Source organism: Myotis yumanensis, unplaced genomic scaffold (genome assembly GCF_028538775.1).
Source record: "Myotis yumanensis isolate MYYU_CA2020_CCGP unplaced genomic scaffold, mMyoYum1.0.hap1 SCAF_14, whole genome shotgun sequence".
Taxonomy (NCBI): domain Eukaryota; kingdom Metazoa; phylum Chordata; class Mammalia; order Chiroptera; family Vespertilionidae; genus Myotis; species Myotis yumanensis.
Window position 1 is genome coordinate 19,129,146 of NW_027223765.1, and position 1,153,433 is coordinate 20,282,578.

Genomic DNA, 1,153,433 nt, shown 5'->3' on the forward strand with positions numbered 1-1,153,433 from the left:
AAAAGAGGGTTGGGCCTTCCATGCGGGGTTTACTCGTAAAAATGAGAATGGCTGCTCGATAAATCTGATCTCATTTTGTACAGAGTTTTTGGCTGTCTCTTTCTGTTTCTAATCCTAGACTTTTATTTGCCTAAATTGAGAGAAAGAAAAAATAAGGTCATGGTTCAATAGAGTAGAATGATTTGGGATTTTGATAATGTCATTTTACGTAAAGAAAATAATACCCCTTAAATTAGAGCAAGTACATTTTCTCTGATCTATGATGATATGAAATTCCATAATACTATGTTTCGACCAATTAAAAATAATCCATCCCCACACCCATGGATGGTGTCACACAAAGGTTCCATATTTCTTGGGTCTTAGCAACTATTTGTTATGGGTGATCATTGAACTTTTCTGAGCCTCAGCTTCCTTGCTTTTAGAATAAGTTCTATTACATTTAACTGATAAAATTTGGGGAGAAATATAAAGAAGTATTATATACTTAGTATATAATTACAAAGTAAGCAGTACAGTACTTGTTGTATAATTAGTACTCTCTCACCTTTAGGAAGTTTTGATATGTAGCAAATATATCTGAAGTGCCCTTAAAGCTGTTTCCTTCTGTCTCTCTTTTTTTTTGGCAGGGGTTGGGGGGCCAATAGAGGGTGGGGGTTAAGTACCTTTATGATTAAAGAGTTTATCCTCCAGTCCGTTTTTATGGAACAGTCAGAGGAAAAAGTAAAAGGCACTCACTATAGAAATTAATTTGTGTAATACTCTCTCTTCTTAGGGGTTTAATGGGTGCCTTTCTCCATTAGGCTAATGACTCTTTGAAGGGACTCAGGCTCTCAGGGAGAGCATAAGAAGCCTACCGTTCTTTCCTGTAAGCACAAAGAATATGATATTTAATAGGAAGCAGTAATGACTTCTTTTATGTTCTTAATGAAAGAAAACATTTTATGTCTATAGGTATCTCTCTTTTACTCGCCATGGCACTTTAAGAGTTGATAAGTGAAATTTGACATTTGGAGACATTTAAAAGGAAAAACAGCTGTGTGCCAACGTATTATTGCTTCACGCAGTATACTGGGTCTATACACTTTATGAAGATAATACGCTTTCATTAGCTTTAAGTTACCAAAGAGAACATCATGCAGTAATTTTCTCCTACTGTTACCCAAGATACTTTTGGATAATAGAGCAATTTCCTGCTACTTTTAACAAAAAAAAAATCAGGTTATAGTTAATTTCATTAAAGTAAGTGGTGGTTATAGACTGCCCTCTCTCCTTGCAGCTAATGCAGTCACAGGAGGTACGAAATGTAATTCAAGACCTTAAAGGATACATAATGTGCGTGGTACTATGGCTGTGGTTATTCTGAAGCTCTGGGGTTCACCCAGTTAAGTTACATGAAAACAAGGTTAGTATGATGCCGCGGCCACTGTTTCTCACATAGAGCTTTGGTGAATGCAGAAAATTTCAGGTGGTTGTGTGGTAACGAAGCTGTAATTACAACAAAGTTGAAAACGGTCTTCCAAGTGTTGCCTAAATTTTCTATTCTCTTTTGAACCAAAGCCAAACAGATCTCTTCAGAATTCCTAATGACTGTGATATTGATAAGTCCAGCAGCCAATTCTTGGTCCTTATCTTACTTGACTTCTCAACACCATTTGATCTAGTTGATTACTTCCTTACATCATGTTCCCTCTTTGGCTTCTGAGTCATCAACTCTTAGTTTTGCTTCCATCTTACTGCTTGCTTATGCCCACCCTCTTTTTCTAGTCTTCTTTCTCACGTCTCCTTCCATTTCCCTGTCTTCTTAATGTTGGATTGTCTAAGGGCCCACTTTTATTTTCAGTCAACATCCAGTAATCTCATGTAATCCTTTAGTTTTAATATGATTTTTATGATGTTTACTAATTTACTTATTCAGACTGAATCTCTCTGAAATCCAGATTCTAAACCCAGGTGCTCATGAACATCTCCATTGGATGTCTAAGAGCTATCTCAGATTTAATATATCCAAACCAAATTCTTTCCTTGCACTTAATCCTGCTTCTCCTGCAGACTTCTCGACTACATAAACGGTAATTGTGTAAGCCAAAATTTGAAGTCATCTTGACTTTTCTCTTTTTCTCACACCCCACATTTAACCCATTGGCAAATCTAGCTGACTCTACTTTGAAAATATATTCAGAATTTTACCATCTTTACCACCACCACTGCTACCACTCAATGTTTAAATCACCATCATCTCTCTCCGGGGTTTTTGCCAAATCCTCCTACATTGTTCTTGCTTCCATCCTTGCTCCTCTCTATCCTACACTTACACCAGAGTAATCCTGCTCAAGTATGTCAGATTATGTCACCCTCTGGCTAAAAATATTTCAAGGACTTGCTATCTCACTCAGAATAAAATCCGAAATCCTTACAGTGGCTGATGGGTTTCTATATAACCTGACCCCCAGTTGTCCTCCAACCCGATCTCTATCTAGCACTTTTTGCTTACTCCGCTCCAGTCACACCGGCCTCTTTGCTTTTCCTCAGTCACCAAGAACATGCTTTCCTCAGGACCTTGGTACTTACTTGTTCCTCTGCCTAGAAAACGCTTTTGTCCGATATCAACATGGCTGCTCCCTAACTCCCTTCATGTCTTTGCTCACACATCATCTTACCACCGAATCTTCTCTGACCATCTGTGTGAAATTCAGTTCTCCCATTTATTCTCACCCTTTTCCTTGCCCTTCCTTTGCCCTTTTTTCTTTATACCACCATCATATTATATATTTGCTAATTTAATTGTTTATTATCTGTCTCTATCATTAGAATGCACATGCTGAGTACAGGGAACTCTGTCTCTTTTGATCATTGCTCTATCCTCATGCCTAGTGTAGTGTCTTATTTGTATAAAGTGTTCAATCCATATTTGCAGAATGAGAGAAAATAGCTTTTTAAAATGTATGTGATGATTCACGAGGTCTCCTTAAACCAGCGGTCGCCAACCTTTTGGACCTCACGGACCACCGGTTGGCAACCGCTGCATAACCTATCACTTTCACTCTCTAGGGTCTCTCTCATTATTCATTCCCCTGGTCCCCACCATCGCTGCATGGTTGGACTCTAGTGCTTATAAGGGTGGATGGGAGGTTTTGTTGTTATCATTATTAAAGGGCCAGGCTGTGATGATTGGCCCCAGAGATTGGAAGGACCCAAATGAATATGAATAGAGGTTAGGATGGGCCCCAAAAGTAGTTGATGGAAGGAAGCCCATGGAGATAGTTCCTTTCAGGAGACGTGCAGAAGTGGGTGATTAGATGTCCCTGATTACAGGGGGGACACAACATAAACAGGGGAAAGGGGCAATTCAGGCAGATGGTGTGGGTCAGGAAGATCCTGGTATAGGGTGGCCCAGCCACTGTGCAGAGTTAGAAGCAGGGCTCTGTTTGCACAGCAGTAAAGACAGGCAGGAAAGACACAGAACTCAGAGATAAGAGTTTTTCTGAATTGAGGAAGAGTCAGGAGTTCTCAGGTAGAAGACACATATAGATTTCTGGATGACATTAATAAGAAGCAAAGAAATAAGACAGAGGACTGGAAATAAAAAGATTAGAGGTTTGTATTTGTCGAAATGTCAAAGATCCACTTATGTCAGAATCACATAGGTTGTTTATTAAAAACGCAGAATTATATGCCCCTCCTCAGTTTATTGAGTCAGAATGAATAGGGCTGCTGTGGCAGCTCTATGATAAGGATAATCTGATAGGCATTTGATAAGGAAAATGATAAAAGGGAACAGCACAAGAGATGAAATTAGGTATTAAAATATTGTGATCAGAAATCTTAGGAATATGATATACCCTATGAACCCTTTTGAACACAGAAAGATTTTGGAAGGTTTATTGATAGAACTAGATTTACTTGTAAACTCCCGATTCTGGCTAGCACTAGGGAAGGGTCATATACTAGTACACGTGTGTATGTTTGCATGTGTGTATTTCTTATTCCCCCTCATATAAGTATGTTATTTATGACTCGTTTCTGTGTGTCTGTGTAGGTGGGTATTATTGAAAATGTGTGTTCACATTGTGCATTGGTAAAGACACTTATGGTTGCCCCTTAGATTGTACACATCTAATTCTAAAGAAGAGGTCAGATATAGGTGCCCTGATAGCCATAGCAGACCTGTAAGTCATTTATTCAATGAACAGTATCATCATTTTGAACATTATAAAGTCATTGGCAACTTTTAAACATTTGGAGATTTTGCTTAAAAATTAGGTATCTGATTTTTGATAAATCTGAATTTATGGCAAGGCTAATTTCCACATTTCACATTTCAGGAGAAGGGTGGCCATCTCTTTGTATGAAACCTAACTTTTTCTGTTTGCCATAGTTTCCTCTTCCCCTACCCTTTCTTCGCCCTTTGGAGTTACTTGCCTAGTCCATCCATGAGATAAAATAATTTAATTCAGTGAATTGATTAATTCTTTCACCAACTAATTGGTCCACTCAATCAAGACAGATGATTAAGTGCACAGATATAAAAATAGTGTTTGACTCATGCTCTTGACCCTCCCATTGATTATTCTACCCCTAGGCCTTTAAATAAATTAAATCCAACTTCTAGGCAAAATATGTTGGCTTTAAAAGTTAATATATCAACTTTCCCCTATAAAATAAATGTCAAAAGAGAAGAGAGTATAGTGAATGGTAATTTTCACGAATTTTTTTTCATGTAGATGTATTAATATGAAAGAGGACACAAGAAGCTACTGTACAATTCATCTTTTTTAATAGAATAGAACTTCATTGTTTCAGCTTATGTATTCTGTAATTTTTTTCCTGATGAACATTTATCGTATTATAATTCCACAAACTGTAAAGGGTGGAAAAGACATTGGACATGGCTGGGTTATCAGCAAAGAGGAAGGGATTTTCACTGACCATTCAAACGGACTAACATATGCCGGAAAGGTATCCCAAAATATTTAACAAATAGTACTTACCTTACTAGCTGGAATGCTGCCATTACATGCAGCCTACAGTTAATATGAGTAAAAGAACTTCTTTAAATATTACAGCAAAGCTGTGAATATAGACAAACTAACACTCTAAGAGAGGCTACTTGTCCTCCCTCCTTAGTATGGAGAGTCACAGGCTGTATGCCTCCCCCTGAGGAATGCAGACTTCTCAACCCATCTGTGAAGCCCTGGAGATGGGGATTGATTTCAACATTGAAAGAGAGAATTCAGAGCCAGGGAAGCTGGGGTCAGTATCAGGAAGCCCAAGGCTAGTGTTAGGAACCAAAGATAAGAATTAAGGAGAGACAGGAAAGAAAAGGAAAGTTACAGGATCAAAACAGTCAAGTGGATCTAACCAAGGGAAGAGCTGCTGAAGATTTCCCCCCACTAGTATGAACTCTAAATAGGAAATGTGATAATGGACAAATGGATATTGAATTTAATTGGCCTGGTAACAAGTTTTCTTTTTCTTTGTATGAGAATTTATCAATTCGTGGCACAAAGCCATTTATCAAAATATTTAACATCATTTGTAAATGAAGCACTCATCTTTAAGTGCCATGGTTAAAACAATTGATTTTTTTTTTATCCCTAAATCAAGGGCAAAATAATTCTCAAAATTAATGAACTTGGTCACTTGATATGGAGAAAATGCCAGACTACAGCAGCACAATCAAAGTTGCACACCTCACAACAAATCAGGTAAAAAGTACATCAATTTTGAAGAAGATAATAAAACCAGAATGAAAGTAAATGATTAACTATCATGTTCAAAGTAGAAGTAGGAGAGGAATTGGGAAATTTCTCTTTCAAAAGTCACTGTTAGCTGTTACATAATATAAAATGCAGTCAGCGTGAAAGTACAATTATTCTTGTGTATGTTTTAGATAATTACAGGTGGATGAACACAGCTGGGGTGGTATGGATCCGCTCAGGACCACAGTGATGACTTTTTATTCTGTTTTTCAATGAAACCCTATGCTCTCAGGTGTTAATGATTTTTTTATTCTGGATATTTTATAAATTAGAAATTTGTTTTGGGAGCAGTAGATAAAGAGCACCAGCGGTGTGCAGAGAAGGATGGGTGTTACTATGCAAATAAAGGCAGGTGACATGCATGTCCATCCATAGGTGGGTTTGTTTACAGGAAACAACTGGTAATGAAAGTACTTATTGTGAGCTTGAGTCAGCCATGAAGGAGATGGAGATTTTCAATAAGTTCATTTTGCATCCAATGTAGGTATATGAATATTCCAGCTTTGAGGGAAAAAGAGTGCACATGGGTTTTTAAGATGAGGGACGATTTTTTAAAAATTTTACAACAATGGTAATGCCAGTCCAAGTATGTTACTATGCTAATGTCAGTGTTTAGGAGACCCGATAAAACACCAGAGTTCATAATGAAGATCACATTATGATACCACAGCCAAAACTGGCTTGATTGTTAAGAGCTCTCTGCTATATTTTATGACTTCCATTTTTCATTGAAGAAACAAAATAATGACATATTGAACATCTTGACAAACAATATCTCAAACTGCTATCGATGACAACTAAACAAAACTGAAGCCGAATGCAATCAAAACACAAAGTAGAAAGCAAGACTCCATTATTTCACACGTAGAAAGAGGCAATTTTTCCACTTTGGGGTGTGGTGTACTCATTACACGGAGATATTTCTGTGTAATTCCTAAGCCCGTGTGTGGGTCATTGCTGCCATTGAGGATGACAGCAGTAAATTTGGAGTTTCACATTTAACAGAGATAAAGAATAAGAAAAGAAATTGAAACTGTCTGAATAGAAAATCTGATCTGTGCTCCAAGCTATTCTGTGTCACGTCAGTGCTTGGGAAAATTTGCTTGAAAGAAAAATTTATTTTCATTACTAGTAAACTGGTACTATTTTATAATATTTTAATTTTAAACATAATCTAAAATCGCTGGTCTATGTGTGCACTAAATGCCCATAAGTGGTCTGCAGATGTTGAAATGCTCAAAAACAGAGCTAGAGAACAAGTCATGTTAAAAGGCTGGGTGTAGGGCCAAAAGGAAAATGGAGCCAGAGGCTGGAGGTAATCAGTGCAACAGAGTGTGAGATACACAGCAATGTGGAGATGAGTTAAGGGGATCCAGGATATTTTCCATGAGTCAGGCTGGGGTTCAGGACCAGCTCCTAGAGCAATGATGATGAACCTATGACACGCGTGTCAGAGGTGACACGCGAACTCATTCTTTTGGTTGATTTTCCTTTGTTAAATGGCATTTAAATATATAAAATAAATATCAAAAATATAAGTCTTTGTTTTACTATGGTTGCAAATATCAAAAAATTTCTATATGTCACACGGCACCAGAATTAAGTTAGGGTTTTTCAAAATGCTGACACACTGAGCTCAAAAGGTTCGCCATCACTGTCCTAGAGCATGCTGGGTGGTGGGGGCGGGGGGGGAGCGGGGGGCGTGTTGCTTTCAGTTAAAGGCAATAAAATGGGGCTCGCTAGTTGAAATACTCTGAACCTTTTATTTTCATAGAAGGATATTATCTTCATTATCTTTAAACCATTCTTTCTCAATGCCCTTCCCTTAATCATTTCATCCCGAGTGACCATCCCTGCAGGTCCCCCAACTGACAAATGCTCATATATCCCAAGTTAAGGCCTGGGCCTCTTTTATCATTTTATTCTTCCCATGGATGATTTTATGTATTTCTAGTTTTAAATAAATATTTATGCCTCATCAATCTCTTAACTCATGGCCCATTTTTCAGCTGCCCGGGACTCTGTTCTTCGAGGAAATCTCCCCAAAGGTGAGTTTCCTTAAACCCACAAACAAAAGTGACTTCCTATTTTGACTTCTCATAGCACACAAGTACTCTGAAATTATCACTGTCACATACTTGTAATTACTTAATCATGTATCATGAATGTGTTGAATCCTTCACACTGGATTATATGCCCCTTGAGATTTAGGATTATATTTTCTTTGTGTTTTTTTTTAACCCTGCTCATCCTCATTGCTCCCTACAGTCTTCAGGGTCTACCACTGTGGATGGTGCATAGTAGGTGTTCCAAGTAATTGATTAAGTGAATATATGAATAGGGAACCATTCCAGATATTTGCATCTCTGCTTCTGGCATTTCATTGGTAAAACAGAAATAAAATTACAATATAAAGCCCAATATATTTTTGTTCTTTTGCCTGCTTGTAGGAGATACTATTATTGGGATATAAAATTTAATAGCTTTTTCAGTGTTCCTTTTTAAAATCAGACACTTTTATTAAAATGTACTGAGTTCAGGATGATATGCAAAGTAAGACATAAAGCTAAAGGCCAAGGGAAATCAAATTTAGCAAAATTTAGTAAGAATGTGGAAAAAAGAAGCTTAGTATATTTTAATCGTTGTTAATCCTTGTAAATAAGTACTTAATATTAAAAGAAAGAACTGTCTGTAAGTTGTGGGCTTTTGCAGACCTACATGTCAAGAGCTGATGTTTTAGACAGCCTTATTACCTTAGTGACTTGATAAATTTCCTCTACTTAAAACCTTAATAAACTTATAATCATTTAAGGGAGTCTGTGCATTCTCTGATGTATTTTTATTTTCCTTGCTCAATTTGTTTACTTTTTTTTTCTTTCTATATAATAGATTTTATAAAACCCGTTGTTGGTTGTTCAGTGTTTTGGACATAAAAAATTGTGAGCTAATTGCAACCTTAAAAAACTTCAAGTGAATTCATTTATCTTAAATGGGCTTGATGAGCTTGGGACCTTCATTTATCTCTCTTACAAATACACAAACACATCAGAAAATATAATAGTTATTTAAGTCCTTAGAAAATACTTTTATCAAGATCACTCAACTAAAGTAGATAAGAAGAAAGTGAATTGGAATACACAAACACAGACACACTTATACACACACACACACACACACACATACACGAGCACATGCCCGTGTTCATATTTGTCATGCCTTTTACCTTGTAGTCAGAATGCATGGGTCAGAAACTAATGGGTGGAGATGGGAGTTGCACCATTCATTATTATACCTAATTATCCACTGTAAGCATTTTTGTGTGCCTTTGCTGGGTCCCTGGGCTCAGTGAGTTTGGTGCTCCTAATGTTAAGGAAGGAATGCTTCCACCAGGTAACATAGTTATAGGTCCCATGAAATGAAATGGCTCCTATGTACCTATTGGGCTTTTCCTGCCATTCAACCAACAGGTAGAGAATAGCATCATTGTATTGGCAGGGGAAGTTGATCCCCATAATTGGATTGCCCAGCTGGTTTGGCTCAGTAGTTGAGCATTGACCCATGAACCAGGAGGTCATGGTTCCACTCCCAGTCAGGGATCATGCCCAGGTTGTGGGCTTGATCCCCAGTGGGAAGCATGCAGGAAGCAGCCAATCAATGATTCTCTCTCATCATTGATGTTTCTATCTCTCTCTCTCTCCTTCTCCCTTTCTTTCTCTGAAATAAATAAGAACATATCTTAAAAAAAAATAAATTGGATTGTTCTTCCATGGTGAAAGGGGGTGAAGCAGACTATATGTATCTGGAATCCAAGGAATTCACTGGAGTGACTTTTGATACTCCCTTTCCCAATAGAACAACCCAATAAAGATAGATCACTGTGTCATTTGCCAGAGGAATGAAATTGTGGAGTAGAAGAAGGAAGCTATAATTACAAACTTAGGTCTTAGGAACCAGGTACAGGAAAAACAACTGAAGCAACTATGATTTATGTTTCCTAATTATTAATTTTTTCTTTTTACTTTATATTAAGAATGCAATATCAGCTGTTATATAAGGTTTGATGAAAGTATGACTGAATGGACATCACCCTATTATACAGTTGCCAATGGGACTTCAAACATTTTTTACATTGGGGATAAGAACTTTTCACCTGGACAAGGGCAAGAATAATTGCTGAGAGAAAAGGAAAGTTGACTGTGATATAAATTCATTCTTTATCTCAAGATCTACTCTCTAACCTTTTCTGCCCCAAGCAACCAAGTTGTAAGACTTGAATGTATGCTCTTTTTTGCCCTCCACCTTCTGGTTGGGTTTGGCAAATAAGTCGCCAAAGCTGTAGATCAGCAGGAGAGAGAAAGATGAGGCCTAAGTGTTTACTCTTCTGGCTTAAGTTGCCTCTGGCTGGCTTCTTTGACTAAAGTTCAGTATTTCACTCAAGTAGCCTCTTCTACATGACTTGCCTCTAAGTCTATGGGTAGTTGCCTTTACTCTGAATTAGTTCACTAGCACCTTCTTGTTTTCCTAGAACCTATACCCATGTTTGTAAGCCCCTCTCAAATTATCCTAATTTGTGTGACCATCTGCTTCTTGGTAGGGACGTTACTGACATAATATCTTCTACAACTCCTGTCAGTAAAAGGAAACTACCCAGCTGGTGTGGCTCAGTGGTTGAGCATCAACCTATGAACCAGGAAGTCACAGTTTGATTGCTAGTCAGGGCACATGCCAGGGTTGTGGGCTCAATCCCCAGTAGGGGGCATGCAGGAGGCAGCCGATCAATGGTTCTCTGTCATCATTGATGTTTCTCTTTCTCCCTCTCCCTTTTTCTCTCTGAAAGCAATAAAAACATATTTTAAAAAAATAAACAAAAGAAAACTAGACCATGAATAAGAGTTTGAACTGGAGAAGAGGTTATGAATTGTGGCTTGGGGCTTTTAGAAGACAGAAGAATAAGAGCTAGGGATTAAGAATGTAGGGAAGCATTATGAATCTCTTTTAATTTTCTTTTAAGTGTTTTCTCCCATTTGGTAGGTTGCCTTTTCTTTCCTTTTTTTTCTTATTATAACCTTTTAAAATTGGGGTATAATTGCCATATAATATACTACTTTCAGGTGTACCTCATAATGATTCGATATTTGCATATATTGTTCAATGATCAGCACAATAAATCTAGTAACATCCATCATCACACATAGTTGCACATTTTTTTTCTTATGAGAAGAACTTTTAAGATCTGCTCTCTTAGCAACTTTCAAATATATAAAAGTAGTGTTAACTATTGTCACCATGCTGTATTTTATATCCGGAGGAGTTATTTATTTTATAACCGGAATCTCATATAGCAGGCCCATTCTAGTTCTGTCTTGTCATAATAACAATGTCAGCTTGTTCTTCAGATTTTTATAATTCATAATTTAGCCTGATAGCCAGAGTGGCACATAATTTATGATGCTCAGTGAGAAATAAAAATGCACAGACTCTTGTGAAATAATTCATAGTAACTGCAACATGGCAAAAGCAGAGCCATGGACCAAGTGCAGAGCTTCTGAGTGCCAGCCAGCCCCGGTGCTACTACCGCTTGCATGCCTATGGCACTGGCCCTGCCTGCAATCCGTGGATCTAAGGGAGAGATGCTGCCAACTTACTGGTAAAACAAAAAGAGCAGATGTAAGCTACCAAAATCAAGATAAGCCTTAAGTAAAATACATATTTTGCCATAATGCCTGAAGGTGGAGAGAGCGGCAGTTATTCAAACTTTTTCTTCCTCCCTGAGGCTACTTATAAGAAGGTAGATGCATTAGATTTCAGAGTTTGGCCTGGCCAGCGTGGTTGAGTGGTTGAGCGTTGACCTATGAACCAGGAGGTCACGGTTCAATTCCCTGATTGGGCACATGCCTGGGTTGCAGGCTCAATCCCCAGTAGGGGGTGTGCAGGAGGCAGCCAATCAATGATTCTTTCTCATCATTGATGTTTCTTTCTCTCTCCCTCTCCCCTCCTCTCTGACATCAATAAAAATAGCATTTTATAAATAGATTCAGAATTTGGGGCCTTTGGGATACCGAGACAATGATTCTCGATGTGGGCTGCTAATTTGAATGTTCTGGGAAGCTTTAAAAAACAACACACACCCAATTAATTGTTTTGTGCTGGGGCCAATGTAGCGTTAACAACTTCCAGGTGATACTAATTTGTGGTTGGTTTGTAAACTGTTACCTTAATTTTTGCCTTCAGAGTTGGAAGTTGTTGGCAGTTCAGTTACTCCTGAAGAGAAGTTGACACGTTGCTTTTGTCTTCTAAGGAAAAAGGTCTTTTTCTGGCCTTATTCCTGAAGGATATTTTTTGCTGGATATGGAGTTCTGAGTTGACATATTTACCCCCCAAAAAACCTTAATAAACCTGGTTATCCCCTGTGATGGCAGGCAGAAAAATAATCCCTCAGAGATGTCCCTGTTCTAATGCTAAGGGCCTATGGATAAGTTACCTTATTGACAACCAGCCAGGATTACGCAGGTGGGCTCAATTTAATCACGCGGGCTTTGGCACGTGGACAATTTTTTCCAGCTGTGGTCAGAGGGAGGCATAAATAGGGATAAGTGGCTAGAGAGATGCACTGTTGCTTGCTTTGAAAATGGAGGGAAGGAGTCACAAGAAAGAGGGAGGCTCTAGAAATAGAAAAGGCAAAGAGCTGGGTGCTCTCCTGGACGCCCCAGAAAGGAAACGGCCCTCCAGACACGTTGATTCTAGTCCAGGGAGACCAAGCTGAAGTTCGAACCACAAAACTGTAAGGTAAGGGATTTATGTTCCTAGAAGCCACTAAGCTTGTGGCGATTTGTTACAACAGCAATGGAAAAGTAAAGCCACAGTCCTCCGTTTGCTGACTGGTTTCTGCTTCTGGCTTTTGTTTAGCAGTCCTCAGTCATCGGAGTTGTTTCTTTTCGTGCGATGTTATTTTCCCTGAATGTTTTCTGGCGTTTTTGGTGTTCAGCAGTTTTATGAAGTGTCCCGGCAGGGTTTTGTTTGAGTGTTCCCATTTGGGGGTGTGCTAAGCTACTTTCAGCTGTAGTATTATGGATATTGCTCTGAATTGCAATTTTTTAAGACTGATTGGAAAATGTAGAGGGTTAAATGGGTTGAAGAAACCTGTTCTTCTTTTTAAAGATTGTTTCATTTATCTGTGTCCTTGAAAAATCCATATAAATTTTGGGATTAGTTTGTCAGTTTATGCAAAGAAATCACCTGGGATGTTGATAAGGATTGTGTTGAATCTGCGGACCAATTTGGCAAGTATTGTCATCTTAACAAGTTTAAGTCTTCTGATGTCATCCATATATTTGTCTTTTCTAATTCCTATCAAGCTTTTAGAGTGTAAGTTTTGCATTTCTTTTGTTATTTTTTAGTATCTTTCCTGAGACTAAATAGAATTCTTTTCTTGATTTATTTTTTATTTGTTTATTGCTACTGTATAGAAAAACTGTAGATTTTAATTTGTTGATTTTATATTCTGAAAACTCACTGAATGCCTTTATTAGTTCTAACTTTTTTTTATTAGGTTCTCCTTAGTATTTTTTTTGTTAATTTGGTATATTACATGAGTTGATTTTCAGGTGTTGAACAAAATTTGCATTGCTGGAATAAGTTATATTTGGTCATGGTGTATAATAATCCCTTTGATGCGTTGCTAGGTTTGACTTAAAATATTTTGTTGAGGACTTTTGCATCTATATTTATAAAACATTGTTGTTGTTTTTCTTTTCTTGTAATGTCTTAAGCCTGAAAGCAACCCCACTAAGAGGAAATGTAAGGAAATCTCCCACCCCTGGGTTCTAGCACGCAGGCTAAGTGGAAAAATCTTGGAAATTCAAAGGCTGTGGGCAGAAGCCGATCAGGTGGTGGGAATACCTTCTCAAAAAGTGCTTAGAGGAGCTATTGCTTGTATGTGGAGTACTCCAGAACTTTGCTGTCTTGCCAGGGAAGGGCTAAATTCTTGGTTCCAGGACATGTGTAGGGAAGTCTGAAGAGAACTAGATTTTTATGAGATGTGGGGATTGAGTAAAGAGGAAGCTATTAGTGATAGACAGACTTTATCTCTGTCTCCCACTGTGGAGCCAGACACAGCCTGTTGTTTTAAAAATATTTTTTCTTTTAATTACTGACACTATTACAGATGTCCCTCATTCCCTCCCCCTTTTCCAGCTTCCACGCAGCCCCCTTTTTTTAACACATCAAGTGCCTCATGCTCTAAACTAGAGTGACCAATCATCCTGGTTTGCTCTGGACTAAAGAGGTTCCCAGGAGATGGGACCTATGGTGCTAAAACTGGGAGAGAACAGGGCAAACTGGGCCAAGTCGGCCACGCTATTTCAGTGTCCTACGGCTCCCAGTAAAAATATGAATTCTCTCTCTACTTGGTCAGCTGGGTGGGAAGAAGAAAGCAGTGTTCCTGGAATAACCCACATGTATGAAAGGATAATTAATCTCTAAACCTCGGGTTTCTCATACTGGGAGTAAGTGTAACAGGTTTTTACAGTTCTCTGTGGGAATATTATTTTTATTTCAATGGTAATAAAGCTAAATGTAAGATTTTTTTAAAAAAAAAAGAAATCAGAGCATGTGTCTTATAACAGGACATTGCTTAGAACCTTCGATGCCTGAGTTTTGGGCTATTTAATGTCTGGAAGCTCTGCTTCAGTTGTCAAGTCCTAACAAGTAAAAAGCAAAGTCCAACTCTCCAATTAATACCAAGCGAAGGCCAAATGTCTTCCCTGCAGGTGATTCCAATAAAGCTCTCCCGGTCTTTCCGCTAGAAAAGAGGTGAGAAAGTGGAGTTACAGCCAAACACAAAGTAGTGAAGAACGTAGAACTCAAACGTGTATATGTGTCATTGCAGTTAGTAGCCTTCGGTTTGAGACTCCTGGATTCGCTTTGGTGCAGTAGCATCGTCGGTTATGTTAAATTACTGCTTCTAATAATTACCGCTTATTGGCTTAGCAACTTTTTGATTTTTCACTTGGTTTTATTGTTGAATGAGAACACTAGTTATAATTAGTTTATATTAAGATTTTGTGCATACTGTACAAGTAACAATTAATGTCAACACTGAGAATATAGATTTTATATAAATACAATGTTAATGTAAATGTAAGTAATGTTTTCTTTCTTTAAATGGCAATATAAAGAGAAGTATGTACAGCCTTCTGAAGGTATTCTGACTTAATGCAGATACATTTCTGTTGTAAAATTTTAGGCTCTATTGAGGGAGATAGTGAGGATTCAGTAGGGAGGAAGGTAGAGAAAGTGGGAGGTCACTTTGTTTAAAGAGCTAACATACTTTTCACAGTTAACTTCATATCTGATTTTCTGCCATGTTTGATTGTGTTCTTTGGAATCCACAAACTTTTTATCTAAAGATAGCTGATTAATGAAGCCCATGATTTTAGTGGCAAGATTCTAAGGAAATATAAGTTTTTAGGTGGAAGTCATTTGGGGGTGGATATCTGATATTTGAGTGTATAATAATATTGGGAAATAAAATAAATAATACTTAACATATATTGATTGCTTACATGTCACATACTGTTCTGTTTATTAGACTATTTTCTTTTCCTCAACCACTTATGAATAAGCTATTGTTATTTCCACTTCATAGAAGAGAAAGCAGAGGCACAGAAAAGTGCAGTAATTTGCCTGAGGAAACACACTTACAAATAATGAATCTTGATTTCACAAGTATTCTGGTTTTAGAGTGCACACTCTTAGGCATTATGCTATTAAATGTGATTAGCAATATCAGTATCAATGACCTATCTTAGAGAATACATTTAAGACACTATGTAAATGCATGGAAATAAGTAATTAGCAATCAACAAATACCAATTTATAATTAAAGACAGATCTTTGGTGCTAATTACTGTATGTGACATTAAAGTGAAAAGGGACAAGAAAAATTTTACACTATAACTGAAGACTCCATTTTATTTCACATTTATAATGTAGCTGCACATTATATAACTAGTGATAAACTAGAATTTATTGGTGTCTTCAAGCATAAATGGGGATTCCCTTATTGACTAAGATTCCAAAAAGTTAGATGGCAGTGTTGTAAAATGTTTGGAATGTTGCATCTAACATTGCCCCATTTCTAAAAGTGAAGAATATAAGAAAAGTGCAGGTGTTTGAGGAATAGATTATGTTCTATTAAAGTTCATTTTCCTAGGAGAAAATATTTTGCTACTTTATAAGCTTAGGTTGCACAAGAACTGGAATTTCTGAATGAGGTAAAGTTATTACTGTCATTAATAAGGGTTCTGTTACTTAGTAACTTGGAACATTTTATTATCTTCTTAAAGTAATAAACTCCATAGGAATGATCAATATAATGCCTCAAAATTGTTTCCAAGGAGTATATTTAAACCTGGATTTATATATACATATATCAGAAATATTTCTTCCTCAGTGAACAGCATATAAAGAGGCTTCTGTTTTTGTTTCTAAGGCAAAACAGTAGAAATGTAAATGGGTCACTTAAATGAAAAGTCCAAGGGTAGGGCTCACTTTAAAAGTTATTGGATAAAAGGGCTTAATCAATGTCATCAAGAATGTACTTATTTATATTTTGCAAGGTATTTATTCTACTTGGTTGGTTTTATGCTCATGCTTATTTATGTGAATCAAAGATTAGGTTCCATCATTTCAAGAATTATATTATCTTTATAGCTAGTGATGCCAGAGAAGCAACAGAGCTTCTTAGATTGGGAAAGTCCTCTGAATGATTTTGATTTAATTCCTGTTTGACTTAGTTCCTGTAACTATCTTGGATTGAATTATTATGTTCTATAATGGGGAATTCTGATTGGCCACTCTGGGTCATGTGCCCATTCTTGTGATGGGAGATTAGAGCTGTGCATTTGATAGAACATCATAAGAAGTGTGACTGAGTCTGTCCAATGGGCACAGATACTTGACAAAAGCTTACATAATATTCTATGAGGTTCCTTTGGGGGGCGGGGCAGACATAGCCTTTTGTCTTTTTCTGACACTATTGCTACTTTGGTAGATTGTAACCATGGGTAGTCAGTGGCCATCTTGCTTGTCATGTGGATAGAGCCTATCTATAAAGCTGTGGTCATCCTTAATATTCTTTAGTGAATTTTTTGGCTCCCTGAGTTTTAAGCACACAGTAGATTTGTATTTCTAGACCCCCTTGTGGTTGATGGCATTTTGTTACTTGCTCTGGACAATAAATCATGAGAGAAAATGATGTATCACTTCTGGGTGGAGAAATTAATTACTGATGTTAGATTCTCTGGAGTTCTTTCTATTAGGTATAGCACTTGACAACACTGAAAATGTTTGCTCCCACCAGTCAGAATTATTCCTGAGTTATTATTCTTCCATAATTACTGAATTATCCCTGAGCGATAGGGCCTTCTTGTTGGCTCCCAATGGACATCCTATATAATAAAAGGCTAATATGCAAATCGACCAAACGGTGGAACGACCAGTCATTATGATGTGCACTGACCACCTGGGGGCTGATGCTCAATGCAGGAGCTGCCCCCTGGTGGTCATTGCACTCCCACAGGGGGAGTGCTGCTCAGCCAGAAGCTGGGCTCACAGCTGGCAAGCACAGCGGTGGTGGTGGGAGCCTCTCCCGCCTCCCCGGCAGTGCCGAAGATGTTCGACTGATGGCTCAGGGAGCGGGCCTAAGCCATCAGTTGGACATCCCCTGAGGGCTCCCAGACTGCAAGAGGGTGCAGGCCGGGCTGAGGGACCCCCTCCCCCCCCCCCCGAGTGCATGAATTTCATGCACTGGGCCTCTAGTATGATATAAGCAAGAAAAGAATCTTTGTTCAGTTTTAAGTCAGTTAGATTTTGGGCTTGTCACTGCACCATGATGTAGACCATCCTGATAATCCTAAAGCTGTAAATTCCCATATTGCTTTATTGTATTCACTCGATCTTATAACTGTTGTATGGCTCAAGTGATAAGGCAAATATTACCAGTATTTATTTTTGTATTTGTTCTTATAATCAGGTCTTTAATTTTCATATCAGATATATGTAGAGGGTTCGGTATAAATTGTTGCATATCTTCCTAAACATTTGTGATTGACTCCACTGAGTGCCTTTTATACAGCTAAGTATAATTTATTTATCAGGAGATACTAATTTTTCCTTCATACATTCTCAGTTCCTAAACATTAAAACATTAAACACTTCCTTCCAAACCTGGTTTGCATTAAAGAAAGCCTGAATGAAAGGGATTTATACTGTAGTGCAACATTCTAAATTAGCAATACTGAGACTTGACCCTGTACAATTTTCCAAACTTTTCTACTATGCTGAAATCATAAGTTTTATTGACGTGTAAGCTATATTTATCTCCTTTCTTTCTTCAGGGATTCTTTTTCCTTGCAGAAGAATGTCAAGGAAACCGTAAGTTTCTGCCTTTTATTAACCAAAGTTAAAAGACAACAGAAATTGCCCCAATGAAATATTTAAAAATGACATTAAGATAATATATAACTTGATGTTTATCTTTCTGCAACTGAAAGTTTCATTTGAGGAATCAAGTTATAACAGATGGAAATTTTGAACGTGAGTTGTAAAACCAAGATTTAAATTTTCAAAGGAAATAAATTAAAAATAGGTTTCATAGCTCCACTAGTCAGATACCTTCATCAAAAAAGGGTAACACAAGAATTAGGTTGTTAGAGATTTTTCAGGAATCGGTGCAAATGATTTCTTTGGTGTAAGCTGTACAGTGATTCCTGCTCTTTGACAGAAGGTTGGAAGCATGTCTAGTGAAAAGCACTCCATCAGGCCCATGGAGTTTTGAGATGGGATTCCCGTAGTTACAGTATGGGGGACTGGAATCTGATTATAGCTGCTTTGCCAGTGGAATTGCTGAGACTAGATTTTTATTGGTCCCAGTTTCCCGGGGAAAAGGGTGAATGAGTTGTACCTTTGCATCAGAGGATGGACAAATGAGAGATCCAATCTGGAGCCATTTGAAATCCAGCCAAAAAGTTATTCTGAAAGTTCTGTGAGCTCCCCAAAGAGAGTCTGAATGTGGTGAATGGCTAAACATCAATGGGCTCAGTGGGAGCAGCTGGAAGATTGATCCCGTGTGTCTTGGGAAAGAACAACAGAATGTTCCCAGTTGGGGAATCTCTGAAGAAGGCACAAAATTACTTAATAGTGAAGGAATAAACTTTAAACATCTGCCAGGCTAAGAGAATGCAAACCTAGCTTAGAATGAGGCCATTTAAGTAAGAACTTGCTTCTTTCTCTTCCCTTCCCCACTACCTACCAGGGGTGGGCAAACTTTTTGACTCGGGGGCCACAATGGGTTCTTAAACTGGACCGGAGGGCCGGAACAAAAGCATGGATGGAGTGTTTGTGTGAACTAATATAAATTCAAAGTAAACATCATTACATACGGTCTTTTTTTTTTTTTTAGTTTTATTCATTTCAAACGGGCCGGATTCGGCCCGCGGGCCGTAGTTTGCCCACGGCTGACCTAGACCCTCTTATTTGCAGAAACAGTGATGGGAATGCTTCTAAAAGGAGCTGGCCTCTAGCAAGGCTAGCTCAAGGAGAGGAGACAGTACCGCCAAGTCTAGACTATGATAGGTGGTTGGACATTTTTGCTGTGGATTTGAGAGAGTGCTTGGGACTTAAAGTGGCCTAGGCTTTCATCTTCTCTAAGAAATCAGGGGCAAACTGCTCCATCAGCAGGTTTAGAGAGATGAGAGAGTAGCTCTTATGGGCACACACCCACGGGCATGTTTGTTCAGGTTACTGGTTATGTTCATTAAGTCTTATATTTGAAAAAAAACCCATAGCTTTTCTAATCTCCAAATGATACTTTTCACTAATCTACTACTTTAATTCTAAGTTGCATTAATTTTTCACATATTTAAAATTGACATGTACATTTAATGTGAAAATTTGTCTTCTTTCCAAAAATGTTTCCAAAATATTAATAATGCATTTTAGAATTGCTTGGGTCCTCGGATTTAGGAACTGCATTATTAAAAAGATGTGCTATTTTTACATAATACTTTACATAATTTTATATTAAATATTGGATCGAGTCACTGAGGGGGCCAAAATAATTATTTAATATCTGCAGTACCAATATAAATTACTTTGATCTTGAAATTTCCACATAAAAATCAACATAGTATTTCTTGAAAGTGCAATCCTTAAGGATCCTGCTTTCAAGTAAAAAAAGGCTCTACTGGTAATTTAAAACAGTAAATTGTTTTGTTAATTACAACTATAGTTATCTGACTTTTAAAGAGCTCAAGGCTCATTTTATTCTCAACTTTGTTTAAATGTACAATGAAGAATCATTGGACTCATCCTATATAATAAAAGGCTAATATGCAAATTGACCAAATGGCAGAATGACCGGTCACTATGATGCACACTAACCACCAGGGGGCAGATACTCAATGCAGAAGCTGCCCCCTGGTGGTCAGTGCACTCCCACAGGGGGAGCACTACTCAGCCAGAAGCTGGGCTCAAAGCTGGCGAGCACAGCAGTGGTAGCGGGATGTCCAATAGCCATCAGTCGGACATGCCCCGAGGGTTCCTGGACTGCGAGAGGGCACAGGCCGGGCTGAGAGACCCCCCCTCCCCAGTGCACAAATTTCATGCACTGGGCCTCTAGTTTTATATAAGAAGAAGTCTTAATATGTAGGTTATTTGTTTTAGATAATGTAAGTATAGTGTCAAACTGAAATGCTAATTTCTCAGGTTCCAGTCTAGGGTTGTTGTTTTTTTCTGATACTTAGAGATACATAAGGTGCATCAGAAAAATATAGCATCATTGGAAAAAATTGCATTCACATTAACTGCCCATATCAATTACAACTTACATTTATTTCCAGATGTGTAAAAATGAATATTATTCAGAATGAAGAGAATATAATACTCGATGCTGTAAGGTATTAATAAGTTAGCAAATGAATCATGTTTGTTGAACCCTGCTCTCATTAAGGAAATATTTGGTGTGGAGAAGAGTACACAAAAAAGTATAAGACACAATTCCTACTCTCAAGGAAATGACACTTTATCTGAAGAGAGATCTGTGAAAAATAACATGCACATGGAACCACATGGTAAGAGCACAAGAGGGGCACAGATGAGGAATCTCATCCATTCTCACAGCTTTACCAACTACCTAGAGTGGGGTGATTTCCAAATTATTGCTTCTAGCCTTGACCTCCTTAGTAAGTTTTATTTTCATGTTTTCCATATTTTCAACTACCTCTTACACATTTTTATCTGACATCCTCAGGATGACTCAAATAAAGCATTATCTTCCCCCAACAACCTTGGTCCTGCTTCTGTATTTCTTCTTTGTAAGGTCATTGCAGCTTCTCAACAATGAAGAAAAACCCTCCACTCCCCCAATACCCTCCTCTCCAGCAGAGCTGTCTACCTGCTCTCTATCTATGAGTCTGTCTCTATTGTGCTTGGTAGGCCAGTTTGTTCATTAAATTCCACAAAGAGTGAAATCATATGCTACTTGCCTTTCTCAGACTGTCTTATTTCAATTAGCATAATGTTCTCCAGGTCCCTCCATGATACAGCAAAGGGTAAGATATTCTTCCTTTTTATGGCAAAGGAGTATTCCATTGAGTAAATGTACCAACAACTTTGTTTTTTGTTGTTGTTCTCCCCCTCTTGCCCCCAACGAAAAGGTAAAACCCTTTTTAAATTATCCTTCCCTTTAGAAATTCACAGGGGGCCATTGGCTCTTTTGTAATTTCAAGATAATTCTAGTGACTCTTCTGTAGTGCCTGGGTTTTGCTGGAGGAGTTCTTACCTGATATCACTAACCACTTTTCTGCTGACCTTGAACTAGCCGGAGACAGGTTATGTAAATCATTGTGAGCTTCTGCAAAGCAAAATGTGATTAAAACCTCAAGGAAGGCTTAACATTTTTTTTTTCCACTTCTTTGATTTTTAATAGCATAGAATAAGAAGTGTATACATCCTGGCCTTTTCAATACATCAGATAATTTTGTGTAAAGGAACCAATACCAGAGAATTTGAATTCAGTAGCTTTCCATTCTGATCAGCTAATTTTTTGTGACATGAGATCAATTTTACTCCTTTACCTCAATCAGGATTTGTGGGGCTTTTACGCAAGTCTAGATAAATGTGAGTGAGGTGGAGTAATCATTGGGGCCGTTAAAAAGCCCACTAACCTACATTTTCTCAATATCTGAATGGTATTCTTGAAATGGAATGCGGCGGAGTGAATAATGACCTGGAAAGGTGCTAAGGAAACAATCCCAGTGGCCAGGAATGGAAATCGATATGCTCACTTCTTCCTGCGCACCAGGGCTGGCAGCTTTGTTCAGCGCTGTTTGTTTTGGGAACCGACGTGGTACTCTTCCCACAAAAGGGGGTGAGTTAAGATCAGAGACCACGCATGCCCTCGAGTGTAAGTGATTTCCAAGCTGACAGAATTTAGGGACCACTCCTGGGCGAGAATGCCTGAAAGACTTTTTCCATCTCAACTTTCAGGAGATCAATCGGTTCCTTTGTACAACAGACACGAGCCCATAAAAAGGGAACTGGGATAGAAAGCTACTTGTAAAAATGTATTTTATTGGAAAATAACGTGCTCAGGCTCTTAAGTTAGCAGCTGAACTTTTCAGTGCGGGAATATAAAAATAGGTCAAGAGACACATTAAAATAGATCACGAGGAGCCTGTTCCCAGTGACTGTCACGGGTAAGCCAGCAGCAGCATGTCACAGATAATATGCGTTTTCTTCCTAGACAGTTTCAGCTGTAACTAGAGAGGCTCAAAGTGGCAGTCATTCATAAACCCAGAGGTGGTAATAGAGTTTTTTTCAAGTCCATTTTTTTTTTCTCGCTCGGTCTAGGCTGCCACCCTCTTTATAGCCCATTTTATTTGATAATCAACACTTGAGCGAAAGACAGGTGGCCATGCTTCTTAAATACCTCTGTGGCTTCCCGGGCCTCTTGCTGGCTACAAAACCTTCTCTTCTATAGCTATTCCTTTGGCTATGTTGAAAATTCTGGTATAAAACTAAGTAAGTACAGTAAAATGGAATGAACCTGAAGAGTTTAAACTAGAAACAGTACAATTTCTATCTAGTGCAGTATTTAAAAAAATTGATTTGGTTGTCAGTATTTTAAAATAGGAAGATTTCACACACACAAAAATCACAGATTCCCAGCTTCCCTTAAAGAATTGGAAAGTTGTATTGCATTCTCACCTGACCAAAACCAGCTGTCGCTAAGTGGTGACAGCTCTCTCCAGAGGGGTTAAATTGTGAAAAGGGCAAAATTTCACCATATTGGTTTGTTTCTTAATCAGAATTTCTGCTCTGCTTTACCTGTTTAGATTGTATTATATATTTGAGTTGAGAATGCCAAATGAATGCATGCAATTTTATTCTGTTAATTGGAGATGGCTAATCAGAATTCGGTTGCTGCTTTTGTAAACCATATAAGTAGAATCAAGCCTTACAGGTTTTCATCCTACACTCCCAGCTCTGTTCTATTTGATTCTTTTGAAGTTTGCTACCATACAACAGCAGTTAATTTGGCTCAGTCTAGAGAAGAGATGTGGCAACGAGAATTGTGTGGAAGTATATTTCTTGTGGCTACCTGTCTTGGGAGGTTTCTTAGATGGAATGTGACCCCATTTAAAACAGAAGCTTGAAGCAGGAAAAAATAATTATCCTGCTCTTCAAAACTGCTACAGTCTTTCAGGAGGGCAGTTTATTAAGAAGTTTATCAAAAGCCTTAAAAGGTCGTATATCCTTTAACCCAATAACTTCATTCCTAGAAATAGACTTAAAAAATAATCAGAGACGGGCTCAAACATTTATTGTGATGGTACTTACAATAAAAAAAATATAGGTACAATCTAAATACTGAACATTAGAATAAATTCTGGAATACTTATGAATTGAAGCTATGCAGCCACTGGAAATAATGTTTACAAGAATGTCCAGCAGTGATGTAAATGCGAATGATTTATTATAAAATGGACAAAGGCAGTAAGATTCCAATTATCTGAAACTCGCATTTGCTTGCAGATACACAGAAAAAAGGGAATATTAATAACAAAATATTAATAGTAATTATCTGGAATAGTAACATTTAATTTTTTTCTATAATTTTAAATTTCTGCTATGAATAAATGATTTTTGTAACTGGAAAAGGACACTTAATTTAAAATATTTTTCTCTATTACTCTTCTGATTTCTCTCTCCCAACATCACTGCTTTCCAATCTTCAACAACAACTAGAGTCAAAAGAATGAATAAAAAGGTCAGAATACTGTCACGAAGTGATTGAGGTTAAAGAATCTTAATCAAGAGCCAGGTTGCTTCAAATATCAGTTCAGATATTTTTGGCTGTATGAGCTCCAGTAAGTACTTAGCATTTCCATGCCTCAGTTTCCTCATTATAAAACAACTATGTGATAATACTTGTAGAGTTAGTGTAAGAATTAAGTAAGCTAATATTTTAAAGAACTTAAAATAGGGTCTTGTCTGTTTTAGATGCTTTTGTGCTTATTGAATAGATCAAGTATAGTATGAGAGCTTTAGGTTACAGATGGCCATTGCAACCTTTTAAAATTTAGGTTGTAAAGGTTTTGAGAGAATAAACTTGTTTCCCTTGGATTTTTGAAGTGACCCCATTTTGCTTTCTGGGCTCAGGTGAGAGTTGTTGGAAGTGGCATTAGTAGTCTGGTGAATGTGTATCCCCATATTCTAGAACCTTTTCTAGAGCTCTTCAAGGACAGGGTCGGGCTCCTGAGCACTGCTGGAGATGGTTCAGCTTTGTGTAGTGCAGCTTTGACTAAGAATGACAGAACTTAATGGATCCTTAAAGTAATGGAGGCCATAAACTCAAATCAAACTGGAAGGATGCATGTTTTGCTTATCTCAGAAGAATCTGGAAACATTAGTTTCACAGGCAAGTGGTGATGTTCCGGGGCCAGACTTAGAAAAATGAAAATTATTCTTGCTTCCTTTCCGATCTGCCATCTGCGGTGGAGTCCCCGCCCAGATGCAGATTTTCATGAAAACCCTCACTGGGAAGACCATCACTCTCGAGGCTGAACCCTCAGATACCATAGCAAACGTAAGGGCCAGGATCCAGGATAAGAAAGGGATTCCTCCTGATCAGCAAAGACTGATCTTTGCTGGAAATAATGTTTACAAGAACGGGCATACTTTGTCTGACTACTACATTCAAAAGGAGTCCATTCTTCATCTTGTGTTGAGACTTTGTGGTGGTGCTAAGAAGAGGAAGAAGCAGTCTTACACCACTCCCAAGAAGAACAAGCATAAGAGAAAGAAGGTGAAGCTGGCTGTCCTGAAATACTACAAAGTGGATGAGAATGGCACAACCAGTCGCCTTCGTCAGGAGTGCCCTTCAGATGAATGTGGTGCTGGGGTTTTTATGGCCAGCCACCTTGACAGACATTATTGTGGCAAATGTTGTCTGGCCTATTGCTTCAACAAACCAGAAGACAAGTAATTGTATTTGGGTTAATAAAAGACACGAACTAAAAAAAAAAAAAAAAATTATTCTTAGAGGTTTTCCTAACCACATACTAAACACAGGTGAGATTGACTCATATGCACTTAGTCTAGAAACCGTAGAAATGGGGGTATTTTTATTTTAATGGAAAATGTGAAGTTTCTCACTTGGAAATATCCATAGTCTGAGGCTTTTTGTCTTTAAGGAGCTTAGAGCAACCATCCCTAGACTTTGCTGCTGGAGAGTATCTCTAGGAGTGTTCATGCTGCCTTCAGGTCTCTGATCAAGTGTCCCTTATGGATGAGGCCTTTTCCACCTACCTGATATAAATTAGCAGCCTCCTACATATTCATTCATTCTCTCTCTCTCTCTCTCTCTCTCTCTCTCTCTCTAGCTTTAACCTGGCTTCATTTTCCTTTATGGCACTTAAAATTTTCTAAATGTTCTAAAATATTCAATGTTTACTTGTTTGAGTGTTTATTTTTGGTCTCTTCCCATAGGAGTGAAAGCTTTACAAGGATACGGACATTAACCATAAGCCCCCAATTTCTAAATGAACATACAAAGTATAGATGGTTCTGATACATATCCCTAAGAGAAAATGATAGGAATTCCTGTACCAGTAGCATATTTTTAAGGTCACAGGCAGGCAGATATCATTGCTTTACCTGGGACGAACTATGTGAAACCCCTTGTTTAAAGAATCAAAGCTTACTGGATTAGATGCTATTTTATTCTTGAATTCTTTTCTGATCCTTCTAGCTGCAAATTTCTCTTTTCTCTAAATTCACATGATGCTTGATTGTTTTCTGATGATACAAATCATTTACACTAATGTAGTGTAGTCAAGTAGTTAAAAGTGGGGGTGAAAGATTCAAGTATATATGTGAGTTTCTTACTACATTTGCATACTTGGGAAAAATTACTTTCTCTTAGTCCTAGTTTCCTCATTTTTAAAATGGGGATATCAATAATACCTAATTGCCTGACATTATAAGCACTCACCATACATTAGTTATTGTTGTTGTTGTTTTTTAAATATTTTTATTGATTTCAGAGAGGAAGGGAGAGGGAGAGAGAGATAGAAACATCAATGATGAGAGAGAATCATCGGTTGGCTGCCTCCTGCACACCCTCTACTGGGGATCAAGCTGGCAACCTGGGCATGTGCCCTTGACTGGAATTGAACCTGGGACCCTTTAGTCCACAGGCCGATGCCCTATCTACTGAGCCAAACCAGCTAGGGCTAGTTGTTATTCTAGTTATGTGGTTGGCTTTGTCCTTCCCTTGAGTGTGAATTCTCTAGGATAAAATCAGTTTGGTGTATCATACTTCTGGTTGCTCTATGTTGTAGATTCCCAAGTCATGTTTGCTGAGTAGATGAATATATGAATGTACTTCACTGATCAGGTAAAAATGATTCATTGGGGAAAGAAAGACAGATCAGTATGCCTGGGCATACTTGCTTCCCATAGACATGTATTTAGGGCTGCAAACACCTTGTAGTGTTTTCAATCCATATACCTTTAAATATTTAAGGTCCTAAATCGACCTCTTGCTGCGCTTTCTGCCTCCTACCTTCAGAACTTATTTCTTACCCATTGTGAGCTAACCCCTGCTGGCATCAGTCCCATAAAAGAAAATGAATGTGCTTATTCCTAAATAAATAATGACACTGTTGCTAGTTTTTTCCACAAGGAATTCTTCCTTGTCTTACTGGAGCAGTGAGACACACAGAGAAAGGACTTCTATGCTCTTCCCTTGAAATGGAAAGAGGCACTTCAAAAGCAAATATTTCACATTTGTTTGGGGTGCTACTGACACATGTCTCAATTTACAGTTACGGGGAAGCTCTAGGTTACAAAGCTGACATCTGAAAGAAAGAACTGATATGGGAAAATTTGACAGTCTCTGCTTTTTCCATCACCCCATGGATGATGGTAATTTCATAGCGATGACAGCTTGGGACACAGTTCTGGAAATCTGTTTTTTTCCCCCTCTATCAAATATACATTAAATTAGTGTGTGTGTGTGTGTGCGTGTGTGTGTATATATATACACACACACACGCACACACACATTTACATTCAACGTGTATATATATGTATATGTGTATATATGTGTGTGTGTGGTGTATTTTAATATTTTTTTCTCTGTTAAGAAGTCACTCTCTGTTGGTACCTTGACATCTGTAATAAGGTAGGACAGCAGCAGAGAATCTATTTTTTCTTCGATTTAGGACTAGTCTGCATGAAAGAACACCTGGAGCTGCAGAGATAGTTGTAAATGTGAATTCTATGTCCGTGACCAAAAGTTTTTTTCTTTCTCATCCACTTTCTCCTCCTCCTCTTCCAATTCCTTTCTCTCTCCTTCTCCCGTTTTCCACTCCCCTCCTCCTCCTTTCCGGTCAAACAGGTAGCACACCGGTTCCTTTCAGTGAATCAGCATCATCTCTCGAGATTTTTAATTATTATTAAAGTTCATCTGATTCTGATTTTCTGCCAGCCACTGACAGCTTTTTGTAATTCTTCAGTCTCACTTCTCTCTCTGATCATAGTGTGCCCCATTATGATGACAAAGTGGCATCTGATTTTAAGAGTGTAAATACCACACTGGACTTCTCTATGTTTCATCCTTCACTGGTAGACTACAGCTTTATGGCTCATAAATAAGGCATAGCAAGGATAGTTAAAATCTAGGAAATGTATGTATAATACATCATACAAAAGGTTCCCAGTTCCCAAGAAAGCAAGCTTTCTATCAATGCAATATATCTCTCATATTATTCTTGTGTATGGAAAAAATTTTATTTTAACATCGTGATTCATCAATATAGACTTATCCACCTTGATCTTTGGTGACATGAAATCATAGTGTGTTACAGGTAAAGGGAGCTCTGAAGATCTTGCAATTTTTGCTGTTTTAAACAGGGGGATATCCAGGCTCTTGATTCTCATCTAACTCGTGAGTGGCCCCTGTGCCTCCACTTGTGCTGCCAGCCGTGCCAGGTGGGAGCTGCCCAGGAGAGTTAACTGACGATGTGTTAGGCTCTATTAGCAGGACTGTACTATCTTGTTAGTACTGAGCCCACAACCCCAGACTCTGAGAGCTGTTTTATTCTCCACTTATCCACATCTCAGGTTTTTCTCCTTGTGGACATTGTGTTCTCAGAAATATTCAAGGATACAATAGGCCTTGGATGTAGGCCTTGGAGCCTGAGTATGATTGTGCTGGAAAGGAAGCATGCACACCTAAGCAGAGCCAATCTATGTTTTGTTTTTCTCTGTTTACTGCAGTTTTTTTTTTTTCAAAGTGGAAAGAACATTGAACCTATAATTTTGGAGTTTGAACTTAGACCTTATAGAGTTGTTAAAAAAGATAAAAGATAAAATATTTAAAACCATAAAGAAAAGGGGGCATTTGGGAAGAGGATATCGCCTTTCCTTTCAATCCTATTTCCAGTCTATCTTTCTCAGATGAACCTGGGCCTGGGAGGAAGCTGGCTGCAAGGGAGGCTTTGGTTCTGCAGGAGTTAATGATGGGTCACAGGAGTATGTTTTTTGGTGCCTCTATTGGTAGATGAGATTCTAAAGGTCAGTATCAGAGGGAACCGCAGGGAGGATCAGAACTGTCATGTCTTGGGGAAACCATGACCTCTCTTATGTGTGGACCCCTCATAGAAGATCAACATTAGCCATGTGTGTGGCTGATCTCTGTGGGGCCCATGAGGACAAGGACATTGAGTGGGTGGATGAAATCTTCCTTGCTCCCGAGGCTGAGAGAGTGAAAGCAGGCCAGGGATATGGCCAAGTATTTCCTTTGATGTGTTCAGAGACTGTCTTAAGTACTTATGGTACTCCAATAATCAAATCTTAGACTCCATAGAAAAATAAAATTAGAGGCACCCAGAAGCTAGAACAGTGATGGCGAACCTATGACACCTATGAACACATTTTTTTGGTTGATTTTTCTTTGTTAAATGGCATTGAAATATATAAAATAAATATCAAAAATATAAATCTTTGTTTTACTATGGTTGCAAAGATCAAAAAATTTCTATATGTGACACGGCACCAGAGTTAAGTTAGGGTTTTTCAAAATGCTGACACGCCAAGCTCAAAAGGTTCGCCATCACTGAGCTAGAAATATGAAGGTCAGTCAGAATAAACTAAAATCCAAATCCAGTGAAATAGAAACTAGAGGAGCCAAATGCCAACTTGAAAAACATAATGAGCATTCAAGGCAATATGAGAGTCAACTTTCTGGAGTTAAAAACAATTTCTGTACAAACATTTCTGGTTTAATTAAAAGAGAGGTTGGTGGAGATGTTGGTCAGAGTTGAGACTCAATTTGTGGTCCAGGAAATCAATTGGGATAAATATCTTAAAGCATAGAACGAAAATACAGAGATAAATCATGAAAAAATGTGAGACATGGAGGACAGACCCTGTACATCTAAATCTACATGTAACTTCAGGAAATTTCTCTGAAAGACCTGAGTCACGGAATGAAAGGGCATAATGAAGCCCAGGGGATATTGATGAGAAAAGACATGTGTATCAGCATCTTTAGAAAATTCCTGCACTCTAAGGAAAATAAATTCTGACAACTTTCCTGTTGGAAAGATCAAGTTACACATAGGAGAGAAGATTCAGACCACTATTTGTTTCAAGTCTGCAGTACTGGAATCTAGAAAAAGGTGACATAGCTCCCAGAGACAATAGAGCATGCAGGACTTCAACCTGAGAATCTCTTACCCAGAAAAACTATAATTCACCCGGGAAGTCAAACAATTCAATTAAGATTTTATAATAATTCAGAGAAAATATCTCTAAGGAACACATAGGCTAAAAGAGAGTCTGAATGAGTAAGTGAAGGAGAAATAATCAAGCTAGGGAAATGTGAAATGAAATGGAAATTGTAAACAACAGATTTGAGAAGGAATGAGCGCTTGTTTGTGTATTTAATTAAACATAAATGGGTAATCATAGACTGAGAATGTGGTATAAATATGCTGTATAAATATGCTAACTATGATAAAATGTAAATAAAAAGAAGAGACACAAAGTAATGGAAATTTAATTAATAGTTTGGAGCTAAAATTACTAAATTCTTAGTGAATCCTAGGATTTGAGATGAAGTAAGGGAAAGGATAAGCGAGGTATATTAAAATAATACTATAAAGTCACATTGATATGATATTGGCTTAGAAATGGAAAGTAGATGACATGGGACAAAATAGAGATTCCAGAGCTAGAACTTGGAGAATAAAATACATGACAAAGGCTATGTTTTAATTTAGTGGGAAAGGATGCATTATTTAATAAACTGTGTTGATCATATGTCTCATGCATATGGAAGAAATCATATGACTCCCATTGTACATCATGCACAAAAATAAATTCCAGATGGAGTGACCATCTTTTTCTCCTGAACCATTTGAGAGAAAGTTGCAGACATCATGTCCTTTTATTCCTAAACACTTCAGTATGTACTTCGTAAAAGCAATCACAGTACATGAAAATCACAGTCAAAACCAGGAAATTACAATTGATGAAATATTATCTACCGTATTAGATAACCACCAATTGTACTAATGTCTTTTTAAGCAAAAGGGTAATTGTAATTTCCATTTCAGATATCCTGTTGCACTTGGTTGTCACGTCTTTTTTGTTCTCCTTTAATCTGGGAGAGCTTTTCAGTCTTTGACTTTATAACCTTAACACTTTTAAGGAGGATGGGCCAGTTATTTTGAAGACTGTTCCTCAACTTGGTGTGCTGATATCACTGAAGACATTCTTAACCGTGCTTTTGATTGGTCTGTTATTTTCTCTCTTTCCTTTCAAGCAGTGGCCTATCCCACTGATTTGAGGCTGCTCAGTGGCAAAAAATGGGTGGACCCCTGGTTCAGCCACCCTTTCCTAGCTGTTTGCTGACAACAGTAAGATCTCCTGAAATTAGCCACAGCCCATAGAAAAACCAGCATTTCCTTATTACCTGAAAATACCTGACAGTACCTGTACTCCTCTTAGATTTACATTGCTTATAAATGACTAGAAAAACTTCCCTACTGGTTGGCCATAAAGGTGATGATTATATTTGAGGCAACGCCCTTGTGTAAACCTTAGTCGATCACATAATCAAATTTCATGTCCAGCTAAATCAGGCCCTAACGACAGGTCCACCCAGAAAGGAACAGTAGTTTGCTTTATAATTCCACTTAATTCTGATGTTTTTTCTTGAATTGGCAGGTGGTGGTGGTTTTTGTTAGGAACATAAACAGTTTTTGGCCAGCTGGCAACAGCATTTTATTTTGCATAAATTTGTTTGACCTTCCAATACCACAAAGACTTAGTGGGCCAGATTTTCAAATGGTCTAAACCGGCCTTTCTTTTAACAGGTGTAATTTAATCTCCTGCCTGTTTCTTTGCACAAATGCCAATGTTGTAACATTTATCAAAAGGCTTGTAAACTGGCTGCCTGATGCTGTGGACTGGCTGAGTGAAATGAACACAGCCCTAGGAAAGCTGAAGCCATCCGTTTTCCCAACTTCTCATTTGTGTGGTTAGAGGTCGGGACTGTGATACTTCCTAGATAAGACCTTGGCTCCACCACTTTACCACCTATCTGAGCTTGGGCAACTTAGTTCAGATTGCTGTGTCTAAACTTTCTCACCTATGCACAGCAACAACGATGTTATTCATTTCCTAGGTACTCATTTTAATGTGAGGAAGAAATTAAATAATTTCACATGGTGCATAGCATACATATAACAACATCTAGTAAATTTTATCTTTTGTTATTTTTGCCAGTTATGTCACTTTGGTAAATCATGTAAGGGGATGTTCTGGGTATCTATTGATGTGTAACAAACTACCCCAAACCTAGTGTTTTGAAACAAAAAACATTTTATTCTCATAAGGTCAATCAAGAATTTGGGCCCCACCTGTGTGGGTCAGTGGTTGAGCATCAACCCATGAACCAAGAAGTCACTACTTTGATCCGGGTCAGGGCACATGCCCGGGATTGCAGGCTCAATCCCCAATAGATGATGTTTCTCTCATCGATGTTTCTATCTCTTTATCTTTCTCCCTTCCTCTCTCTCTAAAAATCAACAAAAACGTATATTTAAAAAAAAAAAAATTGGGCAGGGCTTAGCTGGGTGTGGCATCACCTGGTATCACTTAATCGTTTACAGCTGCTGGCTGGATGGATTTGGATAGTCCAGGAAGTCTCCACTGGTTCGGGATTCACTCGTCTGGTAGCTTGGGGAGGGGTAGCTGGAAGACTGTCTCCACACGGTCTCTCCCCCTAACTAGATGGTCTTTTCAGTGGGAGAGTCAGACTGCTTGCATAGCAGCTCCGGACTCAAGAGTGAGTGTGCTAACAGATCAAAGAGTTTCAGAAATCACAAAGTGTCACATGTGCTGCATTCTTTTGTTTTCATAGGACCAGCTCATAGTCAATGTGGAAAGGGGCTACATAAGTGCATAAATACTGGGAAGCGTGATTCATTGGGGGAGGCGGGGGGAGGAGGGCTACCAGGAGAGAAGCTAACACCACAAATAATTGTTTCCTCCAAGGGTACTCATTTATATTTGTGTGCAAACTAATGGTCATGTACTACTTGAGCATTGGTCCAAGGTGTTTTATTGCAAAAAAATTTTTGAAAGAAGGACGTAAAACTCATCACATGGAGTGGCTTGAAATTTTTTGAGATTTTATTTTAGGAATGAGATTGGTCTGGGAGCTCCCAGAAAACTATAACTAGGACCAGACTCCTCTTTAATATTTTCAAAAAATTCCCTAATGTTTTATTGATTTGAACTATACTATGCAAAATATCAGTGGTTTATAATAAACATTTATTTCCTGTTCTCTGTAAGTTAGCTGTGGCTCTGCTGGGCTTAGCTTGGATCATTTGGAGTCAGCTGGACTACTAGGCTTCAGGCTGGTGGGGTCGGGGGTGGCGGGGTTCTGGTATGTTCACATGTCTCCTCTTTCTGGAACCATAGACTTCCATTCTGAACGTAGAGTGAAATTGTGGAGCTCTAGAAGCTAAAGCAAAACATGCAAACAGACCTAAGACCCCTGCTCATGCCATGCCCATTTATATTCCATTAGTCAAACCACGTGGGTAAACTCAAAGTCAGCAGAGCTGGGAAGTCTATTTAACTCACAGGGAGGCCATCAGGGAAAGGAATGATTGTGGACAATTAATATTCTCTACAAGAGGCATATTGGGATAAGAGGTCAGTTTTCCTGGTCATACATACCATGTTGAATGGATCTGCAATTCTCCATTTGTAAAGCTCTAATTCCTATACAATAGAACAGAGCACCCACCTTCTGATCAATGTTGTGAGGGTCTTTAGAGTTCAACCCAAAGCATAATATTTTAATTGTATAATATACAGAAATAACTACCCTGTTTTTAGAAAATTTTTTTATATTCATACTGTGTTTATGAAGCACCAACATTGTATTCAGCTATTGATAATGTGTAAGAAATTGGTCTCTGCCCTGAGGAATTTATTTCAGAGCAATTCAAGCTGTTTAAATCAGTGTCAGGCTCTCAACTTTGAACAGACAGCTGTGGGGAGGAGATAAGCTTTTGAAGATGCAGCAGAAATGGTGTTTATAGAAGAAATAAGAGTGGGAAAGATGATAAGCAACCAAGAAAGGGAGAGTTTACCCAGACCTACAAAATGAATGGTAGGAGAGGGAAAAAAATACCAGTTCAGGTGATGGAAAAGACAAAGGTGAGGCTCCAGCTCAATTTTATCCTCAGCATTTTCAGAAATCCTAAGAAATTTAGACATCCTTGACTGTGGTTAATTCCTCTCAGTCCCTGTGGGTGTGTCGTTAATAGAAAGATTTATGCACCTCAGTAATTCTCCAACCTAAGTTAGCACCCGATCATAGGCTGAAACATTACCTTCCAATGCAGCGGTTCTCAACCTGTGGGTCGCGACCCCTTTGGCGGTTGAACGACAGGGGTCGCCTAAGACCATCCTGCATATCAGATATTTACATGACGATTCATAACAGTAGCAACATTACAGTTATGAAGTAGCAATGAAAATAATTTTATGGTTGGGTCACAACATGAGGAACTGTATTTAAAGGGCCAGAAGGTTGAGAACCACTGTTCCAATGTGTTATGATTGGAGGGTTCCCATAGGCACCTATGCCTTGAACATAATGTCTACAACTAAACTCATTGTGTATCTGATGATCCTAAATTACTTACCACATGAAAGTTGCTCTGCAAATAGGGATTAAGGATAACAAGGGAAGTTGTGGTGTCTCACAGATTGCGTGGCTCATGTGGATGGGCACACGACAGGAGGGGGGGATTTGAGAGGCAGATTCAGGCTGGTGGAAGAGCCCCCTTGCCATCAAAGACTGCCCACTCACTCTGTGCAGTCTCCTCTCCAGCCTCTGTAGGGCATTTGTTTGTGGCTGCCCAGAATCCAGCGACTCATCCTGGTATCTCCCCATCATTGTTTTTTTGGTGAATTATCTCTCCCGCATTGTGGGTACTATTTGGCGAGTCTGTCAGCAGAGATGCCCTGTTCTGCCAGTCTTCTGTGATGGTCTTTTGATGTGTCCCCTTGGCTACCCTACTGTGCCCAGTTACTTAAACACTAATCTAGGTGATGTTGTAAATACATTTTTAGATGTTAATGAAGTCCATAATCAGTTGACTTTAAGAAGAATATCTTCCATAATCTGGGTGCACCTGATTCAATCAGTATAAAGGCTTTATTAGCAAAGCTTAGGTTTCCCTGGGGAAGAAGAAATTCTGCAGCTTCAGATTGTGCCTGAGCACTTTGGGCTGCCTCCCGATGCCCTGAGGAGTTTGGACTTACCTAGCCAGCCCTCTTGATCATGTAAGCCAATTCTTTGCAATCAACTCCTTATTAAACCTCTCTTACTGGTTCTGCTCCTCTAGTTGAACCCTGGCTGATACACCTTACCGTCTCTGCTTTCTCACACATGAACACATGAAACTGAAGGGATGCCCTACTTACACCACAAAAGTTGCTCTGCTCTATAGGAATCAAGGATACCAAGGAAGACTGTTATCCTTTAGTCTCTTAGGACAAGTTACAGACTTCAGACTGATTTAAAAATAATAACTTTCATCAGCTATATTTTTGTTTTGCTGGGGTGAGTCTCCACTGAGCTCCTTGTTATGCCATTCTGGAAGTCCTGCCTCTCTTGTTTTCTTTTAATTTTTTTTATTCTGTTAATTTGAAGATATCCTATTGCCCTTTAGATAAGTGAATAAAAATTATTTCTGTGGCACCATTTAGCATTAACTTTGCCAAAAAGTGAGAAGTTGTGAAATGTGCCCAACTTGGGAATTGGGATCATTGACATCATCTCAGTTTATCTTCCAGCAAGAAAATTCATGGTCTCTGAGAAGCAGCAGTTGGAAAGTTGGGCTTACATCTGAAGCACTGATTTCAGTACAGTGATTGGTTGTAGCATAAATTTAGGTTATCTTTGGGAAAGTCTGACTGTAGAGTCGAGATAGGCATGGTCGGCCCTCCCAGAGGTATCTGCAAGCACTTAGTAGAATTGCTTTTCATCAAGTAAGAAAAAAAGCTGATAAATGAGCTAGCAAATTGAACTTTCAGTTTTAAAGTAAAAGGCTTAAATGTTAGCTAAAGAAACACAGGTAAAGATCAGAGTACAATTGTGGCTAATAGTGTATGTTAGTCAGTATGCTGGGGAAAAAAAAAACAACAAAAAAAAACCTTGGCCCTGCCACACCTTGATTTCAGACTTTTTGCATATAAAACTATGAGAGAAAAAATTTCTGTTGTTCTAAGCCACTGGTTTCTGGTAATTTGCTGTGGCAACCTTAGGAAGCATACACCTACTTTGTCTCATGCTCTCACTTTTAGTGTGTTTAATGTGTCTCTTTCCGTCCAATGTCCATATGCTTTGTGTGGATATATGGACATCCTTGATAAATGTCTGGGCTTATTAGCAATAAAAGGAATTTAAGTTTCAAATGGCTTTAAAGCAACAAAATCTACCAACAAAATGCCCTAAATGTGCCAGACCAATTCTGAGGCCAAACAATGTGTCCCAATTGTCTCAGAAGTCTACTTAGAAATTACATGCCCAAACTTGATTATCATCACCACAGTGCATGTTTTGAATTAGCATAACGATAAAAATTATCCCACTGCTGACAAAGAAAATGGTTAGAATCATGTATTGCCACAGGAGCTGTAAATGGACCCAGGGCTGTAAATAGAAATTTGGCAACATGAGATAAGAATCATGAGGATGACACCATTTACCTAGGTTCGTGGTCAGCAAACCGTGGCTCGTGAGCCACATGCAGCTCTTTGGCCCCTTGAGTGTGGCTCTTCCACAAAATACCACGTGCAGTGCGATTGAAACTTCGTGGCCCATGCGCAGAAGTCAGTTTTTGGCCTGGGTGAGTCTATTTTGAAGAAGTGGCGTTAGAAGAAGTGGGGGGTGGGCATATAAAGAGGATGAACGAAAGGAGATAGATGAAACAAGTATACAAGACGAATATGGATGGGAGAGTTGGAAGGGGTCGACCTCAGTGAATGTACCTCAATCAGATTGAGGACGTTTTTAGCAAAGGCCAGCTTAGGAGTACCCTAATTAAGTTAATAAAAATGTACCTACCTATATAGTTTAAGTTTAAAAAATTTGGCTCTCAAAAGAAATTTCAAGCGTTGTACTGTTGATATTTGGCTCTGTTGACTAATGAGTTTGCCGACCACGGGCCTAGGTGATACCATTGCTTATAGAAATGTGTCCCAAAGAACTACAAAAGGAAAATATTTATATGAAGGCATTTCTGTACCAAAACAAAACAAAACAAAAAGAACAAACAAAAACCCTAGAATAGCTCAAAAGTCAAACTGTGAACCAGTAGCTGAACAGACTGTACCCCACTCATTCATACATTTTATTTATTTATTTATTTAACCAAACACTCTCTTTAGTGCTGAAGATCAATGCTAAAAAGAGCAAAATCAACTCTATAAGCTCAGAACCAAATTCATATTCCCTCCTCTGACAGCAAGCACTCTGAATAATAACAATGGTTCAGTCTAATGATAATTGTTATTAGATTTAGGACCCGTCTGGATAATCCAGGATGATCTCAAAATCCTGATTTTATCTCAGAGACCCCCCTCTTTTCCCCATAAGGTCAAATCCAAAAGTTTTCAGACGTGGTGGACTTATCTTTTGGGGTGGCCATCACTCAAGCCACTATAAACCAGTTTGAGGGGTTACCCAGAGGAGCTTAGACTTATGATATGCTTTTGTCAGTGTACGTGCACCTCTCTTTCTTGCAGAGCACGAAGAGGTATGTGGACCTTAGAAATGGTCTACTCAGAACCACTGCATATCAGGCACAATGACCAACATTTTCCAAGGCAAAAACCTAAGAGCATCTCTGACAACGATGTTGTGCCACTTTGGGTAGTAAATAGTACTCAGGGAGGCATGTTTTGGATGACAAACTGCTGGAAATTTCAATTTGTGGTGGGAATGGACAACTCAATGTAGTACATAAAATTGGCGCTTTTTCCAGAAAATCCAGATGGTAGAGACAAGGAATTAGCTCTCATTTTCTTAGCTTTGGATAATTGAGACTAGCAAAAAATCAACAATGTATTTGTTTTTATCAAAATATAATTCTAGTCAAAATGGGTGCTATTAATTAAGTCTCTAATTAGTGATAGTTAGGGTGCTATAAGTTTCTGAGAAAGCACTAGATTAAAGATGGCACACAAACCATATAGGTTGTATGGATTCTCAGAGCATGAGGAAGCTTGATAAAGCTTCACGGGCTGTATAATTCAATCCCCTCATTTCACAGATGTGGAAATTGAGGCTGGAGAAGTTGCACTGTCCTGCATGAGTCACCCTCGGAGTGGGTGCCAGAGTCTGGAATAGAACCTGGACTAGAATTCTGGAATAGAATTCCAGTCTGCGGTCCTTTTGACCCTGCCACAGTTTTCAAGGATACTTATCTGAACACTGACTTCCCTCTGCTAACAGGATCGTTCTTGGCCACTTTCTGTAGCTTTTGGCTGCTTATCCTTGACTTCAGCCTTTTCCCAGCTGCTTATCAGAGGCTCAGCTTTAATTGCTTCCTTAACACAAAGTCAATTCTACTTGAAAGACTAAGCTGGACAGGGTACTCAATTCCTCAATGTTCTAAGACAACATGAACGCTCTTCCATGGAGGATCTATGATTCAAAATTAGTTCCTTTAATTACAAAGTTTTATTTCCTTAGAATCATTTATCTCAGACTTAATTTAAACAACTTTTGGCAAAGAACAAAAAAACATGAAGAAGGCTTTAAATAGAAGCCCACAGGTTCTTCTCATACCTGGCTAATATGATTGGTGCTAGGTAGGATCTATGTGAATTTTCACATACATTGTGGAAGAAAGCATGGCATACATGAGGAATATAAGATTTTGAAATCAAGAAGATGTTAACTCAAATCCCAGATTGACCACTCTGTCTGAGCTCTGGGCTACCATTGTGTCAACAACCTGGGAAACGTTTTTCATTATAACAAGATAAAACAATGGAGTTATTTACGGTCTTCTTTTTCTGTGGCTTTATCAGACAACATGAGAGAAGATGAGAGGAAGGAGTGTTGGGTAGAAAAAAACATAGTCCTGAAACTGTGGTTTCCATCTTTTTTGTTCTTCCCTGAAACTCTTGGAGTCATTAAGAACAGAAATGCTAGCAGCCAGTGTTGAAAGCAGGGGGATGTTTGTCAAGGTGACAATGGTCATAATCCAATGGTCTTTGGAATCCTATTGCTATTGTCTGTGGGGATTCATCATATTCTTCCACTGCTCTGATTGAGGCAGACACGGAGACTCTGCCCCAAGGGCCGCTCCAGGAATGCAGAGTTGGAACCAGAAGAGGTTACCAGAAGATGCTGGATTCCTACACAAGATTCAGCACTAAATTTATTGAGGAAATACAGCTGGTACCTGCCTTCTACCATCAGAAGGATCTCATACTTTGCACCAAGCACACCCCCCTGTAGAAAACGAGGGAAAGTGGCTGAAATGGCTAATAGTTACTATTATCTCCCTTTCAAATTTATCATGATCTTCCGTGTAGTCTATAATGTTCCAAGTGTTTCCATCCTATAACTCAGGTAATAATTTCATATTCTACTTTCTATCTACATGTAATTTATTTAAAGTATTTTGATAGATACCTACTATATGCCAGGCTATCCATACCAATCACATAGCTGATGGTGGTGCTTCTAATTACTGTCATGTTGCTTTACATGCTTCTGTCATCATATTCCAACCTCTAACTTATCTGATCCATTGGTGAACACTTTTTTTTTTAGACTCAAACTATGTGCTCATACTTCTAAACTTTACTCTTGATATGTGAAAGTGAGGCTTTGACATTTAGCAGAGCATTTAGTCTCTAAACTAGTCTGGGCTGCCAAGACTATTATCATACTATCCAGTCAAGAAAATATTTTTTGAAGTTTAAAGCTGAACAATGACTTCTTTATTCTAGGTGGCATCTAACTTCCTCAGAAATGAATAAGCCACTAAATCAGAAGCCAGAGGAAACATGATTTATGAGGATGGAAGAATCATTGTTTTAACCATCTCAAAATAGAACGCTCTTTACAAGAGCAAGGATCTTGTTTCACTTCTGAATGCCTCGTGCCTAGCCCAGTATCTGCTACACAGTTGGCACTCAATAAATGTGTCTTGGATGAAAGGGTAGTCTCATTAGCTTTTTAAAAAAATATATATTTTATTGATTTTTTACAGAAAGGAAGGGAGAGGGATAGAGAGTTAGAAACATCGATGAGAGAGAAACATCGATCAGCTGCCTTCTGCATGCCCCCTACTGCGGATGTGCCCGCAACCAAGGCACATGCCCTTGACCGGAATCAAACCTAGGACCCTTAAGTCCACAGGCCGACACTCTATCCACTGAGCCAAACTAGTTAGGGCTCATTAGCTTTTACTAAATCACACTTTGTAGCGCACCTCTGGATATTCTAGTTTATGTGAAATTAGATGGAGGTTATCTATGAATGAATGAAGCATGCCTGTACTGGATCTGATTGATGTGTCTCCTCACATTTACTCATTTCCACCCCATCTTGCCCCATGGTCCAAGGCCACTGTCATCTCACTCCTAACAGTAATTCTTCATGTGAGTTATTTGGATAAGTGGTATCAGTATCACCTGAGAGCTTATAATAGATGCGAAATGTTATGCTTCACCTTAGACTCGCTGAAACAAAGACTCTGAAGTGAAGCCCAGCAATTTATGTCTTAACAAGCCATCTAGGCAATTTCGATGTGTGCTAATATTTGAGGACTACTTATGAACACCTCTGTCTAGCTCAGTCTCCTTCAGAGATGAAGGCCAGGATGTATTACGGCCTTCATGGAGCCCCTGGAAGGAGCCCCAGCTCTCCTATACCAGATTCAATTGGACCAGATTCTTAGAGGTTCTGGCTTCCCAGAAAGAACAGGTAACACAATCTAAATGTGCCCACAGAGTTAATGCCTCATACACATATATTGAGGTAATGAGAGTCTTCGTGTATGTACATCCAAGCCAATGAGCTTGATTTTGCTGTGTCTGCAATTGAGCTGAATTTAGGGCTATATGAGGGTGACCGTATGGCCTGAGAGAGTTTAGACCTCAGTAAGGCATTCTCTAACGGAGACTGTCTATCTAGCCTTCTATCCCCAATGAGTGAATCTTATTGCTTTTGCTAGTTAAGTGAATACAATTCTGAAATACATCATGAACATTTGAATCAAGACTTTCTAAAGACAATAAGAGGACTTTGAATACTAAAATTTTATGTGGGATGTATAGGTAAAGTTCAAGAAAGCACAACTATAAATTATATACAATAAACTCTCCCAACAAATAGTATGGTTCTGATGTTAAAATTTTAGTCCATTTTCATTAAATTCTTTTAATGAAAACCTTAGGGAAATATCTCCGCCCTGCTGCTGTTTTTCTCTTGTTCTGGTTTTTAGTCATTCAGTGAGTCTCTTACAAGCCCCATCTGTTCCAAGTCCCACAATGTCCGTGTTTGAATGGTTTCCTTCCTCATCCTAATTGTAGAGACATTTCAGTGCTTTGTCAGTGGTGTTTGAAATTCACGTCAATGATATATAACAGCTTCATCAATTGTATGTGCATAGCTTTCTCCTCTGATTAATATGTACTGTAAGTGTCAATTCACTTCTGGAACTTAAGGAAATTTGCTTTTCTAATGGCTGTTTTCTGTTTCTCCGAGCACTTTTCTCTGCTAGGCTTTTATCATAGCTTGCTGGCTCTCTTTGTTCTGAATGCTTGCATCTCTGAAATCTATCTGCGTTAAATAACAGTGTTTTTTTGCTTTGATGGAAAAATACTTTTTAGTCTGACACGATTATGAAAGGGCTTCTCTCTGCCTCCCACTCCCCCACTAGAAGTCATTTTCTGATCATTCTTGTGTTACTGTCAAATATCTCTCACCTCATGTTGCCATATGAAGCATTTTTGTTTATCTCTTCTTATGCATGACTATGTAAAATCATCAGAGGAGTCATTTTATAGGCAATGCAGGAAGGTATCTGCTGAAAACAGAACTGTCAAGAGGATTATGGGCCTTTTGTGGGAAAAGCAGTAGGTTTGGGTATCGAGCCAAGGAGTCAATGTGCACTTGGCAAGAAGATCCTTAGGAACTGAGACCAAGACAGTGGAAGATCAGATGGTCTGGAGGAAGACATAGCGCCCTACTGAAGGTCACAGCGACCAAGTTGGTGCTTTTGGAATCCAGAATGGGGAAGAAGTTAAGAACAGCCAAGATGAGACCAGTTGAGTAGAATAGTTGACTTAGCAGAGGCCAAGTGAGGATTAAGAATGAGTTCATTTATAGATATAAAAGCCTAAGCGATAGTCTGACCATCTGACTGGTAGCTATGATGTGCACTGACCACCAGGGGGCAGACACTCAACGCAGGAGCTGCTGAGCTGCCGTGACTTGGCAGCTGTGGTTCTCGGGTGACACACCCAGAACCAGAGAGGAGGGAGACTTATTCCGGGGTGCCTCACCCAAGAACTGCCCTCTCGCAATCCAGGGCCCCTCGGATTTGTCCCAATCCCCGGAGGCCAGGCCGAGGGACCCCACCGGTGCATGAATCAGTTCACCGGGCCTCTACTATTACTATAAACCTCTTTAAAACCCTTTGATGTCACCTTGTTATTAAATATAGGGTTCTCAAATTTCAGAAAATCACTCTTGTTTAAAGGTCCTGAGGACATATGTAATACTTTCAACAATAAAGATTTAAAAAATAATAATAAAGGTCCCAGTCTGTGCCACAGATATTCTGATTATTATTTTTAGGGTCAGGCCCAGAAGTCTCATCTTTATCTAGGAGCCCAAGGGATTTCCCACATTTTCAAAAACATTTCCTTTCAAGGTAAAGTCTAAATTCCTGACCATATAGTAAATGAGTATTCTCTACAATTTTTCAAGGCTCTTTAAGCATGTGTTATTCTCTGCAGCAGTTTTTAATACCACTGAGATGGAGCTTTTCCTTTATATATCATTGCATTACACAACAATATTATAGAGCTTTTGGAACATAAGAACAGATACTTGTTTACATGTTTGTCCTCTTTTACAGGTAGCGGGAAATTTAAAGATGGGGACTGTCACTTGCCTCTCCGATCTTCCAATGCTTAGCACAGTGCTTGGTATAGAACAAGCTCCCCCAAATCAGTTCTAGTGTATCTATGAATGCAAACAAGTGAAAGTTACTTACTCCCATCTCTTTCGGGGGGCATATATCGCTAACTAATATTAAAAGATTAATCCTCCCCCCCCAATCTAGCTCAAAGGCTGGCAAACTTTTGCTGTAAATGGCCTGGTAATACATATTTTATGTTAATGGTTCCTCTGCTAAACCTAATACTACAGTGTGCATTAAGGGCCTCTCTTAGGTGCTCCTATAGACCCTGCTCATATCAGTTTGCACTATGTAATGTAGGTGACCAGGTACTTTCTGTACTTTCTAATAGGCTGTGGGGTTCATGGGGTCAGTGGTCACATTTCATGGAGTCACTTGATCACATTTCTTTGGTTTACAATTTAACTCAAGTGTCTAGTGTACTTCTGGCACATAGTAGGCAAACAATAAATGTTTGTGAATGAATGCATGCATGAATGAATCCTTCTTTGAAAAGCTAAGGATGCAGTAGGGGGGAAATTCATTTATACTCTCTCATTTCATGAGACATGTAGATGGAAATTTGAAAACTGGATCTTAAGTTGGTTTCTTATTTGGTTATAAGGCTACACTCCAAAATCACTTTCTGCCTTTAAGAATGTTAAAAAGTAGAAGAAGGTAGAGCTAGAAACAGATATGACTACTATTACTATTCACAATGACAGGAACAACTGGGACATCATCAACCACTACCACCATCACAACCACAGTAACAAGTGTTGAAATTGGTTTATTGAATAAATTTTGAATTTGAAATGGTACAACTAGAACATGGTCTTATTTTCCTCCACAAAGGCCTTCAAACACACTCTGTTGAATCAGACATGCCAGTCGCTGGGTAATTTCATTGTTGGTAGGTCCCATAAGTACTATTAAAAAGTGGAGGCCAGTCAGAATAGAGACCAATATGGATTTTTAACTGCTGGATGCGAGATTCTGGCCCCTATTTTGTACTAGATGTCAATATTTCTAAGGCTTTCTTGAACATTCATTTATTGAGCAACCAACTAAGGCAGTGATGGTGAACCTATGACACGCGTGTCAGAGGTGACACATGAACTCATTTTTTTGGTTGATTTTTCTTTGTTAAATGGCATTTAAATATATAAAATAAATATCAAAAATATAAGTCTTTGTTTTACTATGGTTGCAAAGATCAAAAAATTTCTCTATGTGACATGGCACCGGAGTTAAGTTAGGGTTTTTCAAAATGCTGACACGCCGAGCTCAAAAGGTTCGCCATCACTGAACTAGCGTATGAGTATAAAAAGGTTTATAAGAAAAAAATGCTAACCTGTGGCCAAGAAAATGAAGAGTTACACATGTGTGCACACATGGCCATGACAGCAGAGAGGAGGCACCACCTACCTGGAGCTGGGTGTAGTTAGAGGGGTGCCTGTCTTGAGTCTTGAAGATTACTAGGGGAGAAGGTATCAGGAGGCATTCCTACTATGATGACTGATGAATCTCAGAGGGAAGCGGGGGAGAAGAGGTGTGAAGAAAGTAACTAAAGAACTTATGCATATATGCATAACCCATGGACATAGACAATAGTGTGGGGAAGGAAGGGGCGTGGGGTGAGGGCAGGGTAGAGGGGGGTCAGTGAGGGAACCCTGTAATACTTTCAACAATAAAGATTAACACACAAACACGCACACTCACTCACACACACACACAGGCCAAAGTATTGAAATGTGAACAAGCAGCTTCATGTATTGCTGCATTCGTTTTTCATTATTTAAGAAAGTAAAAGGAGAAAGTATCATGAAATTTTAGAGTTGGAAGAAAACCTGAAGTTCAATATAATTTCCCCTTGCAATTCAAGAACTCTGGCTCCAAAAGACCTAGTACATTACTCCATACAATGTTCTCCCTGTTATTTTTCTGTGTATAACTAAATGTTACTGACTTTCTAAAACGAAGGAGAACCAAATCTGAAAAGAGAAACTCCAGTCGCAGAACATATTGCGCAGGGACTGTGCATGCCTTTATTGGAAGACCCGTGGAACATAGGACTTCCCGCAAAATCAGCCGCCTGGAGCAGTTCCACATAAAAAGCAAGTGACGACATGGAAATCTAGCCTTCCTAATTTTTCTGACAATGACTGAAGCTGAAGGACACGCTAACTGAATGCACAAGCAAGCTGAGGCAGTCAAGATCTTTATAGCTTGTGCAATGTGGAGGAAAGCCACAGACTCTTTGTAAAGGTGGATGGCTTTAAGCCACAATGATTGGCTTCCAGTGGAAATTATTCCTCAATCCTTATTTATATCAGGGTAAAGGATAATCTCAAAGTGAGTAAATGCTGAAGGCCCAAGACACAATCTAAACTTTTACATGAAATTTTTATAGCAATTTTAAAGATCATCGCTATCATTTTTTATTCACCTAGCATTTTTACAGAGTAAGGATGTAGTTTTTACTGTTACCTAAATTGAGATAAGGATGCTATGCTGCAAGAATCCATATGTATAACAGTAGCATTATTGTTTTCTCATTCTTCCTGTGGATGGATACTGGTTTCCACAAAGTAACTACTTATTATAATGCCTACGTTTTAAAATGATTGTTTAAAGGCTTATTTGCAATTATATTCATTGATGCAATGTGGATGTCTTATCTCTAGGAATAATTACTGAATTCATGCTACATTTTAAATCTCTTCTTACTGATTCTGTCATTTGACCTCTGCAGACATTGAAACTACTATTGATTGGTGTTATGATAATGTATCTTCCCCAAACAGTTTTGCTCTTTAATAAAAACAAAGAAACTGAGAAAGTTTCACCAAATATTATAACTTCATAAAGACTTTAAAAATAACTCCTGTGCCAAGGGAGAATTTTTGAGAAAAAAAAAAATTTATTCCATATTTGGGCCTATAGGGTGGGACTACCTATACCTATGAATGTACCTTCTCTGTCATTTTCTATTTCTCCAAAACTCTTACTTTGGGACCCTTTTTACAGAGGTGATTAAAAAGGTAACGCCTTGTTGGTTTCTGTCTTTATAGTAATTCCATTTTTTTCATAGAGAAGTCTGGGGCTGTCTTCATGCATGCATGGTGGGGAATACCTCTGGAGGCCACTCATTGCTTGTATTCAGAAGTGGAGAGGCTTCTACCTCCCTAGGCTTCCTTGTGTATTAGGCCAGGAGATGGCCAGAATCAGTAACAGCCATGCTGCAGAATGAGGACCTGGCTTACATGCTTTTCCTCAACAAACTGCTTGCAGTATAAAGCCTCATAGGGCTGTTCCATCCACCAATGTTTATTGAGCATCTACTGAGAATGATTGAAAGAATTTCTGAGTATCTTAGCCGGGGTGGTCTGAGCCTGAATTTGCACTCCGTCATGCTCCACAGCCTCGGCAATGGTTCTTTCCATAGTTTTGTGGGGTTTTTTAAGCATGTGAAAGCCATGCAAGGTAAGTGTCTATCACAATAAGTTGTCCTAGGGCTCAACTCCAAAGCCAAATTATGAATGACATTTTTTTTGCAAACCATAAATATGATGGTTTGAATGTGATGGGATTAGTCTTCAAACTGTTATTCTTTTTGACAGGTGACTTTGCTTGATTAATACATGGTTATAGACATATCCCACAATTAACATTGTCAAAATAAAACATAATTATATGTCTATGATTTGGAACACTACAGATGATTAATTTGCAAAGGCAATGTGGGCATTGTTTTTAAAAATGTATGCCTTGTCTCTTATCTCAGTACACAGGCGAACCATAAATAACCATTGTCAAAATATCATGTTGCTGAGATGTTATGACATGTTTTCTTCAATAAAAGTTTTGCATATATTTTCTTCCATAAATATATGTTGCTTCATGTATCAAAACATACAATTCTGTTTTTTTTATAAACCTATTAATGGTTCATTTTTAGAAAATCATGCAGATTTAGGTGCATAATAGAGAATAAAGCTGACATTTTTTCCCTCCAAGCCATAGAACCAGTAAATTGTTTTATAATTTGCCCTTGCTGTGATAGCTTCTGAACAGAAAGCCTATTTTCAAGGCTTTTCGTGAAAGTAAAATTAGAAGTCAAAATGTTTTGCACAAATTAGATTTGTTTGGCATATTTTGAATTATGCTAAAAATAATTTGATATTATTCTCTCATAGCCTTTTGTTATAGAATCAAAAATAACAATGGCCATAATTAAATAGAGCAATACAAAGTGACTGCAATCCTCACATAGCACAAGACAACTTTGCCTCATATCAATTGGCTCAAAGGAGGACTAACGAAACTAACTTTAAACAGTTTTAGGATTTTAAAATACATAATTAAAATTACACTTCTTGGAGGGGTGATGTCAGCAGATGAAGATTGGAAAGCAGGGAAATGAATGTTAAGTGAATATACTGAAATTAAATTTATTCAACAGTGCCCTTAAAAGACATGCTGGTTAGCCTCGAGGAGAAACTTAAGGTTTGTTTTCTAAACTCACCTCTGGGGCCATGGTGGCTAGGCTTCAGCAAAACCGTTGTCAGCACCCCAGTTACCTGAGGACAAGGTCAGTGTCCTGCGGCTATGACAGTCTGGCCCCAGTTGCCTTCTCCAATGAAGTAATGATGAGTCAGGCACACCTGGGTTTAAATCTTGTGTCCTGCCCTGACCCTGAAATCAGAAAAAAAAATCTCTTTTCTCTGAATTCTCATAGCTGTAGCAACAGATTTTCTGTTACAGTCATACACATCCTACCTGAGTTAAGGCGTTCCAGCTCATATGTTTCTCCTATTAGGCTGCACATATATATTTTTTAATTTCTTTATTGGTTAAGGTATTACATATGTGTCCTCATCCCCCCATTACTCCCCAACCCCACCCCCCACTCATGCCCTCACCCCCCTAGGCTGTATAGTTTTTGAAGGGAAAGGATTCTGCCTTTTATTGCTCTGAATCCCAGTACCATTCAGTCTAGAACCTCCCACATGGTGGATACCCAGTACATGTGGATTGAAGGAATCTAAGAAATAAAGGTACCTTTTAAGAAATAAACAAAAAGAGCAATAAAACCCAACAATCAACCAAACAAAGAAAACTACAAGGCTATATAGACCATAGCAGTTAAGTTACAAAGACCGAGTTAGAAATGCTGGTTGGATTTGCTAGAAATGCAGACTTTCTGGTGGGGCCTCACATCTACTGAATCAGAATTTTATTTTTGTTAATCCTCTCCTGAGGATATTTTTCCCATTGATTTTTTAGAGAGAGTGGAAGGGAATGGGGGGCGGCGAGAGAGAGAGAGAGAGAGAGAGAGAGAGAGAGAGAGACATCGATGTGAAAGAGACACCTCAATTGGTTGTCTCCCACATGCTCCCTGTCCTGGGCTTGGGAGTGAACCTGCAACCCAGGTACGTGCCCTTGACCAGGAATTGAACCTGTGACCCTTCGGTCCACAGGGTGATGCTCCAACCACTGAGGAAAACTGGCCAAGGCAGAATCTCCATTTTAACAGGCTTCCCAGGTGACACGTTTGTTTGTTAGTTTGTGTTTGGAGAAATACTGGCCTCATGTTTATTCAAAACACTGATTCTGAGACCCTTACCCATAGATTCTGATGCACTAGAGAGTTTCTGCAAATCCCTATTTTTTATTTTGCAAATCCCTATTTTTGGCAGCAGTGGTTTTTAAAAAATCATAAAGCACATTTGCAAAGTACCACACTACTTCAACCAGGGACAGAATGTTTTAAATGGTGACCTAACAGGTTTACTTCTCCGTAGGTACTTCGAGATGTTCTGTAGGTAGAAGGGAAGGAATCAAGAAAAGGAGCAAGTATCTGCTATGGGACTCCTGGGCCCTCACTGATAATCTCCAATTGGGGTGCTCCATATTTCTGAAGAGCGAATAAACCTGTGCTTAGGAAATAAACTTTTAAAAAAATCTTCAGCTCTTTTGGATGGAAGTATTCTAACACTGCATTTCATACTGTTTTACTTTGGCAACATAATTTGCTCTTTAAGAATGATGTTCTCAGCTTGATATATACATGTGTAGTAGGATGTTATATAATGGAGCATCCAGGGCATCTCAGGTGTGCACTGAGGGCTACTCAGGCAAGGAATGATCCTCACAAATAGAAAGTGTATTATATATGCATGGTGTGTGTGTATAATTTAACATATGCGTGTATTTTTATGATATGCATATATTCACAAACCAAATTCATGTTTACTTGTGTGTGTGAATGTATATCAACATAAAACAATACACTAGAGTGATTGTTTTATCTGAAGTCTTGGAGGAAAGAATGGCTTTAAAGTCATATTTTTTCTTTCAGATTCTAAAGTTATGTTAAAGCTATAATGATAAATGTATTTAGCAGGACCCACTGCCCAAACTATGAAAGATAAACCTGAACCCAATACACGATGCATTTTCTTTCAGCACTTGCTGTAGTGAGAATCGTTCGTTTGGAAGCTATTTCATGGCATCGAGGTAACTAGTGAGTTCCGGTGAATCAGGGACCTTCCTGGGAAGGCGTTTGGAACTGCAATGCAGTGAGCACAGAGAATACACCAGTAGATTTGCTTGTATAGAAATAATGATCCGACAAACAGACTTCATGCTGCGAATGAATCCCTTAGAGCTCAGCAAGAAAGGCCAAATAGTGAAACCAGAGGACAGATAGTGACGAATGGGAAACTGTGAAAAGTGACTGAGAACTAAGTATTCTCCTTCACAGACTTGTCCTGGCCCTGTCCTGTTTCAGGAGTGACCTCCATGCCATGTTAGGCGTGTTCTGTGTGAGTTTGTAGTTTTGAATACTGATGACTTAGGGCCATTACAGAATAATGCCTCCAACTATCCCTTTTCCTATAAAAATGTTTCCTTTTTTATCTACATGCAGAAGTCCTTGTTAAATATATTCTCTGCTTACTTATAAGCATGCTTTCGTTATTCTGCAATTGTGTCTTATATAGAAATCTTAATACCTCAGTTCCTTTGAGTAGGGACCATATTTAAATATCATCTGTACTGCTTATGAAGTATATTTGGTGCTCAATACCCTTTGTCTACATGTAATGAGCTGGAGATATGCCTCTTGCCAGTTTAACATTCATTCCACAAATATTTATTCAGTGCCTACCATATGCTATGAACTGACTTAAGTGGTTAGAGATGTAAGATAGATGTGATCCCTTCTATTACAGAGCTCAATTTTAATGGTGGGGTGGGCAAGTAATAAACTACAGAAATAAATATTCAGATGGAAAAAAGAGGGCATATTGGCGACAAACCCAGAGTTGGAAATGAAGGAAAATTTCCAGGGGAAGTCCTCTCTAAACGGGAGTTTCCAGGACAGTAGCAGTTAGAGAACAGAAAGAAAGGTGGTGAGGAAACAGAGTCCCAGGTGTAGGGGAGAGCATGCACAGGTCTCCCGCACCAGAGAGAACATGGTGAGTTCACAGACCTGAAGGAGGCTGTGCTGGCATGTGCGTCCTAGCGCATTAACACCTGACATTGTATTGCTCTTTAAATTTTCCTAAGTGCTTTCTCATGCATATCTAGCGTATCACTCATAATAACTGCAGCTGACATATAGGTAAGTAAGGTCAATAGGGATGAAGTAAGTTCCCGGCTCACAATTACAATGGAGCATCAACCTTCTCATGCTGAGTTCACATACCCTTTTATCATTAATTTATGCACTCTAATATATTGATACTTAATATAAACACTTTTAGATCATCCTCAGAGTTTGGAGAAATCTAATTCTTTCTTCAGCAGATACCTATTCAATCTGAGAAAACACCTCTTCATTCACTTATGTGTATTTTCTCTTCTCTTCTCTTCTCTTCTCTCTCTCTCTCTCTCTCTCTCTCTCTCTCACACACACACATCTATCTATCTATATATCTATATATCTATATATCTATATACCTATATATCTATATACACACACACACACACCCTATATAATAAAAGGGTAATATGCAAATTGACCCTAACAGCAGAACAACTGGGAATGACTGGTCACTATGACACACACTGACCACCAGGGGGCAGATGCTCAATGCAGGAGCTGCCCCCTGGTGGTCAGTGCGCTCCCACAGGGGGAACTCTGCTCAGCCACAAGCCAGGCTGCCAGCTGCCAGCACAGCAGTGGTGGTGGGAGCCTCTCCTGCCTCCTCAGCAGTGCTAAGGATATCCAACTGCAGCTTAGGCCTGCTCCCCGCTGGCAAGTGGACATCCCCCGAGGGCTCCCGGGCTGCCAGAGGGATGTCTGACTGCCAGCTTAGGCCCGTTCCCCTCGGGGAGCGGGCCTAAGCCAGCAGGTGGTCATCCCCCGAGGGGTCCCAGACTGCAAGAGGGCACAGGCTGGACTGAGGGACACCCCCCCAACTGCACAAATTTTTGTGCACCGGGCCTCTAGTCTACACTAATAAAAGAGAAACATGCAAATTGGTGTCGCTCTGCTATGCCCACCAGCCAATCAGATGAGTATGCAAATTTACCCAACAAAGATGGCGGTTAATTTGCATATGCAGGCGTGGAGCGAAGACTGAAGACAATGTAGAAGGAAGCCAAGCACTGCAGAAGAGAGTGAAGCTGCGGAGAAGCAAGCGGGGCGACGGAGACGGGAGGGAAGCAAGTGGGTGGCGGAGGCGGGAGTGCAGCCCGCCTTGGTGGTTTTCGCTTTCTTCTCTGCTTCGCTCCAGCCACAGGAAACCCTATTCTTGCAGGAATCTTCCTGCAACGGGCCTCTAGTCTACACTAATAAAAGAGAAACATGGTAATTAGCGTACTACTGCTACCCTTTTCATTGGCTAATCAGTGAGTATATGCAAATTAACTAACAACCAAGATGGCGTCTAATTTGCATATGTCGGCTCCAAGCCACAGACTGAGGCTTTAGGCCTAGGCCGGGGAGGAGCCAGCCAGCGATCTTCCGCGGTGGCGGCAGCGGCGGGGAGCTGGGGGTGCCCCAGCCCAGGCCTAATGCCTCGGCCATAGGCTTTAGGCTTGGGCCGGGGAGGAGCCAGCCAGTGATCCTTGATGGTGGTGGCGGCCCGAACCGGGGCACAGCCCGCCAGTGATCCTTGATGGCCACGGTGGCTTGGAGCTGAGGGTGCCCTGGCCCAGGGCTAATGACTCGCCAGAGGCGTTAGGCCTGGGCAGGGGCCAAACCAGCAATTGGTGTGAACTACAGAGGAAACACCTTTTCTGACTGCTGATTGGTTAAGCTCCCTGTATGCCACTGGTAATATTCTTAGTAACTTGGGTAATAAGAGTCCAAAAAGTGGTCTAGGGTTTTTTTTTACCACACTCCTGGAGAAAAAAATGAAGGTCTGCTGCTGGAGGGTTAAGAAATGTCATATCCTGTCCTAGCCAGTTTGGCTCAGTGGATAATGCCTCGGCCTGCCCAACGCAGATTCAGGGTTCAATTCTGACCAAGGGCATGTACCTAGGTTGCAGGTTCCTCCCTGGCTCCGGCCCAGGTCAGGGCTCATGCAGGAGGAAACCAATCAAAGTGTTCCTCTCACTTTGATGTTTCTCTCTGTCTTTCCCTTTCTCTTCCACATTCTCTAAAAATCAATGGAAACATATCCCCAGGTGAGGATAAAGAAAGAAAGAAATGTCATATCCTATGAAAGACACTTCTTGAAAATGCCTAAAGAAAGTTGTCATTTTTTCATGGTAAAGGGACTGGAGTCCGTGTTGATGAAAACACCTTTGTGGCTTCGGTGACTGGCAGTGGCTGCAACAGTGCGGTGATGGGGCTGGTGCCTTCCCCTGATCAGCCCGGTCGACTCCCACAAAGGGAGGCCAGACTGTGGCTTAGGCCCACTCCCCAAGGGGAGCAGGGAGCAGGTAGTAGGACACCCCTAGAGCTCCCAGTATGTGATAAGGGGCAAGCTGGGCTGAGGGAACCCCCTCCCCAGTGCACAAATTTTTGTGCACCGGGCCCCTAGTATATATATAAAAGGCTAAGTGTTTGCCCGACCGGTAGCTATAATGCACACTGACCACCAGGGGCAGACGCTCAACGCAGGAGCTGCCATGATACGCACTGGCCATTTAAAAATAAACGGCACCGGGGAGAAACCAAGATGGCGGCATAGGTAAACACGGGAGTATGCTGCCTCGAACAGCCACTTCAAAAATACAACTAAAAGACGGAACGGACATCATCCAGAACCACAGGAAAGCTGGCTGAGTGGATGTTCTACAACTAGGAGGAAAGAGAAAAGCATACCGAGGCTCAGAGGAGGCGCAGTGCTGAAGTAAAATACTAAGGTTCGGAGTGCATGTGGAGCGGGCTGGAGGCTGAGGGCGCGGTTGTTTTCAATCGGGAGGGAGTCTCAGGCTCTGAGCTCCAGTTCCGGGCGAGTCTCTAAGGATCCAGACTCATACGGGAGAAGCGGGACTGTCTGGCATCGCTCAGAACCCTAGGGCAGCTTTCTCTCCGTGGGGCTTGCAGCAACTACTGGGACACTGAGAAGCAGAGCCTCTGAGGGCAAGACTGAGAGCAGCCATAATTGCTAATCCCGCCCTGTTGATCCCGTGGGACCCGCCCCGCCCAAGCCCTGCAGGGAGGCTTTTGCTGGATAGCCTCAGGCAAAGGCTAGATTAGCACCTCCCTAGAGATCCAGGAGCCAGGAAGCCCAGAGGTCAGAGTGGGACCATCCAGCTTTAAGCTCCGTGGAACCATAAAAGACACACTCAGGAGGCAGACTCAGTGAGCACCAAAGCCCCATTGAAGCAAGTCTAGCCCCAGAGGGGTGTCTCCAGCACAGAAGTTCTCCCACCGCAGACACAGCTGATTCTCACAGCCAATTGACCTGGAGGTCAATTCCTCACAGTGATAACTACAACAATCAAGGCTTAACCACAACAAGACTGTGCACAAAGCCCACAAGGGGGTGCACCAAGAGTGTCTACCTTAGGTAATTGGGACACTTAGCACAGAAAGGCACTCTATCGACACAGCGAAGCATAAAAAAATGCCGAGACAAAGAAACAGGACACAAACGACAGAATTGGAGGAAAGCAAACTGTTGGATATAGAGTTCAAAACCACACTTTTAAGGTCTTTAAAGAACTGTTTAGAAGCCCTCGAAAAGACTGGTAAGACCGCCGATAAATGTAGTGAGATCCTCAAGAAATCTAATGAGAGCCTCGATGTTGTGATAAAGGACCAACTAGAAATTAAGCATACACTGACTGAAATAAAGAATATTATACAGACTCCCAACAGCAGACCAGAGGGTCGCAAGGATCAAGTCAAAGATTTGAAATACGAAGAAGCAAAAAACACCCAACCGGAAAAGCAAAATGAAAAAAGAATCCGAAAATATGAAGATAGTGTAAGGAGCCTCTGGGACAGCTTCAAGCGTACCAACATCCGAATTATAGGGGTGCCAGAAGATGAGAGAGAGCAAGATATTGAAAACCTATTTGAAGAAATAATGACAGAAAACTTCCCCTACCTGGTGAAAGGAATAGACTTCCAAGTCCAGGAAGCGCAGAGAACCCCAAACAAAAGGAATCCAAAGAGGACCACACCAAGACACATCATAATTAAAATGCCAAGAGCAAAAGACAAAGAGAGAATCCTAAAAGCAGCAAGAGAAAGAAAATCAGTTACCTACAAGGGAGTACCCATACGACTGTCAGCTGATTTCTCAACAGAAACTTTGCAGGCCAGAAGGGAATGGCAAGAAATATTCAAAGTGATGAATACCAAGAACCTACAACCAAGATTACTTTATCCAGCAAAGCTATCATTCAGAAGTGAAGGCCAGATAAAGAGCTTCACAGATAAGAAAAAGCTAAAGGAGTTCATCACCACCAAACCAGTATTATATGAAATGCTGAAAGGTATCCTGTAAGAAGAGGAAGAAGAAGAAAAAGGTAAAGATACAAATTATGAACAACAAATACACATCTATCAACAAGTGAATCTAAAAATCAAGTGAATAAATAATCTGATGAACTGGTGATTGTAATAGAATCAGGGACATAGAAAGGGAATGGACTGACTATTCTTGGTAGGCGGGGGGAGAAAGGGGTGTGGGGGTGAGTGAAGAGATTAGACAACAATCGTGCACCTATGGATGAGGACAGTGGGTGGGGAGTGAGGGCAGAGGGTGGGGTTGGAACTGGGTGGAGGGGAGTTATGGTGGGAAAAAAGAGTAACTAATGTAATAATCTGAACAATAAAGATTTAATAAAAAATAAATAAATAAAATAAACGGCACCAACAAAACAACACTCAGCTTCCCCCAAGTGGGACGCAGGCCCTGCCACCACCCCAGAGTGACACCCCACCAAATCACAGCCAACGCTGCAAAGACCCCATGGCACAAAATTCGGCCCACAGCCCAGCCCAGCCCAGCCTCGAAATGGTGGCTGTGGGCGCCAGGTAATGACATCACATAGCAATGCCCAGCATCCTCTCCCTAGCAACTAGCATCCTTGGAGTTTCTTTAGCCCAGGAACCCGACTAGCTTTATAGCCAGGTGCAAACATTTCATAGGTTAACCATATGTTTGTGAAGCATTTTCCCATGCCTCATCTCATCTGATCCTCACAGAAGTCCTGGAGTAGGTAGATAGGAGACTTGGTAGAATACTGTTTTCTTTTCATTAGCAAGATGCAAATAGTGTTGTTAAAATATTTCTTCTAATTAATTTCCTTTCAATGTGCACAAATCCGTGCACCAGGACACTAGTTTATATATAACTGTTTCCAGGGACTTTGAGACACTGAAACTTCAGGGAAGACACCTGGGAAGATTAATTAGCTCAGATTTGACAATAATTAAAATCTAAATGATTAAAGGAATGCTTTAATGGGCCAGTAATCTCACAGAAAAGTACACATTTAATAGTCAGGGAAGAGCAGTTTTTTGTATCAATAATTTAAATTGGGGGGATCTTACCCTAATTATAATGTTAAAGAACTGTCAGTTACAGAGTATTACTTAGCAAATGATTTTCAACTATCTGTTTAGCTTTTTTTGTTTTTAAATCACAGATTGGCTTTTAAACTATAAACAAGATAAACCTAAACTTTAAATGGAAAACTTCAGTTCTCATGGTTAAAAGAATAATAGCTTAAGACAGGGAGTCTAGTGGAAAATACACAGGCATTGAAACCTTTCTGCTTACTTGTCACAGGAAGTTAGTTTCTTTGGCCTCAGTTTCCTAGTTGGTAACAGAAATCTATCTTACAAGGTATTTGTGAGGATTAAATAAGTAAAAGGTAGTCATTTCATATTCATGTAAATCTAGTTACTGAATAATAATTTTTAAAATTTATTTAGTTGTGCTTCAGTTACCTTTTATCTCCTTAAATACTTACGAAAATTGAGATTATTGCTATCAAGGCATTTTATGAAGTATAAAATGTTATTCAGATGTAGACCATAGCCTGGCAAATGGAAGATGTTAAAAAAATATTAGGTGAATGAGTTCACATTAACATAAGGGCAGACAAAAGATGTAGAAATTGAAAACATTAATTGGGAAAGAAAGAATCCTGGGTAAAGAGTGATATGGGTACATGGAGATTTCCCACCTAATTGTGGTAAGGAAAATCACCAAAAAGTTGAAAATAGAGCAAAAGCACCACATGTATTCTCAATGTCATACCTGAGCATGAACAATCCCACCCAAGGATGATTTTATTTTCTAGGATAATGTAGCTGTGTTTTGTTTTTGACTATTGAATATGGCCCAGACTCTGTGAAATTACATGTTAACTTGTAGATGTTTATCTCAGAGAGAAGCCAATGATTTCTGGTACAGATGCAAATGAGTAGATAACCCCAATGGTTAGGGTTGTATTGTTCTGGAGAACATTAACCTTTCTTTCCTCTTAGCAAGCCTATTCTAGCAGATTTTCTCTGACAGGCTAAATAGCCTAGTGAACCTGCTTCTTCAATGCTGTGTGAAGCCGATTACCGTCCCTGCTGGTTGCCTCACTTGTGACGTAACCAAATCTCTGACATATATATTGTGCATTTGTAGAATGCTTTTAACATTTTGGAAATTAAGTGTGTCCCTTTTGAAGAAAATTTACGGAAAGTTGTGGGTTTCCAAGGACAATGTGGGACAAAGAGAAGAGGACATATTTAAAGGTTCAACTATTAAACACCCCTTCTTCATAAACAGGGTGAGTGAAGACAGGGGAGCGTTGCCTTATTTGGGAGACGACTGTGGCCTCAAGTGAAAAAAAAATCTTCTATAGAAAGAGAAAAGTAACACGTTACACAATTGCTTTGAGGTAATAGTACAGATTAGGTAATTGGGGGCATATGAATTGTTTAAAACAACATAATTATTTTAGTTGTTATATGTAATGGGATGCACTCTGGAGATTTACGTTTTGCTTTTAATTGTCCATTTGTTTTCCTTTGCTCTAGGGCAGCGGTTCTCAACCTGTGGGTCGCGACCCCTTTGGGGGTCGAACGACCCTTTCACAGGGGTTGCCTCAGGCCATCGGAAAACACACATATAATTACATATTGTTTTTGTGATTAATCACTCTGCTTTAATTATGTTCAATTTGTAATAATGAAAATACATCGTGCATATCAGATATTTACATTACGATTCATAACAGTAGCAAAATTACAGTTATGAAGTAGCGACGAAAATAATTTTATGGTTGGGGGTCCCCACAACATGAAGAACTGTATTAAAGGGTCGTGGCATTAGGAAGGTTGAGAACCACTGCTCTAGGGAGAGGGGCCAGAAAGTTCCTGTCTGAAGGGAGGCAGGGGATGGCGCAGGATCTTGGAAGCACTTAGAATTCCTACTATTGTTACTGGACAGGGGACCTGGCCCTGAGTGGGTCTGCCTAGGACTGGCTGGTAGTGTGTGGGCTCTTGACTTTGTGCAGGAAAGATTTCACAACCCAAGTCCAGGTGACTATGAGGGCATGCTTATTAAAGCTGGGGACAGTGAAACAGGAAGGGCTTAGAATAGAAGAGGCAACAGGAGAGCCTAGGCTTTGTGGTTTTGGCTTTCTGGGAAGTCAGAGAAAGCGGGCATTGGAGAGAGATTCAGGTGTTAACTGGGGATGAGCTGCTGCTGTCCATTGCTCCCCTGGTTGCAAGTCTCGTGGGAACCCTTAGAGTTTAGGAGATGCATGCCTAAGGGGGAAGAAGTTGGGGAAGAGAATGGCACAGGAGTGCTCCCCAGAGGGAGAGCAAGTGCTGGGTCCTTTGTCTGAGGGTTTCATCTCTCTCTTGCAGGCTGGAATCTTAGGAGAGGCCTCAGGGGAACCCTTGTATTTTCTGTTGTCCAGGTGTGCTCTTTCTGGGTTGTGGTCTTTACTGATTGGTCATTGTAAGGGCAGGGGGCCATCTGTCATTGAGGTGGTCCTGGCATTGGCTGCCTGGTTTTGCTGCTTTTCTGGGCCTGGATCTGAAATACAACAGAGGCCTAAATGTTATCTTCTGCATCTGGCCCTAAATTCCTTAGCCAGTTTGTTCAAGAAGGAACAGTAGCCTGATATATCTGCCTCGGTTTCCCCGTTCTACTTGCCAAGGAATTTCCCTAGCTTCTTACTGTCCAGCCTCACTATTAGGAGGTGGCCAGAAAGTCATTGTTCTGGAAGGAACAGTAGCCTGACATTTTGGGTGCATAAGGTTTGAAAGATGCAGCCTCATTCTTTCAGGAGGAGATTGAGAAAGGGGAGGTGTATGTGGCTCCAAGTTCTGACTACGAATTCTGTGGTAGGCTGCGGCCAAGGCGGGGACGGTACATGGAAGACCATCCGCATGGTGGACCTGTGTGAGTGCGTCAGAGCCATGGTTCCAACAGGAATCTAAGTATTACCTCCACTGTGTTTCTGGCTCCCTTTCAAACCAAGTTATTCTGTGGATAGTTTACCCTCTTGTGGTTGCATCAAGAGGTACATTCTAATTCCTCCAATAGCCTTATTTTTTAAGCCAGTGAGAATCTGGGGTCCGGAATTTATTCTCTGGTCAGACTTAGTACAAGAACTGGGGATATGGTAATAGGGAGTTGTGGGGAGGGGAGAGAAATGTACTTCATTGAATTTATTCTATAAGAGATAGGAATACTGGGAATGAATGGAAATTTTTAAGATAAGAACTTGTTCAAATGAATGAATGATGAATGAAAGCTGTGTGTATGTGTGTGGGTGTGTGTGAGAGAGAGCACATGCACACATCGCTTTCCAGGTAAAATAATATTTAATAAGATAAAGCCTAACTCCTGGATCCAGAATATGACAACAATATATTAGTATTAATTAGTACTATAGAAAAACATATCCTTCACATTTAACTTTAAAATCATGTGACCATATTAAGACTTGTATCAATTTTCTGTTGCTACAAATTATTACCAATTTGGTGGCTTAAAATAGCACAAATTTATTTAAAATCTTACAGTGCTGGGGATAGGAAGTAGACCAGAAGGTGGTTCTGCCATAGAGAGATGATTCCAGTTACATTTAGAATATGCTTCTAGGTATTTTGATAAGCCTAACAGCAGATAGCAATATCTGTTTGCTTAGATAAATGGGATTATCCTTTATCTGTGTCAATAAATATAGGCCTGCATCATGATTTTTTAATTGCTTTTTAGAATTCCTTTGCATGATGTATCATTTAAATCTCATTGATGGACATTTTAATGATTCCCATTTTCCTTTTTTTAAAAAACATACTGCAGTTTTAAAAATAAGATAAATACTTTAATTAATATTTTTGTACATAGTTCATTTCCTGTTGATTCCCTTAGGATATAGTTGAGAGAGATTTTAATTTAAGTAATTGGTATCAACTTATATTAGTGTATTGAAGACTAGTAAGAATAACTTTTGCACATAAAGTTTGAATGTTTATTATTTGTATAGTTGCGTTGCTCTCTAGTATAATTGATTTTATTAATATGTTTAAATCTCACTTTCTTTCTTTGGGAGTTCATGGATCCTGAGACTAATAGGCAGTGGAATCCTTGCACAAGAAGTAAAAATGAGCTACCAAAGATGATTCCACTCTATTTAGGAAGAGAAAAGACAGAACTATAGCCAAGGGCCAGTTCTATTGCTCAGGTCATTAGGTCCCCCTTCTTTGGGACTTGCTTGTCAAAGGATGGGGTTGAAGAGATGATTGATTTCCTTCTGGTTCTAAAATTCTACCAGTTTTTAGTGCTCAGCACTATATGAAATGACATTTTGATGTTGAAATTACTTACTGGTTTACATTATTTATTTAGCTATTCTTTTTACTTCCACGAAGGCTTATAGCATCTTACAATAAAAACTTGTAGAAAGGGAATCTGGACAGCTATGTTTTACAGCTGTCAAACACATTATATGGAATAAAGGAGATAAAATTCCCTGCCCAGCTTATAGCCTATAGTTCCCATCCCTATCCTCTCAAGCAAGAGAGGAAAAGCAAGGAAATATTGTAACAAAACTCTGGATGAAGACTATGCATAAAAATGGACTTGAGCTTCCTAGCATCATAGCAGAGAGAGAAATATGGTGGTAGATATAGCTGGCTCTCTATTTATGATTATATATTATTGTCATAAATAGCCATCTATATCTACCAAAATTAAAAAAGGGTCCACCACATTCTCCTGGTCAGCTCAAAACTTTGTCAGTGTTCACCAGGCCTGTTTTTATTGTCTCAATTAGAGGATTTTTGTTGTTAATTCTCACCCAAGGATTTTTTTTTTTTTATTGACTTTTAGAGAGGGTGAAGGGAGGGGGAGAGACTGACACAGAGAAACATTGATGTGTCTCACATTGATTGGTTGCTTCCACATGTGTCCCGACCAGGGCCGGGGATCAAGCCTGCAACCAAGGTACGTGTTCTTTACTGGAATCGAACCCTTTACCAGAATTGAACCTGGAACTCTTTAGTCCACAGGCTGATGCTCTATCCACTGGGTCAAACTGGCTAGAGCTCATTTCGAGATTTATTAATTCATATCATCAGATTGTAAAAAAATAGAATAAGAATTTCCATTAGCAAAACAGCTTTCTTATCGTCACTGACAGTATTGGCCTGCACTCTTCATATGCTTCCAGTGTCTTTTTCCTCACTATGGAATGGAACAGTTTAATTTCAGAGGGAGGCAGTTTCATCATCTTTCATTGTTGATTCATGTTGACTCAAATAATCAGGAATTAACTTCACAAATAAAAGATTTCATTGACTTTTGAGGGAGAGTTTTTTTGTTTTGTTTTGTTTTGTTTTAAATCCTCACCTGAGGATATGTTTATTGATTTGAGGAAGAGAGAGAAAAACATGCATGTGAGAGAGAAACATCAATTGGTTGCCTCCTTTACATGCCCCGACCAGGAATCAAACCCGCAACCAAAGTATGTGCCCTGACAGGCAATTGAACCTGCAACCCTTTTGATGTACCAGACGACACTCCACCCAACTGATCCACCCAGCCAGAGCTTAGGGTGTTTTAGTTTTATGGATCTTGCATTGTGTTACCCATTTCCAATGTAGTTAAGTGCAAAAGAAATTCAGACAGTAAAGAAAATCTTCAAAAATAAGAATAAATTATGAAATAAGTATTTTCATTGTATATATGTGCTGTAGATGTGCTTCTCATGTCCCAATAATGGAATGTGTGCTTAAGTAGCAATATTTCAGCCATTTTTCATAGGTGGGAACATAGAGGCTCAGCCATGAAATGGCTGACCCAGGTCACACCCAGCTTGACTCAGTGTGGAGTTCCTTCCCCGGCCTGCCCTTTGGGACTGTGGGCTCACGTTTTCAGCTGCAGGGCAGAGTTCAGCCTGGGGAGAGACAGCCCCATTCTTCCACTTTTCATCCCGATATGAGGAGGGCAGAGGTGGAGACGGCTGTATCTGTGACCCGAATGTTGTCTTTTTGCCGCCTATAAAAAGCTATTTTCATTTGCTCTGAATGTCCTTTTATTTTAATGTAGAATGAATGATACTCTGAACTCTCTTTTATATTTTGGTTTTATATTACGATTCTACTGGTATATTCAAATTGCAATTATCCTCAGTGAATCTGAAGGTCTCCGATTACCAAAATAAAAGCTGAGCGGCAGTTTAGAAACGTTTCTCATTTTTTTCTTTTTCCTTTATGAGCAACTTATTGCATTACAGGTCAATTGTCAGGGATGTTTATTTAGCTGAGGTTGTCTTTCTGAGCTGACTGAGAGAAAACAAAAAAAAAGGTTGATTGAAAAGTCAGTGCGCATGAGTTCACCACTGTGCAATCAACAGGATGATCAAAGTGCTCTTTCCAGATTCGGGTTGCACTGCGTTATGCCTGAACACATGCGTCTCAGCTTTTGTAGTTTAAATATTGTTGGGACTAAAAGGCCACGTAAACATTACCCGAGCCCTGATTACCACCAAATTGGAGGCAAAACAGCATGTCTAATGATTTTAGAGCCAGCCTTGGCATTTTTTTTTGTGACTTTGGAGATTTGTAGAAGTTTTAAGCCATTAGTTGGACATCCTTAGTGCTGCCATGGAGGCAGGAGAGGCTCCCGCCATCACCACTGCACTGGCCAGCCGTGAGTGGGCTTCTGGCTGAGCCACACTCCCCCTGTGGAAGCACACTGACCACCGGGGGAAGCTCCTGCATTGAGCATCTGCCCCTTGGTGGTCAGTGCATGTCATAGCGACCAGTCGTTCCTGGTTGTTTGGTCATTAGGGTCAATTTGCATATTACCTTTTTATTATATAGGATGAATTAATACACACACATATTGCTATACACATTACATTGTAACAAAACTGAGCAAAACTGGCTGTGTCTTATGCTTAGAGAAGGTAGGAGGTGAAACACAGGTGCATTGCAAGTCACCTTTTATAACTTACTTTCTCACCTTTTCTGACCTTTCAGTTGCAGATAGGTTGGTTGAGGTTCTTGGCCTGTGCACAGACTAGTTTCCTCAGGCTACAGTGCCATAAAACTCATTTAGTCATCATCACCTAGAACAGTGGTCAGCAAACTGCGGCTCGCGAGCCACATGTGGCTCTTTGGCCCCTTGAGTGTGGCTCTTCCACAAAATACTGACTTCTGCGCATGGGCCACGAAGTTTCAATAGCACTGTACATGTGCGCCCGCACGTGGTATTTTGTGGAAGAGCCACACTCAAGGGGCCAAAGAGCCGCATGTGGCTCGCGAGCCACAGTTCGTCAACCACTGACCTAGAAGATAGCTTTATTTATTAGAGGTTTAATATTTTTTCACAGGAAAATTGATCTTTTTTTTTTTTTGTACTTAGTTTGTATATTTTATACATACACATTGAATATCTCTGAAATTCCAGGCAAGGGCCGGTGATTTTTATACTTTTCAATCTGCTATAAATTATTTTTTACACCTGTATTATTATTATTTTTTTGGTAAAACTAAGCTGTGTACCAAGAGACTTTTCCCTTACAAAAGCTTGATTTTCTTTTTTGTCAATTTAATGCCTTAGCCACTAGAAACATCCTTATCAGTTCTTTACACATACAACTCTATTTTATTTGTTCATTTTCTCTTTTATTGTCTTAATTTGGTTTTATATCAGGGTGTTTAAATTGTGCTTCTTTGCCTTGTCTCAACTCTGGAGATACATTTTAGATTTCTAGAGAGGGCTTTTTCTTCCTTTATTTGTCTAACAAAGGTGCTTATTGTTTGAACAGCACATTGTATGGCTGCCTGGGGCCATGACTACACATCTGATGGTGAAACTTAAACATTTGTAGAGCTGTCACTTCAGAATATTCCTAAATACATGCCCTCATCATCTTCCCCCGAAGTATTTCATTCGCTTCTCCCCTGACCTCCTTGTCTGTAGTTTCTTCTCACTCCTATTTGTCTTCCAATTACTGTTCCAGTTCCTAAAACACTGGCTTGTCGATGTCATTTCCTCACTTAAAAACCCTTTCTGACTCTGCTTTCTCTGCAGAATAAATTCTGATACAATCTGAGAATACTGTCCATATCAGCTTCATTCCTTGCTCCCCACCACCCACCCCACCATCTAGAGTTTGCCCATCCTCAGCTGAATGCACTGTGCAGCCTCATGACTTTGTTTGCATTTCTCTTTTCCCTGCTTTCTTGTCTCATCAAAGTCCTAATCCTACTTTAAATATCACTTCAATGCCATTCCCAAACTTCTTGGACAAAATGGATGTTCATGGAACTTTGCTTATGTTTTTAAAACTCTCTATTATACTTAATTGGCTGCATATCTATCCTCTTTACTCATGTATGAGCTCCTTGAGAGTGAAGAACTCGCTCATCATGTTATTATCAATACCAGACCATTCAGTCCTTAACCAACTAAGTGCTCAGCCAATACCAGGTGAACAAGTTTCTGAGTGACAAAACGAATAATTCTATTTGCAAGCATGAGTTGGACTGCTGGTCAGCAACATCCACCAAATTGGCAAGACTTTTATGGCATGTCAGGAACTCTGAGGCATGACTGTTGGTGAGATAAGCAGAGCACACCAGGTCACCTTGAAACTCCAGCCAAAATAGTCAGGGAAACAGTTTTGATCTTAAGTGTAAGGCATCTCAGTTTTTATTCTTTTTTTTTTTTTTTTTCTGGAATGATACCCTCTTCATCACTCATATGTTTCCTACAAACAATATTTAAATAAACTTTTTAGATAACATATAGCCAACATACATAAAGGAGCACAGTGAATTTCCACAGGGATGACAGTCCAGGAAATCAGCACTCAGGCTGCCACAGAGGTCCCCAGTGCTCTGATTCTATCCCTGCAGACCATCTGAGCTCACCGGTATGTAGGGAACACAGCGCCTCACATACTGACACTTTCTCTTGCGCCAGGGGAGCTTACCTATGAGAGAGGTGGCAGGTGGTTGATGTCCCTGGGAGTCTGGTCCTCCTGAATGGCACGGCCTCCCCATCATTCAGTGGGACAGTTCTGAGAGGTAGGTTCTCATACAACTGATTAGATCATTCGAGCTAATGTGTTTAAAACATAGTTCAAGAATTTTCCCACATAAAATTTTGCCAAAACCATTGTAGTGAGTTTATGGACACAGATATAATTTTTATTCTACATAAACATCACATAAAACCACTGCATTGAGAGTATGAATTTTGGATATTAAGGTGAGATATGACAATGGGAGAATATTAGCTCAGGAAATAATCTATTGGTATGTCTTGTGCTGTAGGGTCAAAGGCTAACTACTTGGAGGTATGGTCAAGGCCAGATGTATCAGTAGTACGATAAATGTAAAATAATTAAATTTACTGATTAAAGAGAGTTTATATAGAATTAAAAAGGAGCCAGCTATTTGCTCTTAATAAGACTGACACCTAAAATCTAAGGCGGGAGGAATTTTGAAAATGAAGGACTGAAATGTAAAGTACATAAGAACCAAAAATATAAAAGTGATAAAGAAGAAAATCACTTTATGTGAAAAGAAACAGTCTACTAAGAATATATAACTCTCAAGACTTTTCTGCATTTAACAACCTAGGCAGGATTCATGACCCATAAAATGAAAATAATTACTCTTTGGGAGAATTCAGCACAGCTTTTTCAAAAACACAGACAAAGAATGAGAAAATAGATAATATTTGTAAGTATATAACTTAATGGAAACATAGAATTAATAAGCTTAAAGTAATAAATGTATATAAAAATCCTTCATCCAACAAGTAGATAATGTAGTTTCTTTTCCAATAATTATTAAAGTTGTATAAACTTATTTATTACAAGCCCACAATTTAAGTCTCAACAAATTCCAGAGAATTAATATATAAATAGTGATATTTGCTGACTAAAATCAACATGGTAAATACTCATAAATATAACTGACATAAACAGAAGCTTTTTGAAGTTCTCAGTAGTTTATAAGCTTGTAAAAAGGTCATGAGATCAAAATGCTGGAGAAACCCACTGATTTAATCAAATTTTCTGTCCCTTCCTTCTCCCTTATCTCCTCCCATTTCACTGTAAGAGAAAATTGAGATTCAGTCAGTTTCACAGTTTCATTTTCAAGGCTTTATGGAACAAACAGTTGCAGTATTTACCCATCATATTAGTTTTACCATCATAAAAAAAATCTTAATAGAAAAACCTCACAAGTATTGTAAAGGGAAAAAAAAGCATTTTAAGATGACTCACTTATTATGAATATGTAGCTGCAAACTGCTTAAATAAAACATAGTAACTAAAATCTAGCACCATATAAAAGCCACACCTTATCAGGTAGAGTTTTTTTTTTTTTTTTTTTTAAATATATATTTTATTGATTTTTTACAGAGAGGAAGGGAGAGAGATAGAGAGTTAGAAACATCGATGAGAGAGAAACATCGATCAGCTGCCTCCTGCACACTCCCCACTGGGGATGTGCCCGCAACCCAGGTACATGCCCTTGACCGGAATCGAACCCGGGACCCCTCAGTCCACAGGCCGACGCTCTATCCACTGAGCCAAACCGGTTTCGGCTCAGGTAGAGTTTATCTCACAATTAAAGGATGATCCACATGAAAATTTAATGTAATCTACTTATTAATATATTAAGGCAGTATGCATGATAATCTAAAAGATATAGAAAAAGCATTTTGTGTTGTTCAATAATACACATTAAAAATCTCTTACCAAACTAGCAGTAGAAGGTAATTTCCTCTGTCTGATACATGGTATGTATCAATAGCATAGCAAGTGGTCTAAATTTAGAAGCATCCAATTAGAATCAGGAACAATACATGTAAGGCTGCTATCACCTCCACTGTTCTTCATTCTGTTGGTACTCACAGCCTGTACAATAAGGAGGAAAAAAGGTTATTTAAAAGGAAGAGATACAATAATCATTATTTATAGATAAAACATAGGTCTGCAATAAAACTCAAGAAATTTACTAGTCAAATGTATAAATTAATGTAAATGTTTTACATTAAATCTGATTTACATTAATTTAAGGAAAATCACTAAAGGATCAGTATACAAAATGTAATAGTGTTCATCATATACCAGGAATAGCTGACTTCAAAAAATGACAAAAACAGTTCCATTAGTAAGAGTAACCAGGTTGTTAGGTATCAAGAAATCAACCTAAAATTATATTTAAAATACCCTTTGAAGAAAATTCTCAGGTTTATTGAAATGTACATAAGAAGATAAAATAAATTGAGAGAGAGTTATGTTTGTGGATAGAATTACTGGATTTTATCAATTTGTCAAGCTTAATTTCTCTTCAGGCTAATAAATTTATTGTAATTCCAATGGAAATTTTAAGCTTTTTCCCCATGAAGCTTCACAAAGTAATTTAAAAAATTAATATGGATGATTGGAGTTCTAACAATAGCTGAGATAATTCTTATGGACAAAAACAGGAAGAGAGAAGTCCTGCCATAACAAAGCCATTTTTATTGTAAAGATAAAGTGAATAAAATAGCGTAGTATTGGTGTGAGTACTGACAAGATCAACAGAACATTATATAGAAACTCAAAGCAGATCCACGCACCTGGGACAAATTGCATACAGTAGAGATAGTATTCATATTCCTGGGGAGACAATGATCTAGTGAAATGGTATTGGAAATGTGGCTGCCTGTCTATTACAAATAAAATTAGTCAATAGTTAGCATAATATAAAATATAATTATAATTTGAGAAAAAAAGACTTCCATTTTTCAATGACAACATAGAAAAACATTTTTATGACCTAAAAGTGTAGAAAAGATTTGTTTTTTAAAAAAAAACCCACACAAAAAAAGCACATATTACAGAGGCAAATATAAATTTGGCCAAATAAATATTAAAAATTTTATTACAAAATATCATAAAGTTTAAGATTATAGACTGAAACATGGTATCTGCAGCGTATCTGATAGAGTAAGTTCAATATTAAGCATATATAAAGATCATATAATATAACCCTATAATTAAAAGTTGAAGAACTCAAAAGTGGGCAAAGCACAGGAAAGAAAACAAAATGGCCATTAGATGTAAAATGAAATTCACTCTCACTACAATCAGAGATATGTAAAAAAAAAAAAAAAAAGTGAGAGCTCAGCCAGTATGGCTCAATGCACCAGGAAGTCACGGTTCCATTCCCTGTCAGGGCACATGCCTGGGTTTCAGGCTCCATCTTCAGTGTGGGGCGTGCAGGAGGCAGCCAATCAATGATTCTCTCTTATCATTAATGTTTCTATCTCCCTCTCCCTTCCTCTCTGAAATCAATAAATATATATATATTTTTTAAAGTGAGATAGCGCCCTAACCGGTTTGGCTCAGTGGATAGAGCGTCAGCCTGCGGACTGAAGGGTCCCAGGTTCGATTCCGGTCAGGGGCATGTACCTTGGTTGCGGGCACATCCCCAGTAGGAAGTGTGCAGGAGGCAGCTGATCGATGTTTCTCTATTACCGATGTTTCTAACTCTCCATCCCTCTCTGTAAAAAATCAATAAAATATCTTTTTTAAAAAGTGAGATAGCTTTTCTATTAAATTAATACAAGATTGTCAAAAGGGAAGCTTCCTGTTAATTAGTGCAAGACCATTAAAATCTATTATTTTCTGTACTAGTAGTGTGTTCTAATATACAAATAATCCTTTTCTATTCTGTAAATTGTTTTCTCCTAAATTCATGTGCAATTTTAATCAGAATAGATTTCATAAAACGGACCATGCTTGGTTGATAACTGTGTGAAACCCACTGAAGATGTCCACACCCTAATCCCTGAAAACTGTGCCTAGATAAGCTTACATGGTAAGAGGGACTTTGCTGATATGATTAAGTTATAGGTATTGAGATGGGGAGATTACCCTGGATTACCCAGGTGGGCCCATATGACTAAAGTTCTTATAAGAGGGAGGCAGGGGGATCAGGGACAAAGAGAGAAGCAGCTCTGAGGATGATAGCAGAGAGAGAAAGGCAATGCGATATGTCTAATGAGCTAAGAAATGAGGTCTACCTTTAGGAGCTAGTGAAGTGAGGACCGATTCTCCTCTAGAGTCTCCAGAAGGAACGCAGCTCAGCTGACAACTTGATTTTAGCCTCTTGAGACTGATTTTGGACTTCTGACTTTCAGGACTGTAAGATAACATACTTGTATTGTTTTAAGCCACCAAAATGATGGTAACTTGTTACAGCGGCAATAAGGAGCTAGTACAATGACCTGTGCAGAGTATAGGATTTCTCTTTCACTAATCATAGATACAGAGGACAGAAGGGAAGGGGATTGGGTGAAAAAGGCAGAGGGATGAAGAAGTACAAATTGGTAGTTACAAAATAGCCAAGAAGATGTAAAGTGCAGTATAGGGAATAATATTGCATTACTATTGTAATAACTATGTATGGTGCCGAGTGGGTATGGGAAATACCAGGGGGTGGCACTTTGTACAAGCATATGATTGTATAACTACTATGCTCTACTGTGCGAGCCAGCTCAGTCAAGGGTTCCACAAGCCTGAGTGAGGGCGGTGAAGGATGAAGAAATGACAAAGAGAATAAGCTGGGTCTAGGAGGATCTTCCTGTGCCTGGGTGAGGCCACAGAGAGAGATCCAGAGGCAAGCTGAGCCTTTATTTTATAGCCAGAGGTAAACAAGGTAGTGGTCACCATAGTTACAGTGTTCTTGTGAGTTTCACTTGTTTTGGCAGCACTTGCTATATCTCCCTCAGCCCATTAGCTTCCCAGATAAGATCTAGGGAGCAGTCATAAGGTCAAGCCTAATTATGCTAAGAGGGCTGTGCCCTCTAAGCTGGGACTTGTTTTTGGCTTTGCCAACAGGTCAGTCTGAGGCTTAACCCTATAGCTGCACCCTACACTGTACACTTAAAAGTAATACAAAATGATATTGAATGTAAACTGTAACTGAAAAATAAAATAAGTGATATCAGGAAATTCTTGATCCCTGTGAAGTCCCCACCTAGTTCTCCTGACCCCAGCAGAAGATCTATTCCCCAGTGCCCAGTCAATGCACCCCTAGTGAGAAGGGTCAGGTTACCACCAGAAACAGAATTTCTCAGATGAAAGCAACCAAACATAGACTGCTTAGTTACTTACCGGTGGCTCACGCCCCCAAACAGTTCATTTCCATCTGCCTGTTTATATGACCTACCCTCTTGGGCCATTGTGAGAATTAGAGAAGTTGCAAACCAGTCACAGAAGAGGTTAGAACTATGTTCTTCTTGTCTACAGGCAAGATAATTGCAAGATCAAAAATAGTAGGGCAGCAACATTAATATGAAAGAACAGTGACCTAAATGTGGTCAGGTTTATGTTAGTTTTAGTCATGCTAACAGGACACTGCCATTTGGAAAGTCCCCTCACATTCACAGCTGCCCTAAGCCGTGTTCCTCTGACTCTGGGCTCCGGACTCTGGGTTTGGTTTCCAGCTCAGTGACAGCTTTTAGTCTGTCCTTGTGTAGCAGTTGATCTGTGAGGTGATCGGAAGTGCCAGATGGCCTGAGGATGAATGGCTGCAATTTTCAGTGTTCTTGCTAGCCGTCACTTTGTACCTGTAAGTGGCAGGAGCCAGGCCAGCTCGATACAGCTGACTTACTTTTAATGCCTGTCTGTCTCTGTGTGGGTGGCTGCCTATGTCATTGGGAGGCGGTGCATTGGTGTTCAGATACAGGGGTTACGAAATCTAGTGGTTGGTCACATAGGAGGGACCAAAGAGGTCATTTAAAAGAAGACACGCCCCCTCCCAGGAGCCAACAGATGACAAAGGTGTTGACCCCTAACTACCAAAGATGGGCCAAACAAGAGAAAGAGAAGACAGTAGTGAAATAATATTTGTTATTAACCAGTGTACACCTTGGCAGAGTGGGCATGCTAGATTGCTATAGAATTTTTGGAAGAATAGGCTAGTGGTAGAATTTTGGAAGTTTCCAACTTACCTACTCAGATTCTAGTCAGTGGCAAATAATGTCTATTAAAAATATGGCACAAGAAAATGTGATTAAAATTCCAAGTGCAAGACCACAGTGTGAGAGAGAGAGATTTGTAATTTATTTAAATCTCCAGGCTTGTTTTTAAGCGTTGGTGGTTACTGGTTTTGGTCGTTTTCCTAAAGTGATCAGTGTCGGGGAGGGAGTTCAGGGATAAAGTGGGCCTGGGAGATGAAGGCTGTACTGAGAAAAAGACAATGTTGTTTTGCTGTCATTCCCTCAGGTACAAAAGTATCCCCCACCCACCCACTAGGGAGCCGGGGTCAGTATTATTTTTGCTCCAATTGATGTCTTCAGCTCTTGGTGAAACAAAGCATTCTTGTTCATACCTGTTACATTCCTTTGTATAGATCTTTGCATACATTTAATTTCTTTCATCCTCACCATCACCTTTGCTAGGTAGATAAGAAAACTGGGTCTTCAGTAGTTTAAGAGATTTGCCCAAGGTCACAAATCTGGTAAATGGCAGCTCATACTATTTTTTTTTTTTTTTTTTTTTGAGGAGAAACAGTTATAGAGGATACATCTGCACAGTATTTCCAAGAAATGGTTAAAATTTATATTTTATGAATTGATTTGCATGAACATGTCTGTCTGATGACAGGGTTTATTATTTTACTTTTCCTTTAGACAAGCATGGCGCATATTTACAATCTTCGTTCACAGGAACTGTAGTGACCTACCAGTAAGTATAACGATGGTATAGTTGTTGGCATGAAGCTTTCATATGCTTTTGTGTATTTGTTATTGTAGTTTGACTTTTTTTAAGCCACAAGAAGCTGTTAGCACTGAGTTTGGGCTCCTTATTACCACTGGGTTTCAATAAACATCAGATAATAACCAAAAGATTAAAAACCTTACTTAAAAAATTCCAGCCTTTTATTATGCATTTCCCAGCACATTTAAGCAGCAGTGGTATGTTCAAATTACAGTGGGTGCTGGTGTGTTTTGCTTTCATTATTTTTCTCTGTGTTTATAATTACACCAAGCCCCAATATATTTTTAATAACAACTTTTAAAAAGTTGTTGCAAAAGCACAGAGAGAGAATGGCAGAGATTTGTAGAAAAATAGCATTAATTTCATGGCCCTTTTCACATGGCTCATAACAGTTGCCAGTTTCAAACACAAGTATCCATCCCCAAGGAACTATTTGGTGTGAAACTATTTTAGACATCAAAGTTCCCTGACCTGAATGCTTGGCTGCCTGGAGTGGAGAGAAATGTGGGTTATAGGTAGAAATAGTGTCGTCAAAAATTTTTTAATGAAAAATGCATATGTTGTGAAACCACTAAGGAGCATATTCATAAAGATTTAAGTTTTACTTGTGTGTGTAGGGGTGAGTGTGTGTGGGGACCTTTCTTGCTCCTTTTTTCCCCCTGAACAGGTGTGAAGACCATGCTTGGCCAGTGGGAGCCTGGGCAATTCATTAATTTCTTCTCACTTCGTACAAGACAGCTTTCTCTCACACCTGAGGTGCTTACACTGTGACCCACTTCAGCCTTAGCGAGGGCTAGTGGAGCCATCGTCAAAATAGCAAAAAAGAATATACATAGATATTTCCCCTGCCTTGTTACATGCCTCTAGCACTTCTCTTTTGTAAAGGGGCAGGATGCATGAAAAAGATCAGGGATTTATATCCACAAAAAACTCCACTTGAGTCCCAGGTCTACCCCTTACTAGTTGTGTTAAATTGGGTAAGCTGCTTAATTGCTGTGAGCATCAGTTTTCTCATCTAGAAAATATAGTTAATAGCACCCTGCCTCGCAGGAGCTTTTGGGAATGAGAAGTCATGACATACACAGTGTGTGGTACATGAAAGCCATTTGTATAGATCCATGGTCGGCAAACTGCGGCTCCGCAAACTGTGGCTCGTGAGCCACATGCGGCTCTTTGGCCCCTTGAGTGTGGCTCTTCCACAAAATACTGGCTCTTCCACAAAATACCGACTTCTGTGCATGGGCCACGAAGTTTCAATTGCACTGTATGTGCGCGCCCGCACGTGGTATTTTGTGGAAGAGCCACACGCAAGGGGCCAAAGAGCCGCATGTGGCTCGCGAGCCGCGGTTTGCCGACCACGGGAGATGGTACTTCCTTTGGCTTCTCCATTAAATTCCAGTCGGCCTGAACTGTGGATGTCTATGTGAGGTGGCGCGAGTAGAGTCCAGCTTGCTTGGGAATATTACTTCCAGAAGGAAAACAACATTTCCTGTGTGGAATCTCCATGAAACAAAGCTGCTCTTTTTAACTTATTGAAAAAAACACACACAGCAGTTCGTTGTTGTTGTTGTTTTGTAAATTGAGGTATAATTTACATAGAATAAATGTACAGCTCAGTGAATGCTTACATATTTATGTACCTCTGTAATTACTACTGGATCAAAATATAGCACATCTGGGAAGATCCTCATGCCTCTTTCTAGTCAATGTCCTCCACCTGTTCAGAGGTAATCATTATTCTGACTTGTATAACCATAGATTAATTTTGCCTATTTTGAAAATCTCATAAAGATAACCATACATTACGTCTTTTGGTCTGGTTTCTTTTGCTTTATATATGGTTTTTCATTCACCCAGGTGTCAGTACTTCATTTCTTTCACCTCTTAAAAAATATTTGGGTTGTGTCCAGTACTTGACTGTTATGTAAAAGGTCTATCAATGTTCTTTGACAAGTCTTTTTGTGGATATATCTTCTCATTTCTCTGGATTTATACCTACGATTGAAATTGCTGGGTCAAAAGGGAAGCATGTGCTTAAAATTATTAGAAACTGCCAAACTGTTTTCCAAAGTGAATGTTCCAGCTTCTACTCCCACCAGCGTGTATGAGAGTTCCAGTGCCCTCCATCCTCCCTAAAACTTGCATTGTCAGTATTTTTCACTTTAGCCATTTTTGGGGGGAAGGATTTTGCGGTGGCATCTTATTGTGCACTTAATTTGCATCTCCCCGAGTACCCATGAAGTTGAGTATCTTTTTTGTGTGCTTATTGGTCATTCGGGTATCTTTTTTGTGAGCCTACTGATAGAACCAGAGACTCATGGACCAATTGTACTTTTGGGGGGGTCTTCATGTGCTGAGGATAGGCAAGTGCTTCCCTTGGAAGTAATTGATTTAAGAAAAATCAAATCAATGCAAATATATTTTTATTTCCTAGATCAAGGCTAATTGGCTGTTAAGAACTATGGCTTCCTTAATAAGAAAAAGTACACAGGGGTGTCCTTTAGCTGGTTCCCCAACGTTCCTGTAATAAGATGTTCCTAATGCTCACAGCCTGTTGGAACACAAACATCAGTGGGGAATGCTTTGTGCCTAGAGCAGGATGGCTGCTTGCACATAGCAGTGATGATTAGGCGTTTCAGAGGATGACAGCTCAGAAGGGAGCTGACAGCTTCCCTGAGTCTATTGTTCCACTGAGGTGTTCAGAGGCCCTCGAGGGTGACATCAGGTGACAGGCGATTTAAGCAGAAAGTGTCTGGATGGCTATCATTTGGTGGCCGTTATTGAAAATGTACTTCAGGCAATAGAAAGTCCTAAGCAGAAATAAGTGCATGGTTCATAGAATTGTAGGATTTTAAAGTTAGCAGAGACCCTAGAGATAACTTAGTCTAAACATCCCCTTTTATGAATGAGGAAATGCATACACTCATGATACCATTACCATAATCAAGTAATAAACATATCTATCACCCTCAAAATATTCCTTGTGTCCCTTAGCTTATTGTGTGTGTGTGTGATTAACACACTCAACATGAGATTTACCCTCTTAGCAAACTTTAAAGCACACATTACTGTATTAACTACAGATACATGTTGTATAGAAGATCTCTAGAACTTATTTATGTTGTATTAGTTCTAACTGTACAACCATTCAACAATTCTTTCCCGGAAACCACTATTCTATTTATTGCTCGTATACATTTGACTGGTTTGGATATCTTGTGTAAGTGAAACCAAGCAGCATTTGTCATCTGGTGACTGACCTATTTCACTTAGTGTAATGTCTTTCAGGTTCTTCCATATTGTTCCATATTGTCGCAAATGGTAGGATTGTCTTCTTTTTTAAGGAGAAACTGTCCCAACCTTTGTGTTATTATTTGCTTCTGGCATAAACTCTAAAGCCGGGCTTCCTTCCTGAGATTACTTGCTATCCCAACTCCAAGTGGCATAACAGACAATTGAGAGGTAGAAAAGAGAACATACCTCTCTTGTGTCCCATTTAAGGAATGAAGAAATTCCTCCCAGAACCCCTCAGCAGACTTCTCATTTTTATTGGCTGTAATTGTGTCACATGTAAAGGCCAAAGCCAATCACTTGGGAAGGTGAATGACACTATCTTAATTGGCTTAGACCCATTAAGCTTTATTGGACTTGGGTTGTGGCCCAGCTTCCTCTTAAGAAAAGGTTGTACTAAGGATAATGAATGAAATTGGAACTTTGGAAGAAAAATGGCAGGGGGTAGGTGGGAGGAGGAGACTAGGAAATGAACTTGCCTTGATACATGATCAAATTCTTCAATTACCAAATGACGGACAAATAATTAAAGCCACACAAGAGTCCACTAAACACTTACCAAAATGAAGGAAAAAATTTATAATCCATATTAACAAGAATGTGATGTAACTGGAATTCTTATACATGTTGGAATAAAAATTGGCATTCCTACTTTGGAAAAGCTGTTTAGCTATATCTTCTAAACCTTAACTTAGGCCCATCCTATGACCCAGCAATTCCACTTCAGTATACGTAAGAGAAATGTGTGCAGATGTTCACCACAGAACATGTATGAGAATGTTCATTGTAGCACTATTCATAATAGTTAACTGGACATAATTCAGTGCATAATAACAGCACAATGAATGAAAGAATGTTCTATTCACAGCATGAAATAAGACATAGAAAAGAAAATGAACTATTGCGATAGGCAAGTACTTGGATAAATTTCAATTACACAATTTTGAACAAAATAATCCAGGTCCAACAATATGAATGATCTTATTACTACAAAATTTAAAAACAGTCAGAAACCCTCTGTGATACCAGAAGTCAGGATAGTGATGGCCATGGTGAAGGAATGGGTACTAGTGAGTGAGGATACACCCAGGGGGGACTTCTGGGTGTATGTCCCATTTCTTGAGCTTGGTGGTGTTTACATGGGTATGTTCATTTTATGGGATGCCGTTTACCTATATATTTTGGAGTAATGCACTTTCCATTTTGTATGCTATACTTCAATAAAAGATTATGTTCAAGTGTGGTTAATTATATTAACATGTTAAGTATGTGAGCCTGGTAGGTAGATGTATTTTTTTTTATTCTCTGCAGTTTATCTCTAAAATAATTCTTAATTTAAAAATAACTAAGATAAGTAAAGTAAAACTGTTAATAAGCAATCACTCCCTTGAAAGGATTGAGTCTTAAAGTACAGATAATACTATCCTAAGTATCAGTTAATTTATTAAATCAGTGAGTTAATTTAATAGTTTAACTTAATTCTCCATTTTCCTGTCCTGCTCACTCACTCTCTCACCTGTTAAAAATAGCCATCATATGATATTACCATGACAACAAACAGTATTCCAAAATCATCCTTTGACTGTCTTTCAATTAGCTTCTCTATTTACAATTTCAGTTTAATTTTAGAAGTCTTTAGAAATGCTGATTACATTCTTTATGCTTAGCTTGGCAGAAGAATGGATAAACTGGTTTATTAATACCACATTATTTCACGGTTATAATAAACACAATTAAGTTGTAATTTTAAGCCAGTTTGTGAGTCAACCCAAAGATTTTAATGCGCTGCTTTAAAGTCTGTCATCTGCTTAAAATTAAACAATAATTTGGCAGCCCCCTCTGGTACATGTACAAAGTAAGCTAGTTGGAGAACTGTAACCCAGAAAGTTGATGGTGATTCAGCCACAAAGAAGATTATCTATGGGCTTATACTCTCCACTTATTTGATTCTTCTTGATAGATTGAGTCCATAGGCACTCTAAATGAAAAAAATCAGAAATTAAATTCATAAAGGAAACTTCTGACCCAATGTGTAGGGTCTAAGATAAATCACTAGAACCTAATGGAGTTTACCTATTAAATATTATAGACTATATTCTAGTTTATAATGTTCTTTGTAAGAAATGACACATTTATAAGAACTTAGACATTCAAAATGATCTAAAATGCCACTGCTCCCTTTTTGGCAAAGATGAGATGTCTAAGTGAGTTCTGGGAGTTGGCCTTAGAGACTTCAAAGCCTCATGTTATCTATGAAGTGCTTCATTATTAGTGTCCTAATATAATGTTTAGTCTAATTGGACTGAAATAGCTATTGTAGAAAGTTTTTATTTAAGGTTATTTTTGCAGCCTCAGTGATAATATCTTGTGTCATTGAGAGTTTTCTAAGAATATTTGCCAAGAGATAAACATTTTCAGTTGAATAGTTGTATTTCATTATCATGCATATGATGGAATAAATTAATCTAGCAACTTTATTAATAATGATCCTATTTTTTCAGAGGGATTTGGTTCATATTAATTGTTCTGTTATAAGATGATATGTTAGCCTTGTGTGGTTGGGGTGGAGGGAAATGGTTGCTAGGAAATATATCCCCCTCCATCTGCATAAGAAATGTCAATACCTTTGATCCTGCACCCATAAGGGAAAAAAGGTGGGGATTGCTGGAAAACTTTGTATGATTAGAGCAGGATCACAGTGTTCCACGAGTTATGGTTGTTATTCACAAGGACCAGTGAATGACTTCTGGCTATGTCTGTCTGACTCTGTCCGTCTGTCTATCATCTATCTATTATCTATCTATCTATCTATCTATCTATCTATCTATCTATCATCATCTAGTTAATCTTGCATGGAGTCTCACTATGAGCCAACCTGTGTTCTAAGTCCTTTAAAATATTAACTCCTGGGTGAGGAAGAGGCATTTATAATGGTATAAACTCTATTTTGTATTTATGCTTATAAAAAGACCAATGGTAACACCATGAAACTGAACAAAACAAAACCTAGCAATAGCCACAACATCATAAGTGATGAAAGGCAGGAAAACAAGGGAGTTTACACACGGGTAGAGAGTCCCTTCAACTAATCTTGAAATAACTGGGAGATCCAACTTTCTGCTATGAGCACGATACATTGTTTGCATCTGTTGAAGGACTCAACAGCCCCTGGAAACGCCATCCTTCCCTTTTTAAAGGAGAACACTGTGGGCCCCAGTTCCAGAGATGCCCGGAAGTTACAGTTGGAGTCAATGAGTATTTTATTGTTTCCATCTTTTTCTGTCTCCAACCTAATGGTCCCGCTTAATGGCCACCTCATAAGTCACTGGAAAAGATGGTTCTTTTTAAACATTATAAAATAGAGTGGACATTATTTTATGTTTTTTTTTTTATTTTTTATTTTTTTTTAATATATTTTATTGATTTTTTACAGAGAGGAAGGGAGAGAGATAGAGAGTTAGAAACATCGATGAGAGAGAAACATCGAACAGCGGCGCCTCCTGCACACCTCCTACTGGGAATGTGCCCACAACCCAGATACATGCCCTTGACCGGAATCGAACCTGGGACCTTTCAGTCCACAGGCCGACGCTCTATCCACTGAGCCAAACCGGTTTCGCCGAGTGGACATTATTTTAGTTCAATGGCAGAGACTAGGTTTACTAGACAGGACCTGGGATTATTTAATTATTTAAAAAAATTTTAAGAACAGAGAAGAGCAATTCTTTTTTTTTTTTTTTAGAGAGGGAGAGAGAAAGGGAAACATCGGTGTGAGAGTGGAATATTGATAGGCCACCTCCTTCACACCCCCACCGGGGATTGAGGCTGCAACCTGGACATGTGCTCTGACTGGAGGACAAATTCCTTCCCCAGAAATTATGACCTAATTGGAATTCCTCCTCTTCTCTGATGAATAAGATCATGCTACTGGGTTCATCTTGCTTATTGTGTCAGGTTCTTTCTTCCCTATGATGAGTCTCTATCTAAAAGCCCTGTCAGTCCCTTATGGAAATTGCTTTCCAGCAGGTCAGACTCCCCAGTTTGTCCTACATGTCCAGATATTTTGGAACACCAGATCTATGTGGCGTTACACTGAGGCAGGAGCATCCATGTATTTCTCTTTATTGTTCCATAGGACCTCGCAACAGTAGACAGGGGGTGGAAATATGTAAGTGGAGCCATCTGGTGATAGGTCCACCTACACACATCTTCCCTCACATCAGATTTTGGCTACTATGGAATTCATATATATATATTTATATATATAAAAGGCTAATATGCTAAGTGTCTGACTGTTCTAGTGGTAGCTCTGATGTGCACTGACCACCAGGGGCAGATGCTCAACGCACAGGCATGGAAACATAGAACAGACTGATGAATCTCAGAGGGAAGGTAGGAGGGGAGAGGGCGGGAAGAGATTAACTAAAGATCTTATATGCATACTAGATCTTATATCCATACTAGGGTCCCTCAGCCTGGCCTGTGCCCTCTCACAATCTGGAACCCATCGGGGGATATCGGAATGCTGGTTTTGACCCAATCCCCACAGGCCAGGCTGAGAGACCCCACTGGTGCACGAATCTGTGCACTGGGCCCCTAGTATTATATAATTAGCTTGGTCCTTATTCTTATATATGGAATGATAGTTCCCAATTCTCTAGTAATGAAAAAAACCATCATGTTTTCTTTCATATCCCATAAGTTGACTTCTTAAAAATCTAGTTTACAAATGGAACTAAATATAGTTGAATGCTTAGCTAGAAAGTTGATCTTGAAATGGCCTATATGTCAGTGGCAGCCATAAAACTAGTTGGAACATTGAGAATTTTATTAGTTGGTGCTATGTGATCCCCAAAGAGAGACTGGTTAACTGGTTTCTGCTTACAAAAATGTTGGAGTCCTCTCAAGTGAGACACATACTGTGTTAACAACACTATATAAATTGAGTGAAAAACCGCTTGTTTCCATCACTTACACCATGAAAAAAAGAGGGGGCTAAAGAGTGGAATTTCTGCAAGATGGCGGCGTAGGTAAACACCGGAGACCGCTGCCGCAAACAACCATTTCAAAAATACAACTAAAAGACTGAACGGACATCACCCAGAACCACAGGAAGGCTGGCTGAAGAGAGACTCTACAACTAGAAGGAAAGAGAACAGCAAATCGAGGCTCAGAGGCGGCGCAGTGTGGAAAATACAAAGGTACCGAGGTGCGCGCGCAAAGCCGGCTGGTGGCTGAGGGTGCGGTTGTCGTTTTCTGTCGGGAGTGAGTCTCAGACTCTGGGCTCCAGATCCGGGCGAGTCTCTGGGGACCCAGACTCAAACGGGAGAAGCGGGATTGTCCGGCATCAGTTGGAACCTGAGGGCAGCTTTCTCTCCGAGGTTTGCAGCGGCTGCCGGGGTTCTGAGAAGCAGAGCCTCTGGGAACGGGACTGAGCGTGGCCATAACTGCTCCCTCCGCCCGCCCTGTTGATCCCGCCCCGCCCAAAGCCTGCGCACAGCCATTTGCCGATCGCCTCAGGCAAAGGCTGGATTAGCACCTCCCCAGAAGGCAGACGTTTTCCATACAGCTGATTCCTATAGCCAGTCGGCCTGGGGGTCAAATCCCTCTAGTGTTAACTACAACAATTAAGGCTTGGCTAGAACAAGACTGCGCACAGAGACCACAAGGGGGTGCACCAAGAAAGCATAAAAGATGCGGAGACAAAAAAACATGACAGAAATGGAGGATATGGAGCTAAGAATCGCAATTTTGAGGGCTTGCCATAAATTTGTGCAGAGCCTCACGAAAACTAATGAGACCCTCGATGCTACGATAAAGAAATTAGAAAGTAAGCATACACGGACTGAAATAAAGAATATTATACCCAATAGCAGACCAGAGGAGTGCAAGAATCAAACCAAAGATTCGACAAAAAACACCCAATTGGAAAAGCAAAATGAAAAAAGAATCCGAAAGTGTGAAGATAGTGTAAGGAGCCTCTGGGACAGCTTTAAGCGGTCTAATATCAGAGTCATTGGAGTGCCAGAAGATGAGAGACAGCAAGATATTGAAAACCTATTTCAAGAAATAATGGCAGAAAACTTCCCCCACCTGGAGAAAGAAATGGACTTACAGGTCCAAGAAGCGCAGAGAACCCCAAACAAAAGGAATCCAAAGAGGACCACACCAAGACACATCATCATTAAAATGCCAAGAGCAAAAGACAAAGAGAAAATCTTAAAAGCAGCAAGAGAAAGAGGCTCAATTACCTACAAGGGAATACCCATACGACTGTCAGCTGATTTCTCAACAGAAACTTTGCAGGCCAGAAGGGAATGGCAAGAAATATTCAAAGTGCTGAATACCAAGAACCTACAACCAAGATTACTTTATCCAGCAAAGCTATCATTCAGAATTGAAGGTCAGATAAAGAGCTTCACAGACAAGGAAAAGCTAAAGGAGTTCATCACCGCCAAACCAGTATTATATGAAATGCTGAAAGGTATCCTTTAAGAAGAGGAAGAAGAAAAAGGTAAAGATACAAACTAAGAACAACAAACATGCATCTATCAACAAATGAATCTAAGAATCAAGTGAATAAATAACCTGATGTACAGAATGAACTGGTGATTATAATAGAATCAGGGACATAGAAAGGGAATAGACTGACTATTCTTGGGGGAAAAAGGGGTGTGGGAGATGCGGGAAGTGACTGGACAAAAATCATGCACCTATGGATGAACACAGTGGGTGGGGAGTGAGGGTGGAGGGTGGGGTGGGAGCTGGAAGGAGGGGAGTTATGGGGGGAAAAAAGAGGAACAAATGTAATAATCTGAACAATAAAGATTTAATTTAAAAAAAAAAAAAAAGAGTGGAATTTCTTAAAAAGCTACTTACTAGTAAGTCAAGGATCCAGTATAAATCCAGCCTTAGGAGGGAAACTAAAATTTCTTCCTCGACCGGCATAGAATATAGCAGAAAGCATTTCTGACTTAAGGGTTTTTTTAGACTTTTGGAATATTAACGTTAGGTTTTAGTTCATAATCCTTCAATTATTGGACCTCTAACTCTGTAATATGGAGCAATGCTACCAGCGTACATAGATGGCTCTGTTCTGGTGGTAGAACAAAGCAGAGTAATGGCTATTCTGGGCTGTGCCTCCACGGGGGATATGCTTATTTCTCCTGTTTCAGAAATTTAACATTTTCCAGACTAGTATGCTGTAAGTATTACTTTTCTTTTTTTACTCCTCCTTTCCCTTCCTTTGTCCCCTAACTATAATGAATCCATCAGGAGCAGAATTTACAAAGATGTTTCTCTAACTACATATGCTCAGAGACTTAAGCCTTCCTTTTGGTTACTTCTGTTTACATTCTACAAAAATGTACTGAGTTTAGAATGATTGCAAATAGTAGGAGAGTCGGTAAAGCAGATGAGAGTGACAATGGATAGTTTGACACTAAGGTAAACAGAGGCAAAGTGCTTCCAAGACTTGGAACCTTACACCCTTGACCTGAGAGGAGAAACTTCAGGTGGTTTTAAGAGAAACCTGGTGCTCTTATAGGACGAGTGGGCTAATATGCAGCCCAAGGCTCAGTTTTAGGCTTTGAATTCTGATGTTGAAGCCACATTTTTTTGAACTTGGTGAATACTCTCATCTTCCTGTGGCCCTGGGGGAATTTCAGCTTCAAGCAAGAATACATCAACTCTTAATCTATTATTACAGGTTTGGGAGCCTGCATTACTATGCTGACAGGCCCTAGAGATAAAATAAGATGCTCTCTGGTGTTCTGAAGATAGGATCTTCCAGGTAAATAACCACAACATGGCATTATAGGTTGTAATAGAGAAAGTATGGATGCTGAAAACAGCCTAGTGAAGGAGGCAAGTAATCAGCTTAGGGAGAGTGAAAGGCATATCCAATAGGTGACATTTGACTTGACATTGAAAGATGAATAGGAATTTTCCAGGTAGCGAGGAGCAAAAAGGGAATAGAGTTGTTGAAGTAACGCCTTGGGAGGACGCTACGCACCCAGGGAAAAAGAGCTTTCCATTTCCATAGTCCTGGGCTCTATTAGAGCTAAAAATGTGAGTAAAAGCCCTCTTTGTTTTCCTATTTGCTTTTATGCTATTCTGGAAGTTGATGTATGTGTGGTGCCAAATGGAGTTTGTGCTCAAAATTTCCTAATCCATTAATCTTGAGGTGTTTTTCACATTTTCCACTTGAGTGACTACAGTAGACCCACTGACCTCTCAAAAGGTTGGTAAGCCAACGAGAAAACAGCAGCAGACTCCCTGAATGCTGACTATTTATAGAAAAGACAGTTCCCTCAGAGTCATTACTCAGGGAAATTAGGACCAAAGTCTGGACTGAATGCCCATGATGTATTAGTGTAGAATAAAACCAAGTATAATCTGTGACAAATGGATAGAGACAACTTTTTAAAGTAAAATCCTCTGCCCCAGTCATGCAGACCTCTGACACCAAAGCCTGTGTGCGTGCTGAATCACTCCACTTGTGGCTCACAGCCCAAAATTCAATTTCTGTTGTTCAGTGTCCTCTAAAGCATGTTCTCTCTGAGACTCAGCTTGTTCTGGCAGAACTTTGCGTTATTGAATTCTGCTTGATTCGCTCTTTCTTCTGGGCCTGATGCAAGTTTCCCATTCTTTGCAGCATCTACGTCTTTCTGCTTCAAGAGAAGAGCGAGCTTAGTTAGCTCAGTTCGATTTCCCCTGTGGGTTTTTATTTTTTTTAAATCCTCACCTGAGGATATGTTTGTATTTGTGTGTGTGTGTGTGTGTGTGTGTGTGTGTGTGAGAGAGAGAGAGAGAGAGAGAGAGAGAGAGAGAGAGAGAGAGAGATTGGTTGCCTCCGATGCTTCCAGATTGGGGATCGAACCCACAACCTAGGTATGTGTCCTGACTGGGAATGGAACCTGTAACCTTTTTCGTGCACAGGACAGTGCTCCAACCAAGTGAGCTACTCGGCTGGGGCCCCAGTATCTTTCTTTATTGCAAAAGCCCTTGCAGATAGAAACATGGCCTCTTGCATGGGTAACAAAGGCACTTGTTAACTAGTGGCATTAACCCTTATAAAGACCTCACTATTTGCCAGACACTACTTTAAAAGCTTTTCATGAATTAACTCAGCTATCTTTACAAAAACTGAGGATGCAAGTACTGCTTTTATTTCCCAATTGTATGTAAAGAAATGGAGACACAGAGAGAATAAGGAGCTTGCCAAAGTTCCCAGACAAGTTCCCAGGTGTCTCTGCTTCCAATAGCTATGCCCTATGGCCAATCATCGAAAGCCAGAGACTTTACATGAATCAGCAGACTTTACATTTTTTTTTCAACTACAGTTTACATTCAATATTTTTTTTTGTATTAGTCTCAGGTATATAGCATAGTGGTTAGACAATCATATACTTTATGAAGTGTTCTCCCAGTAAGTCTAGTATCCACCTGGCACCATACATAATTATTATAATGTTATTGATTATATTCCCTATACCAGTGATGGCAAACCTTTTGAGCTTGCGTGTCAGCATTTTGAAAAACCCTAACTTAACTCTGGTGCTGTGTCACATATAGAAATTTTTTGATATTTGCAACCATAGTAAAACAAAGATTTATATTTTTGATATTTACTTTATATATTTAAATGCCATTTAACAAAGAAAAATCAACCAAAAAAATGAGTTCATAGGTTCGCCATCACTGCCCTATCCTGTACTTTACATCCACATGACTAGTTTGTAACTACCAATCTGTACTTATTAATCCCTTTACCTTTTTTACACAGTCCCCCAACCCTCCTCCCCATCAGTCTGTCCTCTGTATGAATCTGTTCCAATTTTATTTATTTTGTTCTTTAAGTTCCACATATAAGTTAAATCATAGGATATTTGTCTTTCTCAGGCTGACTTGTTTCCTTTGGTATAATACTCTTTAGGTCCATCCATGCAGTCACAAATGATAAAATTTCATTATGTTTATGGCTGAGTAATATTTCAGTGTTATATGTACCACAGCTTTTTAATTCACGTGTGTATTAATGGGCACTTGGGTTTCTTCCATATCTTGGCTGTTGTAAACCATGCTGCAGTGAACAAAGGGCTGCATATATTCTTCTGAATGACTGCTTTGGTTTTTCTTTTATACACAGTGGTGGCAAAAGTAGGTTTACAATTGTTCATATAGAAAATACAATAATAAATAATAATATAAGAACAAATTCTGTGTTTCACATACTCACAACAAATAAACCTACTTTTGCCTACCCCTGTGTACTCAAAATGGAAATGATGGCTCATAAGGTAGTTCCATTTTTAAGGTTTTAAGGACTTTCCATACTCTTTACCATAGTGGCTACACCAATCAGCATTCCCATCAACAGTGCACAAGAATTCTCTTTTCTCTACATCCTCGCCAACAATTGTTGTTTATTGATTTATTAATGACTAGAGGCCCGATGCATGAAGTTCATGCAAGGGCTTAGCCCTCGCAGCCCCGGCTTTGTCTGGAAGGTCATTCAGCTGTCCGGTCTAATTCACATATTACACTTTTATTATTATAGATAGCCATCCTATAGATATGAAGTGATATCTCACTGTGGTTTTGATGTGCATTTCTCTGATGATTAGTGATGTTGAGCATCCTTTCATATGTCTATTAGCCATTGTTATGTTCTCTCTGGAAAAGTGTCTGTTCAGGTCCTCTGCCCATTTTTAAATTGGATTGTTTGGGGTTTTTTTTTTCATGTTGAGTTGTATGAGTTCTTTATATATTTTGGATATTAACTCCTTATCTGATGTGTCATTGGTGAAGTGAATTAACATTCTATTTTTTATGCCCTCCATGGAAGGTATGTACTTTAATCTTATTTACATATGAGAAAGTGGAGGTTCATAAAGTTTATGTAACTAGCCTAAGTTACACACAACTAATAATTGGCTGAGATGTGTTTGAGTTCCTAGTACCTCTAACATCAGTTTTGTTGCTCTTAATCACTTCACTGAGCACCATTTTTTTGTTTGTTTGTTTTAAAAAGCTGTGATCCAGAGTTCATATCCCAGACTTGTCCTCCTTCCATGTGGGATCATATCCTGCCTCATGGCTTTATATAACTACTAGAGGCCCATTGCATGAAATTCGTGCACAGGGGGTGGGGTCCCTCAGCCCAGCCTGCACCCTCTCCAATCCGGGACATCCCTCTCGCAATCCAGGACTGCGGACTCCTAACTCCGCATCTGCCTGCCTGCCTCATTGCCTCTAACTGCCCCCCTGCCAGCCAGGTCGCCCCCTAACTACCCCCCTGCTGGCCTGGCCATCCCCTAACTGCTCCCCTGCCAGCCTGATCACCCCCTAACTGCTCCCCTGCCAGCCGGGTTGCTCCCTAACTGCTCCCCTGCTGGCCTGGTCACCCCCTAAATGCTCCCCTGCTGGCCTGATCATCCTTGGCCCTCTGCCTTGGCCCTCACCACTATGGCTTTGTCCAGAGGGATGTCCAGAAGATGTCTGGTCTAATTAGCATATTATCCTTTTATTAGTATAGATACTCTGATGTCTTCCTCGTGTTTCACATTCACATATTTGGTGGGTGGGGGCGGGGAGAGGCAGGTCAGGAAACACATTCTATAAAGACCCGGCTAGTAAATATTTTAAGGTTTATATGTCATGAGGGTTGTCTCCAATGGTATGAGCAACTTGAGAGCAGAAATTGGATCTTGTTCATCTTGGCATCCCTGGTGACTAGGATAACAGCTGGCAAATATATGCTCAGAATTTGTTTGTTAGATAAATTAATGAATGGATAGTAGACATTATCCTTGAAAGGATGAGGCTGAAAATCCTGGTTATAGAAACCTTTTCCTGCTGTACTCTGAATGCACATTAACTGTTCAATGCAAGGAGATAAGTTTTTCTCAAAACTGGATTCTCTGAGAAAAGGGGTTTTCTTTTCACACTCCTAAACACAATACTTTGAAAAAAGTTGTATAAAAATACAAGTGGTCATCCTTGTTGTTGGTGTTAATTTTGATGTGCATAGATAATTAGCATAGTTTTCAGGTCCAGACACAGCTGTGATCAAATAGTTACAGTGTCCTTTACTAGTTTTATGACAATATTAAATCACTTAAACTCTCTCAGCCTCAGTTATAAAAGATGATGTAAAAATTTTACAGCTTATGTAAAAGATGCATTATGTCATAAATCATATAAAATCATAACACTGTGAAGATTAAAGAACATAAAAATCACAACATTGTGAAGATTAAAGAACATATGTTCCAAATAATGTAGTGTTGTTGCACACACTACTAGTTGCTTAATTAATGGTAGCTATTATTGTTGTTGTTGTTCTCTTGCTTAATTAGTATTATTACTCATCATCTGGGTACAAGAAATCAAAATCACTGGTACCAAAACACTGTCACTAGCCATGAAGTTATTGTTCAAGTGGTTACTTTGAATAGACTATCTAACATCAGAGCGGTCAATATTGATTAGTGCCAAAGGCAGGTTTCCAGCATTCCTGTGAAGAGAAGCCGGTTCAGATCACACATCAAAGGCACTTCCTGAGTCAGATGCTTTGCTAGCAACTAGGGCAAAGGAAGAGGGAGCCTCTGCTGTAAGGAGCATGGCATCTGGTTAACATGACTATAGACCCAAAAGGATAGAGCACAGTGTAAATTCTCTGCCAGTGGCTCCGTTACAAATGTGTGGCCTAACATTTCAGAGGGCAAAAATAACCCATCTAGTAAGAGGATCTTCAAAGGCTCTCTTCCTTGTGTTACAATCCTCATCGCAGAAAACTGTCCATTGTTTTTGATATTAAACAGAGGAGGATGCCAGATGGGGCTGAGGAGTATAATTCTTTTCTCTGTTCCCAATGCCTAGCACAGTGCCTGACACATACTACACTTTGAGTAAAATAGGTTGAATGGCTATATGAATGAATAAACAAAGTGTTCAACACAGAACATGAAAGGGACATAGAACTACAGGAATATTGACTCTCTTCTGTCCTTTATATGATATATTTAATTTCATTATCCATAACTAATTCATGGGTGGGGGGGGAACAACCACATCAGCATCACCCTAATTATTATCACAGCATAAAGCCCAAAGAGATATTGATGAAAGCTTAAGTAGATTGCCTTACCAACCTCACTAGGAGCATAAGAGTAGCTGAAATAAGAATCTTATTAGAGCCATTAACTCTGACTTGGCCCAGAGTTTTATTTGGAAGCAAATGATTTCTTTTCAGCTCTAATCCTAAAGGCTTATTCTGAACATTTCAGAGGACAAAAATAACCCATCTAGTAATAGGATCTTCAAAGGCTCCCTTCCTTATGTTACAATCCTCATCCTAGAAAACTGTCTATTGTTTTTTTATATTACACAGAGAAGGATGCCATATGGTGCTGAGAAATGTGTTTCTTCTCTATGTTCCCAATACCTGAACGCTGCTCAAATTTTAATGTACAAAAAAATCTTATTTATTTATTATTTAAAAAAATTTTTAATTGGACATCCAAAGTTATATTTATTTCAGGTGTTCAGCATAGTAGTTAAATATTTATATGACTTACAAAGTGCTCCCCCTGGTAAGTCTAGTACCCCCCAGACACTATACATAGTTATTACAATATTATTAATTATATTCCCTGTGCTATACTTTACATTCACCTGGGGATATTTTTAAAAGGCAAAGTCGGCTTCTGGAGGTCTGGGATGGTATTCAAGGTTTTGCATTTCTTACAAGCTCCCAGAGGCTGTTGACCACATTTTGACATCAAGGGTTTTGCCATTATCCAACATATTTCAGGAGCTTCTCTGTATAAAATTCACTGCTACCATCCCTGTCCTCATCTCTACTAATCTGAGAACCAACCCAGACTGAAGTTCATGGACATGTTGCAACACTTTAATTTCTCATGAAGTCTATAAGTCTATGGAGCTCGGCCCTTTGTATTTGGAAAACACTATGAAATGAATGCAACCCTCAGAGATATCGTCTGCATTTGAGAAGGGCTTTTGGGCCCTCCCCTCAGATATCATGTGCAGAGGGTTTGACCACATCAATATCAAAATTACTCTGGACACATCATAATCTCCATAGGAACCAAGAGGGATTGCTTGAAAACAACAGGGAGTCTCAGAATTCTTATCAGCCAACTTAGCTACAAAGAGGTCAAATATAATCCTGTAACATTCTCATCTCACTTCAAGAATGTGTTGTATAGATAAATGAGTGAGTATTATAAAGAGATGGTTGTTGAGTCAGTTCTGAGTTCATGTGGCTTTAAAATGCAATTTTCATAGAATTTTTTTTGGCAAGCAGATCTGTAGTTATAAGCTAACATATTTCTCCTAAATTTTTAGTGAGTCTTAGAATATGATTTAAAATACATATATTTTAAAAACATTAGCAATTCACAAAAAGCCACTTGCATTTTTAATCAAAAGAAATTCTATGTTGCATTTTCTCAGTTTTATTCCAATATTTCACTTGGTATTTACCTAACCATTGCAGATATACTGTGTCTTTATTTTGGCCATTTATCACTTGACAAGGTGTTGATATTCTTTAGAAAATAATTCTAAGGTACGATGCCAAGAATTTTCTAGTGTTTGAAATACCTAGTGACATAAAGCACTGAAATGCTGGGTAGCCATTACCCAAAGAGAAATCAAAGTATTCAGGGAAGAGCATGGTCAAGATGCGTTGAAGAGGACAAATACAGATTTGTGTGTGTGTGTCCCATAGGTTATTTTATTGTCTAACAGTAATGTGCTCATTCCAAAAAAGAATTTTAACAAAGAATCTCTTGCCAGATTTCACTGACAATTCCCCTTAGAAAAAAAATCCGAAACTTTGGCTTCTTTCAAATCCCAAAAATCTCAGGTCACTAATTGCCTAAGAGAAAGACAAAATCTGTTAGTAAAACCACCAGACCAAGCTTTGAACTTTAGTTTAAAGAAACTGGAAAAGAAAAGAACCTTTGAAAATAAGCTTATTTTTCTCTATTTCTCACGGGTTAGTAGATCTGATGCTGGCAATATTTAAGACTGTCTTACATCGGGAATGAGAGCTGTATAAAGAAAACAAGGGGAATCCACACCTAAGATGCTAAAACCTTCTGTGTTTGTAATGATTTATCTAGGGCGCTAGGGTTCTGAGAATAATCAGGCAATGACAGCAAATAAGAGAGAAGCTTGGGGTGGAGGGTGTGGTGTTTATATTCCAGGTTATACTTTGCCAATAAGTACAATAATTTTTTTTTATTAGTTAAGGTATAAGTACAATAATTTTTGATAAAATGTGCATTATACAGGTTAGGCTAGGTCAGTGATGGCGAACCTTTTGAGCTCGGCGTGTCAGCATTTTGAAAAACCCTAACTTAACTCTGGTGCTGTGTCACATATAGAAATTTTTTGATATTTGCAACCATAGTAAAACAAACATGTATTTTTTGATATTTATTTTATATATTTAAATGCCATTTAACAAAGAAAAATCAACCAAAAAAAATGAGTTCGCGTGTCACCTCTGACATGCGTGTCATAGGTTCGCCATCACTGGGCTAGGTTATGCTGCAGAAACCATCTCTCTCCCCTATAGGGGCTTAGACAGCACACAGCATTCAATGGGTATCTGAATGCCTCTCCAGGGAAACTCTAATGGAGGCTCAGTATTTCAGGCTATTCTGCTCCTATCCTGCGAGCAGTAAATACCTAAAGGTTGGTGAGGGCAGAGGGGACATGGCCAACTTCTCACCAGCTCCGGATGTTTTCAACTGGAAGTTAAACCATCAGTTCTACCCACACTTCTTTAGTTGAAGCACATCATATGGCACCTTTGCCTTCAAAGAGCAGGTAGGTACAACCATCTTGTGTGCCAGGAATTAATAGTCATCACAGAGTTCTCTGTATTCATATCTCCTGAAATTTATTTTTTTCTCCCCTTTTTTAACCACTCACCTAGATAATTGTTTTAGGCTTATTGATGGACATTTTCTTCTTCACCACCTCCAAATCCTCGTCTATTTTGCACATAGTCACAAAGTAAGTTTCCCTAAAACAAAGAGGTTCCAATATAACCTCTGCCCTAAATCATCGATTATTTCCCAACTGGCCCATCTCCTAATGTGCCATGACTCTGAAGGGTTAAATGGGGGTGGGACCACATGGAGATGCTATGTAGTTGGGATCCCCAGCAGAGAAGCAGACATCTTAAACCAACCTCATCCACTTTACCTGAGAAAACACTAGGGAGAAAGGTCCAGGGACAAGGTTAGCCTCTGCACGACCTGAGAGAGTGTAATGGTAAGGCAGAATGCGTCATTCATCCAGACGAGCAGTTGGCATTGCAAAGGCCCACCCAAGATTGTTATGGACCTCATTTCAGTTAGGCAGCCCACGGACATAGGCATTTAGGAGCACTGACTGTGCACAGACTAACGCAGGCAGATATCGGCAGGAACTAGGTGTCTCAAATGGAGAAGTGGAGCCTAGGAACAGACTCCAGTCACTGAGGAATGCTGAGGGGGAAGTGTCCGTGTTGGAGCACAGGTATGGGACTCATGCTGGAAAAGACAGGCAGGACTTAGAGACTCACAGTCATCTGTAAGACACTGGTTTCTACATCTTTTATTGCCATTTCAAATGAAACATCCAGAACTCCAATATATATATATATAAGTTACATGACAGCAGAGCTATTCTGGTTGAAGTCATCAAGGTCTCCACCTCTTTTCCCTGTAGAGTAGCAATCCCAAAAGTAATTTCCAAATATCTCTAGGTTTCCATTGAGGAAGTATATAAAGTCTTAGGGTAGGGTTGGGGAACATCCGGCCCTCAAAATCATTTGGTCTGGCCCTGCCAAGGCATTAAGGGTGAGTTTGTTAAATGTTTGACCAAATATAGCAGGCTAATTTTTAAGTTGATAATTTCATATGGCCTGCGAATGATGTTATAAATATCCAAATGGTCCTTGACAGAAAAAAGGTTCCCCACCCCTCGTTTAAAGGATCATGGCAGAGGTACAGGTGCCAAAGCTAGGGTGGGGCAGAAGGTAAGAGGGAGAAGGTCAGATGAGTGCCAGCAGTAAGTCTTGCTCTGAGACGCCTGTGTAATGAACCAGATTTGGCTTTGTAATCCCATCAGACAGATACAGGTTGGATCCAGATTGAGGGGCAGAGGGAGCCTACAGAGCGATGTCTTCTTGTTTCCATAGAAGAAGTGTCCCTGTTATAATCAAGGATATTTGTTTGAATCCTAGGCCCTTATGAGTTTTCAGAAACTTTGCTCCTAAAGTTCTTCCTCCCTTGCAGCATCAACATCATTCTCTACACAGGACCATTTTCTACAAGCACATGCTGGAGACCAGAAGTTCTCAAAGTGTGATCTCAGATCAACAATATCAGTATTACCTGATAGAAACTTATTAGAAATGCAGTTCTCACATTCTACCCCCAACCAATTGAATCAGAAACTGTGAGGCCCAGCATTTTTTTTTTTTAGTAAGCCCCCCAGGTAATTCGGATTAAGGTAAAATCTGAGAACTAGTGCTTTAGCATAACCCACTGAAAAAATACACAAACCAAAAAACTGAAAACGTAGCCTTGGCTCCTCACTCTCCTATAACCATTTTCCATTCACATCCAGGATAAAACTCAAACATGTTGTCCACACTTGTCCTAATCTCCCACGTAGCTTTATGTGCATGATTGATGATCTATTTATGAGAATTCTTTGCAGTCATAGGGAAATGGGAGTTACTAAAATTTCACTTTTACTATAAACTTTTTAAAAAAGATCATTAGCCCAAATGATCTTCACATTTTGGAAGTTCTGCTTCATAAAAAAGGGAACCAAACATAGCAGCCACACTGTTTCTTTGCCAAACCAATAAGTAAACAAAAAAATCCAAATGAAGCAGTTCAATCCTTAGACTTCAACGAGAGAGACATGCCACAGAGTTAAAGCAGAAAACAGATATTTCCACTAAGGCTATCTTAACTGAAGCAGCTATTTGTTCAAAAACAAAAACAAAATGAATGCAATTTTGGCTTAATTCAGTTTTGTTTTATCAAGTCAGCAGAGTGAATTCTATGTCAATAAAAAAAGAAACTCAAGCTGTGCAAATCATTTTACACTTTGTGAATTTCTGGAGGAAATACTGAAAACATATTTAAATTGCACCACAGGAACTGTGAGTACATTTAATTTTACAAAAAAAAAAAAGTGTCATTCGTGTTTCTTTGAGAATAAAAAAGATCCAAACAAAACAAACCATTTCATAATTTAGTGTTTGGAAAACAGTGGGTTACCAATTGAAGAAGTTCCCTCCCAGGCTCAAAACAAACACTGCCTAACACATTGTTCTTCAAATCAATACCAGACCTAGGGACACTGGGGTTGTGGGGGCTAGTTCTCTTTCTAGCAGTTTTAACGTATATATGCACACTGTTTTATGAATGAAGAAGATTTGGTTCCTGGTGGGACGATAGCATAGGAGTTATTGTGCACAACTCCAAGTGCTAGTTTTGATGCCCTGAGCGATGTTATCTGGGCTTAGAGTTGGAATTCAATGTGTGCTTGTCCCTGTAGGTAAATAACTGTTGACAGAAACTGTGAAAAAGAACACAATAAACCAGTTATGTGATCTGCATATAGCTCAACTTCACCTCTTCCAGTAGTCTCTAAAAAGAACAAAAAACAATGTTTATATATTATGTGCTTTAAGAAGATAAAATGAAAGCCAGTCATTTGTTTTATGAATGGTTTTTAACTGATTTTAAAATTTATTCTGGAGTTTATATATGAGGAGCTGGTACAGCATGAGATTTAAAGGTTGTTTACTCTATCCATGGTAGCCCAACTTACCCCGTTATTTTGAGAAGGAAAAGAATTGACCTAAGTCATCTATCTAAGAAGATACTTTCTTGTTTTCTCCAAGGTGAAAAATAGAATAGATTTGGTGTTCAAACATCAATTTTGTCAGCAGGATGGGACTGGACCCTTGGAATAAAACTCTGTGTGTGGGGGGTGTGTGTGTGTGTGTGTGTGTGTGTGTGTTAGTGTGTGTGTGTGAGTGTGTGTGTGTGTGTGTGTGTGTGAGAGAGAGAGAGAGAGAGAGAGAGAGAGGAGAGGTTCCTTAGTAAAAAGACATGCCTGAGAATTCATAAACATGGCTGATACTTCAGAACAGATATCACCTGTGGTCAAGAAAAAAATTATTCAAATGCTACTTCCTTGTGGTATTTCTGTGTGTGGCACTATTCCTATAGCTTCAAAGATCTTGTCATCTAATAAAATCTCTCTGAATATTTTAAAGTAATTTCCTCCAAAAGTGCATGATCTATTTACTTCAAATGAGTGTTACATGATATGTTTTTGACATTAATATTTGCATTTTGAGTTCATTATTCACTCATTCATTGCATCTGCTAGGCATTTATTAAAGCACTTCTATATCTAACAAAGTTGATAGCAGATCTTTTTCGATACCACCTGTCCCTTCCCTATATTTCAACATTATTTTAGTAATAAAGATGAAGTAAACATATATATAGCTGAAGTTTGTACCTACCAAGCAAAAATATTACACCTTTCAGCTTAAATTCTGTTTCACTATTAAAACTTTAAGTATAAACAGAAACTCTTAAGAGGTCAAATGGAATGATAAAATTGAATTTACCTAAGCTCCATTTCTTTGTCTTCACAATCACTATGTATTATTATTAATTTCAAATCTGATGTTTAAATGTAGGAATCTTAATGGGAGAAACAAACTGTGCCTGAAGGGTGATTTGGATGATTTGTAACTGCTATGAACTTATTCTTAAAATGAGCACATGTAGTTGAGTCCACATATGTTGAAAATTGACCATGTAACTGAGATTTCTCCCAATTAACTATCATGTAGAATGCAAGGCTTATTTAAAGTAATAATAACTATGTGCTAATTTGAAGCATATATACATGTAGATTTATATCCTATCTAATAAAAGCCTAATATGCTAAGTTCTGGTCATCCATTCAACCAATCAAAGCATAATATGCTAATGATATGCTAAGGCTGCTCAACCATTCGCTATGACGTGCACTGACCACCAGGGGGCAGACGCTCTGATTGGTAGGTTAGCTTGCTGCTGGGGTCTGGCCAATCAGGACTGAGTGAGATGGGCTGACATGTCCTGGACCCTTTCTGCAGTCTCTCCCCGGCTGACCAACCTCTCGCTTCCCTCCCTGGCCCTGATTGTGCACTGGCAGGGTCCCTTGGCTTGGCCTGCACCCTCTCGCAATCCAGGACCCCTCGGGGGATGTCAGAGAGCTGGTTTTGGCCCAATGACAGAACCATCAGTTGCTATGACGTGCACTGACCACCAGGGGACAGACGCTCAACACAGAAGCTGCCCCATGGTGGTCAGTGTGCTCCCACAGGGGGAGCACCACTCAGCTAGAAGCCGGGCTTTCAGCTGACAAGCACAGCGGTGGTGGCAGGAGTGCTAAGATGTCTGACTGTCGGCTTAAGCCCCCTTCCCATGGGGAGCAGGCCTAAGCCATCAGTCAGACACCCCTTGAGGGCTTCTGGACTGTGAGAGGGCACAGGCTGGGCTGAGGGACCCCTCCAAGTGCATTAATTTCATGCATCAGGCCTCTAGTGTTATATATAACTGTAATTACTACATAATTATATATATGCTTATATGTATACACTTTATCCATCTGTGTATCTATCATCCATCTTCTTAAATTGCAACAGTAATTGCAGCAAATTTTTAGACTTTTTTTTCTCAGTTATCTTAACATTATTTGTTGAGTTAAATAGTCTATATTTCTCCCCACATTCTGGGTTTTAAAGATACCAACGTCTTGGAATTTATCAGATCTAAGAATTCCTGATAGTAATGATTGTTTTCAATATTCTTATTAATATCAATTGGCAATTCTAGTATTGCAGCACATTTTAAAACTTCATACAAAGGAAATATTCTGATTGGATGAAGTATTTTCTGACATTGTTTAAAATTGCTGGAGTGTGGTGATAAAATATTAAAAATAGCAATTTTTCTTCTTTTTTGTGGCAAAAAAATACATAACAATTTACCATCTTTACCATTTTAAGATTATAGTTCAGTGGCAGTAAGCACATTCACATTATTGTTCAACCATCACCATTATCCATCTCCAAAACTTTTTCATCATCCTAAGTGAAAACTCTGTTCCCATTAAGCAGTAACTCCCCATTTCTTCCTCTCTCAACCCCCTGGCAACCACCATTCTACTTTCTGTCTTTATGAATTTGACTACTCTAGGTATCTTATGTAAGTGAAATCATACAATAATTATTTTGTGTCTGGCTTATTTCACTTAGCATAATGTCTTCAAGTTTCACCCATGTTGTATATGAAGGTATTCGAATTGCATTCCTTTTTAAGGCTAAAGAATATTCCATTATATGTATATACCACCATTTGTTTATTCCTTCATCCATTGATGAACATTTGGGTTGTTTACACCTTTGGCTGTTGTAAAAAATGCTATGAATATTGTTTTAGAAATATGTTTGCATCAATAAAGCAGACTAATTTTTAGTTGGATTTGTTACCATTAAATCTCACATCGCTCCTTTTTACCATCTTCACCTGCCTAGTACCCCATACTTGGTACCCTTCTGTAGGGGAAAGAAGACTAGTATGGTAGATAGGAGACTCAATTTTTTATTATTATTTATTTTTGGAGAGAGAGGGGAAGGGAAAGGGAGAGATAGATAGAAGCACCAATGAGAAAGAAATATTGATTGGCTGCCTCCTGCACACCCGCTATGGGGATCAAATCCATAACCCGGGCATGTGACCTGACTGGGAATCAAACTGGAGATCTCTCAGTGAATGGGACGATGCTCAACCAACTGAGCCACTATGGCCACGGTAGACTCAGATTTTTGCATCAAATCTATGGCTGTGCCATTGTGAATATCACAGCTACGTCTCCATTTCCTTATCACTAGAATGAGATTGTTTGATGAAATCTTAATCTATTCCAGTTTATGATTCTACGAGTGCAAGCAGAATCAATAGAACACAACTCTACTTATAAAGTATTTTCCTCTTTAAGCATCTGTCAGTCTTCACAGTAATGCCATGAGGTAGGTTTTATGGTCATTCCATCCTGTAAGGACAGTGGACCTTTCCCAGTTTTGTTTATTAATGCCTCCTAAGACTAGTACACTGCCTGGCTCATAGAAGGCTCATAATAAATATTTAATGGATGCATTTTTCAGTTGGAGTTTTGAGAATTTGAATTACTTTCCTTGTATCCTTTCCCAGTAAATAGTACCTATTCTGGAACCTAGTCTTCCAATTCCAATTTCTGTGTAATTTTCATCATCCCATTTTGACATATTGTACTGCCAGTTGTAGGATCAAATATTTATTAGTGATGTGCCTTGCTGAGGACTTTCACATTCATTATGTCGTTAATCTTTACATTCCTACCTTAATTACATAGAATCATTCCAGCTTTATAGATGAGGAAACTGAGCTCAGACTGTTGAAGTGACTTATTGAGGTTGGTAAGTGGCAGACCTGGGATTTTGACCCCAGGCTTCCAACTCCAGAGGGAGGCCCTATAAATAAATGATCAGAATGGGCAGACTCTGCTACTTGAATAAAATAATATTTGAACTTAGCCACCAAGAAATTGCAGGATAACTGTAGCAAAGTTATGGAAATAAAAGATTTGGGCAGAAAATGAACGAGTCTAGCTGTTGAGAGGGGGCTTCTCTGGGAATGGTAGAGAAGAGAGGAGACTGGAGCTTCTCCAAAGATATAGGGCTCATACTGTTGGTATTGAGACAAGGAAGTCAGGGTGGAGTTTTTTCCTTATTTTAGAACAGATTTGCAGTTGCTGTTTGGTTCTGCTGTCTTGTTATTCAGATTTACAGAATAAAGCATCAGTTCCAGAAATTTGTGAAGACAATCAGTCTTTGGCAAGCTGATTCACACTAGCCAAATCATAAGAGAACAACTCATGCATCAGAGTTATTTTACCATAGGAAGTTCACTTCACTTGAGACCTACTAGGACCTGGTAGATGATGGGAATCCAGTGGAGCTGTGGTAAGGGGATAGGTAAACATCAACTCTAGAAGTAGGTTTAGCTCAGGAGATAAAATATAGCAAAGGATTTCTTCTCATATATGAAGGCTCATCAAAGAAAATTAATGTTCTTTCTTGCTAAAGTAAGCTGATGAAATGCTGTTGTAAACTCTAGAACAGCGGTTCTCAAGCTGTGGGTCTCAACTCCTTTGGCAGTTGAACGACCCTTTCACAGGGGTCGCCTAAGACCATCCTGCATATCAGATATTTACATTACAACTCATAACAGTAGCAACATTACAGTTATGAAGTAGCAACAAAAATAATTTTATGGTTGGGTCACAACATGAGGAACTGTATTTAAAGGGCCAGAAGGTTGAGAACCACTGCTCTAGAACTATCTATTGAAGACGGGAAGTCATTTAAAAATATCTCCGATAGGGGCTACAGGAAAACACTCCTTCATTCTTACCCTCTGCTCTCCTTTTTAATACCAGGATGACATTCTCATTGGAAGATATTTTCTCATGTTACAATCTTGAAGTTTATCATTGCAAAGCCACTTCAGAGTATTGGGTTGTGAATCAAGGGGCCCATGTTTAAATATCAGTTTTGTCAATGATTAGACAGTGGACTTGAGTAAGACACTTCTACAGATAGCCCTGCTTTCCTCATCTTTATATAGAAGTGTTGAAGTAGATTATAATACATATCCCATTCTGCACTAATGGATTATAATACATTTAAAACTGCTAATGGTCCATATTTCTTTATAAAGTGTGTTTTCTATAGTGGATCTCTGCTATTTGCTGCTCAATGTCTTTGCATCTTGTCTCATGGCTTAGTTGGAAGAGCAGAGGAGACTTAGGAGAGTTCCTTATGTAGATTTTGAATAAGTCTTTGTCATAGACTGAATTTTTGCATCACCGCATCAAAAGTCATATGTTGAAATCCTACCCCCCAGTGTGAGGCTGTTAGGAGGTGAGGCCATTGGGAGGTGATTAGGTCATGAGGATAGAACCTTCATGAATGGGATTAGTGCCCTATTAAAAGGGATCCCAGAGAGCTCTCTTGCCCTGTCTAGCATGTGGGGACGGACACAGGGAGAGGATAGCCATCTGTGCAGTAGGAAGTGGGCCCTTGCCAGACACTGAATCTGCTGATGCCTTGATCTTGGACTTCCCAGTCCCTAGAACGGTGAGAAATTAATGATGTTAAAGGTATTCAGTCCATGGTATCTTTTAGTTGTTCAAGCAGAGTAAGCATCCTCTTGTTTTCGAACCAATCATTCCTCCCTGATTTTTTCTCTTCTTTGTGTTTCAGTTAATGAAGACTCTCTGAGAGTCTGACTAGCATTTATCTAGCTTTCTTTCTTACTTTCTTTCATTTTCTTCTTCTTCTTCTTCTTCTTCTTCTTCTTCTTCGTCTTCGTCTTCGTCTTCGTCTTCGTCTTCGTCTTCGTCTTCGTCTTCGTCTTCATCTTCGTCTTCTCCTCCTCCTCCTCCTCCTTCTCCTCTTTAAATAAATTTTTAAACTGTACTTTTATTATTGACACTATTACAGATGTCTCCATTATCTATCCACCTTTCCCTCTGACTATCACCAAACTGTTGTCTTTGACTATATGCTATGTATATATGTTTTTCGGCTAACCCTTTCTCCTTCTTCGATCCAGTCTCCCTTCCCCCCTCCCCTCTAGCAGTTGTCAGTATTTTCCACATATCCCTGCCTCTGTTTCTATTTTGTTCGTCAGTTGATTTTGTTCATTAGATTCCACATATAAGTGAGATCATATGATATTTGTCTTTCTTTGACTGGCTTCTTTCACTTAGCATAATAATTTTGCAGAAGGTAAGATTTCATTATTTTTTATAACTGTATATTATTCCATTGTGTCAATGTACCATAGCTTTTTTTATCCACTCATCTACTAATGGGCTGTTTGTAGATCTTGGCTATTGTAAATAACACTGCAGTGAATAAGGGAGTGCATATATTCTTTCAAATTAGCATTTTAAGATTCTTAGGATACCTTCCCAGAAGTGGGATCAGTGGGTCAAAAGTCTGTCTTTCACAGCCCTTAAGTGTTCATATTCAACGCTCCGTTAAGTCAGATGTCTGCTGCCCAGTTTGCCCATACTGGTGGACATCTCTCCTTTGTTCTTTTTCTCCTTTTGTTTACAATGTCCTTGCTAGTTGCATATTTTGAAATGCTTTTTAAAATGGGGTTTCAGGAAGTAATAGAGGCAAACACATGTATTCAATTTGCCAGGTTTAACCAGAGAAATCACCTCTGTAATATTTGATTAAAGGAACGAAATGGGAAATTATTTTGGCAGCTCCGTGTGAATAATGGAGTGGAATAGGTCAGGAACTGGTGACAGGGAATCAAAGAAGGCAGTTTCTGTAAGTGTAATGTAAGGAGATGAAATAAGGGCTTCCTGATGAGAACAGCTTGAATCAGGAAGTTATATTTGAGGGAAGAATAAAGTAGGGTTTAATAACTTCCAAGGTGCTGAATAACTGTGGTCAAAGGGGAGAGAAATTGAAGTAAACTCCGTGATTCAGAGCTGTGCTGAGTGCTGATCATTGGCGTCAGGGAGACTGTGTTAGTGTTAAAATGAATCTGGGCTTATATGACTTGTTGAAAAGTTTAACTCTGAAAGGAAAATGTACTAGGGCTGGAATTAAAGGCCTTATGAATTCAGAGAAGGATTTTGCTTTTATATCCCAGTGAGTGGCACCCAACTTGAGTATAAAACCAGCCAAGAGGTGGAAGATTTTGGTATGTGGGAGAAAATGGGTATTTGATGGAAGGACTCCTGGTTAGGCAACTCAGAGCTCTCCCCAAAGCCTGCCCTTTGGTGCCATCAGGGCAGGTTTGCCTACAGGATACTTTCTGATTTTGATGTTTGTATCCTCATAATGACCTTCATACAAAACTGTTATAAACATGTGGGAGCGTCTTACTTCTTGCTGACTGGTCACTTTTGAGATTGTCAACAATTAGTCCCTGTGTTAAAATGAGCAGAGCTCCCTAATTAGATGCTTATAACACCTATTTTACATATTACCTAACCTACTAGAGGTCTGGTGCATGACATTCATGCACTGGTGGGGGGGAGGTCGCTCAGCGGGCCTGAGCCCTCTTGCAGTTGGACATCCCCCAAGAGATCCTTAGCACTGCTGCAGAGGCAGGAGAGGCTCATGCCACCGCCGCTGTGTTCACCAGCCGTGAGCCCAGCCTCTGGCTAAGCAGCACTCTCCCCTGTGGTAGTGCACTCACCAGTAGGGGGCAGCTTCTGCGTTGAGTGTCTGCCCCCTGGTGGTCAGTGCACATCATAGCGACTGGTCATTCTGCTGTTCAGTCAATTTGCATATTAGCCTTTTATTATATAGGATATTTCTTACCCATGAGCTCTATTCTTCCATGTAAAATTTTGAGGGGGCACTTACTGGTTTTCCTTAATTCTTAATGAATTTAAACTCAGTATCTGTGTAGTATGTAAAATCTTCTATCTCCTCCCCAAGCACATAGGTTCTATGGTTATGAGCTCTGACTAAGTGGCAAGTCCCCCCTCCCACCTTCTGAGTGGTTGACTGATTGCTCTCACAATCCCCATAGGCTTTTATGACTTAGGATCTGCATATATTTGGCACTTCTTTTTGTATTTAAATATTTCATTCATATCTTAGGTCTTGCTTTATCATTCTAAAAGCACCTGAAAACTTTTTAATAAAACTATAGCATTTTCAATATAGTTACATTCTAACTACTTCCAGCTTCTGGGATTAATTTTTTTTTCCTGATCTCTGGGAAGGAATATATTTCTCTTGACATCAATGTATTCTAACTTTAGAGGTAATTTTTTTTTCATGACTGTGTTTTAGATGTTTCAGGAAGCACAAGATGTTTTTGGTAGTGTTATTTTTATTATTTCAGGATTCTTCACACTTGCAGAATTCTGCTTTGTCAGCTGCCACTGTGCAGATATTCACAAGGGCAATGTATAAGCAGGGTCAGAACACTGGCATAAAAATCAAGAAATTATCACTTCTGAGGGGACATTTGTGGAAACTTTGTCATAAATATAGATTATTACATATTGTGTTACTTCCATTAAGAATAAAGAAATACTATCAGTCCTAGAGAGAAAGAATATGAGTTCCAAGTACAGGTGAGAAAAAGGTGTTTATGATGCTGATGGATAAAATATCTACAGTTTGTGATGAGCTGTTTGAGAAGAAGGACAAAAATGAAAGCACATTTCAGCCAAGGAACTGATTAGGAACAAAAACAATAAATAAATAATATACAAGAATGTGTGTGTGGTGGTTGGAATGAAATAGATTATTAATACTTATAGGAAACAAGGAAGTAGCTGAGTCAGACTACAACAGAATGGGGTGACATAGTATATTGATTCATATACTATTACTGTTGTTTTTTCTTGGAATTTCTATGAAGTGAACTTGTTTTTATTAATAGGCAGTCACAGTTGGAGAATACTGAACTTTAGACTGTTTACATAAGGGATAAGAAAAGAGAGATATTAACATATTAATATTTTCTGAATTTGTGGAAAGAATATATATGGTATAGTTGGGGAGCAAACCATGAGACTTCCAGAACATGTTTTAAAATGTGTATAATTAAAGAATTTCAAAGTAAGGTTAAATGACCAACCCTCAGGGATTCATCATTTTCCAAGTTTTCTCTCAGTGAAGAAGTCTTTAATTATGTATTTCCAAATGGACAAGATATGTTGAGAAATGGTGCCTATGAAACAAAAAATGTTATATAGCAAGAATTCATTTCTCTCCTCTTTGTTAAATCCCTGCTACATAAAATAGCAGTCAGCATTTCTAATGACCACGGGGAAAGCTGAATAACAATCTTAGGTTAAATTATATCCCGTGGTAGTTTCAGTCAGTCTGTGCATCCTTAGCTTGGAGAAAATGAACAGTTTTCATTAAGTTCTATGAAATAGTAAAAATAAATTCTTAGACCACTATGCTTCCCTTTAACCATCTGGGTATTTGAGTGGCCAAGCTTAGGTTCCCAGACTTTCCATGTTCCACTGGATGGGAAAGGTGATTTGAAAATGAAATAGAATTTAAAGATGAAAATGAAGACACTGCCCTTATTCTACATTTTGCTCATAAGTAGTTAGAGTTTTTAAACAGTCTTTCAAATAGAAAATTGGAAGAAGTCTGAGCTGTTGGCCGTATCGTTGTTACCAAGATCCAGTAGGTTATATTGTTTTCCTATTAACATAATTTCGAGAGTGTATACACTGTTGAGGAGGTATTTTGGAGCCCCTGGTTCTCCTTGAGACATTCATTTCTATAATGTGCCCTGTCAGTTAACCTAGAAGTACAAAAGAAAATAAGTGGAGAAACATTATTTTTGCCTGGTGATAATATGCCCCTGTTGGATATATTGAGTTGAAAAAAGTTATTGGAAATCTAGTGGATCAGAAACAAGAGACACATAGAGGAACCAAGGTAAAAAGACTATCAAATACAATTTAAAAGGAAAGTAGATCATCATATGAAAGTAAATATTCAGAAAGGATGTGACTAAAAAAGACTTTCTGCTCTAAGTAGATCCCTGGGATATCTTATTTGAGTCTTGCATGATCCAATGAGTCTATAGGTGTGTGAGTCAGTCTCTCTCTCTCTCTCTCTCTCTCTCTCCCATTGCGCTTAAAGTTATCAAATAAATAGCTTAATTATAGCCTAAGAAAATAAAATTGTAATAAATAATTTCCTTCCAAGTGAAAAATTATTTAAACCAGCAAATGGTTAGAAGAAATATGCAAAAATTAGGCTCAATATAAGTACTCCAAAAGAAATAAACTTGAGACACATACTTGATTACATATTAGGAATATAGAATGTCACAGTTCTTTCTAGCTATATTTAATAATTAGTGTGAGCCAGTTAGCAAAATTGGTTATAACTTCCTCTTTTTTTAATTGAGATATAATCGACATAAAACATTATTATGTTTTCAGGTGTACAACATCATGATTCATTATTTGTATTCTTTCCTAAATGATCATCACCATACATATTTACAAAACACGTTTTTTCTTGTGATGAGAACTTTTAAGATGTACTCTGGTAACAACTTTCAAATATTTAATACACTATCAACTATAGTTACCATGTTGTACATTATGTCCCATGACTTACTTATTTTATGATTGGAAGTTTGTATATTTTGATCCCTTTTCCCCATTTCTCCCATCCTCTACCCCTCATCTCTGGCAACTACCAATCTGTTCTCTGTATCTATGAGTTTGGTATGTTTCTTGTTTGTTTTTTAGATTCCACATGTAAGTGAGATTGCACAGTATTTGTCTTTTTCTGTATGACTTATTTTTATAGCATAATGCCCCCAAAGTTCATCCATGTTGTTGCAAATGGCAAGATTTCATTCTTTTTTATGGTTGAACATATATATTCTTTATCCATTTCTCTGTCCATGAACACTTAGTTGTTTCCATATCATGGCTACTGTGAATAATGCCGCAATGAACATGAGGGTTCATATACTTTTGGGAATAAATGTTTTCATTTTCTTCAGATAAAGAGCCAGAAGTTGAAATTTTGGATCATATGGTAACACTATTTTTAGTTTTTTTGAGGAACCTCCATACTGTTTCTCACAGTGGCTACACCAACTTACATTCCCACCAACAGTGTACAAGGGTGTCCTCCTGTTTTTGATGCTAAGGCTATAGGTTCCTTTTCTCCCTGGGACAGATTAGCTGTAACATATGGGCTTCTTAGCAAACAGTTCTGTAGCATGACTCCATACTGTAGCCATAGTGAGCTCTGAATAACCAAGATGTAACCATCCTTGTACAAGCAACCCAGAAGATCTGCCCTGCTGATGCATCTTGGCACAATTGAAGCTGCAGAGTGTAGAAAAGGACCCTGCTACAAAGTTAAGAGGATAATAAGGTCCTGTCTTTAGATGTTCCATTGCAACCCACATATTGTTTTTTTTTTCAAAAAATTCCTTTCCACCGAGTATATAGAACTTAAAGCAGAAGCAGACAGTGCTAACCCTTGGTAAGACCCTGTTCTGTAAGAGGTGTTGCTTGCTTATCTGATTAGTCTGTCATTTCCCTTTGTCAGTTGTAGTCCACATTATCCACCTGTCTCTCTCTCTCAACAACTCAGGGTTTTATGAGTCACTTCACTAAGGATTGAGGGCTATGGAAACTTCCTGTACATTCCATCTAAACATGTACCAAGATGCTTTTTATCAATATCAGAGAATTGTCAGTCTCTGAAAAGAAGTCTAGTGTTAATAGAGTCCTCACCAATGGCAACTTTGCTGGTTCAGCTACTGTGAAGATGTGTATTTGTAGAACTTAAGATTTCCCCTTCAACATGCTTTCCAAATGCCCGCTGCAGTTGCTAATGTCTTGATGACAAGCCTCACTATTTGTGTGGCTTCTCAGTCCTTGAACCCTCTGTAATCCTGATAATAAGTGTACTGCACTTCTCTGGTTTGGGGAGGAGAATAGCTATGGAAAGCTTGGATTTAATGTTAAGTAAAGTCTTCAGCTTAAACAAGACGAGCGACTCTCTACCTCCATCTGTTCTTTGCCCATCCTCTTTCCTGAATGGAGTCACCTGCTTCATCTCTACAGAAGGAGTGTGTATTTTCAGCCAGGGGTTCTCAGTGCCTTATTTAATGGTCCCAACCTGGGGGGCATCCAGGTGTGTCAGGATCATGTAGTCAGTTACCTTTGTCTTTTCAGCAGTAAGGATGTCTCAGAGTCTTGTGATGAAGCCTCTATATTTCTGAAAAAAAAAAAAAAAGGAATGGGAGAGAGTTAGAAAAATAACCATCTCATATTTGTAGTATACATTATTGCTTTCATGTTTGATTTCTTGTGGTTCTCTCCACAGCCCTAGGAACTAAATGGATAACATAAAAATAAACATTATTTATTGATAAAAGAACCAAGAATCAGAGACCCACTTACATTAGTAAGGAATGAAAATAAGAACTTTAAAAGTCCCTTTCTCTTTCCACACTATCCTATAAATCATATTTTTCAAATGCTGCTTTCTCGGGAAACTTTTCCTGCAACTTACATAGGACATCTGCCAGCTCCACTAATAGGAAAGTGTAGCCACTTGAATAGGGGAGAGTAGAACGGGTCCAGAAGCCATTGCCCATAACCTCCTATTAGGCATCATGCAGGGCTGAAAAGGTGAGGGCTGCAATTACACCTCTGCAGGAATTGTAACATTTTCGAGTGTTAATTACCTCAGTGTTCCCGAGGCCCTGAGTTATTGCTTGACACAACGGAAGTTTTAGAGTGTAGTAATAACGCTGCCATAAATTTAAGAGTATAAGTTCCTGTGGAATTTCAGAGGGAAGGCGGAGGTGGGTGGGGAGAGATCAACCAAAGAACTTGCATGCATATATGCATAACCCATGGACACAGACAATAGGGTGCTGAAGGCCTGGGGCAGGGGTTAGGGGTAGGCCAGAAGGGGTCAATGGGGGGAAAAGGGGACTTATGTAATACTTTCAACAATAAAGATTTAATTTTTTTTTAAAAAAAGAGTATAAGGTCCTATTTTTGGGCAGTGGCCTGTCACTGGCCCAGGGGCAGATCATATAGGATGTATTCCAGGGAGTGGCATTCAAAGACATGGTGCTCATTCATCTCAGGAATCTTAAAGCCCAGAGAATCTCATACTTTTTGTTGCACTGTTCGATTTTTTTTTTTTAATTTAATAACCTCCAATACTGAGTTTGCATCTACCCCAAATTCCTAAGTTAAATCCTACTGCCCAATGTGATGGTCTTAGGACATGAGGGCTTGGAAGGTCATTTGATGATTAGAGTGAAACCCTCATGAATAGGGTTAGAGCCCTTATGAAGGAGAGTCTAGGGAGCTCCCATGTCCCTTCCATCATGGAAGGACACAGCCAGAAGATGGTCATCTGTGAACCAGATGGTCATCCATGAACCAGGAACAGGCCTTCACCAGACGCTGAATCTGCTGGTGCCTTAATCCTATGCTTCTCTGCCTTCAAAACTGTGAGAAATCAATTTCTGCTGTTTATAAGCCACCCAGTCTTCGATAGCTGGTTATTATAGCCCCAAATGGACTAAGATATGGGCTGAAGGCTCCTATCAACCATGCGGGCTTAGTATCCAAATAAAAGGAAACTTTCGCTAAAATGATGGTAATGCACACTCAAGTTTAGGTGCAATATTTAGATATCAGTCATAATTGATAATTATTTTCCATTGGTAGTGTTGCATCACAATTCTTATCTACCTCCTCCTCTTATCTTTTCAGTTATAGTCTCTTAAATGAAGAGAATGTTTAAAGGATGAAAAATGGACTGCAGTTAGTTATCCCAGGCACACGTACATGTTGCCAGCAGTATTATTAGCATCAGCAAAGAGAGTGCAACATTTAAATCAAATTGACTTTTTGAAATCATTGAGTTATTCATTGGAAAATAACGAAGAAGAAAGACAACCAGAATTTTTATCGTTTATTGCAGTAGGTAGCATTATTATTTTTGAAATGGTTTGTTTGAAGATAAAAACCCCATAGTGGTTTAAAAGCTATCTATTGGTTAGACAAACAGGCAGTATAATCTTTATTATTGTTATCTTAGTAAAAGTATTATTTGCAAAAAAGGCGAGTGCTTTTTCTCCTTTGTTACTACTTCCTTTGCTGGCACTTACATAACACTTAGTGCTTTTCAAATATTTCTACTATAGTATTTTTGTCAATCCAAAGGGTTGTTTTCCAGCTCTCAAAGGAACAGCAGCAACAACAAAATCTTTCATGATAAATAGATAAATAGATAGGACACTGTGGAAATGAAAACATTACTCACTGTAGCTGAAATTATTGAGGAATAAGGACTGCAGGTGCTCTGTCCTATGTGATAGGATGGTTCTGGAGGTCAGTGCTGTGATAATTTACAAGTAGCTCTGTTTTTAGGCACTCATTAAGTACTGATTTAAGTCATTTCGTCATCAGAACAATCCTGAGTTTTAAATCATTTCACGATCAAAACGACCCTAAACAGCATGTTTTATTTTACAGATGAAGAAACCACGGCACAGAGACATTAAGGAATTTGCTCAAGTTGCACAGATAGTAAGCTAGAATTTGAACCCCAGGAATCTGTCACTAGAAGCTGCATTTTCATGCATAGTTTATCAAAAGAATGTGGTTTGGAGTAGAGGAAAGATCCATCCTTGAAAAACTCAACTCAAGTTCTGAAAATGTACTTGTTCTCATCTAACTTTAATCATTCCTTCCTGTCCTCTCTTCTCTAAGCAACACTGTTGAATGTCAGTGAGTCTATATTAAATTCAACTTCAGCCATCCATTGGGGGTAATTAATCTGAGTTTTACACATCCAGTCTCTCTTTGAATGAGTGAACTTTGAGCGACGCATGCTTCCACCACTGAGTATTTGCCTCTACTCGTGAAGGCAAATGAACAGCATATATCTGGTTTCTGTTTTGCTGTCCTTATTATGCATTCAATAGTAAAGGCAAATGGCAACGTAGTTAATCAGAATATAACCATTCGTGTTAGCAATGGATTGTGGGAATTCTGACACACATAGAGATGGCTAAACTCATCAACAAAAGACAAACAGAGCTTGTGATTTGTACAGTGAACACAGAGGCACTAGTCATTCTGTGACACAGTCAGTGGTATTCAAGTGGACACTTGTCAGTAAGCCATGTTTACTCTTTCAGGAATGAACAGCAAAAAAGCAGAATTAGGATGCTTTCCCCACCTCCACTGATTTTTCTCCCCTTCTTTCTTTTATCATGCTTGAGGATTTGGGGTATCCTTACATTTTGTCTCATAGCAAAGCTGGTTGTAGTTACCCCAAATTCTGCAGGTCGCTGGGAGAGACTTAAAATCCTTCAAGAACTTTCAATGAGATGAATGTAGGAGCAATACACCGATTCAGAGTATGGGACCTAAGAGGAGATTGGAGCAAAGGATTCCCTAAGGGTCCCCCCCGTAGCCTGTGCTTAAGGAAGAGATGGGGTAAGCCTTTGACTAAGCCTTTAGGGCAGTGGTTCTCAACCTTCTGGCCCTTTAAATACAGTTCCTCATGTTGTGACCCAACTATAAAATTATTTTCGTTGCTACTTCATAACTGTAATATTGCTACTGTTATGAATCATAATATAAATATCTGATATGCAGGATGGTCTTAGGCGACCCCTGTGAAAGGGTTGTTTGACCGCCAAAGGGGTCGCGACCCACAGGTTGAGAACCGCTGCTTTAGGGAAATGTACAGTGGAGGGCTGTGTCTTCCACCCCTTTTGTGATACACTGTGTTTTGAGTCAGGGTGTGCACACAATACAGATGATGTACTAGTATTAGAGAATTGTACACCTGAAGCCTATGTAATTTTATTAACCAGTGCTCTAGAGGTTAAATGTATATATGTGTGTGTTGTGTGTGCAGTCAGCTTTGCCTTCAACTTTCCATCTTCAGTCTGCCATTGGGGAGGGCTCTGGAAGGGATGTGGGGGTAGCACAGAGAGAGAGGAGAGGCAGAGGTGCCATGGTATAGGACTTTTATACTCTTGTCATCTTTGCACATTGCAACATGTTAGAAAGAAAATGGCAAAAGCTGTAGAGCCAGAGAGCCAAGAGCTTCAACCACAGCTCAGCTCTTTATTCCTTGTCTGTCATTGGCAAGCTCTTCTTTTTCTCTAAGTCTCAATTTACTCTTTTGTGAAATGGGAATGGCACTATCTAACTTGCTATAGTGTTGTGGGGATTTAATATGATTGTGTATTTAAAGGGCCTAACGAGTGAAAATACATACTAGAAATTTTAAACTATACCTATTAAGCAGAAGTTTTACCAAATTGACGGCTTTGACAAGATTGATTTTATAATTAAGTCATAAGATTGAACCTTATTGATTTTTAACCAAATTTAACTAATTTCCCTCACCACAGATTTAAATTGTTTCTTTGACTGGTGGTGATTTCTCTGGTTCCTTATTGATTCAGCCTTAATCAAGTGCAAATATTCTGATAGCCACCTAGTGACAGGAATATAGCAACATGCAAACATCTGATTTAAAAAATTTTGGCTAAAAGGGTTCATTTCTTCATATATTTTTATAAATGGTATTCAATAAGAAACCTTTAAAAGAAGATGGGGGAACATGTCTTGGGCAGTATATAAGTCAATGTCAATAACTAAAGACAGGATCAATTCTTTGCCTCCCCATCTTTTCTCTCTCCCATAGCAAACTGAGATAGGAGAATTGGCAAAAATTATGGAATAAAATGATTAGAAAAAGATGACATGGGCTTTTCTCCCCCAGGATTATTTGGAAATATAAAATGTGGTTCTCACCTGCAGTATGCATGTGTTTTTTAATTACAAAGTAAAGATGCAAGCATGGGAAACACTCTGAAGAGCTAGTTTATGAGTAATTCAGAAGGATCAGACAGGGTAGTATATGTCTTATGTGTAATTCACTGCATATGTGATGATTGCACTTAGTGTCAGCTCATTAGGAAACATCTGCCTTCTCAACTGCCACCAGGCTAAATTATGTTTGTGCCTCAGAGGACATCTTCAGTGTAGATAAATTATATATGATAAGAGAATTTAATGGATTAACTTAAAATGTGTTATTTTCTTCAATTCTGTTGGAAACACACTCATTGCTCTAGAGCAGCCGTGGGCAAACTACCGCCCGCGGGCCGGATCTGGCCCGTTTGAAATGAATTAAACTAAAAAAAAAAAGACCGTACCCTTTTATGTAATGATGTTTACTTTGAATTTATATTAGTTCACACAAACACTCCATCCATGCTTTTGTTCCAGCCCTCCGGTCCAGTTTAAGAACCCATTGTGGCCCTCGAGTCAAAAAGTTTGCCCACCCCTGCTCTAGAGGATCTGATTCAATTTCAGTTTATTATGATCATCCTGTTTCTGACTTTAAATTCCCATTCACAAAATCAGTGAAGAACATTTTTATCAGCATGTCCTAAAAATAATTATTTAAAAAATTAATATTCAGCTTCCTCTAACTACATTTTCTTCTTTTTTTTTTTTTTCATTCTGTACATCAGATTATTTATTCACTTGATTCTTAGATTCATTTGTTGATAGATGCATGTTTGTTGTTCACAATTTGTATCTTTACCTTTTTCTTCTTCCTCTTCTTAAAGGAAACCTTTCAGCATTTCGTATAGTACTGGTTTGGTGGTGATGAAGTCCTTTAGCTTTTCCTTATCTGTGAAGCTCTTTATCTGACCTTCAATTCTGAATGATAGCTTTGCTGGATAAAGTAATCTTGGTTGTAGGTTCTTGGTATTCAGTAGTTTGAATATTTCTTGCCATTCCCTTCTGGCCTGCAAAGTTTCTGTTGAGAAATCAGCTGACAGTCGTATGGGTATTCCCTTGTAGGTAATTGAGTCTCTTTCTCTTGCTGCTTTTAAGATTCTCTCTTTGTCTTTTGCTCTTGGCATTTTAATGATGATGTGTCTTGGTGTGGTCCTCTTTGGATTCCTTTTGTTTGGGGTTCTCTGCGCTTCTTGGACCTTTAAGTCCATTTCTTTCACCAGGTGGGGGAAGTTTTCTGCCATTATTTCTTCAAATAGGTTTTCAATATCTTGCTGTCTCTCATCTTCTGGCACTCCAATAATTCTGATATTAGTGCGCTTGAAGCTGTCCCAGAGGCTCCTTACACTATCTTCACACTTTCGGATTCTTTTTTCATTTTGCTTTTCCAGTTGGGTGTTTTTTGTCAAATCTTTGGTTTGATTCTTGTGCTCCTCTGGTCTGCTATTTGGTATAATATTCTTTATTTCAGTCCGTGTATGCTTACTTTCTAATTTCTTTATCGTAGCATCGAGGGTCTCATTAGTTTTCGTGAGGCTCTGCACGAATTTATGGCAAGCCATCAAAATTCCGATTCTTAGCTCCATATCCTCCATTTCTGTCATGTTTTTTTGTCTCCGCATCTTTTATGCTTTCTTGGTGCACCCCCTTGTGGTCTTTGTGCGCAGTCTTGTTCTAGCCAAGCCTTAATTGTTGTAGTTAACACTAGAGGGATTTGACCACCAGGCCGACTGGCTGTAGGAATCAGCTGTGTAGAAAACGTCTGCCTTCTGGGGAGGCGCTAATCCAGCCTTTGCCTGAGGCGATCGGCAAATGGCTGTGCGCAGGGTTTGGGCGGGGCGGGCTCAACAGGGCGGGCCGAGGGAGCAATTATGGCCGCTCTCAGTCCCGTTCCCAGAGGCTCTGTTTCTCAGAACCCCGGCAGCCGCTGCAAACCTCGGAGAGAAAGCTGCCCTCAGGTTCCAACTGATGCCGGATCCCGCTTCTCCCGTTTGAGTCTGGGTCCCCAGAGACTCGCCCGGATCTGGAGCCCAGAGTCTGAGACTCACTCCTGACCGAAAACGACAACCGCGCCCTCAGCCACCAGCCCGCTTTGTGCGCGCACCTCGGTACCTTTGTATTTTCCACACTGCGCCTCCCCTGAGCCTCGGTTTGCTGTTCTCTTTCCTTCTAGTTGTAGAGTCTCTCTTCAGCCAGCCTTCCTGTGGTTCTGGGTGATGTCCGTTCCGTCTTTTAGTTGTATTTTTGAAATGGTTGTTTGCGGCAGCGGTCTCCGGTGTTTACCTACGCCGCCATCTTGGTCTCTTCTCTAACTACATTTTCTTTGAACCTTTAATAGTCTTTACCAAAGGTCTTTGGATACCATTTTTTAATCCAAATTTAGTGTTACTTATCAACATTTGTCACCCAGCCGGGTGGCTCAGTGGTTGAGCATCGACCTATGAACCAAGAGGTCACAGTTTGATTCCAGGTGAGGGCACATGCCTGGGTTGCAGGCTCAATCCCCAGTAGGGGGTGTGCAGGAGGCAGACTATCAGTGATTTTCTCTCATCATTGCTCTTTCTATCTTTCTCTTCCTCTCTCTGAATCAATTTAAAAAAATATTTTTTAAAAAAATGTGTAAAACGCCTAGAAAAAGGACCAACAAAACCTTCTATTTTATTGGTTGTGAAGAGTGGGGGTTCAAATTAACATTAAAAGAGTGTTTTATGAACCAGGCAAAATATTTTCCTCTATTCTGTTTTCCAAAAACTAATAAATTTGTAAATGAAGGAGAGTATTTTAACCTCACTACATTTGTCTATAACAGCGATTTCAACTGGTGTGCCAAAGCAGGCACACTCTGTGCTGCAAGAATTTTTAAAATGTCCAATACCTGACTCGTCAGGCGCACTGATCTCTTTGTCCTTAAGTGGTCAGATAAAAAATGACAATAGCTAACACAACAATAGCCATCTGGTGTGAATAAATCAAAATTATACCTTTTTTCCTCCCATCAGATTGGCAAAAAAATATGTTTTTTGGTGTACCACAGAATTTTAGCAATTAGTTTAAGTGTGCCCTGAGATGAAGAAGGATGAAAATTGCTGGTCTATAACTTTGTTACTACTGGTACAAGTCATACAGAAGCAAATGGATTTATTAAAAACACACGGATATGTGTATTATGATATCATATATTAGTTAATAACTAAAGTTACTTCAGTTAGAGAAGGAAAAAATGTATGTTTTGGAGAAATACCCAAGTAGAAATTTTACAAAGAAATAATATAAAACAGGCAGAGAGAGCTTGTGGTAGGAGTCAAGGTGAATGGTAAGAAGATTTGGGAAGAAAAGGTTTTAAGTATGGGCTCTGTCTATGATTAGTTGTGTAGTCATGGGCAAGTAATGCAGTTTTACTGGCTTTAAGTTCATTTATAAATAAGGAAGATTTGACATAGTGATCTCCAATATCCTTTCCTGAGCTGTAATTTGTATGATATTATTCCAGCATCCATGACTATGCCATACTTTGTATCATTGTTCCTATGGTTCTGTTAGGACAAAATCTGATATTATTTTTCTCGATACTCTCTTTTTCAATTGCAGTTTGCATGTTGTTACTTGAATTATTTGTTTCTTCCACTGCTTTGCACAATTTATGAAGCATTGTTTTAGAGGACAGTTTTAGTATTTAAATTATCTTATTTTCCAGAGAATATATTATCCAGATATTACCATCATCAAAATGATACAATCATGGAATATTAAATTGTAAATGGCCCTTAAAGGAAACTGTTGTTTAGGGGGATTTTATTTTTTTAAAATTTTTGATCAGGACTTATTCGCTGTAATAAAAGCTCAAAATAGAAAGCTATATAAATAATCCCTGAGTTGATAATGGAAGTGTCAATTTTGATAATCTAATTAAACTGATCATTCATGGAGTATAATCCGGCATAATTGTCAGCAGTTCTATTTTTAATATGATACCTATCCTACACAATTAGAGAATATAATTTAAGGAAACAGTTTCTCTATATGTTTAAGATTGACTTTATCAAAACCAAACAGTCAAATTCATGTTTTTATATCCTCTTCAGCTTCATTATCATTGTCATCATCAAGGCTAATATTGATGTGGGAGTTTGATGTGGAGTGTACGTGATATCCCTCTCCCATTAAAAAAAAAATCTTAACCAAAATAATACATATAAAACATCTTGATAAACCCTGTCTATGAGATGCAATATATTATTACAAAGCAAAAAAAGAATAATTAGGAGAGAGCCAGTGTTCAAAATTTGACACTAGCTCAACTCTTCTTTTGATGATGGGTAAAATCTTTAAATAAAGTGACATTTTTAAAGTTGTAATTTTCCTCTAAAATGTGTTTATATAGTCTGTGTTGATGTGATTTGCACACAATTTGTTTTTATAACTTACACATGTATGTCTAAATGACACCAAATAAATTAGCTTGCCTTTTAAATAAGTAATTAAAAGACCTTTGGCTTATAGAGATAAAATTGTAAAAAAGAAATAATATTCAAATGTAATTGTAATATTTTTTCTTGTTCCCTACACATTGGTAATTGAGGATTTTTGTCTAGGTTTTGTACGTTCTGGGAAGGATTACATTTCTTGTGTATTCTCAATCTCTCCATTCTAGCCTCATTGAACATACTGCATTAACTAGCATTCCTCCCGACTGTATATGGCCAAAAGCTCAAGCTGGCTTAAGCAAAAATGGAGTTTATTGACCCAGGTAATTAAAAAATCAGCAGCCAGGAGCTCAGGCAACTCTCAAACTCCCTCTCCACCTTTTACTTTTACTTTCTCTGTCTTGGTTGAATTCTCAGACTTGCCTTTCCTCCTGAGGGCAAGCAAGGTGGCTGAAGCAGTTCTAGCCTATATCCTCTCATGTTCAAGGTCAGGGAAGAACACCTGCCTCTCTCCTTGTAGTCCAGCAGAAATTTCATATTTTTTCTCAGTGGCTCTGGACCAATAACAGCCTTAACCAAATATAGTTGGGAGAAGAGTGAACAGCAGCCAGGCTCCAAAGATGTCTCTAAGGTTGGAGTTAGAGGCAGTCCTTTCTAGAGTATAACTGGAATTTCTCCCTCAAAACAATATGAGAAAGTGAAAGCTGGATAGCTAAAATGAGTGAATATTTATCACTACTTCTTATATCCATAAAGTTTACCTCTCAGAAAGAATTTGCCAACAAATTTATAGCCTACATTATGTATTTTGTCTTCCCTGAGGGTCTGGAATAAAAATAAAGCAAGCAGAAAAACTAAGAAATAAACTTTCTAACATTAAAATGAAGCTTCATGAGAGAGAAAAAATATGCAAAGAAGTCCTACGCGCAGGTGTGAGTTATATCCAAAGCACTTTTAACTATTCATGAATGTTGAGTTTCCGTGAACCCTAAGAAATACAGTTTTTGTTAGGATGAGAAACTTCCCTTCAAGTTCACTGTGAGTTGATAATTTTGCAAACTGTCTTTTAATGTTGCAGGAAAGATGTACAATACCCCCATCAGTTTAAAAAGCGTTGATGGGTGGCGGCTTGTCAAGGTTACTCCTGTCAAGTAGATGAGTCATGTTTAAACATGAGTGCATTATTCTCAATGTTTGATTTTGTCATGATTTTAATAGCTTTTGTGATTGTTCCTGGGGGATGCAAAATCCATATATATAGCAGATGATTCTTTGCATTAACCTTGCCAAAATTTAATCTTATCATCTAACTACAAGTTACAGAGCTGATGGGTCTTTTTCCTAGTAATTTTTTATAATTTATACGTCTAACTCACCAAAAGTTACAAGGGTGATTATAATTGGTGGGTTAGATAAAATAATCCTAAATTTTGTTCTAAAGTTCTGCATAAACTAGTTTATGTCAGTTTCATGTTCACACATTAAAGATGGCTTTCAAATAAGGCATCAGCTTAAGAATAAACACATTACTGGACGTAGTATACCTTTGATGGGGTTAAGTCTTCCTTCTCTTCCAATATTGAATTTAATTCTCTTACCACAGTTAGGTGCGAAAGCACTAGGAAGTGTTCCTGGGGAGGATATGGATGTGAAACTAACCACTGGGATTGAGAAACACTGAAGAGACAAATCCAGACAAAGCTATTGGATGATGTTCTACTGGGCAGGTCCACACTGTGTTAAGAGACAGTCAGTGCTGATCCAAGGAAGCATTTGGGGCCCAGGTCCACAGAAGAGATGGGCCGGTAGGGATAACAAAGCAATCAGAGGCAACACAGTAACTCGATTTAGAAGCACGAATTCCTCAGGGATCCACAAAGGAAATCAGAATCTGGGGCCTCGCTGCTGGAGAGAGAACTTCCATTCCTAAGCCTAGGAACAAGATTTCAGACTCTATGAGTCACTGTTAGCATGTATCCAGGACCTCAGTCTTGGAAGGATTAAAATTCTGGGGGAATTGTCTAGTCAGGGACTCAGAGCAGGAGAATAAGACAGAAATCCAATAATCAGAAGATGGTCCAATGGGAACTTAGTCTCAGAAATAAAGAAGAGGTCAGGGCTTGCTTCATAAAGTGTCACCTGTGGCCCAGCAGCTTCACATGGAGCTTGTTAGACGTGTAGCAGTTTGGCCTCCTCAAGAGCAACCGAATTAGAATTTGCATTTCAACAAGGTCTTCAGGTGTTTGATGTGCTCTTTCAGGTCAGAGACATTCTAGAACCTAAAGCTAAGGTTAGAGGATTAAAAGGTTGATCTTGATGCTGGGTTGTCTTTAAATGTCGAACTGTGGGGCACTGATGTCCACAGAGCTCCCTCCTTAGAACGGATCCCTGTTACTTTCCTCTACCTTGTCATTTAATCTTTACATCAACTCTGTCAGGTAGGCTTTCCCTCACTTATAAATTAAGGAGCTGGGATTTAGAACAGTTAAAGAATTTATCCAAGACTAAACTCATAAGTGATGGCACTGGATTTCTAAAAATCTTTTTATTTTGGAATTTTTCAAGGACCTACAAAAGTAAAGAGAATAATATAAAAACTCTAGGTGCCCATCACTCAGCTTCAATAAATATTAACATTTTGCCACTTTTGTTTCACCTTCCCCCACCACAGCACTTACACTTTCTTTCTCTCTCAGAGCCTGGATCGTATATGGGCCTGGTTGAGTCCAGAGACTGTGATATCCACCATACCAGTCACCTTCTTGAGTCGCTCTGATGATTAGGATTGTCCCAGATACTGACATGGGACAGAGCACAGAGCCGGTATAAATGGAGCAAATGGGGAACAGGGAGAGAGGAAGCTTACAGAGTTTGTGAATCAGACAAACCCAAAGCTAGTTACTGAAAAGGAGTTCTTTAGCCAATGCATCCCTATATAATAGGTTTCTTGCTTCCAGAAGTAGTTTATTCTTCAACCAATACACATTTGTGAGCATCTACAGTACATTAGTTAGGCACCATGCCAAGTGACCTGGTTTGCCAGGCCTCTCCAGCTCGCCTCCCACCTCTTACTATGTCCCATTCATACTTGTACTCAGTTACTTGAAGGACATTTGAAGCTTAAAGTAATTATATATGATGTTTCCTCTGTCTGGAGTAGTTTGAACCTCACCATCCAATTCGAACCGTCTCTCAGATCCCAATGTAAAGCTTACTCAGAACAGCTTTCCTTCGGCACCATTCCCCATGTCCTCCCACCACCACATTCAAACATGGGTTAAGTTCTATTTCATGCTATGAAGTCACCATACTCAGGAGTTACCACAGCCTGCAATCTAAGCTGTGATTGATAGTGGCTGGGTTTGTCTTGGTTGTAACAGTCTTCATGGCTTACATAAGACCAGCCTTCACAGGGATAGGACAGATAAAATGTATGAGTGCTTGGATACTCCCATTCTTTCCTTCATCCATCTGCAAAAGAGGATTCTGGCATTGTTGGCTCTCTTTCTTCTTCTCCCTCGCTTTCTAAGGAGGGCTCTTTCCCTGCCAAACCAACTCCTTGGACTTTTGTAATATAGCATTTTGGGACAAATGGTGGGTTCCCTAGGGAAATGGAAGGAACTTTTACAGGAAAATTTTGGAGGAGCTATGGAGTATGAGGAAAACTAATTGTTGCTACAAGGTGTTGATTGGTTATTAAATATCTAACTCCATGTTAGATGCTCATGTGCTATATTATTTCATTTAATTCACATCAATCCTATAAGGTAAGTATGGTTCCATGAACCAAGAGGTCAATGGTTCAATTCCCTGTCAGGGCACATACCTGGGTTTTGGGCTAGATCCCCACTAGGGGCATGCAGGGCAGCAATGGATGTTTCTCTCTTCCCTTGCTCTCTATATATCTCCCTTCCTCTCTCTCTAAAAATAATCAGTAAAAACATTTTTAAAAAGCTGTGGTACATTTACACATTGGAATACTATTCAGCCATGATAAAGAAGGAAATCTTACCTTTTGCGCCAGCATGGATGGACCTGGAGAGAATTATGATAAGTGAAATAAGCCAGTCGGAGAAAGACAAGTACCATATGATTTCACTTATATTTGGAATCTTATGAACAAAATAAACTAACAAAATAGAAACAAATGCATAGATACAGAGAACCGACTGACAGCTGTCAGATGGAAGGGGGTTGTGGGGCTGGGTGAAAAAGGTAAAAGGATTAAACAAATAAAAAAACCTCATAGACACAGACAACAGAGGGAAGGAGGGCAAGGGAGATAGGAGAGGGTAATCAGTAGGCAATCAATGGTAATGGAAGGAGTCTTGACTTGGGGTGGTAAATGTACAGATGATATATTACAGAATCATACACCTGAAACCCATATAATTTTATTAACTAATTTCATCCCAATAAATTCAATAAAAATTAAAAATAAATATAAAAATAACGCAATCTACAAAAAAGGAGATAAGGCTTGAGTTCTATTAGAATTGTCTAATTCACATACCAAAATATTTACATAAAGATAAATCCTACAAAATTGCAAAACAAAATTGCAAAACATATTTGTTTTATCATCTAAGTCATCTGTAGAAAATTGCTTACTGGGATAATTATAAAATTCCCAATTCTGAATGTTAATAAGTAAACACTTAAAGGAGCAGTATGAGAAAGTTAATCTGTCCCTTTAAGAAGCAGTGGAGTAGCATAGCTGGCCCCTGGGGGTTGTCATAGCTGTCCTAGAACTCCTAGGGAGGAGGTACTTTCGTAAAATAGTGAGAAACAAAATGCCCCCCTTCACCAACACGCATGACTGTGAGAAGCTTTCTTTTCCAAACTTACAGATGCTCAGAACTCTCAACTGTAGGCTAGTGAACTGTTTTTAAGTGTTCTCATTCTCCATTTCTCCAAAAAGTCAGTGATGTTTTACATTCTTTTAAGGCATCTATTCTTCTGATAACTAGTATTTACTCCATCTTACCGTAAGTTCCATCAAGCTTGTTTATGTATTAATGCTTATTTCTTCTCTTTAAACTTATAAAACAAATTTCATTTCAGTTGTTCAGGTGAGAAAAAGTAATGATCCCCCCCTTGGAAGCTGGTATTATTATTGAAATATTTTCCTAACTTTTCTTTATCTAAGCCAATTCCTTTGCTTCTTTACTTTAAAATATATATAATTGATATATCATCAAAATATAGTCATATTCACCCTTCCTCGTGTCCAACTCAATGAGTTGCCTCTCCTTTTATTGTGCATTTTCCTGCCAGTCTTGGCTCTACCTTAAGGAAACTGGAACCAAGCCCCAGCCCGGTGTGTTTGTCTCTTCCCCCAGTGCAGCCTCAACAAATGGGGATTGACTTCTATCACTTACAGTTGGTTCTGATTAGCTCTTGTCCTTCACCAAAGATTTTAAACAGAATTAAACAGAATTGGTATGATTGTGGCATGTCTTTAACTGAAGGAAACACTGTCTGTCCGAGGATGAGGACGGAGTTACAGGGATGATCTTCGTTCCTTGCCATTTATGGAAATGGGTTCTTTATCTCATCCTATGCTCTGCTTCAAAAACGATTCAGAGCTGACGACTCGGAAGACATGCTCTGATCTGTGCTATCCCAGTCTTTCCAAACGACTTTCTACTTAAAAATGCTTGATCCCCAAGGTTAGAGAGAGAGAGAGAGAGAGAGAGAAGAGAGAGAGAGAACAATTATACAGGGAGCAATATTTCATTATCCATTAACTTTTATTTTATTTGAATATATTATAATGATCAAAACCAGCTCCAAGGTTCATACAAACCTTTTCCTCTCCAATAACTTCACGAGACAGGTTAGTCCCTGTGGTATCCTGGCACCTTAAGCCTTGGTTTAAGGAAAAGCTTTGGCTACAACCATTTATCGCTTTCCATTTCCTTTTGTTGAAAAGTTACAGCGCAAGTTTATGTCCACACATTGCAGCAAAGGAGCCCCCTTTAAAGTCTTATCTTAGAAACTTCCTTAAAGAGTCACTGTCATCCCAGAGAAGACTAGCAGACTATCAATGTCTAATCCTCTTTTATCTGCAGAGAACAAACTTCAGCTATTTATCAGGAAAATACTTTGCAGTCAAATCCATTATAGCCACAATCTTTACTGACTCATTTTGGGAGACATTTATTGAGCATCTACCTTCCATAATCGAATTTTAATACCTTAATTCATTTTATCAGTTTGTTAAATATTTATTAGAAAGTTCCCTTTACTGATGTAAGAAATCTGAAGCCCAGATTTTGGACTAGCATGTATAAGCCTTCTATCTTTAATTAATTCAGAATTCCTATTACTAGGCTTTGTTCTCAGGAACTCTGTGGATCTACCAGAGGAGGAAAAGGCAGGGAGACAAATAAATATAAGTGCAGAATGCAACATTATTTACTATTTATTTAGCTCTTACCATAGCTAGGCATTATGTTAGGTACCATTTTAAAATTTTCTTCTAACTGATCTCGAAACCCATGAAATACTGATGGAAACTAAGGTTTGGAGATGTCAAACTACTTGCCCAGTTTATTAGTTCACAGCTAATAAATATTGGGCCAAAGATTGGATCTTAGGCTTGACTTCAAATTCAGGTGCTTAAGTACTTTGCTAAATTACCTCAATAAAAATTTTATAGAAAAAAATAAGAACTAGGTATGAATAGGAGCTTCAGGGTGCCATGGGTTCAGAGAAAAGATGGGTTTCTATGATCTATAATTGATGGTCTTTTAGCATTCTTCTCCACTCTTTGTGCTCTCCTGGTTATTCTTGTAATACACTACATTATTTATTAGTTTATCATTTCTACTGATTATAGTTTTCCTCCATTGTCCTCCCTCTTGAATAGAATGTAAGGTCCATGCTGGCAGGGGTCTTTGTTTTGATCATTGTGAATACGAGCTGTCTAGAATAATGCCTGGCACACAGTAAGAGCTCCATCAATATTTGTCAAGTTTGATACATCAAGAACCCTAATTGGGAGAAAATCTCCTAGAGGCATGTCAGGATTTTCAGATGATTGTAGGATTTTTAGGTTTAAAATGGGGACAATAGTATTAAAAGTATGAGGACTCTGTTCAAGATAAATAATCTTCACATTGGACATGACCAAGAATGTCTTAAAAATATGTGTTACCTGTTGCTGGTGTTGAGATAGCTGCCAGAGGTATCCTTATGTGATGGAAGAGAACAGCTGTTCAGCTTATGTTTTCTTTTAAATAACTTAGATTTTGAATAACATTTTCTTTTTGGGGGAAAGCTGAAAGGCAATTTGAGGAGTTGTTGCTCTGCGCTTGCCTTCCTAATCTGTCCTTTCAGCCACCTGGATCTCTTGACACGTCATTGCCTCTGTCTTTACTTCCTCTTGATGGCAGAGTCCCTGGCGTCACTGTAGGTGACTGGGTACTGGCAGTGGACTTCCTTTGCTGAATGAGTAGGGGCAAGGTGTTGTGGCTTTTCACCTGGGTTTCTGTGCATATCTGTAAAGAAACCACCGATTGGCCATAGACCTGCTTAGGTTTCAGCATCAGAGAACCAAATAGGGCAATGGAGTCGTAAGAGAAACTAACCATTTGAGTGTAGACAATAGCCAGGTCTACTGGTAACAGATAAAACCTGCCATGTTTTTCCTTTGTATTGGAAATGGGAGTGTGGGGAGCCTCCTAGGCTCACGTGGCAATGATGTTGAATCTCATGACTCTGTCAAGAGTCTCTAGTAGGTTTCTGTTCGTTGTCTCTTACTAGTATTTGATTAGGCTACTAAGAATGAGGATTTTTTTTCCTTTTTGTTAAAATGTATAGGGAAACATTGGTTAACAAAATTATACAAGTTTCAGGTGCACAATTCTACAACATATCATCTGTACACTATATTGTGTGTTCACTACCTCAAGTCCAGTCTCTGTCCATCACAATTTATCCTCCCTAAACCCTCCCTCCCGCTCTCAGCTTTCCCTCAGTAATCACCACACTGTTGTCTGTGTCCATGTGTTTCCCGCCCCCCCCCCTTTTTTCCCAATCCCTTCCCCTTCTCCCCCAGCCTTCCCCAATCCCCAGAAGTGAGGTTTAGTTGCTTACCTTTTTGCTTAGGTTTTGGAACCTTGGTGCTTTGAGCTGTGAGAGAATTTCCTGCAGGATGACAGTTGAAGCCAGTACAGACAGCCCAAAAACCAGATCACAATATCCAAGAGCTAGGCAAGAATTGGCAACCTAAGCACAGAGCCAACCATTGAGACAGGGTTGGGCAAGCACACTGGGCCAGGGGAGGAATGGCTGACTGTGGAGTTTTGATGCAAAAGCAAAATACACTTGTGTGTGTTTCCTGTACAACCTGTGTGCACATATCAGGTGCATATAAATTGACCTAAACAGAGCAAATAGTTCCTTGAGTAACAGAAAAAAAAATGTACTGTCATTCTCACTGAAATGACAGCCAAGATAAACATCCTTGTTGCCACTTCCCCTCGGAAACCCCAGGATGTTACATTTGAACAGAACCCTAACTTTTCATTCACCCTCTTCCCATTTCTTTCCACTTTTGAGGGTAATGTTTGCACTGATGGTCTTGTGAGTTCAGACACGTAGGAAAAGCAATCCCAGCTCCTTTCCATCAAAGCTACATGTCTTGGTATCAGTAATTTTCCCCTAGATGCCAAGGGATCTGCTGTGAGGCTTTTCCCAGGATGATTTGGACGACAAGCACCTTCACAGAACCTAAAGAGTCTGCAGTATTTAGGTTTTGGTACAAAATGCTCTACCTTTGGAAGAGGCCCTATTGACTGTGCCCAGTGGGCATTAGATGATTCAACCTTGAGGTAGCATACACTGATAGCTGGACACCACTGGATCCCAGGGAGCACAGGGTGGGACTTCTGAGGAAGTGAAGCCTCTCTTCACTGGATTACTGAGATTGAGGTTGTAACATTGGGCTCCTCCAGGGTCTCATCCTCGATCACTGACACGGAGGGTAGGAGAGTTGACATAGTAGTCAGGTTCACACTCCTACATGTGCCCTGGCATAATCTTTGCTTTTATCACTAACTAATCACCACACTTGGCAAAGTGTGTCCACAGTCCAAGGATAGCCATCTGCTTCCTCTTGAATACCTGATCAACTTTTTGTAGTCTGAGAGCTCTGTTGAGGCTCAGGGAGAATGCGCTGTGAGGAGGGGCCCCTCACTCATTGCCTACCCTGGTGAATCATTTCCTGATAATTTTCCCCAGAAAGGTAAAACCAAGCCCCCACCTGTGAGGAGACTGTACACATATGTTCACATTTCAGTAACCTTAATAAGTGGGAATTCTGAGCTGTGAAACAAAAAACTAGGGCTTAATTATCCACTTTGTGAAAAATCATGTTTGCCTAAAGGCAACATTTCCCTCCCTCCCTCCCTCCCTCCCTCCCTCCCTCCCTCCCTCCCTCCCTCCCTCCCTTCCTTCCTTCCTTCCTTCCTTCCTTCCTTCCTTCCTTCCTTCCTTCCTTCCTCTCATTCTCTCTTCCTCTTTCTCTCACACTTCCTCTCTCTCTCTCTCTCTCTCTCTCTCTCTCTCTCTCTCTCTCTCTCTTTTTCTCCTATGTGGAGGAATAAATGTTCAAAAATTAAAGAACCACTGCAAAACACTCCCCTGAGCCTTGAACACAACCTGTTTTTTGGGTCTATCATCAATGAGGTTAAAACATTTATTGGAAAAAAAGAAAATGCAGAATTATAAATTCCACAGCTACAGTATTGAATACAGTTTTACTCATTGATCTTTCCCATTTTTCTCTTACTCAGTATTTAAAAGTGGTGTGTGACCAAACTAACCTTTTCACTCATGTTGCAGCATCCAGCAAGTTTGCTCCCTATTTTAGAGGAAGCCTTCTTGTTGTTGTTGCTTAGTGAAACTTTCTTTGAGTGTCAAGGGGGCACACACTGATTAATAATGCAATGATGTAAAATAACTAAGCCTATCCTTACCCTTTCTCTTCGGAATCAAGGAAACATATCATGTGGCCTCTTGGCCTCACAAAGCCTTGGCTGGAGTTAGGGCCACATTGACAACTAGACTGCTATCCCCACAGGGCAAACCTGGAAGTGGCACCTCTCAGCCTTCAGACCCTCAGTCTTAAAGTACAGTTCAGATTATTGACCTAAAGCACGAATCAGCCTAAGAGCCAAATTTTGCCCACTGCCTGTTTTTGTCTGGCCAAGAGCTAGGAATGACCTTTACATTTTTGATGACAGGAAACACTACATTTGGATGCAAACAAACAAACTGATATTGCATCTTGGCCCACAAAGCCTAAAATATTTATTATCATCAGGCCCTTTCCAGAAAAAGTTTACAGCTCTTCATTTAAATGCATGGCTTATTAAATAATAAAAGCACATTAAAAAAAATTAAAGCACACCTTATTACTGTTTTTATTCCCCATATAGCTGGCTCATGAGATTTAAAGCATATGAGAATTTTTTTGTTGTTGTTTGTTTTGTTTTTTAATGAATTAAACCAAGGAATATCAAAGGCAAAAGCAGGCTAGCTAATTAATTGGCAAAGTAGTTCTAAGATTTTTGTACGCAGAAAATCATTTTTGTTGTGCTTTATATCTGAGAGATTAATTCATCAATACAAATAGCACAGTTAAAATAAACCTAGGATCCAGGTTGGGAGGACCATTCTCAAGGTCCACCGGAAGGACTTTGATCTGTTGGAATGTATTGCACACTTGGGGAAAACCTTTCTAGCAGGCTTTTCAGATGTTAAAGTACACGCTGAACCCGTGGGAATGGCTCACGTGCTGATTCTGATGCGACAGGTGTGAGGCTCGGCCTGAGATTCTGCATTTGTAGCAGGGCTGCAGGGCTGCTGCTCTGTGATCCATGAATTGAGAGGACTCTGGCCCCTCTCCACTGAAACTTCACCACTTTTCCCTTGAGCTGTGATGAAGCCTGGTTGCCAAGGTAGTACTTTGCCCTTGAGAGTCAAGATCACAAAAATCAGGAAGCACCTGGAACAAGTTTTTGTTTTATGAACATTTTACAGCGTTGGCATTCCACCTATCAAGGTTGGTATGGAGATTTTAAAGGACAGTTGCCTCAAACTGTGTATGTCTACCTGGAGGCAAGAGTGACAGCCTGGTGGCGGTACCTTAGAAATGCAATGCCGTGTATTAATCAGGCCAAGCAAACAGCAGACAAATGCTGATGAAGGGGAAAAAGCAATTCATAACAATCATAGAGAACTCACATTTCCTAAGGTAAGCTAATTGTTATTGGGGTTACACTAAAGTTCACCCCATCTGTGCCTCATAAGTACTGCAGTGCACTGATTTGGAGATTATGCAAAATCATAAGGCTGTGTGCACTATTATTATTCTGACTTCTGAAGTTTGCATTATCAATAATAGACATGGTTGGTAAATAGACTAACAGATTGAATTAACATATTGAATTAGCAACTTCCTGTTTCTGAGAATTGAGTAAGTCTTTTGATGTACTTGCTTCTAATGCTTTTTTGTACAGGTTTAGATTTGTTTTTTTCTAGAAGGTCTTCCTCCTTCCTTCCCTTTCTCCCTCCTCCTCTCCCTTCCACTTTTTCTTTCACTCTTTTATTTTTTGAAGAGATTTTCTGGTATGTAAGGCAAAGGGACCTTGCTATATATTTCATTTATGTAATTCAAAGTGACAGAGTTTAAAAAAAAATCAGTCTTCTTCAGTCATCTTATTTTTTTTTTTAGATCCATAGTCACATAAAGAAATGATTTGTGGAACTGAGAAGGATATGTCTATAAAGCACACCAAGAAAAAAGAATCTGATGTTATTATTAATGAAGCAGGTGGCTCATCTTTTCAAATTCCCATTTTGGCTGGGCAGTGATTTGCAATGGAAAGCTGACCTGTTCATTTTTGCCAGGCTAACAAACACAAGGTCTATTGAAAGTCAGGGTGAAAAAAAAAAAAGGGAAAAATTCTCTTTAATAGGCCTAAGTTATTGTTGCTGAATTTTTGTGGCTTCCCTTTCGAAAGCTAATTTTTGTCACTGTTTGTTGCTACGAGCTTGCTAGTATGATGGAGATAAAACAGACTACAGTGATTTGTAAGAATCTCTCTACAACTAATGGATAATTGCTAATTCAGGTGTGGGAAAGTTTGAGGCATTCTTCTCTCTATGCTTATTCTGTAAGACATTTTTTAAAAGACAAAATGTAATTGCTTGGGGTAATCTGTATTCAACATTTCTGAGAGGAGCTGTAAAATATTTAGTTGTCATAAATATGACGAACATATTTAGTCTATTAATTATAAGTGTCCCATCACACAGTCTCTCTCCTTTGATTAAATCGGGCTACTAATCCAGGCAAAAGAGGTAACTGACCTTTAAAGGTAGTTTCACAGTGGATCCGTCTGGGCTATAATTCTTTCTCATTTTAACAGAACAGATTTTAAGACTTATGAATATTTTAGAGTTCTACTTAGAATTTTTTTTCCTCCTTCAGGGAAAGAGCTATTATGAGAGTGAATTTTTTTTTTCTTTTGTATCAAGTGTGGTCCACGCAACTGCTGGAAACTGTATTCTTGCTGGAGTCGGTTCACACAGTAGCTAATCCTAACTCACCTGTAGGCTGGAACTTTTCATAGCATTAGATTCAGCAAGAGCATCTGAGTAATAAGGATTTGTATCTGATTTTGGGCTGAGTTGCTGAAACCTGTTTTATAGAACAATTGCTTCAAATAGCGCCGGAAGGTGAGGCTGATGTTGAAGTAATATTCTGGTTTCCAGAAGAAATACCTAATTCTGTATGGGTTGGGGAGGGAGTTGCCTCATATCCACGTTTCAGAAAAATGAAATAACTTTCTAGACCCTTATCATGTTCTTTTAAATATGTTTTCAAACATTGAGTGCTGGAAAATAACAAACACAAGAGTGTTAGCCTCAGTTTACCCTGCAGAATGTGATTCGTTCAAATAAAAAGGTGCTACCAAAATGAGCCAGTAAAATCATTCTAGAAGTTTCTTTCTTAGGGAAAGATCATCAGGGGGTTGTTAGGTCAGCGTGTTTGCTCCCATTTATATCTTTATTTATTTATCTTTCTGGATGCTCAGAAGAAAGAATAGAAAACCCACATGGGCACATGGATCTTTCCTATGATAAGTTCTAATTTGGTCTCAAATGTAGAAGAGAAAGGTGACTGGAAGTCTGCAATAGATGAGAGAGGGGGAAGGTTTTCAACTCTTAGCTGTCCAGGAGCTTGGAAGACACAATCAAGTCCCAAATGGCAAAATGAATGTTTAGGGTGAATAAGAGGTATACTCTCTTCACATCAGGCAAACCAGGGTTAGGTTACAGTTGGAGAAGCATAGCAGGCCACTCAGAGGTACCCAAATCTACCTGGTTGTTATTTGTTCCAAATACTTATAGACACCAAACTACAGTAATTAGTAGTCATACTTTAACAGGGAAAGTGTAATAAAACAATTCATGTAGCGGGGAGGAGGGTTGGAGATGGAAGAGGATATGAGGGGACTAAATGGTGGTGGAAAAATAAAATAAAATTTAAATTTAAAAAATGAGAAAGGGAAAAAGCTCATAAATTAAACTTCCTCCTAGTTTGCATTTTCCTTTGGGTCGACCTCCACACATCTAAAGGGTAGTCATTCAGTCCTGTGGCTTTGTGGACAAGTTTCTCCCCATTTGCCTGGTGCACAGAATAATAACAACTCCGTTCACTAATGCTTAAGCTGCTATTAAATTGCAGGCATGTTGTCAATTGCAACTGAATGAAGATAGCGTCTAACTAAAGAACTAAACGTGAAGTGTATTAGCAGTATTAAGCACCCAAACCCTGATGTTACAGAAATGAAGTAGTTGTTTGAAAAACAAAGTAGTCCACACAAAATATGAATGCGAACCATTTTAAAAATAGGCTCTAAAATTATGTAAAATATAAGCTCTGATACAAATGACTACGAACTGTTTCTCTGGACAGTTCTCAAAGAAGGAACATAAAAGAACAATTATAAAAAGATAATGAATTGGATAACTTGTGATCAATGAGTTTGCTTATCCTAATTAAAAAATATAATTTCCATTTTTTTTGCATTTGCATAGGAAAACATTTTTTCACCAAGGGAGGGTCTAAAATCTATGCTACATGACATTTGCGTTAGGATTCATGGTGTGTTTCTTTGTCCGCTAGCTTGCTCTGAGGATAATGGACTCTTGTTTCAATGGACTGGTTTTGAATATCTCTAGGACTTTGCAACATCAGGAATCATTATAATAGTGCCAAGAAGCCACGCCTTGCTTTGTCTTCCCTCCTCACCGAGTGTCCTCTTTCAGACAAGTGATTGTTCTTCTGTATGTAGCCTTGCGATGCCACATGTGGTTGTTAGAAAGAATTATATAAAATTTCAACATTGTAATTTTTTTTGGCTGTACAATTTCTGAAACCTCTTTCTTTTTAAAAAAATATATTTTATTGATTTTTTACAGAGAAGAAGGGAGAGGGATAGAGAGTTAGAAATATCGATGAGAGAGAAACATCGATCAGCTGCCTCCTGCACACCGCTCCTGGGGATGTGTCCGCAACCAAGGTACATGCCCTTGACTGGAATCGAACCTGGGACCTTTCAGTCCGCAGACCGACCCTCTATCCAAACCGGTTAGGGCTGAAACCTCTTTCTATGCTTAGAGAAGCTCTAGTTATATGAATTATGGTGGGAAGAAGAACTCAATCTGCCACTACTAGAGACCGAAAAAAAAAACAAAAAAAAACACCCAAAAAAGGCCAGATGCCTGCTCTTCATGACCTCTGACTTCTAGAGCTCAGCCAAAGAGATGCTCTTGCCTGGAATTTAATTCAAGAATGAGAATATAAGTAGGGGTGGTCTAGAGGAGCAGTTCTCAAGAATGTTGTCCAGAAACCCCTGTGTGTCCCTATAACCCTGTCAGAGGGTCCACAATGTCTGATCTAATTTCTTAATCACACTAGCACATTATTTCCTGTTTCACACTCATCTGAGTGTGCAGTGGTGTTTTCCAGAGGTGACGTGACATGATGTTGCGACAGATTGAATGCTGCTGAAGCCAGGAGAGTCCAGCTGTTTTCAGGAAGTCAGATTTTGCAGAAATGTAAAACAATATCATTCTTACTTTTGTCTGTAAGCTCTCTTGGCTCTTACTCATTTTTAATTTTTAAAAAAATATATTTTTAATTGATTTTTAGAGAGAGAGAGGAAGGGAGAAGGAGAGAGATAGAAACAGCATTAATTGGCTGCCTTTGGCATGCCCCCTAGTGGAGATCGAACCCACAACCCGGGCATGTGCCCTGGCTGGGATTGGAACCATGACCCCCTGGTTCATGGGTTGATGCTCAAGCACTGAGCCACACCTGCTGGGCTCATTTCATTTTTTAATGCTGTTTCCTATTCTTCACAGTTATACATACACATAGTTTAAAATGTCAAAGAGTCTACAAAACTTAAGCAAAGCAGTGATCTCTTGCTTCTCCCCTGCTTTTCAGAGGCAGTTGTTTCTAATCTCTTAGCTTTGGATAAATCACAATTTGTTTATCCATTCCCCTGTTGAAGGATATCTTGGTTTCTTTGAAAGTTTTTGAAATTATGAATAAAGCTATTATAAACATTAATGTGCAGACTTTTGTATGGACATATGTTTTCACCTCCTAGTATGGGGATACCAAGGAGCATGATTGCTGGATTGTATGGTAAAAGTATGTTTAGTTTTCTAAGAAAACTCCAAACTGCCTTCTAAAGTGATTGCTATTTTGCATTTCCACTAGTAATAAATGAGAGTCCCTGTGCTCACATCCTTGTTAGCATTTGGTATTGTCAGTGTTCTGGACTTTGGCTTTTCTAATAGATGTGTGGTATGTTATTGTTGTGTTAATTCTCATTTGCATTTGCTCTTTTTCCACAAACTGTTTTTTATGAAAGTCAGTGGTTTCATTCACATATCAGTAAAGCGGTGTCATATAAAAGCTGTGCTTAAAGAGGCACCAGTCACATACACACAGATATTTTTTTTAGGGCAATATTAGTAGAGGAAAGTCATAAAAACAAACAGCTCTACAAATCTTGATTTTTTTAGCTATAAAAACTAGGATAAGAAATATAATTAATAATATTGTAATAACTATGCATAGTGTCAGTTGGGTACTAGACTTATTGGGGGGATCACTTTTTAAGTTATATAAGTATCTAATCATTATGCTATCCACCTGAAACTAATGGTGAATGTCTACTGCAGTTGAAAAAAATTAAAAACTAGGAAAGGAAATTATTTTATTTCAAAGAGGCTCGGTTCAAGATGAAAAGAATTTTTAAAATTGTTGTTTTCTCTGAGAGTCATTCATGCTTAGCATCAAAGTTGGAATAGCTTGTGTGATGTTAATACCTGGTTCACTCTAAATTTCTCATGGTCCTAATGTCATTATCTTTTCATCAGTGTGTGTCTCTGGAATGGAGATTAGATTTGAACAGACAAGTAGGAGAGAATAGCCAAATCATTAAATTGAGTAAACAGCGAAGCAAAGCATCCAATAACTGTTTAGAATTTTAATACCCAACAAATAGATCACAGAATATCAGGAAAACTCGAATCCTGCCTTCAGCCTCACTGCCTGGATCTGGAGAGTTCAAATCAGGCAGCCTGAATGTGGGTTTAAATGTTGGTAGGATCTGACTGGATTCTCAGGCAGAACCAGGAATTCAGGCACATCTTGACCTGTGGATCACCGATAGAAAAAACCCCACTGAAGTTAAGGTTCACTTCCAGAACTTCTTTAGGATAGAAGTTTAGAAATGATAACATAAGTAGCTTTAATTTGACCATCAGAGTAGCATTTGCAAGGCCTTTCACAATAGTCTTTCAAATTTCCTTCTTAGTTTTCTCTGCAAATATTTGCTGGGCAGTATCCCCCTATATCTGCTGGGCAATATCATCCACTGGGGGTTCAAGAATCAGGCACCGCCTGTATGGTGATGGTCTTTTCTACTGAGTTCTAGACACGTCTTTCATTCATTCATCAACCTGTAGATTGACCCACTGAGAAACTCATTCACAAACATCTCCATAAATGAGCTAGATAGAACAATCTATCATCTATGAGGCCTTGAACAACTTATATTGTCTCTATGAACCAATTTTATCTATGCTGTAGGTATGATAGTACATAGTGCTCAGAGTCATAAAGAGTATTAAATAAAACAGTATTTGTAATTTTGTGTCTGGATTCCTGCTACTACTTCCTTAGTACAGAATATCTTAACTTCTTTTTATTTATTTTTTTTTAATCTTTATTGTTCAGATTATTACATTTGTTCCTCTTTTTTCCCCCCATAACTCCCCTCCTTCCAGCTCCCACCCCACCCTCCACCCTCACTCCCCACCCGCTGAGTTCATCCATAGGTGCATGATTTTTGTCCAGTCACTTCCCGCATCTCCCACACCCCTTTTCCCCTAAGAATAGTTAGTCCATTCCCTTTCTATGTCCCTGATTCATTATAATCACCAGTTCATTCTGTACATCAGGTTATTTATTCACTTGATTCTTAGATTCATTTGTTGATAGATGCATATTTGTTATTCCTAATTTGTATCTTTACCTTTTTCTTCTTCTTCCTCTTCTTAAAGGATACCTTTCAGCATTTCATATAATACTGGTTTGGCAGTGATGAACTCCTTTAGTTTTTCCTTATCTGTGAAGCTCTTTATCTGACCTTCAATTCTGAATGATAGCTTTGCTGGATAAAGTAGTCTTGGTTGTAGGTTCTTGGTATTCAGCACTTTGAAAATTTCTTGCCATTCCCTTCTGGCCTGCAAAGTTTCTGTTGAGAAATCAGCTGACAGTCGTATGGGTATTCCCTTGTAGGTAATTGAGCCTCTTTCTCTTGCTGCTTTTAAGATTTTCTCTTTGTCTTTTGCTCTTGGCATTTTAATGATGATGTGTCTTGGTGTGGTCCTCTTTGGATTCCTTTTGTTTGGGGTTCTCTGCGCTTCTTGGACCTGTAAGTCCATTTCTTTCTCCAGGTGGGGGAAGTTTTCTGCCATTATTTCTTGAAATAGGTTTTCAATATCTTGCTCTCTCTCATCTTCTGGCACTCCAATAATTCTGATATTAGACCGCTTAAAGCTGTCCCAGAGGCTCCTTACACTATCTTCACACTTTCGGATTCTTTTTTCATTTTGCTTTTCCAATTGGGTGTTTTTTGTCGAATCTTTGGTTTGATTCTTGCACTCCTCTGGTCTGCTATTGGGTATAATATTCTTTATTTCAGTCCGTGTATGCTTACTTTCTAATTTCTTTATCGTAGCATCGAGGGTCTCATTAGTTTTCGTGAGGCTCTGCACGAATTTATGGCAAGCCCTCAAAATTGCAATTCTTAGCTCCATATCCTCCATTTCTGTCATGTTTTTTTGTCTCCGCATCTTTTATGCTTTCTTGGTGCACCCCCTTGTGGTCTCTGTGCGCAGTCTTGTTCTAGCCAAGCCTTAATTGTTGTAGTTAACACTAGAGGGATTTGACCACCAGGCCGACTGGCTGTAGGAATCAGCTGTGGAAAACGTCTGTCTTCTGGGGAGGCGTTATTCCAGCCTTTGCCTGAGGCGGTTGGCAAATGGTTGTGCGCAGGGCCTGGGCGGGGCGGGCTCAACAGGGCGGGGGGAGGGAGCAGCTATGGCCGCTCTCAGTCCGTCCCCAGGGGCTCTGCCTCTCTGTCCCAACAACCACTGCAAACCTCGGAGGGGCCGTAGCCAGACAGTCCCGCTTCTCCCATTTGAGTCTGGGTCCCTAGAGACTCGCCCGGATCTGTAGCCCAGAGTCTGAGACTCGCTCCTGATTGAAAACGACAATCGCGCCCTCAGCCGCCAGCCCGCTTTGCGCGTGCACCCTTACCACCGCACCGCCGTACCTTTAAATTTTCCACACTGCGCCTCCGCTGAGCATCGGAATGCTGTTGTTTTTGCTTCTAGTTGAAGAGACTCTCCTCAGCCAGCCTTCCCGTGGTTCTGGTTGATGTCCGCTCCGACTTTTAGTTGTATTTTTGAAGTGGTTGTCCACGGCGGCAGTCTCCAGTGTTTACCTATGCCGCCATCTTCCCGGTCTCCCGAATATCTTAACTTCTTTACGGGACTAGTACAATAGATTTCTGAGGAGTTTCTTTGCCTTTTGTCTGTTTTCTCATCTATATAAATTCTCAGCCTATTGCTATGTACTGTTCACACTTCCATAAGAAGTGGTTGGTGTTGGGGAAGCAGGCTCCAAGAGGAAAAGGTGGAGTTCACCTGTGGAAGGAGGTGACAGATACTATAAAGAACCCAGATGAAACTTACAGATCTAGAATCTGCTCCAGAAATGTGTAATAAGCTCTCCCCACCCCTGTATCTACAGATGCCTGTAAGAAAAAGATAAAAGAGTGGCGACCTTTGAAAATTGACAACATTTTTCTGAAAGGAAATTTTTAAGCTAAAAGGACACTATTTAAATGGAATGAGATAGAAATATCATTTATCAGCAGGCTTATGTTTGCCTACTAGTTCATAGTTTAGAAGAAGATAAAGTTAGCTAAATATAAAGATAGACACTTTATCTTCATGTTTAGTATAATATATAAATTTGCAACCCTGAAATGTAGACTTAAAGTGGTGTCTCCTGGAATTACAGTTCTGCTACTTTCCAGACAGTGGAACTTTGCTAACAATCTCTTCTGACCGATGATTGTTTCTTGGAAATCCTAACCTTTTACTCACTGCCCTATTAAAAATACATTATTTATAAATTTGGAGTATAAACATATGACACTAGTTTTTCCTGATACTTGCTGTAAATTTTTTAAAACAGTCATATTAGACAATACACATCTCTCTGGCCTTTGGCTTCTCCATGCAATAAGATAGTGATAAAAGGCTTTCCAATCCTTAGGGAAATGAAACATGACATGTTCTAGAGTTTGTAATGAACCAAATGGACATTCAGTTTTGATCATGCAAAACCATCTCAGAGAAACAACCATATATTAAACTTTACTCAGCACAAAGATGAATGACGAAACTGACTAAATGACTTAATGGCTAGCGAGTCAACTTAATGAATGGTTGAAGATTAAATGCAATGTGGAAGTTATGGAAGGAGACAAGAATTGTAAATGTTATAAACCTGGCCCTACCTATAGCTTTCTTTCCTGTCTCTTTCTCATCACACTCCAGGCTTTTTTCATACGAACATTCTTGAAATCAGCGGTAATGGTCTTACCATGGAGCCTTTACACAAACTCTTCATTCTGCCTGGGACAGGCTGTCCCAATGCCCATCACTGACCCAGACATTCACTTTTCTCCTGCCCAGTATCTGTTCGTCCTCGGGACTCAGTGTCTCATCACTTTCTTCAAGAAAGTTTTCCCATCCCCTTCCTCCTTTGTGCTTCTGTACGCTGTCACTCATCACGCTTAACCAAACTGCACTGGGTGGGGGCTGCCTGATTCTAACCATTCTTCCCAGTCCCTGCATTCTAAAGGACTGTCCTTCTTTTGCTTCCAGAAACAGGATCAGTTATGCTCATTTGTTTTCAAATCCCCAGCATCTTTCACAGAGCCTAATAGATGGTTGATACTCAGTAAATTAATGCACATCAAGATGTGGATATATTTTTAAGTTTTTCTTTTTGCTTCTCATAATCACACACACACACATATGATGAACATATTCTGGAAAATAGTTTCATTTAAAAAACCTAGATGTATTTTTTTAATGTAAGTAGCACGATTCACAATCTGTCTTGACTTGCCTGGTTCAAGGTTTTAGGTAAAACTAACAAATACTTTCGGTCATTAAACCATGTCATTTCAAGTGATAGTTTTATACCATTGAAAGATTAATTTTAACACATTTGCAAAGCAAACCATTAACTTGATTTATTATGAAACAGCAAACTTACTTAATTTGACCAGACACCATGCTGTCAGTAATTTGACAGTAATGATATTGTTTTCCCCCAGTGAGTGAGATTAACAATACCAATTTGCTAAGTTAATGCTTGTGTGGATATTGTCAATAAATAATTGAGTGAGTAACTTGAATAAATTAAAAAGCATATTCTGATATCAGGACTGCTGAACTGAAGAGTTCAGTTTGGTCAAATAAGTTACATTTTCAAACTATATATGTGTGAAATGTAATTACTTATTTTATTAAAATATATTTTATTGAATATTGAAAAAATTACATATAATAAAAACTATCATAATATAAGATGAAATCAAATTATAAAATATCATTATCCAAGTGAATCAGGAAGCAGTAATTCTCTTTCTGTAACTGTTGTTGCTAAAGTTTTCACCTTAAGAAACTTTTGGCATTACTATAATATTCTGGTTTACTAAAATTGACTTTAATGAGTTCTTTCCCAAACATGCAATGATGGAATTAAAAAAAAGTTATTATCTTTTGAATCCTAGAAACATGATAAAAATATGAGGAGACTAACATGTCTTTCAGGGGCATTTATTTATCATTTACTTCCTTTAAAATTAGAGCTAAATTTAGAGTTATAACTTATTTTTTCTACCTTTCCTCTTCAGCCTATCTATCACCTATCTGTCTATCCATTGATCCATCCATCTATCTGTCTATATAAAATAGCTTAAATGCCATGTGTTAAAACCGAATAGGTAGCAATTTGCTTCATATTGGAAGTACGATTTTTTAGCCCAATGCTCTTACATATACCAACTGCCATCAAATTTTGGACAAGAACTTGTCCTACTCCTTGGGGTTATTTGTTGTATTTAGAAAGGGCCATTAGACAATCAGGAGTATTAGTCACTTAGTCAATATTTAAATAAAAGCAATATGTCCTTAATTTAGTTTAATTTTGAGGAAAGTACACTGTTTGTTTTTTCACTTCTCAGGGATCGCCATCCTTTGTTGGAAGCAGAAGCCCACATTTGGATCTTACATTTCAGACCTTTTTGGGGGTAGAAATAGTCTCCAAAATAGACCTCACAGAATTGATCAGATGACATGAGGTCTCCTTACGTTAATGTGAGCTAAGGGTATAATTGGTTGGCTTACTTGGAAATCTGCACTCTCCCTCTGAAATCACTATTAGATTGGTTTATACCCAAACCCACCCGAGATTACACATGACATGGTTTGCTGATACCTCCAAGAGGATTACAATGGAAAGTTTTCTTTCTTATTCTGGTTTTGAGAAGGTAGTTCAACCCCATTAGTTCTTCCTGGGTAAATCATTAGATACAGTGCATTTTAATAGTACTTCATAATCTATAATAATAAAAGGGTAATATGCTAATTAGACCGGACATCTTCCTGACACCCTTCCTAATGAAGCCGGAGCCCGAGGGAAGCCAGCCCGGGTTCGGGTGCCTGTGGGCAGCCCGAGGGAAACAGCCTGGGCCCCGGATGCCTGCTGGTGGCTGGAGGAGCGAAGCCCTGGTCCCGGATGCCTGCCGGCAGCTGGAGGAGGGAAGCCCAGGTCCCAGGTGCCAGAGGGAAGCCAGTGCTGGCAGCCTGGGGAAGGAAGGCCTACTCTTGCATGAATTTTCGTGCATTGGGCCTCTAGTATAAAATAAAGAATTTTGCATAGATCAAATACATGTAAGGCTGGAAGGCTTCTCCTCTCAGTTCTATTCATTCATCTTCGACGTAGCTTGGCTTTTTATGTAAATCCTTGCCCCCTAGACTTAACTGAGATGGTCCCATTCTAAGTATCCAGCCTTCAGTCATTAATCTCATAAGTAACTGGAATTTGTTAAGTCCTCTACCTAAAATCAATGCCCTGATCTGCTCTCTTCCAGGTTTTGCTCTTCACCATTAATAAACAACAAATAGCACAGTTTTTAAGCTTTCATATTTGTGTTCCTTTGCAGCCAATTTCCAGCCATGGTATTTTCCTGGTTATTCTCATTTCAGCAGTGCATTCTTCCACTCCCACTTAAAGCATGTACATGCTTCGGGAGCACAGCCAACCTCCAATACCCTGTATACCTGGCTCTCTGTTGTCCCAATAAACCAATTTGAAAGGACTTTCTACTTTTAAAATATGAAATTCTATGATATGACATGTTTTAAACTTAATTTCATGAATATTTTAATTTTCATTTTTTTCCTAATAATAACTTAGGCTGCAGAATATTTTATTTCTTAGGGTTTGAACTATTTGGGTGTACATTTTATCTGTGCAAAGAAGTTTTTTGCACAGGTTTAAATTACATTTTCTCTTCCATCTATCTAATATAACAAACCCCAAAATTTTATGCCACATTCAATAGCCATGTTAGCTTTACTCTTAAAACATATTTTATATTTTCATTGCTTTTTAGTGTGTTTTATTTGCCTATCAGTATTATTCAGAGGAAATTGTGATTAAAGGAAGTATGTGCATAATTTTTTCTATAAATATTAGTTTAAGAATGGGTTTATCATTGAGATTTTAATATAGTTACAAATTTTATATCAACAACAGATACCTAAAAACATCTGTTCTTTATATTTTATCCAGATCATCTCTCCTTTAGAGCTTTTTATCTTTCCCCACAAAATCAAGAACCCAGGAAGACTACCAAAGACTTATTAATGAGAGGTAAAATTCAGATATTCTCAAGAGGGCGATGTAAAACAGTTTTAGCTATTAAAAGATAATATCAAAGACAGTACAAGTGCAGAGCCTTGAAAATGGATCAATTAGGAATCTATTGTATCCTTGAGAGAAGGAGTACTTCAATTAAAAAATTGAGACCATGGCTATTAATATTATTAAATGAAGACAACAAAAGCTGTGATACATTTTCATTTACTATTGTAATGCCCAAGGGCCAATTGTAGCTGGTATATAAGGTTAAGTTATTCATTTTTTTCAAGACTACATGAATTCTCTAAAAGTAGGCTTGGTCCCCAAAAAGCTTCACTCTTTTAAAAGTTTTCTTGATTTGCTTAAACTTTGACCTCCCTCCTGCATGGTATAGAGAATTTATTGACTATTTGCTGGAGAAGAACAGAGCAATCATTTCTAAATATTATAATCAGGATGTGGTATCAGCATATCTGTCATGAACATATGTATGTATGATAGATGTGTATATGTGCACTTATGCTTTTTCCAAGAATTTATTAGCTTACAATGAGACATTGTTGATACTGGACATCAGAGCATTCTGTCTTCCATCAGACAGTTCTGTTAATAATCTGACCACTTGTCATCATCTCTAGTATTACCATCCTATCTAATATTACCACACAAGTCCCAGACATCACCATCTCTCCCCTGGATTACCCAGATGGCATTCTAGCTGGTCTCTTTGCTTTGTGTCCTGCCCCTTTCGCAGTCTAGTCTCAATAAATAAACTGGAATGATCCTTTTAAAGGTATATTCAGTAATGTTCCTCTCTGCTGAAACCCACAAAAGTGCCCATTTTACCCCAAGTAAAAGCAAAGAGTTACTTATGACTTATAAGGCTTTAAATTGATCTGGCCTTCTGTTATCCTTCTGGCTTGTTCTAAACCTTCTTTGTCACACTCGTTTGGCACCAGCCATACTGCTTTCCTTGCGCTTCATTAACAGACCAGACATGCTCCCATCTTTAGGCTTTTGCACTGATTTTTCCTTCTTCCTGGGATACTACCAGTATTTTCCCAAAGATTCTCATGACTACCACCCTCACCTTTTACATTTAAATCTTTGCTCAAATATCAACCTTCAAAACTAGATTTTCCGTTGTCACCTTATTTAAAATTACCTCCCCCTCCTAGAACTTTAAATTATGTCACCTTCACTAACTTTTTTAAAAATGTACCATAGGAAATAACAGGTACTTAATTCATATTTGCTAAAGGAATGAAGTAAATTACATTATTTATATCAGTGACTCTAGAAATCAATGCTTATTATATGGGAGAAGAACAAATCTTTCCTCTGTAGTTATATGGTAGATATTTTTTTCTATAAATCTAATATACATAGAGAAATTATTTTACTTGTTTCATTAGCATCATTTGAATCAATTACATTTATAAATAATGAACACTTCGTTGTGCATGTTAGCTTAGATTGTGCATACACAGTATTTGTCCTGTGTAAGTGATTTATTGAATTAACTGAGGTAGACGTGGAGTAACTGAGAAAAAAGTCTATTTCCACAGCTTGTGAGCTGGTTCTAATTACTTATCTGTGCTGGATCAGGGTGTGTGCTCCATTTCAGGACACCTGAGTGATCTGTTCTTCCAGTTCACATGAGCCATACACATGCTTAATATCATTAAGCATCAATAGCTAGTGCATTTGAGTAGGAATGTTGGATACAGTAGTTCCAAAAAAAAAAAAAAGAAGAAAAGAAAAATAGATATTATATAGCATTTAGTGCTAACATGTCTCTTTAACTTACATGTCTGTGTTTTAATTTCACTGACCATCAGTATTAGGAACACATCTAAAGCTTTGTCTGAATATTATTTACTTGAATTGATTTTTGTTGCTGAGAAGGAATTATTCTTTTGATGTGTAATGAAGCCAATGACTACATTTCCTTAAAACAATTTTAGGTGTAGTGCTATTTTCTTTGCATAAAATAATTTTTAAAACAGACTACTGTTTTAAAATAGAACACTGATGATATTTATCTAATCTGAATGTCAGAAACATTTCCCACTTGTAAAAGTATTCATTGACATGGAAGGTAAGTACATTCTTAAAGTTTGTCTTTAAGATTATTCATGCACATGTTTATCTTTCATTGCCCGTATTTGGGAAGGAGACTTAGAGGAGCTGAAAGCCATTTCCAAGATGCTCTTGAAGCCTATGTTGGAATTGCTTTATTTTTTTCTCCATTACAAAATGTAATGGGGATTGCAGTATGCAGTCATACACAATAAGAAAGTTATACATACAAGCAATTAAAAAACCCAAGTTTAGAAGCATCTAATTCTACTTATGGAAATGCAACTGTGTGTGAACAAATACAATTTTACTCTACTGTCATCATTATTGTTGCTAGAACATCTGTATGCCATTACAGATGTACTTGGAGCACTCCAGGCTCATACTTTCAGGGTCACCTTATCAGTAACACTTCGATGCCTCACCCTTTTTGTTCTCATTTGTTTGAACAGCGGGAATTCTAGTATTTTTGATGCTTTCTCCTCTTTCATTTATTCAATAATTATTTACTTAACATATACTCAATTTAGGTATCACTTAAAACTCTTACATATTTAATGCAAGAGTCCTCTCGACAGTAGTTTGCTTTTTTTTTTTGGTCATAAGTAAGGTCACTTCTAGATAAGTGCTGCTCAATAGCATTTTTTTGTGATGATGGGACTGTTCCATGTGGTAACAGCCGCTAACCACATGGGGATATTGAGTATTTGATATGTGGCTAGTGTGACTGAGGAACAGAACTTTTAATTTCATTTAAATTTAAATAGCCACCTATAGCTAGTAACTAACATATTGGACCTCTCAGTCCAAGATATTGTTATTTCTACAGGGTTAGTAGATCCTACAAGGAATCTGGACAAGAATGGCTGTGTTCTCTCTCCTTCAGCTCTCGACCTCTGTGGGACTTGGGCCATATTTTCTCCTTTTAAGCTTTTGTACAACTAATCATTGTGCTTTGGACTATTTTTACCCCATTGTCAGTCAGCTCCTGAATCTCCAGGATTGCACACACATTGTTGCTAATGTCCCTTTGACCATTGGGGTAACCTTGGAAAATTTTAAGTCTAAACTCCCCCTTTCCATGACTTAGCATTTATTGCTACCTCCTATCTGCCCAGAACTATGGGTTGTTTCTGGTCCTCCTGGAGCATTCAGTGTCCTACCACTAAGGCAGACTATGTGGACATGTTTTGAAGGTATCTGCCATTCTACCTCTGTGTCCCGTAACACCAATCAGGAAACCTGTTGGATGAGTTACATGCTAGTTTCATTTATAAAAATTCTTACAAAATGTTTTGAAAAGATTCAGAGTGTTGCCCGAAGCTTGTTGGCTTCCATGCTAATTCCTGAACACTGGCCCCTGGCCCCTTGTTTTACTTCCTTGCTGCAGGAATGTGTAAGTGTCTTCACCCAACTGGAGGTAGGTCTGGATGGGAGACCTGTCTTGACACCACATGTGAAGACTCCTTGTTTCCTTCCCCTTTCCCTATATCTTGCTGGCAGGATACCAGATATTTGTAGGAAAAGTACACATATACATAGTTTTTGTGAGGGGGACACGCACTAGACTTTATGATCTTGTGGGCCTTACCTGTCTAGATAAACTTGAGCTGTCATACCAGAACCTTTCAGGAGAGAATCTGTTCGTGAAGCTTATGTATTTACTCCTTTTTCTAGCCAATAAGAAAAAAAAAATTAACAACAAATGTAGATGCTTTTAAAAAATTTTTGTGTCAAAGTTCATGGCAGGGTGATGCTACTGTGCTCCCTTGTCATTTATAGCACAGTTCTCTTCTTCTCAAGGGTGCACAGGCATGTTGCTAGGAAAATCTTGTTTTATTTTATTTTTAAAAAAATATATTTTTATTGGTTTCAGAGCGGAAGGGAGAAGGAGAGAGAGATAGAAACGTCAATGATGAGAGAGAATCATTGACGGGCTACCTCCTGCATGCCTCCTACTGGGGATTGAGCCTGCAACCTGGGATGTGCCCTCACTGGGGTTTAAACTGGTTCATAGGTTGACATTCAACCACTGAGCCACATCAACCAGACGGATAAGCTAGTTGTAGTCTGGGTTACACATACCCTCACATTGGAATCACTTCCCTTAGAAACCAACAGAGTCCTGTCCATTCTGTCAGATTTATTCCATCCTTACACAGGGCTTTTCCTCTTCAAGGCCTCTTTGTTGCTCTCAGTGGCTGCCTTTGGTAATTAAACCTCCCAAATCTACTTATGTATTTCTGAATTTACATTGTGGACAAAGTTCAAGATCTTTCCCACATGACTTGTGGGCCCCATATAAGTCATTGCGTATTAACGGGGGGTTAAATATCCCTGAATTGGTACAGAGCCCTGACTGCCTAATGTACCAAAGACCACTGACTGAAGTGTACTCAACTCTGCATGCTGGGTGACAGGCTCATCTTGAGTCTCACATTTGACTAAGCCAAGATAACCTACCCTAAAAAATTTTACATAAGACATGGAAGTTGCCGGGGTTCTTGTTCCAGCATTAAGAAGGGTTCAGCAATCTGGAGAAGGCTGTGCATAGATTAAATATGAGTCCAGAGATGAAGCATAATTTTGAAAGGCATTTGGGGGTCAGAGGAGCTTAGCTAAAGGAGCTAAGATCTAAGTTCTAAGGTCTCAGGTTTCAGGTCTAAGGTCTCCTCATCTAAGGTCTAAGGTCTAAAGGTCTCCTCGTCCCAGGACCCCATGCTTTTTATTAATACAACTTGTCCTGAGGCGAGGCAGAGATACACACTTCAAAGGGTATACACAAGCATTGTCAGAATGGGGGAATTAGCCTACGGCTGTTCAGGTGTTTGGCCAGTAGGAGGCAAAAACATGTAGATTAAGATGCCCTTTTAGCTGTCTGGCAGCCAGCAGTCAGTTTAATGTATCCTATTCAAGTCTGGGGAAATGCCCTTGCCACTCCAGATGATTCCAGCCCTGCTGGAATTGGTTTCTGGCAGGAAGTTATACCAAAAACTTGAAAGTAAACTGGAAAAACCTGTACGTCACTGTGATAATGTAAGTGTTCTATGAGGAAAGAATATGAGGGGCCCGGATCATATGACTGTATACATAATATACTTGTACTCTTCTCTTGAAGAGGCAGTAGAGTGAAAAATAATGTGGTATATTTATAAGAGCTTTTATATACCTGGGCTTACTGAATTCTAATGAAAACTTACTGAGATACACAGAAATGAGGAGATTGGGATCCAAAGAGGTCAAGTAACTTGCTCAGTTAAATTATGTTAAAAAATAATGTATCCCAATGCACAATATTAAAAAATTATTTAAAACAAAGAATACAAGTTTAGATTTGGGGGCACCGTATTCACTTTTTATCCTGAACTTAAACTACCTAGTTGGATTTCTTTGCTATGTTATTGTTTAATGTGTTCCTTCATTTGTTTCTAAGACCCCTAAGGAAATTTCTGGTAATTTAGCTGGAAGTTTATTTTTCTTATAATAAAGCATTTTCCTCCATTTTTTTGAGAATTTAAAATAAAAGTAACAAGACCTGACCAATGTTGCTCAATGGTTAGAGCAGCGGTCTGAGCACCAAATGGTCAGTGGTTTGATTCCTTGCCAAGGGCACACACCTGGGTTGCAGGTTCCATCCCAGTTCCCAATGGGGCATGCGCAGGAGGCAGCCAATCAATGAGTATCTCACACATCGATGTTTTTCTCTTCCTCCCTTTTTCCACCCCTCCCTCTAAAAATCAATGGAAAAAATAACCTCACGTGAGGATTAACAAAATATATAGATATATATAAAGGTAATGAAAGAGGTTACCCAACTGAATGATGTCACCTCTCAAATTATTAGTCAAAACAGCTAACAGTCCTTACCTCAATGGCCTCAGAATGTAATGGTCACATTTTTTCTGCCACTTATTTTTCATTTCATTGGGAGATTTGGTCTGAAAGGACTGCAAGAAGCAAATTTAATTTCAGTTCTGTTCAATTGTCTTTGTTCATTTCCCTTTATCATTATTGTTAACATGAAAATACTGTGAGCCTGTGACAGAGGCAGAGCTTTGCTCACCATTCTTGTCCACCTGAGTCTTCACCCTTACACTCCTGGAGGGCAGTGGTCCCGTCCCCTCTGCTCATTCACAGGCCTTGGCTGATGTGTGCTGTGCTGATTTGCTTTCTCAGCCCTGAGGTGTATGTAATGGAGTGGAGAAAAGAGGTAATGAAGAGTGTCCTTACAACTGGCACTCGAGTTCCTTTGCTTCCTCCCACTATCTCCATCACCCTGTCCAGCTGGGCATCATTAAATTCATATCTACCTTGGAAAAGTTGCTGATGCAGTAGAAGACATATGTGCAATAGAGGCAGGTGGTTTCTCTTGTCATGAAAAGTTTGAGAACAATGATATTTGATTATCCTATGACTAAACTATGTGTGAGTGTGTAGGCTAGTATGGAGTACATAAAATCACAAGTATTAATGGGAGAAAGGTATAGTGGGATGTTGGAAATGGCACTGGGATAGGGGCCAGTTTTGCCTCTGATTAGATGTGACCTTAATAAAATCTCTTGATTCCTCCAAGTCACTATTTCTACAGTGTCAGAAAAAGTAAAAAAAAAAAAAAAAAAAAGCTGTGTTTGCTTGACTCACAGGACCTGTATGTAGAGCAAGTGTGGAACTCCTTTAAAAACTCTAAAACACTGCAGAAAAATATGGAGCTAATTAAGTCACATTTGCGGTGTCTCATCTGAAGAAAAAATACATTGAGTATGCCACAACTTTTATTTTAAAACAATCTTTTAATTTGAAAGGACATAAACTTAATAAGATACATTATTCCAAGGAATAAATTACATCCTGAGAATTAATTGGGAGTTTTGGAGGCAACATAAATTTGAACAGTTATTTTCTAGATGAGGTTCTCTTGTCCTACTCCAATTGCTGCAGCTCATGAATTGGTCAACTTACCATCAAGTCATAATTTATGGATGAGAAAGTCTGCTCTAACAATTCAAACTCACGAATGCATGCTCTTTAGGTTCTGAAGACTGTATTAGGCAGCAATGGGGCACAAAAGGATAGAGTTTATAACTAATGAAAAAGACATTCCCCCAAGGAAAAGGCTTAAGTCATTAAAAAGATACAGATGAGAGAAAGTCAACTAATTTAATGTTGAAGATACAGGAAAATACAGTAAAAATCAAGGTGAGCTGAGGCTTGTCCAAGAAAGCCTATGAAGTGTGGCTTTTAGAAAATATTATATTCTTTGATCCGTACTATGATTGAAAAGCAAGTTTACTTCTACGTGAGAGATTTTTATAATTATGTAATGTTGGACCTCTGTTTATCCATTTTCTAAATATAAAATTCTAAAAAAAAATAAGTCCAAACCATCTATACATATAAAAGCCTAAATGACCGTTATGACCGAATAACCAGAAAGATTGATTGACCAGTCACTATGATGCACACTGACCACCAGGGGGCTGCACTCAATGCAGGAGTTGCCCCCTGGTGGTCAGTGCGCTCCCACAGCCAACCTTCTGTGGCCGGCCGCCAGTGTCAGTGTCCAGCGTCCATTCCTTCTGCGCCCGGCCTGGTGACTATTGCCTCCTCTCCCAACCCCGCCGGGGCCTTCGGGCCCCAGGCTGAGACAGAGAACCAGGGGTGGGTGGCAGCAGACGCAGCCCCTTTCCCAGAGTGGCCAAGGGCCAGCTCCCTCCTTGGGGCAGTGGCCAACCTCCTGCACCTTGTCCCTCCCCCTGGCCAGCAGGTGCTGATCGGCCCGTGGTCCCTCCCCTTATACCCCCCAGCCAGCAGGCCCTGATCAGCCTGGCCCTGATTGGCCCTGATTGCTGGCCAGGCTAGGGACCCCACCCATGTATGAATTTCGTGCACCAGGCCTCTAGTATTAATTATAAATTCCTTAGTGAATTTTTTGGCTCTATTTTTTTCCTGCTTCTATTTAAGTAGAATATGAATGGATAACTTTTAAGATGTACAAAATCCTTTCACAACAAAACCTGGACATAATATACATGTCACAAGGAGTGAGGTAGAAAAATAAAACATTCCCTGCATGAAGTCACTTCCTAAAAGTAAGTTAATCACTTTGATCTTTAGTATACTTTTGTATGCATACTGTCCAGGCAGCTTTTGCCTAAACTGAAATATCATTTTGTAGGAATTACCAAGGGCAATGAGGCAGTCTGTCTGTATTCAGGCCTTCCTTGGAGAGTGTCCAGAAAGCTTAATATACCTGCCCCCATTTCAAACAAAAAGGCTCTTCTTTACGAAATGAACTTTCCATTCTTACTTTTGCCTGGAGATAATTACTTTAGAATATCTGTTATTAAAGTGACTACCCACCAAAGTCTCTGAAAGATGAGAGGACTCTGTATATAATGTGGGTGAGGAGTTAAAAAAAATCTAAGCAAGCATGTTATAAATAACTTTATTTTGGTATAAAGTTTGTGAAAAGATTTAGCTTTGTAAGAGCTATATCTAAGTTATATTAGAAATATCAATATAAATTTATCTCCTTTAAAATATTTTTTAGCTCTACTATTAAAAAGATCTATAAAAGGTTTCACTTTTCTGGAAAATACCATTAATCTTATGGAACAAACTATTTGTACTCAGGTGTTGGTCTCTAATGCTGTCCTTTACCCAAAAGAAACCATAGGGGTATTTTTGTGTGGCAGGAATCTCACAATGATCCAGGACTTTCTTGTTGTTCCCAGAGAGAAACTATTTTTTTTTAAAGAAAAAAAAAAGTTTGTGCATTTGGGGGTAGGGGGGATGTTGTTGAATCAATGGAGCTCAGTTAAAGTGGCTTCCACAGGTATAGATCTTATATTTTTAGCACCATAAAGAAAATAACAATTTCTCAAAGCTATGGGCAAATAATATGGGGTATTTTAAAGGGAAGGCAACCCTAACTGGTTTGGCTTAGTGGATAGAGCATTGGCCTGTGGACTGAAGGGTCCCCAGGTTCGATTCCGGTTGAGGGCATGTACCTTGGTTGTGGGTACATCCCCAGTACGGGGTGTGCAGGAGGCAGCTGATCGATGTTTCTCTCTCATCAATGTTTCTAACTTTCTATCCCTCTCCCTTCCTCTCTGTAAAAATTCAATAAAATATATTTAAAAAAAGGAAGGCAGCCATAATTTTCAATAAATTATCATGAAAAGGGTTTATATTAAACAACTTGAACTATATGCATACTACATTCAATTATTGCTAAATATCTGAACTTAAAATCTCTTTGCAATTTTGCATGGCTTTCCATTATATCTCATTGTTAAAAGCAAAACAAACAACAAACAAAAAACACTATCTCATGTGAAAGACCTTCCAGAGATGGAGTAAGCTGCAATTTCCATGTTGCCAAGGACCCCTGTCCTTTCCATGTCATTTGGTCATGCAGTGTTTGCTTCTCTACAAAGATGGTTGTCTAGTTGTCCGTAAACTAAAGTCCTGGTGCACGGATTTGTGCACATTGAAAGGAAATTAATTAGAAGGTGGCCAGAAGGGCAGGACTGGGCAAGATGGGCCTGACACGCCCTAAAGCCAACCTCCCTTGATCCCTCCCCAGACAGCTGCACCTGGGGCAGCACCAGGGCTTGAAGTGCGTCTGCAGAGTGAGTTGGGTCCCTTCGGCAGGTGAGGTCCCTGGGCCTGGCCTGTGGCGATCGGGCCAAAACTGGCAGTCTGACATCCCCCGAGTGGTCCCGGAGTGCGAGAGGCCACTCTGCAAAGTTGCTATTGCTCAGCAGCTCCTGCATTGAGCGTCTGCCCCCTGGTGGTCAGTGCGCATCATATCTACCAGTTGGATGATCAAATGGTTGGATGATCACTTAGGCTTTTATATATAGAGAGAGGAGAGCCTTTCAGCCATTTCTTTCCTTCAATCTACTAAGGACAACTTTAGCCCTGTGCTTGCCTCTAGATGTCTGCCATTGCTTTAAATGACTTAGATTCATTAGGAAACACCCTTGAATCTAAGGAAGGGGTCAGAATCCTCTGATTACATGGAATGAATTCCTGAACAAAATCAGATTCTGTTAGGAATGAGGATGGGTATAATGGATAGTTGATAGTCAATTAACTGTGCCCACTACCAGCTGTAAAATGTAATCCGGGTTTGGAGTACAAAAGGTCTGGGCAGTCAGAATGAGTAACCTTAGTTTGATAGAGGCTGAACAATAAAGTTATAAAGTGTATTGTCAAAGATAGAGTAATAATTATATAAAATGAAAAACTAAGGACATGCATGATGTGTGATATGGAGGAAAAAAGCATGGTCTTGAAAAACCAATTATAGGCGCACTAGCTCTTACTAGTATATGCCATTTCTACTCAAATTATCCTGGGAAGTACCCAGGTTTCTCTGTCCCACTTACAGCTCTCCAATTTATAGCCCAAATTTGTAGTTGTTCCCTGGTCTTAAATTTTCTACTGATAAGACTTGGTTAAATTCAGTTCTGTTAATGCCATTCTCAATGAGTATTAAATAATTTTATGATCTCAGGGAAAGTATGAAAGTAAGGATAAAGATGATCAATAAATGAACCAAACTAATTCAATTCAATTATAATTACACTAATGATATTTGTAAACATTTTATAATCTGCATAGATTTTTTTTCTTATTCTTAAGGTGTTTTTAATCCTTAGGAAAACCATGATTTAAATTGTAGGTATTTTAATTACTTAAGAAAACATGCTTAGCATTTAAATTATTTAATGGAATCTAATAAACTAAATATGATAATGATTACAATTGTTTAGGGAACATAAAACTGTCAGATTTATAGACTAACCAAAGAAAAAAGTGAAAATGAGTATTTTTAATTTTAATTAACCCAAATCACCAGAGTTATAAATAAAATAGCAAGATTTGTAAATTGAATTTAGGGGATTTAAGAAAAACATAATCTTAATAGAAATTAAGCATAGTAATTAAAAGGTCACTATTTTCTACACACAAATTTCCCCTTTAGATAGTACCAAGGATCAGCTTTGCTATGCTATGAGCAAGGATATGATCAGGAGAAGGTGAAGAATGTATGCTTCCCCCAGCCAGTAGGTATAATGCCATCTATGTAACTTAGGACTTTAAATTTATTACCTGAGGTGATAAGGATTCTGGCTATGACTCCTTGGTGATATAAATTATGGAAATCAAAAGGACATGATAAGGCCCCTGAGTAAGATAAATATCTGAAACATCACTTCATCCCTCTTTATTATGCACGTGGTGATAAGGTCACAAAGAGGGAATTGGGAGAGGGTTGAACACTCTTTTGCAAAAATGGAGTTATAAGATCCATTTAGTCTTCTTTTGTTCCACTTTGGACCAGGGTTCACAGCATTGATAATTACTGTGTGTTTGAGAAATGAGTCAAGTGTCTGTGAGTCACATGACCTCTCTTTCTTCTAAATTGCCCCTAAATCCTAAAGGGCTCCAAGTTTGGCTTAGTGAGTTCTGAGCGCTCCAGTAATGAGTCCTAATACCAATTCTTGATGGCTTGGCTCTTTAAGCACTTTTGTTCATTTGTAGGTTATGGATTTTCCTTGTGGCATTTAAAACTTACTTGTAGCAGTTGTTGTTGGTTAAAAGATTACCTAGAATTTCACAAGTCTCTAAATATCTTGTTTCTAAGTGAAAGATGGATGGCAAATATATTTTGCTGTTGATATTGTTAACAGACATTTGAAGGTTCTGCTCTCACAAAAGATGATCCTGTAAACAACTCCTGTGAACTTGGAGTGGACCAAAGACCTTGAAGTGGTACATACAGGGGTCCTATTATAGCATTTGGGAAGACTTTGTACCAGCCCCACTCCTTTTAGTTTAAATAGGATCCTTGCTCATTTGCTGTAGATTTGGATCATACCCCTCACCAGATTAACATGGCTTGTTCAAGCTTTCATCAAAACAGTGCTTTTTTTACTGTAACACCACCCTAGATTTAATTCCTTCCCCTGCCCCCAACCTCGAAAACCATGACAACAGACAATTTTCCTTATTGGAAGGAAATGAGGAATTATCTCTAGAAATGACAAAACTCAGAAAGGTTTGATATGAGGCACTTTGGTTCTTGTATAAATCTGTCAGTGAGAAGAATCAAGGATGCTAAAAGCAAGTAGAAGAAGAATTTGAGGAGTAGATTAGTTACAGGGGTGGGCAAACTTTTTGACTGGAGGGCCACAATGGGTTCATAAACTGGACCTGAGGGCGGGAACAAAAGCATGGATGGAGTGTTTGTGTGAACTAATATAAATTCAAAGTAAACATCATTACATAAAAGGGTAAGGTCTTTTTTTTTTTTTAGTTGTATTCATTTCAAACGGGCCAGCCCGCAGGCCATAGTTTGCCCACGGCTGAGTTAGAACAATGTTTCTCAAACGCCGGAGGAATCCTCTTTTAATGTGGGTACTGATTCAGTAGTTCTGGAAATCTGCATTTGTAAGGAGCTCTCAAGTGGTGCTAACATACAGTGTCTAAAGGATGCTTTGAATTAGGCCATAAAAGACACGATTATCTGGTGTGTGAGTCGTAGCAGGAAGCTATAGGTATTGACATCAAATGGGAGAATGGATTGACAGCTGGTTCAAGACATGGAATGTGGTCTCACAATGGAGTGGGCAGGTATTGGTTAGACAAGACACTGGGAATCACTTTTGGACTCTAGACCGGAGAAGAAGACAAATTTGATTAACACAGTGATTCCCAAAGTGGGCGCTACGGCGCCCCCCCCCCGCCCCCGCCCCCCCCCCCCCCCGTGGGCGCTGCAGCGATCCAGATGGGCGGTGATGGCCACAGGTGCATTTGGGGGCGATGAGTAACTGCTATTAAAATTTAAAAAAAATTAATTTCCAGGGGCTGAGTAATATTTTTTCTGGAAAGGGCGCGGTAGGCCAAATAACTTTGGGAACCACTGGAACACACCTTATTTTAGACCTAACTATAGGTATGGGGAAGGACCCTAGTGTCATCCTTATAAGTCTAATTTTGCTTATATGTTTCTAAAGCCCTTCTCTAAATTCAAGAATTCAAGATCAGTCATTTGTGTGTCTTTCCTGATAAATGCAGAGTATATTTCTTTATCTATTATTCATTTATCCATCTATGTATCTATCCACTCATCTGAAAGGAATTTTATACATGCTACTTTATTCGGTTAGAATGTTATTTCCTTCACTTTTAGCAGCAGGTTTCTGTAGTATTTAGTTTTCACTTTAGGTTTCCCTGTTGTTTCTCATAATGTCCTGTTAGTCTTCTTCTCAGTCCTTTGATCCTTTTTGTGTTCCATATCATTCAGTCAATAAATATTTATTGTGCTACTACAAGATGATAGGACTATGAACCAAACAGAAAAATGTTTGGTTTTGATTCTAATAATTTTTGTCTTCCTAAGTTTAAAGTTTGCAACCATTTATTTTGATTTGTTAAGTTGTGAACAAAAACAAATCCTGTCAAGGTTACTGGATATTCACATGCAAAAAAACACCAAGCTGGATGCCTTCCTCACATCATATACAAAAATTAACTAAAAATTAACTAGAGACTAAATGTAAGAGCTAAAACTGTAAAATGCTTTGAAGAAAGCATAGGTATAAGTCTTTGTGAACTTGGATTAAATAATAGTTTTGTTATATGGCACCCAAATCACAAACAACAAAGCAAAAAAATAAAAAAAAATAAATTGGAATGTATCAAAATTTGTGCCTCAAAGGGCACCATCAAGAAAATGAAAAGACAACCAACAGAATGAGAGAAAACATTGCATATTATATATTACATAAATTACTTATATCAAAATATGTAAAGAACCATGACAACTCAATAACATAAAGACAACCCTATTTAAAAGTGGGAATAGAGTCTTCTGAATAGACATTTCTCTGAAGATACTCATATAGCCACCAAACACATGAAAAGATCATTCATCAGGAAAATGCAAATGACCAGCTACCGCAACTGTTGGTGAGAATGTGGATAAATTGCAACCCTCATACATTGCTCATGCAAATGTTTCATTGTTCAGCCATTATAAAAAGAGTTTTGCAAAAGGTTAAACATAGAGTTGCATTGTGAAATGCAATTCCATTTGTAGGCATATATCCAAGACAAATGAAATTTGTCTACACAACAAACTGTATGTGAATATTCATAGCAAAATTATTCATAATAATCCCCAAATGGGGAATAAAACAAATTTTCATCAATTTGTGAGTGAATAAATAAGATGTGGTTTATCCACACAATGGAAGATTATTCAACAATAAAAAGGAATGGAGTATTTATGCATGGAACAAGATATGTGAACTTCGATATCATTATGCAAAGTGAAAGTTTTCCTCACAAAAGACTACATAGCATATAGTTCTATTTGAATGAAATGCTCAGAATAGGCAAATATAGAGAGGTACAAAGTAGATTAGTGATCGCCTCGGGCTGAGTGTATTGGAGGACAATAGGAAGGGACTGGTAACCGAGAGTGGGATTTTTTAGGGGAGTGAAAAAAATATTCCAGAATTGGTTGTGATGATAGTTACACAAATCGGTGACTATAGTAAAAATCAGTGGATTGTACACTTTAAATGAGTAAATAGTATGGTATGTTAATTATATCTCAATAAAAGACGTTATATTAAAAATTAGAAAAAGCTGCTGGTGGCCTAGTCTACCATATTCATGGTAATGTGAATAAATTCAGGGAATATTTAAGAAAAAGGATCAACTGGAATTAGATAAGGAGAAGAAGGTGTATTAGACCAGATGCTCTAAGGAGCAGAAGCAAGCATGGGATTAAACATGAAAGAATTTCACAAAGTGAAGGAGAGAAAGAGAGAGAGAGAGAGAGCAGTAGAGGTAGAGGTAGAGGTAGAGACAGCCTAGATTATTGTACAGTCTAACAGACTTTCTGCAAAGTTGTTAGGGAGTCCTCAAGCTAAAGATTGCCATCTGCACAAGCTCTTGTCTCCAGCACTGGTTCTAACATGGTATCCCTGATGCCCTCAATCCCCAGGCTTGGGAGGGTCTGGTTCTGTTCCAGGGGAGATATTTGGGAACATAAGGAATTCAGGCTTGTCTATGGCTGAGGAACATTCAAGCAGACAAATTGTAACTATGAACATAGAAGTTGCAAATATGGAAATGGCACCTAAATGATAAGTAAATGAGCAATTTGGGTTGCAGATAAAAAATTGGCAATTTGAGCAAAATAATCAGGCAGGTGGATAGTTGTAGGTGATATGAGTACTATGGCATAGACAAGCACAGGACTAGGATAATGCAAGGATTCCTAGGGCAGATGGTTCCTGGGATTGAAGGGTGTGAAGAAGTTGGTTAGGCAAAGATGGTAAAGCAAAGGATATATTATTCACATTCATTTGTATTCCAGGGCATTAAATATGATAACTGTTGGGTTCTTTCTTAAAACCCTTTTTATTAGATTTATAAAATGCAAAATCTGCCCATAAAGATATTATCTTGAATATATCATTATACACTTTTAATGATGAACTAGTATTCAATTTTAGTAATGCTTTAGGGAAATACTAGTATCATTTTTTTTTATAATTGCAACTTGAATTGTCAAGTTTTGCTTTAAGCTATTGACAAGCCAAGATAGGTGAACAATTATAATGTTCTTTTTCAAAGAGTATTTAAATGTTTGCAGTCAGTTCTCAGAGACTGATGCAGGTAAAATTCCAAACTTTGACCTTATCATCCACATTATTTTAATTACTATGGGAATCAAAAGAAATGTTTCCACAGACTCCCATACAGTGAGCAACATTTTACTTTGTGTCTACTAGTAAATTGTCATACTGAATTGAATCTGTGGGCACATTGGTTAGAGATCAAACCTCTCTAGCAATGTTTACCCTGAAAATCTGCTTTCTTTTCAAGTAGAAAAATATCAGGATAATGATGCTATCATTGAAAAACAAACAAACAAACAAAAAAAACCCAAGCCTTGGCCATTTGGCTCAGTTGATTGGAGCGTTGTCCCATACACCAAAATGTTGCAGGTTTGATTCCTGGTCAGGGGGACATACAGGAAGCAAACGATTGATGTTTCCCTCTCTAACCCGCCCCCCCCCCCGCCCCCCCCCCCCCCCCCCCCCGGCTCTCTCCCTTCCTTTCTCTCTAAAAATCAGTAAAAGCATAACATTGGGTGAGGATTAAAAAACAAAACAGCCTGGCTGGTGTGATTCAGTGGTTGAGCATCAACCCATGAACCAGGAGGTTACCAGTTCAGTTACTGGTCAGAGAACATGCCTGGGTTGCTGGCTTCATCATCAGTACGGGCCTTGCAGAGGGCAGCCAATTGCTGTTTCTCATTGATGTCTCCGTCTCTCTCTCCCTCTACCTTCTCTCTCTCTCTCTAAAATAAAACAATAAAAACATATTAAAAACAAAAGAACTATGTAAAAATTTGTACAGGTAACACTAAGACTATTGTTATTTGTTTATAAAAAATATACCGGCATACGAGAGAAAAAAAATAAAGTCCTTTGCCAGGGATGAGTTATACAACAGTAGTTACTGTTAATTTGGGAAAAAAAGTTATTTTCTGACCAGAAAACTTGTTAACCAATCATACAGTCATTTTCTTCAGTTATTATTATACTATCATTTTGTACTTTCTCTGAATATGCCACATGATGCTTGGATTTTCATATGCAAAGTTCAATTTGGGATAATTTTGGATATTTCAGTTCTAAGAAACAGTCTTCTGAAATAGAGCTTATTGCTGCAATTTTTTGAACATATGTTTGTTCTCTAGATTGACACCTACCAAAATATACTATGTACCACTTAAGATGATATAAGGATCAAATGAGAAAATACATGTTAAAGAATTTATAACCTTTTGAAAAAAGATACGGTGATCGGTGCTATAACAGCCTTAGATCTGTGGTCTGCCTAGGGTCATGCAGACTTAACATCCAGTCCTTAGAAGTATTTTCTATGAAACATATCAATTTTACTTTTATAAAATTCATGTTTAATTACTAAAGAAATAATGTATGTCACAAAGCTTTTCATGTATCCAGTGCCTTTTCTGGTTAATAATTGCCTGCTTTAGAATGAGGATAATGCATGTTCTAAGCAATGATAGGTTTTTCTATGTGAACTGGACCATTGAAAATTGTTTTCCCTATGTTGATATTTGAATGATTTGACCATTTGTCTGATAAATGTACCAGTGTGTTTTAGGATTTTACAAATATATTTATTCGCTTACACCTCCAACTGGAGGTTTTGATTGTTAAAAATATCAAAATTGATGGGAGAATATGCATGGGTGTCAAGCTTTTAATAATTATGTTGATTACTAATAGGCTCTTGAATCAACTGTTCCAATCTGAAAAAGATTGGAAGGTAAGAAGATTAATTTTTACAAATAAGATAATATGCAGGCAGGCAGAACTTGATTGGAGATAAAGGTCAGTAGCCATCTGTTCCCCAGTCTTATTTGGAAGAGCAGAAGGTGTGGTATGTCATGCCCAAGCTGTTTTCAAATGCATAATAACAAAAGATGTGAAATCATTTGGAAGGTTAAATTTTAAAAAATTTCACCTTGAAACAAATTGCTTCCTAAAAATAAACAAAATATTACGTTTAGTTTCTAAGACTGCTTTCTACAGAATTTGAGGTTATGCAGCTCCCTAACCTGGGTGAATGTACGCTAGACTTAGGCTTGTGAAATAAGTTATAGCAAACACACATATTTGGGAAGGGAGGTATGAACTCTGTACAGTTAACATTACACAGATTTTTCAACATTGGCTAGTTCTTTAAATGTCTTAATCATTTAATCATTATTTAATTATTATTACTTAGTTATTCACTTACTGTAAGTATCTTTATGGAATTTTTGTGAGAATCCCTGTGGACAATACTTTTGAGCTTTGATCCCGGCAGAAATGCAACCATATTAAAGGTACTATGTCAGCATGGGCCCTAAACCAATAAAATATGTAAACATGACCATTCTTTTTAGCCGCATCAACTCTTTTTGGTATTCCCTCAGCCTATCTCAATTTTCTCTTTTTATAACAACTCAGTAAGGGGTTTTACCAGAGCAGACAAGCATGAAATTAATTTTCCATAGAAGTTTACTGATGCTGGGAATCTTGCTGGTCAGTAATATTGGTGTCAGTCCTGATGCCATCTTGGCTGTTGCATTTTCTTCTCTTTAATTGCGGTGAATTTTATCAGCATCAGTTCTATGAAGTGTTTAATATGCAAAAGCTTTAAGGGAAGGAATATGGGTTTTCTCATATTTAATCTCTTAACTTTCAGCAAGATTTGTCGTAGCACAACACTCTGGCTTTTCTTGTTAATAGCATGATAACTTAATGATTTGTCTTCACACTCACTACACCTGACATATAGAATGTTGGAAGGAAAAAGATGCCCCAATGCTCCACAGAGTAACTGAAGAGCTGAGACTCATCTTATGCTTCCGAGATGTTCAGATTCTTCTTTAGGACAGGCAAAACCTGGATTTGTTAACTCTGACTTGGATAATTTCTCACCCTGTGCTGTAAAGCCAAAAACACGTCTGGTATCTTGGCAAATGAATATATATTTCTGTCATAGTTGTTGCTATAAATCCTTTAGGAATTATGTCATATGTATCTTAAGGTTAGAGCTTTTTGATTAATAGGAGTGATCATGCCTAATTTTATGGAACTAAGATTTTTCAGTTATTAGCTTTCCTCTATTCTAAAAGGAAATATTACATAATCTGGGGTTTTAGACTGTGAGAAGTTTGCTAATCACCAGACCTGGTGTGGGCAGAAGCTTTTAAATACTGGTCATCTGGACTGCTCTTGCAGTGACTTGCTCTCCAGGTGACTGACCTTCCTTCTATAACCTTTGCTAAATGCATCACTTTCTTGTCTTGAAAGGCTCAGCTTGGTTCTCCCCTTTGCACTGGGCTCACCACCAGAGATACAAGCCTCTGCTGAGTTTCTCACTCCCTGAGGATACCATTTAAGGGGGGAGGGAATCCTCCCTGAGTTTCTGAAGCTAGTGTGTGTTTTGTCAATGGTATTCCTTTGTGTATTCTGGAGAGTGAAGGTTTTGCAGACATAGTGAAATAATGGGATGTATCAGTAGATTTTTTTTTGCTATTTAAATGTATTTGGGAGCTGAGAGACTTGATGTGTAAAAAAGGAAAGGTAAGCTCTCTGAGAGGATGTGACAATTGGAAGATGAGGAGAGAAGGGAATGCTTCCTGACCTCCAACCTCCCCTCCCTGCTTTATCCTGCCCAAGGGTTGGAATAGATCCTTTTAACAAAGACTTATAGGACATTTATTAAATGCAAGGCAAAGCATTAAGTTAAAGGGCTGCAACAAAACAAGAAAAACAACAAAACAACACAACAAAAAAAGGCTGTGGTCCCTATCCTCAGGAAGCTCAAGGACATACTCATAAAAATGTGCAGAGGTGTTCAAGCCAAAAATGTGAGTCAATATGAAGTTATTCCAATAGAGAGCTTTTTGTTATTGAATGCTTCATGTGTATTAACTCATTAACATATTAACTCATTAAATACTGACAACATGAGGTAGGATGAAGTTCAGGGAGATTGAGTAACTTGCCCAAGGCTGAATAGCTCTTAGCAGAAAAGCTGGCTTAGAATCACTGAAAACCTGGCTCAAGCATCAGTGTGCTTCAGTGTTGTGCTATAATTCCCCCACCTCCCTGTGTAATGTAGAGCAGAAGCTCTGATGTGTTCTTAAATAAAATGCATTGAATTCTGTCTGATTGCGGCGTAGAAATGGATTCACAGTACAGTGAGCAGAATTTTGAAGAGGGAATAGTTTTCCCAAGAAGAGAAGACAGACAAAGCTGGGGTGGTGGTGGTGGTGGTGGTGGTGGTGGTGGTGCTGGTGCTGCTGCTGCTGGTGGTGGTGATTTTGCTGCTGGTGGTGTCATCTTCCAGGCAGAGAAGCCAAGGGATATTTTAAAAAGCAAATCAAGCTTGGCTTTTCTATATCACAAACTTTAAGGCAGAATCAGGGGATAAAATTGAAGAGGGAAACAGGGCTGAATTCTAGAGGGTCTTGTAAGCAATGTGAGAAGATTAGAATGTAGATTATGAGAGAGCATCAGTTGGAGTTGAAGCCAAGAAAACAAAACAGACTTCCAAGTATTTCTAACAGGAGAAACTTAATCTGGGAACTGGCCACACTGATAGTGGTGGAGTTGAAAGTCAAACAAGTGATAATGAGGTAATCCAGATGGTAATCACAGTAGGAGCCTCGAGGCTCCTGGGTCAGAGGCACAAAGGAAGGCAGTGGTGTTACTGGTCCTCAAGACCCAGAATTACTAATGGAAGTTGGATCCATTTGAGCCTGACCTGTTGTGGGGTGTGTGGCTGCTGCCAGAGATGCCACTGAGACATTAGACAATGATGGCGAACCTTTTGAGCTCGGCGTGTCAGCATTTTGAAAAACCCTAACTTAACTCTGGTGCCGTGTCACATATGGAAATTTTTTGATCTTTGCAACCATAGTAAAACAAAGACTTATATTTTTGATATTTATTTTATATATTTAAATGCCATTTAACAAAGAAAAATCAACCAAAAAAATGAGTTCGTGTGTCACCTCTGACACGTGTGTCATAGGTTCGCCATCGCTGCATTAGGACAAGGGTTTAGGGGTGAGAAACAGTCCTTCATGCTCTCATTGTCTCTGAGTGGACAAACAGCAGAGCCTGGGAAATGCTTACAAGGAGTCAGCCCTCACCCCTTACCAAGCAGATCAAGCAGGGAAGGGAAGGGATGAATCTGAGGGGGCAAAAGGCCTAGGACCAGCAAGGTGGGAGGGATTGCACTGCAGAATCGCCCCATGTGAGACATGCAGTTGGCTACAATTTAGCATATAGATTTAGGTCATTTGGAATGCTGCGTTATGAAAACAAATAGTGGTGTTTTGTTTCTACCAAATGTGTCAAAATGGTCTGCCATTCTTTCTAGGTTAGTGTACAGCATGAAAGAATGATCAGGAGTCTTATACATGTGATACTATATATTGTTTCAAAAAAGCTGTTGTGATTAAAATGTGTAATTTTATCCCTTCATTTAACACATTTTCCGTTAATATCTACTGAGCATTTGAAACTGAGAGTAGGAATAGATATGTTGTCGACATTATTCTCAGATTAGCCTAAGAGTTGGGAATAAACACGCATTCTTCTGTGAAAGTATTTCAGAGGTCAGGATTTTTACTCCCAGATCAGAACACAGAAATGGGGAGGAACAGTCATTCCTACAGGATAGCTCCTAAAAGAAAAATATTGAGAAGTCAAGTTAGTTCACCAAGGCAGATTTTCTAATTGTTTGAACTGGGTTCTGGAAGAGTGAGAATGTGAGAGCTTTGAAAATAAAGACATGGGAATGCTAGCATGCCAGAATGGGGCTTTCAAAGACTTGACTTTATTATTTTGAGTAACTATAGGTGAGTGAGGTACAAAATTGTACTTATAGCTAGATGAGGAATTTGCATTTGATTTGAATTTTCCAAATTGTGGGATTGCTTTGTATCCAGGAGATGGCTTGCAAAAATAACTAGTGTGACTTCTGAAGTCATATCATCTGGGCTCACACATCAGTTCCAAGCTCTTGAGCAAAATATATTACTTCTCTATGACTCAGTGTTTTAAAGTGGGAGAAATAATAGTGCTTATCTCATGAGATTTTTATGGTGTAAAATTAAATAATGCATGTAAAACATTTAGTACAGCATCAAGGATAGAGTAAATATGCACCAAATGTTAGTAATTATTATTATCATAATATACTTTAGTTTTAGTCATTTAAAATAATCTTAGATTTGGAAGAGAGCATTGCAGGAATTTTCTCCAATATACTTTTGAGAAATTGGTATAGAGTAATAGGTTGTTCACTACTCCATAAGCATCCTATTTCCTCTTGAATAGTTCTAATCATTAGAAAATTCTTTTTTGTTGAGCCGCCATCTGTGATCTCTAACTTCCATCAATTGTTTCTGGCTCATGGAGCTTCACATAATGTTGAATTTTCTTCTGCATGGCAGCCTTTCAAATACAGTATTCAAAGACAGATATCTCATTTTTCATGCTTTTTCATTTCTAGGCTAAATCTTCTAGGGTATTTATATTTGGTTTATATTATAAGCCTCTATTTATTTTAGGGCACTGTTGACTGGCTAACTAAACACCTACTCTCAACTCCCTTCTTCCTTACCTGCCTCCAAAGTAAAGTTTGAAAATCAGCTCAGGGTAATGATAAGACTCAGCTCTGGCCAATGCGATGTAAAAACTTAGCTGGAGATTTTCTAAGAAAGCACTTTGCTTCCTAGTAAAAGTGATCTTTCCAATTGGCATTTTCCCATCTCCATTTATCTCTTTTCAAGTGAGAGAACATGATTACTAGAATACAGCAGCCATATTGCAACCAGGAGAGGATGAATTCGAGGGCAAAAAGTCAGCAAGCTAAGGCCACAGTGAGAAGGCTAATTCCAATGTAACCCTGATATTTGGTGGGGGGCTAGCAATCTGAATCTGAGCCAGTAATCTAATATACATTCTTGATAACCTATAATTAAGTCATTGCCCCTTTCTTTACAAACTGGTCTTGCAAGACCTGTTACCTAAATGCTCACATTTCACAGAGGCCATAAACCATGACACAGCCCCCGGAGAGGGGTTATCAGCACTGGCGCCAGGCCAGGCCCTTAGGTATGGTCTCAAGACTCCCCAAACCTGGGGCTTTTTGCAAAGCCCATGAAAGGTCCAGAAGTATAATCCATATTTGGGAGACAAAGACACCAAAGGGGATAAAAGAGGGGCTTCCACCGTATTGGTTTGCTCAGATTTTGGAGGTGAATCTGCTGAGGCCACCGGTGTAATAAAGCTGTGTAACTCCATTTCTCTAAGCGTCGCTTGGGTATATTCGGTCTTCTACAGCATCAGTAGTGAAATAATCAAAAAGAACCCAAGACTTGTTGGCCATATTCAGCAGCCGAACCAGTGCTTGCAACCAATTCTTTCAATTTTTTTGTAGATCAGATAATAACTTTGTATCATAGAAGCGAGTGATTCTTAACTTTAGCATAAATCAGAATTACCATAGGGATTATTAAAACTCAGATTCCTGGGCCTTAATTCTAGTTTTTGATTCTATTGGTCTGGAAAGGGGCTTGATAATTTGCATTTTGAACAAATTCCCAGTTGACACTGATGTGGCGGTAGTAGTGGGCACATAGTTTGAGAACTCCTGGTTTCAACTATTGTTAATCTGATTTTTTCATTGCAGTTTATAACCTTCTTTAATTAATATAAGCAAATATCACTTTATTTTATTTTGAATTGCTCTCTTCAAGTGTTCCATCAACTTCAAAAAAAGGATTTCTAAACCTCTTCTTCACTTTAGAGTTCCGTTATCAAACCATCTATACTTCTATACCAGCTACCTTAGTTATCTGAGTTGCTCTTTAGCAAATAATTCATCAGTCTATGGGACATTTGGTGAAATTTTATTATGGGAAGAGCATTGTGAGGATTTAAGGAAGGGTGAAATGTTGCCACTGCCCCCCCCAAAGTTTACAATTGAGGGGAGAAGGTGGTACATGAGGATAGAAGAGAGACTTCTTTCTATTTGTATCAGATATTATCATTACCAAGGATTTTCCAATATATTAGCATAGTCAATACTTAAGATAATGTGAAGTAGACACATTATCACCTATTTTGCAGAAAAACTAATGTGCAGTTATTTAAATAATGAATCTAAAGGAAGTCCAAACTAACACCCATTAAAATCAGATCTAGGAATTTCAACTTATAACTCAGTGCACAATGCATCAGACAAGTGCTTGTTTAACATTTATCATTTCCATCTTCACCCTTTTCAAAACAATATCAAAATAAAATAGCTTCACTGTTTCATAATACTTGATGGTCATAAATTGCCTCTCAACAAGCCTGAACAGCCACTGGCTATTTGAAAATTATCTCTAATAACCTCTAAAAAGTAATTTTTTAGCTGATGAGAGATATTCAGGACTGCTGTGTACCAGTGTAAATTTGTATAAAGGTGGCCAGCTTAGGAGACAGGGAGACTGAAATCCCAGCCAGGCACCCTAGGGTGGTGCTACCTCCATATAGGAAGACATTTTTCATCAACTTCAAGGCAGAGAGAGTCAGTACCCACTAGCTACTCATCTTCCACAGAGCCATAACAGTATCAAACTCTTCCTGAGAGGCAGATGTTATTTTGGAAGAAATATGGAACAGGGAGAAATTTTCAGAGAGGAAAATCCTTTAAAAAAATGGACGTTGAGTTGACTGAGTATTTACTTAGAAGAGATTATTTGAAACTAAAAGAGTCTGAGTTAACTTTGATGATAAATGTAAATCTTCCATCCTCTTCTCTTCTGCCTGTCTTCCCCAACATCTTACCAGTAGGGATGGGGAGGCAATAGGAAGTTGTTGGATTTTAGAGAAGTGGATGAGTTATTTTGTTGTGTTTATTTTTTACAATCTTAATTGTGTAATGAATTTCAACCTCATTAACATGTGTAAGATTTGTCACCTGTTTTAAAAGGTAAGAATTAATCCCAATAGGAATTTATACATGGTACCACACAACATGTATATAATAAAGTGCCAAGTTCTTGCTCTGGAATTGCTTACAGTCTAAAATAGAGAAAACTGACAGTGCTATTAACATTTCTGAGTATAAGTAGAGCACTTCTGAGTTCATTATACAATTAGTGAATATTGTTCATTGGTGCAATAGATATGTTGTCGACATATCTGCATACAATTATGCGATCTTTTCCTTAATTATCATTCTCTATTTTAGACATTTTAAGATTCATGAGCTGTAACCATAAATACAATAAAAACTTTCCGTTGGCAGTGAGAATGGCACCAGGTATTACACTGGTGTAGTCATACCTGACCTCATTCAGCAACCTCAGTACTTGAGTTCTGGCTAAGAAAGAATTCAGAGCCAAGACTCAAACTGTAAGAGAAAGTTTATTTAGAAAGTCACAGAGGTAAAAGAAAAGGGCTCAGAAAACAAGTTACAGAAGTTACAAAAGAAATGCCCTTTGAGCTTAGGGGAAAGAGAGAGACAAGGAAAATATTCCTGGGGGAAGGGGTGCGAGAAGATCCAGGTGTGCTCCATAGAGAGAGAGCCAAACTGGGTGTTCAGTCTTCAGGGTATTTATCTGGAGGTCTCGGGAGAATCACAATAGAATATTCATCAATTTTCCAGGTGTGTCTTTCAGGGTCCTGGTCTCCAGTGATTGGTGGGTGCCGATCTCCTTTTAGCCCCTCCATGGGAGTTACCTACTTTCTTTTTCCAGCTGACCTATCAGGGCCTGCCCTGTCCTCTCCTGTCTTTGGATGAAAGTCAGATAGGACTTTTCTCCACCCCCCTTATTCTTCTCTAAAGGGGGGAGACCTACATGCCAGGGGAGAAAAGGTCAGGGGGATGTTCTGTCCCCCATGAACAGAGAGATCTAGGGGTGAAAAAGGGTGCCTCAGGGGCGAGGTCCTAATTAACAAAACTTATTTCTAACACTTGCTCTACCAGTTCTGCCAGTTGCTAGGTATCCCTTGCTAGAGGCCCAGACTTTCTGCTCTGGTGAGACTCTGTACCTGGCCTATTGTCCTGCTCTGCATATGCCTGTCTGACTGCCTACCATATTTCCAATTTTTAAAGAATTTTATTTAGTATACTATAAAGAAATGTGGATTAAGAACCATGCAGGAAAAAAAGAAACCTGCGGAGAAAGAGATGTAAATAGAAAATCTGCCCTTTTTGTAGTATTTATTTTAGAAAAATAATTAAAATGTAAACTTAATTTCTGTTCAAAGCTGGGATTCTAATTAAAGTAGGCTATTGCTGTTTGGTATAATTTGCATAGTAATATTTTTTCTCTATCTGATTATTGAATGTCAACCATTAGTGATTCATTCTCTAGGTGCAAGCATAGTGGTCTTTCTATAGGCCTTTTAAAATGCAAATGAACATGAAAGAGTGCAACCAAATTAAGTCCTTTACAATTTAGAGTGGTTGCAAATATCAGATGGATTCGTTTCTTAGCATAGCAACATAAATGTTTTTAAATGTTTGGAATGAAATACACAAAGTATGACATTAAAATTGGAGGAGGTAGGCAAATTTTCAGAAAAGTGAGAAGAGAGATTGGCTAAAATATCTTTTATTTCACAATTATGTCTATAGCCACTCATTTTATTATTCTATGTAATGACCACAGCATCTCCTGAACTTAACATAAAAGAGCACATTTCCACAGAATGTTGACTCGGTCGGGCCCTTGGAACTTGGAGTCCTCCATTGTTCCTCTGATTCAAACCTACAGATGACAAGGGGAGAGAGAATGAGTGAGCAGGTGTTTGAACAAAAATCCCAGGAGATGTGGGGGGCTGAGACTTGGGGCCAATGTTCTCTGTTGACATTTCCTTGGCCATAACTAATCATAATGATTCTTCCGCCATAGGGTGGGAAAAGTTTTTCTCTTGGTCCCAGGAAGGAAAGTAGATGGTTTGGTGAACCCATAGCATTTTTTCTTGCCACTATTAGCTTTCCAGGTTATTAATAAAAACGATCATCCTAAAAGCCGAAGTCTTTTTAACATTTGAAGAACACGCATTTGCTTGGCCTGATGTTTGTAACCTGGTTATGACAGTTGGGTTGAATTTTACCAGGTGGGAAAGAGAATTAAACTTCCCAGGCAGCAGGAACAGGTTTCCAAAGCATACCTGAGTCATCGTGAGATTTGGCTTCTGGGGGTGGGGATGGGGGGGGGGGGGCAGGAGTTGAAGGATAGAAATGTCAGGTCGTAATGAGAATATGGGAGCCTCAGATGCCGAGCTGAGCTCTGGTTCCAACTACAATCTGAAGGCAGCGGTGAGGCATGCAATATGGAGAACTGAGAGTAACACTGTGAAAAGAGTGATTGGGACAGCCTTATCTGGCACTGATCTACTTCAGCTAGAGGAAGATCAAGAGTTCAGGCTGGGACCTCAGTCAGAAAAGACTTACACATGAATCCAAAGGGAAGCCTGAATTAGGATACTGGCATTCTGACTGGGAGGGAGAAGCAGAAAGGAATCTGAGACCCATTGAGAAGTGGAAATGCAGTTGACTGGAGGTTAAGGTGGCAGACACAAAGTGATTAAACATGGCTTTGAGATTTGAAGTGTGACAGAATGGGGATGCCACCGTCAGCAAAGAGGAGTCAGTGGGAGGAGATGTTGCTGAAGGAGACACACGCACACAGTTTGAGTGAGGTGGACTCATGGGTTACCATATTATTCCCTCTAGACATCCAAAATAGCACTGTTCTGCTATTTTGCAAATTTTCATAAATTTCCCTGGGAAGACAGCTAGATGGGCAAGCTGACATATGTATAATTTATGCTTACAGTAAAAAACAAACTTCAGTCTCTGCTAACTCATATGACTACAAAGTAATTCATTAGTTTTGGGAGAGATTCCTGTTTGAATAGGAAAATAAAAATGTTTTGAAACATGAATGGATTATACACATTCATGAATGATTTTGTGAGTGTTCGTCTGCAAAATGTGCTGCTTATTGTGAATTTATTGCGGCCACACCACTGCATGAGGTTGCTCTGTGTGGTTCAAAGCATCCCTCCCATCTAGGCCGGATACACCAAGTACTAAGTTGTTTGTTCACAACCTTGGGACTTCCCTGGGGGGAAATCTGAAACTGGCTCCCATAAGAGGACAAGGAGAGACCAAAGAAAGAGGCAGAACACCCCAGATTGGTAGGTGGCACTTATAACAAGCAAGGGAATTTGGAAGGTTTGTCTTAGGCAGCTGCAAACAGGTTGATCACTGCACCCACCCACTAAAATGTTAAAAGTTTATTCAGCGGCCTTAGCCAGGTTAGGCACAGATATCATTCCAAATGGCCTCAGCAACACATCATTCGTTCAAGGCTGTGTCCTTAAAGTGGCTCCAAATGCAGGGAAGTGGGCAGAAGATACATTCTAAGGACAGAGCAGCCTCCAGTTGCCAGGATCCAGCTCGGGGGTCAACAAGTGGTCATGTCCTCTTACTGACCCCCTCCAACATAATTTCCTCCTTGTCAGTTCATTTTCTTCCTTTCACCTTCTCATTGATCCAAAAAGATCCAGGATCCCCAGAGACTCACATATATGTTCTGTATTTAGCCATTATTGATCTTTTTTTATTTAACATGTACTCAGAACCATTTTCTGTTGACCATAGTACCCTCCTCAATACCCAAGTTCTGATTATTGCGAACCATTTTTTTGGCTGTAGTTTTAAATATATTTTCATTAGCCATGCCAGAGTTTTACTAGTAATGGGAAAGAACTTTTGATTTTCTCTTTTCATGAAAAAATATATTAATCAGTGCCGGCCTCTTTCTGATACCCTTGAGGTCCCGCCCCACCTCGGGATTTTTTTTTTTATGTGTGTGTGTGTCCGACTTTGAATAGAATAGACACACTTTGTATTAAAGATTTATTCTGAAAACTGTTGGAAAACAGTCTGATCCATGTATTAGCATAGCATAGTTCCGTGCTGAGTCATTTGGTCAGAGACAGTCTGGGAAGATGTTAGTAAGACAGCAACCGTACTCTCTAGAGAGTTAGGAAAGGAGAAAATTGCTTCAGGATATTCCAGGAGGTATTTGCTCCAGGAGAAACATGTATTAGAGAAACACTACAGCCGTGATCCTCAGACTTGAGCGAGTGTCAGAATCACCTGGAAGGCTTGTTAAAACAAAGACTGCTGGGATCCACACCCAGGATTCTGATTCCGTGGGTCAAGGCTGGAGCCTGAGAATCTGCATTTCTAACGCATCCCCAGGTGAGGCTGATGCTGCCGGTCCAGTGACCCCACTTTGAGAACCTCTGCCTTAGCAGCCACATCCTCCAGAAGGAAAGGCTAGTGTTAGGCAGGAAAAAGAAACAGAACTCCTTTTGCTTCTGGTATCTTTCAGTTTTAATTGTGCACAGGTCAGTTTTCATCTAACACCGCTTTTTTGTTCATACTTCTAATTTTCCCAAAGTTTCCCCTCTTCACTTTCTTTTAAATAAAACCATAATAATTCACCAGAAATTGAAAGTCATGAGCAGTATCCAAGACCCTTCACATGTATTCTTGACAAGCTAGTCTGTTTGTGGGCCCTCAAAACAAATTCTAAGCCTTCATGCCCTATGTATTTATTCATTCTATTTGTTCTTCCCAGAATGCTGTCTTATTCTCACCATTGTGTTTGTCTTTCAAAGTCCAACTCATTTTTGCAGACTCAACTACATTTCTTCTCCTTTGATAAATTTTCTCAGATAAAGGGAGAACTTCTTACCCTGAATTTATTACATACTTGTATGTCCTTTTTACTTTTATTTTGCAAGAACTTTCATTTTAACCTCTTGTAGTTAGAAAAAAAATACTTTTATAGTATTTATTTTGTGGTAGTTTTTTTTTTTAATCCTCAGATATACCATATGAGGTAGATGCTATTCTTGTACCCATTTTATAGACAGTTTATTTCTCTATAGTTCGTTTTACTTCTAAATTTAAGTTACGTGACAATAAACATGTGATTTAAATACACTTGTGTTCCCCCCAATTAGCCATCACAGTGCCTTGCAAATAATAATGTTTATTAAAATAATTGCTACATTCAAGGTAGTTGTCATTGGGTTGCTATATAGCAGTGATTATAAAATATTCGATTAGGTTCATTCTACAGACTTCTCAAGGACTAAACTCTGATTATTCAGAACGACAGGTTGACGCAAGGAGACCAAGGCCTGGTTCTCTGTCCTTAGTTCAGGATAACTCTGAGGGGTCTCTTCAGCCCAGAGCTCTGGTGGGATTGGCTGAGCTTTTCCCTTACCTGATGCCCACTCCTTTACTTGCTCACAGGTCTCAATCTCAAGGGCTCTCCCAGTAAACTTCCTGCACACAGATTTCCATGTCTCTAGAGTCTGCTTCCTGAAGAACCCAATCTAAAACAAAAGGAGTATGGAGTGACCTCGTTTATCAACTTTATTTTACTTTTTTAGAGAGAACTTTAGAATGGAAGTGTATTATGTTTTATAATCAGAGACTGGACCTTATTAGGTATGATCTCAGGGAAGTTAATCTCTCTCAACCTGTTTTCTCATCTTGGAAGAACCATCTTATTAAGATTAAAGATAGTCCACATAAAGCACCTGCCACAGCTTTTGACACAATACCGGTGCTCAGAACATGGAGGTGTGTAACTGGGTAAAGTTGAATACTAGAAGGCTAACTATCTAGAGCAGCAGTTCTCAACCTGTGGGTCGTGACCCCCTTGGCGGTCAAACGACCCTTTCACAGGGGTCGCCTAAGACCATCCTGCATATCAGATATTTACATTACGAATCATAACAGTAGCAACATTACAGTTATGAAGTAGCAACGAAAATAATTTTGCGATTGGGTCACAACATGAGGAACTGTATTTAAAGGGCCAGAAGGTTGAGAACCACTGAGGTAGAGCCTTTCTTCCTAACCCCTCCCAGATGTGCTTCTTCTACGTTATGTTGCAATACTATGCCTGATGTGTATTGAAGGTTCCTACATAAAGAAGCCACATGAATTCCCAATCATTTCATGCCCCAGGGGTGAGATTTTCCTCTGAATTGGAGAGTAGGGAAATTTTTCTCCTGCAGGAGAGCCTGGGATTTACAAATCTCTGCTTCAGACGGTGACAGTTATGTAACATCACCTGGCTCCTGCTTCTCAGTGGCTTCTAAGGCCGAGTCGGCTTTTAGTCACAGCGATGGAGTTGAGCCTCTATTTGGACAGGTCACTGTCCTCCCTGGACCCAGTTTCCTGTTTCTGTGACCTGATTTTATTTTTACGGCCATGGTTTTTATTATAAACCACCCTGTTAGAAAGTGTTGGGCGAAACATAAATTGATCTCCAAGATTCTGAACTATTTCTTGAATTCTCTTCCTGGCCAAGACCTCCTGATCTTTCCCATAACTTCCCTTACACGGAATTGGATATTCATTTTTATGACCTTTGAATTCTCAGTCTCTGCCAATAGTCCCTGTCCATCACTCACCTTCATTTATAACCTTTCAGTTTGAACTCTGTGTTCAGCTGTCATACCATGAGTTGGCCACCAACCCTAAACACTAACTACCGTGTATTTATTACATACTATGCGTCAGGCATTATGTTAACTTATTGACAATGAGGGGCAGGGGATGAGGGGTGTTTGCAAAGTGTGGTTCTCCAGAACAGAAACATCTGAAACTTGTTAGAAACTCAAATTTCTGAGACCAATACAAGACCTAGTAAGTCAGTAATTCTAGGGATGGGGCCCAGCAATCTGTTTTGACAAATCTAGGTTTGTGGTCGGCAAACTGCAGCTCACGAGCCACATGCAGCTCTTTGGCCCCTTGAGTGTGGCTCTTCCACAAAATATCACCTGCGGGTTCGCACATACAGTGCGATTGAAACTTCGTGGCCCATGCGCAGAAGTCGGTTTTCGGCCTGGGCGAGTCTATTTGGAAGAAGTACTGTTGATATTTGGCTGTGTTGACTAATGAGTTTGCCGACCACTGTCGATGATTCTGATGATGACTCTAGTTTGAGAACCCCTGCTTTACCAATATTTCTTATTTTAACATAAAAACCTAAGCTCAGAGAGCAAATAGTCTTATCCCAGTTTTACAGATGAAAAAACTAAGACTCCAAGAGGTTAAATCAATTGTGTAAGGTCTCATAAATTATGAAGGACAGCATGGCAAACCAACTGCTGTTCTGAAAGATTTTTTAAAAATATTTTTAATATCTTTTTAATTTTTAAAAACTTTAAAAATTACATAGGAGACCCATTTTCCCAGTGATGCAGGGGCAAGACAATGTGAGCCTTTCTCACTTCCTGCCACTCTACTTTAGAATCTCAGAACATTTCCTTGTTTCTACTCCTTTGTTCTTGCTTTTCTCAGTGACCCTTTTCTCTGCTCAGATTGATTACTTACAATCTTGGCCCACTAGTTCTGTTTCTCTTTTCAGATATTGCTCAATCAATCCTCCCCTTCTCACCTGGAGCTTCTCTCCTACGCTTTTGGCCCCTGAACTCGATCAATAAAGTATGTTTGGACTTTCTTTCCCTTTACTAAAGAGGAACAGCCTTCCTCAACTCTGCTACCAGCTCTCTACCCCCAATCTTCGTTTTCTTCTTCAGTTCCCTGTCTAATTTATTTAAAGAATAATCTGACATTCTTTGGTAAGTTCCTTTGCCACTCATAATAGTGATATATGTCTAGTGCAGCAGTTCTCTTGAATGTAATGTCAAATTTTCAATCAAATCATTCTCCAAAACCAAACCAAAAGCTTTCCCAATGTATCTTAATATTTCCCTTTTACTCTTTGTCCCATCTTTCACCCGTGTCAATCTCTGTAACAAACATTTCCTGACATGGTTTCCATAGCATTGAAATAACAGGACCCACTTAGCCATCTCTTGCCATCTTTGTGGTTATGCTTTGGTGTCTCTCCTTCTTCTAAAATTTTTAATTTCATTCAGTGAACATTTTTAGAGCCTACTATGTGCACAACACAAAGTTAGATGTTGGGGCTACAACAGTGCATACGTTCCCATCCTCTCAGACATACCCTGCAGGTTAGTGCAAAAAAATATAAATGAGAAAATAGTATGTTATCTCACTTCAGCCTCACTAGTTTGTGCAGAAGATGTTATTATTCATATTTTATAGATGATGATACTGAAGGACCAGGGAGGTTACATAGCTCTCAGCTTCTGTCCAAAGCACTTGGTATTTCTTTCTCTGTTCTGCCTCACTAACCTCATGTCCTCCCAACCATTCAACTTCCTATACATGCCCAGGATTCTCAAACACAAGAGCAAACACAAGTTCTCACCCAGAACCCATTTCCTCAAAGCAACATCCCTACCTGAACATCTCCCTTAAACCTCTGACTAAAAATGTCCAAAGAAAACTCATTATCTGATAGCCTTTCCTAAATAAACATAAAAATAAAACCAACCAACTGTAAATTCTTGACTTCTCAATTCTTAGTGGTGTCAACGGTTTTTTAGTCCTCCAGGCACAAAATCTTGGAGATACGCTGAACAAATGCCTCTCCTCCACGTAATCCTTACGTACTGTTAATTATGTCTCAGCAATGTCTCCTTTTAAACATCTTTATATTTCATTTCCCACAACTATCAGTGTTCCCTCCTTTATGATTCCTTATATACAGTTTCCACTGCCTCCTAAGTGTTATACCTGTATTACTTTATGGTTCTAGGTCACCCTATTAATTTCACGTCAGATCAGTCTTCTTGCTAGATTTCTGATCATGGTAGTTCCTTGTTGAAGCAAAGTATGAACTGCTAGAAGTGAAGGACAAACTACTCAGGACAGCAATCACAGCCCCTGCCAATGTTTCAAGCCATTTATTCCACTTTCCTTCATACTCTGTATCTTTTGGGCAAAAGCGTTCACTACTACCCGCACTTTTCTGCCCTCACTCTTTCACCTTAAATGTCCATCCTTCTCAACTCTGTCTGATGGAATCACATCACATTTGAAGGTTTATCTCGGATGATCCCCCTTCCATGAAGCCTCTCCAAACCTCACTGCCTTTGAACTCTGGGTGGTAACATATTTGATGCTCTCTTCTGCCACCAGAGGCTGCCTAATACGGTGTCTATTGGTATCCTGTCAAATTGCTCTTTCAAAGCAGGAGCTATACCAGATGCTGTTCACTCCCAGGCAAGGCCTTTGCCATGGTAAAAGCTTACTTGCACTCGCTGAATTGAAACAGTGTGATGGGTGTTTAAGTCCAGATGAAAACATGCAAAGGGAGAATCAAATCAAGTGAACATAATCATGTGAAGTGTAATACAACATATCTTTTGGTGCATTGGCTATATTTCCTTTTTATCTCTTTGTTCCTGGCATTTGCTTTTCTTGGTTTGCTTTACCTATTAGCCTGCTAAGCAATTTAACTACCTGATAATACACATTTAAACAGTGCTACTACATATCAACAAAAGTCAACAACAGGCTCACAGGAGGAATAGACTGCCCCTTAGAGGATGTTACATAGCATTTTCTCTCTAAACAATGGTGTGTTTGTGAGGCGGTAGCTGTGGATTGTGTTTTAGAACTTCCCTCAAGAACATACACAGTGGCAAATTGTCAATATCTCCCTACATTTTCATCAACAGTAATAATGACAATAATAATAGCCTTGTATCTACAGGGTATTTTATCCTTTTGCCCCGTGTTTATGTTTATAATTTATTTGCCCCCATGGCATCCTGAAACCCCATGAAAAACAGTGCATTAGCAACTTATTTCAGATCATCTTACCAATACTTAGTGGCTAGGCTGATAATTAGAAAGCAGCTTTATTTTGTTTGTTTATTTGTTTGCTACTCAAAATATGGTCCTTGGATCAGTGGCATCTGCCACACTATTAGAAACAGAGAATCTCGGGCCCCTGTAGGATCAGAATCTGAACTTTAACAAGATCCCTAGGTGATTTCCTGTGCCTAGTAAAGTGTGGAGAAACACTCCTCTAAGTCCTGGAATGGGTCAACAGAAGGCATCTGTTTCATTCTCAAGGGACAGGGTACTATGTTGAGTATGAGTGTGTTTTTGTGTTTGAGGGAGGGAGGGAGGGAGGTAAGGGAGGAGAGAGGGAAGGAGAGAATGAGAATGAATCAGGTGAGGAAAGAAAAATCTCAGTGGGATCTGGGTCCCTCACAAGAGGTTTTGTGGAGGCAGAACTTCCTTGCATTTGCAGTAGCGTCACCCTGTCACTTTCTATCTGTTCACCGAGGTATTGACGTTAACTGTTGTTTTACATAGATGGGGGCCGTTTTTTCAGGTAATTGTACCCAAACAAGGAGGTAAAGGAACTAAAAGCACAAAAGGAAAACCCCTTTCCAGAGCCTGTGGAGGCAGCTCACTGGAGCTCATTTTCTAATGCAATTCTCCTCCCCGCGTGTTCCCTGAACACCCAGGATCCACTCCCTCCAGGAAAGCTAGTTCCTCACCCCTTGATTTCTTTCTTCCTTCTCAGCTCTCTCCCTCTCTCCTGGCTCCCCCAGGCCCGGCCCCTCCCTCCCTCCCTCCCTCCCTCGGGGCTTGCACCTCTCCCCAGCCGGGTGTACCTGAGGCTGGCGTGGCTCGGACCTTGCAGAGCACAGCACCAGGGCTCGGCTCGGAAGAGGCAGAGGCGCACTGACTGCCAACTCCCACCAGCGCCCGCCCGAGGGAAGGTGTGCGCGGCGCTTCAGGGACGGGTCTGGGCGGCCACCGCTCACGCCTCCCCCGCGACCACAGCCGCGGAAGCTGCGGGGCGGTCAGCCCTGTGCCCCCAGGGACAGCCAGCCCGGGCTGCAGCTCCGCCCGGATGCCAGGGCCAGGGCGCCAGGCTGCAGCCGGCAGGAGGATGAAGGGCTCGGTGGGAGGAAGGAGAGCGAAAGCTCAGCCCAGCCAAGGTAAGTTGAGCGCAAAATTGGTGTCTAGGCTCGGGCTCCCGCGGAGTTGGTTGGGGTGGGGAGGACCGCTCTGGGGTTGCGCCCCTGCGGGAGGGGAGGCGCCGGTGGAGTGGGCATTTCTATCTTCCAGAACCAGGATCACCCCCCTGCCCCTCCATTCCCATACCCCGCACAGTCCTGGCGCACCCCTGCCGCTCCTTGCCAACCGGAGATGTGCGGTGGCTGCTGCCCAAGTGCAGGTGCAGAGCTGGCGGGTCTTTCTCCGGATGCCACGCGCTGCAGGGGACCCAGGGGCAGCGGGGGCAGCAGCTGGGGCCACGGGGTCAGCCTGGCTCCGGCTGGAGTGGAGGGCTGGGCCACCGAGGACGGACGCCCCGCTGCCCGCCTCCTATTGGGTGTGTGCGGGGTGCGCTCCCTCCTCGGGAAGCCTGGCGAAGTTGTTGGGATAAGAAAGCACAGCGGGCTAGCTCTGATTGCCTTCGCATTTTCTTCCTTCCTTCTTCTTCTTCTTTTATTACGTTTATTTATTTATTTATTTTTTCATCTGGATGCACACAATTTGAGGGCAGTGTGAGAAGCTATGGAGTTAGAGGAAGGCACGCTATAGGAATCACTCTGACCTTTAGGATGGGTTGGGAAGCTTAGGCTAAAGCAGTGCCCCCGAATCCCATCGCCCTCCAGGGCCCGAGACCCAGTTAGAGCAGAGGGAGCACAGGGTCTGTGTACCTTGTGACCACTTGCATTTTGGGAGAAGTTTTATGGTGGGTGCGAATTGGGATCAGAGGAAACCCACTACCCCTCATATGGCGTCACCCTTTGTGAAATGCCCAGTTCTGTATTTGTGCCCCCATACAATTCAGGCTTAACAGCCTCAGGCGTCTCTGGTGGCTGTGTTTATGTCTGCTTTCGCCTGAGCTGCGGCTAAAATATTGAGTGATGCGGTGTTTGAGTGTCTCCAAATTCTGGAAGCTTGAACTGACTTTGAAGATGACCCTACATTCTCTAGGCATAACTAAGAACCCATGGGCTAAGGCTTTTCTAGGAGATTCCTGTGGTGCTTCTGGGGATGGAATGGGGAGATTTTCCTCTCTTCTCTTCTCTTGAGGCTGTTGGCTAGTTAATCTGCTAAAAGGGTCTTTCACCTTCTACTCAGTTGTGGTTCACCGTGTTCCCTGAAATCAACTGGAAAGGGGTATCTCCCTCTGGGTTTCAGGCCACCCTTGCCCTGGACTCAGTGATTCAGTCACTTTACTCTGGTCTCTCAGCATGAAAGGCAACTATGGGTCATTTCAAATTATGTAGATGGATGCAGCATGGCGTGTCTGGGGTTTGCTGCAATTTCTTCCTCTTTCCTTCCAGATGTTTCTCTGAAAATTAGCCGGAGCACTCTATTCATGGAGCTGACATATACACTGGGGGAATAGGCAAGCATCTGGAGTTAATGTGTTATCATGGATTTAAGTAAATGAAGTGTTAGGGGCACTCTTAAGTTAGGAGAAGGGGACCTAGGCCAAATGTTAGGACTTCTGGACTATTTTTGCTCTAGTACAAAGTGGCTGAAGGACTTCGGGGGGGGGGGGGGGTTAATTAATAATAATTATAATAATATTAATAATTAGTATTATTACTATACTAACATCTAACATTTGTTTCCCATTCACTGCACATCATTCCAAATGCTAAGGGTGTTACAGGCCCTGAAAATGCATAACAATCCCAAGAAGACAACCTTACCATCTCCATTTTGTGGATAAGGAAAAGGGAGCCCTAGAGATACTACATTTGGAGAAGTTCCAGAGTTAGTGTCTTAGAAACCAAGATTACTGGACTCCAAAGTCAGTTTCATTAACCACTACACAACCTCTTTGAGCCCTATTTGAAAAGTGGAAGGATGACCTTCCTTAGTTCTAAGTCTTATAAAATATTAGCACAGTGGTGATAATGGCATAGACTGATGCATCCACAATTATTTCAAATGTTTAATTGAACAGAAATATAGAACTTGAGACTAAAATTAAATGAAAAATTGTGTGGCATTTATGTAATTCGGCTTGCTGGCTCTAGAGAGGACTAAATGGCGAGATCTTGGTGTTACCCTTGACAATATTCCTTCCTTGAGCCTCCTTATTGTAAATCAATAGTACTGTATTATAGCTATCTCTTAACAATGTGTGATTTATGGCATCAAACATACTTGGTGCATCACTTTTGTATGATCCTGTAGAGTTATTCTGAGATCTACCTGGACGCTCATATTTCAGCCAGCTTATAATTAATGCTAAGATTCTAAAGAGATGTTGGATTTCTATTAAGAGATACTAACAGCTTGTTTTAAAATATCATTTTTATTTTCAACAGTATTTTCAAAACAATTACACCCCCTGCTGTGATTTGCTATTTACTAGGTGCATCAGAAGTTCAGTAATAAAAAAATGTTTGCAATGCAACAAAATGTAGGGTTTCATCTATAATAACAACCCCAGCTAAAAGATTCTTGTCTAATTTAGGGCGTATTTTATTTGAAATTTAATTAAGATGTTTCATATCCAGTTGCCAAGTGCATGTGGATAGCTGAGTGCACATCTTCCATTATTTTCTTGTAATCTCCAACTTTATAAATCCATTACTCATGATCTCTCCAGATAAGTTATATTAGTGCCTTTCTAAATATTTTGAGGTTGTTAAGACTAAGGAGCAAGAATGGCAAATATATGCATTTGTCATATTCCTTCACAAGCTGTAATTATACCTGTTTTGGGAATAGTGATATACTTGAAGTCACAGATCTGATTTACCTGCACATGAATGGAATTATCAAATAAAAACATATAAATCCATTCAGACACTAATGATATTAATATCCAAGATGTGGGAGTAACTTTGGGAATATAGAGATACTTTGAGAAGTTAAAGATATTTTACTATGTTTCATTGCAATTGCATGCTATCTTATTATTTTCAAATAAAACTATATTTCTCTGTCCCATTAAACTAATACGCTGCCATGATTTCTCTTTTGTTTTAAGGTTAAATTGTTTTTTTCTAGTAGTGAAGTAAAAATTTTGTTTCTTCTCTTAACATAGTTGAAGTCTTTAAAAAAGCACATTTTGCCTGCCTACCAGAAATAAATTTCTGAGTATGTAAAGGTTTTATCAAAAGTGTAAAAATAGCATAGTAATGACTTTCTAAGAGGTTGTGTTTATTTTTTGGAAGTAGATAATTAAGTTGTAGCAGCTAACATTTAATATTAGTAGCAAAGTATTAAACTAATTATAAGCTTCGATTTTTGAAAAGTGGGAGTCTTATAATGGGTTACATTATAATCCCATGAACATATTTTCGACTGTGTTTCAGAAAATTTCTAAATTCCATACTTACACAATGGGACTGATACTTTATTTGATATTACTTGATGATTTGAACAGCCAGATCATTGAAAAGCAATTTAAACTGGATATCTGAGTCACATTTGTACATAGATTGAAGAAACTAATATTGGGGAAGGATTTTTAATTTTGAATGTTTCAAGAGTTTTTACTCTCAAGGTGGGTAGTACGTCTTATTTTTTTCCAAAATGAAGTTTGAATAAATTAAAGCCTGTAGGTTGAAAATCAAGGAAGCACTTAAATAGCCTCTTAGGAAACCTAGATCAGCTCAAATAGAACACATGCCTGAAATTCATCAGTGAAATTAATCTTTTGAACAAGTAGATAACACATTGCAGGTCATTTGAAAAATTCTACTACATTTAAAATGTCTTAATTTATATATTCTAAGTCCTGATAAAATTAGCAATAACTCCTCTTTCTGGAATACCCCAACCTTAACTTTATTTTTTAATCACAAAGAGAGAGAAGGTTAGGGATAACCAGGGGCAGAGATGACTCAACTTCCTTCACAAAGTCTTTGCCTCGTTGTTCGTGTGATTTTAATCACACCCAGATAATTCTTTACCACTTTTAGTATTTTTTCCAGATTAAGGATGGGATTCAAAGAAACCTAACCAATTGATGAACCTGTAGAAAATACTTAGAATACAGTTCTAGTTTGGGATAGGGGCCTCTAGAGCATTTAATGACTTTATTAAGTGGCCTATAGTGTCATCCAACCATATCCTTAAATTTTTGCCTATTTGGAACACAAAACGGTAATTCTCCATGATCTATTTGTGGAATTATACCTACCCAAATTAGCAAGCATGTGGTACTCCTAAAAAGGTCTTTTAAGTCAGAAGTTTGCAGTAGAGTTCGTATTTCCCTTCTATGCAGTTATGTAGCCCATATTCCAGCAAACAGTATTGATCTTGATATATATTGATGACGTATATGTCTCCATTAGAAGAAAAACTATTATTACAGTGCAGTGTTAGATAGTTCCCTTTGAAGATTTTCCTAAGGGTATTTCATAATATGGGGTCAAATGTTCTCTGTTTAGTTTTTTTTTTTTCGCGTGTGTGATCTTGACATGTGTTTTGTTTCTATATCTAAGTAATTGTTTGTTGCTCTTATAATGTATTATTAAAATTATTAGAGATTTTTCCTTCACAATGTCTCATATACCCTCAAATAAAATGAAATAAAAATTAATAAAATGTTGCTGTAATATCTTTAGTTTTACGTAAACACATGAAACTCCAGAAGGCATCCTATAAAATCTAGATTTTTAAACTGCATTGGTTGAGAACAACTTCTAGAAGTTAATCTCAGTGTACTAAAACTATCCTGATCACCTAGAATTGAAAGAATAAAGGTTGTAGGTACTGGCTTGAGTTCTCAGGTGGCTACAATTTTACATTAACATTTGACATGAAAGCAATAGAGATGAATAGTCACTTAACATGATGTAGTGTTTGAGAGTGTGAACTAAAGAACTAGAATGCTTGGGTTTGAATTCTTGCTCTGTTCCTTATAAAGTATGAGGATTTAGAAAGCTTATTATACATCTCTTCGCCTCAGTGTTCTCTTCCATAAAGTGGTGATAATAAATGACCTATCTCATAGGTTGATAGAAGACTTATGAAGATAACTAGTAGCCCTATGCACGAATCCGTGCATGAGTTGCTTGCTGCCGCTTGCCTCAGCTGGCTACCTCGCCCACCGCCGCTGGTAGCTCTCTGGTGCTTGTAGCTCGCTGCCCCGCCCTCCTGTAGCTCTCTGCCTGTAGATCGGTAGTGATGTTACAGTGTACCGGTTAATTTGCATATTCCTCTATTATTATATTAGATATATATCTGTAAAGTGCCTCAAGTAGTGTCCCGGTACAAAGTGAATAGGCCATGGGTGTTAGCTATTTTTAATCATCATCATGTATTAGTTTCCTGTGACTAATGAGCCAAATTATCCCAAACTTGGTAGCTGAACAAAACGAACGTGTTCTGTCACAGTGCTGGAGATCAGTGTCCCTGGGCTAAAATCAAGGTATCAGCAAGGCTCTTCTCCCTCAGGAGATTCCAGGGAGAATGTGTACCTTGCCTCTGGCAGCTTTTGGTGGTTATGGGTGTTTCGTGGTTTGGGGGCACATCCCTCCCATCTCTACCTATGTCTTCCCAATGTCTTCTTCTCTGTGAGTCTAATCTCCTTCTGCTTTTCTCTTATAAGGACACTTGTGATTGCAGTCAGGCCCTATCCTGATAATCTAGCATAATCTTCAATTTTAGGATCCTTAATTTGATCACAGCCTCCTTTTTCAAATGAGGTCATATTTACAGGTTCCAGGGATTAAGATCTGTGGTATTGGGGTTTGAGGGTGGTGGTGGGAGGGGAGCTATGAAAAATACTTTGCCTACCACAATCAGCCTACTCTTTCTTTTTTTACTCTACTAGATGTATGAAATGATATAACCAATATAACTAAATTGTGAAAAAGGAGGAGGAAAGGACCAGAAATTTCATATTTGTTAAAGTACATTGTCTTATGTTCAAATTTTGACCATATTTTGGATCAGTGACTTCAGGACAATTAACTATTTTCTGTTCACTTTCCATGAACATAATGCAGTCATTAAATAGTTGAGAAGTGATTACTATGTGCTTATAGAGTGATAATGCTAAGGTTATCAATGTTGTCAGAAAAAGTAAGGCCCTGGGTTCATAGAGTGTTTGTGTATAAATAAAAGTACTACTATAGTACTTTAATAGACAACTATTTCCTTTTAATGAGTAGTTTTGTTGAGTATAGTTGTCTTTTATGTTTAACCTCAAATTTTCAGGAGCAAATAATTACTATTCAATTAACTTTAGAGATAAAGAATTGAATCAGGTAATATACATATACACAGCTAGGATGAGACAATTTGTAAACTCTTTTCTTCCGGTTATATTATTTAGGCCTTGAAAGAAAGTAAAGATCCAGGAGCAAATTTAACAAAATAAATAAAAATAAATTTTCAGAAAGATAAACCACGTAATATAATCTTCTATTAATATAAAAGCCCAGCGATCCTTACTGTGGAACAACCAGAATGACAGGTCGCTATGATGTGCACTAACCACCAGGGAGCAGACACTCAACACAGGAACTGCCCCCTGGTGGTCAGTGCCTCCCACAGCAGGAGCACCGCTCAGCCAGAAGCCAGGCTCATGGCTGGCGAGAGCAGCGGTGGTGGGAGCCTCTCCTACCTCTGAGGCAGCACTAAGGAGCGACAAGCCAAGTTGTAAGGAGTGAGCAGGTGGGCTGCTGGAGCAAGGGGTCCCGGATTGCGAGAGGGTGCAGGATGGGTTGCAGGTTTCACCCCTTGCCCCACACGAATTTTGTGCATTGGGCCTCTAGTTAACTAGAAATATCAACTAAGGAGATGTCTGGTTAATTGGACTTTGTGTTTGATAAGTTAAGAACCTTTCTTTGGAACTGTTTATTTTTTTATTTAATTTTTTAAATTTTTATGTATTCATTGATTTTTTCCTTTTCAAATTAAATTTATTAGGGTGACATTGGTTAATATAATCATATAGGTTTCAGGTGTGGGTTTCTATGTTGCAAGCTCTGTATATTGCACTATGTGCCCATCACCCAAAGTCAAATCTTCTCCCATCACCATATATTATACCCCCTCTATCCCCTGTCTCCTTCCCTCTGGCAACCACCACACTGCTGTTTGTTTTCATGAGTTTCAGTTTTACATTTCACATATGAATGAAATCATACGGTTCTTAGCTTTTTCTCACTGACTTAATTCACTTAGCATAGTATTCTCAAGGTCCATCCATGTCGTTGCAAATGGCAGTATTTCATCCTTTCTTATGGCTGAGTAGTATTCCATTGTGTATATGTACCACATCTTCTTTATCCAGTCCTCTCTTGCAGGACACTTTGGTTGTTTCCATGTCTTGGCCACCGTGAACAATGCTGCAATGAACACGGGGGTGCATATATCTTTATGAATGCGTGTTTTCTAGTTTTTCAGGTATATACCCAGGAGAGGAATTGCTGGGTCGCATGGTAGCTCTATTCTTAACTTTTTGAGGAATCACCAGATTGCTTTCAATAGTGGTTGTACCAGTCTATGTTCCCACCAGCAGTGAATGAGGGTTCCCTTTTTCCCACAACCTCTCCAACACTTGTTATTGCTTGTCTTGTTGATGATGGCTACGAACAGGTGTGAGATGGTATCTCATTGCAAATTTTAAAAATGTTTTCTCCCTTTGGATCATAAATTAGAATGTTTTCTCAATTTAAATGTTCAAAAGTTGAAGAGAAACTACTCAGAACTCTGAGGAAGTTGAACAAAGAATTCCTTTATTAAAAGATTGCCTTTAACAAGAGTAAAGTTTCCCTAATAAGGAATTTTTAGCATGTGTAAGAAATCTTGAGAAAAATTAAATAATATTCAGGATAGAAAAGATTGATAGATGGATGAAATTCACATTTCTATGTCCATTTAAAGCAAAACTATGTTGTTATTTTTTAGATCCTCACCTGCAGATATGTTTTCATTGACTTTAGAGAGAGAGGAAAGGAGAAGGAGAGAGAGAGAGAGAGAGAGAGAGAGAGAGAGAGAGAGAGAGAGAGAGAAACATCAGTGGGTTGCCTCCTGTTCGCACTCTGGGTGTGTGCCCTAACTGGGAATCAAACCTGGGACCTTTCAGTGTATGGGAGGACACTCCAACCAACTGAGCCACACCAGCCAGGACTGAAGCAAAACTGTTTTTATCTTTTCCTCTTTCATGCACATACTAAAATCTTAAATTGAAATACTTTTTCACAGAATTTTGAAAAAATGACCTGTAACTTTTCATTTTGTTTCTTCCCACAAATTAAGTGGGTAGGTGTTACTATTAGCCTCATTTACAACTTTTTTTTTTTAAGATAAGGGAATAAAATTAAGGAAGGGCAAGTAATTTGCAAAACCAAGTAACCTTTAAGTGATAGCAGTTGCATCATGAAATAACCTTGTTTGACTCCAAGCCTATTTCCCTTTCTTTCCACATCCACAGGAAAGTAGCTTCTGTTACGTTTATCAGACATTGGAGTGATTTACCAGGGGGCAATGCTAGTATATGAATGGAATGGAGATGAGAACAATCAATAAGCGACAGTATTAAGGGAGCACTAATGAAACATTAATTTGAAAATTGCTCCAAAATGTACTTCTAATAGAGGCTTTATAACCATATTCAGATTTAATGGGAAGATAAACTAATTTTATGCAAATGCTTAAGTGACTTTCACAGTTATGTTATATACCTTACTATCGTCCTTAAGGAAAATTGTCAGGACCATTAATAAGTTTCTAAAATGATTAGATACTCCAAAAGGCCTCTTCCTATAAATTAATGCTGCCTATTACATTCCGATGATAGCAAATGGCTTCCTCTCCATGCCCAGGTTGAAAAGTTCCCAGTCTCGGCACTTCGGTGCTTTCCCCATTGTTGGCTTCCCGTTTGGTCTTGCCACATCAGAACAATGAGTCATCTTGTCCATTAGCTGAGTTTGGAAATTCTGTGCTATTCAGTTTAATTTGCTTTCCCCTCATCCTTTTGCTTACTTAAACCTGACAACTTAACTGCTTTCCCAAATGTGTTCGTGATGCGACATCAACTAGTTTTTGTTTTGAGCAGCAAGAAGCTGCAGCGTGTGTGTTTTTCATCCTTACAAATCAAATGGAATATTTTAACAACTGATAGTGTGTATTTCAGAATAATAAAAGGTTTAAGGTGATAATAGCGAGTGATCTCTAGAGGGGCAGCATAATCAAATAGTACTAGAAGCCTCTCAATTTTCATAACCCGAAGGAAACAGAACTGTGCCAACTGAGTGATCAGCCTGATTATCAGCGTCTCATAGGAATGCACACGTCTTCATTTTTATTTCAGGAATCCCACTGAAGGAGAGCCAGAACACTAAAGTCGAGGTGCTGTTTCTTTTTTTCCTAACAGTTAAAGCAGGAGGCGAACAGAGGGGCACACAGTGAAACAGTGTAAGCCAACGCAGCGCCTCTCATGCTCCCTACAGCGAACCGGCCACACAAGAGCATTGGTATTTGTTCCATTTTTGAAAGAATTTTTAAGACTCCGTGTCACTGCTTTATCATTTAAAACAAACAGCAGTGAAAGTTGGAAGTTGGCTCTTACTGAAGGGTCAATAAATAGAGCCTAATCAATGATGATAGCAATTACTGAAATTTGGTTGACTGTCCTATGTATAGAGAACATAGTGAAGTAGGCACCATGCAGTAGTTATTGTGTCTGGAACTGGAATTGTGCTACTGATTCCATGAATGTGTCTGCGTGTAGTATATGGGAGTGTAATAATGTATGTCTACAAACTAAAGCAGTTTGGAAGTCACTGAGAGTTAAGTTTGAGGATGGCTTGGCATACTTCTGTGGAAAATCATAACAGTAGTTTGGTCTATAAAAATAAAATTACCAGGCACACGTTTTAAAGAAAGAAATCATTGCTTTTAGTCTAGCAAAGGCTCACTAAGTTCTTGCTTTACTAGTTCCTGAAATTTTTCAGGAAATGAGAGAAGTTATAAGAGTTCAACTATGAATACTTTCCAAGATGACATTGGGCATGTCACTAAAGAGGATCTTCTTAAAGCTAATCTGGTGGCTGTGACTTTGATAATCACGGGAATCTCAACCTCATCCTATCATGTTGTTTGTAGCTCTTCTTTGTCCTACCATTCAAGTAAAAACATGGCTCCACAATTTTGAAAACTTAACTCTACATTAAAACTGCCTTTTCATTGAACATTATGCTGCTTTTAATGCATATCGCTGATTCTGTCTTATAAACACTGTAAAACTGTTAATCATATGGCCAAGCAACATACATAATATTCTACATTTGTTTGTTTACATACAATTCATAACTAGTGTTTTTGTCAATGAAACACTTACTGGCTTTATAGGGTATCGTTTCCTATCATTTCTACTGGTATTCCTATTCTCATCTCAAACTGAGTTCATCATTTTGCCCCTAAATTCCACACTACTTCTTTCTTATAAACTCTTTCTTTCCATAACCAATGCTGTTTTAACTATTTCTATACATTTAAACAGCAGAAGCTTATCTTGACTTACCATGTTTTGCAATGATTGCCTTGTTATCATCAGACCTTTATAATTAGAGGGAACCTAAAAAAGGCTCTGTACTGTCATGATACTTCATTTTCAGATTTCACTGTGGCTGAGACCAAAACTAAATTCCATCAATATACTCAAGATAGTAGAGCATCTGCAAATCCTAAGGAAGACTTAGCTACTTTAAAAAAAAAAATGCAAAAGCTTTCTGTTTTATTTTTTCTTATTTTAAAAGGCTGATACCAGCTCATGTTTAAGGAGGTATTGGATTCTACATGACCGAAAAATCTCTTGGAATTCGCTATATACACACACACACACATACACACACACAATATATGTGTGTGTATATACATATACACACACATACATACACATACATACATAGTAGGTCCTCAGGTTATGCGGGAGAGCCATTCCTACGGTGCAATATATCGCGATTTTCACCGTAAGTTGGGACCCACCTACATAAGCACCTACGTCACTCACATGGAGCACATACACAGCAGTAATGAAGTGAAACAGTAAAAAAAAAAAAAAATTAAAAGAAAGATAACAATTGCTTACCTTTACTGTAGTAAATAAATAATAAAAAACATAAAGCACATATGTACATACATCGAAATGACGGAACTTTTTTTCTTATAAATAAATGGGAGATGGCGACGTAAACACAAAACAACGTACGTGGTGTCTGACATAACCCGAGGGACTGTCTGTATATATATTTGAATCAATTCCAGTCTTCTTCTAGCATTACCAATGGTAATAGATTTAAAATGGTCACTGCCAGAAGTCATTTCACAATTACATTTTTATTTTGTTCCCAATAATTAACTAAAAATGGTCCACTATAGTTTTAAATCTTTTGGTACAGGGAGGCAAGCGTTTCCTCTTTGCTGGATGTCAGAAAGAGGCCATCTGCCTGCATACCCTGGGTTCCGGACCTGGATATGTAATCAGATGGCTTGTGGCATCATGATATTGAGTCACTAAATCATATAGATGATTCTCAGAACTGTGGAGATGAGTTTTTGCTTTTGCCACTTAAAATTTCAACTTCAACTGGATATCCATGCTTAATTCTTCTGGCATTCTTCTAACCCCCGGTAACCTCCTTCCGTATAAAGGGCATTCTAAATTTTGTCGTGCATTTCAAGTTTTGTCCAATGCTTGCTCTTGCTTTCAGAATACTATCTGGATTTGGCTTCTCAAATGAATAAGGACCACTAGACAGGCACATCTTCAAACATTTTTCCTTCGATTATAGTCACAGCTTTATTTATAACCATCCTGATCCACATTTCTGTCTCTAGAGGACTTCTGTCCCAACTCCACTTATCTATTTTATGATCCCACTTCCTCCTGGTTCTGCCTAAATATTTCATCAATTACTCATCCTCTCTCTAGAAACTTCTCTCTTCCCTTCCATCTGTTTCCCCCCAAGAATTGCAGTACTCTCTTTGCTATTTAGAATAACTTCCTTTAAGTTATGCTGTCCTAAATCTCTCCTTGGAATCATTGTCAATCTTTCCAAAAGGGCAGTCTCCAAACATTTCCTTTATTTTTTTTCATCTCAATTTGCCATATTTCTTAGACACTTGAATGATTGCACATGAACTTTATGTCAAATCCAAAGGTCTCTTTTCAATATCACTTCTTGAAAGTGCTAAAATATATCATACTGTTGTCTGTCATTGTGATTCATTCAACAAATACTTATTGAGTGCCCAATGTAAATCCTGGAAATATGGCTAAGATTCAACATTTTCTTTCCATGAACTCAAAGTTAACTGGGGAAAAAGGAAATAAATATAATTTAAAATAGAATGTAAAAAAAGTGCTTTGTGTGATTAGATCTGTTTATAATATTTCTTATTTTCCTCTTTCCAATCATTTGGAAGGATGGCAATTCTCCATTTCCGCTCCAACCTGAAGTAAGGTTATGACATGCTATTTATTGTGGCCAAGAAAACATGGAAGGAAGTGATGTGCCATTTTCTGGAAGAAGATTTTCGAAGCTGGTTTTGTTAGGATCCTTTTCCCCTGTCACAGAGACTAACTTTTAGATGGTGGATGCTTTGATAGCTTGTGACCCTGAGTAAAGTGAACTTGGACTAGAGAACCTGCTGACCTGAATGAACATGCAGCATGAGCAAGAAGCAAGTCTTTGTTCCTTTAAGTCACTTAGACTTTTAGAAGTTTGTTACTGCAGCAAAACCTAGCATATCTTGACTGACACAGTTCTAAAGGAAATATAAGTAAAGTAATTAAAACATATAACTCTGCACTTTAAAGCGTTTATATCCGCACTTTCAAGCTTCCTACTGGACTTTTCAACCTGGATATTTCAAAGTCACCTTAAACTTATCATATTAAAAAATCTTAAAATATGAAAGTAATTGCTAGAAAATAAGTGATTGGATTTGGCTGTCTTGCATGTAATTGATAAGTAGTAGGGGGTCTGTGAGAAAATCAGTTCACAACCAACTATATACATTTTTAAAAATATATTTTTATTCATTGTAGAGAAAGGAAGTGAGAAGGAGAAAAAGATAGAAACATCAATGATGAGTGAGAATCATTGATCGGCTGCCTCCTGCATGCCCTCTACTGGGGACTGAACCTGAGCTGGTGCCCTTACCAGGAATCAAACCGTGACCAGTTCATGGGTCAGTACTTAACCATTGAGCAACACTGGCTGGGCTATATACATTTCTTAACATAGCTGTTATTATAATTCATGGCTACTCTGAAGTTTGTATTTTCTTCTCTACAAACTTCTGGAAACTTAAAAACATTTCAAGTTCACTTAAAGATTCAGTGATAATGATATACTTTGGTCTATTTTTCTTCCTATCTGAAAGCTTTATTGTGTTAAAACTGGAAAAGAACTATATAATTATGTGTATGAACTTCTAGAAAATCTCAATGATGGAATTTTCTTTTTATGTGCAAATGCTTATTCCTGCACTTCTCATATAATTAATATGCTCACAATAACATTGGTCCTATTATAAGTTGCTATCTAATTTTCTACACATATTGAAGAGAGGGCATTGTCTGGATAGTAAATGTTTTGCTCACTTAATAGCAGTCTAATTTTGTTACCATTCTTACCTCTCATTCTTGCTATTTTATATCATCTTTTCCCCTCTTAAGTATTTCAGCGAAGACTTATGTTGCAATATGTTCCATTACATATAATTCAGGATAACTTTGCATGGACTAATCTCAGAAATGTCTCATTAGAATGGCTTTATCTTTGATATATGCTCATAGATGTAGTCTATTCTTCTCTATCTTTTAAAGAATTAAACCATAACAATTCTTTCTATCTATCTATCTATCTATCTGTTTTTTTTACTCCCATGCAGTAGAGAGGGCGCTAGTGAGAAGCAGGTGGAGTATTAGATTTAAACAGGGTTATGTTCGGGACAAGAATATAAAACTGCCAATTTATACTTCTTTTATTTTTATTTATTTTTTTATTTAAATTCTTTATTGTTTAGAGGATTACATATGTCTCCTTCTTCCCTAATTGACCTCTCCCCGGCTGCTCCCACTTCCCAGCACATGCCCTTACCCCAACTGTTTGTGTCCATGGGTTATGCCTATATGCATGCGTACAAGTCCTTTGGTTGATCTCTTACCACCCCGCCCCTCCCCTGCCTTCTCTCTGAGGTTTGACGGTCTGTTAAATGCTTCTATGTCTCTGGATCTATTTTTGTTCATCAGTTTATGTTGTTCATTATATTCCACAAATGAGTGAGATCATGTGATATTTATCTTTCTACAGCTGGATTATTTCACTTAGCATAATGCTCTCCAATTTCATCTATGCTGTTGTGGAGGGTAAGAGTTCTTTCTTTTTTACAGCAGCATAGCATTTCATTGTATAGATGTATCATAGTTTTTAATCCACTCATCTGCTGATGGGCACTTAGACTGTTTCCAAATCTTACCTATTGTAAATTGTGCTGCTATGAACATAGGGGTGCATCCTTTCTGATTGGTGTTTCTAATTTCTTGGGATATAATCCTAGAAGTGGGATTATTGGGTCAAATGGGAGTTGCATTAATTTTTAATTCTTAATCACGGGGATGTAAAGTGTAGCATAGGGAATATACTCCATAATATTGTAAAAGCTATGTATGGTGCCTGGTGGGTACTAGACTTATTGGGGAAAACACTTTGTAAGTTATATAAATGTCTAACGGCTATGCTGTATACCTGAACCTAATATAATATTTAATACCAACTGTAACTGAAAAATAAAATAAAAGATTAAAAAACTACAAAAATAAGCTAATGGCAAAAACAAAAGAATATAAAACAAGGAAAAGGTAAAGGAGTTGAGAGTTGATGTGTTTGTGATCAGAATCATTGTCCATGAAATTTATATTGGATGAGATGGAAAATGAGAGCAGAAAAAAGAGGAATCTAAAATATGGAAGGAGGGAATACGAAATTATTTTAGTCCTGGTAGTGGAACTTGTGAGCTGGAAAGATAGGAGGTGGTGGTCAGAGAGTTGGATATCTTTTTGCAGTTAAAATTAGGGTGTAATTATGACAGTGTGTGGCCGAGGTAGTATAGATGGTAAGAGCATTCTAGGTTAAAGGAGTGAAAGAACAAGCCTTTGGAAGGGCTGTGGATGTGCATGAAGCCACCATGAAGTGTGACAGAAGTGGTTTTGAACAGAGTGATCGTGAGCCAAGAGCTGAAATCTTGGTGTGATTTGTGGACAACTGCAGCAAGCAAGGGGGCATAGCACTTAGTCTGTTGACATATGACTCATTGCCATGTTTTGTTGCTGTTGTAACCCCAGGATTTGGCACATGGGAAGCAATTGTATCAGAGTCGAACTTGGCCATATGAGTCGCACTTGGACATATTTCCTGCACCTGGGGAACTGCAATAGTAAAACAGGGAACAGTGATTGCATCTTGTATGAAAGTTACCGAGCCACTGACCTGGAAGAGAACCTGATGCTGCTTGGGCATGGACATGGTCTGGCAGAAGTGGTGGAACTCAGAGAAGGAGAGCAGAGGGCACAGCCTGTTTCCACCAGAGGCATGGCACAGATGAGTCACCTTCCAGGGAGAGAGGGCCGTCCACTGGATAAGGAGAGTCCACCAGCAAGACACTGTGACAGGGCTGATGGATTCAGGCCAGGCCAGACTTCCAACACCAGGAAATTGCTTGCGGTTGTGGGCAAGGTTTGCAACAAATGCAACCACCTTTGGTGCTATTCTCACCAGGGAATCCTTAAGCTCACTGTCAGCTTGTTGGATTGTTAAAGTAAGCAACAAACCATCACATGGAGAAGACAGCCAAATCTTCATATTTAGCACAGTTAGAAACACAGTTAGTAGAATAAGAAGTTTTCTGGGAAAAATAAGTTGTTTTTCTTTTTTTAAAAAAATACATTTTATTAATTTTTTACAGAGAGGAAGGGAGAGGGATAGAGAGTTAGAAACATCGATGAGAGAGAAACATCCATCGGCTGCCTCCTGCACACCCCGCACTGGGGATGTGCCTGCAACCAAGGTACATGCCCTTGACCGGACTCGAACCTGAGACCCTTCAGTCCACAGGCCGATGCTCTAGTCACTGAGCCAAAACAGTTAGGGCAAGTTGTTTTTTCAATGAGGGCCCCTGTCCTTCCACATAGAACTTTTAATCAAATAGAAGACTGATTTGTTAAACAGAGATGAATGACTCTTAATAATGGAAGAGGCCTCACTGATTATACTAGAATTAGACATGTTTTTAGGAGAGCTTTTTACCTAATGAAAAAGGAAGATTCTATAGAAAATATTTGGTAGCAATTTATAGAACTATGAACACAGCCCATTTTTTTTTTTTTTTACTGATAATACTTGCAAAGTAGATGAAGAACTCAGACTGCATTACAATTCAATATTGCATACTTAAGACAGCCGCACATAAATCTTTAGTGACAGGAAATTATAGAGACTACGTGGTGACTGTGTCCTCACTGGGTTGAGATGAAGCCACTCCTCCAAAAATGGGTGAGGCAATAAGTATATTGCAGGAATAAAAAAAATATCCAAAGAAGTCTTTTAGTTTGGAATCCAAGAATCTTAAGACAGCTCTCCCTTCTGGGCTGTGAATTACACTTCTCACCTCAGGAAGTGCAAACCTTAGTCACACCATGCCGCATAGATTGTGAAAATGGGGCTCTGCTAACCTCAATGGGTATAAACTCTATCGCCCACACTTCTCAGTATGTAGGTGAACTCTGCTCATGTCTGTATTGGAATATGTTCGTAAACTTATTTATTAGATGAAGAATGGAAGGAATAGATTTCAAGCAGGAAACTGGTAACAACTTGTCTTACTTTTTTCTTCCCCTGGTTTTATTTTATATGTGCAAGGAAAGGTAAAGATCATAAACTCCCTTCTATTTAAAATCATTATAGACTTAGCCTTGAAGAAAGGAAGAAAGTCTGGGATTTCCATTGTGCTGTGGAGTTTTTTCTTGCTTGCTCCGTGGGAGGGTCCATGGCTGGCTCAGATAAGGAAACATCCACGTATTCTTTTTATGTTGGCTACATGGAAAGCATGAGTCAATGACACAAAATATATAGAAAAGAAAGCCCCACTTACGGGTCACTGAGAAGAGCACAAGCAATTCTTTCCTTTCTCTTCAAGTTGGCAGTATTTCCATTTCATATTTGGAAGGGAAATTAGCTTAAATCTGTCAAATCTCTGCTTACACTTAACCTGATTTTTGAGTTGCCTTTTTTTCTTTATTGTGTAGAGGGAAGCAATTTAAGCCTTTAAAGTACAGATTCTGTGAATTCCACAATCATACCATTACTTGAAATCTATGTTGAAGGTACTAGTATAAGTTGATCTTAAATGTGCATTGTGCTGGTGGGTATTTATTTAGAATTAAATTACTACAATTTTTCACTGTTGGCTTGTTTGCATTGGATTTTCAGCTTACTTCCACTATGTAGAGTAATTGGATATATTTGTATTTGAAACAGCTTAGTCATGACAAGCATAATACTTACATTATAGCTTGGTATATACAAAATCTGATGAAGGCCCTGGTCAAGCAGTTCATTTGCCCAGAGTGCTGTCCTGATAAGCCAAGGTTGTGGGTTTGTCCCCTGTCAGAGCACATACAAGCATCAGCCAATGAATGCATAAATAAGTGGAACAAGAAATTGATGTTTTTCTCTCTCTGTCTCTCTCCCTTTCTGCCTCTCTAAAAAAAAAATCAGTTAAATAGAAAAATATTAAGATTTTAAAATGCTAATTACTTTTTTAATTAAGTTGGGTGTTTTTTTTAGAAAATTGTAGATACATGTGCAGTTGTAAGAAATAATACGAATTACTTGTTAATGATAAGATAAGCATTGTGGATCAGAGTAGTGTGTCAGAGACAAAGAGGAGCAGGTTTGAATATTGAAACTGGTTTGACATTTCCTAGTTATGGGACATTGTGCAGACTCACTGAGATCAAGTTTCTCCATTAACAAAATGTGTAAAATAATTTAGACCCCCCAGGATGGTTTTACATGCACTCAGGTTGTAGACTGTGCCTGCCAGTCACTATGCAGTAGTTATTATCAACAGTGTTTTTAAAGGGTTGTGATGAATTTTAGCTATTTAAAATGTTTGTTGGTTTGTGTGTGTGTTTTTTTTTATAATAGAAAACATATCTCCTGCATAGCAAAACAAGATGGAAAATATCCAATATTTTACACATTTGAAAATGGCTACTCTTTCAAGAAGTGGATCCATTCCACAGAAAAAGCTATGATTGTGTCTAGAAAAACTCAAAATGTTTATCTTAATATTAAGATGTCACTTGGTATTGTTATCTGAGTATATGCTTATTTTCTTCACCAAATTTTAAGTTCTGTGAAGATAATGGCTAAATAGTATTTTGCACCCAGTGTGACCTCAGCAAATGTTAGTTGAATTAAGGTCTTGTCAAGAGTTGCCAAGCCCCACATCAATAGCTTACACAAATAGACTTGTCTTGGGCTACTGCTTGGAATACTCATAGTTTGGACCTTGATTAGTTACGGGGAATATTTTTCACAATCAACATTTTATTACGTTATCATTCACACTACAGTTTAAGGGTGAGTACTTAAACACACAAGTAATTCCAACCTGAAGCTATAGTTACACAAAGAAATGTTTACTGAGGTATTTCCCAAGCATACACCTCTTTCTTTTTATTTAATAGAAATAATATCAAGTGAAAAAAACATAAAATTATGTGACTGGAGACAATTATAAATAACCTTTATATAACATCTTAAAAAGCTTTTTTTCCACCTCGTCTAAACCTTGAGTAAGGAAAATTTTGCTTATGAACAGCTTGACTTAGAGTTATGGGTAAGCAGTAAAGATGCATTGGACATCCAGGCCCTTGAACATTATGAAATCTCAACAGGAGAGAATTTTATTAAATTCTACTGTACATTCTGTGGTTATAAACTTAGCAATTGAACTGAATTTAAGCCTATACACTTTTACTGATAACATAGTCAAGTTTAAGTTCACACTGTACACACTTGCATTATTATTTTGTACCCTTGTTTAGTAATCTTTTGCTTACATCTTACAATATTATGGGTGGTTGCAGCTTACGTTGTTAATTGGTTAATATCCTACTCTACTATGCAGAAAATTAAAAGAAAAATGAGAACAATGCAAGAAGTTTAAAGAGTTAATCATTCTCAATGTGATTTTGAATTTTCCTGTTCATTTTAGTCTCACAATAAGTATGGGTGGACACAGATTATAAAATATTATATTGGAAACTCCATGACAACTCAGGTGTCCTCTGGATTTATGGTCCAGTGCCTATATTATCTTTCACCAAATCCTTGATCAGAATGTGGCTTCCATTTCTTCAAAAAGATGTATGCCAGGAACAGTAAAACTCTGGGTTTGGTCCAAGATATATCATATCTCATAAAAGATGTTTTAAAAACATGTTCAGTTATATTGTCTTGTTTATTTCTCACCCTTGAGGAGTAAATGCTCAGTGTGTGTGAGCTAAGGAAGGCATGTATCACCAGTGTGCCACTGAAGAATGGATGAGGAGATTAAAAGATTTACTCAGAGTCTGACACTGCCATGAGAATGCATAACTGCTAGCTTCACTTTGACCAGTTTTTCTACTAAATCACATTTTTATTTTCAAAACAGCCCCCTAGTCCCACTAATTATTTACATTGTGACAGTGTATATGGTGAATGGATAGCTCATATTGTAATTATCTAGGTTCAAATTGATGTTCTTCTGCTGCTGTTATTCAGCCAAACAAGTCTTTATTTGTTCTTTCACTACTTCATGGACTTATATCATTCTAGAAGCATTTAATGCATGTTAGGCTTCATTCTAGGCACTCTTCCTATGAAGATTAAGAAATACTGCTCTTTTTTTTTTTTTTTACTTGAGAAATACACAATCTGGTGGAGGAGTCACTGACTTTGGCATTTTAAGTAAATATTAGTCTAAAATATTAACCTAAAATTTTAAGTAAATATTAACTAGATAAGCTAGATAATAAGATTAATTACTTGAGTCATGAATATAACATCATTTGCTCTGGTTATGATCATTTGCAGTCAAATAGCTACACCCATGAACAATTTTATGTAGTTATGCCATGCGGTAACTAGCTTTATCTGCATGCCTGAAGTAGTTTTCTAGGGCTGCCATAACAAAGTACCACACTGAGTGATATACCGCAAGGAAATTAATTCCCTGGAAACCAGAAGTCTGAGAGCAAGGTATTGGCAGGGTTGCTTCCTTTGAAGCCTCTTTGCCTGGGTTGTTTGTAGAGGGCAATATTCTCCCAGTGTCTGCACATGGCCTTCCCTCTGTTTGTGCCTTAATTTCCTCTTCTTTAATATTGGATTTAATATTGGATAGGGGTCCACCCCAATGACCCCATTTTAACTTAATTAAGAGACTTCCTTCTAATATAATCATATTTTGAGACAATGGAGTTAAGACTTCAACATATGAATTTTGGGGAGACATAACTCAGCCCATAACAATGTCTTTCTAATAATGGCCCTATATTATTTTATCTTAAAAAGCCCATTAAACAACTAGTTGCTAACTGTTTTCTCCAATTGAAGTAGGCTCCATGGAAGACATTCTCCAGGCAAAGAACAAATCATATTATGAATGCTCTAAGTGTAGACCATTTTTAGATTCCATACATGCTGCAATTATCACAGAGTTGCAGGAATGGACGTACTGTTATTTCCCTTGGGATTTATTCATAGATTAGGTGAAAGGAGACCCAGCCATCGCATTGAAGACAAGCTCTGTATTTGTAGATTTAGTAATTTGAGTGATCGGTAAGTTTATAAAAACAAGAAACTTAGAATTTTTCTTCCTTGATATGCAAAATTTAAGTTTATTATTTGATAGACTACATACTCTGATAAGAGTGTGGCTTTAGAAAAATTTGTTTCATTTCACATCCAGCACAGATTCTGAATGGTTTGAGCTTTACTGCTATGTCTGATTGTTTTGAAACTGCAGGTTTTCTAATGTTACCAGCCTTTCCTAAATTGACTCAGCATCAACTTTGCTTTCTCTGCTCTAGGGCTTATGGATCAAGTACGATTTACTTTTTTGAATCTAGGAGAGGCGTTTTGAGTTCAGTTCAGAACTGTATATATAGATCAAAACTGAGAGAGAAATCTTTCTTCCCTGCAGTGGGTTGACCTAAAATGACTGCGTTCCAGTGCTATCCGTGATAATATTTTCCCATAACATAGTTTTTTTCTCAAACCTATATTTAAAAAGAATACCCATGATAAATTTAATTAAATGTGTTGTTTAAATATGGATTATTGAAATATGAATAGGTGTGTTGTGGGCCAAACCATCTGATGATATTCTGTAGCTCAAAATGATATAGGTTTTGAAAAAGGCAATAAAAAAATACTATATAGTATACGATATACTGTGTAACTCTTCTTTATGTCACTTTCCTTTTTGTATTCTCTTACCCTAATATTTGAAATTTTACTCCTTTTTTATCATTATAGTTGGTGGGATTAGAAGTCTCAAATGGTCATTGCCTCATTTGGGTGCTACGTTTATTTATTGTTTTGCTAGCAATTAACATCTGACAGATCATAGAACACAACAGAATAGGAGAGATCATCATGACAGTGGGATACAGCACCTGGAGAAGAAAAGCACTTTCCATTTTCTTTTTAAAGTAGGCAAAAATGTCAGATTTTATTTGAAATTTATACATTTTAATATTTCCTCGTTGTTTTTATTTTTATGATTGTGTAGAATGTACTGGGTTCCTTTTAGGCTGAAAAAAGATAATGGAAGTTTATATGAGGCCCTGGCTGGGTAGCACAGTTGGTTAGAGCATGGTCTCAATATGCCAAGGTTGTGAGTTTGATCCCCAGTCGAGGCACATATAAGAATACACCAATGAACACATGAATGAGTGAAACAGCAAACCGATGTTTCTCTTTCTCTCTCTCTCTTCTTTCCTCCCTCCCTCTCTCTTCCTCTCTTTTTATCAAATTAATAGAGAAAATTAAAAAAAAATATATGAAATGACCCCTGACCTTAGAAGAGTTCCTAAATGTTATGAAAGGCAATGCTAAATGGTGTCATTAAAAGTAATTTAAAATGTTCATTTAACAAAAGAGGGTGAAGACTTCGTAGTGTACAAATAAGGATTTTTCTTTCGTGTGTAATGAGGCAAGTAATTACATAGCTTTTAGCAATTGGCCAAGTAGGTGCATTTATTTTTGAAGTCCAGACCAAGAAATTTATTATTCAGGCAAACTGAGGAGTTGGGAACTTGCTATTATCTATTATGATCTAGTAATGGAATGAACTGGACAGCAAAATAATTAGGTTAACAGAAAACTAACATAAATGTAATTCATAATAAAAACAATAATGCCATTATTCATCAGGAATACGGTTTTCGTTTATTACTAGTAGTATAGCTAATACTGCATCACATAGCTTGTATCTTTTGAATACCAATGTGTGGGAAATGTTATACCAGGACCCAGGGTGATCAAAAACAATCACTCCTTATAGGAACTTAGAGATAATACTTCTAAAAATAAGAGCCCCACCCCACCATGACTGAATCACATAGAAAGCATGTAAAAGTAGGCATTATGGGCCCAAAGCATTTCATTGGTATAGGACTAGGCACCTGCATTCTTCAAAATCTCCCAGGTCACTTTCATGCAGGCTAAAGTTTTAGATCAACTGTTTAGTTGGGGATGAATGCGTAGACCATAAAAGGGAAATATAACCAGCATTTCTTCATCACCTGTTTTGTACCAGTACTTTGATAGGTGTTATCTTCATTAATTTTATTTAATCCTATCCAGAAAAAGGCTGAAAGGTAGATATTTTAAAATCTGTTTTTATGTATTTTTTAAGGGAGAGCAGAAAGGAGAGAGAGAAATAGAGGGGGAGGGAAAGGGGGGACAGAGAGAGAGAGGGGGACAAAGAGAGAAAAAGAAACATCAATGGGCTGCCCCTCATAGGCACCTGGACCTGCAACCTGGGCGTGTGGCTTGATCAGGAATTGAACTGGTGACCTGTCCTGTCGGTGCACAGGATGACACTCAACCAACTGAGCTACAATAGCCAGGGCTACATATTATTATTTTTGCTTTAAAAATGAGACTTAGCTTAGAGAAATTAGTAGTACTGTAGTTAGCAATGAGTGGAGATAAAATTTTAATCCAGCTCTGACTCCAAAGACCATTTCCTTTCTACTTGTCTATGAGGCTTTGCCGTCGTGTAATTTAACACCCCCCCACCCCCAACACACACACATCAGCAAAAGTCAGGAGACAAAATGGAAGAGTTTGTCATTCATCACATAGGAACAATATTCAGTATATGCAATAAGGTCACTAAAAAAGAGGAATCTTTCTCTTTTTGGAAGAGGTCATGAGGAAGGAAGGTTGAGTTGGACATTAAATAATGGGTCCTTGTCAAGTCTGTCTGTTTTTCTGTGACCATTGAGATAGTTGTCATTTTGGGTAGGTTGTAATACCAAGTGGGTATCTTTATTTGTTTTGATAAAATGTGGAACTATCTGTTTGTATAATGAGCAAAGCACATTAGAAAAAATGTCATTAAAAAGTTAAGCTTTATTTCCAAATGTTGAAGTGATTCATAAAATAGCATAGATTTACAGCATTTACTAATGTATAATTCTTAATAACTTCCCATTCTTTAACAGCAGGTAAATGAATGGGCTTTTAAGATGCTTTCTTTGAATAACTGTCAGTAGAGAAAGCTGCTAGAGGTCCTCATTAAGGGTTCATAAAAATGCCCTCCCTACTACCACTAAGGGGAAAAAAGCACTCTTTACACAATGGTTTCAAGGCTGTCACTAATTGCCATTATGTCTATAATAAACCATTTTAAGGTGGCATTTCCCTTGAGCACTCTGGTTGTACGTAATAAAACTTAGTGTTTCAAGAATACTAAACCATATTATATTGAAATTTGGTGTCAAATATGGTTCTGCTTTTTGGAATACTGTGATAAAATAGTTAATTTTTTATAATAGGAACTAGAGGCCCAGTGCACAAAATTCGTGCACTTGGGGTGGGGGTTCCCCAGCCTGGCCTGTGCCCTCTCACAGTGTGGGAGCCCTGCGATGGATCTCCCTAAAGAGGTAGGCCCTGCCCACCCATCTGGGGCTCCTCGATGGATTGCCCCAAAGAGGTAGGCTGGAGCCGGTGGTCCTGCCTCTGCTCCACACAGAGCCACTGGACCCCACCTCCACGGCTCTGCATGGAGCTGCCAGGACCCGCTTCCGTGCCTGGCACACAGCATCAAGTCCCCGCCCATCTGTGCGCACCCACTGCACACGCAGCCTCCTGGTGATGGATTGTTATGGCGTGAGGGCATCACAGCGTGAGGGTGTGATGACCACATAGTCTTTTATTAGTATAGAATACAGACACAACTTTGTTTCCGATTGGTATTTAATCTTACCAATTATAAATATGAGCATTTGATATGCAGTGAACTACTTGGTAACATGTTGTGAAAAATAGTGATCATGTGTGACAATATCAAAATACAGCATTTCCTCTATAGGTCAGCAGCTTAACTTTTGAAAATAATAACTTGGGTTGCTTCAGCAAAAGTCACCTGGAGTAAGTGAATAATAACCAGTGTGTAATTAAGACAACCTCCCCAAATCAGAAGGCACACAGTAATTTAGTGATACTGCTGAATAAGTCCATTCCATAAAACTGTTTCTGATACAGTTGAATGGCTTTAGAGTTCTAACAAATAAAAACACAATTAGGTTTTGGTATTATGTAACTTTCAATGCCATTTCAATTATGATTAGGAGGACAGTTCTACTTTAGATATTTTAGTTAAAGTTCCATATTACATTACAATGTACAAAGATGATATCTTTGTTTATATGTTTAAAATTTCTGGATTTTATTTTGTTCACTTGTTTATTGTCATTGCATTTCTGGTTCCTTGCAATCTATCCTTCTCTATTACTATTTAGTTTTTAAATCTCATCCTGTTTTGTTTTTTAAATACCACCCTTTTAACCCTTATTGCTTTCAACTCATAATTCATAGCTGCCACACCTCTTCCTTTGACCAAGTCTAAATAGTCTTCAGCATATTTATATCTGTAGAAATCATTTTTGTAAGTCATTTCTTTATTAAATCTTCAAGCTAATATTCTTTGTAGGAAAAAAAGTTCACTTCTGTCTATGGAAACCTTTTAGTCTCTTGGAACTGAAATACGAGCTTCATAAATCAACCTGCTGTTGAAGCTCTGGCTCTGAAATGCTATGTGCCCAGCCCTCAGGCGGACTTAGAGTCATGGAGGCAGGTGTTGGGGAGCTGGGTAAAAAGAATCTACATGTCCTGCATTTTGGTACAACTAGGTGTTGATGGATCGTCTCTTAGTCAATAGTGAATACATAGATGAATCTAGATGGAGGTTTATGTGAGGCTTCAGGAAACCCTTTGTCTCCCTAAAATAATACACAAAATATATTTTTTAGTGTGATGGATCAGTGACTCTCATTATATTGTAGAAGGGTTGATATCTTCCTAAAATTTTAGCACCACCACTCCAGAATCATTTAGCTAATGTGTGCTCATGAAAGCTACAAGAGGAAATGGAAAGGCAAGGTTTCACTTTTTTATCTTCCCTACTTTTAATACTTGGAAAATTAGATTTCTCATTTTACAATATTTGTCATCTGAAAGACACTTATCCCCCATCCCCCCTCTTTCCTGGTAAAGCTGTCCTTACATTCATTATTCAACTTGTAAGGTTTACTGCTCCTGACAACCAGTTTTCAAATTGACTTTTGTGGCCCATTCTCATTTATACTTGCAAATTAGTAAGGGTGATTGAGTGATAAAAAGAAACCTTCTTAAAATCTCCAAACCTCCTTTGAGCCAATAATTTCTGCACTTATCGCATTCACTTTTTTTCTTTTTTCACAAGAACTTAACATAGGTTTCAAAAATAATTCATTTGAATTTCACTTCTATCTACTGTCCCTCTCTCCCCTGTAGTGAAGATGTTAATGACCCAAAGCAGAAGACCTGGAACCTGGTAAATGACTTAAGGAGTTTAAACACGAGAATTCCTATTTTCTGGCACCCCAGCAGCTTTTATCAACCTGCTTTCAGTTTTTTGATAAAATATAGACATGGGTGTGAATAAAAAATATAAAACAATTCCTGTGTTTTGTTCTCATAATCTTGTTTATTTCTCAGGTGAAATCAGAATGAAAATTCACATAATAAAAAGAAATATGTAATGTTTCATTAGAATTTTACTCTATAATTTTTTATGTACCATGATCTGTGGTTGCTTTATAATAAGACAAAACCTTGAGTTAAGGAAGGTCCTTTAGTATTTAGTAACCAAGTCATCCTAGATATGGCTCTGAGGTCAACCCATCCTATTGAGTTTAATTTAAAACAAAAACAAAAACAGGTCTTAGTTGATTTCAAAGAGAGAATGGGAAAGGGAGAGATAGATAGAATAACAGTGATATGAGAGAATCATTAATCGGCTGCCTCCTACACACCCCTTACTGGGGATTGAGCCCTCAACCTAGGCATGTGCCCTGACCAGGAATCCAACCGTGACCTCCTGGTTCATAGGTTAATGCTCAACCACCAAGCCACACCAGCTGGGTATCTTCTTGCTTTTTTAACTTGCCCCCTCCTCTCCTCATTCTACCTTGTCCCTCATGTGGACTCAGACCTCTCCCTTTAGGCCCAAAACATAGAGGGAAACAGACTTTAATAAAACTTTCTCATGTCATGGGGAATAACATAAAAGAATCAAAGCATGTGCAGAAAATGCCTAGGAATTTTTGCCTTATATTGTTTAGTGAATTTCCTTTGTGCCACCTCTAAGAGTATTTTCACTTAAGAAATACCAGGCCTTCAGAGAAAAAAACACAAAGTGATTATTTTTTTGTTCCCTCATGATACTGGGACTGGCATTCAAAGAGGGCAAGATGGCTCAGTTTTCTCACATTATATTGCATGTAATGTACAAGTAAATAAAGATTTTATAGATATTTACATATGAGAGAAAGAGAGAGAGAGAAAGAGAGAGAGAGAGAGAGAGAGAGAGAGAGAGACAGAGAGGTTGATTTATAATGCAGTTTTCCAGAATTTGTCATTTAGGGTAGATTTTTTTTACTTTATTTTGGTCTAATTAATGAGCAATTCAAGAGCTTCTCCCACTTGTCCCCTCTCCCCACTAAAAGGTGCTTTCAGCACCCCCAATGCCTCTAACCACATTTAAAAGTGCTGAAGCTGGAGGTTTCTAACTGGTTTACTTTTCATCCCAAACTTTAAAATTTCCTGGGACAATCTTCTAATAAAAATCAAGGCCAAAACATCTGGACTTTCTTTTCTTCAGTAATGATTAAAATTATTAACTATGTAGCCCTCTGGGGTGTGTAGTATATTCAGAACTTCACATTTTTATTTACTCTTCACAGCAAAAACTACAAGTGGGTACTATTGTTATAATTCTCATTCCCATTTTACTGAAGAAGAAGCAGAGGCACACAGAGAAGTTCAATGAATTTCTCAGGGTCACAAGGTCACACAGATGGTAGGTGGCAGAGCTCAGATTCAACCTCTGGCAGCTTGCCTGCTCCTGGATCTCTGCTTTTAATGACTATGTTTCATTGTCTCTAAAAGGACTACTTTGTCAATCTCATGCCTAGTGTAGATAATGGTGGTAATTAGTCAAAGGGGAAGCAGGAATGAGGAGGTCACACTTGGGGTGAGTAGAGGCCAAGGTGTGTACGGGGCAATGAAATATATCTTTCTAAAATCTCTTGCTGTATTTTATATTTTCTTGTTAAAGTGCACTTTAGAATTAGCTTGTCAAATTCCATTAAAAAATGATGTTGAGATTTTTACTGGGGTTGCACTGAATATAGATAATTTGGGGAGAACTGAAATCTTTAGAATACTGAGACTCCTCATAGGATCATGAAATGTTTTTCCATTTATGTTTACTTCTTCTATATTAGCAAATTTGCATATTTTTTATCTAACTGTGCCCATTTCTATTATTCATTTCTAGTTTTATTTGTGTTGCTCCTGTAAATGACTTTCCATTATATTATAAATCCTATTCTTGGTATACAGAAGAGTCATTAAATTCTGTGTATTTATTTCACAAATGGATACCTTACTGAAACATCATTTTAGTTCTAGATAGTTGGGGTTTGATTCATGCTCATCATTTAGCACATTGCCTTACTCATAAATACATAATAAAGGTTTTCTGTTATTATTTTTATTAATGAACAGATTCAATGTATTACTTTTGTATGGTTTCACATCTATATCATAAATGAGATTGTTGTGCAGAATTTTTGTGTTAGCCTTGCTTTTTAAAAATCTATTTTTAGTCATCTTTAAGAATGAAATACTGTTCTATACTCCCTTCCTTAAAAATAAGAAATTTAGCCATCTCTTGACCAAATTTTACACTCAATCTCTCTTTTCCTCCTCCCAGTTTGATACTCTTGATGTATCAAATCCATGTGGCTATTATAACTAGACTAGAGGCCTGTTGCACGAAGAGATTCATGCAATTGGCCTTCCCTTCTCCTGGCTGCTGGCACCGGTTTTCCTCTGGCACCCAGGACCCAGGCCTTCGGTCCGCCGGATCTGCCTTCTGTCCTCCGTCTTTGTGGCCCTGGCCAGAACTGCCTTCCGTCCTCCGTCTTCCATCTTCGTGGCTCTGGCTTGCCTTCAGTCTTTGCTCTGCTGCTTGGAGCCTAAGTATGCAAATTAACCACCATCTTTGTTGGTGGTTAATTTGCATATCACACTGATTAGCCAATGGGAGGTGTAGTGAAGGTACAGTCAATTACCCTGTTTGTCTATTATTAGATAGGATGTGTGATCATTATATGAAATCAGATAGTGATCAGAAGCCACAGAGGTTAGAGGGACCTTATGACTCAACATTTCCCTCAATTTCTGCTCCATTCCCCACTCTCACTTACCTATTATCTTGAACCCTATGAAGCTTTATGAGCATCAGACACAATGGGAAATGTTTTCTCAGTTTTGAGCCAGGCATATTCCTATAAACTAACAATCGTGAGCTCTGGGCAAGGACCAGAAAGAGATACATCCTTGGAAGAGCTTGACTCACAGAAACCTGTGGGCCCCTGGTTTGGGATGATTAATAGGAACCCCAAAAGTCTGTGCCGTATCTCTCTGTGTTGGTATCAGATAAGGTGAAATTTTGGATTAAGAAAGCCAGACAGGATGAAATGTGATATTAAATAATGATGGAAAGTACAATTTATAAATCAGTTATAAAAATCAGGAGCTAATGTAGCAAACCATATACCATGCTTTATTAATGATGTTTTTCCATAAATTGTTTTTCTTGCTTTAATTTTAACAAAACGCTTAATTATATTATTATAATCAACTTTTGTTATAGGAAGAGACATACTCTAAACAAGTAAAATTAATTATATTGGAATTAGGTAAAAATTAAATATATTTTCCTCAAAAAAAGACATAAATTTGTAATTATTAAAGAGCAGAAAAATTAATTTACATAAGATCATTACAGTTACTTTTCTTTAAAAGTTTTTAAAGAAAGTCTATTAAAATCAAAAGCCAAAATAATATCCTCTAAAGAAAATTAACATCTTAAAACCAATTTTAAAAATTTAGTTTCATTCTATTAATGTTTTCATATAAAAACTTTCACACTGTAGTGTATTCTAGTATTCTGAGAGTACTGTGGAAATGATCCCTTCGGCAAGAATTTATTGCATTCCTAACAACTGAAAGGAAGGATTTGGGATAAATTAATTTGTCTTTTCCTTTACGGGAGTACTGATCCCATTTAAATCCTCTTTGAGCTGTAAAGCAATATTGGTCTGTGGTATTAGCTGCAGAACAACCCATAAACCTTGATGACGTTTAAAAAGAGTCACCTTTAGTTTCTTTTATATATATACATATACACATATATATATTTATATATATATAAAATTTATATATATATGTATATATACATGTATATATAATTTCAGAGAGTAAGGGAGCGGGAGAGAGAGATAGAAACATTAATGATAAGAGAGAATCATTGATTGGCTGCCTCCTGCACGCCCCACACTGGGTATCGAGCCTGCAACCCAGGTATATGCCCTTGACCGGAATCGAACTTGGGACCCTTCAGTCTGGAGGCCGACGCTCTATCCACTGAGCCAAACTGGCTAGGGAAGAGTCGCCTTTAGTTTCAAGAACATAGATTAGGAGATGCATAGAGGCATTTTCCTTGGGAACTTATTGGTGTGAGTCAGGAGAGTGGGTGCCAAGGATGTACAGACCATCCGATCCCACACGAAGCACACGCAGACTCTTCTAAAACATTTGTGTGCTTGTGCTGCATGATATGAAGGGTCCACCAACACAGTGGCCAGGGCAGGGGTCTCTTCTGCCTGGGTTGAAGGCAGTTCTGATTATAAAATACCTCGAAATAATGTACAGTAAGGTACATGTTTCCTATTAAAATCTATGCGATAGCAACAGCTTTTCTCAAAGGGAAATGCATTGCTAAAATGCTTCCATTTAAAAAAATCTGCCAAATATTAAAATAATTTTAAGACCAGCTCCTTCATAACCAAGTTAAGGAAAGTTGCTGAGAATATCAACTTTGTTCTTATTTTGGCCTTTGATCCACAATTTGCCCTTGTCCTTCTGAATTAGAGGATTTTCTTGATATTTTCATAGGACATCATCCTGCTACTTCTTGGGAGCATAGCTTTTCACAAGAGGAAAGTGTGAGTCAATGTTTGTAGATTCCCAAGCTATATATAGTCCATGAACTGTGAGGCTCTCTGTGGGACCCTGGACATTGTAAGCAAACATTTTCACTTGCTCTTTTTTTAAAAAATATATTTTATTGATTTTTTTACAGAGAGGAAGGGAGAGGGACAGAGAGTTAGAAACATCAATGAGAGAGAAACATCCATCAGCTGCCTCCTGCACACCTTCTACTGGGGATGTGCCCACAACCAAGGTACATGCCCTTGACCAGAATCGAACCTGGGACCTTTCAGTCCATAGACCGACGCTCTATCCACTGAGCCAAACCGGTTAGGGCTCACTTGCTCTTAATTACAAGTTATACATGAAGTAGAAGGTCCATGGCTTGTATCATATTGTCAGAGATGTGCGAGGTGAAGTGCTGCTGTGAATCTCTGTATTCATTTCATTGAGATATCCCTCGTTCCTGGCATTTGAAGAACATCATTCCTAGTTTCCAGTATGGTCATTTGACAGCTTGCCCTAAAGTTTTCCTGTATTGTTTCTTTTATAAAAAGTAATGTGCCTTAAATTTTGGAATTTCTGGCAAGTCTTTTTCATAGAAAAACTATTTTAATATTGCGTAATATTTTATGTGTTCTTTGTTGTGACTTTTCTAGACAAAGAGCTTTTTGAATTAAACAATATTTATGTCACTATGTTTATTTAATTAAGTGATGTTCCAGATAATATTTGTCATAACACTGTAAAGGTGTTTACATACAGTAAAGACTAGGTTAAAAATTGGGTTTGGCCTCCCGCCCACCCCCCTAACCCCCGCCGCCCATATGTCTTTAAAAATTATTTGCCATCTATTATTCTCCATGGTGTTTATATTAGGTAGCTTCATGACTGTTATACATTTCGCTTCTGCTGTGTGCTAATTCATGGCATATTTTCTGAAATGGAACAATTTCTAAAAGCCTGCACTGCAGGCATTTAAAGTAACCTCTTTGGTCATTGATAAGGAAAATAAAAATATATATATACTTTCTATCCTGGGAGTGCAGAGGGTGGGGTATTGCATTCCCCCAGGCTGATGCCTTATGAAAGGGAGTGATCCACCGAAGAAAGATGACATCCATGGTGTGGGAGAGGAACTCAGCCAGGGTTCCTGGAGGCCGTCCCTTCAGCCCTCTCCCCAGAGCCACAAAACCCAGGCTCTCCACAGGCGACTGCTCTGCCCTCCTTCCGGGGAGCCCAGGGTGAGTGGCTGCCAAGGGGATTTTGTGCATTTGGCCCTCTGAGAGGGCAACCGTGTCTCTAGCAGGCTTTCTTCTCTCTCTGGTCGACAGCCTCCCCACTGATTTTCACAGCCAGATGTCTGAAACCTATTTAATTTTATTAAACCAATGTCACCCCAATAAATTCAATTAAAAAAGGCAAAAAAATGCACTCTGGAGAACTTAACTTTTGAATATTTACCCCCTGACTAAAGCTACCAAACTTCATGTCCCTCATTTCTAATGATACTTATCTTTATCCTCAGCATGACCTCCGGCTCCCCAATCATTGTATTTTTTCATAGCATGTCTTCATTTCATAGACAGTACTTCACCATTTCTACAGGGTTTAGTCCAGTAGGCTCCGCTTCCTTTCTCTCAAAAATGTGAGATATCCCTGGGATAATTCTTATTATTTTATATCTGTATCTGTGCTTGCGGTTGCAAAATATTACTGAAAAACGTCAGGTGGTGGCCAGTTTGTCCGACCACCAATTCACTTAGTGCTAATTCGTCTTGGCTCCTCTCTCAATCAGAAACACTTATATTCCACTTTAATTCATCTCCCAGTTTAATCTCCACATCTCTAGCCTCATAATTTTCCACTTACCTCAAGCCTGTGACCTAACTCTCTTCTCTGAAGACAGAGTTCTCCATTGCTTTATTGATCTATCAAGGTGTTCTAATGTTTCCACTCTTCATGGTTTTCTTTCCCACTTGACATTTCCCTGCAAGTTCGTCCATTTTCTCAATCTTGCCTTTTATCTTTGAAAAGAATCTTATTTCTTCCTACTGCAAGCTTGCAGCCCACTTGGGCCCACAATGCAGTCTTTGTCCACTTCCTTGTGTACCTGGCTATGTTACAGTTATTTGCCACCAATATTAACATTGTCAATGTTGTAATTTTCTCAAAATTCTTCCTTGCAGTTAAAAAAATAATAGCTATGTCCAGTCGTTGTTGCTCAGCAGTTGAGCATCAACCCAAGAACCAAGAGGTCACTGGTTCAATTCCTGGTCAAGGCACATGCCCAGATTGTGGGCTAGATCCCCAATAGGGGGTATGCAGGAGGCAGCCTATTGATGACGTTTCTCTCCATCAATGTTTCTATTTCTTCATCCCTTTCCCTTCCTCTCTCTGTAAAAATCAATAAAACATATTTAAAAATAATTATAATAATAGCTCAAACATACTGAGTACACCCAATGTACTGAGTGAAACTCTGGCACATTTTAGATTTATTATTCAATTTGATCATTAAGGTAATCCACCAAATGGCAAATATGATTATTCATCCCATATACAATATAGATGAGCAGACTGAGTCTTAGAGAATCTGAATAAACATCAAAAATGAGACTCAAATTTAGGCCTCATAACAGCCAAACAAATATTCTCAAGCATCTAGTTCCAATACTGTCACTCTCCTTTCTTTTTTATTATTGAACTTATTGGGATGTGTGTGTGTGGGGGGGGAATCTACCTTTGGTTTCTTAAATATTTCATTCTTGGTTTCCTGCTTAGTCACATACTGTGTCTGACACGTTAAGATAGGCCTGCTTCCTTTAAAACCTGTCTTAGCTCAGACGACTGTGGTGCTGGATGTTGTCAGGAAGACATCTTCTTTCACTTTAAATTGCTCTTCTCCCTGGTATTGCTGACATCACTCCTCTCAGTCATCGAGGCTCAGTCTCTCCCCAATAGTGTTTTCCCTAAGGTTCTGTCTTTGAATATTGTACGCTATGTAATCCATCTTTTGATATCTCATCTTCCAAGCAGTACCACCTATATAGATCGGTGTCTTCTTAATATAAACGTTAACATGGAAGTCTCTCTTAATAGCCAGACCTGAATTTCCAACTGTCCCATGGCCATCTCCTTTGGAAAATTCTAAAGGCAATCAAAATATCCAGAAAACAAGTCATAATATCCCTGGAACCTTCATTCATTCAGCCTGAATTGTCTTCATCAAAAGACATTGCCCCCCACTCCATTGGCTAAGATATTTTGGCTCCTATTTTTCCTGTGTTAATTTCAGTTCAAATTTAGCATTTGTAATTCCCTTTATCAGTAGTCAATTGGCCACCAAATCCTGTTGGTGCTCCTTTAGTGAGGTACTGCTTCCTTTTTATTCTTTTCTTTTGCCTGGACTCCTGACTTTTATCAACTCTCTTTGCTGGTATCACCTATCACAATGACCTGATTGCGTGCCTCTAGTGATTCCCTTCTACAATTCAGTCTTGGCTGTGGTGCCTCTGCCTAAATAGGTCTTTCTTCAAAACCTACATGTGATGGACCTTTGTGTTATTTTTTCTTTTTTTAATTTTTCCTTTTTATCACTTCACTTTCCTCTTGATCATAGTATCGTAAATTTCCCTTTGTCGTACAATTCTTCCAACAACTGTTTTGTTTATGTGGGCTTGGCTGTATCCTCATCTGTAGTATCACCTATGACCCAGGCCTGGCCACTCAGCAAATACCATGATGATTGATTTAGAGTTAGAGTCACTCACTTCTAAAGCCACTCAGACATGAATTAGAGTATATAGTTTCAATGGGAGAATATTTCTCCCAAGACTGTAAAATTTGGTTCTTGGGGTGGGAGAATGAGAAAATCTAATAGTGCAACGGTCATATGGCTCTCTGAAGCTCAACCCCACCGTTCAACCACACCTGACAAAATCCTATTTTATAATTTCCTGGGAGCAGGGAAAGTAGGAAAAAACGTTTTAACAGTCTTTTTAGAGGAATGACAATGAAAGAGTTTTGAGAAATACTGAGCTAGAGTGACTGAGAAGTACTATCATGTCCTGCAGGACTAGGATATGAAAGAAAATCCAGGTTTGAACTTCTGCAGCCCAAGTTACAGTATGTCTGGGAGTAGAATGGAAAAGAGAAAGTATACCCAGGGACGAAAGGGAGGGGCTGAGTCCTGATGGCATCCTTTGCACATCTAAATCCAGCTATTTCTGAAGTGAGAGCTAATGCTGGACTTTGTCACTACATAGGCGAATTCCCATTTTTGCTTAAGACATTTTGTTTTGCTATTATTTTTTAGTCACTTTCTACAGTAACTGCCCTTAAGGGTATTCTGACTTGGCCCATGCTTATACATACCTCCCTACTATTCATCTTCTCTTTCAGATTTATCATAAATTATACATTTATAGCACTTTGTCTTAGCTGTTTTTTTTTCCTTCTTCATAATGTTCTTGAAGTTTCTACATTGTAAACTTCTCTTCTTAAGACATATTACTGGTACATACTATAATAGGAACTTATCCATAAGTGAATTTTCAAATTCTCCATGTTGCTGTTTATTATAATAAGTATATATCCTAGTGAGAATGTGATAATTAAAAGGTTTTTTTACTTTTACTTTTTGTATCTCCAAGTTCTAATAGAATGATATCAAAATCTTAACGGCTCATGAAAATTGGTTTAATTGCATTTTCACTAGCAAATTACTGTACATATCAAATTTTTCCTCCCTGTTTCTAAAGAGAAGAAGAGAGTTGATTATCAGGACACTAGAGGCCCGATGCACGAAAACCGTGCCAGAGTAGGCCTTTCTTCGCCCGGCTGCCAGCACCGGCTTCTCTCTGGCACCCGGGACCCGGGCTCCCCTTGCAGCCCCGGCTTCATCTGGAAGGTCATCTGGTCTAATTAGCATATTATGCTTTTATTATTATAGATTATCAACACAAGTCAAAGAAGCAAAACATAACACAAAGGAAAGAGACTAGCATTCCCTAAATGGTGAATTAACTGGGTCCCTACATTCTTCGGCCACTTTGCCACATTGAATGAGCATAGAGTGAGAGCATAGTGTGAGGACTTCCACCACAGTGGTCCTCAACGGTGGTTGGTACTGAAGAAAGGATGGTTATAGGGCTCCACATATGTCCCCAAGTGATGTTGCATAATGTTTAAATCGGGGCTAATGTGTATTGGAACTAACATCCTTCATCAGACCAAGGACAAGTATGCCGCTTGACAAAATTGTAGATGGACTGTGATGCTGGGCATACTGATTTCATAGCCTGGGGGGATTATGATAGGGTTATAATAGTAAAAATCCACACATTTTGTTGTAGCAAAGCTGACTTTCTGAAGCTTTAAAAAATACTAGGTTTGTATCATATTATGAGACAGGAAAGCTTCAATACTGACAAGTATTCTTCTACTTAAATTTTGGCTCTTGTAATGTCTGTTCCTGCTGGGGATGTAAATGCCACCCTTTGGGCCATTGGCACCTTTTCTCTTGTATATCAAGACTGGTTCTGAATGATAAGGTGCTAGGTAGGGAATGGAAAGCTGCTGTGTGCAGACTTTTGAAAGGCTGACATAGATTAGTTGATTCCAGAGAAGGGAGGGACAGTACTCTTTCCAAAAGAGAGACAAGCCTTTGAGATTGAACAAAAACAGGTCATAATTCAGAAGTGAGTTTGGTCAGACAGTTGTTGACTATCGCCATTGACCTTTTAAGTATTTTAAAATACAAGACACCTAGGTGCATTTTAGTTTATTCTACACCTTACTGTAGTTTATCTGAGAGCTTGTCTTTTAACTTAAACTTTACTTATATTTCACCTCTTGAATAGAATGTATTTTTGACCTCAGAATGATATGAATACTCTCTCTGTAGAGTATAGCCTGGACCAAAATAGTGTGATGTCCTAATTTTCACCTTTAAAAGTGAAAACCTGGGACAAGGTCATGTCCTCTTAACTCCAAGAAGTGTTTTATTTGTACTTGCTTCTCCCTTTCCCTTGAATGCTGTATTATGAAAAGGATGACCACATGAATAATTAAAGTTTTCAATGTACAGGGCAAAAGTAAGTAAATAATTACAAGTAGAAACTCATTTTTATGAAGAGTAAGAACAGCTGCAGAGGAGAATTTAAGATGCTGGTGACTTTCTTAAGAAAGCACAGACACCCTTTTCCTGGTCCCATTTTAGTGCACTTACTCGAAATGGTGCATACCCTGAGATTAACACAAGGGCTGCTTATCCCGTTTTTGTTTCACCTCCATTAGTGGAGTAACTTGGCACCCTTAGAGCTGCACAGTATAGTTCCCTGGGTTATTATTTCTTTTCTGGCAGTATTTTAACACAAACACAGAAAATGGAAAAGTTATCTTTATAGCCTCCCATTTCATTGCAGAAGCGTTGTAGGGATTAATGGGTTTGCAGTTAGAAAATGGTCTCTAAATTAGCAAACTTTTGGAATTTATTAATTCGCAATCAGCAGGATTGGGGGCTGTGTTTGTTTTCTCCGTTGCTGAGAGAAAATTGAAGCCTTATATGAGAAATAGATTGGCTGCATGGTCATATATTTGTAAGCCCTTGATAAAATCTCCAGGTTTTGATTCGCCTCTTTCTGCCCTCCACTCTCTTTTTTTTTTCAGGATATTTCAGGTCTGGCAGGAGCTCCCTCAGTAAATTCTAATATCCATACACCCCGATCTCAGTGCCTTTCTCATGATGCCTCTGTTGGCTTCCTCTCCCAGCTTCTGCCCCCTCTGCACAGGGCCCAGGGAGTGATGATCATGTCCCATCATCAGGGAGCTTTCTCCCTCTTCCATCACTAAGTTTTTTCATTTGTTCACTTGGAATCATTTTTTAAAATATTTGTATTTTTATTGATTTCAGAGAGGAAGGGAGAGGGAGAGAGTAATAGAAACATGAATGATGAGAGAGAATTATTGATCGGCTGCCTCCTGCATGCCCCACACTGGGGATTGAGCCCACATCCTGAGCATGTGCCCTGACAGGGAATCGAACCATGACCTCCTGGTCATAGGTCAACACTCAACCACTGAGCCACACCGGCTGGCCACTGGGAATCATTGAATGGAATTCAAGAAAGTTGTGCCATTTTTCTCTCTTAAAAAAAAAAGGCAAGTTGTAGTGTTCTGATAGTTTCTTGTTTTAAAAATATGGTTTTAAAAATTTCATTTAGCCTGGATGGTAAACTATAACGGAAAGAAAAAAATGATATTTTTTTATTATAAAATTTTATTCAGAAAGATGAGTAAATAATATGAAAAAGCAGTGGTCCATTTATACAATAGAATCCTATTTGGCTGTAAAAAGAAGGAAATCTTACCCTTTGTAAGCATGGATGAACCTGGAGAGTATTATGCTAAATGAAATAAATCAAGAGAAAGACAAGTATCATATGATTTCACTCATATGGGGAATCAAATGAAAAAATGAACTAAGAAGCAAAATAGAGACAGACTCAGAGATGGAGAGTAGGCTGACAGCTGTTTGGGGAGGGATTTGGGGGACTGGGTGGGTAGTGGTGGAGGGATTGAGCAAAAAAGAAAAGAAAAACAAAAAAAAACTCATGGACATGGACAACAGTGTGACAATTTCTTGGGGGAGGTGGGGGAGGAGAGTTGGAGGAGGGAATGGGGGCATAAATGATGATGGAAGGAGACTTGACTTGGGGTGGTGAACACACAATACAGATGATGTGTTGTGGAATTGTGCACCTGAGACCTGTATAATTTTGTTAACCAGTGGCACCCAAATAAATTCAATAAAAAGGGAACAAAAAGAATAAAATGCAATTGGGAGTAAATTATTTTCTAATATAATAATTGTTTCAGCATTTTTGGCACCTAAAAGAAGATTTTCTTTGTGCTTTGAGTAATGTGCACTCTTTTGAAAGGTACAGTAACTCCTAAGATCACCAGAGAGCTCTTTAATTACTATTTCAGTAATTTAAACTACGCTGCCTCCTGCTCTATTCTCCCAACCTAAAAGTAAATGGGCTTTCAAGAGGCCTAAAGTACAGTATGGAATTTGATTATACATTGAAAAAAATCCGATTCAACTAGTTAAAAATTAAGGGCAATTTAAAATTTATTTGGCTTTAAAGAGCCTCATTTATCTTTTATAAATTCCCCTTAGAAACGTATTCTGATTTTGGTGATGTTATTAACCTTGCCTGAAAATAAGCACTGTTGCTTCTTTGCCTACATGTCTTATGTATTTGCCTTAAATCTTGCCTAGTTTAAATTACCTTAAGAAAACAATTTTTTAAAAAGCAGAGATAATAAATTCTAGGTTATGTTGAGAATATGATTTTTAAATAAACAACAAAAATAGATACCTTATACACACACACACACACACACACACACACACAATATTTGTATGTTCTCTATGCAATCACATCATCTCCCATACCTTAAATTCTCATTTCCAGAAGGATGGCTCTCAGTCACTGCTGTCATGAAGGTTTCCAAAATCTACGTCTTCAGTCCAATTACATTCCCAAAGTTCAAGTTTGTGATTAAAAAACCTCTTTATTACCAACATTATTAAGTTTAATATCTTCTTTGTGGTATTGAAGGCTTTCTGCATTATGACTTTAATCTATCATTACAGACGAATCTTCATTATTTTTTTCTTTTCCCTGTTTGAATTAAACTTCTCAAACGCATCTCCCCACTCAAAATTGACTTTTCACAGGCAGCTACCTTTGTGGTTCCACTCTGAAGGTTCCACTCCCACGCTCAGAAACGTTGGGTCTATGCCTGTAGTTTAAATCCTGGGTTTTAGAGGAATAAAAGGGCTTCCTATTCTTTATGACTTTCAAATGAAATCCCTTCCACAGAACCACTAATGGGATATCATCTTTACCTCCTGGAGCTCCAGTGCACGTTTACACAGACCCTCTGCAAACACTCTCACAGCCTTGAGTTTATTTCTGGAGTTGTGTTTTCCCCTTATCAAAGTGAACATGCCTTGAAGACAGGGGTTGTTCTCCTGAAATATAATTTCTAACATTTAGCTAATTATATGCAAATCTGCTGTTTTCCTATTTCTACAAAACCAGCAGGCCTAGCCTTGAAACTTGAAATGCCTTCTCCCCTCATCCCTGAATTCAGTTAATTAGCAAATCCCATGTCTGTGATTATCTGAGGTATCTCAGGCCGTTCACCTTACCCTGCAGCCACACCAAACTAAGGAACATACTAAGGGGGACCCTGCTAGAGCAGCTTTCTGATCAACCCAACATCAGTGTCTGCCCTCTTTCTCCATGTAGACCAGCAACTTCTTTTTTGCTTGGTTATGAGGAGAGTCATTTAATTCAACCAACCATGGGTGTCTGCCCATCATCTTAGAATATTAATGGACAGACAAAACAAAGTATGTGAAGAGAGATCAGGTTTAGTTTAGCAAATATCAACTTAATAATTTGCCATTCTCCTGGCCAATATGTACTTTTACATAGAGAGTGTGCTGCAGGTGCTGAAACAGGGCAACGGGCACTGAACAAAGGCAACACTTTCCTAACTACAAGAAGAAGAAAAGGTGATCCCACTTCATATCCACAAATAAGAGACTTAGAAGTGTCAGTTGCCAAAAACTAGAGAAGAAACCTTCTCTCTGCCATCCCTATCGAATTCATTATACATGAAAATTGCTTTATGATTTCTAGATCCAACACTAAAGGCACAATATAGGAAATAAATAATTGATAGGTTGGGAGGATATACATGCAAAGGGCTGTTTTCCAAAACAAAAAAAAAAAAGCTTTAACAGACATCTCACTGAAAAAGATTTATAACCCAGCCAGTGTGGCTCAGTGGTTGGGTGTTGACCAATGAACTGAAAGGTTACAGGTTCAATTTCTGGTCAGGGCACACGTTTGGGTTGCGGGCTCAATCCCCAGTAGGAGGCGTGCAGGAGGCAGTTAATCAATGAGTTCTACAGCCACGTACTCACCTAAAGAGTTAGATAGTGGACTTCCTTAATTTTGCTTTTTCTTTTTTTGTCAGTTACTGCAGATATATTCTAAATTATACCTGCTATACAAATTATAACCTTAAGAGAACAGACAATCATGTCCACAGCAAAACTGTATGTAGATGTTAGTCATTTTATTGGTTATTTAAGTCACCATCAGCCTCTTTAATTTCCTCAGGCCCAGTGAACCCTGAAAGCAATTTGAAAAGGGATGCCAGTTCATTATTGATAGAAGCATATTTTCCTTCTGACACAAGCTCCCAGAATTTGAATTATGGTGGAACCTGCTCTATTATATGTTTTCATCATAAAAGGGCCTTTTCTCTGCCTGTGCCCCCCTCCACCAAATCAGGTTTTCTTAGACTTAAGTGGAATCAGAGGAATGTCGCAAGTTTTTCGTTTTGTTTCAGAACAGAATGCAGTTATAACTGCATGAGTTTGGTGAAAAAATAAAATGAGGATCATAATTCCATGACCAAGTATGTTCAGGACATTTTTAAATGGATTACAATTTATTTACTATTTTTCAAAGTCTTTTATTATCTTGATGTCATGAAAATGAAATTCCACAATTAAAATGAGGTCTTTTTCTTTTTTTGTTTTGTTTTATTTTGCACTTATTTCTATTTTAAGCGTGCCCACTAACACGATTCACAGAACTTAGCTGGAGAAGCACTAAGGACAATGGATGGTCACTGTGCTGCTTTTCCTCACAACCCACTTGCTTTTTAAGTCTCTGTCAACTTCCTGCCTCCAAAAAGCCTGCACAGAATCCTCCCAAATCCAGTCCTACTATTATGATCTTCATTCGCATCTGTCATCAAAATCTCATTACCTTGGAGAGCAAGCCCATTGTTTGGGCCACCAGGCATCAGCATCCTTTGCTACTTTGGATTAAACTCCAACTATGTCCTTGGCTCACCTCAATTAGTGGTCACATGAATTCCTACTTTAGTCTTTCTCCCTCTCCACAAGACTTTAATAAATTATCCATATTCCTTTTAGCCTAGAAAGTTCCGACATTCTCTTTCTAGTAACTAAATCTAATACTTTCCCTGAGCCAATACGATAGATGGCTCTTTGGTCTGTGGTGCTCTGTCAGTGTCAGTATCACAAGCTAATGGTGGAGTGTTCGTGGTTATGCCTAGCATGGCTTCTGGGCTCAGTGTAAGCTAGAAATAAGTTCTATGGTGGTACTTATGCTAGCTGGGCATTTCCCCCAAGTGTTCCACAGCCTCACTTCCCATGTTGGATGTGATTCTCAAAGTAAAGAATTAACTCTAATGTCAGCACTACCTAGACCTTTCTGCAAATGAACGTTCCCAACACCCCCCCCCCCCCCGCCCGCCCTCAGAACTATGGGATCAGAAACCTTGGGGGTGGGCCCAGCAATCTTTTCCAGGTGATTCTGGTAAAAGCTCAAGTTTGCAAACACTGGTCTAATGGTTTGGTTGAGTTCTATACATATTTGTTCATTTCAATAAATGCCCCCCCTACATATTGGTAATTCTGTCCTTTCTTAGAATGTAGCATTGGTGACTACCCACCCCACCCCCAATTTTATGATATTTTCTTGGATCTTTGGAGGATGAGTATTGAATATATACACTCAAGATTCCTTGAGTCATCTTGAAGATAACCTTGATGCTACATTATGTTATTCTACTGGGCAAGTATAAGAAACAAATGGATGGCAGGAAACCCCAGGAAAATGGTTCTAATAGGAGGTGGATATAGTTTAGTCTCCCAACAACTTACACTCCTTAGTGCCCCTTTGTACAAATTTTCTCCATGATAAGTCCCCAGTATTTAGTGACATTTTAATTATATTTTCCACTAGGATCTCTCCTAATAGGAAAATTGTGCCTTGTGGTTCCATTCCTTATTCTATTATAGGATGTGTGTATATATATATTTTTTCTATTCCTTCATGATGCTGAGTGACTAGCTAAATCGATACATTGATTTAATTTAAGACTTCAAAGTTAAAATAAATCAAATAAAAGGACATGAAATTCAGGATCAGATAGAACAGATTTTAATGATCAACTGTGTGTTGATGGGTTAGCGACTTAACATCTCTAAGACTCTTCTTTCTCAATTGCAAAAAAAAAAAAATACACAAAATTTTAGGTTGTTGTAAGAATTCAAAATAAATAAGTAAAACATCAAGACTTAGTAGGAATTTGATGCATTTTGGCTTTTTGTTACAAAGTTACTAAATAGTAAATATTTAATGTTACCACTACTAGATATTATTTTTGTTTAAAAGGAGCATTCAACATATTATTCCAAAGGAGTGAGAAAATCAGATACCTGGTTTCAATTATAGGAGCAGAGGAATAACTGTTTACTTCCATTTATCTACTTTCACACACACACACACACACACACCTTTCACTGCAGCATGATAATTGGCTTTAAAACGTTTGCTTATTAATTTCTATTATTATTAGTGGGAAAACTCCAGTGTTCCTATTAATGGAAAAGTCATCATGCTGGTAATAACAATAACATGTGTTAGGAATTACATACCATAGATAACACTAAATTCTTTCTCTACATTTGAATAATAAACTGTAAGAATTCCTAAACTAAACTTGGCAGTCTTTCAGAGGCTGGGTAAATTTACAGTAAGAAAAAGGACTTCAAACATCGCAAATATGATTGGGTATAATATTTGCACAAATTGAGGTTATATCCTAGGAAAAAGTTTGAATTTTGATACAAACACATGAAATACAGAGTACACTTCACAGTGTTAATACACTAAGAAAAGGAAGTGATGAGCCTACCTTACATGAATCCAAAGGCTGAAATATGGCTCCAGGCCCCATTAGGAAATACATCAAATAAAATAAATAAAAAATAAATCTTTGCAACATAATATTGGAAATACATTTATGTGCACGCCCCCAATTACCCAAAATCACAGTAAGAACATTCATTAGAAAGCACTTAAACTTAATGAAGGACGTTTCTATCATCAGTGGGATGATCCCAGGCCTGAACCAGGTGAAGGAGGTGGACCTGAATCTTTGTTTGGTAGAAAAACATGAACATAAAAGAAAATTCACCACCTTTTAAAATTACTTTGCACATCATATAGTCTGACCTCTGATGTTTCAGGCTCATATATTTAACAGTGTTTCGACCAACATTTTCCATCACCCGCTCAACAACCACCAGAAGCCATCCTGTGCAAGATGTGAGCAGAGAAACCTACTATCCCCTATCCCAAGGCTCCCCACCCCCCCCAGTTGAATTTCTTATTAAGGGGGACAAAGGCGAATCTATGAAGGAGCCTGACATTTAGAATTCGGAAAACAGAACAGGAGAAAGTGCATAAGAATATTGAAGGCAAAGGAGAAGAAAAGAAATAGCGAAGTTTTACAGAAACCAATGGCTGGCCCAGCGATACCATTTGCAGGCCTAAGGAAAAAGTACAAATTGGGGTCCACATATCAGATATCTGAATATCTGCACATTTAACAGTTACATACCAATCCCGTGCCATCTGTTCTAGGCTTTTAGTTAGGATATCACCAGCTCCTGGTTCCATTTTCTATTTTGTTATCTACAGCTACAAACTACTCCTAAAATGTATTGGTCTTAACCCTTTGCGGTCCAGTGTTATTTTTGGAATTCAAACAGTCTGGTCCAAATTAATTGTCGGGATTGAATGTTGAACTTTTTAATGTTCTTATTGCTCGACGTTGGACCTGCTCCTAGCGCCTGGTCTGTCCAGTCAGCCTCGAGGTTGGACCAAAAAGGGTTAAACCACTGTGTTTATTATTTGCTCAGAATTCTGCAATTTGGGCTGGGATCGGTGGACACTACCTGTGACTGCTTCAGTTGGGGCAGGTTGAATGGCCTAGAACTGGTGAGAATGACTCAACTGGTGTCACTGGCTTGAGTCCTAGGTGTTTGCGGCTGGCTGGTGACTCAGTTTCTATGTCAAGTGGGTCCTCCAGGACGAAGATATTGAAAAACAGATTCAAGAGACTATTAGACTTTAGGATGTTATAGAAAAACCATTTTGAAAAGAATAGATAATATTTTTAGAAAATGGAATATGGACAATTGATTCATATCGGAGGAGATAGAGTTGGATCCCTATTGCAAGTCACATAGTCGAAGCACAAAAACAACAAAAATTTTGCAAAATTTGGAACATGTATGAAAAAAAAATCAATATTTCTAAATATATGAAGGCATCTTATAAATTAAAGGGGAAAAAAAATCAAAACAGCCAGTGGTCAAAAGCCCTTAGTGTTTGATTTGTGAAGGACAAAATAGTATTCACATATATGAAACAAAAAATGCAAAATGAAATATGAGTGAAGGCACATGTTCGTTAGTGGGAAAATCTTAACAAATCCATGCCATGGAATACTATGTAATCATTAGAAACTCTCAAAGATTTCAAGATAGGGAACACCCAGGGCATATTGTAAAGCAACTGGAAGTAGACTTTAAAACAGTACACGTAGCATATGCAACATTTTTATGTAGTGTTCTACATGTTGCTAGTTTCATTTAGGAATACACAGGGGTTGGCAAAAGTGTGTTTACAGTTGTGAGTACTTGAAACAGAGTTTATTCTTGTATTATCATTTATTAACTAGGGGCCCAGTGCACAAGTTCATACATCTTGAAAGGAACTGTGGGATGAGGCTGCAGTGGGCACAGGGGAGGGTCTCAGCCCATCCTCCATGAGTCTGCCCAGCCCCTCCTGCTGTGGCCCCTGGTCCCCTTTCTGCCGGCAGCCCTGCTCCTGCCACTGCTGCTCCCACACACTGATGGCACCGGCCCTGCTCGCACCCACTGATGGCGTAGAGCAATTGGGACCCACGCCAGCAGTGGGTGCAAGCGAGGCCGGCACCATCAGTGGATGCGAGCAGTAGCTGCTTCCCTGATTGCCCCTCAGGAGCAGGGGGAGGTGGAGAAGCCCTTAGGGGCAATTGAGGCCAGCAGTCGCTGCTCACACTCGCTGATGGTGCTGAGCGATTGGGACCAGCACCAGGTGCTGGCAGCAGGTGCGAGTGGTGGCTCCAGCGCCAGCTGCAGGTGCAAGCGGGGCTGGCATTGGCGGTGGGTGCAAGCAGGGCCAGCGCCAGCAGCAGGTGCAGGTGCCGGGTGGGATCGTGGCACACGGGAGCAAAGAATTTTCAGTAACCACCAGAGGTTCACCCCAATTACAGCAACTGGCGCCCTGCCCCATGTTGGTCTGGCGCCCCCGCTCAGCATCCTTCTGCGGTCGACACCCGCCATGCTCCACACGCGCCCCCTAGGGGTCAGCGCATGTCATAGCGACCAGTTGTTCGGCTCTGTTGTTCAGTTGTTCCGCTGTTTGGTCTATTTGCATATTAGGGTTTTATATATATATATAGTTATTGTATTATATTTCATATGAACAACTGCAAATCAGTTTTGCTCACCCTTGTATTTTAAAAGATTCATCATTAATGAAGCATTCATAAGCTTTTCGTTTTAGTATGATTAATCTTTGTAATCTCTACTCAAAGCCAGTATAAGCATTTGTCATGTCAGGGATGTCGTGATGTGGTATAGTGCTGACCTGAGGGTTCTGGAAAGCCTACTGGGGTCTGCGTGAGGTGCATAGAGGGACGGGAAGGTATGTGCAGGTCATGTAATAATATCGTGTTAAGATGTGGTTAAGTAAGCGTGCCTCTAAGGCTCCTGCTGACTCTGAAATTCTGATTTCTCTTGGATCCTTCATATCCTGTGTTTGCCTCTTCATTCCCTCCCAGTTCTTGTACTCACTGTGGTGCTGAGAAGGGTGCCACATCTGCTCCCACACCTGGTAGCAACTCCATGCTGATGAGATGTACTTTTTTTTCCCTGAGCATCTGAGCAGCTGTTGTGCTTCTGGCCTTTCACAGCTATCTAAGTAGATTCCTGTTTTATTCACTTTGCTGAGAATCTACAGGCTCATAAAATTGTTTTCATAAGAGTCTTAGAAAATAGTTCCAATATAAGAAGCCACTGTGCGTGAGATTGTTGGGGAGCTGTGGAATGTAATCTCATGGTCAAATAAATGTATGCCATTCAGTATGTAAATTTTAAAGTAGTGATCGAAAAATACTTCTTAAAGAACTTTATTCAAAGTTTCAAAACTAGAAGCAACAAATATTCAAGCCTTTAAAAACTTAATGAGAAAGCCTATTACCATTTTATAAGTGGATGCTTTGCATGTGAAAGACAAATTGTATACTGTGTCAGAGACCATAAATATGTTTGAAAAATATTTACTGTGGATCGTTGATTGTACTGTCAGAAAAGGAAGTGAAATGAAGGGCTCTCCCTTTTTTCCCTTTGATTAGAAGTTTGTCAGATGTATTGGTCAGGTGATTTCCATGCATATCTAAGGTTGAAAATCCCCAAAACAGATATGCCTCTTAATTCTTTCTTCTAAACTGCATTGCACTCCTGGAAATTTAGTCGTGTTCCTAATAAAATTTCAAAGTTTTTGGAACCTCCAGTTAACAAGAAGTTTTCTGCTCTTCTCTCTCAGGAAGGAGGTAAATTATAATGAGCACATATTTAGGGTCACATGCACTTGTACATACCTGTGTGAGTGCACATGTATATATAGAAGTTAACTTTCCAGGGATTGTTCTGGGACAGCATTTTGGTTCCAAATTTTTATACTTGTTACAGCCACAGTTGCCATGATTCCTGATGTTTACTTTTATGTTGCACAGATCAAATTCTTTCAATCAACAAAATGAAAACACTGACAACAAAACTTCATTTATAGCCCACATATTCTTTTTGGTCGTAAGAATCTACCATTGTATTTTTTAAATGACACTGATGGAGATGATTGAAACAAAATGATTATTTCCAGGAAATTCAACAACTCAGAGCTCCCCTGTCTATGAATATTTTTTAGAAAAGGTTTTGTTCATTATGTTTGTATAAGAGTACATTACACATTATAGAAAAATTAGGGAAACATCAAGAATTGATCTTAAAATCAATGTAAAATATGTTGGCCAGATTTTATATCTAAGTTGATAAATAATAATGCTGAAAGGACCCTCCATATTATAAAAAAAAAATCAATACATTGAATCAAGAGATGTTAGAGTAAGTGCTATCTGTACCCTCACTGTAGTTTCTTATTTCAAACCTTCCCAGTGTGTCCTTACTTTATCTGTTTACAAGGGAAATGTATTTAAAAAGAAATACCCTGGGAGGTAGACATTAAGGTCTAGTTGACCCCGAGGTGGCCAGCCCACTTGAGTTTATGTGTAACTCCTGTTCTCTCAGGGTGTGGCTTGGCATGAGATTTCCCTCAGTGCTTCTTCAAGGATTAAGTCATCCCATTAATGCCAGATATAAATTTTAAGACACTTTATAGCTTGGATGAGAGTGAATTCTCAGATTGCCAACTCAATCCCTGAATGGAAGCAAAACAAACTAACACTTTCCAATTAGAAAAGTTTTTCCTACTTTCTACTCCATGCCTCAATGGGGAAAACTGTATTTAAAAAACAAACAAACAAACATTCAACTTTAAAATTTATCTAACATTTTTCAACCAAATGCATGAAAAATAATTGTTTGTTGGGTGATACACTCTACTGAGAGATGGATACTTGAAGGGCCTTGGAGGGTGAAAGTTGGGTGAGCCTCGTATCACCCAAAATAGTATAGCACATTTAATGCGCGCACAAGATAGTCTATTTGGAGATACCTTTTTGCAAGATACTAAACTTTCTTTGTAACCAAATTAATGATTTAGCTTCTTTGTCAGGGAAACACCACCTTTAATTACTGTTGAGGAATTCCTTTTTCTATCTTTTCAGTTTGTGCAAGGCCAGTTTCCAATGGATTGTTCAGCAACATTTATCTCATTATTCAGCAACCCACACATCTATCTTATATCTTTTTCTCCTTTCTGCTTATTTTCCCCTGCATCTCGTTCCTTCCATATTCACTTCTTTGTGCCATTTTTTTTTTTGGGGGGGTGCCCTTTTAATGTAATGAAATATCCTTTTATCTAAAGTGATTTTCATCTGGCAAAATAAACTCTCTCAGAAAGGATTTTCTTTTTTAAGCATATCAGATGCATATTTTCTCCTCTCCCATGATATTCTGAGGTTATGGCTTTGAATTTTCTCTTTTTATTTTTTGTACAAGGCTGAATGATTCATAGAGCAAGAATGCTGAAGTAGGAAGTATCTGTGTTTGGATAGTGTGATTGGTTCACACTTGCTTTTTCTTTATTTTACGTGCAATGAAAAGCTTTTTCCGTTTTAGCTGTGCCTTTGAAATTAAAATTAGCCATAGTGTCTAATGGCTCTGGAAGGATCACTCTTCTTTGTGGTCACCCATACAATTTAGAATTGATATGTGACATGTAAAAGGTTCAGGACATTTGAAGTATATCAATGCTTATTGATAATACTTGAGCTTTTAAAAAAAAAAAAAAAAAAAAAGGATCCCTTTTCTTTGGTGGATGTAGACTGGCAGTTGTATGATTACACCCAGGGATTCTTCTAGGCTCAGCATCTTGAGACTGCTTGAATCCTCTGTCCTCAGTCCTTCTCTTTATAGTCACTTATTTCCCCCTCCGCTTCCCTTGGACCCACAGCCCTCTCTCTCTTCTCACTACTGCTGATACTGCCGGCTTCCCGTGCTGCCTTCCCCGTTCTCTGTCTTTATGTTCTTTCTTCTTTTGGGGAGTTTTAAGGTGGTTTTGGTATGGAAAGAATCAAATCAAATCTGTTGCTTAGAATTGGAATTTTGAGTTGTCACATGCTTTGTCAGGATAGAAAGAAATAAGCATACAAATGCGGTGCACAGAAATATGACATGATGTTTAAATAGTTAGTGCTTATATTTTCTATTTTTTCTTACCAACCTTGTAAAGTAAGATGTTAACATGTGATATCTTGTTATTTCTGATCATTTTACTCATATTGGGGTCATGGGGGACCCTCTGTTGTTTTGGGGTTCTTGGGTCGCAGCTGAAATAAGCATTTTCAGAAGACCCACAGGAGGATGAGGGGTGGTAGAAGGTCTTATTGGCGTAGAGTTACATTCCTCGGGTTGCAATGCCCCATTTCCTCCAAGCCAGTCCTGAAAGAGGGGCCGCTGGGAATTCAGCAGAGCCAGAAGGAAGGTCAGTGTCCAGAGTTTCCATGCCATGTTGCAGCCGGGTGCGGTTCAGCATTGAGGCCAGATTCAAGTCCATTAGTCCACGCAAGAAGCCCAACATGGCCATGGGCCGTGTGCATGCAGGGAGCATAACGCCCCTGCAGCAGGGGTCACAGGAGCCAGGCACCTTGGAGCCTAGAAGCTTGTATATTTAGTCTTTTCCCACTTGCAGTGGCCATCCCCATCCTGGCTAATTACTGTTTCCAGGTATGATTGACAGGCTACTAGTCTCCCATGTCGCTCAGACTTTACTGGACATGCATCTGAACTGCCTTTCTCTAGTCCAGTGATGGCGAACCTCTGACACGCGTGTCATAGGTGACACGTGAACTCATTTTTTTTGGTTGATTTTCTGTTAAATGGCATTTAAATATATAAAATAAATATCAAAAATATAAGTCTTTGTTTTACTATGGTTGCAAATATCAAAAAATTTCTATATGTGACACGGCACCAGAGTCAAATTAGGATTTTTCAAAATGCTGACACGCCGAGCTCAAAAGGTTCTCCATCACTGCTCTAGTCCCTGTCCAATTAGCGGGGAATAGACTTGGAAAGTGTTAAATGCAGCTTTCGGGCAAAGCTGTGTGAAGGGAATGCCTATACTATTTGGTTTCCCTTTCACTCCTTTCCTGTTTAATAATAACAAGGTTATTACAATGGTATCGATACAATCTATTTTTAGGTGCAAACATTTTAGAACAGAATAGGAGGCTAATGTTTTACCCTTTGTTATTTGGTTCCATTTTATATTTCTTGCCCCTGATATCCTCACATTGATAGTTTTTGGGTCCATCAGACTGCCATCCATAAACAGCAAAGGCCAGTCCTCTGGCTTGATGAACAAAAAATGCAGATGCAAATACTTTGTGGCCAGCTGTGTCACCAGGAGTCAAATACATGGTAATGCTTAGGAAAATCACATATTTTTACTGTGATTCTCCCCCCCCCCCCCCCCACCATTTCCAAAATGCATTTAATCCACAAAGTAGCACTGTGATATAAGCAGGGAGTATACCATACAGTCAATTTTTAAATATAAGATTTGTCTTAGTATCTTTAAGTGCCTTGCCTGAGCTTCAATGGCTAAAGAGTTAGTAGAACTGGGTCTCAAATGTAGGTCTCATGCCTATTGGGCCAGGTCTCCGTGTGTTACACTCTTTTACCTCTTTGTGAGATTACTGTGTCAAGAAGAACACTGTTGAAGCTTTTACTGAGTTCATAAATGAAAAGAGGAGCTACCATAAGTTATCATGTCCCATGGCGACTAAAGCACCCCCTTACAGGAGGATGAGTTTTCCTAATTTAAATTCTGGACTTTCATGAGAAGGACTGGACCCAACTGTGTCCCCCACTGACATCCTAGAAGTATCGAAATGCACACTACAAACAAAACAGAATTCATTCATATTAAAGAAGCAGTTCTCATTTTTGTGTTCATGCCCATCATGACTTCAGTTCTTTAAAGAACATGGATATGCTAATTTATTGAAAGTTGCCCACATTAGAGTTTTGACATGAAAGTCTTCTGACATGACTAGATATAAAGCTTTGGCTTTCTGTGATTTTTAAGGTTGATAAAAATATCATTATTGCCTTTCCCCAATTTCAAACATTCATGCCATCAAAGGTGAAATATGATACTTTTTTCAGATAAGAATATCAATCTGGCTTTTAACTCTTTGAAATGGAAAGCAACGTCTCCAACCCCAGGATTAGTATGAGATGTTGTGCTTTTTAACCTGGACATAAGTGAACTGTATTTTAAAAATACCCCAATCTTCCCTTGATAAGTTCAGTATAAGCCTTGAAGAACCATTATACTCTGTAATCACCTTGATTAAAGAAGAATAAAAAAGGTTTCACAGCAATCAGAGGGCTCTCAAACTCTCATGTGTTAACATCCATTATCTTCCTGCTTCCTGCTTCTAGCCTGCAGGTGTTGGTCAAAGTAGGGGACCATCTGTGCTCTCTACTGATAGTCTTTGATTAAAATATTTTTTTCTCATTCTGCAAAGAGCTCATCAAAATTTTAATTTGCTAATCAGGATTTCTTTAGATTAATGCCACAGTAATCATTTAAGGAACTAGAATACAATGTAAAACTGTCCCTCACTGAAAGTATGTTCTCACAAGTGTAGCCAAAGCATTTATCTTTAACGTGTGTTTCCACTAGGAACTTTGAGATATAATATTCTTAAGTAATTGACAATAGCGTGATAATAGAACCCAGCTGACAAATATGGCATATTTAATTCTAATTTTTAAATTAGTGATGGATTAGTCTGGGCTTCTGGCTCCATAAAAGAACCTAAGCATGATAGCTATCAGCTTGGGTTTATCTGATCCCCTAATCAGTTGATCTATGGTGTACACACTCTAATCAATTGATCTGTGGTGTACACAGTCCTCGTTTCCTTACCCATCAAATTCGGTGTGTAATTTAGTGTGTTGATCCTTGTTTTTATACATTTAAATGTCTTAGTTTTGATTATAGTTTTGGTAGCACTGTCATCCTGAAGGCTAGTTAAAATAGTCTTGAAGATTTCAGTGCTTTAAAGAGAATAAGAAAGAAGACTTTTAATAAAATGAAGATTAACTTTGCTTGAATCCCAGCCCAAATTTTTATTTCTACTACATGATTAAATAGAAAATATTATCTTAGGTACAAGGTTTTATAATAAACTAGAGGCCTGGTGCATGAAATTCGTGCACTTGGGGGAGGGGTGTCTCTCAGCCTGGATTGCAAGAGGCTGCAGGCTAGGCTGAGGGACCCACCTGTGCACGATTGGGGGTTGGGAGGGACACTGGAGGTTGGTCAGCGGGGAGGGAACGCAGGAGGGCTCCAGGGCATGTCTGGCCCGTCTGGCTCAGTCCTGATTGGCCAGACCCCAACAGCAAGCTAACCTACTGGTCAGAGCATCTGCCCCCTGGTGGTCAGTGCACGTCATAGCGACTGGTTGACCAGTCGACTGTCTGTCCCTTGGTGGTTAGTGCACGTCATAGTGAGCAATTGAGTGGCCATAGCATATCATTAGCATATTATGCTTTGATTAGTTGAATGATCAACCGGACAACTGGACACTTAGCATATTAGGCTTTTATTATATAGTATCTTTTGCTTTCATTTTTTTCAAATTTAGTAAAATGAATGTATTTGGTATCAGTGACTGAAGAAATTATTTTCATATTCAATCAATCAAATGGTTAGAAAACCAAAAGAATTTAGCATCTTGCTTGCAATGCACTCTTGGCCAACTGTGGTGAAACAATTCACACATAAATGAAGTTAAGATGGTGAGCCATCACAATTCATAAGTGATTTATATGAACTTGAATCATCCATGCTTCCTTAGGGGCCTATACCGGACATTCTAACTAGTCTCTGTTAAACTTATTGTCTCAATCATTATTTCTGGGCCTGTGGTTTTCTATGAATCATTAATTTGTCCTTCCTATAGATTATTAAGAGATATTACACTGTTCTCATGGTTATATTAAAATGAAAAAAAGGTATTTTCTTCCACAAGATTCATTTAAAAAGACAAAACACTTGGTTCTAGTTTTAGTATCTAGGTGACAAAGACAGTACATTATCACATACTATTTTTTTCTTTCTCATATGTGCTATATTCTGATGGAGCTTAAGTTTGGTTAACATGGAGGTAGAGAATATAAACTCCTATTTAAAAAGTGTATTTTAGATGTGCACCTTCCAGGAGAAGGGGATACATTTAAGGAGATCCTTGAATAATTCAACTTGAAATGCCAGATAAAGAGAAATATTGTTTCTATACTGACTAAACTCATTCTCTGGTGAAGGTTATCCAAAGTCACTAGAATATACTTGGCCAATGGTATTATTTTATGGTGACCAATGTCTCTACTTTACTTCCTCTTCTTTCTGTAGGGAAAAAAAGTTTTTTTCAGTAATAAACTATGCATTGTCCATAGTACACCCTTTGGTGTTACCTTATTCTGATTCCGTGGGAACTATTTTACAATCCTGTAAATTGTAGATAATCTCTACTGGTCCAAAAGAGGTCCAGTTGAATTTCCTGTCCCATCAGGTGGAAAAGATAGTTTTGCCTTCACTTGCACATACATTTCAAGTTCCTAGTCTATAAATTTGTTTTTCAGATTCTCTGTTAAACCACTTATAACACCTCTCTGATTCCCTCATTGATTGACCAAAAGAAAATATTTAAGATATTTTTGTATCTGTATAAGAAGCATGAGTTTATTTTTTTCAAAAATAATCGTTTAGAACTTCTTTCTTTAGGACAGATGTTTTCAACATCAGTCTTATTGGCATTTGGGGCCAGATCATTTGTTGTTGTGAGGGGCCTTTCTATGCATTGAAGGATATTTAGCAGCTTCTCAGACTTCAGCTGTAGACACCAGTGCCACTCCCCAGGCTGGCAACCAGAAATGTCTTCAGGTATTGCCAAGGGTTGCAGTTGAGAAGATTTAAAATCACCCCTGCTCTGGAGTAAAATACATGTGATATAATTTCCTACAAAAAGTAGTATCCTCTGCTTATTTATTCATTTAACTAATGTTTATTGATACTACACTCGCACCGCAGAAAATGCAGTCATAAATAAAATTTCATGTCATACAGGTTTTGTTTCCATATGCTTCCTTACTAGAGCAACAGAAAATTTAAATTTTATATACAGGTAGATGTTTATGTTACAATGCCATTCACTCTATATAATAATATAATTTAAAATGAGGAATAGGCCTGGCTTTTAATTTAATATAGGTATTTCCAACAAGGAATGAACTAACATAAATATTTTCAAAGGTGTTAAAGAATAAACTTTGAGAAAAAATGTAGTGTGGTAGATTTTATCAAAGGAGGACCAAAACAAGCTTCTCAATGTCTAAATGAGAATCAGAAGCTGTATATGAAACCCTGTGGGATAGCTTCAGTTTTTGAAAACTCTAAGATGCTAAATCCCTCACTGTAAAAATCCATTTAGGCAATTGAGGGAAATTGTAGGAACATTCACAAAGTGAAGGTAGAAAGAGTAAGTGACCACTAATGTTCCATCTGCGAACCAGAGAACAGCCCCTCCCCCCCTCACTACTCCCCCCCTTTCAGGGAAAAGAAGAGAATATTATTAGGCACAACATTAGAATGAAATGTTCTCTACACCTTTGCTCCTCAAAGTGGGGCTCTGGGATCAGCAGCTTGTTAGAGACAGACTCTCAGACTCCCCCACAGACCTTCTGCGTCAGAACCTGCACTTAACCAGGTGCCCAGGTGCACACATGCACCTTCAATTCTGAGAATCTCTGCTGAGCATCCAGGAAATCCGTTGTCAGCACAGGGTAAAATGGCTGAGTACCAGGTCTTAAGAAAGTGATACAGTGAGGGCAAGCCAAGATTTGCCCCATAAGGTTTATTAGGGTTAGAGGTTAGCACTGAGATTTATTTATAATTTTTTAAAAATATATTTTTATTCCTTTCAGAGAGGAAGGGAGAGGGAGAGAGAGAGATAGAAACATCAGTGATGAGAGAGAATCATTGATTGGCTGCCTCCTGCATTCGCCTACTGGGGATCGAGCCCGCAACTCAGGCATATGCCCCTGACTGGAATCGAACCTGTGATCCTTCAGTCCCGCAGGCCGACGCTCTATCCACTGAGCCACGCCGGCCAGGGCTAGCACTGAGATTTAGACCAGAAGCAGGACTTAGGAATGTGGAAAGATGATTCTGTAGCATGGTATTTGGAGGTCTTAATTGACAGTTCAACACCGACACAAAAAGAAAATGTTCGGTTACATTTTCTCTTTGGAGACCTTGAAGAAGCTGGAAAAATCCCTTTCTCCAGGTTGTCATTTGATTCCAGTTTCACCCTATAATCTGTGCCTTTTCTTGGAATACCTTTTGTTTCAAGTTGCCAGCGTTCTCTCCCCCGTCAGTCAGTGTCCCTGACTCTCCATGCCCTCTAGACAGTCCTTCAGAGTCATTGGATGGAATCTGAACTTCCTTGGCTGTGTTCTGGCTGTGACATTGAATTCCTTACAAGATATGTATTTGTGCTTGCCCTCAAGACCCATAATTGCTCTGCTTTTTAGGATGTGTCTGATACTAGCACCTCAGTCTAAATCGTGCCTGGGGGCTTTAGTTAGCTCTCAGGGGCCTGGTTACCTTTATAGTTATTAGCTGCCAGGGATGTCTCTGTTAGTTCTTATATTCATTTCCCATTTCCCAACTGTGTGTTAGACAGTAGCTTAGTTATTAGCGAGATAAGAACTAAGGGATAAATAAGCCCCAGGCATGTCCTTGGGGAGCTCAGAACGATTTTATACATACAGATCTCTCATCGCTTACACACCTATTCGTTTGTTTATCATTTATTTTCTGACAGCAAGGAAATGCTGGAAAATACGAATGGGCCTTTTGACTTCCGGATAGGCTATGGTGTCTGAAAATAAACTTTTATGATAAGAAATAATATTACTTAGTTCTTTCTCTTTATCAGGCCTGACTCTGAGTGGATTACCTACTTTAGCTCACTGAATCCTCACAACAACCCATTCCCATGCCCACCCCCACTTTCCAGATGAGGAAGGTGAGAAGACAGAGTTAGGTAACTGGCAAGGGCTGTTTGGCTGCCAAGTGGAAGAGCTGGAGATTCAATGGAGGTGGTCTGGCTCCAGGCCTCACCTCACAAATTTCACTTTCAAGCACATTGTCACCTATCGCATAAAGTACCTCTCCATGTCTTTGTGATAAATAAAAGTAATACCTCCCTCATTTTACATTCTAGGACACTTCCTCCCTTTCTACAGGAGAGGTCTATCAGTGATGGCCCATGCTCGATTTATTTTGTAAATAAGATGTTTTGAACACAGCCATGCCCATTGGTTTACATTTTGCTCAGGACTGCTTTTGTGTTAAAATGACATGGGCTGGGTGGTTGTGGCAGAGACCTCCGGACCTGAAAAGCCTAAAATATTTATTAACTGGCTCTTCAAAGTAAAATGTGCCAGCGCCTGTTCAAACCGAAGTACAAAATCAATTCAGCTTACATACTCCATTAAAAAAATTGAGCGTTTTTGCTTTTATATACTGTATATAATATTTGCTATGAAGCTTAATGGAAGAAAATAAACTACATATATTTCCATAGTATAATTTTCACATAATGGCAGTGGGAATTAGAGGGGAAACAATTCTTTGTTTCCGGAGCATGTCTTGTGTGTGCCATGGCTGTGTGCCCCTGCTATTGGCTTCCGTGGTCCTGCAGTTGGGAAACTGGGGTTGCCATCCATGAAGAACAGTTGCCATTGCCTTTTATTGTTGTTTCATGAGCTAAATAGTACATTTTTGTTAGCAATTATTTAGCACAACCTGAAACTGAAAAATAAATTTACATAATCATTTGTCTTTTGTAGTACATACTAACATCGTAATTGGAAAAGAGGGGAAAGTATTTTGCCTTCTTTCAGTTATTGGAATGCAAAGACTTGAAAAAAACAAAGCATTAACAAGTCAGGTTTTAATTTTCATTATAAATGGGAATACATTCAATATTTATTCTGTTTTATCACTTCTTTTTATTACCTTTTGTTTTACATAAAATATGAAAAGCATGCTTTGAGTGTATTTTGTACTGCTATAATTACTTAAAGCTTAATTTGTTTTTAATAATTTAATAGATGAAATGAAATTAAAAAAGAGCATTTGATTGAATATGCGTCATTCTAATCTGGAAGTGCATTTAGGGAAAGCAGTTTATCATTTGCACAAAAATTTTTTACATGACAAATAAATTAAAGTGTAATTTAAATAAAAATAGCAATGTTTTAATAAAGTTAAAAGGAATTCTTTCCTTAATCATTCTGTTATTGTTGTGAGTTCCTATTTCTTATGGAGAAATATTGATTTGACTATTGATCTTATTTTCACTGAAATAATAATTTTTGAAAGTGCGATACTCAAACCTTTTTCAAAATAGAAAAGAATTATCATTTGTTCCATATGCACACTACTCTTTGCCTTTTGTTTCTTAAAAGAAAAGTGGGTATCTAAATATGCAGTTTTTAAAAACATGTTCTTTGGTAAATTGTAATGAAAAAAAGTTTGGTTAGAATTAGGAATTAAAAGATTGTATCTTTTAGATTATGACAAGGAATGAGTCTGTGGATTTAAATATACATAACTTTTATTTAGAGTGGTTTGGACTCTGATATTCATCCTTTGAAGTTTAGCTATATAGTTAATTTGGACACAGTAGCCACTTCTCAAATACTTTTCTCATGGACATGTGATCCAAGTTTACCTCTCTTTTCCAGTTCTCTCAAGGAAGCCATGACTTAGCTTAGTTCATTTATGAAAAAGTAAATTCATATGAAAGTAGTTCATTTGTGTAAGTAAATTGACTTGTTTATGCTTTAAAAATAATATCCAGAAGAGAGTGGCCTAATTTTTAATGTTTACTTTAAATAATGCCTGTGCACTCTGGATATTTAGCATACAATATCAAAGCATTGGATATTCATTGTTATTACATGTTTTTGGTCAGAAAGTTTGTTTTGTTGTATTCAGTTTTGTGAATAAAATGAAAAAATGGTAGATTATACTCCTTTCTCTGTGTGAAAAGTATCTTTTTTTTCTGTTTTCCCATTTATTGCAGTCTTAATTGCTAGCTTTTTCATTTTTAATTCTTTATCATTTAAAGTATTACATATGTTCCTTTTTGCCCCATTGACCTCTCCCTGGACTTTCCCACCCCCCAGCACATGCCCTCACCCCCCTACTGTATGTGTCCATGGGTTATGCTTCTGTGCATACATACAAGTCCTTTAGTTACTCTCTGAACGCCCCCCCCAACCCCCTCCCCCCCCCCCCACCACAACCCCTCACCTTCCCTCTGAAGTTGGACGGTCTGTTGGATGCTTCTTTGTCTCTGTATCTATTTTTGTTATATTCCACAAATGAGTGAGATCATGTGGTATTTATCTTTCTCTGACTGGCTTCTTTCGCTTAGCATAATGCTCTCTAGTTCCATCCATGCTGTTACAAATAGTAAGAGTTCCTTCTTTTTTGCAGCAGTGTAGTATTCCATTGTGTAGATATACCACTGTTTTTTAATCCACTCATCTGCTGATGGGCACTTAGGCTGTTTCCAAATCTTAGCTATTGTAAATTGTGTGAAAATGGGTATCTTGTTTTGTTATTGTTTTCCTCAACGGGCACCATTTTGGAGAAGAGAGAATGATGACTGCTGTATATATCCAGACCCAGCTCTCTTTCAAATGAAAGAAGCATTGACATTTATTAAGGATCAAATGAACACAGTATTTTTTAAAATTGTAGAACTATAGAGGTATCATAGTTGACGGAAACCTCAGCCATTAACAGAAGACAGAGCCGTCAGTTATTTGAATGAATCTAAGCTAGCACACTCAATTTATAGATAGAAAAGTGGGCACCCACATGGCTGTAGAGAGAGCTTGATCTGGAGCAGAGTAGGCAGCATATTAAAATCAAATGAGACAAGCTTTGAAGTTGCATAGAACTGGGTTCAAGTCACAATGTAGTTACTTATTAGTTATCTGATGCTGAGGTAAATGGCTTAACCTCTATATCACCCTATTTCCGCACCTGTGAAAATGGTCCCTCCTACACACAGGCCTAACCTGAGAAGACAGATGTTAAAACACTTAGTGAAGTGCTTAAGGCATAGTAGGCATTGGATCAGTAACACCTCCCCTTCTTGAAAATGCCCTAGAACGTTGATGGTCAAGCCAGTCCTTTTGATTGCTCCTTCCTCTCATGTTCATAATTCTATCACTTAATGACTGTAGACTGCTGACTCACAGGTTCTGTGTCATAATCCTTCCATGACAAAAATTTATTTGATAGCCTGTGTTAGGCAGCAGGTCAATTGAGTTCCATTTGCTTTTTCTTCTAAGTCATCAACTTCATTCCTCTGGCATGTGGAAACCTTGCAAGGCCTGGAGAGTTTTAAATGTTCCTACACAACAAATGTTTATTATTTAGATACAAAAGAGTTCATTTAACCTCATTGGCCAATAATGTTTCACAAAAAGATTCTGTAATGTCATATGCTTAAGTGTTTTTATTCACTTAAAAATGATTCCAGTCCTGGCTTTTTTAATCTTTAAATATTCTTTGCTTAAATATCCCTTCCTCAGAGAGGTCTTTTCTAATCATATTAATGGAGTGGACTACCTTGTAATCTTTATCTTTGGTTGAAGTTTTTATCTTTTCATGGCACCTAAGACAATTTGCAAATACATTGGTTAATTTTTGCTTTCTTCATTAGTTTATAAACTCCAGGAGAACTGGAGGCTAGTCTATTTTTTTTATTATTTTATCCTGAGCATCTAGTTCCAATTGTGGCAGATGGAAGGTGTTTAATAAAATATAAAATATATACTGAAAGAAAAAATATCCATTATCTGAGGAGTTAAGAGTAGAAGGTGACAGAGATATCCTAAATCTATTACTGTAGAACCTGGCTTGGAAGAAGATCAATGTAATTTTTTAATCATTTTTTTCTAATATTGGGATGTGGAGTTAAATGTTAGACACTTGAAAATTCATTTTTGATAGTGAATTTTTTAATATCAGTTCATAAAATGTACAGTGGATTGAAATCAAGGAGGCAGAGCATAATTTAGAGATATAGTCAGAGTCACTGTCTCTGAGGATATAATTTTTGAGCAGAGACATAAAGGAAAGAAAGTTGGGAATCTTTTGTAAAGATCTTTGACAAAATCATTGCTGAAAATAGAAAGTCCCTGAGGGGAAACAAGCAGGTGATTGACAAGCAGCATGATGGCCAGCAATGCTGCAGTTGAGGGAAGAACAACTGGGTCATAGCGACAGGTCCTGGCTATGATGACAAGTTATTGGAGAGCTTTGAGCTGGGCAGCAATGAAATCTGACTTAGGAAGGGATATTCTGACTGATCTAGACAGAATTGACAATAGTAAGGGAGACAAGAATAGGATTGAAGAGACCCGTTAGGAAGTTACTGGGAGAGGATAAGTGAGGGAAGAAGGTGGTTAGAACTGTGGTAATGATGGTGCTGCAGATGGTGAGATGATGAATTAAGAGATGTCATTTGAAGGAAGGCCCGGCTGTACCTGCTGATGGATTGGATGTTGACTGTGAGCAAAAGAAAGGTCCAAGAGTGATTCATAGAATGAGGACATAGGTGAGTACTCATGCATTTTCTGAGATGGACAAGATTGGGGGAGGAGCAGGTTGGGTGGGGCTAAGAACTTAGTTTTGGATATTTCAAGTATGAAATGGCAATCAGTGAAGATGTTGAGTATGAGCCATTAATTTTACCTCCATTGTCTGTTTTCCTCAAGACAAAAATATGTAGAGGTAAATGGCACAACCATCATTATTATTTTTTTAATGAGGAAACTAAAATGCAAATCTTGAGTGAACCAGGGTTTGTACTCAAAATTTCAGGCTCTGAATTGAGACTCTAAAGTAGTACCTTGGTTATAGCTACTAAATAATTTCCTGATGTTTTCATGTTAAAACTGTAGAACAGAAAGCATTTGCTATTGAATTTTGTAGCAACTAGAAAGTAAGTACAAGTCCAAATTGAATTATTAGATTTACCATGACATAATCTGATAACTTCCTCCAAAGATCCTTTGTTTGTTTTTTTAAATGTCTTTATTGTTGAAAGTATTACAGAAGTCCTCCCCCCGCGCCCCCCCCCCCCCATTGGTCCCCTCCTCTCCACTCCCTCCTCCTTCCCAGGCCTTCACTACACTATTGTCTGTGTGCATGGATTTTACATATATGCATGTAAATTCTTTGGTTAATCTCTTTCCAACCCCACCTCCCACCCCTTCCCTCTGAGAATCATCTGTCTGTTGCATGCTTCCATGTCTCTGGATCTATTTTGTTTGTCAGTTTATTTTATTCATCAGATTCCACATATCAGTGAACTCATGTGATGTTTGTCTTTTTCTGACTGACGTATTCCACTTAACATAATATTTTCCAGGCCCGTCCATGTTTCTCAAAGGATAAGAGATCCCTCTTTTTTATAGCTGCATAGTATTCCATGCTGTAAATGTACCACAGCTTTTTTATCCACTCATGTACTGATGAGCACTTGGGCTGTTTCTAGATCTTAATTATTGTAAATAATGCTGCTATGAGCATAGGGCTGCATATATTCTTTCTGACTGGTGTTTCAGGCTTCTTAGGATATATTCCCAAGAATGGGATCACTGCGTCAAATGGCAGTTCCATTTTAATTTTTTTGAGGAAACTTCACACTATTTTCCATAATGTCTGCATACTATTTTCCATAGTGGCCTCCTTCCCCCTTCCCTCTGAGGAATCTCAGAATATTATTTTTAAATGCTTTACATGTAACATTAGAATTTTTAAATTTGAAATATATTAACGAATTAGTCACTGTTCTTGTAGGAAACAGGTAGTAAACTCAAATAGGAGAGTTTAATGAGTAGAGCAAGGTCAACAACAAGGGATGAGAGGCACCACAGGGCAAGAAGCAAATTGCGACCTTTAGTCCTAGGGAGGAGGTGGAGGGATGAGTTTCAGAAACCCAGAGAGAACCCCTGTTGAAAGAGGCAGATGGGAACTGTGGTCTTTGGTAGATAATCACAGCAAACTTGAGACAGCGCAGTAGTGGTAACTGAAGATTCAACCTCACTTTCCCCACCTCAGTCTCCTTGACACCCCCACCCCCACCTGCATTGCTCAGTCCAGTCAGAAAACAAGAGACCCATTGAGGCAGGTCTGGCTTCTGGCATAGAATAGAGTGGGTAATGGTGAGGACTGGATCTGGTGGGGGCAAATCTAGCACCCTTATTGATACTACCTTTTTTATTTTATTTTTTACATATATGAGTTCCTCTAAAATCGTTGTTAATTGCTTACTGCACAAGCTTTGCCCAGCTAGTTCAAACACCTCTTCTCAAACCACATGCCACTCAATTTATTTTCACTATAGATGCATGTCCTGAATTGTTTCATGATACTATACTAAACTATTTTGTACTTGGCCTTTAACTATGATGTTGAAGGCTCTCTGGCTTTTCTCTCTCTCTCTTCTCCAACTATTTAAATGGGTCTCGAGGTCTAGTCTCACTCCTTTTCTATACTTTGCTGTTAGATGGGTATGGAAGAGCAGGGAGTTGGGAGTAATATAAATATATAAATGGAAAGGTAAGTAGGTAGATATGTAGATAAATAAATAGATAATTCTGAGAGAAAACACTGTTGGTTAAATTAATTTCAGTTTATTTCTTGTACATATTAATCAAATAGTGATTATTTAAGTAACATGAAAACACTACTTTGAATTTTTTCAAGTTTCTGAAGGATTCCGTGATAAATGTTTTCATGTAATTTTGAAATAATAGCATAATAGCCAGGTTTATTAAACTTATTGCTTCCCTAAAAATTATTTCCATCAAAAAATTGATAAAAACATATTGCTTCAGAAGTGAAAATATGGCTATGAATTTTGAGTTTGATAAATAGTAGGAATATGCAGTGTTAAAATTCAACCATAACCAAAAATTTATAGCTGAGGTAACATTTTTATATACAGTAAAATTAGAAGATGGTTATTATGTTAGGTTAAAATGCTTCCTTTTTGAGAGCAGGCAGCTTAAAACCATTTTATTAATGAAACCTTGTTCTGTATTAAGTAGAATTCCTAAAATATCTATCAAATTCATACCTATTATATTATTTTTATGAGATTACAAAATGATTTATAATCTACCAAAATCATTTCTTATGTAATTTTCATTTATTAGATACAATACTCACAACTTTTAATTAGAATATAATGTAATTTTTCTTTAAAGTCTATACCAGCACAGCAAGCCTGAATGTATTTGAATAAGATGTATTTGAATAACTTAATAGTTAGAGTGGAGCACATTGAAAATAATGTGACTATTGTGCCTTTACATTATTCATTGTACATACTAGGGGCATATCTCCTTCAAACACTGAATTTCTATGTTTGCTTTATTTTTATGTCCCAACAACCCTTCTCTTTTTTATGTGGATTTTTGAGGTCCTTGAAAGTAGAGAAAGCACAAGGTTGGTAAATCTCTTTCAGAGAACCTAGAGGGGAAAACTATTTTCACAATAAAACCATGATTTTTATTTGATTTTTTTTACTGTGTTGACATTTCCATTGACAGTGAAAAAAGCAATGGTGGTAAAAGTGCCAGTGCTTAGCACAAATCAAGGCAGTGCTACCAACTATACTAGTGGTCATTGAATTCTTCATACCACGTGCAAACAATTTTTAAAAAAATACTAAGATTTTATTTGTAAAGCAGTTTTAGGTTCCCAGTAAAATTAAGAGAAGGTACAGAGATTTCCCACATACCTCCTGCCCCTCCCCCATGCACAGCCTCCTTCACTATCAACATCTTCCCCCAGAGTTGTACATCTGCTATCATTGGTGAGCGTACCTTGGCACATCATAATCACCCAAAGTCCATATTTTACATTATGGTTCACTCTTGGTGCATGCTATGGATTTGGACAAATGTTTAGTGACATGTATCTATGCTGTGGCATCATACAGGGTATTTTTACTGCCCTAAAAATCCTCTGGTTTTGCCTTGGCCAGTGTTGCACAATGATTGGAGCACCAGCCCCTTCACTGAAGGGTCCTGGGTTCCATTCCAAGTGAAGGGCAAGTACCTGGGTTTCAGGTTGATTCCTGGCCCTGGTTGGAGTGTGTACGGAAGGCAACCAATTGATGTCTCTCTCACATCATGCCTCTCTCTCTCTCTCTTTCTTCCTCTCTCTCTTTCTCCCCCTCTCTCCCTTTCTCTCCCACTCTTCCTCTCTCCTTCTCCCTCTTCCCCTCCCTCCTTCCTTTCCACCCTCTCTAAAGAAAAATTACTGGAAAGAATATCCTCCAGTAAGGATTAACAAAAAAACAACCAACCAAAAAATTCTTTTTTTTAAAGAATTTATCCTATGAGGCAGTTAAACTTATTACTTTTATTAAATCTCAAACCTTAAGTACACACATCTTTTTAAATAGTCTAGTGACAAAACCAGGAAGCACACATAAAGTACTGCTACAACATACGGACATATGACAGTCATCTCGAGGAAAAGCACTGGTGTGACCGTTTCAATTGCAGGCTAAACTAGCAGCTTTTATCATCAAATGTCAATAGTTCTTGAGGAAACAACTGACAAACTTTGTTTTTTCAGACATTGGTAATTGGCAGAATGAAGTGAGCTTATTATTTTAAGGAACCCGACTTTTAGTATTTTCTGCAATGATAAAATTCAAGCTTTCAAAGAAAAAGTAGGAGTTTGGAAAACTTGAATTTGCCTTCATGAATTTGGTAGCTTCCCGATTCTTAATGACTTTCCTGATTAGCTCAGTGATAATTTCAACTATCTATAAAATATTGGTTCACTATGTTATGCTGATATTCCAAAGGCAGATGTATTTTTATATATGAGTTTTGAGACAAAAATTTTACACAGGTCAAAGTAGGCCAAATCTGTTCTTAGAGGCCTTTTTAAGTGGAATGTTTTGAGTTCTGCTGCCCAGGCAGGTCTTTTCTTGTCATTCTTTAAAAATAATAAATCTGGCCCGGTTGATGTGGCTCAGTGGCTGAGTGTTGAACCAGGAAGTCGTGGTTCAATTCCTTGTCAGGGCACATGCTAGGGTTACAGACTTGATCCCTGGTGGGGGGCATGCAGGAGGCAGCTGATGAATGATTCTCTCTCATCATTGATATTTCTGTCTCCCTCTCCCTCTCCCTTCCTCTCTGAAATCAATAAAAATATATTTTACAAAAATAAAAAGTATAAATTTAGTCCTACATGCAAAATATTTTTGATGTTACTACATGTGCAATGTGCATCTCTTCCAAAATAACAAAAAAATTACACTTGTTTTCACAATTTACTTTGGAACTAAGCACCATTTAAATATTCACAAATCCTGATTGAGAAAATAATGCACTATTCTTTATTTTCTTACTCTTCTTAATTTGACGTTGCATAAGTGTGGCTGCATGGACAATTATTTTATTTTTTTTAATATATTTTATTGATTTTTTCAGAGAGGAAGGGAGAGAGATAGAGAGTTAGAAACATCGATCAGCTGCCTCCTGCACGCCCCCCACTGGGGATGTGCCCGCAACCCAGGTACATGCCCTTGACCGGAATCGAACCTGGGACCTTTCAGTCCGCAGGCCGACGCTCTATCCACTGAGCCAAACCGGTTCCGGCTGGACAATTATTTTTTATACCCCCTCCCTTTTAGTGCAAATGTTACCTCTAACATCTACAGCTTTTTCACAGTAGTAGACCCCAATCCTTCAAAACAAATTATCCTAATTAACTTTCTTAGACAAAGTTTTCTCTAGACAGACTAAAAGTGCAGTCTGCTCTCGTTATAAAAAATAAGCCTTTCCGCTACCCTAAATTGTAAATTCATCAGTTTACTTAATATGACTTTGCACCTCTATAAAAACATTTAGTTCAGAATATGTCAGTATCACACATCTCCTGCATAAAGCATAACTATTTTACTGTTAAAAAGTGCTACATAACCTCAACTAATTAAAAATATTAAATATAATAAAATATACTGTAGCATGTGTGGACCTAATATTCCTTTCGTGAACATCTGTAGAAAAAGTGTTGGTACCAAAATGTGTGATATTTAGGAAGTCACTGGGAATTTTTTTATTTCTTTAGCATTTCAGTCACCTGGTAAGATTCTGAGTCAGTACAACAACTGTACTCCTTTCCACTTATTTATTCTACTTTATGGTTTCAATTATAATCTTTTCTACAAAAGGTTTTTCATCTGGACCTTAATACTTCCCACTCACCCACCAAAATTCAACAATTATTTCCAATAACCTAATGGATAGCCCTTCCAAGGTGGCCCCCAAACATCAAAACTCAACATTTCCCAAGGCTGGCTTTATGCGTGACAACCTAGACCTGCACAGGGACCTGCACTTAGGGAGGCCCCATGCTTTTGGTTAATGCTCTTCTCTCATCATCTTGAAACTCTTAACCCTGGGACCACATTTTCATTTCACCCTGTGTTTCCAAGTTATGTCGCTGGTTTACCTACAGCAGGTTGAACATGTGGAGTATTGGGGCCAATATTCCCATGTACTTCTAATAATTAGTTAAATACAAAGCAATTCCAATATGAATTAATGGAATTTTCCTCCAAAACAATAAAAAATAAAAGAAAGAGACAAGGATAGCCTAGGGAAGTTAATAACCAGGAATATATACCTGTCTGCAAAAATAAATAAATAAATAAATAAATGAATAAACAAATAATTCTTTGCATAGTGTTCGTTAAAAATTTAAATTGATAAATCTGTTTTAGCCTTCCTATTAAAATAGGAATTTAAAACAATGTAAAGGCCTTTTTCAATTAAAAGAAAAAAAATACATGATATCGTCCATTCAGGGAATTCTAGAAATATCTCTATAAATTTATTTTCATACATTTTTGTTGTTGTAGCTTATATGATTGCATAGTACTGTATTTTGCCATATTTAAATAAAATTTGGAGAAAATATCTTACATTTATTACACCCTTGATCTGTTTTTTCTCCAATTACAAATTCAAGAATGCATAGCTACAAACACTTGGAGATAGCCTTCGTTTAACTGTGCTCTATGAAGGTTGAGTTCTGTGTTTTGACAGAAGTTAAGTTTCCATCCTCTGTACTTGCTTTGGGTGATTTGTGTAACCCCTGCCTGAGAGGAGAGGTGGTGCCCAGTGAGTCTGGAAGGGGTGATCAATACCCTGGTAGGGCTCCTGATGGAGAGGCTCCTGTGCAGAAGGGAAAAGCTGATCTGGCATACACGTCCCTCTCTTGTTTCGGGTACTCTCTTGTAGACGTAAGTATAAATAGCAACAATGCTATTTTAGCTTTCAACATTGAAAAGTTGAAGCTCAGCATCATTCCAAATAATGCACATCTGCACATTTCCCAGAGCTTTGAAAGGGTTTGTCAAAATCTATTGCTCTTGCTCTCCAGTTACTTATGGATTTATCTATTGCATATCAATCTCTATCCGTAGTAATTTCCTGCAGAACAAATCAGCGTGCTGACCTCATCTCTTTGTAAAGAGTGATGTGAGGTAGGATGTGCATTGCATTCTTCTATTTATACACATTTTCCCACTTTATTGACTTTGTTGGGGTGACACTAGCCAACAGAATTATACAGGTCCCAGGTGCACAACTCCACAACACATCATCTGTACACAGCACTGTGTACACCACCCCAAGTCAAGTTTCCTTCCATCACCATTTATCCCCTTCCCAACTATTTATACACCTTTAAGATAATAATATTTGTTATTACTAGATTTCTTAAATACAGATCAGAATCATGCAGTGATTTGAATGTTGTAAAATGTTAGCTCAATGTTTAGGAAACTAACCTTGATCTTAATTGTGTATGTATAATTATTTGTGTGATTTTGTTTAATGTTCTGCCTCCTCCCATAGCACTTCATAAAAGGTAAGGACCATGTCTGTCTTTCTCCCAATATCCCCAAAGCACATATTAATAGTTTAATAAATATTTGTTAAATGAATGAAAATATAAACGTTCCATTTGTCAAGCTTGGAAAAGCTTATTTTGTCTTCTCATATAGCTGCATGGTCCTGTGTCTATATATATAAAAAGCTAAGTGACCAACCGTCCGTCCTGTCTGACCGATCAACTGGCCGGTACATATGATGCGCACTGGCAATTTAAAAATAAACATTGACTTGCACATGCATGATACATATAAAGCTCTCGCTGGTGCCAATTGCTCACATGCGTTTTGATCTGTCATTGTCAATGATGAATTCGGTTGACATTTCTTTATAGAGAAAGGGCGAATAGCAATATTAAAATATCTCTTCTAATTAATTTTCTTTCAATGTGCACAAATCTGTGCACAGGGCCACTAGTAGGCTTATAATGACCACCATTCTGGCCCCAACATTCCTACCACAGAACATAAGTGACCTGAGGCTGGTCCTGCTGTGATTTCTGTTTTCCAAGGGAAGCATACTGCTGGCTTTACTGCCCCAAATTCCATATAAAACAGTGTGTTCCCCAATACAGGGTGTCCCAAACAGATGTATATATGCTTTAACAGCTGATAGCTCAATTTTGAAAATGAAATGTATTTTCATAAACACTGCCTTTATATTTATTCAAAATGTATGTATACATTTTTTGGTTCACCCTATATTTATTCTCACCCAGGAATAGTATTATTCCACTTATTTTTAGAGAGAGTGGAAGGAAGGGAGAGAGACGGAGAGGAAGAAACATCACTGTCAGAGATGTACATTGCTTGGTTGCCTCCTATATGTACCACAACCTGGGCTGGGGGTCAAACCTGCAACCGAGATATGTACCCTTGACCAGAATTGAACCCAAGACCCTTCAGTCTTTGGGTGATGCTCTAACCACTGAGAAAACCGGAAGTGGTGTAATATAATGGTGGTCATTATATACCCTGCAGGTGAGTGGCCATTGTTGGATTTCTCTCCCATTAGCAAAATGAGTGATTAACTAAAATAACCTTGATTACATCGCAATGCTAAATGTTGAGATTTGCTTGATTCAAGGAAACACTATTTACAGAGCAAGTTTGTATAGTTAATGAACCACTGCATCAGCTTGACAGGGGACTATCAAACAATGTTGCCACTTTTCTTTATAAATGTAAAACTCTATTATATGCTTTTTGTGAACTTATTTGTATGGAGTACACAGTAAAATTCTTGTTTTGTGCATATACTCTTGAATCCATGGGAATTCTGGCTTGCAAATTGTCATGTTAGAAAACTGAAATTCTTGATATATCAATAGCAATATGTTAGATATTGAAAAACAAATCAAAGTTAAGTTAAAACTTCAAGAATAAGATGGTTTCCAAAACATCCCTAACAATTTTTCATTAAAATATGCATTTTTAATTTTTCATATTTTTAGTGATATAATTGTTGATGTAGGTTATATGGAGATCAAATTAGTCATCAGCAAAGATTTTTCATATTTAAAAGTTTAATTTAAAGCTTGTTATATTTATATGTCAAATATGCATACTTTTTTCTTTAACCACATTCACTTAGGTTTTTAGGGTTAATTCAAGAAAAAATGTTTCTATTTCTAGTTTTACAATTAGCTAAAATATTTTTCCTATTAATCATTCACCTTAATATATTAAACTAGAGGCCCAGTGCACGGATTCGTGCACATTGAAAGGAAATTAATTAGAAGGTGGTTGGTGGGGCGGGACTAGGCCAGACACACCCTGGAGCCAACCTCCCGTGGTTCCTCTCCAGCCGGCTGCACCTGGGGCAGTGCCGGGGCTTGAAGGGCATCTGCGGAGTCAGCAGGGTCCCTAGGCCTGGCCTGCAGGGATCAGGCCAAAACCAGCGGTCCAACATCCCCCAAGGGGTCCCTGAGTGTGAGAGGGCACTCTGTAAAATTGCTGTCTCTCATCAGCTCCTGCGTTGAGTGTCTGCTCACTGGTGGTCAGTGTGTGTCATACCTACCAGCCAGTCAGCTGGTCACTTAGCCTTTTATATCGATACTAATCAAAGGGTAATATGCTAATTAGATCAGGTAGACTGGATGTCTTCTGGACATCCTTCCTGACAAAGCCAGGGCCCGGACGAAGCCACCCAGGGTCCCAGTTGCCTTCGGCCAGCCCGGGCAAACCAGGCAAAGTTGGCCCGGGTCCTAGGTGCCTGCAGCCGGCCAGAGGGAGGGAAGCCCAGGTCCTAGGTGCCTGTGGCTGGCTGGAAGAGGGAAGCCTGGGTCACAGGTGTGGGGCTGAGGCAGAGGCAATTAGGGGCGATCAGGCAGGCAGAAGCGGTTAGGGGCAATCAGACAGGCAGGCGAGTGGTTAGGGGCGATCAGGCAGGCAGGCAGGTGAAAGGTTAGGAGCCAGCTGTCCCAGATTATGAGAGGGATGTCTGACTGCCAGTTTAGGCCCGATACCACAGGGGATCCCCCAAGGGGTCCCGGATTGCGCAAGAGGGTGCAGGCCGGGCTGAGGGACTCCCCCATCCCGACCCCCTGTGCATGAATTTTGTGCACTGGGCCTCTAGTATATAGATAATCAGCACTCTTCATGACATTATTAACAAAGAAAATGGGAAATAAAGCTGCATTTTTATAGCCCAAGATAATTGGATGAAGTAACCATGATAGTTCTACTTTTTGATACCCAGAAATTAAAAATGTAACAGAAAATAAAGGACAAATGATACTCTATGTGTTTATAAATAAAAATCTGTAAGTGTAAACATGAAATTGTGTGTGTACTTGTGTGTGGATAAATTAAACAAGGTGTTTATATAGATTGAACAGTGTGAGTGTTGTATGTGTGCATATAATTGATAAAAAAAAAGTGCAATGATATATAATGCAAATATATCTAAATGGATAATGTTCTGAATAAATTTTTGACAAGTTAAGCCTAATAATTAGAATCACAAGATTTCTAGTAGGTGCAACTATCGTTTATCAGAAAAAGTGAAATAAAGGCTTGAGAATAGGAGTGTGTAAAGCAGAAAGAAAGACTTAATTAGTAAAGTATCTCTCAAAGTCATTTATGAAAGGGATTCCTTTTTTTCTATCTTTATAATAGGATTGAAAAATTGCAATACTCTTCCCTCTCTTTGATTATAGATTAAGAAAATGAAAGCTACTAAAAGGTTTTATTTGTTTGAATGATTTTAGTGTACGTGTCAGGCCATTGAGATACCAACCTCAAAACTTATAATGTTAATATCACTCGAGAGCATTTCAGGTAATTGTATAACAGTCAGTCCTTGGATTTGGAATGGGAGAAAATATATGTTTGAAATTCATCCGTGTGGTTCAGAGTTTGATTCTTAATTGATGGTTGAGTTTCCTTTGGCAAATGCCTCTGTGTGGTTTTTGAGAGCCACCTATATGTAGTCACTTAATGCTTTCTGGTTTTGAGGAATGTGTTTACAATACACAAGATAAATCATTTTGTTGGTGGCAGGCTACATGCTTCAGAGTGGACAGAGGTCAGCCAAACAGTGAAAGTGAAAGTCAAGGACTGAAAAATGATTTGCTATTAGCCATAGAAGGCACAGATCTGATTGAGAAATATTCTAAAGAAAGACAGATTTGTATTTGAAAATAAATTAATTTCTTCTTGTGTGAAATATTAAAAGAGTCAAATGCTTTGAATAAAACTTTACATTTAGAAAATTCTCTCATTATCCATGGTTGCATAAATCTGATCCTAGCATCTGTTATGGTGTCCAGATTCCCTGGACGAGTGCTGGATGTAAGAATATAGAAGTAGTGGTAGGCTGGCTTCCTGGCACCTGTCATTGTCCCTGAGGTTGGCTGTGACTGAGTCTTCTCCCTTCATAAGCAGCACAGGTTGAGCCATGACACTTACATCCAAAGGAGGGTTTTCCTGGAAAGGACTTACAGTGATCTTGACTTGACTGGAGTAACTCTTCATATGAACTGCAATCTCAATTCCTTCTAATTTTTGGCAGATTAGGAGAGTTTATCATTCTGGTAAGGCAGGTGGGACTAAATGTTTTCCACACAGACTGGAAAACATTTTTTTTTTAATTCTTTTTTTTTTAAATTAAATCTTTATTGTTTAGATTATTACATTGGTTCCTCTTTTTTCCCACCATAACTCCCCTCCACCCAGTTCCCACCCCACCCTCTGCCCTCACTCCCCACCCACTGTCCTCATCCATAGGTGCATGATTATTGTCCAATCTCCTCCCGCACCCCGCACACCCTTTCCCCGCCCCAAGAATAGTCAGTCCATTCCCTTTCTATGTCCCTGATTCTATTACAATCACCAGTTCATACTGTTCATCAGATTATTTATTCACTTGATTTTTAGATTCACTTGTTGATAGATGTGTATTTGTTGTTCATAATTTGTATCTTTACCTTTTTCTTCTTCTTCCTCTTCTTAAAGGATACCTTTCAGCATTTCATATAATACTGGTTTGGTGGTGATGAACTCCTTTAGCTTTTTCTTATCTGTGAAGCTCTTTATCTGACCTTCAATTCTGAATGATAGCTTTGCTGGATAAAGTAGTCTTGGTTGTAGGTTCTTGGTACTCATCACTTTGAATATTTCTTGCCACTCCCTTCTGGCCTGCAAAGTTTCTGTTGAGAAATCAGCTGACATTCGTATGGGTACTCCCTTGTAGGTAACTGATTTTCTTTCTCTTGCTGCTTTTAGGATTCTCTCTTTGTCCTTTGCTCTTGGCATTTTAATGATGATGTGTCTTGGTGTGGTCCTCTTTGGATTCCTTTTGTTTGGGGTTCTATGCGCTTCCTGGACTTGGAAGCCTATTTCTTTCACCAGGTGGGGGAAGTTTTCTGTCATTATTTCTTCAAATAGGTTTTCAATATCTTGCTCTCTCTCTTCTTCTGGCACCCCTATAATTCGGATGTTGGTACGCTTGAAGCTGTCCCAGAGGCTCCTTACACTATCTTCCTATTTGTGGATTCTTTTTTCATTTTGCTTTTCCGGTTGGGTGTTTTTTGCTTCTTCGTATTTCAAATATTTGACTTGATTCTTGTGATCCTCTGGTCTGCTGTTAGGAGTCTGTATAATATTCTTTATTTCAGTCAGTGTATGCTTAATTTCTAGTTGGTTGTTTATCACAACATCGAGGGTCTCACTAGATTTCTTGAAGATCTCAATACATTTATCGGCGGTCTCACCAGTCTTTTTGAGGGCCTTACTAAATGTATCGGCAGCTTCTAGACAGTTCTTTAAAGACCTTAAAAGTGTGGTTTTGAACTCTATGTCCTGCAGTTTGCTTTCCTCCATTTCTGTCATTTGTGCCCTGTTTCTTTGTCTCGGCATTTTTTATGCTTCACTGTGTTGATAGGGTGCCTTTCTGTGCTAAGTGTCCCAATTACCTGAGGTAGACACTCTTGGTGCACCCCCTTATGGGCTTTGTGCACAGTCTTGTTGTAATTAAGCCTTGATTGTTGTAGTTATCATTGGGAGGAATTGACCTCCAGGCCAATTGGCTGTGAGAATCAGCTGTGCCTGCAGTGGGAGAACTTCTGTGCTGAAGACACCCCTCTGGGGCAAGACTTGCTTCAATGGGGCTTTGGTGCTCACTGAGTCTGCCCCCTGAGTGTGTCCTTTATGTTTCCACGGAGCTGCAAGCTGGATGGTCCCACTCTGACCTCTGGGCTTCCTGGCTCTTGGATCTCTAGGGAGGTGCTAATCTAGCCTTTGCCTGAGGCTATCCAGCAAAAGCCTCCCTGCAGGGCTTGGGCGGGGCGGGTCCCACGGGATCAACAGGGCGGGGTTAGCAGTTATGGCTGCTCTCAGTCTTGCCCTCAGAGGCTCTGCTTCTCAGTGTCCCGGTAATTGCTGCAAGCCCCTCGGAGAGAAAGCTGCCCTAGGGTTCTGAGCGATGCCAGATAGTGCCGCTTCTCCCGTATGAGTCTGGGTCCCTAGAGACTCGCCTGGAACTGGAGCTCAGATTCCCTCCCGATTGAAAACGACAACCTCGCCCTCAGCCGCCAGCCCGCTCCGCATGCACTCGGCACCTTAGTATTTTACTTCCCCACTGCGCCTCCTCTGAGTCTGGGTATGCTTTTCTCTTTCCTTCTAGTTGTATAATTTCCACTCAGCCAGCCTTCCTGTGGTTCTGGGTGATGTCCGTTCTGTCTTTTAGTTGTATTTTTGAAGTGGTTGTTCGAGGCAGCAAACTCTGGTGTTTACCTATGCCGCCATCTTGGTTTCTCGGGAAACATTTTTCTTAAAAAGGAGAGCCCGGCTAGTGTGTCTCAGTGGTTGATGATCGACCTCTGAACCAGGAGATTGCGGTTGGATTCCTGGTCAGGGTACATGCCTGGGGTTGCAGGCTCGATTTTCAGTGTGGGGCGTGCAGGAGGAAGCTGATCAATGATTCTCTCTTATCATTGATGTTTCTATCTCTCTCTCCCTCCCTTCATCTCTGAGATCAATAAATATATATATATATATTTTTAAAGAGAAAGTGAATAATCTTTCCTTCTCAAGTTGTCACTAACTCCATTCTAGTTGCTATGCTGCACCTCTCTATTGTCTATCATAGCCAGCTGTGAAATCTGAAACAAATTTGCTGTTTTAAAATGAAAATGCTTTTACCCAGTGACTTTAAAATACTGATTTAAGAGAATGGAAGAGGAAAGGTGCTCTGTAATTTATTTATTTTTTAGCTTTTTTTTGTTTTGTTTTATTGTTTTGTCGTTTTTTGCTTATCCTGTCCTTGCAAAGTCAAATAGCTGAATCATATTGCACCACTTCTAAATATTTTGGAACACAATGTGTTTTATGAATTTGCTGCAGTGAAGCCAGCAGCATGCTTCCCTTGGAAAACAGAACTCACAGGAGGACTAGCCCCAGGTCACTTACATTCTGTGGTGGGAATGTTGAGGCCAGAATGGTGGTAAAAAAACAATAAATAAAGATATAAATCCCAACTTTTTTGCTGTGACACCTCTCTAATAAAATTTTGTATCAAGAGTAAATAAACTGAAAGCAAATAAAAATAATAAAGTCACTGAAATGTATCTATTATTTGGACTTTCTCTTCAAACTGGAACTTCACAGTTTCCTTAAATGCAATATATTATATGTATTAGTTTACTCAGGTGGCTATAAAGAATACCAGAGACTGAGTGGCTTAAACAACAAATATTTATTTCTCCAATTTTGGAGGCTGGGAAGTCCAAGATGAAGTTGCTGGCAGATCTGGTGTCTTGTGAAACCTGCCTCCTGGCTTGCTGCTGCTGCTGCTTTTTTTTTAATTTTAATTTTTTTATTGATTACAGAGAGGGAGAGAGACTGATAGAAATATCAATGATGAGAAAATCATTGATCAGCTGCCTCCTGCATTCCCCACACTAGGGATCAAGCCTGCAACCCAGGCTTACGCCCTGACTGTGAATTGAATCTTGATCTCCTGGTTCATAGGTGGATTCTCAACCACTGAGCATTACCGGCAGGGCTATGGCTTGCTTCTTGCATCCTGTATGGGAGGAACTGAATGAGTGAGAGCAAACCCTCATGTCTCTTCCTAACCCTATTCATGAGAGCTCCACCCTCATGGCCTAATTACCTTCCAAACCTCACCTCCTATTATTACCATCACCACGGGGGGGTTAGAATTTCAACATATGAATTTTGGGGTTTGGGGACAAATACTTAGTCTATAAGACAGTATTTCTAGTTTGCCCTTGAGTTAGGACTTATACAACATAGGTCTTCTTTTATTCACTTGGAAATCATTTTCTTATTTCTTCCTCAATTTTGATGCAAATGCAGACAACTTAAAAAGAGTAAATTAGGCCATTGTGGGTCTGGGATAGGCCAAGGTCACCGTTCCTCAAGCATACATTTTGGAAATCACAGCTGATATTGAGACTTTGGAAGATTCGTTGATCTCATGTTTAACCATCTGGGTACATGCCAGGCCAAGTTGTACAGCAGCAGATAGGCTAAAAAATGGATCCCCAAAATACCTAAAACAAAATAACCGTACCTAGAATGTTTTTAGTACTTGCTATTACATTTTAATGTACCTGTGAGGAAAGAAATGCCTGCATTTGGAAAGTTCCATGAAATAGTAATTTCAGAGTTATAGACTGTGAAGTCATTTGTATTTAAGGGGGATTAAACACACTTTGAAACCCATCCTATTTCACATTTACCAGTTGTACTTTGGTAGCTGGTGTTCCTGAAAGGGACATTAAATAATCATTTTAAGCTTCCCGTTTTAGATTTGATGATCCTGATTCACAGGAGCTAAAGGTTTCTCTTTGAATAGAGTATTTGATAACATAAAGAAGGGATTTCTTTCCTGGATTGATAGTAAGAGTATACTTTAATGTGTTTATTAAACTTTACTTTTCTGCTTTTGATATTTTCTATTTTATTCATGTTCAGTTGTGTGGAGTCACTTTGCTTCAAAGCTAAGTAAGGATTCCCTCTTGAAACTCTCCAAAGACTATCACAATTTTAAGATAAAGCGCTTCTCAAGTCTTAGGCAGTGAATGAGAAGCAACACATTGAGGCAAACCACAGGTACTGTAAACCCCGGGGCAAAAGTTTAATAATGGATAATTTTTTCCCATAGGAAGGTTCTTGCGCAGAGTACTAACACTTTCTGGAACTGTAGATTTTGTAGAAGCTTGTTGGCTTAAAGGGGAAATGAAAAATACTATCTCAAGAGGTTTTCTTCAATAATGTTCTTTGTTCTGGTGATGTGCTTAGTCGATGAAGAGATTTACTAAATGAAAGGCTGGCTGTGTTATGCACTGTACATTTTGCTCATTATTATCAGAACAGTGTCATGGAGATATTTCAGAGGTGCTCTTGCCTGTGTCCTGTGCTTCAGTCCCATATTATTAGCTATTGATCGAATGCTCCTTTGGATGACGTGCTGAGCTCCATCCAAAGTTCTGAATATCTCTCAGACCCGATCCGAGCTCTTCCCCCCACTGGCCCATTTCTGGTAACAGTGCCTTCATTTTGACAGACTCAAAACCTACGCATTGCCTTCTTCTCTTCCCTTTTAAACAATTCAATTAGCCACGGGGCTTATCCTGCTCTTGCTTTTCAAATCCTCTGAAGCCTTTTGACATTTATTTTCATTGCCAGTTTGGGGTAATGATTCGTGTCATTTCCCCTGTCACAATAGAAGACTGATTTCTCTCTCTGTTTTCTGACTCAACCCACCTTTCAAGACCTGCCTTTTAACCTCTTCCTCTCTTGCTCAGAAATAATCAATGGCTGGCTCCCCATTGCTTTAGGATATATATATACATATAGGATATCCTACATATATTTATGTAGGCCTAGATTGCTTTTTTAGCCAAATATCAAAATACTCAAATCTTACCCTTGATAACTCTGTGTTCCTTCCTTCAAAATATTCAGTGTCAGTGATTCAGCTTATTTGGTTTATGACACTTTTCATACACCTATATTCCCCAAAGAATTTTGTATCCTTGAGAAAACTGTCTCAAGGAGACACACATATTACATTTTTGCCTTTGGGGACACCAGGAATGTGGACCAACATCTTCACTGGAGGATCACTTCAACGAAGTGCTAATGGTGACTTGCATCATTACCTTAGCCAAGACCTCAGCATCTTTGGGTGCGTTTCTCATTACTTGCTTGTTTTTAGTAAACACTGGAACTTGTGTTTTCTCTTTAGCTATCTCATGAATTCACAGTCCTCATTCAAGGCTACAGCAGTGAGAGGGGAAACAGGTGTGTTTATTTCTTAGCTTTGAATTTGTTTATAGAAGCAAATAGAACACAAAACCAAGAAAGATAACTTCTCTTATGTCATTGTCCTTTGTTTCCAAAAATTCTTTGTATTTCAATGTCACTCTTGATTTTGCCTATATCTCTATCTCTATCTATCTATCTCTCTATCTATCTATCTATGTTGTTTTTAAACCTAGAACACATATGTGAATGGGACTTCTTACACAAGATATATAGATACACTTCTAGGTGTAGTCTGAGTTGTTTTTCACTCCTTTTAAACTGCCTACTCCTAGTGTAAGTTTCACCTTGTCTATATTCTGAATCAGGGGTCCTCAAACTTTTTAAACAGGGGCCAGTTCATTGTCTCTCAGACCGTTGGAGGGCCGGACTATAGTTTAAAAAAAAACAACTATGAACAAATTCCTATGCACACTGCACATATCTTATTTTGAGGTAAAAAAACAAAACGGGAACAAATATAATATTTGTATTTGCATGTGGCCCGTGGGCCGTAGTTTGAGGACCCCTGTCTAAATCCTCACAGTTCTTATTCCCTCTAAACATGTCATTGGCTTCAACACCAAAAACTGGTTTCTTCAGATCCTACAACTCTGTATAATTTTTTGAAATTTAATTCAGAGCCTTTGACTTCAAATTCTATAAATTGTTTTTTATTTTGCTAATTAGCCCTTATTTATTCCTTTGGTTGAGAAAGCAACTCATCTTTTAGTTGGGGTTGGCAATGGGGGATACCTGCATTTATTCACCCCTAAGCTACATAGAGCAGTTTTAGAATAACTAACCCATGCAGTGGTTGTATGTACAATTAACTTGACAATATTCAGTCAAAGCACCATTTCCAAAAATCACTTAGATCTGCTCCTTTCCGCCCCCCTCCTCAGTGAGCTAAGGTTAAACATTGGCAATGCAGTTAGATTCACTTGTAACAATATGCATTCTCCCCTGGGATCCACTGCAAGCAGTTGATTTTGTTTGTAAAAAAGTGCACATGGTAAAATTCACTCTTCCTGGTGTATAGTGCTAGGCAGTTTGATAAATTTGTAGTCATATATCCACCACCACAGCAGCATACAGAACATGTCCATCAACCTAACAATAACTTGTATAGCCAATATGTAGTTGACACCCCTTTTCCAGTTGCTCGCAACTACTGATCTATTTTCAGTATAATTTTAAGTTTTTTAGAATGTCATATAAATGATTGCAAGCTCTACCTTCTGGTGTCTGGCTTCATTCACTCCTCAAAACGCATTTAAGATTCATCCATGTTGTTACATAAATAGGAGGAGGGCCTAGGCTACATGGTGAATGTACGTCTCACTATATAACAAACAAAAGCACAAATTGCATTTGAAAGTGACATTTTTCATTTCCATCAACAATGACTGAGAGGCCATGTTATTGAATGTTACCAGTATTTCATACTGTCAGTGTTTGCTTGCTTGTTTTTATCCTTTCTAATAGGTGTGCAGTAGTAACTCATGTGGTTTTAACTTACATTTTCCTAATAACTAATATACTGAGAAAATTTTTATATTCTTATTAGTCATCAATTTATCATCTTTGGTGAAGTATTCTTTATATATTATAGATACAAGTCCTTTACTTAGATAATTAGGAAATATTTTCTTGTAGTCCGTAGCTTGTTTTTATATTTTCTTAATAGTACCTTCCATAGAGCTGTCATGAAAGGTTTAATTTTGGCAAAGTCCAATTTATAAATTTTTTTCTCCTATAATTGTGCTTTTAGAATCTTATCTAAAAACCCAAGGTCACAAAGGTGTTCTGTTATTTCTTAGAGTTGTATATTTTTACATTACACACTTAAGTCTATGATGAACTTTAAGTTAACTTTTGTATAAAATGTAGGTAATGTATTAGGGTTCATTTTCTTACCTGTAGGTGTCCAATTATTCTAGGGCTATTTATTGAAGAGGCTGTCTTTTCTCCATTAAATTCGTAGTGATGTTTTGAAAACTGAGAAACAGTCTCTTAACTACAGTATAAATTGTTACGGTTTTTATCCTAAATTTAAACTACTCCCCCAGAGCAATCCACAAACAATATTCTACTTCTTAGAATGTGATTTTTTAGAATAGTCATCCCTCTTGTTTACAGAAGCTCTTTCACAGTAACTATCACTGTGATAAAAACATGGGAAGAAGCACTGTATTCATAATATGCAAGCGTTATCTGTACATTATGGCTGGGATTTCAAACGACGGGCATTAACTTGTAGAATATATATTAACCACCATGTAGCTTTTTCTTATAGAGAAAATAAATGTTTTCTAAGGTATATCTCTCTGTACCTTCTACTAAGTGAAAACAAATAAACATTCTTGCCTCCCTTCCAGAAAAAAAAAAAAATGGTTGTGGAAGATAACACCAGTTCCCAAGCCAAAAAGCCGGATAAATTCATTAAGGTCCAAGGGGCTTACAGGCTTAGCAATAATAAATCCAAAACAGGGAGCAGGCAAACCTCAACCATGTAAAAGTGTCTAAAAATATGTAGACAGAACACACAAAACAAATCTTGTCCATGATCTGTAGACTGAATCGAATTGGGCCAATACAGCCAAGAGATCAACCATGTGAAGGCGAACAAAGAGCTTAGGGACAAAGAATAGGCTGAGATCAGAGCCAAGAAACACTGGCAAGGAGATAGGACATAGCAGATAACCCGAGGGGTCAGGGAGATGAGTGCAGGGGACAGTTCCCTCCAGAAGTGGGTTTTATTTATGAAGACACAGTCCTGCCCACTTCCCCATTATATTCAACTTTCTTTCACTTTCTATGTGATGGTTGATTTTCCAAGAACATCATTTAACATTCATTTTGGGGAAAGGTGGTAAAATCTTCGGCTAGTTGAATTTCCTAGAATACAACAAGGAGAGTTTATTTGTTTAATCCTTTTTCACACACATCCTTAGTCTCTGCCACTTATGAGCTCCTGTTTGGGTGTTCAGGATTCAAAAATGCATACATTTACTCAGTTGAGCAAACATTCACAGGTGGCCTAAAGTGTGTATGGGGTTGTGGTAGGTATTTGGAGTGTAGTAGAAACAATGGGTGTGGAAGCATACTGATTATACTTTACTTTGATTGCAACACTGGAAGAATGCCCTTCAAATGGAGGTGCTGCTGAAGAGGAAGTGCTTAGATCTGTGGGTGTAACATTAGGGGGGCTTGGTCAAGGAAGGCTTCTGGGAAGAGATGGCGTGTTTGCTGGTAGTTGATAGACTCAGTTCCTTAAGGCTCATGATCTGGAGACAGATAGTCTAGTGCAGTGGTTCTCAACCTTCCTAATGCCGAGACCCTTTAATACAGTTCCTCATGTTGTGGTGACCCCCAACCATAAAATTATTTTCGTTGCTACTTCATAACTGTAGTTTTGCTACTGTTATGAATCATAATGTAAATATCTGATATGCAGGATGTATTTTCATTGTTAAAATTAAACATAATTAAAGCATAGTGATTAATCACAAAAACAATGTGTAATTATAAACGTGTTTTCCGATGGTCTTAGGCGACCCCTGTGAAAGGGTCGTTCGACCCCCAAAGGGGTCGCAACCCACAGGTTGAGAACTGCTGGTCTAGTGCTTATTGTTTAAGTGTGGTGCATTGGGGATCCTGGAAAACAGTCGGAATTCAGAAAGATGAGAGAAAGGGGGAAGGGAAGGGAAGAGGGAGGGAAGGAGGGAGGGAGAGAGAGAGAGAGGAAGAGAGAGAGAAAGAGAGAGAGAGGGAGAGAGAGAGAGAGAGAGGAAAACTGAGAAATAACTGAAAGAAAGAACATCACAATTTTAAAATTATTTTTCTGGATTACTGGTTTTGTTAAAGATTTTAAATCTGCTATATTTTCCTGTATATTTTTCCTTTTTCTCTTAATGTGCATGGTATTTTTTAAATTGGGGAAATATTAAAAAGTAATTTCTTTAAAATTTTTCCTAAGAGTGAGAAATGTCAGCAAAAAGCCTTTTAAGAGAGCAAAGAGAATTCTCACTTTTAAGATGGGGAGTATAGAGAAGTTCTGGAGCCTAACAGTGAAAAGGCAATTGGCATTGTAGTATTTTCTTTAAAAATACACACACACATGCATGAACTCTATTGCACACATACATGTGTGGACCTCTCTGCTTGCTATGCCAACTTTCAGACTCACTTTCATGATGGGGGAGATTATAGAATTTTTTAATCTATTGAAATGGCTTATAGGTTAGAGAGTTAATAGGTTAGACAGTTAAAGATATAGAAGTTCTGAAATCTGATTTAAATGCCTATTAAAATTTCCCTCCAAAGGACTAGTGTCAACTGAAGAAATTAAGAGCCAATTAATGTTTCCATGAGGGGGGGTGTGGAGAACCTTTAACTGAACAAGCTAGGTGGCATTCTGCAAATCAGTTGGTAAATTTTGAAAATCACAAAGTTTGCCAAATACTTAACTCTGTGTACTTTGGACCAACCATAATTGTTTATGGTCAGGTGTTCTTTTTGTTTTGTTTTGTTTTGTTTTGTTTTGTTTTGTTTTGTTTTGTTTTAATTGGATCAGTCTTCCTTGTGAACCACATTATCTAACAAGAAAAAATTGAAACATCCTTAAAATGGTCTAGAGCAGTGGTTTTCAACCTGTGGGTCGCAACCCCTTTGGGGGTCGAACGGCCCTTTTACAGGGGTCACCTAAGACCATCCTGCATATCAGATATTTACATTATGATTCATAACAGTAGCAACATTACAGTTATGAAGTAGCAATGAAAATAATTTTATGGTTGGGGGTCACCACAACATGAGGAACTGTATTAAAGGGTCGCGGCATTAGGAAAGTTGAGAACCACTGTCTTAGAGCAAATACTCCCAGGGAATATGGCAGAAGTTGCATGATTTTTAATGACCCAGCCTCAAAAGTTATGTAGTGTAACTTCTACCATACTCTATTGATTAAACCAGTCATACCTTCACCCAGATTCAAGGCAAGGAACAAAACCCCCAACCTTTAAACAGAAAAAGTGTCAAAGAATTTGCAGCCATATTTTAAAAGCTACCATAGCAGGTGATATGGCACACTCTTGAATGTAACAATATATAATATTAGTAATAAAACCTCATATGAAATACCATTTAACTATAAATATTCTTTCTCTCCTGGTCAACATTCTAGTGATACGATTCTCAATAATTTAAAATACTTTAATGTATAAAATATATATGTGTATACATACTAGTATATAACTATATACATATATCATAAATATACACACTTGTATATACATATAAAATTTTCCTTCCCAGATGATACCGTTGCTCAAATTATTTCTGCAGCTTGCTTTATTTGCATTTAAAATTGTGCTGGCTGTACATTATTCTTGACGTACCATGTCCCCTTTTGAGATTTTTCCCAATTCTTTGTTATGGCAATCAGTGTTGCAATGATTTTTGATGCTACATCGTGTGTATTGTTTTTTAGTGTCTCTCCATTAAAAAAGTACAGAAGTGAAATTGTTAGGTTAGAAAGCATGTGCAGGTTCAGATTTTAATTCACCAATAAGTATTTTCCACTTCTTATTTCCCAGATATTAATGTAGGCACTTATTTTAATGGATATTTTTATATTACCTTTCAAAGAGATTGTATCAATGTGTACTCTCACCCAATTATAGGTGAAATTCTGTTTCCTTTTGCCCTTGCTAGCACACAGTGTTATTAAGCACATTAATCTTTGGTAAGTGGATAACTGAAAATTGTTTTGATTTTTAATTTTTTACTCTGAATATGATTGAGCATATTTTTATGTTTGTTTGTTACTTGTTTCTGTTTTTTAAAGGAATTACCTGCACACATCACTTGACAATTTTTCTTTTGATTTAACTCTGTTGTTTTGCCAATGCTCTGATTGACATAAGAATTGCATATCTTGTCTCTAGTTGTTGTTTTCACATTGTTTGGGGTATTTTGGCTGAAGATCCTAGGATAGTAGTTTTATCTTTAATTTTATGGCTTCTGAGTGTTCTGCCATACAAGTATGATCTTTCCCCCTTTTCTCTAGTAATCAGCCTTACTTTACCTTCCTTTAAGATTACAAATTCACACTTAGTTTCTTCTAGGTTTATTCGCCCCAATTACATCCTTGTTCCAGTTTAAAATTAGTGAAAAATATTTAAAATTCAAGTATTCACCACTTTTGAGAAGACATAGCACATGAATATGAAAATATGTAAAAGGCACATATTTGTATCTGGCTGAAGGTAAAATCTGTGTTTTTACAGAAAAAGTTTAATTTTTGGTTACACACACACAGAATTACACACACACATACACGGACTTGGGTCACACAATGCATAATCCCCCCCACACATAGGTTTTGTCCTTAATAGTCCTGCTAAGAGTTCTTTTACCAAAAGCTGACTCATGCATTGGTGGCTTCATCTTGTCTTACCACTATTTAAAATCGTCCTGTTAGGTGGTTAAGATTTGGTACACATAAAGAAATGAGCCAAAACCGGTTTGGCTCAGTGGATAGAGCATCAGCCTGCGGACTGAAAGGTCCCAGGTTCGATTCCGGTCAAGGGCATGTACCTGGGTTGCGGGCACATCCCCAGTAGGAGACGTGCAGGAGGCAGCTGATCGATGTTTCTCTCTCATCGATGTTTCTAACTCTCTATCTCTCTCCCTTCCTCTCTGTAAGAAATCAATAAAATATATTTAAAAAAAAAAAAGAAATGAAAAAAAATTACATTTTCATATTTGGTGATACAAACATGTTTACTTGAATATATTTTGCCTGTGTAGGTATCAAAAGTAGCCCTAACTATATTATTTGATAATTAATAGGATTATAACATAACATGGTTGGTGAAATATTGTATAGTTGCTATATTTATTGAGCACCTACAATTTGCAGGTCCATGTTAGCACTGTGTTACAGGGATATATTTCACAGTATTTCCTCTGAAAAACAACAACAACACATGTTCATTAAAGTTCTATAATGTGAAAGAGTATATCATTGCCAAATATTGGGAAAAACTAAATAATTTAGGAACACATCGGGGATATATCCCTTAAACAATCTTAAATGAAGTCATTCTGAAGGAGTTGAAACATGTTTTGTCATCGAGGCATTGATACTCATCAAAAGATTGTGGTGAGATAGTTTTCCATCAAAGAGGGGAATAAAATAGAAAAGTCCAGGAGGTTTTCGTTTTGTTTTTTTAAAGCCTAGGAACTTTGACTCTTTCAGACTGGATGAAATGTATGATTTGGATTTGAGGATAGAATTTAATAAGGCTACAGAGGAAATGATTGCCAGGGCTCAAGATTTGAGACTGTCTTCAAAAGGCATTGGGTGATCTTTGCGGTTTATTGAGCTGCTCAGTGAAACAACCGCCACAATGAAAGTAAATAGTGATGAAGTTTAAAATAAGAGTTCTTCTGGAAGGAGATCATGGAGACTGAAATCTGAATTTGAAAGTTAATACAAACAATTCATTTGCGTATTTGGTAGATGTTTGGTGTGACCAGGTGCAGATAAAGTTATTTTGGAAATTTTAAGTTGAATGGCTGCAAAGTTGTCAGAGAAGGTGGGAGCAATGTCTGGTTCAAGGCCAGCAAGTGGATGTATTTTAAAATGTGTGAACTTTGAGGTGAAGCTATGAAGAGCACATTGGGAGGCAGGATCGCGGAGGGTTTGATGACCTCACAAAGGAGAGGATAATTAAAGCTCCACGAAATCATGGTAACTCATGGTCAAGCCAGTGGGATTTCAATACAGTCATTAAACTCCCAAAATGGAAGAAGAGTAGAGGAAAAAGACTTAAGGGAAGAGATGTAGAAGATATGTCAATGAGGGGAAAAGGAGACTCATGTAACACTTTAAACAACAAAGAATTTAAATAAAAATAAATAAATGTATCAGCAGGCCAATATGACCTTAACCTAGAAAAAAAAACAAGGAAAGGAAAAAGAAATATTCAAATAAGTAGGAGGGTAAATAAGCCATTTACCCCTGGAAGTCAAAAGAAGAGAAAGATTAAGAGATAGAGACTACCAGGACAATATTTGTGACATTCACTGTAATAGTTTCAGTGAAGTGGTGAGAGCAGCAGACAGATATCCTGGGGGTTAATAATCTAGTTTTGAGATCCTAGACAAAATAAGTGGGGAATATTTTTAAATCAACTTCATTGAAGTATAAATGACAGGCAGTAATATGCACCAATTTTTTAAATGTGCATTTTAATGAGTTTTGATGAATTTATACAGATTACCACAATCAAGATACAGAATATTTTCATTACTCCCAAAAGTGACTTTATGACTCTTCTCAATTCAGTCTCCTAACTTGTTGCCCCAGGCAACCATTGATCTGCTTTCCTTCACTACAAAATAGATTTGTCTTTTCTAGAACTTTTTATAAGTGTAATTGTATAGTATGTAATCCTTTGTGTCTAGCTTTTGCATTCAGCAGGATTTTGAGATTCATTCATATAATGTAAAGGGTGTCCCAAAATTAACGCAAGAAGTAATTTTGATAGAAAACTCAGATTTATAATTAAAAATGATAAATTTGTTATTGATTCATAAAGTATACAGTATAGAGTTATGTACGGAATAGAACATTAGATAAATGGCCTCCCACGGCTTTGCTGGCACATACGCAAAGCCGTGGTCTTCATTGGTCTTCATTGTCCCTGCTCCTGGGCCATATTAGTACTTGGTAATGCTTATCAAATTGAAGGGATTGAAATAAAAGGGCAACAGATATTAGAATCTGATTCAATAAACCAAGTAAAATTAGGCTTTTATTTTTTTGTTGTTGTTGTTAACGCTCACGCAAAATTCAAATCTTGCGTGAATTTTGGGACACCCTTTATATATCGGTACGTAATTGATTTCTTCTCTTTTATTGCTGAGTATGTAGAATCTGGTTTTGAATTGTTTTATTAGAGGTAAAGTATAGGTAATAAGAGACAAATACAAATAAATGTCTTACATTTTTTTGAGATAGCAACAAAACTGTGGATGTTTATAAGCAGATAAAAGGTCTCAGTAGAGAAGCTAATGAGGGAATACTAAAAGAGAAATAACTTATTTAAAATATTCACAGAGGAGCATGGGTTATCAGAGGAAAATTTCATTAGAATTTAAGTAAATAATTTAGCCTGGGAATTTAAAAACAAATAAAACAAACAAACAAAACAAAAACAAACATTTCTTTTCTTTTTAAACATATTTTATTGATTTTTTTTTTACTGAGAGGAAGGGAGAGGGATAGAAAGTTAGAATCATTAATGAGGGAAAAACACTGACTAGCTGCCTCCTGCACATCCCCCCTGGGGATGTGCCTGCAACCAAGGTACATGCCCTTGACCGGAATCTAACCTGGGACCCTTCAGTCCACAGGCTGACGCTCTATCCACTGAGCCAAACCGGTTAGGGCAACAAACATTTCTTTAACCAGAGTGAAGGAGGTAAGATGGACTAAAAAAAGTCTAAAAGAATATCTTGGGAATGGTGGCAGAGAGAAGACAGTGGAGAAAATATACATCAAATGGCCTACATTATCCTTGTAAGAAAGTATAAAGTGAAGCCATTCTCTGAGAGTGAGAAATATCAAGCGAGTGTTAGAAATTTGAGAAAAAGCTAAGTTTATTCTATTAAATTGGAACATGGTATCAGCAGACGAGGTCTTCATATATTCAGTACATTTCTTATTTATTCTAGTAACACATTTGAAAAGTAGGGTGATATTAAATACAGACCATCTTGTATTTGGGGATTGCACAGTTGAGTAGGGTATGAGGTCAAGAAAGTGAAGGGTTTAGTGTGTTACAGGAAATGAGAGTTCTGACGAATTTATATAGATTACCACAACCAGGATACAAAAGGTTAACTTTGGGATCTAGATTGAGAGGGAAGAGAAGTCCAGGAAGCTGATGGATGAGGAGAATAAGAGAGATGGAGTGAGGGAAAAGGAAAAACAGTGAAGAATCTGAAAACATCCAAATCCATTGAATCTTGGGTAAATCTAATGTTCCATCAGTTAGACACCAGTGTGTCCTCTCTTTAAGATAGGCTCCTTTGGCGGGTGATGTTTTCCTGCGTTGGACTAGAGTCCTCTAAAAGCTCTTTAAACTAGGTTGAAACCACATGTACCTCCTTAGAAAAACTCAGTGCCACCCTGCATTCAGCCACCTTCCTTCTCTATAATTCGGGGCTCCCAGAATGCCCTATGGTGAAGTAAGTGCTTCTCATTTCTTCTTTGTGACATCTTTGCAGTTCCTGCTTTACCCCTTTAACCCTGATCCAGAAATGAAGGCCTTTGGGATGAACACTTAAAACAGCTGTAAATCCTGTCCATTGCCATCTACATTACTTATGTTAAAGCTTCTGGAACTTTAATGTACATGTGAATAATGTGAGGCCTTGTTAAATGCAGATTCTGACTCAGTAGGTCTGGGCTGGGCCCTGAGACTCTGCATTTCTGGCAAGGTACCACAGCACACTGATGTGCTTGAATCACACTGAGTAGCAAGGCTGTAGCCTGTACTTCACCATCTTGGACTTTGCAAGCAGAAGTATGTCAAAGAAGAAAGAGTTCAAAGCTATGATTAAACATGGGGAAAGGTTGAATGGAGAGAACATGAAGGTCATTGGAGTTGTCAGCATTGTGCTATTTGATAGGAAAATCAACACAGATGCTAACCAGAGCCATATAATAAAATGACAGGTGATGATGTAGGGAGAAAAGAAGACAAGCGAGGAGAGTAGAGGAATGTGATGAAAATGAAAACATGACTGACAGGTACACAGAGAGGATGCTATAAATGGATGACCTAAACTTCAAAAGAGGGAACTGTTGAAAGCTTGCCTAGGGGAAAAAAAAAAGAGTGAAACACATCATAAACAAATGAAACTCAAGTGCTGCTTGGTAACTTAAATCACAAACTCCGAAACAAATTACACACGGGTTGCCAAGGTTCCTGTTTTCACAGTTTCAGAGTGTTTTTCTCACCTACAGATAGGAGAGCAAAACAGTTGTGCTTTGGAAGGTAACTTCTGCAGGCTCTATAAAACAGTGATTAGGGACCAGGGATTCCCGTGCTCTCAAATGACAGTCCTTCCCGTTGTCTGCTTATGATTCTAGGATTTCACTGGCCTGTCATGCTGAGGCCCCATGCGCCTAAGCACCTTTATTGCTGCTGAGAGCGTGCTTATAATTGTTATGTCCAGCTGTGGTAAAAGTGAATGCTCTTTACAAAGGAATTGAGGGCCCCCGGCCTGCATGGCTCAGTGGATGAATGTTGACCTATGAACCAGGAGGTCAGAGTTCGATTCTCGGTCAGGGCACATTCCCTGGGTGATCCCCAGTGAGGGGCGTGCAGACTCAATTATCACTCATCATTGATTTTTCTTTCTCTCTCCCTCTCTCTTCCTCTCTGAAATCAATTAAAAAATACATTTTTTAAAAAAGGAATTGAGTGGTGTGTTTTTTTTCTTTTCTATCAGATCAACATTGGAAAAGGGAACATTGATATAAAATGAGCAGTACTTAGATACGATTTTTCCCCGCTTCCATTTACTTTGGGAGAAAGAATTTTAGATTTCCACTTATACATACTTCCTTTACATGTTAGATCCTACACTGAAAGTACAATACCTGTGCATAGGGAAGTAGACCGTGGGGTTTTAATTTCAATGGAAATCAGAGGTGGGGTAGATAGAGGGAGTAGTTTAGAGAACCCTTGCTGTGCTCTTTCAGATACAATATAAACTACTGAAAAGAGGTATATGTGCAAAAGTCATTTCATCTAAACCAAACACACAGAATGTGTTAACATTATGGGCAATGTTAATTTGGTAAATATTAACAAGATCACATTTGTGTAAGTCTAGCAAACAGATGCTTCCTTTATGGAAGTTGATGAAATTTTGATATTACACTGTCTTAGTTTAGTTTTCCTCAGAGTTAGACCTATGGCAAGATTTTGAGGTTAAGTAGTTTCTTTGGCTGCAGAACCCAGCAAGTACTGGTAGAGAAATGGAATAGTGGGCGCAGGGAGGGAAAGGCAGCCTTTAGGGTTATCATGTGGCTAACACAGTGGGCACAGTGGATAGAATACATGCCTCACATGTCTGGTGTTATCCCTCACTTCTAACTCTGCACACGTCTACGTGAGGGCCAGGGGCTGGGTGTTTATATAGGAACTCCCATCACCTACTAGTTGAAAGCTGCTTCCATTGGAGAGGGAGATGGAATTCTCTAGCACTTCTGGCCCCCACATGGTGCAGGGTGGGCTTGGCTTGCAAGAGCGCCTCTGGCTAAGAAGTTCATGTGCCAGCAGTTGGACATCAGTGATGGAAGCTAGGAATGGGCCACCAACAGTGTTTACTATTTATAATACTGAATTCCAGTTTGCATGCGTCATCTTTTCCTACAAGCACATGTTACTCAATCAGAATTATTTTTGAATATAAGAAAGAAAGTAAATGGACCAAGTGATTTCTGCATGAAGTCAGGAATTTAGAGATGTGAAAGCATGGAAACAGTTTTTGGAACATGATATTAGTTGTGATTGAAAATAGGCATCCATTGTTGATATCATTAGAAACCTATCTGACTTGTCTTTCTTAAGAATTAGAACTACTGGGAACATGTTGGTGTATTCTCTGATGATACATTTCAGTCTTTGAGAACCAAAGAAGACATAGAACTGTGAAGTACTGTTTGGTAATGAACAAAGTTTATAGCCAAACTGTAGTGAACAGAGGTGCCCTGGTGGCTTCCGGGTGGGCCTATGGTGCCCGAAAGCAGTGCTCAGTCAGTTGGGTTGGGCAGGCGACGTGGTAGGTCAAATCCATTGGGACTAGAGTGTCCCAGGTTTTACCTCTCTGTGGGTAGTGATGAGAGCACTTTAATAGGAATAGCTTAACTTTGATTGGCTTTTTGTCCTGACTTGGTGACAAGGGCCTTCCCCATTTTTTTGCTTCCCCTACAGTGTTTCCTTGAGTTCCCAGCTTGCACATCACTATGTCTAACCTGTGTTCTCCAGGGGCCTGCCATTGCTCCATTATCCTTGGCCAGTCACTACAAAGCTTTGTATCATAGACACTGGCTGGTCTACTGGGCCTTTAGGTTCAGAACATCAGTAAAACCATTTGAAGGGCTTTGAAGGTCTGACAGCACAGAGAGGTGGAGATGGAGATCAGATGAAGAATACATGTTTCAACAAAAGATACTTAAATTCAGAAATTTTAAACAGTCACCCAAATAAAATTTTACATGTGAGGTATGCTAAGCCGGTACGCAGCCTATTAGTAGCTACTACTCCAATGAAGATTAACAATATAAATAAAAAATTCAGTTTAATTTTCTTTCTTTGATGGTTGAAATAATATTTCCCTCTTTTGAAATCTACTGGTATTGAATTTGTTTATAATTATGTCTGACTGCCTTATTATGACTATCCTTTCTCCACATTCTTCTGTTTAGGGTCAATTGCATGACCAGTTTATCTTTGCCTCAAAATGTTTAGGTCAGTGCTTTGCATGTGCTTGAAATGTCAGGATTTTATTCATGTTTCAAATGCATTCACTGTTCATACAATTATTTACGTGATTATTCTGTGAGCCAGGTATCAAGCGCTGGGGAAAGGCAGTGTATAATGGTGACTAAAATAGGCGGGGCCCCTGACTTTACCTGGATTTATTTAGTGAACTTGGCATGAAGTAAAAAAATCAATCAATCTGCCTATCAGTAAAATTATTAGGAAACTTTAGGTTACGTGAAAATATATAGCATCTCCTATAATTTTACAAACAATAGTCCAAAATCATTAAGCTATATACAGTCAATTTAACATTTCAATTTTTCATTCTCCTTATTTTCTGTGACATAGACATCTTTATTTCTTTGTCATTGGCATGTGCATTTGAATTGCTTAAAATTATTAAAGTGTATTTAGTGCTAAGCACAGTGGCTAGCTAGTACATAGTATGCTTTCCATAGACACTATTTATTAATGTTAAATAAATTATGCTCTGCTAATGGTTAGAAATCCTGCCACATTCTTTCCAATTATCCTTATTTAACTTTCATAACAATCCTATGATACAATCACTATAATTATCCTCAATTTACAGATTAAATTTGAAGTACAGGAAAATTAAATAATGTATCCAGTGCTGTACCATTCAGCAAGTAGGTGTATGTACAGAAATAAAGACTTGCTTCAATTAAGAGCCAACATTCTAAAACACTATACACAGTAGCTCTTAGTAGCTCAGTCTACCAGAAGTCATAACTATATCTATGAAAATTATCAATAATTTCAGATATTGCTTTTCATCGGCCCACTTTGATTTAAGTTGGGTTGAGAACACTTATTAAAGCCTAAAATATTTATTTTCTGATAATTGGAGTTGGGCTAATAAGAAACCAGATAACTAAAATATAATATCATAGTTTTTATATTCAAAATATTAAATCATATTATTCTAGAAATTATGGATTGGTGATACTAAATTCTTAATATGTAATGAAATGGAAATAATAACATACCTAACTGAACTGAACTTGGAAAAAAAAGAAATCATGGAATTATCCAGGGATTAAAAATAGCCACACAAAAAGGACAAAATATGTTATGTTAATTGAGTTACATAATATCAACAATGAATATTTAGATGAGCATGACCAGAAGAAGGCACTTTAACGGTCTCGGGATTTTCATTGTCATTTAAAAAAAATCTGTGGTTCTTACTTTGGTATCAATAAAGAGCAGCCTTTCATCTCTCAAAATTGCTCAATACTCTACCTAACATAATGAAACTCACATTTTACTTTGAGTTTTATAATTTATAAAAGCACTTTTACATATATTCTTTCATTTGGTTTTCCTAGCAGCCTTGGAAAATGGGTTGTTTTTATTCCCATTTTGTAGATGAAGATACCGAGTCTCAAAGTAGTAAGTGATTTGTCCAAGTTCGTATAGTTAACCCACACTCTCTGGCCAGTTATGCACAATGCCAGGTTTAGTAAGCAAGTTCCAAATGCAGTTGACTATCCCACTCCTTGCTGTCATTGTTCTTATGGAGTTATAGGAAGAAATAACCTTTACCCTTGCGGGCCCTTAATTTAAATATATTTGAGCTCAGACTTTACTGTATTTTTCTGATAACTTTAAATAAGTGGCTACAGATTTTGTTCATTCACCAGGCTGATATCCTGGCATTTTTCTTTTGGCACTGGATGATGAATCCTAGGTAGCTTTTATAATCAGCAAAATTAAGGGTGGTTAATGAAATCTGAATAATAGTTATGAAAAAGATCCTAGAAAACCTGAATTCATTGACGGCATTCATATTTATTACTCATTCATGAAGATGCTTCTTTTATGGATATCTTAGAGGTTTTGATGATAAAGAAGACAAAGTTTAAATTGAATCAGTGAAACAAAGATGAATTTAAATTGTTGAAGCTGGGCAAATTATATGTAAATTAAATTCAAATTTTTTTCTATGTTTGCACCAGCTTTTTGTACATATATGGAGTAATTTAGTTACTGTCAGCCTTGCAGACTATACGCCATTAGGATGTCTATATTAACAAGTTAAAAAGAACAAATGAGTAGTCTTTTTTATTAAAAAGATCAAAAACACATGGCTACAAAGAAAGCTATTTTCTCATAAGCCCTGAAGTGATTAGATATCTCTATAAAATAAAGCAAATTGAAATTAAACCATCATTTATCAAAATTGCCTCTGTGAATTTGAAAATTAATGATGATTTGCAGTCTTAAGAACATTCTAAAGCAATACTTGTCAAGTGCTCATGTGCATACAAATTACCATATTTATGAATGAGATGTTATGATGTCTGGGATTTGCTTCAAAATAAATGAGGTTGGGGAGAGGAATTGCATAGGAGTATGGATTCAATATGATTGTATGTGAATTGATCATTGTTGAAGCTGGGCAATGAATACATGAAATTCATCATAATTTTTCTACTGTCCAGTCTTTGCTATGGCAGATGTATCCCTTGTGTAATGAATGGGTCTTAACAATTTAAAAATCTGACTCAACAAACGAACTTCTCTTGCTCTAATTCCATAATATCCATACAACCTGTGTTTCATAAGTTGGCTTCCCATGTAAATCTACCTAAGAATGGAAGAATATACAAAGGTATAAGCATTTGGCATCTGGGGCTTTAATCAGTTTTGTTTTATTTATTTCCTCCCTCCCTTCCTTCCTCCCTCCCTCCCTCCCTTCCTCCCTCCCTCCCTCCCTCCCTCCCTCCCTCCCTCCCTTCCTTCCTTCCTTCCTTCCTTCCTTCCTTCCTTCCTTCCTATTAATATCTCAGGGACTTCTCATCGTTGGTATGCTGGTAAGACTGTATCTCTTACTGAGCATAAGAATCTGTTCCATGGCCCTGGCCAGTGTGGCTCAGTTGGTTGAAGTGTCGTCTTGTACACCTAAAGGTTGCAGGTTCGATTCTGGGTCAGGGCACATACCCAGGTTGCTTTGAGTTCAATCCCTGATCAGGACGTGTACTGGAAGTAACTGATCGATGTTTTTCTCTCTCTCCCTCTCCCTTCCTCTCTGTCTCTAAAATCAGTGGAAACATATCCTGGCGTAAGGATAAAAAAAATCTGGTCTATGGAAAATTTATCCTCTGAAACCTTTGGAGTCATAGTGACCTAATGAATAATATGTGTCCAACATCAGCCTGAAGCTTTCTTATGGCCTTCATCACATTTTACCTTGTGTTATAGTTTGATGAGTAGGTTGAAATAGATTTGCTATACTATGAATACTGGACCCAAGAAAGTCACCCTGATGTCTACAGTGCCTAATCAGTTCCACGAATTATGATTTGTTCTAGGAACCAATACGAATGTGAGATATCCACAGTATTCAACTTCCAAAGGGAAATTGTATCTGGTTATGTGACAACCCAATAACCCTTTGCTTTAGAGCAACAAACTACAGCCCATTGGGAAAATATGATATATGGTCTTCCCTTCCCCCAATAACTGCCAGTGAGCAAAGAGTGATTTTAACATTTTTAAAAGGTTATAAATATAAACAAACACATAAAAACAAAACAAAGAGAGAATATGCAACAGACCGTATGTGACCTACAAAATCTAAAATATTTACTACCTAGCCTTTTATGGAAAATATTTGTTAACCCCTACCTTAGATTACCAAGGCAAACTATGACATTATTGAACTTTACCAATAATATTGTCATGTGCCTAATTCCCTGTAATTATATCTGTTCCTTGAGAAATGTCCTTTTGATATGAAAGGAATTTTTGGAAAAGACTGTGATTTTAAAACTTTCATAAATTAACTTGCATTTTATTAAGCAGGGGCTAAAGAAGATTTTAGTGAGCATCTTACTACCTCCAAATAATTCACTCAAACAATTACGTTTATTCATTGTTTTAGAATTAATAGATTTTATGTTCATTTCACCTCAGTTAATGTAATTAGCCTAGCATCTTGCAGTTAAGTATTACTTAGTGATTTTTTTTCCTCAGAAAGTATAAATAAGAGAACAAGTGAATGTTTTTAGTCTGATTACTAACTGTAGCTGTACAATTAACCTTGCCCTAATTTTACTTTTCTAATAGTAAAAATTAGCCACACATTACATGGTACTTAGCCCTAAGATAAGCTTTTATCCGCCTTTCCATTTTCTCACCTATTAAGATGAGAAAATATATATTGACATTAGAAATGGCCTTTTTGATTTACTTAAAATAGTCACTTGAAAGGAGAAACATACTAAAACTGATTTGTTTATCCTGGCTGGTGTTGCTCAGCGGTTGAGCATCCACCTGTGAACCAGGAGGTCAGGGTTCGATTCCCAGTCAGGGCACATGTCTGGGTTGTGGGCTTCATCCCCAGTGTGGGGCATGCAGGAGGCAGCTGATAGATTGTTCTGTCTCATCATTGATATTTCTCTCTCTTTCCCTTCCTCTCTGAAGTCAATAAAAATATGTTTAAAACACACACACACACACACACACACACACACACACACACACACACCTGATTTGTTTAAAGATGAAGGAATGAAGCCTGACATTTTAGACATATTAGTTCCAAGAAACGATAATTTTTTAAAGTGAAGCATCATTAATGTGCTTCCAAAAGGTCAACAATTTCTTACCTTATAAAAGGTGGATCAGAGCCACTTGATCTGAGCTAATCAATCTATTTTCCTTCTCAACTTCTTGATTTAAAAATCATTACAGGAAGACATATATGTATGAAAATGTAGCAAGATGGCACGAAGAGAAGAAAGCACAGAAGTTTTGTTGTTTCTGTCCTTTAGTGGAGCAGGGATTGATAGGTGGTTTAGAACAGAGACTAAGCAGGTGGGACAGTGCAGTATGTGGAGGTCCACCCCCTTCTTCTACCCGTTTATCTTTCTCTGAAGCCTTTGGCAATCCACTGGGAATAATTGAGCAAGAGACTATGAGGCCTTTCTTATGTTTGCGATAGGAAGTAGAGCTTTGTGGAAAAGATGCTGCAAAATACTACTTCTATATTACCACGGCATCCTAGAAAACTACCATTTGTATATCTATAATTATCTTATGTCTAAATAGTATTTGCAGGGCTGAGAAAATTGCTTAGGTACCTACTGCTAGAGCAAGGAAACATTTGGTTGAATTAAAAATACAATCAAAGTAAATAAAGGGAAAAAAAGGAGATGAAGGAATTTACTGGAGGTATATAGGTGATCTTACAGTTGCTAGTACAAGAAATTCAGTAAGTCCCCATAAAATGATATTCAAGAAATATAAGATTTTGAAACCACATTCTCCACCATTCCCCTCTCTGCCCTGCTATCCTCCATCATCCTGTTATTCTACCCTCTCTCAGTCTGTTCTGCTATTTCTTTCTGCCTCAAGGCAGCATTCCACTCTTGTACTCTATAGACTTGATTTTTTTTTTAGGTATCATACAGATAGAACACAGAGAGTTGCTCTACCTCCTCTTTTTTCCCCTCCTAGTTCAACCACCTAAATAAAACTCTAAGTCTAGTCTCTGAATCTAAATTTTAAATGCTAAGATGAGAGAATAAAATTGTCCTTATTTGGGCCAGCTTCCCACTTGTGAAATGAATATACTGCAATCTCTTAGGTGACATTGTTGGATGATCCACTGAGTATGCAAGAGGGTCTAGGGAACCAGATTATCTGCAAAGGTTGGAACTCACAGTGAAAACAAGTGGTTACAAACTCAGGACATTTATTTTAATTTCCAGTCATTGTAAACACTGAGAGATATTCATTCATTCATTCATCAAATGCTTTATTGAGCATCTGGTATGGGCTAGAGATATAATGATGACTAAGATATTGTCCTTTCTCTTAAGGACTTTATAATCTACTGAGATTGACAAACAGCTCGGCAAATTCTTCCTTCTACTAAAATCAGTTTTCACCTGAGTAAGCACAGGGCTCTCATACCAGAAGTTTTGGGGGGTGGAAAAGATTTCCTGGAAAAGCAAATGAGAGATAAGCTTTTTATTAAAAGATGCATAGAACTTAGCCAGATGGAGAAAGTTGGGGAAAACCAGATAGGAGTGGTAAAGTTCAGGATATGTCTATTTGATTAAGTCCAGTTGTCAAAAAGAACTTGTCAAAAAGCCAATTCACCAGAGGATCAATTTGCCAAACTTGCCTATTATCAACATTTGTTTTAAAGAATATCACCCTTTCAATAAAGGGCATTCAGTACATTCAATAAATATTCACTATGAATACATTATGTTTATGGAAACAGAATGAATTTTCTAAATTTATTGCACTCATCAGATGATGAAGTTGATGTTTAGTAGATATTTCAACTTGCTTTCAAGTGCTCATATTTGATACTGTTGTAATTAGCCCAGTTATTAATAACTGGAAGGGAACAAAGAGAAGGCTAAACATATAGGCATGTCATTTGTGCAGCGTTCCCAGGAAGCTGCAGTGCCACACTCCCCAGGGAGCCATTGGTCTATTCCCCACAGATAGCTGGAGGGAAAGGGACTGGACAGGGGGAAGATAGATGGCGCACACTAAAGTCTGGTTGACTGGGGAAGGTGCTTGTCTGTCAGTCACACCTGAGAATAGGTCATTGGCCAGAGTAGACATGGCCACTGCCAGTGCAGGAAGATGTTAGATATTTAATCTCCTGAACAAAGAAGTTCTCTCTCGGAGCTCTTGGTTCATGCTCTTGGTTTCTCTTGTTTCTCTTGGGACTCTCGTTGCAGTGGTGCACTCACGGCCATGTGGACCCCACACAACGGACTGATGCACTGCAACCAGCCTAATGCTACACCAGACCCAGTTCCAACATAGAACGGAAACTGGACACTGGCTTTGCTTTTAACTCTACTGAATCCCAGCTGCACTTCTTATAGGACTGGATTAAGGGGAATGAGACTTTGAAAAGCCAAGCATGTAATCCCATGCAAATAAAACCACTCATCCTCCCATGCGAGTCTCAGAAAATTCTTTTTCTCAAGATATCGAAAGTGATACCCCACTTTCACTGGTAACAGACTCAGAGGTGTGAGGGCACAAGTTCTGGTTGCTTATGGCTAAAGCATAAAATCTGAATTGGGCAGAGAAAGGTGGGGTGGGTGGCAGTGGGGAGGAGGGAGGAAAGGGAAATGAATTACCTCTCAGTAGGCTTTGGCGTATCGACAAGAGTTAATTTCTGAAAAAATATGCATTACAAATTATAATGCAGACACATTACTTATATTGATTTTATGTTTATCCATATCCATTTAATTTCAATGAAGTGTAGGCTTCTGAAGATCAAATATATTTTTCTTAACCTAAATCATCTCTTGATATGGCATTTAAACACATATATTTTTTTTCTTACAGCTTTATGGATTATTTGGGTGATCAGTGAATATATTTTAATTGACTAAGCCTTTATGCTCATTAATGTTAAGTGTAATTAGAGTTTTCTAATTCCCAGCACTCTCTCTCCAGTTCACTTACAGATGCGTTGGTTACTTCGGGATATAAGTATAGGACTATTGTACAAATTTCATTTTTTTTCCTGCTTTCTGAAATAGAATAAATATTATCCTTATTACAACATTACCTACTTAAGTTATTAATAAACATAAAAGCATTTGGAGATACATCCTACTGATCACTAATGCAGATGATTAAATGAGTATTAAGCACAACAGTACAATAACTACTCAAATACTCCTACCCTTGCCTTCCACAGACTTTTGCTAGTGCTTGGCAGGTACAAATAATATGAATAGGTTTCCTTCATCTGAAACACCTTATTACAGAGCAAATTATGATCCATAGTATGCTACTCTTCATTGAATACTAGAGGCCCAGTGCACAAATTCGTGCATGGGTGGGGTCCCTCGGCCTGGCCGGCAGTCAGGGCCAATTGGGGCTGGCTGTGGGGAGGGACTGTGGGAGGTTGGCCGGCCACGGGAAGTTGCCTGTGGGAGCGCACTGACCACCAGGGGGCAGCTCCTGTGTTGAGCTTCTGCCCCCTGGTGTTCAGTGCGTGTCATAGCTAAGGCTGGTTGTTCACTTGTCCAGTTGTCTGGTTGTTAGGATATAGATAATGGAATATAATTATGGAAAAAGAGTTTTTGAGATATCTGGAAATTCTGATAAAAATTACCTACTTCCCATTACTCTGGTAAACAACTGGTTTTCCGAAATGAATATCTGTGCTTATAGTCTCTCAATGGTAAGGCTGAATAAATAATTGTTTTATAATTTCCACATTTATCCTTAGTTGACTTCTATATGTGTGTTTGTACTGTTACTTACTTAAGTGAACAAAAGAAAGGGTGTTCTATTAAAGATTAAATCACAAATAAAAGCCAAGTAAATGAATGTATTTAGGATGGTGGTAGAGTCAGCAGTAAGTTGATGTTTTTTCTAGAGTTCTCAAAAATAATCATAAAGGAATAAAATGATTTCTGGAACACTTGTGATGAATAGTCTTAAAAAATATAAATAAATTTTGCTAGTGTACAGAAACAATAAATGTTTTGCTTATAGTTCATTTTTTTAATCCCCAAACCAACTTCATTATAAAAATATATTCATATAAGTAACAACAGATTCAGAATAAAGGAATTTAATAGCATTACTAATGAAATACACTCAATGTTTTCACTGAATATGAATGTCTTCAAAGTGTTGCTATACTCTACAGTTCAATCAACTCCTATTGTGTTCATCAGTCTCTTAAATTAGCTTCCACTTGGAAGCTTAATTTAACAGCTTATTTAATTTTGTATTTATAAGACCAAACATGAATGGGAGCATTTGTGACATGTCTATAAGAAGTTATGCTTTTCAAGGGAATATGCCACATCTGCTCTTCTTTTTGAAAGTCTTCCATTGTAATACATATATTACTAGGTTTTTGTTCAGTGTGCTTTGAATAAATATTGTGAGCTGACTGAAGGAATGTGAGAAGCAGGATGGTTTTATGCCCTGCCGTTCAGCACTATAACACCATTGTCAGTGACTCCAGGTGGCCATATCAAAGACTGAGACAACATTGATAGCCTCATAAAGTGGGGATCACCTTGGAATCTTTAAGTGGGACCATAAACTGAAAACAATCATTACAAAATTGACAACACAGATACCCTGATATGTCATTACAAAGCTGTCACATGATCCTCTAGGAGCCCTTTCAGCTTTAAGGACTGTGATTCAGTTCCTCTCTCTCCTTAGTTTTGTCAGCTTATAAATTTTGGAAACTGGACTATTTTACATCTGATGGCTGATAACACCCATCAGAAAGCTGTCATGCATAATAATCAATTTAAAGACCCCAGCTCGGCTGGTGTGGCTCAGTGTTTGAGCATTGACCTATGGACCAGGAGGTCCTGGTTTGATTTCCAGTCAGGGCACATGTCGGGGTTGTGGACTCTTTCCCCAGTGGGGGGCATGTAGAAGGCAGCCAATTGATCATTCTCTCTCATCATTGATGTTTCTACCTCTCTGTCCCTCTCCCTACCTCTTTGAAATCAATACAATATATATATATATTTTAAAATAAAGGCCCTAAAGTCCTTGTTTGCCACCTCACCCAGGCACACTTTCCTGGGTGGCATCAGGAGAATTTGCTACCATTTTTCTGTCATCACTTGCTTGTGAGATGAAGGAGGCGTGGCCAAATCTGAAGTCTCCCCAGAAAATTCACTGCCTATTTTTTCCAAAGACCTTTTACAAGATCAGTATCAGAATCCAGGAACAATAGTTTTGATGAGATTTATTGGTAGGCTCTGCCATGAGCTTTCTTCTATGTTGTATTTTAATTCACTTTATTCTTCTATTACTCCAGTAAAGTGTCAGTAGTGAACCGTTATTGAGATTCTAAGAAATAAAAATAAAACTCAGAGAGAAGGTAAATAATCAGTTTGTAACCCTCCAGGTTCCCAGTTTGCTGATCTTTAAGTAGAAAAAAAAAATGACTGCTGCAAAAACCACCTTTAGAACACTTAAATAAGTTTGAAAAATATTTCGTGAAGCCTCACTTAATATCTCAATTTGACATACTGCAGTTTTGTTATTGTTGGTTTTTTGTAGGTTTTTCTTTCAGTTAGCAACTGATTTTCTTTGTATTTAAGTTCAAAGGGGAAATGCAAAAATACTGTTAGTTTGTCAAAATTATCAAATTAAAATAATTTTTATATTTGTTTATCAGGATAGCCACCTCCACTTTTTCGTTTTGTAAAAAAAGAAAACTTTTTTATGGCTAAAAGAGTAGAAAAATAGTGTTTGGATATTGTTTAAACTTTAAGAATTAAATAAGAATACATCAAAATGTGTATTTTAAATATATTCTCTCAGTTGACAATGAGATTTCCATGATTAAGTTGAAGAAAAGTAAATAGCCTTCTTTTTCTTCATTTCCTACTCTAATTCACCATATATGAATTCTCTCAGGCTGTGTGGTATAATGGATTCTGGAGGTCCCAGTGCCCTCTCTGATAGCTTCGAGTTGTATGATCTTGATCTTTCTGTGTCCTCCTATAAAATCAGAAGTACACTAGTTTCCACCTATTAAATCAGAAAGTTATTTGTACCTATTCCATAGGGTTTCTTTGATGACTAAATAATACATCAGGGCAGATTAAGGCTTCAAAGACCTTTTTCTAGCATATAATAAATATCCTTAATGTTAAATATTAATTGCTATTGTTATATTTTGAGTGTCTTTTCACTTCATATTTTATCCTGTTTCCTATTTAAAGTAAAATTCATAAATTCTGCCTACACATCATACATATGCATATTTTTGGTTAACTATAAGTATATTAATTCTCGAACCTTTCTTGCAGTAGAGATCTTACAGTGAGCCATATCTCATTTAAGTCAGAATTCTGGCTTTAATTAGCTGTCTTCCTTCAGAAAATTTACTTAAAATGACTGGCTTCAGCTTTCCCAGAAGAACAATGAAGATGACAACAGGACAAGTCTTGCAGCATCTGCAGAGTTCCTTTCTGATGGGAAAAATGTGCACGTGCCGGTCCCTCCCTCTCTCCCTTCATGCACTTGTATAATAATGCTAAACCTGAGGTCGGCCAGTCTGATTCCTCGGCTACCCAGAACGTGCTAAGTGAAACTTTGAACTTTGACCGTTTCCACAGCCTAGCATCTTGTTCTTTTGCAGGGAGAAACTCTCCTTTCTGGATAGCTCTTGCATTCAGCTGTATTGTCAGTCACTGTTGTTAATGATGCTGCCTATTTAAGTATTCACTGAAGAAAACATTGGAATCATGTTATTTATAACTTACGCATTTCCTTGCACACGTTCCCTTGATCTGAGATATAAAATGTGATCTGCATTGGGCAGACAATTAATTATAACTTGGAGAAACAAAGAGATGGAGGAGGGGTAGGGGTGGGGGGAGGTGGCACTTCCTACCATAAACTGGCAAACATAATGTGGAGATAGGATTGTATCTATTGTTTGGTTGGCTTATCCACCCTCCCCACTCCACCCTTCAGTCAGAAGTAAGAAATTCCGGGATTTGCAGGAATTTTGAAAGAGAACTAAGGCAGGCGAGATTTAGTCAATGAGAAGTGATATGTGTAATGTTCAATAATCATGAGATGTGTTGAAGAGCAGTAGATGGTGTAGAATTTACATTTTTGCAGATATTATAGAAGACAGGATTAATGGCATTTGCAGAAACAAGAAGTAGCTACTCTATTGTTTTTTTTTTTCAATTCATATGCAGCATAAGGAAAACATGATAAATTATGAAACCACCATTTTCCACTTAAAAGAAATGGTGAAATCTAACTTAATGAAATTAATGACAGGGACAGGTCTCATAAATTAAGAGGAAAGGTTATTTGTTCAAAGATTTACTTTTATATTAAACATATGTTTTATTGCCATGTTTGCCTGCCTTGTACATATTTTAATAATAAAAATACAAATATATGACCATTTGTTTAAATTTTCTGTTAGCATGAAATATGAGAGAAACAATATAAGAAAGCTAAAAGGAGATGTGAAACATGCCAAAGCAATGTTTCTGTTGAGGATTTTAAGAATTTTCTTGCTTTATGAACACTTGCAACTCAGTAATTGAAACAAAACCTAACTTCTCTCATTTTCCATATCTGTTCCCTAAAGCTTATTTATACAAATAAGATCTCATCGATTATCTGCTATGTATAAAAGACTTAGCGCTCTTTTACAATATGCTTAGTACTAGATGATTAATTATCCTGAAGCTATCTCTCATGAATGTCCTTTCACAAATCAAGATTTTTATTTTTAATTATTAGTTTATTAAGATGTATATTAATCTAGACAGAGAAATTAATTATTAGAATAAAGCATTTTATGAATATATAACAAGGCAGTAAAGTTCAAATAAAAGCCAGGACATTGTATTTAGAAAACTTAAAATATACTATAGAATAAGCAAGGTTCTTCCTTTCTCTCCCCCCCACCCCCAGCTCTTTTACATTTCAACCAATTTTTTTTAATTAAGAATATTTAATGTTGACATTATTGCAGGAGGCCTCCCTTCCCTCTTACTTATCTACCCCCTCTCCTCTCACCCCTTCCTTGCCTTTACCAAATTGTCCCTGTCCATGGGGTATGCATATATGTTCTTTAGCTAACCCCTTCATCTTCTTTATCCAGTAATTATATGTCTTTGCTGCAAATATCAGCGGTTGCCTCACCACCATATGTTGAGAATACTATTTTACTTTTCCTTTTAAATGTGAAATCTGTAAATATTTTCTCTATCTTTAAACTTAATATAACCTTTTAAACTTATTAGATGAACCTGCCAAATCCAGAATTACAAGTTCTGTGATCATTTTGGTTCTCTTTTCTAGAATATTAAGTATACTCGTGTTTTTATGATTCTGTACACACTTGCTGTATCTGTTTCCCAGCCTTCTAATCTGGATTATTAAAACATTTACTTTCCTTTGTAAATTGTATAGAGGTAATTCATGAATACATACTTGTTGAAAAGCAACACATAAATTTATAGGGTATAACGTAAAAAAGGATATTCATTTCTGACTATTAAAGAGTGGTTAGTATCAAGTCAGCCCTCCCTTTAAGCACAACTATGAAAGATACATGAAATAACAAAAGGCCGTTTGAAACTGGCCATGATAAAGGAAGGCAGAACTATTGAAGGCAAGATGCCAGAGAAAAAGAAACAAAAAGAATAAGAGAAATATTTCAAGCAGCTTTTGTCCATCAAGGCATTTGTCTAATCCTAAACGGTGTGAGGTCATGACTTCCAGAGACTGAACAAATAAAGGTGCAAAAGGCTGAAATTCTAAGGAGAGCTCCTGCCAGACTCCCAGAGCTGGAGAGAGAAACATTGGCATTCATGGTCAGGAGGCAAAGCTAGGGGAGGTTCCATGACTTGCATCTGAAACACCAGAAGACTTACTCCCTAGGAATGAAGGCCAGATGCCCATAGTCTGAGGTCTCATTCTTTGATTGATTTAAGAGGATCTGTTCCAGTTCTCTTTGCAGGCCAGAAGAAAAGTAATTCTCTCTGGAGGGAACAGACATCTTCTGGGACCCCTGTACATTTTTATATACACTTCCCACTATTCAGTACAATTTTTCAATCACATCAGGACTATTCAGATACTAGAGGCCCAGTGCATGAATTCGTGCATAGGTAGGGTCCCTTGGCCTGGTTGGCGATTGAGGCCTATGGGGGGGCAGGCTGGCCAGGGGAGAGGGACCGCGGGAGGTTGGCTGGCTGGGGAGGAGGGGCCAAGGGAGGTTGGCTGATGGGAGGGAGGAGCTATAGGAGGTTGGCCAGTTGTGGGGAGGGGCCATGGTTGGTTGGCTGTGGGAGTGCACTGACCACCATGGGGCAGTTTCTGCATTGAGCATTTGGCCCCTGGTGGTCAGTGTGCATCATAGCGACTCGTCATTCCAGTCATTCTGGTCATTTAGTTGTAACAGTCGCTTAGGCTTTTATATATTTAGTTGGAGATATAAATTATAAATAAGATTGAAAATCTTGACCAAAAGAAATAGTAATTGTAAATTGGTAGGCCATGATATTGTTATTTTTAAATAGCTTACGTTATACCCCAAATAACAAGAATGGAAAGCTATCTATGTAAAGAAAATAAAAGGCCCATATCTATGTCATATTATTTGTCATTTCCTATGGATTGATGTGTTTAAATGGTTGAAACTTCACCAAGAAATACTGTAAAAGCATAAGGTAATTAATAGTGATAAGTTTTAAGTATATCAATCTTTATTTTATATAATATTTATTTTATTTTATCAATACCAAGTTACTCCAGATAGTTCTAGTGGGTTTTTTCATATCACTAGGTTACTATTTATGTAACCTTGACCCTTTAAAGCTTATGATATTAGTGATTGCTTATGATGACTAAACATTATGCTCAATGACCACAACAAAAACCTTGACAGATATATTTGGAGAAATTACTTCTAGACACTTCAAAATAACTTTTTCTTTTCTCATTTAAAATGAACTCAAGGTTACCAACATATGAGTTGAAGATTACATTAATAACAGAAAAGAACTATCTTTTAAAAATCTATTGGCTATACCTCACAAATGCAGCTATCATTACAGAGGGCAGAAGTTAAAATAAAATTAATATATGCTATGGTATCTGAGCCCAGAGGATGTGCTATATCATGGAAAGAATGTCAGTCTGGACATCAAATTTCCCATCTTGTAGATTTGCTATCCAACTTCTACTATATTTGAATATTATTAATATATTTGCCCACAAGTAATTGTTTTAGAAAGTACTCCACAGCAGCAATATAAAAATCTCAAACTGTGATGGCAACACTTACCAACAATACTGTTTTTATTGCTTCATTACACCCGCTGGGCCATTTTTATTGTTGAATTTAATCGGTAAGCGTTCATTTTCCACACAGTGCAAACACATTAGGGCACAAGTGTGTTAGAAGTAGTAAGGAATGACAGATGGCACTTGAGGGTTAGCATATACACAGCTCTGTAAGTAGAGCTCCCTTTCTAGGATATCCTAATATCATTTGGAAGGCAGTGTGTGCAAAATGAACAACTGAACAGGTTCAACAGGACACAAAGCAAAGTAGATGGTCTACTTGGGTTCCCTGTCTATTAGCTGCTGCTTCTGTGCTTGCCAAGAAAAACAACTTTGAGCTAGTGAAATCTGACTAAATATCATCACCCAAAGAGAGAGCCACAAGACAAGTCTAAAAATGTAAAATTTCTGCTGGTGAGGAGGGGAGTAAAGACTTGTATTCCCATACTACCTTTCTCCAAGTAATGAAATTTACCTTTTCTTCTCAAACTCCCTCCCTCCCTTTCTCCATTTTTCTTTTAGGTCTCCCTCTCTTGATTCAAATTTTCTTTTGGTTATTACATCCCCCTTTAGATTGAATTTTGAGTGCTATGATTTGGCGTGGGGCTATAAAATTAAATGTTATTTCTAAAAGTATACATATGTATAGGTGTGTGTGTGTGTGTTGGGGGGAGAGAGGGAGGGAGGGAGGGAGAGAGAGAGTGAGAGAGAGAGAGGGAGGGAGGGAGAGAGAGAGAGAGAGAGAGAGAGAGAGAGTAATCACTGTAGGAGAGCTTTCGTATTTTACAAGTAGATTTTTGTAAATTAATTAAAATCTTAAATACTTCTTAACCACCCAAAGTGCCCCATTAGTTAGCATGAACTTGAAAACCATATGGTGTTGATTAGTGCTTAGTGATCTTATTTTAATAGATCTCAATTAAATAAATGATTGCAGTGTATGCACGCTTCATGATACCAATTGGTCAGAGCATTGTCCCTTGCACCAAAAAAAATTGTGGGTTCCATTCTCGTTCAGGACACTTATCTAGGCTGTGGGTTCGATTTCTGGTTGGGAGTATATGGGAGGCAACCAAGTGATGTTTCTCTCTCTTTTCCCCCCTCTCTCTCTCAAATCAATAAACATATCCTCGGGTAAGGATTATATTTTTTAAAAAATTGATGCTAGATAAAGGTACTGAAGCAAGAAATGAAGAACTTTCAATAAAGACTGGCCATTTACTTTCTTAACTGACACAGGACTTTTTATGTGTGAGGGATTTTAGATTTTAGGATTTCTTCACTTGTTACAATCGAGGCTGAAGAAAAAGCATTAGGCTCTGCCTTTAGATCCAGGGCCTGAGTTCAAAACCCAGCTCTGCCACTGATTGGCTGTGCCTAACCCTCCTCTGTAAAACTTGGGTTAATTATAGAATCTACCTCATTGGCGATATGTTGAGGGTTAAATGAACTAATACTTTTAAAGTGTTTCAACAGTATATGGCACCTAGTAAATACTATGTAAGTGCTTCTAAATTACTAGTTTAAAAAAACACTAAAACATCCCTGAGATTTCCAGTAGTGTTATAATTCACTGTGAACACATTTCAAAATATGGTATTGGTATCTGGATACTTGTTTTGAACAAGATTATTTTATGACTACTGGGACATATGTAGTTCATCCAGTAAGAGTAGGAAATGAATTAAGAACTGACTGCCTTCGAGCTTATTTAGATAATAAAAAACGTAGGTTAAATGGGGCCGTAGTGAACAATGATTACAATGTAGTTTCATCCTTTTTAAAAATGGGTTTATATCTTTCCCTAAGTCATTTGGACAATTACGTATTAGCGAATGTATCTAGTATAGCAAATAAGTTTTCATCTTAAACGGCAAATGGGAACAATATGTGGATCCATACACTGAGCTGAGTGTGTGAAACCACATCCAGGCCTTGAAGGAAAGGGAGTTGTGATTGACTAGTGAGTCTGCCATGGATATACATTGGGTGATCTGGATCTTCATGGGGGAAATTATTTATTTTTCCACCTGTTTTATTCAAACATGATTTATATGTTTGGGGTTAGGGATATAGCTGGGATGTTTTAACATGTAAGAGGAAAATGACAAATCATTTTTTAAAAGGTGAAGTGGTAAGTTGTTGTGGGAGTTTCTCTTGACAAACAAATACATTTCTTTGGAAATTTGGGTTAATTTATAATTTAATTAATACAGAAGAGTTAGATTGTGTATTAGCTATCTATTGGTGCATTATCACAGCAAACTTATTGGCTTAAAATAACACCGATTTGTTATCTCATAGCTTCTGAGCATCCAGAGTTCAGGCATTGCTTAGCTGAGTTCTCTGGGTTCTCTGCCAGCTTGTAGATGATAAGCAAAAACCAGAAAAGTTTAACATAATATATCAACCGAATGGCTAATTTAAATGCTCTACCAGTCAAATAACTCAGTGACACACCAGTTACTTTGTGGGGACTTAAGGGTTTTGAAGCATAGAGTAAATATGCATATGAAATTCTGAATAAGAAAGCTGATGAAGAGAGATGGTGGCAGGTCTTTGGATGCTTTTAGGCTTCTAGAAGTTGGTTACCAAGATATCAGCCAGGGTTGTGGACTCATCTGCGGTTTGACGGGGAAGGAACCGCTTCCTCCTTACTCATGGAGTTGATGGTAGCATTCACCTGTTGGTGATGGCCTCCATTTCTTCTTGGCTGTTGGCCAGAGACAACCTTAAGCTCCTTGCTAAGTGGTGCTCTCCAGAGGGAAGCCGATAAGGCAGTTCTTCAAAGCTGGCAAAGGAGACGAATTCCTCACAAGATGAGCATTAGCATCTTCTATAACATAATGCTCTACATCTCATACATCTAAACACATATATTCCCATCACCTTTACCATCTTCTATTGGTAGAAGCAAGTTTACAGGTTCTGTACATGCTTCAGGGGAGTCAACTACATACTAAGGCCTGGCTACCATGAGGTGGAAGTCACAGGGGCCGTTTCAGAGTGTCTGTCACAATTGAATGCACAGATTTTTTCAGGGAACTTTTTCTTGATATGAGAAATATTCTCAAGCAGCATGAAGCTATTCTGAATCATTAGTAGTATCTGCTGTACTCATCTAATACCAAGAAGGGAGAAAATGTAAAATATTGAGCTAAGAGTACTTAGGTGATTTATAAGAATGATTATGATAAAACTGGATGTCAGTAACATCATGAGAAATTCTTTAGTATTAAAGAACTAGACATGTACAACAGTTGAAATCATCAGAATAACAAACTACATTTTAAAAAGGCAGAGTCTTGAGGGGGCGGTCATGGCAGAGAAAGCAAGAAAATCCTCTGACTTTAAGCATTATGAATGAGAGGCAAAGCTATGTCTTAAAATAAACTAACAACTTAAACATTCAACTGCTGAATTTGCAAGCCCAAATCTTAGTCACAACAAATACCACAATTTTACTTTTCTGTAGCATGTAACTGATTATCAACAGTCATCCTAAAATCCCTCGAACCTACAGTTTCACCCTCTTCTCAAACTCCACGTATAACTAGGATATTAGTTTATGTGGTGTGCTAATATACCAAGCGCCTAAAAGAATGCTAGACACAACAGATGTGCTTAAAATACGTTTGTTGAATCACTTTTCAATGACCATCTCCTAGTCCTTTCTTGACATAACTTTTCACCAAGTATAAGCCAAAAACAATCTCTCTCCAATTGAAGTCTCCGGAAGTTTTTCTGGGGCAAACCACTCTTAAGTTTTATATAAGCTGTTTTAGAAGCAAAGTAGGATGCAGGTAAAAGCACAAAGATATTTGGTGCATTCTCAAGGAAACAAGGTTAATATTTAAAGTAGCTTTATAAAAATACATGGCCTGAAAAAATCAAGAGCCAGCTCATGAACCAGCCTCAGCATTCCTGGTAGGATGGCAGGGACACCGGGTGTCACATTTAGCCAAAGAGGCCCAGAGGACATGATTGATTCAAGAAGAGATTCCTCAAATTTAAAAAAAAGAAAAAGTAAACAGATCAAAATATAGAAAAATATTTGCTTGTAAAAAATATTTTTTTTCCATTGGACTTTGAAACTTTGAGAGATAATTGTAACTGCATTGAAATTTAAGATGTATGTGACCTATTTTCAAATACAGGTTCTAATTGAAGACTGACTTTAAAAAAATGCCTTTATTTTAACTTTGAGATTAAATCATGAGCTTTTCTTTGGTCTCAGAGATATTTTAGCCATGATTTTATGATGATTCACTTCAAAAGAAAAGTAATTTTTTTAAATTAGATTTTTTTTAAATCTAAGGTCACAAAAGAAATTTTGATTCTGCAATTACAATTTTAGAAGCTTTGTGCTTAAAAGAGGGAAAGGAATGCATTTAAAGTTTTACTCTCTATCTCATCCTGCCAGTCCTGGTTTAATTTTAATATGTGAATCCATGAATATCCACAAAGGGTTCCTTCACCTTGTGAAAATCATAATCTTATTGAGAATGACAACTTTGTTTTGGCGCCATGATGTAGTAAAAACTGTAATTGAAGTAATGATCCATTAACCTTGATTTGTCTCATGTAATCTTCTATAATATCATTTTGTTATGAAAGTAAGATATTACAATTAAAATTTCCTAATTTTTAAAGTTTCCAAGTATATTTAAGTCAGGAGACTGCTTACATATTTAAAAAAAAAAAAAAGACATGATAATTGATTTACATTGTCTGGTTTTCTGACTTTCCTCCAATTTATCTTTAAAGTCTGATTATTATAGCCACATTTGTGTGGATTATGTAGAATAAATCCACACAAATGTTATATATATATTTTATATATATATATATTATATTATATATATATAATTAAAGCTGAGTATTGTGCATATGAATATAGTATGTGTACATATTATATATTTACAAAGTTACAATAATGCTGTTTTTAAGCCTAGTGTTATGGGAATCTCCAGATACTGTAGTTTTAATTTTAAATTCATACTGCACTCTAGTGGGGAATGAGATCAATGCAAAATTGTTCTTACGTTGGTACTTCATAGCCCTAATTATGAGCCATTTACAGTTTTAAAAGTGAAACGGAGAATAATGCTGTGGTATATAATTTTCTCAATGGAGAAATGCTATAAATAACATTTACATATTATTTATTTAATATGTTTAGTATTTAGCCATTATAGTACAACATGATTTTGTTTCTAAATTATTATGAAAATAGAAGAAAGCTCACTACTGGAACAGTTTATTTGATTTGTCATAGTATATTTAAATATAAATAAATATGATTATATAGATGTACTTATACTATGTAAATGCTACTACAAGGAATTCTTATATAATAAAGAGCTAATATGCTAATTAGACCAAACAGCAGAACAACTGTCTGGATGATGGTCCACATGACCTTCTGAGGCAGCCAGGGCTGCGAGGGCGGAGGCCCTTGCACAGATTTCGTGCATCAGGCCTCTAGTGTGGAATAAAAATTAAACCCTATATACTCAGGTGAGGATTAAAAAAAAAAAGTTACACCTTCAGTTTTTCTACCAAGAGGACAGAAAAATGATCAATTTTCTTCATAAATTTCAAGAATGAGTATTATGCTTTAAGCTTATACTCTTTTAATTATGATCTTAATTTTATGCAGCAACTCTATTTAAACTCTCCACAAACACCTTTGACAATAATGTCTTTGTCAACACTAGAACCACTGTTTGAATACCTAATTGTTTTTACACTTTTTTCTACTTTAATTAAATGAATGCTTTAAAAATTTATATAAAATGTCATCTATTAAATTTTTTTATTAAATTTATTGGGGCGATATCTATAATAATAACAGCATAATATGCAAATTGACTGAATGACCGAACAGCAGAATGACCATCTGTACGACCTTCTGGACGACCACATTATGACACCCACTAGCACCAGGCCAGCCAAGGAGGGTGTGATGCGATTGGTAAGGGGCCCGGCCATCGCCCCACGACCACCCTGCAGAGGAAGGCCCAGGCCACCGACCCGCAGGCTTCGGCGGGTGGGCAGGGCCTTTCTCTGCGAGAGCGATCCATCATGGGGCTCTCAGGCTGTGAGAGGGCACAGGCTGGACTGAGGTCCCCCCCCAACCCCCACCCTGAGTGCATGAATTTTGTGCACAGAGCCACTAGTTGGTTGATAGGATTACATAGGTTGCAAGTGTACATTTCTATGATACATGATCTGTACTTTGCATTGTGCACCCACCACCCAAAGTCAAATCATCTTCCAACACCATAATTTGGCTCCCATTACCCTTTACTGTCCTCCACCCCCCTTTCCTCTGGTAACCACCACACTGTTGTCTATGTCCATGAGTTTCAGTTTTATATTCCACATATGAGTGAAACCATGTGGTTCTTAGCCATTTCTGACTGATTTATTTCACTTAGCATAACATTTTCAAGGTCCACCCATATTGTCGTAATGGCAGTATTTCATCTTTTCTTATAGTTGAGTAGTATTCCGTTGTATATACGTGCCATTGTATATATGTACCATTGTATATATGTATATTTTATATATGTACAACATTTGCTGTATATATTATCCAGTCCTCTATTGAAGGGCGCTTGATTGTTTCCATGTCTTGGCTACTGTGAGTAGTGCTGCATTAGACATAGGCAAATCAATGGAGCTTGGATTTGTGACTTTGAAATAAAACACTGAAATTACTTGTAGGCTAATTTTTCCACTCAATATAATTAGGTACTGCTTTCAAGTAATAACATGCTTTTAGATAATTTAATTTTGTATGAACGATTGTCCAAGTTGTGATAGAGTTGAAAGGCTAAACTAAAACTGAAGTTTATGAATTCTTATATGAAGATTGGTTGGATAACACGTGTGTGTGTGTGTGTGTGTGTGTTAGTGTATGTGTCTGTGAATAGCTCATTCTTCATCTTGACTGGAACAAATTGTAAATAAGACACAAGTACTCTGTTGATGTGTGTTCGAGTTTTGTTTGGAGGGTTGGCAGATGAGTTATTTAGTAGGCAAAGTTGAATTAGAGAAAATGGCTTGTACTCATGGTCCATATTCAATTTCTCACCCTTTCCTTCCGAAATTGTATTTACCTCGAAGTTATAGGGCAACTGGAGAATTCTGGGCCTTCTCTTCAGGCATGTGAAGCCATTACACTTTTAAGTTCATATATGGCCACTTAAAAGATAAGAGAATATAATTTTTAGGCTAATTTTTAAATACAGATCCCAGATGGTGGGCCACACAAGAGGCAGTGGAAATGAAAGAGCAAGAGACGAAGAAGAGAATAGAAGCTGCTTCTTTGTGCCCCCCCCCCCCCCCCAGAGTATTACACAAGTTTATAAAAATAGCGACATTCCTGTTTTATGTCTCAAGGAGAGAAACAGGATGATCCTTGTCCTATTCCCCAACTTAAAACAAAAACAAAAAAAACACAAACGAATAGCCCTGGCCTGTTTGATCATTGGTTAGAGCGTCAGCCTGTGGACCGAAGGGTCTGGGTCCCCTTCCTGGTCAGGGGCATGTAACTAGGTTGCAGGCCCCATCCCACGCTGAGTCCCGACATGTGCAGGAGGCAACCGATCAATGTGTCTCACACGGATGTTTCACTCTCTTCCCCCTCCCTAAAAATTAATGGGGGAAAAAAATCCTCAGTTGAGGATTAACAACAACAACATTTAAAATAAACCTATTATTTTAGAATAGTTATAGATTTGCTGAAAAGTTGCTACAATAGTGGAGTTCCCATACACCTCACCTACCCAATATCCTCTATTATTGACACGTTGGATTAATATGGTGTGTTTGTCACAATTAATGAACAAAATAATTCATTATTACCAGTGAAACTCTATACTTTCTTTGTATTATATTAGTTTTGTTTCACCCAGGGTTCTTGTAGTGTTCCACAATCTCATCCAGGATACTATGCTTAGTCTTAATATTTCCTTAGGCTGCTCTGGACTGTGAGAATTCCTTGTTTTTGAGAACCTTGACAGTTTTCAGGAGTAATGGTGAGGTATTTTGTCAAATGTCACCCATTTGGGTTTTGTCTGATGTCTTTCTCCGGATTTAACTTGGGTTATGTGTTTTTGGGAGGAAGACCTCAGAGTGAACTCCATACATCATATCAAGGATACAGCCATCCACACGACTGTCAGTGTTGTTAGCCTTGATGACATGGTGAGGTAATGTCTGCTAGCTTTTCCCGCTGTGCCATTGCTTTATTTACTCTTCTGTACTGTACCATTGGGAAGCAAGGCACTAAGCATAGTATATACTTAAGGAATAGAGAGTTATACTCCATTCCTCCTTGAGGGGAGTGTATCTATTTAAAATATTTGAACTATTTCCATTTGGTCAGTTTCTATCTTCTTCCCCATTTTCTTTTTTCATCCACACCCAAGGATATTTTTCCATTGATTTTTAGAGAGAGTGGAAGAGAGAGGAAAAGACAGAGAGAAATATCGATGTGAGAGACACACATGGATTGGTTGCCTCCTACATGCGCCCCAACCAGGGCCTGGCTTAGGAAGGAGCCCTCAACCGAGGTACGTACCCTTGACCAGAATCGAACCTGGGACCCTTTAGTCCACAGGCAGATGCTCTATCCACTGAGCCAAACTGCTGAGGGCTTCTTTCCCATTTTTTATATCAGTATGTCCTCATTGATAGTTATCTTGGGTTAACTGTGGGTTAGAATCCAGTAATATGTTATTTAGGTTGTTGCTCTAGCTTTCGTTATTGAGGGTTTCTTCAGTGGGCTTTTGTATTTATTCCCCAACTTCTGATTATTATTTAATTGGGTTCTATCAGTTAGGGTCTGCCAGGGGTACATCCTGTTACCCTTGGTGGGAGGGGAAGAGAAGATCAGCACTTTTCAGGACAGTCTGGATACCAAAAGCTGGTGCTTTGGTCTAAGTAGTAACATTTCAGCTTTTATCTCAGAAGGCTTTCTAGTGGGTCAAAACAATGGACTATAAATTAATTTCAAGAACTGTCTTGCCTCCCAGGAAAACCAGTATTTCCTGTTTTATTTTACACACATTATGCTCAGAGACATAGTTTAATGCAGCTTACCAGCCATGAGTTCTCTTATGTATGCCATGTTTTAATTATTTCTGTGAATCTGATAGATTAATTATAATTCCACATCTATAAAATTTTAAAAACACACACAAGCAAATCATTAATTCGTACAATAATAATTCCCAGGATAATTCTATTCCTTGAATCTATTACATGATACAGGTTAGAGTCACATTACTACATTAAACCACAGATTTTCATAGTGTCTTAGTGGTTTGGGGGATGGAGACATGTTGACTCCATCCATGTTGGGAAAAAATGGACAAATTGATCAAATTTGGGGAGTTTCAACCAGCTGGCTAAACCCTATGTATGAACACGGAGTTTTTTTCTCAGTAGAACTCAAATGAACACAATTTCCCTCCCGGAATTTAAACATGTCACTTTCACTATATTGGGAATAAAAAACACATCACATAATGCCTCACAATTCAGAGTGCCATTTGAGGCATTGCAGCTTTCTTGCAAAATCTATAAATGTTTTGTGATGTCACATCCAGTCACAAGAATTTATCTGACATTCCCTCTTCTCCCAATGTCAAAAGTCTCCCATAGTTAATGTCTCCCATAGTTACCTTACTTTCTGATTCCTTTGAGTTGTTGTCCTTGCCCCTAGGCCTCTCAGTGCAAAATTAATGGTTTACTCTGCCTGATGACACGACTTCATTTCCTGTCATGACCAGGGAAACCCTCATGCATAAGCAAATAAACCTCACAGCCTTGGTAGAAAATTTCTCCTCCAATGTTTTCATCTGCTAAATTGCTCTTAGACATTTTTATTTTATGAGTCAGGGTAGAAGAAAAGGTTTCTATATACATATTTAGCAAAAACAATGGGTGACAAGGGCTCAGGTACTGAGACTGTGTATTGTGGCCTAGATCTGACAAATTTAAACCTATCATTCTATAAACTAAAGCTCTTTTTTGGGTAATTTCTTTCAAATATGAGGATTTATTTTTTTTATAATACGTATAAATGTGATTAGATTTACATTTTTGAAAATATAGAAAAAAGCCAACTGTAACCCTACCATTAAACATCAACTCCTACTAACATTTTTCTAAGTCTTATTTGTGTTTCACATATTTGTAAACATATGTACATTTTTATCTTGTGTTTGTTTTTTCCTTATTGTATGGAAAGAGTTTCCCATGTTATAAAAATATTCCAATCTGCTTTTATTGATTATACAATATCACAGTGATTGAATATATCATAATTTACTTAATATTTTTCAGTACTTAATGATATCTGAGATAAAAGACTAAAACTATAAATAAACTCTAGAAAAAAGTTTTGAAACATTCTGAATGCAACCTAGAGTATAAAGAAATTCATTTCTTTATATAAAATAAGAAACTAATATATTTATATATTTTGCTTTAACTGAAATTATGAAATAACTTTGCAAAGTTTCCAAATTTTCTTTTAAATATGAACATTTAAAATTTATATTTATTATTATCCTAATAGGGCTACCTGAGTAAGAAATATAAAGTTTCCTTTTTAAAATGAGGTTAAAATATTTTAAATAAATTAGTCCTCAAAATGTATGAATTATATATTTAAAAATCTTTTACTCCTTAAATAGTCCCCTTAATATCCTTTAAGAGATGAAACGATTATGGTTGGCTTAAGTTCAGTAGTTATGTTTTCTTTATTTCAATTGCTAGCAAACTAATTCTTGAATACTGTTAATATTATTTGGGCATTTGTTTTCTCACTTGCCTGATCTCAAAGCCCATGCCCTTCCCATCATTATACGTAAGGTGGATAATGGCAAAGACTAGCCTTGTCTTGCTTACCAGTTCATCTTCATAACCTAGAAAGTACCTGCCACATAGTAAATAATTAATAAATGCACATTAAAAGAATGATTTGCTTTCCATTGCCAGTAATCCCAAAGACTACACAGTAAATCCTTGAAGAATATGGAAAATTAGAATGGAGAAATTATATCTGGACCATAAGAGTGCTGTATAGAGAAAGCACAGAAAATTTTTTAGAAAAGAATCATTAAGTGACTTGTAAATAAACAGTAAAATATGTATTGCAATAGTTCCTTTAATTATTGCCATTTTAAGGCCAGAGGTGCTAGAAATGTTAATTGCCCCCTTTCTCTTAGATTTGAATTTACAAAGCATGTATTTATCTAAAAATAATATATGCAAATATAATTCATAGATCAGTTACACTCTTTTTCACCCTGATTATGAGGCTATCTTGAATATTCAGAACCTGTTTTGTGCTTCTGATATAAAACATAAAATTTTAGATGTTGAAACCATTTTAGCATTTTTTCACATATTTAGGATGAGTCTCTCCAGATATGTGACTTTACATAATTGCAAGTATTATAAAAAGAAGATAATTTTATTTAGTTCAATCAAAAGGGAATATCTAATACATTAATAAATGCTAGAGAACAAGATGATTAAGAACTGGGATTTGGAGATGAATAAAACAATGTTTATCCCAACTATACTCTGCAACCATAAGCAAGTTATTTATCCACTCTAAACTTAGCTTCCTCAGCTATGAAACAGGGAAAGTTAAATGCCTAATCTATTATTATGATTTGACATAGAAAAAATGAAGTAAAATATTTGCCATTTGCGTTTCATTAAAGAGGTTAATCATCTTCTGATAGTACAAAGCAACCTATTGAAATAGGAGAACGTGGACATTTTTAATTCTTAAGTGTCTCGACACTTTATTTGCTACTCAATTTAATTATATAATGGAATCCAGAAATCTTGACCAGCTTATCCATAACTTTCTTTGCAACCTTAGATTTCACTTGTGCCCAAGACGGGGAGAGTGAGGCTGAATTTTTACCTGATGACTTTGAGGAGAAACCAGAAAGGGAAAAGAAACATACTAATTTCACTTTGTGCAACGTGTGTAACATTCAGCTGAATTCGACCGCTCAAGCTCAGATCCACTATAACGGCAAATCCCATCAAAAGAGACTGAAACAGCTCAGCAATGGGATGCTGAAAATCGACAATGGTAAGTTTTTCTGAAAGTATGTCTTCTCAACTTTCCATCACCAACTTCAATTATTTGTGTAACTGCAGATACGAAGGTAAGAGAATGGATTACTTTTTATTTTTAAGACCTGGAACAAATATTTAATGAAAGCTTGTAGCACAGCGTATTTTAAGTTAAATCATGCCTCCCAGCATTTTGGAGAAGAAGAAATTTCGTTTGTTGTGCATACCTAACTGTACGAGGGTGTGGTCAGGGCCACCAGGGCATTTGTTACGATTTGAAAGAGTTGGCATTAAAGTTGCTTGATGTTTGTTTGCCTTTAACATAGATATTTGGAAATGGGCATCTTTTTCCATTGGATAGGAAACAATGTTTTCGTGTTTTTAATGTGTTAAACAAAAAACTGTCATGTGTGAAAACTTTTCTGAGAGAAAGGGTTTATTGAACCTAAAATGCTAGCCAGAGAAGGACCATGCCCTAGGGCCTTCTGTCTGAACCTCCAATAGCAGGGCGATGTGGAAAAGACACATGACTGCAGGACTGGAGTTGATGGGCTCTTTTATGGAAACAGTTTGGGGAGGAAAGATGTAAGTTGTTTAGAAAGAATTTACATTGACCATCTGTATGTCCACTTTGGAGAGGTGTCCATTTACGTCCTTTGCCCATTTTTTAATGGGATCGTTTGTCTTCTTTTTGTTAAGTTGTATGGATTCCTTATATATTTTGGATATTAACCCCTTAACCGACATGTCATTGGCAAATATGTTCTCCCAGGCAGTGGGCTCTCTTGTTCTGTTGTTGCTGGTTGCTTTTGCTGTGCAGAAGCTTTTTATTTTGATGTAGTCCCATCTGTTTATTTTCTCCTTAGTTTCCTTTGCCCTAGGAGATGTTCCCACAAACATACTGCTATGAGAGATTGCTGCCGGTGGTTTCTTCTAGGATTTTTATGGTTTCCCGTCTTAAGCCTTTTATCCATTTTGAGTATATTTCTGTTTGTAGATAAGGAGGTGGGAGATCGTGAAGTGGGGCTACTTCTGGGATAGGGGCAGAGTCTGGAACATGCATGTGTAAGCAAGAAGCAGAGGAGTCGGTGGTCAATGGCACCTGGCTATTCTCTTTAGATAATCGCAGAAATACCATCCTGAATTCAAAGTTTCAATGTATACTCAGGAATGTAGGCAGCCTTGTGTTGTGTTTACCATGCTGTTGTTAACTGATTAACTACTTTCCTTTTTCCTTCTGGCTTGCTATAATTTAATTTAGGACATCTCAGAATTTTCTCCTTGTCATATGCATGTTAGGGGCTTCAGTTGGTTGGTAAGATTGAAGATGATTTTAAAGCAATACATATCTTCTAAAGTCGTGTTTAACTAATAAAATTGGATCTATTAATACATACAGATTGTTTAAATTTGCTAGTGAAAATTCATGGTTTGTCTGATTTTTTAGAATATTATTTTAAAACATATGATGATTTTAGGAGTACACATATTATTTTTTTTCCCCTGTGGCTCTTTTTAGTAAAATCATTAAAAACACCCAGGAGTTGGTTTAGGTCATATTAGTTTGGCCTGAAATTATACTTTAGAAGAGCCCTCATCTTTAAGTACAAGTAGATCTAATTATAGGTAATCAGCCTACTTCATACTAATATTATTTCTTTTACATAGCCTCATGTTCTCACTCAAAAATGAGCCTTTTCAGGCCTATTGAAAATAAGAAAGGAGCCCAATTACAATCTTTCCATACAAGTTAATGATAATGCCTTTAACTATATGGAGACCAAGCTAAAAATGGGAATTCTCAAGAATAGAGGACCTTATAAATTCTTAATCAAGAACATTATCGGTTTTAGTTTATTTTGAGAAATATACAGAAGTTGTTTTACTCTTCTCATTAAATATGTGGCCTTGCAAAAATGACCACTGTGAACTTCTTCCATCTTCAGAAAATCACCAGCTCAATTTAGATTTCAGCTGGGAAATAATTAGAGTGGTGTCAAGAAAGGAATAGAACAATGGAGTTGTTTACTTGAATTTATTTAACCTTGTCTATAATTTGTTTATGTAAGGATGCAAATAACATGGAACAAATTTTTATTATTGTGGAATGACAAAAAATATCATTTCTGTATTGAATACATGGAGAACATTGTCTAATTATATGCCTAGACATATATCCTAATATACACTACAAAGAATAAGAATCAAGACAGACATCCCCATATTTAATAGATGGTTTCTGAATATCTGAGCAAAATGTGGTATTTCTCACGTACTTCACTTAGAGGAAACGGTCATTTGAAGATCGCAGTGAAAAAATATATCATGTGTACTAATTAACTTTTGATAGTGCTGCATTCTTTGCAGAGTAAAATTATATGGAACACATGCTCACCACCCACATGCCTGCTCATGGGCCTTCAAGGTCCCTCCTGTGAGTTGGGAGTTGAGATCCTCCTCAGGCATCACCCTCCGGCAAAGGGAGCTACCTCTCCTGAATTTGCTCTCTCTCTGGGGGAAGACTGAAGAGCATCCCAGCTCCTTTCCTCAAAAGTGGGTAGACAGCCCTGCAAGGCCATTCCAGCCTCAGATTTGCTGATGCCCCTGGGACAGTTCTATCACAGTCGAGCCTCACCCTCCACCCAGTCCTGCTTTCCTCATGCATCACAGCTAGAGGTCCCTAATGCACAAAATCATCTCAGGCTACCTCCTGGGTATCCCCCAAAGATGCCATCAATACTCTTTAAGTCTTTTAAAGTAATAAGCAGAATATGCTTTATTGTGCAAAAGCAAAAAAAAATTTTCCCCTCCTATGTATTTTCCATTTGATGTCTCTACATAAGCTTTATCATAAGAAATGCAAAGGGAACAAATAGTTAAATAGTATTTATTGTTCCAGGTATTTTATATACATTATTTGTGAAGCCACAATGAACAATTCTGCAAAGCAAGTGTTGTTCTATTTACAAATAAGATAGCCAAGAATTTAAGGAACTAAGAGACTTTGCCAAATAACTCTGTTTATAAACTTGCCCATGTCTCCATTATCAGTAGGGTACTAACTTCTCTGGTAAACTGACATTCAACTATCAACAAATTTATGCTATACATTCAGGTATTTTCTAAAGTTACTGACTTTGTCATTTTTTAAAAGCACTTAACATACATTATTGCAACAAAGCTGATGTTTTCTTAAATTCTCTTCACCACATTTGTTAAAAATATCTTGTGCAGAATGAAGTCACATAAATAGACCATTTTGTAATTTATCACTATGCATTCCCTATTATTCCAGAAATATATTTATTTTTAATTAGCATACTTTTCAAAGATGAGGTAAGATATAGACGTGAAGGGGCAGAAGGCTATTCTATAATTGAAAGTTGCTTAAACATGTAGATTATATCATATTCTAGAGATTCCACAGTTCACTCTCTCATGAAAACAGTAAGCCAAAGAAATTCAAATTCAATCCACATGGCTTATTAACTTTCTATTGTATAAAATCTTTGATTTTATATTTATGAGGAAGTTAAGTTTTGCAAATAATTACTTTATGATTAAAAATAATACTATTTCATCTGGGCTGTCCAAAAAATGTTTAGAAATATAATAAAAACCACCAAGAATTCTACAAAGGTAACTTACCTCTCTAAACCTTTTGTAACAATTCTCCCAGTTATGAAAATAAATATGAGTAAGCAATAAATTATACATACAATATTACATACATTATAACATAATACTGTTTTCAGATCATTACTTTTTATGGATGCATATTTTAAAGAAATTAATAATGGAGCAACATTTCTGGCTAGATGTTGAGATTGTGCTGATGTAGGTCATTTTGCTTCTCAAGTATGTGATACATTATATAATGGAAAAACCTGAACATTGTAATGAGGTTTAAAAGGAAGTATTATAAAGGGTTTTTATCAACAAATAGAAATGTGAATGTTGGAGTAAATATCCTTCTTTGATTCAGAAGAACATTTTGGAATACCTATTACTAAGTGTACAACTTTCAGGAGATTTAAAGCCTTTATGCCCAACTAATTTAATTCGATTTCATGTGCTCACCTTGGATAAACTGTTGTTAATGCTTGTTGGAGATTGAGTAACGGGTTGACCTATTGTAATGGCTTTATTTTATTCATGCTGTCTTTGTCATATTTGAGTTATTTTATTAAGCCTGGTTTTCTATGTTTATTGTTCTGAAACTGCTATCAAATAATTCATTTTTATCTAACAGTATTCCAGTGCTCATTATTTTGTACCATATTAATCTGAAACATTTTTACCCTTATCTATCTCCTTAGCATTACATTTTCTTTTATTAATAGAAAAGCTAAATACGATTTCACTTTCTAGCTCTCACTGATCTATTCTCTTTTAATTGATTGTCCCAGATGAGGTTTAAAATATCAGTAGATTTTCAGTTTACAAGATTTTTCCTTCTGTAACACTGGTAGTTAATAGAAACAAAATAGCTTCATAGAATTTTCTGATACCTCAAGACTTGATTTTATATATAAACTCATTTATATATAGATATGTCTCATCTTTTTTTTTTTATCTCCAAGGACTATTTGTGATTTTATAGAATGTCAATAGATTAATTAGAAGTTGCCAGTACATTTTTGGATTCATATTAATTCCAAATGTATTTAATAATGATAACTGCTTTCTTAATTATATCTTATCCAAGTTAGTCTATGGCATATTTGTAGTGTGGCAGTAAGGAATATTGTTTTGTTCATACTTCTCTCTTTCTCCCTTACTGACCATGTGGTTTAGAAGGTTCAGCCAAGGGGAGGCAATGAAAAAATGCTGCCATTAAATTGCCCAACATTATATAATGGCGTTCTATTCTTGTGTGAGTAATCTAAGTTTCTTTCTTATCATTGGAGGATAAATACGGGAGAAAGTGACAAATGCTAATTTTACCATGTTCAGATTTTAAGTAGATTTCTGACTTTGGTTATTGATTATTTTTCTCCCTGAAGAGAAAACACACTGATTATTTCAAAGAAAATAGACTATTAGCCACTAGCTACTTGTTTCACCTCGACTTAATATTAATTCCATTGGAAGATGCTATCTTTTTCAACACAGAGATTTTTAAAAAAATCTGTTACATCCTTGATAAACCCCCCTTTCAAGGGATAATGTTGAAGTTTTACAATCTGAGGCTGCTAACCCAGCCTGACCCCTGTCTGAAGACCACCCCAGTGAGCTGCTGCACCCAAGAAGTGAACTCTAGTTCTTCATGACTCTTGTTATCAATGAAAAATTAGATTAAATGACCATTAAGAGAAAAAAAGAAGAGTGAGTTAAATACATGTCATTTAGTTTGGGAATAGAATTTATTTGGGATACCAGAGCTTTCCATTTGTGATTCTCTGTGTGTATTTGCTTGTGTATGTTTGGGAGAGGTTTGAAGAATTATAGCATTTGGGAGCTTACAGCACTGGCAGTATAAAGCTGAAAGGGCAGAATACTTGTATTGTCCATCTGGACTTTACATCTGCTTAGCACAGTTGTCAACAACTACCTTTTGTTCCCTCACCTTTCGCCTCTTTCAGTTACCAACCACTTCTAGGCCTACTGTTTCTCTACCTTTCAATCTTAGAAAAATAATCACTTTTCTACTTTTTCTAGGTTTGAAAGTATTTTTTTTTTTTGCGTTTGTTCTGTTCTTTTTATATTTCCCCTAAACGTTATTTCCCATGATAACAGAGCTAGTAGATAATAGAGGTGGGACTCTTTTATGTATACATTTACCTTTTATAAACAAGTTATTTTGCAGTTAGAGTTCAACTCTATTTAAATTAGCTTCCCAATTTCTATAGCTTCACCCCAGGTATGCTTTATGAATCTATTAATAAAGATTACTTTATTAGACTTTAAAATATGAATTTTGTTAAATAAGAGATAAGGAAAAAATTTAAATAGCAGCCCAGATACATTTATTTCCTCTCCTTGTCTCCTAAATTGCAATGCTGTGACACAAGAAATTTGAAAACAGAAGTAAATAAATCCATAGCAGAACTACACACCTGAGAAGAGTAAAATAGTGAGGAATAAAAATGCTGTGAAACACTGAATATAAATAAAAATAAGGAAACCCACAGAGGTAGAAAAAAGGGCTCTATCACTTAAGTTTCCAACAAATGAGTATCTCTAAGATTAATCTGAACTAGCCTTCAAGGTGGAGCTCACAGTTTGATGAAAACTGTGATGAAGTTACTTATGTTGGTTTTTAGTTAGATGTGAGACATAAGTGTTCTCTTCTTGTTATATTTTCAGTGATGTTTTAGGGTATGGGATTGGGAACCTTTTTTCTGCCAAGGGCCATTTGGATATTTATAATATCATTTGAGGGCCATACAGCATTGTCAACTTAAAAATTAGCCTGCTATATCTGGTCAAACATTTAATTAACTCACCCCTAATGCTTTGGCAGGGCCAGACCAAATGCTTTTGTGGGCCTTATACTGCCCGTGGGTCAGTTCCCCAACCCTGTGTGAGGGACTCTCATAGAGCTATGAATCATGAAACCAAAATCTACCTGTAAATCTAGCTCTGTTGGTTGTGAGAGCTTTCTGAGCATGGAAGGTAATTTGAGGTGCAGCTAATCCTTTTGTGGTGTGGAGGGTCTTGCACACCACAGCTTGCATCTGCTGTGCCTCTGAGGGAAGAACCCACCCTCCAAGCACCAGGAGCGCCCAGCAGCAGTCAGTCCTGGGTTGCTGAGGCAGAGACCACAGCGTGGTAAAACTCTGGGTCTGGCCCAACAGGAGTTGTGGCCGCCCTCAAACCAGACCCTGACAGTAGGGAGGAGGCAGCCCCATTCCTCACAGAATCTGCTGTTGGATAGCTTGCTGTCAGTGGCCTGCCAGCCAGGAACCCCATTCACCTGCACCCTGGACCCTGGCAGGAGGGAGGAGGGAGCCCCATTCCTCACGGAATCGACAGGTGGCCAGCTTGCTGTCAGGGGCCTGCCAACTAGGAATCCTATTTACCTGCATATCTGTATAAAGTTTTAATACATTATATTAGAGGTCGTGGTGGTACTGTTTTACCCACAGCGTCTACAGGAATTGCTGCAAATTTACTTCTCGGTAGAAGCACCTTTCATTCCCAATATAAATTACCGATTCCATTAAATGAAACATCAATTTCTAGACTCAATATAAAGAGTAAAGTTGCTAAAACTATTAAAAAGGCCCAACTTCTCATTATTGATGAATACACCATGGCAGCCAGTCATGCTACAAATGCCATAGACAGATTACTAAGAGAAATTATGAGTCTGAATGTTGTATTTGGTGGGAAAGTTCTCCTTCTTGGAGGGGATTTTCGACAATGTCTCAGTATTGTACCGCATGCTATGTGATTGGCCATAGTATAAATGAGTTTAAAGTACTGTAATGTTTGGGGATGTTTCAGAAAGTTGTCTCTTACAACAAATATGAGATCAGAGGATTCTGCTTATAGTGGATGGTTAGTAAAACTTGGAGATGGCAAACTTGATAGAAGTTCTCATTTAGGAATGGATATTATTGAAATCCCCTGTGAAATGATTTGTAATGGATCTATTATTAAAGCTACTTTTGGAAATACTATATCTATACATAATATTAAAAATATATCTAAACGTGCAATTCTTTGTCCAAAAAATGAGCACGTTCAAAAATTAAACGAAGAAATTTTGGATATACTCAATGGAGATTTTCACACATATTTGAGTGATGATTCCATTGATTCCACGGATGATGCTGAAAAGGAAAATTTTCCCATCGAATTTCTTAATAGTATTACTCCTTTGGGAATGCCGTGTCATAAATTAAAATTGAAATGGGTGCAATCATCATGCTATTGAGAAATCTCAGTAGTAAATGGGGTCTTTGTAATGGTACCAGATTTATTATCAAAAGATTGCGACCTAACATTATCGAAGCTGAAGTATTAACTGGATCTGCAGAGGGAGAGGTTCTGATTCCAAGAATTAATTTGTCCCCATCTGACACTGGCCTCCCATTTAAATTGATTCGATGATGGTTTCCCATGATGCCAGCATTTGTGATGACAATTAGTAAATTACAAGGACAAACTCTAGACAGAGTAGGCATATTCCTACCTGAACCTGTTTTTGCACGTGGTCAGTTATATGTTGCTTTCTCTCGAGTTTGAAGAGCATGTGATGTTACAGTTAAAGTTCTAAATACTTCATCACAAGGGAAATTAGTCAAGCACTCTGAAAGTGTTTTCACTCTTAATGTGATGTACAGGGAGATATTAGAATAAGTTTAATCACTTTATGAGTCATTGTTTGCATCACTGTTTTTATATCATGTTTTTGTTGTTTTCATATCATGTTTTTGTCATTTTTATATCATGCCTCTGTTGTTGTTATATCCTTTTGTTACTGTTTATTTATTAATATATCTATAATTATTTTTATTTACATTTCACTAATTTCCTTTCATCTCTCACACTTCTATTATAGAGAAAGGACAAATAGCAATATTAAAATATCTCCGCTAATTAATTCCCTTTTAATGTGCACGAATTTTGTGCACCGAGCTACTAGTGTATGTGTGTGTGTGTGTGTGTGTGTGTATATATATATAAATGTTTTCTTTTTTCTTGTTACATCTTTACATGTTGAGAATGTTGTTTTCCTCAGTTGTTTTTTTTTTTTTTTTCAGAAGTAGACGTATATAGTTAGTCTGATAAATACCCGGTGTATTATTATTAGCATATGTTGATGCCCCATATTCTATCATGTCTCTTTTAGTCTTTTCCTGTACTGGTCACACACTAGAGTCCTTACCTGTAGGTTGTCTTTGTGCTCGAGAATGTTACTGGGGCAAGGGATCACCAGCATTTTTCATTTTATTCCTTACCTAAAATCCAAAGTCTATTCTTGATAAATTGATTTGTAACCCTGGGGTATCTTTTGAGTACTGTTACTTTTTCCTCCATTTAATTCACCCATTATTAAATGTAAGAGACCCAAACTGAAAAATGTTCACAATACAATATAACATTCTTATTTTATTTCAATAAACAGCAAACGGTGATTGCTACCATCACTTTTTATCAGGACAATAAGAGGTTTAGAATTATTCTTAGTTTTCTAATTTTAAACTTCATTTTTTAACACAGAAAAATTATAATTTTATGAACGTCGGAACATTTTCTCTTTACTATTAATTTTAGCCAAGAGTGCCAAAGTTTGAGAAAATAAATTAGTGTCAAAAAACCTAACACATATTATAGGTACTTAATAAATATTAATTTATTATGATGATCCTGTCAGGTACATCTTATTTTCTCAACAAGTCAAGGACCCCACTTGTCAAGCTGACTAATGAAAGGGTCCCAAAATTTGTAATTCCTGCTACCAGGTTTTTATTCTTACTTTTATAAAATAGAATTTTATTTGAAATAGAAAAATAGTTGTATGCAGTTGTAAGTTAGTGAATGTTTAACATCTCACTCTCCATAAAATAAAAGCCATGATTTGTAACAATACTTCTTTTTCACCATGGCTGGTTTCCAGCTACTAACATGGCATCATGAACACAGAGTAGGGGAGAAGCGCTCACAATTGGTTCTCGTGAGCCATTGCGAAGCTTCACCGAATCCCTGGTTGTATGTATGTATGACCAGTGGGTTCAGAAGAGAGTACAAGGACTCGTATATGTAGAATGATATTGAGGTAATATTGCCTTAAAGAGGTCCTCATCCCTGAGACCTATGCATATGCAAAAGGGCCTTTGCAGATGTGTTTAAGTTGTGGATTTTGTGGTGCGGCGATTATCCTGTATTATCTGGGCAGGACCAATGTCATCACAAGGCCCTTATAAGAGGGAAGCAGGAAGGCCAGAGTCAGAGAAGGAGAGGTGATGACAGAGTGGAGGTTGGAGTGGTGCACTTTGAAGATGGAGGAAGGGTTCAACGAGTGCAGGTAGCTTTTAGAAGCTGGAAAGGCAAGGAAACGGACTTTCCCCTTAGAGCCTCCAGAAGGAAGGTGCCTGCTGACACCTTGATTTTTACCTGTAGAACCCATTTCAGCTTTTGACCTCCAGAACTGCAAGGTAAATTTATTTTGTTTCAAGCCACCACATTTGCAGTAATTTCTTATAACAGCAATAGGAAGCAAATACACATGCCATTCTCTTCCTAGTGTTTGTTTGATTTAGAAGCAGTATATCATATGAAAGTATGAAACTCATTGGCAATAGTTGTGTTACCATAACACTGCTAGGTAATCACTTTTAATTCTAGTACAAGATAAAGGATATTAAAAACAACTATAGCTTAATTATGTTAGTGAATACACAATACAAATAGATGTCACTTGAGACTCATTCTTTGTCTTCAGTGCTCCCAGAAGGAATGACTTTTAGTCCCTTAGTAGAGGCCTGGTGCACAGATTCGTGCATCGGTGGGGTCCTTCGGCCTGGCCTGCACCCTCTCTCAATCCAGGACCCCTTGTGAGATGTCAGATTTTGGCTCGATCCCCACAGGCCAGGCCAAGGGACCACACCAGTACAAGAATCCATGCACCAGGCCTTTAGAATGCATATATCTTTGGTTAATCTCTTACTGCCCTCCCCCTTCCCTCTTCCCTCTGAGATTCATCAGCCTGTTTCATGTTTCCATGCCTGTGCATTGAGCATCTGCCCCCAGTGGTCAGTGCACATCATAGCTACCAATCGAACAGTTGGACACTTAGCATATTAGCCTCTTATATATATATATAGATAAGACTAGAGGCCCAGTGCATGAAAATTCATGCATTGGAGGGGGGGTCCCTCAGGCCAGCCTGCCCCCTCTCACCTTCCGGGAGCCCTCAGGGGCGGGAGGTGACCTGACAATCAGGGGAAGGCGATGCCCCATCACACCTCTGCTGCTGCCACTGCTGGCAGCGCAAGCCTCGGCCGGCCTGGTTACCTGAGATTCAGGCGGCCCTGGGAGGCTGGGCAGCCACCATCAGAGGCTTGCCTGTGCCTTGGGCCGGCCATGGGTGGCTGAGCAGCTGACATCCAAGGCTTGCCTTTGCCTTGGGCCAGCACTGGGTGGCTGGGGGGCTGAGGCTGTGGGAGCCTCCATCTTTGAGGGTGTAGCAGTCAATTAGCATATTCCCTCCTTATTGGCTGTGGGCGCTGCCATCTTTGAGGGCGGGGCAGTCAATTAGCATATCCCTTCCTTATTGGCTGTGGGTGCCACCACCTTTGCAACAGTGTGAGGGTCAATTAGCATATTCCCTCTTTATTAGATAGGCTAAGCCTTTTTCCCAGGAGACTTAATGTTCAGTCAAATCATTACCCCAGGGACCCACACCAGATTCACGTTACACATAATCAGGTAGAGCTAGATATTCACATGAGTAGAACTGAAAGTAAGCTAAAGCCTCTACTTAACACATTTCGTACCACTCAAGAGTTTTGTCGTGTTTCGCGCGCCATATGTTAAGGACCGCTTACGAGTGTTCTCATTTTTCACGCCCATGGAAAAAGGAGCGAATCTAGATACTTATGTAAATTTTGTTTGGTCCCTCTTCATAGAGGAAAATGTTTTACCCAGTACCATACGTTAAAAAAGTACTAGGAGCTTTAATTGTTTAATTGTTTTTGTTAATAAAAATGTTATAATTATTGAAAAACAACACCTAAAGTGCATTATGATGATTTAAATAACGTGCAGTTTGCCCAGAAACGTGCAGTCCCTGGTGATTGTCTTAGAGATTTCTATGCGGTACGCAATGTGTTAACAGTGGTTCTCAACCTTCTGGCCCTTTAAATACAGTTCCTCATGTTGTGACCCAACCATAAAATTATTTTCGTTGCTACTTCATAACTGTCATGTTGCTACTGTTATGAATCGTAATGTAAATATCTGATATGCAGGATGGTCTTAGGCAACCCCTGTGAAAGGGACGTTTGACCGCCAACGGGGTCGTGACCCACAGGTTGAGAACCGCTGCTCTACTAGTTATATTTATTTAATGTTATTCTGGATGTTCCTTTTAGGTTATTAAATACATATATATATATATTTTTTCTTAACCTTTTATATTATAAATACATTCCTATTAAAACATGAGATTTTTTCATGTATCTATGTCTGTAGGTCATTTTTCATATGTAGTACAATTTAAGTGCATTTAAAGCAAGCACATCTTTCAAGCATTTGAGTTAATTTAAAGTGTCTGATTCCTATGTGGAATTTTTCTCATTTCTCCAATAACATTGGTCTTCCTAATAAATTCCATAGTACACCAAAGTAACTCTTTAATTCTGCATTTCTAGCTGCCTCCTGGTATTCTCAGCTTCTTAAAAAAACTAATGTGTGAGTTCATATAGCTTGTTAAGTCAGGTCACAACCAGTTTTCCATCCTTCTGTAATTTAATGTCTTAACAGACTAATTGGGTTAGTGGCCCGAAGGAAGAAATTAAAAATATTTATCTCCTACTTAATACTCAGTGCAGTTGATATGTCTTCTGTGTAAAGAATTTCTATTCAAAACCCAGGAGAGAAGAAAAGTAAGCATGAATTCTATTAATTATTGAACTATGGAAAAACTTTTTGCCTATTTTCATATTTCTGGGGATGTTATTCTAAGCATCTAACACATGATTTCTTTAGGTACAATCTTGTATAAATACAACTCTTTCCTACTGAGAAATATTTATGTAAATAAAGCAGCAAAACTATGTATGTATGTGAGTACATAATATATACACATGTAGGAAAATATGGAAATATGGTTATTCTGAAACAAGGATATTCCCAAACTAAGACCTATTATGCTATTACTACTTTGTTTCCAGTTCCTTCTAATTATTTGTGGCATTATTTGACTTACCTTGCCTATTTAATAAAATTATTGAAAGAAGCAAATGAGGTGAACGTTTCAACAATCTCTTTTTTTTTTTTTTTTTTTACAAAGATGTGAATTTCAATTGGGTATTTTCTCTGAAGAGACTCTGAGTTATTTTAACTTAAAGGGCTCCAAGAATTTAATAGGAATTTAATTCCACATTTACACCTGGAATAAAAGGCACAGGAATAAATTTGGGGTCTGTGGAATTTCTGGAATGTTTCTTACACACAGAGATTACCCATTACTCTGTAGTACTTAGCACTAATAACATCAAAGCCAAAAGTTTGAGACTTAAGGACAGTAAGGAGGAGGAGGATGGAGAAAGTGCATTGTCTTTCGCGGGTGGCCTGAGAAATAAAAGGAAAGTGAGCAGTGGCCACTATGGGAATGAGAGGAGCACAAACAGAATCCCTAGAACTTGCCAGGAAAAAATGGAGAGTATGAAGAACAAATAGCCTGTATCTGAGGTGTGGGCCCAGGTAGTTGAATTGGGGCCTCTATACTAGTGGTACCAGTCAGCATCGCCTGTGTACTCAGTGAAACCCAATTATTGGAAGTCTACCCCCAATTTATTGAGTCAGAAACATGGTAGGGTTGGCTGAGCAATCTCTGCCTGAGCCCTTTGGTTGCTTCTGCTGCAGGCTCAAGTTTGAAATCACTGCCCTATGTAATTAGTACCATCTCAGAAGCCATAATTTTAAGATTAAATAAGGTAATTTATGTAATGCGTTCAGTGCAAGCATGTAGTTAACCTTCAATAAAATAAGTGTGAGCTATAATTATGGTTAGCCCTTGTTCAATGTTGGAAAAGCCAAGGTTGGGATAATAAAACACACACACACACACACACACACACATCACATATCTTAGAGTGTCCATATCTTAGAGTGTCCTTTAAAAATTGTTTGGGGGACCTCTAACACTTTGGCCTGCAGGGACCTCTAACACTTTGGCTGGCATACATATTACGTGGAGACTGAAAATGGTGTTTCAGACATCTGGGGAAGATTCTGAGGTTCCACATTTTTAATCAGCTCCCAGGTGATGTCATTGCTACTGGTTCTGGAACCACATTTTGAGTAGCAATGATCTAGGCCAGGGGTGGGCAACCCCTGGCACGCGTGCCAAACTTGGTACGCCAGTAACTTTTGCTGGCATGCGAAACCCTCTCTTATAATCTTCCATTTACAATTTTTTTCTTAATATCGACTTTTTTATTTTTCAGATAAATTCAGTGCAGGTGTATCTTAGATAAATAAATAATTTTTATCTTAAAGACCATAGACATGGATTGATGAGCGAGGGGAAGAGCAATTTCTATGCCTCTGCCTTAACTCTCCCTGCCTTCCTAGATCCAACCAGTGTTTTGGTTTCATCCACATACGCGTGTGAATCTTTGTTCTCAGTGATGAATTTTGTTAAGTCTCGTAATAGGAGTAGCCTGATGGATGAAAGTAGTAGCTCGCGCATATCTCTGAAGGTCATGAAATATAAACCTGATGTAAAATCTCTGTCATCAGTGATGCAGCAGCAAAAGTCCCACTGATAATATCAAGCGGAGTCATAAAATTTTCTGCCGGACTATCAGTGTACATGTATACATTAAAAAATAAATGTATTTTTCATCATCATATACTGTGTTTTTGTCACTCGAATGAATTTTATTATTTCTTCAAGGTTCTTCACATACGTACACCTTAAGAGATATCAAGTAGGCATAACATGTTCTCAAAAAATTAGGGTTGGCACGCAGAAAAATTTTGAATCAGAGATTTTGCTGGTTTTGGCACGCACTCACAAAAAGGTTGCCCACCCCTGATCTAGGCCATGGCCCCTTTTACTCCTGCTTGACAGTTCTTTGCAGCTCCAACATAAACTGAAATAGGAGATTGAGTACTCACAGGCCAGTCAAAGGATAGAAGGTGGTAGCAAGTTGGAAGTCTCTGGAGTTCATGTCACTTACTCCCTGGACTTGTAGCTTTTGTCCATCTTTCTTAGGAAGCAATTTAATACTTCTCAGAAAAGAGAATTAGGACAGTATTCTACATTTCTAAAGTTTTTATGGTCATTTACATACCTTAAAAGAGACATAGGACTGCTGGACAAAATAAAATGTGAGACAGATGCCTTAGAAAAGCCACATATAGCTAGCATTATGTAGATCTTTGCAAATCTATCTAGAAGAGTCCATGTTCCCACTTTCATTATTTTTTTAATCTGTAGAGTTCGTTTATTTTTATTAAATTTTAATTTCTTTCAATTACAGTTTACATTCAATACTATTTTGTATTAGTTTCAGGTGAACAGCATAGTGGTTAGAAAATCATTTACTGAACAAAGTGTTCCCCCTGCTATTTCTAGTACCCACCTGGCACCATACATTTATTACAATCTTAGTGACTATATTTCCTGTGCTGTACTTCACATTCCTATGACTATTTTATAACTACCCATTTGTACTTCTTAATCCTTTCACCATTTTCACTCAGCACTCCCCCAGCCCCCCCTTCCCCCGCAAGTCTCCTCCCCTCTGGCAACCATCAATCTGACCTTTGTAGCTAAGAGTCTGTTTCTATTTTGTTCATTCATCTACTTTGCTCTTTAGATTTCAAATAGAAATGAAACCAATCATATAGTATTTGCCTTTGCCAAGTAAACCTTTCACATATATTTTTCTGACACTAAACTTAGTTTTAATTGGTTTTCATGTACATAGATTTTTGGTGGGTAGCCACATGGGAAATAATTAAATTTTGTCTCATTGTGGTCAGCACATTATTTGGCAGTTTCAAGGGTTTTCCAAGAAATTATTGAAAATATGGTCTGCACTTTATTAGAGGAAGCTGAGTGGTGTTAAGTGGTCCTGTCCTTTAACAAGCACAGTGAAGAGTTTAAGAGTGGTGGTGTGACAGATTGGAAATGACACAGCTTACTTGGATGGAACCACTTCAGTGTAAGATTTTCACTGTTTCTGGACTCCGCTCCTTTGGGTCTGGTAAATGTGTACTTAATTGGGTTCGATCGCTTCATCATGCACGGCTGAAGACAAATTCATGAAGCACGATTTCCAACTCAGTGGAATTTCTTTGAATTATGTGGTTTTATACTCAGGTTGTTACACACATTTTACATAATTGTAATTCTAATCATGAAGCCCTTAGTCTAAAGTAGTGTTGAATACTAAGAATAAGCCATAATCTGACAACATTTTTATAATAAACAATCACAAAACAATTATTGCAGGAATGTACTATTTACTCAGTGTCAACCTCAGAAATATTTTTAACCACCATAAAAAGAAATAATAAATAAATAAATAAATAAATAAATAAATAATTCCCAATTTTCTCTGGTCAGCCTTCTTTTGTGTTGCAGCCAGTGAAGCAGTGGTTTCCATTTTCCAAACCCCAAGCTCAGAAAAAGAGAATTTGCGAAGTATCTTTCCTACTTATTACAGCAAAAAAAAAAAAAACAACCAACCTCATCGATCACTGAATTTCATGGCAAATGCAGGACTAGGGAAAATGGGTAGTAAGTTCTACAGTCAACCCTGACTATCGCACTGGAGAAGAAATATTTTCTGAATGAAGGCATCTAGAAAATTGCAAATTTAAAACCCTTACAAGACATTGCAGATATTTAAAGAATATTAAACATTAACCAGTCTCTTTTATGGAGCAGGAGTAGACTCTCCTTTGCCAACATTTCTATGGGGAAAAGCACAAGATCTCTGCATACTCCAAAGGGAGTAGTAGCTTTTACGAGTGCCTCTTAAAGCATTAGGTGGAAGCTTCAATTTTATGTACCTCGTGGGCAGAATTTGGCTGATTATTTGTATTTTAAATTAATTTGAAACTTGGCTAAGAAAATTAATTTTTGAACATGGAAACATTTTATTGCCTGCTGTCCTTTTATAAGTTTAGATTTTAATACTCAGCACCTAGGAGGATCATTTTTTTTTCATCATAAATGAGTATTCTAATAGTAGGTAGCCTTAATTGTCAATTTCATATTATTATCCCCAAAAAGGAAAAATTTGTCTATCAGGATCCCCTTCAAAAAATCCACTTCAATAGCTAGTTTGTTATTCGTTAGTGTAAATATTAGTTTGCAGTCAGTAAGAAACTTTTTTATAGTTTCATTGTCATATATCTAAGTTTATTTTAGAAGGGGAACTTTAAAAAACCATATATTTTATCTATTTTATTTTATTTTAATCCTCACCCGAGGATATTTTTCCATTTATTTTTAGGGAGAGTGGAAGAGAGAGGGAAAGACAGAGAGAAACATGGATGTGAGAGAAACACATTGGTTGGTTGCCTCCTGCAGGAGCCCTAGCCAGGGCTTAGGCCAGGGAGAAGCCTGCAACCAAGGTACTTGCCCTTGACCAGAATCAAACCTGGGATCCTTCAGTCTAAACTTGCAGCGGTTCTCAACCTGTGGGTCGCGACCATCGGAAAACACATAAAGCATATCAGATATTTACATTACGATTCATAACAGTAGCAAAATTACAGTTATGAAGTAGCAAGGAAAATAATTTTATGGTTGGGGTCACCACAACATGAGGAACTGTATTAAAGGGTCGCGGCATTAGGAAGGTTGAGAACCACTGGAAGGCTGACACTATGCACTGAGCCTAATTGGCTAGGGCTGGTACACATTTCTTAACACCACGGGCCTCAGTTTCCTCAACTATGTAATGTGTATAATGTTATCTTTTCCAGAGCATTGTTGTATTAATATACTTAGAATGAGACCTGATACATAGAAAGCATATGGTATTACCCAAACATTTCATGTCCAAATCCCCATTCCTCCGGTGAGTTTTTTTTCCTCTGCGCTGACACCATCCTTACCAGCAGCCCAGGCTCCCATTTTCCCAACACTCAATTCAGCAAAACAGACTGTCTCTTTCCTAGTCATCATAGCAAAAGCTTCAGGATGACATTCACTAAACTCTGAATTGCGTTATGGCCAATCCCTGTGGCCAGGAATCATAAGCCCTGCCTATCTGGTCACTTGCCCACCTTGGACCTGACATCAGTACCAGACAGTATGTGGAAAGGGGTGGTTCCCAAGGAAAATTGAGGTCCTCTTACCAAAGGGAAGGAAGTAGATTTAGGCAGACAAGAACAATAGTGTTTTATTTTTAAAGTTCTGTGAACTTTCATTCTAGCCCTTTGTCTACATCCTTATGTTTACCCTAAGTTGTTTCATCTCTTTCTGATTGCAAGCATTATAGAATGTCAATAGGAATATTTAGTACTCTATCTTTAGTTCAGTAACCTAAATACAATATCAGATTCACTAACAGCTAGCATGTAGCTTTGATTGCTAAAATTTTTGACACATTTGAAGAACTTACTCTATTATTTTTCTGTTTTATCTTCTGTTAGTAGTGGAAAACAAACTAACACCCTCCCCACAAAAAACAAAATCTATACTAATAAAAGGGTAATATGCTAATTAGATCAGATGTCTTCCGGCTGACCTTCCGGATGTCCTTCCTGACAAAGCCGGGCCTGGGTGAAGCTGCCCGGGGTCCCAGGCACCTGCGGCCGGCCTGGGCAAAACTGGCCTGGGTCCCAGGTGCCTGCGGCTGGCCAGAGGGAGGGAAGCCCAGGTCCTGGGTGCAGGGGCCAAGACAGAGGCGGTTAGGGGCAATCAGGCAGGCAGGTAGAGGTGGTTAGGAGCCAGCAGTCCCAGATTGCAAGAGGGATGTCTGACTGCCGGTTGGACATCCCCCAAAGGGTCCCGAATTGAAGAGGGTGCAGGCTGGACCAAGGGACACCCCCCTCCACGAATTTCGTGTACTGGGCCTCTAGTTCTTCATATAATTTACTTCACAATTTAGAAGAAATTCCAGAGATATTGGCTTACAGATCATCTTATTTTTTAAATAAGATTATCATCAAAGTGTATTATTTTGGTCTGCTTTGCAGTATAGTGTTTTACTCATCTAAATTAGTCTATAAAGACTTTTATAATGGTGCACAGAGTCTTAGGTTTACAGTCTCAAAAAAAAAAACAGAACATTAAAATGAGCATGATATAAATGTAAGCATAAATAAAACAATTTATATAATATGCTCATTCATTCAACAAATACTATAAAGAACATCTTATTTGCAGGCAAAAAGTTTATCTTCATGGAGTTCATAATTTAGCAAGTAGAGACAGACAATAAAAAGTAAATTATATTGTAATAATATAGTGCTAGTATAGCAGAATACTGTATGAGGATTATGTGGATTTTATTTTAGATACTTAATGTGATTTGTTTCAGTCCACAGCTTCAAGACGAAGGGGAAAGACATACTAAGAATTTCATTCTGTCCAACCCATTGTTGTATTTAAGTTCAGCAATTATGAGTGCTTCAGTGTACCTTATTTCATGTAACCTAGCGTAAACAACCCCAAAATATAAATGGCCAAAGAAATAGGGTATTTCCCCATTTGTCATTTGTCTTTGAACGAAAATGAAACTGACTCTAGCACAACCTTATAGTGCCGTTGGCCTTCAAGACAATAATTTTAGAAATAGCAATTTGAGAGTGCATATTGACTCAAACTTTTACAAATTTATCAACTTATTTTTCCATATGCATTTTCATGTTTTTGTTTTGCAATAATTTCAGACTAAGAGGTTGCACAAATAGTACAGAAAGTTTTTGTGCATCCTTTACCCAGCTTTCCATTTGTTTATATTGCTGAGAAGTATACCATTGTATAGCTGTGTTTAAATTAATTTACAAGGTGAAAGACATTTGACTATTGCAGATAAAGCTGCTATGAACATTGTTACACAGACTTTTATGTGAACATAAGTTTTATTTCTTTAGAATAAATACACAGAAGTACAATTATTGAGTTGTATGGCAATACATGTTTAACTTTATAAGGAACTCTACTACATAAATTTCCATTATACCTTCCAACAAGCAATACTTGAGAGATACACTTCTCCACATCTTAATCAGCACTTGATTTAATCTTCTATTTCATGTTTTCCAATTTTGTCCAATCTGATAGGAGTACAAAAGTATTTCATTGTGGCTTTAATTTGCATTTCCCAAATAACAAATGGTATTCAACTTTTCTTTTTTAGCATTCCTGTTATCCATATATCCCCTTTGGTCAAATATCTGTTCAAGTCTTTTGCCCACTTATAAATTATATTACTTCCACTATAATCTATTTTATAGAGTCCTTTATATACTTTGGAAACAGATCCTCTGTTGGATATGTCATTTGGAAATATTTTCTTCCAATCCATGACTTATTGTTTTATTATCTTAACAATGTATTTCACTGAAAAAAAAAGTTTTTAATTTGATGATGTTCAGGTTATCAGCATTTTTCTTTTTTTCAATATTTAATTTCTGTATTGATTAAGGTATTACATATGTGACCTCATTCCCCTCATAAACCCCCTCCCACTCATTCCCTCGCCCCCCAGTTGTCTGTGTCCATTGGTTGGGCTTATATGCATGCATACAAGTCCTTTGGTTGATCTCTCCCCCTTACCCCTACCCTCCCTTATTTTCCCTCTGAGGTTTGACAGTCTTATCTCTGCTTCTCTGTCTCTGGATCTATCCCTTTTCATCAACCTATGTTGTTCACTATATTCCATAAATGCGTGAGATCATGTGGTATTTATCTTTCTCTGACTGGCTTATTTCACTTAGCATAATGCTCTCCAGTTCCATCCATGCTGTTGCAAATGGTAAGAGCTCCTTCATTTTTACCGCAGCATAGTATTCCATTGTGTAGATGTATCACCGTTTTCTAATCCACTTATCTGCTGATGGGCACTTAGGCTGTTTCCAAATCTTAGCTATGGTGAATTGTGCTGCTATGAACATAGGGATGCATATATCCTTTCTGATTGGTGTTTCTAGCTTCTTGGGATATATTCCTAGAAGTGGGATCACTGGGTCAAATGGGAGTTCCATTTTTAGTTTTTTGAGGAAACTCCATACTGTTCTCCACAGTGGCTGCACCAGTCTGCATTCCCACCAGCAATGCAGAAGGGTTCCTTTTTCTCCACATCCTCTCCAACACTTGTTGTTTGTTGATTTGTTGATGATAGCCATTCTGACAGGCGTGAGATGATACCGCATTGTCGTTTTGTTTTGCATCTCTCATATAATTAGTGACTTTGAACATGTTTTCATATCTCTTTTGGCCTTCTGTATGTTCTCTTTCTAAAAGTGTCTATTTAGATCCGTTGCCCATTTTTTGATTGGATTGTTTATCTTCCTTTTGTTAAGTTGTTCCCTATGAATGCTGGAGATTAAACCCTTATAGGTGATAACATTGGCAAATATGTTCTCCCATGAAGTGGGCTTTCTTGTTGTTTTGTTGATGGTTTCCTTTGCTGTGCAAAAGCTTTTTATTTTGATGTAGTCCCATTTGTTTATTTTCTCTTTAGTTTCCATTGCCCTAGGAGCAGTATCAGTGAAGAAATTCCTTCGGCATATGTTTGCGATTTCGCTGCCTATGGATTCCTCTACTATTTTTATGGTTTCCCATCTTACATTTAAGTCCTTTATCCATTTTGAGTTTATTTTTGTGTATGGTGTAAGTTGGTGGTCTCATTTCATCTTTTTGCATGTATCTGTCCAATTTTCCAAGCATTTTTCTTTAATCGATTGTGCTATTAGTTCCATGCCTAAGAACTCTTCACTTACCCTAGGTAAAAAAAAATATTTTCTTCTATTTTTCCTCTATTTTGTATTGTTATAGTTTGCATCAAGAGTTTTGATCCATTTTTAGTTAAATTTTGTTTAAGGTGTTAGGTTTAGGTTGAGGTTTTTATTGTTGTTATTATTTTGCCTATAGTTGTCCAACATCATTTGCTGAAAAGTTAACCTTTCTTCATTTTATTGTTCCTGTACCTTTGTCCAACATTAATTGGCTGCACTTGTGTGGGTCTACTTTTGGACTCTGTATTTTGTTCTGTTGATCTGTGCATATTATTTTGCCAATATTATAGTGTCCCAGTTACTGTATCTTTATTCTAATCCTTATATTGGGTAATGTGGTGACTCACATTTTATTATTTTTCAAAATAATTTTAGTGATTATAGCTCCTTTTCATTTACGTGAGTTTTAATCACTTTAAATGGTAGATTCAGCTTATTCGTATCTGAAGCAAACCTTGCTGGTATTTTTATAGGAATATATTAAATCTAGAGAGCAGTTTAGAGATATTTTACTTCATTATTACATTGTGTCTTCCAATCCATGAATACAGTGTATCTCTCCATTTATTTAGATCTTTGTAGTTTCAGCATGCAAATTCTGTATGTTTTCTTATACTTTACTATTATAATTTTGGAAGTATTATAAATTGCATTTTAAATTTGTTTTAAATTGTTTATTGCTTTTATATAGAAATAAGATTGGTGTGTGTGTGTGTGTGTGTGTGTGTGTGTGATAGAGTATGTGTGTGTAATTTACTAAACTATTTTTAGTTCTTGTAATTTTCTTGTATATTTCTTGCAAATTTCTATATAAATAATTATGTCATTGGTAAATAGGCAAGATTTTATCTCTTTTTAGATCTGTATGTCTTTCATTTGTTTTTCTTGCTTTATTGCATTGGCTTAATTTGCAGTGTGATATAGGGGTGGGAATGGTACCAAATGTTTGGAGATTTTACTGTGTTTTTCTTTTAAAAAAAAATAAGATTCTAAATATTATTTACTTATGATCAGAGAACATAATTTGTATAATTTTTAATTATCTACAATTTATTGAGGTCTGTTTTATTAGCCAAGATATGGACACTTTGATGAAAGTTCCTTGTGTACTTGAAAAAATTATGAGTTCCAGTGCTGTTTGGTCGAGTGTTCTATAATTATCAATTGGGTTGCTGGTGTTGTTTTGATCTTCTCTATCATTGCTAATTTCCTATTTAGTGGTTTTAATGATTACTGAGAGAAAAGTTTTGAAGTTCTTGATAACCTCTTTGCCATTTTGATTCATGTATTTTGAGGCTTTATTGTTGGATGATTTTGTTTTCAACTTTAATTTGTCTTTCTTAACACATCACTTCAGCTTTCATTGATCAGTGTTTATATGCATTTTTTTTATTTTTTATGGCTTTATGCAGGTATAATTGACATGTAATATTGTGTGAGTTTAAGGGGTACAATGTGATGATTTTATACATGTATATATTGTAAAATAATTGCCACAAAAAGGTAAGTTAGCACTTCCATCAGCTCATATAATTACCCTTTTTTGTGGTGAGAACATTGAAGATCCACTCTCTTAGAAGCTGTCATATATGTATTGTTAACTATAATCATATTGTACATTAGATCTTAAGAACATTGTGATATATATATATATATATATATATATATATATATATATGCCACTCAGGGCCTATTCAGAAGTTCATACACAGCTTAAAGAATCTTTTCACCAGCAATGTCATCTTCCATAATTCTCCCTTCACTCTTTAATTGGGAGGGAGAGAGGTACTACTCCTTACTGTCATTTATTTAGTTTATGATCACAGAGAGGAGAGCATCCAGACTCCTCCTCACAGTCTCCCCAATTGCTGTGTCTAAGGAGAAGGGGAGAAGGTTAGTCAGTGTGGGTGGAAAGAGCTGAAGAGATCATTCCCTGGAATAATGAAGCCTCCAATAGTGCCTTCTTTTGTCTATCACTCAGTCTTCTGAAGATTGCATTTTATCCAGGGTTTTAGTTTATTTAGTAGGAGGAATAGGATAGAATATGTTTACTTTATCTTGCCTCAAACCATAAATGTAATCTGTATAAATTTCTAATCATTCTTACTTTACTATGGCCATTATACTTTGCTCTATCTATAATAATAAAAGTATAATATGATAATTAGACCAGACGTCCTTCCGGACGACTTTCTGGATGAAGCTGGGGCTGCAAGGGAAGCCTGGGTCCGGGGTGCCAGAGGGAAGCCGGTGCTGGCAGCCAGGGGAAGGCCTACCCTTGCACGAATTTTATGCATCGGGTCTCTAGTTACAGTATAAAATAAAATAATAGCACTAGTTTTGATTGTCTTGTATATAGTCTCTCTCTCTCTCTCTCTCTCTCTCTCTCTCTCTCTCTCTCATATGCACACAAGCATGCACACTTTAGCATAGTCACACAGAGAGCCCATGTTCAGTATTCCACTCCATAGTCTGACTGAATTGCTTTTTTTAACCTCAGAGTCTTCATGTTATTGAGTAGGATATTAAGGAAATTTTATTTGTGGAGATGAAGAAAAAAGGATGTTGAAGATATGAAGTATTCCCCAAAGCCAAAACAATATTTAATTTCAGAATCTAAATCCTTTGTTTATCCCTGCCAGGAAGGGAATATTTGAGGGTATTTTAAAAAAGATCATTTATATAAAACTAGCTACTATTTTATTAAAAGAGATAAATTAACTGCACTTCAAGCTATTAAGGCATTTAAGAGGTTCCATAATCATCTGAATTTTTAGTCCTTTGAGGGACTATAGCAATTTTCTAGTCTATTTTTTTTTTCATTTTAAAGAGGAACTATTTGAGCCAACTTCATAATATATTTATATAATCTAAATCTACTGTGTTATATATTTGTAAGTTAACAGAAGTTTCAGTGAATAAGTTGGACTAGTTAATCTCTTCCTTAATTGTTGAAATATCTATAACATTTTATATAAGGTACATTTTCTGGAACTTCAGAATAGGAAGAAATAACTACTTATATGTTATAAATATACTTTCAGTGCCTTTTTGATAAGTTACTATTAAATATATGGTTACATCATTAAATTTTTAAGTATTGATATATTCTAGACATTAAATCATTAGGCAGTCAGTTTTTGCAATATTAACACATTAAAGGCCATTAATTGTTATTATTTTACAGTTGCATCTACAGTTTATCTACAGGATTGTTTTTACAAAATGTATTTAATGAAACATTGGTTGTATAATATATTGAGGTATATGTTAAAATAAATTTGCATTGCTTTTACCATCTAGCCACTGAAAGGTACCCTTATCAAGTTTTTAGTTATCTACTTATCTAGCTTAAATTACAAATTTTATCATTTTAATCACTCCCTTGCATATACCCTAAACTTTTTCCTTCTGTCTCACTTGGTGGACCAAATATCAACTACATTTAAATCATACCACTCTGTTTCTACTTCAGGCCCGCACCCATGCAGGCAGTCATATTTGACACCCAGACACAAAGACCCCATGCTGACTAGTTTCATTTTAAATTCATGATCCTTGACTTCCAGGAGGCTCTCAGTAGTGCTGGGTAATCATGCTAGACTTCCCTGGTTTATTCCTCCTCTCAGTCCCCTAGATGACTCCTTCATATTTTCTCTCACCCCTCAAACCTTCTTCCCATCTTCACTCTCAGCTGATGAATTTGCTGCCTATTTCACTACAAAAAGTGAAGAGATCAGCAAAGAACTACCATGAGCTCCCCTGTGGCATCTTGCTACCTACTTGCCTTAGTGCCCAGATACACACCTATTCTCTTGGAAGTGGCCTTGCCCTGCCCCTTTGCCTTAGATCCTGTTCTCTTTCCTAGTCCCCGGCATTCCGTCATTCCTGCAGCAGTTCTCCCCATTCTCTCCTTTCACATCAGTTTTTTTTTTTTAATTCTCTAATGGGTATTCCCTGTCATTCTTCAAACATCCTATTAATTATTTCATCTTAAAGTTATTCTCTTCATTTTCTCCTCTACCTTCAACCCCACTCATCTCTTTCCCTCTGTAGGAAAACTCCTTGGAAAAGCTATTTATGCTAGCTAGCTCCAATTTCTTTCTCCCAGTTACTTTTTTAATCCACTCCAAACAATTATTGCTTCCTTCACCTATTCGCTGAAACTGTTCTTTTCAAGGTCAATAATGACTTCCTGTTGATAAATTCAAAGGTCAATTCTCATCTCACCTAACTTATTACAAGCAGGTTACTCTCTTCTTTTTTTTTTCTTTTTTTAAAAATATATTTTATTGATTTTTTTACAGAGAGGAAGGGAGAGGAATAGAGAGTTAGAAACACCGATGAGAGAGAACCATCGATCAGCTGCCTTCTGCACAATTCCTATTGGGGATGTGCCCACAACCAAGGTACATGCCCTTGACCGGAATCTAACCTGGGACCCTTGAGTCCGCAGGCTGAGGCTCTATCCACTGAGCCAAACCAGTTAGGGCCAGGTTACTCTTTTCTTGTTGGAAGATGATCTTTATTGTGCCTCCAATCTTCTGATTATTCTCCTACTTTCCCGAGCACATCTTCGCAATCTGTTTGCTGGTTCCTCACCTCCTTGACCTCTGAATATTGGAGTACCACAGGGCTTAGCCTTTCGGAACTCTTTTTGTTCTACCCCTTTTATTTCCCTGGTGATTTCAGCCAATGTCATGGAAGTGCTTTCTAAACATTGGTGATTTCCAAATTGTATTTCTAACTTGCATCCTTTTCCTGAACTCATATAATAATATGAGACCCATATAGCCAATGGCTTCTTAATGACTGTATTGATATGTAATCAGTCTCTCAAATGTAGCCTGTATAAAACCAAGCTCCTGATCTCCCCTCTTTAATACCTGCTCCTCTTACCTTCTTGAGAACTTGATGTTCTATTGGGTTCTAGTCTATTCTATTCTATTCTATTCTATTCTATTCTATTCTATTCTATTCATTCTGTTCTATCCCATCCCATCCCATCCCATACTGTTCTAATAACTCCCAACAGCCTATCCTCAGGCAGAGTGTTTTTATGAAAACAGAAGTCAGATTATGTTTCCTTTCTGTTCAAAACCCTCCAGTGGCTTTCCATTGCATTTGTAATATAAGCAAAGTCTTTATAGTGACCTCCAATTCCTAATATCATCTGATTCCCTTAATACCATTCTTCTCTCATGTCTTGTCCCCTCCCCACTTACAGCATAATAGCCAAACTGGACTATTTGCTCTTTCTCTGATGCAAACCATGCTTGAGTTTTACCTCAGGGCCTTTGCACTTGCTGTTGCCTCAGTTTAAATTAAATTTTTACCCAGAAAATTGCATGGCTCATCCTTTACCAACTTAGCTCTTTACTGAAACATCATCATCTCAGAAGACCTTTCTTAAAACTTTGTATATCCAAATTGTTACCCCTTTATAAACATACTTGCTTTTTTCTTTCCCTCCATAGGACTTGTCATTCAACAAATCATATATTGTACTTGTTCATTTTAGTTATTTCCTTTCTTGCATACTTGAAACTAATGTTTATGAAGGCTAAGACTTTATCAGTTTTGTTCATTGCTGTATCAATACCTAGAAAAGACCTAGGCTTAAGTTGTGTGCTCAATAATATTTGTAGAGTCAATAAATAAATTCTTCATTCAGGAAAATAATCTATTTGATATAATTGTTATAACTCTATTTGAGAGAATACTACTGGGAAATGACAGCTACAACTAGTTACTCTGTAAAATCCAGAATCATTTTAGTAGGAAAATTTCTTTTTCTAGGGTAAAAATAGAATCATTTTTATGTCTTTTTTTTTTTTAAATATATTGATTTTTTACAGAGAGGAAGGGAGAGAGATAGAGAGTTAGAAACATCGATGAGAGAGAAACATCAACCAGCTGCCTCCTGCACATCTCCTACTGGGGATGTGCCCGCAACCCAGGTACATGCCCTTGACCAGAATCGAACCTAGGACCTTTCAGTCCGCAGGCCGACACTCTATCCACTGAGCCAAACCGGTTTCGGCCATTTTTATGTCTTAAGGGATTATGTTTTGCAGGTTATCTATCTCATTTTTATTATAAATGAAGGCCACCCAATTTAATAACTTTCTCCAATTTTTTTATAAGTCCATGAACATGATGACCAGTGGGTATTTTTAAGGCCCGTTTTGCATCTGTGCATTGGAAATCCTTTGAGCATTGTTCACACTGTTTATCTTGCCAAGCAGGCTCACCAACTCAAAGCATTTTCCTTTCTCATCGGAACAGGTTACCATTTTAAGATTCTTTAATCAATACCTTTTTCCATTTACATCATATTAAGAAGCAATTTAAAAGTTTAATCAAAGACTTCAGCAAATGTTGCTGATTATGCATGCTGAATTGAATCTGGGGCTGCCGACTGTGAAGTGATGGGTAGGTGCGGCCCTCCATGGTAGGAAATAAGGGAAGCCGGGATCCTCTCTATGCTCTGAGCTCCTGCAAGAGGAGTATTGATCTGTTTGCCTTTGTGCTTCGGTGCTTGCCTGGTCAATTATTTACAGATCACTGAGACAGTGAGTGTTCGGGAGCAGGTGAAGGAAGGAGACTGAATTTTCTGTGCTTAGAGTTGGGTGTTAATAAAGAAGTTGATAAAATGAAAACACATTGTTAAAAAAAAGTCACAGTGGGCGACAACCAGGTGGCTTAACCAGGGTCTCTTTAAATAAGGATAATTTTGATATACAGCTAACCTGCATTTCTAGGTGCTATTTCCGGTGGGCTTCCAGATGTTGGATGTAGCTCAGTCAGAAGGAAAACACAAGTGTGGTGACTCATTTTGGTTTACGGGTGTAAAACTGGATGTTCTTAAGGCTTCGTTCTGCCTTTAAGAGTCACTGTGTCTAATATTTTACTCATCTGTAACAAATAATTTTTAAGGGCCTGTTTGTTTCAAGTCCTACACCATGCATATCCTAGGAATATAAAAATGAATAAGAAAGCATTTTAAAACTTCTTTTTCTTTAGGGATTACCTAAGAGGGTTGTTATGAGTATCAAATGAGGTAAACAACAATACTACTTTGGTTATATATTCACAAAAGATAGATGGAGAAATGAAGGGTAAATTTTCCTGAAATGATTTGTGCAGTATCACCCAGCTAGTGAGAGGTGGAGCTGGAATTCAAACTATGGTGGCCTGGATTCCAAGCTGGAACATGAATGTGTGATGCTGCATGTTCTGGACTGATTGTATTCCCCACTCAATTCATATGTCAAAACCCTAACTCCTACTGGGACTGTATTTGGAGACAGGGTTTTTTAAAGAGGTAGTTAAGGTTAAATGAGGTCATGAGGGTGCTCCCTAATCTAACATGACTGGTGTCTTTATAAGACGAGGAGGAAATAAGAGAGGTGCAGCACATGAGAAAAGGCCAAGTGAGGACATAATAAGAAGGGGGCCATCTGCAGGCCAAAGAGAGTTGCCACAGGAGAAAGCAAACCTGGAGCACCTCAAGTTTGGCCTTCCAGCCTCCACAACTGTGAGATGCAAATTTCTGTTGTGTCAGCCACCCAGTCTGTGGTAATTTGTAATGACAGCCCAACCTGACTAGGATGCTATACCTTTTCCAAGTACCGGAATCCCCTCCACATTTTGATTTGCAATAGTCCCTAGTATGCAGTAGAAGCTGAATAAATATTCACTAATAGAGACTCATCAAACACCTCCCAAAACAATCAGCAGAGAGTTCCCAGCGAGTCCTGTGACATCAAATTCGTTGAATTGATGATAAAAAGCCTGTTTTCCAATCTACCACCACTTGAGAGGCCCCAGTGTCTGGACCTACTTGGGGCTGCAGGAGCTAGAAGTCCCTGGAAGCAGAACAAATGATTAGAAGCTATTGAAAGACAGAGGCGGTGAGCAACAACTCAAAAACGTAGTAGATGCAGAGCCTGCTGTGGAAACAGAACCATTAAAGAAGCAGACCAGATCAATACAATGTGCTGAGACCTCAATGAAAAACGATTTGAGCATGCGCATGCACAAACATCCTCCCCCCTAAAATAAGTTCTAAATGTTTCATGGACATTCTAAATGGAAGCAAATTACTCCAGAATAAGTTCCAATTTATATGCCAAGGAAATATGATTTTAGAGTAGATTTGTTAAAATTTGACATAGGTTAATACCTTCTTTTTTACATTTACTTAATATTTCTTAGTTCGTTTAGCCGTGATCGGCAAACTGCGGCTCCCGAGCCACATGCGGCTCTTTGGCCCCTTGAGTGTGGCTCTTCCACAAAATACCACGTGCGGACGCACATACTGTGTGATTGAAACTTTGTGGCCCATGCGCAGAAGTCGGTATTTTGTGGAAGAGCCGGTATTTTGTGGAAGAGCCACACTCAAGGGGCCAAAGAGCCGCATGTAGCTCATGAGCCGCGGTTTGCCGAGCCACAGTTTGCTGGCCATTGATAGGGCAATGAAGATGTCTACTTTTAATCTTAATGCTTGTTGAGTAACTGACTAGGTATTTATCTTATATTAAATTCCAAGCAAATCCCTTGAGAAGGCAGAGCCAGTGGCAAAGTTCATCTGGCAGGTGGCATTTGGCAGCTCCCATGCACATCTCATGAGTGAGCTCTGTAGCTCCTCTAGAACAGTTAATCTGGATATGATTCCTTGTTATATAAGACAACCAATGTCTTCTTCCTACAGAATGAGAAGATCCCTGGAGAAACAATACAAATAGCAGGTGACAGATTTTTGGTTTTGGATCATATTGTATTTTGGATCATATTATATTTTTAATTCAGTTGACAGAGTTGTAAAACTTGTGCTAAAAACATTTATCAAAAAAAAATTAGTAGTAGAGAGTACATGTGGAACACTTGTATTTCAATGTTCAGAATAAACCAGGAAACAGTTACAATAGTGCTTAACAACATGTTGGTAAGGCCTGTGAAATTCTAAACCTGAACGGCCACTGTTAGCTGAGGATGTGCTAAGTTGGGTCAAGAATGTTATGCTTCAGAGATACTGCACCTCTCAGCTCTTTGCTTGTCTTAACAGTGCACAGACCGCACTTACACATCAGTACCAGTGAATGTTTTTCAACCCCCCAATGATATCATTGGAAAAAATGTGTTTTATTTCTGAATTCAAAGTATTAGAATTCCTAGTAGCACAATTTGCATGAGTGCTGTTATTTAAAAATATCTTATGTATGCAACACCCTTACAACCTATACCATTGTAAGTAGCAACCTTCCTCTCACTTCCTCCCTCAACCCTCATGACCACAACCTCTTACTCTGAGCACCATGCTTGTATTTCTACTTATATTGCTATTTCCTAAGATTTCTTACCTCTCGCTCCATGAAGGATTTTATTACTTATGGCAAAGCAATTTATCATTTGACGTGATTACCGGCCTAGAGTCATTTGCTCTCTGCCAGTCATGCGAGTTTACCTAAGTCAGGGAAAGAGTAGCATGCTTTAGAATCATAGGATTTTAGAAATGAAAGGGACATGAGTAATTCCATAGTCCATAATGCAGTAAGTCATATGTACTACACTTATTTTACTTTACAATTATTGAAAGTGTCTGTGTCTAAACGTTTTGTAACATTTATTATAAGTGCAGTATTCTTCATGAAGAAAACAGCATGGTTCTCATTTTATGTGGTACTGTTACTTGTCACGGGCTTCATTTAAACAGAATTCATTTTATTGATCATTAGTTAGGTGATGTATTTCATCTTCATGCTACTTTTATAAAATCCAGGAGAGGGCAGTAGAGCACCTGGTTCAGATGTTAAGAAGTTGTGCCACATGAAATGTTTTTTTTTTAAAAAAGTCACAGCTTTCCAGTGACTATGATATATTAGATAAAAAAGAGTGAGACCTTTGTCGGCTGAATTCTGTAATGTACAAAGATTAATGTATTTCTTAATTTTTTCTTTTATTGGCATTAGTAGAATCCTCTCTTAAAAATATTTTATATTCATTTTTAATAATCAATGGTAATATCACCAGTAACACTTATCAAGTTAGAGATTTATGACCATTAAAGTTATTTAAAAGTAAATACAGAAAACACTAAATTAGCGTCTATTTTTTATTTGAGGACGTATCAATTGTTTGTAAAAAAAATCTAATGCTATGCATCAGTGTGAATTCAGATGACCTTTCTATGTACATGTTACTTAATTGTTTAATACTAATTATGGTTAAGTAAGATATTTGTGCCTCACCTGTTCTTCCTGAAGCCAAAGAGATAAGCATTTTCTTAATCTCAAAATCATTATCTGTGTAATCACCCCTCCCCCCCATATTTAAGTTAGCTCAAAGCTAATATTCACATTTAGCAAGTTAAAAGGGAGCCATTCTGCAACCTGTGTATCTTGGAGGGAACATTACAAAGTTGTATTGCTCAAAGGATGACTCATGAGTGATTTAACAAGTTCCTATTTAATCTCCTAGAGAACACAAATATCAGAACCCAAAGCATATTTCTGCTTGTCATAACTAGGTATTTCTGTAAGGTCTGTAATTCTGAATTTTTCTTTTCTTCTCTTGATTTTATTTTTTCCATCACCATTTATGCCTCCACACCTTCTTTCACCTCCACCTACCCTGCACCATCTCCCCCCCTGCCCCCACATCACCAGACTGTTGTTCGTGTCCATGAGTTCTTTCTCTCATATATATATTTTGCTCAATTCCTCCACTGACCCACACCAACAACCCCCTCCAGAGCTGTCTGCCTACTGGATTTTACTTTTCATAAACAATTAGATATCATGGCATTGGACCTACCTAACAAGAACTCCTAAAGACTAGCATCTTAGAACCTGACTTTGGAGTCATCCATTTGACTCCATCTGTCATGCCACTGACGGATAAGTGATCCTGACAATGTATGTGACTTTCCTGAGCCATTTCCCTGATCTGTTGAAAGAGGGTAATAATTTTGCCCATTATATGAGGTGGATATGATGGGTAAATGACCTAACACATAATAGAATGACTACGATATGGGAACAATTTAATAAATGTTTATTAGATTTTGTGTTTCATACAGTTTTTATAAAGAGACGTTTAGAAATAGCCTTATAAAGCCTATGGTCCTATTTATAGAAACAATATTTTTGAGGACATTGTCACCATGTCACTGGGAAGAAACATATCTCTAATTTTACCATTGTCAGACTTTGGATCATGTTGCTTATTTACCTGGCTTTTTTGATGATCACTTTGAATAAACTCTCTGTCATGGTTCTGTGTTTGCATTTGTTGTGAGAAAGTTTACTTTCAAAATTTGGTCTTATTTCTAGCAAATTTTGTATAATTTACCCTCTAATATTTCTATGTATCTTCTTTTTTATATGCATTTCTCCTTTTTCTGTATTTTTTTAAAAATATATTTTTATTGATTCCAGGGAGGAAGGGAGAGGGAGAGATAGAAACATCAATAATGAGAGAGAATCATCGATCAGCTGTCTCCTGCACCCTCCCCCACTGGGGATCGAGCTCGCAACCCTGCAGCCCAGACATGTGCCCTGACTTGGAGTCAAACTGTGACCTCCTGGTTCATAGGTGGACACTCAGCCACTGAGCCATGCCAGCGGGCCTTTTTCTGTGTGTTTTTTTTAAATTCACTTCTGTTAATTTTTATTGTGTATATTTTTGCAAAAGACCTTAATTCCATCTTGGACTAGTTATGCAGGCCAATGAACAAAATGAATCTGTGTGATTAATGAGGAGCAAACTTTCTAATTTAGTGAAAAAAGCAGGTGGTCTGTATTAACTGCTGAATATTTTACTCAATGAATTCTAGTAATTATGACTTCCATAAAAAGTATTATTTAATATTGAACCTTAACTGTAGACATACAATAAGCATATATGTAGTAATTGATTTAGGATATAATGCAAATTACACATTTTAATTCTCTTTCCTCAAAGTTATCTCTTTGCCTCATATAATCCCAACATAAGAAGATTTAATAAGATAAAAAGTCCTTTGTCACAGTAACTGAGAGGAGGAGAGAGTACAGTATCTTTCATAGGTAGAAAGACCAGGATCGCTATTTTGCATAGATGTTTATTGAGAGCTGATACTGCACTTTGAATTGAATTCAATGCAAAAGAACATCTGTTAAGATATTGTCACTTTAAACTCTAAGCATAATAAATCCGATGTAATTGCTATGGGAGGAAGAGAAATCAGATACAGACGAAGGTAAAAAGGTGCCTCTGTTGTGTCCATATATGATGGATTTTTATTAAAGGCAAACTTTGAACGGTGTTATTTCTGAAAGTTTTCCCTTTACAAGGCATAATACACTGTGATTTTGCAGTTTATAGGCATATAGATCATGGAAAGCATTACTATTGTTGAATTAATATCCTCAGAAAAATCTGTGTAATAATTTTATATAGAAAAATTTCATTTGTTGCATGTTCACTGTGTGAACAATGAAAAATAACATTTTACTGTAAAGCAAACATTATATGTCCTGATCATGTAAAATAACTTTTTAGCATTAAATCCTTAATCACCAAGGCTGTTGAATAGTCTTAAACTTGAAGAACAACATAAAATTCAACAATTTAAAAGCTATCTTTCCCACTGTTTTAACTACAGCTTGTATTTCTAGAAAAATATGTAACATACCAATTTTGCAGACATTTTTCTAATATCTCAAGCACTGCAATTCTAATAACTGTAATATAGCACTAGGATTCTAGAAATGTAGAGCTTTTGTGACTTTTTTCTTAGTCGTTGCATTCAATCATTCAAATGGTTATTATTAAAGTTTGTATTTAGATATTTGAGAGATTTTTTATCCCCTCATATTTTTGCCACTTTTTCAATTAATCATTTTTTACTTATTCTGAGTCTGAGTATTAAAATATAATTTGAAAGATTAAAATGTTTTTTCAGTAATGGTTATGCTCTACCTGGATATACAGAATAGGGGTAACAAATACGTGAAATGAGTATTGCTATGCTTTGGCAGACATCAATAATCAATCAGAGCATTCATTCCTACTGAGAGCTCAAACATTCTGTAAAACTTTCATAGTATATGCCCCCTGAAAACTCCTAACAATAAAATCAAGTTGACAAGAGAGATTAGTGCAACTTGTCATTTTAAATATAGGAATAACTAAATATAATTGGTTAAAATTACATATTTATGTACATATGTGTGTACACTTTTTATCCACATACATGTACATACATATACAGCCTGCATATCACATTTAACCACTCATATTTTACATATGCAAATGTTTTTTTGCCAATGTAAATATGTAATGTTATATAAATTATTATTAATAGATGTTTTTATAGAGAAATACATATACAACAAAGAGAAATAGCCCTAGTGGTGATTTGAAATAAGAAATAAAGAATTAGTAGTGGCATCAGTAAAGTCATCACCCCAGTATTTTTCTAAATCTAAAAATCCTATGCTATATTGTTTTTTTGTCCATTTTTTCCTCTGCTTTCTGATGGTTAGAGGAAAATGATCAATCTAAAATTATGAATTAATGAAAAGATTTCTTATGGTTACTCATTAATTAACTTAATTTCCCAGACTATAAAGTTCAAAAATTACTCTACTTATAATTAATTCAAATAAGAAAGACTTAATTTTGCAGCTAGAACTAATCAGATAGGAGGCTAATAAATAATGTTCTATTAAACAGTAGCCATACTAATTTCTAAGTTCAGGAAACTGCTACTTTAGTTTCATTTAAATGTTAATTTATAGTCTATTTATTGGCTTTGCTACCGTGTCTTGACTTTTCTTAATTAGTATCACATCAAGTACTAGTAAATTTGGTTGTAAGCCCTTGAGATTAAGGTAAATGGGGGTAAACCATGTCTGATTAATTTATTATATTGCTGCAGCCAGCTTTTCTACTTTTTAAGGACTAGAGTACATTCGATGGAGACTGACAAACATTTTTTATGCTTTTTCAGGGGTCGGTACTGTGTTCTCTGTCCCATAAACCAGCATGTGTCTCTGTGCTTTCTAAAACTAACAGAACAGTGAGTTCGCTCCATGTTTTATTGTTCAGATTTTCATGAGAGTCCTGGGCAAAAGCATTTGGTAAATGGGCAGAAGAAATAAAAGAGGAAATAAACATTTCATCTGATGCCTTCTACGTGTTATGGGTTTAAGCTTGCCATCTACCAACACAGTATAAGTCCAACCACAAAACCATTTGTTCAATTCATTGAGTCACTGAAAGGAAATAGTTAAGGAATCAGCAGTGGTTGAACAAAATGCCAAGATGGTAAATTAGGAAAAGCACCAGCTAGTGCCTATTCCAAACATTTTCAGTCACTTCAGTGTGGCTGTTTTTCGGTCTGCACCTAATGACCTCTGTTTGCATCATCATCATCTGGGCGTTGCCAGTTCCTGCAGTGGGACCCTTTCTGCGGTGGGTGTCCAATCCAGGTGTCCCCCCAGCCCCTCAGGTTTGAGTACTGATTTCTCTGTTTACACCGGCTTGAATTTCCCAAGTTGAAGCTTCCGTACATGTTTAATAAGCTTACATTTTACCAAATTCACAGTCAGGGCAGAGTTCTATTTTTTAGATGGTCCTCATCTTTTCCGGAATCATTCCTGAGCAGATAGAGCTGTTTACTGCCACCTTTCCACATTTGGAAGGTCTAAAACATCCCTTGTGAGCCCACATGGAGCCCCATTGGGTCACAGTCTTAGCTTGAATCGCCAGCTGTTTTAGGCTGAATTCTTGTAACAGTTGTAGTCCCAGTCTGTGAATTTACACCTTTGAAATCTGGCTTTTAAAATGACACCAGGGTGGCCTTTCTCAAACAGCCTGAGGGCATCACATACCACAGCTTCAATGTCTTCAGAATTATACTTTTCACATCGTCATAGCATCCATTTCAAATCTCATTGTCCTTACATACAAGTCTCCCAGCTAAGTCCAACCTCTCTTGTGAGCTGTGTATCCTGCTCTAATCCCTTTACTAGACCTTATACCCTTTGCTCTACTTGGAGTTCCCTTGTCATTTTACCCACCTTTACTACTTCCATTAGGAAAAAAACGTATTATTCTGCCTGCAACTCCAGCTGTTTGGCAAATGCCTATGCATTACCATTTTTTCCCCAAAAAATCATTTGCTCTAAAAAGCCTTCTTTTTACTTCCTAGCAAGAAGCCTTCCTCAAATAGCTCAAGCTTCCCTGTGTACCTTAGGGGCATATATTACATGTCTGCACAAAGGGTAATATCTTTCATTTATTCTTTATGTCCAAATCCTTGTAATACGTGACACATACTAGGAGATCAATAAATATCAATAAATCATTACTGAATGAATGAGTACAAGTGACAAAATAAGTGAATGAATGAATGTGTAGGGTTGGGCCTCTGGCTGAGCCTTCCTTCCAAAATGGCCTACCATCAGTAAGAGCTGATTTTATATTATCTGCAGATTCAAGGAGCAAAGTAGAGTTTCTTTCCCCCAAGGGGTACACCCCAAGGATGTGGTGGTATTAAGGTGGAAGGACAAATTGTAATCTTTTACCCTGTGCAAGCATCATTGCTTATTGATTTTCATATTGATCTTATTTAGACCTTATAACAACTCTGTGAAGTAATTATAAATTATATCAACTCCACAGATGAGAGAACTGAGTTCAAAGAAATTAAGTAAGTTTTGTAAGGCCACTCTGCTAATGAATTGCGAAGCCTGAATTTGAGCTCCAGTTTGTCTGGCTGCAAAAAGCCTTTGTTCCTACACAATGCATGAAATTGGCAATCATTTCGTGGTGACCGGCATCAAAAGTGTGTCCAGTCATTCAGATCATCCCATCTCTGTCCCCGTCAAGCTCTCGCTTCATTTCACAGCCTAGCTTCTTCCTTCTTAAGGAATTTTATGCCTTAACAGACCATATAAAAGAACCTCTGTGTTGAAAATCACCTCTAGGGAGAAAACCACACACTTGACAGCTGTTCTAACCAAAACTGGGCTAAAATGAAAGGGAAATTGCTATTGAAAATAAAACAAGGTAAAAAATATATCTTCTGTGATATTAAGTTTGTGTATATGTGAAAACATACAGATATTTCCATTTATTCTGTATATAAATACATAAATCAACATTATTAAAATGATACTATGTATATATAAAAAAGCACATGTTCATAAGGTTGGTATCATACATCATTTGCACAGAAAAAAAATAATCTAGAAGAAATTATACCAACCATTAGCAATTAGCTATTGATGAACTTACTCAATTTTAATGAACATGTTATAGTAAATATACATTTCTTTTATAATTTAAATAAAGTTATGGAATTATGCTCATTAAATAAGTCACCCAATTTTGGGTTGCTATTTGCATATAAATCCTTTTATTTTTAACTGACCCCATTTTATTTCAGAAAACTGTAGTGTGTGTGTGTGTGTGTGTGTGTTTTAAAGTTGGGCAGTTTCTAAAATATATTTCCATGTTTTAACTCTGCTTTCTTCTCATACTCTATTCTATGTATTACTTTCTTTTACAATCCCCACTTTCAGAATCAAGAAAATTTAACATAACTTCCTGTGAAAAAGGAAATAACCTTTTAAAAATTATAATTGCACTTTGCTTTGCATAATTAGATAAGGTAGCAATATTAGGTAGATGAAGACTGCTGGGAATTCCTACCAGGTAGCCGGTTGAGAGAGAGCAGCAAGTAGCCAGGACTGGGGGGAGTGGGAGAAGAGTCAGCTGACCCCCCAGTGAAGAATGAGCCTCCAAATCACAAAGTTAAGGTATCACAGTGACTAAGAGGTTAGTCTAGTTGATACTGATCCAAACTGGTCAGGCTTCTCAGCATCAGGTAGGAGACACGGTAATAGATGAAGATGGATCCTGTGAGACAATTTGAGGAGACTCTGGAAGATGAGTCCAAATGTCAGGGTGAGGACCAACAAGTACCAGGAAAGTGGTGGTCAGACCTTCACCCAGCAGGACTCTGGTTCAAGGCTGGGCTTGAGGGAACTGGTATTGAGCCAAGGAAGCAGGAACTGGTGAGAGGGAGACTGAGCTGACAAAGGGAAGCCACAGAGCAGATGCCCACAAACTAAATCCCCACCAGGACAGAAGACAGTCAACACTTTCTGGACATGCATGGAAATTTAAAGCAGAGGGAGCTAAAATGCTGCCCATTCAGGTCCTCTCTGTTGAAGTATAGTAAGGCTGATAGACACAGGTTTCTAGTCCCTGCAGCTGAACCCAGGAGGATTTTCCCGAACTGGCTGACTATACCTCAGTTACTCATCTGTCAAATGGGAGTAATAATAGTCCCCACCTCACACAAGTGTTGCATGGACTAATAATGTGTGTGTCGAGTGCTTAGGTTTGCTATTGGGAAAACTTGGTTATTTTTGATGACCAGTTCCCTTATAACCTAATGTTTATACCAGTGGCTTTCAACTCAGACAGCAAGTGACAATAGCCATGGAGCTTTTTGTAGCTGCAGATACCTGAGCTCCAGTCCAGTTCTATTGAATTAGATGTCTTGGGCTCAGGGCTCAGGGTCTCTCATATTCAGAGGATCCCAGGGCTAGTTTATCCTGTAAAGATGAAGGCAATGACTAAGCTATCCTGTAAAGATGTGATAGTTACACTGTTTCCTTTACTAAAAATTACTTATAATTACTTAAAGTGACACAATAGTAACATGTACTATTTCGTCAGATAAGTCACAGGCTTAGAACTGAAATAGCTACCAAACTAGTTTCTGAATAAAGAAAAGACAATCTGTGTAGTAAACATTGAGTTTGTCTCAGGTGTGTTAAAATGTACTATTTAGTACTTGTATTCATAACAGAGAAAAGTATCATGCTAATGGTGCCATTTCATGATTCTGATAAAAAGACAGTCATAATTCCTTCTGCCTCCCTTTCACAGCCCTTCTACGTGCAAATGAATGAATGAGTGAATGAATGAATGAGTGAATGGTGTGTCTAAGAATAGACTATAAAAGTGAGTACTTATTCTAGTTCCCATATATTTTTATAAAGAGGAACTGGTGAGAGGGAGACTGAGCTGACAGTTCTTTCTTTCTTTTTTTTTTTTCTTGTTGAAATAGTTCAATTTCAAACATATCAGCAGTTTTAACCCTCTGGGCCCTTTGATTCTCTATTAATACTGGCTCAGTGTAAAGAGGTCATGGCAAGTCACAATAGGCTTTAGTAAAACATTGTCTACTCAGAATTCTCCTCAGTTACAGAAGCAGTCATCTGATACCCCGGGTGAGGGAGGAAATCTTTCTGTTAATTCACTCAAGCCATAGACTCTCTTTTTGTGATTTTAGACAATATACTTCTAGGTAGTATGCCTTGTAGCACATACTACGATTCATGCCTGCTAGGTGGTTCTATTTATCTCCCATAGCAATTCTTTATTTTCTAGTGCTTTTGATTGGAACCAGTTTTTTGTTGTTGTTGTTGTTGTTTTTTTTCCTAGTGTGGATAGAAAGAGACTAACAACTTTGAGCTCATTTATCTGTCACTGCTTCATGTTGTAGTTTTTATGTAGAATGCGCTAGAAATTTACAATTCTGAAAAATGGGGAAAATGAAAACATCACTAGAAGTACACATCCCAAAGGGAACTGCCTACCAAACTCAGGGTTGTAAAATATTGAGCGAAACATTTACAGCCCGTGAAACAGAAGAAATTGCTGTGTTTTTAAAAAAAATGAGTCCAAGCATCATAACATTAGCTGCAGAACAGCAGCATTATTCTTGCTCTAAAGCAGGGCAATGACAAAAGTCAACAAAGTAGATTAAGGTGGACCAGTAATAAAGCATCTCCTTTTCTCCACGAGGTCTTTGATAGCAGGAGGCGCAGGGTGAGTTTAAGTGCACTTGAAAGCTCAGAGTGATAGCACTCCACCGAGGATGCCATATGCAAGAAGCGAGAAGGCTTCCGCCCATCCACCTACTGCGATCCATCATGGACGTGATGGCAGTTGCGCTGGCAGAACGCATTTTCTATAGGAGCTGGATCCGTCTGTTTCCAACTTGAAGAACACATGGACACCTCTTCAAGGAACGAAGGAAAGGTTCTCACAGACCTCCTTCCCTCGCCACGGTGAGGAAATTATTTTTATAATATGATTTTACATATCAAATATATATTATACATGATATATGATCTACATTAATTACAAGTGAAGGATAAATTCCGAATTCTGCTAGCTTTTATACAACTAAAGTCAAAACTGATTAATCTATTAAATTCAAATCAAACTTTAAAGCCAGACCATTCAACTTCATTATGTTAATTTAATAGGATGGATGTTAGTGTTTTCTCAAGATGAGATTATTCCTTTCCCAAGCAAAACCTACCCCTCATGGCTATGCGAATGCCTAGTTTGCTATTGTGAAATGAACCATACGGGAACTTAATATTCCTACCACTTGTTTCTGCTTGTACTGTCGTAAGATTTTTAGTTCGCCAGTGATGTCACCTGACCTTCACATGGTATCAGGGTGACCACAAACATCCACCTGAATGTGGGTGCTGAAGTTACAAAAGAAGATTCCGCTTTAATTCCGTGGGTCACTCAGATAATCCACAACATTGCTGGTTTTCCAGGTCATCAAAATTCAAACGCGACATTTAAAAATAAATTTCGGTTTCTTCACCTTTCAAATGGGAATAAAAATAACTGTACTGACTCCATATAGCAACTAGAAGAATGAAATGAAATCGCGAATGCAAAGCACTTAGCACAACATCTGGCATATATCAAGTGCTTCAATAAATATTGGCCAGCCTGAGAAGTGCTTCCAGCCCTCAGTGACACAATGGATGAAAGGTGTTCCCATTGGGAAAAATAAAACACAAACCAACTGTCTAGACTATCAATTCTTGGGCATTTTGAGTTCTAAAGGAGAACTTACCATGGCAGATGTTTTTCTTTCATGTCAGGACTACACCTTCTCCCTGGAAACATTTCTTAATCTTTATTCTATTAAGCAAACAAACAAACACGATGTGTTCAATGGAAAGGTAACAACAGGATACTAATTCCCGTAAAACTTGAGATCTATAGAAGCCCAATTCGTTCACTCACCCATTCTGTTACTTGGAGTAAATCCTATTGCCTCTCTGGGCTTTCACTTACTCGTTTGCAAAATGAGGTGTACAAGTCGGCAGATGATTTGGAACGTGTCCTTGGATTCATTCTAATATTTCCAGGAAGTGCACTTTTTTTTTTCATAATTGATTTCATCTTCTCTGGTCTACAGTTTATAGGCACAACAGCACTGCTGACTTGGTATTACTTTTGCCAGAGAATCCTTTCTATTGTAGTTTGTAGTTCAGCTGATATTTTGCAAAGCTCGTATCTCTCAATTTTTTTGAAGCTATAGCTGGCAAAATTGAATATGTCAGTTTCTATTTTGGTGTTTCTGGTCTTAGCTTAGTATCAATAGAACTCATAAGGAAATAGTTCAGTGTAGAAGTAGTAATATGCTATTTTTCAGTCATTTCTATTAATGTCTAAATCCCATTTCTACTGTTTACTACCAGAAGGATAGTAGGCATGTTATTTCATCTTTTTGAAGATACCTAGCACACAGGCTGGTACATGGCACCTGCCCAGTGACCTGACATCTCTTTGTTATACCTTTTTTGCCAGCATCTTGTATACACAGTCATGGAAGTCTAGATAGATGATAGCCATATAGATAGATCTCTTTATATGTCTTATTGTTTTGTACTTTGCTATCATTTAAGCATTTTTTATTCATTATTTCATGGCCAATTTTGGTGCTTTTTAACTCCCAAATGCATTTTCAACATCACCAGGGGAAACAGTAGATTATTGATTTTTATAAAAACTGTAGTCCAAATAGAACCTTATTATTTATGAGTGTTAGGATTCAACAAAATCTCATTTTCTCTAAGCTTCTATTAATTTTAAGTGAGTGTAACTCAGAAACTATAACATTAAAAGCTTTTTAGATAGCCTATTTATAATAGTCCCCTTGTATTGCACTTTAGACCTGAGTTGTAGTCAATAAAATGTTGTCTGACTTCACATTTACTATTTTATTTATTCCTAGACTCTCTAGCTCAATCCTTAAAGTCTAATTATTTCAGAATATATCTCAAAAACTGGCATTTAATATTGAATTTTTTTATTTCTGGTTGTTTTTTTTATAACAGAAGATCTGCAGGACCCTAGCATTTTAAAGGTCCTATAACTTGCCCTAGCCAGTTTGGCTCAGTGGATAGAGCATCAGCCTGCAGACTGAAGGGTCCTGGGTTCAATTCTGGTCAAGGACACATGCCTGGTTGTGGGCTCCATCTCCACTGGAGGGCGTGCAGGAGGCAGCCGATCAGTGATTCTTTCTCATCATTGATGTTTCTATCTCTCTCTCTCTCCCTCTCCCTTCCTCTCTGAAATCAATAAAAATATATTAATATATTATTATATTTAATAAATAAATAAAGGTCCTACCACCAGATTGTAACCAATTTGTTCTTATAGTAGTAACCCTGACTCATTGCCAGGGTAACCCTGGGCTCCTGGCCTTCCCAGGGACCCCAATCAGGACACACCCACCTTTGCTGGTGGGTCTCCTTATACTCAGTCCATCTGTTGGTATCTCTCCTATGCTTCAAGGTCTGCTGCAAGTCCACTGCCTTAATAAAACCTGGTTGAGAATCCCATCTTTTTTTCTAAATGAAGTAGAGGGCCCTGTGTCTCTTTAGTTGTAGTGAGTAAAACATCAATTCTTGGAGACTTTTCAATTCACATTGTGTTTGTGATTAAAGTGAACTTTGTATTTTTAAAAAATGAGCCAATAAGCAAAGGGGCCTACCTACTGGATTCCAAGATTTCATCCTGGGTGAAAAGAATAATGGGTTTCCCATAGAGTTCAAAAGAATATTGACAGATAAAGCTAAAGTTCTATTTCAGTTATATTCTATTTGTTATGTTCGTTTAACCTTTCCATTTGAATTACATATATAAAACACTTGCTGTTAATTTTAACAGACCTTTCCAAGATTTTGGCTTCACCAAATTATTAATATGTTTAATATTTTTTATCAAGAAGGGTAAAATTGAATCTTGTACATCCTTCTTATACAAGTTTTTATACTACTAAGTTTTAATAGGTTTATTAATTTTAACTTGAGTAACATTCAAAATAATTATTTCATTACATTTAATTGACTTTAGGTCATTTTAAGAATAGATAAGTTATAAATGATAAAGAACTAAAAACGGGTGATTCCTGGGAGAGCACCATTAAGTCAAATATTAGTTTTAATACCTTCTTTTTACCCAACTAGAATATTAACCCTTTGTGGTCCAATGTTATTTTTGGAATTCAAACAGTCTGGTCCAAATTAATTGACGGGATTGAATATTGAACTTTTTTTAAAAAATATATTTTATTGATTTTTCACAGAGAGGAAGGGAGAGGGACAGAGAGCCAGAAACATCGATGAGAGAGAAACATCTATCAGCTGCCTCCTGCACACCCCTCACTGGGGATGGGCCCACAACCAAGGCACATGCCCCTGACTGGAATCAAACCTGGGACCCTTCATTCTGCAGGCCGATGCTCTATCCACTGAGCCAAACCGGCTACAGCAAATGTTGAACTTTTTAATGTTCTTATTGCTCAATATTGGACCTGTTCCTAGTGCCTGGTCTGTCGAGTCAGCCTCGAGGTTGGACCGAAAAGGGTCAAAATGTTGATTGTAAGAGGTGTATCAGTCAGGATTCAGGAGAAAATGAACCCACACAGAAATATGAACATCAGAAAGTATCTATAACTGGGGACTGACTAGCAATGAATAAACAGAACTGTAAGGAATATAGTGATAGCAGGTACAGGAACAGGACCACTCTCCCTGGGGCTTGCAGCGTGTACAGTAGATGGAACAGCATCTTAAAGAAGCCCCCACATGCATACTGAGGTCCAGATAGCCCTGGCTGTCTGGATGGCAGAATTTTCTGAGGCTGCAAAGCTGCTCAAGGGGATGCCGGTGGAAGCCATCTACAAGGAGGCGCCAAGACAGTAATACTCTGCCATGCTGAGCACCACCCCTGAATGCCTGGAGCTGGCCCTGCAAAAGCTGTGGGTGTGGCTGGAGCCAGACATCGCGGAAGTTGGACGTGCTTCAGGAAGCTGCTGCAAGGAACAAACCAGAACCCAGAAGAGAAACCCTTTCCTCCTTCAGTTTCCCCTGTGGTACTTTCCACTGACACAGCTTACCGTGGTGCCGGCATTCACGGGACACATGTTTACAGGTCCAGCTCCATTGTCAGAGAGAAGGCTCTGATTTGTGGGCTTGCAACTGTTGATGCCATTTAGCAGCTCACACAATTAAATATTTTCTGACTTTTAGCCATGTCAGCCCTTTGGCTACAATAAATACAATATTCTTTCATGGTTGTCATGGTAGCTCTGTGGTCCTCAAGCTGTGTCTTGCACTGGGAGCTTGTCATTTTTTCTCTGTTAAGTGCTCAAGTGAACTCGGGAAAATCGATCCTACACCACAGTCCTTGTCGTCATCACTATTTCCATGGTGGCTAAGTGCAGCAGCCACTTGGGCTCTCAAGACACTTGTCTCAGTTGGTACTTCATCACAATACACCACAGGTGGCATTTTGATAAATTGTGATGTCAATGCATGCCGTGGATTCCTAGAACTCCATGTGCCATGAACAAGGAGCTCAGCATAGCAATCAAGCCTAAAGGTACAACGAAACCACTCCTGGAGTCCCATCCGGGGCATATGTTCTGGAGTGCACATATGCTCTAATATGATGGGGAGAATGAGTGAGCCATGTTTTTTTTTATTTTCTAATAATAAATGGGTCAAGAAATCTATATATTAGTTTTGGATCCATGTCAGATCAATATAATAACAAAAATTGACAACCAAAGAAACAGAAGAAAGGATCTTTCAGGAAAACTAAACCTATCAATGCATTGGTGGCCCAACCAACATGACATTTTAAAAGATGTTTATAAGAATAAAAGGAAGACACGGATAATCTGAATTTGGAATGAATTGATAGCTTTATCTCTGAAGTTACTTAAAGGAAGTTTCCAATAATTTATTCAGCCTCATCAGTTTCATGTTGACAAGGCTTTTTTTTTTTTTTTTTTTTTTTTGCTATTTTCCACATCTCAGAAATAACAAGAGATATGCACATAAATTATTTTAGTATTTTAAGAAATATTGTGTTCTGCATGGCCAGTGTGGTTCAGTGGTTGAGTGTCACCCTATGAACCAGGAGGTCATGGTTTGATTCCAGGTCAGGGCACATGCCTGGGTTCTGGCTGGCCTCGATCCCCAGTGGGAGGCCTGCAGAAGGCAGCTGATCAATGAGTCTCTCTCATCATTGATGTTTTTATCTCTTTCTTCCTGTCTTTTCCTCTCTCTTTAATCAATAAAAACATATTTAAAAAATATTGTATGTTCCTAAGCTCTTTAGTATAATTTTTTTTAAAAAGCAGTGTCTGGCATGCCTTCACTTTGAACATTGTAAATATAGTGATCTAGTTAATTAACTGACATAACACTTAGATGTATAAAGAAGACAAACATCTTTATTGGTTCTTTTAGCTTATCTAATTTTTCTTATGATCCCTACCCACTGGGTAAGAAAAAAAAATAATGCAATGCAAATTTTATAATTTACAATCTTTAATGAAGTTTATGAAAAGTGTGCCTTTAGATAAACTTAGTTCTTTTATCACTTTTTAAAAAACTGATTTTAGAGAAGAGAGAGAAAAAAAATCACATATTGATCTGTTGGCTTCTGTATGGGCTCCAATTGGGGTTCAAACCTGCAACTCACGTAGGTGCCCTGACCTTGAATCAAAGCTTCAACCTTCAGTGTATGGGAGGGTGCCCCAACCAACTGAGCCATACCTGCCAGGGCAAACTCAGTCCTTCTAAATATAATGCTCAGTCTTTTTGATCCCGTCCCCCTTCCTCTGGTCTTCTCTTGATGGTATCCAGGTTTATGGGCAAGGTAACTTAGGTGCAGTAGGGAAAGGTGAATCTCAATTCTCACTGGTCACTGTTTCCAGAATTCTCACTAGATCCTGCTGCGATGTTGGTTTTCTCATTTTACTACTCAGGTCTCATCTTGGGGTTTTTTGTTGGGCCTGTGGCTTCCACCCCTGGAGCCCATATTCCCACACATTTCAGGTCACTGCTCTGCCTCTGCCCTGAGCCGTGCCACCAGACCTCCCATCATCGGTGTCTATACTCAGGCCAAGAGCATTTTCAAGTCTCTCATCCAACCGTTTCATACCATGAGAAACTGGGAGTCTGGTCGCAGATTCATTGGTTGCGCAGTGTGAATGATTCCTTGCTCAGCTTGGACCTAAAGTCTGGCCAATGCTGCCACAAAGGAAGGGGTTCATCAGACTTAGTATCTGGTCCCTTCACCCTTGAGAGCTTCTGGTTTCTTATGTAAGTGGTGCTGATGTTACTTGTCTGAGGACCATTTTTGAAAACGACTGAACAGATGAAGGTACCCATAGAAAGATGTGAAAGGGAAGGGATCCAGAGTGCCAGTGGAGGTCGGCACCCTCGGTGGACAGAGGCTCACTTTCTCCAACATCACGGGAGGGGAAGGTGGTGATGGGAATGTAAGATCGATCTGTGATGGGAAGGCAAGAGCATGGCCATTGCAATGCAGTATATGTGAGGTAGCCCAATGAGAGAGGGGTGAGGCATAAGTATGAAAGTTCACAGAAAGAAGAGGGTTATTTTCTTAAATTAAGCAAATTAAGGAATTCGAGGCAGCCCGCATTTGAATTTTGAAATAGGAAATTAAAAATGGGTAACAGTGGTTATATAATTTTCTCTCACAACAGTCAGAAGTGACCAACAGGTAGGATTCCTGTTCAGCCACCATTTATTAGTTATCTTCTAGCATGAAGCAGCAGATTATAGGCTTTTGCTTAGATTCATCCATAGAGAAATTGAGAGTTGGCTTCTCTGCCAAGAGCTAGATGGTAGCAATGGGTGGAATTATAGCTATTGAAACACTTCAGAGGCTGTTTATGGTAACTGTGTATCTAATTTTTCTTCCATTGACATAATCAATGCCTTCACTCCAGCTGATCATTGTGGGATCAGCTTGTCGTTGCCTTTTCTCTTCAGAGCAAATGAGCTGGCACAGGCAAGACAATCACACAGCTGTTGAAGCTTGTTTCTGTATAATCCTTTGGGAACTTCACTCCAGATGTCTTCATCTTATAGGTACACAGCCACAGAAGAAGAAACCCTGGGAAAATATTAATGTTGACTGAGAGTTACTTAGGGTGCTAGAATACCCTGGAAGCAAATTTAAAGATTCCCAGAAATGGCCCTAGCTGGTTTCGCTCAGTGGATAGAACATTGGCCTGCAGACTGAGGGTTCCGGGTTTGATTCTGGTATAGGGCACATGCCCAAGGTTGCAGCTTTATCCCCGCATGCAGGAGGCAGCCAATCAATGATTCTCTCTCATCACTGATGTTTCTCTCTCTCTCTCTCTCTCCCCTTTCCTCTCTGAAATAAATAAAAATATATTTTAAGTAAATAAATAAATATCCCTGGAAATGTGCAGGGAACATTAAATCAACATACAAGCAGAAAAAAAGAATTAAAGTAACAGAATTTTGTAATGATGTTTCTTTCAATACATGATGATAAACTGTCCTTTTAAAGGATGCAAAACCATTCATGAATTATATGAAACAATCCTGTTTGAAAACATTGCTTTATGAAAGAGGAGTGTTTCTCTTGGTGTAAATGAATATATTTGAGATTGGCAGTTAACCTCTTTCTGCATATTTTTAATATATTTTTATTGATTTCAGAAAAGGAGCGGGATAAATAGAAACATCAACGATGAGAGAGAATCATTGACCCACTGCCTCCTGCACGCCCCCTACTGGGGATCGAGCCCACAACCCGGGCATATGCCCTGACTGGCAATCGAACCATGACCTCCTCATTCATAGCTCAGTACTCAAACGCTGAGCCACAGAGGCTGGGCTGCATATTTTTTAATAATACTAAAAATAGTATGCTTTTACTATTCAGAGAGCTTCCAAATGCATTCTTCAATTCAGTAAACAGTTCTTATTCCTACTGTGCAAGATCCCCATTCTTTTAATTTTCACTACAAACTTGTAAGATAGGGAAGCTAATACTATGCTTCTTTTACAAGTGAAAAAACATAAAGAGCCTAAATAATTTGCATAGCTTTGCACTTGGGTTCCAGCAATGGGACTGCAACCCAGGTGTTTTGATTTCTTGCCAATGTTTTTCTCCCTAAGGAAGGTTGTTGAGTATGGCTTTTTAGACTTTTTAAAGATAAAGCAATGATTAAATTTCAGGGAAGGCCGAGTTTCTTGAAATTTAAATGTCTTCTACCCTAAAGAATAAAGCATTACCAATAGTGAACTCGTGGCCCTTTACTCTTCTCATCCCATTCCCTCCAGAGGAAATCATTCCCATTTCCTTTTTTCTCACTGCCAATTCTTCTCTATGTAAAACTAACTTTAAAGGTAAGTTAGAGCCTGATTGATGTGGCTCAGTGGTTGAGCATCAATCCAGGAACCAAGAGGTCACTGGTTTGATTCCCTGGTCAGTGCACATTCCCGGGTTGCGGGCTCGATGCCCAATGGAGGGTGTGCAGGATGCAGCCCATCAATGATGTTTCTCTCTCTGTCCCTCTCTCTGAAATCAATAATATAATATAATATAATATAATATAATATATATTTAAAAAGTAAGTTAGAGAATAAGAAGCAAAGACCTGAAAGGGAAATATTATTGGATTTGTCAGCAAATTAAGATTTGAGATAATAATTTGAGACTTAAAGACAATTAAAGGTCTTCATTTTGACCAGAACCCAGCGGGGTTTCTGGCAGGTCCACTCCAAGGCCTCTTTCAGCCTTCCCACATCTGCTTGTCTTCTGCCCTAAGGGATGCCACTGTTTTGTGTGTGTCTCTAAAGAAATCTCTAGCTCGATGTTGATTTGAGGTGCTTGGAGCTAGAAATCTGAACTTCTGAAAATAATGAAAGTGCCTGGGAAGGAAGCACCTGCGAGGCAAACCAGTCATGGCCTCTCTTCAATGTGCACTGCGAGCCGGGGCTTTCAACTTGGCCAAGTCTTCCGGGGAACTTCTGCTGAGAATCAAACAGCACAGCTTCAGGGAAGCACGTGTATTCCGGGCACTAGGAATCAGATCTAGACATTCTCTTTTATTCTCAGTTTCCTTAGTTCCTCTGCTCTGTTCCGCCCTTCCCCCAACCTTTAATATTTCCTCTGCCCGACTTGTCTTATCATGTTCCCTCCCCCTTCTCTTACCTTCCTCCCTCCCTCCCTTCCTTCCTTTAGATCAGCGGTTCTCAACCTGTGGGTCGCGACCCCTTTCACAGGGGTCGCCTAAGACCATCCTGCATATCAGATATTTACATTATGATTCATAATAGTAGCAACATTACAGTTACGAAAATAATTTTATGGTTGGGTCACAACATGAGGAACTGTATTTAAAGGGCCAGAAGGTTGAGAACCACTGCTTTAGATCTAACTTTCATCTCCTTACTTTTTTTTGTACAAGTTTTCTTACTCTACATAACAATATATTTTAGCTTTAAAAATCAGTTTGCTTTAAATTTTTTAAGCAATGTAACCTAATCCATAGAAGAAAATATTACAAGTGTAATACTTATTTTTGCAACAGCTCTTCAGCATGTCTCTGTTATTCTTGAGTTCTAGTTTATCCTTGATGGCCCTCTTTAGAGAACACTTAATTCTGCTGGAAGGAACTGAAGTCTCTTATATGACCAAAATTTTGAGTAGTTTAATATGATGGTCACGCTTGCTTTTTAATCTTTCAATCACCAAGTAACTTCCAGGGAGTATATAGTGCCAAAGTTTAGTTATAATCATCTGTTGCATGTAGCTTTTGCACATGTCTAGTTAAGGAAATTTCCATGTTCAGTGGAGAAAGTCTACCTTTTTTTCAGCCTCGTACCACAGGACAGCTCTGGTTACCATCTATAAAACTAATTTGTAATAAAAGAGTCTAATTTATAACCCCGTGATTAAGTTTCCCCAATGCTTAAATTTATCATAGTCACTAAGATATGGAAATGAAAGTAATATTACAATTTGCCTACCATGGGCATTATGGGTATAAATTACTGCCCTTCTTGGGAAAATAATTTTACATTTTTTTTTCTGAATTTGATAGCTTGCCACAGATGCCCTGATAAACACAATCAGTTTCTAAAGGAAGACATCACAAGGCCAGTGCATTAATGGTGTGTGACTTACTTCAAGGAAATCTGTGGTGAGGCCTTCAACAATGCACCGCCTATAAATGCCAGAGTGAACTCAGCCTGATGTGTATTAGGCATTTAACTACACATCCAGAAAAGGAAACATAGATTTGGGGCTCTTACTGACCTTCTTTATCCAGGACTTAAATTGTGCTTTAAATTGATGAGATCACTATCCCCCCCGCCCCCCACCTTTCTTTTAAATGTGTGACTAATGTCTATACAAAATAAGCTCGCTTATCCTCAGAGTTCTAAGTGAAATATTTATGAAAAATTATTAAATAGAAAATAATTAAGTGTGTTTCCAATTCTTGGAAAGCACCATTATCAATGTGAGGACACAATACACACTCGGTTAATTTATGACACAAAAATAAATGAATAAGAATAGCAAGGCGAGCAAAGGCTCATTTTCCCTAGGTTTCTCTTCCTGTCAGTACAGCTGAGAGCTCAGTGCCCTCAAACCCATCTTGCACCAGGCCACATGCGGGGAGCACAGGAAGGCGCCTGCCTTCAGTTGAGGTTAACTAGGCTGCCGGCTTGGTCCTGGTAGTTTCATGGGGCAGAGGAGGAAAAGTGTGGGGGTGGGGGGCAACTGGGGGAGGCTCAGTTGACTTTGCACGGTGGCACATCTACTGTCTCCACACTGAGAAAAGTGGTCTGGAATCCTGGAGTTTCTTCTTTGCGCCTCTTCCTTAGGGAAAGATTACAGGAAGAGAAAGGCATCATGGATATATTTTATTTCTCTTTAGAGACCAAAAAAACTGCTAGATACCACTCTAAAATACGGATAGGTCAGTGCCATATTTTTTTGTTTGTTTCAAAGTCTTCTAGTAATTTTAATTTTTTGAAGAGTCAAGTCCAAAAATGTTAGCATGCCATTTTTGTCGTTTAGTTTCATTCCTCTGTTATAGCTATGTAATCCAGCCTCTTTGGGGGTCTTGCCATACCTTGAATTTATCCTGTTCCCACTGCAAGGCTGACACTATCCATTGCCTACCCCAAAAGCATTCTGCTTCGCCCTCATGTATTCCTTTCCTACTATCAGGACCTTGATTTGTTGGCCAGTGGCAAGGGAGCTTTTCTTGTGAGGGTATGTTGCCCCTCTTCCAATTCCAAGAGATTATCTCTATTAGCCTGAGCCACTCACTGTGACCTCATTTTTCTATCGACTCAATACTGACCAATGAGATCTAAGGAGAGGTGAGCTAGGGGAGAATTTATTATAACATTGGAATTTATTACACTAGCAACACCTGCAGTTAATCCTGCACTTTATACCGTTTTACTAGTTGGACACAGTTGTATTTTCTGGGGACATGGCAGCCCTCTTGTGACAATGAAGCACCCAGCACAAAAACAAAAGATTATAGCTAGGATGATGGAGGGTAAAAGTAGAGCCTGGGTACTTAATGACATCTCGAAGTGTCTGTACCAATCCTGAGATACCTTCTTGCGTATTTATTGTTAAGTTAGCTCTCCATGCCGCTGTGCTCTATTAGATTCTCTGTTACTTGTAGTTGGAAGCAAATCCTCATGGTTATTCATTTGCCAACACTTCTATAACATCCTTCCTAACACATCAGCTGTAGAAATTCAATTATCCTTTGTGTAAGAGTTCAACTAGGAGTATGTAGAATAAAAAAATTACTGTAGAAATTAGACCTTACACATATGTAGGAAGAGATGAGGAAAAGAAGATCCAAAAAGGGGTCAGAGAAAAATCACTAACTAGACAGGGTGTGAGTGGATGGCCTGGAATTTGTAGGAATCCAGGCACATCCAACTGCTGGAATAAATCTTCAAAATAATACGATAAAAATTAGTAGACCTCAAGAGTGAGGGAAGGAAGGAGGGCGGAATGGGGGATAGACAAAGAGATAGACAAAGAGATAGAGGTAAAAATAGAGATCAGAGAGATGGAGACGGAGATGGAGATAGAGATAGAGAAGGAAATAGGAACAAATGTAGTTCTTAAATCCCTACTTATAGGTATAGGCCCAAAGGCATGTTAGGTTTTAATTCCCAGGAAGGACAGGATTTGTAGTGTTGCTAAAAGTGTTGAGCTGGAACTAAAACTGCCACAGAGTACCCATTCATATGAACAGGCAGTGTTATTAAGTGCAACAAAGAGTAGAATTAGCACCACGATATCTAGAAAGAATGCAAATATATAAAAGCACCTCATATGCTTAAACTAATAAAATCGACAGAAGGGAGATATTCCATAATAAAAATTGGATCTTGTTAAAATTACTGAATTTTAAATTTTATTTAATCTTAATTAAGTTCAATTTCAGTAGACACAAGTGGTCAGGTGACTGTATTGGACAGATATGCCTTAGATATTTTTGTATTTCTAAATAGTTAATGAATAATTGCTTTTTTTTTTGCTTTTTTCACTGATGCAATTTGAAGTCCTAGGAGAAAGACATTTTTTCCATTAAAATTTAATTTGTTTGCATAATAATATGCATCAACTTTTGGAAATGGAAGTGCATCCTCTCTGAGGTTAACTTTAGTGTTATAGTCATTAGAAAGGGAGAAAATGGGAAACGCGCTTCTGTTTTGTTATAGCTCAAAGGAAGATTTCTAAGGCTTTTCTGGAACTGTTGCCAATTCAGAAACTAGATTACACAAATCTATAGTGACTTCATTATCCGTTACCTGTTATTGCCCTGTTGAACTAAAACAAACTGTTGTATTATGTGACCTATAAAACGGTATTAGGCATTTTATGACTTGCTTGCTGTCAACACGAACATAAGACAGTTATTAAAGGGTACACTGAGAAGATTCAGAGTACTACAAATGTTATTTTACAAAGCTGACAGGTTGCCTTTAATGTTTCCAGTCATAAAAGAATAGAAACTGGATAAATTGGAAGCCAGTGATATAAACTTAAGCAGGCAGTGTGATGAATAAAACAGACATAAGCAATCTTCCTTTTCATATTTCCTTTATTTTTCTAATGCCTATACCATTACTTTAACAGCTTCTAACTGATGTAAATTGGAAAGCGGGAACATTAAAAGAGTAATTCAAGGAGGAAAAGAATGCTTCTTTATAGTCACATTAGGTGCCCGAGTGTGATCTAGACTTTCATAATCCACTGCTGAATTTATGGATGCTAGAAAGTAGGGAAACTAGACAGGAATGGGGCACTTCTGATTACAGGCTTCATTGATTTTGATGAAGCATCCACTAGAGGTGAAATTTATTTAGCAACCAGGATTATGTTTCCAAAGAAATATACTTTCAATTTCTTTTTCTTTGTCATGTGGCTTACTCTCATCCTCAAACAGACATATCTCGGGTCACGAACAATCAACTAGGGAACATCACCTAAAGATTAATAGCTAAGTGTATACCACTTAACCTTAGCAGTCTCTTCTTAATTCCATTTCCTCTTCTGGCCTGATAACTGCCTACAACAAAACTGCCCTGGTGTTATGGCGCCCCCTGGTGCACATTTAGGGAACAATTTCACCCAAGATCTTTTAACCTCTTTATTTCTCCTTAGCAACAAGGAAGAGTATATCATTTTTTCTCCTTTCTTTCATCTTTGATTTTTCAAAACTGAATATGTTGTCTCATAAACAGTATAGTTTTTTTTTCTTTCATTGCAATATCTTTTCACTCTAAACCCATTTATTGAATAGGCTGCACATAATATACCACAGGTAAAGACTTAATTTTTTCTCCCATTACGCCTTTCAGTATTTCTCTTGGCTTTCCCTTCCATGCTCACTGAAGACATCTCTGGAAAATACAACATTTCTCTTGTAACTTTCAATTATTAGAAATGTCTGATTTTTTGGCAATTTTAACTTTCAGGAATGAACATGGTGGCTCACTCCAAAGACTGTTGGTTGGAGGCCTCAGCTACTTGCCACATGGATGATTCTATATGTCTTAGCTTGTGTGTCCTTGCAACATGGCAGGTGATATCCCTCAGAGAGAGAACAAGGAAATGGCAATGCTTGTTTTTTTAAAATATTTTTTGTAATATGTTTTTATTGATTTCAGAGAGAGGAAGGGAGAGAGAGGGGGAGATAGGAACATCAACGATGAGAGATAATCATTCATCGGCTGCCTCATGCACACCTCCTACTGGGGATAGAGCCCACAATCCGGGAATGTGTCCTGACCAGGAATCAAACCCTGACTTTCTGGTTCATGGGTCAGAGCTCTACCACTAAGCACCCGACCAGGCGAAACGGCAATGTTTTTAATGCCCTATTTTCATAAGACACACAGTGTCAGTTGGTCCACATTCTCTTCCTGAAAGTGAGTTACCAGTCTGGCCCACACTTATGGGGAATGGAGATGGGCAGGATTTTTAGTGTGGGAAGGCAGGTGAGTCACCCAAGAATGTGTAGATGTATTTTAAAACCAATACAATATTAAACATGTTAAAGCAGCATGTGTCCTTAACTTTCAAAAATTTCATCACAAGCAGGTCCTTTCTTCATATAGCAATAATGACTTAGTTATGAATGTAGATTTGCTCATGTACATTGTTATGAATATTCATTATTTATGGGAAATTTGCATATTCCAAGTAAAATATTGTTCTAATGCAGTAATAAATATTTTCATGTTTTAAATTGTTTTATTTATTAATTTATTTAGCAAGTACTTATTAAGTTCATATTATTAATCTCTAGGTGCTGGGTGGGGATAAAGCAACAAAGAAAACAGGAATTACAATATGCCTTCATTCATCTTATATTTTGATGGCAGAGACAAATAATAAACAATAACCAAATGAGTAACACAAACTAATCTAGATTGTGAGATGAACTATGAATCAGGATAAAGCAATAGGAGGTGAAGTGAGCTGAATAGATGCAGGGACAGTGGTGGAGGGTGTGGGAGAGGAAGAAAGGGACTATATATATTTGAGGGAGTGGAAGGGAGGGGGAGAGACAGAGAGAGAAAACACTGATGTAGAGACACACTGATTAGTTGCCTCCAGGGCCAGGGATCGAGACTACAACCAAGGTACATGCCCTCGACCAGAATCAAACCCAGGACCCTTCAGTCCTTGGGCTGACGCTCCACCCACTGAGCCAAATCGGCTAGAGTCTTAGAGTCTATAGGAAGTAAAGACTTTAGGTTTACTTTAAATGTTATATAAGCCAAGGGAGGCTTTAAAACATGACAGTGACATCATCTGATGCACACTTAAAAGCAAGATGCTGGCTGCTCTTTGGAGAAAAACTCTAGTGGGTAAAATTTCAAGCAAGACTCGCAGCTGGGAGGCGGCTGCAGTAACCTGCAGGTGACAGTGTTGAGAACAGGAGGAAGCAGGAAAGAGGGAAGCAGTGGCTGTGCTCAGATACATTTGGACAGAAGAGAAAAAAGGAGTAAAGGGTCACCCAAAGGCTTTTGTCCGTAAGACTCTATTCAGTTCATGTATAAATGACTGTGTGCTTTTCTTTATACTCTATGCTCACTGCTGACATGCTTTCTGACATTGTCTTTCCCCTTGGAGAAATATCAGAAAACAAACTTAAGGAGTCCCGTTTAAAAAGGCACATTAATATACTGAATGCTCTATTTTTAGTTCTGTACAACTCTCAAGTGATTAACACTTTCCTTATTACGCAGCCATAGCCACATTAATACTGCCCTCAGAAATGAGGAATCAATAAAGCTTTTAAATATCCATGATATCAGTTCATTATACATTTATATAAAGGTTACTGAGTAACCTTTATATAAAGTGTCATTACTTAATTTTATATGAAATTAACTCTATTATCAATTTACTGTTTGTTTTGATAGCATTTTTAATATTTTACTAGAAGAGCCAAAATATCCCCTGTTATGGAATAAAGAAGCAATTAAAACTAGAGCTCAACACTCTCTTCTTTAATTAATAGTCACTGTTTTCATAAAAACACTCATGTGGTGGTTTTTCTTATTAGATTTTCCTCTTATTTTCTAACTGAGCAGTGCTAACCTAATAATAATCTACTATGTTATATGGTTAGTATCAACATTTAATTATCAACATTTATTGATAAATGCTCTAAGATCACTAGTTTTCATGAATGTTTAAAGGTTTTAAATGAGAATTTAAAAAGATTAATTTTTCAAATAAGTCTTGGAAATATAAACAAAGTTTATCAAAAAACTCCTCAGAATTTTCTAGAGCATTTAATTGCATTATCACTTTTCAAAGAGGAAATATAACTTACAAATTTAGAAATTGACCAGTAACAGTTTATTCCTCTTTAGAAAAAAAGCTTGCCTACTCTAGTTACCGTATTATTATTACTCTATTCACTTCATTATGAAAAATAGAATATATATTGATTGTTGCTAGAAATTTAATTTTAATTTAGTCACTATTATTAATTTTTCAATAACCACTTATTGAGCATCTATTATGGATGCTTAGGCACAGAGATATAGCATAGAACTAAACTGACATCATTCTGCCCTTTGGAATTTACATATGGTCTTCAAAATGGACTCCACATATCCTTTGGAGGCTCCAAAGGGATTCTAAGATGCCAATGATTGGTTTTTAGGAATAGATTTCCAGATTTTCATCTCTGTTAATACTCCTTCCTAAAATAAATGCACTCTAAAGTCCCAGCCCATGCTACCCCCACCCCACCCTGTCACAAAGGACATCTCTAGCTTGGAAAAGGAAGGGAGACCTGTCACACATCTCTTACCTTACTTATCTTACTTTGCTGCATTGTTTCATGGAAGAAAGTCTCTTAGAGACAACCTCATGGTTAATGTTGACATTAAGAAAGAGAATAATCCTAATCTGCTGGTTCTTGTTCATGCCCTCACCCCCACACTCAACACACAACCTGTTTTTCTGTCTCGCTCTCCCTTTTATTTGGTTCATCTCTCTTACACACACACACACACACGCACACACACACACACCTGTCAATTAAAGAAGCATCCTATCTAATAATAGACAAACATGGTAATTGACCGTACCTTCACTAAGCCTCCCATTGGCTAATCAGTGAGATATGCAAATTAACCACCAACAAAGATGGCGGTTAATTTGCATACATAGGCGTGAAGTGGCTGAGCGAAGACTGAAGGCGGCTTCGGCCGGAACAGCAAAGGCTTGAAGGTGGCTCCGGCCAGAACAGTGCAGGCTTGAAGGCGGCTCCAGCCGGAGCAGTGAAGACTGAAGGCGGCTCCGGCCGGAGCGAAGGCCTGGGTCCCGGGCGCCGGAGGAAAACCGGTGCCGGCAGCCAGGGGAAGGGAAGGCCTATTTAACAGGCCTCTAGTTATTATTATATTCCTTTAATTTACACTCAGGACTAACCAGAAGGGTTGTCACCTCTCTTGATTAAATAGTGCCATTATGCAGACACAACTGCCCATAGGTTAGCTCTTGAGCAGGTCAGCCAGTTAGTTCCTGGCCACTTGACTATTCACAAAGCAATGCATCGCATGGTTGTCCTTTTTCTTCTCCTCAAATCAGAGCTAGCAGGAAGTTTAGGAAGGATTAAAATAAAATTCCTACGAGTACAAGCGCATTCTTGGCTAATAAGCATCCGGAAAATGATGTTTAGAGGAAAAGTCTCGAGTTAAGGAGAGACATGAAACTTCTTGCTATGGAGATGGGCAGTGGTGCACTTAAGCACCAGCCATTTCTATTATAGGGCCCAACCAAATATACAAACGAAGTTAAAATTAAAGTTAACAGCTCAGGCTGGCTTTCAAAAACTCATTTAACACGTAACAAATTTGCAATAGTGTAGATTTGCAATGAAAATATTTAAAATTAACTCAAATATTTAAAACTATAAAGAAAACACATGGTCCTATTTTTCTTTTGGCATCACTATACTATTTACATATAAAAACTCTCAAATGAGTTCATAGTCCTGAAATATTCTTTGGCAGCACTCATTTGCGTGGCCCTACAAAAATACCGCTGAGCAATTAAGGGTTGGAACTGCACCCTCACTTTATGTCACACTGCAGGGTCCAATTCTGTGAAGAGGCCAGAGCCACATGAGAAGTGGGGGAACCCATGTTGTCAAGTCACCTTTGAAAAAGTGGAGTACAGGAGGGTTGCTACCCTGTCTTGAATCCTGGAGGCCTGGGTCCCAGGTAGCTGTTGATAATAGAAGGCATCTTGTTGGAAGGAGTTCATATCAAATTCTCAACTCCGTGTTTGATTATTCAGTTAAGCACCATTGAGCCATGTCTCTCTCATTTGAAGCTCAGTGTATTCTAATACAGTTTGCTTTGTCCAACAAGAAGTTGAATGATAGCACTCCATAAAGTTAAATTATAAAAACATGAACTACAGATATTTTAAGAAACCATCTCTCTCTCAAACAGCATAAAATCCCTTCCTGCCTCTGTCAGCCTGTGTAGATTGCCTAAGGCCATGGCTGGCAAACTGCGGCTCGCGAGCCACATGCGGCTCTTTGGCCCCTAGAGTGTGGCTCTTCCACAAAATACCACGTGCGGGCGCGCGTACAGTGCGATTGAAACTTCGTGGCCCATGCGCAGAAGTCGGTTTTCGGCCTGGGCGAGTCTATTTTGAAGAAGTACTGTTGAAATTTGGCTCTGTTGACTAATGAGTTTGCCGACCACTGGCCTAAGGGACCCATGTGATGAAATGGAATTATTTCAAATTGGCAGGCCTTCCTTCCTTTCATTTCTTCCTTTCTTCCTTCCTTCCTTCCTTCCTTCCTTCCTTCCTTCCTTCCTTCCTTCCTTCCTTCCTTCCTGTGTATACAGCAATACACAGAAAGTCAGACAGCAATATTCATTGTTTTGGGTTGTTTTTATTTAGTTTACTTTCTATAAACATACAATTTTAATATAAATATATAATGTAATAAAATAAATGAATAGGATTTAAAAGTTACATAAGACATGAGAAATTAACCCATTAAAACTGCTTAGTTTACCAATCAATTTCTCTCTCTCTCTCTCTCTCTCTCTCTCTCTCTCTCTCTCTCTCTCCCCCTCTCCCTCTCCCTCTCCCTCTCTCCCCCTCCCTCTCCCTCTCTCCCCCTCCATTCCACTCTCTAAAACTCAATGAAAGAAATATTCTCAGGTGAGGATTAGCAAAACAGCAGCAGCAGCAACAACAACAACAACAATAAAACCCTGCTTAGTTTACATGGAAAAATGATGTAGTTTATACCTATTTACTAATTTAATTAAAGTCATAACCTTCACGATTGGCATAGAGAAATTGAGTGAACTGTTACTAACATAATTTATCATCCAAATGCTTCAATTTCTGTCACCTGAAAGTTAATGTAAATCTTAGTAATTATTCTTTGTTTATTCAAAGTATATATTACATACGGTATACTTTCCAGTTGCCTCTTGAATCCTTTGCTATATAATCTGTTTTAAAGTTTTTCTGGTTTCAACTTTTCCTTTGTTCTTATTAGAAAAGCCTTGAAAATTATTCCATAAATTACCTCTCCCAATACAATTTGATTTAAAAAGAAAATCTCTTACAATCTGCTTCAGATAAAACACTGAACCGAGGACAAGAAGACACTGGATTCTATCCATCCCAGCTGAAACATAACTTGTCCTGTAGGAATGAATAAGGTGTTGATACCATAGGTATTACAAGTAACTTAGTAAATCTCAAGGTTTTTGAAATTGCTGATTTGAATGAAAACGAAAGGAGAAAACATCAATGGAAGAAGAGAAGGAAGTCTTCTTCAGTGGCAGTTACCTCCACATTTCAGCAAATGTGGGGAAAAATGGCCAGTGGATTGTCCATTTTGAATAAATGTCAACAAACTAACCTAAAAGGAATTTTGGTCAGTCTACAATGTCCTTCGCATATGAGCGTAGGATGTAATGAACTGCCAAGGCATTGCACTTCTTTAGAGAACCTCTCTATTGAGTATTCGGGAACTGTGTGGCAGATAGTGAGAAATAATAGACCTGGAAACGTATGGTGAATGATATTGCGACAAAAGTGAGCAGTTTCAGAAAGTTTATCTTGTGTGCAAAAAAAAAAAAAAAAAATGTATTGGTGCTTTGAATTGAAACCCTAAGTGAGTATTTTCCTTTGACTTTTTCCTCTCAGTGGCCATTTGTTTATTCCACTTAGCAGATCCCCTGCTGCCCACTCCACTGTCATCTTTGTTGGAACAGTTGTGCAGAGCCACTGTCATCAATTTTCCTCCCAGCTGAATCTGCCAAAGCTGACAATTATTATACTAACAAGTGCTTGTTCAGTAATGTTCAGTCATTCAGCTTGCCTCCCTCATTATTTTTCTTCCCTGGAGGCAATTGATATGAACAATCCCTAGCTCTTCACCTGGGGCTTAGAGATGGAGAATTTTGTTTAGAACTCAGTTATCTCTGATTAATGACAAATATATTTGAGCCTCATCTTTCAGGACCACCGTGGTGCCAAGTAGCCACATGTAGATAGCCTGGTCATGAACCCAGTATCTCCAAGTTTCATTGGATGCGGAAAAGGTCTATAAAATCAAAAGAAAAATCACATTGTGAATACTCTTCACAAGTGATTACAGTATTTTATGCATAAAATATTCTATAATGCCACCTTAAATCAGCATTAGAAATGATAATGAAACCTGTAGAGAATTTTCCACATTTGAGTGGTGTTAGAATTAAAAGTTGTACATGAAGAACTCATATCTTTGAATCTCTAAATTACTTGAGGATAACTGGAAATGAAGTAGAAATTAAAAGGGATAGGAGCCTGGCCAGTGTGGCTCAGTAGTTGAGCGTTGACCCATGAACCAAGAGGTCACTGATTAGATTCCCAGTTAGGGCAGATGTCCGGGTTGCAGGCTCCATCCCCAGTACTGGACATGCAGGAGGCAGCCAGTTGATGTTTCTCTCTCTTTTTCTCTATCTGTCTAGCCCTCTCCCTTCCTCTTTCTCTCAAATCAATAAAATAAAATATTTTTTTTTAAAAAAGGATAGGAGCTCGTAGCAATCTTTTTCCAGCTTGACATTAGAAAAAGAGTTCAAAATGCTATGGAAGACTAAATTCTGTATTGTGTCCTGGATTGACTCTTCTAGCCCATTTCTCATTTCATTCTCTCTCTCTGTCTACTGGAAAAATTTTTATGTGTATGTGTATGTATACTATATTAAGTCACACTAAGCAAAAAGAATCCTTCTTTACACCAACCCTCCTCTTCTACACCATATTTCTCATTTCATTTGCAGGCATACTTCGATTTATTGTGTTCCACTTTATTGCACTTTGCAGATATTGCATATTTTACAAATTGAAGGCCTGTATGTTGAGCAAGTCCATTGGCACCATTTTTCCAACAGTATTTGCTCAATTCCTGTCTTTGTCGCATTTTGATAATTCTTGCAATATTTCAAAAATTTCCATTACCATTATATTTGTTCGGGTTATCTGTGATTATTGATCTCTAATGTTACTATTGTAATAGTTTTAGGGCATCACAAATCACACTTACTAGTATTTATAAGACAGCGGACTTAACAGATAAAGGTTGCGTGTATTCTGACTGCACCACCAATCTTATGCTGCTCATCTCTCTCCTCTCCTAAGGCCTTCCTATTCCTTGAGTCACAGCCATGTTGAAATTAGGTCTGTTAATAATCCTCTAAGTATTCTGGTGAAAGGAAGAAGCATACATCTCTCACTTTAAATCAAAAGCTAGAAATGATTAAGCTTAGTGACAAAGTTATGTTGAAAGCCGAGATAGGCCCACAGCTAGGCCTTTTGTACCATACAGTTAGTTGAGTTGTGAGTCCAAAGGAAAAGTTCTTGAAGGAAATTACAAGTGCTACTCCAGTAAACACATGGACGATAAGAAAGTGGAACAGTCTTGCTGGTAGGGAGAAAGTTTTAGTGATCTGGATGGAAGATCCAACCAGCCACAATATTCCCTTAAACGCAAGCCTAATTCACAGCAAGGTCCTAATCCTTATCAATTCAGTGAAGGCTGAGAGAGGTGAGGAAGCTGCAGAAGAAAAGTTTGAAACCAGCAGAGGTTGTTTTATGAAGTTTAAGGGGGGAAAAAATCCATCTCCAGAAGATAACATAAAAGTACAAGATGAAGCAGCAAGAGCTAATGTGGAAGCTGCAGCAAGTTATCTATAAGATCTAGCTAAGGTAATTAATGAAGGTAACTGCACAAAACAACAGATTTTCAATGCAGATGAAACAACCTTATAGTGGAAGGAGATACCATCTAGGACTTTCATAGCCAGAGAGTAGCAGTACCTGGCTTTAAAGAACAGGCTATAGTTTATGTCAGGGGCTAATGCAGCTGGTTGACTAAGTTGAGGCCAGTGGTCATTTACCATTCCGAAAATCCTAGGGCCCTTAAGTATTATACTAAATCTACTCTGCCTGTGCTCTCTAAATGAGACAAGAAAAGCCTAGATCACAGAACATCTGTTTATAATACAATTTACTGAATATTTTAAGCCCACTATTGAGACCTGATCAGAACAAAGATTTTTTTCAAAATATGACTGCTCATTGACAATGCATCTGGTCACCCAAGAGCTCTGAAAAAGAAGTACAATGAGATAAATATTGTTTTCATGCCTACTAACACAGCATCCACCCTGTAGCACATGAACTAATTTTGACTTTCAAGTCTTGCTTTATAAGAAATGTATCTCATAAGGCCATAGCTGCCATAGATAGTGATTCCTTTAATGAATCTGGGCATAGTCAAGTGAAAGCTTTCTAGAAAGGATTCACTATTCTTAATTCCATTGAGAATAAGCATGCTTCATGGGAAGAAGTCAAAGTATCAGCATTAAGAGCAGTTTGGGAAAAGTTGATTTGATTCCCAATGGATGACTTTGAGGAGTTCAAGACTTCCGTAAAGAAAGTTAACTGCAGACATGATGGAAATAGCAAGACAACTAAAATTAGAAGTAAAGCCTTTAGGTCTGACTGAATTACCAAAATCTCATGATAAAACTTTAATGCATGATGAGTTGCTTCTTATGAGTGAGCAAAGAAAAAGGTTTCTTGAGTTGAAATCTACTCCTGATGAAGTGCCTTGGAGATTGTTGAAATGACAACAAAGGATTTAGACAGTTACTTAAACTTTGTTGATAAAGCAGTGGCAGGTTTTGAGAGGTTTGACTCAAATGTTAAAGGAGTTCTATGTGGGTAAAATATTATTAAACAGCATTGCATGGTGCAGACACATTGTGAAGGGGAGACTCAATCAATGCCGCAGACTTCACTGTTGTCTTACTTTAAGAAATCACCACAGCCTCCCTCATCCCCCCCCAACCCCCCATTCCAGCACCTTCAGCAGCCACTATCATGATCAGCCAGCAGCCATCAACATCAAGGCAAGACTCTCCGCAAAGGTTACGACTCACTGAAGACTCAGGTGAGGGTTAGCAATTTTTAGCAATAAAGTATTTTTAAATGGAGATGTACATATTTTTAGGTTGCTATTGCCAAACTAATAGATGATGACATAGTGTAAACCTAACTTGTTTACATACTGGAAAACCCAAATATTCATGTGACTCACTTGATTGAGATACTCACTTTATTGAAGTGGTTTGGAACTGAATTTGCAGTTTCTTCAAGGTATGCCTGTACGGTAAGTCATTACAGGAATTTTGTACATTCATGTCTCTTTCTGTCATCAAGAAGACTACTTCATTTCCTCTCTTACTCTCATTCCTCACATTCAGCTGAAATCCTTGTCTTTAAAAAAATTTTTAGAAGACTTTTTTTTTTTACAAAAATTTTAGGTTCATAGCAAAATTGAGTGGAGGTTACAGAGATGTCCCATTTAACCCCTGCCCTACATATCCATTTGGATACCCCCACATCTTCTTGCTTTGCTAAACATAGTGACCGTGGCTTCTATTCTCTGAGTGGCAATGAGGTAAGGAGATAATTGTGTAGCCAAGTCAGCCAGAGTGGCCTTCTCACTTTGGAGCCTTGTTCAGCTCTGTAGCATTGCAAACTACAGCTTTGTTAATACAGTCCAGGAAATTTGAGGACCACAACTGATTATTGATGTGAGAATTAAAATTTTTATTTAGTCCTTTGATTTGGTGATTTCAAAGATTAGACCTCTTGCATAATACAGAGTTAAAACATAAAGAGGTTGAATAGTTAGTATTTGACACAAGTCTGTGATCTTCCAAAGATAACCAGGCAATTCAAGTCTTGGACATGGGGTTTATTTTGATTCTGACGATATAGTATAAAGACCTAGATATTCTTTATTTTTTTAAAAATATTTTCAGAGAGGATGGGAGAGGGAGAGAGACATAGACACATTAATGATGAGAGAGAATCATTGGTCAGTTGCCTCCTACATGCCCCAGACTGGGAATTGAGCTTGCAACCTGGGCATATGCCTTGACTGGCAATTGAACCGTCATCTTCAGGTTCATAGGTTGACACTCAACCACTGAGCCACACAGCCCATACAAGAAATTCTTTCTTAAATTGGGTCATCACAATATTGGTGTATTTATTGACTTCTGGAAAATGTCTTTTTAAGTGAGATTTAGACTTTTGCTTTTTTAAAGGAGTGAAATATTGGGAGACAAGCTACGGTTGTTTTATGGGCTTTCACAGCAAAGAAACACATAACCAGGACTTCGTAGCATTGTCAAGAATTGGATCTGAAGCACTGACATCTCAAGCAAACGGCTAGATGCAAAGGATTAGATGAATATCTTACAGTCTCTTGATGTAGAAAAATAACTTAAGATCCTCAACTAACCGTATGCTTAAGTGACACAAAAGAAAAATTTTTTAAAAAATCTATCACAACTAGATATAGCAACCCAACTGTATAGCAAATAAAGTTTGATATCCATTATTAACTATGTAGCAATAATAATTGATATTGAATACAGTATGGGCCATACACCAATTTATGTGGCCTGTAGATTTTAATAATTTAATACAGCATCTCCAAAAAGGATAGACTATTATCCTCATTCTGCAGATGGAGAAATAAGGTTTGCAGAGGATAAGTGGATTGCCCACAGTCTTGTAACTTTTTAAATTTCTGATTGTATTAGTCTTCTATCCCAGTTTTGTATAATCAGCATATTTAATGTCTGCTTTCTCTGTGTTTTCTTAACACAGAAATTTTGTTGAAAAAAATCTGGAATATCAAATGGCAAGTTTTCTAAATTCTAATTTAGATCTTGTTCCCATAATTCTTTACCATGTTTAAAATGTTGTTTTGGGCTTCAGCCAGGTTGCTCAGTTGGTTAGAATGTCATCCCAATACACCAAGGTTGTGGGTTCTATCCCCAGTCAGGTCAGGGCACATACAAGAATCAACCAATTAATACATACATAAGTAAAGCAAGAAATCAGTCTCTCTTTCCCTCCCTCCCTCCCTCCCTCCCTCCCTCCCTCCCTCCTTCCCTCCCTTCCTCTTTCTTTCTCTAAAATCAATTTTTAAAATGTTGTTTTTGATAAATTACTCTTTCCGTGCATGTTCTGATGGGCTCTGTGTTTAAATTATAAGGATTTTTGTTTTTAATTAAAAGGGTATTATGCTTAGATATAGTACAGCATTTTGCTTAATATTAAACATATTGTTTAAAAAAAGAAGGGGGTATGGATTTTGCTAGATGAATACTGGGCAAAAGGCCATCCATCTCTGTGTTCACAATAATTTAAATGGACCTATGAGGACAGGCTAGGAAAGCTTTGCCTGCTCTTCTAGTATTTCTTCTTACTCCACTGGTTGTTTGAACCTGATTGCTTTTTAATGGAAATCAAAGTAAATGATTTAAGTAATTTAACACACTTCATCCAGAACATTTTATGTTCACTGTACAGTTCATTGATACCCAGATGTAGGCTAACATTATACTACTCAATGTTCAGTGATTTCTTGCACATACAGCAGTCTATAAATCTGCAGTGTTGACTTTATGTGTAAATCTTTTGGGTAACCTAAAAACAGTATAAAATGATTAAGTGGTGCCATTTTATGAATTTTCCTATTGAACATATGTTTAAAAGTATTTTACATCTAAATCTTGAAATACTCTCATATTAAAGAATAAATTCAACACATCCATGGGCTGATTTTTATTCAATTATTATATACATTTCTTTTGCCTAAAATATTAAGGACAGTTTTGAAACGTACAATATTACATTTCCCTGATTATTGCTTTACCACATTGAATGTTACTTATTGTTAATATTTGTTTTTTCTTGAATTCTTAGAACATTCTTGAGAATAACATGTGTAGGAAAGCTGTTGTGAAATAGCATTCCATGATACCACTTATGAGATCATTTGATAGCTCTAATATCTATTTATGTTTGTTGCACCATGTTTTAAATCTATGATACATATTTTTACAATTTACTGTGTTCAGGTTGATTTCTTTCTTCCTCATTTTAAATGTCTTTTTCTTAATGTTTTTACCCATCTCAATTCCCCCTTTTGAGATCCAATTCATGATAATTATGATGGGACTTTAATGTAATATATTATCCTGATAAGCTGACCAAACATTTGGTTGGTGCAGGACTGATGGGTGTGGTTCTCCGGGAGCAGGACTTACCGGAACTATGCTGGGAAAACTATCCCAGTTTGTCTAGAGACAGAATATTTAGTGTTAAAATGAGTAAACTTTTAGATGAACCAGGATGATTGGTGATATCAGTTTCTAATTAATATTATAGTTTTTAATGTAGAGCATTTATAGTGATGGTACTTGGTATAGAAGTAACTATTAAATTATAACAATACTTTATTTGGTATAACAATATATTCAGACTGTTCAAATGATTTTTCTGGGAAATTGTTTTATCATGATGTTAATTTCTACTTGATCACAAATTGTTGAAGAAAGTGTTGTGGGCTTTTTTCCTGATATAATCCCCTTAATTTATATCATGACAGCCCATAGAGTGATGTCAGTGCGCCTTTTACTCTCAGAATGCATCCCTTCTAGTGAAGGTAGTTACACCCTGAACACTAATAGAGAACATCTCCTTCTGGTATGTACTCATGACTTCAGTAAAACTTGAGGTCTTTTAAAATATGCCATACCTATTTCTCTCAGGATTTCTCTGGTTCCTTCAACTTCTTCAACTCATCACACTGTTCATCTTCTACTCTTGGGCCCTCACACCATGCAATTTAAATGTTTTGGGTAAGAAATTGATCTCTGAGTCCCAGCTCAGTCTTCTTCCTCTTGGTCTGCAGTATGGTATGGCAGCTAAGAGCAAGAATTTTTTAATTCCGTGGTGTAAGCTCAAGCATTAGCTCTACTATTTTCCTGCTAAGGGACTGTGCCTGCTACTTCACCTCTCTGTCTCAGTACCCTCAACTGCTTAAAGAGGACCTCTGTCTCTTTAGGGGGTTGTGTTAGGATTAAAATTGATGCATCTAAAGCACTTAAGTCAGTTCATAGCATACAGTGAGTATTTGATGTGTTAATATTATTAATCTTCATTATTTTTTATCTGACCACTAGAGGCCCAGTGCATAAAATTTGTGCAGGGGGGGGGGGTGTGTGTGTGTCCCTCAGCCTGACCTGCACCCTCTCCAATCTGGGAGCCCTCAGGGGATGGCCTACTTATGGCTTAGGCCTGCCCCCCATGGTTCTCTGCTCTCTGCAGGGCCTGCCTTCTCCACACCACAGTGACTGCCAAGCAAACCATGCTGGGTGCTGCCTGCAGGCGGCTCCTGGGTTGCCACGGCGATGGCCAAGCAGGCATGCTGGGAGCTGCCTGTGGGCTGAGCTTCCCTGCTCCCAGGTTGCCCAGGTGACTGCCAAGCGGGCCGTGCTGGGAGCTGCCTATGGCTGCTCTTGCCTGCTCCTGGGTCCCCGCCGCAACAGCCAAGCAGGCCTTGCTGGAAGCTACCTCCTACCTGCTATCAGTCTCCATGGAGACAATGGGGTTAATTTGCATACTCACTCCTGATTGGCTGGTGAGTGTAGTGGAGGGATGGTCAATTTACATGTTTCTCTTTTATTATATAGGACTAGAGGCTGGGTGCACAAAAATTTGTGCACTCGGGGCGGGGGGGTCCCTCAGCCCAACCTATGCCCTCTTGCAGTCTGTGACCCCTCGGAGGATGTCCACCTGCTGGCTTAGGCCCACTCCCTGGGGGATCGGGCCTAAGCTGGCAGTCAGATATCCCTCTGGCAGCCCGGCAGCCCTCGGGGGATGTCCACTTGCCAGCGGGGAGCAGACCTAAGCTGTAGTTGGACATCTTTAGCGCTGCTGAGGAGGCAGGATAGGCTCCCACCACCACCGCTGTACTGGCAGCCATCAGCCTTGCTGTGGTTGAGCAGAGCTCCCCCGTGTGGGAGCGCACTGACCACCAGAGGGAAGCTCCTGCATTTAGCGTCTGCCCCGTGGTGGTCAGTGTGTGTCATAGTGACCAGTCATTCCCAGTCGTTCTGCTGTTAGGGTCAATTTGCATATTACCCTTTTATTATATAGGATAGAGGCCTGGTGCACGGGTGGGGGCCGACTGGTTTGCCCTGAAGGGTGTCCTGGATCACGGTAGGGTCCCATTGGGGTGCCTAGCCAGCTTGAATGAGGGGCTGGTGGCTGTTTGAAGGCTGGTGAAGCCCCCCATTGGGGACCCTCACCCCATGGGGGTTTGGCCAGCCTGGGTGAGGGGCTGAGGGCTGTTTTCAGGCTGCCCACACCCCCTTCAGGGTGGGGGTCCCCTCTGGGGTGCCTGGCTAGCCTGGGTGAGGGGCTGATGACTGTTTTCATACTGACCAAGCCCCCTGGCAACCGAAGCTCCCAGCCTTTCCTTTTTTTTTTTTTTTTTTTTTTTATTTGCATAAAATAAAAAAAACCATGCATAAAATAAAAAAAACCATGGCCATAGTGACTAGAAGCAGGTATCTGGGGTTTATTTACCTTCTATAATTGAAACTTTGTTGCCTTGAGAGGAGGCAGCAGCTGGCCGGGAAGCTTGGCTTCCTCCATCATTGAGGCAACTAACCCTCCTGCTTGCTCCAGCTCGGTGGCTGCCGGACGCCATCTTGGTTGGGTTAATTTGCATATAGTCGCTCTGATTGGCTGGTAGGCATGGCTTAAGGCATAGCGAAGGTACTGTCAATTTGCATGTTTGTCTTTATTAGGTAAGATTGTAATAAGTCACCACTACCCGAAACTCTGATTTTATTTACTTGATTAGTATTCGTCACTAAGTTAATTTGGTAAATTAACTCTGATAAAAATCTAAGCATCTAGAATGCAGAAAATCACTTCTATTATCACTTTTAAACAGTGCTTGGACTTGACATACACTGGGTCCCTTAATGAACTCAACATCACTGGCCTCATCCCACAGCACCATGCCAGCTACAGGGTACTCTTCGAAATTCTTACGTTCAGTCTTTGTTTATAATAAATTGTACCTTTCAGCAATATGAGATATAAATGACTTAACCTGCAGTGTATTAGAATCCATAATGAATAATTTCTGTTGACTTTCACTGAATCCTCAGTTTGATATAAAATGTGTTTCTTTGCTTCCAAACATGTTTAGAATGTCTTTTTGTTTGTTTTGATAAACATCTCTTGATTTGCTCTCTGCCTGAATCAGCTTTGTAATTTATTTAAATGTGCAAAGAGAAAAACCTTGTCAAAATGACTCCATTTTATTCTCAGTGAAGATGGGGTTTGATGTAAAACTTTAATTTGAAAGGAGAAATCAGATTTAGTTTCTCAGTGTGATCCTCTTTAGTGTTCTGTGCCACTGGGTTTTCATATGTTAATATAAAAATGATATGTGCATGATAATAACATTATGAGTACCTTCCCTCAGTCCTGGTCCTTGAGTTTAAAGCATATGATATCTAAATAGACAGGCATAAAAGAGAGTGGGGATGATTCCTGCCCAGGTCCAGTTGCTACCCTACTTCCTGTTGTTCTCACTTTTGTTTTAATTCTCATAATCTCTTTCTCCTACTCCTCTATCGTCATTATTGCAATGCAACCATATTATTGAATGGTTCATGATGCCATGTCCTAGACAAGGATGGGTAGGGAAATAAAAATAAGAAAAGGCCTCTGTGAGAGAGAAAGACTTGTAAATAGCAGACTGAAGTACATGCTATTTTTAAGGTACAGAGAGATCAGGGCACTTTTATTTTATTTGCCTCCTCCATACTCCCCATTTTTATCTTTAGTTCTTTGCCTCTCCCTGGTCCTCACAGTGTGAGCCTTTGCTGCCTTCCATGCTAAATAAATAAAGCAATAAAAAAGCCACAGTGGCTTTGACTTTTAAAGAACTATTCACTTCCTTTCCTGGTAAGTACTCTGCATATGTTATTTGAGAAAATAAATGATATTTAAAAGTATAATTTACAATTTTTTAAAATATTCCCCTTGAAATTTTTCTTCTCTGACTTCTGTCTTCTATTCTTTTTCATTCTCAAAAATTACATATAAATCTGTTACATAATATAGGACATGTTGAGTTCAATTAGCACAGATATTATATACTTTTACAGTGTACATGCTCTTTATTGGCAACTTTAGAAATTTTTTATGTCATTTCTTTTTTTAAAAGTTTTTGTTTTAATATGTTTTTAAATTGATTTCAGGGATGGAGAGAGAGATAGAAACATCATCAATGATGAGAGAGAATCATCAATCCACTGCCTCCTGCATGCCCCCTATTGGGGATTGAGTCTGCAACCTGGGCATGTGCCCTGATGGGGAATTGAACCATGACCTCCTGGTTCATAGTTCGGATGTATCATTTCTTTTTTATTGATTTCCTTTGGGGTGAATTTGTTATAGATTTTTTTAAAAAGCTGAATTAGCATCATTGAATGGTGTGTTATTTCTTGATGCTATTAGTTTTCTCAAGTTTTGAGGACCAGAGAGGAGAAAAGTTCATAGAGTTGAGAGGCTCAGAGTTTGGGGATGTTCTTTTTTATAAAATCAATGTTGAAATCAATAAATAAATACAGAAATGGGAGTGAAAAATTGGCAATTCGATATGTTAAATGCTTGTGAGATACAAATGATGTTGATCATAATAACATTTTTTTATCACCGCACTTTGTATACTTTCTATTGGTTATCTAATTTAATTTTTATAATAACCCTCTGAGGTTTCTGTTCTTACAATGCCTGGGAGCATATCTGTGCTGTGGGTTTCTGACATTTGTATTAGCTGACCCTGACTCCCCCCAAAGCTTTGAGGTTTGGAGCATCCATGTTTAGCATAGCTCAGGTTGCTTCCTGTGTTGAGATTCTTCATCACGCTAACTGCCGTGTTTAGAGTCTTACTTATAGTTAGGTTCCAGCGTTTGTTTTTGCTGATGAAACCTCTGGAGCACAGAAATGATCTCCATCTTGTGTTCCCAATGGCGAGGTGGGAGAGATAGAGAGAAAGTGTTTCTACATCTTTAAAATCTATGCATCTAGCTTTTCCCCTGCCACCTGGTGGTTCTTTCAGGAGAGATCTTACTGGAGCTTCAGATATAAAATGAATGTCAGGAAATGGGCTAGGTTATGCTGCAGAAACAAATTATCTCAAAGACGTCAGTGGTTTAACAAAAGATTATGTCAAAATTATATAAAATACATTGCAATTCAAGTGAGACTCTAGAGCTCTCCTTCTGAGGTTCCTGTGGGCTGAGAAAGCCCCCACAGCTTTTGGAGCACAAACTTTTGGTAGGATGAAAAGATGAAAGAATCCTACTCCAGTTATTAAATGTTCTCACCCTTGAATGTTCTCACTCTCCCTTGTATTTTATGCATGAAAGTCAGATGGCCATGTCTAGCCTCAATAGGCAGTGAAGTGACAGGAAGGAAAGAAGAACTAGAAATATTTAAGTTGGTGTGCAAAAACACAATATTCATGACATCATGGAACTAGCAGTTGTCTATAGAATCTAGATCAAGATTTCTTAACTTCAACACTATTTACGTTTGGACTAGACCCGTGGTCGGCAAACTGCAGCTCGCGAGCCACATGCGGCTCTTTGGCCCCTTGAGTGTGGCTCTTCCTAAGCCTTAGGAGTACCCTAATTAAGTCAATAACAGTGTACCTACCTATATAGTTTAAGTTTAAAAAATTTGGCTCTCAAAAGAAATTTCAGTCGTACTGTTGATATTTGGCTCTGTGGACTAATGAGTTTGCTGACCACTGGCGCTAGACCATTCTTCGTTGTAGGAGACATTTCTACAAAGTGTGGACTTACTAAATGCCAGTGATAACTCCTAACTGTGTCAACTCCAAATATCTCCAAACATTGCCATGTTCCCTAGGGGGAAAAATTGTTCCAGATTGAGAAATCCAGGTTTAAAAAGTATTTTATAGAATAGATTATAAATCTATGATATTCTATAATAAGAAGTAGCAAGTGTTAAGAAAATAAATAAGTTTACTCCAAAGTTATATTGATTCACCCATAACTTGCACAAAGTCCTAAACAATATGGGAAACTCTTCCTTTTTGGTTTGCTCCCAAAAGGATGAGAATCATATGCTCCTACAGAACGCTCATTGTTTTCTATGTCAGAGGAAAAATATATCTTTTTGACAAAAAGTGAGGACATGTAAATCAAGGTTCCAGCAGGAAGTGCAGTCTTGGGATGTTTCACTATTAACCCTGACATAGTGACTCCAACATCCAAAGCGTTAAGTGTGAATTCAAGCCAGTATTCACGGGGAAGCCAGGGGATGGCGATCAGCTGCCAGAGACGAAATGCTGAGAGAACAAACTAGGACAGTGGAAACCAGAGAAACACCAAGAACTGGGAACCAGATGGTTTCTGTAATAAAGCAGTTGTTGCTGGAAATGAACAAGAAGTGTCTATGTTTGTGTTCACTCATCAGTGCGTGTTCACGGCTCAAACTTCTGAGCTGAGAATTGAAGTACAATGATGCCCTCTGGGTGAATGGGCAGGAATGGGACTGAGAGTCACCATCCACTATGCTAACAAACCAAAGGATTGGAAATGAATTCATTCCAGGGAGCAGTGAGGCTGCCTAGGGCGGGGAGAGACAATGTTCCTCAGAACTATTGCTCAGGAAAGAGAAAGGAGATAAACGGTTCAAAGTCATGACAGACCTAGGTATTTTCTTTCAAGTTCCCTTGGATATTAATCGTACAGAAGGGTTTGTATCCTCTCTTAACTCAATATGGAGCAGGGGGAAGTGAAAATTAGACTGCAGTGTGTTTTCCATCTGGGTAGCTATTATGAATATTTATGTGCTAATTCATGGTGTAATAAATTGATAAAATGGTGCTATAAAATTGATTCACTGGAGTCTTGTTTAAAACTTGACACTAAACCTATTTGCTTTTAAATCGAATACTGTAATTATCAAGGAAGCAACTCTTTAGTATCTTAATCCATAAATTATTTGTTTAGGCAAATATTCTATGGCCACAGCGATGTTTAATTTCTTGAAAAATAGGAATGATGTAGTAATATATACTCATTATAAATGATTCAAACAATAAAGACATCTATAATAATAAAAGCATAATATGCAAATCGACCAAACAGCAGAAGGACGGTCTGGACAACCCCGGATGACCGCGCTATGACATGCACTGGTGCCAGGCCAGTCAAGGCGGATGTGATGCGATTGGTCGGGGGGGCCCTGCCATTGCCCCACGATCACCCCCCAGAGGGAGGCCCAGGCCTTCCTCTATGGGGCAATCGATGGGGGAGGGGGGCGGCGGCTCTGTGATTGATGGCCCTAAAGAGGGAGGCCCAGGCCAGCCAAGCAATTGCACCCCAGAGAGAGAGAGATGAGAGAGAAGCATCAGTTGGTTGCCTTTTGTTATAAGTGCCCTGACCAGAGATTGAATCTGTAACTTAGGTATGTACCCTGACAGGGAACCCAACCGGCAACCTGTTGGTGCACAGGTGGATGCTCAACCAACTGGTTCACTCCAGCTGGGCATGAGCAAAGTTCTTGAAGGTCTGTATAATTATTAGATGCCACCGATGGGAACCTGTAGTCCAGTTGGCTTATTTTTCTGGGACCATGGAACACTTGTGTTGTAAGACTGGGGTCTCCTCTGCCAGCATGAGATCTAGATGCTCCCCGAGGTACCACCCAGCTTCATCCTCCAGCCTCTCACCTGCGGGTGAGTTTCCCAGATGACCGCCTACTTTATTTAGCAAGATGTTGTCAATGCTTGTTAGATAGTCATTTCCTTAATTAAGTTTTTTACCTGTCAACCTATCAGCTGATTTTGCTTCCCACCTTGCTACTTGAGGTCTTAAAGCAATCTCAAAGCTCTACAGAGAAAATTTACTTTTTTCAATTGTTATTCCTAGAGGCCCCAGCACAAATATCAAGCACATTAAAGTGTTCCCACATCCACAATAAATGTAAATATTTTGCAGTACAAAAAATTAAAATATTAATTAAAATATATTTGGCCTAAAGTAACTAACTTAATAGAGTTGGCTGAGGTTTTTCAATAATGGTGATCATGCTTGTGAATTTTTGCAAGAGAATATCTAACTTCCTTATAATAGAATTTTAATATATGTTATATATAATACTAAAGAAAATTATTATAATTTTAAGTTCAGAGGACATTCAAGCTAGTGGGTTTTTTTTTTAATTTGACGTTTGCACTTTTTGTATTTTAAAGCCAATATAATTTTACATCATTGAAACATATTTGTGATCTTAAGCACTGACCCTCTCTTTAACCTGTGCGCATTGTACAGTTATAAACTCTTCAGAGTTTTACCGTCTGTTTGAGCATATGTATTTTACATTTTTCATCAAGTCCTCAGATTTTGGTTCTGTTAATGGTCACCTTTTACTTTCCAGTGCTAAGATTGATTTATTTTTGACTTTACATTTCTTCTATCATTTTAATGGGATTTGGGAGACAGAAAAACCAGACACAGTTGTTGAGCCAGCACTTTTTTTACCAGGTGCCTACAATCACTTTCAATTATGAAACACTGGATTATACCAGATACATTTGTAATAAATATAACCTATGGTCAGTACTTAAATTTAGACAGAAGCTGATATGCAGTTCCTAAGAATCCTGTGTTTAGCAGCTCATGGAGAGCATTCTTAACCCTGTGGTGTAACCTGGTGGGGTGGGTACTCCTGAAGAAGTCAGAATGTATCCAAAGACCAGAATGAAGCATCCTAGTCTCTTGCTGAATGAGAATGCAAGTGAAGCCAGCTCTGGGAAGTGCACACCCAGCTGCCATGTCACTTATATTAGATCTTATGGTACCCACCTTACGGTAAATATTTTAAATACTTGTTTTAATATAAGTTTGGTCTCCTCATTAGAATACAACCTATAGATGGATGATTTAGTCATCTGTATGATTCCCAATTGTGGGCTATTTTCGAGCACATGTATTTTCTGGGAGATAAGTGAGGAAAAAGAAACATAAGAGGGAGGGAAGGAGAGTGGGGGAGAGAGAAAGGCAAATGCAAATAAAGGACCTTATTTTTTAGTATGAAATACATTTGTGGAAAATATTTAGTGTTATCTCTAGGATTCACCAAACATCTATAATAATAAAAGCATAATATGCTAATTAGACTAGACTTCCTTCCGGATAACCTTCCAGATGAAGCCAGGGCTGCAAGGGAAGCCCGGGTCCGGGGTGCCAGAGGGAAGCTGGTGCTGGCAGCTGGGGGAAGAAAGGCCTACTCTTGCACGGATTTCATGCATCGGGCCTCCAGTTTGATAATAATAGTTAATGAAATCAATACTAATGATGAAGTTCAGAAAGTGCTGGGAATCTCAATATTACTTTGCAAATGTGAAGAACTTAGGGTTATAATTCTTTAAATGTCAAGAAAGAGGTGTGTCACGTACCCTTTTGAGAATCTGATGTTGAGAACAAGGCACTTCTTCCAGAAGGATGACAACAAATTGTCTGAATGATTCCGGAAGCGTGGTGGACTCTCTGCAGTCCATCTCTGAGCCCCAGGTTAGGAACTCTTGTAGACAGTTGGTGTAATTCTCTGTTTGATAATATCATGCACACGTACTGATTATGTTATGTGTCTTTTGAAGCACAATATTTGAAAGAAATAAAAGAAGAAAGTGAGGGAGGAGAAAGAAAAGCTGCTACCTGCTCAGGTCGTTTTAAAAAATGTTTCACTTGCCCTGACCAGTATGGCATTGTCCTGTGCACCAAAAGATTGTCAGTTCAATTCCCAGTCAGGGCACATGCCCAGATTGTCTATTTGATCCCCAGTTAGGGTTCACATGGGAGGCAACTGATTGATGTTTCTCTCTCATATCAATGTTTCTCTTTCTCACTTTCTCCCTCTCCCTTCCTCTCTCTAAAACCAATAAAAGCATATTTTTAAAAATGTGTAATTTTTTTGTGCTATCAAATGCAAGGTGTGTTGCAGTAGCATAATCATAGTCTTTGCATTTGGTTTGCAGGTCTGGAATTTACCAAAATTGTGATCTTGAGTAAATTATTGTGTTATCACGTGTCTCAGTAACTCTTTCCTTAAAATGAGATAATAATAATTTCCTACCTTCTTCAAAAGATTGTTGTAAATATTAAATAATTGATGTATAAAATACATATTTTAATGCTACATTAATACATGTTTACAACCATGCCTATTAATAAAACCACTTTGCTAATTTACTGTTATTTAGATTCCAAAATTTTCCTCTGATTATCCACAACTTTATTTTATGCATCAAAATAAAAAACTTACTAGGAATAGAAAACTATATTATTACATGTTTCTCTTTTCTACTGTCCATTAAAACCCATGAGAGTAAGAGCTGTTCTGTTATTGGCTTGACTGACCCTGCCAAGCTCATCGGTGTGAATAAGTGAAATCAGGTGGATAAAAAACCAATATTGGCTTCATTCTCTGGCAGATTGCTTCCGTTTTAAAGATAGCTATATTTGGAAACAAAATATAAGGTTCTGATGAAATATAAACATGACTTTTTTTCTAAGGAAACTACTATTTTTTTAACATTTTAGATATTTTCAAATAACCATCTAGCCACACTTTGTTTATTTCTCTGGAAAGGTTTCTTAGTGGGGACTTGTTTTTGCTTACATATACTTATTTTAGAAATAACAAACACAGAATTTACTCATACATCACTACAGATATATGCAAAAATGCATCAAACTCTAAGTAATTATTTATTATGCTTCTGGGAATAATTTAGGGATGATTTATTAATAAAACTTGTAGAAATCCATATATCATGACTTCAATGAAGTCTGTTAGTAATGAAACTTTTTCAATTATGAGCTGTTGAAATATTCTGTTCAGGAATCTATCATGTATATTTAGTTCTGAAAAGATGATATTTTCATTGGGGGTGTGGAGGGATGAGGAAAAGCGGGAGAGGGAAAGATCAGACAAGACTTACTGAAATAGCTCTTCTTACATTAGTTTCCCTGTTTAAAATATAAATAACCCAAAACCAATTGTCAAAAATAGTTATTCATACAGAAACGACAAAGTTGTTACATTATTATGAGGAATAGTAATATACCTGGAAAAAAATTCCAGTTTGTTTTCTTCTGCCTGTGGGGTGAGGTGGATTTTTGAAATCCAGTTTGGCCCTGAAATGTTTTGTAGATTTGAGTCCATAGGAGCCTTGTGTCTATCTAGAATCAATCAGAGTCTTAATAGATTTCTGGGCTTAAAATGTGGTTATTTCAAATCTATTCTATTGGACGTTATATAGACTGGATAGGATGCAGGTCTGAGCCTAAACGGAGCAAGCTCGATAAATGTCTATGGAAATAAATAATTGTACCTGGAGTTAATAATTTCTTTCCTTACCAAGGCATAAAATATCCTGTTGGTGAATTTTGTGTGTAGAATTCATGACATTTTCTGTGCCCCAAAGTTGACTTCCTAAATATTCTGAGTCATATGACATCGGCTGATAAGGTGTTTATGACAATAGCTGATCTTTCCAACTTTTATTATTCTGTCTTCCATGTCCACCCTGCTTTTGCATACAAGCTGCCTTTTAAAATAAATAGCATATTTTATCCTATATAATAAAAGCCTAATATGCAAATTGACTGAACAGCGGAACAACCGCTTCTGTGACGCGCACTGACCACCAGGAGCTACCAGACACTCAAAGCAGGACCTACCCCTAGGCTGCAGGCCCAGGCCAGCCAAGGTGGTGCCAGTGGGGGCCTCCCGATTGCCCCACCAGTTGCCTCAAGATAGGCCCTGATTTCTGGCCAGGCCTAGGGACCCTACCCATGCACTAATTTTGTGCACTGGGCTTCTGGTTCATTATAATCTTCTAGTCTTGAAATAGCTTAGAGTTTTGTTTTTGTATTTTGTTATTTTCTGCAATAGGCTATTAAGGGCAAATGCAGTCAGGTTTATGACTAGCCCAACTGTAGAACTGTGACAACAGTTTAGAAGGGTATATTCAGTTCTTTTCCTCCTTTCCCTTCATGACCTCATTATCTCCATCCTACTGGTTCTATCCAACTGTTATTCTACTTCTGTCTTGCTCCTCTTCCATTTCTCTGTTATTTTATAATGTTTTGATATTATGGTATTTTTAAAAAACTTTAGATTCAATATAATAAAAATCTGCATACCCATAAACAAACTTAAAAATAAAACATGGCAATGCCATGGAGAACCCCTGAACATCACTTTAAAATTCCCTGACTCTTCTTCAGCCAGAAGTAACTACTGTCCTCTAGATTGTGGCACTTAAAAATTCCATAATTTATTATTAATTTGCATATTTTAAACTCCACAAAACTTTTATATTTGACATTACCTTCTGCAACTTCTCACTGAATCTTTTTAAAGATTCATTTATATTCTGTAATGCTCCATAACATGGATATACCACAATTTATTTGCTCATTCTCTGTTTAATTGAAATTGGTATTTACTATTTTTCCCTATTCTGCACATTACTGGAATCAATATTTCACATATATTTTAACAGATTGTACACCTAAGAATAAAGTTCCTGGGGGTTGCTGGTTTAGGATATATTGTGTTTTTAAATGATCTAGATATTACAGAGTTGTCCAAAGTGATTTGACCAAGACACCCTCCTATTCTGTGTATTTCATTCTTCCACATCTCTCCTAATTCTAGGATTTGTACAACTTTGTAATGTTTTTATTTCTTTGTCTTTTGTTTTTCAATTATTTCTTTCTTTCCAACTTATTTTGATTTGTTATGTGGTTTAATTCTGTCTTTCTATGTTAGGCACAACTCTCATTAATTTCAGACCTTATTTTCTAGTATAAGAATTGAAATCTACAATTTTTATTGTGTACACTGATTGAGCTAGTTACTACTTGTCTTGATTTGCACTCACTTTATAATTGCTTGGTTTGAAGCATTCCCGAATTTTAATTCATCTTACTCAAAGTGTGTGTAAAAATTCCCCACACACTGTCTAGTTGTGTTATGTCAAATTTTTAGTTGTGATTGTTCTTGCTTTCCAATGTGGTAACATTGTGGTTAGAAAAACCAAGCCTTTATGAAAGGGATTATATTTGTTGAGCTTTTCCTTATGTTCTGTGAAGTATTTTCCCTCAAACCCAGGCCAATAAAAGCAAGTTTCCTTGTCATCTCCTTTTGCTTCCAAGTGGATATATTTCCATTCTACCTTATTTTGAAAGTATATCACTTCGAAGGTCTGGATTTTATGAGAAGTCTCAGTTCCAATATTCATCTAGAGGTACTTTAAAAATAAATAATGATAGGTCAACTATATAGTCATTAAAAAAAGTAAAATCGGTCCCTTCTAAACACTAGAATAAAGTCCAAGTGCATCAAACATCCACTTGTAAGGAGAAAAATAAGGACTAGAAGGAAAGATGGATCATTACTTTTTATAACCTGGATGTGGGAAAGCCTAAACAAGATTCAAAATGCAGATGTGATAAAAAGACAAGATTGATAAATTTAACCCTATACAAATCATAAAAAGGAACCTTTATTATGAATAAAAAGAAAACTCCTTAAACAAAAAAATCAAATAACAGGAGAAAAAAATCTAGTTTGCTGTATTGTCAAAGATAATAGTCATGCTTTAAAAAAAAAAATCTTTACTGAGGATATGTTTATTGATTTTAGAAGTTTAGAGAGAGGGGAAGAGAGAGGAAGAGACATCAGTGTGAGAGAGAAACATCATTAATTGTTTGCCTCCCATACACACCCCAATTGGGGATCAGACCCACCACTTAGGTATGTGTCCTGATCTGGAATCCAAGTTGCAACCTTTCGATGTAGAGAACTACTCTCCAACCAACTGAGCCACACTTTATTGCTCATTATTTTACCTGTGATTCAACTTCTTTTTTTCTCATGTCTGTCCCTATTCTCCATTTGTTACTGTAGTCAAAAGAGCATAACTATCAAAAATACTTTGTATATAATCATGAAAGCTTACTTTAAAAAGTCATCTCTTGAAAGACCTGTATTTTTTCAGATTTTATAAATTTGAAATAGTGTTTCACAAACATTTAAAAAATATATTTTTATTGATTTCAGAGAGGAAGGGAGAGGGAGAGAGAGATTGAAACAACAATGACGAGAGAGACTCATTGGTCGGCTGCCTCCTGCATGCCCCCAACCAGGGTTCAAGCCCGCAACCCAGGCATGTGCCCTTGACTGAAATCAAACCTGGGACCCTTCAGTCCGCAGGCTGACACTCTATCCATTGAGCCAAACTGGCTAGGGCTAACAAACATTTTTAATTTTACAAGAATTTCACTAAGTTAAAAAGAAAGGCAACTTATCCAGATATCCTTTGACTAAGAATCCTCTAAATACTTCACCACTGACTTTTTGTGTGTAATGAATATCAACAAAGATGTTATTTTGACTTTTCACAGATGCCCTAGTTTCTTACGTTCCTTTCCCTCCTCTTCTCAAACAGTGGAGCTGGACATAAATGTTTCTAAAATGTGTCCATCTGGCCTCTGCTTTTATACACACATATATTGAAGAATTATCCAAAACCCAGACCATCATGTGGAATAGGATCCAGAAGGTGTGCCTCTTGGGCTGTATTAAATGCATAAAAGTGCTATTCTTTCGTTTTACATTTGCAGTCAGAGCTCAAAAAGGCACATTTAAGATGGGGGGAAAAAGCACTTAAAACTTTAAATACCTGTGAATTAGTCATTAGAGATAGAGATAGACACCAAAATTATGGCCTTTCGTCTATTCTTGCTTCTGCTCTTAAATACTCTAAAGCTCATACCCATTTCTACAAATGCCTGTTGGAACGAAGGTCGGGCACTTTTTGGTAAAATAGTAGTACTTTGCTCTTTCACACGTTGTGTTCTAAAAATTGTCTAATGGGTCCTTCCTTCATTATGTGAAAGTTTCTGAGGGCTTTTATAGGAGACTATTCCTTAAGTAGGAAGGGGAGAGGGGGAGAACATTGAGTGTTGGGTTGCAATTACTGAAACTCAGATTCTATGAGAATACCAGTAATCTATCATTTTCAAATCTTAAGCAATTATTTTAATGAGTGGGCACCCACTGGTACGCATTTATTTCCCAAGGATGTTTTTAGCTCATATTAGCATTGCCTTGCACTTCCATTGATTTGTTCAGAATTAATCTTATGTAAATTTTTAGAGAGGCACTTCTCATTCAGAAGTATGCCTTTTATGTCCAGGTGGCGTTGCTCAGTGGTTGAGCATCGATCTCCGGACCAAAAGGCCACAGTTTGATTCCAGGTTAGGGCACATGCCCAGGTTGTGGGTTCAATCCCCAATATGGAGCATGCAGGAGGTAGCCTATCAATGATTCTCTCTCATCATTGATGTTTCTATCTCTCTAACACTCTCCCTTCCTCTCTGAAATCAGTTGTTGTTTTTTTAAAAAAGTGTTCTTTTTATCTTAGAAGGTGTAATTTTCTTTGCCAAGGACAGAAAAACCCCTAAAAATTTTAAGTACCATCTTAACCTTAGTTATAAGTATGTCTAATCAACATAAGTATAAATAGGATTGACCAATTCATATGTATTTCTCACTGGAAAAAAAAGATGACTTTATTTATTCTCTGTCTCATGTGTTTCTGTTTGAAAAAAGAAATGATGAATTCATTGTTTCTTCGTCTCAGTAATTAACCAAGGCCTAAATTCTGATATCACTATCCATGAATAACATTATGGTTTGCTGCACAAAACTAAGTTTTGATTTCTTGAGACATTAAAGCAAAGTTATTTAAAGTTCATCCCTTAACAAGGCCATCAAAGGGATAGTATTTTTGAAACTGTGATTATTGTTAATCCAAAGATTTTCTTTATGTGTATCTATTCCGGCAAAAGAAACAATATAAAAAGGAGAAGGGGCAAGAGAGGAGAGAGAATGTGACTCTAGCAGGCAAAAGGGGGAAAAAAATGGAAAATAGTATGATGTTTTGGCAACATGTTGCAAAATTAAAAACATTGCAAGAAAACAATACTAGCTTTGTTGGACTTATGCTAGACCCTTAAGATCCAAGAAAAAATTTTGATCTGCTATATTAGTGATTTTCAACCAGTGTGCTGCAAGAATTTTCAAAACATGCAATACCTGACTATTTAGTCAGGGCCCTGACCTCTTTTCCCTTAGATTGTCAAATAAAAAAATGACAACGGCCAACACAATAATAGCTGCCTGGTGTGAATGAGTCAAAATTATACCCATTTTTGGTTATATTGCCCAAAATATAATATATATATATTTTTGGTGAACTGCAGAATTTTAGAAATTAGTTTATGTGTGCCCTGAGATGAAAAAAAGGTTGAAAATCGCTGTCCTAGATATCTTAACTATTTTATTTACAAACTTGATTCCATACATACACGCATGTTTCCTGCGTTTGCGTAGCATAGTTCATTTCTCTTGTAGCTTTTCTGTCTTTCAAGTAAGTCACTGTTTCCTTTACTTGAAACTCCCATAAGATAATTGACTTTTCTTTACCTTTTCAAGGAAATGGAAAATTATCTTATAAAGTAGAAACATGTTAATATAGAAATTCTTAACTCGGGGTCTGTGTATAGACCCGAATGTCTTTTTGTTATCAGTAGTGTTGGTGGTATGTGTGTGTGTGTGTGTGTGTGTGATTAGAAAGTAAAAAAAATACATCTTTATTTTAAGAACCTCTAAGGGAAATATTGTATTTTTTCAAATGTGAATGCAGAGAAACAACCACAGTACTATTGGCAATTCCTGTGACTCATCGCCAATAGACATCATAAAAATCCGGTGTTTTGCAGGTCTCTTGACCTATTGCTTATACTTACATTACCCTGAAATGACAAGTATTACTTAGAACTGTCAAGAAATCTGCTATTTAATGTGTTAACAAGAACAAATGACTATATCACATTTTTAAAAATATTTTGACGATGGTATTTTAATGTATTAGTTTGTTTTGTTAACTACTTATATTTCAGTACTTTAGTTCAGATATTCAAAACTCTCATTATTGAAGGCTTAAACCGACTGCCAAAGTGGTCCATTGCATGCACTCTTAAACACAGCCTGAGGAGTTCTTGCATTAATTTATACCATTATAGTGAAGCCAAAATTTTCTCTTGCAACTCATATCACTTGAAAAAAAAATGATATAGAATTGGTTCCCTGAGTTTAGTTTTTTAAAGGTCTTGCCGTACCTCCCCAATCCTATCTGCTCTTAACAAACATAGTCATTTCGAACTTTATTTTAGCAAGTCCTGCCACACGTCAGTCGTCAGTCAGGCTTCTGAGCTGCAGCATTTCCCCTGAGGACTCGTTGTTGTTTTCAGCAATAAAATGCCAAGGGCATTACTGCATTACAATGCCACAAAGCAAAGATATTTTCTCGCATTTTCACTGACAAACAATTTCTATGAAGTTAGCTTGATATCTTAACTATATTGTTGTTTCCGTCTGAAGTGACTTCTAAGACAAAATAAACTTGTTTTTTCTTTTTCCTGCCATATCCAAAGTTAACATGGATAAGTTTTTGTACAATCGAAGCATGTGAAATGAGAATATTTATTATTGCTGGTTTTATTATAATACTTCATGAGTATAATTAAAAGGAAAAGATTGGCCATCATCAGTATCTTTAGAACTCCTGTCTTCTACCAATATATTCTTTTAAATTTTTCCTTTCTCTCATGTGAGGACATGTTTTTTCATTGATTTTTTTTTAAGAGAGAGAGAGAAACACAGGTGTGAATGTAAGGCATTGATCGGTTGCCTCCTGCAGGCGCCCCTACTGGATATTGAACCTACAACCTGTGTTTGTGCCTTTACTAGGAATCAACCTACAACCCTTCAGTGTCCTGGATGACGCTCCAATCAAGACACACTATCCAGTATTCTTATCAAATTCTTTAACTTCATGTATTATTGGAAGGCAGAGTCAGTTTGATTAATATTCAAATATGATTCTATCATTATTTTTTACCTTCATCTTGTTAACTAATACCTCTAATTCAGTTTTCATTATTATACATGAAAATTAAAGCAGCTATATCACATGATTGTTTAAGAAATAAGTGAAATTATATATATTTATGTATGTGTATATATGTATATATACATGTATAGTATGCACTGGCATATATGCATATACATACACATAAACACACACACAACCAGTGTCTTACAGAGAGCCTGGCATATAGTAGTACTTGCACACAGTAAATCACAGTTTGATTCCAAATCAGGGCGCATGCCTGGGTTGCTGGCTAGATCCCCAGTAGGAGGTGTGCAGGAAGCAGTCAGTTGATGATTCTCTCTCATCATTGATGTTTCTCTCTCTCTCTCTCTCTCTCCCTTCCTTTCTGAAATCAATAAAAATATATTTTTTTTAAAAAAGATGAGCAGTCATTACTATTCTGTTATTATTATAAGTCCTCAGAGTTGAGTCCAACCTATCTCTCTCTCGGGTACTAGAGTTTTACATTTCCAACCACCCACTGAACAGAAGAATGAGGAATTCTTAGTGGTACTCAAACAAAACAAGTCTAACACTGAACTCTTTTTCTCTCAAAAGCAGCTCTCCTACTTCCCCATTTGTGCTAAGGACCTGAGAAATTTGACAAGGTTTTCAGGCTTAAATGTTGGGCAGTAATCTCGATGAATCAATTTCCTTTCATCAAGTTGGTGAATGCTGTTGAAGTATAGACAGTACGTAGGTGTATATGCACATTGTGACCTGATAAACACCAGAGCTCACCAGCTGCGATGACCTGGAATACATTTCCAAACAAAGTTGAGTTTATTTAGCTTAAAGCTGCAGAAGAAACCATAGCCCAGGAAGCGATCTTGGGAGAATAGGAGGGTGGGTGTGTGGAGGCAATTTGTATAGGCTTCACCCTGTGCTGAATGATTCCTAGGAGGATCTAGGAAAGCAGCAACCAACACCAGATTGGCAACTCAGCAGTTGGATACCTCAGGATTGTAACTTCCTGGAAAAGGCAAGATGGATGAAATGAAACTGCATTACAAATTGGTAAAGAAGCAAAAATTACCTCAAAAGGTTGTTGTTTTGCCATTTTGAAACTGTGATGTGACTTTGGGAGAAAACGTTGGCCATTTTATATGTGGCCCTACCAATGTCTCATTAAAAATATTGTTTTTATTTTGATAGGAATGTTACGTTCTGATGACGAGCAAGGCTAATTTTCACTTTCTCATAGAACAGTTCTTTTAGAACAGAGTAATTTCATTCCGTGTCTTTATTCATTTTTAAAACTTCCATAGCACCAATCAAATACATTACTGATGATTAATGATCGGTAAATCCCTAATTTAGTCAAATAATGAAAAAAATAATTGAAATATAGAGTCGATATATTTTTGGGGGGAATTGCTACTTAATTTTTATGACATTTTACTATGTGTTGGGTCCTGGGGATCCAAGATATCTTAAGATCATGTGTTCTCAAGTAATTCATTCTCTTCTCTTCTTGGTCAGTCCTTCATGCTTTGAGCAAGATTTATTGAGTTGCTACTTTGTATCATTCGCAGTGCTGGGAAGTGAAATGTTAGTGGTTTAGGAGTCTGATACAGGGCTTGCCTGCAGCACTCCCAATAATCATTCTGTAGCTGCCTTTTACCCTCTGGGCTCTCAGGTCAAGTGCTACTATTGAGGCTGCGCCATCATCCAGTTGTCTATCTTATAAGTTGACGTGCTAGAGCATTCCTATTGGTGGCGGAAGCACAACTTGCCAGCCCCTTGGCCAATCATTTCGAAATCATGGAAACAATCAATCTAAAAAATGTTAAGATGAATTTCAAATTATCTTCTTAAACTTTAGCTGCATAAATACAACAGTTTTGTCCCCTGTTCCCCCAGATGTTTGCTAACTAAGTAAATGTGTGTGTGTGTGTGTTTTTTCCCACTTTATACTTAGAAAATTCACGGCTCTGTGGGAGCATCAACAGTTCTCAAATTAGCGGCTACAGGTCTTAGGATGTTGGCTCCTGTTTCCAGTTTGCTTTCCTGAATAGCTTGTCATCACTACAACTTAAAAATTCCTTAGCTACGTGCAGCTCTCTTTGCCAGGAGTGTAACTGCGTTCCACCTAAAATGTCAGTATGTCTTGCAACATTTCAATTAGCGTGCTTACATAATCAGACACATGCATGAAATACGGAGTGCGAAGAATAGCCTCCCTCACCATAATTACTTTTTGCAAAGGATTACCTACATTTTCATAATTATTCAAGTGTTTTTGTACAGGGAGTTTTACATTGTAACTGGAAAATTATACCTCCATAAAAGCCACGGCAAATTAGCAGTTTTAAGATAGCATTCTCATCCTCGGTACATGCACTATTGAGACTGCCATCAGATCACACACTGGTTATTTTTTAAAATACATTTACTGCAACAACCTATTACATTTGAGCTATTGCCGGAAGGTTTGTCTTTTAAAGTAGTATTCTGTTTTCAAAAAAAGTCCAAGCCATACAGTTTTCAATAGTTTCAGAAGCTCAGAATTTCTCTTCTGGTTAGCAATAGGTGTTTCAGCTCATAATCATTCTCTATAGCAGATACAGAGCTAGGCTGAGCTCTATAAAAAGAAAAGAAGGGGGGAAAACAAGACCTTTGCTAGATTAGCAATGAGTACCTTTGTTCCCCTGCCAATAGATCCCTACTGTGATGGAATAATTTCATTAGCAAGTCAAAAATTTTATCTCAGCGATCCCATAATAGTTATTTATTTATATGTGACATATCCCCACAAATTCTTAAGAAAGGTAATTGATAAAAGCCCTTTAAAATAATAGCAGAATCTTGCCTTTGGGGTCAGGATAAAATGTACCAATTTTTGATAACAAATTTAAGATTTGTATTCGGTTAAAGCTGAAAATGACAAAGATAAGTAAGAAATTGTTGTGAGCTGGTGCTGAAAAGGTTACACATGACACTTTGCATTAAATCAAACACACATGAAAGCTCCAGGGAGATTAGGAGCAGAAATAAATTCTCATTCATCAGCTTGACATATCCCGTCAATCAAAATGCATAAGTGGCAAAGGTGGTGCCAAACAAGATGGTAAGTTATCAAAAGGTTAATTTTGTGTTACCTGGGCTGGCTGAGACATCTTACTGTAATTAAAATAGGAAGAGCACTTGAAAGTAATTATTGGATAGTCTGTTTGGGTTTTTTGTTTGTTTGTTTTAAAACAGAGAAAACATAATGTCTTAACAATTATCCACCCAATACTGCTAAGCATCAGAAAAAAAAATAGCTTCTTGTACTTATGATTGTGTAAGATATTCAAAGCTCATATCATTATTTATTCAAATATTTGTTCCAAGTCTAAAATACTAAATAACTTTTGAACAAGAGGATGGTCATCATTTGCTAATAATTATCTTTCACATGTCTAAACCAAGAGGTAATCCACAAATAATTGGTTTCCAACAGTTGCATCAGAACATTGTGTCAGAAAATCACGGCTGTATTTCCATGTGATCGTAACTTGGAAAACGACAAACATATTGAACAAAAGCTCTTGGGAGACCAAAGTGCAGTTGAAATCGGAATGAATCCATTTAATAGGGCCCCTGTGCAGTAGGTTAAGTCATAAGGAATGGCTGATTTGTAAGCTAGATTCATCCTAATAGTAGTTATGTTTTATAAGTTCTGTGATACTTCTCTTCACTTCAAGATATACAGCACTTTTAGTTATCGATAGCTTTGTAAAGAATTACTCTCAGCCTGGCCAGAGTTGCTCAGTGGTTGAGCTTTGACCCATGCACCAGGAGGTCACTGGTTTGATTCCCAGTCAGGGCACATGTGGGCTTGATCCCCAGTAGGGGGCAAACAGGAGGCAGCCAATGAATGATTCTCATCACTGATGTTTCTATCTCTCCCTCTCCCTTCCTCACTGAAATCAATAAAAACGTATTTTTAAAAAAGAATTACTTCCAAATGTAGTGGTTTAATACAGTAACCATTTATTATGTAACAGCTGCTACGAGTCAATAATTCAAACATGGCTTCGTTGAGTGGTTCTAGTTCAAAGTCTCTAGTGAGTTTACAGTCAGGATACCAGTTGCAGTCACCTGAGGGCTTGACTGGGACTGTTAGGCCATTTCCAAGATGGCTCAGTGGCATGCCCGGCAAGTTAGTGTCGGTTGTTGACAGGACGCCTGAGTTCCTTTTCACAAGGGCCTCTCTGAAAGGCTGCTTTAGTGTCTCTATATTATATTGGTTCTCAGCCTTCTGGCCCTTTGAATACAGTTCCTCATGTTGTGACCCAACCATAAAATTATTTTCGTTGCTACTTCATAACTGTAATGTTGCTACTGTTATGAATTGTAATGTAAATATCTGATATGCAGGATGGTCTTAGGCGACCCCTGTGAAAGGGTCGTTCGACCGCCAAAGGGATTGTGACCCACAGGTTGAGAACCGCTGGTATGGCACCAGGCTCGACCTAGAGCGAGAGATCTAAGAAAGAAAAGAAGTCACAATGCTTTCTATGACCTCTTCTTGTAAGTCAGGCACCATCATATCTATCATATTTTATTCATTAGGAGTGAGTCACTAAGTCCAGCCGCAAATCAAAGAGAGGCAAATTACGTTCTGCCATTTGAAGAGAGAGTATCAGAGAATCTGTGGACGCACATAAAGACCTCAGTAGCAATTGATCATCAGACAATATTTTCAACAGAAGTACCTGTTAGCCTAAGGCTTGGCACATAGTTTTCTACCTTGGTGTTTTCTTTCCCTGAATACTTACCTCCTCTTTATCTTGAATGTTCCTGCAAAGACTTTATTCTTCTCTCTTTCTTTTTTTCTCAATATTTCTGTTGAGAAGGAACATCTGAAAAGTAGTTGTCGTTTCAGGAATCCAAGAGACAATTATCACAGAACATTCCAGGCTATGCGGTAAACGTTCTACTGGAGCGGGCAAGAGTTCTATTCCTTCCCTATTCATTATTGACCTCGAAATCACGTCGTTTAAATAGACCTGCCCCAACAGATTCGTAGGTGGGAGCCTCCTCATTGTTGGCCAGAGTAACTAAACCTTTGTTCAGCTTAAGTTACTAATTAACTGTCAAGTCTTGGTCAAGAGGCTCAGTCCCTAGACCTCAGTGTTCCGTACCTCTATAGAAGGATCGCCTCTAAGGTTATATTTAACAGTAAAAATATATGATGATGATGGATAGTGATGTGTGGAATTAAATGTACAGAATATCAGAGCACAGAATTTTGTTGTTGTTTTTTTCTGTTTGGTGAAGTTATACTGGGAAGTGACAAAATACCTTTTGTGCCCCTTTTTTTTTCTGTACTGTTTTGACCTAACCCAGAAGATGCTCCAGGCAAATGAATCATCAGCCATGTACTAGTATCATTTGGTCAAAGTGAGCATTGAAAAAATAGATAGTCACAATTATTTTCTGTTGTTCTCCCTATCATCAAATTCAGTGATAGAGTATTGAAACTGGTGAGCCTGGGTTCTTGGAAGCCGTATCTAGAGCAAGTAAACTTTTAAACCCAAAGTTCTGATTTTGATATTACCATGAAGCAACTGCCTTTTGGTTTTTCATAGATTTTGTAGTCTCCTAGAGTAGATTTGTGAATATTTTTATAGCATTGAGGTTAGCTATGCAGGAACCATTTGTGGCAATACTGAACCCCTCAATACAGCTTTCACATGCCATCTAGCCTCACTCCCCAGGAAGGCTTTTAAAGTGTCAGTTCACCAATTTGTGAAGTTCTTACTGATTACATTTGCAGGAGCCTTCTAGAGACATAGTTAACGGAAATACCTTGTACTCACAAAGAGTAACCAGATAAAAAATTATATGGAAATTTTTACTAATATCCACTCTGGTCTGGAGACAAAGGCCAAATCTGATCATAAACATGTGTGAGATCACAGTCAAAACCTTGAATCTTAGAGAAAATTTAGCAAGAGCTTAAGTTACACCAGGACAAACACATTCTAATTGATATTTGCCAAGGATGGCATAGTTCCTGGGTTATTTTTCTCTCTCTTTCCAGGGGGAAAAATAAAGATGCAAAGGCAAAACATGTACCGTATCTAAAATGCTACAATATTAGTCCTAATTTAAACCTGGGTTTCGATGGTGCTAGTAACAGGCAGCAAACATTTGTTTAGTATTTACTCTTTGACAGTTGCCTTATGAGGGACTATAGATACACAACACACACACGGACCTCGCTCTCGAGGAGCTCAGAGTCTAGAAATGAGATCCTAATCATAAAAGTAAAAAGCCGTGGAAGTGCTTCCAAATAAGTTTGAAGCATTTTACCTCTGGAAATAGTAGAAACAACTAAGAAAAAAAAAACACAGAGGAAAAAAAGATTTTCCCTTTATCTGGAAAAACATACTGGAAATATTTTATTATTTGTTTATAAATTCTATAATAGTGTTATTGTTAATATCTGGTATTTCATGATCTTTGACCACACCAAGTGTCCCTGTCTCTGCCGAATTACTGGAGGAGGAAATTATTGGTGGGACTGTTGGCTTGTTCTTAAGCTGTCTCCATTCTGCTCATTCCTTAAGGCTATGCAGGGCTATTGAGAGTCTTTGAGATATACACACATATCCCTCCACTCAACCTCCTATTTTTTAAAAAAATTTCTTTCACATTTTATATCCTGATTAAGTCTTCACTTTTCTTGAAAACCAAAACCAATCAATGCCTAAAGGGACTTTATTAGCTGTGGGAGAATGAAGGTGACAATATTATCCCACAAAACTTTAATTTCAACTTTAACCTAAGCTTTAAATGTTTAAAGTTTAGCATATATACATCAAATCACACAAATCATAAGTTTACAATTCAATGGATTTTCACAAGGCAGGTATACTTCTGGAACTGCCTTTGAGTCAAGAAGTAGAATATTAACAGCACCCCCCAGTGGCCCCAGTTGTTAATTGGTCTGTAATAACAATAGATTGATTCTACCAATTTTTGAGTTGTATATAAATGGCATCATTCACCATATACTCTTTGCATATGGCTTCTTTTGTGTAATAATATGTTTGAATGATTCATTAATGTTTTTGTATGCAGCAATGGTACATGATTTCTCAATACTAAATAGTTTTTTGTTATATAAACATACCAAAATGTAGTTATTCATTCTTCTGTTGATAGAAAGGTTAGAGCTATTATAACTAACACAGACATGAACAATATAGTATGTATTTTGTGCTTATCTGTTGCATATAATACATCTCTTATGATCTTCTCTGCACTTTCCATCTGTTGGGCTCTCTGTGTTGCAGCCTAAATATTTTGTATTGATCTAGCTTCCATTTCACTCATCCTCTCTTTAGCATGTCCCATCTATCATGTTATAATTTCAGTTATTGTATTTTTCAATTCACAAACTTCTACTTGATTCTTTTCTCATTTTCCCTTAAAATTCTTTGCCTGATCATCTATTTGTTCAGAACAGGCAAATTGTCAACCCAGCTGTGTATTCAACAAGCTGTTTTGTCTTCTGGTCCTACTTCTCAATATTCCAAACAGTTTTGGTTGCAGTGCCAATCCTAAATATGAAAAATGTTAGTGATGATTTTTTCCCTATATTTTGGCTGGCCAAAAAAGAGATATGTCACCTAAATCCAATCACATCTTGGACTAACTTGATGCTTCTTTGCAAGGTGTGGTCTACCTTTGGTTTACTCCAACACTTAGGAATGTCCCTCCAGGTCTCAGTTAGACCTGCCACTCCTCCTTGGAGGTCTTCAAGTGCAGTTTTGGTTTACCGAGCACTGTGGCAATGCTGAAGACCCCCACACTCCTCTTGCGTCACATTTGGTTTCATTTCACACTGTCTGCTTGGCTCCTTTGTGTCTTTTTATTTGTAGCTTAATCAGATAATGCCTTGATGGGATGACAGGTCTTGAGTGCCATTCTCACTTCTGCAACCTTCATTCATCATTGCAACTTTGGTCAATCAAGTTCGGAATGCAATGTTATAGCAGAGCTCTAATATTTGTTTCCCCAGCCCTGTGAAATCATCAAAAGTTCTTTTGTGTTTTAAGGCTCTTAGCAGCTTCTCTACCCAGCTTAGTCACATCCTGGGATACATCAAGAATCAGTAAATGTCCCAGGGAGAAAACCAATGTGTGGAAAATAAGCTTACTGGTACTTACCTAAATAAGATTTCCTTCTCTCCGGGATCTGGCCCTTCAAAACTGGCTGCCACAGCAGCTCTCTCTCTCATGCTTTCAAATCCATTGTTTAACATTTTATTGTGATATGTTTTATTCTTAGCAGGATTTTAGGTCTGCTATAAGATACTCCAACATAACTGAAAGTGCAAGAATCTGGTTTGAGTTTTTATGTATTCTTTGTTTTAGAATGAATACTCAAGTGGCAATCAGATTAAGCTATTGCCAATTTTTAAGGCAGTAAATTTGGGAGAAATAAATTGTCTTTAAATTACAACCATTGCAGTCCTCCTATATTCTATATTTTCACAAGTATCCACTTTTCACAGGTTAAAGGTACATTTTTTTTGTAAGACATATGATATATAGTACTTTTCACAATTGTTTGACCTTCTTTGTATCATACTGTAATAATTTTCATTCATCTATGTGCATTCTTTTATATCCATGGTTGCCTACTCTAAAACACACACACACAAACTCATACATTAACTTATATGTGCATGTACATTTATTCTAAAAATCAGAAGTAAAAGCCGGTAGTTGACATGTGTTACACTATTAATTAGAATAATCGGAAAATGAATATAATGACAGTTCTTATTACAGAGCCTCTGGTACATGATATAAACTTGATCTGGTCCAAGAAATGCTACAGTAATTAAACTGAAATCCACAGATGCATCTTTGCTAACCTAAAGTTCTTCAGTTATCCCACTTGTTATGGGAAACAAAGGTGAGGTAAGTTCCTTAGCCTTGAAATGTCAATATGTTTTTATATTTGCTACCTTTTGAGTTTATTTTCCAAATAAAATTCCAGCTTGAGAAGCTGTGTTGGGTGTTAAGGGATGTTTTTCAACTCGTTCATGTCAGTAACATAATTCTACCTAAAATCCTGTACAATCAATGATTGATTTTGTCAAATCCATTGAGGTAGGCCTGTACTACTCATTATGAAGGGCCTACAAAAGGGTAAGCCTCTGTTTATATTGCTGAAATTAAAAATAAGATGAGCAAAATTTACCCCAGAAAGGCAGGTTCCAAAAGAAAGGAAAAAGGAAATGATATTTGTTGAAGAACTCTCTACCTTCCCTCAAACTAAGGACCTTTTAATTTTTATATAATTTTAAACCTACAAAAAATTTTCAAGAATGGTACAGTTTTCATATAGAATTTACTAAAATTCACTAGTTATTCATATTTTGCTCATTTGCTTTACAGCTATATCTCCTCTTTGTATTCTCGCTCTCTTCTTTCTGCCGTATTGTTGAGCTTTTTAAGGGTTTTAGAAGCATTTTGCTCCTTTACCCCTAAATATTTCATTGTGTCTTTCTAAGAGCAAGCATATCCTCTAAACACAGAAGAATTATCCAAATCAGGAAATTTAGCATTGCTATAATATTACCAAATCCACAGCCCATATTCCCATTTGCCAATTATTCCAATAATGTCCTCTGTGGCCACTTATTCCCTGCCCAGAATCCAATCTGGGATCATACACTGCATTTAGTTTTCATGTTTTTTAGACTTTTACTGTGAGACTGTTCTTAAGCATTTCTTTATTTTTCTTTTCTTGAGTAATGCATGCCATTCTGTATAGTAGTTATTCTGAAAAAAAACGGTTCTAAATTTGTATTTTTGACATTGTTTTGAAAACATTATTTGTTTCCTCAGTTACTATTTGTATACCCTGGTAGAACATGTCTAGGAAATACATCTGTTTTATGTGCATATGTTTCCTCATCATTAGGACTTGATTGATAATAGGCGCTCAATAACTGATCTTTGAATGAGTGCTTATATGTGACATGCACTTGATGCATATTACTTCATTTTGAACCCTGGATCCAACTTTGCAATCTATCCTTCAATCCATTTTGCAGATAAGGAAACTTAGATCGGAGTCTACTAAACACGAAGAAAAACATGCAGTTAAATTGCAGGAATATGACTCGGAGCCACATCTCTCTTGGTCAAATATCTTCATATTCTATTTTAATTTTTTTGAAATTTATTGTTATTGATTTAAGACAGAGATAGAGATAGAGATAGAGAGAGAGAGAGATATCTTATCATGTTGCATTATGATATCTCAGGACTTTAAAGAAATAATCTTATGGTTTGTATTTGTTCCCCTAATAGAAAATGTAAAATAATGTTACATTTACCTTCAATGGTTTATATTCTTTAGATTATTATAATAAAAAATACTGGCACATTGCTTTATTAGGGGATAAAGGTTATATGTAAACACCAATGGTTTATATTTAGCTAGTCTTCTGATTGCTAAGCCCCAAGCCATCCCTCTCCGGCTTAATATTCTATTTGGATTTTTAATACAATTGTAAAACTTTCTGCAATAGTTTGGAAAAATAGTTTATCTGTTAGTGATATATAATTTGTCAGCAGAATCTACTCTTACCCTAGGATTGTGTTACAGGTGAAAATGTTCATTTCCATTGACTAAGAGCATTTTTAAAATTAGGTATACATCTTCTTGTCAGTAACAATAATAATAGCAATAAAATAAGAGCTACCATTTATTAATGGTATAACATGTGCCCAGCAGGGTGGCACTCTGTAAATATTGTCTCGCTTGTTCTCATAGCAAGCCTGTGGAGAAGCATTGTTATTCCCATTTTATTTTTTTATTCCCATGTTAGAGATGAAAGTACTGAGGTTTTAAGATACAAAACTTACACAAGCTCCTGCAACTGGAAAGGAATACAGCTTGAGCTCTGGTCTCTCTGAGAGCAAAGTCCATGTTCTTGACCTCTATTATCACTATCTAATTCCCTACTACCAAATGTAGGTCTTCATGTGATCCTCCAACATAATAATATTGCTTCTCATTTACACAAGGCAGTAATCTTAGGTCGAGAAGATGCAATATGGCCTACAGGGCTTAGTTGCTTTATTTTTGAAAACCACTAAGGAACAAGGATTTTCAGGGAGGAAAGAGGTAAGCCTGTGCATGTTCATGCCAATAAATCAACAGTTTTTTAACAGAGGATATCTCCCAGTGACATTGCTCCCATCACCTCCTTCTCTTTAATATGTGAGTATGCATGCGTGCAATAGCACTTGGACCCACCAGGGGTGACCATGAGAATCAGGGTGCTGATTTAAATAGAACTGTCTCATCACGTGCTACCAAAATCCCAAATTGGTTTTCAGTAAATACACTGAATGGAACTTGTGTGTTTACTGCTGGGAAGTTTTATTTATCAGTGGAGTGGTGGTGAGAGGAGGTCCTGTGGGCTACAGAATGAAGAATTGAAGAGGGGAAAGCCAAAGCAAACTGATGGGCAGGCAAACTGAAATGCATTATCAGCTTCTAAGCCATGAGGAAAATCCATGTGTGGTTCTCAACCTTCCTCATGCCGCGACCCTTTAATACAGTTCCTCATGTTGTGGTGACCCCCAACCATAAAATTATTTTTTTTGCTACTTCATAACTGTAATTTTGCTACTGTTATAAATCATAATGTAAATATCTGATATGCAGGATGTATATATTTTCATTGTTCACGACCCACAGGTTGAGAACCGCTGAAAATGGGATAGAAACTAGTGATAGTCAGAGGCAGGCGGTTGGAGACAAAGCCTGCAGTAATCCCCCAACACACATCACACTGTCCAGCAATATCTTATGCATATCCTCTGGGACTTGGGCAGGCTTGTGCCATGGGAGTTTATGAAGATAGAAAGGAGCATACTTTTAGTTTTAAGACTGTTCAGGAAATTGCAACAGGGAGCTTTTTCCTCTGAATGCCCTCCCCTTGCAGACATGGATGAGAACTATGCTGACCCCTAAGGTTGTCTTTGTTCGTAAGGTAAGAAGATTTATAAAGCTCAGTAATGGGACAAGACCTGAGGCTTTAACACCAAGAAGCAATGAACTTGTCATGGAGTTATAACCAGAACAAAGTCGTGAAATAGACGTGGAATTTTAAGGGAAGAGTGTAATTGGGGACCGCAATTACTGAATTAGGTTACTTGCAAGGTAAGGACAACCTTAATGCAAGACACAATTTGAGTACTAAGGCTAAGGGTAGAGGCTCTCCAGAGATAATAAACTTCAGGTCAAGGTTAAATTGGATCACCTGTTGAGGAGCGACTGCAGACCACAGGAGAAAAGGGTAGAGTGCTTTCTGCTTGAGGTGTGTGTCCACTGAAGGTCTGACATTGGGCCCTGAGGCTGTGCATTCATTCCTCTTTCTGAGAGCAGGCTCATTGCATAACTCCTTTGAGAGATCATGCATAGCATAACACTTCCTCAAATTACCAGAATCGTGCACCCCTCCTTCCCATTGCACATGTGTATCCATGAGCAGCAGGTTCATCCATCACTGTGAACAGGTTTCTCTGACATATTAATTGGTTTAAGTATGTCACTCCGTTGGCCAGATACTTTCTCCCAATTATCAAAAAGCTAAATGAAATGAAAAGTATTTCGTTTTCCCAGGGCAACATTTTAGTTGTTGTCTCCGTTTGAAATGTTTATAGTTAGATCACTGTAGAAGATCAATCCTTCCTCTCCTTCTCCCACAGAAACCTTATCATGTTTACAGTTGCCTCCATCTCCTTTTTATTACCATAATACTAAAAGTTACATATGAATTTTAAAGTGACCGAGAACATCGCATTTGTAAAACAAACCCCAAGTGATAAGATTGGGCAGAATCCATACTACTTCTCAAATTGAAACTTTTAACTTTATAAAATATTCAAGCAGTTTTCCTCCCCAATCAATTAATTATTAAGAAATTAAATAAATTGACAATAATTTACACTGTCTAGAAATTTCAGAATAATTTTAAATGATATTGCTGATAGAAAATTTAGATTATTCCTGACTTTAATGAAAACCCTTCTGGCATTATACTCTTAAATATATTTCTGGCAACATGTGCCAATTTAAAAATGATGCAATACATATTGATACATTTTATATTTGCCTTTCACATACTGTCATATAAATATAGAATTTGTTGTCAGCATGGCCATTTATAAAACAGGTTAATTTTTCACTAAACTACATTTCATTACATTTAAAAAATGTGCAATACAACAGGACAGAACTTCTATTAATAGCGCTCTGTTGTTTTCATTAAAACAACACAATAGTGTCTGGCCAGTATTGCTCAATGGTTGAACATCGACCTATGCAACAAGATGTCACTGGTTCAATTCCCAGTCAGGGCACATGCCCAATTTGTGGGCTTTATCCCCAGTAGGGGACATGTAGGAGACAATCAATTGTTATTTCTCTCTCATCATTGATCATTCTATCTCTCCCTCTCCCTTCCTCTCTCTCTCAAAATCAATAAAAACATATTTTTTAAAAATACACAGCAGAATAGTAATAATAATGTAAGACAAGTGGCATTCCTCAAGACCTCTTTATGTATTTATTGATCACTTTTTATGTTTCTGACACCCAACGTTTGAATTTATGTCCTAGCACTGACTAGTTATAACCACAAAGTCAAACTTGAACCATTGAAACTTAATTTGAATGAGCTCCTTTTAAAGAAATCAATTAGTATTAATGTTTGTGATAAAAAGTATTAGACACTTTACGTTTTTTTTTCTTTTCTTATCTGTTGAAATGAAAGCAAGTAACAAACAGGCCAAAACACAGACATCAAGACTGATAACCTACCAGATGGTGGGCAGACTACAAATAGAGATAAGACTCAACTCATTTAATTTTGCAACCTGTCAGCTGTTCTGATAATATAAGGGGTGGCAGAAACTGTTTAAAGGAGGTGATGAAGTATCCCATTTATTTTAATGATGCAGTCCTTTATTAGTGCCTATTTATCATAGATAAATTAAAGTGAATGTTGGGAATATTTTATAGGCATAGTTAAATAGTTAGCAGATTGCTAGGGCTCAAGAAAAATATTATAGCAACTCATAAAAGATCAATAGGTCTGAAAGAGTGAGGCCTTTTAATAAATATTGTTGCATATATTCAGAAACATTTTGGCCTCATTGTGGAGTATTTTTCTTGAGTATATTTTTTTCTATTTGTGCCCCAGTATTTCAAACAACATGCTGGCTTCAGGCATCCTTTAGTTTACTGTCACTTATCACCATCTTCTTGAAATTTGTGTTTCTTTTTTGTAATATTTATACCTTTTATTTGACAATAATGTTATAACCAAAGCACTATTGATAAACATCACAAATTCAATAAGATAACTAGTTATAAAATAAATATTGAAAAAAACTATACCTGCGAAGAATTTCAATTGTATTTTAGAGCAGTAGGGTGCACTTCCGACTCCTAGTGGAGACCTGTCTTCTGATGACTGAAAGATTCCACCAGGAGTCTTGAGTTCTCTGCATTGTGGCCCTATTTGCAGAAGTTTGAATGCCTCATCTTTGGTGCCATATTGGAGCTGGGGACAGGTTCTGGCTCATGGTTAAGACTCTGGATAAAGAAATTCAGGTTCTTATCTACTTGTGAGAAACCTACAAATAGGGTCTCTTCTCTGGATTATGGAAGAATAAGTTACCTGTCTCACTCCTGGAGCACTTAGCATGTGCCAGTTCAGAAATAACTTCTAGTCGTTATCTACTATGTGGTAAAGTTAACCCTCCTACCACCATAACTCCAGTAGTGGATCCAGCATATTCAGTTCTGTAAAATGTGGGTTCATAAAATGGCCAGGATGAGCCTGTTCACCTAGCTGGTTAGGGATTAGGGAAGAGATGGAAAAGCTTAGATAAATCCAAGTTCTTAATTGGTTTCGTACCACTTCCTGGTGTTTGCTTGCCCTGGCTTAAGTAGGGAGAGAGGTGATTCTGGGTCCAGTGGCTAGCCTAGGCTTCCTGGAGACTATCATGGCCTTAAGGAATCACCTATTTAGTTGATACATGTTGAACAGACTTGGGATGGTGAGTATAGGAGAATATTGGAAATGAGAGGGCTCATTCTCCTCCTCTCCAGTTCTTGGGAAGGAGTTACCTGCATTTTCCATCTAGCCTTGTTCTCTCTTTCATGTCCTATCTCACATCCCAAAGGAAATCAGAACCTTTAGCTGCCACATCCCTACTATACCCTCCCCACAGCTATATTGAGAACAGGGCTAGATGAAGGATAAGAAACCAGTCACCAATAACAGTGCATCCAAATGTGTGTTATTGTGCTGCATGTTATGGGAAGAAAGTATTTCATCTAATTGGTTTCCTTTATTTTCAGAAAAGACCTTGACATTGCACTTATAGTAGGACACAAAACCTTTGTTGATGTAAGTAAAATTTTCATGAGAAAAAACACACAATTGTTCAATGTTATGGGTTTAGACCAGTGATTCCTAAAGTGGGCGCTGCCGCCCTCTGGTGGGCGCTGCAGCGATCCAGGGGGGCGGTGATGGCCACAGGTGCATTTGTTTTAACTTTTTTTGTATTACCTTTCTATTCTGAGTTCAATAAATAGTTTCATAATTTCAAACTTCAATGTTTCTAATTTACACCTTTCTTTACTATATTTTAGGAAAAAGGTAGAAACATTAATGCATATATCTTTCTGTTTAATTGCTATTAAAATTTTAAAAAAATTAATTTCCAGGGGGCGCTGAGTAATATTTTTTTCGGGAAAGGGGGCGGTAGGCCAACTAAGTTTGGGAACCACTGGTTTAGACTGTGGCGGCAGTCTAAAAAAACTTTAGTAAACTCATAGGGATGTCAGCAGATATTTTAAATTTTTCATGCACAGCACAACCTGTCAGACTTTCAGTTCTTACATAGGGTAAGCTTAATGGAGACCCTTACCCTTCTATGGCTTAAAAACCCTGCCTTCACTCCTCAACAGAATACTCTGCTTTCCTCCCAATGATCTGTGTTCCCTGGCCTGGTAGCTTCCCACCCCCAAGACCTGGTTGTCTTCGCTTTATTCTCCAACATCCCACTTTTTTTTGATTCTAAGACACCTTACACTTCACAAATCACTTGATTGAGGCTGTTTACAGTTTCAACAGTAGATGATAGACATTATTTTTCATGATGTTATATTTTTTGCAGAGCTTAGTTTTTGGTAGTTGTGATAAAGGAATAAGTCAATGAAGATCAGGAAATGGTGGTAAAATTGTACAATCTTATTTCAATGTTTGAGAAATTCTGTCAGGCTGTACAGGTGCGTACATTCCATTAGTAAGTAATTGTGGTAATTTAAAAAATGAATTAAAAATAGTGTTTTAGCACAATCCAGTGTGGCTCAGTGCTTGAGTGTCGGCTCATGATTGGATTGCAAGCTCAATCTTTAGTGGGGTTTACAGGAGGCAGCCAACCAATGATCCTCTCTCATCACTGATGTCTCTCTCTCTCTCTCTCTCTCCCCCCTTCCTCCCTCTCTCTAAAATCAATAAAAATATAAAAAATAATTTTTACTTGTTTTAGTTTATATTATTTAATCATTGAACTACTAACTTGTTAAGAAATAAATATTTATGCCAAAACCGGTTTGGCTCAGTGGATAGAGCGTCGGCCTGCGGACTGAAGGGTCCCAGGTTCGATTCCGGTCAAGGGCATGTACCTGGGTTGCGGGCACATCCCCAGTAGGAGATGTGCAGGAGGCAGCTGATCGATGTTTCTCTCTCATCGATGTTTCTGACTCTCTATCTCTCTCCTTTCCTCTCTGTAGAATATCAATAAAATATATTTAAAAAAAAAAAAAAGAAAGAAATATTTAAGTTGTTTGGAGTCAACTGTTTAATAAACAGGAGTCAACATATTTCTTTTGACCTGGAGTATTGTGTAAAATTTCTAAGACCATAAAAGTGCCACAAAGTAAAAAAGTCTGGAAGCCTCTGAGTTAAGTAGTTATTCTTCTTGCTCTTTAGTTCCCTGTGAGTCTTCAAAATAAGTGAAAAAGTCTTCATTTTTGAGAATGTATCAAAAACTGCAGTTTTGAACAAATTGATCCCTATGTGGTTACTTGAAGGTAAAGAAAAATATTGGGATGAATTATTTAGAGATAAATTCCATCTACTATATGTCAAACATCACCCGTAAACATGTGTTAAAATTAAGTATTTGGCTATTGAAGTTGCCGTTATTTTTATCAGATGCCGGGAGCCGGTCCATCCTTGCTGCTTGACACAGTCGCTGCAGGGAAGAAACATCTGCACAGCATATGTTTCAAGGGACCTGGTGTATATGGCATACTGTTCTTAATATGTTTGCTCCCCTTCTTGGCGCTATGTGTTTTAACCAAGGTCACCTCTCTGAGAAAAGTTGTTTCCCCAGGTAGGAATTTTTCCCTGAAGTTAGGGAGGGAATAAAACCCCTTAACTAAGTGCCAGGCAGGTATTTAATCACTTTAACTATGAACAATCACGCTTAAGCTACATAATCTTTACTCCCTGGAATAAGAAACACCCTAACCTTTGGAATAGAAATTGACAGGATTAAAATCAACTGGTATAAATACAGATGTAACAAGACAACAAGACACAAAACCTAGAGACAGAACCTAGAAACAGAACCTAGCGAGAGAACCTGGCTGAAGAACCTAGAGACAGATCCTAGAGACAGAACCTATCGAGAGAACATGGCAAAAGATCCTGGACAGAAACTGGCTACAGATCTTGGCTGGAGAACCTAGAGACAGAACATGGCAGGAGGACCTGGACAGAACCTGGCAACTGAACCTGGCTAGAACTTGGCTGGAGAACCTAGACAGAACCTGGCTGGAGATCCAAGACAGAACCTGGCTGGAGAATCTAACCAGAACTTCGCTGGAGGTCCTGACTAGAACTTCACTGGAGATCCTGGCCAGAAATTCGCTGGAGGTCCTGACCAGAACTTCACTGGAGATCCTGGCCAGAATTTCGCTGGAGGTCCTGACCAGAACCTCACTGGAGATCCTGTCCAGAACTTGGCTGGAGATCCTAGCCAGAACTTCGCTGGAGATCCTGTCCAGAACTTGGCTGGTGTTCCTGGCTAGAGATCCTGGCTAGGCTGCTGATCAACTGAACGCTGTCTCCGTGTCATTCCTTCTTCGCCGACTCCGTCCGCACCTTTGGGGACCTCTGGACCCGCTGGGGTTGGACCCCAGCAATAAGACCCTTGTCACAACAAAGAAACTGAGGCACAGAGAGTTTTATTTACATAGCAAAACAATGAGAAGACTGTGACTCAAAATTGTACTCTTTGATGACATATCTCATGTCTTTCTCTTCTAAATAGGTAGAGACAGTAGCTCATATCTTGTAATTAAATAAATTAAACTCAAATCAGATTTTTTATGTTAAGGAATTCAATTAGAAATCATCTAAAGTACCCATCTCTCCTTGCTTTGCGTTCACAGCCAATTCATATTTGTTTATGATATTATAAATATGGCTCAGCAAAACAGGTTGGAAAGGGGCGCATTTTAGAACAAATCTTTGGCAGTATTTTGTTGCAGACCACATGTGCTTTCATTTGTGTGTGTATGTGTGTGTGTGTGTTTACTATTCTAATTAGAAATCTGTTGTTCTAATTTTCTCTAATTTCCAAATATTGCAGTGATATCTTTATGTAAGCCTAAATAAATTGCTCTCTGAGCCCCCATATTCATTTTAGTTTCATGAACATTAGAATAATGAATGGTTGGGTATATATTGGCTAAAATTAAATGACAGTGCAAAAACTGCTCTGTATTCCTTGGATGTTTAGAAAATACAGGATTTATGTCAAACCAAAAATATGAGTTAATGTCATTTTCCTGGAAGCTATACTATTTGAAAATATTCACTGATAACCAAAGCTTTTCCAATATTATATTTTAGCCACCTGCTAAAACATTTTACAAAGTTTTGCTTGGAGGTAAGTACTTAAACTTACTAAAGTTATGTTATTCAGGGGACTTCAGGTGTGGTATATCATAATGAATATAGTCATGAAAGACAAGTCAAAGTATAATGATATCAAGAAAAATCAGAATGGAACTCAAAGAGCCAGTCAATTCCACTTTTTTCCAGATGTTTTACTGCCACTTGAAAACTAAATAGTTACACATTGAGCTTGATGTGACTTTAAAAGAAAAAAAGGCATATTCTAGCTCGTAAGTGCTGCTATTTGAAATATGTGTTTTCCAGATGACCTTTACATGTTTTATCACATTTCATTTTATAGAAACAAGAGGGTAAGGAGACACTAGAGGGAAATCCAGACTGTGGAGGAGATAATATTGTAGAGTATTCAGGTTTGATAATTGTGGTAGTTTGTAACCCAATGAAGAGCATAAAGTTAGGAAATAAAGAAGTCTGCCACCTGTAATTTTGATTTGGTGCTTGTGGAATATGTTCACTAAGGGGAGAGGAAGAGAATGTGTTTAAGGCACCATGGGGAACCTCTCTGGAAGTCTTAGAAATGAGCTCATCGATCATCAGAATTTTTCATGTGCTTCACACTTCTACCTTCAGCGTCTGAACTTCTTTCTTTGAATTTAGTTTAATCTGTGGAAATGCAAGGTATATGGACATGCTTACTTTCAGACCTCCTTTGAAAGCATCATAAAAGATAAAATCAGGTGTATTTTATTATATACCATTGTATAACAAAACTTGATACCTGTCCTCAAGAATTAATTTATGCCTCCCTGGTGGTGTGGCTCAGTTGGTTGGAGAGTTGTCCTAAACACCAAAATATTGTGGGTTTCATTCCCACTCAGGGCACATACCTAGGTTGCAGGTTAGATACCTGGGTGTGTGTGTGTGTGTGTAGAGGGGTGCGCTTGAGGAAAACAGCCAATTGATGTTTCTCTCTCTCCCATTCTCTCTATAATCCTATCTAATAAAAGGGTAATATGCAAATTAGCTGTCACTCGTCACAAAGATGATGGTGCTCATAGCCACAAGATGGCAGCGCCCAGTCCTCTCAGCCCTGCAGAGTCCCCCAGTCCCGGGGGGATGGCCGCTGAGAGCAGGCAGCGTGAGTGGCTTGGCGGAATGCTTGCTTCTTCGCTGCGGCAACGATGCAAGCATTCCACCCCAGCTGCGGAACGCCTCTGGGCTGCGGGCACAGAGCGGTCAGGGCAGGGGCAAGGGGGGAACATTTGCGTCGATGAGGCAAGCATTCTGGTTCTCAGGGCCTCTGGCCAGGCTGGGCGCAGAACGCTTGCATCATTGCAGGCCGGGCTGAGGGACCCCCCCACCCCATGCACGAATTTTGTGCACCGGGCCTCTAGTTAACAATAAAAAAGAATTAATTTATACTTATATTAAGCGACACATACTGAATGAGTCCTTTGTGCTAAACTATCAATTAGGAGCTTAATTTGAATTATTTTGTTTAATCATCACTACCACTCTCTGAGTTAGGTTCTCACATTATCTCAATATTAAGGATGAGAAAACTGAGGTCGAGGGAAATTCCAAAATCACATTGAGTTATATGGAAAATATTTAGGCATTCTTATACACAAGCTGTATATGAATTATTACAAAGTTTCATGAGGGCATGCTGAAATAATATCACCTTTGGCCCCAGAATTCCAATTTGAAATATTTATGTTAATAAATAAATCATAGAGATTTATAAAGAGATTATATTTATAAAGAGGTTATATTTTTGCCTGGCTGGTGGGGCTCAGTGGTTGAGTGTCAATCTAAGAACCAGGAGGTCATATTTCAATTCCAGGTCAGGGCACATGCCTGGCTGGCCGCCTCTATCCCCAATGCAGGGCATGAAGGAGGCAGCTGATCAATGATTCTTTCCCACATTGATGTTTTTATCTCTCTCTCCCTCTCCCTTCATCTCTGAAATCAATAAAAATATATTTTTTAAAAAAATATTATATTTCTCAAAAATGCTCAAATTGATGTTTTGTCAGAAGGGTCATATTGGCATTCATCCATATATCCAAGACAAGAGGATTATTTTGAAAGTCATGGTAGATCTGCTCATTGCAATACTACATGGCATCTTAAAATTGATTTAATAGAAGACTCTTTACAATGTTAGAGAATCATTCTTGATGTAGTGTAAGTTAAAAAAAATAATCTTTTAGGAAATTGTGTTTAAAATATATGTTAGACAGAATAATTAAATCTTTAAAAGAGTTATTCAATGACTGGATATTTAGAATATAATAAAATGCAGTTTCAACTTTGTGATACTTGTACAGGAATAGGTAACAGTGTAAACTGATTTATATATTGGTTTTCTTTACACATAATGCAAAGCATTGGATACATATAAAACTTGTTTGTGTACATAAATAATATAAAATAACTAAGAAACTGTTTCATTATTCTCTTTTTCTAATTTTTTTTAAATAAAGGATGGGAATGGTTAAGTTAAAATGGAAAAGTTGGAAAATCAAGGAACCAATGCATCCTCAAAAGTAGAAATCCTAATTTTGTGGTTCAGTGGCGTATGACTTTGGAGAAATATATAAATACATTTGGTGAACTGATCCATGAATTGAGCAGAGGTCAGCTAAATCAGCTAATTTGCCATGTGAATGTACACACTGCATTAAGTAAAATTAAGAGATGATTACTGGGTTCAGCTTAAATTCATATTACTGTGAACTTAGTGGTTAATTTTTAGAGCTCTGAAATTGAGCAGTACAAAGCAGAATGTGAAATTTATCCTTATTAATGTATATTGCTTAAAGAAGAAATGAAGCAAAGTTACTAATATTTCTGGGATAAATACATAGTGCCAAGTCATAAGCTTGATATATCAATGCACATATTTAAATATCTCCTAAGTTATTTTCATAACGTTTAGCAATTTGGTGATATAAGTTAATATGAAAATTCTAGTTAAGGGTATGATTAAAATGTTCCGTCAATTAGGTATGGGCCCATTGAGCAAAGGCACATTCTAATAGAAGTACAAAATGTGTTTTTTAAGATAAATTTTTGCCATCATGTAAAATTCTGAATCTAGCAAAGCCAACATTTGTTCAACCTATTTTGTATCGTATTTTTTGACATGAGCAAAATAATTTAATCTTGACAGCCTTCTAATTAGATATTATGATTTCTGTTATACAGAAGTTGAAATTAAGTTTTTAAATGAGGTGGCAAAGTTCATGCAGCTAAATAAAAGAACCAGCCTTAAAATGTTTGCTCTTCCATGCATAAAACATACAGCTAACATGAATCTCACCATAAACATTCATTATATATATATATATATATATATATATATATATGAATATCCATAAAGTTTATAAAATTTCTATTGAAGTTCAAACAATATTGAAGGATATAAATATATTCATAAACTCTGGTAAGAAAGATACCATTTCATGTCCCAGCCAGTGCTTGTTTGGCGTAGGAAAATCTCTTCTCTTCTTTTTCTTCACCCTCCTCTCTCTCTGTGTATTCTAATGTACATATATGTACGCATCTACCTATGTGTACATTTAAAATAATTTCAAATTATTCATATTGATAGTGAATGAGTGATATTCCCTATATAAATGAGATTTCCAAAACTAAATGTGAAAAGCTCATGTATACTTATCTGTGAAATGTAGATAAAGGTCTTGACCTCTAAAGTACCTTTCATATATATCTATATATTCTATAATTCTAGTTTACAATGACCTTACTAATTTATTCTAAAAATACATAAATGTGTTCAGAAGATATTATAAGATAACAATCTGAATTTGACTTTCAGATAATTTCCTAGCAGTAGCTTGGAAGCCATCCCTCCCCCCCACCACCCCATACAACTTTAATGAACACTTTACTTGTCAAAGACAGGAGTTCAGAAATTTCGCCTCTGTAAGAGATGCTCTAAACCCAGTTATCCTCCAACCCTGAGGCGGAATGGCTTAAAAAACACAATGTGCAGAGCTGCAGATGAACAGTACTTAGATGGCGGGGTTTGATGCCATTTCAGGCTGCCTGAATGAACTGCCTCTGACAAACCCTCTCTTGCAGACCACCAGCAGCAAAGTGCCTATTTGTCTACAGTTATAAGCCAGGCGCCAGGCTCTGGGAGTTTTCATATTGTTTCTAATATATTGCTGCTTGGACAAAGTCAAATCATCCCCTATGAAAGCCTGGCTGCCCAAAGGGTATAAACCCAATTGCCAGTGGTTTATTCGGCTCTGACAGCTCTCAGTGTGATCCTAACAGCCTTTGGTAAAACAAGCAGGCAGGGGGAAAGCTCCAGAGACTTGCTTCTATTCATTTCTGTAATAGTTTTCCTGCCACAGGAGACTTAAGGAGATTTGTGCAGCCTGCTCTCCTTTCATTAGCAGCAAGTGCAGTGCTGTTGGGTAAGTTAATGTGTAAGACTGTAAAAAATCATATATATATATATATATATATATATATATATATATATATACATATACATACATATATATACATATATGTGTTTCTATATATATATATATGAATTTTTATTTCATTATTTAAAAACAGTCTTTTTATTTCATGTTTAAAAACAGTCCTTTTACTTAAGTACAAAACAGCTGAAACACAAAGATATAGTAAATATACTTTTTGCATCTCTTTTTAAACCATAGACTTAGTGTCCGGCCTCATTCTCTGTGTTGAATGCAATACCATGGTTCACTGGTTTGGGTGTTTTTTTTTTTAATTTTGCTACGAACGTGTTAAAATTATTGTTATTGGACTGGAGAGGAAACCTGATTGAATTTTCAGTACAATCATAGTTCTTGTCATAGGATGTAATGATATTTAATGATTTCTTCCTATTTCCATATGCAACAACATGCCTCAGAATTTTCAGGCTTAGTTTGACCATTGTATCAAACTGTCAGAACGAAGTTACTCATGCAGCATTCTTCTTTCCTTCTTTGCTAGGAAAACTCTTGTTAAGAAAAATACACGTTTGTAGTTGGAATAACACAGTACCCTAATCTATGAATATATTTATATATGAACTCCATGTAAGAGCAAGATGCCTCACAGATACAAAGCTTTCATCTTCTATACACTGTATAATTTTGGCTGCATGTTATTCTTAATTCTCTTTTAGAATTTATTCTACATTGTGTCATGTTGACTAATTCCTGAATTAAAAGATAGATGAAATATACTGACTATATTATAAATAGTCAGTAGACACATCATTTGTTTATTTGAAGTCATCACTGTAGATGTCAGTGATACATACTTTAAAGTTCAATATTTCATAAATTGGAGCACAGATAAAGAGACGAGAAAATAAGGATAAGTCAGATAAGGCACAGCTATTTGGAACAGTTAGTTACGTCTTTAAGGTACTTGCTTTCCCTATAAATTAGATAGAACAACAATGTGGAATGGGCACGCTAAAATTAATGATTTCCTAATTTTTTGTGTTCAGGTAAAAAATCACTGAATTTACCCTAAAATTAAGACTTTTGTGGCTTTCCTAATGTTATTTTTATTATTAAAAATCTAAGTTGTTGACCTGGCCGATTTTGCTCAGTGGTTAGAGTGTTGGCCTGCAGACCAAAGGGTCACAAAGTTTAACTCCTGGTTAAGGGCACACACCTTGGTTGCAGGTCCAATTCCCTGCCCTGGTCAGGGCACTAGCAGGAGGCAACCAGTCGATTGTCTCTCTCACATCAACCTCTCCCCCTCCTTCTCCCTCTCCCTCCCACCCCCCCTCCCTCTCCCTCACTCTCCTTCTCCCTCTCTTCCCACCCTCCCACCCTCTAAAAATCAATGGGAAAATATCCTCATTCCTCGAATAAGGATTTAATAATAATAATAAATAAATACATAAAATTATATAAGTTGTTATGTGAAGAACATTAAAGTTTTAAGTTCTTATGTATTGTCTGGAAGATTTTAATATGGACCTAGAAAGCTTAAATTGTAATTTCCTACAAGGCAAAATAAATGATGACTTTAAGCCTGATGAACTTGGCATTCAGCTTTTGGTGAACTCATTTTTTTAGAGAAGTAGCAGAACTGCATGTATTATGTAACTGTGATCAGGGACATCTCAAGCCATGACTTGATTAAGGAACTGCAGATAGCAGTGCTCTTTCCTCTCCCACATCTTTAAATTCCCCCCCTGACAGTTTGTGATGGTGCATTGACATTTTGAAATATCAAAGCAGAGAATAACCATTGATACAGCTGTCTGCCTTACTGTGGTTCCTTATTATAGCAATCATGTTACCACGGGCCATACTTCTGTCAACAGCACTTCATCACAGGTGGCCCAGTTGCCCATATATGCATGGAAGCTTGGAGCATTGCCTGCTGAAGAGGTAATAAATCAAAGCAAATGATGTGGTTGCTTCTGCAATGCTTAGGTTTTCTTGTGTCCTCATGGCCATGTGCTCTTATCCAAAGTTAGTAAGTCTCTTAATGCATTAGCTGAAAGATGAGTCTCTGCATTCTGTTTGTATCATATTTTATGGGACAGAAGAATGAGTCACTAGAAATTATAATTGAAGGATAATCTTTCCTTTTTAAAAAAATCCCCACCAGAGAATATGTGTTTAGAGAAAGATGAAGGGTGAGAGGAGAGAGAGAGGGGAACGTGGATGTGAGAAAAACATCGATCAGTTGCCTCTCATATACATTCCAACTGGGGATAGAACCCACAACCTAGATTTATTCCCTGACCAGGAATCAAAACCACAACCTTTTGGGGTGCAGGACAATGCTCGAATCAACTAAGCCACCCAGCCAGATCAGAATTGGAGGATTATCTTAAAGAGCCCTTTATTAGTGCACACTTTTAAAAAACAAATTAAAATAATTATTACTTGCTTATTCTCTTCTCATGGCTCAAAGAAAAAAATGTCATATTTCAAAAACAAGCTACTTGAGTACCAAGTGGTATGGTTTCTTGAAAATTAGAATTTATTACTTTATCAGAATTTTTTAAAATAATCAAATACGATTATTGACAAATTATCAATTGCTTGAAATTACACTAACACATCAAGCTACATAGTTCTTGTTTATTGTTATGCCATGTTCTCAGCTATAATGTACATATATGTGCATATGTGTATGTTGTATTTAATATTTTCTTTATTGAACTAAGACAAAGTTTAGTAAAGTAGAAATTCCCAAAGTCAAAAAAGATAATTGTATATAACCTCATGGCATCTAGTTATTCTACTTTGTAAAAAACCTGAGTCTATAAAAGGAAAAAAAACCATAATATATTTTATTTCATTTTTTTTTCAATCATAGATCTTTTAAAAATATATTTTATTGATTTCAGAGAGGAAGGGAGAGGGAGAAATAGAAACATCAATGATGAGAGTCATCGATCAGCTGCCTCCTGCACACCCCTCACTAGAGATCCAGCCAATATCCTTGGCATGTGACCTGACCAGGAATCGAACTGTGACCTGCTGTTTCATAGGTCAAGGTTCAACCACTCAGCAACACTGGCTAAGCCCAATCATAGATGTTAATGATTTAGTTGCTCCTAATGAATTGTGAGGTGGGTCACATATAATATATAAAGAAAATTAAAGAGTCATGCAATTAAAATTACAAAAGACCACAGAAAATATACAACCTAATCACTATATTTTTATAGACCATTATTTTCTTCTTGTTTTAGTTAAACTGGGAATTTTATTACAGCTGACATTTGACTTGGCTTAGTATATACATACTAGGGGCCCAGTGCATGAATTCGTGCACCTTGAAAGGAACTGTGGGCCTTGAAGCAATGGTGGGCATAGGGGTGGGATCTTGGCCCCTCCTCCGTGCCTTCACCTGGCCCCTCCTGCCTCAGCCCCTGGTCCCCTGTCTGTCACCGCTCCCACCGCCACTACTCACACATGCTGATGGCCTGCCCTGCTGCATCCACTGATAATGTGGAGCGACTGGGGCCAGCACCAGAAGTGGGTGTGAGCAAAGCCAGCACCATCAGCAAGTGCGAGTGGGGCTGGCGCCATCAGCAGGTGCAAGAGGCAGCTGCTGCCCCAATTGCCCTTCAGGAGCAGGGGGAGGTGGAGAAGCCCTTAGGGGTGATCAGGGCTGGCAGCTGCTGCTTATACCCGCTGATGGCACCAAGTGATTGGGACTGGCACCGGGCACCAGCAGCCGGTGTGAGCAGTGGCTCCAGCACCGGTTGCGGGTGTGAGCAGGGCCAGAGCTGGTGGTGGGGGCGAGCAGTGGCTCCAGTGGCAGCAGCAGGTGCAAGCGCACGGGAGCAAAGAATTTTCAGTAACCACCAAAGGCTCACCCTGATGACAGGGACTGGTGCCCCGCCTTGGTCTGGCACCCCCCTCACCTGCTCTACTATCCCACCGTGGCCAACATCGTGATGTTACACACACACCCTGGTGGTCAGCACACTTCATAGTGACCGGTTGTTCCGCTGTTCAGTCTATTTGCATATAAGCCTTTTATGATATAGGATATTTTATATCTTTATTATATTTTTATATAACTCTCCATCAATTTTTATTCTTAATTTTAACAATTGTATATTTTAATCCCTTGTATATTTTTGAGTACCTAGGCACTCAACAAAGCTTGATTGAATGATTATTTTTTTTAAATAATATATAACTAATAAATTATTTATGGGTAATTTTGGTAGATAATTAATATTTTAATGAATAAATACATACTTTTAAGAGGCCAAAATCTTCCTAGAGTTCTGTGGTATAAAGCTTTCTCATCAGACCAAACTTTTTTTTTTTAAGTTTTACAACTCTTAACTAATGAATGGTCTTTAACAAGTTCATTACTCTAAGACTCCCTTTCTGCCTCTGTGAAATGGAGATAGGAATACCTGCTTGTTGGTGTTGTTACTCATGGATATTTCAGCAGTCAGATATGGGGGTTTAACCACTCTCCTTACCTAGCAATGACAGCACAAAGTTACTGTCCACTTGTCTTTCCTGGTTGGATTTCTACTTCCTGTTCAGCTGCCATTTGGGAAAATCAGTTCAGTAAAAAGCCTGCTCCTTCAGTAGGATACCAAGCACTGCTAGTAACCAAGCTGCAGATACCAAAAAGCATAAAACATGAGCTCTGACCTGGGAGAATTCAAAGTTCACTTAGATTACTGACTAACTACTCAATGGGTTTGAAACAATAAATAAACTCCTACATACTTAATTTTAAAGTAATGACTAACATTAAAATGAATCCCCTTCCCTCTGGCTACAGATCTTGTAACACAGATACACACACATGAAACCTATATTTTCATGTTGACCAATATCACTCCAATCAATTTAATAAATAAATCTATATATATAAAAGCCTAAGCGACCGGTCAACTGGCCGACTGGCCAGTAGCTATGATGTGCACTGACTACCAGAGGGCAGACGATCAATGCAGGAGTGGAAACCACAGGCATGGAAACATGGAACAGACTGATGAATCTCAGAGGGAAGGGGGGAGGGAATAGATTAACCAAAGATTTTATATGCATACTAGAGGCCCGGTGCACGGATTTGTGCACCAGTGGGGTCCCTCGGCCATGCCCTCTCACAATCTGGGACCCCCTCGGGGGATGTTGGAGAGTCAGTTTCGGCCCATTCCCCCACAGGCCAGGGTGAAGGACCCCACCAGTGCACAAATCCATGCACTGGGCCTCTAGTATTAAATAATAAAGTAATGACTAAAATTATAATGAAAATAATCAGGATGGACTGAAATTGGACAAGGAAAAGTAAAGGTGAACTTGATCTTGGCTTTGAGGGCTGATGGACTTTGTATTGAGTAATCGTAGAAAGATAAACATTTCAGATTGGGGTGTTGTAATGAAAAATGTGCACTTAAAACAGTTAGGAATACATGAATTAAGTATGTGTAGTGAGTGAGCAATAAGTGAATGACATGGCAGGTGTCTGACACTGTCGAAGAGGAAGAATGCGGCCAAATTATAGACCTGCTTAAAATGCACACAGTAGTTTACAGTGATGTAGTAGAGTGGATGAAAAATCATGTTTATCATCCAGGAAGTATGTCATGAATGACTACCTGATGAAAGGCTAATAACTGACCAAAAATATTCTACCTACTTTCATGCTTCAATCACTGACCTCCTCACACTTGCAGTCCACACACCTTCACAGAAGGTTCATTCAGGTTTGGACCTGATACATTTCAATGATATTAATTAGACAGACTGCCCCGAGGTACTCTCATCCGTGAGGCTCACTAGTGTCAGTGCACAAAACTTGCTTGGTGGTTGTTATTCAGATGTTGGCCTGATTGGGAGAAAGCCTTTGCCAGCAATAACGTAACAACCCAATTAGGCAATAGTGTGAGGTTTTTTTTTTAACTTAAATGGCTACCTTTAAAAATCTTTGTTGAGTGAAAAAATAAAAAGAAGTTAAAAAATGAGACTGTCCACAGTCATGTCTATGCATTGGAATTTTGTTGTGTTGAGTATTACTTGAAATGGGCAATCTTTTTGCAAAGAGATTGGGCACTGTGTTCATATTTCTGAAAATTAGGTGTCTGGCATTTGAAAAAGTTTGGACATTTCTTCCAAGAAGGACAGATAGTCTTTTGAAGAACATTATTTCCTACTTTTTGTCTTTTTGCTTGAGATTTGTAGAGACTATCTTAAGCTGTGTACATTCTTAATATTGAATATATTTTAAGTAAATGTTGGGATGATATTAACTTTGAGGATGTATAAAACAGTGAATACGGCTGATGCATATTTAATTCATCATCAGAAGGAAAACACTGATAGATTTCTTGGTAACACCAAGCTGCAGGAACACTTCTGTAGGGAGAATTTCTCCTTTCATCTCAAGGCAAAGGAGCATAATAAAGTACAAATGTCCTTTGTGCTTTTATTTCTAAATGAATCTGAAGGTAAATATATTTTTACAATTCAAACAATAGTGAGACCTTCAGAATAGTTCAGGATGCTTTGTACTAATAGCACCAAACATCTCTTAAGTTTCTCAATTAGATTTACAAAGACTTATTAGTGCAGCAAAAAATATCTCCTGCACAAACAATTATTAATACAATATCAAACAGGTTCCTTAGGTGAACTCAATTACATTGGCACAATGGGGCAAATAACTGTAAAAGTAATTGGCATTATTGTTCTCCGAAGGTCAAAGGCACTGAAGTGGAGAATGGTGAAATTAGATGACAGAGCAGAATAAGAGGCTGTGATTGAATGTGTTCTGGATCACAGACCTTTATTGTACTTTGCTTTTTTAAAGCTTGCCTTATTTGGGTCTTTCATCTGTGGAAAATATTAGTGGGTGCTGTACTATACTTTGGAGTATTTGAACTTTTATGAACACTTTTTTTTTTAATCTCAAGGAGTACTTTTCTGTAGCACCCACTCTTAGGCTAGCTTCTATTAGCTTTAATGTAAATCTCTCCGATCCAGAGTAAATAACTCTTGCTGCTCATTGTACTGTTATGTTACAACTTTCTGCATTCATAAATATTTTAGAATCTGAACAGTTGAAATGATAATGGAATTTAACCACTTGGAGGAGGAAGTTTAAATTTGGAAATTCACTGCTAACCTAGTTACAACTATTCCTAATCTTGGATAACTTACAAAAAAACAGGAATTTTATAGGCTTAGATTGTATTTTATTAATTTTTTAGCATAGTAAAATGAATAGCATCCCCTAGGTAGTACCTCAGTTGTTTTTTTGTTTTTTTTGTCAGTAGTGAGGACAAAAAAACCTGGACCATTTATTTATTCATCTTTTCCATAAACTATGTTAACAACTGGATACACATTGTTGTAAAATGAGATCATGTTGACGGCTTCAGGAAGATTTCAGTCTAGTGGAGGAAACAGACAGTTAACAAGTAAACACATAAATGAGAGCATAATTACAAATTACAGTAAGTGCTGTGAAGGAAAACATATGGGCTCCATGAGAAAGTGACAGGGGGTACCGATTTAGATTGATTACCTCACAGAGCAGGGCTAGTTATAAGTATTGGTACAAAGTTTCTCTTCAAGTTTCATGCTGACATAGCTCCCCCACAATTAAATAAGTTCTGTTTCTCCAAACAAAAGCATACTCATAGAATCAAAGGGATGGTTACCAGAAGGAAGGGGGTGAGAGTTATGACAGGTTGAAAAGGTGAAAGGGCATCTAGTAAATAGCAATGTGATAGGTTTACACAGTGGCAGATGATTACTAGAATTAGTGGGGTGATTACACTCAAGGGTATAATGTCCAATCAATATACTGTATACCTGAAATATGTTACTTATTAATATAATCAAGCATTAATAATTAGTAAAATAAATTAATTATTATGATGTAATCCTATCTAATAAAAGACAGAAAGGGTAATTGACCATACCTTTGCTATGCTTCCCATTGGCTAATCAGGGCAATATGCAAATTAACTGCCAACAAAGATGGCCATTAATTTGCATACATAGGCGCAATGCTGGAAGGCAAAAGGGGAAGGATGGAAGAACGGTGATCGGAAACCCAGGCAGCAGGCATGAGCCGGGTGGCAGGGCAAAGGCGGCCCTGGGGGCCACCTTTGCCCTGGTCCCCCGGCCCTGTATTGCAGAACCAGGGCTGCCTTTGCCCGCCTCCCAGCCAGTGATCGGGATTAGAAAGCCAGGCCGCAGGCAAGGCGGCACCCCCGGAACCCAGGAGCCCCACGGCGAGGTCTGCAGGTGCGATCAAGTTATGAGGCGGAGGGTGGGGGGTGGAAGGAGCTACAGGAGCAGTCTGGCCCAAGACTGAAGACTCCAGCCGGAGTGAGGAGCAAAGACTGAAGGCTCCAGCCACAAAGAAGACTGTGTCCAGAGTGAAGATGGAAGGCGGTGGCCAGAGTGAAGGTCTGGGTCCCGGGTGCCAGAGAAAAACTGGTGCCAGCAGCCAGGGGAAGGGAAAGCCTATTGCATGAATCTTTTCATGCAACAAGCCTCTAGTCCTATATAATAAAAGGCTAATATGCAAATTGACTGAACAGCAGAATGACTGCAGAATGTGTACTGACCACCAGGGGGCTCAAGTATGGCAAACACAGTGGCGGTGGCAGGAGCCTCTCCTGCCTCTGTGACAGCACTAAGAATGTCTGACTGCTGGACTGCAAGATGGTGCAGGTCAGGCTGAGGGATCCCCAGACCCCCAGTGCACAAATTTTGTGCACCTGGTCTCTAGTATTATAATAAGCAGAGAGAAAAGCACTCATCTGGATCAATTATTATTAATGATTGCTAATCAAATGTCAATTATTAATTAATTATTATTTGTTAGTAGTATAACCAATATAAGATTATATGCCAACTAAACTTGAATACAAAACTAAATTTTAAAATATGTAGAGTTCAACTTTTACAAAGCTTGAGCGGTTTTAACCTCATTATGCTAAATGATGACCAAAATAAGACTTTATGTTGTTCAAAAATCTCATTCACAGCTTCTCTCTTCCAACTTTGTGCCACCTTCCCTGTTTCTCTCACCTCATCCCAGACAGGATCTTTCTCTTCCCATGATGATAGTGCAATGACAATCTTCTATTTTCCTGCACTTGAATCTCTGGAATCACCTTAGACCTCTTTCTCTATCATGTCCTCTTCCTCTGGCCTCCTTACCCAGGTTACCTGTATCATTTGTCTCTCTGGCCGTCTTCATGCCCTACTCCAAGCATTCGGCACCTGTCCACAAACTAGTCCTTAGGCATGTCTGCCAGTTCTCAACACAACCTTCTGTGGTCCCCTTTCCCTTGAAATTTAGACTGCACACCTCAAACTCAATCTTAAAGATCTTTTAAAACCTGACTCTACTCAAATCTGTTTACACTATGTTGTGAAAATTTCCAAAACATCACATGGTGTGGGTTCCTAGGAATACTTATTTGCCAAAGGCCATCAAGAGGAGATACTCTTACTATAAGATGTGCCCAGCTGAAAACAGGCCCAGAGTCTGCTCAATCCATTTGAGCCTTGCTCTCCTCAGGCCAATCTTTTAGCAAAACTGAGTCTGCTCATATAGTGTCCGTTCTGTGTGCTAAGAAACGATCACTTCCAAACAGGTAAGCAATTTATAGTCCCTCCAAGAAAGTAGACTTATAGGGAATTATATTTGGTCAAAAAGCCCTAAAGTGTACAGTTCTGAAATGGACTCTTAAGAAGACAGCATTGAAAGCACCCACAGCTGGTCAGAGCTATGTCGTGTGACTTGCCTCCCTAGGTTCAAACCCGCACATTAGCTTTATGACCTCAGCGACACTTTGCGTCCTTGCCTTTTTATCTTCGGGGGATAATCCTAATCCTGCTGTGATTTGGGGAATGAATGAGTTAATAAAGCGTTTAGAGTGATGCATGCTACTTAGTAAGTGCTATGTGTTTGTCATAAAATAAATGAATCGTTTTATTGAAAGAATGTTCTCATGAAGATTATTTTAAGGCATGTGTAGGACTGAAATTAAATTATTAGTCACTAATACCAATAGTGCAAACTTTTCATGATCAGAGGACAAATACGCCTCCACTGTCTTCTCCTTCTGTATAATTTATTACTAGATAAGTGCACATTTACCTTGATAAAACAACTGTAAAGGGAACTTATTACACAAATCAGGTGAATTGACTGTTGTGTGGTTTTAAGGAGTCTTTTCTATAGCACCAATACAACTAAAATCAAACAATGTTCCAAATGCCATGGGATAGTGGAGTAAAAACAGCTCACTGCCCCCCCCCCCTCAATTTCTTATTTGCATCATTTAAGCCATAGCTAATATTTGTAGAATCGGTCCTCCATGTTTAAGTGGAGATGAGAATTATTTGGTAAATAAAAAGTGGAAGAACAATGTGAAAAACCAAATTAATTCTATTTAACAGAATGTTTACCCAGTTGCTTGCAAAACAAGTTCATCTGTTTGTACAGTCAAGCTGCCAGCCAACCCAGCCTTCCCTGGGGCTAAAGTTGTTTAATTATCCCATAACTGGAGCAATTTGGTCCAAAATTCTAAACTCTTTATATCACTAGGACTCGCACATGCTGTGTTACTAACATGTAGCCAAATTTTGATTGTTAATACATTTTAATGTCTCTGTGATGTCGTCAATAAATAGTTTGAGTCTTAGAAGTCAAAGTTACATCAACTTTTTGCATATATAATTGTAAGAAGGGGTCATCTGGTAAAAAGCCAGGATCTCCATTACAAATCTCAGAATAAATAATTGATGATGACTGCTAGTAATTTAAAAAGCTGCAACGTAGATTTCCTTGGAACTCAGATACTCTGTTAACAGTTATTTCTAGTAAACTCTTGTGATGTGTAGGGAATACACAGAGCATATTTCAACCAAATATAGCCCCTAGTATTTCAGATTTTGTAGACTTCCCTCACTCTAAATGTTTTCCATCCAAAAAAGAGAAATGTAGTGCAACAATTGTTGTTTTCAGATGGTTCCAACAAAACTAGTAATATTTGCCTCTCCAAGCTAAGGAAAAAAAGTTATAGGGTATATTGAATATTGCTTCTTTTCTCTTGTCTGAAATATTCAGGTTTCTTAAATACTGAAAAATAGTTTCTCACTAAATTTTTTGAACACTTTTTTTCTACCAAAATTAATTTTATTATAATCAATAAGTTACTATGTAAATAATAATAACTAATTAATTGAAATACAGTAATGCACTAGTCAACTTTGCTAATTACTGGTATACATTATCTCATTCAAAATTCCTGGAAATCCTATGATCTAAGTGGAATTAAAGTTAACTCCCTTTTGGATTTGAGGAAACAGAGACTAAGAAAGTTCATGTATCATAGAAATGTACACATGAAACCTATAGTATAATCTTATGAAACAATGTCATCCCAATAAATCCTATATAATAAAAGCCTAATATTCTAAGTATCCAGTCAGCTGTTCAACCAATCAAAGCGTAATATGCTAATGATATGCTAAGGCCTCTCAACTGCTCACTAAGACCTGCACTGACCACCAGGGGGAAGATGCTCTTGGCTGGTAGGTGAGCTTGCTGCTGGGGTCCGACCCATCAGGACTGAGTGAGACGGACTGGACATGCCCTGGAGCCCTCTGATGGTCCCTCCCCAGCTGGCCAGTCTTCCATGTCCCTACCCGGCCCTGATTGTGCACTGGTGGGGTTCCTCGGCCTGGCCTGCACTGTCTTGCAATTCGGGACACCTCAGGGGATGTCGGAGAGCCACTTTGGGCCCGATCCCTCAGGCAAGGTCAAGGGACCCCACTGGTGCAGAATTCGTGCACCAGGCCTCTAGTTTAAAAATAAAAAAGAAAGTTTAAATTCTATATTTAAGAGACTATGAGATATGAAAATTGTTCAGGTTTTACTGTTTGTAAGCTTCTTTGTAGTGACCTGGAAATATTTTGACTTTCTCAATAAGATTTAATTTATGTAAAGACTCACTGGTAGAGTCATATTGAGATAAGACCCTTTTATTTGTATTTGTCATGGTTTACCCAGATTTAATAATGGTTCTCCCCATTCTCCCAAAATAAGTAAATGTTATATTTTTCTTTTCTGAGTCAGTGCTTAACACCAGCAGGTTAGCCCATTATATACTAAGCAAATCTATCAGTTTTAGTCCCGAGATACTAAAAAAATAATATAGCTATAAGCATTGGCTTTTTTGTAAATGGGTGAAAATTCTCTATACAGGCAGTCCTTGGGTTATGTCGGTCTCAACATACATCGTTTCATGGTTACATCACCATCTTCCATTTATTTATTTTAAAAAAAGTTCCGTCATTTCGACGTATGTACATAGGTGCTTTATGTTTTTTATTGTTTGTTTACCACAAGTAAAGGTCAGGAATTGTTATCTTTCTTTTCTTTTATTTTTTTTTTACTGCTGTGTATGTGCTCCATGTGAATGACGTAGGTGTTTATGTAGGTGGGTTCCAACTTACGACGAAAATCGCGTTAGTTGGGCCTTAAGAATGAATCTCCCACATAACCCGAGGACCTACTGTATTATATCCTTTGTAATCACTATCATCAATCCCTTTATATATTTATAAGCCTGCTCACAGTTACATAATTTAAAGTGTACTATGCATTAAAGCGTGCATGCTACATAGAAAGATCTAAACATCAGATTAATTCCTCTTAGGGACAGAGAAACAAAAGAAGCTATGATGAGCCTTTCCATGTTTTAGGTCTCAGACCTAGGGAGAATTAGGAGGGAAAGCAGCACACAATATTCTTTGGAAACAAGGAATTGATACAAGCATATTTTATTGATTTTTAAATATACAAGTCCACAAGTTGAGGAAGGTGTCACTATTGTGGGAGAGTGTCAGTAGCACATGGGGAAATGGAACACAGGAATCAGTCCAGCGCTGCAAAATTCAGAAAGTTTCCTTCTCTTTCCCTTGGGTGAAGCTTGCCCAGCCTGGTTTGGCAAAGGCCTTGTATCTGCTCTAGCCGTATGACTTTCTGTCCCTATAGCCAACTTCAGTAAACACTTCAAGATCGGTCTGGGCAACAATCCATAATCCAATTATTATTGCCATACTTAAAACAAAATCCTAATCATGACCATGGAAAAGACCCAGCGTGGTTGTAAAAATGTTTTATACGCCGTTATTACTCTGTGGTGCTTTCTAGTGCCAATATGACTTGATGTGTCTGACTGTTTAGAAGTTGTTTACCTATTCGGTTTGAGAAACCAGAAAACCAAGAAATAAGGTAGGTGCCTTTCTATTCCAGCCTGTGGTTTTGTTTGATATTTTTTTTTCAATCAAGTCTCAAGAAAAGAGTAATCCTGGCACCAGCTCAACTGACATTTAAAGCTGATGGTTCCCCACCTAATCAGCCACGTAGAATAACTGTACTCCAGATACTGGTCAAGGATTATAACCTCAAACTCACTGCTACTCAACATTAAATCAAAAGCTGGGTAGAGAGATGTAATACCTATGACAGATAGCCCGAAGGAGATGCTACTCATCACTTAAGTGTAAAAAACTATCCCATTATTAAGCCACTGGGTGCTGCATGATGTCCTGTAAACTGGCTTTCACTTAATTTTATTTTCACATTTTTTCCATAGGTAGTTTTAGGAATATTAACAAGGCAGCTAAACGTGGTATTTATTATAAGGATGGCATTCAAAGTATTTTTTTCTATATCAAAAAGGGCCTATTCTCTTTTGTTTGCCTTGATTAACTCACATTCTTTAAACAACTTTATTGAGGTATGATTTACACACCATAAAATACACCCATGTAAGTATACAGTCCAGTGTCGTTTAGTACATTTGAAGAGTTGTGAAAACATTACCACAATACAGTTTGAACATTTCCATCATCCCCCAAATATCCCACATGTCTATTGCACTCAAGTCCTGCTCTCACTTCCAGCCCATGATAATTGTTAATCTGTTTTCTGTCTTTATAGATTTTTGTATAATTAAAATCATACAGTGTGTGTGCCTATACCTCTGGCATCTTCCATAATATTTGGGGGGGGAGAGGTGTTTCATCCTTGTTGTAGCATGCTCCTATTTATTTTTAAATTATATTCCGCTGTATGGATAAAATAAAAATATCCATTCAGCAATTGATGGAAATGTTAGATGGCTTCACCTTTCCTCTTTATAAACATTTACACACACAGCTTTACATGGACATATATTTTTCATTTCTCTTAGCTAGATACTGAGGAATGGAACTCCTGGGTCACCTGATATGTTTAACTTTTATAGCTGCCAAATTGATTTGTTAAGTGGCTATATCATTTTACTTTCTCACTAGCTATACATTCGGGTTCTAGTTTCTCTACAATCTCTCCAACACATTACTATCTTTTCTATTATAGCTGTTCTGTTGGGTAAAAAATTGTATCTCATTGTAATTTTAGTTTGCATTTCTCTAATTATTAATGACATTTATTATTCTCCATGTGCTTATTAATTAGCAGTCTGTATATGTTCTTTTGATATTCAGATCCTTTGCCCTTTATAAAAATTGGATTATGTTTTATAATGGAGTTGTAAAAGTTTTTGTTTTTACACCTCACTTGAGGATATATTTTTCACATTATTTTTAGAGGGAGGTGGGGAGAGAGAGAGAAATAGAAGAGAGAGAGAGAGAGAGAGAGAGAAAAACAATGATGTGATATGAGAGAGAAGCATCAATTGATCGACCGGTTGCCACCTGTATGCACCCCAACTGGGTATAGAATCCATACCTGGGTATGTGCCCTGACTGGGAATAGAATCTGTGACCCTTCGGTGGACAGAACAATGCTCCAACCGACTGAGCCACACCAGCTATGGCTGTAAAATTTATTTATATATTCTGGATACAAACCCTTTTTGAAATATAATTTATGTATGTTTTTTTCCCATTCTGTGGCTTAGTATTTCATTGTCTTGTGGAATGTTTTATATTTTGATGAAGTCAAAATTTTATTTTTTTAATGGATTGTGTTTCTGATTTTCATATCCAAGAAATTATGGCGTAGTCAGAAGTCCTGAATATTTCCTCCTACGTTTTTCTCTTGTATGCTTTATAGTTTATTTCTTATATTTAAGCCTGTAATAAATTTTGAATATCTTTTGTGTATGTAGTGTGAAGTCAGGGTTGAAATTTATGTCTTGCATATGGATATCTAATTTTCCTAGCACAATTTATTGGAAAAACTGTCCTTTGTTACACTGAATTGCCTTTGCATCACTGCCAAAAATCAATTGGCTACAAATGTAAGGATTAATTTCTGGTCTCAGTTCTGTCCATTGCTTCTCCTTATGCCAGTGTCACACCGTCTGTATTAGCAAAGCTGATCTCAAGTCTTCCTGCAGCATTCCTGCAGCATTCACCAGTCTAAACCCCAGGTGCATTGTGCAGTCTCCAAGAGTATTCTAGTAGATGGGAGTGGAAAGAAATAGTTCCCAAACTTCTTTGATCAAGCTTCCCTCCTCTCCCCTCATCATCGTACTTTTTTTTCTTTGTAATCTTATTATTAAGGTAAAATTTATATATAATGAATTAAATGGATCTTAAATGCTCAGTTCAATGAATATTGGCAAATGCCTACATCCGTGTAGGCCATGGTGGTAGCAAGATACAGAACATTCATCTAGAAAGGCTGACAGAACCCTACGGTCATTGTATTAGCCATGTGTAAACTCAATACCACTAGAGTCACATAATATTCTGGTGCAAATCTGGCTCTGCAGACTCTCATAATCCCCAAGAGAATAATAATTCCTCTCAACCATAGTATAGTTTGTCACTTACAGCTAAATGCTGTGAGGGTAAGGTAGGTTTCTTTGTGTTCTTTGTTTGTTTTTGTTTTGTTGTTGGTGGTGGTTTTTAGATAACCAGTATTTTACTGAAAGGAGGAACCACTACCCCTGAGATCTTTGAACTGATTTCCTTGACATTTGGGTTAAGACGAATTGAGGGATCACTCACTGACTCACCCAAAGCAAATTCCAGTCCCGCAAGCTCTTGTACCTTTTCTATGTTTAGGTGTGTTTAGATATACAAATACTTACCATTATGTTACAGTTTCCTACAGTATTCAGTACAGCAACATGCTGTACAGGGATGTAGCCTCGGAGCAATGGGTGTACCACACGGGCTAGGGGTGCAGTAGGCTATCCCATCTAGGTCTGTGTAAGTGCACCTTATAATGTTCACAAGAAAAAAATCGCCTAACAATGCATTTTTAAAATGTATCCCCCTTTATTAACCAGAACATGACTATATATTTCATCTTTGAACTCTTAGTGCCAGCTTGGTTCCTAATACATGGTTGACCATAATACATCCTTGTTGGTTAAGGAATAAATGAGGACTAAATTCTGACATTATTCTTTAACATTCTCTAAGTCCCTTGGCAATTTTACAATAAAACTATTACAGGCAAGATATGAAAGACAACTATTCAAACAAATGTTATTAGAGAAGACTATGTTCCTGATACTATTTAATACATTATGAAACTATCTGATAGCAAGTGAAGAGATTTTAAATTAAGGCTGTCTTCATTTAATAGGAGTAGGAAGGATTTGAATATTTTCTCTCAGTTGCTGGGATCTAGGGCAAGCATTTGAAATAACCTTGGAGCTAATAAATAACAAAAGCTGAGCCTAGAGATAAAGACATAGATTAATATCACAGGATCTCCATGTCAAGAAGTCATTTCAAGCTGCCAATTTAACTGAAATGATTAAATATTAAAAGAAGGTAAAACGATTTAAACACTGCACCTTCAGCCAACAAAGAGATAAATACAATATAGTGTAGAATTGTAAAATGAAATTTGAATGAAGAGGAAGAGAAGAATGATGTTAAAGGAAATGAATAGTTTTTTAAACCACAGACCATCTAATCCTTGCTTTTTCAGAGAGAGTGGAAGGGAATGATGGAGGGAGGGAGGGAAGAAGGGAGGGAAGGAGAGAGAGAGAGAGAGAGGTGAGAGAGCCACATCGACTGGTTGCCTCCCGCACACGCGCAGACCTGCAGCAGGGAGCAGCCCAGGTACATGCCCTTGACCAAGAATTGAACCCTGCCATCCTCGTTCTGCATGCCAATGCTCTAACCACTGACACACCATCCAGGGCTGCTTGCACATTCTTGAATAAAAGAACCAAAATAACAACAACAGCAATAATAATAGCTTCTTTCAGTAATTAAATGTCAAATAATAAGGCAGTGGGTAGATATATACATTGTGATAGACCTTTACAAAATAATTCATATGAATTAATATAAATTGCTTTTGAATCTAATGTTTACTTGAAGACTAACAGTGGAGTATTAAAATTAAAAATAAAGTTGTAAAGCAATATAATGCTACACTGGAAAAATTTATGCCAAAAGACATACAACTGCCTTATGTAAGCATATTATCAGATATACAATTGATATATAAGCATATTATCAGTGGTTAAAATTATTACTTTTGAGTATAGGAATATATGCCATTTTGTTGTTCTTTTTCTGATTCTATTCTCTAAAGTCTATAATAGGTATTATTTGTAGAAAGATCATATTTTAAAGATAAATTTACAATTAAAACTATGCATCAGAAGTAGCCAAGTATAAAATGAACCGAATAGAAAATCAAATGAATAATGTGGAAGATCAGCTTGAAGAAGTAACAAAAAATAAAATCAGAAATAAAATTCAAATACTACAAAAACTGTATAAAATATTCATTACTTAAGTTAATAACCCCTATCCAAGAAATATATTACTTTCCAAAGTTGTAATTTTCTTTATTTTTTATTATAAATCCCAAGGTTTATTGACTTCTGGTAGCAGAACATGACTATATAGAGAATTTACCTTTTGATATATGTACATCACATCAAATGGAAGCGTTTGATATGGCCTAATATACCTTTGATATTCATAAACATTTGGAAAAAAAAGAATCATTTCTGATATTAAAGTAAGAAATTTGAAATCCATCTAGTAAAACAGAGGCTAGCCCTGGCTGATGATTGTGCATCATCCTCTGCAGGGTAGGGTTGGGGGCTCAATTCCCGGTAAGTGCACATGCCTGGGTTGCTGGCTCAGTCCCCTGTAGGGGGCATGCAGGATGCAGCTGTTGGATGTTCCACTCTCACATAGATGTTTCTTTCTCTCTCTCTCTCCCTCTTCCTTCTTCTGTACCTAAAAATCAATTTACAATATCTTTAAAAAAATCTAGTGTACACTTGGTTGTTACTGATCATCTTTTCTGGTTTTAAGCTAGAATTTTTTAACCAGTTTAGCTTTTAAGCTGCCACTGGTCATTTTAATAAGAGCCATAGCCATGGTAGTTTCAGCAGGAAAACCTCACTTGAGTAATGTCTTGACTTGTATGGTGAAACTCATATACCGGGGATAGAAAATGCCTAGTTTCCCCATGTGGCCTCAATTCCCTAAAATGTATGATATGTGAACAGTAGCTTTGCTTTCTGCCTTCTTTCTAAATAAGTCCATGACTTCCAACCTATCTTTGATATTCTACCTCCTAACTCTCTACTCAGCTGACCCCTGTTGTCTGTGTATAGGGATACATACCACTTTTATTGTTTTTCTTCTTTTCTTTTTTTCTTTTTCTGGAGGGGAGGGGAGTAGTTTCATATTTGTTGAGTGAACAGGTTGCTTTACTGTAGCCACTAATATAAACCATCTATACAAAAAATATTTAGAAACTCTTATTTATTCATTTTACTGTATAATAGGAAAATAATAATTAAAACAAGAATATAAAAGAATAAAAATTAGAGATACACTTACAATAAAAAGAAGCATCATAGCATTTCTAAAGTTACATCATGCCGTTAGATGTTTTGTGCTTACAATTCTATTCTCATTGTTATGAACTAACAAATACCTACAATAATAATAATAACAATCCTAAGAATAAAATTTAACAAAAGGAAAAATAACCTTAACCCCAGGTGTCTTTTAGCAAATGAAAAGCAAAGTGTCAGCAGTTTTCTAGTGGGTAGACTGTTAATGAACTATAAACCCTTTCTCTGAGATGCAGAAAGTATTTATCTTATCCCCTGTACTGTCAAGGCATACCACCCGATTTCCCTGGGTAGTAAGGAAAACATGCCATATAAGTGGAATAGCAGAGAAATATGCAGGGTGTTAAGAGACATGCAGCTCTCTTTTTAAGTTGTGTTTTTAGTAATTCTTAAAGTAATTTTTACACTCAGGCTTTCTATTGAATATGGTTCTGGTTCTGGTGGCTCCCATTGACCAAGTCTCGCAATTCTTCCCTTGCTTGAGGTATTTGTACACATACTAATTTTTGATATATTCTTATTGAAATATTTTGCAATTTATTATTTATCTTTATTGTTGAAGGTATCAAGATGTCCCCCTTTTCTTCCCTGTTGACCCCCTGCACTCTCCCCCACACCCCAGGCCTTCACCACACATTTATTTGTGTCCATAGGTTATGCATATATGCATACAAGTTCTTTGGTTAATCGCTTCCCTCTCCCCCTCCTGCCTTCCTTCTGAGATTCCTCAGTCTGTTCCATGTTTCCATGTCACTGGATCTATTTTGTTCATCAGTTTCTTTTGTTCCTTAGATTCCACATATGAATGAGATCATGTGATACATGGCAAAAGTTGTCTGTGCTGAACATCAGGGTAATGTGTCACAATATTGTTAGATTTGATTTGAACTCTTCATAAAGAAAGACTTTATCTTTAGATAGTGAAACATCTTTTCAATACAAATAAACCAAAGGGCATTTAAGATATTTTAAATAATTTTTTTTGTTTTAAAGGTGCTATATATTCATATTTTTGTATTTCACTTCCTTTTTAGCAGTAATACACAGTATTTATTTATATTGGAGCTTCCAACACAGTGGAATGATGCAATGTAAATAGATGCCTTTCATCAATTTTCTGTTTCTAGAAGTGTTCATAATTTAAATAATTATGTATCTTGACTTCATGCCAATTAAACTTGCTCATCTAGGGCCTGAATTTTAATGAGGTATTTGAATGAGTTTTCATTGATATGATCTTTTGGCAGGGACACAATCAACTGAGAAAAGGTATAATCTCCTGTTTTCATTTCTTCAATATTTGAAAAAGACAAATAAGAGACCCCTCCCCACTCCACCCCCACCCAAAAAGGTAGAATAGAAGCACTGAAAAAAGAATGGGTTAGAGGCTGAATAATTTAAGGACATTCAGAGATCATTTACTTAGTAACACTTCAAATCAATGTGATTTATTTCAAAAATAATATATGAAGTGTTAACCCACCCCCTTCAAGAACATTAAGAAGCACATGGCCAAGTTTTGTCATGCTTGAATTAGTTAGCTAGTTTTAGAGAACCTGTCCACCCAAATTCTGGGAGCTGGCTTCATTAAAAAAAAAAAAGAGTGATTTAAAATGTTTCTAGGGTTGAACATGTGGCCCCCTATGAATGGACAAAGCATAGTTCCCAGAGGAAGAGGATTTTATTAGCTAAATGCCTAACAGCTGCCTCACAAGCATGAGCCTAGATAAACCAAACAAGCTGCAAATCTGTGCACCCTGCATGAAGGCCACATAATATAAGCTGATTACTTTAGGGCACATTAATGTGGTTGTGAATAAAAATAACTAACCAACAAATCCGTGCCTAATTTTAACAACCACTGATGAGGAAGTCTAGACAGATGGTTCATTATGAGGAATGGGTTTATGATGAATTATCATTGTGATCAAAGGCTGGGAGGATGGCCGCAGAGTGAGGGACGTGGAATGACTAATCCCCACCAACTGAGAGTTCTGATCTCTCTTAGAAAGCCAAGCACTTGATACTTTCATCCCAAGTTGATAGAAACACAACAACCTTTTTTTTTTATGAACAAAAGGAATAGAAAATGACTTTTGCTTTACGGTTCAATAAAGACAAGGCTTTTGACATACAAGCTTCCCAAAATAAAATTATATGAGTACCTGTTTATAGATGTATACCTTTTCTATTGGAATAGTAAAAGTCATCACTTTAAGAATCGTAATGATACCTGGATTGTCATAGTCATTTAGTAAATGCTTTTGAATGTATTAGCAAAACAAAACTCAGAAATCCAGGTAGGTAGCCACCTTTCTGACACCAACTTTGGGAAGTGAAGTGTGCTGGATCTTTCTGTTAACTGGTTATTTCATACAGCAGCAGATATATAATCTGAGGAAATAGTTTCAGATAAGGAAGATAAAGCCACAAGACTTTTATTCTGTAGGTGAAGGTGGAACGGTTATAGGTAGGATACATCGCAGCCCTGCATGGTGTCACAACCCCCCCACCCCCAGCATTCTTTCCCCACTGCCCCTACACCTAGTGCTCACAAGGATCCATTCTCCTAGTGAGAGGCTGCAAATTACTTATCTTTGGAAGAACATTGCCTCTTCAGCCAGAAGATTCCATTTGGTTCAATCACGCCTCCAACATACTTTTCCAGACCCCTCATTCAGAGTGATTGTCTACTGCTCACAAAAATGAGAAAGAACCCCTCCCAGAAAGTGAACAGTGTACTATTTTCTTATCATCATTGCAATTCTATTTCCAATCTTATCAAACCACAGTAAGATTGTCAGTACTATTTCAGTTTCTTACATGTGGAAGCCAAGACAATTTCAGATATTTCCATATATTCTGGATAGGGAGCCAAATGCTATTTCAGAGATGTATTCAAAAGTAAAGGGGCATATAATAGAGTAGGAATGCTGAACTTTCTTATTAATAGTGGTCCAAGTGTAGCATAGTTTATTGTCAGTATATTGTAGAATATAACATAATTAATTGGATTTTCTCCTTGTGTAAGTCCAGAAGCGTGAGGCTAGTTGTAATGCCATGCAATTGGCATTGATGTACAATTAGATATATCTCGATTGCATGCACTAGAGAACAACCCACTGGATTGCTTTTACTGGCACACAACTCCTAGATCAAAGCATGATTGTGTTTATTTAGTTTCCTTTGCACATATCAGATGTATCTGTACACAAATAAGAAGAACACTTTGCCTTTTACCATCATGAGGGTATAAGAGATTCAAATTTTATCTCTCTAGATACCATTTAATGATGTCTTAAAATTGATGTCAACTGTTAAAACTTGAATGTCTACTAGAAAAATTTGTTGACTAAGTAAAGCTATTAGACCTACTGCAGCAAGAGAGTATACCACTGAGAGTTAATAATGGCTCAGAATGGAAAATTAGAGCAAGTATTTAACCATTTTTAGGGACAGGGCTGAATAATTTTAAGACAAGTCTTGTAAGGTAGAGACATGGTTGAGATTGAGCTGTGTTCAGTTTTGAGTTGGCGTGAACAGCAAAACAGGGGTCTTGAAATGAGTCTTACTAAGCAAAATGTTAGTCTTGATAAATGTACTCCTTAGCTGGTTCACAGTCTTAGATTCCAGGAGCAAGTATTCCTTGGAGCAAAAAACTAGGTTAATTTGTTTACTTTGAGTATTATTTAATACGGAGATAGGACCTTATTTTGGTTTCAGTTCTCACTAATTTTAGTCTCAAAGTCCTAAATCACTCAGAGTTTTATTTTTAGATTGATATACTGATAAATGTCTATATAACTATCATCTATGACTTCTGAGAAACTTGAGTGATCATAGAGGCCTGTCATAAAATAAAGTTCTCTCTAACCCTGGGATGATTTCCAAGTATGATAGATATCTATTATAGATACATGGTAAATCCTTCCTATTGCTTCAATTTTAATAAAATAATTTGGCAAATAATTAAATAGGGAAATTATTTAATGACTTTTAACAGTGATAAAAGTGGTACAATGCTAAGAATAGATCATAAATGTTCTTACACCAAAAAAGGTAATTATGTGAGGTAATTGAAAAGTTCACTAACTCTTTTGTGGTTACCATTTTACAATATATTCTTGTATCAAATCCTAATGTGGTACATCGTAAATGTACACAGTCTTATATGTCAATTATAACTTCTTGAAAAAAATAAAATTCAATCAAAATGTTTAAAAACAACTGTACAACTTCTGCAATGTTGCTCTTATTTTTTATCAAGAATGCTAAAATATTTTGAGCATATCCATTTGTCATGCTGAATGATTTATGAGTACCATCTTAGATCATTTGATTCTCAAAACAGCTGTATGAGCCAAATATTAAGAATAACAGTATAGCCATATTACAAATACAAAACCTATGAATTTATGTAACTGGACCTTTGTAATATAGGCAAGTAGTTGGCAGAACAGAAATATGAACTCAAATCCCAGTCTCTTCACAGCATGGCCTTGTCAACGAGGGCATACTATGACCATGAAGCTGGTAATATGCAAAACATTTTACATTTTATTTTCCTTTGTTAGATACTTAACAGTAAGCATTACTAATATTTCGTATAACAAGTATTACATATAGTAATGAGATAATGAGGTATCATAAAATCTTATTTTCTAGTTTATGTGAAAATAGCAATTTACTTCTGTTGAGTTTATTACCCAACTATTTCCTGCTTTAGTTGTCATTAGTATTTACAAATTCATTTTGAGCTTTAGAAGCTCCAGTATTATAGAAGAGTTTGTTAAACTACATTATTCTGAAAACACAAAGATAGATCCTTTCTCCTCATCAGCACCCACCCCCAAAACATAGCACACCTACAAACACAAACACATTTAATTCTTAGGAACTTTAGAAAATACCATGTAGTTTTTCAAATACTAACTAAAAAACATCATGTTTATTTCTTACTTCAAACAACCATATATAAATACTTAGTCATCAAACATGATAAAATTTTACAACTAAATTTAATTTTAAAGCCTATATTCTCTATCTTTTGAAATTATGAGTCGCACAGGTTGTGGCAAAAGAAGGTTTACAGTAGTTCATGTGGAATATGATACAATAATTAATAAATAATAATACAGAATAAACTCTAATACAATTGAGTACTCACAACTGTAAACCTACATTTACTCTACTTGTATTTATTGTGTTTCTCAAATGTCATCAATTTATTTTCAGGAATTTATGCAGTGTTCTGTGCTTTCTCTGATAAAAGCCTCCTCTGGTCCCCCTTCTCTAGCTCATGTCACATCTCATATTTCTACTTTTATATATTGACTTATTAATCATACCTGTTTATTCACACATGGGTATTATTATGCATGTAATTATAATCGAAGCAATTATTACTGGTCTATAAATGTGTTTTCGGTTTTTTGGGTAGAATTTCAAATATTTTTTTAACTCATTGCACTGGAACAGTAATATTTTTTTAAAAAATATAATTTCATGCAAGTCGTAAATTCCATTTTTAGTATTTAAATTTTTAGCAGCAAACAGAGGAGGAGACAATATTTAAAATAGGTTAAAATGTGAAAGCTCTTTGTGTACTTTGACATTTTAAAAGGTTATTTATTGAGCTGAGAAATTTCAAGATTATCGTCTTAACAGCTTTTAATAAGCAACTGTCTCTTCCCTAATTCAAAGATTTAGAAGCTACATGGAACATATGGAACCTGTATAATAAACACATGAAACAGATATCATGCCTGGCAGATGTGATCATTTCCAGCAACGATGAATTAAACGGCTGGATGAAACCCCAGAGCCACTTGACTAGAGCAATCATATGGGGGAGTGAAGAAGGACAGTGATGGTTTAGGAAGAAGGAGTACAATTGACTGTGTGTGTGTGTGTGTGTGTGAGAGAGAGTGAGAGTGAGAGAGAGAGAGAGAGAGAGAGAGAGAGAGAGAGAGAGAGAGAGAGAAATAACCCATAGCTACTTGGGTCTATACACACTTTGAAATGAGTAGCTAGCTAAGTAGTATTTGTATCTAAAAAACAGCTTATGCTTTTTCTATAGCCTCCTTTAGTTGTATGCTAATTGTCAAAGTCACAAAAGCAATTTGTTGTCAATTCTTATCGCATATAATAATGGTGATACTTATTCATAAATATAGGCTTATAATATGTACTTTTCAGTTTATAAAAGAGTTTTCCCATATATAGTCTCAACTTTCTCTTTTGCTTGATATAGTCTCATTAGCATCTCAATTTTCATTCAAGAAAACTGGAACCCATTACTTTGGGTTGTTGTGTGTGTGTGTGTGTGTCTTTTTTAAAATATATTTTTATTGATTTCAGAGATGAAGGAAAAGGGAGAGAGAGAGAGAAACATCAGTGATGAGAGAGAATCATTGATTGGCTGCCTCCTGCACGCTTCTGAGCCCGCAACCCGGGCATGTGCCCTTGACCAGAATGGAACCTGGGACCCTAAAGGTCCAGGTCTACAGGTTGACGCTCTATCCACCTAGCCAAACGAGCTAGGGAGTGTGTGGTGTTTTAAATTCTTTATTGTTTAAAGTTTTACATATGTCTCCTTTTCCCCCCATTGACCTCTCCCTGCCCACTCCTGTCCCCCAGCACATGCCCCCACCCCCCTATTGTCTATGTCCATCAGTCATGCTCATATGCATGGATACAAGACCTTTACTTTGAACTAATTTCTGTTCTCAGCGTGTTCACAGACTTACATGTGTGGAATTGGTCTTCCAGCTCCAGGTGCATTATCCTTTCTCTCCCACAGTAATCACCAGCCCCATGCTGTTCCTGCTACATTACCCACAAGAAACAAGGCAGTGACCTTGGAGCATTTCATTCTGAGCCTTGAACTGGAGGGTCTCAGAATGAAGCAGACTTTGTTTGCCTATCTATTAACCTTCTCTCTTTCCATATTTAACCACGGAACTCGATGTTTAACAGTATTTAGAGAGAAAATGATTGTTACAATGATTTTGTTACCAATGATGAGTCCCACCTGCTCATAATCTGAGAAGCCAACCTATTGTAACGTTATTATTAGTAATGTTCGGCCCTTTTTCCTCCCCATCTGACCTAATGGAAAACAAAATGTCTCAGAACATCACATTTATTCTGTGTTGTTAAACTGAATACTTGCTACAGAAAAAAAAAAGTTGGGGAGGGGGGTGGAAGGTTGTGTTTTGTGCAGTGACAGAGTTCCAACAAGTGGTTCCAGAAATAGAATGTGATTGCTTCCATTTGTCATCCATATTATGTTTGGGTGAATTATATGTCACAGGACAAGGCCATTCTCTAGGAAGAGAAGTTATTGAAAGAAAGAGAACATCTGTGTTTTCAAACACTTAAACTATCAATGAGCGATTAACCCTTTGTTCAGACTCTGAGACCTTTAAAGAAAAAGTATGTAAATATAAGGAACCATGTTTCTACTTTGTGTTTACCATATTTTTAAAAAATATGAAGAATTTGAGTTTTCTTGTAACTTTTTCATAGGCTAAAAATATGTGATTGTTTACCATGCAAAATTGAGCTGTTGCATGGGAAAAAAATAAGTCACATTCTATAACCTTAAAGCCTTTTTTAACAGCTGAAATTGTCATAACATTGACACATGGGTGTGCATGCTCAGAACCGTCCTGTTTCTTAGGCAAAAGGTTTTATTTTAAGGAGCTAAAATGATCCTTTATAAGATTAAGAACCTGTACATGAAGGGTAATTCAACCTAGATGGAGATGAATTGGAGAACTTTCCTTATACCGTTTCCCTTCCCTGGAATTCCTCCCATCCCTCCAGACTCTGGCCAAATCTGCCTCATTCTCCAAGCCATGATTTATAGGCTACAGCCCCTGTGCAGACCCTCCTCGTTCTGTGCGTAGTTAATCCTCCCTTCACTGTGCTCCCACATCCTGTGCCCAGCCTCATTTGAGAACTCTGCCTGTTCCAGTGTTTGCAGTTGGTCTCCCCCTCTACAGATGAGTTCTTTGCAAACCGGATTCCCAGCATTTATCCTTAAATGTTGACATGCGGCTGTAGGTGCCCAGAATTGTTTGCGAGAGTAAATAAATGATTTACAAAATAACATAATTCTCAGTGCAAAAGATATATCTCCGGCAGTGTCCATCTGGCCCTTTCCTCTTTCCAGCGCAGCTTTGCATCCGGTGATTACATTTTTTCTTACCATATTTATTAACTCGCCCATCTAATTTTCAAAGCATCCACTTGCATCTCAATTTCAACTTTCTTTTCCTGTTTCTAAGAGTCCTTGTTTTCAAAAAAAGGTATATGAAGAAGGGTAAACAGATAACAGTCTTCTCCAGGTTCTAGCAGAAATGTTTCAAACCTATTGTTTTCATCTTCATCTTGAGTATCATGTCCTCTGCTCTCTAGTTGTTTCACCCTCTCACAGACCCCTTGTTTTATAGACATGACTTGTTACCCTTCCCTGAGAAAAGGTCGATCTAGGCCTGTCCTTTTCAGCGGGCAGGTTCCCCGGTTCCCCTGGGCCTCCCACATCCTCTGCTTGGGGCCTGTTAGGATTCTGATCTCAGAATTTAAGCTCCAAGGCACGATGATGTGCACAGCCTGAGCAACATTTTTTTTTAATATGTTTTATTGATTTTTTTACAGAGAGGAAGGGAGAGGGATAGAGAGTTAGAAACATCGATGAGAGAAAAACATCGACCAGCTGCCTCCTGCACACTCCCTACTGGGGATGTGCCTGCAACCAAGGTACATGCCCTTGACCAGAATCGAACCTGGGACCTTTCAGTCCCCAGGCTGATGCTCTACCCACTTAGCCAAACCGGTTAGGGCTATAGCAACATTTTTATTACTGAGAGGATAGTTCTCTCTTGTATTTTAGTATCAACTGTGTAAAAGATGGAAAGTACTGAATTTTGATGAGAGCATGAGGACCATCTGGTGGAAGAGTAAACTGGAAAAACCTTTGTGAAGGGTAATGTGTATCCAAGAGTCTTATAGTGCATTCCCTTTAATCTGACCCATACCTAGGAATGTTTCCTAACCTGACTGATGCACATTGATGATCCAAATTTCCCTTGCAATGCTGTTTAAAGTGTGTGAGTGTGTGTGTGTGTGTGTGTGTGTGTGTGTGTGTGTAGGGGGAGGGAAGGAAACTACCTAAATTCTAATCATAAGGAATTCATCATATAAAAATTGGTCATCTAGCCCAGCTGGCATGGCTCAGTGGGTGAGCTTCGACCTATGAACTAAGAAGTCATTGTTCGATTCCTGGTTGGGGCATAAGCCCAGGTTTCGGGCTTGATCCCCAGCATGGGGCATGCAGGAGGCAGCCGATCAAAGATTCTCTCTCACTGTTGATGTGTTTATCTCTCTTTCCTTTTCCCTTCCTCTCTGAAATCAATAAAACTATATTGAAATAATAAATAAGTAACCAGTCATTTATTGAATGAAATTTAGTGATTTAGAAAAAAGTATACACATTGATATGGAAATTGATTTTCTAATATGAAAACAGAAAAATTGCATACAGTAATAAAATGCCTTTTTCACAATAACAATGCATATTTATGTATGGTCAAGGTGAAAATGTAAAATTAATAAGTCACGATATTAGCAATGTTTGTCTCTGGGTAGCAGAGTTATGACCACACTTCTATAAAAACCTTATTAAATATATATCTTTTAAAATTTTGCTAGAGTGAGCTTTACTATAAATCTAATGAAAAGTAAAAGAAAAGCTATGATTAAGGTTAAAAGAACATTCGGTTGCCTATGGAGAAGGTGTAAATTCTGACAAACGTTCTTGATGCGCAGGTGGTAGATGTATATTCTAATTGTTTGGTACAAGGGGCCAGATTAGCAGCACTAGAGACTGATATCAACATGGATCCTGGGTAGATACAGCACAATGAGGCACTCAAAGAGAATGACCGCGTTGCTAGCTCTTGAGCAATGAAGACTGTAGAATCAATACAAAGTTCAAGTTAACCTGCCAATGGACTTCGAAGGGTGCGGAGGCTGACTGAAGACTGTGAATGCAGGAACTTGGGTTGTGACCTCTGGTCACATAATGAATTATTTCTACTGTTCATACTAGTTGCAGCTGGGGGACCAGGTAGTGTGCAGGCAGCCAACGGTCCAGGATGTGAGAACATGCGTTGCTTCAAGAAGCCAAACACCTGGGAATAACTTTTAAACAGTCTGAGTCTCTGGCCAAACCTGTGGTTTTAGATCCAAGGCTGGGCATCGGAATATAGTGGGGCTGGCCTGTGGCTGTGGAAAAGGATCCCAGAGAAATCAAAGATAGCGTATTGAGTGAAGGCAGGGTCAGATATGAAATTATTAAGTGAAGGAAGGAAACGGAGGCAAGAACTGGATCCATGCTGAAAGTTCTATAATTTCTGTTCGTTGGTCACAGATGGATAATGGAGCCCAGAGGGGTTCCTTAGAAGATTATTTATTTAGGACTTTGACCTCCCAAAAGCACAGAGATTAAACTAGTCAAGATAAAGCTCCACTGGGTTGCCACCTTCTAAGAATCTGTAACTCAAGGAGCAATTGTTGCGCATCTTTTCTGTTCATCTTATGTCAACCTGGGGCAGTCAATCCTGGGCCTGCATTTAAAGGAACTCAGTGAACATGAAGCTGAATAGACGTCAGTAAGGACATTTAAACAGATCAATTGTAATGCAGAACACTAGGTGCTTTAAAGAAGGGTGACCCAAATGATTTGAAGGAAATAACTGTTCTTGGGGAAATACTGACAGCTCTGAACACACACACACACACACACACACACACGGCAATTAACAGTTTCCATTTAACATTTCATCCTTTCATAATTCTTTAAAAGCAAAATCATAATTGTCAGGCTAATATAAAGTGAACATGTAAAACCTTTTATTTCATTTAACTCATTAGTTAATGAGACAAAAAAGTGAAATCTTACAATCAATTCAGTGATTATTTGAGAAATTAGGTGTATATAAGCCATTTAACCAAGAAATGTTATGTTAAGATAACTTAGCTTTAAAAATACTGGTAAATATCCAAAAGGCTATACATTTTGGAGTTTTCTGTTTTAGAAAAAAATAAAAATAAAGATCTATTTGTACCTCTATCAAACAAAAATCATTAAGTTTAACAAACAAGTAACTTGACTAAGTTTGAGACTTTGATCAATAGTAAACAATACATTGAATTGAGTACATACCTGTAGATACTTACTGGGTGGCACATTCAGTCCAAGTTTCAGATAAGTTTTTTGATGCTCTAGACTTCTATCACATTTGTTTTTCATGTTTGTATTTTACCCTCCAGACTCCAAAAGGTTTAGATTCCCTGAGCAAATCTATTATTCTATCAGCTCTTCTTAGGTTGAGAAATGTGCCCTGGTTCAAAATTGAGAAAGACTGCCCGATGCTGGCAATTTAAAGTACATGAATAAATGCAACCTTGGATAAAATTTAGCCTGCCTCTATGTGATAAAAGGAAGCCCTGGGTACTATCTCTGAATATTTATCTCTAATATATTAAGTGCTGCGTGGCTTAAACATGCAAAGTGACAGCTGTGTGAAGTTGAGTGCCTTTTTTTAAAAAAAAAGAAGTAAAATAATCAAAGGAGGTTTAGTTACTTCTGTATTTTATGGTAAAATACTGGGCACCATCAGACTCTGAGTGAGAAACTGGTATTGATGACCATCTATGTTCCCTTGGAAATCCAACATTCCATAATGGCAGCATTTCTGAAATATAAAGTTATTTCCACAAAAGTCAAAGATGTGTTCAACTTTTTTCAATGAAAGATATTTTAATCTATTATAGATCTTTTGTTAAAATATTAGTAAGATGAATCATAGCTTTATTTCTTTATTATTTTTTCCTCATCAATAGTACTCTTTCTCTTTCTAATATTTTCCTGACAGCCCCAACCTGTAGAACAGTTCTCCTAACACATCTAGTCTGCTGAAAAGAAATTAGTATTTTTAGAGTGTCTGCTGTGTGTCTCAATGAAATAACTAAAAAATTTTTTTCTCATTCTCTCATCAGCACCGTCCTTTCTCCAAATCAAGTATGACAAAAAGAGGAGAAATTGTTAGGTGTTAGAAAGAGAGAATGTCCAGGCAGTAAAAATAGAGCTTCTAATCCATGGGACTAGTATGATTTATGATGTTCTTTGTCATAGGGCTTTATCTGGTCTCATCCTTTTATTTTACAGAAACAAAAATAGAGATAGATCCGGAGAGATGATATGACTTTGACAAGGTCACATAATTAAAGGTAATTTCTAGAACCACGTGTTGCTTCTCAGTATGTGCAATGTTACATATTTAGGAAATTCGCATCATAAATATATTTCTTAGATATATTTTCCATAATTCAGAGAACTATGCTATGTTTTATTTTCTCAAAACAAGGAGAAGATATACTCTTTTTAGTTATAATGCATTTTGAGCTTAAGCTTTACCAGCTGAAATGATAAGTTGTGAGCATATATGGGGGTACAAACCTTTGGAAAGCCATTGAACATGCTGACATACTCTGAATGGTCTGATAAGGGAAAAGGCAAATTCCAGAGACTCGTGTTGAGGGACCATTTTTGTCTTTGGGAGTGAGATAAAGTTCCCAGAAGATCTTATACTGCAATTTCTCACAAAGAAGTCCTTCTGTTCATGACTGTACGAAGTCTTAAGCACTATATTTAATCTTTATTAGTGTGCACCCAGAGCCGACATTATGGTTTCTATTGCTTTTGCCAGAGGGGCATGTGTTCATGGTCGACATGGACAGCTGTCATTTTTTTAAATCAACTTTATTGAAGTATAATTTCTACACAATGAAACACACCGTTTTAATTGTATGGTTCAATGAATTTGAAAAATGTCTACACCAACGTAACCACCACCATAATCAAAATTCAGAATAATTTCATCAACCAATAAAGTCCTGTGACGGCTATCAGTTTTGATTTTCATAGAATGCTTGCTTAGGCATTTGGCCTTTTGTCCACCTGAGATGGGGTTGTTAAGCCAGCCGTACAGATTCCAAGGATCTTTTTAAAAATAGAGCACAGGTGTGAGTGTGACACAAAAGAGCTCAGGTCCTATTTTAAATGGCTGAATCATTGCATCAAATATTGTCTTTGCCCTGGGCAATGGTTCTTATTTGAAGTGAGCCTCCTCACACACACACACATCTAATTCTTTGATACTGTGTTTGAAAGAGGAGAAAATACCTTCCCAAATCCATCTAAGGACCAGTTTCTGCCCTAAGGCTAAAGAGCTTACTCATATTACTAATGATTAAAATGGGCCATCCCTTTTTAGAACGATGACTGGGTGGTTTGGTTTATCTTATGGTATCAAGACCACACTTCATGGTGTGACAGGTGTAATCATTTTATAGGTGTGGGTTTGCAAAGATAGCACTGCAAAGGTTGTTTACTTACAAATCACCAGGCCAGAAACTAAGTTATCTTTCTACTAGACCAATGGTGAAGTTTGAGTCATGGTCTCAAAGACTAACGAAAGAATCTATTTTAATTCCCATTTTTCATACTCTTCCAAACTTTGGAAACTAAACCTTTAGTAAATTTGATGATGATAATTACATTTTAAACTAGAGGTTAGGGTTGGGAAGTAAAGATAGGAATTAAAAGATAAATCAAGTCAGATAAGGTACTCCCACCAATTTCTCAATCCCTAACATAGTGACAAATGCCTCTTTCAAGTTGGTCAGGTGACCATCAGTAGAACATTTGTTTCTCTCTCTGGATTTTTAAATTTCTTTCTTTTCTCCTGTTTGTTTGTGTGTTTGTTCTTTTTGTTTGTTTGTTTGTTGTGTGTGTGTGTGTGTGTGTGTTTAAACTTCTTTAGAGGGGAAAATTGGAGAAAGTGTTTTATGTGTAATCTTTGGATATTGCAGACCTGGCTTTAAGTGTTCTATGACCTTGAACATATCCTCTTAATTTTATCATGTACAAATGGGAGTAGATAACAGGATTATATTGAGAATTAAATGGAATGATGCAGGCAATTTGCTTAGCATAGCACTTGCTACTCAATAAATGTTAGTTATTAATGTTATGATGTTTATTATCACAATCCAAGGGCAACGATAAAATTACAGTAGAAAAAACACAGCTTTGATGCCAGATAGGACTGGGCTGGTCACTGTACCTCTTTGAATTTCAATGTTTTCATCTGTAAAATGGAGATGATAATGCTTTCTTTTTTTATATATATATTTTATTGATTTTTTACAGAGAGGAAGGGAGAGAGATAGAGAGTTATAAACATCGATGAGAGAGAAACAGCGATCAGCTGCCTCCTGCACATCTCCTACTAGGGACGTGCCCGCAACCAAGGTACATGCCCTTGACCGGAATCGAACCTGGGACCTTTCACTCCGCAGGCCGACACTCTATCCACTGAGCCAAACCAGTTTCAGCAATAATGCTTTCTTGAGAGGGCTTTTATATGCACCAAATTAGATGATGTCTTTAAGAAGCACCAGACACAGGAACTTTGGTAAACATCAGCCTTTATTTCAGTCCAAGGCCAAAGTCAGTCATTACAGATCTTTTACCAGGCCTGCATAATGAATAACTTAACTGTTTTTCTTTTTACATGTTTGTACATATGTACATAAAGATATTGACTATAATTACCCCATCTTAATACCACAACTTTATTTTTTTAATTTACCTTCTTGACTTAGTTCCATATTATATATATCATCTTGTATGACTTGTCAGGTATTGTTATATTCCTATCTATTGTTTTGCTATTTTTCCTTTACATCTAAATGAGCACTTATAAAGTATGCATATTACCCTCTTCACTGATCTATTTAAATAAATATTTTCTAATATCTCTTTTTTCTCTTAGTATGTTATTAAGCAAAGGTATGTTATCATCATCATGATGAACTAGCCATCATGTTGTTCTCTTGTTTTGAAGCTGGTTATTATTTTTCCATAGATCCAATAAATATCCCATTTTATTTCCTGTTTGATTTTTTTCCCATCATTTTATCTTTCTTATTTGATTCTGTCATCCTTCCAGAGTGAAATTTGCTAAGTAGTGTCAGGTGTGGCTCCAATTGTTTTCTCCTGATCACCAGCATTCAGTGTTTTCCTTGTTTGCTTTTATCTTTTTCAAAACATGGAGAGTATTTCTTGGTTGTTTTAATTGGCCTTTCTTTGTTGCTTAGGTTGAACATTGGATCATTTTCTCATTAAATCTTGTATTTCTTGGGATGGTGCAGGCAATTTGCTTTAGCACAATTTGCTTTCATTGTTCCTTCAGTATATTGTTCATTTTACCAGTGAGAAAGCAGAGCCTAGAAGAGTTAAAGCTAGTTGCCTAATGTCACAATCTGGTGAATGCTTATTCACAGTCTCCTGGGTCTGATCACATACAATAGTTTGCAACAGTATAAGCATCAACTGGAAACTTGTTAGAAATAGAAAATGTTGAGCCTCCACCCCAGAACTACAATATCTGGAAATAGGGTGTGACCGTTGGTTTAACAAGCCCTCCAGGTAACGCTCAAGTTTTCTAAAATTTGAAAACCACTGATTTCATAGGTGCTTTTATGCTGTGGATGAGATTATTGATTTCTTGCAAACAGAACCTTGATTTTGTTCACTTATCAAAAGGTAATCTATCAGGGAGGGTGAGTGAAAACCTGGGACAAAGTTTCTCATTTTTCGTACTATTGCTATTTTGGGCCAGGTGACTTTTTGTTGTGGGAGGCTGTCTAATGAATAACTGCATTAGATTCTAGAAATGTCACCACCACTCCAAGCTGTGACAACCAGAAATGTCTTCAGGCAGTGCCTAATGTCCCCTGGGGGCCAAACCCCTCTTTTGTGGATAGGGATCACTGTCCTAAGGTATTACTCACATATGTTGTAATCTGGGCATCATAATCTCTTCCTGGTTGCCTGTGATAGGATTAGAGGCATATGGCCTAGTTCTGGCCAAGGAGATCTAAGGAGAAGTCTTCTGAGAAGTCCTCAGAAAAGCTTTCCTTTAAAAAAATTGGAGATGCAGGAGGAACTGTCTTCTTTCTTCCTTGTCTTTGGGCATGATCTTTTGTGTATGTAATGCTTGGAGTTGTGACATCCTTGTATCATCAGGGAAATGCCTGTAAGATCAGAAAAAAATTGTCATAATTGAGCTATTACAGGAACAGGTCCAGAAAACAGTCACCATCAGACCTTCCATTATTTGAGAAAATAATCTATTGTTTTTGTAATCTTTGGTTGATTTGCATAGTTTGGAGCTAATAACATCCTGATGTATGCACTATAACTGGAGATACTGCACTTACAAATTCTGATAATGGGAAGTTATAATATGTATATATCTTAGTCCTTCTCAAATAACTGAATTGCAGCAAACTACAAATATAAGTTACATAAAATAGTACTAAACTATTTCAGAAAAGATAATCTGCAAGTAGTTTATGCATGCACAACATTTTTTATGTGTTTATATATGAAGTTTGTCTTCCAATAGCAATGAAAATGAAACTCCAGGAAACACATTCAGGATATCTATATTAGGAAAATTTCTTTACAATAAACTATTTTGGTATAGAGCAATATCATTATGCTAGATTAGATCTCAGGGGGATTTATTATTGAATATGTGCCCAGGTGTTTTTGCTCAGTGATAATGAAATTGTTTTGTGGTATTCAACATCACTGAAATGTAATTTTATCTCTTTATTACACATTGTTCCTTTTTTTTGTTTTAAAATAATTGGCCTCAAATGTAATACTTGAATGCTAGAGGAACAGAAAATTATACATTTTGATCCACATATTTTATAGTCTAACATTTGAATGAACAAAAATACAACCTCAGTGCTCATGATTTATTCATCTATATTCACAAAGAAACTTGAATCTTGAAAAGAATCTAGAAATGAGGAATAAGTTTTGGTTGATATAAAGATGGAAGTTAGATGTTATAGCTTATATTTAAAATTAACAAATTATACAAACAAAAACTGGTAAATCTATGCTGGGTATTGATTAGAATTTATCTCATTCCTTTCATTTAAGTTAAATTAACATGATGGGCACATGAATGCATCTAGATGAAGTTGCCTACACAAATCCAAAACAAGAATCTCATCTTGATGTTCACTTCTCTCTTGCTTAGTCACAATCCTACCTCAGTATTCTGAAACCTAGGAAATGTTATAAATTAATGACAGCCAGCAAACCCTCTGTAAAATAGTAAGGAAAAGGGAGGTAGGAGAAAGGAGAATTAGCTAGCATGTGTAAATAAATACAAGACACAGTAAGGAGGGAAGAAAATGAGAATAACTACTATAGTCCTGATTTCTGCAATTAGTCATGAGGTTATAAATACTCCAAATTTTTTATTTATTTCCTGGATTCAATATATATTCTTTCCAAAACATTTTAAAGCACTCTATTTTTACTTGACAAACAAGATCCATCATCCAGGTGACGTATTAATCCTCCTTTGCCTGTTTTTAGCATGAGTAGTCTGAAATAGCCATGTGGCAGTCTCCAGAGAACCACTATTATATTCACTGGTCTAAGCATCCTAATTCAGGTATTCAAAACCTCTACGTGATCAAGAGCCTACAATAGCTTCTGCATTCCATTTGCCCTCGCTGTTTCATAACTGCTTTTTATGGACTACCAACATTCCATCCTCTAATGAAAGCTGGCTCCTCACTGCCCATAAAACCAGCCATCAGAAAACCAGCCCAAGTTTCTTGTTTCCTTCAAGTTCTGCTTCCAGTGACTTCTACCAAGTGTGTGTTTCGGCCGGAATTCAAAATTGCAGACAACAGATTCACCTCTGCCTGATTTAAGCATTAATTTATGAAAAATACATTGGTCGGGGGGGGGGGGGGGGGAAATACATTGGGGAAATAAACAGACTCCACAGTGACTGCCAACAACATTTTCTCATATCGTATCGCTATCCTCCCCAGCCCTCGCCATTCCCCCAAAAGAACTGAACTGAACCACTGCCTCTGTCACAAGCATTACATCAGGAAACTACTACATAGTTACTGGCTCAATAACCATACCATTTCTACCAGTCAGGGAGCTCCTAAATAGGAAGCTGCTACCATAACTGTTGGTCCCAGGGACATGTTGCCTGTTCATAGAGTATATGGTGGCGGGAGTGGGAGGGGGTGGGGGGGTTGGGGGGGCGGGGGGGGTGAGCGGGGAGAGGATTCACCAAGCCCTTCCTTGTTTTCCCCACATAACTCTGTTGCAAATCAAAATCTCCCATGAATATATGTTATTATGGAACCCAACTCATATGTATGTGCCTAGTATTAGAGGATTCTGGGAAAAGTGTGTAGATTTTTTGTGTTGTATTTTTCAATTGTATTGTGGGAAAGTGGTAAATAGATTGTGGGAAACCATCAACTTATGGAGCTTGGGGGCAGCCATGAATGACATCTATCCAAAGCATCAATTATTGCCAAAGGATAGCTATAGCTATTGCCCACTCAAAATTAACATATTTGTAGACTAAACTGTTCAGGTACTGAAATTACAGGGTTCCCACGTTTTTCTTTTCCTGGTTTCCATTAACATTCCTGCCAGAAGAAACTTAAACACAGTGTCACAAAATATCTTTTCTGGATATGGGAGCAGAGACATCTCAGGAACAGCACCATTCCCCATGTTAAAGAGAGGAATCCCTAATGCATGCCCAAATTTAATGTTAATATGGTCCAAATAACTATTCCACTCATTAAATATAATTGTCATGAATGACATTTTAAATTTTTTAAATTCTACAAATTAGACACTAGTTTGAATTTAATGCAAACCAGACTTCTAAGAGAAATCCCAGACACATTTCCCTTTCTCTGCCTTATACTCAAGATGTCTGCTGGGCTCTGTCTGCTTATTTCCATCCTGCAGTCTCTGGCATTCAATTCCTTCTTATCGTGTCGGTTTTCTTCCTCAGAATCACCTACGTTAATCCCCTGAACTTGGTTTCACTCCTGCTCCTCTGTATCCTGCATCTCATCACAATTGTCTTTTCCCAAATGGACATCTGTCCGTGTCACTCTCTTTGGAAAAATGCTTTAGTAGTTCACCCATGCCTGGTGGGTATCTTCCTGCCATTTACAGGACTCTGTGTTCTTCACAATCTGATTCCTATCTTCCTAAACATCCTCAGCTCTTACCAGTAACCCAGGTGAACTCGTTGGTGTAACAGAGATACTTAACTTTCCATCTATGCCCAACTAGTGTTTGAATAACAGCTTCGAGCATGCTGTTCTCTTTGCTTAGAATGTCTTTCTTCCAAACCACATGTTCTTGTTTTATGGTCCATTGAGAAGCCTTTCCTGGTTTGTCTGAATAGGATTATTTACTTACTATGTGGGGTCTCTACTCCGCGTTGTGCATATCAACATTATTGTGCTCACCTCACTGTTTAGTTGGTAGTGTTAGTCATTGATTATAAATATCTGTGTCACTTCTTCAAAGTGAGCTCTAGAGAGAGGTCGCCTCATATCTTAAATCTCCAGAGACTGGTATGGTGCCTGGCATATGTTTTAATTTCTACCATTTATTGTTAAAGGAATAAAAATATGAATGGTTTATGACTGCATGCACAGCTCATACTTATTCTTTCTTGTAAGGTTCAAACTCAGAGATTTGGAAACCATGGCTCATCATTGCTGAAATAATCTGAGTAGTTTCAAATGGCCATTTCAGGAGATTTGTGGATGCTAAATTAGCCACTGGAGGGAGCCATAAACCATGAACTCAGAGAATTGTTACCACTCACAAAGTATATTAATTAAAAATAATGATAAAGAGATCTTTACATTTAAAATAAGGTGAGTTATGCTACTAAAATGATTGATAGTCTATAAGGTGAAAGGAATCAGATAAAACTCTTGAGCTGTGTTTGTATCACAAAGGCAGGTAACGTTATATAAGAAAAGGAAGGGAACAAATGGGAAAGAAATAAAAAATCCCAAATGCAAGAATGTTTTTGGCTTGAAGTTTTGATTCAACTATTTTTCTTTGCATTTATGATGGTATAATATTTAAACATTTTTTAAAGCATGTTTTCCAAGTGGTGATATTAGATGAATAAACCAATTATCACATACTAGTTCTTAAGATAGTATTTGTGATTTTTGGAATGGTTTGAGATTAACTTAGTGGCAAGAATTTCTTTCATTTTAATTAATTATGATAAAGATAATGTTGTCTTTCTTGTATATTGTTCAAAGAAAAAAATTCAAATTTTCTAGATTAAGGCAATTTTAAAATGACTTGTTATATATGATTATACAATTTCAAAAATGTGAGATTTTAAGAAATGTAAAACACATATATAGTTGCTTAGAGACACATATACAAATATTCTATCATTGGAGTTTTCTGAACTTGCTAAGTCAGATAAAGCTTTTTAATATATTAAAAAGTTGCTTAGGTTATTTCCTAAGGCTGTGATTATCTTTAGATTGATCTATATGTTTATAGTCAAAATAAATTTTCTTTGGATGATAAAATCAAAATACTAAATTCAGACTCAAGCGATGGTTGTTATTGAAAGTCTGCATGGAGTAGAAACTAATGATTGCCTGACTCAGCTCAGATACTAGAATTTATAACAGTGGCTTTGATAAAATGTGTAATGTCTCTTTATTAATTCCCTACGTTCTGAGACAGCTAGACCTAACAGCAGGGGAATTCTAATTGTTGTCAAATCTCAATTTCAAATTTCTCTATAAAACATCTTTCAACCTTCAGGACACTATTGATACTCTCTCTCTTGGCACGCTTAAAATTTCAGATGGACTTCTCACTATAATTAATTTTAATAAGCTCAGTAGAAAAACATTTAATGAGTGAAGTTATTTCAGGACACATTAAAATGTTGAAAGGTTTTATATTTCACATAAATGCTAAGTTATTTTTATTGTTTAGCCTTTTAAAATATTATTCATGGACATCATGACTCATTTTGCATATCTCATGAGCTTCCACAGCCTAGCACAGTAAAGTACGTTGATGACTTGGGTGCCCATTAGGAGTCTGTCTGCTGGCTGCAGTGTAGAAGACATCTTTTTTGTTTGTTGCTATTTTTACTAATGTTTTAAATTTAGTGCCAGATCTCCCTGCTTCTATAAAAATGCAATTCCTATGTAGAAGGGGGTATGTCTGGGATAAAAGCAGTTATAGATAATATATGATATTAATCTAGTCTGTTCTGTCTCATATTCAAAGTGGTTTTAATCTACTAATCTTCTTCCACTTTACCACGAGGGATTAACACCACCATTTTAGATGAGATTTGAGGCTTCCAGAGATTTGAGACTTGGAGAGGTTACTTACTCTGTCTTGTGGGGAGTGTTAGAGCCAGCATTCAGGCTAGGCCTGCTTGCCTATAAATTCCATTCTCTTCTCTTCCCCAGTGTTTTTTCAAATATTTTTCAATGGAATCCAGTCTGAAAAAAACAAACAAAAAATACACACATTTTACAGGAGACCAAATTCAGATACACACAATAGAAACATTTTTAAAATATGCTTATCTTTGCAACACATGATTTACTCTGATATTATGCATTCTATTCTATTTGATTTCATTTTGGAAGGCATAAAACAATACATTGATTTCACAATCCACTAATTGGTCACAACCTGAGGTTAGAAAACCTCTTATCTTTACTTCTGGACTTTATCTTTCTGTGTGAGTAAATCCTTTTTGAAAATTAACTTCAGAGAGTCATGGACCAATTGAGGCAAAGAAGTAGAAAAGGTGATGGAGAGAGTCAGTTTCTTTTAAATTTAATTAAATTCCATTGAAGACCTATGTTTAGCTCCTTTGACTATAAATAGGACATGTTATGGAAGAAAACCAATAAATCTTCATCTCAATATTTCTTCAAGTTTATTTTGAGAGGAGTTTTGATTGCACCAACAGGAGTTTTACCCAATTAAATCAGTCAGGCTAATAATAGTTTTAAATCTAAGGAGAACAAAGCACAAAGGAATCTTTTTGGCAAAGCAATATCGAGGTAAGGATAAGCGTGCATTTTGAGACTGATTGCTCTGGCTTGTTGCATCCTTAGAGATTTCTTGAGGAATTTATCTGAGCAAACCCCAGGCAGTCATTTACTGTCGTCTTTCCCTTGAGGCTTCTGTGCTGAACCAGCATGTGTCTGACTCTGCAGGTGTTCAAGGCTGTAAACGAAACGTCTGAAAAATCCAGGCCAGCATCTCACTCTCTAGCAATTTGGACTCTTCCATGCCAGTTATTAAAATAAAGTTTCATTTGAGGTTGTTTTAATTTCCACTGCTCTTAGTAATATTTTCATTCAGAATGTCCCCTATCCCATGAAGCAAGTATTGGAACTTAATGTGTAAAGCAAATTTTAGTTGCCCTTGCAATGAATAGATAGCATGTAAACTACGTTGAATTAAAATGGAGATTTTGTGTGCCCACATTGAAATTGATGTCTTTGTTGTTTTGATAATATTTTTTGCATTTAGTATTTTCTGATCAGCTTGAATCTCCATTTCAAAAGGCTATTAAGCAGAGTGAGGCTTCCCTAAATCACATCAATGACAGACAATCCTTCTGTGGGTTACTGAATTACTTCTGGATTAGGGGAATTAGTGTAGATTTTAAAATAACAGAAACTTACTGTATCTTCAGAATTTTAAATGTACACCACTTAGTAATCATGATAGTAGAATATAACCTGGTTAATTCAGATCTCAGATAATTAGGACAATTGAAGGCCTCTCACCCTGATTTCAAACTGATTCAACCACTTGGTAGAACATTAGCTAGATATTCCCTGCTTCTATGAGGTCACAACATTCATTCATCAGTGAATAGCAAGTTTCCTGTGTGCTGGGCTCTGTGCTAAGCACTAGGTAGATAATGCAAGTGAAACAGACAAAACCTATGTGTTATATTACACACATTCTCTTTAGGAAGAATGATAACAAATAACCACATAATATAATGCCTGTTAGAGAAGAGGACTTTCAGGTAAAACCAAGAAGGTAAGAAGTTGAAAAATGAAAGATGAGGAGGTATTTTAATCAGGATGGTAGGGGAGATCCCATTGACAAAGGAGTATTTGAACCAGTCATGCACTTTCTTGGAAGCTGTGCTTCAAGGTTTCAAAATTGATTTCTTTCCTTTCCTACCTGTCCCCCATTCACTGCCCTTGGGCTATCTCTGCAGGAGGTTTAGAACAGGAATTTTAATGCTGGCAAATGGCTTGCCTTTAGACATTCCTACTCAGGGGAGATTTCCATTTAATGCCCATGTTCCCTATGAGCAATGTTGAAGAACTTTCCCAAGAAATTGCCGAAGATGGTCGGCTTATATAACAAAACACAAATGTTTGGCAGTCTTTTTGTTTTCCCTGCATGTTGAACACATTGATTCGTAATTGTGATTCTTTTAAGATAATTAAGTTTTCGTTTTGAAAAGGGCCTTTTTTTTTTTTAATGTCGCTTAGCAGTGGTTCTCAACCTTCTGGCCCTTTACATACAGTTCCTCATGTTGTGACCCAACCATAAAATTATTTTCATTGCTACTTCATAACTGTAATGTTGCTACTGTTGTGAATTGTAATGTAAATATCTGATATGCAGGATGGTCTTAGGCGACCCCTGTGAAAGGGTCGTTCGACCACCAAACGGGTCGCGACCCACAGGTTGAAAACCACTGGCTTACAGGTATAGGCTGGCAGACTATTTTATGTTTGATTACTTTTGGTTTTGCTTTGTATAGATGGCAACAAGTTCCATTTAAATTATATGTTTAGTGTGTTTCTCTACCTACTTTGAAGAGGTAGGTAAAAAAAACACACTTCAGTGATCAAAAGTGAAGATACTTATTAATAATTATAGGATCATGAGAGCACAGACATACCAAGTCAATCAGTTTTGTTGAACTGGTTACTTATTGAGGGCTTCCCGATGCAGGTATGGCAGACAGACCCTAAGGTGATGCCCAACTATTCCTACCTCCTGGTGTTCTCACCTTTGTGCAAACTTTTCCACTGGAGTGTGAATAGAACTTGTGACTTGCTTCTAACCATGGAATGTGACTGAGGGAATGAGATGTCACTTTTTTTTTTAGTAGCTTATGTTATATAAGACTCTGTGTTAACAGATCGGAGCAAGAGAGTATCCTTACAGGCTTGATGAAGAAAGTGGCCATGTTGGAGAAGCTTGAGGCAAGGAACACTGGGCGGTCTCTAGGAACTGTGGGGTGCCCAGGGCTTCTGAGTTAGTTTCCAACCAATATTAAGACAGGGTCCCAGTTCAGACACCCTCAAGGAAATGAATTCTGCCAACTATTTTATTGAGCTTGGAAGTGGGTTCTTCCCCAGTTTAGCCTCCAGGTCAGAATGCAGCCCAACAGCTTGATTGAACCTTGTGATACCCTGAGCAGAGAACCAAATTTAGCATGGCTGAACTCCCCATCCATGGAAATATTGAGATAATAAATGCGTATTGCTTTAAGCAGCTACGTTTTTGATAATTTGTTATATAGCAAAAACAAAACAAAACAAAAAACTAGTAAAAGTGCATCAAACTCCTTCATATATTTTTCCCCAACTATCCATCAAACCATCAAGCTTGAAATATGATGATGATGAGGAGGAGGAGGATAATCTTAACACTGAAAATACCACAATAATAACATTAAAAATGTATTTTAATTGAGTCCCTGCTATGTGCCAAGCAGTGTATTACATAAACACATTCCCTCTATCATTTTATGTTTTTCATAAAATCATTGTAAAGAAAGTATTATTTTAACCATTTTAAATGCAGTAGAAAGATAACATTTAAGAAAGTCTGTGAACTAGCTCAATATTGAGTGATAGAGACAAAATTCAAACTTATTTCCTCTGCCATGCTGCTTCAAAAATTCACTTTCTTGTCTCCCACTATCAAACACTAAGTGCTTCTGGGGACAAAAAGCCAACACAAAAACCAAATCATACAACCAATGTGGTTTGAGGCCACTGCAAGTTCATGGCTTTTGTTTTCTTTGGTCTCAACCCCACAGATCAATTTTTACTTTGCTCTGATCCTTCTTATTACTCCTTTTATCAGCAACTTTCATTCTGTTTCCTTTGGATACTTGAACCAACTGCTTCTCTATCCTTCTTTTTCTCTAAGAGGACATAGTTCAGCAAACTATGTTTTCTTATACCCACCTATATCCCACCCCCCATAACTTTTCTCATACCCATCTGAGTCTAGCACCATGCTTTCTTTTCCACTTTTTTTTTTTTTGGTCTTAAAAAGACTTTTTCCTCTCCATTTGAGACTTATGTATTAACTTTAAACCCTCTCCCTCCTCAATACATTAATTATTTCCTCTCTTGCTTATGTAATTTGCATATTCAAAAATTAGAAATTGTCAGGTATGATGGTTTGAATGTTGCTCCCACCTAAAAAAAAAAAATGTTGGAATTCTAACATGAGATTGTGACCTTATTTGGAGATAGGGTTTTTAAAGAGGTAATCAATTAGAAATGAGGTCATTAGCATAGACCAGTGATGGCGAACCTTTTGAGCTCGCTGTGTCAGCATTTTGAAAAACCCTAACTTAACTCTGGTGCCGTGTCACATACAGAAATTTTTTGATATTTGCAACCATAGTAAAACAAAGACTTATGTTTTTGATATTTATTTTATATATTTAAATGCCATTTAACAAAGAAAAATCAACCAAAAAAATGAGTTCATGTGTCACCTCTGACACGCGTGTCATAGGTTCGCCATCACTGGCATAGACCCTACTTCAGTATGGCTCATGTCCTCATAAAAAAAGGGAGATCCCAACCTGTGTGGCTTAGGGGTGACCTATGAACCTGGAGGACATGGTACAATTCCCTGCACATGCCTGGGTTGTGGGCTTGATCCCCAGGAGGCAGCCAATCAATGATTCTCTCTCATCATTGATGTTTCTATCTCTCTCTCTGTCTCCCTTCCTCTCTGAAATCAATAAAAATACATTTTATTAAAAAGGGGAGAATTTGGACACAGACTGACACATACACAGGGAGATGCCATGTGAAGAGTTAATTCTGCCGCAAACCAAAGTCCTACCAGAAAACTCTGAGAGAGGCCTGGAACAGATCCTTCCCCAGGGCCACTGGTCACAGACTGCAAGCCTCTGGAATGAGGAGACCATAGATTCCTGTTGTTTAAGCCACTCAGCTTGTGGTGCTTTGCTATGGTAGCCCTAGGAAAGGAAAACACAGGGTGACATGAGAAAAAACAAACAAACACCAACTTCATTCTTTCCCACTTGTTTTTCTGTACCTTTCCACCTGGAGCCTCTTCCTTTCTCCCCCAGGCTCTTCTCTTCCCTGTCTTTTCTGAGGAAGGTCAGGAGCCAGCCAATTCCTGTTTGGTTGTTGCTTGTGTAAAAGGCCAGTTTCTGATGGCCTGGGAGACATTGAAAGCCATCTCTTGCTTTTGTGAAGGCACTTAGGGAAGGATCTGTTCTGATAAATTTCCTCCATCTGATTCTGAATCAGGCCGCATGACCTTGCACCGCATCTCCATCGTCTTGCTGCCGGGGTCTCCTCCCCTTTCCAGCTGGGCCTCTTAGGCAGCGTTTATAGCCATGCCTGTCCTACTCTTGTTCATGTGGCACACAGGATGCATGGGAAACACGTGCTTTTCACCTGATATCAGAGGGTTTCTTGGTATTTCAGGTATTCTACTCTGGTGCCACAAGCAGCCTCAGCTAATTGCTTCTCTATAGTCAGTGTTCGGTGTCAGAGGCTTGCCCACTAAGTTCCCAAAATTTCTTTATTGAGGTCTGTGAGAAGTTTCCTTTCTGTGCCTCTCAAGGGGACTCAGTGTCTATTCTCTTCAAAACAAATCATCTATAGTTTTCTAAGTAACTCTAAGTCCCCAGCCTTTTTAATTGGCCCGGGTGTGATGGGGAGAATAAAGTAATTTTTCTGATGTCATCCTGCAAGTCCTGCTTTCTAAAGGGGAAATTACCTGGAGGTGGGTGGCCAGATAAGAGCCACAGTTCTGGCCCTGTGACACCCCCTTTCTTCGACTAACTTAGGTGAACTGGCAACTCACTGTGGAAAACTCACCACTTACTATTTAGCTATAAATTTGAGGTCTTGGATGACATACAAAAGAGGTTCACTTTTAGCATCCTTTATCATCTCTACGTGTCTTAATTATTTTTCAGTCAACTTTCCTGAAAACTGTAGTTAGACTTCTTGTTTCTATTTTCTTCCACTTACTCTTCAATCCACAGCTCTATGTTCTGTTTTTACAGCAACAGTGAAAACTGGCCTGAAAAAATTACTAATAAACTTAAAAAATATATATATTTTATTGATTTCAGAGAGGAGAGGAGAAGGAAAGAGAGAGAGATAGAAACATCAATGATGAGACAGAATCATTGATCGGCTGCCTCCTGTACTGGGGTTTGAACCCACTACCCAGGCATGTGCCCTGACCTGGAATCGAACTGTGACCTCCTGGTTCATAGGTTGATGCTCAACCATTGAGGCACCCCAGCTGGACACTAATAAACTCTTGATTGATCCATCCAATGTTCAATTCTCAGTTCTGACCCCTCTCTGGCAATTTTGAACCTCTGTGAATCACTGTGAACTGCTCCTTAAAAATGTGCCCGCTGTGTTCTCTGATACTCTTCTCCCTCTATCTTCTCCATCTCATTCCAAAAGTCCCTGTTCTAACCTCCACTAAATGCAAGTGGTCTTCAGGTTTCTTCCTTGAAAACTTTTTTTTTTTTTTTGGGGGGGGGGTCTCTTGCTATTTATTTAACTCAATGTACTAGTTTTTCTTTAATCATTTCTAAATATGCAGGCCAATACTAGCTAACTTTCCTAAACTTCAGATGGTTACTTAGCCATCTATTTAACCAACTAATGAACATTTGTGAGGCTTTCTAATTTTGAACTATTATACTTGATACAAAAATTGTGTAATCTAGACAATGAGGAAGAATTATCTGGAATTGAAAATACTGAGGAGATTGTCTCTCAGAAAAGAGGGTGAGCAATTACTGAGTTTGAATAAAAGGGGAGAATGAGAGGGAAATAAATTCTTAATCATTAAATCATTTTATTTTAAAAGAAATCTTATTCATTGTGATGCAATTTTCTTCCATAAATGCTTGAGTTATTTTATAATATGTTAATATACTTTCAGTTGAAATATGTCACCCATTTGGAAACTTTCTGTTTTAATTCTTTAAAGCAACATTTTAAATTATTTTACCGATTCATTAACTATGCATTTCTTTTTCTTCTCTCTTCAATTCCTTATATTGTTCCTAGTGATTTACAAAATGATCACATTTTAGAAGTATCTTTTCTGTGGATTCTTTTTTTTAGGAACCATCAGAGGGTAGGCCAAATCTTAATCACTTCACTGGATTGTAAATTTATTTCCCTGCTCTTTTCACTCACTGATTGTTATTCGTTACTTATCTTGTTTTTTCTTTTATCACACTATTTGCCTCTAAACAACTTACAGGAAAGCACATGACATCTGTGTTATTAATTTCTGCTTCCCCAACATGCAGCAACTGATATATAATTGTTATAAAGTATTTATTAAAAAATTAAAACAAAATCCTATTTTTTGTTCATTTCTAGAGCATTTATTGATCTGCTAGACTTAAGAAACTGCCAGCTTTTAATTGTTGCTGTTTTTCATTCTTTTAAATTCTTTATGCACAAGTATCCCTCCTTCATTCCATAAATTCAGTTTATAAACTATGCCATTAAGCAGTATCATTTCTTTGAATGATTTCCAAAATATTAGAATCAGTTATTGGTAATAGATAACTAAAATCGCACACTCAGACACAAACTCTGGAATTTAAGACTAAATTCACAAAAATCAAATATATTGCATGACATTTCAGTACATGAAATAAGTTGTCATTCCACGGTTGAGACTCTACAAGCTATAAAAAGCCAAGTTAAAGTCTTCTAGTAGATGTTTCCCAAAGGTAAAATTTTTATGTAACCCCTCTCCTCCCCTGCCCCCTGAGGTCAGGGACCATTTATTTTCTCCAGTAAGGTGTACAGTGGAACAACTTGACACATCCACAAGAAAGAACTAATAAATGCTGCTTCCAGAGGGACATCCATGGAGAGGTGAGGAGGGGAAGGAACAGTTGCTAAGTCTCTTGAAAAAGTCTGGCATCGAATGTGGTGACAGACGTTCTAGCCAGGTGGTCCACACATATGAATGAAAAGATATGCAGGAAGAGGCCCCACAGGGACACTGTAGATCCAATATAAAGATTAAGTTAATGCTATTAGGTAGGAAGAACTATTTTAAAAAATGCACAACTCATTTTAGATTTGCTTATGCAGGGCCAATGCTAATCATGTGTTTGAATTCAGATCTCATCCACTTATTGTGATCTTTGCCAATTATAAACCAGAGGGAATTCCATAAATATATGTTAGCTGCCCATGCCTTCATTTCTTTGTATAGATACATGCCACCTGATTATGGATAAGGAAGCATTCTAAGATTTAACAAGATTTTTAATTACAAAATGTGCTATAGTTTTTTTGGAGTCATCTATCATATATCTACTTGAGGCCTGTTTCTTCAGAAAGGTTAAGGACCAGAGCTAGCCCCCGGGATATCTGTGAGGAAGGGTGATGCTAAGAGAAAAAAGCGAGAGGATGCCAAAGGCAGAAAGAACTCACTTCAAAAGGTTGCCAGCTCTAAATCAAGAAGAGGAGGAAAAGTTCTTCCTCCTTCTTTCCTCTACTTCATTCATCAGTCACCCCCAGATCCAGCTACTATCTGCATAATCATTGTGCAATAAGCTGAGTGTAAGACCTCATCCATACCATGACTCATAGAAGGGAGGAGCTTCTTCCATCCTCCAGGCCTAACATTGAAGTAGGGAGCTGAAATGTTAGGCATGAAATAGGCAGACCACTAGAGAATATGCAGAATCGGGTGTCAGTGTGTGATTGTCCATGTTTAAAAGACACTTTTAGGCCCTTGCCGGTTTGGCTCAGCAGATAGAGTGTTGGCCTGTGGACTGAAGGGTCCTCTAGGTTCAATTCTGGTCAAGGTCACATGCCTGGGTTGCTGGCTCAATCCCTAGCAGGGAATGTGCAAGAGGCAGCCAATCAATGATTCTCTCTCATCATTGACGTTTCTATCTCTCTCTCCCTCTCCCTTCCTCCCTGAAATCAATATATGTTTCTGTGAAGGATTTTTGGATGAGAGTAATATTTAAATTAGTGGATTTTGAGTAATGCAGATTATCCTCCGTAATGTGAATGGGCTTCATCTAATTAATTGAAGACCTTAATAGAACAAAGAATGACCTCTAAGCTAGGAGGAATACTGCCAACCAACTTCATTTGGACACTTCCCTGGGTCTTCAAACTTCCGGCCTACTCTGTAGATTTCGAACTTACTAAGCCTCCACAATCATGTTAGCCAATTCTTAAAATGAATAGAGAGATAGATCTTTCTATCTATATATACCTTTCTATCAATTTCTGTATATTTATATACATATATAATTTATATACATATATAATTTTATATTGGGCGCTACATAAGTTTTATATCAGTAAAATTTAAAGATAAACTTATGTGTATTGTATTAGGGACGGTTCTCTAGGGGAAAACAACAACAACAACAGGTTTTACATATATACTAGAGGCCCGGTGCACGAACATTTGTGCACTCGGGGTGGGGGGGCGGTCCCTCAGCCCGGCCTACACCCTCTCACAGTCCAGGAGCCCTCAGGGGATGTCCGACTGGCAGCGTAGGCCATAGGCCGGGAGCGGGCCTAAGCCGAAGTCTGGCCTCCTTCTGCAGGAGGCAACCTGGTGGGCCAATCAGGGGGACGAAGCCAGCTGGCAAGCAGCTGGCTCTGCCCACCATCTCCATCACCTCTCCGCCACCGCTGATTACTGCCACCCCCCAATCACCGTCCCTTCCCTCTGCCCACTAGCACATGCCTTGGCTGGCCTGGCGCCGCCTGCTCACTGGTCCCCCCCACCCCCCCGCCAATCAGTCATTCTGCCATTCAGTCAATTTGCATATTACACTTTTATTATATAGGATGTATTTTTAATATACAATACACATAAATTACCTCAAGAGAATAGGTAATAGTAAAATGTAGTAAAATAATTAAGAATTAGTGAGTTTTGCCGGTTTGGCTCAGTGGGTAGAGCGTCGGCCTGCGGACTGAAGGGTCCTGGGTTCGATCCCAGTCAGGGGCATGTACCTTGGTTGCGGACACATCCCCAGTGGGAGGTGTGCAGGAGGCAGCTGATCGATGTTTCTCTCTCATCGATGTTTCTAGCTCTCTATCCCTCTCCCTTCCTCTCTGTGAAAAATCAATAAAATATATTAAAAAAAAAAAAGAATTAGTGAGTTTTGATCATTGATTACCTTTGTTTTTAATATAACTTAATTGTAAGCATATGCAATCTAATTTTAAATATTGACTGGATTGAACAAATGACTTGCAAAATTTATGAACATTTAATAATTATCTCTAGTGAGCCAGTGTGAGCTGGCTCCAACACACGACTAGCCAGGGTCAAGAACCAACTTAATATCTGGATCAAGGCCATAAAAATGTCATAGGGGATAATTCCAGGGTAGAACCTTAGCTACAAGGTGAAGACACTAGGAGGAACACTCAGCAATAACAATGAAGGCAAAACTACTTGCAGCATCTTTTACTGATATTTTTCTTTTTTAATTTATCTTTATTGTTGAAAGTTATACAGATGTACTGCCTCCCCTCTCCCCATTGGCTTACTGATTTTCAAGGCATACTCTGTAAGGCATGCCTTGAAAATATCAGTTTAGCAACATTCTGGGTTTAAAAGGTTTTTCTGAATTGAACTGAGAACACTGAATCTATGGAAAATAAATCTCAGGTTCTAACCAACCAATTTAAAAAGTAACTTTTTAAAGTACTGTGTTCATTTAGTTGTAGACTGCCTGAACATATACAAATGACCCAGTCGTTTTTACATGGATAAATTATATTTTGCCAAAATCATATTAAAGAGAATTCATAGTAATGGTTTTACTAAATGTTTAATATTTTCTTACAAAATAGTAACAAGCAATGAGATGACAAACCCTCACTCTCCCTTACCCCTCCCCATATCACCTGCACCATGACTGGTGTACATCAGCTCTAAAAGTCTTAGCATGCCTCTGTTAGCATGCATTAAGGATACCATAAGATGTTGCAAGACAAGAAATTTGACTTAGTAGCTATGATGAAATGAATGAGATGGTGTAGCATGTCACAGTCTGAGACCAATTATTCTTACATATATGTGGTTTAACCTACATTAACTACTGACTGAATCTCAAAGATGACGACAGAAATGCATTGCTTTCATAAATGACCTTTTTTTCCATAAACATAAATTCTACCCTTCTATGTGCAACAATTGGATGAGCTATAATAAAAATGAAACAATCTTCATTTTTTGGCAATTTATATACTTTATTTTGCCATACAAAAAGCTTTCTGTATCACCAAAATCCATTTTTTATCATTTCCAATAAATTTATTTAAACTTCTGCCATTCCAAGCTTCAGGAATCTTGGGAAAATCTGCCAAACTGTTACATGTTATTCATATCATGGAAGAGTGTGACCAAAAATGAATGGTTGTTTCATAGAATCATAAATTTTTATATCTGAATGTGTATCATGGAACTTTATTTATGATTAGGTAAAACTTTATTTTACAAATGTGGAAAACAAGGGCCCAGACTATATGACTGATGTGGTCATTTTGGGTAGACACTTGTCTGGTTAGAAAAAACGTTTTTATTTATTTTTTTTATAGGAGGAAAAATGAGTTTTCAGTTTATTTTCAAAGATAAGGAAATTACTTAAAATGATCTGATACATGTTTCTAACATTGAAATCAATTTGATTTTTTCATCCATAGATAATCTTATAGAACATATGATTATAAAATAAAACAAAAAAGTTCTAGAAGACAAACTCCCAGTCATTGTCAAAAATCTAGACAAAATGGTGAGATAATAATCTGATTAACATACAAACTAACCCATAGATGATATGTGGTATTTTCTTATGACACTTCTTTAATGTGGTAGGAGACAAAGCATAAATCTGTCACCTCCCAATAACCATGAATACTACTTTTTTTCTCAGAATAATCTACACATGATGGTTTTATTAAATAGTGAGAAGTGTTAAATTTTACTCCAATCTCCAGAGTAAATATTCTAAATGTAAACGCTATTGACATAATTTCCTTATTTACTTTTTACCTTAATTTAAAGATTCTTGCATACTTTTTTGAGGACAAAGTGGAGAAATTGGGAAAATTTTCAAGTAGCTGTGCTCTTTAAAACAAAACCACATAATTAGATAAGCAAAACACAGTGTTGTAACTGTTACTGTGCATGGTCTAATGAAAATGAAAACAAAGTTATTACTCACTCTATGACACAGAGCAATGCTTCTCAAAGTTTAAAGCTATTTGCATATTCATATTATTATATTTAAACACATTTTAAAAAAATCTGTTAGCTTTATTTGCACCAATAACTAATTTGGTGTACCAGAAATTTGACTTAGTAGCTATGATGAAATGAATGAGATGGTGTAGCATGTTCCAGTCTGAGACCAATTGTTCTTACATATGGTTCAACCTACATTAGCTGGTGATAGAACCTCAAAGATGGTGACAGAAATGCATTGCTTTCATAAATGACCTTGTTTTCCATTAACATAAATTCTACCCTTCTATGTACAACAAGTTGATGAGATATAATGGAAATGAAATGATCTTCATTTGGGGGCAATTTATATGCTTTATTTTGCCGATACAGAAAGCTTAGTGTATCACCAAAACCCATTTCTCATCACCTCCAGTACATTTATTTAAACTTCTGCCATTCCAAGCTTCAGGACTACCCTTACCTTTAAGGATAGAGTGGGAGAAGGGCATGTGCTCCTCTTGCACATGAAGAAGGAAGAGAGAATGGTAACTTTGGTTCCCTATCTCCACTGTAAGACTAAAGAAATAACATCCGGAAACCAACTGAAGTCTTGCCTATGTAAGCGTCCTTTGATGCTGACGTTTGTAAGCAACTTTCCCAGTGAAGACCCACGTGCCCTTTTAATGTAGCACCCAGTGGCTCAGAGACAGCTATTTGAGGCATGTTTATTATTCCTAAACCATGTGATGATTAATTTTTTATTGAAGTGCTGTTGTGTGTTATGGCAGCTGTGAGAAAAGTGTTGTATTTAGAGAGTGTGTGAAGGACTTGATATTTAAGTTAATGAATTTATCTTAATACCTTCATGCCTTTGAATAAAGTTGGGTTTATAGCAGATGAGTTAATACACAAAAACCTACGCCTGATATTTATATTAGGTGTTATGATGACATAGCTATTTTAATGCTAAACAACTGTATTCAGACCACAGACAAGAAGCATCTGCAAAGAAAGCTGAGAGCCAGCATTTAAGTCCCAGGCATGGTAATAAGCGGATCCCAGTGTCCTCTCCTGAGCAGGCCGTCTGTCATTTCCACAAGGCTGCAAGTTTGTCAGAAATAATTTATGAAAACAAACACTTGTTAAGAGGACAAAGCTCATTGTGCTGAAAGCATGTGACAAACACAGGAGTTTTCTTTCTCATTCAGAATTTTGTTTATTCGATAACAGATAAATGATCTTATTTGATTCCTTGTTAGTAACATGTCACCATCTTGACGTGTTTTATAAATTTGAGAAGCATTTAAATAATGAAAAATAACAAGGCACTTCTCCTTTTCTGGTCACAGGAGAACTGCTATTGGCAACAATCCTTGTCCTAGCCCACTGTCCTTCACATGTACAGAGTTCTTTTTTAAAAAAAAAAAATTTTATTGAGTTCAGAGAGAAAGGAAGAGGGAGAGACAGATAGAAACATCAATGATGAGACAGAATCATTGATCAGTTGCCTCCTGCATACCCCACACTGGGGATCAAGCCCACAACCTGGGCATGTGCCCTGACCGGAAATTGAACCATGACCTCCTGGTTCATAGGTCAATGCTCAACCATTGAGCTGCACCAGCAGGGCTACAGAGTTCTTTATACAAAATATCTTTGGTATGTATGAACCTAAATTAAGTGAATTTTAAAGATTCTCTGAATAACACAGAAAATTATTTCAAATGAGTTTGAGAAATGTTCTAATTTATAATGTTAAATAACTTGCTGATTGTAGGAACAAAATGCAGTGCAATGGGCTTGGTGCATTATAGTTAAAATATTTAAATCTTCTGGAAGCAAATAGAAGGACATCCATGACCCAGAAATTCTAATTCTTTATATCCACTTAGAGAATAACTTGTTTAAATGAGAGCATTTAAACATATTTCCTTAATAGGACTGTTTATAGGAGGTAAACATGAGAATCCCTTATATACTCATTCATATAATGGAATACTATGCAGCAGTTAAGAAGGAAATGAAAATGGTAAAAGGAGTCCATGCAAAATGATTATTGAGTGATGTAAACAAATTATATATATATATATATACACACACACATGTCTTATACATATTAGTGCTATCTTTACACTAATGGGACATACATGAAACTACTAAAGTAGTTTCTTATGAGTAGGTTCCTTATGAGAAGGTCTTGTTCAAATGACATGAGTCATATCTAAATGGGTCCATGAGACATCTCATAGTAATTAGGAATTTGAATCTGGAACCAGGTTGCTTACATTTAAATCACAGCTCTGCAATTTACTAGACATAGCACCTCTCTGTAGTTCACTTTCATCATCTTTAAGATGGGAATAAAAACACTATCTTTTTTAGAACGTTGTTTAGACAATTACGTCAGTTGCCATATTGTATTGAACATAAGATGTCATCTAACATGCACTATTATGATACACCATCAACCTCAAAGATGTCAAAGTATATGTAAAGCATGTATAAGGAGCCGTTCACATATATTGCTTATTCTATTCTGAAATCTGTATTTATTGCTGTTATCATTAATAAAACATCAATGCACAAAATAAAGAAAAGGGAGATGGACTCTACTGAGTCCATCTGTGACTTCAAAAAATAGATTTATTGTGGGAAACAATGAAATAGGCTCTAACCACCTCCCTTAGATGTCTCCACCAGCAGGGCCTCTCGGCTCTAAAACTCAGGCAGCGCTGGCGGATTTCATTTCCATAGGTTCATCCATTGCAAATCCCAGTTTCAACAGCATGGCACGGCAGTTCATGCATTCCACTGCAGGTCCCTTAAGAAAATCACCTTTATGAACCGAGTACTAAAAATAGCTTCTAATCCAGAGCAAACAAGAACGATTACATAGCCCAGCTGTGTTTTCCTTGAACCATTTCAGAGGCTCTTCAGAATCAATTATCACTAGTAGTCTATCCTGCCTTATGGTTCTTGGGAAGGGTCAGGTGAAATTAATTAACTTTAAATGACTACCGACGTCTCTGTGACACCCCTGTCATCTTCCTAATCGAACACCTTTCTGGGGATGCGCGCGCTGCCTGGGATCAGGCGCGGAGAATGGGTCATACATTGAGGGCATTTGCTCTTGAATTGATTTCCTCAGTGGATCAACATTCCAGGCCACTGTGCTTTTGAGACTCCACTTCAGGCTGCAATAGTTATTTGGGCACGGTGTTTGCTGGGTTGATTCTCAGCTTCACAGAGAGTCAGAACCCAGTAGTTATTATAAAGCTTGTTCCTAAGCAAACAGAGCATCCAGATGACCTTGCGTAGGGGATCTGAGTGGTTTGGAGATCCACATAAAAAGTCTTGTCTTCTTGCTATACAGGTCACTTCGGGTAGCAGAACAAAGCTGATCTTAGGGTACTTACAACCCTCCAGGAGTCCGCCGTCATGGTGTTTTACTGCAAATGGATCATAGAAATTAAACTGAGCTTTAATTGTGTTAACAGTTGCTCTTAATCCTTCCTGGGAGTGGGGAAAGGGTAAAAAAGAAATGACTCTGGTTAATGGGCAAAGGCATAATGTAAACAATGATTCCCTGGAAGATTAGTGATCCTAAAGAAAGCAATTACCGAATGAAAGAACATTTAGACAGAAGCTAATGCTTAGTAGCTTGCAGCAGGGTGAAGCTGTGCAGAATTTTATGTCCACATTAGATAGCATCCTTTCAAAGCTTTTGTATGACAAAACAGGAAAATTGAATTTCCAGTGATTCCAAATGATGCACAAAATTACATGAAATATGAGCATAGTTATTTTCTACTAGGAACTCACTGTAGAAAAGCTGTATTGTTCATTATATACATACAACTCAGAGCCCAAAGCCTGGGACATAGTAGATGCTCAGTAAATGTAAGAAATGTTAGTTGATTGAAAAGATAAATGAATGGATGAGAAAGTAAGTCCTTCGAGTTATTCTTAGTATAAAGAATAAATATATATTTTTCTCTTTCATTTTTTAAGACAAATGTTTGATTGATTTGTATGATTAGATAAAACCTATTTAGGCATCTGGTGTCTCTTTAATGATTTGAGGTAAGTGACTGTATATCCTATTTAGATTAAGCAGATGGGGGGCTCGCTCTGTGTGGTTCCCCTGGTATATAATTAACAGGACAGAGAGGGAGATTGCTAGATTTGGATTAAAAAAAATCTACTACTAGCAAGATACATGTTTTGGTAAATCACATGTGTGCCTCAGTTTTGTTTTGTGTTTTTTGTTTTACTTTTGTAAGATGAAAACAATATTTATTCTTGGTATTTCAGCATAAATGGAATGCTTATACTACTTGTGAAAATGTTTTGAAAGACTATACAGCAGTACTCTCAAACTGTCTATGATGAGGGACCAGCTTTTTCTTTTTTTAAATTTCTAATTTTTAAATTTCTAATCCATTAAAAAAATGATACTTTTATTTATTTATTTTAAACAGAGTCCTTCACTTAAAAAAAATGTTTTTACTGATTTTTAGAAAGAGAGGAAGGGAGAGGGAGAAGGAAGAGAGAAATAGAAACATCTATCTGTTGTGCTGTGAGAGCAGAACATCTATCGGCTGCCTCCTGCACACCCCCTACTGGAGATCGGGCCTGCAACCCAGGCATGTGCCCTGACCAGGAACAGAACCGGTGACCTCTTGGTTCATGCGTTGCCACTCCACCACTGAGCCACACCAGCCGGGCTTAACATATATGAGGCTTTGCTGGTGAAACACAGCATATGATTTCACAGCAAACTTATTTTATAAGTTGAAAGAGTACACTCTAAAATGATTAAAATGTAAAATGGTAAAAACTATAATATAGTCAACACATAGACTGGTAACATTGTTATTTATTACCACTATCGAGTATTATGTACTGTATGTAGTTGTTTGTGCTATGCTTGTATAGGACTGGCAGGTTTATTTTTCCAGTTTGACCTCAAACACATGAATAATGAGCTGTGCTACAATGTTACGATGGCTAGGATGTCACTATGTCATAGGAATTTTAATCTTACTGGACCGCCATCATCTATGCAGTCCGTCATCCACAGAAATGTTATGCAGTGCATGACTGTATACTTATTTTTTATGTTTCTTAGTTCTAGTATATGTTTATTCTGTCTTAGAGTTTTTATTTCTCTCATTACATTACTCATCTGTTCTTATATGCTGTCTACTCTCTCAATTATAATCCTTAACATGAGTCATAGTTATTTAAATTTCTTATCTGATAATTCTAAAATGTATGTCCTATCTGAATCTGGTTCTGACAATTGCTTTGCCGCTTTACCAGCGGTTCTCAACCTGTGGGTCGCGACCCCTTTGTCGGTCGAATGACCCTTTCACAGGAGTCGCCTAAGACATTCCTGCATATCAGATATTTACATTATGATTCATAACAGTAGCAACATTACAGTTATGAAGTAGCAACGAAAATAATTTTATGGTTGGGTCACAACATGAGGAACTGTATTTAAAGGGCCAGAAGGTTGAGAACCACTACTTTAGATTATTTTATCCTGGAAAATACTTTGTAATTTTTGTGTGAAAGCTAGATGTTATGTTTATGGTTTTAGGACCTGAGGAACTAAGCTTTGAGTGTGAGATTTTATATTTATTTGGCTAAGAAGCTGGGCTGTGTTTAATGTTTGTTCTAGTTGTAGGCTTCAGAGACTTCATTTCCTGTACTTGCCTTTTTTTTTTTTCCTTTTCTGTATATCTTTGGTTTTCCCTAAGAATGCCTACTTAAATAGAGTGTGTCTATTGCAGCTCATTCCATTGTAGTCCACTGTTATCCTGAAGCCCTATTGATATATTGATATGATGTGGAAAAGGAGAAGCATTCTTTAATCTTCTGATTAACTCTCATATTTTTAATTGGTCTGAGTACCTTGATTGTGACTTTCAGAAAATTTCTTAGCCCTTTTTTTTTCTTTGTCATTTCATGGAGCAGGAGGGCAGAATGGCCTAGAGTTGTCTAGTTGTCCTTTTTGCAAGCCAGATAAGGCTCTGATATAGCAACCTGAATGGTATTCCTTTTGTCTGGAAAATGCCCTAGTTGTATTTTAAAATTGTTACTTTTTGCCTCCATCTGCCCAGCACAAGAGTAGATTATTCTCCAATATTTATTCTTGAGAACCTGATGGGATTCTTGGAAATAAAACCCATGAGAATGTGGGGTCTCCCTCCTAAAATTCAGTCCTCAAGACTCTAATTTAAATTAACTTGTTTACACTCAGCCTCTAGCAAGTCATCAACTGACCATTTTAACATTCCTATTAGTTTCTGGCTTCAAGGGCTTTTCCTTCAGGTAAACTGACCTTAGGTATGATTTTTGTGTTCACCTGTCTCTCCAGATTTGGGGATGGGGTGGGGGTGTTTTGCCCTGTTACCTCAACTCTGAGCTGGATTAAGAGAAGTCATTGAATATCAATTTGCTCAGTTTTTTTCTCTTTGTGAGGTTGGAAGTGGTGACTTACAGTATTTTATTAGGAGCAGAAGTCAATCTTTTAAGTTCTCTCTTTCTATATCTAAGTAAATAGTAATTCTTGATGTACAGCTTTTGGGTATAATCACCCATCATTAATAATGGTTAAACACCCATATCTCTTTTTAAATTTCCTCAATATTGTATCTTGAACAAGTCATCATTGTAAACATTATAGAAAAGGGGATTCTAGTCAGTTTATTCATGCTGTGTGCCATTTTGCTATTACATCTTACGGCAATAACAAGAATTTCATCAGTCTTATAGAGTTCATTTGAACTAGTCTGAAGTTAAATACAGGCTTTATTATGTGAATGAAATTTATTTGGGTAGCCTTGCGACTCTTCAAAAAAAAAAGATATTACATATTTCCAACGCCATATACAGTCAACCTCCTGATAGACACCCTCTAGTTCTGTTACTCAGACAGTGTTCCATGGAATACCAATAGCAGTATCACCTGTGGACTTAATAGAAATGCAGGCTAAGGGCCTTATGTCAGACCTACAGAGTCAGTCTCCAGGGGTGTGGTCCGAGGGTTTGTTCTTTTCAATGTTCCGAGTAATTCTGATGCACACTCAAGTTTGATACCAGGAACAGTACATTTGAACAAGAGGTTCATGTGGCAGGTGGTGCCCTACAAAATCAGATACCCCAGAAAAAGATATTAGTGATTGTAAATATGAACCCCAAATTGAAAGTTACAAAATCAGAAATCAGATTAAACAATCGTGCTTCGTTTCGCATGAATCATACATATGTACATGCTGTAGGTTTGTTTGGACACACTAGCAGTAAGAATTTACTTATTTGATGGTAAATTTATTTAGTTATTGGATATAAATGCATCCATATCTCTTTTTTAAATATACTTTTATTGATTTGAGGGGAAGGGAGAGGGAGAGAGAGATAGAAACATCAGTGATAAGAGAAAATGATTGATAGGCTGCCTCCTACATGCCCCACAGTGGGGATTGAGCCCACAACCCCGGGGATGTGCCCTGACCGGGAATTGAACCTTGACCTCCTGGTCCATAGGTCAAAACTCAACCACTGAGCCATATCAGTTGGGCAACGCATTCATATCGTGAATCCAGTTTTAGAGTTACCATGATGAAACCAGAGCTAGGGCTTGCCCTCTACTTCAGGGGTCACATCTAAGTAAAAAGTCAAGTGAAGGAGGAGTTGCTCAGTCTCAGTATAACCTGTCTGTCATGCATGGACAATTTAATTTATAGCTGATGAAAAAGAGGTCACAATGTCCAGTGATGCTTGTTGAAATTTGGGATCTTGGTCAAGAAGAATATAAACTTTCTATGAGGGAAGAATTATTACCAAGATATTTAGCTATCTGCCACTGAAATTTTCTTTAAATTTGTAGCTGCAATTTATTTAGTAGATATTTTTGGATAAACTGTTCAAGTTTAGAACTTGGAATATGAATTCTTTATATTTGGGAGACTTTTATAAAATTCCTCAAGAGAATATAAAAGCATAGTATATTTTTATCTTATCATCTTATAGACCTTTTACTAATTTTGATCTTATTAGTTTTCATCTAATCTAAAGAAAAATTTGCCCTAATGTTAAGTTTATCTTCTCTCTTTAAGAGATCTACAACTGCTTTATTGAGCTGCTTTTAATACTGCTCTGGGAAGAAATATATTTACATAATATCTTATATTGCCTCTGGGCTAATTTTTTTTTTTGTCTTTTGGGGCTAGAATCTAATATGCACTCAAGTAGGTGACGTTAACAAATTACTATAATGCATAAACTATTTTTCTTCTTATATAGCGTTAAGAGCTAAGAATACTGTGCATTTTTTTTCACTATGAGTGCATCTGAACTACATCATTTAGAACATGTAATACTTTGTAAGCCTGCATTTAGCTTGTCAATTATTCATTATTGATCCCTCAGAATATAGTTTAATGGTGCTTATTCAATTTAATTGATTTTGCTGACCTTCAACCTGACAGCATCAGGGTTGCTCTCTGAATGTAATATATATTCCCACGTCAGCAGGGCCACCTTTATGGGAAGTGAGGGTGCCACATGTGGAAGAGGGATTTGATTTGAAGGTTTGTGATTGCTTCTACTTTCCCAGGAATTTTCCTGGGCATTGTAGTTAAAACAATAGCTATAATAATAAAAGACATATCTTGATGACTACGTGTTAGGATAAAATGTGTGCATGCCCTCTCTAAAGAGGGTTTCCAGGCTCATCTGAATGTTATACTGTTTGACACTGTACCTCTGCCCTGTCAACATATACCAACCCATTGGCACTGGAATGGTGATCTGTAAGTGAAACAATAAAGTAATCTCTTTCTGTTGGCTAATGTATGTGCTAATGAGGTGGCATAATGTTGTTTCTGGGTCCCTCCAAGCATTGTTATGCAGCACACGACTTCTGTAGGAGGGAAAACAGGCTCTTTAAATGTAAAATAATAATAATCGGTTCCAACTAAAATAGAGATCAAACGAATCCCATCTTTTCCATAATTTTTTGCCAGCTGATGCTGCATTTTAATATTTCTTATTTTAGGCAACCTTTAGAATATGAGAGAGCCTAAAATTTTACTTCTGGAAAAAGGGCCTTATTCAGGAAGGCACAATTTTCCTGAAACATCCATGTAACAGATGGTTAACATGTCCACAATGAAATAAGAATGCAGTTAGAGAAAGTATTACTGTAATTGAGAATTCTATGTCCTGTTCAGGTAAAAGCATACTATCTTATACTAACTAACCTATTTAGATGCTGAGAAAATAGTCTTTACTTCCCATCTGATTTACATGTGTGAAATAATGTGCTTTTTCTCACCACAATACTGTCAAATTTGCATTTGGGATTAATGGCAGTATATTAAGAATTCACTTAAAGGGTAAAAAAATAGGGTTGCCAAGCAATCCCTGAAAATGGCAACATGTTTCATTTACAAGAAATGGTAATAAGGAAAGTAAAGAAGAAGGAGGTGGAGAATGAGGAATAAGTATACCGTTAATACAGTGAAATAACCAAAATATACTGAAAGCCTTTATTTTGAAATATATTTGTATTGGTTTCAGAGAGGAAGGGAGAGGGAAAGAGAGAGATGGAAACATCAATGATGAGAGAGAATTATTGATCGGCTGCCTCCCGCATGCCCCACAATGGGGATTTAGCCCGCAACCCAGGCATGTGCCCTGACCAGCATATCAAACTGTTTGTTACCTCCTGGTTCATAGATTGACACCCAAACACTGAGCCACGCCAGCTGGGCTGAAAGCCTTTTTTTTAAAAATGTGGATAAAAAATTAGTGTGTGCACTAAGGGATCCTCATTGTTACTGTTCCATTACTAGTAGTGGTTTATTTGTACTCTATTGAATCCTACGTGCTTTAGAGCAGATGTATGCCAAATTGGCTTTTGTCCCTGTAATAATTACTTAAGTCTTTACCATCCTTCATCTATTCAGTTACCACAAAAGTTCCCATATATCATACAATTCTATCTAAGATATTTATATCACCTGTACTCATTTTGACATTGTTTTATATCATCTATATATATAAAAGCCTAATATGCAAAGTGTCCCTTTGGGAGTTCCACCGGGAGTTTGATCACTCGCTGTACCGTGCACTGACCACCAGGGGGTGGTGCAGAATGAAGGAAGGCCCCAGCCAGCAGCCGGCAGCTACTAGGGACCCTACCCATGCAAGAATTTTGTGCACTGGGCCTCTAGTACAATATAAAGACTTGAAAGTCTTTAATCCTCGTGATTGCTGGGTGATAGTTTTATCAGTCTGACCCCAAATTCTTTTTTATTGCAAACCACATTATCACATGATAATAAATTATGACACTGCTTCTTGTGTAGACACAGAACATTTAGCCCTAAACATTGGTCTTCGGTAGGATATGCATCTTTATAAGCTAATTACATTTTGCAGTGGTCTTTTTTTGTTTTTATTTTCTTGACTAGGTATGTTATATAGTTTATAGAATACTTTTGAAACTAACCACTTGGAATTTCTACCAGTTGTTTGAGGAATGTATTTATGTGTTTCCTATTTAATCATATCTTTAAACTAAGAAACAAGAAATCTAATGTTTTTCTTATTTTGTTTTCTGCCAGTAGCCTAGGAAAATTCCTGGGAAAGTAGACATTTCGTAGGTAAACCTTAAATGGATTCAATTCTAGTGAAAAGTGATCCTTGGCTTCCCTGGACTCCTAACTACTTATCCTCTACCCTTCTTAAGTCAACTTGTATTACAGTGATTGATGTACATTGCATCTCTCTACTCAGACTCAAAGTTCCCTAGAATGAGTCATGCTGTATTCTGTATTCCACAATAGTACCCAGTGTTGACCTTGAACATAATGGGCACTTAATTACTGTTAGGTGAATTAATAAGCATATGTGGCAGATCAGCTTCTTATAGCTGTATTGAACAATAATATACATACATCCACATAATGAATATTGAATTACATTCAATGTTTAACTGCTGTGTAATAACTCCCCTTTCTGTGTAGCAGTTGGAACCATGAATTGCAACGTCATGTCCCAACTTACAAGCACATTATAATAGTGGGCCTAATAGCAGTTTGAGAACTTTTGTCTCTGAACAGATGACCAGGAAGAAAAATGGAAACAGACATTCCTTATTATGGATAAGTCATGTCAATAAATTCCCTCTTAAGGTTCCAATAAAATGATAACCAGGAGGTAAATTTTGAAGCCAGTGTTTGTAGTAGAAATGAGACCCTTGCTTGGAGTGGCTATGTTCTCACTTTCTGCTACTATTTCCTCACCTATAAAAGTATAGGATGATCATGAATAGGGATCTACAAATTATGCTGCATGGGTGAAATATTTCCCACTGCCTATTTTATAAGTAGTTATTAATACACAGGCATACCCATTTAGGCTACATAGATTGCCTAGAGCAGTGGTTCTCAACCTTCCTAATGCCACGATCCTTTAATACAGTTCCTCATGTTGTGGTGACCCCCAATCTCATTGTTACAAATTGAACATAATTAAAGCATAGTGATTAATCACAAAAACAATATGTAATTATATATGTGTTTTCCGATGGTCTTAGGCGACCCCTGTGAAAGGGTCATTCAACCCCCAAAGGGGTCACGACCCACAGGTTGAGAACCGCTGGCCTAGAGCATAAGTGTTGGAAAGTTGTGTCATAGATTACATGGCCCAAACCTTAAAATACTTACTCTCTGGCTCTATAGAAAAATTTTAACAATTGCTACCATGAGAATAAAATGAAATAATGCATGCCAATTCTTAACACAGAGTCTAGCCCATGGAAAATCTTCAAGAATCATCATACATATTGCACATATGTATGTATTATTAGAAGTTTAGAAAATATTTATTACTTCATATTGCAGGCACGTTTTGTGCTAGATTAAGTTTATTATTTAAGGCTATGTCCAATATAGTGGCCACTAGCCACATGTGCCTATTTAAATTTAAATTAATTAAAGTTGAACAAAATGTAAAGCTCAATTTTGTCGGTGCACTAGCTACATTTTAAGTGTTCAAAAGTCACATGTGGCTAGTGGCTACTGTATTAAACAGAACAAATATAGAAAATTTCCATCTTCTCAGAAAGTCCTACTGGATAGCTCAGATTTAAGATCTCAAAACAGATTAAAAACTCTGTTGGGTGTTTTCTGTGTTTTTTTCTTTTTCTTTTTCTTTTTTTTTTCTAGTAAACTATATTTCCTCTTGGCATTAAGTGAGAGATTGAAAAACATTAAAATATACTGATATAATAGCATGTCTTATTTTAAAATAGGCATTGAAATATATGTAGTTAGTAGAAAAATTATACATACCTAAAAATTAGACACATAAAGGTAGTAATAGAGTGAATGCAAATGTGTGATCAATATGCAGTTTGACAAAGAAAAGAGAGATTGATGTTTCATGATTACTGTCATCCTTACAGGAAGCGAGCAGTAGAGGACACTGGAATACAGACTCCTAACGCAGTGTTTCTCAAGCATGCAGATTGGTTCTTGTCTCTGGGTGAACACTGGGATCACGTAGAGATTTAGTGAGGCATAATTCCCACCCCCGGAGATGCTGACTTCATTGGCATAGGGTACAGCCTGGTTCTCATGAATTTAAAAGGCTTCACAGTAGATACTGATAGGCAGAAAAGTTTGAAAATACCTGGCCTCACCTTACGTCTAAAGATGGGATGCCCAGGTATCTACTTATATAAAAACCCTGGGTGGTGTTCATCACAACCACAACCACCGCAACCAAGTGGAAGGAAGTCAGTCCTGCAGGAGTTGTCTTGGCAACGGCTGCACCCTCCCCCGAGCTGTTTCCTGGAGCTGTTTCCTGTAAGAGCAGGGTTTGAGGCAGGAACCTGCCCTGGGAGCATGGAGGCATATCTTTATAAAGTGTGCTGCGCCAGCACGGCCAGGGGTGAACCTGAGTGGGGGCGGCTGAAAGGCTTAGAAAAGACAGACAAGAGAATGAAAGCCGGGTCTCGGTGGGATGCTGCTTCTCTGAGAGACAGCAACCACACCCACAGCCATGCCTTTATTTTATAGCAGATGCTACGAGGCAAAGTAAGGGCGTGACCAAGATGTTTACAACATTCTCCTGGGTTTCAATCCTACTCAACTACATGCACCTGAACTCTATCAAGCCTACATCACTCAGGCACGTGGTGCCACATGTTCGGACCATAGGTTCAAGCTTACAACTACAGCTGTTGGCTATAATTGTGCTGGGAGTGCCCTGCCCTCCAAGCTGGAACTTGCACGTGTCAATGAGAGGACTGTGCCCTCTAATCAGTCCAAGGCTTGAACCTGTCCAAAATACTGTAGTGGCTCTCCACAATAAAGTTTTAATTCTGTTTCTTTGTTACTAATGTTGTGGCCCCACCCCATAACAAAGAAACAATTTCTGGAGGATGAGGCCCAGGAATCAGGATTTAAAAAAATTTCCCAGGTGATTCTAATGTGCAGCCAAGGTTGAGAACTACTGCTATAAATAATATTAAACATATATCTAAACGTGCAATTCTTTGTCCAAAAAATGAGCATGTGCAAAAATTAAATGAAGAAAATATGGATATACTCGATGGAGATTTTCACACATATTTGAGTGATGATTCCATTGATTCCACAGATGATGCTGTAAAGGAAAATTTTCCCATCAAATTTCTTAATAGTATACTCCTTCGGGAATGCCGTGTCATAAATTAAAATTGAAAGTGGGTGCAATCATCATGCTATTGAGAAATCTCAATAGTAAATGGGGTCTTTGTAATGGTACCAGATTTATTATCAAAAGATTATGACCTAACATTATCGAAGCTGAAGTATTAACAGGATCTGAAGAGGGAGAGGCTGTTCTGATTCCAAGAATTAATTTGTCCCCATCTGACACTGGCCTCCCATTTAAATTGATTTGACAACGGTTTCCCTTGATGCCAGCATTTGTGATGACTATTAATAAATCATAAGGAAAAACTCTAGAAAAAGTAGGCATATTCCTACCTGAACCCGTTTTTGCACATGGTCAGTTATATGTTGCTTTCTATCGAGTTTGAAGAGCATGTGATGTTACAGTTAAAGTTCTAAGTACTTCATCACATGGGAAATTAGTCAAGCACTCTGAAAGTGTTTTCACTCTTAATGTGGTGTACAGGGAGGTATTAGAATAAGTTTAATCACTTTATCAGTCATTGTTTGCATCACTGTTGTTTTTATATCATGTTTTTGTCATTTTTATATCATGCCTCTGTTGTTATATCCTTTTGTTACTGTTTATTTATTAATAAATTTATATATTATTTTCATATACAGTTTACTAATTTCCTTTCATCTCTCACACTTCTATTATAGAGAAAGGGCAAATAGCAATATTAAAATATCTCTGCTAATTAATTCCCTTTTAAAAAATATATTTTATTGATTTTTCACAGAGAGGAAGGGAGAGGGATAGATAGTTAGAAACATTGATGAGAGAGAAACATCGATCAGCTGCCTCCTGCACACTCCCCACTGGGGATGTGCCCGCAACCAAGGTACATTCCCTTGACTGGTATCGAACCTGGGACCCTTGAGTCTGCAGGCCGATGCTCTATCCACTGAGCCAAACCAGTTAGGACAATTAATTCCCTTTTAATGTGCACGAATTTCGTGCACCAGGCTACTAGTTGGTTTATATTTAAATACTCAGATGATTCTAATAATTGATATAAACAATATGAAGATAAAAGCATGCTAACAAATCCTAAATATCTTTGCTATATTGGGGAAAAATAAGTGTGAAAAGAGAACGAGCTACTGTGTATGCCAAATAAAAATAAGATATTCAAGAGAAGTGGCCCTCCGAGTGTGGGTACCAGGACTGGCAGTGTCAGCATCAGCTGGGGCACTTGTTAGAAATGCAAGTTCAAGACCTACTGAACCAGAAACTCTTTTAAGAAGCCTTCCTTCCACTTGACCTTATGCAAAACTCAAGTTTGAGAACCAATGTCATGAATACATAGTGACACACTCATGAAACCTGGGCAGCAATTATTTTAAATTCTAGATTTATAATATCAAAATGAACCTATTTTCTCTATTTTGTTACTGTTTTAAATATGTATCCTATGTAACAAAAGCCTAATATGCTGTGTCCGGTAGTCCAGTCGTCTGTTCAACCAATCAAAGTATAATATGCTAATGATATGCTAAGGCCGCTCAATCGCTTGCTATCACATGCACTGACCACCAGGGGGCAGACACTCTGACCTGTAGGCTAGCTTGCTGCTGGGGTCCGGCCCATTGGGACTGAGCAAGACAAGCTGGACATGCCCTGGAGCCCTCCCATGGTCCCTCCCCATCTGGCCAACGTCCAGTGTCCCTCCCCAGCCCAAATTGTGCACCAGTGGTATGCCTCAGCCTGGCCTGCAACCTCTCGCAATCTGGGACCCCTTGGGGGATATCAAGGAGCCAGTTTTGGCCCTATCCTGCACGAATTTGTGTACCAGGCCTCTAGTATATTTGTATATATGCATACTGATAATATAGACCAATGCGTATTGAAGTATGCAAGCATATTTATAATTCTAAGTGATGATATCATTTAGTCTTATTTTTCAAACCAATGTTTAGTTACTTAAACCCCATGATGTAAATTCTGTGAGCGTCCTTTGCACTGTCACAGCTTCTGGTAACCCAAACAAGATAAATTATAGCTCTAAGCTGCAAATAAAATATTTATGTTTGCACTTAAAATCTCCTGTTTGTATTGAAGTGGTGATGGGTACACATTTGAATAGAGTGACTAGATCAGTTATGCAGTACTGTACTTGAATTTTAGGTACCTTGGTTTTGAACAAGATATACTTAATGTGAAAGACATTCAGTCTAAGTGAAAGCTCAGGTTCTTCCACAGAAAAAGTTCCTCAAGCTGCAAGACCTTGTAATTTAACACATTACCTAGCAGTGTTCACATTTCTACCAACCTTAGCAAGTTCTCTGTAAAGACATTCTGAAAGATTTTTAAAATTCTTTATTGTTTAAAGTATTACATGTCTCCTTTTTCCTCCATTGACCTCTCCCTGGCTGCCCCCACCCCCCAGCACATGCCCTCACCACCCTACTGTATGTGTCCATGGGTTATACCTATATGCATACATACAAGTCCTTTGGTTGATCTCCCCCCCCCCCCCCCCCCCCCCACCGCCGCCTTTCCTCTGAGGTTGGACGATTCATTCGATGCATCTATGTCTCTGGATCTATTTGTATTCATCAGTTTATGTTGTTCATTATATTCCACAAATGAGTGAGATCATGTGATATTTATCTTTCTCTGATAGGCTTATTTCACTTAGCATAATGCTCTCCATGTCCATGCATGCTGTTCCAAATGGTAAGAGTTCCTTCTTTTTTACAGCAGCATAGTATTCCATTGTGTAGATGTACCACAGTTCTTTAATCCACTCATCTGCTGATCGGCACTTAGGCTGTTTCCAAATCTTAGCTATGATAAATTGTGCTGCTATGAACATCTGGGTGCATATATCCTTTCTGATTGGTGTTTCTGGTTTCTTGGGATATATTCCTAGAAGTGGGATCACTGGGTCAAATGGGAGTTCCATTTTTCGTTTTTTGAGGAAACTCCATACTGTTTTCCACTGTGGCTGCACCAGTCTGCATTCCCACCAGCAGTGCACAAGGGTTCCTTTTTCTCCACATCCTCGCCAGCACTTGTCATTTGTTGATTTGTTGATGGTAGCCATTCTGACAGGTGTGAGATGGTACTTCATTGTCATTTTGATTTGCATCTCTTAGATGATCAGTGACTTTGAGCATGTATTCATGTGACTCTTGGCCTTCCATATGTCCTCTTTTGAAAAGTGTCTATTTAGGTCCTTTGCTCATTTTTTGATTGGGTTATCTTCCTTTTGTTAAGTTGTATGAGTTCCCTGTAAAATTTTGAGATTAAGCCCTTGACAGATATAACATTGGCAAATATGTTCTCCCATGCAGTGGGCTTTCTTTTGCTATGCAGAAGTTTTTTATTTTGATATAGTCCCATTTGTTTATTTTCTCCTTAGTTTCCCTTGTCCTAGGAGCTGTATCGGTATAGATACTGCTACGACATATGTCTGATATTTTGTTGCCCATGGATTCTTCTAAGATTTTTATTGTTTCCCGTTTTACTTTTAAGTCCTTTATCCATTTTGAGTTTATTTTTGTAAGGTGTAAGTTGGTGGTCTAGTTTCATTTTTTTGCATGTATGTATCCAATTTTCCCAACACCATTTATTGAAGAGACTGTCTTGACTCCATTGTATGCTCTTGCCTCCTTTGTCAAATATTTTTAAAATTTATTTGGCAATATTCAGGAAGGCATATTAACATATTGTCAAAGAAGATTTGCAGATTCTGCTTTAAGGAACTGAAAACAATGTTGGTTTTATCATACTCTATATCGTTGGACATGTATAAAATGCCTTAATAATGTACAACCATGCATCACTTAATGATGAGTATATGTTCTGTGAAATGTGTGATGCGGAAATTTCATTGTTGTGTGAACATCATAGAGTGTACCTATACAAAGATGGATGGTATAGCCTACTATTCACCTGCGCTAAACGGTAAAGTCGATTGCTCCTAAGCTGCAAACCTGCACAGCATGTTACTGTACTGAATACTGTAGATAACGATAACATGATATTAAGTATTAGTGTATCGAAACATAGAAAAGGTACAACAAAATACAATATAAAAATAGTACAACTGCATAGCGCACTTAACATGAATGGAGCTTGCAGGACTGGAAGTTGGTCTTGGTAAGTCAGTGAGTGAGCTGTGAGTGAATGTGAAAGCCTTGCACTGACTGTCCACTACTGTAGACTTTATGAACACTGTATACTTAGTCTACACTAAATTTATACAACAACATGAAATAAAATCAAGCACAAGAAAAAAAATGATATAACCAGGAGAGATAGTAACCTTGAGATGCACCACGCAGCAGGCATAACAGGCAATTATTTTTTAATAAGTGAAAAGAATATGTTCTAAAGCAGTGATAGAAAGTATAGTGTAGTAAACACACACCAGTAACATAGTCATATATTATCACTATCAAGGATTCTGTACTATACATAACTGCATGCACTATACTTTCATATGATTGGCAGTGCAGTAGGTTTGCTTACACTAGTGTCACCAAAACCACATGACTAATGTGTTGCGCTAGGACATAGTGTTATTTACGAGGTCACTAGGCAATAGGAATTTTTCAGCTCCATAGTAATCTTAGGGGACCACCATCACATATGTGGTCCTTCACTGACTAACATGTTATGTGGCGCACGACTGTATTCTTTAAGAAAAGTAAATGGCCTTGTTAAATTGCTTAACAAAGGTTTTTGTTCCTTCCACAGGGAATGCAAAAGCAAATTCAGTCATACCTATGTTTAATAAACCCCAAATTCTCCACTAACGTGGCCTGCGTTTTTGAGGTTTCACTGTGTATTGATTCGACCTATTTATAGGTTTGTATGGAAGATTCGTGGTATTTCTTAAGGGCTCTGGTAACCCACAGTGTGTAGCAAACGCTCTAATTACTTGCACTGTAATCATAGGCTACTATTTTAGAATGACTTAAGAAAAACAACTGTATTACACCAATGAAACTAGATATGGCAAGTGGTGGGCTCCCTCTAAAACACACACACACACACACACACACACACACACACACACACACACGTCCTCTCTCCTCCATCTCCCTCAGAATATTTGCTGTAAAAGAGAAGAAAGGCTTCGTGCTGAAGGTAAGGTGGCTCCTCTGGGCCATCATAATCACACGAACAATGTTTGACTATTTGGTCAGTAGCCCTATTAACTCTTAATGCTTCATTTCACACACCACTTGTATTTACTTGACCTACATTTCTGAGTTATTGGCATAATAAAGAATGCTATTTTATGAGGACATTTTTTGGCTCAGAATACTAAGCTTCTTAGCAAGAAGAGACAAGGACTAGAATTAAACAAGTTGATGAAAGGGGATAAATAATGGAATGGAAAGCATTATTGTTATTAAGACTAATCATAAAGTCTTAAAAATAATAATAAACCTGAATAGTCCTTTAGAAACTGCGTAATACTATTGTATTATTTTACTATAGTATTTATAACACTGTCATTTAATGAGAAATCATGATGTATCACAGACTGCGCTAAACATTTATTAGCCACTTTGATCTTCAAAAATATAGATTTTTATCAATAATTTAGAAATAGGGAAACTGAGGCTCATAAAGATTAGGCCATGTCTCTAGTCACTCAGCTGAAATTAGAGCAAAGACTCAGAGAGGCAAGGCAAACATCCCAAATAATAGTTGATGTAATTGATGCTCAGAGAATTTGTAAGTTCTCTAAATCTTCATCTCATACATTCCCTTTTAATCATAGATGGGTGGTATGAAAAGAATGCTTACCTGGGTAATTAATGAGACTTCATGTTGAGGATTAAATAGCTTTAAATGATCTGTGTTATTGAATTTAGGTTTTTAGAGTGGTAACAACAGAAGTAGATGTGAATTAAACTATGAAATGAACTCGTGTGTGTGTGTGTGTGTGTGTGTGTGTGTGCATACGCACAGGCAAGTTATATATACAATAGATGTGTTGTGAGGCATAATCCTTACCTGGATTTTCTTTATTTATTTTGAGGATCCAGTTTCTTTCCAATAGACACATGGTCCAAGAACCAATAGCATGTGCATAACCTGGAAGTTTGTTGAAAATGTAGACTTTTTCCCAGACATAGTGAATCAGACTCTGCATTTTAAAAAACATCCCCAGGTGATTCATATGCACATTGATGTTTGAGAAATACTGTTAACTCACTATGTTCGTATTCAATAGATGTCTGGGTCTGGTGGCCACTTCCTTATGTCTGCACAGATACATTAACTGCTCTTTGTTTCTCTGCTGGCAACATGATTCCAGTCTTTAAAACTCGGCCTTTCTGCATTAATTGTACTGACATATATTGACTGTCTTTCTTTGCAAGTCCTTGTCCTTCTCTGAGTTAAATCCTTGTTGGACAACTCTCTTCCAATATTCAGTAGATCCTTTATAGCTTCTTATTTTCGCACCCAATATTAATTATCCCCCAGACTCTTGATTTGAATGCTATTTGGTTCAATACTGATGTGCTCTGGGAAACACAGGTTTATTTTATTTTTTTTTGTTAATCCTCATTTGAGGATATTTTTCCATTGATTTTTAGAGAGAGTGGAAGGGAGGGGGAGAGACACACAGAGAGAAACATTGATGGGAGAGAGACATATTGATTGGTTGCCTCCCACACATGCCCAGATCAAGGCCAGAGTTTGAGCCTGCAACCAAGGTATGTGCCCTTGACTGGAATGGAAGCGCCCTTAAGTCTACGGGATGATGCTCTATCCACTGAGCCAAACAGGCTAGGGCAGAAACATAGGTTTAAAGCCTATGATTTAATGACTATTCTGTGTATTAATAGTGAACCCCACTTTTATTTCCAATAGTCAAGAAGGTTGCTCAAAGAATGAAGACAAATGTTTAATATGAGCATTTTGACATTTATTAATTTATTCATCCATCCATGCACTCAAAATATAATGAGTACCTACAATAACCTAGAAAAGAAAAGATACATTACAAATTATAATCAAATACTGACATTTATTTTTAAAAAGCATGCCAACATTTTTGAACATTTAGTTTGACGAAATTGAAATTAATGGGGTAAATGATGAAATACAGAAAGAAAATAAATTAAACTATCAGTAAAGAGTTTTATTTTAAAAATACTTCTGTACCAATATCAGTAAGTTATTTTGCTTAGATATGAGCTCTAAAATATGGTTTTCCAACATGATTTTATGCTACTGGCCTCTGGGATTTTGAAAGCAGGGGACTCTATGAATATTTATATGTATATTTTCAAATATGTATACTCCTTTGCAAGCATATTATTTGCATATATTTTCACATATTTGTACACAAATTGAGGTAAAGTCAGGGAAGGAAAGGAAAGTGAGTTTTTTTCAGATTAATCTAAGTAGAGAGGGATGTAGGATGACCTGGTCTACCTTCATTAGGCTCCAGAAATGCTGGAAACAACCAAGACCAGGTGTAATTGAACTAATAGTTCAGTGTGTCTTAGTTTATTAGAGCTGTTGGCATGGCACTCTGAGATCTGCAGTGACAGATGGAACAGGGCCCATGCAAACAGGGTGAGGACCTTTATATGGAGCCATTACTGCTTGCCTAGGCAGCCTTATCTGGGCTGCGGAATGATGGTCTGCAAGATTCTTCATTTCCTTCTACTTTAATTAACTGTCTTTAGCATAGTTTTTATGCTTGAGTCCCGTACACACAGCATAACGAGGATTTGAAGAGAAGTCCTCACTCAGTGTGCCACGTGATGTGGCAGTGGTGGCAGTTATGGTCTCCTTCTCAAAGTACAGTGGGGCCTTGACTTAAGAGTTTAATTCATTCCGTGATGGAGCTCGGAACTCAAATTACTTGTATGTCAAATCATTAAAGTGAACGAGTGAGACGCGTGATGCTGGGCTGATGTTGTGGCGTTCACTGTGACGTTCGCTGCGCCAACTAGCGGTGGGGTATCTGAAGCTGGCTCGTAACCCGAATTTTAGCTCGCAACTCAAAGCAAAGAATCGGCTGAGAAACAGCTTGTATCTCGAAAAACTCGTTAGTCGGGACACTCGTAAGTCAAGGCCCCACTGTATTGGCATATCTTTGATTAGGAATGATAAAGGAAGAGATTTTTGTCTGTGTCAGTTGCTTATTTTCCATTCTTATGAACCTAGTGTGATAAAAAATCTCAAATTCATCTACATTTCATGCTGATTCTTATCACTGGTATCGTGTTTTCAGAATCAAAGCTGTCAAACACATTGCATTTATCTTAGGCTTTTAACATGTACTTGCTAAGTAGTAAAGGTGTCCTGCCTCTTGTACACAGAATTAAGACATCAATAATGCTTCCACAGGAGTTCTATTCCTATTCGTAATTACTTGAATGCAGACCTATGAGATAAAACATCCAACAGCATTTTAACATTTAGAAAAAAAAGGATTTGATATCAATATAAACAAGTGTTGACATTTCCTAATATAAATGAACTGCTTGGGAATTTGTCCTAGCATTTATCTGCCTTTCTGTGTATATTTGAAATACTTTGTAATTAAAAAATATAAACTATACTTATAAAATAGTGAAGGGATTATTTAGTTCAGATGACCAGATGGATTGATGGTCTAGCTTTAGGGTTGGTTTGATATAACTGTGCAATGCTGTCTTCAAGGCCATAGTATGGCTTTCCTGACTTGAGAGTAACCTCTTCTTCATATAACTCCTAGAATTTTTATTCCTGTCTCACTGGCCATAATTATGTGTTCAATGTACCAAGGGAATACTATGTGCTACTTGGCATAGAGGAGGTTACCTCAACCAACCACTGTTGCAAGAGGATGGGATTAACTTGATTGGTTTTCGACCAAGTGGATTCTATCCACAGATTCACACATTTAATCAAGTGTGAGAAGGAACGGCTCCTGGGGAGACAACCACGGTATTCACTATATTCTCCTCTTGTTTTGATGCTGATGCCGTATCCACACATGACTTGGAAGGATTCTTCCACCATGTGCCATTGGGCTTTCCCAACTAGAGTTTGCAAAACAAGGCTGCCTGGTCAAAGATTTCACTGTCAAGTTGTTCCCACTCTATATTATATACTGGTCAACTTCTTCCCATACTCATTCTAATTAATTGCACTTATCTACATTTTCACTCTGCACACGGAGTTTACCCGCTTTCAAGGTCACTTAAGGTGCTGTGATATGACTGAAGGCAATTAGACAAATGCATTTTCATGAGCAGCAAATGATGCCCCCAAATGAAAGCTTTCACTTACTTCTGAACACAGAAAAATTGTCGTTATTCTGAATTTTCCAGTTTATGCTGACAGACTGTATGGATACAGTTGAGACACCTGTGCTGTGGCATGTCAAAAAAAATAAAATAGAGAGAGAGCTTATTTGAAAGCAGTTTGTTTCCTTGGGTTTGCCAGATGCACGAAAGATAAAGAGAGAGGTTCTCTGTAGAACAGACTTGTGAGTCCGCTGACCTCATTGGTTTGGCTGCATGGAGTAAAATAGTTTGACCTTGAACTGAACGTTTAAACCCTGCTCTTCGCCTGGTCCAGGCTACATATTAAGCATGCAAGGTAAGTAGGTCTCTTAATCAACCCTTTGCCATAAATCAGCCATAAAAATAAGCACTGGCAGATGTGCCCAGAGACGGAAAGAAATCAGGGCAAGTAAATGAGAATCAGGCAGTGAATCTAAAGGGACGTTATTGCATTCTGCCCGTTTCATTTGGTTTGACAGGAATCTCGAATAGAGACTCTGAGTGGAGTGGCTACAGACATATGTTCAAATTTCCTTAGCCCAGTCCTCCCAGGGCAGCAGAAAGCCACTGCCATAGAACCGCCTAGGGTGCCCCAGATTTTGCTGCCAAAGTTAGAGAAAATGTTTGCGGGCCTGGCTTAGAAAACTATTAAGATTTTATTCAACCTGACGAAGGAAATGTTAAACCTAATACAGAAGGGATGCTTGATCTGTTCTCAGGAGTCCTTAGGTGAGGGCAATGAAAATGTCTCCCTTCTTAATGAATGTTGATATGGGGAAACCTGTACTTGTCCAGCTGATGAAAGAGGCTAGGGATCTATAAGGGAATCATCAGCTTACGAACACAGGCAATATTGGATGCTTTTAAATATTTAACTTGCCTCGTAAAAATATTAATCACTCTGTAAAAGTATATATTGCACATCAGGCGTTGTCAAACTACAGCCTGCAGGCCAAATCTGTTTGACCACCTGTCCTTGTAAATAGAGTTTAACTGGAAAACAGTCCCGTTGGTTTATATTTATCTGTTTTTGCACTGCAGTGGCAGAGTTGAATATTTAAATGGGGATCAGGTCACCACTAAAATAGTCAGTATCTGGCCCATTACAGAAAACGTGTGCCAGCCCTAATTGGTTTGGCTCAGTGGACAGAGCGTTGGTCTGTGAACTGAAGGGTCCCAGGTTCGATTCCGGTCAAGGGCATGTACCTTGGTTGCGGGAACATCCCCAGTAGGGGGTGTGCAGGAGGCAACTGATCGATGTTTCTATCTCATCGATGTTTCTAACTCTATCCCTCTCTCTTCCTCTCTGTAAAAAAATCAATAAAATATATTTTTTAAAAAAGAAAACGTGTGCCGGACCTTGTTCAATAGTCCTCTTTCAGAAATATTGTACCTTTTTTTTAAGAGTGTAGTTGTCACTGTACCATGTCAACATTCATCTTAATTTCATAATTATTTTTTTACTCAATAGAGAGCCTCTTTATTAGTAAAGTTTCTGACCCCCCCCCCAAACTAGGTTCCAAGTTCTGTGTTTTGCTTTTTCTTCTCTCTAAGTTTTGATACTTTTTCAAGTCCAACTCTGTCTGAAATTATTTCCCCATTTCAGCAGGATGCGGAGCGTGACATCCTCAGTGTCCCAGGGAAGAACAGCATACATAATGCATGAATCTCAGGGAAGATCTGAGCCGTTGAATACACAATTATACATTGGGCTGAAAATGGAAAGTGCCACATTTGGAAGCAACTTGAAGTTTCCCAAAATATTTGTTTGCGGTTCTAATTTCAATAATTAACCTACGGATTAAAACATTTTTTCTTATCTTTCCATTCCAGCAGTGAGGTCAGCACCTCTAGCTCAGAGGGGAAAAAAAAAATGCCCTTAGCGCTTCCCCAGTCAAAGGCAGCAGTAATGCTGTGCCAGCGGCAGGCCCTTTGCAGGGAGACAGCCAGATGGATGCCCTGCACCTTGACTGGGCCCGAGACAGGCTGTTTTGTCTCTTTTTTTCTTGATGCCCTATTTCGTGGACCTCTGATGAGAGCAAATGGAAGGAAAGCAGACTATCTTTTGTATGTCCATGACCGTGAAAATGGGCCCCTGTATTTTCCCCTTTATTGTTATCTGTCTTTTTCGATGCCTTTGTTCTCCAAACCTAAGGACTTGAGAGGAAAGATAAATCCACACATGTGTAGCCCTCGACTCTTCCACTTCTGGGCTTTCCACAGGCTGTTTTTGCCCCAAGCTTTCTTCCTGAAGCAGAAGTAAACCTACAAACGGAGTACAAAGTGCAGCTCTGCTCAGGGGGGTTCTTTGAGCTTCTGGGATCCCTCAGAGCAGAAAGGCCAGTAGCTGCCTTGTGGTTTTCATCTCTTTACCTGTGTTTTCTGTTTACAGAAATAATACATTGTGGTTCGGGATGGCGTTGCTGCTTAAAAGAATCCCTTCCTCAAGCCTCAGATATGAAAGTTATGTTTTATATTTTCTTCCCCATTGTATGTAGGGGCAGATGCCTGTGGTGTCTGCTCTTCTGGCTTCCTGACATCAAATCAGTTCCTAGATCTCCTGGCCAAGCAGCGCTCTCCAAAAGTGGGGTATACAGTCAAGGAAAAGAGGAGCTGGTGGCCTTCACAGATTGGCCCTGGTATCTGATCAGTTGTCACTGTGAAGGGTTTCTGCCTTGCCTGCAGGCCAGGTGAATAGCAGAGAGCTGCGCCCGTGGCAGGAAGATGAATGAAGGATACAAGCCATGAATGCCACCTCGTTAAACAGAAGAGTTCATGGTAGAACATACACAGAACTATGAAGTTTAGGGACATGTGTATGTATCTACCCACTCATGTGAACATTTTAATTTGACCAAATGGCCTACTGTGCAAATAGCCCTTCCTCCACAGCTCCTGTTAGAAACTCCTTACTTTAACCCCTCACAATGACCTCTGCTGTGTTTCATTTTGATTTCATGCCCTTGACATTTTTCAAGGTGTCTGAGATAAACAGTCATTTGGATTCAATTTCTAAGTTTCCTTTGAAACCATATTTTAAGCACGCTGCCGTGCATTTGTTCTGTGGCTGTATATTAAGTGCACTTTGGCTGTTTGCTCTCTGATTGCACCTCAGATCCATTCCCATCCTTGTCTCCAGGCCCCTTCTCTAAATTGCTGGACTCCATTGACCTTGGCCTTCTATTGGCTTTGGCCAGTGGAGAGCATCAGCAGGAGATTCCAGGTTAGGAAACAACAGGGGACTAGGGCTATTTTAGGCTGTGGTGCTGGGGCCATTCTCTTTCCCTCTTGTACTGCTACTCCTATCAGGCAACCCCACACACAGCTTCAGTCCTCACTCAGTGCCAGGACTTCTTTAGCTTCCTCACTTCCTCTTGGGGCCTCAGGATTAAGAACTTCCTCCATTTGCTAATTTTGGGGTACTCCAAATCCCTTATGATTTCTTTACACATCTCCCTCTGTACTTTCTTTTTTAAAAAATACATTTTTATTGATTTCAGAGAGAAAGGGAGAGGGAGAGAGAGATAGAAACATAAATGATGAGAGAGAATCATTGATTGGCTGCCTCCTGCATGCCCCACACTGGGGATCAAGCCCACAACCTGGGCATGTGTAGTGACTATGAATCGAACCGTGACCTCCTGGTTCATAGGTCCATGGATGCTCAACAACTGAGCCACACCAGCTGGACCTCGCTATGTACTTTGTACAAAAAAAGAAAGAAAGAAAGAAATTCAGAAAAGAAAAAAAACTTTTAGAACACGAGAAGAATTCTGTTTTTCCTTCGATGTAAACAGTTCAACTTACTATATGCTAGGCACTGCTCTAAACCAGGGGATACAATGTGAACAAGACATCCCAAATACCTACTCTGTGTCATTATACTCTAATAGGGGAAGCCAACAATTAAAAACATAGAAGTAAATAACTCAATATGTACTATCTCGATTGTACTATGAAGTGACATAAAAATATCAAAAGGATAGGAAAAACTAGTAAGGGCTAAAATTAGATTGCAGTTTGTTACTTAGAGCCAAGGAGGTAGATGAGACTGGGGGTGAAGAATGAATGTGAATTAGAGGGTCCATGGAAATAATTCTGGACCCTCCAATGTCTAAACTTAAGCTATTAAAGCACTCCCACTAAAAAGAGCTCTGAAGAAATGCTCAGGGAGTAAGGAAGAAAACTAGGAAAGTTGGATGTCAACCTATGCTATAAAATACCTCATGTGAATAATTCCTCTTGGAGATTATAGCAAGAAAAATATTCTCCTTTTAGAAAATAAGCATTTTATAATTTATAATCTTCTACTTACACTTAACTAGTAGAAGTCATAGAGCCTGATTACATACATACAATACACACACTGTATATGTGTATATGTAAACATATACCATAAACATGTGTATGTTTATATATACACATATACCATATACTATACTCACATAGAATATTCCATATGTATTGTGTGATGATAGGTGATAGATTTCCTCCAGTCCTGTGTTTGGTGGTATATTTATTAACTCCCTTATTTTAACACCTTTAACAAGATGCAAATAAACTTAATTAGCATCACACTATATTAAAGTTATCGCCACAAAGCATTATTATCAACATTCAGACACGATCTAGATCAGCTCATAACACTTACAGCATATTTACATTCAATAGAGGTTTACATAAGCAATTAAAACAAGTTTTTATTCTGTATCTCTTAGCAGAAAAGGTTAAGAAAAATCTTGGGATTGACTGAATGGTAATTCTATAATAGAAGGGCTCCAGGTCTATATTGTCCTACATGTCATCTGGACAATGTCTTCTGATACGTGTGGGAAGGAAGAAAATGAGAAACTTCTTGCAATGGACTGTGATTTAACTTCCTGTGGAAATAGAAAAGAAATTAAATCCAGACTCACAGGATTAAAACATTAGAAAGAGCTTGGCCATTGTGGCTCAGTGGTTGAGGTTCCACCTATGAACCAGGAAGTCATAGTTCAATTCTGGTCAGGGCAATGCCCATGTTGCAGGCTCAATCCCCAGTAGGGCCTGTGCAGGAGGCAGCCAATCAATGATGTTCCTTTCTCATGGATGTTTCTATCTCTATCCCTCTTTCTTCCTCTCTCTCTAAAAATCAATAAAAACATATTAAAAAACAAAACAAAACACTAAAAAGACAAGGAAGGCCTTAGTTCCACAGAGGGGAAATATTATGGAGCCGATTTTACCTTATCTTCATGAATAAATGCAACTCTGAGAATTCCGTGAAAAATGCACATCTGTCACATACCACTCTGAGATTAATTCCCTGGGTTGTCCAGGCACAATCTTGACTTGAGATGGCAGTTTGAGATGCCAAAGAGTGCAATTTTTATCACCTAAAAATTTTTTAAGGAAAAACAAACACATTATTTTGAGACAGTATGTAAGGCCTATATTGCTAGCAAATCCTTAAGAGAAAATAACACTATGCTAAATTACTTTGAAGGATGAGTATGGGAATGGATTGAGGAGTGGTAATGTAGTTTTGATAACATTGCCTGTGTATTAAAATACCTAGTAGCCACAAAGGCTCGGTGAGAACTCTGATGGAGTGTGGGCATGGTAAAAAACATGGTGATTCTAACAGTTGCTTTCTAGAGGGTTTGCCTGTAAAACAAAATAGATATTGCAGTCTCCATGCCACTCCCCTACCCTTTCTTTCCTGTCCTCTGTATCTCACTTGATTGACAGGGAGTAAATTGCCTAGGGAGTTGCTTGAAGATTGATTTTATGAGGATATATGATAAGTAGAGTTTTAATATTTTAGAAAGTAGGCTTGAGGACAATATTGGCAGCAAACCTAAAACTCCCTAATTCTTCCCAGCTTTACCTTCAGTTCTTGCCATGGTCTTCGGGGGCAGATGTGCTGCAAGGCAGTGTTCTCTGTTGGCTTAGCTCAGGCATGTGGAGAGGCAGACAAGCAAATAAGGCTGTCAAGGACTGGAAATGATAAATATGTTTGCCAGCTAATCAAGTATTCTGGCACAGAGCAGGTACTTAGTATTTGTTGAATGAACTTATAGATCTGATTAACAAGTGATTACAGTTTTCAGTTTACTATTCAACTCTGTTATATTTCTTAATTTGCCATATCACTCTCTTTCACAGTAACATTAATTAGCTTACTCTGTTATTAATCAATTAATCCAATTAGTGGGCCAGTTAGTTAGTCTATCAATCAACAAATATTCATTCACTGCCAATTAAATGCTCAGAGATATGCTAGAGATTCTTGGGATACAAATGGAAAAGCTATTGTCATGATTCAAGAGATTCTTGGTAAGTTAAGAAGTCCAAGAAGTAAGTAAAACACTCAAAAAAGATAGTGAAAGGTCAGAAGAGCAGGGTCAGGTACATGGTTTCAGTTCCCAGTGCAAAGTGAAAGTGCATGTGCCCTTGTTGAAAAGTCCAGAATGTCAGGGTGACTATAGCAGAGCATTAACCAAGTGGCAGCCCTTCCTGAGCTACTGAACTGCTGCTGAGGTTGCCTCCCCATGAAGCTAGTAATCCTGCAAAGGAGGGTTAGTTGACTCATCTCTCTCTCTCTCTCTCTCTCTCTCTCTCTCTCTCTCTCAACTATTTCTGGAAGGATTTTTGAAATAAGTGGCATATAAGCCCTGATTTGAGAGAGACCTTGGAGTTTGTTAGGCAAGGTTGGATGAGGATGTAAATCAGCAAAGAGGTGAACCTTTTAAAATTTTTTTTCAATTCTAAAAAAGCAAATGTTGTGGCCAGGAAATAATAATTGGTTCAAAAGTTGATTGAAGAAAGAGAATGGAGTGGCCAGACTTGAGAAAAGTAGATAAGGAGCAGGTCATGAATAGCCTTGTGGCCATGCTAAGGAACATGGTATCACACGTATATCTTCCTTCTGTTTATTTTATTGATATTTAATTTACCACAAATGTACAAATCTTAAATGTGTGTACCCATGACTTTATATTACATCTAATCTTTCCACTACCACCTAAATAAAAGTATAGAATAATTTATCACTCTAGAATATTCCCTTGTGTTCCTTTCCAGTACATAGCCCAATCCCCTATAATCACTGGAAATTGTTTTGCCTTTCTTAATCTTCATATAAATGGAGTAATACAGTTTATACTTTTCCTTTTGTTTGGTACTTTTTTCATTTATACACTTGTTTAAACCTCACCCGAGGATATGTTTAATTTTATTGATTTTTAAGAGAGAGGAAGGGAGGAAAGGAGAGAGAAAAGGAGAGAGAAAGCGAGAGAGAGAGAGAGAGAGAAAACATAAATCAGTTGCCTCCCCTACATCCCTGACCAGGGATCAAATCTATAACCTATGTATGTGTCCTTACTTGGAATCAAAACACAACCTTTTGTTGTACTGGACAATGCTCAAACCAACTGGGCTGTACTTTTTTTAATGAATGACATCACAGCCATATTTTAGTTAATTCTTATAGTAATACTGTGAGGAAATTATGTTTGGTCCCTTTTTTTGCAAATGAGGGGATTAATGCTCATAATTATGAAATAGCATATCACATCTTATGGTTAACAAATAATAAATATCAAGGCTCAAAATCCATTCTTTCAACTCTAAGCTAAATTTCCTTTCTATTTTTCCCCTCATAAATATCTATTTGGGCATTTATAATCTGATAAAATGACACCGCAGAACACAAAAGAAACAGGAATGCAAATGTTGAAATATTAAATTCTAAAATGTGAAAATTTTACCATTTTCATTACTAATTATAATGACCTTTATCATCATTATGCTATAAATATGAGAGTGGATTGATTTACCAAACATATTATTTCTGAGCTAATAAAGACAGCCACCTTTTTTCTTCTTCAAAACAACTGTTTTTAAATCCACCAAACAGGAAAATAAATAGTTGGGGGGAAAGGAGTCAGTTCTATTTTTCTAGACTTTTTACTCTCCTGTCACTGAAAATAACTGTAGGAATTTCTTACCAAGAATAAGAAAAAAGTTTATGTCCTTACATGTCAGTGAGAATATGTAACTTCAATAACACCTCATTTTAACATATGTATTTTTAACTTTATTTTTATTGTTGATACTATTAGAAATATTCTCATTTTCCCTCCCTTTGCTCACCTCCACCCAGCCCCCACCCCCTTTCCCTCCAGGCATCACGACACTGCTGTCTGTGTCTATGGGTTATACACATAGGCTCTTTGGCTACTCCCTTCACCTTCTTTCATCCAGTCCCCCCTTCCTCTCCCCTCCTACAGCTCAGAATATATGTTTTTGTTCTTGGTTTAGTTTTATCACAAACACTTTCAATTTCTTTATAAATTTCATATTTTCAATGTATGTGGAACTTTAACTGACATTTACCACTGGGTAAGGAATTCTTAGAAATAGATAAAAATAAATTCATGTGTAGAGGGAACAAGTATAAGAACTTAAAACTGAATTCAGGTCTCCCACAATATTTGTGAACATGGATATTTAACTTACTGTTTTCATGGGATAATCCTGTTGTATTTCATGATGATCTTATCAGAGGCTTGAGTAGGGTCATTGTCTCTTTGGATATAATTTCCTTCATGTCCCACTGTATTTCAATATCCTAACCCCTGCTCTGTTCCCTTCTCCATTAAGGTTCAATTATTTCCTACTGACCTTTAACCCTTGAAATAGTTCTTCACTTCATAATTTCTTATCTTGTCCACCATTTTATTCATAGTCAATTCTTAGTAATTACAGTGTCATCTTGTCCTAAATACTACTGCAGAAATAATAGAATCTACTGCTCAGCTTAGGGTAGTAATTACTGTCTAATCATTCTTTTTTAGAATTAGAACATTTGTCCAAAATTCTTTGGAGAAAATAATCCCCTTTATAATCCAACATTTAGCGTCATGTTCATTTTGTTCCTGACTTTGATGCCTTGAGAGTAAAAGCAATGTAGAAATCAATAGACACAGGTCCATAGGTGACATTTTTCAAACGAATGCTGTCTATTACAGTCACTTTAATAGTCACTTTAAAAGGGGAGCTCTTTCATGAATAAGACCTGGGAACACCGTTGGAAATATCCTCAGGGAAACTTCTATGCAATTAATTGAACTTGTTGAAATTTCTACCTTCTCCGACTTGTCTCGCACTCAAAGATTGTTTAGAGCTGTACAGCCAAACAGGAGTCATACCATGCATGCTTCCTGTAGCTTTAGGAAAAAGCAGTCATTAAAAGATAGAGCAATTTTCAAATTGTTCAACTATATCAAAATGTTTTCTGAAAATGCATGCTTATTAAAAGCTACTTGGTATTAATTCATTGACTCATTCACCCATTTGAAAAATATGTGTGGAGAGCCTACCAGGCGCAGTACTAGTTAATAGAGAGGAACAACAACAAAAGGCAGAAAGGTCTTCAGTTTTCTGTCATGAAACATTATTAGAAGAGGGAAATGAGCAATTACAGACAGTGATGGATGTTGGGAAGGTGAAACAGCCATAAGACAACAAGTGCCCACAGGGATTCTGTAGGTGGAGTAACCAAGAATAAGGGGTGAAGTAGGTGTGAACCTCACATGTCCAAGAAACAGAAAAATGTCAGTATCTGGAACCCAGAAATGGGGAAGGAAGAAGCACAAAATGAGGAAGAAGAGACTGGTTGCAGAGTTGAGGAACTCACATGTGATTCTAGTTGCAGTGAGCAACCTAGAGAGGAGGGATTTGAATGAATAGGAATGAAGGATAATTTTTTAAAATTTGATTTTCCTTGCCAAAAATATCAGGCTGCTGCTGTCAAGAGAGTGGACTGCAGGAGGCAAGAGGCAAAACTGGAGATCTGTTAGAGCAGGGGTCTCCAGACCAGGGAGATCACCTTTCAAGGTAGTCACTCTAAAGGGTACTCTGTGGCGTGAATTCTTTTACAGGAATCAATTTACAACTCCTCACCTTTCACATGTACTCTTTTGAAAAATTGGTCTTCCGGACTTGGCCAGTGTGGCTAAGTTGGTCAACCATTATCCTATGCACTAAAAGGTCCATGGTCTGATTCCTAGTCAGGGCACATACCTGGGTTGTGTGCTTCATTTCCAGTAGGAGGTATTGGGGGTAGCCGGGCAATGTTTCTCTCACTTCAATGTTTCTCTCTCTCCTTCCCTCCCTTTAAAATCTCTCTTTAAAATCAATAAAAGCATACTTTAAAGGATAAGAAAATAAAATTAGTCTCCCTGAAAATATTCTATGCATGTTCTATTTTCTGACCTCCTGTTTCATAATTTACAAAGAAATGTTTACCTCTTACCCATCTAGAATCTACCATGGTATTTATTATCCTGGTAAAACCCTTCAGGACTCCAAACTAAGAGACAATTAGAAATATTGGTTTTGGTAATGGAAAACTGAATGAGTCTAGTTATGAGATAACAGATCATTTTGCAAATCAGTTAATTTCCTATTCTTCACTTTAATACACTTTTCGAATATATATTTTGGTACATCACAATGTGATTACTGGCATATAGAGAGAGCCAATAATACATTAATATTGCCATGATATAACTTCCATTGTCCACCTACTTATGTAAGTGAATATAATGCTGAGTGCTTACATCTGTAAATATACACAAAAAAAAACCAACTGATGCTAAAGTCTATGTTATTAATACTAGAGGTCCGGTGCATGAAATCTGTGCACTCGGGAGGGGGGTGTCCCTCAGCCCGGCCTGCGCCCTCTGGCAGTGCGGGAGCCCCCCTGCGATCAATCACCCTGCAGAGGGAGGCCCCACCACCCACCAGTCAGTGGCCTGGGCCTCTCTCTTTGGGGCGATTGTGGAGCCCCCCACCCCACCCCCAGCCTGGGCCGCCCTCTGCAGGGTGATAGGGTGATGGCGGGGTCCCCTGACCAATCACATTGCACCCGCCTTGGCTGGCCTGGCACCAGTGCGTATCATGGCATGGTCATCCGGACAGTCATTCTGCTGTTTGGCCATTCAGTTGATTTGCATATTACACTTTCATTATTATAGATTGTGTAAAGTGAATCTTAGGTTCTTTTAATCACCTATTATTTCTAATAATATCAAAAAGTTTTAACACATGGAGTCTTATGATCACAGGAGTTTTTCTTTGTGGTTTGTTGCTTTTTGTACTGTTTAGTATTCCTTTAAGAGCATATGCCACAATATTTTTAACCACCAGTTGTTTAAGGATACTTAAAAAATTTCTAGTTTTTAGTATTTTAAGTAAAGGTTTTGTGAACATTCATGTGGTGATATATTTTCATTTCTCCATAAATACTTAGGAGTAGAATTGCTGAGTCAATATGTTAAATATGTATTTAACTTTACAAGAAGCTGCCAAAATGAAGTGGTTGTACATTTTACCCTCTCATCAGTACAGTGTTATATTCTGGTTGATCCGCATCCTAACTAATACTTGGTATGTTTGAAAGTCTTAACTTTAGCCATTCTAGTAGAGGGGTGCTTGTATCTCACTGCAGTTATAATTTGTATTTCCATGAGTAACTAGAGAATAAAGGCTGAAGTAGGTGAGTCCTTTTGTGTCGTCATTTGTATACCTTCTCTTGTGAAGTCCATGTTAAAATCGTTTGCCATTTTTAAAAGTGGGTCATTTTTCTTTTTATCATTGAGTTGTAAATTTCTATATAAAGTTCTTTTATTACGTCCCTTTTATATATGCATTAGAACTAGTTTATTCCCCTCTGTGACTTGTTTTTCATTTCCTTAAGGAGAAAATTGAAAACCAGATTATTTAAACTTAAATAAAACCCAACTTATAATCTTTTTTCTTTTATGATTAATGCCTTTTTTGAACTAAGAAATATTTGCCTACCCCAAGAACATAAAGACTTCTTCCACGTTTTCTTCTAAAAATTGTGTAATTTTTCTTTTATGTGTAGGTCTTTGATAGATTTGAATTTAACTTTCTATATGGTAAAAGGTGAGCATCAAGATACATTTTTTTCCATATCTTTTCCCATTTGTTAACATTGGCATATTGAAATTTAATTCACCATTCATGTGCAGATCTATTTCTGGGCTCTTTATTTGGTCTCATTGAGCTATATGTCTTCTTTAAAGTCAAATATCATATATTCTTTATTAATGTAAATTTATAGTATATGTACGTTCTTCAAGTTTGTTCTTATTTTTCAAAAGTTTTCTTGTTAATCTATGATTTTGCATTTCACATAACTTTTACAATTTGATCATCGATTTCTCCAAGAAAACATGTATGTATTTTGAATGAGGTGGCTTTGAATGTGCAGGTCACTTTGAGGAGGATTTTCATTTTAACAAAAGTGAGTCTTCTCATACATGAAAATGGTATATCTCCCTATTTATTTTTTTCTGATCAATATTTTGTTCTTTTCAGTATATAGGTATTGCAAATCATTTGTAAAATTGTCCCTGTATGTTTTAAGATTCTCAATGCCTTAAAACGATGTTTTCAAAATAAAATTGTTGACCATATACAGAAATATAATTACTTTTTATATCATCTTATACCCTATAATATTACTAAACTGCCTTTTTTTTTAGCTTTCTGTAAATTCATTAGATTTTGTGGCACAAGATGTGTCATATACAGATAAATATGGTTTTACTTCTTCCTTTCCAATTTGCATCATTTAACTTTATTTATTTTATTTTATTGCTTTCTTCTTGCCTTTTACTGTCCGGGACTTTCAGTATAATGTTAAACAGAAGTTTTGTTTTAACCATTGATTTTAAATTTTGAGACTTGTTTTATGATCCAGATTATTGCCAATCTTGGTGAATATTTCTGTTGAAATGAGCATATACTCTACACTTATTAAGAGAGTTTTACAAATGTCATTAAGTAACTAGAGTTGTTTTAGTCTTATATATAATGTTTATCATCATTAATATTCATCTTTATCTCTAGTAATATTATTTGTCAGAAATACTTTGATATTAATATAGTCACTCCGTTTTATGTTCTTCAGTCTTTACGTTTAAAGTGCATTTCTTGAAGACATTGTAAAGTTGTTCCTTGCTTTTAAAAACCTTATTCTTATAGTATCTACACTTTTACTTAGTATCTATAATAATAAAAGAGTAATATGCTAATGAGACTGGACTTGCTTCTGGACCAAGCCAGGACTGCAAGGGAAGCCCGGGTCCTGGGTGCCAGAGCGAAGCTGGTGCCAGCAGCCAGGGGAAGAAAGCCCTACTATTGCACGAATTTGTGCATCGGGCCTCTAGTATTTAAATAATTTGCATTTAATGTAATAATAGATGTACCTGGGTTTAAGTCTACTACTTTGCTGTTGGTATTATATTTGTCTCATCCATTGTTTGATATTTTTTCCTATTTTTTATGTTTGTACTTTGATGATTGAGTATTTAATAATATTTTACTTTATCTTTTTTTATTTTTATTTTAGTATATAGAAGGCAAAGGAATTTTGTATGTTATATCCTGCCACTTTACTGAATTCTTTTATTACTTCTAACAGTATTTGGGGATGGGAAGATAGTCTTTAGGGTTTTCTATATACAAGATTTTATATATATATATATATAAATTTTATATATATATATTGCTCTGGTTAGGACTTTTCAGCACTATTGAAGTGGCAACAGTGGGCATCCTTGCAATATTCCTGAGAATAGAACAATAGAAGAAAAGCTTTCAAGTTTTCATTTTAAGTACAATAGTAGCTGTAAGATTTTACATATGATCTTTATTATATTGAAGTAATTTTCCTCTATTTTTAGTTTGTTGAGAGTTTTTATCATAAAAGGATGTTAAATTTTATTAAACAATTTTCTGCATCTGTTGAAATGATCATGTGATTTTTCATATCTCTTTATTTTTTCTACTCTAATATTTATTTTCTACCATATGCTTCATAAATCCCACTTCTGTATATTTATCCAGAAGCATGGAAATCAGGGTCTCAAGAGATATTAGCACTGTCATATTCACTGAATCACTGTTCAGAATAACCACCAGGCAGAAACAGTGTACATGCCCATCAACAGATGAATAGATCAAGAAAAGGTGGTATTTACATGCACTAGAATATTATTCAGCCTGAATAAAAGGAAATCCTGCCATATGTGACAGCATGAATGAACCTTGAAGATGTTATGTTAGGTGATTTCACAGAATAAAATATACTGTAAAACTCCACTTATATGAAATATCAAAAAGAGTTGGACTCATAGAAGCAGAGAATACAGTAATGGTTGCTAGGGGCTTGGAGGAGGGAAAATGGGAGCTGCTAATTACTCCCATTTCAGATAAGTTTCAGATAAGATGAATAAGAGATCTGCTGCACAGCATTGTGCTCACAGTTTGCAATACTGTATTATACACAAAAGTATGTTGAGGATGTATCTCATGTCTAATGTTCTTATCAAAGTAAAAGTTAAGTAAGGATAAGGAAAATAATCACTGGCTGCAAAAGCCGTGGGTAAAAGAGGAGGCTGACAGCAAAGGAACAAGAGGAATTTTTTTTGCAGGTAACAGAAATGTCCTATATTGTCACTGTATTGGTACTTATAAAACTCTAAGTCTTATAGTCTTATTTATCAAAACTAATGACATTATACAATTAAAATTAGTGAATTTCATTGTATGTAAATCATACCTCCATGAAATTGACATGCAGGTTCCCAGATTAGGGGGAATCCAAAAGTATTATTATATTCAATAAACCATGTTAATTATGTAATTATTTTTTTCTAGGAATCTAAAACATGTTAAGAGCTTAAGAAAGGTTCTAAGCAGCATGAAACAATTGGATTTATTATTTTGGGATGATCTCTTTCTAAAGCATAGAAATGCAATCATCTACTTAACTTAGGCAGCCTTATCAATGGATATGTTTTTGAAATTGTGAGAATAAATCATAGACTCCTTCTTATTCTATTCTTAATACCATTGAAACAAAGAAACCTCAGCAGCAACTGTTTTGAACATAGGTGATGGGATGCTTCAAAACAACGAAAACCATCCTTTGTTTAGGCAAGCTTTTTATTCATTCAGGGTCTCTTGGAATTCGGTCATAAAAACATAAATTCTTCCATAGTCCTACGAGTGAGGAATGGCTTTAGCAGCTGGATTTCCAGAGGTGAATTCTTTTGGCAGCTGATGTGAAGTTAGAATTTAGAATTTGCCTCAACTGAAAAGTTGAGGTTGGAGCCCGGTCTCAGAGGAATCTGAATGGGGTGTGAGAACATCTGGGTTCTTGCTTGACCTTTAACCTAGAATGCTTTGTTAAGTCATACATCCATAGGGTTGTGAAAATCAAGTACAGCAATAACAGACCATTCCTACTCATTGTTGGAAGCCAGGGCAGTCACTATCTCATTCTGCATGTCCTCTGGCCCCAAGTGTCTGTGGCTTTGGGCTGTGGTTTCTGTGAGATTTCAGCTTCTTTAAGGGTATAGCACTCAGCCACTCGTTTGAACCTCTCCCATCCTCACTCCCCAAACTTCAGGTATGTTGTGGGGATGTGGGTAATGCCTAGGAGTCAGACCCAGGGACCCAGAGACATCAGAGTCACTTTCATTCTCTTCGATCTCTCCACATCACAAGGGTACTCTGAGGCTTCTGCCCTTTTAGCAACAAGCCATAGTCTTCTCAAGAAATTCCTGGTTTTTATCAGATGCTGGAGGAAAAGGCTGCTTCGCCTCTTAGCCATAGCAAAATCCCTAAAACAACACTGCTTGAACTTGACAAAGAAAAATAAATGAAGAGATGATAGACAATTCGATGTCAATAATTTCTCCACTATATTAGTTTATGGGAAAGTGCTTTTAAAAATCTGTAAAACTCTACCACCATATTAAATACTTTTGAATTCTTTGGTTACCTATTGAAGCATCTGGTAGAAATGTAAGGATAATAATGTGAAAGGCTGTAGTATATATTGATCAGATTTGAGTACCTAATGAACTCCACAATTGAGAATCACCTCTCAGATGCTTTTTTCAAATCCTCCACCTTACAACTCAGTTTCCCCAGTTGTGCAATTGTAGCTAGAAGCCTTTCCATGACAAAGACAAAAATGTGTGGTTCTTTTCTAAACTCCCGCAGCCCAGGTTGGTACAACCTACATGTTCTTTCTGACTTTGGAGCAGAAGTTTTCTCTGTGTGTAACCAGCAGGCTCCCCGGCAAGCAGAACTGCAGTATACTTTCCAGCGCTAGCAGGCTTTAGGTACTGTATACATTGCGGGAAATTACTTCTTGGCCATTATCAGTAAGATTCATTTATTTTCACTCTAGGGGCCTCTTTTTTGTGTGAATTTCCAAACAATTTCCTATATTTAGGTGCATTTTCTTAACCTGACAGTGATGCAGAAATTGAAGCCAGCTCTCTCCTTGAAAAGCCGAAGATGTTGATTCTTAGGAGCTCTCATTAACCACAAAAATCCCATCTCTGATAATCAAGTCTTTTAAGCCCTCTCAGTGAACATCCTGATATTATAATACAGCAAATGTGGCTGAGGTTATTCAGGTGTTTTTTTCAGAGGTGCATTTATACATCAGAAAGCACTTAGGGGACTGTAGAAATATTTCCTTCCTGGGAGAGAGTGGAACGCTGAAAGGCTTGCAGGATTAATGAAAACTGGCATGGTTTGCTCAGTTCATCTTTCTAAAATTTAACACTGAACACATTTCTTTTTGCTTAGAAAGATCTCCATATCAGTTCTGAGATAGATTTTCTAACTGAAAAGAAATTTAATACAGAAGGAGGAGCTGGACAAAGGGCAGGAGAATATATAACAGCTTCAGTTGTAAGAGCTACTGTGCACTTCTGTGCGTGAATTCATGCCACAGCCAAAATCATTATCATTATTATATTCCATTACAGTAGAAGGCACATCTGTGCAGAAAAATGTTGCCACCAGGCAAATTTAAATCACCACACTTCCCCCTCCCTCCTTTCTTTTTAATCCCAGGAAGCTCTATTCTATTACAGACTGCAAATTCGCAGCACAGATATGCAACCTGTGATCTGGAATTCTTCAGCCTCGGCTGGAGAGTAATGACTAAAAATAGTTCCCACCCTGGGAAGTGATTCTCAGCAAGAAAGTTGCAAAGTAATATGAAGACAGTATGTCAAAGATTAGCAAGGGCGGCTTCTTTGTTGTTGTTTGCCTCTGTTCATGGTTTAGGAGTGCATCAACGCATGTTTTAAAGTGTCAGAAGTACAATAGAACTGCTGTAAGTGAAGCCAACCTCTATCAAATTCTAAAATCCATCGGGATCTCTTCAATTATCTCAGCATTGCCGCAGTGGCGCTGTGTACGGATGTTTATCTGTTTGTGAGGCTGAACCAACAGCTCTGTAAAATTACAGTAAAAGTGATCTCTTTTGCCTTTCAAAGCCAGCTGAAGTACCAGCTCCAAGTAGAACGTGACAACTTTCTGATAGTGCAATATTGCTGATTGTGACAAACGCCTCATAGGTCTCACTAGTTCCGATTTGGAGCATCCGTAACTGAAATGAATCCTATAAGTGATGTCATGATGCTGACGTTGGACTGAATGCTCGCCATGCCAAATGTCACCACCTTGTCTTGGTGTGGTGAATTATTTTAATTTTTGTAAGTAGGGCAGCCTTTAATCCCCCTGCTTGCCACATGGGGAGACTGGGCTTTAGACAACTTCAGCATACGGGTTGCTAATCAAAAACACCAGAAAAAAACATCATCCATAATGACCAACCAGCTCATTAGCTAGAATAAAGCAACTAACTCTCCGGTCCCAACTAAGGATGAATTCTCTTTACCAAAAGGACTCTTGTATAACTATAGTTGACCTTTGAACAATGCTGGGAGCTAGGGGCACTGACCGCCTACACAGGTGAAGCTCCAGCCATAATTTAAGTTGGCCCCTAGCATATGCTGATACCCAGTCACTAGTTGATGAGCAACATAGATTTGAACTGACTAGGTCAACTGCACCACAATCATTTGAAAAAAAAAAATCCACTTATAAGTGGGCCCATGCAGTTCAGACCTGCATTGTTCAGGGGTCAACTCTACATGTAGAGTGAAACAGAACTACAACAAAAATAATAACAAAACCCTCCTCTTTTGACCTTCACTTCTTCATCTGTAAAACAGGAATAATAAATCTTAACCTGCCCTCTATTATCTACCTCTCATAGATAAGATAGTGGAAATGCTGTAAGATGTATGTGCCCCCAAATCCTGGTGTCTTGCTTCCTGTCCTGCCAAGTATCATCTTTCTAAATTCCAGCACATTTCCCAGAACAAGGATCTATTCTTCCCCTGTAATACCTTACTTTCTCTCTCATATTATGTTTACTTATGAATGTATCTTATCTCCTTACTGGAGTTCCTTCTTGCACAGCCCATGTGTGTTTCAAATTTGTTCTCCAGACTGGCTGGCTTGGCTCAGTGGTTGAGCATCCACCCAGGAACTGGGAGGTCACAGTTGTTCAATTCCCTGTCAGGGCACATGCTGGGTTGCCTGCTCAATCCCCAGTGCAGGAGGCAGCCAATCAATGATTCTCATCATGGATGTTTCTCTCTCTCTCTCCTTCTCCCTGTCCCTTCCTCTCTGAAATTAATGAAAAGATATTAAAGAATATTTGTTCCCCAGTAGAAAACATGATGCTATGAATGGAGCTGATGTGCCCAGAGTGAAAATTGAATGGATGCTCTACTCCCACCTTGGAGGGACCAGTCCTCCTATTTCCACCTGGGACTCTTGGAATTGTTCCTGTCTGTCATCGTTCACACCGAATAACTCTTTCATTAAGAATTCAACATCTGCTGGGATATTTTTTTCCTTTTTAACATTGGCAATACCTTGATTACTCCTCTTTGTCATATTCTGACTTTCATGAACACCCATTATTAGATAATTCCTTCATTTTTCCTGAAGTGCCTAGTGCAGCATTCTGTATATTTTAATAGCTCAATCAATTGTAGTTGAATTAACAAATGAATGTTGTCAGTTGTTATCATCCTTGAATCAGGGTCTACCTCTCATTTGCTTGGGCCACAGAGCATAAGAAATGTAAATGGCTTTGTATCCCTAGGGCCCACTTTTCTAAAATAGACAACTGAATTGCATTTCTCTTGGGCTCAAACATAACCTTGGGGATAACCCAGAAGGCCAGAATAGCTCCTAGGCCACTAACATCACATTGGCTATGTTTTGACGACACCCATTTTAAGCCCCTTCCCCCACCCCCCAGTAAAGAATGAAGAGATAAAAGAGCTAAGATAAATCTCCTAGATCTTCCACCAGCTGGTCCTAAAACCTCTTCCCAGCACCTAAGAGCTTGGTGTCCTTACACCATCTCCAGAGTCTGCACACAGGAGTGGTCCTGTTGAGCTTGTGCTGAAATAGGGCTCATCTCATTCTCTAGCAATTATGCAAGAACTACTCTGTAGAATAAACCACAGTTCTAAAAAAAGCTAACCCAGCTTCGAAAGAAACTGTTCTTAAAAGCTTTTACTCTAAACTATTTCAAACAGGGACCAAGCATTCTTCAGAAAATAAAATATAGTGCCATTTGAAGGAAAACAGATTTTCAGAAGTGTGCCCCAACAATGTCTGGCAGGATACCATATATTTGACATTAATGGGGGAGACCAGAATGTTCTTGTTTTGAATTCTGTCATTCGAAATGGCCTTATCAAAATAATACCCCCCACATCAGCTTAACTGCTCTCTGACAGCAAATGAAATGTGGAGGTAACCAGGGCTTAAAAGTGCTGTATTTCTGCACCATTTTTGGCATTTGAAAGGTGACGGATTGACTGTGAAGCTGAATCAAGCAAGAAAAGACTCATTCCATTTACAAAGTTGTATAACTGTTCAACAACCCTTTGGATATGAATTAACATTCCCAGACCAGTATAGAAGCAATCACGCCAAACATCTAATTACAGCATCACTATAAGGAAACATCACCATGAGCATCTACATGATTCCCAAGAACCTCCAATCAGCCAAGTTGAGTTTGAAGTCCATCCTTCATTTCTACCAATCACTGCCAAGCCTTTCAAAACTGGATCAAATTAAATTCATTACTGTTGGAAATAAGTGTGTAGGGGGAAGGGGGGGAGGGGAGAGAAATCCACGTAAGCAATAGAAATCAAATTTTAAAAAAAGAAATCAAATCTTAAATCATATTTTAGGATAAAATTTACTTGCCTTCCTACCTGTCCATTTTCACAACCATACAAATTGCGAGGTATTACAAATTATATTCCTATTGTTCCAGAGAGTGACTGTTCTGTCAGCCTGAGCCTGGGAGCAGAGCAGTGTCAAATCTCAGCTGACCTGCACTGGTAAGAAAATATTGTAGATTTAACTATCCTATATAATAAAAGGCTAATATGCAAATCAACCAAATGGCAGAACGACCTATTGCTATGATGCAAACTGACCACTAGGGGGCAGATGCTCAATGCAGGAGCTGCCCCCTGGTGGTCAGTGCACTCCAACAGGGGGAGTGCTGCTCAGCCAGAAGCCTTGAGCCAGGCTCACAGCTGGTGAGCACAGCGGCGGTGGTAGGAGCCTCTCCCGCCTCCGAGGCAGTGCTAAGGATGTCCTAAGCCATCAGTTGGACATCCCCCCGAGGGCTCCCAGACTGCAAGAGGGCACAGGCCAGACTGAAGGATCCCCCTCCCCGCAAGTGCACAAATTTCATGTACTGGCCTCTAGTTATTTATATTAAAAACATCATTGTTTTGCTATCTGAAGGATAAAGCAACCTTGAAATGATATATATTTTAAGTTGAAAAGGAGATCTAAATTTTAGAAATGGCAAAAGAGCTGCTATTGTGCTCAGAAAATTAGCAAAATTTAATAAGATTTGTAGCCTACAGTTCTAGATAAGAAGATAGATTGACACAGTAGTCTGTAATTTTTTAAAAAATGAAATATTCTTTGACTCAATAGTGTGGAATTTGGGAATTGATTTTAGGAGAAATAAAAGCACATATATTTATATACACAATTATGCATAAAATAATATTTATGGCAACATCATAGTAGCAAAACTCTGGAAATAATCTGAATGTCCACCAGTAGAGGAATAGTTGAATAAAGAAATTGAATCTGGTTTTGGGGTTACTATGCAACTATTAAAAACAATAAGTTAGCTGTGTCACACTGATCTGGAAGCGTGCTCATGATATGCTATTTAGTGACAAGCACAAGCTGCAGAGTAATATGAATAGCTGTTCTTTAATGTGCTTACTCAGTCAATGCTTACTATTGTGTTAATGTTCTTTTTGTCATTATTAGCAAATTCCATCTCCTCTAAAAAGCATGTCTTCTCTCAGCTTATCTCTGAAATTAATCAGGATGTATCTTACAATCAGTAGCACCTTATACCTATAGTTGCTGGATGTTACATAAATCAGGATGCAACTTACAATAGATGACATTTTAGATTTAAAGAAGCAGGTTATTATAAAACCATTGACAAGATTCTGGATGGAGCTGCCTGGAGCACTAAGTCGTGATGGCTGGGGTCAGTTTAGGGTCCTGCAGAGGTGCCATACCTTGCTGCATCTCCCTTCCCCATCACTTCAACTGTTGAAACTTAGATCTCCAGTAGTTTCCTTGAGACCTTTGAAAATTTGTTTTCTAGTATCATAAAGAGCTAGTGTGATATGTAGACAAAGAGGTCTTAAATCTGAACTAAAAGCTCTCTAATGAGGAAGGCTGGCCACCTTCTTGTTGATTCATGCTTAAGTTCATTTGACAACAAGTGGAAGCTCTTCCTCATCCACCATTCTGACTGTGACCATGATCAAAGCATTCTCATTACCTTTGTCACTGTAATCTATACCATACACTTGGGCTTTCTTTCACCCAAACCCTTCAACTACCTATACTGAAGACCCTCCCAGACATATCTGAGGTTCTCACTTGAATGTTGCTCACGTTCATCCTCTGTGTCATCTCCAAGGGCATTTTCTTGAATTTTTTACATTACCAAAATGACAAGAGGCAGCACAAATCAATCTTATGACAACACCCTAGTCCTATAAACAGTGTTTATCTGGGTTGTTCTGAAAGTTTATCATTCATCTCTGTAACCATGCCATTAAGGTTGTTTCTCTTAATTTCCGGTTATGAAAATCTAAATGCTTAGAAATAAAAGGGATAATATCGGCCTATAGGCCCTAAAAACCCTGAAATAAGTGTTATATGGTAGGTTATTTGGTGGCTTCGAGTTCTCTGTTGAATCTAGGCTGGTATTATGACTTGATTTGAACAATGGAATGTGAAAGCAACGATGCCATTCAAATTCTGGAGCCTCTTAAAGAGGCTTTGCAGATTCCACCTATGTTCCTTTGGAGGGCTGCCCTGAACTCACCATTCCATTAAGAAGCCTGGGATGTTAAGTGAGAGGCCTACCTACTCCACTTGTCCCTGATGAGTCCTGGTCTCTATCTACCCACCTGCCGAACACAATTATATGAGTAAACCTGGGTGAGACCAGCAGAAGAACCCACAGCCAACCCACCATATTGTTAGACATCATAAATTGTTGTTGTTGGAAGGCATTATTTGGAGTGGTTTTTATATACTAAAAAGTGACTAAAAGAAGCCAAAGGCTTTCAATAGTTGGAAGGCATTTCTCTGAATTAGATACTAAAAGAAGAAAGCCTATAGGAAGACATATAACAATGAAACATGAAAAAACATTTTCACGTAATTTTTTTAACTTTTGTTTCTGTCACTTCAATATTTGGGACATGTGAAGACTTCTTTATACTTTATAGAGCTCTAAAGATAAACAGTTTGAATTTTTTACAACATTTCATAAAATTATCACAAAGTACTCTTCAAACAAGTTTTATGTTCCTACTTAATGAGGTCTCATGTTGCAACAGGGGAAAGTGAGATGATCAGCTCAAGGAGTGGGAAGATGAAGATGCCTAGAATAAGCTGGATGATCCTTCCTGCTTTTCATTATTCTCATATTTAAAACAGGATAGATGTAGAGCAGGGTCAGAAAACTATGGCCAAGTTGCCAAATCTGCCTACAATATGCTCTTGTATGCGTATGAGCTAAAGAGTTTTTACATTTTTTAAATGTTTGAAAGAGAAAATCAAAAGAATAATAATACTTCATGGGATGTGGAAATTATTTGAAACTAGAGGCCCAGTGTAGATTCATGCACCAGTGGGGTCCCTTGGTATGGCCTGCAGGGATTGGGCTAAAATCAGCAGTCCAATGCCGCCTGCTGCTCCTGCTTATCCCAGCCCTGCTGCATCTGACGCCACAGCTCAGTAGGCTGGCTGCCACTCTGCTACAGTCTCCGGTCTGTGGCAGCCAGCCATGAGCCCAGCGTCTGGTGCCCGTCGGTTAGCTGAGCGGCACTCCCGCTATGGGAGTGCACTGACCACCAGGGGGCAACTCCTGCGCTGAGCGTTTGACCCTGGTGGTCAGTGCATGTCATAGCGACTGGTCGACCAGTCATTTGGTTGACCAGTCATTCAGTCGACCGGTCATTCAGTCGACAGGTTGGTTAGACTAGAGGCCCAGTACACGAAATTCATGCACTGGTGGGGCGGGGGGGGGGGGGGGGGGCGTCCCTCAGCACAGCCTGCACCTTCTTGCAATCCGGGACTCCTCGCTCCTTACCACCCGCCGGCTCACTGCTCCTTACCACTGGGCTCACTGCTCCTTAACATTGCCACAGAGGCAGGAGAGGCTCCCGCCACCGCCACTGCACTCACCAGCCGTGAGCTCAGCTTCTGGCTGAGTGGCATTCCCTCTGTGGGAGCACATTGACCACCAGGGGGCAGCTCCTGCATTGAGAGTCTGCCCCCTGGTGGTCAGTACACATCATAGTGACCGGTTGTTCTGGTTGTTCCACCATAATGGTTGCTTAGGCTTTTATTTATTTATTTAAATATATTTTATTGATTTTTTACAGAGGGGAAGGGAGAGGGATAGGGAGTTAGAAACATCGATGAGAGAGAAACATCGATCAGCTGCCTCCTGCACACTCCCCACTGGGAATGTGCCCGCAACCAAGGTACATGCCCTTAACTGGAATCGAATCTGGGACCCTTGAGTCCGCAGGCTGACGCTCTATCCACGGAGCCAAACCGCTCAGGGCAAGGCTTTTATTATATAGGCTATCTATAAGTAAAGTTTTATGAGAACACAACAATGTTCCTTCCTTCACATATCATCTATGGCTACTTTTTCACTCCAACAACAGAATTGAATAGTTATAATAGGGATGTATATGCAAAACCTAAATTGTGTACTATCTAGCTGTTTATAGAAAATTATTATCAATTTTTGGTCTATAATGCAGACTTGAGCATTTTTTTTTTTTTAGCTTTTTTTAATGTGTTATATACCATGGTAGTGTTTGTGAACCTAAAAATAAACACACCTGGCTGACTTTCTCCACCCCACCCCCACTCCCACCCCCAACCCATCTTTTACACCTTGTTGGCCAAATACAGGGAAGTGTAAATGTGTTTAAGTCCTAAATTTGGTTCGGGGAAGAGTTGAGGGAAAGAGAGCAAGAGAGCTGTAGATCACCAATTAAGTGTTTGATGATAACAATTGAACAAGTGACTCTAAAAACTGCAGGTTTTTCTCTTGGTACCTCTTCTTGAATAACATTTTTGTTCATAAAGCTTTTTTTTTTTTTTTTTTGAAGATCTGGGCTAGCAAATGACTACTGGCATGAGCCCTGAAATATAATGTTTTTTCCTGTCTGCTGCTATCATCAGCAGTTTAAAGTTCTCCAAAAGATCTTGTGACAGTGTCATTGACAATAGATAAGTAAATATATAAGTAAAAAAGCTAAGTGCAATTTTCTTACCTATTTGTACTTCAGGTTCCCAGGTATCTGTAGAAACTGCACCCTTTCTATCATCAATTAAAAAGGTGCTCCTAAAAAACCTCATGGGATTTTTAAAAATAATAGTTTGAATCCATTAATATATTTTGCTTATAAAATAGTTGAGGGATTATGGAATATAATCTCAGAAAAAAAATCATTATTAACCTATCAGAATTTTTAAAATTTTTTTCTGGAAATGACACACTACTATTTATGAATGAAAGAAGGGAAAACAAGTCCTTCTTCTCTGTAACAAATTAATTTCAAGATAATTTCTTGTTTACTAAGAACCTCTCCAAATAATATATAAAACCTTCCCTATTTTAGGCTTCAAGCCTCTTTCCTCCTATATTTTTAGTTTTTCCTATTATACCACATATTGATATTTATTACTGTATCTTTTACTTTAGTGAACATATGTATTTGGTTTAGGTATTTTAAAAAATAATATCGCATTGATCCACCTTTCCAGATCATATTGTCTATCACATTCCTGAGAGGGCTAAATGTATTTCAGCTAGGAACATTATCCTACTAGAATTTTGGTGGAAACATATGCTATTACAATGACTTTCTGGAGGGAAAACTTGTTCTAAGTAAGTTCACAATGGAAGGATCATGAGCCATTTGCTATATGGTCACACAGAATCTATTTAATACAAAGAACTGCTTTATTTTTTTCTTCTTTTCCCCGAACCTAAAAAAAAAATATGTACAGATTCTAAATACTCTCACTAATTTTATCTTTCTTTTTTAGCTCTTGAGAATCTCTTGTTTTCTGGTCAGATCTCACATATGACACTACCTTCATTATATTTGTATTTAAATAATAACTAAATTGCAGTATTTAAGTGTTTAGTTAGGGCCATAATTACATGCCAGTGAATAAGTGGATTTATTTAGGGCCAGAACTGTGCCTAACAGTGCCAGGCCAGTCTAACCCTTAGGGCATGTGCAAGTTACAAAAACTATAATACAAAATTGCCTTTTGGAAAATGAAGCTTTTTAATGGTTTGCTTAACTGGGAATACAAACATAGGGGTGTTAATACAAAGATAGGGTAAATTGGCTGATTCAAAAGATTGGTGATAGAATCATCAACCATCTCTCCATTCTGCAGTCCAAAGTGCCACCTTCATCCTAAAATGCCATCGAATGATTATAGTAGTATTCTTCCTTATTGGTATTGTATAGAATAAGGAGAAGCCTCCTAGACTCTTCCCTAGGTAGGCAAAAAGAAACGTTCTAAGAAATCCTCAATAAAAGGATCCTCTGGGTCTCATTGGTCAAATCGCAGCATATGTCAGTTCCTGAGCCAATCCTTTGTCAAGAGGGTGAAGTTTGGGAGCTTAGACTTGGAGCTCAAGATGAAGAGATGAGGTCAACTCTGGATCATATGGGTTGTGTGACTCTTTGAACATAACTAGGGTACTTCAGAAAAGAAAGACATGGAGATAGATAGGTAACCAAACATCGTTATTCACTTCAGCCAACTCTTTTTAAAATACAATGAGACTTCGATGTTACAGAACAACTGAATCCTGCTTTCCTTTGTCTTTGTTGTTGTGTTGTTTTGACTGCCAAATATCACAATTGGATAAAAGGTTTTGTGTGTATTTACTTCATTATCACCACAGAAGTAATTCTAAAGTGACATTCATATGTTCAATTGAGCAACTCCTCTAAAATAACTTTATTTCTTATATAAATATTTAAGTGGCTACTATCTAGCATATTGAAATGCCTACAATTTTTGTCTGCTTCCTATGGTCTAGCTTGCCATTCAAACATATACTACTTTTTAAGCCAATGTTGAAATAGGAGGTGGATAGTATTTTCTTATTTTATAAATTAGTCAACTAAAGATACAGAAAGCTTAAGTGATTTGCCTAAAACCATCCATTTATTAGGTTGCAGAGCTCAGAGTTCCTAAATCTTTTGGTTTCTAAGTTCTTACTTTTTTTTTATACTATTTTGCTTCCTAGAGTTATAACAAACTACTGCAAACTGAGTGGCTTAAATCAACAAAAATGTATTCTCCCACACTTCTGGAGGCCAGAAACCCAAAGTCAAGGTGTCTACAGGGCCACACTCTCTCTGCAAGCTCCAGGCAGAATGTATTCCTTGCCTGTTCCAGTGTCTGGCGGTTGTTGGCATTCCTTGGCTTGTGGCCACATTTCTCTGTGCTCCATCTTTGTATCACCTTCTCCATTGTGTATAGGGTTAAACCTCCCCCTTTTTTCTCTTACAGGAATACATGTGATTGCATTTACAGCCCTCCTTGATAAGCTAGGATAAACTCCTCTCAAGAGCCCTAATTTAATCACATATTTTGCCATATAAGTTAATATTCATCCTTTTGCTATGTAAAATTGTAATGACAGGTTCCAGAGACTAGGATATGTACTTATTTTGGGAACCACCTTTCTGCCCATTAAACATACCGGCCTAGAAACCTGATTAATAGACTCTTCAATGATACAGGATTCCTGTCTACATCTCTGCTGTGTTCCTAATTTCCAATACAACGTGATGTCTTATACAGTATATGCTCAATACATATTTATTAAATGGATAAATGAATATTTAGGATATGGGAGTGGAAAGTATCCTGGTAGTGGTAGGATGCTCCCTACTATTGAAAAAAAAAAGTTGTGGGTTAAAAACATAGCTGAGGAAGTGAGATGACTTTATTTATATAAGATATTCAGATGTTCTCATAAAAATGTTTTGACCACGCGGACTTAACTGAAGTCAGAGAAATATCTGAATATCCGTTGCATGACTCTTTTCCCTGTTATGGGTAAGAAACAAAAGATACAAAAGGGAGCAGAGAAAACTCATTGAATCAGATCATCTTCAAGTTTGAAAGGCCTGGAAATGTTGTCTGGTACAATTTCACATCCAGTGATAAATGATCACATTTGTGAAAGACTGATAGCTTCCACTTAAATACCTCAATTCTGAGGATTACACCACCAGACTCTTGAGCCCATTTTGTTATCGGGCTGATCCAGGAGGGTGAAGGTGAATAACACAAAGTTCCTAAGCCATGTGGCCAGTTATAAAAGGCAATGTCTGAGCAGCTATAAGTTCTAAGTTTTAGGAGAGTCTCAGAGCAAAGGGAGAGCAACTTCCCATGTTGTACAGTTCTGTAATCATGAGAGCTTACTTGCTTTTCTGATCTATGAGAATTCAAGGCAATCTATTCACATGAAGGTAATTCCTACTCAAAAGTCGGGATCCAGCACCAGTGATTTTGAAATTATTTGTTGAAAAACAATGTTTATTATTTATTATAAAACTTTGACAGACTGTGAATGAGTCTGACATCTGAAATGCTAAAAGGCAGGCAACATTAGTGGGATGAGTTGATTTACTGGAAGATTTGTTACATTAAGGAAAAATTCTATAATTATTTTTCATGTTTTTATTGAATAATTTTTAAATGAAAGTAGATGTGAAGAAAAAAGAATCAAACAAGACATGTGGTTTATTAACACATTCAGTATTGTCAAATTTAATAAAAAGAAAAAATTTCAAATATATGGGCTTGAAGGAGAAGACAAGACAGGAATAAGCAAAAGATAAATTATTTAATAACACTGGCTAAAAATACTTTGGGTTGACTTTTAATGCTTTTATAAGTAAATCTGGAAATATGATATCCATGCTAATTAAAGGGATAGTGCATGTTAATGTCAAAATGTTTCTATGTTAAAAGCACACTTACTACCCCATTTCTCATAGGATGTTTAAATACAAACATGTGCATGTACGCTTCTTTTTTAAAGATTTAAAAACATATATATTTATGTTTATTGATTTCAGAGAGAAAGGGGGAGGGAGAAATAGAAATATCAATGAAGAGAGAGAATCATTGATTGGCTGCCTCCTGCACACTCCCTACTGGGGATTGATCCTGCAACCAAGGCATGTGCCCTGACAGGAAATCAAACTGTGACCTCCTGGTTCATAGGTCAATGTACAACCACTGGGATGTCTCAGCTGGGCTTAACATTTTTTAATAGACTTTTTTAGAGAGAGAAAAAAACATCAATGTGAAAGAGAAACATCGATTGACTGTCTCCTGCACACCCACTACCGGGGACTGAGCCTGAAACCAGGCATGTGCTCTGATTGGGAATCAAACCAGCAATCTTTCAGTGCATGGGATGAAGCCCAACCAACTGAGCCATATATGGGCCAGAAATAAGGTTCTTTTAATATTTTCAAACTGTAAGTTATTTTGGTATAAGCACAAAGTTATGCAATATTAAATATATTTCTTAAGATAGCATGGTTGAAATTCTTTGTGGTGAAACCCCCCATAAAAATACAGATTGGATCAGATCAGTGGTCTGATTCCAGTGTTGGATTTGTGGCTAAAAAGGAGACGTGTGAGCACTGTTCACATCCCACATAGAAGAAATCAATCTTCCTTCCCAATGGTTAGAATAAGAGACTTCCAACTGTCTTTGTCCTGTGTTCATGGATAAAATACGGTTCATTTGAACCAGATTAAAGCTTTGTTATTTATTTATTAAATAAATTAGTAGCCACGTGGGATGGATGACCTCTGAATTGAGTGTAGAAGGGTCTGGGTTTAAGTTCAAACACTACCACTAACTTGAAACAAACCTGAGGGTTTCTTATTTCAGTCCAGGGCTCATCCATCAAGAATAATTTGCCACCCTGACTGGTTTGGCTCAGTGGATAGAGCATCAGCCTGCAGACTGAAAGGTCCCAGGTTCGATTCCAGTCAAGGGCATGTACCTTGGTTGCGGGCACATCCCCAGTGGGAGGTGTGCAGGAGGCAGCTGATCGATGTTTCTCTCTCATCGATGTTTCTAACTCTCTATCCCTCTCCCTTCCTCTCTGTAAAAAATCAATAAAATATATTTAAAAAGAGAATAATTTGCCAATTAATCAAATAACTATAAAGGGCTAAAGGAATATATTTTTAAAATTAAATATATAATACTTTTGAGGACATATTATATCTCTGCCACATGAATTTGTATATATTTTCTATTTTCTCGTAGCATCCTGTGAAGTTCCATTTCCATTCTCTTCTTCCCACTGTCCACAAGTGAGGGTAATCCTGTAAGCATCCTGGAACAGTTAAACTTTGAAGGAAATGGTAGAACCTAAGAGAAAGGGCATTCCAGGTAGCAGAGGAGAGGACATTTTTAAACAAAATATTTTTACAGTTACTGTGCCTCTAAAAACAACTGCAAGTGTTGATTTATTTTGAAAAGAAATGTCAAGAAAACATTTCTTTTCTTGCTTAGGTTCAGTCTCCAGTCTCACTATGTACATAAATTCTGAAATCCTGGAATTTGACTCATTTTGTTTTATAAAACTTCACTCTTCAAACCCAAATACTAGTTCTTTAACAAAAGTTTTCACATACTCGCTTTTAAAACCAATTTATGACATGACATCCTCCAAATGAATTTGGGTGAATAAATTAGATCGATTGCATGAATATTTTCCTCCAAAAACATTCCAGGATTTCAGTCTATCCCAAGGCAATGTCAAATATGGACACACTCATTATTTCCCCCCAGAAGTACAAGGTTTCTTTGTACACTGCAAGCAAAATTTCCAGACACAAACATTTGCTAAGGTTAAGAAATCACAAACATGGAACACCTACTTAAAAACTTCAGGCATATTCCACATCCCTGCTAATAAGATACTTTCAGCAAGATGTTGGCCAGAGTTTACCTCATTCTCCAAAGGGGCAGGGAAGTGAAGAAGTAAAGCAAACAAACACCAAGTAGGAATGGCTAAGCAAATACAGTTTTGGCTACAGAATCAATTTGACATTAAATAACCATCAGTACAAATTATATGTAGAGGCTTTCCCCAACGTAGCCCAAACGATACCAACTAAAATGATTACAAGTAGCTTTATATAGAAGGAATATAAGTGTAGAGCCTAGGATGCCCCATGACAGCTACCGCAACGCTGCTAAAATAACAGATCAATCCAATCCATTCAGCCAAACAGCTGGTCAACTCAGTTAAACAAATATTAGTCAAATCAACTGCCTGATCAAATTAACTGGAAAACAATCCCCAAACACTCATGCCTGTTATGTATGTATATTTTAGAGATGGTGTCAGTTTGATGGGAATAAAGATTGCGTTTTTGCTCAAGTAATTAGAGACTTACAAGGAAATCATTTTGAAGTTATTCTAAAATATATTGCCATCGTTTCTCAGCACCTCCCCCATGAAGACCCTAATCCGTGAAAACCATCATATCCGACCTGGTCTACCACAACTGCTCCTCCCAGCCTGACTCACTGCCACCAGCTCGATCCCCTGTAGTCCGCACTTCTGATCAACAGCCAAAGTGATCTTTCTCCAAGGATAAACTATAGCATGTCTTCTCATTCGTTAAAATTCTCCTTTTAATTTGGATAAAAGTCAAGCTTTTCGCCATGATTTACAGAGACCTACCTGGTCTCCTTTCACTATCCCTCTAAGCTACTACCACGGCCTTTTTCTGCCCAGAAACACCCAAGTTTGTTCCTTTGCACTTGCTGTTTCTTCCATCTGGAAAATTCTTTTCATCCTGCTCATCATTTAGATCTCAAGTCTCATATCTCAGCGGCTTTCTGTGACCAACCACTTCAGATAAAAGAGCCACTCCCCCATATCCAATGGTTTACTGACCTATTATCCCTTCAGAGTTTTTCCTAGCGCATGCTCATTCCTGAAATTATGTTTTATTGATTTGGTTACATGTTTACTGTCTATCCCTAGAAAGTCAACTTCATAAGAGCAGATACTTATAGTAGACAGAATACTGTCCAACCCATATAAATGCTGGCATCCTAATCCTCAAAAATTGGAAATATGTTCCCTTACAAGGCAAATGGAGCTTTGACGATTTGCTTAAGTAAGGACTTGAGATGGTAAGATTTTTCGGGATAATCCAGATGTGCCCGTAATCACAAGGGCCCTTATAAGAGGGATGCAAGATGGTCATCATCAGTAAAAGGAGACGTAAGCTGAGAACCAGAGGTTGGAGTAATGTGCTGGGAAGATGAGAAAGAAACAATGAGCTAAAGGATGCAGGCGACCTCTAGAAGCTGGGAAAAGCAAGGGAATGATATTCTAAAATCTCTAAAAGGGACCCACCTTGACAACACCTTGAATTTGGTCCAGTGAATGTACTTTCATACTTCTGACTTCCATCACTGTGAGACAATAGATTTGTATTGTTGTAAGCCACTGAGTTTGTGGTCATTTGTCAGGGCAACAACAGGAAACTGATACCAATGTTTGCTTTGCTCCCTCCTGGATCCGTCCTGTCCATGCCTGCCTGACAGTAAAAAGTCAATAATTATTTGTTAAACAAACATATGGTAAACCACTTGCCAACATTTCCTTATGGGAAGACATGAATGCCGAAGTGATTTAGACTGTAGATGATTAAGATTACGTGATTTGGACTATTTATTTTAAAAAGCCATAAAATTCCCTCCCATCCTCTTTTACTGATTTATCTAGTAGGTAGTACAATCTAGTAAAATGTATGTTGATTGTATCATTCAGAAGATGTTTAAAACGTGACCCCTGCCAACCTCTAGGTTTCCAGAAAGCTGTCATTGAACACCTATCTGACTGTTTCTTTGGAATTGACGTTCAGAGGTAGCATTTATGTGACCATCAGGCCACAAAACTTCTCAGTAAAGATGAACATATTGGCTTGAAGGGATTATTCTGTGTATGACATGTGGCTCTGGTTTTGAAAAATTATAGCCAACCCTCATATGCATAGATTTGTCCCTTTGTAAAATACATAGTGTTTATTTATGGTTTATATCTGATTAGTTATTGACATGATATTCCCACTGGCTTGGTTGCAAGTATAGGGTAGGAAAGAAAAAAAGAGTCATCAGGAGCAAATACATAAACTGTAAGTCAAGTTTTTCTTCATATTCAATACTACTGACTCATAATGGCACTTATCCAGGTAAATAAACGGAAGATTAATTGCTCTCAATATGTTCAGCCCTTGAACAATATTTTTTTTTAATACAGAAAGAAACATATGCTACAAATTCAGCAGGTTCCTTCCCGCACTATATATTTACCAGTGAAAGGCAGACTTCAAAGGGGTCAGCAATTGCATGTGAATGAAGAGCCAAGTGTCACACACCTTTGGAAGATTTCTTTCCTAGAGTTGTAACTCCTGGGAGAATTACTCTTTTTGTAATTTGTCATTTTTCAGCATTCCAGTAATAGTTGTAATGCTTCAAAATTGAGGCCCTCCAGTATGTTAATATAAGGAGACTGTCGGTATGATTTCTGATCTCCTTCCTATATGAAATCTGGATGAAATATAAACTACTTAGTATGTGAATTTAGCCCAAGTGATTTTTACTGCTCTAGTGTAGCATGTGGCATCTTGAGACAGGAGTAAACCTCAACTAGTCACCTATTATAAGCGTGCTGCTTGCCCACAAGTGCCAGCTGATCTCTTAGAAAGTATTTGAAGGAGTCCTTAAAAGTCAGACTATGAAGCCTGTAAGAGGCTTATAATGATCCAATATACATATATGTATATACACTGAGTGGCCAGATTATTATGACCACCCCATCAGTACTTCATTGACACTTCCAAAAATACTGAATATTGAAAACTTCCTAAGCAAATACCCTCAAGGTTTTATTATTATTATTTGCATAACTCATTCACTTCATTGTACTGATGAGGTGATCATAATAATCTGGCTGGTCATAATAATCTGGCCACTCAGTGTATACATACATGTATGAGTTCATGCATAGTTTGCCTAACAGCTGATTTACAGATACATTAGTATAAAACAAACAATATTCAGAGGAGTTGTGGTATTAATTTCAAATCTCTTCACGAGGGACTGCCAATCTCTGTCTGAGGTGTGGCTTAACAGTATGGATGGTGCTGACAGATGCTAGCAAGAATTGAGTACTTACTGTGAGTCAATCTTCAAAGGCTGTTACATATACTGCCAAATTTCATCCTCACAATAGCTCTATGAGAAGAGTATTATTTGAACCCTCACTTCAGAGAGGTGGAAACAGAGACACTGAGAGGTTGAACTGATAAAAGCTGTACATTTGAGCAGGTGGCAGAGCCAAGCTCTCAGCTCAGGCACTTTGACCTTGAAGCTCCTACCGGTCACTGTTTCTTTCAGGTACATGCAGTGGAGGACCCTGAGACCACCTCCACCCTTGTCCTACAGGCGAGTTTTCTGTCAGTTTCCTGATTCTTAATAATCCTCCCATCTCATCTCTGTTCCTACTAATTGCAGAGAACCTTCTAGCTTTCTTTCTGCCGTTGTTTCATGATCGACAGTCTTCATTACACTAAAACTTCCATCTATTTGTAAAATTCTGGAACTTAAGGAGTGCATTTCCCACCCCCATTATAGCTCATGTTCAGCAAAATAGTGGTTGTGTCTGATCCAAACCTTGCTTACTGTTCTGTCCAATTGAACAGTGACATAAGTTACCTAAATCACCCACACTTGCTGAAGAAAGGAATTACTTCAAAGTGAACTGCTGAACCCCTCTACTACCTACCAACCACTGTGTAGAGGCCAATAACTACATGACTCTCTGTGCGTTTTATGAAATACTAGAGGCCCAATGCATGAAATTCGTGCAACAGTAGGCCTTCCTCCCCCCGGCTTCCATCATTGGCTTCCCTCTGGCACCCAGGACCCGGGCTTCCCTTCAACACCCGGGACCTGGGCTTCCCTCCAGTCACCGGCAGGCACCAGGGACCCAGCTTCGTCTGAAAGGTCATCCGGAAGGATGTCCGGAGGATGTCTGGTCTAATTAGCATTTTATGCTTTTATTAATATAGATTTCTTCTGACTAGTGCTGCCTCTTCGGGGACCTCAATCAGCTTGGGGATTGCTGTAAACACTGTTGGTTTCCTTCCCACCAGGCATTCTCTTCTCCCAGGTTCTTATCTGTAGAGTCAGCCTTCCATGATAGACACTATAAAAGCCAGATATGTATTTTCCCAGCTTCATTTCCTCCTAGAAATGATCACGTGACCCACTTCTGCTCAGAGAAACAGGAGAGAAATTCTGCTGGAGAGTTTTGTTATTGGCAAACAATGGCAAATGTTTAGCCAGTTCTAGTTTCCTATTTTATTTCTTGAAACTAAAAGCAGTTTGACTGACATAGGAGAGGCATCACAAACACTGTAAATAATTTGAGACGAATACAAAATAGTGTGTACTCAAGTGACCACATTGTTCTGGCAATAAATGCAGTAGGTGAGAAAGGCAGCGATACATGAATCTGACGCAACTTCATGGGATTCATGCAGTTTTACTTGGGTCTCACGTTCCGTTTGACATTCCCCTTAGGAGTGCGGGTCATTGTAGAACAGTCTTTAGGGGAAAAATTGTGTTATTTTTCTTGTTTGCATTGATGTATGTATTTGTTAAATATTGGTAGGGAAAAGTAGATGGAAATATTAGAAGGAAAAATTTTTGTGTGTGAATAACCTGTGTGGTGCTAATACTTAACAAACTTTGAAAAATCTCAAGTAGACAATGGGATCAATATTTAAATGATATGGGAGTCTCTTTTACTTTCAATAATCTGAATATATTAACTTTCTAAAAAGCACTTATACATAAATAACATTGTTAATGAAAGCAATTTTTTTTGAAATGTCACATTATCATATTAAGGTTACAATCAGCATTATGGTACAGAAGGAGCAAGCAGGCATTTCTCCACCTTTTTCTTATACTGTAAAAACAGTCATCAAGTCTTTTTAGAACAATTTATGTTTTTCCCTTAAATTTTCTAAATTATTTTATGATATTTAACTATCCTATAGCTAACAGTTTTCACTTACTAGAACTCGCACATTGACATCACCACCAAGTAGAATCATTTGTTTCTACTTAGTTTTACCCAAATTCTTTATGAAGTTCTTTAAAAAAAACATTTTGGATATATATATATATATATATATATATATATATATATATATATAACTATCTATACTAATAAAAGGGTAATATGCTAATTAGACCAGACATCTTCTGGACATCCTTCTGGATGTCCTTCCGGACAAAGCCATGGTGGCGTGGGCCAAGGCAGAGGCAGTTAGGGATGATCACGCCAGCAGGGGAGAGCAGTTAGGGGCAATCAAGCCATCAGGGGAGCAATTAGGGGGATCAGGCAGGCAGGCAGAGAGGTTAGGAGCGATCAGACAGGCAGGCAGGTGAGTGGTTAGGAGCCAGCAGTCCCAGATTGCAAGAGGGATGACCCGGATTGGAGAGGGTGCAGGCCGGGCTGAGGGTCGCCACCCCTGCCCCCATTCACGAATTTCGTGCACCAGGCCTCTAGTATAACTATAAATATAGATAGTTATATGGAGGTAATAGGAAACTATACAGTTATAAAAGGTATATATTCAAGTATATATATATAATCATGATATGTGAGATATATAAGATCAGGTGAGGCATATATAGAGACACACATATATATACAAATGTATGTATATATGTATACACATACATGTGTGCATATGATATTTTGGCTTAAGAAAATTTTTTTTATTTTCGTATAACAATAATTTTTCTAATTATGCATATCCTTCGATTGTTGTACTCATGTATAAGGGCAAATATGTGCCCCAACAGTTGTTTTTATAAAGGCACCATTGCTACATAGTTAGTCTTTTACATACAAATTCTCAGAGGCATAGATATTTTGTTGTGAATATAAAGTTAAGTTAAACAATGTGAGGGGTGGTGAGCCTTCCTGGTTTTGCTCAGAGGCCTCCAGGCCTCGGGTGGTGCACTGTACTGTGATATAATGAGTTCTGAAAGAAGTCCTGTTTTAATTAGTCACCTTTTGTCATCTCCTTTCAGTTTCAGGTTTGCACAGATGGCCATGCTGTGTTTGGGGAACTGACAGAAACGCACCATTTTGCATTACTAAAACGCACAGTCTACTGGTATACCCAAAATGCTTTTCTTCCCAATTGCATTTTGTTTTCATGCATCATTAAATAGCGTAATAATTCAATGATTTCTCAATAAAGCGACAACTTCACCTCAGGTTTGATGTACAGCTCTGTGCAATCCATTAACATAAATTGACCCTCAGTAAACCTAAGCAACAGAGCCCTTGGGAGTTACAGAGGCAGAATTATTATTTTTCCTGTTGCAACCTTATCTGACAATGTGGCACAATCGGCTTCCATCAGATGTAGGTATTATGTGCTCCATTTACATTTACTGGTGTGTTCTTTGGAAAACATACCCTCTGTGGTTAAGGGGTTTTCTGCTCTGATATTGCTATTGAATTTTGTTTCAACTGGTTGAGTTTTCTGGTTCACTTCTGTGATATTGCTATTGACTGAGCAAAATTATCTCCTTGGGCCAGAAAATTCATCTGAACATATAGCAACGCTTGACTTCATCCCCAGAGAGAGCCTGAGTGTCTGATGAAAAGAGAAGTGAATTAAAGTAAAATGTGTTTATGTACTATGTATGCATAGTCTTGTGTTGGGGCAGGGGAGCCTACAAGGAGGCACATAGTGTTGAATATAATGAAAGTAAGTCCAGTAAAGCAATGTTTAGAATACAAATAGCAATTGCCAACACCCAGAAAGTTATCACAGTGAAGATTTGGCTACCATGATGTCAGCCTTAAATTGCCTAAATTGTATGTTATTAATTTGTAAAACATTAGGTTTGATATGAATAAGCAACTACATAAACTGTGATGTTGATATTTCTACCTACTTTCTAATTATGCAAGTCTTCGGAGATTTTTATGCAGCATATCATGTATGCGATATAAGCATGACAACATGTAGCTTGAAAAGGAGAGAATTACAATCTTTTTGAAGTCACTTGTGTTACCCTTTTTTATAGCAACTCCCTTTCCTTGCTCCCTTCCCAGGTGACTGCTATGCTGAATTTTGAGTGATCCATTTTCCTCTTTTGTCTGCTGCTTTATGATACATGTACATATCTCAACAATATTTTGTGCAGTTTTGCCTGCTTGCCTTTGATCTTTCTGTAAGTGTAAGATTCCACATGCATTCTTTTGTCACTCAGTGTTTTCACGCAATGTTATGTTTTGAGGTGAATCTGTGCGGATGCGTGTCAAAGTTCCTCCCTTTCCTGCTCATTTGCAATCTGTTAGGTACACCACAATTCATTAAGCTATTTTACTAGAGCTATACATTTGGCTTGTTTCCAGAGTTTGCTCTGATAATAATACCCAGTGTCAACTCTCTTGTACAGGTCATCCTTTGTAACTTTTCAAAAGATGGTATACCTAGAAATAAAATCATTGGGTTATAGGACACATGTATCTTTCACTTTTCTACATAATGACAAAGTGTTTTTGCAAAATGGCTGTACAAATCTATGTTCCCAGCAGCAAAGGATGAGGGTACCTACCTATTCACCAACACTTATGTTCAGTCAACTTTTTAATTTTGGACAACCTGGTGAGTGTGCAGTGGCATCGCCTTGGGATTTTGATTTATATTTTTCTGATTACCAGTGCAATTGAGCATCTTTTCACAAGCATGATGATGACTTTTATTTTCTTCTCTGAGGAGCAGTTCTAATCTGCAGAATTTTTCATTGCATTATCAGCATTCTTATTTTATTTCTGATTTTAAGTAAATAGATTTTACATTTGAGTGTTAGAGAGGTTTTTTTATTTGTTTGTTTTATCATGAAAGCCTTTTTAAAAAATTGTCTATTGCTTAATAAACTTCCAATATTAGCATGATCATAGGCATTTTTTACTTGAGCTGACCTTGCACTAGTGAGATAAAAGCAATTTATTTATGACAGTTTACATTTTAAGTATGCTATTGAATTTGACTTGTTCATATCTTGTTGAAGATTTTCCAACTAAATTTATAAGTGAGATTGTCCTGTAATATAATCACTTGCTACTATTCTTGTTTCATAAAGTTACTTAGAATTTTTTTCCGTAAGTTTTTATGTAAGAATAGAATTTATAAAGATTGGAATTATATACTTATTGAAGTTTGATAAAACATCTTTGAGAAACCATCTGTGCCTATTGAAATATTTTTAATTATTGATTCAATTTAGTTCAGTCTTTTGAGTTTATTAAGGTTTTTAATGTTTTTTTGATTCAGTCTTAATACTGTTCACTTTTACTATGCTTAAAAAGAATGTATATTCTATAATTTTGAAATGAAGTGTTATAAATATGTTCATTAGATAAAGCGTATTAAATATGTTTATTCACATATTCTATTTCCTAATGGTTTTATATGATTAATCTATTATTACTAAAAGTGATATTTATATAACATAGCCCCATATTATGATGATTCATTCATTTTTTCTTATAGTTTCAAAATTTGCTTTCTAATTTTGAAATAATGTTATTTTATATTACATATAGACTTTTTATGTATCTTATCTTAGGTTTGAGTCTTTGTTAAACAGCAGATGACTATTTTTTCTGACAATTTTTGTCTTTTAATTCTACAGTTTAGTCTGTTAACATTTATTGTGATTATTGATATATTTTCATTCATTTCTAGCATCTTATTTTGTGCTTTTAATTTTTTCTGATTCATTTATGTTTTATTTTCTTTTTACCTTTTCTCTTATTCATTTAAAATTTTTATAGCTTTTTTTTATTGGCTATTCAAAAACATTTAATAGCAAATTCATTATAACTAAGTATAAATTTAAATATCTTTTTCATTCCAGAGAAATATAAACTCCTAGAACTTGTTAATGTCAATCAACTCCAAATAGCTTATGGGCAATTTTCTATCATAACATTAGTTCTATTTTATTTTATTTTCAATTTGAAACATTAAAGTGATTTGTTATTGCTTAATATGATGATAAATTAGATTCATCCCAATATTCTCAATTTCCTTTCTTCCTTTTGGGGTTTTTTTGAACCTGAAATTACTTTCTTCTATTAATATAGAAAAATTAAAAATACTTACAGAAAAGAAGGGAATTGCATAATGACTGTTTATCACCAAGCTCTCACACTTATCAACCTAGAACCTGATAGAGGCCATATATCTTATTTCAGTGTTACCTTTCTCCCATTCCCTCTCTATGTTCCATGCACTGGTGAATTATTTCATGTGAATCCTAGTTATATTTTAATCTAGAAAAATGTCAAAATGTTACTTTAAGAGATAACAACTCTTTGTTTAAAAATTAACACATGATCATGAACACACCAAAATGTGTTGAAAATGTTACTTAAAGACCACAATCTCAGTGATTAAAGCTACTACTCTTTTCATTGCCTTCAAAACTTCATTATGGTGTAAGCTAAGAAATAGGACTTATGTTAAATAAAGCAAAATAAGTTTCTACTGGTATTTTCAATTCAAATTTAGTATTTCAGGCCATTTTTATTAACTTTGATTTTTGTTTTGCATTTGTATTCATGTTCTATCTCCTTTCTGCTACATGGAAAATGTGGTCACCATATAACTTAACATAATTACTTATTTCATACTGATATATATAGTGATATGATTACCATTTAAGTTACCTTTATAACTTATTTTTTCCTTTAAATATATTCACGAGGAATATATATTCAAAATCCTTTGTTTAAAGTCACTCAAAACAGTTCTTACCTGTGTATGTAAGTCTCCAAATAGAAATACAGCTAGTTCAATTTGCTCCATTTTGTTTAATAATTATATAAAACATTTATATAAATCCAGACCAAAATTTAAAACAAGGTATATTCAAAGAATCCAGCTTCAATCTCTTTTTTCTCTACCTTGTTCAATTCTTTCCCCATAGGTAACCAGCTTCTTTAGTTTTGCTTCACATTTTTATTTTTTGATATAAATATACTAGAGGCCCGATGCATGAAATTTGTGCAAGGGCTTGGCCCTCGCAGCCCCTCACAGCCCCTTGCAGCCCGGCTTCATCCGGAAGGTTGTCCAGAAGGACATCCAGAAGGTCTTTTGGCTATTCAGTCTAATTAGCATATTAGCTCTTTATCATATAGGATTTGTGTATGTATATATGCATACAAACATGTATAGCTTTATTCAAATAAATGGTAGTATCTTTTTTGTTATAAAGGGTAAATACTTTTTCCACATCAATTGATACAATCATGTAGTTTCTGTCTTTAGATTATTTAGATTAATTGACTAATTAGATTGGTTTACTATCAAATATTATACCTGCCTTGCATTTTTAGAATACACCCCATCATACTGTATTTTTCTTTAAAGCATTGCTGAATTTGATTTGCTAATATTTTGTTGATGGTTTTTTTTGTCAATGTTCACTGGGGATATTGGTCTCTAATTGTTTTTGGTACTATCTTTGTCTAGTTTTGGTATCCCAGTAATGATGGTCTCATTAAATGAAATGAGAAATGAATGATCCCTTCTCCTCTATTTTCTGGAAAAGATTGTGTAAAATGAGTGTTATTTTTTTCTGAAATGTTTGGAGAATTCTCCAGCAAAACTATTTGTGCCTAGATATTTTGTTTCAAATGGTGTTGTTGTTTTTTTTACTATGAATTTAGTTTCATTTCTAGTTATAGCTGTATTCAGGTTATCTATTGTTTTTTGTTTACTTATTTTTTGTATCCCCTCTGTGTTATTTGTTCTTCCCTGCCTTCTTATGCATTTTTCAGTATTCAATTTTAATTTATCTTTAGTGTTTTTGAGTACCTATCTTTGCATAGTGATATTAGTAGCTACCCTAGGGGTTTATACATTCCTCAGTTATCACAATTTATGATCTTGTTTCAATATTTTATGACTTTCAGGGAAATGTAAAAATCTAACATCTACATATCGTATCCACTCCCACCTAAATATTATCTGTATATGCATTGAAAAACACATTAAACAATGTTATAAGTTTTGCTTTCAATCACCAAACATAAATTTAAAAACTCAAGAGAATAAGAACATATTATATTCAGCCATATACTTACCATCTCTGTTGCTCTTTATTTTTTCCTGAAAGTTTCCTGAATTTTTTTTTTCTTTTGCTGAGACTTTTCTTTTAATTTTCTTAGGAATGTCTGTGATTGCTTGCTGGACCATTCTATGATAGGTGCTGTAAAATCTTCATAGACAATTCCAATATGTGCGTCATCTTGGCACTTGGCATCTTTTGATTACCTTTTTCTATTTCGTTGAGATTTTTTTAGTTCTAGTTATGATGAGCACTTTTACATTGTATTCTGGACATTTTATGTTATGAGACTTTGGTTCCTATTTAAATCTTCTGTTATAGCATTCAGACAACCCCTTGAAGTTTAGAATTCATGTCTTGGCTGTCTTTTTTAGGCTGTGGATCAACTGTTAATTTCGTTTTCAAAGTCTTTGGAGTACTATTTGTTCTAGTCTTTCCCACTCTGTGCTACCCAGAGGCCCACCTGACACCTGGACAGTGTTCCACCCCCTACTCAGCTCTCAAGGCTTTTGCTGCTTTGATTCTGGTTGGTTTCATGCACAAGCTGCTCCACGGTGTCCCCTGGGACCTCATACACTGATTTGAAGCATTGCATTATCCAACTTGTTCCTTCCCATATGCCCCCACCCCCCGCCCCCAACTCTCTGGTTGGGAGAGTGAGGTGATTTGCCCCCCTTGCTGTTATTAGCTTTGGGCAGGAGAAGAATAGTTGACAATGCTCCACCCAACATCTGCAAGGCCACAGCCTTGGTAAAGGACGGGTGGTATGATGTTAACATTAGGGCAGAGCAGGGACACTCTGTTAATGGACTTTTTCTCAGGCTCTGCAACTGCCATGCCCAGAGGTAAGTATGATGGATGGCACCTCTGTTGGAATTCACTTAGCATAGAGCGGGGATGGTCAAGGGTAAGTTGCCACAGTCTCTCAGGCCATAGCCCTGATCAGGGTGTTAGGAGTTACAGCTTCTTGCGTTTGCCTGGAGTGGGGCAGGTATATTCAAAGTTTTATCACCCAGGTGCTTTTGTAAAGAGAATGTGATTTTTTAAAAGTTTGCCTATATTTATTTAATTAAATCCTTCAAGCATCTTCACATTTGCTTTTTAATATATCTGAAAGAATTCCACTTCTCATTTGTTTATACTGTGTAACTTTTGTCTTACATACAAGCACAATGAGTTGATGAGCATTTTGTCCTTTTAAGCTCAAGAACTAAGCTCCTTAGTAAACTCAGAGAAATTAACTACTAGAGAACTACTTACTCTCATGGTTTTCATGGGTTCTAGCATTTTGTTATGCTTTACATATTTTTAAAGATTAATACTAATGATTATATATGTATATGTGACATTTTATGTAGAACACATATATTAATCTAGTCACATTAAAATAAATTTATTAAAATATACATTCACTCCTTTATCTTTGACCATTGGTATATGCAAGTTTTCATAAATGTTATATTTCTGCATGTATCATAAATATTACATAAAATATATACTATAAGATATTTTCATAAATTATGCATGTTCACATCATAATGTGCTCACTTTATTTTCTTTAACTATTTTCTTTTTTTTACTTCTAAAACTCTTGATTTTCTGTAAATATTTTGTCTCACACATGAAAATTATCTATAGCATGAATTGTTTATTTTAGAAAGAAAACTTGTATGTTGTTGCAAAGTCTACCTCAGAAAATGCATATTGAAATTGTTGACTGACAATATCTCTCATCTTCCTGTGGAATCCAATATCTGATAAAACTTTTGCATCTGAAGCAGATGGACAATGTTACATTTTCTTTTAAGTCAAGGGAAGACAGAACTATGTGCTGTCCCAAATGACTTTTGAGGCAATGAGAATATCAGGTTGAGTTATGGAATAGACAATTTGGAAAGAGCAGATTTAAAAATCAATTTAAAGAGTTTATATATTACATGTAAGAAATTACTTTCTATTTCTTATCAGCACAATGCAGCTCCTGTCTGTGGACACTGTAGGAAGTTTCTGACAGCATTTAGAGACACTTTGAGTCAAAGTCATCTGCTTTCTGGTTTTCTCAACTTAGTACCTTAGCAGAGTCAAGATGACCCTATTAATGTCTTTAGTCCCCATGGACACATTTTTCAAAACTTTCTTCCCATCATTGATTTCTACCCATAATTTCATTATGTTGTGTGTTAATAAGACTCAAGCCAATGTCCATGGGTAAAATTATACCAGTGAGAAAGATTCGGGAAATTGGGGGACCTTTTTAGTATTTTTACTATTTGAGACAACTGTAATGAAGAGAAGAAAATATTATCCTTGAGCTACCTTTCCTTCTAAAAAATGATAACATTGCTAATACATTCAGCAGAGAGTCTCAATATTTTCCAAGTCTTTCTTCAGGAAAAGTTACGAAGTGGACTATGTTCAGCTTGAGGTGAAAGAAGGCTAATAAAGAATCAGCAACCCATGATGTCACCAGGCTCTCAAGATTATTCTGACTTTTTGCTTCCCCTTTGTTAGGGTGAAACAAAAGGCTAATTTATCTCCAGATATCAACTCTACAGTCTAGGCAACAACAACAACAAAAATGTAAAGGCTAGTAAAAAAGGGACAAACTAACTAGATCTTTTCTATTGTAAAGGGCTTCACTAAATACCCCAACTAGAAGTTCTGCTAATATTTGATTGTCACATGGGTAGTGCTAACTCCAAGGTAGGTTGGAAACAGTGACACTCACTTTAATTAGGGTTTTATATTAGTAAAGGGAACTGGAAGATTGAAAAGAGTTAGTCAAAATAAGTGCCACTGAGTTCAACATTATATATTTGAATTTAGGGCCTCAGGAGATTTGTAGCTACTTTTTATTATTACCAATATGTGTTTGTGTATGAGTGTACATATAAGAAAAAGTAAGAAACACACATATGCAACAACACATATACACAATGACAATAAAATGGAAAATATTAGCAGTATTATTATGCATAGAAATTTTTGATTGGCAAATTATTTTTTACTCTTTTCTCCCTAATCCTGCTTTTGGATTTTTATCTCTCCATCATCTCACTACAGTATCAGGGAACAATGATAAAAATAAAATCCATACTAAGCTATTTTGTTTTCACACACATTTGGCTATACATCATGTTAGGCCTAATACAAAATTAAGATTTGAGTTATTGGCACAATGCAAATGTCCAGGAAATATTTTTTTTTCCTGTAAGTTTAGTTTATATCCGAAAAATAATGCAAATTCTGAATTTAAGATAAGCGACTATATAACTTTAACATTATAATGTTTATTAAGATTTTGTCTACCTCAGAGAGGAAATTTGTCTCCACATATTATCAAAGGGAAATGGGTTGATTTTTAAGTCATTGTCATAATATTTGACTTAGTTTATACTCTTACTGTATTTTAATAAAATAACCATGAAAAATTTATTGAGGCCTTATTTTTAGAAATTTATATATGAGAAAAGCTCTTAAAGAAAGAGCTTTTGTAAGAACTGTGACAGCACCTCAGAGACTTAACTCAAATTTTACTCAGAAGTGGGGACTTTTCAAAAACCAAGGTATTTAGAGATGCCATTCAAAAACGGAGGTTGGTATACTGAAAAGCTTAAGAAATAATATATATAAACCTCTTATTTTTGTTAAAAATAGAAAAGAAGAAACTGAAAGATTATAGGAAACATTTTCCCCATGATTCCATTTCACTAAGTTAATTATTAAATAAGTTAATAATTAACTAAATTTAATTATTTAAATATGTTTCAAATATAATGTATTGTCATGGTAAGAATTAACACTTACCACCTCCTAATGAGAATTAGAATATATTCTCTATTTTATTTCTTAACTCAATACCATATTTTATGCAATGAAAATATTATCTACAAGAAACTCCAAAGGCAGGCAATATTATTTTTGTAATCTGTGTCCTCTGGGTATAAATATTCCAGGAATAACTGTTCCAGGTATAAACCATACTTATAAGACTTTGTTCTAAACAGAAATGCAAAATATCCCAATAATTTTATATTATTTACATGTTGAAATAATGCATTAGCTATATTGTTATATAAAATATGCTATTAAAATTTGTTTCAACTATTTCTTTACTTTTTAAAATGTGGCTTCTAGAAAATTGAAAATTACGCGTGTGAATGCCATTATATTTATATTGGACCGTGCTATTCTAAATCTCTTTCTTCTGGATTCCCACAATAGTGCGGATTATGAAGTGGACTAGAGTGACATCAGAGAACTAGGAGGGAGGTTGTCCTTGATTTCAGAAAAACCACACGTGGACATTGAAATGTCCATTCTGCATATAAATTAATGGTTTTCAAACTTGGCTCTCACTGTAAGAATTATTGCGGTTGCATTGTGAACATACAGATGCTAAAGTTTCTATCCTTGAGATTCTTCTTCAGGTTCAGGGAAGCTTCCAGAGTTTGTATTTTTAACAAGAGCCTTGGTAAGTTTTCTGACTAGGAAAGTTGGAAAACCACAAATAGAGGGGGAAGGACAGAAGGCAAGCCCTACTTGAGTACTAGACAAATAGTCATGCTTTGCTGTTTGGCTGACTTTCATATCAATTGTTCAAGACAAATGAGAACAAGGATATATGCAAGACTGTTCATTCAAATGTCTCCTTATAGACATTATATTTTATGGTTTCCAAAACATACTGAAAGTGATCTCTTCCAGATTCCCATCTGTGGTATATGGGAGATAAGTAGAAGTGACATGTAGCAGGAATTTTAGCCAAATAGTAATTATCCAAGGAAAAATGTTTCATTTTCTGTGAGATCCCATGGTCCAAGCAGCTGCCCATTCTTTCCCGAGGTCTGCATTATGGCCATTTCACTGCTCATTAGCATTTCCACTTGATAGATGGGGAAGGAAAAAGTTGAATCCAGTCTTGCCATCTTGTAGGTACTACTACACTCCTGGTATCTCTGAGGGAAGTTGTTATGGGGGAGGAATTCCGAATGTCTGAAGTGGTATGGTCAAAGATTGCTCAGCTTATTCAATTCATAAATGAAAAACTGGTCTCCAGGGGAAGGTCATAGGGTCAGTGACAAATCTCCATTTCGCAGAATGGTCTTTTGTTTTTTCTCCTACTCACAAGTAGGCTGTTTGACTTGAATTGGATTGCGTGGACAATATTGATTTATGGATTTGTTACCTATGTCCAGGAATCATTGAGAGTCAATAGTATTAATTTTCAGAGCCTGGTTTTTATTTTAGTCCACACAGTGAAAACTGCCAGTGACCTGTTTCCATACCTAAACACCCACATTATACCGAAATTTACAATAAATTCGCTCATATCACTTATACAGGCATGCAGGTTCTCTCTCTCTCTCTCTCTCTCTCTCTCTCTGTCTCCCTCTCAAACACACATCATGCACCCCTAATTTGAATTAATCTAGTTTAGGTATAGTCACCAAATATTTCAATGCCACTCAACAAATAACCTTCCTTTATGTTATCTGCACCTGGTACTATTTCCCCACATCATTTCCCCGAAAATGAGAGGAGATGGCCTAAGGAGGCAAAAGGCTGTGATTATAGTGTCTTCTCTGAACAGTTTAAAAATAGAAACCCTTTCAGTGAGATGAGCCGCCCTCATGATCATCAGATCAGTCTTTCCCATTCTACCTCCAAGGGTCGACAGGAATTAAAATGTTGCTCCTGCCCAAGGTAGGACTTGCTTTGGCTACATGTTTATGCCTTAATAACATAAATAAATACATAAATAAATAAATACATAGCAAACAAACAAATACATAAGTAAGCAAATGGTAAGAAAACCTAGTAGTTACAGAGTCTCTTAATGTCCAATGTTTTAGTCATTGGACTTGTTTTACATAAAGGACTCTAAGCTGCATCTTACCTGAAGTTTGAGTTTTAGCACTGTCTTCCCAGCATCTCAAATAATGAGAGAAAATGTCATATTTTCAAACCTCTTGCCTATCTGTTTTTGCAATATGATTTTATGCTAGCACATAACTGACTAAAGATTTGAAGATGAACACTGCCATATCTATACATATAAAAGCCCAGCAACTGAACGGTGGATCGACCAGAATGACCAGTCGCTATGACATCACTGTGGCATCCAACCGCCTGATCTGGGCCCTGATTGCCCCCTCCCAACTGCCTGTGGCCCTTCCCCTCTCTGACCGGCCCCACCCCTGATCGGCCCCACCCCCCAATCGGGGGCGAGGCCGGCTGGCCAACTACCCACAGGCCCTCCCCCTGGCCGGCTGCCCCAATCCCCCCTGGCTGCCCCCCAATATGCCTTGATCGCTGGCCAGGCTGAGGGACCCCACCCATGCATGAATTCGTGCACCAGGCCTCTAGTATTGTTATAAAAGTAAGCTAAAACACCATGCCTAGGAGTAAGAAAAAGAACACAGGTATAACATTAGTGACTCCCTGGCCTATGTGGCTCAGGTTCTTGGTGTTGCCCTGTGCATTGAAAGGTTTCCTGTTTGATTCCTGATCATTTAAAAAAAAAATAAAACAAAGAAAGAAAATATTAGTGGCTATAAAATACAATGTAGGCAGTTGTGGATCTAGACTTTAGCCAGCATTTTACAATAGAAATTTCTGTGATGATGAAAATGTTCTTTATTTGCGCTCTCCAGTATGGTAGCCAGGAGCTGCATGTGGCTATTGAAACTGAGGAATTTGTAGTTGTTATTTTTTAAAATATATTTTATTGATTTTTTTACAGAGAAGAAAGGAAAGGGATAGAAAGTTAGAAACATCGATGAGAGAGAAACATCAATCAGCTGCCTCCTGCACACCGCCTACTGGGGATGTGCCCACAACCAAGGTACATGCCCTTGACCGGAATCGAACCTAGGACCCTTCAGTCCGAAGGCCAACACTCTATCCACTGAGCCAAACCGATTAGGGCAGTTGTTATTTTTTTTAATTTTAATTTATTTAAATCTAAATAGCCACATATACCTAGCTACCATAGTGGATGACATAGCTCTAGTCTAAACTCTTCTAGAGTTTTCTTTTTTTCTTATTCTCAAAAAAATAATGATACATATTAAAGTTTTATTCTTAAAATTGATCTTTCAGGTAACATCTAACAATGAAGTGATAGATGCAAATGGGGTAAGACAGTGAAAACAATGCAATTAACATAGTGTTGAACTGAGATAGTCCAACCTTCATCATTTATTCTCTTGGACAAATTACTTAGCCTCTCTGACACTGTTTACTCATCTGTAAAATTAAGAAAGTAATGTAAATGAACATTAAAAGTGGCTTAAATTAAGTATATTATGAAGAATTTGAAGACAGGGCAGCCTAAAATGAATTGAACAGCTTTGAAGAAGAAGGAGGGATTCAAACTCTTGACTTCTGATTGAACACATACACTTTTCATGAACTAGGGGGCTCCCCTTTGGGCAAAGCATGACAAATGGACAAGAAATATCACTACCTCAACTTTTTTTTTTTTAAGTCCTCACCTAAGGATATGTTTTAATTTGTTGTGTTGTTGTTTTTTAATTGATTTTGTAGAGAGAAGGAAGAGAGAGAGAGAGAAAGAAAGAAACATTGATGTGAGAGAAACATTGACCTGCAGCTTCCCCTACACCCCCTGATTTGATTGAACTCACAACCTCACAACCAGGCATGTGCCCTGACTGGGAATCAAACACACAACCGTTCTGGTGCACAGGACGGTGCTCCAACCACTGAGCAATCCATTCAGGGCACTACCTCTATTGTTGAATCCTCTCTTATTCATAGTCATTCTGCATTTCTTGGAGAAATTGAATTACTTTCTTTATTTTTCATCTGATTGACTTCTTAGAACCTTACTCCTCACTAGTAACTGCTATCACCAAATGCAAGTTCATTTTAATTACAGTCTGCAATTAGAGACCTATTTAGCCTTTTTACTTCAGGATGGCAGTTACATTTCATCATCTGAAAAAACAAATTAAAAATTCATAGAGGACAATATTTGTGAACAATAGGCATGTAGCATAAAAAATACTATTCTGTTTACTGAAACAACCTCATCAAACACATCTTAATTTAGGCATAATGGCATCCAAATGTTTCATTGCGGGTAAAAATGAACAGTCAATTTAATTTGCCCCGTGACAGGGCGTATTCTCTACTAAAACAATCTACACCTTTATAAAACCCCATAAATTTGTTTTCTGATGAGTCAAAATTCTCCTAGCAAAATTTCTTCATTGTCTAAACATGACAGGAAACTCTATAGAACTTGACAGTATTCCTGTTGAGGTTGAGGAATACTAAATTTCTTATTCTCAAATGACAGTGCCACAGATGCTGCGTGCAATCCCAAAATGAGTTATGATTAATTATCCCATGGAGCCTGTTACATCATTTCCCCATCCACCAGTTTGCTCTCAAGACTTTTGGGATAAATGACTCCGTGCAAACTATCTCATATGGAGATGTTAAAAAACTACTTGAATTTGTTCAATATCAGGAAGCCTGAAAAACGGTGAAGCCTGACAAAAATGCTTTTGTTTCTTACTGTGCTATCTCGGGAAGTTGCATTTTATTTGAATTATGACAGGGATGGTACATGTATCTTTTATTTACCAGAACTAACATGGATATAGTCTCAAAATTTTTCACATCTATTCTATAAAGTCTTAAAGAAAAATGTTCTGTTATTGTAAAAGTAAACTAAATTTTTAAACATTTGGAAAGGGTATTTTATTATAAAATGTTTAGGCTTTATGCTGAGCTCTGAAACCATAATTGATTTGCAAAGTTTTTGAAACATCTTACTGTTAAATAGCAGTGACTCTATCTATAGTTACACAGAAAATAAATGCCGTGTCTAGACAAATTTGCTTTAAAAAATCTGCTAAAAAATGAAAAGCTAGGAAGAAAATGAAATGTTAAAGGAGATGGTTATTGTGGACACTCCTGGTCCACCCAGATCCTGGCAGATCAGTTGTACCATTTAAGCACCCATTCCTCCCTCCTTCACATGCGGTGCTCTACCTCTAAGATGCCATCTATACCTCTGCCTCTCTCCTGAGCACTGTCTTCACGTTCTGGAGTTGCTTTGCTCATTTGTACAGAGAACTTGAGTGCCTAAAGAGTCTTTATCTCACAGGTGGTCCCTAAGCAATGACCTGTATGTAGCTTGCCTTGAAAGGAGACAAACTCTGTCATAATTAAAACTCCAAAGCTCCCAGCAGCATCAAGATTGCCTAAATCCCCACCCTTCCCTCTCTCTTGTCCCTTTTCTGTAGTTCTCCCCTGCCTCCTTCTTTCTCCTGGGAGCACTTGCCAACCAATCACTTGCACACAAAATCCTTGAAAACTTATCTTTGCTTCGGTCAGGTGGCTTACAAAGCATTTTATAAACATTATGTTATTAATCTGCCCAATGGGCAGATGAGCACTTTTATCCTTAAATTAGAGGTGAGGAAATGAAGTAACTCGGAGATTAAATCACTCTCCCAGGTTTAACACAGATGTTGAGATGGGCGTGTTCTATTGAGTATGACCCTGCCTCCAGAGTAGGCTCCCCCTCCCCCCTCCTCCTCCTCCTCTGATGCAGTTGGCCCTATGAACTGATTGTCACCCATGCCCATATACTTTAGGTTGCACCTACCATATTTTATAAACCAAAATGGGTCCTCTCTGAAAATTAAGTTCATATTCTGCATAATAAAGTTCTGGTCAATTGTTATATATAAGTTATTTGAAATGTCTTGTTACATAAATATTGTTTTGAGTCTGTGGTTTGGAAGAGGCTGAGAATCTTCTGCTTTAGGGATCTTGAGCAAAATGAACAAATAAACAACAACAAAAAAACACAAAAGTTATTTTGGAAACAGTAATGGAAAATCCTTTCCAAAGGAGTGAGCCCATTTCCCTATGGAATCAATAATTGGATTTATCAAAGAAGTGACTCCATCTCTATAGCCTACACTAAAAGCCTTTCTTATTCTTTACTCTGTTTGGAAACAATGTTTAATATATGCTACCCTCATCATAACTATAAACTCTGGGACTATATTGGAATTGCAATCTATATTAGCTAACATATATCATTTTCATGAGAAATTACTAAGGGGGGGAGAATACTTACTAATTCAATCTATAAGGCCAGTATTAACCTGATACTAAAACCAGATAAAGACTAAAAGAAAACTATAACCAAAAAGTATTTTTAATCTTGATGGAAAAATCTTCAAATAAGGAATAGCAATCCAAATCCAACAGCCTATTAAGGGTATTATACCCCTGGATCAAGTGGGACTCATTCCAGGAATGCAAGGGTAATTCAACATCTGAAATCAATCAATGTAATAATAGAATGAATGTGAATAAAAATGCATCGTCATTTCAACTGATGCAGAAAGGTCATTTGAAAAAATCCAATACTTGTTCATGACTAAACACAAAAACAAAACCCTCAAACTAGGAATAGATGCCAACATTTTTAATGTGGAAAGGGCATTTATGAAAACCCACAGCTAATAGTATGCTCAATAGTGAAAAAAAAGTTTTCCCTCTATGATCACATATATGATAAGGATGTTATTACTAGAAATTCTAGACAGCAATTAGGCAAGAAAAAAAGGAAAAGATTTATAAGCTGGAAATGAAGTAGTAAAACTATATTTGCAGATGATATGATCTTATATACAGAAATCCTAAAGGATCTAAAAAAACAATAACAACCTATTAGAGTTAATAAGCAAATTCAGCAAAGTTGCAGGATCCAAGATCAACATACAAAAAGCAATTATATTTCTGTGAAATAATAATAATAAACAATTTGAAAAATGAAGTTAAGAAAAAACAGTTTGATTTGCAATACTATAAAATACTTAGAAGTAGATTTAACTGCGGAGGTGCTTGACTTATATAGTGACAACTATTAAACATTAAAAAGCATCTAAATAAATGGAGAGACAGCCCATCTTCATGGATTGGAAGACTTAATATTAAGATGAAAATACTGCAGAAAGTAACCTAGAGATTTATTGTAAAATCTCTATCAAACTCTTAGTGGACATTTTTGTATTAATGGACAAGTTGATCCTAAAATATGGAATTGCAGGGCACCTCAAATAGCCAAGACAATCTGGAAAACTAAAACTAAAACTGGAATGCTCACATTTCCCAATTTCAAAACTTGCTACAAAACTACAATAATCAAATCACTATGATACAGGGAAGAGAAAAACAAGTATCACATGATCTCACTTATATGTGAAATCTAATGAACAAAATAAACTGACAAACAAAATAAATACAGAGACACTGAAGCATGTAACAGGCTGACCAATCTCAGAGGGAAGGGAGGAAGGGGGCAGCTGGAAGAGATTAATCAAAGAACCTATATGCACGTATGAATAACCCATGAACAGACAATAGTGTGGTGAAGGCCAGGGGGGTGGGGGGAGGGGGCAGGAGCAGGGCCAATGTGGGGGGAGGGGACATCTGTAATACTTTCAAGAATAAAGATTTTTTTTTAAAGAGAATAGACATATAGATAAGTGGATTAGAATAGCTTAGAGATAAACCCATAAATCACTGACCAGTTGATTTTCATCAAAGGAACTGTACTATTTTATAGGAAAATAATAGCCTCTTCAAAGAATATTTCTGGGACAACTGATAAAGGTCTATAACAAAAAGAAAATCCACTTAAGAAATGGAAAATGGAATTGTTTTTTAGACATTTTTCTAACGATATAAAAGAGGCCAAAAAGCACATGAAAAGATGTCAGTATTGCTAGTCATCAGTGAAATATAAATCAAAATACAAGACATCCCTTTACATTCACTGAAATGGCTATAATTAAGAACAAAACAACAACAACCTGGAATAAGTGTTGGTGAGGATGTAAAGTAACTGAAACACTCCATATTGCTGATAGGAATGTAAAATGGTGCAGCCTCTGCGAAAAATAGTTTGCCATTTCCTATATGATCCAGAAATCCCACTCCTAGGTATATACCCAAAAGAATGGATAACAGATGTTCAAAAACTCGTACAGGGATGTTTATGGCAGCACTAATCTCAATCACCAAAAAGATGGAAATGACGCAAATGTCCAGCAACTGTTAGAAGCCAGACACAAAAGATCACATACTTTATTATTCCATTTATACAAAAATATCCTGAATAAGTCAATCCACAAAGATAGAAAGCAGACTCGTGGTGGCCAGGGGCCAGGAGGAAAGGGTAATGGGGAGTGACTACTTAATGGGTATGAGGTTCCCTTAGGGATGATGAAAATATTTTGGAACTAGATAGAGATGATAGTTGCACAACATTGCGATTGTACTAAATTCCAGTGAATTGTACACTGTAAAATAGTTAATTTTGTGTTTTGCAAATTTTACCTCAGCTTAAAAAATAGTGTATCACACAGAATTCAAAGATAGCCCCCAAGGCCCTAGCTGGTTTGGCTCAGTGGATAGAGCGTCAGCCTAAGGACTGAAGGGTCCTGGGCTCGATTCCGGTCAAGGGCACATGCCTGGGTTGCAGGCTTGATCCCCAGTAGGGGGCGTGCAGGTGGCAGCCTATCAATGATTCTCTCTCATCATTGATGTTTCTATCTCTCCCTTTCCCTTCCTCTCTGAAATAAAAAATAAAAAAGCCCCCAAGGTCCCACCCCCTCCTCTGCATGCCCTGTGTGATCCCCTTCCCTTGAGCGGTAGCAGAACCTGCGAATACAATGAATGAGATGCACACCCATGGGTAGGTTACTTAGGTGGCAAAGTTGAGTTTTACAGATGTAACTGAGGTCCCTAATTAATTGATTAGAGTTAATCAAAAAAAGAGATTATCCTGGGTGGGCCTGACCTAATTAGTTGACCCACTCAAAAGGACAAGTTGCTGTAGCAGGTTGTCCCCTGCTAGCTTTGAAGAAGTACTAGTAAGCTGCCATGTTGTAAGAGGAGGGGCCATGCAGCAAGGACCCAGGGAGAGCCTCTAGGTACTGAAACGGACCCCTAATCTAGAGGCAGCAAGAAAATGGGGGCCTCAGCTGTACAGACCTCAGATTATGAGTCCTGTTGACAAGCACTGGGCTTGGAAGCAGATCCTGAGCCTCCGAGGAGATGAGCAGGCCTAGGCAATGTCTCCATGGCAGCCTCGTGTGGCCATAGGCAGAGGAAGCAGCTCACCTGTGCCCGGAGCCCTACCCATGTAACTGTGAGATAATGAATTTGCCTTGTTTTAAGCTGCTTATTGTGTGGTAATTTGTCAGCCAGCAATAGAAAACTAAGATGGATAGAGAGATTTCACTGCAGTGAAGTTCTCTAATACACTCTGACTCTGAGAGCTCCAAAGAGCTAGGGAAATCGACTAGAACTTGATTAAAAAATAAAAGCTAAACAAAACAGCTGGTGACAGTATGTCCATCCAGATGCCTAGTGGGAGAAGAAACTGAGTGCTATCCGGGCTTTGCAACGATGCTCCTGCTGCAAATCTACTTCTGCTTGAGCGGATGACCACAAACTCCTAGATCCTTTAAATACTTAAATCCTTGTGTTCATAGCTAACTACCAACTTTTGCTTTTCTGGTTTTAAATATTTATATCCCTTTGTTTTGGTTACAAAGAATATTGTATGTTTGCCACTGAAAATGAAGCATGTCTGCCCAGCCGGCATGGCTCCTTGGCTGAGCATAGACCATGAACCTGGAGGTCAGGGTTCGATTCCCGGTCAGGGCACATGCCTGGGTTGTGGGCTCTATCCCCAGTGTAGGGCATACAGGAGGCAGCCAATCAATGATTCTCTCTCATCACTGATGTTTCTATCTCACTGTCCTTCCCCCATTCTCTCTAAAATAAAAATACATATTGTTTTTAAAAGGAAAGAAAATAGATCATGTCTTTTTCCTATTGCATGCTGTTTGATAGTCATCTATTCACCATATTTGAGTGCCTGTAATTGTGGAAAATGATAGATGAAGAAAAGTTTCGTTTTGTTTTTATTTGTTTGCCAACTAACCAGAATCAGAATTTCTTCCCACAGATGCTCTGAGTGCTAGCTACCTGTGGACATCTTTTTCCCTGCTTCATTTTTCCCATGCTAGGAGACATCCCGCCCTTGCTCTTCCATGGAAAGAACACAATTATTTGAGCTTATCTTCTCTGTTTTAGTAGCTTAAGGAAAGGACTTGTTTTTCCCATTGCAGTTTGTTTTCGCCCCAGGTGACATTGTCTCCCTCGCTGTCAATTATTTTCGGACCCCGCTTTCCTTGTGCACAGAGCTACTGCTCCACCAAAGTGGAACAGACGCTAATGGCATGTGCTCCGCACTCAGCCAAGTGTCTGGCAGTGGCCACTAATAAAACCATCTGTTACTGGGGTGAGTCCACAGCCTGCCACTGCTGTAATTTGGGAAGGCACAGACTTCCCAGACTCCTTCGTTATTAGCGGGCCAATGGGGCCCCTGAGGTCTACAGCAACTGTGTGCATAATTACATGAAAGCCTCCAATGGCTTTTCCATTCACACTGGGTGATCTCGGAGCAGGCTAATACTGCTGTTGGATAACTAAACCTGAAGGGTGAGCTGAGGACAACCGGGGCTGGAACACTCACATTTAAGCATTATTTTTCTTAACTTGGTCATTCTCTGTGTGTGGCTTTTTTATGGTTTCAAGTGTACAATGCATCATCTGTATATTGCATTGTGTGCCCATCACCCAAAGTCAAATCTTCTTCCATCTCCATATATTTGACCCCCTTTATCCTTTACTACTTCCTTGCCTCCCTTCCCTCTGGTAACCAACAAACTGTTGTCTGTATCTACGAGTTTTTGTTGGTTTGTTCATTTGTTTTTTTCTGTTTTATATCCCACATAGTGAAATCCTTTGGCTCTTAACTTTATGACTTATTACGCTTAGAAAGATATTCTCAAGATCCATCCATGTTGTTGCAAATGGCAGTATTTCATCTCCTCTTATGGCTGAGTAGTATTCCATTGTATGTAGGGTGTGCCAAAAAATGTATACACACACTTTGACTAATTATAAAGGAGGTGTTTATTAATACATTTCATTTTCAAAATTGAACTATCAGCTGTTAAAATGTGTATACATTTTGGGGGGATACCCTGTATATATACCACATCTGTTGCAACTGAGGATCCTGACTGAATCACTTTATATAGTAAGTCAGCACACAGTGGGTACTGACTACAAGTATGGACTAGCAAACTGAGCCTGAGTACAAAAGGAGGAGGAAGGAATGAATGTCATGGGCACGCCCAGTTTGTCAATACTTCATATTCATTATTTCATTATTATTAACTGTTATAATAATGTTTTGTGATATGTGACAATAATTTGTAGTCTTCAGATGAAGCTCAGAGAAGTTGATTGGCATACATGACGTCATATAGAATGGGGGTTCAAACCCAGGCTTCTTTTATTCCAAACTCTGCCCTTTCTATTGTACCCCCAGAGTGAGCAGCAACAGCAGCTTCAAAGATTATCATTTTATAAACTTTATCTTTATTGTTGAAAGTATTACAGAGATCCCCTTTTTTCTCCCATTGACACTCGACCCTGTTCCTATGTTATCACCTCTTAGCTTATTTTCTGTTCCCATCCACCATGCTCAGGGTTCTAAGAGATGAAAGATAAGGGCAACTGTACCTCTAGATACGGGTTCTGCTCCAAATCCCTGTTGTTCCTTCAACATGGTGGACTGAGTAGACAATGAACCTGGCTTTCTTTCAACTTGAGGCAAAACCTGCCAATCTACTCTTTGTTTCTACCCTCTGAGTGGCACTTCTAGTTCTCAAGAGAACAGTTGCCCCAGAACCCAGATATCATTGAGAATGTCCCATGATCTTACTAGATCAGAAGTTCCTAATTGTATAAGCCCCATCTATTTTCCCTCTCAGTTTAAGCTCTCTTTCCTTTAAAGCTTTTTATTTCGTCTCCTTTCCTTCTCATCCCTCATCCTGCCTTTCTAAGCTGGCAAGTTACACCTCATGACAAAGAATGGAAAGGTGGAAATAGGTGTCTTTCTCTATTGATACGGGATTTTTGGACTGGAAATGCGTGGTGTTCCTCTGGACAAGATGATTCCCAGGCTCTTGTCTGGTGGAGTCGAAGAATGAAACCATGGATGAAAGATGGTATAGCAAAGGTGGAAATTTATTGAGAAACAAGCACAGACTCCCAGGTGGGGAGGGGGCAAGACTCCCACTCAGCCCCCCTCTTCCCCCCCCTTTATAAAGGCTGCAGTTTTTTGTGCCTTGGTATCCTCTCTGATTGGTCACTATTTTCCTTTGATTTGCTCACTATAGTAACTCCTGAGCTCAAAGATCAAAACCTCCCTTGGGACATGTGAGGCCCTCCTCCTTCATTGTTTTCCTATTCCCTCTGGGCTTTCTTTCTCCTATACTTTGTAAATATAGACCTTTTGATACCTCTAGTTCCCTTATCTTATGGAAATGTAACTGCTGCCTCTCCCAACTCCCTTGTCTTATGGACATGTAACCCTCTGCAGCTCTGCAGCCTGCTTTTTTTCCATGGACCTCCTTAATGTTAAAAATCTCCTAAACCTGCCTATTTCACCCCCAAAAATTCCTACTTCACTATCATCCAAGGAAACCTCATTTCCCACATATACTCCCTCAATTCGTTTTCTTCGTTACCCTGTCAGTAGCAGGTTTGTTTTGTTCTTTTAAGTATCCCCATTCTTTGTTCCTCTCTCCACATGCCACTGATCCTATTATTTTCTAAAACTTCTAATTTATAGAGGCAGAAGTGATATGTGGTAGGGAGTGTAGTCAAGAAAGCCTATGTAATTATCATTACTAATTTTACTCTATCTCAGTGAAATAATACAGGGAAACATACATGCTACTTCCCATATTGAAGCATCCATCTTATATAAAAACTGCTTTTTGAAATTTTAACCCTGCTATTTTGGCTTCTGTAAATACTTGCTTGCTTAAATAATAAGGAAAATAAGACTACTCCCATTCCAGAGAGGCCATAAACCTTCCACAGACGAAGTTATCGGTGCTGACGCCAGCCAGGCCTTTGGTTGAGGCCTCAAAGCCCCAGCACATAGGGCTCTTTAAAAACTTGCAAAGGGGACCAGAAAACTCCATATTTGGGAGACAAAGGACTGAAGAAGATATAAAAAGGGACAACTTCCTCCATGTTGCTGCCCAGAATTTGAAAGGCATTTTTCTCTGGGCCCGTGCTTAATAATAATAAAGTGTGACTCCATTTCTCTAAGCATTGCTTGTTTTTTCTTCAGTCTTCTGCAATAATATGACACTTTTGCAGATAAAACGAAGTTATAGAAATCTACAACTTGCCCTGACAATGATTCCATGACCTCATAATAACAGAGAGCAGCTCTTTGTGAATTGAGTGACCCGGTGGAGCTGGTGGAAAGCACCCCACAGCATGCTGTGTTTATGTAATGATGTGTCTTAGTTTCACTAGGCCCTGACCACCATGAGCACAGACTTGTTTGGGAAATATTTCTAAAATCTAACATCTGTTAGCTTTCATCTCTTCGCATCTTGACTTTGCAAAGCCCCGGTTTCCTTATGGCTTGGTTGGCACTTTGCAGAGAGATCTTTCCATGGTCATGTTCCTCAAGCTTTAACGTCACACAAATCTCCTGGTGAGCTCGTTAAAATGCAGAGTCTGATTTGCTTAGTCTGAAGAGAGGCCTGGGAATCTGCATTTCTAACCAGTTTCTAGGTGATGCTGATGCTGCTGGTCTGAGGATCACACTTTGAATACAAAGTACCTGGGTCCTTTGTTCCCTCCTGTGAAATGGGTTGTCAGATTTCCCACCACTCAAATGGGAAGAGTTACTTGGTTTATAAAATTTTCTCTGAGTCTTTACCTCATTTGATTCTTATCACAGCCCGTGGAGGAGGCAGGATATTAATTATTCTCACTAACTAATAAATGAATATAAAGCACAGAGTGCTTCAGTGGCCTGTTATATCTAGTCAGTAGCAGAGACAAGGCATGAAATTGTTCTTTTGGTTCCTCATCTGGCATTCTTTATGATATAGGATCCTATTACTAGTATATAGGATTGAATGTCACATTGGCATTTGATCCTATATAGTAGCATTGTCCTTTATGGTGAGAATATTGTACAAATTATTTCGTTTGGAAGCTATGGCGGCTCTGTGTTCCGAAGTCTTGGACTAATGTGAACCAACCCCCACAGAGAAAATTGGATGTAAAAATGTTGTTTAAATTATGCAAGCACATTTTCCTGGGGCCCATAGCTTTTATCAGATTCTCAAAAATGTCAGTGACCAACCACAGCGTTTGAGTACTGGTCAGAGACAAAAATGTCCACAGCAAGGAGACTTGAGAACAATATTCTAAGATGATAGAAACAATCATTTGGCCTCATATAGTTGGGTGGTCCTAATGAAAGCTTGTCTTCTAATGTCGAGGATACAGATATTGGTATTGCTCAGTTGAAGGGGGTGGAGACTGTCGATCCCTGAGGAGTGAGCAGGATGTGAAGTGGCTGAGAGAGCATGTGTCTTTGTCTGTGTGTGCTCATCTCTTGCATTCCAACCTGGACTTCTGTGTCAGGTCCCAACTACACCGAGGGGCCAAGAAAAGTCTTTGGCAGTTGGGAGAGCTTCTAAACTAGGGCTTGTCTGACTCTGTAAAGAGCCAGCTAGTGAATATTTTCGGCCTTGCCTGCCAGACGATGGCTGGTTAAGTGCGTTATCAATGTAGCCTGAAAGCAGCCTTAGACAGTCAGCAAACACATAGGTATGGCTGTGTTCTTATAAAATGTGATCTGCAGAAACAGGGGCTGGCCAGGTTGTACCCAAGGGCTGAAATATGTCAGTCTCTTCCCCAACCAAACTTAGAGGCAGAGAGTGGTTGCCATGACTTTTTAAATTTCTGTATTCTTTCAATGGAGGGTGCAAAGTGCTCTCCAGAGAAAATATGTCTTTATCATTGAATATTAAAGTCAGGAGGCTCATCAGAGTTTATTTGCCCCATCATTTCATTCTACAGATAAGAGACTTTAAGGCTTAGAGAAGCTAATTGCTCAAAACAATACAATTTAAAAAAACCTTATTGTTGAAAATATTACACATGTCCCCTTTTTTCTCCCATTGACCCCTTATAGTTTGCCCCCACCCTCCACTCCAGGCCTTCACCACCCTATTGTCTGTGTCCATGGGTTATGCATATATGCATACAAGTTCTTTGGCTGATTTCTACCCACCCACAGCCATCCCTGCCTTTAAACCTTTGAGCCCCCATCTTTTGATTGTAAAGTATTTTTTGCAAAAAAAGGAGAAAGAGAATATGAAAATGATTAAAGTCAGTCCCAATATGTAGACTGAGAGTTGTTAAGCTTTCTAAACTTTGCTTTAGCTATCATTCAGATACATAATGTTAGAAATCATTAAATAATGAAAACCATTAGTGTTGTTAATGTTTTGTAAAATATCCCCTGGGGGACCATAAGCACTAGCTGAGTTCCAGGTTTCTGTCGCCAAAGCAGGATGGGAAATTGAAAGGCCAGATTTCTTTGGGGAAGAGAGTTTCTCCTAAAGCTTTGAGTGAAAACCCTAAAAGTAAAGGGGCAATTATCTGTAGTGAAGACAATTCTGCAATACCTTTGGCATCTATCATTGTTTCTCCTGGGTAAATGTTTGTCATTCTCCCTTGTCTGCCTCACACTGCGCTGCACACCGCCTGTCTGTTTCTTAGTTTGAGCCACTGAAGGTATGTTTATTGTTAAAAATGGACCTACAACTTATCCAAACAACTTATTGAGGTGGAGGTAAAGCAATTGCTCCTTCTAGTCCTGTTGCAGAAAAGAGATTTAAAAAACACAAACACACACACACAAAAACACTATTGTGTTCCTTTTACATACCCAAAGAAAGAACAGAAAAGATGTAATGAAGTTGACAAATTCTGCGTTGACCTTTACAAAGCCATTTACTTTCCATGAAAAGTACTTGTGATTTCTTGAGCTATATAACCTCTGATAAATTGAGAATGAAGTTGCTTGTTATTCTGAATTGGTGCAATGCCTGCCTTATGTTGTGAATATCTTCATATTGGCTTATAGTGTTTTTGTGTATAGTTTTGTTTTCCTTTGCCCTTGTTTAACTTATCTGGCAACTTAGGGAGCAAAAAGAAAAAAAAAATGAATTGGCCTAAAGGAAAAGTTAAAAAATTACCCTCCCCTCTTGGCTATGCAAGCTATCAAAATTTCACATTGTATAATGTACAATATTTACAAAGAAGAAGAATTTCAATAATGGGGGAACTCCTTGAGAAAATCTGAGCAGATGCCTAATTCACATATTGGAAAGAAAAAACTCAAGCATTAAAAAGCCCTAGTCTGCCGAGGTTTAAATAGCAACTTGTGCTTCTACAGCAACAATTTTCTTTGAGAAAATCTACCATATGCTTTGTATGAAGTCCATCTGCAAATGTAATACCCAGATGCTCACTCACCCCTTCCAGAAAAGCTACATTCTGCCTGCACATCTTCTGTGCCCCAGAGAACCGATAAAGGGATGGCATTTTCTTTTCTTTCTTCTTTTTTTTTCTTTTCAATCATATATATTTTTTTTAATTTTAAAAGTAATGAAAAAATAACTATAGAAATTTTGTAAACTTCAAGAACTAGAAAGAAGAAACAGCAATCACTCTAAATCATGTAACCAACAGATAACACTCTGTTAGTTTTATATATTAGTAAATATCACAATTCCTTTTCTCCTTTGTAATTTTCTTAAATCCTTTCCTGAGGACATGTTCTTATTGATTTTAGAGAGAGGAAGGGAAAAGGAGAGAGAAAAAGAGAGAGGAAACACATTGATTCAAGAATGAGACATCTATTGGTTGCTACCTGCACTCACCCCGACCAAGATTGAACTCCCAACCTGCGTATGTGCCCTGACTGGAATCAAACCCATGACTTTTTGGTGTACCAGATGATACTCCAAGCAACTGAGCCACACTGGCCAGGGCCCTTTTCTCCTTTGCATAACTTGATTGATCTTTTTATTCCTTTTCAAAAAAATCTACTAGTATTTTAATGGCAGCATAAATATCAGCATTTTGTCTTTATGACTCACTTTTTTATTGAAGATAAACCACATGTGCATAAGGCTAAAAAATCAGAGTATTAAATATTTTACAATGACATATGAATCTTTCCCCTGAGATTTCTTCCCAAGTAACCAAAGCAGTATATGTGTCCTCCCAAAATTAGTCTGTGTATCCACAAACATAATTGTATGTGTGTGCATGTGTTGTGTGTACAAAAGTAATCACAGAATACATGCTGTTCTTTATGTTTAATCCTTTTATTTCATAACTAGAGGCCTGGTGCATGAAATTTGTGCATGGGAGGGGGGTCCCTCAGCCCAGCCTGCACCCTCTCACAATCCTGCCTGCCTGATTGCCCCTAACTACTCACCTGCCTGCCTGATTGTCCCTAACTACTCACCTGCCTGCTTGATTGTACCTAACCACTCTGCCTGCCTGATTGTCCCTAACTACTTACCTAATCACCCCTAACTGCCTCTGCCTGCCTGCCTCATTGCCCCTAACCACTCGCCTACCTGCCTGAAAGCCCCTGACCACTCGCCTGCCTGCCTGCCTGATCACCTCTAACTGTCTCTGCCTCAGCCCCTGCCACCATGGCTTTGTCCGGAAGGACATCTGGAATGACATCTGGAAGGTTGTTCGGCTGTCCTGTCTAATTAGCATATTACATTTTTATTATTATAGATTGCTGGAGATCTTCTCACATAGATCTATTTCAGCCTGGTAGTAGCTTCAAAATGTTTCATTTTAAGATCTGACTATACTTAATCAATTTCCTGTTGAAGAGCTTGGAGTCCCTTTACCGTACTCTTTTGCCATACTCTGACAACACTGACAAATTGAAAGAAGTCAAGAAGCCATATACATGAAGGTCAGAGACTATTCATTAATTATGTCCATACATTTGTCACAGTCCTTCTAATAAATGTAATAAAAATTTTAAAATCCTGCTAAATACTGTAAGCATTCTGAATCTTCGTTTCATATTTAATTTACTATTGTTTTTTATTCTTTTGTTTTTAAATAAACAAGTAAATTCAGAATTTTTTCAAGTCAGGTGAATGAGGCTGTTTTCTGACCTTGTAAATTAATGATGTCTTCCTTTATTTTTCTGGAAAATGCATTTGCAGAAATTCAGTAAGAAGGCATGTATTAACCTTTTGACCTTTTATCAACTTATGTATTTAACAAATGAACATATGCACATAGGCTAAAAGTCAAATTGTGCTTTAAAATCTAGATCAACAACAAGACCAACATTCTACCCCGACTGTCCCCACTTCGAAGCCCTGTTTACCAGATCCTACCACTTTCCATTCTCTGCATACTTTTTCCGGGTTTTATTTTATTTTACTTATTTTACTAATAACTGGGCTTTATTGCTTTTGTTTGATTTATAGTTTTAGACATTATGTCTGGAATTCCAATGTGTGTGGCTCACACACCCTCCCAGCCTCCAAAGATTATCATATTATGGTTTTAATTAAATCAGTATTTTTTGTTTTATTTATTATGCCTGTGGAAATACTGTTCATGGTGAAGCCAAGTAATGGACTATAATTACTTTGACTTAATTATATAATTTCTTTTTTTTGTTATTCTAGAACACTGTTCTCATTTTTTTTTTCACTTGCTTAGCCCTTTTGGGATATTTTTCTCCACACTTTTCAAGAGCATATGGTCTAGTATGTCAGATTCTCTATCTGATTTATTCTTTTTAATTTCTCCTTCCTGATACCCTCTGACTTCTGGCCCTAATCTAGACCAAGTCTTCTTTGTGGCTCGTTTATCACACATCCCATCAAACATCACGTTGGAAATTGCCAGACTTGTAGCAGTTGTTGGACCCCATGATTCCTGTTCCCTGGATTCTGTGTCTCCTCTAGCATGATTATGGCCTCTCTAGAATGATATCGCCTCCTATAGTGGATAGAAAAAGGAGGAAAGAGCTTATTCTTTGGAAATTTTAGTGTCTCAATTTTAGTGCTTTAGTGAGAATCCTTTTAAAATTTTACTTGGGCCTTAACTATCTAGGAACATGTCCTTCTATTTGTCTGTTATTTATTTTTTGTAATTTTCTATTCTTAATTTTATTTCTGGATCTCTTGTTAGGTAGATATTAAATTGTGTAGATCGATTCTCTAATTTCATCATTTCCCTCTCACTTCCCATCTAATTGTCTTTTTATTCCTCCTCTTGGAAGAGTCCTTTATCTTTTAATGCTTCTCTTGAATATTTGATTACTCCTATCATAATTTTAATTTCTTCTTATCTGATTGCTCCTTTTTTGTGATACAATATTAACTCCTACTTCTCAAAGGTTATTAGGTTATTATCCATTGTTCTTTAAAAAAATAAAAATAAAACCCTTCTGCTCTTAGCATTGATTGACTGCCGGGAGCTGGTCCATCCTTGCTGCTTGACACAATCGCTGCAGGAAAGAAACATCTGCACAGCATATGTTTCAAGGGACCTGGCGTACATAGCATACTGTTCTTAATATGTTTGCTCCCTTTAGTGCCATGTGTTTTAACCAAGGTCACCTCTCCGAGAAAGGTTGTTTCCCCAGGTGGGGATTTTTCCCTGAGGTTAGGGAGGGGATACAACCCCTTAATTAAGTGCCAGGCCAGCGGGTAGGTAAGCTACATAATCTTTACTCCCTGGAATGGAGATAAGAAACGCCCTAACCTTTGTAATAGAAATTGACAGGATTAAAATCGGCTGGTATAAATACGAATGTAACAAGACAATAAACATCAGACCCTCATCAGATCCTAATCAGATCCTAACCAGAACCTAGCAGAGAACATGGCAAAAGATCCTGGACAGAACCTGGCTACAGAACTTCACTGGAGAACCTAGACAGAACATGGCAAAAGAACCTGGATAGAACCTGGCTAAAGAACCTGGTGACTGAACCTGGCTGGAGAACCTGGAGAACCTGGCTGGAGAACCTAGCGAGAGAACATGGCACCAGAACTTGGTTGGAGATCCTGACCAGAACTTGGTTGGAGTTCCTAACCAGAACTTCGCTGGAGATCCTGGAGGGAGAACCTTGCTATGCTGATGAACTGAACCCAGTCTCCATGTCATTCATTCTTCGCCAACTCCGTCCACACCTTTGGGGACCCCTGGACCCGCTGGGATTGGACCCCAGCAATTGACTCTCTTTCTTTGAGTTTTATTCTCAATTCTCTTGGTCTCCAGTTTTCATGATGGAGGCTTTCCTCAAATATGTGGTGATCTTTCTGTTCATGGATATTTAAGAATGAGGTATTAAAAAGTTGACAGCACAGCCTGTGGGACTGGTGACCTTAACTATAGAGTGATTGGATAGAAGGCTGCTTTTTTTCTTGTCAGTTTCCAAAATGTTGGCATCTGAATGGCATCTCCTGGGATCTTCCTGTTTCTCCTGAAAAGCAGCTTCTAGTGTACTTTGCAGGGTAGGGTGTGTGTTCCGGGGTGTGCTGGACACTGGTGTCTGCAGGATTAGCAGGAGCAGAGGGCTTGGGGGTGGGGTGCATGTTCCCATTAGTTTTCAGACTTTCACTAAACACTTCTGTTATTATTTTACTAATAATAACTTCTCACTTCCTCCCTTCTCTGTGCATCATGCCTCTACTTGGTATGTCTTTGAAGTCCCCATTCTTCTGCAAAAGTTAGAGGAGGCGTGCTCTCTGGTTGCGCAGATGCCCGTGCAGGAGGTACCTCACCCTCCACTTCCTGGAAGTTCTGGAAGTTTCACAAGCTGATCTCTCATTAGTAACTCCTCTGCATATTTAGTTTCAGCTTCCACTACTTTGCTTGGTCACATTTTTCTTTCATTCTCTATCTTCCAAAAATGAGTTAACTTTCCTTATATATTGTTGTTTGTATCATGTCTTTGTGGATTTATACTTTTCTCATTTTTTTGCTGTCATTTCAGTGTGGTTTCAGGCAAGAATAAAGATAAACACATTTTCAATCCACTATGTTGTATCTTGTAAAATTCTCTTTTTCTTTTATTCTCCTTAAAGCTTAATTCCTAAAATAACACAATGATCTACTTTGCATGGGCTTAGGAAAATATATTTGCAGATTGAGCTTGTGAATTTGTTTCTGGTTTAAAAGATATGATTCATTTACACACACACACACACACGCACACACACAAAAAAACCTGTTCATTCCATTTTTTAGCATATGTCCACAGACATGGCAAAGCTTAATGCTAAAAGAATTGCTCAGATGCAACTTGGTTTTATGAATTACCAAACAGAAATGTACAAATGACCTGATTATTCTGTCACCATGGATGCTGTGCTGTTTCAGATCATAGTCTTTGCACAATGGGAGGTATTTGAAAGTTGTTTTTCTTGCCCATGGCCTAGCAGAGATTGAGTCAGAGATAATGTACTTAGGAAGCCAGGATACTTGGTTTCAGGGCACTGGAAATGAGAGCAAAATTTCTGATTAAAGCCTTTTGAATAATTCTTGCCAGAGGCGCTATATCCCATTTGCAGTGAATTTGTATATGTTTAAAACCTGAAATATGCCAAAGCAAACAATGAAGATTAAAAAACACTGCCTTCCCTGGAGAAGTGCCCTACTCTCAAGCATTTCTTTGCTTTCTTGGTCTGAGACTAACAAAACCATTTCTGGTCAGGCCATTAACTAGCACAGCATGCTCAGGACACAGCGCCCTGGCCTTGCCCGGTCCAGTCAGTAGGGCTACACTTTAGCATTCAGAGAATCTTGTCAATTTCTATGGGAGGAACTCTGGAAAAGGAGAGTTAGAGAAAGCTGCGTGTAGATCTCAGTCCTATCATCTATGTTTGTGATGTTGAGCAGATTATAAAACTTTGCAAATCCCTTTGTTAGAATAATAAAGCCATCAATATCACACAAGGATTTTATGAAGGTGAAATAAAGGTGAATAAAGTCATGTGTAAACAAATCCTAGCCCTGGCCAGGTGGCTTAGTTGGTTGGAGCTCCATCCTGTACACCAAAAGGTTGCAGGTTCGATTCCTGGTTAAGGCACATAACTAGGTTATATGTTTGATCCCTGGTCTGGGCATACATGAGAGGCAACCAACCCATGTTTCTCTCTCTCTTTCTCATCAATAAAAACATATCCTTGGGTGAGTATTAAAATAACAAAATCCTAAAGTACCAGCATTTGGGATAGATAGAATGCTCAGTGTTTCTTGCATTTTTCCCTCTCTTTCTTGCATCAAGGGTATGACCTCTATGGAAAGGAAGTATTATTTAGTATGATTTATGATGGTCACATTGAGGACAGTTAGTCAAAAAGGTTAATGTGCGCTTCAATAGGTCATGATTACACTGAAAAGAAACGTGTTCTTATCTTCAAATTTCTAGCAAAGTGCCATAGAAGATGGAATAGGGACTTACTAGGTAGTTGTCTAATTGAATGTATTATTATGTTGTGATAACCCTGCACAGACAGGGAGAGACAGTGTAGCAGAGGTTAACTGGGGGGCTCAGGTGTGACCTGGGCCAGGCAGGGTTCACATGCAAGCTGCCCTCTTAAGCAGGTGATTTAGGGAAAGTTATTAAAGCGCTTCTAACACTCAGTATTCACAACTCACCTCTCCTAGCGCCATGGGGAGGACCAGATGTGATGTCCTGACTGAAGGCCATAGGACCGAGATCACATGAACAGCTCTCTCAGGGCCAGACCAGGGTGGGCGAGTGAGGCATTTGCTTCAGCACAGAATTTAAGGGATCTCCAAAACCACAGTAAAGAAGATAATTAATATGTTAACACAATATTTTTTCATACAATAATGTTCATGACAAAATATGAAAGTTTTAAATAACAGTCACAATCAGTAACAGTGCTGTGTGTATGGAGCCATATTAGAGTCTCAAGCAGAGAGAAATCAGTGAGCTGATTCTGCCTTTTTTTAAAACAAGAGGGCCTATGCACGAAATTCGTGCAAGAGTAGGCCTTCCTTCCCCCTGGCTGCTGTCACTGGCTTCCCTCTGGCACCCAGGACCCGGGCTTCATTCGGCACCCGGGACTGGGCTTCCTCTGGCCGTTAGCAGGTACCCAGGACCCGGGCTTCCCTAACAGCCCCGAAGGACTTCTGGTCTAATTAGCATATTACCTTTTATTATTATAGATGTTTAAATTTCCTTTATTATGTTGGGGTTGTTTTTGTTTTTTTTGTTTTTTTTTTGTTTTGTATTACTTTAGATCTGTTTTAGAAAAAATATGTATTAGAATACTTTTATATTGATTACTGAAATGTTCAGTGCCCTCTTAAATTTTGCTCCCAACGTGGGTACTCACTTCCCCACTCTAGTTCCTTCCCTGATTCTATATCTATGTGAGTGTGTACATTTACTTAGTACTGAAAAGTAGACCGAAACTTCTTTATATATATATATATATATATATATATATATATATATATATATATATATTCATCTGCTGATGGGCACTTAGGCTTTTCCAAATCTTATCTATTATAAATTGTGCTACTATGAACATAAGGGTGCATATGTCTTTTCTGATTGGCATTTCTGACTTCTTGGGATATATTCCTAGAAGTGGAATTACTGGGTTGAATGGAAGTTCCATTTTTATATTTTTGTGGAAACTCCACACTGTCTTCCATAGTGGCTGCACCAGTCTGCATTCCCACCAGCAGTGCACAAGGGTTCCTTTTTCTCCACATCCTCGCCAGCACTTGTCGTTTGTTGATTTGTTGATGATAGCCATTCTGACAGGTGTGAGATGGTACGTCATTGTCATTTTGATTTGCATCTCTCGGATGATTAGTGGCTTTGAGCATATTTTCGTGTGCTTCTTGGCCTTCTGTATGTCCTCTTTTGAAAAGTGTCTATTGAGGTCCTTTGCCCATTTTTTGATTGGATTGATTATGTTCCTTTTGTTAAGTTGTATGAGTTCCTGGTAAATTTTGGAGATTAAACCCTTATTGGAGATAACATTGGCAAATACGTTCTCCCATGCAGTGGGCTTTCTTGTTGTTTTGTTGATGGTTTCTTTTGCTGTGCAGAAGCTTTTTATTTGGATGTAGGCTGAATTTTAAAGTTTTATTCTTGGCAGAATTTGCTCCCAGTGACTCAGTCCTAGTACCCATCGTGCACTAAATGGCAAACTTCTTACAGGAGATAGATAAGTATGTATATGAGAGAACCTGACTGCTGGCTGCTGAATTAGTCTGGCAATGCTGATAGTGCCTTACTGGGGTCTATGAGGTCTGATCGAGAAAAGAGGAAAAGAAACAAAGGTCGGTGCCACAACTTTTTGGAAGACTCATCGCCTTCATTCTGTAATTTTAGTCTTTTCATGGGAAGTGGGTGTCATTTTAGGAAAAGCTTATCTTTCCGCAGATATAATGTAAGCTTTTGAATGTTTCCTTAGTCAAATAAATATTCCCACATTTGTACAGGAAAAGATCAGTTGGCTAGTTATTTTATATAGTTATTTTTGTGAAGAGCATCTTTTAGCTCGTGCCTTTGTGTATCTCTCATAGTGCTCCTCTTGAATTCAGAAGGGCCGGGTAAGGGTCCTGACACTGAGGGAATGAATGGACAAGTCTTTAGTTCATAATGATATGAGAGAGATGGGTTTTCCAAGAGCTGTGCTATTAGATGATATTTTAGGCTCAGGCTCTACGTGAACAGTCTACACACAATTAGGCCTCTCCAAAAATGTTTTTGCTAGAGGGTAGCAGGTAATATCTAATTGCTTTCTTAAGAGAAGGTACTATTACCCCTCTCCTTGGAAGATTTTTCAGGGATGGTGTCTTCTCGGGCTCTTCTCTCTCCACTGGTCTGATGGAATGTTTGAGGTTCTGGGAGAGTTTAAATTCAAATGCAATTTAATGGAAGCTTTGATCAGAGTAAACCCTTTCCTCATAAAACTTTGTCTGAATTAATGGCTGTTTCATTGCCTATCTAGGTCACCCACATGTCAGGTTGTTTCAACTATCTCTCTATTTACAACACCAGAAAAATCACAATATATTAGGGTTCCTAAATATAATCTATGAAAGGGTGATCTTGAAGTATTGATCCAAAGATCAGGAAGAATAGTGATCAGTTCCTAATCGCATGAAGGTCATGCGAAACAGCAGGACTATGAGTAGGAAGTGCAGTTGAGGCATGAATATTTTAGTGACCCTGCTTTTCCAAGTCTGAATGCAATTATAACTGCATAACAAATTTTCAGGAAGGTAAGCCTAATTATGCAGGATGTGAAATGACCAGGTTCAATTAAGTTCCTGTTCCACTTTCCCTCTTAGCCTCTGTTCATAGTACATCATAACCCACATATTCATTATTTTAGTGCCTTTATCATCCTCACCCAAACAGTAATGATAGGGAACTAATATTTATCAAATACCTATTACATAAGTAATAGGCCATATTTTTTAAATGTGTTATCTAATTTAATTCTTCAAATAATCCCCCAAAGAATAGTTATATTAATCATATATATTATGATGCATGTTTTGACGTATAAGAAATAATCTCAGAGAGGTTTAGCAACCTCTGAGTCACACAGTTAGCAAATCTGGAGAGGCTTAAAGGTAAAGACAAATTGGAAAAGGGGACATAAATTGATGATCTACCCTTCACATGAAAAATGAAAATGATCAGAGTCTAGATGAAAAGACCCTGGATTAGAGGCTTATTTGTCTTGAGTCAATGGATGACCTTGAACAAAACTGTTAATCTCTCAGACCCTTAGTTTCCTCGTTAAAAAAAAAAGATGTATTTACATTCTCTGATCCCTAAATTCCCTCTAGGTTGCTGATCATGTCTCTCACTGCCAAGCTTGGAAAGTTTATGTTGATGTCGCATAAGACACAAGTGCTCCTATTCTGCCCTCCACCTGGCAGGCACCACTGACTGCTGCCCAGGATACTGAATCCCACCAACAGGCATATATGCACAGCTCTTACAGGAGAGCGGTTGACCTCCATGAAAAGCAGGGCCGCATCTTCTCCGAAGGAATTATGCTCATGGTGCATTTGATGATGAGAGAGCTTCAGTTTTTTTTATCCAAGTCATAAAATGCCTGCTTTATCATCAAAAAGAAGCAGCAAAGTGTATAGGATACATGGTGCAGATGAGTCTTCCCTCTGGTGGAGAGGAGAGAGAGCCAGAAAAGTGAGGAGCTGATTTTATTGAGGGAGGCAATTTTCATCAGTTTGAGGAGTGATGAAAGTTGCTCGTTGTTCCATCCCCATTTAGCCTTTTCAGCTTTCTTTTTATTGCTGAAGCATTTTTCTTGGTCACGTGACATGCTGGGGATGCCAATTATTTGACTCATCTTGACCTGTGGGCTAGAGGTCTACTTATAAGAACTTTTCTCTATCAGTTTGGTAGAGGGATGAGCCTCTAAAATCCATGGTGCTTAGATATTTATAACCTTTGATATTATGACTTCAGGAATCATAATAGTAACAAGACTTCAGTGTTTGTTCCAGGTGTCTGGCTCATCTCGTTAACACAGCAAGGAATCCTGAGTCATTCCCTGGCCTGAATTTATATGAGGTATTATTAGAGCCGAGAGTCATGAAACACTTGTCCCAAATGACTTGTAAAGGAGCCATTATTCAAAAAAAGGTTTTCTTTAAAGAATTATTTGTTTTCTCAAAATATGGCATATCATATGGACACTCAAGACCTGCCACTCCTTGGCAGAGCCTTCGATATATTTAATATTTGTTATACATGGTTGGCTTTCAGATGGGGTCTAGAGGGAGCTGAAATAAATTAGGAATTTCTGGCATATTTTATGCAATGCCTCATTTTTAGATGTAGAGAGGCTTCCTATCTTACATGGGCAAGAAAACATTCGATTTCTACCTCCCATTCCTTCTGACAGTACTTTATCTGAAAACACTGTGATTTTAGTTTTTTGTCTTGCTGACGTCCATTTGTTTCCCTCTTTATTTTTTAAAGAAAGTAATAGCTACCCTATCCCTGCACTTCATATTTATCTGTGCCCTTTAATATTCTGAAAGATTCATATAGCTGACCTTACCTCCCTCTTCTGAGTTTTCTCTCTGTTATAATCTCCTAGTATCTCCATACAACTTGGAGAATTCCAGTAAAATCATTTCCCCAAAATCTCTCAGGTATGATGGATCTCAAACAGGTTGCTTCAAATGCTCGTGTATTAATTAATTGCTTTGACAACTTTGGAACTCCACAGCCAGCAGCCATGATGGACCTCACAGGAAGTCCAGGGTTTTGTTTTTGTTAATCTATGAATATTGTTATTAGTCACCTGATGGAGATGGTTGCAGAAAATGTTTTTTTAAGGTGAAAGTTGGAGAAAAAGGGGTGTATTTTAGGACAATATAGTAGCTCCATGAAGGTCATTTGGATTACTCTAGGATGTAGTTAGAAGCACTAGTTCTGCACCTGTGGACATTCTGAAGGTACTCTGTGGCACTTTCCTGGGTATACGACTATTGGCCCTTAACATACCTTAAGTATTTAAAGAGAAAGACAAAATGAATACTCAATAGATTCACTCTTAATATAAAGAAAGGGAACATATTCATATTTTTCAGTAACTAAATCATAACAATATATCATGTAAAATTGATAAATGGAGAATATTAAGACAGAAGAATACACGGGCTGAGCAGTAGAAACAAAAGTAGGTGAGGAAGAGAGGGAAATGTCAGAGAAAAACTCGGTCAACTGTGACATGGCTCCCTTGATAGAAGTTGCAATGATTTTATGCCCTTCATCTCATATTCACTTTGGCTGTTAGCACTCTGTTAAGCTGTTACTTCCCTGTGAAATGTGTGAAACTTGTCTCATAGGATTATTAGGAAGATTAAAATAGTTAATAGGAGTATTTAGAACAGTGCCTGACACAGGGTAAGTGCTACGGGTTTGTTGTTATTATTGTTGCTGTTGGCTCCCCAGCAGCATTTATTTCCTGCATAGATGCTTGTGTGCTTCTGGGTGTATGTGTACTATTCACTGATATACTAGTTAGATCCCAAAAGTCACTTTTACGCAGCCTAAGAGATAAGAGCATCGTTCTTTATTATGAGTAAAACATGATTTTGAATAATTGAGTTAGTAGACCCTTGTACTTTTCAGTAGGCTATAGAGTTTGCTAAATAAAGCCATGCTCAGAAACCAATATAAACATGTCTAGGTGGCTGAGACCTTGATTTTTAAATGGGCATGTGCATCACACTCTCCTTACTCTTTTGTTATAGATCTTTTTGTACTGTACCATATTGAATGAACTTACACATGTAAAGTAGGTACAATGTAGAAGATAGTGTTAATTCCCAACCCCTTTCCTTTTCTCCAAGATAGAAATTGAATCAGAAAAATAATCGTTGTTTCTAATGTTCAAAAATTGCTATTATATCAACTCAACACACTAAATTCTCTAATTACAATCAATATTTAATTGCCTTTTTATTATAATTATGATATAATAAACTAAATATTGTGCTTTTGGTCATATAATTTCTAGAAAGGAAACAATAATCCTTTTTTTAAAAAAATATATTTTTATTGATTTTAGAGAGGAAGAGAAAGGGAGAAGAGAGAGATAGAAACATCAGTGATGAGAGAGAATCATCATTGATCGGCTGCCCCCTGCACATCCCCTGATTGGGAATGGAACCATGATCTCCTGGTTCATAGGTCAATACTCAACCACTGAACCATGCTGGCCGGGCAACAATAATCCTTTCTAAATTTTTTCTTTCCTCACCTTTTTAAAAAGCAGGAAAAAGTAAATATATTTCTCCGTGTGAGCTATTTAGATATGTTCCTGAATGCAAACCTTTGTACCATTTGGGGCTTGTGATTATGGAGATAGAAATCAATTTGACTTGAATAATCTGCTCACTTGTGTGTCACAGAGCATGGAGTATTTATAATGTTTCTATCCGGAAACACCCCATGATGCTTTAGGCCACTGATGCTCATGGCTTTTTCACTGATGCTGACAAAGTCCTGTGCGAGGGGGCAATCCCTAGGCAGCTGTCTGTGTTCCAGCCAGATGTGTGGTTCATTTCTTTTCTGCTCCAGGCTAAAAGTGGTATGCCTCTGTCATGTCAGCCACCAGATCACCACTTCCTGAGTGTTGCTAAAAGAGTATCTCCTTGTCCAACCTGGTTTTCTGTGGGAAGTTTTAGTTCTGTCTAATGAACCAGGGTAGGTTGTTCTTAGGACAGCAGGGATATTAATAGGACCTGGTCCACATATAGTAATGTTCCAGACTACGTGCCAGATGGTGAACTTACTTTATTAAAATAGTCTTTTAAAAAATATTTTCATTGATTTTTTTAGAGAGAGAGAAAGGGAGAGGGAGAGAGAAAGAGAAAAACATGTGAGAGCAACACATTGATCGGATGATTCCTTCACGCACACTCCCCCCCACCATCCAGGGCTAAAATGGTATTTTAATCACAATATTTTCCCTTCAGTTTTCTGACTATTTATAAAACACTTAGTCACAGGTGGCTTATTGATTTTGGTAAAACTAAGTCACAACATGACCACTGAAGAATTTGGATTTTTTAATTTATTTTTGCCCTCACCCATGTGGTTCAGTTGGTTGATTTTTGACCTCTACACCAAAACATAGCTGGTTCAATTCCCAGTCAGGGCACATGCTCTGGTAGTGGGCTCAATCCCCAGTAGGAGGTGTGCTGGAGGCATTTAATCAGTGGGATATTTTTTCTCTCTCATCAACATTTCTCTTTCTCTCGTTCCTTCTCTCTTCCTCTTTCTCTAAAATCAATGAAAACATTTTTAAATAAAAAATAAACATTCTTTTAATGCCATTATACAATAAACATGTTCCTCATTTCTATATGAGAAATCAGAAATGATATAAAGCTATGGGAGGTGATTTTTCTGCCTCCTTTGAGACAGGTGTACATACATGTTTTTCTGTGATTGTAGATTTTATTTTTCATGAACCGTGCCCTGAAATCAGAATTGTTTCTCTGTATCTTTCAAGAGCTGCCTGGTTGACTAGGGAGAGTTTCATTGTTTAGATTACCCCTGCAAGATGAATGGAAAATGGAAAGGCTTGCTTTATTTCTGAACTCAACAATCACCACCTTTCTCCCAGGCTCTTGGCATCTCTGTGGGTAGGAAAAGAGTGAAGTAGCTGGGAGGAGCTTTGAAGAGAGACAACGAGGTGCATTGAGGAGGGGGAATAAAAGGGTATTTGTTGTGAGATGTAGCTCTAAAAGACAATAAATAGATATGCTTCCAGTGGAAGGCACAAGTCTGGAGCTATACATAAGAACCTGAGAAAATGGAACATCCCCATTCCTACATGAGAGGCATGACTGGCTTTCTTGCTCACTGAGGATTTTTTTTAATTTTTGCATTGAGTGTGTAAGTTGAAAGTTGTAAAACTTGTAGGATACTATGTCATTTTGTTATCGCTACTTAACAAACCATCCCAGAACTCATAAAACAGCCGTTACCTATGGTCTTCCTTCTTGGACTCTCACTGCATATCGCCTGGGGTCCAACTGATCCAAGCTTAGCTCAGCTTCATGGGTTCGCTTCAGGCTATGGTTTCTGGGCAGCTCTGCTTCTCAGCACAGGTTTTAAGCCCGCAGGGTTGTCTCTGTTCCTCATTCTCCTTGGACCAGCTTGCCCACGAAGGTTCTCTTCATAGTGATACTGGAGGCATAAGAGAGCTGGGCTCAGCCCGCCGACGTGGCTCAGTGGTTGAGCATTGACCTATGAATGAGAAGGTCATGGTTGGATTCCTGGTCAGGGCACATGCCCGGATTTTGGGCTTCATCCCCCAAATGGGGCATGTAGAGGCAACCAATCGATTATTCTCTCTCATCATTGGTGTTTCTATCTCTCCCTCTCTCTCCCTCTCTGAAATCAATTAAAATATATTTTTAAAAAAATATATGCTATACTCATTCTATTAATCAAAAGTGGTCATAAAACCAAGCCCCAAATAAGGCAGGGGTTGAAATATATGCCCACTAGAGGGAAGAACTAGAAAGTTACATTGCAAAGGGTATAGTTATGGGGAGGGGTGAAAATTGGGGGCCAGGGGTACAATGTACAGTATGAGCCACTTCACAAATGTCATAATGATCCCAAGTGTAAAGTCCAGTTAGTGTTTCAGATGATCCCTCTTTCCAGTTTGAGCATTTTGAAAGCCCTTCTTCCCTTTGCACTCAGAATACTCTATTCAGAACTTGATTAGTATTTTCCAATGTCTATGGTGCTGGAATAACTTGTGAAAGTGATGCTTTGTCCATCTCCTCTTACCATCCTGCCCCAGCCTGGTAAAGAGACAGAAATTTGGGAAGGATGTAGAATAGAGGAAAGTAAGTTATGCAAAAATTTTAAAATATTTACCTTTTACAAAAAGCAAATTCAGACCAATGTGATGAAAATGAGTTCCTGACAAAGATCAAAAAGGGGTTTGGAGTCAGAGTGGGTTTTTCAAAATGCAAATATTTTAAACAAAATAGGACCTTGCAATTGCATACAGAAGCTATTCCCTCAAAGCCTGCTGGGGACATTTTCTAGTTTGCGTAATGTAATTAAATTCAAGCCTGATGAATTCAAATTTATCCCAAAGACACTATTGGCAACATGATCCCATGTGGTGAAAAGGCTGAGAAAGCAGCATGTTTGGGGGCCAAGGGAGAATTAGAAAATCATATCTAAAGCTCACAGCACATGTTTGCTAGGATTCCTGTGCAGCGCAGGTCAGCAGTGATGGGAAGGAAACGGGGGGCCCTTCTGAATCTAATCTTCACTCTGAAATCCAGCTGCATCCATGGACAGAAGAGAACAGCATCAGTCTCGGGGTAGCTAATGTGCCTTTCTCATGGGGTCCTAAGGGCTATACAGGGAAAATGTGCCTTTTCCTTTATGTAATTATGATTTGTGAACATCACTTGCATAGATTAGCTTTATTTTCTCGGTTATACTAATTGCCAATGCTCCATTTAGAAATTATGTTTCCAGAAGCTCAAATAAAGTTTATTATTTTACTTCTAAATTACATAGAAATCTAGGTAAAGTTAAACATCACTTTAAAAAACTGAACAAGGGAGATGAAGAGAAATTCACAGAAACACAAACATGTTTCTTCTATAAAAAAACAAACAAACAAACAAAAAAACACATTAACCTATTGCCTGGCCAGCCCTATGAACAAGGAGGTCATGGTTTGATTCCTGGTCAGGGCACATTCCTGGGTTGTGGGCTCTATCCCCAGTGGGGAGCGTGCAGGAGGCAGCCAATCAGTTATTCTCTTTCATCATTGATGTTTCTATCTCTCTCTCTCCCTCTCCCTTCCTCTCTGAAATCAATAAAAATATTGAAAAAACATTAACCTATTAGTAAAAGAAACATAAATGCAAATAACAATGAAATGGCAGTTATTGGTTATCAAATGGGATACACACACACACACACACACACACAGTACACATACTTGTTTTCTTAAAGGTAATATTCAATGCTGGTGATGGGAGTGAAAACAGACACTCACTCACAGTGCTGATGTGATTGTAAATTGGTACAATTGGTTTGAGAGCACTTGTGAACACTGTACCAAGGTTCTTTGCAGCAATTTTGTCCTTAAACCCAGTAATTACACTTTTAGGACTTTATCCAAGGAAGCGATGGGTAATAAGCACAAAAACTAATGGAAGAGAATGTCCATTGCCATTCCATTTATAACAATGAAAACTTGGAAACCATCTAAGTGTCCAAAAATAGAACAGTGTTTTAATGCCTATGGTACACTCAGAGGATACTGATTAACACTTAAGGTTATATTTGACAGAATTTTAGTGACATGGGGAAGATGATAGTATCGATGCCATTGTAATAGCCTGGTTACTATTTAACAGCAAAGGAAGAAAGGGAAAACTAGATGTAGGCATGCCAAAATCTGCATTTAACACTTTCCAAGTCTGTTCCTCACTGATCAGTGGGGGAAGGGACTAGACAAAGACAGTTTAAGCGCATGCCCAGTAAGGTCTAAGTGACATGAAAAGGTGCTTACCTGTCTGCCAGTTATACCTGGGAACAAATTAGGTGCCAGGATGGGTGTGGCCACTGCAAGTGCAAGAAACCTGAATATTTAATTTTTTAAAGAAAGAAATGAGCTCTCTTCTCTCTCTCATGCACCGGATCCGGACTCTCCTTCGGCAGGGGGGTGGGCTCCCTTAGCCCACAGGGTGGATGGCCATGTTGGACTCCACAGGATAGACCAATGGACTTGAATCTGGCCTGAATGCTGAACCACACCGGCTGCAGCATGGCACGGGAGCTCTGTCACAGGCCCTGTTTCTGGTTCTGCTGGAACCCCAGCTGCACCTTTTCCAGGGCTGGCTGAAGGGGCAGTGGCTTTGGAAGCCCAGAAATGTAACTTCATGCCAATAAAGCCTTCTTCCATAGCCCATCCTCCAGTGAGGACTTCTGATAATTTTTAATTCAGAGGCCCCTAGGAACCTTGCTCTCTCAAATGACAGGGGAGTTAATTCTCAGATAAGAGAATAATATTAAAATTTTAGAACACAAAGAAATATTGTGAAATATTTAATATGTAAGCAGTATATGTCATCGTGAATATACAGTTTACTGTCTTACAATATTTTTGTTTGGGGATATGGGTTCTTATTTTTCTTCCTTATATTCTTCCTGAATTTTCCCAATTCTTTAAGAGGAATGTTTCATAATGTTATATTTAGTGAAAAGTGTTATATTTCAAAATGAGCTCTAGAAAGAAATGTATACTATTTTTGGCTTAGATAATTTAAAATGTACACTAGAATCATATTCTTCTATTATTAAGAAAATAATTACTTTCCTGTTATTGAAAACTATAAGCATTTCAATATAAAAATTTAATTTCTGGAGATACAAAAGAGCAAACATATGGAGGAAGAAAAGATAAACAAATAACCCAAACATTCATGAAAATTATAGAATATTTAAATTTAGAAATTAGCATAGAGGGTTCCATATGCCAAAGGAAACGTCAGATAGGTAGAATTAGGCTCATTAAGAGTTGGATAATAGAGCCATAAGAGCAGTTTCCTTTGCCCTTGTTCCTGCCTCCCCTTGACCCTTATATTTTTAGTAAGGAGAAGCTATTCTTTATTTACCCTAACCTTCAGATGACCTTGGGAAGGAGCAGGTATTATAGGTGTGGACAATGAAAGCTCTAAGCTGATTTAAGGAACAGATGCCGATTCTTTCTGCAAATACTATGTAACCCTGTATGAAAGAGTTAATGAAAAAGGAAACGCATGTGAAAGAAAAGCAAAAGATATGCAGCCATCATCCAGAGGAATGTATTCAGTTTTCCATGAATATTTTACGCTTTTGACTATGTCCTACTTCTTGAATCACCCCTTATGCGATGGAGCTGGGTTGCACCCCTTTCAAGAGTCAGTTGTGCACATCTCTTCCAAAGCTTTGCTGGTTGCATTTCTAACATGAAATTGGTATCTTGGTGGGAGTATTTAAACCATGGAAATTGGATAGCGCTACAAACCAGGGCTTTGTTTCCCTGGAGAACCAGTTGTCAAGCATTTACCAACATCAGCATACCACTGGCCTGGATCTGCCTTCTCAGTGTCAGACCCTTTGTTCAACTGCCTCTGTCATTTCCATTTCCTTGTTTCCAAGATACCACAAAGTTCTTATCCAAATCTAACTTCCCGGACACACACACACACACACACACACACACACACGGCATCTTTGACGTCCCCCAAATTCCCATTATCAACCACAGGCACTGAATTGGAAAAGTCAAAACCCTCAGTGATTCTTAATCATACTCACTCCTTCGTGAAACCCCTGTACCACCCATCATTTCCTAACCAGTTAGTCAATTAAATCTCTTCAATATTTAGCAAATCAATCCATCCCTGTACCTACCATAATATCCTCATGGAAATTGTTCTCTTTTTAGCTAGTCTCTGAGCTTTGTGATACCATAGGATTAAGACTCTTTTTATTTTCCCCCTTTCTGTTTCCTATGGCTTCTCTTTTTGAAAGTTTTCCTTTTATTGACCCCTATTTTTAACAGAGCAGCCCACGTTAGGGAGGAGATTTGTAGTAGTAAAGCTTGAAGATGTCACACATGAAAGCACAGATTAGGAAATGTCTTTTTAATATTGTTATAACTATTGAATATGTATAGAAATTAATATTATGTCATCAAGATGATGGATAATAATGATGATGGCAGCTGTTTATTAAACACTTATATGGATCAGCTGTTCAAAACCACAGACCAATGTAGGGATTATTGTCCTTGTTTTACAGATGATGAGATGGAATCTCAAAAGGTTCAGTAACTTTCATAGGGTCGCACAGCTTCTAAGTGTCAATGCTTGGATTCAATCCTGGGTCAGTATTACTTTAAACCTATGCTCTTTCTGCTATAACATTTTGCCTGTCTACCAACCCGAGGGGCCCATTGTTTCTGATGTAAAAAAATTCATTCAAACCTGCTAAGCATTTAAGATTCATTTGGGGTTTTTAAAAAATTTTCTGATCATATCTTGTGTCTAACTCCGACTTTTAACTACTTTGTTTACCCAATCCAGTTATTTCAAGTGTATCTGTGTGATTTTAACATTTATTTTTTTTTCATTTCTTTTTTTAAAAATATGATTTACCTTTAATAAAAACCATAGTTCTGAAGTTGTAATTTTGACTAGCTTGACAAATGTACCCTAGGTAACCACTACCTTAATTGAGATATATAGAATTTCTTCAGTGGAAAACTGTAGGACCAGATTTGGGAGTAAAGCGGTTTCATAGGACTTTTGTGGTTAAATGATAATAAATAGATGCTTCAAACTTGTCAATATCTGTCCAAAACTGTGCAGATAAGTGGGATGTTAAATTCTAATGGCATAATATTAAGGATATAGGATAGGCATTTTGCTGAGTGCCACCCCATGGCCTGGATAAACCTTGTCTTTCTATCTCCCTTTGGTCTGGTGTTATGTTCCTAAGAACAACCAATCATCTAACTAACATTTCTATTTTTCAGATTAAGGGATAAAAGGGAGGGAAGAAAGTCTTAGGGAATAGTGGCATATGTCATTGAATAAAAAACTTTCTATCGTAAAACAACAAATGGTTGTGTTTGGTATAAACAAAGCAAAACAACAAATTCTCATGGCAAAATTCCATCCTAAAATATTTCTTTGTCATCTCTTCAAGAGATTGATCAGAGAAAATATACATATTCTCAGACATATGGTCAACGCTGACTCTTATTTCTCTCTCAATCATTTATTCACTCTTCATATAGACATTTCTTTGCTCATCTAGCAAACATCTATTGAGAGCTCACTATGTACCAGGCACTATTGTGGATGCCAAAAGCACAGATAGAGTAAGATAAATATATATCTATATATCTATATATCTATATATCTATATATCTATATCTATCTCTATCTACCTCTCTCTCTCTCTCTCTCTCTCTCTCTCTCTCTCTCTATATATATATATATATATATATATATATATATATAAAAGCCCAGCGACTGGAATGGCTGAACGACCAGAACGACCAGTGGCTATGATGTGCACTGCGGCAGCCAACCAGCCTCATCCGGGCCCCAATCGGCCCCCCAACCCAGCCGGCCTGGCCCCCAACATCCTGATCAGGGGTAGGGCTGGCCGGCCAACTGCCTGCAGCCCCTCCTCCCCAACACAGGCTCAGCCCGATGGGCCCTCATTGGGGTGGGCCTTCCTGACCCCACCCGTGCACGAATTCATGCACTGGGCCTCTAATAAAGATATAAATACTCTGCCCTCAGAGAATGCACAATCCAGTGAAGGAAAAGGACACACAAACCAAGGTGTACCAAGCTGAAAGCTTCAGGAGAATTGTATTTAGATTGAAATTGATGGGAAAAAAAGCAAGACTCTATTGCTTCCTTGAGAATAGAGTAGTTAAGGAAGACTTTCTTTAGTTTCATTCCTTAAGGTAACCTTGCCTGGCATTGGCACACCTGTTAATTGCACCTTGATTCTGATTCTTTAGATAGAAATAAAGAGAAAATACAAGCTAGAAAGAAAATAAAATGTAATATTTCAGTTAAAGAATACATTCTTATCCTATATAATAAAAGCTTAATATGCTAAGTGTCTGGTCAGCTGTTCAACAATCAAAGTGTAATATGCTAATGATATGCTAAGGCCACTCAACTGCTCATTATGACACGCACTGACCACCAGGGGGCAGACAATCGACCGGTCAACCAGTCCTTATGATGTGCACTGACCACCGGGGCAGATGCTCTGACTGGTAGGTTAGTTTGCTGCTGAGGTCCAGCCAATTGGGACTGAGAGAGACAGGCCGGACATGCCCTGGAGCCCTCCCTTGGTCCCTCCCCGGCTGGCCAATTTTTCGTGTCTCTTCCCAGCCCCAGTCGTGCATGGTGGGGTCCTTGGCCTGGCCTGCACCCTCTTGCATTCCAGGACCCCTTGGTTGATGTTGGAGAGCTGGTTTTGGCCCGATCCTGCAGTCCAGGTCAAGGGACCCCACTGGTGCACAGATTTGTGCACTGGGCCTCTAGTTAATTATAAACTTCCTTTTTTTGTATATTTAATCATTGTATATCACTCTTGTTTAAATGCTCTATTCTGGTTATGAAATGGGTCATAACTCTAACTTTAAGGAGATCCTTCATTTTTGCCCATATTAGAATGCAAGTATAGGTCACATGGCATGAATGACCTTGAGATTCTTTAATTCCTTGCATTCATCTATCTCCATATTCCACCAAGATTTCTCCCTTTAAGTGAGAGACAAGTACATGTTTGTGAAATCCTCTCAGGCTTAGAATGTAATTATGTAGATAATGAAAACAAATTGTAATAATGTAGAAATATGAGTAGTCTTAATTATTGGCTAGAATTGGGTATGTGATGGGTATTTATAATTTTTTAAACATATCATATTTATTTTTGGGCTTTAACCTCATATTATAAAAAGTCCACTCCTTGAATTACCAAAATGCTCCAAAACAAAGTTAATATTTGTCTGTTATCTAAATATCTACAAGTATATACTCTCATCACAGTATATAATCCTCTTTCTTCCTCCCCTCTCTCTCTCTATCCCATACTCTACCCAACTCTCTTTCCATTCACCATCCATTCATCCATCCATCCGTTTAACAAGTATGCATTGGGTACTTACTGTGAATTACACACTAGATCCTGGAGATACAGTGGTGAATCCACCATGGCATCTATCTTCAAGAATCTTAAAGTCTTGTGAAGAAACAGGCGAGTGTTGAGGCACCTATAACAAATGTATTATCACTAAGGAGAGTGTGCTGAGGAAGCATTAGGAGGTTTATCAGTAGAGTCATGAAATGTTCTAGAAGAAAAGGCACCTAAGTTTGGAGGTGAAGAAATGTGGAAATTTGTCAGATACAAGAAGGACTTGAGCTAAAAAGAGGAATATATTTCGGAGACTAATAACACAAACAGAAAATCATGTATAGCTTCAGTCTTGTTTAAAGATGGCTATCTCATGCTTAGCATTCCTCTAAGAACTGTGATTTCTGTAAGGCTCTCAACGGATAATATTGCTATCAAATTCTATTTCAGATTAGGCTTAGATAGATATAGCTGGAGTGCACCTGTATGAGGGGTGGTGGGGGTTGTACACGCTTTCTTTAGCTACTTCTCATGAGCAAAAAGAAAAGACTGGAGTGAAAAAGCTCTTATGTTTGATAGCTACATTATATATGGTCATTGAGCCTACAACTTGAATCAAGTATTGGATTAGTCAAGATTTATATTAATAGAACCTCATTGGGCTATTCTTTTACTCATAGCCACAAATCCTTTCAAGTACAAAGGTTCAACTGTAAACAGTTTTTCTAGTAAATACAATATTAACTATGTGCTCTTGACTTCAAGAATCTTCACTTCTTTATGCTGCCTTCTAACTTGTTATATCCTTTCATTCCACTTTACTCCACTTAATAAACCTTCTTTTAAATTTCATCTATCCTAACTTATTCTTGTCCTTACTACTTATTTCTCTGTTATCTTCCATTCAATATCTGATTTTTTTATAATGGTTTCATAAAAGTTTCTGTATTCTCCTACAAGATCTCCCCTGGCATTTTCATCTTATAGCAAATCTGTTATGAACTAGCAGAAATTAAGAGAAAGGAGAGAATCAATGAAACCATGTTACTTATGGCCAATGGCATGCCACACTCCTACTCTTCACTCCAACACAAACTCTTCTCTTTTTCTTTTTTTTTTTTTTTTTAAATGTATTTTATTGATTTTTTACAGAAAGGAAGGGAGAGAGATAGTTAGAAACATCGATGAGAGAGAAACATCGATCAGCTGCCTCCTGCACATCTCCCACTGGGGATGTGCCCGCAACCCAGGTACATGCCCTTGACCGGAATCGAACCCGGGACCCTTCAGTCCGCAGGCCGATGCTCTATCCACCGAGCCAAACCGGTTTCGGCCAAACTCTTCTCTTAAAGGCATGCTGACTGAGTCTAAATACACAGACCAAAGTCATGGTTTGATGTTCTAACACTTCAATAAGCATCCCCGCTCACCAATAACAAATAGAAAATCATCTAGTTGACATATGTCAATGCTGTTCATCAGTCAATTAATAAAAGAGGTTTGAATATTTGGAAAATAATACATAAAACAATGAATACAGGCTACATATCAACACTAAGAGTAAAAAAAAAATACTTTTGTTGTTTACATGTACAAAATATTAGTGGAAAATAAGGGTCAGAAGAGAATAAGTCTTTGACCTGGAGAGCTAGAAATGACGATGTTTCCTTGTAGAACTCATCATTTATTTTGGAACTACCCTTAGTTCACTTCCTGAATGCCTGGATACTCCCCCTCCCCCCAGAATGACTGACCTTTCCCTTTCCCTTTAGTCCCATCTTTCCCTGCTTCACATTGCTGCCACCTAGTGTTCTCTGTTTTAGAAGTAGTCAAAAGGCTAGTATATAATACTTGACCATGACTCCTCCTAGTGTCAGTCTACCAAATCTCTTCCAATTAACTAAGGGTATAAGGAAAGATATTATTGAAGGAATAGAGACTAATTGTACTTGCTTCAAGGGGGGAAATGAGATGATTGGAAAGGTGTATGTGAAAATAAACTATTGAATATCCAAAGCCTACCTATAAAAATGTGCCTCTCTCACCCCAGTTGGGTGGCCCAGTTGGTTGGAGCATCGTTCTGTATTCTCCAGCAAGATCTCCCCTGGATCCAAATCGGTTGTGGGTTCAATTCCTGGTCAGGACACATACATACCTGAGTTGTGGGTTCTATCCCCGGTTGGTTGGGATGGGTATAGGAGGCAGTACATCAATATTCCTCTCTCACATCTAGGCTTCTCTCTCTCTCTCTCTCTCTCTCTCTCTCTCTCTCTCTCTCTCTTTTTAAGAGAAAACATATCCTCAGGTAAGGATTAAATAAATAAGTGCCCCTCTCTCCATCCAGCATCCAGTGTATGCACTATTTCTTTGTCTTCGCCATTTCCCCTCTATTCTACTTTCCTGGTCTTCCCCATTCTTGTATGTGAATCCATGTGACTTGAGTTTATATGACCTCCTAGGTCCATGGCCTTTCATTAATTGACAAGTTCCTTATCCATCTCTAAGTTTATGTTATCAAGAACAAACATGATTGTTTCAGTTCATCTTTTCAAGCTAGGTCATGTAAGTCATAGGTCTCAGAAAATCCTACTCAGAGGCCACCCTAATCAAATCAGTCATGTCAAGGAGTGAGTGGGGCCTGCATATTTCACATGGACAAGAATTTTTGCAGAAAGGAGGATGGCTTGGCAGCCATCCTGAAACATGTCAAAGTTTTCTATATTTCCCATTGGGATTGATGCATTTATGTTTCTAAAGAAATAAGAGTGAAATCTCACATTCTCACATTATATAGTGTGTGAATGCTATACATAAGCACAACCTTTTGGAAATGGCTGCTTTTACTTTTTTGAAATAAATGCAATAGCCAACTTATTTTGTGAAAATATTACTGAGATTAGAAAGGCATTTATTTTTGAAACTTTAGAGAAGAAACAAGGCATTCTTGACCACTGAAAATACCTAGTTCTTTATTTCCTTGAGGCAACTAAAGGTAAGGGCAGTCTAAGAATACTCTTCAGTGCTTGAGGATCTTCAAAAACAGGGCCACTCATAGTGTGACCGAAATTTTTTAAGAAATTTGGAGGCAGGAAAGAAGAGAAAATTTGGAAAAAAAAGGGCTTGGGAGCTAAAAATGTAAAATTATACCACAACTTGTATATAAATCTACAAACTTATGGTATATGACTAAGTGGTGTAATTTCCCCTATTTTCTTCTGTGATATATATATAATCTAGATAGATACATAGACACATAGACACATAGATATATATGTAATAGATATATATATATGTAATATTCTATATCTATATCTGTCTATATCTGTACTTCAGTGCCAATATGTGTCTGGCACAGAATACAATCTAGCCAGCATACTGAGTCCATCATTTTAAGGCTAACAATTAACTGTTCAATTTTCATTTGTATATTCAATGCTCAGCTTCCATGACAACTGGAAAAGCTGATTTATCCAGAAATTGGTTGAATTGGTGATTCTCAACTAGAGAAGAACAGCTATGCGAGACATTTTTTTTCCTTGCCTGCTGTGTTTCTTTTAATGGCATAGAGACCGAAAACCTGAGCCAGGAAAACTGTGACTTAGACCAGAGATTTACAGCATCACTGCATATGCTTATCTCAAAAGTCACATGGTCACATGAGAGCTTTATTTCCACAGAATAGTTAGTAGTTAACTATTCTAGTACCTTTTGAGTCTATCACATGCAGTCCCTGATTAAGCTCTTTGTGGTTTTATATATCCCGTTGCAGGTTCATGATTGCCTCCCAGCTACCGGTCCTTCCTTATTCTATACCACTTTCCCTGCCTTTTCTTATTGAACATCTCTTAGCTCTTGTCACACATTCCTTTTTCTTCTGGGCCTTTGCCCATGCTGTTAAGTATTCCTGGGATACGCTTCGCTATGTTTATCTGTTTAATTTCAAATTATACTCATCTTTCAACTTAGATGCCACATTCTCAAAAGTCCTTCTCTAACTTCCCTGACTGCCCACCTTTTTTCTTACTTTCTGCATTTCTGCAGACTATTGCAGCCATTGATTCACCTTTCATTACAATCCTCCATTCTCTGAAAAATTGTAAGTTCCATAAAGCCGAGGACTCTATGGATTTTGATCATTCCTATATCCCTAGCTTGAAGAAGAGTGTTTGACAAATGGGTGCTCAGTGAATATTTGTTAAATTAGTAAAAAATGAAAACAATTAAATGACTTCCAGATGAAGCTTTGATTTGAAAATAGGTGAAAAACCACTTGGTTTTAGTCCATGGTCTGTTGTTGCTGACATGTAGTTAGAGATTAAGAGGAACTTACCGTTGATCGTTTATTTAGGGTGGACTCTTCATGCATGTGTCTGCATCACAGATACTATTTCCAAAGCAAAATTTGTTTTTTCACTCCAGAAAGAATGGTTTCGTTGTGTAACTTAAATAATGTCATTTAAAAAGATATATTTTATGTAGTGTAGGGACTAAAGAACATGATCAGTTACTCAATTTCAAAAGATTTCCCAAGACATTTTATTATTTATTTATTTACGTATTTCTTACCTTTTAATTTAAAAAAAAGTTAAAATTTTTATTGAGGTTATTGGGGAGACATGGGTTAATAAAATATATAGGTTGCAGGTATACACTTCTACAGTACATTATCTGTATATTACAGTGTGTGTTCACCACCCCAAGTCAAGTCTCCTTCCATCACCATTTATTCCTTTTCCCTCTGATAATCACCATACTGTTGTCTGTGTCTATAAGGTGATTTTTTCTCTGCTTAATAGGATTTCCCAAGGCATGTTATACTTGAAAATTATGGAAGTTCCTCAAAGCTAATGCGTTTCTTCACACTCAAGCTAATTAGGGTCTTTTTCTCCCTTTGATTTTTCTTTTCTGGAAGGTGAAAACTTTCCACTACATAGAAACCCTTGTGAGACTTTTATTGTCTTTTCAAAGTAATGACACCTTCTAGAAAAGATAAAATGCTGAGTGATTACCTTTGTTGAAGAGAAAGTGGAGAGCATAATGATTGAATATCTCCTGGCAGACCTGACAGCTCTGAGCCATCACTATTACTTGGATAGAGTATACCAGGGCATTTATTTAGATTCTGGACTTTTCTTTCTTTACATTAATTCCAAAATCAACAAGTCTCTGGAGAATAGATGGGCTTTTTTCCTAAGTTACACAGCAATTTCTTCAAGGGCTTCTGGCAGAAAACACACACACACACACACACACACACTCTCTCTTCTTTGGGAAATTAGTCTTGCTTGTCTGTAAATACTTGGAACCGAAATTTATACCACCAAACACCAAGCATTTATTGAGTCCTTACTCAGTGACAGTGTCACTGGATAGGTTCTCCAAGAAACAAACTCAGTTGAAGGTTAGCATGTAAGGTATTTACTAGGGAGTGCTCTGGGTCAGCACTGTGAAAGGGAGATGAGGAATTAAAGTGGGGAGAGGAAGAAGTTGATATGTGCTGCAAGTCCAAGTACAGTGTTGGATATTCTAGAACTTGAGTGGTCCAACTTTTTTTTTTTTTTGCTCCCACAGTGATCATTTGATATGGTCCACCACAAAGGTGAGAAACCTTGGCAAGGCAGCTTCCAGTGGCTGAGATAATAACTAAAGGTCCTGTGGGTTGAACACTATCTGTCTACACCACTTCTAGAAGCTGAGCAACTAGTGTGTCATTTTAGGGAGATCTGAGCAGTGCATGATGGGCAGGTATTATCTGTGTAATTCTGATCCTCATCTCAAACCATGGCCAATAAAATATATGAGACATTAATTTTGCCTAATGAAATTTTACATTAAAAACAGGGAACTATACCTAATAGGACACAAGTTATAAAGAAGTCTTGAGACATAAGGAAAGTAGTCACTCATGACTGTGGCAATCAAGAAGAGCCTCCTAGAGGAGGTAGCATGTGAGTGGAGGATCAAGAAAGTAATATGTGGCCGAAACCGGTTTGGCTCAATGGATAGAGTATCGGCCTGCGGACTCAAGGGTCCCGGGTTCGATTCCGGTCAGGGGCATGTACCTGGGTTGTGGGCACATCCCCAATGGGAGATGTGCAGGAGGCAGCTGATTGATGTTTCTCTCTCATTGATGTTTCTAGCTCTCTATCTCTCTCCCTTCCTCTCTGTAAAAAATCAATAAAATATATTTAAAAAGAAAAAAAGAAAAAAAAGAAAGTAATATGTGTTGGTAGACAAATGGTAGAAGATACTGTAAATGTATTTTCTCTTTCTTGTGATTTTCTTAATAACATTTTTATTTTCTCTAGCTTACTTTATTATAAAAATACTAGAGGCACGATGTACGAAATTCATGCAAGGAGCTCGGTCCTTGCAGCCTCAGCTGGTTCTCGCAGCCCTGGCTTCGTCCGTACTGTTGTTCTGCTGTTCGGTTTAATTAGCATATTAGCTCTTTATTATATAGGATAGTATATAATACATATACAAAAGATGTGTTAATTGACTATTTGTGTTATTGGTAAGGCTGCCAGTCAACAGTAGGCTATTTGTAGTTAAGTTTTAGGGGAGTAAAGAAATTATACATGGATTTTCATCTATCCAGCAGGGGTAGAAGATACTGATACTGTCCCTAATCCCCGTGTTGTTTAAATATCAACTGTCATTAAAATGTAAAAACATTTTATAAAATCTTTCCAATTTTAAATACATAAAACTATGGTCAGCATTGGAAAATAATGCAAAAGGGAATGCATATAAATAAATTTATAGTATCAGCCTTCTTTGAGTCACATTTAAAACAAAATTTTCAAAAATGTGCCTCAAAGAAGGCTGATACTATCATTGAATTATCACTGGTTTTGTTCTGTCAGTTAAATACAACTTTCACCTAGTCTATTTTTCCAATGGTCAGTGAAAACTTCTAGATTTCTTATGAATTAAATTCTATATTTAGTCAGCCTAGTTCCTGATAGTGTACTAAGCATCAGTATTCAGAACATATAAAGAAAAATATGACCTTTTGCTTCAAATACATAATCTGCGTGTAGATTTTAAAACACCTTCTCAATTGAGGACAGAGTAGATATTTATGTTTTCTACAATGTTATCATCTTAAATATGAAATGTAAGGGCTATCTCCATATTAGAGTAGCAGTAATAGTGTCTGTCTGCATAAAAGCTCCCTACCACAAAGGTGAGCCTTTGTTTACCTTTTGAAAATGCTTTCCCAGGAGGCTGTGGGTAGCATTTCCAATACGGAGAAGGCCAGTTGATCAGATAGCAGCAAAACTAATGAAAAGCATCATGGAAGTGACAGCAAGATTAATTAAGTTCCTCCAGTTGTATTCACGTGTGGCTGTGCAGAGTTCCTTTGGGTACTGCTGCAGTTAAATGGTATTCATGGTGACAAATACTGTAGATTTCCAGAACTGACACTTTTGAGTCAAGGGTAAAAATCACATTCGGTCATTTTATCCACCAAAAGGATCAGAGAGATGAGCCGTTAGGATTATTAATATGTTTGAGCAAAGCCCAGATTGAAATTGAAATATAATTAGAAGAATGTTGCAACTGTAATATTTTGTTTTTTTTTCGTCTACCCATTTCTTTTATGTGTTTTAGACATTTTGACAGAGGAAGCCAAACAAATTTCCATCTACCACATTTGACTGGAGGCACAGCATTATGCACACTTGGAAACACTTTCAATTACTTTGTGTGGACTCTTGCAGTATTGGGGCAGAGATGCATTGTCTCTCTGCTCACTCTATATGTTATTATCACAGTATATATAAAAATGGAATGTCCATGACCTAAAGCATCCAAATGTATTAGAGCTGTACTCAATTTATCTCGAAGGCTCTTTTTTTTTTAAAGCAAAAGAAGAAATTCAATATGTTTCTATTTTCTTCTTCCATTTTGTTTGCAAGCACATCTGTAGTGAGGCTGGGTGGGGACAGGGTTGATTTTCAAGTTGCTGCCCAGAAACCATAAATGAATTTTATTTTGAGAAAAATTGGAAACCTCTGGAGTGTATGAGATCTTTCAACCTGCTATACAAGATGTATTAACTCATGTTATTGTGTCACTGAATATCTTCAGAGGCGTATTATTCCATCTCTGTGTTTGGAAGCACTTAGAGGCTCATTTAAGTATTCATTCAGCAAACACTTCCTATATTAGCTGTCAAATAAAATTCAAATCCTTTAACCTGGTATATGAGATCACATCCCCTAAGGCTTCTGTGTTTTCCTTTCCAACTTTACTTTGCATGACAATCTTTTATGAAAATTGCTCTTAAATACTCTCATTTGTTCTTGGTCTCCCAGACACCATCATTCCCAACCCACCTCTGTTTTATGTTGTTTGGCAAGTTTTTCTGCAGTTTATCAATCTGAGCAAGTGTTAAAAGACCAAGCTTAAGTTCCAAGTCTTTTCTGTAGTTTTTCCAATTTTGCCTGAAGCCATAATAATTTCATTTTTCTTTACCAAGGCTTTATATACATTTCCTAGATTATTCACTTGTTATTTATTTTATATTGCTTTTGTTTTTACTTATATTTTTGGATATGTGCCTCATCTTCTTAAATACGATACAAGTGCTCTGAGGAGCAGAGTGAGAGCTTAGACATTAGAGTTCATTGCCTTGTTATCTAGCATCACCTTTTCTTCTCTTTTCCCTCCCTCTTCCTCCCTCCCTCCTCCAACTCTTCCTTCTTTATTTTTATTTTTTTTTGCCAATAATGATAGCAGTTATAACAACTTGACTTCCTAAGAATGAGGCACCAAAGTAGGTAGTCTGGGGCTAGGAACAATAGGCCAGAGTTGAATTTATAAAACACTAGTAATATTGAAACAACTTCCTGAAGGGCTTTTGGGGAAAAGAAAAGAAAGGGGGACATGGCAGAGAGATAATCTGAAAGGCTTCAGACAGGAAGCTTGTGAGATGCTTCCAGTTATGAGGAAATCAGGGCAAATACACTAATGAATGCCACCTCTGAGAGAAGCTCAGGGTTTGATTAGCTTCCGCTAATCTTTCTGTTCTTGACTAAATTTTCTGTCTTGACTCTGGTACTTGGCTCCCATATTGGCTTCTGAGCTGCTCCACCCACAACATTTCTGATCTCTCTTTCTGGCCTAATGGTTGGTTCCTCGCTGGCTTTTCCTCAGAGCTTTGGGATTTCTCTCTGCACCCTAAGATTATTCTTGATGTCGCCTCCTTGTCTGTGTAATTCTGATTCTTGTCTCCAACCACAGCAAAGGTTGCTGCTTCCTAAATCACGGGCCATGTCTGATGTTAATAATGTACTTTAGTCTACTAGCCCAATGAGCCATGTCCTTGGTCCTTGGCATGCATTTCTGCTCTATTCGGGGATATGTTAAAAAATTCAAGGAATTAACACATATAATTTCTTCATGACTCCAAAGGGCCTTCATTCTACTTGGAGGATATTGATAACTGAACAGGCCATTGAAATACAATCTGATAAATATTGTAATAGAGTTATACAAAGAATATTTGGCAGCTCATTAAGGAAACACATGAGTCATACATAAAGCCAGGGAGAACTTATTAGAAAACAAACTATCTGAGTAGTTTGGGGTGGTAAAAATAACTATTTAGACAAATGAAGGGGAATAGAAAAAGGTATTTCAGACAGAATATAACTATATTCTCAGTAGGATCGGAATGGAGCATCATCTACTGGTGCAAGACTTTTGAGCTATTTATTCAGTCAACCGATATTTATTGCGTACCTCCTATTGTTTAGACGAGGGGTCCTCAAACTACGGCCCGCGGGCCACATGCAAATACAAATATTGTATTTGTTCCTGTTTTGTTTTTTTACTTCAAAATAAGATATGTGCAGTGTGCATAGGAATTTGTTCATAGTTTTTTTTAAACTATAGTCCAGCCCTCCAACGGTCTGAGGGACAGTGAACTGGCCCCCTGTTTTAAAAGTTTGAGGACCCCTGGTTTAGACCAGTGGTTCTCAACCTTGGCTGCACATTAGAATCACCTGGGAATCTTTTTAAAATCCTGATTTCTGGGCCTCATCATTAGTAACAAAGAAACAGAATTTCCGGAGGATGAGGCCCAGAAATCAGGATTTTAAAAAGATTCCCAGGTGATTCTAATGTGTAGCCAAGGTTGAGAACCACTGGTTTAGACACTGTTTGAGACACTAGATATAGCATGAACACAGCAGATATGCCCCTGCCCTCATGCCTATTCTTTTGGGTAAAAGAAGCAATAAACTGTAAATCATGAGCTTTAACTATGACCAAGGCCTAGGTCATAGCAAGACCTATGGTAAGAATTCTAGTTGGACTCTCAATGCCAGTTGTTAAATATTTTAAAAGAATGCCTATTAACTAATTAGAGAATTGGCAAGACCACATATAGAAAGGATTTACTGGATGTCTCTGAAGTCATGGAAATTTAGATAAATAGAATTTTAGAATGCTATAGTATTTATAAGATTTTATTTTTATAATATTGGCATATCTTTCTTTGTGGACAATTAATTTTTCAGACTAAGGTCCCTAAGCATTCATTTCAATGGAAACTTCAAGTGAGAATCTGGAAATAAAAGTGATTTATGAGTTTATAGCAGTGTCTACACAATCTAAAAAGAATTCTGATCAAAGCACTACACAGATCAATTGAATTAGGCATTTGTTCTCATATAAGACAAATTACTTATTTCTCCATTTTCAAACTGTTTTTACAGTAGATTGTGGTATATCAGACAGAGGCAAACTCAGGCTTAAAATAAATAGCACTTCATAAAATGTCATTCACATGTCAACAGATATTTACTCAACAAATCATTATGTTTTCAACAAATATTCAATCTCCAAGTGTCCCCATACTTGGCCTTTTGCTTATAATGTCCCCAAGCTCAGTGTTAACCCTCTTGTTTCTCCATTTCCATCTATACTCCCTGAAAGTTATCGAACCTCATGGATTTAATTACCACCTACAAATTGATGACTTCAACATTTAAATATAAAACCCACGATTCTTCCTTGAACTTCAGATCCATAAAGTCAAAGTGCAGTAGGACATTCCCACTTCAATATGTGATAGGTATCCCTAACTAAATATCTCCACAGTGACTACCTCTTAACCCCAACCAGGCATGTTCTTCTACTTTTCACTCCATGTCAGTTAGTGGCAATTCCATCCTTTCAATTGCTCAGTTCCCAATCTTAAATAATCTATTACTCTTTTCTTTTTTTCTCTTCCAGTGCCTGTCCAACTCATTAGGATATCCTATTGACCCATTTTAATCTATGTATAAACCCCAACTACCTTTTACTACTTCTACTGCTCCTACCTTCGTTCAAGCCACCAACTTTTTTCTAGATTATTACAAAGGCTACCCAAATGGTCATCTTGCCTCTGTCCTTATTCTCTTTAGTCCATTCTCCACACATTAGTCACAGTGACTCTATTACAACAGGCAAAGTCATGTTATTTCAAAGGCATCTACACAAGTCAGAATAAAAGTCAAAGTCCTTACACTACAGCCTACAAAGTCCTACTGAATTAGGCTCCATGTGACCCATTTTACTTCAACTCGTCTATACTCTTCAAATCTACTCTGCTGTAGCACACTGGCCATGGTGCTCTTCCTGGTATCCCTCAGGTATTGCCCTTCACACTTTCTGCAATGCTCTTTATGCAGCACTTAGAACAATAAATGGTACAAAGTAGGCATTCAAAAAATATTGAATTTATTCAATAGGCTAATAATGGGTTCATTCATTAAGTACCAATTTGTATTAAGTCATGAAGATAAAAGAGCATCCTCTTTCATTTGGGAAACAAACAAGTACAGGGAAATTCCCACTATGTCTAAGTGCTAGAATAAGAATTCATGTTGTGTGCTATATGAAAAATAGGTGCTGTGTGCTACATAAAAAAAGAAGCATCTCTTTCAGTCTTGAGGTTAGGAAAATGTCCTCAAAGAAATAATAGGTGAACAAAGAACCAAGGTTGAATAGGAGCTGTCCAGGTAAAGAGAGCAGGGAAGAGAGAGTACAGTCTTTAAGGGAACTGTAATCATGAAATAGAATTGGAGTGAAGAGTGCTAAGGCTAAAGAATTCACAACTGGAGGAGTAATCAGAGACCTGATTATGAAAGGCCTTCTATACCCTGGTGAAACAGAGAGACACGTATGAGTGGAGTGAGGGAGTGACTTGATCATCTCTGCCTTAAAAGGATAATAATGGATCTAATATAGAAAATGGGTTAGACTTGAGCAAGACTGGAGTTGGGAACATTGGATAACATTTTTTCTTTGCTGCAGTATACGTAAGAGATGAGAGTTGACTAAATTGAGGCTCGGGGAAGGCAATGTAAGACAACTGGGCTGTGCTAACTCAATTTAATTACTACGGCATATAGCTATGAGAACTTGAAAAGACAAGCAAGTTCAAAATCTGTGGCCTACAGTCCCACCTGACATCTGTATTGCATGGAATTTAAGAACAGCTGCTGCTAAGCATGGACAAATTCAATTTGTGTAAATACTTTGCATAAGACACCATCAACCTCAAAGAATTGACCGCAGGCACACAGCAAAGTATGATGTTTTTGCACACAATCTGGTGGTACTGGGTATGTTCATTTATTCTTTCACAAATATTTATTGAGTATCAACAAGTGCCAGATACTTTTGTAAGAACTATGGATACAGCAGTGAACAATTAACAAAAATGTCTGCCCTCATGGAGATTACTAGTATATTCCAGGGAAGAGCGACCAAAATCAATAGAAGTGTACAGTGGTGTGTCAGATGGTGGTAACTGCTATGGAGAATCCTAAGGGCAGGAGAGAGGATAGACAATGTCAGGAAAGGAACCAGGCAGTGTGACACTGTGAAAATACAGAGCAGGCAAACCTTTGAGCAGGACCTGAAGTAGATGAGGGACCCAGGAAGGCAGCTATCTGGATATTTAAGCAGAGAAGAAATTCTCATGTTACCATATTTTTTTTTCTTGTCACTTAAAATTTTTACTTTTATTAAAGTTTTAACCCCAAATATGTAACTGGTTTTAGGGTAGTCTTCCTTTCAATAGTGAAAAATATAGTTCTATCTGGCAAGCAATGAAGTGATTTCTCTACAGAAACTCCCAGCATCTAAAACCTTCTTAGAGATGGATGAAGGCCAGAGCTGTGAACTAGGTCCTTCCTTGAAGCTGCCGGGCCCTGACCCTGAGTTGACATACGGGAGCATCTCTCAGGCACAGCTGGCATGTCCAGAACACCTAGCTGTGTCATCATTTGGATACTCTTTTGTTTCAAAAAGAAAATAGTTGTGTTTTTCATTTTTTAAATATAATAAATACAAATAAATTTTAGTGAAATAATAGAGTGTGAAATTAAAATAACTTGTTTTCCATCCAGAGATAACTAGTGTTTTTATCTGAGGCCTTGGCATTCCAAATAACCCTTAATTGGAGGGGGGGAGGGGCATACACTTTTAAATACAGGGAATTACCTCCCTTTTTTTTGGTTGAATAGAAGTCCATTGTTCAGATGAAACACTCAGTTGTCTCTTGGATGCCCTACTCTTTCAGAGGATACATGCTGGTCTTTCAGGCATAATCCTCTATAGATTAGGTACAGGTTGGAATATTCTCTTACCAGATACTCTCTGCCTGTGTGTGTGTGTGTGTGTGTGTGTGTGTGTGTGTGTTTATTTCCCCTGGAGCGTGCAGTGACATAATTTGATTGGGGAAGAAATTTACCTGAGTGATTATAAATGAGAAATTTATAATTTATTTCTTTGAGTAAAGAAAACTGTAACATAAATTCAATATACAAATATTAAGACAACAGTTCTTACTGACTGACCACATCATTGAAAAAGTTGCTAGCACCTCAGAGCCTCACGTGGCTCATTTGTGACATTGATAATATCCACCTTTCTGTATGTCAGTGAGAAAGATGACATAAGTGAATTTACCTTGTAACTGCAAACGCAAGGGTGTTATTAATTATTAAGACAGTCCTTTAGCATCTCAAATCTCCTGTTTTAAACTCCACTCTTAATGCTGACATCTAACTACAGGAACTCAAACGGACCAAAAATTCTAACATTAAACTGCAGTGCCCCCTAGCCCATGTAGGAGGTCAGGGCAGCTGATGAGTTTCATGAGTAAGCTCCACCACAGATGGTTCTCCTGCCTGAGGGAAAGGCCTGTAATTGGGCTTTTGGCGGATTTCCATCTGTCCAAAAGGAAAAGCATGTAGGTGCTTTCTTCAATATTTCCCTATAACATTATTTCTTATTTGATAGGAGGAGTAAAAACGTAAATATTCTTTACTATTTAAATTTTATTCCTCCAGCCCTCGCCAGTTTGTCTTGGATAGAGCATCAGCCTGCGGACTGAAGGATCCCAGGTTCGATTCTGGTCAAGGGCATGTACCTTGGTTGCAGGCACATCCCCAGTAGGGGGTGTGCAGGAGGCAGCTGATCGATGTTTCTCTCTCATCGATGTTTCTAACTCTCTATCTCTCTCCCTTCCTCTCTGTAAAAAATCAAGAAAATATATTTAAATAAATAAATAAATTTTATTCCTCCAAATGGCTTTTCATAAGAATCTTACTTGTAGATTTATTTTTTATTGTTGTTTTTAAATCTCCTCCCAAGGATATTTTTTTCCATTGATTTTTTTAGAGAAAGTGGGAAGGGAGTCGGGGGGCGAGGAGCCAAGGGGAAGAGAGAGAGAGAGACAGACAGACAGACATAGATGTGAGACAGACACATTGATTGATCGGCCTCCCACAAGCTGGGGATCAACCTGCCACCCTTCAGTGTACAGAAGGAGGCTCTAACCATTAAGCCCTCAGGCCAGGGCAAAGAGTCTTATTTCTAAAAGAACCACTAGATTTATCCTAAGACTCATAATATTTCTGATTTATATATGATTAGCTATTCTCATTCACCAAACTCTTTATAATTCATTGTGAGAGAGGGTATTTGTCATAGTGTTCCTTTCATAGAGAGGAACTAGGGGGTTAAGCTTTTTTGCAAGATTGTACAGCAAGCTGTTATTATGAACTTCAGTCCCCTGGTTCCAAACTTGTGCATGAAATCCACCAACAGATACATAATAGTAAAAGGAAAGACCCTTTACTATTTTAATATCAAAATGTAGAAATATTTGCTAACATGGCTTATAAGCAGCCATATTAAAAATATATCTACTGCTTCCTTTCATAGACAAAAGTTCTTTATCTTCAGTTCTTCATTTCATGAATTATGTAGACATTTTTAAGTTTCAATGGTCCCATCGGTAAGTTGGGTTGCATAGTGAGGAGTCAGGAAACTGGGCTTGCTCTGTGAGTTTATTTTCCATGCTGAGCATTTAAGTATTAATCAGCAAGCTTTCAGGGATTTCTTTCTAACATCCTTTTCTGTGTAAGATAAGAACTTCAATTCATTAGACCATTGGAGGAGCCAGAGGCTTTGCTAAGCTTTGTCTTTCTTGACTGTTCCTTGCAAATTTAGTGGGAGTGTATGTGCGCGCGTGTGTCTACATTGTACTGGCGATGAGACCGCAATTTTGACACAATCTTGTTGCCTTTCAGACTCAATGTCTCTCTCCAGCTTAGGGGGTCAAAGGTCATTTCAGCCTCAGTGTCCCTTCTACTACTTTCTAAGGGAAGCAGCACATGTGAAACTGGGAGGAGACTTTTTTTCATATATATCATTTTATTTTTCTTTACATTTCTCTATTAACCTAGCTCAGAAAAATACGCAGGAAATAAAAAGAAATCTTCACCAACTACTCGCTGCTTTCTGTGATCTGATCACTCCTAAGTGAAAACCTCTATTCCCCTAGCAATGGTCCCTGGAGTCTTTTACTCCACTTTGGCATTAACATCACAAACAAGAAACCCGCAAGCCCCAGGCAAAGAGCAGAAGCCCTCATGCCTCTCCCCACTGCCTTTTTAACTTGGTGGGGAAGGCTCAGTTTGGGCGAGGATGATGAAGATGGTCACGGGAGGGGAGGGATGAAAGGGTGTCTAATTACACGTTCACGGTAGACCTCCCCTTACCCACGTCCCCTCCCGCACACGGGCGAATATCCCCCCGCGTGCTCCTCCGTGGATCCAGAGACCCTTCTCGCTTTAAGAGAGAGCCCCCGGCGCCCCTCACTCCGCCCCCCTCCGGGTCTCTGGGCTCGTCCAAGCTCCCCGAGAGCCATGGTTGGTCCAGGCCGGCGATCGGAGCACCTCGCGGAGCCGCTGCGAACCGGGGGTGGGGTGTGGCGGGGTGGGGGTGGGGGGTCTGTTTGTAGTACTCGCAGCCCTGATGTCACAGGCGCGGCAAGGACATCGCAAGGAGGAGTCGGATTACAGTCAGGATGGGCAGTGCAGCCGGCAGCCGGAGCGCACGCTCCAGCCGCAGGGGATCGTAGCCGGGGACGGGGGAAGGCAGCCTGCGAGGCGCTCAGCCCGCCGCCCGGGACGCACGCTGGGCGGGCGCTCGCCACTCTCCGCTCCGGGGACGTCTGGGCCGCATGTAGCATGAAAGGGCTCCGCTCCGCGAGTCAGCCTTGGGTGCGAGCTGATGCTGAAGACGCCGCGGTGGGGTTCCAGCTGTCCGATTAATGAGAAACATAATGTATTTTGGTGAGTGCTAACTCTGAGGCTGGGATGCTGGGGGCGACCAGCGCTTCATCGGTGCAGATAAGCCCTTTATTTATTTATTTTTTTTTTAAAAAAAACCCTTTCAACCGCAAGAATCTGTTACATTCAACCTCCCTCCAATTGGCACCCGGGGGACCAGGCTGTTGGTGCAGCCTTCGAAGCTTCCTTTGTGCTGTGGTTGGGGCTCTTGGTCCTGGATGAGTTTAAGTTGGGGAAGAAGAGAGACGGGGGTGGGGGTGGATAAACTTTGCCTGGATCTGCCTGCAGGAAGTTGGCTTTTTTAGTAGCTGGGTGCCGAAGGAGACACGGTGCGCGGCGTGGGAAGCCAGGGGCTAACTTACGGGAATGTGAAAGTTCCTTTGCCAGGGATGCTGCGGAAGCTTAGCCAAGTGTCAGTGTTTCCTGAAGCGTTTGGGCTTTTCCTTCATTCGGAGGCAGGAAGGGAAAACATTCTTCGTTGTGCGGTGGTTGAGCAGCTGAGAACACTCCTCCACCCCTTCCCCGTTTCCCATGCAGCCAGAGCAGCCCAGCGCACCGTGCATTTTATTTTAAACCTGTAGACGTCGCGGAGCGGTTAGGTACGTGTGCAGTTTCGTGGGGTGCCGCGGTGGGAGCCTCCCTTAGGTTTTCAGTGGAGCTGCCCGCATTTCCAGAAAACATGTTGAGGCTCACAGCTGAGCTCTCAGTGGAGCGCGGGGAGCAGGCGGGGAGCTGTACAATCGCACTGTAACGCTGCAACTTGCTGCCAGGGAAGGAGGCAGCACCCCTTCGCCACATAAGAAGCCACGGATTAGAACCGACTCTCCTCTCCTCCTCCCTGAAGTTATGCTTTCCCTCTGTGAGTTCCACCCGGCGTCATCATCTAAGGGCATCTATCTGATATTCAAAGGTTTGTGAGAGCAACTGGGGAGGGGTTGAGGAAGGGTTGAAGAGGCAAATGCTCTGTGTGATTTCTCAGCGTGAAGTAGGGAGTCCAGAGTCATTTTTCAGATTAAAGAAATATTTAGATAAATGCATGTGGGGCAGCACTAGTGTCTCGGGTATTTATTTCTGTGTATACTATGTGCTTCTCTCTCTCTCTTTCTCTCTCGAGCCTTTGAAACATTTGTGAAAGTGTGGAAGGGACACAAGTTGCAAAAGCTGAACGCCTTTAGTTGTCTTGACAGCAGTTTTGATGTCCCTGTAATTTGTGTCATACTAGAAAAGAGGCATTAAAATAACAAAGCGATTGGAAAGAAATAATCCCGATTTCATATCAAATCTAAGCAGACTCCAGAGTTGAACAACACCCTTTGCCAGGGGTTAATGATGGAGGTAGTAAGCTTGTGTATTGGCAATGAATAAAATAGCAAGTGGTTATTGTTGATCATGAATATATTTTTGATACATAGAAAAGTTTGTAAAGACAACATGTCTTTTGGACAAAAGAACATGTTGGCATCTTAATGCTATTTAAGGGGTGGGGAGTAGATTGTAATTTTGCTTAAAGTTTTCAGCCTCTTGCAACAATTTATTGTGCGAGGGCGATGAGGGCTTAGCATGAACTAGAGCACTGGCATAGTGTGTAAGTATGGTCAGAGGCCCTCCGGGCTGCACTGGATGATCTTGTGGCTGTTGGTGAAGTGTTCGCTGGGCTAGCTCATGGTATTCACTGTCCGCTAGCCCAGCCGACTTGTGAAGCAGGGTGATTCACAGGGCAGTTTCACTGTGCAATGCAAGTTTTTAATAGTACCAATTGAAATGTGATGTCCTACTTCGAGTGAAATGATACTCTTTTAAAGGCAAGGCTAAAGTTGCCCTGTGTGTCATGAGCGTGGTTCGGTCTTACCATAATTCCGGCATGAGATACGTTTTTTCTATTCCCGGAGGGAATCGTGTGGATTCAGGAATGCCGTGGCTTTCAGGTTACGCTAGGCAGCCCCTTGTTCAAGCTGATAGAGATCAGAACTCTGAGAACCCACCTGTCTCTAATGAAATGCGGGGTGCAAGAGCGAGGACAAGAGGCATTGAGCAATGCGACCCAGGCATGTGAAGATTCCATAGCATTCAAATGTTTGCAAATCCCTAAGATGGTGCTGACATGTACATATGTGTGTGTGTGTGTGTGTGTGTGTTTATGTGTATATTTATGTGTGTGCCCAACATTTTAGCTATTTCAGGTCATTGGTCAGAAACATGCTTTTACTTTGCCTATTACTGTCCCTTCATTTTTGAAGTGCAAATGATTTATCAAGTCAGGGAGAACAGGGACAAAGGGGAAGCCGGACTGCATTCTTGAGCTTTTTCTGGTGATTGGTGGGGATGGGGTAGAGGTGTCAGAATTCTTTTATCTGTGTCCTGAGCGGGGAGTGAGGAAGAAAGATCATGATGATGCTGTAACGTGGGGTGAATTGATTTTCAGGCGGGATATTTACTTCCCTTATAAATAACCTAGTTTGTCAGTGTTGCACAACCCCCACCCCCAATATAACTATGGAATCATTGCCTGAGCAGACTGCCTCAGCTTCTCTGCCTCTAATGCCTCCTTACCCTCAGGGACTGGACAGTTGGGCTCTGTCCTTGGTCAGGTGGAGTCCGTTGTTTGTATGCAAGTTGGTAGAATATTTCCAGTTCTCGAGAACAGCTCGTGTTTGGAGTGTGCTGTCTCAGACTCACATGACTAATGGACTCTTTTAATGGCTTAAGCCTCTCTCTTATCTCCGACTGAGATTTCAGTGCAGTGTTTTCAATAATTGTTCATTCGCACTTACTGCGCAGTGATTTAAGAGTTTGCTGTTCAGTCACCCTGGATACCTTTGTTACTTATTCTATCGATCTTGCTTTGCATTCATTACTTAGAGTTAAGAGTCAGGTTCACATGGGAGACAGAAGCAAGGAAAATCCCAGTCAGCAACCTGATTGGGATTTACTGTAAATGCAAGGGAGAATAATAAATGCTTATGAAGTTACCCTCTCCACCCCCATAAATATTTTACCTAGTTAAAAATTACATGTGCCAAGGGTGAAGAGCCATTAAGAATGCATCGAGAAATAAAAGCAAGGCACTGGGGAGACTTTACCCCAGATTAAGGAAGAGTAGCCATGGGTGGTTGTCAGTACCACAGACCGGAGCCGCCGGATCACAGCTTGGTTAAAAGGAGTGTGGAGGTATGCAGGGCAGGCTCCTTGCTTGAGTGCACCCCGGTTATGTATCTCAGAGTCTGGCAGAAGCTTGTAACCGTGTCCTGTCTCCAGCTCTAAGCACTGTATGTCTGAGTCATCTCCCCCTTTCCATCTGGCCCAAAACATTTCTCCACTGTCGGTGCTGTGAGTCGTTACCACTGGTCATATCCACCTCACAAATTGCCCATGGTTGGCCAGAGAGGTGCCATGTCGAAACCCTCTGCCATCAGGAGAGAAAATGGGAGGCTGATTGCACTGAGGAAATCTGTATGGCTGAAAACTAGGGTGTTATTGGGCCCCAAGTGAACCCCACGAAGAAACGAGAAAAGAAAAGATACTCCTTCAACAAGTGCAGGGGAACCGGGAGACAGACGTGAGCGCTTACTCTAAATGCTGCTATTCATGGCATCATAAGTAAAGCTGGAGAAAGGGGCGAGCAACATTTAGGAAGTGTGACTGAGCTCTTCAAGTTCAGCTCGGTGTTAATTGTGGACCAGCCGCCTGCCTGGAAATGCCCAAGAAAAATAGGAAAAATACTCAGTGGTGTGCCTATCATCACAAGAAATGCGTAATTGGGGAAGCTTTTAATACAACAGCTAGAACAGGTTTAGTAGGAAAATTCTGGACCAAAAACCTATTCCCCTGCCTATAATAAACACGGTTGTACATTGTCATCAGAAGGACTTCTGTTTGTCCCTGGGATGTGTAGAACATTCTTAACTCAGCATTTACACTTTGGGTTTTGGCTGGCCCATCAAGTCTCACCTCTAAAACAGTGTGTTGGGAAAACAGTGAAGTGGCAAGGTTATGAGGAAGGAAATGAGCAGAAACCAGCAGGCAGCAGAAAAAACACACATTCCTCTTTTTTGGTGTTTTCAGTGGAAACATTTAACTTGTCCTAATTAGTTTGTACTAAGTGACCTGTTATAGGGAATTAGGCCCACTAGAGTCTTCCAAACACTCCCTAGGTGTTTCTGTCTTCCCACGGTTCCTGGGGACAGAATAATTCAGGAAGAAATTTGTTAGTCCAGGTTTCCCCTTTTTAAAGTTTGAAGTCATTACCATTATGTTTTATGAATGTAAAAAACGTGCAGTAAATTACTACACATCTGGGGTCCAGAACGCGACAGGTGAATACTGTTGGAAAGGATTATATGCAGGAACCTGAAAGCTACAAGAATTAAAAAAAATAATAAAGATTTTCCCCTCAAGACTGTTCTCTATTAAATTCATATGAAGTTCTTATTTTAAGGAACCAAATTCTATATTTGATCAGTATGCCAGTGATATGGATTCCCTATTCATTTACACCCTTAAGTTTTGAGCTAAAATTTACCTTTTTTTTTTTTTAAGAACCTTCTTAGTTGCTGTAATTATATGGAAATGAGATGGGTTTATTTAAAGGATAAGTTCCAAAATTCATGAGATAATGACAACTTGCAAAGTTACCCTTTTGTGGGTGGTATAATTGTTCCAGAAAAACAAATGAAAAATTTAAATTAGTGGTTTCTGACTTCCATTCCAGAAGATGTGGTCACAGCTGCCTTTGACTGAAACCTTCCTTGATAAGGCAAGATAGATGTGTTGGCTTATGTGTGTGTGTTTAACCGTGAGTTGTTGAATAGCACCGTGTTATATAAGTACTCAAATATTATTCCTCATTTCCATCTTTTGTGTATTCCTAAATCTGTTCATATCATTTGAAAGATAAAACATAAAGTATTGATTTAATGAGATGGAAATTAAACTATTTTTTTTTTTAGCAGAGCTGGCTTTTAAGTTTAACAACCATTACATACATTAGAGGTTTTTAAAGTCAAGTCATAAGGATAATTTTCAAGGCTTTTCCTGCTTAACAAAGAGTGATGTTTGTATACGAAGGAACCTATTTCTATTTGACCTTAAGACAAAATAAGATGTTTCCATTTGTATTACACTATGAAAAACATGTCAAAAAAACAAGAAAGGTCATAGTCGCTGCCCTCTCTCTCTCTCTTTAAAGCAACCATTACATCTCATTTCCCACAAAGATTAGTTTTGCAACAGAATTTCACACATGATTGGTGGCATTAAGAGAAAATACAGCATATGAAGTGGCTAGAAATATCAAAGCTTAAAGTGGTTGAGATCACGCTTGAACCAAATTGCTAGGGTTGAAAATAGGAAGACGCTTTGCTCTGTCACAGCGTTAAAATCGTTATGAAGCAGCTGGAAGTCGGCCTTCGTTGAACGTGAACTCCAGGTTTGCACAGCCTTGAAAATTGAAGGTATTGCCATGAGACTCTCTGGATTCCAAAACCTGAAATGCATATGATCCTCCATCAGAGCACTGAGTGGAATGCCTCGAACCCCTTCTCCTTATCAACCTTTTAGTTTTCTCTTTTTTCACCCGCTTGCGGTATCACATTTCTGTCAGTGGGGAGGAAAGAGAATCTAACCTGGCCAAGGTCAGGAGGAAAGGCAGAGGCAGTGTCAGGATTCGTGCTGTCTGCCCCAAAGCATCCTTTGCCTGGTGGGAGATAGGGGGTTGGTCAGCGAGTTCTTCAATGTCTGTATCCTCAGCTCCTGGCTCAGCTCAGTGCCAGGCACATAGGCACTTAGAAAGATGGGTTGAATGTGCAAAACTGAAAGGGTGTTGGAGATCAGACAGCCAGGGAATCCACTTCCACAGCGGATCCTTTAAGGCTGATGTTCCCTATGAAAGCTGGTGTGTGCGCGCGTTGACTAGCGAAAACCTCCTTTTACTTGAGTAACATTCACTGCCCTTTTAAAATCTGCAAAAGTAAGGACTAGACCTTAGAAGTCAGGTCTTACCATAAATGTAAGGAATTTCACCATATTTTTTCTGCTTCTGTTTACTTCTTACTTCTTTCTTCTTAGGGCTCTACCATATAAAAAGAGGGCGAAATCTTTTAGAATATTAAGACCAATGTACAAATGTCTGAAGAATACCTAAAATCATCATATAAAATGGTAGATTATATCTTGTATCAATTCCCCTGATCACAACTTAAGTTTTCAGTTTCACCTGGTTTCAGTGAAGTTGTCCCAGATGTTGGCATAGCCAGGAGGCTGGAATAGGCAGGAAAACCTCCTGTGTACAAGTAGCCGAAAATGCCCAGGGAGGCCACCAGTTTCAAAGACTGCCATTTGTTAAGGCCGAAGAAAATGGAGACGATTTTGACACTATTTGCAAGGCTTTTGTGAAATTGTCCTTCACCCTTAACCTTGTTCCTATTCATGCCTATTGCTGATGAGGGAAAGTGCTTGTGGCAGATTGCTCTGAGGATAAAAATGCAATAATAAATGTAAATGTACTTTAATAAGCATGATCGCTTACATTTTTATAGCAATGTGTATTTTTCAAAAAGGCATCAACATTCTGCGCTTCTTTTTTAATGCTCACAATGACCCATTGCAGGAGGTAGACAAAATATAATTATCACTATTTTTAGGAGAGGAATCTGAGCCTGGGATGACTGAAAGAACTTTCTCAAGGTCACAAGGCTGGTACTTGTTAAAGCCAAGACTGGTTCAGTACTTCTGGGGCTTCCGTGTCTTCACTCTTTGTAGCAGAGCACAGGGGGGCTATCTTATGAATGGAAGATGATCTGTAATCATGATGCCAGAAAAAATATTCTAGCTAAGAGGTAAAGAAATTCCAGACAAATGATTAGGATCTCAAATATATTTGTGTCTGACTTTGTGGCATTCTCATCGATCCGAGGTCTGAACATTTGTCATATTTTTATTTATTCTACCTTGATTTTTAAATCAAATAGTTAATTATAATCAGAAAAAAAAACACACCACACTAATTAGAAGGCACGAAGCTGCCTCAGGCAGGACTCAGGCTTTCTCCACTGCCTCAGTTTTTCCAAGGCAATGCCAGATATTGAGGCTTGTACTAATTATAGGTTATGCATTCCTGCTGGCTCACTATTTAATTCAATGCTTGTAAAAAAAAAATTAAGTCATTTGTGCTCCAAACTCTGATATCTACAGTGACACCATCGCCAGTGTTTTTTCAAGATGGAGTCCCAGCCTGGTCTTTATTCCACGACTGCTAAAGAGGAAAAAATGGCCTACGTTAGAATTTTAGCTGTTCCACTTACTGGCTTTGTATCTTTGGGCAAGCCACCACACTTTTTTTGATATCTAGACTTTTTTTTGTAAAAGGAGAATAATGATAATATGTTTCCCACAGTTCTATTTTGAGGACTAAAATATACAAGGCATATAAAAGTGCCAAGCCCCAGGAAGTACAAGTTAAGCCGTCAGTAAAATTTGATTCTTTCTTGCTTTTTCACTTCCTAGCCAACCAAATATACAAATGTATAAAAGTTGAAAAAAGTAATTATTTCTGTTGGGGCAACCAGAAAACAGGAACCATGCCAACTAACTCACGAAGAAGGACTTTAATACAGATAATTTGCTATATGAGTGATGGAAGAGCTGAGAAGCCAAATGAGGGACAAGGATGCAACCGAGATTAGCAGTAGCAAGAAGCTGGGAGCTGTAAGATAGATGAGATGCCATCCTGGAGGCCAGGCCCAGGGCCTTGTGATGGGAGGAGTTGGAACCATGGCAGGCCTAAGACATTGAAGGATGGAGGGATTCAGCTTTATGCACACAGAGAGGCAGAGAAATACCCTGGCTTTTCCCTTTCACCCACCCTCCAATGAACTGCTTCTGTCCCCTCATTGGTGGAACCAAGCCAATGGCCAACTGACAAGGCAGCCTGGGCAGCGCATCCTGTAGGAATCACCTCCCAGGCCATCTAGAGAAAGTTCAAGAAACAGATCTCAGGGCAAACTGACCAATGACCTGGAAGGAGATCTTACACCTGGTTTAAGTAGCACTTTAAATGAGTCAGTGTCTCCGTATAAACATCTCAATTTACTGGAGAGGGGTTCTCTTGGGGGAGATACAGGTAAGAGGAAAGGGAGTAGAGCTGAAGAGCTTTCAGCAATGCCTCGCCAGTCCTCCCAGTTCAAGTGCCTACTCTGTCACTTTCTGGTAGCTTGACATTGGACAAGTGAGTGATTCTCTCTCTGTGTCAACTATTCTCTTTGGACAATGGGTTTAAGAGTCTGTCTGACAGTGAGGGTCTTCATAATCTGCAAAGCGCCATAGGAAAGGGCCTTGTTATGAGGACATGAAAAACCAAGTGAATTAGAAGAGTGGATTTTGACAAAAATAACAGCCATTTGGAGATAATATGTTCAGCTATGCAGCTTAGCATTCCAGCAGAGATTTCTAGTGCACCCGGGAAGGGAGGGAGCATTTGGTTACTTCCTCCAATAGTCCCTTGTGCTATGGGGTTAGATGTACCTTTGAGGCCACTTCTAATCTGTTCTTTGTCGCTATTCTATACTAAAGAAAGGGAAATTGCAGACGCAGAGGCTGTGGAGAGAAAGTGAGCTGGGCAGGAAACCCTCCACAAAGACTGTGTGGTCCATATTCCTCCCTCTGCAGCGCTCTAATGGGGATCGACACCTTGAAAGCTGCAGGAGTTTATTAATAGTTGTTTGGAAGGAGAGAGGGATTCGGTATCGATTTTTAGCCATCCTTCCTTGTGTTGCTGGACTTCTAAACAGTTCCCCCCTTCCTGATGGAATGATTAGCATCCCTCTCAAAGCCTGCTCACGAAGCCCAGCGACAGCGCGTCACTGATGGTGCCCTTGTTTGGAGGCAAGGCTGCATTCACTCCTGGACACCCTCACCCTGCCCTTGCACAACATGGAGGGCACTGATTACCACCAGGTGTTTTAATTAGCTGCCCCGAGGAACAGCAGCTATAACTGAGAGGGCCATGCGGATCCTTAAGAGTTACATCTTAAGGCAACTTTATTTATCAGTTAGCAGTTGCATTAGAAGGCAGATTCTTGTGTGTGTGGGGGTGGGGGGTGGGGGGGGGGAGGTTCCCTTTAAGAAATATGTTGTGTAAAATCCTAAACATGAACCTTCTGGTAAATTACTTCTTTTTTTTTTTTTTTGGCACTATTGCCTGGTTTTTTTCTAACTTTAACATGCGTAATCAGTAAGACAATTAGAGCGAGAAACCCAAGGCATGGACTTTTACGGATCTCTTGGATTTTTCAGAGAATTTCTCAAGTCCCGTTGGTGGAGAGCAGTCCTGGCAACCTGGAAGATGGGCAATTTAAGCACTTTACAAAGTGCATCCTGTGCCCGAGGCGTTCTCAGCTTGCCCCCAGGCCACCCAGGCAGCAGGACCAGGGTTCCCACCCAGTCACTGTGAATTGGAAGCCTGTGTTCTTTCCTCCCCAACACGCGGTTTCCCCTTAGGGCAATCAGTCCATGGCATGAAGTCCGGGCCTGATTACAATCTGCTTCTGCTGCCCACCCTGGTTTCTGGAGTGGAAGTTCCTAGCCAAGGGCTCCCCTTCCCTGTACTTGGGACCCTGTATAGGGCTGGCACCAAAAGGAACTTTATGCTACTCCAGTCGATTGAGGATCACAGTGGTATAGTTCTGGAAAATATTTTTAGAACCTTTCTCACAATTTAATGTTGGTACAAGTCACCCGACGATCATATTAATATGCAGCTCTTGAGTCAGTAGGTCTCCAGTGTGACCTGGGATTCTGCCTTTCCGACAAGCTCCCAGGTGACCTTAGTGCTGCTTGCTGACCACACGTCAAGGAGTAAGGCTTTAGAGATTGTTTAGCTGAGGTCTGTGCACCGCTTTCTGCAGATATGGGAAATCAGGTCTCAGTGTCTCCAGTGGTTCTCAACCTTCTGGCCCTTTAAATACAGTTCCTCATGTCGTGACCCAACCATAAAATTATTTTCGTGGCTACTTCATAACTGTAATGTTGCTACTGTTATGAATCGTAATGTAAATATCTGATATGCAGGGTGGTCTTAGGCGACCCCTGTGAAAGGGTCGTTTGACCGCCAAAGGGGTCGCAACCCAGAGGTTGAGAACCGCTGGAAACTAAATTGCTCTATTTATAATCTGCAACACACTGAATGGTCTATGGTTAGAGTTCCACTTAAGGTGACAAACTATTCCATTTTGCCTGATACTGAGGGGTTTCCCAGGACATGGGACTCTCGGTGCTGGAATGAAGGAGGCCTCATGCAGCCTGGGATGAACTGGTCACGCTAGTTCTGACAGATCAAGTTTGAATCCTAGATTCAACACTGAAGACCAAGTTCCCCGTGGAGAACGTGGGCAACTAACTTGATTTCTTTGAGCCTCGGTTTCCCTAGCTGTGGACAGGAATAATAAATGCAACTTCCTAGGATAATTGCAAGGATTGAGTTAGAAGGCGTATACAAAATATCCCACACGCTGTCACAGTGGTCATTCACACCTAAATGTTGGCAGTGGCTCTTGCCATGAATTCAGAGACCTGACTCCACATTCTTCTCCATGACTGAAAAGGAGAAATACCCCAAAGATCAAGTATAAGTGCTCATGGATCATCTTTATGGCACCATCACTGTACAGAGAGAGTAGCTTGTAAATCACCTCCTGCCCTGAGATATGATGGGTGAACCGGGGTGAAGTCATTCTTGGTTCACTGTACAGTTTGCCTACCCTGAATATCAATACTGATGGTTTTTTTGTTTGCTGTGTAGGGAAAGAAAGACCTGGCTAGGACGTAGCCACCTTGGGACATTTTGAATTGGCCCCTCGTGTTCCTGTCAGCCTTGTTTATCCATTAGCGTTTCTCCGAGCTCTGTAACAACTTATGAGGGCAGCTGAAGCTAATGACTGTGCCTTCCATCTCCCGACCTGTCATTGTGTTAACAATCAATATCCTTAAAGCAACGTGCACACAGACAAGGTAGCACTATACTGAAGCCTCCACTAAATGTCTATTGGGGTGGGAGGGGACTAGAAAGACGTTTAACTCACACACTTCCTAGCACAGAGCCTGGCACATGGACACTGGGATTGTAAATGTTTATTGAGCAGAATACCAAGCCGTGGGCATCTCTTGACGAACTTCCAATAGAGACCTGAGCCTCCACTTCCTCCTGCTCCATTGGCTGGTGTTGAGCGAATGCGCTGGCTGTGCCAGGCCTTACCTAGCAGAGCCAATTCACTCACCTCCTGTCAAATGCCGTCCGCTCATCAGAGCACTTCGTCTGCCAAATGTGTGACTTTTATGTGCGCAGCAAAGTGTTCCTTTTGTGTTTTTATTATGACTGGTAAGTAGGGCTGCTAGGAGCAGGAAATTATGCCACAGTGGGGGTTACTGGGCCTGAACGGCTGCTGACTAGCATTTTTGACAAGAAAACCAATGAACAGTGAAGCAGAAGCTACTTCTGCTCTCCTTGAGCATAAAATACAATTGCAGAGAGGGCCCAACACAATTGCACTTTCCTGAATGATGTCCATTTCAGAGGCAAAATTGGGAGACTTCTGTCTCTCTTCCCATCTTCTTTGCTATTGTCTTAGCCTGTGCCATCATTAAGCAGATGAAGCCAAAGTCTCCACTTCACAGGCACGAAAATGGAGGCCCAGTGATTAGTAAAGGGATGTATGTGGCTAGTACCAATACTCAAACTAAAAATTAAGCCCTAGCTGGTTTGGCGCAGTGGATAGAGCGTTGGCCTGTGAACTGAAAGTTCCCCGGTTCGATTCCGGTCAAGGGCACATGCCCGGATTGTGGGCTCGATCCCCAGTGGGGGACTTGCAGGGGGCAGCCGGTCAATGATTCTCTCTCATCATGGATGTTTCTCTCTCTCTCTCTCCCTCTTCCTTCCTCTCTGAAATCAATAAAAATATATTTAAAAAAATTAAAACCAAGTCTGGATGGAGCGGTGCAACTTTGGATGAATTGCCCCCCTCAGCCTCAGCTTCCAAATCAGTAGATTGAGCTAAGAGGAACTCACCCTGTCTCCCAAGGCTTGAGCAATGAGACTACAGTAAGCAGCCGAGCTGGGCCAGACCCCAGATGTGTGACCTTGACTAAAGGTTCTGAAAGCCAAAGCCCAGGAGGCTGTTCTCACTGTTGAAGTAGAGCAGCGGGGTTTTGAAGCAGGCAGCGCATGCAAAAGGGAACCGACACAGGAGCCCAACTCCTTTCCACTTGCACGCCAAGCAATCACCTGGTGGTGGGACCCGAGGCTGAGATCAGGGAAAGATTCCAGTTCCCACCCAGAAAAGCACAAGCGCAGGAGATGCTAAATCTTATTCATAGAACATGCAGCACCCACACCAGTGCCAGAGACGCTCCCAAACCCTAACTTACAAGCAATGCCGATCACATTGACAGCTGACTTCCCTGTGCTGGGCCATGTGCTGGGGCCTTTCCCTGTGTGCCTGGTTTCAGGACCTGTTCTTCCACATGGATTTCCTTTCTCACTGAGTTCTACCTGGGCACAACGTGCAGTGTGCCCCATGCGGGGTGATCTTTTCTTACCTGATAATGATCACACTTCTTTTAGGTCCATGGGAGAGACCATGAAATCTTTCTATACTCTCAATAGAATACTTTCTATTTTTCAAAAAGATAATATATGTTCAATTTTACACATCAAATATTCTACATGGGTAAACAGTGCAAACGAAACCTCCTACTTGTAACCTAGTGCAGTTTGTTGCATTTGAGAGACTAAATTCTATGGAAGGCAGGGGAAGCGGGTGGGGGAAATGGTTGAAGATGGACAAGCGGCACAGACTTGCAGTTATAAAATAAATAAGTCATAGAAATATAATGTACACATGATGTCTATAGTTGACACTGACAGATTGTATATTTGAGAGTTGCTAAGACAGTATGTCTTAAAAGCTCTCCTCACAAGAAAAAAAAATGAAACTATGTACGATGATGGATATAAACTAAACTTCCTGTGGTGATCATTTCTCAATATATACATATATCTAATTATTAAACTGTATACCTAAAACTTATACAATATTATATATCAACTAGAGGACTGGTGCACAGATTCGTGCACGGGTGGGGGGGTCCCTCAGCCTAGCCGGTGATCGGGGACAACTGGGGCCATCTCGCCCAGTTGGAGGAGAGGGACCTCTGGAGGTTGGACGGCTGGCCAGAGGGATGGACCCTGGGAGGTTGGCCGTCCACAGGAGATTGGCTGTGGGAGCGCACTGACCACCAGGGGGCAGCTCCTGCATTGAGCATCTGCCCCCTGTTGGTCAGTGCATGTCATAGCAACAGGTTGACCAGTCGTTTGGTCGACTGGTCGTAATAGTCACTTAGGTTTTTATATATATAGATTATATTTCAATAAATTTGGAAAAAATAAATTATAAGGAAGGGTGTATATATATACACACACCCCTTTCTTAGCACGTCATATACCCTGCTTTGAATATTGCTTTATTTAGCATATACTGGTGTTTATTATTATTTTTTCTACGGCTACATAGTATTCTAATGCCAGTACACATTTTTGATTTATTTTACTGGCGCCTTTAAAAGAAAAATAAGTTCTTTCCATTATTTTACTAATAAAAAACAATGAATATCATTGTGCATACGTAATTCTTTGTGCACATGAACACACATATCCAAAGGATAAATTCTTAGACATGGAATTTATGGGGCAAAGGGTATTTAATTCTCATGGGTATTTCCAAAGTGCCCCATGGAAATTTTTTATTGATAAATTTCTGTCATTAAAAAGTAAATAGTGGCTTTCAAACTGGTGACAATTTATGTGAAAACTTCCTGGCAGACTTCTCAGCGCCTGGCTTCTCAGAGTGGAACAAAGTGCAGACTGAAGCGGCTGCTTGCTTTTTTGTCTTTGGTCTCCCCTCCCCACTCTGTTTCTTTGTTTCACTTTTATTGTGCTCATGCCATGTGGATATTAGTTTCAATATTCAAAAAAAAAAGCACTGGTGCTGTAAAATTGAAAGATTTCCTGTGCTTTAGAATGGGATAACTACAACAGAAAGAATGCATCTTGTAAATGACATCATACCCTGCTGCCTCAAAACTAGAATGTTGATCCTTGAAAGATCTCTAAGTCGGTTAGATCTAAAGCCAAATATGGTTGGCAGTTTCATTTTCTTTTGCAGCCAGTGGGCATTAAAAGGTAAAAGCACATTTGCATAATTATGTGTTTCAGTGTTTCTTCCTTCTATTCCTAACCCCACGACCTTTGGTTACTTTTTCAGCATTTGTATTTAGAACACATTAGGCTTAAGAATAAGCTGCAATGTCTATAGCATGTCTCTGTGGTAAAAATGCCACATTTATTAAAGAAAAAAATCCCCAAGTCATCATAATGGTCACCATTTATTGAGCTCTTTATAGACATCAACTCATTTTTTCCCCTAAAGGGATGAGATTATTTTAATGAACTAGATGTGATTCTCTATACTTCACAAAAGAGGAAAGATGTGACTACAGGTTAAGTTTCTTGCCCAAGATCACATAGCTTGAACATGGTAGGCAAAGGATTCAAACCCAAGACCTTCTGATTGGACATCTTTGTGGGCCAAAAAGTCGACACCATCTTTTGGTGTTTTCTGTCTAGCACACCAGCTGCTCTTGGGCCACATCTGTGAATTTTTTGGTAGTAGGGGGCATTTATATAAAGTGGAAATTCTCACTTTCATGGTCCTTGCTGTTGAAGAGTCTGAAGGACAATCACAGCAATTCCTGCTAAGGTATAAATAGTACAAAGAGAGCCCTACCCTACAGCAGGGGCTCTGAGGAGGGAGGGGTGGCCAGTCATCTGTTCTCTCTTCTGTTGAAGAGATGGTCTCCCTTGCTAACTGCTACCTCTTTGAACCATCTTAGCAGGGTCTAGTGCTTATAAAGCAGCAAAATTTAGGTGAAGGAAATAGCAAATCACTGTGCTTTATAATATGCTAGTTAGGAATGCTGTGTAGAACTCACTGTCTAGTGTCCTAATTTACATCCCTTCTGTTCACCGAGCCATTGAAAGTTCTCCCCCACCCCATTGAACATATACACCTTGTGTAAAATGCAGTAAAAGAATTTCTTACCTAGTTGCTAACTTAGGATCTCTTCTAACATCTGAAATCGTTATATTTCTAGGTGAGAAAAAGGAAGATACTAGTTTAATTATTTAACCCCAATAAAGAATCCATATGAGTGGGACAACTGGGCTGCCTAGAATTCAGATTTGTTGAATCCTTCTCAGGACCATTTGCCCTCCTTGGGATGCAAGAGGGATATCCATTGGCTCAATCTTTCTTTACAACAAATGTAAGAGATAAGTATCATTCCCATTTTATAGGTGAGAAAAACTGACATTATGTTACTTCCCCAAGGTTATACTGAGAGTGTGGGAGCCAGGGATTGAATTCAGGCTCATACGCTGTCTATTCCTCCTCTTTGCCTCCTGGATTCAAGGTTACGGGCTGCCATCATGTGCCTTAGGGTTAGTAGTAAAAGTGGGCGGGTCCCTGTACTTCTCAGGGTCTAAATGAATTCCAAGATTTCTCCCAGCCCTAAAAGTCACTAATCCTGCAATAGCTGTGGGGGTAAAAGAGTGGAAATCATTGGAGCAATAAATCACTGCAGCCAACTTGAGTCCCAAAAGCATGATCCGGTCTCCCCCATACCATTCCTCACTGTCAGCAGTGTGCATCATTTATCTCTCATGTGAACTGCTATAATTGTCTCTAATGAATTTCCTGATTTTATTCTCTCATGCTTCCAACCCAGCCAGTACTTTGCCGTCCCAAGGCATAGCTACAGACATGATACCCACCTGCCAACACACACACACACACACACACACACACGCCTCCAGGGGCCCTCATTTTCTGATACAGAGCTTCTAAACTCCTTCTTCAGGTGGTCAGTGCCGTCCAGATTCTGGCTTCAGTTCACCCTGCAGTTTTATTTTTACAAAAATCCCCTTATTTCACCTTCAGCTCTGCAACACCGCTCCCTGTTTCTTAACCCTTCTGAAACTTAGTGTCACATTGTCCTTCTAACCTGATACGTAGCTTGTTTAGACCTCCATGTCTCCAAAAAACTAAGCAATCATTATTTTTCACTCTTACTTTTTTGTTTACTCTTTCAGTGTTTTACGTAAAAACCCAATCTTATGAATTCTTCAAGAAAGTCCACTGCAAAAGCCCCCTCTTTAAAAGGAAGGCCATCTAATTCTTTATAAAAGAAATAATCACCTCTTAGCTGAATTGCCATGTCTGGTATTGTCAAAACCTGTCTCAGAAAAAAAGCTTGGAGTGTTTAAAAAGTTCTCTGTATTTTCCACTCTCAGTTTACTGAGTCACAATCTCCAAGGATGGAGCTCAGGAATTAGTATTTTCAACCCCCGCCCCCCCTCCCCCAACTCCAAATTTAATATCTCAAGATTCTCATCTAGCTCTCCATAAATAAACCTATAAATGCAATGCTATCACACTTAAGGAACTAACAGCGAGCTAGACAGAATTATTCTACAATATATCTGAAAGAAGAAGCATAAGCAAACTCTCCAGGAAATTATGACGAGGGAGTGTTCTGACAGGAGAGACTTATCTTAAATCAGATCATAAAACCATAATAATTAAATAATTTTGTCCTGAATGATAGGTAATAAAAAGAAGATTAGAATATCTAGCAGTAAACGTTAATATTTATGTATATGGGGATCTAGGCTATGATAAAAATGACATTTCAGTTCATTGTTGGAACCAGGAAATCTTAAATGATTTAGGTACAGCTGGATAAACAATTAGACAAATAAATATAGTGTATTTCTATTTCATTTCTTACACCAAAATAAATTCTAGGTTGAACACAGATTCGTACATAAAAACTGACGCCATAAATTTATAGGAGGAAGCCGGGTGAATAAATTTATACTCTTACAATGGAAAAGGCCTTTGTAATCAGGATACAAACCCCAAACTATAAAAGGGACAAATAATAAATCTAAGTGCATAACATTATTAACTTGTGTTAGGGAAAAATTAATTCAAAAAGTAAGTTAAAAAAGAAAAAATGTATCTGAAATTTGAAAAATAGTATTTAAACAGCAATGTCAGAGAAATGGCTAATTTCTTTAATAAAGAGCTCATAAGAATCAGTAAGAAAAGACAAACTGCTCAAAAGAAAAAAATGAAGAATATGAGCAAACACATTACAAATAAAGACATATTTTGCCAGTTAAAATATAAAACTACACTAATTTCACTCACAATTAATACAATATAAAGGAAATAATGGAACTATATGTATATAAAGTTTCTTAATTTAGCAGATTGATATGTAAAAGTTGGACAAAATTTTAAGAGTTGGGCATGGGAGAGACCACTCATATACAGTCGTGTGTGAGAGAACAAATTTTTGCAAACTCTACACAGGTGATTTGATAATATTTATATATGCATATTTTATAGCAAGTACTTCTTATCCTAGAAAGCTTGTTACTAGGAACGTATTGTCTATTCCCCAAAAGGTCATGCATATGTAAGGATGTTAAATGTGGGGTTGCTTTTTAAAGCCTGAACTAGAAACAACAAAAGTGGAACATCAGTAGGAGACACATTAAATAAAATTATGGTACATTCAAAATGTTTGAATAGTGTGCTCCCATGACAAAGTAAGCGTGTCTTTATGATGAGGGGGAAAAAATAGAATGCAATAGCAGTAAAAGCAAGGCTCAGAGGGTAAAAAGGATTCCCAAAAGAAATCCCCTTGGGAATAAACATTTAAGAAGGGTTTTTGATTGCTATGCTGATATATCCCTTTCCAAAAAAAAAACCAAAAACGTAAGAAATTGTTAGCAGTTATTAGAGTTGGGCGGGACTTATGCTTTTTAGGTCATTCTGTGCAGAAGCGATGGATGCTCCACTAGGCCAGGTCCATGTCTGTTTTGCTCAGTGCTCGGTGCCCAGCATGGCAGAGTGCCTGGCACATCACAGGTGCTCAGTCACTGTAAGTGGAATCTGGCACTGGAATATGAGTCCCTTTTTTTGTTCTCTTGTTTATATGACTCTGCATTAACACAGATACGAAATAGATTAGTTGAAAATGATTATGCAATATAAGTAATAGCTTCCCAGGTGGTTCTGACGCCCAGCCAGAATTGGAGAGCACTGTTGGTGCACCATCTTTTTGTATTTGGAGAAGTGCTTTGTTCAGAAAGCAGGACATATGTCTGTAGCCAGGCATCATCGATCTCTGTTTTTAGGTTGCAGGCATTTCTTGCCCAGGACTGAGACATGGTTTAGGTCCCCGGTGTTGTCAGGTTGCTTGGCTTTAGGTCCACTTCTTATGGCAATCAGCTGAGTGACCCTGGGCATATCCCCTGACATTTGCCATCTGTGTTTCAGTTTCCTCACAAGGTTTTTCTTGAGTGAGATAATGCATAATAAAATTGTCTCAGTGTGAGATTGTAGCCGTTTGTTATCTAGCACGAAGTGATCTAGTCATCAACAAATACTGAATGGAGAATGGATCCACGGATGAATGAAGCCCATGCGCTGTAATGGGAGGCCTGAGGCAGCCAGTTTTCTGCATCTCAGAGCTCTGGAGGGATTTTTAATAGACAATCACCTGGTGATTTATACCAAACTGGATGCACAGGTAGTCCCCTTCAATCTACAAGGAGATACTTCTCTCCATTTCTTGTTCCTTAGCCACGTCACTGACTATTGTAGGTCTGTTTCCTAGTAGGGATTCTGAGTGGTGTCATCTCTCAGGTTATTAAAGCATTTCCTCTTTATTGCCCTGGCTTCCTGCATTGCTGCTGTACTTTTTAAGCCTTCCTTGTTTTCATTTTGTGCCAGATTTCCCACTTAGTCTGTTGACAGCCCAATCCAGGACTGGATCCTGAGATCCTGGCAAAGCACTGGCAGAGCCACTGACCTTATCTTTAAAGTATTTAGTGAGGAGAGAGAGAGAAGCCTCCATCCCACCAGAGTCCCTCAGAGCTAACGAGATTGCCAAGGTCCTTGAGTCACACCATCTTCCTCTGCTTGTGGAATGAACAGTTTTATCTTCAAAGACAGCAGTGGAAGGTAATCTTTTTTCACTGCCGGTTATAAAATAACATTGCCTCTTCTTAACATGTCTTTACTAAAAAGCTTGAATGAAGACCTTTTACCCAATGTCTAGCAAACCAGTCTTTAAATAAATATGCCTTAATGAGCAATTCATTTTTAGGGTTTTATTGCTTTTAAATTCTCATTGTTTATAAATTTTTATACCTCCAGGTGTAATAGACTTGAATACTGATAACTTTGACTTTTTTTTTTTTTTTTTTTTTGCCACCAGTGAAACCAGAACGGTGGGAGAGGTACCTCCTGTTCACCCTTACTGAATTATTAGCGGAAAGAGCAGCTCAGCGTGGAATGAAATAGAGTTTCTATTTCTATACTCAGAACGGAGACAGTATAGAGCAGTAGTTGGGAGCATAGGCATGAAGGCGTCCAGCCATTTTATTAGTAGCTTCCTCACATATATGCTGAGTTCTGCCATGTCCCAGGCACTGTTCTAGACACTAGAGGTACATCAGTGAACAAAACAAAGATACTCGCTCTTGAAGAACTTACATCTTCATGGGAAGAGGCAGATATTAATCAACAAACATGATTAATAAACCAATATGTTAGAATATAAGAGGCACTATGGATGGGAAATACAGTTCAGGAGCGATGTGGCAAACCACTGGAGGGATGGGTAGCTGGCTGGAGGGGGCCTGCTCATGAAGGTCAGCCCAGATTTGAATGAGTTGGATCCCTCCTCTGCCACTAACCAGCTGAGTGAGTCAGGCAGTACTTCTGACCACAGGTTTCTCACCTGTGAAGTGGGAAAAATATGTAACCTGCGCTATGGTGGGAATTAAATGGGCAAACCTCGGTAATGCACCTGACCTACAGTAGCTCCTCAGAAAGCTGTGTGGTTTTTGTTGCTTGTTTTATTTCACGTCCTTCCGGTCTTAACTTTTGTTTTAAAGGCGTAAATCATTTTTAAATAAATATATTTTTTAAGTGGACATGTGTCATGAGGTGATGTCACACAGGTCTTGAGAGTCTATGACCTGGGAAAAGCTTGGCTTTGTTTTTGTTCTATTTGTTTATTTTTTGTTTTGTTTTGCCATTAACTGATACTGGGAAAGAAAATGCCACCATACTGGTTGGGTGGAAATCTGAGCTTTTCTTCCTTTTACTGTTTATATTGGGGAAACCACCTGGGTCCTAACCTGAACAGGCTTGATGTGAGGCATCAAGACCAGAAGGCAACACCTTGCTGGGTAGGCAGAAGGGTGAGCCAGGAATGCCCCGCCTTGGGAAGCTAACCAAGAAAGCCAGGTTAGAGACCTACTGTCCAAAAGGTGTGCAGGCTCACAAAGGTATGTGGGTGGCAGAGGAAGAGAGGGGAATCTGGTGAGTGAGACCAAAGACACTGTAGATTTGGAGGCAAATTAGCATTATTTGCAAGTTTTAGGACCTTCGTTCAGTTTAGCAGTCTTTGAAATGGGTTTGAAACTGGGGAAAAAGGATCTAATCTCTTTGGTATGGGCACTGGCAAGGGAATTTAGGTCCCATCAGGGGACAGGAGACAAAAGGAGTTTGAAGCATGAGGCATGGAACCCTAATGGGCCCCAGGAGGTGGGGGTGGGATGAGGAAAATCAAAGCCACATCTCACAATCACTGTGGCCTCCTTAGCCAGGAGCGGGACAGAATTCTCAGTTCCTCCAGCAGGAGGGACCCAGGCTCCTGAAAATTCAGAGTTAGGGTTACGGCATTTCCTAATGCAGAGAAACAGAAAAGGCAAGGCAACAGAGAAGGCCTAAGTGCCAGACAGCGGCAAGCATTGTTTTGCAAAGGTAAAGGGGAGAGGGAGAGAGAGGAAGAGGGCTGCATACACATATCATACAAAATATCTATTGTACATACACGATGGTGTCTAAGGAAAGGTTTTATCCAGAGCTGCTTGCTGGCTGGTTTGTGCAGTCACAGGGGAGGGAACTGCCATTATTATACCTCATGTCTGCAACAAACAGCGACTTATATTACTTGTCCCCTTTGGGGAGCAGGCGCCACCCCTGCTGTCCTATTTGTTTGCAGATATCTCTGGAACATAGGGCACTATTATAGTTCAGACATGAAATGCCAGGCTGAGCTTTGGATCCTCGGCTGATGTTTGTAAAATGCAGTCGACAGGCTTTGTGTATTTATAAACACGTCTTTTCCAGAGAGTGTAACATTGCACTTGCATCACTTAAAATAGTCTGAATTAATATTATTATTGCTAAGGGATTTAAGGATCAAAAGCATTTTACGTAAATTAGGTACTCCCCAAAATAGGGTGTTCTTGTCCTTATTTTTCTTATAAAACCTCAAAGAAGCTCAAAGCACAAGGAAACTATTTCTTCATATCTAATGAAAGGGATTTTTCTATATCTATGGGTTTGTTTGTTGTTGTTTTTTGTGTTGTTTTTTTTAGGATACGTCAACTTTTGGTACTCTCTTCTCTGGGTTATTTCTTTTTATAACCATGGGAAGGATGTTTTAGCCTGTCTGAAGGATTTCACTTTTTTTCCCCAATGCAATGAAATATGCAGTCTTGTTCAGATCTCACCCATCATGCTTCAGCTCTCTGCCTGAAGGTGGAAATCTTAAATTCTTTTATTGATCCTGGGTGTTGGATCAGGCAGAGTAAAGAGCAATACCTGCTGAGATCTTGTAGGGGACTTCTAGGCAACCATTCCAGCAATGGAGAAGGAGAGGTGGACGCTACCCTTTCCAGGACTGTAGACCAAATATAGCGTTGTATTTACATTTGAACTCACCTCATTAGAGACAATTCCATTACAATTTCCTCATGATAATGAGCGATACCTTAAAAATTAAGAGAAGGACTTCTCAGCAAAGCATGTCATTCAGCATATGGGCATATGCTATTCATGCTCCCTCCATGGTGAAGTTCATCTTACAGGAAAAAAGTACAAATAATTCCATGGTTGCCATCTGGGATCGTTTGCTTCACCATCTGGAAGTCTTCCTGAGGCTCTCCTCTTTCTTCCTCACCAACTGCCCCCATAGAGAAGGTCTTCACATTAGATATCCTGGGGCAAACATATTGTTAATATTTGTGATCGGAAATATGTTGCTTTTACAGTAGCTTTACAGCATGAAAGGGACCTTGACGATTTTTTCAGGTCGGTGTTTTCAAACTGGAGTGCACAGTAGAGTCAGCCAGAGGACTTGTGAAACGCAGATTGCTGGGCTCCGCTCCCACAGCGTCTGATTCAGGAGGTCTGAGGCAGGACCTGAGCATTTGCATGTCTCAGGAGTTCCCAGGCGATGCTGATGCTGCTGGTCTAAGGGAAACACTTTAAGAACCACTGTTCTAGGCCAGTGGTTTTCAACCTTGCCTGCACACGTGAATCTCTGGGGCAAGTTTTTAAAAAACCCCAATGCCCAGGCCACACCCTGACTTCTTTAAATTAGGTTCTCTAGGAGTGAGAGGGAGGATGATCATCTCCAGATGATCCTCAGTGCAGCAAAGTTGGAAAACCACTATTTTAGGTCCATCTTTTTCCCTATTTTTCAATGAAGAAATGCAACCAAGGGAAGTGATAGCATTCAGGGTCACACAGCTAGTTAGGGAGATAGTTCTTCTGATGTCTTGACCAGGGCACTTTCACTACAAAACAGTTCTTTACCAGGATGCTGGTATTTAAAATTTAGCAGCAATTGTATATCGTGACCTCTGCATGAGAGTCGCCTGTGATCTTGTTGAAAATGTGGATTCTGTCTCAGAAGGTCTGAGCGTCTGCCTTTCTAACAAGCCTCTAGGTTTGATCCATGCAGCTGGCTCACAGAACACACTTTCAGTGGTGAGGTTGAAATGTACCTTTACCTGGGCCTTACTAGTTTTTAAGTGCAAATACAATAGATACCATGCCCTCAAATACAAGATCATAGTGACTGCAAGGAAAATTGGCATGTTTAGGCAACTATGTTAGACCAATTTTTAGCCATTAAAATTTTTAGAAGCTTTTGAAGAACTTTTTTATTCCTTTATTCTTTGGGGTAAGAAATTTTAATGATTTTAACCTTTTTAGCTTTCTGCTGAAAATATAGTTTGAAAGTAAGGAGAAAGCAAAAATTGAGTGATTTGGAGACAACTACACTCCACAATACTAATTGTTTCTAAAATTGGTTCAATTCCGTTTTTCCATTCTGTCTGAATATTCCTAAATCATGCGGGAAAGTAAACACTTTAATTGTTTTAGATTTTCTCTCCTGATTTCCTATTTAGGAGAAGGTTTTATAGCATCCTGATTATGACTTTTGGCCTCTGGAATCAGAATATCTGGGCTCAACTCCAGGCTTTGCCACTAACAAGCTGCTTCATTATGAGCACACTACTTAATCTTGATGAGGTTCAGTTTTTTTATCTATAAAGTGGAGATAGTAAAGGAACCTTCCTTGTAGGGTTGAGAGGACTTAATAAACCACTACATGGAAGGTTCTTAGCAAGTATTCAGGCACTCGTAAGCCCTTAAATACTGGCTTTCATTGTTATCCTACCTCATTGGCTGGTGGCTACAGATGAATGACTGTTGTAGACACCAGTGCTTCCCAGGACTTCATCCTCTGACCTGTTTGCCTGGAATGGCCCTGGAAAGCTTTCTCAGGACACCAAATCAGAACCATTTTTCACATAGTGGAGTAGCCTGAGTAGGAGTCCCCAGAAGGATGAGTCAGGAGCAAAGTGGGTGAGCATTCCAGAAAAGATCCCAGTGAGTTGGCCCGGAGGGCCCAGACTGCCTATTTCTGTAGGTTCATGTGCTGGGGACAACGGATGTAAGCAAACCTGTTCACTTTTTAGCTCAGTGGTTCCCAAAGTGTGGTCCCAGCAACATTAGCAACTGAATCTCTTGAGAACGTATTAGAAATGCAAAATCTCCACCTTCACCTGAGACTGACTGAATTTGAAACTATAGGGCGGGACCCAATAGTCTGTATCTTAAGGAGTCCTCCAGGTGACTCCGGTGCAGGTGAACATTTGTGAAGCACTGCTATAGGTATAGGCGACCCTAATGGACTTTAACCAGAGGACTGATATGATGGGGCTTTATATTTTGGAACAATTACTTTGGTAGAACAATGGAGCATAGATCCAATTTCTGGATCAGGACTGCAGATAAACCCAGGAAGTTATCACAAAGCATTTGAAAATCTTATGTGGCTCTAAATATTATCTGTAAGTTTGAAAATTCCAGAGGGGCTCAGAACATTCTTTTGTCCATATCCATTCTACCCTTCCTTGAATATATTAGGTGGTGTTATGATTTACATGGGTGAATCCATTTAGAAGCATAATTGTATTAAAATATTTTCACCATGTATTTTCTCAGTCAACTGATAGCTGGAGGTAAATTATTTATTCATTCAATATTTAGTAAGGGTTTCTATGTGCCAGAAACTTTTCTTGGCATTGAAGACAGAACAATGAACAAAAAGTAATAAAATTTCTTATCCTGATGGAACTTATATTCTATTAGGGATATGGAGATATACCAGGATAAATAAGTAAAACCTTCTCTATGCTATATAGGAACACAATTTTATATAGAAAAATAAAGGAAGGATAAAGAGAAATATTGGGAATTCAGGGTAGATTTCGATGAAAAGGTGAATTTTGAGTAATATATTTCAGAAGCTCAGAAATCAAGCTTGGCATATATATGGGCAAAAATTGTCCCATGCACAGGGAACAGCACATGTAGAAGGCTTGAGGGTGACCTGTCCCTGAAGTGCTAGAGGAATGACATGGAAGCCAGTGTGCTGGAGTGGTGGGAGAGGGATACAGAATTGCAGAAGATAAACTTCAAGGTTAAGGGCGCTAGTGATGAAGATCACATAGGAAGATAATAGAATATATAAGGACCTTAGGATATTATAAAACTTTGACTCTACTTTGATTAAGATGGAAAAATATTGATAGTGTCAGAGGAGAGGACAAAAATGACCTGACATCTATTAACTAGTATCATTCTGGCTGCTGTGTTGGGACTAGCTTGAGCATGGACAAAGGTGGGAGCAAGGATACCCGTTAGGAAGCCATCAAACTATTGTAGTGGCGACATGACAGTGTCAACTTGACCAACCTTGGAGCCTCCAATAGAGAGAGTCAACAGAGAAAATTAAATTAAGATGGCTCCTCTATTTCTATTGTCAGAAGCTAAGGGCAAATCTTCACATAGAATAATAATCCCTTTGCAAAGGCCCCCAAGACTCCACTAGGTGAGAATAAGCCAAGCCCCATTCTAGAGAAAAGATGGCCCCTTTTCTAGACCTCTGCTTGTCAAGTGGCAGCCCCCAAACCCTGGGTGCTCCTGCAAACCTCTTCTGTGATTTTCCCTTCAGGGTCATCACTGAGTACATTGCTTCCCCTTTAATCTTCTCATGTGTTGCTGTTTCTCTTCCACTCTCCTTGACGGGAAATACAAGAAAATTATTTTTACATTGAAAAGTGATCCTCATACAGTTGACCCTTGAACAACATGGTAGTTAAGGGTATGGACCTTCATAGAGCCCAACATTTCTGTATAATTTTGACTCCCTCAAAACCTAACTACATCACAGCCCTGCCTATTCATGGATTCAACCAGCTTGGTAACCACAAATAGTATTTTCCATTCAGGCTGGGAATCCATGGCTGGGAATCTGCAGTTGTGAAACTGCAATTGCGAGTGTGAAAATGCTGTTTTTCACTTGGTTGAATCCGAGGATGTGAAACCTGCAGATAGAAAGGACGGACTGTATTTATTGAAAAAACAAAAGGTGCATATAAGTGGACCTGTACAGTTCAAACCGCTATTGTTCAGAAGTCAACTGTACTTAAAAAAAAATCTAGCACCATTGGCAAGGTGAAAAAAGAGAGTGTACATGTACGTGTATTTGTGTGTGATGTGTTGAGACTGAAAGCATGAGAGCCATTTAGGAGTCCATTGCAATATTTTAGGAGATAAATTGAGAATGAATGAATTCATTGCCAGTAAAGATTGAAAGGATATGATATAATAATTTACTCTTGATTGAGTAGAAAAAAACTATTTGCTCAGAGGTGGTAAAGGCAGCCAATAGGTCTTAGATATTTACCCAACAATAAAATCCAGATTTTCAAGAGCTTGCATATTTGCAAACCTGAATAATCTCGTTATGAACTATTCTCATTTCTTTCAGCATCTGATTGTCACATGGGATACCAGTGTGTACAGACTGAAATGTCTCAAAATCACAGGTTTTAGTTAATAGAAATTTTCAAGGGTGTACAAATTATTGAGAAATATTTTCTTACATCTCTACTTTTCTATTATTTAAACTTATTTCATGATGGTTTAAACTGAGCAAGTATGAAGATGTTACAGGTTTTAGAAACATTCAGGGTTGAAATACGGGGATGGGAGTGACATTCCACATAAAGAAGTAAGACAAGAAGAGACCATGAGCATTACTAGCACAGGTGGCTGAGCTGCTCACTGGAGAATAAGGATGGAGGACACTTGGCTTTAAGGGGCAGAGATCCTGGTTCATAACGTGGGCATCACATTTCTGCAGAGTTGCCTCGGAAGCAGACATGTCCAAGGGCAGAGGAGAGGATTGTGGTTGACAAAAGGGAAAGATATTTTAGGTCCGAGTGATCACTGTGAATAGAATTGCAGGATGTGAAAGAACATGGCAAGTTCAGGGAGTCATTACTTGTCCATTGCCATAGAGCAGGGGTGGGGAACCTTTTTTCTGCAGGGGCCATTTGGATATTTATAACATCATTCAGTTAATATAAGTCACTTAATGTAAATTTATGTTGCTATGAAAAAAGCTCCTAGATTTATTGAATTTCGAGTCCCACCTGTGGTTGCCTTGGCAGGGCCAGCCCAAATGATTTCATGGATCTTATAAAGCCTGCAGGCTGGATGTTCCCCACCCCTGCCATAGAGAGTAAGGATTTTGGTGATAGATGGTGACAGAGGAGACCAGAAATGCTAATGGGGACTTAAGAAAATGCTTCAAATGCTCCATCAAATAAATGGTTAGCTTATTATCATAGTAGATTATAGGGAATGTGGAAAGTTTTAATTAGCAAAGTGACATTCATGTCATTGTATGTGTTTTTTTTCTTCTTCATTCTCACCTGAGTACATGCTTAGAGAGAGGAAGGGAGGTATATCAAAGAGACACATTGATCTGTTGCCTTCCCTATGTGTCCTGACCGGGGATGGGACCTGCAACTCAGGTATGTGCCCTGACCTGAAATTGAACTGGCAACTCTTCAGTGCACAGGAGGATGCTCAACCAACTGAGCCACCCCGGCCTGGCTGTCATTGTATGTTTTTAAGACAGCAGTTATTTGGTCTATATCGCCATGCCCAGTGATATGGGAAAGGTAGAACGGGTTTTCCAGGTGGAGTTCCAGCCCCAGTGCTGTGCTCTGTATCCCTGAGTCTCCGAATTCTCTCACCTTCTCTGGGAGGAGATAGGGATTGGCCTTGGATGTTGTTGTTCGTTTTCCTTTCAATATCTTTGGAAATGCAGATGTCAGTAAAGCTAAATATAAAACATAACGTACTCGGCTGTGTTTTAAAATTTGAAAAGGCAGTATGAATGCATGTATTATAGGAAATATTCTATTTTCTCCTTGTGATAGCTACAGACTGCATGCCAATGACCTACAGGCTGTGGGGCTGTCAGAACCCGTTTACTTATCACAGAATTGTCCCATAATTACTGTTGTAAAAAGGAAAGTGCTGAAATGAGAGAGAGGTGAATCTTTCCTAAGTATCCTAACCATTTCTTCCCATCTTGACAAACTCACTAATAGAAATTCTGAAATCATCCTAGGGGGTGTGGACAGGGGCACACTTTGCCAAGCACGGTGCTTAGTTCTAAAAGCAAAGACAAGGCCAGAGAGCATGTGGGAATGTGAATCTGACCACCTGAGATGAGATACTGGAGGAGTCCAATACAGGACAGGACAAACACAGGTTTGCAGGTGTTCATATGAAAAGTAATGCAATAGTCAATAAATAATAAAAGAATACACTCTGTGTTTTGCGTCCTCACAACTGTGAACCTAGATTGGACCCACTTTGTATATTTTATTCCTAGAAAACCTTTGGAGGGATGGGAAAGGTAGGCCCGGAGAGGTTTAAATTGCCTGAGGACAAGGGTCATCAGCTATGGTAGAGGAGGGGATATGGGAAAATCAGGGAGGCATTCGATTAGCAAAAATAATTTGAGCATTTTGACTGAATTTTAGAGAGAACTTCTTAACAGCAAGGCTGTGAGAGAATTAACCAGCCTCGCTCATGTAGTGAGGAAGTCCTCTACCCTGCAGGTATTCAAGCACAGGCTGATAACTCCTTGGAGGAAATATGACAGAGGAGATACTCATGTTTCCATGGCTCCCATACCTTATGTCACTTCCAACACTGAGAGTCTGCAGAGTTAGCGCCGACGTCTTCTTTTCTCCGGCTGTATGTAATTTAACGCATCCTGTCACAACATGTCAGAGTGTAGGTAGAAATGACGGAGGAACAAAATTGGGAAAATGAGAACTGTGAAATACTAATTTAAAAATTCAGCGAAAGTTAGGCACTGCCCACTAATAGGCATGCGGAGTTGAAGGATCTAATCATTCGGTACTGCAGGCCTAGGATAATGACTAGGAGAGAGAGGTCAGAGCAACTCACAGGACCTCAGAGCAAGTCATACAGCCGGACCTGGTGAAGACAGAATGGGTTTCAGGAATCAGGCAGGTCATCTTGATGTCCCCTCAGCAGCAGGTCACGGGGCCTCATTCTAGCCCTTGTCCTATGACTTGACACGGCTTCTGCATGTCTCCCAATGCCTTCACGCTCCACTACCCAATTTCCTCTCTTTTCCAGTTTAAAATCTCCAAAGCAGTTCCGAGAACTCAAGCTAAAGCCTGCAGCAGAAAAATTTCAAAAGGCTGCCCTGGCATTGACTGCCACTTGGGGTCGGTTCTCCTGTGGCCAGGGAGAGCCAAGGCCAGATCATGAGATAGAGAACATGCCCCCCCCCCCCACCCCTCCTTCATCTTTTCTTACAGAAGGATACTGTCCTTTCTAAGACAGACTTTTCTCCTTGCAGCCCTATGTCTGACATTTTATCACCTGTGTCACCCTACACCTGTTTCACCAGGACAATGGGTCTGGCAGACCCAATTGATTTTTTTTTAAAGTATGTTCTATTTTTGTCACAGCATAACATATCCCTTTCGTCTCTAGGTCTGCAAGTGGTGACTGGTGCATATAGTCTCATAACTACCATCGCAATTAAGACTTAGAACTGTTCCATTTTTTTCTCCCCAAATTTCTCCATGCTCTCTAAGAGTAAATGCCTACTTCTAGCTCCAGATTCTGGAAGCACTTACAGATTTCTGTCTCTGTAGTCTTGTCTTTTCCAGAATATCATGTAAATAAAAACCACAGAATATGTAGTCTTTAGGGGCAGGCTCCTTTCACTCATCCTAAAGCCTTTGAGATTTATTATTGTTTTGTGTATCAATAATTTGTTCTGATTTATTTGCTTTTATGTATTTACTATTTTATGCATAGTTTTCTATCTTTGGGTGCACTATAGTTTGTCAACCCATTCACTTGTTGAAGGACAGTTTCCTTGTGTTCAGTTTTTGGTGATTACAAAGAACTATACTGTGTACATTCAGAAGTGGTGAGAAAATACTGAGGAGTGGTTAAGCTGAGCCAACAGTTTGATACCCATCACCACTAATGTAAAATGTGCACTGTGTCACTGGCATGCATTATATTTGTGGTCTATTCAATTTTTCTTTATTTTAAGAAATATGGAAGGGAGTATTGGATCTACATGAGATTTAATCACAACATGAATCTCAGTCTACCCATGTGGTCTCAAGTCTCTAAGTACGCATTCTTCTACCACAGAAGCTTGAGAAGCAAACGCCGCTTTCAAGGAAAAGTTACTTTATGATATTTGAGTCCTGGTAAGGACATCATGATCAATATACAACTCTGTGTCTGCGAGTGTGCCTGTGTAACACACTCCAGATATTTTAAACATTGGCTCAATTAGACAGGTTGATTGTAAAAAGGAGAGCCAACAAAAGCTATTGCCACAAATCCCTTGAAACTGTTAGACAATTAAATGTTATCTTTTTGTAATAGTGATGAAATATAAATAGGATAGAAAGGACTCAAACTATACTTTAATAATTTTAACAATGCAAAAAAAACAATGCAAAAACAAAACAAAGGAAGGCCTAAAAGCACCTTTTTAATTCTAAGTAATGTAAAACACTAATTTTGAACTTATTTCTGTATTCTTGAACTTGGAACAAACAATTTTTTAAAGAAAATTGGTAAAATATGAAGGTAGTTTAAATGTGCGTGGGAAGGAGACAGCTATGCAATAGGCCGGAACTTTCAGGAATCCCAAATTCCGTGAGGAGGAGATAGTGGTTAAGAATTGTGGTGTTGATCCAGAGTAACCTGAGTTTAAATCCTCTTTTTTTCACTTATGAGCTGTGTCTTCTTGGGAAAGTCACTTTACCGTATCCCAGAGGACATAGCAGCTTCCTCCTGAGGTGGTTGCAAGCATGACATGAACTTGCAAATGTCTTAGCTCAGTACCTAGGACATAGTACATGTTCCTTAGTTATTGCTGCTAATGCCAGGTGACTTTTTAATTTTATTTGTATTCACAATCACCAGCTATGACCTAGGACTAGAACTTACCTTGTCATAGAGTTGAGGAGCCAAGAGGAAGCCCAGGTATAATTCCCAGCTGCTCCTTTCACAGATGCAGAAAAGGAGTCACAAAGGGCTATTGTTACTTTCCAAAGTACCTCATGCCTTTAGTTCCAGAGCCAGCACTAAGGCCCAGCTGTCTCCTCCCAGCCCAGAGCTCCTCCGCTTCACCAGGAAATAAATGACTTGAGGTCACTAAGCGCAGACACACACAGATAATCCTGCTCACTCACTCCTCATCTGTTCACATTTTAAAAGAGCTGATGTGTCATCTTTTACAATTTGTATTTTTTCCAATCTCTAAGGCCTGATTAGGGGCTAGATATTACTCATTGGAAACATTAACCAAGACAGTTAAAGGGACCACTACATTCTCAAACGACCTCACCTTCAGAAGAAATGTATAGCTGTACTCAGATCGAACATGCAGTCCCAGGGGCGCCTGTGTCAGATTTTGCCCCTATTAGCATGCACTTGTCTCATCTACAGCCTTTTTTCTCCCTGGAGCATTTAGGAGTTTAAATGTTTTCTATATATAGGGGTCTTTCCTTTTCAAGGTTCTATCAAAGAAGCCCTTACAGTCTCTGAAGGAGAGACTATGATGATGGTTGAGTCTTAATGTTGATCTGCACGGACAACGGCTTCATATTTTAAGCCCCCTTGTAATGATGCTAACATTTCCTAGTTAAACGGTAGTTACTGCACCGTGAAATATAAATGAAAGCTTGAGTTTATACTGTACCAAAGAACTGTAAACAGTCCTACACCTGTGCACAATTTATAGTAAATCAAGCATTCAGAATTTCATTTCAGGTTGAATATCTTAAGTGTCTTTAATAAAGGTGATGTGATTTGTAAGTCACATAATGAAGCCAATCTAAATAGGAGGTATTGAAAAAGAATAGTAGTTATTTAAACTAAGCATCTCTCTCCCCCGGCAGTGCGATTCAGATCATCAGCTCACTCAATTTTTATTTAAATAATACCAGATAACTCTTGGCAAAGTAACACCCACTCAAGTTTGAATTACATTTGGGTTTTATTAAAGGTAAGCTACTGAAGGCCTTTGAACTTAAACTTCATCAAAATTTGCAAATTATCTGTGGATATGTCTACATGTACAGAGGAATGTGAGCTAAGGCAGCCACTTGAAGGAGGAAGAAAAAATAAACTGTCAACTCTATAAAACTGATTTTATCTCGGGGATGAAAATCTATCTATCTATCTATCTATCTATCTATCTATCTATCTATCTATCTATCTATCTACCTATCTATCTATCATTTCTATATGATCAGCTATCTATCTATCTGAATAGGCTGTTCCCAGAAATGGATTATCAGGGGATGTGGCACTTGGTTTCCTGACTGCTGTCGTCATGGTACATACAGAGCAATAGTTTTCTGGGTGTTGGTCTTAATTATAATTGACTTTTTAACACCTAAAGAGATGACAAACTAGAATAAACCTTCCTAGTTCATGGTCACTTCTGATCATAAGATTATAAAGCTAATGTAGACATGAATTTGACTCAAAAGGTCAGCTATTGCTACATAAAAGTAAACAAATCTCCATTTTATCAGGTCCTACTAGTAAATATGCTGTGACTAATGCACAATTAATCCCTAGCCTCATTGCCATTTCCACCTTTTTATAGAGATGTGTGTGTTTTTCATCGACTCCAGTGTAAGAAGTTAGAGATGAGCTATCAAAAGTCTATTCTGTTTTTTTTCCAATTATAGTTTACATTCAATATTATTCTGTATTAGTTTCAGAGATATAGTACAGTGGGTAGAAAATCATGTACTTTACAGAGTGGTCCTCCTGATAATGTTTCAAGTACCCACTTGGCCCCATACATCGTTATTATGAAAAGGATGAATTGTATATTATTTGAAAAATATTTTAATCAAACAGAAAAATATTTTTTCGCGCTGATAAAATTCTCAAGAAGAGCTTTGTGATAAGTCAATGTGTAGTCATGCAATGCTTTGTGGCCTGCTTGAAGTCTATTCTGTTTTGGTCCTGGGTGAAAGTAAGATTATTTTTTAGTCATTGTTAGCTCTGTGACCAATGAGTAATTATTTTTAAGGACAAGTCATTATAGGGACGTGAGTTAGACCCTCGGAGAGGCAAAGCAGTGCATCAGATGTTCCGCAGTGTACGGAGATGGTAAATTTCCACTTCCCACCCCCACCTCCACCATCATTAGTCAGGTTATGCTTTCTCCCTGCTGACTGAGCTCATCTGGGCACATGTCCCAGGCTGAGGCTTTGGCAACCAGGGCTTGATGTGGCAGTGGCAGGAATCGAGCCCTTGAGTGCTTCTGGGGCAGGAAGCAGAGGACAATCGGGAGAGTCAAACCCAAACATGTGAATAGAACAGCAAGGTCTGCACCTGATGCAAAGGGTCTGAACCACAGGAGAGGCATGGGAGCAAGTGGATGTTGGGGACAATTTGCATATTAGCCTTTTATTATATAGGATGAGGCTCAGCAAGGCCAATGAGTTGCTCAGAACAGATCATAAAAATTATTACTATGAGAGCTCAGCTTATTACTTTGGTTAGTATATATTGATTTATTGTGATTATAAACTTTTTGAGGGCTGTAAGATTATTTGATATTATATCTGCATCATGTGGAATAGTATCTCGCTGAAAGTTAGCACTCAGTCTTTTGTTGGATCTTATGAAAAACTTCAGCTTTGATCCCAGCACCTCCTATTGCAAGAGGAAGAGGCAGTGACAGAGGAAGACAACTACCTCTCCTCAGGCCACACAACTAGTTAATGGGTTTCCACCCAGGCAACCTGCTCTTTGAGAGCAAGCATGTACTTAATCAATCTAAGGTGTTCTGTTGAACTAAGAAAATACGCAAACACATTGATGAGAATGATAAGCTCACTGTCTAATGGGTTCCTCATAATTTTCCTGTTTTAAGTAATATTAGAACAAAGAAATATTAACGAGACACAAACTGATAAAGTGGTAACCTCAGGTCATTTATAGCCGGCCAGAGAGGACTGGCTCTGTGGTAATGCCCTGCTTCCTTCAGGTCCCGGTAATTGCAGGCTTTACTGATTTATGGGGAGGTTGGCTCATAAGCAGATTTTCCCCAACAATAAAGCATTGTTTGGTAGAAGCTAAGTTCTCCTTATTTTGTTGGATAATTCACTGGAAATGCATTATACGGGCTTGATAGACAATGATCAGTTGCTTAAAGGGCTGCTATTTGATGGATGTGGTAGGTTATGTGGACACACAGTTATGCTGATTAGATCAGAAAGCCTATTATTCATTGATCAAGTGGTTTAAGAAAAATGTGTAAATTCTCTGGATGGTGGCTGAATGTACTATCTTGGTTTTACTCATGGGCCGGCTTCTTTGTGACTGTGTATAATGGTCATATGCTGTCACAACGCAATGACTATTATCGTAAAGTAACAACCAATGTTTGTTGCGTGTTTTCTTCACGCCAGGTTTGTAAGGGGCCAGAGGTGACCTCAGTCAGGTTTAGGCAATCTCCATTCCAGAGCAAGCAACTGAGCATGGGAAGATGAAGTAAATTCCTCAAGGTCACACACCTGCGGAGTGTCAGAGCTCTGACTTGAATGATCCAATTCTGAAGATCATGTTCAACCTTCCCACCCCCAACATCACCCCCTTACATTTTAAGTATCCCAACTCACTAGGCCTTTGCCTACTCTGTGAAAACACTTCAAAGGAAATACACTCTGAGGGCCTTGGAGCTGATAGAAATGGGTTCCATCCAACTCTGACAATCAGTGACTGTAGGAAATTGGGCAAAATGATTTATCCACTGAGAGCCTCACTTCTCTAATTTGTAGAATGGAGCTGTAATACCACCAGCATGATTATATTGAAAAGTGCTATATAAAGTTGTTTAGCACAGGGTCTGGCGTTGAGGAAACACAATAACAAAAGCTATCTCTGTAACTGGACTTCAGGAGACTAAAATGCTGTTCTTATTTAAACTACATCTTCTCTCTCTCTCTCTCTCTCTCTCTCTTTATTGATTAAGGTATTACATATGTGTCCTTATCCCCCCATTGCCCCCACCATCTCCCCACTCATGCCCTCACCCCCTGGTGTCTGTGTCCAATGGTTAGGCTTATATGCATACAAGTCCTTTGGTTGATCTCTCCCTCTTACCCCCACCCTCTCCTACCTCTTTTCCCCCTAATAAGAGAATAGCAATTAGAATGAAAAAGGGGAGGGGGAGGCATTTTAAAGGAATAAAATATCTCCATGGACTCTATGTGTATAAATATTCTTAATAGCATGTGCAGTTTGACTAAAAGGATAGAATTATTAGGAGGGTTGTAAGATCTCCTGCTCCTGGGCATGACTCTATGACTTGCTGAGGTCAAGACTGTATTATTTGATGGTGTTATAGAGCATGGTGAGGAATATTGATGCGTTTTGTATTTTTCATTGAAGCATCCAGTATTATTTGAGGAGAAGAGGCCTTGTGTTAGCTGGCTCGGCTATTGGTCAGTTCTACTTAAACTATAATACGTACTGTGTCCTGCAGTGATCTTAAAACCACATGTGACTGCAACCTTTGAACTAAAAAGTGCTGCATGAGGCGGTATCTTGCTGATGATACACATTCTGCACACCAGACCATCTCCCCTAGGTATTACCTTCCACTATAGATTGGCTTCACTTTTGCTCAGCTCTTGAAAATTACCTGTCTCCAGAGGCATTCTAAGATTAATTTAAAAGAGAAAAGAAAGGTAATTTCTGAAAGCTACTTTAGACGAGAAAAATAACTCCATTATACTGCTCTTCTTTTGATGTCCTTTTGAATGCCTGACTTTTGGCTTTTCGCATTGTACTTTTGTATGGAAGGTGGTGTGATGCTAATAATTGTGATGATGATGATGATGATGATGATGATGATGACAAAGATGACGTCCATTTATGCATAACTCTTATGTTTCAGCAACTTTGTATACCCCGTATCTAATCTCTGAGATATGCTCTCCTATTACAGAGAAGTTAAGTGATGTATTAAATCACAAAAGCAATCTTGTGGTAGAGCTAGGATCCAAGCCCAGGTTGGCCTCACTTCAAAAGCCAAGCTTATCCTTTCTTTTCCCTTCCTCCTTTTTTCCTCTTCTTGCTTTCTCATTTTCTTTCCCTTTCCTTCCATTCCCTTTCTTTTCCTTTTAAAATTTTTTCTGTCTTTTTAAAATTAGACTCAGTGAATTTCAATAACTGGCTTGACCCTGCACAATTAATGAGTTGGATATCAATTGAAATTACAAGATTGTTTAATTGAAATCCATCACAAGAAGTTTTCTTAGTTATCTCATTCATTGTCTTATGTTCAAACACCCAGGATTCCATCTTTTGATATACACAAATGAGTATTCAGGTTCCTGTCCAGAGAATTAGTTCACCATAGTTCAGATTTCTTTTTTGCTCCATACTGTCTTCCTCTGCCAAGTATGGGATCTTCTAAGACCCAAGATTCCTCCCGGAATGCCCAGATGTGGCTGTAGAACCAGTTAGTGTTTTGGAAGGGCTGAGAGAAAGCAGATTCGGGCCAGTGGAGAAGTGACGCTCCACTTTGTTTAGGATGCTCTTGAATCTGTTTCCAAGGTGCAAGGCTTTCCCCATGAGCCTTTATGATATCAGAAGGCAGGTCTTAAATGACTCTGGTGGAAGATTTCTCAAAGTTTTGCAGTGTCAATAATTTTGAGGAAATGACCTGAAGGTTGGAAGATGAGGATAAGGAGGTTGTGGCATAAGCATGAAATTTCTGCTACGTTGATCCGTTTACCATCCAATCAAGGCTTTACTTAGTGTTCAAACTTTGGTGTGGCGGGCACTGAGTCTGCAGATTCAGATTCCCTAGGCAGGCTATATTGAGTTATACTATATATCCCAGATGGTTTAATGATTTACCATTAATTATTCTTTGTTTTTTTAATGATTTAATGAATAACCCCTTCAAGTCATTTTTGTTATATTGATGTATATTTTTATTCTATAGTAAAATTATCTTTATTTAGTGAAGAGAAGAAAAAATAGATCATCCTACCAAAACTAAATATTATATATGAATAAAAAGTGTATGCAAATTTTATGTCTAGAATAAAGGATTGTTTACATGTACTTCCTATATTTGATAGTTTTAATTTTCAGTTTTTCCATCATTCAGAAATGTTTATTGGATCACACTTCTTAGGACAGTTGTCAAGTCTCATTCAAATATGTTTAAAAGTCTTCAATCTTCCTTACTGGCAAATGTTTTCCACTTAAAAAAAACCCACTCCCTTTATTTTTCATCTTCTTTTTTTTGACCCAGCCAACATTTTAGAAGACACATTAAAGAATTCTACATTTAGATTTTCAAAATAATGAAAGTGATTTCCTTGTTCCCAGTAAGCAGCACCGTGTCACGCACTATTCAACCTTAGAGTTTCAGCTGAAGTCTAGCAAGCATTGTCAGGCAACTGTGAGCTCATTGATCTCAGACTTAGTAGCAGGATCTGTCATATTAGAGTAGGATGGGGCTTCTGCTACCCCTTTCATTGGAGATAAGTGAGTGAAAATGAGAAGGAAGGCAGCTAAATTCCCTCTCCTTCCCCTCTCTCTCATGGACGACTCCAAGGTACAGCTTCTCAGAATAGTCTGTCTGGAGGTATCACATGTGGCTCAGCAGAATTGGCTGTGTCTCGTCACAGATTGTGGGCAAGCAGTGGCCAACATGGTGATACATTACCTTGTGTTGTTTGCTATTCTTCCCTGCCTCTCATCTGTTTTCCTCACTCTTACTGCCCTGTCTGTCCCTGCACTTCCCAAATAAAGCATGAACACTTAAGTCTTGTCTTTGGCTCAGTTACCTAAGGAACCAGGTTTGACACCACTCAAGGGCACTATCTACTTTGGCAAGAGCAGAAGCACTTATATTTCACTGGATCTGTAAAGAGTCATATTTAGAAACCAATATAAAGTGCCGTAACATTCCCAATGTAATCCAAGGGTATTTTAGGGCAGTGACTCTCAAGGCCACCAAGTCAGTAGCTTCAGCATCACCTGGGAAGTTTTGAGAAATGTAAATTCTCAGTTGGTGGGGCTCAGAAATCTGTTTTGTTGTTGTTGTTATTATTGTTGTTGTTTTAAGTTCTCCAGGTGATTGTCTAAAAAGTTTGAGAATCACTGCTTTAGAGCTCCTTACGGATTGATGCTTCTGGCCTCCCCTATAATCTAACACTAACTAGAAGTCAGCAAGTTCTTGAAGATTACCACCTATGAACTAAATGCACATGAAATCTCAACCTAAGTTCGTCTAATTACTAACATATAGGTGACTCTACATTGAATGTAGAGCTGCTTTTCAAGTCTACCCTTTCCAGGGTGCTAAAAACACCCTGTCAGTATGCAGGTTGCTTGGCGAGCGTGGGAAAAAAGGAGGTTGATCATTTTGAGTGACAGTTCATCTAGACATTGTAAGTTTAATAGGGCTTATGTTACCCCACAACAGAGCATGCCTCTCCAGTGATTGAATTCTAGTTGCTCATAAATTTGGTGGTGTTCTCCTCTGGACAGTACTAGATAAAAAAGCCAACATTCTCTCTCCCCTCTACTTTTATAGTATTCTGTTGGAACACAGTCAGTTTGGCATTGTTAATCTGAGATTTTTGTTGTTCAATCTTTAAATATTATAGTAACTTTGTGCTTCAAGAAGGTAGAACAGGCCTGATGATTTTAAATATTTGGACATCAGAAAATTCTCTGGATGTTGAAATTGCCCAGCCTCAGCCACAGGAGTATATAAGATTTGTAGCTCTAAGTTTCATTTCATTTTTCTTAGATTATTTATTTAACTAGACTTTAACTTCTTGGCTAAGGACTATTTCTCTATACATATTGAAGCATGTTGTTGACAACACAAGTGCTTTATAATAATATCATAGTATTCACAAACTGTTTTCAGATACCCTGGTGGGCTCTTAATGATTTTCTAAGCATATGGTACAGTACAAAGCTGTTGTGTGGGAACTGAGAAATTTCTCTTTGTGGTTTTTAACATTATTTAGCCTGGTACTTAGTTTTTATGTTGTATTTCTGGAGTTATTAATTGAATATTAGAACATTAATTGAATAGCATAATTTCATTAGATTATAATAGGACAGAATTTTAAAAACAGTTTATAAATATATACACACATATTATGGGAGTAGAAACATTAGTAAAAATACTTAAAGTAGCTGAGAGAGAAAAAATGCAGTGAATTTCTAGCTGTGATAAAGACTTATTTTGCAACTTTTGTTATAAAAGGATGGTTAATGGATAATGTCACTATGTGTTTCATGGTATGTTTTACTGTCTTTCCCCAACCCCCCAATTTATAGATTGCCTTATTTTGTGTGTTTTTTAAAATAACTTATTTAGGATTGTAAAATTATTATATATCAGTTTTCCTTATATTGGCAAAGTCAGACGTATCTTAAATGCCCAAAGATGGGCACTAGTTACATCAGTTATGCTATATCTCTAAAATAAAGTACTTTTCATAATTTAAAATGATGTTTTGGAAGTATATTTACTAAGATATGCAATTATGCTCAATTGGACAAAAGCAGCATCAAATGATTCTCTTATTGTAAACTAATATGTTTGCCCCCTCAACTATTTTATAAAGGAGCAAAGTAGTAGAGACGCCAGATGAAAGAGGTGACTTCTAGTAGTAAGATTGTGGTGAATTTTTTTCTATTATTTGCCTATTTCTATTTTATAACATAATCATAAAGCGTCATTAATCCAGTTAGCTATTTCTCAAATGGAGCAAGTCAACATTGTACATGATCATTATTGATAAACCATTGATTTTCCTTTTTGTGTTTATTCTCTGTGAATTTAGACATGCCTTTTGCTTTATTTATTTTTTTTAAAGGGCATATAATGGGTCATGGGTAATAGTTTTGTTAGCTATTGCTGCATAATACCAGCTTACAAGAATAATAGTGTATTATGTCTCATGATGTTCTGGGTTTGGGCACTTCTTCTGTTCGTTTTTCCTAGCTTATTCAGATAGCTGCATTTATTTGGAAGGTCTTCTGGGCATAAGATCCAAGGTGACTTTAACTCACCTTTCTGGAAGTTTGTACTGGCTGTTGACTGTGGACCCTGGTTCTCCTGGTTCTGGCCTCTCATGGTCTAGCTCGACCTGCTTCCTTACCTAATGCGCTCCAGGCAGCGTTACCAGAGAGCCAGGGCAGGAGTTCAAGGCCTCTTGAGGCCCAGGCTCTAGATTGCACACAGCATCACTTCTGCCATATTCTGTTGGGAAAGCAGGTGATGAGTCCAGTGATAACTCATGGGACAAGAAAATAGGCTTCGCTTCCTGATAGGAGGATCGGCAAAGTGTTAGTGGTCACATTTAATTTGCTACAAGGGATGGCCAAACTGTTAAAGGCAGAATCTCATAGTTATCAATAAAAGGTGTTTTGTAGCTCTCACATCTTGAAACTATAAGTAATGTCCTATTAAAATATTACTGAAAAAGAATAGAATGTTTATTAAATATCAAGTCAGTATTTATGTTATTTTATATGACTTACCTCATTTAATCAACAGAATAACACTAAGGGTAGATACTTAAAAAAAAAAAATAAGAGAAATTAGGTTAAGAAATATTAACCATGTGGCCTAGTACCCGGCTAGTTAATGGTGGAGACAGGATTTTCAATCAAAGTCTGACTCCAAATCCTGATTTATTTCCTTCTGTGCCCACACTGTCAACTACAATAGCCACCAGCCACACGTGGCTATTGCAGACTTAAAAATAGGTAAGGTCAGCTGAGGTGTGCTGTAAGTGTCAAGTACACTATGGTTTCTGAAGACTTAATACAGAAAAAAAGGCGTGTAAAGTGGGTTACTTTTTTAGCCTGCTTATATGTAGAAATTCTCTTTTATGTATATTGAGTTAAATACAACATAGTATTCAATTGACTTTACCACTTTCTTTACCAAAAATAATTACAGCAACCTTAAAATCCAAACACAATAATTATTGGGTGTTATTTTAATGGAGAGAACGAGAAATAAACTACAACCAATCGATACACTTGTCTCCTCACTATTATAACATTTACAACTAGCAGATGGCTCGCCATTTTTAAAAATTTACTCTCAATTTTCATTGTGTTGCTCTATCTTTTTTTCTATATTATTTATCTTGAATTTTTCTTATGTGGGTCACATGAAAGGCTATAATGTTTCAATCTGCCTTTGTCCCTTATCTATGTGGGAACACAAGATGGACATCTGTGACAGCCCAGGATGCCTGCCTGCCCGTTCAACCATTGTTCTCTTTGTGCTTTATTGGTTGACCCATTGCTCCTACTCTGATTGTCTCAGTTGAGGAATTATTGCCCAGGGAATTCACCTGTCTTGATGTCAACTCTTGGCTTATTGCTTTACTGGTCCCTTGGCCAAAATCTCAGGGTAGCTGATCATTTGTATCTCCAGCACTTCATTTTCTAAATTAAGAGAAGCAGATGTGTTGTTCCATAAAAGAATGGTTTTCCAGAAATCTCATGTCATCAGTAATTCAGCGATGCCAATTGTACTAATTCCATCATTCTCTAATGGATTTGTACTTTGTCTTCTTATGCACCGTGCTATTTAGAGCCCCTGAAATCTGGCTGCAGCCTTTGGTACAAACACCCCTCAGGTGAAGCAGCTCTTTGAAGCCGATACCTCCTCTCGTTGGAGCAAAATTGTGTGTGCCAGTTTGTCTGCTTGGTTTGTCAAGTTCATCACGCACAAGGTTAGAGAAACTCATGTGGAAAAAAGGAAGCAAGATACAGAAATTTGAAAATCAGATGCTTAACTGTCTGCCACTTCTGCTGTCTTTCAGGAACTGTGAGGCTGTGCCATATTATTTGTTTCTTTCTGAGAAGCTTCAGTATTTTGAAAGTGTGTTTATATTTCAAGGGTAGGTTGAATTCCTGTCATCACGGCACATAATATTTTCAAAGAGATGGTAGCCCAAAAATTCTTTAGGGGCACTCGTTGGCATTTCTTGAACATTAAAAAAAAGCATTTTTTTTTACATCAACAAGAAATAATCTATTTAATATCTAATATCTCTAGCTAAGACAAAGTAGGGAGAAAAGTGTATTGCTGATATAATACCCAATGGATTCCTTATGAAGCTTACAGACCCCATCCGTTTCCTTGCTAACTGGCAATGTACCTGTTCTAAAGCATTAGCCTAAAAATTAGAATTTTGTAAATTGCCATGCAAGTTTGCTGAACTAGCAGAATACATCTGTGTCATTTATTTTCTTAAGCTGAACTCCCACTTCATTTAAAAGGAAGACGTCCCTTTGAACAAAATTAATTGTTAATTTTTTTCCCAAGTAGGCTCTTGAAAAAATGTGACATTCTTAAGTAGCTAATATGTTCAGAATAAAAATGGGAAATTCTTTGGAAATCTGTTGGCAACCTAGCTTTGCTCTGATTAATAACCCTTGCAAATGTGTGTTTATTATACCATAAACATGACCTTTATAAGAACATTAGAAAAATCAAACTATGGATATGCCATGTCAGAGACTTTTTAAATGCCAGAAAATGTAATGCTTTTAAATTAATGTGATTTTATAATACTTACCTGCTGAGGGTATTTTTGAACTTTTTCTGATTTGGGGGCTTATTAAACATCCTTAAAGGGGTTCTGTCACTGAAAGTGTCAGAGTTGGTTTGAATTAGATACTAGAGCTGTAAAGCTACTTGGAAAGAAAGAAGAACAGGTAAGTATATTTTAGGTTTAGTATCATTAAGTTTGCCAAACATATAAGCTATTTATTACCTCAATTATTTGGGCCCCTGACCAGCAGAGTGGTTGGAGGATGTTTTAATTCAAAGGGAGATGTTTTCTAAACACAATACTTTGGGGATTATTCATGCAAAGAGGGCAATGGGTAGAGCAGAGCATGCCTGGAAGTTGTTGGAGTTAGTAATAGCAGTTGGTGGTGGATATATAACCATTTCCACTAGGGAGGCTTAGGTCTAAGGTGGAACACACACCACGCACAATGTTAGATTTCTATTACTGCGTGATATGTTTACCAGAAACTTGGCGGCTTAAAACAACACTCACTTATTAGTTCAGAGTTCTGTTGGTCTAAAGTCCAGCCCTGATGTGTTTGTGTTTTCTGCTCAGGGCATCATAAGGCTGAAATCAAGATATTGGTTGGACTGAGTTCTGATCTGGAGACTCTGGGGGGAAAATCTGTTTCTGAATTTATTCTTGTTGGCAGAATTCAGTAGTCCCTGTGGTTGGAGGACTGAGGTCTCTCTTTCATTGCTACTGTCATCCTGGGGTTACTCTTAATCTCCTGAACACATGGCCTCCATTTCCAAACCAGCAACAGTACATTGAATCCTTGGGTGTCTTTGTGACCAGCAGGAAAATGTTTGCTTTTAAAGGTACATGTGACTAACTCAGACCTATTCTGATAATCTCCTAATTGTGAGGTCATGTCATGTACCATAAACTAATCACAGGAGTAATATCTATAAAAATCCAAGGTCCTGGGATTATGCAGTGGGCACACCCAGAGACAGGAACTCGTAGGACCTCTCAGAATTCTGCTCAACACACACAGGCACACACCCTCACCTGGACCTTGGGCTTATCATTTCCATTCTCTGACCTCAGGGTTCTCAATGTATAGTCTGTGGACCAACAGCATTAGCATTACCTGGCAGTTAGTAAGAAGTGCAAATTAGCAGGCCTTACTCAAACTCAATCAGAAACTCTAGGTTAGAACAGTCCTCAGCAGTTTGTCTTTTAACAAGTCCTCCAGGTATTTCTGAAGCTCACCAAAGTTTAAGAACCAACAATTTAGATGAGGGTTTGAAAACTGAGGCTGGTGTTAGAGAGCCGAATCAGGCATGATGACCGTTTTGGTGAATAAAATGTTATTGGAACGCAGTCATGCCCGTTTGTTTACGTATTGTCTATGGTTGCTTTCACACTATAGCGATGGAATTGTAGTATAGACCCTATGATCCATGTAGCCTAAATATTTTTATTTGGCACTTTATAAAAACAAAAGTTTGCTACTTCTGCTCAGGAAGTAGATTCCTTGATTGCTTAAGTCCCATCCGGTTCTGATTTTGCACATCATCCTGTATGAATCCTCCAGAATTGCGTATGATATATAGAGGCTTATTCTTCTAAAAAGGATGAACCCTTGACAGTCCCGAAAGTGTATTTTCTCCAGACATGTGTGCAACTACAATAACTTTTTTTATCCCTATTCTGCACTTTTAGTACTCTGTCTGCTTTTTTTGTCTTCAGTGGAAATGGAGAACATCTGTTCACCATTCTTTCTACATTATTTTTCAAATAGTTGAAGGCGATTAAGCCACGCTGGGTCTCTTCTCTTCTGGCAAACATTGCCAATACAGTACCATTAGCTTCCCCCATTTTTCCCCTTCTCCTATTTGCATACCCTGCTTTGGAAATATTATTCTCTTCTTTGGATATTTTATATGCTGTGTGCATGTTTCATAAGTTATTAGACTTGAACGTACTTAGCCAATATTTCTGCCTTCTACAAGGCAGGGGAGGGGTTGGGGTGGAGTAAGAGATCAACCAAAGGACTTGTATGTATGCATATAAGCATAACCAATGGACACAGACAACAGGGGGGTGAGGGCATGTGCAGGTGGTGGGAGGTTGGCCTGGGGGGGGGGCAATGGGGGTAAAGGAGACATATGTAATACTATATGTAATACATTAAACAATAAAATAAAACTTTAAAAAATGAAACAAACAAACAAACCCTCCAATAGTCTAGGCTTCAGCTCTTCATTTTGTTGAGTTCTATGTAATTATATATCTTCTGAGCTTACCTTTGCTTGAAGCTCACTAATTGTAACCTGCATCCCTTACTTTACATCCTTTCTTTCCAAAACGAGACCAACAATCAACTTAATGTGGTTAATTCTTAATTTTGAGGCTGTACTCAATTATGTCAAATGTTTGGCATAGTGAAGGTTTATACTGGCGTATGCTTTCTTTAATCGGCTACCCCATTGGTTCAACATACTCTAGGTGCCCAACTCAAATTTTACAATCCTTTTCTCATTTTTTGTCCATGATTTCAATACTTGGCAAATCAATCAATCAATCAATCAATGAAATCATTGAAGTCTCTGTTTTCTGTTCTTTTCCTTTCATCATGTTAAATTTGGTCCTTAGTCTTGATATTTTATTTGTGACACTAAAAATATACATGATTGTTGTTTTAATATTTTTGGTATTCTTTTATTATTCTTAGTCTAGAGTCTTCCAGGAAACATGGATGTGTGTGGGTGTGTGTATATGTGTGTGCGTGTGTGTGTCCCAAGTACATGCAGAGTGGTTGTTTTGTTCTCCTTGGTTTCCTTTCTATGCACTTTATCAGTGATGTACATTTGTGCTCTTGGTATTACAGATTTCTTTGAAGGACAGCCAGCTTTCCTAAGCTTGCCCCTTGAGGTACACCCTGCCATTTCCTTTAGCAGATTAAAGCCTGCTTATTTGAAACATCTCATTACTGAAATAATCACTTTTAATTTAGCAATTGCACAGCTTTTACTTTTTCAGAAACACAATGAATAACATAATTTGTTCCATGTCAATCAAATGTGCATCCCAATCCCCAGTGCCAAAAATGTAGGTTTTTACTCCTACAATATAATCACATAAGGTTTCTGAGTGTATGACTTATATAACACAAAAATAATGTTTCCTAAGAAGAATGACCTGAGCACATTCTTTTGTTTTTAGAGAAGGACTTCAGATATTCTGAAGCAGTATTACACTCTGAAATGTGATGGGAGAGGATGAGTTCTTTGCAAACAGTTCTACTATGCTCTTTTCTGTAACTGGAATTTATCCATCAGTTGAGACCCAAGCCAAACTACCCAAATGGAAATGTAGCCAGGAGCAATTCAAACTGCAACACAAAATTAAAAACAAAACTACCAAAAAAATTCCAAATGTCTACCTGGTTTTGTGGCAGTAGCCACCTAAGAAAGGTTGTGGATACAGCAGACTTGGTGGGGAAGAGGGAATCTAAAATTATGAGCTTGTGTATAAGGGTAGAGAAGAAAGGCTATTTCTTTGTAGAGCTATTTCATGATTTGGCTAGGATACATTGGAAAAAAAAAGAGCCGAATGAAATTTTGGGTGGACTAATTGAATTTTCCAACTACAGGCAAGACTGCCATAAAAATTATTATCAAGATTTCCTCAGTGCCAGTATGTCATTTAAACTTAGCCTGGAATAGTTGGTGAAAATGTAGCAAATGGACAAAAGAGCCGCTCATAAAATTGAGTGGCCTTGATTCTGGTCCATGTGAATACTACAGCATGTCACATTCTGGAAAAATAGAAGTCAGTCATCACATCTGATACTGGTAGTCAAACATCACATATGGCTCTTTGCTAAAGAAGTGGATTTCAAACTATTTTTCTTTTGTTAACATGTGCTAATGTTAGCAAATTGCATTTGTTTTACTTGGTTGTTCAGGAAAGGATTCCATTTTATTCAGTAGGAGAAAACTATTATCCCAAAGGGGAAGCTGAAGAGAATAGAAGTGGGGAAAATTGTTTTGCTTATTCCCTGCTGTTGCTTCTGCTTTATCTTTATTTAAAGGTGTTAGGATCATATTTACTATTCTTGGCATTTATCAGTGCATTCAAGAAAGCAGGCGACCAATAAATATTTGGTATATGTTTGTGAGAAAGAATGAATGAACCAAGAGAAGTGAGGGGCAGTAAGAGAGATGACAGAGTAGATAGCTGAGAACAAAGCTAAAAAGGGATGAATATGAATTAGAATGTGTTCATTTTTCCACTGACCAAAAATAATATTAGTAATACATCCATCCCAGATTCCCAGTCAGCTATCATGTTTTAAGAGTGTAGTAGGCACTGAGGTAGTCTCTACCCTATATAATACTTTGTTATGCTCTTGATTGACTACTTCCCAATTTAAAAAATGGAAATACTTCTGTGGATCACGATGAGAGCTTTTGTTTGGGAATGTCCACAGAAGATATCTTTTGGGGCATTTGCCATGCTGTTTATAGGAGGTCATTTCAGTTACAGTTCTGTCTAGGTCAAGTGAGTCATCTGATTTGGATATATGATCATTTCCCCAAATTATTGTTTTTCCCAAATCCCCTTCTATCCTCCCTCGGTTCCTTTCTTCCTTCTCTCCTCCCTTTTTTATTTCTCACTCTATTTTTAGTACTGTTTCCTATGCCTACCACCACAATGTTCATACATATTTTGGAAACAGGCATCAATGAATATTTCATGTTCTTACTAGGACCTAACCAAATAGTATTAATGAAATTAAGTATAGTTTGCCTTTCCATTTATTCTCTTTAGATATGCTTTCAAATAAACACTGTTTTATTTATTCAGTCACTTATTAATTCATTCACTCAAGTACACGTAAATGCCTATAATTTTCAAAGCACTTTGTTAGGCATCATGGAAAAAATATTAAGGTAATACAGACAGGGACACTGCTTTTTAAAAACCCTTCAACCAAATGTCTAGGCTATTAATCAAAAAAGTAAGACTCATAAGAGATGTAATGTTTAATGATTTAAACAATAGCATTAATAAAATCAAATTTAATAAAATAATATATCATTTAATTTTTATAATTTTAATAAAATAATGAATAAAAAGGCAATAATTATAGTTACTATAATGTAATATTTACTTTGTTAAATATATCTACATAGAATCCTTAAAGCATTCCTGTGATTTAGCTATTGTTTTTCTTAACTTAGAGAAGAAACTAAATAGCTGCCAAGTTCCTGAGGACATGAAAACGTTGAAATTTGGATTCAGGTTTCTGATGACAAAGCCTGTTCTCAAAACCACTTAAAATAGTCTGTGGACATTTACAAAAGAGAAAATTGATTATCATGCCAAATGGACAGGGGGAGGCCGGGGCAGGAAGAAGTAGTGTTTCAGCTAAACCTTGAAGGGCAGGGAGGAGTTAAATGACACAATTTTTAAAAAATATTAAAAAGTATTTTTATTGCCCTAGCTGGTTTGGCTCAGTGGATAGATAGAGCGTTGGACTGCAGACTGAAGGGTCCCGGACTTGATTCTGGTCAAGGGCACATGGCTGGGTTGCGGGCTCGATCCTTAGTAGGGGACATGTAGGAGGCAGCCAATCAATGATTCTCTCTCATCATTGATGTTTCTATCTCTCTCTCCCTCCCTCTTTCTCTCTGAAATCAATAAAAATATATTTAAACAAATGAAAATATTTTTCTGATCTCAGTTATGTGAGAAGGCCACCAAATATTATGAATAGGCAAGAAGAGGTCATAGTGACGTAGAGAACATTGGAGACAAATAGCTAGCACTTGCAAGGCATAATGACTTTTGAAAATGATATGCAGGACAGATCAGAATCATTCAGGAAAATGTGGGGCTAATTTCAGAGGAGACATTTCTTACAGAATTTCCTCTCTTAGCAGGCATTCCTGTTCAAAGCAATTTTGCTCATTCTGTTTTATTCTTCCTCTGGGATTAATGTTCTTCAAAAGCACAAAATAATCTTTGCAATTTAAAGCATATAGGCCCATGAATTTGAAAGGACTAACTTCAGGTCCTGGGGCCTTTATTAGAGCCCCTTCTCAAGTGTCTTTCTGGGGTCAGTAGTTATTTTGTTTTCCACAGAATTTTGCGGGTTTACATTGATCAGGTCAATCCACAGACTTCTACTATCTTAAGACAGATCAATAAGGAAGAATAACAGTGAGAGAGCTCTATATTCTCAAGACATTCAATCACATCTGAGTCAGGAGGAGTCTCAGAAAATATGTTTCCTGTGTCAACACCCACTTTTGTCCTAAGCCAGGCAATGGAAGTCTCCTACTTATTGAGGAGCAAATGTAAACCTCCAGTTACCCTATCGCCTGGGCAAGCTTTGTCAGAGAAGTCAAATGCTCTCCTTATTCCTCTCTCCAGATGCTAACCGAAAGAATGCTCTCCACTTTGCCAAATGGCTTAGTATAACAAAACCATGAGAATCATTTCACTATCCATCTTCCCCTGGGTACAAAGGAATTCTATACATCTTCTAACCTGATTGATGAGCAAGCATGTAGAGTTCAGGATGCTCTAATGTTGCCATGTTTAAGACCATTTGGAGTATTTATGTTGGGGATAGGAACTCTGATCAACTGGATTAGATACTGGTATGTTGTATTAGAAAGATTTTGAGGCCAACTAGAAAGAGGTTTGATTGGTAGCAAATGCTGTGAGTACTAGAAAGGAAAGTGGTCTTAAGGATTTCTGTCCTTGCCTTGTAGGGACAATGGATAGAGCATGATTTTTATAAAGACCAAGAGTATTGAAATCAGTCAAATATGTTCGCATCCTTACTTTGAATCAGCTTCCGTTCACTTCTGATTCTCATGCATCTTATTTATTCGAACTAATTTTTTTAATTAAAAACTAAATTTTTTACTTATTAAAAACCGAATTTTTAAGAACGAATGGAACTGTTGTGAAAATTAAAGTCATATATATATAATGAGGTTATAATTATTATTTTAGTGGTTATAATTTTTTTTAAATTGGGACTGCTTTGAGTAATTCAGTCTATATGGTTCACCACATGCCAGCATAGTACAATTTTATTACTGGAATATTTTACTACCATTGCTAAATTAAAATTTTCTCTTCGAAATGTATTTAGGCCTGTGCTATTCTGGACACCCAAATTTTAAGCAGAATAAGAGGATGACTTTCTTGTAAACTTGGGTGTAAGGAAAATGTGAGACAATTTCTCGGGTGTTCCTCCATCAGCCAGTCAATGGGAATTAGTAATACAAGTCAAGATACCTATATGCCTCAGGGCAAGTCGAAAACTGTGTGTTTTAGGCTGCAATTCACAGGAAGGTGAGACTTTTATTATGGCAACAAGAAAAACCTGTCTTCTCTTATTACCATGATCTCTGATCTTGGACTTCTGGTCAGTGCCTGGTATTCTCTGAGCTCAGGGCCTCTAGATTTAACCTTTAATGCTCATCATCTCTACCAACATGGCTCCCAGGAATGACAGTGCCCCCTGATTATCGGCTTCCCTTTCATTCTAGGTTAAGCTTTAATCCTGTGTTTAACAGCACTGCTTTATGATGTTGTTTATTTTATCACAATGTAGATGTCCCTTTTCATTGTGGGTTGCATCTTGGTGATGGCTCCATAACCATGGTATAATGACTTTCTCCCCCCTGAGGCTATAAGCAATTTCTGTTTTATTTTTTCTGGATTTGTAAATCCCAAACCCACTGCCTCCTGACTATTTGAATGTGAAAACTTAGGTTCTTCCCTCAGAGGGAATTTCTGCTTCCATCAATTCCTCTTTTAAATTGATGGGAACCACAATTCGGTAGGTATGTGAGAGGCACAAGGATGATATAATATAGTCAAAGACTATGGGCTTTGGAATCAGACATCTTTGGTTTCTAATTCTTCTTGGCTCTACCATTTAACAAGGTGGTTTATCTCCAGTGAAATGATTTCACTATGCCTCCACTTCTTCACCTGTGAAATGAGAACAAGGATAGCTTCATTGTTTACATAAATAATGTATGTGAGGCCATCTACCAAGGCTCCTGGAATAGACTCCGTGCTCAAAATGACAGGACTTCTTATAAAAATGAAATACGGTTATGAGTATCTTCTTGCTTGCAATCACTTACAAGCATTTTATTTCTTTTCCATTTAAAGCCAGTCATTTCCAGGAGACTGCAATTACTACAATTCCATTAGTAACTGCTTTTATATCTTTTCCAAGGACCAAATGTTTCAGAATTAAAAGAAAATAATAAAGTTAGGTTTGTTTTAAGCCAAAGCTGCCAGAAGAAACAATCACATTCAGGCTGAGACTAAACAGAGCACATGTCAGCTCCACAGGGAATGTTCTCAGGGAAACTGAAATCAGAATTTCTTTTTGCTATTAGAGAATTTGTGAGAATGTTCAACAGAATGGAACCCAGAACTAATGGTCTCTAAACCTTGGAAGCTAATTGATGCCTCAAATAGGATGTGCTAAATATAGGCCCCCTCAAGATAGCAACAATTCGATCTTCACTGTTCTTAACACATTGTATTTAATTTGATGGTGTTGATAGTGACATACTCCCTTCTTCCATGGTTCTTTCTAAATGTCACCCAATGCTAACTCCAGTGGCATTTTCTAGGAATTTTGTGTCATGCCTACGAAAGAAAATTCAGTTGAAATGTGGAAAAAAATTACAGTGAAACAGTGAATGAAAACATTCACAATCAAGCAAATGTTCTAGGAGGTATTGCCATTAAGTTCAATAACATTAATTATGCTCTTCTGGATTATGTAGACAGAGTGAATGGTACAGCTAAACCTAAATTAGGTTAATTCAAGTAGAATAAAAATCTGATACTTGTAGATGAAAATATATGTTCAGTTACATATTAGTCTATTTGGCTGCTATAACAGAGTATCATAGGCTAGGTGGCTTAAAATCATCGGCACTTATTTCTCACAGTTTTAGAGATTTGGAAATTCAAGGTCAAGGTGTCAGCAAATATGGTATCCCATGAGACCTCACTTCCTGCTTCATAGATGGCCACCTCACATAATGGAAGGGGCGAGGATCTCTCTGGAGTCTCTTTAATAAGGGCTCTACTAGTCCCATTATTGAGGGTTCTGCCCTCATGACCTAATCCATTCCCAAAGGCTTCACTTCCAAATGCTATCACATTGGGGGTTAGGTTTCTCCATATTAATTTTGGGGGGACACATATATTGAGTCTATAGTATTATGGTGTCTGATAGGTACAATATATGCATGGCCTACTATAAACAGTATTCTAAGCACCAGTGGAGGCAAGAAAGGGTTGAAATTGCTTGATTAGTCTGGTGCCTTACAAAGGGTGCCTCTTAGTATACATTGTAATGCCAATGGTCTTGATCCAGCATCTAGAAGGGTTCAGGAATGTGGAGAAGGCGCTGTGCATAAATTAAATAAGAGTCCAGAGATGAAACATAATTTTGAAAGGCATTTTAGGGAGTCAGAGAAGACTTAGCTAAAGGAACTAAGTTCTCCTTGTCTCAGGACCCCTTGCTTTTTATTAACACAAATTGTCCTAAGGCAAGGGATATATACACTTCAAAGGGTAGGGTTAGGTACAGAATCCATTGTCAGGTTGGGGAATTGCCTATGGCTGTTCAGGTGTTTGGCCAGTAGGAGGCAATAACATGTAGATTAAGATGCCCTTAGCTGTCTGGCAGCAAGCAATCATTTAATGCATCCTTTTCAGGTTTGGGGAAATGCCCTCAGCCATTCCCAGATGATTCAGCCCTGCTAACATGCTGGAACTGGCTTCTGGCACATTGGTTTGATTTGCTTTGGGAAAGATTAATTGAAGCTTTATGTTTATAGAATTAATTTTTCTCTACCACCTGTTATTGATAAATGACAATCTCTGAATAAAATCCTATATAATAAAAGGCCAGGGACCATAAGCGTAACGACCGGAACAACTGCTCAACCAGTCGCCTTGAGGTGCATTTACCACTGTTGGTCCCTAGCCCCCAATCCCCCCCCCCCCCCCCCTGCCTGTGAGCGGCAGTGGGTGGGGCTGTGAGCCAAGTGGCCGAGGGCGAGGCAGCAAGATGAGCGGAGGTGGGTGGTGCAGCAGGCAATGGTGAGCTACTCACGCACGATTTCGTACACTGGGCCTCTAGTGTAGATATAAGAGCTTACTAGGTGTACCAGTTAATAGTGCAGATTTGTTTCAATAGATGGAGTTACACATATGTTGATATATATGCGATTTGATATGTATGCTATTTTGTTGTATTGACAACAAGCTTCAAAACTTCACATGTCAAATTTTCTGAAGGTGTTAACATCATAGATATTTTTACACTTAAAAATGTCAAATTTCGCCGAAACCGGTTTGGCTCAGTGGATAGAGCGTCGGCCTGTGGACTGAAAGGTCCCAGGTTCAATTCCGGTCAAGGGCATGTACCTGGGTTGCGGACACATCCCCAGTAGAAGATGTGCAGGAGGCAGCTGATCGATGTTTCTCTCTCATCGATGTTTCTAACTCTCTATCTCTCTCCCTTCCTCTCTGTAAAAAAATCAATAAAATATATTTAAAAAATATATATGTTTAAAAAATGTCAAATTTCGTGCCAAAAAAAGAGCATTTATGGGAAGTTTTAATTTATTACTTTATTTTGAAGAAAAGTGCTGCTGAAAGTTGTTGTATACTTCAAGAAGCTTATGGTGAACTTGCTCCATCTCAAGATACTTGTGAATGCTGGTTTAAACACTTTAAAAGTGATGATTTCTATGTGAAAGACAAAGAATGTCCAGGTCAACCGAAAAAGTTTGAAGACCAACAATTACAAGCATCATTGAATGAAGATGTGTGTCAAACTCAAAAATAACTTGCAGAAAGATTAAACATTGCTCAGCAAACAATTTCCAATTGTTTACAAGCAATGGGAAAGACTTTAAAGGAAGGAAAATGGGTGTCACATCAACTGAAAGAAGGATAAATGGAAAACCAAAAAGTCATCAGTAAAATGTTGCTTCAACGGCACGAAAGTCTTTTTTGCATCGAATTGTGACTGGTGATGAAAAGTGGATTTATTTTGAGAATCCCAAATGCACAACATCATGGGTTGATCCAGGTCAACCATCAACATTGGCTGCAAGGCCATATTGCTTTGGAAAGAAGACATTTGTTGGGATCAGGAAGGTGTGGTGTATTATGAGCTTCTAAAACCAGGTTAAACCATTAATACTTATCGCTACTGACAACAAATAACCAATTTGAACCGCGCTTTGATCGTAAAATGACCACAATGGGTCAGAAGACACGGCAAAGTAATTTTGCTTCATGATGATGCACCATCACACACTTCAAAACCAGTTAAAGACACATTAAAAGATCTTGCCTGGGAAGTATTAACCCACCCACCATATTCACCAGACCTTGCTCCTTCAGATTACCACTTGTTCTTATAGATGGCACATGCACTTTCTGAGCAGCACTTCAAAATGTATGAAGAAGTGGAAAATTGGGTCTCTGAATGGTCTGCCTCAAAACAAGAAAAGTTCTATTGGGATGGTATCCACATATTACCTGAGAGATGGGGGAAATGTGTAGCTAGCGATGGAAATTACTTTGAATAAAGCCCTTTTGATGTTTCTCTTGAAATTATTGTGTTCTCTTTGATTGCAAAATCTTCATTATTAACTGGTTAATGTTCAATTCACATTATTAATCGGTAAAGTGTCAATCCGCATTTTTAACCGGTACACCTAGTAGACTGTGGAAACAGAATATTTGGTGTTGAATCCTGGCTCTACAACTTACTAACTGTATGGCCTTGAACAATTGTCTTAACGTCACTATTGCACTATTTCCTTTTTCGTAAGACTATGAAAGGACAGAGGAGATATACTACATAGAGTACCCAGCATACCATCTAGTATACAGGAGTTGAAATGTTACTGCTTTTATTCCTGCAGAGAAAAAGGGAGTGCTTATAGATGGAATAAATTTACACCTAAAAATAAATCCATGTTTAAGTAACTAATGTAGAGAAAAATGTTAATACAATTATACTATAAAAAGATTAGAGCTTTTTTATGTTTGGACTATTTGTGTGTTTTTTTAAGAAAAAAATCAACAATGGAAGCTTAATTGAACTAAAAACCTGTGACAAATTATTTCTCACCTTTTATCAATGTACTCCAATGAACTCTGATTGTTTGGTACCCATTTCTTTTCTAGTTCTTCAAGGAAGTTGCTGGTTTCTGAAATGGATCAAAAATGTTAATTTTGGCACTATAGAAGAGAGGGTACAATATTCTCAGAAGGCTGTGATTCACTCTAATTCAGTCATTTGTTTGCTGATCAACTACTCATTCATTCATCCGTTAAAAAAACACACACCACAAATCACTAGGTAGGTACAAGGACTTTCTAATACATTGATGTCAAGGAGGAATACAATAGACATACTCCTCAAGACACTGCATCCTTGTGTGAATGCTGTAGGCCCAACAATGTATGTTTAGACAGAAGCCTGTGCAGGGAAGACAGAGTAGGGCACCAAAAGAGGGATCCTTCTGCGGTGACATCTAGGAGATACTATGCAGGGGACGTCATATTTGAGCTGCATAATGAACCAGGAGTAGATGATTGGTTATTTGTCACATTTCAATGTATGTTTAGAGAATATGTAGGGAGGGATGTACTGAGATAAATACAAATTTTACAATGCTTAATGTGATGTCATGGGTTCACATTTTCCAGGCTTACTTGCTAGTTAAATCTTACCATTCCAAAAGTGAGTTGTATTAGGTATTCTGGATTGAATCAGTCCCTTTCCATGCCTTTAAAACACATTTACCAATATCTATGGTGTTGTACTTTACTTTTCCTTCCCAATCAAAATTTTCAAAATAATTCTCTCCACTGTTCTCCATTCTGAATCCCTGATCCATCCCCGATGCTTCTCAAAAGTGGCTCTTCTTTGATGTTATCAACTTAAATGACTGCACTTAGGTGACTCATAAAAGTCACCAAAATCTCTGAGACATTAAATCTAACATATGTTGCTGTCTTATTTGATTCCTCTGCAGGCAGCCTTAGACAGTGTTGACCACACCTTCCTTTTCTAAACAGTCTGTCCCTTTTTTCTCTGGGTGATCACATTCTTCCACCCTTCACCCTTTTTTTGCTCTTTGCCTGTTTTCAATCTTCTTCACCAGCTAAAGGTCCTTAAGACTTAGGTGTTGGTCTCTTTGTTCTACACTTTCCCAAGGAATTCTTTTTCTTGTCATTGATTTCACTGGTTACCTGATGACTTTCCTCCAATGTTTACTCTGAATGAAGTCTGCTCAGAACTGTCTTCTAAGCTCTATTCCCACTTACTCAATAGGCACATTTCCACTTAAAGCTTAAACTTATTATGTTGAAAATTTAGCTTGCCTTCTCTTAGAACTGCTCTTCTTCTGGTGTTCTTGAACTCAGCCAATAGCTTCACCATCTACACAATAAGGACAATTAAGTGAGATAAATGAAGGTGTTCCCTAATTTGTGTGAGTCTTGCTTAAGTCATCTTGATGTACTAGGAAAACCACACTCAACTACTTAAGCTCAGGAAATGTTTCATGAATACCTGAGATCACATTTAGTACCTACACAGATTAGCAAGTGCTTAGAGATGAAACAAAGAATATAACACAGGCATCACGTGGAAGAAAACGTGGGGAAGGAAGATGTGTATCAGGCTATGGAGGAACTTCATGCCCAGTTCTACTGGCATAGAGAAGATCATGCAGGCAAATCCCAGCCAAAAGGCAGAGGTCACGTAGGAACAAGAATATGTAACAAGACTTCAGGATCTTTTTTTATCTTTAATGAGTGAGATGACTAAAGCCTAGATATTATGGCAAAATTACCCTGAGAGGCAGACACAGCTAGGCAGATTTAACTGCCTATATTAGCCGGGTTTAAACATTTGGCTATTAGTTGAGACTAGGTGTGATACACTTTGGTGAAATGAAAGCTTTGGGATAGCAACTCTCAAGGAGTATCAGATATTAATAAACATCCATTGACCCCATGACTGCCCCTTTTTATATCCTTCATTTGAAGATGTGGTATCATTGCTACCAACAACACTCATTATTCATTAATATTGATTTCAGCATTAACGATTTTTAAAATTAGGTCGCCCTTTGAGTATCATTATCATTGATCACACATGAAGATGTGTAGGTTAGCCATGGTCTTCTCTGGGAAGGGATGACTAATCCTTTCTACCTGAGCCCAGCAGTGTCTGTCAGTGTCCAGTGTTGGCTCTGGGAAAGCTCCCCTCCTCAATTCCAAAAGGAAAACACCCCAGGAGATAGCAAGACTTCCTCTCCCACCTGCAATGCACTCTGAAACAGACAGTATCAGGCACTTTATCTGCAAATTACTCATCGCGTGAATTTGTTTTTCACCAGCGCTGTTGTGGTCAATGGAAGCTTCTGCAATGAAGAACATGTTGTTGTTTTTTTTAAATTGTAGTAGCTTTTTAACATGGTAGCTTCCATCCACATGTGGCTATTGAGCATAGGAAATGTGACTAGTGTGACTGAGAAATTGCACTTTAAATTTTACTTAATTTAAAATAGATACATATGGCTAATGACTATCATATTGGGCAGCTTTGCACTAGAGCACCTTTTTTATTAGTTATAATTGATTTTGTGATTTATTAAATAATTAAACCTTGGGAAGTTCCCCTTGAGGGAAATTTTACATTTTTGCATTCACTGATGCTGACTTGAGAGGATGTTTCCAGGCGAAATCTTTCGATTTCCTATGAGGAGGTACTTGTCCTGATTTATGCATTATTCGACAGAGAGGCTGAAGTACAAAGGGATATTTTGGGTTAAATGACTAAAACTCCTTACTCTGGCATTCCTTCATGGAATCTTCTCCAGTGTCTCCCAGGCACCAGAAATTGTCTTGAAACTTGGTTACCTAAGTGAGAGACTCCACTTTACTTCAAGTGAAGACTTGACTCAGGATATGAACAACTAGACCACAGCAGTATTTTGATTTGGGTCATGGCCTTCAATGACGGTGACAGAGAAAACAATATTGGCTAGTCTAACTTTCTTAGCTGCCTTCCGAAATGAGTTTGGGGTGACTTACTGGAATATGTAAATACCACAACTTAAAATGAATAAATAATAATTTGGACAATGGAAAACGTAGGTCACTGACAAGTGTTTTTCTTTCATGGGTAAAGATCAAGTCACTGACCGTTGATTCGGGCAAATGGTTTTGAATCAGTGTTTCCAGAATGGTGCTCCAGTTGCCCTGACTCATTCTTCCATTCTTACCTCATTCTTCTCTGTGGTCAAGAGCAGGGCGTATGAGACAGCAGTCGACATCCTGTATGGCTTCATGCTGCCAGCTTGCCCCTGGTGATCAGACCTTCCTTTAACATTGGAATGGACCTGCCATGGGCAAGTCACTTTAAGCCAATGGGGACCTTCTTCCTAAGGTAGAAAGTGCTGGATCAACTTTCCAAAACCTATTTGGTGGATCAACACTCTAAAACAGAGAGAAAACTTAACAGCAAAAAGGAAACTTGTGACCAAGTCACACAAAATTCAAATTTTATCTTACAATAAGTTTCTGTTTTTATCATTCAGTTGGGAACAATATTTTCAACAAAGATAGGAACTGAATGGGAGTTTGGATCAATAAGGTTTAAAGAAACATGGTAAAGATATAGTTTCCTAGTCAAGGAATAAAAAAATGACAACACACTGCCCATTGTAATTCCCAACCAACAATCTTGAGTATTTGAGAGGCAGCCACACAAAGGAATACAACAAACACACATTTGCTTTTCTGATTTGTCAAGTACATGTTAAAGAATGTAGTCAAGGGCTTTTGAAACATGTTTGATATGATATGCGTGTCTTCCTGGATTCTTTCTCAAATATAAGACAGTGCCAGCATGTTCCTATGGTAGATAAATATTGGTGATAAATACTGAATATTCTTTTGTCATCTCCTTTACAAGAAATGTGTCTCTTCTTTGTTTGAACCCTATTAAAAACTTCTCACAAGATTTATGATTTTAACACATTACTTTCTGGATGCAAGAAAGCTGGCTTGCCTAATATGACAAAACTGACTTTGTAGAGTGTCCTTTTTGATGTTATATTGTTTATTTGTTCTTGTTGTTTTAATCTAAAAGCTATTTGCCTCAGTGCATTGAAAATTGCTAAGTTCGCTCAGGTTCCCAGTGAATGCCATTTGTTACCTGTGCATTTTGATTCCTAGTGCTTTGGTTTTGAGTTTGTAAATTGGGTATTTAAATAGATACCTGGCAGAGTTATCGTACATTTAAATGAATGAAAGGGCTAGCAGTCCTAGTGCATGCTAGTTAACGAATAGATTCATAAAATTTCGCCGTTGTCTGTACTATCACTCCTACCCACCTGCTGGCCAATTTTACTAACTACAGCACTGTATGGCCAGTGCTTTGTGCTAAATCAAGTTTTGCTTTCATGCCCTAAATCCATCATTATTTATTTTCCCTATTTGTAGCATCAGATCTAAATTTCTTAATTCCACTATCACATGGACCCTGGAACTGCTAGTGTGCCCCTCCCTCCCACAATGGACATGGAAAATTCTAACAAATAGCTGGGAGTGGATGTGAACAGTTTTACTGTGTATGAAATTAGTTACTTTTCAAGTAACTACTTAGGACTTGATGGTATAATAGCTCGCTCTCTCTCTCTCTCTCTCTCTCTCTCTATATATATATATATTTAATTAATTAAGCTAGAGGATTCGTGCACCGGTGGAGTCCCTCGTACTGGCCTGCTCCCTCTCACAATCCGGGACCCCTTGGGGGATGTTGGACTGCCAGTTTCGGCTCGATCCCCACAGGCCAGGCCGAGGGACCCCACCAGTACACAAATCTGTGCACTAGGCCTCTAGTGTGCTATAAGATCTTTGGTTAATCTCTTCCCGCTCTCCCCCTTCCCCTCTTCCTTCTGAGATTCATCAGTCTGTTCCAAGTTTCCTTGCCTGTGCATTTAGCATCTGGCCCCAGTGGTCAGTGTGTGTCATGGCTATTGGTCAAATGGTTGAATGGTCAAATGGTCGCTTAGGCTTTAATATATATAGATTGATGGTGAAAGAAGAAGATACTATAGAAATTAACTCTCCCATTAGGAAGTCAGGGATTTCTGCTGCTTTCTGTAAATGTGAATTTTACACACACACACACACACACACACACACGAGTCACAGTGGCACTTCTGATTATTTTGAACTTTGGTTTTGTCATTTTTGAAAATGAAAGATTAAGTAGAAGGTTAAGCTGTCAGACAGAAAGTCTGTGGCTGTGTGACTGTTTGATGAACTCCGAATGAACCACGTGCAGAAATTCAAATTTAAAAGTGTTGTACTAGGGAAAGAACATTATTCCACTCTCAAGGAGTACTGTATTTCAAAATATTGATTTGCAAAGTAGCCTCTTCTTGAAAAGAGTCTCCTTCTGCAGGATTCAAAACAAAGTGAAGAATTTGAAGTTTCTATAAAAATTATCTTAATTATCTACTTTCCAAGAGCCCAGATTTGAGTGTGGACTAACCTACACACCTCCTTTGGAATTTATTAGGTTCATTAAAAATATATGCCTAAGTTAGTGAGAACCAATTGGCTAGACACTGTACTAGGCACTTTATATATATTATCTCTTATACCAGCGGTTCTCAACCTGTGGGTCGCAACCCCTTTGGCGATAGAACGACCCTTTCACAGGGGTTGCCTAAGACCATCCTGCATATCAGATATTTACATTACGATTCATAACAGTGGCAACATTACAGTTATGAAGTAGCAACGAAAATAATTTTATGGTTGGGTCACAACATGAGGAACTGTATTTAAAGGGCCAGAAGGTTGAGAACCACTGTCTTATACCATAAGCTTTAGCTGACAACCACTGATTTAGAAATCCTATTTATATGTATAAATTGATAAATGTTTCTAAGTTTACATTTTAATTTATCAAAAATCCAAACTTCTAAAGTCAATGTGTCTTACTTTCCCAATCCCTATTAACTATTTTAATAAATAGGTTACTCTAGTATATTTTCAAATTTGTACTTTCATGTATACACAAGCTACTTTGTAGTATTTAATGTTAGTTCTATAATTCTAAGTTCTAAAGATAAACTTATGGTATCTATCTTCGTTATTTAACCTCATTCAGTACCTCATAACCACTCTGTACCTCTGTATTCAGTGAATGTTTTTAATTTGTTGACTTTAATGACATAAGAAATTTGTTAGAAGGGAATATTAATTGCTCTGAAATCAGAGTAGTTTGTTAAAATTTAACTTGTTAAAACTACATAAGTAAAAACTGCATAATTGTACAATATGTAGTATTAGATATAGGCAGAATTTCATATACAAAGAGGATGCATTTATATCTTTTTCAGCACCCCCCCCCCCATGGAGGCTTCAAAATGCTTTGCTCAAATTAAGAATATCAATATTCCAGAAGTGTGACATTTTAATGTATGAAGCAACACTGTTTGTAAATAGCAACCACAAAACAACTCTTTTAACCTGTAGAAATGTCTATAAATTTTGTATGTATTTTAACATTTATTACTTTTAAGATCATTTTATAAAAAGGAAAATAGTAATAAGCATGTACTCATGTCTTAAATGCAATATTTTTATTAAGAAATGAAGGAATGGGACAGCTATTTCCTCAAGGAGAATATGTTAATCTGCTTTGCAGACAAAACATGTTATACTTGCTGGTTTTGATTCTGCACTATTTGCACATAATATTCTTACTGCTGAGCATGTACAGATTGGTACAAGTAAACTATTTCAGGACTTACCTAAATTGCAAAGGCAGAAATGTTAGTCACAGATAATGTTTAAGAGTAGCCTCAATTCTGTGCTTCAATATCAGCACTGTAGTTTTAAAGTGATTCAACATTTCACTTAGACCCAGAAATTGTTCTGCCCTGGTGTCACTGGTCATGTTCTTCGGGAAATGAACTTGGGCTTTATTGGGAGGGCTCTTGAGAACACTGTAAGGAGTGAGGGGTGCAGGACTGAGCAGAGGGAGAAGTTGAGCTGGGATGCAGTCTCAACAGAGACCTCTGTCTCTTCTATATGCTATGAGGAGCATTAAAGCTGAAATACAGTTTCAGAGTTGCTCAGCCTTGAGGCAGGAGGAGAAACCAATAAACCTATGCGTTAGTAAGTCATTGCATGGGGCCACCAAACCATCCACCTGGCAGGCAGTTTGACCTTGGATGAGGCAGCTCCTCTTGGCCCAGGGAAATTTGTGAAGAGTATCTCAGGTGTGAGTCCTCAGCTCCCAGAACTCCCAGCAGCAGGAGAATGAGTCCTCAGCCCTGAGGGGGCTGTGGGAAACACACTACACTTGTATTTGCAGAGCAAGTGGCCAAAGAATATGTAGTCACATGTCCTCTACTTTCCAATGATCTTTTAGGTCTCTCTCTTCAAATAGGTGGGGAGAGATGAACTCAAATATATTTTGCAGCTTCCTAAAGTTGGATGACTCTTCTTTGATTTTTTTCCCCAGGAAGGAAAAACCAGTTGTAATATTGAGAAAGAACCTTAAATTCTATATCCATTATATATATATATATATATATATATATATATATATATATATATTCTATCTAATAATAGACAAACATGGTAATTGACCATACCTTTGCTACGCCTCCCATTGGCTAATCAACGAGATATGCAAATTAACCTCCAACAAAGATGGCAGTTAATTTGCATACGTAGGCAGGAAGCGGCAGAGCGAAGGCTTGAAGGCGGCTCCGGCCGGAGCTAAGGCCTGGGTCCCGGGTGCCGGAGGAAAACAGGTTCCGGCAGCCAGGGGAAGGGAAGGCCTATTGCACGAATCTTTTCATGCAACAGGCCTCTAATAAATAAATATATACATATATATATATATATATATATATGTATATATATATATCTTGGAGGAAGAGAGAAAGTGGGACTCCACTTAGCAATCATATCAACATATATTTATTATTTGTGCTAAGTGTTGTGCTGGATGAAAAGTAAACTTGAGCTTTCTCTTAATCTCTTTGAAACAGAGAGCGCTTTGTAAATGAAATAATTTGTAATGTGTTCCTGCTGAATTGCATTCTTGTTTTCTGTGGAAGCAACATAAATAGCTAAAGAATTTATCAACTTATTTTTCTCTTCATGATATTATGTTAGCCCAAAATTTTAGGATCACGTAAGATAATGAATCCTTTTGCACAGCATGGCACCTGACTCAAATAAAATTATTTTGAGTGATTTATTAAAGCTCACTATTATTTGTGGACATGTTAAACCATACCACTGATTTCAACCAAAATTTATTTTTACTTGGAAGTTTTCTGAAGAGGCACCAGTCAAAATTTTATTTTGCTTCTTTTTTTTTTTTTAAAGATATTTTTATTGTTTCAGAGAGGAAAGGAGAAGGAGATAGAAACATCAATGATGAGAGAAAATCATTGATTGGCTGCCTCCTGCACCCCCCACACTGGGGATCAAGCCCACAACCCAGGCATATGCCCTGATCTGGAATTGAACTGGTTCATAGGTCAGTGCTCAACCACTGAACCACGCCAGCCAAGCTATTTTGATTCTTGAACTTTTCATCAAAAGAGAAATTTTGAGCAATACTAAACTCAAAGTTTTATGGATGCCCTCTCTAAGAAGGTCTACACACCCACACTTAATGTACTACCAGATGGACAATAAAAGAAGTTTATGGTGTGGTCTGATAAATGTAGACTTGTTATATTTTGCTTTTATCTCTGTTTGCTTTAATATCTGTCCTCTATTTTCTGACTTGTACTACGTTTTATTTTAATTGGTTTGCTGATTCAAATGTGCTATTGTTGTCCTTGCTGTTGCTGAGAAACATTTCAAGAGGGAAATTAAAGGAGTGGGGAAAATAGTGTTTTTGTTCATTTGGGTCCAGCTGATTTTATACCTGGAAGCAGGAGAGCTGACAATTTTTTGGTATGGTTAATTAAATCTTGTGCTGTTGGCTTCTGTTATGGGTATTAAGTCATCCACCTTGTTAGCAGAGCCTCTGGTCCAGTAGGGTTGGATTCACCATTGGGGGGTCATTTTTAAAATGTTCATCTTGAGTTCAGGTAACTGATGGGGACCAGGTAATGGTTGTGTACAGTTGACAGACTTGATTGTGAGATTTGTCAAGGTGAATCGTAAGGATTCTCACTCTACTCTGTTTTGCAAGCAAGATGACAGGTGAGGAAGTGGCACAGGCATGAACCTCTCCTCTCTTTTCTGTCTCAGAATTCTCTGCTGTGGGAAAGAAAAAAAATCCCACCATATTTTGTTTTCCTAATGCCTCTTGGATTCTCACCAGCAGGTTTTTACAGTCTGCTGCTTGCCTCTCAGATTAGAAGAATGCTGGCATATTTTAAGTTTCCTAGGAGTCAGCAGCCTTTAATTAACAGAAAATTGATGTTTTGGAATGTTACCAAAATATGGAGATGGAACGCTGAGGTGGGCTTCATCCTTCCAGCCTTTGAGTGCAGTGGAGTTATATAACGGTGGTGGTGGTTGTGGGGCGGGGGGGGGCGGGGAGGTGATGGGGAGGGAGTGTGCAAAAGTGTGTGCTCTGTTGCAAACAGCTGGTTGCCTGCCTGCTGTACACATAGGGGGTGTTTTGTTGGCATAATATTCTACTGCCTGCTCATTGGTGAACTTGTAAAGTCCATCTACTCATGACTGGGAAGAAAGCAGGTAGTCATTGACTTCTTAAAGCTATGGGATTGCTGGATAGCTCAGGGATTGCTCTACTGGTAGCTGGGTCCACTGCTTTTCATCTTCCAGTTGCCTCCCGGGCAGCGAGGTACTGCTGCCTGTACTTTTGGTTAAGTTTCTTTTCCGTGCCAGGTTCATGTTGTCTTGCCGCCAGAGTTTTGGATGTGATGGAAAAGAGCAGTTTTGTAAAATAATCACTCAGACTGGATACATATTCTGAGCACAAGTTAGTTTGCAAAGAGGGATGGTGGAGCCGTGGAGGGGTTTTCCTTTCGAATCCAGGGATTTTGGTGGCAGATTGGTCCTGATCCAATCCAAAGCTCTAGGCAGGAAGAGAAGGATAGATCGGGACATCTGAAATGTTTGAAATGTCAACCGTTGCTTACATAAGCAGATAGGTACAATCCAAGGAGGAAGAAGAAGCAGCTCAACCAGCTTCCTCTGCCTAATGGCAGATCTGCTCGGTGGCCAGTTCCCAACTAAGGTCAATATACTTTGTGTCTTGGTTTTTCCAGTGACCCACAGAGTTGGCCTTTTGGTCTCAAAAGAGACCTAGGTGTTTTTTTGTTTGTTTGTTTTTTGTTGTTGTTTTTTTGTGTGTGAGGGGGTTTTTGTGTGTGTGTATGTGTTTTGTGTGTGTGTGTTTTGTGTGTGTTTGTGTGTGTGTGTGTGTGTGTGTGTGTGTGGTTTTTGTTTGTTTTGAATGTGCTGGACGTCCCTGATTGCTCCCTTTGCTCTCCTCTCTGCAGGTGGTACATGCCAGAGCCCTGCTCTCCCAGCCCTGGTCCGTCCACCAGCCCCTGCTTTGCAACCATCGCTGGATATTAAACCCTTCCTTCCTTTTCCTCTTGACACTGCAGCAGCAGTCAACCTCTTCCCCAATTTTAATGCGGTAAGTCCCACTGTCCAATTTGCATATGCCAGAGTGGTAGGTACTGGAAAACCTTAAAGGCCAGGGGTGAGTCGGTCACTACCTCTGTTTTGCTCTGTTTTTGATTTCCATGAATGTCTGAAAGCCATGGAGTGAGTTGCCTGCCTGGTTATGTAAGGTCCCTGGAGCCAGATGCCTTCATAGAAAGATGAAAAGAGATTCAATAGATTGGGTTCATCATGGGTTCATGTCTCCCCGTTAGTGTCTTTTTGGGTAACACTAACAATTTCGTTATTTTGTTGGAATATATCTACATCACAATGGAATGAATTTGTTAGAGAACATTAGAATTCAAGTAGATGTCTAAAAATCTAAACATGTTTCTTCTCTATAGGCTCTCTATTTTAATTTAATCTGTCACTCCTTGCCTCTTTAATAAAGAGGACCCTGACATATTCCATCTATAGAGCACTGTGTCTCCTTAACTTAAAACAACTCAGGGTTCTGATAGCAAGGGTTTTCTTCTTCTATTTTTCCTGCTCAGCCACAGTTGTTCAAGTTGTCTTTCTTAAATTACCGTGTTTTGGGAAAGTTTTGTCAACAGCCTTCTCAACACAAGTTCAATGACTTCTGCCTCTATTTTTGCTCTAAAGGATGTCTTTTTAAGTTGGCAGATTCCTCATACTCATCATCTTTCTTTTGTGTGAGCAATGACCATATTCTTAGGATGGAAATAGAAATGAGAGTTGAAAAGGTTAGAATCCAGCAAGTGGCTTTTTTTCTAACCGCATCTGATTCAGCTTTCAGCAGTTATTATAATGCAGGTCTGAGCGTATCAATGACAGGACATGTCAACACAAGTAAAGCAGAGGATTAAGATGGGAGGTCACTAAATAATACAGATTTCTCGTTGCAATTTTTTTTGTATCCATGATGGGTTATTAAAAATCTGCCCCAAATTAGATCATTCTCCTTCAGCAGACAGTACTGGGTCCAATATGTTTTAATAAAAGTTAATCGTGGACACTTCGGACACACCAGTGAAATGGCACCCTTATGGGCTAGTCCTTACTTAAGAGCAAGGGAGAATCACAATGATTGCTTTGCTTTTTGGGGGGTGAGGAACTTTCCCATGGGAATCTTATTTTGAAATTGATGGAGCTTAAATAGAGTGGCATGAAGAAATCACATTTCCAAAGTAAGGGTTTCTAATCTTGGGTGTCTCAATGAAAGTAGAGGACAAATTACATCCAATTCTCTGATTCTTAAATGACCACACTGAAGTCTTCTGGGTTCCCCTGTTCTGAGCATCGTGTCTGCTCTTCTGTTAAGTGGCTTCCTGGCAGTCTCCCTTCCCAGACCCCCAGGGAAGATCCATCAAGGTGCTTTGCCTGGCCTCTGAGACCACTTGGCATGCTGTCACTCAGGTCCCATGTCTGCTTTGAAGCAATTGAAGTACAATTTCTGGAAGACTGTAAAAGATTGGGTTTTAAACTTTAGATTTGCCCTTTGGGAAACATTGAAAGCAACATGATTAATTTGACTGAATATTATTTGTCATAACACAAAGATGAGTGATATGCTGAGTTATATGACACTGAGCAAATCTCTTTACTTTCTTTGCCACTGTGGCCTTCTTCCTCTTTGAAATAAAGGGGGACGTGAGGAACTCTTCTTTTGGGGGTTATACCATTCAAATATTTGAGCGTTTGTGGGCAAAGGCAGCATTTTGTGGTGATCAAGCTGGATTTTGTAGCTAGACTGACTGGGTTCAAATCCCAGAACTGCTGCTTACCATCAATATGACTTTGAGTAAGTCACATAACTCCCATGAATCTCAATACCTTCATCTGCAAAGTGGGGCCGATGTTTAACCTACCTTATAGGTGTGTGATAATGCTTATATGGGTTTAGCCATTTTCAACAGGGCTCAGCATATAACAAACACTATTGAGTGATCGGTAGCATAGCCTGTAAACCCTTCTCATTTGAATGTGGAAGTTCATTGACTTACTGATTGCAAAAGTGTGACTTGATTCCTTTTGTTTTTCTTTTCTATGACGGATTTTGACTTGTGTTAGCATTTGTTCCATTTACATCAAGAGACTCTCTGTTGCTACACATATAGGTCATTTCCTTCCAGTGCTAGTCAGAGTGCAGCCAGCCATGGGTTAAGCCACTTCTTGCTTCCAACTGAGGGGAATGGTTGCAAATCCATAATTAGGTGGCTTCAGACTCAGTATTAGGGCATAGAGCATCTTTCTAAGTAGCACCCTTAGGTCTTGTGTGAATCTTAATCCACAAATTCAGGGTGTGTGTAACATTTTTTTTTTCCCTGCGAGTTGATTTTATTTCCATCAGACCGGAAAGGAATGCAATTTAATTCTGTTTCAGGGTGTGCTGAGGTTCAAGTATCTATAGGTTATGCATCCAGCTTTTGGTAGGAGACTTCCTCTGGTCATCACCCACCTAGGCATTCATGTGATGGTCAATACAGCGCTAGTCCCCAGCTTTCACTTTTGGGCACAAAACTTTGTGAGACTTTCAGTGGTCTCTCCTGCCTAGATCTGCCATACTGCTTAACGCCTTTGCCAAGAAAATGATGAACCACTGTGCCACCCAACACCCTTCCCTCATCTGCCCTTTGGGAAACAATGTCTGAACAATCAGAGACTCTCTGTCTATTCTGTTCCTCTTCTGAAGATATGAGTATGGAATCATCTGTCCATTTGTGGTATAGAGAAGCAGAATAGTGAAGGATATTTTAAAATATATATACAAGTACAATAAAATATGCAGAAACATAAGTGGGTATCTCTGATTATCATCCATCCACAAGCATATAAGCCATTGGGTTTGGATGTGAGTCAGAAAGAACAACGAAACATCTGTAAAAACAAGCACAGAGGGGAAAGGAAAACAGATGTAGGATCTGAGCTCGGATGTGGATATAAAAAGAGGACATTTGCTAAAACCATTAGGATCCCTTAGTCTCCCTAAAGCCAACTTTTAAGGAATAGCAACAGAAGCTGTTCTCTTGACCCAGGGATTTTGTATCGGTGAATGTTCCAGTAGCTTTCAAACAAGAGACAGTTTTTCTTGAATTCATGTACCCCTACCCTGCTCCTCAATCTCTTAAAACATGGGAGTGTCAGTGCTTAGGACTGATCCCAGTGGTCCCTTCTGAGTCTGCATTTCTTAATAAGAATCAATCCTATAAGTAGATGATGTTTAGGAAACAAATGCTAAGACATGGTGTGAACTTACTTCATTCAAGTAACTTCTGTTTTCTAAGCATCTACTATGTGGGAGGAATAGTGATAACAAAAATTATGTTATGACCTCTGTCACAAAATAATTCCATTTAGAAAGAATAAGTTGGACAATGAAAGATACATTTGTAGCCCTAACCAGTTTGGCTCAGTGGATAGAGCGTCAGCCTGCGGACTGAAGGGTCCCGGGTTCGATTCCGGTCAAGGGCATGTACCTTGGTTGCGGGCACATCCCCAGTAGGGGGTGTACAGGAGGCAGCTGGTCAATGTGTCTCTCTCATCGATGTTTCTAACTCTCTATCCCTCTCCCTTCCTCTCTGTAAAAATCAATAAAATATATTTTTTTAAAAAGATACATTTGTAAATATGGGTGCTTTTATAGAGAAATATGTGTATAGGATAAGATGGCAGCTGGGGGCAGTAGTGGAAGGCTATGTGTGGTTGGAAGGTAGAGCTTTTGGAATATGTTCTTGGGGACTGTTTCAGAGCTGTGTTTTCTGTTGGCACAAAGATTAAATGAATAAACTGCCCTAATGCACCTGCATGTGTCTAATACCCAGTAAATATTGAGTCCTCCCTTCCAGGAGAAGCACAGGATGAGTGAGGAGGTTGCACACAGTTAGAAAGGGGGGCAAATCTAGGAGAGTGGCTGTTGTGCTTTCAGTTAGCTTTGGCTAATATTCTGTAGTATTAAAAATGTAAATTAGCAGCCATAGCTGGTTTTGCTCAGTGGATATAGTGTCGGCCTGCACACTGAAGGGTCTCAGGTTCGATTTTGGTCAAGGGCACATGTCTGGGTTGTAGGCTCCATCCCCAGTAGGGGTCATGCAGGAGGCAGCCGATCAATGATTCTCTCTCATCATTGATGTTTCTATCTCTCTCTCCCTCTCCCTTCCTCTCTGAAATCAATAAAAATATACTTAAAAGTAAATAAGTAACTGAACTTTAAAAAAAGGGTAAATTATCATAGAATTCTGACTCTGTGCTGCTTCTCTGTATAGTAAGATTTCATTATGAGAGAGAAAGAGCAAAGATGGGAGGGTGGGAAGGAGGAAAGGGGAAAGAGAAAAACTGAGAGAGAGGAAATCATCAAATCCTAGAATGTGACTCTACTCTATTTCTTTGTATTTCTCAAAAACACCAATTTTCCTAAAAATTTTAAGTATGGTGTTAGTTTGAGTGCAAACATTTTATCAGCTGGGGGCAGGAAAGTAAAGTTTATGTGAGCGATGCTAGTGCTTCCCATACTCTGGGTGCATATGAATCACCAGGGAAATTATGTTGCAGTGCAGATTCCAATTAGGTAGTTCCTAGGCGGAGCCTGAAATTTTGAGCATATGTGGGTGGAAGAAAAGGAAGCCAGGAGAATGACTCAATACGTTGGACTCCATGAAAAGCATCTGTTATAAGGCTAGCACTTAGAAATATAATGGAGGGTACGAGGAAGAAAGGTCATTAATCTCTTACTCCACCATTCACTCATTGGGCATTTATTAAGCACTGACTACATACCTGACACTATAGTAGATGATGGAAATACAAAGTCAACAAGGAGAAAGAGAAGGAGGAAGAGGAGAAGTAGGATGATGGGAAGGAGCAGGGGGAAGAGGTGGTGGCGGGGAGGAAAGGTTCTTGTATCTATGGAATTGACATAGTTGATTATTCACTGCTTAAAACACTCTTCTGTCTGCCACTAGTAAAACATCTAGATGTAAAAACACTACATTAAATAAGAAACTGTGCAAGCAGGAACCCTATCTATATTGTTTTCTTCATTTATTAGAAAACGGGATGCAGAAGGAAAATCATTCCATAAATAACTCTGCAATTAAAAATTTAAATAAAGTCTTCTAAGTTAAGTGCTACCCGAGTTTAAGAGAAGGATAAGTATCTTGGAGGTGGTCAAGGGAAGCTGTATGGTAAAGATTAAGATTTATTTTGGGAGCTGATATCATATTTATTTGTTAAGGTAACCATAGTATAGAGCCTGAAATGTCTCAAAGACTCAGCATACGTTTATTGAATGAATGAAGGGAGGATAATTAGATCAATGGATAGACACATGGCCACATAGATAGATAGATAGATAGATAGATAGATAGGAAAAATGCATGACATCATTAATAGAAGAGAAATAGCCATAACAGTTATATCAGAAGAAACATAATTGCTGGAAATATCTTAATAAAAAATCTAAATAATCACTGCTTTTATACGTTAGATTATTTACATCGAACCAAAATTATTAATTTAAGCAATCAGTAGAAAATATAAGCAAGCATAGCATCAAGTCATCCCCTTAATTTGCATCCATAATTTTCTGTTGGCTCATGTGTCTAGCTACTCTGGTCACATAAAAGAACAGCGATGTAAAAGTCCTAGTGGTTGCCTATAGAATATACTCTGAAATCCATCCTTTACAATGTTCTTAACTATTTCATGTGAATCCAGAAGGTCTGTCGCCATAAAATATTGGTGAGGCACTTTAGGACTCTAAAATGACAGCTTTAAATATGCTTAATCTACAGAGATTATTCTACAACTGTGGATTAAATATGCATTTATAATATTGTAGATAAATGACAAAAATACAGAGTTCCAAATAGGATATTTCAAATTTAAGATTTTTGTTATCCTTCAATATGTATTCTTCAGGACCTCCATTTTCTCTATATTTAAAATGGAAATCCCACCATATTTATTGTCACACTTTGTCTCCCTTTCTTTCAAAAATTGTTCTTAGCCCAGCCGGTGTGGCTTAGTGGTTGAGTGTCAACCCATGAACCAAGAGGTTACCAGTGTGAACACTGATTAGGGCACATGCCCTGGTTGTGGCTCAATACCCACTAGGGGGTGTGCAGAATGCAACTGATGGATGTTTCTCATCGATGTCCCTATCTCTCTATCCCTCTCTCTCTAAAATCAATTAAAAAGATGTTCTTGACATCGGTCTCCTCCCTGGCTCTGGATTTTGGTACCTGCTCCAGGTATGGACATTTCTTTCAACCTCAGCCAACGATAGAGTTATGGAGACAGTGGTTTAAGCATTTGTTTGGTTCAAAAAGATATTAATTAAATTCAGTTTATACTTTACTCACTGCTCTCAGTTTTTACAACTGCTGCTGCCACTAAAATAGGTAGGCAGCCAGGTTGAAATTATGGACCAAAAAATAACAACTGCTAGAGGGTGTGGATATTTTTCAGGTGAAAAATGCTGCAGTAAATTTGGCATTGATCGCCAAGTTCTGTGTCCTTTGAAGACAGATGTTACAGATTGCTAGCTCACTCTGTGCATTGAGTGTATCATATTTGTAGAGCAAAAGCTTCTCCAGAACCATCTGCTTATGAACTCTTTCAGTGTTTTCATATTGAAACACATATATAAGTGTCTTGGCCCCCAAACACAAAATGACTTCAATACAGAATATCAGGGCTTGAAAATATAAAGATAAACAAATGCACAATTAAATGAATATTTTTCGGTTTTAATACTTGTTTACCCTGAACAGGTAATACATTTTCCTATGATTCAGATGTAAAGAGAACAAATAATTTTCCCTTACTGCTCTTCCCCTGCCAGTCAGTTCTCCTCTCTTAAGTGACAATCATAGTGGTAAATTGCTTTTGTATCTGTCTTTCCAGACATGTTTTGATGTATGAATTTCTACTCACTAAAGAGTGAGGCATCCTGCACATTATATATTTATTTTCCTTTATCAGTCAATCTCATCATAATGCCCTGAGGCTTTGCTCTTCAGAAGAATACATTTGACCTGTTTCCTAGCCTGATTTTCTTACTGGCTGTGATTTTGGACAAATAAGGGGCCTTGACTAAGAGAATAGCTAAATTCATAGCTTGTTTTGTGATCCAGCAGATTTTTGTTTGTTTTTTTTAAGATCCCTACTCACACTTAGATGTAAACATTTTAGAAACAAAAGGAGCTTTTTAGGGTTAAATTTGTCTACTCCCACACACTTATTTTACAGATGAGCCTAGAACGATTGAGAGATTTCTAGGTTCATGGCTAGTAAGTTCAAAACTAAGAGAAAAATTATTTCTTCTGTTTCTCGTGAGAATGCTAATCACTGAACCATAATGTTATGGGTTCAGTTGTGTCTCTCTAAAATAAATAACCTACAGTACCTTAGAATGTGCCTTATTTATCAATATGGTCATTGAAGATGTAACTATTTAAGATGAGGTCTTTAGAGTAAGTCCTAACCGCTATGAGTGGTAGACTTCTAAAAAGGGGAAATAGCCACATGAGGCACACATAGAGGGGAGGTGATGTGGGGAGACACAGGAAGAACATCATCTACAAGCCAAGGAGAGAGGTCTGGAATATGTCCTTCCTCGTAGCCCTCAGCAGGACCCAATCCTGCTGACACTTTGATTTTGGACTTCCAGCCTTCAGAACTCTGAGAAAATAAATTTCTGTTGTTTAAGCCACCCAGTTTGTAGCACTATGTTATGGTTGCCTTAGCAAGGCATGATTCTTAGAGCCATCTGATCTACCTACCTACCCCTACCAGACTGTACAATGTTTTTGACAACTTGCAACCCAGCTTTCTACTTATCTTCAGTGATGGTAAATAAGCCAGCTCTGGGGGAAGAAAGACTACACCTTGTGTTGCTTACACTATAAGGAAGTTCTTTATTTGGAGTCACTGCAGGCTCCCTGAAACCACTATAAACCAAGGAAGAAGACAATATACAACAAACTGCTTTTTTATTTTAAAAAATTGATCACAAATTAAGAGACAAGGGTTATTAAGGAAGGCACTTTACACTCACTATTTTTAAAAATCTAATTTTGTAAGAACCTTGCATGTTGTAGGTATTACCTGAATTGCATGGATATGGAAACCTTACTTAAGGTGAGACATAAAACAATTTGTCCCAAATCACACAAATAGTGAGTCACTGAATCATGGCTAGATTTCAAATCAGTGATCCAAGTCCAATGCAATTTCATCCAAACACAGGTAGCTAATCTCCTGCCTGAAAACAGTTGTAATTTCTTTAACCAGCTGTTATAGCCTTGGCACACTGTACTAGCTAATTAAATAATTCCTTAGAAGACCTAACTCCAAAAAAGTAAGCTCTTTCTTGAATAATATCCTAGCTGCAATTGCACAGTTATGAAAAAGAACATCTAGAGCATTTGTAGATTGTGTCACCTTCAGAGAATGTTTATGTTGAATATGGGCAATCATTGTGAAGGAGAATAAATAATTTTAAGTGGTAGTAAATGAAAAAGTCCATTCCTATCCCAGTAATAGCTAAGGGTGTTTAAGACTCAAGGTACATTTTGCACACATAAGATTATAAACACACACCACTAAACTTAGAATCTTAGAATCTAAAAGGTTTGAGTTCTATGTTTAATACTTTATCTAAGGCAAAATCATGATTCTACATTTCCTTATTTGTGAAACTAAGAATAGTCATATTGCTCACATAGGAATGCCCAAAGGTGCTGAAAGTACTACAGCAATATTAGGCATTAAGGAGGTCCACTGAATCAGTGTGTCTGGGATCAGTACCCAAATGAGCCTGTCTTCACAACCTTTCCAAGGTGATATCTTTGCCCCTTAAATGTTGAGACTCACTGCATTCCCCCTGTGGCCAAAAGTGGTGGGAAAACTCTGTTTACACAGCTAAGTAGAGATGAAAGAATAACCTTCTCAGACTATTTTTTGGAGGAAAGTTGTCTTTTCCACACTCCTCCCCTCAATACAAATGCAAAGAACAATGTTAATGCTATTTCTCATTACTCTTCGTCAAAGGAATGAGAACTTTTTGCCAATGAGACTATTTTGTTTCATGGCTCAGTGCTTCTCAAAGTGTGGTTCCTAAAGCTGATATTCGTCCAAGAACCGGTTACAGAGCTGCAGTGAGATAAAGGCAGACATGGAGAGGGAACAGCATTTAGACATTTCTGTAGCCACTTAAGAGAACAATTTTACATCTGTTGAAGCAAATACAGAATTGTGGCTTAGCCGGCTGGTGTAGCTCAGTGGTTGAGTGTTGACCCATGAATGAAGAGGTCACTGGTTTGATTCCCAGTCAGGGCATATGCCCAGGTTGCGGGCTCAATCCCTAGTGGGAGACCTGCAGGAGGCAGCCTATCAATGATTCTCTCTCATCATTGATGTTTCTCTCTCTCTCCTCCCCTCTCCTTTCCTCTCTGAAATCAATAAAAATATAATTAAAAAAAAGAATTGTGGCTTATATTTTGTATGTCTTTTTAATTCAATTTTTCAAGGTAATCCAACTTTTTTATAATTTGTAGAAGTATCAATCTATGATTGATGGGGAAGGGCTGGTCTCTCAGCTAAGAGAGATGAAAAGCACTCTGCTATTAGTGGTAAGGATTTCCGAGTTCCAACTATACTCAGAAGGTGAAGGAGACTTTGAAGCAGTTATTCAGGTAATTTGCATAATGTATGGTTGAGAAAGTCACAAATGCAATTCGGATTACTTTAGCTCTATCCAATTTCCCTTATCCTGCTGAGGTGTGGCAATGGCAAATGGCTCTCTCTGAAACTCCTAAGTCAAGACAGTAGTTGAATCCAAATAAGATAATTTATGTTTTGCCTCCCTCTGAAACATAACTCCTTATGCCACATTTTATGTTGAGCTTGGACACATAATAAAGTGGTAAATTTAATAGTTAATTCTTGAGCTTCTTTTCTTGAACATTTTAAAGTGGAATTGACTTCAAGGATCTTGCTGAGGATTTTTAAGAAACTAAATAAACAAAAAAGAGTAACTTTAAGTGAGTATATGTGGGGAGAAGAAATGTTATCGTGTTGATTTCTAATCCAAATTATTATTTTTAAAATAAAAACTAGAATAAATAATAGTCTAGTAGCACAATAGGTTGGGGACATTTTTAAGGATTTTATTCAGGGAAATCACACAGAAAAATAATCAATTTTACTAAAACATTCTGTGTTCTTTAGAACACTTATGCATACCTCCTGTTTTAGTGCTTATTTGACTTTTGTCACTGACTACATTGAAATGCAACCGACTCTGTTTTCCTAAGAACTTGTAATAGGAAATAGGAACAAGAGAGGTAACCAGCACTTTCTACATATATAGAATTTATACACTGAGATAGATGGTTCTTAGGTATCATGGGCTATAGGGGAACACTGCCCCCCCCCCCTTTTGTCCAGTTATCCTGCTTGTTGTTGTTGTTCTTTTTAAGTTACAGTAGATATTCAATGTATTAGTTTCAGATGTACCTGCTTATTTTTTTAAGTAAAAAAAGTTCAGAAAATATTTGTCCTGGCCAGTGTGGCTAAGTTGGTTGGGCATTGTCCCATGTACTGAAGGGTTGCCAGTTCTATTCCTGATCAAGGGTGCCCGACACTCACATCGATGTTTCACTCTCTTTCTCCCTCTCCTTTCCTCTCTCTCCAAAAATCGATAAAAAATATTTTTTTAAAAGTTCAGAAAATACTAATATGACTTTCAGAATCAACTTAATTAGCTCTTAAACTATTTGTAATGTCTTATTGACATACTCTAGTTTTGATATCCTGGTTCAGAATGAGGCAGAGAAATAAAGTAGAATGATTTCAAGCTTAGAGTTTAATTTTAATTCGACTTACCTCAAATCATAGTTAAAAGTTTAGAATTTTTAAGTAGAAAATACACACACACACACACACACACACACACAATATATATATGCATATATATTGTGTACATATATGTTTATGCATGTATCTATGCCTCCTACTAAGGATCATGGTTTAAAATACTGAACCCACGTATGTATTCACACGCTTGCATATTTGTGTCAAGAGACTTAATTCAAAGATGATTATTACAGCAATGATATATTAGCAAAAAAGAAAAATATACAACAACCAATATGATTATCAATGGGGGAATAGATATATAAATTGATATCTATTTATGAAATGTACTTTAAGAGGCATTTAAAATGAAATAATTTGGTGTTTTTTTTTCATGGACATATCATAAAACCATAATAATGGTAGGGAGGAAACAGTTTCAGATGTGTACAGAATTTTAGAATGTGTGTGTATTTTGAAATTACATGGCAATGAGAGAGAGAAAGGTTGAAAGAGAGAGATGGACTGAAATTGGTTTATAGCAGGGGTGGGGAATCTTTTCTCTGCCAAGGGCAATTTGGATATGTATAACATCATTCGCTTAATAAACATTCACTTAATATGAATTTATATTGCTGTGAAAAAAGCTGCCTAGATTTATTGAATTTTGAGTCCCGCCTGCGATTGCCTTGGCAGGGCCAGACCAAATGATTCCTTGGGCCTTATATGACCCAGGGGCCAGACGTTTCCCACCCCTGGTTTACAGAACATAACAACATGGGCTGGAAGAACAAACATCAAATCCTTAGTTGCAGTGGTTCTGAGGAGTGAGTGAGAGTCAGTAGGGCTGGGGAGGGGAACAGAGGCGATGTCAACATTTCTATAATGTACAAATTTTGTTACTTTAAAAAAGAAATAACTGCAACAGAAGTAAAGAGTTAATATTTAGTGTTTCAATCTAGGTGATCAGTACATGGTTATTTATAATAGTCTATGTACTTTATGTATTAAAAAAGTTTCCAATTTTGAAGTTGCAATTGTCTTCAGCAAAATATTTAATTGCAACATGTACTGCCTACGATATGTTATTAGTTAAGGGAATGGCTGATGTTAATACTTAGATGTGCCAGCTTCAGGTACTAGTTTGTATTTTCGGATCAATATGCCCTCAACCCTGAGATTTCGGTGTCACACATGATTTGGTTTGCTCAAGGGCCTTCTAGGAGCACTGCTTTAGATTAATATCCAGGTAGAAAGGTTAATGTATTGATTCTTGTAACCTACTATTTAGTTGAGATTGCAAAATCAATCAGAAAATGTGTGGACTAAGGTTGGCAACTTACTTCCAAAATCCAATTCAAATTTACTTATTAAAAAACATTATCACTTAAATACTTGCACATTCAGGAGGACAAACCAAGTCAAAGAGATTAGCAAAATTTCTGGGTTTTATTATTAATATCAATTGCAATGGAATTTGATTGCTATGGTACCCTAGCTTACATCAAGTTTCATAGTACAGTAAGGATGGTGTTTTAGTCTTGGGCAATGAGTAACACCTTTCAAACACCACCTTGAATCATTTCTCAAGAGTGGACAACTTTCTTTACACTTCCTTAAAAAGACTTGGTCCAGCCAGCAAATTTAAAATGTCAAGTCGATACTTAATTTTTTTGTTGAACAGTTGGTATTTTTAAAGCTTTAATGTAGTTTTTAAATAACTATTGGGTTTGAGTATTAGGGAGCTTTCAGTTGGAAGCAAGGATCATTGAGACCACTATACCATGTCTACCATAGAACTCCTGGATGAGGTTAAACGGCCAGTTTAAATTTAAAGTTGGTTGACTAGACTTGTCTATACATTCAACTTGCTATATAAATACTATTTGACAAATAGTTTTAGTAATAACTTGTAGGGACCTCTCTCCACTGTCAAAAGAAAAAAGGTTCAGACTGCTATGCCTACTAATTCAAACAAACCATGGAACCATTTTTCAAAAACAATAGAATTTAGTGATCATAGATATATCATGTGATACATCTGATGAATACATTCAGTTTTAACTGAATGAACATAATGAAAATAACATTATTTAAAGTCTGAACATAAATGAGATAATATTTTATAGGCCTTAGCCCCAGAATTTTTGTTCCCTTTTTTTCTCTTAAAAATTTTTAAATTGCAAGAGCCTGAAAAACATATTTCTGGCAAAAATAAAAATGGGAACACTAACATACTCCTTGCAAAGGAAAACAACCCACTCCAGCAAACTTCCAGTCAGATGAAAATTAAGTGTTGTGTGATGACTTTCACTCTATTCAAAGTCTATTGCACTCTTCTCAGAAGCTGCAAGCCCACAATGAGGAGGACAAACCCAGTCCTTGTGTTTACAATAGCTGATTTCCAGGAGCATTAAAGGTTTTGGGAATAAATGAGAGGAGAACACACAGAACTAGGGAGCCCATGTTCCTCTCAGAATTCTTTTGAAAGTGTGATACGTTGTGTATGTGTTATCCTAAATAGCATATCTTTTGCAGATGCCTACAAGCTGTTTGGAGGAATTTTTAAAAAGTCATGTTTTAAAGACTTTCATGGCCAATAAAGAAGCATAAGTGAATGAAGCCACTTCATTCTCACCTGAGAATCGGGCTGCCTATTTTCAACTGGTTAAGAAGGTCCTTTCAGTAGTGGCTGGGAGGGGACATTAGCTTCCCCCTTAACAGATCCCAGTAAACCTTTACGAACATCCCGAAGAATAAGATTCATCCCGGGGGCAAAGAAAAATGTTCCAAGTTGAGTTTTGGCTCCTGAAATCATTCCAGGGATTGAAAGTTGACAAAATCTAAAATTCGTCTCCATTTAATAGACAATTTCATAGGTTTTTGGAGATGTTGATTACATATGTAATTCCTCTTCATATTCTGCTTTTATTGTGGCCATCTTTCCCACACTTTCGGATTTGGAAATACCAGCACTCCAGGATGCTTCCCTTATCACATCTTCCAATCTTCTTGCCAACTTCAGTGTTTGACTGTAAATATGGTAATTAGCTCTGTGATTACTATCTGATTCCAGATTGAGTACATTGGCCTGCTTCTGTTGAGCTGTTTTCTTTCTTTCTATGGATATATAGGCTGCTTGATAGGCATTATTTATTTTTTTTCTCTTTTTAAAAAAATGTATTTTTTATTGATTTCAGAGAGAAAGGGAGAGGGAGAAAGAGATAGAAACATCAGTGATAAGAAAGGATCATTGATTGACTGCCTCCTGTACTCCCCCTAGCCCCCATTGGGGATTGAGCCTACTACCTGGGCATGTGCCTGGACTAGGAATTGAACTGTCACCTCCAGGTTCATAGGTCGATGCTCAACCACTGAGCAACACCAGCTGGGTGGTAGCCATTATTTTTAACTGGCGTTGGCATCTTGTATTTTTGAGTAGGTGACATGGAAGAATAAATTGCTCTAGATTTCTTTCCTGTCCTCAGGTTATCTGCATTATATTCTTTTTCTTATTTTTAAAAAAATTCCTTAAAAATCTAATGGATGTGAAGTGCTCTCAAAAAGACACCAGTTATAATAAAAACCTATATTTTATCTATACCTTTTTAAAAATTGTCATTTTATGGAGCATTGATGTTTAAAAGGACCCAACCTAAGGAATTCTGCTATTAAAATCATTAAAGTATGTTTCATAATTGTGAGCTTTGCTCTCATAAATTTTGGCTCTTGATAATGTGAATATAAGTAGAAGTTAACTTTGGGAAATAAAAGAAGCATTTAGAAATATATGAATGTATTTATCAGCTTGATTGCTAGCAGATATTATTGAATCACAAATTATATGAACTCATAGAAAATGAGTATAAACTGAAAATTTTGGTAATAGCTGGTCGTATTTAATTGAACTAGTAGGTATTTAAGACAGGGTTTCATTGTTAATTTCTATTTTAAATTAGAAAATATTGACATTATTGCCATCAAAATGGGAGTTACTTGTTGGACTTAACATATTTTATGGGACCTTTTAAGAGCATGGTAACTTCCTACTTCTCTCCAACCTCTTCTTACTCATTAATTAATTTGATAAATACTCTGCTACTGTCAAAGTTCTAGTACTGGGAGACACGGCAGTGACCAATATCCAGTCCTTTCCTGTAAGGAACTTAGAATCTTGATCCAGGAAATCTGAATAAATTTTATTTTAATTCATGAATCAATAAGCATTTATTTACTATATGACTAATAAAGCTCCACACCATACTAGGCACTCTCAGAGTTGCAAATAACAGACAATTCATGTTTGTGGAATATTGTAGAATAAATGAAGAATAAAGTGTATAATTTAACTGAGGAAGCATTCACAAGAAACTAACACATTTTAAATAATTCAAGTAGTAAATACCATGCTACTAATTTGACAGATTGATTATTTTTAATGAATTGGCTCTTATTTGGACGTAAAGAATTGGAAAACATAAATCTATCCTCTCCCATAATTTTTTAGCTCACTTGTGTTTCTGATAAAAGAACTATATCCAGTTTTGCATTTGATATAAATTAAGTACATATATTTTTGAGCTATTTAAACGTTCAGTAAAAGAGACTGGAGCTTTAAATACTTTCTGGCGCTGAAGAGTTTCTTGGCTGAGATTTCTCCTTGTATAAATGGAAACTCTCATGAACTGGGTTTCTTTCATTATATCCTTAGAAAGGATATTCCATGCTGCTTTTGCTAAGGTAGCTTTTTGATGTGGTTGGACAACGCTTCCTGGGCAAGTTTGGCAAATCTCCATGATGTCAGCCCACTAAGTAGTTTCTGGGAGCATGAACCCATGACCACTCCCCTCATAATCATGCAAGAGTACAGTGTGTCCATGTTGTCATAAACCGCAGGGCAAAACACCCTCTGGTGACATCTTCCGGAACATTCTTATTTGCTTTTTAGCCTTGTCTTACCCACAGATAAGTAGTATATGTGCACGTGTTTTTAAGCTATAAAGAAATATATAATTCAGCATATGGTATTGTTATTTCTATTATTGTTATAGTTTAGGGCAGTGCTCCCAAACATCTCTATGCAATCAAATCAGAGCATGCACTTCTAACAAAGCCACAGGTAGAGCTGATGTTGCCTGTCCAGGGACCACACATTGAGGAACAAGACTGCAGAGCTGAAGATGATGAGTTTTGTAATCAGAGTCTAAGGTTTATAGTCTAGATTCACTACTTGCTACCTATGTAATGTTGGGGAAGTTACTTGGTCTCCCTGGAGCTCAGTTTTCTCATCTGCAAAATGGAAGTAACACTACAAACTGACTCAGGGGTTATTTGTGGATTAAGTGTGATATCACATATATCTTATTTCCAGGAGCACATCTAATCTCAAGAATATAGTGTGGGCTTTGGGTTGTTGTGAGAATGTCAATGATTATTGTATCTTTGTTATTTCTTGGCAGACCTGTTCTGGGCTATTTTATTCAAGTAATCATAAGAGGTGTGTAAGAATTGCAGATTTTAATTGGCAGTTGCTTCCTTCTACATTTGTTATTGATGTTTATAGAAAACGGAACCTACAAACAAGATTATGATTTCCTGCTCTTTCTTCCCACCTTGATTTGTGTAAAAAAGCAATTTGCACAGCAGATCTGCAAAAAATAACTGCCTACAGGTCCCAGTAACTCTAGACTGCCCAAGTCTCTAGAATCTCACAGTCCTTCAGCATGCAAAATATCCTCATAAAGGAGATTAAATGAAGAGCTCTTCAGATCTGTCAAGTCTTAATGAGAAAAATCACTTTAGAATAAATTTTAATAAAGCATCTTAAGTAACATTTAATCAGTTGAAGTTTACACTGTGTTTCTTAATAGCATTTATATGAAAAAAGATCAGTGATTATTTTGTTCTGGTAAACCTATAAAAGTGGTAATGGATAACAATATTATAGCACATAAAATCTACAGTTAAATGTAGATAGTTGTTAACCTGTTTTTTAAAGCTACATTTAAAGTGAAAAATGATGTACTTTTTAAAAAATATAGCTTTATTTACTTATTTATTTATATTTTAACAGATTTTAATTGATTTTTTAGAGAGAGAGGAAGAGAGAAAAGGAAAGAGAGGGGAGAGAGAGAGAGAGAGAGAAAGAGAGAGAGAGAGAGACATAGATGTGAGAGCAAACATCAATCTGCTGCTTCCTGCAAGCACTTGACTAGGAATTGAGCCCAAAATCCGGGCATGTGCCCTGATTAGGAATTGAACCATCTCCTTCTCAACAACTGCTCATTTTATCAGCCACTCTAACAACCTTGGCTGCCTTTGGATTTGGACAACTGTTCACTGACTGTGAATGTGAGAGCACAGCTGTCACCGGTTCTGGAGCTGCCAGTGGGGGCAAGAACCTGGTACAGCCTACAGTTGGGAATTCACACAGCTTTCTCAGGATGATTGTATCAGAGATGCGCTGAGTTGGTGCACGGGACGGTGTCCAACCAACTGAACTACACCTGCCAGGGCAAAAGTAATGTACTTTAAGAAATTATTTTACTAAATAGTCGGAAATACAAAGGAAGAAGCAAATTTTACCACCATAAGTAATTCTGTGGTTAAAAGAAACAGACTTACAGATAATGAATATGGAACAAACTCATTATTTTAGGAATTGAGCTGTGTTAATGGCTATAATTGAACTAGCTGTATTACCTGATATTCTACAGAACTTAAATCACTCCTGAAAAATAAGCATGATTGTATTTGTGGTGGTAAGTACATGGAAGGATGAAGGGAAAGAAAGAGGGAAGGAAGCAAGGAAGGATTGATTCATCATTGTCATTCTAGAATATTCTGCCAAAGAAATGTAGGTCTGGACATGATCTACAGCAAGACAGTAAGGAAACCCTCATATTGAGTTTTTGTGTTGTTTCTATTGCATGTTATTTAGGAAATCCCTTTCAAAGAGTAGTACTTAGAAAATGACTATAATTTACTTAACAGCCATATCAGAATTTAGATAACAATTATTCTGGATATTTGAGTTATCTGTAAATATAATGTAGAAAAAATTAGATCTGTCTATACCTGCTGTTTTCTTTGAGTATTCTGTTTTGCTTAGAAATGAGAAACTACTTATGTCACTAAGATATTGATTACCAATAAAAAGATCACTGGTAGCATAGTATGAATGACAGTTTACAGAATCACTGTGGACTGGCTCTCAATTCGGTCTTGCCTTGATTTCAGACAGAGTGGGGTTGGGCCGTGCTACCATTAAGGCAACAACCAGTATTGCTTATTGCTTTCTATTTGTGACCCAATGTGCTGAACCTGTAGGTTCTTAATGTTGGTTTAAAATATCCCCAGATAACATTGTGGAAGGAGAGTAAGTGGAGTGGCCTTCCCTCTGATGGTAAAAAAAAAAAAAAGAGACGATTAGTTTCTTTCTTTGTATCTTCCTCTGAGGTAGCCAGAGACTGTAGAGTTGTCGAAACTCAGATTTTCTCTAGGTTTGACATGTTTCCAAAATTTACTATTTGCCATTTTCCCATAGCAGTGATTATCACACAGTAGACCCCCATTGAATATTGGATGAATGAATTAGTCTCAGCTACCACTGAAAATAGTCTGTGGCTGATATGTCTTCTTTCAAATGTGTAGCTTACCTTTGAAGGTAAAGATCTGGGTTCAAATTCAGGCATTGCCGCTTAGCAGGTTTGGCTCTTGGTCCATGTACTTCCCCTGCCTGGGTGACTAATTCCTCATCTATAAAATAAGAATAATAATGTGTAACACCTTAGCACTCAAAACCTCTAATCTGAAAACTTTATATGGTACTAAGTAAGTCCCGGATAAGTAGGTGCTCGGTAAATGCCATTTTCTCCTTTATTTTCTTAAACATAACCAAATGCACGATTGCATTTACTTTCACGGCATATACCCCTCTTTCTCAATTTTTGGGAAAAAACATCTATTTTCAGAAATTTCCTCAGATTTTTCCTTCATAAGAAAAGTAATTTCTCCCTGCCTGTGTGGCTCAGTGGTTGAGCATTGACCCATGACCCAGGAGGTTACAGTTCGATTCCTGGTCAGGGCACATGCCCAGGTTGCACGCTCGATCCCCAGTAGGGGGTGTGCAGGAGGTAGAGCCGATGAATGATTATCACTCATCATTAATATTGCTATCTCTTCCTCTCCATTCCTCTCTCTGAAATCAGTAAAAATGTCTTTAAAAAAAAAAAGAAAAGTAAATTGGCCCTGTGGCCTTCGGCAGCCCCTCTCCTTTAGGTCTAATCTCAGTCTCTGTAAACTAGGCTCACTGAGCTTTGCAAGTGGGTCCTTTAAACTCACTTCTTTGTGTCGGCTGCTCTTTCAGGTAAGAGACAAATTTGAGATCTGGCTAAATTGAATTATACATCACACGCAAAAACGAAAATCCTGGCGAGACATTTGCTAAGTTCTATTAATGTACAGATTTTCTCTGTCTCTAACACGGAGCATGGACCTAGAAAAGCTAAATATAATGCAAGACCCAGCAGCTGTAACTTGGTAATGAGGGAGAAAAGAAACCTACTAGTTCGAATGAAGTCACTTTACCGTTGTTCAGTTGCCCCTTTTTCATATATTCTTCCTCCATGCAGGGACTGTTGGCATTGAACTTGGCTGAGAGTGAGGGTTGGGGGCCACCTGGGGAGTAGGTGGGGAATAACAAGGAATTTCATCTTTTCCAGAAACTGTTAGGTCACACAACCTCTATAGCGGTTGTACCAATGACTAATTTAATAGCTTTTTTTTTTCTCAAACTCTCAGTAGCTTTAAATACCCAATTTGGCCTACCACTGGATTCTGAGGTTTATTATTTATTTCTAAGCCCTGCTCTCACCGTCAAAATGGAGGCTGTATGTCAGGAATAATCCCCCTGAGATATATTTGTCTATGTATACTTTCTCCTCTGTCAGTTCCAACTGTAGTTAAGATCCCCACTATTAGGAAGGTTAGAAACAAAAGGGTTAGGAGGTGAGTTATACTAGAGTCTGCAAATGTGGAGGTGGCAGGCTTCTCAACTGACTTCCTACTTCCTGTGAATCTTCATTCACACCCCAAGCCGAGCGGCTGGCGTGATCTCACCAGCTTGCACCATGTCCTTCTCAACAACTGCTCATTTTATCAGCCACTCTAACAACCTTGGCTGCCATCGGACTTGGACCACTGGTTGCTGACTGTGAATGTGAGAGCACAGCTGTCACCAGTTCTGGAGCTGCCGGTGGGGGCAAGAACCTGGTACAGCCTACAGTTGGGAATTCACAAAACTTTCTCAGGGACGATTGTATCAGAGACACACCGAGTCTTCTGACTTAGAAGACTTCAAGGTCTCTTGGCTCTCATTGGCTGCTTATCCTCCAAGGTAGTTTTGTCGTTTTTAGACACTGAGGTTTTGCTTCTCCAATGCACACTTTTATTTTGTGTGTTTATAACAAGATGTGTTTAGAGAGTAACAATTAGAAAAGCTCCCATTTTAAAAGAGCTATCTATAAACTAGGAATATAACCTAGGCACCACACTGGGCATTTCATGTCGGGGTGGGGTGGTGATAAGAACATCATTTTATCTGTAAAAAGGTGCTGTGATCCCTTTCACACAATAGCTTGGCCTGTTTCCTTTCAGGGAAGTGTGATTTACAAGTGATGAGATATAAAATTTAACCCATAAGGCTCTGTGTGCAGGAAATGTTCCTTTTCCTCCTCCTAAAACTGAATGTGATATCTATTTTGAACTTCTCATTCGTTCTGTGTATAGTAAGGATACTATGTTAGTTCATTCAGAGTCTTTCTCCTTACTTTCCTGGATTATATTTATATCCTGGATGCTTTTACAATGTCAGGGAGCAGGAGGCGCCTGGTCCTTTGTCCTTTTCTGTCTGTGTTGGCAAGACCTGGCGTGCACTCTGGTCTATTCCATATGATTCTTGGTTGTCGAACCACATGTATTGCGACTGTACCTTTTTGTTCCAAGCCAGCAGTATCCAATGGAACTTTCTGTGGTGTTGGAGATGTTCTCTGTCTAATTGGGTAGCCACTAGCGACGGGTGGCTCTCAAGCACTTGAGATGTGGCTAATGCAGCTGAGTTCCTGAACATTTACATTTACTTTATTGGTACTTAAAGAGCCACGCATGGCTAATGGCTACTGTATTGGACAGCACACCCCTAAATCATAGGGTCTCTGCAGGCCACCTCTCTCCAGCCATTTCTACACACCGTGAAGGATCTTAGGCTAAATTCAGTCATTTCTCCATGACACTCCAGATCCTTGGGAAATTGAAGGGACTCTCTAAGGCCCAAACAGTTTCAGTGCTACTCAGGTGTGTAAGAGAAGTCATTCTGTTCAACCGGACATCACTGGAGCATTCTGGAATTCTGTGAGATTGACCTACTCATTTGTTTAGATCTCCTTTACACGACCCCCCCCCCCCCCCCCCCCACCCCCCGGACACAGACAAACATTTTGCTCTGAATTATGGTTGCACAAGGGATCTCTGGGATCTTGCTGTGTTACTGGCCCTAGGCAGGTGGGGGATGAAGCTGAAACAGATTTCTTTTTCTCTACTTTCTCAAAAAACAAAACAAAACAAACAAAAAACACACTTGATATAGTACTCAGTTCGACTCTTATTATTTACCAACCACCTCTAAGTTTTTGTCTTCTCCCACTCTGCTGCCTTCCCCACCCCAAAGAATGGTGCTATCTTTTGAAGTCAGAATAATAGCTCTTAATGAGCATGCATTTCTCTCAATCTTTCTTTTTATGGTGGAAACTCTATACACTGTGGCCTTTAGAGCTTATGCTTTTAAGCTCAAAAGCCCAGCTCTTAGAGTTCAAAAACATCGGCTTTTGAAAATCAAATGCTTTTTCTCTGCTTTGTCTTCTTTTACTGTGTTAAAATATATGTAATATAAAATGTACCACTTTTAACCATTTCTAAGTGTATATGGTTTACTAACATTAAGTATAGTCACATTGTTGTGTAGCCATCACCACCATCCACCTCCAGAACTTTTTTTATTTTGAAGATCTGAAACTCTGTTCCCATTAAATAGCAACTTCCCATTCCTCCCTCCCCCAGCCCCTTGCAACCACCATTCTACTTTCTATCTCTATGAGTTTGAATACTCTAGGTGCCTCATATAAAAGAAATACAAGGTTTGTCCTTCTGTATATGACTTTTTCACTTAGGAATTTTTCAGGGTTCATCTGTGGTGTAACATGTGTCAGAAATTCCTTTGAAAGGCCAAATGATATTTCATTGTATCTACATACCACATTTTGTTCATCCGTTCACTTCAATGGATATTTGGGTTACTTCCATCTTTGGGGCATTGTGAATACTGCTGCTCTGAGCATAGGTGTACAAATATCTGTTCAAGTCCCTGCTTTCAATTTTTTTGAGTATTACCCAGAAGTCTATGCTTTCTCTTAACTAGTGAATACTGCTAACTAAATGGGATTAGAGTAAAAATATCTCAAAGCTTATAGGGAGATTTTAAATATATGGCTTCAAAGGAGATCTGATTTGTTCTGCATAGCAAAGTGAGAAAAATGTTATATAGTCTAGTTGTAGAAAGTGGGAATAGAGACAATGGAGGATTGTAATGATTTCACAAGAGAGAGGAGTCTGAGTACATGGCATGAGGAATAGGCAATAGAGGGATGTAATACATGAATTTCCCAGTGATGATGATGATGGTGATGATGATGATAAAACATTTTTTTCTCTCTTTGTTCCCCCTCCCCCTTCTTTCCCCTTTTCTTTTTCCTCCTTTCCTCCTCCTTCTACTCCAACTTGTTGGGTCCTATGTTTCCTTCCTCATGCTAAAATTTATTCTAGATATCCCTTAATGGTTTATAATACTCTACTAAACACAAAAGCTCTAGGAAAATTAAAGGTGAGCGGTAATGTCCAGTGTAGACAGAAACAGACCTGTGGGAAAGTATGCTCACTGCAGGAGTGAGTGAGGAAGCAGTTACAGCAAAGGCACTTACAGAAAACTATAACTCCACTTGCAACTTTTAGAGATATCGCTGAGAATCGGGGGCATTTTACCACATTAAGATGGGCATAAAGAGCCGTAACCGGTTTGGCTCAGTGGATAGAGCGTCGGCCTGCAAACTGAAGGGTCCCAGGTTCAATTCCGGTCAAGGGCATGTACCTGGGTTGCGGGCACATCCCCAGTAGGAGATGTACAGGAGGCAGCTGATCGATGTTTCTCTCTCATCGATGTTTCTAACTCTCTATCTCTCTCCCTTCCTCTCTGTAAAAAATCAATAAAATATATTTTTTAAAAAAGATGGGCATAAAGACACTCTTGCTTATGAATGAGGAGACTGAAAGATTCAATTACTTGGGCCTTCTAGATTTGAACGTCTTGATGACAGTGAAAACAATTACGTGTAGTTAAATTACCCCATTTTATAAAAGGATATGAGACATACGTTAATAATTTTTTTACACCTATGTTTCCAAAGCTAGAAATTGATAGACCCATTCTTCAGACAACATTTTTCTGATTTGCTATTTGGGAAGGTATCCTTAGAGTAACTGAAGCACAGATATCAACTATGACTTCCACCTATACATGTGTATTTATAGCAAAAGTATTTGCAGGTTAATGTGTGATTACCTTTTTTTGTGTGTAGACATACATGCCAGTATCCTTTAGTACATTAAGACTCTAGAATTCTATAAATATTTTTATAGATGGTGCATTTAAGGGCCAGAGTAATTAGGCGATTTACCTGTCTTAGTCATCAGGCCAGAATAGGAGCCAATAGAAGCTGAGTCAGTAAACTATGGGCCACCTATTTTTATAAATAAAGTTTTATTGGAACACAGCCACATTCATTAGTTTACATATTGTTTATAACTGCTTTCATGTTACATCAGCAGAGTTGAGTAGTTGAGACAAAGACTTTCTGTATGGCCCACAAAGCCTAAAATATTTACTATCTGGCTCTTTACAGAAAAAGTTTGTCAACCTGTGGTTTAGACTCAGGCACATTCCAATTCTCTTTGCATGTGAACATCATATATCAGGTATTGCTTCACATAGTTCTTAACTCTCCATATAGCCAATTTACAGACCACTGAATATAGCTGACACTGGTATAAAACACTTAAATTTAGTGTGTTGGAGTGACTTTGACCCCAGGGTAAAAAAAAAAAAAAAAAAAAAAACAACAGCAGAGGGTTGGCCTATAATGGCCTTTGCTGCAGAGAAGCTTGAACTTCCTGTAAGGTCTCTTCTCAGAGTTGGTAAGAGAGCAGTGAAACCTTTTAATTCTTAGAGTTATCATACCACCCCTTTCCCAGGTTTCCTTGGAAGCAAAACTGCAGGTTCTTACATGTGCCCTCACACATACCAAAGAACACGTTCACACAAAATTCTGGGCCATTATTACAAGCATTTAGTTGGTAGCTCTCGATTTTAGAGGCACTTTCACCTTCAGTAGCCTTTGTAGGTCTTAGTATCTAGAAAAAAAATAATACATTTGGAAAATAGTAAGTACCTGAGTTTCAGAAATGATGAACTTGAGATGGTCCATCATTTGGGTATAGCATGCTTAGGCTATAGGGACACTTTCACACCTTCTCCTCCCTCCCCGTTCCCACCCCCCCCCCCCCCACCCCCCACTGCCATTGCTCAATCAGAAAGTACAGAAAAGCCAGAGAGGCAAAACTTTGATGATAAACTACTGTGGTCATCTCAACAACTGTGCACATGAGTGTCCTTCAGCTGGAAGGCCCACTTTCCACATTAACTGCAGCAAATGTGTGAGTTAGAAACATTGGGAGGAACACTATAAGATCTGCAAAACTACCACTGTATAGAGAGCATCTCAAACTTCTTTCTTTCTCTAAGATTTTGAAAAAGACAATAAGTTAAAACTAAATAAAGGGGAGAAGAACTCTAATTTGAAAAGCCAAGATGATTTTGAGTTAATAATTTAAATGTTTAATTACATAAACTGTTAGGAAAGGTAAATAATAGAGAAAGGTCATTTGAAAGCTTTAAAGTATCTTTGGTCTATACATTACATATAGTAACTATGTCTGAGATGTTTGCTCACAGTTTTTATTTTCTGAACTGTAATAGTGTGGTGAAGAAATTAATTTTCAGGAGACTCAAATGATGAACAGTTTTTAAAATAAAAAAATGTATAGCTAATACAAATAATCACACTTTATCCAAATGTTTTAAAGTAGGGAAGGTCTGTAGCATAAATAAATTATTTTCATGTAAAACTGTATATTTAGAAGTTTACTGAAATGAGAATATCATCCACTAGCAGTGTTAAGATAGCAAAATATTAATATTCATAGAAGTATGAGGCAATTTATTTATAATATCAAATACTGGATGAAAGCCAAGTGCTTACCAATGAGGAAATATTTAAGTTACATTAGATCTCTAAAATGGAATTTTATATTGCCATAAAAAGTAATGGTTTGAAAGAATATTTATTGACATAGAGAAAGACTCATAATATTTTCATTTATAAAGCAGAATATAAAACTTTTTTAGTAGTTTTCTAATTTTGTAAAGAAATTAACTAGCATATCTATTTATTTAATGTATTTAGTAAATCATTCAGCAAACATTTATTGGGTACCTCCTATCTATCATACTCTGTGCTAGCTCTGGGGATCATACTGCTTGCCTTTTAGTGAAGGGAGACAAATAATCCTATATAATAAAAGGGTAATATGCAAATAGACTGAATGGCAGAATGACCGGTTGCTGTGATGTGCACTGACCACCAAGGGGCAGACGCTCAATGCAGGAGCTGCCCCCAGCCCACAGGCCCCAAATGCCCAATTGCGGCCTGCTGGCCAACCTCTCGGTCCCTTCCCCCGGCCGGCAAGCTCTGATCTCCCAATAGGGAACAGGGAACTGGAGTGGGTGGTGGCTGACTCGGGCGGGACCAGACCAAGGCTCCCACCCCACCAGTAGTCACACACACAGAGGGCGACTGGCATCAGGGGCCATCAAGCAGGTGGGAATGGCCAACCTCTCGGTCCCTCCCATTGACCTGCAGGCTCTGATCTCCCGATGGCAAAAAGGGAACCGGGGGTGGGTGGCAGGGGGGAGCAGGGACTGCTGCTGGCAGCTGGGGAAGATGACCCTGATCACGGGCCAGGCCTAGGGAGCATACCCGTGCATGAATTTCGTGCGCTGGGCCTCTAGTTAGTTAATAAACAACATGATATGTAAAATATGTCAGATGGTGCTAAGTACTCTAGAAAAAAAGCAGAGGAGATGTAGGGAATGTGGAAGTGGTGGATTTATATTTCTAGGTAATTGAAAGATTTGAATATGAAAATGTTCTAAGTAACAATTATTTTAATTGTTCTTAAATAAGTTAAAAAATTGTAATTGGTTGCTATCCATGTTCTGAAATTCTGATACATCAAAGAGAGGTAGTTTGATTCGGTGGGAATATGAGGTTAACTCTTTTTGAGGTTGGAGAGTGTAAGAGCTTGTGTGTGTGTGTGTGTGTGTGTGTGTGTGTGTGTGTGTGTGTGTTTCTTTATCAGTAGTGGAGATTTTGGATTTTATTTCTCCTTTTAATAAAGAATTTCCCCTGTGGATCACCCATTGAAGTCATATAAAATCTAGAATCTAGATTTTGTGCGGAGAGATTTTAGGGAAGACAAACAGACGAATTGGAAGAGGAAAGTGGATGTCTTGGAGATAATGCATTCCATAAACTCCACGTTGAAGGTTACTTAGCAAATATGGACTGGTGGTGGTGTACTCGGAGTCAGTACCGAAGTTTATGCATTGTCCAAGAGTGTAGACTCTGGAGCAAGTCTGCCTAAACTGGAATTCCATCCCAGCCACCTAGTAGCTATGTAGTTGGAACTAAGTCACTTATTTCATTGTGCACCAATTTCCTCATCTATAGAGAAGGGATACTAATGAAACATAACTAGTAGAATTGTTGCAATGATTAAATTAGTTGATACATATTAAGTGCTTGGAACAGAGCCAGGAATATGAGGGGCATTCAGTACATTTTAGTTATGAGACATCATCTAATTGTTTACAAATAATGACATTTCCAAATCCATTTGATTTTACAAGAACAGGGACCTAATCTAGCTTGATCATCGTTATGTTTTTAGGCAATCACAATACCTCATACAAGGTAGATGCTTGATCAATATTTATTGAACAGGTGAATTAAAGAAATCCTTGTATTTACAGGCATGTAAATAGTGGCTGTGATAGTGTCCTGTACCTATGTGTAGGGCTTATAAGTTTCTATTTGTATAAGGATCAGCTTTGACTTTTAGAGAAGTGCTGCTTCATACCAAAATTAGACCTGAAAAGCAAAAGCATGGTTTGCTCCCATTGAAATTATAAACGAGTTGACACAAGTTACCCTGATGCATATGAATAAATTCATTTTCTTTCCTCACATTATAAATTACACTTCATCTAAGTGACAGTTTTCTTCCCTCTATAAAATGAAATCTATAAGAAAAATATTGCAATCCAAAAAAAAAAAGAGTAAGCCTTAAATTATAGAACATTCTGAAGGAAAATACCAGGATTGAAAACATTGATTGATTTATATGTAATTTGATTAGCTGGATATTTGTGTACTTAAGAAGCTATCACAACAACATAACATGCATGCAGTTTACCTAAAATGTTATGTAGTTGGAAGAACTGAAAAGATGTGACTTAGCCTTTATGTCCTCCTTAACTAAATAGATCATATATTTGCCTTTTTATTGACTGGAAAATGAGAATTAAATTTTGAAAAATACCTCTTAATTTAATAATAAAAGTATAATACTTTTTTAAATACAGAGATGTGTATCATACAATGCTATTTAGAGCTGGAAAATCATGGATTTCCATTATGGCTGATTTTTTGGTTTATTTCATTGCAAAAAAGAAAAGCCATCTTTTCCTTTTATTTGCTTTGTTTAGCCACCAATACCACTATTTTAAAACATTAATAAAGACAGCATTTAAGTATATTACCATCAAGTTTATCAATATGTTATAAACAATGAAGTATATATATTATGGAAAGGTTAAGGTTGGAAGAAATATGCAATTTTATGAACTGTTTATACTTCATGATAACTTCTCTATTTACTAGAATCATAAGTGCAGAATGCTAAAATCTCCATCTTTTATAATCTTAATGGGTTTATTTATTATCTAAATAACTAGAGGCCCGGTGCACAAAAATTTGTGCACATGGGGGGGGGGGGTCCCTCAGCCTGGCCTGTGCCCTCTCGCAGTCTAGGACCCCTCAGGGGATATCTGCCTGCTGGCAGTCAGATATCCCTCTGGCAGCCCAGGAGCTCTCAGGGGATGTCCACTTGCCAGTGGGGAGCAGGCCTAAGCTGCAGTCGGACAACCTTAGTGCTGCTGAGGAGGCGGGAGAGGCTCCCACCACCACTGCTGTGCTGGCAGCCATCAGCCTGGCTTGTGGTTGAGCAGAGCTCCCCCTGTGGGAGCGTACTGACCGCCAGGGGGCAGCTCCTGCATTGAGTGTCTGCCCCGTGGTGGTCAGTGTGTTTCATAGTGACCAGTCATTTCCAGTTGTTCTGCTGTTAAGGTCAATTTGCATATTACCCTTTTATTATATAGGAAAGAGGTCTGGTGCATGGGTGGGGGCCAGCTGGTTTGCCCTGAAGGTTGTCCTGGATCAGGGTGGGGGTCCCGCTGGGGTGCCTGGCCAGCCTGGGTGAGGGGCTAAGGGCCATTTTCAGGCTGGCCACACTCCCTTCAAGGTGGAGGTCCCCGCTGGGGGGCTTGGCCAGCCTGCAAACAGCCATCAGCCTCTCACCCAGGGTGGCCAGGCACCCCAGCAGGGACCCTCACCCCATGTGGATGTGGCCAGCCTGAGTGAGGGGGTGAGGGCTGTTTTCAGGCTGGCCACAGCCCTTTCAGGGTGGAGGTCCCCGCTGGGGTGCCTGGCCAGCCTGGGTGAGGGGCTGATGGCTGTTTGCAGGCTGGCCAAGCCCCCTGGTGACCCAAGCTCCCAGCCTCTTTTTTTTTTGCAGGTATCTGGGATTTATTTATCTTCTATAATTGAATCTTTGCAGCCTTGAGGAGAGTCCAGGTCTGGCTGGATACCTGGGTTGCCCCTGGCGACCCAGGCTCCCAGCCCCTCCTTGAATGGAGGCCAGGGTGGCTGGAAGCAGGTATCTGGGATTTATTTATCTTCTATAATTGAAACTTTGTAGCCTTGAGCAGAGCCCAGGGCTGGCCAGGGCAGGTGGGAAGCTTGGCTTCCTCTATCGCTGGGGGCAACCCAAGCCTCCTGCTAGCTCCAGCTCCGTGGCTGCCACCATCTTATTTGGCTTAATTTGCTTAGTTGATCTGATTGGCTGGTGGGCGTGGCTTGTGAGTGTAGCAGAGTGACAGAATGATGGTTAATTTGCATCTTTCTCTTTTATTAGTGTAGATAAGATACAATTTGAAGTTCCCTCAATAAAGTCAGGATACCCAGAACTAATATTCAGAATGGCCTGCAAGTAATAATTTGGTGCAATAGCTGAATATAGATAAATATATCAAAGTTTTCCCCCCATTTCCCCTCTTTACCTTTTGTTTCTTCTTTTATTGTTAATTTGTTTACTTTTCCTACCTTTGCATACTACTCCAATTTATTCATCATTTTGACATACACACTCATGTGACTTTGTATAATTCACGTGCTATGACCAGCTCTTATTCAAAGTAATGAATAATCATCAATAGTAGAATAAAATAAAGGTAAAATGAGAATTAAATATTGATAAATACCTCTTAATTTAATACTAAAAGTATAGTACTTCTTTAAATACAGAGATGTGTAATACAATGCTATTTAGAGCTGGAAGATCATGGATTTCCATTATGGCTGATTTTTTGGTTTATTTCATTGCAAAAAAAAAGCATTGTTTTTTTCTTTTTCGCAATGAAGTAAAAAATGCTATACTTTTGCAGAGTAAAAAATGCTATACTTCTAATGATTTAATTTTAATTTAACTCTCAAATAAAAGACCAAAATGAATGAGTTTATTTTTTTCTACCTTTGAATACCAACTTATGATAACTATAAAATTGATAATTTTTCTCTTAACTCTCAGAAATACACTGACTTTTAAAATTTCTGTGTTCAAATTTCATCCATTTTTTTCTAAAAGTTCCACTCTAATGATATCACAGATTCTCCCATAATAAATATATTGAAGTAAACCTATAAAATAACTTTCCTATAACTTGATTCATCAAATAAATAAATAAAATAGATATAATACAATTCTCCCATTATTGAGATTATATTTTACTAGATACATGAAAAAGTGTTTTCTTAGGACTTCAGATTGCTTGATGACAGTGTAACTTGATTCCAACTTTCACAAAGAAGGATGGTTTTTATTGTTTCCCCAGATTTTGTCATATCCAATCCAACAGTGATAATGTATGTTCCCCTACAAATTAGAGAGAAGCAACAATCCATGTCAGCTGAATCTGGAAATAGATTTATCATGTCTCTTTTCTCCGGTTTCTTTCGTTAAAGAATACACTCCATGGTCTAATTCGTATTACCCATTATTGTTCAAACTCCCAGAGCAAAACACTATTATATTGCCTTTTCCCCTCTTAAGTACATTCTTTTGGAAATTAGCTTAATGTATTTTATGCAGAATTGTTTTGAATTGACAAAAATCAGCATGAGAAGTAAGTAAAAATTTAATTTATTTCCCAAGGGTTTAAACTTAATGGTATAAACTCACTAAATGAACAAATTAAAAAAAGTAGACTTCAATTGGTCACTTTTAATTGAAATTTATTAGCTTCCATTACCTCACCAGTATGTTTTGCCTTCTTCCCAGTATTTTTTCCTACATAATACTTACCAACATTTGACATTAATTGACATATTTATTTGTTTAATATTTACCTCCCCACCAACAGATATAAGCTCTCTGAGGGTAGGAATATTATAATTTCCCCCAGTTTAAAATTTTATTATTTTTATTGAGGCATAATTAACATTTTACATTATATTAGTTTCATATGTACAACATAATGACCCAATACTTGCATATATTTCCAAATGATCACCACAGTATACCTAATTAATTTTTAATTGTCTCTCCACATGATTATAATCTCTGTGACAGTGAGGATTTTGTTTTTGTTCACCACCATGTCCCTGTGCCAAGTACAGTGCCTGGCGCATATTTGGTTCCAAAATATTGGTTAAATGAGGGAAATATGTATTAGACATTCATAAACATATACATACGGTCAATACACTTACATACATTTGGGTTTTACATAAGCCCTCAGGAAACAAGGACCCATCGCTGAGAATCTGAAGTTTTAAAAGAAAGGCTTTTGTTTTCACTAAACTGATGAGAACAAACATTCTTGGCCCCAGGAATACCTGCTGATTTTATACCCACATTCTGGCATTAGGAAGCTTTTCCTTCCTATCTCAAATCTTGACTTAGTTTTAAAAAGGAAGCCACAAATACAAAGATTGTGCAAGCTCAAAATGCCTTTTGATGCCTGTCTAAAACTGAAGCAACTGAGGTTCAGAAAGGCTGTTAGATTGCCCAAGGCAACATGGATATTTTGAAAAAATATATACAAATACGTTTTTTTAAAAATGAGGATGAAGACAGACTCCTGGCCCCAAAAAGAGAATAAAAACTTACTCATGGTGATCTCCTTGGTATTAAAAGAGGTGTTATTCCAAAGAAATGGATTTTTGAAAAGCTTTCTTTGCTTGGTTCCAAATATATCTACACCTCATCTATAATGGTGCTAGAGTTGGGAGAGAAAGAGATAAGAGATGGGTCTGCTGGAATACAGGAAGTTCTAGAGATGTGACCTGCAAATTCTGACTATCATAGGATAGTCTAAGGTTTATCTGTCTTAGGTGAGTAGGAAAGAACTCTGGATCTATGTGGCACAGTGTCTGAGGGGGCAATTGAGGAGCCAGGTGCTATTGCTGCTCAACCTGCCACTGAAGTCCAGCATGGGAAAGGAAATGGTCACCAGAAAATTGATCTTCACTGTTTCCAAGGGAGTGCTTAATGTCACATTGACATACCTCACTCTCCCCGCAAACCAAAACACAAACTCACACATGAGAAGTTTGTAAGTTATTGGTACAAACCATTAAATATAAATTTAAAAAATATGAATATTCTTTAAAATATCACTTTGCATGAGTCAAAGGGTTGTTCTCTGGTATCTATCTACTCAATAGACTACAGTGGGGCCTTGACTTAAGAGTTTAATTCGTTCCGTGACGGAGCTCGTAACTCAAATTACTCGTATGTCAAATCAAAAAGTGAACGAGTGAGACACGTGATGCTGGGCTGATGTTGTGGCGTTCACTGTGACGTTTGCTGTGCCAACTAGCGGTGGGGTATCTGAAGCTGGCTCGTAACCTGAATTTTAGCTCACAACTCAAAGCAAAAAAATCGACCGAGAGACGGCTCATATCTTGAAAAAACTCGTTAGTCGGGACACTCGTAAGTCAAGGCCCCATTGTATTTGGAATTTTTTACCTTATCCACATTACCTACTAATTATGTAGACTTGGAAAATAACTTCGTGTTCTCTCTTACTTGTTCTTTCAATTGGAGAAATTGATAGTACCTCCATCAAAGAATGTGTTAGAGGAATAGAACTTTGCACCTCTTTACAGGGATTAACACATAATGTATGCTCAATAGATATTGGTGACAGAGATTATTAAGAGGAACTCGACTTTCATATTTCTGATGATAACAATGATGCCAAAGTCATCATAACATTCAAACTCAAAGTTTGTTTAACCATGTCTTCCTATTTTATAGATGAGCAAAGTGAGGCTTAAACAAGTGGAGTGACTTGCCTATATGTACAAAGTGTGTTAGTGACACTGGACTATGGCTGGTGTTTTAGAAATTTAATTCAACTCGAAAGTAAAGGTTATGAATTTGGAAAGTTTTGATTTTGAACTGCATTTACTAGCTAAGTAATTATGAGAAAATTTCTTTCCTATATAATAAAAGCCTAATATGCTAAGTGTCTGGTTGTCCTTTCAACCAATCAAAGTGTAATATGCTAATGATATGCTAAGGCTGCTCAACTGCTTGCTATGATGTGAACTGACCACCAGGGTGCAGATAGTTGACCAGTCGGCCAGTTGCTATGATGTGCACTGACCAGCAGGGGGCAGACACTCCAGCTGGTAGGTTAGCTTGCTGCTGGGGTCTGGCCAATTAAGATTGAAGAAGATGGGCCAGACACACCCTGGAGCCCTCCCATGGTCCCTCCCTGGCTGGCCAACCTCCCATGCACCAGGGGAGTCCCTTGGTCTGGCCTGCGCCCTCTCACAATCTGGCACCCCTCAGGAGATGTTGGCGAGCCTGTTTCAGCCCGATCCTGCTCAGTGCAGGAGCTGCCCCTGTGGGTGGTCAGTGCGCTCCCACAGGGGGAGCGCCACTCAGCTAGAACCGGGCTCACACCTGGCGAGCGCAACAGCAGTGGTGGGAACCTCTCCTGCCTCCGAGGCTGTGGTAAGGATGTCCGACTGCAGGCTTAGGCCTGCTCCCTGTCAGTCAGACATCCTCTGAGGGCTTCTGAAACTGCAAGAGGGTGCAGACCGGGCTGAGACACCCTCCCCCAAGTGCACGAATTTCGTGTACTTGGCCTCTAGTATTTTATAATCTCCCCTTTTCCTGTCAAATGGTGATGGTGATAAAAACCTACTTCCTAGCATGATTGGACGTATGCAGTGAGGATGTTTATATAGAGGGACACTTTCTCCGTGGGTTCTCCTAGAGAATATGTCATCACATCCTTGCAGCAAATATTGTGATGGGTTGTGATTTCCTCCCTTTCATTTGGCAGAGACCCATGAAATGATGTCAGAATACAATTCCATCAAAGCAAATTCTAGGGTAAGCCAGCACAGTGTGTTCCAGTCTTGCATCTTTCTGTTGAATCCATGACTAGGCTTTCAAAAGCTAGATGAGTTTGTATCATGTATTGCATCTTAGACCTTCCTCTCTGCTAAATACTGGAAACAAGTTGCCTATGGCGCTTATAATAGTAGCTCACATTAAAGACTGCCCATCTTTTGGTGGAATTTTAGGCTAGTTCATCTAGAAGGAAGCCTGAAAAACGCTGGTGGTTGGGGGGAAAATAAGAAATTCCACGTGGGCCGCAGTTTCCATTACTGGGTCAAGTGGTCATTTTTCATGTGTTTAATCCTTTCATTTTCAAAGGGAACCTGGAATATGGAACATGTATATGTTCTTGCCTTCTGTTTTAATAATGCGCCTTCTTACCTGGTAAGAGAATAATAGATCTGGCAAGAAGCAGTTGAAAATCAGAAGTAGATTTTCATAGGGTCTTGTATGGGGAAGAACCCTCACCTGAATGAGCTTCTTATTCCACCCCAGCTCAAGCTGATGTGGCCAGAAGAGGCCCAAGGAAGAACCTTGCATGCATTTTGGTTCTCCTTCCCAGAACAGATGGCTTTGACATACCACTGCTTTTAGAAAATCTTTAGGAAAAGAAGAAGTACAAGTCCCCAATATGACAGAGTCACGCTCCCCAGATTGAGTAGGAACAAATCACAAGACAAGACTAGTATAGTCTAATCCTTTGTGTTTTAGCTAATACTTACCATCTCTTAATTATATGGTACAGTGCTGGAGGCGTGACTTAAAAAAATTACTAGCCCTTCTCTTGCTAAATAATACCCAGGCAAAATATGAGTTAAAAGGGACATGAAGTCATAAAATCATGGAGTTAGAAAGGATATTATAGGTCAGATTTGAGGAGATATAGGTATATATTGTTTTAATAGAGTCTCCTGCACATAGTAAGTGCTGTGAAGTTTAGCTATTATTTTTATCATTATTGTTACTACCTACAACTACTTGCACTTCAGATTCCATGTCTTCTTCCCATATTTCCTGTGTGAAAACCAGGAGTGGTTCCAGGGAATCTGTGTAATGAAGAAGGTCCAAAGTTACGCCAATGCTGGCAGCCGGTCACTAAGCGAAGGAATAGAATTCAGCGGCTACTTAGAGACTCCCCTGCCTTTCTTAGAAAACAGTAAATAGGAACTTGGAGAAGTTAAACAACTTCCTTTTCTCTTCTTATTTTATTGACTTCTTTCTTTTATTGAGGTTGTTCATAAAAACTACCTTACATCCTTTCTCTCCAAGAGTACCCTTTAGGAAATGAATAAAAATGACTTGCCTACGGTGACATAGTCAGTTGGTGGCAGCTTTGGGAATAAATCCTCTTTTTTTCCCCCCACTGCCAGTTACTATTTTCTCTATTGAACCCCAAAGCCTTCCTTCGTTAATGTCACTTCCCCCTTACAGCAAAGCTGTAACTTGTGAGCAATTAAACTGGATCCCATCTGACAAAGAAATGCCACCTAAAGCCCATGGTGTCAGAGTGAAGACTTTTTGCAACAGTCTGTTATTCATCTCCAGCTTCAGGTTCCCCAAATTCATTGTCGCCTTGCATGCTTCTCAAACTTTCAAGCAGTAGCATTCAACGAGCCTTTGTCCACAGTGTTAGGGCAGAATGGGGAAAGCGCTACTGGGTGGCAAGAGCGGCATCTTTCAGATCGTGGCTCAATTTTGTCTTGAAAATTGCAGACAAAAGGATTAATAATATACCCACTCCTTGTTTTAGAATATATTTGCAAAGAAAACACTTGACATTTTTGGTCCATTCCGCTTGTTGTCTGTACTACAAAATTTAAAATAAACTCTTTAGATTAGATTATAGTTGCGGCACACATCAAAATCTATTAAGATTGTTGTGCAATTCAAAGGCAGTTAGAACTCTTTCCACAGAAGCAACTGGGTCAATACTTTAATAGAAAATGTCATTCTGCTCCAGAACAATAGATGCTTCGTGGGTAATGCTTGCTCCAATAGCACACATTTCTTAAATTTTAAGAATAGTTATCCTAAATGCATCTATAAACATATCACTTGCGTTTTACATGAACAAAATGAACGTTGCATATTTAGTAAAGTTTAGAAGTCAAGCCTTATTATAGTGAATAGCACAGGATAGAGAATGCCTCTAATCACATGTTTTGATGTGTTGTTTCATGGGAAAACGATGGGCTGCACATTGCCTCAGGCAGTGGTGGGTGTGGTGTTTTTGTATTTGTATTTTTATCTACCTCTATTCTTTTGCTAGTGATTTATACAGCTTAGAAGCCCCAATAAACAAAGGAGGCATGTAGAATTCAATAATTGAGATGGGGTTGGATGGTGAGAAAAAGACACTTGATCTACCCACTGGACTTTCACGGCATCTTTTAGTCTTGTAAACTCTCAGCTTCCCTCATAGTTTAGTTTCCTTACTAGATGTTCCATAGCACAGCAGTTCCTAGACTTGGCCTTCACAAAGCAATAATAATTCTCTCTTTCTCCCCATCTCCCTCTTTCTTCCTCTCTCTTAGTCTCTTTCTCTCTCTCTCTCTCTCTCTCTCTCTCTCTCTCACACACACACACACACACACACACACACACACTATTTAGTTTTGCCAACAAAAGGCAGTAAAACAAGAAGCATAGCCTATGAATATAATTTCATTAAAAAAAGACATTTCACCCTGGCTGGTTTGGCCTGTGGACTGAGGAATCCCAGGTTCCATTCTGGTCGGTTTGCAGGCTCGATCTCCAGTGGGGGGCGTGTAGGAGTCGGCCAATCTGTGATTTTCTCTCATCATTGATATTTCTGTCTCTCTCTCTCTCTCTCTCTCTCCCTTCCTCTCTAAAATTAGTTTTTTTTAAAAAGACATTTTAACACTAAAATAGAAAACCTCTAAAAGAAAAAAAAGATAATCTTGTAATTGTAGTCATTTAGTTTTATTTTTAAAAAAAGAAAGAAAATGTCCCTTAACTGTCCTAATTTTTAAGTTGTATTTTATTACAAAGCACTGTAAAACTCCTCATTGATAGTCACCAAATCCCTAATTGACATTTGCATTTTTCCCCTAAGCCCCTGAATACCCAAATCCTTTCAATGGGCCTGCCAGGGCCACATCCATGTGCAGTGAGCCATGTAAATAGCCCACCAGCCTTGGCCCCTGCCTACTGAGATCTGTTTGGATCACTGCCCATTCACAAATTCTAAGGCACTTGTCTACCTTTCTTGCTCCCAGGGTCTACATTCTGCCTCCAAATATTTGCCTTAGGTTTTCTTCTGTTAGCACCCATCTTGGATTCACTTTCCAGGTTCCATCTTGACACCTCCCTTTACATCCATGCACCTCAACCAAAGGTGAGGGGTACTTCCACTACCTACCTAGCCTTCCCTTCAGGGAAGGGAGCCCTGGCCGGGGCCACGGTCACCACAGGTGGTGGTAGTGATAAGCCTCCTCTGTACTTCATCCTGCTTTAGCCACTGGGAGTCTGACTCGAATCAGATAGGAACATCCCATTAGAAGGGAAAGAGAATGCCACAGATCAGAACCAAATGTGACCTCCAGAGATGACATAAATAAGCCATTTTATTACTTAAGCTCAAAGACCATCACCTTGTCTGTCGGTGTTATGTGTGTACATTGTTGGGCTTTTTGTAAAAATTGAGATGTGCCTGGCATAGATTCTGGCACAGGTGGCTCTTAGACCATGTTAATTCCTTTTCTGCTTCCTCACCTTGTCTCATTTTCACACAAATGGACACATATGAAGGGCATTTGAGTGGGTTTGTTCTCGTTGACTGTGTCACTGCATTATTTTGGACCAGTGAGAATAAACTTCAGAAGCTTCACAGCATTGGACCTAGAGCAGGAGCTCTGAGCTAGGTAGACCTGGGGTTCAGTCCTAGGCATGTGACCTTGGCAATGTGTTTATCCCTTCTTCAATTCCCAAGTTTCCTCATCTGTGAAATGAGAATTGCATGATTTTTTCATAGGACAGCTCTGAGAAATAAAGGGAGATAAAATGTGGAAAGTACCCGACCAATAGTATGATTTAAATGAAATGGAAACTTTAAGAAATCTGGAAGTAGAGAAGCCTTGTATGACAACTTCGGAATGTCCATTAGGACTTTCTGTGATGATGGAAGGGTTTTATTTCTGTTCCATATGTTAGCCACCTACCACATGTAACTGCTGAACACAGGAAATGTGGCTAAGATTCATCAGATCTGGGAACTGAATTTTTACTTTTAAGTAATTTAAATTTAAGTAGTCACATTTAACTATGTCCATGGTATTGGACAGCACAGGAATAGAAGCTATATGACTTTGTGTCTCAGTCACTCAGTCCTCAAAATGGACTAGAATGAGTTCTTAATACTTGGCTATTTTCCAAGGGCTAAATTTGGGACCTTGTGAAGATTCTTTCTCTCATAGTAGTCAAATAACATTGTTGTGTCGAATTGTTCAAATTTAGTGAGACTGTCTGTGTTTTTATAGCAAACAGTGAAGGAAGAGAAAAATGTTAAGTCTCCATGTTCAGGAGAACTAGATTCAGAAAAAAAAAAATCCTTCTTTTTTTTTCATTGTCCCTGAATTCCTGAAAGCTTTACCCCATGGCTATTTTAGAAACTTTCTATTTGAGTATGCCCTACAAAGTTCTCAGGTAGTCCTTTCTGGTTTTTCTTCATTTGGATTATCTTATACTAGAGGCCAAGTGCACGGATTTGTGCACCAGTGTGGTCCCTCAGCCTAGCCTGCGCCCTCTTGCAATCCAGGACCCCTTGGTGGATGTTGGACTGCTGGTTTCGGCCTGATCGTTGCAGGCCAGGCCAAGTGACTCCATTGGTGCATGAATCCATGCACAGGCCTCTAGTATGCATATAAAATCTTTGGTTAATCTCTTCCCGCCCTTCCCCCTCTCCCTTCCCCCTTCCCTCTAGGATTCATCAGTCTATTCCCTGTTTCCATGCTTGTGTGTTGAGCATCTGCCCCCTGGTGGTCAGTGCACATCATAGCTACCGGTCAAATGGTTGAACGGTCACTTAGGCATATATATGTATAGATTCTGACTGTCAACAGGAAGAGCCAAAACATGTAAAATGCCTTATGAATCTTGGGAAGACTTAGAAAGTCCGTGGAATCATTAGGAAATGTTTTCTTTGCTTCTTATTTATGAAGCTAATTAGATTAGATCTTTACTACTTTGACTATTGGGGTCTGCCATCAAAATATTTCAAGTATTTTCTAAAAATCAATCTGTTTTATCTTGTTACATTATAATTTTTAGCTTATTGATCCTTAAAATTGGGCTAAAGAAAGTATGTGAGGGATAGACAAGAGACAGATGATGAAAGTATTTACGAGTGAGTAGATTATTACGAAGTCTAATTTTTATGGGATCTTAATCCTTCCTCTCAAAGCCTCATGTTTGGGGGTGGGAAGCGGGTGGGTTTGGCAGGTCACTCTAAGGAGAAGAATATTTTTACCTCTGGTCTTTAATAGATTGAAACTTGGCTTCAACTCAGAAGTAGGAAACATTCTGGAGACCGCAGTGTGACTGCAGTTGAAATAAGATGCTCTTTCCTCACTATCCAGGATTCAGGTTGCAGCGGGCTTATGGTTTTCCTGGAATATTCAGCACTAAACCTGCATGATGCTTGACTTGGAAATTCTGAGGCTGGAGGGTGAGAGGTGAGGAGTGAATGCTTTCCTTCCTGAATTCTATCTATATAGGTGCTCAAGGTTTCCCGCTAATGTTCCTGAGCCAGCATTTTCCCAGCTGCCTGGATTCCATCATCCGGTTCTATCCAGGAGTCATTATAAGGCCTCAGAGTATGATTATTTTTCAGATTTCTGTGTTTTTCTTTAAATAAACTAAATCTTTTCCAACTTTGGTAATGTATCTTTATCATTTATACATATCAGTCTGACTGGAAATAGCATTGTTATTTTTATTGCAGTACATTTTGAAAGGAAAAAAAAATAATTACTTCCTTTGATACCAGTTTTGTATCTTGGACTAATTTTGTAGCTCACCCAGAAAGCAGAGGTATGACAGGTAACCCTCCATGTAATGGAAAGCAGGGCTTTATTTTAATGTTTGTGGCCAACCTGGGAAGCCCCAAAGGCAGACTAAACTGTAATTTCCAAAATTGTGTTTTGATGTCAAGAAAAGGCACTTTTATGAATAGAGGCATCTCTTTAAGTAGTGCTGTTGGTCTTCATTGAGTAAATAATATCTATAGGTTGCTTGTGATGTGGGACTAAGAAGCTGAACTGAATACTTGTAACATTTTTTTTATTATTTGTATTATTATTGTTTTTAATCCCCACCCAAGGATCTGATTTTCATTGATTTTAGAGAAGAAGGGGTGGGGAGAGAGAGAGAAGCATCCATCCATATGAGAGAGAAACAACAATAGGTTGCCTCCCTTACATACCCCTACCGGGGGTCAAACCTGCAACTTGGGTATGTGCACTGGCTGAAAATCCAAATCTGGTCCCTTCAGTACATGGGACCTCGCTCTAACTGAGCCCCACTAGCTGGGCATTTTCTTTACTGTATATTGTTCTATCTTGACTAGATACATGGTTAAATTCATTTATATCTCTGAAAAAACAAACAAACAAATAAGCCACCATAAAATAGCTTAGGGACATCTCTTCCATTTTCATAATAGTTCCTGATGCTTTTTAACGTATTTCAGCTTTTCACTTCAAACCCATTGACATGCGTAATTCAGTACTAATTTTTGTCAAAGTTTTATTGCTTTACTTTTACAAGAAAAATAATCTTCAGCTCAGATAATCATCACTAACTGAACAGATGAGGAAACTGAGTCACAATCCCACAACTTACACATGAAGACCAGCACTCTCATGTGACTGACGGCAGTATTAAAGCCGAGCCCCTATTCTCAAACACAAGTTATACTGCTTCTAACTATAAAAAATTGTGATTCTTCTGGTTGGAACATTATTTTATCATTGTTTCATTTCAGTGACAAGTTGAGAAAGAAAGGCTGATAATCATTTTCTTTTTCATTTGGGGGCAAGATTTTTAAATTATTTCCCTTTACCATTTTATTTGGCCTGGAGCATCCACATAAATCATTTTGAAAGAACAGATGAATTATTTTAAAGACTTGAGTCTTAGTTAAAATGAGCCTGCCTATAGAAGCATGATAGCCATCATCAAGTAAAGTGAGGGTTAGGCAAACTACAACATCTAGTTTACATGAAAAAGCAAAATAATAATCATGTCCAAGATAAATTAAAAATAAGACCTTTTGAGCTATATAGATGGGCTGAATTGAACACAGAAAATGAATTTTGACTGTACAACTGTATAGATTTATGTACATGTAAAGATATAGATATAAAGATATAGATATGTATAGATCTTATTTTTGGAAAATATAAAATAGAATGCCCCAGAGAATTGCCCCTAGCATCTGCAGAGTCTGGGCAAATATTGTTTGGTAGGGCTCCTGTCTATAGAACAAGTTGATTATGAAATGGATAATACAATTCATGGGCCCTTATAAGGTATAGTGATTTACTGAAGAAAAATTTGAATAATGGATAGAGAAGAACTACTTATATATTTCCTTATCGTCTAGTCCAGCCGTGGGCAAACTACAACCCGCGGGCCGAATCCGGCCCGTTTGAAATGAATAAAACTAAAAAAAAAAAGGCCGTACCCTTTTATGTAATGATCATTACTTTGAATTTATATTAGTTCACACAAACACTCCATCCATGCTTTTGTTCCGGCCCTCCGGTCCAGTTTAAGAACCCATTGTGGCCCTCGAGTCAAAAAGATTGCCCACCCCTGGTCTAGTCAGTGCACATGATTTTTTTTAGGGTCCACACACCATCTCTTCCATTCTTTATTGCCCAATGCACCGTTCCTAGTTGATTTTATATCTTTCACTGTAAGAAGGAGGGAGCAGCATTACAGTAAAATGCCAGGGCTCTTCAGAGCTGGTTTGTACTAAAACAGAATAGATCTTGCTTCCACTTTTTCCTACCACCTTGCATGTAAGGGCTGTTGCATTGTTATTAATGAGCTGCCTCAGTCATCAGCTCCAGGTGAAGACTGACAACCAGTGACCCCACTCAGTGGCTGTTACTATGCTTCCCCCTTGATAAAGACAGGAGCTGCAAGTCTTCCAGAGTATGTAAGAAAGCGTGAAGGATATAAATTTTTACTGGTGTTAAATTTACTGTTTGAATTTTCTAGCATCAGTATAGACTATCTCCCACTGTGTTCTGATCAGTGGAGGCAGTAATCATTGCTTTTGTAGAATGTGCTCCCTTTCAATGGGGACCACACCCCTGTCACCAAAACAATACCACTGGCCTGCAGAGAGAGGAGAGCAGTTCCATTCTGGCAAAAAAAGGTCCACACTCATGAGACTTGGCCTAAGAGAACAGAGACAGCATGAGGTGGGACATCAGTGGGAGACAAGAAAGGACATTGACCAGAAGGATTTGTTGGATTGAGGAGAGAAAGCCTGGAAAGCCACTCAGGAAGACAGTGGAGCTGGTGGTGAGGGTGGGAAGCTGTCTTGAGTGTCGAGCATGGGGCTGCACAGGGCCAAGGGCAGTGTCCACCCTGTCAATGCCATGGACCTGGGTGGTCAGAACAGGAGGGGCAAGAACCATGCAGGGACCATGTGTGTGACTCCAGCTGGGTCCGTGTCAGCAGTTAGTTGACTAGAGGCCCAAACATGTTTTCTGTCTGATGGATGTGGGTGGTTGCCCCAGATCAGGTATCAGCAGCTTGGAGGGCCTGACCTGTATATAGGTGCCCAGGTCACCCTCCTGGAACTATGTTGGCCACAAGTGTCATGATGACCTCAAAGGTACAAGTCACTGAGATCTGTGGCCACCTGGTCCCTACCAAGGGCACCCCAGGGGATGACCCTGACAGCTCCTACAGGTCCAGGCACCCATATAGAAATGGAATTTTTTGAGAAAAGCCCCCAAAGTGCAGGATGGGGGCAGGCTGGCTCACTTCTCAAGTCTAAGGCCTCTATGAATGCCTGGGTCCCAGCCCTGGGGATTCTCATGGACTGGGCCTGCACGAAAGCTATATCTATCTCTTGATAGCTATGTAGGTAAACTAAATTTAACATAGAGAATTAATTTACATTTATGAACACTTTTCATAAGCTCACATGAAATTTTCAACATATTAATACTTCCTTAGGAAGAACAAAGGTCTTCGGATTTATCCCCTTTCAATGGATGAAAAAAAATCTGTGTTTTGCTTCTAGTAAGTGACAAAGGTACAATTTCAACCTTGACCTTTCCACTCAAAATTCAGGACTCAATTTATTCCCCCACTTGAGTTCTCAAAACATTTGCCTTTTCTCTGCTTTGTGAGGCTCGGCATGAATCTAGCTGGAAGAATCAAGACCTGCACATCTGGAAAGTTTACAAGCAAATGATCTCTTCAGACGAAGTGTTAACTGTTTGGTGTCAAGGCAAATGGGAGATATTGAAAATCTGAGGGTAAACTGGTCTTGACCTTATTTTCTTTTTAAAGCATTATTTTGGAATGCCTTCCTGCTCTGTCACTTGTTTTCTATTAAAATAGATTCATCCTTGATCTGTGATAAGGCCTAAGGGAGATTTTATTGCATCAAAGTCTCAATTTGTGAGTAATAAAAAATGAGTGGAAACTCTTTGTGTCTCCTATAAAAGAAACTGCATCTTTTTATTAGCAAATTGAGTCTCCTCTGGACTGTAAAGCGATGGAGCACATGTTTCTGGCCAGGGAAATAAACGCAAAACAGAGATACAAGAGAATTAAAGTTCAGAAGAGTAATATATTTCCCCTTGTGAGCTAAGGACCAAACACACACACACACACACACACACACACACACACACACACACACACACACTGCTCAAGGGTGGGAAGGAAGAGCCACTCAAATTAGTACAGGGACAGAAAACAATTTAAAACTGATCATCAAACTGGGAGCTTTTTCTTGATGAGAGCAGCAAATGTGCTTGAGCATCTCCAAAGATAACAGGCTGCATTCATTTGTCCTCGGTAACTAATTTAATGCTCCTGCTTCATAACTCCAGTCTCTGTTCTTGTATTATTAGCTGAGGTCGACATTTCCCACGGAAAGGTCACCCTTAGTGGTGCTCATGTGCCACTGTGCAAAACAAACAACTTCACACACACGCACACACACACACACACACACACAGATTTTATTATTTTTCAAACTGATTGATGACATGAGGAATTGGCAGTTTCCAGTTGGCCATCCCTCCCAGCCCCTGCTTTGGCCTGTCTTTTAAGAATCTCCTTAAGCTTTACCTTGGCTGATACTAAGGCATGCTTTATTTTTTCCCCACCACAAACTATTCTTTACAGGCGAATGTTAATTACTAACTGATAGATATAAAGATTGCCAGCGACAGCCCATTAATTCCATTTACTTTAATAGGACTTAGAACTTAGCTTGCAGTACAGCTGTATTCAGACTGGATTATAAATGTAATTTTTTGCATCATTAACTTCCCTGATTAATCTTAGACAGCAAATGCATAATTATCAAGGGAGAAGCCACCCAGTGTTTGCAGGAAGGAGTCCAGCTTTCCAAGTTGTGCTTTTGCAGCCTCCTTATTAGCATCACGGTACGCAGTGCAGGTTTTTATAAGGAAATGATTGCTTTCCATTGCTTGATGTTTAACCCACACTAGGTATTTAATGCTTCAGAAGATAATGAATGTGCATATGGGTGTGTGTGTGTGTGTGTGTGTGTGTGTGTGCTGCACACATAGGCACACACAGCCTTGCTCACCTACTCTGTTTGATTTATGATGAGTTCCCCTACAAGGATTTGCATAACAATAACAGTTAGTTTGCATAGGTAGCTTCCTAGTTTTGGACTTAGAGCCTCTTGCCAGTTCTGCCTCTTGAGGCCTTTGTGGAAAACTGCCTTCCACTACTGTGACATTTCAGGGGTGAAATGTACCAGCAGGCATTGTGTTACAGTCACCCGTGTTCCCGTTGGGTGTAGGACTCCAGATTCAGCATCTTGGGTAAAACCAAAACTCAGAATCAAGTAGGCAGAGAGCATTCAAAAGAAAAAAAGAAGCGGGCTGATGTTAAATTACCTTTGCTTGCAATTCTGTGCTACCTGAGGACAACAGGAGAGACCTAGGTGCTGGAAAAAAAATGCCCCAGCATAAGGGCAGCCTGAATCCAAGCTTGTGCTCATCGACTGCTTCGAAGGAGACTAATTATTGGCTTGTTAGTATAAAATGGCACTTCATTAGCACAAAGCTTCCTGCTAAGGAAGCTAGAAAAAGGTCTCATCCCAGTTGTGTGTCTATTCACCAAAATAGAGTCACTAAGTAGGGAGTGAGGAGATGGGGAGGGAGAAGGTGAAGGTTTTAAAATTTTGCAAAAAAAAAGAAAAAGAAAGGAGTTTCTGTAATGAGTTGTTTTGAATCCAAGAGTTGGGAGACCCAGTGCCTAGGTCTCCTGGCCTCATTTTAAAATGCAGAATATCCAGAGATCTCTGACTACATTTGTTTTCAAACATAAACCTCCCCATGCTGTGTTTCTGATGTACTCTTCATTGCTTGCTAAAATAACTTTCCCTTACACTGAAATGCATGCAGATGTTTTGCAGACAGGCTCACCTTGGGTACTTACAATGATAATTCTGATGAGCTTGCAGTGAAGTGACACATACCTTTGCATTGCATTTGTTAATATCATGCATTAAAGAGAGATTCTGTCTGGTACCCAGGACAGTGTGATCTCCAGACACAAGGAGTCAACACCCCTCTCATTCTTTCTCGGGTATAATGTGGGAAAATTACTAGGAATTACAGTTACTAGAGTTCTGGTCTTCTCTTTATCGGATGGAATTCCCAGAATTACCTTATCAGTTAGATCTAGAAGATAGTAGGGTCTTACCCATCATTCCTTCAGTGGGTCTGGGCTGAGAATACTAATGCTGCTTTAAGTTTGGCAACCCTTACCACCTTTCTCCAGACAAAGACTTGTTCTCTTCAAGGAATTTTTAGTGGAATAGAGTCTAACTTTTATAACATCATTAGTGTTGAGCAAAATGATGAGATCGTCAGATTTGTGTTTTATCATTGTTGTTTGGGCTGGATAATGGAATATGAATTTAGAAAAGAAAAACTACAAACATTCCTTTTTGAACCTAAATGTGTATGTACTTATACATAGTTACATATATACTCACACACACATAAAGGTTGAAGCCAGAAGATGGTAGTTTAAATTTCAAGTCTTCTCGACTCTATTGCTTTATGTTAGGTAGACTTCTATTCTTTTCCTAATGGAATTTTTCCTTATTTAAGATTATCCATCCTTGCTAGTGTTTTCCAATTTATACCAAAAGGGCCTACAGTATACAAATTTCTATGATATGATTTGATATTTAAAGGAATATATTCCTTGCTCACTTACTGTGTAGTCACTGGTTATATTTCTGATTCCACTCTTTGATTTACCCAATTCTTTCTGAATAAGGCACTATAATAGTTTGATAGGGCTGCTGTAACATATTACCACACCATGGGAGTCTTAAAACAACAGAAATGCATTTTCTTACAGTTCTGGAAGTTAGCAATTCATAACCAGGTACAGGCAGGGTTGGTTTCTTTTGAAGGCTCTAGAAAAGAATCTTTTGTTGCCTTTTCCTTGCTCCTGCTGGCTCCCAGAAATCCTTACATTCCTGTATCTGCATCACTCCCATCTCTGCCTTTATCTTCACATCTTTCCTTCTCTGTGTGTCCATGTGTGAATCTCTCTCTGCCTCTAACTTTTAAGAATATTAATATGAGCTGTTTTTCTATTTATTTTATGGTAAAAAAAAGGCTAGATTTACAGGATAGAGAACATTGTGGTTTGTAGTATTATTTTCTTTTCTGTAGAGGTCATTTTAGGAATGAAAGTGTGTTTTTTATGGTTATTTTAGGAATGAAAATATGTAATATGTCTTGCTATGTTTATGTAACATTCAGGGTCCACCTGGATAATCCAGTGAAATCTATCTTAAGACCCTTAACATAATCACATAGCAAAGGCCCTTTTTCCCAAATAAGGTAACATTTACTCTCTTGCTATATAAAGAAACATTCACAGGTTCCAGGGATTAGGGCATGGACATATCTTTTGGGAGGCTACTGTTCATGGGAGGAAGGAACTCATTGTACCAAGGATCTAGGCGTCCATTCACAATGATGGATGCACCATTTGTTAATCCAGAATTAAAATCCCACAAATGGAGGATTAGAAGGGTCTTTAATGATTTGTGAGTCACAGAAAGCTTATTGGTAACCTTCCTGGCTACACATGACTTCTTAAGGGTGCAAGAGAGAGAGAGAGAAGGCCAGTTGTGGTTCCTGGCTGGTCCAGGTTCTTTTCCTTCTGTCATGTTACTTGTCGCAAAACTCGTAGTGAGATCTAAGTGCTTTGTAGACGAGGTTGATGTATAGCAGAGTGGATCAGTGCTAGAAAAGACCTTGCAGTAGGATGGGGTGGCTAAGCGCATTTACTCCTGACTTGAATTTGCTTCATTTTCACTTGCTTTTTTGATGTTGGGCCAGATTCTTCACTTCATCATGACTTGAGTTTCTACATGTGTAGAGTAAAGGTTATAGAAGTATTCTTCTCTTGCCAGGCCAGCGTGGCTCAGTGGTTGAGCATTAACCTGTGAACCAGGAGGTCACAGTTTAATTCTTGGTCAGGTTTCATGGCTGGGTTACAGGCTTGATCCCAGTGTGGGGCATGTAGGAGGCAGCCGATCGATGGTTCTCTTATCATTGGTGTTTCTATCTCTCTCACCCTCTCCCTTCCTCTCTGAAATCAATAAAATGTATACAGTACTTTTCTCTTAGGGTTGTTCTGAGGACATAGTGAACTAATACATGTAAAGCATAAGGTGTACCAGGGCCACAAGAGTACTCTATAACCTTAGCTTTCATTAGTATTTTATCCAAATACCCCACTTTCTAGTTATGCACAGAAGGTCCTTAGAGTTGTGACTTGTTCGAGATCACACAGCTATTTAATATCCCATCTCTCTGGAATCCAGCACCCATATCACATCCCTGCTTCTTTCCGGAAAACTTTCATGAAGGACTTAGCTGATTGTTCTGAGCACATGGGATCTCAACTGTATTAAATAGAAAATTGGTATCCTTAGTGGCTAGAGAAGCCAGAATTTTCTATTACTCAACACATTAAGGCTTGTAAATGTAGAAATGATTATTGATGGCACAGGTTTCAAGGACAGAAAGGAGATTGCTGAAATTCAGGCTCTTGCAAAGAAGGAAAATATCAGGTTTATATTTTTAAAATATGCGGTAGGGGCAAAATCAGTGTGCTCTAGTGATTTAGTCAGATGTGATATCTTCTGACTTTCTTGAGGCCTTTCAGAAAATAATCAGCGAAGATGAAGTAATAATTTGGGTATTGGCTGCGATAAAGAACTCCATTGCAGATTCATAAGTGATAGCAATGTACACATTCTATTTACAACAAATTGAAATTCCAGTTTCAAAGTGACCTGTGTTGGTAATTTCTGTCTTATTTATCAAAGGCATACAAATGTCATGAAAAGTATTTTGTTGTGTGCATTGAAATTCCAGATACTGTAGTTAATGAGCGACACACACACACACACACACACACACACACACACACACACTGAAGTTGTTCAGTATTGTTTGGAGACATTTTAACAAACCACTTACTAAGTGTAACAGGCAATAAAAAATGAGCAAGAGAACATGAGTTGTTTTGTAATTTTTTAAATGGCATAAGGAGTTTGACTTAAAGGATAGGGAAACACTTGTGATTTGCAAAACTAAATGCACCCTGTATTATAGAAGTCATTTTAGGAATGTAACTGTGTCTTGCGACAACTAGTTATAGAAGGTCCCCAGGCCTCCTTCAGAAACTCACCTGCGAGGAAATTGATTTTCTGATGGAAGGTGCCGAAGGGTAGCTCCGGCATCAGCAGAGAAACAACTAATTTAGCACCATCAGTGAGTCAGATGTCTGTCTATTCCCAACAGTAAACAAGAATTAAGCCATCCCTTACCCTGTTTCTGTTACCCAGATTTCCTTACCAGGAAATGGCATGAATGGTGGCCACCCCAGGTTCTCAAATTACCTGCAACTGTGTGCTCCCGCCTTTCAGGTGACCTTGCTTTGCATCACCGTGTGCACATTATATGATGACTATTAGATTTTTTCTTTTTTTTTTCTTTTCTTTTATTCACTCATTTTAAAAATATTTACAAAGAGGGAGGTCTTTTTTTTTTTTTTTTACAATAAATACATAATCATTTTTTCTCTTATTTTTTTGTTTTCCCTTTTCTTTAATGAAATCATATCATGTATACAATACAGTATACTGCCTTAAGCATTCTATGAGTTTTTACATATACAAACATTTACTAAAATACTCTACAACTGTACAGATACAGTTGTAGAGTATATACAGTTGTAGAGTATTTTTAGCAACCCACAGGTTACATGAGGCCTATTCCCAATAAATGCCATCATCCAAAGGTAATTAATATTTATTTTTTAATCTTAATGTAGAGGGACGCTGCATTGTTGCCCAGTGTCAGCTATTATGAGTAAAGTTTATTTAAATATCTTTCTAAAATGGTTGTCAAGGGGAGGGAAGACTTAAGGTGGTTTTATTTTGTAAATTCTAATAGATTTCAACTTATTTAAATAGAGCAAACTTGATGCCTGATTACAGATTTTCTTTTCCTGTTTTCCATGCATTAATTCTATTCCTTAATTTTTCTACTCATTCATTCTGATTAGACTTCCAGAAATTGGTCTGCTCTCATCATAGGTAAATAAAACTGCTCAGATTCCTGAAGCCACACTTAGACTAGCTTTTATGCATTTTCCCCTTTTCCTCTGAATAATGAGGTCTTTAAAAACATGAGCAGTTTTGTGTGTGTTTTTTAACCATTCTCTCAACACACACACACACACACACACACACACACACACGGACAGACACACACATTTTTTTCCACTTTCTGTACAGTTATTCTCTCCAGAGACAAGATAGAGGAGGCTTTATACTAAAATGGGTTGGCTACCTGAATCCCTGACCATAGAACGGTTTATAAATGGAAAATGAAAGATACAGCAAAAGCACAACTGCAACAGCAACACAACTCTAGTTTTGTGAAACTGAAAAAAATATGAGTGAAGGACATGGCCAGAGGGCAAGATCAAGACTGTTAGGGGAGGAGAGCAAGACATGGAAGCTAAATAAAATAACATTGTATTTGTTGGGTTCTTGCTGTGTGAGACTCTGTGCTTCATTTTCACAAAGAATTTGTAGGTTTGAACCCAGTTTGCCAGTGGAGATGGCCTGCCTATCACTGTGTGAGCTTTTGTTGGGAGATGGTTCCCCAGGAGTCCTAAGTTCCCCAGCTTCCCTTGTGAGAACAGCCCTATTTTCTGAGTTCTAGCTAAAGGAAGGGAACTGGAAATGATTTTCCTATATTTCAGGCCTGGCTGAAAAAAAGTCACACGATGCCATTTTCGTCCATATTCCTTTCTACCTCTTTGTAACTAGAATCAAGAGGATCCCCAGGAAAGCTATTATAGGCTGAATTGTGTACCCCCCCAATTTACATGTTGAAGCCTGATATTATAGGGAAGAGGGTATAGTATGTTTTCTAGATTGCTTTTATTAAAAGCCACATGCTTTTAAATGAAACATGAAAAATTTGGAGGGAAGTCCGGCCTATGTTGCTCAGTAGTTGAGCTTCATGGTTTGATTTCCGGTGAGGGCACAAGCTCAGGTTGTGGACTCCGTCCCCAGTAGGGGTCCTGCAGGAGGCAGCAAATCAATGATTCTCTGTCATCATTGATGCTTCTATTTCTCTCTCCCTCTTTTTCCTCTCTGAAATCAATAAAAATATTTTTTTAAAAAGATTTAGGGGAAAATATATCTCTGTAAATAGAATGCCCATACCTCTTTGTAGCTTATAAAATTGTATCATCTTTTTTCTGAAATTGTCCTTTTGTGGGTATGTAATGATTAGAAACCAGAGTTATTTAATTTAGTTCTTTCTTGAAAATAATTTACATTTACTCTTAAATTTGAGAGGCTTCAGAGTTGTTGTCTTGAGTAGTGTGTTAAGTACTCTGGTAAAAGGAGATGTTGAATGAGGATGTTTGTTTTTGACCATTATTCAAAGCTAATGCGTGTAAGATTGGATTTGTTTACCCATGTATGTGATCACTTCTTGCATTCATAGTGCTTTATTTTTATAGGCATATTAACATGTTAAGCGCCATGTCAGTCACCAGTGACTGAAATGGAAAGGAAGACAAAACAGGCTTGGCGCTTAACATATTAATTAATTTGATCCCAATAACTGTAAAACAAAAGGTAAGGCAGAGGGAATTGCCACATTTTTTATAGAAGAAAAACTGAGGCTTGGAATATAGAATCTAGCCCAGTTGACTTGGACATGTTAAAGTACAACCAGATATGACAGATGTCTTTTGAGTTCCAAGTGAATGGTTTTTCTTTCAAAATGCTGTGACATGAATCTGACTTCTCATTGCTTTTTTATATCTGTGACTGATGGAAGAGCTTAATTACTCCTTGGTGATTTGACAAGTGAATAAATGAAGGAATTCCACCGTGATTTGCTACATATCAAATACAAATATTTAAATATATACTTCTCCCTTTTGTCTAACTTGAAGACTATTGGATTTAGGTTCTACATTGAGAAAGTTACATGACCTCCTTGATTCTTAGTTTCTTAATATGAATATAGAGTTAATAATGACTATTTCATTATGCTTCCTTAAAGTTTAATTGAAATAACATCTATGAACTGCCTGGAACAATGGTAACTTTTAGTAGATACTCACTAGAAGTGAATTTATTTTCCTATCCATTGTTACCAAAGACATCTCTAAATCTAGCTTTTTTAGAAGTTTTGTGGGGTGTGGCAAGCAAAAATAAATGGGTTCTACTGTGCAAACCCACCTATATTTCTAGTCAAGGTTCTCAAGCCTCATGTCTTGGTGATGGCGAAGCATCATGCCATCTTCAGATACTTTTATCTTCATCTCCTTCTGCCTTAATAAGACTGAGCTTGTTGTCATTGTTGCAGAAGGCAGTGGATGATTTATTGGCCTTTGACTATGTGGGTATATAGAATTAAAACAACTCATAGTACTAGTAAATACAGTACCTAATTATTTGAGAGAAATAAATTTAGAGCAATGTAGTTTATCTTTATTCTATATCATGTAGATATAGGGTGATATTTTTAACACAACATTCTTTTACTTACAAAGTGTATTTATATACAGTATGACATTTGGCCATCACATAAAGCCAGAAATATTTTTATTTATTATTCTTGCTTTATAGAAGAAAAATTAAGTGAATATCAGACAGGATAAGACTTTTGTCTCAGCCCACACAGCTAGTGAACATCAGGTCTGGGACTGGTATTGAACTTGCCATATGTAGTTTGTTTTTCTTTTCCCATAAAGAGTAGCATAGTAGAAACAGACTGCCTGGGTTTGAGGCAAGGCTATGCATTGTAGCTTCTCTGTAAAATGGGAAATAATATATACCTGTGTGGCAGACAGACCTTAGGGTGGCTCCCATCAGCCCCTCCTTTACATCCCTGTGTAATTCCTTCTCTTACGTGTGGGCAGGACCTTTGATGTACTTCTAACCTATAGAATATGCAAAGGTGACAGGAAAAAACATGATATGTACATGATTTTGTTACATATGGTTGAGATACCAGTCTCGCAAGGAGATTGTCTCTCTTACCGGCTTTGAAGAAGCAGATTGCCATCTTGTGAATTGCTTATAGAGAGATTTCCCATGACAAGAAACTTGGGACAGCCCGAGGCTTACAGCCAGCAAGAAAATGAGTCCAAGTTCAACAGCAGACCAGGAGCTGAATGCAGCCAACAGCCAAGCGAGTGAAGAAGCAGATCCTTCCCAACTAAGGCTCTGATGGGATTGCATCCCAGGCTGGCCCCTTGATTACAGTCTTGAGAAGACCCAACTAAGCTCTATCTAAACTCCTGAGCCACAGAAACTGTGAGATAATAAATGTATGTTGTTTTTTAGCCACTAAATTTGTAGTTAGATTATCATACGTTAGTAGATAATTAATTCACCCCAATAGAAAAAATGTGGGATTAAATCTGGTAATAGATGTAAAGTACTTATATCTCTGGCAGGCACATTATCATAACTCAATAAAAGTTAGTATCATCATTATGCTTTACTCTTTAATCCAGTAATGTAATGAGAATTTTAGAGTCAGATCCTGATAGATTTGTATTCTTGTATAGTTGGCTCTATGATGCCTGCCCTTTGTTACAATATAATCTCTTACCGGCTTACTATGAGGCCTTTATAAAGACATTCCTATATTTATGCATACTTAATAATGCACATATATATTTTTGTACATATGACTACTGTCTAAATTGTCCCCATAATTCTGAGGTCTTTGTAATGAAACAAGTCTCAACAATATTTAAAGAAACTAATCCTAGAGTAGTAGATTAGTTTTAAAAAAAACAGGGAATTTTATTGCTCTGTGTAATTGGGAATGGTAAGAGTAAAGCTAGGGACAGATGGAAAGGGGATTCAAATGCCATCAGGCCTCTCTTTTCATCTTTCTCTGCATGCCATCTATGTTTCTCTCTGCATGTGGGTTTCATTTGTCTTTGTGTAGCTTTGGAAATGGCTGCAAGCCAATCTCCCTTATACATTAACAGTTCAAAGACTATCATAGTGTCAAGAACACATCCGTTCTTAGTTTCTTATTGAAAAGAATCCCAAAGATGAGTATTATGGACTCCCTTTAGGTTCTATACTGACACTTCAGACCAATGAGTATGACCACTATGGGGCAAGGCATTCTAAAATGCTAAGAATAGTTCACGAGTGGAATTATCCCCAGAATAAGAATGGGAAGATATATTAACTAGACAAAACAGTGCTGTCTAGAATTTTTCTCAAGTGCCCTGAATTTAAATATTTACTACTGGAAAACCTGGTTTGGATAGCATTCTCTATAAATGAGCCATTTGGCTTACTAGTAAATGATTATGAAGCATAAATTGACTCTACACTTTTGAGCACTTTTCTGTTCCTTATTTTAATTAGTAATTCTGGAATGAAAGGCCCAGAAATTGAAATATGGAAACAATTAATGGTAATTCTATCTATAGCTGACCCTAATTATTTAGCTCAATTGCCTGAGCTGTGTGTTAATGAGCCTGATGTGGTGGGTAAATCCCTATGTGGACCAGTAAGTTTTGTTCGTTCTGGAATATGAACTATTCTCTTACTCTAACCTTCTTCTTCTGAAGGTACCCGCTTTGGCATTTAGGACAGAGCGAAATTATTTAGCACAATTCTATATAGCACAGCTGGGTCAACAACTCCAGGATAACTCCTCACAAAAGTGGACGGCAGTCAGTTCCATTTATGAATGATGGCACAATTATTTTCATATTAAGTACCTGATTATACCCCAAGGTTGTCTGACATCATTGACAAAATGTTTAAAACAGATTTTTTTCCATGTGTCAGCAAAGTCTCATCATCCTAACCTATTCTTATGGGAACGAATGACACTTATTTGAAATGTAAACAAGGATAAAGGAAAAACTATAGACGTTAATGCCAATGGTTTAGTAGACCTTGATCTTATTTCACAGATGAATTTGAAAATACTCTCATTTGTAGATGGCTTTTGGCACTTCTACATAAACCCCAAAATGAATCTTTATCTAGACAGCAAGTCAGGGAAAAGTAGCTGCCGGGATCATCAGAGTAAGAAGAACAAAAAGCCACAACTAACATTGTTCTGAGCTGTTCTTTGGGTCAGTTACTGTGGCAGCTGCTTTCCGCATGTTACTTTACTCTCATGACAACCTTTTCAGGTAAATTCTTTTATTTTCCATTAAGCAGCAGTGTAATGGGTAAAAATAACTTGTTTTATGTTATACTGATGCAAATGTTTGAAGCTAGGTAATCTGAATCCAAGGCCCACACTTTTAACCACTGTTGGTAGTTCTGCATTTTTAGTTATCTGGTATTCCATTAATGCTTATGGTTTAATAACTCAACACTCAGAATTCATGTTCTTAACCACATGCTTAGAAAGCATCCATAATTATCAGACAAAAAGTATATTTCTGCATTATGAGTCACTTGGTTGTAAGTAGCACACAACTCTTTAAACTTATTTATGTACATTGAAAGAAAAGGTAAATTAATAAAAGAATAAAGGAACATCTCATGGAAATCAAAGGCAGGACCCAACAATGAGGCCTCTTATAGGGATTAGACCAGGAAGCCATCAAGGACCTGGGTTACTTTTTCCCTTTCTCCAGGTAAAACTAAGTGGTCTCTCATCTATAGATGTTTCTCTTTGAAGATATGCATTTGTGTTCTGTCTTTAGAACGAGTTTTCTCTAGTCCAACATGACAACAATAATAAATATCACCTCCAGTCATTGGAGTAGACTATTAATTTGTGAATGCAAAATTTTCCCAACTAAACAATGGATGTTCATTATTTTTTATTGTAACTTAAACTGCTTGAATTTATATTAGTTTTAGAAACATTTGTGTGTATATGTCTGCATATACTTGTGTGTATACTTTTGTATATACTTCTATATGTGTTTGTATGTGTGTTGTGTGTGTGTGTGTATTTAAGAAGCCATCTATTATTGTGAAAACCATCAAGCTTAAGAATTATTTGGGGGGAAATTAAACACAGCTAAGAAAGTTCATTTTGACTAATGTAAATAAAATATCTGCTCTGTAATGCATCAGCACTGAGGAACTGTTTTAATTAAAGACTGTATCCCTTAACTTTGCCTAATGGTACACGATTTGCTGTAAGTATGTGAGAGAGGCAGAGAGAACAGCTTACCCCACCTCTCCCCAAACAAGAAGCACATATAAGAACTCCATCCATTTGCAGCAGAATTGATCAGGAGAAAATAGTTTTGACCCTTCGGTAACATCTCTTTCTGAAAGCTAGCAGCTTTCTGTCTCCATCGTGGAGGTTAAATCCTAATTATCTCCACAGAGAGAGATGGTAGGACTGCTCTGAAGATGGGGTGGAAAGGTCTGACAGTGGAATTTATTTAATAGAAGCCACAGTCACTGTCTTGCAGCTGCTTCCTATAATCAGAACCTTTTGTTTTCTAGTTCAGGTCCCTCTGTGAGGGAGACTGCACGATGGAGCACAAATCATCTGCTCTGGGAGTCAGCAGACCTGGCCCTTCTTCGCTTTGCTCTTTACTAGCTCAGCCCGGGAGCCAATTGAATTCTGCAGGCCCCCGTTTCTCCTTCTATTTCAAATGCATTCTCAAGTCACCTATGGATCTAAACTGCATTATTGATGTTCCTTTTTATACATAAAATGTATGGTGTTTCATTATACTCTGTGGATCAGTCCGAGTATAGATAGGAAAAAAATCTACTTAAAAGGCTTAATCGAAAAGAATGAGAAGGACACTGCTTAGAAATGAGGGCAGGGTTAAAGGAGCTCACACATGGTATCGAGGTACCCTGAGGTGGCATCATGACCGCCCCAGGGCTGAAGGGACCTGAGGAGGAAATGATGCTGCTCCAGTCCAGGAGAGCTGAGCTGTTGTACTGGAGGGGCTATTGGGCTTGAGCTGTGTCCTAAAAGAGAAGCAGTTACCGTGTGTGTGTGTGTGTGTGTGTGTGTGTGTGTGTGTGTGAGAGAGAATTTAGATGACTCTGGGGTAGATGTGCTCTGACCTCTCTCACCTCCATCTTTCACTTCTCCTGTTGGTGCCTCCACTGTCCAAACACAACCCAAAGTCAGATGGAAGGGATCCAGGTGATGAAGTCCACAGAGTGAGCCCTTCAGGGAACAGAGGCAAGAGAACGCAGGGACTGGATGGAGGTGGCGAGAGAATAACCAGTCCAGTCTGCATGTTCTGAAGTTGGATCCTGTGCTTTTCCTGTACATAGTACACAAGAATCATTTCATCCAGTCGGATCATGTTGAGTAGAGCAGGCTGTTATTATGAAATGTTTATGTTCAAATATTTTAATGAATTATTCAAGATCAGAGTAAGAAACTTTCAATTTCTTCATCTATGACTTTGCAAGTAATGATAATACCTAACTCACCAGATGGTAGTAACAATGAACTGAAGCAAAAATAACAATTCATCATCACATTAACCCTGTGGGTGCTTGATATTACTGCATCTATCTTACAGATGAAGAAACTGAGGCATGGAGAGGTTATAAGTGCAATGAGGTTGGTTAGAGAACAACATTGAAAGATATCTGAAGAGGGAATGATTTCTTTAGTGTGACCAGGAAAAGCTTCATTGATTATATCATATATTTCCATTCTACTGTTTCCTTTCTTTGGCCCATTACCCTTAGATCAACACCCCAATCCCTACCCTGGCCACAGATGTGAGCCATTTGCATATAGAAAATTCAGTGCTAGACATGCAATGAGTCACCTTTACCTTACTCTTCTCACCTCAATTTAAGCCCAGGAACACCCCAGTTTGTTTTCTCCACTCTGTTCCCAGGCTGCTGTACCTAATTGGAGATATTTATCAGCCATCTATATTGGGTCCAATGCAGATCGTTCTCTTTGTATATGAACTTCCTGTGGGGCTCACATACCCTTAACTATTTTTCCCTCCTAACTCTCTCTCTCTCTCTCTCTCTCTCTCTCTCTCTCTCTCTCCCCCCCCTGGAAATTAACTGTCCCCACCTCCCCCCACCACTCCCCTCCAATGATCTCACTTCTAAATTCTACTTAGACCTTCCAGACTCTAATAAAAAGAGCATGTATTTTGTTTTTTCTACTGATAAGTGTTAGAATTAAGTTTAATTTTCATTTAAGCTCCCTCTAATGCACTTCAGAATTTTTCACTGGGTTTGCCAGTTTTCTCATGCTTCTTGCTCATGTCAGAAGTGCGGTTAAGGCCACTCTCTTCATCTGTGCATTTGATTTTATCCATGGCTAGCATGTGTGAGCCATGACATGACATTACCCTCTAGCATCCTTCCTATCCTCCTAACCTGAGTCCTCTTTGTACACAAATAGTTCATTATCCTTTCTCTCTAAACAAATAGCTAAATAAATAAACTTTCTTTAACTTTTAAGAGAATGTTCTTAAGTTGTTTCTGTTTCTCTTCTTCTCTGTATATTTCTTTAGAGAGCTTCCTACACCAAGTGACCCCATTTCCTTCCCCACCTACTCACTGCTCAAACGCTTACAACCTAGTTTCTTTCCACCTTACTCTGCTAATTACTTTCTCTAAGTTTGTTAATCACCAGAATCACTTATTTCTCAGACCTTACCTAATTTCACCCCCTTGGGTTTCACATTGCAAACCACCTACTCTTTCCGTTGTCCTTGGATTCTAGAACATAAAGTGTTCTCTTACTCCGTGCTGTCTTCTTTGCTGAGTGCTGCTCTTCCATTCCTAAAACCAGATATCCCTCTTAGCACAATGCTGCAAGGCTCACCTTCATAAAGAAATTAAAATTCCTAAACTTTAATCATGTCACTTCTCAGCTTAAAATGAAAACAAACCCTCTGTGCCCCCTCCCTCCCCCAAAAAAACAACACACACCAAACAAACAAAAAACCTGCAAACGAAAGCTTTCAGGACTTTGTTCATCCAAATCCATTGGATGTAACCTCTCATTTGTGGCAGTCAATTTCATTTGCGTTCAACTCCAGGCTACATTCTGAACATCTCCTCTCTAACTCTACACACATAATAGATATTCTGTTATAAACATCGACCTCTATTTTTAAGTCCTTTTCATAGAATGTTATTGTCTGTTTTGATATTGTCTGTAACAGTCAGGCTAAATTTGGCCATAGTAATAAACAACTTCAAATGGCATTGGTTTTACATAGTAAAATTTTATTTTAATTTTGGATGATTCATGTGAGACAGCAGGGCAGCTGTTCTTTTTTAAACTTAGTCAGCAATCTTGTTCCACCAACTCAACATGAGTCCTTGTCTATGAATGAGTCAAGTTGTACAAGGGCTCTCACTGCCTAACCCAGGAGATAGATATGCCACTTACTTCCACTCACATTTCATTGGCTGGAGCAAATCATATGGCCCTGTGCTGGGAAATGTAGTCCACTCAATACCTAGAATCCTTCCACTGTCTCTGCTTATTGAAACACTATCTGCCTTCTAAAATTTAAAATAAAATATAATTTACCAGTATAAAATATCATTTACCCCATTTAACATTTCCCCAATATTCACTCCACTTTCCCATTAACTGGATAAGTATCCAAATACTTTTAAAAACTTTATTTTAATAGAGAAGTAATTATGAATATGATAGCTTATGTGACTAAAAATCAAATATTGAAGAATAAAAAATGAAGACTAATACCCACTATACACCCGAATCTGACTTCTTAGAGACAATTGATCACTACTTGTACTGTTTCAACTATGCCTTCATCATTTTAATGCATATAAAGACATATATGCATAGATATTTTTAAACACATTACATTATATAGGACATATTTTTCTGTACTTTTCTGTTTTTACTTTTTCTGTTTGAGGGTGTGTTTTTTATTTTATTTTTATTTTTTAAAATATATTTTATTGATTTTTTACAGAGAGGAAGGGAGAGGGATAGAGAGTTAAAAACATCGATGAGAGAGAAACATCGATCAGCTGCCTCCTGCACACTCCCTACTGGGTATGTGCCCACAAACAAGGTACATGCCCTTGACTGGAATCGAACCTGGGACCCTTGAGTCTGCAGGCCGATACTCTATCCATTGAGCCAAACCGGTTAGGGCGAGGGTGTGTTTTTTTATATATATTAGCTCATAGAGAACTAGCTCATTCTTGTATACACATAAAATATTATCACTATAGATATAACACAATTTATGTTTTCAGCATCCTATGAATGCACACTTATTTTTACCATTTTGGCCTCTTATAAAATCTGCTACAGTCATCTATAATAATAAAAGCATAATATGCAAATTGACGGAAAGGCCGAACAGCAGAACGACCGTACGGACGACCTTCCCGATGAGCTTCCAGATGAAGCCGGGGCTGGGAGGGCCGAGGCAGTGGGGGCTGTGAAGGCCTACTCTTGCACCAGTTTCATGCATCGGGCCTGTAATCATTAATATAAAAAGAATTGAAGACATATTGTCATAAGTGAAATTGCTGAGGGAACATGTCCTTCTCACTTGGAAGTACATTGTCAAATTATCTCCTCCCCAAATAAAAGTAAACAAAACCCTGGCACTGATCTATAACCCTGCCAATATTGTATACAGGTGTTTTTTCACACCCTCTTATTAACTCTAGATATTATCTATCTCTTAATAATCTAATTAAATGGTATGCTTCTTTAAGAGAGGCTATTTATTATCCACCATTTTTTCTCTTTTCTTGCTTGGTATGTAGAAAGTGTTCAGTGTCTTATTTCATATTAAGTTCTTTTTTATTTTTTGAAATTGAACATGATGGTCTTTAAGCTGGACCCTGAATGATAGTAGGCTTGAGGTAGCTACAGACAAAGGCAGGAAGTTCCTGATATCAACTGCATCATCAGAGAAGGTAGTGGGAGGCAGTAGGCTGATTCTGTCAAACTAGTAAACAGATCTTTTTATGTGGAGCTGTGAGAGTAGTGGAGGGTAAGTAATGGAAGATAAGGTTATAATCATTTTTTGTGACTCTTTTTTTGAGTGTTTTTACTTCATTTAAGTTTATGAAATACATGATCATATAAAATTAAAACATTATAGAACTATATGAAGCCAATCATGAAAGTTATAATTCCACTCCCTTACAATGCCACTGATAGCAATTGTGGTGTTCTCTGTTACTTTTAGGTTATTGCCAAATTACTTTCCAAAATAATGCTTGCATAGCCTTTATAAAAAATTATTTTTCAATTATTTTTTCTTTTCTTCTCCCCATCACATTTACCCTCCAAATCCTCTTATCCACCTCTACCCACATACTCCCACCCCTGTAGTGAGCACATTGTTGTCAGTGCCCATGAATTATTGCTCTAGTTTTTTCCTCAATATTTTTCAATTATTATTGACATATTCAGCCAGCCATGGCTCTTAAATATGGGCTAACAGATTCTGTTTTCATACTTTATTTATTTATTTATTTTTAAAATTTACAAATTGTCAGCCCTGAATTTAGTGTAATGCTTTAAAAGAGCAAGGGGGGAAAGTCCTAAGCTCTGCTTCTTGTTTTTCTACCTGGGCTGGCATTTGCTTCCCTAGCACTGCATTTCCTCATGATAAAACGAAGAGTTCCATTTACTTATTCATTTTTTCCATCAATATTTGTACACCTGCCAACGTGTGCTAATCAGTTGATTAGTTGTTATGGGTACAGCGATGGATAAGGTAGCCTGGTTCCTAATTCTCTCTGAACATAAAGTATCATGGAGAATAGGGCTCAAGCGAAGAGATCATTACATTATTGTGAGCAGTGCTCCAAGTGGACACATCCAAGGGTGAGTGCCTACCATTGTCAGAGCACCTCACCCCCCCACAAGATGAGCTGATCTGTTCTTCCTGGAGGAAGGGACAGCTACAGTCATCTCGGGTCAACCGTGTCTTCCAGATCATTAAGGCAGTACAGTGACCTGGCTTGGGAAGGAGCAGTGCATCTTTGGATGCTTGCGAGCCAAAGTCATGTGATCATTCGTTTATAAAATCATGTCACATTTTACAAATAAGTGGCGTGAAATTTTGCTTTCCTTAACTGACCCCGCACTTGGTAACCTTATAAAAATGAAGCACTTACTCTAATCCAGTCTTATAAGCACTAGTAAGTGTTGCATTTAATGAGACTCATTTGCATAGGAGGCCAGATGCTTTTCTTAAACTCCCCAGCGCTTCATCCCCAGGGGTTTTCTCTGTCTTGGGAGAGCAGCCTCCAATGGTCTATGCTACTTTTTACACTTGAGGTTTCCTTGTAACACTTTGTGCTAATCAATTGGAAGTATTCATGCTAATGAAATTGCACAAATGGCCTCATTAGCTGGAATTTTTATCTTTCTTGAGGTTTTGAATGTTTTACTTCATTCATGCAAATGAGTCAGCAGTAAGAATTCAGATCTATCTTGGCCTGTGGTTTATCTTCTGCTTTCTAACGTGAAAAATCTTTTGGTTTCACCCTAAGGAACTGAAATCAAATATGCATTTTGTAAATAACTTGGTCATCCATCCAGTGGAATATATGGATTCAATTTGTTTTGTAGAATTGTTTGTGGGTTTTCAAATAGTAATTATTATGTTAATTTTGTCAATAAATCTAATCAATATTCCCTGGGATTGACTACAACTTTCTATGCACATTTTCTCAGGATTTTTTTTTTAACTCACAGTAGTCAAATGTGGGATCTCTAGGATTAATCTTTAATTTTCATACTTTTCAATCTATTGTGCATATCTTTGGAGTTTTTATTTTTAATTATGATGATATTCTCTCAAATTTATCTTTAAAAATTTCTACTACTTTTTGCATGTATACTTACATATTCAGAATTTCTGTGGGCTTTTTTGCATTTGAATATTTATTTTTAATAGCATCTTCTCATTTTATTCATGAATACATTTTGCTATCTAGCATGGGAAAAAAAATTTTTTCTGTTCCTTGCACTGCTTCTATTTCCTCTGCATTGTGTGTGTGTGTGTGTGTGCGTGTGTGTGTGTGTGTGTGTGTGTGTGTGTGTTGTTTCCGTCTTTCTTTTTAGTCTCTGTCTTTCATGTTGGAAGGTGTTCTCAAATTCCTCATGATCTACAGCTTTAAATTTATTTTCAAGAGTAAATCACAAAAAAGCTAATTTGATGCCCTGTGTGATGGTGGTAGGATCAGCAATACAGAGATAGATACATGACTGATAGCTATTTTTTATTGGAAGAGCCTAACATTGAGGATGGTAGGTCTTATTCTGGGGCTCTCAGATGTTATTGAGAAGCATTATTTAATCTCTCTGGTGGCTGTAACACAGATTGCTGATTTCTTCAGTGCTGTCCAGTAGAACTGTCTGTGCTATGATGCTGGTCGTGTCCTATGCATGTGCTGTCTAGGGTAGTAACCACTAGCCACATGTAGCTTTTGAGTACTTAGAAGGTGTCTAGTGCAATTGAGAAGTAGGTTTTAATTTAATTTCAATAGCCAGATCTGATAGTGGCTACCACAGTTATAAGCATTGGGAGGAAAAAGGTGCCTGGGAAATTTTCACCATTTATTCTACTGACCTTGCTCACATTTAGTCCATCACTCCATCCCAAATTACTACTGTGTTTGATATCTTTTGGTTTTTAACATTTCCAAAGGTTATATATTTTGCTTCCCAAAGGATGGATCAAGAGTAAGCAAGGATAAGGAAATGGATGTGGGATGTGCAGGTCTAACTACTCCTGATAGAGCGCCCACTATTTTTATAACCCTTGAGTTGCAAATTCCTGATCCCCACTATGACTCTGAGGGGTAACTCAAATGATTTTTTATTGTTGTTAGTTTCTCTCTCTCTTGAAGTCTTTAGACCTCACCTTTCTTCACTTTGTTTTATATAGGGTGTCCCAAAATTCATGCACGATTTGCAATTGAATTGAATTGCAAATCGTGCGTGAATTTTGCGACACCCTTATTTGTGGTATAAGCACATGTTTCTTGCTATCATCTCACATAGAGATTTTGATTCTGGTTTTTGTGTTCATTGGTGTTTTTTTTAGATGATGAAGGAGAAGAAGACAGAAAAGTATTTATCTGACATCTGATGATAGAATTGCTTCACCTTCCATTTGAATTTGTTTTGATTCCATGAAATAATGCTTTGTTATTTGACTTTCTTCAAATAATTAATTTAGAAATTGTGCTAACCACATTAGAAAATCATATTTCTTGAGACTTTGCTTGGAGAGATGGTTGCATGATGCGGTGTGGAGGTGATGTTTTGTTGAGTTGTACACTTGAAAACTGTATGGTTTTGTGAACCAGCATCACCCCAATACATTCAATAAAAATACAAAAAGAAATAATTTAATGTCTTTATCATTTAGCAATATGTTGTGTAGAAATTCATAGTATTAGCCCAGATTTATCTAAAACAGTAATTCATATTTGGTTAGAAAATTTTATTTGATTACCATGTTTTCATTTTTTTCTTTAAAAAAGCAATAAATAAATGATTGATATAACTTTATATTACATTTTATAAACATAATTTAGTTTATTATGAAGTTGATATTGAAATATTTACATTAAAAATAAAGGAAAGCATATTAGAAGCAATAATCTTATTTATTGAAAAATACTTTTTTATTGACTTCAGAGAGAGGAAGGGAGGGGAGAGAGAGATAAAAACATCAATGATGAGAGAGAATCATTGATTGGTTGCCTCCTGCAAGCCCTCCACTGGGTATAAAGCCTGCAACCCAGGCATTTGCCTTGACCTGGAATTGAACCATGACCTCCTGATTCATAGGTCCGCATTCAATCACTGGGACACTCTGGCTGGACTAGATGCAATAATTTGTCCTTTTAAAATTGGTATCTTATATATGATTGATTTTATATCAATTTATTTTATATTACTGATACTAATCAATATATAGATTATATCATCTTGAAGAAAAAATAAATATCAGGTTAGAAGGCCTTATTTGGAGATTTTATAAAAGAAAAAAAGGGATTAGGGATGTAGCAAAATAGAAATGCTCTATTGATAGAAATAAAAAAATTCTCAGACTATAATTTTATTTCAACAAAAGGACTTTTTGGTCAACCTTAAATATTGTTTTTCATACCCTGTTATTTTACATAAATAATGTCTTTGAGCATCATTTTCCTCATCTGAAAACAAGAATAACAACACCAAATTTCAAATTTATACAATAGCTCAGCATTAGAGTCAGCAAAAAGCATAGCTTGTGGCAGATTCTCAATAAATAGTAGCTATTCTAGTTCACCTAGAGGAATCATCTCTTACATAAACCATGGTACAAGTGCTTGGCAGCTGAGAAAAAACTTTGACATTTAAAGGTATAAAACCCAAATACTTCATGTTTAATGTTTTTATCTTTTGATATCACACAACTTACCCATTCAAAAAGTATGTGTTCAGTATCTGGTATTTGCAAGCATTGTACTTATCTCTTAAAAATCCTTTCCAGAATCTTATTCAACTTTCTCCTCTTCACATATGCAGTAACAATATTTCAACCAAATCTATAAAACAGCTTGCCATTTGCTGTAAGTAGTCTGTCCATCTGTCTGTCTGTAAACAATAGAGCCAGTCTGCAATGGGAACCAGCATTTACTTTACTTCTGTAGAAAAGTTTATATGTGACCACAGATTCACATTAAAAATAGTTGAAGTATATTTAGAAAGCACTACCTTTTTTGAGTGGAATTCTCTTCGACCAATTTTATAAAGACAACATTGGAAATAGTGTTAAACATGGTGGATAGCTCAAGGACACCTTGTTCCATTGAGGTCAGTCTGAGTAGATAATCCCCACTTAAGAATTTTATGAACATGAGAAACTATTGCGAACTTCTCTGGAATCATTAAAGAAGTCGAATAAATAATACAGTTTTGAAATTGAACAGAACTGTACTTGCCAGAGAGGCTTGGGAGAAACTTTGTTGACCCTGGGAGTCTTATACTAAAAATTTGCATTCACTTTTCAATTCCCCCTAATTTATTTACTTTACCTAAGTCACAGTACCTAATTTATGTTTTAAACTAAATTTATGTTTTAAACATAAATTCATATAGTCATAATTCACTAAAAGCATAAATTGATGCTTGAGTTTTTTTTTTTCTTTCAAGATTCGAGTCAACAGAAATTATTTGAGACTCTAGTCTCTTGTCTGTTGGGCAGAAATCCCACTGAGTTTTGGACGATGACTTTGCTCCACTGCCATTCAGTCCAACTATAGTATTTGGTCCAATTATATTGTTTATTCACATATAAATGATCCAACTGGGAATATGTTACGTAGTGCTTGCCAGCTCTTTCTCCTAAATTTCCTCCTCACTGACCAAGCTTTAAATGCTTCTATGTTTTACTCAAATTCTTATTGTGGATTTCTTTCCCATTAAGCTAAAAACTACGTGTACGTGGTTCTCTGCTGTGTCTATTCTTAGCCTTGTGAAACACTATTTTAAATCTAGAAATCTTTGAAAATAATTTAGAAATACGATGTGTGCATATCATTTTATTCATATAAATATTATGCTAATATATCTGTATTGATATTAAATTTTTAAAAAGATGAAAGAAAACGAACACTTATTCCCAAGACTACCTTTGCAAGACTCGCATGGTTATCTTCCATCATAATTCATGCAGGCCTTTATGAATTATTATAAATGTATTTGCTAATAGTGTTCTGTAAAGTAGTAGTGTTTTGAATCAGCGAATTCCATTGAATTCTTCCTGTTTGCAAGGTCCTTCTTTTGTTTTCCATCGCTCATTAAGTGCTGCCTGGACCATTTTCAGACAGACCTAGGGTTTCCTTGTCTTCTCCTTTCTTCCCTATTCAGCCTTCTCTTCACATGTATGTTGGGTTACACTTTCTAAAGTCTGTCCATGATGCCATTTGCCACCCATTAATAAACACATCCCAGGTCATTGGTAAGCTCATCTTAACACACCCTCCTAGGCTTATCACCTACTCAGTATTCTAGATAAATCACAACCTTTCAGTTGGCTGGAAAAAGCTTTGTTACCTCCATGCCTTTTCCATCCCACCCATTTTCCTCTAGAGTTGCTAGGTCTGAGTTGCCTCTCACCATTCCTTCCATTTTTATGATTCTACCTAACTCTCAATTCTAAGCTTTAAAGCTATTCTTCACTGAACTCTTTCTTCTTTACCCTGTCAGAAATCACTCTCATTTTATCTCCTTCTTCCTTCTGAACTCCTATGTCATTTTATTTGCATGTGGTCTATTTACCGTATGCATTGCATTCTGTTTCTAAGTTTTATGAGAGTGTAGGTAACGTCTCATTTTTATTTAGATCCTTTTTTTTTCATAACACAGTATCTAGTTCACATATGCTGAATACAGCTGTAGGAATTTTGCTTATTCCACTTAGTAAATATTAAATGCAGCGTGAATTGCAAGACTTCTTGAGTCACATGGTAGTGCCACTTGAAAATAATCTGAGTGTTCCCACTAGAAAAGAAAATGAAGCCACTAATTAATTAGGCTATAAATTACAACGAGTTGATTAAACCTGGAAGTGAACCATAGCTTCATTTTTAAAGCAAACCCTATTTAATTAAAATGCCTTCTTTTTAGGTCAGTCCTCAATATATATGTTTTTTTCAAATCTACAAATACACCAACTATTATCTATAATATCATCCAAATCAAGTTTGCTGACATAGCTGATAACCAGAAAAGCACAAGGAAAGTAACAATTTTAGAAATAAAACTTGCAACTTCTTAGAGTACATTTGTAGAAGGATATCTATTCTTAGGCTGAATTAGTTATTTTTAGGTCTGGAAATGGGAGGGGGGAGTGTGTCATAAAGTGATACTCCTTCTTTTTTCCCTTCATCATTAATCCTCTTTGTATCTCTTCCAAAGACAAAGAAAAGGTGAGGTCAGCAAGGACTCAACTTCTCAGAAGCATGGAGGGAAATTAAAACTATGTGCAGAAGCACCTCTGTTTATGTTGTAGACTATTTGAAGATGAGACAAGGAATCCTTAAAAAATTGTAAGTTTCCACTCGTACAAGGCTCCCCAACTCTGTAAACTGAATAGTGTGGTTTGTGACTTTCTAATCTTTGCTTTATAATTTATTTATCTTCTTTATTCTGTTAAAAAATGACTGAAGTGTTTGGCATTAAGCGACTCTCAAACTCTCTTCTTCTTCCCTTCTTAAGGTTGTTAAAGCTGAAATTCAGAATCAAATGGCTGCTTAGTATGACCCAGAAAATAAAAATAAATAAATAAAATGCCTGTGCATTGTTAAATTGCATTGATACCTGTGCCTCTGGGTTTCTGGTGTTAGAAAAGACTCATCTACAATTAGATATTGTGCATGTGTTTGGTGGAAAACTATGAAAGAAGGATTGGAAGCTGATGTTAGATGTATACTGATACTCATGAGAGGTCACTCAAAGACTTTCATGCTTATCCTCTTTTCTTGATCTAGAAGGTTTATGTCTAACAACAGTTTTAATTTGCTTCATTAAGAGAGCTTTATCCTTATTTCTGCTGCTCCAACCTCACCTCAGTTGTAGAACACGATTCCACTGTTAACAATGTGTCCCTCTGTTGCACATAGAGTCCAGGATGTAGGAGAAAACTAATGAAGTTGGAAAGTGAGGATTGGTTCATTTTGATTTCTAAAGTGGTCTGGTATTCAATATTGCTGATGTAGTAGGTACCCAATTTCCCTGTGTTATATATATTGGGTTCCTCTCTCCAAGCTAGGCTAGAGTGAAGACTTGCATATGAATAATGGGGCTTGGGGAACAAGCAAAGAACTAAACAAAGGTTGAGAAGTCTCATTGCTAAGAGGGCCTGCAAATACCGACTGCTACAGGCTTTTATAGGCCTGGAGCAGAAAAGAATGCCCCATACGGAGATGCTGTATTTTTGTCCCTGGGAGATATATTGGGTGGGGCCCAAGTACATGGCTGTCTGTTGGAATTCACAGTAGACCCCTGGTGAATCTGAACAGTGATAAGGGTACTTTCCAGGGTTCTTTCTTTTGGTCTAAGTTCTATTCAGACAAATGTGTCTTTTTAATCTGGCTAGAGAGTGTCACAACTACTTAACTATTTAGTACCAGTTATAAAAGGCTAGGACATTTAATTAACTATTGGTTTTACCTGTGGTAGCAAATGAACAATTTAATTTTATACTTTATTGATTGACTATAGAATACATGGGTGTGTGTTTTTTTACATATATATGTGTGTGTGTGTATATATATATATATATATATATATGTATATATATATATATATATATATATATGATTATGATATGGTTCAATATATAATTGTGAAGGGTAATTGTATCCTAGGCCATGGGTTTACTTTGCATCTTTTTACTGTGGGTCAGGGCCAGATTATATAAATTATATTATGTTTAATTAGGGTTAAACAGATCAAAACATTTAAAAATAATTTTTTCTCCAGTTATAATGAACTTGATTGTCCTTTTAGCTTTGCTGAATTCTTTTATTTTAAAACCTTTGCCAGGTATCTTTATTTTCTTGTTAAATGTATTGTGATGACAATGGTTGATAAAAGCATATAGGTTTCGCACATACAATTCCATGATACATATTGCATTGTGTGTTGACCACCCAAAGTCAGATCTTCTGCAGGGCAAGATGGAGGGAATCTTCCAGTGTAGGATGGGCTTATGTTTCTATCCAATGCTTACTCATTTCAGAGCGATCACTAAGCTTAAATGTGCAGTGACTATGTCATGGCTCCTGCAAGGGCCTGTTGTGGCGGATACTGCCCATTATCCATGCAGATCTCCTCGGCCTCCCTGACTGGAGCTGTGTGCCCCTCCTGGCTTTGGCAGGCTTCTCCTCCCAATGCTCTGCACCTAGGCTCTTCACAGCACAGCCATTGGGCTCCTAAAGCCACATTTCCAGCCCAGGAAGAGAACCAGAAATCTCAGGAAGTTTAACACGCCTTTGGGCGGAGCTCATAGATGATTGACAAATATGGGAATACTCAAGCTGGACTCTCTTATCTCTGTTCAGAACAACCTGTGGCCTAGTCTACAACCTAGACACCCCTGTAGGATCAGGCTGACGTCATCCTCCACTGGCCGAGCCTGAAATCACACCCTTGATTATCTTCTTCTCTCTCTCATTGTTTCTTCCCCTGCATACTTATGACTGCCCTAGAAGGGCCTGCCTAAGAGATCCACCTTTTCATTTTATTTAGATCAATGAAAGGCTTTATGTTCTAGAATGCTTTTCCCTTGTGGCTGTTTTATACTGTGATTGACAGATTCTTACTGCTTTCTACTTAGCAGAAAATGGAATAGGCTTTATTCTTAAAGGCACCTGTTGTTGGGATTCAAAATCTTAAAATAGAAGTCGCCATTCCTTTCACATCTAAAAGATCTGATTTGAGAACAGGAGTTTGAGCAAACCAAAGCTTTACTGCAGATACACTTTCTTTTAAGTTTTTCTTTTCTCACAGAGCAGAAAATTATATGTAATGCAGTAACTGTTTTGTGTTTTTTGTTTTTTTTTGCCATGAAGACAAAATTATGAAAGAGGGAAAACTTTATGAGAAAATATAAATAGGTGAAACAGTGAGAAGAGGGAAATATAAGACACAATCTATTACCACCTATTTCAGTCATTAACTTGCTTCTCTTACTGTTTGTTTTTAATTTAAAAAATATTATCTTGTTATAAGGACATGAAATCATATTAGGTAAATAAGTAATCAGATTGGAATCCTGGAGAATGGTCTTATTTAAGAGATGGGCAGAGAAACAGGATCTTGTAAGAGAAGCAGCAAGGGTGTGGAAACCAAGCAGGAAATCTACATGAGGGTTTTATTTGTTTCAGATAAGTCATGAAAACTACTAACAATAATAAGTGATAATTATGAGAATTTCTTACATGCCAGAAAATATACTAATTAAGTCATCTGCAAATATAATCTCATTTGATCTTCCACACTATACCACTATGTTGCATATTATTATCTTAATTATAAATACTCAGGCATAAAGAGGTTAATTAACTTATCAAATAGCCACCACTAGTACGAGTTAGGAGTTGATACTTGAAGGAGTATCAGGCTTGAGAAGCTGGTAACAAATAAATAGTAATAATCAAAGGGTCTAAGAATTCAAGTGTTTGGTTGATCTATGATGGGAATTTTATTTTATTTTTTCTCTTTAATCCTCACCTGAGGATATGTTTAGTTATTTTAGGGAAAGAGGGAGAAGAGAGAGAGAGAGAGAGAGAGAGAGAGAGAGAGAGAGAGAAACAGTGATGTGAGAGAGAAACATCAATCGGTTGCCACTGGTATCCACCTGACCAGAGATCAAACTGGCAACCTGGATATATGTGCCAACTGGTAATCGAACCTGCAACCATTTTAGTATAGGGGAGGATACTCCAACCAACTGAGCCACTGGCTGGGGCTATGATGGGCATTGTAAAGAAAAAAATATGATGGACGTATAGTGGAACTGTGAGGCATGAAAACCATTGGCATGTGAAGTTTCTAGACTAGATATTAGAGAAATAATTTTAAGTAGAAAGAACCAGTGTTTTGAAGAAAGTTAAAAACAGAATACAGGGACAAAAAAATGGAATAGAACTTGAAGAAGGTATGGACAGAGTGAAAGATGTATTTAAGAATTCAGAGGAGAGGTCAACAATAAAATTAAAGTAAAAGAGAGAGAGAGAGAAGCTGATGTGGCTCAAAGGTTGGTTTCATTATTGCTGGTTTGATCTGCAGTAGGCAGTAGTGTGTGTGCAGGAGGCAGCCAATCAATGATGTTCCTCTCTCATCCATGTTTCTAGCTCTCTCTCACTCTCCCTTTCTCTCTCTCTAAAAATCATTAAGAAAGCATTTTTAAAAATTTCAGATGAAGGGAAGTTCTTGGTAAATAAAGGTTTTGGATGTTATCCTAACAATAGGTTGATGCATACTAAATGAATTGCATGTGTGTGTTTTCTCTATGTGAGGATTGCATAGTAAACATTTATGAGTATCTCGAAAGTTAATTTATGTTTATATTGGACTTAATGCTGTTGGCTTTAAAACTAAACACTGCTTATCATAATAGTTAATCATGTGATTAACTCATTAAAGTAAGTCTGGGTAAGTAATAATTTGGGGAATCTTTTCAATTTCTTTCATTACCTTTTATTTCCATAACCATTCAATGATTCTGCTTCCCCACTTACCCCAAGAGGGATTCAAGTAATATAGGAATGAATAGACTATTTCCTTCTGGTTAGGTAAAAAAGAATACTGTAAAATGGTTTTGTTTATTGATGAATCAAAGGGTCACTTGTGAAAAAAGAGAAATTTATAATGTGGAATTTCAGTTTAATACAATTTATTTCAAAGAAGATGTGAAGGAACTCCAAAAACATTTTCCATACTTATTTTTTTGAGTGTTTTTCTAAGTTGCCATGGCTAACATGTGATTTTAAGATGTCGTATACATATTTAAAATTGTAATTTATTTTCTAAAAAGTATAATGGAGTTGAGATTCTTTTGGATTTTTCCCCCCTTCATTAAGGGGAGACTGATAACTGTTATAGACTAGAGGCCCAGTGAATGAAAATTCATGCATTGGAGGCGGGGTCCCTCAGCCCGGCCTGCCCCCTCTCACAGTCCAGGAGCCCTCAGGGGCGGGAGGCGACCTGGCAATCAGGGGAAGGTGATGCCCCCATCACACCCCTGCTGCTGCCACTGCCAGCAGCGCAAGTCTCAGCCGGCCCTGGTTACCTGAGCCTCCGGCAGCCCTGGGTGGCTGGGCAGCCGACAGCTGAGGCTTGCCTGTGCCTTGGGCTGGCCCTGGGCGGCTGGGGGGTTGAGGGGACTGGGTGACTCCAGAAGCCGCTACATCCCTTTTATTCCCTACTCCTCACCACCAAGTGAAGAAAAGGACGTTATAAAGCATAATATGATGTCAAGTCATGAACTTCCTATCCAACTTCACTTTTAAAGTAATTTGCTTTTGTCTCCCTGCTGATTGTATCCTCTTGCCTGCTGATCAGAAGTAACCAGTATCCAAAATGTTTTATTTATTATTCCCATGTTTTTCTTTATTGTTTTAGCCCCTAAGAGTATAAACCTAAAAAAAGGATTATTGCCCGAATGGCATGGTTCTGTGCTTGAGTATTGGCCTATGAACCAGGCGATCACGGTTCAATACCTGGTCAGGGCACGTGCCCAAGTTATGGGCTCCACCCCAGTTGGGGTCATGCAGGAGGCAGTCAATCACTGAGTCTCTCATCATTGATGTTTCTATCCCTCCCTTACTGTCTGAAATCAATACTAATTTTTTAAAATAATTTTAAAGGATTATTTAATTCTGCTTATTTGGGGGCATCATATTATTATATATATCCTCTATCACTTAGTTTCTACTCAAGACCATGTATCTGGGTTTCACCCATGTTGGCACATTTAGTGTAATTTGTTTCTTATTCTGCTTCATGTCTAATTCATTGTATGAGCAGACCACAGGGTATAGGTCTATTCTACTACAGGTGGTTATCTGGATCCAGGTTTTGGCTGTTATGAGTACTGATACTATTAATGTTTTTGCATGTGCCTATTTGTGCACAGCAACATGAGATTCTCTAGAGTCTATTGGCTAGTAATGGGATTGCTTGGCCTTACAATACCAGGAATATCAATTTTAGTAGATATTACCAAAAAGCGGTATGAGTTTTTACTCCCACCTGGGTGTGTAAGAGTTCATTTTCTTTTGCATCTTTACCAGGGCTTGGTGCTATTGTAGATTTTTTACAATTTTATGTCAATTTGTTGGATGAAAATAGAATCCTAAAGTTATTTGTGTTTTTAAAATTTTCCCTGGTTACTAACAATGTTGATCAATTTTTCATATGTTTTCTGGCTACTTATTTTTCTTATTCTGTGAAATGTCCATTTTCTATTAGGTTATGATTTTTCTGACTGAATTATTAAAGTTCTTTATGTATTAATAATATTAATCTTTTGTAACATTGGTGACTTGTCTTTTCACCCTCTTTATAGTGCCTTTTTGTTTTTAATCCTCAACCAAGGACATGTGTGTTTTTTTGTTGTTGTTGTTGTTTATTTGTTTTGTTTTTTGTTAATTCTTACCTACTGAGTCCCCTCCACTCCCATTACTTTTCAGAGAGAGAGAGTGAAAGGAGGGAGGGATGGAGAGGGAGAGAGATAGAGAGAGAAGCATCATTGATGAGAGAGAGAGACACATCAATTGGTCCCCTTCTGATTGCACCCTGACCAGGGCCAGGGATCAAACCTGCAACTGAGCTATGTGCCCGGACCGGGAATTGAACCCTTTGAGTGCAACAGACTGAGCCACACCAGCCAGGGCTTTCTAGTGACTTTTGTTGAACAAAAGTCTCTTAGTTTCTCAGTTGTTTGAGCTTTTGTTTGTCTTAATTAAATTTTTTTTTCTACCTTAAGGCCATTAAAATATTCCACTTGTCTTCTAAAAGATAAAGTTTTGCCTCTCACATTTAAGTCTATAATCTGCTGGGAATTAGTTTTGTGTACAGTATGAGGTACAAATCTAATTTCTTTTTTTGTCACAAGGGTAAACATATGTCCCACCTCATTCATTGATTTGTCATTTCTGTCTCCACCACATGACAATGACATATTTGCCTCGGTTACGCTCCCGCTTCAGGGTAATCGCACTTGCTTTGCCCTCTGCCTGAAGTGCTCTTGCCCAGGTGACTGCATGCTCCCTTCCTCACGTCCTTCAGGCTTTTTCTCTAAAGCCACTTTTCAGTGAGACCACATTTATTTATATTTAAAATTCAACACTTCCCCAAACTTACTCAATTTCCTTTCCCTCCTTTATTTTTTTCCCATCACTCTTATGACTATTTGAATTTGTATATTATTATCTTACTTATTTTATTGTGTATGTCCCCCACTATAATAACTTATGTGCAATGAAGAAAAAAGATTTTTGTGTGTTTTATTTACAACTAGAGGCCTGGTACATGAAATTCATGCACGGGGGTGGGAGGGACCCTCAGCCCAGCCTGCACCCTCTTCAGTCCGGGGCCACTGGCTCCTAACCACTCACCTGCCTGCCTGCCTGCTTGATCGCTCCTAACCCCTCTGCCTGCCTGCTCCCCTAACTGCTCCCCTGTGGGTCTCATCACCCCTAATTGCTCTCCTGCTGGCCTGATCGCCCCTAACCACCTCTGCCTTGTCCCGCACCCGGGACCCAGGATTCCCTCCTCCAGCTGGCCGCAGGCACCTGGGACCTGGGCTTCCCTCCCTCTGGCCGGCCGCAGGCACCCAGGACCTGGGCCAGCTTCGCCTGGGCCAGCTGCAGCTGCAGGGGACTGTGGGTGGGCGGCTTTGCTCAGGCCGCAGCTGCAGGCACCCGGGAGCGCGGGACAGGTGGCTTGTCCCTTTTCTGGGCCGCTGGCACAGCCACTGGCACCTGGGACCACGGGGCAAGCAGCTTGTCCCTCTCCTGGGCCGCAGCCTGGCTGGTCCCTATTCCTCTCTCCCCAGTGTTGAGTGTGTGAGCTGTTGCAGCGTGACAGCGTGAGGGTGTGATGGCATGACGGTATGAGGGCATGATGACCATTTGCATATTAGGTCTTTATTATATAGGAATTTACTATTTGAACCCCAGCACCTAGAAGATTTCTGCACATAATCAGCACTCAGTAATACATACTGAATGACTGGAAGAATGAGCATATTTCATTTTGAAAATGTATCTATTCATAAGCTTCAGGCCTGTTTCATTGCTCTATTTCACTGATTTTCAACCCTTTTCATCTCATGGCCCACATAAGCTAATTACTAAAATTCTGTAGCACACCAAAAATATATTTTTGGCTGATTTGACAAAATAAAATAGGTGTAATTTTGATTCATTGACAAAGTATGGCTATTGTATTTGCTGTTGTCATTTTTTAATTTGACGATCTAAGGGAAAAGAGATCAGTGACCCTAGGAAATAATCAGGTATTGCATGTTTTAAAATTTCTTGCAGCACACTGTTCTGTGCAAATCGCTGTTCTATTTCCTTTTCTCTGGGTGAGTACCATTGTCTTAATCCATAGCTTTAGAATAAGATTTGACATCTGATCGGATATGGCCTCTTCATGTTCTCATTCTTTAAGGGTGGTTTGTTTATTCTTGATAATTTTGTATCCCTTGTCAATTTTAAAATCATCCTGTTAAGTCCTTTGAAAAACTTCATGGATATTTGATTTGCATTGCATTGACTCTTTAGCTCAATATTGGGGGAAAAACAAATTTTCTAAAATTATTTTGAAGCTTTCTACCATAATAGGATATATCTCTCATTTATTTAGTTCTTTAATGTTCTATATATTTAAAAAAATTATCTCTAAAAGGTTCTTCACTGTGATGCATTATTATTCTTGCAGACATGGTTAAATTATTCATATATTTTTTAAAATTAAATCAGGACGTCCTTTAACAAAATATTGACACTATACATTCTAAAAATTAAATCATAATATGAATTTTTAAATAAAGGTCATATTTTGAAAGAAGCTAGTTATCATAAGTCACTAGAGGATTTCCATTTAGCCAGGAGATGAGAATCTAAAAAGAAGAAACTAATTAGAACTACTGAGAAGGCTTAAGAAGAAAACCACTTTTCTCTTAACTTTCATCTTTTCTCCCACTACGAAGCCTTATATGATCTATCCCCAACACAATTCATTAGTTTCTCACTTGTGTTTCTAATTATTGCCCTGTTTTACAGTAATTATACTAATACTAGAGGCCCAATGCATGAAATTCATGCAAGAGTAGGCCTTCCTTCTCCTGGCTGCCGGCACCGGCTTCCCTCCGGTCGCCAGCAGGCACCCAGGACCCGGGCTTCCCTTGCAGCCCCGGCTTTATCCAGAAGGTTGTCCAGAAGGACGTCTGGTCTAATTAGCATATTATGCTTTTATTATAATAGATTGTCTTGTGCTGTAATTATCTCTACACACATCTGTCTTCCCCACTGGACTGCACACTTATTGAATCCAGGGGCTTTATCTTGTCATTGTATCACCAGGCTCAGTCACAGTGCCTACCAGGTAGAATGTGGGCACTATAAGTTTTTAGGCATCAAAATTGGGCATCCAAAGGAGATACTAGAATCTGCTCTCAACAGAGTCTTCAAAAATTGCCCAGAAATTGGCTTGTATGGTAATCCCTTCCTTTCAGTTCCTCTGTCCTCTTAAGAGTCCATTGTTCTATTCTCTCCTATTTCTCCTCTAACTCTCTCCTCTTCAGCTGCTTTGTTGTATCTTTTGCTTCTGACATCCCCAGAAACATCAGAGCCTCCCCCCGCCCCCCCTGGAATCTCTTTGTAGTCCTGTCTTGTCTCATTTTACTCAAAAGTATATTCTACCCTTCGGTTACACCAAGAATTATACAATTTGAAAATTCAACAGTGAACACACTTTTAAACTCTAGAGACTTATCTCTAATTTCCTATATATCTACTCTATTTCTCATATAAAGATGGCCATTAGTACATACAATTTAATATGTTCCTGATGATGAACTCATTAATCCCTCTACCCATGCATACACCTACAAACATACCTTTCTGAAATTTGTCATTCCTCCTTTACATATGTGATGGTTAATGTTGTCACTATGCATTCAATTACCCAAATAAAAAAAAAATCCATCTTCCTTGGGCCTTATTTCAAAAGGTAATGCTTCCGGACCAGCATGGCTCAGGGATTGAACGTCAATTTATGAACCAGGAGGTCACTGTTCGATTCCCTATCAAGGTATATGACCAGGTTGCAGGCTCAGTCCCTGGTGGGGGGTGTGCATGAGGCAGCCAGTCAATGATTCTTTTTCATCATTGATATTTCCATCCCTCTGTCTCTCTCCCTTCCTCTCTGAAACCAATAAAAAAAATGTATATTTTTAAAAAGGTTAAAAGCCTGTCTCCTAAAAATCTCCCCAGTCTCTCCCTCAACCTCCCAGCTGCTGGCTGAATTATAACCTGTGCTTTTCAGATGGGCTGCTGCAAACGCCTCCTGATTTGTCTTCCTGATTCCAGATTGATTTTCTCTCTTCAGTTTCTTGTTTAAATTATTCTTCTAAAAATACAACTGTTGTTATATATACGTTTGAGCTGAATGTTTTCTTATACCTTCACATTGCTCAAAGGACAGAAGTCCAAATTCATTGACAGAACACACGTGTTATGCACACGCCCCAATTGACCTGGCCATGTTCATATTTTTCCATTTATACTGTTCTCCATTCATATCTCAATTTTAAATGTTTACTGAAAATGTCACATTTTTTTACTCCTTTGCATAGGAGGTTCTATTGCAATTGCCATTTCCCCCTTTTAAAATCTAAATAATTCCCACTCATGCAATCCAGATATGGTCATTTATTTGATGGCTTCCAGAACATCCCCAAACTGAGTAACTACCTCCTTCCCTCTGCTTCCATGGCACTGTGCTCATATCTTTATTCCAACATTTGCAAATTTGAACTAAAATGTATGTGTTTTTCTAACTTTATTCTAAGTTCCTTTCTGGAGTTCAGAATCATGTGTTTTGCATTATTGTATCTGCCTCAGCAGTTAGAATGCATCCTTCCTCAGACAAAAGTCCACAGAGTTTCAGAAAACATTTCTGTCTACCGCACAGGGCATCCTTCCCTCTCAACACTGATCAAATGCTATGCTTCTTGCAAGTCTGCATGAGTAGTCTACATGTTCAAGTTCTTATTTAAAACCCCAACAAACTGATCAATGCTCTCAATTTGTCATTATTCATCGTTTTTATTTTCTTTTTAATCATCTTAACTAATCTCTCAGCAATCAATACAGAATATTTTTTCACTAGAAGCCCAGTGCATGAAATTTGTGCACAGGTAGGGTCTCTAGGCCTGGCTGATGATCAGGGTTGATCTTTGGGGCGACCGGCGGGGCAATTGGGGGAACCCCACTGGCACCCACCTTGGTGGTCTGGGGGCAGCTCCTGCATTGAACGTCTGCCCCCTGGTGGTCAGTGCGCATCATAGCGACTGGTCATTCCACCGGTGGTTTGGCCATTCGGTCGATTTACATATTAGGCTTTTATTATATAGGAAGATTGCATATTTCAGATATGATCTTTAGCACAGGTAAAACAGCACAAGACTTATTATTTCTCCCACTTCTATGGCCCTCAATATCTGAAGGATGGTATCTGAAAACCATAGTACCATTATGGATTCTGAACATGCCTGGCTCTGTTTCAGGTACTTCCCATGTATTACTTCATTTACTTCTCCCAGTACTCTTTTCCCAAGGTCAAAAAAATTATAAGTGACCATTCCCAGGTGTAAATCCAAGACCATCCACCACAGGATTTGTATGCCAGATACCTCATTTTCTTAGAATCAATTTTATCTCTCCATTTTCCAATTCTCAGCTGTCCCCTTTGCCACGTTTTTGAACTCTGTTTTTTTTTTTAATTCCTATGTGGATTTATATGATAAAGTGGAAATGGTTAGAGGAACTCTTGCCAAGCTGTGTCCTGCAGCGCATGTCTTTTCCTGTTTAATATTTTGGAATTGTTTGCAATTCAGCTTAGCTAGCCTGACACTTAATCTGTGATGTGTTTTTCTTAAGTTAGCATTGACATCCCAGAGGTACTCAGGCAGCCAGATTATTTTGCCAGGTAATTAGCAGAAGTCTTTACTAACAGTACATTTTCTTCATTGTGATTGCCTTTTTTGTGTTTGCTTTCCTTAGCCAAGGACTTTTTACAAAATGCAAATTATTATCCAGAAAGACCTAGGGAATTGCTTTGGAAATTTCATTTAAAACACAAAGTAAGCTTAGCAACAGAGGAAGGAGGAAACTGTAGCTTTCAGCTGCCATGTATTATTTTCATGATGGAAGGAAATGCATATTCTAAAAAGTGGAGGAAATCAGCTTTCACTAAAAGTTCCCAGAAGATTTTAGAAGAAGTGACATGATCCTAAATCATGTCCTTGATGTTAAAATGTTACTTAGAATGGTGATTATTTAAATGGAGTAGTTTTTCTGATCAAATATGAGCAACAATAATCCTTTACTTGAAAACTGTAATGTATTGATGTCAGCTATCAGGCATTTTGGACCAGTGTACATTTTTAATAGGCATGCTTTTCTTCAGATTTTTTTTACTAAAAATCATTTAGAAATAACCTGTAGCTTTCTTTCAAAATGGGACAAAGATCATACAAATACAATTATAAAACTAAAGAAACACAAAAAGGAGACATAGATGCAGAAGAAAAAAGGTGTTTTGAGTAGCCAACAGGCAACTGGATACCAAATGGATGACCAGAAAAGATCACAGAAAAAGAAAGTGGAGACAAGTACAAAGTCAGAACCCTGTAGAACAGCAGTTCTCAACCTGTGGGTCGCGACCCCTTTGGCAGTTGAACGACCCTTTCACAGGGGTTGCCTAAGACCATCCTGCATATCAGATATTTACATTATGATTCATAACAGTAGCAACATTACAGTTATGAAGTAGCAACGAAAATAATTTTATGGTTGGGTCACAACATGAGGAACTGTATGTAAAGGGCCAGAAGGTTGAGAACCACTGCTGTAGAAGGTCTAGAATTAGGGTCTGCAGATGTAATAGTGAGTGAATAAAATAGATCACACGACGTAAATGGGGCTGAAAACATGGGGATTGATGGAAAAAAGCAAAATTTATTTTAAGATAACACATTATTAATAGAAAAAGACAAAAAGAAACATCAGATAATTATGATATATATGTCAAACTAGGACAGAATTTCAAGCAATGGATGGATAAGAAAGTAGAAGCTCCTTTGCTCAAAGCTAAAAACAATTTTCTTTTAATTGGCCAAACTTTGTAGCTATGAAACTGTAGGAAAAGAAATGGAATTTTGCCACATTAGCAGACCAAAATTTTGATAAAATTAATAGCTATGTATAGTGCCCATTGAGTCCTGGAAATATCAGAAGAACACTTTGTAAAGTATATGTTTGGCTAAACACTATGTTGTACACCTGAAACTAATAAAAATAATATTGAATGTAAACTGTAATTAAATCTTTTAAAATATATTTTTATTGATTTTAGAGAGGAAGGGAGAGGGAGAGAGAGATAGAAACATCAATGATGAGAGAGAATCATGGATTGGCTGCCTTCTGCAGACCCCCCACTGGGGATTGAGCCTCAATCCAGGCATGTGCCCTGACCAGGAATGGAATGATGACCTCCTGGTTCATAGGTTGACACTCAACCACTGAGCCACTACATCCAAGTAAATTTTTTAATAAAAATATTTTAAGTGTTTAAAATACAACCAAAATGTAATTGTGCCATGACTAAGAGGTTCTTAGGTTTTGGGTTACCACTCTGTGGGTGGGTTCAGGTGGCTTTGAACTTTAGGATTTCTGGGAGTCCTTCATCCTTCCTTGATCTCCACAGTTGAAAACATCTTGCTGACCACTTGTCCTTCATTATATCAGATCCAAGCTTCGAACTGTAGTTCAACTTGACATTAGTTTCTTTAAGTTCTTTAAAAAGGTCAGGAAGTGAAAAATATGCACAGTAGAAAAAAATACAGGCAGAAGTGAAACAGTGATTTAGCAGCACTTTAGGGATTGAAAACAGCCTCTGATGTAATAAAAATAAGTCAGTTGTTGGAAATACTTCCTAATAGCCCTTGTTTATTTCAAATTGTTCTGGTTTACTTTTCTTCATAGTTTGCTCTTTTTTTAAATGTATACATGTTCCTGATATAAATGTATACATGTATATATGGTCTACCAATTCGGAACATCCCCAAATTCAAATCCAGATTTTATATTGAGTTCAGAAGTTCATTGAACTGTTACCCATATTTGAAGGTCAGTGTGATATATAGGGAAGAACACTGGATTTTCATAAACCTGGATCTCAATCTTGGGGCTGCCTGGTAAGAAATAGGTTGCCATGGAAAATTACTGCTCCTGGGTATTTCCCAGTTTCCATTTCTGTAAAATGAGGATAATATCACATCCTTTATAGGATTCTTTGTCTAGAAAGTATTTATTGGTGGAAAAGAAGACATTTGGTTTCCTGGGAACATCTGATGAAAACATTTTAGTATCAGGAAGTTGATTCCAATACCAAGGTTTAACCAGTACTTCTTAGCCATTCCCATTGAGCCATCTATCTATCTATCTATCTATCTATCTATCTATCTTTTTATTGAATTTAGTGAGGTGACACTAGTTAACAAAATTACACAGATTTCAGGTGCACAGTTCTACAACACATCATCTGTACACAATACAAGTTTCTGTCTATCACCATTTATCTCCCTATGCCTTCCTCTACCTCTCCCACACACCCTCCCTTGCAGTCCACACACTATTGTCTTCCTGTATAAATTATTTCCTTTTTTTTCTCTTTTGCTCAATCCTTCCACCTCCAACCCAGCCCCTTCCCCTCCCCAACAGCTGTCAGCATGCTCTCTATCTATGAGTCTGTCTCTGTGTCCCATGGAGCCTTTTAAACATTGAATGGATTTGCCTTTTGTTGGGGCTCTGCCCTGCACCTTCAACAAGCTTCCTGGGTGATTCCCACTGTACAGCCAGGGTTGAGAATAATGGCCTTAACTATGCGGCAAGCATTTTAAGAGACAGATGATTATTTTTCCTTTAAAACATGCAGTTCATTTTGCATATTTACATCAAGGTTCCAAAACACAATCAGCTTCAGATGACAATGCAATTTGATGACAATGCAATTTTTCTATGAAATTGAACAAAGTATCATCAACCAAGAATTTTGTCTTGGGCCAGCCACATTTTTCTCCTTAAAGTGATTGACAGTTGGCGGGAGAGGCTGCTTTTGCATATCTAATTGCTTTCTTCAACAACAAAACGTTCTTGAGCATTTTCTGTGCTCATACACTTGTTTTTCAAAGACAAACAAAACTTTCTACACCGTTTGCAATTTTGGGAAGGGAGAGCTATAAGCAGAGTATTTGCGTGGTGGGTATTATAACGTGATTCTAAAATGCATAGGGTGTTGTGGGGACTGGGAGGGAGGGTATTTAGCCTTAACTATTGAAAGACTAGAAGGGATTCTCTTGGGGAAAAAAATAGCATTTTGAAGGATAGATAGGAACTATACATGTAATATATAAGTAATAAATATCGAAAAAATAAAAGAGTCTTACAAAAGATAAGGAGACAATAAACCTCACTGAATTATGCAAGGGATTGCCAGCAGATCTGTATTATAGGAGCAAAGCATCAGAGGCAAGGAGGAATGGAAATAAATCCAGAGATGTGGGCTGGCCAAGTTCATGGAAGGCAGTGTTTGCCAACACAGAATACCCATTGTGGCTTGAATTCCACATCACTGGCTAAGAGAAAGGGTATAGGGAGTGGGGGCAAGTGCATGTGAGAATTAGTGAATGAATACTCTAATGCCAGGAGAAGTAGAATATTTTAAGAAATTATCAAGTCTAGCCCAAACACAGAAATGAAATTATGCCAAATTCTAAGCAGTTGGAGATTTTATGTAGGGAATTGGTGGATAAATCTGCTACATAAATTGGTACATAAATGATATGTATGCATGTGTGTGTACATATATGCCTATTTGCATTTTTGAACAAAGCATAAAAAGCAAAGATATCCTTATGTGCTTAATTCCATATACATGCGTTATCTTGGAATTTTCACTCTGAAGAGACCAGATGGGTTACCTACAGAGATGGAAGTTGTATAAAAAGAGCCATTGCACCATCATTATACTTTCTCAAAGCCATAATTGTGGTTCAAACAAAGAAACAAACAAGCAAAGGAGCGAAAGAAAATACAATCCAAAATATGTAGCCCCGACTTTATGTCTTTTCTAATTTACCAAATAATTAAATTAGAATAATCACTCACATAGCTCATTCCAATGTGCCATTGTTTAATTGTTCTATAGAATTTATAGCTTTGAATTTGTGATGTTTCAAACGTACCTCATCTAAATTATTTACAGGCTCACTGGTAATGATCTACACTCCTTCTTTCAATTCCGTTGTCATCTCCATGTACATTTCAGTTCCCTGAACTTGTTTCTTCTTCCCAGACTCTCGGGGATCACAAAACTCTTTGAGGCTAAAAGTGAATATGTTAAGGAAAAGGTGGGCAAAGAATTGTCTCAGTGCTACATGGGTTGTTCAGACTTTCCCTTTAGTTTTTGCCACTAAAACAAGTAAACTTATTTTAATTTGTATTTCATCTCTAAGCAAGAAATCCTAGAATTACTGCCTAAGTGATATTTCCCAGTGGTTTCTAGATTTTTATATTGTCCATTCCATTTATTATGGCTTGAATTGTGTCCCCCCCCCCCCAAAATGGTATGTGGTAGTCCTAACCTGTAATACATTAGAATGAGACCTTATTTGGAAATAGGCTCTTTACAGAGGTTATCGAGTTAAAATGAATTCAGGAGAGTGGTCCATAATCCAATATGAGTGGTGTCCTTACAAAAATTAGAAATTTGGACACAGATACCAACACACTTCAGAAGAATGCAACATAAAGATGGAAGATTGGGGTGGGGTGTATCTATGGTAAACCAGCAGAAGCTAGAGATAGGCAAGGATCCTTCTCCTTACAGAGCATTGGATTGCCAACAACTTGATTTCCAACTTCTCACCTCCCAAACAGTGAGATAATGAATTTCTGTTGTTCTAACCCACCAAGTTTGACATACTTTTTGTACAGCAGCCCTAGGAAACTAATACAGGCTTAAAATATTAAAAGGGAAATGTTAAAAGGCCAATTAACATAGCACTTTCACATTTTAATTGTTTCAATCCATTAACCCATGTGATAGCAACATGATTTGAAAAAAGGAAGGAGTTTCACAACAGAAAAGTAGAAAGGACAGTGAGTGATTTCAGAATAAGAGCAAATCTTTAATTTACCATCAGTGATGTAGATACACAAATATTTTGTCCTTACCGTTCTTTTCATCGCAGAGTGCAGTGGGTTTTAGCACCTGTCCCACAATTTCAGTGACCTGCTCAGGAACCAGATGTGTTTGTGGACTTCCGGTACAGCTGCTAATAGCAGGGATTTTTGGAATTTCTTCTCCTGCTCAGTCAGTGCCTTGTTCTCCATGTAAATGGAATCCCAGTTCTGGAGTTGTTGGGTTTAATCACCGTACACCTTATTCAGAGTCGGGCCTGATGAGAATTGAGAAACCTCTCTTCTTACACAGGCAGGCACCACAGGCATTCATTGTCTTTAAAATAGAGATTTTGCTGTTTAAGTCCCCAGAAACAGAACTCCGATCAAAACTTTTGAGTCAAATTAAGTCCCAGTAATGCTGATGAAAAAAGGTTTCTAAAGTGTCCATCCAAATTAAATACTGGCATCTTCTTCGCGGGATGATATTAGTATGATCAGGCAACATTCATTCTTTTTAAGGAAACATATTATTATCTTTTTGGCTATTGTTGCAGAAAAAGGAAGCTCACCAATAGAATGAATTCACCTTTTATCCTTTTATTCTGAACTTTATATTCACCTGGGGGTATAGATTTTCTCACTTATAAAGTGAGAAATTTCAATAAAATTTAAATATATATTTAGTGCTCACTGAATCAGGGGAAGGAATGAGAACTACTAGGGATATGAGCCAAGGTGAAACAGCTCCTACCCACTAAAAATAACCACAAATAGATGATTTCTAAAAGTGCATGTGTGTGTGTGGGGGGGGGGGGGCACAAAAGGGGGATACGGATTAATTTTCTATGACTGAGAAATTGTATTGGTAACAGTTCTGTCTATTCACTTAAAAATCTTGGAGTGCAGGTATCTGTGGGCAATCCCTGACAGGGCCTCACTACCTTGGTTAAATGCACTTTCCTTGAATGCATAAATCATTCTAAGAAAAATGCTGTCTTAGGATTCCCTCAAGCTTATCCATCCTTCACTTTGAACTTTCTGTGTTTCACTTGATTATCCGCCTCATAGAACATTAGGGGAAATAGCCATGGCAGAAAGCTACCCACAGTGAAATGTCTCTTACACGTGGACATGTCCTGACTACTTGGTGAGCATTCAAATGCCTTTGCATATTTTTTAAATATATTTTATTGATTTTTTACAGAGAGGAAGGGAGAGGGATAGAGAGTTAGAAACATCGATGAGAGAGAAGCATCGATCAGCGGCCTCCTGCACAACCCCTACTGGGGATGTGACTGCAACCAAGGTACATGCCCTTGACCGGAATCGAACCTGGGACCCTTCAGTCCCCAGGCTGATGCTCTATCCAGTGAGCCAAACCAGCCAGGGCATGCCTTTGCATATTTAAGCTCAAGCACTGGCTTTATGAACAAGATAGACTTCTCTTTAACTGATTAGGGGACCAGTGTGTCTGTTAGCCTTTGAGGGTGGGGGTAAGAGGGAGAGATCAACCAAAGGACTTGTATGCATTCATATAAGCATAACCAATGCACACAGACACCAGGGGAATGAAAGCATGAGTGGGGGAGTGGGAGGGGGGGGGGCGGGTAAAGGGGGAATAAGGATACATATTTAATACCTTAATAATAATAAAAAAGAAGATGCCTGGTGGAAAAATCGTCTGATGTTGGCATACAAAGTGTAAAGAGAGTCCATTAACCATTTGCTTAGATGACCATAGATAATATGAAAGTACTGCTTGGTGGCTTGCAGTTGTAGATTTTATTCCCAGTGTCTATATCAGCGGTTTTCAACCTGTGGGTCGCGACCCCTTTGGGGGTTGAACAACCCTTTCACAGGGGTCACCTAAGACCATCGGAAAACACATATATAATTACATATTGTTTTTATGATGAATCACTATGCTTTAATTATGTTCAATTTGTAACAATGAAAATACATCCTGCATATCAGATATTTACATTACGATTCATAACAGTAGCAAAATTACAGTTAAGAAGTAGCAACGAAAATAATTTTATGTTTGGGGGTCACCACAACATGAGGAACTGTATTAAAGGGTCGCGGCATTAGGAAGGCTGAGAACCACTGGTCTATATCCTTTGTCCCATATTGTATCCTGGAGTCATCTCCTACTTGCCTTTGGTTCTTAATAAGCTCTCTTCACCTCCTAGGCCTAAAGATTCCTTGTAGATCAGATTTTCCCACTGCTATTGTTAATACCATTCAGACACTATTATGTTTTGACTTGGGGCTTTGATTTATTTAGCAGCTCAACAGACATCTGTTAAGTCTTTGATATGTGTGAGCCATTATGCTAATTGCTGGCTATGAAGAACAATGGGTCCCGGGCCTGCCTCACACATCTAAGCACTCACCTGAAATTAGTTATTGTTTTCTGCCTCTGAAAAGGAATGGTGATGTTTACTGTTATTATTGTGAAATAATAATAGCAGACACAGTTGCAGTTTTTAGTGCTTTCTATGTCAGACAATGCCGGGATCTGTGTACATTGTGTACATTTCATTATTGACCACAACCCAACAGTGATTATCACTCCACTTCAGAGAGGCATAGAAACATGAAAATAAAACAGCTAGCAAATAAGAGCAGACAGATTTTAGAGTAGATATTAACCATTTGCTACTCTTATTTAGGGGGAAAGAGAAGGGTCAGTCTTAGAGTCATATATCATAGCGGCAAGAACCTAGAACTAGGAAGTGGTGAGTTGGTTTCTTGCCCATTTCTTTAGTAGAATAATTCATCTCTTTGGGCTTCCGTGGCCTTGTCTATAGAATGAAAGGGAAAATGTGATCACTGGGATTTTTTCCCCAGCTGTAAGATGCTATGGTTCTTAGAAAAAAGTTACACCCAAAAAGATGATCTGTGCAGTGCAATTTAACATTGTGACAAGCTCAGTCTGCAGTGGCAGAGAAATGGCTCAGTAAATGGTGGTACAACCATTTTGTGAAGCAGTATGCTACCATTTAATTGGTAAATATAAACCTGAAGTTAAATAAAAGTATACTTCCAATCCACTGTTGAATGGAAGAAAAGGAAAATATTCTATTTTATGCTTACAGCTATGTAATGAAAGTATGCATTGAGAAGTATAAGGATACACAACTGTTGTATAATAATTTGACTCTTCATTCTCAGTTCCTGGGAGGTAACCTCTGAAATCTTGGAGTTTCCTGAGTGGTAAGAGTGTCTTTGTTAATCACTCACACCTTGGAACATGCCTGAGTTTATGTTGATGAATGCCTCAGCACAGGGGCCAGTCACTAGTGATTAGAGGGTAGGGCTTAGAGTAGAAAATGTCCTTATGGCCTCCAAGGATGTGAAAGGGGCTGAAGATTGAGGTCAGTCATGTGACCAATTAATCAATTAATCATGCCTATGTCATAAAACCCCAATAAAAACTCTGGACAGCAAGGCTTGGGTGAACTTCTTGATTGGGAAGATGTTGGGACTGTAATGCGTCCTGATAAGATGTCTTGATTCTGTGGGGAGAGGATATGGAAGCTTCACATTCTGGATTTTTCCAGACATCACCCTATTGGTCTCTTCATTTGGCTGGTTCTCTTTTATTTATAGCCTTTATAATGAAACTGTAGTTGTAAATATCGTGCTTGCTTGGGTTCTGTTAGTCATTCTAGCAACTTACTGACCTTCAGGAGTCATGAAAACCCTCAAATTGGCAGTTTGTCAGAAGTGCAGGTGACTTGGAGACTCTGGACTTGTGGCTAGATTCTAAAGTGAGGACAGTCTTGGTGGAGACTGTGAATGTGACCTGTGGAGACTGCACTAACTCCAGGTAGTTAATGGCAGAATTGCACTGTAGCATTATAACAACCATTTTGCAAAACTCTGTGGTAGTCTCTATTAAAGCATACCCTACCTAGACATTTAATTCCTAGTTATATACCTCAGAGAAATGACTGCGATGTCCAACAAAACCCATACTCACAAATATTTACAGTAATTTTACTCATAATAGATTCAAACAGAAAACCCAGATCTCCATCAACTGTAAAGTTGGCAAACAGTCCTGGTATGATCATGCAATAGAATACTATACAGCACTGACAGTGGACAGAAATACAAACACAATGCTGAATGAAAGAAGCCATACGTACACCCAAGAATGCATACTGTGCAAATTACATTTTATGATGTACAAAAGCAGAAAAAAATAATCTCTTTTGATAATCTTACAATGGTAGTGATCACTGGAGGGTATTGACTGGGCAAAAGCAGGACCAGGGAATATCTAAATTACAGAACACATCCTATATCTTTTTGGGGATGGTGATAACATGAGACGATGCACATGTTAAAATGCAACTAATGATACACTTAAGACGTGTATGCTTTTTTGTATGTAAGTTATAAGTCCATATAAAAAAATAAAGAAAAATGACAGAAATTTTCAAATGGACAAATTTGCAGCAGGAATGGATTGGGAACTAGAGGCCTGGTGTACAAAATTCGTGCACTCAGGGGGTCCTTCAGCCTGGCCTGCACCCTCTCACAGTCCAGGAGCCCTCGGGGGATGTCTGACTGATCAGTCAGTCAATCAGACATCCTTAGCACTGCCCTGGAGGCTGGAGAGGCTGCCGCTACTGCCACTGCGCTCACCAGCCATGAGCCCGGCTTCTGGCTGAACGGCGCTCCCCCTGCGTTGAGCGTCTTCCCCCTGGTGGTCAGTGAGCGTCATAGCGACTGGTCCTTCCACCTTTCAGTCAATTTGCATATTAGCCTTTTATTATATAGGATGTCTCATTAGTGTTTTCTAATGTGCGAATGTAAGTCATATAAACACAAATTTTACTAATTAATAGTTGAAGTACTAAATCTACCAGGGTCTCTACTTAGTGCCACTTAATACTAATGGGTCACAAATATCCAGGACAATGGATATCACAGCACTTACTAGTTGTATGATTTTAGGCAAGGATCAATGGGAGCTCCTCAGTAAGTTGCTAAGGTAGAAATAATGCTTATAAACATACAAAAAGACATACCAAAAAACTGTAAGTGCCCTCAAGTATAACCTTTAAAGTTTTTACTTGCCATTGTTACGTAGAAATGCCAGCTGGAGGAGATAACCTTTATATTTCTGGACTTCTAAACTTCCTGCCATTTAAGTTTTTATTCTTTGAATTTAAAACTGAAAGCCACAATAATAATAGGAACCTAAAGAGAGCAGTTCTCTTAGAGCAGGAATTGTGAACTCAGGGTTAAGCCAGGTCCTCTGTGATAATAAAGCAGACATCCTAGGGAAGGGAACCTTGAGCTGTGGCTGTTCTACCCAAGGCTGTGCCTTGCACACTTATTTACAAATCAATTTAGCAGAATGCCCAGAGGGGAGGAGAGGGAAAAGCAGGGCCTAGATAAAAATGCAAAGATCCTTAAGCCTGAAATCTAGAAGAACATAGTCATTTGGCTTTAAATTAGGCCATAGGCTGAGTTTGAAATTGATTTTTTGTCTAGGGTTTGGGTATGCATATTAATAGGTACAGAATCATTCTTTGCTTTTGTTTGTTTGCTTGCTTTGGGAGATTAGGTATTGTATTTAGAGAATTTAGCTTTCGAAATCTCCCACTTTAGAAATTAGTTAAATATGGATTAAAATACCATGTATATTTTACCATTTCTATCAGTTTTTAATTCAGTGCTGCCTGGAATAGGTGAAATGTACCAAAGCTTTTATGGATCTGATTTCTATCTATTACATTTTTAGTTTAGTGCCTTTACTTTTCTACTGAAGGCTTTACATTTTATTCTTATTTTTGTAATGATTTCATTTTTCTTATTATCTATATTCTAAACTGCATGCATAGAAACAGGGATGCTAAATTTAAAAACCAAACAATGAGCACTCTAGTTATATTATTTTAGAAATTATTTATTTAAAACATTTTTTTATTGTGGGGCATCTCAGAGAACTTAATATTTTATTGTGCACTGTGAATGTCCAGGTTGTTATACCTAGGTTTCCTACAACTTATTTTGACACCCTCCCTTTATTCTTGTCTACACTTATTGGCATCTCTAGAGACTGGTTTTGTAGAAAAACTAATGATAATGTGCATACACATAGTAAGGTATGATTGTTTTGACAGATCACTCCTATTTTGTTCATGGGGGGACCAACATATATCACTTTGTTTTTGAACAAAATGTTTGATCATAATGATAAATAATGGTATGTGTAAACAAAGTGATCAAAGTGGCTGTGTGTGTGCTCCTGAGTTGATAGTATACACTACTTTTAGTTACATATCATGTAGATTCATTTAATTAACTATTTAACAACAGAACTGGTTATTAGTTAGATTTTTGCCCCTTCCAAATTTTTAGTTGTAAATGGTTTTACATGTATTTATAGATGAATGTAGTAGAGAGGTGAATATGATATGATTTATGTTAATTAATGAAGGCATTAAACATATCATTTTGTACTAGATTCCTAAAATGATAAAAGATAAATACTTGTGTTGGTGTAACTCTAGTTTGTGAATTCATCTTTAAAATAGAACTTAGTTAGGTGCCTTTTTTGTAAGTACACTGGGAAATGAAATTGTCTCCGAAGAAGAATACAGGACTTTGCATTGTGAAATTTGCTTTTATAGTCACAGTGATCAGATCATCATTCAATTCAAACAAAAGAATTAAACCTGGAGAATATGCCACATTTGCATGGTGTCTAGTTCCAAAATGCCTCCCACACAAACTTGGAATGAATGTAGTCACTGCTTCCACAGTGCTACTGAAAGATCAAAATAATATGCTGCTCGCCAATATATGATAAAAACTCTGTACTACATTTCAGAGAGCATATTTAATATAAATGTGTAGTTCATTTTTATTTCATAGTATTATTACAAGTGGACTTCAGTATTCCCAAGTGGGTTATAGGCATAATTCACCTTATTCCCTGGTAGAAATGGGCCTCCTTTATGTACAGAACAGATGCAATATAACATAACAAGGTAACTACCTCTAAGTCAGTGACCTCTTTCTGCATTTTATTTTCTTTACCTGTTGGCTAAAAAGGGAAATTATCCCCCAGTGGTCTCCATATTTGTTGTCATGGCAGCATTGTGATGGCATGTTTAAGGTAATATAGAGGGATCTTGAAAAGTAGAATGAAGGCTGTTGAAACAGAGTCACACATCTCTGTGGCTGTTGGCTTTCTCAGGCTCTGCCCACTGTCCATTTTGGGTCTGAAAAAATAGGGGTGATATGGGCTGACAAAGGTTTAGAAGAAGCTTAGTTGGGTTGGGGGACTTGGAGAAGCGTGTGTGTTTGTGCGTGCGTGTGTGTGTGTGTGTGTGTGAAAGGGGAGGGGAGAGAGAAATCCTGTACCATTTCCTATTGCCTTTCAAACTACTATTTGATGATAGGTTCAATTTACAGAAAAGAGACTATAACTTTGAATTAATTTTAATGTTTGTATTAAATTGATGAACTGAATTTAGGAATGCGCTTTAGATATGCATTGAGACTTAAAAAGATTATGGAATTCACCAGAAACAATTCAGAGGTTCATCAGCTGACAAATGGATAAGCACATTGTGGTATTTCTTTATATGGAAATACCATATAAAAAGGAATAAAAGGGAATAAAAAGGAATAAGCTACTGATACATGCAACAACATGGTTCATTCTTGAAAGCATTACGCTTAATGAAAGATGCCAGACACAAAAGACCACATGTTGTACGATTCCCCTTATATGAACTTTGAGAAAAGGCAAAAATATAGTGACAGAAAGGAAAACAGAGGTTTCAAAGACTCAGGTGAGAGAAAGGGATTGACCATAGAGGAGCAGAAGAGAACCTTTCCAGGTAATGAAATGTCCTATGTGATAATTAGTATTACTGTACATATTGGTCAAATCTCAGCCAATTCTACAGTTAGCATTGGTGAATGTTATTGTATGTAAGTTATCCTATATAATGAAGAGGCGATATGCAAATTAACCCTCATGCCCTCACAAGATGGCGGTCTATGACCAGGCCGACAGGGGGGTTAGTGAAGGACGACCAAAGGACTGAACAAGCAGGCTTGTGTGGGGCAACCAGGCCGGCAGGGGGGCTGTGAGGGGCAATCAGGCAGGCGGGGGGGCGGGGGGAGGGTGTTAGAGGTGACCAGGTAGACAGGCAGGTGAGTGATTAGGAGCCAGTAGTCCAGGATTGTGAGAAGGATGTCTGACTGCCGGTTTAGGCCCATACCAGCAGTTGGACATCTCCCAAGGGGTCCCAGATTGGAGAGGGTGTAGGCTGGGCTGAGGGGAACCCCCCCAACACACACAAATTTCATACACAGGGCCTCTAGTATCTAAATAAAACTGGTTAAAAAGAAAATATGTTTGAAATCACTAATAAGGGGTGGGGGAAGATGCTAGAATTTGTTCATACTGGAAGTGACCAGAAAAATCATATAGCTGAATTTCATTCAGAATCTAGGCAAGGATTCACATAAGATAAAAACATTTAAAGTGACCGTGGAAGATAAAAATGGTTACACCCATGACTTTTTTGTTTTGTTTTTATTATTGTAACTGTTTAATATATAAATCACCTTGCCTAGGATTTAATATATAGAAGGCACTTAATAAATGCTGAGTGCTACTATTTCTATTGCTGCTATTTAGAAAAGTACATTAAGAGTACCTAGGTAACCTAATAGTTGTAACTATAGATAGGAACTTCCTCCTACCTACCAGTGAGAAGAGCCCATGAGTCAACTGGTTCTGATGATTTGAAATACACAAAAGGAGGTGGGATTTATCAATGACTTGTTTAGGGTAGTTAACAAACTACAGTGTATCACAGGTGAATATTAGAGCATTATTTCACAGGCCCATTCTTAATTTTGATGTGTGTCTGTCAAGTCATGTCTGAAATATTTCAACCCATTGGGGTCACTCTCATAAGAACTTTGTATCTGGTGAGAGTTAAGAATTCCATCCTTGGCCGGTCTGGCTCAGTTGGCTGGAGTGTTATCCTGTACACTGTCAGTTCAAGGTCACGTGTTCAATTCCCAGTCAAGGCACATATCTAGGTTGTGGGTTTGGTCCACATTTGGGGTGGGTACTGAAGGCAACAGATCAATGTTTCTCTACCCCTTCCTCTCTCTAAAAATAAATAAGCATATTTATTTTTTTAATGCCATTTGAAAAAAAAGGGTTCCAAAGTTCGCAAGCATTCACCAGAAGTCATGGCTACATGTGTGACATTTAAATCATTTTGAAATGTTGAGTGTTTTTTTTTGACCACATGAGATATGGATAGTATGCCAAGAATGACAAAAGGAGTGTGAGGCTCATGTTAACCTTGATCTCACATGTACTACAATGGAGAATCTGTAATAGCCAACATTTATTGACTTCTTAATGTGCCCAGCATTGACTGTGCTGTTAATTTCATGAATTATCACTTTTAAACCTCATAACAACCTTAACAGACACAGATTAGCAAAGAAGTTGTACATATAGTAAGAAGCAGATCAAAAATTTGACCTGACTCTAATAGTTGAGAACCACTAACTTGCACTGTAGGACAGAGCTTGATGAGGAGACATGTTTTATTAAAGCTGGATTATTGATATTATATATTTGGTGTCACTTGTCCTGTCCTGGGAAATGGGATGGAGTGAGATAACTGATATGTGGCCAAACTCTTTGAACCTCAAATAATGAATCCATAGAATATCAGTATGTATTAGGGAATCAATAATTTGTTATTGATTGCATTGATAGCTCTATATATTTGAATTCTTAGAAAGCAGGAATTATATACTATATTCTTGAGGTAGAAAAGATATAAAACATAGCATAAGATTAGATAATGGTGCATCGTTTATTTTCAGACCTGATCCTCTGACCAAGTCTATTTTGAAGTCCATTTAGGCCAACGGTGCAAACAAACTTCTGTGTAAGATTGCTGGCATTTATAATAACTTGAGTTTTGATAAACCTTTAATTATATTTTAGGATTATCAAACTGAGACAATTGTTAATCCTAAGTGAGAAAAACATTTAGTATGCAGACTATAATGGGTACATTTATTATTCCCTTATCATAGTGAGCTTTGAGTTTTATTGTTTTCTATTTTTCGACAAAGTGGAAATGCCATTTCTTTAAAAAAATGTTTTTTATAATGTGAGCAGTAGATTGAAGCTGTACAGATTGGCTTTTTAATGAAGTAGGCAACATTCCAATGGAACTGACAAGCTTTATTTCTATTTGTTGTATTTTTTTTCTCATTACAGATGGACCCGATTCAGAAAGCTGTAATAAATCATACATTCGGGGTTCCTCTTCCTCATCGAAGAAAGCAAATCATATCATGCAACATTTGCCAGTTGAGATTTAATTCTGATGTAAGTTTATCATTTAGTGTGCAGTAAAAAAAAATGTATTATGCTGTTCTGATCTTGCGGAAGAGATTTCTTAAACATTTTTCCTCCAATAATGGAACATGCCAAAATTCAGAGATAATATTTTAACTCCTTATATGCTTTAATTTTGGAGTTTATTATATTATGTTTGGTTGTTTACTCAGGAAAAAACTCACATATATAATCTTATACTATACTTCCTGTTTAATGGTATTGTTTTAGTCTCTTGAGAATGCTAAGTGTAGGTTATAAGCTTTCCTTTTGGGGAATAGTCAAATACAGGACCAGTGAGGTTTCCAATAAATTACATCTCTGAAATAAGATAGATACCAAATTATATTTCAAGGTCAAGATTTTGGCTTTGTAAATTCTATTCGCCTGCCTTGGTGGTACTCAGTTTCAGATCAGTCTTGTGTCCTTAATTATTTTTGTGCTAGAGCCCTCAGTTTACTCTCCTAGAAGTATTATCACTTTAACAGGCGTCCTAAAGACCTCAAAGCCCCTAATAAATAAAACTGAAGTGGAGAACATGGCAGATGTTAGACAATTGTAGAGTGACCAGTGCTTTGCAAATTATTCACAGAGTTATTTGCATCATTCACACCGTTCCTAAGGATTAGGGAAGACTCTTGGTTCATCACCATGAAGTTAATTTCGGCTCGTGGCCAACGTGAAAAATACTGCTCCTAGCAACCTGCTTCGGTGTGGAGTTGGTTCTGAGAAATACAGAAAAGAACAGGAATGTTGGTTTGGTAGGAATAGGAATTGACCACTTTGTGGATACTCTAACCAGTGGTCGGCAAACTGTGGCTCGCGAGCCAAATGCGGCTCTTTGGCCCCTTGAGAGTGGCTCTTCCTAAGCCTTAGGAGTACTCTAATTAAGTTAATAACAATGTACCTACCTATATAGTTTAAGTTTAAAAAATTTGGCTCTCAAAAGAAATTTCAATCGTTGTACTGTTGATATTGGGCTCTGTTGACTAATGAGTTTGCCGACCACTGCCTAAGCAAATACAGAACCTCATCCTATCAAAATGGCCCCTCCAAGGTGTCAGCATCTTGCCCCTCAGTTGCTATGCACTGTGGAGATGACCAACAGATCTGGGTTCTAGAGAATGTTTGGCCATCTAGTATTTAATCTCCCTGGCAACCAGCTCCCTTAGATGCTCGGTGGCGAGGATAGCAGATAATCGGGCACAGGAAATAGATGGGACATAACTAGAGTGGCTTTTTTCTTCTGTGAACACATTTCATTTTGTATAAAGATCACTCCTGTCCTATGAACTCATACCTACCAGTGCAGCACAATCATCAGGTAATTTTATATCATTCCCTCTGTTGGCTGAAAAAAGAGAAGAGTGGGTTCTGCACAGCATCTGGAAGGTATTTGCTGCTATAAAACAATACACTAAACATACTGCATTTGACTTGGAGGGATGGCTTTTGTTTAGTTGTATTGTGTGTTTTTTAAGACTGAGCACATTGGTTTGAATTTTAAGAAATTTACTATAGTTTAATTTGTTAAGCAATAGTATTTTCAAGGGATCAATATTACATAGTAATCTCTTCCAGCTATTGTAAAAAAAATGAAAAGGAGGAGTCTGACATATAAATAAGAGTTCTGAACTCAATACCGTTGATCCTTGAACAACACAGGTTTGAACAGCGTGGATCCACTTTACATGGATTTTTTTAAATAAATATATGTACATTACTGTATATACATTTTTCTCTGCCTTATGATTTTCTTATTAACATTTTTCTCTAGCTTACTTTATTACTATAAGGATACAGTATGTAATACAGACAACATGTAAAATATGTATCAATCAACTGTTTATGTTATCAGTAAGGCTTCCAGTCATCAGTAGGCTATTAGTAGTTTTAGGGAAGTCAAAGTTATACACAAATTTCAACTCTGCAGGGCATTGGCTCCCCTAACCTTCGTGTTGTTCAAGGGTCAACTGTAATTGCAATTTTGATCAGTTTTTTACTAAATATATTTTTTATTGATTTCAGAGAGGAAGAGTGAGGGAGAGAGAGATAGAAACATCAATAAGAAAGGATCCTTAATCAGCTGCCTCCTGCATGCCCCCCACTGGGGATCGAGCCCGCAACCCGGGCATGTGCCCTGACCTGGAATCGAACTGTGAACTCCAGTTTCATAGGTTGATGCTCAACCACTGAACCACACGGGCCAAGCAGTTTTGATAATTTGTAAACTCTTAGTGAACAATCAGATAGTTTTGTGATTATGATTTTAAGCGGCTTCTTATTGGTTCCCTTTCTTCTTAAATCAGACTGATATTTTACTCATCTGTTGAGAGCTACTTAAAAATAACCTCCTGCCAACACTTTCATTGCCAATATTTTCCTCTGTATTAGGAAAACCATCTGCCACATCTGGGCTAGCTCTTTTGGTTGATTATCCCCAGTGATGGATCCCTCACCACTTTCAGACAGTTATTTCTTTTCTTTCTTTTTCTTTTTTATTTCTTATTCAATAGATGTTAATCAAGGTCATGTTTAAAGACTTTAGAAATATTGTCAGGTATGCATTAGACAATACATATATTTTTCATATATGATTATTAGCATAATGCAATACAAAGAACATTATCATACTTCTTTTCTAAAATTTAATTTTATTTCCATGGTAAGAAAGAATAGCAATTTATTTTGCTAATAAAGTTTCAAGATGCTAGAGGAATCAATATGTATTTATTAGGGATAATTGCTTTTCATTCTCAACCTGGGTCATAATTAAGCAATTGCAGGCATGACCATTCACAACATGATTACTGTATTAATCTTCTATTGCTTATGCAAACAAATTATCACAAACCTAGTGGTTTTAGAAAAACACCACACAGATGTATTATTGTATAGGTCTGGAGGTGAGAAGTCAGACATGGGTCTCACTGGGCTAAAATCAAGGTGTAGTCTTCCTTCTGTAGACTGTAGAGGAGCAATCAGTTCCTTGCCTTTCTTTTCTAGTTTCTGGAGGCTGCCCTGTTTCCTTGGCTCATGATTCCCTTCAATCTTCAAAGCCAGCATGACTGACCGAGTCTTTTCTCTATTACTCTTCCGCTTCCCTTTGCCATGATTAGGGGCCGTTGTGATCACAGTGGGCCCACCTGTTTAATCTATGGTCATTTTTCTATTTTAAACTCAACTGATTAGCAACCAAATGTCATCTGCTAACTTAATCCCCTTTGCCATGTAATATAACATATTCATCATTTCCAGGGATTAATGTCATTAATAAATACCATTGTTCTGCCTAGCACAGATAGTCATGCAGATGTCTGATTTAGGTTTGAATTGGATTTTATAACCACCTGAATTCATCAGATAATCACTCAGTCCAGTTTTGTGGGTCTGTATAAACTGAACGCATGTGAATTCACTGCCCTCACATTTTTCCTTATCTAGAACTTGAATGTAAATTCATTATGCAGTGCTAATTTTTAAAATTGAAGTTTTAAAAAAATTGGAAGACCCAATATAATTGAGTTTATAAATGACATAGCAACATTTTAACTGTGATTTATAAGCAAAACATAATTACTGCAAAATTGAAATGCAGGAGTAGAAACCCCTTCAGAGACTTTAAAAATATCTCTGTAGCATTATTATGTCAATAAAGGGAACTAATGTGCTGGAAATATTAGTTTTATTTACTTATTGACCCAGTCATATCCATAACTATTAATTTTATATAATATTTAAAACTGAACACCAAGATCAATTGGATTGATTATCTGTTCATTCACATATAAGAAAATAATCTTTAAATAAAGGGAAAATACAGATATATATATATATATATACACACATATATATCATATTGGATCATTTTAACCTCAAGAAAAGACATTATAGTCCCAATACAACCGCCTCTTTGTTCTTTTCTGGTAAATCTGGAATTTATCTTCCTGTTTCCATTCTTAAATCTAGACTCTTTTTGGAAAAGCAACATTGGAATTCCCTTGTGTGCTTGGTCGAATCCTCTATCATGTAGGAAAGTATTTTTGCCTTATGAACCTTTTTACATTTCAAAGCTTTTTCCCTTTCCAGTGAAAATAATAGTTTGTAGTTCTTTTCATCTCTGCATCATGAAAATTCAATTTCCTTTTCCTCTAAGCTTTTATTTATTTTTTTAACCCTTTATAATATAAACTTTGTAGTTTGGTGTTATGCTGTACCTGTTTCCTGTATAGTTCATTTTCCATTTTTGGCCTTGCAGATATCTTTTTAAAATCCCACATTATTTTGTATGTAGTTTAAATCAGATTGCCTTCTCCTGATGTAGGCTGTTCTTTGAAAGAAAAAAAAAAAAACTATTCTCAAGATTTATATGAAACACACATGGAATTATGCAAAAAGCTGCCAATTAAAGACTGAAAGGTTGTAATTTGCCCAGTTGTGTTATCAGCATTCTAAAATAAGCATAAATTAACATTGGCCTAGGCAAGTTATTAAGTATGCCTTTGAAAGACAACTTTTAGCAGGGCTGGCGTGGATGTAGGATTAAGCGAGGTGGAGAATGATTACTCAATGACTGTTTATAGAATGGAAAATAAGATCTCAGACCCCAAACTAAGGAATCATAACATAGTAGCATCTAAGAGTCACTATGATTTACCTCTTAACAATAGCATTTCATAATATGTTAGAGACAGAAGAAAACTTCTGCCAATTTCACATGTGGAAACTGAAGCGTGGAGAGTGTGGGAGATTTATACAAGGCCTCACAGGGTCATTGTCCACTTCTCGGATGTCACTGCCTCATCTGGTCCAGGTAGGCCAGCAAGTCCATCCTGAAGTTCCAGCGGATCCTGCAGCGAAGGCATGAATGGGGACCTGTGTGCTTCCTGCCCCGTCAGGCTGTCTCAGAGAGAGGGCATGAGGCCTCTTTCTCGGTGGAACTGATGGGATGCAGGCAGAGCTGCTGTGGAAAGTCATTCCCAGTCCAGGCTGGGCTTCATCAAAGGACGCAGGAGGGCCCTCCAATGGCTTCAGTCAGATTCAGTCACACCCAGAGTTCGGTCCTAAGCACCATGAAAATTAAATATAAACTCAAGTTACTGAACTATAATACAGTAGCCACATGTCCTTTAGGAGTCAGGACTGTCAAGCATTGATTAGTTCAGGGGACTGGGATAAATCTCATTAGGGGATCCCATTGTTTAGAGGCTTCTGACCCCTCTAACGGGGGATCCTTGGGATCATCACCCATAGAATCGCTTCATTGCCAATGGTGTTATGACATAGACATCATTGTTCCTGTTCTGCATTTTACAACCCAGAAATGTAGTGAAACTAAGCAATATATCTGAATGTAATTCACATCTCTGTCATGACATCCATAACCAAATGTGGCACTATAAGGATGAATATGAAGAATCTTTTTTTTCCTACCAAATGACCAAATTAGATAATTAAAGTTTCTTAACCTCATGTCTTAAGACACATCTTTTACATGTTTAAATCAACATATATTTGGGGGATGGGGTTCTGATATTTAAAGGAAATACTACTTAGATGGAGAGAAAAACAAAAACTAATGTGATTGTATTGGAGTGGGAGAACTATTCTTTTACTTATTTCTACATTTTTTTAAATTTTCTAAATTCCCTTTATGAAGGGATTGTTGCATCTTCTATCCTATTATGCTTTTTAAACTGCATGTTTTGTACCAAATTATACATTCCATTTTCAAGGCCTTTATTGCAATTTTCTATGTCCTCATGTGTGTCTAGCAGGGTCTGCAGTCTCAAAACATGTGCAGGAGAGTTCATAGATATTATCATTGTCCAGATTTCAGCATTTTCTTATCTATCCTAGGAGAAAGGTTAATAAAAATGTATGCATGGAAGATATGCATTTAACCCCAAACCTAAAATGGCGTATAGGGAAGCCATGTGGGATGGTAGGGAAGTCATTGGATCAGGAAGTAAACTACTTGTGGTCTAGATCTGTCATCTCTTGATTGACTGTGTGTCCTTGAGTCTTCATTGAACTTACAGGTCCCACAATCATTAGTTCACTTGACATTCAAAAGCACCAAGGACAAGCAGGATGGTTATTGGCTGAAATATAACCACTGTCGGATTATAAGAAACTTTGAAATGGAATGGCACAGCCTCTGGAGTTTGGCATTGGAGACTCATGTCACTAAATACTAGTACAGTGTTAATTTTTCCCAAAGCCAACATCTCTTCTGATCATGAGTCCATTTACAGCAAAATAAGTGAGACCATCTGCTGGAGCCCCAGGATTCTCTCTGGTCTTACCATGTTCCCATATCCCAGAGGAGCTGATGATGGACTGAAAGGCCCGTGGAAGGCAGAGGTATGGCACCAGCTTGGAGACGCCACCTGTTGATGTTGGAGTTCTGTCCCATAGGATGCCGTGTGTGCTCTGAGCTAGGGACGGTGCTGCCATGGGTCTAGGCACCAAGTGTGGCTTCTCTGGCTGCTATACCTAAGGACCCCTCTCCTAGTGTTTGCTTCCCTTCTCTTTGACTTTGAACTAATTCCCCTTTAGCTTCAAGTAGCAAGAGTGACTTCTGTTATCTTCAGTTGAGCCCGACTGGTGTGCTTACTGATCAGCATCTCAGGGAAGTGCCTAAGCTTCCGCTTTAAAAACAGAAACAAACAAACAAACAATAAAACCTCTTGATGAGTCTTAAGTTTGCAAAGTTTGAAGTCACAGACAAGCATTATTTGTAGTAACTACAAGGTAAAATACTTTGGGTGAATAGCTTTTTAAAAAAAAACACAAAAAACATTGTACTAGTATACTCTTTACTACATGGAGGTGGAATAATACATTTGTGTGTTTTTTTAAATATATTTTTATTGATTTCAGCAAGGAAGGAAGAGGGAGAGAGAGATAGAAACATCCATGATGAGAGGGAATCATGGATCGACTGCCTCCTGCAAGTCCCCCACTGGGGATCAAGCCCACAACCCGGGCATGTGCCTTTGACTGGAATCAAACCTGGGACCTTTCAGTTCGCAGGCCGACGCTCTATCCATTGAGCCAAACCAACTAGGGCTCAGGTGAATATCTTTGAAGGACACTTGGCCCAGGCTATGGGGAAGCTGAACACCCCACGATAGAGCACCTATCTAGTGACAGGAATTTGACTGCGGGATGTGGAGGGACTGGGAACTGGGTAATTGATGGTCCTAGAGGAAATTACCTGGATTCAAATTCTGCCTCACTAGCTATATGGCTATGGGCAAGTTCCTTTAACTCCCCATGCCTGAGTTTCCCATTTGTAACAGGGGGAGAAGAATAGTGTCAACCTTATATACCTGTTTGAAGATTGGAAGGATTAACACACATAAAGGGGCTTAGAAAAGCCATCTGGCGCATAGTGCATTGGACACACAGTAAGTGTGAGCTATTTAAAGTGCTTTGTCTTCCATACTATGAAAAATTCTCTCTCTCTCTCTCTCAATCTCTCTCTCTCTCTCACACACACAATCTCATTTGCACTCTTTCAAAATAACTTTCATAAGGCAACCAAGGCCCAGAGAGGTTAAGTGACTTCCCCAAGGTCACACAGCAAGTAACTAACAAAAGCATGTCTGTAATGTGGACTAAGGACTCAAACCTGATTTTTTCTATATTCTGAGCATAGGAACTAGGTCACACCTGACCCCAAGGAAGTCACACACAGCTCTGCACCCGTGGGCCTTGAGGAGGAAGTGATTCATCCATGCCCCCTGCTTCTAGAAATGGTGTGTGTGTGTGAGAACAGTGTGACCGTATTTTTTGCCCCTCAATTTCTTTCCAATGTTTTTCCCTGAAATTGCTCTAAAACTCCGGGTCCCCATGGAAACGTCAGGAAAGGCTGGCTATTGACTCTAAGTGAAATTCTGCTAAGACTGCTCCCTTGATAACAAATGGATGTTAAAAGCCTGGTCCCAACAGACGCCTGCTGTAGCTCATGGCCAACGCCACATTCTCCCAGGACTGAGAGAGGGTGAAAGAGACAGTGCAGTCTCTAGTGCTGGGCTGTGGTCAGCATCGGGGAAAGGGGTAAATGTAACCTGAGTCCCAACTGTCACCATCAGGAACAGGACAAGGTGTTTCCCAGATATGTTTATGACAGGAGGCTGGGGTAATTTATAAAATAAAATAAGCCCTAACTGGTTTGGCTCAGATAGAGTGTTGGCCTGTGGACTGAAATGTTCCAGGTTCGATTCCGGTCCAGAGCATGTACCTTGGTTGCGGGCACACCCCCAGTAGGGAGTGTGCAGGAAGCAGCTGATCGATGTTTCTAACTCTCTATTCCTCTCCCTTCCTCTCTGTAAAAAATTAATAAAATATATTTTAAAAATAAAAATAAATAAATAAAAGAAAAGAAAACTTTGTTCTGGGCGCTGAGCCTGTGCATCGGGGGTAGTGCACAGCACCCGAGCCCCTTCGCGCTGGGCAGCAGGACCCCCCCCCTTAAAAAAATAATAAAAAATAAAATAAAATAAGATTTAAAAAATAAGATAAAATAAAATAAAATTAATAAAAACTAGCCATTCCTTACATGTTGTAAGGATTATAAGACGTAGTATATAGGCATTCTATACTAATAAAAGCCTATGTGGTTGTCACGCCCTCGTGCCATGATGTCCTCATGCTGTAGCAATCCATCACCAGGAGGCTTCATGCACAGCTGGTGTGTGTGGGTGGGCGGGGCTTTGTGTGCAGCGAGGCATGTGCCGATGGGCGGGGGCTTGACTGTGGAGGCAGGACCCCTGGCTCTGGCCTACCTCTTTGGGCCAATCCATCAAGGAGCCCCAGATGGGAGGGAGGGACCTACCTCTTTGGGGAGATGGATCGTGGGCCTCCCACACTGTGAGAGGGCACAGGCCAGGCTGGGGAACACACCCCTCCCCGCCCCGAGTGCACGAATTTCATGCACCATGCCTCTAGTTGGAGTATAAACTATATAGTGAATGAAATGGAGACGTCATTTTTTATTTTATGGGATAAACAGTGCAGTTACAATTGGAGTGTGTGTGGTTTTTTTTCTGAATGTTAAATTTCTTCTTAAGAAATACAAACGTTTGAAGACTCTTTCGTATTTTTTAAGTATTCCAAGGAGTCTATTCAAGTTAAAGTGTCTGTATTTAGTGCGGTTTTTTGTTGATTTGAGGTTCTCATTCCTTGTAAATCTTTACCTTTTACCTCTTAATAGCTGCAGGGGCAGCCTGTCCCCAGCAAGCAGCATGTATTAAAAACTCTCAACCTCTTTAAGTCTGTTGCTGCTGCTGCTAAGTCTCAAAGGATCTGAGGGACCCAGTTATAAATTAAATCTTCACGCAGCTTGAACCATCTCTTTCATAAGAGACTGTCCTCTGTGAGTCTCCAGGACTGACAGAGCTATTTAGAGCTTTTCCCTGTGCACCATGGTTTTCCCACCTGGGGCTTTTCTTCTTCAAAAGCAGGTCTATGACAGGGCCGTTTGGCTTCTGGGACCCGATGAGGTTCAGTTGGGCCATAAGGTCACCCTATGAGGTACTAGCGCTGGAGTATGTGGTGATGGACTACAGGTTGTGGCTGAGTTTGAAGCAAATGGCGAGCATGTCTCTTTGGATGATACTCGGCGTGTGCATTGGACACCATTTCATCCTTCAGTGTCACTAGCTTTTACTTCTTTAAATGGAACCTACATCTCTGTTGGAATTCTTAGAAAGCAAAACTTGAACAGAAAGACCAAGTGAGAGATATTGGGTCTGGCTGCTAGATATTTCAGGAGAAAATAACCAGTCAGGAGCCCAGGGATCTATTTAAGCTCTGTACTTCTTTCGCAGGCTTTTAAAAATAAAATGTCAATGTTGGGACATTATAGGACTCTCTGAATCTAGCTTTGATATTCCAGAGTTTCATCTGTGGATGGAATGAAGAGTAAGAGACTGAAAAAAGAAACATTTTTATGAAATAGTCCATATTTCTCTGGGCTTCTTTTCTTTTTTAAATTATGTTTTTATTGATTTCAGAGAGAGGAGGGGAGAAAGAGAAATATCAATGATGAGAATCATTGATCAGCTGCTTCCTGCAAACCCCTACTGGGGATCAAGCCCACAACACAGGCCTGTGCCCTGAACAGAAATTGAACTTTGATCTCTGGTTCATGGGTCTATGCTCAACTACTGAGCCACATTCACTGGGCTCAGCTTCTTTTCTTTGTAAACAAAGAAAAACACAATAATAAAATTCACCTTTCTATTGAATTTTCTTAGACATGGAAAATTTGACCTTGAAAAGTTAGAAAGAGAAAGTTGGTTTTAGATAAGTAAATCTATAATAATAAAAGCATAATATGCTAATTAGACCTGACATCCTTCCAGAGAACCTTCTGGACAAAGCTGGGGCTGCAAGGGAAGCCCAGGTCCTGAGTGCCAGAGGGAAGCCAGTGCCGGCAACCAGGGGAAGGAAGGCCTACTCTTGCACAAATTTTGTGCATCGGGCCTCTAGTCTATATATATAAAAGCCTAAGCAACCATTCAACTGGTCGCTATTAAGTGCACTGACCACCAGAGGGCCAATGCTCAATACAACAGCTGCCCCCTAGTGGTCAGTGCGCTCCCACCAGACACCGGGCTCACAGCTGGCGAGTGCAGCTGTTCAGCGTGAGCCTCTCCTACAGACACTCCCCCTGCGCGTTCCTCCCCCATCTGGATCAGTACCTGCATCAGGACTGACTGGGCGAGAGCCCATGGCCGCTTCTCAGTCATGGACGCACTGGTATCGCTCTAGGACGGGCGTGCAGAGACCGCAGCGGAGTGGCAGTGAGCCTACCAAGCAGTGGTGACAGGCGCAGCAGGGTTGGGATGAGTGGGAGCGACATGGCATCCAGCCTGGGCTCAGGCTCCTCCCTGGCCACCTGCCACTTCCTGCACTACTACATCCCTCGGGGGATGTTGGACTGCAGGTTCCTGCCTGATCCCTACAGGCCATGCCAAGAGACCCCCCCACTGGTGCATGAATCTGTGCACCAGGTCTCTAGTGTGTACATAACCTCCAGTAATCAAAGAGATATTTATATGTCTATGGAGTACTGTGAGCACCTCAGAGAACTGTTGTGTGTTACAACTAAGAAATGTCTAGGAAACCATTCTGTCCATTTTAAAAACTATATAGATGGACAAATCAAAGGTCAGAATATTTAGTTGACTTTTAAAGGTCTTTAAGCTGTTGAAACAGACGGTAGGACCGGAAACAGGGCTCTGAAGTCTCAGCATAGCATTTGTATTTATCATCTAAAGTGACGTGCCCTCAGGGAAATTGATTTTGCGATTTGCATTGGCATCAGATGACAGTTTTCACTTAAGACAATTGATCACTTAAGTTCTGTTCACAATACAAAAGTTAATCAAGGTTAGTACCAGTTGTACACTCCTAGCTAGATTGCCAGTAGTGCAGTTAGCTAAAATAGTGAAACACATTTCAGAACTGAGAACCACTTAAAGAGCAATAATATTGTAGTAAGTATTGAAGGGGGCATAAGAGAATCTGTTTCATCAAATGCTACCTCTTAACTGTGATGAATTTGTGGAGAGGGTTAAGCATGGCAAAGCATGAAAGGAAAGAATGTGATGGGGTGGGTACTGCTTGTTGAAGCAAGAGATATGTTTCCAATTAAATGAACTAAATGTCATCCACATGTCCCCAAAAGATGAGGCAAGAAGCTTATTAATCTTGGGAAAGCTCTGCAAGTCTTAGATACCACTCAATAAATGTTGAGTAAGTAAATGAATGAAGTGCTCGGGACCAGAAACATTTTTCATGTAATAAGAAAAATTAAGGTGGAAACAGGAATCTCTGAGTTGGCATCAGTTTCAGTTTCAGTGGGCCCATTTAGAATAATAGCTACATTTTGATAAAAATGGAACTTGAGGTTGCCTTTCCCCCAGTGTCTGATTTTTCTGCAATGCAGTGGACATCCTAAGCAACTGGTTCCCTAAACCCTAAGAAAGAAAATTCACGTGAATCAAAAGGGAAATGAATAAGTGGAAATAGATTTTAGTGCAGCCTGGAAACTGATTCTTACAATTTTGAAAGCTTGTCATGTAGCAACCTTTGAATTTTTAGTTATTAAAAAAAAATCACTATGGTCAAAAATCCCCTATTTTAACTTTATGATTATATCCTGAAGAGCACATTACTGTTTGACTAGTGAAGTATTTATTAGCGATGGAATAAAATCCTTGATATAATCTAGTTGCCCAGAAATTGTTTGATATACATATCTATTATAAATGCCATCAATTGTTTTACATCTCTTTTCACAGCCATATATATATATATATATGACTGTGATATATATGGCTAAGTATAGCTAAAGTATGGCTAAGCACTAGCAATACAGTTTCTACAAGTATTGTTAGAAACTGGATTAGTAATCACCAGTACTTGGAAGTTTCAAAAATAAAATTTGTTTATTCTTTTTCGTTCCTTGTGGTCACTATCAGACCCCTTGTCTTTTTGTTCTGTTTCATTATAGTTTATTTCATCATTTACTAAATCATCAGTTTCACTATAGTCCTGGGAATTAGGACACAATAGAGGGATTTGGTCTTAGGCAGAAGAGCAAAACAAATTGAGAAAAAAGGTAATTCATATCCGTGGCTGTTATTGAGTCATTTTGGCTTTGTGACCCTTTGTATCCTGCCCTTCTTAACAGTTGTTATTTGATATTGTCTCTTCTACTAAGTCCTATATTCTCTGTATTAATTAACTAGAGTAATTGTGATGAAATACATTTACTTTTCTCAAGTGTCCACATGTCCAAAAACTTCTATATAGATGAAGTAAACCGACCCATTCATTTGACCTTCTTCACCTTCAAAGTCTCTTATGATGCCTGGATTAGGAGTGGCTATTTGGTTTCATCATGAGCTTAAGGAGAATGAAGTTGTACTGTGCATGCTGTACATCACATACTACATATGCATTACATTGCTGGAACTTCTTTTATGACGTTAGAACCAGAACTTGAAAAGGTGGATGCATTCCTTCATAGTCTATGATTCGCTGCATAATCTAGCTACTGTTTTAGAACACTGTACTTATACCCAAGATTCTGGCCCAGATTCACCTTTCTCAAGCCTGCCAAACCTCATTTTAAATGTAGAATACTGCCTCTGGGATCTGTTGGCTCAGTCCAAATCTATGCTTTGATGTAAATTGAATCTGATAGTGGTAAAGGTTGCAGTCATTTGGGGAACTCATTCTTTGTAAGGAAGGAGGGACTTGAGGAGGGCAAACGGGGGCATAATATGGCATGAAAGTTTACTTTTCTGTGTCCCTGCATGATTTTTCAGTGGTACTTTGAGAAGCAGAGAGATAACTTTTAAGAATCACACATGTACTTGAGCATTATGTGGTTTACCTTTCACTGGGCCTAAATGAGCTTTGAAATTCCTTACAGAGGAAACCTGTGGAAATTGATATATGGCAAATTTCTTCTTATCAGGTTTATTAGAATATTAGGTCTGCCTGTACAACTTTGAACCTTCTATTAGATTCCTTTATAAATAAGGTTTCAGGAGGTAGTCTCTGAACAGGTTTTATCCATTTTCCAGACACAGCTTATTTTCTCTGCATCAGTGAACTTGTCATGATAATCAACTTTTTTGTCCCAACCATCAATCACTCTTGATTACAGTTGGGGAGAAGTTCTGTTCTGTTGATCAGCTCATCAGTGCACATAATATTACACCTGGAGGCCAGTACCAATCATCCCTCCATGGGAAAAGTATTTTCCTTCAAGGCTTTTTGTGGATGGATTTATCATTTACATTTGGGTCTCATTGAGTCTTCATGTCTATCTTTAGACTCTGTTCTTGCATAGAAAAGATTCTCCAGAAATAGCTTTCAAAGTCTGGTTGATAATTTGTACTATGTTATTAGATCATGCTTCTGCCTTCTTAATACAAAAGAATAGCTTATGATCTATTGTTTCCTTATTTTTATATGAACTTTTCCTCATTCTCACTGTTGTTATTGTATGGTATTAAAATCATGTGAATTATAATTCAATGAATATTCAGTACTTCTGGAAGAAACAGTTTAGCATATGTTTTACTAGAATGTTTGCAAGTCTAATTTTGTTGATTTTTAATGGTTTCCCAAGTTAAGCTTTTTGTTTATGTTTTAAGTTGGGCTAGGGAATATTTATCTTTAATTTTCGTCTTATTTTAAGTAACACTAACTAGCTATATTCATGGTTTAAAAAGACATTGAGAACTAAATGTTTTAGAATCAGTTGCTCAAAGTCAGCATTGCTCTTAGCTGTGTCTGTAATATATGTTATATGCAGTAAAAGTATTTCTCCCCTCTCTAAGCCAACTCATATTTCTTAAAACGGTAGCATTTTTAGAGCAGAACTAGAGTAATGATAGAACATTATCATACTAAAGTATTTATTGATTTCATAAAGTATTTAGAATAAATATCCGATTAAATAAACATTTAATATGTATTTTGCATATGCCACAAAGACACTCTTTTTCTTGTATTTTGTGGTATTTTAATACTTTATAAAATACAGAACAATCATTTAGAGATGTATAAAACACAATTTTAACATTTAGAGTGCAAAGTATAAAGAAAACTGAGTAGAATATGAAATTAAAGATAACATGGATTTGATTACAAATTATGCCTCTCTATTAAAATAATTAATTAGAAAAACTTAATATTTCTTCTATGAATGGACTTCCTATGGTAATGATATTTTATTGATATTTTTAGAGAGGGAGGAAGGACAATGCAAGAGAGATACATCAATTTGTTGTCTCCCATATGCACGCAGACTGGGGATCAAACCCACAACCTAGCTAGGTATGTTCCCTGACCAGGAATCGAACTTGCAACCTTCTTTGCATGGGACAATACTCTAACCAACTGAGCCATACCAGCCAGGGCTATATATTTCTATGTTTGAGTGAAGTAGAACAATAAAGAGAAGTTGCTATTTTCATTTGATACTGATATTTAGATATTATTAGTTCTTGCTTTAACCTCTGAAACAAAACAAGGGTAAATGGTATCAATTGATGAGAAAGTGGCCCATGGAAAAACATTAACCACACAACACTGAGATTTGGTTTTGAAAAAGTGAGCAAGGAGCTCAAACTAGTTCACTGATCCATGAATGGTCTTGGATCTTCCCTGAGAGGAGCTGATCAGTTTTGTCAAGGAGCACTTTGTCATTATGTGGATTTAATAATTAATGTGAATATTTTATTGCACCTACTCTTGTCTCTTTTTATTAGCAGTCAGCAGACTGAAATTTGTCATGAAGAGTAGTCAAATTAGTTCATCTCTTCTTATCCAGAGAGGTTCTCAAATGGTTTGCCACAAGGAACTTGTCATCTTAGCCTCCCATATGATTTTTACACTTTTAAACAATTTATTTTACCTAAACATTATAATATTTTAAGCTCTCCCCCAGTTTTTCTTCCTCCTCTTTTCTACTCAAACCATAAAAGCCCCATGCCCCATGACATGAAAAGGAGACATTCTTAGAACAGATTGAAGAAACTGCCTTTGCCCCATTTGGCTCTTTCTCCTATGAGCTCACTTCATTTTCTACATCATAGTATTTGATGTGATAGGGCCAGGGAAATGCAGGGCCACATACAGGCATGATTAGTGGCACCGTTTCAGTTTTTCCTTCATGCATGTTGGCTCATGTGGAACAGTGAACACATGTGAAAGTGACTACTTAGAGGCATATCATGGGTTATGAGAGTTTCTATTTTAATAACCAAAGTTAGCTATAAGTGTGTCTCTGTTGTATAAAAAGTCAAGCTGAAAGAAAAAATATTAAAGTGGATATATCTTCCCTTTTCTAATTTTCCCTTTATTCTTATTCTAATACTTCTTTGAATTGTTTGAAGTTCCACAGTAATTATTCCCCATGCCTAACAAAATAGAACAGAGATGTACATTTTTTTTCTATTGCATTAACTCTGACAGTTGCAAAGTGATGAGATCTTCATACATATTGCACAAGACCAGGTTTCTTTAATAACTTAATGCAATAATAAGAAACTTCCTAATAACCAGGACTGAGTATTTTCTAGGATTTTGTTCAACTGGAGAGATGAGGATCAAAGCTGTGGAATGATTCAGAGAACTCTTCATCTATTAGGTATTCTAGAAGGTCACTGTTAGCAGCTAAATGAATAAAAAGAAAAAAGGACTATCAACTTTAACTGATCATTCATACCTACAGACACCGGATTTTTTTAGAGTTCGGATCAATGATAGGTACTAACATTTCCACTTTCTTGACATCACAAAGAATTCTAGGCAAATCGTTACATCCAAGTTGCCTTGTCCTTTAGATGATTTAGCCTAAAGTAGTGGAGTCCTAGATACTAAAAAGACATTGTTTGAAATTAGTCTGCACATCCGTCTTCTGATCTCAATTTCCTTATGTGGAAAAGAGAGTTGAGGCTGATTTTAAATACCTGGACCCTCTTTCCGTGGGACTCCAATCCCCCCTAGGCGGGCAGTTGCTCAAAAGTAAACAAATGGCACCTAAGCATTTCTTCTTCCATAATATTAGAGGGCATCAGGGGTGTCTTTCATAAACCATGGCTTCAAAAGCCATCCATCGCTGGAACAGTTTTCCTATAGATTAAGGACTAGATTTGCATTCTAAATTAGTTCTTCCAGCAGCTGCTGTTAGGTAACTTGGCTGTCAGTTAAGAGTTTGCATTTGATCATCTGCCAGTGAAAATCATAAAATTCAACTTGGCAACAGAATTTGGAGAAAGCAGTCTTTGCAGCCCAGCTGTGCTTATCTGTAGTGAGCACGCAAAAGCCCTGCTCCAGCTCTCTTCTTCTCTGGTCAGTATGTGAGTGATTACCTGCTGAGTAAGTTGAGTTTAGTTCTAATTTCTTTGGATATGGGAGGGCGGGGAAGGTAAGATTATATTTAGCCTAGTTAGTATAGTAAACATCTTAGAGTGTGGATGGAGCAAGCTGTTTGAATCTTTGGATAATCCCTTAATAAATCACCAAGACCATTGTTTCGGGTTAGCACCTAATCCACAGTACAGGTTCACATGAGAAAGGAGTTCTTGTCCAGATTACTATTTGTTCCAGGTCATGATACAGAAAGACTTAGATCAGGCTAATCCTGTCTCAACACTTATTAGTGGTGTGATATTGAGCAAGTTTTTCACCATCTGTGAATCTCAGATGTCACTTGTACAGTGAAGATGATAATACTACCATATAAAATGTGAGGATTAAAGGGAGTATGTAGCAAAGCAGTAGGTTCATAGGTGCTAGAGTTAATTTTCGTTCCTTTTTATATTCAATATTGGCATACAAATACTAGTTTTTTCATGCTTGGTATCTTTCCAGAAAGACCATTTACGTGTCTGTGTTAAGAATTGCTAGGTGTGTAATGCTTCTATCTTTCTTTATCAATTAAATAATTGAGTGTTTATTTGGCACTGCCAATGTATTCCATTCTTTTGCCCATTTCTTTCAGAAAATCTTTGAACATACATCATCAGTCAGTTATTTTTTTTAAATATAGACAAATAATATAAATTAATTTCGGGAACAATTTATAGCTTGGCTCCATAAGTGACAGGTTGATTCTGGGTTTTCCCTCTCTTCTCTCTAACTAAAACCACAACAACTTGTATAATAAATGCAGGTTTGACCTAACATTTTTTGAAAATAGTATCCAGTGAATTGCTGGTCAGATATCAGACTGTTGGCATTCAGAACCGTATAGATGCGTAATAGATGCACAGCTATGGTTATACATAAATGTATGTACCATTGACAGATTCATGAAAGTTTTGCTTCTATAAGATTAGTAGAGGATGACAGGCGTTCCGATGCTTAGTGCACCAAAATGTTTCTCAAAGAGACCTGGCCTTTAGTTTCAAATACGAGACAGTTCAAAAAACAGGTATTTTCCAACTGATAAGCCATCGCATAGTACTTGTGGTTTCCTAAGAGGGGAAAAGTTTCTAGTGTCAGCAATTTATGCGACAGGCATGATGAACTGACTTCCTCTGCTCCCTGTGAGTGGTGAAGTGCTTATTTGCCAGTCCATTGGGAAGATTTAGAGCCGCAGCCTCCTGGGCGAGGGCCACTGGAGGTTTGGTAGTACATCAGTAATGTCAGGGACCTGTGATGGCGTGTGGCCTTGTTTGTCACTGTAGCTTTATGCATAACTTATCAATTTACAGCAGTGATTATATTCATCTTTATGGAATACAGGCTCAGGCTCTGAGTCCCAAGATCTTTAACCCTGGCATTTCTGGGTCTGTGTGAGGCAGTTGTACAACTTCTTCAAAATCAGAGGTTAGTGACACTGGGGAGTGGCAGATAATGAATTGCATAGGTTGTTTGTCTCTGTGAAATGCTTTGATTTACTGCCTGGAGTGTGTTTTTGAATACACAGTATGTAGAGGAGATTCTGGCCATCATAGGCATTCAACAAGCGCTGAATGAACTCAATATATGCTGAAATAAATGTATGCTGAAATGATTATATGCTGGTAAAGGATAAACAGAAATGTGAAGAAGAAAATGACCCTGGAAGTTGCTGAATATGATCCTACTAGGAATATTTACTCAGAATATTATACTATCAACGACAGACCGATATAATCTTTGTACAAATGCTTCCGGCATTTGTTTCAAATATGGGTGTAAATTATTTTAGTTTACAAGAAATTTTCATTAGGCTTTCAGAATTCACATGAGAGCTATAGCCAGAAGAAAGCTAAAAATGTTCCATTTTTTAGACTATCTTAAAATCCAATTATCAGAAATCTATACATAATTAAATATGATGTTGAGCAGATTGAAATTTTGCCACATGTGCTATTTATTACTCTGTTCTGCTTTCCACACACATCTTTTCATGCATCCCCTCCTCTACTGCTGACATAGTAGATGAGCATATGAAATTGCTGGTTTTATAGGTCAAAAAATGGTCAAATGCTGCCAATTTATTTTTTAAATACTTTTGTTATTGATTTCAGAGAAGAAGAGAGAGGGAGAGAGATAGAAACATCAATGAGAATAGAGAATCATTGATTGGCTGCCTTCTGCACTCCCCCTATTAGGGATTGAGCCTGCAACCTGGGCAAATGCCCTGACCAGGAATTGAACCCTTACTTCCTGGTTCCTGGGTCAGTGTTCAACCACTAGGACACACTGGCCGGGCAAATGCTGGCAATTTAATATGATTTATACATAGGTGCATAGAAATACATTTTGGTTAGTCTAACAGCAAGCCCATAGGAAAAATACCCTTCATCTGAAAGCAAATTGCTCTTCTTGGCTCTTTTAAAATATATATTACTACCTGTTGAGTAATATATATATATATATATATATATATATATATATATATATATAGTCTTGAAATTGCCTAAAAGCCTCATAACCTGCACCAAGATGTTTGTTCGTGTCATAATAACAGTGCCCTGAGAAATAATAGATATATCATGAATTGATAACTTAATGTTGTTAAATTCATTGTCTCCTATAATCCTTATGATGCCAAGTTCACCAAGGACAGAGATTGAGTCTCTTTTTCACTGGGATAGCCTGTGTCTAACAGGGAGTTTAGTACATGGTATGGATGTTAACAACATTTGATGCGATGATGAATGAACAAACAGTCAAGCATTGTTACCTCTACTTTGCCATTGAGAAGCTCAAACTTTGTATTTTGTAATTTTTTTAAATATATTTTTATTGATTTCAAAGATAAAGGGAGAGGGAGAGAGAGATAGAAACATCAATGATGAGAGAGAATCATTGATCGGCTGCCTCCTGCACACCCCCTACTGGGGATCAAGCCCGAAACCTGGGCATGTGCCCTTGATCAGAATTGAACCCGGGACCCTTCAGTCCATAGGCTGATGCTCTATCCACTGAGCCAAACCAGCCAGGGCAGAAACTCAAACTTTAAAAGGCTATATAAATCCCCCTTACCAGCGGGTGGGTGGAGCTAGGATTATAACCACATCTTCTGACCACAAAGTCCATGCATTTCATTAAATATAGCACTTCCCTATAGCCACTACAACAGGGAAGATATATCTTTTGGCAATTTGAACTGTGATTTTCTTTCCTATGTTCTTGAGGGATTTTAGGAAAATGTGACACAAATTTGGATTACAGAGAAAATGAGAGGGTGAGAGTTGAAACTCTGAAGGAAGTCAAGTTGGCATTTAATTAACAAATAAAAACAACCAAAAAAAGTTGTTTGTTGTCCCACCAACCTAAACAAAAAACAAAAAACAAAAAACAAAAAAAACTCAAACATGTTTTTTCAGGTAACTTTAACAGGAATTCAAATATTCCAGGAAGAAATGGGAATGTTTCTGAAACAGCATCTCTTGCTTCCTGTTCCTTTAAAATGTACTATGATAGAGGCATGTAACATTTTAATTGAAAGGTACCTGGAGAACATCCCTTTTCCCCTTCCCTTCCCCTGAGTCTTAAGGGTCCCAAATAAAGTGTTCAGTAACCATCTGGAGAGGGAGCAACTAGGATCAGTTGAAAGTAAGACCAAGAAATTGAGGATGAAAAACTTTTCTCACCTCCTTCCACTCCTGGCTTATAACAGAGCAGCTCCTCTTTATTCTGTATTTACATACAGATAAGAATGATTTCATTGCAAGAATTTTCAAGAACATAGCTATGCCCACAATATTAGGATGCTCTAGTTCCTTGCCAGTAAGGAAATCATATGTTAGATGACGATGCATGTTCACAAATTTATCTATCCTATCTAATCTTCAGTCAATCCACGAAGTCACCCATTTGACCCTTTGGTTGGGAATTGAGGATTTCTTCCTTCCGGAGCCTCTCTCCATTTCCTCTTTGACTGGCCTTTGGTTCCATGAACCCCTGGCAAGTTGCTCTCCTTACGCTTTCCCAAGAGCTGACTGTCAGTCATCTCCTTCCAGTTTGTTTTCCTATAGATGTCATTGTAGTAGAGGTGGGCAACTTCAGAGCTTGACTCCTGTGGGCTCTGAAGGGGTGCACTTAGACTTTCCAAGTTCCTTAGAATGAAATACCCATAAAACAACCCCCCCCCAAATGCTAAGGGACCGTTTTAGCATAACTCTTATAGATTATTCTGAAAACCTCCTTGACATTGTTGTTCTGTCTTACTAAGACTGCTATTATTTTCTTCCCTCCTTAGTGTAACTTAGATCTGATTGGGCACAGTTATGGAGGTTCCTGAAAGGGGATGAGTCTGATAGTTGGATGGAGAAAATGCTATTTCTTCCACAAGAGGCTTCTAATGTGATAAATAGCAAGTAATTCAGAGACCAGGATGGACACCCCAGAACTTCTCACTCAAAGTTAGTCTTTGTTCAAGGCACTGAAATTTTGCTTCTGTAATTTTATCATCACAGAGTAAAAAACAGCTTTTTTTCTGTAATAATTTTGCAAATGAAAAAATAGGTTGCCGAAACCGGTTTGGCTCAGTGGATGGAGCGTCGGCCTGCGGACTGAGGGGTCCCGGGTTCGGTTCCGGTCAAGGGCATGTGCCTGGGTTGCGGGCACGTCCCCGGTGGGGGTTGTGCAGGAGGCAGCTGATCGATGTTTCTCATCGATGTTTCTAACTCTCTATCTCTCTCCCTTCCTCTCTGTAAAAAATCAATAAAATATATTTAAAAAAAATAAATATAAAAAAATAAAATAGACAACATTATAAAAAAAAAAAAAAAGAAAAGAAAAAGAAAAAATAGGTTCAGAGAATTGTAACTTGCTTAAGGTCATACAGTTCATGATTGGAAAGCCAAAATTTAAACTAAACCAATCTTAGCTTCATTCCATTTTATTTATAATAAGACTTACACCTTTGCTCATAGACCTGGTGCCATGATCTCCTAGGTTATATTAAGATTTGTACAAAGATTTATTCACTTTCTGCACTTACACACCTATTGCAAGGCAATGTTTCTTCTTCACTTGAAAACAGTGAAAAATGAATGAATGTTTACAAAAGGGACTTGAGATCTGTAGGTGAAATTCATGTAAGATTGAAAAAAGAATCACAAGATTATCTCTGTGTCTGCTGAAAAAGATTTGTTTAAAGGCAAAGTAAGTTATTTTATTTTTTAAGCTTTCTAAGTGTGTGATGAGAAAGGACAGCTAGGAAAAATGAAGAAATGTAAGGAGCTGTAGATTCCAAGTGTTCCTAGAATAAAAGTAGTGCTTATTTTTGAAGTGCACCATGTTAAAAATCATGGGAAGTTTCATCAATCATTTGTAGGTCTCTTTAGGAAGGAACAGGGTCTTTTGATTATTCTTTCAAAGTCAAATAGGATCTCAGAAACTAACATCCTAGCACAGTGATGGAGAACCTTTTGAGCTCGGCATGTCAGCATTTTGAAAAGCCCTAACTTAACTCTGGTGCCATGTCACATATAGAAATTTTTTAATATTTGCAACCATAGTAAAACAAAGACTTATATTTTTGATATTTATTTTATATATTTAAATGCCATTTAACCAAGAAAAATCAACCAAAAAAATGAGTTCGTGTGTCACCTTTGACACGCGTGTCATAGGTTCGCCAACACTGTCCTAGCATGTTGTAAGTAAACATAACTGGTTTTGATGAGAGACTGAAAAAGCCCTCCAGTCCTGGTCCCACCTTTGGTTTCGGGTAGAGTGAACATTTGGGGAAACTATGCATGCCAACCATATTGATTTATTAAGAATTGACAAGGAGCCTGGCCAGTGTGGCTTAGTGGTTGATATGAACCAAGAGGTCAAGGTTTGATTCCCAGTCAGGGCACATGCCTGGGTTGCGGGCTCAATCCCCAGTAGGGGTAATGGAGGAGGCAGCCGATCTGTGACTCCCATCATTGATGTTGTTCTCCCTCTCCCTCTTCCTTTCTCTCTGAAAAAGATATTATATAAGAATTGACAAGAAATTATATTGAACAGGTGAAATTATACCCAGATCTATGATTCAGACTCCTCCTAGATATTTCTTCACTCCAGGCAATACAAAGAAATACCCCAAAGAGGCCCAAAGAAAGATATGTTGTGTTCTTGCTTCTCTTAAAATTGTGGAACATGGAGCTTTTCAGAGCACTTTGGTGCTTCATTTAGGCAAAGATTAGCTAAAAAATAAACAATGTGGACCTAATTGTGCCTATCTGCTCACACACCCTCTCTTCTTTTCCCCTGGCTTGGAACTTTATATTTATCTAGATTTAAGGCATAGTAATATGGTTGATGCATTCATTAAGTTATGTAACTTTGGCTGTCCTGTAGACCAATAAAGAGGTGTATCATGACTCTAATAATATATATTTAAATTTCGCTTATGTAATAGCCAAAATATGTGTCCTTCATTCATTGGCAGATCTCCTCCAAGTGGTGATTCAGGAATCCAGGCCTTCCCATCTTGTGGTCTTAACATCTTTAATGTGTAGCTTTCAAGTGGCTATGCTTACCTACATCGAACAGGTAGAGGGAAAAGAGCCAGAAGAACTGTGCTTGGGAAGTTTTAGCTAACCAAGGTGGACCTAGTGAAGATCACTTTCTCTCACCCTCATTGTCTGTAATTCAGTCACATAACACTTAAGTATAAGAGTAGTATAGTCTGGCTGTGTACCAAGGGAAAAAATAAGTTTTTTTTCCGTGAGTTCCTGACATTGTGTCCCAGAAACTAGCAAGATTATTACAGAAGGTATTGTTTTCTTTATGTGGTAAAATATAGAGGGTCATAAAAGAAGGTGGGGAAGCTGCTCTATGAGAAATATACTTCTCTTAATGTTTTCTCTCTCTCCTGGACCTATTTTTTTTTAATTTTGATAAATACCTACATTGAAGACAGAAATATTTGAAGAAGTATTCATGTTATGATGGGAGGATCATGAGCTTTGGAGACAGGAAGACCTGGTTTCAAGTTTTTCCTCTGTGGACCTTAAGCTAGTCTCTTAAACATTATGAACCTCAGTTTCCTCGTTGTGAAATGGATATAATGAAATCTTATTTTGAGGGAAATTATGAACTTTATATAAAATCCATTGTATGTATGTATAGGAAAAAACATAACATATATAGGATTTGGTAAAATTTATGGTTTCAGGCATCTACTAGGGGTCTTGATACATAGCTTCTATGGATAAGTGGGGGGGACTACTGTATTATCATTATTAGGGCAACTCTAAGTTTTTATTACCTCATCTAAAAAAATCTATGGAAAGATGTGTATTAGTTATGTTAACACTAAGCTGCTGTAACAAATATACCTCGAATTTAGATGACGTGGATGTCTACTTCTCTTATACATAATCTTTCTGCAATAAGCATTTCTGATTTTAGCAAGTCATGCATTGCAGACATTGAGGGCATTGGAGGCAGAGAGTAGCCAATTTAAAATACTAATTGATGGAGAAAAGCCTTAAGTTAATATTTCTATGTATAATTAAAATTAAGTATTTACCTAAAAATTTACTTTCAAAGTAACTAATACATTATTTCACTCAGTATCCTGCTTATAAACGTTTGTAACAGTGCTCTATTTCAGGAATGGGGAAAATTTCACTGGGGGTGAAATGATTTATGTTGGGTATATGAATAAAGTTGGAAGACTAGTGGGGAGCTATGCCTTCCCATTTCTAGCTTGTTACTTACTGTACCAAGCTACATCACCTCTCTGTCATGAAGATGTGATCCAAAAAAATCTCCATTAAACAAATAAATGTATATATGTTAATAAGTAAATCAAGTATTTCATGTGACAGTAAAAAGTGTGATTTTACTTTTTGCTTAATAATATATAATTATCGTTCAACAAGTAGATATTGAGAGCCTACTATGCCCCTAGTGACAGAATAAAATCCCTGAAGGTCTGCAAGGATTAATACTAGATGATTTGTTTATAGGTTATTTTACATGATTCCTTCTCTTTATTTAAACTTTCTATTTGATGCACTTTCCGAAAAAAGTAAAGATATTTTAAGATAAATCATTGATGTTATTAAAAAATATTAACTAATTTTTCTGCTTTTATAAATGATAGAATCAAAATGCAGGTCTGTTTCCAGAATTCCATCTATAATATGGAAACGTATATTAGTAGAAGTAAGTAAGGCACCAGTGCTCAGTTAAGAATGACAGTGTCAGATGGAGGCCACCTGATTTGGCAACTCCATGTCCAAGCATTCAGATCTTTCATTTATGCCTACCTTTCCAAAGATCCATTGTTCTAATTAATTGATTAAGTATTAAATTATCATGTCCTGTATTACAATCACCAACAACATACTTGTTCTCTATCCCATAACTGCAATGGACATTCTATGCTTTCCTTTTACCTGATGTGGCAGCAGCAGTTAACAGTGAAAACCATTGCCTTCCACAAGCTATTATTTCATTGGCTTTCATGATACCAGATTCTTCAGGTTTTTATCTTATTTCCCATGTTCTATATCTTCTTTTCTAGTGCTATTTCCGTTGGAATGCCCCACAGCATAAGTGTGTGTTGAACATATCAATATTTAAATGAACAGATAAACAAACAAATACATCTAATGTTTAACCTAAATGCGTGGCACTAATAGTGGGAGTTTCAGGAAATGAGAGCAGAATGACCAGAGGAAGCTGTGGAACTTTTGGAAAGATTTTTTGTAGGACGTGAAAGCACAGCTTTGAATAAACAACCCCAAGGGTCTCCATAATTCCTTGTTGAAAACTAAATGTTGGAATCATTTTTCAAACTTTGTTCTTGATTTTGCTCTTGGTTCCCATGAAGCTTGAATCACTGAATTATTCTTGAAGTTCTTTTGTTATCTTAGCACATTAACTTAGCTCATTACAGCTGAGTATGTAGTGGAAAATAGCATCTGTTTACACTGTAATAATATAAAAAATTACTTACCAGTAACAGAATAAAGAGCAATTTGCAAAAGCTAATCATATTTGTGCACTTGTCTGCAAAAAGTAAATTGTTAATATATGCCCAAGGGGCAATCACTTGCTGGTTTAAGTGGTGGAAGCAGTGATATTAACAAGCATAGTTTGGACAACTCCTGTACTTAAGATTGAATTCCAAAATACTCTAACTTGTCATGTAAATATAGATGTTCATTAATTTTGTTAACTTATTTTGAACCTGGTAAATTGAAGCAATGTAGGGATTCAGATAATATCATGGAAAATCCTATGGTTAGAAACTTCTTAATATTTACTAAGTCAAAGTTTTAATAATTCTTAGAGAAAACTTTCTTTAACTTTTTTTAGTGTTAATTGCAAAAACTATTGGGAAAACATTTCAAATGAAGCCATCCCCCAAAGCACTGACATTAAAAGTCTGTTTAAAATTTGAAAATTAACATTTGAAAATATTGAAAAATAAATGGATTGGAATCTTAGTAATCTCAGAGTTGCAGCTTTTTACTTCTTCAGATAGGGAAGCCAGGGAATGCTTACATTTTATAGTCACTGAGACTTTTAAATTTTACACTTATAATTTTTTAAAAAATATGTTGTTATTTATTTATTTTAAAGAGAGAGAGAGGGAGAGGGAGAGAGAGAGAAACGTTGACCGGCTGCCTTCTGCACATTGAGCCTGCAACCCAGGCATGTGCCCTGACTAGGAATGGAACTGGTGACCTTCTGGTGCATGGGAGGATACTCTCAAACAACTGAGCACATCAGCCAGGGATACACTTACAAAAATTTTTAAAAATATTATTTACAAAATAAACCCTTTATCCTTTGGTCATAATAGAGACAGATACCATTAGGTTTTTCTCCCCTCCTTTATTTATCAAGGGGAGAGAAAGAAATCTATATGACCTTAATCTTTAAATTCCCCTTTTTCTGGATGACAGGGTGTAACCTATTCAACTAAGACAGTCTTACTTCAGACATGTTAATAATATTCATTAAGCACAGCTCTCTTTTATATTTAGTCAGCCCTCAATTACTACTCTCATCCTGCCTTGTTGCTTTTGACCTACCCTATAATAAGTTTCCCGTAAATGGCTGATTCCATCCACTACAATTTTAACTGAGAGAACAGCCCCCTGCTAGGTTTGGAGGCCACCTCATTGTAGCCTCCTACGAAAAGAGTTTACCAATCCTGATATCACTGATCTGATGATAGAACCTTTATCCTTGTGAATTCAGCCTCCAGAGACCAAATGCTAAGATATGATATTCTATATGTCAGAAGAAATTGATCCTTTCTTTCTAGTTAACTTATTTTGGTGTGAGGATGAAAAGGAAATGATTCATTCCGGGGCTGAAACTTGAAGATTTTCAAGCACTTTAAGAAAAGACTTTTTTTTTTTTTAGGCTAAACTGTGAAGTATCCTTTAGCTCAATGAAGAATTTAAAAATATGTTGTCTTCTATTCTGTCAGTTGGAGCCTTAGTTCATTCACTCAAATGTAGCAGCTGATTAAGGATTGTGTTTCAGTGGTAAAACAAGAAAAAAATATTTTATTTGCCTTTCAAATGGCATTTCCCAGTAGCTTGGGTTGCCATCTGTTGCTGATAACTCCCCAATTTAGCTACAGCCTAGACTTCACTCTAAGCTCCATATCAAATAATTAATCACATAGCCCATGTTTCTTTGATGTTTTAAAGAGTCCTTGAACTCAACATGCCCTAACCCAACTCATGTCTTCTCCCCATAAATTTGGACCTCTTTGAATATCAAAAATTCTAGAAGACAGAACCTCCAATCATGCATTTGGAAGAAGCAGAAATCTGTGAGAACACCCCTCAAAATTCACCATCAATTCTCTCAAGTCTTGACATTTTTAATTCACCTATTAACCAAATGTGTGTACTATCCTTTCTCTGTTTTCTGTCTCGTCATCAGATTCTTAGCTGTGGACATCTCTTCTTTGGACCATTACGATAATAATCCAACCCTTTGCTCCATCCCCATTTTCCCCTCTCCTCCTATCCAGCCTAGTTGTCCCTGACAGAGTGATCTCATTAAAATTTAAACATATTTATGTTCCTGTATTTCTTAAAAACCTTTGAGCAGCCTTCCATTTGAACAGAGATTAAAGAACATAACCCTTATCCAAGCCTACAAGGCTCTCTGCTGGAGCTGACTTGTGCCCAGCGATACTTCCTGGTGTCTGAAGGCTTCACATTTCAAGATAGAAACAAGCATCACATAGTTTTCCACACTTTATTTGGGACTTCACCATTAATTTATTGGAGCTTGTATTTAAATAACTTAAATGGGTGAACCCTTGGATCAAATGGTGCTAGTAATGGTATCTAAAGCATGGGCCCAAGATAGAGAAAAATTAGTAATGTGTTTAACCCCTTTGCAAAGGGACTTGCAAATAGTTTTTTTTTTTTGCATTTTTCAAATCTTTTTTTACTTTGCTTATAGTATTTTTTAATAGAACAAACTTGTAAATTTAGTTTAATTTATCAGTCTGACTATTTCTCTATCCCTTAATTGCAATAGCATCTGGCCACAGGTCAGTCAGTCCTGGGTGAATGAATGAAGAGAAAAAGGATTGAAATTAAGGTGGATTCTGCCTGTTAGTCTAAGTTCTTAAGGTTATTTGTGATATCTTACTCCCAGTGCACCCAAAGTGCTTCAGAAAATTGTTATGGTGCTTAACACTGATAAAACATCTGGCTCAAATATAAACCATTATTTTGTGGACCCGAAGACTCTCACTAACAATTGCATATTTTAGAGGTGATCTATGGGACAAGTTCACTAAGGGAACAATTGTAACAATTCTCAGATGTATGACTTAGAAATTAGAAATGCTACAAACTTATAGAAAGAAGTCCTTCTCTGAATTATGGAGAAATAAGGAATTTATTAGTTTTCCCCTAATGGAAGGTGCGTTTCTTCAGCAAATACAAGATATATATATATATATATATATATATATATATATATATATTATTACATGGGTTTGTAGGGAGGAAAATGGGCTAATGATGTCAGAATTAATTTCCCTATATTGCTTTAGAACATAAATATTCCATTGTGAGAGTTAAATGGTATAAACAGAGAAATAGCACTTGAATACTGCAAATGTCTATCTGTGTATTTAAAAGAATTCTGTGTTAAATAAATCTTAAAGTGCAGAGTCATCACTGGAATTACTCATTGCATTTCCCAGATTAAATAAAATCTTAGTATTTATTCATCAGAATTTTTAAAAAGTGAAACAATCTCCATATTATTCCTTTGCAAAGAGTGCTCCCTATAAATAGCACAATTTGCAGTTGGTGATAAGTTTCTCCTGGAGAAAAAAAATAATAGTTTGTGTTTGTGCCAGATGCTTTTCCAGCATTAAGTGCCATAAAAATTCCCTGAAGTGTGTTCAACAGATAAGGCAAAGTGCCAGAGAATGGCAGGGAATTAAGTCGAACCCTGTTCACATGTAAAATCCTTTGAGACACCATATGCATATTTCCATATTGAAGTAAAAATATGAAGCTAATTCAAGTGCATTTCCTAGGCACTTGTTTAGAGATCTAGATTAGGACTTAGGGACGCAATGACAAGGAACATTAGGTCTTTCTCTGTCTGTTGATAGAGTCACTCTCTTTTTAGAAGAAACAGACATTTAACCCTTGTTATGGCAGTGACATCAGTGGTACCCAATACTACATACCCCACACTACATGGAGTAGGTGACATGTGGTAGTAGACATCTGTCAGCAAAATAAGGTGTTATGCAGAGAGAACTAGTCATACAAAGGCTAAAAAATGATTTCTGCTCGGGGTATTTTTCTTAAGAGAATAAAAGGAATATACATCCATCCTTTATGTGCACTACAAGCAGATTTCCTTGCTAGAGAATGACATTGTGACTGTGACTGAGAGATGGGGACTTGAGGTAGGTAGATTGCCTGGAGGAGGAAGGCGGGGGTTACTTAGAGGAAGCATGCACTTCATGCCAGAAAGTAAGACATTTTTTCTCTGCTGCTGATACCAACACCTATGACAGCTTGACCCTCGGACATAATTAAATTCAACATTTCTAATTACCTCCAAACTTTTAAATGGTACACGACAATCACACAGAGAGAAAAGTATTAAGCTATGGGCATTGTGAAGGGATGGATATTGAATACTGATTATGTAAGTTAGACAATGTGTTGTTGTTTCTAATACATCTCAATTTCATACAAGACATTTTTGTGATTATATCACTGGAGTTAAAACTCACGTGAGGTCTCAGGCTTACAAAAAGCCCCCCAAAATATTGAGCCTACTTAACCAGGTCCAAATATTCCTTTTAGCTCAACTAGACCATGCACACTGGCTTCAAGAGCCCCACTACCAGCCTGTGTCCCCCAGTGAGGGACCCAACATTAGAAGTCAGTGAGATAGCTGTTTTGATTCCTAATATATAGAAAAAGATGGTTTCACAACAGGAACCAGGCAAAACCTCTCAAATGAGCTGCTTTCATTCAAATGAGTACTCCCTACTTTATCATTCACATTAGATACTTGAAAACATTAAATGCTTAATGTTTAAAAATCGTGAATGTTTGTAGATGAGGTGACGAGCTTTGAAAAGTTGAGTCCATCTAGATTCTTTTTTTCCAACCACATAGCACTTAGTAACAGGACATTTTCGTTGCTTATAAAATAAAAGTTAGAGTTACCTAATGTATCTGAAAAATGATGACATGCCTCTCCTTTGTTTATTTAGGTTTTTGGGGTTTTTTTTGTTTCAGTGAGTAGTGGTAGTGTATAAAAATCATTTTACTCTTGGCGCTATTATCTTCTTTATTCTATTTTTTCCCATTCCTACGACTGTTACTGTCCATTTCTCTATTGAAGAGTGCAGAAGACAGGGACACATTACATTGAAAACAAGGCATCCTTCACTCGAGCTCAGAGAGAACACTCATAATTGAATCATGTTTTTTACTTTGGGTCTCAATGCCAGTGAATTTTCATTTTTATTCATAATGTAGTCATCTACTGCTGCATTAACTACACAATCAAAAGTTAAAATAAATTAATAAATACTCTGCATAGGACATTTAATTAAGGAATAAAAATAGCTATATTACATCACTTCCCCTATTGTGTAAGAGAATTTGAAAGGTACATGTAGTCACAGCGGTAAGGAAATTGTAAAACAATGAGCTCTTCTATCTGTACATTTCTCCTTCAAATCATTTAAGTGGAGTAACAGAAAAGGCACTCTTCTTGGCTTACCGGAGTGGTTTTTATTTGCCTGCTGGTGAGAAGTTTTCCTCAATAAAAAAGCCCTAAGTACATAATGAAAGAACCAGGATATGACTAACACTACATTAGTTTAATGTAAATAAAAATAGTGACTTAGATGCTTGTGATAGTGATGCTATAAGAATTGTGATACAGGGCTTAGCTTTGCTTGTGTTCTCATAGGGTTGGGGGTTTCCCCAGCCCCACAGAAAGGATAATGGCAGAGCATTCAGTAGAGAGGTAAAAAAAAATGGGGTCCAAGGGTCACGCTGCAATAATAATTAGCTTGGGAAGAAAAAGTAAAAAAAAAAAAACTCCAAAGAGAAAGTCACAAGGACTTGGAAAGCACTTACATGGGATTTTAGAATTGTATGGAGGTTTTCAAGTTTGATTTACTATTTTGCTTTACTTTGTCTTGGGTAGAAATTTTCTAATTACATATGTATCAGAGTTATTTTTTACTTCTTTTTATGACTTGTTCTTAAGGAAAGAAACTTTTGATAATTTTTCTGGGTAATGCATGTTGCTGACATTTAGACACATGTAAATGTTCCGTCTTCAAATAATTATGCATTAATCTTAAAAAAAAAAAACCTAGACTTTGGGTACTTATAGAAGAAGGGGTCATCTTTGTAGAAAATCCACTAATATTAAGATGAGTGGCTCTGAAACTTTAGTTTGCACCAGAATCACCAGAAGTGCTTGTAAAACACAGATTGCTGAGCCCCATCTCCATCGTTTCTGATTCAGTAGGACTGGGATAGAGGTTGAGAATTTGTATCTCTAACAAGCTCCCAGCTTCTGTTGCTGCTACCGGTCTGGAGACCACACTTTGAGAACTAATGCATTATAGGAATGTTCAGTTAAGCTGAGAGTTGAGAAAAAGGGGATTAAGATGGAATCAGGACTTGGAGATCTTCTATTGGTATATGCAAATGTGATATTCAAAATATTTCACTAGCCACTGACCAAACGGAATGCATACGGGTCTTAATCCATATGGCGAAGCCTGTGCCTCAACATTAGACCTGAGTGAGTGTATGCCACCTAAAAATGACGTACTGATTAATCAAAATTTTAAATGTTTTTTTTTAAATAGTTCTTCAAATATAAATCTAAAATAAGTGTTTTAGATTTTAGGATACTATATCATGTTTTATCATTTCATTGTTGTCTTCATCTCCAAACAATAATCTCAGCTAAAATATTCAAAATCAGATAATTAAAAAAAAAGAATCCCTCACTCATGGGTTATCTCTGCGCTCCTCAAAGAACATGGCAACTTATTTAATAACTACTGTTCATTTTTCTCATATTTTAATAAACTTAATATGTGGTAAAATTACATGATATTAACTAACAAAGATCATGTTTTCCTTTTGGAATGATGTGTTCATGAAAATTAATTGGTTATGGTAACCAGATACATATACTTACAATACGCTTCCTAGTATAAAAAAAAATGTATTAAGACACCTTTATATAAAAGAGATGGTGAGTAACAAACAGTATACCAGGTATTGGTGCTAAAGGAATAAAATAACACATGAATATTAAATATCCTGTGAGTTTCACAGTAATAGTGATTTAAAAAGAATCCTCTTACTTAGATAAGTAATATAAATGTGTGTGTGTGTGTTTGTGTGTGTGTTTCAGAAGGATGAAACTTTTCCCAAATGTTAGCCACTCAACAGTTATTTTTATCTACTTTGGAACTTTCACTGTTTTTAAACTGGAAGACATTTTGAAATTCTGAAGATAAACTTTGATGACTGAACAGTCTGACTGGCTACTGACGACTAGGGTGTGGTGGTGACATTTAAAGTGGCATCATTCTTTTCTTCAGGAATGTGTGTGCATATCTTTAATGTCAGCACTTGCCACTTGTTAGATTTGCTAGTGTCATGTGCTAGTTCAAAGTCGGTAATAGTGATTTTTATTGCACGGTTCCCCGATATTCCACTTGTCATTTAAAAGTAAGTTGTCAAAGCCCAATTTTGATCGTTCTGCTCACTTCTGTGTGTACTCCGATCATCTGATTCTGTTTTTAGTTTTAAAATACAAAATCCTGAAATGTGCCATAATGAAGGAGTACACTTCTTTAACCTTGGAATCATTCCTGAGGAGAAATAATTGTTTGCTTGTGTCTGACGGTTCCCAGGTTTCTGGGAAAGACTTGACTCAGAAACTGGCTAATAAATAACAGGAAACAACCTTGGAGGGAATGTGGTGTGCTCTGTTACATCCAGCGTCTCTCTGCCCGGACGAGGCCCACAGAGACATCTCTGGCCAACTGTTGCTTTAAAAAAATCTCCCAGCAGGATTCTTACTTAGGTTACAGTCACAGAAAGATTAAATATGGCTGCATAATCTATCCAGTCCAGCAAAGTGGCAGAAAGGGGAGTAAGAGTAAGGAGAGCTGGCTGAGTTGGTTTTTGTTTTGCTTTTTAGTTTTTTTGTGGTTTATTTTTTATACAAGGAATACACTTTTATACAACACACCCATATTCAGTTGGACCAAGAGTTATGGGGTTACTATACATAGAAAGAGTAATGCTAATATGACCTAAAAGTAGTCCAATAAATTCTACAAACATTAAATAAGGGTGGATGACAAAGAAATTTTATAATATCCGGGAGGGTTATCTGTCTGCATTCGTTTTCCAACTGTCCATTTCCACCTCAAGACACACACCTGCACCATCACAATTACATTGATCTCCTCTAGTGCTATCTGCATTCTGTACACCTTCATTCCCCCAAATCCTACACATCATGGGTTCTCCTACCACTTTGAACCTTCATATCATTGGTGTGTGTTTTTTTCAGATTTGAGGGAGGCTTAGTTGTCTTTCTTTTAATCAGATAATTTTAAATTAAGATGATTATTATCAGGGTGCTTTGGGGCTGTTATTCAATTAACAAATGAGTGTGCATTTTTTATTTCTTGGTTTTCTTTTGCTTTTAATATATCCGGTGTCTCAGTTGGACACACCAACTATTAGTCATTTTGTTATCCCCTTCTCCCACAACTCCCTGAGCCATTTCACTGGTGGGAATCATTGGCTTAGTTGTATCTGTATGGAGAGTATTTGGGGGGTATAAGTATTCTTTTTCTTGTTGGGTTCTTTTCAAGTGTTTCTTATTTTCCAAAATAGTGACACTCTCCTGGTCCTATGGTATTCTAAAACAAAGTGTTATTTGGTTGTAAATACCACTGAAAATGCATATTTTAGAGATGCACGTGTAGATATTAATGTTAATTTAAACACTGTCTTTAATAGGTATTGTATATAAAACATTTACTACTATACCAGGGGTAGGAATGCTGACAGAGAGAAGAGAAGAACTTTGCTTTAAGGAAAAGTATGTAGCCAGTTGCCTTGAGAAGATGACCCACTATATTGTGGATTTAATTGACTATAGCATATTGTCCTCAAAAGATATGTCTAAAGGACTTGATTTATTAATAAGAAGAACTAGGCAGGAAATAAAAAGGGACACACCTCTCTGTTCATCAAAGTTGCATTCTCCATGTAGAATCAAACCAGTCCAATCTATTGCTGGTTCGTCAGTTAACTATAGCCAGTGTTAACTTCATATTTTGACTCACACTATGTCTTTTGATGTTATGTGTTGTTGGAAAACTTGTAACTGGTGCATGAGTGTCCTTTCTGTTCAAACTGTTTCTAATATATGATTTCCTTGTCCAGTGTTCTTTCAATAAGGGTACCTAGTCCTTTGAGGATACTTGTCAGAATGATGCAAATGAAGGTGTAGATTAATTATTTATCATTTATAGAAGTATATACTGCAACACCCCACCTACCACAACTGCTATGATGGAGAGGACAGTGTGATTATTATTTTTCTTGCAAAATGGAACCTTGAGTTTATTTATTTATTTAATATATATTCTATTGATTTCAGAGAGGTAGGGAGAGGGAGAGAGAGATAGAAACATCAATGATGAGAGAGAATCATTGATCAGCTGCCACCTGCATGTCCCTTACTGGGAACCAAGCCTGCACCCCCGCATGTGCCCTTGACCAGAATCTGACCTGGGACCCTTCAGTCCTCAGGTCAATGCTCTATCCACTGAGCCAAACCAGCTTGGTTTTAAATAAGCCTTTGGAAGTAATGGGAAGTCTAACAGGGAGAGGTCTCCGCTGAGATAGCTTCTTTGCAAGGTGACATTTTGAAAGGTTTTTGAGCTGGGAATCCTTCAGATCTAAGAATTTCCCTGCTCATTCCCAGTCTACCCAAGCCACCAAGGCTCCCCTGCTCCATAAATAAACATTAATAAATATAGATATCTTTAAGATGATTTTCTATCTCAATGAATGTGTCTCTCCAGTACCATAAAAAGATAGTTTTAATAAAATATAAACTTGGGAAAATATATATTACTATATATATATACATATAGGCACAGACAAAAAAAATGCATTGGCCCCATTACATAGTCAAAACACACTGTAGCCTCCTGACAATGGACTAGGGCATGAAAGACTCACATGTTGAAAGAATGCCTCTACCTTGAATTTCTAAGGCCACCCTCTATGGGAAGCAAGCCGAAAGAAAGAATCCGAAAATTACCCAGCTTCTGTATACTCCATTTGGACTTAGGCAATGCATTTGCTTTTAAACTCTCAAGCTTCGATCTCAGCCTCCTGAGTGCCCACTTCCTTGTTATATGTGAACCTTTTCTTCTAGACACCTGTTGGGGACTGTATTAATAAGACACATTGTAGAAAGAGGAACACATTTTCCAAGCCAAGAAGGTGAGAGCTATTTCTTTCTAGGGCTCTTGTTACTTGGGAGCCCAGCATCTTCTGTGGCAGAACAAAGGCAGCACAGGTGTAAATTCTTATTTTTTTTCCCACTCCGCAAAGAAAATGTTGTTGATGTGGTTAGTGTTCAGCTACATGCCTCTTAAGAGAAGCGATATATTCCTCCCTTCCAACCAGAGGTTTTAGAACTCTATTCCCATTGCTTTCTAGCATCATTCTAAATAGAACCCTACTGTTTGGCCACGGCCAAAATTAGCTTGAATGGTACCGATTATTGAAAGGGAGTCTGTATTTGCAGTAATACAGAGAATGCTAGTTTAGAAATGAGCCTGATTGCATGGTTCATTTTGTTCTCCTTTGTAGAGCCAGGCTGCGGCCCACTACAAAGGCACGAAACATGCCAAGAAGCTCAAAGCACTGGAAGCCATGAAAAATAAGCAGAAATCTGTCACTGCCAAGGACAGCGCAAAGACTACCTTCACCTCCATCACTACCAATACCATCAACACCAGCTCTGACAAAACAGGTTAAGCAACGATCTTTGTTGTTGTTGTTGTTGTTGTTGTTGTTGTTGCTGCTGCTGTCACCATCATTGTTCTTTGGGGCTTCTTCCCTTGTCTAACCCTGTGTCTACTGACCTATGTTCCTGCCACGTTGATTCATGCATGATCCATCTTTCTATGTGATGGTAATTGTTTCCCCTCATTTTTTTAATATCCTTCAGACACTAAAATAATCACAAGTTATCCTGCAGAGTTTGCATTTGAAACAGTCCTGTGACTGTTTTAAAGCAACACACAAGTCATAAAGGCATTCGAAGCCATGTCCCCAATAACCCTTGTTGAGAAGTGAACCTTTCTGATGTGCATTGTTTGCATCTAGTGTGCAGCACGCTAGCCTGAGAGCTCATGGCAGATTTGATTGAACGGTGCGTACACAGCAAGGTATGCCAAATGAATTGAGAAGGCCCCAATAAGGGCATTATTGCCGACAGGCCTTATTCTCATAAATCCCAAGCAATGCAGTGTTTTAAGTAATTCTGGGCTGGTTACGGCTGGGTAACCTCTCCTCTGCATACACAGGTAAGTGTTATTGATACCAATTACTCTTTTTAGCAGAGTCTTCGCAGTGAAATAATGGCCTCTGAATGGCCCCTTGGGATAGCTCCTGCAAACAGCTAGTTTATTTGCAGCAGGGGAAGTCAGTGGGGTTTCCCTAAGCTGACATCTGAAAATATAAGAACACTGGTCCTCAAATTTTACATGAAAGTCCTGTGTGATGTATGGATGTACATTTAATACACTACTGTCTAAAACAGAAGAGCTGGTACATGGTTTCCCGTTCCTTCAAATGGCAATGTTCAGGAAGCATCCATATCATCATAGATAGTCTTAGCTAGAGGAAACGCTCCTGGCCATGACTGATAAAAATATAAAATGCTACAGTGAGCAAATTGAACAGATCATAGTGACTTTATGACACCTGGTTGCATCCATTAGACACATAGGATCTGGGGAGATGCCTGTTCCTATGTGAATCTCTAAGGGATGATGATGTTCTCTCCAAGTCCCCATGACAACATCGTTGTTCCTTACCCAGGTGTTATTGGTAGATGCATCATGCTGTCCTCCCTGAGAACCCTGTGTACTTTCTGAAGCTGAGTGCCTCTGTCATCTTTGTATACTGTCACGAGGTGTGGGTGCTGAGTAAAATGTCTATTGGATGCTGAATTTTCTCTCACCCCCTCGATTCTCTGATTCATTTAATTTTGTGTCACAACATACTACAGGTAAAAAAGAAGTGCTTGTCATCTTCACTTCTTTGATATCCAGAGTAAGAGCTGGATTATGTCGCTTTATTAATTTAGATGTACAACTTACAGGGAAAGCATTAATCTTTTCTCTATTAATTTAAAACGTATTCCCTTCTTTTGGGGAGCTATCAGGGAGTGAGCAGTAATGAAGCAGGTGAGTGTAATTTTTGTTCCCAGATATTAGAGCACAGATTGGCATCCCTAAAGCCATAATTTCCATAAAGAAATGAATGCATTTCATTTGCAAAAATATAGTAAGTAGAGAGAACAAAGGGGTGGGTTTGATTTAAAGAGATGAGTTTGTTGTAAAGAGTTTGATGAAAAGATTTCCTTCCTCCAAATGTTTCTATTCTTATACACTTCAATCAATAATGGCTATTTGGGTTTCCTTGACTCCTCTTTTTTTTAAATTTAATTTTATTGGAGTGACATTGGTCAACATGAACACATAGGTTTATGTATGGATTTCTAAGTTACAAAATCTGTATATAACACTATGTTTCCACCACCCAAAGTCATCTTCTCCTGTGACCTCATATTAGGACTCCCTTCTCCCTTAACCCCCGCCAACTACCACACTGCTTTGTGTTCATAAATTTCAGTTTTATATCCCACATGTGAATGAAATTATATGGTTCTTAACTTTTTCCATCTGACTTATTTCACTTAGCATAATGTTCACAAGGTCCATTCATGTTGTTGTAAATGACGCTATTTCATCCTTTCTTATGGCTGAGTAGTACTCCATTGTGGTACCACATCTTCTTTATCCAGTCCTCTATCGCAGGGCACTTAGGCAGTTTCCATGTCTCGACCACCATGAATAATGCTGAAATTAACATTTGGGTGCATATGTTTTTGCGTATAAATGATTTTGAGGTTTTCGGTTGTATACCTAGGAGTAGGATTGTTGGGTCATATGGTAGCTCTATTCTTAATTCATTGACTCCTCTTTAAAATGCAAAAGTCTCTGTTACATTGAGAAGGCACATCTTTTAACAATATATATGAACATGTTGGGTAGAGTTGCTATCTTGGGTTAAGAAAGGCTCCCACATGGGTTGTCTCTGTTTTGAACGCATTCTTCCATTTCTCAACTTAAAGACCAAAATATAAATGGTGGCAGTCACCAAGGCTCTGTCCTTTTAGAAGTGGAATGGGAACAATTTTTGGATTGGCCTGTGGGTGTCAACCTACGTACAATAAACCAATTCCCAGTAGAAATGCCGGAACTTGCCCACTGGTTGGAATGGCATTGAAATGGTGAAACACCCTTTCAAACTAGAGCTAGAGAAAATTCCAGAAAGGCAGAAGGGATAGTCAAATGTATCAAGTTGGTAAAAATATGTTAAAGCCAAAGGAAGAAAATTATGAGCATCAAGAAGGACATTGCTCTCCTAATCTATAGGAATCTGTACTCAACCTTCCCCCACCCCCAAACACACACACACACACACACACACACACACACACACACACACCAAAACAACAAAAAACAGTCCCATAGGTTGAAAGACTAAGGTTTCTGGCACACGAACCTGGTATTTTAAGCCAAATTTTATAAAATGGGGATTTCCACAAAACTGTCTATAAGAAGTAGCCTAAGAAAGCTCCAGTCATGTTATAAATTGTTATCTCATTTGTATTGCAATATAAACCAGAGGCACCTATGCTAACCAAGTCGAGTTTTTTTTTTTTTAAAAAAAAGGTTACTTGTCTTTTTACTACTGTCTGTTTCCTCATACTAATGAGGAAGGAACACAACCCTGAAAATAAGATGGGTCTCTGAGGCATTTTCCTAGAACAGTTAAATACTTGGAGGCAGACAGATAGAGAGATAAGACTCTAGAATTAAAGTTCATATATTTTTTTAATAAAAAATGTTAACCATTTTGATTAATGCACAAGGCTGTTTTGGAATTTTGGGGCTTATTCATACATAAAATATATAGATGTGTATTAAATCACATTTTACCAAATTACTCTTAATAAAACCAATCCAAATATATAAAAAACAATTTGCTTTTACAAAGGCTAAATAGACAATGCCTTGGTAGATAAGAATCTTAAGAGAAAGCTGGGCAACAGTAGTGAAAAGGGCAAGAAGTAATGTGGACTTGAATTATAAAACTGACTTGGAGTTTTTCCTGGGTTTCTCAAACATTCAAGAAATAGAATACTCATAAAAAACAAATTTTCATCCCAATTCTATTTAATAAAAAGAGAGCTGTGAAAACAATTCCTCTTAAATTCCTAAATCATATAGTAGGGGTTTTAATTGCTGCCTTGGGCTAACAAATATGTCTAACTGACACATTGGGTAAGTTTTTATTCACTAATTTTATGATCTTGGAATTCTCTTTTATTACTTAATGTCAGTCTGCGTGCTGGAGTGGTGAGTAATAGAGAATGCTCAGTGATCAACTACTGACTGCTCACAGAAAGCCTAGCTCCCCTATCTCTAGGCAAGAAAGATTCTCTTTAACATTAAAACCTAAGTTGAGTCCTTGTGGTCTAATGAGGAATATTAGATTGGTGAATTCACAAGAAATATTTACACAACTAAAGTAATAGTCTTAAAAATAATTTGAACACTCAAAAACTTTAGTACATGAGGATGATTGCTATTTATTAAAGAATATTTCGTAGAGTAAATGTTTCCATTTTCAACATTGAATGGAATTACTTTGTCTGATCTAGCTAGTTGTGTGAGTGTTTTGTTTTTTTAATACAAGAGTTTTATACAAAAAACCGTAATGAAAAAAATTAAGAAATTATGCTCAAAGTAATTTGGCAAGTATAACTCAGTTGGTGTTTGTTTTTTTTTCTTTTTTTTCTATGAATTGACAAATTCAGAGGTTTTGGGTTTAGTCTTATGCTAAGTCATCCTCTGATTTTGATTTAAAAATATGTGTGTGTATATATATATATATATATATATATATATATATATATAATTGATTTCAGAGAGGAAGGGAAAGGGAGAGAGAGATAAAAACATCAATGATGAGAGAGAATCATTAATTGGCTGCCTCCTGCACACCCGCTACTGGGGATTGAGCCCACAACCTGGACATGTGCCCTTGACCGGAATCGAACCTGGGATCCTTTAGTCTGCAGGCCCACACTCTATCTACTGAGCCAAACCCACTAGGGCCTCTGATCTTTCTTTACTTTTCCTTTTTGGGAAACCTTATTAATTCCAAGTGCCTATCATTTAGTTAGGCTAGATTGTACTGCAGTAATAAACAACTTCGAAATCCCAGGGATTATTGCAACAACTAATTCTTTCTCACTCACACCACACATCAGCTTTGGTTTTCTTTCCATGTTTATTTAATTCCAGGCCCAGGCTAATGAAGCAGTCACTAGTTTAATATTATCATTTCTATGAAAGACGGAAAAGAGAGTCATGAATCAATAGGCTTTTAAAGCTTTTTAATGGAAGTGAATTTATAACATATCTCTCACTTCCACTGCCAAGTCTCATGGTCAAGCCTGATTATAATGGGCAAGGAAGAATACTTCCTCCAAAGAGGGGGTGCTGTGTGAGTGAACAATAAAATACAATAGTCCCCCATGGCTTCAACTGTCACTTGTGATGAGATATCTGAGCGTTCCACATTTCTAGCTTTGTTCTTTCCCTCAATTCTGACCTAACTTTCCAAGAATCATTGGTTACTCACTGGGATGGCTTGTCAGCACTTCTGTTATACAGATTAAAAATGAAAAAAAAGGTAAACTCATCTTGACCATCATCCCCAACTTTCTGTTCATCCTGTTTTCCTAGTTTCATTTTTGGTCCTGCTCGTTGTCTTTGGCTCTTCTCACTATCTCAGTTCACACGTTGATTCAGTTGTTGGAACCCACTCCCCTCACAGTCCCAAGAAAAAATTTTTCCTTCTTTTATTCACAGTTACTACCCATTCCCTGGCATTGCAGGTGGGTGTGCTGCCCATACAATTGCCCTAGCCTCAATTCTTGCCCCTTGACAATCTTCTTCATCCTGCTGTCTGTTTTTACTAGACAGTACATAGGTCACAGCACTTAGAAACCTTCAATTTATCTTTCTCCTGAACTTCATGGCCCTCTGTGATTTGACCATGACCTACCTTTCCAAACATTTCTTTCATTGTTCACCAGCAGTATTTTCACTGCAGACACACTTCTTTAATCTTTGTTTCTTATACTTTTCTTTTAAATTTCTTAAATGTATACACGTTCCTCTTTTTCCTTCTACCTGTGAATTCCCATAAGAATCCATACTTTTCTAGCTACCATACCATATTCTTCTTAAAATATGAACTTTACTAGAGGTCCGGTGCACAAAAATTTGTGCACTCGAGGGGGGTCCCCTTAGCCCGGCCTATGCCCTGTTGCAGTCTGGGACCCTCTGGAGGATGTCCACCTGCTGGCTTAGGCCCGCTCCCTGGGGGGATCAGGCCCAAGCTGGCAGTCAGACATCCCTCTGGCAGCCTGGCAGCCCTTGGGGGATGTCCACTTGCCAGCGGGAGCAGGCCTAAGCTGCAGTCGGACATCCTTAGCAGTGCTGAGGAGGCAGGAGAGGCTCCCACCACCACCACTGTACTGGCAGCCGACAGCCTGGCTTGTGGCTGAGCAAAGCTCCCCCTGTGGGAGCACACTGACCACCAGGGGGCAGCTCCTGCATTGAGCGTCTGCCCCCTGGTGATCACTGTGTGTCATAGTGACGGTCATTCCCAGTCGTTCTGCTGTTAGGGTCAATTTGCATATTACCCTTTTATTATATAGGATAAAGGCCTGGTGCATGGGTGGGGGCTGGCTGGTTTGCCCTGAAGGGTGTCCCAGATCAGGGTGGGGGTCCCACTGGGGTGCCTGGTCAGCCTGGGTGAGGAGCTGATGGCTGTTTGCAGCTGGTCACACCCCCTTCAGGGTGGGGATCCCCACTGGGGTGCCTGGCCAGCCTGGGTGAGGAGCTGATGGCTATTTGCAGGCTGGTCACACCCCCTTCAGGGTGGGGGTCCCCACTGGGGTGCCTGGCCAGCCTGGGTGAGGGGCTGATGCCTGTTTGCAGATTGGTCCCCCCCAGTGGGGACCCTCACCCCATTTAGGTTTGGCCAGCCTGGGTGAGGGGCTGATGGCTGTTTTCAGGCTGGCCAAACCCTCTTTAGGGTGGGGGTTCCCCACTGGGGTGCTTGGCCAGTCTGGGTGAGGGGCTGAGGGCCGTTTTCAGGCTGGCCAAGCTCCCCCGGGCAATGGAAGCTCCCAGCCTCTCCTTTTTTTCTTTTCTTTTCTTTTTATTCTGGGATTTATTTACCTTCTGTAATTGAAACTTTGTAGCCTTGAGAGGAGCTCAGAACTTGCCAGGGAAGGCAGGAGGGAAGCCTCCTGCTTGCTTCAGCTCCATGGCCATGGCCGGCTGAAAGCAGGTATCTGGGGTTTATTTATCTTCTATAATTGAAACTTTGTTGCTTTGAGTGGGGCTCAGAGCCCGACACAGCAAACGGGAAGCTTGGCTTCCTCCATCATTGGGGCAACCAAGCCTCCTGCTTGCTCCAGCTCCATGGCTGCTGGCCGCCATCTTGGTTGGGTTAATTTGAATATAGTCGCTCTGTTTGGCCAGTGGGCATGGCTTAAGGCATAGCGAAGGTACGGTCAATTTGCATGTTTGTCTTTTATTAGTGTAGATGTCTTTACCTCCTTTTATCGCTAGATGACATGTTTGTTAAGAATACACTTAAATAATCCTTTTATTTATTTTTTTCTTTACAGAGCACTTTTTATTGAAAAGATAAAAGATAGTTTTAAAACTTGAAGCAATTAGTTTTTTCTTGAATTAAAGCATAGCAAAGCTTTAGACTTTTTTGTGAGTAGATGTTTCCATGAACGAAAAATGGATCTCATTAATCTAAGGAATTCTGAGATATTTCTCATCAAATTTTAGAGGTGCAAGTTTTCATAAAGGTCATGAAGTCTAACCCTAAAGTTTGTTTTTCTCTTTGAGATTCTCTAGTTGCACAGATAAAGAATGCTTGACATTTCTAATGCCCCTTAGTGACGAGCAATCGGGAGTTAATTAGCCTAATTGTCAAGATCTGAGAACATTTCTCCTGGACTCTATTACACAATTCTTTATCAAGTCTCAGTGAATTGCCAATATATTCATTAAAGGTACCATGTTACAATTTGAATTTACACTTTTCATTTATAATTCAGTCTTTTCGTATCTATTTCCCCTCCCTTTTTAAAATATAGAATTATAATCCAGGGATGTTGCACTCACCTCTCAAAAGGTGCCAAGAGTGAAATACTTTTGAATCTATCGTTGAGAAAGTCTATGAATGCGAAGGAGGCTTTATTTGCTGTGGATTAATATTGGCTCTAAATGTTTATTGGAATACACATTATTTGTTCAGGGACTTAGAGCGATAAAGAGACTTTTCTAATGATAAAGAAGATATCTGATGTAAAATGATGGCCAGTGCCTGCAAACAAGTACAACAGGAAACAAAGCCTCTTTGGGAAAGTCAGTCAATAATGAGGTCACGGAGTCTGAGTTCTTTCCTTTCCTGAGTATTATCTTATTTACATCAGGCCCAGTGCCAGGCAAAACTAGACACAGACCTTTTTTCCCTTTCCATTTAGCCAGGAGGTAAATCATTAGAATGGTGATCTGGACATAAAGGTGGTAGATGAATAGTTTGTAAGGAAAAGCCAATGCCAATGTCATTTAGAAAGCAGACAGTTTTCAGCGGGAGACAAGTAAGAATTTGCTTTGTTTCTGTTCTCAAAGGGAAGATGGGAAACGTTTGCTTTTCTTGACATAGGCTTCAAATATCCCAAATGTATAATGAAAAGTATAACAAAGTACAAGCTGGGCTTGACATCAGAAAGCCATGTATCTTTGGTATCGTAATACATATATGTTTAGTATGGTGTATATTATATATAAATATTCTATACACATATTTACATACAAGATTCTGTTTTTAGTACCTGTCTTAAAAATGTCCCAGCATACCAGGCCTTTCTAATTAGTATTGTACATTTTCTTTAAGAAGAAGAAGAAAAAAAAGGCTTTTGTGTCTTACGAATCCATAGCTCTGTTGTACTCTATGAGGCAATATAAAATCATTTGAAAAGGGACACATTTCTATCAGCACTTATAGATCTGGTGCAACTGGGTATAAATGTCTCTTTGGCATCGGGGAAATTGTGCTAGTTCTTGGGGTCTTTCTTTTCTGACCCATTGTCCCAAACAAAGACTCCCAGGGACAATCACTATGATGATAAAGAGCCCTATTGCAAGCATCTTGGCACAGGAGTTCATGCACCCATGTGAGACCATTGATTTGAAATGAAAGTGCTTTTTTCTTTTCTTAGCATTGGCTCATGTCATGCTTCAGATTGGTCAAAGAAAGAGACTTGATCAAGTGTCCCCTTCTCAAGATGTGTGATAAGTGCTAGCAGAGTGTGTGGTAGCAGATACCTAGAGAGATGGAAAAAGAGAAGGGACATTCAGAAGCAGGGGGAGGGAGGGGGACATCCAATGCTCAGCTGAATATTGTGGTCCCAGGCTCTTTACGTGTGAATCAGTGATGACAAATTGCATATTAGGGGTGACATGGGATAACAAAAAATCCTGCCACGTTCTTTCCTTGCACGAGGAAATCAAGATGCATGTGATTTTGCGGGTTCCATTAGGCGGATAAGAATTTTGAACTAGATACATTACATATGAACCCCTCCTTGAATCACAGAAGAATGTCACAGTGAATTTTCATGTGGACAAGAACATGGTATCTTCTTCAGCATAATGGGTGAGGGAGGCAGTAAGGACCTAATGTGCTTAAAGAAGCTGCCATGCAGGTTTGTTCAGGTGCTGGTGTATGGCCTGCACGGTAAGAGGGGAATTAAAACTAAAATGACCAGCTAGTGATAATTTTATCTTATTGTCCAAAGCAGCCGGTCCCGTACTTGTGTATACATGTGTGCATGCACGCATGTGTATGTGTACACACTGTGTATGTGACTGTCTTTCTTTCCCATACACATCAAATCTATAAAATAAATGATGAGCTAGCCATCTAATCAGCATCTGTGAAATACTAGAAATCTGGATGAATTTTAAAAATGAAATTAAAGTCCCAATGGTTTTGTCTACAGATGTCACACTTACGGAAACATCTGTGTCTATCTGTGCCTTTGTATGTATGTTTTTTTAATTTCTGAAGGGGTGTTTATTCCCTCTATTTTTGTGCTGTTCTTAGGAATTGAGTAGACATTAATGATAAAAATGTTCAACTGCAAAATAATTCTTAAAGGTAGAATCTTAACTGTAACAAAAAATGTGGACAATAATAAAATATGACAGAATGTGAAATGAGCACCTGTAAAATCATGGGAGAGTTAGAGAACTTTGTCTCCAAAGTGGGAAAGGGAAGGGTTTGATATATACTAGTAATAGACACGGAGTTTGAAACAAAACATGTTCACAGCACATTTCTTGTAGTTAGGAGACAGAAAGCTTGTACTGAAGTCTTAGTAAACCCAAACTGAGTCAGATATTTAAATTAAGAATTGCAACTGCATTTATGCTCTCTGAATTCCAAACTCTTAACCTGGCATCAGATCTTTTTTTTGTGATCTAGCCCATCCCTGCCATTTCTGGCAGGTTTTCACATCTCTCCTTAACCACCGCCCAACAAATCACTTGAGGGTTGAAATCAAGGCATATATGTTCTTTTGCCTGGCAGAATCCTCCTTTATACCTCACCCCATTCCACGCACATGTGCTTATGCACAGATGGTACACATGTTGTATGCTAGTGCATACATGCATGGCTGGACACAAACATGTACAAATACATTCACCCTCTTTGCCTGGCTGATTTCTACTTCCAGGCTTCTGTATAAGCTCTGTGTCCCAGCACCTTTGAAATGGTATATGTCCCTACTTGTCAACCCCGCCAAAGTTTCACTTCCTTGACGGATCATACACCTCTGTCCTATATATCTTTATCCCAGCAATTCAAAGTTTCACATTAAAACAATCAATAAATAATAATATATTACTTTTTTAATACTCCCTCCAAGATATTTTTCCATTGATTTTGTTTGTTTGTTTGTTTGTTTGTTTGTTTTTGTTAGAGACAGTGGAAGGGAAGCGGGGGAGGGGAGAGAGAGAGAGAGAGAGAGAGAGAGAGAGAGAGAGAAACAGAAACACCAATGTGAGAAAGACACATTGATTGGTTGCCTCCCACATGCCCCTGACCAGGGCTGGGGATCAAACCTACAACCAAGATACCTGCCCTTGACTGGGAATGGAACCCGAGACCCTTCAGTCTGAGGGCCGATGCTCTAACCACTGAGAAAACTGGCCAGGGCAATATATTACTTTTATTTTCTGGAAGACCCTCCTAAGAATCCTTTTAACAGCAAAAACTAACACAGTCTGAAATATGTAGTAATGGTTTGAGGGCATATAGTCCATAAATTTGACTAATTGAACTTTATTGCATTTACCAATTTATAATACAAATCAAAGGCATTAACCAGTGTAACTCAGGCTTTGAATATGCAACCCTTGGGTTGAGCATTTTTCAGAGACAGCATAAAATTAAGTTGCTATTTTAATTATCATAATTGCATTCAGATTCATCATTAAATTACTGTGCTACTTCAGTTTCTAATGAGAGTTAAGAACATTTTAAAAAGCTCTATTGAGTCAGATTGACTATGTACTAACTTCAACTTGTGACATTGGTATCAGGTTAAATTTGAGGGCAGCGAGCATATTTAACACCATGGGGCAGAGCCTGTGCCACTCGGGCCCTGCACAGCCAGGGCTCTAGCTTGCTTTTGTTATGACTCAGTTTGAGGGCAGCCTTGACAATACTTTACACTTAAGTGACTGCTCAAATCAATCACCCTCAGACCCACAGTTGGTGCCTGGCCAAACTCCAAGGTGAAGGTCAAGATGCAGAATGTGTAGCGGTAATGATGCCCATTTAGACCTTATTTTATTCTTTTTTCGCCCCAGTTTTCTGTTTCCCCAGGAGTTCTCTGGTAGAGTTAAATGAAACCAGAAAAAAATGCATTTCTTTCATGCTGCCCAGGAAGTGAAAGAATATATTTTCCATCCTTCTGAAATGGTCAGCGATTTAAGTCTGAATCATGAACTTGAGGTTATTTATTTATTCTTGTATCCATTTATTCATACTCACTCATTTATCTATATGTACTTTTGCAATATATCAGAGGCTGCAGAGATGAAAACTAAGAGGCAGAACACAAGTTCTATCTGCAAGATTGGGAAGACAAGAAATAAACCCCAACTATAATACAGGGTAGGAAATGATTTGTCAGGAGAAAATAGCAGATGTGGTGCCATGTAAATCTAGAGCAATTGAAATGACCCTCTCATATGGGAGGAAGAAAGAGGCACAGATATTATTAACCGGCATGTGCTAAGCTTAATGTCAAGGGTGTGTAATCCCTAGATTAACTCCTTGGATGAAATGTTACTTTAATGAGTACTCAGCATTTGCTTGGTTTTAGATGTGGCTCCTGCCCTCCAGTGACTCACTTTAGTAGAGGAGACAGAGAACAAAAGGCTACTATAACCAAGTGGTTTAGAAATTCTGTGCTAGAGGTTTGTGAAGGTTATGGCAGTACCTAACTCTGGGAAGAAGACCTTCTTAATTTGCAGATAAAGAGACCTGGCTCTGAATTAAATCACTTGACTGAGGTCAACAAATTCGTAGGCGGCACAGCTAGGATTTGAACTGAGTTTGGATTCCTCCCAAGGCTTTTGCCTTTCTGTCTCCTCTTAGGCAGCAAAATGCTTAATCCTCCCATCGTCCTTGTTAGCACTAGCCCCTGGTTGCTAATTGATATCACCGTATCTGTGGGATTATTCAGGGTAGCCCTCTTATTTTGCAAAAGCCTCTGATACCCAAAGGTGCTGCTGTAAATAGTTGCCTTTTCATATCAGCCCTTGGACTTGTTAAATGTGTGTCTGCTCACATGTATGCTCTTTATGTCTTTATTGTGCTTTTCGCCTGCATGGAAGCTGGTAAGAGAAGATAAGGTTAAGGGCCAAAGCTTTTTGCTAGTCTACATTTTGTTAATGAAAACTATGCTGTTATTTTTTATTATTTTACCAGACAGGAAAGCTTCATGTGTATTGGAAAGTAACATCTTCGATCTCTCTGTGTAAAATTGATAGCAGATAATTTAGGAGTTGCATGTGAAGCCATTTCACCTTAGTTTTTCTATGTATGTTGATTTTGTAATACACTCTAGAGAGTGAAAGAATTTTCTGGAAGAATAAGACTCAGGTCTTTAATACAAAAGAAAAAGAAAAGTCTGTTTTGTTTTTTTATTTGGGGCATTAAATATTATTTTTTTCTAAATGAGTATACAAAATTATCAATTAAAGATAAAAAATTAACTACACTAGAAGAGATTAAAGTCTTGCAGGATGTATATTAACTCCTAGGAATTTCTGATTTGGAAAAGTGCTTTAATTCTTTCAGGCAACTAGGGTGATATTTAGTGCAATCATTTTAGTAATTGAAAATCCAGTAAACTAGAAAGGGTTGGTTCAGAGCTCACAAATGCAAGCTTCCTCCTATGTTAGAAGACATTTTAGATTAGTATACAGTGGTATTTTAAAATAAGGTAATATAGTCTAGAGTTCAAGGTTATAAATCGTTTTCCCTATAAGGTTGACAATTTCCTGAACAGGAAAAACAGTGTGGCTTTTATTTCTATAGCTTTTAAAATTTCAATATGTCATTATATAAGTTATTGCACTTTAGCCTCATATGGAAATTTTTTTAAATGTTGTAAAGGTATTATTTCTAAGTTATTGATATCCTCATTTTAAAGAATATTTGCTGCAAAAGAATATGAGTATCAGAAATTGGACAGAAATAAGTCATCTCCCTATTTGTAAAATCTCTCATTTGCAAATATTATGGAAAGATATATTTGTAATGCAGTATCCTTCTTCTAGTTATTTCCAGGTACCTGTATGTGTTAACTTTTGTTTCCAGGAAAGGGGGAAATTACTCATCACCCTGAAGGATGAATGGATCTTAAAAAGGCTTTGGAAACAGTAGATGAAGACCAGTATCTTACTTCAAAATAATCCAAGATTCTATCCAGATTATGCATCTTTGTGTTAAAACCACTGATCTAAGAGCTATGGTTGGAGCAGTGATAGAATAATTTACTTGTCATGGCTGTCAAACCATTGAGTGTTTCTGTCTACTCACATTCCTTTTATTCAAAAGGGTAAAGGTACCATCTTTCCTCATACTTGCAATTAATGGGGGAAGGTAAGATAGTTTTCCTAAGTTGTAACCTATATAAATTTATTTTCTATAGTGCAAAAAGTAATGAAGAAATCAAGTGGGCCTTGATTGACAAAATGTTTTATTTTTTAAAAAAACAGAACACATTTATAATGCATAAAGCAAATGCATTCAATTTGTAGGTACTTTGTGGTCAGGTTAATGCATTTGAGATGTTACTTGTCTTTACTTAAAACAGTAAGAAATCTGCCTTTATTTTATCTTCATCAAAATCCCACCCAGTGTAAATTTCTGAACTATTAGGAGTTTCTGGTCTTCTCAGCTCTCTTCTTTTTTCTTTTTTAAAAAATATATTTTAATGATTTTTTCAGAGGAAGGGAGAGGGATAGAGAGTTAGAAACATCGATGAGAAAGAAACATCGATCAGCTGCCTCCTGCACACTCCCTACTGGGGATGTGCCTGCAACCAAGGTACATGCCCTTGACCGGAATCGAACCTGGGACCCTTCAGTCTGCAGGCCGACGCTCTATCCACTGAGCCAAACCGGTTAGGGCCTCAGCTCTCTTCTTATTCCAGAAGGGAAAATAAAACACTCACTATAATGTGTCACTCCTTGGTTTTGGCAATGAACATATTGAATTTGGGGTACCTCAACTCACACTCAATTCAACAGTAACATTATGAAAATCACATATATGGCTATTTAGGATATCTGTGGTATATTTCAGTTTAATGAAAGCTTTACACAAATACATGAGTGTATATGTGTAACTTTATCTTTGGTGTGAAAATTAAAATAAAACTTTCCATAGCTGGATAACATACACATATATCATGTGGCAATATGGTAAAGATACACTGTCAAAAGTTACAATAAAAAAGTCAGCCATTTGCCTAGATTATAGTTCAGGAAAGGTATTTCTGTAAGGGAGCCTGGCATTAAATACTTTAGCTTTTATAAATCACACTGTCTCTGTCACAACTACTCAACTTTGTCACATGAAATCAGCCATTGGCGATATGTATGTGAATAATTCGAGTTCCAATAAAACTTTATTAAAACATGCAGCAGGCTGGATTTGGCCCCAGGGCCCTACTTCGCATATACCAGGTCTAGAGGCCTCCAGATATTCAGCTATTTAATTTTTTTCCAATTATTTGCATATGAAAAACCAACCACTATGAGTGTGACAGTGGGAAAAATACTTACTTAATATCACAATTATTTATTTTAATAATTTTTAGTATCTTAGTAGTATTATTACTACTATTAATATCCCTCATGATTCCGAGATTAAGCAGCGGTTTTTATTTGAGTAAGGAAGGAGGTGGACTTCTTCTGTGTATTTCCAGTGAAATGGCAGCTATATTGGAGTCTTCACAAAGCCTTCCTCACTCACATGTTAGGCTGTTGCCTGTTGGCTGGAACCTCAGGTGGACTGTCTGCCAGAGCAACTACCGGTGGCCTCTCTATGCCCTGGGCTTCTCACAGGATGGCATCTGGGTTCCAAAAAGACAGCCAGGCTGATGATGTGTTTCCTTTTGAACTAAAGTCATCACAGTGGCCTTCCATCATATCATACTGGTTGAGACAAGCCCCAGGGCAGAGTGTCAGTCGCAGTATAAGATGGTCATGTGAGATGGGAACTATTGCTGGGTCATCTTTGTAAAATAAAATCTGCCACAGTGATCTTCCATTCTATTCTAAAAGAAAAAGCAGGATGGCACGGTTTGGATAGTGAGGGAAAAATGGGGTCAGTAACAGGGAAAGACCACATTGATTGTGGTGGCGAAGGCAAGCAGGAGCTGAATTCAGGTTGGTATAAGGTTCAAAAGCCCAGAGCCATACATCGAAGCAAAAGAATTTTAGGGATACTGTATATATAAAAGATGAATGGGTAGCCTCCACTTTTCAGAGGAAGATTTTGAATCCAAACTCAGACAAACAAGACACGGAAGCAGAAAGAGGCCTCCATAACCAGAAGAGGAAGGTGTCTTTGGCATTGAAGCCATGTTCTGACCAGGAACTTCACCATCGTCCAGGGGTCTGAAACCCACTGCAAGTCAAGGACAACCCATCGCATAGAGTGGGGCCGATGAGTGTTCCTAGCTAGAAAGGAAGAACCAAATGTTGACTGTGAAGCTGAAACCTGACAGGTGTCACAGAAGCAAAAATCTCACTGCAAGAGCCGCATCGACTGGTTGGTTTGACATCACGAATCCAAAAATAGATGAAACAGCCGATCTGGGAACTTAAAGAATAAGGAAAGTCTTTAAAACTCCATCCCCTAACTTCTCTCATATTTTGCGCTCAATAAACCATTATCTGCAGTAGAGCCCCCGGAAGAGCCCTTCCGAGCGTGCACCTTGATATGGGAGCCCTGAGACATCTGCTGTGTCATTTCAGTTCTCTCTCTGCTGTACCCAGCTCTCTCTGTCTGTGGACCAAATGTGCCTATTTTTTGCTCCACTGATTTAATAGCCCCAGGAAAAGTTGATAATGTGACCATGGAGTTCTGTCTGAGTAAAATGTCTCCAGTTTTATCTCCAGCCATTCTTTGGGGCTCCGTGGACCCTCAAGACTCTAGGTTTTGCTCCATTCCAGCTCCTTTTGATATAGAGCCTATTGGAATTCATCTTTCAATTGTGTGTGTGTGTGTGTGTGTGTGTGTGTGTGTGTGTGTGTTCTTGTCCCTCTATCAACTGCAAGAAAAATTTGCCTGATTATTTAGCAGTGTTTTAACAGGTTTCAGTCCATTAAAAGCAAAAGAGAGCATTAAATAGCATTCTTTAGCTTTTAACTGGTGAGCTTTCATCGGTTTATTAATAGACTTTCACTGCAAATGTGCTTGTTCCATGCGAGGGCTTTAGGCCGATTCCAGCAGCAACAGCGGTATCCTCTGGGACTAGAAATCCAATTGTAAGTTCTCCCTCCAGGTAATGCTTTTGGACTGCTTGGAGAGATTAAACAAATAAATGCTAAAACTTTCCTTCCAGAGAGTTGGATTTATTCATCTTCTAAAACCCTGGCCTAAGACAACAGCTAAGACTTATGTAGCAAACTGCCCAGTGGGCACAAGTCCTTTCCAAGGCAATCTCCTCGGTGTCGTTTCTGTCCTGTTTCTATAGAGCTGTGACTTTGGATGGGCAGAAGGTGGAGGACCAGGTAAATCAGAGCAATGCATTTCAGGTCTTCTGCAGATGCACTAGGATAAGATGACAAGCTTTGCCTTGGTTGCAGTACCGTAAAATATTCTATTCTAGATATGGAGATACGTGCAGGCAACACAAGGCTAATTGATATTAGCTCTTTGTAGAACTGGAGTTCTATCTCCTTTCTCATAATAAGAATTGTGCTGTTCCTCTTGCCTTAACTGCCAGGTAGATTAGAACAAATGTGATGAACAATTAAAATTCTGAAGGGGAAGAAGAAGATGAAGCATAAGAAGAGAAAGAGGTCATCAAGGATAGGCAACCCTTCCCTTGCAATGCGTGTCTTATATGTGTCTCCTATTTGTCCTACTTGACGAACAGGCCTCCTCCTAGGTCTCTGCCTGGAACATAATTAGCATGAAAAAAAAAACTGTTACTAAGAAAAATCAAAAGGTCTTATATCATTTTTTTAAAGAAGAAGAGAGACATTTTATCTCTGTGCCATAGAATTAAAAAAAAAATCCAGCCATAGAGTTAAAAAAACATCCAAAGGAGACTACTCAACCTGGAAAGATTGTGATGATGTTCATGAATTCAATATGAAAGTTACATCTTCTCACCCACTTCCAACTTAGCGTGGTGAAAGCTGTTAAGGAAGAGTGACTTGGTTTTAGCAAATAAGGACATTACATCTTCAGCTTTCACCAGGACACACCAAGATGGGCTATGTTCACACCAAGATCATGAAGGAGGCGGCCCAGGTAATCACTGAGAAGTACTACCAGCACCTGAGCAACAGCTTCCACACCAACCAGCGCGTGTGCAAGGAAATTGCCATTATTCCCAGCAAGAAGCTCCGAAACAAGATAGCGGGCTATGTTACACATCCGATGAAGCGATTCAGAGAGGCCCCATGAGAAGTGTATCCATCTGGCTGCAGGAAGAAGAGAGAAAGGAGAGATGATTATGTTCCTGAGGGCTCAGCCTGGATCAAGAGATCTTCGAAGTTGATCCTGACACTAAGGAGATGCTGAAGCTCTTGGACTTTGGCATTCTGTCCAACCTGCAGGTCACTCAGCCTATAGTTGGAATGAATTTCAAAACACCACATGGAGCCATTTGAATCTTTCTGCTGTGCTATAATATTATTAATAAACCATGGACAACCAAAAAAATTACATTTTTATTGCATTTATTTGTAATAATAACAATAGCACACACATCTATAACATATACTATGAGTCCAGCATGCTAATATATTACATATATTTATTTACTTAATTTGCACAACTGATCATCAAATGTCCTTATTATTATAAGGAACAGAAAAGTTAAGTACTTGCCCAGAGTCATACAACTGGTAATGATGGAACCAGGAGTGGAACTCAGCAAATCTAGCTTCAGAGGCCTCATCCTGGGCCATAATCTTGTTGCTCTGTGATGCAATGTTGGGATCCAGCTATATGTGTTGTATTTTTAGTAAGCATATTATTTTATTCTCGTTCCTCAATCAATTTTCCTCCATTCTAATACTATATTCATGTTATGTATGAATGTGTTATATATTGTATGTGTAATTACCTTGGAAGTGATATAGTAAAGGTAAAGTATAGATAATGAGGATGATAATTGTGTTGTTAGATGTACTATCAGGATGTTAGGTAAGATGTAGAGTTTGCAGTGTCCACCAAATATCCATGTACCCCCCACCATTTTTAAGCCCTTCTTGCATATATGTATATTGGAGCCTTGTAATTCATTTTAGCGAATGTGATTATGAGCAGATACGATAGATTGTGAACCATTACACTTATAGAAAAAAAAAAAAAACATCATGGAAGACCAGAGCTCTGAATTAAGGGCCAAACTTTTTGTTAAATGTGAAAGATTTAAAATTCCTGGAAGAAATTGTCCTGTAGAACTTTTGAAGGTACGATACTAGCTGTCCTTAAATATCTGGTGTGTCACCATGTAGAAGAATGAATGAAGCCTCATTCTGTATGGCACAAAAGTATACAACCTGGGCTATTTGGTGAAAAATACAGAGGGGCTCACTAGGTTCAATGTAAAAAAGAACTTATTTTTGATACCAAATATGGCCTCCCCATTACACATGTAAATAATTTATTTATTGTACAATTTTGTTTGTTTGTCACCTCCAGTGACTAGAGAAGTTCTTTAAGATCAAAATATGTCTGTCTCGGTAATGACTGTTTTCCTAGTGCCTTGCATACTCTCTTAGCTTATTTTTAAAAAAGCATGATGTAAGTAGTCATCAAATGAATGAATGAATGAGCAAATGAGCAAACGAAAGAACTTTCTATCAAATAGAGCACTCCAGATATTTTCACTTTCTGTGGAGGAATTCTGGTACAGGACATGTGAGTAGTCGTTAAGAATTTTTGGAGCAAATTCCAGCTCTGGATTGTGGTAATGTTAGACGTAATGTCTACTCCAGTACCCAGATCCTCTGATTTTTTATCTCTTTACAGTTGAGCTTTCCTGAGAGTTAAAGCCTTTTGCTTTTTATTCCCCAACATACTGTATAGGAAATTTAGTCAAGATGTTTGCTGTTGCAAAACCACAGAGAAATATTGCAAGCATATTTTCTAGCCCTACCTGTTTGTGAGGACATTTATCATCTTTTGATAACATGTCATCATGTTCAGAGAAATGGACAGCGTGTACTTTGTAATCAGGACGGGAGGCTGTGACATGACGGATGGGAGCCTTCATCAGGTATCATCGTAAAGTACGTGTGTCTGAAATGTGCATTTGAAAGACTTGTACTTGCACTTATGACACTTTGCTCCATTTCTTCATATGCAGCTATAAATTAATGCATACAGTGACTCCTCAACTCAAGTTGGGTGCTCATATGTATGCATGGTCCAATTTTGATCATCAGTCAGATTAGCCTCATTAATCACTGAGCATCCCATCCACTCAGCTGGTCATTGAATGGATGTGGGACTCTAGATTAATTCTTTTAATAGAAGCTGTGAAAATCAATAGCCACTCAATGCCTAAAACAGGATTCTGTGTCAGGTAGGTATTCCAAGACTTATGATAATTTACTGTCACCAGGGAGCTTTTATTTTTATTTTATGGATAAAACCAAAACCTGAATATTACAATGTATGCCCAAAGGTACAGACAAAAAGGGTAATACATGTGAGAGGGTGTGTGAATGGGGTAAAGGCGAGGTATTACTTTAGGAAGTAGACAAGATTTGGAATCAGACTCTAGGTTTCTAATCTCTGTTGCACCACTTAACTTTTTCATTTGTCAAATAATCAAGTGTGATGAGGATGATCCATAATGCAGTTAAGGCACCTATCTTTATGACTGGCACATAGTAGGTACTATGAAATGGTAGAGAGATCACTGTTACTATTTACCATTGTGATCATTATCATGATCAGAATTATTCTTTTCATGTGTAATTTTGAGATAGGAGTAGATTTTCCCACTCTTCTGAGATCTACACAAATGGCGGGGAAAGGAAACCCCATGGAGGAAGCTGATATTTAGCAAGGTCAGAGATGGTGGTAGAGTCAAAAGAGTGCCCAGGTATTTTGGAACCTTTGATATACCACAAAGGCGAGAATCAATGATGCCAAATGAACATTCGTTACCACCAGCTGACAGTTCAGGACAATTTCAGTTCTTTCCTCACATCTGCTCCAGTATTTAGGAGAGCTTGCCCTTCTTTAATGTTGTGGGTATGTCTTTATTGCCCATATTATGGCTCATCTCCATTTTTAGCCAATAAGGAAGCCTTGTGGGTCAGGATAAGCATTTTTGGAAGGAATCTCCCTGAGCCAGATTCAGAACCACCGACACGTGGAACAAGCCTTGGCATGGGGTCTCAGGAAATGAATCACAGGCCCTGAGGGTATCTGGTTCCAGAGAAGATAAAGAAAGCTCATTCCATCCTATCCTCCAAATTACAAGTGTAAACCCTGGACAGAATACCTAAGGAAACAATCAGAAGACTTTGAAGGATGGAGAGACTAAGGACCTTAGGACGACCCAGTGGGAAGTACCCTCTTTTTTGTCTGTTTCTTTATTTTGTTGTTATTGTTTATTTTTGTTGTTATTGTTTTGCCTTCTTATATCCCAGCCTGGGTGCCAGAGCAGCCTTCAACCTGGAACTAGAAATGGTTGCAGACCCAACAGACCCAAGGAAAGTCTGCTGTTTCTAGTCCTCTTCTAGACCTAGAAGACAGTAGCCCTATAGATAGAACCTTTGTGGCCATACACACCCTTCTCTAGGTGAACATCCCTGGGGGGAACAAAAAGTGAGGGGAAGTGTTCTGTTGACCAGCATGCTCAATACTGCTGCAGGCAGAGGCAGTGTCCCTCTCCAACAGGCCCTGTGGAAACTGTCCAGAGCCTGTGAAAATGGATCCTTTTAATATCCTTCCTTTACCAACTGGCATGATTTTAAGCTTTGTCAGTAGAGGGCACTGGAGAGACATTGCAGGAGGAAGAAGTGGTCTGTCTTCCTGGTCTTAAGTACTCACTGGCTAGATTCTTGCAGTGTGGACAGCTTCTCCCATAAATACCCAGTTCCTGGTGTAAATCTAGAGGCATCCACAAGTCAGCAGCTTCTCCAAACACACCCCTATGGCAATTTGGTCAGCTTTGTGTCTCCGGTGAGATACCGGCCCATGGGCAGCTTTCCCTGGTACCTAGAGGACAGATTTCCAGTAAGGTCCCATGGCAACCTCTCAACCATTCAGTGAGCCATCGCCACACCCTCTACCACAAGCTCTTTAGGCACAGACCTCAGCCCTAGGGGTGTTGTCTGCTCCTACATCTAGTAGTTCTACATTACTTAGAGATCTCTTTACTTAGTAGTAGCCAATCATCATCAAGCAACCCCCTATTACAGTTAATAGTAAACTTTCCTTGTTCAGATTACTATGTAGTTTCTCTCTACTGATTGGACCCCGGGCATTAAAGAATGACATCAAAAGCATGATCCATAAAAGAAAGGGAAAAAAGACAAATTGGACTTCATCAAAATCAAAACGTTTGATGTGCCACAGTCTGGGAGAAAATATTTTCAATTCACATATCTGCCAAGGAACTTGTACCCAGAATATATAAAGAATATATATTAAACTCTAAGAAGACAGACATTCCGATTCAAAAAATGAGCAAAGCCTTGACCAGGTATTTCACCAAGGAATGCATGTATGGGAAGTAAGCACATGAGAGGATAGTCAACATCATGAGCTTTTAGAGAAGTGCAAATTAAAGCCATGATAAGAGTCTACGGCACACCAACTAGAATGGCTAAAATAAGATAAATCAACCCAATGCCAAGTACTGATAAGGTTGCTGAGCAGCTGGAACGCGTTGCTGGTGGGAATGCAAACTGGAACAGACACTGAGGAGAACACTTGGCAGTTTCTTGTAAAGTTAAATGTACACCTGCCCTGTGATCCAGCAACCTTACTCCTGGGGATTTGCCCAAGAGAATTGAAAACTTATGTTCACTTGAGAACCTGGATACAGATTTTTATAGCAGTTCTGTTAATACTTAGCAAATACTGGAAACAACCCAAATGACCTTCACTGGGCAAATGGATTAATGAACTGGGATATATCAATACAATGGATTGCTACTCAACAACAAAAAGGAATAAACTATTGTTCCATGCAGCAACTTGGGCAGAGCTCCAGGACATCGTGGTGAATGAACAAACCCAGGCTCAAAAGGTTCCATACTTCATTGTTCCATAATGTTACATTCTCCAAATTATACTGTGCAGTAGTTTTCAAGGTTTAGAGTTGGAGAGAGCCTACAGTGGGTAGCGCGAGCAAGTTTCTTGGGAGTGATTTAGCAGTCTATTTCCTGGTGTGGTGGTGATTACAAGAATCTCTACATGAGATAAAAATTCACAGAAATATACATCTTTAAAGATTTAACATTTATCATGATAAAGCTGATGAAAGCTGAACAAAATCTGTAGTTCCGTTAAGAGCACTGCCCAGCATTGGTTTTTCCGATCTTGATCACTTTGCCATGGTATGTAAGATGTCATCATGGCAGGGATCTGGATGAAGACTTCAGGAGAACACTTTCTATGCTATTTTTACAACTTCTCTGTAGGTGTAAAATTATTTTAAAGTAATAATTAAGCAAGCAAACAACAATAACAACAAAAACAGAGGTAAGCTGAAGGGCACTGTGGTAGAAGGATAGAACTAGGGTAGGGCTGTAGAGGCCAGGGATTAGTCAAAGCCACACCTTTGGGTTTCTGAGTCAGTCGACCTAGTTAGAGGCCAAGGAATTGGCACTTGAAAAAAATTTCACAGATAATTCTACCGATTACAGAGGTTAGGGAAATTCTGATTTAAAGGAATTCTAAGGCAAAAGATAGCTTTGCCATGAAGGGAGTATTTTCCCAGGTTCCCTGGGTTTATGGTGGTTGGTGACACTATTTATCTTGGCTTGAACTTTCATTGACTCTGGGAAAGAATGATTTAGAGCAGGGTCAGAATTTATTGTTTCTCTGTAAAGTATGCAATGGGAATATTTTAGGCTTTACTGGCCGTATAGTCCCTATCATGTCTACTCAGCTCTGCCACTGTAATGTGAAAGCAGCCATAGATAGTGCATAAATGAATAGATGTACCCATATCCCAATAAAACTTTATTTATAAAAACAGACATTGAAGCAGTTGGCCTGCAGACCACAATTCATTGGCCACTGATTTAAAGTAGGAGTCAATTAATGATGATCCTAGGCCAGTAATGGAGAACCTATGACACGCGTGTCAGAGGTGACACGCGAACTCATTTTTTTGGTTGATTTTTCTTTGTTAAATGGCATTTAAATATATAAAATAAATATCAAAAATATGTCTTTGTTTTACTATGGTTGCAAATATCAAAAAATTTCTATATGTGACATGTCACCAGTGTTAAGTTAGGGTTTTTAAAAATGCTGACACGCCAAGCTCAATAGGTTCACCATCACTGTCCTAGGCCATGAACTATTGCAATCCTATTCATAATTAATAAGCAGATGAGTTCGAACTTAACAAAACCAATGGCTCTACTTACTCTGCTCTTCTCAACCTATCTTACTGCATTGAGCTTAGTTTTGACCTCCTCACTTCAAAAACGTTAATGAAATTGTTCAAGGCTAGTTCAAACTACTGAGGACAGTGAAGGGTCTGGAAACCACACCACGGGGAAAGTACTTGAAGCAACTAGGACTGAACCAGGAGAAATAGTTGAGAACAGTGTCCAAATACTTTAATATTTGGAAAAGAGATTATGACATTTAAAAAATTTTAAACAGAGGGTTGTTTTTTCACTCATTTATCCAATGACTCTGTATTGAACACTTACTACATTCATGTGCTTTTCTAGGCCCCCGAATACACTAGCAAACCAGACAGTGAAAGGAAGTTGTAGAAAGATGGGTTTCAGTTCCAGAAGAAAGGCATCCCTAAAAATTAAAATCTATCTGGAAAATGAACTGGGCTACCTTGGAAGACATTGAGTTCTGTCTTTGGAGTTATGCAAAAGCAATCTAACAAATAGAATAAGCTGTCCTGGGCACTTCAGTGGGGAAGAGGAATACATCTGCTCTCCCTACCCCAAGGCTTATGTTGAGCTACACAGAAGTTTTGAGGCCAGAACTCTGGATTCTTCATTCCAACTTTAATCTCTGTATTTATTAATAGTTGAGCTTCTGCATAATCTTTTTTCCTCAGCTAAAAATATATCTTAAAACCACTGAGATAATGATTTTAATCAAATGCCCTGTGAGATACAGCTCTTCTAAATTTTGAGTATTTATTATTTTATAAAGTAGGCAGTAACAAGTGGTGCACTTCAAAATTATAATACATGAGCTGAAACTATAGATTTGAATGGAATGTATAGGAATCCCAAAGGTTATGTTCTCTGTTGGAAATAATACCTATTCTTGATAATATCTTCATTTTACTTTTTGGGGGGGTTGCTTTTTATTTCTAAATAAGTGGTTACCTCATTTATTGCATCTCATCCCTTTTGTGTTCAATTTTTTTCCAGTCTGTATATTCTGATATATAATGTTACTTATGTTCCTATAATGCAACAAAGTCTATCTGGATCCCCATTTTTATGATGGTAGAAATCTTAATCGTATGCCTTCCAGGTAACTCAGTCACTCGATGATTTTTCAGCCAGTATCTTAGACAGATTTGCGCTTCCTGTCACACTCACTCTGCCTAGCATTGGAGTCAGCCTCAATAAATCAATTCACAAATTTGGAAAGCCTAGAAGATTAAATAAGTAGTGAAGGATTACCTTATGTGATAAATAAACTTGAAATGTGCTTTTTGAAAATGACATTTAGTGATTTATGTACCTAATGAAATGGCAGTTAATGATGCTGCTATTTGGTTAAAATCCTTGAGAACACCATATATGTCCAGATAGCCATCTGAATACATTTGAATTGGAAGATAGCTTTAAATTAATTGCTACTTTGAAATGATTCATTCCCCCTGAAATAAGTTGAAATGATTCATAACCCGTGAAATAAGTTGACTACGTTTGTGGGATGACCTTACAAAATTGAACAAGTCAAATGTAATACCACCAGTCAAATAGCTTACTAGTGAATCAGGTCATATGTGTTATGAATTTTAGTATCGTTACAGTGGAAAATAAATCCTCTCCATCTTCTGGATCTTGGCTTATTGAAAGGAGCTGGTGATCTGGCTGCATGAGATGAGAATGAGGGAATTGTTAAAGAAAGGAGGATGAATTGATATTGAGTGATCAAAGGCTTAACCTTACTGTTATACCAAGTTACTCATCCTCCTGAGACCCCCTTTTTCCCTATACAAGTGAGAAGTTTATTCTTTTTTATTTTCTTCCTTTCTTCAAATAAATATATGAGGCCACCATGATTATGATATGCCACTACCTCTTTATATAGATGTTTTAGGGGAATTATATTAATATAAAGTGCATTTTAAAAAACAGATATTTCTAATTTCTGATGGCTGTAGATTTTATTTCCATTTCTTAAAGAAGACCAGCAGGAATAATCAGTGTGTTTAAATAGCAATAATTACCATAGATTCTGCTTGCATTAATACTGAGTACATTATGAAGCATTTGTCATAGCTAATGCATTTCTGTCAAATCAAGTAATATTGGAAGGGGGATTTTGTGATGAATATTAATGTAAGAGACAGCCATAAGTAAAGCAAATTATAGAGGCCGGTAAGTGTAGAATTAGCTGCAATTGCAATGTAGTCTTTCATTACAAATTAAGTTCTTATGATGTTAATAAAAATGTAAGTTTCTAGGTAGTCATCAGGAGCTGCTGAACACTGATAGGAGGTAGGAAATACTTTTTGGTACTCTTCATTCTAAATCAAAAGCTTTAAATACTCTGTCATGCAAACGAATATTTGCATGTCTTAATTTTTTATTCTTGCCTTTAAATAAATATTCTTTTGTAGAAATCTACTCGTTAGTGGAGTTAATTTATTTTAACTCCAAAGTTAGTTGCAGATGCATATGTTTAGAGAATAAATTAAGTAAATAGAGTACTTTGTGTTCATTGAAGCTGGATGCTGTATAAATAAGAGATCATTAACACATCATTACATGTGTTAATTACACATGTTAAATTATGGATCAGATCTGAGAAGGAAAATTTCCACAAAAGTTACATAAAGCAAAGATAAATTTCTCAAGTGGTATCCTAGATGAAATTATACAGGGAAATATGCATTTCCTGTCTGAATATTGAACTAAATTAACTTACAGTTCTAGAATCTTCTAAAGTTTTCCATACAGGGAATAATACCAATACTTCTAGGCTACCAGTTCAAGTATAAAAATATTAACTTGATAATTTATGTTTTCGATCTGAAATAGTTAATATCTGTATTGAAGATATTCACAATTTTGAATAAAATGGATTCTCATTTCTTTCAGCGACAGTAGCCATTTGAATAAAAGGGATTCTCATTTGTTTCAGAGACAATAGCCAGTACTAGAAGATAATTATTCTACTTCAAATATTTTATTATCTCTGTATCAGAGAATTTAGGCTATGTTATGGTAATAAATGACCACCAAATCTCAATGGCTTATAAAAACAAAGGTGTGTTGTTTGTTATGACTTTGCTGAATATGCCTTTAATTCTGGACATACTCTGATGGAGCAGGTGTATCTAGGCATTGCTTGTGTTGAAAAAAATCCACATTATTAACAGGTACACCTAGTACTATGATACAGGGAAAAAGAAAGAAATGGTAAGCTATACATTACCTGTTAAACTATCTTCTAGGAAATCACTTTCACTCATGTTGTTATTGAGGGTTGGGGAAGGGACAAAGTCAGTCACTTGGTGATTCCTCATGTCAGTGGGCCACAGGCATATACAACCCTCTGGTAGGGAAGGGCTCTGTAGAGAAAAGGTTTTGAACAATGATGCTATCATCCACACATTCAATATCTATTTATATAATATATATTTTGGAATATCTAATATGTGCTAAGGTCTGTACTGGGGTTTAGACTAGAGTAATGAATAACCTATACATACTATACATACTTTTTTCTTCCATGGATATTGCCTTCATTGAAATTTTATGCTACTTTCATTGACCCTGAAAATATTCCTTTCTGAAAGAAATGTCTTTAAGGTTTAGGGAGCAAGAAAGGAACCAAGGGCATTTCATACACCTTCTTGAAGAGCTGAGCAATCCTGGAAGATGCCCCCTCCAACTCTATTGTAATAGTAGTGAAAGTCACTGTCACCCTTAGATTTCTATCTTTAAATGTGGGGTGGTAGCATATAGGCCAGAAAATTGGTGGCTACTCATATGTGTTTACTGGTTTTAGTTTCTGGGAGTGAGGCTCCATGAGATGTAAAATTTAAAGGAAACTTTTGCTTGGGCATGGATATTGAGAATGTCAGAGATAAAGCAAGTCTGATGGAAGTAACCATGAACAAAAACACGGATGCAGGAATGAGCATTATGTTGGTTGATGGGGAGTTAGAATGCTAGGATTGGATAAGGAACTCTAGCAAGAAAAGGCAGACACAGTATATTAAGGACTCAGGGCTTGACATTAGAGACTGATCTGACAGTTCATAGGATATTGGGGGGCCAGCACTGACATGAAGAAGAAGGTATGTTGGGGAAATCTTTGCTGAATTGTAAATGTGATGCAATCGCTACCCAGAATATGGGGGTGTTAATAGGACAGGAAAGGAAGAGGTGAGCTGGAGTGAAGTCTGTTGGGTTTGGTCTATCCGACTCAGCAGAGGAAGAAGTAACAGAGCCAGAAAGACTGTGAGTTTGACAGTCTTGGAAGAATTATGGGCAGTTACAAAAATGGTCAAGGGTACACGTGACAGAGAATGATTCAGAAGAGTAACCGTGGCCCCTTCAAGTTATGGAAACAGAGAGAGGAGCATGGATATGAATGAGATTCTGCATCCCAAAATACCATCATCCTGATATCCCTTCTATGGTGGGAATGAATGAGAGCTTCCTGGGGCTGGATTTGGGGGAAGAATTGGGTCTGGCCAAAGTGAACGATGATAGGAGATAAGAAATAGATTTGGGGTAAGGAAAATTTTTCTTTAATACAAAAGAAGTCTTCTATTTAATTATGCATTCATTCATTTATTTATTTATGTATTTATCCTCATCCAAGGATTTTGTTTGTGTTTGTTTGTTTTTTGAGAGGAAGGAAGGTGTGTATGTGGGAGAGAGAGAGAGAGAGAGAAAGAGAGAGAGAGAGAGACACTGATGTGGGAGATTGCCTTCTGTACCTGTCCAGTCGGATATCAAACCTGCAAGCTAGCTATGTGTCCTGACCAGGAATCAAACCTGCAACAATTTTGGGGTATGGGGAAAATGCTCCAACCAACTGAGCCACCCAGCCAAGACAAGTCGTCTATTTTAATTCTGATCTATGTCCAGGTTCTGTAATCAGAAAAGGGTAGCCACTCTCACCTAAAAACAATAACAGTTAATATGTTACAAGTACAACATAAAAGAATGTAAGTCTCCTTCCAACACACACACATGCACATGCACACACTCCCCGCCCTGAGAATAAGTTTCTTAAAGACATCATTCAAACAAATACAGGGTGGGGCAAAAGTAGGTTCATATGGAAAATAATACAATCATTAATAAATAACAATACAAGAATAAACTCTGCGTTTCAAGTGTTCATAACCATAAGCCTACTTTTGCTCCACCCTGTCTATATGTAAGAAGGAGAAAATTGAGTTCAGCATCTTTAAAAATATTCTAATTTGTATGTGAGAGAAGTAGGGGGTCTGATTTTTAGAATTATTAGGTGAATAATAATTTGGCAATTATTCCTTTCAGCAGCCCCTTTTATGGTTACTTTGTCCAGTCTATTTTAGGAGCTGAGTGAATGGTGAAGTAAAGCATTGCCTTCTTTCATGGAGACAATGTTTAATTCCAACCTCAGACCACAAACGAAGTGGATTTAACTCTTGTTTAAAATGCTATGGTTTAAAAGAATGAAGCTGCCACACACACACTGTCATAGCTGCAGCTTCTCTGCCCAAACAAATTTCAATTGTTTACATGTCTAACACTTACATTCAGAGTTGAGGAAGGTTTGCAGAGCAATGTTCAAATAATCAGGAATATTAACTGCGCTCTTAATCCTCATGACCAGTAATTGCTGAGAAAGCAACATTCTTTTCTGTCTGTTGATGATGAACTGGATATGCAATACACATATACACACATGAGGTGTAGCTAAAAGATAAGGTCTTTTCCATACACAGTACACTAGAAATGATTTTATATCAGGCCGTAAAAAAAAACAAGAGGAAAGAAAGATTTTTCTAAAAGGGCCAATGGGGTCTACTATAAACTCAAAATTTAAGTATCTATAAAATGTAATCTTTTTTCTTGTCTTAAATTTGATTTCTACTAATACAGGTAGGCATGGATTGCTTCTTTGGGAGATTGAAAGAGTTAATGGGCCTGACATTTTAAATGTGTATCTTTTAAGCAGAATGGAGCTCTTTGGCTAATAAAGAAAATAGAGTTATATAGAAATATTATAAAATTTCAGAATGTTGTATCTTGGAAGGTCTTTCTTGTTGGATCTTTATATTTGTTAATGAGATCAGTCTGAATAATGGCTTTAGATTTTTTAAGAAAAGAGAATGGTATAAGGAAAAGGATGATTTCTGTGTGTCTGATGACCCTGGAGCTAGAGTCACCTCCAAACAAGATATTTGAACTTGAGAGAGTGATTTAACCTTCCCTGACCTTGTATTACTCTCAGATGAAAGGACTGAATTAAATCAGTTGATTTACCAAACATTTACTTCTTGAGCACCTGTTCGAAGTCCAGAGACCTTGCTAGGTGCTAGGGAAATAGGACACAGCCCCCACAGCTGTGATCCTCACCCTCTGTGACAGTTGTACTGTGGTTTGCCTCCATTCTGTGCTCTGAGGAAACTTCCCCAGTCGCTCTGGATACAGACCACCGCCCCTCTTGGTTTCCATGGCTAAGCCATGGTCAATGAAAAGCAACGAAAGAAGAAGGAGCTGGGTGAAAAGTTGGAAAACTCCTAGAAGCAACATAGATTTATTCTAAAAATAGTTGTACCAGGCAGTCTCCAAGGTATTGGATATACATTGCTGAGCAAGTGGAAGAACTTACAATTTAGTCGCTGAACGTGATAAACAAGGTTATATACAAGGGTGGGCAAAAGTAGGTTCACAGTTGTGAGAACATGAACCAACTTATTTCTGTATTATTATTTGTATTATTATTGTATCATTTTCCATATGAACAACTGTAACCCTAACTTTTGCCCACCCTGGCAGAAAAATATAGATTACATATAGATAGATATATAGGTATATCTCATATACAGGATGCAAAATATCAGATATTTGATGATATATGTTTACATATTATAGCTTATATAAATACTAGAAGGCTATTGCACGAAGATTCGCGCAATAGGCCTTCCTTCCCCTGGCTGCTGGCACTGGTTTTCCTCCGGCACCTGGCCTTTGGTCCAGCCGCAGTGGAGAAGCCAAGCCTCTTCAGTCTTCAGTCTTCAGTCTTCACTCAGGCCAGAGCCTTCAGTCTTTGCTCCATGCCTGCATATGCAAATTAACCACCATCTTTGTTGGGTTAATTTGCATAGTCGCTCTGATTGGCTGGTAGACATAGCAGAGTGACACCAATTTGCATGTTTCTCTTTTATTAGTGTAGATTATTAAATTGCAAAGCAGAGAATTTGATAGAAGAAAATTGGGAAGTATTTAAATTGTGTTCATTAACCAAGGAAAATATTTCTGAGGTAATAAAATTTACACTAAGAAGCGAAATGTGAGAAGGAGCACAGAGAAGGCAAGCCCAGGCAAGGAAGAAAGTATGTGCCAAGACCTTAAATTAACAGCAAAAATAGTTTGGTAAATTAGTGAAACTGAAAATAAATATATCATTCAGGGTTGAACAGTGGGATTCCCCTGAGCTAGTTTCAGTGGGAAGGATGAAATGGATCACAGATTCATTAAGAACACTAAGGAAAGAAACCAACCCTAACCAAGCTGTGGAATTTGGCCAGCAAGGGGCCACATCCAACTTCAGGCAGATACTATACTCAGGAAACAGCCACACATGGGAAAGATCCCCAGGAAAACAGGACTCCTCCTTCACAGAGCTTGCCAGAGAAAAGGGGGAGAAAACAGAGACAGAAATGTAGTCTGAATCCCGTCTTCTAAGATCTCATGCAATCAAATTGGTAGAAACTAAATTATAGCCACGGTCTTGGTGGGAGTGAATCTGGGAGGGGGAGTTTGTCGCTCTCCATCTCTGGGGTGGATGCCCAGCTACCACATCCACCGCAGAAGCAAAGTGGAGGCTGTGCAGTCAGGCAGGAACTGTCATGCTAAGATCCTGGAAGCTATGGCACGCAGTTGGACTTGTAAGAACAGTGGGAAGCTATTCGAGGGTTTTAAGTAGGCACCATCTTTTCCATGTTCCAGAAATGGTTACTTTCATCAGAGTGCAGGGAGTGGATTCGAAATTAGGAGTGGAATCAGGGAGACTGATTGAAGGTGATAGACCAATCTAGGCAAGAAGTGATGGTGACTGGGATCAGTATGACCCCAGAAATGGTGGGTGGGTTTAAAGTACATTTTGATACAGAAGCAAGAGGACTTGTTGATGGATCAGAGGTGAGAGGTAAGAGACAAGGACAAAGAAGGTTCAGGTGAAGCAGTTGGCTGCATGGTGGTGCCATTTGTGGCTGAGGATCATATTTTCTAAATGGGAGGCATCACTTTCTCTTTGGAGTCCCATAATGCACTGCTGGCTCCTGGGCTGTAGCCCTCCTTTTATGTGCCTTTCACGTGCCATTGGATGAAGTTCTTATCTGCCCCCTTTTCTTACTTTTAAGCTCTTCAAGAGTAGAGATTTCTTGTCCTATTTTTTAAAAAAACATATTTTGGTATCCTGCTGAAATGCCTAGCACAGTTCCTTATGTCAAGAAATATTAAAATGGAATTAAATGTTTTCTTCCTTCGACACCTGCAAAACTTTGCAACATGGCTTGCTTATAACATAAGGTGTTATCACTTTAAAGGCTTATGGGAAACATTGAATCAGGTCAGGCTGTCTTGAACACATTTCAAGATGACAATAGTACTTACCAGTGATCACATAAACAGTTTTACCCTAAATTAAGCAAAGTAATTTAGCAAATTTAGCATTTTGTTTTCTGAACCTTCCAACAGGGAAGAAGAAAAACTTAACCCGCAAACAATAATGGGTTTCCTTTGTCACTGAGTTTTTTATGCACAAAGATATTCAGAAAGATCCTGTAAATATACTCAGAAAGAAATCATTATTCCAACTGTGTCAAAACTAAAGAATCTTTAGGGAAATGTAACCCTACATACTGCAGGCTATTTCGAATAAAGCAAAACTAATGATAATAAAAATATTTTGATGTTTTAACTTGAGGGGGTTGAGCACTGTTCTCTGTACTCCATCCTCTGGGAATTTTCAATCGTTCAAAGACTTGTTATAATAGATTAATTAGTTGGAAAATATTTTTACCAAATATAAGAGGCTGACACTTTATTACAGACACTTGAGTTTGCTTATTTGCTTTGGGCTCTTCAGTGTGAGTGTTCAGAGCTGCTTTAGGGTTTATGTATTAGTGGGACCCTTGTATGATCAGCAGACCATGGCTTTGAACATTGTTCCTGAAAATAATGTCCTTGTATGAGTAGATCCTACCAAGTAATGATAAGAAAACAGCCCAAGAAATGGGGCAGTAAAAAAAGCCCACACTCAGAACTCAGAAGAATTTGGGAATGACCCTGCCTATGATGTGTATTATCTCTGGCAAGTCGTCCATCTTATTCTGGACCCCTATTTTTTTCATATTAAATAGAGTTATAACATGAAAGCCACCCTCTGTCTCTAAAATTCGATAACTTGATGAATCACTAGCTTATACTGTCTTTAAAAATTGGATATGAATTTGGAGTTCCATTACTTGCTTTAGTTTACCGTCAGATGCTGATAGGTGCATTGTGTTGGAAAGGAATTGCAAACTTTCTCAAAGTGCGTTCCATGTAGATGAAGGTGTCTGGGGCCCCATGGTGGCTGAAGGTTATGAACAATCTTTCAAGAGCAATTGCATTACCAAAAGGTAGTTGTCTCCAGGCCCTTTCCTTAGCATTTTGCTGTGTATTTTGCTGTGTCCTGTGTTTTCTCTTCTCCCTAGTCAGTCCCAGAGACAGACAGGATGTCTTCTGTCTGCAGGAGCACTTTTTCAAATTGTAGGTCTGGATCAGTTAGGATCTGTGATGTGACAACAAAGAACAGTCACTGCTTAAATGTTAGTAAAACAATTTAACTTTGTTTCCCTCCCCCCAAAAAAAGTTAAAGATATAAATCATATTATATACAAATCACACTTAATTTGTCCTTTTTAAAATATATTTTCACGACATCAATTTATTTTGAATGATGTCTTTTGATGCTAATTCAAGAAACAAATATTTTAAAAACTTAGAAAGGTTTACATGGAAATGTCTATTGTGTTTTCTCAGTCATTTTATACTCTGACAGCTTTATAGAAATTTGAAGATAATGTAGGCAGAAATCACCCACCCCCCATCACATTTCAGAATAATAATAGTGACTCTGTTCTGAGGATCGCAAAGCTGGGCAGCTGTCTACTTTCCTCAAACTATCTTGAGAATGACTTAGTATCCAGGACATTTTAAAGATAAAGGCCTTTCATAATTTTCTGTTATTTCGTTCTATCGGCATGTGTTTATCAAAGAGTTTGTGCAGCGCTCCACAAGGCAAAGCAAGAAAGTAGAAAAGAAGTACATGATATGTTTCCTTACCATGATTATGCAATGAACTTGTATTTTCAAGGAGGAAAATGTGCTTTAAGTGCCTAATATGACATGCGGCAAGCATCGTGCTGAGAGAAAAGCAGTTACGCTAGGTTGATATGACTTCCATTTTATCCATCTTTAAAATCAACACATTCCATTAGTAGCTATATTCACAGTCCTCTCACCCATCAATTTTGTCTTAATGCACCTGCTTTGTGGAGTACTTTGCAAGGGAAGAGAGATTGCTTTGGATATCCAGTATTAAACTTCTAAACCACAAAACAATTACTGACTTTCTTTTTCTCTCTTTAAGTCTTCTTTGTGTGGTTGTTTAATACCTTGAGTTCCATTTTAATAATTCTTTCTTGAGCTTTAAGTGGTCATACCTATGCCAAATTATTCATTACATTAAAACGAGGGAAAGAAAACTTTAAAACTCTTCTCAAAAATGTGAACTTCCATCAGTCTATGTAGTTATTTTTTAAAAGATAGAAAGTAACTTGAACATCATGGAATAACTTATAAGACAAATAGATTTAAAAATGTCCCATTATGTAAACCTAAGTCTACTCTTTTATCTGATATTTGTCCAATGTAGATGAATTACTATAATTGAAAAATTTCCACTCATTTACAAACTCCCTAATTTCTTAAGTTTCCTTTTTTAAAAAGCTGTTTTCAAAGGACTAGTATAACGTGTTGCTATTTTGTCCCCAGAAAGAGAGCAACATGTACTCAACTGTTCTCTGTGAAGCGTGACAGGGTCAGCTGGAGGTGAACTCAAATTTGGCAGTTTATGGGGAGGGCTGAGGTTGGCATATACCTTGGTGAAATCACAGTGTGACTGTGATTATTTTCCAAGTTCACGGCACAAAAGACAGCAGCCTTATTCTGTTTACAATGCTAAAGAATCTGTTTGGGCGAACAAATTTCCGTTACTTTACTGTTTTACTGAGGCATAGTTTATATACTATCAGATGCACAGATTTTCAATGAGTTTAGACAATTCTGTTCAGCAGTAGAACCATCACTCTAGTCAAGAAATGGGACCTTTCCATGGCCCCAGAAAGTCCACTAATACTCCAGTCCAGTCACCTCCCGACTCAGAGGCAAGCACAGATCAGGTTTCTACCATGGAGACTAGCTTTGGCTTTTCTAGAATGTGATAGAAATGGAATCATAACTGTGTATTCTTATGTGCTTAGTGTCATTTGCACAATAGGGTTTTTCAGGTTCATCCATTTTTTTTCCATGTCCTGGGAGTCCTATTCCCCTTTATTTTATTTTATTTTTTCTATCACCGTGTATCCCCCCATACCCTCTTCCACCCGTTGTTTTTATATCAACTAATTTGGTTTTTATTGCTGAACAGTATCACATTTTATAAGTATATCACAAGTTATCTATTTACCTGGTGATGGCTATTTGAGTTGTTATAAAGCTGCTCTGAACATTTGTGTATACTTTTTGGTGAGATATTTTAATTTTTCTTTGTAAATACAAAGAAAGTAGAATTGCTATATTCTAAGACTGGAGTATGTTTCACTTTATGAAAAAAAAAAAACCACAACACTTGTCAAACTTTTTATCCAAAGAGATTGTGCCATTTTACATTTCATAGACGATGGGCAAATCTTGTTTGGCCCATATCCTTGCCAACATATGGAGTGGTTGGTCTTTTAAACTTTTGGTTTTCTAAGTGGGTGTGAGGTACTAGATATCACATTGTGGTTAACACCCTCACTCTATAGACACTGAGACTGTAGTTTAGAAATGTTAACTTGTTCAAATTCACACCATGTGCAAGTGGCGGAAGCAGCATGCCCAATGTGTGCTTTATGACTGTGCGCATTCTCACACGTGGAATTTCTGAGTGCTGAAGAATGTGGCACCCAAGAATGTGGCTTCCCTCCAGTGGTCATGAGGGGAAGCATACTTCTACATGATTTATGTCATCTTACATAAATGAGCTTGGTCTTCATCTATGATCATGTTTTGATTGTATAATCCAGTAGTTTTCCAAGATAGCCAACTATTATATTTTTCCAGTGTGAAAAAGGACAGTTTCTTTTGAGAAAAGTTAAAACAAGAACCTGCCTTAATTTTGACAGAAGCAGGGCATATGAATTGCTCGGGAAATCCCACAGGAACATGTCATTGACACCAGGCATCTAAGGCCAGGACGAAGCTCCAGCTGTGGAAAGGAACTGAAGTCAGCATGTTTGCTGTCATCGCCCTTTCTCCTTGTTCCCCAGATTAGACTCAACGGGACATGCTTCCTATCGGCCAAAAGTGCCTTCAACTATTTTGCAAACTGTTTTCTGCCCCCCAATACTATAAAGTCTGCATGCCTCAAGAATGTCTCAAATAAACCGTGTTACTTAATCTTTCTATTTATGTTCATTTAGAAACAGATTATTCTTTGGGGAAAAATACATAATACCTATGATATTTTGTAAACCTCTAAAGACCAAAATGATGACGTCCAATAAACAAAACTGTCCTTGGTGTTCATATTCTGAAAAAGCTGTGAAGTTCATGCAATGGGAAAGTAAGTGTAATATGTTCAAGTTTTGATGCAGACTTCCACTGTTTCCTTCTTAATGTTGCTTTCACACATTATTGATGAGCACATTGATGAAGAGGCATTGCTGAAAGGAGCTACCAACCCCCATCAGTATTTGGTATGGATGAGGGTGTCAGTGCTAGGTCCGTGGCATGAGAACCTGTGGAGGGAGTTGATGAGAAATTCTTGATTATTGCAAGAGTAGTTGAGAGAACATCAACCAGGGATTGAGGAGATTTGGATTCAGATCCAGAGTCTGCTTCTCTCCAGCTCAGTGCCTGGGCAGGCACTCTAATCTCTCTGGGCTCATATGCTTTCACTTTTCAAATGCTGCCGCATTAGTAGATACTCTCCTAAGTGTCCAGCCCCCTGAGTTTTTCTGTATTTACTTACCAAGGCCAATAACTCATGGAGACCTAAGGCAGGGAGAAGGAGTGCATGTGTAATTGGAAGAGAACGTGAAGTTCAAGGATATGCAAACAGTTTTTCATTCATTTAACAACTTTTTGTGCCTAGTAAATGCCCTGAGAAGGAATCACAAGTCATAATGGAAAACAAGATGAATATGTTGCCCTTTATTTCAGACTAGTCAGGAATGCAACCAGGAGGCAGGAAATCAAGGTGGAGAAGTTGAAAACCATGATTGTTAGTCACGGTTTGCAGAAAAGGATCCTTGAAGGCCTCCTGGGAAAAGAACTCTCTTTGCTGAGAGATAAGCAGGCAGTTCCCAGATGGTGAGGAGGGATGATGTTAAAGGCACAGTTCATAATGTTTGAAGCACTGAGGTAAGAGTGATTTCCTAGGAAATGAGAGCAGTTCAATATGACTAGAGCAATGTGGATATATAGAGGAGCAGGCAAGGTCAAAGATGGGCCTAGGCAGCCGTGGGCAAACTATGGCCCGCGGGCCGGATCTGGCCTGTTTGAAATAAATAAAACTAAAAAAAAAACAAACCAAAAACAGACCGTACCCTTTTATGTAATGATGTTTACTTTGAATTTATATTAGTTCACACAAACACTCCATCCATGCTTTTGTTCCGGCCCTCCGGTCCAATTTAAGAACCCATTGTGGCCCTCGAGTCAAAAAATTTGCCCACCCCTGGCTTAGAACGTTCAGCAGGAACCGGATCCTTAAGGACCTAATAAGTCATATTAAGGTCAAGTTGTTGTATTTTGATCCCCTAAATGTTGAACAAATGAACAGAGTATAAGGTAAAATTATAACAGATTTTCCTATGAGAGTGGATTGGGGTGGTGTCATAGAAGATGGGCAGGCATCATTTACAGAGCTATTTCACTGGCGTAGGCGAGAAATAATAGTGCTCTGATCTTTGTTATGGAAACAGAGACACCTTTCCAAGATCCCTGCAAACAGGAACAGAGCTGCCTGGCACGGATTCACACAGAAGAGCATCTCTCTTCATGCTCACAGCAGTCTCTGCTGCCTGCAGTCTGATGGAGCATGAGTGTTGTACAGCCTGAGAGAGTGGGTCAGCCTGCAGGCAAGGAGTCTGCTTACCTGCCAGATCCTATCCCCGCTGCCCTGCTTAGGTCCCCTGTGCGATTAATCAGAAACACAAAATGGGTGAGAAAGAAACAGATGCTAGAAATGTTATAAAATTCACACAGGTGGACGCTGAATGGCTTCCTTTTCGCAGTACAAGAAGAGGCAGGGTCAGGACAGACAATGAGATACATTGAGACTCACACAGATGTGCGACAAGAGTGCCAAGAAAAAGAAATCATTCTAATTCATCCTTGGAGGAATTCTTTGAGAATTTAGTCTTAAGCCCCAGTAATCATTGGCAGGTTTGGTTTCTGATTTATTCTTCTTTTATGGCTTTTCCTGGACTTTACAATGTTTTGCCTTGTGTTATCTACCCTTGCCAGGTGTTGAGAGGGTATGGCCCTCTTGTTGTGTTGGGGTGTGGGGGAGAGTAGGCCTGCAGACATATGGATCGGACAAGATAAGCCCATTAGATCTAAGCTCTGCATAAACTATTTCAATACGTCATTCTTCCCAGTAAGAGAGAAAGTACTTCAAAGTAACTGGGATTATATATGGCATTGCTAGACCAATTGATAGCACCTGCATAACCACGGTTCTGAATAAAAATATTCAGTAAAGAGAACAATCTTTAAAACGTAGTGTGTTTTTAAACACTTCATGGGTTGCATAAGGACATAATCTAAAAGCAAAAGAAATTGGGAAGACTCTAGATTATTTGTAGGTGCCTACATGGAATAAAATTTAGGTGTTCCAAGTGGTCATGGCGACAGTAAAAACACGCGTGCAAAGAAATATTTAACAGCAAATGTCCCGTACAGAGAGAGATGGATGGAAAGCTGTTAAGCACAGGATATAAAGTACTCGGATATACAATCTTCCTGTGAAGATGACTAAGTATCGAATGAGAAAGAAATTTATAGCATCTTACTTTGAAGCAGAGACTTTGGCCGGCAGTGGCATCACATGACGGCCTCATAAATTAGCTTGGATGCCTCTGCCTGGGCCCACTGCGAAGCCGAGAGTAGCGAGTAATGTGTGGTAAGCAGGGTACTGTCTCATTTTCCCATGGGTTATAGCTCTGTAATCATTTCACTGTGTCACACATCTGCTGTGATTATTGGTCCTCTTAATTCCGAAATTATTGTAGAAATGGTGTCCATGAGCTTCGTGGGGTGTGTGTGTGTGTGTGTGTGTGGCGTGCGCGTGCACGTGCATGCATGTGTGTATTATTTTCCAGTGGCTGTAAATAATTGAGTATCTATGTTTTTCACAAAAAATGGATGTTTGGATACTATGAGTTGAAAACACGGCATAAACATAGAAACTTTGGACTGCCGCTCCTAACAGCTGTGGTTTTACAACTGCAATTCTAGATAGAGCCTACTCTGTTTGGAGAGGGGTTGACTGCTGTTGTTTGTGAAACTAATATGATGTTACTGAGAGAACAAAAAACAGTAAGCGTTTGGGGAGGGTCTCTCGGCAGGCGTGCATGTGCAGTGCGGCATGTGCCTGTGCCAAAGAGAGGGAGAGACAGACAGACAGGAAGACAGAGAGACAGCATGGGAATATATTCTTGGCTTACTTTTTAATATACAAATGCATTTGTTAGCGTTAAGATTTATTTGTTTCAAATTAGTAGATCCTTTGGAAAGGAGGCTTTTGGTTTTCCATGGAAGAGCACAAGATGACATAGTTAGCAAAACAGTGTATGTATATAATGTGTCATTCAACAGCAAACTTGCAGTCAGTGACTATAACGTTATTTTGAAATCTCTGTGATTACTTTATCAAAAGTCTGCTTTATGGGCTTGATGCATTGCTTTATCACATAGCCTGAGACTATTGTAATCTAAAATATTGGCTTTCGGTAGAGATTTAAATGAGTTTAAGTCTTATTATAACCTCTGCTTCCTTTGGTTAAACCAAGAGTTGTATGAAGCATTTAGCTCAGCTGAACTCCATTCAGTTCTTTGCTATGTTTCAATAGTTTCCATTCTATGGGTGTTGTCGCCTCCCATAAGTAAGGTAGTTATGGGACATATATTCTTATTCCTGTTGCATAGGAAGAAACTTAGGCAAAGGGGGTCGCCCAAGAGAGCATCATCTGATAGTTCCAATCTAGGAAGAAAAAATGTGCCCTCTAAAACTTGTAAACATTTAACCCTAGGCACAATTTTTCATTTCATCGGGTAAATTCTGTCACTGACAAAACGAGAGACCTCAGATCTGAAGAGGTTTCTCCTGATTCTCAGATAGTTGGGCTGCAATGGAATCATCTATAAATAAGTGTCTTTTCATGTCTGTAGGCATCAGTGGAGGTGGCTAATGAGTTTGGAATCCTGAGAGAGAGAAAACTAAGGAGCTGCTATAGAGAGAGCTCTATAAGGTCAGATCTGAAAGGGACTTAGTTGCTCTTCACCCCCTCCTCTTACCCCCCCCCCCCCCCCGGCCCCATGGCATTCAGCTTTGAGGAGGCCTCAGAACTGCTCAGGCTCCGGGGTGGGCATCTGTGTGGGTCTCAGGGGCCCTGCCATGTGACTGGATGTGCTGCTGCCTTACTCTCTGTCTCTGAATTATTTTAAGTAATTGGGGTTTTTTTTTTAGCTGTGAAACAATAAATTGTGTATATATTTTAATGCAGAAAAATATTCTATCAATCACTTGTCTATTTTACTAGTCTCCCTTTAAAAATACCTGGGATGTAACTTTTATAAAAATGGGATCCCATTGCACAAAATGTTTTGTAATCTTAGGTTGCTCGATATTTTCTCTTCTACCTTATGTTTCCGCTTAAAGTATGTTATTTTGGGATACTTACTATTTTAATTACCTAGGTTAATAAAAGTATATGTATTACCCTTAATAGCATTGTAGCTATCTACTTTTTAAATATTTCAAGTCTGTATACTATTTTCATCAAATGATATTTTAAACATTGTTTTACTTGGTGCTTCCTGCTTAGCTTTTTAAAGGCTTACCAAGTAAAGCATTATATAATAATGATTACATATTATTATATATTGCATATGCAATTATGTGTAGTTATACATAATATATTAATTACATAATATTTATAAAACATAATTATTGTAATTGTAACATATAACTATTAGTTAGCTTTATATAATTCAAACTTTGTAGCATTTAAACTTTATTTGAATTCATTTTGCCTTATTTTTTTAAATTTATTTTAGAGAGAAAGGAAGGAAGGAAGAGAGAGAAAAATAAAGAGAAAGAGAGAGAGAGAGCGCACGAGAGTGAGCAATTTGTTGTTCCACTTATTTATGCACTCATTGGTTGATTCTTATATGAGCCCAGACTGGGGATGGAACCTTCAATTTTGCCTTATTGGGATGATGTTCTAACCAACTGAGGTACCTGGCCAGGGCCTATTTTGTCTCTTATTTCCATTATGTTTTATCCTTAGCCTCCTAAAAATGGCTATTTACTTCTAGCATAGTGTTACACATATTTTAATGTCTACTTTTACCTTAATAAATATTTAGAAAAAAATAAATTAAAAATATTTTGCTATTTATCTACATATCTTTATCTCTTCGCTTATAACATATTTCTTCTCTTGACTTAATTAAGCAAGCATCACTGGTGTCAGGATCAGCTCTGAATGACCTCTCTCTCTCTCTCTTTCTCTCTCTCTCTCTCTCTCTCTCGTCCAGTTAATGCCATCAGAGTTGCTCTGGGTACTCATTATATAACTTTTCTTCTAAAGAGTAAATCCTGGCTCAACATTATAGTCTGAGAAATCTTAAGTACCTGAGAATTCTTGCATCCTCTCTCTTGGGGGAGGGGTGGAACAAGAATAGAAGGAGATTAAATTAAAAGGAGAAAAGATTATGTTTAGATTTGAATATAATGATTCTTATACTTGATGAATTGGGGGGGGTTCTTTTCCCAACTTGGTGCTGCTGGGGATGGAGTCCTTGCGCTATCCCGAAAAAAGGAAATTTCTGCGACACATAGAGATTTGTATTTGTGTAGAATTAAATCCCTGCATTTCCAAAGTCCTATTTCCCTGGGTCTATTTATAGAAGTGTACCTGGGGTTTCAATAGAGCTAAAACCAGAGCCAGTGTCCAGAGTTTCTGTTCCATGTTGGAGCAGGGTCCTCTACAGCATCAGGCTAGTTGCAGTCCATTAGTCCATTGTGCGGATGAGGGTAGCAGGGTGGGAATTGTCCACATGGCGCTGGCCACACAGGAGAAGACAAGGAAGCAGGAACAAAAGGGCCCTGCAAGCCAGAAGTTAAGTACAACAGGAGTTAAGCACAATGCACCAAGAGGAGCCAAGAGAGTAGGAGAGAGAGAATTCTTTTGTTTAAGGGATTATGTATTCCAAATCTTCATGCCCTTACAGTGGCCACCCCTATTCTGGCCAATGACCTCTGTTCCCATGTGTGATTGACAGGCAAGTATCATCCCTATGTCATCCCAACTTTACTGGGCATGCATCTATCTTCCCTCTGTCCAGCCCTCTTCCCCCAATGTTTTGCAGGGAACATGCTTATAATGTCTGGCCTTCCCTCTGCTCCTTTCCCATTATTAACAGCTAGTTCATTACAACGGTATCATTTGCACCCACCAAGCCACTGTGGGGCACCTGGAGTTTCTAGTCTAAGGGATTTGCTGTTGATTGTTGTTGCCATTATACATGCAAATAGCAAGCGAGACTGTCAAATTTCAGCTATGAAAATGTTATAAGGGCCCCCAAAATTAGCTCACTTATAAAATATTTATTAAGCAACTACTATATGCCAGGCACCTACTTTTATCTATCATGCTAAGAGCGAGAGAGTCACAGGGAGTAATCTAAGCCAGATAATAAAGTGCTCAGAAGTTAAAAATACTTTAATATGGCTGCGGGTGTATTTTTGTCCCAGTTTGCACCAGCAAGCAGTTTTACTGGACATTTGCAGCTATTCAGGGACCATGCTCTCAGAGGCGCATCCAACTCCTTTCTGTGAACATTTGAAATGTACAGCTACAAGCTGATGGTGTGTGATTTCAACTGGCTAGAGGCCTAATTAGTTGCTGTGCAAATTTGAAGGCAATTAAGTTACTATTTAACATTTGGCCCAACATGAATAATTTGAATTTATAACATCTGTACTAGACTTGCTCTCTTAAATTGTCTCCTTCAAAATTAAAACTTAATTTCAAAGAGGAATTTTAAATTTTTTTAAAAAAAAATTTGCATACTTAAAATGCGAAGACCAAAGAGGAAACAGTAAACAGTGAAAATGGTTTTAGAAAATGAAAGGCAGAGGGTCTTCTTTCATTGTGCACCCTTCCCTCACCTTAACGCCCTAAGGCACCCCGTGTGACTGGAGAAGGACACCCCGGTATGGGCGCCACCATGCAGTGTGTGTCTTTAAGTGAGTCACTTCCAGTCTCCCAACTTTTGTCCCCGCATTTTAGTTTTAGTTTTTTGACTTCACTTTTATCGAGATATAATTGCCATATAAAGTTGTAAGATATTTAAAGTGTACATGGTGGTGCTTTGATATATACATAGTGAAAGGATTCCCCCATAAAATTAACATATCCATCACTTTGTTTTTGTTTGTTTGTTTGTTTGTTTTGGTGAGATCACTTAAGTTCTACTCCTACCAAATTTAAATTATACAATATGGTGTTACCCACTATAGTCACATTTTTTTTAAGCTGCAAAAATAGCTCCCACTCTGATTTTAAAGAATTCTGTGAGAAAGAATGGGTGTAAAGCATCTTGCAAATTGTACAGTGCTAAACAAATCTTCGATGTCCTTAAGCCAATCAACTTAATATTTTTTTCATGACAGAAAGGTGAGTCTTGAATCTTTTGGGAACTAGATCAGAAATCCAGTTGCTCTAATTAATAGCTCTTAAAATCTTTTTTCTATAATCTCGTTTCTATAAAATCTTTTTGTATATCAAGTTAGAAAAGTGAAAGCATCAGTTTTACAGGTTACAATTGCTTTAATAAGTAACTTTGTAGTCAATAGAAAATAATATTTTCTTTTACACACATACAGCACAAAGACCACACATGTGTGTTTATTAAAAGACCAATTTGTTTTTGTAGCTTCACCACAAGATGACATACGAAGATTTAATTTCTGAATTAAATGCAAGGTAGTATTTAAAGAAAACACAATTGCTTTATTCCTTTATCCCCATTGAAGTACACAACTGAAAAGCGTGTTGTTAAAGCTTTATATAGAATATAATCAGATATCATCAGCGTTAAAGGATAAATACCCAATATCCACCAACTGCTTTATGCCTCTCAACATTATTTCTCACATGATCAGAGACCTATGAAATAGTTACACAGAGCATTAGGCATTAGCCTCTGAATTTCAGGCAGATGTAGAAACCAAAGGCATCCGGGTCCAGATGTGTATCAGTCGTTCATGCAAGCTAGTATTTGAATTTAATTTTGTCCGGCACTGGAAAGAAAGCAGATGATGTTACTGACAGAGCCTCTGAGCATGAAACTGAGGTCAAGCCTGTGTCTCCTAGGAATCCTTATGTAAACAGCATCAACAGGAATATGGACACAAAAGATCAAGCTTAACGTCCAGAGTAAATTGGCTGGGAATTCAGAAAATTTGACAGGTGATTGAGCAGCAGCCAATAGTCCTAGCAGTGTGGTTCTGTGCTTTTGGGAACTAGATCAGAAGCCCAGTTGCCCTAATTAATAGCTCTTAAAAAAAATTGTACATCATGACTGCAGCCTAGGTTGTAATGCACCACTTGGGAGGTTGTAAGTTGTTGGTCTGGGACTTGGGACAGAATTTTGTATTCCCAGACTTAGGGAGAATAGTTCCATCTTACATGGGAGATGGGTGCTCACCTTCATCTAAGGTGAACATTGGGCACTGTCATAGTTACTTTTGCACATACCTCAGAAAGGTGGCAGTTTGGTGGAGACATTTCATCTTTCTTGAAAGATCTCCACCAAATCTCTTCCATTTTCATCCAGCCATACAATAAAAGATGGTACATTGGGTGAGCACTAGATGAAGTACTTGGCTTGTGTTTATGGAACATGTTGTTTAAAAATATAATACACAACCAACTCTTGCTGGTTTGGTTCAGTGGTTGGAGCGTCGGCCTCAGCACCAAAGGTTAGAGGGTTCGATTCCTGGACAAGGGCACTTAACTCAGTTACAGGCTAGATCACTGGCCTGACAGGGGCGTGTGTGGGACTCAGCCAATCAATGTGTCTCTCTCACATGGATGTTTCTCTGTTTCTTGCCCCCCCCCCCCCCGCCCCCACAACGCCCTTCCCTTCTAGTCTATCTAAAAGCAATGGAAAAAATATCCTTGGGTGAGAATTTAAAATATGTAATACTAATAATAATATAGTTAGCATGGTGAAATGCTCTCTTGTCAGGGATTGAGAACTCATTAGGATTAAAACATACCCTACCTGTAAATCTTGTGCTTATTCCACACTATTGCCCACCCCTTAAATTTGTGATTGCTCATACCATTTAAATAATTTTAAACTTACACTTTTATTTATAAAGTATTGTTTGACTCCACCCTCTCCCTCCTTCCCTGAAGAGCAGAGATGACAAGCAGAGAAAGTTAAATGCAACACTAGATTCAATCAGCCAGCCAGCCAGCCAAGTAATAAGTATTTCATTTAAGCACTTAACATGTGCCAGATATTGGCCGTGGGAGACTCATAATCTGGGGAAAAGATTACTAATTTAAGAAATCATTATAATAAAATGATTAGTACCCAAATAAGAATACGGACAAGATGCAGAAGCAAATGGAGAGGGAATCACCGAATTTCTACGGTGACATCTGTGCTAAGACTTGGCCAAGGGACGCCAACGAAGTTAGAAAAGATCATAGCGTTTGGGGCAACTTGGATAGTATGACAAGATTAAAATGTAGTGTGTTGGTGAGGAGCTGGAATTGAAGCTCAAACACTGGCAAGGGCCAGACAGGTTTATTAAACTTAGTAGCTTAGATTTTGTTCTACGAGGTTTTTAGCAGAGGAATGGTTATAGTTGTCTTTTAGGAGGATCTTTTTTGGTCTGAGATATATGATGACTACTATCCCATTTGCATATCCTATATAATAAAAGGCCAGGGGCCATAAGTGTAACAACTGGAATGACCGCTTGACCAGTAGCCATGAGGTGCACTGACCCTCTCAGACCCTCCCCCCATCCGCCCGCCATGGGCGACAGTGAGCTATGAGCAGTGGCAGGCGGGGCGACGAGTGGCCAGCGACGAGTGGCTGCAGGTAGGGTGGCAGCCTGAGCAACAAGCGACAGTGGGCGGGGCAGCAAGCAAGAGCTGCGGACAGAGCAGCAGCAGGTGGGGCGACGGCCCAAGTGACCAGCAGCGGTGGGCGGGGTGGCGAGTGACTACTTGCGCACGATTTCGTGCGCTGGGCCTCTAGTAAACTAATATAAGGCTCAACCTCTCCACAGAGTAACCTGAAGTGTTAGCAGCACAGAGGCCCTGCCCCCTCTTTGTACTTCTGAAGTCCACCACTGCACCAGCCTAACAGTCCATATAAACTGCACTCCATCCCTTCTTGTCCACCCTAGGGACAGGATGGTCAGCAGGTGGTCCTGTTTTCTCATAGTCAACCAGAAATGAAGGAGCTAGACATTAAGAGGTGCTTTCACAGCTTATTACTTACTTAAAAGAACTGCTTCATTGAGATATAATTCATACATCACATAATGTGCCTGTTTAAAGTACACAATTCAGTGATGTTTAGTATATTCACAGAGTTTTGCATTCATCACCACAATCAATGTTAGAACCCCCAAAAGAAACCTCATACCCATTAAAGTGGTCACTCTCCCTTACCCCTAAAACCTCCTCTCCCCTGGCAACCACTAATACACTTTCTATAGATTTGCCTGTGCTGGGTATGTCATAAAAATGGAATCACGTAGTATCTGCCATTTTGCAACTGATTTATCTTATTTAACATTAGAGGCCTGGTGCATGGATTCATGCACTGGTGGGGCCCCTCAGCCTGGCCTGCAGGGATCAGGCCGAAACCAGTTCTTTGACATCCCACAAGGAGTCCCGGATTGCAAGAGGGTGGTTCTCAGGTGACGCACCCCAGAATCGGGCTTCCCCCTCTCTGGTTCCGGGTACGTCACCTGAGAACCTCAACTGCCAGTCACAGCAGCTCGGCAGCTCCTGTGTTGAGTGTTTGCCCCCTGGTGGTCAGTGTGCATCATAGCTACCGGTCAGGCAGTCAAATAGTCAGACGGTCACTTAGGCTTTTATATATATAGATAATATTTTTCAAGTTCATTCACAGTGTGTCCTGTCTCATCACTTCAGTTCTCTTCAGGGCAAAATGTTCACTGTTTGGATATGCCAGATTTAATTTTTTTCCTTTCATCAGTTGATGGACTTTTGGATTTTCCAATTTAGGGATATTATAAATAATGTTGCTATGAACATTTGTGTATGAGTTTTTGTGTGGACATATGTTTTTCTTTCTTTTAGGTATGTTTGAAATTGGATAGGATGAGAATTGCTGGGTCATGTGGTAATTCTAGACTTAAACTTTAGAGGAGCTGTGTCAAAATGTTTTCCAAAGTGGCTGCCCCAACTTGTTGGCTATTAGGTTTGAGAATATTTATTCTCAGCTACCAGGTCAAAAATTGCTTATAAATTTTCCAGAGGTTGATACTCTTAGCATGTAGCCTCCTTGTAGAAATAACTAATTAAAAAATATATCATTGTTTGTTTTTGCTCAACAGTGGTGTTCCTGTTTGAAAAAAATGAAATGGATAAACAAAGTATAACTACTAGTATTAACTAGTCCTAATAACATAAATAAAATTTATTTAGGTTTAGAACAAGATTTAAAGAACCATTATCTTTAGTAAAAGTAACCTTTTTACATATTTTTTACCTTTGGTTTTAAAGAAAGAACCTAAATCTTTTTCTTAATGTTGAGTCACATTTTCTAAGTTTTGCACAGCTACTTGACTCTTGAGAGTTCAAATTTTCCTACAGTCTTTGTTCTTGCATTACTAGATTTTAGCTTAATCTTTTTTTCAGCTGCTTAAAGTTCAGTCATTTATTTTTTTTCCCAACAAGTGTCTCAGAAACTTTTCTTTTCTGAACTGTATCATCCCTGACCTAGCAGAATGGGAAAGGAAACAAATAAAGCATGGTGATAATGCCTCGATATGATTCATGGCATAACTTCCCAGGTGCAGAAAATAATTTTCCACGTCTACCCTATCTAATTTACCTATTGGCCTTTGGTAATGGAAGGGCTAGTGAAGAATTACTTGTGTGTAATTGTCAAATTAACTTATTAAGCACTCTTTTAGAAGCTCTGTGGATCTTACAGCTGAGTTTTTATAAACATCCTGGTTTTCAGAGCATCCTTTTATTGTAGAGCTGGGAGGGACTTCAGAAATCGTGTAACATGATTCCTCATTTAAAAAACATCATAACCACTTTTTTAAAAAATCACCTAATTAAATCACATTTGAACAAAATACAGCAGACAAAGAGGGGAGAAAAGATTTCTACATAAATGCAATCACCCTGATCCTGGGTCTCCCTCTGTCTTCTCCTGCTATTCCTTCTTCTTTCCCAAGCATCATTTTATTTTGGGATTGTTTTCTTTGTTTATTAATTTACTAAGAAATACTTCTTGGGAATTTGTTGTGTTTCAGGCACAATTCTAGATGCTGAAGATCAGCAGAGAACAAACAGCTAAAACCCCTGACCTTGTAGGGTGTACATCCCACTCTGTGGGAGACTGGTAGTCAACACCTTTCTGTTATTATATATTTAATAGCATATTTGAATGCGATAAATTTTAGGGAGAAAAAGGAAGTGGGGGAGAGAAAGAAGAATTACAGGCATCAGTGGGGAATAAAATTTTACCCAGGGTGTTAAGGTAAAGCCTCACTGAATAAGTGAGACGGACTAACAGGGGGAGCGGGGTGAGTGCGTGACTGTCGGGGGAAGAGGCCTCCTCTTAGATGCAACAGCAAACTCAAAGTTTCTAAGGTGGGAGCATGCTTGGAGGCCTGAAGAAGAGCAAGGAGGCCAGCAGTGCAGTGTGGTAGTTACAGGGGGAACAAAAGGGAGGGTAGGAAAAGATAAAGTCAGCTAACTAATGGAGGACCAGACCGCACAGAGCCTTCTGGCCATTGCAGGACATCAGCTTCAAAAACAACAACAACAACGAAGATTCTGTAGGGTTTTCACTATATAAGATCATGTCATCTGTGAATAGAGATAGTTTTACTTCTTCCTCTCCAATTTGTATACCTTTTATTTTTATTTTACTGCTTAATAGTCCTGGCTAAAACTTTCAGTATAATGCTGCATAGCAATGATGAGAGGGGCACCCTTGTCTTGTTCCTGACTTGAGGGGGAAGACTTTCAGTTAGACATTGGCTTCCCTTGGGGTGAAATATGGAGCCAAATAGGTTGAGGAAAGAGTAATGTGATTTAACCCCTATTTTAAAAGGAAACCTTTATATTTTTTATTTGTTTGTTTTAAATTATTGCAATTTCTAAGAGTAAAGCTAGAAACCTTAGTAGATAATATAGGTATTAAAAATCTGGCGTGGTTCATTAAATTTAAATAACATAGTCATATTAATACCTATGTCTTTATTATAAGTGCTATAAAATTACTCCAAAACTAAATATAGAATGTGTCCTAGTCATATACCTTGTCTTTGCAATACTACAGGGTGAGGCAAAAGTACACTTATAGTTGTTAGTATGGAAAATAATACAATAATTAATAAATAATAATACAAAAACAAACTGTATTTCATCTACTCAGAACTGTAAACCTATGTTTTCCCCATCCTGCATTTTTATAGAAATATGAATTAATATCGGAGTCTGCAATGTCTTATCGATTTATGTGACTTTTACACTTAGTTCTTGATGGTTAAATATTTCTACCAACCAGCAACAATAAACTCTAAAAAATCTTGGTACTTGTAATGGCCTTCCTAATTAATAGCTATATGGTTCTAGCAAGTGACTTTATATTAATAAGCCAGTTTTCTCTTTTATAAAATGAGAACTCTAGTACCTATCTCACAGTATTATTTTGAGGATAGAAAGAGAGAAATATCCACAAAATTTATTTGAAAGCTAAAAAGGACTGTCACTTGAATCTTTTAAAATGTCTTTGTTACACATGTGTTTAATTTCATACGTGTTTAGATTTATCTTTAAAGGGAGTGCATTGTTTTACCCTATAGCTGATTCACGTCACAATAATGACAGTTAGAATAAGGACCTATAAAACTAGACAGAAGCCATGTCGTTGGTCTAACTAGTGAACCTCTCTGTATCATGTAAAATTTAAAATTTAAAGAAAAAGACAGAAAAATAGTTGAAGAATCAGTCTTTATCTCATTTGAGTGATGCCTTATCTGTCATTTTGAGTATATTGCACACCATGTATCTTGCAAAATCAGCTGCAGACTTGTTTGGCATTTACTTTGGTGTGTCAGTGATATTCACATCAGCACTCATAAATCATCATATCCGTGGCACCTTGTCTATTAGCGCCTCAGAAATCTTAACAGGACATATCCCTCAATAGAAACGGAGCATCTGTGATGATGGGATCTTCAAAGATCGAAAGAGAAGAAATTTATTCAAGTTCTGTGGATGGTTCATCACATTGACCCATCTGGGCTGGCTGATAAAATGTCCTTTAAAAGGAGTTCTCTTCCTATGAAGTCTGTAATTTAGAAGGGCAAATAAGACACATGTCTCTCTAATGCTTCCCTCTTCTCTTTTTTTTCTAGTTCTATCTTGCAAAAAGCAGAGCTAATAAGCAAAAACAAATAATTTCTATCTCATTCAGATCTATTCAATTTTAATTAGACTTCAAGTCTGAGGAGACGTTTATTAATCTGGACTGACAAGTCAGACAGAGAAGAGATTTCTACTGATTTTGAAATTGTATTTTGAAGGTTAAGCCACAGTGGAATTTTTCTGGAGTGTGACGTAAAAGCAAATGACACTGAAGCTGTGGCATCACAACGCTGAAGGTGCATCTATCCCATGTTGAGTGAAAATAAAGTTGTGTGAAAATAAAATGCATTATTTCTTTCAATGGCTAAGCATTTTGCAAGAATTCCCCAACACAGAATTATCTGTGCACTTAAATGATCCAAGTGAATTTATTTTTGGCTTTAATTTTTGGTTAAAAAAAAAAAAGCATTGTATTTTTACAAAGCTAGTCCTAAGCATCAATGTTCTCTGGATGAACTTCTGAGAAAAGATGATTTCATTGAACCAGATCATGCAACTCCACTCTATTAGCTGACCTGCCCAATCTTGGCCACTTGTCTTTTCTCCCTTCCTCCTCCCTCCCCACCACAACCCCCTGCCCCCCAGCCAATCTGGAAAGTTTTAAATTTGTTTTATCTAGAAATGTCCTCAATGAGGGGTGACTTAGGGGAGCGAATTGAAATCTCAAAAGGAGAACTGCATCTATGCATGTGTTATTTATTTATATTGTGATTTGATTTTTGGTGAGGTAGGGAGTAGCCAAGACGAACAGAGAGGAGGAAAGAAAGGAGCATGAGCCCTGTGCTTGCCTCGCCTGTCTCTTAGCCCAGCTTCCTATAGTGGGAGCCAGGGGCATGAAGCCCAAAGTCTCCTCCATTGCCTCCTCTCCCCTTCCGTGGGAGGTGCTGACAGTGGCCATGAATATTTTTTTCCCCTCAATAAAATCATGACAGGGCTGCCCAAGAGGTGAGGCCCTCCTGCTAAAAATACCCTGCCACGGTCAGCAGCCTGCCTGCCTGCCACGTCCTCAAGTTCCCCAGGGCTTGCTCCTCTCACCCAGCTCGCCTTCTGGCTCCGACTTCTCTCCCCAGCCCTGTGAATTGGCTGTCATGATCTGGCTGTGATCTTGACTCCTTGGCAGTAGCCTTCCAAGTGCCAGGCCAGGATGTGGTCTGCCTCGAACACTCCCTGTCCACTCAGACTATTCAGGGCACACAGGCAGGGCTGGGCTGCTAGCAGGTTAGGCCTGGCTTCCTCCCCGAGCCAGAGGCGCCCGCCAGTAAGGACATGAACAAAACCAGTCCCAGACTGCAGGATGGCTTCTCCATTTCTAGAGAAGCATCATCAGAAGAACTGAAAGTTGATGTAAACCAGGTTTACCGAAAACAGGACACATAAAAATTCCAAGAATATTAAACTTTCTCAAGTGACCTATAAAGGAAAGCGCTTTACCCAAAGTGCTGGCTGTTCATTTTAATTTCACAGTTGGGTTTTGGTTAAAAGTAGAAATGGTGATAATTAAAAACAGCTGTACAGATACAGGGTGGGGCCAAAACTAGGTTTACACTTGTGAGTACGCAAAACACAGTTTATTCTTGTGTTATTGTTTATTAATTATTCTGTTATTTTTCATAAGAAGTGCCAACCTAATTTTGCCCCACTCTGTATGTGTCCTAAAAAATGATTATTTTCTAAAGCTTAACGAAACATTATTTTTTTTAATTATTTTAGCTAAGGTAGTGATACAATTTCAGAACTTCTACTCATATCAAATGGTCTCTAACATAGTGTTTTGATTTGACTCATGAAATGATATCCCACAGGGTTAAATGGAATAGAAATGCCCATCATCCTTTGGTAACTCAGGTCATGGGACTAGATATCTATCCTTTTGTAGCCATAAAAATATTTGGCATTCTACAGGAATAGAATGTCCAGTACTGATCATCAGAGAGATAATACAAATTTATTTTTTAATTAATTCTCAAATGGTTTATTCTTTTTTAAAATATATTTTTATTGATGTCAGAGAGAGGAAAGGAGAGGGAGAGAGAGAGAGATAGAAACATCAATGAGAGAGAAACATCCATCGGCTGCCTCGTGCATGCCCCTTCCTGGGGATTGAGCTCATAACCCAGGCATGTGCTCTGCCCTGGAATCAACCGGAGATCTCCTGGTAAAGGGGCAAAACCTAGCCAACTAAACCACACCAGCCGAGTACATATGGTTTCTTGTTCAACATAGCTCTCTCTTAAAAGATACTTATCTTCAAGTATTGAGTTAAATTGTGGTTTGTAGCACTAAGACTTTTTTTTCTGAGTATATACACAGAATACATAATTAGATTTGAAGATTTTTAAATAATGTCAAAATAACTAGTCTCTTAAATGAGGCCTAAGGAAAATAAAAACGTTTATTCTGCAACATTTTACATAAAAGAGAGATGGACATTGTTTTCAGCGTTTCAATTAGTGTTTTGATGAAATGGTGATACACTTAAAACGAATATATTCTTAAGAAGGAAAAGAAAAATACGCAGTGTGATGACTTTGTGCAGGCGGCAGTCTGCTGTGGCTTGGAATTTCTGGAGGTGTGGTGATTTATGGAAATAATAGGAGAGATCATTTTAAACCTGGAATTTCATGGAAATTTGGTTTATATGGTTTCTGCATGTAAGGAAGGAATCCTACCATTTTAGAAATTGGTCTTTCAGTTTCACTGAGAGGCATCTGCTCCAGAATTTTACTAGTTTCGAAGCAATTCTATTAATTTTTCAGCAGCCAACCTTTCAGTAAATAATGAGTAGAATTCTTATTTCTCCTGTTCTATTTTGATGTGCACATTTTTCCCTAGTTTTATGTGTCCTCCAAATCTTAAACTTCTTGGTTGGAGCATATTAACATTATATGGAAACAACCAGTTTGAGGAGAAAAATTTTATCAAAAAATGATTATATGATGACTTGCCTCTTGTTCTCCATTCTGCAGAAGGAAAAATAATAATAAATTGCTGTTTGGGGTGAAATAACTGGTAGTTGGATTCTTGAGACTATGCAGTTTATAGTTTAAGTGGAATACCTAGAAGTTGTTGAAAGGTTGTCATTTAAAAAAATACATGTTTTCTCACTTTTTTAAGAGCCCTCTCTTCTGCATTATTTCTCTCATCTTTGCCAACCATTTCTCATAATTTGTCCAGTGGAACTAACTCCCTGAAAATACCTTTCTTGGTTACCTGAATTTTTTAAAAAATAATCCGGATGTCTGAATGTGACAAAGCTCTGTCAGCTACATCATGGTACCTTTCTGTTGCTTTAAAAATTCCCTGCATAGTTAATCTGTGAAACACCAACATTGTAATGAAAATTGCTAAGTAACTCTTACACATACAATAAAATGCCTGAGACCAGATGGAATAATGCTCTATACTGTATCCACAATAATACCTTATCATTGTGCCATCTATTATGGACGCTTGTTTTCTTATCTTCAAGACAGCTCTAAGGTACAACAAAATTGAAGAACTGACAATTATTACTTTTTTTAAAATGTGTTATATGGGCTGCCTCACAGGCTACTACAGCAAGGATTTGTGTCCTAAATGGCACAGCATGACTACCTCCACCTTCTTAATTCTCTACACATAATGTAAATTCACTATTATTCAGAAGGCATGTTCTCTCTCACTGTGTGCTCAAGTTCAATTAGTAAAAGCTTTCAAGATTCATGATCTATCATGTCATAAACGTTAGTAGTTAGATATTATGGAAGTTCAGGGCACAAGGCAGACCCTTACTTAAACACACAGCCAAAAGGAAGGAGACTGTTACTATAAACAGATAAACTACCAAAGGCAATCACTGAAAAACCATGCCATGACGTTTTGCCATATTTCAAATCTAGCTTTCAATACACAGGTCTTCTCATGGATGAAAGGGCAGCTGTTACTGTGGCATGCAACACTTTATTTCCTCTGAAAGCTCGTGGAACAGGGGAACTACCATTTATAGATTTGAATAGACTTTTTTTTTCTTCTGACTTACTAAAAAAAAAAAAAAAAAAATCCCTATTAGCTGCCTAAAAAGGCAGTTTCCTAATCTAGGGGCATCCAAATCACTTAAAATAGCTTTGGAATACACAAATTTTCTTTTTGTCTCCCCCTTTCTTTCCCTTTTGTACTATTTATCAGCAAGTTTTCAAATTCTGACAAAACTAACCCCTTGGTACTTCGCAATGGCATGTCCACTCAATTAACTCTCAAAGCCTAGTGGTCTTGCCTGCTGGTTAACTTAGCTTTGAACTAATCTGCTTTGGATTAATTTATGTTCAGAGGAGATAAAGAATACATTCTTTGAGCGATGTAGGAAACAAATTCTCTTAGAAACATGGACTCCAAGATACAGAGAGAAGACTATATTCTCACAAAAGAGCTTCTGGTTTAACTGCTAAATGGAACATTAAATAAGTAGTTATTTACTTCAGTTTCAAGGATCTGTGTCTTCATCCTTCCTCATTTATTATTACATATATCTCAAAAATGCATCTTCTGATAGAAATGGTTCATTGCATACTTGGGTAGCATTGAAAATATTTTTTAGAGAGTCGTCTTCTCATTTATTCCAAACTCCTACCTACAGTAAGAACTTGACCTGCCTTGCCGGGCACTTTCTCTGTTTCAGTACTGAAAGTTCCATGTCTCAGGAAGTCGCTCAGTCCCAGGAAAAACAAGAGCCCCTCCTTTCCCATTTTGACTTTCCTGACTTGCTCTCTGAGTGACATTATAGCTGTAAATCTGAGACCTGTTAAGGTAAACCAGAAATTAATAGGCAGACCTGTCAATGGTGATTTTCAGCAAAGCAGCGGAAACAACAACTGGGCGCTTGTTGGAAATGCATATATTCAGGTCCCAACCCAGACCTAGGAATCACAAACTCTACAGGCAGGAATCAACAATCTGTGTTTAGTAAACCCCAAGGTTTAGATTGTGAAGTGTGCGATAATAGCAGTATTTCTGATTCCCAAAATTTTCCAACATCTTGGCCCCACATTAGTGTTGAGTGTTGTGAGAGCCAAAAGAGCACAGTGAGAATAGAGGGAGGGAAGCAGAGTTTTAAAAAATATTATGAGCCCTGGCCGGTTTGGCTCAGTGGATAGAGCGTCAGCCTGCGGACTTGGGGGTCCCAGGTTCGATTCCGGTTGGGGGCATGTGCCTTGGTTGCCGGCACGTCCCCGGTGGGGTGTGTGCAGGAGGCAGCTGATCGATGTTTCTCTCTCATCGATGTTCCTAGCTCTCTGTCCCTCTCCCTTCCTCTATGTGGGAGAATCAGTAAATATATTTAAAAATATATATATTATGAGACAAAAATGAGTAAGGTTGAAAACTTAGGGTAGCAGGTTAGAGATTTGCTATTTCTATAGCCATGCCAATTTTCAGCTAAGTGTCTTATGGGGATATAATCTCAACTTTTCAAAGGAAGGCAAATGCCTAACAGAACATATTTGTTGAGAGAAGCCTCAGTATTCACCAGTTAGCAAATAACTAGCAAGGTCTGTTCTAGTTGTGTTATGGAGGATATGTATACTATAGGAGTAGGGAGTGTAATCCCTATTGACTTTCAGGAACTCAAGCTCCAAGGGGGTAAGATATTAGAGATTGCTGAGGTGACTGTTCCCAACCAAGAACACCACTAGGGTATTAAGTCTGAGCCCTTACACATAGCTGTCAAGACTTCTGCCCTACAGAGCTGCCTCAAACCGATTGTCGGACTTCAGTGGTAAGGCCAGGGAGGGTTGGGGGACAGGAGGGAGGCTAGTAAGAGATCAGCCGAAGGACTTGTATGCATCCATATAACCATAACTAATGGACATAAGACACTGGGGGGTAAGGGAGGGCAGGGGCTTGTCAAGGGTCGGGGGGAAATAAGGACACTTATGTAATACCCTTTGTAATACTTTTAGCGAAAAAAAAAAAGACTTCTGCCCTAGAGTGAGGCCCTTCTTGTAGACTCTAAAGAAAGGAACAAGGGCAAGTTATCTGGTAAAGGAAAAAATAAGACTAGCTGGGATCATCGTATTTCTCCTTAAAATAGAAACCTGGCCTTCTGAGAGAGAAGCTCAGTCCAGTCATGTGACCAGAGTCCCTGAACCATGGTGGAAATGAGCAGTGTTTGGGAGCACAGGCACTGTGTCCCTAGGGAACCTTTCGAAACTGGCCGCCCACAGCCCATGGAGAACACAGAGATTGTGCCGCACACAGGATTTCATACACACACACATAGACACAGATGCTAAAACTTAACATTTGGGAAGTTTCTATAATACTTTGTGGCTTTTCTCAAAATGATAATCCAAACATATGGCAAAGCCAGACCTGCATGTCTACAAGGACAGGTGCTGTCCTGACTTGTCAAATCACATGATCCTCCTAAAAATGGCCAGTCCCAATGAAACTAATTGGTCCTCGCTTCAAGAGGGAAATCCAAAAGTTGAATCTCCCTTTTTAAAAAAAAAAAAAAAAATTAGGCTCTGTCTCAAATATTTTTCATTAGAATAATTTGTTTTTTAGTCTGTGTGTGGTGTACATGGCAAAAGTGAGTGCAGAGATAACTGTTATCACTGTGTATGAATCTACACCTGACGTAATTGCCTCAAACAAACCATGGATTGGGCAGCTTTAGAAAGCATCTCAAAAGTTGCAGTTCGATATTTTTGTTTTCTAAGTTTTTTGCAATCTCTTGCCTTTCTATAATTTCTAATACATGTGAGATATGAGAAATCTGGTCCAAATGATGTAAAAGAAGAAAGAATCACTCACCTGATCCCTTAGGACATTAACAGTTTTATTCAGGTCACTGTAGTACAGAATATGCCACTTGATTTAAAAAGTACAGTGATTCACTTTTTGCGTGGCTCAGAGATGTGATAAATCAATTCAAAGTACAATTATTTTTCTAATATTTTCTAGTGACACCTCCTCTTGCTCATCCTCCTCAAAGAGAGGAAATCCGTATCCCTTCCATTCCTATTATGTGAGCGAGCCTTTTCACTCTTCAGTATACAAATTATAGCATGTTTATTTCTTCACCTCCTGTGATTAGCACAGGGTCTGACACATGAGGGTTCAATAAGGACCACCCCAAAAGTTTCAGGACAAAGATAAGAGTACAAGTGGATACCATATGCCATATAGCATATGCCATATAGCTAAGTATTTACAAGTGATATCTCAGACATCATCTAGCAGCCTCACAGCCTGGGGATTGCCTTTGTGACCTGGATGATAAGGAATCTACCCTGCTGAGGCAACCCTGAGTCCAACAAAGTGGTAACACAGATCAACAGACACCTGGCAGAAGATATTTGAAAAGCAAGGGCATTTGGGTGGTTACTAGACCCAGTAAATTGGTTGGCCTGCTGGGGGAGGTATTCATTCTCCCCAACCTCATTTTTTTAAAAATATATTTTACTAGAGGCCCGGTGCACAAAAATTTGTGCACTTGGCGGGGAAGGGGGGGGGTCCCTCAGCCCGGCCTGTGTCCTCTCGCAGTCTGGGACCCCTCGGGAGATAACGACCTGCTGGCTTAGGCCTGCTCCTGGGTGGCAGAGGGCAGGCCCAATCCCTAGGTGCAGCCCCTGGTCGGGCTCAGAGCAGGGCTGATTGGGGAGTTGGGGCGCCGCCTCCTGTCATGCACAGAGCAGGGCAGATTGGGAGGTTGCGATGCCACCCCTAGTCATGCTCAGGGTAGGGCCGATTGGGGGGTTGGTGCACCGCCCCCTGTCACATTCAAGGCACGGTTGATAGGGAGGTTGTGGCGCCACTCCCTGTCACACACAGAGCAGGGCCGATCAGGGGGTTGGGGCACCGCCACTGTCACACTCAGGGCAGGGCCAATGGGGAGGTTATGGTTCTACCCCATCACACACAGAGCAGGGCCTGTGTAGGGGGCGGGGGGGTGGGGCACGGCCCTCTATCACCCACAGAGCAGGGCCGATCAGGGGTTTGGGGCGCCGCCACTCTCACACTCAGGGCAGGGCCGATGGGGAGGTTATGGCTCTACCCTGTCACACACAGAGCAGGGCCTGTGGCGAGGGGGGGCGTTGGGGCACTGCACCCTGTCACACACAGAGCCACAAGGCGATCAGGGGGTTTGGGTGCTGCCCCCTGTCACGCTGATCCGGTGCCAGGAGGCCTCGTGGCTCCGCTGATCTCAGTGCCCCTTTTACTATATAGGATAGAGGCCTGGTGCATGGGTGGGGGCTGGCAGGTTTGCCCTGAAGGGTGTCCTGGATCAGGGTGGGGGTCCCCACTGGGGTGCCTGGTCAGCCTGGATGAGGGGATGATGGCTGTTTGCAGCTGGTCACACACCCTTCAGGGTGGGGTCCCCACTGGGGTGCCTGGTCAGCCTGGATGAGGGGATGATGGCTGTTTGCAGCTGGTCACACACCCTTCAGGGTGGGGTCCCCACTGGGGTGCCTGGCCAGTCTGGGTGAGGAGCTGAAGGCTGCTTTCAGTTTGGCAGTTGACTGAAGCTCCCAACCGCTCCTTTTTTTCTTTTTTCTTTTTTCTTATTTTTTTTATTCTGGGCCAGCTTTAGCTCTGGCTCTAGCTCTGAGGCTTCCGCTGCTGAAAGAAGCTATCTGGTTTGTTTGTGTTCTATAATCGAAACAATGTATAACTCCAGCTCTGAGATCCCGGCCAGCTGAAAGCTGGTTTCTGGGGTTTTGTTTTGCTTCTTATTTGCAACATAGAACATAGTTTCTTAGAGTTGCAGCTCAGAGGCCGGCAAGTCAGGCAGGGAACGTTGGGAGTCTGCAGTCACTGGAGCAAGCAAGCCTCATGTTCGCTTCCAGCTGCCTGGCTGCCGGCCGCCATCTTGTCTGACAGTTAATTTGCATAAGGATATGCTGATTAGCCAATAGGAAGGGTAGCGGTCGTACGCTAATTACCATGTTTCTCTTTTATTAGTGTAGATTTAATTTTTTTCCCAATATATTTTATTGATTTTCCACAGAGAGGAAGGGAGAGGTACAGAGAGCTAGAAACATCGATGAGAGAGAAACATCGATCATCTGCTTCCTGCACACCCCCTATCGGGGATGTGCCTTCAAGGTACATGCCCTTGGTCAGAATCGAACCCGGGACCATTCAGTCCGCAGGCCGACACTCTATCCACTGAGCCAAACCAGTCAGGGCTCCCCAACCTTATTTTGTGGGTTTAGGATTACTCCCCATACCATTGCAGTAGATGGAGGGAAGGAATACTTGGTGGGGGCGGGACTTGCTTCCTTAGAGAGGAGGCAGCCAAGTTTGAACAAACCAACCTCCTTCTCTGGTGTCCACATAGAACAGTGATGGCGAACCTTTTGAGCTCGGCGTGTCAGCATTTTGAAAAACCCAAACTTAACTCTGATGCCGTGTCACATATAGAAATTTTTTTGATATTTGCAACCATAGTAAAACAAAGATTTATATTTTTGATATTTATTTTATATATTTAAATGCCATTTAACAAAGAAAAATCAACCAAAAACATGAGTTTGCATGTCATCTCTGACATGCATGTCATAGGTTCACCATCACTGGCATAGAAGCTGTGACTCCTCCCACCTCTCAATACACACAAAGCCAGACAGGCACACGCACCATCAAAAACATATGCATACAAACACCCTCAAATATGTGAACTCTGGCCTTTGGGGCACCCAGTTCAGCCCTCACTTTCCTTTCCTATAATCCCTATTTCCTCAAATAGTTATTGAACTTTCAAAAAACCTTTTACAAGATTAAAAAAACCACAATAGATTTTTGTTTCAGTGACTTGTGATTGATATGTGGAGCCCTCATAAGTACAGAGCCCAATGCAGGGGTCACTTCAGCCTGAGCCTACAAGTGTGTAACTGAGCTGAATAAATGTTGGTTAAATTAAATGAAATCCATAGGAAAGAAACCACCAGTAACAATTTCTAAAAGTTTGTGATTTTTTTTTGGTCAAAAAGCATTTTTTTTATTCTTCAAAATGTCAACATATTCAAGAGGAATCAGCTGTTTTGCTTACTTTCTAGCAAATATGGGTGAGACTTTAATTCATACAGGCAAGACGGACATGAATCATATATAATTCTGAGTCTTCAATCTATAGGAAAACATGATGAGCATCTTGGGGCTATACTATTAATTCTTATGAAATAGGAGAAAACTTAACTCATCTGTGGTTCTCCCACTTAGGTTATGATGCCCATAACTAGGAGAATAAATTTCTTATCCAGACCATGTCACTTGGCTGATCTATTTTACTATCTGGAATTCAAGTTGTTGGTATTTTCTGGAATCCTTCCCTATGCTTTGTGTGTGTGTTTGGAAGATCTGTACAGTGTTTTCTTATAAAGATGAGAACTACAACTGGGCCACTCTGCATGCAGTCAAGTTCCCTTTCATTCTCAACTCAGGCCCCGTTCCACCAAGTATTAGCTGTCTGTTTTCATGCCAAAGCCAAATTGCGACAGTTGCAATAATGAGTATTTGCTCCTGGGCACTGGCAGAAACATAACCCAGAAATGCAAACCCAAATCATCTTAAACCTTTCTCTTCCCACTGAACTGCAGCCATTATTCCAACTCCCTGTCACATAGATTGTTCCTAGAGCCTCACTGGTTGACTAGTGCAAAGAAATCGGAATCAGCCTTTGGGAAACATTAAGAAAAGTGAATTATTTTTCTGCTTTCTGATCTTAGAAAGAACAGCAAAGAAAAGCAAAAGGTGCAGTAAGGAAGGCCTGTGGTTCACACTTTATCATTTCTCACAAGAGGTTTTTTGAGGTCTATAGGTTTTCTCTTTCCTCCTCCTAAATGGATTCCAGCAACTTAAATACTTTAACATAAATGGATGTTTAGACATATGTGATCGACTCTAGCTCGGACCATGTCTAGTTTCTTTTAAAGTCAAATTTTGTCTTCAAACATGCATAGTAAGTCATGACCAATGTGAATTAACTGAAGGGAAGGTAGTGTATGCTTTCTATGATAAAAATAAAAAATTTAGCAATAAAAATAAATGAAGACCATGTGCTTCTGAGCCAGACTGTCTGAGTTGGTATCATTGTGCTAGAGACTGAAGCTCTGGCATTGGGAGGTTCCCAATTCTCTCTGTACCTCAGTTTCTTCTCTCAGATCAGGATACAAATGGCATGCCCCTCTTAGGTGTTTGTGAGGATTGAATGAGTTAATAACTGTAAATGCTTTAAAATTTCTTCCACAGTTATTCTCTATAAGCCACTTACTGTTTTCTTTCAATACATATGTATTGAGTTCCTTTTCATGCTGATTAAGGATTAAGTTTATTGTTATTATTTAAATTCATAATGAAATTTAGTATGGGATGGATATTTATTAGCCTACTCATTCTTAGTGATTGAATATAGAACCTAGCACAAAAATAGCTGCTTAATAAATGTTTATGGAGTGAAGTTTGAATGCATAAGTCATTGCAGTGTAGGATAACAGGCACTAGGAACTGGAAGATGCAGTGTTAAATCCCGTTTTCTCCCCCAGAGCTCTATGTGACCTTGGGAACTTTACTAATACAAAACCCAAGAAACCTACAGCTTCTGACTATGATCTAAGATCCCTTCTGACTGTGATTCTACGAAATAACAATGATACATTATTGACAGGCTATAATTCTGTTTTCTTAAATTTAATAAACTTTTTAATAGTTTTAGTTTTATTTAAAATATGCAAGAATATTACAGAGGGTTCTAGTATTCTCTGTACCCAGTTTCCCTTCAGTTAATATGTCACACTATGGTGAATTTGTCAATGAGTGGATTAGGATCATTAATAATTGTTAATTTAACATACCATATTAAGGAAAATCTCTTTGCTATGTGTAATTTTTCTATTCAATTTATAAAATAATTGGTTCTCTTTGAATTCAGCATAATCTTAAAATATATTCACCTTCAATTTTTTTGGTTATTAAAAAAGTCCCCCTTACCACTTATAAATGAAACGAGAAAAATCTGTCTTGTTAAAACTGTTCGTAGCTTTTTCCAATTTACTGCAAACTGATAGTAACAGATCTGGGCTCAGCTATGTGGTCTAAAGGATGCAACAAAGTAAAAATGCCAGAAGTTAAGCGTCTTGATACTAATTCCCCTAAGCCCGTCTCAAGCAAGGGACTTGCCTTAGGAAATGTTAATGCTTCACTAAGCCCTAGGCATAGAGAATCTGGTGTCTCTATTTTATGGGGTCTTTGATATAAATGTACATTATCCTCTGGGATTAGGAAAGACAATAGTGTAGCTATCACAAGGGTTGGAAGATCCATGGTTTTGTTTATTCTATACTTCTGTTAGGAATTTCACTCTAAATAGGGAAGTCGGCTTAGGATTGCTATGACCCATGCAATGTACAATTTTCAGGTCAAGAGTAAAATAAACTTGGTCACTTCAAAGGAAAATTTATTAGAAGCAGGATATTAATAGGAATATCTTTACTTAGATTTAAATGAAATAACCATAGTATCGTATTCTGGCTGCAATATGTGGCCACACCAAGTTTCAGTATCTCTGTATTTACAGTTATCACTCCCTATAGAGCTCAACATAAGAAAAATGTGGTGTTTGTGACCTTACTATGGAAAATCACTATCATGGCCAAGGTCAACTATCACATTTTCTTTTTTTTTTTTTTTCAAAATCCCTGATTTCTTTGTTTCTTGAAACACTTTGCCCTGGTTTCACCATATAGTACTGTGTGACCCTGAGACATTTCCTTAACTTCCAGATTTCCTTGCTTGCACAGGTTTGTTTGAAGATTAAATGAAATTATGTATAGAAAACACTTAGCGAATTAACTGGCCATTTGTTACTTATTTACAGACATATGCCTGTGCTGTCAAACAATCATTTCTGGTTTATTGGAAGCAATGAACAGCTACTCGACCGTCTTAAAGTAGTCATTGTATTTTATGCCATATCTAGGTTCTCAGAATGATTTTCTGGCTGTTACCTGATATTGTAATTGTAATCAAGAACCTTATTAGGCAAGTGAAAACTAATCAGGAAATTGACCTCTTCATGTGCAAAGGAATAAATGAATTCTGGTGGCAAAATTTGGTGTCACAGTAATTTTATTTCTTTTTCTCTAGCCATGGGAGACTGATTTTTTTTTTTTACATGGTTGGTGGATAATCTCCATGACACTGAAGGAGGCTTACTTGATGATCTTAGCAGCTAAAATAAGCGATTAAAAGTATGCGAAGCGTCAGGCAAAGGAAATAAGATCCAGATGAATTGTTTTATAAAACAGCCCTCAACAAGACCTCATTTATCTTCTTATTGACTACTGTTTCTGACGCCAAGAAGCCATAATTAATCTCACCTATATCCCCACCTCTGTATCTGGATCAAAGAGGTATCCAAGTTAAAATGCATCCTGTAACTAATCAACTCTTGATGGTGTGAGCGAACAAGAAGTAAACATTTCTGAGGACATTTCATTGCAGGCAGATCACTGTCCTTTATAGCCACCACCCAACCCATTTATCGTGGACTTCGCAGCTTGGCATTAGGTAGTGACCACCGCAGCATGTGGAATGAGAAACAGTTGCAAGAGCAGCTGTAACTGGAGAGACAGCCTGGGAATATTTTCAATAGGAGGTTAAGAACCAGCCAGCAGGGAAGCAGAGTAAGTAGGATAAGCATAGAAAGGATATGAGCACAGAGCTCATTTGCGGTGTGTTGTTGGATATGCAAATGTTGCTAACACCATCGTCATTGGCATGTTTGGGACGTGAGCTGTGTGTACCAAATTGAAGTTAAGACAAGGTAGTTTCACTTCAGAGCTTGACCTCTCAGGATTAAGAATCAACCTTTGAAGCCACAGGGTTGTAGGGTTACAGTCATCATCATACTCTGGAAACTATTTGACATTCACATGGTGTGACCAGTCTGTGAATGCCTTGTAAAGAGTGGCCATAATGTTTGAATGCTATGCCACAAACTTCCCAAGCAAAGCCCGGCCAGGGTATGAGTGTAATAAATAGGCCATACTAGAATCCCTCTTACTTATATATTGATGATTTTTGTACTTGGTGTTAACTCTTTGTAAATAGGACGATGATTTTTCTAAACCCGTGGTTGGCAAACTGCGGCTCGCGAGCCACATGCAGCTCTTTGGCCCCTTGAGTGTGGCTCTTCCTAAGCCTTAAGAGTACCCTAATTAAGTTAATAACAATGTACCTACCTATATAGGTTAAGTTTAAAAAATTTGGCTCTCAAAAGAAATTTCAGTTATTGTACTGTTGATATTTGGCTCTGTTGACTGAGTTTGCCGACCACTGTTCTAAACTGTTGTTCCTGACAAAAAATATATCATCAAGGTTCCATTTCTTTTTGTTTTTCTTTTGCACAAGCATGTACAAAAGGATCAGTGCTTATTTTTTTAATTAAAGAAAGAAATGTGAAAGCAAAATAGAAAGACAAGTAGTAAATCAAAATACAAATATCTTTTAAGTATTTATCCCCTTTTTTAAAAAAGGCCATCTGTGTAGAAATATATGTGTACAAAGTATAATACATTGTAAAGATTATTTTATTAAGGCCAAATGTGAACCACAGAAAGTTGTGGGTATATTTATTTACACCCTAGAGAAAATGTAAAGTGTATTTGCATATATTGAAGAATCATCAGAATGTTGTATAGCAATATACAAAACGACATGTGGTCATCTCTGTAAATTTCCCAATGAGATCACTGACTCCCAGCTGACAAGCAACACTTGCTAGCTGCTCTTCTCAGTATTAGCAGAATGTAATATTAGCAATACATTTCCAAATAGGGAAAGATAATACCACTGTTTTTCCCTCTTTTTTTCTCTGTGCTATTTTAAATGCAGACAGTACCACAGGGACACCAGCAATATCAACGACGACAACTGTGGAAATTCCCAAAAACAGTGTTATGACAACTGAGATAACCTCTAAAGTGGAAAAAAGCCCCACAACCGCCAGTGGCAATAGCTCATGTCCTTCCACGGAGACGGAGGAAGAAAAGGCAAAACGGCTCCTTTACTGTTCGCTATGCAAGGTTGCTGTCAACTCTGCCTCGCAGCTGGAGGCGCACAACAGTGGTGAGATGCAGCTATTCTTTTTCTGTCTCCACAGCTTGGCAATTATCTTCCTCCGAATAGATGAGATCTTTTGCAGCAGGGGTTGGAGAGGTGGCAGAAAACTGACAATTACTACATGCAATTCAATAACCATTAAAAAATAAAAATGACATGCAACGTGTCATGTACATGGGGTCAAGGGAAGGTTTCCAAGGCTCCTGTGCTGTGTTGTACATGTGTTTATGTGTGTGTCAGGAAACATAAGGAGATAAGGTAAAATATAATTCTAAAGCATAAGTTTTGCATTTATTTGATTTCTAGATGGCTAAGTACTTCCACACATTTGCTTCTAAATTAAGTTTTCTAAGGTTGTACCATTAACATTGTTGCAAATTTGGGTTGGATAACTTCATGTCTGTATTTTTGGTTATTACAGTTTTATGGCAAGTAAAGTTGCTGGGGATAAATCTATATAACCTGGGCAATTAAACTTAAGAAAGTGTCTATTATGGGCAACCACTGAGGCATGATCTTTACATGTAATATTTTATTTACTCTTTCTGACAACCTGAAGATACTAATCATCTTATTTGAGGCTCAGAAAAGGTACATGATGACTTAAGTGATGGAACCATGATTTAAACCCAGGTCTTGCTAACATAAACTCTAACTCTCATATATCATAATAGAAAATATTGATAAGTCAGGATGAAATGCTTCCTTAATATACTTTTATCTCATCCATTTGCAATATATCCATATCAAGATATTATATATCTCTAGCTATACTTATCTATCTAGATATATATTTATGTAGGATCTGTCTATCTAGATATAGATAATAGCGTGTTTATTTATTTAGTTACTTAGTTATGTCCTGCCTGAGATTTTAGCCAGCCCTTTGGCCCAAGATCAACTTTTCTCTAAAAGACTGGGTTCATTGCCAGGACTCTGTCAGCAATTACAGTAGAAAAAGAATCACTTGTGAATTATACCCTGAGTTAATATTGCAGCAGTATTTGACTGAGTCATTGACCAGTCATTGTGCTGCACGGGTAATAGTCAAGTATTGACTTCAAGACTCTAAGGGAGTAATTGCAGATGGAGAACAATTCCTCCAGCACTCCCCTTCCTCCGGCATACCACAGCAGCTGTAGTCGAGGAGAGTTCATGAGTTCAAGGGCTGAGAAACAACAGTAAAGCATCTGTCCCCTGCCAAGCCGGAATCTATACCATTAGATTTATCACCTGTTTACTCATACAAATACATTCTTCCTGGAAGCAAGGTAATTGGGAGAGCATAAACATCAGTGGAAGACCATGCATTTCTCAACTGCTTTTGATCATTCTGCATAGTAACAGAGGAACATTCATTTTGAGGAGGGGCACAAACCATAGTCTTTGAGTCTGGAGTTAATTCATCAAGAATTTGGATACCCTTTCTGAATTCTTCTCAGAAACATCTGATTAAGAAGTAAACGGGAATTATTTATTTGATTATATCACATCAGGTCGACATTTTTCATATTGCAATTCTATAGCCCTCAGCTCTGCTTTGTGTGTCAGAATTACCTATGGAGCTTTTAAAACACATTTACTTGTGGTGCTTTAAATATATGTAGATATATACACTTATGATTGTATATGAATATTGAATGTTTATATAATATATACATGTATTTATATTTTTTAAAATATATTTAAAACATAAATATATTTATATATAAAAATATTTTTTCTATATGCAGGGATTCTGATCTATTATATATCCAGGGCCTGTAAGGTACAGTGTTTTGGAAAAGAAAACAAAACAATGTTGTGTAATCAGAGCTGAGAAGCACTAAAACAATCTCATCTGAAAATTTAAGGTGGTGAATGTGGTTGTTGCCCCTATCTGACTCCCTTTATTGGGGTATCTCCCCCAAACCTTCAGCCTAGTCAGGGGACTACAGCCACGCCCCTTCCCTCCAGGCTCAGCATGAGCTTTTGTACCCCAGAATTTCCTTTACTAGATCAGGGAGCTTCTTCCAGGGCTCAGGCCTAAAGTTCACCCTAGACTTGGATGAGTCAGCTGTGACAGACTGGACGTGTCAAAGAAGAAAGGACAGATGTTAGATGCTCTTCGACCCTGTTTTGGGTACCATTTTTGAGCTCCAGATTCAGCTCTGTTATTTGTACCTGCAACAGTGTGGGGAGGCTCTGGGACTTCCTCTAAATGAAGACAAAGGTGAATGCAGTCTTTCTTGTGTTCAGACACGTGCTGCTATCATCCTGGTGTCCTGCATCTTTCCCATGGGGTCTGACATGGGGAACCCATTGAGTGAGCGGGAAGGAGAGAGGTTCTATGTGTGGCACTCTCCTGTTAGGAATGGGAGCAGTCGTTGCAGGACTTAGTTTAGGATTATTGTGATGTATGTCAGTTTGGGTTCCATCAGACTCTGAGACAAGGACTTGAAGGCAGATAGTTTTTAGGGGAGGTGAAGGAAGCAGGTTAGGGGAGTGGGAAAAGGAACCAGGGAAGGGAAGGTGGCCAGTGCAGGGGGCATCACATAGGCAGCTATCAACATGGGCAACTGGAGCTGGGCAACCAAAATCCATACACTGCACAGCTGTTTTAAATATAACGACTTCAAGTAGATACATAGAATGACATAACTGAAGTAATTCAGATATTGTTTCTTCATCTTCACAATCATGGTACTATCATTGTTTATTCATAATCTATTGTTTTCATAAAAAATTATACAGGCCTGGCCCGCATGGCGCCATGGTTGAGTGTTGACCCATGAACCAGAAGGTCAGGGTTCTAATTTATTGAGCATACAGTAGTGCCAAAAATAGCCTTTAAAACAACAAATGTACTTAAGACACTTCAGTAGAGCATATGATGTCTTTTTTTTAGAGCTGAGTACACTGAGGCACAAAGAAATTTAACCACACAGCTAATGATTTACACCATTCCAGAGCCTGAGCTCACAACTCTCTTTAAAAATATTTGTTCCTTGAACTTTATTAATATCTAATATTTCAGCTCACCTTCACTGATCATCTACTATGTGCCAGGCACTGAGAATAAGAATATGAGCAAAACCAGGCTTTCAAGAAGCTCATGTCTAGTTTATGCCTCTGTATTCAGAATAAAATATGGAAAGGCTCATTTCATCAGGATATCTATCATTTCATGTTTCAAGTAAAAAACTCATGTAAGCCAGTCACCTGAGGCCAATATTCACATCATTATTATTAAGGCCCAAATAGGCCCAATCCTATTCAGCATCTTCTACGATACTGGTCATCCTTCTGTTTGATTGAAAATAAAGATAGAAATTCTCCCATCACAATTCTGCCTTCTTTTACCTTTAAACAAATGATAAAAAAGAAACAACAACAACAATTCAGACTCATACCTCCTACATGTTCCACATCCATGTAAGGGATATTTTGAGTACTAAAGCTGTACTAATATGGTAACCACCAGCCTCAGATGGCTATTTAAATTAAAATTAATTGCAAATTCACTTTCACAGTGCCTCATTTCAAGTGTTCAAGAGCCACAGATGACTAATGGCCACCATATTGGACTGTACAGATACAGAACATTTCCCTTACCACAGAATTTCAGTCAGACAGTGCACTAGCTATAAGTCATAAATAGTATGTTTGGGGATTGTGATATGCAGTCTCTTGCCTAATAAAAATATATTTTTTTGCATACCTGTGAGTATTCAGGGTTTAATTATTTCAACCTGGTGACATCTCACTGATTAAGAACCAGAGGGGTGACTTCAGAGTTGTGTCACGATGAACTGTCTTGCTGTGTACTTTTCTATGCCTGTTCTTGCGAAAACCAAGTGGAATGTTCGACCCATATTCTTTTTGCTACTCATGCCTAATATAAAGTCATTGACGTTTAGAACATTTCAGGAAGTTTACACCTGAAAATGTGTCACAAACAAGGACATGCAGCTTGCACATGGGAGGTGGGCAGGCTTTTGCTTTTCACTTTAAATGCTCTTTGAATTTCCTACTAAGTTTTACTTCCATAGAAAATAATTTTAAAAATTAAAAACAAGACTAGTCTACTCAGCCGGTGTGGGTTAGTGGTTGAGCATTGACTGATGCACCAGGAGGTCACCAGTTGGATTCCTGGTCAAGGCACATGCCCAGGTTGTGGGCTTGGTCCCCAGTGGGAGTTGTGCAGGAAGCAGCCAATTGATGATTCTCTCTCATCTTTCATGTTTCTATCTCTCCCTCTCCCTTTTTCTCTGAAATCAATACAAATATATTTTGAAAAATAAAAATAAGACTATTTTACACACAAAAATAAATAAAACATTGCTTTTGTAAATATCTAATACAAGCTCATATCTGTTTTACTAAGTAAGTGTATCTAATTTGTCCACTTTAGTGATTCAGTGTTTATTGTGTGAAGATTTTTCTTCTAGGCTCTCTTGGGTAATGGATATAAAAGCAATGTGGCATTTTCCCATGCTCTTAAGGGCATTGTTTTAAGGAGATGAGACCGATGCACATAAAGTGTGTTAAATGCAGGTCTAAGGAAGCATGGGGGGGGGGGGGGGGGTCCTCAGCTGTAGTCAGTGATTATGGACAAAAGAGGGTTTCTGGATGCCTAACATTTCTCCTCCCATGCTGTGACCTCAAGGGGTATTGCTATATCGATTCTGCGCATTTATCTTCCCCACAGATCCAGCCGGTGCTCAGCCCACTGGGTCCCTGGCCTAGAGCTCTCCTCTAGGGTGTAGTTGGTTACCAAGTCTGTCCCTCTGGTAGTATGTGTGTGGCTTGTCTCTCATCTCATCTCACCTTTTTGGCTCTTCATCTCATGCTAAAAGCAAAGTTCTCCTTCCCCCTGTTTTAGACTTCTTGTTTCCCCTGTCCCTTCTTTCACTTCTGCAAATCAGACTTCAGATAAATTACTGGTGAATAAGCACATTACTTTGAACCAGGAAGCTAAGAAAACTAATACAATTTTGTACTCATTGGGGGCAATACTTGTTTACTTGATACCCTGGATGTCATTCTGGGTTCTTAATGTTTGTTGATATGCTGATAAAGTAAACCACAGTTTTTATCTCTAAGACAGAGTGCAAATATGAAAAGTACATGTTATATAGGAGGTCAGGGTGAGAAAAGGCTAATTTTGCATTTACAGGATAAAAAGAAACAGAACATGGAGGCTTTTGATACTGATTACACAGTTCAGGTTATAGATTCAAGAGAATTTTTCTTTATTGAGACACACAAGAGTTGGACTATGATGCCATTACACCTAATGTCATAAATAAGCACATCAGAAAAACACCTTTGCATTTACTGTTCGTGTGGAGATGGATCACTTTCCCGTCCATTTACCTATAAGCTGAATCATTTGAATTTGTCAATGAGAAGGTAACTAAATTATCACTGGCAGTTGCATGGGTTTGTTAAGGGTCTAATCCAACGATTTTCGAAGTAACACAAGAATTTTTATGTATTTTTATTTTTATCATTTTAGAGAGAGATGATGGGAGCAGGAGGGAAAGACAGAAACATGAATGTGAGAGAGAAACATCAATCTGCTGCCTCCTGCACACCCCTTACTGGGGATCAAGCCTGCAACCTGGGCATGTGCTCTGACCTGGAGCCCACCAACAACCTTTTGGCCCAACCAACTGAGCCACACCAGCCAGAGTGCAAGAATTTTTAAAACATGCAATACCTGACTATTTAGTAAGGGGCACTGACCTCTTTTAATAAAATAAAATAAAATAAAGTAAAATAAAATAAAATAAAATAAAATAAAAAACAGCCAACACAACAGTAGCTGTATGATGTGAATAAATAAAAATAATACCAATTGTTTTCTGTCAGATTGGCAAAAAATATATATTTTTTGGTGTGCCACAGAATTTAAGTAATTAGTTTATGTGTACCATAAGATGAAAAAGGTTGAAAATCGCTAGTCTAGCCTAACACTACTAAATATCATTTCATGGGCACTCTGGAACTTTGAATTGTAAAGTATTGAAATTTATTTTTTACATGGGCAAATTTTGCAAAATATACCAAGATACATACACTTTTCTATAAAATAAATCCCTCTGCAACATCTTTTTTAATGTTTAGAAAGTTGTTTGGTAGCTTGAATCAAGACTTGAAAATAGTCATATTCTTTGTCCCTATAATATTCCTTATGAGAATCTGTTCTAAGGAAAACCACCAAATATGGGATAAAAGATTTAGTGAGTAGGATGTTCATTACAACCTAATTATATAGAGGGAAATAGAAGCAATGCAAATGTCTAAGATTAGTGAGCAAATACATCACATCCACATAATGTAAGCCTATGTTATCATTAAAAACCATGCGCATTTCTAAAAGGATATATAATTCCATGGAAAATTCTATAAAGTCACATTAACTAAGTTATCCAAACTTTTTCAAAATACACATATGCAAATAGAAAATAAGACTGGAACATGATAACCACTGTTAATATTGTTGATATACCTATCCTTGGTGGAATCGTGTATCTTATTCATTTTAATTTTTTTTTCCTCAAATGTTCTATGACCCAATTAATTATTTATTTAATTTTAAAAGTTATTCGCCAGTTTTCTTGCTCAACTGCCTTTCCTTTGTACCTAACTTGAGAGCCATCTAAAAAAGGGTAATTGTGAAGATGATAGGCAATCAAGGGGGAAATCTAGGCCTTTTTCACCTCCCCTCCATATATGACTTTTATTTTAGCAGACATAAGATAGGTAAATATCTTGATCCCATGTCATCAAAAACAAACAATAAAAATAGTATTAATTGGAGCATTAGGGCTTGCTGAATTTAAACTGTGGCTGGAATATGGTTTCCCATTTCAGGCATCATGAAGTTTCCAATGAAGGTCAGAGCCAGTGATAGGGGGAAAATAGTCCATTTAGCTTCTTGCAGATTCTGTCCTCCAAGGAAGAAATAAGCTACAGAAGCAGATTGGGGACTGACCTGCTGTGCAATCACAGAGGAAGGCACAAGCCTTGCAAGATGTTTACACAATGTTGAACCAAAGTGATCAAAGAGGTGATCAAACTGGCCCTCACAGAGCCACAGTCTTTTGAAGCATCATGTTTCATGGTGCTGTGCTGAGCAGAAAGGAACCTTGTAAGAAAAAAAAAAAAAAAAGCTGAGGGATTAGGATTTGAAAGATTCAAATCCAAGTTTAGAGAAGACTGCATGAACAAAGGAGAAAATTAAAGGAGCTGTGACATTCGGGTGTAACTGGCTCAGAAGTTCTTAGTGGATTCCTAGCTAAGTGCCTGCTATGGTAGGGACATAGAAATCCACTTTCTACTGGTCAGAAGGCAAGTATTGCTTGCTTTGTGAGCCAGGCAGACCACCTATCTGAATCACAGATTGTTATCTCTAAAATGGATGGAGTAATAGCACCTAACTCATAGGGCAGCTGTGAGCAGGTGAATAATTTAGCACAATACATGCAATGTTTCAGAAATAAAATGAGTATGAAGTCTCCTAAGAACCGCTGTTTTTCTATTAATACAGATTCAATCTCTCAAAAATGTAAGTGCTTTAAAATTAAGAGGACACCTTTCCTAAATTTTAGCTCTTCTTAGAGGAAATACAGCTACCCTTACAGCTTATTCAAGCTTTAAAGTCTTATAGAACTATCTAATAGCTACTTAATTATGATTGACAGTCTGCTACAAAATGCAGGAGGTTATATGTCACAAAAGTTTCACTCTACTAACAGTGAATAGTAAGCCCAGAGTCAAAGCTATTAGTTGAATTTTCTTACCCCATCTTGCCACATATTTAACCGTGTGTGTGTACATGCACGCACACACGCGCATGCGAGCACATATGTGCATGCTAGTGCATGCATGGGTAGATATATTTAACTTCTTATCTTTGCTAGCTTCTGTGGAGAAACTAATGCTGGAATGATGCTAAAAATCCAATGATTTTCTGAGAGAATGGGTATTTCTCAAATGTTCACATATATCTCATTTCTTCTCTTTCTAGAGGCATGACATAGTTGGGGCTTAACTTGCCAAAGATATTATGGGGAGAATTTTATTTTTTGGACCTTAACCTACTGTTTCTGACCCCCTACTATTGGGGCCAAATCCTTTAGATGTCCTCTTGTCTTCCTAACTCACCTGACACTCAATCCTGAGGCAAGCCACCTACATCTGGCCAGATAAACTACTGAATATTGTTGAATAGGTTAAAACACTTTTCTGAAACATTCAGGTTCCGCCCTCCAAACACCAACTCCCATCACAAGTGAATCAAGAGTCCCCCAAGAAAGTCAGGATAAGAGTGACTCCTACTGACTCTTTTAAGCATGCATAAGCCAAACCAGCCTCAGGAATTCTTCTCAGTTTGACTGTAAAAGCTGCGTGGAAAAGAAATATGTTGATAAAATCACCTGTCTAAAGAAAGGACTTTAAACAACCAACAACTTTCTACACATAAACAAACACACACACACACACACACACACACACACACTATCCTATATAACAAAAGGCTAATATGCAAATTGTCCCCTTGACTGGGAGTTCGACTGGGAGTTCAACCAGGGGGCAGGGCCGGCCCGACAACCTCCTGCGTCCCCTCCCCCTGGCCGGCCTGGCCTGATCAGCCCAGATCAGGGCAGGCTGGCCAGATCCCACCCATGCACGAATTCGTGCACCGGGCCTCTAATCTATAATAATAAAAGCGTAATATGTAATTAGAATGGACAGCCAAACAACCTTCCAGACGTCATTCCGGACAACCTTCTGGACGAAGCCAGTGCTGCGAGGGCCAATCCCCTTGCACGAATTTCATGCATCGAGCCTCTAGTGCAGTGGTTCCCAAACTTATTTGGCCTACCACCCCCTTTCCAGAAAAAATATTACTCAGCGCCCCCTGGAAATTAATTTTTTTAAAATTTTAATAGCAATTAAACAGAAAGATATATGTATTAATGTTTCTACATTTTTTGTAAAATATAGTAAAGAAAGGTGTAAATTAGAAACATTGAAGTTTGAAATTATGAAACTATTTATTGAACTCAGAATAGAAAGGTAATACAAAAAAAGTTAAAACAAATGCACCTGTGGCCATCACCCTCCCCCTGGATCGCTGCAGCGCCCACCAGGGGGCGGTAGCGCCCACTTTGGGAATCACTGCTCTAGTGTATATACATGTATATACATGTTTCTTGCTCCCTAGAAGAACAGTACTCTCACTTATGCTCTCTTCATACAAAGGAAAAAGTGTTTGTGTCCGTGCATCACAATGGATATGTGTGAAAGCCAGCCTCAGTGGGGCCCCGCAGCCACACCATGGCACAGTTCTGTGGTCCATGTTCCCATTCCTCTGGTTGTCTCACTAGATGTTGACGTTTGTCTCTTTCCTTACAGGTTGAGATAAGAACATTTTCATAGCTATGCATAACAATATGACATTCAAAGTGGGGGATCTAAGTTGTAAAAAATATACATTTTTATATTAAACTTGGTAAAGTTTTAATCATTTTGAAAAAGAGAAGCATGTGACTCTAAACTTGTTCCATGTATTCCTTGCCTCTTATTTAAGACAATGGCGATCAGCCAGTCAGTGTGGGCTTTACTATCCTAATAAGGTTGTTTGTGTTTTTCATAGTCATTAAGATCAGAGTAATATTACTCTTACTCTTTGAACCTAAAACACATAGCCAGGATACCTATTTGTATTCTGTTTAGAAAGTGAGTATTTAATTAGTGCCATTTCTGTAAATATGCCTTGTTTAAAGCTATTCCATTTGTTACATATCACCTTCAACTATACTTTTAGCAACTAAATCACTCTTCCTCATCAGCTATCATTTATGTCTTATTAACATCAAAAAGAAATGAAATGAAGTCACACCCCTTTAATTTCATCTCAGGACTCTGGAGTTAACTACATTGATGGTGCTTATTGGTAATGTGGAGCATTATTTAAAAAACACACAACAACCACCAAGAAGTAATTAAATAATGTTGTATACGGTGGTACGAACACATCCTTATAGTCTTCTGCATCATTCTCATAGTTCAACCACTCTAGAGAACTGCACTAAAACTAGCTAATTTTATTATTGTATTAGTTTCTTGAAGGAATATACCAGTGAGATTTTTCTCCTTTTCTCTCTTTTTTTCCAAATGTTCTTGGCAGGTACAAAGCACAAAACCATGCTAGAAGCCCGGAATGGAAGCGGGACTATCAAAGCCTTTCCCAGAGCAGGTGTGAAAGGCAAAGGACCAGTTAATAAGGGAAACACAGGCCTGCAAAACAAAACGTTTCACTGTGAAATCTGTGATGTGCACGTCAACTCAGAAACACAACTTAAACAGGTAGGTTGCACAAATGCTAGGAATGAAAACATGTAGGGGACATGTTCATGAGCAGGATGTCTGTGCTTGCTTTACTCCCTTTCTTAAATAAATATAGTTTTATTGATTTCAGAGAGAAAGGGAGAGAGAGATAGAAACATCAATGATAAGAGAGAATCATTGTTCGGCTGCCTCCTGCACGCCCCCCACTGCAAATTGAGCCCGCAATCCAGGCATGTGTCCTTGACCAGAATGGAACCTGAGACCCTTCAGTCCACAGGACAACGCTCTATCCACTGAGCCAAACCGGCTAGGGCACTCCCTTTCTTTCTATTTTTTTCTCCCATCCATCCCTTTATCTGTCCATCCATCCGTCCATCCATCTGTCCATCCATCCATCCACTTATCTTCTATTCAGTGTTCTATTTATGTTTGCTTATTTTATTTAGTTGCTGAGGGAATACTAAAATGTAGTGGCTTCTCGGACCTTTTAGAAATTATCTGAAGTAAGTTTGCACTATTTTTATATAAGAAGAGTGGCAGGAAAGGTATATTAGATCTTTTTTTCTACCAGTTTGCCCACGAAAAAGTGTTGATTTTATTTAAAGTTCACATTATAATGTTCCCTTTTTACTTGCTTTGATATTTACAGGATAACTTTATCCTGTGCTATTCTTTGACTTTATGTGCTTTACTACATGGTGGTGTACTGTATTTCTAAATCCTGCAGGCACCTACTAAAGAGATGACTGATCCTGTTGTATTTACTGTCACTCTGAGTAGCCTTACAAAGAGATCAGTTATGTTTCCAAATTGAAGGGCCAGCCCTTATATTGTGCTGTGTTTTACATGCATATGTACAATATTCTGCTGATTTATGCACCTTAGTTTATATATCTTTAGAATTTAAGGGGATGACACTTGGCTGTACAAATATAAGGATAAATATTAGCATGGAGATAAATCCATGCCTGCCTGCCTGGGCATCTTTGTTTATCTGCACATAAAATTCTTTCAGACATTCCTTTTCTTTGTAAACTTCTTTTAAAAAAGGAGATCTATGCAGTGATAAGGGAAAAGGCGAGGATAAAGGAGATCTTTCTACGTGTTAAACTATATAGTAGAATGGATAGCATAAAAATATATATCCTCCGGGCTTCAGAATCCAAAGACAACAGTGCATGCTTTTTTTTGTAGTTGTCTTTTGGAAACTTGCATGAAATAATTAACATTCTTCCCCAGGTTGAACAATACTTGTAAAGTGTTGTTGTTTTTTTCTGTGAATTTTTAAGCTGTCATTTTTAATTGCTTTTAATAGCACATTAGCAGTAGAAGGCACAAAGACAGAGCTGCTGGGAAGCCCCCGAAACCCAAATACAGTCCTTACAACAAACTACAGAAGGCAGCACATCCGCTGGGGGTGAGTGTCATCTCTGCTTCCCACAGTTTCCCGAACTGGGATTTTTTTGTCACTTACTAAATGAAATAAATGGGAGGTACCTCAGTAATGACAAACAATTGATTTGAGAGTCTAACCAGCCGTGGGCAAACTACGGCCCGCGGGCCAGATCCCGCCCGTTTGAAATGAATAAAACTAAAAAAAAAGACCGTACCCTTTTATGTAATGATGTTTACTTTGAATTTATATTAGTTCACACAAACACTCCATCCATGCTTTTGTTCCGGCCCTCCGGTCCAGTTTAAGAACCCATTGTGGCCCTCAAGTCAAAAAGTTTGCCCACCCCTGGAACCCTTACGTCACCATCAGAATTATTGGTTTCATGTGTTGTTGGGGTGTTTTGCCCCCTTTAGCCACAGGATCTTATCGTCTTGAGTTGGGCTCAGGTTGATGACAGAGCATGGGGAAGGGAGAAAACTCTTTGAGTTAGATAAGTAATCACCAAAAATCGGCTCTTGATGTTAATGGATACTTTTAGGAAAAAGCATCAGTAAAAATCAAATTTTTGTGTAGCATCTTCAAGAGCCAAAGCACCGGTATTATTGATACCCTCAAAAGAGTTTGGATTTTGATGATACAGTCTCAAAGGCATGGCTTATTATTATATGTTATTATTCACCCAAGGTCACCATATAATGCCTGGGAAATACTACTGGGAAATGCTCACTTCCCATTACTCTAAAAGTGCCTTTTAGATAAGTAAACATGCTAATATGGCTGTCCTGACCTGGAATCTTGGTAAGATTTTAGGGGAAATCTGTGAACCTCCTGACATCTTAGGCTAACATTTATGAGCATGTACCCTTTTTTTCTGGTTAATTGGCCATAGTTTTCACCAGAGAGACCCAGGGCACAATGAAAAGTGAAGAACAACTGATACATAATATGTACTGAATTGTGCATTTTGAAGTCTGTTTTCTTTAAAAATAGATGTTATTATTACAGTTGGTCCTTGAACAATAGGGGTTTGAACTGTGCAGGTCCACTTATATGCAAATTTCAATCAATACAGTTGGCTCTCCATATCCAAGCGTTTTGCATTTATGGATTCAACCAAAATCAGTTCAAAAATAGTAATTTTGAATCACAGTTCGGAATCCTTCAGATGTGAAGGGCAGGGCCCACTGTGCGTAACTTTTGGGTGGGTCAGAAGTTCCACAGAGATTTTCAGCAGTGCTGTGGGAGGTTGGCAACCCTAACCCCCGCACCCTCTTTGTTCAAGGGTCAACTATAATTGGTGCTATTGTGTGCTGCTGACACATCAAAATATAGTTAAAAGAAAATTTCATCTATTATGAGACCTAAGCATGAGTTGACCCAATTAATTTGGTAGCATCGCCCATCTTTATGCAAATGAAGTCACTTTACTCTTTTGTACAAAAGCAATTTAATCTGCCTTTCTATATAAAATTCTGCTCAGAGCTGATGTTTCAGCATCACTAGTCATAACCTTGGGAGCTCTCTCTGACCAGCATAGATGCAGCCTTCAGCAATGAAGTGAATAGTTCTTAAATAGCCAAGTGAAATTGTGATCATGTTAGCATCCAAAGCATACTTAGCTATCATTATGTTACTCTTCCCATAAATGGGAACATTTTCTTCATGAGAACAGCCATCTTACTGGTGCCACTAGCTAGAAAATGAACTAGGTTGAGAGATGTTACCATTGCACAAAGATAAAAAAAAAAAAATCATGTCCAACTTTTGAGGAGATAAGTTTTTCTTAACTTCTTTATGGATGGTGGAATTTTGTAATTAGTACCTCACACCTCTGTGCTGCTCAGTTACACACTTGAATAACTGACAGCATTAGTGAATGTCTCTAAAAATGTTTGTTCCGTGATACTAAGTGTGTGCATAAAGGGTAGAATAAAAATTCCCTATATTTCCTCAAAATGAATATTTTCCTCAGGGGGTCTATGTATCAAAAAAATAAAATAAAATATGGTTGCTGAGTACTTTTCTAAAGGACTTTTCAAAACCCTGGATGGGCCATTTTCAGGGCTCTCCCAGCTCTTCTAAAGGAAAGACTTTCTACACTTTCCATTACCTTTATTGTCAGTTCACAATTGGGAATTTTTCTTTGTCATTGCTTATTGCTATACTTGAAAAGCTGCCCACCATTTTGGATTCTAAGTGTAGCCTGCAAAAAGTTTGTTCTTGTACTGTTCTTTTTTTCTCTCTCTCCTTTGCAGGTAAAATTAGTATTTTCAAAAGAACCGTCAAAGCCATTGGCTCCACGAATTCTACCCAATCCGCTGGCAGCTGCTGCAGCCGCTGCTGCTGTGGCGGTGAATTCCCCCTTCAGTCTCCGAACTGCCCCAGCAGCAACACTGTTCCAGACTTCTGCACTCCCACCTGCGCTCCTGCGGCCCGCCCCAGGGCCCATTCGGACCACCCACACTCCTGTACTGTTTGCTCCTTACTGAATTCCACAAGGGAGTCATTGTACTGCAATAATAATTTTTCAAAAAACAGGACACAAAACAAACAAAAGAGAACTATGCAGTGTTTATTTATCGTTTAAAGTCTATCTGAAGAGCCAGGACTTTTGATAGTGAATTGAAAAGATTATTAAAAAAAAATGAGGGAGGTTTTGGGGGTGGGAAGGGAGGGGTGGTATTTTCTCCAAATTCAAGCATTCCTCTTGAACACCGGTTATTTTAGAACTGATCTCCAGCATTGACTTGTGGTGGTATCTAGAACTTATGAAGCCCATGTGACTGTGCTTTTGGGCATCTGTTTCCCTCTGCATTGTCTTTCCTGCTTTATGAAACAACTATATATTGTTTAAGGGCATTAACTGGTTCCAATGTATATATAACAATTTACTCTATAGATTAAAATAATACAAAAAAGAAAACAAAAGAAAATACAAAAGCAACACTGTGAATAGTAGTACCCGTGCTGGTCTTCTTGCTATGACAGCAGTTAGTGGGCATTTATCCCAACAAACTAGATACAGTAGATGTCTTGTAAAACAATAGTGCTGTGTCTCAATCTATGCCACTAGGTTTTAAAGAATTGCAAAAGATAGAACGAATAACTATTTCATGCCAGTAAGCAGTCAAAAAATAAACAAACACCCAATGGTGTTTGTGGAGGTCTCCCTAGTCCGCATTCTTCCCCTTCTATCCAGCTCAGATATGACTTTAAGTTCAGAACAATAGAACAGAGCCAAGCAGAGAGGTGGGAAGAGATATCAATAAAGATTATTTCTTACAAAGTACCATTTTCCCACCCTGAAGCAGTATCGCTGGAAATAGAGAAGTGTTTATAATGAAGCTATATCTGAAAACAGGTAAAACCATGCATCATGGGAGTTTAAAAAGAAATCAGTGCAACTCTTCTGCTTCATGGATAAGGGACAATCATAACTTAGGATGATAATGCAAAGTAACAATTTTCCAATGAGAAACAAACAAACAGAATATGGTACCTCTGCAATATCCCTTTATATCATACCAGTAGGGTTGTCTCTTAGGCAAAGATTTCTGCTTCGAATGTGATGGTAGACATTAGCTATTGTTGTGGGGTTTATGTTTTTGTTTCCTAGCTTTCCTACTGACATGATATAAACAATTAATATATATTTAAATGTTAGTAAAACAAGAAAAGTGAATCGGAGTTTATTGCAGATCAAGGATATAATGTTAAAACAAAATACTGGTAAGATGCACTTGACCATCATTTCTCTAGTGGAGTTGTAAAATGCCGACAGCCTTTAATATTCACCATGGCTGAAAGGAGTTGATGTTTTACCTTTAAAACAAGATTTATCAGGGGTATGTATAAATATATGTATATTGTATATATGTTAGAAAGATTAAGAGAATAACTTATAAAAAGAAAATCTATATAAAGTAAATATATAACCATCCCATGTTACATGTTATCATTAAGTTGGTAACAAATGGCTGTGCCTTTAATTTGTGATAAAGGCTATTTGCTTTTTCCCATAGAAAGCTAACATATACCTATCACTCTGATGGGGTTTGATGCAGCCAGTCTGTTGCATTAATAAGAACAATGGCAGTCAATCTTAGATCAATGATTTAAAAAAATGTACAAATCAACCCTACATGATTTAAGTTTAAAGAAAAAAAATATTTTTGAAAAGGTTTTGTAAAGACTATTTAAAAACATAGGGAAGGGCTAGGTATGGCCTTCCTGAAACTGCTCTTATCTAAACTGTAGTAGCCTTTTGAGAGGTATAAAGATTCAAGATGAAACCATTTGAGAGAGAGGTATTTAGCATTCGTCATTTTATATTTAAGAAACACCCATAGCGTGCTTGGTGCTCAACATTAAACATGGTCTTTGGAGTTCTTGTCTACCATCTAGCTATAGACATTTGTCATATAAACATATCATTAAAGCAGTTGGCTTTTTATACCTTTTGTTAAACAAACCAAAAAGGAAAGGAAAATGTAAAGAAGGTAGAAGGGCAGGCAGGAAGGAAATTATTTTATCAGTCTTTGCTAAAAAAAAAATTTAAACTTTACACTATACATTCTGGTTAAACATGTTGGTTAGCACTTAAATTGGTATTTGAGAATATCTGGTGGGTTTTTTTTTGCATTTACCAATATCTCTCCTCTTCAGTCTTAGCAGGTGTGTGTTTGTTTCACCCACAAACTCTGACGTACATCAGGTGGAGACTGCCTCGTGATTTTGTTGTTTGGGATTCTGTCTGTATCTCGTGCGACCATCTTCTCACCATTTGAACTTTAGTTTCCTTTTTCTGCTTTGTCAAGTATTTTGGTTTTTCACTATAAGTCAGCTTGAATTCTTACCCAACCACCTACACCTGAGAAAGCCTCTCTTTCTGTTGGAGGACTTAGTGTGCATTGATGCAATCTGGCTACAACGTGCTTTAGCTGTTCCTCCCCGTGTCATCATAGCGAAGGAGCCAGTCCACGAGAAGTCAGGGCCTGTTGCAAGAGTCCTGGATCACAAGGTGTTACTAACTGTAATGATTTGCTGGGAACAAACAAATCAGCCATATTTTCTCCATCAGCCATATGAGAAAACTCAGAAATACGTAAATCCCTTCTGCCTCACTTCGCTATGGAACCATTTTTTGTTTAAATGGTCTCTTACATTGGCGTTGTAATCATCAGTTGTCTTTTACTCACTACCTAATAAAGGATGAAGCCTAACCTTAGAGCTCAAAGTGGATTCTCTGTGAATTGTTTCCCCCCCACTCCACGTATTTATCAACATCTATTGCAGTTCCGTCTGCTATAAAGCTATCCCCTTCCCCTGAGGGAACTTTCTCCATGAATAAAGATCAATAATCCAGATTGATCAGCAGCGGTGCTCAGAAAAAATCCCCAAGGGTGGTCAACTTTATGGTTATATATATGTATCCCTTCCCATGCATCACACCCGTGACAAGGAAGGGAGAGAGAAAGCATCTCTGATTCCATTTGAAACAAATATAAATGCATTGCAAGAGTCAAACTGCCTCTGGAAGAAGCGTGGTTGCACCTCATCCAGATCATCCGGACAAATGGGAAACAGTTGTTGGGGAGGTTCGTACTTTCTCTTTTAGGAAAACAGGTGATTACAAATGACAAATTGCTCCTCTCACTTGTTCTAAATTTTGAAGAGTGGTTGTTCTATTCACATAAGCAAACACAGTTGGCTTTGGGCAATTTATATCATCACTGCCTCCTCTGAAAGGATTGTGATCTTCAGGCACTCTCGGGCTCTCCATAGTCTGCTGTAATAACTCACTGCTGTTATCATCAGATATGTGTGTGTGTGTGTGTGTGTGTGTGTGTGTATAGGTTTTTGAAGGGGGCTACATGTTTGCTGCCAAGGAACTATTTAGCCAAGAGAGTGTTTATACTCAAAAATTAAAAGAGCAGTAAATCACAAAATAAAGAATTAAATATTAAAAGACAATACAGTTTAAAAATGGGATTACTCCAAGTTTTTTTGTAGATATTCCCAAGTAAGTTTCTAAGGAACAGAACCAATACATAGCAGAGATGGGCATTAAATTTCACTTACAATTAGATTTTAAACTCATATTTTCGTTTACATGCCCATGTAATGTTTCAACTTTCCTGAAGAAATCAGATCACAAATCTAAAAGATGACTCTGGTAGTTTTCCTTCAAATCTGAATTGGTGCATAGAACTACGTTTCTGTTCATAAGCGTGGACAGCATTGTGTTAATAACTGCTTGTATACAGTAAAGCATTATAAAGTGGTGGGGAAAACAGTGAGCCTGAAAGAAGTCAACTCCGTCTCTGACCTACAGGGGAACAAGTAGTCAACTAATGCTTTGTCCTTAATTTCTTCATCAGTAATATGGGCGAGGTGAATAAAGGCTGAGCTGGCTTACTGTTTCTGCATTTAAAGGACCACGTCTCTCGTCCTCTCAGGAATAAGACTGCTTTCTTGTAGTGAACCATACAGCTCTTCACATACTTGAATGTTTCCAGAAAAGTTTTCTGTATTCCTTTCCATCCTGAGTGAAAACCACGCCATAGGGCATTGGTCTGATCCATCAGAATGTAGACCTCACCAACAATTATTAGAAGAGGGGCTAACTCACATTGGACTTACAACAAAGCCATGAAGGCTGCACTGCATCTCTTTTCTCAGTCTAGAGCAGAATGAATTCTGAACAAAACAAACCCCATGAAGGCAATAGAAAGTTGACTACAGGAGTATGGAAGGGAGCAACAGATTTAAATGCCTCCTCCTTATTCCTTTTCTGATGCTTTCTCCCTACAGCGCAAATGGGCCCCTGCACTAATTCTGCCCTGGCTTTGCAGGTGCTTTAGCTAATGACCACATTGTTAAGACCACGTGCTTCAGGGCCAAAGGCTGTTGCCCTCTCATTGTCACAGCAAGAGTTCTGTATGCCTCCTTTTGTTTGCACTTAGCTTTATTGAGCTTCACAGGTGTTGGGTGTTTTGTTGTTTTAAAAATTGAAGGCAAGACCCTCCCCCAGCAACAAGATAAAAGCTTGCATTATCACGAGACTTGCTTTATTACGGTGGTCTGGTACCGAACTCTGAGGTGTTCCTACAAGCGCTTCTTTGAGGTGGTCTGGAGCCGAACCTGCCAGATCTCTGAGGTATGACTATATTTGAACTCAGCACTGACAGTGAATGTTGTACATATTGATTGCTGTTGGTTTTCATTAAAAGGGCAGGTTTATTTTTGGAGTGTCTCTGCTGATCTTCCTAAGGTATGCTTCAGTAACTACAGAGGCTACTATCAGGCAGTGAAATGGATCATTTATATGGCAAATCTCCATTGTCTACTTACTGCTTCTGAGAATGATATTAGGGCTTCCAGTGAAAGACAGATATGTTGATGTATCATCCTCAGGAGGCCTATAAGGTTTTTATTTCCAGAAATGGATTTATAACTTACCAGGATTATGAATGGTGATGGAAGGCAGGTCTGCACTGGAAAAAACCTCCTATGTGTAACTTGATTAGGAGTTCGTGCAGGTTACGAAGGGTCACAGAGTTTATGGAATCCACTGGTTGGTTCATCACGCTCAGGGGTGAAAGGAGCAAGCATTACCTTCAGTCTGAGTGTCTTCTTTTCCCTTTTCTCCTGGATGGAAAGCCATCCTTCTTGCATATTGAGTTGACTCTAAAAACTGCCAAAATGCACTGAAGTCCAATCTGTCCCTGCATGCACTTAATACGTGTGAGCAAGTGGAGTATTGTAGAGTTTGCTGACATTTACTAAAACCATAGGAAATGGGATCATGTTCTTTTCGTGACTGACAAGTTAGCTCTAAAAGCAATTTCCAAAATAGAGCTAAAATGATTTGTGAGCAAAAACGGTATAAGTAAATATAAGTAATTATACAGTGACCAGTTCTAAGGAATCTTGATTGCTTTAGGCCAGTGGTTCTCAACCTTGGCTGCATATTAGAATCACCTGGGAATCTTTTTAAAACCCTGATTTCTGGGCCTCATCCTCCGGAAATTCTGTTTCTTTGTTATGGGGTGAGGCCACAACATTAGTAACAAAGAAACAGAATTTCTGGAGGATGAGGCCCAGAAATCAGGATTTTAAAGATTCCCAGGTGATTCTAATGTGCAGCCAAGGTTGAGAACCACTGCTTTAGGCATCGGAGAGGTTGATAAATAAGATATAATATCAAGATTCTATGCTCTCTACTAACGTTATTATGCTAGCAATTTGAGTTGGGTAGTGCTTTGTACTTTTCCCACAAACTACTGACTTGCAGTAAAGAGTTTGAACTCTTAGCAAATCTTCAAATTCAGGTAGTATGCAGGACGCGGTAAAACAGGACTAAAGAAAATTAGCAAAGAGAAAATCCTCTGTTGAGGACCCAGATTGCATCTCTTCCAGGAAACAAGGTTTTTTGCGTGTGTCTGTTTAAGTCACTCCCCTATTTGTCCAACTCTATTGAAAGATAAATCCATTGAGAAGCAATGCTGTTACGGATTTTTTAATCCATGGTGAGAGTGTATGGAATTTTATTAACCAAAAATAACAACGTGGGTTTATTGGTTGGATACTTGTCAATTAAATTGAAAATACATCATTGTATAATTTCAGCCTAGCACCCTAGGGCCGGGGAGATTAATATTGGGTAAAAACCCTCCGTTAATAGGTAGTTGGTGTCTATTGTGCCTGTGAACTAATATTATTGATAGAAAGTAAATCAAGTTCTTGAGATTATGGAAAATTTAACTTTCATAAAAGAGTCCAGAAAACTTCAGGGAATGATATGTTTCTTAAAGGAATTATTGGAAAATGTGTGGTAGTGATAAATATTGGGAAAAAGCCTTGTGGCCAAGGGGTTTGGCTGGGCAAAAGATTGATCGTCACAGAACAAGGGGCGTGATTTCTGGCTTTAACACAAATTAACTGTGAGGAACCTGGGCCAAATCACTAGTTATTTTGATGATTCTCTTCTAAAAACAAAACAAAATAAACCAACAAAAACAAAGAAGGGAGAGGGTAGTTAATAATAAGGTTATTTTACAAATACATGCTATTTAAAATGCTGAATGTAATAAAAACAAGACATTTGTGTCTCAAAATTGGTTCCAAAATCTTAAGCCTAAAAATTTCTATAAAAAGTTTCAATAAATTGTTTTAAAAATTGCATTTTATATTTACAGTGTTCATATTCCCACATATTTGAAATTAGACTGATCTGATACCAATGTTATATGTAGTATTATTAGACACTCAAATTGTTCTTGGGGAAAAAACTTTCATTTTTTAAAAAGAAACATTTCCTTATACACTTGGAACTAAATACTAAGAACATTTTTCTTGGGAAAAATTGTAGTCATATTTTCTTAAAAATATACGTTATCAGTTGAAATCTTGTGTCAATTCAACTAAAGTTTTTTTATCTGTAAGCAATCGTTTCTGCTACTAATATTTAACTTAGTGGAATTTCAATGGAAAATGCAATATTTGCCAATATATGATGAAAGATTCAATTCTCATAAACACTACAGTTTTGGCTATTTTTCAATGGTTATTTTGAACTACAAGTGGACCCTATCAAATGAGTTGAGTGGATTATACTTATTTACTGACCTAAGCCAATTTGAGCCTTAGTCTCAAGACGAAAAATAGCTTAATGTCAATGCATTTAGTGATTACAAATTGAAGACAGCATTTGTTTTTGACAACAAGGCTTCTGATTGGAAACTTTGGCATTTACATTAAGAGGCATTGAATAATATTTTAAAATTTTAAAAATAGACTAAGTTTTGTCCCACATTTTTTTAAAAATATATTTTCATTGATTTTTTACAGAGAGGAAGGGAGAGAGATAGAGAGTTAGAAACATCGATGAGAGAGAAACATCGATCAGCTGCCTCCTGCACATCTCCTACTGGGGGATGTGCCCGCAACCCAGGTACATGCCCTTGACCGGAATCGAACCTGGGACCTTTCAGTCCACAAGCCGACACTCTATCCACTGAGCCAAACCGGTTTCGGCTGTCCCACATTTTTGTAATCTTGCAAAATCTACTTAAGGGGGAGGGAATGTGATTTTTCTTTTTCTCTCATTAAAATCTCATAGCTTAGAAAGTACTAGCAGGGCTTTGCCCAATATCAACCCCTTAGCCAAAGGTTTTATAAGGTTTTACCTGATAACAATAATACATATTTGGCCAAACATTACCACAGACATTGAAGAGGTGCAGTAGACATGACTTCCTTGATTTAAAAAGAAAGAAAGAAAGAAAAAAGAAACCGAGGATTAAAGAAATTGATTTTTCTGTAGCCACATACATATGGGTCTCTGCCTCATTGGTCAGCTACAGCGATGCTACATTATGGTAGAACCAGCATGGCCTATCCTTATCTGCACAGTTGGGAGCTTGACTTGAGTAGCGGAAGCCAAAATGCTTGGGATGCAAATTTGTTCCACCTTAGATGACCATGTGTTCAGTAACTGACTTTGCGCTTTTTGGCTTGCCAGCTCATGCTGAATAACCTTTAGTCAGAGGTTTTAGATGTCCCCAGGTAGACGTGAATTATGATGATTTGTGTTATTATTTATTTTAATTGCAGACCCAAAGAACTGCCCTTTGTCAGGAAGGCTCAAAATTTAAAATATTAACTAGGACTATTTGGATTATTTGCATCATGTTATTCTTCTATTTTAAGTCAGGTAATAAAAGTCCTACATATGCCAAAAATTGCGGAAATGTGAAATGAAGCTGCTTCAATTTTATTAGCTCGGACATGTAAAATATAGCACATTTTATCATGCCTCTGGCTCTGTACTGTTAAACTTACAGCTGTAAACAAATCAATCTTTATATTAGACAATTTTTAAGAAGAACTTTTAAGTTTCAGTAAAAGAAAGACACTAGTGATTTTGCTATGTGGTAAAGTTGCCTAGTTCTTTCAGCAGCTCTAGAAACACCTGTAGCCATCATCATCTCTCTCTCTGACAGCATCAAAATTGCCCAGATAAATGTAGCATTACTGGTGATTTCAGGAAATTGGTACATTTATGTCCTTATTCTTCACTTGGGTCATGAAATAAAAGTGGTTGCTTATTTTCCTTTCACCCATAAATAATTTGTAGGCAATGTATCCAATTTGGGAAACAGCTTCCTTATTTTCATGCTCTTTTTTAGCATTTTAATAAATGTATTCGGTTGACATTGGTTAATAAAATTACTCTACAGGTTTCAGATATACAATTTAGAATACATTATCTGTAAATTATAGTGTTTGTTTACCACCCCAAGTCAAGTCTCCTTCCATCTCCATTTATCCCCCTTTACCTTTTTAGTTTAAGTTTTAAGGCTCTTTGGAAGGGAAATATTAGAACAAATTAAGTGTATATTGTATATGTTCTTCTCTACTTGTTTGCAATATTTTACTACTTAGAAAAGCACAGAAAATCGACATACCATGATTTTTCCAAGTGCCAACTAAGACTTATAGTGACTCACAGAATGTGTCTCATGACTGTTTCTGACAAGAAATGTGTTTGAAGGGGAAAAATATAAAATATCATCTCCAGATGATGCCTGTTCCATTGTCCCTTCTTTCCCCCTTGTTAGAAAAGACTCCTCATTTTGAAACTGACCACTTAGTGTTAATAGAGTGGTGAGGTCCTCTTCTCCCTTGGTTGCTACTCCATTTCAATTCAATGTAAAGCAGAACAGTTATTTTATTTATAACATTAAAATCTTGTGGCTGGGCCCTGGATGGTGTCACTAAATGGTTAGAGCATCCTCCCTGCACACCAAAGGGTCTCAGATTTGATTCCCGGTGTGGGAGGCAACCAATGGATGTGTCTCTCTCACATGGATGTTTCCCTACCACCCACCTTCCCTCTCTGACTTTGTCACTATTTTCTTTCTCTAAAAAAAATCAGTGGAAAAATATCCTCTGGTATTGACAAAAAAATAAAATAAAAAATAAAAATAAATAAAACCTTGTGGTTAGTCCTGTCTGAAATAAAATTTCAGTGCAGATAAGAGATTTCAAGGTCATAGCCCATGTTTCCATAGGACTGAAAAAGGTGGTGTTTTTTTTTTCCTGAACAGTGTTTTTTAAACAAAATCTAATCAGCTCCCCAAATCTAAAATGTAATTATTTTTTAATTGAAAAATCTGATTTCTCTTGAATAATTAGAAAAATCTGAGAGCCCTAGTGTTGCATTCCTAAGCAACTACTAGCTGCAGTTGAACTGTGACTGCCCCCTTTGGACAAAGCAGAGTTTTGCAATGTATTGTGACCTATACTCTGGCTCTAGTTACCGTTTCCTGCCAGGCCCCTGTAAACACTTGGTTTGCAAACCCCAGCGTGGAATATTGGTTCTCATCCACCACATTGTCTTTCTTCCAGCTAGCTTTCAAGGCTCTTTTCCTTCCTCTTCCTTCTCCCTCAATTCATTATAGCTGGCTTCATCTTGTAATGCTTTTGATTGTCATTGTGAATAGATGGTTTACAAGGGGCAATATTTTGCAAACATCAATTTCATTAAGGCTCCCTTCACCAGAATATGACCTGTGACAAACCAATGACTAGAATGTGTGTGTGATTTCTTAGAGTTGACATCCAGGAAACATTTCATTCGGGCAGTGGGGGACTAAATTCAAGAAAGGGATTCTGGCATTTTCTCAGTATTCCCCTACAGGAGCATTTGGCTTCAGCTAATAGCAGAAATTGGATTTTAGGAAGAAACACAAAGCATATGTCAAATGGAAACAATACCTAATTTCCTCTCCCTTTAAGTAAAATCTGAAGAAAATTTCAGAAATAATAATGTTTCTGAGCATACTTTTGCTGAATATATTTGGTTATTTTTTTAGGTCCACAGACAACTTTTCCACAAATACATGTAAGCTGCCAGATTATTAGTTTGAAAAAAATTCATACAAAAGTGTCTTTGTTAACTTTTGAAATAATTCCCCTTCCTTCCCACATTTGTACGAAGAGTATCTAAAATGTAGAATGAGCCATAGCATGCAAAATAGCTACCTTTCACTGCCTTGGCAATAGAGGGACACATTGATGTGCGTGGGTGTGTGTGTGTGTGTGTGTGTGTGTAATTTTTAATTTAAGAGAGGAAGAAAGAGGGAAAGAGAGATAGAAACATCAATGATGAGAGAATGTCATTGATCAGCTGCCTCACACTGGGGAACACCCACAACCAGGATATGTGTCCCAACTGGGAATCAAACCATGACCTCCTAGTTCATAGGTCCATGTTCAACCACTAAAGCCACACCGGCTGGACCATTTTTAAATTGCTAATTATCTACTAGCAAAGGTCTCTTTCATGTTGTTTTGCTTGGAAATAATTTTTTTTTAAATTACACAACAAAGTAGATCATAAGTTTCTGTTGAGTATTCCAAGCCAGGAGCCTAAGCCAATGCTAGTTTTGGAATCTGGACTAACACAGTTTCACATTTTTCAAAGTGTGTAATCCAGGCATTGTGAATAATTTCTGGCCAAGTCCTACGAAATTGTGCATGGTCTTTCTAATCATAGCCTGGGAATTATTATGCTGAAGCTAAAACAAAATGTCAGCTAAGGTCTGATGCTGAGGAAAGCAATTAGGGCATTACTGAATTACCCTCCTGTTAAAGAGTTCACCTTCAAAAGCTAATGACCAGTTTATCATGTTTTATTCATTAATTGGGATTATTTTCAAGAGTGTCAAGCATTTCAGGTGGGTTGGGTTATGATGGCAAAGCCAACATCAACATACCCTCTGCAAGTGTGTGATTTATTTAAAGCCCCAAATGCAGAATTTAACAGAAGCAAAATGCTACACAGAGTAGGAGAAAATGAAGTCTATTGTGGCCACTGTTTCCTTTTCCCTGGGTCCCTCTAGCTGAGAAGTGGGAGAGACAGAGGGCAGGACTTCAAGCAACACCTGGTATCGATAGGGTTCTGCCAGATTTATGAAGAAAAGCCCAGTTTTAGTTCATTCCCTTCCATTGTATACTAAGGTATATTCATTTCTTAGGGCTACTGAAACCAATAACCATATACTCTGATGGCTGAAAACAACAGAAATCCATTCTCTCCCAGTTCTGGGGGCTAAAAGTCCAAAATGAAGGTGTTGGAGGATTGGTCCCTTCTTAGGGGCTCAGGGAAAATCTGTTCCATGCCTTCTCCTAGTTTCTGGTGGTTACAGCAGCCCTTGACTCTTCGATGAACACTCCCACTTCTGCTTTTGTTTTCACATTGGGGTTCTCTCTATGTGTCTTCACATCACCTTCCTCTATAAGACGGTGTCTCCTGTTCTTATAAGGATTTCAGTCACGATAGATGTGGAACCTACCCTCCTCCAGTATGACCTCATGTTACGTAATTACATCTGCAAAGATCCTATTTCCAAATAAGGTCATATTCTCATATTCCCAGGTAGGACTTCAACATATCTCTTTGGGGAAGATTGTAAACCCACTGTAGGCTTATTTCACTTTTCCCATGAACTTATACCAACAATTTGTACCTTCCCTTTAAGGGGTTATTTACAATCTTAGCACTTGCTGAATTCTTGAGCCAAACCAGTACCACCACCAAGGCTTCCAAATGTATCATTGAAGTTTGAGGTGATAGGCAAGAAAAACAGGGCCCTGAAAACTCCTCTATTTTCATTTTTTTAAAAATAACTTTATATGTTTTTATTGATTTCAGAGAGGAAGGGAGAGGGAGAAAAGGATAGAAACATCAATGATGAGAGAGGATGATTTATTGGCTGCCTCCTGCACATCCTCTACTGGGGATGGAACTCCCAACCCTGGAAGGTGCCCTGATGGGGAATCTAACAGTGACCTCCCTGATTATGCTCAACCACAGAGCCACACTGGCCAGGCAGAGATGATGGTTGTTTGGAGATGCCGGGGAATGAACCTCTGTTTTTCTATTTCTCAAACATTCTGTTCCTTGCTATCCACAATCAATTCTGTTGTCTTAGGTTGGTCCCCTGGAGGCAGAACTTGAAATGAAATACTAATTAAATATGTTTTTTACTGGGGGTGCACTCTCAGGGAAGAGGAATAAGGGGAGTAGGATAGAGCCTGAGAAGAAAGCTAAGGACTAGCTTCACGCTGGACTCATAGGAAGCTCTGAATATTTTCAATGATTTTTAATATATTTATCATTAATGTAATCCAAGGATAAGGTATTAAAAGAGACATGTAGTCAGAAAAAGTACCGAACTGAGAAAAAAAAATGGTTAAAAGGACCATTGGCAAGTCATGGGCCATGAATAAGCTTATTAATAATCCTACCTTGCCTGGAATACTTCCAAGTTATACCTGTTGCACTGGTGTAATAATCAATAGTGCTTCGTTTCAAGCTCAACATGTCCTGGTTAGGTTGATATGTTGTGTGGAGACTTTATTATTTACTCTCCTTTCCCCAAATTATAAAATTATTGATTTGAAATAGATTATATATAAGGACCCTTCTAATAATAATAGTTTCTGCATTTGTATTTAATAAAACATGCTTTTTGAAGGCATCTGCTTGGAAAAGAGATAAAATTGTGTCTCCTAGAGAAGTAGTTGATAAATTATAAATGAAGTTATTGAATTTCCTATTTATCCACCCTTCCATACCCACTCATGCACCCTTTATTAGTGTGCAGTTACAATATACCTTATACTACATTGGATAAGTGAGGGGGAGGTAACTAAGACATATTCAGTGCCAGGTTCTATACCAAATCCTATGCTTCTGGGCTTTTAAAAATATCTTTTCGATGACCACAGGGACAAATATTATCATTCCCATATTAAAAATGTAAGATCAGAGAAGTCAAGCAGCTGCCCAAGATAAATAAGTGAGCTTTGGAGACAATATTTAAATCAAGAACTCCAATACCTAATTTTTTTTTCTACTGTGCAATGCAAAACTTTTAATCACACTCTTTCATTGAGAGAATACGAAAATGCCATAGACTCTAGCTAGAGAATAGATAAGTGGAAACCGTTTGTAGTACAGGCTAAAGGACACCACTTTTAATTACATTCGTTGAGAAATAATAATGTTGGCAACGATCATAATGATAATGGTGATATTGGTGCTGATGACTCGGAGCTCATTTCAGATTCAGACCACCTCACTTGGATCGAAGACATTCAGACAAAAGGGTGGATTCTATGCCCAGTCATCAACCCTGTTACTGCTTTTGGCAGTACCTGTTATATTCAATTTCAAATTTATTTGATAAAGTCTTCTGTGTGTTGTAGTCACCTTAATGCAATAATAAGATTGATGTGAGTTGGATCATCAATTACACAGCAGCAAGGAGAGGCCCTGCTGAACCTAATGAATTCTCCAACAGCAGTCTGAAAGCACAGAACCCCAAGACTTCTGGTCCTGGCATTTTGTCTTCCCCTACTGTCTATGAACAAGGACTCTGACCAATGCAGGTGAAACGTATGGCAAGTAATGGACCTTTTAAATAAGGTAGAAAAAGTACAAGCCAAATTTCCCTTCCTGGGGGCACGCTGAAAGCTCTGAGGACTAAAATATCTCTATCACTTAATGGAGGATCTTGTTATAATCTATGACGTGTCTGAGATTAATCGCCTTCCAATTTCTGATATAAAAATGCCTGTGTAGCCCTAACTAGTTTGACTTAGTGGGTAGAGCATCGGCCTGCGGACTGAAGGGTCCCAGGTTCAATTCTGGTCAAGGGCACGTACCTTGGTTGTGGGCACATCCCCAGTAGGGGGTGTGCAGGAGACAACTGATCGATGTTTCTCTCTCATCGATGTTTATAACTCTCTATCCCTCTCCCTTCCTCTCTGTAAAAATCAATAATATATATATATATATATATATATATATATATATATATATTGTAAATGCCTGTGTATCTTAGGATGTAGGGTAATGACATAAGGGTCAAGAGAGAATTTTTGTAATTCTCTACCATTTATGAAGCATTTAGAGCAAATGGTATTAACTATTTAAAAACTAAAGATGCCCTCTAGCAGTGTTTGTTTCGGGACATAGTCCACCTCTATCAGAATTATCAGGAAAACTTGTTATGCACATTCTTGGGTCCCAACTTAGAGAGAGAATCAGAATATTTGCAGATGATGTTTGTCCTGTTTCCAGCTCTCTTGGTAATTCTTTTCTTCACTAAACTTCACTGTCTAAAGAGCTACTCATTCCGACATTCGTGAGTGGCCTTCGTTCTTCATCTTTGGCATGAGGCACAACACTGTAATACTGTCACCACTGTAAGTAGGCTTTTCTCCCAAAGGGATTTTTCCATTTTGGTATAAATCATCTGTAGTGGATCAATATGTTATTTAGTTGATAGGTATATTATTTTGTGATTTTTGTATTATACCACATCTCTTCCATAAGTAGAACAACAAACAAGTTGGATACACATACATACATACATACATACACACATACACATGCATGGTGGGGCAAAAGTAGGTTTAGTTATTTTCCATGATGACTCCATAAGACTCCTATAAAACATGACAGGTAAATTTTTGTTTCATAGATATAAGCATTATGCAGACAGACCGGAAGAAAAATGGGAGGGTTTAGATGACTCCATAGCTGAAGCAGCCTCTAGCTAGCTGACATGTCCCAGATATCACTGTACAAACGGCACACAAACTATTATTGCAAGCTGCAAACTCAAATGGGGCCTGGGATTCCTGCCTCTACCCACCAAGCCTGGGAGTCTTGCAACATTTAGGGGCCAGTAAATAGCAAACAATATAAGGGCGCATTCACTTGGGTAGGAACGTGAGGCTCTGTTCCAACCATGCAGATCTTGGACCAGTATAGTACGCTTCCCTAAGTCAGTCTTCCTTTCCATGATGTTTATCTTGATAAGGTTGGCTATATTCTGTTCTGCAAATATTAAGAAGCTCCTGTCCAGCAACCTGTTTCATAATGGAATAACTTCATGTCACTGCTACCTGAATAAACTTGCCTAAGTACTATGACATTTACAAATTGTATGCTGTTGGGTTAGTTATTTAATTACTCTGTGCTTAAGTTTCTCCATCTGTTAAAATGGGAAGCTAATAGTACATCTACCTTATAGTGTTCTTGTGTCTATTAGCTAATAATATATGTAGAGTGCTTAAAACAGCACCTGACCCATAATAAGTGCTATATAAATATTCCTATTATGTATTTATTATTCCTCCATTGCCTTGTACAAAAATATTTCTAAGCCAACTGGTAGTTTTAGGGAACAATAGACATTTTGCATTCATGATTGTCTAAGTGGTACTTGTGTGCTCACTAAAAAAATCTATTGGTTTGAACGTTATTGTTCAGGAGGGAATGTCTATGCATATATTTGGTGTGCTGGGAAGTATTCAATAATTTTTATTTAGAAACAAAGGTATGTTTTAAGGTGTAGAGAGGTTCTTAGTTTGTAAGTAATAATAGTTACCACTTATTAAGCACTTATAATTGACCAGACCCTTTATAATTTTACTTAATTTGTACAAAAAGCCTTTGAGGTAAGTTTTATTAAGCCTAATTTATGAAAGAGATAGTTCATAGTCTAAGAAGTTAAGCAATCAGAGCAAAACCAAATCACAATAGGTATTCTCATAGTTATTTAAACACAAGTCTTTTTGCTTCAAATTGCTCTTATTTTATTTAGTCATTTCCTAAATTAATGAATGTGTAATTAGTGAGCCTTAAAGGTAGTGGTGCCAAGATTTCCACTATTAGGACTTATCATTTAATTCAGCCATCCAACCATCCAACAAACATTTCTTGAAGCAACAATTTGCTAAGCAATTGGAATTTTTTTTTTTTAAGAAAAGCCTAAGGCGTATCATTTGTCTTGAAGTTCACACTTTAGAAAGTAGGTGAACATGCAGAAAAACAAATGTAGATTATACAAGGGAAATAACATGTTATGAGAACCAAAGGGAGAGGACCTAACTTTCAGGTGGAAGAGGAGAAGGGAGGTCAGGGTAGGCTTTCAGGTGAGAGAGCATTTCAGAAAAGAAGAGCTGAATTTTATTTAGAGCCACACAGGAAGGGATACCATGGTTTTTCTAAGTGATGACATTCTGGTCTATAGAGGCTCAGCAAATATTTTTCAGATAGCTAGAGACATGTTTATAGGTGGAGTCCTTGGCCTATGTTATATACACTCACCATAGACCCTGGAAAACAGAAGTGGGGTAGGATGAGGTGTAAGTGAAAATAGGGATAAATGGCATTTCAATAGAGATTACTTGAAACTTCGCCTGGCTTCGTTGGTTCAATTGCATAATTCCTCACACAATTATGTGTTGAAATTTGTTTAAAGTTCTCTCTTGTGTCATATTTTTTGTCTGTCATCCACTCACTCCACCATTCCTCCCTCTCACTAGATTTCAAGATCTTTGAGAGGAGCACTCAAAGTGCAAGTTGACTGGAAATGAAATCAGAACAGCTCCTTAGCCAAGTCAGATTCAGAAATGACATCTAACAGAGATTCATCTTTTTAAATAAAACTCTCATCCCTGACATTGTTTCTGTAATAACTCTGGAGAATTTTGAAAAAACAATGTTTTACCATCCCCTGAAAACCAAGACATTTTCCATTTGTGATAATAATTTACAGAGGGGAAGAAAGTTTGTGTGGTTTTTAGATTCAACACAGGAAGCACAGAACATCAAGTACTACTTAGACTGAGAGACAAGAACCTGAAATCTCTCCTCAGTGAATAAAGTTATTTGGAGAACAATTTATTTATTAAAATTGTGTAGGTTGCTATGATACAAATTTGCCACAGGCACAGAACTTCTCTAAAGTTGCTGATTGCTGAAAGGCAGTCCCTGTGCATTGTGGGTGTGGACCGTCAAACAGAACCTGTGTCCCGTTGGGAGCAGAGTGAAATCTGGACATGATGTCTCTCTTCTTGGTGGTGAAGAAGGATACATAACTGACTCTCAGAGAACTGGCTGAGAAATTCACAGATTCAATGGATTGGCTCTATTATTTTCCATCATAAGAAAAGCATTGGTGCCTAAATAAATCTGTATTTAGGCTTTTGGTCCAACACATGAAAATTCAGTTTTCTTGCTTTGGGTTACACATATTTGTTTTGTACATTTCCTTAACAGATCATTAACAAATTGCTTGTGATGGAAAGTTAGTGAAGCAGAACTGTTGGGATGGGGTAAGTGAAGAGGGATATGGAGCATTCGATGAGAGGAAGGGGAAAGAAAATTCTTATGGTTCAGTAATGTATGTAAACTGATACCAATCACTAAGATCATGGATACGGTTTGGATTCAAATAGAAACCTGCTTTCTAACCAAGAGTATTGACCAACAGTGAAGAGTCGGGGTACCAGCTATTGAGAAGGTAGGCTTGGAAACAATGCCTAACTTAGAATCCTGGGTCCATCAGTATTTGCTCTGCATCCTTATGAATAGTATATTATCTTCCTTAATTATAAACTAAGGATAACCATAGTGCATAATTCATAGAATTACTAAGAGGAACAGGAGAAATCCTATATAATAAAAGGCTAATATGCAAATCTACTGAACAGCAGAATGACCGGTCGCTATGACACACACAGACCACCAGGGGGCAGGCGCTCAACACAGGAGCTGCCCCCTGGTGGTCAGTTCACTCCCACAGGTTAAGCGCTGCTCAGCCAGAAGCCAGGCTCATGGCTGGTGAGCACAGTGGCAGTGGCAGGAGCCTCTCCCACCTCCTCGGCAGCGCTAAGGGTGTCCAACTGATGGCTTAGGCCCGCTACCCAGGAGGAGTGGGCCTAAGCCGTCAGTTGAACATCCCCTTAGGGCTCCCTAAATGCGAGAGAGTGCAAACCGGGCTGAGGGACCCCCCCCCCCCCACCCCCGACCTGAGTGCATGAATTTCATGCACCGGGCTCTAGTTATGTATATGAATTGCTAAGCACATTGCCTTACATACAACAATAAGCCAAGTATAATCTAGTTAACTTTTACTGAGTGTTTTGTAAGTGCAGTCACAGTCCCAACAGTTGTGTGTATTACTTCATTTGCATGATAACCCTATATTAATGAAAAGTTTATTATTCTTCACTTTACAAATGAGAAAACTGAAGTGTTAAGTGAGATATAGAAGTCCAGGTTCTCACAATGGTGGAATAAGGATTCAACTCAGGCAGTCAAACTCCAGAACCCACAGTTATAATCAGTGACCATGCTTTGGATTAGGAATATGCCTGGCACATTGACAGCATTACATAAATAATAGCTATTCCTCCTTGTATTATTAATAGTGGAGTAGATGCCTTGGAAGGCAGGGACTGGAACTATTCAGAGTTTAGTTAATCATCTTCTAAGAATTCTGGATGAAGGATGACTACAATTTGTAGAAAATTATTCGCTGGCCTTGAATGACCCTTTCAACTCTGCATTGGCTTTGGAAATAAGCTGATGTAGATTAAAATATTGACTATGCCACTTTATAGTTATGTGACCCTGGACAACATGTTTAACATCTGTGAAAGCCCAAGTTGCCTGTATAAATAAGGTAGAAATGTCCACATTGTCAGGATTCAATGAAAATAATGTACATAGAATTTAGCCCACTGACTGACATATGGTCAATACTTAGCAGATGATAGAAATACTTTCTAATATTATCACAATATTTATTTTTTTGTAGGTTTTTACCTCTCCAATCTGTTTTCTCCTCTAATCCCACCTTTTAATGTTGGACTAGTTAGTGTTTTAGAGGAGGAACTACTTTTTTTCAGATGGCTTTTTACTCTATCAAGGGAAAAAGACAGAACTGGGTACCCTAGGTTAAGGGAAGATGGAAATGACTAGAAGAAACCATTAGATCTGGATAAAGTGAATAAAGAAGGAAGGGTGGTTCAGTTGGTTGGAGTGACGTCCCATACACTGAAAGGCTGTGGGTTCGATTCCCTGTCAGGGCACATACCTAGTTTGCAGGTTCAATCTTTGGTTGGGGTGCATATGGGAGGCAACAGATTGATGTTTCTCTCTCTATATATTTCTTCCCTCTTCTCTTTATAAAATCAATAAACATACCCAAGGGTTAGGATTAAAGAAAATGTAATAGAAGGGAGGTGATGTAAGTGACCAGCATGACTGGCTCCTCATTTTGGCCTAAATCTGGTTCCACTGCCAAGCACAGTTAGTTCTTGGCATGAATTGAAGCAATGGCTGTCCATTGGCCATTGCAAAATGCCCATATATGCCCAGCAAGCATGAGAAAAGTAGATGGTCCCCATGGATCAAGCAGGGTCACAGTACCTAGCTATACCTTCAGAGGCAGGGATTCAAGCCCACCCCAGCTATTCCTGGCTCCACTGTGAACGAACCATGGTGAGTTCTGCACTGGACTTTATTTCAGAGCCCTGATACTTAATCAGAGAGAAGAAAGATTATTTAGTGGAGATTAATGACCTTGACTGGAACAAGTCAAGGTGAATTCCCCAAAATGTAACCTTTTTAGGTAAACATATAGGGTTCAAATTATACATTTAACTCTTTTCGTATGACCTCAAAGTCATATTTTTAATAAAAATATTTAGCTGGACTCAGATAAATTTAGCATCCTTTATTATGGGAGAAAAGAAATTATTAACAGGTCTATTTTAGTTTTAAAGGGTTTTTATCCCTTTACAGGTTTGTGGCTCTGGAAAGGGAGGAGAGATAGAGGGAGGAATGGAGGAGGGCAATCTAGGGAGAATTGAGTATCACAAAAACAATGAAATGGAAGCAGAAAATTCAGGCTCCGTGTGCTTTTGGACTATAGTTAGGCTGTCACTAATGTGGCTATTAACTTTTCATGTTCAGATTTATTATACTGTCATTACAGCACTTTTCTTTGCTGGTGTATCAAACCACTATTACATACTTGTTGGCATCTCATCTATTTAAGGGAAACAAGTGATTACCCGTTGCTAAGGAGACTAATAAGGAGTGTGCAAGCAAAGGACTGCAGAGTTCTTGTTGGAAGATAACAAGTCACTGGTATTTTGCTTTTGATTAAATCATAAACTCTCATTGTTTGAAGAAAAGATCTTTTCCCTCCTATAAAAAACCTACGGCACTTATTCAAAGGATAAGCCTGCAGACTTTTTAGAGACAAAATAAATGCATGTGCTAGATCTAAACTATTTTGGAAAATAGTAACTTCTAATAAGCTTTCATAGAATGGAAAGTTATTCTTGGGATTTTTTAAAGTGTTCATCAACATCAGAGAAGTGTGGAACCAAATATGGCCAAAGTTTTCTGATAAAGAAAAGATAGAAGGTTATAGATATGAATTTCAGATTCCCACAAACTCTGTGACACATGTTTCAAAGAAGTAACTTGGGCTTTGAGTTGGTCAGATCTGGGTATTATTTCTCATTCTCACTTTGTTGATTATCAACCTTGCCCAAATTACTTGCCTTCTTGTAATGTACTTCCCCTGCTTATAATATAAAGAAAATGATATATACCACAAGCAATGTTGAGATAATTAAGTAAGTCTTACAAATTGCCTAAAACATGTGATTTCTATGAATATAGAACTCCAGGTCATCATCTATTAAATTCAAGCATTCATTGACTATCTGCATTTACTTAGGAATACAAATAAGTGTAAGACCCAGCACAGTCTGGGAACTTTGAACTGTTAAAGCAGTCTAGTAAGACATTCACATACATAAAATTTTATTCTAATACAATGATTTCAGTATGATTGCAGAGTGGAATGGTTGGGTAATGCTAACTGCTGTAACAGATAAGCCCCTAAATCACAAGAGTTGAATACTTTTTATTAATGATTTCAACATGGGTTCCTAATGGTTAGATCAGTGGGCTTCCTGCCTTCATTTAACACCCAGAATCCTTTCATGTTATGACTCCGTCCTCTTCTGAAAACATTGGCTTAATCTTCAGTGTAGTGGGCAGAGAAGATGGAAGATGGCACCAGAGAGTTTCTCCAAGGCCAGAAATGAAAGAGTCACATGTCACTTCTGCTTGAATTCCATTGGCTAGAAATCAATTGCATAGTCACACTTGACTGGAAGGGAGACTGGGAAATGTCATTTAGCTGTGTGCCCAGGGAGAAGGAAATGGTTTATGAGCAACCGAAAGTGTCTGCAACCCAGAGTGAGGCACAGATACAAAGGAAACACAAAGCAGGACCACAAACTCTAGCGTGGGGTGGGTGGTGAAGAGGGTGTGAGAGACCTTTCTGGAAGAAATGATGTTAAGCTTATTCATTTTTCAACAAAATTAACTAGGCAACAAAGAACGCATCTAGGGCATTTGAGGCAGTAACTAATTTTTTAAAAATTTCTGGGCAGTCTTCCATTGTTTTGGCATTAGTATTGACATAGACATACCATAGAATATTTTTTCATTTATCTGTTGATTGACATTTTGGTTGCTTCCAGTTTTGGGCCACTACAAATATAGCTAGTCTGAGTGTTTGTGCTCTGGTCATAGTATTGACATGTGGTTTCATATCCCTTGGGTAAATACTTAAGAGAAAAATGGTTTGTCATATGGTGGGAATATGATTTACTTTTTAAGAAAGAATGCCAAACTCTTTCCAAAGTAATTGTACAACCAGCAGTTTATGAGAGTTTCCAATTGCTCTATATTCTTACTACTGTATGGTCAGTCTTTTAATTCTAGCCATTTTAATAGATGTGGTATCTTATTGTGGTTTTCTTCTCTGTTCTAAGGACTGATGATGTAAGAATTCTGTGTACTTTTCATCCATATATCTTTTTTTAGTTAAGTGTGACTTCAAATATTTTACCTCATTTCCTCCTTTTAACTGGATTGCTTATTTTCTTATTAAAGTCTAAGAACATTTATATATCCTCAAATTGAGCCCTTAAGTAGGTATATTAGAGGCCTGGTGCACGGATTGGTGCACATTGAAAGTAAATTAATTAGAAGGTGGCTGGCGGGTTGGGACTGGGTGAGATGGGCCAGACATGCCCTGGAGCCAATCTTCTGTGATCCCTCCCGGCCCTGCTGCACCTGGAGCGCTGCCAGGGCTCAAAGGGCATCTGCAGAGTGAGTGCGGTCCCTCCGGCAGGTGAGGTCCCTCCGCCTGGCCGGCAGAGATCAGGCCAAAACTAGCAGTCCGACAACTCCCAGGGGTCCCGGATGCAAGAGGGCACTCTGCAAAGTTGCTGTAGTTCAGCAGCTGCTACATTGAGCATCTGGCCCCTGGTGGTCATTGCGCATCATAGCTACCAAACAGTTGGCAGTCGTTGGTCGGTCGGTTGGTGATCATTTAGGCTTTTATATATATAGATACTTTATGAAGACTGGCTTTTCCCCATTATGTGGCTTTTCCCAATCTATAGGTCTATTACTGAGTTACATATTCTGTTCCATTGGTCTATTCATTTACCTTTTTATTATTATTATTATTATTATTGATTTCATAGAGGAAGGGAGAGGGAGAGATAGAAACATCAATGATGAGAGTGAATCATTGATCAGCTGCCTCCTGCACACCCCACACAGGGAATGGAGCCCACAACCCGGGCATGTGCCCTGGCTGGAATCGAGCCACGACCTTCTGGTTTAATCACTGAGCCATACTGGCCAGGCTATTCATCTATCTTGGTGTCAAATTCATACAGTCTTCCATATTGTAGTTTGATAATGTCTTAAATCATGTAGTTTTAGTCCTCTAATTCTGAGATTTTTAAAAAGACACTTTGCATTTCTATATGAATTTTCAGTTTAGCTTTCCCATTTCAACAAAATAGTCTTGGAATTTTTATTAGAATTATGCTGGATCTTTACATAAATTTGGGAAGAATTTATGTGAAGCCAGTGTATCACCCCGTTTATTTTGCTTTTCTTCAACTTATCTTAGCAATGTTTTAAAGTTTTCAGCTATAGTCTTTCACATATTTGTCAGGTTTATCCCCGTGGACAAATTTCATATTTTTATGATACTCTAAATGATAACTTTAAAGTTTCCATATCTGATTATTTGTTATAAATATATAGAAATAGAATTGATTTTAATACTATCTTGTGTAGATGCCATCAGACTTCCTACAAAGAAAATCATACCATCTGTGAATTTTAACCATTTTGCCTCAATCTTTCCTGTCTGAATGCTTTTTTGGGGGGGGGTGAGGGGGGCATCATTGCACTAGCAACAACTCTAGTAAAATCCTAAATAGAAGTGTTGCTTTACTTTAAGTTTTGAGTATTACAAATAAAGCTTTCTAGTTTCTTATCATGGAAGAAAATAATTTAGTATTTCATTATTAAATATGTTGACTGAACGTTTTTCATAGATGCTTTTATCAGGTTGAGGAAGTTTCCTTCTCTCCCTAGTTTGTACAGAGCCTTTACAGTAAATAGATGTTGGATTTTGTCAAAAGCTTTTTCTGAATCCATTGAAATGATAATGTGGTTTTTCTTTTATAGTATGGCAATATGATGAATTACATTCATTGATTTCTCAATGTTAAGCCAATTTTGCATTTTTGGGATAAATCTTATTTGGTAATAACATATCATCTTTTTAATGTATGGTTTGACTTGCTAAAATTTTGTTAAGAATTTTTGTACCTATGTTAATGGGAGATGTGGGTCTGTTGTTTACTTTTCTTTCAGCTTCTCTCTCTTTCTTTGTATCAGACTAACTCCTGCCTCATGGAATGCAATGGAATGTGTGTTTTCCTCTTCCATTATTTGGACATTTTGTGTAAAATTGGTATTGTTTATTTTTTAAGTGTTTGGTAGAATTCTGAAGTGAAGCCATCTGGTCCTGGAGTTTTCTTTGTGGGGGGAATTTTAACTACAAGTTCAACTTTATTAATAGATATAGAATTATACATGTTATCTAATTCTTTTTCAATGAATCTTAAAAGTTTGTTTAAAGAATATGCTAATTTCACCTAATTATCAAATATAATAACAAAATAATTGATAATATTCCTTTATCATTTTAATATCTGAGAATCTATATTGATGTCATCTCATACTTGATATTTATAATCTATATTTTGCTTTTCCATGCACAATTTGGCCTTATTTATCAACTTTATTGGTCTCAAAGAACCTACTTTTTTTTTCTTTATTGTTGAAAGTATTACAGATGTCCCCTTTCTTTCTTTCTTTTTTTTCCATTGACCCCTTCCAGGCCTTCACTACTCTATTGTCTGTGTCTGTGGGCTAAGTATATAAGTTCCCCAGCCTCCTTCTTCCTCTGAAATTCATCTGTCTGGTCAATGCTTCTATGTCTCTGGATCCATTTTGTTCATTAGTTTATTTTCAAAACTCACTTTTGATTTATTTTTTATTTTTTTAAATTCCTATTGATTTCTGCTGTAACCTTTATTATTTCCCTTTTGTTTACTATGTTCTCTCTTTTCATTTCTAAAGGTGAAAGCTGAGTTCTTTGATTTTGAGATCTTTCCTTTTTTTTCTTTCTTCCTTATTTCAATTCAGAGATTTACTAGTAGCCCCTCCTCCCTCCCCACCTCCCTCCATCCTCCCGCCTCCCTACCCCCTTCTGCCTCCCTCCTCCCTCTCGCTTCCCTCCATTAGGCCGCATCCTACACATTAGTATATGCTGTGTTTTTATTTAGTTCGAAACACTTTCTAAATTTTCTTATTATTTCTTCTTAGACCCATATATTAATTTAAAAGCCTGCTTTTATAAAATATATGTGGATTTCCCAAATATCCTTTCATTGGTATCTAAATGAATTCTATTTTGATTAGAGAATACACTTTCTATTATTAGAATATTTAAAATTCATTAATACTTGTTTTATGACTAATAATAGGCTCTACTTTGGTGAAAGTCCCGTGTATGCTTGAAAAGAATATCTATTCTGTTGTTTTTGATTGGACTGTTCAATAAATGTCAATTAGGAAAAGTTGATTGATAGTTTGGTTCAAGTATTCTATATCTTCACTGAGATTCTGTTTACTTTCTTCTATTAATTATTAAGAGAGACTTGTTAAAATCTGATTTATAATGATGGATATGCCCATTTCTCTTTTCAGTTCAGTTGTTGCTTCATCTATTTGTAAGCTCTGTTATAATGTGTAAGACATATGGGATTGTTACGTCCACTGGGAGAACTGAACCCTCTGTCATTATGAAATGGCTTTTTTTAACTCATGGGTTCTTTATTCTAAGGATCTACTTTGATTGTTATTAATATAGCCATCCACATTTTTATTATCATGGTATATTCTCTCTATCCTTTATTTTTACTCTGTGTGTTTTTATTTTTATTTTAAAAGTGAATTTATTCTAGCATATAGTTGAGTCTTGTTTTTTTACCCAATCTCACCATTGCTGCTTTTTAATTGAGTGTTTGGACTACTTACATGTAATATGATTAGAATATTGTTCTGTTTACATTTATTACTTTGTACTTGCTTTCCATCCATTTCATGTTTTTCTTCTTTTGCTCTCTGTACCTGCCTTGTGAAATTTGAACATAGAAGGGATATTTGTGATACTAAATAATTACAGTGAATTTGTTATTAGGAGAGAATACAATTGTGGTTATATTATAAAGATTTCTCATGTTTTAATGATACACAGTGAAATATTATAGTTAAAATAATAGACTATTTGAAATTTCCTTTAAAATAATCTAAGTTTAATTGTGTGAGTCTATGGATGAATAAAAGATGGGCTATAAAATAAAAGTGATATTAAGTGATATAAAATAAAAGGGTAACTGGGGGTTCATTATTCTACTTTATCTTATTTGCATTTGACAATTTTTCACAATAAAAAAATTTTTTTTAAAGAAAGCCCATTTTAATAGCTAGGATTTGGGGGAAATGTTGAGCTAAAACATTTTGCCAATCCTTTCCTCAACTATTACTTTTCAGTAATTGGCAAAAGAATTTTAAAAAAATAGTTGGGGAGAATTCATCTAATAATTATCCAAAGAATGGTCCAAACTTCTTATCACAAATCTAGAGAAATTACTGCTATATATAGTGCTGAATAGATTGTTTTGAAAGTAGATATCAAGGGCCATTGCGTGTTTTTTCCTCCAAGAGAATGATGTGATTGCCATAATTGCATAGTTTGAGGAAAAACATAATAAGATCTAGTTCAAACATGTGTGCTGAAAGATTTTAGAGAAGTAAGAAGGCAATTACCCTGAATCCCCTTTCTGGTCACAATCTGATAAATATTTGTTAAGTGTCTTTTATGTGTCAGGCACTGTTTTAAGGCCCTGGTATCATTGTATGATCAAGACAGATAGAACCCAGTTCTCACAGATCTTACATTCTAAAGGGGAGACAGGAAAAGGAGACATAAACAAATCTATCTATATATATATGGCTAAGTGACCATCCGACCAGTAGCTATGACACACACTGACCACCCAGGGGCAGACGCTCAATGCAGGAGCTGCAGTGACTTGGCAGCAGCGGTTCTCGGCTGACATACCCTGGAAGCAGAGAGGAGGGAGCAGGATTCTGAAGTGGGTCACCCAAGAACCGCCCTCTCACAATGCAGGACCCCTTGGGGGATGTCAGAGAGCCAGTTTCATCTGATCCCCACAGGCCAGGCCAAGGGACCCCACTCACTCAGCAGACAACCATCAAGCCCCGACGCTGCCCCAAAGTGGGTCCAGCCCTTCTCTCCCATTTCTGCCCCACAGGCCACCTTCTAATTAATTTCCTTTCAATGTGCAGGAATCCATGCACCGGGGCACTAGTAGATTTATAGCTAGAATTCCAGGTAGTGGTTAGTGCAATGAATAAAAGTGAAATAGTCCAGGAAGGTAAAAAGGGAGAGAAAAATCTTACAGAAGGAGAGACTGGGAAAGGAGCCTCTGAGGAAGTGACATTTCAGCATGGTTCTCAATAAAAGGAGTCCTTTTATATATAAACCATGTAAATATTAAAAGGGAGAAAATTCTAGGTAGTATGTACAGCAAGTGCAAAGATCTTGAAGCTGAAATAAGACTGACATAGTTACAGAGAGATAATTTGAATTTATGAAATAAAAATTAGATTCCAAATAAGTTACTGTTTTAGTAAAGATATTGAGAAAGTCCTATTAAAATTGAATTTTCTATAGACATGCTTTTGGATTCTGAAGCAGTCTTTTTTTCCAAAAAATGAGTCATGTTTTTTACTGTATGAGGTTTTGTTGCAACCCACACATAACATCAAATAATTCAGGCAGTCAGTCCTCCTTTTCTCAACTCATTATGGTCCTTCAAAGATCATCAAACAGTTTTGGAGAAACAGAATATAAGTTCCTATTAAGTAATCTTTTTTCTATTTCTCATCTTCAATGTATTTCTAAATTGGAAAGCATTCTTCTTGTCCCAATCTTTGAAAATACAATTTTATAACAGGCCAACATTTTAATATCTTCCCTGTGGCTGAAATCAATGAGATCCATCCTGTATACACGTGAAAGGCTATCTCCTTTTTATTTCAGTAAGGTCTAAAATACCATTAAGTGTTTCTGCACATTTTGAGGAAACTGTAAAGTGATAAAAATTTTTCATTACAAAATCCTCAATATCACAGATAAGCAAATCACATCCCGGTTTAGCATTGCTGTGGATGAGGTTTGCAGGAAATTTAATAAATCCAATCTTTTTATGTTCTTTCATAAGAAGTTTATAAACTAAATAGAATTTTCCAAAATGTACCTTTGCCCTAATTGGCCAAATATGCAGATGGATTAGCAGAGTCAGGGTATTTGGACAAGGTAGCAACAATCTTTTCTTTGATATTTACTGATGTTTCACTACAATCTTCATAGAAATTTTAGAAAATGATTTCAAACTATATGTATATTTTTAAATCAAAGTACCTAGTATCTAGGGATAACATTTCTTTTTTGTTTGGTTGGGTGTTTTTTTTGTTGTTGTTTGTTGTTGTTGTTTTTTTGCCATGATTTAGCTCATTACTTGATATACTGCAAAGAGTATGATCATTGATAAGACCTGTCAGAAAAAGCTGTGCACTGTAAGGAGCCAACATATCTATTTTCAGAATTACCCTTCTTGTTTACTCACATGACAGTTTAGTTGCAGTCTCTGAACCAAGAAATCTAACTACTCATTGTCACAGCACAATAAAGGGGGCTCTATGGCCTTGTCAAGAGGTGGCTAAGTTCCTGCACAGCATTGTTGTCTCAGCATCCAGTTGTTGGGTCAAGTGGAGGCCTTAAGCTGACAATAGCCCCTCATGCAAGTGCACACCCTTGTCAAACCTAAGCAAAGAGGCAAGGTCGAATGACCAGAAGTTGCGTTTATTCAGGAACAGCAGAAAAATTGCAATTCAGGAAACGCTGAAGGTGTAGAGTGCGCTCTATTTATGGGCAAGAAGCCCGAAAAGGGGGAAGGGAGGAGGAGTCCAGCCAGAGTTCAAGCACTAAGTTCATTGGCTTGAGGATGGGGAGAGATTCTTGGTGGGTGTTCATTAGCAAGGAGGTACGTCTCGGTTTTCTGAAAATCGGGCATTTATGGAAAATAAATCTCTCAGTTTTTAAGTTGTTTTTTTCTGAGGGCAAATGTGTGAGCTTTTCCATTTCGTATCCTCTGGCTCCATTTTAGATTGAAATCCTTTCATACCCTAGATAACAGCCTATCGGGTCACAAGGAAACGTAAGTTTCCCAATGGCCCTGTGATAAAAGTGTCCGTAGCCTCCCAGGGCCTTCCTCAGTGTGAGCCTTAGGTAAGAACCCATGGAGCTTACTAAAACCCCACTCCTTTGGTTCGAATTGACCAATCCATCCTTAGCCTGGGAACCCGAAAGCATCCCACCCCTTATTCCTAATAAATGCATGTGCTCCAGGTTCTGTAGTTCTCCCTGCCTTGACTTCCCCATGTGTCCCTTTGAAGCCTGCCATGTACTCCTTCCCAGGACCTGTGGTATTAAACTTCTCTATTTCAATCTCCCTGTGGGTTGTTTTGTTGTTGTTGTTGAACTGGGGCTCACCATTCAACAACCCAGGGCTCCACTTACCAGATGTTAATTTAACAAGGTCACGTTAGATTTGTGTTCATTTGTGAGGAATGCCCGCATCGTTTCAGTGGCTGCTATTTCTGATCAAGCATTGATATATTTTTGGCAGATGAGAGAAACTTTTAATTGATTTAGAAGTTCCTACCTATCTCATCACAAACGTGAGATTGTCTCCATATGTGCTTTCATAGCTCCTTCTCCACCTTGTCCAGTCCCAAATTCTTTCTCCCATATTACTTAATACACTGTTTAGATCCCTTACCTTCCTCGTCCAGTTCCAGTTGTGCTTCCCTTTGTTATTAAAATAATACAGACATTTAGCCTTGTTCACCGACATCTGGGTCATGTTTGCATTGGCATTGCAATCATTCTCATTTTTGTTATCTAAACTCTTAGAAAACATGATCGGAGTATTTGCAGTGTTAAATATTAAATTTATATTACCTTGGTACAAAGCCTAACAGTTCATTCACAGGCAAAATTAAAGATGGACTGTCAAAACTCATGATGACAGCACGCTTAAGTTGTATTTTTATCATCCCATGGTATGTAGGCCTTACAGTCAGTACTACCCCAGTATTTGCATTTAGATTATGAACTTGGCTTTATGTTTGCCTAAATAAATGGTGCACCCTGGCGGTTTTGTAGTGTGCGGAAAACTATATGCCTAAAGTTGTCTCCAGATCTTCAACACTTGCAAAATGAAAAGAGCTTACACTTTGGAATGTCAGTTCTCTCAGACTCTACTATTCCAATGAAATAGTTCCAATTTTCAGTCAGGGCTGAGGTCCCCAATTCTCTATTTGCTCTGCAAACTTAAAATATACTTGAGAATTGTGAGGTGGCGAACTATTAGATATAGCAACGATTTTCAATGATTTTCAACTGGTGTACCTCGGCCACTGATGTGCTGCAAGAATTTTTAAAACATGCAATGCCTGACTATTTAGTCAGGGGCACTGACCTCTTTTCCTGTAGGTTGTCAAATAAAAAATGACAACAGTCAGTACAACAATAGCTGTCCAGTGTGAATGAATCAAAATTATACCTATTTTTTGTGTCAGAGCAGCAAGAAATATGTTTGTTTTTGTGTGTGTGTGCCACTGAATTTCAGTAATTAGTTTATGTGTGCCATGAAATGAAAAAAGGTTGAAAATCACTGAGGTATAATATAGCTGGGATTAAACTGATCATACTAATGCATTTAAACTTAAATGATGGCACAACAAAATGGGAACACAGGACCCAAAGGCATTAATGAAATATAATAACTGTGGGATAATTTCATGTCAATTAATCAGATGGCAAGAAAGAGAAAAGAGGCATACAGTTAGGTTCAGATTTAATAATTAAATTGCAGAGGATCTCAGACAACTCTGAGTATGTATGAGAAGGAATAAGTTTATATTTTTTCCTCATGGAATAGTAATGAGAATTTCAAAGGCTCCTCCTGGCTAAATGTATTTTACATAAATACATAATGCAAAAGCTGAAGTCAAAGACAGGTACATTCTAGCAATATTCAAATGCCAAATTATGTGGCATTTGAAAACTATAAATATATACAAGGTGCTCTTTCTCTCTGCTTTCTTTCCTCCCTTCCTTTTTTAAAAAAAATTTCAGTCTCCCTTCCTTTCTTCTTTCTTCCATCCATTTTTTTTTCCCTTTCAGAGTACTTGAATGAAAAATGTCTTGCTTATGTGGCTGCAGGGAATAGCTCTCTGATTTTGCCTAGTGAACATCGATAGAAACCCAACCCAGTCTCTGAAAGTCCAGCGGGGGTTTTCCTTATTGATCTACATTGGGCTGTCCTTTAGACTCTTGTGTGCCTGCTTCAACTACCTCCACATACCAATGTTTAAAGGTCCTCTAGCCTAATCTGCAGATATGTAATCATACCCAGAATCTATAGGAGTCCAAGGACTCCTTAGAATAAGGAGATGGGAAACCCAGGCTTCCCTAGGAGGTCACTGGGAACAGTGACTCTTGTGTTTCTCTCTGCAGCCCTGACAGCACTTAGTGTGTTTTGTGAAATTGAGATAAATCACAATACAAGACAGTGGGCCACATGTGCCCAGTACATAGTAGGATTCTCTAAACACATGTGGATTCCAAAGGAGAAGAAAAGCAATGGGATTTGACAAAGCCTAGATGGGCTGTTGTCAGCTATGTTTCTGTTTGGTTACCACAGGGAACTGTGGGAGACTTCCTCTGGAAACCCACAGCCCAAATATGGTGCAGTCATCTTGGAAGTCCAAAAGGGCCAGGGAGTTTTAAATTTTACATATATATATATATATATATATATATATATATATATATAATTTATATGTATATATATATAATTTATTGGTGTGATATCAGTTAATAAGATTATATAGGTTTCAAGTGTACATTTTTATGATGTAGAATCTGTATATTACATTGTGTGCCCACCATCCAAAATCAAATCATCTTCTATCACCATATATTTGGCCCCCTTTGCCCTCTCCCATCCCCTTTTACACATAGCAGGACTAGAGGTTCAGGAAGTCTCAGTGGCCTGCACAATGCACTTTGTGGGAATGGGAGAGAGCCTGTCTTCTAGGATTCAGTCCAGTGCATTTTTTTATTATACATGGGATTCACTATTGGAGTTCACCTTGGCCCCTAGGGGGCTTTGAAGGTTCTTATAATCAGGGCCCTTCTCAGCACATAAAAATTGTATCAAGAGCCTCCTGCTGTGTGTGGTCTTGCATAGCCACCACATAAACAAATAGAAATAATGCAGAACACGAGTTGGGAAGGGTACAGCAGTCAGGTAATTGCAGAATAAAATGAGGAAATTAATTTGACATAAGCATGGAAGTTCCCCAGTTACGTCTCATCTCAGCACCATTGTGTCCATTCCTCTTCCTCCTACACTCATAGCCACCTACCTCTTTCTTCTAATACTGCCCCAGATGCTCGTTTAAATTAAAAGGGCACAGTGGTTTCTGGCTTCTTATTTTAAGATTCTCTATGGCAGCCTGCAAGTTATGGCTACATTTCTCCTTCTATGATTTCCTCTTCTAAAGAATCCCAGAAGTCTTTGAAATGTGATAACCTCCTATTGGATTAAGTCACAAATGAAGAAATGAGGGAAATAAGTTTATACCACAAGTGTATATTTGAAAATAAAACAAAAACAATTTTTCTTTTAAATTTATTCTACAAAAGCACTGTATGAAAGCTTGAGGTTAAAATACTTTGTTTAAGCATGCTTCTTTGAGATGTAGCCATTTGTATATATTTTAGTTTGTCTTGGAAATTAATTTTATTGTAAGAACAACTTAACTTAAAATTTAAGGTTTTTCTTCCCAAATGAATTGGGGAATCTACCCAATATCTACTAAAACAAAACAGACAAAAATAATGCCTGTACCTTTCCTGATTTTTTAAACATATTCAGTTATTCGTTCTGAATCTTATCCTGTACGCACCCCCTCCCCACACCACACACACACTCACACACACACACACTCATTCTATTACCACCATTATTAGCAAAGTGCCCTAAAGCAGTACATTTTATTTCATCATTGAAATACGTTAGCCTGCTAGTCTATCCTCTAAGCAAAAATCAATTCTGGTCTAATTATTTTTTTATTATATTATTACTATTCATTGATTTAAACATGAAGAATTTTTGAAAATTGAATTAGTCAATGTTCTTTCACTTACAAATGACAGATATTCTATTAAAACTACTTTAAACACAACAGAAAGGCACTTTTCAGAAGTCCATCCTGTACTTTGCCCCTAAGAGCCCCATCCCATATTTCGTTGTTTCAGAAAAATTCCTTACAAAATTGCTACTACTCTGCTTGGCCTTGGTTTCGTCATCTACACAATGGAAGTTTGCATCTCCAAGATTCTCCCACTTCTGTCTGTGACACTGGGACTGACACCTTCTCCCTCCTCTTTAACAATAGAGTGGAAGGCTGTGCACTTGTTAAACTGTGTTTATTCTATGGCTAAGTAGTTAAGGGGAAGTATTTTGAAGGGTTATAAGTAACTCTCAATTCTCATAAAAAAAAAAAAAAAAAAAAAAGGAACACTAAGACAACCAGCTCTTCCTTCTCTGGGCTAGAGCAGATTTTGTTCAAGTCCTGAGACAGTCTGGTTCTTAGAAAGTCTTCCTGTCTTTCATTATCATGGTGACAATGGATTCCTCTCCTTTTTCTATTTAATTATCGCATCATTCAAAATGCCAGGCATTTCCCCTCATTCATCACACTGAGGGCCATAAACGTCATGTAGAACCTGGTGTGTATTAATTATCGTTTCCTTTATTTGTGTTAATTAGGTGAAGCATCAGGGCTTAAAACAAACATATCAACATTATTTTGGGAGTATTCTGCATTTCATGAGCAGGATGCAATAATAAATTCTTTATATCAAAAGCCAAAGACAAACTAATCATCACCGACTTCTGCTTCATTCTTCTACATTTATGTTTCAATGCATTTGTTTTAAATACTGCGTAGTATTTACCCACATATTTCCAAAAATCTGCTTAAGAGATACATATATTTGAGGTGTACTTGAAATAAATAAAAATCAAACTTTAAAAACATGCGCAGAGCATGCATTTGGTTTGTATGATGGCAACTTGGACAATATGCAATTGTTTATAAAGCCATGGCTTTTTCACATGGGGTTTTTCTACTTTTCAGTTCTCATTGTAGAAGGATGTACAGCTTATATTTTGTTAAGTTTTCTAATGGACTCTTCTCCTCTGAATGCCAACATGCCATGGATATGGGATAAGGAGTCCTCATTGGTGTTTCTCTCTTACTAGTAACTATCAAGTTGTAAATCTCCAAAGGCTAAAGCATGTGTTTGGCACCACGTAGCTGACCCTTACTCTCTGCTTTCTGACATCTCTGTTAGCTTTTGCTCTTATTTAAATCCTATTATGATTTCAGTTTTTATGTAGGTAAAAATTTTCTATGGATTAGGAGCTAATTTCTATAACATTTTCTGAGATGACATTCAAAGCCAAATTGGACCCCTGATAAGACAGTTTCTGATCAATCAACATAGAATTCACTGTATTCCAGCAGTAAGACTGTGACACAGTCTTACAGGCTCAGGGAACATCTACCGTGTGCACCCCTATTGTGTGCTGGCTGTTTTATAGACATTAAACCTTTTAATTGACAATTCTACAAAACTACTGTTACGTTAAAGCTGAAAAGGAGTCTCAGAGAGAATAGGGACTCACCGAAATTACACATTTGTAGGAATTGTTAATTAACTGTACCCTTAAACATAATAGAAATTAGTTCCACTCACACATTAAAAATATTTAGAAGTAGGCAGTTTGTAATTGGTATGGAACCTCAAATAAGTCATCATAGACTCATGCTCTTTCTCTTCCTGCTCTGCCAATCTATGTTCTTGACATTCATTCTCAAGTTTTCCTCTCTCCCAAAATGGCTGCTCGTGTTATGCAAATCATATTTATATTCCACATTTATATTCTACTCAAGAGGCAAAAGAAACTATGGGGGAGAAAAGAGCAAGTCCATTAAAGCTGTGTGTCTCCCTCTTAAGGACTTTTCTTGGACCCCTCCTCCCCAATCCTACACAAAGACACAAGAACTCTCTCTTAAGGGGAATTGGTCCATAATAGCATGACTGTTGGTGGGGAAGGGAGAGGAAGATAAACTTTATCTATTTCTAAAGCAATGTCTAAGGTGGATTTGGGATAGACAACTAATAATCTCTAACACCCTTAGCTAGAAAGTGGCATAGTCAGAATCTTAACCCAGATCTCTCAGATTTACTTATTCCTATACCATGCAGTCCATCTATCATGTATGTTATAAGCACTAGAATTCAGAAACCAAATTTTAGATTTATTTCCTTCTGTATATATCACAATTTCAGCTTAATGTTGGGAATGATGAATGTTTGTTAAATGGATGGATGGATGGATGGATGGATGGATGGATGAATGAATGAATGAATAAGTGCAAGAAAAGAAAGATGAATGAGTAGAGTTGTATCTGCTGGTATGACAGGTGGCATATATTTCTATATCCTACTGTTTTCATTTTATAAATAATTGAGGTAGAGCTTAGAATGGATTGGTGGTGATGGTGAGAAATGAGGAAACCAACTGAATTCTCAAATTTGAATTTTGTCTGATTATTAGTAATGAATACTTAAGCCATATCTAAAAATCTTTGAAACCTAGCAGGCACTGAAAGCTGCCAGCTTCATTAATTTACATTCGTTTTTTATACATTTGTGTGTGTGTGTGTTTCTAGAAATTACATTCACTTATAGGAAGAAATCAATTTCTCCTTTCAAGGACTATGATTTGATATGTTTTTGATAGCTGAGGTCTCAAACTCTCTATTTTGAAGTACAGAATGAGATGGATAAGTGAAGCAACTCTTTGAATGTTTCAGTAGCATGTTTGTCTCAATTGCTATGAACACAATTATAAAGATAGTTCCCTTGATTTCCTTATCCAACATTGTGTTTGTCAATAAAATTAAATCAACCATTCAGCCCTTGATTATTTCTCTTTTTAAGTTAAACACACACACACACACACACACACACACACACTGCTTATAGTTAACCTAATCTGATTATTTTATGAACTTTTTATTATCTAGTAAGTTCAATTACTCTTAATGAAGATGCTGAGTGTGGCCTCCTTGACAAGCAATAATCAGATGTGTGGTGAATCCGTTACTTTTTATGTGGGGCAAATTGCTTATGTGTGAAGGTACACCTACATTTGGCATAGAGGAGAAAGCAGTAAACTATTTCAAGCATACTCAGCTCTAAATTGCTTACACTTGGAGCAAAGATTCCAGAATAAACCCAAACCTTCTTTTGCTAGTTAACCCCATTCCAGTGAAGAATGCTGTAAGACTACCCACATGCCTCTGATGCAGTAACATTATGCTGTGTCAAATATCGCTGAAAATAGGTGTACTGCTGATTAGGCCTTGGGAAATTTTATAATGTGGAATCTCACATTTTAGTGACATTTATTGGGTAACAATCTGCCTTCCTGGCTTGTTGGCAGACTTTGTCCAAAGATTCAGGTTTTGATAATCGATATATTTGCCATGCAAGGTATTAGGCCGGTTGAAAAGTTCAAGTTTGTTCAAAATAGTAACTGAAACGAACTGTGGTTATACAAAAGCAGAAATGAGCTACCAAAAGCAAGGCGAGGGTACGTCTTTTCATTTCTGATAACAAATGTCACATGCCTCATTTTCCATTTGCTGGAAAAAAATTGATTTTTCTGGGAGAGAATATAAAAAGAGAAATGAACAAGAGGAGTGGAATGAATGTCAATGATTCTGGGTAGCATGACACTTGCAGAAATCATGACTTTTAGGAAACATATAACAGAAGTGAGATTTCCCTCCAAAATGCAGAGCCATCTCGTCTTAAAGTGGTAACAAGAACGGAAAGCTAGTTAATGCCTCTATCTCGCTGCTGCTGTTACTGCTGTGTTGCTGTATTCTCATTCTGGGAACCCCAGCTGGATATTTTAATCCTTTTCTTTCCTTGCTGCATTTAACAACAGCTGGCAGTAGATGCCTATTTTGGTTACCTGGGCCTGTCAGACTGTATCAGTGACTCGTGCCAGCACACAGGAGGCAATCACTTAACCAGACATCACACCAGCCAGTCATTCAAAATAAAGGATCTCTCTAATTCAGAAGAAATCAGCTCTTGAGTGAATTGGTTTATTTTTGTTTTGTTTTTTAATATATTTTTATTGATTTCAGAGAGAGATAAAAACATCAATGGTGAGAGAGAATCATTGATTGGCTGCCTCCTGCACACTCCCCACTGGGGATCAAGCCAGCAACCTGGGCATGTGTCCTGACCGGGAATAGAACGGTGACCTCCTGGTTCATAGGTAGATGCTTAACCACGAAGCCACAGAGGCCACCAGGCAAGGGAATTGGTTGTTTAAAAAAAGCCCTCCCCCCCCCCGCCCACACACACACACACCACCACCACCACTGCATTTCAGTTACCTCTATAGCTCTTGGGCCCAAGGTTAAGGGCCAGTGTTGGAGGAGTGAGAGGGGATCATACATTTACCAGAAGAAAAATGAATCACGAGGAGGCTGCAGGTGGTATGAAGGAGTGTAACTTGAAATGGGAAACTAGGTAGCATTCCTGGTAACCATCTTTAGAAAGCCTGTATCCTAATGACCGGAGAGTTGATGCCGGTGGATTGGATGCTTTGTCACAGTCCAAGAACAGCAGCCAGTGGCACCTCCTCATCTTGGTACTTGAGCCCTATGAGAGGTGTGGTGTGCACACCTGGTGTCTTGTCTGATCCAAAGGAAGACAGAGAAGTCAGTTAGGCTGGGAAACTGTCATGGGGAGGGGATACGTTTGAAATTAATAATTATTCAATAATTCAAAGGAAGACAGAAAATATAGCTTAACCATCAAAAATGACCAGTCTGGCTGAAGCTAGTTTGGTTCAGTGGATGGAGCGTCGGCCTGCGGACTGAAGGGTCCCAGGTTCGATTCCAGTCAAGGGCATGTGCCTGGGTTGCGGGCACATCCCCAGTGGGAGATGTGCAGGAGGCAGCTGATTGATGTTTCTCTCTCATCGATGTTTCTGGCTCTCTATCTCTCTCCCTTCCTCTCTGTAAAAAATCAATAAAATATATATTTAAACAAGAAAAAAAAATTACTACACTGGCTAAAACAAAGAATCCCATAACTCCTATAAAATGATAAATGGAAGTCACCCTAGTTATGTGTGAAAATTACATTGACAGCAAAATTCCCTAAAATGTGCTCTGCTATCAGACCAAGAATTGAAATGCCAATTAAAATAGTCCTTTGTCATTAAAAAGTAGTACATATTAATTGTGGAGTGTTAAGAAACACAGAAAAGCACAAAGGTAAAAATCACCATTTTTCTTATGTCTAGATATCCTATATAAACATCTGGGACATTTTCTTTCAGATCTTTCTCTCTCTCTTTGCTTCTCTCACATGTCTTCATCATTATATCTTATGCCTTGCTTCTTTTCCACTCAGCATTACTTTCGGAACTTTTATGTACATTATTAAACATTGTTCAAAAGTGTATGGTTATATTCATTCTGTCATGAAGGATGGAACCACTCAGTTAATCATCTTATTTTTGAACAATATTACAAATTGTATTTCCCAGAAAACCAACCTAGAGACAGATATTAGCCTTTGGGAAGGTAATTTGGAAATGCTCTCTGCATTTACACGAGCGTGGGGAGAAAGATGAAGCAGGATGGGCAGAGTTAGTTCATGACGCAGCCCCAGCAAAGGCCTCAGGTGACCCACAGAGCATTGTGAAATTAGGAGTAAACTTTCATAGTTATCTCAAGGTTAGCCAAAGAGGCCAGGCCTTAATATCCACGCTAGAGGCCTAGTACACAATTTCATGCACCAGTGGCATCCCTCAGCCTGGCCTGCGGGATAGGACCAAAACCGGCTCTCTGACAGCCCCTGAGGGGTCCTAGATTGTGAGAGGGGGTGCAAGCCACACCAAGAGACCCCACCAGTGCAAAAACAGGGCTGGGGAGAGACACGGGAGGTTAACCAGCTGGGGAGGGACTCTGGGAGGACTCCAGGGCATGTCCGGCCCATCTCACTCAGTACCTATCCACCGGACCCCAGCAGCAAGCTAACCTACTGATCCGAGTGTGTGCCCTCTGGTGGTCAGTGCACATCATAGCAAGCAGTTGAGCAGCCTTAGCATGTCATTAGCATATTACACTTTGATTGGTTGAATGGACAACTGGACACTTAGCATCTTAGGCTTTTATTATATAGGATTTCATCAGGTGCAGGCTACCCAAAAGAGAGGTAAGATTTTTGAGAGAAGCAACTCTCTTCAGCTGAGGGCAACTAGATAGCATCCGTGATAGCCAAATTCACAGATGTTACAATGTCCAGATCAATCATGCCACCCAGCCAGAGATACCCACCTCCTTTTTAAAATAATTCTTTTATTTCTTCTTTTCTTCTTTTGTCCATATTGCAATAAACTTCTTGAAAAATGACTGTGAGGCTTTCAGAGATCCAAAATGACAAAAATCTTTATCACCAATGAATACAAATTATCCTCTTAGTATTTTAGTTACAATGATTAATCCTCCTCTTTTGCAGAAGTAGCCTCCAAGCGGGAACGTGTAATAGAAGATTCTCCTCCAAATCATAATTCTCAAATGCTTGCATCACTGCAACCATGATTACATGCAAGAAAACGCATTGCGTGTCAGGGAAAGCAGTGCTTGCCAGCAGTCAGGCTGTGCTTGTGCAGTGTGATCACATATCTCTTTGGAACATACAATGTACCGTGTGCTGTGGGTTGTAATGGCAGGTGTAATATCAATCGGGTCTTGCAGTTTGGCATCTGAAACATGCAATTTGCCGTTTTATGATTCTGTGTGTGTTAGTGTTCAGGTGCAGTTGTAAATGTGCCTGCAGGAGGCAGGCACTGAGTCTCACCCTGTTCTCACTATCCACTAGACTGCAGATTCAAACTAGGAGAATTGGGAGAATCAGCAAGGCTGATAGATCTCTAGAATTGAATTTACTTCTGATGATTATTTAAAGATAAAACAGGATGCATCTATATATGAAAACTATTTATAGCTTGGTTTTAGCCACTTCTTTTTAATGTGTTGTGAAAAGTTAATATGTCAAATTGGTTCATTTTAAGAGGAATCATTTTGAGCCCAATCCACATTTGTTAGAACAAACATATAATCTCCCCCTCAAAAAGAGGAGTAATTGAAATAGTTTACATCTTTCTAAAGACATCAGAGAGCTTTAACAGATCAAATTTGGAATAACTGATTTTTATGATAATAACAGAGGGCTCTAGAATATTTGTGTTGTCATGAACATAGGAAGTTATAGGTAATATATACAGAGACTGATAAAGAGAAAAATGAGGTGTAGAGGAGTAAGGCTTTTTATTAATGCAACCTTCTAACAAGGGATAGACAATCTACTTGTGAATCACAAGAATTTGACAAATGTTACACAGTCTATGCAAGTTTTTAAAATCAACTTTTTATTTAGAATAGTTTTAGGTTTACAAAAACATTATAAAGTACAGAGTTTTCCTATACTCTCTACCCGTTTCTTACAAAATTAACATCTTATAGTAGTATAGTCTATTTGTCACAATTAATGATATAATATTATTAACTAACATCAACACTTTATTTATATTTCCTTAGCTTTTTACACAACACCGATTTTTCTGTCCCAGGCTCTCATGTAGGAGACCATGTCATATTTAGGTATCGTGCCTCCTTAGGCTCTTCTTGGCTGTGACAGCTTCTCAGACGTGCCTTGTTTTTGATGATCTAGAAAGTTTTGAGGAGTGCTGGTCAGATATTTTATAAAGTATTTCTCAGTTGGGATTTGTCTGGTGTTTTCTCATGATTAGATTGGATTGGTGGGCTTTTGGAAGGAAAGCCACAGAGGTAAAGTCTCTTTTAATCTACCTCATGCCAAGGGTACAACACATCACATGACTTATCACTACTGATGTTAACCATGATCACCTGGTTGATGTAGGGTTCACCAGATTTCTTTATTGTAAGTCACTCTTCTTCCTGGTGTCCACACTGTACTTTTTGGAAGAAAGTCACCATGTGCAGCTCATACCGAGAGAGAGGAGTTGTGTATCAGTATCTTGTGAGTGGAGCATCTCTGAGGAAGCTAGTCTATTACTTATTACTAGAGGCCCGGTGCATGAATTTGTGCACAGGTGGGGTCCCTCAGCCTGGCCGGTGATCGGGGCCGATCAGGGTCATCTTGCCCAGTCCAAATCAGGGCCGATTGGGGCCGGCCAGCCAGCGAGAGGGACCATGGGTGGTTGGCCAGCCACAGGAGATTGGCTGTGAGAGAGCACAGACCACCAGCAGGCAGCTCCTGCATTGAGTGTCTGCCCCCTGGTAGTCAGTGTGCATCATTGAGACCAGTAGACCAGTTGTTCAGTTGACTGGTCTTAACAGTCACTTAGGCTTTTATATATATATAATCTTTTATATATATATAACTTACTCAAATAGGTGTTGTTGTTGTTGTTGTTGTTTTTGTATCAGTATGAATTCCTATATTTAGTTTGTACTTTGAGTTATAATCCAATACTACTTTATCTGTTTTGTTGCTCAAATGGCTCCAGCTTTGGCTGTAGGGAGTTTTTCAGCTGATTCCTGTGTCCCTTTGACATATATCAAAATGGTATTTTTGTTTTGTTTATCTCTTCCTCACTTTTCCTCACTACCAAATACCCCAGGCTCATTTTAAATATTTCCTGCTCAGTCCTAGAATCAGCCACTTCGGTAGTTCTGTGTGCATTTGACAAATTCAGTGTCATGCATCCACCATTACGGAATCATACAGAATGGTTACTGCCCCTAAAAAATAATCCCTGTACTTCACCTATTCAACCCCTCTCCCAATCTGAACTGTTGATCTGTTTACAAACTAATTTTACTCTTTGCAGAATATCATATAATTGGAATCACAAATGTGTAGCCTTTTCAGACTGGCTTCTTTCACTTAGAAATATCATTTAATGTTCATCTATATCTTTGTGTTACTAGATAGTTCATTTCCTTTTTATTGCTAAAGAGTCTTCTATTGTATGGAACTACTTCAGTTTGCTTATATAGCCATCTTCTGAATAGCATCTTGCTCACTTACAGTTTGGGGCAATTATAAAGACATATTTTCATGCAAGTATTTTAGTGCACATAAGTTTTCAGATCAATTGAGTAAATAACTAGAAGGGTGACTGCTATGTTCATTCTTTCTTGTTTGTAAGAATCAGCCAGACTACTCATAAGAAATGAACATGAGTCCTCTTCCTCCAAATTTTTATCAGAAATTGATATTGCCAGTTCCTATGGATATGTCTTACCAGTAAAGCCCACTGATTCTTATCTCACTAGGTCAGCCTACTGATGAACATTTCAAAGGCCTTTTATGAGTTTCTATTATGGTCCTGATTTTTACCACTTTTTATTCTTTCTTAGAGTTTCTATCTCCCTGCCTACATCACCTTATATCCATTCTTGCATATTTTTCAATTTTTTATCTTAAGGTCCTTTACATGTTAATCATAGTTATTTTATATTTCCTGTCTGACAATTCCATCAACTCTCATATGTCCATTGCTTTGTCTCTTCAGACTCTGGCTTTAGTTTTTGGTTTGCCTCTCGTCATGCTTTGTAATTTTCTTGTTGAAAACCATTCATGATGTTTTGGGAAATAGGACCTGATGTAATGAGGTCCTATTTAGTGTGAGCATTTATATGAATCTCTTTGAGTGGGGCTGTGTTTAATGTTTGTGCAGATAGGAGTCTGGGCCAGGGGCTTCAAATTCTTATAGTTTGCTCATGTTTGTCTCCCCTCATGACTTCAGGCATCCTTATGTATTCCTCCTCAGAATCATTGTCTTGACTCTCAAGTGATAACCCACTGCTGTTGGACTGGAGCTCTGTTGGTGTGGTGGTAAAGTGTTGGGGTGGAAAGCATTCTGTAATCTAATTACATCTCAGTGTTTTAGTGGATCTGTGACTTAGGGCTGTGAACTTCACAAATATTTTTTTCACTGGTAGAGTCTGTTCGCTCCCTGTCTCCCTATACCACTCTCTAGCTATAGTATTCCTATTTTGTGTCCTTAAAGCTTGACCCTTGTAAATTGTTTTTTTCTCCTGGGGTGATACAGAAGGGCTGTAATGGGAGATATTCCCTTCTTCCAGCTGGGATAACATTCTGGCAAAGTCTTTACCCCTGGAGATGAGGCCTTTGTTATACAGAAGGTTCTGGACACAGCTCACAGTGATTTCTCTACTCCTCCCCTGAGCATAGCCACAAGAGAATTTTTCTTAGATTTTTACTGCGAGATTCTAGTAGGTTTCTACAGGTAGCATCCACAAAAGTGTGGGAGATCCCCTAAAACTATGGTCCCCAGTCATTTCTCACTTCACTCTCAAGCTAGACCTCCAATCCAACTCCAGCCGTTCATCAAAATTACCATGTGGTCCTTCTTATTAGTTCATGTCTCCAGTAGCTTCTGTTCTAAGCAGTTAAGTTGCTGTATCTCAGATATGCCTGTCTCTCTGGATTTGGGTGAGAGTTTGCCCTGCAACATGAATTCTCTGGTGGGTCCAAGAATAGTCATTGATTTTCAGCTGTCAAACTTCCTTGAAAAGACTGAGATGACAAATTTCCAAGCTCTTTACATGTCAGAGCTGAAACCAGAAGTCACCTTTGTGCTATTTTTAATGCTGAGCTCTGAAATTTAAAACCTTCCTAGTGAGTTATGGGGAAGACCAAACACTAAGGTTTGTGACAGCTTAGGGTGATTTGAAAGTATATCTTAAAATGGGTAGAATAACCATGCTAAATTAAGTTCAGGACATACATCTATAATAATAAAAGCGTAATATGTTAATTGGACCAGACATCCTTCCAGACGGCCTTCCAGACAAAGCTTGGGCTGTGAAGGCCTAAGTGACCGCGGTGAGCTAGAGGCTCAATGCACGAAATTCTGCAAGGGGCTCGTCCCTCACAGCCTTGGGCGGCCCTTGCAGCCCTGGCTTCGTCCGGAAGGTCATCCGGACGGTTGTTCTGCTGTTTGGTCTAATTAGCATATTAGCCTTTTATTATATAGGATATATATATATATATATATATATATATATATATATTATTAATCCTACAAAACCTAGCTATTAATTACTCTGTTAATGAGTGGTCAGTTGATTTTTAGTTCTGTATTTAAAATATTGGCAAAAAGCCTAAAGAGGAAATAAGCAATCTCTTAAATCTTACGATATATATAGAATGATAAAGGCATGGCAGGAAGTCACTCTTTAAACAAGAAAGTTCTGCATTAAAGAATAATGATTTCACTTAAAGTCTCCCTGCCTGAAATGACTCTTTTTAAATGGATTACTTTGTATCAGTTGAATTCTTATATTCATTTACTTGAGCACAGTTCTTATCTAGGAGCTGAGAGTCTGTGAATTTCTCAAAATTGTATTTAAAATGTTGTGATGATGGGCAGTGTTTCTAAAGAGAACTTCTGTAGTTTGTATTAGTTTCTTTAGGAGGCTCACAATGTAAAATTATTTAAGAATCAGTACAAAGAGTTGAGTACATAATTCTAAGATCTTAATTTCTAAATTATGACCCTTAGAAATAAAATCAGTGACAAAGTATATCTCTCAGAATACTAACATTCTTATGTTTATCAAAATGTTTTCTAAGATACTTTGGTAAACTGCCATTCTACCAGAGAAAGGATATGTTAGTTTAAATTGAGGAAATATGTTTTGATTTTTGGCTCCATTGTTTTGTAGACTTATAGCCTTGGGCAAGTCATTTCATATCATAAAGCCTTATTTTTCTCGTCTGTAAAATGGGCTTAGTAATTGTTTTCTATATCATTTTGCTGTCATTGTGACTATAACAAAAGTACATATATACTTACAAATATATGGGTTATATATGTATATAAAAATACATAATTTGTAAATTATATATTATGTTTAATATTGTCTTCTGAATAAAAAAATTGGTAGTAGTATTTCAATAATCTCACTTCTATTGACTTAGGTAACTGTTTAAATAAATAATTTTTAAAAAGTAATAGTAAAGTTCAAAACTTAAACATTATCAAAGGTCCTTCATGTTTTTTCCCCCACAGCTTTATTGAGACATAATTGTTATATAACATTGTGTAAGATTAAGGTGTACAATGTGATGATTTCATATATTTATACATTGCAAAATGTTTACAGTAAGATTAGTTAACACATCCTTCGCCTCACATAATTACCTTTTTTGTTGTGGTGGTGGTGAGAACATTTAAGATTTGCTCTTTCAGTAACTTTTAATACATAAAATACAATGTTATTAACTATAGTTACCACGTTGTACATTAGATCCCCAGAACTTATTCCTCTTAAAATTGGGCATTTATGCCTTTTGACCTTCATGGTTTGAGTTTTCTTACCTAAATCAACTTTCTTTGAGAGGATTGCAAGCTAAAGGATAACTTGTTGCTGATATTCAAAATTTATTTACTTTAGAAACTGAATGAGCCATCAAATATTTTCAATAACTCCCAGTTGAGCTTTTGCTTCTAAAAATGAAAATGTGATTTCAATGGTGCTTGAAGATATTAACATATTGATACAGAAAGACAAAACTATGGGTCTCATTCATACTTTAATGGGAACAGGGATTTTCAAAAACCAACATCAATTTAATCTCAAATGCCTGTATTTATGAGACAATTGAACATGATTGGGGACCTCATATCTGAGAATTAGGGCTGTGAATTCTGGTTGCCCATTGCAATCTCCTTGAGAACTTTTAAATATCCTGGTAACCAAGCCTACACCCAGAACATGTAAATCAAATCTCTGGGAAAAGGCTTCATCTGTTTTAAAGCTTCAAGGCCATTCCAGTGGGCAGTGAAGTTTGAAAACCACTATGGTCAACCCAGAAATAAGAACTGATCATTACCTAGCTGACTGGAAACACTAATCAAACACCTTTGTAACACTTTCTAGATTTCTCCCTTAGTAATCTGCAACCAAACCAACAGGCATACAACAATTGGCTTAAATAATTAACCACACAACTAGAAGGTTGTAAAGTAATCTGACCCTTTTTTTTTTTAAATTCACCCGTTAACTTTGCCTTCTGATATCATATTGCTTTCTGGGGTGGATTTGTTTGTTTTTAAGCCAGTGTTGGCAAAACAACTTTTGAAAAAGCCTGCCATGTATGTTTGAGTCACTAGGTATTTGGTATTGAGTACAGAATTCTCAACTTGTTTTTTTTTTAATTTTTCTGAAGGACAATATAAGCACTCTGAATCAATAGCATCTCTTTCTAGTTAACGCTATAATAAACAACAAAAGTCACATACTCGAAGATAGATAATAGTAATGGTACCAGACCCTAAAAAAATCCTCCATCTTTCCATCACATGATACATTCTATTCAAGCGTTGAAGAACGACAGACTTTGATAAGTATCTCTCTTTCCTTCAAGCTCGTATGACTCTTAGAAGCCATTAGAGCAAGTACGCAACCCAGGAACTCCCTCACAGAGGAAGCAAGTGGGAATGTTTGTCAACTGAGCTGAGTATGTCATCTCATCATTGGGTCAGACACAGACACTGACAAGCTGGGCACCTTCTATTTAGTTCACTTACCCACACTGAGAGCAAATTTATGTTCCTAGCCATTAGAAGGGAGAGATGATAAAACACCTCCATTTTTTTCCTTTTTAAATCGAGAGTGATATAATGGCTACAACAGAATCAATTGCTTTGGAAGTAATGGGGTGAGGCTATCCACACCATTACTTTCAGCTCCGGCTTCTTGCCAATTCCATCCAACAGACACTGTCACTGAGTTCACTGTGTTGCGCATTCGGTAATTTGCAAGTTTACAAAGTTCTTTGGATTCTTCTCTTTCCAGTCCCAATGCACACATGCACAAACATGCACCCGGGAAACAAGGGCTGGATTTCAGTAGTTTCCAGAGGGAAATACAGGTTCACCTTACCTTTGGGAGCTTATGAGTGCTGGTTCTAATATTGCACAGTCCTGGTGCCTTTGCACAGAAATCCTCATTTCACAAACCGCTGCCGATGAGAAGGCTGGTGAAGAGCTGTGTCTCAGAAAATGGCTTTCCTGTAGTGCCAGTGGGTGCCTCATCATGGCCAAGATTTAATTACCACGCCATAAAAAATGCCATCAGTGGGGAAAAATAACACCCTACCAGTTTGCTTTCATCAGGATTGGGTCTGAAGAATGCAAATAAGGAGGATAGTGTCTAATTAATTTTTCCATTTTTATCTCCATCAAAGCACATTAATTCTGAAAAGGATTTTAAAAAGCGAACCCCAGTTTCAAGTTCGGACCTGGGATGTGCGTGGGCATCTTTTTTCCTTTAGGAAAAGGGAGCTGGTGTTTTGGGGGAAAACAGGTGTTCATGCTTTTATCTAAAGTAAATGTATATCAGATCAAATTTTATCCGTATTTAAAAACCAAACATAACAAAATAAAATGCTTGCTGTTATTTATCATTTAGAGGGAAATTCTTCTGTGTGGCAAACTTTTCAGACATGCAGAAATGGTAAGGTGACAGAAAACCCTGATGCAGGAGGGATATGGGAAAAAGTGTCACTGCCAGTTGTGTGTGATGGATCAGATTAAGAAAGCAAAGTTTTGGCCTAGCCAGTGTGGCTCAGTGGTTGAGTGTTGACCCATGCACTAGGAGATCACTGGTTCAATTCCTACCTAGGCAGGGCATGTGCCCGGGTTGTGGGCTGGGTGTCCCCGGTGTGGGGAGGTGCTTGGGGGTCAGGAGATTGAGGGTCATGCAGGAGGCAGCCAATCAATGTTGATGTTTCTATCTCTCCCCCCTCCCTCCTCTCTCTCTAAAAATCAATAAAAACATGTATTTTAAAAAGAAAGCAATTTTTTTGCAGGAGAAAATATTGATTGCCCCAGAGCTTATTCCAAAGTGACTTCAAAATTTATTTAGTTTCACTCAAGGAAAATTCTAAGGCAATTACTATATTTTATTTCTATTTTGACTGTCTTTTAATTTTTCATCGCTTAAGGCGTTTCTATATTTGCACATCCTTAAAAATCTCCTAAGAGGTGAGCTTTGGGGCAATCAACATTTTCCTTCTTTCTTCTAGTTCTAAGAATATCTTTGCAAAAATAAATAAATACACTACAACAAAACAATAAAAAAGGTGAGTGAAGCAAGAGAAAAGTGGCTCTCAGAGAGTATCAGACAAAAATAGACTATTAACACTAGGGCATACAGATGGAAGACCTTGAATTAATCTTTTCAAAAGATACCTGAAAGGTTAGGAGAAACCCTTACTATGTACTGTTAAGCCACTCAACAGAAAGTCAGCCAAGTCAGCATTTCCCCCTTCCTTGGATGTGGGAAAGTTCTCAGCAAACTTCTTCATTCATAGTCTTCAAGCTTTTCATCATCTGGAATTCATATTTTTGAAAGAATAGGTCAAGTTGCATCCAACAATGAGTAATAACTCATGACAGTGATTAATTTTATGTGCCAACTTGGCTAGGTCACAGTAACCAGGCATTTGATTAAACACTAGACTGGAGAACCCTGGCTAATATATGCATTTTATTATTTTTGTTTATCAAATGACATCAATTATTATTCCTGAAAAATATCTATATGTGAAGAGATAGAGAAAATGTACTCATTTGAAAGGTAAAAATCTTAAGCTATATTGGGTTGAAAATGAGAACTTAAAGACATAAAGTTTTTTTATGTGTGTTTGTTTTTTAAAAAATATATTTTATTGATTTTTTTACAGAGAGGAAGGGAGAGGGATAGAGAGTTAGAAACATCGATGAGAGAGAAGCATCGATCAGCTGCCTCCTGCACACCTCCTACTGGGGATGTGCCCACAACCAAGGTACATGCCCTTGACAGGAATCGAACCTGGGACCCTTCAGTCAACAGGCTGAGGCTCTATCCACTGAGCCAAACCGATTAGGGCAGGACATAAAGTTTTAAAGGTGGTAGCTAAATGGCAAATGGCTTTAAGTCGGGGCGGGGGTAGGGGGAGGAGAGAGAGAGAGAGAAAGAGAGAGAGAGAGAGAGAGGAGAGAGAAAATGAGCTGCTTGGAGATGGCAGAATATCTTATCATCATTCATAAACCACTTGGTATGGAGGAATTATGGACCATGTGAAATCATGTTCAAAATGATGGGAGTGTGGTAGGGCCATGGGATTGCCCAGGTGTGGGAGGGCATGGTCTAGAAGGGGCTGATTTTTTTTTACAGCTCTCAACAAGACAAGGGCTTCAAGCTGACCTTTGCCTTCTGACCAGCAAATAATTATCACACTTAACCTTTTAGAATAGATTTAAATCCAGACAAAAGCAAAAGAAGGGTCATATACAGATAGACATCTTTATTTCAGATATAAGAATAATTTTCATGAGACTTTTGAAACTGGGCATTTCCCTAGAAATTTAGAGAGTACAGTTTGGGCACTACTTGTCCCATCCAGCATCTCTCATCTTTCAGATGAGGAAATGGAGGCCCTAGAGAATGTTCATGTCTTTCACTTCAATGAGTCATGGAGTCACTGAACAAGACTGAGATTGATTTTCAGGTTTTAGTTTGTGTTCTTAGGGTTTAGGATTTTTTTTTAACTTTATAAAGTTTTAATACTCTTTTCTAAGGGAAATCTCAGTTCCTGAGAAGTGGAAGCAGGTACACAGATTTCAGATTTGACTTGTTCCCAGATTCTCCATTCACTTTATCATCATTGCTTAAGATATTTTTTAATAGAAAATGTCTTTTACTTTAAAGTATTTACCTGAGTAAAATCACATCTGTGGCTAGTATAGACTCCTATGTCACAGCTACCTGCTGCATCAGCTAGTATGGTAGCGTGGTCCTCTCTTTCTCTGACCCTCCTTTCTGCTCCATATGGGAATTGCTAACCATGAAACAATTATTGGTAAGCAAGTTATGAGGCTGTACCACAAATTGAACCTGGCAACCGAAACAAGGAACTAATAGCCCCAGAGTGTGCTATTTGTCCCTGATATCAAAAGTAAAAAAGTTGGACCTGGCCAGATAGCTCAGTTAGTGAGAGCATTGTCTGATACATTAAGGGTATGGGTTCAATTCCTGGTCAGGGCAACTACAAGAATCAACCAATGAATGCTTAAGTAAATGGGACAACAGATCAATGTACTTCTTTCTCTATCTCAAAATTCTTTTTCTTCCTTTCTCCTCTTGAAAAACAGCAACTAAGTCAATGCACTCATTTCAGAATTAGAAGCCAGGCTGTAAGACAATGGGTTAATCACGCAGGGAAGGCTGGCCAGAATATTTATTTGTGTTCAGAGCGCTGAGATATTTTTACCCCTCTTTCTAGATCTCCTAGAAAAAAGATTTTTAAGGGCCATTCAAAAATGGAATGCCTTTAACACTCACCCTTTATTTTAAGGACCTACAAGGAAAGTTTGAATCATCCTAATTTCACAGAAATTTTCCTGAAAGGGGAGGAATGTGTCTCTTTGCATTGCATGTCCTTGGCCTTAAATGTACTGAGTGGACGGGGGAATTTGACAGCTTTTGTTCTAAAGTTAGCCCTCATTCTCTATTTCAGACTCAATAGGGGAAGGACTGAACTTTGTAATTAATACTCAGGAAATTAGCAATCAGCAGAGAGATAAAATGGGCATGTGGAGGGATATCAACCTCCCCTGACAAGCCAAGGCCAGTGAGGGGGTCATGACAGCACAGAATCCAAGGGCAGCAGCAGAACCTCCTTTTAGCTGGTTCTGATTCTTTTAAATGCACTTTATTCAGCATCTCTGAGGTATAAAAGCAGGGCTTATTGGGCTTTTTTTTTTAAGGAGATGGTCGTTTCTGCTGCATTTACAAGTACTCTGATGAGTTCTCTTTTTTAGAATTCAAGAATATTTTCCTTTGTCCTCTTGCATAAAATAAGAGTATCTGAGAATCGGCTTTTGATCCAGCAGGCCTTAAAAGTGCAAGCTCTTTATTTTTGTAATAAGGGGCCATTGAAAAACTTAAAATGACAATTTCTTGAGAGGGCAGTCTGTTAGTTGGCGGGGTCCTGAGAAAGGTCGGCAGGATCCTGCTCCGTGGGGACCACTGATGTTGACCTTTTGGAGAACTTCTACCTCTTGGGGAAAACAAACTCTTGATTCCATTATATGCAGAAGTAACAAAAGAGTGTTCACAGAATTATAAATACTGAAGGAATTGTTTCTGCATAATAAGGTTATAAAGGCTTTTATTGGTATAAGCATGTATGTTTGTATGTACGTGTGTATGTATCTGTGTGTGTGTACTTGAAGAGAGAACACACGGAATGTTCATCTACCTTAAAATTTAGAGCCAACAAATCAGTGTGCATCATTTGTTCAATTTAAGCTACTTCCTGAAGACCCTGAAATCTGACTCTTCTTACCCAATCCTACCTTTTATTCAATGAATATTCAGCAAACATCCTTGCCCACCAAGTGTGAGGCACTGAGCCATCCTCGGACCAAGGGCATTTTATGACCTCCCATGAGATCTTTTGTTTCTCCATTGCATAACATTTTTATTGAGGTGGCCATCCCCTTAGCCTGTTTCCCAGGCCCAGCAACCTGGGTGCGGAATAAAACCTTACTGTCCCCTGGGTTTTTGATCATTGTTTCCAGTTCATGACCTTTTCCTGGTTTCCTGTTTTGTCTTGTCTTTTATGAGGTCCATCTCATTTACATCACCTCCTTGCACCATAGGATTTGAGTGTGCAAAGATCTTCCCTGCGCTTTCTCTTTATTTTCTTTGCTAGCCATCATAAAGAACCTTGTTCTTAATAACTCAATAGCAACCCACTCCTGAAGGGAGGCTGAAAATACCATAGTTAACTCTTGTTCTTGGAAATGTCTTTTAACTTCCTGAGGTCTACTGTCTTTTTCCGTCAAATGTGAGATAGGCTAGGTAAGTGGTTCTCAAATTTGGGGATGCATAAAAACCACCCAAATAACTTGTTTAAACAGTGCATTCCTAGGCCTTGATCTCAAAGTTTTAAATTGCATATTTTTGAACAGGTACCTAGGAACCACTCTATGTCCATCAGGTAATTTTGTCGGGATGGTCTTTATATACTGACCAAACTTTGAGATACAATATTAGAGATGATTTCTATGGTAGATAGTATTTTTTAAAGATGGCTCCCACATTCTATTCCATCTTAATTGTTCTCTTTGTAATGAGGTATTGACACATCGCCCTCTGAGAGGTAGGGTTTATATCAGTAACTCCCCTTTGAATCTGGGAGAGCTAGGACCACCCTACGTAACTTTTGGTGCTGGGTTATAAAAGATCAGGTAGCTTCCACCTGGGACTTCTGGGAGGCTTGCTTTGGGAACCCAGCTGCTGCCTAGGTGAGGAAACCACAGATAGCCTGTTTTATTGATTGATTGATTGATTGCTGATTTTTTTCATTTCATTTTATTTTAGTGTTTAAGGTATAACAAATAGTAGTACATATGTACCTTTTTCCCCCACTGACCTCCCTGCAGCATCCCCTAGCACTTGCCCTCGTCCCCTTGCCCCCAGTGTCTTGTGTCTGTTGGTTGTGCTTATATGCATGCATGCAAGTTCTTCAGTTGATCTCTTACCACCACCCCCAAACCTCCCCTGCCTTCCCGCTGTAGTTTGACAGTCTGTTCAATGCCTCTTTGCCTCTATTTTTGTTCAACAGTTTGTAATGTTCTTCATTATCCATAAATGAGTGAGATCATGTGGTATTTATCTTTCACTGACTGGCTTATTTCACTTAGCATAATGCTCTCCAGATCCATCCATGATGTTGCAAATGGTAAGAATTCCTTCTTTTTTACAGCAGCATAGTATTCCATTGTGTAGATGTACCACAGTTTTCTAATCCACTCATCTGCTGATGGGCATTTAGGCTGTTTCCAAATCTTAGCTATGGTGAATTGTTAGCCTGTTTTAAAAGGGCCACTTGAAGAGGCCGTGTGTAGCTATCTCAGCCAGCAACCCTAGCCTGGCTCTCAGCGGACAGCTAGAACCAATTTGCCAGCCACGTGAAGGAGCCGTTTTAAAAGTGGATCCAACTCAGTCCAACCGCCCCGTCCAATGCTGTGAGCAGGAGAGAAGGCTTTCCCGCTGAACCCTGCCCAAACAGCAGGCTTGTGAGTGAAAGAAATAATTGTTATTTTAGGTCACGAAGCTTTGGAGGTGGTTTGTTACCCAATAACAGATAATGCGAATAATTTCTCAAATGTATAGTCTGGAATAGCCAAGGATAACTTGAAATGAGACCTGGGCTTATGTGGTGTCTCCAAAATTGGTTGCTGGGTTACTATTGTCAAGTTCTTAACACTCTGGTTCTCAAAGACTTCAGTTTATAAAGTGACAATAACAATACCACTTATTACTTGGAGCTGTTTTGAGAAGTAAAGGAGGTAACGGAGGAAAAAAATATTTTCTGCCTTATCATTTTTACTCCTAAGAATTTTGTTGATACATACAACCAATATCCATATACCTTGCATTTGGGGGGGATATATGACTTCTTTTTGTGACTCCTTCTCCTTTAAATATTAGGTATATGAATGTTTGAGTACTCTTAAACATTGTCCCAGTTATGAGATTTTATTTCTTGATATCTAATAAGAAATGGAACTAGATTAAATTTTGCTCATGGAAGGAGTTTATGAATATTTTGGCATTCAGCACAAAGAATACATTATTTTTATAGTGGCACTGTGGTAAGCAACTGTAATACAGGCATAAGAATTGGATAGTAAATGTCTCTATTTGTGATGATATGATATGGCATACTCAGATAATCCGTGATAGAGGTAAACACAAGTGATATGGCATTTAGGAAGGGAGAAAATATAAAATTAAAATAACCCAAATCCATGGCCTCTTCTTCTGTTTTTCTTGTTAATTCTCATCCAAGGTCCATGGTCTTCTTATATTTAAAAAAATAACTAGTTATATATACCTGTTCTAGGACTTAAATGTGTTACTTGGGACTGTTTTGAAAAGTAGGTGAGATAACAGATTCACTTCTTTACCTGTTTTTCCCTGTTTTATGCCTTATTAATTTATTCTGGTATATGATGAAAGATACAGAGATGCCCTAGCCAGTTTGGCTCAGTGGATAGAGCATCCTCCTGTGGACTGAAGGGTCCCAGGTTCAATTCTGGTCAAGGGCACATGCCTGGGTTGCAGGCTTGAGCCCCAGTGGGAGTGTGCAGGGGGCAACCGATCAATGATTCTCTCTCATCATTGATGTTTCTATCTCTCTCTCTTCCTTTCTCCCTCTCTGAAATCAATAAAAATATTTTTTAAAAAAGAAAGAGAGAGAGATGGAGGTAACTTTGTGATACATAAATTTCAGGGATGTTTTAGCCATGAATTTAATTTTGCTTAGTTTTTAACAGCATTATTAAGGTACTAGGGGCCTGGTGCATGAAATTTGTGCATGGGGGAGGGGTGGCCCTCAGCCTGGCCTGCACCCTCTCGCAATATGGGACCCCTCAGGGAATGTCCAACTGCCGGTTTAGGCCCAATATCGCAGGGATCGGGCCTAAACCGGCAGCCTGACATCCCTCTTGCAATCCGGGACCACTGACTCCTAACCGCTTGCCTGCCTGATTGCCCCTAACTACTCTGCCTGCCTGATCAACGCTAACCACTCGCCTGCCTCCCTGATTGCTGCTAACCACCTCTGCCTTGACCCCACCACTGTGCTTCATCCGGAAGGTCATTTGGCTCTCTGGTCTAATTAGCATATTACACTTTTATTTTAGACTAGAGGCCCTGTGCACAAAAATTTGTGCACGGGGGGGGGGGGGGGGTCCCTCAGCCCGGCCTATGCCCCCTTGCAGTCTGGGACCCCTCGCTTCCTGGTGGACCGGGCCCAAGCTGGCAGTCAAACATCCCTCTGGCAGCCTGGCAGCCCCTGGGGGATGTCCACTTGCCAGCGGGGAGCAGACCTAAGCTGCAGTCAGACATCCTTAGTGCTGCTGAGGAGGCAGGAGAAGCTCCTGCCACCACCCCTGTGCTGGCAGCCATCAGCATGGCTTGTGGCTGAGCAGAGCTGCCCCTGTGGGAGTGCACTGACCACCAGGGGGCAGCTCCTGCATTGAGCATCTGCTCCCTGGTGGTCAGTGTGTGTCATAGTGACCAGTCATTCCCAGTCATTCTGCTGTTAGGGTCAGTTTGCATATTACCCTTTTATTATATAGAATAGAGACCTGGTGCATGGGTGGGGGCTGACTGGTTTGCCCTGAAGGATGTCCTGGATCAGGGTGGGGGTCCTGCTGGGGTGCCTGGCCAGCCTGGGTGAGGGGCTGATGGCTGTTTGCAGGTTGGTCAAGCCCACCAGTGGGGACCCTCACCCCATGGGGATTTGGCCAGCCTGGGTGAGGGGCTGATGGCTGTTTGCAGGTTGGTCACAGCCCCTTCAGGGTGGCGGTCCCCACTGGGGTGCCTGGCCAGCCTGGGTGAGGGGCTGAGGGCTGTTTTCAGGCTGCCCACACCCCCTTCAGGGTGGGGGTCCACACTGGGGTGCCTGGCCAGCCTGGGTGAGGGGCGGCTGAGGGCTGTTTTCAGACTGACCAAGCCCCCTGATGACAAAAGCTCCCAGCTTTTCCTTTTTTTTGTTGTTTTTTTTTAATTCGCTCCAGCTCCGTGGCCATGGTGACAAGAAGCAGGTGTCTGGGGTTTATTTACCTTCTATAATTGAAACTTTGTTGCCTTGAGAGGAGGCAGCAGCCAGCAGGGAAGCTTGGCTTCCTCCATCCCCAGGGGCAACCCACTCCTGCTCACTCCAGCTCCGTGGCCACAGCTGGCTGAAAGCAGGTATCTGGGGTTTATTTACCTTCTATAATTGATACTTTTTTTGCTTTGAATGGAGCTCAGAGCCCGCCGGGAAGCTTGGCTTCCTCCATCATTGGGACAACCAAGCCGCTTGCTTGCTCCAGCTCCGTGGCTGCCGTCTGCCATCTTGGTTGGGTTAATTTGCATATAGTTGCTCTGATTGGCTGGTGGGCATGGCTTAAGGCGTAGGGAAGGTACGGTCAATTTGCATGTTTGTCTTTTATTAGTGTAGATAATTGATATTAAATTAGTTGTACATATTTAAAATGTACAACTGAATAAGTTTTGACTATCACTCTAGGTTATTTTGCTATTTCTAGAATTTTATATCAATGGAACAAGATATATATTTTCCTTTTTCCTGGCTTTTTTCACTCAGCATAATTATGTGGAGATTTATTTATGTTGTATGTGTTCATAGTTTGTTTCTTCTTATTGCTGAGTATGTAGGTATTCAACAATTTATTTGTCCATTCAGTTGTTAATTACATTTGCTTCTGGCTTTTGACTGTAACAAATAATGCTGCTATGAAAATTTATGTATTAAGCTTTTATGAATATGTAAACTTATTTCTCTAGGAATGGAGTTGATAAATCACATGGGAGGCATATGTTTAAGTTTTTAAGAAACTGCCAAGCTGTTTAACAAAATGAATGTGTCACCAGCAGCTTATGCAAGTTCCAATTGTTCCACATTCTTGCCAATGGTTTGTATGGTCAGTCTTCTAAATTTCCCTAGTATCATTCTATTACTCATTTCTAATTTAATTTTATTGTGATCAGAGAAGTGTTTCATCTTTTTTAACCTATTGAGAGTTGATTTATGGCTCAGAATATAGTCTATCTGTATAAATGTACCAAAAACGCATTAAAAAGTTTTCTATTGTTGGGTGGAGCACTCTAAAAATGTCAGTTAGGTCAAGTAAGTTGATAGGATTTTTCAAGTTTGTGATGACCCTGATGACTTTCTACCTGTTGTTCTGTCATTTATTGAGAACAGCATTGCAAGTTGTATCTATAATTGTGATTTGTTTTCTTCTCCTGGCAGTTCTATCAGTCCTTTCCTTCTGTATTTTGAAACTATTATCTTCAAAATATTTAGGATTGCTATTGTTATATTAATAAATTGATTCCTTTATAATTATGAAGCCACCTTTCCCTCACTAATATTCTTTACTATGAAATCTACCTTGTCTGATATCAATTAATATAGCACTCCAATATTTTTATTTATTTATTTTTAAATCTTTATTGTAGAAAGTATCCCATTTGACTCCTTTTTTTCTTTCCCATTGACCCCTTCTAGCGCACCCCGCCAATATTCTTTTGATTACTGTTAGCATTGTATATCTTTCCCATCCTTTTATGGTTAGCCCATTGGTGTCTTTACATTTGAATATCTTTCTTGAATGCAGCATGTAGTTGAATCTTGTGAATTTATTCAACATGACCATCTCTGTCATTTAACTGGAGTGTTTATATTATTCACATTACATTTTATTACTGATACGATTAGGTTTAAATCTATCATCTTTGTATTTGGTTTACATTTTTGCCATTTATACATTATTATTGATCTATAACTGACATATTACATTATATTAGTTTCAGGAATACAACATAGTGATTAAATATTTGTATACATTGTGAAATTATCACAATAAATCTAGTTAACAAGTCATTTATGGTCACAAAATTTTTTTCTTGTGATGAGGACTTTAAAAATCTATTCTCTCAGCAACCTTTAACATATGCAATAATGTATTATTAACCATTGTTACCATGTTATACATTACACTCCCATGGCTTATTTATTTTATAACTGGAAGTTTGTACCTTTTGACCTCCTTTACCCATTTCGCCCACCCCACACCCCTACCTCTGGCAACTACCAATCAGTTCTCTGTACCTATGACCTTGGTTTTTTGTTGTTGCTACTGCTGTTGTTTAGATTTCACATATAAGTGAAATCATATGGTATTTGTCTTTCTCTGTCTGACATTTCTCTTAGCATAGTGCTCTCAAGATCCATTCATGTTGTCTGCAAATGGCAAGATTTTATTCCTTTTTATGGCTGAATAGTATTCCCTTCTATATATAAACACCATAGATTATTTTATGTTCATTCATCAAAGGACAGTTAGGTTGTTTTTATATATTGGCTACTTTACCTAATGCTGCAGTGAACATGGGGTTGCATATATTTTTTGGAATTAGTGTTTTTGTTTTCTTTGGATAAATACCCAAAAGTGAAATTGCTGAATTATATGGTGGTTCCATTTGTACTTTTTAGAGAACCTCCATACTGTTTTCCACAGTGACTGAACCAATTCACCTTCCTACCAACAATACACAATGCCTCTCTTTTCTCCATATCCTTGCCAACACTTGTTATTCCTTGTCTTTTTTTTTATATAATAGCCATTGTAACAGGTGTGAGGCAATAACACATTGTGGTTTTGATTGGCATTTGATTAGTGAGGTTGAGCATCTTTTCATGTGCTTGTTAGCCATTTGTATATCTTCTTTAGAAAAATGTCTATTTAGATCCTATGCCCATTTTTCAGTTGTAATGTTTGTTTTTTTCATTGAGTTATATAACTTCTTTTATAATTTGTATTTAACCCTAATCATATATATTTGCAAATATTTTCTCCCATAGAGTAAGATGTCTTTTCATTTTGTTGATGGTTTCCTTTGGTTTGTAGATTTTTTTTTTTTACTTTTTGTTTCACTTTTTTTTTTTTTTTTTTTTTTTTGCTTTTGTTGCTTTTGTTGCTTTTGGTTTCAAATCCAAAATATCATCACCAAGACCAATGTCAAGGAGCTTACCATTTATATTTCATTCTAGTAATTTATGGATTCAGATCTTACATTTAAGTCTTCAATCCATTTTGAGTTAATTTGGTATAAAGTATAAGACAGTGATCTAGTTTCATTATTTTGCATGTGGCTGTCTGGTTTCCTCAACACCATTTAGTGAAGAGACTGTCCTTTCCCCATTGTATATTTTTGCCTCTTTTGTAGTAAATCAATTGACAATATATGCATGGATTTATTTCTGTGATCTCTATTCTTTTCCATTGATCTATGTGTCTGTTTTTGTGTTAACGCCATAATGTTTTGATTAATGTAGCTTTGTAACATAGTTTGAAATCTGGGAGCATAATGCTCTAGCTTTGCTCTTCTTTCTTAAGATTACTTTGGCTAGTTGGGGTTCTTTTGTGGTTTCATACAAACTTTAGGATTGTGTGTTCCATTTCTGTGAAAAATACCACTGGGCAGTTGAGGCTTAGATGCCGTTCTAGACAAAGGAGAGAGAGACAGGGGAAAATAAGCACTTAGATTAAAAAAAGAAAACATGTGGTTAACAAATTGTTGCTGGGTTACCCAGAAACAATGAGAGAAAGAGGAGTTTAACAAACCGCTTTGCTAAATTCCTCTCTATTGGCCACACTTAATATAAAAATGTGAAGATGAATATGCAAGCAGGTTTTTCTATCTGAATTCCTTTAGGCAAGTAAAGGGAGAGAGTCAAATGTTATTCCTGAGTCTTTTTTTTTTTAAATAACCAATTTAAAATCAATATCCCAAGAGCATATTTTGGCGTGGCAAAACTCTGTCCATCTGAGTAGGTTCCTTCCCTGGGACACTTTAGGTCAAAGTATAGGTCCATGTGGATGTAGCAGCCTCTCAGCCACTGCAGAATTCATTGATTACCTTGAAGCTCGATTCACTTCTTTACCGAACATGAACTTCTAATCCAGTTCCCTGCCTCCACTGGGTTCCTGGTGTATTTATATCAATAGCACAATAGAATTGGTTTGTTTTTGAAGTTTATCCATCTCTGTAGCATTCATGCATAGGTCAGTGTCTTTTGGTTAACAAGAGTTCAATTAATATTTTAGGCTCAAAGAATTGTGAAGTCTGGGGAAGTATGTCAGCATCTTACCTTTCCCAAAACTATCAGATCTTTATTGGAATACCTGAAAGTACCCTAGTTATTTAGTCTAATGAGCATCTACTGAAGCCTAGGAAATCTTCTGATCTCAAGCATAGACCGTGAAAGGAAATGAAAAGCAAAGCAAAGCAAAAGAAGTCATTTATCAATATACTTGTCATCTTCTTCTGAGCCTTAATTAAAATTAATCTCTATTTTGGGCTCACTTTTAGGCTTCTTTTTTTTCTAACCATTTTCTCTTTGATGAAGAAAAATGTGCTCATGGATGTTCAGCTATAATATTTCATTTCTTTTCCCCGAGTCTATTTTGGAAAACTTTTCTCCTATTTAGGAACCTTGCCACAGAAAACAATTATCACCTTTAATTTAGCACTGTGAATACAGAAACTTCACCAACAACAGCATTTCATCACCACGTTCATCAAAAGTAAATGAACAAAAAATACAGAAGTAAAATGAAAATGTAAACATACTCTCTTTTTAGTTTTCTCAGAGTAAGAATAAGAATCCACAGTGCTCCAAAGAAGTCCACAACATCGGACTGAAGTTGTTTAAGAAACTTATATACTACGAGCAGAAACACAAATCACATGGAAGACACATAAAACTCAAAATATCTATTCAGTCTTTTCAAGGTTGAATCTTCAGTAATGGAACCACTTCCAGAAATAATCATAGCTTTAGATTGGAGACACAACCATAATAACTACATTTCAACTAATTTTTCTCTATATTTTGGCTCTAAACAGGCCCAATAAACATAAAGCCACATTGAATTCGAACATGGCTTTATGTTTCTGAACAGAGGTGGAATAACTCAGTCCCTTGAGGCTTGATCTTAAGCTTTCTCATGCACGTGAAAAAAGCAGCAATGATTAAGGGCTTGTTTGCTGCCATTGCTGATACAAAGGTCAAAAGTAATAGTGATGAAAAAAACAACAACTTATCCCATGTTGCCAATGTGGGAATAGAGTGCCAAGGATGCCTCTAACAGAATTGCCAAAAGCACACTACACATAACTCATATTCCCATTTCACCCTGGATTCAGAGCTGTACCAGGTAAGATTCAAGACCATAATTTATCAACTTAATGGCAACAAACTTGAACAGAAAGAATTTATGCCTAATCAGAGCTTGTAGGGGTGAGTGATTATCTCCTTCACTGGACCTGGATTATAATCCAATGCCACCACTTTGTTGTGTGTACATTAGGTCTTCCTCTTCAACAGAGGAATTTAGAGGTAAATAGTGTACACAGCCGCCTTCAAAGTCTGGTTGGCCTGCATCTTGCTACCTACTATTTCTCAAACAAACTACTCCACTTTTTTTTCTAGTTAAAATGCCAATTACCTTCAACTCATTTCATGGTGGCTGTGCCACCTCCAGCATGCCAGCTCCATGAATGGGAGCCTGATTTTCAGTTCTTTCAAAGTGATTTTTTGACAGCTATTCAGAGGCATTCTGTCAAAAAGAACCAAGATACAGCCCAGAGAGGAGTCCTATTAGCTATTTTGCCTTCCAAATTATGAAATTAAGCTAAGTTTAATTTGTGAATAGATGATTTTTTAATGTCATAGTTGAAGGTTTCACATATAAGTCTCTTTGCATGTCTTACCAAATACTGAGTTTTGGTCCAATAACCCAAGTTATTCCTGGGATTCGCCTTGTGAATGCAAATGTGGAATTGATGTGAGTTGTGAGAAGCCAAGGACAAAAAGCTGTCATATTGCAAACAAAATTCTTCAGTGATTTATGTGTGTGGCTTCACCTTTGGATATCATTATTAAAATATCTGAGCTACAATGAGATAGCTGAACCTTAATGTCTTATCAAAGAATTTAAATTATTAAATAGGCTTTTTAGCTAACTGGCCAAATCACAAAATATTATCTGGAAGAAGTAGGCACAGGTAGTGCGGGGAATCTTTGAATTATTAAATCATCTTATCAAAGATGATAATGATACAAATACATTATCATCTCTCAGAAATAGACTGTATAATAGGGTCAATACATCCACTATGTTGCCTTATGCAAGCAAAAAAAGTGACTGAGCAATTCTGGTGATACAAAAACCTGCAGATAAAACTCATAAAAATTCAGAGAATAAGGGTATGAGTAACCTGATCCTAAAGAATATACATAGCTTGAACATGCCAAAGTTACCATTAATATATTCTACCACTTAGTTACACACACACACAAACACAAACACACAGCATAGGAAAGCCCCTCGGTGGTAGAAAGAGCTTTATCTTTGGTAGAAAAGACACATACAGAAAGAATAACAAAACAGGAAAGCACATGTACCAAGTAAATATTATGAAAGCAATAGATTTTCAATGTGGATGGGTAGTGAGGAAGAATAAAAAGAGAAGTCCTTCAAAGAGGAATAACTCAAGCTAAGCTCTGGGAGAGCGGTGCCTTTTTTAGAAGCAAAGAGAAAAGGTAAACATTATTGTAGTTTGTAGTGAGTTCAGGGACAAGAGTATAAATGATATTCATTTAAGTAAAAGAGTAGCCTGGACTGAAAAACATTTTATAGGAGAGTTGTACATATTACTCACAATTTGAATTTAGGGTAGATTAGTATATCTATATATATAAAAGGCTAATATGCAGTGTCCCTGTGGGAGTTCGACCAGGAGACTGGGAGTTCTAGTGCTCGCTATGATGTGCACTGACTACCAGGGGGGTGGCATGGAATGAAGGAAGGCCCCAGCCGGCAGCTGGAAGGCCCTGATTGGCCCTGATTGCCAGCTAGGCCTAGGGACCCTACCCATGCATGAATTTTGTGCACTGGGCCTCTAGTACATATATAAAAGCCTGTATACATATACAAATGAAATTAGACATAAAATAGTTCAGCCCAGCCAGTGTGGCTCAGTGGTTGAGTGTTGATCTATGAACCAGAAGGTCACAGCACATGTCCTGACTGATTCCTGGTCAGGGCACATGCCCGGGTTGCGGGCTGGATCCTCAGGTATGGGGGGTGCAGGAGGCAGCCATTGATGTTTCTATCTGTCTATCACTTCTCCTTTCCTCTCTGAAATGAATACAAATATATTTTAAAATATAGTTCAATATTTGATCACTAACTCAGGGAAAAGTAAGGAAGTAGAAGCAAATGGAAACAACTCTGAATGTTTGGTCTCTAATTATTTTTCCCTGTTGTAACTGACATACATTACGGTATAAGTTTAAAGTATACAGAATTATGGTTTTATTTATATATGTTGTGAAATGATTACCGCAATAATTTAACATCCATCATATAGATACAATGAAGAGAAAATTTCTGCTTATGATGAGAGCTCTTAGGACATGCTCTCTTAACAGCTTTCCTATTTTCCACACAGCAGTGCTGACCATAGTCATCAGGTTTTACATTATATCTCTAGCATTTATTTATTTTATAACTGGAAGTTCCTACCTTTTGACCACCTCTCCTTTTCCCTCCTCCCACCCCTCAACTGTATGAACTGCAAATCTGATCATCTTTTTCTATAAGTTCAGTGTTAGTTTTTCATTTTGTTTTTTTAGGTTCCACATATAAGTGATGCCATCAGCATTTGTCTTCTTCTGCCTGACTCATTACACTTAGCATAATGCCTCAAACCTCCATCCATGTTGTTGCAAATGGCGGAATTTACTTGTTTTGTTATGGCTGAATAATATTGCACTATAGGTATATACAACTTTATCCATTCATCCATCAATAGATGCTTGGATTGTTTCCATGTCTTGGCTATTGCAAATAATGCTGCTATGAACATGGGGATGCAGATACTTTTTCCAGTTAGTGTTTACATTTCATTTGGATATATTCCCAGAAGTTGAATTGCTGGCTCTTAAGGTGTTTTTTAAAAAATTTTTGAGGAACCTCCATACTGTTCTCCATAGTGCCTGCACCAATTTACAATCCCACCAAGACTGCACAAAGAGTTCTTTATCTCCACTTCCATGCTAGCATTTGTTACGCGTGTCTTTTTGATGATGGCCACTGTAACAGTGAGGTGGCATCTCATTGTGGTTTTAATTTGCATTTCCTTAATGACTAGACGTGGAGCATCGTTTTATGTACCTGTGACCATTCCTATATCTTCTTTGGAAAAATATCTAATGAGGTCCTTTGCCAGTTTTTTTAATTGAATTGTTTGTTTTGCTATTGAGTTTTGGGAGTCTTTGTGTATTTTGGATATTATCCCCTTATCAGATATATGATTTACAAATGTTTATTTTTTTTTCCCATGCCATGGGAAAAACCATTCACTTGTTGATGGCTTCTTTTGCTATTCAGAAACTTTTTAGTTTGATGTCATTCCACTTGTTTATTTTTTACTTTGTTGCTTGTGATTTAGTTGTTATTTTCATGAGATCATTTCCAAGGCCCATGACAAGGAGTTTTTTTTTTGTTTGTTTCTTCCAGGAGTTTCATGGTTTTAGTTCTTACATTTAAGTCTCTATTTTGAGTTAATCTAATCTGTGAATGGTGCAAAATAAGGGTCAAGTTTTATTCTTTTTCAAATGATTATCCAACTTTCCCAGCACCATTTATTGAAGATACTATCTTCATTGAATATTTTGGCTTTCTTTTCAACTATTAGTTGACCATAGTTTATTTCTGGGCTTCATTGTTCTTTTGGTCTGTGTCCCTTTTTATGCCAGCACCACAAAAAGAATTTTGATTCTTATAGTTTGATAGTATAACTTGAAATTAGAAAGTGTGGTGTTTCCTGGTTTGTTCTTTCTCAGGTTTTCTTTGTCTAGTTGGGATTTTTTTGTGGCTCCATAAAAATTTTAGGAGTGTTTTTTTTTTCTACTTCTGTAAACAAAAACACCATTGGAATCTTGATAGGGATTGCATTGAGTCTATAGATGACTTTTGAGTATGGACATTTTAAAAATAATAATTTTACAGTCCATGAACACAGGATACCTTCCCATTTATTTGTGTCTTTTTTTATTTGATTTCTTTCATGAATGTATTATAGTTTTTAGAGTAGAGATTTTTTCCTCTTTGGTTAAATTTATTTCTAAGTATTTTATTGCCTTTGGTACTATTGTGAATGAAAATGAAATCAATTTTCTTATTTCCTTTTCAGAAAATCTGATTCACTGTAAAGAAACACTACTTATTTTTGTATGTTAATTTTGTGTCCTCCAAAATTACTAATTCGTTGATTAGTTCTAACAGTTTTTGATTCCATCTTTAGTAGGATTTTTAAAATGTTTGTATTTTATAAAATAAGCTTTTTATAGGACTTAATGTTATATGGGTTGTTACTCCATCTCTTGCCTTATCACATTCCAATTTGTCATAAATAGTTCTTCAGGTTTGTTTCATAAAGCATTGTTTTGAGCACCTATTTTTTTTTTTATTAAAAACCTTCAGTAGCTCTCTGTCTTGATTGATGAATACCCCTAACTTGCCTTTCTGGGTATATCTCCCTGGACAGTGGATTAGCAGGCATAGCTCCTTAGATTGTGGGTTCAGTGAAGAAAAGAATTATATCACAGTCACACATTGTTTTTCCATCTTACTTGGCTGGTGACTAACTGCCTCCTATTTTCTTCTGTATATACTTTGGTTTCTGATCTGATGCTGCTTTTATCTATTGAAATACCTTCTTCACCAGGTGTTAACTTCTATCCCAAATGCTATCTCCTCTATATATTATGGTTGGCCCCTATATCCAGTCCAAATATGATTTCTCATCTAAAGCCCCATAATAGTTCCATACATTGCTTATGTACCTCAGTTTTCAGTTCAAAGCTTTGCATTCTGAAGATTTATTGAATAATTAGTCACACTGAATAGTACAATGGCCCAATGCAAATGAATATAACATTGTTAGGCAGAGACTGGCAATAAAACAAATTCCATGAATGCTTTCATACATGTTTCATGGAATTTTTATTTTCCTGACCTTTTCAGCTATCAACATTGAAACAGAACACACAATCATTGGTGGTTCCAAAGTAATTTGAACTTAATTCTGAGGCACACTATCAGGTCAAATTTCCCATGAGTTTAGTGACAGATTAGCATGAGTAAGAACTTTAGAATCTTAATTAAAACGACTAATTAGGAAATGCTGTGTGGAAACATGCCTTTACAATGACCCAGAAAAGGGCACTGTTCAAATCTAAATATGCCATCTATTACCTACATTAGAGATTCCATTGGTAAGGCCAAACTAAAGCTTGCTCATTCATTGTCATTCATTCATTCATTCATTCATTCATCATTAATAAGCTTTAATCCTTGGGAATGAAAGGAAAATATGACCCTGAGGAACACCACAATCCAGTGATGACAATAGAGGACTATACTATACAAAAATCCCATACTTTTTCCTGGAAATCTTTCCCCCCCTCTCCCCATGGTTCATAATCCCCAATCAATGTCATCTCAGTGCTCCAACAGGGCTTCAATCCATAAAGTTTGCAAATGGATTTGTGCACATCACCCCCACTAATATGTTAATGTGTTGATTTCTTTTCATGTCTCCTTAGTATGCAGAATGAATACTTAGCATGAATTTGGATCTGATAAATATTTGTCAAAATGAATTAAGAAAGAACAAAAATAATGTGGTTCAAGAAAGCAAGTAGAAAAAGGGATATGAGTTGATACAAAAGGCCTGGGGGTGGGATGAGGAGAACATCTCACGAAAATAAACATTGTCTTTTCAGTGCCTAACAGACAGTTCACTAATAGTTGGCCTTCAAAATAGAAACAGATCTTTGGGAAGAGTATCAAAAGACAGGAGTCTGAATATAATCCTACTCTCCTTTTACTGAATTAGCAGATTAAACCTCTAGTTTTCCCTACCTACAAACTCCTGGAGAGTTTGTATTTAGTTTATAAAGCTAAATAAGATTACATAGATAAAGATACTTGGTCAGTAAAATTACTGTTGGAATAAATTTATGAAATGCTTCAAGTCACATTGAGTCTACAGATATTTGGCTGTTGATAAATTGGGGGCTTATTATATACACATCCTATATAATAAAAGCCTAATATGCTAAGTGTCCAGTCGTCAGGTCATCCGTTCAACCAATCAAAGAATAATATACTAATGATATGCTAAGGCCACTCAACCGCTCACTATGACGTGCACTGACCACCAGGGGGCAGTCAACTGGTCACTATGATGTGCACTGACTACCGGAGGCAGACGCTCTGACCCTTAGGTTAGCTTGCTGCTGGGGTCCAGCCAATCTGGACTGAGTGAGGCAGGCTGGACATGCCCTGGAGCCCTCCTGTGTCCCTCCCCAGCTTTGATCATGCACTGGTGGGGTCCCTCGGCCTGGCCTGCACCCTCTGGCAATCTGGGATGAAGGCCCCCCCCAAGCACACGAATTCTGTGCACCAGGCCTCTAGTTGGATATAATAGCTTATTGGGCTAAAGAAAATCATTGGAAGTTGGAACTGGCTGAATGAGTTATTTCTTCCCTTGGCATTTGTTATGCACCTGGCTTTTAGTCATAGTGAAAAACAGTTTCTCAAAGAATTGAAAACCATCTGACCCCAAACCAAATATCCTTCCCAAATGGAAAGTATTTTAGAACACACTAAAAAGGACAAAATGTTGTTTTTATAAATCAGGGAACAAGACATATTGTGAAGGAGTTACTGCATTCTTGAAGGAGATAAAGATTGTCTTATCATTTAATTAAGCGCTCAGAGATTATTTGCCCCTTGGTGGTTCTTTGCTAAATGCCACCACTTAGTTTAAAAAGACTGCCTCAAAACAACTGCCTCAAACAAAATGCGCAAACCCTCATTGGTGTGAAGAATCATGCAAAGAAGTTCTGTTTCACTTTGTGACTTTCAAACTTTTTCCTTCTGTGTTATCTTTAGAATTGCAGAAGAGTTGCAGAAATAGTGCCAAGAATTTTTTTATTCTCTTCCTCCTGGTTCCCTTAATATAACTACCGCAATTATCCAAACTAACAAATGCTGTTTTAACTAAACTATAGACCATTATGAACTAAACGATTGACCTTTTTCATGTTTCATTAGTTTCTAGTATCTCAACCAGGATCTAATCTAGTGTCACACATTGCTTTTACTTTTCATGATCACCGTTTTCTCCTCCAATCATGATAGCTCCTTGGTTTTGCTTGTCTCTTATGACCTTGATACTTTTGAAGAGTACTGAGTATTTATTTTGTAGAATGTCCCTTGTAAGTTTGTCTGATGTTTTCTCATGACTACATGGGAGTTATACATTATTGGAAAGAAGACCACAGAGGTGTTGCGATTTTCTCAGTGTACTTTATCAAGGGTACTGGAGGTCAAAATATATAGTCACTGATTATGTTGACCTTTATGCTTGGTTAAAGTGGTGTCTTCAAAACTTTCTCCGTGTAAAGTTACTATTTTTCCCCTTTCCTCTTATTTAGAGTAAATGCTTGGAGACTATGCAAATGTCATTTTTCCCTTAAACTCTTTTCACTAATGTCAACATCTATCAGTGGTTCATGCCTCCAGCAACTATTATTGTAGTATTCAAATGAGAATGTTCTTTTTTCACCATTGTTTCTACATGTATATTTTTGTTTTCATCAGTGTGGACTCAAGAATATTTATTTTATTCTCAGGATTACAATCCAATACTGTCATTTATTTTGTTGCTAAAACTGCTCCAGCGAAAGCCACTAGGTACTTTGATTTTTGTTGTTGTTTTATGTAAGATTTATTCTTTAGAATAGTTTCAGATTCACACAAAAAATTAAGAAAATAGTACATGGAGTTCTCATATGCCCCCAGTTTCCCCTATTATTAACTTTCTATAGTATTAGGATAGTACAGTTGTTACAATTAATGAATCAATATTGATATATCATTAGCTAACATCTATAGTTCATTCAGATGTCTTTAGTTTTTGCCTAATGTCCTTTTTCTGTTTCAGGATCCCATTCAAGATGCCACATTACATTTATTGTCTTCTTAGGCTTCTCTTGGCTGTGATAGTTTCTCAGACTTTCCTTCATTTTGATGACCCTGACATTTTTTTAAAGGGGTACTTATCAGTCATTTTATAGGACACCCTTCTACTGGAATTTGCTGATGTAATTTTTTGTGTGTTTTTTTAAATATGTGTTTATTGATTTCAGAGAAGAAGGGAGAAGGAGAGAGAGAGATAGAAACATCAATGCTGAGAGAGAATCATTGATTGGCTGCCTCCTGCACTCCCCCTACAGGGGATCGAGCCCACAAGCCAGGCATGTGCTGGCTTGGGATTGAACCATGAGCTCTTGGTGCATGGGTTAATGCTCAACCACTGAGCCATGTAGGTCTGGGCTGATGTGTTTTTTATAATTCAACTGTAGTTATGAAATTTGGGGAGATATATTGGCCATTTTCATCATATCACATCAAGAGTACACATCATCAACCTGGTTTATCATTGTTCATGCTAACCTTAATTACTTGGATGAGGTCATGTTTCAGCTTTTTCCATTGTAAAGCTATTATATTTTTCCCCCTTCCCTTTCAATACTTCAGTTTTGGGAAGGAAGTCATCATACACAGTGCACACTTTAGGAATGGGTACTTATGCTTCTTCTTCTAGTGGGTAGAATATATACATAAGTTGTTTGGATTTCTTCTGTGTAGGAGATTTGTCTATTCTTCCCAATTTATCTACTAGAGGCCCAGTGCATGAAAATTCATACATTGGGGGGGGGGGGGGGCGGGGGGAGGGTCCCTCAGCCTGGCCTGCACCCTCTAACAATCCGGGACCCCCCAGGTAGGGTCCCTAGGCCTGGCCTGAAATCAGGGCCTATCAGGGATTTCCTTCCCCTGTCTGCAGGCAGCTGACTCCACTCCCGCCGCTGCCACTGCTTGCCATCTGTGCAGCGCTGCTCCCCCTCCCGTCACTGGTGGCCTCCCTCTGCAGGTGACAGACATGGGGTGCGATGGCTTGGCTGGCCTGGGCCTCCCTCTTTCTTTGCCGGGGGGCGTGGCCAGCCCTGGGAGGGGCCATCTGCCTACCTGATCGCCCCTAACTGCTTGCCTGCCTACATGATTACCCATAACCACTTGCCTGCCTACCTGATCACCCCTAACCACCCTGCCTGTCTGCCTGATCACCCCTAACTGCTTGCTGGGGGGTGAGGCCAGCCCTGTGAGGGGCCATCTGCCTACCTGATTGCCCCTAACTGCTGGCCTGCCTACCTGATCACCCCTAACAGCTTGCCTGGAGGTGGGGCCAGACCCTGAGGGGCCATGGTGGTTCTGGTCATTCCGGTCATTCCACTTATGGTGGCTGGCCTTTTATTATATAGGATTTATTTGGATATTTATAACAGTAAAGAATCATGGACATTTATTTTATATTTTGGGTGGTATAGCAATACTATCTTATTGGGCTCAAATTGTTTTGTCTTTGGTCATTTGAAGCTCAGAAAGAGTTAAAACTAAAAGTCAGCATTTGTGTCTCTTGGACATATTCCCTCAATGTGTTTGTCTTTATTTTAATACTTTCTTACTTTCTGGCACAACAAGAAGTTCTACAGTCTTATATATTTCCTGTCCCAGTCCTAGAATTAGTCACTTCCCCAAGGAGTAGACTTGGTTCTTTTGAGAAGAAACTGTGATATGGGTTAGATGTGCTTGTTCCTGGAATGTCATTGCTTTTAGACCCTTTCATCTAACAGAGCAAGAACACCACATAGCTCTACAGACAGCTGTGTATATGCACATATCTATAAATGTTTCTATATGTAGCCATCTGTATCTATTTTAAGCTAAACATAAATTCATATGGATTCCTTGAACTCTGATCTATTTCTACGTGGATTACTTTCGCTTCTTCCACTTGCTTATCTGTAATTGCACACTCCTATAGGGAGAAATCAGGCTCCCAGCATCTCCTATTCATTTACTTAACTGTTCATCTCCAGTTTATCTATACCTCCACTGAAAACCACTCTACCAATGAGAATACAGTGCTAACATACAGAGCTTTGGCCTTTATTTTATATACTGCAGTAATTTCCAAAACTACTTAGGTCAGCCCATTCCCCGCCCCCCACAAACTCCATCTTTTAGTAAGGTTGTTTTACACATTTTCTTAGCTGAGGTATAATTGATATGTAACATTACAACATAATAAATTGATATTTGTATATATTACAAAATATCACCATGTAAGTCTACTTAATACCCATTAACATTTAGTTAACATATATTTTAATACATGTTGTAATTTTTATTCCTTCTTGGGTTTCCTGACTTCTCTAAGTAATTTTTTTAAAATTTGAATATATTAAGGCCTACTTTTTAGGTAATAAAAGTTTCAAGGGTTTTGACAAATGCATAATGTCATGGATGCACCATTAGGCATCATACAAAGTGGGGTCACTGCCTAAAAATTCCCTGTGATTTACCTGTTTAATTCTTCATCCCTGACCCCTCCTCCTGATAGCCACTGATTTTTATACCATCTCTTTAGTTTGCCTTTTCCAAAATGTCATATAGTTGAAATCATAAAATGTTGCTTTTTTTCAGGATGGCTTCAGTTATTTAGCAATATGCTTTTAAGATTTATCCATATCTCTTTGTGACTTGACATCTCGTTTCATTTTATCACTGAATAATATTCCATTGTAAGCATGCACCATAGTTTCTTATCATTAACCTATTGGAAGGCATTTGGTTTGCTTCCATTTTGGGTGATTATTAGTAAAATTGCTATAGATGTTTACTTTTTTTGTGGACATAATTTTAAAATTGGTTGGTTAATTGCTTGGAGCAGGTTGATGCATTGTCTAGTATGACTATGTTAGCTTTTCTTTTTTCCTTTTTATTGAATTTATTAGGGTGACACTAACAAAAATATACAGGTTTCAGGTGCACAATTTTACAACATATCATCTGAACACTGTATTGTGTATTAGCAACCCCAATTCAAGTCTGTCCATCACCATTTATTCCCCCTCTACCCTCCTCAACCTCTGCCCAACCCTCTCCTCCCAGCAATCACCACACTGTTGTGTCCATGAGTTGTTTTTCTAGTCTATAAATTTTTTTGTTCAATCCCTCAACTCACCAAACCCAATTCCCACCCCCAAGAGCTGTCAGTTTCTATTTTGCTTGTTAATTCATTTTGGTCATTAGATTCCACATATGAGTGAAATCATATGGTACTGGTCTTTCTCTGACTGGCTTATTTCACTTAGCACATAATCCTCTCCAGGTCTATCCATGCTATCACTAAGGCTATTATTTCCTTGTTGGGTTTGTGTGTGTGTGTGTGTGTGTGTTTGTGTGTGTGTGTGTTTACAACAAAGTAGTATTCCATTGTGTAAATGTACCACATATTTTTTATCCATTCATTTGTTGATGGGTACTTGGTTTCTTCTATATTATGGCTGTTGTAAATAGCACTGCAATGAACATAGGGGGGCATATATTATTTTGAATTAGTGTTTTGGGTCTTTGGATATATACCCTGAAGTGGAATCACTGGGTCATACGGCAGTTCGATTTTTAATATTTTGTGGAAACTATATATTATTTTGCATAGTGGTTGCACCAATCCGCATTCCCACAAACCATGCAAGAGAGTTCCCTTTTCTCCACATTCTCACCAACCCTTGTTGTTTGTTGATTTATGAATGATATGGTAGCCATCCTGACAGGTGTGAGGTGATAGCTCATTAAGGTTTTCATTTGCATCTCTCTGGTGATAAGTGATGTTGAGCGTCTTTTCATATGTCTATTGGCCATCTGTATGTCTTCTTTGTAGAAGTGTCTTTCAGGTCTTTTGCCCATTTTTTAAAGTGGATTGCTTGTTTTCTTAGTGTTGCATTTTATAAATTCTTTATAAATGTTGGATATTAACCCCTTATGAGACGTATCATTGGCGAATATTCTCCCATTCAGTACCTACTGTCTTTTCAATTTGTTGGCAGTTTTCTTTGCTGTGCGAAATCTTTTTAGTCAGATGTAGTCCCATTTGTTTACTTTTTCTTTTGTTTCCCCTGCCTGAGGCAAAGTATCAGAAAAAATATTACTGCAACAAATGTCCGAGATTTAGGTTTATAAGAAACTGCCAGATTCTTCCAACATGACTGTACCCTTTTGCATCCCCAGCAGCAATGAGTAAGTGTTTCTGCCACATTGCATCCTCAACAACATTAGGTAGTGTCACTTTTTTGGATTTTAGCCTGTTTATTAGGTAGCCAGCAGGATCTCATTGTTGTTTTAATGTGCAATTTCCTGATGGCAAATCATGTGAGCATCTTTTCACATGCATATTTTCCATATGCTCATTCTCTGTTCAGATCTTGTGCCCATTTTTTAATTGGGTTCTGTTTTATTGTTTCTTCTTAAGAGTTCTTTGTAGATTTTGGACACAAAGCTTTTATCAGATATGGTTTTGCATATATTTTCCCAAGATTGTGGCTTGTCTTTTTCTTCTCAACAGTGTCTTTTTCAGGATATGTTTTTGTTTTAATGAAGTCCAATATTTATGACTATAATTTGCTCTGAGTTCATTTTTGTGAAGAATGCAAAGTCTGTGTTTTGTTTCATATTTTTGCGTATGGAAATGAGATTATTCCGGCACAATTTGTTGGAAAAGTCTATTGTTCCTGCATTGAATTGCCTTTGCTCCTTTGTAAAAGGCTAGTTAACTATATTTGTGTGAGTTTATTTCTAGGGTCTCTCTTTTCCTCCATTGATCTGTGTGTCTATATGTTACCAACACTACATTATCTTAATTAGTCGAGCTTTATACTAGATTTTGAGGTTGATTAATGTCTGTCCTGTAACTTTATTCTTTTTCTTCAATACCACTGATTATTCTATTTTTACTTTTGGTATAAATTTTAGAATCAGTTTGTTGAGATCGACAAAATAGCTTTCTGGGATTTTGATTGAGGCTGCATTGAATCTACAGATCAAATTTGAAAAAACTGACATATTAAAGATGTTTAACCTTCCAATTAATGAACATAGATTATTTCTCTATTTCTGTATTCTTTGATTTCTTTCATCAGGGTTTTACAGTTGTCTGCAGGATTATCTGGTTTATGTTTTGTTAGGTTTATACCTATTTCATTTTTGGAGCTATTATAAATGGTACTGTCTCTTTAATTTCAAATTATAATTGTTAGTTGCTGGCATATAGGAAAGCAATTGATTTTTGCATATTAATCTTGTGTCCTTCACCCTTCCTGTAATTGCTTTTTAGTTCTAGAAATATTTTTATTCTTTGGGCCTTTCTACATAGATAATTGAGTTTAACTGTGAAAAAAAAAGACAGTTTTATGTATTCCTTCCCAATCTGTATACCTTCTATTTCCTTTTCTTATTGCACTGGTTAGGACTTCCAGCATACTGATGAATTAGCAGGGGTTCTCCCATTACCTCATTCCCCATATTAAGGGGAAATGATCTAGTTTCTAACACTTAGTATAATGGTAGTTCCAGGTATTTTTGTAGATGATCTTTAACAAATTGAGGAAGTTCTTTTTTAGGTGTTTGTGAATTTTTTGCATTGTTGCTTTGTTTTGTTTTAATGATGAGTAAAGTGTCATTCCTGAAAATAAACAATTATAGGACATTTCTCAGAAGAACACTAAATGAAATGGTACTCTATTCTCAGGAGAAAAAAAAAAGTTCCAAAACTGTGTGTGTGTGTGTGTGTGTGTGTGTGTGTGTGTGTGTTAAGGTCTAGCTCATTGCCCTCTTTCTTCATAAAGCTCTTATAACATGATGAGCTGACTGGCTGACAGCTCCTCCAGTTTCTGTTAGATCAGCTTTCCACATGTAGTATAGTCGAGTTTGGTCTTCATGAAGGAGGCTCTCTTTTAGCCTCTGCTCTTTATTCTCTCTTGCAAAGTCCACATGTATCTTGTAGGCCCAATCCTATTTCAGCACCATGCTCCTTAAATATACCTTCTCTTTCTCCTGAGATACCAAGAGAGGCACAGAATCCTAGTTTTTAAATCTAATACTTATCAGATATGTCGCTGGGTTTATTTATTCTTTTTTATCTTCATTTTCCTATGAGACACTAATTCTCTTTGACTAATTCATTATTTTTACCTATCACTAGTTTGGGATACTAAAATAAAACTTGTGTAAAATATCTGATACTAGAAAGTTTTTAATAAATGTTAGTTTCCCACTCTATTTTAAAGCATTTAAATCTAATTAAATGTAAATAACCAGAAGTGTAATGATGGAAATTTTAGATTCTGTGGCAACTTTGTAGGTAACTTATTTTTAAGTTATTTCATCTCTCATCCCTGATTGAATAATTCACTCAAATAGATATGAGTATCTTTTATATAAAGATATGTTTTAAAAATAAGGTTATATTGCTCTGAAAACATATATACAGAAACAACTATAATACAGTTTGATAAATATATATTAAAGTAATGAGGTCAGTGTATGGGGCAGAAAATTTTTCATAGAGAGATTGAAACACAGGAAAATAAAACTGTCTTCTTTGAACTTGAAAATAAACACATTATATATTAATGCACAGGTCTATAAAATCATCTTAAAGAAATGCACTTTCAGATCAGTGATACTAAAATGCAGTAATATGAATGATGGTGTAATATGACTGAAGAGAGTATGTGTTGGTCAGCTATGGAGGTGGGGGACATGAGAATTTAAAGAGGAATGGCCAGAGCTCCTGAAATCTCTGCCAAAGAAGAGACATGAAACACAAGGATTTCCCTTTGACTTCCTATCGTGAAGAAGGATGAATCTGGCTGAGTTGACATGGTAACATTAAACTCATGAATGTCCTAACACCCTGTTCTAATATCACTCTGCCTAAGTCACCTTCTGATTGTTAGCAAGCTTTCCAGAGATTCTGCCTACAGGGGTAACATTTGATAAATAGAGAACTGAATTAGGAATTTCCTTCAAAATTAAAAACAGAGAGATTTTGGTATTCTAAGTTTATTTATTATTAACCTGAGTTTTTTAAAATATGAATCTGTTCTTAAGAGGTAGAGATGGTCTTCGAATGCCAAGAAACAAGATTTAAGCTCTCAAAGACTAAGAAAGTTTTATAAAAATGTTTTATGGTATAGTCATTCTTTGAGGTTGTTTGGTGCCTTCTCTTTTCAAAGAGCTGGACCAGGAGACAGTAATTTTCAGACAGAAAGAATGGAAGAGCAGTGTGAGATGTGTTCAGGGGGGTGTTGGTATTCCTGGGAAAAGCAATGTGAGAGTTTAATTGTACTGAAGTGGGTAGGAAAGCAGGAGTAGAGAAGTAAAATACTGAAAGAAAATCAGGCTGGAAAGATAGATTAGGGAAGGTTTTGGATAAATAGCAGTTTATGCTAAGGAATGATATGACCAATGTTTTAGTTATATATTGATAAATAATAACAGGATTAAAATGTATTTGCTTTAAAGAACCATGAACACTGGGAGATATGATTCATTGGGAACACCAAAGTCTATCATTATGACCAGTCCTCTGATTTGGAAAAAAAAAAATCTGGTGGTAGGATGGAGAATGTACTGGATCAGAGAGAGACCAGAGAATAGAAGGCCAATTAAAAGACACACTGGTCATAGGCAGGAATCTGCACAAAAATTCTAAGCCTGGACTGACAACTATAGTCCTCAGAGCATCTTATGAGATGAGGAAAGCAACAACAGGAGTATATTTCTTTTGACCCATAGTCATCAAGTACCTCTTTTGTTTTCCTATCCTTTTAGAAGTATAGGAATCCACAATTTGAAAGAACTGGATAAAATTGAACTATACATTTTCTTTTATTATTTCATTTTTATTTGTATGTATATTTTTATTGTTGTAAGAATTACAGATGTATCCCATTTACCCCCTTTTACTCCCCTTTACTCCTGTTCTCCCAGCCCCCACCCACCCACCCACCCCAGGTCTTCACCATGCTATTGCCCATGTCCATGGGCTATGCATATTAGTATATAAGTTCTTTGGTTTATCTCTTCTGGTCCCCCCAGCCCCACATTAAGGTATGTCAGTCTGTTTCATGCCGCCATGCTTCAGGTCTTATTTTACTGGTCAACTCATTTTGTTCATTAGCTTCCACAAATAAGTGAAGTCATGTGATATTTGTCTTTCTCCGATTGGCTTATTTCACTTAGCATAATATTCTCCATACGTTGTACATAAAAATGTTCCAATTTCTCCAAAATATTATTGGCTGTGTTTATTGTTTGTTACTATGCTTTACCTTTGCCACAGTTTTATTTCTCTTCATAGTCTAACCCACTAAATTGTCCCCCTCACTCCCACCTGGGCCAAATTTCAGAAACTCTTTAAAAGTAGACAGGACATACGAAGATGATCACAATAATATTTTCTTCAATACTTTCACAACCAGTGTTATCTGTGAATCTTCCTTAATAATAAATCACTAGCCTAGGTGAAAAGAAATATAGTCCTATAAAGCTTTAGGTAACGGTTCTAAGCCCTATGAGTAAGCAGAAAGTGCTCAGGATTGAACAAATTCAAACCCAACTCTGCTTATAAGTAGCTTGGTAATCTGTCACCAGTTACCTACCCTCTTTGGTTAAATAGTAGCTCTCTTCCTCTACAAGAATGAATGGGTTGGACTTGATGAAATTTAAAATCTCTGTTATAAGCATTGGCACTCCTTGGAAACTTAACCTCTTTCCCATATGTTCATTTCATATATTTTGATTTTGTTGGTATCAGAATCAATAAAATCCAGATTTTACAGGCTAATCAGACTAGAAGGCAGAAATCAGGAAGAACTGAAAAATCTCATAAAATGCTCAAATTATTGTCAAAGATGCTGTGGTTACCCACAGTCAGGGAAGGTTTTGGATAAATAGCCAAGAGACAAATACAGGACTTGGAATCCCTGCTATTATTCCAAATAAAATTTTCTATAATAAATCTGTTGTATTAAAAAGTGGTAATGCTCTGCATTTGTATCACATGAATTGTATATAGCTGTTTCTTAATTTAGAAGTTTAAAATTTCTCTTATTTATACTTACATACACTAGAGAAAACAATCATAAGGGGTCTTCATATAGGTGTGGCTAGATTCAAGTTTCGACATAGGTGAAACACAAGCTATGGGTAAGGGATATATGTATTCATATATTCATTCCTTTATTCACCACAAATTCTTTGAATGTTTACTATGTGTCAATGTGCTAATTGCTATGAATAGAAAGGTAAGTTCTTGCTCTCAGGGTAATAAAGTTTTAGGCGAAGATAGAGCAAATACAAAATAATGTGATAAGTATAACGGGTATTATGGGGTACCAAGAAAGAGAACATCTTATTGGAACCTGGTCTGTTAAGAGAGCTGCCTGGGGAAGCTGCATTCTAGCTGAGGCAAATTGGAGGTTAATAGAGTGGTCCATGTAGACAGGAAATCATACAAAAGTCCAAAGAAGATGATGATGCTAGGGAACTGGGCAGATTTCAGCCTAAGCTGAGTGTAGAGTGCAGCGTGGAGAGTGATGTAGAATTAGACTGGAGCTGTCAGCAAAGTAGACCCTGGAAGGTATGGTTAGCTGTGATAAGAACATCTAATTTAATTCTGAAGGCAATGGGAAGCCACAAGACATCTTTAGATGGACATGGACAAGATTTAAAATCTTTACTATGGCTAAAGTAAAGAGTATAGAATTGAAATGGGACAATACTTGAAAGAGTCACAGGCAACACATTTAGAAAGGAAGAAATATAACAAGTTGATGTGGTTTGGTATATAGGATTGTGACAAGAGGCATTCAAGAGATATGAAAGAATTTGAGTCATTAGTGTACATTGAATCAATAGGATTTGGTGATGGATCTAATATGGAGAGATTTAGAAACTGACCAGATTTGCTCAACTTTCCCTGTTAAGCACCTGAATGAGTGGTAGTTAGGTGAGCTACAGATTTTAATAAAAAAAAAAAAGCCAAGCCAGCGTGGCTCAGTGGCTGAGCATCGACCTATGAACCAGAAGGTCACGGTTCGACTCCCGGTCAAAGCACATGCCCGGGTTGCAGGCTCAATCCCCAGTGTGGGGTGTGCAGGAGGCAGCTGATAAGTGATTCTCTCTTATCATTGATGTTTCTCTCTCTCTATTTCTCCCTTCCTCTCTGAAATCAATAAAAACAAAAAATAAAAAGAGCAAACTGTGACTGGCAGATGAGAACAGTGACTCAATTTTAGAAGAATTACATCTTTGGAGTCCGTGTAACCTCTCAGTGGAAATGTCGAGTAGGCAGTGGATATGGTAACTGAGGACTTAGGAGAGAGGTTTGAGCAGAAGGAATAAAGTAGTAAGGTCACCAACATAAACACAATAGTGACAAAGACACTAAATGCTTATTTAGAGTTTACTATATCCTTACTAGTTCCTTAAATCCTTACAAAAACCCTTTGCTATAGGTATTATTTTTATTCCCATTTTATAGATGAGAAAACAAAGATACAGAGAACTTAGTAAGTGACAGCTCCAGGATCAAATCCAGACAACCTGGTCCCAAGGTCCATGCTCTTAACCACCAAAGTAATCGAAGTCATAGGAGGATTAATATATGGCCCAAGGACAATATGTATAGTGACAGTAGAAGCAGCGGCATAGGGGACCCGAGACTCTCCAAAAGCACCAAGATTTTAGAGATTGGAACAAAAAGAAAGAGAGAGAGAGAAAGAGAGAGAGAGAGAGAGAGAGAGAGAGAGAGAGAGTGTGTGTGTGTGATGGTCTATATTACCATAATGCAAAGCGAAAAGCATATTCTAAGTCACTGCTATCAAATTCTGCCCAGAAGTCAGTGAAGATCACTCCTAAAATGCTCTCATTGGGCTTGAAACATGATGAACCTGGCTGTGAAGTCTTTCACGTCCTGCTGGAGGGTTTGCTCTTGTTCTATGGGCCACTGATTGTCTGCCTGGGTTTGGTGCATCAGAATCCCCTGGATGCTTTTTAAACATGCGGGTGCCTATAGCTGCAACTCAGACCCCATGACCTAGAAATGTTTGGGGTGGCGAGGAGCACACACACACACTTTTAAAACTCTGCAGGAGATTTTGATGTTCATCATCAGCTCTTTTAGTCCCTGGGAGTAACTGATCACATGGGGGCAGTGACATGGTTACACCTGTGCTTTAGAAAGATTTCTTTGATGGTTGTGCACCACCGTGGGGCAATCTTAGAGGCCAAATAGTAGCAAGAGATCTGGATAGCCCAATATTTTGGATAAACTCCTAAACCTGGACGGAGAGTGGTAGCTACTGTTTGATTTTCTCATGCCTTTTTACTGTCTCGAGGACGATTCTACCTTGTCTAGTCTCTGACACGCTGTTGTTTGCAACATGAAAAAAGCTTTCATGTTGAGTTTGAAATGACCGAGTCTGGCAGTTATGAAGTTCAAAAAGGAACTAACGTAGTTGGACATAGTTGGAAATAAAGGGCTTCTCTGCACTATGCTGTTTAGTTAGAAATGTGCTATTTTTTCCTACTGCTTAGAGACGATACTTTAATGTGTCTGTAATTCTAAAAGCATTGAGGGAGGGGTTCTATTTGGAAGCGCTGGGTGGGTTTATTTATTTATTACAAAGAGTAGAGGGGAGAAGACATTGTTTTCTTCCCTGTCTGCTGCTTTTCAAAAAGCCTTAATTGAGCACAGCTGTGATATGGCAGGGACCTAAAACAGGAAACGAATGCTTGGATAATTCTGCATTTCCAAAGCACTTAAGTCTCCTGGTGAAAATACCAACAACACTACCTTTTGAAATTAGCTGTGAAGGGCTGGATTTAACTCACTGAACTATTTCAGAAGACCCCAGTTTCCAAAAGATTCTGAAAAAGAACCCTTGGCGCTAAGCTGTCAGGATACACCAGCCTTAAAAGTCAAAAGCGAGAGAAAAGAAGACAAAAGTGAGTGTACAAAGTAGAGGATAAGGCTGTTGTTCCAAGCAGGATTTTTCTCCCCTGCCTGTGGCTGCCAAGTACAGTTTCACATTTTGTGATTTAAGAACAATCTTCTTCAGATAATTTCTTCAGTGGGAATGTGGCCAGTGACGAAGTGCGTGGGCTCTTGGACCAGGTTCTTCAGCACTTTGCAGTGATGCAGTTCAGAAAAAGATTCTTTGAAGATGTACAGTGTCAACAAATGTTAAAGCGAATAGCAGCCCTATGTCACACACACCCTTTCCCTCCCCCCACCCCTATTCCCACCCGGGGTTTTTTGGGGGGTCACTGACAGATAGCTCTGACCCAGTGGCCTTGTTGCTGGCACCGTAAGAAAAATCTTTGCTTTAGGTCATGTGACTACACAGTAGTCCCCCCCTTATTGGTGATTTTGCTTTGGGCAGTTTCCATGATCTAGGTCAACCATGGCACAAAAATATTAAATGGAAAATTCAAAAATATAGAATTTGTAAGGTTTAAATTGAGCGCCATTCTGAGTTCCACGATGAAATCTTGCCCTGTCCCACCCACGCAGCAAATCTTCCCTTTGTCCAGCATCTCCACGCCCCTTAGTCGCTTAGCCCTCTGAGTTATCAGATCGGCTGTCATGGTGTCCCAGTGCTTGTGTTCAAGTGGCCATATTTCACTTAATAATGGCCCCAAAGTGCAAGATTAGTGATGCCGGCAATTCAGATATGAGAGAGAGGCTGTAAGGTGCTTTAAGTGAAAAGATGAGTCCAGTACAATAAGATATTTTGAGAGAAATAAGAGAGACCACATTCACAAAACTATGTTGTTATAATTGTTCTAATTTATTGGTTATTGATAATCTCTTACTGTGTCTAATTTACAGATTAAACTTTATCACAGATATGTATGTATAGAATAAAATATATGGTTTGCTACTGTCCATGGTTTAAGGTATAACTGGGGGTCTTGGAAGGTATCTTCTGTAGATAAGGGGGGACTACTCTGATGTACTTGGTCACAGATTCTTGGGTTTGGCTGAAATGCAGAGTATTTTCAAAATAGTTATAATTGTGTTTCCTATTTTTCAAACAAGTTTCACTGAGAAAACAAAACTATTAAGACCATTTTCATATTTTTTCCTTAGGAAATTCGTCATTTATTTCAGTTAGAATAGCATTTCTTGAGCACATAGTCTCAAGCACTGTACTATTATGTTAACACAAAGATCTATACCCAGTTGGTCAATGCTTTAGTGCAAAAGTCTGCAAACTTATCTGTATACAACCCAGATATCAACACTTAGGATTCTTTGGCTACATACAGTGTCTGTCATATGTTCTTTCTTCTTGTTTTATAACCGTGTAAAGAGAAAAAACCATTCTAGGGTCATGGTCATACAAAAACAGATCCCTGGTTTAATGGATAAGTAAATAATATATAAAAGATGGTTTCATTTGCAAATGAAAAACAATAGTTTGAGCCATATAAAAATGCCAATTGTTGACCATTTTTTAAATATGTTTTTAGTGGTTTTTAGGGAGAGAGAGGAAGGGAGAGAGAGAAACATCCATAAGAGAGAAACATGGATCAGCTGCCTCCTGCACGCCCCCTACTGGGGATAATGTCCAAAATTGGGGCATGCGCCTGACCAGGAATTAGAACCAGTGACCTCTTGGTGCAGGGGACAAGCTCAACCAACTGAACCACACCAGCCAGGGCGACCATTTTTTGATGGTAATTTTATATGATCCAACCTATGTGTTAAGTCCAGTGTACTACATAATTAAATTCTGGACTATTATACACTTGCTAAATGTCAATTATAATGCATAGGTGAAGAAATTAATCCGTGCTCCTTGGGAGTATCTCATGAGAAACACACATTTTGAGTTAGATTTGTTAAGCAGATAGAGAAGAGAGGAGAGGGATGGAGAGAATCCAAGTAGGTAAAACAAAGAGTTATGACACCAAATCTTACAATGGGGCTAAAGCATGAGGTGAATATGAATGATATACTTCAGTAAAGTTGGGCCACAGGGTCCAGGGCCTTGTACAACTTTCTAAGGAGGTTAGAGTCCATCATACAGGCAACAGGAACTGAAGACCAGAGAAATATTACAGTTCAAACTATGGTCAAGAAAGGTAACTTTACTCAGAGCCGGTTATTATTCTACATAACAACTGCATTCAAATTAGTAAAAGACATTCATTTCTTTCCTAAGTCACTTTCCTTCCATACATCGGAAAACTGTTTTAAGATATTGATTATGTTAGAACAAAGCACTGTCATCTGCTGGAAATTGGCAATAATATGAACATCTATACCGTCTGCCATGTAAGTGGTGCTTGTGAGTTGTGGCATTTTTTGTGTGAATTTTCTGTGTGGCAGCCGTGTCTCTGGAAGCAATATAAGGTTAATAATAGTGATGAGAAGAATCAGCTGAAATAAGTTAGGAACTCTTTTAATGATCCAGGGCCCAGGCAATAGACAATGGAGTTCGTGGAAATGGAAGTGATGAATGTGACAAACATAGGAGCTACACGAGGTATTGAGTGTAAAGATTAGAAGAGAATTTATACGTGACTAAGAATTGTATGGGAGACAATTGGCTGAACAACTTTGCCTTTAACTGTGAGAGGAAATGTATGAGAGCGGCAGGTTTAGGGAGAATTTGCAGTTACATCTTGGAGATGTTAAGTGTGAAGCATCCAGACAATTTACTAGTACAGTAGGTGTCTAGAACTCTAGACAGGAGCCATTGGCATATATGTAATTGCTCAGAGTGTGAAAAGGTGAGAGAACCTGAAAGCAAAGAGAGGCCCCTAGCTAACAAACAGAAATCAGCACAGAACAAAATATACAGAGTTTAAATAACACTTTCACAGGAAAACCGATGGAAGTAATGTCACAGGTTGAAAGAGGAGGAGGAACATTCCAGAAGGTGAAAGTATAAAAGTAATATTCACCCTTTCTGAGGGTAAGTCTGATGGCTAAGGAGCCAGGAGGCTCTTGGTTACCTTTGTAAGAGCTGTTTGAAAGTATGGTGAAATAGCAATCAGATTTCTGGATGCTGAGGAGAGATAAAAATTGAAGGTTAGCCCTAACCGGTCTGGCTCAGTGGATAGAGCACCGGCCTGCAGACTGAAAGGTCCCAGGTTCGATTCCGGTCAAGGGCATGTACCTTGGTTGCGGACATATCCCCAGTAGGAGGTGTGCAGGAGGCAGCTGATCGATGTTTCTCTCTCATAAATGTTTCTAACCCTCAATCCCTCTACCTTCCTATCAAATACACTCTCTCTCTACTTAGAAAAGTCTGGTAACAGAGTCAAGGAGAGATAAGAGTCAGTGTGAGAAGAAAACTTTTTTTTTTGTAAGGATCAGAAGGAAATGACGATAAAAGAAGATTGAATATGCAATAGATAATCAGCATCAGACAGAAAGCCTTGTGAAAAAGAAAAACAGATACTAACTTTAAAAGTTTAAGGACCAACAGAGGATATGCAAAGGTACATAACAGCATATGACCAACTGCCGACTGGGCAGCCTGGACCAACAGGTGCTATGGATTTCGGTATTATTAGAACTTGCCTCAGTTTCTGCATCTGAGCACCTCTTGCCACCTTCTGTCGGGATTTGGAAAGTTGGAGGATGAGATCATATTTTCCAGGGCTTGGCTGAACTGAGGGCCTGCTGCAATTTGACCTTCCTCAGCTACCTCCGTAAGAGGGAAAAACACCTCTGCTGCTTTTCAGCTAGCTTACCTTGTGTCTGAGGGTTAAAGCACACCTGGGAGGAAAAGCACTCATCCTAAATGTAAAAGCTTTCTCCACACATGAATTCCAGAACTTGGTGTATTAATGTTTAATGTCTTTTTAAAAATTGTTGTCAGTCCTCCTCTCCCTTTCTCCCTCCCGCTCTAATCCCCCCATTAACATTGCAGTCGTCAGGATCAACTTGGTGTGCTTAGATTTTCCAAGGCAGTGGATTTATTGTGAGGACAGGTGTGTGCGCACATTTCTCTCTGTGATTAAATGGAACCGGCATTCCTCCTGACACCCGAGAACACAGGCGCCCTTTTTCTGAGATGGATCGATAAGCATAATCTTCAGCATTGAGTGTCACTCCTGGCTACTCCTCATTTGTGCACCGGCGACAATCTCTCCCCGAATCTCAGAGTGGATACCTCCATACATTATTCTCAGCAAACAGAGAGCGGAGTCATTAAGAGTCCGCTTGGGCTCTGATTAGACACAATGATACATTCAGGAGGAACACACCGGGGACCAGATCGCATGTATCATCACGGGACAATGGAATATACCCTTAGAAGTAAATGAGGTAGTCTCTGAATCTGACTAGACCACCGAAATGTTTTTTGCCCTTCCCTGTTGGTAAAGAACCTGGCAGGAAAATAGAAAAGTCCAGGTCTCCAGGGTGGGAATTCCTAAGATTTGATCAGGTAGGCTGAGGGAGAGAAGTGCGTGTGTTTTATTGTGGTGAGATATGAAGGGTTGAAACTCAAGCTTGAAATTTCCAAAATCTACCTACCTGAGCCAAGCTTCCCTGGGATTTGAATTGTCTGGGTGTAAGGCCATCAACAAGGGAACTGGGGGATTCATTACTTCATGATTATGATACCACCACACACACAAAAAAACTTTGAACATGAAATGCAAGTGGTGGTAAGAATTAATTGGCAGCCTGCTCCAAATGTTCGAGGGAGCAAAGACGATGGACTTGTCGTGTTCAGCCAGTAGTGTGTTTTTATCCTGGAAATTCTTAAAACTTTCTTAAAACTGAAAATGTTTCACGAAGGTAAATATTTTGCAAATTTCTTAACCCAGCAACACGGGTGTATCTGATACTGTGAGAAACTACATGTACAGCTCTCTGCCTACAAGGGATTAGAGAGGTTGGGAGAGTTAGTTTTTCGTGTGTTTGGGTGGAGGTTTGTGAAATCTGAATTAGGATAACAGTATGTTCTCGCTCATTCACTTATTTTGTTACTCTGTTGTGATTACTTCTTTTAGAAACAGATTAACAACAAATTTTAAAAACCTTGCAGTATGCTTAGATGGCCCAAATATACTTATAAATCTCCCTCCTACATCTGATACCTATTTTACCTATGATTCTTTCAACAATGAGGGTGTCTGCAGCCCTGGCTGGGTAGCTCAGTTGGTTAGAACAGCATCCTGCTATGCCAAGGTTGTGGGTTCAATCCTCAGTCAGGGCACATACAAGAATCAACCCATGAGTGTGTAAATAAGTGGAACAACAAATAGGTGTTTCTCTCTCCCTCTAAAATAAACACTGAGGGTGTCTGTGGATATGAGAAGGAGCTGACACTTTTCTTTTTTTGACAATTTCAGATTTTTCAGAACAAACCTTGTTCAGGGCTTCACTTCAGGAATCAAGTCTCTCCTCCCTTCTGTCTTGGCCTCAATTAAACTATTTGCTCATGAAGGAGAAGGGAAACAAAACTCCCTTTAGGTTGCATGACATCAGATCTGGAACAAGGTTTGGCAAGGGTAGAATCTGAAAAATGGTCCATTAAGCTGAGTGCCAGGCTGGTGGTTGGATTTCATTTTCTATCATGTTGAAGGATCAGAGCTGGCTCTGTGAGTGAGACGATAAAAGGGGCAGATGTGAGTCTGGTTATGCATACCGATGAACAGGTAAGTGGCCTTCCTTTGTGGATGGAGATGACTCACTTAAGTCCCCAACTTGAAAACTATGTAATTCAATTGCCAGTAAGATGGCAGTGAAATGAGGAAAATAATGTAGCAAGAATTGTTGAGTGCGACCTTCCGGATTTTACTGATGGGATTTGAGGAGCAGCAATGCATACCAAGTCAAAGCTTTAGAAAGTGGCTTACATGACTCAGGGCCCGTTCTCTGAAAAGAACTTTCAAAATATTATCATTTAAAAAATCAAAATGAGAGAAAGGGTTTTAAATAACGTAACTGCAGCAAAGATGTAATCTTGGCAATAAACACTGCTATCCCCCAACTGGTTTAAATTTGATTGTGCCGAATGAGTAATGCTCATGAATTAATGTAAATTATTTATAGAACTTGTGCCTCTCCTTCAGCTGCCCCTTGTCAGAGAAGAATGGATCCCCACAGAACTCTACCCTGAGCTCTCTGTCAGGAGCATTTTCAATTACTCATGTAATAATGCTTACGCATCTCCTAGTAGGAACAATTGGAGCCTCAAAATGCCCCATAGTGAATAAATGCCATGCGCGCATCTCTCCCTCTGATAGGCATTTGCTCTAACTCGTGCCTTGATTGGACATTTGCCATGGAAGGCAGGGAGTGCAGCATTTGGGGTGGGAGTTGTATGTTTCTGACTGTTTATCAGTGAGCATAATATTTTTTTCCCCCGCTCTCACTCTCTTGCTTTTCCTCAAGTTAGAGTTTTATGTAGGAGGTTGACATCAGGACCAACTGGTTTTCTCAATGTATCTGCATCACTGATGTTTTAAGCAAACTGTGAAGGCCTTCCTAATTTTTTATTACTTATATTTAGCAACAACTAGATAATGCCACTATTTGGAATGACATGGAGTTTATGCATTAACACCTAAAGAAAGTAAGTGAAGGAAAACAGATACACAGCTTAAAATTCCTCCCCAATCTTTTAAATAGGATATTCACATTTCAAATGATGAATTTTCAAAATATAACTTTGAAAAAAGTCTGCATCGCAAGACCCAAAAGAACAAAATGCAAAGCGTAATAAAAAGTTTAAAAATCCAAATAGAATGAGTAATAAAGTGAAATTTCTATCTATTATTTCAGTAAACCCTTTTTCAAAACTCTGGTCCTATTTTTCAGTTTATTTGGGTCTCAGTCAATTTTAGCTTTAATGGCTGCATTAAATTTGTTTGCTAATGAGTTGCTGGGAGAAACATTTACTTGGTCAGAGTGTTCTCTTACATAAGGTTACTTAGCTTATGTGTCCCCTGCTAAAACATCTGGCTACATCCCGAGACAACCTTGTCTTTGAGGTTAGTCTGCCTCTTATAGATGTAGCTTATTGCATTGTGTCTGTCCCAGATGTTTCTCATTGCTTCCCATTGACTCTGAGTCAAAGACTCCACTGGACTCAGCAACTTGACTTTTCAAAGAGTGAAGTTAACTATAAAACAGATTTCTTTATATTCACAGCATTAAGTTTCTTGTTAAACAAAGTGAAAACCAAATGGAATACACATAATGAGAAATATTTATTTTCTCTCCCCATTTTCAACTTCTATTGATGTTAGAAATAATCCCAAACAAGAAAGATGTTGGAAACAAACAGATACTATGAATAGCATGAGTTGCTTCACATTTATTAGAGTTAAAGTGAGGCTAACAACAAATTACATATACTTCAGGTGTTAAATGTATTGTATATGTAATATATGGCTATGTATATATGGAAGTCGAAAAACATTTTCAGTATAGACCTTTAAGTCAGAAAACAAATTTTAAAATATCAGTCCTAGTATAAAGACGACTCATAACCTTGGAAGATCCTTTGCTCTTCTGAGTTTCAGTGGCTTCACATGCAAAGAAACGAGACAAAAATAGTCTGTTCCACAGAGTTGTTGGAAATAGTACATGAGAAGAGCATGTAGAGTATCTGGCACCTAATAGATTCTCAATGAACATTACTCAACACTTCAGAAACCTATTGCCGATACATTTCTATGAATTAGTTTTCTTTCTCTGGGATTTCCATTTTGTTCTCTGCACCAATAATGGACAGGTGAGAGCAGTTAAAAAAGAGACAGTTTGAATTTAATTAACATGTGTCTAGCGTTACTGTGTCATTATTTTAAGTAATATTTAAAGAAAAACTTGATGTATTATTTTATTTTTCATTCCAAGAGCTGCGAGATTACTCCTTCTTTATAAATAAGCAGAAAATCCAACTCAGTTTTAAGAAAATCTTTGCTTCCCTTCAATATCTGATAAGCTTCTCTCTCTCTCTATTTATTATAAGAATACTTAAACTGATTGTGATTTTTTTTTCTCCTCTTAGAGTTAATTTTCAAAATAGAGAGTGAGCACAAGACCTGGCTGACTGGATTCAGGAAACTGGGCCTAACTTTTGCTGTGGCCCCAGGATATAACTGACTGACTGTAAGGTAAGTGAGACATCCCATCTGGAGATGTTTGTAGCATTATGTTCAGAGGATTTCTTGTCCTTTTAACAATGTAAGCATATCAGGTTAAATCTTTACCCGAAGATGAATATCACATTTTCAGAATTGTTATCTCTGTAAGATAAGCTGGCTTTAATACAAAAAAGAGGAGTGGAATTATCTTTAAGGATTCCCAAATGCTAAGGAAGAGGAATAGAGCAGGAAAGGAAGGTGGTTGATTTTAATATTAATGGACATAAACCTGGCCAGCTGCTATGGCTCAGCTACACTCGAGCAGTCCTCAAGGTAAGGAGTGAGATGGTAAAGCACCAAATGTTCCGGGGGACAGTTTCAAACCGGTCTACAGATATTCCAGCGCCACATGTGCTTTAATGCTTATGTCATCGGATTTGAAAAGAGAATGAATTGGCATAATTTCTCCTCGCCTCACCAAGTGATTTTTTCCTGGACTATGGTTTCTTAATTATATTTACAGCTAAGCAACTTTATATAATGGAGAGGTGCAAATATTTTTTAAAGGGATAGAGAGATGTTATGTAGAGTTCTAAAAGAGAAAACAATTAAGGAGTGATCAAGCCAGCAAAGGCACAGCTGCAACATTAGTGGGGGAAAATCACGAGAAACAGTTTGATTCCTACCTTGCCACTCTAGCTGTGAGTACTTGAGCAAGGAAGTCATTTAACCTTCCTGATCAGTGCTGTCCAATCAAAATACATTGAAAAGAAATAGGTGGTTCATTTAAAAATACACTTTACTTTTACTTATGTGGACATGTAACCAATTACAAAATTATTTATGAGATATTTTACATTTTTTCACACTAAATGTGCAAAATCCAGTATGTATTTTGCACTTAAAACACATTTCCATTAAAACTAGCCACAGTTCAAGGGCTCATTAGCCACAGGAGGCTCAGGGCAATGCAGTTTCAGACTCTCAGGGCCTCATTTGTAAAATAAAGGAGTTTAGTAGGCCATCTCTCCATGTCTAAGAATAGTTAACTCAGTGGTGCTGCTTTTTGCATAAAATGACCTTACATGCAATAACTTCAAGCATGGACTAGATGCTTCTTTCTAAAGTCAAATACATTGCATAAATATGCTAAGATGCAGTTCTCAGGGTCAGTCTTAGTTTTATGACTATGAAACAGGCAATTGTCAAACTGCCATTTCACATGTCAGCACTAAAGCAGATATATCCGGGCTTCTCTAAGAGCAAGGAAAGAGGAAGCCAGCCCCCTGGAATCCTATAACTAAGATTGACCCTGAACTGTATAAATCTCATGCCCTAAAATTTCCAAATCCTTATTCACTTTCCTTAGCAACTGAGGACATCACATTTTTTTTCAGGGGCATTTGGGTTAGGTAAGGATCTTTATAACTAAAATAATGTTGAATAAGAAGGAAAATCCTATACAATAAAAGCCTAATATGCAAATTGTCCCCTCGAGCAGTCGTTCCACCACTCACTGTGACATGCGCTGACCACCAGGGGGCGGCGTGGAACATGGTGGGCATCGGTGACAAGACCCTGGCAGCGGGTGGCAGTGGAGGCGCTGCTGGCCCCAATGGGCCCCGATTGAGAGCGGGGCTGCGGCAGGAGAATGGAGCAGGTGAGGGGGCGGCACCAAGCCAAAGTGGGGTACCAGGCGGGGCTGGGAGGCTGGGGGCTCTATCTCTGTGGGCCACCCTGAGGGACTCCACCCGTGCACCAGGCCTCTAGTGTATATATATTTGTAGAATTATTTGTGATATATATTTCAAACCAGAGAAGGCATGTCCTATTATTTCTATGAAAGGTTTATGTGAGAAAGAACAAAAATTGTTAAGCATGTAAACCTGTGTTAAGTTAGGTCAGTTTCCAAGAGTCATATTCATGCATACATAAGTGAGTACATACTTTTGTTCTTGGGCCTAAATCTGCCAGGTGCTGAGTTCCGGGACTTACTCAGGACATTCTTAAACTTTACATTTCCGTGAGTGGTTTAGTACCGGCTTGGCCAGTCTCCCTGCCTGCTACACACTTGATGGCTTCCTTCTGGGGGCTGCTAACTTGCTGTCTGAGAAATGAATTAACAATAGGATATCATCCGAGTGATTCTGAGATACTTAATGTACATTTGATATTTCAGCGAGCTTATACATTGAAAGACATTTGCTTTAAATGTATACTCCTATCCTTAGCATCGCTTGAGGTTGTTTTTTCCGGCTACTCTTTACATACTTTTTGGACAAGTAATCATGTGGGTTCTACCTGTCTCAATCAAATTCCATGTACTTTGCTTGCTTTCTCTCACAATTCTTTTTCTCCTTTCCTTGACGTTTTCATTGATTCCAAACTCTATCATCACTGGCCTTAATCCCCACCGGCCCACTCAATGTTACTTCCCTGACTAGGTTAAGATGGGGCTCTGTACTGGGAATGGTCAGCAATGGCAGGGGTTGGGAGTCATTCCATTGAAGGCTCACATCTGAACTTTAAGAGAGAAGCACATTACAGGGATAATTTACCTTTTGAGGAATAGTAGGACTTAATCTTCAGATTTTCTTCATCACCTCTTCACAAGAGAAGCCAGCCTAACAAAAACAAAAGAAAATGTGTAATTCACTTGTAAGTATATATTTTTTTAAATTAAAATATTTATATTCCTGGACTTCTGAGCATGGGTTTTGAGATGTTTCTTAATAATCAACCTTAGGATCTAATATTTAGTCTGGATGCAGTAATCACTTTATTTCCTGAAAAATAAGGCTTCTTCTGCCCATCCTTGGGATATACTTGATATAGCAGAAGAATAGAGAGTGGTGTTTAGAAGCCCAGAATATTAACATTCTAATCCCAGCTTTAAACTCCTCACCTGTAAAATAGGAATAATAATAGTATGTACTTTATAGACTGTTGTAAGGATTTACAAAGGCATTATAAAGAAAGAGCTTAGAAATGATAATTAAATATTTTATTATGAAACATAGTTTATGATGATAAATGTGATGTCTATCCTTGGTAGCCATGTCCAGTAACCTAAAATAAGTGATACCATATGTTTTTGTGTTCCTAGTATCAAAGAGGCTAAGAGGATGAAGACCTCTGCCAGTGTTGGGTCTGGAAAGCCTAGAGAACTTGAAGTCCATTTACAACTATTTACCTGATTGAAGACAAGAAGGTGAATGAGGTGATGTATGTGTTTCTAGAAGCTCAAATTCATAAGTGTATGCAAATCCATTTTTATTATTATTTCTTAGGATACTAGATAAGTAGCCAACACAAAGGCTCAGATAAAAATGGTTTAAAAGATAGAGATTGACTCCTCTCTTCTTTAACATTCCAGTCATAAGGAGTCCAGGTCTGGTCTGTTCAGATCTCACTGTCACAAGCAGATTCTAGCTGCAGGAAGGAGAAAAAGACAAGGGAAGAGATGCCCGTTTTCCTGGAGGGCATGAACTGAAAGTTGAATTTATTCTCTCTGTCCACATACCTTTGGTCAGAACTTACATGGCCACACCTATCTGCAAAGCAGGTTGGGGAATGTCTTTAGCATGTTAAATCCACATCCCATCAAAATTTAGGGGTTCTATTACTATCTTCCGCCGTCCACTTACACCCACCTGAATTACAAAGTTTGCCTCAGTTCCAAAACATAACCAATGATGATTTAATCCAAAGGCTTGTCCTGAAATCACAAGGTTACAGTTTTCCCATCTGCAGTGTTGCTCTGCTCACTACAAACCAGCTACTAACCCAAAGCAGCCACATCTCACTTCTAAATATCAAAATCTGGATTAGTTATTATGTAAGATGTCAAAATAAAGACCCAATGAACAATGATGAAAAGATGGGAAAATAGAAGATTAGCCTTAACCTAACATAGTTAATCATTCTTTATTACATTGAATTAGGGTGCATAAAAACCAGATAGGATATGTGGGCCTGCCTTTGACAAACACGTTCTGGATAATGGGAGATTCTTGAATAAGTTTTTTATTATTATTAAATGAGATTAAAATTTTCTGAAATGGAAGGGTAGAGCTAATTGGCTGACAAAAGCAGATTACAAATGCCGATTAAAATGAAATATTCAGAAATATATGAACCACAACTTTAACAGTGGTTATTCCAAATTTGTTTTGTTAAAGCTCTCTGATGTCTTTAGAAAGATGTAAACTATTTTAATTACTCCTTTTTGAGGGGGAGATTACACGTTTGTTCTGACAAATATGGATTGGGCTCAAAATGATTCCTCTTAAAATGAACCAATTTGCTAAATTAACTTTTCACAACACAAAATGTAGTAAATAGTAAGCCTCAAGTTTGAAAAAAGATTAGATTTATTACTTTAAGAGGTTAAAAATTAGCATAACATAAAAAACATTTTAAATAGGTAAATAAAAATATTCAAACAAAGACCATTTAAACTCATTCATATGAAAAAAAAATATCTGTACAGATAATGTTCATGTCCTTTGTCACAGTAAGTCCACGTTTAGAAATTTGTTTTAGGGAGGTAATCAAATATACAATTGAAAATTTCTGCATGAAAATGAGCAGAATATGCCCCTTTGGCATAAGGATTATTTTCAACAGATTATTTTTAAGAAATAGAAGACATGGGAGAAGCTCTGAAAACCAAGTAGAAGTTGCCTTTTTTGTGAGAGACTTTTACACTTATGAGGGCCATCTATGTGTGTGTAAGGGTGTCTTCTTACTCTACCAGGAAGAGAATGACCAAGTATCTAGAAATTCTTTTCAGTGAAAAAGCACTGACTTAAATCATGACAACTCGCATTTACTGTGCTTGGCCTGATAACCGGTTGCCCTCATGCCCAACATCTTTTGTCTTTAGCTAAAGATAATATTTAAGGTAGCAGCTTGGACCATTTCAGGGAGATAAAGTAGTGTTCATGGGTATGTTTCATGTGTTTGGGAGGTACACATGTTTGTTTTTCTCCTGCTAACCTGCGTTTCATTAAGGGCGTAGTAGGGTGAAGTGGGTCTCAGGCAGGAACCCATAAGGATAAAGGGAAAATTATTTTTCCTTCCCTACAGTTTGGCAACGAATGAGACACTGTACTTACTCCAGGCCTGTAGCTGGGATCTTGGAAAACTGGAAGAAGCTGAGGAAGGGTAAGAATTCTTGCCAAAGCCAGATCTCCTGGACTAGAAAGGGAGGGGAAAAATTTGTTTTTCTTCACTACAGAGATGTTTACTTCAGTACTGTTTATAATAGCATTATATTGGTAATAACCTAATTTTCAACTATATAGGCTTCATTAGATAAATGTGTCATACAAAGATTAAGTTTTTGAGAGCATTATTAATTTGCAAAGTACATATTTATATTTATGTAATGGCCAAAATATAATACAGTACTCTTAACAATAAAGATAAAAAGAATAATTTAATTACCAGGTTTTTCTGAGACCTGAAAACTGATCAAAGTAATAGATCTTGACTTTTAAGTAAAAGAATTACATTAAAAATATATAGTGGGTGTCCCCCCAAAAATGTACACACTTTGAATAAATTATTAAAGTAGTGTTTATCAAAATTGAGCTATCAGCTGTTACAGTGTGTATACATTTTTGGGAGGATACCCTATCTACACTTGCTACTATCCTCTCTACTAGTCCTAGTTCTAAATGCCCCACCCATTCAATTTTAAAGAAGATATACTTATTTATTTCCCAGAGTTTTGTGGGGTATTTTTTTCAAATGACTTAGATTTAATCATCAGAAGCAAACTAAATGGAAAGCTTACAATAGAGAAGAATTACATGTCAGTGCCTTTTGCAAATTGAGCCTGTTCAATCATACAAGTATAGCCATCTCTTTTTCTTCATTTCACATGCAACATGGTGCCATACCATTGACATCCTTTACACTGTGTTTTATTATTGAATGATATATCCAAGTTATAACTACATGAGAAGATTCTTCACTTTTTTTTTTTAACATGTTTTAGTTTAAATTTACCAGACTTCTGTTAATAAACATTTGGGTTATTTTCACCTTTTGCTGCTACATAAAGTTCTGCATAAAAAAACACACAAACTTGTACATAAAATAATTTTGCACCCGTGTAAATGTATCTGTAGAATAATTCTCTAGAAATGTGACTGTTGGGTGGAAAAGAATAAGTTTTTGAAATGTTAGTAGATATTGCCAAATTGCCTTCTACAGAGTACATATCAATTTATGCTCCCACCAGCAGTGTATGACAGTGTATATTTCCTCATAGCTTACTGCCAATGGGAATTGTGAAATATTTAATCTCTACAAATTCCATAAGTGAGAACAGTATCTTAGTGTAATGATTATCTATTGGTATATGACAACCCCCCACCACCACTAAAAAAACAAAACCCACAAGGTTTATCATTTCTCACCATTCTGTGTGTTGGCGAGGCAGTCCAGTTGGTTTTTCCTGCGTTTATTCATTTGGCGGTATTCACTGGGACAGTCTCAAAAGCTGATTATATATCACTGTGTGGTCTTTAATCCTTAAGAGGGTCATACTGTGCATTCTCACAGAGTGGTAGCAGTTTCAGGAATTTTCTTTTTTATTATAGTTGACATACAAAAGTGCCTCACATTTTCACATGACCTGGCCCAAAGTCAAAATGGAGGGAACCTCACAAGAGCATTATCACCTGGAGGCATGATTCATTGAGGGCGGCTGTTGTGGTAAGTCTACCAAATTGCATGTGGTTTTAATTTGAATTTCTCTTAGTAATGAGTTTGAGAAATTTTAGTGTTTTTTCAAGTGGTAAGCAGCATATTTCTTTTTCTTTCAAATGTCTAACATTATCTTTAGCCAATCTTAATTCTTTATATATTGGTCTTTTTCTTCTAGAGTTTCAGGAATTTTCTTTATTATAGTTGACATACAATATTATATTAGTACAACATAGTGATACAAAATTTAAATAGCTTATAAAGTAGTAACCACCTGTCACCATAGAAAGTCATTACAATATTACTGACTAGACATCCTGTACTAACTTCTTTTGTAACTGGAAGTTTGTACTTCTTAATTCTCTTTCCTACCCATCTCCCTCCCCTCTGGCAACCATCTGTTTTTTTGTTTTTTGTTTTAATCTATGAATGTGTTTGTTTCATTTTGTTTAGTTTTATAGATTCCACATGTAATTGAAATCATATGGTATTTGTCTTTTTCTGCCCAACTCATTTCACTTAGCATAATACTCTTAGTCCATCCAGGTTGTTGCAAGAGTGCATTCTTTTTTTTATGGTTAAGTAATAATTCATGGTATAGATATACCACAACTTCTTTATTCATCTTTTGATGGATACCTAGGTTGCTTCTACACTGAGTTGCCAGATTATTTTGACCACCCCATCAGTACAATGAAGTGAATTAGTTATGCAAATAATAATAAAACCTTGAGAGTATTTGCTTAGGAAGTTTTCAATATTCAGTATTTTTGGAAGTGTCAGTGAAGTACTGATGGGGTGGTCATAATAATCTGGCCATTCAGTGTATATCTTCAGTATATAAATAATGCTGCAATGAACATAGGGTGCATATATCTGTTCAAATTAATGTTTTTGTTTTCTTTGGATGAATACCCAGAAATGAAATTTTTGGGTCATAGGACAGCTCTTTTAACATTTTTTTGTGGAACATCCATTCTGTTTTTCCATACTGGCTGGCTGCATAGTTTATAATCTCTCCAGTCTCACCACCACTTGTTCTTGGTTGTCTTTTTGATAATAGCCATTCTGATAGGGGTGAGGTGATACCTCTCGTAGTTTTGATTTGTATATCCCTGATAATTAGTATCTTTTCATGTGTCCGCTGGACATTTGTATATGTTCTATAGAAAAATGTCTAATCAGGTCATTTGCCCATTTTTAAATTGAATTGTTTGGTGTCTTTGATGTTGAGTTGTATGAGTTCTTTATAAACTCCTTATCAGATATATCTTCTCTTAGTAGTTAGCCTTTTCGCTTTGTTGATGGTTTCCTTTGCTGTACAGAAACTTTTTAGTTTGATGTCTTCCCACATGTTTAAATTGTGTTGCTTGTGTTGGGTGTGCTTTCTTTATGTCTCACTGAACCTATCTTTCTGTCCTGAGAATAGGTCGGTCTAGTTAAACAGTGTGTGTCTCATTTCAGGAGGTGGTCTTTTAAATTTAGCTATGTGGTATAAGTAATCAGGTACTTTAGATAGAAATGCTTCTTACTCTTAATAAAAACAAAGGTTAATGTTGGAGTAGACTGTAACCCTAGTCTGGGTCGTGAGGACAGCCATTCTAGATGTTGAGCTCAAAGCATTTTTGCAGTTTGAATGTCTAATTGATGGCCTTGGGAACTGAGTAGCCACATAATAGGCAGAAAGGTTGTCCGAATGTGAGCTATCGCTGAGGTTTACATCAAGTTGTTCCCATCAGTTTGCAGGGCTTATGGGAAACTTTTTTTCTTAGTGATTGAAAGTTAAAAGTTTGGGTGAAAATTAGATATGTTGGTTTGGAAATTCACAGCAAGATAGATGAGGGAACTGGAAGAATTTAGGATCCAGTCCTGTTTATAGGCAGAATTTAAAACCACATAGACACTGAACAGCACTAGAATCTAATCTAAAAAAGTACAAGCATAACTTTTCTCTCCACAATCACTTTCATTTTAGTGTTGTATATCTCTGGTAGAAATGGATTAGTTTGCAAGGTGAGTCTGGTTTCAATAAATTTAGCTTAAATATTATTTATATAATTGCAGCAAGAATAACTATTGACCATAAAGGTTCTTTAAATCTGCTTTACTGGTAGTTTTCATAAGGAATCTCAGATTGGAATCTTAAAAGATTTTTAAGCCAAGTACTTACCATTCGCCTTTGCCTGCAATGCCTATCAATTTGGATTAATTCATCTCTTCTCAAGGTCCCAAAATATCTTAAGGTTCCTGGGAATGCCAGGAAGTGATATTCTTTACTCACCTGGTAGGGTTGCTGGAATCCATGTAAGCAAGGTACCAGGCTGGTTTTCCAAGGGGCTTTCTTGGCTCCATAAAGTCAACCTTAGTTCCTTAAAGCTGTCTTGTCATTCATATCGGAGTCTATGCACATAATTCTCAAATATAACATACCAGCCAAAGGCTTGGTAATGGGTTGGCTGAAATTGAATGAATGATAACCAATGCTTCCAATTGTGTCCTGTCTACATGAAGAATTGATTCTTCATATAAACTTAGGATCTTTTGTTAGCAATTTTACTAATTCGGTATTTTTCTACTAGAATTTTGTAAATTCTTAGTGAATTTTATGATCTTAAAGTTATCAGAAACCCATACTACACTATTTGTCAGAATCCTTTCCATGAATCTCTGAAAATGAAATATAACTGTCTATAAATGACAAAAAGACTTGTCATGAGTAAAGATCTGATTTTAGTTCTTACAATTCAATGGTCTAAGAAATTTGGTTATTTTTGTGACGTACAACATTTCAAGTTATTAGAATTGTGATGAATACCTTATATCAGTATTTCATACAATTTTTGAACACTCATATACCTATAAAATACAATATTAAAAAGACTTAGAATTACTTCTTAGTGACTGCTTTTCATATAATTTAACATATGTCACATAAGCCTAATCAGTGTAAGGTTTCTCTTTTTATAAGGAGATGTTCTATGGGCTTTCTGTAAAATCCTAAGGTCAAGGTCAAGAAGAAGACTTCATTTAGAATTTGATTTTGGGAAATTTGTTAAAAATATCAAGTTTTGGACACTTACTAAAAAGCATCACAGATCATTGTGAAATAATACTTCATTATCCATTTAACCAAAGTGAAAATAAAGGATTTTACAAAAGTTTACATAGTTGTGAGCAAAATTTAGATATTAAGACTGAATTTCCCCAAGTAACCAAAGCCCTGATATTAAAGGCAACATGAAGCAGAGGAGATTATTTTGATTAAGCAGAAAATCTTTGCTTTCTAGGTAGATTATTTAAAAGATAAAGAAAAACCCTTTTATAATCTTATAAAGAGCCAAAACAATAGTCCCATAAAACTTTGTCCTTTTATCATGTGAAATATTATTTTATTTCTGTTTTACATGAGTACAATATAGCTATTAAAGCTTATTTTTGAAATGCTTATAATAATTCATTCAATTTCAGCCAACTAAGTCATGAAAGGTAAGGTTTCCTCTCTAACTTTTTCTGTATCCACTTAGTTTGTCTTTTTCCCATTCTGAATTAACCAGTTTTATTTCCCTTTAAAAATGCATTTCCATATTTTCTTACTCCAAAAGAGTTTTCTCATATTATTTTTAGTAGTCTTAATTGCAATATTTAATTTTTAGTGAAAACTAAGAAATAAGTAATTGTGACTGTTATATTAGTAAATTTGCCAATAGAAAGAATGCTGGTATATTTTATAGACACATGCTTCTCAGTTCAATCTTTCAGTGTGGCACAGGACATATTTACAAACAGACCTATGTCTCTTTAGTTCCTCTCTAATAAAAAGCCAAAAAATCAATCTTCAGTAATTAATTTTCAGTATTTTATCTGATTTGAAAATCATCTAGATAGCCAATGAATTTCCTTCATTTAACTTATCTTTGCAAAACTAAACTTTCAAGTTTCCAAAGAAATTTGGAAAATAACTTTTAAGTGGACATACCATAAAACAATCATTGCTGAAAAGTTTACTCTTATCCCACTTCTTATATCTATCTAAATCACTTGCTCAACAATTATGTTTACACTACTCACAAAAACTTTGAGACAAAGTCAGCCATCATTTCAAGCTATTTTTCTTGGCTGATAAATTTTGTAAAAGACATAACATGAACTTACTTGACTAGAAAACCCAGATAGAATAAAAGATGCATGTCTGTGTTATATTTAATTATAACAAAGCTGCAGGTATGTCCACTTGAGTTAAACCAACAAACTTAAACAAGTTTTAATTACCTAAGATTAGATTAGATCACGTGAACTTGAAAAACAGTTGAGTTTTTATATTTCTGAGTTTGGAAATACTTAATTTGATAAGCCCTTCTTTTTAGGACAATTAAATAGCATATTTTACAAATTAATTTTGGCAATAACATCCAGAGGCAGAAACATAGTGCATATGTATAAAATACACATATACAGACACATACACACAGCTGACGCAGAGATCTTATAGATATTAATGTAAAATTTTAGCCATGTATAATCCTAGGGACTTATGGGTTATATTTGCTTATTATCAGAGATCTAGAGTAAATTTTGAATTTCTTTCCTTCTTTTTCTTAAGTGCAGCACAATTCTGCTTCTAATGTTCTGATCCTTTATAATATCTACAAGCACTAAGAGAATAGGGAGCGTTTGGAATTGGTAAGAGGATAAATGGGCTTTGATTTGCTTATAGCCATGCTTCTAACCTTAAGATTTGTAATTCCTCAAATAATTGGATTGCAGCCTGAATGGTATCAAGAAACAGGGAGAAGACTTCCACCTAAAAAAGAAATAAACAAATTTCTATGTTCTAGAGCTTCAGGGTCTACTACAGTATGGCTTTGTGAAGTCTGTATTAAGCATCAACAAAGGACTTTAAGTTCTCTCCTTTTTCTGAGTGTGCAATTCAACTAAGACGAATTCACTACAGGGAGTAATAGCCTCTACTTTTGCTGCTATCAGCCCTAAATATAGGACTCTAGATGGCCCGTTACTTGTAGGTAGGCCTGGGAGAAACTCTGGTCATCCGTTTCCTCTACTAAGAGTTTTCCCCAGGGGGCCATCTGGTTTGTCTGATAACCAAGAGGTAATCATGAGTAGGAAGAATCCTCCTGATAGCAGGCTATCAAGGTGCCTTTAAGGTAGTTGTTAATGACCACTGATCATCTAACTCTTCTCTGAATTTGGTAGGATCTTCACTAAGTGGAGACAAGAAAAAGATCTTTCTAATTGTATCCTGTTAAGGGAATCCCTAAGACTGGTGGCTATACTCTTTTTGTGTCCTATTTTCAATTTAGTCTTATCATAGGTACCAATAAGACAGTTGTTTAGGATGAGAGCTCTCTAATTTTTTTTTCCAAAATATAGAAGTGTTTTTCCAATTCAAAGGATCCTCATCTGGCCATTGACAAATAGGATCTTATATTAACCTCAAGAGTGACTCAAGCCTTTTAATGTCTTAGCCATGGATATAAGAGGCATCTCAAAAGAGAATGCAAAGATGCAGCCCTCATAAGATCCACAAAGTTCACTTCCAGAGTTAGCCTAACAAGTAAAAGACCTTCTTGTCCAGGGCAGGAAGAATATTGTAGTGAAAACGGTGTCTCTGGTTCTCTATGAGAACATGAAACGGCTCTCAAGTCACAGACCCACTAATCTGTGATGCCAGAGAGGTGTTACTGAAACGGAACATTTCCAGCATTAACAGGACAATGAAGGTTGAGCTGACATAGTGAGACAAGGAAAATGCTGCTTCCAAGTCCCCCAGCCTGTTCAGATGTCCACCAGATGAATGCATCTGGATGGCAGGGACCAGAGAAAGTATTCTCACTGGTCACAAAGCCAAGCTCTCAAAGCTATAAAACAGGACAAAAGAAAGTGTCATCTAGCCTACGGTTCTCCTCCTTGGAATAAATGACATAAAGACAGAGAAAAGAAAGCAATCTATGGGGGTAAAAAAAAAGGGGGTGGGGTGGGCGGCAGGGGTTCTATGGAAAGTAATATCAGTGTGATTTCATTATAACTTCCTAACTGGGCAGGGCGTGATGGCTAGTCATGCCCCAGGCATAAAACTTTTCAGTAAAAGGTATGTCTTTTCTATAAGCAAGCCCTGTCCATTATGTCAGTGCATCTAGGTTAGCAGGCTTTGAAATAAGCTGTAAAAAGGAATCACCCTCAAGAAAGCATATAATCATGTTTCATTCAATCCCCACCTTGCTTTTCTCCCTGCTTCTTCATAATGTTCCTTACCTCACTCCTTAGTTTCAAATGCATAAAAGCTGCTGCTGCAAAAAAAATGTTATTCTTTGGATCATCTACGATCTTGCTTCTTGGCATATGTTGACAGTTTTGTTCAAATAACCTCTTATAAAAATTCTCTACAGGTTTGTATGTTTCTTATGTCAAATAGAAAACAAGAGACCTTATAATAAATCTTGACCAGAGCAGCTATACTCACAGAACTAGTTTACACAAATATTTTCTTCTGGTAATCTCTAAATTTGGAAAGGAAAGGTGAAGATTAATTTTTGCCCTCCCATCTCAACAGGGCACTACAGAGTGAAAGCTGAGAGAGCTGACTTTGGAAGAATTCTTACCCTTTGTTGGCTTCTGCCAGTTTGCCAGGATCCCATGTGCAGGCTCTGGAGTGAGTAGGTTGTCTCAACAAGTCTCATCACAAGTCGCCAAACTGTAGGAGAGAAAAAAACATTTTTTTTCTTCTGTCTTTCTTGGTTCTTAGCTGAGACCCTTCCCCACCCCTTGCCTGTAATAAAAGGCAGATTAACAGAAGTTTAATAACAGGTATGCCTCCTGTATACTTGAGTAACTTACCCACATGGCCCAAGCCACCACTTTAAATACTATCTTCAGCTAAAGACAAAATAAAATGTGAGGGGAGGGGAGCCACTTATGGGAGTCTATCAGGCAAAGCATAGTTAATGAAAGTATGGTTGCTATGCAGATTTAAGTTGATGCTTTCTCCATTGATAAGAGTCTCTAGAGATTTGGTCAACCTCTTCCTGGTATAGAGGGGAGATCCCATAACTTCATGAGCCAAATCCTTAAAAATCAAGCTTTTTGTTTCTCTGGTGAACCCTAATGCAGATAGAAATTCAAATATTAAGAGAAAAATCTATCCATGGAAGGAACTCATCATTTAAAACATAATTTAGAGATAAGGTCTGCCAAGAAAAATGGGGATGACTATTCCAAAAAATATATGTTTAAAAAAAAATGTAGATACATTTGACTTTAATTCCCTTAATTTCCCCTACAAAATAAATTGGCAAACCACATTCAAACCTAATTACTATAAATATGACAAACAGAAGACAATATTTTATTACATAAAATATTTATAATATTGATGTGAGCAAAAAAAGGGGAGAAGCTCACTGGGAACCCCAAGAGCAGGCCTTATAAACTCAGTGATTGAAAGTAATAATGCTTGCTGCCATGCTATGTTATCAATAGCTTTAAAATATAAGTTACAACACTGGATGGACTGAACATAAAAATTGGTAATTAAGCGGATAGTCACAACATAAGGTTGTAGCTTCCTTGATAAAGGTCAATCTTTACCTTAAGTGAGCACTGTCTATTGTCTTTGTACTTCTAGGAAAACAAACCTTTAAAATGTCAATGTACTTTTCTTTTCCAGACTCTTTCGAAGGCACAACCCCAGGCACCAGAGCACAAGACCACACAGAACTTCATTGTCATCTTAATTGCCCACATTCTATCTCCATGGACTATAAGTATTAACTATTCTATCCCCACTGATGTAAAAGTATGTTTCTCCATTTTGCTCTTTATCCAATCTTAGAGATTTTCCTACTTTGCTTTCTCCTGCCCCTTTAATCTACAGACAATGAATTTCATGTAATCCTCTTTGATTCTAATGTATAAAAAGCTTTAGAAATGCCATTCTTTAGAGCATTTTTTCCATCCATTGATATTTTGTTTCTGGGCATGTCCACAAAATTTTGGCTCAAATAAACTCTTATAAAGCTTTTCACTATGCTGGACATTCTTTCATCAATATGAATAAGAAAAACATTAAGCTCTCAATCAATAGAAGAGATAAGTAAGTACTAGTAACTAGTAAAATATTGTATGAAGAAAGGAAAATCTAATGAAGGAACTGATCAAAACAATTAGACACTTTAATCTGTTAATTAAAATAACAATGATATTGTTAATATTAGCTTTTGTCTGATGGAAAAATATAGTAGCACTGAACATTAGAATGATCTTTTCCTTATATTATTTTGGCCTACAGCTTGTTCTCTGAAGCAATTGGACAATGTATACCAAGTGTTATAAAAATGTTTATATCTTCACATCCTGTAGTAAAACTCTGAACACTAAGAAGATAATGAAAATTATCAGTATACAAAAACTTGGTTTTTGTGTTGTAATAGTAAAAAAATAATATACATAATTAACTATGGGGAAATAAGTAATTATGATACCATCATCTATTGGGACATAGTATAGAAATTAAAAGTATTATTATGAAAATATATAATTCAAGAATATCAAATTTTTAGATTAGGAATAAAAAAGAGGTACATTTTTACATATAGTCTTATTGGCACTTATATACAAGTGACAAATGACTGAGGAAAGTAATTTAAACTGATAATCTCAGTTTAATGGTGGTGCAAATATTCAGATGAACTTGGATATTTTCATTTTTGTCATTTGTAAATTTTCTGTACAATATATTTATTTTTCATTTTAAAATCATAATACAAAAAATTCAACAATTTTTCCTTTAACAGTTTCTATTTAATGTCCATTTATTTTAATTCTATATTTGTGATTATGGAAAACTAATCATCGTATTTTTGGTAAAAATACTTCTATAACTTATGTCTACTTTTTAGTATACAGGGCTATAATCAAATTACTTAAAAAGAACCAGAAAAAACCTGAAAATTATAACTAGATAAAATATAAACAAAACTGGTAGAGTGTTTCAATTAAATTATGCACTGAAAAAGTTAATGAAAAACATACTATATGATCAACTATATAGATAGCAAAGGTAATTTCCTTCCTGTCTATAACCTTGAATTTATTCCAATCAATTTTTTGGAAAGTCTGCAATGTAAGCATATACTAATCAACCTCACTTTGGGTGATGGTGTTCCCTAAGTGGGCAGCATTCATAGTCAATAAATGCAAAATAGATAAAGTCTGGACCAAGGGCAGAAATATATGAATCTCCATAGGGCAACTTAGGTGTAAGCTTCTGAGGAATTAATTATACCTGAATTTGAGAAGATGAAGGTCAATCACTATTTTAGTTATTTAACCTCAGAGAATTCTATCTGTCTCAGATAATTCTAGAAACTCATTAAAAGACCTAATGGATTAGTCTCTTCTCTGAAACTTAGGCTAGAAATAATGGACTAACAGAAGCTGTGACGTGGCAAAGCCTAATTAGAATTGTTTCTGTGACGAGGACTGGAGTATTGATTTTAACACTGTTTGGTTTTGTTAACATAAGGAGGTGATGAAGCTTTTTTTTCTCTCTCCTACCTGGGGAACTAGCAGATAATATTCTGGGGTGTTCTCAATGTCTCTAACAAGAGTGGATTCTTGGATGAAAATACTTAAAGAAAATGGAACATATAGAGCTGCTTATTACAGGCATTATATTAAACTAAAAATGCTATATATATAAAGTTGTTATGTATAGAGTCCTTAATAATCCCCACTTTAGTAATCCATGAATTCCAGGATTCAACTTTCTTCTTTATGAAGAACTAAATCTAGGGTCCAAAACAATTCTGTGATTTTTCTAGATAAAACACTAAGAATCTGGATAATGTGGAACCAAAACCAGTTCTGGTTGTAGCCCTCTCAGCATTTCACCTTGCAGAGTGACATCTATTTCCCCTCCAAACGTATTACCACATTGTTAAGGGACCTACCTGGTCATACTGACATCTCACTAGAGATTGTATACTTAGTGACTGCTCCATAAAACAATCACTAAAAGCCTTTTCAGTCTTATGGACAATAATATAGTTCTATATATGCTACAAAAATCTTAGTGTCCCAGATGGGTACATGTGTAACTCTGGTTCCATTGGCAATAATGGAGGGAGCCAAGTCAAATAGTGTTGACCCAGTTTCTGGTATGAAGGGGTCATTCCTGGAGCAGTAGTCTTTCTAATAGTGACATTCATGCTGAGAGTTGCTGACTTCAGTCTTGGAAGATAAGAAATATGTGAATAGGAAGTCACTATTAAATAAGAGGGGAATGCATTTCACAGGCAGAATTTATGGGGAAGCAAAAGGAAGACATTTGTGAACAGAAAGCTAATATTGAAAATTTGTGTTTAGTGCAGTCATTGGAAAAGTAGTAAGGAACTAGATTGTGGAAATTATTCAATATCACGACACTAATTTACACTTATCTATTAGACTGTAGACCATGGAAATGGGTAGTTCTGAAAGAAGAAAATCCATAAAGAAAACTTTGCTTAGAAGAATTAACCTCTTGTCTTTATACTAATCAAGGAAAAGACTGGCTACTAAATCCATTGAATATGGGTCCTGCTAACTCAATATCCATGCTCTTCCACGTCCTCCTTATAAACATGAGTAACCACATGACAAACTCTGGCCAATGAACTGTGATTGGAAATGTGTTAGTTCCAAGTTGGTTCATGAATAGGGTAACTCTCCCACTCTCTCTTCCTTTGTATTGGTGACCCCGGAAGCCTCAAGTTGAAATGGTAAAAGGCACATGATGAAAACAGTTTGAATTTCTGAATCACTATTTGAAGAGGTACTACTAGTATACTAAATAGGCCCCCAAATAGACTTTGAATAAGTGATTAAAACAGTATATGGTATGTTACGCCTCTGAGATTTAGGAGGTTATTATTACTATAGAATAAACCAGTTTAGTGGTTCTCAAACTTGGGCAGGCCTCAAATTTAGTAGCTCTCCAGTGGAACTGGAAATAATACAGTTCTATTAAGTTCTCAGGACATGGCTGATTCTGTTTTTCAGGGGAATGCACTTTGAAAATCACTGGCCTAGGCAAGCTAGAAAAATCAAGCACCTTCTGCAAAAAAAAAAAAAAAAAAAAAAAAAAAAATACAGCTTATCTCTGCATTCATGTAATACAAATGGGAAATTTTTTAAGGATGAATATAAGGAATGTTAAAAAAAAGTTATACATTTTACCCAAAATTTATATTATTTGGGGTCTAAATGAAGGAAAACACTCTCTTGATGACATATTTTGATCCTACATGACACTGAATATTCTTTCTCTTTTTGACTTAGTGACTACTACATGTCTTTTGTGTCTTTCCATTTTGGGAAACTCATTATCCTGTTTCCAGTCTTCTCTCTTAGCTACAACCTATGTAGCCACTCATATTAGTCATCTTTCTAAACTACAGTGACATTATCTGTTGAGCTAATTCCATATTTGTTCAAGATTTTATTGTTTATTGTCAGGAACAAACAGATATACCTTGTTAGCCAGATTGTTCTAACTGGTATTCTTACCCTTTTACTTTCAATATATTATACCTAGCAAGGGGCACATGAAGAAATAGTCACCTCTACAGAAGATTGGGAATCCTGGGTCTTCTATACTTTCTGCCTGAAACTGAAATGTAGCTGCTGCCTTCACTTGAAGCCGTGCAGACTCAGCAGACTCTAGTTCTGCCAAATAGCACTGCTTTATCAACACGTGGATGTGTCAGTGTCTGTGTGCAGCCACTCTTGACATGTGAACATGTCCCAATTTCCCATCATTAATTATAATCACAGCTGTCTACATGGCTGAGTCCTTGGATTAGAAGGTTGCAGGTGGGAAACTGTGATAAGGGTCAATGGCAAAGTCAGGAGAAGTCACTCAAGATACAATCTTAACATTGGGATGAATACAATAGCACTTTTCAAACAGAGCAGCTCTAGCTATAGGGAAAGTTCCATCTTGGTAAATGGTGAGTAACCCTCTAAAGAAGCACGTTTTTGCCCTCTAATTATAATGTGCCCTCCCATGTGTGTGGAGCCACAAGCTACAGACCCTGTCTTCTTGTGCCTGTGGAGGATGGGAGCCTTTCCTGTACATGGATGAGCATCATTCAACACTCAAACACAGGCAGAGATTGGACCTGGACTCAAAGAGTTGATGGCCTGCTTCTTCCAGAGTTTCCTATAAGCTGTCTTGATCAAAATGAACCCACTGGGAATTTCTGGGTTGGTGAACATGTGGATGGAGTGGTCTGCTTGGAGAGGGAATGGAAGTTCCATGCTCTTTCCCATATACCTTGCCCTGTGATCTCTTCTATCTGGCTATTCCTAAGCTATTACCTCTTTATTATAAACTGATCTAGCTTCTAAATAAAAATGTTACAAAGGGGTGACATCCCTAAGATGGTTACCTAAGTTATTCCTGATTTTGTTCCCTACCCCTCCCCCCCCCCCCCCCCCCACCGCCCTAAGAACAACTATTCATGAGCAAGACATCATTGCATGAATCCTAGAGCACAGATGTGAGGGGGAAGGCTGCTGTTACACTCCTCTTAAAGTGCCTCAGCACAGACTCACTCACACACACTTGCCTTAAATTCCAACAAAGGGCTGGCAGCTCTAAAAAGCACCAGGAACATATGGAGAGAAACTGAATTATTTGGCTTCAGGGCAATGGGTGGAGTGGTAGCTCTTTCTAGGGCAGAAGTGCCAGCAGGTGCCACTGTTTTGTTTTAGTCCCCCCCACATATTGAAGTTCTGGCAAGCACCATTGTTCCTTGGTTAAGCCTTCCTCCCATAGAGCTTGCAAATGCAGGAGGGTGCCAAATCTGAGTCATCATCAAACTGGCTAATAATGCTTCAGCCTGGTGAATCCCTGAGACTGGACTCAAACCAACGTGCTCACCAGCTCAAAAATCTTTCAGTGGCTATTCCTCATAAGAGGCCAACCTCAGCCCATGCTGTAGACTTTTGTAAAATCTCTCAAAAGTCTACAAATGGCAAACAAGAACTACAAAGTCTCACGGTGACCCATATTTCTTGCTAAGTAAGACAAAAGCCTGGTACTACTGGTAGCCAGCTTCACTTCGGCAGACCTCACCTTGTCCTACCACCAAATTTCCAGATTGTCAAAATTGGATAGGGAGAGACACATGCCTAATTAGTCCTTGACTGTGTTCCAAAGCAGATGATGACCACAACCCCAGCTCTGAACAACAAGCTATGAGCTTAGTTTACTCAGCCGGTATGTGGCTAAGACATAAGCATTTCCGTGGGGGAGAAATGAGGGAGAAAAGAATTGGCAGCAAACTACAAAATTAATTCTCTCTGAGCTGTGTAGCTCCCTGCCTGGAATATTTCACCCTTCATCAGCCAGCTGAAATTATTTTGATACTCCCTTTTTGGCAATGAAAACCCCAGAAGGAAAGTTTTCCCCTTCCCTTTTCCCCCTCTCTCCTTTGCCTGATTTTTGCTCCAAGCAAGAGTAGACTTCCCTGACCACACACAGAAGCATATTCCCAACTTTTCTGCCAGCTGCATGTAACTTTAGGACCTCGATCTCCAAAAAATGTAATATTTACTACTTCTACTGGTAGATAGGGTCCTTTGGGATGTTGAGGATATATTCGTGAATCCTGGGCCTTGAACTGGATGTAAGATAGAATGGACCATTATGGTACAGGGAGCAGACCCAACTTCAGGTCAAACATAAAACTAGGAATAATTTTCTTGGAGTCCCTTCTCCACTGCCCCAAATACTCTAAGTTATGCCCCACAGAACTGTACCCAGCAGCTTTGTAATTAATTCCTGGCAGGTAGAAGCCTCTTGGTAGGAGATCTTTACCAACCATTGATAAATCGCGCCTATAGACCTCAGGTTCTATTCTATGAAATTAATGCTTGACTAAGTGTCACTGTGATTGACACATGCAGGGGGAAAAAGTACTAAATGTTAAGTACTGTTAGTTGTCAGTGGGTTTGTGCTTTAGAATTCCTGACATAGTACAGGACACAGAGAAGGCATTCAATAAAATGTTCCTTGAGCCCTGGCTGGTTGCTCAGTGGTTAGAGTGTCAGCCCACGCACCAAAGGTCACAGGTTTCATTCCCGGTCAAGGGCACAAAAGGGTTGCAGGTTTAATGGCCAGCCCCAGTCAGGGTGCTGTGCGGGAGGCAATTAATCAATGTGCCTCTCTCACATCAATGTTCCTCTCTTTCTCTTTCTCTCTCCCTCCCTCTCTACTTCAACCCCTCCTTCCTTCCTTCCCTTCCATGCTCTCTAAAAATTAATGGGAAAAATATCCTTGGGTGAGGACTAACAACAACAAAAATGTTCACTAAACGAAGGTACATATTTGCATTTAAACTGAAGTCCTCTGGAAACAGTGTTACTCCTGGAGAATAACTGGTCATTCTTAAGGTTTTCATTTGGCTGTAACTCAAATACAACTTCTCAGATTGCTTATACATGAGGTAGTTTTAAGAACAGAACTGGAATAGAAACTGAATTTTCAGTGAGGTTGCAGGTTATAGTCAAATTGTATCTCCATGTGCCTCAGCATCCATGAAAGAAATTATCCCTAGAGTGAAAGTAAGGGTAGAAAAAAGATAGAGAAAGAACACCAGAGTAAGTCTAAGAAGGTCAGAATTTGGGTTACTTTCAGTACAACTTTGAATAACGTTTCACATGTTTCAACCTCAAGAAGGTACTAAGAGAATCCATGAGACAAATATGAGCTTATGGCCTTAAGAACAATTTCAAAGACATTCTAGAGCCGTGATAGGCAAACTGCGGCTCACGAGCCACATGTGGCTCTTTGGCCCCTTGAGTGTGGCTCTTCCTAAGCCTTAGGAGTACCCTAATTAAGTTAATAACAATGTACCTACCTATATAGTTTAAGTTTAAAAAATTTGGCTCTGAAAAGAAATTTCAATCGTTGTACTGTTGACATTTGGCTCTGTTAACTAATGAGTTTGCCGACCACTGTTCTAGAGTAATTCTTCCCAAAATAAATTTTAAGCACTCAGCTACTTAAGAACCTGTTCTTTGGCTGTCATGATGTCTGTGATCCAAACATATATGGTGATGGAAGATGATTTGACTCTGGATGGTGGGCTCACAATGAAATATATAGATCATGTATCATTGTAACATACAGTCTAAACCTATATGACCTTATTAACCAATGTAACCTAAATAAATTACATATTTAAAAATTATATTCTTCCCTCCTTGTGAATAGGCCCACATCACCCACCCAACTCTATTTCCATGACTTACTAACAAAGTAGTATTCTCCACACAACACTGTTCTCTACCCTACTAGGCTCAATTTATTTGATAATACTCTACTTCTTCCACTGAATCTCTCTCCTCCCCTTTCCCACTTAAGAGTTAATTCATTTTTCAATATCCCAGCCCTATTTCTTTTTCTAAATAAAGCCAATCCAGTGGTTCTGTCTTTCTCTGTCTCTCTCTCTTTACCTCCTGATGTTGCGCACATCTTGTCTTTACCTTTATGACAATATCATATTGTTTTATAACTATTTCAAATGCATTTTAAATTAAGTAAGCTAAAACTTTTTTAGGGCAAGATTTCTATCTTATTTATTGCCATAGATAGCAAAGGAACATAATTTATGCTTAATAAATGTTAGTGGAATTGAACAGTATCAAATTGATCATTTGACTCAAAAACTTCATGGTTAAAACCATCAAAGAACTAACAGATAAGGGTCATTTCGAGAGCAAGGAAGAGAAACATCCTCTTTCATGTCTCTGCCTTTGGCCCATGTGACTAGGTCTTTTTCTGAGATGTCAGGGACTCCAGAGGACAATCATGAACCCACATAAAAATACTTATTTTTTCAGTTTCAAGTCTGTATAATTTATGGTTAAGGTGACTGCTAGGTTAATTTACTCAAGTTTCTATTGGTAAAGGGATATTCTGAATATTCAGAAATTTCCTGAGGGGCCTTTTGTGAACAAATAAGAGTGTGTCCAATTATTCAATCAGTCAGGCCAAATATTTGGTACTGGACTATCTTTTCTAGAGGATAGTATCTCTTTCAAGTGACTATTATCTTCTATAATTACTCAGTCAGATGTTAGCAAAATAAAAGTTATCTGATCCATAAACTATTTCTCATGGTCAGAAAATGAGAAGTGTTTGAGATCTGAGTATTTTATACAAAGATTCTAGTTCCCCTGCCAAGGAAGGATAAACCCCATTAACTATCCTCAGTAGGATTTGCCTAAGTTTTTAAAATGCTTGTGATCCTCGATGACCTCCAAGGCTTTTCCTGAAAGAGGAGAGAGTGCATCTTCTTCTAATCCATCATAATTAGAGGGAAAAATTAGGACAATGGATTTGAGTGCCATGTGACTGCAGGCTGTCAGCTGCACCTCATTAGGGGATACATTCACCTTCCTAGGAGAGTTCAGGGCTGCTTAGCTCTGCCCTGGAAGCCTGGCTGCCTGCACAGTATCATTTAACCCTTCCCTGGGACTGAGCTGTCCATCACCAGGAGCCAGAATCTCCCCTCAAAGCCGGCTGAATGTAGGGGACTCGGGAGTTTTCAGCTGAGGTTTTCCCTTTGCTAGCAGTAAGCAGATGGAGGAGGGCAGGGAGTAAGGGGGGTGTTTCCGTGTGAACGTTTTGGATGGCAGTAAAGGGAGATGCTAATAAACACATTTGTTCCTGACTTCATTGCAAATCTGTGGCTGGGCAAGTGACAGCTGAACACCTGGTGGAGCACTGTGAGGGGGTCAATTGCATTCGTCCCTACAGAGTAAATGGAGAGAAACAAAGAGAGCTGGAATACAGAGAACCACCTCATTGGGCACTGTTTTTGCAAATTTATTATCTTAAGTCACCTCTTTTACATTGTTCCAAATTTTATTCCAAAGCAAGTGCCTACCTTTAAGGTTCCCATCAATGCCCACCCCCCTTTTTCCTTTCAGCAGGCACTTGGGAAAACACTAAATATAATTATGTTAAAACCTGTCGCTCTCATTTGGGATCCTAAGAATAAGGAGACAAGGTAGTTCTAGTGGTTTGTTTTACACACTATTTTTAGTTTACCCTTTGCACTTCAAACTCGTAACTAAATGTAGTGCGCAGTATCTGCCTGGTGTATGCCAATACAACTTGGCAGAAAGGTAGGTTAACGTCAGTCTTTGTATGAATAATTACATCTGTTGAAAGGAGGCCTAAAGCTACAATGCTTAGTTACTTCCAAGCGCATAGCAAGTTCTCAGTGTGGGTAGTCATTGCTCTTGTTTTATTCATGGAAACTTAATTTGGAGTCCCCGTAGAGACAAAAGAATTGTGTGGCTCTGGGAAAGATCACCTGGCTTTTTTGGACACCAATTTGCTTACCTATAACATGAAGTCACAATTTGGGGGTGGGCTGAACAAGGCCCCTTTCCAGTTGCACATTTTATGCTTTTATGCGGAGAGAGACATCTGAGGAAATGCCTACTTCTGTCTGTTTATAGTCCCCAAATTAGTTTAAAAATAAAATAAATATTAGTAGCAGAACTCTCACACAGAGTTATTTTTCCTTGTTAATTTGTTTGGTTTAAGCATCCAAGCCACATGAAATGAACAGTTTCCCGAGTTTAGGAACATTTGCAAAGAATCATTGGTTTTACAGGTAACAGCATAAGCCCAGTGCTCTCATGCTTTCACGGAGCAATTGCAACAACTCCCAAACCCAATGACCTGCTTCCTCAGGTTGACACTGGCTTGCTTTCCATTAAGAAAGTGATTCCTGAGCACCATTTACACCAACTATTATATCTTAGAACTACACACTTTCATTTATTATGCAGTCATTTATTATTTCGGTCACTATACAGTCACAGGACACCAGCTAAGTCCTGGGCACTGTGAGAACTGCCAAAGTGAATAAAATCTCCTCCTTGCCATCAGTAATGTTAATGAAGCCCAGAACCACACATTGCCAGATACAATAATTAAGAAAGTCATAAATCCCTCATTGGTTTTTTCTTAATATCATCTTTAATTGGTTACCCAGAAAAGAGCTACAGAGAAAATAACTTGAAATTGAATATGTCCTTTTACAATTCATGTGTTGCATCCACGAAGATAGGATGGACTGACATCTGATGAGCAATTTGTGCGGAAGCAGTATATCAGAGTGAAAAGAACAAATACTTCAAAAGAGGCTAGGGAATTCATCCATGTCTCCAGCTAGCCATATGTCTCTGTTCAATCATTTATTGATTTATTTATTCAAAATATTTATTAAAAATCTATGGGCCAAATATGCTAAGAAAACCGACAAGAGCACACATTTTAGCACAGGATGATGGGAGCAGGTACTTAAGGATAGAGTGCTTTATCTTATGATAGATCAAGATGGGCAGGTACCAGGAATCAAGGATGTCTTCTTGGATGAAGAAACATACATCCTAAGATCTGGAACATGAATAGGAGTATTCAGGCAAGGAGCAAAGTAAGCGGTAAAGCAAGGAGAGAAGGCTGCATGCCACCCAAAAGATATAGGTCAGGGGGAAAGAAAAAGCTGGAAATGGAATTAATTTAGTTTTACCAAAGTGAACGTATGGCAAAAGTCAGACTTCTGGGGTTGAAGACATTGAATGGTGGTCATGTTCAGAAAGCAAGGACAGGCGTTTTATAGGAATTTGGGCCATGGGAGGAAGGAACAAGAAGACGGTAGGACAGGAGTTCTAGCCTTGTGCTGTCAAATGTAGCCAATAGTCACATGGAGTTCTTGTGCACTTGCCTTTTGGTTAGTTTGAATTGAGTTGTGCTGTAAGTAAAAAACTTGTTGGATTTCACATACTTAATATTAACAAATGAAATGTGTAATTAATAATTTTTAGTGATTATATATTGAAACAGAAACTTATTAGATATATTAGGTTCAGTAAAAATAGCATTAAAGCTAATGATATCTGTTAATTTAATGAATTTCTTTAAAATTCTGTTTAATGTAGTCAATAGAACATTTTTCATTATATATGTGGCTTGGACAGTGCTGTTCTAGACTAAGAATGAAATAGCCAATAGTGTCATTAACTCTCTTTATGTGCTATGGCCTACATGGTACCTGGTTTAAAGTGTTAGCTAAGATCTAAAACATATGATATGTACAGAAAACAATTTGGCATCAAAACAAGCATACTAGTAGGTGATGGAAAGATGATGATTATTCCTGATCTCATAATTAGAAAAAAATACTTATAATTTCCTGTGATTGAAAGACTGTTGAACAAATGGGATTTGTAGGATTTGTGGTCAGATTTTCACTAAGAAAATAACTATCGTGTCAGCGTGCAAGGTATAATTGAGAGAGGAAAGCTGAAGGCAAGGAGATGAGTTAGAGGACTTGAACCAGAGTCCCGGGGAGAGGAGATGGAGGCCTGAGTTAAGGCAGGATAGGTGGGGATAAAGAGAAGAGAGTGGTATAATGGATATTATGGAAATAGAATTGTCAGGATTTGAGTAATGATTAAATGGAGGGGTTTAGAGAGAACCCACACCACCTATCTGCCATAAAGTACATGGTTTTGAAGTTAGATTGAGTACTCAGGTTTTGGATGAGTGTGTTTAGAAAAAGGACATATTACTACCTTTGAAGAGAAGTTCACTCGTATCTCTGGTTTTCCCAGGACCAGAGACATCCCTGCATGCCCTGGTGGTGCAGCCAAATCTCCCTATAGCAAACATTCTCCTCCTCAATTCCACAAATGGCAGGTATGGTAGTGATGATGTTAAACACAACTAGCCCAGCTGTCACCCCAATGAAGCATTTATTCTAAATGCCAACTGTGTTCTCATACGATACCAATCTGGAATAATGCTGAACAGCTACATGCAGGGGAAGCCATGCTGGAGGTGGAGGCAGCAGAGAAAGGTTCTAGGCCTGGCTCCATCCAAACCTACTATGAAACTGCCTTTACCTAGTAGAAGCTCGATTCCTTCATTTATACAATAAAGAGGAAAATATCTGCTGCTAGATTACTTAAAATTATACAAGGTTTTATAAATGAATATACTGTATAAACAAGGAAGCTTTATGTGAATATTCATATAGTGCATTTTTATGGCTTTTGTTTCAAATTTACACACAGTTGTTGTTGTTTTTCCAGTGGAATTGTATTTCCTGAAGTAAACTTTTAATGATTAATCTCCTACACTGTGGAGAAAAGAAACTCTGATCAAGAGAATCTGTTAATAGTGTTTCTAATATCCCGTAAATATGCGTTGGTATATGAGTGCTTGTGTGCAGAGGGATGGGTGAGTGTGTGTGTGTTTCAGAGGGAAGGTACAGAAAGAACCATCCAGCTTGAAAAGGCTATACTTGACTGTTTTGCAAAAATAGTTTCTACAATTAACCCTGCAGATCTGTTTATAAATCCAAACCAGTGTAAACATTCACAGTTGCTAGCATTAATTTTTGATAAGCAATCGAATTACAAATATTTTACCTCCAAGCATATGTTATCTGCATTTGGCTTCATGACAGGCATATGCTTTGACATATGATAGTCTCATCTCGTAGCAAATGTGCATGACTCATATCTGTAACAATAGCTGAACTACATGTGGACACCTCATTGTCTGAGTATTTGGCTCATGTATATGTGGGGTTCTTTCAATAATACTTTAAGCATGTGAAATATACATAAATCTGAGACACTTTAAATTTTAGGAGTGTGTATTACCCTATTCATTCTTAAAACAGTAATAAAAAATAGTAGGTTGGATGTCTACACAGTGTAAATTGAGTTTCTGAAATCTTCCCCTCTACAACCCCTACTTGTCCTAAAATAACCCCACAACAATCTCAAACCCTGGACCATTTCCTGATAATATATTTTTCAAAGTCATTCTTTTGTTTTAAGCAACCCATTAAAATTGAATACTTTCTATATGTTTACCTCAATATTTGCTACAATATCGTTTTTTAAAATATATTTTTATTGATTTCAGAGAGGAAGGGAGGGGGAGAGAGAGATAGGAACATCAATGAGAGAAAATCATTGATCAGTTGCCTCTTGCACGCCCCCCATTGGGATCGAGCCAGCAACCTGGGCATGTGCCCTTGACCAGAATGGAACCTAGGACCCTTCAATCTGCAGGCCGATGCTCTATCCACTGAGCCAAACCAGATAGGGCACTACAATATCTTTTAAAAGCAGCAAAAGGCAAAAGATCCAAATTGCAACCCAGTAGTTGGGAGAGCCAATATGCACACATAAAATAATTAACAAAATCAATATTATATCTGAATAAGTTATATATTATTCAGTAAAAACGAGTAGATTTTACCATCAGTCTCTGTCACACTATGAATCCTGGAGTACTAGAGGAGTGAAAGAACATGATAAGGGGGAAACAATGAGGAAGTAACTGACCTGCCCAGCCAGGAAACATGGGGTGAAACAAAGAGCTCCACCAGCTTTAGAGCTGCTTCTCTTGTTACACTGAGGCTGGGAAACTACTCATAAACCCCTCACTGCTGAATCCAGCCGTCTGCCTGCCACACCAGGAAACCTAACCAGAGCACATGGGAAGCCGCAGGGCTCATCCAACAGCCCTGTTTACAGTGGCACTTGACAGAGAGCACAGCTTGTGGCTCTGACCATCAGCACAGTAAAACAAGTGCCCTTACATGTCCAGGAAATTCAGCGAACACTCTTGCCTGATTCAGGTTCCCAAACAATGTGCTATACAGGCGTTGGGTCCCATCCTGATGCCCCAGCAGGACAGGGAAGCTAATTCATATGCCTACTGACTACTGAGTATAGTACCCAATCCCAACCATCTAGGAAGCCTGACCAGAGAATCCAGGCAAACATAAAGCCAATTCTACAGCCTCACTGGGTAGGGAACCAGGCCAGGAGACCTATTCAGCTGTTCTCAGCTAACGGCACACACCCTGACCAACAACCTCAGAGGTCAAACAGTTGCTTTGTTCCAAATAGACCGTAAGTCAGGCCTAACCTTCCCAAGGACATTGCGAGCAGACATGTCTAGAAACACAAACTGAGTTGACTGGTGAAGAACTCTCTCTCTCAGTGCAAACCTGCAACATCTGTGAGAGCAGACCACTTACTCAAATGTGTGGACACCAAGGTAAGGAATCAAGGGTCACAAACAATTAAATAAATAAGATGCCACCAAAGTGAACTAATAAAGCTCCAATAACTGACCTGAAAGGAATTGGGATCTATGAACTGTCAGACAAGAAATTCAGAATTATTCTCTTGAAGTTTAAGGAAAACAGAGGTGGGGATTGTCCAGCCAGCAGGCTGTATAAGACTCATGAAATCATTTGGTCTGTCCCTGTCAAGGCATTAAGGGTGAGTTAATTCAATGTTTGACCAAATATAGCAGGTTCATTTTTAAGTTGATTAATTTTGTATGGCCCAAGAATAATGATATAAATATCCAAATGGCCCTAGGCAGAAAATATGTTCCCCACCCTGAACTACAAGAAGTCACAGACAGACAACTAAACTAAGAAAACAATGTGTGAAAAAATAGTTTAATAAACAATAGAAACCATTAAAAAATTCTTACCATTTGCAACAGCATGGATGGAACTGGAGAGCATTATGCTAAGCGAAATATGCCAGTCAGAGAAAGATAAATATCACATGATCTCACTCATTTGTGGAATATAATGAACAACATAAACTGATGAACAAAAACAGATCCAGAGACAGAGAAGCATCGATCAGACCGTCAAATCTCAGAGGGAAGGCAAGGGAGGGTGGGGGGAAGGGGGAGAGATCAACCAAAGGACTTGTATGCATGCATATAAGCCTAACCAATGCACAGAAACCAGGGGGGTGAGGGCCTGAGTCGGGGGACAGAGGGCAATGTGGGGATAAGGACACATATGTAATACCTTAATCAATACAGAAAAAAGAAATCCTAGAATTGCCTTAGCCGGTTTGGCTATGTGGATAGAGCTTCGGCCTGCAGACTGAAGGGTCCAGGGTTTGATTCTGGTCAAGGGCACATGCCCGGATTGTGGGCTCCATCCCCAGTGTGGGGCATGCAGGAGGCAGCTGATCAATGATTCTCCCTCATCATTGATGTTTCTATCTCTCTGTCTCTCTCCCTTCCTCTCTGAAATCAATAAATATATATTGAAAACATTTATAAAAATTCCTAGAGTTGAAAAAGACAGTAACAGAACTGAAGAATTCAATAGAGAGCTTCAAAACCAGGCTCAACCATACTGGAGAAAAAAATAATCAGTGGCCTAGAGGACAAGGTATTTGAAATTATCCAGTCTGAGGTTCAAAAAGAGAAAAGAATAAAAAGAGAGCAGGGTACCTACTATCACCATTCCTATTCAACATAGTACTGAAAGTCCTTGCCAGAGCAATCAAGAAAGAAAAGGGCACCAGAATTGGAAAGAAAGAGGTAAAATTATCCCTATTTGCAGACGACACATTTTTATATAGTCACAAGATGTATAAGGACATTTTAGTCAACAATGGACTGCATATATGATGGTGGTCCTAAAGATTATATTGGAGCTGAAAAATTCCTCTTGCCTAGTGATGTTGTAGTCATTGTAACACTGTAGTGTCATATATTACTCATGTGTTTGTGGTGATGCTAGTGTAAACAAACTTACTGCACTGCCAGTTGTATAAAGGTATAGCATATAGAATTATGTACCATAATACTTGATAATGATACTTGATCAAATATATCTTGATAATAATAAATGGCTTGTACTGATTTATCTATTTACTATACCATACTATACTTTTTATTATTTTAGAGTATACTTTCTACTTATAAAAAAGTTAGCTATAAAACAGTATATCTGTTATGCCAGCAGCATCCTTACACATTTCGTCTCTAAGATGTATCTTGATTGCATCATTTTCTCTTATGTTTAATTTCAAGCTGTTTTGTTCACATGGACAAAGAGTTCGCACAACAACATAATCACCTAATGACACATTTCTCAGAATGTAGCCCTGTTGTTAAGCAACACATGGCTGCATAGAAAATCCTAGAGACTCTAAAAAAATAGAAATAAACAAAGAATTCAGTAAATCTGCAGCATACAAAATTAATCTACAAAAATCAGTAGCATGTCTATACACTAACAAATTATCTTAAAAGGAAACAAAGAAAATAATATTAACAACAGCATCAAAAACAGTAATATACTTAAGAATAAATTTAACCAAGGAAGTGAAAATCACTACTTTGGAAACTACAAAACATAAGATGAACGAAATCAAAGACACAAATAAATGGAAAGGTAGCCCATGTTCATGTATTAGAATTATGAACAGTATGGGTATTTTAATAATATTAATTCAATGCAAACTCCATCAAATTTCAATGGCAGTTTTTAAAGAAGTAGTAAAAACAATTCTAAACTTTATATGAAACCACAAAAGACCCCAACTAGCCAAAGCAATCCTGAAAAAAAAAAAGAACAAAGTGGGAGACATATTGCTTCCTGATTTCAAGCTATACTATAAAGCTATAGAAATCAAAACGGTATGATACTGGTATAAAACAGCCAAGTCGACCAATGTACAAGAACTGAGAGCTCAGCAATAAGCCCAAGCATAAATAGCCAACTGATATTAGACAAGGGAGCTATGAACGCTCAATTAAGAAAAGACAGTCTTTTCATAAATGGTTCTGGGAAATTGGATATTCACACTTAAATAAATGAAACTAGATTCCAATTTTACAAACAAAAATTAACTCAAAATGGAATAAAGACCTGAAACCAGGAAACTCCTAGAAGAAAACAGAAGAAAAGCTCCTTATCCTGGGGCTTGAAAATGAATTTTTGATTATGACACCTAAAGTCCAAGCAACAAAATAAAAAAATAAACAAGTGGGAAGACATGAAAGTAAAATGCTTCTGCCAGCCAAGAATACACCAACAAAGAAAAGACAAACTATGAATGAAAAATGTTATTGGCAAACCGTAGATCTGATGAGGTGTTAATATCCAAAATATAGAAATAACTCATACAACTCAATAGGAAAAATACCAACTACTCTTAATTAAAATGGGCAGAAGACAGACATTTTTTGCAAAGATATATGAAAGGTCAATAGGTACAGGAAATGATGCTAAACTTCACTTGTCATTAGGAAAATGCAAATCCCAACCACAATGAGAAGAGTTAAAGCATTATTTCTGCCATGTTGTATTGGTCAAAGCAGTCAGAGGGCCTGACCAAATTCAAGAGAGTAGAGAAATAGATCCCACCTCTTGATACAGCAGTGACAATGGCAATGCCCAGATGCAGAATTGCATATGGGGGTAGATAATGTTGCAATCATTTCTGGAACATACAGTCTGCTACCAGCAGTAAAGGGAATGGAATAATTAAGTGTTTTGGGAAGAGACCAAGACAGTAAAAGCTGAGCCAAGTTTTAAAGACCAAAGTTTCAAAGGTAGAAAAGATGAGAAGTTAAATGAAGCATATTCCAGAGAGAGTGGAGATGTTATCCAAACACGAAGAGGGTTAAATTGCATATTCGGCGTTGGGAATAGTGCAAAGGTGTGCGTCACAGGATTATGAAATACCAGGCCAGAACTTTAGGAAACAGAACTGAGGAATTAGACCCGGATGGAATAGTAAATAGGGTCTTGTCAAGTGATGGAGAGCCTTTGAAGGGGTCCAAGTAAATGAACAATGGGATTACGTTTTCTGTTAAGAAAGCTCAAGCTAGTAGTAAGGTCAATTTTAAGAGAGAGGGGTCAAGAGTAGTGGCAGGTAAACTAGTGGAGTGCTATTTTACTAAGAGGCAGAAATGCCTTCACTGAATTTGAAGTTGGTCTTCCTGGGTTTGAAGACTAGTACTGACTTTTATTAACTGTGTGAGCTTATGAAGGTTCCTTGGCTTCTCTGTGCCTCATATTCTTTTTTTAATATATTTTTTATTGATTTCAGAGAGGAATGGAGAGGGAGAGATAGAAACATTGGTGAGAGAGACACATTGATCAGCTGCCTCCTGCCCAACAGGGGATCAAGCTTGCAATTCTGGCATGTGCCCTGACCAGGAATCGAACCTGGGACCTCTTGGTCCATGGGACGATGCTCAATCCACTGAGCTACTCCAGCTAGGCATGTGCCTTATATTCTTAATACTAAACACAGACTAATATATCAGGTTTGTAAAATGCTTACATGAGCAAATATATATTAAGCTTTAGAATAGTGCCTGGCATATAAAAAGCTAGTATTTTCTGGAATTATTTTAAACTAACATTTCACCAGGCTATTGCAACTGGGGCTTACCATGTACCTGCCACAGTATCTCATTTAATACTTCTAAAAACCCAATGAGGTAGCTACCATTATCATACCCTTTGACAGGTGAGAACACTGAGATATAGAGGAACTATATAACTTTCCCGAGGTCAATCATTTGCAATAGAGACCAAATTTGATGAAAAGAATGAAATCAGAAAAGTGTAGCAGCAGAATTAGAATTTTTCACATTAGAGTCTACATTTTTAAAAGAGAGAACATATATATATATATATGTATATGTATATGTATATGTATATGTATATGTATATATTTATATTTCTGCTTAGGGAATCAAAACATTTCTTTGCACCATTTATAATTATTTTTTGTTGTTGTTTTTAATCTTCATCAGAGAATATGTTTATTGGTTTCAGTGAGAGTGAGAGAGAGAGTGAGAGAGAGAGAGAGAGAGATATCAGTTGCCTCCCGTATGCACCCCTGCCTGAGATCAAACCTGCAACCTAGGTATGTGCATTGTCCGGGAATTGAACCCACAACCTTTTGGTGCATGGGACAACACTCCAAAAACTTAGCCACCCGGCCAGGGCTATAATTGTTATTTTTAAAAAACATTATCTTTCAACCAAATTATTTTAACTTTTGCCTGAGCATAATGCTCACTGGTTGCCAAAAATTAAATTTATTCAGAACCACGAATCATCGTACGCTTAGACAGCGAGACCAATTAGACTTCTTATCTGTCCCAGGGAAACAACTGAGGGATCGACTTTGCAGGAGGCATCAGAGCTCGAGCTTGCCTTTTCTTAGCAGCCCCACAAAGCACTTCTGTGAGTTGGTCCCGTAGCGTCTCCTACTCAACTCATTGTGATCTACAGGCAGCTAACTACCCTCCCAGAGCAGCAGCCTGGAGCAGATGAATCAGACTTGCAGACCTGAGTACAGGGTAATAGGAGACCTGAGAGTATGACTTCCTTCAAGGCGATGCATTATTTCCTTCTCTCCAACTGTTATTTTGAACCCTGCTACGATACAGAAGACACTTCAGTGAGAGCAGGGATAAAGTTTCGGGAGACATCCCTAGTGAAAAGATAAATGGAAGAAAGGAAGAAAGTAAAAGATGGTAAGTATATAAAAAAGAGAAAATAGAGCTCTGGTCTAACAACTAGCATTGGTGAAGTAAATACTTCTCTTTCTCTCTCTTTGAGACATGTTTTGTGGGACAAATTGAAAGGACGTGATCAAAAACCCTTTCATGCTCACAACAGGGAGCCCTTGGCTAGAGGGGAATTCTTGTGAACTTGGGCAGCGCCCTTGGAGAGAGAGGTCCCTTAAATGCCTCCTTGCTTCTCAGTGAACTCACACCCATTATCCATTTGGTAAAGGAATCTGTGGGAAACTTGTCACATTCTTTTCCCTGGGCTTCCAACCAACTGTTTTCATGAGCTCTTTTATTTGATCAATATTGCACCCATAAGAGTTAGCTGGAAGGCTGATCTTCATTCAAAACAGCTTGGAAATCAGGGGAATGAAACTGGCTAAAACTTCTGCACTTGACTGAAAGAAAAAAAAAGAAAAAAACCTTCCTTTAAAAAAAAAATTTCCTTTTCCTTTGGTTTTATTCTAACCAGATGGATTCAGTGATCAGAACCCAAAGAACTATAAAGTAAAACTGTGCCTTTCTCATGGTGATGTTTATTGCTGGAGACATGGAGAAAGAGACATTCCTTCGCTCCAATATTTGGGGTTCTAACTGGCCCTGAGGGGAAATGCATGATTTTGTATAAATGCCACAGGTAGGCCATATAAGGGAAGTCAGGAAAACTAAATTACCTTAGGATTATGTAGAATTATTATCATCACTTCTGGGGCCACTCAAACCACAAACCTGTGTTCTTAACTGTGGAATCAAATTCCCTCAATTTTACGTTGTGTTGTCGAATCCAAGCAAAAATGTTGGGATATGTTTCTTAGAGGCTGGGGCAGAGTAGATGGAGGGTCCAGAAGCCAAAAGAGCCACAGAAGAGATGCTATAGCTAACTTGAGTGAAATTCAGTGGTAAATGTATTCATTGTGGTGTTTCTTACAATCCAGTTGACTGTCAAGGTCTTATGAAAGAAGTAATTATCTGTATTGATGCAAGAGATACCAAAGCCTGGTCTAGATCCAGGTCTGGGGGAGAAAATGATAGGGAAACATGCAAAGGAGAAAAGATATCACACGACCATGCTTAAACTCAGTCCTGCTGGGAAATTGGAGAGATCACTGGAAACCAAAGCAGAAACTGGCTCTCAACACCAAGTGAAATTGAAATAAGGAGGTAGCACCCTAGTGTTCATCCTACTCTCAGAGTCAGATTCACTCATTTGACACACTGAATGAAGACAAAAGGCTTTGATTTTTTATGTATTTTTTAAATATATATATACTAGAGGCCCGGTGCACAAAATTCATGCACGGGTAGAGTCCCTAGACCTGGCCGGCAATCAGGGCCGATCTGTAGGGCAACTGGCAGGGAGATTGGAGGGCCTCTGCTGGCACCCGCCTTGTCTAGCCTGGGGCCTGTGGGCTGAGGGCAGCTCCTGCATTGAGCATCTGTCCCCTAGTGGTCAGTGTACATCATAGCAACTGGTTGTTCCACCAGTTGTTCTACTATTCAGTCAATTTGCATATTAGGCTATATATATATATATATGTATATTTGCATATTAGGCTATATATATATATATGATTTTTTTACAGAGAAGAAGGGAGAGGGATAGAGTTAGAAACATCGATGAGAGAGTAACACCGATCAGCTGCTTCCTACATGCTCCGCCACTGGGGATCGAGCCCACAACCAAGGTACATGCCCTTGATGGAAATTGAACCTGGGGCCCTTTAGTCCATGAGCCGATGCTCTATCCACTGAGCCAAAGCAGTTAGGCAAGACAAAAGGCTTTTAAGACCCCAGACCAGAGCCGGAGGTTCCACCAGATATCTATTGTCCCTGAGCCTGGAGAGGCTAAACATGATAACAGCTAGTGTAGGCAAGAAATGACATACACAGACATCTAGATTAATTTTTCCACAAGTTTATGATGAGAGCTCCGCCGAAGCGCTAGAGTAAGGGACTGTTTCCTGTCTCTAGTTTTAATGTTAGTAGGTACATTTAAAGCAAGGAACCAGTTTCAGAGCCAAAAGAATATCTTCATTTGCTCTTCTAAGAAATCCTAGTTTTGCATTCTGTTGAGCAGAAATCAAAGAAAATGTTTCAATCATTTTTCTTTGGTTATTGTTCAAGCACTGCCAGTTTTTATAACTTGTTTTAAGCAACACTCTAAAAACAAACTTTGAGAACTTAGTTGGAGATCCTCACAGGGGACTCTCGTAAGTTCAGAAGAATGAGGAGGAATGTTGCTTCTGATGACTGGTGCTCAGTATGGAACGAGCATCTCCTGAATACTGCTGTCTGCTTACGTTGGGTGGGAGCTGAGAGCCTCCCGCAGGTCAGCCAGAGACCTCATCAGGCCTGACCACCACTGAAGTGGCACTCAAACACTTAGGCAGTTTATTCTCACAGTCCTGTGGGTGACTTAGCTCCATGGGTCTGATGAGCCTGTGGCCGTGGGGGGGGGGGGGGGGGGGCAGCAAAGTGCCAGAGACACTCCATAAGAGAGAGCTGAAAGGAAGTCATGAGAGGTTCAAGGAGCATAGAAAAAAAAATTTTTTTTTTCCTTGGTGGGAAGCCTAAAAATTGAAATTTGAAAAACAGCAGCTCCATGCTGAGCAGCCCAGGGTGCAACTCTTCGAAGTGAGTAAGTTCTTTGGAAGTAGAAGCTTCAAAAAGAAGGTGAAGCCATGCCATAGATGTTACCAGGAATGACGAATGGGCTCTGTCACTAGGGACTGAGGTCTTGGCAACCATCCACACGCTTGTCTCTGAGGTCACAAGATGCTTATACATATATATCATTCCTGAGCACATTTATTTATTTATTTATTTATTTTAAAGATATTTATTGGGCCCTGAGAATGAGCCTGGCTAAAGTTAACTAATGGAAACTATGAAAGACACAGAGCAATCGAGGGCAACTTCAGACAAAATAAGATCTTTTCTTAATGTTTAACTGACACTCCCGGCCTATGCTTTAAATGTGCTCTTTAAAGAGGACCACGAATAAAAATGTAAACTTGGTAAGAACAAAATTTGGGCTTTCAATTATATCTTTTTGCAGAGAATGTCACCATTACTTCAATTACTCCGAGGAATATTCAGAGTTAGAATATAACCTGGACAATTTAAATGTGAGGTGATTTCCTTTTCCAATAAAAAGAAAATTTTCCTGAATTTCTCTGACTCTAAACAATATCTTTTACAACAAGTTTTATTGAATACCTATTATATGCCTGGTTAAAATAATAAGAACTATGTATGATACAGAGTGATCTAAACTCTATGCCAGAAACAATACATTCTATTTTCAAGGCTCCTTTATATTTGTAAAGAATTGCACAGGTTAAGAAATGCTTTAATACATAATTATCATCCTATTATCATTTAGGAGGACTTGGTATGTACCTGACCCTGCCCTAGTTCATTTAGGTGCATTACTATTCTAAAGCTATACAGCCACTTCTTGAGTAGTTACTACTATATCTCCAATTTATACATCAAAACAAAAACAAAAAAGATGAGATCTAGAAAAGGATTCAGAGAGGACAAGACTTGTAGGCAGGGGAGCAAACCCAACCCTCTTTTTAACGTATTACAGCTTCCACGAAATTACTGATTTATTTAGTCAGTAAGGATCCATCATGAAATTGACGCGTGCTCACTTGGGAACTTTTCCAGCCCTAAAGGGTTAAAGGAAATTCCATGTGGCCAAGAGCAAGCTTCTATTAACAAAGAGACAGGTACTGAAGATGAAAACCACTTAAACTATTGTGGTTGCCTGCCACTGGTTTCCTGGGCTCACCCAGGGTGTACTACTGTCATCACCCATTCAATGTCTAGCAGTGGATTATTCATTTATTTATACAGAGAGCCCATATAATCAAATATATTTAAGCCATACTTTTCTTGAGGTCAGAGATTATGCCAGCTCCTAACCACACACACAATGGCAGCTCAAGTCATTCATTCATGTCTGCATGAATTCAACAACAATCACCAAAGTTGCACCTTTTTAAAAATAAATATTGACTTTTGGGGGGGTTTTGTTTTGTACCAGGAAACTGTCTATATGTTAGGGGTTTAGTGGTAAGCAAGGAACAATTTCTATTTAAGAAGAAGAGAATTCCAGGCAAGGCTAACAGCAAAGCCAAAAACCCTGAGGTAGCAATAAGCTTTGCGTGCAACAAAACCAAACAGAAAGGAGGGGAGTGTGGAAGCAGGGAAATGGATTAGGCGGTTGTTGGTTATTACAGAGAAAAACTTGCTGGCTTCCACTGCGGACAGAGAGATAGAGAGATCTGGGAATATGTTTCAGATCTAAAATCAGTGTGATAGGCTGATAATGTGAGTGTAAAGGTAGCTCCCAGTTTTTTAGCAGCTAGTCAGAAGCTTTTGTCATTTGCGAATAGGAGGAGCCAACTTTCTGTGGCGTGGAGAAGACCAACAGCTCTCGGTGGGCCATCGTAAGTATGAGATGCCTATTCCATTAGAAGGGTCATGCAGGCCTTTCGATATATGAGCCTAATGCCCAACAGTAAAGTCAGGGCTTGACTTTGTGACATGCTGAAGTCACAAACATGAGTAAGCACAGTCTCTGATTTCAAGAGGCTCACAGTTTCCTGTGCTTTATTGGAGATGATCTTGCTGCTGAAAACCAAGCTCTTATTTCCTTCTCAATTAGTCAGTTATCTTTATAAGAGGAGGGATATTATTTTATCCATGTCTGAAAACCCATTGTTTAACACATAGTAAATGCCCATGATACCTTTGCTAAGTTGGGCTGAACATAATAAGGCCAAGCAGAGAGCCACTGGACCCATACATCAGAAAGATAATATAGAATACTAGTTCTGCTTCCCAGGAGCATAAACTTTAAGTGGGACAACAAAATACATTCTTAAAATCTGAAATTTGAGAGAGCGTATAAGTGCAAAGCGCTAAATGTATATGGATAGAAAGACATATAGGGTATGAATGAAAAGATACCAGAAGGTTGGGGAACATGTCACCTAACTTGCTTACATGCCTACCTTGGAGTGCAGGTAGATTCGGAGGATTAATGATAAGTTGCATGATAGCATGTATCATATCACATTCTTGTAAAATTAGCCAGTGCAGGATATCAATTTGAACAAAAAAAATTCAACCTTTTTGAGAAAGACTTTAAATATTGGATAAGTACCTGGAACTGATCGTGTACACAGACAACTTAAGTGGGGCTCTCTCCAGGCTTTATGCCACTGGAACTTAGAGTTCCCAAATCTCTCTCTCAACTTTTGTGTAAAGAAATCTCTGATGATTTTCAGTAGATGCTGCTAAGATGTCAGGACCCAAGAGGCCTTGAAAAATCACCCTCATACTTCAAACAGCTCTCCTATCACTTCATCACCTGCCTTACTGCAAGAAATGCCACTGTAAAAGCATTAATCCCATAAGCCCATAAAGCTCATGTATTTTCCATCTAGAATCTATATTCCAATGCATTTTATTCGAATGCTTTGAGAGACGTAGGTCGATGGTTTTAAAATACCCAACCTATGATGGACAAGTGGGTTCCTGAAAGTTGAGATGGATGTTGGGAGAGGTGGCAAAAGAACTTGCAAGCTCCACTTTGCTTTGGAATGAATTATTTGTTTTATTTCCTCTGAGTTTTATACACACATTCTCACAATCAGAGACAAATTCTCCTGTATGAAAAATACCACATGACTATCCAAATAATATTTTAAGAAGAATATTTTTCTATCATTTTACTTGTCTGTAAGGCACTTAGAAAGAGGTTGGGAAACAAATAATACATTCCCTTCTGTACCAGAAAACGCCCAAGTATCCCCAGACAATGGCTATCCATCTCAGAAGGCTGGATGCTCTTGCCTTTTCCTGTGCTAAGATTTCTCTTATACATTATCCTGTCACTACCTGCATTTTGCTTTCACGTCTCCTCCCTAGAGTGTCTGGCATAATTTTTTTAATATTCACGAAGAGAACTTGATGGCTTGTTCTTCACACCTGAAATGTCACAACTAAAGCAAGAGAGCTTTTTGAATATAAAACTGGAGGCGCATGATAAATGGAGTGCAGGCCACCTTTTGTCCCCCGAAGCCATCCATTGCACATGTCCCATAGCTACCATTCTATTGATCAAGTGCTCCTAGTTCTGTCCTGATGTTAAAGCGTCAAACTGGCTAATGGAGAACACACTCAAAAATGATTTAAAAAAACTGGGGAGCTGGGGGCTGAAATAGACAGCGGCCTCTAATAAGAATATTGAAAGAAGTATCAATGTTTAATGTTTGCTGGTTACTTTTCTTGAGACTTGGCACATATAAGAAAATTCTAGCTGCACTGGTTTACTTTATATGAGTGCTGACTCCACCTTTGATATGAATACATTTTCCATTCTCTTCAGCAAAAATAGCAAGTATTTATTATGTGAATTCACCTTATTTGGGATTGTAGTGTAAGCACTTGATGGTTGGTTTTTTATTGCAATGCAAATGCAAGACTTAAGCTTTTGTGTATTGCCAAGGCATCTACTTCAAAGACAGCTATCTCAAATAAACACACTGCCAGCTACTTGACTAGATAAAAGGCCCAAGCCATCACCCCCTCCTCACCCTGGGCAAAAAACTTCCTTTGTTTTAGAGATCTCCAGTTGACTTAGATAACTGACCATTTGGCTGCTGTTTTCAACCTTCCCATGTTTTAACTTCTGCTCTGGTGTTTTAAATTCACTAGTAGAATGAATCCGAGAAACCCTAAGTCCCTACACTTCAACCCAATAAAAGCAAAACTTCAGGCCCATCTCTTTACCTCCACCCCCTTCCGCACACTCATGACTTTGCTGGGTGGCCCCAGGTATGCTCTGTACCCTCCAGGACTGGATAGTACTAAACCTTGTGGGTTTTTGTTTTTAAAGATTTCCTGCCCTGCCAGTGTGGTTTAGTGGTTGGACATCAATCCATGAACCAGGAGGTCGCAGTGGGGGTTGTGCCCCAGAGATGGAGACCTGCTGCTCTTAAAGAGCCATCACCCAAATGCTCCTGCTAAGCTCCAGCACAGGGTCAACATCCCGAGAAGTGCCAGGGACATGCCTGAGGACCTACATCGACAAACTTTAGGTTGTGGGCAGGAGTGGCAGGGGTTGGGGCTACTCTCTCTGGACTATTGACCAAGATAAACTATATTCAGAATCATAAAGCGGTCTTAACAAATTTAAATTACTTAAATCATAGAGTTTGTTCTCTGACCATAAGAATATTAAACTAGAACTCAATGAGAGAAAGACTAGGCAGTGGTTCTCAACCTTCTGGCCCTTTATATACAGTTCCTCATGTTGTAACCCAACCATACAATTATTTTCGTTGCTACTTCATAACTGTAATGTTGCTACTGTTATGAATCGTAATGGCCTTAGGCGACCCCTGTGAAAGGGTCGTTCAACCGCCAAAGGGGTCGTGACCCACAGATTGAGAACTGCTGGACTAGAGGAAGATCTCTAACCACATGGGAATTATTTCAAAAAGCACACTTCCAAATCATCTGTGAGGCAGGAAAGACCTCATCTCATTATCAAATCACCTGTAGTCCTTAGCATATGGACATAGACACAGGGCAAGTGGCATAACAGAAGGCGCCCACTTTTATAGAATGGGAGAGGGAAATTCTGGGGATGTGCCAGCTAGAGTTACATGCTGCCAAATGGAGCAAGAGGAAAAGGGAGCCACCATTCATGCAAAGGCCCCTGTTACAGGCAATCCCAGATGACTTCCAGGCAGCATCTCATATCCTCCTCCCCACAGGTTAGCTAAGTCCTAATTTGCCTTATTTTGTGGTTCCAGGAGACATTGTAAGTTCTCTGATTAATAAGAAAGGTCTTATTGTCCACATTTTCAAAGTAAAGAAATTGCAGCAAATAGCCAACAAATAACATGTTCCAGGTCACCACCAATCTGATTTTAGATCAGAATGCATTTTAATGACTTCTCAGCTAAGTAAAAATTTTTTCCCAGACCCAAGTAGTAGAAGAAACCCTTCTAAATAGAGTAGTTCTAATGGACCTTTAAAAATAAATCCTAAAGGGTCCACAAACTCCATCTTGGGAAACACTGACTTGAACAGGAAATTTCTAATTCTATGAAAAGTATCTTTCAATTGCTAATCACAACTACAAAGAACGAGTACCTTCTAACTGATAAGCTCTTTCCAAAGGCTGTGATACTTCTAATAAATGAAAATAAATTTAAATTCTAATAGATATTACAAAATTCCAAGTCTTTGCAATATCCTAGGTCTACATCCATTCATTTAAAAAATAGTTTACTGGACCCCTGGCTGATTTGGCTCAGTGGATAGAGCATTGGCCTGTGGACTGAAGGGTCTCAAGTTTGATTCTAGTCAAGGTCACGTGCTTGGGTTGTGGGCTTAATCCCCAATGTGGGGCATGCAAGAGGCAGCCAATCAATGATTCTCTCTCATCATTGATGTTTCTCTCTCTCTCTCCCTTTCCCTTCCTCTCTGAAATCAATAAAAAATATATTTTAAAAAATAGTTTACTGGAAAATATTTTCAGATTCCGATTGTACCTACTTTGTTCTTGGAGTGGTTATCATCGAGAGGCACAGAATCCACTCCTAAAAAGGCTGCATAGAAAAAAAAGGCGAGAGCACTTTAAGGCCACGGACTATATTTCCCCTTTTGACAGAACTGATACCCACTCCAGTCTGCTTTCTGCAGGTGAATTTGAAGTGTTTTGATTGCTCTCGGGTTCTGAGGGATAGCTGCCAAAATTCTAGAACCGCTACTTATTTTTCTAATTAGCTCCTAACTGGGGATGTTATTATGTTGCTCCTTAAAATGCAGAGTCTGTTGCAGCTACAGAGGTGTGTGTTCACCATGCAAACCCTTTCTGGCCTGAAAAAGAAAAATGATAAACGCCTTAGTGCTCTCCCTGAAGAGGGTGATTGGTTTTCCGTTTGTAGTCTGTTGTGCTGTTGGTAAATTTTAGGTTTTCCTGTTATGCACCTAAGTCAGAGGAGGAGGAATTTGCTTCTGGTTCAGTCCGTATTTCTCCTGGAAGGTAGAAGGGGCCTCTGGAGGGCGATTAATCCAAGCTGCTGGGGTGTGCCTGGCGCAAGTGGGGAAGCAGGCTCCTAAAACAATGGGCAGGAGTGGTGGGACTCCGTGATATATGCACTTCACCTGCTCTGGAGGCAAAGCCTATAATAAAGTTTACAGTTTATAAAACACGGTCTTAAAATATTTATGTGGCTCTGTAGGTGAATTGGATCTGTTTTTCAACTCTGTATGCAACCACGCTGTACGGGAATCTCTGACCTTTGCAAAGGAAAATACTGAGCTTCTCCCAAGCTCTTCAGTGAGTTCCTGGCCTACGTGAATGGGGTTTTGTGTTTTAAAGAGACGGGAGGGGGTGGAGGGGAATGGGAAAAAGCGGACTTGTCTCATGGAATATACACAGAGCATTGGACCTTTGGCATTTCCTTAAAACATGAATACTCCCTAAATTAGCACTGTTGGGTAGAACTTTCCATGATGGACATATTTCCTATTTGAACTGCCTATGTATGGGGTGGGCAAAATTAACTTTATATTTGTAATACAAATAAATAATATAATCTATATATATAAGAGCCTAATATGCAAAGTATCCCCTTGGGAGTTCAACTGACTGGTTCAATCGCTCGCTATGACGTGTGTTGACCACCAGGGGGCAGCGCAGAATGAAGGAAGGCCCTGGCCGGTGGCTGGCAGCTGCTAGGGACCCTACCCATGCATGAATTTTGTGCACTGAGCCTCTAGTTGATAAATAATAATATACAAATGAACTGTTTCTTTAACTCACAACTGTAAACCTACTTTTGCTGAGCACTCAAAATGTGACTAGTATAACTAAGAAACTGAATTTTAAATTTTATTAAATTTAAGTAGCCACATGTGACCAGTGGAGACCATATTGAACAATATAGTTTCAAGCATTCATTTTATTTTTTACGCATTTGAGCTTCTAGAATTCGTTATAACTGTGTTGAAAACCATGGAACTCTTCTACCTAGAAAAGTGTTGAATGCAAACACATACTTCCCAAGTTTTCACAGCTGCTCCGAGTCACATCTATGGGTCTGTAGATGTCAGTGCACCCTGAGGACTTGTATTCTGGAGATACGATGTGTGTGAATTATGACCACAGGAAGTTGTGTGAATTAAATTAGATAATATTCTTAAAATGTGTTCCCTTCCCTGCAATGTGAGCCTATCAATTATAGTTCTTGTATTTGCTGTGAGGATTAAATAAAAACACATATTATCACTCTTAGGTTAATGGTTGAGTGTGTGAAAGAATTAGATACCTTATGAATTCAGGTCTGTACCAGTCCAGATTCAGTCAGTAGAACAGAACCACTTACATGTATTTTGTGAATAGGGTACATATGACAAGAATTAGGTCTTACATGAATGTGGGAGAACATGAAAAAGGGAAGATCTAAAAAACAGTCACTAGGTTGGTCTGAAGCACTGAAGCACATGGGCAAGTCTGAGCTTGCAGGAAAATTCTAGAAGCCAAGTACCACCAGACATCTAAGTGGGGCTATGAAGGGATAAGTTATGGGGAAGCCTGTAGTAGCTGCCCCTTTTTGAGGACACTGGAACCTATTTGTACCTGGTACCTTCCTGGGCTTGTATTCAGGTGCCTGGAGGTGGGCTTGGGGTCACCGAAGGTTGACAGGACCAGCACTTGGGAAGAAACCTGACTAAGGTTGGGAGGAGAGTGAAGATAAACTGGATTTCATTGGACCATTCTGTTCTGCTATTCTAGTGTTCAATTCCCAAGTTCCTTTCAAGAATAAAGGCATTGGCTTCATTTCCGGCTTCCAATCTTATACAGGTTCCTTTCTTGGCCAGCTCTAGTTTGAAACCACACAGGGAAGGGGATTCTGGGAAATATAGCTTACAACTTAGCTGATATAACACATTCAAGTACACAGTCCAGTCTCCTTATTTTTAAATGGTTTTGATTTGGTCACGCATAAATTATATTTTGAAATAACTTATTAGTGATTTGGTATGTAATTAGACATATCTGATCTATCTTTATTTTATAAATGATTTTCAGAATGCTGTTAGTGATTTGCATGAGAATGGCCAATAGGAGGTCATGGTAAGAACACAGGTTACCTGATCCTCAAAACATGGAGGCCTCAGGCTACCTAGCCACAGTCTGGCAAACATGCCCCGAATCAATTCTATTGCTCTCACCCTCATACTGGTAAGGGCTAAATAACTTCTAAGGATACTTCCTATAGTTCACATTTCCATTCAATGACAGTGACTGGGGTAGAACTAGCCAAATGATCACTGGAGTCCACACAAAAAGCTCAAGACCAAATTACTCATAGGCCTTTTATGTTTCTGTGCATCATTAGCCTTTGGCTAAAATTCAGGTATATCTTTGTAAAAGAAAAGATTAGCATTACCTTCCCAGCAGGCAGAACTCAAAAGAATGTATTGTGGTCACATTTACCTATTGTGCCTGCTAAGAAGATAAATCGATCTCCATTCTTTTTGTGACAAACTTGTAGAAATAATGGTGTGTAAGCAAATGAAATGCAAGGGAATTATTTATGTAATGGAGACATTTTTTCTCATAAATTGTCAAATTATAAAGAGCGCCAGACCTGTTGGATTTTCCTAAGGCTGTGCTCTTTGCTTTTATCAAATTTATTTATGATTTATGAAGGCAGGCGCATCCGATTGAAAAAGGATAAAGAAAATGTGACTTGCCTAAAATCAGCATCCGGAGATAAGCTTGAAAGTTTAAAATATACTAAATCAGAATACAGAATTTCACTGGAGTGATGATATAACACCTACATTCACCAAAAATATAAAAATTGTCATGCAAAATACCTTATACTTACAAATTCAACAAAAACACTTTGTAAAGTTGATAGTACAACGCCCATTTATGCATAAAAAAGAATTGAGTCTCAAGGAAACGTAGCCACTTGTTCACATGGCTGTCCAAGTCAGTGGTGAAGATGGATGGTGGTTTGCTTTTGTCCCTGTCTATAAATCTATTTAGTGTTAAGCTACTCTAAAAATATATCTAGCCTTAAACTAGGCTACAGCTTAGGAAATTCAAGTCTTGCCTCGATTATGTACTGCAAAGCTCCATGTTCATTTCTATATAAAATGTGAGGACAAAGAACTCAAATAAACTAGAATGAAATTGGCTGAAGAAAGAAAGATCTGGTTAAGAACCACATGCTTCCAGAAGTACACACCATGGGACAAAGCATCATGACCAGTTTTTATTAGGGTCATAAGCAAGTTAAGTTCCTCTATTATCAATATTTCTTATACCTCTGTGAGATAATAATATATATGTATGTATATTGGTCCCTGTCCCCCACCCCATTCCTGGCCCAGAGCTCCTACAACATAATTTCCTAAGTGATAAGAGCACTAGGAGCATCTTTTATTCTAATATTTAGTCTTTGACCCCAATGTCTGACAGTATTTAAGTCCCTTGGAATTTCCTAGGTAATAGCAGTGTCTTTTGTTCTAAGGAGGTGGGTTTCTGGATGGAGGCTGGTCACTAGAGAGACCAAGTCATGATTAGACACTTGGAATTTTCAGCCCCAGACCTTGTTTTCCAGAGGGACAGGAAAAGAAATTAATAATGCAGGCTTCATAAAAATCCCCAAGGCACAGGCTTCTGCAAGCTTCTGGGTTGCTGGACACGTGGAGGTGCTGGGAAAATGCTACTCACAGAGTCATGAAAGCTTCGTGGCCCTTCCCACATACCTTGCCCTATGCATCTCTTCCACCTACATGCTCACCTGTATTTTTTTAATCATATTTTCTATATATAAAAAAGCCTAAGCAACCGTTATGACCAGACGACCAGCCGGTAGCTATGATGTGCACTGACCACCAGAAGGCAGACACTCAATGCAGGAGCTGCCCCCTGGTGGTCAGTGTGCTCCCATGGCCAGCCAACCTCCCGCGGTCCCTCCCCCCCGACTGGCCCCGATTGGCTCCAATCGGGACTGGGCGAGACAGCCCTGATTGGCCCAGATCACTGGCCAGGCCAGGGGACCCCACCTGTGCAAGGAATTCATGCACTGGGCCTCTAGTTTGATCATAAACTAGTGAGTTCTATTAGCTGCTCTAGCAAATTAATCAAACCCAAGCGTGGGTGGGGGGGTGAAGGGGAACATGGGAACCTCTGATTTATAACTGATCAGTCAAAAGCACAGGTGACAACCTGGACTTAAGTGACATCTCAAGTAGGGGGAGGGGAAGTCTTGTGGGAATGAGTCCATAACCTATGTGATGTGACATTCACTCCAGGTAAATAATGTTATAATTGAGTTAAATTATAGGACACCTAACTGGTGTCACAGAATTGCTTGGTGTGGGGGAAATTCTGACATGTCTGGTGACAGAGGTGCTGTGAATATAGTAGTGGTACAAGAGTAAAGGAGAAATGCAGGAGTAGCATAGTTTTCTGCACAATATCCCTGGAGACAACCTACACAAGCAGAAACTATATCAGCAGCATTATTATTATTTCTTTAGCCCCAACTGTACCTTGAACAAATGCTTAATAACTATGTGGCTTTATTTTTTAAAACAAACAAACCCCCCAAAAAAGAACCTCTTTTGAGCTTTAGACTCATGTTACCAACTAATGCATGTTACCAACACCTGCCCTTAGATTGGTTCTGGATAGCAAATGCGGAGAGTCCCAAACTCCAATGATCACCAATCAATCCTTCCTGCAAACCTTCGGACAGTCCTCATCTTAGAGAATCCATCCCCAATTACCCAGTAACCAAGAGTGGAAATCTGGGACATAGTGTTGTGTGTCAAAGGCCCAACAGCCTGGATTGAACTTCACCATTGCATGACTTGGGTAACTTTGCCTTTCAGTGCATCCACTTCCTCACATGTAAAATGAGAATATAATAGTACCTACCTTCCAGGATGCTAGTGTGGATTAAATGAGTTCATCCATACACAGTATGTAGAATTCAAGAAATCCATAACTTCCATTCTTTCTCTTTTATGCCTCATACTTCATTTATAACTAGATCATTTCATTCCCTCTTATAAAAAATTGCCTGGCTCATTATTTCCATTGCCTTCATTCAAGACCTTGCAACCTCTTGCATTTTAACTGGTTAACCTCTATCCAGTGTCTACAGACCATCTCAACCTTCCATCTCCACTGCTCCCCTTTGACATTATCTAGTCTATCCTTTATTTTATCTCCTGCCAATTCACCTGTACATGATCAAGCCACTCTTTTCTTTAAAAAAAATAACGTTACCTTCTCAGTGCTTAAGAAATTAATTCCAACTCATACTATTATAATTAACTAGTTATTAATAACAGGAAAGGGAAGGCCAGACATTATAGGCATGTTCCCTGCAAAACACTGGAGGAAGGGGGTTGGGAAAATAGAGGCACACCCAGTAAAGCTGGGGGAACTAGAAGGTACTCACTGTCAATCACACCTGGGGACAGAGATGGTTGACCAGAATGGGCGTGGCCAATGCCAAGTGTGCAGAAATTTGGGGATACATAACCCCTTAAAGAAGTTTAGCCTCTTGTGCTCTTGACTTTCTTGGGACCCTGGACTTGTGGGGCTCTTTTGCTCCTGCTTCCCTGCATTCGCCCACTTGCGCCATGGCCATGTTAACCCCACACACAATGCACTAGTGGACTGTAGCTGATGATGAACTGGACCCAGCTCCAACACACAGAGGAAGCTCTGGTCATTGGCTTTGCTTGTAGCTTTACTGAAATCCAAGCTATGCTTCTTCTATGACTGAACTAAGGGAAATGGCACTTTGAAAACCCAGAGATGTAATTGCACAGAAATAAAGCTTTGACCATATCTCACCCTCCCATGGGAGCCTCTGGAAATGCTTCTTCTGGCGGTACCCCAAGAACTCTACTCCCACTAGCAATGGGGAAAGATGAGGCATGTTTTCCTCCAATAACACAACTTTTTTTTAATAAGACCATTTAACATCTGATGAAATTTACTTTTATTGATCATCTCTTATTTCATCCCACTGAGAATCAGAACCATCTACACCCACACCGCTTACTGTCTACATTAAGTTGACTTTATTATTCCACTCTTTATTACCATAACCTTATAATTCCAGGCTACTTTTGTCAGGCAAGAAAAAAGTTTCAAATAATTCTCAATAATAACAGGAACTTCCTGAAAGATCCATCAGCTCTTCAATTGAAAGTGCCAAGTGATGGTTAACACCCTAAGACTCTTTGTACCTCTTGCTTCAAAATCCTTGCCTTGCTGCTATGTACCAATCCTAATTATATCATGATTGTTACAACCCTCACATGTAAAGACCAGCATTAAACTTGATTTCAAAATATCAATAAATGTTTTAACTCTGTCCTTCCCTCTTGCAGTCACTACTGCTGTGGAGGTTGATCTCTTACTGAGGTAAGCAATAAACACAATTTTGTCTTATTGGCTTATATTTGGGGGAAGGCTGCATTGGGCACAATCTGGCCAATATCAGAGAATTCACAGTTCCCTAAATGCCCCATTTTCAGTCACACTCTGTTTCTTTCTACAAGTCTGGAATGCTTCATAACCTCTTTTCCCCTTTTTTCCATCTGACAAACTTCAAGTTTCAGATTAATTTGAATGTTATGGGAACTCTCCTTCAACAATTACATTTAGAGACAATTCTTCCCCACCTGGTACCACCAAAACACATTGTCTTTATCTTGTCTGTTATATATACCATACTATATAATAAGTATATGCATGGTTTTCATGCCCTATTGGTAGTATCTGAGCTCCCTGAAACCAAATAATACTAATACTTTCACTTCAGCAACCCAATCAATCTAGTGACTGACACATTGTAGTAATTAATGTCTTCCTTATTGAGGAATGAATATGCAGTCAACATGCACCTTCTTAATACCAGGTATTCATAAACTAAGTTATAATTTGTTTGAAGATAGAAAATAAGTCAATAATGCAGCAAGCAGTGATGAAATAAAATGTAGAAAATGGCATTCTACCCCTCATTAAAGCATTTTCCCCTTTCGTAAAATAATAACCACTGGAGAGTTGACGCAGTAAAGCCTCACAGTCTTTAGCAAAGTTTCTTACCCTCTCTTTCAATTTGGAGAACTGCTCTCTGCTTATTTTATAACACATCACTAGTTCACTAGAAAACCATGTTTTTTTGTGTGTGTGTGTATGTGTTTTTAAGTCAGGTATTTCAGAGCTCTCAGATCTAGAAAGTAGATACTGTGGCAAATGGAAATGGATTCTAAATAGAGTAGGAGTTGAACATCTTTATTCACTACAGTAGGCATACTTTTTCACATCCCCTATTCATTATGATTTTAAGCTCTTAGCTTCCTTCCATTCAGTAAAGAAAATTTGTACATAAGTTAAATATAGACTTTTCTAGGATTGGAAAGAAGATTTGAAGCCAGAGGACCTAAATTTTAGCCCCACAAATACCATTCCACATGTAATTTCCGAATAGCTTACACCCTAAGATTTAAGATGGAGATAAAATTAATACTCCATTCACAGAATGAGGTAGAAATGTTAATGTGATCACGTAAACAAAGATTGTTCTGTGAGTGATTAAGATCAGGGAAAACACTGGCCATTACTCTTCTCTCTGGATTTGTTGAAAAGGGGGTTATTTTCTCTAAGCGAATTATGCACATGACAGGGTGATTTCTGCAACAATATGCAGAGATATGACCCATCTGCAGAAGCTTCACTAGATAGAGTAGATGTAATATTCACCAAACAACTGTGTATCGTTTCGCATCTGCACAGTGATTACTTCAAGGTCCCATAGTCCTTTTATACATGATCTCAAACACAATTCTCTTTTTTGGACCCAATTTTTACTACAACTGTCAGTTTAATCACAAACAGAGCATCAAATGGCACATTGGCAAGCAAAACTAATTCTCAGCGAATGTGTGAAAGTTGGGACTATGTGCTCTATACCTCTCTCTGGTTATCTCAACCTTCTCAAAGAGCTAGTTCTACACGACATTCAATTACCCACCTTGGACCCAGGCACAAGTGGGAAAGCAAAGTTGCAACCATGACATTTTTTCCAAAATGCAAGGAGTGGGAAAGGAGTGGGATTCAATAGATACCAGAAAAGGATGGATGGGCAGAGGTAGAAGGCTTTACCTGCAAGCAGAGAGAATGGTATGTGAGCGTCCTTCTCTTTCAAAATTGTATAATCCCACAGTGAAGGTGAAGAGTAACTGGGTAAGAGGGGACCAATGGAAAAAGCAGAGGTTTTATAGCTCAGAGGGTCGTGTGAAATTTGAGATGAGGGCAGGAAACATTTGACTCAGTCCAGCCTTTTGAACTTCTGGGGCTTTTGGATGTTTTTTATTTGTTTGTTTTTCGGGTAAAAATCATGTTCATTATTAACAAGGGCTCCTCTGAGTAGAACTTCCCCTGTGTTGTGTCTGTTAAGTCTTTCAGGCACCCTCTGGGGATAGTCAATGGGTTTCAGGGATGTGAGAAGAAGCCCCAAAATGGTTTGCCTCGATGCCATCCCTCCTCAGATAAGAATCTTCTCCTCTAGTGCCACGTGGTTCCCCTCCACGTGCTGTCAGGCTGCTCCTGAGGGGCACACAGCTTCCTGACATCCCTGTCATTTCAGTCCCTGGGGTTTCTTCCTGAGAAAATGCAAGGAACTGATAAGGGCACTGGGCTTCCCTGGATGGAAGCCATAACTCTTTCATTCTCTTGTTTCATGACTTAGGAGGTCATTACATCTTTGAGATTTGGAACAAGTTGGAAGTAAATTTGCTTTCCTGGGTTATTGGGAATCCCAGTAATCTATACTAATAAAAGGGTAATATGCAAATTGGTCATGACGCCCTCACAGTAACAACTGAACAGCAGGCTGTGTGGGACAACAAGGCCTGCAGGGGGGTTAGCGAGGGGCGACCAAACGACTGACCAGCAGGCTGCATGGGGCAACCAGGCCATCAGGGGGGTTAGTGAGGGACAGCCAAATGACTGACCAGCAGGCTGTGTGGGGTGACCAGGCCAGCAGGGGGGCAGTGAGGGACGACCAGGCCAGCAGGGGGCGGGGGCAGTGAGGGGCAACCAGGCCAGCAGGGGGGCACTAAGGGGAAACCAGGCCAGTGGGAGTGCAGTTTGGGGTGACCAGGCTGTCGGGGGGGGGGGGGGGCAGTTAGGGGTGACCAGGCCGGTGGGGGGGCAGTTAGGGGTGATCTGGCTGGCAGGGGGCAGTTAGTGGCAATCAGGCAGGCAGGCAGGTGAGCAGTTAGGAGCCCGCGGTCCCGGATTGTGAGAGGGATGTCCTGAATTGGAGAGGGTGCAGGCTGGCTGAGGGGGCCCTCTACCCCCATGCATGAATTTCATGCACCAGACCTCTAGTATAATGTATAAGAATTTTGCAAACTGATAGGTAACCTTTAAAAATCAATAATTTCCCTTACCAAGTTCTCAATAAATTCTTGGCATTCCTGGTATAATCCAGAGTTTATTTATAGAAAGTACAATATGCATCCATATATAAACAAATACAAATGTTATCCACACAGAGACACACATTCATTGCTGCTCCTTATTTGCAGGCTATAAAGAAACATACTCCTCTTTTCATTCTCTACTCACACACAATACTTCTGACACTAGCTGTGTGGGGTTTCCACACATCAAGCAATGCTCTGGCACCAGCTGAGTAGCCACAATTTAAATCAATTCTAATACTATCTACCTGGAAATAGCATCAGAATCCACAGGTTCAGGGCTCCATCCCACATGACTGCTCCCCCCTACCCCCACTTCAGATGCCAATCACAAGTCCCAGGTTATCACTTGAACTTTTGATTGACCAGCTACAAATTGGGGGTCCCATGACCCCCTCCTTGTGTTCAAACATTTGCTAGGATAGCTCACAGAACTCAGGGAAACACATTTACCAGTTTACTCCATAACAAAAGATATGAACAAGGACTCAAACTAATCGCCAGATTAAGAGATACACAGGGTGAGGTCCAGAAGGGTCCCCAGAGAAGGAACTTCTGTCCTTGGGGAGTTGGGGAGTTGGGGTGTGCCACCCTCCTGGTACATGTAGATGTATACACCAACTCAGAAGTTCCCTAAAACCCTTACCTTTGGGATTTTTATGGTGGCTTCATCACATAGACATGATTAGTCATTATCCCAATTCCCCCCCCCCCCCCCCCACGCTACCCCTTTTCTCTAGAAATGGAGCCAGGGCTGAAGATTCCAAGCTTCTAATCATGGCTTGGTCTTTCTGGTGACCAGCCTCCATCCAGGACGCCACCAAGAGTCACCTCCATTAGAGCAAAGGACACTCTTATCACCCAGGAAATTCTAAGGGATTTAGAAACGGTCAGATAATAGTGCTTATTATCCTTTTGGAAATTACAAAGGTTTCTGTGCCAGGAATTCAGGAATTGAGGATAGATTTTATAGTTGATATAGAGAGAGATATAATAGACTGTATGTTCTAGTATTTCAGACAGGCAAACAGGGACAACACAACAGCCTCACTGGATAGGACACATACTTACAGTGGCTCTAACAGCAAATTAGGTAAGTGAACCCCAAGAGTCTCTTTAATCTAGCAGCACAGGGCACAGCCTAAGCCACTTGCTACTCATTTTACAAGGAAAAAACATGGTCCAGTATCATCTCTTTAGGTCCTTAGGCTTTCCTACCTACCCAGCATGTCCTGGGCTCACAGAGTCATCAAAATGCCTACCAGATAGTACTTTACCATTATTTTTCCATTCCTTTTGAAGCCACCTTTCTTTTTAGGGGATTAACTTCCCCCTTTCCCCCCTCCCACCTTGATCTCTGTCCTGCCAAGGTGGCTCAATCTAAGGCCCAGAAACATTCTGGACATGCCAGTTGTACTTTAGTGCCTGTTGATTCTTGAACAATTCGTCAAACCTGTCAACCTATACAAAAACAGATGGTAACATCTAGACCACACCAAATAGATGCCACACATCTAGGTATATCCAAAGCCAAGTTACCATTGATTGATTCTTTTATTCAGATTGCAAAGTGAGTACTAATTTCAAAACATATCAATAGCTGATTTTGACAACAACATCTTACAGAAATGATTTCTAATATGGCTAAAAAGGAATAGGTAACACTCATAGTTACAAATATGTTCCAAAATCACCTCTTCAATGTATAATGTTTGTTTGTAAATAGTGTATGCACCTTTTTGCAAATATCAATTGTTAAAAAATATCTGCAGTCTGCAGTTTGAATTACAGCTGATCCTTGAACAATGAGTGGGTTAAGGGCACCCCCTTCCCCCACCACACACACACACACAATACACATAACTGAGCCAGGTACTATGTATTTATCTCTTTTAATCCATGCAATTATCCCTCACACCATCAGTACTATCATCATCACTAATATACAGTGGGGCCTTGACTTACGAGTTTAATTCATTAAGGAGCTCGTTAACTCAAATTACTCTGTCAACTCAATGCAAAAAATCGGCGGAGAGACAGCTGGTATCTCAAAAAACTCGTTAGTCGGGACAGTCGTAAGTCAAGGCCCCACTGTATAAGGAACCTGGGACTTTAATACATTAAGTACCTTGCCTAAGGTCTGGAACTCTGAACCAGGACTAGTTGACTAAAAAACTTCATAGGCAAGGAAGGATATCCCTTCTGCGTTGGTGGAGTACACACATCAAAACCTCAAACAAATTATAGGAAGAGAGGGAGTTTGTATACTTGATGCTTTCTTGTAACTGGGTATATACTTCTACCCTTTTTACATGAGAACACACATACCATCAGTGTTTTCTATGATAAACTTATATTTTATTTTCTGATCATAAAATGCGGATTTTCCCACTAATGTGCAATGATTTCATTTCTAAAGGTTAAATTGAATGGTTCTCACAGCATAATTTCAGCTGGTAAATTTGGAAACCTGAAAGTTATTCAATAAAAGAGTAATCTCTGAAAAAAACACACACCAAAAAACTTCTCTTCTTTCCACCATTATCAAAGTAAGCTCTACTCAAAAACTGCTAAGAGAAAAAAATAATCAATGAATATAGGAAAAGGATTTGGTATTCACAGACATGGCACAATGTGGCTGTACTCAAGTCAAAAAAAGCCAGACAAATTGGAGCCGCTTACCTGAGAATCCGACCGGAGCTGCATTGGCTTCCCGTGTCCGCTCTAACAAATTCCTGCAAGTCGGCTGGCTGACAACAGAACTTTACTCTCACAGAACTCTGGAGGCCAGAATCAGAGTGTTGGCAGGGCCATGCTCACTCTGGAGGTTCTAAGAGAGAATTCATTCCTTGTTGCCTCACCTTCTGGTGGGTGCCGGCACCCCTTTACCTGTGGCCATGTTAGCTTAACTTCTTGTGTAAAAATCTCCACCCACCTCCCTTTTAGAAGGATGCACCTGATTGCATTAACCCACCTGGATAATCCCGTGTTTCTCCCCATCTCAAGATTCTTCACACCTGCAAAGATCCCTTTCTGGTCGGTTTGTTTTTTGCCATCTAAGGTAACATTCCTAGTTTCCTGGGATTAGGATTTGGACATCTTTTTTATTTTATTTTGGGTGGGAGAGGCAGTTTTCAATGTACCTCAAGTATCTTTTTGACAAATAATTGAAGAACAGAATAAATGGAAAGAAAAGTTTGGACCTGCAGTACATTCTGTTGTTTCAGCACTCAGCCCTTAACCAGGCCCGTGAGCCAACCCAGCTGCTGTGAGGGTCGGGTGCTCAAGGCTCACAGCTGACTTCTCTGCAGAATTGTCTGCTAATGAAGAACCTCGCTCCAGCCTGCAGCGAATGACTGAATGATACAGGGGCACAAAGACCAGCTCTACTGCCACAATAATAGTGAAAAATGTCAGCTTCAATAGATAAGACTAATTTAGCAAAATGCTTCATGTAGAAACCCGAATCTGCATCTAGCAAATGAAAATATTGCACTCCACACTTTTTGACTGTTTGAAATTTTAAAGACAAATAAAAATGCCAAATGGTCACAATGAATTATGTCATTGAAATGGCTCCAGTTTTCTTTCTTTGTCTTTACTATCACTGTCCTATTGTTTATTTCAAATTTGCTAATTAAATGCAAGACTATTTAGCCCCACAGTGATATAAATGTCGCCCAAAGTGAGTCCAAACAATTCTATCCTTTATTAATTAGCTCTCAGATAAACACATGTAGCTGAATCTTCATGTGTTGGGACCCACTATATAAATGAGAGAATGTCAAATTAATTTCCAGGTGCAATAGAACACCTATAAAAAGATTAATACAAATGTGTAAATTTGGAGCCTTAACATATATTACAAAGATTCAACAGAAACAAAACAATGATCTCAACTTAGAACGCAGATGAACCAAAGGTTTTTAGGGTGAGAACTACAAATGTGGAGTGGTAATGGTACCACTTTTTAGTTGGGTTTATTGTCAAGTTTAAGTTTTTCCAAAGTATCTCCTTTGTCTGTCCCCAAGCAGTAACACCCTTGGTCAGTGGTTCTCAACCTTCTGACCCTTTAAATATAGTTCCTCATGTTGTGACGCAACCATAAAATTATTTTTGTTGCTACTTCATAACTGTAATGTTGCTACTGTTATGAATCATAATGTAAATATCTGATATGCAGGATGGTCTTAGGCGACCCCTGTGAAAGGGTCATTCGACCGCCAAAGGGGTCGCGACCCACAGGTTGAGAACCGCTGCCCTTGGTACTTCCTCAGTTGGGTAAATAGGGCAAAGAGTTTGGCTTTAATTGATGGCTGATGTGGTTCAATGAAACATGAATTCTAATGGTTTTTAATTAAAGTACTGTAATGTTTGAAGGATAATACTTTGAAAAGCACAGCTGTAGTGGAATTCCATCCAGTTTTTAAACAACACAATAAAATTTGTTAGTGCCATTACTTTTTAAGATTTTTCTGGAGGCTTTAGTCAAAGCTAAAAGAAAAAAAGAGAGAAAAGAATAACAAGAGTTAAAACTAGTGAAGAGAATGAAACAAGATGATCACAATGATGGCATAATATCCATTTTTTTAAATCATCATGAGGATTAACAATACTGATAATAAAATCCAGTAAAATAGCCAAATAAAAAAGAAATGTGTTTCCTATGTATAAATAAAGCCACTTAGGACATATAATGTATTGAAGTTTCCTTTAATGAAACAATGTAAATATAAAAAGTATAGAAATAATCAGTTATGGGAAGTGGCTAGAATTTATATAAGCAAAGCTATAACACTTTCTAAGAGCTATAAAAAATATAAAGAAAGAAAGAAACATAAGATTTTCCTGGATGAAAAAAATGAACTTAAAAAGCTGCTATGGCCAAAATATTTCTTGCATTAGCTGAAATCTCTTTATAAGCCCCAAAGGAAAAATTTTTGATATTTGCAAGATACTTTTAAGTTATTTGGAAATATTTAGAGAAACTATATTGAAAAAGAGAAATAAGGAACTTTCATTATCACATATGTATAAAATATCTATCTATCTATATAAAAGCCTAAGCAATTGTTACGACCAGACAACGGACGACAGAACGGCAGCTATGATACACAATGACCACCAGGGGGCAGATGCTCAACATAGGAGTTGCCCCCTAGTGGTCAATGTGCCCCCACAGCCAACCTCCTGTGGCTGGCCAACCTCCCACGGTCCCTACCCTGGGCTGGCTGGCCTGATTGGCCCTGATCACTGGCCAGGCTGAGGGACCCCACCCATGCACAAATTTGTGCTCTGGGCCTCTAGTATTTATTATAAAAGTACAACAATTAAATGAGTAATTTACTGGTGTAGCTTGGGATAGATAAATCTGTGAACTAAAATAAATACTTCTGAAACAGACCGGAGAAAACGTAAGAAAATGATATGATATGAAAGGATATTTATGTGATATGTGATATGACACAATAAGCCTAACAAATCAACACAGGGAAGAGATAGGGATATTCCAACAAGCACTAGAATTCTTGTTTGCCTATAAATCTGACCAGCAGATAGATATTTCTATAATTATATAGTAATATCTATATAGGTATATATGTTATTATATATATATATATGAAAGGCCTATGATTAAGGTATTGTAAATATTTTACTCATAAGATAGGGAAGGAAAACATTCATTTATTAAAGCACGTATACAGTAGCTATTAGTCTGTAACAGCACAGAAACTTCGTTTCTTTAATAAGAGCTTTCGCCGTTCTTTCCTTTTGATTCAAAGTGGCCTCACCCAGCACCCTGACTCACCTGCCTCCTTCTTCCTTGCACATCCACTCCCTTAATCATTAAGCCCTCAGGACAATGAGGTTCTGGTCGGCATCACAATATCTTAGGAACAAAGCCTCAGGCCTGCTGACCAGAGAGACAGGGTCAGCCCAACTAGAGATGACATCTAGGTCTCAGTGTGTTTCAGCTCCAGACCCAGAAAAGCTAAAATTACCCCACTCCCTGACCACACCCTTGTGAAACCAGATAGAACAATGCATGGCCAACATCAGGACCAGATGCTACCCTTACCCTAGTGCTGACACAATCGATAGAGACCATGACTCTAGCCACAACCTTAACTCCCTTAGTCATCATGATTAGTGATTTTCCCCTATGTGGCCTATCCCTGGAAGCCATTAGGAAGTGAGCTTTTAGAAAAAAGCTCACCTATGCTTCTGGGTTTGGTGCCATTTCCTTAATTAATAATCCTTTACTTGGCTGCAAACACCTGTCCACATTGATTGGGTTTTGATGTGTGTAGGCGAAAGAACCCCTTTAGTTTGGTAACAAGTTCATAGGCTAAAAAGTTATTTTATATATTCTCTCTCCCCAAAAACTTTGGAAAGTACAATACGCACACACACACAATGTTAATCAAATAAATACATCAAAATAAATCTGATATTAAATAATTAACTATAAACAAACTAGAAGAAAATAGGAGTAAACTTTTAAATGATGACATCATGGGTAAAGATTTTTAAGGAATAATAAGTTCACTAACTTATACTTGTCTACAGAATAGTGAAAAGATGTATGGATAAAAATAAAAATAAAATTGAAAAGAAAAGATCTTAGAATATACATCTCTAAAAATATACCACTATAAATCAGTTTCTTGAAAACTATATGAAAAGGTTTTAGAAAGTCAATTCAAGGAAGGCAGAATATGAATGGTTAATTAACTCCTGAAAGAAATTCATTTCCTCTTATACAGAAATGAAAATCACATGATAAATACAATAAGATCCCATTTTTCATCTATAAAATTGACACAGGTTAGAAACAGTAATAATCACAGTTGACTGGGCCAAGGGAACTATAGCCACTGATGGGACTGTAAATTGCTACAGGTGACCTGAAAGGCACTTTAGCAGTAAGCATCCAGAGCCTTATGCACCTTGTACTTTAATATAGAAAATTCATCTCTAGGAAACTTTGGTAAGAAAATAGCATGTACAGACATAGATATATTTTAAGGAGACTTAGCCAAGTAGGAGTCTTCCTCCTTTGTGTGTGTGTGTTTTACAACAGCAAAATTTTGGAAACTTTTCATACATTCAGAAAGAAAAGATTTTTTTAAAAACATGTGACACACCTGTGTTATGGGTCATTGAGCCCCTATTAAAGTCATGTCGTCAAATAATATGTTTGACATAGGACCATACAATAAAACATGGCAGGAAAAAGCATACCCAATTTATCTGTGCATAGAGAGAAAAAAAGAACAAAAATCACATAACTATATTTTAAAACATTTGCATGTTTTTATACTTTTCTGTAACTTGTTTTATAGTCTGAGCATATACAATAATTTTATCATCAAAAACGAGTATTTTTATACTAAATATAAATGCAAATTTCTAATTATATAATTGAATTTTGAACAATTTCATGGATGCTACATTATATCTTCTATCACCACACTTCCTAACAGTGGAGTAACAGAAGACAAAATCCCCTAAAAGCAAGAACAATAAGTAATAAATCACACACACACACACACACACACACACACACTTCATTAAATGTGGCTTAAATATAGATTATACTCAATTTATATATAAAACCTGTAATGGAAAACTATTGTGATTTAATGATTCAAACATCCCCTCAGTGATACTGTTTCATATTTGGGAATTATATTACAAATAAAAGCTTTGAGTTTTGTCCATCTGAACTTAAAATGTCATTTTCATTAGCATCACCTACAAACTTGTCCTTTATCCCTGCCAAGGTTGGTAATGATATGCTAAATACTAAATGAGACATATGATTGATATCATATTTCTTTTTTTTTGTTGTTGCTTTAATCCCAAACTGGTTTAAGGCAGCGAGGTGTATGGGTAAGCTTCTTTTCACATTTTAGAAGTTACCTTTTGTTTACATATTTTACCCAAGTAAGATACCTCCTGACTAGAGCATTAGGTTATAGGGAAACAAACCAACAAAAAAAGGCAAAAAACGACAAATTCCAAGAGGCACACTGCTTCATTGCCTACAACATGCTCCTGATTTATTTGCATTGCAATAACTAAACCCTTCTTTACCCGTAACCTTAATTACCACAATCATTCATTCTCTAATGAATCTTATTTCCTTGACTACTTCTCTCCTTCTAGACTCCAATTTGTAATGTCACCTCCGTGAAAATCCATCATCAGGCTTTCTACACGGTGGCAGAGGGGATTTCTCTCTTCAAGCTCCACTTTTCATGCTTTTATAAATCTCCAGGCATTCTCGCCTGAAATATATTGTGGCAGTCCTATCTTTATGAGGTGGCTTGCATCCATATGAAAAAAGAACTATTTTCTAGAAAGAAGAGTTAAACCTAATATTCCTTTTTCCAATGACTGTAGTTTCCAATTAAGGAAGAATATTTGCCCAACTAGCATGGCTCAATGGTTGAGTGTCAACCTATGAACCAGGAAGTCACCGTTCAGTTTTCCATCACAGCACATTCCCGTGTTATGAGGTCAACCCTTGCAGGAGGCAGCCAATGATTCTCTCTCGTCATTGGTATTTATATCTCTCTTTCTCTCCCTTCCTCTCCAAAATCAATAAAAAAATATATTTTTAAAAAAAGAAAGAATATTTAATTTTAATGAGGTGGCTCAGAACACAGTCACCTCTAATCATTATATTTTAGGTGCTCCAAATCTAATATGCATGCTTACTGCACCATAAATTGTACTAATGATATATTTACATTATTTTTTTTAACTTACCACACATATTTTAAAACCTGGGAGCCATGTAGACCTACCCCTAACTAAGCTAGCGGAAATTCCTAAAGGTTGGACCACCCAAATGTTGCACAAAGCTATCCTCTCTCTTTTTGCTATAAAAGTCCTGATAGAAGTTCTAACCTTCCGGTATCTGATTGCAGCCTTCCAATACCATGATTTACCTGCCCACACCAATACATCTTCCTTTTACAAATATATATATCTGATTATGTCATTACTATGTGGGAAATTCTCTAATGGCCCCCTGTATTAATTGGGGTAGATCTGGCTGCAGTAATAAAAAAAAATGAAAAAAAAAACATTAGTGCCATAAAATAATAAAAGCTGATTTCTCACTTGCATCCAATGTAGGTGTTCTTGGTTAGCAGGGTGGGGGCGATGATGCATCCAGTTATTTAAGATCCCAGGTTACTAAGGACTCTGTCATCTTCCACATGTAGTTTCCAAGGTTGCCCTGAGTATCATTATTCAAACAAGCGATGACAGGCAGGGAAGACTGATAATTGTTCTTTCACAACCTTGACCTGGGAGTGACACATAACCTCGGTGCTTACTTTTAACTAATGAACATTAGTTACCATCTTACCATCTAGATATGCCAGAGACCAGAATATGTTGTTGTTGGCTGGGAAGCCATTTTTAGTAATAATTCTATATTACAGAAGGGGGCCCCAAATTTTGGTGGTCAGTTTGCTTTCTCTGACATAACTTCCATTATCAGATTTCTGAATAGAAATGCAAGGTGATGATCTAGCCCTTTGCCAAACATGCTCTTTCCCCATGTTTCCCCTTTGCAGGTCATATCTATATATATCTATATAAAGGGTGTCCCAAAATTCACGCAAGAAGTAATTCTGATAGAAAACACAAGTTTATAATTAAAAATTGTAAATTTTTTATTGATTCATAAAGTCTACAGTATAAAGTTATGTATGGAATAGCATATCAGGTAAATGGCCTCCACGGCTTTGCTGGCACATACGCACTCTTTTGTTATTGCCTGAGCAGCCGCATTTTCGAAGAAGAATGGCCCGATGATGTCTCCAGCCCAAAATCTGCACCAGTGACACGTTGTGGATGCATTTGTTTCTCAACAATCACTCGGTGGATTTTCTGAACCCCAAATGCGACAATTTTGTCGATTAACCAAGCCATCAAGATGAAAATGAGCCTCATTGAAATTCAGCCACATTTATGCAAAATGGTCATGGAAAATTTCAACAAAAGAGTGCGTATGTGCCAGCAAAGCCGTGGAGGCCATTTACCCAATATGCTATTCCATATATAACCCTATACTGTATTCTTTATGAATCAATAAAAAATTTACAATTTTAAATTATAAACTTGTGTTTTCTATCAAAATTACTTCTTAAGTGAATTTTTGGACACCCTTTATCTATATATCTATATATCTATATATCTATATATCTATATATCTATATATCTATATATCTACATATCTATCTATATATCTATATATCTATATATCTATATATAGATATATATATTAGCCTATATATATAAAAGGCTAATATGCAAAGTGTCCCCGCGGGAGTTTGACTGGGAGACCAGGAGTTCTATTGCTCGCCATGACATGTGCTGACCACCAGGGGGTGGCACAGAATGGAGGGAGGCCCTGGCTGGCAGCTGGAAGGCCATGATCGGCCCTGATCACCGGCCAGGCCTAGGGACACTACCTGTGTACAAATTTTGTGCACCAGGCCTCTAGTACATATACAATTTCAATGCCCCCAAATGTGCTGCTCCAGGGTTTCACCAGGAAGCCTCTAGATCTCTGCGTAACTGGGTCCTTGCCTGGATTTCTCTTTCTCTTGGTAGTAGTTTCCTGAATCTCAAAAGTGGAATTGGGAGCTTCTAAAATTCATTTTTGTGCAGCAACTAATACATATAACACATCTGAGTCATGACTGTCACATGTCTGAGTTTCCTATTCCAGAGTAAATTCTTGAAATTAGGAATCACTTTATGCTATCCGAGGGGTTCAGAACATACCACCCCAAAATAAGCTGCTTTAGAATATTGATTATTATGAGCTGAGGGTCTCTCTGACCTTTCTACTGAAAAGCAATCATAAAATTTCCCATGAGAAAAGTGTCCTTCCTGTACTGAGAAGAACATTTTACCACCTGACTGGGAGTCAATGTTCAGATGGATCTGTACAAACAAACCTACTAAAATAACTTTTATCTCCCATTAGTTTCCCCCCCCCCCTTTTTCCTTGTCACTGTCCCACAATTTACTACCCTTATCATCTCAAGCCCCCTTGTCTTGTCACATGCCCACAATTTATTGTTCTTTGTTTACAAAGGTACATAAGCTTGTGGACCTAACAGCTTCTTTGGGTCTATATTTTGCTTTTAAAGACTACACATAACAATATAAAATAAAAAAATTTGCTTGATTCCAGTTAAAATGTCTTATGCCAGTTTCTATAAGACATTATCTAACCATAGAAACTAGGAGGGTAGAAGGAAGTTTTTACTCCCCTATATTATTAAGTTCCTTTAGGGAAGGGAAATGTCTGCTGGGTTAACAAATATATGCTAAATTTCTAACACATGTCTGGCACATAATAGATGTACAATAAATATTTGATGAATGGGCAAATGTGCTAATCTTTGCAATAGTGTTGACAATAGACTCAAAAGTACACATTCAAGGAAGAAAGTAAAAATGTAGGAAGAAAAGGAGCAGGTGGTGGGGAATGAGACTTGCTAGGTTTCAAGGGTCACCTTTAAGAATTTTGGTTGACATCACAATACTATTATTGAAGTAAAATAAGTGAAAAAGCAAATAAATTCGCATCACAATCGAGACTTCTCCATGGACAGAGAGAGCAATGACTATCCTTAATGCATGCTATTAGAGATTTCTCATTTACAAACTAGGTGATCTTAAGTTCCTAAGCCTCAGTAAATACTATCTGAGGAGCTCAGAGGGGACCAGATAGGTTTATGATTTAATGTAAGCAGAAACATATGACCAAAAAAAACTTGAAACGAAATGTCCTGAATCTCAGGATATAGTTTGGAAAACAGATATTGTGTGATATCTTATCTACATCAGAAACTTAGATAAGAGTCCTCCTGGTTACAGAACTATTTAGAAAGTACCTGAATGCCAAAATAAAACTCCTTATAAAAATCTAGCTAGGAGTTTGTTTTTCAAACACTCGGAAAGTTTTCATGAAAAGTCTCCAAAAGTGTTATTAATATGAAAGAATTTTGTTTTCTTCTTGGCTCCATGCTGGTTGTCGTGAGATGTGATCAGCCAAAAGGCACTTAAGAAGTTCGGTGAATGACTTCATTATGTATAGAGGGTAACGAGCATAAATGTTCTACACGGGTGTCATTTATGAAAGGAATTTTCTCACTTGCCCAATCCCCTTTTCCTGCCGAAAAATTGATGTATTTGCTCCCACAGTCACCCGCTGATTGAAGCTTCTAAGGCAAAACATACTTTCCTCTGGGACCTGTACCTAATTATCTAACACCGAAGATTAAAAAGGGAAATGTTCCTTCCTTTTTTTTTTTTTTCAGATAATCACTTAAATTCAAATCCCTGATTTCTAATTAATGTATTCAAAATCTGAATCTAATTATCTCTCATTGTAAGATTCCCTCATTTATCTAATGCCCTTTAAGATTAGGGCTCTCTTAAACTCTGAAAACTCAATCTCTTTGATTAACCCTATCATCTAGATCCAACTGTTATTTTCACTTATGTAAGCCATTCAGGAAGTGTGTGTTCAGGATGAAAATACAAAATAGGATGGATGTGGAATTAACTCTCTGATCTCCACAAAATAATGGCAAATCCAAAATCCAAGGATTGTGCAATTTGTTTCCCTGAGAAGCTGACTCTGAGGTGTACTTTAATATGCAGGAAGTTTGTTGGGGAGTGAGCTGGAAGGGAAGGGCACTCCCTATGGAAGGGAAAAGCAAGCAGTAAGACTGGGCAAAGTGAGAACTTGAACTTCAGTGTGATCTCAATGGAAGTCACAGATGACCCTGCAGAGAGTTGTGAAGATGGGATGTTCCCTCAAAGCCTTCCCGATTTCAGTGTTGGATTATGGACTGATTTGACCTCTGATGAGTCATTGGCTACAGGTTGTCCTGGGAGTGGAGATGACTTTGGGTGTGGCATAGCTCTAAGCTCTAAGCTCTAAGCCAGCGGTTCTCAACCTGTGGGTCGCGACCCCTTTGGGGGTCGAACGACCCTTTCACAGGGGTCACCTAAGACCATCGGAAAACACATATATAATTACATATTGTTTTTGTGATTAATCACTATGCTTTAATTATGTTCAATTTGTAACAACAAAATTGGGGGTCACCACAACATGAGGAACTGTATTAACGGGTCGCGGCATTAGGAAGGTTGAGAACCACTGCTCTAAGCAGTACCTAGAGGGGGTTGAAAGCTGAAGCTCTGGTGGTTGAGAGATTAAATCCTTTATTTCCAAAGGATGATTTTGACCACAAGTTAGCACATCCACTACAAGACTGCGAGTCCACTTGGGTAAAGTGGTGCAGAAAGCCTAAATCACAGAAGGTAAGATTCGAATAAGTGGATAAAATTTGTGTCAACAGCAAGAGTTGAGAATCACTGATATCAAGCAATCACAAGGGAAATATAACCAGCATCCCTCACTGGAAAGTTGGGAAAGATTAGCCCATGCACATTATAGAGCTGCACTTTTGTTTCCTCATTTGGAAAGTTGAAACCTTAATGCATTCCTCACAATGTTATTAGAAACTTGTTTAAGACCTTTCTTTGACCAAAAGTGCTATATTTCCTCATTGATCTCACGCACTGAGGCAAAAGAAGAGCGAGTCTTTGCAACCACAGCATTAGGAACTCTTTGCAAAAGATTCTCAGCAAGGTATCTGCTATCTCAGGCTGATTTTACTAACAGCTCATGGATATGATTTCTCACCTGTTTCTATGCAGCGTTTTTCAGTGGGCACACACTGGACTCAACTACTAGGGCCCTGCTAAGACCCCGAGTCAATAGAAAGGCAAAATTTCTCTTCCCTACATGACAGGTGGCCAAGAGGGGAGTCTACCTGTGAAAGGAAGACTGACATCACACATTTTAATATTATCTTATCATCCTTCATATAATTACCCTTTCATGAAAGACATAGAATAATCCCTTCAATCCTTACCTTTTATCAAACATGGAAAATATTTGACCAACTGGTATGGTGGTTTGACCAAATAAAATTCCAGTCCACAAAACTTGTGATATATTACCGTACCCCCGGGCTTACTATTCAAGTCCAAAGACCATGAAAATTACGTGTTTTTTTTTTTTAGTATCAATAATATTATAGAAATAGATTTAAACCAATATTTATTTAAACACACATATAGAAAGTCCTTTGTAACACAAAGTTGCTGCCAAGAAAACCCAGATGAAATGTATTATATCTTTAAAATTGTGCTGTGAATGACTGTAAGCGTAATAAAAATTTACTTCATAATCTGGATTTTTTTAAACAATAAATGTCCAATTACACTATTGCATTTTTATAAATCCATTAAGATGATGTTTTTAAATTACTTATAAGGAAAAGTTAGGATGGGATAAAATAAAATAACATACTGGTAGCTATAACATAGTAAATTTTAATTACTATTCTTATAAAATATGAATTAACATGGTGGCAATTCACTTGAAATCTAATTAACTTGCCTTAGTTATCTTGCTCAATGCCTGCAATAGGCAAATAATCTTTATAAAGTTAACATATTAATAAGAATATTATTAATATTTTCCCCAATTTAATTTCTATTTAATTATATTACTATACTTGGCTTGTCTACCAGCAAATTGTCCATTTTACAAATAGTATCTGTAACAGTCACTTGATCAGAGGTCTTAAAAACAACCCAGTGCCTGATTAATTCTGTGTAAATTATTAAATGTGTCTGGGCTTAATGTCCAGTGCCCCAATTTTTTGCCACTGCCTCAGTGCTGCTCTGGCTTTTTCACAGATTTCTTACTAAACAAAAAACAAAAACAAAACACCACTGTGTGGAATTGCAATTCCCATGCCCTAGGCAGCTGCCCTGATAAATAGACTGACATGAGAAATATAGAAGGAGACTGGCAGAAGAAAGAGATGCCAGAGCAAGAGCAAAGTACCAAGGTCAATTTACAGGTCATAGATAAGACAGTATGTTATTTGCAAAACTTGACATTGCATATTTTTAAAATACTAATAATACGTTGAGTTGCGTTGATTTATTTTTAAGTATTCATGTGAAGTGGGTCAAATTTTCCTGCTAATACAGGGGAAATCTATTATGTAGCAGAGAATTGAAAATCTAGTGTATTTCCATCCACTAAACAGAGGCCCATCCCAGCTCCCTTCTTCTTGATCACCTGGATCTTAAAGAGAACTGGTTGGCACAAGCTCAGGGGCTTGCTATTTTTCTCGTGGATATCACACACACTAGGGGAGTGACCGGTGCCCCTGGCTAAATCCAATTCTGAGAGATTTTCGTAAGATACCAATTACAATAACTTCTCAAGCCTCTTTAATCAACTTCCTCCCATTCACCTGAATGTGGAGGAAAGGGAGTCGGAGCAAAAAAGGCAAGTGCATATCAACCCCAGGTGAATTGATCTGCACTTGCCACTTTTGCTCTTTATGCTGAGAGATTTCCGATTCAATCCTGTGCGCGTAAACTCCTGGCATTTTACGATCTTTCGAATCTGCCCAAAGAAGCTGGGCTAATGCTCCGTGCCCAACTTCAAAAGATGCCAATTTATATTCCTTCCTATAGCCTTATTTACAGCAGCAACTGGAAATAGTCCAAGGTATGGAGATAGGTTCTTTTTAACAAATTTCCACTCCATTAGCTAAAAAGGAAAAGACAAGAGAATGCAAATGTGGATCCCAGCCATCCAAATCCATCTAGTCTTGACTATATCTGGCAAATGCTAGGGAGAAAATGGCAATGTATTTTGGGGTATCTCGGACATTTTAAAAATTAATATTAGATCTCGGAGTACTCATATTATAATTCAACTAGAGACCCAGTGCATGAAATTCATGCATGGGGGTGGGGGTGTCCCTCAGCCCGGCCTGCACCCTCTCCAATCTGGGACCCCTTGGGGGATGTGTGGGATCAGGCCTAAACCGGGCAACCCTCTCATAATCCGGGGCTGCTGGCTCCTAACCGCTCGCCTGCCTGCCTGATTGCCCCTAACTGCTTCTGCCTGTCAGCCTGATTGCCTCCTAAATGCTTCCCTGCCAGCCTGATCGCCCCCAACTACCCTCTCCTGCTGGCTTGATCTCGCCCCCAACTGCCCTCCCCTGCAGGCCTGGTTGCCCCCAACTGCTCTCCCCTGTTGGCCCAGTTGCCCCTAAATACCCTCCCTCCCCTGCAAGCCCAGTCGCCCCCAACTGCCCTCCCCTGCCAGCCCTGTCATCCCTAACTGCACTCCCCTGCTGGCTTGGTCGCCCACAACTTCCCTCCCCTGCTGGCTTGGCCCCCCAAACTGCCCTCCCCTGCTGGCCTGGTTGCCCCCAACTGCCCTCCCCTGCTGGCCATCTTGTGGTGGCCATATTTTGATTACATGGGGGCAGCCATCTTATGCAAGGGTGTGATGGTCAATTTGCATATTACCTCTTTATTATATAGGATTTAGAGACTCCACACCAGAAATCATAACTCTTCCACCCCCTCCCCCCCCACCCCCCAGATGCCAGGAAACAGTTTCTTTAAAATCTGTGTGTCCTAACCTCCAGTTTTATTACTTGCAGGGCATTTGGGCCCACAACATATAAAAAGAACATTTGACCTACACAGATTTGGGCCCATCCCAAACCAAAGCGATTTCTGTGGCTCCTTGTTCAGAACCTAATACTAACAGTCCTAGGTGACCTTGGGGTCTGAATCCAGGAAGGCAGCACCGCCAATGAGCAAATATTAAGGCCTATCGTGCCACAGGATTAAGGCTTGTAAAAGAGAAGTTTTAGCTTCAGCTTCTTATCTTCCCACCAAGAAATTCTGGAATTTGGGAGCTATGAAATAGGTCCACATTAGCATAGGAGCATCAACACTAATGGTGAAAAGAATATTTACCATGAATTATTGTTCTAGGCAATGTGCAAAACCATTGGCATCTATAATTCAAAGAATGCTATAAACATAGGTTCTGCTAGGATCCATTTATAGATTCAAAAATGGAAAAGAACAACAAACTCTGAGGTCTAGAGAGTCCAAGTAACTTCTCCAAGATCAAAGATCTCTCTTAAGGAGGGTGGTAGCATTTGCAAGCCTGTCATTTGATTCCATGCCTGTGCTTGGAATCATTAAGTTATGCTGCATTCATAGTATTGGCAAAAAAAGAAAATGTAGAAAATGGGGTGAGGGTACACGATTCCTAATGGCTCAAGAGAAAAAAATTATTGTTCAATAAAATATGGTAAAACTAACTCAAGTACATGAAATCAGCTACATCAATTTTATAAATTCTACATTAATTCTTCTTTATTCTGCTAACTTTAGATCATGCATTCTCAAGAGAAGTGATATCACCTCCCAAGGGGTAAAATTTGTTCTTGGGAGACAAGAAAAACATGACCTTACCATTTTTATGCATAAAACTCAGATATACATATGGTACATAAACAGATACCTAGTATACTAGTATCTGTAGTATTAATATTTCATGAAGGGTTAGTTAGGAAAACAAATGTCTAAAATAGCTCCTTGGAGGGAGATAATAAAAAAATTGAAAAAAGTATTAATCTAGGTAACATTTTTTTTTAAATTTAGAATGAGAAGCACTTTGGTAGAATTCAATAGAGACTACATTTTAAATAGCACATGGTAGTGATCTAGTGAGGGATGCACTGTCTTCCTCCCCCCACAGTCATCTTTTTTAAAATATATTTTCATTGATTTCAGAGAGGAAGGAAGAGGGAGAGAGAGATAGAAACATCCACGATGAGAGAGAATCGTCCTGCAAGACCCCCACTGGGGATCGAGCCCACAACTCAGGCATGTACCCTTGACAAGAATCGAACCCGGGACCTTTCAGTTCGCAGGCCGATGCTCTATTCAGTGAGCCAAACCGGCTAGGGCCCCCCGCAGTCATTTTTATTACATCACTTTGGTGAAACTGTCAACATTTTCTTCTTATTCTGAAAAACCATTTTGGTGGCCCTAAGATTGACCAAGTTTTTTGTACCAAAGCAAGATGTGAGGGTCTCACTGTAGCATTTTAGTAAAATCCTACAGTAATATTTACCATGTGTCCCTCCTCCTTACTCAGTCCTTTCTAGTAAGGTGGGGCCCGCTGACTAGTGCTGGCCAATGGGCTCGAAGCAGAAGGAACAAGCCTCACTTCTAGGGCAGAGCATTCAAGAGCATGTGTTTGTGTTCCAGGAGGTGCAGCTCCATCTACATTGGCAGAGCCTCCGGCAGCCTGGGTCCCTGGGGGACACAGTGGGGAGTGACCCCTGCTCATCTGCGTGAGAAAAGGAGCCTGAGTGAGAAATCAGCTCTGCTGTGTTAAATCGCTGGAATTCTGTGGTTAATGTGTTATAGTCCCATAGTATAGCCTGTCCTGGGAAACGCAAAGGTGATTATTGGTTTTGAGATACTGAGTTGATATTGGGGTTCCAAGTTTATGAAACCCTGCAGTGACTTTATAGCAGGGACTTTTGCAAAATATACTGTTGCATAAAGCCCTAGCTTTATGCATCAAATATAAATGTTTCGTTCATTTTCTAATGGAAAACCCACAGGTCTGCCCCAGGAGCAGCATGTTCTCTCTTAATGGCTATTTCTTAAAGAATTCATGCCAGTGACCTCAGTGGCGAATGTTAATCATAGTCAACTCTCAAGGTGGGGTTCACAGGATTAGAAAGGAAAACATCATAAAGCAAATATTACTAGTGCTTTGGAAGTTATTTTATTTTTCTTAAAATATGCTTCCCTCCAGCATTCCTTTTAAGCCCAGCCTCATTTCTTTTAAACTCTGGGCCTGTGAGCCAGTGTTTATTTGCATGCTAATTACCAGCTAAAGGCATTTTATGCAGATCCAAAGTCTTTAACCAATTAATGAGCCAGGGGGAAAGATGATCTTTCCCTAGAGGAGAAGTGCTTACTTTCATCATCATTACCCCTGAATTGCATCCACTGTACCCATTGCCTCATACTTCAGGCTCTTTCCTGAATATGTAAGTAGAAAATTAAGTAGCCAGGTTGGATGCCACTGAGTAGCTCATTGCATAGAGCTATACTTAGGATGCCAAGCCCTGTAGATATGTAACTGACATGAAATGGGCAAAAGGAAAGTTTAAAAACGGCATTCTTGACATGCTGGAATCTTCTTAGAAGTAGTAGTTATATTCTATCAAAGCTCTTAGATCTTTAGAAGATGCCCTGTATAATCTCTTGATTAGAGAATTGTTAATGGTGCATTTAGAGACCCTGAAGGCAGATAAGGTAGAGTCCAGTCAGAGTAAAATATAAGTAAGACCATGTCAAACACAGATGGATGTCTAACAAGGATGAGAACTGAGATGTGGCTCATGATGCTTAGGCAGAAGACTTAAGTTATTTGTTCTTCACTTTCTATAGGAGGGTTGCACATAAGCATGAGAGTTTTTTGAAGTCTATAGCAGCTCATAGCAGCCATTTCGGTGATTTAGAATACACACAAACTCCTTCAAGCATGGCATTTCCCATTTTCAGCGACCAGAGCAGCTTATGTATCCTGCTCTTTTCCCTAGGAAGTTGATCTTTGTAATAGGGACACAATTCTAGTTCTCAGCCTAAAGGGTTTTAGAAAATGCATTAGCACAAATAAACAACAGTAGTATATCATTTCTCCATATCACTCATTTCCTGATGATCTTGACCCTCTGAGGCCTCCTAGGTTTACCAGTGTTGACAATGAGCAATGACAACACTCTATCCCAGGCATTTCTTATTCCCAGGTATTCTCTTGTCTTACTATATCCCCTTGTTCCCTAATAGAACAGAGTTTCAAAATTACTAACACATCTGCTGAGAAACATATCTTTGTTTGTTTCTTTGTGTGTTTTTTTAGAATTATGAAAATACTAGAGGCCCAGTGCACAGATTCATGCACCAGTGAGGTCCCTTGGCCTGGCCTGCCCCCTCTCACAATCTGGGACCCCTCAGGGGATGTCCCATTGCCAGTTTCAGCCCAATCCCCGCAGGCCAGGCCAAGGGAACTGTGCACCGGGCCTTTAGTATGCATATGAGATTTTTGGTTCATCTCTTCCCGCTCTTCCCGCTCTTCCCGCTCTTCCCGCTCTTCCCTCTGAGATTCATCAGTCTGTTCCATGTTTCCATGCCTGTGCATTGAGCATCTGCCCCCTGGTGGTCAGTGCGCATCATGGCTCCTGGTCGAATGGTCTCTTGGGCTTTTATATAGAGAGATGTTCTAGAACACTGCCTCTGGGAGAAGGGAACCAAAATGTTTCTATCAGTTTAGTTCAGCAACCTCAGACCAGCTTGATAGTTTAGATTCTCTGAACAACTCAGTCTCTGAGTAATTCAATAGATAGAGCTTTCTTTCAGGTTTAAGTCAATGGTCTAACAAAGCTCCTCTCTTCTGTCCTCAGTCCTGCACTGGAGCTGAGTGACGCTGAAGAGTGCAAAGCAGACCTGCCGGAAACAGCCTGTCCTTTCTGTTTGTTTTGTTTGTGGCTCTATCTTTGCCACCTCGAACAGTAATCAGCACAGAGTAAGCACTCAATAACTATTGTTGAATGAGTAGATGAATAAATACACAGGGTTCTCCTTCAAAAGCCCCATCTAGGGCAGAAGCACTTGACTTCCCTGCAGCCTATCACAATCTATCAAAACACTGAAGTAGGGATATTGGAGTATAACCTGAGGCCTTTCTTCTGTTACCATTTTTTTTTTTTTGGTCCCTTTTCTCCATTCTCAGCAATCAGAAGGGGTCTTCCTCAGACTTTCTCTTTCTTCCTGGGTCACCTTTATGGAAAACTTTGCTACTCCATCTACCAAGTATAGCTCTCCATCAGCTATGGAATTTAGTGAACTTCCTCTTTTTCCCCACATCTTTTCTAATCTAGAGTCCAGTCCATATCAGACCATTTCACCTTGTATTTTAGGAGGTAAGCCTCTCAGAGAGAGAAGGCTGATTGAAAGGAGGAGTGAGGTCAGAGTAAATGCATGGACTTGATATTTCCACAATATTCTTTCTGTTTCACTAGGAATTGTAGGAGCATTTAGAATGACCGATAAAATAAAGGTCAGTGCCATGTTGAATGAAGTTCACATTTCAGTAGTCACTAACCTAGAGAAAAATGTATTGATATAAATTTGGTCAGGAACTGAGATCCCACTGGTCACTTCAGCTTTCTCTTGAGTACATGTCAAGCTAATGCCAATGATTGTTCCAAAGTGAAGGGGTGAGGGTACATGGTAATGGTGTAACTAGAATACACAATAAAGCCCGCTAGTTAGGACCTTCTCTTTGTTTGCTTTATATGCTGTTCCTGCTATTGTAAGGGTTTAGTTATTAATATTAAATATCCCACTGTTTTCATCATATCTTCACCTAAAACACTTGCTGAAGGAGATTGGGAGATGAAAAATGGCAAGCCAAATATTTTGCTTTTAGCTTGCCTATCAACACAAGATGTTGAGTTGATTACATAATATGTACTCTGCCCAGCTGACATGGCTCACTGACTGAACATTGACCTATGACCCAGTAGGTCACAGTTAGATTCCTAGTCAGAGCACATGCCCAAGATGTGGGCTCAATCCCCAATGGAGGGTGTGTAGGAGGCAGCTAATCAATGATTCTCTCTCATCATTGGTACTTCTATCTCTCTCTCTCTCCTCCTTCCTCTCTGAAATCAATAAAAATATATTTAAAACAATAATCTGTGCTCCAATGTTAAAGGAAAACATTCAGATTAGTGCTATGAATCCCACCCTTGGCTGCACATTAAATCTCCCAGGAATTTCTAAAAAATACTGATTCTTGGACCCTACCCTCACATATTCTGATTTAATTTTTCTGGGTTGGGGCCTGGACATTGTTGGTTTTTTTTCTTTTTTCAAAAACTCCCCAGGTGCTTGTTAGCTCTGGAGGTAGGATCTGGAACTGCTGGTGTAGCGAAAAGAACACTGGATTTAGGGCAACTCTGTCAGCAGTTGTCTGATCCTAGGCAAACCACATCACTCTCTGTTCCTCAGATTCCTCATTTTAAAAGTGGAGTAAAATAATGTTAATGTAATTGGGATTATTATTTATTAGGGTCATTTTGAAGAATACATTTGATGATGCACAAAAAATATTTGAAAACTCCAAAGTTTTATACAAATGTTAACAATATATCTGAAACCTAAATGATTACTTAGATTATGCTAGGTAACTTGAATTAGAATAACGAAATAACAATAATTATAATAATCCTCTCTGCCAACCTCAGGAGGTCTTAGCAAATCTTACACAGAATAAGCCTTTTGTGACCTCTGTGAAGCACGGCAGCAATGGAGTTACTGTCTTTAGAATTCAATGAATTTCTCTCTGGAGACCATGCCCAATAAAAGTGGTTTTTATTTTAAATTTATTTTTACATGGGTAATTCTTATTCCTGTGTCTTCCCCATCATATGTATGAACCCTGTTCAGAGGGGAGTTTTAAAGTGCTATGCATCCTCAGAGGGGCTTGCAGATGGCATGCAAAATCTGCGTGTTGCTATACCCACTGCTTGATGATGAAGGTACAGGGCAGTAGGGGGCCATTTGAATGTGCTCTCTTGTTTGCCATGATAAACTGTGGGCACTTGAAGATGGGGAGAAATGACTTTAAAGCAGGAGAGGGCCAGAGGGTAGGATACCTTTGCTGCACAGTCTTCCCATGAAAATATCCTCGGTAGATACCTGGAACTATTCCTGGATGAAAGGAATGGCATGACTGGCAAAAGAAGGGAACAGAACTAGCCAAGTAAATGAAGAGCCTGTTTGAATGTTCCCAAGAGGAGGTGATTTGTTTGATTCCTCGGCAAGGGCTGGATATGCAGGCTGGAAACCTACAATCTTCCTAACACCGGCCTAGGAGACACCCCATCCCATGGAATGATTCCCGGCTGCTCTCTCTGAGTGGCTTTGCCTTCAAATCAAAGAGCTCTAAATCAGCTCAGATTCTCACCCAAAGCCGCAGAAATAAAGTTGAGCCTTGGGTATATACACACCACCACCGAGAGAGAATTCCTAGGCAGCTTTCTGCCAGAAAACCGAATGGAAGACTTCCAGTGATTGAGCCATGGACACTGTGCTTATCTCTCCATGTGGTTGAAAGACATGTATCCTTTCCAATGAAGCTTTGGCCTCATTGTCGTGTTCCATTTAGTCTCTGACTCAAACCAGCAATCCAGGGCCAAATATCATTTTAGATAACCTTACGTTAGAGACATCAATTGTTATTATGATAATCTTAGCATGTTTGAAACTTGACATTGTGTGCTTCAGAGATGAACTCTCCCCTTGCCTTTTTTTTTCTTTTTAAGGAAATGTCAGGCTACTTTTAGGGCTGGTAAAATATATTAATGTATGAACAATAATAGAGGAAAATAGGCCCATGATCTTAAAATGATGTATACAATAAGTAGACTCTTCAAATGAATCATCCCAGGAAATAGAGTGTTATTTCAGGCCATGGCTGATCTACATTTGCTTTAAGCTACATATTTCAACGTTGCTGACGTCTACAAATGCACTGCGTAAGCTATAGCTCTTACATCTGTCTCATCTCACTTTCCCCTTCCGCCTCAGTTCTAAGGCATGCCATACATTTCACTCCAAATGTTTCCGAGGTTCTTATGCTTCTGCTATGGTCAGATGATGACCATTTTTGGTGTCAGAGAAGGCATTTCAGAAACCTCAATAAATAGGCTTTCAAAAAGAATGCCAACGCCAGAAAATAATGAAGTCAAGACGTGACTTCCCGCCAAGCTCCCGAGAGTTGAAATCATTTCTGAAAAGATGATGAAGAGCAGGTCCTTCTGTCTCTCTCAGGGTTGTTCTAGTGCCAACCTGAGACGCAGTGGAGCCAGGCTGTGAGGACGTGCCTTGCCAGGGAACTTTCAAGAGAAACATGAGAAATAGCACATCAAGACCTCACTCCAAAATGATCTTCTTTGGGAGAAAAACTTTAGCAAAATCCTCCTGTTGTTCAAATAGCGTGTATTTTATGCACAGCCTAAATTAATAAAATGATGGCAATAAAAACAGATTTCTCTATTGATATCCCAATTGTTCCATAATGTTTTTCTAAGAAACTGATTAGACCAACCAAGGGTACCAGCCTTCCACTTATCTACTGACATGAAAATGGAGGCACTGTTGACAATTAAATCTACTTACAGGGTCAGATGCAGGAAAGGCTAAACATAAGTGATGCTTGTTCTCATCAGTTTGTCTGTACCTGTAGAGATTCAGGTTTTAATCCCAGCTCTGTCACTACCTGAACAAATGTTCCTGGTCAAGGGGGAAAGAGATCAACCAAAGAACTTGTATGCATGCATATGAGCATAACCAATGGACACAGATAGTAGGAGGTGAGGGCACGTGCTGGGGGATCGGAGTGGCCAGGGAGAGGTCGATGGGGGAAAAAAGAGACTTATGTAATACTTTAAACAATAATTTAATTTTTTTAAAGGTCCTGGTCAAGGGGTTAGACTCATGTATTAGTTTTTCTCTCCAACCCTCTGAATCTATAATATTCAATGACTTCTTTCTCCGCACCCCCACCCCCGCAGTCTTTTATTTGTCCTTCAATCCTTTCTTTTAAGTTCACCTTCTGCCAAAAACACCTGGAGTAGAATCTCACCCCAACACAGGCTTTCTATTTTCTAGGCCAGTGGTTCTCAAAGTATGGTCCAACAGCACCAGCACCCCTGGTACCTGCAGAAATGCATATTCCAAGGCCCCCGCCCATGTTTCATCAGAAACTCTGGGGATGGGGTCCGGCACTCTGCATTGTATCAAGCCCCCTCTGTTACACACTGAAGTTTGAGAAACACTGCTTTAAGTCACACACTTTCATTCCCTCATGACCTTCATTTCATAAAGCTTTTTGAGTCCAGGTGAAAATATCTGAGAAAAAATTACTTACAAAAGTAAGAGAGAGTGAAGATGGAACCTGGAGCCAGGGGAGTCTGGAGTGAAGCATTGGCTTTGCCACTGTTCTTGGTCAAAGCTGCATGAGTTGACCTAAGCCATCATCCTCCCTCTCCTCATCGGTAAATGTAAATGGGAGCTATTACTCTTGGGTTAGTTAGGTATTATGCAGTTTTATTTATTATTATACTTAGAAAAATTTGAGTGATATGAAAATTTAGAATTCACAGAGCGTGGGAGGCAGAATGAAGATCCCTCACACATACCCATGCCCTAATCCCTGGGAATCCATGAATATATTTCTTCTTCTGGCAAAAGGGACTTTGCAGGTTCCATTTAAGGTACAGATCTTGAGATGAGATTATTCTAGATTATTTGGGAGGGCCAATCTGACACAGGAGTCTTCAAAAGTGAGATTCTCTCGCCGCTGTGGTCAGAGTGAGATGTAATTATGGGAGAAAGGTCAGACAGATGCTGCATGGCTTTGAAAACGAAGGAAGGAGGCCAAGAGCCTAGGGATGTGAGTAATATCTAGTAACTGAAAAAGGCAAGAAAATGGATTCTCCCCTACAACTCCAGAAGGGAATGCAGACATGCTGACACTTTGATTTTAGCTTAGCGAGACCCATGTCTGGCTTCTGATCTACAGAACTATAAGATAATGCTTGTTGCCGAAACCGGTTTGGCTCAGTGGATAGAGCGTCGGCCTGCAGACTGAAGGGACCTGGGTTCGATTCCGGTCAAGGGCATGTACCTTGGTTGCGGGCATATCCCCAGTAGGAGATGTGCAGGAAGCAGCCAATCAATGTTTCTAACTCTCTATCTCTCTCCCTTCCTCTCTGTAAAAAATCAATAAAATATATTTTTTTAAAAAAAGATAATGTTTGTTGTTTAAGCCACTATGTTGGTTGGGATTTGTCAAGACAGCAATAGAAAGTGAATACATTGGGTCACTAAAACAATATTTGGGGAGGTTTTCTTAGTTTACCCCCCATAAATAGCTGCCCAAAATGCCTCAACTGCATGCCTGTTCTTGTTCCTGGATCATTTCAAAGTTCCTCTTGGTTAACAGTTATAATTTACTCCCACACCAAAATGCATCCAAGGCTGCTTTGAGTTCTAGCTCCTCATTCTTTCCCTATCTATTGAAAGAAATGGGAACTAATGAGCCTTGAATGAATGACAGGAGAAGCAAAGGACTTGGATAATCCATAAAATGGAAAAGCAGCCCCTGAATAATTAATTGCAATTTAACTATGGTTAAGGCTTCTTATCTCAAACAAAGATATATTCCTTGATTTAAGTATATTACTTAAAGCTATAAAGCAATAAGAGCTTCCTCTAAATTCTTCTTGGAAGTCTTTGTGAAAGACACCCAGGGTATATTATACTATAATTTATAGAATATTTGTAACTTGTAGAGATATATATTTTAATTTGTAGAATATAAAACGTGACTACTGATAATGAGTACCATCATGGCAATCACATTTATCATAAAATAGCTTTTTAATAGTGCTGATGAATAGAGAACTAAAGAGGAAAATCAATGGAAAATTTAGGTAGAGAAATTGACTTTTTCAACTGCTCTTTAAAAGTAAAAATTAGAAACAATGCCCTAGGATTAAGTACATATGGTGCTTATTAATGTTTCCTGTGATGCTATTAAGTAAAAAAGGAAGAAAATTTTTTTGGAAATATCTTTAGTTTATACATTTCTGAGTATCATACTCTACACAAATAAAAACCCAATAGGAGTTCATATACATATAAATTTAAACAAATGATTAATGTATACTCTAATATAAAGATTTTATGTACTGAGTGTAGGCTCCTGTTGTGAAATTCAGGATGTGTAAAATTTAAAGTTTTTAAAAAAATTATATTTTCTTTTAGTGATGAGCTCTAATGACTTAATAATTAACTTAGGCAAAAGCAAGCAAATGATAAGAAATCACAACCAAAGTAGATTCTGTTCATCTGGTCTATTAATTACATACTGGCAATCATTTTTTTCTATTTTTTGTTGGGTTGTTTAGTTTATTCTTTTGAGATCCCTATTGTGTATGGCTTATTTCTGTATGTATTGCTATATAGTCTCTTTATCATGTGCCACAACCAACTTATGGGTGAGAGCTAGAACAGCTGATGTTGCTTCTCATCTTTGTAGTGTACTCAAACTTAATGAACACATTTAGAACATATATATTTCAAGTACATGATGGATACCACCATGTGACAGCAAATAAATTGATCAATAAAAACTGGCACTGCCATATCTTCATTTCCAGAAAGCCTCTCTCTGGGCACTCTGATTTACCATAATGAATTCCTCAAGCCACAAAACACAAACCCCCCCCATCTAATACTCAGGGTTACTTCAACTTTGAATCATGCAAAAAGTAATGATCTCAACATGAAAGCAAAAAACACTCTATTTTTCAAGCAACCATTTTTTAAAACATTTAGAAGTAAGATTTTGAAAATGCTTACTTACATTGATAATTGGTTTTAGTTTATTCTTTGAGTCCAAATCCAGTTTGTGTATGCAGGATTTCATCGTGGAGAAAATAAAGATATCTTGGGTAGCATATAGTTGACGTAAGGATATTTACTTTTGGAGAGTGTTTTAAAAGTGACATGTTTAATAACAAATTAAGCATTGTACATATTTAATTTTGAAAGTATCCTGAAGTTTTCAGCAACCTACATCGTCTTAATTTTCTGGTTAATTATTCAATATAAAGCAGTGGTTGCTGACATCTAAAAATAAAACAGTCCAACACATAGAGTCATATGCTCCCAGCAAATATTACGAATTTGTAGTGTATAGGAAGGAGTTTTCCAGTTTGAAATAGAAACAGAAAAAGCCAGAAGCAGAAATCCCAAACAGACTCCACACATTGATTTCAGGTTTACTTATTCAGATCAGCCTCTATTTCTCCAAAATGGCACAAAGAATTATAAGCATTAATGGTGTCCTATAAGCATGTATGTTCTGGAGTCATCTGTTTCCAGCCACTAGCCAGACCTGCTGTAACCTCACACTTTGCTGCAGAGCTTTGGCTTGAAATACACATAAGTTACTGCCAGTTAGTGGGCTAACTAACTGAATAATGCAGTTAGTGTTGATAAGAAACAATCCGAGGAAGTTTTAAGAAAAGGATTCTTTATATGAATAACTACTTTCTCCTTTGCTATTTCTTACCTTATCCTATTTGTATTTCTTCTGGTGCATAGACTCTCTTAACAATTTAATGAAGTGACTTTGGTGTCACGTTGCCTGGTGAATTGTGCCTGAATGAAAACATCTTCAGGTCATTAATCAAAGATGCCAAACTGGGTTATTTTTTCTTACTATTCATTGCCAAGTTTGTGTATGCAGAGTCATAATGAAAGATCAAATGCTACTCACTGGCAAGAATGTAATGAATGAAATAGAATATACCATGATGAGGTGCAAATATTCAGAATTTCTCACAGAAGTAAAAATTCTCATGATATTAATCCACAGTCCAAATGCACCAGATATAGCTCAATGAACTGTGAAAATGATGGCCTCTAATTCATTCATATATGCAATGAGTGTATATTAAATATGTAGCATGGCACTTATGCATGATGTTAGGTATGGGGATGCAACAATGAACAAAACAGACAAATTCCCTGCTCTCAGATAATACATATTCAGCTGAGAATGAGGAACATTAAACAAAATGGCTAACAAATATACAGCCTGTTAAAGAGAGTTATAAATGATAAATGCCAAGTATAAAGCAGGGTAATGGAAATATGAGAAATAAAGGCTAAAATTTAATATTTCTACCACATAGAAGCATACATATCAAAACTCATTTATTAACTAGGAGGCAATACTAAAAGAAAACAAAGATCCTTACCCAAGTGGAGTTTACATTCTAATGTCTGACATTAGAAAATGAAATAAGTACATTATAAAGTAGGTAGTATCTTAGAAGATGATAAGTGTTGAGGGAGAGAGAGAGGAGAAAGTGGTATTAGGAGTGCTGAGGGTAGAGGTAGAGTTAGATTGCAAATTAAAATGTGGTGATTAGGGTAGACTTCATTGAAAAGGGGCAAATAAACAGAGTTGAGGGCTATGAGAAAGAGACCAGGTAGATATTTGAGAAAATCATTCTAGGAAAAGTGAACAACCAATGTGAAGAACCCACAAATGGAGTTTGCCAGTTTGTTCAAAGAACATCAGTGAGGCCAGGGTGTCTGGGATGGAGTGAAAATCAAGAACAGTAGAAGCTGAATTCTGACAGATATCGGGAGCCAGGATCTGTATGACTTGGTAGAACATTGTTGTTTACTCTAAGGGAAATTGAAAGCATTGCTTTTTTTTTTTAGAGAGAGAGAGAAATTTTATAATTTGGCATATTTCCTTTGTTTTTTATGTTTGGAATGGACTGTAGAGGAATACAAGTAGAAGGAGGAAGAGGGCTCCAGGGGCTATAATAGTTATCAAGACAAGAAATAACAGTGGCTTAGAAGAGGAAGATAGCCCTGGAGGTGGGAGAGAGTGGTTGGGTTCTGTGTCTGTCAATGCAGTATATCAAGAGGTGACTAAAATAAAGGTAAAGTTTAAAAAGAAAAAAAAATGCCCAAAGAAAGAAGAGCAAGTTCAATATGGTGTTCTATTTAGTCCTTTGTTCTATTTGTCATTTGCATCGGCAAAATGATTGCATTTTCTGGAACTTTGGGGACCTCCAACACATGATTCCATTGATCTGGAGTTCCTACTGAAAAATAGTTCAACAGTCTATTTCTCATTTGCATGATAATTCATGATGTCTTATTTCAGTTACAGATGTTGACTACTTTCACATCTTCCAGGAGAACTAAAATAAATAAATAAATAAAAATTCAAGAGCTTCTAATTTTCTTTTTGATGAATATTATCTATTATATTACTCCCTCATCAGTGCTTTAACTTTCTTTTTAAAAATATATATTTTTATTGATTTCAGAGGGAAAGGGAGAGGGAAAGAGAGATGGAAACATCCATAATGAGAGAGAATCATTGACTGGCTGCCTCCTGCACGCCCCCCACTGGGGACCGAGCCCGCAACCCAGGCATATGTTCTGACTGGGAATCGAACCATGATCTTCTGACTCATAAGTTGATGCTCAACCACTGAGCCATGTTAGCCAGGCTGTGCTTTTACTTTCCATGATTTCTGTCCCTGAGGTTAACCAGAATACAAAAATATTTAATGGAAAATTCCAGAAATAATCTCATCCTATCCCTATACATTCCAACTGGGACATGAATCATCCCATTGTCCAGTGTCTCCACACTTTATATGCCTGTTAGTGACTTAGTAGCCATCTCAATTATCAGGTCACTGTGGCCTCATCGCAGTGCTTGTATTCAAGTCACCCTTATTTTATTTAATAATGGCCCCAAAGGGCAATAGTAATGATGCTGGCAATTCAGATATGCCAAAGAGACGCCTTAAAGTGCTTTCTTTAAGTGAAAAGGTAAAAGTTCTCAACTTAAAAAGGAAAGAAAAAAATTGTATGCTGAGGTTACTACAGTAAGAACAAACCTATCTGTGAAATTACTTAATTTATAAATTAAACTTTATCATCAGTATATATGTACCTGGTATAGGAAAAAAAACATAGTATATATAGGGCTTGGTGAGAGCCTGTCATACATCCATTAGGGGTCTTAGAACCCACCCCCTCTTGGATAAGGGGGACTACTATACTATAGAACTATTGCAAACAGTTACAGTTTGTTCACGATTTTCCACACAATTACAGGCAATTTTTAGTTCACAAAAGAAATGAAGACCTAATGAAGAAATAAACCAACCTTGAATATGTAATTATATGCTACTATTAAATGTCCATTCTCATCTACAGATTAACATAGCAGCATAAATATATGAAGATTGTAGGCACACCAGAAATATATTATGGCTGTAATTAGTATATGAAATCTTTCTGAATTAAGATAACATGTGCTATTTACTTTCTAAGCTGCATTGCCAAATATGAGAGCTACAAGGCAGTGGCTACTGAGCATTTGAAATGTGGTTAGTCTGAAAAGAATGAATTGCAAGTATAAAATACACATCAGCTTTCAAAGACCTAGTACAAGAAAAGAATATAAAATATCTCACTAATGTTGAGTACATGTTGAAGTAATAATAGTTTGACTATATTAGATGAAATAAAATACAAGATTAATACTAATTTAATCCATTTATTTTAATTTTTTAATATGGCTATTAGAACATTTAAAATTGCATATGCGGTGTATGTTTGTGGCTCAAATTATATTTCTACTGGACATCTCATTTCTAAGGTATAAAGTAAGAAGGATAAGTTTTCATATATTTTATCTTTTCTCCAATGTCCCCTTTTCAAAAGTCTGCATAATTTTAAAGTGAAGAAAGGAATCTGTTTCTGGTAAGGGAAGAAGAGGGGATAGAATACCATGGGAAAATGCGGAAGGTATTTTTAAGGATGTATCTCCATCACTCCCTTTTTAAAAGCACATGATTCCTAACAAATGTTCACAACTCAGAGATAATACAGTCATGTGATCACAAGTTCTAACTAGGGCATCCTGCCTAAACTTAGAAAAATGTAGTTTTGTTTTATTGTTAATTTGCTCATCGCTGATATTTAGTAAAAAATACAGTCTACTCTGTTTCTGTGCCTGAGCAGAGACCACACTATCAGTTAAGCTATTCTATGGTGAATCCAAAAGAGAATTCTAAATTGTCCAATCACTAAATTCAAAATTCTAAGTAAATGATAAATTCTAAATCAATGTTGTAAAACACGGTGTAACGTAACCTGATTATCCTGTCTTGTATTTGTTGTCTGTTTTTTATCTAAGTTAAATATTCTTTATATAGTTATTACTTTTGGATAAGCAAACCTCTACATAATCTCAGACTAAAAATACAATTACAATATTTATTACACCCTCCATTATTCTACAGGTAGTTTTCTGCTTTACGATTATGTACATGATTCATTTTGGTTAATTTTTTGTATAAAGTGTGAGACTTAGATTAGCTATATTTTTTCTTTTCTTGTGTCCTCTGGGTGTGTTCCTTTTGTTTTTTAAACAAAGGCCTCCATTCTTCTATCGTTCTTTAATTGCATTGCTTTTACAACCTTATCAATTTTATATATATATATATATATATATATATAATTTATATATATATATAAAAATACAGTCTACTCTGTTTCTGTGCCTGAGCAGAGACCACACTATCAGTTAAGCTATTCTATGGTGAATCCAAAAGAGAATTCTAAATTGTCCAATCACTAAATTCAAAATTCTAAGTAAATGATAAATTCTAAATCAATGTTGTAAAACATGTGTGTGTATATATGTGTGTGTGTGTGTGTGTGTGTATGTATACACACACACACACACACACACACATACATACACACAAACACACAAACACACATATCTATATATTCCAAGATTTTTAATGGGAGGAATAGGGAAAAAATGTCTATTCCATCATCTGAAAATCAGAAATCCTTACTTACAGACTTTGTAACTCTTCCTCACTCAGCCCAGCAAGGAGAAGAGTTTAAATGTCTTGAAGTTTAAATGTCTTACCTTAAGCTCTGTGTGGAAATGATGTAGATGCTTCCACATGCAGAGTCAAGGGCAGATATGGAGTTCAAGGCATCCCTAATTTTTCCCCAGCTTCCCTCTCTCTGACCCATTTGCCATTTTGAAACAACACACTATCTTTCAAAATAAGCTGCTCCAGATACTTGGTTAGTGGGCCACTGAGAAATGCAAGTAAACAAGCCTGTTTCCTGACAGCCCCCATCACCTAGAGGGAGTTTTTTTTAGCTTTTTCCTCCTGCGGGACTTTTAATTACCATGAGGAACCACAAATTGCCATGAATCATTTGAGATGCAGGGTCAGCCAGCCCATCTACCTGTACTGTGGGAGGCTCGGTTTTATTAGTGCTAACCAGGCCTGATAAATGGATGTCAAGGCAGTCTCGGATTTCTTTAGAGAAGCAGCTCTGTAATTACTTAGCAAGTTATTCGCTTATTCTGGCTGAGTTGTCACTGGACTTGGTTTTCACTGATGCCAGCTCATAGAGAGAACAGCAAAGAGGTACACAAGAAGGGGACATAGAGTCTGTCACTGAGAGAGAGTTGAGGAAGAAATGGTCCCCTACCCTTTGAATCAGACAGGATTACCAGTAGGGGTATGTAAGCGTGGGGAAGGAAGGAATGGGTCACATGAGGTCATGCAGGCACTTCCCACCTCAGTGTCCTCATTTCTTAGCATTCTCTGAGTTGAGATGGTAAATGTTACCCTCCTTATCTCTTAGGGTTTTTGTGAGGTACACTGTCTACTCCTCCAATAAGTGAGTACAAAGCCCTCAGAATTGTAAAATCTGTCTTTGTACCTGCTTCCTCTGAGTCCTTTTTGCTTCTCCATCTTCCTCTCCCTTATATTCCATTCAGGGCATTAAGAAGGAAATGGAGAGAGAAAGAAATTTTAGGATCAATGGAGTATAATGGACTAGGCCATGTGATACCAGGTTGTTTTTTTTTTTAAATGATAAGCCTTGGGGGCACGGGAACAGCAGAGGAAAGGGGCAATACAAATGGGAAGAGGAATGGGGGTTAAGATGGGAACTTGCATCCATTCATGAAATAAGTGTTAATCACTTACCATATGCCAGGTTCTATGCTAGACCAGAATGGAAGGGTATACGTGGGCTGGTCCTCAACAGGATGCCGGTGTAGAAGAATAAGCCATAACACAAAGAATTATTATAAATACAAGTATTATCAAAGAGACTTATGTGTCTTTGAGCACCTAGCAGTCTTAATTCTACCTAGATGTTCAGGGAAGGAAAATTCCACTGAGATGATCACATTCAAGCTAAGTTTTATAAAGGATGAGTAAGAGTTAAGGACAAGGGATAGGGAATATTAGATGCAGGAAATGTGAGGAGACAAGTTTGTAGCATCAAGGATTGGAAGTCACAATAGAAGGGTTAAAATTTGCCAATGGTAAGGCAACCATCAGAAAAGAGAGAGACAAAACAGATACCAGCAAATACAATTTGAGAGCAAGGTAAAGTTTGATGTGTTTTAAGCTATACCCAAATTGAGTCTACATGGGTTTCTTTTTAAGTTAGTAACATTTCATTTAAGAACCAAACTTCCTTCAACTTGCCTTTGTTCTTAAAGCATCAGAAGCTTTTTGTCTTGAGAGAGAAGAATGAAACTCTTTTTGTCTCTTGATCCCTTTACATCCATAGACCATGTGAGGCACATGGTGCCATGTTTTTTTTATTGGATTTGATAGGCATGAGCCCTGGAATTTTTTCAAGAGTATGAGAGGGCAGAACAGGAGGAAATTGAGAAGTTATTGTTGAAAGTGGATGTCATCAAAGGATTGGCATTAATTCTTGCATTTGTATGCATTTAACTCCACTAGGATCCTTGTTCTAGACCTCTAACCACTGACCATAGGTACCAGCATCCCAATGACAATATCTACACTAAGCGTGTCACAATGTAGTAGAATTAAATACTCTGAATATTCTTTCATTTTCAACTGTATAGTACTGTGTTCCACTTCACGAGAATAATTCCATATGGCTTTCCCTAAAATAGAAAATACCACTCATTTATTTTTACCATCAAAAAAGGCTTCCCTTCCTTGTCATATTTGGTTTTTCAAAAGACAAAGACATGATATTTTTATATCCGTGTTTTATTGTGTCCCTAGTCTGAAAGCTCGAGAAAATAAAAATTACATTGGGGAGCAAAATTGTGTTTTGCTATTATAGAATTATGCATGGCTCTGAAATAATAACCCCCTGCCGGGTTAACATGCCATCTCTAGAAGCCGTAATAGAGTTAAAGTTTAACTGTCAGCGAGTGAAATAGGGCCCATTCAGCCTAGCAAAAGGGTGAGGGTCAGTTTAGATGCCTGAATTTTAATATCATCTGTGCAATTCACCTTTGAATTTCAGGGCACTAAAATGGTTTCCTTTCTGTAGTCTAATTCAACAAATGAATAGGAACATTGTGCCCTACTTACTACAAGGAGAGAGAGAGAGAGAGATGGTAGAATAACCCCATTAAAACAATTTAAGTGTTTAAGAAGAAAGGTGCTTTATATATACCAAGCATTATTATTCATCATCAGAAATTTTGCCCACTCCCACAGTTTTCCTTGTGATTATCTGAAGTTCCCAGAAAGTAACATTTTAACATTTGATGCTATCATGCAATTGTAATAGAGGAATATTAAACTAGGAAAAAAAAAAGAAAACCGAACACATGGAAATGTCTATACACTGTATTCTACCACATCATGTAATTTAAAATTCAGAAAGTCTCCAAGATTGGTATAATTTGAGCCTATTTAAAGATACTCTGTCATTTTGGAGTAAACATTGTTTCTCAGAAAAACTAGATATTTTATGTATGAGGGTGTGACATTTAAAATAAATAACCTGTTCAAATGAGAAAAGAAAGTTAATGTTTAGATTGGGTGGTACCCACCTGTCAGAGATGCCTTCCAGAAACTGGGTGTATTCACTCTATTGAGAATCCTGGGATTTGCATGGTGGGTGAGGGGGTAAGAACAAGATGACAGAGGAACCTCATTTGTCTGCCAGCAAAAAGTGGGTGGGGGACAGAGTGGGATTTTGCTTTGACTTGGCTCCTTGGACTATGCCAAGGGCTTACCTTAAAAAAGAAATAAGAATTACCTATTATGCCCTAACTGGTGTGGCTCAGTAGATAGAACGTTGGCGCGTGGACTGAAAGGTCCCAGGTTCGATTCCAGTCAAGGGCACGTACCTTGATTGCGGGCACATCCCCAATAGGGGGTGTGCAGGAGGCAGCTGATTGATGTTTCTCTCTCATCGATGTTTCTAACTCTCTATGCCTCTTCCTTCCTCTCTGTAAAAAAATCAATAAAATATATTTTTTAAAAAAGAATTACCTATTATGTATATGCAGAAACCTGTGTTTATAATCCTAGCCAATAGATCTATCAGGAAGATAAAAAGATCTCTCAGTCTTCAAAATGACATCCTATCATTTCCTCATGAGAGCTTCATTCTGTTGGATCTTTAAGATTCCTTTTATCTTCATGAATTTGCTTTTAAATTAAACATATTTTTGAGTTAGGGCCATTCTTTAAAAAGTTATCAGTAAATATTTTATTGATGGTGAGCACCTTCATTCCCAGTTATGAGTAGAAAATCAGCGTATCTTTGGTAGCTGTTTGGGTCACAGGTCCTATGTCTTGGGGTGGGGATAAGAGCACCAAGGGAGTGGTGAGATTTGAATAAAAACTAAACAAAATAGGAGAGGGGAACCTACAATTTGGTTTTGTGCTTCTCAAGTTATGTCATGCAAGCAGATTTGTTGATTTCTGGGTTAAACAAGGTTTCTTTGCCTACAATGGAGATTCTTCTACTTTCGTAACTATCTGTTGTCTATCTACTCATTTCTACACACACACATTAAATGTGTTTCCTCTGTGACAAGAAATATATCAAACATAACATATACAGTATCTTATTTAATTTAGATAACTAATCTATGCCATATATATATATATATATATATGTGTAACTAATTTCGTTTTACAGATGGGATTATAGTTCGGAGATGTTCAGTTCCTTACCCTATGTGAGATATTGGAACACAGAACTGTCAGACACCAAAACCCTTTCTTAACCATTATGCTACATTATGTTTTTCTTAGCAAATTGTTTAGTAAAATGTTTAGTAACATGAAGAAAAGTTGTTCTGTGATTTAATATGTTCAGAAAGTGATGCCTATTACAATCCCCTGCCCTTAAATAATTAGAAATAACATGAACATGTTAAGTAATCACATGTTTTGTGATTAGAAATGTGGTTATATTTGGAATAGTTTTGAGTTGGCTATTATTCTCTCTTTTATAGAGGGGGATACTAACACCCAAACGGCTAATTAATTGGTTCAAAGTTGCAGGGCAAGCATGAGCTTTCAACTCAGACACTCTAATCTGGAAGACCCAGACTTTCCTAAACACTGTGCTGCCATGCACAATTCTCATCTAGTGAGAGACATCTCTGTCTTGGATTAAAACACAGAGTAAAACAAACAAACAAAAGAAAAAAAATCACAGTTCATCACAAATTGGACTCTTAAAACACCATGGTCCTGAGATTTCAATTTACTTTCAATACCAATGTTGACATTTGTGAATTCCATGGATTTATTTAATTTTTTAACTGCTTTATAATGATCCTCAAAAAAAACATATACCTTGTATGTTTCTATATTTACATAAATGCAAATAATATATGAGTGTAAGAAATAAATGAAATATTCATAATTATCAGCCAACAAGCATGCGTTCTATGAAATTTTTGTTGTTGTTAATCCTTACCCAAGGATATTTTCCCATTGTTCTTTCAGAGAGAGTGGAAGAGAGAGGGAAAGACAGAGAGAAATATCGATGTGAGAGAAACATATCAGCTGGTTGCCTCCTGCACACACCCTGATCAGGGACCCAGCCAGGGAGGAGCCTGCAACCAAGGCATGTGCCCTTAACCAGAATCAAACCTGGGACCCTTTGGCCCACAGGCCAATGCTCTAGCCACTGAGCAAAATCTACTAGGGTATTTAAAACTATGTTTAACCTTCCAAATTATACATATTCACAATATTGAGTAACACCCTCAATATCTCATTCTCTTTTTGTTTACAAATAGCATTTATATTTGTCAGCAAATATCTTCTGTTGTTTGAATTGTACAATAAGTTTAGAAGAGGAATACATTGGGTAAAATACAGCTTATTCACATATGGTCTAGTCAGATAGTGGAGCAACAATAACAAAAAAAGTTTAAGTTTGCTTTGTAAATGTATTTTTATAAGGACTTACAAAAGGTTTTTTTTTTTTTTGTAAGGCAAGAGGTTTTATCAGATAAATACTGGAAATGACATTATTTTTAAAAAATATTTTTTATTGAGGAAGGGAAAGTGGGGGAGAGAGAGAGAGAGAGAGAGAGAGAGAGAGAGAGAGAGAGAAACATTGATTAGAGATGGAGCCTGGAGATCAAACCAGCAACCCCGGGGTGCATGGGATGATGCCCAACTAACAGCCATGCTAACCAGGGTGAAACAACTTATTTTCATTATGTTTTTTTTTCTGCCTTAGGAATGTAGATCAGAATTAAAACCTTGTGCAAATTTTCTTCTCTTCATTAAAAAAATAAGTTGTCACAGATGCTGGGTAAAATCACAAAACTTTGGAGAAATCAGTCAACTCAAAAAGTTCACTTAGTTCTGACATCTCTCACATTTGCAATGAACTATGCAGAGAGAGAGACTTGATTAGCATGTGCCATTAATCATTTAGGAGCCTTTCATTTTCAATGAATAGCAACAGTGCTAAATGAAGGCAAAATCAGTGGATGACAGGGTTACTTATTACTTATCTCCTAGAATAAAGTCTGATTTGGAAAAACTGTGATTCTAGCACCATCGATTTATGATTATTGAAATCGTTTGTTTTCTGTGGCACACATATGTCATTTGTTGAAATATATTGGCTTCTAAAATTTATGTTTTACTATTCATTTTCACTGTTCAAAGAAAACATGAAGCTTTCTGATCTGCAAGCATATTTAATGGAAATTGTAAGTATTCTGCCTCTCTAAAGAATACTTCCAGGGTAATTTGCCTGCCACCAAAAGACAGAGAAAACCACCAGTCATTGTGTGAAAAGGTACAAAACCTGATAAAGGTAAAGGAAAACAAGTATTATTCAGACAAAATTCTAGGTTAGCTTCTGATTAGAGGGCATTAGAATACAAATGCATACAGAAGTGGAGATGAGTCAGGTAGTTCTTGAAAAATTATAGGGCACTTATCACAAAAAGAGATTGATCTTTGCATCAGTCAGGGTCCAGTAAAGAGAGAGAAATCACACAGCAAATTAAATCAGGAAAGTTCAAATGCAAAGAATTGTTCAATAAAAACAGGAGATTAGCTACTAAGAAATAAAAAGAATCCTAACGAATTCAAGAATAGGGGACTGCCCTAACCGGTTTGGCTCAGTGGATAGAGCGTCAGCCTGCGATTCAAGGGTCCCAGGTTCGATTCCGGTCAAGGGCATGTACCTTGGTTGTGGGCACATCCCCAATAGGGAGTGTGCAGGAGGCAGCTGATCGATGTTTCTCTCTCATCGATGTTTCTAACTCTCTATCCCTCTCCCTTCCTCTCTGTAAAAAAATAAATAAAATATTTTTTTTAAAAAAGAGAAAATACTAAAAAATAAAAATAAAAATAAAATAATAGGGGACTAGCCACCACCTCTAGGGATAAGACCAAGTACTCAAAGAAGGAACACATTTGGAAGCTGTTCCCCAACCCCAACCAAGGTTGAAACTCAGACTTCATTGGGAAAAACAGGTGACAAATGGTTGAGAAATTTGCCAAGGTGCTGCAGGAAGGGGCCCGGAGGCAGGAAACTGCCAGGGAGGTGCTGGTGAAAGCCATTGAAAAGCTGCGTTTAAGGGCGCAGCTATAATTTTCTGAGAAACCACCCTCTGGTGAACCACTGCGATTCATCTGCAGGTGAGTGTCCCTGAATGTCCTGCACATCAGCCAGATGCTGCAGGAGCAGGAGGAGCAAAGCACCTGGAACCTGGAAAACAAGTCACTTCCTTGGTTGTGTCTCCAGTGTCTTAACATGGCTCCAGATGCAAAGAAGTGTTTCCAGGGCCCAGCCACGGTATCACAAAGCAGAGCAAAGAAAGATGGATTTGAAGTTCAGAAGAAATAGATTGGTAACAGACGCAATCTTCAAGTATAAAACTGTATTTGCATATGCTTGTTTGAACACACATGCAAACAACTATACACTATGGACTCCATTCAAAAGGCCAAACTATTAAATTTTTTAGGATTGGCAATTTTAACTGTAGATGAGTAACATCATATCTGCTTAAAAACTGTAATCTTGTTTCTTTAGCAAATATTCACAGAGCTAAATGTATAATTAGTCCAAACTATCTGAACTATATGAGTTTGAAAAATATTTCCCTATACTAACTTCAGTATTTTTTTTTTCAAATGGCTCCAACACCCATTAAGTTGAACAAGGTCACAAACTGGGAATCATTCTAGAAAACTAGTCTCATTCAATCACAATATTAAAGCAACAAACATATACTGTTGTTTTTAAAAATACACTATACATATCTCTCTACTCATGCATTCTTTTCTGTCTCCACTAGGACAAGACACCATCCCTTCTTTCCTAGAAAACTTTAATACTTCCCAAGTGATTTTTAAAATCCAAATATCATCATACTATTGTACATTATTTTTAGAAAACACATTTTAAAAGTGTGAACTATGCCTTACAAAAGAGTGCATGTAATGCATGTATCTACTATAAAGAATAATAAAAATAAACATCAATGTATCCTTTATACATTAGACCATTATCAATACCATTGAAAATCTGAGTGACCCTCCCAACCTTGTCTTCTCCAGCCACCCCCATCAAAAGTGACCAATTTTCTGACTGTTGTGTTAATAAATTTGAATAGTTTTCTACGTACATATCTCAACACACACACACACACACACACACACACACACTCACACAATTAATTGGTTAGTTGCATCTTTAAAACTCTATATAAATAGAATCATGGATTCATGCTCTATAACAGTGATGGTGAACCTATGACACACACGCGTGTCAGAGGTGATAGGCGAACTCATTTTTTTGGTTGATTTTTCTTTGTTAAATGGCATTTAAATATATAAAATAAATAGTAAAATATATAAATATTTGTTTTACTATGATTGCAAATATCAAAAAATTTCTATATGTGACATGGCACCAGAGTTAAGTTAGGGTTTTTCAAAATGCTGACACGCCAAGCTCAAAAGGTTCGCCATCACTGCTCTATAATGATTGCTTTTTTAAAACTTACATTTTTGTAGATAAAGTAGCTAAGATTGATTTCCATGGCCATATGGTATTCTCTTTTGTGACTATTACATGCTTTATACTAGTATATCCAGTTTACTGATGAAGGAGATTTAGGAGATTTCTAGTTATTTTTGTGTGTGCTTTTTTCTCTCCTGTGAAAAACAGTGATATTACAAATGTTTTATACATATCTCCTGGTGCATGTGGATTTGCTTCTGTTTGACAAATGCTGGACGAGAGAGTTTCAGAGTTTTTTTGTTTTTGATACTCTTTTATCTGTGACATGGAATTTATTGTGGATTTTTCTGCTTATTAATGAGATTTCACAACTTTTCATATATTTAATGGTAATTTATATTTCTTCTTCTGTGAAGAACTTGTTGAAGTCTTATGCTCATTTCAAAAAGTGAATTACTGAAACTCCTTACTGATTTGTAGTAATCATTTATAAATTCTTGAATTTTTGTCAATTAAATGTGTTGCAAATATATTTTCCCATTAAAAAGCTTTTCTTAGTAGTCTTTAAATGCCGCACTTTAAATGAGCATTCTAAATTTTATTATAGTCAAGTTTCTCAAGTTTCCCCCCTGTGTTGTGTGTGTTGTATGTGTGTGTGTGTGTGTGTGTGTGTGTGTGTGTGTGTTTAGAAAATTCTATAATTTTAATTTTGAGAGTTGAGTTGAACAAAAATTATTCTAGCACTGACCGGTTTGTCTCAGTGAATAGATAGAGCATCCAGCTGTGGACTGAAAGGTCCCAGGTTCAATTCAGGTCGAGGGCATGTACCTTGAATGCAGGCTCAATCTCCAGTAGGGGGGTGCAGGAGGCAGCTGATCAATGTTTCTCTCTCATCCATGTTTCTAACTCTCTATCCCTCTCCCTTCCTCTCTGTAAAAAAATCAATACAAATATATTTTAAAAAAATTATTCTATATTTTATATTTTCTTGTAAAAGTTAAAAATTATTTTTAATGTGTTTTTATTAAGCTTAAATTAATTTTTATATACTGGTATTAGGAATATATTTCAATTGTTTTCTTCCATATAAATAACAAAATGTTCCAACACTATTTTTTGAATATTTTAACATTTTCCTATTGATCTGTATTATTAGCCACATCATAAAATAGGTTTTTATGTTTGGTCTGTTCTATCACTTTGATGTATTCTGTGCCATATCACACTACTGCTACTAGTATTAACAATCTTACCTGGCATTCTTCTTCAGCAGTATCTTGGCTTCTCTGAGCTCTATGCTATTCCATAAATCTTTTAGAATCAGCTTGTTAGGTTCTTTGAAATACACCAGTGAGAGCTTGCTTTGCAACTTCATCAAATCTATAGAACTATTTGAGGAAAATTGACAATTTTACTACTTCAATCAGTACTTTTTAAATGCCTCATAACAGCACATAAATTTTACCCCTAGGTTTTGAATATCCTTTGTTGTATTCAGTTCTACAATCTTTGATTTTTGCTATTGTAGAAAGCATTTTTGAGTTTTATTTCCTGTTTTTCTTATAATAGGCAGCTACACAATTGATTTTTTATATTGATTTTGTATTTAATATACAAAACTTGCAAACTTGCTAAATTCTAGTCTTGATTTAAGTATTTTACCTGAATATTCATTTGTGCTTTCTATATTGACAACACATCATTCAAAAATAATGACAGTTTTATTCCCTTTCCGTATTTATTTATTTATTTATTTACTTACTTACTTATTTTTTACTTATATTTTCGCTGATTTCAAGAGGATGGGAGAGGGAGAGAGATATAGAAACATCAACCATGAGAGAGAGTCATTGATTGACTGCCTCCTGCACAGCCCCTAGTAGGATCAAGCCTACAACCTGGGCATGTGCCCTTGACCAGAATCGAACCTGGGACCCTTGGGTCTGTATGCCGACGCTCTATCCACTGAGCCAAACCAGCTAGGGCTATTTATTTATTTTTTCTTATTGATCAGGCTAATACCTCCAGTAAAATGTTGGTTATAAATAGTTATGCTGGGAATTGGCATCTTTGGCCCATTTTTTTTAAAGGGAATGATTTAAAAATTTTTTAAAAATATATTTTATTGATTTTTTACAGAGAGGAAGGGAGAGGGATAGAGAGTTAGAAACATCGATGAGAGAGAAACATCGATCAGCTGCCTCTTGCACACCCCCTACTGGGGATGTACCCGCAACCAAGGTACATGCCTTTGACCGAAATCGAACCTGGGACCCTTGAGTCCACAGGCCGACGGTCTATCCACTGAGCAAAACCGGTTAGGGCTAAAATTTTTAACATTGCATATATTCGTTTTCTTAATCCTTTCTTCTTTTATTTTTTGGCTTTCTTTCTATTTATTTTTTGGCACAGGAGCCCTTGTTTCTTTATTACTTTTCTCTTTGTGTTTTAATTTTTTAATATATGAAAATAAATACTTTATATTCTGCATCTGATAATTCCAATATCTGCAGCACTTACTTTTCTGATTCAATAGTTTATTGTTTTGGCTAACTCTCCCACAGGTGGCTTATTTTCCCATGCATTTAGTATTATCTCTTGTTCAACTAAACGTAAATGATTTTTGTCATTGAAGATCTTCTATACAAGTTAATGTTGTCAAATATTACTAGTAAGATTAAAGATACATAAGAATTCCAGGTAAAATTTATAAACATTTACTGAGACTTTAAAAAACTATTGTTTGAAATATTTTGCATTTCAAGCAGAATACACATGTTATAGAAAAAAATCATATATTTTAATATCACATTTTTCTTCTTTGAGTCAGAGAATCTCAGTTTCTACAGCCTGTTTTTCTGTTTGTTTGTTTGTTTGTTTTGTTTTATTTTTTAAAAATCACTGAAGAATCTTTACTCCCGTTGTTTAATCTCCAGCTCACTTTTTATATATATATTTTCTTCTTTATTGATTAAGGTATCACATATGTGTCCTCATCCCCCCAATACCCCCCACCGCCACTCATGCCCTCACCCCCCTGGTGTCTATGTCCATTGGTTAGGCTTATATGCATGCATACAAGTCCTATGCTTGATCTCTCCCCCTTACCCTCCCCTCCCCTACCTTCCCTCTAAGGTTTGACAGTCTGATCGATGCTTCTCTGTCTCTGGATCTCTTTTTTGTTCATCGGTTTATGTTGCTCATTATATTCCACAAATGATTGAGATCATGTGATATTTATCTTTCTCTGACTGTCTTATTTCCTGTTTTTAGTTCAGTACAAAAATTAATTTTTGAGTGCTTTTTCTGTAGTAGGCAGGATGTTACTTGCTGAAGATAAACATATAAATAAGTTACAGTCCTTGCCTTAATTGAAGCAAATTGTTTCAACAATAGATGTATGAAGAAAGCCCCAGATTACAAGATAACTTGATTTTCTGCAAAGGCAGGCGGTCATATAAATTTCATAGCCATACTAGGAAGTAATGTAATTATTATGCATGGATCTGTGTGCTTTGATTCAGATTCAAGTTCTGAATGGTATTCATATCTTAAGATATGAGTACAGTTATAATGCTACCTTTTTGCTTATGACTTCTTTGTATCAGCAAGTTGAACTGTACAGGTCCACTTATATGTAGATTTTTCTCGGTAAATATGTACAGTGCTCTATAAGTATTTTCTTTTATGCCCTTCTTAATAACATTTTATTTCCTCTAGCTTACTTTAATAATACAGTTTATAATGTATATAACATATAAAATATGTGTTGATCAACAATGGTAAGTTTTGAGGGAGTCAAAAGTTATTTTTAATTATATGTTATGAAAACACTCCCCCAATGTGACTCCTTCCTGCAATATTCCGCCTCAGAAGATCTCAATAGAAGGAACATAGGATTTGGAGTCAGACCTCCCTGGGGATGAAACCCAAGCTTGAGTGATTGTATTTTAACCTCAGTTTTTAACACACAAAACGGGGTAATAATTGCACCCTCATAAGATTCGTTTTAAGAATTAAATAAAATAATGCATGTGAGGTGCCAGGCCAGGTATCTCTTACATAGTGTCTCCTCAAGTGATGATAATTGCAGAAAGAAAGAAAAAATCGCCTCTGGGATTTATTTGCTTTTAGCTTCAAGACCAAATTCTACTTCCTATTAAAATATCTTGACGTACTGTGAGGTAGTAGTCCTCAAATAAATATCTAAATCAAATGTCTGAACTTGCTAATCTCTTCTCTGTTTTCTAAAGGTTGTCTTCCTTCCTGCTGAAATAATAAATGGGTAAATAGTCATGTGTGAGGTGCTTGCATCTTTAATATGCCAACACCTTCCGTCTTAGAGGCCTATGGTGGCAGATGGGATGTTTCATAAGCTCTGTGTCAGACAAATTACATTAGCTACCCTGGCCAGCACAGCGACACATAGCACCTTTATGTAGCTCAATTTTGTCTATCTACATCTCCAACCATTTCATTTCAAATCAGCAATAGGATAGCAGAAACTATCATCTCTGAATGGAGTGATAAATCTGTCCACTATGTTTATAAAGCATCAGCCTCTATTAATTTCTTCATAGCAATATTTATGATAATAGTCAAATCTTAGGATGGCCAAGCAAAATTATTTTTCCCACAAAACTATTCTTAAAAGGCAGTATCTCTCTGTAGGAGTAGTTTAAGGATCATGAGAGGAAACACTGGAAATAAATTTGAACATTTGTTTGAGTACATGCAGCTGAACAAGTGGGTTAACATGACCATTTAAAAAATATATATATATTTTAAAAAGGAAATTAGTAACTTGAAGTTTGAAGAACAGATAAATCATTCCTATCACAAACTATAATGACTCCTGAGTATTTAAAGAAGAAATATGTTATTTTCAACTTACATAATAATGGGGAGAGTAACAGAACACTCAGGGGAAAATAGCAACTATATATACATATATATACACATAGATTATACCGATAGATTATATATACATAGATATAGATAGATATAGATTATATACAGTATAATGGTACATCGAGAGAGAGAGAGAGAGAGAGAGAGAGAGAGAGAGATTATATATAGATAGATAGATAATAGGTAGATAGGGATAGATAGATAGATAGATAGATAGATGATAGATAGATATAGATTATAGAGAGATAATAGATAAATAGATGAGTGGATGTGTAGATTAATAGATAGAGTTCAACCTAATCCTGGAAAGTTAAAACCAGTATTTATTTTTCCAGTTTGAATAATAAAATACCTTCTTGCATAGTGTAAATGCTTAATTTACACAAGCATTTCTAGTTTGAAAGCTTAATTGTAGATTTTGTTTAGAGAGGAATTAACATCAGAAGTTGCCAACATTTAAAGATAGAATGAAATACTTTCAAAGAAAATTATTTACTACAAAGATGAAATTTTGACAGTTCCCTTTTCTCACCAAGACCTTCCTATCACTGTTGCCACCCTATTAACCTCCAGAGCACTTCTCTGGAGGCCAGACTCTGGAGGCCAAGGATTCCCAGCAGGCCCTCCCCATACCCCTAGGGAGCGTCTATAGGAATCTGCTTCCATTCCCAAGACAAGGCGATAATTATTTTTCCTCATGATGTGGCTTGCCTTCACATCTAGTTTATTATACAATTTAGTAGAAACCAAGAAAAGCATAGGAAATGCCTCATGAATTCACAGATTAAAATCATTGTCTTAATTGGACACTCCTTAATCTCATGAAGGAGGCGATGAATTTATAACTGTGTGACCAAGTGGGGAAAATGACAACTTTTTTTTCCAATTAGTGCACTAAAAATACAACTCCAATGTGCTAGTGATGGTGGGTTAATTAAAACGTAATGTAATGGTAAACTATGTAAATAAGAAATTGCACAAATCATAATAAAATTTCCTAAAATTCTCTCTTTAAAAACAGTTACTTTTCAGGAGACATACAGTTGGGAATGTGTGATCAAAGAAAATCTAGCATGCAAATGAATCCAGCTAGTGATTTAACAAGATCTCTTAAAAAACAAACAAAAAACCTCTTGATAAGTCATGATTTATTTTTGCTGAATTATTACCTATTTGAGAAAAAAAAAAATATATATATATAATGAATTTAAACTTTAGTTATCATCTATATATGTAAAAGCCTAAGCAACCGGCTGAGAAGCCAAGCTCAACACCAGAGCGGAAACCACACTAGAAGCCAGACGCTCAACACCAGAGTGGAAACCACAGGCATGGAAACATGGAACAGACTGATGAAACTCAGAGGGAAGGAGGAAGCAGGGAGGGCAGGAAGAGATTAACCAAAGATCTTATATGCATACTAGAGGTGGGGTCCCTTGGCCTGGCCTGTGCCCTCTCGAAATCTGGGATGCCTCAGGGGATGTCAGACTGCTGGTTTCAGCCGGATCCCTGCAAGCCAGGCCAAGGGACCCCACTGGTGCACGAATCCATGTACCCAGCCTCTAGTCGTTAAATGTGACCACCATTTAGAATTTTTAAAGCTGATGTAATTTGCTTGATAGTGGGTCTGTTTTTAAAATGTTTTCCATTATAAAATTAACATAGCACATTTTAGCAATTACTGGAACATAAAAGAAAAACACCTATAATTTTAAAACCTCACATACATTTTGTTGTATTTTTTCCATCCTTTTTCCTATTCAGCTTTTTTTAAATGTCATGCCGCCAGCCAGTTTAGACACAGATGTTTTTCTTATATTTTTGTTATAGTCAGTATTTTGAGTTTATTAGTCTTTGTAATACTCAATTTTAATGGCTGAAGTATCTGCAATTATGTAGCTTTAAACTATTTATTATTGGACATTGGTATTTTCTTATCTATAGGTTTTATTATAATTTGAATAAAATTTCCACTTTAAAAATGGTTATAATACTAGCTGAAGCACATATCTTGCAATATTTCTTTTAGGTTATGCTTATTTCTTGTTACAACTTGAAAGAGATATACTTAGTACACATTTTTTAATTCATAAGTAAATGAGTAATATTATCATTAAGGTCTTTTTTCTAAAACTATCCTCAAAAAGCTTATGAAAAATGTGGAGTCACAAGGAACTGAATTGGATTCCTTCTATTACTTCCTGGTGATCCATGAAAAACTGTTTGCATTTTCTTGGCCTTGGTTTTTCCAAGTGTGCACAAGTACAGAATTAGCATTTACCTTTTGAGGGGTTTTGTTTGAATACTAAACAAGAAACTACACGAAAAGTACTTAATATAGTACCTAACAAATTATAGGTCTCCATAGTATTATCAACTCCTTGAAAGTCGATATTGATATTGATCATAATATATACTCAGTCCGTCAATAAATAAGTTAATTAAGTTGCACGTTTCAAAATATTTATCTAAAAATACATGAGTATTTAATTAACATAATTCAGCTAAAGTATGCTGACTAAAACGTCTGTGATGCCTTTTGATCCTCCTGCCCCCGCCCCAGGAATTGGTCAGTATTTGGGGCATCATATAAACTCCCTCTCTAGATCAGCTACCAGTAGGATTGATTGAATTGGCCAGGTAGTCAATCTGAATTGGCTCTTGAGACAGCATTTATCACACAGATGTGTCTCCGGGTGACGTGTATAGCTATAGGCATCCACATCTCACACTCCCGTGAAGACACGAGGATGTAACGTCCTCCTCTTAAGCTTTAATTTGGCAAGGAGCTTCGGCCTCTGAAAGCCAGCATGTGACAGCCGTCTGCGGAGGCACACAGTGTAAAAGACGAGTTATCCAGCGGCAGAGGCAGGGCTCTGCTCTGTCACTACCATCAGCATCATTTACTATTTACCAGGGTATCCACAATGTGCCTGTGCTTCACAGCCTGCAGGCATCACTGTGCCTCGGACAAGAGAAGCAGATGACAGTCAGCCCGCGCCAGAGATGCAGCACACACTCAGGCTGCATCCAATGGCCATGCAAGATTTAGAAAGATGCTAGTTACTTCTGAGTCTTGACATTGTACATGCTGGTGGGGAACTTGCTCGCCTGCGTAACAGGTCTTTTGAAAGGGGAAGTAGAAAAGGTGATATTTGGAAAAAATTTTAAGCAACGATATTAAAATATCAAAATAAGGGTGAATGTTATTCTGAGAGCTTCCTTCCTTCCTTCCTTCCTTCCTTCCTTCCTTCCTTCCTTCCTTCCTTCCTTCCTTCCTTCCTTCCTTCCTTTCTTTCTTGATGAGGTAAAGAACGTTTGAGGGTTTGCATTATATTTTTCACTTTGCAACTATGCACAAAATAAAGAAAATTGATCAATTGAAAAAAAAGGGGACGGGATGTCTTAATTTTCAAGTGCCATATTTAAGATGTTAAAACACTCTGAGAACTTACTCATTTCTGGGAGGTTACTGTAGAGTCACGGCAAACAGTCTGTACTGAAGCAAAGATTTATACTTTGATGTGAGTCAATAGTATCAGCAGTTTTAATTTGATTGTATGTTTTTGTCTAACAATTTATTACTGTTTTTAATTGTAAAACTAATAGGAGAAATTATGGAAAGTATAAAAATGTATAAAGAATATAATAATAGCTAATTCCTTAAATTCACTATGTTTAACATTTTGGGTAGTACCTTTCCATTCAATCATTTTTCCATTTAGGAAAAACTTTCCTTTTGAAACTTGAAATTTTCTTTTCATCATTTATTATAGAAGTACTTTCCTATTGAATATTCTAACAAATAATTTCTATTATTTTAATGGCTAATTAATAAGGAATTCTGTATGATTGATAACTAGAAACTGTATTCCTGGAACAAAACAGCATGCCTATTTTAAATTTTGATGGATACCAACCAATTCTTAAAAGACACACACACACACACACACACACACACACACACACAAAATTCACTCCCATAAGTAATACATGATAACTCCCATTTTGTCATGTTCTTGCCAAGCCTGAATACTGGTTTAAGTTTGTTTATGTTTTATTATTGTTATGATTTGCAAATTTCTGTTAAAAAAACATGTTTTTTTTTTAGAATAGGAACAATCTAAAACGGTCAATCTCTATATATAAAACCCTAATATGCAAATAGACCAAACAGTGCAACAACCAAACTACCGAACAATTGGTCACTATGACGTGCACTGACCACGAGGAGGGGGCGTGTGGAACATGGCGGGCATTGGCAGCAGGTGGCAGAGCGTGGAAGATGGTGGGCGTCGGCCATGGTGGGATGGTGGAGAAGGTGAGTGGGGGTGCCAGACCAAGGTGGGTTGCTGGTCACTGTCATTGGGGCGAGCCTTTGGTGGTTACCGAAAATTCTTTGTTTCTATACACCGCGATCCTGCCCAGTGCTCACATCTGCTGCCAGCGCCAGCCCCGCTTGCACCTGCTGCTGGCACTGGAGCCACCACTTGCACCCACTGTTGGTGCCCTGTGCCAGCCCCAATCGCCCCTCAGGGCTTCTCCACCTCTCCTGCTTATGAGGGGCGATTGGGGCTGGCAGCCACCTCTTGCACCCACTGCTGGCAACGGTCCCACTCTCACCCACTGCTGGTGCCCTGTGCAGACCCCAAGCACTTGGCACCGTCAGCGGGTGCGAGCAGTGGCTACCAGCCCCGATCGCCACTGAGGGCTTCTCTACCTCCTCCTGCTCCTGAGGGTCGATCAGGGCAGCAGCTACCGGCAGACAGGAGACCAGGGGCTGAGTTGGGGGCGCAGAAGATGGGCCAAGACCCACCTCTCATGGCCCACAGTTCCTTTCAAGGTGCACAAATTCATGCACTGGGCCCCTAGAAAACATATAAAAGAATAAATGTGTTTTTATGTTTATTGACCATTTTAGATTTTTATTATGTGAATATACTGTTTATTTCACCACTTAAATTTGGCTGTCATTTTTTTTTCTGATCTGTGTTAGCCCTTCATATTTTCTGGTGTCAAAGCAAACAATTGCATCAGACAAAATTAAACACACAAGGAAGAGTTTGTTTAAGTCTATTGCAATAGGGTAGAAAGGCCACAGCTTAGTGTGAACTCAACTTTGCTGAATCACAGGGCAGGGAGGTTTTCAGTGCCGGGGTAAGAGGGAGAACATAGGCTGTGTTTGCTCATTAGCTTTGCCTACAGGATAAGTAAACTTTCGCATATAGTCAGGCCATGGGGTAGTTTCACATGTCAACTCGAAAGTTGTCTCCTACTTTCCCACAGAACCTGGGGAATAGGCACTATCTCCTTGATGTTTATAGCTCAAAGAGCTCGCTTCCAGGTTCTTGAGAAGAAGAGCTTCCTGGGTTACAAAACATGCAAGAAGATTTAGGGAGAGGATTCTGGAAAGGTCGCAGAGTAGGAAGGACCAGGAATCTATCTCCCCACCTAGAAATAGTTGCACTAGAGAATCTTATCTGTTATCATCATTTTGGAAACCTGGAGTCTATTGAAAGCTTGAAACCTCCAGGGGAGGACTTGATTGGTAAACTGTGGTTAATTTTGTTCAATTTCATTTCTTATAACAATAGCAATTATCGATCCCCCCACCCCAGTCATGGCAGACAAGCTATGCAAGCGTTCTGTGCACATAGATCAGTGGTTCTCAACCTTCCTAATGCCGCGACCCTTTAATACAGTTCCTTATGTTGTGGTGACCCCCAACCATAAAATTATTTTTGTTGCTACTTCATAACTGTAATTTTGCTACTGTTTTGAATCATAATGTAAATATCTGATATGCAGGATGTATTTTCATTGTTACAAATTGAACATAATTAAAGCATAGTGATTAATCACAAAAACAATATGTAATTATATATGTGTTTTCCGATGGTTTTAGGCAACCCCTGTGAAAGGGTCATTCGACCCCCAAAGGGGTCGCGACCCACAGGTTGAGAACCGCTGACATAGATTGAGGGAACCATAACAACATCCTTAGGGGATAAGTTCAATCATTATTATCCCCCCACCACCCCCTTTACAAGGAAGAAACAAGTTCAGAAAGAAAAAAATTACTTTCTTAATGACAGAGATGGGCACAGACAGAGTGGATCTCAAACCCAGTTCTTCTAACTTTGTGATTGCAGCTCTTTCAAGTACGCTGTTCTGTCCTTCCCTTTAACTAGGCAAGAAACAGTATGTCACCGTGCTCTTTACATTTCCTTAAGGGCTAACATTAGGACAATGAACAATTAGCTCACTATTATAGAACCAAAAAGCACTTTAATTCTTAGTCACTAAGGCAGAAAGATTGTGCTAACAGAACCTTCAACTAATGAATAACCTTTTATGGTGAATTATAATGCAACACCTGTAACATTTAGCTACAACAATATTTTTAATTTAGCAGAGCTTTCTAAGGTAATGTTAGCCACTTTTGTGAATACCAAGCAGAAAGAAATATTGGAAAAAATTATAATGGCAATCATTACACAGGTGACCTATACTCTCAGAATATTTAAAGGTAAAAGAAAAAGTATTCTATGTTCCCATTTAAGAAATAAAAGAAAGCCAAACAACTCTAGCCCGAGGTAATCTTGAGAAATGACTGATGGTTCAACTGGAAATATTTTTTAGAATTTCCTTTTTTGTTCTCCTCCCTTTTTTCTTGTGATTCCTTTTCCCCATTTCTCTTATCTCATCTGGGGCATTCTGATGATAGGGTCCATTCAGACACTTAAGCATCTCAGAGATATGCATTTTTGAAGTGGTCTTTACTGTCTTTTGAAGATGCTATTAGCTCAGGGGAAAGGGGCAGGAGAGAGAAAACAAACACACAAGAAACTCTTTAATCATAAGCTGAATTTCCAGGTAACAAGTGCAACCCCTAATGTGTCCCTGGGCCACATGCATTCTGTTATGCAGGCGCTGGTTAGTATAAGTAGAATACAGATCATTCCTTTTGAGTATCTATAATACTAAAAGCGCAATATGCTAATTAGACCAGACATCCTTCCGGATGACCTTCTGGACAAAGCTGGGGCTGCAAGGGCCTAGCCCCTTGCACGAATTTTGTGCATCAGGCCTCTAGTTAAAATTATAAGAACTGCTTGAGTGCACTGGAGATGGAAACTTGTTTCCTTCGTTGTATTAACAAGCTAGACTGTATGTTGTTAATTTACAGTTGCTTTTTTTTTTATCCAAAACTCCTCAGAAACATTGGTCATTTGATTCTCTTATAGCAATTAGGGAGAATAACACTTGGCATATAGTTAATGGCACACAGGGTTACCAAATATGTATTTGAGGGAAAATACTCTTTCTGAATTGAATAGATAGAGAATTGCCAACATGCAAAACCACTGTGACAAACTGAGCTGGGTAAATTGGCTACCGCAGGTCAGCTTGCAGCCCTGGATGTTGTATCAAGTGCAGAACAATGTCACAACAACACTGTTTTTATTTCTACCATCCCCATGCCCTATAAAGGAAGCCCCCTAGGTGCTAAACAAGATTAATAGCAGTGACAAAGTTGGTGTACAATAAAGTCACAAATAATTTTTAGCCGTCCCAAGCGGATTCATAATATACCCTTTAGTGTGGAAGTCATACACTACAACAAAACAAATCTCCAATAGTGTATATATTATATAATGTATATCTATATATAATTTAGAAGTGCCAATTTCTCTTTAGCAACAGGACAGATTCCTCTTGATCCTTCATCATTTCTTTTTTCTGGTTTCAGCTGTGTTGCTGGGGCTCTTTGCTGAGCATTCATAGTCAGATTAGAAATCCAGATAAACTATGGTCCCTGTTTTAATTAAGATTGGGAGGCAGCTATAGGAGCACTTTAAAAATAAATTACTATTTTCTGCAAAAGAAAATTAGAACACGGGGGACAATAAGACACAGAATGGAAAAGTAAAGGACACGGGAAAATGCATTGGATGGTGCCATCGATTTTTACCAAAAATTAATTTGTTCTTTGTTGGGAACCTTTCCATCAGGAGAATCTCCATCAAGAGTAACATGACGTTTCCGATGAAAGTCCTCGAGGCAACAGCAGGAAAAATTCTCTCTGTGTTGCAGCAAATGCTCACCCCGAAATTGAACAGGCACGATCAATTCAAGTCCAAACAATAACATTTAAGCAAACAATAAGAAAGACTCCAGGTCAAGGAATGTTATAATTAAAAGGCTGCTTCTTGAGAACTGAGCAAGTTTTGTTGTTTTTTTAAAAAAAATTATAACCTGGTTTCAATAAAAAGAAACCTGCTGAAAAGTGTAATGTGTAATCAGACTTCAAAATAATTCACTTTTAGAGAAAAATACTAGTAGTTGTTTTTAAGCATTTAATCCAGACTGCAATATTGAACCTGAGTATACAGAGGATAGAAAGGGCTGCTTTGGAGGATTTCATTACAATTGTTTTGATTGTCTTTGTTAAAATTACTTGTAAGATCTTAGAGGACATGTGATTGTTTCTCCATTTCTTTCTTTCTTTCTTTTTTTAGAAAAAGAAATGAATACAGAGACATCCAATGATATAGTGTATACCCAAGTGGTGGATTTTTGAGTTCTTGTTAAACATAAAGTCCTATAAAATGTGCATTTAAAGGAAATGACAATATTACAATATTTTCATGAAACAGTTTCTGATTTAATAACACCAAAGTTTAATTTAAATAGTGTATGATTTCTCACCATGGTCCTTAGTTTTGAGATTTGAGTATGACATGTTTCTGTTAATATATGGGTCACTTTGAGTATGTCTGTAATATTTTCAAAGCTTTTTGTTGTTATTGTTATTGTAATTTTAAAATAATTTTAGACTTCATAAGAATTATAAAAATAATACAAAAAGTTCTTATATTCTTTATCCAGATTCTCTAAATGTTCACCTTTTACATAACTAGACTTCACTGATCAAATCAAGAAATTAACCTCAATACACTATCAATACTAAAATTTACAGACGAAACCAATTTTGCCAATTAATCCACAAATGTCCTTGTGCTGACCCAGGATCCAGTGTAGGATGAGGGTGCATTTTGTTGCCATGGCTTCTTAATGTCCTATAATCTGGGAAGGTCCTTTCTTTGACCTTTATCTTTCATAACCTTGATACTTCTTGAGAGTGCTGGGTAAGTTAATTTATACAATGTTTCTTAGTTTGAATTAGTCTGCTGTTTTCTCATGACTGTATTTGAGTAAGAATACCACAGAAGTGATGTTGTGTCATCTCAGTGCATCACACTTACCTCTGGCTCAGGGTGCCTTTGTGTCTTATTACTGGTGAAGGTAAGGTGGTATCTTCCAGATTTCTCTATTGTGAAGTTACTATTTTTCCCTTTGTAATTAATAAGAATCATTTGGGGAGGTACTGAGAAACTATGTAAATATCTTTTCTTTGTCCTCATCAGACTTTCGCCTAGCATCCACAGATGATTATTGGCTGAAACAATGATTATATTTCTTTCATTTCTTCTGCATGCATTAGTTGAAATTCTACCTTAAGGAAGAACCATCCCTTACCCATCATTGACTCATTCTTTCATTTTGTTTAAAATCCTTATGAACTCAATACTTTTTATTTTACTCTATGGGTAATTTTATCATTATTTGATTTCTTTCTCATATTTGTTCTCTTGGACACTTCTGAGAATCAATCTGTTAGAAGTGGCAACCCCCCCGCACCCCCTCTCCCCCCCCACCGCCCCCCCCGCCGCCCCAAACACACACAAAAAAACAACAATACAGCAAACACTGACTCAGGCTATGAAGGTAAATTGGTGTGATCAGGGAAGGTCCCTTTTAGGGCTAAAGTTCTCTGCTATGGATGCTTCCAGACATTGGAATGTGTCTGAGGTGCAATTTGCTTCCATCCTTTCTTTGCCTGAGTTCCATTCATCAGCCCAGAGACATTACTGGGTTTGAGAAATGGTTTTTCTGAGCTGAGGTCTGATGATCTGCCCTTAGGCTAAATCTTGGGGCTCAGCCAGCCACTGGCACGATCCACACTTAACCTGCCGCAGGCTGTCACCCAGATGCCTTCACATATCCATTCCTTATATGCCCTGAGAATCCCCAAACACAAACATTTCTTTGATCTCTACGTTTCTAATTTATCAAAATAATAACATCGCCATTCCCCACTCAGGTGTCCTTTCATGATGCACAGGCTATTTTTTGCATTATCCTAGATACCGATCCTGAGACCAGGATTCTTGTGTAAGGGGTATACATGGCCTATGCAGATAACACGGATAGAGACACGATAAAGGGAATGGAAAGCAGCCAATGGAAGGTGTGAAATTAAGCCATCTGTCACAGTGTGCAACTTAAGCTAAATCCTGCGGAGACTCTGGAAATTGATATAAAACACATACATCATAATTAACCAACCTGCAGTATTAGGCAACAGGGATATTTATATACTAACTAGAGGCTCAGTGCACGAAATTCGTGCACTCAGTGGGGGGTCCCTCAGCCCAACCTGAGCCCTCTCACAGTCCGGGAGCCCTCAGGGGATGTCTGACTGCTGCAGAGGCGGGAGAGGCTCCTGCCACCGCCACTGCGCTTGCCAGCTGTGAGCCCGGCTCAGGGCTTCTGGCTGAGTGGCCCTGTGGTATGCACTGACCACCAGGGGACAGCTCCCGTGTTGAGTGTCTGCCCCCTGGTGGTCAGTGCACATCATAGCAACTGGTCGTTCTGCTGTTGGATCAATTTTCATATTAGCCTTTTATTATATAGGATTCTGGAGAACCAATGGTTGAAAGTTGTTCCTGGAGGTGTTAATTCCTTAGAACTCTGCCTGTTCTGTGTGTGCACACACACATGAGCACACAGGCAGTGGGGTTTTCACAGTTCCAGGGCAGGGGGGTTTGGGGGACAGCCAGTTTTTGCAGAGCTCCAGATACTGGAATTTGGGTAAAAGATACTAGAGTTATGGGTGGGGCACTGACAAGATCCGCTACCCAAATACTATTGCATGTGTTATTTAATGGTAAAAAAGAATCATGCCAAATAGGTAGATTAGATGTTATTTTCCTCTCATAAGTTAAGTAGCTGAAATTTGGAGAACCCAAGTGACAGGCTAAGGTCACATATGATAGTAAGTAAGATCACATACTACAATGTATGCACAGGAAGGATAGGGCTAGACAACTGCAGAGCATAGGGGAAAATACAAAGTGTTCACTTCCCCCTTCTAGAGCTCAGAGTTGCTGGTATCTGGTTGACCCTTACACGGAAGAGATTTGCTCCTCAGCTTTCTAAGCTGAACCCTGGGACCTCTCAACCACATGGAGTCCTCAGACTTACTTCAAAGTGCAAAATGGTGTGAGCTATCTCCATTTCTCAGTAATTTATATGTTGCTGCTCTGCTCAGTTGATATCACTGAGTAATGACCTATATTTCATTTCTTATTGATGATACCTGCACACTGGGCAGCTTCTATTAAAGTCCTAATGTACCAAAGCAAAGGTAAATGGCTGATCAGGAGATGAGCCCAAAGTTTCCTTATACCAGTAGTCATCTGCCATGAGATATAGTCAAGCCAATGTGAAGGAGAAGGAGAAGGAGAAGGAGAAGGAGAAGGAGAAGGAGAAGGAGAAGGAGAAGGAGAAGGAGAAGGAGAAGGAGAAGGAGAAGGAGAAGGATCCCAGTCAGTGTGGAGGTCATTGTTTGATTCCTGCTCAAGGCCCAGGCCCAGGTTGAAGGATCAATCCACAGTATGGGGTGTACAGGAGGCAGCCAATCAATGGTTTTCTCTCTCATTGATGTTTCTATCTCTCTTTCCCTCTCCCTTCCTCTCTGAAATATATATATATATATATATATATATATATATATATATATATATATATGGAAATACTTGAGCTAATTAGGCACTAAAAATAAAGGAAGCATTCCTTATGTTTAATAGAGATAATGCAATTACAGATCTAAGAAATAAGAACAGAATTATTGCGCAATTAAAAAGTCCTGATAAGAACATTAACTCACTCATTTATTTACTCAACTTATCAGGCATAGTTCATCTGTTGAATCCCTGTAATGTGCCTGACTCTGCTAAACACCAACACCACAAAACTACAGGTCACTGTCCCTGCTTGTATAGAAGTCCTACTCTTAGAAAGTGTGGATTGCAAGGAGCTTCCTTGGAGGTTGGAAACATTTATGATACAATATAATGCAGTCTATAATAGAATATAGGGTGGTAGACAATGAAGCTGGAATAAATGATTGGGTCCAGATTCCGAAGGGCCTTGAACATGATGATAAGGGTCTTCGATTATTTTAGGTAACAAAGAATCACTAGATTTTACTTTAAAGCAATGGGATGACTCAAATAGTAGTATAAAGGAAGTGAAGACAATGATCTCTCCTTTAGACAATTAAGCAATATGGTTCAAAGAAATGCCATGTTATTTAAAATGAGCTCTTATGATTAAAGAGGCCATTTAGTCACAATTTTTTTAGTAACCTTTCCTTGTTTTCTTAGTGGGCACATAATTTACTTACTGATATTACATCCATGATTCTGGCCCACCTGCAGAGAGCATTTAAAAAATCTATGAATAAATTTGAGGAATATTATAGGCTATAGTGATTTCTATAGTTTGCTTCTCATAGAAATTTTTTTTCAAAAGAAACTTCTGAAGAGGTATCTGAAGAATAATTCTCTTATTCTCTTGGCTCAGTGCAGCAATAAAAAAAAAATAGGAGATGAGAAAGGCTAAGAGGAATACCATCGTTAAGAACATATAATTATTGAGGTTTTGTTATGCTTCGGGCACTATGGATACATGTAAGTAACATGGGCTATTTCACCTCACCTTCACATCTTTGGGATGTGGGAGGCAACCTGAGTACTGGGAGAAAACTCACGCAGACATGGGGAGAATGTGCAAACTCCACACAGACAGTGGCCCCAGTCAAGAATCTTTTATTTTTTCTTCTCACCATCCTTATAACAAAATAACATTGAATGAAACATCATCATTCAAGAACCTGTTCTAGTTACTATGGATATTTTGGGGGTACTTGAGGGGTTTAAATAGCGACTGAGAATTATGTGAAAGTATTGAACCAATATCAAATTTCTTGATTTACATAATTATATTGTGACTAAACAATAGAGTATCCATGTTCTTAGGAAATACACACTGAAATTTTCAGGAGATGAAGGGACATATATTTTCAATTTTGTTTCAAATGGGACAAAATATATACATCAGGTGAATGTGATAAGTTATATACAGATTCCTTAACTATTCTGTATGCTTGAAATTATAACAAATTTTAAAGTTATAAGCAAAACCAATAAGTTTAGATTTTATAACATCCAGGGCGGCTGACAATGCTAGGCGTTGATGAAGACATGAAAACGCCTGGAGGCAGTATTTAAATTGCTCCAGCGACAGAGGAGAGGAAATTGATAGCATCTAATAAGTGGGACGATGTTTATACTTGCGGTAGGCTGAATAATGAATGTCTCTGAAAAGATGTCCACATCCTAATATATAGAGCATGCTCCTTCCCATGGTAAAAGGGACATTGCGCTGTGATTAAGTTAGGGGTCTGAACATGGGAGATAATTGTGGATTATCGGGGTGCGCCCAGATAATCACAAAGGCCCTTTGAAGAGGGCGGCTGAAGAGTTGGTCAGAGAGGAAATGTTCTTGCAGAAGTAGAGGGACAGGGTGGGTGAGAGATTTGAAGAGACTGCTCTGCTGGCATTGACGATAGAGGAAAAAGCCAGGAGCCAAAGAATGCAGGCAGCCTCCAGAAGCTGGAAAAGGCGAGCAAATGGATCTTCCCCGAGAGCCTCTGATGAAGCATGGCCCTGCCGACACACTGGTTTTGGTGCAGTGAGTCCCATTTCAAACCCTGATCTCCAAAACCCCAAGACAATAAATTTTACATTGTTCAAAGCTGCTAAGTTTGTGGTGATTTGCTGAAGCAGCAAGAAGAAACTAATATAATATCCTATGACAAGCATTTCTACGTCTAGGGAGAGGCTTTCAAGAAACTCTTCATTCACGTGGCCAAGATATTCTGGCACTATTTGTAATAGGAATATTTGGAACAATTGGATGTCTATCAGTGGGGAAAGAGATAAATAACCGAATCCTCTCTTGGAACACCGAATGAGTGAATCAGAAAATATACCCAAAGGGATAAATCACAAAAAAGGCAATGCTATGTGGAAAGGAAAAGAATTTTTCTCTGTAAACTGTAGGTACAATATGAAACCACATATATCAATTCTTAAAAACATTAAAAAATGGTACTTTATATGAAGCATATACGTATATGTAAAAATGTATGGTCATAATATGAAATCATGTATGGAAAGGATACCTATTCAATTAAGTGTCACATCTGGAGGAAAGAAGGGGCCTGAGATTGAGGAGAGAATATCCAGACAAATCAATGGAATAAACATAAAATTAGTAAGACATGATTAATAGACATGAACAGCGAGGAGAGAAGAGTCAGCAAGACATATTTTTAAACTCAAGTGAATATTTGTTGATAACTGTAAGCAATAGTGGTAATAAAGAAAAAAGAAGAGCATGTTTGGGGGAAATATACTAATTTCTAATTTCAATCTCCAGAGTTTGAGTACTTTCTGTAAGTTGTGCGCAGATGTGATTATATTCCCTTTGTCCTTAAGATGATTATATTCTAGATCAGGCAAATTATTCTGTAAATGGTCAGACAGCAAATACCTTAGCCATTATAGGCCATGTGGTCTCTGTTGCAACCACTTAATTCTGCTGTTACTACAGGAAAACAATACTATACAATAAAAGCCTAATATGCTAAGTGTCCAGTCGTCAAGTAGTCCGTTCAACCAATCAAAGTGTAATATGCTAATGATATGTAAGGCCGCTCTACTGCTCACTATGACCTGCATTGATCACCAGGGTGCAGATAGTCGACCAGTTGACCAGTTGCTATGATGTGCACTGACCACCAGAGGACATATGCTCGACCAGTTAGCTTGCTGCTGGGGTCCGGTCAATCAGGACTGAGTGAGATGGGCCAGACATGCCCTGGAGCCCTCCTGCGGTCCCTCCAGGGCTGGCCAACCTCCCACATCCCTCCCCAACCCCAATTGTGCACCGGTGGGGTCCCTCAGCCTGACCTGTGCCCCCTCAGAGGACACAATCTGGAACCCCTCAGGGTATGTCAGAGAGCCGGTTCAGGCCAGGCTGAGGGGCCCTACTGGTGCACTAATTCGTGTACCAGGCCTCTAGTTATAAATAATTCATAAATGAATGGGTGTGGCTGTGTTCTGATAAAACTTGACTGACAAATACAGGAAGTAGGCTGAATTTGGCCCACAAGTTATAATATGCTCTCTCCTGTTAGAATAGATATTTTACATTTCTTCATATAATAACGGCTGTAATTTTACTATCCTATTGGTTGAAAAAAATATACATGCACATATGGATTTGTGGCCGCCCCCCTTCAATAATTTCATTCCTCCCCAGTGGCTGAAGGTTTAGTTTGGGGGAGCCACTGTTATGGTGGAAGTAAATTATTAAAACACAAAGTTGAACATACTGGAAAAGAGATTTGAACAAAGGTCTTTGAGAACTTACCTAGGGGAGTAATCAATAGGGTGTTGGAGAATGCTTTGGGATGGGAGTGGAGTTGTGGCTGGATAGGTGAGAGCTTGTTGAAAATTACACAAGCAAAGCCATGGAGCCCCGAAATCATGTGGTATATCAGCAAGGAAAGTGAAAAAGGGTGGTTGTTGTTATTTGGCAACAACATAGGTTATGTGAAGCTGTGGAGGATTAAAGTGTTCTCAGAATGTATTTTGGAAATCAGGTATCTAAGTGCCTTAAGTGCTAAATCTAAGACCTCTGTTGCTGAAACCAGGCATTCTCACTGTCACATAAATATTATGATACTCTATTACTTTGCACCATAAGACATTTCTAAATATTCAACTTGCTGAGAAATGGTTGAAATTGCTTTAGAGCACAGTGTTCTTTTAAATATATATATTTTGGCTTAGAATGCTGCAGAAAAAAATGTGTTTATAAACTCTAAGACCTTTTAAGATATCAAAAGCATTTTTCAAAACTGATGAATAATAATGAAAATGACCTAGGAGGTTTCTCACTTTATCTGCCAGCTTATTGTTGTTTTTATTAATAGACTTTGCTGTCTGTTATCTACTCTGGTTTAAAAATGCACCAGAGGTGAAACTATTGAAGTAGCATGTAGTTTCTTTCATTGACAAGTCATCACTGTGGTCGGATAGACATAGAAAAACATCAATGGTGAGAGAGAATCACTGATTGGCTGCCTCCTGCATGCCCCCTAATGGGGACCCAGCTCACAACTTGAGCATGTGCTCTGGCTGGGAATCCAATCGTGACCTCTTGGTCCATAGGTTGACACCCAACCACTGAGCAACACCGGTTGGGCAGTACTAGCTTTTAATTTATAAAGACTGAAGGGAGGGAGACCCACAAATGAGCTTTTGCCCAGGGAGAAGAGACAACATAATTAAATTTTTAAGCATTATGTATATAATTCTGTTATAAAGGCAATACATATCCTCAACTAATAGACAAGTATATATTGAGAATCTACAATGTAAAAGACTCTGTAATAGGCATGGGGGATCGTCCATGGGTGGGCAGAATTCTAACATAGCCATCAAGAATCCTGCTCCCTGGTACACATGTTTTATGGAGTCCTTTTCCCTGGATGTGGGCACAATATGTAGAAATGATGGTATATCAGTTCAGGGATTTTTGCAGGTGTAATGATATTACTAATCAGTTGACTTTGAGTTAACCAAAGTTAATTCACTAGGCCAATAGGAAAATGGGATGGAGATGATAGAGGAATGCTTTATTGTCATAGAAATGGCACAAGGTGTACCAAACCTAGGTAAGGGAGATTAAAGGAGAGTTCATGCAGCAGAAAACAGATTCAAATTTATGGGATTCCCAAGGGGCTTTGGAAACATCAGCAGCAGGTTTCATTTTAAAGTTTTTGAGAGTGATTCTGGAGATAAAACAAGTGCCTGTGTACTTTAATACTGATCAAAAAGCTCATTTAGTCAAATTTTGTCCACCTTGCTATCTTCACCTGACTTCACCAGAGCCAACAGCCTCCATATATATACAGTGGTAGAGCGGTCCCCCCTCCAAGACCCCCAGTGGCTTGCCTGACCTCACAGACAGTACTGAACCCCATATGTATGTATTAATTATGGTTTTTCTATACATACATACCTATCATAAAGTTTAATTTCTAAATTAGGCACAGTAGGAGATTAACAACAATAGTTAATAATAAAATAGAAGTACTTTGAGGTTTCTCTTTGGCATATCTCAATTGCCAGCATCACTACCCTTGTGCTTTCGGGACATTGTTAAGTAAAATAAGGGTATGGGAACACAAGCACTGCGATACCACGACAGTTGGTCTGATAACCCAGACAGCCACTAAGTGAGTAATAGTCAGGGAGTGTATGCAGCGTGGACACGCTGGACAAAGGGATGATTCATACTTGGCCAGGAGAGAGCAGGAGAGCTTGAGATTCATTATGCTACTCAGAATAGCGTGCAATTTAAAACTTACAAACTGTTTATTTCTAGAACTTCCCATTAAATATTTTCAGATCACGGTTGACCGCAGTAAGCAAAATCTCAGAAAGTGAAACTGGGCCTATGGGGGTACTACCGTACTTGGTCCTGTCTCTAACATAATGTGCTTGCTTTCACCTGTATACCCTTGCAAGCACTGTTTTAGCTCACTGTTAGTCTTTGCCGGTTGGGCTGATCTGCCTCTTAGCCTGTATTTACAAGGAGCATCCATAGCACGAAGTGAATATCTCCGTCATAGCATTGATCACTCTATTTTGTGATTATCTGTTACTTTAGTTGTCTCCCTCACTCTACTATGCTGCTTTGAGTTTATAAATCTCTGTACCCTTAGCCTATCAAACACCTGACACATATCATTTGAACAAGATCTGCTTTTATGAATGAATTGGTGTGACCAAACATCCATTTGTAAAAACACAGTTTCCCATTCTGTCAGTCTCTCCTTCCCTAGAGTTAAAAACACACCGATATTTTATGAAGACCTCGAAGGAAGCAGGTGGTGCAATCCAGTAGACGTTTTGAGAATAATGAACTCAGTACCACACGGAAGTGTCATAATTGAAAGGAAGGTCAAGTCGCTGTGACTAAAGAAAATTAAAACAGAAAAAATGTTGCAAAGGCTACAGTAAAAGATTTGCCAGACATGCTGCATCAGGATTTCACCTCTTCCCCCTGGTTTTTTGTAGTTTCTCTAGTATGCATGTGAAGTGTCAAGCCTAAAGTACTGAGAATGGTGCATGGAAACTTCAGCAGATCTTTCTATTTAATCCTGTTGCCAGAACAGACTCTCTTTTGAAATATGACAATACCCTCTGATCTCTTTTCCCTAGTTCTTCATTATGGAGTACAGTTTCAGAATAGGATGTCTCTCTTTTAGTAGCACATCTGTTCCGACTTCATTGTCTTCACTTGAAACCCTAATTTCCTCTTTGGGGATGTACAATTGGTGGCAAGTAGAGATGATTATGATGTAGTAAACAGAAACGATGGCTTCAGGTGGGTAATAATAGTTAAGAAATCAAGGTTTTCCCTTCCAAGTAAATTCCTCTGCGGATTCAAATGAGGAAAAAGGAAACCAAAGTATGTGCAATGCCTGAGCAGAATGGCCCCACAATGGAATGGCTTCTCTTAGTCAGCTCATCTCTGATTTGAGGGTGTCTAGTTCTTATAGCTCATGTCACAGCTGTTGTAGCTAAATACATCTATATTGCCACATATACATAAAATGTGTGTGCATTTTAAATCACTTTTAGTTTCTAATTTGATAATATAAGGAGTAGAAACTTTCTTTGGGACAGAGTTGGACTGACTCTTGGATGAAACACTTTGTTTTGTGACTGGCATATCTCTTAACCACTTTGAGCCTTAAGGCCTATTTCAGTAAAAAAAAAAAAAAAAAAAAACTCTGGATGAAAATAGCACCTTCTTTGTTCTGAAAATTTTAGATAATGTTTTTCAAATACATGGGCCGGATGATTCTGATCATGAAAATGCTCAATATATGGCAGTTGTTGTTTTTGTAATATGTGAAAAATCACCTCAAACCTCATCTGATGGCTCTAGTGTCTTAGCTTCTAATATTTAGCATTGTTTTTGCCGCTGTTTGTCTCAGGCCCCAGGGCTTGCTTCTGAGTCCACATTTTGCCTTTCATCCCAGGTAATCTACCTTCCATTTTCTTACCTGCTTATAACTCTCTGCCCAAACATTGGTTTCTATCAACTGAATTTGTACAAAGTAGCATTTGGAAAAAAACTGATGGGCCTCTCATTAGATAAAAATTCTTATGGAGCTTTAATTTTGACTAACTTTATAAATACATATTGTAAATATATAAATGTTTAATACATAAAACTTAACATATAATTATGTCTCTTAATATACACTGAGTGGCCAGATTATTATGACCACCTGACGTTTGTAGGCAAATTAGCTATAATTTCGCGCTGAAGTTGCTAGAGGGCCAGATCATTATAAATGTCTGAATAGCACAATGTACCTTAGTATCGTTGCTGATCAAGTTCATTCTATCATGTTGATGGCGTATCCCAATGGAGATGGCTTCTTCCCACAAGACAATGCGCCATGCCACGGTGCTCATATTGTGCAGGAGTGGTTTCAAGAACATGAGGGAGACTTTACTTTGCTTAGGTGGCCCCCACAATCACCAGATCTCAATCCAATTGAGCATTTGTGGGACGAAGTTAAAAGAGCCATCAGGCAGCTGGTTCCACAACCATCAAATCTCACAGAACTGGACAGTGCTATTCATCGGGCATGGTGTCGGAGTCCTTGCATCACCTTTCAACATCTCTTAGAGTCAATGCCAAGAAGAATCGCCGCAGTATTGAAGGCAATACTGGTATGCTGCAAGAATTTTTAAAACATGCAATACCTGACTGTTTAGTCCAGGGCACTGACTTCTTTTCCCTTAGATTGTCAAATTAAAAAAAAATGACAACAGCCAACACAACAGTAGCCATCTTGTATGAATGAATCAAAATTATACCTATTTTTTTTGTCAGATCGGCAGAAAACAAATTTTTTTTATTTGTGCTGCAGAATTTTAGTAATTAGTTTATGTGTGCCATGAGATGAAAGTGTTGAAAATCGCTAGACCAGGAGTTTACATACATTATTGTAAGGCTATTCTATAGCTTTCTTTCTATTTTCCCTGCTAACAAGTCTTCAAATTTCTTCAAAAAATGAAACAAAACAAACAAAAAATAATTGCATCCAATCCATGGAATTACTAGCAAACATGCTTTATCTAAGCAAGTTATGACTGCCTCATTCTTCCTTTCCATCTCCTCACTTTCCAAGCTGCCCTTCTACCCAGGGATGGCCATGTCATCTGATGTTAGCTAATTGGACATAGGGGACGACTATTGGGAAATCTAAAAATGATGTGCTTCTCAGCAAAGGGAAAGCTTCATTTCTGCCTGCCTGCCTGCCTTCCTGTTTGCAATGTGATTTGTTAGGCCCTGCTTGCTGGGAGCTGGAGCTACCATTTTGCGACCATGACGTAAGGACTAGAGATAAACACTCACATCCCTGATAGAACCAAGATGCTCTTATGAGAAAGAGAGAGAGGCATACTTCCATCAGTTGTACATAACTTTTTTTCTTTTTTCAAGTCACTTTTTGTGCAGTATTCTGTTTACCTACAGCTTAAAACTTTCCTAGTAGATTTAAAGGTCCTTGACTTGGAAGCTGTGGTTTCCATTGTGTGAAGTACATGAGCTGGGAGGCTGGGCAGTCGCTTGCCTCTATGCTGCAGCCTTTTCATACAGCTCCATTGAAGAGACCATCAGATCACAGCGGAAAGACTTGCTAAGCAGCATAGCTAAAATCTAGAAAGCAGCAGGGACCTAAAAGATCCACAGAAGCCTATTTTTAAATTCTGCTTCTCTAACGTGAATCTATTAAAGTTGCTGAAGCATTTTTTTACAGATGATATTTGGGCTGGCATTTCTGTAAGTGGAAGAGATTATCTTTTGCTTACAATTTGTCACTTCTAACTAACTGTAGATCACGGCCGTTTAGAAGCTTAACCCCTTTAAAGTTAGGCTTTCTTCCAGCATTTGCCAAAATCCCTTTAGCAGGCTGATAAAAATAGCAGCAGCAAAGCAATTAGTTTTAATCCCAAACATCTGCAGTCCAAAATATGCTCTCTCCTATTTTAGTTACACATGACTCCAAATTCACATTTAAGGTCCTGATGAAGTGGAGGGGAAAAATGGAAGATACTTCAAATAATATGCATTGAAATTCAACTCTACTCCTATCCATATCTCACAGCAAATATTGGCCATCAATATCAGTAAAAGTTAGTGAAATAATGTTATTGTGGTGTCGATTTATTGGCACAAAATAACTAAAAATTAGATTTTAGTTCAACTCAGGAAACAGTTCACAAAATTCCTACCAGTCCTGAGAGCTCTGAAAAGTTGGGGACAAAGAAAATATGGTACAGTCCCTGCCCTCGGATATCTCATAGTCTAAAGGCAGACTGCAATCTCTTTTCTTCACTCCCACATCCACTGACTTGTCATGGATTTAAAATATTATAGACCTTAGCATTTGAAGAAAACTATGGCGAGACATGTGACATGCTCTCAATGGTAGTTAGTCTCTAAACAGTCATTTATTTTGTGAGGTACTATTAAATAAGTAAATAACCCATAGGAAGTTGGCAAACTTCCAAAGCAGAAAGTGGAGAAATTTCTGACCTGAGCCAGTGGTATACAATCTAAATTAATAACAAGGCAGTGTAAGTTTTGTCATAGCACACAATTAAAATTTTGCAAATATTTAAAATATTTTCTTTGGCTAAATATAAACAGAATCTTATCCCTCTGCCCAATCAAATGAAACAGTTTTTGGCCCGGTCAGTGTGGCTCAGTGGTTGACCATTGACCTATGAACCAGGAGGTCATGGTTTAATTCCTGGTTGGGGCACATGCCCCAGTTTCGGGCTGGATCCCCGGTAGGAGTGCAGGAGGCAGCTGATCCAATTCATTCCCTCTCTCTCTCTCTCTTTCTCTCTCTCTCTCTCTCTCTCTCTCTCTCTCTCTCCTTCTTCCTTCCTCTCTGAAATCAATAAAATAAAAATAAAAAAGAAACAGCTTTTGATTGCCAGGTAACTTTCAGCAAGTAGCTTTTTGTAATCAAGGGAACTATTCTGTTGCACTAATTGTGTTAATACTGTTTCAAGGTTACTGGGCTTTTTGGGGGGATCGTTCTTGTCCTAGTTATGAAGAAGCTTGCACAGGTGCATGCGCCCTCTCTGTCCTCGCCATCAAAAAAGGAAGCAGCCACCAGCCCTCTGTTTCATAAAGGTCAATAATGACTCCCACGTGACAGTTCTGGGTCTCTGGAAAACAGCTACCAAAAATAAAAATTAAAAAATGGAAGGGCAATGGAGTATTAGAGGTAATCTGAGAGAGAGAGAGAGAGAGAGAGAGAGAGAGAGAGAGAGAGAGAGAGAGAGAAAGTAGACAGGGAAAGACTTCACACAGTGATGCTGGTCTCACAGAGGTGAAAGAAAGGGGAAGGGAGCTGGGTTGAACAGGAAGATCCTCAGATGGCTGTGCAGTTCTGAGAGTTTCAGCCAGTCCCCAAAGATTGCCCATAGAGAAGAGCCAAATGACCAGATATGGTGAGCTCTCAAATCCCAGCTATGCTCAGTCTTTGGCTAGAGGCTTCCCAGAAAGTGTGTGGCCTTGACCTGAAGGCTGAGAGGACCTTGAAGTTCTGGGGCTCCAGCTAACTGCACCCCTTGCAGCATACTGTTTCAAAAAGAGATATGAGCAGCTCGCCACCCTGTACTAGTGAACTGGGAATGATATTTAACCTTTTTCTTTGGGTACTTGGCAGGTTTCTCCTAGAGCACTATGTCCACATAAATTCATTCAATTCACAAAAACAGATCCAGAGACAGAGAAGCATCGATCAGACAATCAAACCTCAGAGGGAAGGTAGGGGAGGGGAGGGGTAAGAGGAAGAGATCAACCAAAGGACTTATATGCAAGCATATAGGCCTAACCAATGAACACAGACAACAGGGGGGCCAGGGCATGAGTGGAGGGGATAAGGGGTAACATGGGGATAAGGATACATGTGTAATAACTTAATCAATAAAAAAAAATTCATTCAATTCAATGTATTTCATTTAATGCAATTCTTCAAATGCTGCCTTAGTGAACTGGCATCCCTGCTTTTTAGGACAACCTTCTCTCACAGTGAGCACCAGGTAGAGACCTATCTGTCACTCACCAGCTGAGGCTGCCATTTTATTTCAGGAATACACTTGGGAATAAAAAATCTTAAATGCAAAATATTGAGCTGAGATCCAACCATGTAACTGAGGACCTAAAGTGGAACTACAGTCCCAAGCAATATCACCAGGACACGGTGACATTGTTTACTTTCCCCCCATTTTCCTCTCGGATATTTTACTCTCCATGTTCATGTGAGTTACTTCACTAAGTTGGACACCATTCAAACCCTAAGGCCTGAGATGAGAGAGAGGGTTGGATGTGGAGCAGACAGCCCCAAAATATAAAAGGCTCTCTATACTGAGTCCCAGGACAGTATTTAGATGGTATTCAACAGGTTTTATATGCTCACCATATTCTCTTTATGATTTTATCTATTTGATACTATCCTATCTAATAATAGACAAAGATGGTAATTCACCGTACCTTTGCTACACCTCCCATAGGCTAATTAGCAAGATATGCAAATTAGCTGCCAACAAAGATGGCGGCTAATTTGCATACTGCAGGCAGGGCGGGACAGCGCGAGCCGCCATCCGGGCCCTGTGTGCAGCCCCGCCCCCAGTCGGGACCCCCATGTGCCGCTTAAGCCCCACCCCCATCTGGGACCCCCGTGTGCTGCCTAAACGCTGCCCCCATCCGGGACCCCCATGTGCTACCTAAGCTCTGCGCCGCCTAAGCCCCACCCCCAGCTGGGACCCCATGGCAATCGGTGAGCAGGAAAGGGCCACCTGTAGGCAGCACCCAGCAAGGCTTGCTCCTGGGTCGCTGTGGCGATCCCAGAGCAGGAAAGGGCGGCCTGCAGGCAGCACCCCACCCTGGCCACAGCTCAAGAGAGAGTACAACATGCAGTGGAGGCCAGGAGCCTGAGAGATCAACAGAGATGGGCACCTGCTCCAAAGCCTTCATGGTGTGGCTGGGGGCAGGCCCCCAGCAGACACACACACACACACACACACACACAGCGCCTACTCTAAGCCTCCAATGTGGCTGGGGGCAGACCCCCAGCGGGGACACACACACACACACACACACACACACATATGGCAACTGCTCCGAGCCTACGTGGCGCGGCTGGAGGCAGGCCCCAGCAGACACATGCACACACACACACACACACACACACAGGACGCCTGCTCTGAGCCTCTGCTGCCAGACTGTGGCCATCAGTAGGACATCCACTGAGGACTCCTGGACCGAGGGGTAGGCTGGGCTGAGGGAACCCCACCCCCCAGTGCATGAATTTCGTGCACCGGGCCTCTAGTCCTATATAATAATCCTATATAATAAAAGGGTAATATGCATATTGACCCTAAGGGTGGAATGATCAGTTGCTATGACACGCACTGACCACCAGGGGGAAGACGCTCAATGCAGGAGCTGCCCCCTGGTGGTCATGTGCTTCCACAGGGGGAGCGCCACTCAGCCAGAAGCTGGCTCATGGCTGGCCAGTGCAGTGGTGGGAACCTCTCCCGCCTCCACAGCAGCACTAAGGATGTCCGACTGATGGCTAAGCCATCAGTCGAACATCCCTCGAGGGGTCCTGGACTGTGTGAGGGCACAGGCCAGGCTGAGAGACATACCTCCCCCCCCCCCCCCCCCCCCGCAACCAGTGCATGAAATTTCATGCACCGGGCCTCTAGTCATGCTATAAAATCAAGTTGTTACATCTCCTTCAATTTTTTTCTTATGATTACCTTCAGTTTAAAATCAAGCAAGTCAGACTAAGAAAAATTCAATTTCTTACATGTCCTCTTAATTCAAAACCAAAGCACAAAAGAACAAACTTGAAAGTATGAACTAAACTTAAAAATGCTATTCCATAATCACATGTCAATTGGTATTCACTGTGGTATGAAGCGAGTAATTAGATATCTATTTGAAAAGGCAGCTACTGTTATGCCATTTAATTTAGAAATAGTAAGGATTATCAATTTTTATATGTTAAGAAGTGAGCTTTCAATAACTGTAGCCAAAAAGAAAATGTCTTTGTAGGTTTGATAATTTTATAAAAATTATAGGTATCTATGATGTCAGAAATAATGTTACAGTGATCTCTGAGAGCAAAGTTTGGGCTACATATTAAAATGAACCATATAGTTTTATTTTAAAAATAAGAAAGTGCATTAGTTATATACTGTTGCATAACAAATTACCACAAACCCAGCAACTTATAACAATACACATATATTATTTATTAATTGACAGTTTCCATGAGTCAAGAGTATTGGCACAGTTTAGCTGAATACTCTGCTCAGGGTCTCACAACTGAAGTAGGACAGGCTGCATTCTGATCTAGAAACTCAACTAGGGAAGAATCTACTTCCAAGCCCATGCATGTTGCTGGCAGAATTTGTTTCCCCTAAGTTCTATGACTTGGACGGTCCCAGCTTTTTGCTGCCTGTCAGCTGAAGGTTTCCTCGAAGTCCTAGCGCACATCAGACGTTGTTCCTCCTGGCTGCCCACAGTTCTTTGCCCCATGGTCTTCTCTAACATGGCTATTTATTTCATGAAAACTCCAAGGAGAATCTCTAGCTCCAATTTGCTAGCAAGACACAGTCTTTTGTAACATAATGTCATCACAGGAGCGACACCCTATCACCTGAGCTGTATTACCTAAATTAATTACATAAGTGACATCCCGTATTCAATTGGTCAGAAGCAAATCACAGGTTTCACCCACACTCCTGGTGAGGGGAAGACACGAAGGCATGAGCACCAGGAGAAAGGAATCACTGGAGATCATCGTAAGGTCTATGTCACAAAAAGTTTCCTTTTTGATTGGAGGGGCATTGGACTGTAAATGAAATTAACACACATGGGCAATATAAAAATGTATTTAGTTAGTGGGTAGAGTTGTAGCCTATTACGGCTTGTTAGCTATTTAAACTTTATTGGCAGTTCTTCACCATTGAATTTTAAAAGTATTAATATTCTCAAAACTTTATGTAGTTAACACGTACATCATAAATTATAGTGATTAACTGAACATTCTGAACCCACCATCCAACTTGACAAAAAATATTACCAAATGCCAGTAACAGTCTATTGTGCTGCTATTACCTACATTTCCCCAGAGGTAATCTCTATCTTAAGTTTTATATTTGTCATTCTACAACTTATTTAAGTACTTTTACCACATGTGTATTTCTAAATCATTTACTGTTTATATTTACTTATCTTGGAGCTTTACAAAAATTGTATCATACTGTATGTATAATATAATATATACTCTATGTCTATATATATAATATATAGAGTGTGAAACAATTTGTGTTTCATATATAGTATGATACAATCTTGCACATGTGTACACAAACACAGACACATACAAAGGTTTATTTATCTAGCCATATATCTATAGCTTTGCTTGAATTGATTCTTTTTTACTCAAACTTTTTCAGAATTATCCTAGCTCAATAACTTAAGACTGAGAGAAAATCCTATTTGTGAGCATCAAGAGTTAAACAAAAACATCAATGACAGAATTGCCTTTAATAGAAAAAAGTCAAAGCAAAGCCCGCATGCATACACACAAACTCAAAACAGAAAGACCAAGAAAAAAAACACCCCAAAACTGGAAGTCAATCAAATGCCTGTTTTCTCCTTCCCTTTACTTTTAGCTTTGTTCATACTGATTTGGATTCTCAATTTTTACTTTTTTAAAACTCGTGGCATGATTACCATGTTGTCTTAATATGATTTTAGGCACAATAATACAGATTTCAAAACATGTCAGGTTTATATGAATGATTAATGGATATACAGGATATAGGATCAGGAAGAATGAAAGAACTGGTAAGAGATGATAAAGGTATCATGGATAAATAAGACTCGGAATAAAAATATATGGTACACAGTCACAGACAGAGAATTTGGGGAAATTTCCTGAGTCTCACTTCCCTCATCTGGAATATGGGAATACAGTATAAATAATACCATCCATGCCTGATTCCATAGAGTTATTTTGAGATTCAAGTATATTACCATATGTCAATTAGCCCTTTAACTGTTAAGTTCTGTCTTAAAAATGGAACTCTGTGTTCTCTTTGGAGGAGGGAAGTGTTCTGATATCAAGTTAGCAGAAGCTGAGCTGAACAATGGAAAAACAACAGCCCTGGAAATTTGATTTGGAGATACTGTAGCTCCACCAAGTTGAGAGGACATTTCAAGTTATGAGACTGCAGCTGACAACCCAGTGGACTGGATTGCAAAACAGGAAAGGAAAAGTCATTTCTGGCTGGACGGTAGGGTAATAAATTCACTCATGTTTGGAAAATAGGCCATAGCCAGAGATGCCTTTCTTCACTTGAGAAAGCCCAGAAAGGGTAAGGCCAAATTAGCAAACTTTTTGGTATGCAAATTGTGGAAACGGAGCCAAGATGGAATAAAAGATTGAAGGATTGTAAATATCCCTCACTAGGGTGTGTGCAATATTGGAGAAGGAATGAGGCATGTAGGTTTTGTAGTCTTGCTATGAATTCCTTCTTCTCAGGAATTCATTTGCTAAGGTGATTAACAAAGTTAATTACAATGAACAAACTTTGAGATTCCAGTAATTTAACACAGGCTAGGATATCTTCCTCCATCGCTTGGCTATTTTGAATAAACCACATGCACTTCAAACCACCATCGCAGTGGAAGAGAAGATCAGATGCATCATCCTAGGTCTTCACTGTGCTATCATAGAAATGATGCACATTAGCTCTGCTCACAGTTTATTGGCTGAATCTAATCACATGGCCCCAATCTAATTGCAAACATGTCTGGAAACATACATATATTTGGTGAGCATCGTTTATATGTCTAGAAATGATACATCCCTTGTGTTTTTCTCTTAAAATTCAATGAACACATCCAAACTCTTCCATGGGAGACAACACAAAGTCCCACACATGCTAATCCTCAAAGTAGAGAGTCTATGGGTGTGGAGCAGTAGTGTCTCCATCAGCAGGGGTGTCGCTCATCATCTTCTTGAGATAACAAGGCCAGTAATATTACCATCCAACACCACATGTTCAAACAGGATAACTACAATACACATGCTTGTGTTTTGGAAGGGGAAGGAAGAACGGGAGACATGAACCTCTACTCTGAGGACTGGGGAGGTAGTTCCTTGATTAGGCCCTGATTCTTTCCTCAGAAAAGGTATTTGTCCATTTTCCCTCGGCGTGCTCTCTTCCTCATTCATTTTCTTACTCAGCCATAAGCTTCAATGGGCTTTGTGGTATGTGAACATCTTGGAATCACATAACCTTCTCATCTCACTTTCTGTTCTTTGAAGGTGAGAGTCCCCAGGTCTTGTTAAAAATTTAGACAACCAAAGGGAGCCTGGGACATTCAGGTGAGCTCATAAATATGTATTGAATGATTGCCTCAGGTACAAGGAATTTATGATTTAGGATAAAGTATAAAAAATGCGGTCAAATATCTATCATAGGAAGCACAACTAAACAAATTATCATGGGCATTCAAAGAAAAAAGGGAAATCAATCCAAATGGAACTACTGAGTTTAGTAGATTGGTCCATAATCTACTCTCACTTGCCCACCTGTCTCTTGCCTGCCCACCTGTCTCTTGTCTCTTTGCACAAATTCTGTACCAGAAAAATTGCAGTTTCCCAAAGTTACTGCTCTTTGCTATTTTATCTTTTTCTGTGACTTTTCTTTTGGTTACTTCCTCTGCTTAGAATTTTCTCTCGCATTGATTACCTGATGAATTCCTACGCACCCTGTAAAACATCTTAAGTGCAACTCCTCATTGAAACCATCTCCGATTGACCAAGAGAGATCTAACTGTGTATATTCCCTCCTTTGTTCCTCTATAGATTTTGCTTGCTACTGTTTTCACCCCAGGAGTTAGGCATGCATGTGGTACATCCAGGGAAGTTAGTGCTTACTCTAAAGCATTGTTCTCAGCCTTTTCTCTCTAGATATATTTTGTCTTATTTATTTTAGGTGGTTACAATTTTAATCCATATACCATGGCATATTCCAGGGATCTTTTTCAATAAGCCTTTATATTGTAAGGTTTTCATTACATAATTCTAAATGGTGACATTATATTCTACTGAGTGGCCTCTTCAGACCTTTTAGGCTAAGCATTGATTATATTATATAGGTTGGTTGGTTTTTTTTTGTTGTTTCTTGTTTTTCTTTTATAAATGTCATAGCAACATGTGCTTAGGACCCCTTAATGCTTCTAATCATAAATCTCATCAGCTTCTAATATTTCATAAGTGGCATGCCGGACCATGCCTTATTTTCCCACTAGTGTCACCCGACAGGAATTTCCTTCAGAAGTGTTACTAAATGGCCTCTAAGAGTTACGAATGTACTTGTCCCCAAGAAGAAGCCATGTTATCTGTTTCAATTATCAACTTCTGCATAGCAAACCACATCAAAATGTAGTGACTAAAAAGAACAGTTTTACTGTTTCTCATGTGCTATAAGCAAGGACTCCATCATCTGGGGACTTCTTTGGGCTGGAACATCTAAAACGGCTTCTTCACATGGCTGGTCGATGATGCTGTCTTTTGGCTGGGCACTCAACTGAGACTGCTGACCGGAACTGACATCCGTGTCCTCTCCATGTGATTGTGGCTTCTGAGCACCAGATGGATTTTGAGAGGGAGCAAAATCCAAAAGTGAGCAAACAGAAGCTGCTAGATATTTTAAAGGCTACACTTGCATCTGGCGCATTGTGATCGCTGCCACATTCTGTTGTTTAAGTAGTCACATGGCAAAAATAAAGCCAACGGAAGGGCAAATTACCATCCTTGCGCAAAGGGGCTGTGAGAAACAATTGTTATCTTTAATGCACCACATGCCTAGTCGCCAGTTATTTTGGGGTGTTAAGTTCTTTTCATTTCACTTGACCTCAAAATTCTGAGAGGTATTGTGAAATATCTTCTTACTGAGCTGTTTTTCTGCCAAGTGAAACATGTCAGACACTTAGTACAACAGCTCCAAAAAAAAAAATTAACCTTAAATAAATCTTGGGGGAGAAGATAATATGTTTTCTCTTGAAGCATGTGCTCCATATAATCTCCTATATATGGTCGATATATGCTTTCCTATTTTCCCTTTTCCATTTCATGGCGATCTGCTTGTGTTTACTTCCAGGTCAAAGGTTTAAACATCTCCAATTGTCACCCAGAAAACATAGCAAGAGCATCTGCCACCCCAGTACCTGTAGCTGAGTTCAACAAGCCATACTGAGATGATGGCGGACTTAGCGATTTTCTCTGCAGTTTCTCCCTATCATGTCACATCTAGAACCTAGAAACTGATTAGGAAAAAAGAGAGTTCAGATGTGCATTTTGAACACTGAGGCATGAACACTCAAACTGCCCGGGAGGGAGAGAGTGTTTAATGAGTTGTTTGTGTGTGTTTTTCGGTTGGTTGGTTTTTTTTGTTTGTGTGTGTGTTTTTTGAGTCACTCTGTTCCAGAGTCCACAAATGGTGTTCATGCTGCTCCATCTGAAAACACCCATTGTTTACGTTTTTGGCCTCTTTAAAAAATGTAAATGTAATCGGGCTTATAGGACTTTGTAGCTCAGAGAGCTCATCATACTGGCCACTCAAGTTTTTCCATCTCCAGATTCCTGCCTCAAGTTCAGCTGCAGTGAATAACAGAAACCTATGCACTCAAGACGGAGAGAGATTCCGTGGCATTGCCGAAAGTTCACACATCAGGTTATGGCTAGAGGCTAAGACTCATTATCCACCTCTAAACTGTAACAAGTGAATCTATATTTTTCAAAGATGCCTTTTCAGTGGAGAAAGAAGATATAAGATGAATAGCTATGTTAAACATTTGCAGCTACACCAACCCTACATCTTGCTCTCTTAGACATTTCACTCGCAACCACTGTCTGATTCTATTTGCAAAGGATATTCTCCAAACAATGCCCTCAATTAGCCAGACAGGAATCTCAATCACAATCCATCCTACAAAATTTAATACAAAACAATTTATTTTATTCATAAGACTGTAATCACTACCCACACATCTAGGAAAAAATATTATTGAACTTCATATGCATATTCAAATAACTATTAGAAATTTTCCTGCTTGGATGTCCCCCAGGCAACTCAAAATTCAGCATGTCCAAGAATGAACTGATTATCTTCCCATAAAACGTTCTGTCAAATTAATGGTACCACTTTCCAACCCACCACTCAACACAGAAACTGAGGCATTTTATCTCATAACTAGAGGCCCGGTGCACGAATTCGTGCATGGGTGGGGTCCCTCAGCCTGGCCAGTGATCGGGGCTGATTCGGGCCATCTCGCCCAGTCCTGATCAGGGCTGATGGGGGCCGGCCAGCCAGGGAAGGACCATGAGAGGGCTCTAGGGTATGTCTGGCCCTCTTGCCCAGGCCCTATCGACCGGACCCCAGCGGCAAGCTAACCTACCAGTCAAAGCGTCTGCCCCCTTGTGGTCAGTGCGCATCATAGTGACTGGTCAGACACTTAGAATATTATGCTTTTATTATAAAGAATTAATTTCCAGATTTGGGAGATCCTATCTAATAAATATATCCAAGTCCAGAATTTTCTACAGTGTGTTCTGTGAAATTCTAGTTCCACAAAATACTTTAGTAAAGAGAAAATTCTTTTACGGTGAAAAGTAAATTCTGTTACTCAATCCCCCAGTTAAGCGTTTACACTGAATGTTAGCAAATCAGAGCTTATTTAACTTGACTTAACCTAGTGTTTTCCCAAGTTATTTGATTCCCAAACTTTTCTTTTTACCCCCTACAAAAATCCTTCAAAGCTAACATTCCACAAAGCATACCTAACTAAATGTTGCTCTACCATATCTCTGGCTGCTTATTTTATTTTCCCATCATCTTTTACCCATCTTTTTTTCTTAATGTCTTGTTGTTTGCTTGTTTTTTACATTAAAAAATTTTTTTCAAGTACAGTTTCTATTCAATATTACTTTGTATTAGTTTCATGTGTACAGAATAGTGCTTAGACAATCATATGCTTTACAAAGTGTCCCTCCTGATATTTCCAGTACCCAACTGGCACCATATTAGTTATTATAATATGATTGATTATATTTCCTATGCTGTACTTTACATCCCCATGACTACTTTGTAAACACTAATCTGTCGTTTTAAATCCTTTTTCCTTTTTCATCAAGTCTCTCAACTTGCCTCCTCCCTGGCAACCTTCAGTCTCTTCTCTGTATCTATGAGTCTGTTTCTGTTTTGTTTGTTGATATTGTTCTTTAGATTCCACATATAAGTTAAATCATAGCCAAGCTATAGAAGTGACCCCACTGCCCATCAACAGGCAAATGGATAAAAAAAGCTGTGGTACCTATATATATATATATATAATGGAATATTACTTGGCCATAATAAAGAATGAAATCTTAACATTTGTGTCAGCATGGATGGACCTAAAGGGTATATTATGCTAAGTGAAATTAATCGGTCAGAGAAAGACAAATACCATCTTAATATAAAGCCTTCTAACTAATCTCATGTCCATTCTTCTTCCCTATGTGTGTTTTGCATTACACTGTGACTGATATTTTCAAAATACAAATCTGATTCTGTTACTTTTCTGCTTTGCCCCACTCTATGGCCTCTCAATGCTTACAAGATTGTATCAATGAAGGAAATTCACCTGCAAGTAACAGAATCCAAATTACCACTGTGAAATGTAATGGCTTACAATTTAATAGTGTGGTTAGATATAAACACCTCTGATAGTCAGATGAGACACAAATATATAAATAAGACAATTAAAATTAATAAAGTGCTCTGAATGTGGCTGTGGAAAAAGTATATCCAGCTTGGGTGGACAAAGTTGGTTGCTCAGAGAAATTGGCAGATCTATAAAAATGTGTCAGTGTTTAGATAACTGGATCTTCTAGAGAGACTATATGTATATTTTATATTTTACATATAGTATATAATAAATATTACATTTATTACATAATAGATATATAATATTTATTATATAATATATATTAACAAGGTCTCTCAAGTGGAGCAATATATGCTATTTGGGAGAACAATGCTCAATTATGTTGTATTGGGGTGTTGGAGATGGAAAGAAAAAAGGAAGAGAATGGAATATGGCAAGGAGTAAGGCCAGAAAACCAGTTAGTAGCTCCATAGTAGAGACTTCACAATAGCTAAGTGAATGATTTAAACTTGTTTCTCCATAGGAGCCTTACAAACAGTATTCTTAAGCTCAAACCCACACACTCCCCATGGGGGAAGTAACATAAGACTCTTAAACATATTTTTTTGAAGCTCTATTTAGATTTTGGAAGAAAGAATAAATGGCTGAGGGCCAGGACCAGTGCACAGGTGGCAGAAAGACCAGCTAGGTTTGAAAAAGTCTAGGCAATTAGATTTCGAAGTAGAAAGGGACAATGGGAAAAGAATTGTGGTAAACTGGCTCTATCAAAAATCAGAACCATGTCTTTAGAAAACAGTTTCTTTCCTAGGCTTTCTTTTCCTGTGTGCTTTGCATTTATATTTAGATATTTCTGTTTTTATGTTCATCAGTGGGTGTCAGTGGATGGGTGCTTTTGATACAGCATTGGACAATGCAATCAAAGGCCTTAAAGTCACTTGTTTGGTAGAACAAGGTTTATTCCTGGTTTCCATGGGTGTTATATTCACTACCACAGAAAGGGTAGAGACCAACGAGTCTTTGTGAAATTCTACACGAATTTCTGTATCAATAAAAATGCAGTCGCAAAGAACTTATTTCTTTACATTTGCTAAAGCAGGTACCTGCAGTCCTGAGCATATTGCTCACAGCTATTTGATAGTGGGAGGTAAAACCAAAGGGAAAAACAGTGTTATTTACACTCTTTTGATTCATGGGGAAAATTGCTTCTCTTTGGAGTTTAAGAAGGACAATCACTAGGTTGTGTGGGTGGTTTTTTTTTTAACCCTGTGCAGTGAATGCATATACATACACTCATGCACAGAAATGAGAAAATGCATTTTAATTCATTTATAGGTTCCACTGCAAAATATTTAATAAGACCTTCTGGGTCAAATTTGCAACGTGGGTGCCTGAGTTATTTCTGCTAAATAAAATGAAGTCAACCTGTAATTTTGCATTATAAACAGGTGATGGAGGATGCACAATTTAACATCTGCATGCACAGTAGGCAGTTGGGCCAGTACAAACAGTTGCTGTGATGTGGACAAATGGGTTTGAATCTATACACATTCTTCATGCATTATTCAGATGACTTCCTTTGTAAACTGAGGTCTTTAAATATGAACAGGAAAAAAAAAGAAAATAGTTTGATCAAGACCATATCTTTTAAGGAAGAATGTTCCTCAAAACGAAGATTTGTTCATGTAACATAATGAAAATTTGGACGTAGGGAACACCTGGCACACAATTTTGGCAGGTAATTAGATAACTGAATACCAATGAAAGCTAGTTAATTGTCATAATCAGGGGATAATTTATTTGGGACATAATCTTATTCACGCCTTTCTCATGTACAAACGAATGTGTTGCCAGATGTGCATGAAGCATAATTTCAGTTCTGCTTTTACAATGGGATTTGACTTCCATTACTCTACCTTGGCAAGTTGTTGCTCTGTAACTGGTGGCTTGCAGAAAACAGTGATCTGGAGACAGCTCTTGAAGAGAGGCTGTACGTGAGAATCATATTTAGCTAACTAAAAGAGCGTTGGTGACATAATTGCATACAACGTATCTTGAAATGAAAGCTACTTATTAACAATTACTTAAAGCTTCTAAAGGGAGATTTTTTTTTTTAGATCTCACACATATTAGGAAATTGGAAGAAAGTACACAAAACTGGGGGATGCTATTATATTCGTACATGTAAACATTTTTTTCATTGTCTTAGTAAGATTTTAATATCTGTGTACTTTGGACACAGGTCACTTTATTACAGGTCTCTGTGCTGCTCTCCTGGGATTTCTGGATTTGAAGGAAAGAAATATACATCTTCAGCCCCTATCACTGATCTATTGCATGGAGACTAGCTATCCAGCCAACCTCCCACATCCCCTCCCCCCCCCCCCCCCCCCACTGGCCTGGCCCCGATCAGCCCCCATCAGGGTGGGCCAGCTGGACCTCATCCATGCACGAATTTGTGCACCAGGCCTCTAGTCATAGATAATCACCTAGACTTGCAACAGAATTTGTGTGAGTCATAAAAAATTTTGTTGAGTTGAGGCACTGAAATTTGGAAGTTTTTGTTAGTAGAGTACGACATGACCTAACCCATCTTGTGCACAAATGTTTGGATCTCTCAGAAATACTATATACCTTTACCTACTCCCCATGATACACTGCTGCTAAGAAATAACCCAAACCTCTGAAAATGTTTATACTGTCATGTGGAAGCATTAGTCAACATTAACTAAACCAAAAAAATAATGAGTGACCAATTTTATCACTGACCCAAAATGAATTACATGTTAAACCCTAACTGGGAAACATAGGTTTTAGCTGGACCAATTTCCTACCCCATCAAAACTGGGATTCATTTTATAAATATAAAAAGGACAATGATAGTGGGAAAATGATTTCCACCTTGTCAAAATTCCCAAACACATGAACAGAAACTGGAAAAAACTGATTCAAGGACACTGATTAATCTTTAAGCACTGGAATCAGAACCTGAATCTAAGTCATTACATCTCTAGTTTATCACCATAAGAAGATTATGGTTAAAAGAGATCAGCATTTGCCCTAGCTGGTTTGGCTCAATAGATAGAGCTTCGGCCTGTGGACTGAAGGGTAGCAGGTTCAATTCTGGTCAAAGGCACATGCCCAGGTTTCAGGCTAATCTCCCATAGGGGGTGTGCAGAAAGTAGCCGATCAATGATTGTCTCTCATCATTGATGCTTCTATTTCTCTCTCTCTCTCCCTTCTTCTTGGAAATGAATCCTATATAATAAAAGCTTAATATGACTGAACAGCAGACAACCAGTCGGCAGGGGGCACAGCTGGTAAGTGGGTGGCGCCAGGCCAGCCAAGGTGGGTGCCAGTGGGCAGAGGGAAGGGACAGCGATTAAGGGGGCAGTGGTGACCATTGGCTGTGGAGGCAATTGGGGGGCAATTAGGGGGTGGGACCGGCTGCTGGCCTGCTGGTGCCGTCCCCTGAGTGGTCCATTGGTCACCTCCCACAGTCGGATATCCCCGTCTGTCAGACCTAAGCCATCAGTCAGACATCCCCTGAGGCCTCCCGGACTGTGAGAGGGCACAGGCCGGGCTGAGGAACACCCTCCCCCCCCAAGTGCACAAATTTTCAGGCACCGGGCCTCTAGTAAAAATATAGTTTTTAAAAAAGAGAGAGATCAGCATTTGTGGCAGAGAAGGCTTGATGTCCACCAAAGGTGTATGCCCTTTTTCCACTTACAAGAGCTGGTTCCAGGAAACACAGAGCATTCCCCATCCTCCTGGGCATTTAGACTGAGTACGTGACTAGCTCTTGCCAGTGCAATGTACGTAAAATGCTTGCGTTGCTTATGGATTTATGTACTTAGGGAATGCGTTGCCTCCTCTATCCTTGTTGTTTGTCTACTGAATGTCAATGTGTGAGAACTCTCCTGGAAACTATATATTCAAGAAGACAAGGCTTTAGTCTGCTTGGCAGCTGAATGTCTGTGCCATGAAGCCTGTATTGGGCCTGTTCTCTGAGAGAGAAGTAAATTTTGGATTTAGCAACTGAAATTTAGTTTGTCTGTTACCCATATTAATTAATCTAGTAGATGAATAAAGTAATAAAAGGAACTAAATAACTTCTGTGGAAATCAGGCATCAGGATAATTTTGGAAGAGGAAACACTCTATACGATGAAGGCATAAGAGCTACTGCTCCTGTCCTTGTAAAGAAAGGAAGAATCTTACTAAGGAGAGAAGGAAGAATGTCAGAATACATTGAGAAGCTGAAAACACACAAAGAATTCGTTTTAAAAAATTCACATTTCAATTAATTATGCATAGATTATGAGAACAAAGGTTAACCCACAGAGTTTCAATGGTAACTCTGCAAGCAGACATATCCCCCAGAGTCCATTTAAAGTCTGGAAATACTTAAAATTTTATTTAAGTAGGAGTTCAAGAAGACTATCAGAGGTCCCAGTTGCTATCAGACTGTACTGTCCAATCATTTACTTATTAGAAACTTGAAATGAGGATAGTTCAAATTGAGATGTGCTATACATCTAAAATACACATGGAATATTAAATGCAGTACAGGAAAAGAATGTAAAATAGCTCCTTAATAATTTTTACAATGAGCATAAGTTCAAATTACATTTTGGGCACAGCGGGTTAAGTAAAATATAATAAAAAGTTGACTTTATCTCTTTTAAAATTTTTTTTAATGTGACTATTAGAAAATTTAAATTATAAGAGCAGTTACATTATATTCCTGCTGTAAAATGCTCTGCTAAGAAATACACAGAATGTTTTATTTGTTCTTCTGAATTCAGGGTTGGGGGGAAGATATTTGATAAACAGAGACTTATTCAGAGAAGCAAGTTTGTCAAAAAAGTATGAAAGAAAAAGAGAGGTTGATTTGGTTCAATAGAATTTTAAGCATGTTATTCATTAAATGAATGCATCAATGAACAAAGAATAGGACCTTCCCCCAACCTATGCTGCAATCACCCTTGAAGAAAAGCACATCAGACAAAAATAAAATAAAATAAACCAAAGCAACATTTTGTGAGATTCTGTTACCCACAATCTGTGAGCCTTACTTACAGAATTTGAAGTCACAGTGTCTCAGTGTCCTAGTATTTTACGTTTTTATTTTTATTTTTATTGATTTCAGAGAGGAAAGGAGAGAGAGAGAGAGAGATAGAAATATCAATGATGAGAGAGAATTACTGATCAGCTGCCTCCTGCATGCCCCCTAATGGGGGATTGAGCCTGCAACCAGTGTATGTGCCCTGACTGGGAATCAAACGTGACCTCCTGGTTCATAGGTCAATACTCAACCACTGAGCCATCCCTAGTATTTTAAATACAGGTAATTATATTGGCTTTCTTTACATAAAACTATGTTAATAAAATGTGAAAACATGCATTAAAGCACTGTAGGAAAGTATGTAAGTGCCCAGCATCCCAAACTCCCCTCTGAACAATAGAAACCAACACGCAAAATAGAAACAGACTCAGATACAGAGAAAAGACTGACAGCTGTTGTTTGTTTTTTGCATTCTGCTTTTCTTTAGGCTTTAAGAGACAAGAATTAATTAGTACATTTTGACTTATAGCTGAGCACTTTCTGGAGTCTGAGAAGGAGTATTATGAGTGGGATATAAGTTTCCATTTGTTTGAAGTTTGAAATTCTCCTATTTGAGCTTCCAAAAGAAAAAGCAATTATTCTAAAAAAAAAAAAGTGGAATGACCATTCAATTAAGTCTTAGCATGCATGTGGTGCCTTGCCCTTGTGTGCTTATTGACGTTCATTTATCACCTACAATATCTCCCAAGTACTTTGTCTACAAAGTACTAAGCAGCTGTGCACAATGGGAAACGCGTGAGCTCTGGGATAAGATAAGTCTGCAATAGATTTTCAGCTCAGCTATCTTACTGGGTAACTTTAGGCAATCCTTAGACTTTCTGACCTTTAGTTTCTTTATAAAAAAGAAATCAAAATGCCCACCTTACTGGATTGATATGAGGATTAGAGATAATGCACAGCTAGAATATAGAATGCAATCAATGCTAAATGAAATTTTATATCAATATAAGATTAAAATTTTTATATGTTAAGTTCCCTCAATTGTTTTCTAGAAAGTGATAGGTTACTATGTTAGAGAATAATCTGATGTGGGTTTTTTTGTGGGGAGGGGCCTCCCAAATACATCCCTACAGCCAATGATTTGAGATGAAGGGAATAAGATGTTTTAGTTAATCAGTTCTGGATTACATTTTATCTTTAGCACTGATTTGGGGCTAGGTATTTAAACTTTCTAAGTGTTACTTTTCCCACTTAAAAGATAAGAATAGTGGAAGTATCTTATAAAGTTCTTTTGAGGTCTAATATGACATTATAGGTAAAGTATTTTGTATAGTAAATTTTCAAGATCATCTGAACCTACTGTTTATACAATGCAAAAATGCTCACAACATCAACTGTAATTGGGAGTTATGTTGATAAGCAGTGTATCTTCAGTTAGCCTGCTAGGTTTGGTTTCTAGGCAAATTAATTCTCATTCTCTCTCTCTCTCTCTCTTCCCTCCTCTCAATTTTTTCACCTGTCAAATGGAAATAATAGTGCCAACCACTTTAAGCTATTAAAAAGATTATCTGATAACACATTGAATTCCCTAGCACACTGCCAATCCCATGCGTTCAATAAAAATATAAGTAGTTTAAGTTGGAGACTGGGTTATTAAATCTCCTTGTATAGTCTACCTGAGCTCAATATCACCATATCTTTTTTCAAATTACTTATGGTGCATTTCAGTGAAAATAATGGATTAAGGATCTTTGAAAGTCAGTTCTTCCATAAAATCAACTAGAAAATTTTGTCAGAATAAGCATTTTTTAAAACTCTGGAAGTTAACCAAAGGTTTGAAGCAACCTCAGGAGCAGTTAATTTAAAAAAATGGCTATGAGTAAGAAGAGCAAGCATTGTGGTGTTTTAATTTGCTCTAGTTCCTCTCCCATGCCCCAGGTCAGTGGCAGATTTAAAATAACAATGTGTGGCCTGACCAGCGTGGCTCAGTGGTTGAGCATCAAACCTATGAACCAGGAGTTCACAGACCCAGTCAGGGCACATGCCTGGGTTATGGGCTCGATCCCCAGTGGGGGGTGTGCAGGAGGCAACCAACCAGTGATTCTCTCTCATCATTGATGTTTCTATCTCTCTCTCCCTCTCCCTTCCTCTTTGAAATATATATATATATATATATATATATATATATATATATATATATATATATTAAAGAGCTACTCTCCATGTAGGAGGCTGTTTAAAAAGCTCCCAAACAAGTTCTGTTTCAGATAAGCTGAAATATCAACATGAAGACATAAAAAACTGACATTTTAAACCCTTATTTTAAAAGGAACCCTTTAAAATTAAACATTAAAAATGTTTGCCTTGGCAGGTACAGTATACCGTCTGTAAATACATAATTCAAGAAACCTGAGCACTATCAAGAATATATTTTTCATTCACAGGTTTTCAACAGGCCTGTCACTCTTTATTTCTACTAAATGTATTCACTCACAATAAATGAGTTTAGAGTAAACTATATATCCAGGGATATAAAGATGAATTGAACTTGTCCATAAGGAAATCACATTTCAGTAGGCATGTCAGCAAATGACTAGCAAACTATATACTAATATGTACTTTCATGGAACTATGAACAGAGTGTTAAGGGAACACAGAAAGTGGCTGGCTGCTGGCTCGAAGCATCAGAGCAGAAATAGGATTTGCGCTGCTTCTATTCTGGGTGTGAGCCTGGCCAGACTAATTAACCAGATTGGTAGGTTTGATCCTCTGTGGTTCAGTGCTGCCCCCTCCCTCCCACATATTTGCCTTCTGGAAGCTAGAGGCTTTGCAGAAGAGAATAACTTTCTCAAATAAAGAAAGACTGTTTCCAAACAATGATAGACTTACACCTATGTTTCTATATTGGCACCCGCAGATATGCTCTGAATATCCACTTGAAGGGGTATTGAATAATTCCTCAGGTGAAGGTGAAGCACAAAGCCATTCCTGGCAGAGGAAAATATATATATATTTCTCTAAGACATATACAGAAAGGCATTACTGGAGGTAGTAGGAGGATTGATAAAATCATTCCACTGGGTTTACTAATAGAAAGCCCACCATTGTTCACTATAAAAGGAGAAGGAAAGAGTAAGGGTGGAGGGGAGGAAAGGTGAGCTAAGTACAGAAAGATAGTCGGTGAGGTCCTTCTGTGTATAGATAACTGGAGCCCAAAACAGGTTTTATTCACAGGAGATATACAGTCACATCTGATTTTTAGAAAGATCATTCTCTAGACAATATGGGAATATGGGAGATGGACTAAATTGGGAAGGAACGGTGGCAGGAAGATCAGTTAGGGGAGTGTTGCCACGAGGAAAGGGAAAATGGGGATCTGGATCAGACACTAGCATTTAACATAACAAGGCAACAGATTTGAAGTTCTATGAATGGGACCACATAGGATTTGGCAACTGATTGAATTGATATAGGAAGATTAATCAAGAGTCTGTCTTGGACAAGTTGTGCATAGTGATTCCATAATCCGGGATAGTGAGTAAAAGATAAAGAGTAGATTGTGAGAGATGGCGGAGAACAGATTGTTGGACATATTAAGTGTTAGGGGTCAGAGTGAACTCTGATGGTACACAGTAGGAAATTGAAAATGTGAGTCTAGAGCTTTGTGTAGAATTTGGAACTAGAGATCCATATATATGGAGTCACCAGTATAAGTACAGTAGTTAAAGTCATGGCTGTCTAAGAGAAAACATAAAAATGGAGTTTGGAGTGAGATGAATAGAAGGACTAGGATGAAACCTGGAGAACATTTAACTGGTGACAGAGAAAGAAAATCTGAAGAAGGAAATTTAAGATATCTAATTAGAGATGTAGGAAAACTTTTTTTCTCTACTTTTGTGATTTAAATGTCATCATAAAGGTCTTAAAACAGAATCAAGTGAAACTATCCAAAACATACAGGTGAGAGATAATAAATAATTAAATGGGTTATTTCTCTTTCTTCAAAATGTTGCTCTAAATATAATGGAAAATTTACAATTGGAAAGAATATAAAACAGTGGCAAAGTATAGGTTCATATAGTTATTCATTCACATAATATTTACCAAGGCCTAGGCAATGTGCTAGGTAGGAAGAATATAGAGAAGACACAATTTATGACAAAGCATACAATTCAGAGAAACATGTTTCTTAAAAGTTATTGCAATTAAGAAATGCAAGAAATCACAGTGTTAAACATTGAGATGAGATGTCAATTTATCACCTAGAGATGTCCTATCAATACAATAGCCACCAACTACATATGGCTATTGAACATCTGAATATGGCTAGTGAGACAGAGGAACTTAACATTTAACTTAATTCAAATGTATTTATATTTTAAAATTTAAGTAGTATAAGATATTTTTGTGTTACAAATTTTATTATTTTGGTAGAGCTACATGAATCATATGAGATGCTATTATATTACTAGAGGCCTGGTGCATGGATTTGTGCACTGGTGGGGGGGTGTGGCCTGTGGGGATCGACCCACCGTGGGAGCGTTGCTCATCCCATTTAGCTGAGCAGTGCTCCTACTGTGGGAGTGCAATGACCACCAGGAGGCAGCTCTTGCATTGAGTGTCTTCCCCCTGGTGGTCAGTGCAAATCATAGCGACTGGTCAACCAGTCATTCTGGTCATTCCTCTGTTCGGTCGCTGGTATTTTATATATATAGATAGTGTACATGCAGGAAACATTAATTATTTCTAGTTTTGTGGGTTTTTTAAAATATATTTTTATTGATTTCAGAGAGGAAGGGTGAGGGAGAGTTAGAAATATCTATGATGAGAGAGAATCTTTGATCGGCTGCCTCTTGCACTCCCCTTGCTGGGGATCAAGCCCGCAATCCAGACATGTGCCCTGGACTAGAATCAAACCCAGGACCCTTCAGTCCACAGGCTGACTCTCTATCCACTGAGCCAAACCAGCTAGCGCCATTTCTAGTTTTATACTAAACCTATCATCAATCTACTTGGTATCAATGAACTGATTCAGTTAGAATGACTTTTTTAATACACTAATGTAGCATTGTAATATGTTTATTTGAATATTTTATGTAGATAGCAAGGGTTGCAGTGGCACCTGTGTAAATTGAAATTGGCAATTAAATTGAATTATTTATTATTATTTTAATTATGATATATATAAATTGTATTTAATTAAAAAATAAATATAGCAATTAAAATTGGCTGAAGAAGAACAAAAAATAAAAGTTGCATGATTTATAAAACCAATCTCAGGGATAATAAAGAGAACAATGTTAAATGAACATAATAAATTTGATAAGAAATATTATCTAAACCCCCTAAATTAAAGAATTTAATAATCTAAAATAAAAATAAAATGCCCCAAAACTGTATGAATTAATTTTTTTAACATTACCTCAGGTTATTACATTGTCCAGCTATAAAACACCTTGGATTCTTGCCCATAAACAAAATGCCATTTTTAGATCAAGAGATGGTAAAATAAATTATTTATTTGAGCATGTTTGGTCTCAATGGGCTTTCAAATTTATGAGACAATGTCAATTTGCAGTATAAAATATCAACCTCCGGGCATACATAATTTTGAATATTTTACATCATTCTAAGAGGGTTTCAGCTAGATATGAAAAGAAGCCTTTTCAAATTATTATGAAACATGCTGTACATTAGGTTAAAAACCCAGACCTTTTGAGATTTTAAATAAGAGATTGATAGTTCCCTTATTGTTTAATTCCACTGTAAGATACATGTTGAAAAATTTATGCTTAGATTTTGGAAGTAGAATGTAAAAAGTGTTATAAATATATGAATCAGAGCCAGTTTTTGGAACTTTTGAAAGAAGTAGAAGACAGTATATTTAATGATGCTAAGTCCTTTGCCAATGCTCTTTGGTTGAGCCATGGAAGAGTTTTTAAAAGATTTATTGTACAGTTAATTCAAATTTAAAATTTTCTCAAAACAGAATTGCTTGCCAAATATTCAATAAGCAAAGACCAAAATGGCAATTTGGATTAGAATTTTTTTGCATTGCATATGAACAAACTAAACTTAAAGCCTCAAAGAAAGATTTTATTTGTGAGTTGACTAGAGAGCGACTAGAGTTTATTTTTAAATTAAGACTTTAAAATATAAATCAATAATATTAATTTTAAAAATTATTCTAACATAAATCAATATACATAATGGACTGTGCTATATAAATTAGCTGCAAAAGACTTGATCCATATTTTCAGATTTAGAATTGTCCTTCAATTTATCGAGTGCCTCTTTGAATTTAATGTTAGTAATCCCAAGTTGACACAAGAGTTATGAATTTTACTTAATTTGAGCAGATGTAGTATTACAACTGATACGCCTTTGTTTCAAAGTCAAACTCTCCTATAAAAGATGAACAAGTTTTATCAATGTAGATGTGATATTAAAGGTAAATTTTTTTTGGTAACCAATTTAATGATTGGGTTTTATGTTGGGAATGACTTGAGCATATAAATTTAACCTTTCAATTATAAATGTTATGAATTCTAAATAGAGATCAAGCATATCCAATGCAAATGTAACACCTGAATTTAGATGTGCTAGCAGTTTAAAATACACACTAGATTTTAAAGATTTAGTACAAAATAAGATTAGATTTCTCAATCATTTTATGGTGTTTACATCTTGGAATTATAATAGTTTAGATTTATTTGGTTAAATAAAATATACCCTTAATATTACATATGTTTATTTTTACTTTGTTAATGCGAATATTAGGAAATGCTAAATACATAGCTCACATTATATTTCTACTAGATGGAACACACCAATACTTCATACCTCATTCCCAAAATTAGTTAAGACCATCTATGTTTAAAATGATACTTTCATGTAAGCAGAGCTAAGAGAGAAAAAAAGAATAGAAGAAGCTAAATTAGTACAGATAAGAAATAAATAGGAATTTAGAGGAGGGATAGGAAAAAGGGAGAGGGGAGGCTTGAGACTAAGTTGGCAGAAATTTTAAAGAGACACTTTAAAAAACAATTAAGCTGATAATAAATACTTTGCTGTTTTCAATATGGATATATAACATGACCACACACAGCATTATAAAAAAAAAAATCAGTAAATTCTGCTATATACATTAATGCTTTGTGTGAGTCATGTCTTTGAGAGAAATCAAAGAAGGTTGACTGTGTTCTACATCTGAGCTTCAGCGATGTGCAAATGAGGTGCCATAAGTGAGATCAAAGATAGTTCTCTCCCTAATTCAGTGCATGCCATGGATAGAGCCAGAATTAACGAGGAAAACCACAAGCCACTCAGGATGCTGGAGAAAACAAAAAGGAGCCTCCAGCATGTACAGTCTGTGTTCAGAAATGTTTGTTTGCATCAAGAAACGCACAAATACTCAATTGACTGGTGTTACTCATTTGTAGCTAATCATTACTATTTTTATTTAAGAATTTCTATTCATTTCCATGCTGAGCTTAGTTGTCAATATTTTTACTTACTATTGGTTTCTTTAAAGTACCCCAAAACATATTTTCCCTGAAAACTAACTCCATTAAAAAAAATTGAGTGAGAAGTTTGTGAAAATTGGATGAGATTAGATTTACTTACTGTAATAGACATGGTTCGTTTTCACATAAAATGTTCTTCTTGCCGAAACCGGTTTGGTTCAGTGGACTCAAGGGTCCCAGGTTCGATTCCGGTCAAGGGCATGTACCTGGGTTGCGGGCACATCCCCAGTGGGAGATATGCAGGAGGCAGCTGATCGATGTTTCTCTCTCATCGATGTTTCTAGCTCTCTATCTCTCTCCCTTCCTCTCTGTGAAAAATTAATAAAATATGTTTAAAAAAATGTTCTTCTTTGTCTTTTATAGTAATGGTATCCTTAGTTTTAAGCAGGCACATGACCATTCATGATAATGAGTGAATGTCTTCACCACTCTTGGAGCCAGCTTTGGATACCACTAAGTTCTGACCAATGGGATGTGAGCAAAAGTGATGTATGCACTTCCTATGCCATCATCTCCCTTTCCCGTGTGCCCCTCTCACAGTCTGTCATATGGATTGTAAGGGGTACTGGATTAGAGCAATCCTGGAGACAGAAGAACAAGTGCTAGCTATGCATTCCAACACCATGAAAAATCTAATTCAGCTCGGAGCCACTTGTACAAATATGTTACACTTTTTAACATTTGTTGTATTGTTAAAGACATTATTATTTTGATTCTCTGTTAGAAGGGCTAAACTTAATCCTATCATGCTACTAGTATCCTTACATTTCAAAGACAAGTGCAATATTTTTTTCCTAATACATATCTCCACAATCTTTTTGGAAATTTCATAAAATCAAATTTGTATATTTCTATTAAGAGTACAATTGGGTGGGGTGTGGAGATAAACCATAAATAAGGGACTTATCTCAATATGGCTGGCAAGATAAGTGTGACTGAAGCTTTCACAAGATATTCTGTAAGGCTCTGTCCAAGAGAATTTTATCAATTTGCCCAGTTTATTCCCTTAGCAGAAATTTTCTGCTGTGTAATTCACCTTACTAATATTTGTTTTTATCTATACTTGTAATTCTGATAACCACCCCAATCAACACTTGGCGTCTTCCATTAGAATACTCTGTAATCACTCTAATTTCACCCTATGACACTTTTTCTCACCCAAAGCCTCGCAGATAAGAGGCTCTCCCAGGCTTTCAGTTTCCTGATACCCTGGTTTATCTCAGCACACTTCACGAAGTGATGTTAGCATGCAGCGGTTTATTATTTTATACATATTCTACCTCTGAACATTTGAAAATTAACTACTGATCAATTTACCACTAGGCATACTAAAGGAAGGGAAGTAATTCTTTTTCACTATTGAAAAAAAGCTGCCATAGCTGTGATGCTCCAAATATAACTATCATGAAGTTTGGAAGTCTCTTCCCTCATGTAACTGATATTTTAGTAGGAAGACAAACATTTCAAAAGCAATCACCCAACTCTTTAAATTACTTTTTTTTAAAGGACTATGCAGAGAAATGCAGAGATTTTACGAGAGCCTATCTAGTGGCACTGACCAGAAAAGATTTTCTAAAGGGATCAATATCTGAGCCAAGCTCTGAAGCGAGTAGGAAATGGTGGAAAGGGAGAGCATTTCCAACAGAAGGAAAGCATGTGTGGAAACTTCAAGCCAGAAAGCTTTTACGAAACACTAGTTGACTTCCACGTCTAGAATTAAGAGAGCCAGGGGCAAGTTAGCACTAGACAGAGTTGATAAAGTAGGCAAGGGCCAGACCATGCCTGGCCCTGGGGACCATAGCAATGATTTAGTATTTATTCTAAGGACAGTGAAAACTATTTAAATGTTTTAGTGGCATGTGTGTATTCTTAAGGTAACATCATTATATTTTTGTGTCTCAGCTTTACTGCAGAGGGGAGAATCAATACAAGAGAGGAGAAAAGATAAAATAAAAAGATAAGCTAAGGACATCTGCCAGCTGGAAAATGATAGAAGCCTGGGCATGGCTGTTGATAATGTAGGTGGAGTAAAATGAAGAGATTCCACTCATTCAGAGTGGCAGGAGTTTAGATGTGATAGATCAAGGAGAAAGGAATGTCATAGATAACTCTCAGGTTTCTAGCTTGCATAATCAAGTATAAAATATGGTCATTTATTAGGACAGAGCACACTGGAGGAGGTGTGGGTTTAGCAGGAAAGTAATGAATTAAATTTTGAATAAATTGAGTTTGAAATTCCATTAGGACACTCTGGTGGTATAGTTTAAAAGGCAGCAATATATGCAAGTCTGAACTGTCTAGGTAGGAGGAGAGAAAGAAATATTAATAGAGGGAAAGAGAGGACGAGAGAGAGAGAAAAAGAGAGAGAAAGAGAGAGAGAGAGAATACTCCATGTGTAGATGGTCAATTAAGCCGTTCATTTGCTCATTTCACCAATATGTATTGAGAAACTCCTCCCCTCCAAGGCAATACTACATCAGGCTAAATTATTCCATAGCTAAGCATATTTTTATGTACCTGTTGGCCATTTTGATATCTTCTTTTAAAAAACTGTTTATTTAGTCTTTCTACCATTCTCTATCAGATTGTTTTGTTATTGAGTTGTATGAGTTTTTAAATATATTTTGGATATTAACTCTTTATATAATAGATAATTGGCAAATATTTTCTCTTATTCCATAGGTTGACTTTTCACTTTTTTATTGTTTTATTTTCTGTGCAGAAGCCTTTTAGTTTGATGTAGTTTCACTTGTTGAGTTTTGCTTTTGTTCCTTGTGCTTTTAATGTCGTACCCAAAAATATCATCACCCACACCAATGTCAAGGAGCTTCTTCCATATATTTTCTTCTGGATCATTATGGTATCAAGTCTTATGCTTAGAATCATCATCATCTTTAATTCATTTTGTGTTAATTTTTTGTAGTAATGTAAGATAGGGGACTAATTACATATTTCTGCATGTGTTTATTCACTTTCCTAACACCTTTTGTTAAAGAGACTATCTTTTCCTCGTTGAATGTTTAAAATATATAAGGAACCACTCAATAACAACACAATACATAAACAACTCAGAAACAAGGACAACAATTAAAATCAATAAGTGGTCAGAGCAACTAAATAGAAATTTTTCCAAACAAGACATCCAAATGGTCAACATGTACGCAAAAAAGATGCTCAGTATAACTAGTCACCAGGGAAATGCACATCAAATTCATAATGAAATATAACTTCACACTGGTAGAATGGCTATCATCCAGAAAACAATAAATAAATATTGGGGAGGATGTGAAGATAAGGGAACCCTTGTACACTGTTGGTGGGAATGTAAATTAGTACAGCCACTATAGGAAACAGTATGGAGGGTTTTCAAAAAAATTAAAAATAGAATTAACTTACAATCCAGCAATCCCACTTCTGGGTATATTCAAGAAATAAAAATAAGAAATTGAAGAGATATCCATATATGTCACAGCATTATTCATAATAGCCAAGATTAGGAAACAATATATAATATTATTCTGCCATGAGAAAGAAAGAAATCATGCCATTTGGAACTTTGACAGATAGAGTAAGAGAAATCCTCTATGATATCAGTTATATGTGAATCTAAAAGATATATAAGCCTATTAAAAATAGAGTAGTCTGGTGGTTACCAGAGGTTAGGGGGTAGGTAAATTGGAGAGATGTTGTTTAAGGGGACAAACTTGGAACTAATAGATAAATAAGTCCTGAAGATCTAATGCACACCATAGTGATTATAGACAACAATACTATTATAACTTCAAAGTTCCCAAGAGACTAGATCTTAGGTGTTTCCACCACACACACACACACACACACACACAGAAAAAGATAATCATGTGACATGACTTACATGGTGACAACTGGCTTTGGTAATCACACATTTATTCATTTATATATTATTAAATATATGTTCCTATTGATTTCAGAGAGAAAGGAAGAGGGAGAAATAGATGGAAACATCAATGATGAGAATTATTGATCAGCTGCTTTCTGCACACCCTCCACTGGGGACCATGCCCGCAATCCTAGCATGTGCCCCAACCGGAAATCAACTGTGACCTCCTGGTTCTTAGGTACAGGCTCAACCACTGAGCTACACTGGCTGGGTGGAACCACTAAGCAACACCAGTTGGGAGGTAACCAGCCTCATTCTAATAAAACAATATTCCAAAGCTAACCTATCCCCTAAATATTCCCTTTTGAAAATCTGTCTTTGCACTTCAATCCTCCCCAGCCTCTACTGAGTGTTAAAAAAATACTGTGCTTTTCAAATATAGTTCTCCCTTATTTAGCACACAACACATTCAGCTTTCTGTTTCAGATAAAGAGAACAGTAGTCTCTTCCTTTGTAAATGTTTCTACAAGGAGTGATCAGAAGTGGTCCATATGACTGAGTGGTTGAAGGAGAGGGGACTAACCATGATTGTTGGATTTCTCAACATGGGTTTATTGGTAATGTTGCAGAGTCATTTCCATTCAGTTCTGAGTGACTCAGACTATAGTAGTTGGAGTAGTGAGTGGGAGTTGATGAAAATGGAGATACGGAAGAGAGGATGTTGTTTTTGTTCAGTTAAATACACTTTTTTATAAAAAAATTTTAGAATGCATTTAGATGATAGCAGAATTGCAGCGATAGTGCAGACTTCCCATGTACTCCACATCCATCTTCTCCTGTTGTTAAAATCTTATGTTAGAGAATACTGTTGTTAGATACCTCGCTGTAAACAGAACAGACAGTGGGTAGTTATGATTCAACAGCTAGAGGGGAAACTGAGGCTAAAGGATTTTTGCTGTTTGAATAAGCATTGCTTCCTTTCACCACACTGTCTGTTATATTCAGGGAAACCCTAATGTGTCTTTCCCATTCCAAAAAATGGACACCGACATTAGAGCAGAAGCTACTATTACCAGTTCATGTAAACTCAGGCTTTGATAACACACCTCTATAAACCATGGTGTCCTCAACATTTCACTTCAACTCTGATTCCCATTTCTAAATGCTTTTAGATTCTCATGCTAAATAATTTGACTGACAAGCTCCTGTGCCCAACAAAAGGTGACAGAAGGTGAGGCTGAGGTGCTTTATATCTTTCTCTGATGACTTCACTTCAGCTCCCTTTACTATAGCACATTAGGAAGGGACAAGAGTGAAATTCAGAACTTATTGTGACTAGAACACTTTGGCTCCTTCCAGTGATGGGAAATGCATCATCTACACTAATAAAAGAGAAACATGCAAATTGGTGTCACTCCACTATGCCCACCAGCCAATCGGATGAATATGCAAATTAACCCAACAAAGATGGCGGTTAATTTGCATATGCCGGCGCAGAGTGAAGACTGAAGGCTCCAGCCGGACTGATGACTGAAGACTGAAGACTGAAGGGGCTTGGCTTCTCCGCTGTGGCTGGACCAAAGGCCTGGGTCCCGGATCCCGGAGGAAAACCGGTGCCGGCAGCCAGGGAAAGGAAGGCCTATTGCGCGAATCTGTGTGCAACGGGCTTCTAGTTCAGTAATATTTGTGATTACAAATAAGTACATTGATGTATTAAAGAATCCAATTTAGCCTTAGCTGGTTTGGCTAAGTGGATAGAGCATTAGCCCAGGGACTCAAGGGTCTCGGGTTCAATTTTGGCCAAGGGCACATACCTTGGTTGCAAGCTCAATTTCTGGTCTGGGCACATGCAGGAGGCAACCAATCAATGTGTCTCTCTCACAACACTCTCTCTGTCTCTCCCCCTCCCTTCTATTCTCTCTAAAAATCAATGGAAAGAATATTCTTGGGGGACGATTAACAAAACAAAATAAAAGAATTTAATTTAAAGCAATACCATACTTTAATAAATATCCTCAAGGAACGTTCAAAGTCAAAAGTGAAGATTTTAAGAAAGAAGTACCTGAGACAAGGAATGAACATGCAACATGGCTACATCCAAAAAAGTTTCATCAAATCTGGGGGGCAGTGCATAAGCCAAGCTTCCCAGAACAGTTGTCAAGGACCCCGGCAGAGCAAAAACTGCCTCCTCTTCCTTCCTGCCTCATGCCATTTCCTTCACATCAGGGAGCCAGAGCATTCTCTCCTTTAAATGGATCCTTCTAATGCATAGTTTTTCTTCCTTTCTCTAAAACCAAAGTTTATATGCGACACAGCCAGGTTTCCCAAAATGTCAGAACTACAGTATCAGAAAAGGCACACTTAGGTAGATCAAGAAGCCTCGCATTGTTGTAATACACAGCTTGTAAGAAACATGAAATTGGGGCCAAAAAACCTGGAGATGTTCTCATTTTCTGCTTCCCTGCTTCTCTTTGATCAGAACCCTTTTCTACGTGTCTTGGCTTTTTTTTCCTCACTCACCTTAGAACCGTATTGCTGAATGCTGATGAGGTCTGACTTGGGTCAGCTCTAGCCCATCATTTTCCAGTAATCTGCTTGGGCAATAAATGTTGGCTGAAATTGCAAGAAAATTGGTAAGCTAAGCATCACCCCCGTGGATAGGGAGAAAAGCTGCTACCCACAGGTATAGAGTGGTTCTACAAATCACTCTATAAGGACTGTAACTGGAGTTTCCAGGGGATAGGAATGTAATCCAAGAATGACAGACACTTGAGTTAGATGCCGTGCTTTTGTCTTTCACGAATAGCTCGAGCTAAATTTAGAGAAGGACATGCAGACCCCAGAAAAGGCTTGTGCCAACCATTGGCTTGAAAAAAAGCCAGGTGCAAGTGTTGCATGGAATCCTGCCAAGTCTTCTCCATGCCATTTCACTTTAGGAGCACAAGTCATTCTATCTGGAAGGAAACAAAAAATGCCAGGACACACATACCAGAGAAACATCGCTCATTGTTAGTCATGCAATGCCTAACACTCTGAAAGCACCTGTACACTGAGGACGTTTTCTCAGATTGCAGCCTAGTTCTTTCACATGCTGTTGTCTCTGCAAGCTCGGAGCATAGTTCCACCACGGACCTCAGCCCACCGGGGCAGTGTGGGACAGCAAGAGGAAGCCCGGAGCCGCAGTCCACAGGGCAGGGATGCAGTGGTTGGCTCCTCCACTTAGCAAACATAAATCCGTGTGAGGTACACAATCATAGATCCGAAAGCTGGGAAGAAACATTAGGCAGGTAAGTTATTTTCACCCCATTGTGCTGAAAAGGAAGCTAAATCCCACATGGATTATAATTTGTTGAAGACTACCCCAGGAAGGGGTGATTGGAAAGACTGCAAATGTCTTTTTCTCTTTCCTGAAAATGGGGATTATTATTTACTTCACCAGCTTCAAAAAATATCACGGGGAGGGAATGTCTGGCATCATGTCTGCGAAATGGAAAGCGTTATGCAAAAGTAAGGGGCTATTCCATGTAGAGATCTGAGTGGTTTGAAAGGGGGAAGGTCTGTACTAAGAAAAAGCATAAAAGATATTATTCATCCAGCTTTTCTGCCCCAAATTGCTCTGGCCCAGATAAAGTTGCCTCTTTAAAGATTAAACCACCTTTTAGAGGCAAACCCCAACCAATGACTCTTCAACGTGAGGTATGAAGGCCTGACCCTCACCCGCGGTATGGAAGAAAACCCGGAACCGCTATCTCAGCCATTTTTATCAATGCAACTGGGAAAAAAATTGCATTGAGATCACATTGTAGCCAAACTTTCCTTCCACCCAATCCTGCTCCCTTCCTTTCTATTCCAGCTGTATTGCTCTCAAGAGCATTTCCTAATAAACTCATCATACGAACTTCTATCTCATAGCACACTCCCTGGAGAAGCTGATTTGTGACTCAGAGATCTTTTTCTTAGGAGAAAATGAGCATTTTACAAATATTGCATTGGTTGAAGAGTAGTCGGTGTATGAATAAAACTAGCTGTTACTCCCCTACCATTGCACTTGCTTCCTATAAGGGAGCTACGCACTCAAAAACCCTCTGATCACTGTGGTTTGAAGTATGTGTCTTAATCTAGGGCACCCCCTGTGCTCTCCTTCCCAAGTGTAAGGTCACCAGGTCTGTAAAGCACCCTGAAACCTGAACACCTGATTGGTCACAGTCTCAGCAGGTACCCAGAAATCCATGGCATTTCAATGCTGCAAAGGTAACCAAGTGTGACAGGGTTTACTGTTCCCTCTCCCTATAATTGACATTTTAAGTAAGAAAAAAGCTAAGCTTAGAAGAGTTAACTAAATGAAACCAGGGCCTCCCCTTTTATGACACAGCAGAGGTGGAGTATGATTGAGGCTGTATATGATTCTAACATTCTTGCTGGGTATGTCAATCTCAGTCATGAAAAGATACTGGTGCCTGGGCGAGTGACCTAATGTAGGTGCAAGAAAGTGATCCCTTTTGGTACAATCCATGAATGACATCAGAGACCCATTGAGGGAGAACTGGTTCTGAGAGAATGGAGGCTCTGGAGGAGGCAGGTATATTCTAAACTACTGAGAATGGAGAAGAGAAAAATTGATATCTTAAAAAAAAAAAATAGGTGCATGACTCAGCAGTTGAGCGTCGACCTATGAACCAAGAAGTCATCATTTGATTTCCTGTCAGGGCATTTTCCTGGGTTGTGGGCTTGATCCTAAGTGTGGGGTAATTCCTCAGTGTGGGGTGTGCAGGAGGCAGCCTATCAATAATTCTCTCTCATCATTGATGTATCTACCTCTCTCTCCTGCTCCCTTCCTCTCTGAAATCAGTAAAAATATTTTTAAAATAATAATTTTTTTAAAAAACTTCCAAAACAATCACTATCCCGTCCCAGGGATCTGCTAACCACCGGAGTAGAAGAATTGAAGGAGAAGGAGAAAAAAAGCATACAGGTAAAAAGAAAAGAAGCCACTGTATCTTACTGAAGGGCAGGGGAAAAGACTCAGAGATAGCCAAATGGATGCTGTTCCCTGAACAGCATTTGTCTTCCAGCTGAGCTTGGGGTGGAAAGAGCTTGGGATGGAAAGAGCTCACTTTCTAGCTGCTACCCATTGCTCTCAGAATGCCTAAGCCACAGCATTCATCCAGGTTCTTCAGTGAGTGTGCCACATTGATATACAATCAACAGTCCAGTGACAGGTCAACTGTGATAATGTGCTGTTCTACATAATGACGTAACGTGTCCATGCCCCACTGACAGGACCCCTCCCCACCCCCCGCCCGCATCACTGCTCTGTTAATCTGGTTGCAAAGATTTTGTCAGGTCTGCCAGATGTGGAGAGCTGCCTCCTGAGCCCTGCGTCTGGATTAATCATGTTCTGGGCGGTCAAGTCTGGATCCTGAGCAGAGGGGAGACCTGACTGTCTTATAACAGGTTACAAACCCAAATGTCCAGCCTGTTATTATTATTATACACTGACATGGCCCAAAGGCTCCAGATCGTTGTGTTTCAAGGAAATGGACATTGTCTATAGCCCAGGGGTTGGATGCCACATGTTGAGCAAACAAAATACATCTGCATGTGGAATTCAAACCGAAGGCTAATTTTACTTTATAATGTACACATTACTCTCAATTGTTTATCAAGTGCTTTACTATTATTTATATCACTAGAGTCTTGGAAGGTAGGTAAGATAAATACTATTGCCATTTTATAAGGGAGGAAAATGCAATCTATGGGATGAAATGACTTTCTTATAATCATATACCCAGGGGTTGGGAAAGAGTAAATGCTGATCTGAACCCTAGACTCATGGTCTTTTTCAGCAACCTTCCTCCTATGTTATATACACTCTGTTTCTCTACGAATGTCTCCTTTTCCCTGGTTGACTGCTTCCGCTCTCTTGACCCCGGCCCCACTATGACATCCTGCTCTGCCCATTAGTGGCTTCGATCTGTCACATGGTTCTAAACTTAGTGCTGGCCTTCACCTCGTTTTGTTCTTGAAATTGCAAATCTTTCAGGTTTCATCTTCTAGCCTCATTCACTACTGCTCAAGCCTAGCACAGCCGATGCCCAATGAAAAATAATAGCATGTGAAACACGGCTTATTACATTACGTGGTGTTTCAGTTAATGCCAATGGAATACAGAAGTGTGACATTTGAATGGGGATTAGACTATTGGACCCTATTGGACAATTAAGTCTGGAGAAGGACAGCAGAACGTATCTAGACTTTGACTCGACATGCTTCTTTGTTTTCCTTTCCAGCTCTGATAAGCAGCCAAGTCCTCACAAATATGAAAGCTGGGAAACACTAACATTGCTGAGAAGATGAGAAACAGTAAGCATTGCTGAAAGGAACAAATTAAATGCCTACTGTGCGCCTCTGTGGAAGGAACTTTCTAGATGTTGCCTCATGGAATACCTAAAGTGGCAGGAAGAACCTTAATTGGAAATGACATATAATAAACAGAAATGATGTAGAAGTGATTCATAATAATTTGACAGTCACTTTGAAAACTAGAAGCTGGAAACTGAAACATTCCAGTGGGTATGAAAGCTCAGCCATTGAAAGAGATGGATGTTTCCAATTAGCCATGGTAATGACATGCATCTACCATTTTCCTGAGATTCTACATTGTCCCACACTCTCTACTAATAACTACAGGTGGTATAAACAATACTTACAGCAGCCCTCTGAGGTAGGTTTTAGAATTGCAATCTATTTTACTTAGCGGAAGTATGGCCTGGGAAGACCACACAAGTAGAATACAGTGAATCCCGGATTTCATCAAGGTCAACAAAGAAGCATCACATACAGCATAGAGGCTCTAAGGGTGATAACACTTACCAGTCAGGCCACGTGGCTTCAAAAGGAACTGAACTAGGCAAATAGCTCATAGGGGGTCCTTATAAAGTACAGAGCAAACACAAGGTTGAGACAAGGGCAGATGTTTCAGGAAAAGAGAGAGAAGAAAGTAGGGTTTGTGTCCCTGCTAAGACTTGGCCACCAAGCCAACCTATGGCTGCATTGAGAACAATTTCTTCTATGTTTTTTATATATTTTATTTTTTCAGGGGAGAGATTAGTTTTCTTTTAGCTCGCTCCCTTTTTCCTTTCTCTAAACATTCCCTTTGAAAAACTACAGCTTATCTTGGCTGAGCATAAAAAGCATTTGTCCTCATTCTATCCAGGGGCTGTAATGAGCCAAAGAAGAGGCAGAGTGGAGACAGCATCAGTCCCAGGAGATCCGGTGACCACAGGAAGACAGGCACTGAAGAGACGGGATGAGACGCAGCTGTGATCAGCTGAGCCCTCCCTCCAAAATTCATTCTCTTTCCATTCATTCTCCTTCCAAATTTCCAAAGTTTCCCTAATATGTTTGCTCAAAAAACTCTCCGCTTAACCTCCCAAATTGCTAAGACTCAGGAGTCTAGAGGACAGGGCAGAACTGGATCGTCTTTCCCCTACTAGGTTTTGAAAAGTTCCCATGTTTGAGTTCAATTAAGTACCTAAATAATTGGCTGAGGAAAAGCAAGCCTTCGATGAACTGTAATTTATTCCTAAAGGACAACTCTGGGCTCACCCTGCCTCAAATCAAAGAACCCTGCAACTTTGAAAATCAAATGGAACACACACGGGAACTTAAGAACAACAAAATTACAGAGCTAGAACCCGAGGCTCTCCACTACTCAGAAATGAACACTTTCAGGCAGCAGAGAGGTCAGCCTTTTGTCGGGCTGGCTCTGCGCTCTACCAGTGGGTATAAAAGGAACCTGTGGCTTTACTTCAGCAGTTTTGTGGCCAGAGCGTTACTGCTTTTTTCACTTAGTGAATTCGCTGAGTTCTCAGGAAGGTCAGCATTAAAAGGAAAAAAAAAATCAATGCCAGGTGCTTCCAGAGGAAATGCTTCCAAGGATTCTGATGTTGTCATCTCCTCATGGGAGGGAGGGGAGAGGGTGTGATATCACCACTGTTTATCGACATAGAAATGAAACGTGATAATATCTGCTCTTTTCCCTGAGATGACAAAAGAGGTTCTAGACGGAAGATGACACACTGCCCCATTAGTAGGACCTTTTGCTATTGAGAAGAACGTCCCTCAATGGCTTCCCCAAATGATTCATAAAAAACGGGTAACTCTGTTGCGAAGTCCAGGATTAATAAGGTGAAAAATATGTTATAAAGTCCCCTGTCTTGCGAGGCTTCTTAATTCATCTATTCCTTCATTAAATATCTGGGAGGCAATTAATATGTAATAAGCACTGTGCTACATATTGGGAATCAAGTGTAAACAATAACAGTAAAGATACTATAATAATAATAATCTGAATAACTCATATATATTAAATGCTTACCAGTATTCAGCCTGCCAGAAACTATGCTTGAAATTTATGTACATTTTCTCATTAAGTTATCTCTTTTTTAAAAGCCCTTGAGGAAGATAGATATTTTTATTTTCTTACTAGAGGCCAGGTGCACGAAAGTAATGCACAGGTGGGGTCCCTAGGCATGGCCGGCAATCAAGGCTGATCGGGACCAGGCCAATCAGGGCTGGGCTAGAGAGGAGGTGATGGTCGCCAGGTTGGGCGTGGAAGAAACAGATGCCGGATGCCGATGCCGCCATCATTGGTGCTCTGCCACCGCTCAATTCCCTGCCTCCTTCTGTCACCACCGCACTGCCACTGTGGCAGGCCAATTGGGCCTGGCCTGCCAGCCAGGGAGAGGGACGGGGTACAGGAGGTTGGTCACCACTCCAAGGAGGGAGCTAGCCCTTGGCACCTCTGGGAAAGGGGCCACATCTGCCACCATCCACCCCCGGTTCCCTGTCCCAACCCAGGGGTTAGGGGGAAGGACCGCAGGAGGTTGGCTAGCCAGAGGAGGTTGGCTATGGGAGCGCACTGACCACCAGGGGGCAATTCCTGCATTGAGCATCTGCCCCTGGTTGTCAGTGCGTGTGATAGTGACTGGTCATTCCAGTCATTTAGGCTTTTATACATATAGATTTCCCAGATGAAAAAATTGAATCTTAGAATAAATATTTTGCCTGAGGTCCCAATAGTACAGAATAATGGAACCAGGATTCATCCAAGTTGATGGACTCTAGAAAGAACACAGATTTGATCACTTTAATACTACCCCTTGGTCACTTTTCAGAGATTTGGTTCATCAAAAACTGTATTTTGTTAAGGAAGGACACTTGATTTTTCAGTCATCTTTAACATGAAAATTCCACTGAAGGTGATTACATACTAACTCAGCTTTTTTTTTAGAGTAAAAGGAGTTGGGATCAATTGCTCCCCAGGAATATTCAGTGGGAACTCTAGTTACAGAAAAGATTTCATTATTGGCTCAAAGAATATCACATTTCAAAGCACTTAGAGATCTGTACATTACTATTCAATTTACTATTTTTAGTATAAAACAAATATATTTATTTATATTTAGTATAATTTACTTTATTTTAAATAAAAAAATTGCTGGTAACCACATGTTAACAAAGAGACACTTACAATGGAATAATTTTCAGCCATAAAAAAAGGAATGAAGTATAGCTACATGTTACAACATATGAAAACCTTATACTGAGTGAAAGAAGCCAGTCACAAAAGACCACAGATTGAGGGATTCCATTCATATGAAATGTCCACAAGAGGAAAATCTAGAGAGACACAAAGTCGATGATCAGTTCCCTGGAGCCAGGGAGGCAGGTGGGATGTTCTATGTCATAGCTACAAGGCACAGGGCTTCTTTTGGAGGTGACAAAAATCTTCTAAAATTGACTATGGTAAATGGTTGTGTGAAGGCAACTCAGAAGCCTCAAACCTGCATTCTGACACAAATGCTTACAAGCCTATAATTAAGCCCCAACCCCCTGCCTGCTTGTGCCCTAGCCTTGAAAAACCTGTTTCCCTGAATACTTACCTTGCAGGGGCCATAAACCATGCACAACTCCCACAAAGGTGGCTGACTGCTAACGCCTGCGGGGGGCCTTTAATCGTAGTCTCACCTCCCCCATTGGAGGGCGCTGCCAAAGCTCACAAAAAGCCTGGGAACTGGGAACAGAGAACTTAGCGCCCTTTATAAGAGAAAGCCCCGCTGGCTGCAATTGGTGCTCAGCTTTGGGAACCAATTCCCCTGAGCCACAGCACCAGTTCTCCGGCAATAAAGTGCATTTTCTGAATCTCCCAAGTGCCTGCTTGTATGTCTCCGTGTGGCCTGGAAATTTCGCCATAACAGTTGGACATATTTGTGATAAGCCATGGAAATGTATGGTTTAAATGGGTGACTTGTGTTGTATGTAACCTATATCTCAATACAGCTGTTATAAAGAAAGGAAGGCAAGAGTAGAGAGAAGCATGGACCCCCATCCTCAGCGAACTCCTCAGTCAAGTCTACAAGCATTCTCAACTATTTTAAGCCATTTTATGAATAACATTTATAAAAATACATGCACAAATAATAATTGATAAAGAATGCATAAATAAATTTTAATATACAAAGTAAACTAATCATGAATATATACAGTACAAATGCAAAGATTTTCCACATAATTTCTCCATTTGCCTTTTTCCAAATCCCATTTGTTACCCCAGAGATAAAATCACTGTTATTGGTTTGGTATATAGTCATGTGGACTTTATTTTTATATGTATTTTAATGTACAATGTTTTTCCTTATTTAATTTTCATATAAAAACTTCTATTATTAGATGACTTTTTTTTTTTTCACTGAACAATATGTCTTGGAAACCCTGTCCTTCAAATTGAATATATCATCATTTACTCACCTGTTCATCTATTGAAAAAACATTTGAGTGATTCTAACTTTGAGTTATTAGAAGGAATGCTTAAGTAAGTTTCCCTATACAAATGTCATTTTCCAAAAGTATTAATTAATATTACTATAAAACATACCGTAGAAAGGGCATATTGGTAAGGTAAAAGATATGTACGTTTTTGTTGTTGTTACTTTTTTTTTTTCAAAATGTTCTTAGATATTCTTACACCTTGTCTCTTCCATTTCAACTTTAGAATCAATTTATCAGGTCCATGAAGGAACTGTGAATAATTGATTGGGAATATCATAGAAATGAATTCATTAAAAAGACATGCTAGAAGAATGACATTGAAAGACGTTTAGGATATATGTTATTACACGAAAAAAGAAGATAGTACAACTTTTAAAAGTATGGTCCCATTGGGAGAGAAATAAATCTATTAAGATGCTCCTAGAAAGAAATGTACCAGGAAATTACTAGAGATTATCACTAGTTGACAGGAACACATTATTTTTATGTCCTTATATATATATTTTTAATATATTTTATTGATTGTTTACAGAGAGGAAGGGAGAGAGATAGAGATTTAGAAACATCTATGAGAGAGAAACATCGACCAGCTGCCTCCTGCACGCCCCCCAGTGGGGATGTGCCTGCAACCCAGGTACATGACCTTGACCGGAATCAAACCTGGGACCTTTCAGTCCGCAGGCCGACGCTCTATCCACTGAACCAAACCGGTTTCGGCTGTCCTTATATTTTTAACTGACATTTTAACACAAAATGAAAGTCTGTTAACATGCATGTCTCTAGACAGTGGTTCTCAACCTTCCTAATGCTGCAACCCTTTAATACAGTTCCTCATGTTGTGGTGACCACCAACCATAAAATTATTTTCGTTGCTACTTCATAACTGTAATTTTGCTACTGTTATGAATCAAACTGTAAATATCTGATATGCAGGATGTATTTTCATTGTAACAAATTGAACATAATTAAAGCATAGTGATTAATCACAAAAACAATATGTAATTATATATGTGTTTTCTGATGGTCTTAGGTGACGCCTGTGAAAGGGTCATTCGACTCCCAAAGGGGTCGCGACCCACAGGTTGAGAACCGCTGCTCTAGAAGAAGCAATATATCTGGAAAAACTCTCCAACTGGAGCCAACCAATTGGTGTAAGTACAGTCTATTTACTTCCAGAAAGAAGAGTGGATGTGGGCTGCCTAGTTTTATCACCCAATTCTCATGTAAATAAAATCTTTTCCTCATTGCCTAAAGATATTATGTTGGATGGCAGTACACAAGAAAAGATAAAGTGGGAATTCATTTTTAAAGTTTTCAACAGAAACCCCTAATATTGTACTACACAAAATTGTGCTGGCTGATCTCACCTTAAATTTATGACCACAAACCTCAAGTGGGCCTTCAAGGGTTCCTACCAATACTTCATTTTCCCACTCAAATCACTTTCCCTTCTTTCCAGCTTGTGCTTCTCATTTCACAGAAATCTGCAATCAGGACATAGCTTCCATACCCTCACGTTTCTTCTAGGTTTAGCAACTTGCCTCTCTTTGTCTTCAGAAACTCCTGAATGGATGTATTGTCCATCACACAAGAAAATGGATGAATGGTGTCTGGAATCAAAAGTCAGTCCCTCAAACTGTGCTCTGGTTCCTACACACAGCTTTTACTCCAGCAATTATAACTTCCCTTTATTCATTTCCATTGCAGTATGCAATGAATATAGAAATTATAAGCTCTAAATAAGAAAAAAAACTTAGTTATATTTCTATTTTATTCTAGATACTTATATTTTGAGTGTTCATGGTGAAAACAGAACTAACACTGTCTTCATAGGACCAATCAATTAACAAGTATAACATATGAGGAGACAAAATTCTTACTGCTTCTTACCCCCATCAATCCCTTGTCCCTGACAACCTCATTTATTACATTATTCCCACCAGCATTCAAACATGATGTACTATATCCTACATTAAAAAAATAAATTATTTTTTACCTGACATCACTATCTAGTCACTGCCCCATTTCTCTGATCCTTTCTTTTGGAAAGCTCAAAAAATTTAAAAAATTGTCTTTTACCAATATCCCCCCCGCCCCAATTCTTTCTTGAATGCTCTCTGAGAAAGTTTTCATTCCTATCTCCCCACTAAGCAATTTTTGCCAAGTCACCAAGTATCTTGTTATCAATGTTCATGTTACCAAATCCAACAGTCAATTATAGTCCGCTTCTAATTCAGTTCCTCAACAGCATTTGACATGGGTAATCTTGCCCTCTTTTGTAACACTCTTCACCCATCCTTGAGATTCCATACTAGCCTGCTTTTCCTCCATCTGTTTACTATATGGATCTTCCTCTATTACCCAGCACCTAAATATTACAGCGCCCCAGGCTCAATCTTTACTTCCTTCCTAGGTGTGGTCTTGACCAGTTATGTAGCTTTAAATTCCATGTTCATACTAATTACTTAAAAAAGTGTTTAGTTCCACTTTCCCCCTGAACTACAAACTCACAAAATCTACTACCTGTGACATAACTTCACTCAGATTTCAAATAAACATCTCAAATTTAACTTGTCCAAAGCTGAAATTTTGCATGTGTTTTCTCTAGCTTAATAAATTATATCACGAGTCACTTAGGTTCTTGGGCCAAATGATTTGGAATTCTGTGACTCTTCTCTTTCTTTCACACTCTACATCCAATTTCTTGGTCTTATCTTCAAAATATATCCCACCTCCAAACCTTATCCATGACTTCCACAACAACCACTCTATAATTTATCACCTCAACTACTGCAATGCTCTCTGACTTCTCTCTTCTCTCACTCTCTACCTACTGTGGTCCATTCTTCATAGCACCACTGGAGTGGCAATGTAAAATATAAATTAGAGCTTTCTCTTCTCACCTGTAATAAAATTCAAAGTCATTACCATGGCCTTTGAGCCTGCTGCTTTCTCTCCAACATGTTTCTTTCTGACACTATCCTCTTCACTCACCACGTTCCATTCCTACTGGCCTACTTGCTATACCACTAACACACTGCGCATTTGATATCTTGAAGATTTGGGACACACTGAATCCACCAGCTACTTTCCTTCCAGCATCACTTCCTAACTATATTTAGGCTTCTTCTCAAATGTCACCTCCTTAGAAAGGCCTTCTGTGATTACTGTATATAAAGATAGAAAATGCCTCAAACTTTGCCTATATTTACTTATTTTCTGTATCCTACCAGACTACAAAGTCCATCAGGAGAATAATTTGGGTTCTTGGCTATATTCCTAATGCCTATATCACTGCCTGGCAGGTGGTAGGCAATCAATAAATATTTTTTGGATAAGTGAATAAAATAAATCCTGCTTCCTATGTCACCTACTTTCTTATCAGTACTTTCAACTCACTGCTAGGGTATGCCTTTAAGGTTGGACATTTCACCCAATAATTAGAAAGCCGTGGTAGCAAGTTGCCTAGAATCACAAGGACATTTTATATGGAGATCATCATAAGTACTGAGCTAATATATTAACATGTGAGAAATAAATGTCTTCCCAGGAGCCCACTCTGTTCAGTGCTTTTGAGAAACAATATAAAGCCTTTGGTCTTATCAAGAAAGTATATTTCCCCGAGGCCCCTGGTCCCTTGGCAGGCTACGGTAATAATTTTGTTTGAATAAAATCCCAGGACTTGAAATGCTGAATTCTATTCCCAGTTCTGTTAATTACTAACTGTGTGACATTGGCCATGTGGCTCCACCCTCTCTGGGCTTTGGATTTGTCACCTGCAAAACCAAAACAATTATACTGACATTGCTTCCCAGGGAAGTTATAAGGAACAGTTAATGATAGTAATCATTAAAGAATTGTTTCCATCTTCACTGGGTATTAATTAAGTGCTACTATGTTCAGAATTCTATTAAATCTATAAGGAGCAGAATGGATGGATAACAACGAATTTATCAGACATTATATTCTGCCTAATGGAAAACCTACTATGAAATATAAGAAGCAAGCAATAGCATCATGCCAGAGAAAAATAATAATTGCCTTCTATACGATTACAGTTTCCTGTCATCTTTTCTGTTTACCCCAAAGTTTACTCTTTCAGCTATAAAATGATAGGAGAAAGAGGCTGTTATGGCATCATTTCACAGAATTTCAGATCTTTGAAAGATCCCAGCAGTTCTCTGCCTCCAGCTCAACATTTCACTTTAGAGATAAGGTAACTGCCAACCAAAGAGTTTTGAGAGTTTTCCAAGTTCACCAGGCTGGATCTTTGATCTTCTAATCCCCAGTTCCGTGTGCTGGCTGATACGCCAGCCTGCCCTTTATTGTCCGAAAGAAGAGCATGGTGGCTGGATGCCACTGCAGGCAGCATGCATGGCCAATTCTTTTTAGTGAGAAGCTCGGTAATTTCTGGCTATTAGTTTACAGGTAGTTCTGGCCCTAGGATGAGTTCTCATGGACAATGATGAACTAGAAATTAACATTTTAAAATCCTTTACCATTTTTTATCTAAAAATTCTACTAGGCTTATTGTACCAACTATTTTAGTTCACCCTAATGATAACCATACAAGAGAGAGGTACTATCATATGTACTAGTATTTAATAAATAAAAACATTTTATACTTATTTAAGAGCTGAATATCTGGAATTTTATGTAACATGACTAAAATGCAAGTACGATTTGAATCTAGATTTATCTAGTTTCCAAATTCTTTATTTACCACTACACAATATAGGGGGGGAATTTGTGCTTCAGTAGAAACCTATGCATTTTCTATAGCTAGGGCCAGCAAACTTTTTCTTAAAGGGCCCAATTGTAAATAAGTTAGGTTTGCATAAGGTTACATCTATTCACTTTATGATTTAACATAATAAGCAATGAATAAACAAATGGACATGGTTGTGTTCCAATCAATCCTGATTTCTAAAAATAGGTGGCTTGCCCTCAGCTACAGTTCTATCTCCTAGACTAGAGCTCACCTCTGAGTTATCTGGTTCTGACTCTATGGGGCCATCCTACCACCAGCACTGGTGATTTCAGATAACTCATAGCAATGAAAAATAATTACTGTCCATAGACAGCTAATTCTGTTTGTCAGGGCTTCCACCAATTGTCCTCTCCCACTGAAGCCAGTTTTATCCTCCAAGTGCATAATCATTGCATTCGTCTTGATTGACACCTATCTTTGGATTCTCCTTTGAACTGATTTGACATCTGCTGGTCTCCTTATTAATGAGTTAAATAAAATCTTTAATGCTTTTCTTCTCCTCTCGCACTGTTGCCCATTGTTATACTCACAAATCCACTTAGAGTCATCTTTGATTCTTCTGTGTGTATAGATTTATCTTTAATTTCTGTCATCCTGTAGAACTCTTATGGTAGTCAGTTGCATTTGAACTTAACAAAAAGATACGCACATGTTCAATGTATACCTATCTGAGAGTCATTGTATTATCTTTTGGAGAAGTTATCCTTTAACAACAGTATAGCACAAAAAAGCATTAGCATATTCTCTGTATTATTTCCAATCTTGTAAAAATTTTATGTCATTTATTTTTCTTCGTAGGTTGGGGAGAAATAAGCACACACATGTTTCTGGGTCTCTAGAGACTCAGAGATCCTCTGTGCCTGACACTGTCCATTAGTTGCAAGGTGCCGTTACTTTCCTTTCTCTTATGCAACATGAAGGTTGCTTCATATCAATCATGTCAGAGCATGTCATAACAGAGGACATCGACACAATTTACTTATCTTTTATGACACAAAGTTGATAGGAAGAAAGAAAGTTGCCAAAGTGATAAAGTGGTCTCCTCCACATATTGGACAGAGGTATTCTCCATTTTATGCTTAGCTGGTGTGCTGATGACAAAGCACATTGATCCCATCAATAATCATATTTCCTCACACCATCCACCTCTCCCTCTGTCAGCTCCCTCAGATCCTTTAGTAATGGACTCACCAGGGCTGGCAATGGACAGCTATTTATTGGCAAGTCCTAAGAGTCTCAAGGTTGGAAATAAATTTTAAGGGTCACCTTTTTCAAGACAACAACTAAAAACACAATAATACTATCACAACAATTATAAGAGCTAACATATATTCCTCACTTGCTTGTGCCAGGCAATTTTAAAAAAACGTTTTATATGTAAAATGCCCTAGATAGAACACCTATTGTCTTGACATAATTATTAATCTTCTCCTCAATCACAAAAGTAACTCAATAGGGATAATAAGTAATGGGATTGCCCCATTTCTCTGAGGCATTTGATTTGCTCTGCACACAGTTTCATGAAGTACCTCGATGATAAACACACAGAAATAATGTGCCTAAGTGTATAAAGCTAGTGAGTAGCAAAGTTCAGATTTCAACCTTGAAAGTCTGACCTCACATTAACAACTGTATTAGTTTTCCATTTGCATACCCATCACATATGAAACGTTACAGCCACGTGGGCATCCACTGAAAGTGAGCCCACCATCTCTGAGAGGAACCATTTTTATCTTGGATAATGTTCCGGAAAGTTCTCTTGCTTATTAGGCTGAAATCTACCCTTTTGTCATTTCAGACACCTGAACAAAAAAAATTAAAACTAAACTGTAAAAAGCCTTTTTATTTCATGTCAAGAAGGGACAATCATTAGCATTTTTCATTCTTTCATAGCAGTTTAGATGCTTATGTTTTGTAACACTTTTGGAACCAAACTTTGCAAAAAATGTGGGTGAACATCTACTTAATAGCATGCCTGATGAGTTAAGTGTTGTTGACCTTTTTATTTTAACTAATACACAGGCACCATTTGGTAGAACAGTGGTTAGTTAGGAATTGTCTCTTGAACTTGACCAGCAAGCAGAAGTTCTGGTTATTATGATGATAATGAAAGCACTAAAAAAATGTGTATTTCTCCCCTTTTTTTCAGAGCTTTATGTGGCAGACCTGTCAGATTTATCATATTAGACATCATGTTTTGAAGACACTTTTGTTTACAAGGTTTAGCCAACTACAGAAAACCATGTTGTTGAGATTCACCTAAAAGAAGATAAACATATGAACATATGTGGGAAATGGGAAAATTCACTTGCCAGCAAAGGAAGTATCTGAGTTAGCTGTAGTTTTTGGTGATTAAGTAAAAGGAAATATGTATGAGAAGAGCCAAGTCCTCACTTTCAAAAACATTTCTCAAATGTATTTTCCTTTTTTCCTTCCTGGGGTTTGCGATCAGATTATCCAGCTCTAACGCAGCCAAGACATCCACCTGAGTATATTTATTTTTAAGAGCATTACATTAAATTCATTGTGTTTTTTTATTGAAGGATGGAAGAATTTTGAGTGCCAACTTTAGCACCCTCTTAAAAATAACAGCTTTGAAGTTCAGTGTAGCACAGAAGCTTTTAAACTTCATGTTCCATTTGCCTGTGGCAACATTTGACCTCTTTCCTCAAGCCTGCCATTTAAATTTCTACTTTATTCCCCTCAAAGCCTTAGAAACAAATCAACAATTACTGTTAAACGGGATTCTTTATAGTTTAAATATCACAATCTCTTATTTGGTTACTGAAACATTGTACATTTAATTACATTTGTTCCAAAAATCCGTGTTTTCAATCAGAGAGAAAATATGCTGTAAACTTCAAAACTGATTCGCCATTGGAGAAGGCGGTGTGTTTGACAAACACGTGTGTGCTTAGAGGTTTTGTGGAACTTGGAACAAGAACGCGTTCCATTTTAGGGGAGCTGTCTGAGTTCAGCCGGGCTGCTCTAGCAGAATACCATCCCCTACGTGGCTCATAAACAACAGAAATTTATTTTTCACAGTTCTGAAGTCTTAGATCAAGGTTATCATCAGACTGGGTGTCTGATGAGGGCCAGATCTCCGGTTCATAGATTGACATAATCTCACTGTGTCCTCATATGGAAAGGGGGAGAACTTTGGTCTCTTTGCATCTTAAACTGGCACCAATCCCATTCACAAGGGCTCTACTTCATGACTTTGCCATCTATTTAAGGCCCCATCTCCAAATACTATCACATTGGGGTGTAGGGCTTCAACATATGGATTTTGAGGGAACACAGGCATTCAAGCTAGTGTTGGAGCTACTTGCTTCTACACATTTCCAATATCAGTGCCACCACCTTGCACAAAGTCAGGGAGCACTATTCTTATTATATTTTATATACTCCAGGGGTACTTTATAAGGTTGCCCTCTTAGACTTAGTAACTTTATGTAAATATTCTGATGACCTTGGCCATGGTAAAAATTTCCAAGGTCATTAGAAAGGAAGAACATGTGGTAAAATTATTAAAAGGATCAATTGCAAGGACATGTAAGTTAGAGGGCAATGATTAAGTTCATAATTTAATGTAACTGGAAATCTAATTTTCCAATGTTTTTGGATCCTGAGGTTGAGCCATCTTGGCAAAAAAAATATTTTTAATACAGCAAAACTGAATAAAATCCTTGCTGTTAAATAATCAAATCACTTCTAAAACTCAAGGAAAAACATACCCCTAGTTTTGTTTAAAAACTTAATAAATTATAGCATTGTTCTCTCTATTTTTTACAAGTTAATTTTTTCTAGCTCACCAGTCCACTTGGCCTTATAGAACTGAGCTCATATTCAAAATAGACCACTTCATGATTTCAAGTTATTGCTGAATAAGTCAATTTTCCCTTTTAAGTTCTTGGCGGCTCCATGATTACACAGAATGTAAAATGGCTGTCATTTCTAGCCCAGTGACTTGTGGTGTCTATTAAAAACACCTGGCAGACATATCTGAAGTTTGGATGGGATGACTGCTCTAAAGCAGGTGTTTACCAGAATAGGGCAATAAGCGATATTGCAATTAGGGATGTCAAGGGTATGTTTAAAACCCAATGCATGTCTAGTGCCAATTAAAATACAATGATCTAACTAAAAGCCCGTTGTAAATTGATCTCACAATATTCAAATAAAGAAATTTGACAGAACTTGGACATGAACTGGATGTCTATTTTAGTCTAGGAGCATGCTCACAAACACTTCAGGGCTAGTAGGTGTTTAGAGAAATGTTATTAAGGAATAGAACTCCAGGTGGTCTCAGGAACAGGTATGATAAGCACAATGAAAGGTTGACAAGCTTTATAAATAACAGACACACACAAAAACAAAAAAACAACAACAACAAAACAAGCAATGAATGAGATGCTAAGACTTATGCCTCATGTAAAGAGGTTGAGCAGTTTAGAGCAAATATGGCATATAAAAGAATCAAGAATTTTCCCAGAGAAAGATGAATAAAAATAATTCCAGTGAAGGCCGAGGGAGAAAGAGGAAATAGGTTGTTTTCAGGGTATGTCACTTATGTACTCTGCTGTCCCAAGATCAGCATATATAGTCACTATTATTCTATATTAACTTTGAATTATGGATCACTTTAAGCAGGTATAATACTAGACAGAATGGTAAAATAAACCTTCCTGTACCAAAAATCATCTATTATCAATTTATGACCAAACTTGTTTGATTCCAATTCCAACCCATTTTCCACATTTTCTCTTTTATACTCAAATATCAAACATCATATAATTTCATCTACAAAAATTGTTATAATTCTCTAAAATATGAGAGCTCCTATTTTTAACTATTCATATCATCATAACATCTAAAAATCTAACAATAGATTTTTAGTATCATCAACTGTGCAGATAGTTTAAATTTTCAGTTGTATCATAAATGTGAAAGATCTTTTATTTTATGCTTACATTTTGTGTGAGCAGGATTTAATGTCCACATAGTACAAACGTTTGATTTTTTTAAGACTCATTTTCTTTAACCTCTCACCCCCATCCCTTTCTCCTTCTCTTTCTTTTCTTGTGCTCCTGTTGAATTGCTATGGTTTAGATTTTGTTGACATGGTGTTTAACTTCACGGTCTTTAACCTGGTCGTCTGTGCTGTGCATGTCCTTCAATTTAAGAACTGGATTTAGAATCTTCATCAAATATACAATTGCTTTGGCTTTGCTTTTAGTTTTAGCATTGCTACTGCATAGATAATATTGAGTTCTTTCATCAGGGGCATAAATGTCTAGCTATCTCTCATTTTGTGATATTAACAGCTATTAATCCTCAGTTCTTAAATATTGCAAAATAGTATGTCCCTTAATCCTGTCCTGGAAATGGGCAGCTGGGAATTCAGCAGAGCTAGAAGCAAAGCTCCTATGCAGAGTTTCCATTCCATGGTGGAGTTGAGTCCGGCATAGTATCAGGCTAATCACAGTCCATTGTCCATTGTGTGGGGTCCACATGGCTGTGGGCCAGCGAAGAACATGGGAGCACACCCTCTGCAATAAGAGTCCCAGCAGAGCAAGTGGGCCAACAGAGGACACTCCCTTTGTTCAGGAGCTTATGTATTTCAGACTTCATACCCTTGCAGTGGCCACGCCTATTCTGGCCAATGACTGGCTCCCAGGTGTGATGGACAGACGAGCACTTGCCCACATCATCCAGACTTCACTGGGCATGTGTCTATTGTCCAGTCCTTTCTCCTATCTATCTGCAGGGAACAGACCTGGAGAATGTTAAACTGCAGCTCCCTGGCACAAATGGCATGCCTATATTATCTGGCTTTTCCTTTACTCCTTTCGAGTTCATTAATAACCAGGTTATTACAATGGTCTCACTGCTATAAGCAATATCTATTATTTTTCAATGTGTAATAATAAAATCATATCGAGAAAAATCAGCTGCAACCTAAACACCACCAGACAAGTCTACCCAATTGACAAATGGGGAATCTTGTTTTCAGCTGAATACTGGTAATTGTACACCTGTTGTTAAAAATCCACTTTTACTAATGGCAAATCAGTGTTCCTTTTTCTGGATTTTAATTAAGCTTTGAAATGAAATAGTACCTTAGAGAATATTTTGGCATCAAAAAACAAAACAGAATAAAAAATATACAATAATTTTGATTCTTCTAAGAGAATCAATGCAATATAATTTTTACATAACTACTTTTTTGGGTATGTTTACATAATAAAGGAAGTATGTTGAGAATCAGGAATCATTGCTTTATAAAACATTTAATATTTTTTGGCCCCTGGGTGATCATTTGTAAAATAAAGGAATTGTAATAAGAACATTTGACAAATTTCAACACCTACTTATGATTCAGTTCCTCACAAAATAATAATGAAAAATCTCTTTGCTCCATAAAGACCTTATAACTAAAATTACTTCACAGAGGTACTTTTCCTCATAGAGATCAAAATCATATTATAAAAAGTATTAGGAATTAAAGGAGTATGAAGGATAAGAAATATTGATGAAAGGTTTTAAAAAAATAGACTACTGAAATGAAATAGACCCAAGTATACACAAAGACTGAATTATAATTGAGATGCATTTGCAGAGGAACAAAATGAAGAATGAACTAATCAATAAATGTGACAATTGGCTAGCCATCTGAAAAAATACATAAAATTGGAGCCTTACCCCATATCATAAAGAAAGATCAATTTTAGGTGAATATGTGTAAAACAAGCTTTAATAAAATTTAGAAACAAGTATAGTGCTCTTAATATAAAATAAACACAAAAGTATAGACTATAAAAGAAAAAACTAACATATTTGACGGTATTAAAATGTATAATTTTTTGTAGATCAAAGAGCCAATAGTGCAAGGCACACACTGGGAAATGTACATACAACATTTAAAAATGATAAAGTATTATTATCTAAAACTTGTAAATGTCTACTTTGCATCAATACACAATAGAAAAGAAAGAAAATGTGCATAAGTAAAAAATAGATTAAATGAATTTTCTGTCAATATGTGAGCTAAACCTCAAAGTAATCAGAAAAATTAAAATAATGTGAAATCACTTCTCACCAATCATAGTGGCAAATAAAAAGTATGTAAGGCAATTTTATAAAGATACAATAAAAAGGGCATATACTACAAGATATCAAGATCAGTTATAAAGATATGATAATTAAGAGAGTTTGCTGTGAGTGCAAAAAAAGTACAGATTAACCAGTGAAACAAAATCGAGAGAGCACAAGTAGATCCATACATATATGGTTACCTGTTTTTTTGACAAAGGTGACACTGTAATGCAGTAGATATTCATATGAAAATATGTATCTTGATTTTTATCTCACACCATTACCAAAGTAAAAAAACACACATTTTGAATGTATCAAATAGTAAATGTAACATGTAAAACAATAAACCATTTGAATAAAAATAGAAGAAAATATTTATTCTGTTTGTGGACAAAGATTTCTTAATACGGCACCAAAAGTACTATCCATATAGAAAAAGAGATAAAAGGCTATGTTATAAGAAAAGAAATGATAGTCATCAAGACAGCACTAGTAGAATGAAAAGGCATCACATGAAATGGAAGAATATACATACGCTATGCTATTCTTACATTTAACAAAAAAACAATACTCAGAATAAAGGACTCTTAGAAGACAAGAAGAAAAAGTCTGACAAAACAGTAGATAATGGGCCAATGACATGACCAGACAACACCACAAAAGACAATTATCTTTACATATGAATTGGTGTTAAGCTTTCCTAAAAATGCAAATTAAAGCCTCAATGAGAAACCACTGTACACCTGCCACAAAGGCTAAATTGGAAAAGTCAGAAAATAACGCTATTTTGACACAGCAGAATAACCAGAATTCTCATGCTCTGCTGATGCAAGTGTAAACTGGTGTAACCACTCTGCAACACCCTTTACTGAAGATAAACATATGCAAAATCCAGGATCCATCAATTCTACTAGGTACATATTGACCCAAAATTATCTACATGTTTACCCAATGGCTAGTATTAAAATATTTATTGCAGTACTGCTGGAAATAGCTCCAAACTGGAAATAACCCAAATGCCCATCAACAGTAGAATGAATATATGTAAATCTCAGTATACTTACAAAGTGGAATCTATACATCAATAACAATGAATAATCTATAAAAACTAGCAAAGCCATGATTTAACCTCAAAGCATAATGTTCAACCAAAGAAGTCAAATGCAAATAAATGGATGGTATGATTCTATTTATAAAATATTTAAAAGATGTGTTAAATGTTTGTATGCTGTCAGAAGGTAGGATTATGATTACCCTTTAGGAGATAATAGCTGGGAGCAAGAATAATGCCAACTCCTGGAGTGACTACTGTATTATCTACAAAAAATTAACATACTCAATATGACCCATGCATTCAACCACTAGGTATGGACCCATTAAAGATGCATGCACATATTCACTGAAGGTCATCAACCAGTATTTTTACCATAACACTATTCATAACATGCTAAAATAATGCAAATGTACATACATCTACAAGAGAACAGATAAATAAATTGTGCAATAAGTAGGTAGTAGGTCATTGATGCAGGCAAGTTATTTCAGGCGATGGGGACAACAGCTCATGGGAGTTAACAGTAAATGATGTGGATGCTGAGTTATGGAAGAGGAAAATAGAGTCAGGCAGGGGCTGGGCTGAAGGGTCAATTAATTTGAACTTGACAATGAAAGCAGTTTGTATGAGAGCCCCATTTCAGGGCCTGCACATCTAGGGACTAGAAGAGACAGGGACTGGGGAACAGAAAAGTTTAGAAGCAACAGCTGCCACGTACTGGATGTTCCCCATATGCCAGACACTGTCATTGACTCACCTAATTCTTATGAGGCAATGAGAATCAACAACTATTGCTTCACACAAATCCACACATAAATCTCACAGTCTATGTTGGGTGAAAGAAGCCAAAACAAAACAAGCAACAAAAATATACAATGTGATTCCATTTAGATTACTAAGAAAACAATTTTATAGAGATAGTAATCTGAGTACTAGTAATTGCTGCATGTGGAGAGTATAGTAACTAAAGGGGGGGATGTGGAAGCTTTTGTCTATTTGGTGGGGATATTAGCTAGACAAGTATATTCAATATGTGATCATTAATTGAACTGTATACTTATGATCTGTACCCTGCTCTGTATGTATGTTACCTTGAAATAAAGAGCATTAAACAAAACATAAGTTAAAAACCACATGATATCCATGGGATTGGCAATAATTATAAAATCAGATACTATTATGTGTTTGGAAGAAGAGCAGTTTGTGAGAACCTTCATGCACTGTGGGAGGGGGTGTATAAATTTGTGCTACCTACCAGGGGTGAACTCTGGCAGTATTTACTGAAAATTAAGGATGCTTGTATCATTCTACCCAGTAATCCTGTAGTTGGGTATATATTCCAGAAAAATTCCATGCCGTATACAAAGGGATATATACACGAGGCTGTTCATAATTGTCTTGTTTGTGGTAGGAAGTGTTGGCCACCTACTTGTCTGTCAGTAGGGTAATGGAGAAGTAAAATCTTGTAGACGTACAAGAAAGAACATCAGACAAGCATTTAGATGTAATGAATTCAATTAACATACACCAAGATATAAAATATGTCAAAAGAGAGAGAGGGAGAAGAAAGAGAGAAAGAAAACAAAGAACAGCTATTTCACAGAATCGTCCCTCAAAAATACGCTCATCACAATCCCTGGAACCTATAAACATGTTACCTTACATGGCAAAAGGAACTTGACAAATATGATTAAGTTAAGGGCCTTGAGATTGGGAGGTTGTCCTGGATTATTTGTGTGGACCAAATAATATCTTACAGGTTCTTAAAAGTGCAACAAGAAAGCAGAAGCAGAAGTCAGAGTGATGTTCTGAGAGAATGATGTCACTCACCACTGCTGGCTTTGAAGATGGAGGAAGGGGGCCATGAGCCAAGGAAGGCAGATTCCAGAACCTGGGAAAGGCAAGGAAACACATTCTTTCTTTAGCCCTAAAGGCTCCAGAATGGAATACAGCTCCAAAACCTTTACTTTTGCCCAGAGAGCTTATGTCAGACTCGTAACCTACAGAACTGCAAGATAAATAAATTTACGTTGTTTTAAGCTACCAGGTTTGTGGTAATCAGTTACAGTGACAATAAAAAAACTAACATCCATGTCAAAGGTTGGGAGGGTATGGATTGGATGAAGGAGGGAGAATAACACAATAAATTAAACAGAAGATGGACTTTGCCTGAATAGATATTTAGTGAATTTGAAATTTTACAAAAAGAATTACATTATTAACTAACCCAATTAATTAAAAGGTCAGAACAGAAAAACCTCCTTCCCCTACAAATTCGGAAATTCCTGGTTCTTAATGTTCTGTAAAAGAGGCTTCTTTTTCAAGTCAGGGAAGCTAAGAGAAAACACATTAATCACATTTTTCTGCCTTTTAAATAGAAATCACATTTCATAAAACAAATGTCAAGGGTGGAACACTCAGTCATTGCATGGGACACGAGCGCCTGCACAAGGCGGGAGTCGCTGGAAGCCAGGCAAGGTGCAGCTGACAAGCAGTCATTTCCACTTCACGTGTGACCGAGGGGCTCCCGTTCTCTCTCCTGCTCCACATTAGACGGGAAAATCTAAAGTGTGGTTCCACAGTATTGTTATTCTCCTTCGCAGTGACAGGGGCTTTGATTTTTCCCCTTTCATCCATGTCTTAAATATATATATATTCATATAATCAGCTGTTATGATGAGCCAGATCTTTATTTCTGCTTTTTTTTCCATTCAATCCTTCCAGAATTCTAATAGGCTCTACAGGAAAATGTCACTTTATTGATGCCAAAATTGAGTCAAGTAAAGTAACACACTGAAATAATACAATTAACTGATGGAGCCTAGATTTGAAGTTATACGTGTTCTGATTCTAAAGCTCTTTTTATTATATCAAATTACCTTGGTTTTAATTTATAGAGGGAAACATTTTCTTTTCTTCAAAGGCAGTGAATAAAATCACCATTGATTATCAAGAGTGCTTCCCACATATGACAACAATATATACACATACTCTGAATTACGTTGAACAAAAATATGGCTGAAATACAAATTTTAGGTTCAAATAAAAATTGTCAGTCTCTTGTTTAAAGATCATTTCCTTCAAAGTTTTAGAAAAAGCATTTAGAGATAAAGACTGTTTCAGATTGGTTTTAGAATGTAACTAAGTAAAAGGTTGTCTGTTCCCTGACATCTTAATTAAACTATTTCCCATGCCCTTTAAGGGAACAGAGAAACTAGTTCAAATTGAGATTCTACTTTTGAACTTAAAACTAATATAAACATTATCTTAAAAGTTAACCTAGCACCCTTTTCTTAGCATGATTATTATTTATTTGCTATATTCCCCATTTATAGGACCCTGGTCTCCATGAACCAAAATTGCATGCATGAAATCAATAAGACCCTCATATATGTTATGCAAATTAGCAGAGAGAAAAGTTCCTTGATATTTCATCACATTACCCCTGGTCTCTTAGAAAGCAGTGCCCGAGATAAGCTGTTACAGTTCGTAAATGGTTGGGGTTTTGCTCAGATAGAGCTTCCTACCAATGTTAGGAATTACTCACTCCAGTAATAATCCCTCTGTGTTCTGGTGGTAATCTTGGGAGTGTCTGGGTGCCTACTGTTGGTCACAGACACTGTGGGCTGCTCCCACTAGCGCTGGGAATGGTTCCTGATGTCATTAACAGTTGGTCTTTCTATCAAACTCTTCAACAAAATATCTGCCCTAAAACTGAACTACCAAACCTAACTAGCAACTACCTCTTCTTTTGAAAAGTGTCCCTGTTATGACTCATAGTAACACTTTCTGGAGAGTTTTGTGCATCCATCTCCTGGCAAAAGTAGTTCAGTTGTGTAGCATTTAGGCCTGGTGCTGCAAAGTTATCAAAGCACGCAAGTGGGATGTTAATATTGCCATCATTGGCTTTTCTTTGTGCTCTTTAACCTTTATTTTTTTATTAATTAATTTTAAAACAATGTATACAAGAAGAGTGCAGACTAATAACTAAGATGTGGTGATTATTTTTAAGGAACTCTCAATCACTAAGAAGTGAAAGAAAGACATACAATTATTTAATTGTGTGATAGAGTTAGGGTGGGGATAGTCCAAAATATAAGGCAAAGAACAGAAAGAAAGAAAAAAACTTGTCAGAAAGAAAAAGTAGACAGTCATTTGGGAAATATTCATATAGGAGATAGGTCTTGTAGTGAAAATATACCTGGGCTGTACAGACTATACCTAACTATTATCAGCAATTATCTGGTGCCAAGAGAGTTCATAAGCAGAGAAATAGCCTTCTAATAAAAACTTGTCTTAATTAGGTTCATGCCTGCCTATGAGTGCTATATATTATATCTTATGTACCTCTAAATGTTTTCATACTGCTCATAATTTAATTTTCACAACCATTCTGTAAATTATGTAGGGTAAAAAAATTACCTTATTTTATACATGAAGACCCAAGAGAGACTAATGACTTGCCCGGCTACTTAGTTGTACCTTTAATTTCTAGTCTTGATAAAAGAATGAGAGAGAGAGAGAGAGAAAGAGAGAGAGTAAGGGGATGGGATGCAATACTGTTTTCATGGTACAAAAGCCTGTGAAATAGATTAAGAAAAGGTACCAGTTAAGACTTTTTGTTGCTGAGTATTAAAAACAAATGTGAGCCAACTTAAGCAGAGAGAATTTATTGAGTCTTTATTGAAAGACTTTTGGGGTGCTCACAAATTCCCAGGAAAAGTCTAACTGTAAAACCTCAAAAAGAACAGAAAGCAAAGAACTTACAAATCTAGTTGGGAGAAAATAAATAAAGAGGAGTGCCCTTAGGGTGCCACAAGGGCTGCCTCCAACTCTTTGCCGCCTTGTGATAGGCCTCTTAAGAGTCATATTGTCAGGTGTCTGTTTTACCTGGTTGTGGTCACTTGGTTCACATGCTAGAGGATTGCAATCCCACCAGGATCTCATGAAATAGAGGAAGTGTAGTCCCCCAAATAAATGAAGCCTTTCATTTCTCAGAGAAAGGAAAATAATGCTACGAAAACACTCCTCATTATTCCCAAAGAAAGCTGCACAGAACTGCACAGACCTTACATATGGCTTCAACATCTGGTCCTGTGGTTGATGTCTACCTCTCTTCTAATTTTAACATTATTCCATCTTGTTATTCTGCAATCGACAGATGACATGATAAATGTAACCACAACCCACAAATATGGGATAAGGTAGTAATCAAAAGGAAGAGAAAGGAATGACAGAACAAGAAAGAAAATACCAGTAAATACTATGACTTTCACATGGTCAACTGCTCACAGACTGTAGCTACTATTTTTCACTTTTTGGGTAACATAGTTCCTATTTATCTATCCTTTATCTAGTCCCTAAATTGGTCAGGTATTTTTGCAGATAGCTGTAAATCAAATACTCAAGCCCCAGAAGCATACATGCTTATAATAGTGCCCATGTAAATTGTATTAGTCCTCCAATAATTATATCCACTGAGATTGAAAGTACAAAGAGCAGCATGAGGCCCTAGCTGCTTTGACTCAGTGGATAGAGCATTGGCCTGAAGACTGAAGGGTCCTGGGTTCGATTCCAGTCTAGGGCACATGCTCTGATTGCAGGCTTGATCCCCAGTAGAGAGTGTGCAGGAGGCAACTGATCAATGATTCTCTCTCATCATTGATGTTTCCATATCTCCCTTTCTTTTCCTCTCTGAAATCAATAAAATATTTTTTTTTAAAAAGCAACAACAAAGAGGAGAATAAGGAATAACTGACTTCCAACCAAATCCTCTTATCCCCTGTATATGGAAGCAACAGTAAATGTCAATCACCACTCTCCATGCCTTAACCCTTTTTTGTAAGGAAAAAACAATAGCCAAATGGTAGCCTCAGCTTCCAATCCAGTGGTCACTAAAACTCTGACCCCGCAGATACCACGTTCATGGGGACAGATTAAATATTTTAAATGTGGGTCATTTTGTATAAATATAAAAGGCACTATCCTATCTCTGATCCTTGATTACTAGCTCTATATTTTGGCTGGTGGAAATATTACACCATTTTTTTTTTCAGTTTTATGGTATACACTTGGCAGAGTAACACTTCCCAGCTGGCATTGGAATTAAGGTTTCATTGAGCCATTTCATAATGCCACTCTTTATGGGTGATGGTGCATTTGAGTGGCAAAACTAATGGGGATCATCTCCCTACATTACATCCTTCACTTTGATAATGGTTTTCTGGACGACATATTGATTGCATTATTATGATGCATTAAGTACTAAGTCCAAAAAATGGCAGACAAAAAATTCTAAACAGAAAAGTGATCTATATATATAAAAGCCTAAGCAACCATTACGACCAGTCAACTGGTCGCTATGATGCGCACTGACCACCACGGGGCAGACACTTAACACAGGAGCTGCCCCCTGGTGGTCAGTGCGCTCCCACAGCCAACCTCCCACGGTCCCTCCCCCTGGCTGGCTGGCCCTGATTGGCCCTGATCACCGGCCAAGCCCCCACCCATGCACGAATTCGTGCACCAGGCCTCTAGTAATTCTAATAAAAAAAAACTGTACTGACCTTCCTCTGACAAAAGGACCCAGTGTAATCAAGCTGCCACTGGGCACTCAGCTGGTCCCTTTCAGTATCTGTACCATCTACAACTTCAGGACTAATCACCTGAAGTGCTGCTGGCAATTTAAGATCTTTTTGTTGTTGTTGTTGTTAATTCTCATCTGAGGATATTTTCCCATTGATTTTTAGGGAAAGTGGAAGAAAGAGGGAAAGACAGAGAGAAACATCAATGTGAGAGAAATATATCAATTGGTTGCCTCCTGCACACGCCCCAGTCAGGGCCTGGGCTGGGGAAGAGCCTGCAGCCTGTAGTATTTTGTTATGGCAGCCCAAGCAAACTAAAACAGATTTACAGTCATTTTCTGTATACCTTCAGCTCAGCTTCACTAAGGTTGGTGAAAAGTATTTTGGCCAAAATCTATTCTTTTACCACCCACATTCCTAAGAGTAAAAGATATTTTCAAGAGAACAGAATGGTTTCCTGAACCTAATCATCTGTACTTTAAAAATGGTCAATTCAGAACTTAGAAATATACCCTACCCTATTATAATAGCAGTTATTTGTGATTACCAACCTACTGTATTCTGTGTTGACACAATTAAATCATGAAGATATCGATTTTCAGGAGCTATAACACCCAGAGCAAAATCCCTGATGTTTTCTACCATATAAATCATATTGGAATAGTTCAGAATTTTTCCATTTTCGTCTAGAAATGATTTTTATAAGTACCCAAAACTATGTCAAATTTAATACACTATCACTCATTTTTATATATACCTAAGGAAAGAAAAAGACAGGGCTTACTTAAACAATTCTCTGAGTAGAGTTGAATGTTCCATGGATTATATATAATTCTTACTTGATCTATTACTCAGATAGTGTTCCAGGTAAAAAGGTAGCAATCAGAACAGTAAAAAAACAAAATAAAGAGGTGAGGGTAGGTAAGAGCTTTTAATTCTAATATCTTATATAACCATAGTCCAATTCTCAAATCCATAACACTTACATAAGAAAGTACTGGGCTTTTATCCTTGTATTCTTTCTCTTTTTTCACTCTCATTTTAAATATTATCACAGAATAGTTGGCGAATTCAGGTTTTAGTAATAGGAAAAAATTTAGCTATCTCCTAAAAGGAAACACTTAATATTCTGACTTGGAAATGCAGTTGAACTTTTTCAGATAAGTTCAAGAAGTTACTGAGGTACTCACAAATATTTTCTATGTTTTAACCGACACATAAGCATATGAAGCTGTGAATTCTGCTTTTATAACTCAGCAAGTTCATATTAATAACCGAACTTGTTTTCAGTAATTGCAAACCCATAGATCTGAAATATAGGATGTATGCAATATTTTCCCACTGGAAGTCATTCCTTGCCTCCAGGCTAGGATTTTGACATTGTTTCTTGTCATTCTATTGCTTTAAATTATCCAATCATATCAGAAACAACTACTCTACACCATAATTTTCCCCTAGATCATTCCCATTAAATTCTGTGATGGTAACATGTACCTGATACCCTAGAGCTACACATAATCTCAGATGATTATAGACCATAACATAATTAGCTGATTATGAATTCCCTAAAAATGAATAAAAGTCTTAATGGCTTCCATTTCATCTCTATCCAACAAAAATTGCACATGTCTCTGAGGATCTGTTTTCTGTATCCGACTCTTATCCAAATCTTATTATCGGTAAAACTATTTTTCTCTCCAGGAAACCACAATACATTTTGGTGTACATAAGCAAAGGAAATAAAGGAATTTATTGGAAGGATAGGGTTAGCTCACAGATTAAAGACAATTTATACAAACAGGGCTTGGAAGGAAAGAAACAAGGGCCTCTCCATAATTCAACTTTTTTCCATTCTTTCTCCAGTTTGTTCAAGATTCAAATTCCCAGAACAGAATCTCATCATTCCAGGTTCTGTCAGAAACAGGGCTTAATCCCCAGCTGAGGTGTGTGTAGGGGTGGGTGGGGGGCATGAAGGCAGGGGAGGCACAAGTATTTATACCATTACTGTAGGGAAGCTAGATAGAATAGTCCCCCAAAGGAAAGGGTAAAAGAAAGATGCTGGGGAGGTAAAATCCAGCAGCTGTCCAGAACAGTGCTCAAAAACTAATCTAGAAGGGACTGAATCATAAGTCTGAGGGGAAGGTATTTAAGAGTTTGAGATTTTTGTGGTAAAACGCTAGCACTGCCAGCTTTGCCCTTTCCCGTATTCCTACCAAATTACTCATAAAAAAAATCCCCAAATAAATTAAAAGTTTAAGTAGGACCAGACATTAGAATATTAGTTAAAAACCTTTCCGATCACAGATGGAATTTATTTTCATTAAGCAAAGTTAGAATCAGAGCCTTAAGCTGAATAGAAAAACCATACGCAGGATAACGCTACACAAAATTTCCACCAACCAATACCAACCACATGAGCATAACAGATGTTCCACACAGACCAAGGCCGTGCCACTCTAACTTGTCACCCACAACCCACTACATTAGTGACTGTGTTCCTTTCAATGTTTCAGAATGTATCTTTTGACCTCAGTATTTCTATTTTTATGTTTATTCAAATGAAATAATTTTTTAGATAACGATTTTTATAGAAAGATACACAATTGTAGAATGAAAGGATTAGTGGAATGCCAGATTAAACAGATTTTTAAAGCTATTCAGTGCACACTATAAAGTTCAAAAACATCAAACACAAAAAAATTCCATAAAATTTCATAAAGTAATAGTATAATCCTAACACAGGACAAAAAAAAAAACACAATAAAAATAATACAGGATAAACAAGACCACGGAGTAATCTATTGAGTGTTGCAGTAAAACAAAGATAATTTTAGACCCAGAAAAGTAGCCATGTAATAGTGAAAGCAAAACAATGTTGTATTCAGTCATCCAAGACTTCGGAAATTGCACCATATATCCATGCTCTTTGAAAATATTGTTGGAAAGAGTATCTGGGAAAGGAGAGAAACAAATGGAGGACAGTGCTATGAAATATAGGAAACCAGGGTGGAAAAGTATCACCTATTATTTAAGCAAAAAAGACCAAAAATGTATCCCAACAGTAATACAGATCCAATATCACAGGTGATAACATAGAATATTAGTCAAGAGGTAGGGGTAGGTACGTAGAAAGACAGGAAGGAAAAGGTAACTTGCTAGAATAATTATCCAGTTTTATGTAGAAATATAAATATTGCTGAATTTAACTGATGGATAAAAAGCAAAGAAAATATGTCATCATTACTTAGGGAGACTGCCAAAAGAAAAAAGTAGATAAATAGAGTGAAACTTTCAAAAGAGCTCAAAAAATATGATTTATCTAATGAAAGAGGGGAAAGAAGGAAAAAGAAAATATGTCAATGAAAATTGTAAAATATGACGGCAGAAATGACTTCTAATAAAAGAGTGAATAGAGACTTCTGACTCTGGCCAACATGGAGAACTGGGACCAGATTTACTCTTCTGATGTAAATATCTAGAAAACCAGACAAAATATGGGAAATAATTATTGCCAGACATCCGATAGCAAATACTGCCTGGCTGTGATCCTTGAAAAAAGAGAAACAAAAAGGTGAGCCTATGATTGTACTAAATAGCTGCTTGGAGGCAGTTTCCAGGGTACAGCAGAGTGAGGGCAACCCAAACACAATCCAGCAATCTCACTGACTTCAGGAGTCAGAGACTGGAGTTTGGAGAGGCCAAGTTATCTAGAACTTATAGTGCAAAGTACTGAAGAAAAAGGAGTTGCACACAGAGAGAGACAGAGATATAAGGATATGTACACAAAGAGAGCTGAAACTTCAAAGAAGGATATTTGGGGGTACTTAGCTAAATATGGATTTGTGCAGTGTGGGGAGGAAACTACCCAACTTATAAAAAAGAACTCCCAGAGAAGAACTCACACTGACTTGAAATAATTTGTAGTCTTACCAGCCAGAGTCGAAAAAGACCTTGGTGTAATACATGGGCATAGTGAAGACATCTTAGGAAAATACCAGCTTAGATTAAGGATGCTTAGGATCTGTCCTACTAAAGCTTAAAAGCAAAAGCTTGAAAAGATCCTGCTAATTCCAAGTAAACAATAAAAACTTATACCCCCCCCCCCAAAAAAAAAGACAGAAAAAAGCGATGTAAGTGTCTTTATTAATATTAACTAAAAGACTTCAGAATAGGAAACATTATTATGATTAGAGGAAATTTTTATAAGATGACTGATTCATCAGGAGGATATAACAATCATTAAATATGTATACACTTAATAACAGAGTTGCAAAAGGAAAGCAGAAACTAATAGACATGAAAGGAAAAAATAGAGAAATCTAAAAATACAGATGAACACCTCAACACTCCTCTCTCAGTAACATACTAGAGGCCCAGTGCATGACATTTATGCACTCGTCGGGGAGAGTGTCCCTCAGCCTGGCCTGTGCCCTTTAAGCATTCTGGGAGCTCTCAGGGGATGTCTGACTGATGGTTTAGGCCTGCTCCCGATGGGGAGTGTGTCTTAGCTGCAGTCGGACATCCTTAGCACTGTCATGGAGGCTCCCGCCACCATCGCTGCGCTCACCAGTTGTCAGCCCGGCTTGTGGCTGAGCAGTGCTCCCCCTGTGGGAGCACACTGACCACCAGGGGGAAGCTCCTGAGTTGAGCGTCTGTCCCCTGGTGGTCATGCAAGTTATATCGAGTGGTCATTCCACTGTTCGGTCAATTTACATATTACCCTTTTATTATATAGGATGGGGAGGGAAGCAGATAGAAATTAAATAAGGATGTAGAGGAACTACACATTTCCACCAAACTTTATTTGGTTTGTTAAGTGTGCAAAACAGACTTAACAAACCAAAATTAATCTATATGATTTACCATATTAATAGATTAAAGAATAAAAAAATCATCTTAATAGGTACAGAAAAAAATCATTGAACAGATCTACAAAATTCCTATTAAAAACTCTCAGTAAACTAGGAATGATATGAAACATCCTCAGTTTAGCAACAACAAATAAGCACACACAGAGACACCTGCAGCCAATATCCTAAATAACGGTGAAGGAAATGTTTCCTCACTCTGAGCCTGGGAACAGGGCAACAATGTCTAGTCATAATTTTAATTCACAATTTTATTGGCAGTCCCAACCTGGGCAAAGGCAAAAGAAGAAAAGGAAACAAAAGGGGGCATGAGGAAAGACAGTGAGTCCATTTGGCCGCACACCAGGTTAGTCCTTTTTGACTACTCATAGCACTAATATTTTCATATCCATCCTATATAATAAAAGCATACTATGCAAATTGTTCCCTCAACCGGGAGGTCATCTGGGAGTTAGACCGGGGGGTTGGGGGGGGGGGTGGCCGGGGGAAGGGAGGGAGGCCCCAGCGGTGGTAGGTGGCCGGGGGAAGGAAGGGAGTACCCGACCAGCAGCCAGCAGATGCTAGGGACCCTGCCAGTGCACAGATTTCATGCACTGGGCCTCTAATCTGATAATAAAGATTTTTTGGATATTTCTAATCTGAGGTAGAAAATTCCAGAATTACATATTTTCCAAATATACAAGGATAAGAATGTGTGTATGTATAAACAGTTTGGAACAGGTCCCACTTGTTGGAGGAAACTGGTTTGGGGTTAAAGAAAAAAATCGGTATATTGTTGATTACCTATCATGAACTGAGAAGTATGAGAAATTCACATATGTACCTGAGAGTCATGGAAACAACATTTTCTACATGTGAAAAGAAAGGAAAGGAGAGGAGAGGAGAGGAGAGGAGAGGAGAGGAGAGGAGAGGAGAGGAGAGGAGAGGAGGGAAGGGAAGGGAAGGGAAGGGAAGGGAAGGGAAGGGAAGGGAAGGGAAGGGAAGGGAAGGGAAGGGAAGAGAAGAGAAGAGGAAAAAAAAAGTAAAATGTCACTCAGTGTGAGTGAATCAAATAAAGAGCAAGAAGCTGAAAGAATAATTGTTATAATGAAATTCTCAAGGATATGTACAACTGGATACATGGCTGTGGAAAGGAACTATAACTGGATGACAAAGGCAAGGATAGTTGCAGATTTCAAATTTGGATGTCTGGTAGCAAGAAGGTGAGATAATTCCAAGTGATGGCCTCTTGTTTCTCAATATTACAGGTGAGGCTATTTGCTGAGGACCAAGAGCAGATACAGCATTAAAAATGTAAACAGCATAGAAAAGATCTGAACCAAGCTTTTTTTTTTTTTAAATGAAAGGGTACATTAATCAGAAAAATGTGGGATGCACACACAATCACGTTTGCATATATTACATATATATATATATATATATATATATATATTTACATATTCATATATCACTTGTGAATGCAAATCTACTCACAAAAATGAAACAAAGTATATACAGTACAGTGTTACAAAAGCTTATCTATCCCTGAGTAATGAGGTAACAGGTAATTTAATTTTACAAAGTTTATGCCTTTTGTTCTAAAATGAAAATGTATGACTCTTACTATCAAATTTTTAAGGACCGAGGCAGGGTTTTATAGTCATGGGAGAATACTAATTTATGCGTTAGAGACAATAATTAGGCTAAGCCCAGCAGCAGGAATAATCAGGTAAAGAGCTTCATGGAAAAAGCATCTTCCCAACTTATCCTCCAAAGATTTTGTTAAGAAACTCAGAAGAGAATTTGAAGATTTATAGTATCAAGCAGAACACAATGTCACTGGCATTTCTAAAGATAGATTATGTGTCTTGGCCTAACCTGAATAGCCGTTTACATTGTTTTTATAAGTTTTCCAACTTATATGGAAATGAACTAGATGAAGTAGTTAGTTTTATACACTACCCATACAATTGATATCCGGATGCTTCCCATTCTTATTAAGAGTATATTGGAGCCCAAAGGGAATGAGAAATTTTTCCTTGAGTGATATTGCAAGGCACTAACAGAACTGGGATCAAAATTCAACTAATCCAGATGTTGAATTTTGCGCTCAGCTGAATGAAGTCCATATGACCTTCTTTGTGCTTCTCGGGTCCTCCAAGTCTGCATCTGTTTTATATACTGCTCCACTGAGAAAGGTCCCCAAACAGATGCAATATGTGAAGTATGCGAGGGAAAAAAAAAAGATGTGAAGATATAGTATTATAATCAGTCAGGCTAAAATTAGATTCCTTCTGTTTCCAATATTCTGCCTGTCCCAAAATGTTCCAAAGTCAAACAGCAACCAGGTGGGAGACATCCATTTCTGTGTTTTAAATACACTTTAGACAACTTAGGTTCAAATAAAGTTTAAAGTTTTCTAAACTCAGGTAGAGGATAATTTTCCATCTCAGGTAGAGGATAATTTTCCATCCAGGTGTGGCACAGATGTTATGTTTCAATGTTAACGATAATAGAAATTAGAGCGGTTCTCAGACCCATTGTTTTCAGTCCCTGTCTCCGTCTGATTAAATGAACTCTCCCAACAGCAGTCTATCACAGAGGATAAATATTCTGTATTATCTTGTCCCCCGACCCTCTACTTAATTACATATAAAGTGTGGTATTTTCATGTCTCTGGGAAACAAAACCTAAGAATTTAGCTTCCAGATTTTGTTTCACTGTGACCTTAGAAGAGATAGTCCAGATTCTGAGGTAGAGTTTGCCTGTTGATAAGGCAACCTATGACGTTGTGTCCTGTCGGTATTTATCAAAATTCTCTAGCATTATTTCTTAAACTTAGCATCATCTGAACATACCAGATGATTACAGGGATTCCAAACCTTATTGGTTTCCTGTTAGGATAAGTGCATAATTTATTGTCCAAATAGATAGGACACTTTTACAAGTAAAAGAGGAAATATTAAAAATAATATCCATGAACAACATAAACTGATGAACAAAAACAGATCCAGAGACAGAGAAGCATCAATCCGGTGCTCAAACCTTAGAGGGAAGGAAGGGGACAGTGGGGGTAAGGGAGAGAGATCAACCAAAGGACGTGTATGCTTCCATATAAGCATAATCAATGGACGCAGACCACAGGGGGTGAGGGTGAGGGCATGATTAGGGGGGTGGGGTTAATGGGGGGATAAGGACACATATGTAATACCTTAATCAATAATAAAAAAATAATATCCACACAAAGGCTTAAACTGGAACTTTCTGAGGCAAACCATAATATGGAACCAAACTATGTTAAAAGTACAACTGTTTCCCCAGATTGCTATAGGGAAGCATCATTTGGATATCAATGTTTCTTTTCCCAAAGCAACTAATCTTTTCAGTGTTCCCATTTCTGTATATTGTACCACAATTCTCCTAACCCCTATATTTTAGAATAGCAAAATCATTTTTATGTCTTTTTTCTTTACTTACAATAGCAATTCATTCATCAAACCCTTTACTCTCAGCACCCCTAGGCTAAGCCCATAATAACTAAACAACAAACCTAACTTTATTCTGATATATCTTTAAATTATTTCCCCAAATATCCTTCTAGTTAATACACATAAACATTTTTATTGCTCTTTAGATAAATGTAGTTCTTAGCTGACTACTTAATATTTGATATCACCAACACACATGCTCATGTGTGTAAGAATAACCTGTCCACGCTATCACCTTAGTATTTTGATCCTTCTGAACCTTTTTCTTACAATGCCCTTCAAGATGAGTTACAGACTCTGGCATAAACCACTATTTACTTGATGTATAGTCCTGGGCAAGTTAGTTAATTTCTTTTTGTCTTGTTTCTTCATTTATTTCCAAGGTTTGTTTTGAAAGCTTTATTGTGGGAGGTACACTGTGCAATATACAATATTTAACTGCATCCCTGGACGCTCTACCCAGTAAATACCACTAGCACCTCCTCTCTCAAGCTTTGATCATCAAAAATGTTTCCAGTATTTCCAAATGTCCCTTGGGGGTAAAATTGCCTGTGACAGAGAATCACTGCATTATACAAGGCTAATAATAGTTAAAATTTTGGGGGTTTTTCTGATAATTAAATACTTAACATATTGAACATTCTTTGACGAGTATGAGCACGTGAGAAAAATTATCTATATGCCAGCATATAACTTCCACAAGTTCAAACCATCTACTCCTAGACCTATGAAACCTTAAAATTATTTTGCAAGAATTTGTTCCTTGGTCTCATGCAATATATTTTGAGATAAGCTCTTCAATCTTGTTAATACCTCTTTTTTCCCCCCAGCAATAAAATATTTTATTTTCCTTTAACAGTTCAAAGCAACTTGTTTATCCCTCCTGCGATTTATTCTGCCATAACAAAGGAGACGCTAACTAAATGGAAGCCATTTTTGTTTGACGGTGATTCACCTTTCCCTAAGCAGGCACATTTGAGGCAAGGGAAAAAGAATGTCAGGCTTGGGAAAAAAATTATTAATGGCAAGTTTAAACATGCAGTGCATATAGACTATACCAGATTGGGTCCTTATTTTATATATATTTTTAACAGTTTTAAGATTCAAAAGAGACACCTGGAATGAATAACTTGGGATATACTGGGTTAACACATCTATAATTCAATAGCCTTAACTTGCCTCTGGGTTTGTTAATTATATAAATAGGGACCATACCTTTGGATTTTCTAAATCATAAACATAGCCTTTACCCATAGAAGATGAAAGAATGTATTCACAAACACATAATGAGGAATGGGGAAGCTTACTATAAAAAGACTATGCCACCTTCTTGGATTGGGGTAAATAAACAACGCAGGGAAAATATTACGATTCCAAAGGCAATGAAGCAACTTCAAAGTTCTGAGATTGTGTTTCCAATCTTAGCAATTCCAAAACAGAGTCCTGGAGGTTCCCGTGGGCCTGGCGTAATGTCCTTGCTCAGCGGAGTAGAGCAGGTACTCTCTATCCTGGCCGTATGTGAGAATCATCTGGGGGGCTATTATATCTTCCCTGCCCAGATGGGGCTGCAAACCCTCTCTGAGGGAGATACACTCATCAGTAATTTAGAGCTCCCCAGGTAATTAAAATACACTGTCAAAATAAGGAACCACTGTGGCAGAGGCTGTGTCATTAGTGACTAGATTAAAATCATTAGATTAAAATGAAGGGGATTGTATATTAAAAAATGGGAAAGAAACTTCTTATAAAACTTATTTTTGTTTGTTTGAGTGTTTTTTTTGTTAATCCTCACCCAAGTATTTTTCAATTGATTTTTAGAGAGAGTGAAAAGGAGGGAGAGAGACAGAGAGAAACATTGATGTGAGAGAGGCACATCAATTGGTTGCGTCCCACATGTGCCCTGACCAAGGTGGAGGATTGAGCCTGCAACCCAGGTAGGTGCTCTTGACCAGACTCGAACCCTGGACCCTTCAGTCCATGGGCTAATACTCTATCCACGAAGCCAAACTGGCTAGGGCACAAAATTTCTTTTAGAGCTTATTCTAAAGCATGGTGACTGGAGCAAATTTCTCAGCTTTCCAAGAAGGCGATCACATCTCAAATTCCACTCCAGAGAAAGAGATGGTAGTATGCATACCACCCTCCCCCGACATACCAGGTGCCAATGTTAACCTCATACTGGGAGACTTCTCCCAACTGAGGTTTTGTGGGTTTTCTTTCATTACAGTTTACATTCAATATTACTGGTATTAGTGTCAAGTGTACAGCATAGTGGTTAATCATATACTTTAGAGAGTGGTCCCCCAATATTTCAAGTACCCACCTGGCCCCATGCATAGTTATTATGATATCATTGGCTATATTCTCTATACGATAATTTACATCTCTGTAACTATTCTGTAACTACCAATTTGTACTCTTGAGTTTACATTCATTCATACAATTATTCCAGCCAATCAGCATAAGCTAGCATTTAAGGCAGAAACCAAAATTTTCTTCATCTAAACTCATCCACTGAGATACCATGCAATTTTTGCTAGAGTTCTTGCCAACACTGAATCCTGGATTCTAGAAACTTGACCTTGCCTGGGATAACTACTCTTGAGCTGGGAATTAGCATTTTCTAAATTTTGTGGCCATGGGGTCAGTGCATAATAATACTGTGTATCTTTTTGAAAATTTGCTTCTGAATGTTGAAAGTGAGACAAATCAGAGATTTGGTATGAAACAAAACTTTCAACTGTGAGAGAACTTGCAGTCCACAGAGAAACAGCCCTGGATGCAACTACAAATAAAAAAATTGCAGAATATAAATTTTGGATTTAAATTCTTTGAATTTTAATTCCTAAGAGTAAGGCAATTTGATTTTAAAGTTAAATTTATTTGACTTCAACTTATAAGTACATTAATTTGAAGACTTTCATTTCTCCTCATTAAATCTATGACAGTAGAAATTTATACTAAATCTAGAGGCCCAGTGCACAAAATCCATGCACAGGTAGGGTCCCTAGCAGCTGCCAGCTGCTGGCCAGGGCCTTCCTTCCTGTTGCGCCTCCCTCTAGTGGTCAGCACACACCATAGTGAGCAATTGAACTCCTGGTCAGTCAAACTCCCGAGGGGACACTTTGCATATTAGATTTTATATATATATATATATATATATATATATATATATATATATATAAACATATATATATATATAAACATATATATATACATATATACATATATGATGCATTTCTCTGTTGATGACATTTTATTATTAGATGTTTAAGTAATTCATCTTGTCTTCTGGCAGAAACCATGATGGGCTAGGTGGACAATGTTAGATATAATTTGGGATGGAAAATAGAATAGTGAGCTTGGGGTTTTCAGCTTCCATCGGAAACTAGAAGTTGATTTAATGAATTAATAGTTATGAACCAATTAGAGCTCCGAGGCATATTTCTGTCATCTAGCAGTTGTCCCAAAAGGATATCCAACAGAGCAGTGCCTTTTCCTAGAGACTTAGTCCTGTGAAGATGGGAGCTGAATTCTCCTGACAGTTTGAGTTCTCCTGCCCTACGGCAGATAGTCCCATGCTTAGTTGGCCACAGCCTTAATGGTGAAGCCAGTGGATTAAAAAAATAAAGCTTATTCTCCACTCCCCAATGTTTCCATCCATTCCTCAAGCTCCACTGCAACAAGTCTCTCTGTCACTCACTGCTCTCCTGGATGTAGGAGGAGTAACATAGAATTCTTGGTTTTAGAAGAAAAATCTAAGAACATGTGGTCGACTCTCTTCACCCTGCTTTTGGGGAGTAAGCTTCCAAGGAGCACATGTTCCCTGCTCTTCCATGCCACATGTGAGAACATGTGGAGAAAAGCCTTCTCCAGTACAGAGATGACTGGGCTGAGTGGGGAAAAGTGGGGAACTCTGGGTTTAGAATTGCGAATATTACTTGCTTACATATTTAAATTGTGTCCTCTAATATCCACTTAATAAAATTTATAATTTTACATCTGTGTATCTCACTCCTTTGTTTTATTTCTCAATTTTCTCATAACTAGGGTAGGATAGAAGGATTCTAGCTAGTAAGGAACCAGCTCAAATACTCTCCAAAAGTTATAACTTAACGATTCATTGCCTAGTGTTTAATCAAACTTTTTCTTTATTGAGATCTCTGGAGGGTTGCTGATGAGGACACTGGCATATTTGTATGTGTTATATACTATAATGCTGTGCATAAAACACAAATAAGTTGGTGCAGGGTGAATGATGACAGCTGAGCCACGATCTCCTAGAACCAAACGATAAACTTTCTATCTGTGTGGTTATCCTGGAGATCCAACCTGCTGTGCTTTTCTTTATAGCCACAGGAAAGCTAAAACATATTTTGGACAATAAAAAAGTATCCAATTTTATTAACAATTAAATTTCAACCCCAACACAATTTTCACTTTCAACCAAGATAGAGTATCAGGAATCAAATTTACTCTCACACAACCAAAAATATGAGGATTGGGGGAGGTGTACAAGGAAGAGATTATACAAGGGCATGAGAAAACTTGTAGAGCAAAGGACATACTGATTTCCGGTGGTTCTGAATGATGGTTGTTCTATAGTTTAGCTGTAATTTTGATGTGGTTGTTGGTGGATGTGAGTACTTCATTTACCTATACTGCCATCTTGACCAAAGTCCCTGTCTTTTCTTCATTTCAGATCATTTCTATTAATCTGTCCTTAAGCTGATTGATCTTTTCTCTTATAGTGTTTATTCTGCTATTAAAATAACTTGATGTATTTTTAAATTTCATTCATATTTTTATATCTAAGTTTTCTTTTATTATTTTTGCAGTTTTCATTTCTTTAATGAAATTCTGTTTTCTCGTTCTTTCATCTCTTCCTATAAATTCTTCAAAATATCCATAATAATTATTTTAAGTTCCTTGCCAGCTACTTGCAGTATCTGGGTATCTGTGAGTTAGTCTAACGCTATTTTATGAGGATAAGTTCTATTGACTTGCTTCCTAATATGTCTTACATTTTTTATTGTATAGGATCATTATTTATGAAAGAAGGATAGAGGTTGAGGAATACTACCAACTTAATATTATTACTACTGCTACTATTCCCTAAGAGTGTAAACTTTCTTACTTTTGTTTGCTAAATTAAAGAGATTTCACCATTAATCTGTGACTGAGCCACAATGTTAATAAAATCCAGCCCAACCATCCACCACTCCTGCTGTTATCTAGGATGTAGGGTTTGAACCTGAAGCCAGAAAAGGGTGGGCTGAGGTTGAATGATTTGGTTGAGAAGTTCCACAAAAGGGTGTGAGACTGACTATTTGTTTTGTTTTTTTTCAGTCCTACTTTTGCTTTTTTTTTTCTCATAAAAATCAGGGGAAAGGAGAAGCGAGGAGTTTTACTATGCCAGGAAAACTGTTACATATTATGTTTGGGAATTTTCCAGAGTCCAGTCCATCCCACCTGTTCCTACTGCTGCCAGTGGCTTGGCTACCTTCTTCTCAATCTCAAAGTTGCAGGACTTTGCAGGCTTTCTCCATCTATAGACATCCAGACCCATTTTTTTGCCCCAGAACCTGCTACAGCTCACTGCTCAATTATGCAGGGCTCCCTTCTCTGGAAATCAGTTCATCACTGCCTTCTTGCACAAAGAATTCGGAAACAGTCAAATAAATGTGTGTGACTTCTATATTATCCATATTTTGCTTGGTGTTACTGCAAGTGAAGGTCTTCTATGTCTTCTCACATTCTACACTGGAAGTGGAAATCCACTGAAAATCTATTTTAGTGTTATTGGGGAAAATTAATCTTTCTGGACACACTAGGAAATGGTATAAAGCTCTGACACGATTTTCACCTTACAGAGGGTCTCCCAACCTCAGCCCTGTTCTGTGGGCATTTGGGGTGGGAAAATTTGGGGGTGGGGTGGAGTTGGGGGTGTTATAGGGAGTAGATTGTCCTATGCACTATAGAATGCTTAGCAGTCTCCCTGGTTTTACCAACCAGAGGCCAGGAGCAACCCCTCCCCTCATGGTGACAAACAAGAATGTCGACATTGCCACAGGCAGTCCCAGTTCTTTTCTGAGAAAAGTGTATTTTCTTTTCTTTACACATGACTTGACAAAAGGTATCTAGACTGTGACATTTTTACTTAAAATAGAAAGAAAATTGTTTTAGCTCATTTGTAAGACTGGCTTTAAATTTAAATTGGTATGTCTTTGTTGTTGGTTTTTTTTTTTTTTTATTTTAAGGAAACTCATTATTTCATCAAAGACAGCTCAGGCTTTAAGCAGTCATTTAAAATAATTTTCTCACACCAAGCTCTAGTACAGAGTTTGAAGACTTTGCAGTATTTTCAATCAAACAAACACCCAGATGATGATGATGATGATGATGATGATGATGACGATGACAATGACAACAATGATGATGTCTGAGAACTCCCATAACATGACAAAGGAGGCAGGCTGAGGTCATGCCCTGAAGCACAGGTATGGAAGCCTTTATCACCAGAATTGTCCCAATGACAGGAATGAGGACAAGACCCTTGGCCAAAGGTCACAAATGTTCATCTTGTCTCTCACATAGAATCTGTTTTTCCAATGCCAAAACTCATGGAAGATGGATTCATTTAGTTTGGAATCCATCTGCCACTCTTCATTATCTCCACAGATTTATATTGTAGCATCATCTGTTTTCATTTCAACATTGGGCTAAGGAAGCAATATGGTGTGAAAATAAGGTCACCCCAGAATATTGAAAGAGTTTGCTTTCATTGATGGCAGAAGAGAGAGAGAAAAGCAGAGATTCTGTGAATAAATATGGGGAGGTTCTAGTTAAAGACTTTAAGTTCTTTAAGAGAGATACATTTCTTGCTACTATCCCAACACAAAATTCATAATAAAGAGAAAAAATAGCATATTTGGGAAATTCACTTGGGTTCTACAATATTATAGGATATTTTCTCATCATTAACTTTCATTTTTCTCCTTATTTAGATTTTCTGTTTGTTTGTTTTTTGTTTTGTTTATTTTAGGATGTTATTAGTGTAGTTGGGACTTTTTATTCATTCAGTTAATCAAGCTCTAGTTTCAGGAAAAAGAAAACTCTTGATACCAGTACCCAGTCACTGAAAAGGAAGTGGTTGATTCTTATCACTAAATGTTTTAGATGTTTAGTCCTATAAGAGGTGCTTCAAGAGTAATTTTAACCAGACAGTTGGTTCAGTTGGGATAAAAAGACTTTTGAACTCTCAGGTCTAAAGAAACATTGAAAAATAAGTGTGCTTTAATGTGATTTCTTGTACTTGGAGTGGAGGGAAGAATGTTTCTATGCTAGTGGAAAGTCATAAAGTAGAAAATTGAGAGTTGTCATAGAACATGAAAGTGTTCAGCTGTAGATGATTATGCCAGTGGCTCTCTCACTTTCATACCACAGAATTCCAGAGTTTGGAATCTGTGGTATCCTAAGGAACTTTTATTGACTCCTATAACCACAGTTATCCAAAACCAGCATATACTTTACCTTCTCTTCTGTTACTATAGATAAATTCTCCAGGCTCCTATGTAAAGACAATTCTTTTCATAATTAACTAAATCCTATCTCATCCTGCTTATTCAAAGACAACATGCTATCAATTTTCTCTCCTTTCTATGTCATCAATTGCTCAACTGACCAATTATATATAAAAGCCCAGCGACCATTACAGCAAAATGACCGGAACAACCAGAATGAGAATGACCGCTCACTATGACGTGCACTGACCACCAGGTGGCAGACGCTCAATGTAGGAGCTGCACCCTGATGGTCAGTGCGCTCCCACAGCAGGAGTGCCGCTCAGCCAGAAGCTGGGCTCACAGCTGGTAGCACTGCCTCCGTGGTAGCACTAAGAGTGGTGAGCCAAATGGTAAGGAGCAAGCAGGCGGGCAGTTGGGAGCGACTAGACAGGTGGTTAGGAGCGAACAGGCAGGCGGGCAGTTAGGAGTGAGCAGATGGGTGGATAGGAGTGAGGGGTCCCAAATTGCAAGAGGGCTCAGGCTGGGCTGAGGGACCCCCCCCCTTTTCCCTGTGCACAAATTTCATGCACCGGGCCTCTAGTCAGTATATAAAACCGCTATTAGTTATCCCACATTAAAATAGATAAATAATTTTAAAATCTCTTTTGACCCCATTTTTTCAGTCAGGTACCATTCCATCTCCCTATGCTCTTCTGCAAAAATTCATGAAAGTATTGTTTCTAATTATTCTCTCCAATTTCTCTCCTCCTGTTCTCTCTTAAGTCTTCATTAGTCAGAATTTGTTCCCAACACTGTATTGAAACTATTCTTTTCAGAGTCACTAATGACCTCCAAAGGTTAGTTCTCGGTCCTCATCTTATTTATCAGCAACATTTGTCATCAAATAGGAGCTCACACTCTCCTTGACACATGTTCTTTACTTGGCTTCCAGTGAAACACTCTGTTTTCTTCCAATGTTGTTGGTCACTCAGCCTCCATTTCTGAGGTAAAGCTCATTAACAGAATCAATCATTCACCTCCCTACTGTGGTATCCGAGGCACATATCGTTGCAAAAACAAACAAAGACTTTGCAATGCCCACCATTGTGGCTATAGCTTATTTTGCCTTTTCCTGGGTTTAGGTTAAACCATGTGACTTGCTTTGGCCAATGGTTTATTAGCAAATGTTTTGCATGCAGAGGCTTGAAAAAAACCATTGCCCTGAGGACATGCTTGGATTTGCCCAGTGAAGCCTGAAGCGTGGAGCAGAATTGCTGCAGAAAAGCTGCCCTGGTCCAGCCCAGCTGAAAACGAAGCTCCCAACCAGCCTGCAGACACATGCGTGAGCCCAGTAAAGACCAGCTGGACCTAGCCTCCAGCAGCTAATTCTAAGACTGATAAACTGAACAAATATTGTTAGACCACTGAGATTTCTGAGATTATTTGGGATACAGCATTATCGTGGCCCTAGTTAACTAGTGTAGTCTCTGCTCTTTATTTCTCCTGCTCTACATGCCGCCTTAAACAATGGAGTGACCGAGGCATCAAGCTTTGAAGCTCTATCAGTTAATAATTCAGATCATTTTCGCCCTTCATTTATATTAAGTAATACTTACACTAAAAGGAGAGGTTTTTGTGTGGACATAAGCTTTCAAATACTTCGAGTAAATACCAAGGAGCATGATTGCTGAATCATAGGGTAAGGCTATATTTAGTTTTTTTAAGAAACCACCAAACTGTCTTCCAAAATGTATCATTTTGAAGTCCCACCAGCAATGTAAGGGAGTTTCTCCTCCTTGTCAGAATTTGATATTGTCAATATTTAGGATTTTCATTAGAATAGGTGTTTAGTAGTATGTATCATTGTTTTAATTTGTATGTCCCTGATGTCATAATATGGAGCATCTTTTCATACACTTTTAAATTTTTTTAAATTTTATTATTTTCAAAATATATTTAAAAATTTAAGCTCATTTGCCATATTATATCTTCTTTGATGACTCGTTTGTTAAAAACTTTGGAAAGTTTTTAAATCAACAATGTACCTGTTAAGTTTAATCTGAATTATTATAGCGTTTGCCAAGATCTGATATCTGTGGTATAAATACTACCACCATGACCGTTTGCAAATATTAGTACTCCAGATTTACCAATAAACCATAGCCGGTTTCAAGCTATCAAGAACTCATCAACATAGTCTTGAGAAGAAACACAGAGTAATATAACATTTTATATATATAGTATTTCCATTATACAGGTAGAATAGCCATAAATTACCCCAAGAGCACAGATAATAGTAAAATAATTTTAAAAAATGAGTTTGAATATTTGTTACTTTTGCTTTAATATAGTTTAATGTAAGTTTACATAATTTATTTTTAAAGCATGCATTTCTTGAACAACTGACTCTCAAAATTCCTGAAAATTAACAATTGATTCTCCTGACCCCATGTGAGCCAGCTACAGCAAACCACAGTAGGTACATATATGCCACCCTAACTTAGGGCTAACTCCATCTACCTTGAAAAGGAGAAGCAGAAATCCGGAAATTTTTCTTGCCTCTTTTGCTATCCATTCTAAAAGCTTTCTTTTTCAGCATTTTCAACAGGAGCAGGACAAAATAGCAATATATATATATCACTACTTTGGAATTGAGCAAACTAATTAGGATTAAAGTTTCTTAAATGTTTTGTTTTCTTTCAAGGCTGATGTGAATTGCTCTAGGTTTTCAAAAAACCTCTCTGTATCATCATTTGAGAATCCAAATAGGTCATAAAGTTCATTTTGTCTTTCCTCTAGTCTTCAAGCAGGACTTTATTTAAAAAATAACGGAGAGCTGGGTCGCTAATCTGCCTTGCCAACTCAACATTTCCCAGAGTTTTTGCATGTATTTTAAAAAGTCTATGTTTCTTCCGCCCCCCCCCCCCACCCCCTGCCCTTTTCAATTTTCTAAAGAAAAACAGCATTAAAGAGTTTGAATGGAAATGCCTGCTGTATGGCCTCCCAAGGGAGTGTCTCCCAGGTGTGCTCATAGCAGCATAATAAAAGGCTGCTTTTCTTCTCCATTATTTCAGGGTCTGGGTCTGCATTTTCCCTTTAGAACATCAATGGAAATGACAGAAGTATCTGTTATATCAGACGTCTTCCTAGGCATTATATTGACCCTAACACTCCTTCACAGAACACACACTAAATGGAACCATTATGGTTATTCTCAGAGTGGATTGTCAATGTAATTGTCATTGTACGAAAAGCATTATGAACATTTACTGCTTCTCTGCTTGGACAGCAGATACATTTCAAACATGAATATCTCAGCAATTAAAATCACAAACATAATCCTAGCAACAAAGGCCCTGTGTTCAACTCTCACTTAAAAAAAGAAAAAAAGAATGATGCTACTTTCTCCCCCCATTTAAATGAAATAGAATGGATCCACATTTTAGATTCAGTTTTCACATGGACTAAATAATACAATTAGTCAGGATCTTTAGTCACATATCTACCTTTCATACAAGTAAATCATTTTATGTATCAGTTTGCATTCACTAATTAAATAATTCAAAATAAAAAATTGTCATAAAGAACAGTTTCATGGTACTTTAAGAGCAAATCAATCAGATTTGTATAGACTAATTGAGAAAGAAATATATGCATATGAAAGTATATATATATATGTATGTATATATATATATATATATATATATATATATATATATATATATATATAATCAGACACTTCACCGCTCAATGAGCTCAAGAAAAATTCCAGGTACTTTTCTTTGCTTTCCTTCTTTGGTAACATATTGTGCCAAAAGAACAGCCTGACATAGTTAGGCCAAATTTTAATCGACTTAAAATTGTGTGAGTGCCAGGAATTTTCAGCCTGATTTGAGTCAAAATAACTGAATCATAAATCTTGGCCAGAAAGGCTCAGATAAAAAAGCCCCAAAGCCCATTCCCTTGCACAGCGTGGGGGCTGCAGTGCCATAGTGGATTGCTGGACATATAGTATTTGTTTGAGAGAAATTGTACATTCTTACCAACTCGGAGACCATTGCAAGAGATGAGCCAAGGAAAGAGCATGGCCGAAGGGGAGGGAGGAATGGAGAGCGTAATGGCTTACATTTACACTGTAGGGATAGTCTCAACAATGACTTTCTACAGAAAGTCAATCAGACAATCTTTCAGAGGACAAAGGTTATAGACACCTATTTGATCATGTCTATTAAAGTGAGAGACTCTTTAAACCAACGCTATCCAAAGGAAAAGTTTCAAAGCAGTCTTCTCAAATCCTGGGCTAGAAATCAATAAAGTCACCAAAATTGAAAGGGTGGGCTTTCCTAGGGATCAGATAGATGGTCAGCTACTATGCTGACCTCAAAGCTTGATAGCCACCCTTGAGCCAATCAGAATCAAGGTTTAGATGCAACCTTGATTTTCTTTTTCTTAAAATGTTTTCAAGACATTTAATTCAATAGACAGACAGGAAGTAACAGACTGTTCAGAACAGGCACATTTTCAAACCACCGAACTGCTCTCAAGGAACATTTAATTGCATAATTTTCCATTCAGAGGCCAAAGTAACATTGACAAAAGAACCTAGATAATTGGTTCTCACATACTCGTAATTTGATTTCCATTTTATAAATAAATAATATTTTCTGCTTGGGTTTTATAGAGGAAAGTTTGTATAATGCGGTTTTGCACATTTTCACACTGTTGTATAATTCCAAGTCCAGATGGTTCCAGCAAATTATAAAATTAAAGTCTCTAAATGTCCCATTTATTAGGATAATATGAATCTAAAAATGTATCTAAATTATATCCCCTAGCAAAACCCTAGACCAAAGTCAGCTTTCTTACTGCAAAAATCTCCCAAGCTTCTATGAAAATAATAAGTAGAGAGAGGGTTGCAGCAAATATTCTCTTATCCCTACTCCTCACACTCTAATTGCACGTCTGTCCAAGACCTCTTCTCTCCAAAGGATGTGTAAAAATCTTATCTGAGATATACCCTTATGAATTAATCGCTGCTAGTCTTACTTCCCCTCCTCTATTCCCATTTGGAGGTGGAGAGAACCTTACCAGGTAATGGTAGTAGCACCATCAGAATCAAGTGCTTTCCAAATAACTTGGAAGCGAGATAAAATACCTTAGAGTTGGTATATGTGAGTCAGAGTTTGAGTTTGAATCCCAGCTCTGACATTTGCCAGCTTTGCAACCTTTCATTAATGCCCTGTATACTCTGTGTTTTCATTTTCTTACCTGTAAAATGGGTATGATAATGATTGAATTCTCAGGATTGTTATGATGGTAAAATAGTGCATTAAAGACAATTTTAACACTGGCATGTGGTGAAGGGTGGTGGACTAGGCCACTTTCACATTATTTTGAGTTTTAAAGCACTTGAAAAACAGCAAATGCGGAGAAAATAATAATAATCTTGATCCTATTTGTTTTTCTTAAAAGCAGGAGATGAAATTCCTCTGTGAGGGATGTCCTCCCTGTACCAGAAGGAAAGTGACATTCTTATCATCAAGGATGAGAAGGCGAGACCTAGAGAATTCTATACAAAGAGACCTTATTAAAATATTCTTATTCTCGCCGAGACCGGTTTGGCTCAGTGGATAGAGCGTCGGCCTGCGGACTCAAGGGTCCCAGGTTCGATTCCGGTCAAGGGCATGTACCTTGGTTGCGGGCACATCCCCAGTGAGAGGTGTGCAGGAGGTGGCTGATCGATGTTTCTCTCTCATTGATGTTTCTAACTCTCTCTCTCCCTTCCTCTCTGTAAAAAATCAATAAAATATATTAAAAAATATATATATTCTTATTCTCTAACCTCCCCACGTAGTTTAGTTACTTTCCCACAATTGCCTCTGTTTGTTCAACCCACTATAGAAGCATACAGGTTCCATCATTTCCTTGGGTCTTGCTTCCACCTGAGGCTTCCTGTATCCTGTAAACCATGTAAATGGGTCTGCTTTTCTCCTGCTCTGAATTTGTCTCATCTCAGTTTAAATTGTGGATCATCCAAGAGTCACCTTTACTAGTTAGCTAGCTTACCAACAATATTCAATATGTGTGAAAGGCAAAAAAAAAACCAACAAAACATTATTTACACATATAACCCATTATAGAGAGAACAGTTTAAAAAAATGATATGCTCATGCCTTTTTTCTCAACTTCCTGGGCCTTTGCCAGACTTGCTAACCCAGAGTCTTCAGGTTTAAGAGTTAATATACATCAGACACTTAGTAGACGCTGTTAGCTGTTATATAAAGTTACACATATGGCACATCTGACTTTCTGAGTTCAGCCCTATACTTCGGAGCTTCGGTAGTTGTTTCAGTGTTGCCTGCACAAGTGGAAGACCTGGAGAGTAATTTGAAAAATGCAGTTATCCAGCCCTCATGATAGAGATTCTGACAGGTAGCAGAAAGAGAGCAATGCCAGAGATAAGGTTTTCATATGGGATACCTATTTGCATGGCAGGGCAACCTTTGATTACCAAACATTTGCTCTTCTCACCTTCCCATAAATTGCCTTCCACTCATTTGAAGCCTCAGACCTCTATCCCTTTAGCTCACCTGGTATGTAAGCCTCAATCCTCAATCATCTGGTCACCTTTTGAGTCTCTTACTTTTGTGGAGATCCCAGACATAGATAAGTAAGTAAAATTTGCAAGGAGGGGAGGAGTCTTAGCCATAAACAATGAAGAGTAGAGGTGTTAAAAATGATTAAAGAAAACAATGTAGGCGATACAAACAAATTTTATTTAACAGTTAATAAAGTGATGGTCTCCTTTCTGAGAACTGCAAAAGAGGGCAAAAGGCAAGAAGTTCTAGAGATAAAGAACAAGGAAAAGACACACAGAAAATATCTGATCGGTTGGGTCACACAGCCAAACTTCTTTGGGATAAGAAGGAACTAGGAGTAAGTATAGGGCCCAGAGTTGGCTTGGCATTTGGAAGCTGATTGGCTGACTGGATGTACTGTGTTTCTGCTCAAGCAAAGTATTTACAGGAGCACACAAGTTATCTAAGTTTTGCTCAAATGGCACCCCAGGCAGAAGCAGCTCCATCTTGGCCTAGATTTTATTTCAACGGAAGGAAAATTATTTTTCTCCCTCAGCTATTCTGATTTGGTAATTTTAAAGGAAAAGCAAGACTCTCTATTACAAACAAAAACCATCTAAAGATAATTTTCATATCTAGAGAGACTTGAAAAGCAGTGACTTGGCACCAAAAGCTTCTTTTATAAGAAATGGTGAGATAATAGCTTTCATGGGATGTTGGAGAAGGGGGAAAAAGAGAGAGAGATGCCTAGTGGTTTGGCTTTCAACATTTTTAGTGGTGGAAACTTTCCTCAGAAATAATTCCTAAATAGAAGGGCAATAGACAAACACAGCTATACACAAGCCACTCTAGTAAACCTCCCTGTGAATGGGCCCCAAGCACCTTCATGGAGCAGCCAAGACTCCCAGTGTCACAGTGTAGAAATCATCACTTTAGAGATGAGAATACCAAGGCCCAGGAAGTCAGTCACTTTTCAATGTTAACAGCTCACTGGCTCCTTAGTCGTGACTAGACTCTTGTCTTTATACCATCCACATGAACTTCCAAGTTCAAGGGTGGCCTGATCAGACAGTTAAAAAAAGAAGTCAACCTAATCTGTGGTATCCTAAGATTATTAGTGTAGTAATAATTGCAGTATTTTCAATCAAACAAACACCCAGATGATGATGTGTTTGATGAGGTTGCAGGAAATCAGTTCATCACTTGCCTTCTTGCACAAAGAATTCGGAAACAGTCAAATAAATGTGTGTGACTTCTATATTATCCATATTTTGCTTGGTGTTACTGCAAGTGAAGGTCTTCTATGTCTTCTCACATTCTACACTGGAAGTGGAAATCCACTGAAAATCTATTTTAGTGTTATTGGGGAAAATTAATCTTTCTGGACACACTAGGAAATGGTATAAAGGTCTGACACAATTTTCACCTTACAGAGGGTCTCCCAACCTCAGCCCTGTTCTCCAACTGTGTATAACTGGGGAGTCAGTTAACTATCATGAGGAAGCAACAAATCAAGATGCATTGTACTTAACCCGTGTACCATCTTGTTTCACCATTTTTCTTCCTTGGTTGTTTCTGAAAAACACTAATTTTCCCTGTACTACATAATATAACATAATTCATTTTTATACATACTTAATTTAGAAAGTAAAGATGAGCGAGCGAGGAATGATTTCAGGGATCTCTGTGAGAAGTAACGCTTGGAGGTCTTTTTCCTGCTCACTTAGCACACTGCAAGCTTACACAGTGACAGTGAGCTCTCCCTGTGGAGCCAGCAGGGGAGTTGTTGCAGGTGCTGTCACATTAGAGCAACAATCAGATAAGTGTCCATAAAGGATCACAGCCCTGAGATGTACAGAGGAGCAGTGCACCGGAGGGAGGTATGGGATAATAGTAGAAGATGGAGAGGGTTTAGGAGGCAGGGTCGTGGCTAGCAGAATGAATATGTTTCCAAGGGTCACATTTTTAAAATCCCTTCCTCTTGTAAAAGTGCTTTTAAAAGAACAAGAAATATAAAATTTCAAAATCAGCAGTCCCAGAAGTTCAACTATATATCCAAGCAGAACATAAACTTCAGGAGAGCAGTAAGTCTAGGAGCAGGGAACAGAAATGAGAAGGCGCCATATATTGAATCATAGAAGATAATGACTAAAATGAGATTTAAGGGGGCTGTAGAAAAACCCTTACAGCTATGAGTCCAGGATATGGCAGCTATTGAAAATGGAAGAGGGAACCAAAGCAAATATTGGAACGGGATATGTCAACTCAAAGAAAGAAAACACGAAAACAAATCAAACCAGGCATTGTCCTTTAGGGTATTTTATTTCACTTTTGCTGCACTGGCCCTAAAGCATTTGCAATGTTTAAAGATGGAAAGTGCTGGAAAAGACTTGCTGGACTGTAAGAAAGTGACCTTCAGGCTGTGTTAGTAATACACATATTTGAGAAAACAATTCTGAAGTCTCTGACATCATTCAGTTTTATATATGAGTGTGTGTATGTGCGCACCAAATCTAAGTTCTAGTCCAAGCTAAAATCTAAGCTCAGTGGGATATAAAGAGAACAATTATCTTTGACGTGACACATACTTGTAGGATGTGAAGCTTTTGTTTCTAGGAAATAAATCATATGAAAAAAGAATCTGTCCTTGAAATCATTCAGTGATTCAATGAGTTGCCATTTTCCACAGAAATAAGTCTAAAACCTGGTCCTTGAACTTAATGTTGACTCTGACCTGGATCCCAATTATACTCTATGTAAGAGTCTATGTGACTTTCAGACAAATTTTAAACTTCAATATACCAAAAAAGTAAAAATTACTCTTGAAATAATCACATTTTTTAAACTATCTATCTATATATAAAAGCCTAAGCAACCATTAGGACCAAATGACCAGAATGACCAGTTGACCAGTCGCTATGATGCACACTGACCATTAGAGGGCAGACACTCAACACAGGAGCTGCCCCCAGTGGTCAGTGCACGCCCACAGCCAACCTCCCATGGCCAGCTGGCGGCGTTGGTGGCCAGCGTCTGTTCCTTCCGCACCTGGCCAGCAACTGTCACCTTTGGCCCCTTTGGCCCCAGGCTGGGACGGGGAATGGGGGAGGTGGATGGTGGCAGATCCCTTTCCCAGGGGAGCTGAAGGCCGGCTCCCTCCTCAGGGCAGGCAGCCAACCTTCCGCGCCCTGTGCCTGCCCCCAACCAGCAGGCCCTGATTGGGCCCATGGCCCCTCCCCCTGTCTCTCCCCTGGGCCAGCAGGTCCTGATCAGCTGGCCCTGATAAATCCTGATTGCCAGCCAGGCCTAGGGACCCCACCCGTGCATGAATTCATGCACCAGGCCTCTAGTAATGAATAAGAAGTTAAAAATAAATCTCAATATCACCAAGCTCTTCTTTATAGAACCTATTTTTTTTTTTTTAATATATTTTATTGATTTTTTACAGAGAGGAAGAGAGAGGGATAGAGAGTTAGAAACATCAATGAGAGAGAAACATCGACCAGCTGCCTCCTGCACATCTCCTACTGGGGGTGTGCCCGCAAGCAACGTACATGCCCTTGACCGGAATCGAACCCGGGACCCCTCAGTCCGCAGGCCGACGCTCTATCCACTGAGCCAAACCGGCCTCGGCTATAGAACCTATTTTTTATAAAATTACAGAGCTACATAAACTCATATAATTCCTTTATCTACACTAATAAAAGAGAAACATGGTAATTAGCGTATGACCACTACCCTTCCCATTGGCTAATCAGCATATCCTTATGCAAATTAACTGTCAGCCAAGATGGCGGCCAGCAGCCAGGCACTGAAGCAAGCAGGGAGGCTTGCTTGCTTCAGTGACTGCGGACTCCAACATTCCCCGCCTAACTTGCTGGCCTCTCAGCTGCAACTCTAAGCAACTATGTACTATGTTGCAAATAAGAAGCTAAACAAAACCCCAGAAACCAGCCAGACTGAAAGCCAGCCAGACCGCAACATTGTATCGATGTTTTCAGCAGCGAGGCCTCAGAGCTAAAGCTGGCCCAGAATAAAAAAAAAAGAAAAGAAAACAAGGAGCGGTTGGGAGCTTCAGTCACTCGCCACCGGAAAACAGCCCTCAGCCTCTCACCCAGACTGGCCAGGCACCCCAGTGGGAACCCCCACCCTGATCCAGGACACCCTTCAGGGCAAACCAGGCAGCCCCTACCCATGCACCAGGCCTCTATTCTATATAGTAAAAGGGTAATATGCCTCCAGGCACCGGGATAAGCGTGACAGGGGGCAGCGCCCAAACCCCCTGATTGCCCTGCGGCTCTGTGTGTGACAGGGGGCAGGGCCACAACCTCTCTATCCGCCCTGCTCTGTTCATGACAGGGGAAGGCGCCCCAACCCCCTGATCAGCCCTGCTCTGTGCCTGATATGGGGGAGCTCCCCAATCCCCTGATTGCCCTGCGGCTCTGTGTGTGACAGGGTGCGGCACCCCAACTCCCGCCCCCGCCACAGGCCCTGCTCTGTGTGTGACAGGGTAGAGCCATAACCTCTCCATCGTCCCTGCCCCGAGTGTGACAGTGGCAGCGCCCCAATCCCCTGATCGGCCCTGCTCTGTGCGTGACAGGGGGAAGCTCCTCAACCCCCTGATCGACCCTGCTCTGTGTGTGACAGGGTACGGAGCCCCAACCCTCCTGATGGGCCCTGCTCTGTGCGTGACAGGGGGTGGCGCCACAACCTCCCCATCGACCCTGCTTTGAGTGTGACAGGGGGCGGTGCCCCAACCCCCCAATCGGCCCTATCCTGAGTGTGACTGAGGGTGGCATCGCAACCTCCCGATCCGCCCTGCTCTGTGCATGACAGGGCAGCGCCCCAACTCCCCAATCGGCCCTGCTCTGAGCCTGACCAGGGGCTGCACTTAGGGATTGGGCCTGCCCTCTGCTACCCAGGAGCAGGCCTAAGCCAGCAGGTCGTTATCTCCTGAGGGGTCCCAGACTGCGAGAGGGCACAGGCTGGGCTGGGGGACCCCCCTCCCCACTCCCCCGAGTGCACAAATATTTGTGCACCGGGCCTCTAGTAAATTATAAAATGGTATATTATATAAATTAATATATATTATACATTATTTTATAAATTAGGCATTTCTATTATTGTGCCATCATTATACCACCTGGATAACTCTATTATAAATTTTCTATTATAGTTGTCTCCTACTCTGTTTCCCCATTTTAATTGTAAAGTATATGAGGCTGAGACTGTTATTCTCATCTTTGTATCTATTATCAACTACCATAGAAGTAGTTCATTAACTTATTGTAATAAATTAATCAATATGGACTAAAAGGACCCAGGGTTGAGTTACAACCATGAGCTCTACTAGGGTGAGAATAGCACCCAGCATAGAGTACACATTTCCATAGAGTATCCATCAACTGGAGAATGGACAAACCAAATGGGATACACCCATACAATGAAATGCTACTCAACCACATGGGGAAATATATACAATGACATGGATGAATCTCTCAAATGCCTTATGCTAAATGAAAGAAGCCAGACTCAAAAAGCTGTTCACTCTATGATTCCATTCATTCTGAAAAGGCAAAACTATAGGGACAGAAAAGTAATCAGCAGTTGTCAGGGACTGAGGGTGTGTGCAGGGTGTTTGACAAATGGGGACCAGAAGGGAAATTTTATGTGGGTGATGGAACTGTTTTATATTTTGATTGTGGTGGTTACACAACTGAATATATTTGTTGAAGGTCTCATAACTGTAGACCAGCGATTTTTAACTGGTATCTCAGGGTAGGCACACTGGTCTGCCACAAGAATTTTTAAAACATGCAACACCTGACTATTCAGTCAGGGGGATTGACCTCTTTTTACTTAGATTATCAAATTAAAAAATGGCAATAGCCACACAACAATAACTGTCCGGTGTGAATTAATCAAAACTACTTCCCAAATGATAAGGAATGGAATATGTCAATTGAGAGCAGTGGAGGGTATTTTTTGAATGTGGCTCATGCTAAAGGAAGGAATATTTATCTCTGAAGTGATATTGGAAGATGATAGTACATTTGAGCACTTTACCTGTTGATGACATATCATGGGAGAGTAAATGTTAAGTCAAATCTTATTAACAGATGAGTATCCATAATGTTTATCTCTACTTCTACCATTCCACAAAGTTCCGATTGAGAGGGGAGAGGGAGGCATTTGCCAGGTCTTACTGTCTAAACATCAAATATAACAAGGATAAAGTAGGGAGAGCAGGAAAGGGAAAGAAAACTATGAAGAAAGAGCAGGGAGGGAGAGGATAAAAGGTAGTGAGGGGAAGGAATACATTTTCAAAATATTTCTAGAGATTAATAATTTCATGGAGTTCAAGAAAAGCAAATAAAAAATATGAACTATGTTCCAATGATTTTTGATGCATGCAGTGTTCTTTTGACCGCAAACATTTCAGAAGTGACCAAAGAATGCTGCTATTAACATTTTTCATCTTAATTTTTGGTTTATGTTTTTAATTTGTACTTTTAATAAGAATATAATACATACAATATATACCATATAAAATTTTTTATGTACACATAAGCATTACATGCATTTATATATTTCCATATGTATATAATTATATTTATATAAGCATATACTTATATATGCACCAATAAAATTATGCACACAAATTTACATGTGTATATAATACTATACATGTGTATGTTTTACACAGAAATAAATTTTACATAATATAATTTTGTAGTTAATAAATATTTTATTAAAATAATTGGTAGGGCCGTGACCAGTTTGGCTCAGTGGATAGAGCGTTGGCCTACAGACTGAAAGGTCCCAGGCTCGATTCTGGTCAAGGGCATGTACCTTGGTTGTGGGCACATCCCCAGTGGGAGGTGTGCAGGAGGCAGCTGATCGATGTTTCTCTCTCATCGATGTTTCTAGCTCTTTATTTCTCTCCTTTCCCCTCTGTAAAAAAATCAATAAAATATATTTTAAAAGATAAATAATTGGTCGCATATTGTATTTTCAATAATGGCCATAAAAATGTGCCCCATTCAATGTGATTTCCTAGAGTGGGACCTTATCACTCTTTCTGAGCAGTGGAGTCTAATTTCCCTCAAAAGTGGGCTGACCTCATGACACATTTGTAGCCAATGAATTCAATGGAATTGAGGTTGTGCCACTCACAAGGCTACATAAGAAAGCTCCATATGCAGCTTCCATTTGGTTCCCTGAGAATGCACTGGCTTGAATCCCATCCCCCTAATGCTAAATGTAAAGATCATATGCGAGTATTCTAGTTGATGACCTCAGCTGAGCCCAGTTTTCAAAGCCTTCTAACCAAGGCGCTAAATGTGAATGATTAAACCAACAGACGATTCAATCCCATGGCCATTTTCATCATCTCCAGCACTCGTCTTTCCAGCTGAGGCTCCAGACATCATGAAGGAGCGACCAGCTGTCCCCCATGCACCACCAAAATTCTTGGCTCAAAGAATATATGAACACACCAAAATAGCTGTCATTTCATTCCGCTAAATTTGAAGTGGTTGTTTCACAGCAATAATAATAGTCTGTGTGTGTGTGTGTGTGTGTGTGTGTGTGTGTATATATATATATATACACACATACATTTATATATGCAATTATTTCTGTTTCTAAGCTGAGTGTGGTTATTTGTGTGTATAACTTCATCAGCTTAGAAATAGAAATATTACTCATAACATTCATAGAAGTATTACTCATAACTTTCAT

The 1,153,433-nt window shown here is 38.2% G+C and overlaps 2 protein-coding genes and 1 pseudogene across 4 annotated transcripts; all 3 read left to right on the forward strand.

Moving 5' to 3' along the window:
- The first annotated feature begins 24,837 nt into the window (after positions 1-24,837).
- On the forward strand, positions 24,838-25,328 carry LOC138992365 (ubiquitin-ribosomal protein eS31 fusion protein-like). Its single transcript, XM_070391100.1, has one exon. It carries the CDS (start codon positions 24,838-24,840, stop codon positions 25,309-25,311), a length of 474 nt encoding a protein of 157 aa, XP_070247201.1. The 3' UTR covers positions 25,312-25,328.
- Positions 25,329-174,150: 148,822 nt separating this feature from the next.
- ZNF385D (zinc finger protein 385D) lies at positions 174,151-858,447 on the forward strand. Of its 3 annotated transcripts, XM_070433332.1 has the most exons (9): positions 174,151-174,264; positions 293,074-293,292; positions 643,543-643,685; positions 738,625-738,735; positions 775,155-775,317; positions 841,258-841,491; positions 851,669-851,847; positions 853,145-853,246; positions 855,481-858,447. In XM_070433332.1, the coding sequence occupies exons 1-9, from the start codon at positions 174,177-174,179 to the stop codon at positions 855,712-855,714; spliced, it is 1,473 nt and encodes a 490-aa protein (XP_070289433.1). In that variant the 5' UTR covers positions 174,151-174,176; the 3' UTR covers positions 855,715-858,447. The 3 variants fall into 3 exon arrangements, with proteins under 3 accessions (XP_070289433.1, XP_070289435.1, XP_070289434.1); XM_070433334.1 differs by lacking the exons at positions 174,151-174,264; positions 293,074-293,292 and adding an exon at positions 578,077-578,412; XM_070433333.1 differs by lacking the exons at positions 174,151-174,264; positions 293,074-293,292 and adding an exon at positions 579,018-579,319.
- Positions 792,780-793,183, forward strand: LOC139022321 (small ribosomal subunit protein eS17-like; annotated as a pseudogene).
- Positions 858,448-1,153,433: the final 294,986 nt, after the last annotated feature.

Bases quoted from the DNA above. Each gene is read 5' to 3' on its own strand.
- LOC138992365 (XM_070391100.1), top strand. From the start codon at position 24,838: ATGCAGATTTTCATGAAAACCCTCACTGGGAAGACCATCACTCTCGAG.
- ZNF385D (XM_070433332.1), top strand. From the start codon at position 174,177: ATGCCAGGGCCAGGGCGCCAGGCTGCAGCCGGCAGGAGGATGAAGGGC. The intron at 293,293-643,542 runs GTAAGTTTTTCT...TCCTCTCTGCAG, and splicing joins GATGCTGAAAATCGACAATG to GTGGTACATGCCAGAGCCCT. The intron at 851,848-853,144 runs GTAGGTTGCACA...TGCTTTTAATAG, and splicing joins CAGAAACACAACTTAAACAG to CACATTAGCAGTAGAAGGCA.